Genomic DNA, 974298 nt, shown 5'->3' with positions numbered 1-974298 from the left:
CTGCTCCAAGTCAGCAAAGGTTTGATTTTCAGATGTCTCTAAAAGATGATCCTAAGTGATTATCCTGTGGTGTGAGGTGTGTTAAGTTTGTTTCCCCCCTCCCCGATCCCCTCGGAAAACAGTCAAGGCTGACATTTGCAAATGTTAATCCTGTTTGATATTAAACGATCGCAAAGGTGTGTTATACAATGTAGATTTTTTGGTTTTGTTAAATCCGGCAAACAAAACATTTTCATTTTTGAACATTCGAAATATGTGAAGGACCACACACATGGCAAGGAAAAACAATTGCTGTGTTCTAAAGCGGTGTACCCACATACCGACAATAGAGCAACATTTCAGCACATTTTGCCCCTTGCTATCAAAATCAGCAAAGCCTAAATGGTCGGATGTCGAAATGATTATCCTGAGCAATTATCCTGTGGTGTGGAGTGTGTCAAGAGTGATTTTTTCACAATCATAAATGTTAACTAAATAAAAACAAAGTGACGAGACAACGAGGCACACCTGGATAAGATACGAGTGGCTTGACACAAGGAACAGGGCTGACAAGAACAGGAACAACTAAATGCGAAATGTGTTCAATATTTACGATCACAAATCCTGGTGTGTGGTCACATACGGATCAATATTCTTTCTTTTTTTTAAAAGAAAGAATATTGATCTATTTCTGTAGTTCAATTCGAAGATTGATTAAATGTACCACACACAAGCAAACATAAAAATGTGCCATCGTAAATATTGAAGAGTTCCAACATTTACGATTGAGCTTTTTTCCGAGCAGATCGGGAAGGACAACTCACTCTTAACACACACCAACACCACAGGAGAATCGCTCAGGATAATCCTTTGGAAACATCCAACAATCTGGCCATTGCTGATTATGATCTCAAGGAAGAAAGAATAGTCAATAGTCGGGGTGTATCTCGACTTTAGAACACACAATGAGGAGAAAACGATTTTAAAAAGCAGTTGTTTTACCAGTTGTTTTTAAGCGATGCTTATTTGCAGGATTAGGAAAAAATAAAAATGACTTTGTACATTTCGGTGCGTACCAGAATAAGGACGCAGTTCTAGCAATATTTGATCACTTAAAACTGACGGTTTTAAGCCTGAAATACTCACTCAATAATGCACAAATATAAACAACAAATTGAGGCGTAAGGTGTCTTGGGGTCTCTTCAAGGTTTCTTCCTAAACATACACCGTACATAGAGAATCAAAAGACGCTTGAAATAACTTATGTTGTGAATTGTGAAATAAAATGTATTCGAAAAAAATCTAATCAGGACTGCGCTGCGTGTTTACTTTTATTCATGATCTTGTATGAATTTAGTGCTCTTTTTTGAATTTCATTTGCATGTGAAAGGGGAGGAGGGGGGGGAATGAAACATAGTTGTATAAAATTATAAATCCAAATTTGATTCCACGTGCTTCTGGACCCGCCAGGTCAAAAGGATACTCCCAGTTCAGCACGATAATGAAGCCCCGCTTTGACTCGATTTAGCCGCCGTGCCAAAAGGGAGGGAAAATTAGCATTTTTTACTGGAATTAATATGTGGAAAAAGTCAACTTGAGCAGTTGAAGAGAGCGAAAGACGAGCAGCATACAAATTTGGCGCTTGACACTCTCGCGTCTCTGCTAATCTACTGCGGCGGGGGGATTAGAAGGCGGCGATGTCCCAGCGTTTGAACCCGACAGCCACACCCGTTCGATCGGACCCCAGAGATGTACTCGTGGGCTGCCTCGGGAGAGGGGATTGGCAAGGACAGATATGGTCCCGCTGGCTGACTGAAGCAACAGTTGGATCCGGATTCATTCTTATCACATTTAGGAAGGTCATTTTTTTTTTTTTAAAGGCTCAAAGTCTTAGAACATGATAATAATACAGGTGCATTGCAAAAATAAAAAATTTAAAAGAAAGAATATTGATCTATTTCTGTAGTTCAATTCGAAGATTGATTAAATGTACCACACACAAAGTGAAATATTTCATGGTTTAACTTGTTTATACTTTCTAATAACTTAAAAAACTAATAAAACTAGCCAGCTAACTAGCTAATGAAAACCCCAAATTCACCATCTCAAGAGATTAGAACATTACATGAGAAACAATCCAAGTCATTTTAAATATAGACATTAGGTAGGAATTTTTTCAATGTGTTCAATTAATCTGTAGGATGAGTTTCACTCAACTGAAATTAAATGAACTTTTCTACGATGCTCAACTGTATTGAGATTTGCACCTTTTCAGTCAATGATTTAGACTTGTTTTACAGTCACTCTGCTTTTTCGCTACACTTCTTCTGGGGAAGGACGTTTAAAAAGACTTGAAAAATAAATGTTACCTTGACTGGTCATTGATAAACAAGGCACATCGCATATAATGAACTTGGACGGACGGCCATGAAGGCACCAGCCTGGTGCATTAAGAGCCTGCGGGCCTTTATTGAACGCAAAGGAGCACGCATTTGAAATAAATAAAAGTGCGGACAAATGTAAGAATAAAAACACGAATGTGCATAAAAAAATAAACACATTTTTAAAAAGGAGCGCAGCCTCGCCACACATACACAATCCTAATCAGGAATTGATTGCAAGACCAACAAGGATGACACAAACACACACAATCACACACACATGATGATGATGATGATGATGATGATGATCATGATGTTGTGATTTGATGAGGCTTTTGTAATGGTGGCCATCAGAGTGGACAACAAAAAGTAAACGCGCTTGATGACGGATTCATCTCGAAATGCGGTCGATCAGATGGAATCCGGCTCAGTCAACAGAACAGCAGTCACACTGCAAATAATCAGCAGAACAGAAATGGTCTACGCCCATATGAACAAAAGTAGCGGGTTTAAAGGGTTTTATTAGGTGGTGTCAAATGTTTGAGAACCACTGCTATAAATGACAAGAAGGACAAAGCTGAGACAAATGTGGACCAGCCCAGAAGTTATATGAAAGACAATTTAAGAATATTTATAAAGTGGATTAGAGGATTTCAGCAGCAACCGCTTATCAGATCTGCTTCCACACGTCATTGTGTGAACTTTGATCCCCCTCTCCCTAAAGGAAATCTTTCAGATTAGCGTCAGTCAGGGGGGGTTAGCCAAGTCTAGCCGTGATGTGTGATAACATCGCTATGATAACCTCGCCTCGCAAAACAGCCCCTCCGTGGCCTTGAAAAGTGGGTCGCACATGGAGGAGACGGATATGCAAACATGACGACTGCAAAACATTCCGTTATTATCTTAAAATGTACATTTTGTGCATTTACTTTGGCGCCTGGTATGCCATCGAAGCTATCTCCCTTCACTAGCACACAGAATGAGTAAGGGCCTATCATTTCTTCACGGACGCTCTTTCAAAATGTCCATTTTCCGCAGCTCATTTTGTGCTGACGCACTGCGCCCTGTGTACAGATTTTAATGTGACACATTGAAAAAAAGAGTCCAATTTTGTGAAAGGGTTGGAAAGGCAGAAACCGGAGCTTTGGACATAATGACAAGAAGGTGTTTGCAATCTGCATCGCAATATTCTTATTTTCCTCCTCCAGTGATGTTCTACTATCATACATTGAGCTAAAGGAATTCATTACAGTCTTTTGAAAATTTTCTGAAATATGAGAGTTTGTTAATGTCTTATAATCACTGTGTTTCAGCAGAAAATTGCAGCATGCAGAGTAAACTGATATTAATATAGGCTGTATGGTGAATGGGATTAGATGAGGCTCCATTAAAATCAAGAAGCATCATGCTTTGTGTTCTAAATTGAGTCATTACTAATGTAGAGGCGGTGATTTATCAGTGCACGTGCTCAGAAGAGGGCAGCACAGTGGATTAGTGGTTAGCATGTCTGCCTCACAGTCCTGTGAATTGGGTTAAAATATTGGCTCAGTAAATTCTCTGCATGCTTGCGTGTTTTTTCTCCGGGTACTCCGGCTTCCTCCCACATTCCAAAAACATCCATGTTAAGCTCATATTCATATATTGCATACTCATATATTTTTTCTTGAGGTGAAAAATGCAGCATCGGACTTAGGGGAGCAATTTATTATTGTATTTTTTTGATAAACCAGTATCTCTTTTTACGAATCATGAGATTGAGATGAGGCATCTTTTAGAGCGGGGGAAATTCGAGAATATACGGTCAAAGCTTTGTGCACATACCCGCTGATACAAACAACTAAATTAAAAAAGGAAATTAGGCACAAGGATGAAATAAAAAAACATTTGATTTCCATCTCTTCTTTTTGGCTTGAAATCAGCTGTGTTTAGAAACCACATTATAGAAACACCTCACACTAGGGGGTTAAACCGAACTGTGTGCTAATGAGAACTGAATTTATCATCGTCACAAGGCTTGCCATGTTGCGACACCGGTGTCGCTTCTACAACACTGAAATCGACACGCGTGTCCTTTACGACACTTGACATCAGTGTTTACGGCCGTACGGACGCTACAAAGGTGTGGAAATATTTCACCCAAAATGAGACCGATAGCACGGTCACAAAATATGCAAGTCTATACTCAAAGACAAAGCACAAGTGAAATAGGAACAGTGAACATTATGTTTTTTTTAATTTATCTTACAACATGCTATGCAATGGAACTCAAGATACACGTGATCTTTTTGAGAGGGCCCCATGGCTACTCTACATACTCCATGGCAGGAGTAGGGGGGGGGGGGGGGGGGGGGGGAAATGGGTCAGTTCCCAAACTGCAATGGCTTAAGCCCTGAGTGAGCTAATTTGTCAGTCTCAATTATTTAAGGCACCACCTGTCTCCTTTGAAATTTCAGTAGCTCAGATCGTTGTGCAAACAGCCCCGCAGACGAACTCCGCCGCAGACTGTCAAGCACAAGACAAGAAAATGTTGGACGAGCGATGATGCTGTCGCCTGAACTATGTCCTCGCTGGTCTCCAGCCATTCATCATTCCTCTTACTTAGTGAACCTCATCCAGCCATTTCTTGGCATGGGGTTGTCCAATTTAAATGGTAATTTGGTAGGGCTCTACTCTCATCACCGCTGCTAATGCGCGTTTACTGGAAGACAGATACTCCATGCAGAAATTCAAGCTGTAATGAGAATGCATAGGTCAGTCTGACTGTCATAAGACAATACTATCCCCCAAAAATGAAGCGCCACAGTAAGGCAAGAGGCAGCTGGGCTAAGAAAGGATTTCTGTCTCCAGTAATATTTCCTGCATTTTTTTATTCACCAACTCAGCCTTTAATATTTATCCTCCACCCCAAGGGCAGGTGCGAAGGGGGCTACAAAAATCCAATGGCATGCTGTTTTGCTCCCAATTAAAAAAATAAATAACATAGACAGCACAGTGGACATTAAAATGATGTCATCATCGGAGAGCCTTTCACCTCGCTGCACACCTTTAAGAGACAATTCAATTGTGCAGACAGTAATATGAATAACTGAGAAAAAGTCAACAGTTTGCATAAACAATGGGTGTTTCTATTACTCCTAAAATGAACTTGCTCTTGCAGCAAAATACAAAGTAAATAGCAAGAAAATTATAAATGAATATATTTCAATATTTACACACGTAAATTATATATTTTTAAATTTAACAAATAAAGTTATGCCAACAATACCCTGAAATGCAATTCGGTTAATTTTGAAGTTATAGAAAATTACAGTGTTTTTTTTTTTTTTTTTTTTTGTAAAGGATTTTCAGAGATTGTGTTGTGGAAGACACCAATTTTTGAGGAGTATATTTCTGAGGCCAATTTAGATGTAGCTGGAAGCTGCTTCCTGGAAAATACACCAATAGACATAATGCAGACACGTACAGTATTATATAGTGTATGATATAAAAAGTTAGGACACACAAACTGTATTGTAGAAAGACAAACATACAGGTGCTCAAATACAATAAAATCACTTTTAGTGTCATTGTAGTTTTACAGTGAAAGAAATGTTTACCTTTTTCTATGATTTTTGTTGTGAGATTACGTTTATTGATGTGTGGAAACAAGTTAAACTGTAGGCATGCAGACCGTCAATTGGGCCGAATTTGAGCACTCCCCACTTCAGATTAAAGTCAGCAAAGGCCAGATTGTCTGATGTCTCAAAAAGATTATCCTTAGTGATTATCCTGCAGAGTGGGATGAGTTTTCCTCCCCAATCTGCTTGGTGGCGACAATCATTAATGTTAAACTTCAATATTTACAAATCGGAAATCCTACTTGGTGGCCTCGCTGCTTCTATTTCTTCTACCACTCTTTTCCTCTTTGTATTTTCTGGATGTTTGGATTCCCTGTGGCACCACGCTGCTTCTTACAGGTCATTCTTAGTACTACGACAGACATCTGGTTTAGGGGATTAGACCCGTGCCTGTCAGTGCATGCGTGTAGTGTGCGTCGTTGTTCAATATGCACTGTAAGAAGAGTAAGAACCAATATTGCAGATTGTCGGGGTTTCTGACATTCTAAAAATTTGTACGTGTGTACCCCACTTTACTTTGTGAATGAACTTTTGTATTGCGAATAAAGACTCAGCTTGTGCTGAAAAAGCGCTCACATTTTACTATGTCCCCAGCATGCATGCTTCTAGTGATTTCCTGCATCAGTATTGATAGAAAAAAGCAGCGGCCTCCAGCTGGAGCTTAATCTGAAAAGCATAACTGGCCGTGAAGTCCTGCAGAGTGTCATACTAGTCAGTGTGTGATCTAATGGGCCAGGCAGACAAGCGCTTACAAAAGTGAAATGAGAGCAAGTGCGGCTCATATTTGATTCGGCGCTCTCAGTTACAGGTATGAGTGCCATCAGGGCTGACACTTCCACTCTCCCCGTCCCCCCTCCAGTCACCTTGCATTGATTTACACCACAGATTACGTTTCCATGATAGATTCAGGGGCGCGCAGAGGCGACATCTTCAGAATGACAGAGTATCTGAGGCGGTATTCAGGGCCGTGTGTAATCATTCCACAGGGTGCTCCGTGCATATCCATCCGTCATGTGCCAACCTGAAGCCCTATGTCTCAATTGCTTATTACGCCTCCACATACATTATCAAAAGAGCTGAATAATGCAGAGCTGCCAGCTATGATCCATATGTTATTGATTTCACATTGCGTGTGATCATAAATAAGGCTGCATTCATTTATCACCCCATAGCGGTCAAATCTGTTTATATTTGTGTGTCTGGTACACCACAATACATGTACTCAATAGTACTAAAGTATATAGTGCTTAGTGAAGAAACAGCATGTATGTCATACAGTAGGATTATATGGCTAAGGATGATGTCGTCATGAGAATTTAACAGGATAATGAACACTCTGAGGTCGTACTATAAGTGGCCAAACATTTACACACATACCTGTACAATGGTAAGTCTCTTAAAATGTGTTTCCTTCATTTTTATGCCTTTTTCTTCCCATGGATGTACGTGATTTTGGCATGCCCCATGCACTGCTCTGATAATGACAATGTATGTAATGTTTTTGTTTTGTTTTTTTACATGGTTTTACTTTGCTCAGAACGGCTTGAATCAGTAGCATTTGTACGAATGCTTGTGCTACAAATACATGAGAGACGTCCTGGCTGATCCATCAATAGCATAGACCACAACCATAGTTGATTTGGGAGACACTATACTCATTATTACAAGTCAAAGTAAGGCAAAAATATGTTATTTTCATGTCGCTTAATCTGCATTGTTAATTTCAAGGATGAGAAAACAAAACTGTTTCATACGAGCAAAGGGAGAAGAATCGAATGAAATACACTGCCAGATTTGTATTATTTCTAATGAGAAATAGTCTCAGTGGGATACCTATTTGTTGATAAAGAAATAGGTCAAATTTAAGGGGAGTTTATGAAACTACAATTAAAATTCAAGCAGTTTCCTACATCTTAAGCCTACATAAGTTAATTTTGGATGTTGTGCTGCGGCACTACAGATCTACACGACTGATGAAGGGTCATGTAAGCGTAGCACTTTGCAGCCATCAATCCCATTTCACAACGTGATGCGTAACATTTTACAGACATCCCACAGCCTTTCACTTGTGCACGTCAAAACAAATGTCGGCAGCGTATGTTTAACAGCAGTGTTTCTGGCAGGCAGTCATTCATGGAAGAGTATGACTGAGACAGACAGCTTGCAACGTGTGGTTCAAGTCATTACGACTGCCAACGTGTCGCATACTGTTACCATTGTACCGTCCTACTGATCACATTCTACGCAGCCAGTATAAATTCAGCAAATGTGATACAACCTCAACTGCAGCCAGATCCATCTGGCTTCAGCGCACGGATGGCAAGAGCATTGAGAACACAAGAGAAGGTTGGCACATGAAATCCATCTTGTTCACAATAAACTTGGATTGGACACGACTAGACATGGGCAGTCGATTTGCACAGGCCCGCCATGAAATGAAGTAAATGGAGCCCTCTGATTGTTGTTGAGGAATATGTGCACGTCAACATGGAAGGGGGAAAAAACACCCACTAAGCTGTCAGATTCGGAACATCACTCACTCAATTCAACTCTCTAAAGCGCTTGTTCTCCTTAGGATAGCGGATGAGCTGCGGGAGCCTATCCGTATTTTGATTTCGAAAAATGATTGTCCCACACTGAACTATACTTTCTTTCCTATTACTTCCTATCAGTCTGTTTAAAGCCACATTGCAGTCAAGCAATCCAGTTAACACCCTGTGGTGGAAACACATGAGAAGTATGTAAATTAATTGTATGGCACACATGTGACTCGCTAATGAATTAAAGAATAGAACGCAATTTGTAGTTTATAACGATTTTTCCTCCCACAAGTCAGCTGCAACACAGAAGTGACAATCCTCCCAACAAATAGACAGCCCATCTAGCTCCACCCTATACAAGTGTGAACTACTACGGCAGCAAAAGTGTACAGAAAAATGGGGAGGCTATTTTGGAGACCATTTACAATCACACTATCGATCTCTCTTTGTTTACTCAGTGTCTTTTGGGTTGTCTTAGTGATGGACTGCAATTAGCAATCTCATGAAGTTATCTGTTAGAGGACTACTTGTTAAATTACAAACTGTGTAGTCCAGAGATGTGTGGATGTTTTTGGGTTTGAGCTCATTGATTTGTTTTGTTTTTTACCCACACACAAACACGAACACACACTCCAAGGGGATTCATCCCAAAGTGAAATGGGATTTTGAGGAGAGAGGTTTTCACCCTGCTGCTTAAACACCAGACAAAAAGTGACAGTACAAATTGTCAACTGAGGTTTTCAATCTGGACTGTGGGAAGCTGCCAGAATTAAGGGTAATTCAGAAGAATCTGTAAAACCGGCATGCTTTCATAGTAGTGATGCTCTAACATGTTCTTCCTCTACCTCTACCGATATGTTAAGTGTCATTCAAAGTCATTCTATAACACTGAGTTTTTCATAACTGGGGCAATAAAGAACAATCCTTCAAAATAAATCAATAAGTGTAGCTATTAATCAAGGGAAACAAGTCATCACCAAACCCACATTGGCTTGAAGGCATCAGGATCCATCATCCCAGTGAGTGTTTTAACAATAGCTTCCATTATAGTTACCATCAATAATGATTCAATGACTTATCCTGACTTTTTCTGACATCATAGTCGATGTTGTCATGAAAGAAGACATACATTTTTTCCCCCCACATTTTAAAACAGTTCCCAGGTGTTTTAACATGTTTCTGGCATGCTCTCACCACAACAAGGATCAAGAATTATACTTGAGTGAACTTAACATTTCTTCTTTTGCTGGAATTAGCCCATTCGAGAGCATGCCTCTGATTCATGCAAGGGAGCGACTGGACACTCAAGTCCAAAACTGCTCAGCCAATGGTGAGTACGGGTTTCAACTTGGGGTAGAGCTAAGGTGTTGAACTGGCAAGTAAGTGCTTCTAGAGCCCAGAGTGTGTGGGGCGGAAATCAAGCAAATATCCATAAACAAATATTTTCACTCATGGAGGCAACATTTCATACACTACAGTGTGTACGTGGCGCATGAATACATGCCAAACAAAGACGCCCCCTCGCGCCACTGCATCCACAATTTCTGAGCAATCAGCTATATGTTGCTAAACAGAAGCGAACGCTGTTACCTAACCATGATTTGTACGTTCAACAAAATCCATGCAGGTCTGCTTACCTTTTGGCTGAGACGAGATAGCAGAGGTGTCGCACCTGTGGGGGATGTGGGTGTTTCTGCATGATACGTTTCAGATGATAAGTGCAGTCCTGCCATTGCTTGAAAGTGGCTATGGATCTTCACCCAGCCTAGCTGCTCAGATTATGGGCGGAGAAAATGTGAGGGTGGTTATTCTGTAAATTAGCCTCACTTATTTCATAAGAGTTAAGCCAAAGTGCAGAACGTCACACTCATTGGGAATTAAAAATGGAATTTTCCATAATATGTCCCCTTTTTGGTTTGGCAATCCATTTCCATGGAAACAATGTGACCTGAGAACGGAGAGACATGCCAGCGCGCTACACGATGGTTTATAACGAGGGTGCAAACAGGCTGAAGATGAGGGATGAGCTGACAGCGGGAAAACGATGAGAAGGACAAGAAGGATCCCGAAGAGGTTGTCGTGAGAGGCAAAGAAGTGCCCCCCAAGTGTGCTGAGGAACGTCGAGAGAACAAATGCCACGGGGAGAGTGTTTATCTGGATGTCACAATGGGGAGAAGGGTTGGGAGGCTGCGATTAGCAAGACAAATGACTTGGTTCACAAAACATGAGCTTTACTGAGACACACACCACTGCAAAGGTTCATTCGAATTGCAGGTCTTTGTAACTTGAAAACAGCCCATGGAGAAAAACAATTACTTTTTTTGACAATTGTTTTGTTGAAGGATACCATACAAAAAGCATGCTAGTTTAATTTAAATATAAATGAAAATAAATGATGGCACTGAATCTCTGGTATATACTGGAAACACATCTATAGTGTGAGGGAAAACTACATCAAAGTCCAAAATCGATAGTGTGCACACCAAATTCCGGTTAATCCAGACCGCATCAATGCAGATGGCTTCTATGTGATGACATTATCTGGGGAGGCTTAAAATCGCTCAGATTTCCTTTCATCCCAGCTGATCTTCATTTTGCTTACGGAAACAGTCTCCCACAGGAAAGAATTCCCAGCAACGTTCCTGGTACATTTTCCACACGTAGGATTCCTATGTCAACACAGGGATAATGTATCTGAAATATTTACTGTTTGTACACAGTACCAAATTAATTATACAAAGCAAAAAGCTTTTAGAGACTGCAGAATAGGTATTTTTTGACTTATTATATTTTGTACACTCACACTACAGCAATGAACCATGAAATCACATTGTAAGAATGCACAATTGCATAATTTTACAACTGACAATGGACCTATAAATGCAAGAACTGCTTTGAAAAAGAGCACCCAGTGTGTGCTGACATTCATACGGCTCAGGTATTTAAATGGAAGAGATAACGATTATACCTGTCCTGTGTGTTCGGTTTCGTCTTTGTTAATGAGGTGCATCAAGAAAAATCTGCAAAGACACGAGAACAAATTATGCTGCTGCTCATCAACCTCCCACTCAGTGACAGCAGTACTTGTGTGAGTCCTGGTATTGTGCTAGTTTTCGAAATGGTTATTAAGCTCTTGGGTATTAGTTCACTGCGTGTTCATTCGTGTCTTGTTTTGGGCCAGTGAGCTAAGTGAAGAAAGAGACCCCAAAATCACCCCAAAGATGCAAACACATCTGATAAGATCCATAGCGTGACAATCATTGCTGGAGAAATCATGCAAATCTGCAACACATAACTCTTTGAGAAACATTATTTAGTGGGGAAGGTGTTAATTCATCAACTCTGTTATCAACTCAAAGTCCAAGCAGATAATTTGCACTACATTATACATAACTAAATCGTCTACTGTGTCACAAACGTTAGTAGTCTAATACATTTTACTGGTAATGATGGCACATGTAAGGACAAGGTGTAGTCTGGCTATTTTTCACTAAAATACAGTAAACTCACAGATAGTTGGCCAAGTTGTGCTCCTGCAGAGTGTGAGTCTCAAAACCATGAGGAACTTTATCAAAGTACTCGTTCCCTATTCCACAAATAAAACACTTGGTCTGCAGGGTGGGAGAGAGAAATAAATGTATAAACTTGACATGTTACGGGATTTGGTCACAGTGTTTAGTCTGCTGGCACCATAATGTAAAAAAAGTTGTTCCTTCTTTTCAAAGCCACTGTCACAATCCAACTGAAAGGCAAACAGCTTGAATAGAAAAAATGAATTGGGGAAAGCTGCCAGGTTTACACACATAATTTGTATTCTCTGCTCAAACGTAGCAATCACATGCAGCACTACGGTTCTGAGTGCATTTTGGGGTGAAGGCAGTGAACAATCTCGAGCATTTCTATTGTGGGAGCAGTCGCTTGGCAATTTATAAAACCCCAGCAACACAATCACGAGACTACAGTATTATAAACTACATATCACTTGTTCCTATTATTGTAATTACAAAAATGATCAGCACGTGACAAATACAAAGGTACATTTTATTTCTCCATCCATCAAACTGTAAAGTCAGGCACCTATTTGTTGTGAGTCGGATTTGTGGATTTAAAGCACCCGTGGGAACCCCCAAAGTTTAAACCAGAGAGAAAGTGTGTGTGTATGTGTGTGTGAGTGACTGTCACTTCTCACCTCCATATCCTCTTTCACCTGCTCCTGCTGGTCACGCAGCTCCCCAAAGGCATCAATTATCAAGCCTGGGAAAAATGGACAAGATTGTGTTTTGCTTGCATTTGTTGACTCTGAAGCAAAAGTGTATTTTTTAAAAGCACAACATGAATTTAGTTGTTGGTTTTTGCCACGGCTGATGTTAAGTCAGGTAGCGTTTCCCTTTTTTTTTTTTTTTTTTTTTTTAAATCATACAATCTAAACAATTTGGGGGGCTAAGACACATGGATTTATTTAAGTGGGATATGCACATACTAATTTAACTTTTTTACTGATTTTTAAAATGTGTGAGACCCCACACTCGACAGGTAAAAGAAAAAAAAAAATCACCGTGTGCTCTTGTTGCTCTAAGAGTGTGACCAACACAGCATACCATGCACATAACCATATCTTCTCCGACAATCACAAGTCTCATAGGCCTGTTCCGAAAGCGGATGTCTTGCATAGTACCAAGACTGACCTGTGAGAGGCAGTATGGTGCCACAAGGCATCCAGACTGCAGGAAAATACCAAGAAGAAAAAAGTAGTAGTAGTCGTGGGTCGGAGAAGAACTACAAGCAGCTAGGCCACAGAGAATTCTGCATTGACCACAACTGTCAAGATTTAGTAGGGTAGCAAACTAGCATTTCCCTTGTTTTTTACTGTCCTGCTACTGAGATGGAGTATAAAGGGCCGGCGCGATTAAAACCCATTCAACACATCCGACTCACCTTGAATGATAGCTAGCAGGATGACGATGACAAAGAAGAAAAACGTGATGTCAAAGACGATACGTTCCACCTCAAAGTCATCACCAGCGGGGTCCTCGATCTCATCCCCGATACCCCCTCCAGCACGCACTCCCACGTACATGTGGAACATGTAGCACTGAAACAAATGTATGGGCAATACAAAAAAAATTAAGGCATTTAAGACAAATCTCCAAAATACAATACATTGCCGTCATTATTCAGTGCCCGGCCTGCCTTTTTTTTTTTTTTCCTTTGTTTTCACAGAGGAGCAGTGGACTGTGTAATCAATATTCTTTGCCTTTTGACTACAGTTCCCCAAAAGGATTTTGTAGAAGAGCGTGAGGCAGGACAAATTAAGTCTGGTTGCCGAGCAGGGATGATACCTCGCTTCCAAGAGCCAAGGACATTTCTTTGAAGAAACAAGACCAAAAGCACACAATGGCTTTTAGTGGTGGCTACTAAACTGTTGAGAAACATATCAAACCTTCAAAGACAGGAGGAAGAACTTTTCTGACCAACCTTGTATGGATATATTTGTTGTCTAATATACTGTTAAGACTCCAATAAAAGTTTGGGTTACAAAACTGCAATGCAACAATTATCAAAATGTAAAACAATGGTACCTTGACTTACGAGTGCTCCAACTTAAGTGTTTTTTGAAGTTAAGAGCAGTTGCCTGATTTGAATTTATCAGTGAGCTTCTGATATACCGCCATTGGAGTGAAATGGGGGGTAAAAGTAGAGAGACACTTGCCGATGAGCTTTCAGCTCTTTATTTAAAGGTACAAACAGTCAAAACACTCAAAATACAAAATGGGAACTCTTGCAAGCAGCTACAACTGGCCAAAACTCACATCTAGAGGTCACACAGAGACTAACCGGCCATTTTGCTGACTTCACTCACTAGGACAGGCTCCCTTAAAGGCACACCGCTTAGGCGCACATTTTTTATTATGACTTTTGGCTCCTCCCAACTTACAACGTAATTACGCTTTATAAAACCAGTTTATTTCTTTACATTCTCATTTTATGGTGTTTTTACAGACCCCAGTGCTATTTTCCTTTATTATAAAATTGTGCTTTTTGGGGGCTAGAGCAGACAAAATTAATTTTAAATTGAGTTGCGAGCTTGGTGACCGAGCCAACTAAGCTCTTAAGTCAAGCACTCTCATACTAAAGAAACACAAATAAGTATTCACGTACTTCAATGCAAAAATGTGCTTTCCTGATATTCTGAAAACTGTGCTTGCTCAAGCGCTGCTCAACGTCAAGCATGCACATTAATTCAGTAACTGTGACTGAAGATTTGATGTAAGCGCTCCCGCCTCCAAAATTAGAAGGGATTTATTCAAATGATATTGCCACCCCTCCGTCTGTGAGTGACAGGGGATTGCACATCGGAACCGCGCAGGCAGGGGGGTGTTACAGTGTTGTGACTGGCCAAACAAAGAGATATTATATCTTGAGCAGATGCTTTTTGTTTTTTCCCGCTGTCCATTATTTTATAGAATAATGGTGGGAGGAATAAGAAGTGGATCACAGACAGAAACGTCTTGATGTGACTTGTGGCCGAGGCATGTGGCTCTCCAGATATATAGAGAAAATATATACTCCTGGGACGGAAAGTTGCATTAAAATTCTCCATTAACAATAGCAGTGTCAATCAAAACTGATCATTTTCACCTTTATAAAAGCAGAATTTGGGGGACACTGTATTGGATCTCATTAGACTGTGCAGGTGTACCTAATGAAGTACATTTAATATGTAGGGGTTCCTTGTTTACAACAAAGTTCTGTACCTACGGTGGTGACATAACCTGTAATTTGTATGTTATAAATTTAAACACCCTGTCATCCATCACTAGCCTATGCTAACGCAGTAGAAAAGTCATAGTTACAGTAAATATTTGAAAGAAAAACACGTCATATAGTGGAAAACAATGAGTACAGTGCTAACTAAGCGTGCATTCTTGTTCCGTGTGCTGCGCCAACTAGGTCATTGCGTGCCATCAATAACCTTGACACAGTGTGTGTCTGTCCATCGTAAACCGAGGAACCCCTGTACACACGTGTGCTTGCTCATTTAACTCACAGTGAGCATGTCATTGCATTTCATGTCTCTGGCATCCTTGTCGTCGCTCTTGTTGTAAAATTTGCGGAAGAAATTGAAGGCCACCACCGTGTAGAGATAGACCACCACAGCCAGAAGGCCCAGAGTCAGGACCAACTAGCAAACACACACAAACAAAAGCACAACAATAGCAATTGGGATTAGTGTACTTTGGAGGAATACTGACCATCATCAAATAAAATCCTGGTTTATACATCAAGAAATTTTGATAACAAACAACCCACACATACGAACTGAACCTCCCCCCTTCCATTCACACACACACACACACACACACACACACACACACACACACACACACACACACACACACACACGCACATATAAACACATTTGCGCACACACCTGTTTCCCATTGTGTGTGACAGATGAGAGGATGGTGCGAAGAGTCTTAATGCCCATGGCAATGTCCAAAAGGTGGGCCGCGAAGAAGAAGTTGTTATAGTGTCCCAAAACTGACATGGCCATGTAGCAGGCCAAGTAGAGGAAGGACTGCCGCAACATGACGAGCACACATCAAACACACAAAGAGAGATAAGCAGACGGCATGGAGACAAATGTGTATTGTAGATAAGGCAAAATCACAGGATATTACGCTCATCACTTGAGCACTGCGTAGATTTGCAACAAACTACAATCAGCAGGTCACAACATCAAAATAAATGAGGAATCTGTCATAAAACATTAAATATAATTTATACTGGAGTAATGTCATCTGTCACCGTACAATACAGGAAGCGAGCACGAGATAGCGAGTGGGATTGTACGCCGGTGAACAAATAGAGAGTCGTAAAACATATTGTACTACGTACGTATTGCGCCAGCTGGACTTACATTGTCTGTGAGAACAACTCCAAGTTTCCAGACCTGGTACTTGATGTCAATGGAGCAGAATCTGAAATAATCAGAATCATGAAATCATCGGGCACACAGAAGTTATACCACACATTTGTACCATTGTTGATCCATTGTCTATTTCCAAGACCTTCTCAGCTGGCTCTTAACTAGGATGTCCTGTGCTTTCTCAAGTGAAACATGTTCTAGGTCTAGGAGCTCATTGAGGAATACCGCACAAAGCATGAGTGAATCATCAACTAACAGCCCATTGCCAGTGTTCTCTCGACAGTTACGGGGAATAGGATGTGCTGATTTGACACTATATTATTGTTCTTTATAAAAATATACAGTAATGCAATAATTAAATAGAATGTAAAGAATGAAACAGGTTTTTTTCTTCCACTCAATGGACATTGTCCTGCTCCTATGTGCGCAACATGGCCACCTGGGGGCAGTATAACAGACATCCTGTTATACATGGCGACGGTCAGAGTCAGTAAGCCGCCGTAATTAGCTGTTCTTCGCGGAGGATAAAGTATATATGCCTGTGAGTATTGTTATATTATCGATCTACGTGTTGCTCTACCATTTCTGTTCAAATATCCGATACTGAAAGAGTTATAACACCACAACATCAATGCTAGTCGTTAGCCTGTGTATGGTGTTTTGCATCGATTGTCAGCATCGAGGATTTTAGGAAGGCAAAGCTATGGCTGGTTAAATACACAGCGTGTAATTCTATTGGCTTTATGTTTCATTTGACAGTAGACTTAAAGTAGGGGTGGCAATAAACAGCTTGAAGCCTGTTCATTATCTGCCAAACCGCTGCTTGTTGTTAAGTCAGTTGAGTTCACTGCGGACTGGCAGAATGACAGCTCGTATCTTGAAATCTCGTATGTCGGGTCACGTGTATCTCGAGGCACCACTGTATTATCATCATCATAAATGCACAATTTACATTAAAACATTAAAGGCACTCAATGTAAAATGGCCTCAATGTACAAGTGACTTTGCCACTTATGTACTCACAGAGTGACCCAGGCGGTGTCTTTTCGGTGCCTGTTCCTCTCTGTTCCTTCAGAGCTGAAGTCTAAGGACACCTGGTCCAGACCAAGAAGTTCACTGATCTTGTCACGGCCACAGAAGTCTCCGTACTTATCCATCACCTGGAGGGGAGAGGTGGGTGACAGCAAGCAACTGATAGAAGAGTTTCCAAAGGCATCTGTGTTGCAAAAATAGAATGCTGATGTGACACCAATTCAAAGTCGTTGGAATAAAATAGGAGTGCATATCTATTGTGTTGCTGTGGCAGCGTCAGTTGATTTATCAACTTTCAAACAAGAGCCAACAGCTCAATAGACGGTAAGAAATCTCCACGACCTCCACGCTGGACCAGAAGTGGATTACCAGAAGCACTTACTGACATCACATCATCTGTTTTGTTGAAGGCTCTTAAAATGATGCAGAGCAGAGGGTTGAATACAGTAATTAATGCTAGACTTGTGACTTAAGACAGATGCTATTGTCTTCAAAAGTGCCCACAAATGTTAATTTTGACACTGATGTCTATAACACCGTAAGTGGTCCCTTTTTCGTGAGTCAGTAAAAACATATTTATTTTGAAATATACATGAGCATGTTTTCCTGGCAGGAGTCCCATCTCATCACAATCCTTCAGGCCGTGTGCCTTCGCTGTGAACTTGCCGTAACCGGGTAAACGCTGATGTAGCAGACATGCACGCCGCAACTTAGAACTCCCACTCCTCCACGCTGCCCTACTGTGAGACGGTGACTAGGACAGGGCCTGGTGCACGTCAAGTGAACCTTAACCTAATTAGTAGCTTCCCGTCAAATCTTGATTCCTGTCTTCAAAAGACCCCTTCTCGTACCAAATGGTTGGGGAAGACTATGTGGTTAATATCCACCGATGCGCGTGAGGCTCTGCCCACTGGCGTTGAGAGGAACTGCAAACGCCAGAACTTGTGGACATGCCTCTGATGTTTGTTAACAGAAGATAAAATGTCCGTTTTTATATCTTGCAAACTCTGTAGAAATATTCCAAATGTATGCCTTAGTGTCTGTGTCCCCATTCTCACTTTGACAGGTCCTCTGCATGATTTTGAAAACCAAAGTTTAAACAATGATCCTATGTGTGAAAGTACAAAATTAATTAATATTATTCTAAAGTCTATTTACTCAAATTTGACAAGATTCAGGCTGATGGGTGTGGTCTTCTCCAAGTCGGCACTCCCTCTTCCTACGCCCCGGTGCCGTTCAAGGTACTTTGTGTGCCGTATTTATACAGTGACACGGGCATTCTCGCTGTGTAAACAGTTATTTTTGATGATTATGTATCAAGATGGCAGAAGGTGCTTCTGATGGAGTCAAAGTCACTGACAGATGATGGGAGTGCGTCATAATTAAATGCCTCTCGCTGAGTGTAATGGAGACCTGCTGCTTTCAAGGACAGGAGCTATTATAATAGCATTACCATTCAGTGCTGAAACTACTGATTAAAGAACTCTGTTGAAGTGACGCAGCTGAGAATTGTTTTTTTCCTAGCAATGTAAGAATATGTACATTACATAAAGAATTAAACTAGTTAGAAAGTGTAATTACTGTATGTTGGGAGAATTCAAAAGGGACAACAATGGTGGGAGTGTTACGCTATAAGTCTTTAATGAAACCGTCTGTTCTGTTCCTATATTCCTGATCATTTACTGGATACTTTCCACTGTCATGTGGTTTCCAGTTGACTACAGGTAAAGCGTTTCAGTCAAGAATTCACTCCTTCTTGGATTGCTGCTACATTTTTATGGAATTTTAGCTAGCTCCAGAGCTGCAAGCCGCAGGGTTGACTGACACCAAACAACCAAATTCCCAATGGACCCGCCCTATACATCTATTGAATGACTTGACTCTTCCAAAGCTCCGGGTTCCGCGTGGTTAAGTACTCATACGCAGCTTGAAATGGAATCACCTGTGGCTAAAATTGAATATGAAACAAAAGTGAAGTTTGTTTCTTTAATTTACACAAGAGGGACACTCTTACTTGATTTTTGGCCACCCAGAAAAGAAAATACTCGGAAAAAGGACTTTACCTTTCTCTTAACGAATTTATCCCAGTAATTACTTGGAAATGATCTGAAACGACAAATGGTATAGTACACGTTAGCATATTACCTGAGACATCAGCTTCACATATTACGTGAGCCTGCACAATCTAAATGAGGTCAAAGAGTAGTTACCATTATCAATCCAACGTTGAAGAGGAGTTTATAATGTTTTGTTTACCTTACAGAATTAAACGGGACAAAATGTTTTACCCTTATCAGATTTCTTGATACAGCTCTCAGCCAGAAGGGATGGAACCAGTGGGGCACCCCACTTTTCGGCCTCCCTTTGATGTCCCCATTTATCACGTATGTTTTCTCACAACTTATGCATTGCACCATATGATTATATGTTGCTTATAAGCGGCATAATTACATGTAACAACGCATCAAAGTGATGTGTATTTAATTTTTGAGCATAGTTCCCCCTGTTGTAAGTGCCCTCTGAGCACTGTGGCCCCCCACTCCACAATTTGTTCAGCCACCTCTACTCTCAGTGTACTGGCTCTGGTATTAGATTGTGAAGGTGTAACTTAATAAAGACCTAATGAGTGTAAAACAGTAAATGCTTTGAAACAAATTAAATGTGTCCCAGCTAAATGTGAACATACACAGTGTTAATGACCAGCCGATCCCACTGGCCTTTAATGTCCTCCTCTGGGGGCTGCTGTGTCACATACAAGCCATCAAACTCAAGTCTTCGGGCCACTTCCTTCTCCCGTTTGAAGATCACCAAGGGTACCTGCCGAGCGCATGATTTGAATAGACAAAGCCTGCGGTGTATTTGTGAAATGTTAAAAACAAAAAAAGCTCCCATGGGCCCATTTGATGAAGTGATTTGAGCGGGTGTACCTTGAGGCAGTAGTAACCCATAATGCAACAGAAGGAGATGAGCGTGTGCGCCACAGCCAGGAGGTGAAGTGATGGCTCCATATAACCACTGCTTTCTTCCAGAACATAATATACTCCACCCTCATCACCTTCAGCCACTGAGTCAAGTGATGTGTCGACTTCCTTTTCGGGTGATGTTGGCAAAGATACCACCTATTAAGAAGGTGTCAAGGCCAGAGTCAATATGCACTTGGAGCCTGTTCTGTCATAAGAGTTGTGATGCAACATCAAGTGTATGTTTACGATAGACGAGCTAAAGCAGGTAAAACACATAGCGAAAATCGGGCCTAATTTGAGCATTTGTCCTCTATTCTAATGAATTTGATTTATGAATTTAAATCAGCCCAATCAACTACCTGAATTTTTATTTCATTTGGTAACATGAACTGCATTTACACCAACCTTATAAAAGAGGAGGATGAAGTTGATTGCAAAGGTAACGAAGAGGGACAGCAAACGCATGTTATAAAATGTCCTGGCAAAGTAGTTCTGGAAGAAAATGAAACAACACTAGGGAATTGTCTCAACCATATAATAATGTGTAAAAGCATTTGTTTATTATTATTTTTTTTAAATCACACCAGCAGGCTCTTATGATGAGAGCTTATCATCTCGCCAAAAGCGGAATTCTGGTTTCCTCTATCCTCTGATTTATTAGAGAGTCTCTTGGCCCTCTGTTCAACCTCGTTCGCAATTGTCTCCTCACATGTCGCCCATCTGCAACGACAAACCAACAGGAGGGAGGTCAGTTATATTTTATCAAGGGTACATCTGAAAATAATGACTTGTACCACTCCGTCATAGACTGATACGTTTTTAATATATAGCTTTTAACATGGCGGCACGGTGGGCGACTGGTTAGAGCGTCTGCCTCACAGTTCTGAGGACCGGGGTTCAATCCCCGGCCCTGCCTGTGTGGAGTTGGCATGTTCTCCCCGTGCCTGCGTGGGCTTTCTCCGGGCACGCCGGTTTCCTCCCACATCCCAAAAACATGCATTAATTGGAGACTCTAAATTGGCCATACGTGTGAATGTGAGTGCGAATGGTTGTTTGTTTCTATGAGCCCTGCGATTGGCTGGCAACCAGTTCAGGTTGTACCCCGCCTCCTGCCCGATGATAGCTGGGATAGTTTCCAGCACGCCCGCGACCCTTGTGAGGGTAAGCGGCTCAGAAAATAGATGGATGGATATATATATATATATATATATCGTGATTTGGGAATGAGTGAATGATTCCAAACGCAGCTTCTGTCTTTTCATAAAGAAATCACTAACCTTTCTGGTTCAGGCATCATCTCATCCTGAGCTTTTTTCTCTCTAACTATGTGAGCCTTGGGCTGTGAATAGAAAAACAATTCTATGAATCAATGGTAAATTAAAGCAGACAACATGAATTACTTCATATTTTGGAGTCGATACAATCAAAGAAATACCGGCCCCTGATGTCTGTCAGAGAAAGCAGCGTCAGCGGGGATGAACAGGTCGGTGTGACTGCTTGTCATGTCTTGTGTCGCAAGTCTATATTGTCCTCCGTCTCGTTTCACTTTGAGGCCAAATATGTCAGAGAGTACATCCATCTCCCTGGTGGAGGTCACGGCTGCTGTTTGCTTGCTCTCCCTCTGAGGGAAGAAAGTGGCAGAGGGCCTTCTTAGCCGGTCCACGCTACTTGCTACCTCTGTGACCTCATCAAGCGTCGGTTCGAGAATACCGCTGAGCAGGTCGGATATGGTCATCCTTTTGGCTCCCTCAATGAGTCCGCCGTTAACAAAAGCTACGTAAAGCACGTGTATGGTGTCGCTCACTACACCGCAACTGCACCAGAGCATAGTCATTAAAAGAAGTCTGAGGAAGTCAACGGATGACAAAAGGATATCCTTCAGGGTCATTTTTGTGACAGTGCCAAGCTTTTTGACAGAAATGAGAAACATCAGTGAAAACCACCACTGAGACACTCCCTTCCTGTCCAGGCCTGCTTCTTCATTATCCTTTTCTTCTTCTCCCCCATGACGCTCTCCGCTGACAGAGCCAGAGATCTGGGCCGCAAGCTGCATCTCGAAGATTGTGTCTTCACAGAAGTTGACAAACATTTCCATTTTTTCCTTCTCTCCACCTTCGTTGACCACGTCAAAAATGAATTGCCTCTTGGACTCCTTCACCTGTGGCTTCTCCCACTGCGTGCGGCTGGATTGGCTGATCCCGAAGTAAACGCGTTCCATGCGTTTACCGCCGCCGAGGATCTCGATGCGGCCTAAATAGGGTTGGAAGTAAGTCAAGACACACTCGGCGAGCTCCAAGAAGGCCCTCAGTCTTAAGTCCTTGGGCATGTGTTCAGACAAATTGGTGAGCAGCACGGCGATGCTGAAGCCGATGTCTTTGGCCGGCTCATGGAAGCGATCCGCAAAAGCCTCGTAATCCAGGATTTCGCTATCATCCGTCTCAATGCAGGAGAGAAGGAAATGACTCTCATCTTGTGAAAACTGCTTGGAGAGCTCCATGGCTTTCTGGAAATCCTTCCTGGAGATGCATCCCTTGCGACCAGGGTCATAATCGTGAAAGAGGTCCGAAGCTGTCAGGTCTTTAAGTTTGAGGAACAGGTCGAAAAACTTGAGGATCATCTCCACGTTGCTTGACGATTCCACCAACATATCCACCATCTGCTTTCCGATGGTCCCACTGACAACGTTACCTACAGTGACGTAAAAAGAACATTGTCCAACATGAGCTCATTAACAATTAACAAGGCTGTACAGTGAACCCTGCAGGACCAAGCCCTGGGGAAAAAAAAAATTCACAAATAATGGTCGCCCTAGCTCAAAATGTTTGTAATTGCTAAATAATTAATAGTTAAATCCCTAAGCATAAGGGTATCCTAAAACAATACTATATCATTCCAAACTAATCTTACAACATTACCCTCGAAACTAAATGTCTTACAGATGATTTGATTTTCAAACTATGCAACACAAATGTGAAGACGCTGGCATGTATGTCGCCGCTTTGCAGGTCGTAAAAATAACTATTACTACTTCTGACTTAGGCATTTTATTGTTTTTGACTCAGTAATATAGATACTCTCACTTTAAAATACACAGGTATATCACAACAAAAACCTTTAGAGAGCCAATAGCTAGCCAGACCTTTCTCTGCATCACCTTAGCGGTTTACATACCTTCTAGCATGGAAAGCAAGAACACAACCATGTCCTTTTGTAAGTCCATGAGCTCTTTCAGGAGCTCTATTTGCTTTGAATCCTGCAAGAAAAAAAAATTGACATGTGTTTTAGCGTAATTTTAGCGGGCAACAATCAGTGACTGGGCATACCTGTGAGAGCTTCATCTGCATATGAGCAAAGACATGGAGGAATCCAACCACGGCATCCCACAGACGACTGTGAGCAAGACTCTGCTGGTTTCCATTACACGGGCCCTGTGGGTAAACACCAGCAGCAGGAGATGCTGTACTATAATTGAGTACACAGATGCTGTGAATCATTGAAGAAAAAGAACGCGGCCGACCTGTATGTACTCGGTGAGTGTATTGAAGACCTGCTTAGCCACTTTGATAGCCTTGGAAAAATTGTGTTGGCCTTGTGCATCAATGGCATTCTTTCCAGAGTAGTACCAGTAGAAATCACTGATAGACTCCTGGAGAAGAAGTAGAAAGAAACATTGAGTCGGCTTTAAACCAAACTGTTTAAATTCAACAACTGAGGGGGCTGTGGTATGATTTAATCATGCTTACCTGTATTCTTAGCAGATAATCCACTGTGGAAATGATCATGTTGACAGTAGTGTTGTTGCCTGTCTGTGTTCTCAAGTAATTCTGAAAATCTAACGTGAAATAAATGTGAGAGTTGAGAAAAAGGCCATTTTCCCCTTCTATTGTGTCCTGTAATCTCAACGCTTGCATTGCAATTATAAATCTGCGCAGAGTTAATTAAAATGTGTCAAAGAAGGCAAAAGAAGCAATAACCTGAGTTGTGCCCTTCACAAAGCAGCTGTAGAAAACGGAACAGGTCGCAGGTTAGCTCTTCATCAGGCATCACAGTCTCTACTGGGGAAAAAGGGATTAGATGTCCAGAAATCCAAAGGTAAACTACTAGGGATGGAGCAACCCAAAGAGTCTAGGCATCAATGGACTGAAAGGGTGACATCTTTCCATAAGAATGCCGTACCTGAGCGTTCATCTGTGGCCATGCCTAATCCTTCGGCTTTGTTTTGCCTCTCAAATGCGTTCAGATCCAGTACACTGAGGAAACATACACACAATATCATAAGTAAAGCCTTGGAACCATTAACATTTACAGTACAGTAATCTCTCATTTATCGCGGGGGATAGGTTCTAGACCAACCCCGCTATAAGTGAAATCCACAAAGTGGCGACCACATTTTTTTGATTATCTATACATATTTTAAAGCTGTATGACCCTCCCCAGACTCATATTAATGTTCCTCACATTCCTATTAATCTTTCCCACTACCGTATTCTTGTAAACACTTTCCATACACTGACCCACCTGCACGACTGCATGAGTCCAGCCATGCTCTGGAAGAAGCCAACATCTCGTCTTTCTCTCAAATAATCCAGCATTTTCTATTCAAAACAAGATGGGGTCTGATTAGATCAGGGCATTTTGCTTTCATTAAGTAAGTTTAGCGAGAGACACAAAATTTGGAAACAAACAGAAGCGTCATCTTTTGTTTTGTTAAGTATAACCCTGAGGATACAATTTTACGGAGAAGTCAGCGCAACAATACACCTGCTGAACAGTGGCGTTTCCTCCGTTGAGAACAGCAATACCCATCTTCAGTGTTGGGGCAATCATGGAGCCCATGGCCCCTGATTAGATGTGAAATTATCACAATCAGGAAATCTAGCACTCACTCAATGACGACAATGGAGCAAAATGCAACCTCGAAAGAACGTGTTCATGAATAAATAAATAAAATAAAATAAATCGTCGAAGGAAATAAAAACTTTCTGAAATGCTTCACTGTTGCTCATACCTTTACTGGCACTAATGCTTTGCAGGACCATCTCTGAAGCTCCACGAAGATGCAACCTGGCCTGCTGGTACAGCAACTTCTGCTTGTCCATCTCTTTCTCCTAAAACACAAACGGGACGATGTTATTAGCCTTTTGATACCATAGTGATCAAAGCTGTTAAGGCTTTTTTTCTGTTCATTACATGTGCATGCCTATCAAAAACTGACTCACTTCAAAAGTTTGCACCTCCTGTTGCTCATCATCATCATCTTCCCTATGGCAGCTCTGTGAGGACAAACAGGTGGCGATGCAAAGTAGAAGTAAATATTAGAACGACGATAAGGATCAACATAAAGAATGATGGCCCAAATAATATAAAGCTGCATACATAAACCTTAAAACACACATGCACACACACACACACACTCAAACACACGTTTCCCCAAGGGAGTTGTGCAACACTTAAAAATCCCTTTTCTTTCACTCACCCACTGTCGTCTCATTACCTTAGCCATTATCTCCACATAGGAAACATAGAGCCAGTCAATTCCAAGATCACTTAGGAGGCAAAGCACATGAGATCATATCAGTAAGAGATATGCGAGGCTGAAAATGTGAAGAAAAAGAAAGAAAACATTGCATAATCCTGTATCATGACGACACCTTTCTGTCAAGGCGCTGCAACTAAAGAGCGTGATGAGCTGTAGGAGGGGATCGATCAGTTTGGCGCCATCTCTTTTCTCCTCTCGTCTTCCTCCCGCCAGTTCCATCACACTGAGCTTCTGCAAAAAGAATGACATTTTTTTATATATTTTCTCCACCCGTTTCTTTGGAAAGCCTACCACAGTGAATTAGTGTGCTCTCAGTCATCTACATCTACAGCATACACAAACAAATAAGGATGCAAAATCAAAAAGAAAAAAAGTCGTATTTCACGATTGCTTTTGATTTCTATAGTTGATGTTTATTCATAATAAGGCCCTTATGACATATATAATAAATTATAAATATTATTATAAATAGTCCAAAGTTTTATACCACTCACGGCTAAATCCTCCACAAGCTTCTCCTCAAATGTGTGCTCCTCAGTTGATATCCAGGATTTATTGTAGCCTTGGAGGAACAGGTTGATGGCTCTGTGCCTGCGAAGTGAGGGGGACATTTGAGGGGACAGAAAACCTAACACTGGCAAATGTTCCTGTTTTCATTAGGCACTTGCAAATAGCAGATTTAATAGCAGGCAGCATAGAAATAAGCTTTCAAACCACCGTTTGCCCAAAATGCATGTTGTTTATTCATGATTGTCCATAAGCACAGGACACTTGGATTCTTCTTGCGCATTTCGATAAACTAGTGGATGAAAACAGTACAGTACAGTTTTTTTCCCAAATGGTCACAGAATTGTTCAAAAATGTTACATCGAGCCATGCATTCATTTTTACAGCGCTTGTCCTCATTAGGTTGAGCTGGAGCCTATGTCACCTGACTTTGTGTAAGAGGCAGGGTACAGCCTAGACTAGTCGCCAACCAATGGCAGGGCACATGTAGACAAACAAGAATTCACCCCTATGGGACAATTTACAGACTTCACTGAACCCTGTTTACCAGCAGGGTAAACAGATAAAAACAATGTAACCAGGTGGGGCACAATTATCTCACAGTTATCATTTAGCAGGTGTTTGTACCTGGGGAGGTTGTAAAGAGGAGCCATCCTTAGACAGGCCACCACTGCTTGCTTCCTTTGCTTGGACAAGACTTTGTGCCATGTCGCTCTTTTATGCTTGTGCGGATGTTCGACCTGAACATGAAATCAAAGATGGATAAGGGCAACAAGGTGTCATGCAGCGACCTGAAGGATTTCAGCAATAGCATTCCATTCATACATAGGATACATTTGTCATTCTTCAAGAGGGCAAGCTTAGCTTTCTTCATATCAGAATTCAAACTGGGTTTCTAATACGAAGCACGTTTCTTATGTCATTCAAATTCAAAATTCGTTTGAAGTAAATACGATAAAGATAAATAGCAGCATTGAAAGAAAATGACTGATGAAGTCTTGCACTTAAGGCTGTCACTTCTACATTTGAACAGAATATGTTTTTCACTGTATAAGAGGTCACCTGATCAAGGTAATAGAGGACTCGAGCAAGTCTCAGGATCTTGTCCACAGTCGTCTCCAAGTCAGCCGTGGAGAACAGTGGATTCTGGTCTTCAGAATTAAAGATGCCTCTGTGGAAGCTTGTTGATGACTTCTTGTGGAGGGGAGAAACAATTGAACTGTTATTTATTCAGTTGCAATGTTCTCGCATTGCAATCACTGGAAAGTACTTTTTTAAATGCTGCTAAGGTGAACCAATCCTAGAGTGAACTACTAATTCATACACAGTGCCTCTTTCGTACTTTGTGACAAATTCAAGTCACGGCGTGATGGAAGAATGGATTTTACAGGCTACAAGACCATTCCAAAGTCTAATTAACAGCACTCTTGTTGCTCAAATTAAAAATCACGGCTACTCAGGCGTATCAGTGTGCATGTAGAAAGTCAGCAGAATGTACATGCACTTCCTTCAAAAGACAGAACCCTCAAGGGAAAGTGGGGACATAAAATAAATCAAATAAAATAAAAAAACAAGTACGGTGACCGTGTAATAAAGGTAATGTGCAATACAGTACATTGAAAACAAAATGCAAAATGGAAGTCTTTACCTGACCATGAGAATGTAAAAGGTATTTATACACATAGTCACGAATCTCATCTTCAGTGTTCTTCTGTGAGAAGCAAACAAGTTTAAATAAATTTGGTACATAAAAATGCCTCTTCATATCAACTTCATATTTATTACCGTACTGTACATCAAAATTTATTTTTCATTGGAACATTTTCTCATCTGTTATGATGACCAAGTATTGTGTTGCATGCTAATAAGCTGTCCTCATGATTCCCTTTTCAGAATTCTTTTTGTGTCCATGAGTGGGCGAAATGGCAGTGCCCATAGGACACTTTTGATCATATTGAAGCTGTTGTTTACGGTTTGACCATTTAAATGCCAACTGGTCAATAAACGTTACAGTAAACACAACAAAGGCAAAACAGTGTAACGATCCAAAAAGTTTCCCTACGGTTGTTGTTTCTTTTCAAACTGATCCATCAGGAAATACATTGGTAATCATTCCCCATGCAGCAATCACTTGGCATGACGCCCACATTGCCAACCAACCTGAGCGAAAGCACTCTTAGCTGATATGATGAGACTCTCGTTGCTGGGAAAACAAACTCTCAGTCCCACCGGGAGAAGACGCTTCATGGAAGCCACAATGAGAGACGTGTGTACGGAATAACGATCACCCTTCCTCTTCATCCTCCTTTTTTCGTAGTCAAGCTGTAAATGAAATAATATGACATGATTTTACTGCTTCATTTATGAGGTCCACTTGAGAATACCGGCTCACCTTTGACGTGTTGTCATTGACCAAAAATGCTAAATTGTTGATTTCGTTTTGGACAACGTAGTTCTGTTCCTCCCACTTGAAATTCTTTAGTGCGACACCAAATTTGATATGTGAGGCAAGATGTACACCCAAAAGAGCAGTGACAAAAGACAAAGTTTGACAAACTCACATGAGATTTGGCCCAGAAAATAAAGACCTCTGCCACCAAACAGAACAGCTCCTCAGCATCAGGGTTTGACTCTTGCTGCCAACGGGCCCTGAGACAGTTCAAACAAAAAAGGTGCGGGGAACCAAGCAACATGGCTGACCCATTATTGAAATGACACAATACGTACAAACATTCCTGTACCGAGAAAAGTTTCATGTCACAAAAATGTCACAAGCTTTTACGGGCCACAAAATAATGATGTGGAGAGCCAGATTTGGCGTGCGGGCCTTGAGTTTGACACCTGTGCTTTAGCCCCTTTCGAACCTCCGTAGTTGCAAATCTTACCGATTTGAGTCCACAAAGGGGATGAGGAGCGGATAGAAGGCGTAGAGGTCACGCACGAGAACGGTGAACTTCTCCTGTATCAGCAATTCTGCTTCCGACGCACCGCAACCCTCTGCTTTCATTCGCTCCTCCTCGAGCAGGACAAGCGCCGCCCGCTTTCTCAGCTTATCCATCAGAGGAAGGAAGTGGCTCTTCAGCAGCTCAGCACGAGCTTTGCAGATGATTGGCTGGGAATGGACTGAGATACACGCTACTCACAAAATATACTCAGCTTTCGGGTAAAATTTCAATATGAAACTAAAATGAAACATTTTTGGGCTTAAGTTAATTTGACCTTCTCGAAAATGTAGCTGTCTAACTGTTCAATGTTTCAGTACTTTTTGCACAACTTGATGTTCTCTAACAAGGAGCTGAATGGCAAAATTCACAACAGGTGTTTGATCCATGAAAATTTCCTACATCCAATTCTATGCCTTTCTGTAACTCGTCCAGTCTCTCTGGTGTAACCTTCTGATGACAGTTTGTGACACTCTTAAGCTCAGTGGTCACTTCCCTCTGAGAACTTCCTTTTTGAAATCTCACAATGACGAAGTACTAAATTTTAGCTGTTTTCTTGGTCTCATGATGTCCAAATGTGAACAGCATGATGAAGAGGACTGTTTAAGTCCCAATTCTAATTGAACCAGGAAATGTATTGGATCAAACACCTGAAATACTGAAATAATGAATACTGAAATATTGAACGACTGCCCAAGCATTCAAAAGTTTAAAGATGGTCAAACAAAGTTCACCTGTACAGGTTATGGTGCATCTTAGGATCATCCTGAAATTTCACCAAAAAGGCAAATGTCTTGAACATTTTGTGAGAATATTATTGCATGACTGAAAATTACTTGAGTAACTAAAATGTGGTAAAATATAAGCAGGAACGCGCAGACTACCTGCCAGCTGCTTCATCCAGTCAACCTGGCTCACACCCACGTGGTTGTGGAGGATCCGCAGAATGTGACCCAGCAGGTCGCTGGCGTGCTGAGCAGTTACAGAGGTGAGGACCGGGCTGTCTCGCCACCAGCGGGACACGTAAGCACATAGCATCGGCAACGTGACGTCCATGACATGGACGTAATGGGCCTGCCGAGCGGCGGTGCTGTCGTCCGTCAACTCCTCTGCTTGCCACATCGCTTGCTCCAGTGAGGGCAGGAGGGGGCAAATTTCTTCCACATCAACTGGCAAGCCCAAGTCTAGCAGAAGCAGAAAAAGGAAAAACAATCTTGTAAAAAAAAGATTTTTTAAAAATTTAAAAAAACAAAAAAAACAAAAAGGAGTCAAATAGACAAATTTTTAATGGATTACCATCTCTTTCAGGCATACTCATGGTGTTGTAGATGGAGTGAGGGTTGTTTTGATTGATGGCTGGCTCCAGGAAGCATACAGGAAAAGCGGCAGTCAGCGCTGCTAGACAAGCACCTGCTGCTGGCCTCTGCCTGGATGGAAACATGCTGTTACACAAGTAGATCCATCCATTTTCTATCGCGCTTGTTCTCATTAAGGTGAACTGGAGAGCCCATCTCAGCTGACTTTGGGCAAGAGAAGCAGGGGACATCTTGGACCGACCTGTTGTTTATCACAGGGCACAAACTATATAAAACCATTCATTCACATTCACAACTATGGACAATCTAGTCATCAAAGAACCGAACGCATATGTTTTTGGAGGATTACCCGGAGAAAACCCAAACACTGGGAAAACATGCAAGCTACACACAGGGATGTCGGAACTCAGATTCGAACCTTGAACATGGTATCGTGCCAACCACTATTCCAACGTGCTGCCACAAAAGTGCATGACTGATTAAACTAATCGGAAAATAACTTCTTCCAAAAGATCTTCCATGTTGACCCTAATTTATTTATTATTATCTCATGATTGGTTGTTAAGCGTTTTGATAATAATTTAGAATTTGATGTGGTTAAGTTGCTTTGTCATGCAGAAATAACAGATTTTTCTAGGTGTCACTAGCAAAATAGCAAGAGTTTGCATGTTCTGCCCGTGCAAGAAATGGGAGGATATTATATAACATCACTTTGAAGAAACGAAAAGAAGACGACTCTCGCTAGCGCCGTTCTCCTAATAAGAGGCAAAATGTGCTTGCTTCAAGCTTTTTATTTGTCACTCCCGGTTGACATTTACTGTAAAACCGAAGCATAAAACAAAAGAGAATTAAACATATATTCAAACACGTTGGCATGGTGGACGACTGGTTAGCACATCTACCTCACATTTCTGAGGACTGGGGTTCAAATCCCGGCCCCGCCTGTGTGGATTTGCATGTTCTCCCCGTGCCTGCGTGGGTTTTCCCCAGGTACTCAGGTTGCCTCCCACAACCCAAAAACATGCATGGTAGGTTACTTGAAAACTCTAAATTGCCCATAGGTCTAAATATGAGTGCGAATGGTTGTTTGTTTATATGTGCCCTGCGATTGGCTGGTGACCAGTTCAGGGTATACTTTGCCTCTCGCCCGAAGATAGCTGAGATAGACTCCACCACGCCCGCGACCCTAGTGAGAATAAGCGGTTCAGAAAATGGATGGATGGATTTACCCAATAACTGACTGAGGTCAAGAACTGGACATACATGGATCAAAGGGTTCAAAGTTGCCTGTTAGCATTTTTTTCATCGTTGATTGCAAGTAATAATTATATCGCACAGGCACTGAATGAGTTGGAATGTGTTACATAACAAACACAGTACCCCTCCATGTAGACGGCGCTGCTGGTGCCAAGTAAGTAGAGGCTGTTAAGGATCCTGTAACAGGACGCCTGCACGCTTCCCACTGGAAAAGACGAGGTGACACTTAAATCGCTTAAATCCTCATAAGAGATATATTCCAAGGACGGCGAGAGCGGGAAAGGTGAGAGCACAGAATCACATAGAAACAGACTTGACTTGCGAGACGACTGCTGATGCAGGAAATGGATGATACCTGTGGAAGGTCATCATATTAGTGAAGGAGACAATAGGCTCCGGCTGCTGCGTGGCCATGACTGAGCCGCTTAATGTGAGCTGACCTCAAAGGTATGCAAACCGGCTGCTAATCTTAGCATATTATCTTTTTTTTCGAGATTTACATATACTTTTTTCTGTTACAATTTTACTGTGATTGAACATTTTCATTTGCTATATATACACAGGTGCATCTCAGGACATTAGAATATGGTGGAAGTCTCAATTTATTTCAGGAATTTAATTCAAAAAGTGGAACTCACAGATTCACTACACACAGAATGAAATATTTCACTTATGTAGGTTTTTTTTTTTATATAATTTTGAGGATTCTAGTTTAAAGCGAAAAAAAAAAATCACCTCCAGCTCAAGAAACTAAAAAAATGATACAAGACACAATCAAACTTTTTTTAATAAAAAAATGTATTTCTTGTTTGATGAGTCTACATAATAGGGTATTCATCAAAATATGACAATTTTGTTGAGTAATATTATTCTCGCGCAATTGATCTTAATTTTTAATGAGATATGTACAGACTAATTTATTTAATTTTTTTTTACTTTTGAGGAAGAATTTCATTAACCATCAATAAAAAGCCATTATGTATGTTAGAGAAGAATATCCTTGAAAAGTCAAACGAGCATGCAAGCAAGCATTTTCACAAACTTTTCAGGAAATTCAATACAAATCCACGACAAGGAAGCAGATTTGTAGATAGCACACACAAAAATCTAAGAGGAAGGCAAAAAGGAAAATTTGTGTCGTGTCACAGGCGGTGCGCAAATGGATCATTTGTGATGCTTTGTGAAATCCGTTATAAAATCTATATCTGTGTAAATATGGTGTTGGAATTTTTATCACTTGATCTTTTATTTTTCAACATGAAGCCCATTTAATATTGTTTGCCAAGAATGCATAGTTATGCAAATATTCATGTTTAAAAATGTTGCACACCCTGTAGTTCACTTTTTGAATTTAACTACTGAACTGAAATAACTTTTCTACAATAGTTTTATTCATTGAGATGTCCCAATAGATAGACTGCTTAACAAATGTGTAGGAAAACAATGAAACTGCTTTCTCCTCTCACCTAGGAGTTGAACACCAAAGTTTTGGCTATCAAGATGCTGGAAGAGGGACGTGAGCGTTGGGAGGAGCACGGAAGTTGTGTACCCGAGAACCTTGGAAACGCCTTTTGCCTGTTGACTCCGACACTGAGGAAACGAGACCGAGGTGATCGAGAGGTTTTCCACGGTCACCTCAAGATCAGACGCGGCCGCCTCAAAGAAGGAACACAGAGACGCCCGGATGGATTCTGGAGCTGAATTTATTAATGTCCTATTGTGAAAAGACAACAAAAAAATAATACTTGGATGGCCTGTCGACATTATGGTTAATCATTTCAGGCAACAAATACAACCAGTGTAAGTGAGCAAACATGGTCTCTTATGCTGAAAACAGATAAATCAATTACTTGTTAATCATCTAGCGTCATGTTTTTGCCTTTTGATACAAGTTAGATCGATTGATTGCTTTAATGGATCAATGAAGCCATCAATTTAATCCTCAGAAGTTTTGTGACAGGAGAGAGTGACTTAATAGATTTTTTAGGCCCAATGTGACAAGAGTGGGGGCATCACAGCGGTAGAGATGAACATTTCTGCCTCAGCGTCAAGAGGTCTGGGTTCGAATCTCGGCTCAACCTCTCTTGTGTGGAGCTTCCATGAGCTTTCTTCTTCTTCTTCCTCTCACATTCCAAAAACATGCAGGTTACGTACATTGAATACTCCAAATTGTCCACAGGTGTCAATGGTTATTTGTCTATATGTGCCCTGTGATTGATCGCTTACACCAGCCCTGCCTCTCAACCAGTCAGCTAGGATAGGCCTCAGTGTGACAAGTGATATTGAAAGTGGATGGATGGATGGATGGATGGTGACAGAACAGCTACCTTGCATCCAACGCTCGGGCCAACACATGAAGGCAGCTTGTGACAGCTGAGGTTTCATTTCCTGAAGGAAGAAAAAAATACAAATCTGATATCAGACGATAATATTACGCATATGCAGAGAAAATATATATCACTGATGGCCAGACATGCCTGAAAGACACAAAAGTGAAAGGCATAGTAGCAACAATGGTGTGATATCAGGCTAAAAGCTTTTTTTCCCCCCACACGGTTCTTACCAAAGAGAAAGAGCCTGTGTCTTACAAGAGCTGCAAGCCTACAGAAGAGGCTGGATGTGAGAGGACAGAAAAGTGAAGTGATCAGAATGAGGAGAAAGCAGCGAAACAATAGCCAAAAGAACAAATGCAAACAACCCGTTGCGTCCTACAACAACATCTATAATCGGTAACAAATACATTTGAAATGGAAATGCGTGTCCAAGATAGATTTTATGACACATGCCTTGCAATGATTTCTTTTTCCTTTTTGGAGGCATGGCGTCTGTTAATGTCCGAAGGGACCGACACGGACAAGAAATACAGTCGGTGGCCTTTCACATATTCTTCCAAAAGTGGAATGATAACCTGTTAAAGAGGTAAAAGCAAAGCAAAGCAAATGTATTTATATAGCACATTTCACACACAAGGTAACTCAATGTGCTTTACATAATTAAAAGCAATTAAAAACAAAGGGAAAAGGCAAAAATGTGTTATATTCATCGACAAATCTACCCTATTTACAGTATTTCACTTGGCCCATGTCTCCCTTAAATATTCGAAACATTTGCGCTTCATTGCAAAAAAATTTTGTTCTACAAAAATCAGAAACTCATTTTTTGTCATTCAACAAATCATTGACATAAGTCACGTATGCGTGTGTGTGCATGTGTGTGTGTGTGTGTGTTTGGTGGAGACATTAGGAGATGTGAGGCATGACTATGCAAATATCTCTTTCCGTTCCCTGCTTTGGAGGCAGAATGGCGTGGGAAGCTTTAATCGATGTCATGATGGGAATCGACATGCCCGCATGGATTTCTCAAATGGCTAAATATATTACACAGCCACAAAGAAATTTTCATGGGTGGGGGGGTTACGTACCAACCATTAAACAAAACTAATTGCATGACAGAATTGAAAATCGTAACTGGAATGTCAGCATCAATGCGAAAGATTCCATATTAGAACGATCCCATTGGAAAAGGTCTGTCTTCATACGCATCTAATCGTGAGCAAACCTTGAGGAAAAAATGAACAGGGTGCTGGTGTGACACTCTCTCTGCTTGAGAGGCATGTCCTCTGGCTTGCATCACCTCTGTAAAAAAATGAATATATACACAATAAAAAAATTACAAAGGAAGTGAAATTTCTACATGACACATGTCCTATTGTCCTATTCTTAACAATGTAAGGATGTATCAAATCTAAATTAGCCCATGGCAGGACAAATACTTAGTACCACATATAAATAAATATACAATAAAATGAAAAAATCTGTAAGAAAACTATTACTTCAGGTAGATGCCTTGGTGTCATCATCCATGGATTCATATAGTGGCAACGTAACAGAAATTTGAACTTTGAAGTCGGAACAGGCCAAAGTCTATCACTAAACTATACTAACGCAGCGGTAAAGTCATAAATACAAAACACTCCTATGCCATTAATATGAAAAGCCTTCTAGTGACCACGCATTCCTACGCTGCGTGCTGTTTGTAACCTTGATACGTCATATGTCAGAACCGTAGTAAATCGAGAACCCCCTGCATTTTAGAAGACACAGTTTTAGACTGTATTCTTTTAACTGAAAGTGTTACCTAGCTCCAACATGTGTTCCTGAGCTTCCTCTGTGTACGAGAGCAACCGCTGGAGCAGAGTTTGGCCAAAACAGTTGGCTGTGGCCGGAAAATCCAGATCCGATTTCTTGCGATCCCTGCAGTGAAAAATATAACCAATTAAAGTTTCAAGCAGCGAGGAGCCATCCCTCTTACCCCAATTTTTTAGGTGAAACCTCAAATGACAATCAAACTTTGATGCTATGCTGGCATAGGCAAGAAAACTTAGCAATTTGGCATCGCCGATCTCTCTTGGAGAGCTGCTTCCGATTGAGGCACTTTTTTGGCAAATTCCCTTGTAGGAAATTGTCAAAGTGGAATTCGGCCACAATGGCAGCTTCAAACCAAAACGGCTGACTCCCTGTTGAATTTTGGGCATGGATGCCTAAGACTTGTTCGCTCATGTAGTTATGATTCACAGTCTGGTTTGGTGCTGCTACAAAAAAGGACAAACTCCGACTGCAACGGACAATCAAAACTGCTGAAAGGATTGTCGGTACCCCCCTACCCACCCTTGAGGACTTGCACGCTGCCAGAACTAAGACAAGGGCGTGCAAAATCCTCTCGGACCCTCCCCACCCTGGTCACCAGCTCTTCCAGCTCCTTCCCTCAGGTAGGCGCTACCGATCAATGCAAACTAGAACTAGTAGACATTCCAACAGCTTCTTCCCTCTTGCAATCAACTTCTTGAACAGCTAACTTACAATTCCATTACAACAAGCTGGCAATTTTTTGACTTGAGTTCGTTGTCACATTTCTGTTTTATGTATTACTCGTGCACTCACTGTAGTTGTCTCGCCGTGCTGCACTATTTGCATATAGTGGCCACTCATGCCAGAGTAGTATCTGCTCCATTTGCACACTGATTGAGGAGTATCTGTAACATTTGCACAACCATTGTCCCAGATTATCGCACTACTCGTCACTTTAAACCGCATACACTCCTTGAAGTCTCAGTGCCCTTTGCACAATGGTCATTGCACCGGACTATTGCGATATTAGCCATTCGAACTGAGGACTCTGCATCTTTTTGCACAATTGTTGTTTGTTGTTGTTTTTTGTTAATGTCTTTATGTCTCCAAAGTGTTCTGTAAATTGACTGTCTGTTGTACTAGAGCGGCTCCAACTACCGGAGACAAATTCCTTGTGTGTTTTGGACATACTTGGCAAATAAAGATGATTCTGATTATGATTCTGATTCTGATTCTGATTAACGTGTAACCAATTTGGTCTTGATCGGTGAAACTGGTGTCAGAGGCTTTTTTTTTTTTTTTTTAACTTTACAGAGGGCACTATCGGGTAACTAAAATACCATGAATCACCGCATATTTGTGGTTTGGCCTTTGCGAATTCACCTATTTGTGGATTGTGGGGCACCTATCCTCCGTTATATGCTGAAAAACAATTTTAGGTTTCTACGGTCAGGCCAAAGCCATGTCTAAAATAAAAATAAATACGATAAATTCAAATGAATCGTGGTGCCAAGTAACTACTGTATGTTGAACTTAGGCGAGAAGCTTCTTTGAGTTAGGCCATAGCATTGTCAAATGTGAAAAATGTGCTTTTCTGCCATTTGGTGGCATGTTTAGGAAATTATAAACCTTTTTGGGTCGGCATCATTTACGCGTGGATTTTCGCTGGCGGTGGTTTCACTGTACATTTGAACATTTGGTGAATTTAAGGGCACGTTGAGGCCCCCAAAAAGGCAATTCTTTCTCTCTTATTTCGTGAAACAGTATCAGGAAATGTGAATGCTGAGAGATGCTTTCACTACAGGTATGCTAAAAAAAAAAGTAATGACGACTGTCTCATTCATATTCCACTCTGAATGCAGGAATTTGCTTTCGCAGCCAGGAGCTGAATCTGTCCCCACCTCCACACTGTGTAGCCGTTGAGCTGAAGGAACTTGAGCACATCCTGGGCTCTCTGTAGGAATTTGCTCTTTTCCTTCGCAGTCAGGTTGTCATAGGGCACGAGGACTGTGTGCCCACGTACCACTGAGAAGAAAGAAAGGTAAAAAAAAGAAATACAAAATTTGTGAAAAACAACACCCGTTTCTCCTGACCTTTTTTTCCCCCCCGACATCCAGGCCCACTTTAGACGAGGTCGGAATGCACTATAAATACAGTGGGACTTCCACATAACTGGTATTTCCTACTGTGACCTTTCAGAAAATGGGACATGCGCTACCCTGCTAATCAATCTTCCTTCTCTCTCTACAGTACACCAATTTATTTCCAGCAATGATACACACAGAGATTGTCTTTTAATTTATTATTTCCACTAACACAACAACTTAAAGACATGCATGTGAAAATTGATTTCTAATTAGTTGTGTGGATTTCTGGAGTGCCAAATAACTGAAGTATAATTGAGTGACTTGGTGATTCAATGGTGCCTCAGCAAGTGAAAATAGAATGGAATCTGTATGGGTGCTCGGTTTATGGGGCGGATGGTTAAATTAGCCAGAGGTGGCTTCCCAGACACAGCATTCATTTGCAGTCTGGACACGGAGGGTTGAACATCTCCTCCTCTGGAGGCAGAGTCCCCAGAAGTCTCCAATAATACCACAAGTAGCTGAATTGGCTACTCATCACCTATTTTGAATCGTCGCTTCAGGGGCTCCGGCACATGCCTTTGTTCTGTCCTGGTCGGCATGATAACTTAAGCCATATTCGGCATTAGAATGAGACATAACCGCCCCCCAAAATTGGGTAAGTTTGAAACAGCGTAACAAGTGGACGTTCAGTACGCTTTCATTTTTTATCCTTTGTGCATTTTGACCGAAGAATGTTACAGACCTTTTATTAAGATCCATGAAAAATCTTCAACATAAAAAAAATAATAATAATAATTCATTAAACAATTACAGCTCTCTTGCCACATCTCCATTCTACAAAAGTAATTATAACAGTCACTTTTTAAATAACTGCAACTGGACAGTTTTGTCCTTGGAAATGTAAAAAAACAAAAAACTACACCAGATTACAAAACACTTTCAGCTTCCTTTTTATGAGGTTCTTTTATCAGTGATTATGGGAAATAAATGGTTGGTATTGTGTGAATGTATCTGCTACCTGGTAGTGTCGATAAACTCAGATTTCTATCCATTCGAAGACTGGCAAAGCTATCAGACACAGACAGACAGGGACATTCATGCAGTTTGGTCATTATAAGGTCGTAGCCGTCAATCAAAACTAATCAATATTTACAACTCACTTTCATTGCAGTTTTGCCATGAGAATGGGATTATTTTTTTCGAACACATTCAAGACCTGAGACAGCATGAGAAATAGGGCCAAGAATGAAGGAACAACACAGGACGATGTCCATTCCCATATTAGGCTATATCCTTGAATTTGTTTCAAGTAAAAGAAAGATGTGCAGCTACACTGCATTGTCCACAGACATATCTAATATATCTAGTGTATTCAACTTCAACATAAAAGGAAAAAAAATGTGTTGGAAACTAGAGCTAAAAAAAAAATAAAGCTCAACCTCTTAGGCAAAAAAAATGGGCCTTTGAACAAACTTCTAACTACGACTTATTAAAAGGAAGGATTTTGATGTTGGATGTTTTATTTCAGTGGAATGAACTCGGACCACCCGCTGCTCCCCTGTTGTATGGAGATATTTTTCAAGTTCTACAACTGAAGAACAAAAGCACGACTTGAGGGCAATGCTGAAACGATTCAGAAATACTTCCCAAACTGTGGCCCATATACTTATAACATTTAAGACTATCAAAGGTAATTTACATTCACATGGAAGCAGTATGGTACTTTAGTGGTTAGCACGTCTGCCTCACAGTTCTGAGGTTCAGGGTTCAAACTTTAGCTCTAGACTTACGGTGTCGTATTTGCATGTTCACCCCATGGTTATCTACATCTATCTATCTATTCCTCCAACATTCCAAACATTTGCATGTTAGGTTTATTTAAGACTAACGTGTCAATGAATGTGAGTACAAACAAGCGTTTGTCTATATGCACCTTGCGGATGACTGGCAACCAGGGTGCTGGAACCAAAGTCAGCTGGAATAAGCTCCAGCTCACCAACGACCTTAATGAGGACATGCAGTTATGAAATTTGGATAGCATTTGTCATCTCTTGTACTAATGATTCGTGCACTACTATTTTACATTTTGAATTTAAAGTATTTTAAATCCTAAACCTAAAGCCCATGCACAGCTTTGGTGGTCAGCTCAAAGATCTCAGATGTGGGAGCATGAAAAGACATTTATGATGCATGATCGACAGCGATAGCTGAGAGATAATCATTATATGTACCTTTACTCTCTAGTTCTAATTTCTTCCTCTTAGCCCAGGAATTGTGGTAGTTTTCAGCCAACTTTTCAGCCATGGCCTAAGGAAAAAGGAGAAATGAAATCTCATCACAGCTGAGGACAAATAAGTTTTAGAGAAATCTTAATTACTTACACACTGATCCCATGATAAAGTAATGCTGCTCGTGTTCAAGGGTTTAGGGCTGAAGGTCGACGCTCCTTCAAATGACAACTAAGAGCAAGCAGAAAATGAGCAAATACAGTAAGTCCCACTATCCGAAAATCAGAAATTAAGTCCCTAGAGATGCCCCAGGATGGCAGCAAAACACTTTTTTTTCTATTTGACAAGGATATGGCCTGACTATATAAAGTACCTGAATGAAAAGAATGTAAATGCCATCAATGAGGACATTTCGGAGCGCAGAAATTACTAAGTACACACACCTGACCGGACTGTGAGATTCTTCTCGTGCAGGTCTGCAGGCCGAACGCACCTCCTTCCTTGGTGCGCTCTATGGTCCACCCGAAGGCCAGCATACTTTTAATCGTCTCCTTAATGGCCGAGCGGTACACTTCCTTGTCCTGTTAAGATGCGGAAAGCCAAACAATGCTTGTGTAAAAATGAAATTTGTCAGGAGGGAAACGCAAAACCTATACAAGCACAATAAGAAGGGCGGTGATTTAAATAAGCAATAATTCAAGAAGAGGCATTTTATATGGCATAGAAAGCCTGTGGGTTTCGTCAGCTTACTTTATTCCCACAAGTTATACGCTACCTTTTCAGCCAGGGCCCTGTAAGGTTTGAGGAGGGGGTGAACCTTGGTGTTCTCGCATAGCTGCTCCCCATGAACCCAGCCATTGGCAAACTTACAGACACAACACAGAGATAAATTATTTCAAGAGCATTTAAACATTAGCATTAGTGCATTCCTAACACAGTCTAATTTCTCAACCACTGGACATTGAAGGTTAAAGCTACTACCTTATCTAGCGACCACTTGTCATGAGTATGCTCGGCATATTTGTTCACCGAGAATTCCAGTCTCTCTGGCACAGTCATGCTGAGGAAATGAATCATATTAACATATCTAAAATGAGTCTCAGTCACCAATTTTGTCTTGCTAATTTTGATGTAGATAAATAAAAAAACATGGTCAGCTCCTTACTTACTTGGAGGTTTCTACAGGCTGTGGGTCAAAGTTTCTGTCAGTGTTTTTGTCCGTTTGGGACATACAATGTGGGTTCAAGTGGTCGGGAGGAAGGGCATCAGCCATTGCCCCGAGACATTGGACACACAGTTTGGATAACTCTGGCTCATATTGCTTTAGAAAACACAAACAAAAAATATGTAGCTATAATAGACAAACAATGCATATTTAAAAATGACCCATTAGTCATATATAGTCCATATAGTATGGGGACTTTTAAAAAAAGAAAGAGAATGTTTTAATAATTCAGGCTAAGTTTATGGACAATTAAAACACATAATGAGTCACATTTTTCATAATGTGTCAGATTTATGGCAAGCAAGCAAGCTCGTGTTCCCTCATTAAAGCCTACAGGCGCTTCAGCTGCCCCCTGCTCCAGTGTGTGCCACTAACATGTGTATGTGTTCACTGTGATGGGTTAAATGCAGAGAACAAATTTTGTGTGCATGCATGCATGTTCATGACAATAAAAGGTGATTCTTCTTCTTCTTCTTCTACAGTATGTATGTAAACATAAAGCTAATGTATTTTTTACTACAGCAAAAAGATAAGTTCACGCACAAAAAAGAGGATCAAGGACAAACAGTATAGGATATGATATATAAATGACATGAGAATGCATTACACTGGGAAGAAACTGGTATTTACAGGTGCAACTCAATTAATTTTAATATTGTAAAATTTCAGTATTTCAATTCAAAAGGTGGGAAACTCTTGTTATATACAGTCACTACACACGAGTGAAATATCCATCTATCCATCCATTTTCTGAGCCGCTTCTCCTCACTAGGGTCGCGGGCGTGCTGGAGCCTATCCCAGCTATCATCGGGCAGGTTGCCAGCCAATCGCAGGACACATACAAACAAACAACCATTCGCACTCACATTCACACCTACGGGCAATTTAGAGTTGTCAATTAACCTACCATGCATGTTTTTGGGATGTGGGAGGAAACCGGAGTGCCTGGAGAAAACCCACACAGGCAATGGGAGAACATGCAAACTCCACACAGGCGGGCCCGGGGATTGAACCCCGGTCCTCAGAACTGTGAGGCAGACGCTCTAACCAGTCCTCCACCGTGCCCGAGTGAAATATTTCCTTTTTTAAAAAAAATAATAATATTAATGATTATAATGTAAAGATTTCACCATTTCAAGAAATTATAGTATTATATAAGAAAAATATTTTCCTGTGTTTAAAGGTGCCATATTTTACCAAACCAACTTTTTCTAGTATTTGGGATGTAATATTGGCTCTATGGTGCCTCAGCAAATGTGAAATATGAATTAAAATTGCGTGGACAATTTTCCTAAGTTCCAGACATTTTTCTGCCCAGAGGCCTGACATCAGGTCATTCGAATTTCTCAAGTTTATCTACGTCACTATAGCAAAGATCTCCGCCTACCCCTCCGCCGCTCCTTAGCCAGCGCGGTCAACCTAACAAATATGTGTGGTATCACAAGTGGGTCTTCTACACGGAGGCAACCAATCAGAGGAAAGGGGCAGTCTTGGCGAAATACGGCCAAAGCGGATAAAAAGCTGGGTCAAACAGAAGTAGCTGTATGAGGGGCCTTTTTCTGGACACTCGTATGACAAAACCCAAGTGTTTTTTTTTTTTTATGAAATCGACACTTTTATACCAAGTCCATTTTAGAGAGTCACTATATGGAGGTTTAAATAGCCAGAATATGGGACCTTTAGTACATGTCTCATAGGGGTTTGACTTGTTGAACTAAACTACTGAAATAAAGGATTTTTTTTGTACCCATAGTAGGTAGAAACAAGTTGTGAGTTGTCAGCAGTAAAATAGCAGAGAATGTTATTTTCAGTCGTACAGGTAGTTCTCTCAAGACACTTCGACACGATTTCTTGCAGCCGTTTGATGTGAGGCAGATTTGGGACAGGAATGTGTTCATGAAAGTCATTCTTTGATGTTCCTATGTTCTGAGTAAGTCAGCTACAACAAAATTTCTTGGGTGCAGGGAGCTCTCAGGTCAAATATCGTTGGAATGATTGTTGAATTGTCTTTACCTTTTTTGCCAAAGCCTTAAACACACCCCAGAATAGCTTCAGAGATAAGTGTAGCTCCTCTTCAGAGGCCAGACTCTGGTTTCCCTGCCCTCCAGTTAAAGAGTAGTACTTGCATCTCTGCTCGTAGTGACTAGTCAAGAGCTGTGTATATAAATGAGTAAGTGATCGTGATACATTTTCGCATAGAAATAAAAACTCAGCTTTTAGAAGTTACCTTTATTGGTATCTTGGTTTGGTCTGTGAGAATGGGAACATCAAAGACAAGACGTCGAAGAAGAGGCTGCATCATAGCCGGTTGGAGTTTACTGAGAAGGCACAAGTAAGTCAAAGATGACCTTGCTCTTAGTTGAATTAAGCACAAAAAAATACATGCATTAGTAGGAAAAAACACTTTAGATTTACATGGATATCTTATATCCAGAACATGGATGTGTTAATTATTTTTGTCTTTTTTTTTTTTAAAAAGAAAGAAAGAAAGAAAGAAAGGACAGGATATTTGTAGATGAGGTTAAAAAAAAGTTTTATATGTCCATCCATCCATTTTCTGAGCCGCTTCTCCTCACTAGGGTCGCGGGCGTGCTGGAGCCTATCCCAGCTGTCATCGGGCAGGAGGCGGGGTACACCCTGAACTGGTTGCCAGCCAATCAAGTTTTATATGTAAATTAGTTTATTTAAAATTTAAATATTTGTTCTAAATTAATTTAACTCTAATTGATTAATTATTTAACAATACAAATTGTTAAATGTATATGTAAAATTGTTTATTCTACTAATATTTGTAATGTTATTTACTAAAACTTGATTAACAAATGATTTAATGAGTTAAATGAATACAAAATGAATAAATAAATTTTTTACTACATTAATGAAACAAATATTGCAACACTTGATTAAAAAAATGCTCTGTCGGCTGGACTGAATAACAGAGCAGTATGTGGCCCGCTAGCCAAACTTTGTTTTCTCCCCCCCAATAAAGACACACTGTAGATATATAGAAAGTAAATATAACACATATTGTATGACAAACTCGTGCAGACGCGGGGATGGTCATGTTCCTAAAAAAATATGTAATAATTACCAATTACTGTACTACAAGTTCTCGAGAAAATCTGGTGTAGACTACAGTTACTGTATCACATCCACTAGGCATGATGAATCACCACTCACTGACTGATCACATCATTAGAGAAAAAGGAATCTAATTAAGAATTGTCATTAGCAAAATGTTGATCAAATGTATGACTTGGTAATTCGAAAATGATGTCCGAATCATGGCAAAACATTGATAATGCATTACAAACAGGGAGGAAAAACAGTGCCGGCAGGAAGGGACAGCAGATTGTTGTCAATTTGGTTTTCCTACTTGGTATGATGTAGGATTCATTCTCCCAAAGAAAAAAAAAAAAAAAGAAAAAATTGGAACCCCAATACAAGGATGTTGTACAGTACCTGCACACAGCCAACAAAGATTTCTCAGTTGTGTCCCTCTGGGCTTTGGTTAAACTTGACGCCCTGGAGAGGCTGTAGATGGCCTGGATGAGAGAATCCATTAGGGCAGCGTGGTCCTCCAAACCGTGGAGGAGGACTGAACACTTGATGAGCAGCGGAAGCACAGCTGAGCACAGGTATCTGTTGAGGGCCAGGGCCATGTCAGTGGATCCAAAGTCATCCTGTGATGAAAAAAGTCCAATTCACTAAAGTGAAGTCATGAAATCAAATTGGGGGGGGGGGGAAAAACCAGAAAAAAAACACCCATACATCCATTTTCTATAGCGCTCGGTCTCATTAGGGTTACAGGGGAGCTGGAGCCTAAAACGTGGTATAGATGCATCCCGAGTTGTTTCGCAATAAAAAAAAATTTTAAACTTAAAAACCAAAAAGAAAATAAACAAAAATTGAAAAGTTTAATAAATAGACAGAGCTCACCGTGTCGAGAGAGACAGCTGTCTGAAGGTCAGACAAAAAGCCAACTTGAAGGAGGTGGATGAGAAAACTCTGATTGTTTATGCCGTACACTCGGTCCACAAACAGAACCATAGCTGCCTTGTGATCCGGGCAAAACACTGACGATAAGTTAGGCTCAACCACCGAACCATCTGTAGAAGAATGTTACAGCTTCATTCATGTGTTTTGAATGTGAGCCCAAATCTGAATAAGATTGACAGTCAAATTTAGCGATCCTACTCAACCTTTTGACAGCGATGGAGTTTGAAAAGAGATGCTAATGACTCCCTCAAGATCCTGGATGGGTATAAGCGACCTCAGAATGGCCCGCATGCGGATGGCTTCTCCTTTGCCTCTTTGAATCAACTGCCACATTACAGAAATTCGATTAATTGACAAATGTGTGTGATGAGCTGTACTGTAGGCAAAGTTAGAACGCACAATACAAAGGGATAAGGATGTTAGAAAAATGTTTTATTTATGACCATTTGGCAAGCCAACAGAGCTGGGAGCAATCCTGTATCTATATTCTTTTTACCTACAGCATAGTCTGTTCATTTTCAGTTGTTTTATACTTTCATTGTGTCAGTCATGTCGGAAAGAAAATATTTTTTTCATTGTGGCATCAAATACAATTAGACAAGCTGTCAATGTTAGACTGCCTCAGTATATGGACGCAGACTATATGTGGACTTCCACCCTTGAGTGGAACAGCTGAAAGCACGTCACGCTTTCTTTTCAAGATGCAGTACACTTTCTCCACTAGGATGCCAGGAAGGGCTGCTGAAGTTTGAGGAAAAACACTCACTTGCATCTCTGGAGCACAGCGCCCCAGCAAGTCGATGAGGGCCGAGTAGAAGGTCATCATGGCGTGCCCCATATGAATGAGGTCATCCTCACCATCTTGGACAGTATCTCTGTATCAGGAAACAATTAGAACAATTACCATCTTGGCATTAATTGGATTATTGCAGATTTTGAGCAGAGACGCCCTTAAGCCTTTAGTATTATCTCCAAATAACATTTCTAATGATAATCACGGATGCAAATGCAAAATTCAAGGAATTTTATATGCAGTTTTAGTTAATGGTTTTTAAAAGACATTTTAACATAGTTCCACAGTACCAAGTTGCCACAAGATGGCACCAAAGCAATATTTTTATATTGGACAGCGCTTTGGACGGCTCATGAAAGATTTGTTCAAAGACAAATCCAGCTATCGGTAAATCGCGAGTAGCAAATCCTGAATATGCAGAGTAACACTGTACACCACCTCTCTCCCAAAATTGGCTGGGATAGGCTCCATCTCACCCATAGTGCCACAGAAAATGGATGGTTGGTTACCATCTAACGATAAGTGACTGACATTGTTGCGTTGGACTGGTAGGCCATCGAAACTCCATTCATAGACGGGTCCTCTGATATGCTGATGGCCTCTTTCATCGCTGCTAGGAGGCCATGTCCCCCGTCACCTCGCAAGGCAGGACCAAAACACTCGGGCTGACGAATCAGCAACCTCAACACTAAGTAAGCGTTTTCTTCAACACTTTCACCTGTGGTCAAAGAGCACATAGATATGGAAAGCTGTTTGATTATTTATTCAATATCAGCTCAAGGTCATAACCTTTATTTTGAACCAGTATGCTATGTCCGTACTAGTAAGACAATTCAGCTCACTAGTAAAATGACTGTGTCTTCCTAGTAATGTTTTTACCACTACTACTGCCACTTATAGCCTGCCAGTACGACCTTAAGCTGGAAATCAAGGATAGCGATTAAATGCTCAAACGACTTTGATATCCCAGATATTAAATAAATGCTCAAACCATTTATTTGATATCAAGCAGAACCAGTTTAAGGTCCGTTTACTACTACGCTCTTTGCCTTGACTAGTAGTACAACTTTGGCATACTAGTAGGACAACTAAATGTTAGTGAGGCAAAACTGTGCACTCGCTGACAACTGGTTGCTACTAGTACTATTAGAGACAACAACAATAAATATAGAATAATAATAAATGCTCAAACGGCTTTCCGTGCAGAGGCAGATTTACTCTGTCATTTATACTTTTAATATTGCAGTTTCACAATGTATCAGGAAAGGACTATGTGAATGGCAAACAAGTTCAATGCAGATGCAAGTTAGATGTCTAAAAGTATAAGAATATGTGTTTAATGCTACCTGCTGATACAAGAACATTTCTAGACGGAGACAAAGAGTTTCAATAGTGGAAGCTCCATTGTAAATACCATTGCAGAATACAGCAAAACGTAGAAAATCCAGGTAGCGCTCCCCCTCCACAGGGTTCCATCCAATATCAGGGTAGCCTTTGGCCACAAGTAGTGAGCAGCTTTTCAGACCACAGCCAGCAAGGTAGTGCACCACCTAGATATGAGAAACTGTCAACGTAGCTGCAAATAATAACTACAGGGGACCTCATGTAATAAAGTTTTGGCTCGCAACACAAAGCAAAAGAATTGACCAAGCAGCGAGTAGTAACTCGGCACACTTATAAGTAGGTCTAGGTACTGTACCACTGCATTTCAAAAGCATACTGTACATACAGTATATGACTAGGGCTGCAACAAGTACGACTGTTTCGTGTATTTTGAGTAGAAAAAAAATGCTCTAGGATTTTTTTCTGCCTCTGAGAGCCACTTATTTAACTCAAATATTGATTTGTATTTGTTTGAAATTGCCTCAATGAAAATATTTCGAGACAAGAAAATACAGTTTCCTGCTCAATGTGAATCTAAGAAATAAAACAACACTTCAGTTGTACAGCCGGGTTCACACCCCTTGTCCTATATGCTCCTTCTCCTGTCCTTGTCCTGTTCTATCTTGTCCTGTCCTTCCCTCACAGGGTGTAGCACTACAGCCCCATGCAACACTCATATTTAATGTTTCATTGTTGTAGATAATGTAATGATTTACTTCTCTCATCCTCTTTACAATTAGTGCTTTGTCTTTTGTCCTTGTTTCTCTCTCCCTTCTAGAAACTTTGTTCTGTTCGAGTGATCAAGTCTGATTCTCAATAAACCTCAACTATAATACTAAGAAAGCGCAGCGGAAGCTTAAAAACTCCACTGTGACACAGTAAAACTGTTCTGGCATAAAAGGGATACAGATTTTCCATTCTGCTTGACCTAACAGTCGAACAGGACCAAAAAAAAGAAATAAAACAGTTAATTATCTCCAAAAAGAAAAACAAATGGACATTCATTTTTAAGTGAAATAGCTTATGTTTTCTTGTGTATTCATTATTGCTTTAACTAAGCAAAAATATAATTTATCCGAATACCCGATTATTCGATAAAAAATTTGGTAAAGATACTCAAATACTAAAATATTCGACAGCTGAATCCCTGCATATGTATAAACCTAAAGCTGAGGTAAGCTGTCAGCTCACCTTCTCTAGTTCAGGCTCCCTCAGAGCGAGGGCCAGCTCATTATTGTCCATGACTGAGGCTGTTGCCACATCCAGAGGAGTGGCCCCACGCATTGATGGTGACGCTGAAGGGAGAGAGTAAAATCCCACATAAAACACTGACCATGAAGATAATGTCTGGTCGTTGGAAATCCATGAGATTACTTTGAGGGCTGGAATTGATGCATTACAAAGGATACCCACGCGAGAAATAAATTTTTCTTTAATTATTTTTTTTTTTTCCTCCAAGGATATGTCAGAGAGAAGTGATGAGATAGGACATTACCTAGTCCAACGCTGCTGTTTTCTAATAGATAGCTGAGGTGGTCAAAAAGGGCTCCCTGGTTGTGTCGGCTGATGCGGCAAAAATAACAAAGGAATCGACAGCAGCTGGCTATCATCTTTGGAAAGGAAATCTCCTAGCAGAACCAAATAAATGCATGAATATGGAAGAAATATACAGTACAAGCAAGGTTTTAGTTGAAAACAGAGACACAAATTGTTAATATATACACAACACATATATAATATATAAGACTGACCTTCGATTCCTTCTCTCCAAGAACATTGACCATCACCTCCATGACTGTCTCATGCATGCCCAATGCTCTCATTAGGTTGGGGTGCTGGTAGAAAACCTTATTGTTCATGATGTCTCTGTCTTAGTAAATGGGGAAACAAATTGTGGGATGTCGTATTTAAATTAACTAATGAATACGATAAGCTACCTTTACCCTAGTCTTCTGATCATCAGCTTTTCCTCTTCATTCCCCATGCGAACGCTGAGCAATGAGCGGATTTGGCCCAAGGAGGAAAGCAGGGTCATGGTGTCCTCCACCGAAGCTTGGCTGATTGTGTAAGCTTTGGATAGAGGGGTCGACATTTGCCCACCAAGGCCCTGATACTGGCGGTGCAGCAATGAGAAGACGGCCCTGACCAAGTCGGGCTCCTCCATCTCAGTGTCTTGAGCCCATCGCAGCATTGTTTCAGAGATCAACATCTTGAGGGACTCTGAAGGGGCAGAAAAAGGGCATTCGGTACAGGAAATCGACCTCACACACACACACACATTACATTTAACATCAAACCCCTTCATATTCGCCAATCAGCCTATTCACTGATTTTTTTTGGAACCTATCCTCTGTGATTTTATCCTCTCACAATAGTAATTTGTTGGTGCAGTTCAAGAACCTGCAATGAATCCCACAGGAAAAGCACAGTCATCCCAACTTTCTTCTTGATTATTTGTTCTACTGAAGGGTGGCATACTATGGAAGATTGACTTTTTTATTGCTTGTACAGAAATAGTAATAATTAGATAGTAATAATAGTCCCTGGAGTGCCTCCCCACCCATAAAGTGTAAAATGAAACGAACAAGTAAATCTTTTGTTTTCTGCCAACTTCCGAAAATGTGCCTGTGAGTCAACCATAATGCATGTCTGCCCCATTGTTACGTCCAAAACAGTAAGGATAATCTCCGCCCCCACATTAAGTTTCTCTGCCGACAACATGATCAACTAGATCCTAAGCCATGGTGGGACTGGAGAGTCTGAAGTATTATCAGGCAGAAACACCCACACCCTCCATGGGTGTAACGCCCTTGCCATCATGTCAAAGTCAAAAGGTAAGCAGAGCTGCATTGAGTTTTGTTGGACATATACATACACAGCACATATACTCGATTACTCTGTGACGATGTCGATGCAGTGGTGGGGGTATTTGTGTTTGGTGATGTGTCCATTTGTCAAAAATACAACACATACACACAGCACAGAGTATGAAGTGCTGCCTCCATGAGTAAAAATGCCTTTATTGTCTTTATGGGTGCCTATGGTCTTTAACGTTTTACATTGAAATGTCCCCCGAAGTGACCAGTCTCTTAAAATTATGTGCTGGCCCTACCTGGATAGCATCAAATAGCAACCTTATTACTATACGTGTACTTACTGGGGCTCTGTGTTCCATTATCTTCCACTTCTGCGGGCATCCTCTTCAGTCCAAGAACTCTTGCCCCCAGGCTTAGAAGTTGATCCTTTACCGACATCTCAGCTGTCTCAACCTCTTTTGAGGCACTGTCCAATTCAATGCCTGCGCAAAAGCAGTATAATAAAATGAAGCTCACTGGCAGATAATCACAGTAAGTGCCTTCTCAGAACTTCTTCCCGGCTCACTGAGTTTTACTGGCTCAGTGAGGATGAACAATAAAGTGCTGAAATTGCAACGGTGACCTGACCGCAGTGGGTGTTGAGGAGCTGGTGGAAGTCTTGCAGGAGCTGTTGCATTTCCACCGGACATGGACAGTTCTCCCGCTGGTTGCCATCTCTGAAGCTCAGAAGCATGTTGATCTGATGCAAACAGATGAAAAACTTCAATGGTACACTGAGAAGCGCAGTGTAGAACAGTGAACCATTGTCGATTCGCGATCCACCATTTGCAACGTCACCATCTCATAGTTTGGGGTATCTTTAGAGTTTAAACCACAGATGTCCAAACTTTTTCCACAGATGGCCATATATGGAAAAATGCGAGGAGGTGAGCCCACTTCAACTTGTGTTTATGAAACATGCCACGCTATCATAGGTCAATATACAACCCCAATTCCAAAGAAGTTTGGACATTGTGTTAAACATAAATAAAAACAGAATACAATGATTTGCAAATCGTGTTCAATCTATATTTAATTGAATACACGACAAAGACAAGATATTTAATGTTCAAACTGATCAACTTTATTGTTTTTAGCAAAGAATCATTAACACAGACTTTTATGGCTGAAACACGTTCCAAAAAAGCTGGGACAGGGACTGCAGGCAGGCCAGTCTAGTAGTCTCTTTTTCTACGAAGCCACGCTGTTGTAACACATGCAGAATGTGGTTTGGCATTGTCTTGCTGAAATAAGCAGGGGCCGTCCATGAAAAAGACGTTGCTTGAATGGCAGCATATGTTTCACCAAAACCTGTATGTACCATTCAGCATTAATGGTGCCTTCACAAATATGTAAGTTACCCATGCACTAACACAGCCCCATACCATCACAGATGCTGGCTTTTGAACTTTGCGTCCACAACAGTCCGGATGGTTCTTTTCCTCTTTGGCCCGGAGGAGACGACGTCCACAATTTCAAAAAACTATTTGAAATGTGGACTCGTTGGACCACAGAACGCTTTTCCACTTTGCATCAGTCCATCTTAGATGAGCTCGGGCCCAGAGAAGCCGGCGGCGTTTCTGGGTGTTGTTGATAAATGGCTTTTGCTTTGCATAGTAGAGTTTCAAGTTGCACTTACGGATGTAGCGCCGAACTGTATTTACTGACATTGGTTTTCTGAAGTGTTCCTGAGCCCATGTGGTGATATCCTTTATAGATTGATATCGGTTTTTGATGGAGTGCCGCCTGAGGGTTCGAAGGTCACGGGGCATTCAATGTTGGTTTTCGGCCTTGCCACTTACATGCAGTGATTTCTCCAGAGTCTCTGAACCTTTTGATGATATTATGGACCGCAGATGATGAAATCCCTAAATTCCTTGCAATTGTACGTTGACGAACATTGTCATTAAACTGTTTGACTATTTCCTCACGCACTTGTTCACAAAGTGGTGAACCTCACCCCATCTTTGCTTGTGTATGACTGAGCAATTCAGGGAAGCTCCTTTTATACCCAATCATGGCACCCACCTGTTCCCAATTAGTCTGTTCACCTGTGGGATGTTCCAAACAGGTGTTTGATGAGTATTCCTCAACTTTCTCAGTCTTTTTTGCCACCTGTCCTAATTCAATTAAATATAGGTTGAACATGATTTGCAAATCATTGTATTCTGTTTTCATTTATGTTTAACACAACATCCCAACTTCATTGGAATTGGGTTTGTATGCTAAGCAGTTAAATTGTTTTAAGGAAAAACAGAAAGTTATATCTCAGCTTTGTGTAATCTGTGAAAACGCACCATTAGCATTAATATAATAATCATATTAATATGTAAATGATATATTGTAATATTCAACTTTAAAATGCTTTTTAAAAAATGTAGATATCTTGTTACAATCAAATGTATTTAAGATTTTGAATTTGAAAAAATCGTGACAAATTTGACAAACCTTTCTTTATGTTAAAACATATCTAAAATTAAACGTGATATTTTGTAAGATTAAGTGTTTGTCACATTTTAATTTATAATTAAAAAAATTGTGCACTATCTTTCAACATTTAAACATTTTCTCATGGCTTTTGATGCATGCCTTGTTTAAATTATTAAAATAAGTGATGGGCCAATAAAATAAATGTGTAGTGGGCCACAGATGGCCCCGTGACTTTAGACACCCTAGGTTTAAACTATAATATCGGCAACTACAAACATTTTTAGGAGGGGCGCCCATTACTCGCAAATTTTTGCTATTCGCATTAGGGCGTCGTCCCCCACGCCCACAAATAGCCAGGGTTCACTGCATTCTAAGCTCAAAGTTCTAATATTGAAATTGAACCTGCTCTTGTGGAGGTGAGCGGAACTCCTTGGTCTTGCGGGCCGTGAGAGCGGCGGACATGTTGAGCGCCTGCATGACTTGGCTGTAGCGGAAGCGCTGGTTCTCCTGCAGTTGCCCCACAAAGTTTTCAGAGAAAGCCACCACAGCTTCTACCCTGTGGCACACTTGCATATCGCACAGGTAGGTCAGCACGTTGCACAGCTGGAGAGACAGAAAGAGAATATATTGGCTGTGTTGTTTGTCTGGATGTATAATGAAATATATGCACAGTATGTATAAAAAAATAACATTTAAAAACACAAAAAAAGTTTCTGGGGATGAGTGGTAAGTTTTTTTGATTTGTGAAAGAGGTTTTTGGGTGTGTGCAAGAGGTTTGTGGTGTGTGATCTATAGGTTTTTGGTAGGTGTGATGATTTTTACTGTAAGAGTTTTTCTGTGAGATTTTTCTTGGTGTGTGTGAGATGTTGTTTTTTTTTGTGGCCTATATGGCTCTTCATAGGAGTCTCGAACAATATGCACACAAAGCTAATTCCACTCTATGCATTCACCTCAAGTTTGACCGTTTCTGGAAGTTTCATTTGCAGCAGTCCTTGTTTCGGATAATTGTCTTGAAAGTCTTCTCTCAGCTCTCTTCCATCTTCATCCTCTTCCTCCGTTACTACATCTATAGAGAACACTCCAGGTTCTATCAGCTTGAGAACTTTAGCCAGGTCCTCATCAGTCAGTACCCCCATCACCAGAAGAGTGTAGAACAGTTTAATGAGGGGAACCAGCAGAAGCTCCATACTGCCACCTACAGGGTCCCTGACACCCCGATGCACAGTCCACACTGCTGCAGTCAGCATCTCCACTGTCAGGGTCTTCAGTATATCCAGAGGGATTTCTGGACTGTCACTGCAGGATACTTCCTGTCCCATCACATCACTGGTGACAAAACAAGGCCTGGAGAACTGCATCCGTGGTTTCAGGGAAGCGCTTCCGCTAATGCTCGGGATGCCCAAAGGAAGTGTACATTTTCTCGCATTGTCGCAATTTAATGGATAAAGGGTGATGTCTCTGGTTTGATCTGACATAGGGACAATGTATTCATTGTTCATCATGAGACATGCAGAGGTATGGCTGCTGAGGTGAACCTAGAAAAGCACAAAGGAACAAGATTAAACGTTTGATCAGTCCAAAAGCCCAAATGTTCAAATTGAAGGATGAGATCGAGCATGAGATCACCTGTACAAGAAGCTGATAAAACGCAGAGCGGAGTGGGCCAGGCAGGTGTGGATTCTGAATGGCGTGAAGGAACTGGGACTGGTCCACGTGGCTGCAGATGGCATGGCACACTCTTGAGTTGCCCAGGGCACATAAAGCGCAGTAAAGTAGTAGGGTGTGGTACTGAAAAGTCAAGATGTCATCGAGCTCGGACAGCTCCAAAATGTCCACGCACCTGTGTCATAAAAAGTACAAATATGGTTTTGTAGTAGGCTGCTACATTAGGTCATAAAATAAAATCTCTGGGGGTCCACCCCCCCCCCCCAAATTTATTTTTTATTTTTGGTTATAATAACTGTATTCCATTTAATAAAAAGAAAAAGCAATTGACAATAACATCAGTCAACGTTTTGCTCTTTGTTTGTTTTCCACTTTCTGGAATTTGGTTTATTCATCCTCAAACCAAACATGCTTTTAAACTTTTTTTTTTATCATTAACTGTATGATCTTCCACACTAAGAATATATTATATATATTCTTTATAGAAAATGTGAAAGTAAAAGTTCTTCCTCTTTAAAAACAATCCTTAATACATCTTAATACAAATTTTTTAAATGTTTGACATCAATAAAATGACAAAAATATTCCCTTTGGGATTAATATTTAACTGAATGTAACATGAATAAAAGGTGCTGCTTCCATACAAATTTTACTTTTGTGCCTGAAAATGTAAACAAAATCCGCAATATAGCATATGCCAGGTAGGTGCCTAGTTTTAATGAAAACAAGGAAAATAGGCCTGTCTACAATATCAGGCTTTAGGCATGTTGTTACATGTAACAATGCCACCCCATACATTAAAAACTCTTTCTGATGGGGCAGTTGTAGCATGAATAGAGGTGTTTCTTGGCTATATCCCTCAGCTGTGGGGAGTTTATTTCACCCTGCTTCCACCACTGAAGTGTATCAGAATGTGGATAAATGACTGCTGTTGCAACGTATAAATATACAGCGACTCCGTTACTGCCTTGACTTTCTTGTTGTATGCAAGTAATGTGAAAAAGACTCTGGTCATGTCTGTTTCTTAGCGGGAGTTTTCCCTTTTGTGTTCGTCTGGGTCGCATGCAGAGCAACATTTGCTGCTGCATGTCTCCGTTTCAAATGTTGAAATAATGTTGAAATAATTTGGTTGCGCCACACCCTTTGGTCGCAGCAGCCTTTGAGCATACTTTGCAGCGGACTGTTTTTATGTGCATTGTCTGACGCTGCGAGCCAGAACCAATTTCAAATGACTGAAAAAAAACTGTGCCTCTGTTGATAAAGTGTAAGCGGGGACACACTTTGAACTACACAGGGAACCCAGCATGAAAGAAAAAATACAGGAAATATTCATCGGCTGGGGAATGGGGCGGGGGGTATGCAATTTTCCAACGAGGTTGTGGGAGGGGGGCAGAACAGAGTGAACCAAGTTTCCCATTCTAAAACTATTTGTCAACAGGGGGCGGGGGGTATTACTTGAGGCGGAGGCCCCACGTGTGGCAGAGACGTGACTTTGTGGGCTCCGAGTTTCTCAAGCTCTCACTGCTCCACTACGCTTTTTCATGCAGATATAAAAAAAAAAAAAAAAAAAAAAAAAAACCTTTATATTTTATATACACACACAGTATATAATATTAAATAATATATTCTGACTACAGAAGCCATTAAGAAAAATTAAGATTTTTTTCTATAGAATCGTCCTGACCCAAACCCAGCCTAATCAATTAATGCCCAGTCCTACTGCAGATAAATTCAATTGTGCTTCATCAGACCTGCTTTCATCAGGGATTTGGAGGGTCATGACTTGAAGAGGCTCGAGGCACTGGACTCTCCAGCCATGGCGCGCATCAGGATGGTCTACCATCACCTTCAGTGATCTGTCAGGCACTCGCGTCCATGAGACCGGGGTCAGATGCTGGACCTGAAACCTGGGCGGGCAGTGGGGTGTGGAAGTCGTTCTGAGGCTGCGAAGCAAGCCGGCAGATAAGGGCATCACATTCTGAATGGAGATGAAGACAAATAAAAGGTATTGTCATGATTTTTTAAAACGAAAAGGGCAACCATAGGGAACAGAATCCATCCATCCATCCATCCATTTTCCGTACCGCTTATCCTCACTAGGGTCGTCGGTGTGCTGGAGCCTATCCCAGCTATCTTCGGGCGAGAGGCGGGGTACACTCTGAACTGGTCGCCAGCCAATTTCAGGGCACATAGAAACAGACAACCTTTCGCAGTCACATTCACACCTACGGGCAATTTAGAGTCTTCAATTAACCTACCATGCATGTTTTTGGGATGTGGGAGGAGGAAACCAGAGTACCTGGAGAAAACCCACACGGGTACGGGAAGAACATGCAAACTCCAAACAGGCGAGGCCGAATTTGAACCCAGGTCCTCAGAACTGTGAGGCATATGTACTAACCAGTCGGCAACTGTGCCGTCGTACGGAACAGAATATTGAAGTAAATTGTCTTCCATGCATGTTTTAAAACTTTTGAAGGTTACCAGCTTTATTTCTCCATTCAGATGTGCCCGTATTACACTTCACGGTTCAAGTGACACATTTTCGATTTTTTGCTGTCAAGTGGCACAATTGGAATAAGCGTCAGGGCAATAAATTGGAATCAGATACTCAACTTTGGAATAAGGCCTCTTCCAGATGTGGATAAAAACCCAATACGTATTGGATATGTGCCAATGAAAGTGCAGCGTAAAAACACAGAGATCGGAAATACCCCACTTATACGAGCATAACGTTATCGAAATACACTGGTCACTAACATACACACACCCGCATCTGCCCAAAGAAACAAAAAATAGTAAAACACACCTGCTGTAAATCCAAAGTAGAGAAAAAAATTTGGTCTTTTATAGGTGTATAAATAAAACAAATAATCAATGTTGTAAAACTATATTGTCTTTTACTGAGTTCCTTACAAAAAAGTGGTTTACCTTAATGCTTCCCAGTTCAAATTGAAACATGTTGCTGGTGGTAGGTTTGACGAAAACGGCAGGAAACAGCTTTGTACTGGCCTCTACCTGATTCATTGACAACAAACAACACTTTAGTCAACATAATTCGTTAAAATATGCTCCAATAAAATATCGGAATAAGACATTAAATTCATCTTAAATAAGAGCCCCAACAAATCCAATTCCGTTTCCTTGTGTTGCCTACTTGGTAGAAGGTGGTCATCTCTACTCCACTAGAGGTAAACGTCAGCAGCCCAGATGCTGTGTCGATCAAGCATCCAATTTCCAACCCAGCACTCCTGCGGCTCCGAGACAAACCTGTCGCCTCTCCGGCACAAACCATGTAACAGTTACTCCTCTTCACACTGTGGGTGTCAAGAGGACTGTCATGATTAGGCAGCTGTTCGGTAATTTTCACTGAAACTGGAAAAATGTGAAAATGGCACACACCAATTAAGTTACTGCATTTATAAATTCGGCTACAAAACACTTACCTCTCTTGGACTTTGCCACTATCGTCACCAAGGGTGACAGTCACGGTGAGGTTATTGTCAATGTCAAACGTCATGTCATTTTGATGAAAATCAGGGGTTACCCAACCCACCCACACATTGAAAGGCTCCTGGCTTGGAAGAACTTTCACTGAGTAGAAATACTGAAATAGAGAAATTGTTTGGTTTCATCACTGGGGGTAAGAAAATTGCGATTAAGTCTAGACAAGTGCCAAAATAATCATATTGTGACAATAAGCATCACATGTACGCTTAGTTATGGATCTGACATTGCAAACTGCAAAAGTGCAGGAATATGTTATTTTCTTGCAAGCGTAGTCATCATACTGATTGTGGCGAGACGAGACGATTAGGGTCTTACTCTCGTGCTCTGAATGTGATCAGCGTTATCTTTGTCAACTAGCACGTCCTCAAGGAGCCGAGCGGAGGAGTTGCTGCTGACCAGGCCTGGTTTGGTTCGCTTCAGCATGAACCTTCAAAGAACAACTTCAACTGTATCATGCATTTTAGTATAAGTCAAATAAATTAAACAGAATTTCCCTGCTTTTATGCTTCCAAATATCAGGTGACTGCAATACATGACCAATTTTCAGTGTTTTCTCCAAAGCCTACCGCTGCTTCAGTCGTGACGTTTTGTCCTGGCCGTGATCCTTGTACTCAAGCTCATCTCTTGAACTAGCGAAGCTGGTGGCTGACTTCATCAGCACTTCAAAGTCAGAGTCCACCTCCTCCTGCTCTCGCCTTCCTAAAAGGACCACAAGAATTAATTACAGCTAAAGCAGAGCAGCTGTTCCAAGGTCGTGAGATAGTGAATAGCAAATAATGTAATGTGGTTTTCTCGAAGAATTTAGATAATATATTTATGAAGTGTCCATATATCCATTTCCTGTACAGCTAATCCTCTCCGAGGAAAAAATTTAGAATTGTGAGTATCCGCAAAAGGCAAACCTGGACAAAATGTTGTAATATGATGCGACATTATGCAAACCTGGAGAAAAAGAGCTGGATGCCACTGGCAGCCCCACCGGGCTGGTAAGGACAGCGGCACACTGGATGGACATGCTGAGACGGTAAAAGCCCATTTCACTGCCTCCGCCGTGGTGTGCCAACAACTGCTGTGCGACCCTCAGGCTTGATAAGGAATCATTTGAGCCACTGACTCTATTGACCTCGAATGAGATTCAAACAGGATATAGAAGATCAGTTTTGTCAATAAACCAGTGCTGAGAACAACACAGGCTCCTGTCAAAACTTGCGTCATCTTGAAGTGGACGTAATGGAAAAATTACTTTTTAAAGGCTTATATATAATTAGCTGGGTCTCTGGAATGCCTGCCCACCCATCAGGTATGAAAATAAACAACGTTCAGATGTCCACCCACGTGTCCACCCAGGTTATTCCTGGACAGATTTGGAGCGGTACAATGTTCTGTGCTCCTTATACACACAGTGTAGTGTATAAGTGCTGCCTCAATGAGTAAAAATGTGCACAAACTAATAGAAAGCTATATTTTATATTTGTATATTTTATATACAGTACTGGGTGATTTCTTTAATCATTCAAATTTGGCAGGTAACAACACTCTTCTTTGTGGTGTGCCAAACTTGTGAGACATTTATTTTCACTATACAGAGGCTTTAATTACACGATACAAAGACAAAAAGTAGCCTAAAGTCAAACCTGCAAGGTAGGATCGTCTGGCAGTATCGACATAAACTGAGCCTGTTTCCAACTCATCCACAGGGAAGGATCTCGAGCCATATTGACAGCAAAAGGCTCATAACCCTCCTGTAGACCGCACGCACTAAAGTACTGGAGAGAGCCCTCTTGGCGGCCGAGGTTAAGTCTCACCACCTGGTTTACACCCACACTGACCACGGGGAGCAGACCTAAAATGTCAGGAAGAGAAAATGGAAGCATTTATCTTCTAGCCTGATGGGTCTGTGCAAAAAAAAAAAAAGATATTACCATCTCTGATGTCAAAGTCCTTAGCAGCCAACTCTGAACCTCGGTCATTAAACAGCAACTCTCCATTGAGTGTGACCATCATGGTGCTTTCAGTCATGTCTAGCAAGCAACCCACCACATCCGCCCGCTGCCAGGCACGTCCCAGAGGCTCTCCACCCTGATGGTACCAACGAGCCTGTATGAAAGGCAAGAAAGTCAGGAAAGATGAAGGCTGGTGTGCATCAGTCATGTAAAGGAACAGCATGAATAATTCATATTTTATGACTGAATGATTATGAGACAAATACCCAAACAAAACCATGCAGTGCTTTAACATGTTGAAGAATGATCAGGGGGAAATGTTAAGAATATTTAAACCTCACCTCAAATCCATCAAACACAAACGCTTGGTCATCTGAGCCCAGCTCTTTAGCAGGGGTGCAGCCAGGCCTGGCCCAGCCGACTCTCATATTCCCCGAAGTGACCAGTTCGCATTCAAAGTACCACTTCCCCAGAGTCACGGCAAATGATTTATCTGCTCGGAACACTTTGCACTTTTCACTCGAGACGATGCATCCGTTTGATAAAATGACTGCAAAAAAAGTCAAGAATAAAAAGAAAAGTTAGATGGAGGGTATTTTGCCATAGAATCGTGACAATGTCCAAATCTTTAACAGTTCATTTAAGTGCACTTATTAGTTTCCTATTACAACCAGAAACTGTTGTCAAAAAAAATACCAAAAATTGTTTTTTTAAGTCAGTTTTTTTTATTATTAACGTATTTTTAAACAACACTTCTCGTCAATAAAGCATTATCTGATTTTATCTTAACTTGGGAGTAATGGTTTTGAAACCTACTATTTTCCTGATGGAGGCTCTCCAGGCTGTAACCATAGGCCAGTAGGGTGCAAACTGCTTCCTTGACACATTTCTGTCCCATTTTTCTACTCCTTTCATCAAGGAGACTGTATGGCACAAGGTTTGGGCTCCGCTTTAGTTTCCCATCCTGAATTTAAAGGACAAAAATCGGAAACCTGATCAACCGTTTGTGTTGCCAGAGAACACTGTTGCTGTGAAAATGTAATTACAACTGCACACATATGTTCAAATGTGATTTTCCCTTTCCCGGTACAGCACACAACCCCAACCTGTCGAACTCCGTGAGTCCATCCCTGCTTGATACGCTCTCTGGCCCAGATGGTGTGGTCATTCTCTGCCAGCAATTTGACCGCTTCCTCATGGGTGGGGCTCAGAAAAACGTGGCTCGTATCTACCGGCGCAGGTCTGTAGCCACCGGGCTGCTCGTACCTAACCAAATAGATTACTATAAGTATAAGTCTTTACCAACATTTACTGAACCAAGGCACATATTTTACAATATATTCGAACAATCTCACAGAAACTTCATCAGACAAATGTCACAAAAATTACGGACACACACAGTTAGATACACAGTCAGTGGTACCTTAACTCACGAGTGCTCCCACACAGTTTTTCGAGCCATCGCTTAGTTTATTTCTGCGAGCTGTGTTGTAAACTTAAGATACCCCACTTGACTGAAGTAAAAAAATAAAATAAAACAATGGAGCAATCATGGTACTTTAATGCCCTTGCAAGGAGAGCCACGGTGGCAATTTCTGTTGTTAATTGAATAGGACAAACGGTCAAACCCACAAATAAAAATGAGAACACTTAAATGGAGCTGCTGTAGGCCACAGCTCACGCCCAGACAATCACACGTAGACTAACCAGCCAACGCAGCTCCAGTTCCTGTCGTAGCTCACTACGCCATGACCCTTAAAGGCACGCATCCAACAAACGGATACTACCGTACGTAAAGTAATTACACTTTATAAAAAACAGTTTATGTACTTACAGTCTCTTTCGTTATGATTTTATACAATACTACTATGCTATTTTTACATGTAACAAACAAAATTGTGGTTGGGTTTTTTTTGGGGGGGGGGGGGGGGGGGGCTGGAACAGATTAATGGAATTTAAATTCATTTCAGTGAGGAAAATTGTTTGCTATCTGAGTAAATTTTGTTTTAAGCACCACGAATTAAACTTGTAAATCATAGCACCACTATTGTACTGTATACAATAATGATGATTTCGTCTCGATTTTCCCACAAATGTGCTTACTCAGTGTGTACCAAGACTTTTTCTGTTGTATCAATGGCACCAGTTGGATACAATTATGTATTTTCTGCCATCTAGTGGATCTAATTGTTCTGCCTGTCAGTACACATCGCTAGCATAGATAAGTGAATAAAGATACAATATTTGGTGTGAATAAAAAAAAAATAATACATTTTTATCAGTTAAGTGAAATTGGATCATTCCCCATGGCCCATTTCGTGATCTCTTCCACCACACCAGTGTTTGGGAAAACCTGCCAGAGAAAACAAATGAGGAGTAACATTAAAACCTATGAGCTTGAATCATACATACCTGTTGGAGAGTCTCATGAAGTGGATGCTTTCCTCTGTACGCTCATCATTTAAGCCAATGTGAAAACCAAACGCAAGAAGAGTCCTGCAGTAAATGATGAAAATGATGGGGAGGGAAAAAATCCCTAGATTGTATATGTAGATTGATGTATACTTTCAATAACTAATGAATATGACTCAGAGATCACAGCGCCAACCTAAGGGTGTCCTGGGCAGTCTGAAGGTTCTGGTTCCTCTCCTGATCGGGCAGCTTGGAGAACTCCAACAGACACGGATCAAGTCGCTTCCCTTCATCTCGGTCCTGTTTGAGGAAAAGCCATATAATAATTTGCCACTCTAAGCGAAACCGTGTAATGTGAGCGAGGTAATATTTCATGTGGTTAATGCGATATACAACAATCCTTTTCCTTCTTACATTGCCTTGAGTCCATCCAAGATCAATCCTTTCTATAACCCAGAGTTCATGGATGTTCTCAGCGATTTTATCCCGGATATCCTCAAATTGCAAAGGTAGTTCCACCTGTTACAGTTGAAAACATAATAATTGTATACTGAGTTTTATTAAGTTTAAGTTTAATGTTAGTATAATGTTTGACTTTTTATGGGAGAAGAATGACATTCACTAGCAAGAATAGCGCATGTTTCATGTTAGAATATGCAGGAATACAGTCACACAAGAGTGTGCAGCATGCATTTTGGAGGAAATTAAATAAACATACACCAACTGGAAAGCAGTTTTGGATCTGTTGTGTCACAGGTGGTACAGATATTGAACATTTGTGAATCTTTGTCCAATCAGTTGTCAACTCTAAATCCGTTTGAAGTTGTTGTTGGAATTTTGACAAATAATGTATTTATTTTTCAACGTTATTTGGAACACCCTGTACATTGTAAAATATCTAACACACCTCTATATTACTTTACCTTGCTGATGTCTACTGGTGAGGGTGTGAAGGTAACTGGACTGATGGGCTCAAAGGGGCCAATAAGCTCTCGTTTCCCATCTTCATGAGCCAAGAGGTACTTATGGCAGGGTTCTACCTTCAACTCCACTTTCGGGAGGAGAGCATCAGAACACGCCACAAAACCATGCGGGGGAAGGAATCTGAATTCTCCGTGTTCCCCTCCAAACAGAAACCGAACCCTTGTTTACACAAACAAAAGTATTCACTGCTCATACTGGGATACGGTCGAGTGAAAGATGCACATTTGCAGTCCTAACTTGACTCCAGGTGAGAAGCTGACAACGGGATGAAGAAGTCCATCGACACAGAAGTTCTCCAGCATGCCCTGCACAGGGAGACCGTTGACCCGAAATGAGATGCAGGGGGCGCTAAGGTCCAGGCAGCAGCTGACAACGTCATCGTCCGCCAGCAGGTGAGGGAAAGGAGAGCTTACTCTGCGGGCCACGCAACCTGAATGCAGAAGAGACAGTCAGCATTACTCATAGGACGCTATACATAAAAGAGATGGGCCGTGCCCTGCCATGCGAGTATTTGATGCTCCCACCCCGCAATGTTTATTAATTGCCTATAGTAATAGTATTGACTATTGGTTAACCCACAAACTATCATACCAAAACACTTTTATCATTTTAAACTCATCTTACAACATTACACTTGAAAATAAATGGCTTACAGAAGATTTGATGAAAAAAATGCATACTATGCTCCTTAGTATGACCTCACCTGACCACAAGTGAAGCCCATCAAAGCCAAAGGAGCAGAGGTCATCTCCCACGCCGTTGCCCCCCCAGCCGTGTCCTCCAGTGGGCCTGGGCTGGTAGCCATCGGTTAGAGCCCAACCGATGCGCAAGTGCGTGGGCTCCGCCGTAAGGAAAGGCTCGACTTGATCCACGACCAGCTCATAGTACCACTGGCGAGGCTGTGCCGAATCTTCCCCAAGAGACAGGAAGACGTTGGGCCTCACACTTCGGTGTTTCACAAGCAGATGACAGAAAAAGTAGCAAATAAGAGGTGAGTGATTGAATGTGAGTACTATTGCTTGAATCTATTTAGCATGTTATTTTCTATTTGAAAGATAAGAATGTGTCCCTGAAATTCAAAGACACCTGCGTGGAAGGATTATGCAGGATAATGACACAGATGAGTGTGTTATATATGGACTAATGCATTGGGCTATTGGCTATGACGCCACCAAAACTTCACAGGATGTTAACCTGAGGAAAATGGTTTATGAGGGACCAATGGCTCATCATCTCTGTTCTAGTTCATACCAAATATTTTTTATGTGGCTAATATCAGGGCTCAAAGGAAGTTCCGTATTCTCACACCAAACACATGCCTTTAAAGACCTTGCTTTGTACTGTGGGGCACAGTCATGTTGGAACAGAAAAGGACCTCACTTAAACTAACCCTACAATGTTGTTCAATGTGTCTTAGTGAAAAGAAGAATTTAGAAACGGGGTGCTTGACATTTAGTATATATCAATGTGGCCATTCAACTGAAAACTCCAAAACACATTGAATGCCCACCACATACCGCAACTGGAGAATAAATGTCAGTTCTTACAAGAGACACCACCCATCCAGGGCTCTCAGGGCAACAGAGAGAACATTCTGTTGAAGAATAAATGGAGAAGAAGCCAAAAAGGTAAATTCAAGCAAACATACCAAGGAGGCGTTTGCTTCGAGTTGAAGTGGAGGTGACAGAAAGCGAAATGGCGTTAGGAGGGAGAAGAGTGGCTTGGACGGGTGGCGTTGGGGATGCTTGGTGGGGAGGAATTCCAGACAGAATAAACAATAAAGCCTAATGGGGACAATGGCTGCTTGATAGAGAGAAGTGTGATGAAAGGCAGCAGGTAGGAAGGAAGAAAAGGCAGATAGTTGTGTTCCTCCTCTAACCATTCACGTTGCACGTTTTGTCTATGCTAGAGGGAATAATGGGGAAGGTCTTGCTTTACCATTTTGGCCAGGTCACTCTTGGAAAAGAGGTTGGAAAGTTTTTTTTTTTTACCTGGTTAAATAAAGGATAATGACATTGATTACCAAAAGCCATTAAAGACTCAAAAAATGTGTTTTTGCTGATGCAAAGTGATCCTTGAGTCCATCCATTCTATTTCTAGAGTGCTTGTCCTCACTGGGCTCAGGGGTAACGTGGAGCCTATCCCAACTTTGGGCGAGAGGATGGGTCCACTGGACTGGTTGCAGGTCAATCGTCATAGACAAACTCACATTCATCCCCATGGACAATTTAGTGTCTTCAGTTAACCTAACATGTACGCACGCCAGAGTTCTCCCACATTCCAAATCATGCATGTTAAATTCATTGAAGACTATTTGTCTTGCAACTGGCTAGTAACCAGTCCAGGGTGTACCCCTCCTCTCGTCCAAAGTCAGCTGTTACTTCAAAATGATCAGTTTCTCAGATTTTTGACATATGTGTTTGAGTAAAATAGACATTTAAAACCCAAATTTTGTAGAATCTACTGAAAACCATTAGATTCCTTGACTCTAAATTGTCCACACGTGTGAGTGTAAATGGTTGTTTCTCTATAAGTGCCCTACTATTGGTAGGTGACCACTCCAGGACGTAACTAATCTCTTGCACAAAGTTAACAGGGATAGGATCCAGTTACGTGAGAGGAGCAGACGAGATCCACTCAATGCCACATTCGGCAGACCTAAATGTGGTATTTGGTTGTCACCATGGCTACCAGTGGCACAGCGTTGACAAGGAGGATGGAGACAGGCACACAAGAGTTGAAGGCATTAAAGTGAAAGACGTGCAACGATAAGAAGTGTTGACGCCGTGATGAATTACTTATGATAACCCTCACTCACTGACAAAATATTCAGCTCGTCAATCAAGGATGGTGGGATTCTTTTCCCCAGCATTTCAGAGTTCATCCGCATGATGAAATGTGCAAACCAGTTTTCAAATAATTTTGCTGCTCATATAGAATTCAATCAGTAAAACTAAAAGGTGGATTTCACTCATTGGCAGCAACTAGCAGAGGACACAACTAATTCCGAAAAAGACCACTTTGGCGGGGCAATTTGAACTGAAAAATAAACTTTGCTGCAAAATTGTTTATCTTTACCGTTTTAATTATTTCCCAACCTTAATACAAATACCCATATAAAATGAAATTAATAACACATTCAAAATTAATTGATCATTTAGAAAGTTATCTCAATTATTGAGAATGTTCACACGAGTACCTGGTGACCTGATTAACAAGACGTGTTTGCAGCAGCAAGTCTCTCTCTGGCAGCAGATTGTCACAGATGAGGTTCTGATTGGAGCGCACCGCAACGCCATGGCACACGCACAAAGAACACAGCACCTCGAGCACCTGGAAGGCAACCTGTTAGCACTTTACCCGGCAACAGCATTATCAAATCAGTCCAATCAAATCCATTAGAGCAATGGTTTTGTAAACTGAGGTCCCCGGAACCCTGGAGCAATATCTTGAGAGTCCCCAAAATAGTCGTAATATTTTTAAAAAGTAAATCCCAACACATGGGGACCAGCGTGCCAGTTAAACAAACCCATTACTCCTCGCTATCTTAGCTTTGGATCAAATAAAAGCTCTGACATAATTGTGATGTATCATCACATTAATCTGACATCCATGCATGAAGGAAAAAAAAAAGTTGTTTTAGAACAAAAGGTGTACTTTTACAAAAATAAAGTCCTTTATTTTTGGGGGGGAACAAAAGACATTTTTTCAAGAATAGTCCTATTTCGGTTTTTTTAGAGAATATAAGGAGTCTTCCAAAATAAAAGGCATAATATTACGACAATAAAGTGTTTTTTTTTTTAGTCTGACTTTCTCCCTCGTTAAACTTTAATATTAATATCATAATGTTACAACTTTATCTCGGAAAAGATGAATATTTTCATAGCATTGTTTTTTAATCAACAATTTTTGTTCTTGTAAATATTACTTTTTTCTCTTTTCTTTTATAATACAACTTGTTATAACATTATAATTTATTTCTTCTAAAAAAACAATTAATTTCCCATAGTAACATTGCGACTTTTCTCCCTCAAAATTAGGCAAGTTTTCATTCCCATGGTCTTTAGGGGTACGCATAGTAATTCTATTCAGTTTGCGTTAGGATTATGAAGGGGTCTTTTTCTCCCATGGTTGGGCTCCCTGGACGCAAGTGTGCTCTTCAAAGTTTTCAGTTGAATTAACAAAAAACGAACAAGTGAACACTACCTTGTGGTTGCATCCATGCTTGTCTAAAAAAGCAATGATAGACTGGATGTGTCCCTGTTTGATGACATTAAGTGCTTCAGGACTTTCCACTAAGACGCAGTGCAGAACCTCCAAAACTCCTGCGCATGACATGGGTAAATATGAGGTATGAACCATGTAGTAAGCATCATGTTCATAGCGTCAAAATTTTGAAAAAAAGTTTTGTTAATAATGGACTATATTCAGGGAACCCACCAGAAGAGGCCTCCAGTTGGTCCAGTCTGCTAATGAGCCAGTCAAGCGAACTAGAGAAATGTGCACAGTTTGCACGGTTTCTCCTAATCAGAGACGCTGAACCGAAGAAAATAAAAAAAAAAAACAGCATGAATGTAGAGGACATTTACAGAATGTAAATGACATTTTAAGCAATGGATTTATTTATTTCAGGCACATGAATCACTTCAAATTCCAAAAAACGCGTGCTACCCAGAAGCTCATAAAAGAGCCCAAGGATGTTCTCCCAGTTTTCTTCAGCATTATTCGCAGCAGCCTCAGCAAGATGCGAAGCGTGACTGTACTGGTGTAGACGGTCGATACACTCCAATACTAACTCTATCACTCCCTGAGAGAAGCACAAACATACATTAAAATTGCTTTGAACACTGCATAGCAACAATATATTCGGGCACACTTTTTTTTCTTCTACCTCTTCTTGAAACATGTTCTGCCGATTCTTTAATGCTGCTTGGCTGTTTTGGCGAGCTTCGTGGCTCTGCTCCTCTCGTGGCGCCCGGAGAAAGCTTATTAGGTCCTGCAGACTGCTTGTCACAATCTCCATTGGTAAAACAATGGGCTGGAGGTTTACTTGGCCACTACAAGAATCAAGTTCCCTTAAAGAAAAGGTGATTCAAAGCCATAACAGGAATTGTACAGTAGTTTATGTCATTGAGTTAGGTTCCACAGCCACACATAAAGTGTGAAGTTAAACAACCAAATAAATCTTTTGTGAGCTGCCTATATCTGAAAATGTGTAAAATGTGTGAAACAGTCACAACAAGTTTCTCCGCCCAGGACTTGGCTAGGCTGGGTGAAGATCAAGAGTCACTTCCAATCGACCGCTGGAGTACAGTGTCTGAAACACTATCACGCAGAAACACCTGCATCCCCCACGAGTGTCACACCCCTGCTATAACGTCAAAGGTAAGCAGAGCTGCATTAAGTTTAGCCAACAGCACTAGTTTCTGGCCACATACTTGATTGCTCAGTGAAGTTGTCAATGCTGTCTTTGGAGACGTGTCTGTGCGCCACATTCACAGTTTGTACGGTATAAACTGCTCTCTCAATATGTGAAAATGTTTTTAATGTCTTCATCGGCGTCCCCACAGTTACAGTATATGGGGCAGGGTATACAGCTGCTCACCTTGCATGAGACAGGCCCCCTAAAAACTGACTAATTTCAACAATACAAGAGGGTCAGTTAAGCCATTCTTGATCTTTGGAGTATTTTGAAAAAACATGTTATTAAAAATACCTGGACAGTGTTTACATTTTTTGCTTTTTTTAATTCATAAAATGTCTCCTTTAAGCATGAGTCAATGCATTGGATACGTTCATCAGTGTGTGCGGTCTAAAGTACCTGATAAAGGTAGTGAAGAGGAGAGTGGCGCTCCGGATGAGACTGGCAGTGTGAGATTCTTCCCTCTGAGACCGGGACAGCGTCAATCCATCGTCCATATGACCCTCACTGTGCAAAATAGCCTAAAAAAAAAAAAAAAAAAAGATAATTTAAGATGTTGGGGGGGATTCTTTAAGTATGTTTCTCTATTTTAAACAGTGTCATATTCAGAATATTGGTAAGACGCAAACCAAAAGTGAGAATCTTCTACAAGCAGTTGTAAAAATGGCACTTTACCTTTCGCTTAGCTCCTCCCACACATGCAGACTTGCTATCAGTCACTTGGTAGGTGAGCCACAGGCCAGAGTCGACATGCTGAAGGTAACAAACGGAGTCTCCGTATTTGATCTCTGGGGATCCCATGCCATCCACATGAGTCTTTGTTCCAGAGTCCAGCTTTTCCTAAAAATAGTTAGATATGTTTGGTTATACTAGGCCGGCACAGTGTGCAACTGGTTAGCACATCTGCCTCACAATTCTGGGGACCCCTCACAAATCCCGGCCCCGCCTGTATGGAGTTTACATGTTCTCCCCGTGCCTGGGTGGGTTTTCTCCTGGCACTCCGGTTTCCTTCCACATCCCAAAATCATGCGTGGTAGGTTGATTGAGGACTCTAAATTGCCCGTAAGTGTGAATGTGAGTGCAAATGGTTATTTGTTTCCATGTGCCCTGCGATTGGCTGGCGACCGGTTCAGGGTGTACCCCGCACCCCGCCCAAAGATAGGTGGGAGAGGCTCCAGCAGCCCGCGACCCGAGTGAGGATAAGCGATAAAGAAAATGGATGGATGGATGGCTATACTAGTGTTTTAACACTTGATACCAGTCTTTGTCTCGAGAAGGGTCTCAAGACTACATTTTGAAGGTCTGTGTTGTGTGTCAGTCTCGACTACTAAAAGTCTTGGTTTTGTTTCGGTCTCGGAGTGGCCGGACTCAGGATTTTCGGTCAAGAGCGGTCGAGACCAGCACTGATGTGCTATTCTACAACTTCATTATTGTGATAATAAGGACAAGCACTGGCTAAAACAACAAATACCTACAATTCATGTGTGTCTAACCCCCCAAAAACCCCTGTAATACCTGCAACCTTCGCTGTGTTGTGACTGAAGGACACCGCCCCCCGCACACAAGCTGAAGTAAAAGGTGCGAGACGTAAGTACGAACCTGGGGGAGGAGAGCCCGAAGCAAGACGTCCTTCTAACTAATTAATTAGGCTTCCTCAACTACAAATACTGTACTTCATATGTAAAACAACATGCAAAATAAAACACTCGGCAGTCTGCAAATTCTGCTGTTCTCAAATTCTCACTGAAAGGGTAGGGACAACATTGAACTTTAGCCGGATTCTCAAAAAGGAAAAAAAAAAAACACAGGTAAGCAAACGTTAACTGTTAGTAACACCAGCTAATTTAATTTTGTCTTTTTGAGATGAATATTTCTGGAAGGAGGTTTTAATTCCACCTTAAATTGGCATTATTATGAGATCCCACCATGCACATTTAGGTCACAAAATTCTTCTTCTTTGAATCTTAATTTTTCAAATACATTCAAGGGTTTATTTTTTTGTGCGAATTTAGTTGAAATAATTTAACATTTAAGATGTTGTGCTTTAAAAGAGTTGCACATGTTTTTGGCTGTCAAATGTATTTCAAAGAAAAACTACATTAAAGAGAGAATGCGCTAATGATTCTTATGTCATAGAGGTACAGTGTATTCATCCAAACCTTGGCAGACTGAAAGCAGAAGGAGGTTGCGTTGATGTCTGCCTTGGCCCGATCAACCAGATGGAGGCCTCGTTCATCTGTCAGGCCCAGGTAGCGTCCAGTCGTCACATGGCAGAGTCGAAAGGGCTCTCCCCAGCTAGTATGTCGGCCGCTCCACCTTAAGAAATAGTTGTCAAATCAGTTGATCTTAATCAGTATCAAAAGTCAAATTTAACGTTAGAAAAGATTTCTAACGTCAAATTCAAGCACTCTCCAAGGACCCTTTCAGTTTTCGCAAACCTTGCAACTGTGGTAAATTTTATATTTACACAATTCTGTTCTGGAAAATACTACTAATAAAGAGCCAAAACAATCACCATTTTGGCGCTGTTGGGCACAATCCTCGAAGCTCCAAAACCATTACTTGTCATGAAATCCAAAAAGCGCAATACTGCTTGAGTTACCAAACACTGTACCGTTCAAGTTGGTATTATTTATATTCTCATTTACTGTTGCGCACCAACATCAACACAACAACATTCCAAAAATCATGTTCAATCGCTAATTTAATTTGCGGGAAAAAAAATCATTATCGGTCATTGATTAGAATGGTAGAGAGTACAGACACATCGCCGCCGCCGGCATTGGCCATCGAAGTCTGCTGTCCCACAGAGCCCCCCTGACAAGAGAAAAGGCTTTAATTGTCAATAAATTGTTATTTTACCAAACTCTATTTCAAAGGTCTAAGCGCCATAAGTGATGCAAAAAAAGAAAGAAAAAATGGCAAGGCAGACTGTGTAATAGGTGGAAATTAATCTACATCCGAATTTACTTTATACCTCCTTGGCTTGGCTTACAGGCTTCCTTCTGCACCAAAGTATTCCAGCTATTAATTTTTAACCAAACAGGCCTACTCAAATGTATCTGACCTATTTCTACTTGTTACTGTCTAAAAAACATATATACTTTCAATCTTGAAGCAACATAATGCCACGATAATGCCTGTAGGCTGGAGTTATATGACACTTCAGACAGCTGCAGTGTCCAGTAAAGTTAATAGATTTGCTCTCAAGCTATTTTCAATACTTTAAATTGATCAAGTATATGTAAAAATAAAAGAGCACGTGGGAACTGACCAATAACTTCGATCTCACGATCTGTGGAAAAAAAAAAAATACAAAATTTACCAAATTTAGACATATTGGGTTTCTGCACGACAATTTATTTATAATATTGTTCAGTGGGTTCTTGGCTTATGATGGTACAAACATAAGAGCTTTCAGGTTTTAAATGGTGTGCTCTGAACTAGTTTGCACAGCTGTCATACAGCACAATAAACTAAAAGTTACTGTTGAACTGTAGGGACTCTTTTGGCCTAGAAGCGTTTTTCATACAAATATTTACAGAAACTACCAGTCCAAGGTGTAACCCGCCTCTCGCCCAGAGTTAGCTGAGATAGGTGCCAGCAAGCCCGCGAGCAGTATGGAAAATGGATGGATGAATGGATGGATGGATGGATGGATGGATGACATCACTAATGTTAGTGAAGGTTCTTGATGATGACGATAGACTACGGCGTGTTGCGACTTACTGTACATACAAATGCGGGTTATGTCGCCATACTAGAAACAAAACTGTCGTAAACCAAGAACACCCCTGTATACAGTACCCGAGATCCCCCAGTGAATTTTAAATTGCTGAAATGACAGGAGACATCAGTCACCAGAAGTGTAACACAATTTGATAACTGTAGGCCCCTTTCTACTTACACCACACGCAGGATCTCCAGCCTCCACAGAGAGCGGGCATGTCTGCACACTGATCCAATCTCATACTGCATTATCCTAGATTAAGCAAGATGCAAGATGAGATGAGAAGGGTGTTTTGTCAAAATGACATGTGAGGGTAGATTAGGCCTTGCAACTGACCTTTGCAGCTCTTCATCCTGCTCTGCTGTGGGAATAGTCAGACATGCGTCAGTGTGGCTGTGGAGCAGTCGCAGCGTGTCGCCGCCCCTCAGGTATCCTAGAAGCAGACCAGCAGACAGCAGATCTCATCTCCGCTCAAATAAGCACAGTTAAACTACTGTAACTACTCATGCTTCTTAGTAATCACAGGCACAGCTCTTGTATCCATTACTAAATAGCAGCATTTAGTCATACTTAAGAACATTTAAAAACAAGTACCATCTGATTAGTCATACTTAAGAACATTTAAAAACAAGTACCATCTGATTAAATAGTCATGGCCTTTTGAACACCGGCGAATCATTAAATTTTCAGAATGGCAAGAGAGCAAATAAGAGAAAAGTTTGCCTTGAGCGAGTCTACTTGCAGAGCAGACGGGGGCAACACTCCACAGAGAATGCCGGAAGGATGCATCCACAATCAGACTGTCACGCAAGCCTCTGTTGCCACAGGCCGTGCCAAAGGACAAGTGCTGCGAAGAAATAAAAGATGACTCATCAGAAATTAATTCAGCCCCTTTTTTTTCAAAAATGTGGTTTGAAGCCTTTTGCTGACATCCTCAGGCAAAAGTTAACAAGTCAAATGGAAATAGCTAATAAAAACTAAAAAAAATAATAACAACAATCATTTCCAAAAATTCAGCCAGAACCACCCTAATCTTGAGCGTCACCAAATGCTACATTCGTACATACCAATACTCTGCATACGCCTGAAACGGGTACTTAAAATTCAATTTTATTGACTGAGAAATAAAGACAAATGCTCAAAAATACTTCCATCCATCCATTTTCTACAGCCGTTTGTCCTCATTGGGGTCACGGTTGAGCTACAGCCTATCCTAGATGACTTTGGGCAAGAGGTGGGGTACGCCCTGCATTAGTCGCCAGCCAATCGCAGGGCAGATGCAAAGTATGCGCACAAATAACCATTCACACTCACATTCACACTTACGGATAATTTAGACTAGAGTCTTGAATGAACCCAACATGCAGGTTTTGGGAGTGTGAGAGAAAGCTTGAGCATATAAACTGTGTGAAGTCCGGTAGTACAGTGAAGGAGTGATATATATAGGAGTGACATATATTATTAATACAAGTGTACGTTTATGAATATTGCTACTGTGACAATTTCATTTCCCTAATGGGATGAAAAAAAGTATCTATATTGCAAACCCCACACAGAAGTGCAGAGGCCTTAACCTCTGAAATGTGACACAGACGTGCTAACCACTAATCTACTCGGCTGCCCTAAAATACCATATTATTTACTGAGAAATTAAGAAACATTTTGAAAACACACTGACTTACCAAATATCTCTCTGAGGACACATTGACCAGGATGAGGTCATCACCAACACGTACTTTCTCTCCCTCTGACCTCTGTCTGGAAGCTGGATGCACAGTCCACCAACAGGCCTCACCTGAGACACAAACACAGCCCAGCAGTCCAATTGTATCAAAGATCTAAAGTTATTGGCTTTGCTAGAATTAGCTAAAAATACCGGCTTTATCCTCCTGCAGACCAACATCAAAAGCCAGCTTGTCAGTGGAGGATTGAGATGTGGACAAGCAACTAAGATACTGCAAACAGAATGAACAACAGATATATTTCATCAGAGAACAACAACTAACTGTGGCCATGTTATTTATCCCTGCAGGGAAACTGGGATGACTCACCGTGTCGCTGTACGAATGCCGGAACAGCACAGCCTGGCCATACAGAAGGGTACGATGGTTCCCCCCAGCTCCCTGTAAAGCGCATTGAGTGACATTTACTGAAAATATAGGGATTTATAAGCAAGATAGTACTGCATAGCTAATGAAAACTAGATATCCAGTACAGTACATGAGCCATGATATCAGTTAAAAGGTTTCAACACTTTTATCCCCCCCAGCAGTAGTACTGATGACTCTACAGAGTGTGGAAATTAAATGATAAGTGACGGTATGAGATAACCTCTGCCACCAAGCTTTCGCTGTGTGCCAGCATCTCCTGCAGAGCTCGCACAGACACACACTGGGCCAGGAAGAAGCGGCACACTGACAGGTCTGGTGGAACATTCTATTGGGGCGAAGGAAAAAAAGACATGTCAGTGAAGTAGTGTCAAATGTGTGCACTTTTGCCACAGGCTAACAGTGTCAATGTCAATTGTGAAGAACCTTAAAGGAAATGTATTATTAATTTAAAGCAGTTACCAAGTGTCTAAAACCTACCTTTACACTGTTTTACCACTGGCCACGGCAGCCTTGTTTATTGAAATTTACCGGCTGTGGGATATTGGTCAAGTTTTCTCATGGTCTCCCGCGGGGGGAACGGGGCTGCTGAGCCCCGGAGGCTCAAAGGCGAACTACGATTCAGCCCGTGGTCAAACATGGATGACAGTACGTTCCCTCCTGGTCCGCTCTGGGGGGGTCCCTCACATTTTTCATGTTCGGATCAAGCTCTGAGGCATTTTTCCACCTTCTGTCAAGGTCTACCGGGGAAATATGGACACCGGGCAGGTTTGGAGCACGTTTGTGGCCACGGCAGACTCGACTGTAGCTCCCAGGCTGCAGACCCCTTCCAGTTGGTGTCAGAGCACATTTAAACAAGGGCATTAGGTCAATAGGGGGAACTTACTGTCACTCAATAAATGTTTGATGACATTAGTTTTTTTCTGTAAACAACTAACCCACTAATCCATTTCTTGTACTTAAATATGAGAAAGAAGGCATAGTTCACATACACACTGCATAGCGTGCTCGCATTCCCTGAAAATTTGAGTGTGCACGTCGCGTTACAAACAGGTATGCAATGGCGGGCTTTGGAAGGTAAATTAAATACATGGCTTAGCTTTTGGAGAGTGACAGGTGGCGAGTATGGGCACTTTTCTATATGTGAAAGAGCCTCCCAAACAACAAGCACAGTTTCAGACTGTTTCAGACAAGGCGTATCATGCCAGGCCCGTAAACTGTCACTGTCATGCTTGAACGCAACAAAAAGGCAACATAAACCTTAGCTTGCCATGAGAACTGTGACAAAACACGCACCAATGTGTAAAAACTTGAAAGGGCCGTGAGATGCCAGGAAATGCCTCTGCTTTCTGTCCCACTACGGATCACCCCCATGTTTTATTACGCCCTATTACATACTTTCAGGTTTTGTTGCGTAATTTTAAAATTGCAAACTACGGGTTTCATCTGCATCGTGACTGCCGCGGAAAATTCTCTGACAGTTTAAAAATCGTGCTGGGCATCCAAGGCAATGACAGTCTCTCACGTTTGCCTGTTCCATGTCTCCCCTCCATACCGTTTTGTCAACGGTGATCTGAAACTGGGTTCCCGTGGCAGCCGAGAACATACCGTAAAGGAAGGCTAAATAACATTTCTGTGACTATCTGTTGTCAAATATCTATAGAATCTAGAATTATATTATGGGAAAAAATATTGATATTTCTGATGAGGTTGAGCATGTCCCTCACCTTACAGTTGGAGGTGGCCTCCAGCCTGCACAGCCTGCTGCCAAAGCCCTCGGCAGCAAGGCAAAGTTTCACATGCTCTTCCTGAGAAGTGAAGACGCTTTGCAGAACCACCTCGTCACCCTGACGTGAAGACACAGAGCGTACATGAATTAATAAATCTGTTTTGTGAAGGTTTCAAACAGCTTCTGTGACTGGTCCATTCAGTGTGTATAAAACCACAAAGCCAGCCCCGAACCATGTACAATAAGTGATATAATGGCAGCTGCATGGATGGAATTGCTCTTTTGAGGTTCAAGTACAGTATTAAACCTGGGGCCTTCCCAAACCTTTTTTTCAGAGCGAATCCTCGAAATGATCAAACAAATTTGATGCCATGATACTCCCACATTACATGGTGCAGGAAAAAAAAGCTTCACAATTTAGCGTCTCTCGAATTTGGATTACTTTTTCCAAATGGGTTGAATTTGGGCATGTTCCCTGGTCAGAGTTCGGCACAATACGAGCCCTAAAATTTCCCCAAAATGGCTGCGACAAAGCGAAATGGCCGACTTCCTCTTCAATATCGGGCATGGGACATTTTAGACTTTTATGTGAGTCCTGTCATGATAGACATGTCAGCCCAATTAAATGTCCATCAGTAAAACTGGTGTCAGGGGCTAATTTGGTCAACTTTCTGGGAATCCTCAAAATGATCATCAAACGTTGATGCTATGCTCTCCCCATGGGCAAAATGTAGCATATACCTGCTACTGATCAACGCTTATTTCTGCAAATTCCCTAGTAGGTGTTTGTCAGAGTATGAGACCTGGAATTCTCCCAAACTGCTTCAAACTAAAACGGCCTACTGCCTGTTCAATTTCAGGCATGGGTCCATGCAACTGTTTCATGTGTCCTGTTGTGATGGACACATCTACCAAATTTCTTTCAGTAAAGTTGGTTTCGAGGAATAATTTTTTCGAACTTTCTGGGGAGCGCTACTGAGTGAGTGGAGTGTCATGTTCGGGGACCCCTAACATATGAACATTATCATGCGCTTGCAAAAATGGTTGCATTTTCAGGCATACTAAGGAACCCCCAAAAGGTGATTCTAAAAATAAATATTAATTCAATAACATTTAGTTACAAGCCACTAAAAGGAAGGAGAACTTATGTGGAATTATTGTTCTGCCTTATGGATGTCTGGATTCTACTGAGTGCTCTCGTTTGCTAAGAAAATGGGGGCCAAAAACAAAACCTACTGTAAGTACAGTGTTTCCCCTCACACACAGACTTGCCGACGCCACAGCCCAACCCACCAGGCCTCGTCACTTGTGCAAATACATTTACAATGTGTTTTAAAAGTGTCTTTTAATACATTTAAGTGTGTTTAAAGCATGTGGAAGGGGTGAAAGTGTTTTTTAATGGTCTCTCCATATTGCAGCTTTTCATCTATTGCGGGTGGGTCTGGAATGTATCCCCCATGATAAATGGGGGTTCACTGTATTCATGGAGTGAATGGCAGGAGTACAACATGAGTCTCCAGTAGATCCTTGTCACCCCTGTCAATCTTATCTTCATTCAAATACCAAATGGACAGAATGAAAGCCATCAAGGCTCTGCATCTATTTCAGGAACATGACCTGGGTCCAGCCAGGGCCACCGACACCTCTTGATGCCCAGGCTGCGTAACTCCTTATTGGGAAGATACCCTCATTCACTATCCCTCGTTCCACTTGTCCATGTCAGCAGGACTCTGCAAGCAGTCAAACACACTGGCCAATGCCGTGACACCGATGACTGCGGAAATGTTTATCAAGCATAGCAGTTCTTTACCTGCACCAAGGAGGTTTTCATCTGTGCAGGTTGATTTGTGGTTAGATGTTTTTTTCCACAAATCAATTATATCTGTTTTTAATGGTAGATGGTTGATATTCCCATTATATTTGGGTGAGAATCCACACAAAAAATACATCTTATTCATATTGTTTTGAAGGGAAATTTCAAAATATAATAAGCTTATAGTCAAATCCTGTCTGATTTGAACATCATTTTGTACATCTACGCAGGGGGATTCCATGTTAAATTCTAAATGCTACCATAAATTGCTGGATGAACAAGGTGTTCAGATTCTCATGCTCATCTGAGTCTTTCAGGTTTATCCTTGGTTTGACATTGCAGCGTCTGAACATGCAGACCCATTTAAAATCAATTGTCAAATCGATTAAGTGTAGTCCTTTCATGCTTATATAAGATCTTCTTTTTCTACATTTTATAAAACTTTATGTGCCCCTTACAAGATGAGATCATATGCTTACAACTGAGAAACTGCGATAGCATCGTGCACTAAAGTTGAGATAGTGAGGCCATTTGTGGTCTCTCTTGACAGTGCCTGAGTGGTCAAAATAGACAAAACAAGGATGGGACTTGTACTCTCAAATCCGCAGTGTTAGTATTCTGTCTGTGCACCCAAGTTGCTCTGTACAAACTGAATACGCTCCAATAAATCAAATGTGAGTTACAACAATAAAAGGTGAGGTGTGCAGCCAGCAGATTAGCATAATGTATATGAGGAGTCAACCTTGTCAGCAAATTTGTCGCATAGTAGTTGAATGTCACTTAGTGGAAAGTGAGTAATTACAAAGTATGACTTTGCCAATAATAAACCCACATAGGACAAAAAGAGGTCATGTTTAGTCCCTCGTGACTGTTTTGAACCACCGTGTTCCCTAACTGTTGGCTTTCATGACAAGAGTTATGCTAACATTTATCAATAATTAACAGAAGAAAACTCACCGTTCGTAGAAACTGGAATTCGTCATCGGCCTCGCCAAAGACAGACATTATTTCCCAAATGTGCTGGTAGACAATTAAAGGCACGGGACGATGACGGGAAGTCAAGTTCCAAACAGCAAGTGTGAGATACTTAGTGTGTACAGAACGTCCATTACAAATGGGCGTGGCCATTAGACAAGGGCTCATGATTAGAAGGAAGTCATGTGCAGTATTTGTCAATCTTTTTCTTGAATGACTGTTCAATTTGCGTTGATTGTTATCTTGACCCTTATATTAGACACAGTGCCTTGAAAAAGTATAGCCCCCCTCTCTCAAATTCTTATTCCTGAGCATAGTTTCCGCGTTTTAATTATTAAAATCATCAAATAAATGTAAATATCAGAACAAGACAACACAAGTAAACATGTAACGTTGTTTTTAAATGGAGATTGTATTTATTAAGGGGGAAGAAAGACTATCCAAAGCTAGCCGGACCTGTGTGGAAAAAGTAATTGTCCCCTCAACATAATATGTGGTTGGGCCACGCTCAGCAGCAACAACTGAAATCAAGCATTTTCTGTAGCTGGCAGTGAGTCTTTCACATCTCTGTGGATATATTTTGGCCCTCTCTTCCTTTGATAATTGCTTTAATTCAGCATCAATGGAGGGTTTTTGAGCAGGAATGGTTTTTTTAAGGTCAATCGGATTCAAGTCCATACTTTGACTTGGCCACTCCGAAACCTTCATGTTTTTAAAAGCCATTTAGAAGTTGACTTGCTGGTGTGTTTTGGATGGTTGTCCTGCTGTAGAACCAAAGTGTGCTTCAGGATTTTCTGGTAAAGAGCAGAATTCATGTTTCCATCAATCACAGCAAGTCGTCCAGGCCCTGAAGGACAAAGCATCCACAGACCATCACTACCACCACAATGTTAGACTACTGGTATGAGTTTTTGTTTTTTTTCTGAAATACTGTGTTACATTTATGGCAGATGTAATAAGACTCACTCGTTTTCTCCAAATGAGGATAAAGCTTTACAAATGGCTTTGTAAATAAAAATAAACAATTGAAATAATGTGGTTGCACACCCTCTTTCCTCTTACTGTATAAGTGAGATGTGGCTGTGTTCATTATTAACCAATCACAGTCAACTGCTACCACCATTTTAAGTGCCTCTGATGAACCCCAAATAAAATCCAGATGTTCCAGTAGGCTTTTTTTTTTTTTTTTTGCTTTCTAGCGGAAGCCTCAAGGTTGGTTGATACGGCGCTAACAATGCGCCTTGCGATTATTAGGCCACCAGTCTGCTGTGTACCCAGCCTCTCGCCCAAAGTCAGCTAGGATGGGCTCCGGATCACCTGCGACCCAAATGAAGACAAAGTGCTACAGTAAAGAAAATGGACAGATGTCTCAACAGAACAACACACCACGGTACAGAGATTGTTTGAATACCATTTAATTCATTTTGTTCCTTAGATACAATGAAAAGTAACATGAGACCAATTGGGCTCTGTTGTTGGCCAAATCAGGATGAATGTGTGTAAATCTAAACAGAAATACACATTGACACATGCATGAGCAAAGGAAATGTGTGTAATAATACAATGGTAAAGATATTTAATCAGCAAATACATTAAAAGCATAAAAACACAGAAGAAAGTTTAAATTATTTATCTAAATAAACTTTTGTGTCTCGTGTGTATGTGTATGCCTTTAAAGCATAACTTATTTGAAATATTTTACTTTTGGAGTAATGTTTTCTTTGTCCATTTGAGTAATATAGTTTGTGGGGGTAATTTGGGAATTCATTCATTGAGTACATCTTCAATTGCTTTCTAAACTTCCTTAAAGGGAACATATTATGGAAAATGGAGTTTTTTAATGGCTTGTATACAAATAGTTGGGTCTCTGGGGTATCTGCCTACCCATCACAACTGGTAAAGTAAACAACCAAGTTAATCCTTTCTAATTTGCCTATTTCTGAAAATGTATCTGTCAGCGAGCCGCTCTGCATTTGTGCATTTACATAATAACCAGCCACATACAAGTTTCACTGCCCATGACATGATCAACTCGGGGGACGGGCGAAGATCCAGAGCCACTTTCAAACCAAACTGTCTGAAACACTATCATGCAGAAACACCCATACCTCCCAAGGATGAGACACCCGCGCTATGATGTTAAAGCCAAAAGGTAAGCAGCGGCGCATTGAGTTACCTCACATTAGCCACATTCGCAAAGTAGTGTATGAAATGCTGCATCCACAAGTGAAAATACTTTCTACTGTACATTGTACACTCTGGCCTCTACCCCCGAAAATCTGAAACCACTCTAGTAGCATCGGTCAAGCGCCGAGCCCCAGTCATCACTGTAACAAAACCAGACTGGCCATTGGCCCAGCAGTATAAGGGGCAGGGTAAACAGTCGCTTACTTGCATGAGACAATTAGCCCCTAAAAATGGGCTAATTTCCGCAAGACGAAAAAATACGAGTGCAATAATTCTTGATCCTTGGGGTATTTTGATGAAAGCATGTCACAGACATGTTATTAAATAATTTTTTTAAATGTGGCATAATTTGTCTCCTTTAAAGCATCTCAAAATGGGCTTGTAGATGGTATCAGGCTTTAAGTGGACATGGTATTCCCAAAGGGTAACTGCAAGGACTTATTAAAACAATGCATGGCATTTTGAATATGGATATTTCAGTGAATCTAGCAGGCATCTTTTAGCAGGCAACGAATGAATCCAAACATTCAACACAATTGAACCTCCTTTCATTACAGATTCCCTAAATTCCTACATCAAGAAAATGGTAGCGGGCGGAGGCTGCCATGTGAGGGGTTAGAGGTCGCTCTCGCCGTAGAGGGCGGTGGAGAAAGCGGTGTAGTCCAGCGCCCCCGGTGGCGCTCCTAGGATTTTGTAGGGTGGCATCCTCATGATGCAATATTCGGCTTGCTCGGGAGGCAGTTCTCTCCTCAGTTCCTCCACCAGGATGTAAGGCTGTCAATTCAAAGACAAGGAGATGATACAAATTACAACTCTGTATGCATAGCCCCGCAGAGTAAACAGCTGAGTATGAGCCTTAAAAAATAAGCAAAACAAACAATACTGTATCATGAACATTGTTTTCAAATGTGCACAATCACAAATTCTGGCTAGTGAGTATTTTCTCGTGAAAAGTTCACTGTCAACACACCAATAGAAACTGCAGGCGACCTCGGACAGAAAGCACAATGCACATTGTGGGTACAAAATTAAACAGTTAAAGCTTCTGTAAGTAATAAGAATTTCCTCCTTTTTATGAAATAATTCTAATACAAAGTGCGAACAGAATGTGAACAATGACACAACAGCATTATAAACAATGTTTTTGTTTTATTGTCATATTGTATAAAGTTAAGAAATAAATCAAAAATGTCTTACTCTCATTGTAAGAGAGTTTCATTAAAAACAGACACACACACACACATGCTGTGCTCGTCTCACTGAGAGACACATGAAATGATCACACGTCTGCCTAATTTCTTGAGCATCTATGTCCAATTGAGAAATCGTCCTCTCTTCAAAGAATTCGTACCACACACATCGCATAAAAACCTGACTATATTACTCACAACAGCTAGGACCTCACAGCATTATGTGCAAACTAACTCAATGTACCACTTGTACTGAAGCACTAATAACTTGTGTGTGTGTGTGTTTATCTGTGTTGCTGTATTCAAGTAATTCCTATTCCTCACACACAAACCTTGTCAGCCGCCAGAATCCGGAAGGATGCCACAACCTGCTCAGCAGTGTCAGTATCAGCAGTTTCTCTGGTCATAAAGTCGATGAAAGACTGGAAGGAGACGATTCCAGTGCCGTTGGGGTCAACAAGGATCATTATCCGGGCAAACTCCACCTCGCCCTAAATGGGATACGGACAGACAAACGGGTGTTTTGAATATTATGTACAAACAATGGAGATGTGCATCGAAGGCACCTCACCAAATCATAGCCCATAGAGATGAGGCAGGCTCGGAAGTCATCTGTTTCCATGGCACCATTTTTCTTCTGTGGTAAGAGTGGTCATCATACATAAGTTAGAAACATGAAAGTAAGGCTCGATTTATAGTGCGGGCCCAAGTGCCCAATTCTAATTTAATGCTTATATCCAATTGTTTTGACAGTCAAACCACATGCGCAGATGCCGTAGTTGTATGTAAATAACTCCACAAGACCATGCAGTTAGAACACGGTAAAATAAACAATAATAGAAATATGAAAAATGTAGTTGGGCTGACTTCAGTCTCTCCCCTACTGGCAGAGGCGGTGTGTGTTTACATCACCAATGAGTGTATTTCAATGACGTAGAGCACTGACGGGCTATAACCAATTCATGCACATATCCGATGTGCATCGGATTTGTATTCACATTTAGAAGAGGCCTGATTCCCATCTGAAGATATCTGGTACCAATTTTTATTTTTTTTTTAAATTTTTTATATTCACACTGCATGACACATAGCCAGATAGTGACACACACACACACTCACACACACACACACACACACACAATCAGGCATGAGTCACTTGAACCATGCAGTGTAAACCCAGCCTAATAGTCAGAGTAGATTACAGATGACACTGAAGTATCACACTTGGAATATTTTAAGATTCATTAAACACACGTATTAATGCAGACAACGTAAAATGGACCAATCAACTGTGATCTTTACCCGATCGAAGTGGTTGAAAGAAGACCTGAATTCATTCATCTGCTGCTGGCTGATGCCTTTAGCGTCACGGGTCAGGATATGGGTTTCGATCTCGTTGATGGTACGGGCGACGGTCGTGAGGAGCAGCTCCCAGCCGACACGGATGTGCTACACATGCAAAGGCGATGACAACATGGAAGACAGCGTGAGTAGGTCCATAGTTTTCCCTTGAAATAGTTGCCTTTGGCAGCACGGTGTACTATTGGTTAGCATGTCTGTCTTTCGGTTCAGGTTACAAAATAAGTACAACCTGTTTGAAAGGAACAAAAGCAAATAACTAAATGTATTTTGTACAAAAAACTCCTATTTTACCTCCATGGTGTAGTTAGTGTGTTTGTTGTCAAACACTAGCGACTCCTGGATGAGCTGGTGGTCTCCCTCCAGCTTGTCGATGTTGGGCTTGTATGCGACGATGACGTGCTCGCACTGCTTCAGTTGGGTCATCTGGTCCTCCAGGGTGCCTCCTATCTCCAGGGAGCAGCGTCCAATCTCCTGTTCAAAGAGGTCAATTCAATTGGTTGCTTTATAAAGATGCTGATCTAAAGTTACCATGGCTTCTAAATACCACACAATCTTTGTCATAGCCTTTGTTCTGACCACATCTTCCCCATATTAAAGATCAATAATGTCTGTCTGTTATGAGGATGCCTCCATTACGTACAATGTACTTAAATATTATTATCCTCCATTACATAGCCATTCCCATATGAAAGAGTCCTGTCTAACCTCCATCCTGGCCTGGATCCAGGGTCCAATTAGATTAGCCTGTGCGGCAAACTGCCGCCTCAACCTTTCATGGGAATGCTGGTGTGCCAACTCTTCCTGCATGGCGCTGTCCCTCTGAGGAACCAACTTCTTAACCTAAAATAACACACAGCTGACTGCATATTGAGAAATGTGACAATTGAATGGTTTTCAAAGCGGTAACTACCTTGTCCCATTTGGCAAGGAGCTCGTCGGTCGTGATGGTGCTGTAGGGGTTGATAATGTTGGCCTTGATCCCGTAGCTCTGGGAGATTTTCTGCACCTCATTGTGGATTCCCAGGATGGCCTGTCGCTCAGCATCCGCCTCTGGGAGAGTTGCTTTGAACTGCTCGTGAGCCGCAATTAGACTCTGGAGGCAGGCAGAGAGGAAGACAGAACTGCTGAAATGCTGTTAAAATGTCGATGTTTTGTCAGGTGTGATTTATTTTTTCTTCAGTATACAAATTTGATTTGGCAAATCATCAATCAGTTTAAATTAAAATCAAATGATAGTAAATTGGACTTGGAGAATGTTAAGTGTGGTACTACATCACTTTTATATCAACCTACTTTCATGGCCACCAAAGTGTTATGTAAACTCTGCCTGTACAGAAAAGAGGTTTTATGATGATGCCAGTTTGATCCTGAAACAGATTACTGTAATTCAGTTTCCATTCATTATTTACCTCATCAACAAAAAAACAAAAACAAAAAAAACAATGGTACACAAAACGTGCACTAGGTTAATTGAAGACTCTTAATCTGGGGTGAGCAAACTTTTGTTCTTAAGGGTCACATTTGATTTTTAAAACACATGGGCTCAGTCAGTTGTGGGTGAGGTAAAAAAAAAAATTTTTTAATAAAAAAAATAAAAATAAAAATCCATCCATCCATTTTCTTTACCGCTTATCCTCACGAGAGTCGCGGGCATGCTGGAATAATAATAATAATACTGTGTAATTGTTAATGTTGATAATAACATAATCATGAATTATTATTTTTAAATATTTATTTATAATAAATTTAATTATAATGTATTAAACAATTATTTAATAAAATCCATTCATTGTTTAGTAATAGTTTTTATTTTATTATTTACAATAAATAAATTCAATAATTATTTTGATAAAATGAATAAGAATTTCACTAAAACTTCATTTTAATAAACTTTAGTAAATATTGTAAAATGAAAAAATAAAAATATAAAAAATAAATTTAAAAATTAGGGTAAAAAACTAAGTTAATGAAAAACAAATTACAGGACTCAATTGTAATAACAAATTACAACAATTAGTAAATAGAATAAATATATATAAGTGTAAAATTGTCTCTTTTTCACATATTTTTTATTTGCTTATTTACAATAAATTAGTTTAGAATTATTAAAAAATATATATATATACACTATACGGTATTGCCAAAAGCATTCGCTCACCTGCCTTGACTCACATATGATCTTAAGTGACATCCCATTCTTAATTCATTGGTCCACCCCCTGCAGCTATAACAGCTTAAACTCTTTTCCAAAAGGTTTAGGAGTGTGTTTATAGGAATTTATGACCATTTTTCCAGAAGCCCATTTATGTTGGACGCATGTCTCTCAGTCTCTGCTCTAATTCCTCCAAAAGTGTTCTATTGGGTTGAGGTCAGGAATGTGCAGGCCAATGAAGTTCATCCACATCAAACTCTCTCATCCGTGTCTTTATGAAACTTGATCTGTGCACTGACAAACTCATGTTGGAACAGGTAGGGGCCAAACTTCCCACAAAGTGGGAACTGTCCAAAATATTAGCCCCTGAGCTCGTGTGAAAGGAACTTTGAATGCTTCAGCATACCAAGAGATTTTGGGCAGCCAAACAGTTTGGGCATTACCCCTTTCCGTTCTAACATGTCTGTGCACCAGTGCACAAAGCAAGGTCCATAAAGACATGGTATGGCTGAACTTGACTGGCCTGCACATAGTCTTTCCCTCAACCTGATAGAACACCTTTGGGTTGATTTCAAGTGGACAGTGAGCCAGGCTTTTTCGTCCAACATCAGTGTGTGACCTCACAAATATGCTCCTGGAAGAATGGGCAAAAATTCCCGTGAACTCACTCCTAAACCTTTTTGAAAGCCTTACCACAAGAGCTGAAGCTGTTACAGCTGTATAGGGTAGACCACATCATATAAAAGCATATGGATTTACAATAGGATATCACTTAAAATCATATGTGAGTCAAGGCATGTGAGTGAATACTTTTGGCAATATATTGTTTATTATGAGCCAAATTTAGAAGGAAAATACATGAATGCAACAAATATTACAGGACTCTTGATTATGTAATGTTCAGTGGGTCAGATTAAAGAACGAAGGAAGCCATACTTTTTCCACACCTGCTCTAAATTGTCCATTGGTGTGAATGTGAGTGTGTGTCTAGTTTGTCAAGTGCAATTGACGGTCGACCACTCCACGGCTCCAGCTGCAACGCTAATAAGAACAAGGGCTAGATAAGACAAATGGATGTATGGAGTTTTCTGCACACAAGAAGTGAATTATTCAGTCACAATACTTTGATTTCAAGTAATTCATGCGACCTTTACCACCCTGCTGATTTTCAGATAAACTCAAACTACAGTATAAGGAGGTCTCAGTGTGACGTATTCTCCAGCATTGTCCGCGGTGCTGTGAGCCTACCTGGACCTCCTCTATAGTGTGCACCATAAACATGTCTTGCAGGTCTTCCATGGCTCCCTCCATCCAGTTGTTGAAAGGAGCAGACCGCTTGGCAAACTCCAGGAACAATTGATCGATGGTTTCCAGCAGCTTATCTGTACGCTGGAAGAATTAGGACATGACATAAATACGGAAAAAAAAAAGACTCAAAATGCCCAAGATGACCTCTCCCATACAAATCCCTTTACAAATACTAGCCCCCACCCCCACCCTACACACACACACACACACACACGCACGCACCTGTTATGAAGATTAAGCCCAGAGAGAATAACATTAACATGGCCTTGTTAACCCCAACTTTGGCTCGGTCACTGGAGGATTGTGTTGAGTGGGACGTGGACAGACAACGAGCCCCCTGTTGCTGTCATTCACACTTAATCCTCAGACCTTTTCCTGGGCCATCATGCAGTTGCAAGTCAGGAATGGTCAGCATGGATCAGAAGAAGTGGCCACTGGGATTGTAGCCAGTCATAGGCCACATGATGACAGCCATGTCTCAATCCAATACCATATGAAACACCTCCTGATATTTTTGTTGAAACCAATAAGCATTTACTGATTGGATCATTAGCGCACTCTAGTGGCGACTTTCCACAGAAGCAAAGACATTCATTTGTGATAGCAGGCAGAATCCATGCTCTTCTTGCCCCTGTATTGTAATACTCCTCACCTCCAATGCCTCCCTCCTTTTCTGGGTCAGGGTTCCAAGTCGGTCCCATAAGTCGCAGATGCTCTGGCAACGCTGGTTTACAGCTGCCACGTCATGGTAGTCCAGCTCACTGGAAAAGAAAACATCGACCTTTATGTTGGAATACATGATGTTGTTTTCCCCCCCAAAAAAGATGGGAACATTTATTGTAGTGGGTCATACTTCATCCAGGACATCTCACCATTAATTAATATCGAAACAATGAAACAAAACAAAAAAGGAACTATGCCAGCGCATTTAGGCCACAAGAACACAGATATATATATAGTACTATTAAAAATAAATAGATACAAATAAAAATAAATAAAACGTTTTTTTTCCACACAAATGTAGCTTTTGCAAAACTCTGGCCAGAGTGAAGACCTTTCCATGACTCTGTCTTCAGTGTTTGTGTGTTTCATTTCAAATGTGTGGCATTACCTCATGTATTTATTTTGAATGTATTCCGCAATAGAAAAAAACTAATGACATTGTTGTCTTATGTGCTCTGATTTCATTTTGCACAATAAGATGCAGAGGCAATTGGATTGAATATATTAAGTCACGCTGTGTCCAGTTTTTAGAAAAGATGAGTGTGGATTTTAAAATATGTATTTAAATATATGCATAAATGTGCAGGGCAGAACAGTGCAGGAGTGGATAGCACATCCGACTCAAAGTTCGAAGGTTTGGGGTTTGTATGTGAAATTTGTATGTCCCTCCCAAACTTACTGTACATGGATTTTCTCTGGATACTTAGTCTTCCTACCAAGTTTCAAAAACAAGCATGTTAAGTTCATAGAAGACTCCAGATTGTCCGTAAGTGTGAATATGAATGGTTGTTTGTCTAAATGTGCCCTACGATTGGCGGCACCCAGTCTAGCTCAAAATGAGTTATGCTAGGCCCCCACTGCGATAATAATGAGGACAAGTGCTATAACAATTGGATGGATGGCAGAAATTTCCATCATTTAACAAATATCTCTCAATGTTGAGGAACAGTCATCAAGTGTTGCTTTTTCAAACTTCTGACTGGTGAAAATTTACGTGAAGGCCAACGAATGTGTTTGATTTGTGATATTTTTTTTTTTCAAACCCCAGTGGTCGGATGATTTATGTTTTTAAAAATATCCGTGTACATGTGGGCTTGGCCTCAGCCATTTGCCTGCCATAAATTGTGGAGTGACGTCACATTCCTGATACACTGTCTCGGACAATGACTACAAAAGTCAAGTGGGGCAGCGTACTTTAGCTCTTGCGCAATGGCGGCAATCTGCTCCACTCTGTCCTGGTGGGCTGCCAAGTCGCTCTCAAAGGCCTCGTGTTTTCGAAGCATTGCTTTTATTTGTGTCAGGGTGGCTGTTTCGTAATCCTTTAGGGAGAGTAACATTTCTTTGCCTGATAGGACACATTGGAGAAGAAAGAGATTAGTTGTTCAAACATAGACTTTCTCATGGTGATAATGAACACTATGGACTGATCCCATCTCAGCTCAAACCTAAAACAAATGGCAGAGTATTGCAAAAGAAAGAAAGTGTCAAGACAGAAGGTAGAGATGTGCAGAATATATAAAAAGTCTACATCCCTGTTCAAATGTAAGATTTTTGTGATATAAAAAATGTTCACCAAGATAAATAATTTTTAAACTTTGTCTACCATTAATGTGACCTATAACCTATGCAATGTAATTTTAAAAAAAGAGAGGGGAAGAAAAAATAAACTGGGACTGTACACACCCTAACTGGGGATGTGTCTGTGTTCAGAATGAACAAATCTCATTCAAACTCATGTTAAATGGGAGTCAGACACAAGAACAGCTGAACTTTACTTGGGGTTAATCAACAGCACTTTACATGGTGGCAATTGTGTGCAGTTAATTCTGAACACAACCATTGATTATTTTTACTTCCCCACTCGAAAAGATACATTTTAATTTCAATTGAGTTGTACAGGTTATAAGTCACACTAATGCCAGAAAACATCTTGAAATGATTTATCGGTCTCATTTTTTTATATCACAAAAACCTGGCATTTGAACAAGGTTGTGTAAACGTTTTGTATCGACTGTATGTACAAATTGCGATTGGCTGGCAACCAGTTCAGGGTGTACCCCGCCTCCTGCCCGAAGATAGCTGGGATAGGCTCCAGCACGCCCGCGACCCTTGTGAGAATAACCAGCTCAGAAAATGGATGGATGGATGGATGGATGTACAACTGCTCACCGCTTGCCCAGTTTTCATGATTGTTGGCTTTTTGGCGAAACTTTTCGGCCAGGTGGTCCAGTCTCTCCAACCTGCGAATCTCTGTAAGGAGCCACTCCTCGTAGCCCTTCTCTGCATGCTCCAAGCCCTGCCATGCTGTGGCAATATCCTGGAGGCACAATCAACACGCTTCTGTGACTCTCTCCGACCCTGGCAACTAATGATGCCAAGTTCAGTGAAGGAAGGATTTAGAGTAACTTACAGAGACCATCTTCCCCTCGGAGGGCATGAAGGCGGGCCGGTTGCTGATGCGCAACTTGGTCTGCAGGGTGTTGAAGTTGATTTCCAACTGGCACTTCTCCTGCACCTTGGGAGGCTTGTGCTGGCGCCTGTAGTCCCGGAAGTCCTCCAGCTTCCTCTGCATCTCTGCCATAGTCTTCTCCGGGGTCCGGTTCTCCAGCCAGGGAGTGGTGCGGCGGATCCATTCCAGCAGCTGGATGGGCCGACATCAAGGTAATTATGACATAATGCGACATGATGTGAGTGGGAATACTGTGATATAGCTTTGCATGATTCAATTAAATAGTCAAAAACCAACTATTGTAGCTCCTGTCTAAGAACCACCTTTTCTTCTGATTAGCTCATTTACAGATTGATTATGACAGCATAGGATTGTAAAGTTGTTTTTATAGTAATTTTGAATAAATCTCTTGTGAGATTTAATAGTGGGGGAAACTGACAGTTCAAACGATGATTATAAATTATGTGTATTATAATTCATCATTATAGCATTATATATCACGGTCAATAATAGTCTACTTTCGACTTTGCAATAACTGTACATTTACAGGTAATACTGCTGCATGACTAGACTTATCTGGATCTATTTATGAACTGCCTACACACGTTTTTTTTTAATACACAGTTCATTCAGTGTACCATAATATGTGTTGACAGACCTTCTTTTATGTATTATTTATCAAAAAGGGATTGTTGAGGAAAGCAGAAAATCCCTTTTGAAATCCTTTGAGTCCCACTTCATTTGTCATGTGAATTTAAATAGCACTCTTGATGTCGATTACTTTGTTAGCTATATGTATTATATTTCTGTTTTGTCATTATTTCTAGTATGTGTCACAATCTAAAAATCTGAACATGAATATCTACTTGCACAACATTTTTCATCATCATTACCTGGCTGGCCAGCCTCTCATACTCCTCCATCAGTTTCTCATTCTCCTGGTTTACTCCTAGCACTTTACAGATTCTGTTGGCTGCTGTCTCAGCCTGAAAGAGAGAGAGAGAGAAAAACAATCTTATTAGAGTCAGTAACAGTGGGCCACGCAGAGTCTGATTCTATCAAAAAAAATCCAGCATTTTCTCAAAATATCCTTTTTGGGGTAACTATCAATTGGAATGTGCTAAGAGAATGAAAACTGAACTCATTAACACATTGGTTCTCCAACTTTTGACACCTCAAACAATACTAATGACTGACATTAAAATACATTACCTAGTAAACCAAAATGTTCTTCAAAGACAAGCCAGGCTTTAGTCCTAAAGATACATTTAATATTATTGTAAGCCACTGTAAGATTATGCACAGTTTGAAGACAAACACTGTGCTTAAATGTAGGAAAATTGAATTCATTTAAATAAGATTCAATTAAAATGTATTGCACATAAAAAATACGCCTACCACTCTCTACACTGGCATATAAGGATGGAAAAGCAAATCATGTTATACGATAAGATGATTTGAAGTACCTGCTCCGCACCAGCAAAAGCATGATAGAAGCAGGACACATATGTCATGATGGCTCTTTCGTCAGGCTTAGGGGTATTGATGATATCTGTGGAGGAAGTGGTGTCAAAATGACAAGAATGGAAACAAGAGACATTATTGTAGTGGACAAATGACAGAATAAAAATGTAAAAAAAATCATTGTATTGCAACTGTAACTACAATTCAAGCTATGAATGGCGCTTGCACCATTCGAACGAAATTACGATCAAACGTTGATGCCATGTGCAGCCTATATTTTTTCTGTCTACATGCGTAGTAAAAAGTAGTTAAAAAATGCCTAGTAATTTAGCATCATCCATCTTTCTAGGATAGGTGCTTCCGATTCGCGCTCATTTAAGTACTGTATATTCGCTCGTAGGAGTTCATCAAAGGCCTGGAATTCACCCAAAATGCTGCTGCTTTAAATCAAAATTGCTGATTTCATGAACAATTTATGCCATGGGTGCTTGGAGACTGATCTCATTAGATCCTGTTATAATGCTCATGTCCACCCAACTTTGTGTTGCTCGGTAAAACGGGTATCGGAGCTCATTTTCTTCGCTACCAGTTGAGTTTTGAGGGGTTTTCTACGGTACTCCTAAAATACATTTGTCCATGAGTGTCTCTAAGCACAAAATCCTAAAAACAAAGGTCTTTTCAGCTTTCCGACATGATTACCTTCAGCATCGAGCATTTTGGGAATGTCCAGGTGTTTCTCTGCTATGTCAAAAGCCAGGTTCAGGTTGCCCAGAGGATCATCCTAAATAAAGAAATACAATTCCACGTGACTGAACAGCAATGCAAGACTTAAAATGTCACTGAACCTGACCTTCACGCTACAGCAGACACGTTATACTTCCTCATCACTTCCATGCAATTCTCATTTATCTGAAGATCTGTAGCTTAAAACGCTCACTTCTAACTTTTATTAGAGTGATGTGCAGCATTTGATCAATGAGGTCGCTAGTGTCTCAACGGGAAAATCAATAATGTTTTGGCGCAACAACTGCAGGATCCACTTTATGACTCCTTGTATCGTTAATTCTGTTTTAGATAAAGCAATTTATCTTCCCCATCATAGTGGGGTGTTAAATGCTGTCAAAAAGCCAAGCAATCTGCAGAAAGGTTTGATTTGAACCAGCACACAAAATGAATCCATGAGAAAAAAAAAATCTCTCCAAATAGCTTGATAAAAGTTAAAAAGCATTGCAACATGCTGCCAATTTTTTGTCTTGAGTTTGTTGTCACATTTCTATCAGGCCAATTATACATTACTCGTGCGCTCACTGTAGTAGTCTCGCCACGCTGCACTATTTGCATATCTGTTGTTGACCAATACTGGCCACTCATGCCAGTGTAGTATCTGCACCACTGCACACTGATTGAGGAGTATCTGCAACATTTGCACAATCGACATTGTCCCAGATTATCGCACTACTCGTCACTTTAAACTGCATACATTCCTTGAAGTCTCGGCGCCCTTTGCACAATGGTCATTGCACCGGACTATTGCTATATTAGTAAAATTGTCAAAAAATAAAAATAATAATTGTACCGGCATTACCAGATTACTAGCAAACGTTTACTGCTCAGTGACTGTTTTTCTCAATGTCTTTATGTCTCAAAAGCATTCTCTGTCAATTGACTGTCTGTTGTCGTACTAGAGCGGCTCCAACTACCGGAGACAAATTCCTTGTATGTTTTTTGACATACTTGGCAAAATAAAATTATTCTGATTATAACTTCATTCTCTTAACAAATAAGATTTTATTCTTGTAATATTGAGGCTTTTTTTCTTGAAAACTCCTACTTACAATAATTCGTATAACGTTACATCATATTTTCCCAGTGATATTACGACTTAATTCTCGTAACTTCTAGACTTCTTTCTCGCTGTTTTACTTTTCCCCCCATTGTAGATTAAAATTCACTACAACATCAGTAATGAGGGGTTCATTGCATTTTGAGTATCTTCTTGTAATTTTGACCATTGTCAAGTACCGGAAGAGAGTGTGGGGAGTGGCGTATTGGACCAACAGCTGAGAGTATCCCTGCTAACTGGACAGTCGGTCTAACTGGACAGTCGGTGAGGATGCACGAAGTGCTGCTGCCATTGTCTCTGCACCACAAAGGTGGTTGCTCACTACATGAATGACAGGGCCAACTGCTCCACGATCCAGCAGAGGAGATGGAGGGATCAGACGATGCCAGGATGGAAGCTTGGATAGACTAGAGAACACCCCTAGCGGCTCTATGCTTCAACAATGCAAGCCCAAAAGGGCCGCTCACCTGCAGCCAAGCTCAACAGCTGCACAATGATACTGTCTGCAATCTAAAAAGTCCATGGGTGACTGAGAGTGTGAATGTGTGCGTGAGAGAAAGAGGGAAAAAAAACAGTGTGAGGTAGCAGCTACGTTCCAATGTGCCTAGGGGTGATACTCCACTAAGCTAGTGTGTTCTTCTTAACTCTCATGAGGACTAGCAGCCTCTCACGGTGTATGTGACGTGACTGTAATAACAGGGCCGAGGCCGAGCTCCACGGGGTCGAGGCTCGTGTTTCTGTGACCGTTCGAGCCAGTGTTGAAAAGCGAGGGCTTCTGGTTGCAAGACTGACAACAGACAAGTCAATCCTGCTAAACAGCTACAGTGGCCACGCATGGAATTAACATGCTCAATCGTGATCTCCAATGTAAAAATTCTAATAGAAAACACTCACAAAGTGCTCTTGTATAAGGAATATTCCCACAATAGGGAACGTGTTAGAGTTCCTTTTGCATTGTAAGGATGTGACAGAAGGTAGGAGGAACATCTACACAGCTCCCCTGTTCATACAACAATGAAGCCACAACATTCAAATGAGATACAGAGAAGATAATATAATGTAGCCATCCTCTATTTTATGTTACGAGATAATGATAAACATGTTCCAAGAGGGCGGCACGGTGGACGACTGGTTAGAGCGTCAGCCTCACATTTCTGAGGACCGGGATTCAATCCCCGGCCCCCCCCTGTGTGGAGTTTGCATGTTCTCCCCGTGCCTGCGTGGGTTTTCTCCGGGCACTCCGGTTTCCTCCCACATCCCAAAATTGGAGACTCTAAATTGCCCGTAAGTGTGAATGTGAGTGCGAATGGTTGTTTGTTTGTATGTGCCCTGCTATTGGCTGGCAACCAGCTCAGGGTGTACCCCGCCTCCTGCCCGATGATAGCTGGGATAGGCTCCAGCCCGGCCGCGACCCTAGTGAGGAGAAGCGGCTCAGAAAATGGATGGATGGATGGATGGATGTTCCAAAAGTTCCTTACATACGGGCGCACAATATTCCCAAAACTAATTTGAATTCAAATGCATATACACATGCATCACAATCGATCTAAATATCCCAGAGAAGTTAATTTATTTTAGTACAGCAGTTCAATTCAAAAGTGAAACATATATTATACAGAATCATTAAACACGTGAAAATACTTTTCAGAAGGCCAATTCCTACGTAATTTACATATTAAAAATCATTTTGAATGTTTCTCATGTAATATTCTAATTTCTTGAGATGGTGAATTCTGGGTTTTCATTAGCTGTAAGCTAAAGATATTAAAATTATGCAAAATAAAATAATGAAATATTTCCCTCTGTCTGGAATGAATCTATAAAATATGTGAGTTTGACCTTTTGAATTGAGCTACTGAAATCAATTGAGTTTTGCATGATATTGTAATTAATTGAGATGCACTATACAGAACACCACATTAGATACACCACTAATGAGATCCAGTACAAGGGCTAAAATAATAATGCACATTTTGATTGACGCTATCAACGAGGTATTCATTATGACGGCATTTGTAGTAGTGAAAATGTCGTATGGTTAAAATTCTTCGACTTTTTTTAGAAGTACACCGCATCCTACAGAGATGTCCTTCTAATACTTTTACCCCGCTCGTGCAATTAAACTATAACTACACTAAACTCAGTAGTGGAGGTAGTGGTTAGCATGAACTCTGCCTTACAGTTCTGAGGTTCTGGGTTCGAATCTCAGCTCCGGCTTTCCTGTATGGAGTTTGCGTGTTCTCCTTGGCTTATTTTCGGCAGGTAGTCCGGCTTCATCCCACATTCCAAATTCATGCATGTTAGATTTATGAAAGACTCTGTATTGTCCATAGGTGTAAATGTTACTGTGAATGTTTGCTTGTCTAAATGTGCCTTGCGATTGGCAGATATTGCAGGGTGTATCTCGTCTCTCGCCCACAGTCAGCTGAGATAGGCTTCAGCTCAACCGTGACCCTGAAGAGGACAAGCGCTATACGAAATGGATGGCTGGAACTCTCTGACAATGTCAATCAAACCATGGAATTAGTTTAACTCAATTCCTAGTGCACAGTTTAGTGTGTTTTTATCTGATTACACTGTGAAATATTATTTTGCATGTGGATGGCAGTCATGTTAGTGTTTGGGGCTGACACAACATCCCGGTTACAGGTGAAACACACGCACGACACCTTGCTGAGCTTAGAGTAGTCGAGCAGGTCGGGTCTGTGTCTGTGAATCAGGGCGCAGAAGGCCAGGCCGTCCTTCCAGCTTCATCGGCCGATGAGCAGAGAGAGCCAACATGTCAGTTCACAGAGGCACCTTTGCAAATCAAGCCACTCCTTCAAGGCTATTTAAACCATGACTTTTGGGGAAGTCTAAATCATGCCAAAATCTTGCCTAAAGTTTTAATTTTACAGGATATGCTTTTAAAGTAAATTTGCTAAATTTGACACGGTAACTATCAAACACGACAAATGATTAGATTGTGTGTTCATTAAGAAAACAATTCCGACATATGCTCTGAAACATATCACTTCCATTACTTTGGGAGATGGGTGGTAGAAAAAGTATTCGATGACTTACCTGACATGGAAGTTCTGGACATTGACATTCCTGTAGGGGGCGGTCTTTCTCTGACACCACAAGAGGAGGCCCTCTTTGGCTGATGTTTCTGCACAGATTTTAGAGGTACAATAGTGGCTTCGGTCACATTATGATGATGTCATGGGTGCTTCTTTACCTTTTCTGGTATACATTAACAGACATTATATAGTGGTGCCTTGAGATAACAGTGACACGACTTCCGAGTTTGTCGAGATACAAGCCGCTGTTTGGCCGATTTTTTGCTTTTTGTCAGCAGACATTTGGCGTACGAGCGCTGTATGGTGGGAACTAACGCAACTTATTTTACAACAAGCGTCAATTTGGCAGATAGAGAACAATTCTTCAAAAAATAGGCTTCAAACTGTATAATACCACGCCCAGGTTAGGTTTACTGTCAAACTAAACAAAACAAAGACGATTATAAACAACTTAATAACTTTGACTTAAAATCCACTTTTAATGCTAAAACATAATAGGAAACACAATAGACAGGCAGCGATTGGCTGGCAACCGGTTCAAGGTGTACCCCGCCTCCCGCCCGAAGATAGCTGGGATAGGCTCCAGCACTCCCGCGACAATAGTGTGGATAAGCGGTAAAGAAAATGGATGGATAGACAATAGACAGGCTAAGGAATACGATCTACGTATGTTGCAGTGTTACAACGGATATTTTAACACAAACGGTGCAGCAACACATCATCATCAAATCAAATAACATTTTATTTGTATAGCACTTTTCATACATAAAAAAATGCAACCCTAAGTGCGTCAAAGAGATTAAAAAAAGACAAATCAAATCGCAGGATGAATACACAAACCCACCCCTACCAGCCCCATGGTAAATGCAGATACGGCCATACGAACAGTCATACCCAAACACACACACAGAAACTACTGACTAAAAGTGTAGAGACATGGCAACATGGCAAGGCACTGAGGATCCAGGCTAGGAAGGACAACCTGTCTTTCACACCGAGAGGTGCCACAGCTCGCAACCACGGACGATGCCACCACAGTAACCACAACAGCTGGGGTAGACTGTGTGGGACTTCCCACATTGTGTGGAGACCCCCAGCCCACCCGGCCCCAGGAGGCTGCAGGATGGCATCCCTGCGGGTCGACCGAACACATGAGTAAAATAAGAATGAGTAGTACATGTAGTCAGGCAACATAACACTCACAGGCATATATTTTTTATCCCCTGCGAAAAATTACTACTATTACATTACTGCAGCTTACTAAGACAGCTATCATCGGGCAGGAACTGGACTGAACTGGTTGCCAGCCAATCGCAGGGAACACATAAACAAACAACCATTCGCACTCACATTCACACCTAGGGGCAATTTAGAGACGTCAATTAACCTACCATGCATGTTTTTTTGTGATGTGGGAGGAAACCGGAGTGCCCGGAGAAAACCCACGCAGGCACGAGGAGAACATGCAAACTCCACACAGGCGGGGACGGGGATTGAACCCCGGTCCTCCGAACTGTGAGGCAGACGGTCTAACCAGTCGCTCACCGTGCCAAGCAAATAATCATTAACTTAGAATTTTATGGCTGCAACACGTTCCAAAAAAACTGGGACAGGGTCATGTTTACCACTGTGTTACATCACCTTTTCTTTTAACAACATTCAATAAATGTTTGGGAACTGAGAACACTAATAGTTGAAGCTTTGTAGGTTGAATTCTTTCCCATTCTTGCCTGATGTACAGCTTCAGCTGTTCAATAGTCCGGGGTCTCCGTTGTCGTATTTTCAATGGGAGACAGGTTTGGACTGCATGCAGGCCAGTCTAGTACCCGCACTCTTTTATTACGAAGCCACGCTGTTGTAACATATGCAGAATGTGGTTTGGCATTGTCTTGCTGAAATAAGCAGGGGCATCCATGAAAAAGACGTTGCTTGGATGGCAGCATGTTTCTCCAAAACCTGTATGTACCTTTCAGCATGAATGGTGCCTTCACATATGTGTAAGTTACCCATGCCATTGGCACTAACACAGCCCCATACCATCACAGATGTTGGCTTTTGAACTTTGCGTCCATAACAGTCCGGATGGTTCATTAAATATCTTGTCTTTGTAGTGTATTCAGTTAAATATAGGTTGAACATGATTTGCAAATCATTGTATTCTGTTTTTATTTGTTTAACACAATGTCCCAACGTCATTGGAATTGGGGTTGCATAAAGTATAATAGTAGAGGGGGAGGCGGGAACTGATTAATGGCATTTATATTAATTTCAATGGCGAAAGATGATTTGAGACAGTGTTTTGAGCAACGAGCATGGTCACAGAACGTATTAATGTATCTCAAGGCACCTCTGTATTTTAAAATGTGTTTTATCATCCCACCTTCAACAGAAATGTCCTGAATGGCAAAGCGGAGGATTATTGTCCAGATCATTCCAAGCGTCATCTTTACATTCCCGTCCACAATCTCTGAAAAACGAACACAAATCATATTAGTGAACAAGATGGTGATACAGTGCTTTCTGTAATTTATATTTAGCCAAGGCCTTTGGTACCTTCTGCTCCGATGGAGACCAGTTTTACTCCTTTGCTTGTGATGAAGTCCAGTGCTTTGTTGACATTAGCAATCTTGTGAAAGCGCATCTTCCCTCTGTCCGGCTTAGGTAACCTTTCACCTGCCAACATGCCATAGTGGGAAGGTCATATGAATAAATATTGTCCACATTGAGTGGTCATTACAGAAAACTGTTAAAAAAAAATTAGAGCAGAACAGTCAGAAACCAACTAGTACAACAATTTAATCTGACCTGAGATCACTTCCAGAAGCAGCATGAGTTTCAGTCCATTCCTCAAGTCTTCTTCAATGTTTTCAATTTGAGTGCCAGCTTTCCTCAGGTGGGAGTTACACCAGGCAGTGAAGGTCTATCGGAACAGAGACTCCAAGTCAATCAAACTTTGAGACGGAATATAACTAAGCATTGTATTCCGCAGTGGCAATGTGCAGACCAGAGCATGGTTCCAGAAAGAGCAGGTCTTATACCGGGTATGGACTAAAAACAACAATAATGGAGAGGTTACAGACAAAAGACAAACAGAGGTCGGGACCAGAGATCCTCACTTACTTTTTGAGCACCGACAACATTCCTTTTAAGAAGGTACTGGACCCCCAGTTTCTGGAATTGTTTGAGAAACTGCACCTTTTTATTCTTCCCATTTCATTCCATTCTATGGTGACCAATCAATGGACTGCAGTGTGTCTAGTTCCAGACTTTAGGTACTGTACCATTGCAGTTGAAAGTGGAGCTGTACTTTGTTGAAATTGGTAACCGTGTCTCAGACCAAATGGCTATGAGCTGTGGGGATCCACAGGGGTTAATCTTGAGACTCCAATTGTTCAGTCTGTACATACTTCCATTAGGCCAGTTGATACGTAGCTATAAAGTGTCCTACCACAACTATGCAGATTACCTAAAGAGGGATGTGTCACTGGCGGCAGATCACTGTATTGATTAGAATAATTCCCTCCAGGTAAACGCGGACAAATATTGGACACAGACCTGAATTTTAACAGCCACATTAAATCAATAACATAGGCAGCTTTTTACCATATGAAAAACACTCCCAAAATAAAAAGGAATAGTGTCTAAACCTGACTTGGCGAGACTAATCGCTATGTTTGTCTCCAGCAGGGCTCTCACTGGGCTCTCTAACAAGGTATAAGACAAATACAGAAAATCCTGATTGCTGCTGTTCGAATCCTGACAAGAACCTGGGAATACGACTATATTGGCCCAATGCCCAGGTTTCTGCACTGGCTTCTTGTTGTTCAGAGAACAGACTTCAAAACAGCTCTGCTTGTGTACAAGTCTCCTCGTGGTCTTGCACAATAGTACATCTCTGACATATGAACCTTTTCAGGCTCTGAGAACGTCACGGAGTGTTGGTGCACAGAGTGAGGAGTCAGGACTAAACATGCTGCATTTCAGTTTTAAACTGCTAAAATCTGGAACAGAAGATGTGAGAGACTGCAACTCTAACGTTCAAATCCCGACTGAAAGCCATTCTGTTTGGCTGTGCTGCTGTGCATATAAGAAAAAGTATTTTTCTGCACTCTTTGCTTTTGTTGGTGTTGTTTTATGCAGTTTTATTTTATTTTCCATATTATGTAGCCGTAAAGCACTTTGAATTGCCTTGGTTATGAATTGTGCTCTAAAAATAAACTTGCCTTGCTTGGCCTAAATTGAGACAAGGTCATCATTTCAGTATTCATACTTTTTGTGCCATTTTTGTTTGGTGGTGTGGCGTGAGCTTTTCTAATGTGAAATAGGTGCCTTGGCTCAATTAAGTTTGGGAAACAGTGACCTGTACTGACCCAGAAGAATCAAATGTCATTTTTTTCAGTCTGTACATACATAGCATCAGAGCAAATGTGCTTTGTGAGATACTGTAAATCCAGTTAAGATGGGATTATTGTCCTTCTCCTCCTATTTTTGTTGGGTCGCTCACTCGCCAACAATGAATGAAGAGCCGGGAGCCGACCACAGAGCTCAGCATTCCGGCTGATATAAGGCGTTAAATATAGAGCGCTCTGGTGTGCTTCATGATAAGGGACCCACCAGGCGGGAATAACGTCAGAATGTGTCGTTGTGTCAGCGCAAGCGAAAATGTCATGTGGACGGAGAAATTGTTCCCTGTTGTCCGTCACTGTGCTGACACTTAAAATGCGATTGGTTACAGGCGCAAGGTGGCTCGCTTATCTAAATCATTCTTCCACATCACTCTCATTACAGAGTTAGAGATAAGAGAATAGTGGCAAACATATTAGGACTGTAACATCAAATAGGACAATTTGCGTTTGAATGAATAGGTCAAAATATGAACAATGCCACCTTCGGCCTCTAATGTACACCACGGAGGAGGAGATATTCAGTGGTTCAGTGAAGTCACTGAAGACAACACCTTTTGAGAGGAGAACCTACCAGCAGATTAGTTGGACCACTATGTGAAATAGTGGTGGATGTACACAACACTCCATAGAAGACAGAGGAGAGGGAGAAACTAAGACCTTGGAGGCTAATGCGTTCTTCTGCTTAGCTGCCTCCTTTTTCAAACGTCAGGATGTAACCCATGGATTAAGACAGATGATGAAGATTCCTCTCACACTCCAAAACATGCATGCTAGGTTCATTTAACACTCCAAAATGTCCTAGGTGTGAATGTGAGTGTGAATGGTTATTGTCTATGTGCCCTGCTATTGACTGTCAACCAGTCCAGGGTGTACCCGCCTTTAGTCCAGCTGGAATAAACTCCACCACAGTCGCGACATGAACGAGGACAATAATTTTCAATAAATGGATGAATAGAATATTTTTTGTATTGTGTAAATTTAACAATAAATGAAGCAATTTGAGAATTCATTTTCACATCCTTGCACCGCCTGTGGCTGTAAAGCACAAATACATTTTAACATTCAGAGCAAAAAGCCCATCACATTTTACGAGATCTCCCCCAGGGTGTGTGACTTTGAGCTGCTGCCATCCTTGTTACAGAACGGCAGCCTGCTGGTGCACCAAATTTGACTCGGAATAGAGTCGCAAACAATCCCGCGGTCCACGTTTCCAAGCACTCAGACTCCCTACCACATGGCGGTACTGGCCAATGACGGCTTGGACTAAAAATATTTATGAATCACATACAGCAGGGACCAAGCCTTACTGGCTGATGCTTCTGGGGCCCCGCTCGGGTGCTAGGCTGACAGCCTGAGAAGGATGGAAAATAGATGACAAAGGCTAAATTGAAAGACAACATGAATATGAATGTTTCCTTCACTCTGATTTTTATTTTCATCTTACATCGCACAGTTTCATTCCACTCTTTTAAAGGTACATTTATGCAGACAATCTGGATATATGGTTTGTATGCCTATAAAATACGATAAAATAAACTGTTGTTTAACTCTTCAAGGTAAAAGAATAGTAAATCTGATGATGTGTGTTTCAGATGAAAGGGTTCACTCTCATTTGAAATAAATGCAGATTTCCAACTAGAGCTAGGAACACATGGTAAATGATCACAATGTATTCCACTGGACAGCCAATGGAATTTCTCATCTATTCCAATATGCACACATACGAAGGCAGAATTAGAGTGTATATATATCGTCACCTGCAGCTTGTGGGGCGGCCGCCTCAGTCGCCGCCAGTGTGGAGTTCATCATCCATTTTGCCAAGAATAATTTGCAGACAACTAACAAATTGTTGTCATTCGTGTTTGCCTTAAAGTATCTCAAAACAGCTGAAATGTCTCCTACTCCAGCTGACCGAAAGCTTTAGGTCAGGCTGGTAAAGCCGACAAAATCTACACTCTTACCTTAAAAGTTGAAAACTGTAGTCTGTGAAAATGAAGGACATGCTCATAAGTGTTAAGTGTTCAGTCAGGGTGTGCACGAGTATATTACAACCAAAACCACAATGGCGGTTGAAAACTTGTTGAAAACAGTTGGAAAACATTTGGATGTTCTTTTTTTTTAACGAATTGGTTAATCCGCACGTTCTGAACCACGAGTATGCGGGGGTCTACTGTATAGTGGTACCTTGACTTATGACTGCACCTACTAACGAGTTTTCCCGAGTTACAAGCCGTCGGTCAGTCGATTATTTTACCTTGTGTTGCGAACAGAGTTTATCCCGAGACTCTTGTTCAACTGAGCTCTCAAGATACTGTTCATTGAGAGTTCTAACTCCTCTCAGCTCATCAGTATGGCAATGACACCAAAACCAACTGGGAGCGTCTTTGAATTTGACATCAATATTAGTCTTTCTTCACAGAGAATAATGAATATATGACAACTGTTGTATTATATGTTTATTGCTGCACCGTTTGTGTTCAGTCCATTGATTAAAGGGTTATAGCCATAGATATGAAGACTAGATATACCTGCGCGCTATAGCAGCCCGGCTAACAGATGTGGCTATGTGGCGGCCATGTTGCGGAGGTCGACATTCCCATCAAAGTCAATGCATGGACATCGAATTTAAGTCATAGTCTGCTTATTTCTCAACTGATTTTCATGAGGTTTACTTTTTGGTCAACGTCAAAGTGTATGCTATCAATACAAAACATTTCCAAAGTATATATATATTTTTTTTTTTTTTTTTAACCTGCATGTACAAGCCGTCGCTTGGCCAATTTTTTTGTCTTCAGTTGTGATAAAAGGGTTGGACTTTTGAGCCTTAAATTGTGGCAGCAAACATTGTAACTAGCAGTAGTTTGGTAGATAGTGAACGTTTCTTCAAAAAAGTGGCAAAGTACTTTTAAGTTGTTTATTTCCATTCCAAGTTCAAGTTTTTTTGCAAAACTAAACAAACAGTATTACATGTTGCGTATTTAACCAAACTACACAACTTTGTTTTATGAAATTCCGCTAGTCTAATGCTGACACACAATGCAAAATGCCATAGACGGGATAATGAAACAAGCATCAATGTGCAGTAATTATAAACATTTAAATTAATTATACATACATACATACAACCATACTTACAGCCACAGATTCTTAATCCTCTGTGAAAACCAACTAATAATATTGCAGCTTAGTTGTGACGATCTTCTGTGTTTCATCATCAAATCTACATGTATTATCCCTGTCTGTATCATACTGGTGGATTGGTGGACGACTGGTTAGAGCGTCTGCCTCACAGTTCTGAGGACCGGGGTTAAAATCCAAGCCCCGCCCGTGTGAAGTTTGCATGTTCTCCCCGTGCCTGCGTGGGTTTTCTCCGGGCACTCCGGTTTCCTCCCATATCCGAAAAAAACATGCATGGTAGGTTAATTGAAGTCTCTAAATTGCCCCGAGGTGTGAATGTTAGTGCGAATGGTTGTTTGTTTATGTGTGCCCTGCGATTGGCTGGCAACCAGTTCAGGGTGTACCCCGCCTCCTGCCCGAAGATAGCTGGGATAGGCTCCAGCATTCCCGTGACCCTTGTGAGGATAAGCAGCTCAGAAAATGGATGGATGGATGTATTATACTGCCTGGTGGCCAAGGTGCGCACACCAGAAGAAGCAAAATGTAAAACACAACTGTAATGGACATTGAAGCATGAAATCGTGATGCACAACTGATGAATTCTTTACATTCCATTATATTACATTATTACTGAATGTTTTTCAAAAGTAAAAAAAAAACTGTATAGTGCTTTTTTTCTTATTAAAAACACATTGCAAAAATGTCAAATGTCTTTTGAGGAATGGAATGGAATCATGTCAAGACAACAGTCATGTTGTTACCTTGTGTTGCTACAAATACACGGTTACCTCATCCTACCAGGGGGGCCACAGGGAGGTTAAAGAGCTGGGGGCCTCCAGCTGTGCAAAGAAGCCAAATCAAAAAGCCCTAAAATCAACTAGAGAGCGTGGGGGGCCTGAGGCTATATTCAGTCAGGCTCGTGCAATATTTTCTGTGTGCCGTCGCCATAAACAAAAGAATTCCGCGCGAAGAACAGCGGCTTAGCCCTACTACAATGCTGGCCCGTGGCGGTGGTTAAAATTAGACGCAGCGTCCATTCTAAATCCCAAGAGCGTCACCATGTGTTGGGAGCATCTGTTGACAGCTTGCATTCCAAGCGTATCACCGGAGAGAGAGCAGAGCCGCTGGAAAGCAGGGCTATTGTTAGTCTAGCTGGTACCTGCCGCATCCGTCGGTCAAAGAGCCGACATTTCATTTGTAAGACATTTTGATTTTTGGCACAGATCGTCGGCACATACGTAAAATCGCTATTTCACCAATCGATGCCAGCGACATATCTTGACAGACAGAACAACTGCATGCTCTTCCGCTAGATGCAGAAGGTGAAACTAACCTGTGTATCCACTTGTTGCATTTTACACAACAGAATAAAAGCTTTGTGTTTAACTAAACAGGCCCAGAATCACGCGAAGTAAATTTCTGAGTAAAGTGAGAAGAAGTTATTATTATTTCAGTATATATCTACATTTTGTGGCATTTTTGTTTGGTGGTGTGCCATGAGATTTATAGCATGTAAAATATGTGACTTGTCTCTCTACTCAGGGTGGGAACTAACTACTATTAACACCAAAATACCCACTAGTAGTTTGCCTCACTGGTAAAAAATTTCCAACTTGTATGCAAAAGTTGTCTTAAGTGTGCAGCACGTAGAGGAAGACAAAACTGGAGAAACCTTTACTAGTAAGAAACAGTCTTTTTACTAGTGGACTGAAGTGTCTTCCTAGTGAGGAAAAAGAGCATACTAGTACATTCTGCACTAGTAGACAATTGAGAGCTACTACTACTATTACTATTACTAGTGAGATTATAAAATTATACTAGTTAACATGTAGTGCTTCACTAACAGTACTAGTGGCGTGCGCATGTCAACAACTGTGCAGTTTTGTCTCACTTGTGACATGTAGTTGTGCTACTAGTTTGTTAGTAGTTGTTCCAGAAGTGGAAAATCTTTGCTAGTAAGACAGACGTTCTACTATTCGCCTGAATTGTCATTGAGGTCCTAGTACTAGTACGCTCTTTGCCCTCAATAGTAATGCAACTATATTCTACTAGTGAGCCAGAACTGTGCCCTAGTTAGCAATTGTGTGCTACTAGAACAACTAGTTAACACCCAGCGCTTCACTAGTGGTACTCATAGCACACAGATGTCAACTCATGCAGTTTAGCCTCGCTAGTCACATGTAGTTATCCTAGTAGTGTGACAAAGTTGTCCAACTATGGTGAAATATCATAAAGTAGTGAAAAAATGTTACTAGTAACACTTACTTATATAGTTACCATCATTTACTGCAGCGCTGTTGTCTTACTAATGTAAGGTCCATGTACTAGTAAGCTCTTTGTCCTCACTAGCAGGGCAAATACAAATTAGGCAAAACTGCACTAGTTGACAAGTGTGTGGCACTAGTATTACTAGTGACATAAAAGTCTACTAGTTAACACTAGCTTAATGCTTTACGAGCAGTACTGGCAGCTTGCAAATGTCAACTTGTGCAGTTTTGCTTCACTAGTAACGTAGTTGTCCTACTCAAGCAGCCTTCCGAATTGGCATACAGTAGTGGAAAAACATTACTAGTAAGACAGTCATTCTACTCACTAGTGCCCTGAATTGTCGTTCTACCTTCATACAGCTAGTGAAAGGCAGTAGTGGAAAAATGTTACTGGTATGACACAGTTGTTGTACTAGTGCGCTGCTGTCTTATTAGCTTCAAGTCCATGTACTAGTGTTCCTGGTGAGGACCTCACTATAGGGAAAATATGAGGCAAAACTGCACTAGTTGACAAGTGCGTGGTACTAGCACTATTACTGGCATTAAATACCAACTAACGGACAGTTTAGCCTTAACTAGTAACGTGATGTAGTTGTCCTACTAGTGTGCAGAAATGTCTTGTAGTCGTGGAAGAACGTTACAATTAAGACAGACGTTCCACTAGTGGGCTGGATAGTCTTAGTTGTGAGGACAGAGCATACTAGTACATGGACCTCGAGCTGGATATCAATGATTTTGAAGAAACGCTCAAACGTCGTTTATGCCGACTGTCTTCGTTTGGGGTTTTGGGTGCGTTTCAGATCCACTTTTGGACTTACTTTCCTCTGCTGTTGCTCCCAGGCCGGGTCGAGCAGCATGTCCCGGTCCCACTCGTCCTCCTGGAGCATGTACTCATCCTCGTAGCCGTTGTCGTAGCGCACCGTGGTCTCCATTTGGGTCATGGTCATCATCTTTGAGCTGGCCCCTCCAAAACTCGACTTCAGGTTGAGTAAAAATACAAATTCAATTCTTATTAAGGACGGGAAACTTCTTGGGGTTAGCTCTCTCACTCGGTCATACACACGCACGCTCTGCCCTTGTCCCCACGACCTGACAGATGTCTGGCCCCGGTTGCTTTGGTCGTGGGGGGTGGTAGGTTATCATTGGTAGGGGCGTGGCCATGTGACCCACGCATACCTTCACGTTGAGGAGGGGCGCGCGCGCTCATGTGGCCACGCGCACGTAAACACAGGAAGGACAATTGATCCAACTTCATAAAAACAGCTTTTAATGTCTTTAAAAAATATAACACATGACGACTGTCATAACAATAACACATGTTTTGGGTCATATAAATAAAATGATTCTTCCTCGCAAAACAAAACACCAAAACCTACTGGGAGCGTCTTTGAATTTGACATCAAACTCTTGACTTTATGTTGGTTGTGTTTTCAACTGGATATGTTAATTTAAGAGACAGCCCAGGTAAGTAGGGGCGTTGCTCCCGTACGGCCAGGAACTGTCAGATGCTCGCGCCATCGTGAGGCAAAGGGCACAGGATCTCTTTGTAGATGTGCTGGGTGATCGTCTGGCCCACAATGAAGGATTTGAAATACATCTTTTGTGACACCAGTACTGGAACCTTTCTGACACACTTCGTATATAGACAACCAACCATTCCCTGAAACCTAAGGGCAATTTAGAATCTTCATTGCATATTTTCGGGGATGTGGGAGGAAGCGGGAGTACCTGGAAAAATAAACAACAGCAGCACGGGGAGAAAATGCCAACACACAGGAATACAAAAGCCGAGATTCAAACCCCCAACCTCAGAACTGTGCGGCAGATGTGCTAACTGCTCAACCATCATGCTGCTTAAAAGACAGCCATTATGCTTAAAATTGCTTTTTCATTGCAAACATGACAAACTATTCTTTATTTCATGCTGTCCCTGCTATCTGAAGACCAACTTGTGTATAATGTGCTGTGAGCTAGTGGCACTCGCTTTGCAAATTGTCCTGCAATGAAATAGTGTAAACTTGCGAGGTGTGTAAAGGAGTGAATGAGCCAGGCTTTTTAAGAATGCCAACCAGCAGGAGTGGTGGGGGTGAAGGGAAGGGGGGAGTGTTTTCTGCTACTTAAGCATAGCCACAGAACAGGAGGTCAAACGGAGTGCAATGATAAACACAAGGGAGTGAAAAAGGCACAATCTGGCAATCAGGGATCTGTCTATCTGCAGCAACACCAACACTGTTCTGATTCAAAACAATCTCTTGGGCTCTGAGTGTTACGACTGGGAGGAAATAAAGGGAGTTTGAGCTAGGAGGAAGTGAGACATTTGGACCCCAAGCATCCATGATGTGTCATCTGTGATCCGTGGCAGGGTGCTCTGGGCCGGGTGAAAAGGTGAAGGGCCTGGGGGGTGTTGTTTTTGCTTCAGTCAGTCTCATTTAGACCGCATGGTCGCCGCCACTCTTGGCCTCGTTCATGAATCCATTTATTGGATACTAAAGAGAAAAAAAAAACAACAACTACATTTTTCTTGTATTCATTCACAGGGCTTCAATGGATTCACTTCGAGGAACTCACCCCATTTGTTGCCGACCAACACAGGACAAGCTGCATGTCGTGTGCTGTAGTCGCCCTCCCCACTGGGAAAGAGATTGTACCAGAACACTGCAGAACCCTGAAGACAAAAAAAACAACACACGAACACACATACTGATTTGTCTGGCCTTATTTGACCCAGATTCCACACCTTCATATCACAGTGGGCAAAGACCTGTTTATCGCATGCCTTGGCATGAAGATTATGCAGAGTGATTATCCTGTAGTGTGGGGTGCGATTAGAGGGGTTTTTTTTCCTACCCGATTTAATCGGAAAATGTACTGTTCAATATGTATGAACACCAGCGGTGGGGAGTGTATTCGACATGTGGGCCTTCAGTGGAGACTTACCCAACTTAATAGAATAGAATAGAACAGAAAAGAATAATTCTTTATTGTCCACCGAGGTGGGAAATTGTCTTTGGCTCACCAAGACTTACACCGCTCTAAAATCATGAAAAATAAGGCCTGCCCTCAAGGTGCAGAACTGTGTGGGTCTGTCCGCTGAAGGCGCTGGAGACAGGCCCTTCACCTGTCAATCAAATACGTTCCCTACAGACGTGTTTTGCTCGTCTTGGCTTGCTCTGACCAAATAATCGTCCATCCATTTTCTTTACCGCTTATCCTCACTAGGGTCGCGGGCTGCTGGAGCCTATCCCAGCTATCTTAGGGCGGGAGGCGGGGTACACCCTGAACCGGCCGCCAGCCAATTGCAGGGCACATTGAAACAAACAACCATTCGCACTCACATTCACACCTACGGGCAATTTAGTCTCCTATCAACCTACCACGCATGTTTTTGGGATGTGGGAGGAAACCGGAGTGTCCGGAGAAAACCCACGCAGGCACAGGGAGAACAAGCAAACTCCACACAAGCGGAATACAGTACAGAACTGTGAGGCAGATATGCTAACCAGTCGTCCACCGTGCCAGCATCTGCTCATAGAGAAAAATCTAAATCTACATACAGTATTGCAGCAGTGCAGCCCAGAGTTAAGCTACACAATGAAAACGATAGAATGTTTGCAATAAATTAATATGTTATCATGGAACAAATAATTAGAATTTAGGTTCTACATGTAGCTCAGTGCTTCTGATAGTTTTTCGCCCAGCAGTCAGGGCCTTGCTGGCCCCAGACACAATCTATTTGATTTCATGAGAGGGTAAAACAATAACAGACGCTTGTTTTATGCAAGCCTTCAATATTTACAGTCAGTCATGAGGAAATAGGAACCTTTTGGGGTCTAATTGATGCGCCGACATCTGGGAATACTGTGGCGCCGCCTGCTGCCACGTCACTCATCTACAACAGAAACGAAAGACTCAACTTGAATGCTGCTTATGTTTTGCATCATTCCTCAGTTGTTGAAAAAATAATTGAAGCATGGAGCCAGTGTTGGAATTGAGACTCACGTAGAAAAGCCACGTTGCTATGCGGTTGCCTGTTCCCAGCTCTTTGAAGGCATCTGGCTCGTCTTTCTGCGGAGAGAGAATGAAACACAGGTTTAGAGTCCTGCTGTTAAAAAAAATCCTGACATATAAGTGAATGCGTGCGTGGACATACCCTTCCAAAGTCAAAGTGAGGCTCGTACTGACCACCAACACCATAGTTCGCAACCTGTCAAGACCATTGAATTAGTGCATTGAGCATCTATCCATCCATCCATTTTCTGAGTCACTTCTCCTCACTAGGGTCGCGGGCATGCTGGAGCCTATCACAGCTATCATCGGGCAGGAGGCTGGGAACACCCTGAACTGGTTGCCAGCCAATCACAGGGCACATACAAACAAACAACCATTCGCACTTACATTCACACCTACGGGCAATTTAGAGTTGTCAATTAACCTACCATGCATGTTTTGGGATGTGGGAGGAAATCAGAGTGCCTGGAGAAAACCTACGCAGGCACGGGGAGAACATGCAAACTCCACACAGGCGGGGCCGGGGAATGAACCCCGGTCCTCAGAACTGTGAGACAGACGCTCTAACCAGTTGTTCACCGTGTCGCCGTGCATTGAGCAAGATTTTTTTATTTGTTCAAGTTTGAGGGCATGTTTTAAGGCAACTCATCTGTGCCAATTTTTTTCCTGGTCATTCAAAGGGTCCTCACATTTCTAAAAATCGATTAAGATGTTAAAAATCGGTGTGTGTGAACACTGAACCCATGTTCATCTCAGTTGCTGACCCACCCACAATAGGTGAAAATCCGCGATACACTATATAATCTTTTTTATATTGTTTTAGCCCTTCCACAAGCTTTCCACACATTTAAACTTATTAAAACACTATTTGAACACACACAAAAAGTTGCAAGCGTAAATTGTATAGAAAATACTGTACTTATTGTAGCGTCCATGTACATGCTTGTGCCTTGTGTGGTAGCGTGTGACAGTAGCGTGTGGCGACAGCAGCTCCCGCGTGAGTGTGTTTATGGCCTGTACTATTATTTTTCCAGCATTCAATAAATGGCTGAAAAGTGCATCGGCAATTGTGGCTCTCCTTTCCCACATCATGTAAGGGCATTACAGTAGGTAAGTATACTGTAAAAACCCATGAATACAATCGCTTTAGAAACGCTATAGAGCGCAGAAACACCGTACCCCTCTTTAGTAAACCGGGAAGCAAAACAAACAAAGTACAGGTACATTTTTATTAACCAATGTAACAAGTATGAGCTACTAACTGGAATGGTGCCAAACTATAGGTGTAAGGTGACTCTCAACACAATATGCAGGCCATTTATTGGTCTAGGGATTACGATGAGGAGAGAACACAAAGCTGTTTGTCTATTGTGCTGAAAAGTGTCATGTTCCTCGTATACCTGTCATAATGTCACATTCTTATTCTGCCTACACCCACACAAGGCAGATCGGGGTTTACCATTCCAAATTGTGGCTAGCTGCATTGAACTGTACCGCTTGGTAGAAACTGTACAAAGAGCATTTTACCTGCAGCTCTTCTGCTGTATCCATTTCCAAGCCTGTGAGATCCTCGATCCTCTGGTTAATCCTTTCAATCATTGGATCTTCGTAGGCTGTGAGCCAAGCGCTGGAACAGAGCAAGGATATTGAGATAGAACAAGACTTCCCAGCACAGAAGCGATTGCGGGCGTCGGTTAAGAAAATCACTTTGAACGAGCTGGCAGCCAAAGGTATCATGCTGAAGTAAACATAAACCACAGTAAAAAAAAAAAAAAAAAAAAAAAAAAAGAATAAAAAAATGGGAGCACGGAGAAAGAAGCACAAGGCAAAAAAGGCCCAAGATTCAGAATCTCCAATCAGCTCAGGGTTCAGTGTTGGGGTGATTTTTTTTTACCTGCTCAGTGGAGTTGAGGGCTAAGACAAAATTAACATTTTTATTTAATTCAAGTATTTCCGAAATACTTCATATCTAAAGAGTTCGTGTGTACATAAGAAGGTAATAAGTCATTTGTATATCCTCCAAGAATCTTTGTGTTGATAATGAGTCATACTTTGGAGGTCAACGTGACCCAACAAAGACTTTCCCTCATGTGTCTTGCACAGTGAGTTCTTGAAGAGGTTAAAGTCTCATTTAGCTCAATATTCCCTGAAAATGGACGGAGATGCTCGCAAGCATAATGAAATAAGAAACTTTGCTCTTGCACATAAATTGCACAACATTTTACAAAATTGTAAATTTGAGGGGCTGGTGGCCAGCTGCTTTAAGTCACTTCCACAATGAAGAGAAATTTAACATAGAAAATGGATGGAAAATCTACAACGTTCTACAATGTGTCTGTTTTGGTGCTTTCAGACTCAAACCTTAGTCTGACTGCCCAATTCCGATTTAATGCCAATATTTCATTGTACAAGTGACATTTATTTGACTGACCAATGACTGTGTTCAACTGATGAAACAACCCGTATGTGCAAAGGCCAAATTGCATGTAAATAACTCTACAAATGTCAAAACTGGGCAGTGACAAGATGGAAGTAAAAATCCATCTGTCCATCCATCAATTTTCTGAGCCGCTTATCCTCACAAGGGTTGCGGGAGTGCTGGAGCCTATCCCAGCTATCATCGGGCAGGCGGCAGGGCACACCCTGAACTGGTTGCCAGCCAATCGCAGGGCACATACAAACAAACAACCATTCGCACTCACATTCACACCTATGGGCAATTTAGAGTCTTCAATTAACCTACCATGCATGTTTTTGGGATGTGGGAGGAAACCAGAGTTCCCGGAGAAAACAGGAAGTAAACAATAATACATAAATATTACGCATATGAAACGTATGCTCATTTTAAGATTTACAGTGTCTTTTTGAACACATTTATTTGTGTTGTTTGAGCAGAAAAGTGTGTGCATACGTCACCAACTGGTATACAGTATTTCAATGACGTCAAGCTGACATTGAGGGGTTTATCTGGTCTACCATTCCAGCCTTTGAATTTTCAGATTTTACATGCTGATATGGGGGCTAAGGAACTTAGGAAGTGTAGCAGAACCGCAGCAGCTGTAATGAGCTCATGAAAGAATGCAGTAAAGTAGAGATTAATTCCCAGAAGTATGAATATTCTCGCATGAAATCGGCCAAGACTATTTCAACTCTGCAGGGCAACAAATCAGAGCAACCTGAGAAAACAGCTTTTACAATGCAAAAGTTTCACATAAGCGACATTAAAAAATGTTTATTTTTAATCAAGCTGCGAGCAGTCTGCATGAAGAGTTTGTTTGAGCTGTTACCCCTTACCTCTTGGAGACTCTGTATAGGGCTGTAGTAAGCTTTCCAGTTTGGGGGTCATGCACCGTGGCTCGCCTTAACTATGGGAGTTCCCGCCGCGAGATGAGGGTGGACAGAAAGATAAGCAATACACCAGTGGACAGTGAGAGAGAAGGAGGAGGAAGGAGGGAGAGAAAGAGAAAAGCAGAAACAGTCACTAGATGTCAGTGTTATTGTTTAAAAATAGCACCAAGAATATGTTTCATGAGGCATGACTTGCACTTTCCACTGAACATCCTTTTTGCCTCTGAAACAGCTTCGGGCTCATGAAAACGCAACTATGTTAATATCAACTATAGCAGAAAAAAGAGGAGGAAGAGGGGAAGAGGAGGAATGCCACTTCCCCCATCTGTGTTCCCCTTTCTGTCTTGGCGACCACTTGGATGTAACTCACCTTTTACTGATTCTGTAAGCCGCTGTCTCCAGCACTCCCGTGGTGGGGTTGGAGATGGTGGCCCTGCGTAGCTGTGAAGCCAGGCATAGGATTTACCGGACATGTGCCCAAATGTGTGTGAGTGTGTGTTTGTGTGTTCTATTCATATATGATTAGATCTCCACAGGAACACGACTATTTGGCTTTGGACTTGATTTAAAGGGGACATATTATGTAAAACTGACATTTGAATTGCTTGTATACAAATACACTGGTACTTTGACTTATGAGTTTAATACATTCCAAAACCACGCTCAAAAACACTGGTATCTCATATCATCTTTCCCCATTGAAATGAATGGAAAGACCGTTATTACGTTCCAGCCGCACATTGTGCTCATCCAGGTTTGCGCACTTTAGCCACTAAGGGACAGTACAATACAGACAGACAAATAGTTTAATTAAAAACTGACTCATTAAGTTGCAGTAATATTAGTAGTTTGTCACAAAGGATAAAAAATTATATGCATGTGAGTATTTTTATATTGTCTGTCTCCATGTGTTGCTGCTGTTTGTGTTCAAATATCCGTTGCTTAGGGTTATAAAACTGCGACAACGATGCTATTGATTCATCATCCCGTATATGTTGTTTTATATTGTGTGTTAGCATTTGACAAACTTTCCGAAGGCAAAATTATGTGGCTGTTTTAAATATAATAAATGTGTATTTCTCCTTGTTCCCTTAAAATTATCATCACAACTAATGTTTGCATTTAAAATCTCAAACTTGAAGGTTGTTTCAAATAATATTAAGATGTTATTAAATTTGGTCAATCACCTTTTGAACTGTAGAGATCAAGTGCACAAAACAGATACTTCTGTTTCAAGAATGACATATATGTAGTACTGAACAGTACAGGGCATAAAAACTGAAAGTAAAACAACCAGAGACTAACATAAGACGACTGACCCTTGGCTTCGCCAGCTCTTTGACCTTCTCAATTTCTTTGTCGGAGATGATGTTGAGGAAGCGGACGATGTACGGACTGTCCCACTCATCTTGCTGCTTGACCGGTCCCAGCAGATAGAAGGGGTTGCGATTGCTGTCATAGTAACGGCAGAAAAGTCGGCTTTCCTTACGGGGAGTCTTGTGAGTGAAGAAAAAAATAGGGAACCAAGGAATTCAGAACACTACATCCTGAAAACATTTTACATTTTTTGGGTGATTTAACAGTCCTCACCATTTTGATGCCCTCCCCGCGACAAAGCATTTCGTACTTCTTCCTCTCAGGCATCAGAGTGAAGGTATTCCTGTCCTTCTTCTGCTTCTTCTCCTTTGTCGTCTTCTTGACTGGTGTCTCTTTTTTCTCAGGCTCCTTCTCCGTCGCAGTGTCCTTTTTCTGCTTCTCCAGCTGGAACTCAAAGTACTTCACATTGCCTTTGGCCCGCTGATGTTCTGGATCTGAACATTGGGGGGTAAAAGGAAGACAATTGTGACTGGGATAAAATAAAAACATCTTAAACTGTGTCGTAATTAAACAACCCAAATTCCAATGAAGTTGGGACGTTGTGTTAAACATAAATAAAAACAGAATACAATGATTTGCAAATCATGCTCTTTAATTGAATACACGACTAAGACAAGATATTTAATGTTCAAACTGATGAACTTTATTGTTCTTAAGCAAATAATCATTAACTTGGAATTTTATGGCTGCAACACGTTCCAAAAAAGCTGGGACAGGGTCACGTTTACCACTGTGTTACATCACATAATTTCTTTTAACAACATTCAATAAAACTTTGGGAACTGAGGAGACTAATTGTTGAAGCTTTGTAGGTGGAATTTTTTCCCATTCTTGCTTGATGTATAGTTTCAGCTGTTCAACAGTCCAGGGTCTCCGTTGTCGTATTTTACGCTTCATAATGCGCCACACATTTTAAATGGGAGACAGGTCTGGGCTGCAGGCAGGCCAGTCTAGTCCCCGCACTCTTTTACTACGAAGCCACGCTGTTGTAACACATGCAGAATGTGGTTTGGCTTTTTCTTGCTGAAATAAGCAAAAAGACGTTGCTTAGATGGCAGCATATGTTTCTCCAAAACCTGTATGTACCTTTCAGCATGAATGGTGCCTTCACAGATGTGTAAGTTACCCATGCTATTAGCACTAACACAGCCCCATACCTGTGTACAGATGCTGGCCTTTGAACTCTGTGTCCATAACAGTCCGGATGGTTCTTTTTCTCTTTGGCCCGGAGGACACGACATCCACAATTTCCAAAAACAATTTGAAATGTGGACTCGTCGGACCACAGAACACTTTTCTATTTTGCATCAGTCCATCTTAGATGAGCTCGGGGCCCGAGCTCATCTAAGAGAAGCCAGATAAATGGCTGTAGCGCCGAACTGTATTTACTGACATTGGTTTTCTGAAGTGTTCCTGAGCCCATGTTGTGATATCCTTTACACATTGATGTCGGTTTTTGATGCAGTGGCTCCTGAGGGATCGAAGGTCACGGGCATTCAATGTTGGTTTTCGGCCTTGCCGCTTACATGCAGTGATTTCTCCAGATTCTCTGAGCCTTTTGATGATATTGTGGACCGTAGATGATGAAATCCCTTTTTTTCCACCTGTCCCAGCTTTTTTGGAACGTGTTGCAGCCATAAAATTTTAAGTTAATGATTATTTGCTAAACCAACAAAGTTTACCATTTTGAATATGAAATGCCTTTGTTGTGTATTCAATTAAATATAGGTTGAACATGAGTTGCAAATCATTGTATTCTCTTTTTATTTATGTTGAAAACAACATCCCAACTTCATTGGAATTGGGGTTGTATTCTGTAACATTAACTGAATAGCATTCATCCTAAAATTAGAACATCCATGTGGTTTACTTGCTTAAAACAACAAGTAAAATCAGAGCTTTGGTATTGAAATAATCTAGCATCTTGACAAACAAAATTCTAGTCCACAAGGCACATCAGTTTTGTTAAGCTGACATTTTGTTAAGGGACTAACCGAGTGCAAGGAGCATCTTGGTGTACCGCAGGGCACGCTCCAACTCCCCTTGCTGGTAGATGGCATAACTGAGGTAGTCCAACACGGTCACCTTATCCACAGTGGACTCCTCGCCATCGTCCAGCTGCCTCAGGGCCTGTGCCATCCACAGCTCTGTGTGGTAGTAGTCAACATCAGTGTAGGCGATCTTTCCCAGCTCGTAACAGTCCTCCGCCGTCATAAGAGTCTTGTGCTTCACTCCTGATATGCACATAAGGATATTGACATTAAAACAGAAGAGCATACAGTATATAGAGAATACATGGTGTATTTTTATTACATATTCATGGTTCGCACTTAAAGAGGACATTTTATGGGCAGCTGTCTTGGATTGTGTACAAATATTTCAGTCTCTAAGGTGCCTGCTCATCCAACAAGGATGAAATTAACCAAGCAGGTAAATTTTTTTGTCAGCAGCCTGAAAATGTGCCGTTCTGCCCAGCTAATTTACATAATAACCAGCCCCACACCGAGATGATCAGCTAGGGTGGGCGAAGGACCAAAGTCACTTAGCTGCATTCATTTTTGTTTTGTGCACAGATTAGCGTTAGCTTCTGAAGTGTTTGGTATTTGTGTTTGGTGATGTGTCCATGAGCTACATACATACAGTGTAGTGGATGAAGTGCTGCATCCAAGATTGAAAATTGTCTAAATAGGCGCTCGCTTTTTTCCCCTCATAAGATGTGGTCTGCCCCCGCAACTAGAAGCTGTTGGTCCAGCAGTATATAGGGTGGCATATACCGTCGCTCACTTGCACGAGACAGGGCCTAAAAATTGGCTAATTTCAGCAAAATAAGATATAGTATAGCATATTTAAAATTACTGTAATTCTTGGTCCTTGGTGTGTTATGATATTAAAACACTCAATAACTGTTTTAAATTGTGAAAAACTAAACATAACAAGTGTCCTTAAGTATGTAGTTTGTCCACCGTAAATTCAGACTTCATGATGGTTTGTGTTTACCAGGTAGGTTTCCTGTGGAGATGGTGTTGGCATCCAGATTGTAAGTGTCTTGCAAACGGAGGAGAGCTTTGGCCGCACCAGTCTGATCATCATCCGTAGGGAAGTACCGCCTCTGGATGGTCAGGTTGGAAATAAAACCTGGGAGAAAAAGAAAATAAAGCCTGATTTGACAGACAGGAAATGATGCAGCACAAAAAGACCCGTAAGGGATCAAACAACGTAGGTATTTTCGAACCATCTGTGGTGTCGCTGAGGACGAGGCTCTCCAGATCCCCCCACTCAGTGTTGAGCCTCTTCATCAGCTTGAAGGCATTGACCGGGTGCCCCAGGAAGCCCTCAGGGTCTTGTGTCGCTGTGGCCGTCAAAGATTCCAATTTATCAGCCCACCTGCCAAAGAATGGGAGTTAGTTTTGTACTTTATACATTGTGATGGGGTCGATGATGCACTGACTTTTTGACCCGCTCCAACTTGTCCTCCTCAGCTTGGATGTAGTCCTTGAGGGAAGTGACGAGGTCCTTCTCGGTAAACAATAGATCTGTCATTTGGCCTGAGGAACACACACGACAATTAACACACATCATTGACTTCTCGGCTCTAATGTTAGAAAAATAAGACCTTTTACCTATAGAGGTGAAAAAGTCGTGGGCTGAGAGCGACGGCCGACAGCTCAGCAACAGGAAAAACCAACATGGCAGCAGCCTCCTGTGGAGAGAGGGATTCAAAAAGACATTTACAAAGAGTGTCATCATCTGTCCCTGCTCGGCATTGTGCTGTTTCCAAGCTTCCACTTTAATGTACATTACATCTTCTGCAGTCTTCAAAATATCACATCATAAAGTCATTGTTCATTGGATCTGGCCGGAGTGTTGTCGTTCCCGCATCTAGTGCCTTACAATATAGCTCTAAGGATCCATTCCCCTCTGGGGCAGGATGCGATGGGCTCATTTTTCAAATTCAGGATGGATTTTGACATAAAATGTGCATACTGACATTCCGAAGGCCCCTGCCTCGCTGTTCAGGCAGGTGTGTCTATCATATGTGACATGAGAAAACAAGTTGAGAACGATTAGTTTTCCTCTCATTGCACTGCAATACTGATGGGAACCAAGAATAAAGCGTGTGTGAATAGAATCTACTTATGTGGGACAGTCATACATTCTAGACTTTGTGTCTAAGCTCCACTCTTAGGTGGGGTGCACACATACCATTTTTTAACATTTTGACCAATTTTTTAAATATGAGAAACCCAATATGATGGCGAAAAAAAAATACTGAGTGTGTGCTTAGTGTTCCTATGTGTGGTGTACTTCAGATGACCAACACAGCAGTGGGGGAAGGGCAGTGTCAGGTTGGGGAGGGCACTCGGCCAGGTGTTCTTGCACTCCGGTCTGCTCTCTGGCTCGCCATGCCTTTCCCCAGTGGTTTTTTAATGCACCGCATACGTTCGCACATCCTTTGGAGAGCTGGTTGGCCTGGGTGGGGGTGTTGGTTGCATGCCACTGGTCGGGGCACTTCAGTTGGACTGGGGGACTGCCCTGGGTCCTGGCGAGTGGGTGGTGTCCCGCTGGCTGGCTCCTCCACGGTATGGAGGGCGGCCAGGCCCACCCTTCCTCGATGTCCTGGCATAGCACTTCCGTACGCCAGTTGACTTAACATGCATGTGATATGGTGTTCATTCACTAATAAATTCCATAGACACGCTATAGGCTTGAATTGCTTATGCAGGGACCACTAATAATAACACAGGTTATATTAAGATATCAACTCACAGGTTCTTACAGGTGTTGAGACACTATAAAAGCATCCCACAGCACCACTCTTCAGTAGCACTGCCTTGCTCATTTCTCACATCCTGTCCTGCCTGGCCCTTTTCTGTCCTCTCTCATCTTGTCCTATTGGTTAGTTGTTGCATGTCCTCACTAGATGTGTGTGTCTCCCCTTCCACAAATAAGAACACATGCAGCTGAACAGGACAAAAAAAAGGTTGACCAACATAGGACATCACACACATAACAATATCTACAACAATTTGTCGTACTATCAAAGCAGACTTGTGGGAGACAGCATGGTGCCACTGGGCATCCAGACTGATGGAAAATACAAAGAAGAGTACTAACAGTGAGCATGTCAAGTCACTTCCTAATTTCTAGCGTTGCATTTTGTTCCAGAAAACCAAAGAGATAGTCATTGACTTCAGGAGGCACCGCACCGATTTCTTTTTTTTTTCTTGACAGTCATTTGCACTAGAGAAGGAGCGGCTTTCAATCTCATTGTACATGTGTATTTAATGACAATAAAAGGCATTCTTTTTTTCATGTCACAATCGTGGAGTCTGTGGCTCGGCCCAACTCGGTGTTGACACCACACAAAGATTTGCCATTGTAAATATTGAACAGATTACAAATGCACAAACTTTAACACACCCCAAACTACAAGATAATCACTCACAATAATGTTTTACAGACTTTCGGAAATCTGGCCTTTGCTGACTTTGATAGCAAGAGAATGAAAATGCTCAAATGTCTGTACTACCCCTTTTTTCAAAAAGCATTTGGACACATGAAATATAAAATAAATGCCTTGTATGCTACAGTTAAATAACTAAAGGATGAGTTTGGTTTTGGCCAAGTCTAAACCAGCGGCTTCTTGAGAGAATCCAAAGGCCGGTGTGGTGACTGCCAAATTTCCGGTAGGTGTGAAAGTGAATGGCTGACTGACTCTCTCTACATGTCGGGGCTGGGATTTCCTGCGGTTCACCGCTCGGCCAATGGCATCTAAGACTGACTGCATGTGACCCTCTGCAAAATAAGCACAACCGATGATGCGGAAATTATCTCAACCAGTCACATTGTTCCACTGTGTGTGACAAAGGAAAATTGTAGTTAGCAGCACATAATTTGGATAGAAACACATAAATACATACTTTGGAACATGTTGCAAAGAGACTCTCAGAAAACTCTATATGTTATTCTGGAAGCAAGACAAACGCAGGTTCAGGCAGGTTCTGCTACACAGACAAGCTGCCAAAGGGGAAAAAAAATCTCATGTGGGTTTTCAATTTAGGTCAGCGGCGGGACAAAATAAAAGATGCCATGCTTTTTATACCTTGTAGGAAACACAAGAAGCAACTTACCACCCATTTAACCTCTGTTAGAGACACACTGATGCTAGCTGTTGTTCATGCCTGGTTCTCTTCAATTAACCTAACATGCGCATTTTTGAAGCTGGAGTACCCCAAAAAAAAACATGCAACCACGAAAGAATCATGCAAATTCCACACGAAAACCACAGCAGAGATTTTAACCCCGAACCTCAATAATGTGAGGCAGAAATGCTAACCATTTCACTGTGATGCTAAATAATTCAGTATGCAAATTGTCTACTTGCGAGAAAATTCTCAAATTATTTGCAAATTCCCCTGCAGTTCTTTTACATGTGCAAGTAAGCATGGTTGAGAATTGCTAGATCCTTTGTAATAATGCTAAGAAAGTATTTTTAGTAACTACCATTGAAAATCAATCTGTTAAATCATCTGTCAAGATAAAGATCAGAGCTCAAGTTCCACAAGATTGAGCATCTGTAAATTCCAAATATTCTTAGGCTTAGTCATCGCCAGGTCATAAAGCTTCATCAGTAAACCTCTTGCAAAATGGTGTTCTATAGAATTACAGTAAATTAAGAGGTCCTAGATATTATTATTATTATTATTTCTGAGACTTTGTGGAGAGGAGCTTCAGGACACAAAGCAAGCAAATGAATTAAAAGACAAGCAGAATAAGGTCATTTCTGTGTTATTAAAAACAAACCAGAACTGTGCTTCATTGAAATTTTCCTGGCCTTGGAACTGATATTGTTTTGTACATGGTGATGATAATACTGAATAAGATCAAAACTAATACTTTTTTTGGGTGTGCATCTATCAACAACAACAACAACAAAGTTGCATATGTATTTAAAAACATCATAGTGTAATCCTTCTTTCATAAACCCCATTTTAAGTTGGACTTTGAAGCAATAATAAACTATTTTTCTTAAACTGCTCGTGAGTTTTGTGACTAATGCGAGATTACAAAGCAAGAAATGTGTCCTCCAGCGTCTCCTTGGGCTAACTTCTCATTGAGTGAATGGAGAGGACTGCCACGTCTTCGCCCCTCCCCGCCGGAGAGACTGGAGCCTTGCCGGATAAACACGAACGATCACAAGTGCCACATTTGAACGAATAAGCATTCAAATGAATGATTCACTTATAATTCGACTCAGTACGTTCGGTTTCCAAGTCGATTTTGTTTCCCTTGTGAGGAAACCGTAATAAGGCGAGTGTTAGCTTTTAGCCTCAGCGAGCATTCAAGCTCAACGATGACATATGATACGAAGATATAAATGACACGGCTACGTAACTTTAAATGACATTTTAAGACTTGTGTGCCAACAAATACAAAGCTACCTCCAAAATCGTGTTTATTAAGCAGTAGTAGCGCTCTACGTTGCACAAGAAATTCAATGGCCGTCACAATCCACGTTGTCTAGGTTACCACATTATGCTGCGACACACTAAATAATTTTCCTCTCTTACGTGAAACAAAGTTTAATCACTCTAAAAGCGACACGTTGTTACAAAATATAAAACGTTTAACCTACTTTTCAGCTAGCTAGCGTAGCATAGCCTAGCTTAGAAGGACATCGAACTGGAAAGTGAAAGTACGTAATTGGAATACGTAAACAAACTAGTTATGACAGTCGTGTAAAGTGTTATACTGACAGTATTTACCTGATAAAATGCATCGTGGCTGTAGAAAATAAAAAGTGTCCTAGTGTTCGGTAGGCTCGGTGGTGCAGTCAGAAGAGCGAAGGTAGATGAAGAAAGTCAAGAGTGGTTTTGGTGGTCCTATCTGACGAGATGTCCTGACGCACTGTTGGACATCTCCTGCTTCTTTCTTGTGGGTGGACAAGCCAAGACCCAAAAGGACTACGTGCAGACTCTCACATGCCTCTCAGCCTCCTCACTTTTGGGGGGCCGTCGTTTCGAATCTTCAGGGGAGGTGGCATCCTGCATGCGGCGACAGATGAGTACTACTTTGGTTTTTTTTTTTTTTTATAAGGGAGTAACTGTACCGTGCCACATATTCCAAATTTGACTTTAAAAAAACGTGTGTTTGTGTATGTTTTTGCATGCTTTGCAATCACACCCACCCACATATATATATATATATATATATATATATATATATATATATATATATATATATATATATATTTCTTTTTTTTTGCAAATAGACTTCCTTTTTCTCCCACATTCCATAAAAATCCCTGCAAACCAAAACGTGTCTGGTGGGAGGGAATTCCTGAGTTCAAAAGGGTGGAGTTACGTATATTGAGTGTGTGTGCGTGTGTGTGCGAGAGAGTAAACTGTGAGGATGACTTCAATGTGTGCTTTGGATGCAATAAATCTTAGCAAGCAGCATCCTGTCGGAATGTCCCACGTAAACACTACAGTAGTTTAATGAGTAGTTCATTATATTACATTATTGCAGCAACACAGTGAGCAAGTGGTTCTCTGGTCTGCCTCCCTTTAGAGAGGTTCTGCGTTCAAATCTCAGCTTAGACACTTATGAGTGGAGTGTGCGTGGGTTTCCTTCAGGTACTCCGGCTTCCTCCCCTGTCCCCAAAACATGCATCTTAGGTTCGTTGAATACTAAACATAAGTGTGAATGGTTGTTAATCCAATGAGCCCTGTGGCGGACTGACAACAAATCCAGTTTGTACCCAGCCCCTCACCCAAAATCACCTGGGATAGGCTCCTGCTCACCCGTGAACATAATAAGAATAAGCAGTATAGAAAATGGGTGGATGGGGAAATTTAAATTTTAGTATACATATATATATATATTTGTCCAGCAACCAGTCTGAAAATTCCATATTTTGGTCCTCAGAGGGTCTTGAAGCTGCATCATGCCAACACTATCAGAAGCACTGCCTAACATTTACCCTAAATTCTAATATTTGTTCCATTAAAATGTATTAATTAATGTATCTTCATTTTTGCAGCATTTCTCTTTGCTGCACTGCTTCCAGTAGTGTGTGAGAATGTTAGATTTTTTTTTGTCTAATCAGATTTCAGTTTCTATGTCAGGGATCTTCAATTAGAATTCGGAGGAGTCAGTTGCAAGTGATTTCTCAGGGAAAAGGTCCGAACCTCAAAATGTTTCGATTTGTGCAGCTGACCCATCAAACAATATAAAAATGGAGCATTTCTTTTTTTTGACATTTGTGGTTTTGCAAACACGATGTTTTTGTTTTACATGAAAAACAACAACAACAACAACACCAGTCTGCACCACAGAAACTTTTGAATCTTACTAAAGGAGAACAATGCATGAAATGTATACCCAAAAACAAAGCAATACAAAGTGCTTATTAAAAACACATTGAAACCCTTAGAACAGAACATATAAATACAAAGAAAACCAAGAGCTTAATTATCCTGTGAGCTGGCACAAACACGTCAGGCCTACATTTCAGTACAAATTGTATTCTGATGCCTGCAACTTAAAAAAGAAAGGCTGGCAAACATTTAAAGTAAAGCAGCATTTCAGGCCTAAATTTCAAGCAACAGTGAACAGGAAAATTAAGCCTTTCAAGTAAATCAGAACACGTTGATGCACATTTCAAGTAAAAAAAAGTGATTTTGTTTACCTTTGAGTAACTCGGCAGCTACATTGAGCGAAACGTCGACATACATACATACAACATATAAGACACAAAGGTTTTGATTAGGCTTCTGGAAGAATAGAAAAGTACTGCTCTGTCCATTCATTAAAAAAAAAAAACTTTTCTGAGTCAACTTTCTGAATTTAGGAACAAGCCATGCCATGTCTTCAAATCTCATCCTGGAAACTAACTGTTCGATTGGTTTATTATTATGGGCACATGATCACAGCAAAAGAGCTAGCGTAGTACTGAATGTAACCGTCTCACAGTTTGTGACGGCGCCCTAGGTGAGAAAAAACGGTCATGTGACAATGCACATACTTTATCTTGATTTAACAGCAATTGACCGTGGGTCCGCATAAGACCTTGACTTGGTCCGGACCCAGACCGCGGTCCGCCATTTGAAGATATGTGCTGCCATATCAGAGTAATCTTCCCGCGGCCTTCAGAATCAATATTCCTGGCCAATTTAAATTAAACTGTATTAGCAAATCATTCTAGAACCAGATTTCAAATTCATCGAGCTAGCGTCAGCATTTTTCTGTCCTCTTATTGGTTGGTCAGAGCAAATCCTCACTGAAGGCCCCAATACTAAATACACAGCCCGCTACTGCTTCAGGGGCCATTTAGACGTTTCACTGTACTCGTTATGATTTAGAGGAAAAACTTCTGTACACAAAATTATGGTACACTTTTTCTCAATGTGAACTGCTGGACAAAAAAAAATTCTATCTATCCATTCATACTCCAGTCATCGTCGGATATCGTCCAGGGAGGTGAGTCTTCTCCCAAAGAGTTGCTCTTCATAGGTCAAAAGCTGGCGCAGGAAGTTCACATTTGGAGCTGTGCACGCCCTCCTCTTCTTTAGCCAGCGCAGGGCGTGCAGCAGCAACCAGTGCTGATGCTGCATGAGGAAAGCCAGCGTCCACCAGGACCATACGCGGCGTGCAGAGGAATGGGCACAGGGCTTGGAATGCTGAGAATCCACCCAGCAGGATGACAGGATCCATTCCCAAAGTCCTGAGCTGGAAGAAGCAGCGCTGAAGCTCGGGGGCCTTTTAACTTCCCACTGAAATTCACATAAAATATACAGAAACAAGTAACTAAGCTAATGATTCCGAACAAGTCCCCTATCATGTGAAGGCTTGAGCTCTGACCGGGGCTGGTGCCGTACTCTGCATAAAGAAGTATTATACAGTACTTCTGCAGCTCTATGCAGCTGACGAGACGTCCACAGGCCCGCGCTGTCACCACGTGGCTCTCCTTGTACCTTGACACATGTTCAACCGTATCAGCATAATATGGTCTTTGAGTGATAATTTGTAGATATTATCATTAACAAAGATTCTCTTTCCGTCATGGCCACATTCATTTGTACTGTAACATTTTGGTGTTGCCAACTGCCCAAAAATTCTCAAAAATTCCTTGGGTGATAATGGGAGCTATTGATGGCATAGCACGCCACTCTTTGTGAAACAACTGTGGTGTAAGTGTTGGTGTTGAGACACCCAAATCTCTCGGAGGTGCAACGAAAAGAGTAGGTGTTGAAACATCTCACAAGAAAAATGTGGGTGTTTCAACAGCAACATCACCGGCGGTGGCGACAAAAAGTGTGGGTGTTGAAACATTTCACAGGGAAAAGTGTGGGCTTTGAAACTCCCACATCCACCTTGGACTCAGTGTACAATCTTTTCCCGTTGAATTGAACACAAGGCTGATATACTCGCATGAAGCCATTGTGTTGGACGAATGGCAACAGGTGGACAAGTTAGACATACATAGGTTTATTGTATCTTCGGCCATCGAATGGAAGAGCATTTAGTAGTTTTCTGCCTGTCACGATACACCGCTGCCCTAGATAGATGACCCAAAATATATTTGTACTTAATAAATAATAATTTTCAGACAAATTAAAGTTGAATAATTTCCTACGGCACCCCTGCTGCTCACTCACATCACGCTAGTGCGGAACGGCACCCTGGTTGGGAACTACTGATCTACACTAATAAACTTTGATGACTGCACTACAAAAGGAACTGGTTATATATTTTCCAGTGCCAACAAGTGGGGAACGCCATCGTATGCCCTAGAGGTCTGACGATTTAATTATAGATGAAGACTGAGTGCCTACAATTATGGTTGATCCACCCACCTCTCTGCATTGCGGCAGTCCAGGATGAGAATGTAGTGAGGATCGTAGAGGGCGGGCTGGCCTTCTTCGGCGTTCAACAGGTTGTACACCTGCTGTGGGATGACGTAGCCTCGTTCCACACGCTAACTCTGGCAGAGCAGGATTTAGCCCTTCCTCCGGTTCACCCACTGATTGCAGAAAGAACAAGAAACATTGTGCACTTATGCGCTTTTTCTGTGAATGGACAAAAAGCCTGTTTACCTTTTCTCTGAAAGGGTATGACGGATGAGCGGTCACTGTCCGTGCTATTGACCTCCCTGTCAAAGATGCTCCTCACTGTTTGCAGCGTGTCCGCTGGCTCACTGGGGGCCACGCTAAAATTGTTATTTAATCTGACACAAAGGACAGCATTTTAGATTGATGTTTTCAGCCATATACAAAAATAGTACTGCGCCATACCTGGAGAGTACAACATCCATCTCGTCTTCGTCTTTCTCGTCAATTGTCAATTTCGGTCACGTACAGCCACGTTGCTTAGTGTGCGGCCTCCCTTCATTTCTTTAAAGACTCTGAATTACGCTAAGGTGTACTGTAAATGTCTGTGCAAATGTTTGTGCTGTAAAGTATCCTTTTGTGTCCTGAAAGACGCTATAGACAGTATACAGTAAATCTAATATATTATTATTACTATTATTATTATATGTCCTGTGATTGACTGCCATCGACAGGGTGTATCCTGCCTCTCGTCTAAAGTCAGCTGGGATAGGCTTCAGCTCACCCGCAATTCTATTGAGGACAAGGAGTGGATGGTTCATAGGTTGAGTAGCATAGTCACATTTCCACTGTGCAACAACAGTGAGTTGATCCTGCAGGGGAGTGTGTTTGCCATGCTGTTTACTTTACATGCTGCCATGTGCCCGCCGGCATCCATTATGGCTGCAGCGGGTGCAGGGATCACAGTGGCGGTGAATGTCACAAACAAGTGTCAAAAAGCCGAGACAAACCGGACCATTTGTTTTAACTCTCCCACGTTAGTTGTACATCAATGAAGTCAGAGGGGAAAACTCTATAATGACATTGAGCTAGATAGCAGATTTAACTTTCAATTATCTCTGTTTATATATGTGTCATAAAATGCATTCAGTACTAGACATAATAGAAACTAATTGTTTATTTATTTATTTTTTGGGGGAGTGGGGGGGGGGGGGGGGGTCGGTGTGGGGGGTGGCAAACAAAGCTGGACCAAAGTCCATCTGGACATTTCAAGTGCACGAATGAGGAGGTAAAAGCAGCAGCAGACCATGTCAGAAGACAGGCACTTTCTGTTGAATGGCAACACTTCATCAGAGCATTTCTAAGTGTATTTGTATTTTCTATTATCACAGTCTGTAATTGAAATAAGACTTCAGGACGATTGCCAGATGGTGAGTAAACTTATCTTTTCCTTCATTGATTTTTCCATCGTCTGTTTTTGTGTTCACTATTTCTTAATGAAATGAATACGTTTACATGCAAGAGGTTCACTATGAATACAAAATGGTTAAGCCTGAGAAATCCCTACATTTGTTTTTTGTGTTCTTAGGCTCTCACCTTTCCCACCTCCGACTCTAGATAAGAACGCACTGCATTAACTGTTGGCGACCTTGCGCAGAATGACAGCGTGCCTCTTGGCTGAGAGGTAACCCTGCGTTCTATACTGTATCTTTATTTTCCTTTTTATATAAAATATATAAAGTTCAACTATATACTGTATATTATATATAGTTATCACCTGGCTAAATTTACTAGATATACTGTATATCAGCACCAAAAATCAAACATTTTAATCCTCATTTTAATGATAAACCCTGGCAGATATGAGCCTTGCGTTTTATGGAAAGACCTGTTGCGCCAGATATCATGATTAAAATCAACAAAGTGGTTCAATAATTTGAAATTTTGAAAAAAAGAGCTTTGGGGATGCAAATTTACCACAATCCGTTGCTTTTGGGTGTTACAAATACTGCAGCCCAACTTTCAGCAAACCTGTTTTTACGAAGAAGTTTGTGTCGTGGGAAAAGTGCGGGTGTTGCACCACCCACGTCCTGTGCTTGTGCAATCAAAATTGTGGGTGTTGAAACCTTTTACTGGGAAAAGTGTGGGTGTTAAAACATGATTATTATTTTTGTACTTTACATACTGACTGTTCTAATATCTTATGTACACATGCACTGCTTGACTTCCAGACCTATTGTTAATGTATTTCTGTATTTGTTAATGTGTGACGTGGAAGGTGGAGGACTTGGAAATGGTACATCCCCGCCGTGAGGACACTTTCCTCCAACCGTGCCCTGAAACCTGTGGTGCCCACCCTCGGCGCGGCGGTCGTCTTCTTGTACGGCTTGACCGACAAGCTCCGCTCGTTTGTGGCGGGCATCTTCCTCCCCCAGTACCACTACCCGTACGTGGTGGCCCTCTGCTTCGGCCAGGTCGGTGCCTGACGTCACCTCACAAACTGTGCATGGCGATGTTGACTTAATACATGTTGATGAAGGTTGTTGAATGAGCTTCTATTTGCTGTGCTGGCAAAGGGCAATGTTTGGGTGTGCGAGCGGCAGTTCGCGGGGAGACCTTGGGTGTGTTTTTAACCAAATACTTCAAAGTCTTTGCATGCAAGTGAAAGCCCGACCAAAGGTTGATGCAAATGACTGAGCTGTGTGAAGGACAATCACTGGAGCGAACCGTGCGTGATGCGGAGGGTGAGAAGTAAATGTGGAAGGTATGTAGGCGAACAAAATTTGTGGCATTTAGTAGAACACATACCTCCCTCAAGGTTTAACTGTTAACCAAATTTGAGGAATGCCATAATGTAGCATGTTTGTTTGTCCCTACGTGATGACAAGAATGAACGAAGAATTGATGTGTAACATGACAAAGGGTAAATATTATGGAATATTTTACTTGAAACTGACTTAAAATGATTTCAATATTTTGAGATATGACAGATGACAGAAAAGATGTTTCCGAAAATATGCCTGTGAGCGAGCCGTTCTTAATTTTGACGGATTGTGGCCTTTTTGGCCTAGTTTACATAATACCGTCCCAAGACGAGTTTCTCAACCCATGACTTGACAGCTCGGCGGGGCCGAAGAGCCGCCGATTTCAAGCGATGGTCGAAATGTACTGCATTAATGACTATCATGTCAAAGCCAAATGGTAAGCAGAGCTGCATTGAGTTTTGTTAGATGCACAGATAAGTATTAGCTACCGATAAGTGACACATACTTGACTGTGACGTTGTCAACGCAGCTGAGGTATTTTTCTTTGGCTGCATGTGCCACATGCATTGATAAAGTTTTGTATACGAAGTGCTGTTTCTATTGTTGGGCACTTGTGCCAGTAGAAACCGCTTGCCACATTAAACTCTCTAGCGCTGCCACGGTTGTCGTGGTAACGAAAGCCAAACTAGGGCGGGTTGACCAGTCGCTCGTTTTCATGAGACTGGACCCCCCCCCCAAACAAAAAAGGCTGAGTTCAGGGAGGTTTAAAAAATGGTAATGGTTCTGTAATTCTTTATCCTTCAGGTATTTTAACAAAAGCACATTTTAATGTTATTAAAACACCTGGGAACTGTTTAAATAGTAAAATAATGCATATTATTTTACTGAGCCAATTTTCCATCAAATTATTGGAGTTGTTAGTATTAATTTGGCCTAAAAACATGCTGAAAGCAGTGAAATTATTGCAATCTGCAATATAAGTTACATTTCAGTTCAAAACCAAAGTTTAACAATGACCTTGTAATTCGCATCACACTCCCCGAGATCGTGATTGTAAAAGTTCAGACGTCATTACTTGACGTGCCATCTGCTGGGTTCCCATTTATGGTGGAGCTAACGCTTGCCTTGGTGCTCCATTAAACACACCATCTGTGAATATCAATTGGGCCCCTTTAATTAAGCTAAAAAAGGGAACCAAAACATTAGCGCAAGCTCTCAGTATGACGCTACACAACTGCAAACTACTACAGCGAAAACATGCCCACTTCATCCAAAACTAGCATTACCCTATTATCTTTTACAGGGACGACTTTTGCATTACATTACAGTAGATTGTGCAGATGTATCCTACAGTTTTGTTTTCCAGGTCCTGGTGTCTGTGTTCTTCTTCAATCTCCTCCACGTCCTGGGCGTGGCGCCACTGAGGCAGTACAGTCATCCACTGGCAGAGCGCCTCTTGGTGCCGTCCATCTGCAGCAGCGCCTATGCCACGCTCACCATGTGGGCCGAGGCCAGCAGCTCGTACGCTGGTCTCTTCCCGTTCGCCCTCCGGCCACTACCTCTCATCACGGTGGGCCTGAGCTTTGTGCTGAAGGTGACAGCGCCTCCCTCTGTCCACACTTCCATCCTTGTGTCCATCTTGACTGGGTTGGCGCTGGTCTTCACAGGTAAAACTACATTTTCGCAAGCCAACAGGGCGAGAGGTGGGGTCGCTAGTCAGTCGCAGGGCACATACAGTATAGACAAACAACCATTCACGGTCACCTACGTATGCTGCCCTGCTGCTAATAGGGAAGATCTGGTAATAATTGACACCCCCTGAAAAGCGATTTATAATTGCGTAAAAGCAAAGGACTTAAAAAGGCCAGGATCATTAAGCACCAACACCATGCATCTAACATGTACATAGTCATAAACCCATGTTACATAAACGACCAGTGTTGGAAAAGTTCATTTTCCACGCGAACTCGTTCATAGTTCAGTTCACCGTTCCAAAAAAGGGCTAGTTCACCATAGTTCATATTCAAAATGTTGAACTAACTTTCACCATTCCAGACTTTTGTCCTTAATGTGCAAATAAAAACACGCAACACATTGTGACAGCAACAATGGTGAAAGGACATTGATAACTTTGCATTCCTACAAAATATTTTATCCCATGTAGTCTTATATTACAAAACAAAATAAATTCCATGTTAAAGCATTCTGATACAGTTAATAATTTTCCTAAAAATACATTTTTACACGTTTACTCCCATTTACGCAGTCCCTGAATGCACCTTGCGAACACGGGCTGCTGCGACGTGCCTGTGGAATGGAAACATAAATGGCGGTTGCCAAATACAGCGTTCATCCCAGACATATGACGGCTCGTATATAATGTGTCCAGACGGGTTTTGTCCTGAAAGTCACAAGCAAAACCTGGCACTCTTGAATGAAAATGAAATATAGTTCAAAAACAGTTCTTTGAGGTCAGAATGAGCGCATTTTCAATAACGTTCATCAGGCTGAAATGAACTAAGCTCAGTTCATGTTCGCCCAAAATATGAACTAGTTCATGAACTTTCGTTCATTGAACTCGTTCAGGTACAACACGGTAAACATCTATATTCAGTGGTTAAATTATTCAACACAAACACACCACCTTCACATGAGGCGCCACAATTGTATTTGCTACCAAACTCGCCTGAATAACACACAGAAACTGGCATGGCGTCACACGGGCAAACAAATATGATAAATAATATTACAGCAAATGTCAGATACTGGAAGATTTTTACTCAAGCAATATTAAATAAGGTGCCTAACATCTACAAGTAATTTTCTGTTAACATACTCTTACTTTTACTTAAGTATGGCTTTCATGTACTTTTTACAAGACTGCTCTTTGGTTACCTCTCGCAGACTGGCGTGGTATATCAGACGTGGAGCCTCTGGAGTACATGTATGCGCCTCTGGGGGTCATTCTCCTCAGTCTCTCCCTGACTTGGCTGTCCAAAGTGTCTGAGGCCGAGCACCGCCACCTGCCTACGGACAACCAATTCTCCGCTTTGGACATCTACTACACTCTGCTGGTGAACCAGTGCTGGCTGCTGGGCCTTCTGTGGACGTTGCACCCGGACGGCCCCCTGCTGTCGCTGAGTCGGGCCAGCTGGCACAGCCTGCTTTTCCACGGTTATCTGCTCGCCATCTTGCTGCTAGGGATGCTCCTCAACTTTGTGCTTGTCATGACAGCGCTGTGCATCTCACCGCTGGCTGCGGCTCTATTACACTCGGCCAGGGAACTGTTGCACCCTTTTCTATAGGTTTTAAATTATGGATGGATGGATGGATTATTTAATATTTATTACCTCAGTCAATGAGGTTATAGTCCTACCATCTATTATTTGCTGGGCAGGGATATACATGGGCCTTCAGTGGGGACTTACCCGACTTCATACACCTCTTAATACCGTCACTGTCACATTACAATTATAGAAACAATCAATGCTATACAAAAACACAATATAACAGCACAATCTGTGCCACGTACATCATCGGGAGCAGTATTTATCTAACAACAAAACATAAAAAAATACCCATACCAAACATAAAAAAATACCCATACCATACCCACAAGAGATGCTAATTATTCAATGTTTTAATGTGTGCAGTTTGCTCCAGCCATGTTTTGCTAGTCGAACCAGATGATGGAAAAGTGCTGATGTCATCGAGGGCCACTTAGCTGGCCCTGTGAAGACGAAAATGAAATCTGATTGGCAAAAGAAACAGTCCCATTAGAAATATATATGTAGTTTAAGCATTGTTAATTCGGAAGGCTCTGAGCAGATTAGATTGACATGGCAACACAGAGGCTGAAATCTGACTGACAAGAAATTTTAACATTCACATGTACTGTAAGCATTACAGCCAAGAGAAATGTTATGAAATGAAGAGACACTGTTGGCAAAAAATCTATGGAATACTGTATTAGAATTTGGATTGTAAATGTTGGTCAGTGCTTTTGATTTTGTTCAGTCCAGCAGAGAAGCCCTCGCTGGCCTGGAATACCCACTGGTAAAAGAAAGTTTTAAAACAAGGCACTTTCATTGCAAAAACATTTATTTCATTACTGCCAACCAAATGTTAAGCAGTGTCAAATTATCTCTACACATTCTTTCTTTCAAAAGTCCACCTTATTAGAATGGTGTATTCATTCACCACAACTTTGATGTATTTTACGTTATATAATAACTGCAGATGCATCTAGAGAGTCCCAAATTGTTCATTCTTCCTTTCGCTTTGAGTAACAACTTTTCCTCACTCATTATGGACTCACTGGCCGCTATGAGCGGTCCGAGTTCGGGGGGAGGTGTATCCCCAGACTCTGCAGCAAGTTGGAGGCGGGTCCGGTCAGCCCATCCTGGCAGCTGAGAGACTCCATAAGGTTGCTGACCAGGTTGAGGTCCACGTCGAGAGGCTGGATCTCCGCATCCTCAGCCGGGTTCAGGAGGCCCTCTGTGGCCAGTGGATGGGCGGACGGAGACGTCTGAGGAGAGGAAAGCTGTTTTCATCTGTGTGGGTTTCTGCAGTTACTTGTGCAACTTCCCTTACAGTATATGGCTGTCTAAATTAAGACCTGTGAATATAACTGAAGCCATACATTGATTTTGGGGGTGGTACTTGTTAAGTGTGAAATACACACAATAAGTATTGTATCATAAAAACTTAAACAAATACCATTAAAAATTTTTACTAACTTACTAACAGATGAACAACCATCCACAGATCAAATACAGGTACCATAGGACAGTCCACAGACTTCGAAGTACAATAAGTGCTGTGCATAATACTGCTCCTAACGTTAGATCACATCACAACATACAGTGAAACCATTCATGAGACATTGATGAGTTGTTGCAGTAGTTCGTTCAATCACCTGTTGTGTCAGCGAGAGAAACTCATTTTCTGCTTTCACATCTGCCTTTCGTGGCAGGAAACAGCGGCATTTTGTGACTGTTGGTAATTGTAGGTTTCTTTGAATTTTCCCCAAAAGACGAATGACCGACGTGCAGGTTCTGTGAAGGCGCTAGCTAGTCGGTACCCGTCTAGCAGTTTCCGTTAGCAACAAAAACAACTTGGACGTAAACGTTAGCTTCGCGGCAAAACTTGCGTTTCGTTAGGCGAGCCGTCAATATGACGGCGCTGCCCGATGGCGTCGCTTCTAGAAGACACACAGTAAGTAAACTACAATTCCCAAATGACTGTTCGACCTTCCTTCTGTATCCGTTCTGTATCTCATCCATCCATTTTCCACTTATCCTCACTAGGGTTCTGGGTATGCTGAAGGCCAGCTGACTCTGGGCGAGAGGCGGGGGTAAACCCTGAACTGGTCTGTCACATCATAATTATCATAATGATTATAATAATAAGTATCATAATTAGTATTAATTATTAATAATTATTATAATTATATATAATAATTATCATAATAATAATAATATCATAATCTTCAATTAACCTACCATGCATGTTTTTGGGATGTGGGAGGAAACCGGAGCTCATTCTGTATCTATTTATGCGAAATCAATACATTTAAAAATAACGCTGAAAGCTCATGTAATAAATTATTTGAAAAAACTTTTTTTTTTTTTTAAAAACACTTGTTTTTCTTTTATTTCATTTACGAAATACAAAAATGTTTTTTTAAATTTTAGCTTGAGTTTTCGTTTGCTATAATAACCTTGGTACTGACCAGAATGATCTTAACTGAATTAATCATGATGCACAAACCTTAATTATTTACATTCTCTTTAATTATGTTATTACTATATGTTTTTATAAAGTAAAATATTACAGCACGCTATTGAAAACAGAGTACAAAAATGTTGGCTTTTGGGAGAGGCGAGAATGGATGATTGGCATCTCCATTCATTTCATTGGGGAATGATGATTTGCAATACACGCATTTTCATTTTCAAGCGTGGTGACGGAATGAATTAAACTCGTATCTCAAGGCAACACTGTAACTGTACCCTTTCTAGCTACCTCCTGTAGCTGTTCACACATTGATTTCGATCCGTTTTCTACACTGCTTTATCCTCATTAGGGTCGCGGGCTGGTGAGCTAGGTCTATCCCACCTGACTTTGGCGGAAAGGTGGGATCCACCCTGTACTGGTCGCCGGCCATTTGCTGAGCATTCACACTCATAGTCACACCTATGGACAATTTAGAGTCTTCAGTGAATCTTACATGCATGTTTTTCAAAAGTGGGAGGAAGCCAGACTACTTGGAGAAAACCCACATAAGCACGGGGAGAACATGCAAAACTTCTCACGAAAAGGCCGAAGCCGAGATTCAGTCCCTGAACCTCAGAACTGTGAGGCAGACGTGCGAACCACAGGACCAATATGCTGCCCTACTTCTTTTGATAGGTCACAAATCTAAGGCAGAGGTCTCTTCTTACCGTCTGATTAAAGCTCTGCCCGATGTGTGTGTTCATCAGCTCCTGGTCCATTTGGTCCATGTATCCTTTAAGAGTATCCAAAGCCTCCATCCCATTTATTTCCCCAGGAGCAGAGGGTCCCTCGTCTAGCTCTTCATCCTCCTCCCCGACTACAGCCCACTCATCTTCGTAAAGATCATCCGAATCTAGCGTTTCTACGTCACTTGTGTCTGAAGAAAAAAATAATTGATGGATTCAAGTTCAGTGATCAGCAGTCAATTTCAAACATTAACGCACCTAATATTAGTTCCAGTTCACTTATGACGGTTGCTGTGTCGTAGGTGAAAGGATGATCGCATGAAGAGCTACTGCAATGAAAGACAAGAAGCAAATATTGAATCCATTATATCTTAGTGGTACACAAACCTTTTACACTCAGTATCACCTAATAAGTATTTAGTACTACCATCATGACCAACATTAAAATAGTAGGCCAAAGTGTTCAAAACGTTTATTTAATACAGTATTATTGTAACAAAGTATCATTACACAGTTTTAACATTAACATTGCGCTTAAATGATTCAATTAAAATGTTTTGCGCATAAAAGTTAAATGAAAAATGTACTGAAATAATTCATTAAAAACAACTCAGATTAAATGCAAATGCTTTGAACTCAAAAGTTGAGTCAACTGAACTGTACTCAGGCAGTGATTCTTTTGCATACCACTAGAGGGAGGCCGGATACACCCACACTTTTAATCACTGCATTAGCTGACATAATGGGTCAGAAGCGGGTCTCACCAAGGTAACTCGGCCCCCATGTATGATGACTTGGCATTGAGGAATCCCTCCATCCTCCGGCTGACCCCCAGCAGACTGTAACCGGCCTCCTCTCCTTCCTCGCTGTCCTCCGTCTCCGTTCTCCCAGCGTACTCCGCTTGCCTGCCGGGCTGAGGGCGTTTGCCGGGTGTAGTGTCTGGTCCGGACCCGGACCTTTCCTCAAGCATGAGTTCCAAATCCTGGGCGGTGACATCCAGCCAACTGTCACCTGGAGATGAGCACGAAGAAACATATTGTTAGCATCTGAACTTGAGTAGAAGCAACTCGCCTCGTCACTACGCCCTCGCTCTCCACTCTGTGATCATAGAAACGAAAGCCAGACTCTCCATTGACCCAGCAGTATGTGGGGCAGGGTTACCTGCATGAAAATAGGGTCATGCAGCATCATTCAGTGCCAGTTTGCTGTTGCACTCACTGTCCTCTTGCGGGAGCTGTGCCTCTTGTTTCCTCAACTCCTCCGCGTCAATGGGACCACAGGAGCTCAGCAGTTGGAGAACCTCCTCCCCCGGAGACATCTCACTGCAAGACAGGTCAAAATCAAGCATGTTCAAGATCCAATTTCTAGCTTTTCGAACACCTTACAGTTTTGGTAAAGTATACATGAAAAATATTTTACTGTGGGGAAAGACTTGGATTGATGGAGTACAAATACCAATTCCAATGAAGCAGAGACATTATGGAAAACGTAGATATAAACAGAATACAATGATTTGCAAGTCCCTTCACCCTATATAAAACTCAATATCCTACAAATACTAGATATTTCATGTTGAAACTGATAAACCTTTCCCCCCCCAAATATTCTCTCGTTTTGAATTTGATGCCTGCAACACGTTCCAAAAAAAGCTGGGACAGTGGCAAGTTTACCACTGTGTTACATCACATTTCCTTTTAACAACACTCAATAAGTATTTGGGAACTGAGGGCAATTTTGTTAACTTGAGTTGCTCAACATTACGGAGTCTCTGTTGCGTCGTGTCATAATGGATATGTCTACCCAATTTTGTGTTGATTGGTCAAACGGGTATTGGGGGCTATATATTTATATATATATATTTTTTTTTATTTCCAGGGGGCCTTACTGAGTACATTTTGGCAGGTCGTAAAAATCCATAAAGGTTCATCAGGATACATGTGATTGCATTTTCAAATATGTTGAGGCCCTCAGAAAGACTATTCATTTGTCAGAAGAATAACCACAGTGATTCCAAGATGGTCTATTTCGGTTTCTTTTTTTTCTTTTCTACAAAGGAGTAAGGAATTGAAACAAAACACTAATATCTTCGGCACACGATTATGCATCTATGCTTTGTATTCATAATGACAAGTTCACAATAAAAGGTCTCACCTGGGTTTTGAGGCGACCGACTGTCTAAAGAAGTTTTCTGCCGATGTCATCAGCACTCTCCAATGTGACGAACCCTCCATCTCTTCCTGCGCTTGAACACAAAAGCTGAAATGTCTTCATGGCTAACGTGCATTAACGTAGGCATTCAAAATGCCAGACTAACCCGGAAGTAACCGTTGCTTTTCAGACTTTGCAGAAACCCTTTCCACTGAGAGTTACAGCTGACCGGGGAGTCGCCCCCCGAAGACGGCAGCCTGCACTTGGAGCACAGTATCTCGAAGCCATGAGCCTGGGGGGGGGGGGGGGGAGAGAGAGCGAGAGACAGAGAGAGAGAGAGAGAAAGAGAGAGAGAGACACACACACAGAGGGAGGCAAGACACAAACACACACAAGGGAATGGGGGACAGGGCACACTCACCGACATAAACATAGTGGTTAACATTTGTCACAAGCGACAGCAATGAGCCATTTATAAATATTAAAGTATTAACAATATTGTCTCACCAGCTTCATGCCAAGCTCGTGTGCTTTGTACAGCGGGTCCGTGCGCGCAGGCATGGTGAAGCCACTCCTCCTGTCTGGGACGAAGTGTTGCTGCTGCAGCTGAGCGTACAAGCACCGAGTGAACGTCACCTGGAAGAACACATGGCATCTCAATGTTAACAACTGGAAGGTACCATTGTGAAATCACATACTGCATTGGCATTGGCGTACTGAGGTTAAGACCCGTGTGTCAGGAGGGAAGTTCTTGAAATTTCTGCAGGCCTGGAGGTCGATGGGGTCTCGCAGGTAAAATGCGGACACGGCGGGGGCCACAAGATCAGGCCGCTGCTCCAAAACCATGGCCACCCCCACCGGTACAAAGGAGTGGGCACGGTGCAGGCTGGCTGCAATCTTCTCTGGATACCTAAACCGAGGACATGAATAAATAGTAAATCTATAGTAGCTGCTAAGGGTGGACAATTGTGTCCTCTCACCTATCCAGCCGCTTATCCAGGACGCAAGTAATCTTGGGGCTTGCCCGGCATGCTTCTGGCTGGGAGGAGAGTAGTGCTAGAGCTTCTGGAACACTTGGTACCACATCCTTCTGGATCCCCGTCGGACTGGAACGCGAAGGGCAGGGCAGGAGATGCAACGCGCCGCGGTAGAGGAACACCTAACAAGAATTTAAAAAGTGAGTGAAACATGAAAATAATTATTTGTCTTTAATGGGGCAGTGGTGGGAAGTAACAAATACTTTGTTACTGTACAAAAGTAGATATTTCCAGGTATATTTAGTTTACTTGAGTATTTTTCTCAGGACATTTTACTCTTATTTGCAACATTTGAAACATGATATATATATATATATATTTACATTGTACTGCTTCCTCTTTTTAATCTTCTTTCGGGTTAAATTGTTTAAAAAAAAAAGAAAGAAGCCTGATATGTCTCCTTTAAAATGGCAAGTATGCATACAGTATATGAACAGTAATTGTTGTATTTGAATGCACCTCATCCCAAACACTCACCCTGTTCTCACTGGTTTCCGGATTCAGCCATTTTGGGAGATGATCTGCTACTTCAATTAGAAGGAATTCCCCATCGTTGTCCTCAACTCTGCGAAGTAAATAAATAAGTAAATAACAATATATAAGCACCTGACCAAAAACAGCACAGGAAAATTATAAGAAGTGAATCAATAGAGAATGTTTTTCCTCACCTTGCAACAAGTTCCGGAAAAGCCTCTGTAATTTTCTTCAGAAGGTAAACAATAAACCACTCATCCTCCACATTATCGCCAAACTGGGTGCTGCCACCGATATGAGCTGGAACACCCCCTGAACATAACAAGAATCAAAAATCAACCCTCGCAGAGTAGAGTAAAATCATGGACGGATGGCACTCCTACCTTTCTCAGGATAATACTTGATGTTGAATGGCTGATTCTGCCAGATGTACTGCATGGACAGAGGCGCTATTTTTGCAAGGATCTCCTCTACAAGACCCGACAGGTGTTCCTCGATGTGTTGTACCGTAGAACTGATGGGATGCGTCAGAAAGAGTTTGTACTGTACTGCATCCTCCTGAACCACTCTCCTCTGGAGCACATCCATTGTTGTAGTGTAATGAAATTCCTGTGCGGAAAAGATATTGAGCCTAATTCACAAGTGCGAGGGGCACATTTTTACATACATAAAATAAGTTATTAACCTCACCTCGACTTGTTTGTAAGACGTTATTTAATGTCGCCAATTCAATAAATGTGGCGATTTTTATTTACGCCACTATCACGCCGTTCCTTATTATCATGGGTTCTACTCTCAAATCTCTTCGACAAGCCAAGTCGGAAACAATATGTTCCTACTAAGTGTAGCAATAGCAACATGGCCTAAGTAGTTTATTTTGTAATTTAAAATCGTAATTAATTTTATCTGTTTATTTAATATTTTTATTATTCACATAATTGTAATAATATCATTTTATTCTCCAAATCAACGAACGGTACAAATGTACCAACGGGAAGACGGAAATATTTAAGAGACGCATCCTTATTGTTACAAGGAATTCTGGGAGTTGCAGTCAAACGCGTTTACCCTGCCAGTGTAACCATGACAGCCGTGTTGTTGGCGGTGCTAACGCTAGTAGCATAGGCGTTCACGGAACGAAAGATAGCGTGACAGGCACCCGTTTGCTATGTAAACCGGTGAAAAAGGTGAACGTCAAATATACTGTTAAAAGCAGCAATGACAGGAATTGAGTTTTTGACGCTGCTTGTGCCATTTTGGCTCAGCTATAAAGCGCAGCTACTAGCCTAAAGTTAGCTTACGCGTTCGTAAGTCCGGTTAGCATCTTTGGAAATGTCATTATTATTCCGCCTAAACTGTTCCCTGCGGGTTCAAGATGCGGAGACGAGAAGCCGAGGCGAGGCCTTGAGCCTTTAGACACAGAGGGAAGGAGAATGATCTCACGGTACAACAGGAGACCTGTATCGCACAAGCTTGAAATGTAAGTACGATACATTATTTTGGTTCTTAACAATATGAGACTGTCTCAGCATCAACACACTACAACCATAATATTAATGTTATTGCTAAAATAATACATTTCTATCGAAATCAATTTACATAGTGAATAAATATATTTAATAGGGCATATTGTGGATGCAAGCCTTGTATTACGTCTCTTTACATTGGATAGGAACCTCGTTTTACGACGTTTCTAGGTTACGAACGGCGCGCAATAAACTAGTTTGCGCAGCCTCGTCACGTGACACAAAAAAAAGCACGCTCAGTTATCACCACACTTAAAACGGCCCTACTGCTGTTTTTCATATGATTATTTTATGTTTATGGGCTAAAAGTGTTTGTTTTTTTTACACATCTTTACTGTATTCGTGACATTACTGTTTTAACTAGTAGATTGGTGATACAGTTTGGCGCCCGTAAGAATACGTCGCAAGAAGACACGGTCAGTTACCACTGTACTTACTGGTTTTCATTTGATTGGGTTCGCTTCCTAGCCTAGAAGTTTTTCATCCAAATATTTACTGCAATTATGGCTTTATTACTGCGTTAAGTTCACTGAAGACTACATTTCCCGTAGGTGTGAATTTGACTGTGAATGTCTGTTTGTCGATTATGTGCCCTGCAATTGGCTGGTGACCAGTCCGGGGTGTGCCGCTCTTGTCTTGCCCAAAGTTAGCTCAGATGGGCTGCAGCTCACCTGCCGCCCTAACGAGGACAACCGTTATAGAAAACGGATGGAGTTATGGTACACGGTACTTAATGGATGTGTTGTTGTGTGCAGCCGTGGCCTGTCTCGCAGCAGTCTCGACCACCACCCACTCCCCGAGGAGGCAGACCACCAAACCCCTCAGTGCCCCCTCGATGACGTGGAAGAGGTTGTCTCCATCCGCAACAGGCGAGGCAGCATCACTCCCTCTACAGCCAATCGAACAAGTCAAGAGCGAGACCTTGAAATGCGAAACAAGATCCACTCCTTAGATTAATTGATATTGTGTTGCCTCCTTCAGATGTGCTGCTAAAAGAATAACTCATCAAGACAGCTTCTTAGAATATGCTATTACTGTACTTTGACATTTACCCTTTGTATCCACTTGGAAACCCTGCCTTTGAATATGTGATCAATCCCAAAACACAGACCACAATAATTGTAAAACTAATCCTTTATCTTTTTATTTATATCTATATGTAGTTCGGAGATATCTGGCGCTTCCAGCCCCTCCGACTGCCCCACGGTCATCTCCGTGGACTCCAGCCGGTCGTGGTCAGGCATCCACAGCTCCACAGGCACCGCCGTGTCCACAGAGAGGAGCTCTGTCCTCTCCTGGGGCTACGATGTAAGACGCCGCTCCTCAGTACACAATGTGATATCATGAATTTAGTCACTGAAAAAAAAAAAAACATCAACAGATACACATTGTGTAATTTTAATTAGAGATTTGATTGACAATCACAGGCTGTATAGAATGTAAACTCCTTTGTTTTTTCCTCCTGCTTGTATGTTTTCACAAGGCCTGCACCCGCTGAGTATTGTTTGTAGGCACAACTGGTCCCATAAATTTTTTTTCAAGGATTCGAAAGTTTTTTAATTTCGACTTCCTCCTGCTGCTTCTAAGAAACAAAACTCGGTGGGAAGAATTTTACTGCATCCCATTTCAACTTTATCTTGTATTTCTCTGTTCGGATCCATGTGGCACTGTCTACATTCAAATTAAAATGGAATGAGGCAACTCAGCTATACCTGGGTTTACATGCAAACCTTTTTTCTCATTCCGATTGCAGATCTCCGGGCAACTGTTTTCATGTGATGTGATCTATTTCGATCTGGTGTTTACATTTATACTACATTTAATCGGAACAAACGTATTACAAATGTGTGAGGCTCTATGTTAACATCGCTTGATTTATCAAGATGGAGGTCAGTCATCTATTTAGTTTATATGGAGCACTTTTGTTCAGATTGAGCTTCTCACCCGATTCTAATTACGATACAAGGCTCCATGTAAACCAGGCAAATTTGTTATGATAATTACAACTTCTGATCCTGGCTATTTTAACTTTTGACTGAGATACTATAGACATTTTCATTTAATTTTTTTTAAAAATCATTTTGATTATGTGTGGCTATTTCCCAAAATGGACATCCTTTACAGCACCCTTTAAATAAAATGCACATAGGATAAGACATATATGTATTTGTAAAAATCATATTATTCAAATTACTGTATGAAGGTCTCAATGTTTGGATTTAATTGTTTCCACCCACTGTAGTTATAAGATCAGGATTTTTGTAATTTTCAAAAGATATTTCATGATGTCACTGTTCCCAAAATATATAATTAAAATTTTTTACAATTCAACCATTATTATTGAGTTATTTTGTTTTATTTGCCCACTACATAAGGTGGTGACTTTGGTCATTTTTAAATAAGTTTCATCAACTCATCGACATGAACATTCTTCCAAAAACCAAAATATCAGATTTTTCTTAACGTTAACCCATTATTATCTAGGTATTGTATTTATTTATTTGCCTACGATACAGTAGAAGAGACATTTTTGGAATTTTGAAATAAAATTCATGATGTCATTAGTATGAGGATTCTTCTTTTTGTAAATTCATTTATTACCACCCATAAAAAGGGGGAAGTTTTGGAATGATGATTATTATTATTTTTTAATATAATGGCATCAATGTGGCTATTGTCTCCTCCCAACTATTATACACCCAATATTATTATTTTTTAGTATTTTTTTATGCAATGGCTACCCATTTAAAAAAAAAAAAAAAAAAAAAAAAAAACTACTGACAGAAGATGGAAGTTGCCATCTAACAAACAACCAATATCCTCTTGGTGGATTTAATAACTGCCTTGCTTCCATTGCTTATCTTAACCCGCAGGAGTTTGACAAGGCGGCGTCACGCCAAGTGCAGCAAATGTTTGAGGAGATCGACAAGGAGCTGTACGAGGGTAAAGGCAGCGGGGGAGGGATACTCCCGGGGATGCAGGAGGAGTGCCAGCAGTGGGCCACGCGCTTCCCTCATCTTCGGTTTGTCACCCACATGGAAAATAGCGCTTGATCCTTTCGATTAAAAGACACGTTTGGCTGTTTTAGTTTCTATTCTGATGTGTCTGTGTGACTCAGGATTCTGGGCACTCAGTTGGTGTGTCCAAGTGATGAGGGCTTCCAGTGGTACACGACCTCAGGAACGGTCGGCAGCAGCTACAGTAGAAGCCCATCAACGTCCCAGCAGATCATCGGAAAGTCAAGTCAGAAAGATGACAACAATATGGAGTGAGTTTTCTCTTTGCTTTGACACTCACTCAATGGTGGCAAAGGTACATCACCACAGTCTTATTTGTGCTCATATCAAACTGGGAACATATTATGGACTATTTTCTATTTACATGGTCATATACAAGTCGTTGGGTCTCTGGAGTGCTTTCCCACCCTTCAAGTGTGAAATTAAGTATTGTAAATCTTGAGTGTCATTCTGAATTTTGCTGATTTGTGCAATCATAGTTCATCATGTTTACATAAAAAAATTAAAAAAACTTTAACACCATCATGTTAACAAACAACCACAGTTTCTGATAAGCGTCACATTCTTGATTGCTCGGGGAAGTTGTCAACACGGTGTGGACGATAATTGTATTGCAGGCGAAAAGCCTGCTTCATGCGCCACATGCACTAATCGACAAGTGTAAGACGAGCTGCTTCCATGAGTGTAAATGCTTTTACAGTGTTTACAGTGATGTGGCTAGCCAAATAGCCCAAATTTGCACGTGATTGATGCCCGCGCCAGAAAGGTTTAATGTACTCTATAGATTCCACAAGATGATGGCAAAGCTGCTCAACTCACTTCAGCAGTTCCTTGACACCATAATGCTACAAGGTAGTGGTAAAGCTTTATTTTTATACTAGACATGAGATCGGCCTAAACACAAAAACAGCAATAGTTGAGTTTTTCTGTAGACAGGTCCTCCCTTAAACATCAAATACGTGAATTCGCGAGTAGTGAAAATGCATTTTGTCTTTTTACAGGCGCTCGTGTTTTTTTTTTCACGCACACTCTGGGCTTCACTTCCCCAAGAAGAAGCTGCTTGCATAGTCGCAATGCCCTATCTGGTAGTCGCCATTCGCCAGGTGGGGTAACATTTGCTCACTTGCATGAGACAAGGCTTCCCCCTTAAAAATAGGCTCATTTCAGCAAGACAAAAAAAGGGTGTAAACTCTGCTGTACTTCTTGATCCTTGGGGTATTTTGACACAAGACAGGTTACTAGAACTCCTGTGAACTCTTTTAAATTGTGGGGAAAATTGTTCAATTTGTCTACGTTGAAGGTTGAACGTGCTAGGCCGCAGCGCGGCGCTGCTCAAGTCCAACTCAGCAGAGTTAAACGGGGCTTTAGCCACCTCAAGAGACTCCAGGCCAAGGGTGATCGAGGTGGAGGGCTACATGGAGGAGTACCTGGCCTTTGACAGCATCAGTCTGTGAGTTGGTGGTTGCGCGCTCGTTTTTTAAAGGCAAATGCAGCATTACGATGTGAACACATCTGCCTCGCACAGGGAGGACGAAAAGGAGAGGACCTGCCCCGAGCCGTGCCCGAGGCGTCACTGCATGCCTCCCGTCTCGCCCTACAGGTCTCGCCGTCAGGCTGTACTCGATCATTTGTTCGACGACGTGTGGCGGCAGCTAGTGGGCTGCATGAGCTATCTGGTCCACCGCCAATGGGAACATCGCACCTCTGGTATGCCCACCCCCACTCTATGTTTCACTTTATTCGCACAAATAATTGAGGTTGGTTGAACTTGTGATTGACAGGTCATGAAAAGCCTTCTGGTAACTTGAGTCCAGTGCTGCAGAATTCCTTGACATTGTTCTCCACACTTCCAAGTGTGTTGCCCAAACTTGGCCAAAGCCATGCTATGCCCCCGCCTCCACCCGCCCCTGGTTTGCCCCTCCAGGTTAGTGACTGCGGCAATGAATTTCTTTGGCCCACATTTAGCAGTTAAATCACAGTGTGAAAGCTGACAGACAAGATATTATGCATCAAAAATCTGTACGCGCGCGTGTGTGTGTGTGTGTGTGTGTGTGTGTGTGTGTGAATGCTGACAATTATTTAAATAAATTTTTTTATGTATATTTTTTAGTACGCAGGGAAGCGCCATCCTTAATATTCAAAATCAGTTAGAAAACAAAATTAGAGGTGTAATAGAGTAATTGATTATCAAATTAATCAACAGCTATTTCTATGATCGATTAATTGTTTAGAGATATTCTTTAACTTAAAATTGTCCAAATCTTCTATCTATCTATCTAGCTTCTTTAATCACGATAAGACATTTGCAAACATCTGCTTTTACTTTGGAAAACAATGATCAACATTTTTGCCTATTTCTGACATGCGATGGACCAAACCAGTAACTGAGTCATAATCAATTTATGTTATGGAAATCAAAAACTGTTTTGTTTATCCGATTAATGGAAAAAATATTCGAAGGAGTAATCAATTATTAAAATAATTGTTAGTTGCAGCCCTAGTTTCATTCTTTGTAATTTTGGTGCCACTCTCAGCATTCGCACAAGGTTTTCTGAGTAATTTCTAGCCCTGTGTTTTTTTTTCACATTTCTCTTGAATAACATGTATGAATTGAAAATGTAATGTTTACAGATGGGTTAGTCGTACAGATAAGTTCAACTCATCAGTCCTGATTAGTGTATAGAATCATGTAAGAGCCTGGCGTCCTTGATTTATTTTCACTCCTGTTTCCTTCTCTTCCCTTTTTCACCTCCTCCGACCTTGTCGTATGTCTACATCTGTTCTTTTCCTCCCTTTGTTATACCGTTACCTTCTTCACGACTGTCCGGTGACTCTCACTGTGGCCGCTCACTTAAAGAAGTCGAGGGGCTCAAAGCACAAGTCCCGCCGGAAACCCCAAAAGCAGAAAAGGCCACCCAGTGTATGTAAACTCCCTTGCTCAGAGGCAGGATGGCGACATGCTGCCATTCTGGCTCCTCGTCTTTTAGTTCTAGATTGAATGTGCTTGTGCCTGTCCATTAACCAAAAAGCAGTTTATGAATTAACTGCATCTTACCGTCTTCACGTGTTTCCAGAGAATGCTTGTTTTGTTTCAAAGTCTTGTGAAAGTTGTTTTGTTGGTGGCCTTGCAGATTTGGGGGGCCTGCTGCACGATAATTAACTGAGAAGATGCTGGCTGGATTATTGACATTACAACAACTAACCTTAGAGGCACTGGACAAAGTAGTCTTCTATAATCTTTATCACTTGTTTTTGCCTCTCTCAAAAGGCCGGAAGGGTCTCGATTGGAGGCACCCAGCACAACCTGAACGACCTCATCATGATACACAGCATCCCGCTGCAACAGAGGAACCTGGCCGCGCTGGACAGAACTCAGTGCGAATTACAGTAAACGTCATAGCAACCGAGCCCTTCCACTATAGCGAAAAAGTGCGAGTAATTGATGCCCCCACTAAAAATGTTTATAAGTGCCTATATTCATAGTTTAAACTGTAAATATATTTCTACTCATTTAAAACTACTCTTCCAATATTACCCTTAGAAATAAGTTGCGGTAATGTTGATGTGTTGGATGTGTGCATTTTAGGGGTATGGCTTAGTGAGTGTTTTCAGAAGTGGGCCGGTTAGTCTGTGTGTGAGTGTCTGGGCGTGAGTTGTGGCCTACAGCAGCTTCTTGCGACTGTCCTCCTTTTTGTCAAACTCTTTCGACAGAACAAACAAATCAACCAAGCTACGGCTGCTAAGTCTTAAATTGAGGCACTCATAAGTCAGTGTATTGCTGTACTTCCTTGAGACCAGTTCTTATTTAGACTCTGCTTTGGTGGCATCTTAAGAGTGTTGTAGCAGAGCACAAAACCCCTGAATAGGGGAATTTTTCAGTGGATAAGGTTAAAAAAAAAAAAAAAAAAAGAATAGGCAGGGGATTACTATACACTTCTAGAACATTCTCATTTAGCACTCATCCTTTTTTTCATTTACTCTGTAGGGATCCAGAGGAGCGCGGCCCCCTGATGCCGGCCTCGGGCACGGCACCTGCCGGTAACTCCCGTCCCCGCCGAAACCTGGAGCAAAGCTCGTCATCATTGACCCGCCCGCCCCAGTCGGCCCGCCGCAGAAACCTGGCACCCCGCACACTCCAGCCGCTCGTTCCCAGCCTGAGTCAGTCCAGCGCGGCCAGATCTATGGAGGAGGTCATCCGGGTTACACGGCTGTGAGTTGGCTCACTCGCATACGTAGCTTGGATTCTCTCGCTCAAGTTGTACAGAGCAGGGACTTTTTTTTAACAGTCTCTTAATTTGCGCCTTGTGGCGCTGCAGTGTAAAGTAACAGGAGGGAGGTGATGGAACTTTCACATGAACTCAATTTATTCCTACCATCTTGTGTCAAATATAGAAACTCTTAACATTGTGTCAAATTTACAAACTAACATCTAAACCCCACACAAGCATGGGCGAACATGGAAACTCCAGACAGGAAGACATAAGCCCAGATTCAAACCCTGAACTTCTCAACTGTAAGGCAGATGTATAAGTGACTCCTTCACCATGCTGCCTGCCATCAGAAACCTCACAAAACAGTCTTGTTTTGTTGTTGCTACATTAAGTACATTGCAAAAATCTCCCTTCCTGAAGAAAAAAATCACGCTCAATATTGCTTGGCACTCAACACTGTCTATCTGATTATGGTTACCTTATTTAGACACATGAAAAGGTTGCAAAATATTAGCAACAGCTTTGATGCAGTGCAGTTTTACATCACTGCAAACAACACCCACAATAATAAAAGTATTGTTAAATTGACACCTCGCTGACATAAGAACTGTCCATTATTTTCTTTTTAAGGGCAGAATTTTTGCATAGGATCTTATTTGGGGCAGCACGGAGTAGTAGTTGTTAGTATGTCTGATACACAGTCAAGAGTTCCCGGGTTTGAATCTCAGCTCAGGGCTTCCTGTGTAGTTTGTCGACTTTCTTTGGGTATTCCGGCTACCCCCCACAATCCAAAAACATGCATGTTAGATTAATTGAAGACTCTAAATTGTCCGTAGGGTTGAATGTGATTGTGAATGGTTGTATGCCACATTTGCATTCTGTTGTCTCATATTAAAGTGTGTGTATTCCTCCAAAGACCCACGGCCAGCGACTGCCTGTTGTCTCCATTGTTTGCACTGAGCAGGAACACGCTCCTGCCGCCCATTGGCGCTGGAGACACAGAGTCGTCCCCGTTGGGACAGCAGTCCAAAGCTGCTCAGGTAACACAACTTCACACTTGACTCTTCAGACTATCAACTCCATTATTATTTTATGACTTGAGAGAAACTATGGAAGAATTCTGTTACATTCCTTCCCACCAGCGCCAGAAAGGCTTGTCCAGCCGAGCCCACAGTGCCCTAAATGATGAGGTTGTTAGTTCCATTCCGAGGGATCGCCTTTACCCAGTGGACGTCTTCTCCCGGCCCAGCACCACACACACTTACAGAGTAAGTCATTGCCTCTGTGGACATGATTCTTTCCATGTGCGGTGTGGTTTGAGCGCTGATGTTTCCTCCTTAGTCGGACACTCCTTACCGGCGCTCCTTCACTGTGCTGGACAACATTGGACAGGCGAGGCCTGGAAGAGCCTCGGTAGCCACAGGTGTGACACTTAACTTTGTTTACACTAAGAAGAATTGGTTTACAGTACAGCAGGAATAAGAGACCCACTGATGGAAAAATACAAATTCACATCTCCAGAAATGCAAATGATTCCTAATTTAGATAAGAACAACATTTTACATCCTCATAGTTTGAATCAGGGATGTCAAACTCATTTTCATCGCGGACCACATCATAGTTACGCATGGGCCGTGTATAATCACTTCATCATATTACGTATGCACAATTGCCTCTGCATTTCATTCATTGTACAATGAAACCTTGGTTTTCATACGGCCTTTTTTTGTATAATTGGGTTTTCGATTATTTTTCCATCAAAACTTTGTCCCAGTTTTTGTACATCTGTTCGTTTTTTGCAGCAAAATTGCGTGAGTCAATGGTGGCATGTGTGTGCTGACTCCAATTTCATGATTTTGAATGTGATTGGTTATTTCTGAACACAGCCACATCCCCATTACGAGAGGGTGTGCATTCACTTATTTTTACTTACCTTCACTCAAACCTTTTTGAGTTGTACAAGTTATAGGTCTTATGAATGGTGGAAAGTATTTTGAAATTGTCGTGGCATAATTTTTTTAAATCACAAAAACCTGGTGTCTGAACAGGGGTGTGTGGACTTTTGCTATCCAGTGTACATGTACCCTCTAATTGACTGCGGCCTGTCCAAGATGTACCTAGTCTCTTATTATGCTCTATGCATAATCCTGCCAAACATACTAAGGAAGAAAACATCACTTCCTTGGAGGAGGTAATAAACATCCAGGACATTTGCAACATTTTCTCCCTGCTTCCGCAAGACTCCCTCGGGATCGGTGTGACCGGCGTGAGCCTCGGCATCGGCAGCTCGTCTTTCTTGGAGTCGTTTTCCCACCACCCCCTAGGCCGCTGGCCAATCAGGAATGAGGATGAAGAGCCAGACTTTCAGACGACGCTCCCAGGTTAGGAACCAGAGGAAAAGAAAAAAAAAAGAAAAAATGCTTTCACAGTTCAGTTACCGTACTTGTAGGGTTTTTAGACCTCTTTCAGCACCTGACAGTTGAATTGCATGACATATTTACACAAATATACTGTACACATAAATGTCAGCCACTCATAAAAAATATACCACACAAAAGTAGTTTAAAACCCTGATATAATTGTAGAATTTCCTGTCTTGTAGCGCCACTGGTGCCTGTGTCCGTCCCACCTCGGTCTCACAGCCGGGGGGGCATCTCTTCCAGACCCAGCAGACCGGGACTGTAGCTGGTGGCTTCCAAATGTCTCCACGCACTTTAGCCATTCTTCTTTATACTGCGTAAATACACAGCAGTTGTTGTTTTACAGAAATGTTTCATATTATTATTACAGTATATAGCTTTGTTAGAGGTTTATTTTTGTATTTCAAATCAGCTTCTGAAGCTGCCAAAAGAAGAACACTTGGATCTGGTGTACGCGTGCTTATTTGAATGTAAGAACTTCTCTCCTCTAAGAGGGCAACAACACACTCTGTGAGACAGAATTACAATGTATTAGTGCTGCATTTGTCAGCCCTGAGTATTCTTCGAGCGGATTGCGGAAGAAACATCACTTTTAACACATCCCGCACTAAAGGATAATCGCTCAGGATAATCTTTCAGAGACAGCTGACAATCAAGCCTTAGCTGTCTGTTTTGAAGCGGGGAAAAATGCTCAAAATCTGCCCAGATTATTAGTATGTGTACCCTGTTAAGCAATAAGTGTGCAAAACAATTACACTAATGCAAATGATGTGCAAGAATAGTAACTTTATTGCCCAATCGTGACATTAACAACATAAAATCAAGTTACATTTTATTACAGGAACATTAAAATATTCAAACATTGAAAATAACGGGGCTTAACTAATGGGATTCCATAGTAGCTCAAACGTGATCTGTTGGGAAAAATGTCCATAACTTGGAGGAGTAAGGCTCCTTTCCTCACTTCTTTCCCCTCTTTGAGGATTTTCCACCTTTTTTGGAGTACTTGGCCTCCAAACCAGACAAGAAGCTATTAAAGTTCTGTTCCCTTGACGCGTGTCTTTGCTGCAGAATAAGAACGAATGAAAGTTAAGAGAAAATCAAGCAAAGCAGATGTGTACGGTAAAAGCGTTTCCTACTTTGATCATCATCATGAGGCTGTCGTCCTCCTGGCCAAACCCCATCTCTTTCTGCATTTCTTCTGCTTCTTGTCGCTCTCTATCCGCCTGGAGTAGAAATCACATTTAGGATTAGACTTTCCACCAATCTGATCGGTTTGATCGGTATTGGCCGATTATTAGCATTTTATGCCGTTGGCTTTAATGTCATAATTCGCCGGTTATTGATCGGCTCCGCAAAACACATTTACTCTGCGTCGCCATCTTGTACAGTATATTTGAATCCAAAAGCTAGTTTATTTTTAGCCTTGTCGCGAGTCTTTTGACGTACGTAGTACTGTAAATATCTGACCGCCAATAAAGTTATTAAAAAAAAAAAACATGGCGGTGTGGGACAGACAACACATAATGCCGGGATCAGACTACAAGACAAATTTGGTCCTTCACGATTGCACTATGTCAGACTAATGTAATAAAATATATATATTCCGATATCACCGCGTCCCGTCTTTTCCGAATATTGGGCTTTATCTTGTCAACTCAAACGCGACCGGATACACTCGTTACCATGGCGACAACAACAGCAATGGATCGCGCCACATGTATTATAAGAACAAATGGGGCAAAACGTGTGGTGGTGGTCACTGGTGCTCAGGAGAGGACTTTCATTCAAGGATTGCTTGAGGTATGTTCACATACTTTTAATTAATACGATATGGCTCGCATGCAGGCAACAAAACGTTATGAAGCCTGGCAAGGTAGTGCTAGCACTAACGGTTGTACGTAAACATGCCGGTGGGGGGTGCGGCACTCACCCTCTTCCTGCGAGCCCTCTTTTTCTTGTCGCTCTCCTGCGCAAAGGCAGGGAATTCTTCCACATCCCCGCTCTTGATGGCGGCCCGAATGATGTCGCCAAGCCTGGGCTCGTCGTCTTGGGAACTACACAGCGCCGAGGCCAGGATGGCATCCATGTCTCCCTGGTGCTGCGTGTACAGCTGGAGTAAGTCCTTCCTCTCCTCATCGGAGCCCTTGTATTGTTTCTCAAAATCAAGGATGTCCTGCACAGTAATCTAGAGGACATACAGACAAGATTTTTACTGTGCATATTAACGACCCTCTCTTTAACAGCCTAACAGCCAATCTACCATTATGAAGTTCAATACCCACCTTTGGGAAGAGCAGCCTCCAATAATCTTCCCAGCAGCGATCTTGACTCAAAACATCTGACTCTTCGTCCACCACGCCCTGCTCGTCGTAGACAGCCCGCTGTTCCTTGTCGCTCAGCACTGCATACAACTTGCCCAACACCTGCGGGAGAGGACATTTTTAAAAATGGTGAGAATCATTTTAAGTGACCTCTTCAACCCATCAGTTCCAGTAATTGTTTTGGTTGTATTATAATGCATTCTAAAAGGGGTGTAGTAATGCTGTGCACACAATTCAGGTACTGTGCAGTTCTGACACTCACAATTTCACATTTTGTATTACTCTGAGTCTTTTGAAGTTTAGAAGAGCTATGATCCATTATGCTGAGAGCTGTTACTAATAGGTTCTACAAAAGGAGCAAAATGGATCTCAGTGCAACCACAAAACTACATCTAGTGTATTATTAAATTACTATCTGTGACTGTCAACCAGAACTAAACACTATCATCACTGCAAAGGCCGACTTTTTTGTTTGTGGCAAAATAAGGTGTCAAGTGAGTATAAATTTTGTTGAAAATTGCATTATCTAGCCAAATGATTAAAAATGTATCAAAACGATGCAAAACCTTGAAAATTAACTGTAAAGTTGCCCTAGAGCAATGACTCTGAACCAATGTGCTTGGACATGTATACTGTATTAGTGTGTCGTGTCACTTAATTGGTCCTAAAAGTATTATTTATTTCCAAAAAGTAATGTATCTGTTAATCTATCTATGCCAGTGATTTATAGTGACAGGCAAAACAATTAAATGCTCTTCCTCGATAGCAAGATACAATTAATCTCTATATCTGCCTTTTGCCATGCATACAACAGAAAATACTGAACAAAAATATAAATGCAAATCTTGTTTGTGCCCTGAATTTTTATTACGAGCTGAAGTCAAAGATCTAAGACTATTTCTGTGGACAAAAAAGGCCCCTCACTTTCAAATGTAGTTCACAAATATGTCTGTGTAAATGAACACTTCTCCTTTGCCGAGATAATTCATCCACCTCACAGTATAGCTTTATTTAACTAAACATACCCAGCTTTTACACAGAGTAAAGTAAACGAGTGACAAGAGGATTCATTATACAGTAAGTTTTGTGACAAGTTTAGTGGTGCGCCGTGAGATGTTCACAATGTAAAATATGTACGGCTGAGAAACACTGCCTTCGATAGTCACGTCTCTGTGTTCCGTTCAACTGGAAATTCAATTGGAGGACATACGCAATAGCAAAACAGCATTCTTGTGGTTACAAGTAGCTGACTGCAGCTAAAAGCTAGTCGGGGTTCACCTGGAACTTCTCAGTGGCTAGCGGGTCGTCGGGGGCCCGGTCCGGGTGGACCTTTAGCGACACTTTGTAGTAGCTCCTGCGAATCTCCGCTTCGTTCGCCTCCTTGTTGATGCCCAGCACCTCGTATAGGCTCGCCGTATTAAACAGCTCCTGGCACCGATCGAGCAACCCCATCCTGCCGCCGCTTCGCTTCGCCTCGCTTTGCCCGACCTTTTTATTTTGATGTTGCTTGTGAGTTTTGGCGCGCTGTACTGTCACACACGTCCGTATATGCATGAACGCGCTGACGTCATACTCAAACGTATTATACTATTGGTTAGAGTGACGCATGACGTAACATGGCCGCGACAAACCCTGTTGTGACAGATTGTTGTGAGATAAACTGAAAACGTCATAATAGCTAAATTTTCGTTTCTTAATATTTATAAATGTCATATATCGCTTTTATTACTCTTAGATAACCGGTACTAATTATGTTTTTGTAACCAATGTATATCTGCTGGGATGTTTATGTTATAGATATAATTTATTCATTCTCCAAAATGAAAATAACACAAGGCAAAGCAGGCATGCCATATTACTATCCACCATCCATTTTCTGAGCCGCTTATCCTCACAAGGGTCGTGGGAGTGTTGGAGCCTATCCCAGCTATCATCGGGCAGGAGGTGGGGTACACCCTGAACTGGTCGCCAGCTAATCGCAGGGCGCATACAAACAAACAACCATTCACACTCACATTCACACCTATGGGCAATTTAGAGTCTTATTTTTGGGATGTGGGAGGAAACCGGAGTGCCCGGAGAAAACCCACGCAGGCACGGGGAGAACATGCAAACTCCACACAGGCGGGGTCGGGGTATTGAACCCCGGTCCTCAGAAATCTCTAACCAGTCGTCCACCATGGCGCCGCCATATTACTAATAATATTAAAAACAATTACTAAACATAGCATGTCGTTTTTATAAAATAGAATCAAAGTGGTATATTAGCCTGACTTCAGTAGCCTACAGGCAGTGTGTTGGGTTTTTCACTCATTGTGAGTATGAATGAGGCCCCGTCCGCATGGATACATTTCAGTGTATCTGAAAAGTATTTATTTATTATTATTTATTTTTTTATTGTTTCTGGATTTCATCCACACGGAGCCGACGTTTTGGGAAGCCGAATCTGATAATTTTTAAAAAAACAGCTCCCAGAGTGCATAAATCTCAAAACACTACCCTCCCGTTTCCGTGTGTACAACACATACACGTTTTCCTGAAACAATAACACGGTTGCGCCAGTTATCACGTGACCGTACGTTAAGACTGCGATGGTGGATTACATGTGTTGCATTCGTGCTGCAGAAACTCCTGAGCATAATGTATCTTTTCCAGCAAAAACAAATCTCCACAAAAGTCCAGTCCACACAAATGTCTCCTTTATTCGTCGCTATGCATTCACCACCATGAGTGTGAGTTTGTTTGCATCGTGAGGCTCCTTATTCACTGTTTTTGGTTACTTTCCGTGGCAGCGAGCAAAGGGTGTATTCCAACTACAAGGGTATCACAGTCCTCAGCCACCCTGGTAAGATCTTGTTGGGGGTGCTAGAGAGGAGGGTTGGTCGGGCAGTCAATCTCAGATTCATGAGAAGCAGTGTGGTTTTGGTCCTGGCTGTGGAATAGTGGACCAGCTATTTACCCTCAGCAGGTTGTTAATTTCACAGTGGATTCAAACAAAACATAATGTGTGGCTCCTTATTATTTTTCACCATCACAAAAACTTATTGATTCCAAGTTACTGGGCCTTTTCCGTCAAAACATACTAAATGGTCAACGGACTGCACTTATATAGCGCTTTATCTCGACCATCACACTGCCCAAAGCGCTTTACAAAGCCTCACATTCATACACAAATGGGCGACTGCCGCCATGCAGGGCGCTTCCAGGCAAATTAGGGTTCAGTGTCTTGCTCAAGGACGCTTCGACACGCAGACAGTCAAAGCAGGGATTCAAACCAGTGACCCATCGGTCACTGGACGACCTGCTCTACCTACTGAGCCACAGCCGCCCCAATACTAGTGAAGTGAGATCATAGACAGAAAACTAATGAGGCTGCAACTGTATGTCATGATATTGCTTGAAAGATCATGGTACTTACCTGGCATCGCACAGTAATGCGACGTTTTCTATCCTGCTCACAGCCACTTGGGGCCATAGTTCCATGGTATCTGGGTATTGCTAATAGCAAAAGCAATTATTATATATGTCTTAATAATACACTGTCTTAGCATAGGTTTCAAATTAATTCCATCAAATCTAATTCTAATAGACCATTCCATAATGTTTGTAAACAAAATGCATCAGGATACTTTTGGGTGGTAGCAAGTGGTTGACTACCACTGTGCTACAATTACAAAAACTTTTGTTTGGAGTTTCAGCCCCAGATATACCCCAAAAGATTTTGTATTATTTTAAAAAATTTCCTTTCTTATAATAATTTAGCAAAATATCATGCCCAGCCTGTTAGCTAACCTTGGCGCGAGTTTGGGCAGTGCGAATGCATTCAATCGATTTCACCGTCAAAACAGCACTACAGTGCCAATACTGTAAGCAACAGAACAGTGAAGTAATGAGTCAGTCCCTCAATAATCATGTTACCGAGGTCTGAATGTCCACCACGTCTATTTGTGAATAAATTTACCTGTTGAAATGTAAATTACAGTTGGCATTGTGTCTCCATTGGAAGAACTGTAAGAAAGAAGATGTTATATGAGGTACAGTTCTTACCTCGTTTTTGGCTGACACTTTGCACATTCACGCTAAAGCAGTACAGAAGACTAAAGTCATCATTCAAGCCATTTTCTTGTCAATCAGTCTGGCTATGTCAAATTATTTTTTTAGTGGTGCTTTGGAGACCGCTCAGGCTTTTGTCGCTTGGAGGTATGAGTTGTTATGGTGAAAAGTTCTCTTGTGATTTATAGTCAAGCACGTAGAGGTACCCCAGTATTTATTGGTGCATTTGAAGCAGCACAAGAATACATCAAAGACAATGAGGCTATAGTCACAATTTTTTTCTTTTTTTTTCTTCACTGCTTCATGCGAAAAACACAACACAAAGATACATATTTTTGACTTTGAACTTAGCATCTGTAGATTGCACTCCAACTGCGCCTATACAATACGCAGCACCGGAAATATACAGTACAAATCCCCCCAGTCCCCTGCTGCTCCCCCGGCCCCCCACACGCATCTCTCAGATGTCATCCAATTATTGCCCCATCTGTTTCTGTTGCACGTTTGGCACACGGTCTCTGTTGTTTGTGCGTGTGTATTCTGAAAACGCAAACCTCATCTGTCCTTTGTACTCACGCACAAAACGAGCACTTGGACCCCTCCCACGTCATTATCATGATGGACGATGAGAAGAGATGTGAGCATTCTTTTGTAAGTACTGAATATGATTATTATGAATGTTTGCTGGTGTGCGGATTCCTTTCGCATCCTCAAAAGAAGACAAGCGGCCAGTCAAACCATTGCTCCTCCAGAAGGTAATAAATACTTCCTTATTTCCAATGACAGTCAAATGGCTTCATTCTCATGGTCAGTCTTTACAGTTTAGTCCACAACCCTCCTGCAGGGGGCGGCATCTCAACACTCCTTCCTGGTCTTGACTATCTTGCTGGCATACTTGACAGGGATCCCCCAGCGTCTCATTAAATAGACATCAAACACATAAGTGGTCCCGGCCTCTAGGCTCCCAATCACAGCCGTGGTGACGGCCCGCCTCGGGTTCAGCTCCTGGAAATACTTGCAGAGAACCCTTTCGGTATCTGAGCGGGATTCCGGTCCCAGGCAGGATGCATCGAGGGCGTCCTCGCCATGTTGGCTCCCCAGCTTTCGCCGGTAGACACAGTAGAGGCTCCTTTCCTCTGTACCCATCCAAGCTAGGGTGACGCTGTCGCACCCACGTAAGCGGTTGAAGGATTTCACTTGCAAGGTAGACGGACGGGATGGGACGCCCTTTCGGTGGTAGGCGGACGAGGTCTGCATTTTGACCGAAGTCTTCAGAACCTCAGGTAAGGCAGTGGTGGAGCTCTTGCTCATAGCGGTTCCTTCCCTCTCCAAGTGGATGAGATAGACCTGGCTTCCGTGGAGCCAAATCTGCACCATGTCCTTCCCCACAGCCTCGGTGGTCAGAACACGACCTTTACTCGAGACGGTGATCTGGACTTTGCTGCCTCCACCACAGTTCTGTGCGGTGAGGAGGCCGTTCTGCTGTGAGCCGTGGGGATGGAAGCTGAAGAACTTCTCTGATCTGGGGCCTCCGTCGTGGAAGGTGACCCACCTCAGCTCACCCTCCCTTAACGTGGTGATGGACGGCCCGGCCTCGCCGTGGGTCCAGGCAGCGGTCCCCTCGTAGGCCATGCTGGTCCCATTCAGTCGGTCCCTCACGAAGATGTCAAAGTAGTACTGTGTGTCGGGTAAGAGCTCGGACACAGTGCAGACGCTCTCAGTTCCCTCGCAGACACACTGGAGATCTCCATCGGAAGTTGGACTCTGTTTCTCCAAGTCCACTTCCCACTGCTCCCACCACCACTCCTTTAGGATGGGCCATGCTGTCACCCTCCTCTTCTTCTCTGTCTTCTCTCGGGTTTTATCCCTCTCCTCCCTGGCATTCTCTTGGGCCGCGCAAAGACTGTGAAAGTTGCGTTCAGAGTTGACCAGGACACAATAGTCATATTTGTCTTGAGCGGGACTGGCCAGCGAGGCGCTGGGAGCCCAACTGAGAGTGACGCTCGTCAACCCCACACCCAACGTGTGTACTCTGGGGTCAGCCGGAATCACTGGGAAGGCACCCGAGGGCCCCGGACCTTGGTGGAGGTACACTGTAGCTCTGCTGCTTTGTTGCTTTGAGTGCAGCCTCAGGATGTAGATGGATGCACGGGGGTATGCCGGACCGCTGTAGTTGTCCACTGCACTGCCAGAAAAAGTGTGTATTTTCTCCTCAGTCCCAGGACCCCTCCACCACATCTCGGGCATGCTCTTTTTGGAACTCCCTTTGGGAAAAAAGAATGGTATTCAATATAGAGTAGCACATGAATTAAATTTAGTAGACAAATATGGTCATTTTTGTTACTTAACGAGATAATATTATGGAAACTTGTTTAAACATTAACACATAATATAACACATTTGGTGATGTGTCCATTCACCACGTACACACAGTATAGGGTATGAAGTGCTTCCGCCATAAGTAACAAAATCTGTACTCGCCAGTGTATGGGGCTTGGTGCACAGGCTCTATGAATGAGAAAAGGCCACTCCTAAAAATTGGTTAGTTTTTGTGAGACAGAAAACATGGGGTGTGTAAAGTGTCCTATAATTCTTGATCCTTGGGGTAGTATGAAGAAAGGATGTCACATACATGTTGAACCATATGATTTCTCCCAATGAATGAAGAAAAATATAGCTAAGATTGAAAAACTGTTTCACTGAGCGCCACATAAAGAGCAAAATGATGGATGGTAGACATTTCAGAAAAACAATTTGTGTTGCATATTCCATCATGTTTACATATTCAAACAGATACCAAAAACTAACTTACAAGTTAAACTAGCCTATTTTTGTGCAACGCACAACCACTGAGAGGTTTGGAAAACACCATTTCAGTGTATTGACACATTTACTGGTTGCTTGGTTTCATCAAACTATGATGGAGTTGGAAAAAATACCAAAATCTTTCTCGTTGTTTCTGACCTATATTTACAGACAGATATCGGATGAATATTGAATATAAATCCAGTTTTTATAAAGAGGAAACACAACAGCAAATAATTGAACAAACGCTAAAAAAAAATGTCAATTCATTTCAAAGTGCGCAAACCTCAGTTGAATTATGTCCCTGATAAATGGGGGAAAAACCCCCGAGAAATCTCTCTACAAACCTTACAGAATCAAAGTGAATAATTTACACTGGCAATGGGGGACCTGCCAACAGAATCTGAATGATTCATGTGTTATTTTATGATGTCATTTTTGTTATTTTACCATGTGGAGAATCTTGTTCGGCTGACTTGTGAATGTGCGTTAGGAGCCTGGGATAGAAGTTCTTCAACTTATAGCAGAAACGGTCAATTATCCATTGTTGAGACATGGTGATTAGATCCAGGGTACTCTCAGGATCTCATATTGAGACATCTTTGTACCGGAAGTCAATAACAATAGGGTTTTTGCTTCCAGTCTCCCCCTCCAGCTGTGAAATTCCACTGACTTTAAGCCATCATATAAACCGACAGTGCTGAACATCCATTTATGTTGATAAAGTTAATCCACATTATAACATAACTTGTCTATGACATGAATATTGTCTGGTAATTTTAGTGTGCACCAAAACATACGTAACTCGAAGCAGTACCCTTAGCAGCGCCAATGCTAACACAACACAATACGTGTCTTGGCTGGTCCACCAATATTAGAGAAGCCAGACCCCAGCACCCAACTCGTAACAGTACCCTTAGCAACAATGCACAACACAAGAGCTGTCCTGGCAAACAATAAAGAGTGCCGTTAATATCAATGCTAATGCTAACAAAAAAATATATAGTAGGTGATCCAGGGTCACCAGGGCAACAAAAGAAAGTATTTTCCTTATGACAAACCAAAGTACTGTTAACATGATTTTAAAACTGTTATTTTAAGGTGACAACTGAGATAAGCGCCAACTCACCCACTACCCTAATGAATATAAGCTGTATAGAAAATGGATGGATGGATGCATGTTGCTTTAAGGTTGGAGGTCAGATGGTCCACTCACACTGCTGACTCTTGAGTGGTTTGTCCTTCAGGGTGCGAGCAGACAGGCTCCACTCGATGGGGGAGTCACACGGGCTGACAGTAACCGACATGGCCGCGGCCTTCCTCAGTGTGAAGTACAGCCTGTGGACAAAAGTTGGATTGAGACATGGATGGTAGTAACAAGACAATGCAATAATTCTCGTTGCTCTACCTGCGAGTGCGTCCTTTAGGGAGCGTCATGGTGGTGATTTTCCCTTCCGATAACCACGCGTTGGGCCGGACGGTCACCTCGTTCTCAGGTGCAGAGGCCGAATGGACCGGGCACCACGACACGCTCCAGAACATAACCAGAAATGTGCCGAGACACTGGAATAGCGATGCCAGTGCCATCTTTCCCGTTTCTTCACTTTGCTCAGCCACTGCGTCTGTGATTGCCCCTTGGTTCTGGAAACACAAAAGGAAAGGTCATCCATCACATGACATCAGCACTTAGTCTATCATTGGATGTTTGTGTGTGCGTGTACAAGTCCGTATGTGTGTGCACCACATAGGTGTCAAGTGCGGTTTACAATGTCACATGCTTTAAAGCTACACTAAATGGACAAAAACCTTGGGACACGCCTGTTAATCAATCAGTCTGGGTTTGGTTTAGACCACTTAGTCACTTGTCACTTGTACATACTGTATAGTACTTTAAAAAGTGATTTTTCAATGGATTAGGTTAGGCCTGTCATGATTATTACTAAATAAAATAATATAATAATAATAAATAAATAAAATGGACATGGTAGTTTTCCAGACTCGATAGGTTGTCATTGTTGTGGTGTGGTGGTGCTCACACAGTAACCCGACGGCGAGTTGAACAGCTGTGTCTTTAGGTGCTAGTGGGCTCGTGGAACACCTTGCGGACATTGCTCCATGTGCAGTGCGTAGCACACAACAGAGACACTTAAGGGCGAGTTAATCGTTTATGTCCACTAGCCCACGAGCTAATGAGCTAGAGAAGAAAGGAGCTAAACATTTTACTCTACTGCGGCGACATCGTTTAAAACATCACTGCCTCCCTCCGAGTTGTTAACACACATGGGAAAATTAACTGTTTATCACGTTGGCCAGCCCGCGAGCTAACGTGCCAGTGAGCTAACACGCTAAACAGCTCGCTCGACGGTGTCCATGTCATACAACCCCAATTCCAATGAAGTTGGGACGTTCTGTTAAACATAAATAAAAACAGAATACAATGATTTGCAAATCATGTTCAACATATATTAAATTGACTACACTACAAAGACAAGATATTTAATGTTCAAACTGATAAACTTTATTGTTTTTAGCAAATAATCATTAACTTAGAATTTTATGGCTGCAACACATTCCAAAAAAGCTTGGACAGGTTCATGTTTACCACTGTGTTACATCACCTTTTCTTTTAACAACATTCAATAAACGTTTGGGAACTGAGGAGACTAATTGTTGAAGCTTTGTAGGTGAATTCTTTCCCATTCTTGCTTGATGTACAGCTTCAGCTGTTCAACAGTCCTGGGTCTCCGTTGTCGTATTTTACGCTTGAGACAGGTCAGGGGCCAGTCTAATACCCGCACTCTTTTACTACGAAGCCACGCTGTTGTAACACGTGCAGAATGTGGGTTGGCATTGTCTTGCTGAAATAAGCAGGGGCGTCCATGAAAAAGACGTTGCTTGGATGGCAGCATATGTTTCTCCAAACCTGTATGTACTTTTCAGCATTAATGGTGCCTTCACAGATGTGTAAGTTACCCGTGCCATTGGCACTAACACAGCCCCATACCTTCACAGATGCTGGATTTTGAACTTTGCATCAATAACAGTCCGGATGGTTCTTTTCCTCTTTGGCCCGGAGGACACGACGTCCACAATTTCCAAAAACAATTTGAAATGTGGACTCGTCGGACCAGAGAACACTTTTCTATTTCGCATCAGTCTATCTTAGATGAGCTCGAGTCCAGAGAAGCCGGCGGCGTTTCTGGGTGTTTTTGATAAATCGCTTTTTCTTTGCATAGTAGAGTTTCAAGTTGCATTTAAGGATGTAGCGCCGAACTGTATTTACTGACATTGGTTTTCTGAAGTGTTACTGAGCTGAGCCCATGTGATGATATCCTTTACACATTGATGTCGGTTTTTGATGCAGTGCCGCCTGAGGGATCGAAGGTCACGGGCATTCAATGTTGGTTTTTGGCCTTGCCGCTTACATGCAGTGATTTTTCCAGATTCTCTGAACCTTTTGATGATATTATGGACCGTAGATGATGAAATCCCTAAATTCCTTACAATTGTACGTTGGGGAACATTGTCCTTAAACTGTTCGACTATTTTTTCACGCACTTGTTCACAAAGAGGTGAACCTCGCCCCATCTTTGCTTGTGAATGACTGAGCAATTCAGGGAAGCTCCTTTTATACCCAATCATGGCACCCACCTGTTCCCAATTAGCCTGTTCACCTGTGGGATGTTCCAAACAGGTGTTTGATGAGCATTCCTCAACTTTCTCAGTCCTTTTTGCCACCTGTTCCAGCTTTTTTTGAACGTGTTGCAGCCATAAAATTATTAATTATTATTTTCTAAAAACAATAAAGTTAATCAGTTTGAACATTAAATATCTTGTCTTTGTAGTGTATTCAATTAAATATAGGTTGAACATGATTTGCAAATCATTGTATTGTTTTATTTATTAATTTATTTAACTTCATTGGAATTGGGGTTGTATAAAACATCAGCGCCTCGCTCCGATTTGTTGTGTGTTAGTCCCCAATTAACACACACGGGAAAATTAATTGTTTATTAAGCATAAACTCAGTGGCACACGTTATTCCCAGCTATCATCGGGCAGCAGGCGGGGTAAACCCTGAACTGGTTGCCAGCCAATGGCTGGGCACATACAAACAAACAAACAACCATTCACACTCACATTCACACCTACGGGCAATTTAGAGTTGCCAATTAATCTACCAGGGATCTTTTTGGGAAGTGGCAGGAAACCGGATTTGCCGGAAAAAACCCACGTAAGCACAGGGAGAACATGCAAACTCCACACAGGCAGGGCCGGGGATTGAACCCCGGTCCACAGAACTGTGAGGCAGATGCTCTAACCAGTCGCTCACCGTGCCGCCCTGTGGAGTTGAAGTGGTCATTTTTTCATGCTGATGGAGAGACGGTCAATCCTCAAAACACTTGGCCAACAGAATACCGAGGCTTGAGAATCGAGATATTTGGTAGACCAATATGGTGGTGAAAACTTAACTGGGGCTCGAAGGTTGGAAGACTCAAGTCTACCACTGACCAAGTAGAGAAAAACCTGTTGAAGACAAAAGGGAAAGGAGGAACCCCTTTGTGTGCAGTACACAAATTGAGGTTTAGGGCTCGAAAAATCTTTTCCCTGTGTGGAGTTTACATGTTCTCCTCGTGCTTGCGTGGGTTTTCCCTGCGTACTCTACTCCAGCTCCCTCCCACATTCCAAAAACACACACTTCATTGTTCATTTTTTCATTGAAGACTAAATTGTCCATAGGTTTTAATGTGAGTGTGAATGCTTGTGTGAATGTTTGTCTACTGTATATGTGCCCTGCAATTAAGTAACTTGTCCAGAGCGTGCCCCGCTTCTCTCGCCAAAATTCAACTGGGATAGGTTCCAGCTCACACACAAACCCAGCACAATCGGAAATGGATGGATGGATTGTTGTCATGTGCATACCCTATGACTCCGGTGTATCCTTCCAGGGTGGAACACAAAAGCCTCTTAGAATTTTGCGCTTGTGTGAATGAGTTTTTCAAACTCGTGTGGGTCTTGCGGCATCGGTGTATGACTCTAAAACCCATTTCTGTTCTGCTCTATAGATCTATTTCTGTGCTGTGCAGGTGCAAAGATCCTCAGTGTATTTCGCTTACAGACTAGATGATTACAGGTCTGCGTGTACTTTTTGTGTCCCCGGAGAGGCCCACGTTTGTTTAAAACAACGGCGTCTCCGCAAAACGACACGAGCGCCTTTTTCTCTAACAAGATGTTAGCGCTGTGCCCCCGCAGATCAGATGACAATCGCGGCGGGAAGAACCACGAAGGTGGCTGCAGAAGCACACACACAGACACACACACACACACACACATCTGAGTCTTGCGGGACGCTCTAGGATTCCAAACCCGAGCTACAAAGTCGCACAAAAAGAGGCAGCGGTGGCTCATTACTCTTGCATGGAGAAAGGAAAGGAACTGGAGGGATGTTGTTGGTTTCTGGAGTAATTAGAGGGGAAGGAAAGTTAGGGGGGAGATGGTGGGAATCAGAAAAAAAACAGTCAAGTCGGTTGACGTTTTAAGGACAAGCTGATTGACTTTCATACTGATTTTGTGTGTGTGTGTGTGTGTGTGTGTGTGTGCTCGTGCACCCACTGATGAAATATACATTTGGCTGCTTGGCAGATGAATTTTCATAAGGCAAAAATGAGAGAGCGAGTGGAAGAGAGGGAGCTTAGTGAACTTAACCAGCGGCCTCTATAAATACACACGGCGTCCACTTAAAACACTGCAGCTCACCACTTTTGATGGCCCCGCTAGCTGTTTAGATTTAAATATATATTTCTCCCCTCCTTTTCCATAACTCCATGCTGTTTATTCCTCTTCTTCTTAGTCACTTGGTTTGTTGCTCAGAAGGAAGCCAAAGGGACAGGTTGGAGAGCCGTGTGGTATCCATTCACACATCGTATTCGCTTCCAGGACCATCTGCCTTTCTGTTATTTGTATGTAGGGAGGGATTAAGTTGCATGGTGGTAGTTGTCTTTCCATTGAGGCGGAGAGGACGGTTGACAAGGTGACGGCGGGCGTGCGACTTGATGTTTAACACCCGGCGGCGTTCTCTCTCTCAGTGCGACTTTCAATGAGCGATTCAACATGCACGCATGCAAAACATCCCCCGAACAAGTTGTAAAGCATCTTTTCTTACCGTCTCCTCTGTCGTGCAGGCTCTCCTCCGCCACTGGGATAGCATCAAGTGAGGGATGGAAGAGGAGAAAGAGGAGGAGGAGGAGGAGTGATGGAGGAGGAGGAGGAGGCGAGTGGAGGGAAGAGGAGGAGCAACCAGCAGGTTGTTGTTTCTTCTTCATACAGGCTCTTGGAGACAACTCCTCAGGGGATGTGGACACACACTACAAACACTGGGACAAAACAACAAAAAAGTAATACCATTAGGAATATTTTACTTAATTTAAGCAAAATTATATGCCAATGCAACAAGAAAATTAGACTTGGAAAGATTCCTTTAAAAAAAAGAAGAAATGTCTTACAAATTTCTCTCAGCTCTCGAAGGCTGTAGGCGTGTTAAACTATGCCACGCTCAACTGTCAATCAAATACCACCACTATGAGCTGAAAAGGGGATGCCACCTCGTCTAGCATCTTTCTTATGTCGGCACGACACTTTGTCAACTGTGGGCCTGTAAAGCCCTTTGAGACTCTTTTGTGATTAAAATAATCTTGACTTGACACATAACTATAAGTTTGAGCTGCAAAAATACAGCATATCCGCTGAAAGACTCCAGTGGCTAAAATATATCCCAGTGAGTTGTCATGGAGCTTTTCCCTGCCACAACAACGAGGCGCTCTAAAGCGGCCACTATAGCCTGAAACCCCGGTTCACATGCCACCCCACCAGGTCCCGCCTCTTAAAGGCATATCCATGTGCAAAGATGCTACAGTACTATAGTATTTTTTTTAGGCATTTTATGCTTGACATTTTTGGAGGGAGTGTTCAAACGCATTTCAAGTTTGTCTAAAATTGTGTTTTGATAAGTTTAAAGTGTGCTAAAACTTGTGGTAGTGATAAAACAATATAAAACATTTTTTTTAAACATGATCTTTCGATATTACCGGATTTTCACCCATTGCGGGTGGGTCTGGAATGTATCCCCCGTGATAAATGGGGGTCCACCGTAAACAACAGCTACCCTCAAAAACACCATGAATATCTTCAAACTAGAGTATTTATACTATTTACACCTATTCTCATTTTAAGGTAAACTTACTCATCAACAGTAATAAATTCTCAATAAGTTATTTTAAAGATTTTTAAGGAATAGAAATGCGTAAAGCTCTTGCCTGCCTGTTAAGAATACATAGCTTTGCAGACGAAGAACAAGCTTTTTTTTTTTTTATTATAATGGCCTCGATTGGAGGTATTTAATTGTGGTTTGATTTGAGTTTTTGCAGTGTACATAGTGGGGGAGGTCGCTTCTGTTAAGCAGCTGCGTCAATGTCATCCAAGTTGGTCCCTTCTTGTCCTCTTCCCTCTTGTATTTACCTCCTGCGGTGGTGAACACTTGCAATTTGTATTGGCTCGTGTGTTGATGAGGAGGTCACCAGATGCATGCAGGAGGAGAGAATCAGGATTTCGAGGCCCTATTTGATGTGCAAAGCGGCATTATAAAAAAGTTAATTCTCCCGATAACATCTGTAGGAGGCGGGCTGCATGCGGACGTGTTTTTAGAGGTGACAATGACTTTGGGCCCGTTATCGCCGCGCTTGATCGAGGCGCTCCGGCTGCCTCTAATTGAACATGTTTAAATACAAAGAAACCCCCATCAGACATTTCATGGATTGTATGCAAATGTGTTGTGTGTGAGTGTGTGGCTTTAAAAACTAATTTGAAACAACAAGATGTCCATTTTGGGGACATTTACCTAGCAGAGGTGGCTTTTGAGAAAAAAAAGGACCAATTACCAAATAAATAAACATCTGCAGACATGCCACTCGTCCTAATATCTAAAAATAATAAACCTACCTATTATTCCAAATGTATTCAGCAACCTGCAGGACTAAAATATCAAGGAAAACATGGTCAAGAAGTTTTTCTCTTAAATAATGTGGTAGTAAAGTAGTACCCTGACTTATGGGTGCCCCGGCATACGGGTTTCTCCAGTTACGAGCCGTCACGTGCTTGATTTTTTTGTTTTGTGTTGCAAATTAAAATTTGAGTGACATGCAAGGTTCAGAAAAACTGCCACTCGAGTGGAATAAATCACGGACCCGTCACAGTCGCTGATGCACTTTATGTGGGATTTAGTACAAAATGCAATTAGTAGACGGTTTTCATATGTTTAGATTGCTTTGAAAAGCTTTTTGGAAAGCAATTTAAAAGCGTTTCATCCAATAATGTTTAATTTTACAAAATGTACTTTGTACTCCTTTGAAATGCTGGCAAAATGTATCATTTTTTGGAGATAAATGTGTGATATGTTTAACTTTTACTATGATTTGCTATTACATTTTGTTACTAGAACACTTTGAGGTAATGGACAATAATTTCTATTTGTGTCATTGTGCAGAGTGATAAGGAGGAAATGCTTCAGACATCAGAGTGAGTGCTAAGAGGTCTTCTATACGGGGCAGCGGCCGTATTGGTAGCTTAATGTCCTATGCCTATATGTGAAGTGCGGCCTTCGGGGGGGGGGTCCTTCAGATCGGCGGCTCTCCACACAAAAGGTGAGTGTCGTTCTCTCTTGAATCAATATCATCAGGAACATACAAGTCCTGACACATTGTGTGAGGACCCCTCCCCCCGCCCCTCTGCTCTCTTATGATGGATCCTCATTGAGCAGATACTCCAGCACAGGCCTATTGAGGTCACTCTGAATGGGACCCCCATAAACAGCCTTAGGGAATATTGCCTGTCGTCCCTTCCCTCTCCGTCTGTAGCTTTCAAGTGGAATTTTCTAGAATCTATGAGCTATGAATAAATGTGTCCACAACTGCTCTCCTTTTAATGAAGGGCCCTTTGCGCTGTGGCTGGACTCCCCTTCAAAGTCTTCTACTCTGGATGGCTCGCTATTGGCTGGCCGACTTTGAATTGAGAAGTTGTGAAAGTCGGCAGTCTGGCAGCGGGAGATATGAGGAGGGAGTGCGTTTGATGCCTGAATGGTGATTAACCTTGGAGAGATTAATATGCGCATGCAAAGGATATGTGATATGGAATGTGTATATAACCCTTTATAGTGCATATTTGGTAACCAAGCGGTTGTTTAAAATGGACCCTGAATGCCTAATATTGGAAAAATGTAATAAAATACTGCATGTAAAAAATATAAATACATAAATATATTTAAAAATTACATTTTATGAAAATATGATATACTGCATACTATATTTATAAAGGTGTTATAATGATGCATGAATTTAGAGAAAAAAACACATAATACTTAAATAATCAAAAGGTTTCGATACATTTTGAAATTTTGAAAAAATTATATAATTATATTTTAACGAGAGATAAAATGTCCATCTTACTAAACAAATACTGAAAATAAATCTGAAATATAGAGAACTGTAAACTACAACAATTAATTGCACTTGAAATAAATGATTTTATAAAGATAATTATAAACTGTTATAGCTAATTAAAATAAAAAAACCTTCTTGTAATGGTCAAATGTCTAGCACTTCTATTTGGTCAGTTTACTCTGTATCATAATCCTCTTTCTTTGCCATATTGTCTCCTTGAAATCAGATGGATCTGATGTTAACTTGAATTTTAGTATTATGTTTTTATTCAGTCAAAAGTAAATATAATCCCACAATGGGAAATTCAATTTAGGTGTATATTAGCTGTAAACCACGCAGTAAATTTACTACTTTTACTACTACTACTGCTACAACTACTACTGCCTCAGTGTGAGGCATTCAGGGACTTGGCATGTTATTATTGCAACAATTATTTTAAATTTTATCTCATCATATATATTCATTATTGTCCTTTTGTCTTTCTTTACTAATTGACAAGTAGAAAGAACCATTTCTCCTGTGAGGCGTTCAGCGTCCGTCTGGAACATTTGCTTATGTGACCAAATTTGGTCTGTTTTCCATGTATTTCAAGTACCGTTCCCTCGCTTTATGTTTTATTTTTATAGGATGCTGTAATTCCCTCGCATGTGGGAAAGGAGAGCCACAATCGCCGATGCATTTTTCAGCCTTTTATTGAACGCGGAGAGAACAGTAAACACATGAACATAATGTGTAGAAAACTGTAGGGGTGATTTTTGTTTTCCACTTAGTAACTTTTGCCACACCTTGGTTAGATATTTCTTTGTAATTATAATTGGTATGTAACTTAATAACAGAGTACGCTCAATCGGAAATCTGACCAGGCGGACTACATGCATCCATGTCGCTTTAAATTATATGGTCTCACTATGTCACAGATTCTCACCTATTGCGGGTGGGTCTGCAATGTACCCCCCACCATAAACAGGCTTCCAAGTTAACTTTTCTTCACATTGGAGCAGGAAGTGATGGACACACTTCCTCTCCCTTTTCACCACTGGCATGACTATTTTCTTTGATCGCCCCCTTTTTCCACCACTGCATCCCCCCTCTTGTGTGCCCATTCAATAATTAATGGACATACATACAGTTGTCTATCTGCGGGGCGGAGATGTTAAATCTCACTTGTCATAATTGCAGCAAAAGCAGTCTTTTCATTTATTATTGATGGGCGCTTACACGCTATATATAATGCAGGGGAAGTGAGGGTTTGTGTGGGGCGTCCTATCAAATATAACTTTCAAGGGGTCTCTTTTACTCTCACTTTTGTAGATTGACACAGACATGGGAGTGGGGGGGTTACATTTTTATTTTTAACATGAGGAGGCGCCCATCTGCTCCTATGCTGTCACTGTGCGTGTATGTGCGAATACGTGTATCACACATCACATCAGCACCCAAAGGGGACAAGGGGGGGGGGTTGGCGGCAAGGTTAGAGAGGGTGGCCGGTGGGTGGCACATGCATCATGTCCGTCGTCTTCCGTCCAAACGAGGTGTGACAAGAAGAGTGAACGGCTCGTTTGGAAGCGTGTGACAGGGAAGGCAAAGCGGGATTAGGGTGAAGCAATCTACTGCTGTCCCCCTTTGGAGGAGAGTGAAGGGGGTGGGAATTTATTAGCAAAGATGAAGAAGAGGAGGAGGGTGAAGACATAAAGAATAAGAGGTGATAAGGAGGAGGTGTGTGTGTAGGCCTCAGGGGTGGCCTCGACATTACATGTTTATTTCTTGCATAAAGAAGCTACAATGGGACTAAAGTGTCTGAAACTGGTGGACCGTCACTCATCATTAGCAAATTCATGAGAATTATCAAATGTAAAGTAGAGTTCACTACAAGTCCACTCTGTTTGGGGGTGAAGAGTTCAACCGCAAAAGCCAACAACCCCCATTTACAAAAATAAAAAATTAAAAAAAATACAGCCATGCCCACTAGTTGACTGCCTATCACGGCATTGTTAAATGTTGCATTTCCTAACCCAGCCAAACCAAACAACTGTGTAAAACGTGTTGGAAATAAAGGTTTTATTTCAGAAACCGACAAATGCCTTAGGCATTTTACTCCAGCGAGCATCATCTGCATTGAAGCCAATCACCAGCCATATGTATTTACGTAAGCCAATCACCAGCCCATACATTATACGTTAGCCATTAACCAACCCATACATATTTACGTAAGCCAATCACCATCCCATACGTAGTTACATAACCAATCACCAGCCCATGCGTATTTACATAAGCCAATCACCAGGCCATATGTTTTGTTTTTAATAGTTTTGTGTGGCAATTTTAGACTCGTCTGTTTTTGGAGAAAATTATTTTCTTTCTTGTCTGGTTTTGCAATGAAGTACTTCAAAGACCTCTTTGGTAGGCTTCTTCAATCAAAGTTTGATTTTTGCAAAATTAGCCTCTGAATTGCGTAATATACAGTATATTAACTTAGAACACCTTAAATAACTAAAAAAAATATTAGCATGAATCTGGAACCAGAAATAATTAAAAACACGTTTTATTCAAGATTTGTATTTGGACTCTTCACATTACATTAAAAAAGGTTTTAATGGCTTTTATAGAAATTGTTAAAACTCTGTGAAATTAAACAACCGAGTAAATCTTTTCTTATCTGCCTGTTTCTAAAAATGTGTCTGCGAGTGAGCCGTTCGGAATTTTGCAAATTGTGCTGTCACAATTCATCTAATTTACATTATACTGCTTCCGACACCAAGTTTCTCAGCCCATTACTTGGCAGCTTGGGTGGGTAAAGATCCAGAGCCACTTTCAAGCAAAGGTCAGAGTTTTTGTTTTCTGTGTAACCTATCCTTAGCTATTGGCTGTAAAACACTTTCTGTGAACTAGAAAGTAACCTACGAACTAACAAACAAATAAACATGGCCTGTCTGAATTTTCCCCTTTTCCTAACTAAATTTACTTCCTCCTTTTCGCCATCTTTTCACCCCCGCTCCCGAATATAAATGGTTAGTCTCATCAGTCAATTCCAAATGTCATTTTCCATAGACCAGCAAGAAGCCTGCTAGCCAGCATATGGCTATACAAACAAATACAAAGACGGCAATTCACAAACTTTCACTTGTAATTCACCCACCGCCCCAGAGTAAAAAATGGAACAGTCTAGCCATTTTATGTAAGTAACCGGACAAACAGAAATACCTTTCAACCTTGGCGGCGGTCTACACTCCACTCAGATTTAATAATTGCAATTTTTCCTCAGGCCTAATTTGATGTACACACAGTATATTTACTATACAGTCAATTTGAAATCCACCCCCCCCCCCCCCCCCCTATATAGCTTCAGGCACAGTACACTTGAAGGCCAAATGCTCATACATAATTTCATATTATCAAAAACAAGATGCATCATGAGATTTCGGTAAACACAAGCAATAGTGATGATTTTTTTATTTGGAACAAGTCAAGCAGTGCCCCATCGAATGTGGTAGCAATTTGGTGAAAACCTATGTGAAACCATCCATCCATCCATTTTCTGAGCCGCTTCTCCTCACAAGGGTCGCGGGCGTGCTGGAGCCTATCCCAGCCATCATCGGGCAGGAGGCGGGGTACACCCTGAACTGGTTGCCAGCCAATCGCAGGGCATATATAAACAAACAACCATTCGCACTCACATTCACACCTACGGGCAATTTAGAGTCTTCAATTAACCTACCATGCATGTTTTTGGGATGTGGGAGGAAACCGCAGTGCCCGGAGAAAACCCACGCACGTACGGGGAGAACATGCAAACTCCACACAGGCGGGGTCGGGGATTGAACCCCGGACCTCAGAACTGTGAGGCAGACGCTCTAACCAGTCGCCCACCGTGCCGGCTACCTATGTGAAACCATTGCATTTAAATAAATATGAACAACAACAACAATCTGTAATAGTATTTTTGTATTTATTTGGTATTTTATCCCTGTCCTTTCATTTCTGTGTGGTGCAGCAGAATCCCTTGCCCCAGGCTATGATAAAACCAGTTGTAGGTGTGAGCAACAAATAAAATGTAAGTGTTTTTATTGTGCTTGATTCTGCTTCACGTTTTCAAAAAGTGAATGTGCAATCATGACCAAGAAGTTGTACTCATACCACTCTGTTGAGATATGTTGTTGTGTGTGCTATAGAGCTAAAATAAATTCAGTTGTGAAACTTTGCATGATGGCCTCGTGGTTAGCAAATCTTTCCCACAGTTCTGAGGTTCAGGATTCAAATCCCGCCTTCCGATGTGACATTTTGACATTCCAAAAACGTGCATGTTCAGTTCATTGAAGACTCTGAACAGTCCACAGATGTAGATGTGAGTGTGAATATTTGTCTCGTCTGTGTGCCGTGCGATCGACTGGCGACCAGTGCAGGGTGTACCCCATTTCTCTTTCCAAGAATTCAACTGGGATAGACTCCAGCTCAGCCGTGACCCAAAATGTTCCATAGGTGCAATTGTGAATGTATTTATTTATGTTGTGTATATGTGCCCTGCGATTGACAACTAGTCCATGATGTCAGTGGCGGCTTTAATGCTTTAATGGCACCCTGTGTGAGACCCCCTTTGGCGCCCCACCAAGACACTGATGAAAAACACAAAGAAGGGTTCTAATAATTTAAAAAAAAAAATGTATATTGTATTATAAATACATACGATTGCGGCAACATCAAAATATAATTAAAATTAAGGAAAGTAAATGCAAATCTTGCATTGCACAAATAAATAAAAAAGACTTGAGGGAACATCACTACATTAATTTGTTGGTATCTTCATGTTTATGATTCAATTTTACGGAGCATTTTCTTTTATTTTAGGGTGCGTTTCCACCCCCCGGCAATGCCACCACGTGCGGCCGCACATAATGTGAATGCCAGAAACCGCCACTGCATGGTTTACCCTATTTTGTCCAAGAATTCAACAGAGATAGACTGCAGTACACCCATGACCCTAATGAGGCAAGCGTTATAGAAAACGGGTAGATAAAAACACCTTCAATGAACAGAAGGCTTAATGCACTTGCAATGCAATCTTCTGACCTTGGTGGAGGTCGAGCGTTGCAGCTCCGAGATGTGTTTTAAGTTTTTTATATGCGGAATCGAAACCTTTCTCCTTTTTTCGCATCTTTTCCATCCTTTCATCAGCCAGCCCCCCCTTCCTCTTCATCCCCCCCCTCCCTCATCCCTCACGCCATCACTCCCATTTACTGTGCATTTCCTCCCATGTCTCCCAAACACACTTTATACTTTTCACTCCTGCTCTTTCCTCGCTCCGTTTCCTCTCATTCGCCATCTTTATTATCTGTCTGCCTCCTCTTCCTCCCCTCATATACTTTACTGTTCTTTACAAGGTGCCATCAATGTACCCCTCTCTTTTAATTACTTGTTTACAGCGTTCCTTATTAAGTTCTTTTGTGGCGCAGATGTGCTGAAATGTCAGCGATTTTATTGAACAATCCTCAGTCAGAGGATGTGTCCAGACATTTATTTGTACCATTTCAATGCGTCATTGCACCACAGACACCAAACAGCCGTGATAGAGCGGCTCCAACTACCGGAGACAAATTCCTTGTGTGTTTTGGACATACTTGGCAAATAAAGATGATTATGATTCTGATTCTGATTCTGATTCTGATTCTGATAAAATCAAAGATATAGTGTTGAAGAGCTGAATGAGCAGAATTCAACTCGATTGTGTTGATGTACCTAATGTATTGTCAGTTGACTGTATTTACAGTGCACTGGTGTCTGGTTAGTTATTATGAATAATTAAAAATCAATCATGAGCTCATACAGTGAAATATCTATATTATTAAACACAATTTTCTCGGAAATGCGTGGTTGTCCCCCTCGGGAGGTCATATTAAACCCGGGGATGCTCTCCCTAATGACACCATCAGACTTATTTAATGGAGTCTGTAAAATGTCAGGATCGGTCTAGCAAATAAAGACCAAGCACCGTGTTGAATTTTTAATAAACGGGTGTCATTTATGACATCGTCCAGCCGGTGGACGATGTTACGGCGGTGGTGGTCACGTTACCTGCAAACGCAGTACATGAAAGAGCACGCTCAGTTTGGATGTCTGTAACACCCGCATATTGCATATTCACGGTTTGGAATTCATAAATTTACATATTCATACATTTTTTTTTAAACCTAAATTATTCGCTGAAACACTCACTTATCGCCCAGTCTAATATAAAAGTAGTGCTTTGCCACTATCTTGTGACGTCTTAGTGACAAGGAGCTATGTTGAAGTGAGGGGAGGATTAGACAAAATTCGCGGGGGTTAACTGTACTGTATTTTTGTATTTTCGTCACACAGCGCAATAAATGTCAAAATTAAATATTTAGGGCATTTAGGCCAGTGCCCCACAACATCGAGCAAATGGCATTCGACAGAAAACGTCTTCTCATGATTCAGTGCAGGAATAAATTGATTAAAATTGTCTTGCGATCCCTATAGTGGTGCATTTGGAATCATTTCCCAAAAGTGTGACTTCCTGCGACAAAATCTGTGCGTGATTGATGTCTTCCCGAAAAGGTTTGTAATTGCCTGTAGATGCCCCAAGATGGCAGCAAAGGACTACTTTTATATTAGACAGTGCAATCCATCCATCCATTTTCCGTACCACTTATTCTCACTATATTGTCTCTAAATTATGCTTCTTCCTTCACTTCAACATAGTTCCTTGGCACCACGATACCACAAGATGGTGCAAAAACATTACTTTTATATTAGACAGGGATTTGGCCTGAGCGCAAGTAGTTGAGGAGGATAGGTAATGAAAGAAAAAAAAAATTCAAAGTAGCAAATTGTGAAACGAAAGCTGGACTCATCATTGGCCCAGCAGTATACAGTCACTCAATTTTGATATGGGGAAAAAAAAAGCATAATATGTCTTCTTTAAAGCAGGCCTTTGATTGGTACACTAGTTTGTGCTAACATGGCGTGCATTGAGACAAAAGCCATCGCCTCGCTGTTCACCCTCGTGAAGGGTGTGTCTTCAATTTGCGCTAAGCCATAGGCGCTGCCGGGTAATAAAGGTTGTCATTGATGGGGAACGGCTTGACATTGACACCAAGCATGTCGCTGCAGACTGGTGTGATGATGATGATGATGATGATGATGCTGGTGGGTGACATGCACGCTATGTTAGGAATGGAAGTGTGAAAGAATCAGTGGAACATGCAGGCAGAAGAGAGGAACATAGAGGAGGTCGAAGATGGGGGACGTACGGGAAGCAGTTCGAGCAATTATTCGATACACTTGAGATCCAGTTAATGGTCCATGTACTAGTACACTCTTTGTCCTCATTAGTAAGACAATTCAGCACACTAGTAGAATGACTGTTCTAGAATGAATGTTTTTTTTTTCACTACTAGTGCCTCCTTGGGTCCATAAGTAAGTAATGATACCTTACTAGTCAACTACTGTACTGCAATAGTAACACTAATAGGCCCAACTAGTAGTCTGGTGCCATACACTAGTAGCCTCCTTGACCCCGTTAGTAGCACCAAAGTGCTCACTAGTAGTTTTGCCTCTCTAGTAACATGTATTTGTCCTAATACTATAACAAAGTTGTCTTACTAGTGTACAAAAATGTCATACAGTAGTAGAGGGCAGTTACTATTAAGACAGTCATTCTCCTAGCATGACCAAGTAGTTCAATTTGAACATTTATTCAATATCCTTGGTATGTAGCTTAAGGTTCCATGTACTAGTATGCTCTGTACTTACTAATATGACAACTTTGGCATACTAGTAGGACAACTACAAGTTGCCAGTGGGGCAAAACTGTGCACGACTTGACAACTGTGTGCTACTAGTACTACTAGTGATGTTATAAAACTAGTTAACATCTACTAGTAGTAGTGCTCGGATCCTACTAGTGTACAGAAAGGTCATAAAGTAGTGGAGAAAACGTGAATAGTAAGAGATTTTCATTCTACTAGTGCACTGAAATATCTTACTTGTGATGAGAAAGAGCGTAGTACATGGACCTGAAACTGGATTTTAAGGAGATCTGATAAATGCTAGTGCTCAGTTTTGCTCAGTAGTAAGTTGTAGTTGTCCGACGATATGCCAAAGTTGTCCAACTAGTGTGCAGAAATGTCATCCAGTAGTGGAAAAACTTTACTTGTAAGACAGTCATTCTACCGGTGTGCAGTTGTTCTATTAGAGAGTTAAATTGTCTTACAAGTGAGGACAAAGAGCGTACTAGTACATGGACATTAATCTGGATATGAAGGATATTAAAACGTCTTCCCACAGGGTTTGTGATATCAGAGGAAAGGGGGATGCAGGAAATAGGGATTGGCAAATCAGATGGATGGATGGATGTCATGCAGGGAGGACAGCATGGTGGGAGGTGCCGCCTGGATTCAGCGTGACATTATTAACCCTTGTTGTGTGGGCAATAACGAGCACATATGGCATGGAGCATGTTTTTTTTATTTTTTTTATTTTTTCAACTAACTTTACACGGAGCGCGACTGTGTGAGTTTTGGGAGGTTTATGTTCTGGACCGATAAAATACAATGGTGCCTTGAGATACAAGTTGAATTCGTTCCGAGACCACTGTTCATAAATGGAAATCTGTTCCACCCCTCCAAAAACATTAAAAAAAATTTTTTTTTTTGAAATAGGAAAGATAGCACTCTTTAATATACCTCCAAATAGACAACACAAATATTGTAATGTGTTTTAATAAGGAAAATAGCACTCTATATCTCTCTATTGTACTATAGAAAAACATAATAAGAACAATTAAATAGAAATTAAAGAATTAAACAGTTTGTCTATCATGCTTGATTTGTTGCGGCTTCTTCTTTCTGATGTGCACAAACTGGCCACAAAGCAGCAGTGTAAAAGTCATGCAGACAAATGAAGAAGAGTTCCACACAAATACTCTGATTCAGTAATCTGCAGTAATATGACAGTAGTTGTTTTTTTTTGCAGTAGATGAAGACTATATGTCTGTGAGTATGGTTATACCGCGTGTTGCTGCACCATTTTTGTTTAAACGACACAGTCACATAGATGCTATTTATTAGGCCGTCTATGGCGTTTCTCATTTTGTGTTGGCTAGCGGACTTAAAGGCAAAGCTTTCTTTTGTGTTTAGTTGGACAGAAAACTTCAAGTGGGAGTGGCATTAAACTGTTTGAAGCCCCTTTTGCCAAGATTTGTTCACTTTCCAAACCGCAGCTTGTTGTGAAGTGAGCTGCGTTGATTTCACTGCCACCATACACTGCGCGTTTCTCAAAGTAAAAAAATTGAAATCTGCCAAATTTTATCTCGAAAAACCCATAGGTTGAGTCACTCGTATCACAAGGTACCACAGTATATACATTGTCGCCAGGTTACACGCAATTAAAGGATATTATGGGAAGTAGTGCATACTAAAACATAACATTCTTGGCAGAAGACGCAATGATACAAATGTAATTTCTTTCTGCATATGAAATAATAATAATCAAGGGCGGCAAGCTTCTTGTGTTACATCATTCAAGAGGACTGAGAGGAGGATCTTAAATTACGCTTATTGAATAATTTAGTGCTTATTGAGCAAATATGAGCAGTGTCCAGCGTTCCCCCATGAACGAGCACAAAGGGGGGCACAAAAACATGCCATTTACAGTAGCTCTTTAACGTCCACTCATGTTGCTTGCGTCTGGTGAGGTCAGTGTTAGGTTTCATTGGGAAGGAAATAGAGCCCTCGCTACATTATTCTTCTGCCCGTACTCGCATAGGGAGCCTGTTCTCATGAGAACCTAAACAACTTTTTTGTTTTTTTGTTGTAAACAGTGGAGACAATTTAAGTGTTTGAACATGCAAACTCCACACAGAAAGGCCAAGGTACAGCTTTTATACCCAGAACCATTTTGTTTTGAGGCAACCGTACGAACCTTTTCTACCATTGTACCCCATTACGATTACTCTGTTGGTGTATCCTCCCTGAAACATTACACATCCCTGATGTGCAAGATAAGGCTAATTTCTACAGAATCACCAAAATACACATTTTAAGTTTTTAAAATAGTTACTTCATCATGTTTTTATTTTACCAGATGAATAAAGGTAACTCTTAATTGTTTTTATTTAGTCAAAATAACTCTTTTAGTGTAAAAAGGTTGGAGACCCTTGATAAATACAGACAGAACATGAGAAAATGTGAGGAAGAGTCTGATTTCAGACTGAACTTGAAGGCACCACCTTATCTATCTCTCTCTCTCTCTCTCTCTCTCTCTCTCTCTCTCTCTCTCTCTCTCTCTCTTTCTCTCTATCTATCTATCTATCTATCTATCTATCTATCTATCTATCTATCTATCTATCTATCTATGCAATACCTGATTTAGGCCTCAGGAACCGTCTGAAATTCGAGCTTTCCTCACAGTTATCTGTCTATCACGAAGAAAGTGAGGAGCCCCTTGAAAAGAAAAGTATTAAAATGCTTCCCTCTAGTGGTCGGAATACACAATTACAGTTTTTCAACTCCATTTGGCGCGCCCTCGTGTGGTTCCAATGGACAACAGCAGTTTCACCTATAATCATTCGGGCGTGATACCATAAATTATACGCTTTATAATTTACACTATAAGTGTAAAGTAAGTAGAAACCAAAAACTTTAAAACTCAGAAACTGTCAGCATTAACACAGGTTTGAGAACGACATAAATAAACTACATTTCCGCAATTCCCACTAGTGACGTCATAACGACGGCAAGCAGTAAAGGCCTTGCTGGAAACGAAATTGGGAAAAACGTCGATTGGTGTCGATTTGAATATTTTCCCACTCAACAAGTTCCCAACATCCGCACAGGTTTCCTCAATGGAAGTTGTCGGGTGTTGCCGGTGACAGACACGCTCCGCCCCGCCACAGCCGTGAGAGGATGTCGGGAGTGGGAACCGTCCGGAGGGGTCGCTTAGTGGTGGGCTTCTAGTCGGGTGTTAACACTGGTAGTTTACTTCCAGCTGCTCGTCCCCCACTTCACATTTTTATTTTGTATTTTTTACCCGGTTTGTCTTCGCTATGGTCCCACGGAAGTGGCGCCTCGTTCGGCTTCGAAAGCCCAACATCACGCGCACTCTTCGGCTTTGGAGGAAGAAGTAACGGCGCTGCGGGACATTGTTGACTGGATGCATCCTTCTGGAGCGCGGCTGCTGCTTCCCAATATAAATATATATATATATATTTTTTTTTACTTTCCGCACTTTTTACTTTCCTCTCCTCGACTATCTCTACAAGTCTTCCACACATATATGGACGTGGAATAATATTTTACAAATATCGAATATTTGATGAAACTTGGTTACAAGTTGCTATGGGCTAACCCAGCTAGCATCTTCGAATCCCAAACAACAAGAGGACCGTTTACCGGCTTTCAAACCAAGTAAGTACCACTATACCACTTGGTTACTATACATATTTATTTTATATATGTTTTACTTAAGCTCCCATAGACACAAAACCCGCTTATGTGCCTTTTAAATGGGTAATGTACGATGTGATTTGGTGACGTCACCCAATAGAAATGAATGGAATCTGTCACAGTACCATGACCAGCTTTTGACATTAGTTTGTTAAATAAACTCATTATGCGTAACATTAAGGCACAATATAGTAAACATACGAATTTAAAAAATAATAAAACATATTTAAAAAATATTCGTTTGATTAGTTTTACATTTTTATAAAATTCCTCCTCAGTGCTACTCTTGTTTTTATTTTTTTAGTTCTACCTATCTATCTGTTTTCAATATTGGACACTGTTAGAGAGGTAATGAAAACTGCTTTGCATTCCACCCCACTGAGAGCTATTTCTAACGGTGTGCCCATCTCATGCGTCTCTATGAGGTCATCAAAATATTAGAAACAAAGCATGTGCAAACACATTTTTTTGTATCAGATTTATAGGTGTTTCTTTCTAGTTTACTTTGTACCCCGGGCCTCATAATTCCATGAAATCAGTAAGTAGGAAGAGAGCATGTGTCATGGTTAAAGAGTAACTAAAGATGACTCACATGCCACTTTGTTGCCCTCATGCTGTAAATTTAGATCTGACAGGCAAGAGTTCAAATATAACTCAGGGTTTTTACTTCATGCCACACGTCACCTATTCATATTTTTATACCATGTCTTAAGCTGCTGTCAGTCAAATTTGTGTGTTTAAATTTGACCCGCTGCAGTCCAGACGGTGCAAAGTGCCGCGACATCAAGTTGTCAGCAGATATACAGTGCTGTAATAAGGGTGGCCCCTGCTGTGTTCCGCAGACACCTGTCAGCTCTGCTTCTGGAGCCTCACCTTGGCTGGGAGTGTTTTTACAATTGGATTCTCCCTTGGCCCAACTAACACCTGAATATCTTCAGACTGCACGACAACCCACAACCTTGCCTGTCTTTACTTTTTGTGTCTGCTTGCTTGCTGATCCTGGTACTTTTTTTATTTTTTAAATTTTATTAAAGAGTAGTTTGTGTGTTCTGATCTGCGGTCACCCTGTCACTTCCTGCCTTTTTGTGGGAATGAAACCAGAAGGCACCAGACAGGTGTCCTCGAGGTTGGCAGAGAAGGTGGGCAAGTAAATTTTGCAGTCAGTAGACTGGAGTGACAGTTTTATAGCTGCTAAAACTAATAAAAATTTGCTATAAAGGGGTCCCAGTAACTAATAAAAATTTGCTATAAAGGGGTCCCAGTAACTCAGTCCATAAAGACCACAAAGTAATTGGCAGGAGTGCTTTAAGGGGGTGAAAAGTGATGACAATTTTAAGGGACCATGACGTGTCTAGAAAATACTGTTTTCAGTTTGTGGCATTGATGCATAGAAGTTTGCTGAGTGATCTGTGGTCCCTCACTGATTCAAACGTCTCCATCTTCAGTAACATGGTGTCAATAGGCTTCTCAATTAGTTTATTGATTATTTTTGCATCCCTGGCACTGATGCTGCTCCTCCAGCAGAAAGCAGCAAAGTAGATGGCACTTGTTACAGCAGACTGGTAGAAAATCTCCATCATCTTGCTAGATACATTAAAGGATCTGAGTTTCCTCAGGAAATGCATTCGACTCATTCCCTACTTGTACACAGCATTCATCCTGGTTAGGTTTAGGAGCCTGGACTGGTTATCAGCCAACCACAGTGCACAATCACCCATCACACCTACAAACAATTTCAGTGGAAAACCTGAATATCACAGGTTTTTGGAAAGTGGGAGGAAACTGGTTTACCTGGGGGAAATCCCAAGTGGGAGGGGAGAACATGCAAATGCCACAGAAATGTTCCAACTGAGATTTGAACCCTGATCTTCTCACTATAAAGCAGACACACTAACCACTATCATGAGCGCTGCCGTGAGGGTGGAGATCTAGGATTTGTTTCCACATTTGCGAGACAGTGGTGAAACAAAAACCCTCTGAGGAAGTTCTGTGAAAAGATTACATTGTATGAATTCCCCCATGGAAGGATTACTGAGAAAAGCTTTCATGGGACCCCCATTCAGTTTAATAATACAAAAAAGAAACTCTGGACTCAAAGACGACTGCCCAGTGAGTTGTAAGCAAATACATCCCAGAGGAGTCGAACTAGGACAACAATCTCCTAAGAAGATCCATAGGGTGGTTAGTTAATCTTAAACCAGGTTGCCTTGGTGGTGGTTTGCACTTTCCACTCCGGTGATGTGGTGATCTAATTGACGGCTCTCACAGGAAGCTGAGACGAGGTCATGGGGGATAATGAAACTGCGGTTACAGGTTATGTGCCTGCGTGCTGTGTAAGTACCCGAAGCCTTGTGGGTTGCTATGACTTTTACTCTGATCCGCCTTGCCCCCCTCGCTCTCTCTCCATGTGGTCTGTCATTAGAGCTAAACTTAGGTTCGCTGTTCACGTCTTATTCGTTCCTCGGCAAGACCACAGATGTTAAAAGCCTTGGAAAAGATCAGCTCGCTGAAGGCAGATTCTCTGATGGGTTTGCAAAGTTGCCAGCAACTCCTTCAACAACCTTCTTCCCCCATCTGTTTGAAATGGTGCCCATAAAAGATGCTGGCAGTGATTGACATTAGCTTACAACAGCTTAGCTTCTTCAATCCTTGCGCGACGGTCAGAATGTGACAATTAAATGTGGCTCCTAAATGCACATTAATCTCATCAGCAGGGCTCAAGTCAAGGTCAAATAGCAGAGCAACAGCAGACAGTTGCTTGTGTGCTTACTGACTACAACATTACTGACACCATTAGAGGTGGGTACAGTAGTCCAAAATTTACTCGAGTACTGTTACTTAAAAAATATCATTCAAGTAAAAGTAAAAAATAATAATTGAATAATAATTACTTGAGTAAGAGTAGTAGTACTGTACTCAATGGAAAAAAAAAACTACTCAAGTACTGAATAACTGGTGAGTAACTTATTATTATTTTTAATCCGAGCATCAGCCCAGTCCTAGGCAGTCCTCCAGCTCCAACATTTCAGGCGACAGTCGAACATTTCCAACATTGCCGTCCTTAGAAACGGTGGTGCTGCAAGCCTGCTGCTGAAAAGGCGCAAGCGCCGATATTCTCCGATGAATGTCCCGCTGCCGCTATAAACCGTACACCACGGGTCCGCACGAGGGACAACAAACACTAAATGACAAGAAGTCATTTTAAGTCAAACAATACATTAAATCTTCATAAAATAACATAAATTAAGGCATATTCAACCATAGGAAATGGGCTGAAATCCACTTTTTTTGTTTACACTGAAACATTAACGCTTTGTTGAGGCCGTTTAGCTCTTTGACAGTGATGTCTAAAAATAGGTGCGTACCAGCTGGATCGTAAACAGAGCAGGACTTAAAATCTTTTGTTTTTGCCATTCCTTGGATATTTTAGTGTAAATGCACATATTGTCTTCACTATGTTTTATTTGGGGCAGTATTTAATTACACTGGCTCATGGTTACTTGTACTACACAAAACAAGTCGAATAATTAGCATGTAATTTTGTCAAATGCATTTGGCCACATCAAGAAAATAAGAACATTTTGATGGTTCTACACTGTTTTCACATTCAATGTAATACAGTAGTGTAGATTTGACCACATCTGTGTTGATTTTTTTTAACAGATGATTATTATGCCCTTCCCTAAGTGTATATACTGTATTTTTGTAGTAAATAATCTATTTACACAGCAAGGCTCACATGAAACATATTGAAGTACATCCATCCATCCATATTTCTAAATAATGCACATTTTATATCTCTACACTCACTGACGCGTATCATGTGAACAGGAAGCGTTTGAACCAAACAAACAGATACTGAAACTTTTACAAAGGGAATTTCCTGTCTGAGAAGGGCTGGGCAGTGTCTACATTGCTTTTTCATTCTCTCTGGTGAGCTCACGGCATCACACAGCAGCATGTACACTGACAGTTTTATGTGGTTTTCATCGCTTTGCCAGATTATTGTGCCTGGTTCCTCCTTTTCATTGTCACACAGTCAGGTTTCTGTCGCCGGAGCAAATGTTATTACTTTAACTTACATTCAACCTCGTCATCACCGCTACCTTCCCTTGCTTTCCTTTGAAGCTAAATCTGGAATTGAATGATTTATATAGCAGGGACATTGTTTTTGTCCCCAAGCATAAGGTGGGTCCCACCAATGCTACAGTAAAACATTTATGTCCCCAACCAGACAAGGAATAGTAGCACACACATACACGTCTCTCTCTGTTGATGCAATTGCCTCTCTGATGCTTACTTTCAGTTTCGACAATGTTGGAAACTAGCTGGTTAATTCAACTTCTAAGGGTAAGGCCTTCATTTTATTTTTTTGGAAGTTGTGGAAGTATTGCGTATTAGCTTTTGTTGTTTTATGTTCACGAGTGCCTCACCCTCTATGTCTCCATTTGTACCTCTTCTGTGTCATCTCTCCCGTCGCCATCCTTGGTGTCCCATTGGCTTAGCATCACTTAGCATCAGAGCCCGCTCAGCTTGGCGTTGTTTTCACTCAATACACATTAGTCCGGCGTCAGTGTTGCTTTCATCCCTGCCTCATTCTATTAGCCCGCTCTAATGGCACTCTGTTAATCGCTTCATAGAGAGCACGGCGGCCCAGCCACCGGCCTTTCCGCATGACCGGTCTAGGTTATTACTCCGAAGAGATGCCGGGACTGTCAATATGAGCGAGATGAAGCTGCACTTTGGTGTACATAGAAAGGTTAGAGTTTGTGTTGGGCTGGGTTGATTTAAAAAAAAATTTTTTTAAATGTTATATTCAGTCATTTATATGCGATATATTTAGCTGTACTTGTTTGCTTTTAATGTTATCAGTGTTCTTCAGTGGATTTTTGATATTTTGAGTCTCACTGCATAGTCAGTGATGGACACTTTTTTAATAGGAAATAGAAATAAGTGCCTCAATTATGATGATGATTATTATTTTTTTTTGTTATGTTTCTTGATTGCTTTTATTGCTTTTTGTTGCAAGGCAAAATTTTAGTTAGAAGCCAGCTTCAGATACGCTGAACTCCCTTGTAAACCGAGGACCCCCCCAGTATTAACTTTATAGGCAATATGTTAGGTAAAATTTTCAACTGCCAGACAAGTGTAAAAACAAGCTAACCACTGTTAATATTAGGATATAAAAACACTCAGTCTTTCAAGGTTAGAGTGCAAGGATTTTATGGCGTTCAGTTGAAAGTCATATTTACATTGTTATTTTATAATGCGTCTTGTACCACAATCTTTTATTGAGCACTCCCGAATGTTCCCGACTTTTAGACATCCTAGGTGTAGTTACTGTATCCACCGCAAGGGCTACCAGAAGAGATGTAATGTTTGTCAAGCCTTAGCGTCCGATATTTTACTCTGAATAGGGAGCTACGATTTGGAATACGAGCAGGAGCCGGCTGAAAGTAGACTTGTGGTCAAACCCTACTTGTTTGAGCCGATCAGGAGGTCGGAGACTGTCTGTGACGACGGCTAATTAGCAGCTCCTGCTAAATGTTTCCGAAAACACGCCGGTTCAAAAGTTACTTGTATTTGCTAGGCGAAGTGTACAGTTTACCCCCTTCCCCCCACCCCCCCACAACCTGTGATGTATGACACAATAGTATCAATAGATTCAAAAAAATTCAACACTACACCCATAAAAAAAACTATTTACTTCGAGAACTACTGATGACGTGCAAGTTGTTTCACTGCTTAAAATGCTATTCTTTATTGTTGAAAAAAAAAAAGACAAAGAAAAAGCAAAACTCTTGCATTTAATCCTTTGATGCTGGTAGTTCAGACCCCGATTTTAGAGTCATACATTTTTGCCATGTTGTTAAACGTAGCAAGTACATGTAATGAAGTATCCCGTTGGTGAAGTTGATGGGTAGAGCAACCTCTTTTCTTCATTCCCTTCTCAGGACTGAATCATAAGCTTATCAATCATAGTGTCTTTCGTGTAGTTCTAGAAGGTGGGGGTGGCCAGGGGTGTAACAGATGGCCAGCACAGTTTGCTGCCCCACCTTAGAATGTGTGTCATCCCTTTAGATGCTCAATGTTCACTGGTGATCAGTGGTGACCCACATAAACACCTATCACAGCAAATGTGTTAAGGTTGCACTTCTGTGTGATGTGAATGGAACTTGAGCGCCTGTATGGTCAAATTCCAATTTGGACCCATTCAGCGCAAGGATGCACGTCCGTCCCTGGGGGGCAAAGAGGCTTTTGCGGTGGCCTTGCCTAGGCATGTTGACCTGATTTCCTGTGTGGGTGAAAGTGTGTCTCTACGTTTATTTGCCCATGTATGTTTATTGATGCGGATTAGGACAGTCAGACAGTTCTGTGCCAGTGGCAGAGTGTGACTGATTGTATACACGTGTGTTTGTGGGATTTCATATGGGAATGTGGGGCAGCACGACATAGTATTTTTCTGAGTAGGACACCAACACTGATCCCCTCCCCTCCCCGGATGCAATGGCTAAATTAAATATGGATTATATTTCATGAATCTGCAGTTCATCTACTGGTCAACTGTGGTGCGCCATTGAAACTGATACAATGAATGCAGCAATCGGTGACTGTCCATTGTTTTCCTTTCTAACCACACTAACCAACCAGATGGATCTAACATGCTAGTTCATCAACCCACATATCTACAGCTCTCCCACCATTGGCTTACACCATTCACATTCATTAAAACAGTGCTGGCCTTCTTCCCAGATTCCCTTTCATCCCTCAGGCATTCTGTCTGTCAGCCCTTTTTGTTATTGACCCCGTGTGCTGGTGCCGTGTTCCCTAAAACCCAGTAACAGCTACAGGATTTGTTGAGTGGTTTCCCTTTGATTCTGATGAAGAGTTGCCTGTTTGTTTCTTCTATTCAGCAGAGGATACAAACGTATAAAATTACACTTGCCAAATTGTGCACCTGCCTGGGTACCAAGCTTCTGCATGTCTGATTTAAAAAAATAAATAAATAAATAAATAAATAATAATAATAATTTAATTAAATTTTTTTTTTATTTTATTTTTCTTGAAGAGCAATGCATTATTTATTAGAAAGTGAAGGAAAATGTCAAAAAAACTAGAAAACTCATCTCGGATGTTTGCCTTTATCTATTATAGGAGCTTTTGTGTCGTCCTGCGAACAAATGGTTTATACAAAATGAACATCCTTGTTGGAAGTAATAGACATTCTGTTAGTTTGGTGAAAATCCATGACAGCATGTAGGGTGGACTTTGCGACAAACTCTCAAGTCACCTTGGAAAGCAGTCACATGAATTTTTAATGTTTTCTCGGTGGCAAGCAGTCTTTCAGAGGCAGACATGCCTCTGCAGACATGCCTCACCTCTTTTGAGGATGATTTTATTTGTTTCAAGGATTACTTAAAGGTGGAAACAGCAAATGAAGCAATTGCCAGACAGAGTTTTGCATCCAAACCTTAATGTGTGGTATTTTTTTATGTCTATCCCCAGCTGTTGTGAGTCCACGCTCATTCATGTTTCCGTCGGCATCTAATGGAAGGTAAAGCATTGACCATGGTTTCAAGACTGCCCAAGTTTGGTGGGCGCTCTGCGAGTGGTGGTGCTGGACCCTTGTCCAATGGTTCATCTACCCAGGATCCCAAGACTGCTCCTGCTGGAACACGTCCAAATGGTGCAATTCGAACCTCTCCTTTTTCCTTGAAATGGAGGAGAGATGAAGGGACAGTTCCCTCCAGCCTTACCACTCCTACCAGCCCTGGAGAAGGAGGCAAGGACAAGTCAAGACAACTTCCCTCATTGGCAAAGGAGGGAAAGAGTGCCTCCCCAGGGACGCCTATAATGCGGCGGTCGGGTGCATTGGTGGTGGCTGCCTCAAGCCCCAAGGCCACCCCGAAGCAGTCCTTAAAATTGGCTCCCAAAGACAGCATCAAGCTGGGTCAAAGCTCTCTCAACGGAGCACCTAAAACAGACCACAGTGACAAAGAGTCCTCCCGCCTTGTACGGCCCAAGTTATCCTCCGGCTCGCTAAGAAGCAGCTCCCAAGACCGCCTTTCCCAGTCCAACGAAAGCCTGAAGTCCCTGGAACTGGACAAGATGGTGCGCTCAAACAGCTTCACGCATTTCAAGCAGATTCCATCTCCCAACAGTCAGCCTATGATACGTTCCTTCTCCTTTAACCGGGCTGTGGAACTGGCCAAACCTTTAGCCAACACTCAACTTCGACCACCTCGGAGTAGTTTCCTCAAACCCCCTCAGCTTAGCAATGGACGATTAAGTTTAGGATTCGGGACTCTGCGTGTTGGAAATGGAGGGTCAGGATCTTCTGGTGGTGGGACTGGAGGTGTTCAGTACAGCAGAACACCGCAAGCTGCCTCCTCACTACCTACAGCTTCAGCTCCCACCACTCCCAGTGCTTTGAAAAAGCCGCTGCTCTCCACTTGTGGTTTTAACAAGTTATTGGGAAATAGTGGATCTTTGGGCATCAGGCAGCCAAAACCTGCACAGGACAAGGAGCAAAAGACTATACTTCCAGGCTGGGTTAAAGGAGTCGTCAAACCTTCAGCTGTCCCTCCATGTGGAGCTGCTGAACCCATAGAAAAGGTTGAAGAAGCAGACTGTCACAATAACTTTGTTCAAAGTCCTACTGATGGAGGAGAAAACGAAGAAAGCGGTGTACTTCGGCAAAGCTCATATGAGGCAGTCGGGGATGGTCAGGAAGACATGTCTTTGTCTTCTGCTTCATCCCAGGAGAGAGGGAACACCAGCGAAGAATTTCTAGATGACTTGGACAGTGTAGGGGATGTGTTCAGTGATGGGGACCCTCATGACAACAAGAAGATAAATAGCTTTCTCAATGAGACCAGTGACTGGGATCTGGCAGGTAAATGTATCAAATAAATCAGCCTAAATTCTCCTCACGTTGTACTTTGTTGTTGACTTTTTTACGTCTCATCCAGGCCACAATGACGAAAGCCCTATGCAAGACTCTCGGGGAGCACTTGTGAAGTCTCCGGAGGAAGGTGATGTCTGCCAGGCGTCATCTTTAGAGCTGTCACCCTCCAACAGCTCTGGGGGAACCTACATGTGGGACGAAGAAGGTCTTGAACCACTTGGAGGGCCCAGGACATATCCATGCGATCTTTACGACGACCTCAACAGCATAGTGAGTCCCACTGCCTTAGTGTAATGATTTTGACATGCATGTGGACAGATAAGCCCTTATAGTGCCTGTAAAGGGACCCAAAAATGCCTGACACACCACAGAGAAGAGTTTTTTTTTAACAACCCTGCCAAATTACAGTGAATAAAAAAATAAAAACATGTATGTAAAATAAGGCTCTAAAATCATGAAAAATAAAGCCCACCCTTGAGCTGCAGGATTCTGAGGGCGTGTCTGTTGAAGGTGCTTTAGATGAATGAGCCCTTCACTTGTCAATCAAATACTTTTGTCCGCATGCTCTGTGCTCGAGTGGGCAGTGTTTTCAGCACATTTAGCGGACACGCCCACAGCGTCCGAGAGCTGGAAGGAGGTCTTTTTCACCACTCTGGTGCCTCATTTTATATACTGGCAATTTTTTATTTATTTATTTTTATTTTTTTAAATTCATTCAGATTTGGAAGGCTTGTTAGCAGCATACTTCTCTGTGGTGTGTCAAATTTAGAAGACATTTTATTTTCACTTTACAGGGCCTTTAAGTACCACCACAAGGACCAACATTAAAATACAGTAAAGTGATAAGCTGTTCATTAAAAAAAAGGCAGAGGTTTTATTTCTAAAAAGTATAAATGTATTTGCTATTGTAATTCACTGTAACAGTATACACCGTTGGAACGTTAACACTTATAAGTTAAATACGACTGAATTGTACTTGAAAAGTGAAAAGTAAGACCCCCCCAATACCATCACAGATGTAGGCTTTTGAACTTTGCGTTGATAACAATCCGGATGGTCCTCTTCCTCTTTGGTCCGGAGGACACAACATCCTTGATTTCCAAAAACAATTTGAAATGTGGACTCATCAGACGTTTCAGCACACGTTTCCACTTTGTGTCAGTCCATCTCAGGTTAGCTGGGGCCCAGAGAACCCGGTGACGTTTCTGGGTGTGTTGTTATATGGCTTTTGCTTTGCATGGTAAAATTTTAACTTGCATTTTTAAATGTAGCGACAAACTGCTAACTGACAGTGGTTTTCTGAAGTGTTCCTGTGCCCAGGTAGCAATATCATTTACACAATGATGCCGGTTTTTAATGCAGTGCCACCTGAGGGATCAAAGGTCACGGGCCTTTTACCTGCAGAGATTTCTCCAGATTCTCGAAATATTGTGATGATGATATGAACTGTAGATGATTAAATCCCTTAATTCCTTGCAATTGTACGTTGAGGAACATTATTCTTAAACTGTAGGACTATTTGCTCATGAAGTTGTTCAGAAAGTGGTGAACCTCGCCCCATCCTTGCTTGTGAACAACTGAGCCTTGAGGGATGGTCCTTTTATTCCCAGTCGTAACACTTACCTGTTTCCAATTAAATGGTTCACTTGTGGAATGTTCCAAACTGGTGTTTTTGAGTATTCCTCAACTTTCCCAGTGTTTTGTTGCCCATGTCCCAGCATGTTGCAGGCATTAAATTCAAAATGAGAGAGAACATTTGCACAAAAACAATTCAATTCCTCAGTTGGAACATTAACTATTTTGTCTTTGTAGTCTATTCAATTGAATATAGGTTGAAAAGGATTTTCAAATCATTTTAATCACTTTTATTTACGTTTTACAAAATGTCCCAACTTCATTGGAATTGGGGTTTGTCAATTCTCTCTTCATTTAGAAGCATGCATTTAAAGACTTGGGGGCCATTTCCAAGCAGACTTGTAGCACAGACTTTAGAAATAGCAATGCTGCCATTCAGGATGTTCCCCTCTAAAAGGAAGAACAGTCATTTAATATCCCTCAATGGGAAATTCCCTCTTCCATTTTTTTTCATGCATAAAGATAATAAAACACTGGCTCAGTGCCTTGCTCAATGGATCACGGATATCAATCAAACTGGCACATCTCCGGTCTCAAGTCCCAATTTCCAGTGAGCCGACCACCTTCCGGTCCACAATCCTCATACCAGATTTTATTGTCTGCTTAAAGAGCCGCCGCCATTCCTTCACATTCTTCCTCATTAAGCAAAGCGGTTATCCCTGAGAGGAATGCTGTCACAGCCACTACTTGTGCTTAATAGCATTTCTAGCCTTTGCTTCTCTGTGTTCACGTACCATGGCACCTGATCTCGGGAACGTGTAAAGAGCTTTCTGGAAGCCAGATTAGAAATTGTTTAATAAGCCGTGTCTATTTAGTACTCAAAGCATGTGATGTTGTGATATGAACATTCAACTTGATCATAAGGAGAGAGAAATAAGGAAATTTAGATTAATTTTTTGTCTTTAATTCAGTTTGACAGGCGGGAGGCAGTCCATTGATGAAGCTAACTGACAGCACAGATTGTGCATCAAAACGTCATTTGAGGCATTGTTAGACGTGGTCATTATTTCAACAACCCGCCAGGTTATTTTCTAACAATATGTCAATTTTAAGCATTTTAGAAGAAAATGAAGCACCTTTTTGCTACACTATCCAGATATTGTACACCATTTTTGTTCGTGTTCCCTGACAGAATGAAAACATAGTTTGCAAGAATGTGAGATTATATATGTTGTGTTCTTTATCACACCTGCCTTAACCATGCATACCTGATTAAAAGTCATTTACTTTGTCTTAAGGACATTTTTGCATACTAGATTAGTGCAGTTACTACTATGTGCTTTGCTTGAGCTTTTGACATTTCTTTGGACATTTTTTAATTAATTTTTACCTCTGCTTTCCACCTAGTGAACACAGTAATCATATACCATTGGTGTGGTTTTGCTGGTACAGAAATAGAACTTGATAATTATTCATGAGCATATCAGGATGATTTTTGAGGTAATAGGTTAAATGTACACTGTAGTAGCAGGCTAGATGCATATGGTGGCGCTCTGCCTCCATAACACATCTAAAAGTGTCTGTCTGCACTTAAAATTGCTGCTTGTGTGTGTGCCAGTCATGTTTTGGCTATATTTGGCTCTGTCTACATTCAAATGGCTCTGTGCAAAATCACTGTGTGAGCTACCGGGGCTTGATAACATTTCCATGACGCACCAGTGCTGAGAGGTGCCCATTTTAGAATGTATAGGTTATTGTTCATGTGTTTTAAACTTTGTTGTCTGTAAGAGTTCATTGGGCAAATGTATCCTGTTTTACTGCTGCTGCTAAGTGCCCCCCGCCACCCCACTTTTTACCCTATGTGCCCCTCTGTGTGTGATGCGCCCCTTTGCTTGGACACAATATCCTTTTTCAGGAATTGAAAATTTCCATCAGCACCTCCATCCTCGTCAATGATTGGTTTTCGGGCAGTTAAAATTGACCCCAAAGTACCAAAAATTGCCCCCAAAGTACTGTGCCCCACCCACATATTTGTGATGTGCCCCTTTGCTCGACCCCAATAACCTTCTTCTGGACTGGAAAATTTCGATCAATTTCGTTCGGTTCAAGAAAAAAAATCTGCGAGTATGCAAGGGAACACTGCCCCACTTTTTCCAGTGATAATGCATCTGTAATGAGCCTCTAATACAATTGTAATGTTTTTTTTCTTCTTTCGTTTGTGATTCCCAGGATATCCTGAACACCCTGCACGGCCCAGGGGCGGAAGAGGTGAATGATGATGACCTCATGCTGGATGTAGACCTCCCAGACGATGGTTTGCATGGTGAGGTCATACTCTTCATTGTCCTGTAACAGAACAACCTCCAGTAAAGTCAGTGTCAACGTCTGGAAAAAGTTTCTATTTCCAGCAGTATGCTTCCGCGGTTTATTATGGATTGATCAAACCCCTGCTTGGCTGTGCAACATCTGTTAGAATGGTCTCGTCGTCGTTTGTGATGTGTATGCGGTTGCTGAAGAGTTATTTATAGGCTATTTATTGTGCTTGAAATGACAGCTCGGCAGCAAACCTGCATGGAAGAGAATTTTGCCAGCTGTCTTGATGTCGGAGCAAACAGATGAAACATGCACACGCAGGCACGATGCATATTGAGGTGCAGCAGCAGACAGTTTGATTGCCTTGACAGTAGCAACAAGGTGATTAGTTTAACGCCTCATTGTCCCACTTCATATCCCCATGTACCGCTGTGGCTTCAGCACCATTGTAGCCATTTGGTTGTGGGTTTCTTTATCGCTCTGTGAATGTAATCAAATTCCAGCCTCTTTATAGTGGAGTAAAATTGCTTAATTGTATGTGCTCGAGGTAGTCAAGTCATGGTGATTGTGCAGGCAGTTTTATTATGCGTTTATCAGATGGTGTGTCACATACGTGAGAGAATGAAGGGAGGGGGTTCAGAGACGTTGACCTCGCCCGTCGTGAATTATAATGACTTATTGCGACGATAATTCGCTTCTGTCAGCGCTGAGGCAAACTTGGATCGGCTACTCTTGCCTGGCTTGTTTATCGCGCCAGTTGATATGGAATGTCTCTGACACAACCCGGCTTGGTATGAATGACAAGACCTCCTTCAGGAACCACAAAATCTAATATACGGAGGTCACATACCTGCTAAATGGTGATGGAGCACGTCAAGTGCAATAAAGTTAAAGAAAAGACTATCACACTGGATTATTTTGAATACAGAGAAGAAAAGGCGGGGTACACCCTGAACTGGTTGCCAGCCAATCGCAAGGCACATACATACAAACAAACAACCATTCGCAGTCACATTCACACCTACGGGCAATTTAGAGTCTCCAATTAATGCATGTTTTTGGGATGTGGGAGGAAAGCGGAGTGCCCGGAGAAAACCCACACAGGCACGGGGAGAACATGCAAACTCCACACAGGCGGGGCCGGGGATTCAACCCCGGTCCTCAGAACTGTGAGGCTGACGCTCTAACCAGTCGTCCGCTGTGTACCGCCACGAAGGTTAAAATGTTTGTGTTTTTTAACGGGTCCAGAGGCGCAGTAATTCACTTCGGTGGTCATAGCGGAGGCTGCAGACGGCTGCACTGTTGAATTGGATTCCATTAATGCTGAGGCTCTTTTTTTTAATATATTTTTTTGCCCTTACTGATATCAGTTCTATTGCCAAAAAGACCTCAAAAGTGAATCAACCGCAACCAAACATGAAGTGAACAGTATCATATTCCTGAGTGTTTTATTGTGTTGCTGCAGGTTGGAGGCAGCTTCATAACACCCTGAAGATTGTAAACATTCATAGACAGGCAAGGGAATGTTCACTCCAGAGGAATGTGACTGGCATGCTGGTCCCCTTCCTGCTCCTTTTTTGGGAAGTGTCCATATTTATAGGCCTGTGTGTCAGGACAAGTACCAGAAGAGGCACAGTGAAAGTGAGATGGGGCAAAGGAGTCCATCTTAGACCCAGCCCACAAGGCCGGCCCTAAAATCAGGGACCGGGAAGGCGGTTTGTTTTGCCTACAGAGTCTCCGCAGGCCCTCCCTTGCTCTGTCCTTCATTTCATCCCTCCCAGAGACACTCTGACTCTGCCACATAACAGGAAGAAGGCGAAAGGGAAGAATAGAGAGCCGAATTAGAAACGGATGAGAGGCTCGCATGTGACATTTTCTTTAAACCCAGCTGTCAGGGCCAGCGGAGGCCCCAGAGTTTCCCCTAAACTTGGACTCCAAAGCACCACCAGTCTCCTCTCCTTGGGAGTTCCCTGAAAAACAAGTCTGACAACACAGACAGGGCCATGCAGGGTGGGCTCAGGATTTCTGCCTAAACGACTGGACCGGGCGGACATTTCTTTCTATTCTATATTCATGGACCTCTCCTAGATGGAATATATTCCCATTGTTTGGCTTTAATGACTTGGATTCTGTAAGTTTCTTGGAATGTAATACTTGAGTATGAAACAAGCTGCCTGCTTCTGTGTTACATGGTGACACTTTGGGTAAAGTATTTTAAGCAGCAGCATTTCTATCCTGCTGTTATTGTCTTTTTTGTGTGTGGTTGTTTCTCACTGTCTCCCTTCCTCGCTGTAGGCCTCGCTTTTCTGGGAGGGAGGTCAGCCACTATTATTTTCAGTTTTTCCCTTAGCCGTGGCTCATTTCTCAGCTCTATTCTCCCGAGAGTCTCCAAAGACTCACTATCCTTTTTTACATCCTTGAAAATGAAATGCCACTCATGTTTTTGTGTTTGCATAGCGAGGAGGGAGATGGAAGAGATCATGATGTGCTTGCTTGGTGATATTTTAGTGCATTTGAAATGTGTACAGATGTATTCATCGCCAGAAAACGTGACAAATAGTTTGTTTTATGCGTGTGTCTGTGTGAACCTGTCAGAAAAACAAATTCCTACCTTCCTTTTTTGCATGGCACATCTCAGCTTTCACAACAAACTCGAACCATTTGCAATATGTTTCAGAGGCAGGGACAATTGTCTGCACATATACCTTCAGAATGTTTTCAAGTGTGCCTCACCATATTCTTAACTTTTGTCATAGACTTGGACAGAATGTCCAACGGTGAAAGTGCACCCCGTCGACAGGGACAACGGCGTGGGCATCACCGCTGGAACAGACCCGACCACTTCCCCAATGACGGCAGGTTGGTGACCTAATTTAGTTTAGTTTCCTGAACGAAAAGGCGAATATTTGTGGTTTGACAGTTCAGTTTGGCATTTTTCCACATGGACTAATGTTACCGCAGACTCTCGTACCACTCTGTGTAGAAATAAGTTGTTGCGATGGTGTCGAGCCAGGAAGAAAAAGTACGTAAAAGACAGAGAATGTCCAAAGCTTGTAATCATTTCACACTCAAAAAAATAGATTATTAAATGCATTGTGTCTATTGCTAAGCAGAATTTATGATGGCTGAGACCGTTCACAACAATTGCAATATGCAGTATGAGTCCCAGGTAACCTGGAAGAATTATACAGTTGGAGGGAGTCCCGCCGCTCACTTCTGGTGTGTCGAAATGTCGCTATGTTGTGGATTAATGTCATTTGGTTTTGACGTTTGCATTCCCGTTGTGTCATTCTGTTGTGGTTTTAATGTGTTGTGATGTTAGCATTTCTGTTGCGTGTTAATTTGGTTGTGTTGTTGCGATTGCATCTGTTGTGGCATTTGCAATTGTTGTGACCTGTCTCGTCCTCCGTAAAAACTAACTAATGTACCACAACAGCACGTCTACGATTGCCATCACAAGGCAATGTATTGATGTTAGCAATGGGAGGATGGCAAAACCAAGTGGACAACAATAATGCCTGCACCTCACATTCACATGTTGTTGTTTAATAATCCATCCATCCATCCATCCATCCATTTTCTACTGCTTATCCGGGCTCAGGTCGCGGGGGCAGTAGCTTTAGCAGGTACGCCCAGACTTCCCTCTCCCCAGCCACTTCATCCAGCTCTTCCGGGGGGATCCCGAGGCGTTCCCAGGCCAGCCGAAGGACGTAGTCTCTCCAGCGTGTCCTGGGTCGTCCCCGGGGTCTCCCCCCGGTGGGACATGCCCGGAACACCTCACTAGGGAGGCGTCCGGGAGGCATCCGAATCAGATGCCCCAGCCAGCTCATCTGGCTCCTCTCAATGTGGAGGAGCAGCGGCTCTACTCTGAGCTCCTCCCAGATGACCGAGCTTCTCACCCTATCTATAAGGGAGAGCCCATACACCCTGCGGAAGAAACTAATTTCGGCCGCTTGTATCCGGGATCTTGTTCTTTCGGTCACGACCCGCAGCTCGTGACCATAGGTGAGGGTAGAAATGTAGATCGACCGGTAAATTGAGAGCTTCGCCTTTCGCCTTTGCTCCTTCTTTACCACAATGGACCGATACAAAGTCCGCATCACTGCAGACGCAGCACCGATCCGCCTGTCGATCTCTCGTTCCATTCTTCCCTCACTCGTGAACAAGACCCCAAGATACTTGAACTCCTTCACTTGGGGCAGGATCTCATCCCCGACCTGGAGAGGGCACGCCACCCTTTTCTGACTGAGGACCATGGTCTCAGATTTGGAGGTGCTGATTGTCATCCCAGCCGCTTCACACTCTGCTGCGAACCGCTCCAGTGAATTGTTTAATAATGAACAATCATTTTTATCATATTACGCAAGTCATCCATGGCATAATCGGTAGACTAACCGATTGTAAAATAATTAGATTGCTGTAGCCCGATGTGGAGACGATATACGTCAGCTACTAAGGATCAGAGTAGTGAGAAGCAGTGTAACCTGACAATGAATTTTAAAAAAAAAAGGAAACGAATTTACAACAAATAGCGCCATTCAAGGGACTGAAAATTAGTTTTTTTTTTTCATATCCTTCTGACAGTGAAAATGCTAAATATTGCTTATTGAGCTCAACCGATCTGTACTACAGTAAAAGAACCGCCAAGGTAAAAACAATACTTTTTTGGGCGCTATTCTCTACGAGCAAATAATGGAACTGAACCGTTCCAGGGTCAAACCGTCACCATCATAAAACCTATATTAGCTGTTCAGGTGTTTAGTACCATTTTTTTAATTCTTAATTGTCAAATTTAAAAATAAGTGAATAGTAAAATGCAATAAAAAAAAATCATTGCCAAGTAAGGTGATGCTTTGAATGTGAGCCTGCTTAGTTCACGCAACTTCCAATTCATATTCTACAAAATTCCAAAGGAAAAGCAAATCCTTTGATGCTTGGTCTTGCATGATCAGGCATGACCGTGGTTTGAATAGTGGTTTTATGGTTTTAATTCTTACTTTAGGGGCTCCACTGTGGTTAACCTGACTGTTTTGTCTCTCTCAGGGCACCGTTCTTCCATCACTACGACGGCCTCAAGTCTTCGAGGATGTCTTTACAGGCCGTTCCCTCCGAAACCAGGCGACATGGCAACGCACCCGTACCCGATGAGCTCTCGCTGGACCATATGAGCCAGGACTGTAGCTCGGTCAAGAACCAGCTGCTCAGGCTGAAAAACCTACTGCAGGTTCGACCCTCATTATTAGATACTCCTGACCGGCTTGGCTTTTTACGCGTTCCTTGCGCCTTCCTTCGTGCTTACATGCGTTTAAGTGGGAGTGTGAGGAAATCAATTACTCAGTCCGTCTGTCTCAGTTGGAGGAATGACAGGATGGTGACAACAAGAGCCAGAACAAAGGATGCTAGAAATGAATTATGTCGTTCTCGAATGAATACACTCACTAGCCACTTTATTACCTACACCCTCCTTAGTGGCATACATTTGATCAAGTGTTGGAAGGATTTGGTCCATGTTGACATGATCGCGTCATTCAGTTGTTGCTGACTGGTCTGGTGCACATCCACAATTGGAATTTCCCATTACACCACATTCCAAATGTGCTCTACAGGATTGCACTTTGGTGATTACTGAAGCATTTGAGTACAGCCTGTTAAAGAAAGCATATTTTAGGTAGCCATTATGAGCTGAAACCGTCTAAAATGTGATGTCTTTAGATAAGCTTTGGCTTTAAAATGATGCTCAACTAGCACTAAAGGTGCCAAGACAATACCGTACACACCATGAGTCCAATACCATGAGCCTGAATCGTTGATACAAGGCAGCGTGGATCCATTCCACGTTATGTATGCCAAATTTGAATCCTACTATTCGAATGACTCCGCAAATAAGGCATGTTTTTCTCATCAAAATTTTGCCTGAAGTTTCTCTTTTACTGACCATTCTGTGTAAACCTAAATGTCGGTCGTAATACCAAGATTGGTCTGTAAGAGGCAGGATGATGCCACAAGGCATCCAGATGTCCACAAAATACAAAGAAGAGTAGAAGTGAAGGAAGAAGTAGAATAAGTTAGGCTAACTTTTAGTTTATTTGGTAACAAAATTGCGGTCACAAATAAAGGAATTGCGATTGTAAATATTGAACATGTTTGCCATTGACAATTGTTGGCACAACCGTTTTCCAAGAAAACCGGGAAAAACAATCACTTTTAACACCCCCCATAGTAGAGGATAATCGCTCAGGATAATCTTATGTCTAAAGGATAGACATTCGACAGTCGGGCCTTTGCTGACTTTGAGCGGAAGGGTAGAAATTTTTTTTCAGCCAGATAGTGGGTGTGCGTGTGTTAATTTGTCTACCAAATAAGTTAGCCTGTAAGCATACTCATACAAGGTGCACCTCTGAATTACCTTGCGGCTAACAGAAAAAATATACAAAAGCATGGATTTATTAAAGCAGCTAGTTGATATTTATTCTTACTTGTGAAATAAATGTGTTGAGTATACTCAGAGATTGGGCTGCAGATCTGTGTCACTGGTGCCTGGCAGTCCAAGGCCAGCGGGGTATATGTGAAGGAGTAAAATTATTCCACCGCACAACATTGCTCTTGAGGCGTGCCCTACGGCAACTGTCATTGATTGTGCTTACCGTGTACTTTCTGCGTTTCGGTGTGTACGTCTTGTGTGTTTCCAGCTCGAGGATACGGACTCGCCAGCAGATGTTGAGGGGGAGATTGAAAGCAATACCAATACTGCATCCCAGGTAAGAAAAACACGATTTGATTCCATTTCCCTCCCGTGTAAGTTGTGTGTGTGTTGTGTGTATATATATATATATATATATATATATGTATATATATGTGTGCGTGTGTATATGTGTGTGTATGTGTGTGTTGTGTGTATATATATATATATATATACACACACACACGCACCTAGATAATATACAGTGGGTACGGAAAGTATTCAGACGCCCTTAAATTCTTCTGTGTTATAATGCAACCAATTGCTAAAATCATTTAAGTTCATTTTTTTCCCTCATAAATGAACACACGGCACCCCATATTGACAGAAAAAAAAATAATTGTTGACATTTTTGTAGATTTATTAAAAAAGAAAAACTTAAATATCACACAGCCATAAGTATTCAGACCCTTTGCTGTGACACTCATATATTTAACTCTGGTGCTGTCCATTTCTTCTGATCATCCTTGAGATGGTTCTACACCTTCATTGGAGTCTAGCTGTGTTTTATTATACCGATTGGACTTTATTAGGAAAGCCACACACCTGTCTATATATGACCTTACAGCTCACAGTGCATGTCAGAGCAAATGAGAATCATGAGGTCAAAAGAACTACCTGAAGAGCTCAGAGACAGAATTGAGGCAAGGAACAGATCTGGCCAAGGTTACAAAAACATTTCTGCTGCACTTAAAGGTCAGATGACAAAGATGTTATGGGGTCAGTTAAAATTAATATTTGCATTGTTTATATGTCATGTAATACATGCACGTAACCTCCAGCAAGTTTTCAACCATAGTTTAGCTAAAAATTAGGTTTTTATGACGCATATTGAGTCCTCCCCGAACGTACCCGAAGCTCAAGACACCGGGGTGTGGTTACTCTATCCACCGCAAGGGCTACCAGAAGTGAGGTTGCAATTGACAAACACAGCGCGCTACACACTGCACGCAATGGCGAGCAACGTGTTGGAATATGTGGAGGGGAGGAGGAGGATTTCGAACGTACTCGGAGCACCCAACTGAACTTTGCATCGTCAAAGTGTACATGTTTGAGCCGATCAGACAGTGATGACGACGAGCAGCCAAGTAGTAGCTGTACAACAGAAAAAGAGGGTGGCCACTGGCTCGATGTGACGGTATGTCAAAAGCATGTCTTTTTATACACTCATGGCTTGAAATAATGCCACCCCAGGGGTGGCAATATTTTTTAGCACGACTATACGTATTATATATTCATATATGTTTCAGTGACACGGCACAAGCTTTTACATAGGATGCAGTATTCCTATATATTGTGTGCCCCTCGCTCGAGTTGTATTATAACACGCCGCACACAAAGTCTTTGCTCTGTGTCTGTTGGCTTGTCATATAGGCAAAAGTACAGACGACAGTACTGAAAAGTACTGTGTGGGTCTTTTTTTCCTACTCCCCAGTGCACAGTAACCATAATAGAGCCGTAGGTATATACAAGGAAATGCTCACCTCTTTTCTGCACCGCTTCGTTGCTGCGAGATTTAGTTCTCTTGCTGGCGGTGGAGGTCCCGATGGCCGTAGGAAAAATAGTTAGCACGACAGCTGGTTTCAGTCTCTGCCTAACTACACCTGTGTATCCAATGCTTTCTCAAAACACGGCAGTTCGAAGTGATCGGCACAGAGTATGGAATGTTTGCTAGGCACCCATAGCTGATCCACTGGTCACGTATTCCTTCTTCACTTGGAAAGCCAAAAAAAAATAATAAAAAAAAAAACTCTTGCCGCTGCCTGAACCATTTGTACAACCAAATACAACACAATAAACCATCGTGGCATCGTTAAATCATACGACAACAAATATACTAGGACGGGAACAACAGCATGGAACAATAGCCCACAAAGCCGAATGAACAGGATGTTTGGCTTGTGTGACGTCACAGCGCCGGAAAGAGACGAAGACCGGAAGGCGCGGGATGCAAAAAGCAGAAGGCATCATATTTATTGATTTAACTGCTGTATATCTGCCATATAATCACTTTGAAATGGCAGATGTGGTTTGTAAAAAGGTTCTAGAGTTATCAAGAAAACATTTAAAATATTTGTCCTCTGACCTTTAAGGTTCCTAAGAGCACAGTGGCCTCCATAATCCTTAAACGGAAGATGTTTGGGACGACCAGAACCCTTCCTAGAGCTGGCCGTCCGGCCAAACTGGGCAATCGGGAAGAAGAGCCTTGGTGAGAGAGGTAAAGAAGAACCCAAAGATCACTGTGGCTGAGCTCCAGAGATGCAGTCGGGAGATGGGAGAACGTTCTAGAAAGTCAACCATCACTGCAGCCCTCTACCAGTTGGGGCTTTATGGCAAAGTGGCCCGACGGAAGCCTCTTCTCAGTGCAAGACACATGAAAGCCCACATGGAGTTTGCTAAAAAAAACACCTGAAGGACTCCAAGATGGTGAGAAATAAGATTCTCTGGTCTGATGAGACCAAGATAGAACTTTTTGGCCTTAATTCTAAGTGGTGTGTGTGGAGAAAACCAGGCACTGCTCATCACCTTCCAATACAGTCCCAAAAGTGAAGCATGGTGGTGGCAGCATCATGCTGTGGGGGTGTTTTTCAGCTGCAGGGACAGGACGACTGGTTGCAATCGAAGGAAAGATGAATGCGGCCAAGTACAGGGATATCCTGGCAAAAACCTTCTCCAGAGTGCTCAGGACCTCAGACTGGGCCGAAGGTTCACCTTCCAACAAGACAATGACCCTAAGCACAGCTAAAGTAACTGCGTGGCTTCAGAACAACTCCGTGACTGTTCTTGAATGGCCCAGCCAGAGCCCTGACTTAAACCCAATTGAGCATCTCTGGAGACCCAATTGAGCATCTCTGGAGAGACTTGAAAATGACTGTCCACCAACCTTCACCATCCAACCTGACAGAATTGCAGAGGATCCCCAAATCCAGGTGTGGAAAACTTGTTGTATCATTCCCAAAGAGACTCATGGCTGTATTAGCTCAGAAGGGTGCTTCTACTAAATACTGAGCAAAGGGTCTGAATACTTATGGCTGTGTGATAATTCAGTTTTTCTTTTTTAATAAATCTGCAAAAATTTCAACAATTCATTTTTTTCTGTCCATATGGAGTGCTGTGTGTACATTAATGAGGAAAGAAAATGAATGTAAATGATTTTAGCAAATGGCTGCATATAACGGTGAAAAATTTAAGGGGGTCTGAATACTTTCCGTACCCACTGTGTGTGTGTCTGTTTATATATATATATATATATATATATATGTATGTGTGTGTGTGTGTGTGTGTATGTGTATATATGTGTGTGTGTGTATATATATATATATATATATGTATATATGTATGTGTGTGTATGTGTATATATGTATGTGTGTGTATATATATCTATATATGTATATATGTATGTGTGTGTATATATATATGTATATATATATATATATGTGTATATGTATGTGTATATATATATATATATATATATATATGTATATATATATATATATATATATATGTGTGTGTATATATATATACATACATATATACACACACACACACACACACATATATATATATATATATACATACATACATATATACACATACACACATATATATACACACATACATATATATATGACAATGTGTGTTTGCAGTTTGAGGAGCTGCTGCAGGAGATGCACATTCTCCGAGAAGAACTTAGGAGTCGAGACAAGACCATTGTTCAGCTCACTCTGAAGTGTCAGCAGAATCAGCGGGAACAAATGGTAAAACAGGCTGTAAAATGGCTGCAACATTCCTTCTCAACATTCATTCCCTGGAAATGCTCACTTTTGTTTCAAATTTTTTTGTGAAATATTTTTGTCTGTAAAAATTAAAAACACTCGCAGATAATTGTGTACAGAAGGTAACAAAACTGAAAGCATTCACCAGTATGAACTTTGAAATATATTGATTAAACTTCATGACTAGTCCCTCAAGCAACTGAATCCCATTCAGAATTAATTGGGTTCTTGGTCTGGTCTACAGTTACATTACATACTGAGTTGTCAAATGGAAAAATAACTCCACTGGTGTTAATATTTAAATGTAATTTCATTTCAGTCGATACTCAAATTACACAGGAGTTAATTTGAGGGTGATTCATATCGCTGATGCGCCTTAGACACCCCAATTTTAAGCATTCTTACTTGTCATGCAAGTGTAAAAAAGAAGTTAACCACTGTTAGTAAAAGCAGAGTCCGCTTACCTCAATTGACTTCTGGTGTATATGGTATTCTTCTCATGTCACCTAATTCTTCTTGTCCCTAATGAGGGTTGAGGTTGCTCATTTTAGAATAAGTGTCACAAAAAAGACAAACACACCCAAAGTTAATCCTTGGATTAATGACACTGAGGTCCCACGGGTAGTCATGCAATGACTTGCTGATGAAGTTTAATTACATTTTTTTATTTGATTGTATTTGTAATTCAAATGTATCAAATTCGTTAGCTAGCTTTTGTTTTTGATTGCATCATTTTTTTTCATCTTATATTAATCATCTGCATAGTCACTTTTTTTTTTTATCACTTTTTATTTTTTCCTGTGGAATCTTACCCAGGCTTTTCGCTGAAAAACTCACCTATTCGCATTTTTGTGTTCTTTCGAAAGGTGGCCCGAAGATGCCGCCATAGCCCAGTCTAAGTAGGAAAGTAATACGGTAATTGATGTCAAGAAAGTATTGTATGTGTAAGTGATGCATCTTGATGGAGAGACTAGCTTTGTATATCGGGGAGGAAGTAAGTTTAGCCTGGGTTGTTAGTGGAAGTTACAGAGTCTTCACGGCATGTGTATGTACAACACACACTTCAGGTGCACTTTATTTCATAATCTAACCACCTGTAAGCCATTTTTTAAGGGTAATGTGAGAAGAGTTTGAAATGACATTGAACTATTTTGGGTTCATAGTTTGTAGTATATTTTACATTTTAACTATTTGATTCAAGGGGCTGTGATTTACTCGCAGTTTCTCGCTTTTGCAGCAGGTTTGGTCCTGGGGGATTACTGTATTTATACTGTATTTCAGTTTACTTATTTTTGTTGTTGTACAGTGACCCCCGCCTCCCCACCACCACCACTGAGGTTATGTTCCAGCCCCCCTGCAATAAGTGAACAACTGCGATATAGAAATACCCTATTTACAGTAAATACACCGTAGGCATCTTTTTGTAGCATTCATGCACTTTCTTTTCAAGGTCTTTAAACACACGTTCAAAAGAATACAAACATTCAAACAATATATTGAGAGAGAGCAAGAGCAATAGATAACACAAGCAGTACAGAGTAACAGCTGTAATAACCCCCCCAAAAAAGCTGCGATATAGCAGGACTGCGATAAGTGAACCGCGATATAGCGGGGGTTACTGTTTTGTTTTGTTCTTCATTTTTACTTTTCAGAGGAGTTTGTTTATTTTTTAAATGTTTCAAACTTGCAAATTTTACTTTAATTCCAAACTGTATGATTGCCACTGTTTCTCCACTTCTTGCATAAAGTGGAGCACGGTGAAGTTTAAAGAGAGAGACCTGTATAAATGTAATGGCGGATGGTGCGGATCTTCACTGCCCTGATAAAATCAAGAAACAGTGTTTTATAACTAGCTTTTATCGCGGGTGGGCGTTCAACACCGCAAGTCCACTGTCGCGTGTTGTCTTCCGGCCATCGCTGGCTACCAATAACCTCTGTTCTGTTTGCTTTTAGCTGGCTCCATCTCTGTCCTAACACTCATTAGTGTCTTGAAGAGTCTGCCTTGTTAGCCAAACAACCGTATGCCTGGCTGACATTATTCAAATCCGCTGCCGCATCTGCAAATACCAAAATGTCAAAGCCAGGCCTCCCTCGCCAGTGCATGCGAGCCTTCCCAATTAGAGTTAGCACCTACCCAGCTGGGTTTCCAGTGCCTCACAATATTGCTGCGCTCTCACCCTCAACAGGCAGAAAGGAGGGAGGAGTGGCATTATTGGATATAAAGGCTGACAGAGTGAGTTAAAAGAACAATATAGAAAAATTCGACTCTGCACAGTTCTGATTATATTGGCTCCTGCATCAGGTGAGAACCTAAAAATATTGTTTAGCAGAGCTATTTAAAATTGCCTGTCATCCCGTTTTGACCGAGTAGCTTGTCGTTGGACCTTGAAATTGGCTGCATCCAGTTTTCGCTGCAGCTGTCATAAATAACTAAAGCAGGATACACACATACCGATTTTTAACATCTTAACCAATTTTTTTAAAATATGAGAGAAACGACACGAGGAAAAAAATCCCAACACAGCACACTGCGAGGAAAGAAATCCCAGCACAGCACACCACAAATATAATGTTATCTCCAACAATCGTGAGTATCCTCACCCAAACCAGAAATCTGGCATAGTACCTGTGAGAGGCAGCATCCAGACTGCTGGAAAATACGAAGAAGAAAGGGTAGTAGCACAAGAAGCTCGGTTGACTGTTAACTTATCTGGTAACCATAGTGCAGTTGCAAACTCTTCTTGTCATTTTTGGGGGAGGGGTGAATGACTCTCGACACAACCAGTGGGCGTTCTATTTTTGTGGGAGCTTCAGCAAGCTTCTTAATCTGCTATTGGTGCATAACTCTGGCCTATTCTGTGTGGACCACACACGTGGCGATTTGTGATTGAAAATATTCAACAGGTTTAACATTCACGATTGTTGGCCCGAGCAGATTGTGGAGGAAAAATCACTCTTAACCCACCCCACAGGTCCACACCATGACAGGATAATCGCTCAGGATAATCTGTCACAGATAGCCGATAGTCTGGACTTTGCTGACTCTTATTGGAAAAGATGGAAACTGCTCAAATTCAGCTCGATTGTTGGTATGTGTGTAATGCGCGTGAAGTTGCTGTCTGGTTCTGCGTCAAAGCTGAGTTGTCGAGTTGGGAGCTTTGTCACACAAGATGTGAGATTTAGCACTAAATTCTTGAGCCCTCGCTACAAAAGTTGATTTATCAGTTGGCAGTTGATTAGTAAGATACAGTTTGGCTTTAACAAATAAGACCAACTAATAATAATAAATGCGTGTTTTTAATTTGTATGTGAGCAAACTACTTCCACTCCATTAAATTGTCATTAAGTATGACATGGCTATTAGTCATTTTTAATGCTTGTCAGTTTTGCTCCAAATAGCATTTTAAGGTAATGATGACAATATAACTGCTAAGCCATCGATCTGTTCTGTCCATTTTCAACTGCTGTGTTTTGACATTGCAATGCATGCACTTGACCTCCGCTTGGCATGCGAGTGCTTTGAAAAAGTAGCACGCAGCCAAAAAGCATATAAAATAAAGAGATTGCAGCCTCTACAATAGATTAGGTCACCCTCATTGCACACCCGAGTTGTTAAAACACAAAAATCTTGCCTGCTTTCACTAGATACGTTTTCGTCCTCTTAAAGATTATTGTTTACCTCCCGAGCCGCACAGGCAATTATGGCTGAGCTTGTTATTCAGCATAGTAGTCCACATTCATGTAATCCTTTGTAAAAGTTCATCTTGTCTTTTCCCTCCTGGCCTTTCTCAGCTCGCTCAAGAACGTCAGGTGCGGTGCCAGTGTCAGCAGCAGAGGGCGCCCTCGCTACTGCGACAGCCGGGGGACAAGCGACTGCAGCGCCTGTGTGACAAGGCCACCCAGACCCACTGGAGACCCTCCAGCCACTCTGTGAGTCCACATACCATCCACACCAAGGCTCACACTCTTAATGCTTTTTTTTTTTTTTTTTTAATGTGCACCACTTCCAAAAAAAAACACACACAGAGGCTGGTCATCTTCTACATATCGCTGAGTCACTCATCAGCTCCACCTCCCAGCAAGGGAAGCTTTATGAGCTTGTCAGCCGCCTAGTCACTCCATCTCACACTTAATAGCTGAGGTGAGCTGCGAGGCTGTAGTTTGTGTTGTGGAGGGAGGGAAAAATATTATATGTAGGAGACGAATGAGCGAAAGAGGCAAGCAGGAAGTGGAGGGTAAAGGATAGCATAGCAGCAATGCCGCTACAACGTGTTGATACAATGGCAAATTCAAATTCTGACTCGAAAAATTCCTTCTGAAATTTCAAATGAGCCTGCTCTCTGTTGCAAATCTGTAACCCAGTATTTGTGAAGGATATAGTGCCAGCTGGGGTGGCCTTATCAGAATCAGAATCAGAATCATCTTTATTTGCCAAGTATGTCCAAAACACACAAGGAATTTGTCTCCGGTAGTTGGAGCCGCTCTAGTACAACAGACAGTCAATTTACAGAACACTTTGGAGACATAAAGACATTGACAAAAAACAACAACAAACAACAATTGTGCAAAAAGATGCAGAGTCCTCAGTTCGAATGGCTAATATCGCAATAGTCCGGTGCAATGACCATTGTGCAAAGGGCACTGAGACTTCAAGGAGTGTATGCGGTTTAAAGTGACGAGTACTGCGATAATCTGGGACAATGGTTGTGCAAATGTTACAGATACTCCTCAATCAGTGTGCAAATGGAGCAGATGCTACTCTGGCATGAGTGGCCACTATATGCAAATAGTGCAGCACGGCGAGACAACTACAGTGAGTGCACGAGTAATACATAATACAGAAATGTGACAACGAACTCAAGTCAAAAAATTGCCAGCTTGTTGTAATGGAATTGTAAGTTAGCTATTCAAGAAGTTGATTGCAAGAGGGAAGAAGCTGTTGGAATGTCTACTAGTTCTAGTTTGCATTGATCGGTAGATAGAACTATAACCTTAGCCACATCGAAATTTAAATTGTTGCGATGCTAAAAGCTAACATGTTAACATACAGTATCGCATGCCAGCAACAAATAAAAAAAAATAGCTAACTAGTGATGGGACATTGCGATTTCCTAAACATATTGTAGAAGTGATCATTTGAAAATATAAACACTTCGAGATTTATAGAAATAGTGTGGCATATTGGTATTTGTTTGCTGCCTTGTTAAATCACTATTTCTAATTATTGTAAGAAATAATATAGATATAGATGAACAATAATAATCTTAACAATAACAATAACATATGCTCAAATTTGTTATTTCAGAAGTGTGGCTCAAACTTGGTAGCCTTTTGGATTAATCAGTACCCAAGAAGTAGCGCTCAATTTCAGAAAGGTTGGAGACCCCTCTGCTTAAGCGTACTGACATAGATAGAATGCTAACAGTTAGTATGCTAACATATATCAAAAGAGCAACCTGAGTACAGAAACCTTTCAAACAGCTCGATATAGATTTTGCATAGTCTTGCATTACTGTATAGTGCTTTATAATGAGATTTGATAATATGCTAACATAAATGTAGTATTTTTGTATGCTTAACATTATAAGAAGATGGCAACCTGGGTACAGAAACCTAAAAAAAATAGCTTCATGAGAATTGATAAAATGGCAACGTGCTTACATATAGCAATATAACAACCTGATGAGAATGATGAGGATTTGTAGTGATGTGATCTTTGCAAGGAGAATTGAAAAAAAAAAATTCTAACGTGTTACATCTGTTTGTATGCTGACATATAGCAAGATGGGCCACACATACATTTTCACCAGAATACATGCACTTGCAGAAATGCAGAGTTTTTGAGCACGTTGAGACACCCAAAGAGGTGATTTATTCATCAAAAAGATAACAATCAATGAATCGTCTCCAAGAGGGTCTTCGCACCGCCTGGTGCTAAGGCCATAATAAACACGACTGGTTGAGCTCCCCAAGCACACTATAGCCCCCCGCCTAGCACAACAGCCTGTAGTTTCACTGTTGCCGTGGCAACCAGCCAATAGAACCCACTTGTTCTCAACGGGGTTTTAGTGACGTTAACTAAAAAGAAGTTCAAAGATAAGATGAGCAAGTTTGGACTTAAATCAGGGTGAAAGTAAGCGGCAGCGAGGCTGTATCCGTCATGCTGTGGTGTGACAGTGAGGAAGTTTGCGGTGCATCTTTGTCCTGAAGTGACACAGAAAAAATCTTGAATTTAGGGTATTGGTTCTCTGAAGCAGTCTTTTTTTAATCTATAGATTTCCTTACTTAAGTCAACTTGTTTTTTTTCACTCACATTTCAAACATGGGGCTAAGTGCCCTTTTGTTTTTCTCTGGTGACATTTAAATTGGCGCCCAATCAGGTAGCTGGAGTGGCTCAATGCCCTCTGGTGGCCTTATTGAGTGCGAAGCTGAATGGATCAGCTGAGGAACATTCTCATGTCAAAGGCCAGCAGCTTGTTTTTACGACCCTAATGCTGATATTTGGTCGCCCCAGGCATGTAAAGTGGACAACTGGTGCTGCCGGGTCTAGGAAATCTGGTTTGGAGCCTAGCGCTACATTCAAATCAAAACAAATTAAAAAGTTGTTTAAATACCAGGGAGTTTGCATGCTCTCCCTGTGTTTGTGTGGGGTTTCTCCCAACTGATTCTAATCTGAAGATATTTAATTTCATGGGTTTTTGTCTTTTTATACTACCGATTTGTGCCACTGCAGCGCAAAAAAATGGAATTGGGTCACTTGAACCATCCATCCATCCATGCAATTTAAACCCAGCCTGAATTGTCCACAGGTTTTGAATGTGCGTGTGAATGGTTGTTTCTCAATATGTGCACTGTGAATGAAGTCAGGCACCAGCGCACCTGTGACCCTGATGAGGACAAGTGCAATAAAAAAAATGATGAATGTTCAATTAATTTATTAGCATTTCTATTATTTTCTCCATCTTTTGCCAACATTAAACCCATACCCGCCTGCCTACTGTCTAATTTTCAGTCCAAATTTATGTTGGGTAGAAAGTCGCGTGATATTTGTGGGACAAACGGCGGGAACAGTGCTCTACAGTGCTCGTAGAGTCGCGCTAACTGCCGCTTAAATGTCAATTGCATAAAAAAATATATATATATTTGAATGGCTCCCAGAGGTAATCTTGAGCGCGGGGAAAAGTTTTCTCTGCTTCCTCGCCCTCTCAGCAAACAAAACGGGAAGATGGTGTGATTTCAGTAATTTGGGACGGAACGGATTATGCGTGCGTCTAAATATAGTGTACATACTAATGAGAGCAACTTCAATGACATACACCTGCAAAATCTAATGAGTTTAGAAACAAGTGCTAGATACAAAGAGTCTGCCTTTATAAACATAATAATGCAGGATTTTCACTGGCACTGTCAGAGAGGTGTTCATTCAACTATGTCTTCATTATTATGCTTGTAAAACCAAACCACACTGCATTAACGGAGATTCGCTTATATTTTGGTTGCGCCTTTTAACTAGGAGCTGTTATATTATAGCTCATGCTTATATCCATCTCTGTATCAGATTTCGCCTTAATAAGGCACCGCCATCGTAGCAATGGTGTGTAAACCTTGAGTCATTTAATATATTAATATAGTCACCCATTTGTGACTATATTAATATAATTGTAATACTGTACACTGATACACAGTCTACACAATAAACATTTCCTCACACATATCACCCAAAAATGTTAAGTTATTTGTTAATTCAATGCAGTTATAATGGGCATCAGTTATCCGTAGGGGCCACTTTATGTCAACATAAATATAACATGTTAAAGTAATGCATGAATTTATACAGCACTTTTTATTGTTGTTATACCAACAAACTAACTGCTAAAAATAAATGCCTTACCTGAATTAAATGCTTGCTAGTCTCTGCTGTTGAGTAAATAGAAGCCCTTAGATCTACAGGATTTGAGGAAATGTTTGTTTGTGTGTGCGTGTGTATGCATGCGTGTTGGACGAATGAATGGCTCACCTTTTTCGTGCTGATATCAAACACACAAATGAACAAAGGCAGCAATAGGTGGCCTTTCATTCATCTTAAAGCAGCCTCCCCTCACACATCTCTTTTGTCATACTCCACTTCTTCTTTACTCTCTACTTTAATGAGTTTGATGTCGTGATGACACAAGCGCACACACGCACAAAATGAGAGTTGGAAGGATTGAGTTGAAGGGAGTTAATGATTAGGGGGAAACTGATGATGATGAAAGAACCCCTCTGAAATTCTGAAATCCTTGCCATGACTCATTGCTAGCACTTTTTCACACGCAGACACACACACACACACACACACACACAGGAGGAGGTTGCCATCCTGATGTGAAGTAAGATCACAGTCGAACTCTTCCCCCATTGCTTTTGAATCTTGTCCTGCTTCATCAGCTTCCACCATCTGCTGGTGGGACTGTGCAGGCTCGGCAGCGAAATGACGTCTAGCAAGCACGCCGTTTCTTGCGATTTGACACCCACTTGGCAGCTCTTCTCCAAAACAGACAGAATGTTTAGCGGATGCAGTTTTGTCCCCCTCAGTCTTACTTGTTTTGCTTTGCAATATAACATTTATATTCTCTTGGTTAAGTCTTGTCAATTTTATTTATAAAGTGCCAGTTGACAACAGAAGTTATCTCAAGGCACTTTATATATGGAAAAGGTCTACAACCATGTTTCTCACACATTAAGAAATGAACTAAATCGGCCATGAGCAAAAACTAGGTAATGAAGGAAAGGGGGGAAAAAAACTCCCTCTTATGCCTGGATCAGACTACAAGACAAATTTGGGCTTTCACGATTGCACTATGTCAGATTACTGCCATAAATTCTTGCTGTATCTCGGTCAGCCACTGGCAACACTATACGACATATATTCCGATACTACCGTATCCTTATCTTGTCAAATCAAACATTGTCGGAGAGGCGGAACCACAAAACGTGGTTCAACGTAACCGGATACACCCGTTACCGTGGTCACAACAACAACAATGGATTGCGTCAATGCATTGTGTGGGCAAAAAAGCGAACAAAACGAGTCGCAGTTTTTCCATTGCAGCGAGTTGGTCCAGTGTGCAAGGGTCAAACGCTTGGTGTGTGTGTGTGTGTGTGTGTGTGTGTCTGTTTGTCTGTGTGCGTGTGAGAGATTTGCCGACTGTATTTTTAATTTTTTTGGCTGATTGTCAAGTTCAGTCACATTAAGCCTGTAGTGCGGTGGACCTAAGGAAGAACCATCCAACAAACCTGATTGAAGGACGGCTTTCTGCCTCGACTGGTTGAGTTGAAATAGAACATATCGTTTTGTAAACATTGAAGACAATTTAGTTTTCTGTGAACGTAATATACGTAATTTTAAAAACATCAAAAACATTTAGTCTTCAGTGAACGTAACATCCATCCCTCCATCTATTTTCTTTACCGCTTATCCTCACTAGGGAGGATAAGCCTACCCCAGCTATCTTCGGGCGGGAGGCGGCGTACACCCTGAACTGGTCGCCAGCCAATCGCAGGCCACACAGAAACAAACAACCATTCGCACTCACATACACTCCTATGGGCAATTTAGAGTCGTCGATCAACCTACCACGCATGTTTTTGGGATGTGGGAGGAAACCGGAGTGCCTGGAGAAAACATGAAAACTCCACAGAGGCGGGGCTGGGATTTGAACCCCGGTCCCCAGAACTGTGAGGTAGATGTACTAAACAGTCGCTCACCGTGCCGGCCTGAACGTAACATACGTTTTGTTATCTCTCTACTTAGGAATTCTTGCGCATTTATGACTAAGGTCATATCTTTGTGTGTGTGTGTGTAAGCTTCTTGCGCTCATTAACTTAACTCTGCACGAAAATAACCCAGAGTGGATAGACATAATTGATGGATAAAATATGTCTCCACAAGCTGCCTGAGCTTGTAAAAGCTGTCATGTTAGCTGTCAGTTTGACAGGTGACACACTTCTGTGGACGGAAGACAACGTGTGTATGAGAGTTAGTGTGTGCGTGTGTAAGTGCGTGAATATTCCACTTGGTCAGAGGAAACACTTTGGCCTTTTGTGGATGTGATGTTTGCCTCTACTGTATGTGTCGGTGTGTGCTTTATTAATATTTCTGCCTATAGGTTTGACGTGGGCGCTTCTGCGTGTGTGTGTGTGTGTGTGTTCTGGTTCGTCATGCCTTGTTGTTCTGTGTATTTTCTCTCTGCGTAGGGTGTGCTGCCCACCCCCTTGCTGCCCCCGTGGCAGGCACAGCACCAGGCCTTGACCTGTACCGGCATGCCCCAGCGCAGACAGAGTGAGTCACTAACACGCTTTCCTGCCTTTTTTTGCCAACTTTTTCGTAGAACTACTTATACCATTTAAAAGCTCAACGTCATCTCATGCAATTTGCAGGGTTTTATTTTTGGGTTTAATTACACACAGATATTTTTTTGTGTATAACACATCTTCCCCTAACACAATCCGTGGTGGTCGTTTCCCACTATGCTACAATTAGTTATTCTGCTGCAGAGCATAATGTCCTTTTATAACAGGTGTTTTCATCAGTTACAGAACATCGGGTTCTACTTATGAATAGTGCACTCAGCCATCAGTGAATCACCACAACAAGTTGTGTATTGTAAGCTGGCAAATAGGTGGCAAATAGGAAAATGCACGTGAGCAAGTAAAAAGCAAAAAAAAAAAAAAAAAAAAGATGGTATAAATGCGCAGAACCCACACCATGCTCTTTTCAATCAAGAGTGACGGTTGAATAAATGCAGCTCATTGTTCGAACACCTCAGGTTATTTCAGAATCGTCGAGTGCTCTTGAGATTTTTTTTTATCAGCCTTTTTTTTTTTTGAGAAATGCGTCAGTGCTGCCTGCATTCTCCCAACAGCAGTGGGAGTGGAGTGTGCTTGCAAGCACAAGAAAAGATCCTATTTGAAATAAAGTCAGATTTTCCCTTGATTTTGCATACAGAAATATCGATGTGATATACGTGTAGGCTTTCAGATCATTTTCACGTTAGAATTACAGCCATTTTATGCAGAGTGCCTCCATTTTCCAGAGCTCAAAAGTATTTTGTTTTTTGACTCATAAGAGATGGCCTGTGACATCTCAGTACAAGTGAGGCCATCCAAAACAACACAGCATCAATCTAAGCTGTGATGAAATCAACAGTTTCTTCACAAAAACGAAAGCAACCATATCAAACAGCCTAGATCTAGATTATTGACATTTGTTAAATGCTGAGACTATTTCAATTTTTGTGGTTAACAAAAACAGCAGTCTCTCAGATTATTTAATAGATTTACCACATTTTCCACATTCACACCTGTGGACAATTTCATGGTCTTCAAAGTTTTGGGGCTGTCACAGGAGGTAGGAACCTCTTGACTGTGAGGCTGATGTGCTAACCACTACTTCCCATTATTTAAAAATGTGGATACATAAAATAAATTGCAATCAAAGCTTCCCCCCGAATAGACATCCGTCCAGCTGCAGTTTAGTAAATAAACGCCCTCTGCCACTATTTGTCCACATACTTCTCAGCCCCTGAAAATGGCGATATGCTGCATAAAATGGCTGTAATTCCTGAAGGGCAAATGCCATCCTTTTGTGAAACCTAGACTTCTTGATTGTTCCATTGTGGTGATGTATGAAGGCAAAATCACAACATTTTCGCGCCCGCTGGGGCTGTAGTCAAACCTTGTCTTAATCTATCTCATCAGACATCTAAAATTAAATACACTGTTCATACAGTACATTTGCATGAACTTGATTCTTTATTGATCTATTATGAGACATTCTTGTAAGCATAGGTAGAGGTAGATATTAATCCTGGATTGAATTTGTTCCAACCGCAACAAGTCTCTTTGCCTCCTTCCTCTTTCTTCTCTGTGACTCTTGTAACGCCTCCTCTCCTCATCTTCTCCTCTTAACTCTGCCTGCCCACACATAATGACTGTGGCAAGGAGTGGAGCACCTAGTGCAGTACTTCACTGACCGGGCATGGTACAGTAGAAACTCTCTAACATCTTAACCGTCAACCATGGCTGTAAAGCATGCTTCCTTCATCTTTATGCCTTTGGTTGGGTCACAATGGGAGTTTTTCAGTTCAAGCACATATTCTTTTTTTTTTTTTTTTTTTTTTTTTTTTTTTTCTCTCTCTCTGTTCACCCCCCCCCCCCCCCCCCCCCCCCCCCAGTGTGCAGATGTTGACATTTTTGCATTGTTTTTTGTGCTTTAGGTTTTTATGAGGACGAAAGTATTGGGAGACATTACACATACAAGAAGTACAAAAGAATGTAGGAGTTGCAGCTACTGGAAGCTTCTAGTGTTCTTTTCACAAAATGTTGCAGTGTGTGGAACATTTGTGTATTCATCCCAAAGATATTTAAATGAGCATTTTCTACACCAAAGTCTTCCAAGCATGCATTTATGCTTTGAGTACTGGAACAGAAAATGACTTTTTCTCCACAGCTTTGGTCTGGTTAAACAAGTGTTTCCCAAGACTTTTGTCCGTATAGGGGGTCCTCGGTTGACGACATAACTCGAATTTATACGTAAATCTATCATTAACCTACGCTAACACAGAAGTAAAGTCATAAAGCAGTAAATAATTGTATGAAAGACACTTTGCAAACTAGTTCACTGTGGCTTTCACCATAACGTAGGCTTGAAACGTCGTTTTTCGATACTGTCGTAAAACCAAGGACTCCTTTTAAAGTGCTTTTAGTTGATTTCTTCTATGTCATCAAATAAAGTCAGACACTGCATGCATGGTTTAATCTCCCCGTGTGGGTCTTGTTCTGCATTCATGTGAGTTTTACTGTTAAAACACTTTGATTGTTCGGTATTTCAAGGAAAAAGCATGTAATTGGACATGACAAACTCTCTCGAGCAGCCGAACGCCGTGCTCCGGAATCCATAGCACCATTTTCTCAACCACCTATAAACGACGTGCTGGCTTTATCCAATTTTAAAGTAGAGTTGCACTATATTAGCTGCATCCTCTGATGATTATGTGCCGCAGTGACACGCCTCATCCTCCTCTGGGCGTCGACTAAACGAGGAATATTTATTTCCATATTCAAATATGCGCAACCGTGGTCGTATTTCACGGAGATAAAAGCGGCAGATGAAATCGGTCACGGTGGGCGCCAGGTGCGTCAGCTCTTCACAGTGTTTTCATTAACACGGCCACTCAAACTGGTTTTGCAAGCTTGGGTATTTACATGGCGGTAACTAGGGTTGCAAAGGAGTGGAAGATTTTTGGAAATTTTCTGGTAAATTTCCATGTGAAATTAAGCTGGGCAATTTTGGAAAGATTTCAAATTGGAATCTTTCCATGGGGGTTTATGGAAATTAACTGGGAATGAAGGGTAATCTCATGAAAATGTATCATATTGAAGCATAAATATTAACTTTTTGTTTTGCCATAAGCAGACATTCATGCAAAATACTGCAGCTAGTTCTTGCCTGCATCACTGTACTTTTAATTGAATTGCTCAATTTTTTTCACTTCACTCTGTTCCTAATGGTGTGAACATGTATTTGTCTAGTCTAACAAACCACCAATTCAAGCAAGTTTTGTTGGTCGCCGCAGAAATCAAATGAAATGCAGGTGAGGATAAGCAAAGGTTTTTTTAACAGAATATGTGCCAATGTACCAGGAGATGGCGCTGTGGTCTCAGCCATCCAGAGCCAGCCTGTAATCAATAGAAATCCATAGAAACAGACAGCAGTAACTTGAACTTGACCAGCACACAATCTCATATCTTCACACATCCTGAAGAGATGGCTGTGCTAAAACACACTTCATGTTGTTAATGGCTCTAAATGGCTTCAGGCAGGATTCAGAGTCATAGCTTCAGTAAAGTGCCCGTGCCTTAAAGAATCCACCTCAACCAGAACTAAGTAGGATTTCATCCTCGCAGGGGTCACGGGTCATTGGGAAGCTGTATTTATGCACTGGCAGACGAGCACTGATGGTGCAATGTTTGCTTTTATTCTGACCTGAGCAGCTGCACCATCGCCTCTTGTTGACTGGATTTATCTAATAAGCCTCCTCGGCTATTTTCCGAGCTGCCTGAACTGTTGAGAGAAGGTCAAAGTTACCTTATAGCACCAAGTGTCATCTGGGAATGTTGGGGGGGTCACAGGTCAGGCATTGTGCTTTGCAGGTTAATCATTCCAGCCCAGTTGAATTGTGTTTTTGGCAGGCCATTAAATTGTTGAAGTGACAAACAAACAAGCTGTATACTGTTCATCCGGATCTGCGATAATAAAAGAATTTCGGTATGTCATATTATAGTGAGAATTGAAGTCTCTACAATGAACATCATCAATCGATTTGCCACATTGTTTTTATAATTACATTCAACAACAATATATGAGCCACAAGCAACCACTAGCATTGGTTTTTAAATTAATATTTGGACATACAGGACCAATCCAGTTAGCAGGGTTTGCTTTAGAGTGGTGGCGTATGGGCTTCATTTTGATCAGGATCTGGATAAAGGTGCAGATACAGGAATTTATTAGGGCCCAAGCACTGGATGGTGCGAATGATCCCGCAAAAACTCCCTCACTAGTGCTCCCTGAAAAGAAAAAAGAACCCCCGACACCAGTTTCACCAGTGATCGGAAAAGTTTGCATATCTATCAGAGCAGGATGCATGAAAAAGTCTCAACGACCCATTCCAGAAATTGAACAGGATGTTTTGGTTTGCAGCAGCCATTTTGGGTGAATTCCAGGGCTTATACTAGGACAAACGCCAACTAAGAAATTCTCCCAAATGAGCTCCAATAAGAGGCAGGTGTCCTAGACAGATGGACGTCGCTAAATTGCCAAGCTTTTTTTTTTTTTTTTTGTCTAAGCCTAGAGCAAGGTGTCAAAGTTCAGTGAACATTTTGAGGATTCCCTGTGAAAAAAGTGGTTTCGTGCGCCTGCTAATTATCATTCTTTGCATTTGGTCTTCCTTCACAAAACTTCCAACAACCAGATGGACAAACAAAGGAGAATGCAACACTGCTATAATTTCTTTCAACTTTTTTGAGATTTAGTTCATACATGATCATTATAGTATTGCTAAAACACAGTCATTGGAGTACTGTATACCTATGTCACTGTTTACCAATAGACATGTACAGTATTTGTAAATGTGCAGTTGATTTTGTCCAATTTATCAACTATGACATGCATGATATTCATTGAACATGCTACTTTGTGAAGTTGTCGTGTTATTTTGCAGGTGATGCTGGAGCTCATTCAAATGTTATAAATGGACACTCTTAGTCACCTGTGCAAAATGTCAATAGTACTCCCATGGAGTTTTCTGTGGCCGTCCTGACATATTTTCCAGTAGATCGTGGCTCAGCGCTTTGTTGTGACACAGGTGCCATTGCGGGCCAATGAATTCTTCTGAAGCCACTCGTCACAAAGCGCCCCAAAAGATGCGAATAAAGCCGCTCACAGGGCAAGGTTATTGTTCTCTAAGGGCGGAATCGGGGCTTTCTCTGTGACTTTGTCTCTCCCATTCCAGGAATAGTTCAGTGACTGGCAGTGCAACCATGCTGTGATGTTAGGAGCAAATAAACAAGTCAAAGAAATTGTGATTTGAAATTCAGAATTTCCTTTTGCAGCTGCAGAAATATTCAAATGCCTGAGCGACATCAAACTAAATAAATGTCATTTCTGGAACAGCATCAAAAAACATCTCCAAGTCTGTCTCATTATGCTGTTTCATAACTATTTCATCCTCATTTTTTAATCCTTTGGATTTTTCTTTGCGCTTTCCTGCAGCTTCAAATACCTTTCAACCTCAACGAGCGTTTCCACCCGGGAAGACCAGTAAAAGCTCTCCCCACCGAGGGCCGCAGTGACCAGACGAGAGGTGCGAGGGCCTCCGTTGATGCCGACGCTCCTCTTGATGGCCTCGCGTCAAATGTGTCAGCCCCAGCGGACCCGTCGGAGCTGAGTCATCCCCGCACTATTCAGTGTTCAAGCTCAGGGGTCCAGTGTGAGCGGCAGGGCCCCGCGGCTATGTCGCACGATTCGGTCGCTCCCGCGTCCGCTTATCGCGAAGGCGCGTCACGTCCTGCTACCAAGCCGCTCAGACAGTTGTCCTCCTTGAAGCCTTTGGCCAGCAGGAGTAGGCAGCTGCCCCCTCCGTCCAGAGGCCTTCCTTGCTTTAACAACGGCCCCCGGCAGCAAATCCCCAGCGTGTGTCGCACCTCCCCGCTTCAACCTCACAGGATCTCTGAGCCCCACGCTGTTCCTCACGGCGGCGTAAACTCAGAAAACTCCGACCGGGGATCGCTCAAGGAGCCGGCCAAGATGATCGCCGCTTCGGGTCGCTCGTGTCTCCCCAAGCCAAAGATTCCCTGAGGAGCGTCGTCCCACACATCAAACCAAAATAGAAGCGGCTGCAACACTGTTGACGACTTGCAGCTGCCTATTTAGACTATGTAGCAAGATGAACAACACGACTCCACAGGCTGTAAGTCTGTATACATGTCACTTTTATCAGCGTTGAGCACAGGGGTGGGCAAAGTATGGCTTTGTTTTTTAATATATTGTCAATGTATTTATTCATTTTTTTAATTCATTTATCTCATTAAATAATTGGTTAATTATGTTGTAAATATGAAAAAAGTCTCAGTAAAATAAAAAAAATACAAATACATATGTATTTATTTAGTTATATATATATGTTAATTAATTATTAAATTACAGTATTTGAAGGGGATAGGGACAAGCCCTTCCTGAAACAGTGAAAAACACAATAGACACCCCCTGTAAAAATCTTTACAATTGACTATATCAATAGTTAAAATCATAAATATAGCACAAACTTTGATTCCGAAACACTTTAATAGCGATGTATCACTTCAACATACTTTCTTGACACAAATGAAATTAGCCAGGGCTTCGGCGGCATCTTATGGAATTTAGGAGCGTTATGGAAAGAGTGCAAAAATTAAAATGGGTGAGTTTTTCAGTGAATAGCTGAGGATAGTTTTCACAGAAAAAAAACCCACAACTGGGTACATTTTGAGACTAGAGAACAGAGAATAGCCAGGGTTAACTGTATTAATAAATCTGCCTGTTTTAAAAATTTAATGTGGCCCTGCAGCACAAAGGTTTGCCCATCTCTGGTTTAGCAGGTGCTATTGTCCAATTTGCAGAAGTCACTTTCAGTCCCTTCTGCTGTCTCACTTAGTTGCTTAGTTCACAGCGAAACAAGATTGCTTGCCGTCACACGGCCGTGCCCGCCGATCCACGGCGGCGCACGGTCGTAAAGACTGCACAGATGCGACCTTTCCAGTGTAGCTGAAGGGCCCTAGGAGGTGGAGCATGAAGGCTAAAAACAAGTTGTGCTAGAGAAAGTGAGTCATGGCAGAAAAGGTGGATTAGGTGTGAGACAAAGCTGTCTTGCAAAAAGAACTAATGTGTGTCTGCACCAGTGTGTGCGCCGAGTGGAAGACAGCAGCACTATAAAGTCACTAATGAGATCCAATACAAGACCTGTTCGGCGTTACAAAGACATCCATCCATCCATTTTGTATAGCACTCGTCCTCATTTGATGGCGTGTGAGCTGGAGTCTATCCCAGCTGACACCCTGGACTGGTTGCCAGTCAATCGCAGGACACAAACAACCATTCACACCCACATTCACACCAATAGAAAGCTGTTTCAGTTTTTATTCATTGTCCTTGATATCCATTTTAAGATCCATGTACTAGTCTAGTCATAAAGTACAGGAAGGCAGTAGTGGTTTTCCACTGCTGCCTTCCACTACTGTATGAACTTAACTACAACCCCAATTCCAATGAAGTTGACACGTTGTGTTAAACATAAATAAAAACAGAATACAATGATTTGCAAATAATGTTTGACCTATATTTAATTGAATACACTACAAAGACAAGATATTTCATGTTCAAACTGATCAACTTTATTGTTTTTAGCAAATAATCATTAACTTAGAATTTTATGCCAGCAACACGTTCCAAAAAAGCTGGGACAGGGTCATGTTTGCCAGTGTGTGACATCACCTTTTCTTTTAACAACATTCAATAAATGTTTGGGAACTGAGGACACTAATTGTTGAAGCTTTTTAGGTGGAATTCTTCCCCATTCTTGCCTGATGTACAGCTTCAACTGTTCAACAGTCCGGGGTCTCCATTGTCGTATTTTACGCTTAATAATGCGCCACACATTTTCAATGGGAGACAGGTCTGGACTGCAGGCAGGCCAGTCTAGTACCTGCACTCTTTTACTACGAAGCCACGCAGTTGTAACACATGCAGAATGTGCTTTGACATTGTCTTGCTGAAATAAGCAGGGGCGTCCATCAAAAAGACGTTGCTTGGATGGCAGCATATGTTTCTCCAAATCCTGTATGTACCTTTCAGCATTAAAGGTGCCTTCACAGATGTGTAAGTTACCCATGCCATTGGCACTAACACAGCCCCATACCATCACAGATGCTGGCTTTTGAACTTTGCGTCCATAACAGTCCGGATGGTTCTTTTCCTCTTTGGCCTGGAGGACACGACTTCCACAATTTCCAAAAACAATTTGAAATGTGGACTCGGCGGACCACAGAACACTTTCCCACTTTTCATCAGTCCATCTCAGATGAGCTCGGGCCCAGAGAAGCCAGAGAAGCTGGCGGCGTTTCTGGGTGTTGTTGATAAATGGCTTTTGCTTTGCATAGTAGAGTTTCAAGTTGCACTTACGGATGTAGCGCCGAACTGTATTTACTGACATTGGTTTTCTGAAGTGTTCCTGAGCCCATGTGGTGATATCCTTTAAACACTGATGTCGGTTTTTGATGCAGTGCCGCCTGAGGGATCGAAGGTCACAGGCATTCAATGTTGGTTTTCGGCCTTGCCGCTTACATGCAGTGATTTCTCCAGATTCTCTGAACCTTTTGATGATGATATGGACCGTAGATGATGAAATCCCTTAATTCCTTGCAATTGTACGTTGAGGAACATTGTCCTTAAACTGTTCGATTATTTTCTCACGCACTTGTCCACAAAGAGGTGAACCTCACCCCATCTTTGCTTGTGCAATTCAGGGAAGCTCCTCTTATACCCAATCATGGCACCCACCTGTTCCCAATTAGACTGTTCACCTGTGGAATGTTCCGAACAGGTGTTTGATGAGCATTCCTCAACTTTCTCAGTCTTTTTTTTGCCACCTGTCCCAGCTTTTTTGGAATGTGTTGCAGCCATACAATTCTAAGTTAATGATTATTTGCTAAAAACAATAAATGTTATCGTTTTTTTTTCTTGTCTTTGTAGTGTATTCAATTAAATATAGGTTGAACATGATTTGCAAACCATTGTATTCTGTTTTTATTATGTTTTAACACAACGTCCCAACTTCATTGGAATTGGGGTTGTAGTATGACCCAATCATTCTATTAGTGCGGCCTAGTCGTTCTCCTAGCATGCTGAATTATTTTACTAGTGAGGACAACGAGCGTACTACTATGTGAACCTTAAGCTGGATATCAAGGTTAATGAATAAATGCTCAAACACGTTTCCATAAGTACCCCCCCTCTCGCCCAGTCATTCGAGTGTGCAGATGTGCCTAATATTTCGGGTTGGTAGTGTTGTGACAAACAGTTTACAAATGAGTAATTTGTAAAAAAATCAGCTATCAAGGCTTCATTATGGTGTTTGCCTCTTTCACTCTGCTCCATCTGTAGACGAGAATCGAGGTGTTTATATGGCCTTTATATTAAAAATAGAAATCTTCCCTTTTTCCTTTTTTCTGGCCTGTCAAACGCTCCCTAGCACGTCCCCGCATGGCGGGCAGCGGTGTGTTATGAAGTTCCACTGACACGGACTCTGCTCTCTTCACTGTCGGGGCCGTGTGACCGCTCGCCTCTGTAGGCCTCTGGCTGGGACCGCTCGACTGTGTCCCCTCCACACAGACACAAAAACATACAGGCCCTATGGCACAACTGGAACGGACATGAAAGCAACACACACATGTACAAAAACCGCAACAGACGCTTACAGTGGAACCTCTGACGTCGAACATGACCTGTTTGAACTGCCACCATTAAAAAACAAACCAAAAAAAACTAGTCGCTGGTCCATTGCGGGGCACATATAGACAAACAACCATTCACACGAGGGGTTGAACGACTACAGATTTTTGTTCAGTCGACGCTGAGGTGATGTTAGTCGAGTCGACGTCGACTCATCGAAGACGTCATTGATATCTTTTCAGTTGTCAACGATTATCCACGCAATTGTTTGCCTTATGCCAAAAGTAACTGGAGCCCACTCTCCCTGCGGTGCCTGGTTACACTCGCCCCACTCGGTCACATTCAGACACTCATGCAATCACATTCAGACTCCTTTGTGGCCTTGCAGACTGTCGTAACTTATAGAGAGCTAAAACAAATGTACGTAGCACAACTGCAGGGTCATTGCTTGCTACTGTACTATAATAAAAAATTTAAAAAAAATCACAGGAGAAGGGAATTTCTTGCAATAATATTAGCGATCCTACAATTGTGATACGGTCATTGTTAGAGTTTTGTGATAGTGTGATTTGTGATTGGATGACTGAGCCGGGGGAGTAGAATGAAGAGGAGCGTGGTATCGTGTCCGTGGGATGAAGGCTAACGCTTGGGCGGAAGAAGTTGGATGTTTTTGACAGTAACCGTTTATTTTCACAATAAAGAGGTTGTTGATCGACCACCGCTCGTCCTCGTTTCTTCATCTAAACAGATGCTACAGTATAGTCTCTTTTTTTTTCTGTTACAGGAGAGCATTTTGTGCTTTAGCTAATTTATGGCTGATGTGAGGATTTTGGCTTTTCGCCTGCTAGCATTAGCTATTGCCTTCATAGTCTGACATGCTTTTATTATGTTTGAAGGTAGACTTTCATATTTTGAAAGTGACCAATTTCCACGCGCTTGAGGCCGCTCGACTTGCTTTCTCCGAAGCATCCATGTTGTTAATCCCAAAACACATGATTGGCGATTAGTCATCTTCAAGCTCTTAACCGTTCACTGTAGAGTGGTAAAGTCAACCTTTTAACTAAGTCTGTTCAACCCCCAAATTCACAGATTCACATATCTGGACAATTTAAGGTCACATACCCAAAAGAGAAAACATTTTGCAATTTTGGTATAGATTTGACCAAGAAAAATGAAGTAGACTTCCATCGACCCATTTTCTTTCCCACTTAACCTGTTGAGAGTCGTGAAGAGCTGAAGTCTATCTTTTGGTGCTACTTGTCCCATACGATTGTGGTCAAATTCCAAAATAGGGCCGCTTGAATTAGGAGGTTCCATTGAAATAAACAGAATGGGAGGCTTTGTGTTCTGCGGATACATCGAACAGCTGCCGGATGTTTCAGCTGTGTGCCAAACGCAGCACCGAAAGTCAAAAACAAATAAAATGGAGGGTGATGCAGAGGGAGAGCCTGAGAACCAGCCTAAAACATCAAATGTGCCCGTGAAGTTGTTTAGACGGTTCGGAGGGGGACGTGGTGAGTGGACGAGCGTGAGGTGGAATATGTTTGTTTGAACGCGCCTCCCCCCTTTTTCACCACTCTCGGCCGTGTCGCTCAATGCCAACCAGGAAATCAATGCGCTGTGTTTGTGTGTGTCAAAGATGCGTCTGTCCACAGGGTGGGAAGGCAAACACGGTGCACGGGAAAAAGCGGGACCGGCGCCGTCCTTCACCCCACGGCGTGCCGCTGTAAGGCCCTAATCTCCGAATCAATGCCCTCACTCAGTTTAAGAGTGCGGCCAATCTGTCTCGCGCTCGCCGAAAGCACAAAGACAGAAAACACTGCGGCACCGTCGATCAATTCTCGCACGGGGTAACTTGGCTATCTCTTATTTTGGACTGTTTTTGGTTAGTTCTTTTTAGCGGCGTTTGCACGAGGAAGAAAGGCACCATGAGAGGAAGGCGGGTTGTTGTGTTGATAGATTGTGTCGTCAGTTTTTGTCACATACTGTATAATCTCACTTGCATTTTCTAGAAAAGCAATATTTGCACTTTTCAAGCTTCCCTTTTAACTCAAGTTGCCTGCAAAATCATTGCTATTCATGGACTGTTGCACACGTAATTTGATTTAAGTGCCAGAAATGTCAATTCCTTATGAAATAGTGTCGGGTTCTCAAACTATTTACGCCAAGTACCACCTTCTTTGAGCATTAATACTCTCGCTTAAATATATTCAGATTCAAATGAATGTAAATGTTTTAATTCAAAAAATGATCCAATTGAAATGTATTCTACACAAGGTTAAATGCAAATGTATTGAATTTAAAAGTGAAGTACAGCTGAACTGTACTTAGGCAATGATTGTGTGTGATGGTGGGGGAAGACTTTGTTGTGGCCACTAAATTGTAGCTATATGAATATTAATTGATACCATTTCTCTCTCTTTTTTTTTCCAATTACTTACTGCTTGATGAAATTTGACATATTGTGTCCGCTGCATGCACGAATCTGCTACACAAATTGACAAAGTGTAATTCGGGTGTCTCGGTGATGAAGTGCAGCCTGCAAGGGTGAAAATACAAATGGTTTTACTTGGTCTTTGTGTGAGCTGCTTGAGGAAAAAGTGGCCGCTCACATATTCAAAAGCCCGAGTTCTGCTTTTACGAGATCTTTATTTGGGGCTATTGAATTATTTTTTTTTTCAAAAACCAGCCATATTTTTTTATACCTTGATGACTTGGTATTATTCATTTTACATCTTTCTTATGGTAACATTTCTCATTCATTACCATTAATGAGGCCTCAAAATTCCAGGAAATGGAAGTAAAACGGAAAACTTGAGTAAATATTTTTATGTATTCAACTTGTAAATATGCTCGTTTTCATTTAAAAAGACACAAATGAATAGATAAACAACAAAACGTGCTAGTACTTACTGGCTTGCATGCGGTCGTTGGCTGTGGAATATGGTGAAAAATGACTAACCCGATGCACTTTAAATGTTTAGGTTTTACAGCCAAGGAATATGCTGCCCACCAATGATGTGGACATTGTGCGCTTCCTTACATGTAAACAGTGTTAGTATGAACTCTCTTGGTTGTATCACTGTGGAAATAAATTGATTTGCAAACAAATGTTCTCTGTCAGACTTTTAGTGAGGATAAGCGGCTCAGAAAATGGATGGATGGATGGAAATTATTTTTTTGCTTGCTTGTGAACAAGCAGTCTGGTCTCTGGAGTGCCTGCCCACCCATCAAGTGTGAAATTTAACAAGTAAGTAAATCTTTGGTTAGCTGCCTATTTCTGAAAACTTTTACAACAGCTCTATTTTCTAAAACCAACAATTCTGCATATCTAAAAGTTTAGATCTTTCTTTTTTTAAGGCCCATGGAAGCGCAGCTACGATGTTTGTGTGAGAGCGCACAGTGTTCTACCGTGGGTTTTGGTGAGTACTTGATTCTGATTGGCTCAGAAAATTCCATCGCCGTATATTATCAGCCGATAATGTACACCCTTCGAACGTCTGAAGTAGTTCCTGTCAAAACATCATTGTTACAAATTATGCGCAGCACCCTTAGCCGTTAGATTACACGAGCAAACGTAACAACCCGACAGTCAGATTTTCTGAAAAGTAAACGTGAATTACTCTGAGGACAGAAATGAGCACATTTAACATAATAATGAGGGATTTCATTCTGTAGTTTATTTGGCGTAGACAACACCTTTGATGACTCAGATGCTGCTGAGTAATTTAAGAAGAAATGAAGAGACAGAAGAAATGCAAAGAGTTAAGGTTGAAATCTAACGTGAAGAAAACAACAAAATAATTGGTGAAAACGCCGAGACAAATCCGAACTGAAAAACTTCACCGGTGATATTTTGAATGGAAACCTGCGACAATTTTATGCCGCTGATCAGTCAACGAAGACCGACAGAGAGTACAGCCTTGCCAGCCGTGACGGAGGAATATAAAGAAAATATGGAAAAATATAGGGTTTCAAAACGGGGGTAGGGATTCAAAAGAGGGTTAGGGTTTCAAGACAGGGATATGGTTTCAAATTAGGATTTCAAAAGAAGGTTAGGGTTTCAAAACATGGTTAGGGGTTCAAATGAGGGTTCCAAAAGAGGGTTAGGGTTTCAAATGATGGTTTCAATACATGGTTAGGGGTTCAAATTAGGGTTTCAAAAGAAGTTTAGGGTTTCAAAACAGGGTTAAGTTTCAAATTAGGGTTTCAAAAGAGAGTTAGGGTTTCAAAGAGGGTTGGGGTTTCAAAACATGGTTAGGGGTCCAAATTAGGGTTTCAAAAGAGGGTTAGGGTTTCAAAACAGGGTGAAGTTTTCAAACTAGGGTTTCAAAACAGGGTTAAGTGTTCAAATGAGGGTTTCAACAAAGGGTTCGTATATCAAATTGTATTGATAATAATCCAAACTGATTTTATATATAGTAATAATTTGGCTGAATGGTATTTACAGTAGCTACTAAAATCTGCATTGACGAATCCGGAGCGGAGTTTTTTTTTTTTTGAGGGGGGGCATTGAAGCTGCACAAAGGGGCCACGTGCTTTGAGGTGTATTGAAGTTTTGCAGTTAACGGCGATTGCACAGCGTGTGACTTCAGTCCCAGTTGCGCCTTAGCAAGGTTCATGTTCACAGAGACTTTTTTCGTGTTCAGGTGGCAGCCTCCATTGGAGCTCATTAAGTCCACTGCGAGGCACATCTGCCTAACCCGGATGTTCTCTTTGCACTGATTGCTTTCCTTTGTTGGTCATTATGTAGCAGGGCTGCAGCACTTCTGCATGGAAAAAAACCTCTTACTGAGTTGGTGCACCAGAAAAAAGAAGACATTATTACATCTGCAGGCCTTTTCACCATTTTCAGTGTGATGTATTTTTTTTAATTTTTTTTTATGAACTATATTGATTCATGACCCAGGGAAAAGCTCTGAAATTCTACCTCATCTACAACATACACAATACTTTATCTTCTACGTGTAACGAGCAATATTACTGAAGCTTATTGAGACACTTGCAGTTGTGAAACTCTTCTTTGTTTGTGCCTGCATGACTGTTTCACACTGCCCGTGAGGCACAAAATGTTCAATTCTTGACATTATGTTTAATTATGTCATTACTCGATGTTTACAGTTATGTTTTTTTGATTAAAAAACATCACACATTTTTTGTTGGGTCTTTTAATTGCATTCTATTCATCTGAATAGGGAAAGATGATTTGAGGTAAAAGCGTAGTCACAGAATGAATTAAACTCATATTTCAAGGCACTACGGTATTATTTTACATTTCATGTCCAAGTTTCAAAGTCATTATCCATTCAATTGCGATATATACAGTATAAAATAAAACCCCGTATAGATTCTATTTTGTTTGTATTTATATATTTTCATGTTATTTTGACATCATAAAAATACAATATAATTAGGGCCCGAGCAGTGACCTACGAGGTTCGTTCCTTTCTTGTTTCCTCATTTCCTCGTTTACTTATTTCCTTGTTTCCTCGTGTCCTTATTTCTTCCTTCCTTGTTTCCTCATTTTCTGGTTTCCTAGTTTCTTGTTTAATTTCCTTGTTTCCTTCCTTGTTTCCTCGTTTCCTTCCTCATTTCCTTGTTTCCTCTTTTCCTTTATATATATATATATATATATATATTTACATTATAATATATATTTACATTATAATATATACGCCCGCGACCCTTGTGAGGATAAGCGGCTCAGAAAATGGATGGATGGATATATACACATGGCTATTTTGTTTCCATCCATTTTGAGCTCCTACTCAGTTACCAAATGTGGCTCCGTACATGATGATTGATGGTTTTTTTCCCCCCTTTAAATTCACATTTGTGATGTGAACTCGAACCGAGAGATTATCAGGCGTGCCGTTGGAAATGAGCTGGTTTCTCTTCATTGGTCCGAAAATGATTTACTACAAATAATGTATCTTTGTTCATCTATCAATGCCAGCGACGTATATTGACAGGTAGAACTATTAAAAGTATAAATCACTGGCAAAACCCATTAGACTGACAGAAACCACCATATTGTTGTTTTCAAAAGAATATTTTTCACGTTTGACTCCGAAATGGCAAGGTGAAGTTTTTTGCAGGTAAACATGCTCTCTATTGCATAAAGTACCTGCCTTGACAGGAACTCTGGATGCTTTTGTTTTTCTGTGTGAGCTCCAGCAGCGAAAGAGATTCATGTCCCCGGGAGAGGTAGTGTATTAGTAAGAGACCGGCCGCTGGTGAGGTCCTGGCAGGTACCTCCATCACCTCGGACTTGCCTCCCCTCCCTTGCATTGATCAAATCCCCGCGTGTGGTTAAGTGCAGCGCAGAAACCGATGTACTGCCAGAGAGATAGATTCTCCAACAACTGGTCTGCGCAGGCTTGTCATGGCCTTCGTTCCCCCATTTGGAAGCCCCCAAGCACTTCAGCACTTCCATGTTTAGCGTGTAGTATATGCACACACGGTTTGCGCTCGCTGTACGTCGACATGCAATCCCGAGTGGTCCGATATCCAAAGACTAACACCTTTGCCAACGTGACTCGGGCTGACAATCTCCAGGGAAACAAGATGTTCACCGTCAACGTGTTTGAAGGACAGATTCATTCACAGTGTGTTTTTCACCCATTTTCCAACAACAACACGGTGACAGGAGACGTTCCATTCATTCTCCGCTTGTTTGCGCCCCTCGCAATGTGGAAGATATGATTAATTAGTTCGTATACATATTTAATTTCAGATAGAAGAGCACAATATGGAAGGCACAGCTTCCCTGTCGTGGTTGTAATAAGTAATGAATGGAAATGTTGCTGACTGAAAATCGTGAAGCACATTTTCCTTAATTGGCCATTACAATAATGTAGACGCAGGACTGTAGAATGACCCTACCTGAAAAAATGGAATACAATGAATCCCATTTATTTATTTACCTGCAATAGGTGAAAACCTGCGAGATAAAAGACAATATCATTTTGTATGTATAGTTTTCAACTGTTCAGCCAGTTGACTCAAGTCTTGTACTTGCACCGGATTACACTGCCCATAGCACTTGGTAACTAAATTCAACACTGGGCTCTGATAGTAGATACACAACGCCACACCTGTTGCGAACAGCACTGGGGCACATAACTGCAGCTACAACTACTGCAAACCAATTTTCTTCCATGTCACATTAGCAGTGGCGTATTCTGAAACTCGCTTGTTTTGTTGTCTTTTTGTTTTTGTTTTCCAGTTGCTGTCATGGCTGGGTGGAGCCTCCTGCGCGCACCTGGCCCACATTGCCATCAGCTTGGCTTCTGAGCATGTAACAAACTGAGGACAGACGCCATACTTTTGCCTACTCACCACCGTTGCCTTGTGCTCGTTTCTCATCGTGCTTAGTTTGCTGGTTTCCCTTCCTCGTTCTTGGTTGACTGTGAGTAGTTTTCTGTTTCTCTGTCTTTTTGTTCGCTAATCTTGTGTAGGTTAGCTTCTTTTATTTGTTTCTGTTGGTTTGCCTGTCCTTTCTGATCTTGTGTAGACTAGATCTTGTTCTTTTGGTTGTAGCTTTTTTCTTCTTTTCTGTTTTGTGTAATTAGTATTGCGCTCCTTTTGTTACTCATCATTTTTCCTCTATGGGTAAGTCTTTTTGTTATTTTTTTGGTGCTTTTCTTATCTTTTTTTTCTAGCATACTTTTTCATTCATTGTGTTTATTTTCCTTTTGGCCTCTGTTCCCTGTTGTGGGCCATCATCCACTCTGTGGATATTTGTTACATTCAGGTCTTTTGGGTGGACACCTTTTTGTCGTTGTTTTATTTTTTTTCCATAATTGTTGTTGTTGCTCACCGTCCGGTGCTCATTTTGTTCAATGAAAGTCTTGTTTATACATTCAATCTTGGTTGTGTGCTTTGGGGTCTGATTTTGTTAATGTGTACCTGTAACAGGCTGATTTCATTGCACAGCAGATCAGTGTTTCGAGTCCAACCTGTGCTGCAGCAGATCAAAGTGAATTGTACCACTTTGTGTAAACATGGCTTAATATTAACATTTTTTCTGACTCTGTCGTGCTGGTGGCTTTTATTCCACAATTACTGAGATGCATCTAATGGCACATTTGATATTTACATAGTGCACATCAAATCCAAATTAGCATTAATCAGATCTAATGAGTCGTAGACGAGGGGGGTGATAATGACAAGCAGTGCCCCAAGATAAAAACAAACTCAAAAGCTTCTTCAGATCAAAAGAGGCTTTGCAAAAGGGTAAAAATTGAGACATCATTACAGGTGCAAGCACTCTTTGCTCCTCGAACACAACCCTCTAATGTGAGGGTTCGGATTCAGACGTGCCAGGGCCAAACAGATCGCTGAGAGCCTCTTCCAGACATGCTAAACTGGGCTTTCGGCTTTAATGAAATTCTACCTCCCTGGAAGCCAACAGAGACAAATGGAGTGGGAGCAAATGACTCCCCGCGTGAGCCTGCAAAGACAACAGCTCTCGCTTCAATAGCCCACCCCAGAAAAGTAGAACACAAAACACTGTCACACTTGGTGCATCTTGCATCTTGCAGCTTGCAGAGAGTGGGGAGGGGTGGCTAGAGACCTTGCTTGGCTTTTTGTCCACTCGTGATCGAACATTGCACCCATGAACCTTTGAGACAGCTTTACAAGACAAAGAAAACTACAATAAGTAGCTGATCACAAAATGGAGCTGTGAAACAATGTTATTGATCAAGCAAAGGGTCAGCAATGGGTGGCTGCTGTCTTGAGTATTTATTGTCCATTCATCTATTTGCTAGTGCACAGCACATTGCTTATTCTGGTGAGGGTTGCATGTGAGCTGCAGTCTATCCCAGCTGATTTTGTGCAAGAGTGCACACTCTGGACTCGTCGCCACTCAATCACAGGGCACAGTATAGAAAAATATCCATACGTTTTCAATACTGGTCAGGTCACGCCCTAACTCAGCCTAGTTGCATGAACTGATGAAGCCTGCCCAAATGAGAAGCGAAACGTCTTCTAAGACAGACAGAACAGTCCGGTTGCAATCGATTCAATGTCCTGAGAATAATGGATGAATGAGAATATTCCCAGGCATGATACTGGTCAGGGTTGTGGGTTATCTGGATGCTATGTACTTCGGGTGAGAAGCAGGGCTCCACCCTGGACTGGAAGCCAGGGCACATCTAGACGAAAATGCTTCCATTTTCTATACACCTCATCCTGTTCATGGTTGGGGTGAGCTGGAACCTATTCAGCTCAGTTTGGGTGAGAAGTGGGGGTAACACCCTGGATCAGTCACCACTCAATTGCAAGGTGGTGTATTTGTTCTGAAAAGTAAAATTGGTTATACAGCATTGAGACTTGAGCTATTCATGAAAAGCTGAATAAACATAGGCGAGTTCATGAATTCTGGCTACCACCATGAAAACAATTTATACTTCAGATTGGATGCATCGGTATGAGCTACCTTTTCCAATACTCCAGTTCATCTGCACCCCAGATAGCCTATTTAGGCTCTGAAGCAGATTTCCTGAGTTGTCACGTAGGCCTCGGCCTCCCACGTTTTCATCAATTACCCGGCGATGTCGTGGGACACGTCAGCAGAGGCTGAGGTGAGGCCTCCTCTGCAAGATCCCACTGCGCTGATGCAGAGTGACGCTTGGCGTAAAAAGTGCCCTCGCAGAAATGGCACAGAGGTGGAAAAGTGTCATGTTCATCAGGCAGAGGAGGAGACTTCCCATCAAGGGTGTTTAGGAGATCTGGGCGTCTTGGCCAAGTTCATGTCGAGTGACAGGAGGACTCACTCGCCTATGACCTTGGCTGTCCGGGTCACGATGAGTCAGCACCTGTGTCGCACTCTCGTCTAAAAAGACACTACCCTGTCCTTTATAGTCGTGCTGTCTTTTATCTTGGACAATACTGTTTAATAACCTTCTTTTAATATTAACATTTGAAGGGATTATCATACCATTAAAGGTATAAATCTATTGGTCATCCTAATCACAAACTAAGCAAACCAGGGATTTGGACGACTTCGCCTTGAAAACGATACTTTTCTGGATATTTTCATTAAAAATACACACAATGAAATGAAATGAAGAAATGAACCGGCTGCATCAATAATGAGTCTTGACAAGGTATGGTCATGAGTTTAACAATGTTTATTATTGGGGTAGTAGTTTGCTTGTTTGTTTGTTCATATTGAGAAAGCTGTTTCCTAAACAACCATAACCTTAACCCTACCTTACTCAAGCCCCTAAAACTAATCCAATCTACGAACTCGGAGCCTAACCCAACCCTTACAAAACCCTAACCACAAACCCTTGCCTATTCCCTAACACGTAAACTTTAACACCAAAACCCATCCCGACCAAAATCCCAATCGTAACCCGAAACCGTTACCCCTAAAACTTTACCCCAAACACGACCTTACACCATACCCCACTTTCACCTTTTTAGCCCTAACCTGTAATCCCTTACCATATAATAACCCCTAAATGTTGACCCCAAATGCTAACTATACCCAAATTTAGCCGAGCCATAACCTAACCTCTAAACCCTTACAGTAACCACAAACCTGAATTCAACCTTACCATAAACTGAACCCTAACCTTAGCCTAACTCCCAGACCCTAACGATAACTGCTAACCCTAATTTAAAACTTTAACATAGGCCTAATCCTTAAAACCCAATATTACTCATCATTGAAATACCAATCAAAGATGCTTGTGGTAAAGTAACAGATGTTTCTAAAGTTAAATGCCATGCAAATAGCGTAGTTCTTTTTAGTGCAAGCTTAAGGAATCGATACACATTCTTCATCTTTTTCAACATAAGGTAAGAAAAAAACAGTCAACATCTTTGGAATGTGTTCCGTTCTTGTCAAATATTCATTCAACTCGCACGCTCTCCGAATTACACTCTCAATGACTTCATAGCTTGTCCACTTCTCTTTCGTCCCCGTTGCCGTCTTCTCCCCGAGGTGGCGGCCGCAACACGGGCCCGTGCCAAGCGTCCGCCGCGTCGGGGAGAAGGGAGGAAAAAAGGTTACCTGTCGACCCTGGCCCTTTAATAAAGCTTGTCCTCATGAGTGCTGCCTTTTTGTGTCGCCACCGGATTTTTAAGTGCGAGCTGGCGAGGGGAAGAGGGACGGCGTGAAGTGATGCAGAGAGACGAGGCGAAGTCCTGCGCTTAAAATATTTATTGTCACAGGCCCGCCGACCACATTTGCTTAACTTTCACACTCCCGCGCAGGGCAAATGGGGGTGGGGGCGATGTAGCAGCTGCGAGTGCGTTAAATGATGTCTTCTGATCCAGCTGCTCCTTGCTGCCTCGTCTTCACGTTTGGCTTTAAATATTTGTCATGACAGAGAGAGTGCAGGGAAGGAGCGCTGCAACGCGCCGCGAGCAGCCGATCGGTCTGAATCCGCTGCTTGGACTCGGCAGCTTGAGAGTAATGCTTGTGAAAAGTAAAAGGTTGGGATTCGTTTGGATCGTGGTGCTTTTATCCTCACGCCCACACAGACTATAAACGGGGCATATTATGGACTATTGACTTTTTATTGTTTGTTTACAAATTCAAACCTAAACATAACCACTAACCTTAAACCCAATTGTGAACAACTACTAAAACTTAACTAACCCTACTTTAGCTGAACCGTAATGTTCACCCTCCCAGAAACGTTATTAGGAATCACACTTGTGTTTTAGGCAGGACACGCCCCGCTGCAACATGATTTGCTCCTGCATTGCTACGCAGATGTAACGAGATGATCATACAGAATATGTATCACATTTGTATGAAATAAAAACAAAGAAGTTTCTTATAGTAAGGTTTAGGGCTAGGGTTGGGGTTAAGGCGGTTTACGATGGGTTAAGGTTAGGATTAGGGTGGGGTAGAGTTAGTGGCATTCATATTAACACCACCACACTTGAGCCGCATACTTCTTTTCCCGTCTGGAAGCAGGGTGTGTTCCACTGGGATACAGCAGCCAATCATATTGCAGCAGTGGCATGTCCTGCAGTCAGTAATATTGGAGTGGGGCGTGTCCTGCGTAGAACACGAGTGGGATTCCTAATAACGCCTCCCAGACGCCAACCCAAACCCTAAAGCTAACCACTAACTCTAAACTACCCCCCCCAGCCCTCAAAAAGTATAAATTTAAACAAGAAAGTAAATATTTTGTAGTCTGCCTATTTCTGAAAACATATTTGCAAATTAGTCCTTCTGCACTTCCACCCCACAGTGACATAACAGTAGGGCACAATTACATAATAACCTCCTTCACACCAAGTTTCTTCGCCCATGAAATGATCAGCTAGGCTAGGCGAAGCTCCGGAGACACTTTTAAGCAACTGCTGGCCTACATTGTCTGAAACACTGTCATATAGAAACACTCACACCCCCCACGGGCTGGACACTACTACAATCATTTCAAAGCCAAAAGGTAAGCTAAACTGTACTGCATTTTGTTGGATGCACAGAGTAGCGTCAGCTGATGACGGTAGCTTCTGATAAGCGGCACATTGCTCGGTGAAGTTGTCGATACAATGGGTGTGATTTTGTGCGACAAACACGGGACCACACGAGTTGAAAGTCAAATTTGGAAGCTCGGTGATGAAGTTCTGCCTCCACGAGGGGAAACAGAAACCATGCTTTCTTATAGTGGCTTGCATGTACTTTGCAGTTTGCAGTTTTTTTTAACACCTGGGTACTGTTTTGAATTGTGAAACACCATCTTTTATACATGCAGTCCACTTGTGCAGTAGACTGTATTAAGGACTGACACATACACGCACACACATGATAATAAAAGTCATGAGCTGCTATAGGGACATGAATAATATGTGCCACATTAATTATATCTCACAGACTGAGTATATCAAAAGTGTGCATTCGTCCCATGGCGCGGCTAGACGGACATTTAAAAAGTCAGCCGGACAACTAGCAGCAGTTGCTGTCGTGTATTCCATAAACTGTTATATGGGTCAGGTGTGATAGCCAGTCAACCTCAGGGCACATATAGACACAAAAGCATTCACTCTCACATTCACACCTATGGACAATTTAGTCTTCAATGAAGCCAACATCCATGTTTTGGGAATATGAGAGGAAGCTGGAGGACCCGGGGAAAACGTAAACTTCACAAAGATTTTTCCAACAGAGATCTCCTGACTGTGATGCAAGCGTGCAAACCACCGTGCTGCCCAACTGTCCATCCAACCGTTTTCGATGGTCTTGTTCGGGTTGCGGCTGAGCTGCAGTACATGCTAGCTGACACTGTGAAAGAGGCGGCGTATACACTGGACCTTGGACACTGGAAAATTGTTGGTTGATGCGTAAAAAGTTAAATTAGATTTCAACGGTTTTGAAAGCCGAAATACTTCAGTCAGCACCCCCCACACCCTCTGTTGACAATTTGTTTTCGACCAAGGAGTTCTGTGCCCCGGGCACCAACACACCTTATGCACGCCACTGCCCTGGGCTGGTCACTAGCTATTCACAGGGCACATATAGACAACTGGTAACATTAAATTTACATAACATAGAATTAACATAGAATTTAAAAAACATTGAAACAGCCAGTCTTAACCCGAATGAAAAACAACAGAATACGGCTCATCTTTTTTTTTTTAACTTCTTACTGTAGAAGGAATATAACCATAGTAAAACAAACTAAAAAAGAAGCACACAACAATTCACGTAACTTCCATGGTCTTTTCTTATCATGTTCTTTCCTTTCAATTTTTCTGCTTTTGGAATACATGTCACCAAAAGCCAAATAAAAAAACATTCATACATGCATAAAAAATTTCCAAATAAAAAGTACATTGATTGAGGCAAGGGCTGTCACTATGGAATCGTTTTAGAATTGATTCTCCTGTTGAGTATTGGTTGAATAATCGAATAATTATTCCCCCCTATTATTATTATTCTACATGCATTTTATCGTCATTCATGAGGGATGGACTTCGCTCGAAACATCATATGTTGGTACTGTGTGTATGGTATAAATTTGATGTACAGAATTTGAGACGGCTAAATGGTTAGCAATCGTGAGCATTAGCATGCTAGCGATTATCAAAAAATGCTAACTGCGATACAGCTCACTCATAAATCGTGCTATCTGTACATTACACATCTAACAGTGTCTTAAAAATCACTTTTAGATGCTCCGCTTTTTGGCAAAGTATATAAGTGGCCCACCACTGCGTCCATCTGCAATAAATGTCTGTGTGAAACATGGGTTCCGCCGGCGCAAACTAGGTTCCGGGCAGAACTTATTTTTTTTTTTTGGTTGGCGGAGCTTTGAGGCAGAGTTATTCGAATTTTTTTCCCAGCCATAACTGAGGCACTGATGTCAAACGCAGGAGTTTGGGGGGCATATTTTCCAGATAATGTTGGTCAAATTTGGCAGTAAGTGGTTAGCACGTCTGCCTTACTGAATCCCAGTCCAGGGTGTACCCCACTTTTCTCGCCAAAAGTCAGCGGGGATAGGCTCCAGCTCAACTGCAACTCTAATGAGGACAAACACGATAGAAAATCGATGGATGGATGTTTGTCAAATTCCTCGTGAGGGTTTCCTCCGCACTGAAGTCATACAACGATAGCTCGGCACTTACATTGAAGTCAGCTAACTTCAAGCATTTTTATGGGCCTCGTCAAGAGTGTAATGCTGTGCCAGTTAACTTCGCTGGGCTTCTCATTTAGTTTCTCCTCTGCCGGGTCGGATAAGTGAGCTCGGAGTCGCACGGCCTCTGCAGAGACTTTTTGTCGGTTACCTGAACTTTAACGGAAGTACAGCTGGGGCAATAACTCTGACATAATGATCTTTAATAGCGGCGATCTACCGCAGAGAGGCAAGACATTAAGAAGCCAAGTATCGTCGGGGGGGGGGGGGGGGGGGACATCAGGCCTCACTTCAAGAGGATTTACTAATACTTTCCGAGGAGCATTATAGACAACATAGCTGGCTCTAGTATTTTTTATTTTTGCCGCAGAGCTTGCAAAAGTAATGTGCTGATGTTTCAGCACAGCCTCAGGCAGCTAGCGAGAAAGCGAGATGTCCACTCAACACCTGATGTGCCTTGAAGGAGCATGCTGGCGTAATTATAATCCAACTATTGCTTTTAAATTACAGTCGGGTAATGAGCTGCTTGCAGGGGAAAGTAAGAAAAGACTATTGCACTTTTCACGCAAGATCAGCATGGAGAACACGTGGAACCACTAACATTCATCTCATCAGCAGCGTTTCAAGACAAAAGTAGCAGAAGACCCTACTTCTTGTTTTTTAGTAAGAGCTTGTTTTATTTCGCAATTCTTAATGGTCCCCCCCCAAATCTGCTGAAGTGGATTTTTAGGCACACACTTCATAAATGTGACGAGCCACATGTAAACACTTCCTTAAATTGAACCTGCCATCCCAGTTGATGCCCTGGACTGGTTGCCAGTTAATCACAGGGTCACATTTAGACAAACAAAAGTCAGATGGGATAAGCTTCAGCTCACCTGAGAACCTATCGAGGACAAGCACTTTAGAAAATGGATGGATGGATGGTTCAACTGACACAATTCTGATTATGGAATACATGTCTTAGCAAAAAAGAAAAGAAAAGAACGCTTGGACTGATGTCTTAAAATCTGAATCAGGCCTCTTCGAAATGTGGATAGAAATCCAACACACATCATATATGTGCCAACGCTAGTGCAGCATAAACCGATCAGCTATACTAAATACTCCAATTGGGGAGGTACTGTACGGCGTCTGTCCAAACAGATCATGGAGCTTTCACACCTCACTTGTTTTGTGCAACGTTCACCGTGAGATAGGGTGCAAGGGAGGACAGTGACCCAGCTCAAACTTGCCATATTCTTCACTGGTTGCTACGAAACCAAAGAGGAAGTAGCCTGGCGGGTTTTCCCCCTTGTTTAGACGTGAAGTAGACTGCAGCTCGGCAATATGGATTTATCACCTTTACAACGAAAAGCCCTGTCTTTACTTTTCTTGAGGAGAAGAAGGAGATGACGACCGGCAGCAAGAAAATGGAGTGGGTTCATTGGATTATAAAGGCATGGTAGGATTTCGGGAAGTTCTCGCTCCTCCGTGAGCTACGGCATTCGGAGACCTTCTTGAGGTGTACTTCAGGCTTCTTCAAGTTTATCCATGCTTTTTTCACTGTAGCCTATAACACCGCCAAAAGATCTTGTTCTTTTCACTCTAAGCTCACTCCGCCACCATGTCTCCTATTGGATGCACCTGACACAGGGAAAGTGTGGTGTAGGACCCAAGTGCAGCACACCGAACCACCAGCTTTAATATCAACTGTGACAGGTCACTTCAAAGCCCGGATACAGAGCAGTTAACTTCATAGTCCAGAGGGTGAGACGAAGAAGATTTGACTTGGGGCAAAGTCATGTCATGCTCCGTAATCCACAGGTAGCAGGCCAGGGATGCTCACATTTTATCGTCTTAAGTCACAATTCACAGAGAGCAGGATAGGGAAACTCACACTTTGTTGTCTTTGTAGCAGAGTCCCAAAAGCCATGGGACAGGCAAACAAATGTGCTAAGGCAGAACTCTGGGTCGGAGGCGGAGGGGATTCATGGAGTAGTGTTGTAGCATCTGGCATGGATGAATGTCAAACAATCTGACAATTAGTGAGTCATCAACAAAGCCTGAAATAGGTGGGCATGGCTGACAGACTGTGACAGACCGTTTGACATCTTGCCGGTGACACGGTGTTCCGTCAGTGTGCCGTGCCAGCATATACACAATAAATGGGTTCGTCGACGACGCGCTGCACTTTGCTATGTGCAGTGTGAAAAGGCTCATTCACTGCCAGCCTTCCCAGTTAACATGGATATTTGACTTCTATAGTCGCCAATGGCAGTGAAGGAGTTTTAAATCAATTTGGTTGACGAGTCAGCCAATGCAAACTAAATCCTATGTGAGGTTTAATATTTGTCCTATTTACACATGTATTATTTACTTCTGTGTTGTGTCTGCCTGGTGTTGATGCTTGTGGAGATATTTACGGAGTATAATTTGGCGTCTCCCAATGTGTGTTGTTTCATGCGTTCTGTCAAAGTAAACACAGCCATGTCAAATATTTATCACTTGAAATTTACATGGATATAGACAGTCAAAACTGATATAGGCATTAAATAGGGGATTGGGTACTTGGACCTGCAGTGTAAATCCTGCTCAAATTGTCATATTTCAATAAACGTCACATCAAATCCCAGTTTTGTACTTGACTCAAACAAGCCAAGGGAGAATTGAAAGGAATGGCTCTCAATTGACGGTTGTTTATGGAAAATATTTGGACGTTCGGTGTGAAAATTGGGTTGAATGTCATCGTGTTTTGGTGCCAAAATCATCACATCCATCTGCTCCTCCCAGCTGCTCACTTACACCAGCTTGAAGCGTCGTGATCAGGTTGTTTCGATCAAAAACAAAACAAATGGAAGTCAGTTGCGCAGACCGCCGCCAAGGCTCAACAAACCTTATTTGAAATTTGACATTAAGGGTCATGTTTTAATTTTTCTTTAAGTTGTGTGGCATATTAAACACATTAACAAAGTTAAACGTGAATTTAACTATTGGCATTTTAATGTTTTGGTGGCAAAATAGTGTTTTCAGGCAAAATGGAAAATTTTCATAGCCTAAATGCAAAGTTTTTGTGACCAAATATAGTTTATAGCAAGATATTGCATTTCCATGGAAAATGACCACTTTACTGGACAAATATATAATTTTTTAAAATTTTCTTTTCTAAAGGAATGAATCTTGAATTGGAGCAGCATGCTGTTCAGAATCAGCATGGCTGTTATTTAAACCCATACATTACAGCAACACGTTCTGCTTGGAGAATGACAGAAAATAAGTGCAAGAATAATAATAATAATAAAAAAGTGCAGCTGGTGCCATAAATAAGCAATAAAAGCATAATGAGGGCATCATGTTAAAAATTATTGTGCTGACATAAATGACATCAGCACCATCGCTCTTCCTTTGCCGCAAAATTTTGTAAATTTTTTAATTACCACAGCACAGTAATGACCTAATATGGATCATGTAGAGGATGTAGTTTGCTGTTAACCACAACACTGTCATGAAATCCGTCTGTGTAGTGTCACTAATTGCCTTTTTTTTTTTTTTTTTTAAGCATTTCTGTCCAACATAAGACAGATGGTGTTTTTGGAGCTGTGTGACATACTTGTAGTACTGTCTGCATTTGGGACGAAAACTGATGAAATATTAAACAGATCAGCTGGGCTTGTAAAATGGTTAAAGACTTTCAGGTCATCTAGACTTCGCTTGGAATAGAATAAGATAAGATAAGAATATGTTTATTGTTGCGATTCACTTTACTGCAAAGTACAATGAAGTGAGGTGAGCAGCTTTGTTAGACTAATAGAACAATAAGATTAGGAAAAAAAATAACTAATTAGTAGTTTAACATAGCTGTGAAAAAATATCCAGACATTTATATGATTTGGTTTTATTTGCATAGTGTGTGCAAATGGAGTAGTATAAACCTAACAATACAGTATAATAACACAATGGCAGCAGTGTGTAGTGAGCAAGTTTGTACTATGGCAGAGTATGTATGACAACACCATATTACAATAAGGGATCATAAATGGCTCGTAAGTGGGTAAATAATTGTTATAAATCAGTATTAAACAATTATAAACTACTTATGGCAATTTTCAACATTACGTGTCAAGTCAGTATTGTTTGATTACTGACACACAGATTTATAGATTCATTACATCTTTATTAAGTACAAACCTAGTTAACAACTAAATAAACCTTACTGGTACATATTTAACAATATATGAAAAGTTGTAAGAATATTGCACCTTTATCCAAGGATTCAATTATGATTTTCTTGCACGGTTTGGATGTGTCTCGTGTCTTGTTATGTGGCTGATCGTGGTCTGACAAAGCTCGTAATTGTCAGAGAGCACAATCGTGCTCTGTTCAAAAAGGCGCACGCCCAAATTGAGGTGAGACGGCACAGATGTCGTGTATAAAAACCTCACTTTAACAATGCCACCGCTGCCCCATATATTTTACGCAACTAGAGGTTCTTCTGTGTTGGAAGCTGTCAAGCCTGTCACATTCATTCTTCAGCGCATGTCACCTATTTGGTTTCAAAAACATCGTATTTGCCAGGAGAAATGATGTGCCCATGCATCGACTTTGCACATATACCATGAGCCACCGGGGGCCATTAACGGCAGCCGACGGGCTATTTTGCAACAAGTCAGAGTGCGTCATCCATTTTGGATTATTGCTAAGCAAAGCAAAGAACACCAATCAGGCCTTGATTTGTTTTATATTTGCTACTTCATTGCTGTTTGCCATTCCACGTGCGCTTCAATATTTTAGGAATCCTGACCTCCCTCTCAGTCAGTTCCATTCATTTCCATCGAATTAACTCTTAGTAGCCCTTGCATCCATCCATTTTTTTCTACCACTTATCCTCATTTGGAGAGTGAGTCAGCTGACTTTAGGCAAGAGGCGGGGTACACTCTAAATTGGTCACATTTTAAAAAAACATGTTCTGTCCATCCATCCATCCATTTTCTACACCACTTATCCTCACTTCGGGTTGAAGGTATGCTGGAGCCTATTCCAGCTAACTGAGGGCGAGAGGCAGGGTACACCCTAAACTGGTTGCCAGCCAATTGCAGGGCACATATAAACAAACAACTGTTCGCACTCACAATCACACCTACGGGCAATTTAGAGTCTTCAATTAACCTAGCATGCATGTTTTTGGGATGTGGGAGGAAACTGGAGTACCCTCAGAAAACCCACGCAGGCACGGGGAGAGCATGCAAACTCCACATAGGTGAGGCTGGATTTGAACGCGGGTCCTCAGAACTGTGAGGCAGATATGCTAAACAGTCAGTAAATAAAAAAAATAAATACATAAATAAAATATTTTTTTTTGGGCTCAAACATCTTCGGTGAATTTTAACGTTCTGCTCCTTGTAAGAGAATGGCAAGTTGTGCAAAAGTACTGGAACACTGAATAATGTGTATTCAAAAGTTTAGAGAGGGTCAAATTAAGTTCACCTGTAAAATTCATAGTGCAGTTTAGGTTCATCCTATAATTAAAAAAAAAAGCCCAATATCCCTAAGTTTTTGTGAGCAGTGTAGCATGACAGCAGTGTGGCCTATCCGTTGGTGTTCTCCAAGGCTCTTTCCCCAGCCCGCTTTAACTTATGATGTACCCGTTTTCCCCCAGTCATTATCCTACGTAAATACAACGTCCAGTTCCGCTACTATGCGGATGACACCCATCTTTACCTTATCCACCAATTGAACTGAGGTCTTGTGGTAGAAATTACAAAGTTTCAATCAAATTTTGAGGCGTTTTCCCCCATTTTTTTTTTTTGTCAAATTCAGTTCGGTCAACACTTGTTCAATCTTAAAAGGATAATAAGCAATTGTAAACATTTTCCCTAAAAATGGAAAGTGTTTACAATTGCTTATATTCAAATAGTTGGGTCTCTGGACTCTGGAGTGCCTATCCACTGCAATTTTCTCCACCCATGGCAGTAACTGCTTGGCTGGGCGAAGATTCAAAGCCACTTTTAAGCTATGTAGTCTGGCTGCAAGACTACATTGTCTGAAAGACTAATATGGCACCATCATGCATAAACACCCACATCCCCCAGAGGTCCACCCACAGTATAGTTAATGAAGTGTTGCCTCCATGAGCAAAAATGCTTTTCTTGTCTTTCCAGGCTACCACTTTTTTAGTAGAAGCACCTGCTTGCTTCATGCAATCCCATAGCTGGTAAGGAAATCCGTATTTGACATTGGCCCAGCATCGTATGTATCAGTCACTCACTTGCATGAGACAGGGTCGCTCTCTTAAACAGGCTAATTTTATCAAGACAAAAACTAGTGTGGGTAAAATGTACAATTCTTGATATTTGGTGTATTTTGATGAAAGCATGTCACACATAGGTTATTAAAACACCTGGGAACAGTTTTAAATGTGAAAAAAATACATATGTCCAATAAATGTACTGCAAGGGCTATATTTTATCAATATGGATGAACGTCACCATTTTTGTCAGAGGCAGCCAGAGCAAATAAAAAGAGCAGGGGGGAAAAAAAAGGACCATTGGTCTTTGCAAATTGTGAGGTTAATCAGTTGAATGTGTGCTGCTACATTGCACTGAGCACATCCTGCATTGCCACACAGGCTACGAAGTGGAGAGGACAACACAGAAGAACAGACAAGGACATGGCCTAGGATCTTTTCTTTTTCTTTTTTGCTCTATTCCTGTCCCTGGATTCTTTTCACTGCTTTGAATGCTTTTATTCTCTCCGGTTTTAAGCATATGGCCATGTACGCCATTCTTTGGTACACACCAGTCCTTTTTTTTTTTTTTTTTTTTTTCCTTTTTTTTAAGTTCTACCGCAAAAGCATCTCTGCTCTTCCTGGCATTTTGTGACATTTCTATTAAGTTTCACTAAAAGCATTCACCTGCGCTGCATCATAATAAAGACGTCTTATAAGAGCGCAACCCCTTTAACGTACTTTAGAAATACATTTACTGTATGCTGAAGAGGAATGTTTGTTTTCACATTCCAAACGAGTTTAATAGATAGATTGATAGATAGATAGATACAGACGACATGAAAGGAATCATTTTCACATTGTATTCCATAGAACAATAAAGGAGCACGGTGGAAGGCAATCACGGAGTCAATCGTGCTAGAACATTGCCAAAGAAATGGTGGCCATTTATAAATTGCAAAAGCAGTGATTTGTCGACACTGGAATCTTTTGACGTGAGGTTTGTGCCTCCAAGCCACAAATATTTTCCCAAGGTCACCTTGCCTCACCCATGCCTCACCCATGCAGGAATGTCAATGAGGAACTGATGCTGCCGAAAATGGTTTATAACTGCATATAGATGCCACAAGATGATGAAAGGGCACTACTTTTCTATTAAAAGGGGCTTGGCCAGTCTAATAAAAACTCCACCCCTCACTTCAACATAGTTCCTTGGCACCAAGATGCCACAAAAGCACTACTTCTATATCAAACAGGGCAGTCTTCTTTTTTCCAATGCCTTGGAAGACTTGCTAAAGATGGCACCAAAGCACTACTTTTGTATTAGACAGGGCTTTGGCGCCATCTTTTGACATGTTGGTCCCAAGGAACTATGCTGAAGTGAGGGGAGGATCTTTTGATAGACAAACCAAAGCCCTGTGGAAAAGTTGTACTTTTGTGCCATCTTGTAGCATCTAAAACCTTTTTAAAGGGGGCGTCAATTAATCGTTTGAATGTTTTTCAATGGTTTTAAACACACAGCCATGTGTGCTATTCACTTCACAGCAGTCTTTTTTGTTGTTGTTATTGTTTAGACGACTTGGAATGGTCACAAGCTGTTTCAGAATAAAAACAGCAGTTATTGAAATGACTGTTATTCAGCAAATAATTGGGGGTAGATACAAAGTCTTGGAGTGGGTGAATTCGCAATCCCCGGGCGCTTCAGCTGCCCCCTGCTCCAGTGTGTTCCACTAACATGTGTATGTGTTCACTGTGATGGGTTAAATGCAGAGAACAAATTTTGTGTACATGGATGCATGTTCATGACAATAAAAGGTGATTCTTCTTCTTTAAAAAAAAAAAAAGTACCAAATTGCTAATTGGCAAATGAAAACAATGCACTTTAAAAAAACAACAACATATATATACAAATAAATAATTTCCTCTGGGTGTCCCCGTGACCCAGTTTGAGAGCCACAGGTCTAGGATACCTGCTTCTGATCAGGGCTCATTTGGACCAGTTACGTAATCGGACTTTGTCCAAGTACGAACCCTAGAATTCACCTGAAATGGCTGCTTCAAAATGGCTGATTTCTTGTGGAATTTTGGGCATGGGTCCTCGAGGCTTCTTCATGCTTCCTGTTATGATGGACATGACCAAGGAATTTTGGTGGATGACTCTTTAGGGCATATCGAGGGCGACCAAACGGACAATATTCATCGGAGGAATGGTAATAAACAGCGATTCCAGAAGGGCTTTCACACGACCTGATAAAAAATTACCCGCCATTTAAAAGGTCTGCACTGGGAAGACAATTAGAATGACCAGTGTTAATAAAGTAGCCACTTATAAGATTTGCAGAAAGAGAGCTAAAATGTGGGGTGGATGGTGGCTCGTTGCCATGGCGATACTTGGCGCTCACTGAAGACCCTGTTTGTGTTTCTCGCCGCCCTCCCTTTTGAAGGATGATAGAGCGGACTGGTGGATAGCCGAGCTCCAGACAGCCAATCCATTCTCCTGATTAGCCCACCTCGTTAGTCCTCCCCTCTCTTCCACTTTTCATTCATTGTAATCATTTCAGCACACCGGGCGGCACTGCAGTTCTTTAAAGCGTATTTCTTAGTGTTCTCAAGCTGGAACATCAAATAATATCATTCACTTCCACAAGCGCCTAAATTGGTTTTGGTATCGTAGCATTAATAAGCAAGGAATTATGGGAATGTGGCTGCGGCTCATAAATCAATAGATCTTTCTGTGCGGAGGCCAGCCAGTTAAAATAAAAAAACAAATTTTAATTAAAAAAAACACACACACAGAGAAAAATTGAATTTGTTTAAGAACAAAATATGCAAAGTCAAAATACAATAAATTAATGCGCTATATTGTTCTTAATAATAATATACAGCATGTCATTAGAAGTATTGCACAGTAAAAAAAAAAAAAATAGAATGCATGGGACTAGAAAGAAAAGAAAATCTCTGTTTTACAACAAATAAATACTAATAATAATAATAATTAATACATGAAATGAAATGTGACGTGGCCAGAGAAAAAGACCAAAATATATAAAACAATGTTTTTATTTATTATTATTAGCAAAATGTATTGGACAGTAAAAAAAAGAAGGCTCTTTAAATACTATGTTTTTTATATAATAATAATAATAATAAATAGTTATTTTGAAATTTGATCGCTTAAAACATACTTTTTGGTTTACAATTGACTATTAATCCTGTGTTTAAAAATACAATCTGTCCTTTGTTGTGAAGATGATGAGTTCAAATTAATTAGGATACGATGAAACCTCAAGGTGGAAGATGCAGTGCCATTAAACAAGGATGCTGGCACCGTATTGTAGATTAGTTTATTAACATCCGGACACGGTTCACAGCGGAAGCTAATCCAAAGCTAAGTTATTACCCAAAGTCGTCATAGCTGATGTTAATGGAAGCCTAACATTATGCCATAGTATAGTTAATGGAATTTCAAATGCTAAATGTAATTCCATCTGGTACATATAAGGTAAGCCACTAAGAGAGCAGACAAAAGGAAGTGAATTGTTCTGCTGAAGGTTGTATTGAATTATAAGCATATATTTAAAAAAGAAGGCCAGGGGGACAGGAGCATCAAAAAGTATTTCTTATGCGACTCCAAATTCCTATGCATGACATTTTTGCTTCAAATTCTTCAAAATCCTTGCAACTTTTAAACAGGGCATCTAAAGCCTGGTACACACAACGACTTTTAACACCTGAATGATTTTTAAAAACTAAGTAGTGGATATAAAACATCTACATGCCCCTGTTCATTTTTTGGGGGGAGGAGACCAAGATACATCCTTTGAAAACATTTTTCCCCCCTCCATTAATTTAACTTCCAGTATAACCTTTACAACTCAATTGAAAAAAAGAGAAACGTTTTAGAGAGGGGAAGTAAAAATAACTGACAAAAAAAAGAAGCCTACTAGAACATTTGAACTTTATTTGGGGTTAGTCACAGGCACTTTAAACAGTGGTAGTTGTGTGGTGACTCCCATTTAACTTGTTTGGATGTGATTGGTCAATAATGAAGACAACAGTTATCAGAGGGTGTGCACATTTTTCCAATCACATTTTTTATTTTTGTTTTAAGTTAAGTTGTAGGTCACATTAATAGTGAAAAAAAGGTTTCAAATGATTTTTTTTACTATCACAAAAACCTGGCAATTTAACAAGGTTGTGTAGACTTTTTACATCCACTGTAAACTCTACAAAGGAAGGCCGAGATTCAAACCTCGAACCTAAGAACAGTGAGACAGACACACAAACCACAAACTCACTTTGCTGTCATGCAGTATATCTGAAAGACACTCGCAAATGAATCTCGACTCCACTCCAAATCTGCCAATCTGCCGGGAAGGCAGTGTGAAAGCGCCTGATTTGCTCCAGTTGTTACTTCAAGTAATTTATTTTATGATTTCTGTTCCCTTCTTTAAATGTTTATTAAGACCCAACTGACAGGCCGGAAATGAAAACAACTCACGGCGAATCCCCACGCCGCTATTTATTGGTGATTGGGAAATGTGCGCGTTCACCGGGCAAAAACGGGATGTAATTGTCACAATAACGAGGCGATAACTCAAACACACACCCTGGATGGAGAGGGTGCGTCTCTCAAGAAAGAAACAGAATGATCTAACGCTTGCCAGGCCTCCTCAGCCAGATCCCCCGCAAGGCATCCATCTGGACAACAAGCCACTGAAATCTGGACTGTCTAATATATATGAAAGGACGAGCACGAGGCGCCCGGGGAGCTACGAGGACCCGCGGCTTCACCCGTCAGCTGGACCGCGGAGTTCTGCCACACGCGAGTACGCCACAATGCGCAAAGAGCCGAAGAGTTCCAGCAGGGACACGATGAGATCGTCTGCATGAGTCGGTGTGTTTACGAGTTTCTAAATGACCACAGCAACAACAAGTCGTGTTTTAAGTGTTATGAGCGCAACTCCAGTGGGGAAATGCAAGAGTGGAAGTCAACAACTTCCCACAACCTCGTCATTGGAAATCTCAAGCTTGCGCTAATGTAAGTTAAAGATGTATTTGACTGCATCATTTCTATAAACCACAATTTTGTGGCTGGTGAGGTGTCAAAAATCTGCCGTGCTATCGCAGGCACACTCATAGCCGGTCGCACTAGCCCCGCTGCCTCGTGCTGACCTGTTAGCTTGTGCTTCAGGAGCTTTGCTGAAAACTGAAACCATGTTGGAATATCCATCACTGGAAAATAAATAAAAATGCCCATTTTTCTGAGATGCAGAATTGGCAGCATTTTGGCTCGACAGCTAAGTTTATCCCCTCTTTTTGATTTTTAATTGATTGTAAATACATTTTTAAACCGGTAACATTTAGTGGTAGAGTGACACTTTATTAGAAATAAGTCATGCTACCAACGTAGCAACTGTGGCTAACGTTGGCTTGTTTGCAGTGCTAATGCTAGCTTAATATTGCTAGCGCTGTTACAGTATTTTCCTCGCTAGATTGCAGATTTTTACATTTTTTATGGTTCTGTATACTGTACAGTGGGGGTTGAACTGGACCGATGAATAGACTAGTTGATGAGTCCACTTTACCACTCGCATGGACGTTTAACGTTTGAAGTCGAGTAATAGCTCATAACGTTTATTTTTTTTATCTCAACTTCCAAATGGCCAATTTACATAGGAGCTTCGACTATAATGCTCTGTGGAGCAGTGAAATGTCAGGCCAACAAGGCGACACGATCTTCATACATCTTCGCAGGTCAGAGAGTCCAAAAATAAGCAGGTGGCGGATGACAATAGTAGTTAGCCTCGCTCGCTTTGGCTAATCCAATCACCGGTAGTCTTAACATACACCAGCGGTACCTCCGGACTGGCAGCGAGAAACCAGGGTAGCGGCGCAACGTCAACGCCACTGTAACATGAAATTTTTGTTTACTGTAAAATAGGTGCCTTGGCTCAATAAAGCTTGTGAAACATTGAGCTAAACAGCCAATGAAAACGTCACCATATAACAATAGCACCATGTTTTTACGACCAGAACCGCCCTTTGAAAAGAGAAAAGCCACTTACCATTACTGAACCAAGCACAGAAAACCTTTGCTTCGCAGATAATTGCCAATAAAAGTTCAATTTTCACTGATTGATGCATGCAGGACAAAACTGGGCAGCTAAATAAGCCATGAAATCATGAATTATGCTCCTTTCCATGTAAAATATCAGTGCAAAAGGTGAGTTTTGTGGGAACATGCCCTTTGACGTTACAAGCTGAGAGGAACATAAACAACTCATTTGAGGAGGCCATTATCGTCTATTAGTCCACATTCAGGTCCAAGTCCACGTAAACATTTCAAAACATGTGTTTAAAACTCCACCTCCTGATTGGAAATTAACATCTGTATCGGCTGAGCTATCGCCGCCCGTGCCTTGAGACGTACCATATAACCCCTTTCTAGGGTTTGCATCATCTAATTCTCTTTTAAGAGGCCAAAATCAATAATCTACACTACATGTGTAAACTGGCAAACTGTGGGAGTGATACAGGGCGATTTTCTCACACCAAATTAAATCCTCACTGTTTCTGTCCTTTATACTTGAAACATCTATTTTTGGAACATGTTCTTACTGTTCATGCCTATATTAATAGTTTAGAGCGTAAATATATACCACAAACTATAATCCCAAAACAGTTTAATATAATTTTAATAGAAAAATAGACATTGATAAAAGTAAGTAACCGTCCGACTGTTAGTGTATTTAATTTCTTACGGGGAAGGACTCGCCACCCCCTTGGCGGGGTTGAGAACCAGTGATATAAAGTGAAAATATCTGTACATGTCAAAAAAAAATAAATAATCAAAAAGTGGCCATAGTTAAAAAAGTTGACCTGATTGACCAAAACTCGTTTGATATTTGGATTCTAAATTGTCCTAAATCAGCTTACAAATCTTAGACAATACATGTTTGGTTGACCAGTGTTATCGATGTAAGTGTACCCTGCTTTACAAACTGAATTACAGCCTTAAATGCTTGTCCAATTTCTGTTACCTACAAATTAGTCACTCTCCCACAACATTATTACAATATATTAACACTTGCACACTGTTCATTTTCCATGCACACAGTAATTATTTTTACAGACAATTTTGACACGGGCCATGAATATCCTCATAATAACTGTCTATATGAAATGATGAACTACAGATCTTTTCGAAAACTAAAAGTGCAGATCTTGCACCTGCGTCAAGGAACCCTCTCCCAAACAGACATAATCAATAAGCCACCAACACAAACGTGACACCAGCTGAATATATGTTTATATTTTAGCATCAATGCTTTAAGCAAATGTTTTTATTGTTGCATATTCATCTTACCTTGACATTGGCAGATGTTGTTTATTCTCGTTCCACATGCATTTTTTTTTAACTACACTAATTTGAGATCTATGAATGTTATTGTTTTCGTAGATGCCAGATGTGTTATCAAAAAGTAGCGTATTGTCCCGCTTCGAATATAAGCGCAAAAAAAAATAAAAATAAATAAAAAAATGGCCACCACTTAGAAACCTATTTAAGTTAACGATTGACGTCGCAATCGAAGTCGCTTTGTTTAGCCACCTGGGAGAAAATGTGGCTGACCACGCAAATGTGAAAGCAATTATTTCACTCAAAACATTTTTCTCCAGCTTATACTATTTAATTCTCTTGCTTTTGGCTCATTGAAGAATTCATCACACGGACTGGAAACTTTACATTAACAATTGTCGCGAGCGTAATTACCAAAGTGTTTCTCGCTGGATGTATTAACATACTTAATTATACTTTAATCATATGAATATATGCCATATATGCCGTTGGCAATTCAATTCTGGATTTGTCGAAACTTTTCAATAAGTACGAACGATTAGAATGTGATTAGATTTCATTAAACCACGACAAGGATACTGAAGGAATGGAGTTGCATATGCTGTGATATTTTCCCACTACTAACAATAACATCACAACACTTGTTACATGATAAACATAATAAACAGGAATGTGTGTTCAAAATGAGTGGTGTCGTGAATCTACAGTGTGTAATATATGAGTTAATGGTTTTCACGTCGGGTCACTGATGGAGTAGTGGTACACTCGCCTGACTTTGATGCAGGCAGCGTGGGTTCAGTTCCCACTCGGTGACTGTGTGAATGTGAGTGCGAATGGTTGTCCGTGTCTATATGTGTGCCCTGTGACTGTGCTCTGTCTTTCGGGGTATATCGAGCAGCACAACACATGCACATTTTTGTCATTATTCCAGTTAAGGTCAGCGGTAGTCGACTACTTTTCTGCCACATGGACGTATGACCCCTATTGTTTACAAACATTATGAAATGGTCTATTCAGCAGCTATGAATGTTTGAAAACAAGCACCATCAAGAAAAACTCTCTCTTTTGTGGTTGTAATCCTAAAAGCTCTCGCTTCATTCATTCATTTTTCCGGTGAGGCCCGTTCCGTCACGGGATACAAAAAGAGACAAGTTAGATTTTTCTGGCAGGTGGCACAGATTGGAGCTGCCACGGCGACATTGACGGGCGGAGGGAAGCCATGTCGCGCTTTGATTGGATGCTGAAGATAAACATCTTGAAGCGAGACAGCTCAGGAGATGACCGTGTCGCTCTTTAAGCCTCACGCCGGCATTTAGAATCCGCATTTTATTCTGCGCAGGTTTTCCCCGGGTCACAAAATGTCACCAAATGGCTTCCTCACGCTGACTTTAATTTAAATGCGTTTATTGGCAGTGAGTGTATAGGATCTCCAGAGCGTTTAACAGCAGCTTTAATGAGTAGTCTGTCCAGATGTTACACAGTTACACAAAAAGACAATATAACCACTAGAAATGGACTCAAAATAACACTGTCACTATTTTTTTTTGCACCTCATGAGGTTTGATTTGCCTCCGTTGTGATGCTTTTTACTCCCTCTTCAACGGTAATGTATGTACGTAAGTGTACTCTATGTACTCCATTGTCCATCCGTCCATTTTCCTTTTTTTTTATTTTTTTTTTTATAAAAGCTGGAGTCTATCCTAGCTGACTTGGGCAGAGGTGAGGTACACCCTCCACTGGTTGCCAGTCAATCAACCGGCCACATAAATCATTGACAAACAACCATTCACACTCAATTTCCCCACCTATGGACAATTTAGAGTCTTCAATTAAATTAACATGCCTGTTTTTGGAATGTGGGCGTACGCCACACAGAAACGATCCAGTGTAGATTTGAACCCAGCTCTCCTGATTGTAAGGCAGACATGCTATCCAAACCACGTGACTTCTCTCAGTCAATCAGTGATGTGAGATAATGCTACTAATGGAAAGGTTACAATTGAATTAAACGTAAAAATATAGATTATAATGACACATTATCATGAATACAAATAGAATGAATTTGATGAAATTATATAAAAAAGAAAACTATTAACGTAGTACAAAAAGACTACAGTATACAAAACTGCATTATTAAAGTATGTGATGTTCTGTTTTGTGGTATTAGTTTAACGAATGTTAATTTTGTGCCTTCATTGTTTGTGTAGCTTGGTCGGCTCACAGGAAGTCAGGGTCCGGACAACAGGAAGTCAGACTGCGCAAGATAGCAAGAAATATAATTATTCATATTTCTTTGTTCCAAAAGCATTTCAGCCCAAAGCGTTTGCCTGTAAGTGTTACTTTATGCCCAGGTTTCATAATGTGTATTACAGAAAGTTTAGTTATGGACGATAACAAGAGATTCCAATACTGAAGACATATGTGAAGCTCACCGTTAACGTTCCTATTCAATTTACAGTAGACGTTAGCATTAAGCTAGCAGAGCATTGATATCATTTTGAAAAAGATTTATGCGAATGTGTTCAGTTGTAAATCGTCTTATGAGATACTTAACATATATTTCTACGTTGTTCCAGTTTTATAGTGACTATTATGATGATGAGGATGATGCTGATGATTATTGATAATGATTAGGATCGTTATTCTTATTGTTTTCAAGTGTTACTTTTTTATGAGTAAATGTTTTTTACATTATAAAATAGGGTCACTGATGGTGTACTCTGGTGGTTTACTTAACTGACTTCCTGCGCAGTGAGGTTGTGAATGGCTGTTTGCCGATACTGGATGTGCCCTGTAATTAAATGGCAGCCAATCCAAAATCTGCTAGGATAGACAAGCAGTACGTAAAATGGACAGATGAAGCTGCTGTTAATGAAAATATTACAATATTTCATTCTGAAAAAAGGTTCCATGTCCAGAATTATTCATACTGAATTTCTCAATACTGACATATGCTATGTTCTAAATGTAGTTTATGAGAATGCTGTGTGTTATTGAAGGACTTCATATCACCTCCATCTAAAAGCTACTCATTACAAAAAAAATAAAAAATAAAAGTCACTTTAACACTAAATGTCTGTATGATTTCGGGCACTTTTGAGTTTCGTTTCTGTCATCACCACCACACTGCACCATGTGATGACGTGATGGTAATGACATTTCAAAGTTTTTAGCTAACTGTGATATGCTGGTAGAGTTAGCTTAAATTTTTCTTTTAGCTAGCTAGTTCTGTACAACATTTTGTATATGATTATCAAGTTTTTACAGGAAAATCTTTCAACATATTAACACTACAAGTCGTCTGGTAATGCCATGCAATAAAAATATGTGACTTAAGGGTACAAATGAGGAAAAAAATTAATCTTCCAGTTATCAAAATGTCTGACTTCTCTCTGCCCTAGCATGTGCTTGAGTGACATGACAAAATGACACAGGGAATTAAAGAATCAGATTTTGAATAAACTTTAAATAAACTTTTCCTTGTGAAATCAGTTAATGCGGTTCCCAGGCGGCTTGAGAAACTGGTGGCTAATGCTGGCGCCCATATCGAATTTTAAATAAAAGTCTGCAGTACACTTTCTTCTCATGTTCATTTCTTGGAAGAATTATAGTTCAAAAATAAATTACAAGTACTTAAAAATTGGTATATATATATATATATATATATATATATATATATATAAAACATTTTAAAATAGCTTTACCCCTCCCATGTGCTTTAAACACATTTAACTTATTAAAAAACACTTTTAAGCACACATTATAAGCATATTTGAACACACAAAAACAAAAATTGCAAGCATAAAATGTTTTAGAAAATACTGTATGTATTGTTGTGTACGTGTTGACATGCGTGTTTCTTTAAAGACTAAAGTGAATTCAGAGATTTGTTTGTAAATACATTAACTTGTGCATGTTTGAAGATAATTACTGAAAACTAGAAATACAACTATGAAGTTCTCATTTGTACAGATATATCATGAAACAGTTTTCAATCATTTCAAGTTTTTCAGATTTTTTTGCCATGAGTCATCCCTCCCAACTTGAACGCCACCTTCGTTCGCAACAGCCCTATCTGGTGCAATTTGTAACATGCAGTTAGCTAACTAGCAACGGCTAAAATCCGAAAAGACATCTGCCTTTCAGACAGTCCACTCTCGTAGCTGCTTTAGAGCGCCTCGTTTTTGGCCGTGAGTGCGCGCACGCCATACAGAGAAAGACAGAAGAGCGAGGAAGATGGAAAGTCGGACTTGACAGCCAACACGTGGACCAAGGCTTCACGCTGGCGTGGCTGCTTTGGAGTGTCTCGTTATCACGGTGTGGAAAACCGCCAAGATGACCCAGTGGGATATATTCCAGCCACCAAAGGCTTTAAGCTTATATATTTTCGTGGCTCAAAGTTATAGGCAGACGTAAGAAAGATTGAAGACGAAGTAGCATCTTTTTTCCAGGTCGTAGTACTGGCGTTTGACTGACACTTGAGCGCAGTCAGCGGACACGCCGCAGCTTTTGAAAACGGTGAGATTTGCTTGATTTTTTTAAACATTTTGAAGCATTATATTATATACTTAGTCTGTCAAATTTGGCAGGGTTGTTAGCAACACTGTTGCCCGTTTTCTGCCTGTGTGTTTTAGTGTTCTCCTAGCATTCGATTAACCAAATGAAAAATGCATCGGCGGATGTGGCTCTCCGTTCCCACATGCGAGGGGATTACAGTAAGTAAAAAAACAATATAGCGGGGAAACACTGTATGTTCCCTTTACATCGTCACATAATACCCATTGTTCTCTTCACTGACATTTCTTAAGAATCATCTACAGCATGCTAAAGATCGCATGAATGCTACAAAACAGAAAAAAGTAAACCTGTATGTTGTTCGCCCTCCCTTTTTCCTGTGAGATGAGAGCGAGGATGAAGGCTGTCGACGGCGAGTGGGAGGGAGGAAGCACCCGAGGCCGCTGCGCACGGTGTGGATGTTGATGAAGTGCCGGAGTAATTGGCTAATGAGATCTAAGCTGTCTCCTCTCTGTGCCTCTCACCCGGTGAAGTGACGCATGGCGGCCCGCCGCGGGCTGTATGTGTGTGAGTATGGCGTCGTCCGGGCTGGTCAGTAGGTAGGGCGCGAGGGTGTCGACATGGGTGACATGGACCCACCGTGCTCTCACCTGACGTCTCTCGGCTTGAATGTTCGGAAGGAGGTCGAAGGGAATGTTTTTAAATAGCACGGTGTTGTCACACACATCTGCGGACTTTTTGACCAAACTCTATGCAATCACTTTGACCGGATTCACTCAGTCTTTTTTATTTACATTTAGATTTTAAGTCCTTTAAGAGTCAAGCTCAATCAGATGTACACAATCCTGTTGACTGGTTTACTGGAGAGAGCAACTGAAAATATGGGAATACTAGGGCGTGGGGTACAATAGTGACATTGTGATGTGCCATATCATTGTCCATACAATATCAATACGGTACTACTGTACGTATATGCTACCAGGGTCAAAATCACTATGAAGTGCATTTGGTGTGCTCAGAATCACTCAATCATCATAAAAATAGACCAGGATAATGAATAAATGAATGAAATTAATAAATAACAATTACAGCAGACAGTGAGTGAACTTTGTGCACTTAGCTGCCGTAGACATACAGAGAACACGTTCCAATAGTACACAAGTCTACACGAAGGCAGTTCCACTAGTCAATCAGCAATAACAAGATGCGATGTCACCTCCTTAAAAAGGAGTCAATGGGTAAAGGTTTTTGCACCACAAACCATTAGTGCGTCACAAAAGGAGACAACCGCGATAAACGAAACCATTTTTACTCATCGGTAAATTTATACAATTTATCATGCAATTTATACAATTTATCATGCAAATCTAGATGAACATATGTTTTGAAATATTTTCATGAATTTCTGTCTTATTCAAGGTGACTCAGCTGAGCGGTGAGGCAGCACCCCAGCGCCCTCTACTGACCAGCCGCTACTAAGTTTCAGTGGAGCAAAACAAAGACGTTAAAAAAATAAATAAATAAATGGCTGAGATGGGCCAATACGCATTTTGTGCACAAAATTTAGTATATTATCAGATTTAGTGTTGAAAAAAGACAGAAATTTAAGTTAGTTAAGCTTTAAATGATCTAAATACTTTACAGATTGTAATGTAAAACATGCTAAAACAAGAACCATGTGATGTTTTTGCTATGAGACAATCCATCTTCATTAACGCTTATACTCACTCAGGGTGTGGTGAAACCTGCCAGCTGACTTCGGGCGAGAGGCGATACCGCCGGACTAGTCGCCGGCCAATCGCACAAATAGACAATCAAGTAATGGAATTTTTTTTTATCATCTTTCCTTCAAACATGAAAACTGCAACCTCTCCGTGACCATAGGGGTAGTAGGCGGGGTAACAGCTGGACTGAAGGCAAGTGTCATAACGGATATGCCCCCTTTGAACAAAGTAGCAATAAAACCAGGAGCTGATGCAGTCGGTTACTGTGCAAAAGATGTCCTTGTGTCAAAATAGCAAAGTGCTATTTTGCAAATAAGACATTGAGCAAAGTGCTCAATGAAGTGGCTTTTCATCATGTTTCAGAGAATAATCTATGTCTGCTCTTCTCGCTATATTGATGAGGGAGGGGACTTGTATACTCGGAGACTGATTTTGGGAAGTTATTCAGACACAAGGGAGACAGATGCTTTTTTTGCAATGCTCCGCGTTAACTTGATTTTGGCTAAAACAGATATTTTATTTCCTCCCTTCACACTGATAAACAACACAGATAATATCTTAAGTAACATTTGAGCATAGTTAAAATAGTTAAGTCAACAGTCATAACTGCTGATACTTGTACTCGAGTGTACATAATGCAGGGTACACACTTACAGAAAATTGGGCCAAATTTGAGCATTTCCTCCCTCCGTATTAAAGGCCCGATTATTGGATGTCGCTAAAAATATCCTAACCCATGACCCTGTGGTGAGAGCGATTTTTATGTGCCAAGAATCGTAAATGTTCAACCTGTTATTATCATTATGTGTGTGATGTTGATCATCTAAGGAACACCGCACACTACCGGAGCACTAAACATATACATGCTAATGTTTTTCCTCGCCGTGTGCGAGATCGCTCATTTAAAAAAAATCTCAATGTAGTAATTTAGATGTAATTTTAGATATAAAGATAGATATGCAAAAAAACTAATGGAAAAAAAACAGTAATAGAGAGCAGAACTTTGACAGGGTGGAAAGAATGTGGTCTGCGTATGAACACAAAGATTTACTGGCAAAGAACTGTAGAAATATATATGCCGCTAAAAAGTGCTTCTCAATGGTATTTGATTATCACTGGAGAATTTTGCTTCTAGTGGATCTCTTGATATAGTATGTCACTATACGGTCACAGAATGACCGTGACGTGATGTGAAGACGCACTGCTCAATTCCAAAGCCATTTAAAGCAAATGCCGACGAGATCAATTCCACAATAGTTGGACTTTTAACTTAAATTCATTTGACGGCAATCTGGACTGTACAGAGCACATTATTATCAAGTATGCCCATTTTATTTTCATTTTAGATCATTTTCAATGAGTAATGGATGAATTGTCATGCCAAAAGTTAGACATATGATAGTAGTAGTATTAAGTCATTCTGTTGTATGTATTATTTCTGAATATTGAATCCATTATTGAGTCTAACAAAGGGACGATAGGGAAACATGTCCTTTACAAAGACATCTTCTAATGTTGTTTCAATTAAAGCAGCAAAGTACATTAAGTAATTTTCTATGCGTCAAATGATTAATGAATCACGTCAGCTGCTAAAGGTTACATCTCCAATCATTAATGTTGGCTATTGCGCCGAAATGTTGCCGTGATCTACCATCAAGGACCATAATACAGGAAGTGCAGATGTTTCATTCGGAATAAGACATTTTTTTTTCCACTTCAAAGATGAACGGTGTTCAGCTGAGACTGTTTGTTTCCAAGAGACACTTTTTACGAGTCCAATCACGTTTGCCCAGCAGACGGGACAGCAAAATCTGAAGCATGCGCTCGGATTTAGGTGATCACATGTGAAGGTTTCGCAGATGACCTTGAATTAAAATGAGATTTTTGGTGCTTCCTGTCAATGTTTTACCCTCCTTGAGTCTCTTACGTTTGGTTTGTCTAAACAAACAAAGGATGATTTAATGGAACGACTATAATGATGATCACCAGTAACTAACTAACTAACCCACACCGTGGACTGTTTAGCCCAATGGTCTGTGGCAAGATGTTCTGCAGTATCTGGTGCAGAACCTTCAGAACCTTGTTAACCGCCCACTGATCCCCCCCAGCTCCCCCTCACCTCCCGCCTACACAATTTTCACTGACTGACTCAAGTCAGACTTCTAGATTATATGGCTGCAGAAACTCAGTTTGTTCAATCGCTGGACTCATGTGAAATTTGTTTCGGATGTGACTGCAATACATTTGTTCTCTTTATGTTTATGTATAGATTTTAAAAATTACAGTCTGCCATTTTGGATCGAAGTGGCCATTTTATGGTCATTTGCAGGGATCCTTCAAAGACTAACATCTGGTTCAAAACCTTCAGACTTCAATCCAATTTCATGCAGGTACTGTGCTGTGTGACTTTGCATAGTCATGATTGACTACTCGCGAATTTATCTATTTGCTGATATTTTTGGTGAACTTAGCCTCCGTTACTCACTCAATAGTCTCCTATTTGCTGTTTATGTGTTCTTTTCTGAAATGCCCTCAGATGCCGCAAAATGGCACCAAAGCTAGGTCTAGTAGAGAAGTAGTGCTTTGGCGTCATCTTGTGGCATCTTGGTGCCAAGGAACTATGTTGAAGGGAGTGGGAGGAACTTCTAGTATTGGACAGACCAACCCTATTCTTAATATATAAAAGTAGTGCTGTGGCATCTATTGGTAATTCTAAATCTTTTGGGGGCTATTCACAGCAGGACATTGGTCACTGTCTTTATAATACAGTACTGTATAAAATTCTGGTCTTTACAACTTCAATGCCATTTAAAGCTACAAGTAATGATGAGGGTCTTTGTGACTTTTGTGCGTTCTGTTATGATGAACGTGTTCACCCATTTTCTTGTTGATCAGTGAAGCTGGTGTCGGACACTTTTTTTGTAACTTCTCAGGGGGCGCTACTGAGTGAGTTTTAGGAGGTTATGTTCGGGATTCCTAACTTACATATATTTTCACCAGGATGTGGGCATGTTGGGGCCCCCCAAAAACAATAACTATTAAAACTGCAAGGAGAGATAAAACAGGTGGTACCAGCATTTTGAATGGCATTTTTTAAAATTGATGACTTCAAACAGTAAACTTTGACACCATGTTCAAGCCCATATTAGATGATGTAGACAACAATGCTTGCCAATTTGGCATCTCCCATCTGTTTAGGATACCTGCTTCCAACTAAGGCTCATTTAGGTGAATTCCCGAATAGGAGTTGGTTAAAGTACCATGGAACTCCACCAAAATGGCTGCTTCAAACCAACACGGCCAACTTCCTTTCAATTTCAGCGTGTGTCCTTGAGACATTTTTGTGCGTCCTGTTATGATAGTCATGTCCACTCAATTTCATGCGTGAAATTGGTGTCTGGGTCTATTTTTATTTCTAAATTTCGAGGGGGTCCTAATGAGTGTTCAGGACCCCTAAACTACTGAATGTTCACCAGGATGCATATGCTTGCAAAAACTGGTGACTTTTCTGGCATGTTGAGGCGACCCCGGCCAGCTTCCATCCTCACCAGCTGACTCATCCCATCGCTCACGGCGTGACACGTCCAACTCTGGACTGTCCGAACGAAGGTCATCAAGTGAAAGCAGAACTGTGTGTGTGCGTGCGTGTGTGTCAACCCCATTGCTACGTTGATGTATTTGCGCTTTGTCCTTTTTGACGGAGGTAAAGGGAGATTAATATTCCGGCACTGCCGCCGTCCGCCCGATGCCATTACTCATCCGACATCTGCGAACACCGCTTTGCAGCTACAAGGCCTAACAGCGTTACACAGAGTGGGACCAATTATTTCCTATAGAACTTCTGCCTCTTCAACACAATTCATCACATGCCTCAAGACAAATATTGTGTCTGGGAAATTGCTCGTATGTGAAATAAGTGAAAGCCCGATTAGCAAATCGCACAATGGCGACTCTTGATAATAACAAACAGGAAGTTGTTTCTTTACTGGACGGAGCTGCTCACATTTTCCCCCTGGAACCATCTCTCTGAAGCAAACGTCGGTGTATTTTATTATTTTCTTGCAGTTATATAAGATGCTAATGCTTTTTTGGAGGCATTAGGCCCGATGCTGCAGCGAGAGCTCGTGTACTGTCAGTATCAATATCACGATGTGCACTTGTAGATGAACACTCCTACAAAGTGTATCCTATTGGGATAACTGTGTCGAACCCTGCACAGAGGCTTTTGTGTTTAGAATTCAGGTTGTGGCGGTTTTCTGTTGATTAACACAAGTTAAACTGCCTGGTGGATGTTTCATGCAAATACAATTGCAGACATATCCCTTAAAGGTAACGTTTTATAAAACCAATTGTCATTTTAATTGCTTGGACACAAAGAGTGGGTCTCTGGATTGCATTCCAACCATCATGTCTGAAATTACACAACCAGGTAAAATTTTGTTTTGATCTGCTAATTTCTGGAAATGTGTCTGTGAGTGAGCCGTTCTGAATTTTGCCAGATTGTAACATCACCATTCGGCAAATTTACAAACTAACCACCACCACATTGAGGTTCTCCGCCCATGACTTGGCAGTTAGGCTCCTCATTTTGCCATTTTCAATTAATGTCTGGACTAAATGGAAGTGCTATCTTGTCAAAGCCAACAGGCAAGCAGAGCTGCAGTATTAGCACAGATAAGCATTAGATTACATTTTGGTTAAATTAGCTAGTTGTGGCTATGCGCAAGCACCATTTATCTATTTTTTTTGTCTGGTGAAAGAAACCAGAAGTCTTTAAGAAAAAGGTGCTGGAGTTGTTGCTAACATGGTAGACTAGTGGTTAGCATGTCTGCTTCAGAGTTATGAGGTTTGGGGTTTGAATCTTGGCTGTGTACTTCCTGTGTGGAGTTTGCATGTTCTCTTGCATTCCTTTTCTCCTGGTACTCTGTCTTCCTCCCACATTCCCAAAACATCCATGTAAGGTTCATTGAAGATAAAAAAAAACCAAATGAAAATAAAAAAACATTGTGTTCGTGATTGTCTATATGTGCCTTGCGATTGACTGGGGACCAGTCCAGGGTGTACCCCACGTCTCATCCAAAGTCAGCCGGGATTGGCTCTACCTCAGCCACGACCCAAATGAGGACAAGCGCTATAGAAAAACGATGGATAAATGACAAGTTGAGCAGTCAAGGTGACAATCAGCCTTGACATAATTGATGTGAACGTTTTACAGGTCAAAGACTGATCAGGAAAATGTTTGATGAGGCAGTATGTGATACTGAGGCAAATTAGGTCTTGAAGTGTAGTAATACTGACTTCTAATAATCCTGAATCCTGAAAAAGGCTCCAGAATACTCTTAAATGTCCACATACTCTGCTGCAATATGCTGCAATAATGATCACAAAATGTTTTTTTTTCATCTGTTTTCCTTCTTCCTCCCACTTTTCTCGTTTTTATGTCTTTATACTGGTAATCATCCGCCAGCAACCTCCAGCGGGTTTGCACTGTGGGGCAAAAACTAACAAAAAAAAAATGTATGCTGTGTTTTTTTTAAGGCGTGCAATCCAAACCGACTACTGTGAGTCACGTCTAGTGTTTACATCTCACACCAGAAAAAAACGTCTGTGATTACAATAGAATAAGCTCTCATTTTCAGCAGTACAACTGCATCATTGTCTGTCGGCTTAAGGACAACATAGCTACAGCGCAAGATTTATGGAAGAAGTGGTGCATTGATTAATGCCAGGAGGCCAAAACAACAAACAATTCTTCGTATTCTACATTCATAACCGTTATCAAAGCCACTGTCAGGACTTCGGAAAGAGCTACCATATGAAATCCCCTTGAAAAGTGAGGCCAAATCCTTTATTTTCCCTGTAGAATGAAAACATTTGGGTTTGATGTCAAAATATGACATTCGGGACATCAAAGATGACTGAGACGAAATCAACATTTCATCTTTTCTTTTCCAGGTCCAGGGTTACCTTAAGTTACGAGTGCCCCAACTGATGAGTTTTTCGAGTCACAAGCCGTCGCTCGGCCGATTTTTGGCTTTGTGTTGCAAGCAAACATTTGACATACGTTAAGAGTGCGCTTTAGGCACGCCCCTGCTCATTGGCGGCAGCAAAACTCACAACAAAGTGTGAAAGCAGAGGTAACAATTGTTTATTCCCACTCACAGCGGAATTTAACATAAAACTAAACATATCAAAGAATGCTTAATGCATGATGGGAAACACCATAGAAGGGCTAATGAAACTAGCATTGATATAGGGGTAGTTATAAACCTTTAAACAACTAATATTTGAGCACAAAAGGTGCAGCAACGCATGCAGACAGAGCATGTAACAATAGTCGCATATTGAGTTTCTCCTTTTTTCCCCATATAAATATTATCATGTTATTTATGTGCTGTGAAAAATAACTAATATTACTGCTGCTTAGTTCCGACCGTCTTCTTCGTGTTTCATCATCAAACCTACTTATTAATGTGCGCACACCAGAAGGAGCAGCACATTGTATGAAATCATGATGAAAACAAATTGTTACATTCCATTTCATTATGTTATTACTATATGCTTTTATGAAGTACACAACTGTACTATTTTTTTACTTTTAAAAAAGATACACTTTTTGGGGGGCAACGGATTCATAGTATTTCCATTCATTTCAATGGGCAAAGTTGTTTTGAGATAAGAGTAATTTGAGTTACGAGCGTGGTCACGGAATGAATTCAGCCGCTAAGTCAAAGCACAGCTGTATTTACATTTGGATCCGATACACAATTTAGAAAAATATAGGAAAACAAACAAGAAAGCAGAGATTTTAAAAGAAAGAAAGATTTTTACGGGAGCAAAGTATAGATTTGATTAAAGTGAATAAGACTCCATATTTAGTTGCAAGAGCAGCACAGTGGCGCTATATCTTCCTTGTGATTGGCTGGTAACCAGTCCAGGTTGTACACCGGCTCTTTCCGATAGTCTGCTAGGACCGGCTCCAGCTCACCCGTGACGCTACTGAGGACAAGCACAATAGAAAATGGATGGATGGACACCTGTTCGTCTCAGAGCAAGTCAAATGCGTGCTCTATGGGGTGTAAGTCAGTCTGGTGACTGACTGGTCGAAAACCACCCACTTCTTTGCCCTGATGAACTCCTTTGTTGTTTTGGCAGTAGTGCATTTTGGGTCATGATCTCGCTGCGTTTGGTTGCATCATTTCTTAAATTGGCAGGTAGAAGCTCTGCTTCAGAGTTCATTTTGCACATACCAACCATGATAATACTTCCACTCACTTGCACAGAGCCACACCCTTGGTCTTAGCCTGCTCGCCAATATGTGAAGTATCAAAGTTTGAACCCTGCTGCCATGTTTACATCTCTGCAAAGCAATTTGTAAGCAGAACACAAACGCAAAGACGAGAGACAGAAGTCTCCCTTTGTGTATTGAGGATGAAGAGAGCGAGACAGAGTGAGAGAGAGAAAATAAGCGAGCCGGCCGTCGGATAAGAAGTGGAGCCATATTAGAATTCTCGCCAACTGCCCGCCTCATGTCTGGCGCTCGCCGCAGCAGAGGCCATAAAACTTTCATAGCTCTGTCAGGATGCTGTGTTTCTGCTGGATTATTTATCAAGTAGCGTGGAGTTGTTTATCACACACACACACACACACGCACACAAACACACACGCACACACTGGTCAGGTATGTTAGTGCTTACTCCAAGGATAAGAGGCATATGAGTAAGAGATGTAACCGAAGTGTTATTGCCACTGAGAGTTTCTTATAGAACATGAATGCAATGTAAGCTTCAACAAGGATATCGATCCACATCAGTCATGAGATTCCCCCAAACATCATGACAGTGGAAGCATTGGAACTGCTTCTGAAAGAGCAAGCAAGCGAGGGACCTCATGTTATCAAAAGTCTGAAAAGGTTAACATGCAGCTTGCACCACCATTATTGGTACCCATGATCTTTGACTTTAGTGGTTCCACTGTCATACAGTTCCGACCGCCGTAATTGGCACCCATGATCTTCGCCAAACCGTACCTGGACAAACCAGTCTAAGGGAAAATCTGTCGACAGGCTAAACAGAAATATAGATTTTAAGCACGGTTGAAGAACCATTATGCTGCATGCCCTTGAACTTGAAGGAATCATGAATTTAGAGGTTTACCAAGGGATTTTAGAGCAAAAATGCGTGACCCCGCGGAAGATCATGGGGTCTTCGGAAAAATAAAGACCATTCGCATGCATCCAAAGCACATAAAAACGGTCAAGAAAACATGGACGGATCTGCACACTAAGTGACAAGTGTGATTCGACAGCGTGGCGCCTCCATGAGTGAAAATACAATCATGGCTTGGACTGTCTCAATGGGGTCTTGCTTCTGTTCTTCAGACTGGGGCTTGAATAGCCACGAGCCACTCAGTGGCTCTAACCTCGGTCGTTATTGTAACCCAAAGCCATACTCGTGTTGGCACACCACGCAGTAAGGGCTGGTGAGGGTGGTGTAGGATTTGCATGAAACAGGGCAGCCCCCTCCAAACTGAGTGATTTCAACAGAAGTAAATGCTCTGGAGAAAATTGTCTGTAAATCTTAACACTTGTTTTTTTGCTTTTACTGAAGCATGTCACACATTCTATTCAGACACCTGGGATCTATTTCTATCCATTACACAGAACACACAAGTGTGCCAATAATTGTGGCCATTAGAACTGTAGGTCACTGTTAGTTGAGGACACTATTGTCAAGTCACAACAAAGTCATTAACTCTTCCTAATTAATCCCTTTATGAGCCAGGAAGAGGTCAGCGATGGCGGGGGGCAAGTTTTCCAAGCTCCCTTCGGTGCAGGGCAGCCTGCAGGCGTTTGCCACTGGAATCCTAATGACTCCGCCGCTTCACTGAAACATCCATCCGTCCATCCATTTTCTCTGGCGCTTGCCGTCAGGGTTACTGATGGGTTGGAGCCTATCCCAGTTGATTTTGGCAACTTGGCGCCGCTGTACGATATAACTTTCTATCATTTCTATCATTCTTTCGATGTGTGAGTTATTGTGTTAGCTCTGTTGCTACACTAGTGTAGCGTCCAAGAGGGTAAAACAACAACACTCGCCTTTCTATCCTTATGCCTCACTCTTTAGGCATGACCAATCAACCCAAGCTTAATCCAAATGTTTTATTAGTGTAACAGCTGGATTGAACGTAACTCGATTACTCATGCCGGGTGAGTGGGGATGACGTGCTAAAGCGGCCACTGTTAATGTTCTGGTGGTCACTTGTAAACTGAGTTCAGTGGGTGGGTTAGCAGCCCGGTTTCTTAGCCTGCTAGTTAGCACAGTCAACTCTCAACCTGGAAGATGGTTGCTAACGTGAGGTTTGAGCCTCAGGTAAGACCGCGCCGGATGACCACATCGCACATGTGCTCCGAGATCCAATAAGTTTGTGTGGACGCGTTACAATAACATCACAACTTGAATCCAAATGCAGCAATGCTACTCCATCACCCACAGATACTCTTTTATGGCACTGCTATTGGAGCATGCATGTAAACAACATTATACATGACACCAATTTACGTGCACAACAGCACGTTGCATTCCTTGAAAATTGATTGTACTAACTAACAGATGTTTTGAACATCCAACGTCCACAAAGGAAGAACCCAGATTCAAACACCAGACGTCACCATGCTGCCCCTCCCTGAAACATTATTGATTTAATAGTTAATTTCAGCTCTATGATCTTGCTGATAAAGTCTATCGCTGGGAAACAGAGCAGAGTGTGGTAGGCGGGCGTTCAGGAGAGAATAGGAACATTATTTCCTCGTTTGAGGCAATAAGGTTAAATAAATGCATCATTTATTAGCCAAGCACTTATTCATCTTAACTTAAATAACAGCGTGTTATACCTGTAATCTCGCAGCAGAAGCCCCCATGGCCTCATGAAAAATTCATCCTCTCTTCAAGTCACAGTGCAGTTTCCTTCCCACTGAGTCTTTTGAGTCCCAGAGGAGCACATTGGCTTTTGTTCCACCTCCAAATATTCTTTTTCTGCACCGTCAGCGCAGCACAGAAAAGACTTGACTAAATTATTCCGTTGCATGAAACCTTTGGTTATAACTTTGTGTTTGCTTGGTTGCTTCTTGAAAAGCTCCAAAAAGATATATGTCACAGCCAAGCAGAAGATGCCTCAAGACCTTGTAAACACAAACATCCAAACCTTCAACAAGTGTCAAACAGTAACGGTCTTATTTCTGTTCCATTGTCTTTTCATTTTTTGAAGACACAGCGCAAAGGCCTGGCTCATCTCTTAACACCACCACCTCGGCCAACGTTCACCATCTGTGCATCCAAGAAAATTCAATGCAGCTTTGCTTACCTTTTGCCTTTGATATGATGGGTGCCATACCCATGGGGGATGTGGGTGTTTCTGCATGATAGTGGCTCTGCACCGTTGTCTTTCAAACAATGACTGGAGTCTGGCCGTTGCTCGAAAAGTGGATTTGGATCTTTGCCCTGCTTAGCTGCTGCTCACGAGGATCTGCTCAGTCTGGTCATTCGTATCGCAAGGCGCCACTGTACTTACTATTGACCTTACTTACTGTAGCATTCACAGGATAAGATACCAGCACCGTGACGAAAACGTGGGCAGTTTTAGATTTGAGGACCCAGCGATTGGATGATCATAAGAAAGGAGCGTCCGTCTGGCCCAGCCGGTCAGCCATCTCCCTGCGGGCAGAATAGAAGTTATTAAACAGCGGATTGGCCATACGAGCCAATTATACAGACTATCCATGCGAGTCATGTATGGCGGGATTACATAATTACAGCGTCCCTGCGTGCATGTGATACGCGGAAAAAAACGCATGGAGACTTTTGGTTTCACAAGTGAACAGAATACTAAGCTTTACTCATCCCAGAATATATTTGCCAAAACGTGTGTTCATTAGCTCCGCACGTTTTCTTCTTGGATTTATTGCGCTTCCTGTTACGCTTGTTTCCCAGTAACGGTAATAATGTTCCTTGGTCAATTTGGGGCTTGTTTAACGCTCCAGAAGGGCCAAAAACCAAAAGCAAATGGCAATAAATATTGTTTATATCTCCTTATTAAAGCCATTACTTACACTTTAAATCAATATTTAGTGCAGTGGTGTTCTTTGTGTATCACAAAAAACACATGCAAACTTTTTTACTGATGTACATTGGAAATTCCTTGAAGTTTTTTATGTGACCTTTTTTTAATTGAATGTTTATTTTAGGTTTTATTTTTTTCACAAGCTTTTCTGTTCTGGCTGAAATTCACCTTTTGAAACATCTTAAAACTTACACTATCAAACTTAAATAATTTCACTGTAAATGTTGAACACACTTAAAAGCTATGGAGAACAATAATGAAAAAAAAATACCCAAGGATGTATTGCAGTTAAACAAACAAAAAGGTTTTCTTCAAGTGAAAACTTTAAAATGGCCACTGGGAATATCTTACATATAAAATATTGTCTTACAAGACAAATTCAAAAGAGAAGATTTTTATTCACACTTCGATTTTTAGGGAAACCTGACACATTTTTGCTTTGGGTCAAATTGTCCCGCTGACTTAAAATCCAGACAAAATTCATTTTCAGTCCATGTTGATTGAGTGCGCTTCCTTACTTATGAGAAGGTTTTATACCCCAAAACCACTTAACATTTTGTTTTCATTTGTTAAAGTAAACTTTTTACAAATAGCTACACAATAGTTTTACAAGACAATTATTTTGTTTGCTTTAATTTGATTTAGATTCAGATTTTTATAGACACAACCAACTTTTCTGTTCTGGGTCAAATTGACAGACTGGCTTAATTCTCTCCAAATTAACCATTTTCATATGTGTTTAATAGGCTTACGAAGCTACGGAGAATGAGTTTCATACCTTAAAAGTATGTTTAAACAAATCTAGCTTACGTTAGTTAAAACTTGTAAACACTGGAAATGTTGTCGTGTATATATATATATAACAACTAAATTGTCTCTATTAATTTTGTATGTTGAATTAGAGTTAATAAGACAAGCAGAACGAGTCGCATACTGAAAAAATACTTAGCAATATTTTCCTTAGATTTTATAACTTTAAATGGGTCAGTTTGACCCCAAAACCAAAAGTACAGTACATGCCTGACAGGTTTAAGCACCCGTGACGAAGTCAGCACTTGACCGGCAGGCAGGGCAAATCATGTCCTCAAACACAATGGTGAAGACGCATCCTCAGAGTCCATCTGAAAAAACTCACAGACGATGAGTGGCATGGTGAAGTCAATCCATCCGTTCAGCCATCCCCACGAGTTACAGGATCTCAACAGACTATGACAGGCATCCTCCACCTGGACTGTTTGAACATGTACTTTTTTCCCCCAGTCATGTCACACCCATGAGGGATATGGGTGTTTGAACAAACCGGTGGTGTCGCACTAAAAGTGGATGTAGGAGTTTTAACACACCCACACATTTCCCAGTTTTTGTTTTTTTTTCAAGTGATGTGGATGTTAAAAAACATACACTTTTCCCAGGGAAATGCTTCAAAACCCCCCTCTTTTCCTGCTGTTACTGCACAAAGAGCAACAAGCAGTTCGCTACGCCGTCAATACACAAACGCTCTTATCCAGTGTACTTTTCGCACAGATCACAATAGAAACAGCTCTCACTATGATAAAATCCAATTTTACACCGCAGAAAATTATATTCAAAATAAGCAAATGAGGAGGACTGGTGTCACAAAAGGTACATGCTGCATATTTCAAACCCAAACTATGAGAGAAGATCGCTGCACTGGAGCAACCGCCCTCCTCAGCTGACCTGATGCTGTGACTTTTTGGTCACCGCTTTCCCAAACTCAAGGGGATCGTCAAGGGCACCAGTTTTGAAGATGTGGACCACATCGTGATGGTCCTGATGATCCTGGAAGAATCCTTCCAGGAGAGCACAAATAATAAATTGGAAGTGGAATTTTTCTGATACACCTATTATTATTAAAATTCCCTGAGGTATATAGCCAGTGAGTGACATCTCAGACACAAAAACAGACAGTGACATTTAGAAAAGTCTCACATTTCGTTTTTTTTTTTTTTTTTTAATATTATACCATTTTATTCTTTTCATAGGAAACAAATCAGTCATTGAAATGTCTTTTTTTTCCTGGTGTGAAATGTCTTTGTTGATCATGACACAGTACATTCAGTTATCTGAAAGAAAACATAGTGGAACTCGGCACTTAGAAAACAACCACAAAGAATTGTCACTTTTATTTGTTGAGAACAAAATTTACAAAGCCATTCAAACAGTCATTTTTTCAAATACTTTTCAATTTGTTTTTGTTTTTTTAAACTCAATTCTGGGGAATATTCAAAATACACTTTGTAATGTCACTTTTCTCTCGCTATAGTTACAAATATGTACATTGGAGTCTCTTCTGTCTCGTCTTGCGTCACCTCCCCACGGGTCATAAAAACATTTGTTTTTTTTATTTTACTTTCAATTTCTATTTATATCTCTCCATGACGTTGGCACAGTTTATGTGAGTGACCTTAAGTGCTCAGATGGAGGTCCCGTGGCTGGCCTCCCCTTCCGGGATGGTCGCCCCCGGCACCGGCTGGTAGGACATGGGCATGGGCGTCTTGAGTGGGCTTTGGCGGAAGAGCCCCCCGTTGGGTGCCCTATGTTTGCAGCGGATAGAGGGCATGGTGGCGCTGCTGAGGGGCAGGGGCAGGGTGCGGCCGCCCACCGCGCCAAGTGTCCTCCCCGCCCCGTGACCCTCGCGGAGGAAGGTGCTCACTGAGAGCGGCGGCGGCCCCCGGTGGGTGGGGTACTCCCTCGCGGACAAGACCTCCAGCGACTGGCTGGGCTGCATGCTGCCAATGTCTAGGGCTGAGATCTCAATGGACTGGCCCGGCAGCTGCTTGTGGGCCAGGTCTTCGTCCAGGAGGCTGTTTAAACGCTGGTGGACTTGCTCCAGGTTCACCTCTTTGTCCTAAAGAAAAGATGTGTGGAATAGAATGGAGGATAAAAGGGGAGTGTGATTTTAAAAAAAAGTTGAGGATAAATAAATGTGAAAATAGTTTTAAATCAGAGTGGAGAGAAAGAGAGAAAGAAGTTACACCGGTTGTTTGCTCCTCCAACTTCATGACATCCACTGCAGTCCATGCAATATAGTCTACTAAGTGAGGCTGGATTTACACCAGTGGTACAGGCCAAAACACTATCAGAATCAGTGACCTACATTTGCAACCTACATTCTAATATTAGTTCCATGAAATTGTATTCATTTCTTCATTCTATTCTCTTCATTTTGTAGTGTTCCCTTTGGCTGTATGTAAAGGTTTTGGATTTATTATTTTTTTTTTTTGTCCAATCAGATTGGACCATCTCAATCTAATCTGCCCAGGTCCTTCAGAATCAGTAGTGCTGGCCAATATAACCAACTATATTAGCAAGAGAACTGTTTTAACCAATACGATTTACCTCAAATTTACCTCACAGGGCCAGCCAGCTTGCCCACAATAATGGCAGCATTTTTCCGTCCTCTTATTCTTTGGTTATGCTATTAAATAAATATTGATTCTGAACAGCTCCTGATGTATTTGGCACAGTTGAGTCCTGTTATATTGCGTTTATTTTTATTTTTTTTAGAGTATTGATAGTTTCTATAATTGTGACGTGATAGTAGTGTTATTAAGAGGTGCATTAAGGCCTGCAGCGCACTCTGCAAGGTGGCTGAACCCGACTGTAAGTGAGTTGGTGACGCATACCCTCGCATTGAGCCCTGTCGGGAAATGGGAAACTGCAACCATGTTTTGAGGCTCCATATACTGTACGTTGTGCTGTATTACTTTTATTGAACCACAAAAACACGTGATTGTCAAGGAAGAAGTGGGTTGCTACAAAGGGATTTTTTCGTAGACTGCGCATCTGCAGCCGAACGCAAATGATGGCGGATCCTGATTTTTGTGCAAGCGCAAAGCTCATTGCGCGCGTTTGCCAATTTGGTAGACCGGTCTGTGACAAGTCTGTGACTGTTGGTCTAACATGATTTGAGTGAATTTGATCGGGGCGCAGGCAGACAGATACCAAGCTCTGCTCACATATTTAAGTCACTAGTGGTTATCACCTGCTCACATTGTCGGTTGCCACAGTGCAGTGACAATGCTCCACTCACACAGATCACTGTGATTACGCATTGTGCTCTAACGCACGCAGAATGGTTCATGAGTCTCCTATCTAGATTGCACTGGCTTAGTGTCTGTGTAATTATTTAAAAAAGCCTAATAATATTAATATCAAATTTTCAAGCGTGATCATGAGGAAAATTCCCATGAATTATCAGATATGCCAGCCTCCGAGCCGCCAAATCCCTCTCGTTTTAGGGTGGGGATGGTGTAAGCCACTGACACGCCGCATTTCAAGGGAATGATAGAAGCCGCTATGATTGGCAGTGACTGAAGTCGGTTGTTAACACTACCACAGTGACGCATCCCGTCCACTCTCAGAGCTGCCGGCCTGCGCTCATCTAGAAAATTACCAACATCTGTCTAAACAACCTCTGGCGCAGAGGGTCTTGCCGTCCGGTGCGCAGGATTTACGCCGTTGAGTCAATTGAAATTAGATTTTTGAGACCAGTGGCCACTCATGGAAACTAGTTGCCGAACTGCACCCACTGCTTGATAGTTCCTTCGGGTTCTGCCGTGTCCCTGTATGTGTGGTGGCCTGAAGTCGGGTAAGTCCCCAGGTACCAAATGCATGGCCCGCCACTGATTTACACTGAATGGTTCCAAATGTAATTTTTTTTCCTCCTATGTGGCCTGTTGCAGATCTGCATCAAGAGAAAACCCTTGCCTCGTAGAATTGGATTGCATCAGATCAGAATGAGGCCTCGTCAACACCACATTGTAGAATACTGCGGTAAGGCAAAACTACAGGAAAAGAACCAAGCAGTAAATATTGTCTAACAATGGTACATTAGAGGCCCACAGACCATGAAATAAAGAAAACAATTGCTGATTGCAGCCGATGGAGTAATGCTGAAGTTTCTTTCATTTCAACCTGACCGGTATGTAATGTTTAATAACTGCACTGTATTACTTTTTTTTTGTTTTGTTTTGTTTTTATCGTAGATCTGCGTTGTCACTGCCTGATGTTGACATAAAATGCAATCAGGACCTAAACCAGAATCGGGCACTTTGACCTGTAGTGTAAATCCAGCCTTAGAGACAGTCTGGTACACGCCAACAGCCAACCAACAATGTGCAAATGAGATATGATGTTGTAACATACCTGCTTACTTTGGAGAAAATGCCCAAAAATATGAGTAAAATTTCACTTTAAGACACAGAAAAACTGCACATGAGGAACGTTGGCCGACGAGACAGTCTGCAACATACTTTATGACAGTGGTTCTCAAACTTGAAACTGGGGGTCCCTACGGGTCTGCAAAATAATTTGCATTAAAATATTATGTCGTATGCTTTACATACTCGGAGCGTGGACTGGCGCGCCAATGTACCAAACCAATTACTCCTCCCTAACTTAGCTTTGAGTCGATTAAAAGCTTTGCTAATGATTGCGATATATCATTACATAATCTGACACCCCCGCATGAATAATGAATGAATAATATTTTTTACAATAAAAGATGGATTTTTTCAAGAATATAGTCATATTTTCCACAATAAAAGGCATATTATGAAAATAAAGTATTTTTTTAAATTCACTTTTAAACAAACCTTGCTAAACTTTGACTTTAATACCTTAATTTATGACTATCCTGGAGAAATACGACTTTATCCTTGGAAAATCACATCTTTTATGCTTACAAAATATGGCTTTATTTTCATAACACTACATTGTTATTAGGGGTGTCACATTCGAATCTTTTTAGAATTGATTCTCCTATAGATATTTTGTCAAGTACTCAAGTATTCGCTGTCCCCCCTAAAAAAACATTTTTTTGTTTTTCACTGCTAAAATGCCCATTTTATTCTCATTTGAGGGGTGGAGTTCTATCCTTAAACTGCATATGTTGGTATTGAGTGTATGCCATAAACGCTACAAAATTTGAGACAATAAAATCAGCCACTGCTTAACGGTTAGCATTCGTGATTAGCATTAGCACGCCAGCGATGACCATTTTAGGTATAACAAAAATGCTAACTACGATTCAGCTCACTCATACATCATGTTCCATGTACATTACACATCAAATAGTGTCTTCAAAATCAGTGACAGATGCTCCTCTGTTGGTCTTGGCAATGTTGTTCACTGGCCCAACAGTGCATTCGTCTGCAACAAATGTCCATGTGGTAAACATGGACAGTGGCCAAAGGGTTCCAGGCGGCACAAACTGGTTCCGGGCACCGCAAATATGCTCTTATTAATATTTTTTATTGCCTCAAAGCAGAAATTTTTGCGTCGAGCAATTTTTGTGGTCGACTTAACCGATTTTTTTTCCACACTCCTAACTTTTTCATTCCTAAGGCATTGGATTATTTGGGGTCCCTTGGAAAAATGTCTGTCTTGTAAGCGCTCCCTGCACCCAAAAAGTTTGAGAAGCCCTGCTTTAGGAGTTAATAAAATGAAGACGGAAGTGGCCATAAGAGTTAAACTAGACGACATGGATGATGAAGGACAGCATCAGAATGGTGGAGGCAGGTTCACTCAACTGAGCAACTTGACCTCATGAGAACTTTTCAACCAAAATATTTTTGCCTTAATGTCAAGCCAGTTAGTGTTATGTCACAACACTTCAATAAATTTGTTTTCAAGCCATTTAAAATGTATCTCATTTTTATACCACTTTTCATACAAAATACTACTAAACTCTCCTGTCCACATCTATGCAGTCTTTGTCCGCCTCCAGCTTCCAAGGTCATGCACAGTGAAGACACCAAAGACAATGACGTGAGATGACAGACGAAGCAACTAGAATCTACCCCTGCCCGGCCCCATATCCCCCCGCCCCTCTTTTTTTTTTTTTTGTCCTGACACGGCCAATCACCACATAGGAATTTTTTCAGGCCGATCCTGACCTGGGTCAAGAGCCTGGCGTCTGTAATTGTCAAATTGTGAGCTTGCAGGAGGGGTTTCTGTCATAATAACCAGCTAGTATTATCAGGTCAGGTCAGGTCAGGACCTGGACTGAAAGGTGTTCCCAGGAGCAGTGGTTCTTGTGGGACGGTTGTATGTCAAGTCTAACAGGCGGGTCAAGGCGCAAGATTCTATGTCATCTGCTTGTGCTCACACTTTAGTTTAGGGATCCATGTCAAGCCTTAGTAGTCTGAATGCCTCGTGCAGAGAGGGGCTGCGCAGAAGTCCGAGCTCTACGGCATTAAGACTTGAATGGATGAGCTAAAGAGAGCTATTGTACCACTGAAGTGCGGCTGGAACCAGAAGTACAATTATGAGTTCTTGCAAATTAACACAATGTCAGTGGTGGGCCGTCAAAGTTAGCAAGGCCTTCTCTGGCCTGCGAAATATACTACTTGTTTTGAATTGCTATTATATAATTACATATACCTTTTCTTGATATGCAAATATGCAAAGAAACTATTTACAACAAAAATAGTAAATCAAATTCTCTTCATAATGGTGAATAAAGATAATTCAGTTTAAGAAGCAAAAAGGTATTGCACCACTTTCTGCTCCGTGGAAAGGTTCGATTTGTGAGCACATCACAATAACTGTTTAAAAAAAACTTGTAAGTGTACTACGGAATGTTCTTGTTTCGGTTCTAAATGTGGAGATCTGCTTCATGCAGGGGTGGATTTATTCTAGTGGGATTCCTGAAAAACTATTTGCACTTTAACAGAAAGCTGCGACATAGCAATTTTGCAATCAAACTATACTAGAAAAAAAATGTAAAATTGCTTGATGGTTGGTTTTCGCATGTTGAATGAATTACAGTTGAAGAATTTCAAAGTGGCCATTTTTCTATATGCAGCCCCCAGACGAAAAAGTTTGAACCCCCATGACCTAAATTTCCAATATTTGTTTCATGAAATGTTATTAATTTATTCCCAACCGTCCATTGTCTTCATTTCGTGTTTTCAAGAGGATGCACTGCTTCCAATATGTGTATGTGGATATTAGATGTCTTCGTCCAAGCACATTTTAGGCTCGATGTGTTGCCATGCCAATCTAATCTACCAAGGACATTCAGAATCAGATTTCAAATTCGCCTCAGTCCTCTGATTGGTTGGGAGCAAACCAAGTACAACTAGCAAAACATGTCTGTAGCAATCCGCACACATCAATACATTTAATAATCAGCATTTGTGTTGACTACAATGTATTTTATTTTCATTTATGATTCTGTCATGTTATTACAGCACAGTTGTGTGCTGTGATAAAGTGATTTTTGTATACTACTGCTGGTTTAGGAAGTGGATTAACTCTGGTGGGGTGCCCAATAAAAACCCAGGTACCAAATGCACGGCCCGCCACTGCACTATTTGCTTTTGTTGTTGCATCTGCGCTTCTCCCACACGAGCGCCAGTAATTCATGGGTCCCGATGAGAGAGAACCACAGTGACAGTGAAATACACCCCAACCACTCTCCCGGCATGAGAAGAAATGATCACAGACCGATCACATGACGTCTGGATTATTATCGGGGCACACCTATTATAACTGCGTGTACTGCAGCTCTACTAAATCGGGGCTGGCGTCTGTGCTTGCTGGATCCATAAAGTAGAGTGTGGCAGTGGCGTCTCTGGGCAGGACCGGGGGGCCCGGGGGTCTGGGTCTCGACCGCGGCCTCAGCGGGGCAGGGGGACCCGTGGCAGCGACCGCCGCGGCCCGGTTCGTGCCCGGGCCGGACGAGCTGTCATTGGTCACCTCTTTGGGCTCCTTTCGGCGGCAGTGGTTGCTGTTCCACCAGGTCTCCAGGGCAGCCACCAGCAGGGCCAGCAGCAGCCCGGCCGCCAAGATGCAGAAGACCCCGGCGAAACTGTGGAGGTGTAGCGCCCTGCCTTCCGTCTGGGCGTCTGCGTGGCTCTGTAGGTCGCAGCGGCCCTTCTTTGGCCACCACTTCTGCTTCAAGATGTCCAGGTCGCCTTTTTCTTGAAGCTCTAATATCCTGAAGAGGACAAATAGTCACTGTTACAAAAATAATACAGGAACGCAAGGGATGGACAAACTGAAAACTGGGATAGAGTGGAAAGAAACTGATGACCAGAGTAAAAGAAGGTAATGGGACCAGGGGGATGTGGGTGTTTCAACACCCATCATTTTCCCGGTGCTAGGTTTCAACGCTCACACTTTTCATCACACTCACTGGGAAGGGGAAAAAAACACAACTAATTCACGGTTGGTGTTCTTTTACAGCATACATGTTATCCAGGTCTGAGAAAAATTGCAGCTATGCTATGTAAATACACTAATTTCCCTTTGGTGATGCCATCATTTAAAACCTCCCAGTCACGTCTCGCTTTATATGTAGAGGAAAAAAAAAAAAAAACTTTCTTCTTAATCCAGTTACAGAACCAGTCATGCAGGAGAATTATTTTTAGTATATCATTAGTTTGGCTCACTCAATAAAACCAAAAAAAAAATGGAGCAAAGTTATTAATGTATGATACTACAACGGATTTATATTGTAACTTATCAATTAGGCAAGAAACCACATGTGGTTAAAATAGGAAGAGCAGATGGATGTGGCAGTGTCATGTTGAAGAAGGACGAGAGAGACGTGGCCTTGAATCTTATGTGCTGTGATTTTTCAACACTGATAACAAGGACTGGCACATAAATATTTGAGCATAATTCTGCACATTTATTCCAAGTCAAAATAAATGAAGCACACACAAGGAACATGCACTCACAGACATTGAAGCGTTCGACATGGAGTAATTTATACACATTAATACTCATGACTACAGAGGCCTCAAGTGTTTTCCATTCATTTTCCCACATGTGATGCATTCAAGATCTTTCGCCAAGGCACCGTTGGTATCGCCCCTCGTGTATCATGTTTCACAGGCTGGATTTAAAATTCACATCAATCCATCTTCTGTGTGTTTCTGCTATGTATGCGTCGCAAAAAAGCAACAGGGAAAACAGGAAAATGCAGAAAAATAGTAAGACATTCAAATTGATTACTCTCCTGTGCAAAACTGTTTTATGAAATAAGTGTTTTAGGTTACCGTATTTTCACAACCATAGGGCGCACCGTATTAAAAGGCGCCGTCACAGTCTATTTCTGCATTTAACACATACATAAGGCGCACCGTATTATTGGGCGCAGGCATGGTAAAACACACGCTATCGTAAAACATACGGTAGCATGCATGCACGCTAAAACAATGTTTTGAAAAAGGCAGCGGGAGCAAAACGGAGTTCGGTTGTACTTTATTGAAGTATTTAACAATGTACTCACGTTATTTTTTGATCAATCCTCATCCACAAATCCATCAAAGTCCTCATGTTCTGTATCCGAAATGAACAGCTGGGCAAGTTCTCAATCAAACACGCCAGGTTCGAGTCAGTCTCGTTGCCGTGCGGCTCCTCAGAAATGATGCCGGCATTTACGAAAGCTCGGACAACAGTGCAAGCAGACACGTTAGCCCAAGCATCCACAATCTTGAATTCTCTCGCGGCTGCTCGATTCCCGTGTTTCAAAATTTTTTAATGCAGCTCAACATTCAAATTAACCTTGGTGGTTGTATTCCTTAACCGTATTCCTTATTTTGAAGGTGGCTTTCGTCGCGAGTTGGCGACTTATTACCGTAATGCCTAGTATGAATAAAATTAGGGTGGCTGGCTTGATTGCTACTTTATACCTACTGGGGGCGTGCCTTAGCGTCCTCCTTCACGCGCAACCTTCCCCCTTTACGTCCGCATGCTGTCCTCAGCCATGTCCGCTTTTCCTCTGTATAAGCAGCGTGCCGGCAGGAAATGCTCCAAGTCAGTCAAGCGGAGCGCTCATCACACAACAACATTTATAGATTATGGAAATCGGCGCACACATAAGGCACGCCGCATTATAAGGCGCCCCGTCCATTTTGGAGAAAATTTAAGACTTTTAAGTGCGCCTTATGGTCGTGAAAATACGGTAATTGAGGACTAAATTGTCTGTTTCCAAAACATGTTTGGTTAATTGAAGACTGCTGTCTTTGTTGTTTACAAAAACGTTAGGTTAAGACTAAATTGTCTGTGATGTTTACAGAAATAGCGATGCTAGGTACATTGAAGACTTTAAAATGGATTAAAAGTGTACTAAAACAATTAAGCCGTTTTAAAGCCTGTTCGGTTCTTTGAACACTAAAGTCTCTTAAGGGTTTAAAAAATATGTATGTTAATTTCATTACATTTATAACAACATGTAAAAACATCTCTTCTCGGTTCTGTGAAAGTATGCTGGTTAAGTTCATTGAAGAAGTAATTGTTTCCAAAAACACAAAAGACTTAAGTTTCTTTGATGATTAGGAAAACAAATATGTCCATTGAAGACCCCAAACTAAACAAAAATCATGGTACGTTCATTGAAGATAAATTTTAAGTCACATATGTGATAGTTACAAAACTAACTAGATGTACATGTCCAAATTATCTTCGACGTTTAAAAAACATAAGTTCATTGAAGACCACAGTGTATTTGACTATTATTAAAATAAATATGTACATTGAAGACCCAAAACAAAAAATGTAATGTTCACCATTTTTTTTTTTTTTTTTTAAATCTTTTTACACTTTTAAAGTGCTTTGTAAATAAAATTAAGTTTCAGTATGTTATCTCATTGGAGACAGATTTGTCGATGTTTTCAAAAACACGTACTGTTTGTTGGCTGCATTTTAAAGACTCCATTTTCTTGGATCTTTACAAAAACATGTTATGTTATGTCCATTGAAGACTCCAAAGTGGCTTCAATGGACAGCTGTGAGGTTGCCAGGCAACAACTCCAGCCTCAAAACAGCAGTGCACTTTTATTCAACAAATAGGAGTGCAGATCCCCTATTCCCCTGGCTTTAAACCACTCCTTTTGGTTTTAACATCCTCTCTCTCACACACTCTTTTTTTCCAAGTGAAAGCCATAAGGCGCATTCATTTGTGAGCTTATGAACTGCACAAAGTCAGCCGTTGTTCCCTGTTGTTCCCAGCCCACCAGGGCATCTGCTCACTGACTCAACAATGTGACCCGCTGCAGCTTCTTATTAAAGTACTGAGACGGTTATAATAATCTTCTCGTATAAATGCGGTGCGAGGCTTTCGGGAATGAACGATAACGTGTCGTGGAGTGCGTACTTCTGAGAGAAGAGGTCTCTGTAAGGGCTGCCGTGCTGCAGGGCAATGCCGTAGCCTCTGGTGCTGATGCTGTTGCTGGCGACCGTCAGCGTACAGTCGTCATCGGTGAGAGCGGCGTATTCCACCACCGCCATGTCCCACAGAAAGGCGTACGACTCTCGCTTAGCCTGGATTGATCACAACACAACATCACAGCAAGACTGTCCTCTCATTTGCTTTTACAGTAAATTCTTTATATGGGTGCAGTCGAGGTTTTTGGCATGTGCGATTTGTGTGGCGGCACAGGGCGGCATTGCTAGGGACGGTGCTAACAGCGTGCGGCAAATTCTTTAAAAAAAACCCCAAAAAAAACAACGTAACAAAAATATGTATGTCGGAAGACGCCGTACTGGGCTAATCCAGTCACAGTGTGGTATATGCGCAACCTACTTCAGCATTCGCCAAAACAGGTCTAAGCACTTCCTCCTGTTTCGGGTGAAAAAGCAACCATAGGGACTTTAAACATCTACACAGAGCCACCAAAGTTTACAATATTCAATCTTTAGGCTTCGTTCGTGTTTACATAGATCATATTAAATGTATATATTGAACTTTTGGCCCGAGACACCAGCCATAAAGAAAACAAGTTTGGCTTACAACAATCATGTAATCTAACCGTAGCCATGCTCGTTAGCGTAGCATACGCAGGACATCAGCTATCCCCTTTTCCAGATTTGGTCATGTGACGTTGCCCGTATACAGCAAATATTTGCATGAAAAACTTCTAGGTCATGAATATGAAAAGCTCAAATGAAAAACTAGGTACGGCAGTAACGGAACGTGCCGTTTTGTGCCGCATCATTGTGCGCAGTTCCTCATCTGAAAATGTCAGGAGTAAATAGTAGTAAACACATCTAGGTCATAAAACAATCATATGAACATTTTGTATTCTTCAAATGTCGCATGTCGGGACCGTCGTAAATCAAGGACCTCCTGTAGATTACATCCAACTCCTATGTAATGTTATTGTTGTCATATACTGTCGTTATACTGTTGTTTTTATTCTGTTCTTTTTGCTTCTCTACGTCTGTCCCATCCTAAAAAAATGAAAAAAAGATTAATTACAACACACACACACATACACAGGGCTGATACACAACGGATAATTATGTGAGCTGACATCTGGATGGCAGCATGACTAAGCATGAGTCGCATTGATTTCTGACAAAGATCAATTCGGCATTGTTCGGTACAGACGAACAAAAAGTCCCCTATACTCTTTACACAAGTAGACACAGCGCAGCACAACAATACACACCGAAAACTTTATTCCTGAGACAGCCGGATGAGTTCTATGCTCTTCCCCTTACTTTCTGTAGTTCAACTTTGGTGAACTTACCGCCAGTTGAATCTTCAACATCTTTGTTACAATTATGTGTATGTTAATGCCAAATATAATTTCCTGAAAGGTTCTAGAGCAGTGATTCTCCTCAGGTTTCACTCTATTGAAGCACAGTGTTAATGCTCAAACTGTGCATAATGTTACAGTGGATTAAACCATTTTTTTAATAAAGTTTTTTTTTTTTTACTTTTCATGTAGAATACTTTTTTTTTTTTTTTTAAAAGTAGTTCAGTTCAGTTCAGGTGTATTCAACTTTTAAGTACAATACATTTGCAATTATCCTTTAAGAAATCATTTATGTGCTATACATTTTAATTGAATCATTTTTTTCATTTTTTCAAGTATATATTTTTTATTTTCCTACATTTAAGCACAGTATTAATGTTCTAAATGTGCACAACGTTAACACAGCTTACAATAATAAACGTGTTTAGGAATAGAACCTATGCTTTGTTTTTCACTTGGGCCGAGTATGCTACTGTATTATAATGTTGGTCATTATGATGGTATTTGTGAGAGCTAAGTATTTTTTTTTTTAGGTAGAACTTGGTGTAAAACGTTTGAGAATCCCTATTAGAGAGGTTTCAATACAGATAGCACAATAGATTTTTTTGCTGTAGGATGGAGAACACTCGCGGTGCAATTTGAATGTAATTAAACTAAAGGTACAACAGGAACAAATTCTTTTTGACAACGATGATAAAAATAGTTGTTGCGGAGAGATGCGCCGACACGCACTGCAGCCCGCGAGCACACACTGTGCATGAAAAAGATGAGAATGGCTCTGGAATCCTTTTGGATTTCCACTTTCTAGTTGTATTCACCGCTGTGACGGTCTTCCCCGTGGTGTTCTCGCATCCGACGGTTGCTGTCAACAAATGCAACAAACGAAGCCTCTGCACCTCGCTTCTCATTAGGACCGTGTAAAGTTGGAAAGTTGACTCGCCCTCGTAAACACACATGCGTCGGAAGGATGCTCATTTGCTTCATGACTACAAGTGAGTCACACGAGGACATCTGTTGGTTATTTAAATGGCTTAGCAGCAAATACAACTTATAAAGCTTTTCAGGGCTTTAACACCGTGGAATAAGATCTAAGATAATTATGCTTTTGATTGACACTGTCAGAGAGGTATTAATTACCTACCTTCTGACTAAAATAGTTCCATTGAAAACTTTGTGGACCTGTGGATCCAGGATATACTTCGATCACTTCTTTTACGTTATATTACCGCAAGATGATTTCCTTCTTTTCTCAAGGAATAATTGCTAAATTGGAAGCCCAAGTAGGAGGTACGGTTGAGTCTTGATCAAGAATGTGACCCTTGAACTGCATTCAGATATTGCCATAAATGGCTATAAATAATACAACAGGGGGTCATCGGCTTATGACGGCATTCCGATCTGCATTTGTATGTACTGTAAGTCGGAACGCACGGTACTCAACCACTGGCTTATGCTAATGCATTATTTGTAACTGCAGTAAATATTTGTATGAAAAGTCGTCTGACAGTACAGTTTGACCCTACGATATCGCGGTTCATCGTTCATGCGCCGTGCTTATACTGTGCTTTGGTACAGTACGGCGTGCTCACGCTAGTCAAATAATCTGAATTGTAGGTGCAAAGTGCGTTTAAGCACGGTACAGCCTGCCTGCCTTGAGTACATTTACAATCACTCAACGGTGTGTGTTCACTACTCTGCTGAATAAAGCGCAGGAAAACAAAAACAATATAGATATACTGTAGATATATGATGTTAATATGAATAGAAGTGTGGACATCTATGAAGGATACAAAGAGTCAAGTAACCCAAATTTAACCTAAGCAAACGTAGTACTATGCTCAATGTAGTTCATTGTGCGGCTTTTGTAACCGTGAGGTCGGGGGCCGTCTTCAACTGAAGACCTCCTGTAACTGATCCAAATGAGACTAGGTGGAGGTTTACCCGGTCATCCATTTTAGCTATGCGGACTTGACAGATATTTGTTAAATTATGGGTTCTACCTTCTCTGGCTTACATGTGCTTGTGGCTCTTTCATTTGATAGAAAAGAGAGGAATCATAAAATATTAGTTCATTACCACAGTGATTGAAATTCTCAGATTTCAAACCAAAATAAGCATCAAGTTGCCTGAATATCATTATGTTTTGTCGCTACTTGGTTGTGTGATGACAGCCGCAGTAAAATCTTTGGCTTAATTAAAGCTCAGGTCTTTTTAACAGTCACCTTTTTGATGCCTTCGCCGGGGCCTGAGACGGAGTGCTCGAAGCCGTTGTTTTTGTTGATGGTCTTCCAGAGGTCGGCGAAGGTGCTGTCTTGCTCCAGGGGGTTGGTGCCTTTGGCTTGGAAGTAGTCGTACACTGCTGAGTCCCTCACCGTACCGTACGCCAGGTCCCCCTGCTTGGACAGGTCCTGGAAAGACCTGGAAAGTAGTCAGTATGACATCAGTTACTAGTTTTTTTGCCATAGAATTATGGCATGAAGAAAGAGGACTTACATTCTAAGCACTGACAAGAAGCAACACTGATTGAAGATGTAGGCTCTGCGTTAGCTTCTTGCGTTAGCTACCGACTGGGAGGTGCATGCATTACCACCTCCTTGCTCATCATTAAAATGATTAAGGGGTGTTTTGCGGTTTTTATGGATGAATACCAATCAGGGCAACACGATGATTTAGTGGTTAGCCCTTCTGTCTTAGGTTCTAGATTCTCAGCTCTGGCCTTCCTGTGTGGAATTTGCATGTACTCCTTGTGCTTCAGTAGGTTTTCTTCTTTCCACATTGCCGAAACAGGCATGTTAGTGTAAAGACTAAATTGTCCATATGTGTGAATGTCAGCGTGAAAAGTTGTCTATGTGGGCCCTGTAATTAGCTTCAGCTCACAGACAACCCTAATGGATGTTGCCTGTACACTTATGATGGTTTTATGATAGTGGCTGTTTGGTCTCCAGATATAATAGATCTCAATGGAAGTTTAATGATTGTATTTTCAATTTTTGGTACCACTGTAGCCCCCCCATCAAAATGCCATAGATTATGTAATGGCACACCCACCACTACCGACGTTCCCCAAGTAAGAAATATGAATTCTAACACTTTAACCATAGACATTGGCTCATCGGACAAAATTTCCTCTTTGCTCCAAGCCCAAGCACTATATTAAACTAGCACTCCTGAGTCCTTTGAGTCAATCTCTAATCAGCATGCTTTTGATCAACCAAATGAGCTGCACCTGTAGCTTGCCCGCCTTATGCCAACCGCTTTCCCCGCACGCCTGTAGCGCGCCCACGGCGACCGCACTCGCTCACGACAAGGAGAAATCCAGGGGTTGGGATTCGGAACAATTGCCGCATTAATCGATTCGATTGGCCATTAACTGTTCATAAGAGTGTGTGCTAATGTACTTTTCATGAACAATACTGCATATGTGAAAATGACTCTCTCACGACGCTATTATGCAGATGTGGTCTCGGCATACAAGAAGAAAATAGGACTTCTTTTGGAGAGACAAACTCCCTCCAATTATTTACTTTGACCTGCAAAATCTAGCTAAATTGGTTACCAAAAATAATATAAAAATAACGATAATGTTCAAAGCTGAAAATACACTTAGAGATAAACAATGCCAATATCATGTGATGATATTTTGCTTTTATATTGGTTTTCTGGGCAGTACGGGGATAATGGTGGACTTTCATTGCACAAACCTCATTCAATTATTACAGTTTAGGGTGTTTTATTGTTTTAACAGGCTGATTTTTGATGCCCTGTGATTGGCTGGTGACCATTTCAGGGTGTACCCCACTTCTTGCTCAAAGTTAGCCCCAAATGAGGACAAGTGATATAGAAAATGGATGAATGAATGGATGAATTTTAATTTTACAGTGGTTTACTTTATTTATGTGAAAAAGGCACTTAAAAAGTGCCTGCGGAGTAAATAATGTTGATAGATAGACCAAGGAGCAGATTCATTCAAATTTCCTTTATTTCGTACCGTGAGATTTTGGGGCCAATCAGTGTAATTGCTGTAATTTACACAGCAGAATTCCTTAATATCCATGTATTTATTTTACCTTCCATTCAATGTCAGTTAAACGGCTGTGTCCCCAGTCGAAAATGAGGCAGGTGATACTGTAAACACAATGTATTTTATCTATTTTTCTGCAGATAAGCAACACATTAAAGTAACACCACGCTGTTTTTACAACCAAGATTGCCTCCCCAAAAAACAACAACAAAAAAGGAAATCGAAAACCTTATCCCAGGTGATGACGACGGGCTAATTCAGCCATTTAATTAGAAGCCTCTGGAGCGCTGCTCAGAATAAACTTAAGGCAGAAAAAAGCGATTCGCTAGTTTATCATCTGCGGCCTCTTTAGTTAGGTTGCATTTCGAGCTTTTGCCGCAGTGATTAAAAAAATATATATAAACGTATAGTGAAAACTTTTTTTTTTAAATCTGACCACATTTTCTTTTAACTGTAGCGAGCTGAGCCGCAGTGAACAACTATGTATTTAAAATGAATCAACTGTGTAAGTAATTGGAGCCGCCAGCTAAGGTGAGGGGAATGAAAAAAAGGCAGGTGAAAGCCCCTCTTTGGGAAGACAAAAAGCAACGATAAAAGCTACACAGATAGAAAGGCCTTTTCCTTCTTCTCCTCAAAACAGTCTCTGATGATTAGCCATAATGTACCTAGAATAAAAACAAAGGTAAATACTGTAGATAAAAAGCAATTTTATGTTGGATAATAAAGTTATAAAAACAATTATTTTTCTCTCTAAGAGAAGGAGATGTTGCATTGTCCAAGGCCAAAATATGCAAATTATTGTCAATATTCTGCTTAAAACTCTTTGAGTGGGGAATTTTATGGAAAATTGATTCTTTTATGGCTTATATACAAACAGTTGTGTCTCTCGAGTGCCTGCCCAACCATCAAGTGTGAACTTGACTACCACATAACTCTTCTTCGTCCCCACTGTGAGGTTACAGTGGGGCTAATTTGCATAATAATCACCCATGACGTAATTAGCTAGGTGAGGCGAAGGCCTCTCGAGTTTGTGTCATGCCTCTGTAATTGCAAAGCTCAAGGTAACAAATGCTTGACACAGCATGCCCGCTCAAAACGGGCAAATTCTAAAGCGTATTATAATTAACGATCCATGGGGTATTTTGAGGGAATAATTTCACCGATACCTTGGAACTGTTTTAAATAGTGAAAAAAAACCCAGCATAATATTTCTTTAAGGAAAATTATGCCTTTCGCGATTAGATTACTTGCTAAATTATTAGATTTATGGAGAAATATGCTCATAAGTAAAATATTTTGTACATATTTGGCACTAAATTCCCTCCAGTGTGCTTTTTAGCAGTATCTCTTGAGGGAGATAAGGAATTGACTACTTATAGACCCATAAAGGAGCTTTACTGTTTTCCAATTGTACTATACGGGAGTCGCAAACTGTGTCTTGTTAAATGGGCCGGGTAAAATATGATGCTTCTAATGTCTGTTAGATTTCTCCTCGTTTGGACTTTAAAAGTGAGACATGGGCATCATTTCTAGAGCAGAAAAGACAATATTTGGGGGTTATCGATCGGTTCTACGAAGTATGAGGTGTGTTTACTGAAGAGAATAGAAAAAAGCTCTCAATTCATTAGACTTTGTGGAAAAGTTTAAAATTGAGCTTCCTGCCGAGGGAGTGCAAGGTCACAGTTTGCAATGTTGCCAAGTCTTAAGATTCAACGTTGTAACCTTCACGTGGACTGCACGCGTCGTCTGGGAGGCGAAGGGCAACATAGGCTCATCAGGCTAGTGAGGCATCAGAGACCAGATTTAAAAGGGAGGAACGTTTCCTAACAAGTCTCTTGGCGCTCCAAAAATGGTTGGTTCCCACCTCCCATTTAAGTCCATTTTGACAAATCATATAATCAGCGAGAACTTGCTCTGTTTTCTATAATGTTTTTCACTTCAAGGGTGCTCGCTGACTAATCTTGTTTGTGAGTTTTTTTTCCTTTGCAAAACGACAGGGCTGCTATCAAATTTACCACTACTTTTTTTCTGAATATTTTGCATTGATTCTGTCACATTGATTCCCCTCCCATCACCTCAGCCTCTCTCTTCCTGCAGTTCTTTCCTGCCCTTGAATCCTCTCCAAAACAAACATGTAATACCTTCCCGGGATTGTTTTATGTTCACAAAGATTACTGTGTGTTTTTGGCAAATAATCCCACATGAGCTACATGATTTATAAAGCAGTTACTTCTCAGAACAGCGGGGAGAACATTTTGACAAGGCCATGTTATTTTTTCATTGTTATCATTCTCCATGAGCTCATACAATTATGATTTATAGCAAGTTGGCGGCATAAATATGCAAGACAAGACAAACACACAAATGCGCACAAACACGAGGAGCTGTGTTTATGGAAGTAAATACAGACACTCGCGTAGGTCTCTCCATCGAGCTCAGATTTTGTGCAACCGGAACAAAGATTTTCTCATATTTATCAGTTCTAAAGCATCTTTTTTGCCACCACTGACTATTTTCTGGTTCGATAAGCGCAACGTGAGCGTCCTTACTGCACTCGCATCGGATACATATCTGACTTATATCCGCGTATGAAAGAGGCCTGGGTTGGATAGGAAAATAAAATTGGAATTCGACTGTTCACATGAAAAAAAAATCAGATATGTGACATTGGGGGCAAAAATCTGAATTGACCTGCAGTGTGAACATAGCTTAACGGATGTATTTTAACTGATATGGGTTCTCATCAAACTGTGCAGTTATACCTAATGTACAGGAGTATATCCAGTCTTATGCAGCAAAGATTTCAACAATCCACAAGAAGGGAGCCACTAGCTGCTGACGGTATCAAAATAATGTCTTACCGTATGGCGTTGTCCATACGGGACACGGTGAGGTAGGCGGCCAGGTTGGCCGTGTAGGACGAGCACACGATGAGGGTGAACAGCCACCAGCTTCCCATCACGATACGCAGGGCCACCGAGCCGAGGATGGAGTCGCTGCCTGTGTGTGGGCAGACATGCACAGCACATGATCATGTCGAGCATATCTCGCATTGAAAATCAATCGGGTTCTAGCTTGCATGTGAGACAATAACGTCTGAACGTTTCAAAACGGTAACCACTGATTTACTTATTTCATCATATTCGAAATCAATGGGTTTCTCGCTTATAAAGTAAAAAAAAAAACAAATTATTATTATTATTATTTGTGGTAGTTTGAAGAGCAATAGCAACAGCACAGGAACGTCGACTTACTTGCTATTCCCCTCAGTTATCGTGCACACCATGTGATCCTTCAAAATAAATAGGGTTTTTGCTTACATGTAAAACAATATGATACAATACTTCCTTTGACAGGGAAATGATCAAAGTTTGACATTAGCTATGGCTCATTCAAAATAGGGGTTCTTGTCTGACATGACCTTTATTTATTACAATTACACGGGTGCCTTGACATACGAGTTTAATTAGTTCCGTCACCACACTCTTAACTGAAAACACTCCTATCTCAAATCATCTTTCCGCATTGAAATGAATGGAAATGCCATTAATCTGTTCCAGACTCACCGACCAAAAAAAAAAAAAAAAAAACCTACCAAAAATTTTGCAATGTGTTTTTAACAAAATAAATAGCAAGCTGGAATATTGTACTTTATAAAAACAGATAGTAAAGACATATAATTAGAATGTAAAGAATTAAACTGTTTTTGCCACACTTTTTGCTTCAATTCAATTTACCTACCAGGCACCACTATACTGTAAATGTATCACTTTTGGAACACCCCCACCATAGGAGACCATTTGCTTTAGTTTTTCTTGTTTTATTGTGGTATTGGGGTACTCACATACCGATAATCTGTCCTAATTCTAGCCCAATTGCCCCATTCTGATCAAAGTGAGTAAAAAAAGACGAGATTATTGAATGTGTTCAAATGATTAACCTGAGAGATTATCCTGTAGTATGCGGTGTGTTAGTGATTCTTCCTCTCCAATCTGCTCGGAAAACTGTCAGGGCTGACAATCGTAAATGCTGAACTCCAAGTCGGGCTCCTTGATTGTGATGTGAAACCGAACGATGGCCAGTTAGGAACTCTTTCTTCTTCTGTGTATTTTGTGGCAGTCTGGATATCCTGTGGCACTGTGCTGCCTCTCACAGATCAGTTTTGGTACGATGACCGACAGTAAGTTAAGCGGAGGAGACTCGCGATTGTCTGCGGAGATATGCTCATGCGTGTGGCGTGCTATGTCGGCAATTCTGAGTACACCACACACGATAAGAGTTGTAAGATCATGCCAATGTTTTTCTCTTCATGCGTGGGGTGGTCTCTCATAGTTTAAAAATTGGTTAAGATGTTAATAATCCGTATGCATATTTCCAGTTTAATAGATTTAATAGAAATTAAACCATCAGAAAATCGTATCATATATTACAACCTACACCTCAAAGTTTTTACCAAAGAGTTAAGTCTTCATTAATAGTGGTCTTTCTTCCTCCAACTTTCTTCCTTCCATGTCTTTTGGCTTTTTGAAGAAGATCAGTTCATCACATTAGTTTTGCACATGTCTGACTCTCCCGCTCTCTCAATATGAAATCAAAAAGAGCTTATGAAGTATTCGAGAGAAATGTCAGGATAAATTTGAGTTTTTGAAAGAAAGAAAAAAAAAAAGTTGGGCTGTAGAAATGCCACGAGGAAGCTGGCGCGAGTGGAAAATGATGAGATGAGAGTGTATTTGGCTGAGTGTGTCACCGTCGACAGCTGCGGCCTCGGGACGGAAGTGAACGCCTTGTCAGACGGGCGGCGCTCGGGCATCCGTCACTTTTATTATACACGCTTTTGAGTGATCTTTAAAGGTCATCGAATGTGAAATGTGCATCGTGAAAGTCAAGTGGATCTAGTGCAGTGGTTCGTCTCCCTCTTCCAAATAAACATAAAACTTTGTCATCAGAAGCAAAACCATGTTTGCTTGTTTCCACTTGCTGCGCAAGATGATTTCCCATCTCAAAATTAAAGGGGAAATATTACTGGAGAAGTGACTTTTCATTGTGTCTAAACAAATAACTGGGAGTGCCTGCCCATCCATTAAGTTTGGAATTAATTGTTTTTGGTGAAGTGTCCATTCGTTACATACTGTACAAAGTTTACTGCATAAACAGCTGCCTCCATGAGTTAAAATGCTTTTATTGTCTTTACAAAACATACCACACATTCATTTAATAAATGTAATCAAAAATGCAATGCATTTAAACATTTTCATTTTACTGTTATTTCTAATTAATGAATGAACCAATTATTTTAATTAAAAGTTACTTATAAAATTGTTTATGTTACAATTTTTGATTAGTTACAAATACAATTACCAATTATTTAATAAGATAAATGATATACTTCATCCATCCATCCATTTTCTATACCGCTTATCCTCACTAGGGTCGCGGGCGTGCTGGAGCCTAGCCCAGCTATCTTCGGGCGAGAGGCGGTGTACACCCTGAACTGGTTGCCAGCCAATCGCAGGGCACATAGAAACAAACAGCCATTCGCACTCACATTCACACCAACAGGCAATTTCTTCAATTAGTCTTCAATTAACCTACCACGCGTATGTTTTTGGGATGTGGGAGGAAACCGAAGTACCCGTAGAAAACCCACGGAGGCACGGGGAGAACATGCAAACTTCACACAAGGAGGTTGGGATTTCAACCCTGGTCCTCAGAACTGTGAGGCTGACGCTCTAACTGATATAACACAATGAATGATAAATATATTAAACTAGCCAATGTTTAAAAAATGCTAAATGAATTCGACAAATATTACAGAATCCATTATATACATTCTCACTGGCTTGGATTAAAGAACGAAGAATGACGGCCATACTTTGCACACACCTGCTGTAAAGTATGTTCTAATTCTTGATCCTTGGGGTATTTTGAAAAAGGATGCCAAAGACATGTTATTGGGAAATGTTTGGAATTATAAAAAAATAAAATCCTTAATGTCTCCTTTAGAGAAGGGTTTCAAAACCCAGCCAAATGTTGACATATCATTCCTAAATCACGGCTGATGCTGTAGCCGAGTTCATGCTGTCTAACAAAGCCACAATACATCAGCTCCCGTATCTATATCAAAGCGAACCGCATCTTCCCGGAAGAGAAACAGTCTGCTTGACAAAGACTAAAACTGGCAACGTTGGGAGTCAAAGCCAGGACAGGACAAGAAAAAAAATAACAAAATTCATGTTCTTTTGGCTCGTGGGCGACGTGCCACTCGATGATGGATGCTGCTCAGTTGCCGGAATAGTCGTTTGTCCAAATCGGACGTAGCTGGATCTCTACCAGCTGTAAAGATGGGACGGCGTCCTTGACGAGGACACCTTTAGAAAAATGCAAGGGTGTGCACTTATTTCAATGACGGATGACTCAATCACCAAGGGCTCTTCAATAAATGTATTCTAATTGATTTGTTCATTATTCACCTTTTCTGCTCTGTTTAATAACAGAAAGTGTTTCAGACTCCTATCTAATATGTGAAAATAGTACTTCAAAACCATGTTGATGACACTCGAGCTTTTAATAAGTATAATACTGTAAATAGTGTCTCTATCAGTACAACCTGGCAATGCTAGATCGCCTACTTTTGTAGTGTACGATCTAGGCTGACCAGCCAGGACACCTCTAATGTTGCGTTGTTTGTTCTACAGCTCTGTTGTATAATTTCACGTTTTAGGCCTTACTTCTTTTTTGGATTTAAAGCCACATTATGCACAAATTTGACCATAAAGGAATAGCTTCAAAATTCTTGTTCACTTACCTTGTTGGACAAAAGCACCATAGACGATCCAGATGGCGCTCTGCAGCGACGTGGAGGGTGATGGCTGCGGGTGGCCGCCCGCGTTTTTCTGGCATCGGATGGCCTGGATGCGCCTGAGCAGAAAGATCATGACGCCCACCACCGGGATGGCGGCGGCGATGCAGGCCCAAACGGCAAGGTCGAACGGCGCCAGCAGGGAGAAAATGTTGATCTTTTCTTCTGACTTGCGCATCAGGATGCCCACTGAGTAGTCCAGGTAGCGCTTGCTGAAGTCCACCACGCGTTCACGCTCTGGGGTGATGGTGATGGCTGACACGGCAACGTCCGCCCTCTGTTAAATAGAATTCACAAGATTACTGCTGCCACTGCAACTACTACTACCTGCCACCAATAATAATAATAACAATAATATTAATAATAATGTCTAATTCATAGTGTCTGGGCCCTGCTTTTATGAAAATTTTTAGATTTTTTTTATATTCAGGCAGCTTTTCTCGCCAGTGTCTGCGGAGTGATCATTTCAGTGAAAGCCAACCGGTGGTCTTAATTAGGTCAGGACTGTTATGAAGTAGAAATGTTTCATGCAGCCATCTGCTAAAAGACAAAACGAAAGCTTCAATATATAAGAATAAAAAATCCCAGCGAGTTGTTTTCCATCAATGGGATGAGAAAATAACCTGTCACTCCATTAAGGATGGAGCTAAATGAATATTATGATTCACCGTCATGTTCTCAGATGTGTTCTTCTACTTCCAGGTATGAATCTGACAGACTGATTCGCAGATAAAAGCTTTTGGGCCAAGTAATGCTTTTTCTGTTTTTCTTCCATTATGGCGAACTCTGTAATTGGACTCTTTAAAACAAGAAAATGTTGCCTCGCTGCCAGAGAAATCATTTGGATCTCAATCTTGAGACTGGTTGCCTGATTTGCAAAAGACATTGCACTGACCTTGCCAATGAGTTCTCCAATCATTCCGTTCCAGGAGCCATTAGGGAGCGTCGAGCCGTACTTGCCATCTCCAACTTGGTAGATGTCATACTTAAATCCCAGGATCTTGGCCAGGGCATCCAATACATCAACGGAAAAGCCCTTGTATCTCTTGGGCTGGCCCAGAATGTTCTCTGCTACCATCACGAAAGGCTCTTCCTGTTAACATATTTGTTTTGTTTGTCAGCATGATATTTATCATAAAAGGACGCACAAAAAAAATCAAGAACCGATGAAATTGAACAGCAAGTCGGCCACTTGGGGGGGGCGAATTCTAGGTCTGTCACATTCTCAAAGTTAAAGAAAAAGGAGAATTTTTTTTGCTCCTGACACCAGGTTAACCGATTGAAGCGAAATTAGTTGGAAATGTCTATCATAACAAGGAACATCTCAAGGAACCTTGCATAAAATGTAACAGAAATTCAGCCATTTTGGTTCAAAGCAGCCATATTTTTGACTTGGGAATTCACCCCAATAAACCCCAAACAGAAGCAGATGTCCTAGACAGATTGGCAACGCTAATTGCCAATGACATTTTAAGGACGGGGTAGGGTGTCAAAATGTATTGATCAGTTCGAAGACTCGCCGTTAAAAGGGTGCAAGGGCCTGCCTGTTAATAGTCATGCTATCTGGAACTGTCCATCCATCCATATTCTCACTAGGGTCGCGGGCGTGCTGGAGCCTATCCCAGCTATCATCGGGAAGGAGGCGGGGTACACCCTGAACTGGTTGCCAGCCAATCGCAGGGCACATACAAACAAACAACCCTTCACACTCACATTCACACCTACGGGCAATTTAGAGTTGTCAATTAACCTACCATGCGTGTTTTTGGGATGTGGGAGGAAACCGGAGTGCCCGGAGAAAACCCAGGCAGGCACGGGGAGAACATGCAAACTCCACACAGGCGGGGCCGGGGATTGAACCCCGGTCATCACAACTGTGAGGCTGACGCTCTAACCAGTCGTCCACCGTGCCGCCCTCTCTGGAACTGCTTAATTATTATGATGACATTCAACTGACTGGCTGGTAGAACTCACATGGATTCTCCATTAGTAGTACATAAATTAGTAGACTGCTGAGTTGAGTAGCCTGTGTCCTTTTGCTCATACTAAAACCAATATTACTGTAAAACATGTCTGCATTTTTATTCATTTATTATTATTATTATTTTTAGCATTTCCATTGTCAAAGCTCCGAAGACACAATGTGACACAATTTTTAGCATCCTGTCATTGTGGTGCTGATCTCAGTAGTGTGGTAGAGAGGTGTAGGTTCGTGCAAAACACACTGGTGGCAATTGATTAGTCACAATTTCACACTGTGAAATACAAAGAGTTTACTTCTGCTGTTACATACCAGGATGGCCAAGAGGTTAAGGCATTAGAATTAAGCTCCAATGGAGACATGTTGACAAGGGAAATTGACCTTTTTTAAAATTTGCCGCAGCCCGTTGTCTGTCTTTATGAAGTGTCAGAGTGGAATTAGAGGTGGACTAAAAGAGAGTCGAAGGAGGCAGGAGAAGTAGGGAGGTTGGGTTCGCCGGGGCCTATGGCGTGATAAAGTAGACAGTGCTGAGCTGAACTTATGTGAATAAATACAGTGAGGGGGCAAACCATGCATGAAGAGGAGGAGAAAGTGCAGTGAGTGGGAGGAGGAGGCGTTAGCGTAGGGCAAACTGACTTTGAAGGGTTTCCCAACGGCCCGAATTCGTGCGGGAAAAGATCTCTAAAAGCCCTCTCAGGCGACAAGTGGCCGAGCTTTGTCACACCGTCTACACGTTTCCAGCGGTTTTGGCCTTTGTTTGTTCGCCATTCCCCTCACTTAAAAAAAAAACCTTGCAACCAGTAGGACACAGAGTCCATTCCTGTGACCTCTCCCAACTCAGGCAAGAACCCGGTGACTTGCAAGAGAGTGATTGTAGAATGTAATGTTCTTTTGCCATGTTCTGCCCATTTGCAGTCTTTTGCTGCCATTGTCTTGTGCACATTTTTTCTTTCTTTTTTTTGCCTTATGCCACGACTGGTTAAAAAAAACTGTGGATATTTGTCTTTCAGCATACAAGTTTTATCACTGTGCATGAGAGAGAAGTGACCTCTTCCTGCCCTCTCTGGAGCTAAAAAAAAAAAAAACAAACCAACCAACAAAAACAAATAAAATAGAACACCTTCATTTCTCTAATATTTGAAGCTAAAACCTATCGTTTCTAGAAACGGCGTGATACGCTGTTGGGCGGACACGTCCTGTGTCCAAATTTGGTCAATTTCATATTATAGTCAATGTTTTTGGTCAGTCTGCACATAGTCCTTTTTTTTTTTTTTTTTTTAAACAAATTATTGACCAATCTAAAGTGTTCAAAATAGCTTTGCGAGCAAATCACTTCACTCTATTGGACTTTTCAACTGCCCAAGGGGTGTAGTAACTCACTTTTTCCTCACCCCACAAGAGCCTTACTGCATTATAGCTCATCAAGTTGAAAGTTGCAACGAGTATGAAATCCTCCTTGGACAATAACGAGTGAAAATAGGTTAGATACTTGAGTAAGCCTGTTTTGCCAAAGCTGTAATTGAAGGTAAATTTGCATGCAGATTAATTTCTGCCTATTGACAGCATAGTCAGCTCATTTTGTATTGCATCACTCATGGATTTTAGCCCTATGAAATAGAGTTTGGGAAGATGAGATAACCACAGTCGTTAGCTTTGGTTAACTATTGGAGCCTTTTCTCAAGTCGGGGGACTCTGATGGGCACAGCTGACGGTCGTGACTGTGTCTGTAACATTCTAATCAATGACAGCATCATTGTGATGTCGGCCAGAAATGGAAAGACGTACGATTGAAATACAAGGTATAATACTTGAAAGATTTCCTGAAAAAGTGGCTTTGAAGACACAAGGCTTCCGACAGACAGCGACAATATGCAAAGCCAGACACAAAAAAAAAAGACAGAGGCAAACATTTGTGCAGTAGACTAATTTGTAATCCCCTTCCTGGCCAGAACCCAGCAGTTCTCATATCCATACATAGAGCAGCTGTGGCTATAAACACCTATGCAGCACCAGTTCTGTGCCTGAACAGTACTGAAGACTAAGGCGCAGCGGTTGTTGACTGGACGGCGGTACATTTGGCTAAACTCATGCTGACAACCTCTTGACAGTTAGCAAGGTGCTCAGCCCACCCCGCCTCCAGCTAGGCAAGCCTAATGGTAGTTATTTGAAGCCATTAGTGGACTAGTCGGAGCAGAGTGGTGTACTTTTTAGGTCTATATTGGACGTTGGATTTCTTTGTTATGTAGCAGCCTAATGCTAAAATGAAGCCATTGTTTGTCATCATCATCAAAATACAGTGTTTTTTTCATAAATGGGGAAGAAGGAAAAACGAAACACCAGCATGGGACACTAGTGGTTAGCACGTCTGCCTCCCTGTCGAGAGGTATACTTTCTAAACCAGGCCCTCCTGTGTGACGTACTCATCCCACATTCCAAAAACATGCATGTTAGAGTCATTAAAGACTCTACATGTTAAAACCAAAATTTCTATTGACTGATTGATATGATTTTGATTTCTACATGCAGTACATGCATACAACTGGCCACAATATTAGGTTTGCCTCCATAATCTATCCATTTATTTTCTATGCAACTTGTCCTCTTGAAAGTTGCAAGTGAGCTGCAGCCCATTCATGCTGACTTTGGCCGAAAGAAGTGGGGTACACTTCAGACTGGGCGCCGACCAAATCGCACGGCACAAATACAGATACAGTCATTTACGCTCACATTCACACCTATGGACTATTTACAGTTTTTTTGGAATGTGGGAGAAGGTCCCAGTCAAGAATCACTCAACTGTGAAGCACACATGCAAACCACTAGCGATGCGATTTATAGCGATCCAATAAAAGAGGAAGGCACACAGCTCTTGATGTAAAATACATGTGAGGTCTCACACTTTACATACGAGAACAAAAATCGAGCCATGAGGTCGTGGTGGCAATGTTGTGGCCACTGTCTATATGCTACAACTCAAATTGTCACTGGAAATCCGACTCACCAGCAATGTGACGATCTTGAGCGTCACACCCTGCATCCCGCTCTCGATGCGGCTCTCCTTTAAGCTTCCGTTTAGACCTCGGGTAGAGTCCCATGACGCCAACTGAAAGATAAGAAGAAAACGGAAAAATGGAGTCAGAGACTGAGAGATCTATTTTTGTGACTAGCGCAAGTCCAGAGCTGCGCTTGCCGTGACTCTGCGAGGAGGCGGGTAAGACTGGGTGTTTGTAATTTTGTAGACGAGCGCTACGAGGCTGTCTGCGTCTGCACACTTTGGTTGTCATTCTCTCCCATTACCACATGGACCGGCTCCCTCTAATGACAACTACTACAGATAACTTATTTTATTTATTTATTTTTTTCTAAAGGACGTGAAAATGGTTTAAAAAAAAAATAATGCAGTGAAGTCATAATTAGAGTAAATATTTGCACTGTATGAAAACCACTTCTAGGCCATACATATACAATACAATACAAATGAAATACCGTAAGGACAGCAATAACTGAGCGTGCCTTGTGCCGCCAAACAACATACTCTTATACCGGGCTGTAGCCTAATATGAACCGAAACTAACACAGTAATGAAGTTGTAATTATAGTTAATATTTGTATGGAAAAATATAAAACAATTAACTATAAAAACAAAACTTATGCGGTAACTGAGCGTGCTTTCGTGTGCCCTTGAACTGTCCTATTGCACAAAAGTGAAATAAAAATTATACCTACATAAATGTTTAATGTCCGTCACTGATGATGTAGTGGTAAATGTGTCTGACTTTGGTGCAGGCAGCATGGGTTCAGTTCCCACTCAGTGAGGGTGTGAATGTTACTGTGAACGATTGTCTGTCTCTATATGTGCCCTGAAATGGACTAGACCGCCTTTTGCTCAAAGACCAGCTGGGATAGGCTTCAGTTTCCCGCTACCCCGAACAGGATAAGCAGTATAGGAACTGGATGGATAAATGTTTCATGCTTAAAGATTAAATGCAAATGTATTGTTCATAAAATGTAAATACAACTTAACTATATTTAACAAGGGTTCTGCACTAGATTAAAAAAAGAATAAATACAAAAAAAAGTTGAAGCCATTTTAATAACATTATGCAGCAACATTTTTTTGCATACCACTAGAGGGAGCCTGCATACCCCTTGGTGTACACGTACCTCACACAGAATCACTGTTCTACTTTAACCCATAGGTGTTTGACTGTGTTGTTCCACATAAACCCACCCAAGCATGCCATAAATGACCTTGCTTTGTGCACTGGGGCAAAGACGGGACAAAGTCTTCCCCCAAACTGTTGGAAGCATTAAAAACGCAGAATTAATATCAAGAAGAATGAAGGGATGTTTAACAAAACATGAAATGAAGAAGGAACAAATGCAGTCATCCCGGCTAACAATTTGTGATTCAGCTTGTTGTTGGAAAAACAACAGCAGTATCTCACAAGACATCTGGTTGCCAAGGCAACAAGTGTCATCATTAGCATGCTGTTAGGACTCTCCAGCAGGCCAATCCCGCCATGTTTTGCTGCACTTTGGAAGCAATCTGCTGCGTGCTTAGTGATCAGAGATGAAAGCGACAGTGATGAGGAATATGATGACTACAGGAAGAAATAGGTTATCGTAAAAGCACAATAAGACATTATGGGAATTATGTGCAAATGTGTTTGCCTTCCACCACGTCAACTTTGTGAACTCTGTCTCCGGTTACGAAGGAGATGTCGTTTAAATTGTTAATCAGCGCTTCTAGCTGGACGAGTATCCCCCAGGATGTGACACGTCACTTTTCAGGTGTCTTTCCCATTCAGGCTGACAGGACAAGAACGACGGCCTCGGGCCAAAAAACAACTTTCTCTGGCCACCTCAGAAGTCACCTTTCTCGCAAAAAAAAACATTTGTAAATGTTTACGTTAATGGAACTTTTTTAGGTTTCTTTTTGGATCATTTTCAATTCATTTGATAAAATAAAAAAAAATATCTGTACAATGAAACAATTACAGAATATTGAAAAAAAGAAAAAAATTAAATGTCCATTCAATTTTAATTAAGTCTAATTTCCCATTTCTGTTCTGTTCTTTATACAGTATATTATGCATATAAATATTAGATTCGCTTTGATGCAATTTCTTTTTACGTTATTAAATTCACCAGTGGCATGGCATTGTGTGTGATATTCTTTTAAGCATCAAGGTAGTATAAGTGGACTCCTGCACTTAATTTTGAACCTTGGCTTTATGACACATTGACACCACGTTCCTCTTACAATCCAGTGTAAGTGCTTGAGTTTGAAAACCTAGGATAAACATGAAAAAGCATACAGGTAAATGAAAGCAACTGATATGTTTTGTCTGCTGTATTACTGTATGTAAAATGTAAAATTGACTAATGTTTCCTTTGCACGTAATCTCCCTTTTTGCTGAAATACGGCTCTGTCTTTTCCAGTTTTGAAAAATTGCATTAGTTTACATGTCGTGTTTACAGGACTAACCAAACAAACCATCACAGACGTGTATCTTCTTTATAAGTCCTCCTCCAAAGCACCGAGCTGCAAATTAGAGGAAGGCTTTAATGTCTGCCTTTTCTTACATCCACGGGTATGAAGATAAACTGTGAATCAATATTCTCCCTAACATTGTGGTTACGTTAGATTTAGGTTATCAACAAACAATCCTGGTTCATGATAGAATATGCATGTGGTATTGTATTAATGTTAGTATGAAGATATCCACTTATTTAAGTAGAAAATATCCAACATTTTTATTTTATATCAGTGTTTGGCATTATTAGTAAATAAAGACAGACACACATGGTTAATGTACAGGCTATCTACTTCAGATCCATAAAGAAGCATGAAAAAAGCTTAGGCCTGCCGCACGCTGCGTGATGCGGATTGGTCCGGACCATTGCAAAAAATAAAAAATAAAAACAAAGACAGTCGGTGACTCAGCCCTGCACATTGAGCGACTGGATACTATATATGGACCTCCTGAACAGCGAACCTGTATAGGTGCTTGATGCTGCACATACAGTATTTTATCACATTTATTAAACCATATTGGCAGGAGTCTTCTCCTGCTCTCCATGTGGGGTGGCCGCCACAGAAGTCGCTCCCTTCAGATGTTGTTCAACTGAGGCCAGAGCTGTATGTTTTTAGACCTTGAGGCTTCAGGGTTTTCAAGTGGGCACGCCACATTTTTGATTTTTCGTCGATAAGCCCACGACCCCTCCGTGGGGTTCAACAGCAGAACCAGCATCGCAAAAGTGCTCCGTCTGTCCTTCAGTTCAGCAACACACAGTTTTGACCCCCCTCCCTCTCCTCTGCCAGCCTGAGTTAGATAGAAAGGAAGAAGCAGGTTTCTACAGAAAGAGGACGTGGGCAAGAATAACAGTGAGTGTGGATATTTTAAAGGGTCTCGCTCGCTCCCATTCATTTAAATGTAACCGGTGTGGTACGTACCGCTTGCAAACATTTTGGCCACAAGCTTTGCTTTTTCATCCACAGGTACATTATAAATTATAAATATAATCATATAACATAATCATGAGTGAGTTCAATATCCCTGGGAAATCTGTGGTTGTCAAATCGCTCTTGTATTTGGATGACAACGTGAACATGGGAAAACATCACTGTCCATGGTATTGTTTTTTTGTTGCATTTATAAACAAAAACAAAAAAACAGAGCCCATTGTATACAAATAGTTGGGTCGCTGGAGTGCCTGCCCATCAAGTGTGAAATCAAAGAACCAAATAGATCTTTTGTGTTCCTGCTTTTTATACGAAAATGTGTCTCAGTGAGCTGTTGGGAATGTTGCAGTTGTCCATCCATCCATCCATCCATCCATCCATTTTCTACCGCTTTTCCAAGGTCGAGTCGCGGGGGCAGTAGCTTTAGCAGGGACGCCCAGACTTCCCTCTCCCCAGCCACTTCATCCAGCTCTTCCGGGGGGATCCCGAGGCGTTCTCAGGCCAGCCGAAAGACATAGTCTCTCCAGCGTGTCCCGGGTCGTCCCCGGGGTTTCCTCCCGGTGGGACATGCCCGGAACACCTCACCAGGGAGGCGTCCGGGAGGCATACGAATCAGATGCCCCAGCCACCTCATCTGGCTCCTCTTGATGTGGAGGAGCAGCGGCTCTACTTTGAGATCCTCCCAGATGACAGAGGTTCTCACCCTATCTCTAAGGGAGAGCCCGGACACCCTGCGGAGAAAACTCATTTCGGCCGCTTGTATCCGGGATCTTGTTCTTTCGGTCACGACCCACGGCATCCAACACCAATGGTGAGGGATGCCGTCAAGCTGAAGAAGGAGTCCTATTGGGCCTTTTTGGCCTGGGGGCCTCCTGAGGCAGCTGATGTGTACCGGCTGGCCAAGCAGAATGCAGCTTTGGTGGTCGCTGAAGCATGGGAGGAGTTCGGTGAGCCCATGGAGAAACACTTCCAGACTGCTTCGAGGAAATTCTGGTCCACCATCCGGCATCTCAGGAGAGGAAAGCAGTGCACCACCAACACTGTGTATAGTGGGGATGGGGCGCTGCTGACCTTGACTCGGGACGTTGTGAGTCGGTGGGGAGAATACTTCGAAGACCTCCTCAATTCCATTGACACGCCTTCCCATGAGGAAGCAGAGTCAGGCGGGCTCTCCTATCTCTGGGGTTGAGGTCACTTTGGTGGTTAAAAAGCTCCTCAGTGGCAAGGCCCTGGGGGTGGATGAAATTCCCCTGGTGTTCCTAAAGGCTCTGGATGTTGTGGGGCTGTCCTGGTTGACACACCTCTGCAAAATCGCGTGGACATCGGGGACAGTGCCTCTGAATTGGCAGACTGGGGTGGTGGTCCTCCTTTTTAAGAAGGGAGACTCGAGGGGGTGTTCCAACTACAGGGGGATCACACTCCTCAGCCTCCCTGTTAAGGTCTATTCAGGGGTGCTGGAGAGGAGGGCCCATCGGGAAGTCGAATCTAAGATTCAGGAGGAGCAGTGTGGTTTTCGTCCTGGCTGTGGACCACCTCTACACCATCGGCAGGGTCCTCGAGGGTGCATGGGAGCTCACCCAACCAGTCTACATGTGTTTTGTGGACTTGGAGAAGGTGTTCGACTGTGTCCCTCGGGGAGTCCTGTGGGGGGTGCTTCGGGAGTATGGCGTACCGAACCCCCCTCAGTCGGAAAAGGGTGACGTGCCCTCACCAGGTTGGGGATGAGATCCTGCCCCAAGTGGAGGAGTTCAAATATATTGGGGTCTTGTTAACGAGTGAGGGAAGAATGGAACGGGAAATCGACAGGACTTTGTATCGGTCCGTTGTGGTAAAGAAGGAGCTAAGCCGAAAGGCGAAGCTCTCAATTTACCGGTCGATCTACGTTCCTACAGTCACCTATGCCGAGTTGTAATGTGACAAATTAGATAATTTACATAACATCATCGCCACACTAGGTTTCTTTGCTCATGACTTTATCAGCTAGGCTAGGTGAAGATCCAGATTGACTTTCATGCAACGGACTATCCATCCATCCATTTTCTGTACTGCTTATCCTCACGAGGGTCACGGGCTGCTGTAGCCTATCCCAGCTATCTTCGGGCGAAAGGCGGGATACACCCTGAACCGGTCGCCAGCCAATCGCAGAGCACATATAAACAAACAACCATTCACACCTACAGGCAATTTAGAGTCTTCAATTAACCTACCATGCATGTTTTTGGGATGTGGGAGGAAACCGGAGAACCCGGAGAAAACCCACGCAGGCACGGGGAGAACATGCAAACTCCACACAGGCGGGACAGGGATTTGAACCCCGGTCCTCAGAACTGTGAGGCAGATGTGCTAACCGTGCCGCCGCCGGACAACTTCTCTGAAATGCTATCATGTAGAAAATAACCACATCCTCTATGGTTACGACGCCCCCGCTATCATGTCAAAGCTTAAATGAAAGCAGAGCTGCATTGAGTCTTACTGGATGCACAGATTAGTGTAAGCTTCTGAAAAGTGACATTCTTTATGGCTCAGTGAAGTTGTTAAAGCGGGGTGGTGGGTATTTGTGCAAAGTGATGCATCCATGCACTACATTCAGTGTAGTGTATGAACTGTTGTCTCCACTTGGAAAAATGCTATTGTGTTAAGGCGGTCGCTTGGAGGTGGGGCAGAGGTGGGTTTGTGCGCACTCGGGAACAGAGGTGGGTCGAGTAGCCAAATATTGTACTCGAGTAAGAGTACTGTTACCTGATAATAATGTGACTCAAGTAAAAAGTAGTTCTCCCAAAAAATACTTAAGAGTAAAAAGTACACAGTGAATAACCTAATCAAGTACTGAGAAAATGGTGAGTAACTTCTTATTTAAAAAATATTATTATTGTTATTGTTTTTTTTAAATCAGAGTAGGAACATCAGTAAAATAAAAATCAAATAAAATGTGAATGAGCAAATTCTGATATTGCTGTGTGTGCGCGTGTGTGTGCGCACGTTTACAGTGAGAGCGAGATTAGCACGTCCCCCAAGAGATGCATGTTTTACAGTTGTGATAAAATAGGGCTAGTGTGGGCTAATATGCACTGCCAAAACAACAACAAAACATCTGCAATTTGTTTTCTCAAGTTAGAAGTGGGCTGAAATATCCCGATTTGAGCAGACTGTGCCAGACAAATACTACAATACATGAACGCTGTTTTTTTTCTTTGTCTAAATCAAAACACGAGTCGCGCACCGTTGCCTTCAATGGTAACGATGACCTTTCCAACATGGTCGCCACGTAGGCACACCAATTAGCTGGGCTGGCTTATCTCGTGTTATGTCCGGGAAAGCCCAATAGAAGATGTGTGCAGTTATGCGACTTCATTGTGTCGTTTGATTGGTGAACTAGACTTTAACGTCACTAGCGCTTAAATTGGATTGCCGCAAACAGTCGAAGTCGTAGTCTAAGCAGATAGGTCACGCACGAAATAGTTGATAAATAAGAAGTAATTGATAAATAAAAGTAGCGCGTGGCATTTAGATTATTGTAGCGGAGTACAAGTACCTTTTACTATTAACATAAATACTCACGTAAAAGTAAATAGTATGCTGTATTAAAACTACTTTGACGGGGAGAATGTATCCAAAATGTTACTTGAGTAAATGTAACAGAGTAAATGCAGCACTACTCACTACTTTATTACTACCCACCTCTACTCGGGAAGTGCACACTCTACTAATGTGGCACCTGGCTATTTGTACAATTTGCTCCTACATTTTAAAAGAAACATCCATCCATCCATTTTCCGAGCCGCTTCTCCTCACTAGGGTCGCGGGCCGTGCTGGAGCCTATCCCAGCTGTCATCGGGCAGGAGGCGGGGTACACCCTGAACTGGTTGCCAGCCAATCGCAGGGCACAGAGAAACAAACAACCATTCGCACTCACAGTCATGCCTACGGGCAATTTAGAGTCTCCAATTAATGCATGTTTTTGGGATGTGGGAGGAAACCGGAGTGCCCGGAGAAAACCCACGCAGGCACGGGGAGAACATGCAAACTCCACACAGGCGGGGCCGGGGATTGAACCCGGGTCCTCAGAACTGTGAGGCTGACGCTCTAACCAGTCGGCCACCGTGCCGCCTAAAAGAAACATATGTGCATAATTATTGCATAAGTCTCCTTTCGCTTCGTCCGCCCCCTGCGGAAGAAGCTGCAATGAAGCTATCGGTCATTTCCAGACGCACGAGGCAATATAAGATGACCATTCAAATTAGTCCAGTCTCATCTCTCCTGATGGGCTATCACGAGTTGAGCGTCTGTTTGTCACTGTAGCGTCTCAAGTTCTAACTTGATATTGCACAATGACGAGTCAAACCAGACAAGTTGAGAATACATAAGATGGAGTGACATTACACGGAATGACTACAATTATGACTGTGCACTGAAGAAAAGGGGAACATCGAAGCTGGAGATAATCTTTACCTCAATTTCCACATTTTTTTGTCATGTCGGCAGATGAAACAACACAGCATCGGCATTCAGATCAATGAATGAATATGTAAAGTCAGCAACTTGCGAGTCTGTGGGTGTGTAAGAAAGACTATTTAATTAAAACTAAAGAGCCAGTTAAAATTAAACTGTCACTAATCTTACATTTTTTTTATTTATAGATATGACATAAGCCAAACGATCGCAGCAATAAATGAGGTATTTTCTTCCCCTTCACTGATTTTTAACATCGGCTTTTTAAAATGTGAGAGACCCTGCACATAAGGAAAACAAATAAACTTTTGTTCTCTTATTGTGTATGGTGCTCTTGAGATGACCACCAGAGCACACCACACATATATTTCCACTCATAATTGCGAGTCTCCTCCCCAAAACCATTTTTGATTGTGAATATGAAATAATGTTTAACATTTAGGATCATCATGAAGAAAACTCAATCGCAACACATCCCACATGATAATCTATTAGAGACAACTATAGTCAGACCTTTGCTGACTTTGATCGGAAGGGGTGAATTGTAGTCAAATTCGGCCCAATTATCAGTAGGGGTGTAGCCCACTTAATAATACAAATAACAATAAAAACAACACATCCTTGGTTGAGGTCTGGCAACCAATTTTACACACAATGCTAAGCAAAATGGACATACCAGTGTACTGTAGTTGAGAGGTTCTGGGTTTGAATCTCAGCTTTGGTTTGGAGTTTGCATGTTCTTCCTGTACTAGTGTGGGTTTTCGTCGGGTACAGCGGCTTCCTCCCACATCCCCCAAAACATTGCTCATTGAAGATTCTACATTGTGAGTGTGGCTGGTGGTTTGTCATGATGTGCCCTACGATTGAATGACAAACAGTCCAGTCCAGGCTTACCCCACCTTTTGATGAAAGTCAGCTGGACAGACTCCAGCTCACCCTAATAAGGACAGACCAAGTGGATGGTTGGATGTTAAGCAAGACAAACACCGCTCCAACTTGACTCCACATGAGTTGACTCTCTTTGGTGATGTTTGGCCAGAAAGAAACAGTCTGTCCACTTCTCTGGGGACGCACGTTGAGCCAAACATGAGCGCCAAATAAGCGCTGCTATACAGCGGCGGAGGACAAAGATGGCAGTCCAAATTGGCGAGATGAGGGCGGGGACCGCTGGGCCTCATTTTGGGCTCCAGTTAGCAGCACTTTGGCCAGTAATGGGAGCCATAACAGAATTATTCCTATGATTAGGCAGACGCCGCTGTGTTTTCTTCACACGGGCGAGACAAACTGGCGACCGCATGTGCCAGACAAAGGTTGCCAATGACAAACCATCTTGGCAGGTCAGTTGAGATGCCAGCTGATGATGCCATTTTTATTTGTTTCTTAACAACACTGTTCATAGGCCAATATGCTCTATGGTTAATCATTAGAACATAAACAGTTGTGCTCATAAGTTAACTACCCTTGTAGAATTTGTGAAATACGTTTATTGGCAATTTTGATCTTTTGATCATCTCATTATTTTCTTTATTGCTGTGCTTTGTTGAGATATTCTGCTGTACTAAAATGTCATTGTTTAATTTGAATTCCATTAAGAATAAAATAAATGTGTTTTGCCGGACCACTCATGTTTTCTTTAAAGAATGATGCATTCCTTAAAAATTAAATGAACAAAAATATGGCTGACAAAAGAAGGAAAAAAAACATCTATATCTAGATTTCCAAACAGGTCAATTTGACCTTCAACATAACTCTTCCAAGAACAAGGATGAGTTCATGTTTTCTTGGCTGCGGCACTCCCAACCTCACATTTAACCTCTGTGGTTTGTTTGTTTCGTAACAGCAATGTTCATGGGTCAATATGAACCGCTCTACATTAAATCATCCAAAAGTATATTTTAGAATTTTTCTGACTCATTTTACTGTTTTGTTTCTTAGCAACAATTTTCATGGGTCAAAAAAGGAAGAAAAAAATAGCACAGTCCACAGAACTTGAACTTGTGCAGTGTTTGGAGACTTTAGAAGCACGTTTTTCTGGGTGCTGCGAGCAGACAAGCTTGGGAAGCGCCGGTTTAAGTATTAATTTAGCTACGTGTTGTTTTAAAGTGTACTGTCACAATCTTGTTGAGTACGTCTGGTCTTCTGAGGTCTAATAATGAGCAGATTCGTCATCTTCGTCACTCCTAAAAATGAGCTCATTCAGGAGAGGTTAATGCCGCACGATTGTAAAGCCATGTTTCCATATAATGTTACACTGAGCACAGATGGCTGTCATCGTTGCTGAATGCGCCAGCGAGAAATCAATTCTGACTGATGCATGAAAGATGCTCGGCTAAGAGGAGCCATTACATCTCAACGAGTGGACTTTCTCAGCAAAGAGCCTCGCGCGAACTGGAAGTCAATTGCAATATCTGCTTAGGAAGGAGCTGACGCATCAATAAGCGCAAAGCGGGGGAAGCAAAACAACAAAAGCGGCATCGATCACTCTGCAGCAGGCGCAAAAGCGGCGAGCTGGTGGGGCAAACTCACAGTGGCCATCCAGGAAATAGTATTTCAGTCTTCATTAGAGTGTCTTAAGCAGAGAGACGCCTCATCTAAGAGCCATCAGGCTGGGAGGAAAATGGACTGGATGCAGATAAATGATGATGGAGAGGGAGGAATGCCTAGCCGAGGGAGGAGGAAGGTTACAGCGGTAGTGAGTTCGAGGTGAGGATGAGGAAGATGGCGCGTAATGGTGTGTCTCATCTCGATGACAGTACAGAGATAGACGCAGCAAAGACAAGACAGACTTTGTGAATATTTATATGAACACCCTAATAGAGAGCATTTGAGCCTTGGCAGTCCGTGTTGTTGTGTATAGACACGGCAAGTAATCACATCTGGCATCCCATTGCTGTCTCTTTCTGCCTCTAATTGGAGATGCATGCATGTTCATGTTTATGTGTATTCACTCTGGACATCTGAGAGCCAACTATGTGTGTGCGAGTTAACATATGGCGTGACGTTCCTGTGTGATGCGTCTCCTCCTCACGACTCCTTAATGGCAGCGTTATGATGAACCGGCGTGGTGATTTCAGCTTCAGGCTGAGTGGTGATTAAATCTTCATTACGGCTTCTGGTCAGTGCTGCTCCGCATAGATTGCCAACCCCCCCCCCCCCCCCCCCCCCCAAAAAAGTCAATTCCTCTTCATTCCGCAGGAAGCCCCTTGACGGAATCGGGACGTCGGTGGTGGCGGCGACAAACAAATTATAGCTGAGAGTACGCAGATGATAGACTTAATCTCTCTCAGCAGTGCGCCCAAACAAACTACACTGAAGTTTGTCAGCTCACGTTATTATACGCTCCCTAGACACTTCATTAGATCTATAAACTCTAATGATAGCCAATAGAAACACCTTTATAGGATTATATGATGAATTTTCATTAACACTGAGATGTTTTCATCATGGTGGCACGGTGGACGACTGGTTAGAGCGTCAGCCTCACAGTTCTGAGGACCTGAGTTCAATCCCCAGCCCCGCCTGTGTGGAGTTTGCATGTTCTCCCCGTGCCTGTGTGGGTTTTCTCCGGGCACTTCGGTTTCCTCCTACATCCCAAAAACATGCATTAATTGGAGACTCTAAATTGCCCGTAGGCATGACTGTGAGTGCGAATGGTTGTTAGTTTCTATGTGCCCTGCGATTGGCTGGCAACCAGTTCAGGGTGTACCCCACCTACTGCCCGATGATAGCTGGGATAGGCTCCAGCACGCCCGCGACCCTAGTGAGGAGAAGCGGCTCAGAAAATGGATGGATGGATGGATGTTTTCATCATTGTTTGTTAGTGAGCGTAATTGTAGACAAATGACTAAACTGACTTAGCTTAAAACCAAAAGAGAAACGGAAATATGATTTTTTTCCCCCACGTGTGTTAATATTGCAAGATCAACATTTTCCTAAATTACTCAGTAAATGAATGAAAAAAGGTGGTCATCTATGAACTTGGTGCTGATCCATCTAAGAATGTATGGGCCCTTCTGAATCCATTATTTTTGTAGTTTGCATGATAACATGTTGTGTTGACTGACCAACTAATCAATCAACCAATACATCCAACCAACAAAGCAGTCAACCAAGCCAACCAACTAACCTAACAACCAACCGACCAACTAATTAACAAGGCGTCAACAACCCAACCTACCCAGCCAACGAACCAATCAGTTGACAAGCAGCAGCAACCAAACCACCTGCTAACACCAACCCAACAAAAATGAGTAAATACAGTCCAACTTGAGTTCTACATTACTAAAAACAAAACCCACAATAATTAATTAGCTCGTGCAGGTGTACATAGAGAGCATGTTTCCACTGCTTCACTCACAAGGTTGTCATGAGGCTTTTTGTGTCACTTTAATGTCATCCGTTGTGACCCTGAAGGACATGTATCAATTAATGGGCTCCTTTCTGATGTCTAATGAGGCACAGCAGTACGTGTCATCTGCTTTAAAGTATCTGGCGGATGCCACACCATGAAAAACGTAGCTTTAGCGAGGAGCCAAAGGTGTTTTAATGCAGCAGCGATGCTGCAGAGGTTAGTGGCGAGGTCTCGCAAAAATGATCAAATTGTTTCATTCCCACAGTAAGAGGTCACATGAAGAGAATATTGAATAATAAAAAATAAAAAAAGCTGTTTTCATGAGCATTTCCACACCGCCTGCTGCTCACGCACAAAAGGACAGCACAGTGCAAATCCATATCTGCTTTAAAATAGACCCGTGTCTTGGATATGCAAACGATGCTCATGCTTTGAGCAGTAAGAACAAAAGGGGCACCCTGCGGCGAGATACCCAGTTATCTCTGACATACAGTATAGTGAAAAAAGGACAAATCAAGACCCACTAATGCAAAATCTCAGCTACTGCACATGTATGGGGGGGGGGGGGGGTCTTTTAAATTCATGTTACCATAAAAACTGGTCAAAATAGGGGCTATAGAAAAAAAATGATGCTGTCACTTTTGCTGTGCCCTGGGATGGTTTCCCTAAACACAAATGAATGCAAAATAATTTCATATAGTTATTTTCAGAACTATTGTATTATTCTGGTCTCAGGTACATGGGGTCTAAGAGGTGTAGGAAACATTACTGGCTAACGCCAGCATATTATTGCTGTCCAATTTTATGACTATTTTTAATTCCCAACATTTTGAGATTCTCGGTGTTCTGTGAAATATCCTTCAAACAGATTATTGTGAATGTCTTCTGGTTTAAATGAGCAAAGTTTCAAGCAAACGCCATTACTTTTCTCAACCACTATGCCATGGCACAATACTGCAGTGCACCGTCAGAGATGATCAGGTGTGCTGAGGGAATTTATCCAATTCACTTAATTGGTCTGAAAATTATGATTTATTTACTACAAATAATGTAACTTTGTTCATCTGCCTATGCCAGACATGTATATTGACAAACAGAATAATTAAATGCTCTTCCACGAGACCTGTGCATACATCATCATTTAAGTATGAATACTTCTTTTGAGATTTTTGTTTGTTGGTGTGCCGTGAGATTTTTCTAATGCAAAAGATGTACATAACGGTTGGGAAACACTGTATTAAACCATGTGCGGACAACTTTGTATAATCAACATAATTTTTTGAACCAAGTCTGAGTGGTGAATGCAGGTCAATGTCTGATGGCTAAATCGGCAATCAAACTAAGAATGATGTTTATTTCATCCATCCATCCATTTTCTGAGCCGCTTCTCCTCACTAGGGTCGCAGGCGTGCTGGAGCCTATCCCAGCTGTCATAGGGCAGGAGGCGGGGTACACCCTGAACTGGTTGCCAGCCAATCGCAGGGCACATACAAACAAACAACCATTCGCACTCACAGTCACTCCTACGGGCAATTTAGAGTCTCCAATTCATGCATGTTTTTGGGATGTGGGAGGAAACCGGAGTGCCCGGAGAAAACCCACGCAGGCACGGGGAGAAGATGCAAACTCCACACAGGCGGGGCCGGGGATTGAACCCGGGTCCTCAGAACTGTGAGGCTGACGCTCTAAACAGTCGGTCACCGTGCCGCCATGTTTATTTCATTGTAACATAATAGAACGCATCATTTTACCTTGCTACAAATTATTATTATTGTGTCACTTAAAATTTAAATGAACACATACAAAACAGATGCATCAAGAAATTCAGTTTCTGGTTCTAAAACGGTCTCCTAAGAATTTCTGCTATGCTTTTATTAAATACTTCACTGTAAATACAGCTGAGGAAGAAAAAATGGAAATGTGACATACTGTACATGGTTGTTGTCATAGATCAGTATGTCTGCATTTTGTCATTTAGCTGCATCATACATAAATGTCATTGGAACTGTTGCAATGTGTAATACAATTTTGAAACCTGCATCAAAATGTAATGCGTAATGTAACCCTCCATGAACGTCTGTGCGTGCCTACTACAGGTAGGTCGTTTCAGCTCAATTTTGTGGGACAATACAAATGGCAATGGCTATCATTTTATAATAGACTATTATATTCTAGCTGACCTGCAAACCCCATCTGTCAGACACACGCTGCTTTGTGTACATGACTTCAAAGCATAAGCTAAGTTTGGGTGAAAGGGCACCCGCAGTAGAAAAGATATTTTGGGGAGGCACCCTGCTAGGATGTCCATCAAACACAACACAGATGAAACGTGCGGTAATCACTTAGGACTCACCCGTTTCACATCCTTCCCAAAGGTCTCACTGTAGCTGGTTCCCAGAATCTCAAATTGCACGTGAGAATTAGAACCCTCCACCCGGAAGTCCATCTGTCCAGTCAATCCGCTGATGCGTCCCTGCAGCCACAAGCGAGCGGTGAAAATGGGAGATGTCACAACAAACTGAACCTTGTAATGATGCTTATGCTTTATTCAGTCTCCAGTGTGTGTTTATATTATGTTGAAAGAAAAACACCTGCAGCCACAAACTTGACTGCCGTATCATGTTTTCCGTCAGAGCTTAATGGAATGACATGATAGTCATCAATGTAAATCACGTTATCATTATGTATAAACCGTGTCCGTTTGTGAAGCATGCTTTTATTCTGACATTTTGCAGGTAAGTGAAAGGGGAATTCTCAGCTTTTAAATTTATAAGCCATTAAAAAGTGTCTTTTTTGTTTTTGTGAGTTAATAAAAAAATCAGTACAGAAAAAAACAGCACTATTTCAGTCTGAAGATGAAACCAGCGTGATTGTCTGCAACCACTACAAATTCCATTATCAAGATTCAGATAGATGAAATGAAGTCATTTCTTCCCAAACATGTTACCTTATTTCATTACAGTGTGAATGTGTATGTGTGTGTGTGCTGGAAGGATGTGGCAGGGGTCCCAGTAGATCAGATTTTTTCACAAGACAACCCTGAGCATAAAAACCTTTTGTATACTTGAAAATCATGAAAACCTTGGAAGCCCACTTTGTCCCCCCTCATCGCCCCCAACATTCTAAAGCTAAAAAAATAATATTGCTGCAAACCAACTGCACATGCATAGAGGATTTCAGATAAAACGCAAACAGATAGAAACCTTTTGGATGGTGTCCAGCATGGACCATCCTCCATTCCATGGCTTGGTGGACTTCCTCATGCAGTTGAGGCTGGCCATGCTGTGCCACTTCCTGTCCTCCAGTTTCCTGTAGAAGGCGTTGGCCAGCATCAGAACGCTGTCATACAGGTAGAGGTTGGACACCTGTTGAGGGAAAGGTAAAAAAAAAAAAAAAAGTTAAGCTATTGAACTAGAAAACTACTGCAGACAAGAGAATAACAGAATTATTTTTAAATGTGGCTCTTGTCTTTTGTTTATGTTTTTCAAATTTGGTGGACATAGCCACATAGCCATAAGGACAGCAATTGTGTCTTGTCAGTCAAGACTTGTTCCTATTGTGGGTCTACAGGTGATAGACATGTCATATTTCACTATGCTAAGTCAAACTGGCTTCAGGGGCTGAATTTTCCAAATATTTCAGCGGTCGGGACCAAACATTTTTTTGGGGGGTGGGGGAAGTCATGCCCGCACACAAAATGATGAAAAAATAAAATGGTTTTTAGTTAGAGTTGCCCATCTGTAATGTACAAGCGGGTCAAATTTGGCAACAATCAGCAAAATCTGACAAGCTTGTTTTTGACGTATCGTTGGAAATAGTCTAAATTACTCAAAATGTTTGCTTCAAACCAAAATAGTGTCTTTTCAGCCATGGGTTATTGACTTTTTTGAGCGAGAAAACTATTCACCGGGATGAACCTGCCTGCAATTTTCTGTATTCTTTCAATATGAGGAAGCCTCTCAAAATGGCGATTACTTTCTGCGCATGACTGAACTCCTGTCTTTCAAATAGGAGAAAATGTTAGTTTAACGCTTTGAGGTGATAACACCACACTTTGATAGATTGTACATTGCTTCATGAAGGAAAAAAATAAAAAATAAAAAAAAGTCGTTCTTTTGTTTCGTGGCGGTGGGTCAATAACTTGTGCCTGGCAGGCACACGCGGCCGTCTCCCAGCGCCCGTCAAAGTCTGCGCCGCGCTGTCATCCTCGCGCACTTCCAGGTGGCGTATTTTCATATTGATCATAGCCTGGCAGACAATTAAGCGTTTATGTCCTGTGACGGCAGCGAACCCCCCGCTCGCCTTGAGGAGGGAGAGTAAGATGACTTATTAATAAATCCATTTTTGTGCTATGTGGCTTTGTGCGCACGGCGGTGTGCATGCCGGACAGGCGTTAAATCACGACGGGGGCCGAGAGCGGGGAGTGAAAAAAGAAATACAAGTAGTTGTCAAAACAGGCTTTATTTCTGCTCGGCTCGTCTTGCCTCTTCGATAACTGTCTCGGCAGTGCATCCTGTCAGGAATCATGTCCGCTGGCTCTGCTGTGGTGTGAGAGTAGAGTTTGTGGCGCATCCCCCCCCCCCCCCCTGGAGTTAAATCCTAGCACTGTGCGAGACGTGTGGAAGCAATACAAGCTGCCACTTGGTTTGGGGTTTGGCACATGAAAGGTTGAAGACTCTCAGGGGTAAGATATCGCCAAGTCAACTTCTCTTCCCTTAAGGTCAAACAATCATAGGCTGGTATAGAATAATACAAATGATAACACACCTATAGGAGTTGGGCTTGGGAGAAACCATGGAGAAGACCCAACCTCAACTTTGCAGGTACAGTAATGCCCCCCACCTATTTGTGTTTCAATATTTAGGAGTTCCATTTTTTGTTAACCTATCCTCCATTATTGGTTAAAAAAATTCACCTATTAGCAATACTGTGCTCTTAATGTGCTCTTACTACTGTGCCTAAATTTGGCCTGATTGTTGGTATGTGCCTATACAGCTTTAGTGGTCTAGTCAGACCACAAATTGATTAATGAATAAATAAATAGATTAGGAGGATGTGCGACCAGATGGTTGGTTGAAGTGGCTTTGGTTACCTTTCGAGGAAAGTTTCAAAGTCCATCTGATGTCTCTGTAATTGTGAGTTTGTAAGAAGACCCAAAGGAGGCAGCGTTATCGCATTAGGGAGTTTTTGTGCTTTTACTACACAGATTATTTTATTAGGGAAAGCTAATATTCATTTTCACTGATTTTATTATCCTCTTACTTCTTTCCTGAATTGAGAGTGGTTCGATTAAATTAGAATCACCAAGTTGGAAAGGCCACAGAAAAGTGAGGGAAGGTGGGGAAGCAACCAAGTTGCGAGCCAGCTTCTGGTCACATGACTGCGGGCGCGTCAGGTCATGAGTTTATGAGTTTCAAGTTTATTCTAACTAAAACAGCAATAGTAGTAATAGTTTTGTTTTCTTGCAATTTGAGTGATGACAACTGAACATAATAGCATCCATTCTGGTTGACAAATTCGTACATGAACGCCATATGCCATGAAGAGCATAAGTCCTTTCCAAACGATGGAAAATTGACTAATTGCTTGTATACAAAGTTTTATCACTGAATTACCTGTCCACCCATCAAGTGTAAAATTAAACAACACAGTAAATCTTTTTTTAGCTGCCTATTTCTAAAATGTGTCTTTAAGTGAGCCATTCTGGTCTGTGATATACGATGTGATGTTGATGTAATTTGTATTTATCGTAATTAACCTTTATTTATCCAAGATAGAGTAAATCAATGACTCAAAGCCAAAATATAAGCAGAGCTGCGTTGAGTTTCGTTGGATGCACACATTTGTGTTAGTTTCTGACAAGTGGCACATAAATGCTGGGTGAAGTTGTGGATGTTGGATTTGGTGGTTATTTTCGTTTGACGATGTGTCTGCTGGATACGCTGCATCTTCAAAGTAGTAGATGTGTAATTCGGAGCGCCTTGGTGATGAAGTGCTGCCGAACAACAAATGGGAAAAAATATATATTTATACATTATGGTATACATTATGGTATTATGGTGGATCAGGTTTACTTTTTTAAGACTCAGGGCTCAACTTGCAGCTCTGACACTAGTCATCACTACTCGTCAGTGGCCGAGCAGTATATGGCCCCTCAAAATGGGCTAATGTTAGCAAGACAAAACATAGGCAGTGTAAATTCTACTGTAATTTAATGATCTTAGATGAAATTTGATCAACAGCCTATGCTTTTAAGAAACATAAGAACTGTTTTAAATTGTGAAATAAATGCATGTCTTCTTTAAGAGGATTGCAAGAGCATGTAAGAAGTGTATTCAAAAATAAGAAACTACCTGCGACACTGCGGATAAAAATAATCTTTTATAACAATGTTTGACTCTGTTGTGCCACTTATTCCCCTGTCACATTGAGCTCCAGTCATTTATATTCATAGGAATTCATGTGCCTCATGATTATCTTATCAAGGGCCTTTAATCTACAGTATATTCACTTGCATACATAATCAGCTAATTTCTGCAATAATGTTCACGAGCCACTTGTGATGTCATCCTGTGTGTTCACAGTATGTGTGCAGCAGAAGGTGGGGAAAAAGTAGAACAAAACAATATGCCACAACGTTGGTGTTGTTCTGGCTCAGCGACCAGCGGCTGATAAGTGGCCCTCTTGTCAGCGTTGAAGACAGCAGATGAAACATGCTGCTTGTTCCCAAAAACAAACAAACTTGTCCTAAAAATACTTGCAAAGGAATAAGGAACACGAGAGGGATGATGGCGCTGAAATACCCGAATCACCAGCGCTCTGCTTGCGTCTTCTGTGGTTCTCTTTACTTGGCCAGAAAAAAAAAAAAAAAAATCTTTTTTTTTTTCTTCCTTTAGAGTAGTGATTCCTAACCACTGCGCTGCGGCACTTTAGCTTGTTGTGACAGATTGTCAGGTCTGCTGTGGAAAATTATCCAATATCACTCAATTTCATTTTCAGAAGAAATATGTATTTACTACATATAATGTATCTTTGTTCATGTACAGCACAGGTGTCAAACTGGTGGCCTGGGTGCCAGATCCGGCCCACCAGATAATTTTATCTGGCCCGCGAAAGCAAATCGAAATTGCTCATTGTGTTCTGGTGTAACAACATTGAGATATTTGCAAGCATTTTTTTGTTACCAATCGCCCTTTGAAAAGAAATGTAACAGTTGATAAACAAAACTGGTTATTCATCATCGTATAGCGTATGTAATTGTATGATGTAATCTTTCATTGATATGGGTTCACAGATGTAACGGCCCTCAGAGGAAAGTCATAACTATGATGTGGCCTGTGACAACAATGCGTTTGACACCCTGACCGACAGTATCTATACCACAGATGTATAGTTAAATGCAGAAAAATGAAATGCTCTTCCACTACCTTAGATGTGTAGAAATGGTTTATTGTGTTTCCACTTGTTGCTACTCATACAACAGAATATTGTAAGCTTTGTGTTCAACTAAACAGGCCCAGATTTCACACTGAACAGGTAAATTTGTAAGTAAATTGAGAGATGATTATCAGATCATTATGATTTCTTTTTAATGTCAGATATTTGGCAATGTGTCCAATGTATACGCCACACACTTTGAACTACACACTAATTGACAAACGTAGTTCTGCTGCTTGGTGATCAAGTTATGCCTCTGTGAGCGAAAATACAGTCCACGCTGTCTTCGTAGGGGCTTACGTGCACTTCCCAGTTTTCACTTGCTTGTCGAGATTCAACATTCTGCCCATAGTTATCATGGTAATGAAAGACTTCGTTGACTTTGACCCAGCAGTAGATGGGGCAGGCTGAGCAATGCTGTTGGGCCAAAAATGGGCCAATTTCAGCAATACAAAACCAAAATCTAATAAGAATTCATTTGGAAGAATTTTCTACAAAAAGTACCACACTACAATTGGTAGAAATATGATATTTTTTTAAAAATACTTTTTCTCTTAAGTTTACTTTTTACGCTAGTTTTCTTTTTCAAATTATTTTCAAGAAACTTTGTGGAACGATATACAGTGGTTTAGGGCTTATGGTGCTTAAGGATTTCTCTCTGTGATGCAATTAATCACTAATTGGCGACTTCTTATTCGCCAACAGCAATCTTGAGTGTTATTTAGTAAAATGTCACGTTACGGACCATTTGCTTTGGTTTTAATACCAAGTCTAGAAGCCAATTGCATCATGATTGATGGCTGTATCGCCCCCACATGATCAATGAGTGTGAAAGGAACAGAAGGAACAAGCGGTGACACGCGGAACGTGGCAGCGTTACCTCCAGGGACTGCAGATAGCCTTCCTGGGGGTCACACAGCAGGGAGGAGATGCGGTGATTGTTCCTCATGCAGCGGACGTTGGTGTCCTTCCACAATGGGAACACTTGACGGATGAGGGTCATACGGCCCAGGGAGCTATGAACCAGCTCCATGATGTCAGCGTCACTCACTTCCTGTTAGTGGGAGGAGGGAGGTTACTCTGACACGTTTTTTTCAGTCAAAGCAACGGGACTGTACTATTCTACTTATATAAATATAAACAATATAAATACAGTACCACACTAAGATAAATACATATGAATAAATGTATATCATATACATTAATGCATGTAATGTACAATTCTATATAAATACAAATATAAATAAAAACAATACACTGCATCGCCTCCTGCTGAGTCTCGTGGGTCACTGCCCCAATGCATGAGACTGTAACGACAAAAATGAAACCAACATTTCCCGATTTGACACTTAGACCTGGATCAGCAGGTCTCTTCCTTGGCCAAACCGCCACGACTCTGCAAAGCTTTGTGGAAACACTAACTAACTAAATAACTAACTAACTAACCCACCGACTGAACCAACCAACCAACAAACTATCCAAACTATTGAACAAACCAACCAACCAACCAACTAAAAGACAAATGAACAAACAAACAGACCAACCAAACTAGCCAACCAGGAAATTAAATAAACAACCAATGAAAACATAATGAATCAACCAACCAACAGACAAATGAATAAACAAACAAACCGACCAAACCAGACAACCAACCAACTAAAAAACAAGCAAGCAAGCAAACAAACAAACAAACCCTAACTCACTAACCAAAACACCAACCACTAAAAGGTAACTTGGCGAGCATTTTTAACTTGGTAAGGCTGAATTATCAATACAGTTTATTACTGAAACAGATTTTCCACTCACACCAACAAATTGATCATCTTCCTTGCTAATATTATAAGTGACCCTCAGCCATTTTCCCTTGGGGTGAGGGATGGGTGGTTGCATGTTTGGAGGCTCAGCGAAAAATTATTATTCATGAGCAGCCGTGTTACCCGCTTGTAACCAGAGCGAGACGGTGGACTAGGGGTCAGTGCTGAGCGGGACTCTCTGGAGAGACAGCGGTTTCATGTAAAATCTGACAATAATGCTGCGGGGTTACCGCCGGGTCGTAATTTAAGAAGCAGATCCCTCTGCGAACATGTCCTGAATACATACTCCAGGTCTACTCCCCTAATGAGACATTGTGATCTTTGACTCTTACATCCACCCCTGCTGCAAGCAGTCATCAGAGCTTTTGTCTGTCGTCCATTACGGTTCATTATTATTTGCTTTGTGCGCGGCACAGCACCTTCAGCCCTTCATGATGTTTTCTTCGGTTCTAGGGTATGCAGGAATCTTCAAATACAACATGAAAGTGCAGCAGCGCATTTTAATGCTGTCAAATGCATGCACGCAAGGCAACAAGTGGGACTACGATCCCCCAGATTGTGTGAATATTTTACCCAATCAATAAGCCTTAAAAAAAATAATAATAATAATCAGAAAAGCAGCTCTAATAGGAAATTTAGCAAAAGGGGAATGATAATGGAATAAACAACTACATTTCCAGCTATGAGGAAATATCAAATGATATTTTTTTGTTTATTGCTTAAATAAAATTATTTAAATGAAAACCACATATCTAAAGGGCAGTTCACAGGTGTCCATCCATCCATTTTCTGAGCCGCTTCTCCTCACTAGGGTCACGGGCGTGCTGGAGCCTACCCCAGCTGTCATCGGGCAGGAGGCAGGGTACAACCTGAACTGGTTGCCAGCCAATCACAGGGCACATACAAACCAACAACCATTTGCACTCACAGTCACACCTACGGGGAATTTAGAGTCGTCAATGAACCTACCATGCATGTTTTTGGGATGTGGGAGGAAACCGGAGTGCCCGGAGAAAACCCACGCAGGCACGGGGGGAGAACATGCAAACTCCAGACAGGTGGGGCCGGGGATTGAACCCGGGTCCTCAGAACTGTGAGGCTGACGCTCTAACCAGTCGTCCACCGTGCCGCCAGTTCACAGGTGTTTTTGGTCAAAATACACAAAGAATTACACGACACGTTGAAATTACTCAGTTTTGGAGGGTGGTACTGTGTCATGCAGATGAGCCAATGCTCTCTCAGCCCGGCTTTGTTACCATGACGACTGGAGGTGGCGCTAGGGTTGTTGCAACTAGGCAAAAGGCTAATTGTTCTAAAAAAAAAAAAAAAAAAAACAGACTCGAAAGAGAAAAGGAAGCAAATGCAAATGTATTTTCATTTGTGGGGGTAGCACACTTATCATTGAGCTGCTGAATTACACTTGTCAATGAGTGTGCGGATCTGTGTATGTGGCGCATGCAGAGGACACATCAGCAAACACAAATACATCGGCGTCCTCACACTGGCATCTTCTGAGTATGTGCCAGTTATCAGAAGCTCTTCTAATGCTGTAAGCTAATGCCGTTATGTTCTTATGCTGATTCTCTGCTAACTTTTTGGCCTTGATATGATGTTGCTTCTGTGTGAGTACTGGAAAATGGGCAGATTTTAGCCCTGCCTAGCTGCTCAGTCATGGGCAGAGAAACTTGGTGGATACATTCAGAATGGTTTGCCTACAGAGACATTTTCAGAAATAGATAAAAGATTTACTTGTGTGCGTTTTTTTTTATTTTTAATACGGATGATGGAAAGAGATGCACTCCAGACAACCAAATATTTGTAAATAAGCAATTACAAAGTAACTTTCCCATAAGATTTTCACATTTAAGAGGTGGGAAAATATGTTCGGAACTCCTACCAGTACTATGTTGCAGTTTTTCCCATGTAAATGCAAATGGATTGAGAAATTCTTCCCCTTGGTTAGCAATTTTGAGCAGACTAGAACTATTTCTTTCTTGCACAAGATGATATTTTCTGTTCCCCCCTCTTTTCAAATCATTGAGATGAGCAGTCAGGTGGAACTGATGCATATTCATGAGTTTTGGTGACACATTAATCAGATGAATTATGCCGCGCGGTTCATGGAGCCAAAACCCTCACGTCCAAGGTAATAATCGGTAGTGGCGCCCTGCTCCAAACGCTCTGTCACCATCACAGACGACCTTTGTGTCGGGAGGTGAACCCGGCAAAGGCAGGTGTTTAGCATCTCTAAGGGTAAACAGCTGTCATGGTTTCCTCTTTGTATTATTATGCAGTGCGTTATTAGCCATAGCATTGGAAGCTAACAAGATGAAAGGAGGTGTTAGGGAGTAAATTACATTTTGGTTTTTATATAATGATTTGTCGTCGTAGTAGTGTCACCAAATGAACCAGCAATGTTGCTTTTAGAGCGGAAACGACACTAACAGCCTCTGTTATTTAGGTGTTTGTGTATCTATACCAGGAATGAAATGGTTTACTGATGAACTGTTATAAAGTTTCAAACGGTTACCACATTACTACCATTTTATACTGCCATTATCGTTGTTACAATATTTTTTATTGTCTCTGAGCGTAAAGGGCTTTGTTGCCGGCTCCTCTTTGTACTCTGTGACGCAGTTTTATTTTTTAAATTAGCAATAGCATTGGCAGCTAAGAGAATGAAAGGTGTTATTAACCAAATTTCATTTTGATTTTGCCTTTTATCTAATGATTTGTACTTGTCATTTAATGAACCTGAAATGTTTTGTTTTGAGTGGGAATGACACTAGTATGTTGTTTTTAGGTATGTACTAGGGATGAAAACGATTTATCGATAAACCATGAAAATTAAAATGTTTAATATTACGATTTTATATTGAAATGATTGTTAATACGGTATTTAGCCCTCTTAGAGTAAACGGCCCATGTTAAGAGATTAGCGCGTTGCTTAACATATACAGCTTCAGTTTGGCAGGCTAGTCTTTTCACTGCTGAAACAAGGGTATTGTATTCGAGTAATGCTTTTAAAGTGCACTATATTTGCTGCTTCGTTATAGCCTTCTTAATTGTTAGCTATCAACAAATGCAAGTTTTGCGGGATTTTGTGTTTTTGCGTGCTGCTTTATTCACGTACCACTTGTTAGTTCATATTGCAATCCTCCTTGCGACCAATTAGAGAAGAGATCAATGTCACACGGTTTGTTGTGCGTTGGCTTGGGATATTGCAGTGCTTCAAAAATTAATTTTGGGTACTGCTGTTAATAATTTCTCATGTGCAACAAGTGCATAGGATTGCTACATTTATGTTTTATATTCAAGATAAAAGTTGTTGCAATGCTTTAGGTAATTCCTTTTTTCCTGACAATACCGACAAGTAATTTTGGTCACTATAATGGTGATAAATTTTCATACTGTTGTATCTCTAATCTATTCATATAATTCATGTGTTGTTACCTTTGTTCCCTGCATCCTCCACCTGATCCAGTATTCACTGCTCATATATTCACACTTGAATACAGTACATGAGGCCACAGACCTCGTCTTTTCTCTACCCTCAAACACCTTGGCCGTCTCGTCTTTTTCACCACAGCAACACTGCTGGCTCCCTCCTCGCATTTCGACAGACTGAAAACATCATCTCGCATCACCTCTTGCTGCTGCACTCTAAAGCACACACTACGCCCAAACTGTAAAGAAATCTCATTTAGGTCATCTTTAGTGTGCTAGTCAAAATCTGGCTTGAAATGGGCCTAATTCGCACACTAAATACTGGTGGTATGAAGTTTAATGTGCTGACTAAAGCGGAGGACACGCATGCCCGATTTAATGAAGTTTTACGTGACAGACCCCACACATAAGGAAAAAACTGCCATGTGTGTTCTTACTGCTCTTATAGTGTGTGGTGTACTCAAGATGACCAACACAGCACACCACACACAGAATCTCTCTACCAACAGAATAATACTGTAGCTTAGTAAAATCTTTCACCAACATATGACAATCAGGCCTTTTATTTATTTATTTATTTAACTTAAATTGGAAGGGGGTAGTTGACTTCAAATTATGCTCAGTTATATGTCTGCACATGCCCTGCTTAAAATTATAAAAACAAATGAACACTATTTGGACACTAACACCTCTTACAACTGTTTTTTTCATTCACATCAATCAAAAGGATCAAACCACTAGAAAGGCAACTGCATCAAATTTGGGAGGAAAAGAAAAGTGAAACGTGGTGCAACTTTGCGCCAATGACAGCCAGACGAGCCGGGGCATTAATCAAATCCAGCTCATCTGACAGAAAGGTTAAATGATCCTCTGCGTGCCACTCAGTCCTAGCCATTAATCTTTCATCAAGAAATAAATAAAACATTTTTACCAGTAATCATGGCGGCGCTTTAATTAATTGGACATCAAGGTGCTTTACGCAAGCTGCTGGGAGCGACAAGTGCCTTTTGAACATTGAAATACACTTATAGGAATGGTAAGCATACGAACTATTTGATAACGATGAGATCAGAAGTGGAAAAGAGAGAAATGTGCCATAATTTCACGCCAGAGTGGAAACACGTCGCACGGTCCAGGGAGAATCGCATTGTAACTGCCTTTGCACTTAATATCGGACTGTTTGTGAGACTGCCTAATTGGAATGAGAGCCTCCCATCTGAACGCAACAAGGTGGAATGATGTGTGAATAATTCAATTATTTGTTTATTTAATTCACGCTCTGGCTTCCAGTCGAATGCACCTGTAAAAATAAACCGACCCATTACAGAGCTCATTGCTCTACTTCAGGGCTGCCCACGTAATGCTGGCATGACCCTGACCCGAGGTGGGGAGGAATAAGCCCCACTTTCACCAATTGGTAAAGTACAGTGTGATTTGCCTCGGTTCACTTTGCGTCAGTAAATCTCAAACTGGCGCATCTGGTGCGTAGGCAGGAGGGTGAAAACTGCGTCAGCTATGGAAATACCGTGACTTGACACCAGCGCGACACATGTTACGTGCCAATGGAATTAACGAGGAAAAAGGTACACTGCGTTTGTGCTCTTCCTATTCCATTGCTGATGGAAACAACAATTCTCTGTCATCAACCAACTGCAGCGTGTCTAACTCCACCAAACCACAGTGGTACCATATCACATGGTGGAGATAAATGTTAAGGTAGATCAGCTATTTTGGAAGAGAAGACATTTTCGTATGGTTAATGAATGGAACCAAAATGTCCCCCATTTCCACCAGGCAATAATGTTTGGTTCACTTCTGTACAGTTTTTAACATTTCCATTGGAAAGGGTCCCAAAATATCTAACCAGTAACATTTCAGCATGCATTTTTTTTTTTGGGTCATTTAGGGTAAAGCTAACTACTTCCTGATACAGGGCTTTAGTAAAGGAAGGCCTTCTATATGAAGCTCATCTATAATGACACAATAATACGAGTCAAAGCAAATGGCTTTGGCTCTTGAAGTATTGCAGTTAGGTCAATCATTACAGACTGGGGTCCTCTGTCTGGGCTTCCTTGGATTAATGATGACGAGGCTCTGGACCTTCCATAGTCACCATTTATGGTTTAGGACATTATGCATTGATTGATCGGAATTAGCTATCAGCACATTCTCCTTTAGATTTGACAAATATAGATGCTTTGGCATCTGGTGTCCATGGACATGGTAGTGATCCATCAGTGGTATTACAGGTCTGTCCTGTACCACCATGTATATCCATCCATCGACTCATTTTCTGAACATTTTATCCTGTGCACAGTCACAGATGAGCTCTGGACCTAATCCCATCCTGATCTGGTCACCGGTCAGTTAGCGACTATGAGGAACACATGGAGAGATTATCACTGGTTTCAACATCCAAACACGATCTTTTCATCCATTTTCTATAGCACTTGTCCTCATTAGGGTTACGGGTGAGATGTAGTCTATCCCACCTGACTTTGGGCGAGAGGTGGAGTAGAACTTTAACTGGTTGCCAGCCAAGTGCAGAAAGCTGCTTTTACAACCCCAATTCCAATGAAGTTGGGACGTTGGGTTAAACATAAATAAAAACTGAATACAATGATTTGCAACTCATGTTCAACCTATACTTAATTGAATACACTACAAAGACAAGATATTTAATGTTCAAACTGATAAACTATTGTTTTTAGCAAATAATCATTTACTTGGAATTTTATGGCTGCAACATGTTCCAAAAAAGCTGGGACACCACTATGTAACATCACCTTATCTTTTGCCACTATGTAACATCACCTTATCTTTTAACAACATTCAATAAACGGGAACTGAGGACACAAAATGTTGAAGCTTTGTAGGTGGAATTCTTTCCCATTCTTGCTTGATGTACAGCTTTAGCTGTTCAACAGTCCGGGGTCTCCGTTGTCGTATTTTACGCTTCATAGTGCGCCACACATTTTCAATGGGAGAATTAGTCTGTTCACCTGTGGGATGTTCCAAACAGGTGTTTGATGAGCATTCCTCAACTTTCTCAGTCTTTTTTTACCACATGTCCCAGCTTTTTCGGAACGAGTTGCAGCCATAAAATTCTAATTTAATGATTATTTGCTAAAAACAATAAAGTTTATCAGTTTGAACATTCAATATCTTGTCTTTGTAGTGTATTCAATTAAATATAGGTTGAACATGATTTGCAAATCATTGTATTCTGTTTTTATTTATGTTTACGCAACGTCCCAACTTCATTGGAACTGGGGTTGTAATTTGAGTCGGTAGCGAAGTTGTACAAAGTGACTGAGTTACGAGCACATTTTGTCCACACTCCTTAAACTGTAGCTAATCTCTGCTTCCAATCACAAACCGACATCTTTGTCTTCATCCAATTACTGTTAGGCCATTAAGTGTTCCCTCTACTGAAAATTCTCACTATCTGCAATCAAGCCGACCAATCAAAGGCTTCCTACCCCCTGCTCACCACGGCAACTCTACTTTCACTACAATTTCTCATCATTGTTCTCATTATGCAGGCAGTTATTCTCAGCAATGTGAAGCAAATGCTTAGAAATGAGAGCTAAAGCATCTTTTTTTCCCCCTGAAAAAGACCAGGCAAAACATGATGCACTACTTGCTCAAATGCCTGAAATCCAATGCATCCATATATTAGTCTTGTACCTAGTGTAGTGCACCTACGGACAATTTAGAGTGTGAATGAAAATTCATCCTTTGGTTGTTTGTACGTGCCTCGTGTTTGACTGGTACATACTACCACTCGCTCTTGTACTGGATATCGTGCTGGTGTATCTAACATTGTATCCAGTGAGTGCACACCTTTAGATGGCCTTTGCAGTAATCTGAATCTTTCAATTACGCAACGCCGGTTACCTGAGGACATCAATCATCTCACGACTCTCCTCCTCAACTCTGCCTGTCACAGCGGGCGCAGCCACCTTATCCATCACGCGTTGTTGAGTGTCACCGTAACGCTTTTTGAGAAGAAAAACAACACAAGTTCCAACTCCTTCCTGGATGTGCAATCCATCTGAATTTTTGACACCAAAACAAGCGCGCGTCTGCCGCCGCACGCTGCTTTCGGCCGAGCCAGCGGGAGGCTCGGCCGCCTCTCACCCCCCGCTGATACACTTGGTCTCGAGTCCTGCCGCAAATATCCAATTCGGAATCCTCTCTTCTTTTCTTAAATGACTATGTTGTCCAATGCGTTTGCCTGTGCTCTCGAGCCTCAAAGAAACTTTTATTGACTGTGAACAAAAAAGCCCATTAAAGGCAATCAACACTTGTCCAGTTTTACACATGGGCTCTTTATAGTACATTATGTATAGTATATGTATCAATCCACTGTATATCTAGCTAAATTAATGTGCATTTATACTATAATGCAAGCACATTGATTATGCCATCCATTTATCTTAAAGTCTGCAGCACCCCAATGGTTTCACCCTGCGATCTTCCTCACACATCCTCCTCCTCATGGCCTTCCATCATCACCATACATGACACTTCTGAGCTCTCGCACTTCTCTTTGGAGCAAAATTTTACCATTCATTGCTCGTGGCCGGTGCTGGATTAACATATCCTCCAGTGGAGCTGGAGTTGAATGAAATGTGAGAGGCTTCCCGTTAGGGATAAGGAGGTGTTGGGGATTGGGGCTTAGTCACTTGTGGGTCGAGAGATCATGCGTCTGAAATGAATGTCATGATTGAGTTATGACCAGGGAGCATGGACTCGCTAAAAACGTGTACGATTATTTCTATCCCTTCAGGATCAAGTGATAAAACAAGACTAATTTGAACTAAGGTCCAGTGGCACAAGTAGAAGGTCATGATATTTTTTTTTTCTCTTGAGGCTTTCAAAAATACATTTAATGGATTCTGTTGAGTGTTCCCCCCATTCCTCTATCTAATGAATATCGGGTATGAGGTAAAAGCTTAAAACAATCTCGTTTGTTTTCATTCTTTATGCATTTAAACACAAGGTCATGGGTGGGTGTCTGGCACATACTGTACAATAAGCATCTGTCCCCTCACATGTCAACTATAACATGAACTTTTGTCTGTTCAGTCAGATACACTCATAGTGTGAATGAAATCATCTGTTTGTCCATTTCTATTTTTTCCATTGAAATCCACGCCCAATTATAATGTGGAAACATCCGACCATTGTCATACAATACGTAAACATAGATGTCCATTCACTTCCACACACTGTCCATTCTCATATAGAGAATGTGATTATCTTTCTGTCCATTCATGTACTGTAAAAACAATGTAAACATCTGTCCTAGTGTCACACCAGTACCAATACCGGACCACAATGTTTCAATGTCAAAAATGGTACGGTACCAGTTTTTTTGAGTAACCAGTATTTTAAAATATTTTTTTTTTTTGTGTGTGTGCTCAAATGTTCAGTGTTTAATGTTGTATGTGCAAATGTTCAAGTGTTTAAAAATGTTCAATTTGTATTTATTTATTTTTTTAAATCAAGTATCCTAAAATTTTGAATTGATAAAAATAAGAATTTGAAGTTTTGTCAGTTTTCATTCCGCTTGTACTGATCTTGTAGATTTTTAATGGTGGTATTGTTTCAGTATTGGTATCGAGCTACTTTATGCAGGTATAATATCGAATTTAGAATTTTGGTATCGTGACTACACTAGTCTGTCCATTCATATATACTGTACAGTACACAATGCAATTGTCTATTGACTCACATAATGTAAACATTACGTTGTTCATTTAGATATTTCCATTCACACACAATATAATCATCGGTCTGTCTCTGTCCGTTCACCTACACATAATCCAATTCGTTTGTCCATGTAGTTCCCTGAGCACAAATGAAATGAACTAAATCAGGATATGTAATTCAGTGTGCAATTACATATCTACGTCATTCATTATTCTGAAGTATTGTCCGCCCTTAAAATCTCCTCGCACAGCAGTGCTCAGGAACTTCTGGGAAAACAAATTTAGGGATAATAAATACAAATTAGCTCCCCATCATATCTCCTCCCACCCTATTGAGAAGCAAACGTTCCACTATTTTTTTTTGTAAATAAATGCACACTGAGATCCAGCTTACAGTGTGGTTCTTGAAGAAATAAAAACAAACACCATTTAGTTAACCTCTTACTGTAAGGGGTCATAATTGTATTTAAAAATGACTTCCTGCACAAGTGAGGAGCTCTGAAGGACAACTATGCATTGTCCTCATTTCAAGGTGAGCATCAGCTTCACGGGCAGTTTACTTTGGATAATAAAAAGGAAAAGAGGATCTACAACAAGGAAAGAGAACTGTAACTTTTTTTTTATAGTTCTGAGAATTAGGTTAGAGAGCTGAGGGAAATCACCCTTTAGAAAAGAACATATGTTGATATGACAACATAGCTCTAAAGGAAGCGAACGCAGCGTTAGCTCATACATAATTTCTCTCTCTGTAATAAAAGACTTAAAGCAATGCACCAGCTCAAGTATGAAGACGGCTTCAAATTAAAAATTATCGCCTGTCACTTATCAAATAGGCTCAGACTGCAAAAGCCTTTCCTGTGCTGCTTTGTGAGGCATACAAAACCAATAATATGAATTAAAAGAGGCAGACAGAAAGGCTTTTCAGAGAGCTCAAGGCCTCTTTAGCCCATGTGGAGCAATATTTTACAGACATGCCTGGATGAACTGATTCAAAGCAAAAGGTAGTTATTTAAAAAAACAAAAATTAATGTAACGTTAGGTGAGGCAAATTGGACTGCAAGCTCTGCAATACCAAATGCCTGATTAACCTTGAGTAATCAATATTCAACCCCCTTGGTTAACGATTTATCACCTGAACTAAATTACATTTAACTGCAACAAGACTGCCACTTTGGTTTGCAAAATGCTGTGAAATTAGGCATTCCAAAAGAATAACAGCGAACTTGAAAACTTGGAATGGGTGTGTTAATAGATTAACAGATTGCTCATGTGTTTCAGGTCAGTTGTGTGGAATATTTAAGTGATGAATTGTATCTAGAAACAATTAAGGCACAATAGGCTGTGGCACTAGGCTGTAACCAAATTCAGTAGCTTGCTGTCGAAAAGCGTGGACTATGACATCATCAATGAGACACGTGACACCACATGACAAAATTCACAGTGGGGCCAAAATTAAAAACTGGGACAAAGTTGCGAGCCAAACTCAATGGCATAATCCCCCCAAAATGTTCTACTCATGAATCATCTGAGCGGATCAATTGAGCCTTATGCACTGATTCCAATGATATCTTTCCGCACTCTAGCAAGTGATGTTTCAGCATGCTAAATGCTCGCCAGTCTTTAAATGTTTGTGTGTGTGTGTGTGTGTCTGTGTGTTATTCTAGACAGCGAGTTCCCTCCTGGGAACTGAAATGCTAATTTTTTGGAAGGTCAACTGGGAACAACCCTTTTATTCACTTCCATCCGTTTGCTTTTTAGAATAATTGGAATCATTGGAAACATACAGAGGCAGTTAAAAGAATGGCGGGGCGGTCCTTTATTCACTAGAAGCGCACTTCACTGTTCCGCTATGATGTCCACTTTAGAGCGTTTAGCTTGATGTCGGTTCAGAACATGCTGACATCACGTGTTTAAATAAAAAAGGCCATTGTGCGGTATCAAATAAAGGTTTGTCAAACAAACAGCGTAGAAATTACAAAACCCGGAATAAAAGTGCATTGAATCAGCATGTTTGTGTTCGGACTCACCTCGTTGGCATAGACCCAGTGACTGTCCTTGGACGCCAGGTTGGTCTCCACAGCCTGCACAGATAAAGCAAGAGAGATGGGGGGGGTAAGCCGGTGGAGCTTTTAACATCCCTGTGAGCGATTCATGGCGGTCTTTTAATGTCAGTCAAGCCTCAGGGAGCCTCGCAGCTTCGTTTTTGTAATTCAAGACCACCTGTAACATGGAGAGCGTCTGACAGGCCATGGGGCAACAGTGATTAGCATTAAAATCACAAGCTTTTTCGCCACAGTAAACCTTAAGGTACCTCCTGAAACCATAGTTCAGCAGGCATCTAAGGATTAACTCTGGACTTTGCGTTTTCTTTGAATTTTAGCAGCTTTTTGCAACACTCAATCCAAAAGATGGACCAGTCTTTTGTTTGGCCCTTGGCATTCCCATAGTGTGGCATGTGGGGGTGCGTGAGCGCCCTCCAAAGCGGTATGCAATACGAAAAGTATAAAGTTGGACTGTTACACAGTGAACTTCTGTTTATGGATGGAAATACATTCCAGAACACAATATTAAACCCACCATTAATTTTTGTATATACGTACTTCAAACACATTTAAACTGCTTTTTTTTTTTAAACCGGCACGGTGGACGACTGGTTAGAGTGTCAGCCTCACAGTTCTGAGGACCCGGGTTCAATCCCCAGCCCCACCTGTGTGGAGTTTGCACGTTCTCCACGTGCCTGCGTGGGTTTTCTCCGGACACTCCGGTTTCCTCCCACACCCCAAAAACATGCATTAATTGGAGACTCTAAATTTGCCGTAGGTGTGAATGTGAGTGCGGATGGTTGTTTGTTTGTATGTGCCCTGCGATTGGCTGGCAACCAGTTCAGGGTGTACCCCGCCTCCTGCCCGATGACAGCTGGGATAGGCTCCAGCACGTCCGCGACCCTAGTGAGGAGAAGCGGCTCAGAAGATGGATGGATGGATGTTTTTTTTAAACACGTAAATGTATTTGAATAAAAAAACAAATTTTAAGCATAAAATGTATCGAAAATACTAGAGGTATAATATTGTTGTGTCTTTGTACATGGATGTGCCTTTAAGAGGCAGCGTCTGGTGGGGTGGCGTGTGACAGCAGTAAGTACTGTATGTGTGCGAGTGTCTGGGCGTTAGCTGTGGCCCACAGCATGACAAAATCATCAATACTTTCAAGAGCGTGGGTTTGGATTTTTTTGGGTTGGGATGCACTGGGTGGGGTACGCTAAACCTGTCAGCCTGTTGAAGGGGGTAAAAAGGTTTGGGAAAGGCTGTTATACAAATTAATGCAGTTTTAGGCTATACACAGTTTCTTTTTAATTCTTTTCACAGTTTGGGAATCTGTTTGGGTAGTGGGTTTTTTCATTCAATAACAATTAAAACACGATTGTACTATTGTACTATTTCAAAGCAGTTAGATTTATGATTTTAACGCAGGAAATCAGAATGTTTTCTACTCATTAGTTTTTGGCATCATCTACTACATTCTACATGAGAACAGGGTCAACGTGGCGACGGAGGTACGCACATTAATCACCTGGGTGAATCAATGGGTGTCGTGTATTAAGGCACGAGCACGGATTCCACTGAGACCTTTTCGTACGTTTGGATGTGATGTTTCAGAATGATAAATGAACGCTAATACTGTATGTCTGTGTGTGTGTGTGTGTGTGTGTGTGTTTCTCTGGACACTAAGCTCGCACTACGCACTGAAATTTGGGAGCAACCCTCTAATTTGCTTCTTTCCATTTGTTTTTTGTCTGTTTTATTAAATATTTGTTTTTGAATATTTGGAATCATTAGTAACAGAGTGGGAGAGTTGGGGATAAAAGTGCACCAACTTTGGGGCTGCACTACATACCTCAAGTTTCAGAAATGCTGTTCGATGATGCAAACTCAATGTAGCTATAGGGCAAATGTGGCTTGTTTATATTTTTTGCTGGGGATGGATGCAGGCACACTAAGTCGGAGTGTTATTGGAGTGCGTGGCTGAAAGAAAATGGGAAAGGCTGTTGTACAACAAAATCACTTAGCTTCTGTATATGATAAACCAGATTTCTTAGGACTCGTCGGAACTCTTTTCCACTTTGCATCAGTCCATCTCAGATGAGCTCGGGCCCAGAGAAACCGGCAACGTTTCTGGGTGATGTTGATAAATTACTTTTGCTTTGCATAGTAGAGTTTCAAGTTGCACTTACGGATTTAGCGCTGAACTGTATTTACTGACATTGGTTTTCTGACGTGTTCCTGAGCCCATGTGCTGATATCCTTTACACACTGATGTCAGTTTGTGATGCAGTGCCGCCTGAGGGATCGAAGGTCACGGGCATTCAATGTTCGTTTTCAGCCTTGCCGCTTACATGCAGTGATTTCTCCAGATTCTCTGAACCCTTTGATGATATTATGGACCGTTGTTGATGAAATCCCTAAATTCCTTGCAATTGTACGTTCAGGAACATTATCCTTAAACTGTTCGACTATTTTCTCACGCACTAGTGAACCTCGCCCCATCTTTGCTTGTGAATGACTGAGCAATTCAGGGAAGCTCCTTTTATACCCAATCATGGAACCCACCTGTTCCCAATTAGCCTGTTCACCTGTGCGATGTTCCAAACAGGTGTTTGATAAGCATTCCTTTCTCAGTCTTTTTTGCCACCTGTCCCAGCTTTTTTTGGAACGTGTTGCAGCCATAAAATTCTAATTTAATTATTATTTCCTAAAAACAATAAGGTTGATCAGTTTGAACATTAAATATCTTGTCTTTGTAGTGTATTCAATTAAATATAGGTTGAACATGATTTGTAAATCATTGTATTCTGTTTTTATAAATGTTTTATATATATATATATATATATATATATATATATATATATATATATATATATATATATATATATATAGGGCTTGGGCGCGGCAGCGGCTGTGAAAGCTCATGTTTTTGAATCTCTGTTACATCTGCGATGATGCAACAGTGTTCACCTGCGATTCAAATCTTGAATTGCAGCACAACCAGTGGCCGACTGTCGGTCTCTCATGAAATGTAGTTGCCAAACCACGCATACCGCGTGACCGTTCAGTCGGTTTCCGCTACGTTGTTTGGTGTGCAGCAGGCCTTTGATTTTTTTGCCATGTTGTGCTGTTGGGGATTGGGTGTGGCAACTCTGTCAGGGTGTTGAAGGAGGTGCATGGTATGAAAAAGATAGGGAAAGTCTGTTGTAAAACATACAATTACATACGAATCCACTATAAACTGGGTTTGTTTACATTTTTTCAGGTTTATTGGGTTTCAATTTAAAAAATAAAAATGGATGGATGGAGTTATGTTGTTGAGCACGGAGCGTTAAGGAGGTGTGTGGCTTAGAAGGTATGGGAAAGGCTGTTCTGAAATATGAAGAATGTGTCGAAAGGGACAGGGAAAACAGCCCAAAAACAATCCACCTCAGGTACGTACATGACACTAATCTGAAAAAGCAATCCGATGGAAGCAGCAACAGTTCATACCCATCAGCACCACGTAACACACTCGTTGATGAAAAGCCAGCATGAATCTAAGCACCGCGAGCCACTAATCTTATCTCCCAACCTCAGAACAGTCACGCTTAGATGTTAATTCCCCTCTCATTTATAGATTTCATCAAGCCATACGACGTCCATCGAGTCCAAAAGCAATATTTACCTCCACGCTTCAGACGCCACATCTCGGGGGCCTAATTGCGCAAAACTGCTTTGAAATTTAAATGGGGTGCAATGAAAACATTGATGCGTGACTTGCAAGACGTGCTGCTCATACAGTTGAGTACCGTATTTTCACGACCATAAGGCGCACTTAAAAGTCTTACATTTTCTCCAAAATGGACGGGGCGCCTTATAGTGCAGCACGGCTTATGTGTGCACCGAGTTCCAACATCTATAAATGTTGTTGTGTGATGAGCGCTCCGCTTGACTGACTGGGAGCATTTCCTGCCGACACGCTGCTTATACAGAGGAAAAGCAGACGTGGCTGAGGACAGCAGGTGGACGTAAAGGGGGAAGGGTGAGCGTGAAGGAGGACGCTAAAGGCACGCCCCAGCAGGTATATAGCGCGGGTATGTGCATTGTGCAAAACATCGGTTTGGCTAAGGACCCCCGAAAATGGCTGCGGTCAAGCCAGCCTCCACTCGTAAAGTAGGAATACAGACAGCCGCCCCTAATTTTGTTCATACTAGGCATTACGGTAATAAGTCGCCAACTCGTGGCGAAAGCCACCTTCAAAATAAAAGCCTCCCAATAATACGGACGTATCTCATAGATTTTTTTAACAGATTTTTCTGTCAGGAGTAATGACAGCAAAATATGCAGTTTTCAGAGACTTTTACTTTGAAATACAATATCAGATCTTCATCAAACCTCTTTTAATGGAATCCTTGGTGGTCTGTCACACAGATCTGGACTTGTCTTGCGATACCAATGGGATTATGTTGGATTGGCTTTGGCTCAGTAGGTAGAACAGGTTTGAATCACTGCTACGACTGTCCGCATGTCGAAGTGTCCTTGGGCAAGACACTGAACCCTAATTTGCTCCCAGTGGGCCTGGCAGTGCCTTGCATGGCGCTTTGGGCACTGTGATGATGTAGTGCTATATAAGTGCAGTCCATTTACCATTTATTTTTCTTAAGATATCAAATAAACAAAATTTTTTAATGTATCTCAAGATTCAAATTAACTTTGCTGGTTGCATTCCTTAACCGAAGAGCACTGACATCCGTATTATTGGGAAGCTTTTATTTTGAAGGTGGCTTTTGCCGCGAGTTGGCGACCTATTACCGTAATGCATACTATGAACAAAATTAGGGTCGGCTGGCTTGACTGCTACTTTATGAGTGGAGGCTGGCTTGACCGCAGTCGTAAACTGCACCTACGAAGAGACACGCTTACGAAGCACAGTTTAAACTGCAAGCTATCAGTTACGCGGAGGAACATGGAAATCGAGCAGCCGCAAGAGAATTCAAGATCAACGAATCCATGGTTCGCAAGTGGAGGAAGCAGGAAAACGAGCTTCGCCAAGTCAAGATGACGAAGCTGAGTTTCCGCGGAAACAAGGCGAGGTGGCCCAAGTTGGAAGACCAACTCGAGCAATGGATTAATGAACTCCAACCGCTGGACATCGGTGTAAACAAGGCGTACAAAGTGAAGATGCGAGCCATGGATGACAGATGGCGAACACAGCTTTACTAAGACTAGGAGGCAGCGCCGGGCGAGTTACACCACAATTTGTGAATGGATTGTGGATGCTTGGGCTAACGTGTCTGCTTGCACTGTTGTTCGAGCTTTCATAAAAGCCGGCATAATTTCTGAGGACCCGCACGGCAACGAGACTGTGGACTCCGACAATGACGAGAGGGAACCAGGCGTGTTTGATGGAGAACTTGCCCAGCTGTTCATTTCGGATACAGAACAGGAGGACTTCGATGGATTTGTGGATGAGGATTGATCAAAAAATAACGTGAGTACATTGTTAAATTGTTCAATAAAGTACAACCAAACTCCGTTTTGCTCCCGTTGCCTTTTTAAAAACATTGTTTTAGCGCGCATGCATGCTACCGTATGTTTTAAGCTAGCGTTTTTTTTACCATGCCTGCGCCCATTAATACAGTGCGCCTTATGTATGTGTTAGATCTAGAAATAGACCCCGTAACTGAGACGTCGCCTTTTAATACGGTGAGCCTTATGGTCGTGAAAATACGGTAATACATTTAGCACATTCATACGTACTTACAAATTTGAAACATCTACTGAACATCTAATGAAAAGAACAGACAACCTTCAGGCACGCCATAACAGGACTGAAGGGCTTCTTCATGGAAGCTGCGTGTCACAGAGAGGCAGTGTGCATTTGTGAACAAAGACAGGAGTAAGAAGAGCGTAGGCTGCACAACTTAAAAGTAAAAAAGCCGTAGGGACACTTTAGTCGTAGTAGTAATAGAGGAGAAAAAACAAAACGCAGACAAATGCGGGAAGTCGTGCAGTCTCCCGCAAGGGGGATGAGTGGGCGCATGTGTGCACGTTAATTTTAGAACGTCGAATGAACAAATGCATTCTTCTATGCAAACACTCTTCAAAAACTCTTTAATGCTTGGCTTGCTAAACATTTTCTTTATCAAATGAATAAAAGAAACAATGCAATTTCTCACTGAGGTTAAGATACGAGCTGAAAAAAAATAAAAAATTGTAGGACCACTACTGCAACCAAGATCGATAGGTCTTGCCCAGACCTACTGAGCAATAATCCAAGACATATTTAAGGTGATTAATAAAAAATGATAAACTGAAGAAGGGTGGTGGGGAGCATGTCCTAATATCAATATAAATCAATAGTATTCTTGTCCAGTCATACAACAACAAACTCACATATTTCAAAGAGACAGTATGTTCAACTTGAAATTGATAAAAGAGTCTAGGACTTCCCATCACTGACCTAAGCTCCCTGGTCTATCATTCAAAATCAGTAGGGTTCTCTCTCTGACTTTGAACAAAAATCCATGACATGTTTCAGGTGATCAAATTAATACGAGGAACCAAAGAAGGTTGATGTTGGACCTCAGCTAAAATCATCTTAGATCACATAACAACACAAAATAATGTTCTTCTCCAGACATATGAAAACATCCTCAGATAATTTGTCCACATTGTGACTGGTCAAGGTGAATAGGACGCAGGTATCATTCAAAGTGAGTTCTTGTTTTGTCATTGAACAATAATCAAATGAGACATTGAAAAAGGTCTTCAAGTATTAGTATTCTAGACCTACAACAATAACCTCAGAAAGAAGAAGAAAGTCCATCAAAAATGATGACCAAAAGAAAGGTGGTAAGGGAATTGTGTGTTTGAACTTTGAAGAATATCAATTGAAAAACATAGGTTTGACATTTGAGTCAGACTACCTCAGTAGGGTTCTTGCCTTGAGAGCCAACAATAATCAATTAAATCACAGGAGTCAAACTGGTGGCCCGGGGCCAGATCCGGCCGCCACATCATTTTATGTGGCCCGCGAAAGCAAATCAAAATTGCTCATTGTGTTCTGGTGTTATACCATTGAGATATTTGCAAAAAAAAAATTTGTGTCCAATCCCCCTTTGAAAAGAAATGTAATAGTTGAAAAACGTGTTTTGATAGGCTACTGATTTCAAAACTAGCTATTCATAAATGTGTTGTGTATATTGTATGTAATTACAGTATAGGAGGTAATCTTTCATCTGTATGGGTACACAGTTGTAGCAGCCTTCCGAGGGAAGTCATAACTACGATGTGGCCCGTGACAAAAATTAGTTTGACACCCCTGTATTAAATGTTTCAGAAGAGTCGTAGGGTTCTTGCTTTGACCTACAACAATCGTACATATAAAAAAAATCTCAATATGTGATCGGTAGAGAGCTGGTGTACTAATTTAATTTTGGAAGTTTTCCATCTAGGTTCTTGCTCGAATATGCCCTGCCCCCCCCCCCCCCCCCCCGCCTCAAAAAAATAAAAAATCAATTGATAAATGTGTAAAATAATCAATTAAACCTTTGAAGAATAAGTTTTAACTTTTTATTCCAGCTATTTCATTTTCTAAAACCACTAGGGATCTTTGATCTTTGAAAAGAATTTGATTAATTCCACCTTTTTGTTTTATTACATTATCGACAACATGGAGCATAGGGAAGACAAATCCCATGCAGCTCTATCGCCTGAATACATATCCCATACATAAGCCATTTGTTGCTTTGTAACAATATAATGCAAACGACGTGTAGCATATCATGATAAAGTAGGTTACTAATTAGGATGCCAAACGAGCAGCACTTAGAAGACAAAAGTCATCTGGATTACTATTCCTCCATGTTGTAATGTGCCCAATCAGCCTTTTCCTAATCGAATTTGGAGCCAAGCACGGATTCCTTCCAGCCCCCTCAATTGCAACGTATCACACAGCCATCTCTGGAAATCCACTCAGGAGCTTAAATGCTGTCAACAAACTGGGCTGAGTAATTTTGGCTTTGTGAGTCGTCAACAAAGGTAAAAGATGACGCAAGTGTGAAACTCCGGAGAGCAACACACTCAATGAGATGGGAGAGCCTGGAGTGACATCTGAAGAATATTCCGTGCCCTTGATACCAACATCTCAAATCGGCAAAAGAAGGCCCCAGGCGTGTTCTTATGCGGCCGCCATAGCACAGAGGCGGGCCCAGGCAAACGCCAACGCCAATTTAAAGCAGAGGCAAGCCGAGAAGAGGATTGAGAGAAAGTGCAGTGGCGTATGCGGAAACAGGTGGTGGTAGTGGCGGGGGGGGGTTGTTTGGATGCGCTCCAGACGGCAGAATTTCTTCATTGGGAAAAACATTCAGGAGAATCATTTGCTGTAAATTCCCCCCGACGTTCACTTTGAATGCCGAGGGGGAAACGAACACAGGGCTGAAATGCATCAAAGACTATCATAACACACAAGAAGCTGTAAAAAGCACTTGGGCAGGGTACACACATACTGATTTTTAACATCTTAGACGACTTTTAAAATGTGACAAACCCCACACATGACCAGAAAAAACAAAAAAAATCTGCATTTGTGGACTTACTGCTCTCATAGTGTGTTGTGTACTCGAGATCAGCACAACAAGGCACATACATAACCACCGACAATCGCGAGTCTGTTCTATGGATGCACCGATACCAACACCAATATCGATACCAACACCAATATCGGTTCTATGGATGCACCGATACTAACACCAATATCGGGTATTGGTGCTGATCTTGTAAACATTTTCCAATACTGTACCAATACCTTATCACCAGTCTGACATATACCTTGGAGCCATGTCAGTCGTGTGTGTGTGTGTGAAGATATTTCGCATATATAGTGTGATGAGCTGCGTTTCTTTGCCGGCCCGGAATATTTAATAATTGGGTGTATTCTGTATATTCTGTGTATTCTGTTCGTGTTCTTTATTTTGCTCATTACATTTGTTTGTTATGAGCCTGTGATCTGTGTCACCTTTGAAGTGACATTTTGCTGTCAGAAATGCACTTTTTCCGCATTGAACAAATTAGAATTGTTTCTTGTTGTGCAGAGAAAACTGTTGTAGGTAACTCCATGGATCTCTATGTCAGTTTTGTTTTATTTTTTTTTTGTTTCTATGTTATTTTTCACTTTTTTGACATGTAATTAATACTGGCGTGTTGTTCAGTGCGTGAAATGAAAGTAAATGAGAAATAAGGCTGGATTCCAATCTTGCTTGTATTCTGAAAACTTGCATAGCTTACCTTAAAGGGTATGTATCCCCCCGCTTTAAGCTTCACTTAGTACCGATACAGTGGAACGTCTTCATTTTCTAATGCCCCTGAAGTCATACAATTCAGACAATTTTCTAAAGCCGCGTAAAACAGAGGTCGGAGGGAGAGACTTCACCTCAGTGAGCAAGTATTCCAGTCCCATAGTGTTGGCTTTCTTTGATTTTTTTTGCGCCACCACCACAGAAGAATGCTGGTGATGGAAAACAAAAGTGTGCTGGCAACCCTACAACCAGAAATGAAGCCTATTGGGACGTAGCGGAAAGTCGTACATGCGTCTCACTTTGTCTTGGCTCCTTGGTAAAGTAATGAAAATGATTAGCCAAACAGCTGAACAATTTTAAGAAAGAAAATAGTCCTCAAAGCATGGAAGAATATCCATCCATTCTCTGTACCACTTATCCTTACTCAGGTCATGGGTCTGCTGGAGCTAATCCCAGCTAACTTTGGGAGAGAGGCTGGGTATACCTTGAACTGGCCATTCAATCAGAGGACACATATATACAAACAACCATTCACACTAAAAGACAATTGAATGTTGGAAAATGTATGCAGGCACAGGGAGAGCATGTGCAGATTTTTGAACCTGCGAGCTCTGAACTGTGAGGCAGATGTGTTGACCAGTCGACCACCGTGCCGCCATGGAAGCATATGACACTAGTAAATTCAAAGCTTATCATGGCAATAACCAAGCCGCAACACAAATACGTAAATCTAGTGGGTTTAAACTGTAGAGTACGACATCAGAGTAATCTGATTAGAAGCCTTTAGACCAAGCCTATCTTTTCTCGGCAATCACGTTAACTTCTGAAAAGCCCTCCATGTTGCTAAAACTGCTTAATTCTCGCGATATTTAGTTTTTCCCAGTGGGAAGAATACTCAGAGATTCTCTTAGCCTCTTGATAGGTTTTGTCAAGCCATGATATCCATGGTGTCAATTTCGATCCTCGAACAAATAACCCATGGTTGTTAACGCTAGCTTCGGTCCCTGTGTCGTTAGCTTTCCACACATACTCCATGGTGTTAAAAGCGCTAGCATCCAAAGCAGAAAGCTAAACTCCTAGCTTTTCCCAGAATATCATTACCTTCTGTCATGCCATGACATCCACAATGTCACTTTTGATTCTCAAACAGAAACTGTCAAGTAAATAAAATACAAACCAATTAAAATAAAGGTTCATCTAAATTAAACAAGTCGCACTTTGTTTTTTGTTTTTTTCCTCTCAGCATTCACGTCCCAATCTAAATATCTTGAGATATGTTATATTTTCAAGCTAAAATATTCTACCGTGTTGAACTCATGAGGCGTGATGAACATTTATAATAGCTTTCTTCAAATAACCATAACCAAATCAATGACACTATATTACTTATTACCATAACAATTGGTGCCGGTCATTTATCGGTCATACTAACACCTGATTGTAGAGAATTAAAAAGGAAACCAATGACCTGAACAAATGTGTTCTAACCATTCGTCAAGGTCAGGCGTAATCTCATCTCCCTATTGAAGGTGATACTACATGAGTACTGCAAAACAAATAATGACTGCCATCTGCCACAGTGCTAATATTGCTAGCTTCTCTCTGCATGTTGCCTTGGTATCTTGTTAGCCTCCCATGTTTTTAAAGCATCTAACTTTCCACAGGTACCCAACTTAGTCAAAACTGTTAGGTTTCCTTAGCATCTCGTTAGCTTGTTGCTAAATGTGCTATTTTTTTCGGTCATCTTGTTAGCTTCTCACAGGTCGGGCATGTAGCTATTAAATAGCTATTTGCTTTTTTGTAATACTATCTACGTTGTGTAAATATAAAAATGTGTTTTAACAAAGAAAGAGGCACGTCCAATTTTTTTACGTAGAGATGAATTTATTTTGAATTCAATTTTATTCATTTGTATTAATTATGGCTTTACCGTTGCCTGTTTTTAGTGGACTGTTATGACCTCTGTTTTTGTTCAGCTAATATTAGTAAGGATACGCGGAATGTAAGATGAATGAATGAATGAATAATATTATTACATATAATGTGTGGAACATTGAGTGCTGCCACGTGTTTGCAAAAAGATTTAAACATCACGCACGGAGAGGCACTTTAACGGAACATGAATTTGCATTTCTGAAGGACTCCCTTGGGGAGGTGCTGAGCACAAACTCCACACTTTCACCTGGGGGAAATTTAGCTTGTGAATCTTTGATAAACTTCAATTGCTGAGCTGATAGATAGTAATGAATCGGGATAATGAAGAGAGAGGAACCAGACTAGCATACCAAAAGCCATTTTTTTTTCATCTCGTGTAAATACAATTATACCATAAAACTACACATTTTTAATACTATTGTTTTTTTTAAATATAATTTACAAGAGTAAGACATCAATGACATGAAGGAGGATTGTTTATAAGTAGCTGAGTAAATGTGCGTTCCAACTGGAATAAAAGTACACTTTTAGAACCACATAGCTGTGTTTATTATTATTCATTGGTCGAAATAATTGCATTTTTGGGGGGCACAACAAATTCTTTTGCAAGGGTGTGTGTATGAAAATTTATGTATTTTAAGGGTGCAAACACAGCTCACCCCAAAACTATCTCAGTGGCAAAAGTTAGGAAAATTAGTCAGCGACACCAGTTTCAGCGATTAAAATAAATAAATTAATTAATAAAAGTTAGCTCTATACAGCTACTGCAACAGGATGCACGGAAGTCTTTAGGACCCATGCATGAAAATTTTACAGGAAGTCATCTATTTTGGCCATTGTAAGAACTTTGTACATTTCCTATCTTTTAATGACGCACAACCTTCCTTTCACACACTGGAAACACATTCTGAAAGAGTTAAGACATGTTTTATTTGGAAACATAAATATGGAACACGTCACAGCATGGGGTGGGATAAATCGCGCCCGAAAAAAAAAAAAATAATACTCTGAAATCTGTCAACTTGTTTTCAAAAGAATGTCTCAAAAATCTTCGATGCAGAGGCAGATTAAGTGTACGATAGCGACCTCTTCACCTTGTTTCCCTGATACATTGTGAAGACATGATTGCTCCATTTTCCTTGCCGCCAGAAATAGACTGTGGCTTTGATATGTCAGGACGCGTGCGGCGAGCTGACACATTAGCATCACATTAGACTTAGAGCGGCTTCTCAATCACCTAAATGTCACGCCCCGACATGACAAACATGGCTGGTGAGGCCTCGCTGTTGCCTCGTTTTTATCATGCACGATCTCTGAAAAAGGACCACTGGGTCACATCTGACTGACAGTCTGCAGAACACTGCACACTTATTCCATCCATCCATCCATTTTCTATCGCTTATCCGAGGTCGGGTCGCAGGGGCAGTAGCTTTAGCAGGGACGCCCAGACTTCCCTCTCCCCAGCCACTTCATCCAGCTCTTCCGGGGGGATCCCGAGGCATTCCGAGGCCAGCCGAAAGACGTAGTCTCTCCGGCGTATCCTGGGTCGTCCCTGGGGTCTCCTCCCGCTGGGACGCGCCCGGAACACCTCACCAGGGAGGCGTCCGGTAGGCATCCGTATCGGATCGATGTGGCGGAGCAGCGGCTCTACTCTGAGATCCTCCCGGATGACCGAGCTTCTCACCCTATCTCTTAGGACACCCTGCGGAGGAAACTCATTTGGGCCGCTTGTATCCGGGATCTTGTTCTTTCGGTCACAACCCACAGCTCGTGACCATATGTGAGTGTAGGAATATAGATCGACCGGTAAATTGAGAGCTTCACCTTTCAGCTTAGCTCCTTCTTTACCACAACGGACCAATACAAAGTCTGCATCACTGCAGACGCTGCACCGATCAGTCTGTCGATCTCCCGTTCCATTCTTCCCTCACTTGTGAACAAGACCCCGAGATACTTGAACTCCTCCACTTGGGGCAGGATCTCATCCCCGACCCGGAGAGGGCACGCCACCCTTTTCCGACTGAGGACCATGGTCTAAGATTTGGAGGTGCTGATTCTCATCCCAGCCACTTCACACTCGGCTGCGAACCGCTCCAGTGAGAGTTGGAGATCGCGGCTTGATGAAGCCAACAGAAATCATCATCTGCAAAAAGCACAGATGCAATACTGAGGCCACCAAACCGGACCCCCTCTACGCCTCGGCTGCGGCTAGAAATTCTGTCCATAAAAGTTATGAACAGAATCGGTGACAAAGGGCAGCCTTGGCGGAGTCCAACCCTCATCGGAAACAAGTCCGACTTACTGCCGGATATACGGACCAAACTCTGACACCGGTCGTACAGGGACCGAACAGCCCATATCAGGGGTTTCGGTACCCCATACTCCCTAAGCACCCCCCACAGGACTCCCTGAGGGACACAGTCGAACGCCTTCTCCAAGTCCACAAAACACGTGTAGACTGGTTGGGCGAACTCCCATGCACCATCGAGGACCCTGCCGAGGGTGTTGAGCTGGTCCACTGTTCCACGATCAGGACGAAAACCACACTGTTCCTCCTGAATCTGAGATTCGACTCCTCTAAGGAGTGGCTAAGGAGTGTGATCCCACTGTAGTTGGAACACACGCTCCGGTCCAGTCCAGCACACTTAGTCTTCATGTTTCAGAGGGGACATACTGTACATATTTAGTCTCTGGAATTCCTGCCCACTCATCAAGTGTGAAATTATGCAACCGTGTACAGTACATTTTTCAAGTGAGCTGTGAATGTAAGAAAATGTGACAATGAGCAAGCCAGGTTTTGACCTAGCTCTGACGTCACAATTAGGCTAAATTATGTTATGCATGTTTTCCACAATTTAAAACAGTTCCTTAATGTCTGAAATGCTTTCATCCAAATAAATAATGCACAAAGATAAAAAAAAAAAAAGCATTTTCACTCATAGAGGCACCACTTAATACACTACAACTTATACACTTGTCAATTAGTGTGCTGAGCCGTGTATGTAGCACATGCAGCATCTAACAACAATCAATGCAGCTCTGCTTACCTGTTTCCTTGAATGCAATACACCTATTTTGGGCTCAAAATATCTACGGCCTCGAGCAGTATGGGGGGCAGGTTGAGCAGTGTGCTTATCCCCATGAAAAAGGACAGCCTCCCAATTTTTCATTTGAACAAACTGTTCAGGGTGATAAATGTGCTGTATTTCTTGGCCCTTTGCGTTTTGATCACACTTTCAATTTATCCATCCATTTTCTATAATCTGTTTGTCCTCAATAGAGTGGCGGGTGAGGTGGAGTCTATCCCAGCTGACTTTGGCCGAGAGGCGTGGTATATCCAGAACTGGTTGCCGGTCAATCGCAGATCACATACTTTAGACAAAGAACCATTCATACTTACATTCACACCTAAGGACATTTTTGAGTCTTCAAATAACCTAACATGCATGCTTTTGGAAAGTGGGAAGAACCCTATGTACCCAGAGAAAACCCATGCAAGCACGAGCAGAACACGTAGACCCAACATAGGAAGGAAGGCCCGGGCCGAGAATCGAACCCTGTAACCACTCTTCCATCCATGCTACATTCCCTTGACAATTACATTTTATTAAGACACCTGGGAATGGTTTTAATTTGTGGAAAAATGACATAAAATGCCTTCTTTCAAACAAAATGCTGGAATGGTTTGTATTTTTTTCTGGAGGTCCGCTGTTCATTTTTAGTCCAAAATTTGTATTCAGTCTGCTTTTAGGATGCAAATAACTTGCAATGCAAAATATTGTAGATATCTACCATTCCCCACTGTTTTCATCCATGCATATATCCATCCATCCATTTTCTGAGCCGCTTATCCTCACAAGGGTCGCGGGAGTGCTGGAGCCTATCCCAGCTATCTTCGGGCAGGAGGCGGGGTACACCCCGAACTGGTTTCCAGCCAATAGCAGGGCTCACATCAACAACCATTCGCACACACATTCACACTTACGGGCAATTTAGAGTCTTCAATTAACCTACCATGCATGTTTTTGGGATGTGGGAGAAAACCCACGCAGGCAAGGGGAGAACATGCAAACTCCACACAGGGGGGGCCGGGATTTGAACCCCGGTCCTCAGAACTGTGAGGCAGATGCTCTAACCAGAGCCACCGTGCCGCCCCATGCACATATGTTATATATAAATTCTACCATGGTGCATCTCTTCCCAGGATAAAAAAACTAATTTGACATTAATTTCCTCCATAACAGGCACAATTTGGCTGTGTGCGATTTGATCATTATCTTCTAAACTACAGCCAAAGCTCTGGGAAGTGGACCACGAGGGCACGAGAAGATTAACTTCCTGATAACGATACTCATTTACAATTTCCTGTTGTGCGGTTTCACCACAATGTCATTCTGATTTCTGAAAATTGCTGGAAGGCACAAGAAAAGGTTGCAAGATGCCAATATTTAACATACCCTTTGCCATTAAACACTGCAAAGGTGTTTGAAAAGGGCGTCACGTCTGACATAACAGAAAATAACTGGCATTGCTTTTAAAAAGGTTGGCTTTGTGACAGCTGAGGAAACGAATACAATGTATCTAAACATTCAAGGCACTTTCACTGCTCAAAGTGGGCTTTGTGATCTCAGAGGAATGTCTGGAGTTGACAGGAAAACATGCCAATTCAGGAAAGTTGCCACAAGTGGGTGCAGAAAAAACATGTCATGTTGTAGCCCAGAAGCTGTAATCGATGCTACAGTACTCTACAAGTCGTGAGCAAGTAGTTTTCACATTGTGAAATGTTCCTAATTTATTCTGGAAAATGTCTCAGGCAGAATGTGATTATCTTTGTGTATTAAGGACAGTAGTTCCAGGTTCACATTCCAGAAGTAACCTTGGAGCAAGAGCACAGAGAATCGACCATTCCGCTAATGGAGGGGTTATTAAGCCTCAGGGGTAATTTCCCATGTAACTATACCATCACCCGAAGGGAAAAAGGTGGCGATGAGGTACGTAGTGTTAATGTTTTTGTTGTACTTTGCAAACTTAAAACGATCTGTAAGGACTTTTGCACTTCGAAAAAGTGCTTCCAAAAGTCATGAAAGTGAATACATAAAGGCCAAGGTGAGATTACAGGCACAGGAAACACTGTATACCTTCACCAGCCATAATATTAGGTACACCTTCAGAATTTAATCTGATCCAATATGGAGAAAAATGTTGCCTTCGGGTATCTCATACCTCGGTCACGACATTGTCTAACCTTACGTAACTCATCTTTATCAAAAGTCAATCACGTCAAAACTATATCAATTATCTTTAATATCCATTCACAACTTTTTGAGATTGGCCCATTTCAAATATGAACTGCATCTAGGTCATAATTAAAGGTTAATCAATTCGCCCTTGGATCAAACTGGAGCAACACCCCATATTAAATCCCGTAGTTGCTATGTAATAAATTTATTCATTACATTTTGAGTGGCGGCACGGTAGGCGACTGGTTAGCACATCTGCGTCACAGTTCTGAGGACCGGAGTTGACATGTTCTCCCCGTGCACTCCGGTTTCCTCCCACATCCCAAAAACATGCATGGTAGGTTAATTGACAACTCTAAATTCCCCGTAGGTGTGAATGTGAGTGCGAATGGTTGTTTGTTTGTATGTGCCCTGCGATTGGCTGGCAACCAGTTCAGGGTGTACCCCGCCCCCTGCCCGATGATAGCTCCAGCACACCCACGACCCTAGTGAGGAGAAGCGGCTCAGAAAATGGATGGATGGATAAACGATTGGTCACATTGACCCATGAATATTGTTGGCAAAAAACAAATACAACAGGAAGGTTAAAAAAAAACTAATAAAATAAAATTAAAAAAAACAAGAAGGGGTGAGAGAAAGTTGGCAGATGAGCATGGACGTCATCCTGCATGTACCAGACGTGTTTTCACAGTCGACCAGGAAAGGTGCCAGTTTGTCGAGTGGGAGTGTAAGGACTTTGACGTAAGTTCCAAACAGCTCTGATAAACAGCACGTCTGCAGGGAAGGTGACAAGAAGCAGCACTCAGTTCGATTGGCGTATGTAGAATGTGCTGATAAGAGGCTGCAAAGTGGCACGTATGATGCCTCGCCAAAGCCATTGCTTCTTGAAACACAGGCTTAGCCAGACGTGAAGTCACAAATAAACAACTGTGCTCTTTTTGCAGACAATAAATTAGTCAAATAAATAAAGCACTCGCGCAAGTGCTTCGCTGTTTTCTTGGCAGACCATTTGGGCCTTGCATCAAACATGCTAAGACATTTACACACAACAGTGATTCATGCCTTTCCAGGAGGGAATCTAATTTGCTAGCATGCTCCATTTGTAGCCCCAAGTAATGGTTACATTTTTTATGTAGCAGGCGTGCACATTTCAATACACCTGAGGAGCACTAAAAATGTAATCTGTCTCTTTAGGATCAATACGGTGGTCTGAATAGCGACTCTTTGACACATGCTGCTTGCTAGTTAATAGGCCACAGTGGTTTTAAGAGGGAGATAGACTATTCTATAACCTCATACTTGCATTGGCGCTGTGCTACACATTTCAAATCAAGTCCAAACAAAGTGGAGAGTGTCCCAACTGTGTAAAAGCAAAGTTTTTTTGCGGCTTAACACAAGCCTAGTACATTGATAATCTCTGGCACAGGACCGTCCGCACATTTAGGAGTGTGAAAATAGAAAGATAAGTGCAGCCGAGAGGAGACGGACTCCCGAAGCGAGGCAAAAGCGAGGATGGCGGCTGCATGATCAAAGCCTATATTTTGAAATCACTTACTTCTCCATTAGTTTGATTAATGTGTCCAGTCTCCCAGTCAGACACAGGCAAAGGGCTTGAAAGATGATGCAATTACTGCTTTTTGAATAGCAGACTGAAAAGGCCTGTTTCAAAAGAAGGTTCGGCTGGAGATTCTACAGGGCAACCTGGACAGCTGACGACCACTTCTTCATCCATCTAGCTTCTCCCCCACACCACCACCCACTGCTAGGCAGCCTGAAGCCCCATAATCCTTCTTGTTCTACACCCTCCTCATCCTCCTCAAGGAATCCCATCAGGCTTCGTGGCATGCTTGAATGGAAGCACATCATAGTGTGATGAATTTGCATCCCCACTATTTCACTTTACTCTCAGAGCTTCCTTATATGCACTCACAACAGATATTTCACTACTTACACCTGCACAAACTATTGACATCATATACACTGGCAGTTAGTTATAGTTTTAATTGGCATTGTCAGAGAGAAATTAATGTATTACCTTTAATGTGTTTGGATTTCAAAACAGTCTTTCCCCTTACGAAATAGTGGAAATTCAATGACTCTATTGTTAGGTCAAACAGTGGCAATGTTTCGAGTAATACAGTATTTTAACAGGAGATACATTATGCATTTTTTTTCACAATTGAAAACATGTGCCCTAACAAATGGTCTTTGACAGTTTTCATTCAAAATGTAATAAGGATAATGAATTACAGCACACGTAGTTGTCACTCAGTTTTTGTTTTTCGGGAGGGGTTAGTTCGGTCTCATGCAAATGAGCCACTGCTCACCCTAACCCCTGTTCTTTGGGGCCAAAGGGCTTTCGTTACCATGACATCTGGGGGTAGCGCTTAGGTGTTGGAATCTTCAAATCAGTTTTGGGGGGATAATTCTGAATGAGCCTGAAGAGAAAAGCAAGCCCTCATAAAGACGAATTAAAAGCAGCAATGGTATTTTCATTCACAGAGGTAGCACTTAGAGGTAGCTGTCAAACTACACTATTTTTTTCATCTATTTAGCTAAGTGTATTGTTCCGTGCATGTGGCCCTTGTAGCGGAAACATCGCGAAACACAAATACCCCCTGCCCCAACGTCGACAACTTTGTTGGTTGGTCACGTATGTGTTATCAGAAGCTAACACTGATAACACTGTTAGCGAAAACTAATCAGGACTCGCAACCATCCCTTGGAAATGGCAGATCTTTGCCCAGGCTAGCTGACAAGTCATGGGTGGGGAAGCTCAGTGTGGGAGATGTATTTTGTAAATTGGCCAAATAGTGACAAAATTCACATCTTGCTCATAGACACATTTTCAGAAATAGGCCGATAAGATATACTTGGCTGTTTAATCACTTGATGCATGGACAGGTATTATTCGGACCCACCTATTTGCAAAAATAGCAATTCAAAACTCAATATTCCATAATATGTCCCCTTTCATGATGTCACCTCCAAGGTTTTCTGCAACTTAATTTTGTTTGGTTCCTGTCCAAGATTTTCTGCAATGATTATCTTTGCAGTTGTAGTAGAATCAAACTGCATCCTACTGGGAACAATTTCTAACATTGTGGTTACTACTGTAGTAGTGCAAAAGTAGTGCAATTTTACACCCCTGCAGATTAGACCTTTTGCCAGGACATGTCTCGAAATGAACTTTCCAGGCGATGGTACTTAGGCCATAATAAAACTATTGTCCGCTCTGCTATTATGAGCTTCTGCAGAAGTAGCACGGCATCATAGGAGACTTGAACACATAATAATTGAAGAACACATTAGATTGAAGTTAACTAATGAGCATACTCCACCACTGAGAAAATGAATAGAAAAGACAACAAAGTCAATTGAAGGAGTGGAACGAGAGCTGGTGGGTTTGTGTTGAAGGTCTTACTTGTCAAAATCTCTACTAAAGCAAGATGGTTCACGGAAATGTGTTTGGAAAGCCGAAATGGCAGAAAAACATTTGACTCTTGTTGCCCCTTATCTGAAATGCCAAGCAATGCTTGAGGTTTTGTTTGTTTGTTTGTTTTTTAACTCACTGGCTTTTGTAACTGTGATTACAGTGTGCACTCTGTCGGCGGCTGTTCCAATTTTGACTGTACTGAGACACCAAATGTCTCTTTTATGACCAGCGTGGCAGCTGGCAGACTCTTAAACTCTCATTTTTTTATCATCTGCTTGCCCTGAGTTGGATGTAAAAGCACACAGACCGCAAATGTCTCGCTAGCATTGGCCCGCATGCGCTGCTACTACTGTGGATAAGTTCCTGGGTACATGGTTACAAGTTACCCCTTTAGAGAGCACTTACTGAAATACTTTTGTAGTACATTACCAAACTCTTGAACTTCACTATGGTTTGGATAATATGTTTGGGAAAGTAGCATGCTGTCTATCACCCAAGGCTACCCTGTATACAAAGTTCTCGTAACAGTAATAATAATAATACAAAAATAATGCATTACCGCCATGGTGGGCGACTGTTTAGCACATGTGTCTCACAGTTCTGAGGACCGGGTTTCAAGTCCAGGTCCCGCCTGTGTGGAGTTTGCATGTTCTCCCCGTGCCTGTTTGGGTTTTCTCCGGGCACTCCGGTTTCCTCCCACATCCCGAAAACATGCAGGGTGTGCCCTGCGATTGGCTGACAACCAGTTCAGGGTGTACCCCTCCTCTCGCCCGAAGATAGCTGCGATAGGCTCCAGCACGCCCGCGACCCTAGTGAGGATAAGCGGAACGGCAGATGAATGAATGAATAATGCATAAGCATAAAAACAGTAATACAGTGCTTTTCTAGGCACTCAAAGACACTTTACAATTTCACGCATTATTTACTATTACTATTATTATTAACTCCTCAGTCACACCCTGGTGGTGGTAAGCTACTGGTGTAGCCACAGCTGTCCTAGGGCAGTCTGACGGAAGCGTGGCTGCCATTCTGAGCCTACGGCCCCTCCGACCCCCACCAATCATCCAAGCACATTCATTCGTAGGCAATGTGGGTTAAGTGTTTTGGCCACGGACACAATGATGGCACGCTGGGGATACGAACCGGCGACCCTCTGGTCTTACCCTATGCACCATGCTGCCGACAGTAAACAAATATTAATATGTCATGATTGTGAATGTCCGATAGTTTAAGTGCCCCCAGTGCTAAATCTGAATAGCTTGTGTAGCTCACCCTGAAAACTGCTTTCTCCAACCTCTCCTTAGTCTTCAGCCACTATTGGATTTTTGGTTTTAGCAATTCGATACTTGCCATTAGTCAGAACAGCGGTATAGTGTTTAGCACGGCTGCCTTACAGTTAATAGGTTATGGGTTAAAATTAGGGCTGGGCGATAAATCAGTGATATACACATGATCAATATCAATAGAAAATATGTTTGATAAAAATGAAAGCCACACTTTAAGGCATTCTGCAGGAGGCTCCTCATTTCTCTTTTTTCCAGGTCGCTGTCAATCTACTGTATGTGGAGGAGGGAGAACCTAGGAAGAGACTTGAGATCTACCCTCAGCCTCTCGACCCATCACGGCCCAGCTAAGGAAATTTGCTTACATCATCAAACTCACTGGGTAGCTCTTGGGTAACCTAGAAATAACCTGTTGAGTAACATGCACAGTAGCGATACATCGGGTTTCACCATTGTGTCTCAGAACCTCTCTAAAAACAAAGAAGAACACCGAGCACTGTAACAGGACAAAATGTGTATGGCAGTATGAGAAAAAATAGTTGACGAGAGGGAAGGTCACGTCACTAGTTTAGCAGTATTTTCGATATTTAAAACCGAGGCTGTCTGTAAATTATACAGGATTATCGTCCCTACAAAGTCTGGCAATATGACCAATTTATTTTACTGTCTTAGCTGCTGACTTTCAAGCCTGCCACAACAATGATTGTTCATGCTATGCATTACAGTAGCATAACAAACAACTTCTCTGGCGAAGGTCCAACTTTAGGCAGAGTTTTCGTCACAAGTCAACAGTAGGTGTCGATATAATTGCCTGGCAGAGGATGAGGTTAAAGCGCGTCCTATTGAGCTCATTAACACATTAGCATTTATGTCGATTCTCAGCAAGAGTGCTCTCTGGGTTTTACGGCAAAAAAGTAGTTAGGGATTTCTTTTCAACACTCCACAAAACAAAGCCGTTAATGGCATTACAAAGGCTGTACTCGCGGCCCCCTCAGTGGTTCTCGCGTTCCTTTCAAAGTGACACATTTCTGCACTGAAGTGTTGTTGGTGGATGAATACCCTAATTGAATAATTTGGGACAGAATCCACCATGATTACAGTGACACAAGTGTCTCTGCTCACCCTCCCAAACTGAACAAAAGAAGTGAGCATTTGTGCCCTTTAGAGGGACATGGGGGAGTGTTTTTGTTGTGCATGAATCACCGTTGAAACCGAGCCATTAAAGCGCAGTTAGCTTTAAGCGAAATAAGTACCGTAGTTGATGAGAGAAGAGGTGGCATGATAATAATGGCTTCCCTTTAGAAGGAGAGAGCAAAATAAAATGATGGAATGGTCGTTATTTCTCATCTGTTTGTCCAATCGTCTGCCAATCCACCCATATAAGTGTACATAATGTACATACCACCCACTTCACACATAGAAATTATTTATGCATACATGCAATATATGTTTCAAAGGTCGTAGCATATACCAATGGACGAGACGTTAAAAGATCTTAAGAATATGTGCACACGGTGAATAATTAATTGTACTGCATATTAATCCATAACAGTAATAAAAGGGCAAACATACCTGCAACATTTTTATGCTCCCCACTGGGGCTGTGCTGCATTTTAATTCAACATTTTATCAAGAGCATTCTTTTGCATTGCGGTTTAGGCTGCATAATAGAAAAAATAAAATAAAATGCTTCAGTATTTGTTTTCCAAATGGTTGGCTTTGCAATTACCCTCGTAACTCCCATTATATTTTTAGACGGCATCGGAGAGTAGGGAAACGCATTGAGGGACTCCGCTCCCTGACAGCATTGTGGCTTTGATATAATTGCATGTCATGTGATGCTGCAGGGTGACAAATATGCACAGCGGTAAAGCCATATATGTTTGTAAAGGGACTCTTTTAAGATCTTCTAATTTAACACGAACTAACACAGATAAGAAGAAATGGGCTGCTTGATGCACAAGCAAAAAAACAGGCACTCAGTAAAGAGCTTACCTCTACCAAGGCAAAGGTATAATGTGTGGTATAAGTGGGTGCATTTTTCAAACTTTTTTTATACAAATACATTGCTAAAATAATTGATTGTGCTTTGTGCTATTTTCATATTAGTATGTCAGCATCATATGTAAATGCATTTTCTGTACATTTTCGTACGTAGATTTTCTGAATCATGTTTCATGGAGTCAGTTTAGTAGTAACCACCCCACCCCCCTTCATTTTTTAGATGCTGCCTCCCCTAAAGTTCTCTGTTTCCTCCACGGGGATACAAATATAATAATAATAATAATAATAATAATACATTTATATCATTGAGCCAAACTTCTTGACATTGAATTTTTAAAAAAAGTACCAGAGGACAGCATGTTGGGCTCGGGAATATCACATGATTCACAGTTCTGAGGTTCGGTCTTGGAATCCAGTGTAAAGTTTGCATTCTCTACCCGCGCTTGTTTTCGCTACATGTGTACGTACTACGGCTTCCTCCCACATTCCAAAACCATGCATTTAATGTTGATTGAATCCTCTAAATTGGTAAAATGTGAATGGTTGTTTGTTGATCTGTGTCCTGCGATTAAACTTACATAAGACCTGGTCAATTCCAGCGGACCATCAATGAGCTTGCGCGGCCGACTGAGAAGCACTCTGAGGCGGCCAGGCGAGCGTGATGAACCGGTCTTTCCCTGGTTCTATTTTACTGTCCAAGTTTAGTGAGCTGGGGGCGTTTCCTTGTACAGAGACGTGAGGTGGCGGCGGGGGCTAAAATGAGGCTACATTCAAATATTGCTATCGGTTTGAAAACTTGTGTCATTGTGATTCTAATGAGGAAAAGTGTGATAAAAAATGTTTTTTAAATGGATGGCTTGACATAAAAGCACTGGTTGGACAAACTGATGTGAACACAAACGCCTTCGCTATACAAGTTTTAAACCCCAAGTGCAACTTACATAATTACTTACAAATTATTTATGAAAAGCTCTTTAACTCCAACCCTGTTATTAATTGCAGCACGAGCAAGCGGCATCCATCAAGTTAAAAAGCGCGTCAGCTTTTAATACCAGTCTTTGGGTACAAAACATCTGATTATTCCGCCCTCCCGCCGACTGGGAAAGGACATTTGGTTTCACTTTCATGTCGTCGTTACAATCTCTCTACTCTAGCCAACCATACCTTGCATTGATTCATCACACAAAGCAATTGCCATTCTCTAAATTTCTCCATGTTGTGTGGGAATAGCACCCTTGGTGGCCAGTGACAGGATGGATGGTCTTGTGTAATAAAAATTGGGGGGGAAACACATTAAAACACATAGGGAAATGTTTTTTTTCTTAACAACGTGCCTCAAAAGTTCAACTAAAACTTACGTAAGTTCCAGCTTGCGGACACCTGATTGCAGTTTGAGAACCACTGCACTAGACTGTCTTGCGGCGCACCGTATTTCCATGCAACTAATAACAGCATCGGGACAAAGTTGGTGTTCAGAGTGCACTCATTTATGATATGATGTACTCTTCTATGTTTCAAAGGCTGAGAGACGTACAAACACAACCTAACCAACGTAGAGGGAATATCACAGAGAGGCTAAAGAGAAACGGAGACAATGACAAAAGCGGGCCGAGGTTAACGAAGAGTAAAGACAAGGGCAGAAAGATTGTAAAGAGAGAAAGAGGGAGCCATTAGGACCTAGAAAAAATACACACAGAGGAAATAAATGTTCTGTAAAGGGGACAGAAGGGGAAAGAGAAACAATGAAAGCAAGGGATAGGAGGAGGGCACACGGTCCTGAAGAGGATGAGATGTAGGACAATGATAGATCATTTTATGGCAGCCTCAATTTGTCATGCTGTTATTGGGGGGGAAATGGAAGTGGGGTGCAGCGGGGAGAGCGCGAGGGTCCAGAGGTGGCGGCGTCAAGCCAGGAGGGAGCAACGGGAGGCAGATAAACTCGACACAACTCTCCACCTCTTTGCTGGACCGGCACGGTGGTCGCGGTGGTCTGATAAAGTCCTGCAAACGTGGTCCACTGGGCTGACTCGTCACGCTTTTACAGTGGATAGACAACAGTGTGCAACATATTTACAATCAGGGTTGGGATGTATTCAAAATGTATTCCGATATAGATTCTTGTCACCTGTTAAGAAATGTAGTCAGTAATGTAATCCAAGTACCATAATGTTAACGTAATGTAACTTTCAATTACTTTTGTATTATGTACTCCAATAGGAAATATGCTAATAAAGACAAATGAAATTAAATACAGTAATAATGTGTCACGGTCCCTGACTTCTTTATGGACTCGTGGGACAGGTCACATGTGACTCAAAACATTGCCTGCAGAGTAATTAAGGTTTCATTGTCACTATAAGTCGTCCTATGGAATCCAATGTGCATATTTTCATTAGGTGTTATTGGACAAAACGATCACAGTATGTATATTGGATGTGATATTTCAAATCAGTAGTTTTTGCTTTAAAACAAAATAAAATAAATTTAAAAAAAATAAATAAAGTAAAATGAATGCTAGTTTTTGCCCGAGTCATTTGTCATTGCCTTGGGCTTTTTCTTGCACTTTACACTCAGCCAGTCTATTGTAATTGCCTGATATAGGTATATAGTTGGTGTACTTGATAAATGTCTTTGTTGTAATGGAAATTTACCACAACAGACTGCTGCATGTCATCAGATACTAATGTGTTTGTCTTCAGACTTGAAGTAGCATGCGGCCCATCACCCAAGGCCAACCCTGTACACAATGATCCATGTAACTGTAAAGAAATTTTATCTCATGATCACGAGTCTCCTATAAGTGGCCGCACTTCAGCATGAAAAGAACTCTAGTGCACGCTGCTCTATTGAGTCCATCATTTTCATCCTAGGCCTTTTTCTTTTTTTCCCCACATTTGTTTCATCAGTTCAATACTGACCTCAGGGCAGTACGGTGTCCTAGTGGAAAGCATGTCTGCCTCACAGTCTGGAGGCAATGGGTTTGAATCTCACCTCAAGTCTTCTTGTGTGGTGTTTGCATGTTCTACCCTCTTTATTATTACTTTAGTTGATCAGAGAACACAACAATGAGCACAAGAACAGTCCAGTTGCCTTGATTCAACCTTTGCGGATTACCATGACCTGGATGACTGAGAATCTATACAGGCATTCAATTTACAGATTGGCTCCAGTTAACCTGCAACCTGGGTGAGAATAAGCGCTAAAGAAAATGGATGGATGGACAAAGGAAAAGAAAAGCTATGTCATTTCTGCCTGCCTTAAGGCTGCTGCACAGTGAGTGACGCAGCCGTGCCCGATTGAACTGACGCACAGTGTGCGTGGTTTGGCAACAAAACACATTTCTAGGTTTTAAGCGAGCGAGACAGAACGGCCGCCGCGCCACCCCTAAGCCATATGAATACAGTATATTAAGTATCAAATGTGTTTTCCAACAAAAACTATATATTTTTTAATTATTATATATTAACAATTTCTAATGTGGCTGTGAATGAAGAAGAGAGGTTGTTGACAAAAAGTACGCTCGTGGTCCGTACCTCGCAGGGTACATTTGAATTAGCCATGTCTTCTCGATCAATTACGTGAGGCGGACACGCCGACTTTGAGGATTTAATTAACGACTTCACAAACTCCTGTCAAGAAGATGCAACAGGAGAGGCGCACTCTGTTGGCGTCGCCACACAAGTCTGGTCTGAATATAAACGTGAAGTAATGTCACGTTGCAACAGAGAAAAATCAAATTTGCTTTTTGATTTGCAATTGGCTAAATATCTATTTGTTCCACTTTTAAGAGCAAAACATTTTATAATCGACAATTTTATTAAATCACCCTCATTGTGCACTGACACACTTCTGAGTGCTATTGTTCCGACAATACTTTTCTACATTACAAAAGGCAAATAAGTTCTCTATAAATGTTATCTGCTGTTCATTGTAAAAAGGGGAAAAAAAGCCTTTTAAATTCAAAGTGAACCCAATCAATATTCTCTTTTCACTCATTTCATGTTCAGAAAGACTGACAACACCACCCACAACTACTTTTTTCACAGGTCTGATTGGATTTACACTGCACATGGCTCTAGTGACACAATTCCCATTTCTGGCTCTCAGTATTGGGATATGCGCCATGGCAGCGTAAATAGAAAAGAAAAGAAAAAAAATGCATGGATTTGGATATCTTCAGTTGCAAATAAGGACTTTTCCAAATGTGGATAAAAATCTGATACGTCTGATATCTGCTAGTTCAAGTGAAACAAAGCACATAGATCAGAAAAAATAGTTTTTTTAATTTTTATTCTGTGTTGTCATTGCCTGATGTTGGCGCTCGTGGAGTTATTTACTGACCTAGAATGGAAACGTACCTAAACTACTATCTAACATTTAGTAGACATGTTTCCCAAGAATGCCCCTGATAAAGACATTGCTTGGATGGCAGCATATGTGGCCTCAAAACCTGTAGGAAATTTGTATATACATATTCCCCATTTCAAGTTTACATGGAGGTGTCCATTTTAAATAAGATGGAGGAATGGAAGTGTGTTTGTGTGTGTGTGTGTGTGTGTGTGCGATGCCCAGTCACTGTGCCCTCTCTGTCAGGTCAATGAGTCATGCTGCCTTTGGCCTCCTTCATTCCATCTAAAGAGGGAAGAAGGGAAGTAGCAGGAGGAGGGGGGATCTATGGGTGCTAATACACCTGTGATGCATGCTGGGATATTTTTAGCCTGCAAAAAGCAGCGTGTCAGATAGAAGCTGATGACGTTTGATATTCTTTGACGCTACAGGGGCAACAGTGACGACAGCGTCAGGAAGGCAGGAAATGAAGATGGTCTGGGCTTTAGGGGCGTATTAGCTGTAACTGCTGAGAGATGCTGCAGGTGAAAAATGTTTTTCCCAGATCTCTGCTCCGCTTTGATAACATACAGGTGCATCAGATAGTAAGGAGTGATAATAGGTGTACTGAAGTGCGACAGAGCAGAAATCAAAGCCTTTTCTCAGAGTTTGTACTGGGAGTGTATGCTCCAGGTCATGTAGCAAAGTTAAGTGGTTAACTGTCCATTTTTCCACATTAGTGCTTTCCACCAGCTGAATGACGACGAGGCACGTTACTGAAAGGAAACTGTTGTTGAAAGTTATTGTAACTGACGTGCTGATGTTGGGTTTTTTTTTTTGCACCACAATGCATTGCTTTGTGTCCTTTTATAAGCGCTCAGGTCAGGGGCGACAAATTGCCAGAACACAAAAAAGCCATCATGCCCGTCTTGTTCCCTGAATAGTAATACGTGTGTCAACCAGGGCTTCTCTTTAAAGAGACAACCACAAGCATTTGTGACACTAACACGAATGAGTCCTTCGAATCAACAGAATTGTGAGAAAACGTATCAAATTCAAGCATCGCTAGGGGTTCATTTCTGTTCGGAAATTTCAAGACATATCTCATGACAAAAGGTGGATTTCAAATTCAGTCACGCGTGTCCGCTTCTAATAACCTTTGTGTTTTAAATCCTAAAGTACTGGTCTGTTTCTCTTATGCAACCTACAAAGTGCAATAAAACTGTCAATCTCAAGAATTTTCTCATCGGCTGATTTTACTTCATCGCCTACCACCGTGGGGGACCTATGTTCAAGTCCCCGACTGGATCATCCGCCAACATCCCCTGGACTGACGGCTGTGGTGTCCTTGAGCAAGACACTGATACCCGAAATGCTCCCCGGGCGCTTCAGCTGCCCCCTGTTCCAGTGTGTTCCACTCACGTGTATGTGTTCACTGTGATGGGTTAAATGCAGAGAACTAATTTCGTGTGCATGCATGCACGTTCATGACAATAAAAAGTGTTTCTTCGTCTTCGGGCGAGAGGCGGGGTACACCCTGGACTGGTCGCCAGCCAATCGTAGATTGTTAATACATGATATTGGAATATAATCCAAAAACAGTGTACAGTATATTGTTCTTGGTATTGTTAACAAATAGCATACATTTATTTATTTTTTAAAAAACTTTTTTGCACTTTGATATCCCAAGATTCTTCGATATCCTTTAATCTCTCAATACAGTTGGGTAAAGTGGGAAACTAGATAAACCACACCACATTGAACGCATCGGCTGGAGCGAGCCATGCTACACATACAGTCAATCTCCTGTAGTCTCGTAATGAAACAGTGTACAAATAATTCAATACTGTACTTTAACAGAATTTTCACATATCAGTTTCCTCCATCTATCCATTTTCTGAGCCGCTTCTCCTCACTAGGGTCGCGGGCATGCTGGAGCCTACCATACATAAAGTGATTACACAGTAATTAACTCGTTTCCACTGCATCATGGGATTTTGGTTGAAGTCACACAGAGTGTTACTGTATTTAGCATGCAGCAGAATTGTGAAGCTGTGTGCTCCCAGCATGCATTGCGCCACAAAATGTTGAACTGTTGCATAATAAAGACGTTAATCCCTAATGTTCATGAATGATCAAGATACGTAACATTGATCGTGTGTTTATGTTACCAGTAGTTCATTGAATGCGTGTCTTATTGAACTCTCACGTTACATGTATGTTGCACTTTTTATTTTTCATGAAACCCTGACTGTGTGCCAGAGAGTCAACTACTAAATGAAGCTAAAATAAGCATTACCTGACCTCGTTCTTCTGCGAGCCTAAAGAGCTCCCATTTATACCTTGGGTAACTCATCAGCACCACAATGAATGGAAACATTGGTTTGACACTGTTGTCAGTAAATTACTGCAATTCAAGTTTACAGTAACTTACTGGTAACAGTGTTGCCAGTATCCTACTATAAAAACCCTATGAAATGTCTAACGGTGTAGATACAGCAAACCCCCAATGTTCACGGAGGATTAGGACCGATCCCTGGCGCAAATAGCGGAAATCTGTAAGTATTGGACACCCACTCAAAAAAAGAAATCTTAAGTTTTCTCATACAGTTAAATATTTGTTTTGATAGTAAACAAAAGCCAGAAGATTCAGTATTTCCTCAACACAACACGTATGAGTCATAGATTTTTATTTGAATGACATTTAAAAAGTGCAATAATGACACACCACAATGCCTCGCCAGTCTTTCGGCGTCTTTCCGCGTGTCGGAAATGATTGTCACGATGACTTTTACTGCTGCACTGAGAAAACTGATTTTTTAAACTGTCATGCCGGTAGGCGTATAGACGTAATTGCCTTTAAAATGATTCACTGTATTTGTATAATTTTTTTATTTCTTCTGTACGACTCACACAAGAGCAGCTTTCACGCCTATGGAGAGGTAAATGGTGGTGAGGGCTGTCAGAAATCTTTAATTGGATATTAACACAATGGAAAGAGTTCATTCAAAAATGATACAGTATATGCTAAAGAAGTTGGGTCGGTCAGACTCAAATCACGCTCAATCTTTTCATCCCTCAGCAAAACCCTGTCTCTTTAAAGCATTCATCTTATCACAATAAATCAAATAATATTAATTACTTCGTGAATAACATAACAAATACATTGTAAAAATAAACTGTGTATTCATGTTTTTAAATAATACTACTGTAGTATGTGCAATCACTGTATATAGTACAGGAAGTCCTCGATTGCGAACGAGTTCCGTTCCTACGCTGGCGACGTAAAAAGATTTTCCGCGTAAGTCGGATTTCACCATTAAAGTCGAAATTTACAGCGAAATACTTGGACTGTTACGGGTATTGTCCCAGGTGATTGTGACAGCAAGCTCAGTGTGTGTGGGCGTGGGCGTCCATGTGTGAGACGGGACTGTGAAGGAGGAAGGAGTGCGCGCAGGTGCGAGTGTGTGACAAGTGAAGTGACGGCGACCGGGGAAGAGTAGCGATTAGCGGAGGACCCGTTGACGTTGAATGTGCAGAGGAGCTAATAAAGCCATTAAAGCAGCAAATCTGTGCTTTGTGCCTTTATTGTTGCCGCCACCCAGCTCAGCTGTGCAACGACAGAAGGGAGTTAACACCTGCATCTCCCGACCACCGGTCAGGTGACCGTAGCAGGAAAGGTTAACACTTCGTATAAAGAAACTAAAATACATTAAAATAAAAAAATAAGATGCTGTACTTACCATTACTGCTGAGAGTGTGAAAAATGGCAAAGATACTCCCGACGCACAAACACAGACAAGCACTATGCACTAGCTAAGCAGAAACACTATGGTGCTGGGACATAATCGCGGACGAGGCGCGGGCTTCGAAACGTCGTAGGTCGAGTACGTCGCAAATCGAGGACTTCCTGCATTAGTAAAATGTACAGCATCTTTTACTAGTACGGTTTGCTATTCAGTTCCGCATGTCACATTCAGTTTTCGCAAATTTGCCTAAAGCATTACAATCATTGCTGGTGAAAATATGAATGACTCTCTCTTAAAAGCCAGAAGAATCCACTAGACTACAAGAATAATAATCTTTTGTTGAGTTACCACCTACCTTCTAAAGATTTATACTCTGAGCAGCTTGCTTGTTAATTGGGGAGTGACTTGGTATCTCACAAAACCGGCCATGTGTTTTGCACCTACAGCAAGTGCTAAGTGATTTTACAAACGCTCGCTACTACAAGCCAAGGACGCAGAAGCAACGTCGGCGAGCTTGAAAATGCCACTTTGCGACTCCCAGGGGAGGCTGGCGTGACTCGGCAGAGGGGTCGCCTCACACGAGGGGTGCACAGAGCCGTCAGGTGTCAAGGAGGGAGGAGAGACTGAGCTGACACCAGACGCCGCACCCACTCACGGGCGATGTGAGAGGAGAGACGATGTGGCAAGTGTCTGGCTGGCTGGGCCCAGACACAAGAGGTGAGGATTCCGTGAATCGAAACATGAGAGACGACATGAGCATCATGAGGACAAAAAGGGCATGGAAGGAAGGACATGGAAGGATGATGTCATGCTAATCATTAGGGTTAAGCACTTAAAATAGATGTAAGGGTCCAGGCCAAAGTCAGACTCAGGAAAAACATGACTTCTTAAGCCTGATGCATTGTGCGAGATAGACAAGTGACTTTGACAAGGATTAGATGCGTCTAAGCAATGAATGAAAATTGGATAGAGTACGAAAAGGGACTGTAATGGAGCTGAAAAGTCATCTCGACACATCAACCTCAAACACTAACAATACATAGTGTGCATTTGTTTTCACAATTTAAAACAGTTTGCAGGTTTCTTAATTTAAAAAAAAAAAAAAAAAAAAAAGTCAAAATACAGAATACGTACACACTCCAGTTGACCCCTTGATTTTGGGGGAGCGTTTCTGTCTGATGCAAATGTGAATACAGCTTTGCTACCATGACGACCAGAGGAAGAGCTAGGGCATTACGACAAAGTGAAGGCTACTCAGTGTTGCCAATTTAATGACTTTTATTATTGATTTTTCTTTTTTAAAGAGAGACTAGCACTAACCCTAGTGACTTTTTGTGGTGTTATTGGAGAGTTCTGAAGAATCCACTAGACTACAAGAATAGCCCGCCCCCTGTTCTACAGGGCCAAAAAAGGGCTTTTTTGTTACCATGACATGCAGGGGCGGAGTGTTGAGACTAGGCAAGCAGTTTAAAGAGAAAATTCTAAAGAGAAAATTGAGCCGCCAAAGAGACAGAAGGCATCGGTTTTATTTTCACTTACGGAGGCAGCACTTCATCACCAAACGGATGAACTACACTTTGTCCACCACACACAAATACTCCTTGTACTCCACTTTACATTTTGTACAATTTCAGTGAATGGTTATATGTGTTAACATTGCCTGTTGGCTTTGACATGGTCATGCTTCTGTGCATGCTTGAAAATGGTGAATCTTCCCCCAGCCTGGGTCATGGGGCGAGAAATGCAGCGTGGGGCGGTTTTCATGTAATGTGTCAAAATATTAAGCCACAATTCAAAGACGGGAAAAAAATCTGAAATAGGCGGCCAATAAAAGATTTAAACTTGGATGTGTAATTTCACATTTGAAGGACAGGCAGACACTCCAGAGAAGCAACTGTTTGAATGCAGGCAATTAAAAATTCCCTTTTCCATAATATGTCCACTTTAAGGCTGTCATTGTGTGTCATCTGTAATTAATTTTCGATAAGGAGCTATCCAGCAACTTTTACCTGACATGCTCAAGGCACCATCTACATCATTGTCATTCCTCACTCAAATTTTCCATGCACTTCATACCCTTCCCAACATCCATCAGTGTCTCACCTGAGCTCTCTGACAACAGGTATTAATGAAGCTCAGATGGATTATCAAAGCTGGGAGCACGTCAAATAATTATTAACGTATTCACAGAGGCGTTCGGGAGCTGGCGTCGGAGCGTGACGCCGGTGCTTATTGCCCAGGACGCCTCGTATGAATTATAAGAGGGAAGACAGAGAATGTAAACGGGGTAGATTAAACAACTTTGGGAGAGAAATAAAAGAAGGGGAAACAAGACTATGGTTTTAAGTGCAAAAACGAAATTCGTGTAGTGCAAGCAAAGCTCAAAGCCAGGTCATTAATAAAAAGTAGTACATTTTCACACAGTGAGTGATGTCTTTGGAAGGGTTTCACTTCCATGTTCATCAATCGGGACTCACAAGTCAGCGTTTTGACCGACTTTTTTTCACTGGGCTACTTGCTAAACAGGATACAGTACACATAAGGAAAGTACAAACATGGCTAACTTTTACCACAAAAACCCAATATGTGAATGTCATTATAAAAGGGCAGCGGTGTGATATATTTCCTTTTATTCATGGCAGTAAAGCCTACAAAAGTCTGGTGAGAACCAACCAGCTCCGAGATGAGATGGATTTCAGCAAAATGTCACATCTGAAAGACAAGCGTCTAATGATTCTTCGTCTGTTAGTGCTCTGTGACTGGCATGGGCCCAGTCAAGGGCATACCTCGCTTCTTGCCTAAAGTCAGCTGGGATAGACTCCAGCTCCCTTGTGACTCTAAAATGCACTGAAAATAAGCTAGTAATTACACATTTACGAGATAGGGACATTGTATCATTATGTTCCAGTGACAAAAGTTGAGGATTTGGATTCGGAAAGTATTCCTGACGACTATAGAGATATATGGAGTGGATTTTATGTTAATTCTCTCAATTCTGACAACTACAAAACTCTGCCAGTCAACAGCTTGTGCATCAGACTCTTTGGAAGGGAAACGTATGCATGGATCAGCCAAAGACAAGTGTATTGGAATAGAAATTCATAGGTTTAACGAAGCTTGCCTTAGCAGGTACTTGCACTCTCCTCCAAAATTAACTGAACGGTGAGGCCACTTTCAATGTTTACGCTTTTAGTTCCAAGTATTTGCATTTGTATCTCATACACAATTTAGAGAATAACATTATTTGTAAAGAAAGACCACATTCTTAGGTGAGTAAATGTTTTGGAACAGATCGCCTTAAAATAAAGACTTCATATTTGCTTGCATATCATTTGCTTGCATCAAGCTTACGACCCATTGACATCAAACTTTTGCAAGTCAAATTAATACTCTTTACACTTTAAATCTGGGAATTGACTTGGCACTCTTGTTCTCATATTGGTGACACTTCTAATTGTAAAAAAAAATATATATATATAATAATAATAACTATTCTGAACCTGAGCATTCTTCTATTGTGATGGTTCTCCGGGCCTTCACTACAGCCTCTTTCAGTCGTCTGTTGTAAAATTTATGCTCAACAGGATTTCAGTCCGGAGATTTACTTGTATTGTCATTCCGATACTTTTAATCATCTGAAAAATGTGGTGTTTCATTCTAAATATTGCTATATTAATTTGTGCATCAGCTGTAGATGTAAATACCTGAAAGACAAAATACAAATGTTCCACTTATGTCTCATTTTCCTCTTTCGACGTAATACCCAAATGTTTTTAGTTTTTTAGAAAATAAAGAATTTGGCTTTACTGTTCTAAAAGTTAGAGGGGAGTGTAGTTCTCCAAACTAGCGGACGTAAATTAGACCTCAATTAGACAACATGTTTAAATATGTAAACCGCCTGCTAAGATGCTAACGTGTAAGGTTGCATTATTCGCAGTTTCTGGAGTAGTCTGAATTTTTGTACTGTATTCTCCTGCCCTAACATCACTGACAATACATCCTACCTGGTGGATGAACACCTGCGCTCCTCGGGGGCTCATGAGCAGCACGGCCCGCCGCAGAGTGTCCCGGTAGCGGTTGAGCTCCTCGGTGCGCAACGTGTTGAAGAGATCGTTGAAGACCCGGCTAACGTTGCGGTCGACCCTCTGCAGGGACACGTCCAGACCTAGACGAGAAGCCTGGTCCATGAAGGTCTGCAAACCGCGGATATCTGGCGGGGAGAAAAGATAATAATGTTACGTTTAAATTATGGTGTCGGTAGCCACGCCAATCACGTTTTAGGCTACTGTGGACAAAACGGGATGGACATGACGTAATGTCGAGGGGATGGGACGTTTAACCGTGACAGGCCACGATTGCCGTGGACACCTGGCCAGATTTTTAAACTGTCCACAAATTTGCCACAGCAGTCACGGTGCAGATCACAAACCAGATCGGCCGCAGTGATATAATGTGAACGCAATAAAACGTGACAGTACCAAATAGGGCATTGCAAAACTTGGAGGCGGTCTGTAGTGGGACAAAAAGCATGAATGTATTTCCTGAAGCATACAGTGGCTACGGAAAGTATTCAGACCCCCTTAAATGTTTTCACTCTTTTTTATATTGAAGCCATTTGCTAAAATCATTTAAGTACATTTTTTCCACATTAATGTACACACAGCACCCCATATTGACAGAACAGAAAAACAGAATTGTTGGAATTTTTGCAGATTTATTAAAAAAGAAAATCTGAAATATCACACAGCCATAAGTATTCAGACCCTTTGCTCAGTATTTAGTAGAAGCACCCTTTTGAGCTAATACAGCCATGAGTCTTTTGGGGAATGAATGATGCAACAAGTTTTTCACACCTGGGTTTGGGGATCCCGAGTTAAATATATGAGTGTCAAAACAAAGGGTCTGAATACTTATGGCTGTGTGATATGTCAGTTTTTCATTTTTAATAAATCAACTAAAATTTCAAAAATTACGTTTTGTTTCTGTCAATATGGGATGCTGTGTGTAAATTAAGGAGAAAAAAATGAACTTAAATGATTTGAACAAATTGCTGCAATATAACAAAAGAGTGAAAAATTTAAGGGGGTCTGAAAACTTTCCTTACCCGCTATATGTATTTGCTGGACATGTCTCAGTCCTTTCAAGTTATGTTTCATTCCACTGTGTTTGGTATATTTTTTGTCCTGGTTTTCCACATTGTCCTTCTTCTTATGACAAGCTAGTGTGTATGGTAGGCATTTTGTCGCGTTCAATTTCAGCACGTCCTGGCTTGTGACAGTTTACGGGCCCAGCAGGAGATCTTTTTTCCAGTCTGCCGTGGGGCCAAACATCCTCCAAAGCTGCATGGTATCCACTGTCATCTGGAAAAAGCCTTGATAAAAGATGAAAAATGTGTAAGACCTTGATCAGACCGTAAGAAACGTGAAGGACCCCATCAAATCGTGACAGCCCGGGGTGGGAACATACTGGCCTCTGTGGTAGACCGCCGGCCGAACTGTAGTGCGCCTTTGAGCCTTCGGGACTCAGCGGCCCCTTTCCCCAACGGCCTGTCATGACTACCGTGATGGACTGTGAGAAAACAGCAAAACCTGACTACTGAAAAAAATAAAATAGCCACAATCCCATGGCACACTATGTTTCGGGGAAACGGGGCTGCCATGGCGTTAGAAATTCAGTTAGCAGGTTGTGCAAAATAATCGAGGCAACCTTGTAGAAGGGGTGGTGCATGGAAGAAGGAAGTACACATTACATTTTCATAAAAAAAACAGGTGCAGCTACCCGAACTTATTTGAATGGCACCAATGGCATCATCAGCATTAAAAAAACAAATACAAATATGACGTTCCACTGATTTTGCAGTCTTGCACATTGTGTGACATTGTAGTTATGAGAAGTAGCACAATACCGTACCGCATATTTAAACATTCAATGTGCAGCGTAAGCCTATCCCTCCATTTTCTAGGCTTTTCGCTCCCTTTTCCATCTAGTCAACCCCAGTTACTTTTACTCATTAAATGTCATTTATTCTCATTATCACAAGAGAATCAATAAGATAGAGAAAGTGTATTCATGATTTCAAAGGTCGGTAGATAAATCTTCACTCCTGCTCTCTGTGGAGATGGCATCCCAGCAGTGATGCGTTTAAAATTTCAGCGAGAGATGTAATTTTCCTCCTCCCACAACAGCGTCTCTTTCATCTCTTTTTAGGGTAGTTTACTGTGTCTCTTGAAATATGAGAAGATGCCGCTTTAAAGCAAATATTAAAATGAAATGTAAGCTGTGCATAATGAATCACGTCATTAGACACTTTCGTACAGTTCACTGTATTTCTAGGAATGGCTCCAGGGCAGATTTCACTCTCAAAACCAAAGTATGACAAAACAAGTGTTTTTGTCTTTGGGTTCCCTCCGGTCAGCAGGGGATGAGACTTCAGGCACTTCCAGTTACCATATCCATTTGTTTTTGTTTTTTAATTTATTTAATTTTGATTTTATTGTATATTTTATTGTCCCTTATGGGTAAATTCAATCATAAACAATATGAACTATCATTTCTTATGAGCATTTATGGCCATTATCCATTGTTTTCACACTAAAATAGTTCCCAAGTCTTAATAAAAGATGTAGAACAGAAATGATTACAGAGCACTAAATATCCACGTGTAAGAGTGGTTGAAATAACTGGGTATTGGGGCGGGCTATTAATACCAGGACGGTGAGGGCGGAGCTATGTCATAGAAAAGAAAAAAGTGAGCCTCCATAAACATTTGATTGCTCACACTGCAGCTCTGCTTACCTTGTGGCCTTGACACGATAACGCAGCAGTGTAGGCAGGCAGCCTTTTTAAAAATGGTGGCTCTTCACCCGGCTTAGCATCAAGTCATGGACGGAGATACTCGGTGTGGGGGCGGGATTATATAAATCAGACCAATTTTGACGCCTTGATTCAGCAAAAATGGTTCACTTTAGACACATTTTTGGAAATAGGCAGATCAAATATTTGGTTATTCAATTTCACACTTGATGGGCAGTCAGGCACTCCGGAGACCCAACTACTTGTATACAAGCAAATAAAAAGTCAAATTCGCATTACATATATTATTTATATTCTTATGTTTTGTAAGATTATCCTACACACATTAAGCGTGGATTTGTCCCAAGTATAGGGTCCGAAAAAGACTGGGGCCGAAAATCTTAAATATTAAAAGTGCTCAATATTTACAACCAAAAATCTTGGTGTGTGGGGAAAGACGACGACTCCCGTGTCGTGACTCCTTGAATAGTGACGTGAAACGGAACATGGCCAATCAAGAAGCGACCTGACAGAGGAACAAGGAAGCGGCCATAAACAAACATGTCCTACCGGATGTCGTATTTTGTATTAGTGGGGTCACCAGACAGACATAAGTATTTTCCAAAGCAAGTCTTTTTTGATTACATCATCATTCTACAACACTCCCGCCTCCGGTGCTTTGGCAACACTTGGGAAATATCCGCTCGACATATCCTGGATTCTAGAATGAAAAAGAATCCTTATTTTTGTAGTCTTCCTTACTGATAACATCAGAGCACATCTCACTCAGTATAACCAAAACTGTTAGATGGCTGATTTTTTATCATCATGTGTGGGGTCTATAACAGATAATCTTTTAAAATTTGACAAATCCCTATGTTTGTACCTGGCCTAAGTCACATACTGTATGTGCAAGTCATAAATGCATGCAAGTCCTTTAACGTTTACATTTCAATCAAGTCCCAAGTTACTGCGGCAAAAATCAAGCAAGTCAAGCCGGGTCCCCACGAAATTTCAAACAAGCCGAGTCAAGTCATTGCTTGGGTTAAGCATGTCACAAGTCAAGTCATACGAGCTTGCTGAGTCAAGTTGAGTCTCGTGAATACCGAGTCAAAGTCAAGTCCAGTCTGTCATAAAGTTTAGCCAAGCAAGTCCTAAAATTGGTGATTTATGTCTATGTCAAGTCAAGTCACGGGACTCGAGTCCACTACATGTGCCTTTCAAATGTTTTTTAGGCTTTTTAAAACAGTCCCTCCCAGGCTTTATTTTCTTTTAGAATAGTATGACAAACAGGTTCAGATGCGCATGCATTGTGTTCTTTAGCCTTACTATATGTAAGCGTGTGTTTTTGACTGCAACATTTATGCGTTGGAGTTCTTGGAGCTGTGATGAGCAGACAAATATGATCACAGAAAAATCAATAAACAGCGGGAGTGCGCCAGCGCTAATTGTGTTGATGTTTAGCTGCTCAGGGCAATGTATGCAAATGGTCTTAAAATGAGTTTTTTGACTTGTTCCTGTCGCCAAAGCGGCATAATGGTGGGTCATTGTCACTGCACTGCCTGACCAGAGGCTAAACTTTGCCAAACCCTACCAAAGCACGTCTTTGCAGAACGAGTGCAAAGCGCACGTTTGCTGTTTTGCCATTTACATTTTAGGCGACGTAAATTATAACGGTCGCTGCTGCATAAAACTGTTCAATGTGCAGAACAAAACATGAAATCAATTTGTCAACTCCGAAGCAGTGCCAAGCTCAGTAAATTGAAGTGGCCACACTCCACGGCGCTACTTTGAATTGAACGGACATTATCTTGGACACTTTTTTGACGGAGCACAAACATGATTTGTGATCTAATCGCCATTCCCTCTGGCCTCACGAGGTGACTGAAATTAATATATTTTGGCAGCAAAATTATTCATCATAGTAATACACTTTGATAACTGCACCAAGGCTCCTGTTTTCAGTAAAAAGATGTTGGTTACACACCAAGCCCACACAGCGTAAAGTTGAATGAGATGTGACGAATTACCACTACACCTACATTGTGTTTCTCAATGGCCATATTGCCAAATTTTACAAGTGCTCCTTCAGTGTTATTACCTCCCCCGAGCGGAGGGAGGGACAGGTTTTATGAGTGGGTACTTTTGTTTACAGTGTTTTAGTCTCTAAAAACATGGTCGTTAGTTTGGCAATAGGCCATCGAGGCAACCGAAAATGATGGAGTTCAGATGATTTTTTTTCCAAGAACTATTGCATCAAATTCAATTCTCTCTGGGTGTGTGCGTGACATCTGGAGACCAAGTTGCTGTTAAGTCTTGGAGTGTAAATCTAGCCTCACATTACAGTAGCCTCTAATACTATAACCATGGAAATAGCAGCTGTATTCAAGCCAGTTTACTCTGAGCTGCCTACCAAGTTTGTAGTGGGTCATGAGGTTAAATACCTAGCAAATTGTTATATTTTCTCATAAAATGTTTGCAGATGAAATCATCGGAGGACTGTCTGCTTCTTGCTACCCTGGCAGCAGCCTTGTAGATCTGAACATTTTAACAGAGCAATGACCGTCGGCGTAATCCAGTCAACCCAAGAGCACAGCCGGTACCACATCATCTGACACCCAACACTCTCATCCTTTAAAAGGCAGATTTTGTTATGAATTTTTAAAATGTGAATATATATATATATATATATATATATATATATATATATATATATATATATATATATTAAATCAGTGTGCAGTTGTGAGAGTGTGAAGCTACTCCAACATGTTTCCCGGCGTTCGTCTCACTGGAGCTGAAACGCTAGCGGGGGCTCCCTCTCGGACTGCAGTGGTGCGGCAATGAGCGTATCATGATGAAAGGGCTCAGAGGTTTTTACCGAGCTGTCAAGCTGCGTCGCAATCTGAGCGGAAAACCCCGAGACGTGGCGACGCTGTAAGCCCATGTTTACTCAACACAGAGATGAGTCTGTGTAAGTGATCACAGACTCTTACAACAATAATGCCACTTCATTCTGCGATATATACTGTAAATCAATTCTTAAAACTTAATGTTTAGAAGCTTCTGAGTGGGATATGAGAAGTTCAAGGTCTTATGTAACTCGCTCTGATGTAGACTCTAATTTTCAATGAGATATGGCGCGGGGATGTCCTGTCTCAGGCAAATGAGTTATTGCTCAGCCCAGGGTTGGGCGTTTGTTGAGCACCGAGCCTGAAAAAGACAGCGTGAACTATGAAGCGCACGAGCCCTGATAAAGATAATTAAAAAGGAGGCAACACTTCATCACCAAGTCGCGAATAAGGCTTGTGTGCACATCTGTGTATGTGGTGGTATAAGTGCTGTGAAAATGTATTTGCCTCCTGCCTATTTCTCAGTTTATTGTTCTTATTCAACACATTTAAATGTTTCAGATCATCAAAACAATCTTAATATCTCACAAAGATAATTCAAGTAAATATGAAAAGCAGTTTTTAAATTAAATCCAAGGCTATCTGGCCTTTGTTAATGAGTAATTGCCCTCCTGAATCTCATAACTGGTTGTGCCACCCTTGGCAGCAATAACTTAAATCAAGAGTTTGCGCAAACTGGTGGTGAGTAATTCGAATCACTGCAGAGGAATTTTGAAACTCTGTCTTACTGGTGTATTTTTTATTTTTAAATAATGAACTACCCATTTAAGGTCATACCCCAGCATCTCAATTGGATTGAATTCTGAACTTTTCACTTGGCCAGCACTCCAAAACTTTTTTTTTTTTTTTTTTGCCACTCAGAGGTGGACTCGCAGGTAGGTTTCTGATCATTGCTCTGAATAACCTAAGAGTGCTTGAGCTTGAGTGCACGAGCATTGCCGCACATTTGCCTGCAGAATTTTCTGGTAGAGAACAGAACTCATTCTTCCATTCATCAAAGGAAGTCATCCAGGTCCTGAATTAACAATACAGCCCCAGAACATCACATTGCCACGACCTCGTCTGGCTGTTGCTGTAATGTTCTTTTCATTAAATGCTGTGTTATTTTTTACACCAGACCAGATTTAACTTTTGTCCAATCAGTCCATACAATATTTCACATTGGGCCATACAATATTTCACATTGGGCCAGATTGGTCAGGATTTTTTTGAAAGCATGCTCAACCATTAAAAAAATAATAACAAGTAAAAAATAAATCAATAAAATTCAGATAATACAGAGTCCAATCACTCACTCTAAAATAAAAAAAATATTTTTCTGTGAATATTGAACATTTTACACATTTGATGCTTTTATACTAAACAAGTAACCAGGTTTTTTGTTTGTGTTAAATTGGGTTGAAATAATTTCTGTGCATGTGTGGCAGATACAATATTATGGGAATGAGATATTAAATATACAATATTTGCCAAAAAGAAGTGTACAAATGAGACATTTATGTCTCTCTTTTAGCCCATTGTGTCACTGCGGAGTCAATATATTGAATCTACCACTTAGTAAATAAAAAATAGAGAATCAAAAGAACAAAAGATGGACCATCTTATTTAAAACTCCATAAATGTATGATTTCATTTTTGCAAACTTTAAAATGCTTTATGACAGGGTTTTTTTTCCTTCTAGAAAACAGATTGAAACTTCACTTCACTGGCAGAGGTAATGAATCGATAGAACAATCAACAAAGATAATCTTCAAAAACAATTTTTATCTTTTCTTTTTGAATTTTAGACCTTAGTCACACTCAAGTGATTCAAGCTATTATGTTTCCTCAATCAGTAGGATTGTAGTGTCTTATTTACGTGAGAATAATACTGACAACACAAACTGTCAAACTATCAACCTGTGTCATTTATATTGCCGTTATTCTCTGTTTTAGAAACCTCCTTGCCTTTTTATGGAACACCAATTAGCCAAAGGTCACTCGCACCTTTCCTTTGCATCACAAAATGATTTGACAGGTTAGTCAGCGATGTTATAGACCTTACGACTTGAGTGAGTGCTTAAGTGAGACGGAGTTAAATAACTCATTGTGAAGGCATACAAAGAAAGCGCACGTTACATTAAAGGGCCCGCTGCCGCTTTTGTCGTGTGCCTTGTTTTGTTTTCTGCGACGTGTCACCAGTGGTGAGCTTCACGACGATTCAGGCTCGCTGCAGGAGATATCCTTTCGAGTTTGTCATTTGCCTTATAAATGCCTCCTCTCGACGAGACAGAGTGCTTCACCCTCAATGCAGTTTAATCAAGACCACATCTAATCCCTGCCTAATTCTCTGCTGTGCTAACATGGCTAAGCACTGAAGGAATGCTAGCGTGTCAAAGGAGACCAACTAATCTCAAAGAACACACTGTAACGCCTTCCTTAAGCGGGGTAGACACACTGATAATCGGACAGAATTATTTCTGATCAAAGTCAGCAAAGGTCCGATTGTCGGCTGTCTGCCAGCGATTGGCTGCCAACGAGTCCGGGGTGCACTCCATTTCTTCGCCTAAAGTCAGCTGGGATTGGCTCCAGCTCACTCGTGACCCTAATTAGGACAAGTGTTGGAGAAAAGGGATGAATGATTTGGTGATTTCATTTCTATTGTTGAAAAAGTAGCCTTTAGCACTTCTACAAAAACTCATAAATGTGGGCAAATGCTGACATGATCAATCATGCCGACTCAGGCTCTTTTTGACAAACGAAAACATTCTGGAATATATAATTAGAAAGGGAGGTGTTTGTTTCTTGGCAGATGTTTAGCAGATGAGTTCATATTTTAGCACGCTGGGATGCCAACATTTGCTAATTAGCGCTGAAAACCAAATGCAGAAGGTCTGCTTATTACCTGACAGCCAAGTTTACTGCTTGGGAGGAATTACCAAAAACGATTACAAGTCATCCGGCGGGAAGCAAATTTACCAGCAATTTAATGTTGAAATCTAATTGGATGAATTCACTGGAACAATGTTTGTTTAACACTTTGGATGGATGGATATATTTTGATGGCAAAATAATAATTTATTTATAGATATACAACTATGAAACACACTGTAAGGAACGCTGATTCACCGCTTGACCAGAGTTGAAGGCCAGTGGCTTGTTTACACGGCGCTTGTCATTCACTCCATGAACTGTGTCATCTTTTTTCACAATCTGGACACACACTTTCTACTAACTACCGAGACACATACTCTATTTATACCATGCATATACGCACACTGTTCGAGTGTGAGGTGCTTAAACTTATCCGATTTATGTGTTGCTATTACGCTCCATCATAATCCACGGGACAAGCCGAAAGTCAGACCGTAATTCTTCTCCTCACAAGCAGTGCTGAGCTCAAATCCAAAGCGCTGCACTGCTAGCTGCAGGAATCAGTTCTTCATTGAGTTGTTTACAAGCTTGATATTCACTGACAAGCTGTGCCAGACACTCCACTGTGCCTCCTTATTGAAAAATGTACTTAACGTCAATAGACGTTGATGGCGGTGAACGGTTGGATTCCAGTTAACATATACTGACGTCAACGCTAGTGAATGAGTTCAGATCATAATTATATTTATATTGAATGTAAGGACCTGTTCATTGCTGATTTATTTTTTTATTTCTCTTGCATGAAGGCGCTAAAAAAAAAAAAGAAAAAAGTGTTCCTGCAGAGCTGATTTTTCTCCATTCTCACATTAACAAATTATATATGAAAATGTATAATGACAAAGTGAACTAGTAGCAAAACAGTAAAAGTGCTTTATGTGCCTTTTTTGTAAGTGATCTATTACTTGAGATTGGAATGAATGAGCTCAACAGATTCATTACATTGAGCATCATTCTGCTCCACAAACGGGCTGCGTAAATGCGAATAAAAGACCCCATCATCAGAGGCTGACTACTGAATGCCTTTAACAAATATGTTAATTGACCACATACACAGGATAACAGAACCCATACTTGTATTCAGCTACATAAGTTGGATAAAGGTAGGATTTTTATTTGTTTGGCTACAGCTCTCCATTTGCATTCATTAGTGCACAAATCCAGTTCTGCATGCTCATGAATAGTGAAAAGTGATTTGGGTGTTCTGTTCATCGCTGTATTACTTCCAACTGTCAGATAAAAACTGAATTGAAATAATCGATCCCATCTTTTTGCACTTAGTCACACTAGATGGAGACGGGTGGAGTGCAACGGACGCGTTGATTCTCATGGATAAGCACACGACTTTCAGTTTTCACTTGAAGACACTTATCAACAGAAATGGTATTATAGCAGCCAATTGAATCCATCCATCCATTTTCTGAGCCGCTTCTCCTCACGAGGATCGCAGGCATGCTGGAGCCTATCCCAGCTATCATTGGGCAGGAGGCGGGGTACACTGGTTGCCAGCCAATCACAGGGCACATACAAACAAACAACCATTTGCACTCACACTCACACCTACGGGCAATTTAGAGTTGTCAATTAACCCACCACGCATGTTTTTGGGATGTAGGAGGAAACCTGAGGGCCCGGAGAAAACCCACGCAGGGATGGGGAGAACATGCAAACTCCACACAGAACAGAACAGAACAGTGAGGCAGACGCTCTAACCAGTCGCCCCAATTGAATCCACGAGAGTAATTACCATCATAATGAAATATTACAGTGGAGAATTATTCCTTATATAAAATATAGTTCTAATACATTTAGCCTTTTTTAAGGAGACATGATACATTCGTTCCCAATTTCAAACAGTTCCCAGTTCTACATCAAGAAATATTGCTTACTTTTAGCTTTGTTTTCCTTGCTGAAATCAGTCTGTTTTGAGGGGGCGGTCCCCTCATACAAATGAGCCAGCGCTCACCCCGAGCCCTCGACGGCCTTCGTTATGATGGCGATTATGTTCGGTGCTAGGGGATGGCTACTTGTGTTCTTTCACTTTGTCGCAATATTTGGCCTCTCGAGCGACTCTTTTCCCCAAATATTAATTAGCAACAAGTGTGGAGGTGACTTCTTTTGCGTGTTCCTGGAGACTTCTGGAAGACTGAGGGAGCACTGGATGGTCACCCCTCTGTGCCCAAGTGAATTGGGGGTTGTGCAAAGCTGCTGCTTTCAAGGAGATGGTAAAAGGATTGATTGTATTTCCCCTTGTAGAGGCAGCATGTCACCAAGCAGCCAAATTACACTTGTCAATTAGTGTGCAGATCCATCCCTGTGGTGCATGCAGCAGCATCACCAAACACAAACACATACAATATACTTTATAGTCAATACAAGTTAAAATAGCAGAGTCAAGTACACTTATCCCCATGTTTTAATGCACCACATACATACATCTCTGATGCCCCTATCCGCCCTCCTTTCCAACAAACAAGGGACACCCTCCCGCCCTCGGACTGGGCGGGGACTGGCTGCATCGTGGGTCCTGCAGGTTGGGCGTCTGGCTCTCCTCGGGATGGGGAGGGGGGGGGGGGGGGGGTGTTGGTGGCCGGGCGTGTGGGGCAGTGTGTGTGTGTGTGTGTGTGTTAGTGTCTAGTGGGGTGGCATTGGGTCCCCGCGGCCTCCACCGTGGCCAGTTGTCAGGACGCCTTGGTGGGGCCGGCGGACCGCACTGGGTCCCTCAGTGTGGGATGTGTCCTGTCCACCGGGCTGCTCTCGGGTGGACCTCTGGCCCCGATCCCGCCTCTTGATTGATTGGGTGGGGTCATCAGCCTCCGCAGGGCAGGCACAGCAATTACGGGACACTTCTGTCCGCAGGCACACACCCCCGGGACTCTTTCGCTGGGTGTGGGGCCACTCACTTATTGCAACAAATAACTGATGAATATGCGAATTGCTTGGGTATGCCCCTCACTCACACTTTCGTCCTATAGACTTTCATAATTTACATAGTCAAGCCCACCACACTTTAGTTGTACAGCCGGGTTCACGACCCTTGTCCTGCATGCTTCTTCTCCGGCCCTTGTCCTATTCTATCTTGTCCTGTGTCCTTCCCTCACAGGGTGCAGCACTACAACCCCATGCAACAGTCATATCTAATGTTTTATTTTTGTAGATGAAATGATTTACTTTTCTCATCCTGTTTACAATTAGTGCTTTGTCTTTTGTCTTTGTTTCTCTCTCCCCTCTAGAAACTTTGATCTGTTCGACTGATCGATTCTGATTCTCAATAAACATCAATTATAATAGTAAAAAACCATAGCAGCAGCTTAAAAACTCCACTGTGACACAGTAAAACTGTTCCGGCATAATAGGGATACAGATCCTCCATTGTGCTTGACCGAACAGGCTGTTAGTATGAAAAAACAAAAAAACAAAAAAAAAAACAACCACAACTTTTCCTTGAAGTGTGCTAGCTTAATGCTAACACAAAGGGAAACGCCATTGACAGGTTAATACATTGCATCTACGTGGTGGTGTAGTGCACATTAGAAGGTGCCGCAATGAATTAATCATGATGCGCAAACTGTTTAATTATTTACATTCCATTTAATTATGTTATTACTACATTTCTTCTGATGAAGTAGGATAGAGGGCTATTTTACTTATTAGATAACACCTACAATTTTTGTTGGCTGGAATGAACCATTAAGGCATTTCCCTTAATTTAAACGGTGTGGTCACGAATTAAACTCTTATCACAAGGCACACTGTAGTAGTAATATAATTATTACCCACTGAAGAGTCTGCAGGGTGTTGGGGGAAAAATTCAGCAGAACCACAAAATAGGCTGAAAACTCAGTTTCTATAACGATGTTCAACCAAGTTATCTTCAAGTTTTTGACTTACTTTCCGGCAAGTAAGCGCTTGCCCGCCAGGAGATTGTTCGTTCTGTGTAAATTGAAGAAGAAAAAAACAAAACCAAAAACAAAAAACATGATCTTGACCTCCTTTCTTTCCACTTCTATTTTTCTGCAGGCGGTTGTGCTTTGGCCTCAGTAATCGTGCTGCAAGGACAACGAGCTTCGTGGCTACTCTGACTGCTCTTGGATGAGGATCCTAATTCGCTGGAGTAAGAAAAAAAGCATATTAAGTAGTCTTAAATGAGCCTCGTTTCTTTGTATTCCAAAGCTCACTTTCACAGTTTTATAACACTTATTCACCAAGACTAGCTTGTGATTTGAGGAATAGATATTTCCACATGAAAAACACTGGCTGGGGTCATTATACGCTACATCACCTGTGGGTTCCGCTGCACCGAAACTATAAAAAGATAAAGCTCATTAGCACCCTGAATGGCACTCCTCCAAACTTGAGCTCACTTCGAACGCAGCGTCTGAGGAGTCACAGCGCAACAATGTGGCATGTCCGTGTGCGGCCTTGCCAATCAAGAGTTCACGCGCGGCCATCTGCCTTTTTGCCAATGAAAGGTCGGGTCCACAGAGCCGCCGTAATGAGAGCGATGAAACTTGAATGTAGAGTGTCTGAAAATACATAAGACACTATTGGGACACACTTCTCTTTCATGGTGCCACAGATGATCCAATTAGGCTCTGATTTGTCTCTTCGTCTGGATGTTAATAACCACCCCCTATGCTATCCTGTTGTTGTTGTTGTTTAACAGTGCCGCCCGACGAGCCGGATGGTTTGTTTCCCAAATACATCTGGGAAAGAGACTGCAGAAAGTGTAGTGTGACTGCAGGACTGCAGGTGTTCCAATAAAGCTAACATCAGAATCGGAATCATCTTTATTTGCCAAGTATGTCCAAAAAACACACAAGGAATTTGTCTCCGGTAGTTGAAGCCGCTCTAGTATGACAACAGACAGTCAATTGACAGAGAACACTTTTGAGACATAAAGACATTGACAAAAACAGTCACTGAGCAATAAAGTGTTGCTAGTAATCTGGTAATGCCGGTACAATTTTTATTTTATTTTTTTTACAATGCAGATGCAGAGTCCTCTAGCACTTAGAGCAATTTGAATGACTAATATAGCAATAGTCCGGTGCAAACAACCGAACTCAGTTTTGCTCCCACTGCCTTTTTAAAAACATTGTTTTAGCGTGCATGCATGCTACCGTATGTTTTAAGCTAGCATATGTTTTACCATGCCTGCGCCCAATAATATGGTGCGCCTTATGGTCGTGAACATACGGTCGTCATGCAAGAATCTGAGACAATGTTGATTGTGCATATACTCCTCAATCAGTGTGCAAATGGGGCAGATGCTACTCTGGCATGAGTGGCCAGTAGTGGTTAACAACAGATATGCAAATAGTGCAGCGTGGCGAGACTACTACAGTGAGTCAACGAGTATGTATAATTGGCCCGACAGAAATGTGACAACAAACTCAAGACAAAAACCTTGACAGCATGTTGCAATGGAATTGTAGGGTAGCTGTTTAAGAAGTTGATTGCAAGAGGGAAGAAGCTGTTGGAATGTCTTCTAGTTCTAGTTTGCATGGATCGCATTGATTCTGATTATTTGCGGCTTGGGAGCACATACCTCGGGGTCAAAGGTTTTGCATTGCAGAAATGGGCACCATGTCTTTGGCAATGTTCACCGTGATTGACTCCATGATTGCCCTCTACAGGGCTCCTTTCTTGTTGTACGCTAAACAATATGGAAATGACTCTGCTGCATATTTTCTATTTCTTAGTGGTGGAGGGGGGGGGGGGGTTGGTGCTCGAGTGGTTGTCATTAAAGTCTGACGGATGCATACATACATTAAACAATTGCTGCCATGGAGTATTGAAGTCTTAAAAGAACATTTTGAAGTACTATATAAAGTAAAGCAAATTTAGTAAATTTCAAGGATTGATAAAATATCAGTTGAATCGAGATTCACGATATACAGTATTTCCCAACAATATAAGACTCATTCAATTGGGTTCTGTGTAAAAAGACAAAAAAACAAAGGCAGTTTTTTCTAATAAGGCTCTGATGTGGTATCTCTGTTTAATAAAAGAGCCTTTTATCTTCTCAAAGGATGTTCAAAGGCCACGGTCATACATGATTAATACTTACGCCTCATTTCCATTGAAGTACGCATTACATTGTAAAGGTCCATTGTCACTATTCGTGCAGGGTTGCGGGTTATTACTGAGGTACCAAACAAAAGTGTGTGAGTAGACTGGTTGGTGAAGGAACACCAAATACTGCATGTACTCCATTGCTGTCTATTGTGTTCTTGTTTGGTCAAATGCGGTCTCTGCCCATACAACAAGAGGCCCTCACTGGCCAGGAGGTGATTCGATCAAGAGGATTTGTTGAGTGTATATTGGATTGGGGGGGGAAGTATTGCGATGCATCGATTAATAGATATTTTTACCAACCCCTAATTTACTAACTCTGGCTAAAAAACAAAACTATCAATATGGAAAGCAAGATCTGGATATACCATACCAAATCTGACCATTGCAAGCCATACAAAACTGCACCGCCTGGAAGAAACATGGATTTGGTGTATTCCTCTCAGCAATCCAAATAGATGAACTGAATCTTACCATAGTCACTCTCGTAGAAGACGATGAACTTCTGCCAGTACAGCTCCGAGATGAGGGTGAGCAGGACGTCATTGATGCGGACAGGTGGCCGGGCGGCCAACGTGTAGCTCTCGCCGTCCGGGCTGCGGTTGAGCTGGCAGGCGGTACGTGGAACGCCGTCGCCGTTCCTCTGGATAAACAGGTGGGGGATGTGCATGGCATCGGTCAGGGACTGCAGTGCGCTGGCGGCGGCGCAGCCTGTGGAGGTGACCAACGCGAGGATCCCCTGATTCATCAACTCACATGCTGGACAGCAGAAGAGAAAAATGGAAATCAATTGATCTGTGATTTAAGTCGTGCTGTAGAACTCAAAATCAGTCTTCAAGTCTCAAGTTTTACTGGTCTTGGTCTCGGAATCAATTGACCAGTATTTCAATGCTTTCTTGTCCTGCACTCATATGGGACAAATGTAAGGGACTCTTCCCACTCCTTGTTGAACATGGAAAACTGATGTTAAGTGTTTCATTGTCTGTTCACATTTCACAGATTTCTACAAATGTTTCATAACTAATACTAAACATAATATCAAATGTATTTAACCTCAACCTGGTTTCTTGGTCTGAACTCCTCAAAGTCTTGATCTTTACTTGCTTAATGTCAGACGGGTGGCCCATCATTCAAGGCCATTGCTCTACGCAATCTCTGTCACTGTTAAAAAAAAACATAAATACCTTTTTTTTTTTTTTTATTAAAAAATCCCACTATCCAGCTATATATCCCTCCATCCATTTTATTGAACTGCTTCTTCTGTTCATGGTTGAGGGTAGTTTGAGCATATCCCAGATGACTTCAGGCAAAAACTTAAGACTCCACCCTGGACTGGTTGCCAGTGAATCACATCTCCTCCACTAGCACTCTGCTAATCAGACAACCTTGTCTAGAGCATTCTGCAAACAGCTCCATCCAACTTTTCTTCAATGCAATGGCAGAAAAGAACACTTGGTTTTCCTGGTGTTTATTACAGTCATATATTAAATATTACCGACAGAGGTGTTCTGAACAAAAACACTAAATTTAATGATGGGAAATGACAGCCGGATAAAATGAATATCAGAACAAAGCACAGAAAACAGACAGTCTTTTGAGTCAATTCGCAAAGCAGTCAATTAAAAAAAATATATATATATATATATTTGTATTCATTATTCAACAAAGTGTTCTCATTTGGGCTTCAGAATGTAAGACGGGTCTTTGTGTGTCCCGCTGAGGATTACGGCTGAGCCTCTGCACTTCAGCAGAGATCACATGAAGCAAGGAGGAGGTCGCTGCTGATGATGTAAAGTGACAAAGAGAGGCTCAGCACGAAGGCATCTGCTGATCTCTGTCCTCCAAAATGAGACAAGCTCCCATTAACGTCATCTCGAAATAGGGGACTCGAGCATCGTCTCTGCCATCATCAAGTTTTGATTGACATGGTCCATGTATGTTAATCAGCCAAGATTAAAACCCCAAACGCATGTTACGAGTGCCTGAGTTGTTCTTATCGTCCCGACATCTTTTATTTACATATGCCGCTCGGACTTTTTATCCTCTTAGAGTGGATCAGGATGTCTGCCGGGAAAGGTGCCAAAATATCTTTGAAAAATGAAAAAGTCATCCTTAGCATTATTAATATGTCAGTATCTGGCCAAAAAAAAAATTTGTTTTGTCTGACTTGGTGTAAATAATGTATTACTGTGAATAGACTTGAAGGGTATATTTGTCCTCCATTATCGAGAGTTTGACAGTTCATCTGAAGCCAGTGAGGCTGACAAAGTGGCGCAATAGCATCGTATCAAAATAACTTTCTATGTGATGGAATACACACATCACAAACCTTAGTAGAAATGTTAAACGGCATCAATTCAATCTTTCATACAATTGTCAGTTCCGATGGTATTAAACAATTCCTACGATTGTACAAGCACACGGACAAAACTGAGCACTACTCCGCGAATTAATTGATTAACTGACGTGAGGAAATGCAGTTATATGCCAATCAATATTTCTACCAAAGATGTCATTAACAGTTGAAGGTTGGATCTCGGCTATTGACCTCATACTTCTTATCATGCAGTCAACCACAAATCCAAATATATCTGCATTCTCTCCTTGATGAGTTGGGAAGGCCATTTTCTCCAGAGTTGCAGTTCGATTGCAGAATTACAGTCCAAGACATTATGTGTGGCGCTCAGACAAATTGCAGCGCAACAGTGGGGAACATATTGTACAAAATAGCAATCCAATGTCCTCCAGAAGCTTTTCACACTGCCCAATTACAGCATGTAGTATGCTTGAATAATGGAACAATTTAGGACAAAAACAGCAGACAAATGACATCACGTTTTAAAAACTTGCTATAGCAACCCTTTTAAAAAGCCATGTACAACTGGAGAAAGTACAGGTACAAAAAGGAAAATCGATGATGCCCGTTGATGTGTGGAGGAGGAGGTAAGAAAACTACTGACCGCAGTCCAAGTGTACGACCACTTTGAGGCACAACAAATCGCAGTAGTAGGTGCAGCCAAATAACGTTGAGGAAGAATGGAAAAGTAGGACTGAAAGCAAAACAGGATTCATACGTGTGGTTGTTTTGTACGTGCTCAACAAGGGAGTGCGGAAGAGATGGTGTGAGGCTTTGTAGCATTTTACATTAATGCTTGAGAAGTCACAGGAAAATAAGACCTGCTAGTGTGAAGGGAGAGCACACAAAAAAAAAGGTGCACGACAAAGCAAGCTACATGCAACGGTGACGCACCATTTGTGAAAGGATGTATTGAAAATCTTGTTTTTGGAAGTTGTACACAATCAACTCAATTAGAATAAATTACATTCACTTTATTAGATACTTTTTATTGTTGATAACAATGGGTGACAAAAGTTTTCCTTGTAAGTTGTCTGTTTTTTTCCCAACTGATTTAGGACAATTTGTCAAAGCTGAATCCGAAAATGACAGCAATTTCTCTTGTTCAGGTCACAACCTTCCAACTGTTAGTGTAATTCAAGGAAGAACTCACACTCCACGAGGGGGTGACAATACCTGTTAAAATAAATAAATAAATAAATAAATTGGACATATTTCAAAAAGTTGACGGAGCTGTGATATTTGGATTCAGCACAAAACTGTTCTAAATCAACTGAAAGAATCTTAGACAATAAATCTGTTGACCAGTGTCATTGTATGGTTATGGTTGATGGCACAGTACCAGCTTGCCACTCAGGCACAGTTCGAGCTTGCTTGAAAGCCATCAAACCTCAATTGGCAAACCCTTTTTTGCTTAAATATTGCTCTTCACGTCCGGAAACTAACTGTATTTTTCAATGTTCTTATTTTGGCGTGACAATGAACACACACACACTGCAGGAGGTCCGCAGACAGACAGGAGGAGGGCTCCACAGTCATTGCCAAGGATGATAATGGTGGAATAATGACCCTTAAATGGTCCCTCTGAAGTGGTCAGGCGCCATCACTCATTCACTGGAAGCTATCTGACACCTTTGTCACCACCATTATACATACATCTTAAAAATGGTTTCTTTGGACTACATTATTCTGATAGTATCTTCACATCATGCTTTGTAATGTATTTTTATGTATCTGGACACTTTTCCGCAAAGATGGATGCACAAATGAAAGGGTTGTTTCTTGGATTAAAAGACGGACGGATTGTTCGAAGGATGATTGATTTCTTGGATCACTGGTTGAATGCTTAGATAGATGGCCAAATAAAGGGATGGATTTTATTTATTTAATTTTAGATGGGTATTAAGTAAGAGCCAGTAATCACACTTTGATCATCGCCAATGCAGATACGGCGACTGAATAAAAGCATGTGGATTTTTGTCCTCGGAACACCTTGTCTCATCGCACCAGTTCGTTGTCGTCAGCCGCACACGAAAGAAAGGAAGAAGCAAACGATGATACAGACACTAGGAGAAAAAGAGACATTTCAATTTGGTCCAACACAGTCAGTTTGCCTATGAAAACAGGATGTCATCTGCCTCTCGGCTCGCCCACCTCTTTTTAGGACCGTAATACGACAGGATACAACAATGAGACCGAATGCATCGTGAATTGGAATTGTCGCATTGATTTCGCAGCCTAAATGAGGCGGTCTCATGTAAATATGCTTTGCAAGTGAGAGCAAAGTCACAAGATTCGGCACGGGAGTCGCCACGGAGGCTCATGTTGGGGATGTTGCCGACACAATCTATCCCGCTGCGAACCTCCCGTGACAGATCTAATGGAGACGGCTTACGCCATGTCTGATCTAAAAGTACCACGTCTTCTGATTTTTTTTCCCAAGACACTGTCCGTTATTGTTTTGCATAAAACATGGAGCGATTCGAAGCGCTGCAAAATCGGAATAAATCGTCAATGTAAAAAGTTGGTTTTTATATTAGAGAGGAAACAATATGAATGCTTGGGTCAGCTGGTTTTCCACTTAAAAATGTTTAAAAACATTTACTGCATTGAAAGCATCAGTTGAAACACGACAACAGTGGAGGTGAGGCGGTTTTCTCTATTAACGTCTCGGTATTTAGCGTGTGTTGAAAAGGTTGGTTTTTAAGAGGCACATGAGGGGAAAACCCCCAATTGTGAACCCAAATGATTATAGGCATTACTTGCCTTGGCCCAGTTGGGTTTCCACTTCAACTTATGAAAGAAGCACTGCATTGAAGGCATAAGGCTGAACCAGCCAACGACCAAAACAACAGTAATGGAAGCGGGTGTCCGGATTTAAGTTCTCAGCATTTGTTTGTTCCACGGAAATGCGGCAAACTCTCCATTAACGTTAAAAAAATTAAACAGTATGAAATTGTCACGTCACGATTATATTGATATCACAGGTACCAGTACAAAGACATGGCAATATCAAATCAGCAACTATGTACTTTTTGCTAATTAGAAATCATAAACAAAAGAATTCTCGTGCATGCAAAATGGCCATGAAATTTACATAAAATTATAAAAGACAACTGTGATACATTTAATTAATAACATTGTACAATTTTAGGTGATAATCACAGCGATGACTGAAACAATTTGATGTGTTGCCTCCCCTTCAGACAGCATTATCAGCACAGCCTTAAAAAAAAACTGAAATCTACCCACATTTTTATCCTAGTTCTCTTTGTGGCTGAAAAAAATCTGACTGTCATCTCTGCTGCCTTCCATCATGTTTCGTAGCACCGTAACATGGGCATCTTCTTTCTCATCGGATTGGAGAAGACAAAAGACAACTACTGCCCTCAGAGACACGAAATACAGTAGTACCGATTTGAAAACGGTTATAATTATCAACTGAATGTTATGGTAAATCACTTAACCGTTTCATTCGTAATGAACATAAATGAATTGCTAATAAGTGTTTACTCATTACAAATGAAACCTAAAATGCACAAGTGAGGAAAAACATGGCAATCAGCATTTTAAATCATGAACAACGCTGCTTGCTTTAACATCTAAACGTCCTACAACACTGCAGTTTCGGTAACAATGAGTCATCTTCTGCAAACAGCCAGCCATAAATCTTGCCGTGCCCTCACTTTCAGGAAGATAAACATCCGCAGCCCTCTATCCTCGCTTTCACTCCAGCTGTCAGACTTAAGGTGAGAGTATATTGTCGTCAATACTGTCGATGCCAAGGCGGCTGTGTCATTTGTACTGTGATGTAGTACTTCACGCCAGTAAATTGTCCCCAACAGACAAGTGACAGGCAGCCCAGCAGGAACTGACTTAGTGCCGCAGATTTTCAAACAGAAAGTAGTCGTCAATGACCTCCCCGCCCCCCACCCCCTTTCCCCGCCCGAAGAGCTCGGGAGGTAGAGGAGGTCGTCCCTTATGCGTTTCTACATGAAGCACTGCGACGATAGCAAAGTGTCGTGAATGTAGTCTTTTCTCTTGCCGTTGGAATGACAATGCAAGAGAATCTTCAATCACACACTCTTACCCTACGGACGCTATCATGCATGCAAATCACATGGGAAAATCAGCTGAGATTCGAACACAGAACCTCTTAACTGTGAGGCAGATGCGCAAAGCACTCAATATCATCATGACAATGACAGAAAAAAGTCATGATTACGTGCACGGCCAACATATTCTTATTTTTGACAGATTGTCATTTTTTGGACCGCTGACAAATCTGTCATTCACCAATTTTTGCCACTACACTGTCACCCACTTTTTACGTCACAATGCAAGCAAAAATACAGAAAAAGATGTCCAGCAGGCCACATTGTGCTCATGCATTTCCAGTCGTTATCTGACCACCTGCTGCTACGTTCCATTGAGTGAGTTCATTAAACAATATAACCAATAAACAGTAAAAGCTGTGGCGCACGCAAATGCATCCGTGCTGACAATGTGCATCTTTTTGAACTTTTTTTTTTTGTTTTGTCTTCCAGCTACTGCTTGATGTTCCGTGCTGCAGGAGAGGTGGAAATCAATAACATATAGGGAGTACACGTAACATGAATGTGGTTTATTTATCAGAAATGATCTGACATTTGGAATACTTACTTACACGTTAACTTGAGATAAGACTACAGAGCATTGAGCACACTGTGACTACACGAAACGTGCGGCATCTTATTTGAAATTACTGCCAACTCGTCGGCGCTTCTGCCCACGTCTTGTGGCCGCCAACAGATTCTGTTTTTCTCTCTTTTGTATCACAAGCCATAAAATGCCGTTGAAATAAGCTAGACAGTCATACCCAAGGGTGTATACATGTATTGTAATATTTGAGGTATGGTCTTCGTGTTATCTCTTTTGGTGTCTGATCTATAGACTATTTCTTTGTTATAATCCTGATGCCTGATCCTGTCATGAAGTGCTTTGGGATTGTGTTAAATCCAACGGCCCCCTCAGCTACAATAAAGTTATCTACTACTACTACTACTTGTAAGAGGTCATATTTGTCACCTCCAGAAGGTTCGCCGGGCTACGGAGTAGACTCGAAGGATTCTTCAGTTCTACTGCTGACAAGAAGGAAGCGCCCGCAGTGTTCATCTCTGCAATTTGGGGGCGGAAACATTGACCTAGCGCAACAAAATTCATTTTTACAACGCATACGAGCATGCGTCCATTCATTTTCTATACTGCTCATGCTATGCGGGGTTTCGGGGGCTGGAGTCCCAGTTGACTTAAAGGAGACATTATTGTGCAGCTTCTGCGTGAGTGTGCTCATTGTGCTTATTTGTTTTACTGCTCTTCTGGCGTTTGATAAACTACTGACAGGTACGTCGCCACTGTGGCTCTCCTTTCCCACATGCGAGGGCATTACAGTAAGTAACTATACAGTAGTCCAACGCTATTTGCGGGGATAAGGGCCGAGCCCTGCTGTGAATAGCGACACTGTACGAGTAATTGATGCCCCCCCCCCCCCCCCCACAAGGTTTATAATAGCTGTTAGAAAAATATATTCCATTGCACTTACAGTATAAAATGTATTCTATGCTAATTATAATATATATATTATTATTATTATATTATATATCATATAATCTGGCGGCACGGTGACCGACTGGTTAGAGCGTCTGCCTCACAGTTCTGAGGACCGGGGTTCAATCCCCAGCCCCGCCTGTGTGGAGTTTGCATGTTCTCCCACATCCCCAAAACATGCATGGTAGGTTATTTGACAACTCTAAATTGCCCGTAGGTGTGAATGTGAGTGCGAATGGTTGTTTGTTTGTATGTGCCCTGCGATTGGCTGGCAACCAGTTCAGGGTGTGCCCTGCCGCCTGCCCGATGATTGCTGGGATAGGCTCCAGCATGCCCGCGACCCTAGTGAGGCGAAGCGGTGAAGACAATGGATAGATGGATGGATCATATAATCTTTCGTCTTAGTGTGAGAATAAGAAAGTAGACCTTGTTCCTCCCTCTCTGATATTGGATTATCACTTCAGTGTGACAAAGCAAGATGTCTGTGTTTGCGGGTCCAGTTGTAGATGATGTTCATGTGTGTATATGTATGACCTCACCTGAGAAATAGGCAGAAACGTCTTGAGAGCAATCAGGTTTATTTGAACTGTTTCCTTGCGTGCAAGTTATTATTACATTGTATCTCTACTTATTCTCAAAGTGCTTGTCCTGTCTCATCGACTGAAGAGTTAATTTTCTTCCGTTGATAATTGCCTATAGATACAAAAAGCTGACACCAAAGCACCACTTTACTAAACAGGGCTTTGGCCTGCAAAACAGAAGCTCCTCCCCTTACTTTAACATAGTTCATTGGCAACAAAATCCCACAATATGGTGTCAAAGCACAACTTTTATATAAAAGGGGCGAACATGTGCTGAGTGACCTTTTCCATCCGTGAACAAGGATATTGTGTGGGCGACACACTTCGTTGTACACTGTGTGGCCATAACTTTTCATCGAAGGGGTGGGTAGTGGGGGATTTCTGGGCAACTACAAAATAGTCTAGGGGGGCTAAGACACTAAAACTTGGGCATGTCCACATACAACCAACTTATTTTGGGGGGGTTCACAACATTTAAAATAGGCCTAGCGACACCACTGGAGGATAGCTTTAAATAAATATATACGCAAACAGATAAATTTGTACGTAGGAGTCGCAAATAGGCAAGGGAAGACTGTACTATAAAAACCCATAAAAATGATGGCAATAAAATGTATATTTCTGCAGTAAGGAGGAGAAAAAATAAAAATCACTGATGTTGCAGGGGCGTGGTAGGTGATCTGCGATATAGTGAAGGAACGCTGTAATTGGTTGTTTCATTTCACATTTGATGGGTGGCCAGGCACTCCAGAGAGCCAACTATTTCCATACAAGCCATTCAAAAGTCCATTTCCCATAATATATCACCTTCAAGAGGCGGGATTCACCCTGCACAGATCACCTGCCAATCGCCAATCACGCATGTTCTTTGGAAACACTGACGACCATTAAAACTAGAGACCCCGACACCGTTTCGAGGAAGCGATGAATCACTGCGCCCCCACTGACTCTGATGCCACGAGGCGAGAATGCGAGCCACGGCGGACCGAGTCTGACACAAAAGAGCCGCCATGTCTCGTAGCATCACTTACACCTCATGAATACTCCACAGTGACTCAAGTCTTTCGAGTCCCTCGCCTAAAGCACGACAGAGCCCTAAAGTGTCACCCAGAATTTTTTTTTTTTTAAATAAATACATTTTTGATCTGATGTGATAACACAGAGAGTCAACCTATTCAACACAAATATCCTGTCAGGTTTTCTCGTTAACTTCTCTGTCTCTCTTTGAATGCACTTTTATTTGCTCTTCCATCAGCTTGACACAACTTCAGCGCTTCATTCCGTCTAACGTCGTCCTTTGCATTCAGCACGATGTTTGTTTCCTTCACACAGCCGACACGAGACCGCAGGAGGTTGAGGAGCTCCACGGCAGTATACATTATAACAAACTCATTAAATTAATACCTCACCGACAGTGCCAATCAAAACTGCACACTATCCTCGGAATTTCTGATACTGCGCTTGTTTGTGTTGGCTCTCAATAGATTTTGCAGTTGTACTGTACCTTGTCTCCTAGATACCGTGCATGATTATTAATCATCCTCACCAGACGGACTGTTTAGAATTTTCAATGACTCATTTCACATTTCGAAGGAGCTTTTTTCTTCTTTCTTTAAACGCATAAAAGGAACAATAACATATGTTCCCCTTCAAAAGTTCTCCAACATTGAGGCCAATTTAATTGCTTTTGCTGTAGATGGAAAACATTTGGATTTGATATCGAAATATGAATATGAAGCAAAAAGAACAACCTTCCAGCTGTTTACATCTGAATTGAATACACAACCCACCCAATGTTTCATGTGATCAAAAGTATGCAAAATGTGACTGAGAGGTGAGTCCTATTACATTGATTATTTAAACAATATTTACCATGAAAGGCGTGAAGTCACTCTCCAAACTCAAACCCCATTGAACATGCATTTTACCCACTAAAAAACTTTGAAGGGACGATAGAAGAATGCAATAGTCTGTTGATATTGGGACACAGGGGGTTATATGCTTTTGCAAGCACAAGATTTACTGTACAACTAATTATTAAGCCTTAGTTACATTCATTTGTGATGGTCCAAGGCTAGGGTTTACTCAGAACATCTTTAAATTCATATTTGAAACATTTATGTTTCGTTGCACTTGTGATATATACATATATATTTTTTTATATCTATGTATGAAAAAACTGGAGACCCACACATAAATCCTACGGAGTATGCATTTTACCCACTAAAGAGAAAGAGAAACAAAAGAAGAATGCTAAAGTCTGGCATCAATGGGTCACAAACATGATATGGTTATTGTAAGCAAAGGATTTGCAACTAAACAAATGTTATTCCCGTTTATCTGTCTCAAGATTTGTTTTCCTTATTGTTTGACACAGTCTTACAGGTATTTATTCAACTACAAAAAAAGACACCTTGAGCTTAGGTAAAACATTTCATCCATTTTTAAAACAATCTTTGTATACACTTATGATTGAATCCTAAAAATATTGCACTGGAAGTTCGATTGCTTTCTTGTTTTAATAAGCATCTGTTCTCTTGATATGGTCTCATTTTATCATGATCTTTTTTTTTTTTTATCTTCTGTACATTTGTCATTGTCATTTAGTGAACAACAAAACTGGAATGCTACTCCTTGGTGTGATACAAAAAAAGAGAAGGGAAACACAAACAAGGATAGTGTGCAAATGAAAATATTGAAATGTGTAAAATGCAGTTGAAGCAATTTGAAGAAGAAAAAAAAGGTGTACCTAATTAAATGTCTGGTTCGCCTATTTGGTACACACTGACTGGCAGATAAAGTGTTCACATCTCCTGCACAGTGGCTAAATAGAAGACACTGAAACTCAGAGCTCCTTCAGATAAAGAATCCACACATGACGGTGCCCTATGGACATATTTTTCTCTTGTACCACAGGAGATACCAGAGATGAAAATCTAGAATACAGAGACCATATTCAAAAACACTTCATGTATAGCTTTACCCCTCCCACTTGCTTTAAAAACATTAAACTCTCTTTTTAAAGTATTCCTTAGCATCTGTTCTCATTCCCTCACAGTAAAAAAAAATTGAAACCCATTTTTAAAAAACTAGAAGACTCATATCACTGAGGAAACGAAAAGACTCTCTCACTTGCAAGTGTTCAAGCTGTGTATTTGTCACTCCCAGTTTAAGTTTACTGGAAAACTGAGATTAGCATAGATGTTACGCTAATTACAAAAACTCAAACTAGTGCTACTTAAACACACGGATTAGCAACACACACAAACAGAGCATACAATAGTTACAGGCATATATTCTCTCAGCTCTGTGGGAACAGCGACTGCTATTGGAGCTTTATTGTGGACCTTCTCTGCCTCTTCTTTTTGCTCTGAATTACGCTGCATATCTTCTAGTAGACCTCAGTGCTACCCGGCATGTTGCGGGACAACGTGGTACACAACTATAAATTGAGACTTGTCTGTATACTATAACAAAAAAAATAATTTAAAAATCATTCAAAAAAAACAATAGCTGAAAAACCTGCGATACAGCGGGGGTTCACTCTGAGTCAAATGACTTTTAGCCCACTAACATTTGAAACCAACACGTGTCACCACTGACTATTATTTTTGCCTTGCAAGTGACATTTTACATAAATTGCTGAGCAAACTATTGTTGTTTTTGTCACCGAGGGACACAACTCTCTAGTCGCTCGAGTTACTGTAGACTTGTGACGTTAATGAACGTGAGTCACGGTAACATGGAAACACGTGTACGCAAACCCGATCATTAACCTTTCCATGGGTTAGGAGATGAATGGATGCAGACACTTCTGCTGACTGATTTGCATAGAAAAATATGCTTAGTGCCACAAGTACGAAGCGACTTGCTCTCGATAAAGAGGAGCAATTTAGCTAAAAGAGACGCAGACAGTCAAGCACTAACCAACAGAACAAATATATTGAACAAAATCAGAATGATCAAGTAAAAGCTGGTCTTATCTATACAGCATGTTTCCATAGTGTACAGTGTTATCTTGAGTTATTAGTTGAATTTGTTCCGTGACCAAGCTTTTAAATCAATTGAGTCAAAATATGAAATACATTTTCTCGACTGAAATGAATTGAAATTTCATTCATCTGTTCCAGCCTGCCCCAAACGCCATATTTTTTACTAAATAAAAATAGTAGTGTTTTTGTTTCTATCAAACAAAGAATATAAGAACATAGTGGTTTTATAGAGTAATTACTGTAGTATTCTCAACGGTTGTGTGCCTTTAAGGGGCGTGCCATAGTAAGTGTTGGAACTATATTTAGTGAATAAATAGCTTTTTGGGGGGGATGTCAACATGCCCAAATACTCAAAAATATTAGTAAACAGGTGTATCCTGGTGAAAATGTAAGTACTGTATCTATTTTAGACATCCTGAAAATGAGCCCCTGAAAAGTGACCAAGTAGCACCCTGATACATTTTATAATCCCGTGAGGAATTTTATTTTTTTTTCAAATTTATGGCAAAAGGTGGAGGACTGTGGTTGTCGCAGCGTAGGGGCGGCGCAATCCAGGGGTCTCGCACTGGGCGCCATTCAAGCTAGTGCCGCCACTCAATGTTCTTAATTAGCTTGGACCAGAGCCCTTTAGGTTGCAACATTCTTAGTATATTAGGAAACATGAATGTAACAATTAACACAGTGTACTTCTTAACAAGCAATTAAGGGTGCAGAATCTTGCAGTCTGGGGGAGGTGTGGTTAAGTTGCTGTCGGGCAGATGGTTCTCATACTTCTTTCGCAGGTATTAACCTGGTTTTAGTAGCTAACAAGCGGTGCTTTCAAGGGCTGTTTAAAATTTGACTTACAGTGGAACTCTGCCCTCGTGATCACACACGTCCTCGCCGCGAGCGCGGACCGGTTGCAAAACAAACAGGGTTCATTATCCCGGGAAGGCCAGGCTCCAAACAGAGATGCGTGACAAACAAATAAACCTCAGAATAATACCTCGCCAACGCACATTAAAAACAGCAGCTAATGGCCATCACAAGACTTATTCCCCGTTACGATGTTAATTAAAGCACCACAGTCCTTACTGAATAAACACGTGCAACAGCAGGATTTGCATAATCTGCCTGCATTTACTGTACGGAAGCTACTGGTATGAATGTTGTTGTGACATATTTAACCTCATGTCAAAAGCAGGGTCTCTTCATTCCTTTCCTTGTTGCCAGGCAGAAATCGTGGGGCACAAATAGCTCAGAGGAACATTAAGATGTCATGCTACACCACATAGAAGAAAAAGCACAGAGTAAGCAGCAGCACGGACAAATTCAGACAGTGAGGAAAGTACAATGAAAACAGCACTAATTATTTTTTGTTTTTTTAATTAAGAAAATAAATACTTTGCAATATAAATTATGTAACCCTACACTGAAAAAAGGCCATTGAATTTATTTTAATTCGAACATGTAAATTGCATATGAATAAAAAGTGTTCAATTTGTTACATTATTTTTGAGGAAAAGAGGGGAAAATTACAGTTTACTACCACTATTAAGTACTTTTTTTAGTGAAGGAGCAATAAAAAATATATATTTTAGAGCTAAATATTATATAAAACAGTTTTGTACTAGAAACGAAAATCTCTTCACACATGTATCACCGTATGTTTAAATGTTTACATTACATACAGCATGTGTACATGCAGCCATAGCTTCCTACTTTTGAGCCATTAATGTTCCTACTTGGGTATGTGCGGCAAGATAAAATGACATTTCTAAAAAGGCCATACAAGACCTTCCACATAAATAAGCATAACTCTTATCATTTTGTATTTAACCACCACATTCTGATACATATGCATCAATAAAGCATGATAGCCATAATCCAAGATCATCTGTCCACTTGATTTATTGAAAGAAAGTAACAGCAATTGGCATTTGTCCTGCCCATTCAATAAAGGAAGGAGTTGTGCTCTACAAGTACATGTTTTAGGATAATTGAAGCAACCAAATCAATTTTCATTTAATACTTGACCTCATGGTTCACGACCGACTTCGGACGAGAGTTTGGGTCCAGTCTGGACCTGGATATTTATACCATAGGACTATCTGCTGGACCTAGCAGCGCACTTATGATTTTGCCACTTTATACAAATACTACCTTTACCTGCTTGGTATATTCTGTGTCACAACATATTGTATTTGCATGTGTAAGGAGGCATGATCCTTCCAAAATATCCTCACTTGTGCATATTATATGTGTTGTATGTGCAAGTATTTGTACCAGAGAAGCCTCTCACAGGCTTGGCTGGATGACATTTTGATGTTTGTTAACAACTTAGAGAGAACATGTGGTGCAGCAGCTGTGTGTTTTAGTGCACTTCCTTACCAGTGAACACGCTCAGTTTGTGTGTGTGCAGGTGTGAGCGAGAGGCCCATTTGCAAGCTCTGATTTGCTTTATCGACCACGAGATCTCAAACAGATGCAAAGCGCGGCGCATTATTATTGGGTTATGTCAAATGGAAGGTCACAACACGATAGGTGCCTTAATTATTGTTTAGAAGCAAAGGAAGAAGAAGAAGGCGAGGTAATCATTCAGTGACTGATTTTACTGAAATATTCGTAGCTCACATTTATGTGATTAAGATATATTTATTTAAATGCCTGGCTGTGTTGAATACATGCAAACAACATTAATTGAAGGAAATTTCCTCATGCCACAGCTGATTTTTTAAAATTATTATCATTAATTTGAAAAAGAGTCCAATTTCCTAAACATCAGCCATTCTCTTTGCTCAGTTCACCCTAGAACTTATTAATTTCCTCTTTTGGGAAATGAGTAGTGTGTCGAGGAGCGGCAGCAGCAAAGTGCGGAAGAAACAGGAGGTTCCTCATGCACGAAATGAAAGTGTTTCTTCCTGCGCACAGAACTACATGCTCCCCCGAAAAAATAAAAGGTAAAAGCCTTAATGTGTTAGCTTGTGCCACCCGGACCCCCCCCCCCCCCCCCCCCCAAAAAAAGAAAAAAAATGTGTAATGTTTTTAAAAAATAGAAAAATAGCACTCTATAGTATATATAGCTCATACAACATATACGTTATAAAAACATGACAATTAAATACAATACAAATGAAACATTTTTTGCTTCAATTCAATGAGCCACCTAATGTGGCTAATGCAGTATAATGTACCTGTGCATGTAGATGGTAACAGCTCCACAATAAGATGCGGTAATATGAGTCATTCTTTGCAGAGAATAAAGAAAATAGGCCTGTGAGTTTTATTGTCTACATGTGTTGCTCCACCGTTTGTCTTCATACATCCATTGCTTATGGAATTATAACCGCGCGACAGACACTATTCGTTAGCCAATATATGGTGTTTTGCTTTTTTTTGTTAGCTTTAAGCTAGACGGACTTAAAGCTATGTGGTTGTTTTAAATAAAGGTGCAATTTTCTTAGTTTAATGTTTAGTTTGGCAGGAAAATTCAACTGGGAGTGACATTAACCAACTCAATGTATTTTTTTTAAGAAGAAGAAGAATTGTTCACTGTGAAACTGCTGCTTGTTGTGAACTGAGTTGAGTTGACTTTACGGCCACCACACAGTGCTCATATCTCAAGTCATGTGCAAGAAATCAGCCGGCTCTTATCTTGAAAAACTCAAAAGTCCAGTCTGTCGTATTTGAAAGCACCACTGTACTGAATATGTTGAGATGCATGTTCCTTCAATCTCAGACCCGCACGTAAAGACTTTGCAGGCCGCCTTTCACGTTGCGCTTCCCTTTATACATGCAACAATATGTATAGTTTGATTTAATACGACATCCGTGCCAGTGAACATTGGTTTCAACAAAACGGATACATGGGTCTTCAAATTCACACCACTATCCCTGGCTTTCCACTATACTTTCGATTCGATTCCGAGCAGTCTGTGTCGATACCGCTGGAAAACCCAGCTTTTGACGGGCACTGCGAAAGGGGCTAGGGTCACATGTACTGCAAATTACGTATTTCATCAGCTTTTATCACTTTAGTCGCCTCAACAGAATAATGTCCAAGGATACTCATGCAATAAATTTATTTCAAGACCAACTTTAATGGATTTCCGCTTAAAAGGGGACATAATGCCATGTTTTTTCACGGTTCCGGAACATTTTGTTTGGGGATGTGGAAGGGCGCGAGCAAGGCCGGGCCGTCTGCCGAGGTGGAAATATGATTTAGTTTATGTGGCCCCTAAATAAGCTGTCATCTTCCATAATGCATGGGGGGAGATGACAAAAGTAGCTCTATTACCATGTTGATAACATCAATTTGGGTTGTCACAATGGGATGAAGTGAAAGCCCGGCCCCGCAAGGCTGCTCGCTCTGTGCCGGGCCACGAGGTTTCTGCTTTGATTAGAATCTCAGACCATCCATTATTCCGTGCCCCCACTACCTCCTAACAGCAATTAGATTTATATAGAACCTCCAGGGTATTTTCACTTGAGATAGAGATAAAAGGGACTGATTCCACAAGAAGACATGTTGCAAATGGAGTTTATGATAGCCTTCACGTATTGGACCGTTTGATTGGTTGGAGGTCGACGCCAATCGCAATGTAGCTGCGAGGGATGCTGTGGAAAGTGGGGAAAGTTTACAGGCTTTTAAAAATTCCTTTCTTGTTCTGATGTTGGCCTCTCTGATGTCAAAGCATCATCCTGTTTGTTGGAAAGGAACATCTTCATAAGTTTTCTGAAATCTTCGATATGTGGAATATGATGAGGATACCATAGAAACAGATGATTCGTGAGATTAAAATGCAGGATTTATTTTCTTGGCAATGTCAGTTCACAATGTGATGGTGATGGACCAGGGATTTTATTAATGAGATGAGCAATGCCAAAACAACACACTATAAATATAATAATTGCCAAAGTCATTCTTCTGTCACCAAATCAATAAAAAAAAATACCAATATGCTTATTAGAAATTGTTTTTTCTTGTTTTCTGAAAATATTCAAATGTGATTTAAACGGCAAATATGCTATTAGAAATGAATATTAAATAATCCCTACTAAATTTCAATATATACAAAACATACAAATAAGTTAATACTAGTAAGACTACTACAACAACAACTACTGCTAATAATAATAATATAAGAAGAAGACGACGATTACAGACAAAAAATATAAAATATATCAAAGAGAAAAACAATATCAAAATATAGACTTTGCAAAATCATTTTCAGTCCTTCTGGTGTGCTTTGCTATGGCCCAATAATCATTCATCCATTCATTTTCAATACTGCTTATCGCTGTTAACTGGTGAACTGGAGCCTGTGCAAGATGTGTTTGGGCGAGAGGCAGGGTACACCCCTGACTGGTCGCCTGTCAATCACAGTAAGTTTACTAATTTAATGATTGATTAATGGTTCACAACAAATAGCACAACCAGTCAAAGCGCTGTGTATAATGATTGATATGATTGCGTGAGCAGCAATTGAAGAGCCAACCAATGACGGACGGTGGAACTGCAACTGAAATGCAAGTCAGAGCAAATTGGATATATATATGCTGACTGGGGGGGGAAAAAAAGAAAAAGTGGATGTCTGGTCATCTGTTTTCCAGGCAGCTTACTTATATACAGTAGAGACCTGGGTAGAACATATAACATACGATAACAACCTTAGGGAAAGGTTTCTTAATTCCAGTCTGTTAGTGTTGTTTAATAAAAAAAAAAAGTATATTTGGGCTGCAGCACAAAGCAGCTGTGTGTTGTATACTGTACAATTGTTTTCCTTCCTGATAGAGACACAGGTGGCCTGTCCTCTTGACTGTGCTGCAGTGATCAGCCGTGTGAACGACCTGAGCTGCCATGTGCTGCTGGTCGCCTGCCATCACCTCTCAAGCTCCCTGATCTTAAAACATCATGTGTTTTTTATTGTTTTCCCCCCATTTTATCTCTGCTGTGGATCATTTGTATTTGTGTTGTCATTATTCTTGTTCATTCTACAGCCGATGATAGCTTTACAATCATCATTCGTTAGCTCGTCCAGGGAAACAAGTGGATCTTTGTGGATTTGCATCATCTTTTCTCATTTAAGGCTTCAACCAAACAACTTAATGCTTACATTATGTGCACACATGGAGACGGGACCATGGAACACTCTCTTCAGGGGTACTTACAGATAATTACCTTGAATAATTTATCATGCCATACAGAAATGATCCCTTATAGCACGTTTATCAGCGACTGGATGGAGACAATTCATCTGCATAAGCAATTACAAAAAGCATTTGAATGAAAGGGGGGGGGGGGGAGCGGGGGGGAAACAAGACAAAGGCATAAATTGGGTTATTGAAGCAGGCCAGTGATATCACCAGTATGGATAATAAGTGAATTTTAAACCCATGAGCACTAGTACTCTATACTTTAGGTTGGACTGAGAATTTTGTGTGTGTGATCCTCAATGACTTAACTCGTCTTTAGGCTATATGACTAGATTGCAACCAGACAATTTCACAAGAATGAAAAGATACTGTACCTATATACAATTCATTTGACTCATCCCAGACGAGCAAGGGAACAGTTCCAAATCAGCAGTACACTGGAACTTAAACCAAGATACACAAAAAACATGGATACGTGGAAAAATGGAAAGAAGGGAACTACACACAAGAATTGCAAATCTTTCAAGATCATCAATAATCAATCCATCGATTTTCTGTAGCGCTTGTCCTTACTAGAGTCAATGGTGAGCTGCAGCCTATTCTATCTGGCTCTGTGACAGACACAAGGTACAGCCTGCACTGGTCACCAGACAACCGCAGAGCCCATCAACAATCTACAATCAATTTCCTCTATTCTTGATGAATGAATGAATACCTAACGAAGATGACAAGATAAAAAATGGATTGTCACAAGGTCAAGTGCAAAGCTAGAGATTTGGTGGTGGGAGCCTTGCTTCTTACCAAAGTATCAAGGTCTTGCATTGTTCTTTATCACACAAATAGACTGTCTGAGCATGTGGATTACTTTTGAATGGATACAGTAAGATACATAAGCTTCTGTCAGTCACTTGGCAACAGCTTAACGGTGATAACCTTGAATAACCTTTGGCCAACAGGCGTACAAGCCAAGCTGCCATGTGTGTCGAGCTACGCTGTCGTTGGGTATTGCTAATTTTCAAGATGGGTAGATTTTTGTAGTGTTCTGTACAACGTCACCACAGCGACTAACCAATATATATATATATATATATATATATATATATATATATATAAATAATAATAATTCCAGGAATGCTAACGCAATGCATCCAATCACTGAGCTGCCCAATAGACTTGAGTGCACTGGGCATAACTCTTGCTGTCTGGCACAATCACGCCCGTTTGAAATTGCAGCGTCATATATTAGGGCAGAATTTAATAGCGGCATTGCTGAACTTGTTCACCCCAGACGAAGGGGATAAGACAATGTGTTAGGCCTTGATCCGGTGAGTGGGTTAGCAGGGTGATGAAACACAGAAGCAAGATGAGGACCACGTCAGTAGCATTAACTACCAGATGACACCAGCCAGCACCCGAACACCCTCTCATCAGCTCGCCCAGCTCTTCATATAATTTTCCTCCTCCAAACGTGATGAGAAAAATCATGAGAATATTAAAGCTGCCTTTAAGGGACGGACATCTTTCTGATATCATCTTTAAAGGGCACCCATGTAAAAGGATTAAGAGTGAAAGCCAGCCAAACGAGATTTTACACTACACCGCAGTTTGGGAAATTTAGCTGTAAAAATACCGTGAATCATTAATACATTAAATCTACCTGCCTCAGCCGCTGATGTGTTAAAAAGTCATTTTCATGTAATCACTGGACCATACATTGCGCTGGAAGTGAGAACACATTGCTTTGCTGGAATCACAAACAAAATACGAAAAATAATCCAAGCTGCATTCCTCGCTCTTCTGCTTTTATAATATTGGACCAGCCTGCAGACAGATGATACATCACATGTAACATGATCAAAGGTAATGTTTTTTAAGGATCCAGACATGGTGTGCCGTTCTTACAATGAAAATGTGGCTTTTTTTTTAATAGAGCGTAAAATACAAGCAGTGAAAATGCAAAGTTGTTCACAACCACCACTCCTTCAGCATCCCCCAATGATAAATCTATAAAAAACCAAACAATAAAGTGACCGCCCTCTCTTCACTGCCATCACAGGAGACTAGATAAGTATGAAGCACGGTAGCGGCCTGTCCCTGAGTGTAGTTCATCACACAAAGCCCCCGCGCAAGACAGAAACGTCAAGTGGTGGGATTTTATTTTAGGAGCGTGGCCTTAACCTGTCCCGAATCAGTATTTTCTGGTGGGTATGGAACATTTTACTCCGGAGTACACAGAGGACCAGAGGCTACTGGAGTAGGAATGAAAGTTGAAGTGAGAAGTGGCGTCATTCCGACCTTATGAAACCAAGCCAGAATTTCCATCAATCTTTGATACGGCTTGTCCTCATAAGAGTAGCAGATAAATGGAGCCTATCCCAACTGACTTCGGAGGAGAGGTGGGGCACACCCTGGACTGGTCGGCAATCAATTGCAGGGCACACATAGACAAAACAACCAATTTAGTTTTAAATAAACTTAAGCATGTTTTAAGGGAAAGCCTGAGTAACTGCAAACTCCGCACTGAGATTTTTGAAGTTGGACTGCCCCAGACCCTAGCTAACTGTTATTCCACCAAGCTGCCTTCAGAATTTCCATCAGGATAAACGAAGTACTGTATTACCTTAACCGAGCCTATTCTAACCTATCCTCATTTATCCAACCCTATCCTAATCTACCCTTTCCAAACCCAGCCCAACTCAAACTAAACTCAGCTAAATTAAGATAAACTTAGATAAACTAACCTAACCTAAAATAGCCCAGTGTAATCCATTTTAACATAATCCGATCCACTTCTCATAGATTGGTGGTATACAGTAGTTTCTGTCCAATTTGTGGTAATCTGATTGCATATGATCAGATTACATTTATACAGATATTGATATACTGTATTGCAGTGGTCGCAGAGACACATGGAACCGATTTTCTTCTTTCCAAAACCATCTGAAGTTGAATTCACTTAAAAAGACTTTTAGCAGCATATTGTTATTGATTTTCTTGTGTGTTTGTTTCTTAACTTACTGTTTTGTCTTCAAAAAAATGCAGACTTTTCTCCCTTTCTGTCCACGGTGTGTGGAAGCCTACCTGGTTGGAAGTTCTCTTAGCTGCTGTCTCAAATTTCATTTTACATATTTCTATTTCTTCTTCCATCACTGACAGTTCCAGGATTTCCTTGGGTGGGCTCGGATCAGATGTTCAGCTAACCTTCAGGAATCCCAAATTTCCAAATATGGAAAGTTTCAGTAATAAAGGCCCTTCTAGTTTTCACTGATCTCCTTACGCACAAGACTTTCATTTAGGGCTGCAACTAATGATTATTTTAATAATCAATCTCTCCATTTTTTTCACTTAATCAATGAAGCTGATTAAAAACATGTCCATCCTTTTCTTAAAAAAACAGCACATTATTACAAATTGGCAGTGCAGAAAATCCACAAACGGATAGATTACGTTTCAGTTCCTGGTTTGGTCGGTAACATCCGTCAGAAAATTGATAAAAATGTTGATCATTGTTTCCAAAGTAAAACGATATTTGCAACGGTCTTATTTTGATGAAACACATATACAATCAGCCTGCTTTATTATCATTATAATGAATATATGTATTATTCATGGCTGTATTATGATGAATATAATCATTATTTACTGTCGAGAGGCTGAAATTCCAAGGATTTGGATTTTATGTTGTCTCCAAACCATTAATCGATTATTTAAAAAAAATCGATAGATTAATTTGATAATCAATTAGTTGTCAATTAATCGTTACACCTATACTTTCATTGTCATGCCACTTAGGTTGAGCATCAGTGAAGAGATCAGCTTCTTAATGTGCTACAACTTGGCCACTTTACTCCATTTAGTCCTCAGGGTCTATTTGTTAGCTGTCAGAGACTATCTTTCTTCAATCTCACCCATTGTGCTTGCTGGTTGGAAAAGGGAATCGGTCAAATGTCTGTCCCCGCAGGGTAATAACAGAGCTGTGTATTTTGTTAAATTGATCCTAGGAGGCCCATTAAGAATCAAAGTGCAAGAGGGAGTGTAGGAACACCAGAGCAGAGGCCTAGTTAGAGGTTGACGCTCAAGGGGCTTGCAAACAGGTCCGCGGTGGAGAGAGTGTGGCGAAAATAAATATGAAAAAAAGATGACAGATAGTGGAAATGAAAATAAGCGGGAGAGAGCTTCTCTTACAATAAATGGCCGTTGGGTGAGAGAAAATGACAGGATGATGAGAGCAAGGCTGGAAAAAAAGAGAGATGGAGGATGAACATGGGAGAAAAGACCAGCCCGTAATACTTCCCACAGCAGCTTCATTACCATGTAACATGAGTCATGCCCCATTGCCTGACTCTTAACACCCTTTCTACCTCCACATAGAAACCACCAAGGTGCATGCTAACAATATGAAGGTGGTGAAAGAGAATGGAGTGGATGTAAGGGTGAGGACATTCTTCGCATTCACAAAGGCCATAAGCCGTCGTTAGGTGCTGCTTAAAATGCATTACCGCCACCACAATGGAAGGAACCACGTGATCCATGCGAGTCATCCATTCATCCGTTTTCTATACTGCTTGTCCTCATTAGGATCAGAGGTAACTGGGTCTTATTCCAGCTGATTTCAGGCGAGAGGCAGGATACACTATGGACTGGCCTACAGTCAATCACATGGTATACTACCTTTAGGCAAATGGTCACACTCACCGTCACATCTCTGGGCAGTTTGCAGTTTTCAATTAATCTAGGAAGTCGGGGTACCGGGAGAAAACCCATACAATCACAGGGAGAACGCGAATTCCACACATATGTTCTATTGGAGACTTAAACCCGAATATCCCCATTGTGAAGCAGTCCACAGTAGAAAGGGGTTACCACTGGTCTGTGGTCACTTCTGAACACCCAACTTTGTGGATATTTCCATGCTGAGTTGACACCTTCTCCCCACGTCTGTCTGGGTTTTCTTCTGGTGTTACAGGTTCCCCCAGCAAACGTGAACATTGCAAGGTAAATTCCCAGCCAGTTCCCTTCACCAAGGTGCCAGTACAATGCATTACATGGTTGCCGCCCACTGCTCCTGAAGTTAAAACGCAAAGAACATTTTGCTGTACAGGGACTGAGTCCTCTGGTGAATTCTTTGACTTCTGGATTGAGTTGTCAGCTGGACTCTATTGAAAAATACCTGAAAATATCACCTCTGTAGATCGGAACCCATGAAAGTGTCACACTGGCATAAGCAAGGGAAAAGTGTCTCCACAAACGGCAAACGTCTGTTTGAGCCTCAGAGAAGCAGATGTGTTCATGTATGTGTCTCAAAAGTGTTGTCACGTTGACAGCCGGGGGTTTTCCCTGAGACTGGCGACCTGACAAGGACAGACAGGGACATCTCTCCCCTGTCTCCCTGCCTCCGTCGAGCCCTGAAGGCACTGATAAGAGCAGACATTTAATTTGGCGGGTCAAAACAAATGCTTCAAAACACCAGTGGCAGGTACAGGAAACTCTAATAGGCTCCTGAGCACCGCGACTGGCTGACGGAAGGAAGGCACCCACTTACTGCACATCCATCAACCACACTTTCTCCTGGTCATCATTTTTCGCCGGCCGCAAGCCAGAAAAACTTTAATGAACTACTGAACAGAAAATGTATGTAATTAGTTTACTGTTTATTTATTTTTATTTTTTTTACTGTGCTCCATCTTGAGGGGTATTCAAAACAACATTGATGAAGGATTTTGAGGGAACATGCTCATTTGATATGAAAATGAAAATTGCACAACTTCTATTGACTTAAAATACATATATGTATGTATGTATGTATGTTTTTGACATGTTTGGAATCAAACACTAACTCAATCATTCCCAATGAGTGCCCGGTCTGCCCAATTTGAAATCCTAAGGCCCACCAAAACCTTAAATCAAAACTCTGATCAGAATATGAGGCTAGTATCAATAATTTTCCAAACAATGTTCTATAAATACTGTATAAGCAAAGCAGTGAGTGGCTTTGTTTATTACTTTCAAATAGCTAGCAAGCAAGCTAATATACTGTTGGTAACAATATCAGTCTTTCATCAGGGCTCCGATTTGACTTTATGACATCGTGTGGACCACGAGTCACACAGATATCTCCTTTTCACAATCACTGACTCACTCCACATTATCCCTCCTAACGTTGACATGACCTATTAATTTGTCATACGTTGACGACATTAACATGTAAAAGAATTACTCAACTTACATGGCTTTTTCGTCCAACATTTGATCGATCTGACTGTTCGTGTGTGAGCCCTACGTGTCCACTGACATTGCGATGCTACAATTATATATTCGAGAACTTGGACACCAATTCATGGTGAATTTAGATAAAAATTACATCATCAACTAGGCTAGCGTAGATGATTTTTTAAATATTTTTTCTTAACGTCCCGCTGGCTTTACCAATCACATTACTAAGCTAAAATGCCAAAGCTATTCTGAAGCACCAGCCTCATGGATCATGAAGTTTGTCACTGTTTGCAAATGAGCATGGAAATAGATATGGGGTAGGACGTAAGACAAGCAAAAGTCAAAATACGAAAATGTCAAGGGGCACTCAAAAGGGATTACAGAGGCATTGGAAAGGAATTACCATGAGATCAGCAGGTTGAGGCGTTACTGTAATAAAGATGGTGAAAAGTCCTCTGGATAAGCTAATAGTGACCAGACAGCAAATGATCGCAAATATAGCTGTTAGCCCCATTTTGATGAGTGGAATTGTAACTGACGGCGGCTCAGACATCATGATAGAGACAGATGGAGGACAAACAGCCACATTACCCACAATAAATAGTGTACTAATAAACCTCTACGTAAGCAGTAATCAGTTTGAAAATAATTACCAATTACGTGAAACAATCTGCCAGAGCAAAATCTACAAAATCCAACCATTTCAACTGGGATGAGCTCGATTCTCTAGCGTTTTCAGCCACATTTTCTGTAATAAATATTACTGGGATTGTTTTTCTTCAACGTTGTATGGTGAAAATATGAAATCTATAAAACATTTTCACAATTTAAAACAGTACAGATGTTTTGATCGACAATATCTATGACATGCTTTCATCAAAATACCCCAATCATCAAGCATTGCATTACATTTTACACACACTAATTAGCCCGTTTTTAGGCTGGCCTTGGCTTTCTCATTAAGTGAGCGACAGACAGTATACCCAACCCAGCCGCAACACATTATGACAAAAATTACACTGATAACTTTGCATTCCTTGCAGTTCAGGCTGACTATATTAACAAAATCTATTCTTATATTCCAAAACAAAATCAATTTCATATCACAGTGTGATCGTACAGTGTTTTAACTGAAGCATTCTGATACAATTAATTATTTTCTTAGGCATCCATTTTTACAATTATGTACTGTATTACAAAAGAACATTCACTCCTATTTATGCAGTGTCACTGAACGCACCTTGCGCACTCACGCAGCTGCCTTGTGTCTGCCTAGTTTCATTCTGAACAGAAAAATAGGAAATGCAGCGGGTGTACAATCTTTTGATCTTTTGAGTGTGTCCAAACAGGTCCCTCTGCTGGTCACGTTTAAGATTACAGTTGAATCACTGTATATAACCGTACACCAACATCGCAGCAGAGTTTCCGATGTGACTAATGTGCACACGCACATGGCGAAAGACTTCATATATATAAATCAAGATGCAAAAGAAAACACTACGGTGTGCAAATTCTACAGCTTCAACTCACTGAAACGGCAGGGACATCTAACTACAGCCGGAATCTCAAAAGAAAACCTAAACACGGGTACCTTAACATTAACTGTAACTAACACCAATGAATCTAATTTTGTCTTTCTGAGAAGAGGTTTTAATTCCACGTTAAATTGGCATTATTATGAGACCCCGCCATGCATGTTTAGGTCACAAAATGCCTCAGACTTTTATGTTTCTTAATTGCAACCAAGCTCTTCTTTATATCTTCATTTTTAAAAACATATGATTCATTTTTTTGCAAGAATTTACTTGGGGGGGAAAAATTCAAGATTTGAGATGGTTTGCATTTTGTGTTTTGAAGGAGTTGCAGACTGTTTTTGGCTGTCACATGTATTTAAAAGAAGATTCAAATTAATAAGCGAAAGCTCTTTAACTCTTCAACCTTGTCATGGTTTTTAAAATGGATATTTATGGCCCTGGTCTTTTCGTGGTCTCGGCTTGTCTCGGTCTTGGTCTCGACACACAAAAGCCTTGGTCTTGTCTTGGTAAGTTCTGGTCTTAGACAAGTCTTGTTCTCGGATGGTGTGGTTTTGAGCACAACATTACGAGACAGTGCCGCTTGTTAGAGGCTAACGCTGTTAGCTAACACTAATCTGAGCATCCAACAAAACTCGTAGCTCTGCTTGCCTTTAGGCATGATAGCAAGGGTGTCGAACCCAACTATCTCATGAAAGTGGTTCGGGATCTTCACCCAGCCAAGCTGATCATGTCATGGCAGAGAAGCTCAATATGGGGGTGGGAATTATATCAATTAGCCCCACTGTCACATATCAGTGGGGCAGAAGTGCAGAAGGCTCACTCACAGAAGCATTTTCAGAATTAGGCAGAAAACAAAAAAAAATTCTTGGTTGTTTGTTTTTACACTTGAAGGGTGCGCAAGTACTCCAGAGACCCAACCATTTGTATACAACCCATTGACAAAAACAAAAACAAAAATCTATTTTCAATAATATGTCCCGATTAAAACAAAAACCAAATGATATTTTTTTTACAAGCCAAGTTTCCATGAGTGTTTCATACATTTCCAAAAGTTGTATTTTGAACTTTGTATCTTCTTTGATTTTTTTTTTAGGTGCATAAAACCCCAAGAAACTAAAACGAGCCAAGAATCCAAAATGTACTTTAAGTGGAAAAACATTCTATTTTCCACACATTTTTTATTATTATTTTTTTGCAAGCAACACAGACAGCTGCAGTGAAATGCTAATTAATGCGCTCAACGATCCCTCATCATCCTTCCCAGCCACACATATACAGCAGTACACACCGAGCTGTTTTCACATTCATAGGAGCCTGATCACGTCAGCTACAAACATCCACATTAATCAGTCACGTTTACTTGCTGTAAATAATCACGTAATCTGTGTGCTCCACATGAGAACGCAGCCATTACACACCACCGTACGATGTCACACTTGTCTTGTCAAGACCGCTTCTCCAGATGACTTCTCGCAAACATCTCCTCCATTAATCTAATTCGCACACTGGATTCACTCTCGCGAGAAGAAAGGCATGTTATAGTCTTCAGTAAACAGGCTGACAACGTAAAGACTTTGCTATAATTAGCAATGAAAATGACAACTACAAAAGAAATATTTAAGAATATGCAACAAGATAGTTGAGTGTTTATCTTATCACCAATGGGGCGAATTGAATGAATATATATATATATATATATATATATATATATATATATATATATATATTGTATTAAAGTACAGTAATCATAATGGTTAAGCGTGTCTGCCTGTATTTAAATCTTGGCTCTAGCTCATTTGTGTGGAGTTTGCATGTTCTATGCGTGGGCTTTATCCACATACTCAGTGGCGGTGCTTGCCTGAATGCAACGGGACAAATAGTATCAGTGTTCGTCAAAACACTAGTTCTTGCTACTTAGTTTAGAAACACGGAAGCGAGTTTCAGTGCTCATACACATTCACAAGGTTCATACGAGGCATATGCTTTATCCATCCATTCATCCATTTTCTGAGCCGCTTCTCCTCACTAGGGTCGCGGGCGTGCTGGAGCCTATCCCAGCTGTCATCGGGCAGGAGGCGGGGTACACCCTGAACTGGTTGCCAGCCAATCGCAGGGCACATCGAAACAAACAACCATTCGCACTCACCGTCATGCCTACGGGCAATTTAGAGTCTCCAATTAATGCATGTTTTTGAGATGTGGGAGGAAACCGGAGTGCCCGGAGAAAACCCACGCAGGCACGGGGAGAACATGCAAACTCCACACAGGCGGGGACGGGGATTGAACCCCGCACCTCAGAACTGTGAGGCTGACGCTCTAACCAGTCGGCCACCGTGCCGCCCATATGCTTTATAAGTATTAAATAATGTTTTATGGCATCTTTCTGTTTCATTTGAGAGAAATATATACATTTAAGTAGCAGCTCCTCCCGTCTCCAGTGGGCAGATTCGAGGGCTGAACATTACGTCCAGTCAAGGACAGATACATGTTTAAAAACACAAATGACTTTAAACTAACCGCAAAGTTACCAAAACGCAAGTTTATTAATTTTTCATATCAATATTAATGTGGGTCCTTCCATCCAAGTCTGCAATGCATGCATAAATCACATTTTAAAAAAAAGAACATTCTTTGGTCAAAATGAAAAGTCACTAGTTAAGTGTCTTAGGGCGCCAATGTATTCCTCAGAGGTCACTGATGGTGTAGCGATACACTCGCCTGACTTTGGTGTGGGCAACGTGGGTTCAGTTCCCACTCAGTGACAGTGTGAATGTGAGTGCAAATGGTTGTCTGTGTCTATATGTGCCCTGCGACTGACTGGCGACGGCCTTTGAGGAAAGAAAATATTACATCCCTTTGAGGAAAAGAAAAACAAGACTCTCGCTCGCACAGTTCTCCAAATAAGAAGTGTGCTCGCGTCAAGCTGTTTGACACTACCAGTTGAAGTGTACTGTAAAACTGACACATACAAGAGAGAATTAACCATTGTATATTTAAACAGCAAAATGTTCAAGTAAACATTGTCTAATGAATGTCCGCTAGCTTAATGTCAACATGCAATGCGAAACCCCATAGATGGACGTGGAGAGCTTTGCCGTGAACTGCAAGAGAGAGAGGTGTGAGGGCAAGCGCATGAGACAAGTGTTGGTTGAGTTGGCTTACACTGGTGCTGCTGCTTTCACTAATTGCTCTCCTCTTATCCAAGCAGTAGGGCCTTCAGAAAAACTCTGCTGGGCAACAAAGAAAGCTCTTGGAGAGCGCATGGTGCTGTGACCAGGCAGCTGCAGACTGAATGGTGGAGACTTTTTCTGCTACTCCATTTATTGTGGTTTTCGGTTTTGCCGCCGTAAAGCCGGCAGTGCGTCTTTTTGCTGGGGAACCCACAGAGTGCGAGCGATGGCTACAATGGGCTAACCGAAATTAGCATAAATGTTACGGTAATTATAAAACAAAAGAAAAAAACAAATCCGACTTTAACACACACAGAGCAGAAACGCATACAAAGAAAGCATGCAACAACACTAGCACGCAATAAATTCCTTTTGCCCTGTGGAAACGACTATTAGTCGGGGGCCTTCTCTACTCTCCTCTTATTGCTGTTATTTACGCTGCATCTCTTCCAATTGACCTCAGTTGTGCCCGGCATGTTCCAGAACAACTTTGCACTACACTGTTTGTATGCAACTTTCACTTCAGACTTGCCTGTACAGTGGTGCCTTGAGATACAAGTTTGTTTCTGTGACCACACTGCTAACTCAAAACACCTCAATCTCTAATTATCATTCCCCATTGAAATGAATGGAAATACAGTACAATTAATCTGTTCCAGCCTCCCCACAAACCCCAACAAACATTTATGTAATGTTTTTTTTCACAAGGAAAATACCACTATAATATTGTACTGATAAAAACAGTGATAACAGATAGAATGTCAAAAATTCAACAGTTTATGCTTCATGCTCCTTCTGGTGTGCATGACTTGGCCACCGGGGGCAGTGTAATACAGCCATGCAGACAAACGAAGAAGAGCTTCACAACTATTGTAAGTGACTCAGTAAGCCGCAGTAATATTGTTTTTCGCAGAGGATAAAGACTATATCCTTGTGAGTGTTGTTATATTGTCTATCGGCGTGTTGCTGCACTTTTTTTGTTCAAATATCTGTTGCTTGTAGTGTTATAACACTGTCACATAGTTGCTAATCGTTAGCTCATCTATGGTTTCGAACATTATGTGTTAGCATAAAGCTATCGGACATTAAGGCAAAGATACGTGTTTGTTTAAAATACACAACGTGTAATTCTCTTTCTTTAATGCAGTTTGACAGCAAATGTCAACTGGGAGTGGCGGCCAACAGTTAGAATTTTTTTTCCAAAGAAAAGACTGTGCAAAGTAGGAACGGCGTGTAAAGCACAATGACAGTGACAAATGCATCCGGTGAATTCTCCTGAGGACGTGCATAACAAACGAGTCAGCAAATGCAATGTTTCGTGAGCGAGTCAATCCACAAAAAGCAGCGCGTAATCAATAAACCTCCTTCACTGTTAATATATAACAGCCAGCTGGACTTTTGAGTGTCATCTACGAGGCGCCGTCGCTTGTAACCGCCAAGTCACCCGCCGGTATTTAACCTCCTGAGACACCATTAAGCTTCTTGAGCCATGTGCTTTTGGCAAAACAGTCCAGCTCTGCAGATGATCCGTCAAGCAACAAGAGGATGCGGTCCGCAATAGCACTCAAAATAATCAATGACATCAGCCCCTTCATTCTTCATGCTGCAGGCGTTGGCCACTCATGTGACCTTGCATACTAACACCATGGGTGGTGGTGAAGCATTTCACACTCCATTTAGTGGTTCAGTATACACGCATGGGACGGGTATCTACTGGTTAGCCTAAGTATGTCCGCCGCCGCAGTCGTACATGGATCTATGCACCCTTTTAGCAACTTCATATTAGTTAAGTTCACCCATTAAATTCCAAACGGGATGAAATTGTATTGTACAAAGACAGATGCGGAAAGTCAAGCATGGTCAGATAGTCTTTGTCTAGTCTGGCTTGATTAGCTTCGTACATGCTGGGGTGCACTGAAACGAAAATTCTTGGTCGAAACTGATATTGAGGAAACCAAGGCTGAAACCCGAAACCGGACACACCGAAAGAAATCATTGGGCCAATTATTAGTAAAATTGCATTTATGGCTATGACTGCAGAGCTGCCACTATAGATATTCCACTATAATTCACTTCCAGAACAATTTGTCTGAATTTCCATCCATCCATCCATTTTCTGAGCCGCTTCTCCTCACTAGGGTCGCGGGCGTGCTGGAGCCTATCCCAGCTGTCATCGGGCAGGAGGCGGGGTACACCCTGAACTGGTTGCCAGCCAATCGCAGGGCACATACAAACAAACAACCATTCGCACTCACAACCTACGAGCAATTTAGAGTCCCCAATTAATGCATGTTTTTGGGATGTAGGAGGAAACCGGAGTGCCCGGAGAAAACCCACGCAGGCACGGGAAGAACATGCAAACTCCACACAGGCGGGGCCGGGGATTGAACCCAGGTCCTCAGAACTGTGAAGCTGACGCTCTAACCAGTCGGCCACCGTGCCGCCTGTCTGAATTTCCATATTTTTAAAATAATGTCAAAAACATTATATTTTGTGACAGAGCGCATCAGCTTTTGTATGTGTGTGGCAGTTTTAACAAGAACTAACAACCCTGAAACGCTTAATCAAAAGCTTAATGCACTTTACAAACTCATAATGCTCTCTTGATAATCTCCCTCACGACACCTGACAGATAAAACTTTGACAGATTTTACAGATTAACGCAACAAAAACAACACGTCTAATATAGTTCTGAATTTAGGTTTCATACTGACCCACCCACAACAAACCTTTGATCGCTGTATCACTGGTAAAGTGTTTTTGTATTGCAGCCATCCAAATTGAGGACAAAAAAACATTTCAACAAAAGTGAACGCTGTAGACGCTGGCATATGAGAATGTTTTTGCAATATACCCAGCAATAGGTGAATATCTGCGATATTGACAGACCATATGAAAGAAAAATGAAAAGACCTTTTCACTATGACGCCACACGTTCTCCCGGGTGGCAAAAACCTTAGCGTTCCAGATGGCACCACTCGTAAAAAAAACCCTTGCTTATTTGACCAAGGCAGAGCGATAAAGAAAACGGGGCAAATATTTTAGCCTTCTCCTCTACCGCCATAGTTTGAATCTGTCAAGCGTCAGTCAAAAAGATGTATGTGAGGTAAATAGCTTCAAAGGGAGACAGAACGCCAGCCATCATTTACAATTTAACAGGTTGGTTGATTCAAAAATAGACATGATGAAAATTCAAACATAGTTAACGTGATCATTGAGGGACTTGGTAATTAACTGACTTTTCTGTTGCTCGGATTAATGGCGCAGATGTTCTCTTTGGACCCTCCAAATGGATAGCCAGCTGTAGTCTACTAACAGGCTAGCTGTTATGTTTTGATCAAAGACAACTTAACCAAACATTTTATACATATCTGCAAGAAAATGCCTTTCACAAACCTGATGGAGGTTTGGTTCCGAGTCTGTCTGTCCCTTTAGAAGTGGCTACAACATCTTGGGTTCTTATCTGAGCAGCTATTTCTGCTCTTTATTACATTTGCTAGCCTGCGAGCTAGCAAGCTAAGGAGCTACCTCGACCACGGTGAGCGTCCAATCCATGCGCTCTCACTCGGTGTTGTGCTTCCCCACATTACAGCGACACGGGAAAATTAACTGTTTATTAAACACAGCGGCACAAGTTATTCAGCCAGTAGCTGATTACAAACACTTGCATGTAGCGTGTGAGCGAACATATTTGATTGACAAGTGAAGGGCTCATCTCCAGGGCCTTCAGCGGACATGCCCACACAATCATCCAGCTTGAGGGTGGGCCTTATTTTTCATGATTTTAGAAACTTATTTTACATACATTGTGATTTTTATTTTTTTTATGCATTCAGATTTGGCAGGCTTGTTGATAACACTCTTCTCTGTGGAATTTCAAATTTCCAAGAAATCTTTTGGGTCCCATTACAGGTCAGTGTTAGTCAATCCCTTTTTCTGCCACCCGGAAGTACCCCGGTCTTTTTTTTTTTTTTTTTTTAAACAAACATTATGAAATGGTCTATGGTATAAGCCTTAAAATACCTCTCCGACTAACTTTAAACTTATTAAAACACACTTTTAACACCATCCATCCATCCATTTTCTGAACCGCTTCTCCTCACTAGGGTCGCGGGCGTGCTGCAGTCTATCCCAGCTGTCATCGGGCAGGAGGCGGGGTACACCCTGAACTGGTTGCCAGCCAATCGCAGGGCACACACAAACAAACAACCATTCGCAGTCACATTCACACCTACGGGCAATTTAGAGTCTCCAATTAATGCATGTTAAAAAACCCACGCAGGCACGGGGAGAACATGCAAACTCCACACAGGCGGGGCCGGGGATTGAACCCGGGTCCTCCGAACTGTGAGGCTGACGCTCTAACCAGTCGTCCACCGTGCCACCACTTTTAACACGTTAAAAAAATTGTAGTTTAGTTTGTAGTTTAAAACTTAAATTCCCCCTCCCTCATGTTATCACATTACAACTTGTTGAAATACACTTTAAACACATTGTAAAAGCATTTCAACACGGTCTTTTTTGTTTGTTTGTCAAATGTGTAATAGAAAAATTTGTGCTATGGCGAGACCGCAATAGGTAAACTACAATATAATATTTGAATATTGATTTCTTATACAGTATAATTTATCTTTAGTAATATAACTCTCTAATAATTCAGTGTCATTTTATTCCTAAGACTTGCTTTTACCTCTGGCCTTCTCTTAATGGCAGTTTTATTCTATTTTATTGTGCTTTTTCATAATCTATTTCTATATATACTCATTTTCTCTTGTATTTTATGTTTGTACAAATTGCTTAAGAGTTTTGATTATTGACAGTTTTTTGTGACGCACCTTGTAACTTTCTTTCAAAAGATGTTATACAAATAACTACTACTATTTGTTTCGTTGCTATGGAGTCCTCTGTAATATCTGAATATTCCCAAACTTGCTTTTGTGGCCAAGACACACACGCACACGCACACACACACACCCATACACACACACAACACACACACACGCACACCACACCACACACACATACACACACGCACGCACACACACGCACACACACACGCACGCACGCACACACACAAAAACACACTAATGGATCCGTGTCTGTATTTGGAAGAAGGAAGAAACTCAATGTTGGCATTAACCACAGTCCCGCTAACAAAAGCCAAAACAAAATGCGGCACTAATCCCTATTTAGGCCTCCATAATGAGGGGCGCATACACACAAGGAGGGGGGTGCCAGCCCTGCAGAAACTCAATTAGACATCCATCCAGGCAAGGAAAGCAGCAGGAGTACATGGAAATGGAAGCGTGTGGGCATAGATATGCACAGAGTAGCTCTAAACTAAACGACGGAGGCTAAATGGATGCTACAGAAACCGCTTAACCTTTAAATGCTCAACAAAAACCCAGCATGCTTGAAAAGTTTGCATAAGACCCGAGGGTCTAAATCGCAGCCTCCCTTTTCCCTTGCAGTGCTAATGTGAGCGTGCCATGTTGGCGCACCTCAGCTCTGGTGGTAGGCCCCCATTCTTCACTTGAACAAAATGCCAAGAAGCAATTGGCCCTACATTGTTGTGCTAGTTAAAAGTGTCATGTTCTGAGCCTGGTGCATTCAATGGAAAGTTTTTTTTTTTTCTCCATTTTTTTGTTTTTTAATTTTTTCTATTTTTGCAATTTCCTGCTATTCCATCCCAAACTGAGTAAAGCCGGTATTTTCTAATACATCTCTACATACATGTCTTGTGTCATAATTTTGAATGCCCAAGCAGGTGGTAACCTATATATTATATTGTCTGGTATGTACCATAATAAAAAAATATATATTTTTTTTTTCATCTGAAAACCCTGTGTCAAATCATTCTATTGATATTTACTTCAAAAGTTTAAGATGGCTGATGATAAATACAGATGAAGCCCTGCCCCGAATAGCAAAAAACTGAGTAATTGATGCCCTCCCAAAAATGTTTTAATTTAAAACATTTAAAACTATACTTATAGTTTTAAATCATAAATGTTCCACAAACTATGATCCCTAAAGATAATACAATTTGAAAGTAATTTTACATTATCTTTTACAAATAAATGACTTACAGATGATTTGGTTTTGAAAAAAAATGTACTGAAATTACGCTTGAACATGTAGGTGAAGACTGTCCGTTACTTCCACTAACAACCCAGGCTAAATTTAGCTCCTCCCCGAAATACAAAACGTGAGTCCTGCAGTTGAAATTTGGCACGTCAACATACTTCCTTGACACAAATTATGACGGTCTTTTGGCGACACCTTGTGGCATCTTAGAGCATTACAGAAAGAGCACAAAAAACAAGAACTGCAAGTTTTACAGTAAATAGCTAGGGATAGTTTCCACAGGAAAAAAAAATTGTATAGGTGGGATATTTTTCTGGGATGTATCCTGCCAAAATAGTTGTTAACGTACCGTTTTGTCATAGCATTCTATGAATCTTTGCTAGAGCAGTTTGAAGAGAGTTGATAGTTTACACACGATGTTTTGCAGAGCTGCTACGGCCCAATTATTTCAATCAACAGCATCTTCTTGAGGCAAGGCCCCCTTCCAATTTCAACTCATAATTACACACCCCTATGAATATGTTCCAAATAGGACGAAATAAACAGTCCATGAAGAGAAAAGCCGGTCGCAAATTAGCAAGTCTCAGGCTTGTTTATACGGAATAGATTACATTTACGGCGGCGGTTTGTGGCACGGCCTTTCTTCGGAGTGTCATCGGGTTTGGGCTAATGATGGGAATGACGTAGCGACTGCCCGAGGTGGCTCCCTCTCCGGTAATGTGATCTTTGAAGAGCACATGCGACCACAATTGACGTTCTGCAAACAAATAATGATGGTGACATTGACTTTTAGTTTTCCGTATGCATTTATTTTCAAATTTAAGCATGAATACAATGTGAAAAAAAATTAACCTTTACCTTAACCCTGTAATCCTAACCCCCCTAAACCACTACCCTGATGCAAACCTAACCCTAACCCTCTAATCCTAACCACTTCAACCTAAAAGATTGATATTGATTCGTCTGGCTGCAGTCTAATGATCGGAATGATGTTGAGAGCACCCGAGGTGTCTGCAGCTAAGAAATGTGACAAGACGACCACATTGAAGTTGGCAAACTAATAATGATGGCAAAAGCCTTTTAGTTTTCCCCGTGCAGTATGATGGAAAGGTATTACTTTGAAACTGATGTATGAATAAAATCTGTAAAAAAAAAATAAAATAAAATAAAAAAACTAACCCTAATCCCTTAGTTTGAAATACCAAGCCACAAACCCTAACCCCCTAATCGCAACCCTACCCTTACCTAACCCTAAAATGTGATTTGGATTTAACGCATAATCTGAATCCTTACGCCCTCACCCCCAACTGTAACACTCCAATTTTAACCCAAATACTACCCCTCCCCTAACCCATAAATCCCAGGGTTCTAATCTCCTATCCCTAACCTAACACCTACCCCCTTTTATGCTAACTCCCTAACCCTGACCCCCTTTTCCTAACCCTCCTAACCCAAACTTCCTAACCGAAGCCCCTTACACTAACCCACTATCCCTAATTTTACCCTAACCCCTAACCCTAACCTAATCCCAAAGTGTGATTCTGACTTGGATTGGGATTTGCGGGATAAAGTACATTTGATAGCTTCTTCTTATGTACTGATTAATGCAAAGGGCTACAAGGTTGACAGACACACCCTTCTGAAATACTCAAAAAAATGCTCAAAAAACCTTTTATTATATGATATTAATAATGAATGGTGTTATTTTATGTGAAGGTAATAATGATTTCTCACAATTATCGACAATGATTGAACAAGGAAGGAAATAAATAAGCAACACTTAAAGTACTGTATGTAAACCTTTGCAAGTGTCACAACATTGCTAGAAAATCGCAATATCCCCATCACTGGTTAGCTATTTTAAAAAAATAATAATAATAGAACAGGCCCGCAGGCTACTCACGTGGTCATTGGGGGCTACCTGGTGCACGTGGGCACCATTGTTGGTGACCCATACCGAATCCTCTAATCCTAACCTAACACCAAACCCTTAATCCAAACTCTCAAACCCCCTAACCAACCATCTTAACCCTCTAACTGTAACCCCAAATCCTTTCTTCCATTAACCCTAAAATATAATCCTGACTTGGTGCAAAAGATTGCGATTGATTTTTCTGGCTGAAAATGGCAAATATTCACTTTTTTTTTTTTTTTTTTTTTTAGCAGATGGGTTTTAAGTTATAATGATTTCAGCAATTAAATGGGAAGCTATAATTTGTTCAGTCAATTGCTTTGGCATATGGCATTGCGATCAGATAATAGTCTTCGAATGGTGTGTGTTTGTGTGCGTGTGTGGGTGTGTGTGTAAGGGGGGTAAAGGAGCCATGCAGTCTCCTGTAAATGTCACCCTTTCCCTGATTAGACATATCAGCAGGCTATTAGCAACAAGGGCAGAGCCTACCCTCCATTCCCCAATCAATGGAGAAGATGCCATAGGAAAAGGACAGTGGCAAATCACAGCCCATGAGATTAAATTTAGCCTTTCACAAATGAGTCTGCACTCCTTGCAGTGATGGGAAGCAACAAAGTACAAGGACTACATTACTATACTTAAGTAGATTTTACAAGTATACAGTATGTACCATCCATCCATTTTCAGTACCGCTTACCTGAGTATTTATTTTTCCTGAAGTGAGTCTACGTTCAAATCTTACTTGACTTATTCTTATAATGACCAAATTTCATAATCATCGCTGTAAATTCATGAAGATACCTTACTTTAACTTTGACAATGAGATCAGACAATACATCCAGGCGATCCAATACTCAAAATCTGAAAGCAATTAGAACTATGACTTTTCTGTTGAAAGTATTTTTGTAACTATTGCATTATTGTACTGTACACCCTATTATATGTAAACCCTAGTATTGTTCTATTATGTTCATGTAGCTTTATCTTTTGACTTTTCAATTTACTGTCTACTGTGTATCTGCTACATGACGTCAAATAAAGTTTTTTAAAAAAAATATAGATGATAAGCAATAATAAAAGTAGCAAGCGGGATTTAGATCATTCTAACGCAGTAAAAATACAATTTCTTCTTAACATAATATTTAAGTAAAAAGCATGCAGTATTAAAACTGCTTTAACAGAAAATGTAACGAGTTCATACCCACCTCTGTCCATGAGCAAGCTATATTTCTTCAGTTATTAACTAATTTGGACGTCCTTCCTCAGGCAGTTTACATTAGTGAAGCTACTGTAAGTGAATAATAATGACCCCTCTTTTGTGTGCAGATTATTTTTTTTCTTTGTGCCAGGTTATCAAAACTGGTACCTGTCTATAATTAACAGTTTAAAAAAAAAATCTGTTTTACTTTTGTACTCAAGTACATTTCAGACTTTGTAGTCTTTTCCCTTTTACATAAATATAGGTGTTAATCAGTACTTCTACTTTACCAGAGCCTTTTTTTTAGTATCTGTGGCCTTCATCTACGCAAGTATAAAATGTGTGTACTTTTTCCACCTCTTTCCACTTGTGAGGAAATCAACCAAATAAACAGAGAACACGCTGACCTTTTTTGCTTCCCGTACGACACGGTTAAGAACACATACCAAGGCGAGCCAATGGGAATGAATAAGATGCCGGCGGTTTAATGGGATAACGACACGTGGACGCCCAACGAATGTTTTTTGGAACCAGATTCCTCCTCAGAGGATAATTCTGTGTTTGGGTGCATGCATTTGCCAATGTGTGCTGTTAATTCTCTTATCATTTAATGTCTCAGGGAAGAAAAAAAACCTTCCCCCTCAATTTCTAAACCGGCTCCCGCCAGTGACACACCTCGGGAACGCCTCGCCTCCAAATCCCTTGACACATGCATGCACAGCTATAATTGAATTCTTCCTCTTTTATTCCCCCCCACCGCCCACCTCTACCACCTGTGTAATCGTCGAGATGCCCTCACCTTCGACTATTTTTAACATCCATGCCGCTGCCATTCAAATTTAGAATGACAGGGAATCGTTTTATACAGTTGTTGAAGTGCACGTCTTCATGGAGTGGATAAATAGTTGACTTGATGGCCTGGTTTTGAGTCACACTCTTGAGTAGAGAGCGGCAAGGCTGTTGAGGATTGTCGTGTTAATTCATGTCCTACTAAGGAATTTCTTCCATTTTTCAGCTCTCTTTGTTCTGCCAAAGCTGTTATTACACGCCGTGTGCTTACAGGAGCTTAATAGGATATTTTTGGATGACTTTGTCGTCCTGTCAAGTGAATTTTGATCAATTAGAGCCAATTAACAACCAAAGTTGGCAGATTTGCCTAAAATATATTGGTCGGTTTTCAAAATTGTACAAGCCTAAGGCATTTGTTCCATCAAAGCAGTATTACAGCTATACATTTTCTGACAAGAGCGTAGTAGTAGTAAATTCTGTGCGATTTGATTTGTATACTGCAAATGAACAACCAAAAGTGTCAATTTTCTGAAAAATAATAGTCTGTTCTCCAAATTGTACGACTCTAAGGGTATATGCATTCCATCAAAGTAGTTATTACATGCCAACATGTTCTTACAAGAACGTAGTGGGGAATTATTGTAGGATGAAAATCGTTTTTTTTTAATTTAAAGTTAATTTTTTTATTCAGGTTGTGCCAATTGACAACCAAAGTTGGCTTAATTCTTCCAAAAATATTGGTCGGTTTACCAAATTGTAAAACTCTAATGGCATATTCGTTCCATCAATGTACTATGGTTGTTACATGCCAATGTGTTCTTAAAAGAGCTTCGTAGGATAATTTAGTATCATTCGATAGCAAAATTTGTGTATTTTACCCCAAATATTGGTCATATTTCTAAATTGTACTAACATATTTATCACAAATTAACGCTCTTTTGAGTTGCGGTCCGAGCTACTGTGTGCAACCTCTCAGATGTTGTAGTGGTACATTTGCCTGACTTTGGTACGGGCAGCGTGGGTTCAGTTCCCACTCAGTGACTGTGTGAATGTGAGTGCAAATGGTTCTCTGCGGCTGGCGACCAGTTCGGGGTATAGTCGGCCTTTTGCCTGAAGTCAGCTGGGATAGGCTCCAGCGCCCCGCGCCCCTAAAACGGATAAGCCGTATTGAGGCTGGATGGCTAACTAGCAAAGTTAGCATGTCTACAAGTGGTGAAGTAAACACTTTAGACTCGCTGCTAAAGCAGGTAATGCGATAACTAGCATGGCCAACATCAGCTCGTTTCCGCTCTGACGTTACCTCACAAAGTGGAGAAGAGCTAATTTTCTGAAAGACAAGTACTTTGACTGTTGTACTACATTTACGCATGCATGTCTTCACGCACGTTTTTGGAATGTGAAAGAAAGCTGGAGTACCAAGAGAAAACCCACTCAAGTACGGGGAGATAATGCAAATTCCACAGAGGATGGACGGAGCCAAGATTCGAACTTGAAAACGGTGACGTAGACGTGCTAAGCGCTAGAATTAAAAACGAGCTTTGTACCTGTCACCTCATCCATATTCAGAATCCTTTTCATTTCTGCCACCACGACTTTTGTTCCAGATCTTCTGGACTTTTTTGTCGGCCTCAATCTCTTCTGCTCTCTGGGAGTCTTCACATCTCTTTGCTCTGACATCAGCCGGGGAATGTGGGACACAAGGGTTCCTTTTCATCTCCGCCTTGTTGAGCCTCGCAGCAAGAAGCTAGCAGCTGAGAGCCCATATCAGGACAACAGAGGATTAATCTCTCCTTTTGTCAACTTTTTTTTTTTTTTTAACCTTCCCTGCCTAACCTTTTTTTAACCGGCTCTGCACGTTCTACACGTGTGCAGGTATTCATGGAGACATGGAAACAACTGATTGTTATCAGCATTTTTAATTACAGAGTTACCATCATTGGCTAGGAATCAAAAGGCTGAAAAATTACCAATGACGTGAGGTGCTGAATGCTTAGAAGAGGCACAATAAAAAGCATTCCCACGATGGCAGACTCACTGATATTGTTACTTGATAAGCATATATATATATATATATATATATAAACTTAATTAACTCTGCTTTCAAACAATTAATTGCAGCTTGTATTTACATAGGGTCATGTGTGGACAAACAAACAGCAAGTCATTCTGTGAAAAAGTAGTGAACGATGTGAAGAGAACATGTAAAGCCCGCTGAGTAACATGAAAATGAATGATCATCATTAAAAAAGACTAATACACAGTAATTCCTGATACGTTGCAGTACACCTATCGTGGTACGGCTACATCTCAGGTTTTTCTGTTGAACATTTTGTTTACCATGTGTTTAAAAAGTGTCTGAGAGTGGGAGGTATATTTGAATGCTTAAACGATGAAATGTTTTTATTTTGCAATAATTACCATTATGTATTTTCAATACATTTTATGGTTACACATTTGTGTTTGTCTTGAAATTCATTCACAATGCGTTTAAAACATTTGTTTTAATAAGTTTAAAGTATGTGAGAGGGGAATTTTAAGGCTTAAACCATAAAAGATGATATCTATTGCTGATGGGTCTGGAACACGGCTCCCACGATGAACGGGGGAAATCACCAAGTTGTCAAATCAAATGCCTTAAATAAGCCTCTAAATCGGGGGAGGCATCAGCATACCTTACAAGATATCAAAGGACAAATTGTTCATGTTTTACATTTTCTTTGGCTTCTATTTCCTTTTTTTGTAAAAAAAAAAAAAAAGGAAGGGGGGGTTTTTCAGTTGTTTCATAACTCGTATGTGATTGTTTATTGTTGCTATCGTTAGTTGCCACTGTTTTATTGTAAAAGACAAAGCTAGAGAGCAAGAACTGTCCGAGCTAGCCTGGATGCATGAATTGATGAAGCCTGCTCGGATGAACGGAACAGTCCGGTTGCAATCAATTCAATTCCCTGAGAATACAATTACCTGGATAAATGAATCTACTTTGTAAGATAATGTTAAAATGCTACATACAACAAAATCAAGGTTTTTACGAACAAATTGCAGCTCACATAGTTTGTCTTTAAAAGTTTGTAAAGTATTTAAAAAACAAAAAAGTACTTAACAGTGATTACAAGTGATTCGCACCTCAGCTTCACTGTTCTAATGTGCAGCGTTGCAATCTTGGCTCTGGCCGTTCTGTTTAAGAATTTGCATGTTCTCCCAGTGCCTGCATAGGATAGACCTCAGCTTACCTGCAACCCTAATGAGGAAAAGGGCAAAGGGTTGAATGGATGTTTTATTATAACAGTGGTTCACCTATTTTTACACTTGTATGACAGTTATAAATGTTAAAATGCTACTGACGACATAACCTGTCCAAGGTTATTTTGATGGTGACAGTACGACTACCGGTACTTCCAGTATTTGTAATGTGACTTTTTTTTCCCCCCTATAACGGCAACAAATTTGACATTGACCAGTTTGTGTTCATGGGTGCCACCGTATTTGAAAAAGCGAATTACCAAATAATATGCATTGGCAAATGGGGTTAATACAATTAGCCACCTTTGCTGCATATTATGCAAAGTGTTAGGGTTCCAATGACAAACGCATCAATAAATCAATACCATAATTAACAATGAGCTATAATTGAAACCATTAAGCAATACGGTCATAAAAAATGTAAAATGTATCGTTACACTGCATGCATGTCTGTTTTACGTACCATGTAGTGCTAATTGCTGCAGTGTAAATTGGGCATTACAAGGGGATGAGCAGTCATCATAACTGCTGAATCGCCATTCGTTTGCAGCAGGTGGACCGTCAGTCGTCTTAATAATTAAATGCTTTGAAAGGTTGCGCTGCGCTTCAAGCTACGAGTCATCAGCGGGAGTCTTGACATACACTTTACCAACCGACACTTGACATTCAGCCTGCCTCAGCAGCTGGAGTCAAGCAGCGAGGAGGAGCCGGGACGGTGAGACCACCCTGGCAAATGCCCTGACAAGGCTTCTTAGCGGCTCACATTCCATCCAAATACTGTAGGCTTCCCGCTGTGACGCTTGCTCCCTTTGGATACATTTAAAAGGGATAATGGACAGACTTTCTGTTATACGAGGCCAAATGTCAAAGTCAAGTATGGAGTAAAGAGAACACAAACAGAATACAAACCTCTACCAAGGCTTTTACAATTGTTACCTGTGAAATGATGAATAAATGACTAGAATCTTAAAGTGGGGTACTTTTACTATTTTTAGGTCTCATCATCAGGTCGCTTCCTGATTGGCTATCGGGTTCGTGGCTCGGCTCAACTCGATGTTGACCACACACACAAGGATTTTGCAATTGTAAAGATTGAACAGGTTTAACATTTATGACGGTCGGTCATTTTCCAAGCAGATTAGGGGGGTAAAAATTGCTCTTAACCCACCCCACACCACAGGATAATCGTTCAAGATAATGTTTCAGAAACATCCGACGAGTACGGGCGGGCCAATGCTTAAATTCCTCCAGATTGTAATTGTAATTTGGTCCCACGTCACAATCACAGTCTATGCCAAGGTTCAACTCACAGTTGACCCCACACATAATGATTTGAGAAATACTGAACACGTTTAACATTTTTTGATTGATTGAGGAATAATAATCACGCAAAACACACCCCATCCTGAAGTCCACGATCATCTCTCCAGTCTTGAGCGTGTTCAGCTCCAGGTTGTGTCGGCCGCACCACAACTCCAGCCGCTCCGCTTCCTGTCGATATGCAGACTCGTCACCGTCCTTGATGAGGCCGATGACTGGTGTCATCTGCAAACTTCAAGAGTTTGACAGCCGGGTGCGTTGAGGTGCAGTCATTCGTGTAGAGAGAGAAGAGCAGCGGCGAGAGGGCACAACCTTGGGGCGCCCCAGTGCTGATGCTACGTGTGGATGAGGTGGCCTCCCCCAGCCTCACCTGCTGTGTCCTACCCGTCAGGAAGCTGTAACTCCACTGGCAGATGGCAGGTGAGACGCTGAGCTGGAGTAGCTTGGAAGAAAGGAGTTCGAGGATGATGGTGTTGAACGCTGAGCTCAAGTCCACGAACAGGATCCTCGCGTAGGTCCTGTCACTGTCGAGGTGTTCTAGGATGAAGTGCAGTCCCATGTTGACTGCATCATCCGCAGACCTTTTCGCTCGATAGGCAAACTGCAGGGGGTCCAGCAGGGGACCTGTGACGCTCTTGAGGTAGTCCAGCACGAGACGTTCAAAGGACTTCATGACCACAGATGTCAAGGCGACAGGCCTGTAGTCTTCGCACAGTTCCAGAGATCTATTGAAAATCTGTGTGAAGACTGGAGCGAGCTGGTCCGCGCAAACTTTGAGGCAGGATGGGGACACATGGTCTGGGCCTGCCGCTTTGTTAGTCTTTTGTTGTTTGAAGAAGCATCTCACATCCTGTTCATGGATGGTTAACGCAGAAGTCAGAGGTGTGATTGTGGTCGGTGGTGTGGCTGGGTGGGTGTGGGGTGTGAAAGTGTCCTTTTCAAATCTGCAGTGGAAGGTGTTCAAGTCGTTGACTAGTGTGCTATTGTTCTCAGCTTGGGGGGATCGTCGCTTATAATTGGTCAGCGATTGGAATGCATGCCAGACTGATTTAGAGTCGATCGATAAAATTGGGACGATAATTGGGGTTTTGCTGACTTTGATGAGAGAAGAGAGATACTGATTAGCGGTATATCTTATTATATTTGTACTCTGCATGACATGCTAAAACAGTACACATACATTTCACCAGATTACGCAAAGGAGTACAAAACCCATTTCTACAAGTTTGTCGATGGATGGTGTATGGATCAAGGAAGATGGCCATAACATTTTAGTGAGAATCGGGAAAAAAGTCCATCTACAGGAATTTATTTTCACCGTTGACACCGGCCATCGCTTCGACTTAGATGGACATTTGAGTGACAGTCTAATTACAGCATATATAGTGGCCTTACCCTATTGTACAGGTCTGTATACTGTCTAAAAGAGTAATCAGGAAGTTGCCAACACTGTGTCCTTGGCAGAGGTTTAGGCTTATCACCTAAAAAAGACCACCTCTCCTGACGTCCATTAGAAATGGCGGAGTACGTCCGTCAATGTCACGCAACACTCCCGAGCCCACCAGGCCCACTTGAGCGGGGCAGTGAACGACGTTAGACCCCAGACTCATCTTAATTAGCCCGATATTAAAGGCCTCACATTGGCACTTAAGGAGTGATGAATGGCGTTGGCTCGCCCCCACCTCTTGTAAGATCATACAGTACCTGCGTGGAGGACTGCGGGAATGATGCGACATTGACTTCAATCATCGCTACATGGCCTTTTAAAATGAGTTCGTACCTTAGCACCTGGACATATTATTGTTGTACCCCATTATGTTTGACAGTTTGGTCACCATTGTAATTTCCACAGCCATTTCCATGTGTTCAATGGAGTATGCTCCTTGTATAAAGAATGTCCCCTGTGCTGGTGCACTGAGGAAATTCAGATGCAAACAGCTAAGGAACCATATTTGGTACTAAAAGTAGGTGTTAAGAATATAGCCAGCATGCCTGATTAGAGGAAAATAGAACTATGGAAACATGAAATAGAACATGTATTCGATATGCTTAATATCCAGCTTATTCCATGTACCAGCATGCTCCTTGTCCTCACTAGTAGGAAAAATCACTATTCATCAAAATGCAGAATTATCGGCACCGATAAGCGGCCTGGACGATAATCAGTCTTTCCCTAGTACATGGACCTTAAGATGGATATCAAGAATATTGAGTAAAAGCTCAAGCAGCTTTTCATACAAAACTGTATGTTTTCTCTCAGCCAATCAGCAAGAAAAAATACTGATTACGATGGAAGAAAATTTAGATGTAAGATCAAACATGACATAATGGTCCACACACTTTATTTTATTTATTTTTATTTTTTTTTAGACTTCAGGTTCAACAAGATGCCACTCCTGATTTCCGTCCCTAGTCGTCATGGTAATGGACACTATTCTCGTATAGGCACAACGCTCAGTAGAGGTCGTCATTAAGGTCACAGGCAAGTTGAAGCCTATCCCGTCTGATCTTGGCCAAGAGGCAGAGCATGCCTGGGCTAGTCACCACCCAAGGTTTGCAAACACAAAAACAGCCGCAAACTCGATTGCCCACGCAAACAGATGTGGAAGCTGATCTTCCAACCGAGCCCACCCATGATTGCGCCTGCCAAACAGGCAAAAATGTAGCACAATTTATTTTGTGCGTTTCTGTCTGAAAATGCAAAATACTGGGATGAGTATACAGTAGATTTCTTTATATACACCACGTCTGAAAGGTAGGCGCAAACTGTTACCACTGGGGGTTACAACGACTGTGGTTATTGTGACAGGGAGGAGGCGTAGGCAAAACAAGAGGTGACGGGGAGACTAGCTCTTTCCAGCTGGTGTAAACATTTTTGAAATGCCAGAATCGAGACACACCGTCTATTCACCAATATCATTTTGGAGCCTCTGAATGATCTAAGGGCTGACTTGGAGGCTGTCACAAGAAGGAGTCATGCCGTATCACCTCCTACAATGGGTTGTTTATGTACAGTAAGTGACAATTGGTGTCAGCCTCTGCCAGAGCAGTTTCAGGTGTGCTGTCCCAAGTTTTTAAACATCATGTTACACAGGATGGCCACATACATCCAGTTGACAAACTCTGGACAAGTTAAAGCAAGCAAAACATTCATATGCAGCATGTTCCCCCCTCAGACAGGAAGTTTATATACCACAATCGTAAGCACAAACATTCTTTGAATGTGCAGGTTGTCTGTAATTCAAAAGGGGTCATAATACACGCTGTGGCGAAATATCCAGGTTCAGTTTGTCTTTTACACTAACAGTTCCAACTTCATTTTGCACGTACTGTGATGTCACACATCTTCCATGGTGAAAACCATTAGAGCTGCCTAAAGTGCAAAAAAATAGGGTGGTCGCCATCACTTTACACCTGTTGCCAATTGCGATCACAGCCACCAAAATCATTCTATGTTAGCGTGAACACAATTTAACACCCACTTTTTGGGAATTTAGTAAATCAGGCCCTAGGTGTACAGTACTTCAGTTAATCTGACACCTGTAATGGATTCAATCTATTGTCACTATTACTTAAGTGGATCAGCAATTTGGAATCTGGATAAATGTGTCATTGAAAAATCTCCTGGAATGGCTTAAGCACGTGAAACAGGCCGTCAGATAAATATCAAACAAAGTGGACATATGAACGGTGTAAACCCCACAAGGGCATCAATGTCATGTAATGTGGAGTTAATTAAATGCAGCATGAGCCAGTCAGCAAACAATCCCCATATGTCGTGGTTTCTATTGAGTCCATTTATGAGAGATGTGACTTGGTTGTACTAATGCAATCCCCGAGGTTATTTCCCAATGTGACACTCTTTATGTATATCAGGTAGCGGCTGTAAATGGGCTTCGGCTTATGTACGTTGCACCACCTTTACGTGCAAGTAAACATCTCTGTTTTTCGACCCTGGGTTCAATTTCGCCTGCTATTTCTGTCCCTCCGTCAACCCGCTTGATGGGCACACCAAGAGCTGATTGCAAGCCATTGATCGACTCTCAAATAGAAGCCAGGTAAAAGAAAATGAAAGAAAGATGGACAGCAGAGAGTGACAGATGTAAGGAGGAAGGAGAGAGCCTTCCTGTATGTCATCTTGCCCCTCAGAATCTGCTTTCACCTGGATGCTTTCATAATTCTCTTGAACGAAAAGACATTGTAAAGCCTTTAACTTTTTTTGTGGCTCACAATGCCTAACAGGATTTTACCACTGCAGTCTTCCTTAGAGTCATCTAGACTGGATCATTGACCGAGTGGTGAATGCGATAAGTCATTAATCGGTGTGCAAACAACCAAGAAAGATCCAAGCACACACCAAGCTGTGCACTAAAACTTAATCAATTTTGTTTTTGTGCCTCACTAATTGATCTGTGTTCCATATAGATTGGTCTTCACAAGCCTGCAGTGTTTCCTGACATTGAAATTAAAATCTGTTCATCATAATGCGTCACTCTTCAGCCGTCTGTGTTGAAAAGAACAAATATGTCAATATTACACCAATGTCTTTTTTTGTGTCGGAAACAGATTTTAACATCATCAATACCTCTGACTGTCTTGGTCTTCGGTAACTTGACTAAGCCTATCCCGACTTAACTTTGGGGCGAGGGGCGGGGTACAAACTGGACTGGTCACCGGTTAATCGCAGGGCACATACTGTATAGATTCCTCATCTGGCTTGAGTAAAAAGCTTCAAAAATGTCAGTGGAAAATTCACCATGTAGTAAAAGTATTGGGCCACTGACCATTACATTTAAAAAATACAAATTGGAAGAAAAAAAGAAATATGAAATATGAACAGGTTCCACACTTTTGAGAAGACTTTCTGCAGGATTTTGGAGTATGTCAGTAAGATGTTTACATCCAGTCATCCAGAAAACCATGTCCCCGTTTTATTTTATCCCCAAGACGTGTGATGGCTAGGACTTAAGGGCTCGAAAGTTCTTCCGAGCATGCCTTCAGGAAACTTGACTTGTGAACTGGGAACAGAAAAATGGTCTTCCCCTAAATGTTTTCACAAGGTTGGAAGCATGTCAAAAATAGCTTGTCTGAATACATCTTGCTAAGATGAAGACTTATGACTCAGGTAGAAGAGGTTTAATTCATCCCCTAATTGATTAAGAAGTGTGTCCCAAGACTTTTGTTTAGTCGAGCATCTTCAGTTATGCAGTCATTTGGAAAGTGGGCAGAAGCCAGAGCACCTCGACAAAACTCACTCCAGCAAAGAAGATGAGAGGCAGACTTGCAACTGCTACGACACAATTTTGTTCACAAATTTGTTGTTTGTTTCTTTTACAAACTTCTTTTTTGTTCTCTGCAACATTTTGTTATATTCCTCTGCACAATATGTCAGCGTGTATCACATCACTCGCACAAAGCAGATTCAACAGCATGTGATGCAGCCAGTAACCGAAGGCAAAAAAAAACAAATGGCCAACCAGCGTGAACATTCACCACAAGTTATTTCTATCCTCCCCCTAGTTTGGTGGTCTTACTGCGAGATTGATTGCCAGGATAACTATGACTAACGCGTTGTCCGACTTAATTAACAAAGATTAATGACGGCACAGTATTGACACAGTGTCAGCCTTGTTGGTGGGCCGGAAAAATGTGTGTGTGTGATGGCGGGGGGGGGGATGCCCGGTGGAAGCGGTGAGCGATGAAATCATCGCACCTTGACTGCACCAGTTGGCGTTTGTTGTTCAGCATGAAAGACAAGTAAAAGTTACGATGATATTTGCAAAGTTAGCTGGCTCAACATTAGCACTTCCCACCGCTGCTGTGCCACATTAATATGCAGCAATACAGAAATTTGTCGACAATGTAGAAAACTTTGCCCTTTAAAACAGGCGCACAATGCACCGTATTGCAGTCTGCGTGAAACTCCAATGATGACTCAAGTAATCAGGAATAATCTGTTTATCTGAGAACCTGCATTAACCTGAGATTATTTGCATAACCTTAATAACAAGCTCATCGTCTTTAAATTGATAAGGTGAGCACTTCTCACACTTGCTAGAGGAAGCGTTATTGTGCATTCAGGGCACCGTGCGTCTGCTTGAGGAAGATTAATAGACGGGGGACTCCTTGGGGGAGTTTCTGGCTCTTTAGCCACTAAATGCCGCGTGATGCCGGGAAGGTAGTGGGAAGTAGAATTTAAGACCTTGGAGGAGGTCCCGAGCACAACAGCGAGCTCAATATGACAACAATACCGCGATGTTCACATGAGGATTTTCTGTGGTTTCTCCCTAAGGGGACGTCGCACGTCTTTGCTTGACGGTGCGTGATGCTCGGGGCTAAACTAATATGGCAGTCGGTGGAGCGTGAACCTCTGCCAAGGCTGAACAATTGTAATTTAGCCAATATAGACACCTAACTCCTGCATGTCTGAATTTTCAGACAGTGGATCTCTACAGCAAAGTAGTATAAAACTTGTGTCGGTTGGCGTGTGCGTTTATTCTTATCATTTTTAACCATGGATCCTCAAACGTTATAATGCACTCAAACAATGAGCAAGCAGTTATGGTTCGCGGTGTTCCCACACTATATCGCGAGTCATTTTTTTTGCCCCATGCTATATCACGTTTTTTTAGAGCCATCTTTGATGAGTTTTTACTGTATAATTACTTTGTATAATAACTTTGCATGTGGCAAAGGAGAGCCTGTTTATAGAAGGCCAGTAAAACCACGCAATGAGCACACTCACGGAGGAGCTGCTGTCAGCCAAAGCTCACGCCTCGACACTCACACGCAGACTGGTCGACATCGCACCCCACCCTACCAGGCCCCGCTTCTTAAAGGCTTTTTGTTTACTTTTATAATGTGTTTAAAAATGTGCTGTTTGAATGTGTTTCAAGCATATAGGAGGTAATATAGGTTTGTTTGATGGTCTATAAAATGGATTTTCTTTTTTTATTATTATTGCAGGTGGGTCTGGTCTGTATCTCCCATGATAAATGAGGGTTGAAGTACTTAACTTTATGTCACCTTTGCAGTGTTTTGTGCGGTAAGAAATATTACCTGTTAGAAGCTAATTAGATACCATCCGATGTCCACGCCCAGTCCTCCACAAACATTTGTTGATATTGTTAAACTACTTTTTGCTCTTTTATGAAAGGTCTGCTTAAAGATTAAGTATACGTTGAAGTCTGTTTGTCATCATCGTCCTCTGACTCTGAGCTTTTATGTGAGACACAAAGCGACTTAAAACATATGCCAGCGCCCACTCTATCAACATCAAAGTGAGCCCATGAGCTGCATTGCGACAGCGACCCTCGCACATGCGGACCTTTCATCTGAACGAGGTATAACACAGGAAACACTGCAGCGACACGAGCATTCTTACTGTTATTTCCAATCTAGAAATCCTTCTCTCAGTCCGTAGACTCGATTCCTTTCAACCAATTGTCACTGAGGTCATGGAGACCCATTAGATTACGAGCACATATTGTCTCTCTGCAAATAATCTTGTTTTGTTTTTATCAGTGTGAAAACAGAAACACATTTAGTTTGAGGGGATTGTATTGTCTACCGAGAGTTTGGCAGCGCTAGGAAGTAACGAAGTACAAATACTTCATTACTGTTCTTAAGTAGGTTTTTCAGGTATCTGTATTGAGTTTTGTTTCTCTCTCTCACTTTGGAAAAGTGATTTTATATTCAAATACAAATTTCTATCCTTTCCACATAGTATGCATTTGTCCACTTTCCTTCCAAAGGGTTCAAAATGTGTACCCTTTGGAAAGGGTACACATTTTTAAGGAGTTGCATTAGTACTAATACTTTTACTTTTTTTTTTTTATTAAGTAGCGAGTACGAGTACTTTGGACACTTCGGGAGGTGAGCAAGTTCAGACTACGTAATTGTTATGACCCATTTGGGAGGCATAATGCAGTTGATAAATTAGCTCCACGCATATGTTACGAGGGAGTTCTCAGTCCACAGGGGTGACCTTTATCCAAATTTCTACCCAAGACATACCACGGCATAATCTATAATTAACCTACGCTAATGCAGTAGTTACATAATAATAGTAAATATTATTGTATATCATAATTACAGTAAATATTTGCATGAAAAACACTTCCAGGCCCAAAATATAAAACAATCAAATGAAAAACAGTAAGTACGGCAGTGAGGTATTGCTTGTTAAAAACTTTATAAGATGGTGAGAAAAGATGACTATTTAAGTGCGTAGTCACAGGAAAAAATTGACCAGATCTCCTGTTGACATTAAACAGAGCTCAGTTAAGTCCAGTTGAAACAGGCATGACAAATAAAAGGTTTTATTTTGAAGTTTTCCTTTCCTCCGAGACATGAATCGATCAGTACATGGAACTGTTGAGCCTAAAATGAGAAGCTGTCGCTGCTTAATCTGCTCCCAGACAAGGGAAGAAATAATAGTGATGGAAGAAGCAGGCTTTATGAGAGCGAATGTCAGGGAGCGATCAGTAGGGGGAGTGAATAAAGTCCTCAGAGACAAGGTGCTGATAAAAGAGACAAGAGTTATAATTTTGAAAATGCTCGGTAGTGCTGGGCCGGCTGGCATCTATTTGTTGTCTGTGGTCTTAGAAAAGTCAACGGGTGGCAGGTGATAGCCGTGTCTGAAAACTGGGGATTCAAAGTCTATTGATGTATCACACAGTTTAGGCGTATTGGGGGGGGGACGCGTGTGACAAGGCTGAAAATAGAATCCCTCAAAGACTTTGATGGTAGAGCAAAGATTTACAAATCCGACTTTGGAGCTTAAGGATTTAGTTTCTGATAACAGTCTGAGTGTTGTTTTTGGAATGTATCTGAGTCAGCCTTTGTTTTCAAAAGGACTTACAGTAGCTCCTTACAGACATACAAGTTTGAATGTTACCGCTGCCCCTGCAAAGCAGCAGGACTACAAAGGATGTGGCCTTGGTTGCAGTCCTTACGATAAAACTCCATTTAGACACATTTGGTAGATATGGACAGTATATCTGTATCTTAATTTTTGACCTGTCAAATAAGAAGGATCGAAAAGGCAAATTAAACCTTATTGCCAGTTGCCTTTGCAAACATTCTGTTATCAACAGATCTTGACGTTTTTAGAGAAGATTTCTGTTTTGAAGCAGGAAATGCATTGATAATGGATGATATCTGATTCAAGGTGCAGCATGGTGTAATAGTGGTCAACATGTTTGCCTCGCAGTTGAGAGTTTCTGGGTGCGAATCTCAATGTTCTCGCTGTGCTTGCACGAGTTTTCGCCGGGTACTCCGGCTTCCTCACACGTTGAAGACTAAATCGTCATTAGGGTGTGAATGTGAGTGTAAATGGTTGTTTGGCTATTTGTGCGCTTGACTGGCAACAAGTCTTGGGTGTACCCCGCCTCTCCCCCAAAGTCAGCTGGATTGGCTTCAGTTACCCACCATCAGAGCTGTCAAATGTTACGGATCGTCCGTATTTTGTTACGGAAATCACTGAACGCCAGCTCGTTACGCCCGTAACACTAATTGTTTCGGAGCTCCTACTAAAGCTAACCCCAACCCTAACCCCGAAACACTCTATTGTCAAAAACAGCGTGTCCACATTGAACAGCCGCCCAACTTCCCTGATTTCTGCTGTTCAGGTACAATCGAGGGAATGCTTGGCAAATGCCATTTTGCGCCGCCCCAGCAACCTACGGCTTGCTAAACACGATGCAGAGCCGCGGAGGTGAAAGGTCGCGTCGCGTCCGTTGTCAACACAGCATAAGCCACTAATGATTATCTCCAGGGCAGCAGATAAGCTACACTGCTGACAAGTATAATTTTTACAAAGGGAGGATGAGGAGTAATGAACAAGGGAAAGATGGAGAAGCTATGCTAATTGCAAAGTTATCGTGACATGTAGTTGCGAAACACCGAAATAAGTGGTACAGTCCACTTGTCACATGTGGCTGGAAATACGTGATAATGGAGAGGAATCAACTTTGAACAGCAAAATAGGAGGCAAATTAATAAGTGTCTGGAGAGAAAATAAACAGGGAGACAGGACGGCCTCTGAAAGCATTCATGTAATTAATTAGTACATCACCCCATACATCACCTGAGAACAGCGGGCTATAAGGTTAAAAGTATATCAATATAATACATATTTATAACATAACCTTTATTAGTCCCTCAATGGGGAAATTTGCATCATTACAGCAGCAACATTGGATACAGGAAATACAAAAAAATGGCATGCAAGAGAAGTACATTGCACAAAATAAACTATCCGATCCAATCTACCAGCACTATTTGTTTGCAAAATAAAATGCTGAGTTTTAACTGTGACTTTTGAGATCTGATTAATCTGATTTCATTGTCTCTTTCTTGACTGCGGCTGAAAACAGAATCAGTAAATACTAATTAATCCATCGACATATCTTTGACGATGGCATGTTGAAATCTCATTTACTTTGATTCAGGCTCCAACTGTGTCCGCCATTACAAGGTCGTCGCAGTAAATATTAAAATAAATACTATTAAGGATTATGAATATAGAGTAATGATTATGTTTTGCAATCGAACAGAATGCAGAATTATTTTTATCCTAGTACGGAATACGCTGCAATAACTCTCTTGTGGCAATGTTCTTGACATTATTTCAAACATATGGAAATGCAGACAAATTGTTCTAGAAGTGAATTTCTACAGGTTGGCAGCTCTGCCCACCACCCTAATATGGACTTGTGATACTTGAGAATAAATTGAGAAAATCTAGGGATGTGGATCTGCATCACAATACAGTATGTACTTCACAATACATGTAAATCAACTCCTGATGCGATACAATAATCATACCACTCCTTCCTTGTGTACTTAACTTAGTTGTGCCGCCGGTGTACTTTTTGAAAATTGCCTGAGTTTTGTCCATATTTCATTTTTTTTTTTTTAAATGCAGCCAAATTTATGTCTGTGACAGTTGGTAAAATCTCGCAATCGTATTTTTTTCCCTCCACGTCTCGATGTTACATTGACGCATTGTCGTCAAGTCAAGTTTGCCAAAAAACCATGAAACAAAGTTCATACTCAAAGGTAACGCGATGATGTAAAATTACAGAAATAATGTGACGGACTGCGTCACCTCAAAGCACCTCAGAGTGACTCATTTCTCATCAGCATTCGCATACAGAAGGTATTCATGCTGCTAATTCCGTAAAAGACCCAGAGGACATCAAAAACATGAGGTGATAGGGGAAACTTTTAATGGACAACAATCTCAACAAGTTGAATCGCAAAACAGCACGAACGGAACAGATCTGCAGACATATGTAATAACGAGTTTTTAAATTAGGCGGCCAAGCAGTGTGATTTCCTTGAGGGAAGCGGGAGGTGAGGAAGATGATGCGAGGCTGAGTGAGATTCCACATGAGTACTGTTATCTTCTTTTTATTGCCATAATCTTACAGTCAGGCATATCGCATACACCAGAGACGGCCGTTAGCTCAAAAAAAAAAAGAAAAGAAAAAAAAAAACAGAAAAAAAAAGCTTTATTGTGAGATATCAACATATTCATATCTGGAGGATGACAGAGGCAAATGTTTGTGTCGCATGAACAAATACTTAACTCATACGGCATCCACTAAAAAAACATACTACAGCATTAACTCTCCGTCTAATGCACTGCATCTTGTAATTATTTTTAGTCATTTTAGAGTGGGATTTTTTTAAACATCGCGCCTGCCCTAATCCTAACCCCCTTACTCCAACTCTAACCCCAACCCCAACCCCTAACTGTCTATTGAGTGCTTTAAAGTTATGGATGTGGTAAAGAAACAAAATGTATAATTGCAATGACGTGCCTAATAGCAAGTAATTGATAATCCCCTAACAAGGTTTATAATTGCCTACAGATGCCACAAGATGGCAGTAAAGCGCTACCTTTGCCTTAATGAAGCTCAATTCATTTCAACATAGTTCCTTTGCACCAAGATGGCATCCAAGTAATACTTACATTGCTTCGGCTTGAGCACAAAAGTGAGTAATAGAGGAGAGGTTCCAGAAAACCGCGAATTCCTAAATCCCAAATCGCGAATGCGTGAGGGTTCACTGCATAATCGAATTAATACGTAATATTTGTATTATTTTCATATTTAAATTTCAATTTCATATTTCAAAATGTGGTATTTTATTATATTCTTCCCATTGTTTTATAATGGAAATATTTAGAAATAATAAATAAAGAGTAATAAAACTAATATGACCCCCAAATGTTTTCAACTCAAGACCATAGAAACCAGTAGTTTGGGAAAGACTGCTTCATAAGAAGGGCGCCCGTTTCGGAAACATGATCAACATTCACTTAGTGGCATGAGTCAATAATCATCATGGAAGTCACGCACACACAAACGGTGGCTACCGAAAGGCTAAGCGAGCACGGGCGGCGACATCTGTACACCTCAAGTTCATGTGGCCTTGTGGTGATGGAGTGCAAACATGATGATGTCTGAGTGGAGCCTCCTGCTTTTGTAATGAGATTGCAGCTCTCTCACGTGCAGAGAGACTCTTACCAAAAAAAAAAAAAATAAATAAAATGAAAAAAAAAACAGTCATCAATATCAAGCTGCCAGATGCTCATTTTACACCATCAACACCTCTTGAAGTAAACTCATTCGGAGGGGGACGAGATGGCAGCCGGCTACACGAGCGGCACACTTTCGCTTCAAGCCTCATTTACTTCGACGGCAAAACAGCTCAGGCCATGAATATTTACGTCGACTTTGTGTTTTTGTTACATGCATTCGACAAAACCAAGGATGAACAATCCTAATTTGGAATTGTATGCATTAATACAACCAGTGGTGTGAAGTAAAGTACAAATACTTTTTCCAAGTATCTGTACTTTGAGTATTCATTTTACTTTTACATTTGAAAAAAGTACTTTCTATGCCTTACTTTGTCAAAACGGGTGTTACTTTTTTAACCTGTATAGCTATGTATATTACAAAATACAAAGAGAGGAAATGGGCGAGAAAAAAAAAGTGGGGGTAGTTGAGTGGCTATTGGCAATGATCGCCCATTGACTGCACTCGCACATTTCAGGCACAGAGACTCAAAATGTTGCGCTTTTTAGCCGCAGGTTCATACAAAATTATAAATGCTGTTGGGCATTCTTGTAAGACAATATTTACAATGTATGTTGCATTGATACTGCTTGGCACCAGCCAGCTGAATTGCGCTTCATAGCCGGAAACAATTTTTCATGTGGCGGCTCACGCGATACGACATAACATTTTTGATTGAGCGTTACCTCTGCGCTAATGTGATATCGTTCACCTCTGATTCAAATTTTGAAGCGTAACAAAACAGGTGGGTGTTGGTCAGCCGTTCATGAAAACCAGTTTCAGAACCCCACAAACTGCGCAACAGTGCTGATCTGTGTATGTAGCGGACACGTCGCCAAACACAAATAGCACCAATTCAGAATGGCTCGATCACAGACACATTTTGGGAAATTTGCATTACATGTCAAGTAATGGATGAAAGCAGCGTGAACCTGCTAAAGCTGATGTCGACGTGAAAGGTACTGTACAAATGAGTCATCGGAAGTAAGCAAAATCATGAAATTCATTGCTAAACAATCTGATAGGGAAGCCGCGCATTTTGCCTGACAAAAAAATAATACTCTTACTGAAGAGCAACCCACTCATGATAATCCACTCCTCCAACACTATTCTGTTTTTCCTCCCACAGGCTCTCTCTCATTTCATTTTCCTAGTTTTTTTTTTCTTTGTCCATAATGGCGGGAGACCATTTGAGCGGGAAAAGCGAGAATCCATTACCTGCTATCACTCTCTCTCCTCTGACCTGTGAAAACACTTTGGTGCTCCTCATCAACAAAGAAGGGCGGAGTGGAAAAACTCATTATTAAAGCGAGCGCGAGCCCCGGACACAGGTGGCTGGCGCGGCCGGGAAGATGCGGCGCGAAGTTGGCCGTGACCCAAAGGCCGAATGGAATAAGTGGATGGAGCTGAGCCGGACTCTGCGGAGACAAGTTCTCCAGAGACAGCGGGCGCACAAAGTAATAGAGCAAAATAACAACATCCACTGGGAAATATGTTGCTCTGGACAAAGTAAGTTCGCAACATTTTCTCCCCCCAACCAAGATTTGAGTCATTAGGTGAATTGATTTAGAGCTCAGAAAGCTACAGTTTTGAGTTTTTTTTTTTTTTTACCCTACAATATTTCGAAAGAAATATTTAAAAATGCATACTTAACATCTACATGGCAGTAAAACCTTGGCATTTCATTTACACCCAAAAAGAAAAACAGTCATTATGATAATGAGAAAACATTCAACAAAAATTGTTTTGCACGAAAAAAAGCCTATACAAGCTTTTTTTCAAGTCACAAAAGAGGTTGCAGCAGGTAAATAGTAGGGAGATGAAAAAGAAATAGCAGTGCTATTGTAACATGTAAACTACTTTTACAATAGTGGTGTATCAATGTAATGATAAATGACAAATCACAAATATTTTATTATTTATTTTTAATGTGTGTAAGTAGTCATTCATAATTTCATATTTTGTATTTGTATTATATTATTAATTTAGAATGATTAATGACAGATAAAATGAATAATGACAATGAGAATAATGATTTTATATTTTTTGCTGTTAATATTCATTTTCCTTTGATCTTAATTGTTGGTTGGTTAAATAATGTATATATATATATATATATATATATATATATATATATATATATGCTTAAAGGGTTCTAATCACTGCAAAGTCGATGCTCGTTTCATGAGCCCCTCTGTGTGTTTTGCATTGTGTGTTAGCTGAAGCTAATGGACTTTCATAAATGATGTGGTCTGGTTAATACACAACATGTAATTCTCCTTATTTATGTTTAAACTTCAACTGGGACTGGCAATAAACAGCTTGAAGCAAACAGCCTCTTTTTCCGATTTTTTCCCCCACTATCCAATATCTACTAACCTTGTTACCACCATTTAGTGGTCGTTACGCAAACATTTGCGAGCAAATCAAGACGAAAAATCGTCCGAGCGACGGCTCGTATCTCGGAAGTCACTAGTAAATTGAGGCACAACTGCATTCGGCTTTGAATTATTCCATTTTTTTCCCCACTTTGGATCGTAATGACATCCCTATACAACTTGCAATGTGAGCTTCCCGCAATTATGCACACAAGGCTCCACAAGCCCACGTGATGTCTTCATCTGGGGGATTAGTCCTGATTTCTCGCCAGCAGCCTCTCTTTTGCTATAATCTACCAACTGAGGTTCTTCAGCAAGGTGCGGCCTGAAATGGAAATACAGTTGGACACAGGCGTGCATGTACAGCAAACTAACGATGCCACAAGTGTTAGTATTAATGACAAACCCAAAGATTGGGAAAGAAAAGTGTGTTTGCGTGATTCTAATTGGAGACTTCACTGCATATGAGAGTATGTACGTGTAGGCATGAGAGCAACTGTGCAGGACGGCGAGCACGGCTGCTTGACGCCCCCTGGAGCTCCAACACTGAGACGGAATACTGATAGGAGCTAGCCGAGTGTGAAGAATTAGGATTTCTTCTCTATCTCTCTATCTGCCCCCAAACCTCCTTCCGCCTTGCTGTCTCACCACGTCTTTCTCGCGCTCGTCCTCCCCTACGCTATTTCCCCCAGCCCTCCTCTTGTTTATTGTCGATTCATGCGCTGTTAAAATTCTGCCACGGTCCCTGTTTCCCTCCCCAGTAGACCGCACTCTATTATGTCTCAGTCAGTTGCAGGACATGTGGACTAGACTCTCGCGCACAGGTCATTTTTTTTGAGAGCTTGCTGTGAAACAACCTGGTGTTATTCAATAGCGTGTACGCCATTACGACACTGAGCCACACACACAATATGTCTTTGCTGCTTTGATTTTAGTATCAATTACAGTTTCGAAGTCAGTTTTAGGATTTCAAGCCAGGGTTAGGGATAGACAGTCTTGTAAAAAAAAAAAGTACTTGAAAGTGATAATTGAATAAAAAAGTACAAGTATCCTAACAGGAAATAACTTTGGTAGAGGCAAGTCCCTTTGGCAAATATTACTTGGGTAAAGGGCTTAAAGTATCTTACATTATCTTACATTAAATGTGCTAAAGTATTCAAAAGACTGCTGTGATTCAGCCATTATATTAATCAACAATTTCTTTCTAACTCGTAGCAGTAATGAGTAATTAAGTAATTGCAGAGTAAATGGCAACGTCAGTGCTAGGTTCATTAGCCCGTATGCAGTTTTGCATAGTAAATTCTGCAGTTCGATTAAATATGCACTGTGTAATTCTGCTTGTTTTATGTTTAAACTAACTGGGAATGGCTTTTTTAATAATGAAGACATGTTCACCTATGTGCTGCTTATTGTGAAGTTTGTTTTAATATCAATGAAATTATTATTTTTTTTAAACCAGTGTTAGGGTATCAAATTGTGGTTTCAAGACAGGATTAGGGTCTCAAGTTCTGGGTTCAAATGAAGGTTTCAAGAAAGGCTTAGGGTTTCAAATTAAGGTTTAAAGCCTGGTTTATGGCTTCAAAGTTAGGGTTTAAAGACAGGGCTGGTGTTTCAAATTAGGGAAAGAAGGGTTAGGGTTTCAAGTTGTGGTTTGAAATTTGGGTTTCAAAGCACTGTTGAAATTTGAAGTGAGGGTTCCAAGTCAGGATTAGGCTTCCAAGTAAGGGTTTGGAGTAATGGTATGAAATTAGCATTTCAAGAGAGAGAGATGGTTTTAAATTTGGGTTTTAAACCAGGGTTAGGGTTGAAAAATTGGGTTCCAAATATGCATCTGACAGATGAGTATTTTGTTTCATTTTAAATGGACTGTATTTGATCATTTTTCTATTGATAACAGTTACTTGTAAAACTCCCTTTTGTAGTTACCTGTACATGACAATTAACCATGCTCATATGATACTATTAAATGTTTAATAATTGCCAAAGTTCCACCTTTGGAACAGATTATCTCTACCTGGGGATACTTTTTTTTTGAACATCCCAGTAAATTACGGATAACAGGCTCTTAGCAGGGAACGTTTCCAACGTGAAGTGGACTGTACCTCTATGTGCTTGTTAGCTGAAACAGGACTCGGCGGTGGGGGGGGGGGGCCCGCCTAAACTTTGTCGCCTCAATTAAGAGGTGCCCTGTCAGCGAGTCCTTAATCCCGAGCGAGGGGAGCCCGTGAATACCAGCCCAGGCTCCGTCCCTAGTGAAAACCCTTAGTCCTTCATAAACTGGTACAAAAGAGTCCTGAGGGGCCTTTTTTTTTTCATCAAATGTTCAAAAAACACAGACAGTTACTGAATTTAACACAAGGGGTAAAAGGAAGGCAGGCAGCCAACTTTGTTAACTACACTGTATATTGTGCGTACTTCTCCTGTATCTCATTATAAACTGAGAAAAAGAAACAGTCAGGCATTCAAGACATCTATTTCAAATTAGGGGAGCATGGTACCCTAGTGGTTAGGCACATCCGCCTCACAGTTCTGGGGTTTGTGGTTCGAATCCCATCTCCAGCCTTCCTGTGTGGAGTTTTCATGTTCTCCACATGCTTGCTGCGGTTTCCTACGGGTATTCGGGCTTCCTCCCACATCCCAAAAACATGCTTGGGTTAATTGAAGACTAAATTGGCCAATGGTTTAAAGGAGACTTTGAATGGTTGTTTGTGTTACCGGCGCAGGGTGTACCCCACCTCTCACAAGTTTCAAGTTAGAGCTTCTAACCAGAGTTTGGGTTTCAAACAAGGTTTAGTTTCAAATTAGAGTTCCAAGCCAATTTGAAGGTTTCAAGTTATGATTTTCAATTAGTGGTTAACAACAAAGTTAGGGTAATAAATTAAGGTTTCAAGCTTTCTTCATAAATTGGTGCAAAAAAAAAAGTCCTGCTTATTTGTAAACTAGCACATGAAATGGAGTCCAAAAAACACAGAAAGGCATTTCCTGATTTGAGCACATGGGGTAAAACCAAGGCACGCAAGCCAAACCTGTTTAAATGTACTTCTCCTGTATCCAATTACAGTAGAAACTGTGAGAAAGACAGAGAGAGTCACCGCTGCCTTTTAGGCATTCAAAAATGTAATTACGGGTGCATATGGGAAGAGGCCCCGAGTCGTCCCTGCGCTGTCGCTTAGCGTGGGATTATGACAAACTGGGCCAATGCGACACTATTCTGTTGTGAAAGGCATCACCACAGGAGGATTCTCTCTGCGAAAAAGCGGTGATGTCTCCTTTCAGAAACAGTATTGGCAAAGTGACATTTTTCTCTTGCTCGTGCAGATAAGAAAACAGTCAAAATTACCTGATTGGTGGCGGCGTCCAATCAGAAGCAAGAGGGGAGAAGAACGAAAGAGAAAGTTAAATCATCCATTGTGCAAAATGCATTCAAAGAGTCGGTGAGAAGCCATAAATGGACAGCCATCATCTTCCATGTGAGTGTGTCTGCTACTTGTCATTAATCACGATGTCCCTGCAGATGTCGGCCACGATTTCGCCGCCACAGTGTTTATTGTCATGGAAACGTCAGTAAGGGGGGATGGGCGGGACAACAACAACAACAACGACGAAAACAATCATATAATCTCACACTGGCAGGCAACTTTGTCACTTAAAGGCCATGGCTTCCCAAAGCTGCAGCTGTGAATTATTTGTGCTTACACTAATTCCTGTTCTTAGTAGAACTGAAGGTCATTTCTTCCTGGGATTTATCAGTCTTGCAATGACTTGTGATGTGAATATTGATTAACATACAGGAGCCCCCGCGTATCCGCGGTTCGGCAATTTTTTTTTAACCTCTCTGAAAAACTTTGTCTTCTGTTTTTATGCTCAGGTCAAAGCAATAAAAGAACTTTGGCATCTTGTGCCAATGAACTATGTTGAACTGATTTGAGGAGTTTCCGTTAGACAAAATAAGTGCTTTGCCACCATCTTGTGCCATTTTGGTGCAAAGGAGCTATGTCAAAGTGAGTTGAGGAGCTTTTACTTTTAGACAAAAGTAGAGTTCTACCGCCATCTTCTTGCAGCTCGGTGACAAGGAACTATGTCAAAGTGAGTTGGGAAGTTTAAATTAGATAAAAGTAGTGCTTTGCCGCCGTCTTGTGGCATCTATAGTCAATTATAAACCTTTTTGAAAGTCTTTCAAGTAGTGGTTTCAAGCCTGGGTTGTGGTTTCAAACTAGGATCCAAGCCAGGGCTAGAGTTCCATATTTGGAGTTTAGCTCTGGGTAATGGTTTAAAATTAGGTTTTAAAGGCAACGTTGGGGTTTCAAGTTATGGTTTCAAACCTGTCTTTAAGCTTTAGGGTTTTAAATTAGGGTTTCAAATTTTGTTTTCAAACCTGGGTTAGAGTTTATAACAAGGGGTTTTTCGACAAGGGTTAAAGCCTATTTAGACAACTGAAAACAATTGGATAATTAAAGTGAAACCTGGGTTGAATGTTCTGAATCTGATCAACATGTTCAGGCAAAAGCCATTTCTAAAGTAACAAAACCTTTGTTATGCATGATACCATACAACAGTGAGAATCAAAGAGTTAACTGTGGGTGTATCCTGCCATTTGACATGTTTCCATTTACTACAAAGTGAGTCGATTGTGTGAAAAGAAAAGAAAACTTTGAAAATGAAGTCTCAGTTTCTTTGCACCCACAGCGCTCTGATAGAGCCCAGATCCCGTAAAGGTATATAAACTCAAGAAGAATAAAGTGGAGTGTTATAAAACAGTTCACTAAATGACAGCTACGTCGATCTGAGGTAATTTGAACATGACAGGCAGTCTCAGGAGGCGTCCCCCACATTTGCTTCAACTCACGAGAATTCAAATGAATATAAGTGGGCTCCCCTCAGTCAAACTGTTCCTGATTGATCCTTTTTAGAGGAAATAACGCATTTGTACTATTCTCTACTGCTTTTTTGCTCACTGTTGTTAACACCGGCAGAACCTCATTTCCCACCAAAGCACACAGTCTAACACAGCTGTACACTGTACGGTTTAAGAATTTTACAACAGGAGCTGGCTTGTGTTTAAAGCGGGGGCGCTGTAGGCGAGATGGCAGTTGCTGCATCCGCTACGTAAATAGCGTGACATCATAGCAGCGCCATACAGTGTCTGCTGCCAAAGGATTCAACAAAAGAAGCTGAAGGCGCCCATTGGATTCTTTTAATTCCCGCTGTTACACGGAAGTGACCATTCTCTTCCGGTTGGGAAAGACGCCAGCTTCCCAGCAAATATGGACAGGATTAAGCACTATAGAAAAATGGATGGATGAACGGACACATTGATGGTTGTACAGGTTGTTGGGTGAATTGATGATGGACGGATTGGTGGGTGCTTGTTTAGGAGGACGGATGGATGAATGGTTATAGGTGGGATGGATTGATAGTGAGATGAAAGTTGGTGGATGGATTAAAAGATGAGGAATGGGTTGTAGGGAGGCTGGATGGACAGATTATGACTCGAGGGCCTGGCAGTTTGTAGGTAGTATGGATAGATAGCTGGATGGATGGCGGGGTTTTGGGGAGGATAGGTGGATTGAGTGGATGGATGATTGGTTTGTAGGGATGATGAATGGATGGACAGATGGCAAATCAATGGGTGGGCAGGTTTCAGGGAGGAAGATTGATGGATGAATGGAAGGATGGAGACTTGGTTGGGAGGATGGGTAGCTGGCTGGGTGAATGGATGATAGCAGGATGGATGGACTTTATGCCTCAGAAGTGTTCTCTGTCAATGGACTGTCTGTTGTCGTACTAGAGCGGCTCCAATTACCGGAGACAAATTCCTTGTGTGTGTTTTAGACATACTTGGCAAATAAAGATGATTCTGATGGGTGGATTAATAGATTCTCTTCATTTGTAAACCTTAATCATACAGTTTTTTTGTTGTTTTTGTTTTAAATAAATCTGATTATAAATTTTAGTGGTCTTAACCCTAACCTAAGAGGAACTCCAGAAATGATTCTCTTTGAAATGAACTTTATCTATGAAGTTTTAGTGCATGTAGATTGGCAAACCAATAGAATAGGACCATAATCGACCATGCAAATCAGACCGACGTGCACAAAATACGAAGTTCATACTTTCGGATCTGAAGCACCGGCAACCATTTTTGTTGAAAAGCTATGCAAGGCATTGCTTAATGTAGCTTCAAGCTATTGAGTCTTTCGAACCGCAGTGCTAACAGATGCAATGTTTGTTTAAGGCACAACGCTTCGGGGTGTCCCCCCACCTACCACCCACTTGTTTCTGGCTTAGTCTCATCTTCCCACCATACCTCAAAGTAGGAAATTAATTTCATCTCTGAGCTGACCTTCAAGGTGCCATCGTCAATACCTCATCAGTCACCTTGTGTTTCACTCGCTCCATGAAGGATTGTTACAAGCAAGAGGCAACACCCACAGGTGTGTGTGTATGCAATTCTCTATGCCTAGCTGATTAATCACAATTAGCATGCAATTACTTTCTAAAAGCATGTGTTTATGCATGAGTGTGTGTGGGAGGGGTGATTGGGCTGATAGAATTCTAGTCCAGGCTTTGTGCTGCGCAACTATAAAAACTTACTTCCCTAACATGATTAGTGCATCCATCTATAGTGGTTTACACGGAGGTAGAGTTACATTAGAAAGGCTGGCCGAGCAAAGTAAACATCCAGTAGATCACATGATGACATTTACAGCAGCAAGTTTGGCTTTGAATTGACGATGCGTCATCGTCTGAAGGGTTTTACTTCAGAGAGTCAGAAATCTCGTTAAAATTGTTGAGAAAATGCGTTCCTCGGTGCTTGGACACGAGGGTGGCAGGAGGACACCTTGAAAAGCAAGTCACCAAGCGATGAGGGCGCGCGTGTAAACGAATGGCATGGGGGTCAGCTATTATTGGATGTTTATAATTGCCGGCTGCGTGTTCAACTAGTGACGCATTGGTCACAAAAGGGAGGCTTTGACACCTTCTACAACACTGACCGCGATGACAAACATGCGATTCATACAATAGCAGGCACAACGGAGAACATTTACAAGAGCACTCAGAGAACGCAAATCTCCGCCAAGGCTTAATCAGGAGTGAAATTATCGAGTTAGAATTGTGTCTTTGATTATTACTGATTGCTAAACATTGTTGTTCTATTTAACAATATTCATTAATAACTGATATTTAGTGGGGAGTTTTTAAACAAATTGGGATTTTCCATTAAATTTCACAAAAATAAACACTGTAGCGACTTGTTTTTATAATATTGTTAAGTTGTTTTCATATTTTTATTACATATAATATCAGAGTAATTGATTATGTTGTTTTAAACATTATTATCGTTAGTTTTACCATTGGTTAGCAAGTAAAAAAGTTCAGGCAGAAATGTCTGTGTTTGATGTTGCTATTTTTTTTAAACACTGCTTAAATATATAAGAAATATTTAATACTTTCACTATTGACATACAGCAGGGCTGTCAAACTCAAATTCACAGTGGGCCAAAATTTAAAATTGGAACAACGCCACGGGCCAAACTCAATATTTAATGAAAAATCTCTGCGATGTGTATTTTTCCCTTTTCTCTAGATATGTAGCGTTAAAGTTTATCATATGACAACAAACTTAACTTTTGCTTAAACACTGAATCTGGAATAAACAAACGTTAATATTATAAACACGAGAAATCAAATTTGCGATAAAAGACATCAGTGGTATTTGTTTGTTGTTTTGTATTTGAATAGATAAATTATTCTGTCTATCCATCTTCTATTTATCTATCTCCAACTACCGTTCTTTTTGATGCAAATCTTTTTTTAAAGGCCAACAACGAAACCACCCAAAAAAATAAGAATGTCCTTCAATAAAAATACAAACTTCAAACTATTAACCGTCCCTTCCTAGGAGTTGATAAAGGGCATTAAAAAAACATGAATTCAATTATGTTATATTCTTTGTTACAGCCACGTTGCTCCGCACACGACGAACAGGTCTGTCTTTTATTTTGGTGAACGGATAATCTGCCTCCCACCTGTCTTGGACGTTAACAGTTTTCCATCTTTCGTTTGGCCATTTTTGGGAAGGGGAAGTGTCAATTTGCTCGAGGAGACTGGTAGCATAGTTGCTAACGACTGCAACAGAAAGGGAAGGGGCGCTCGTCGGCCTAGACTGATGGGCCAACACACTAGCAAAGCATGCTGGGATTTGTCATAGTGGCACATGTGCTATCTGGCGATATTGATATGGTCTTGCGGGACAAATATAATGACATCGTGGGCCAAATTTGGCCCCTGGCCTGAGTTTGACATATATGACAAACAGTAATAAAAATAATTCTGTTTTCATTTATTCATTCATTTTTCTCCATTGATTAGCCAGAAAAAAGGAAATTCAATCAAAGTATGTTTTTGTTGACTTTTGTTCATTTTGTGAATATTATTTGATGTTTTTATTAAAATTATTTAACAACTGTATTCATTAGTTATAGTAAAAAATAATGGCAAGTTATTATACGATTTTATCTTTGCATTATGGGTATTTTTCTCCATTCAATTTGCAAGACAAAAAACAATGTTCAGGCCAATTTCTTTTTATTTTAACATTTTTTGGTTTGCTTTTGATCATTCTTTGGACTACTATTAAATTTTGATGATAATATATTTATAAAGTATGTATAATATGTTTTTTCTCCCTTGAGGAAAAAAGTTCAAGCAAAAATCTCTGTCCTATTTATTTAGTTTTATATGTAGTTCTTGAATAGCCACTCATCGCAAAACCCCCAAAATCCGAGTTGATCCAAAAATATAGCTCAGACGTGACTCTCAATTGCACATAGGTGTGAACTGTTGTCTGTAAGTGCCCTGTGATTGACTGGCAACCAGTCCAGCCAGGGTGCACCCCAACTATCGTTCAACGTGAGCTGGGATATGCTCCATCTTACCCTCTAGTACTGCCAGCCTACTGTTATAGAAAATGGATCGATAGAGGAAACAAACAAACAAACAAACAAAGCGATGCCACAATCACTGGTAGAGGTATCAAGTGGGTCTTAATTACAATAATTCCTTTGTTTACTTTGAGCAGCTGCGATGAAGGTCATATACAGTATGTGATTATTTGTAAGTGACGGCTGGGCTTTGTTGGAGTTTTGCTGCAAAAGGTCAAAGAAGATTCAGGGGCAAATGGGAGTCGCCTATATGACTTCTTAAACACCTAACCTACAATTCCAATGCAACATGCTGGCAATTTTTTTGTTTTGAGTTTGTTGTCACATTTCTGTCGGGCCAATTATATATTGCTTGTGCACTCACTGTAGTAGGCTCACCACGCTGCACTATTTGCATATCTGTATCTGCAACATTTGCACAATCAACATTGTCCCAGATTATCGTACTACTCGCTTGAAGTCTCGGCGCCCTTTTCACAATGGCCATTGCACCGGACTATTGCAATATTAGTCATTCGAACTGCTCTAAGTGCTAGAGGACTAGCAACCCTTTATTGCTCAGTGACTATTTTTCTCAATGTCTTTATGTCTCAAAAGTGTTCTCTGTCAATTGACTGTCTGTTGTCGTACTAGAGTGGCTCCAATTACCGGAGATAAATTCCTTGTGTGTTTTTTGGACATACTTTTTTGGAAAATAAAGATGATTTTGATTCTGATCTTTTACACTCACAGCTTGTTAGTGAATGTAGCACGAACACCAACACACCAACAGAGCCATTGAATGCAACACAATGTTCTCACACTACCAACGAATTAACACAGCTCCAGCTACAAAACTGTAACCTCCTGACTCAATGCTTTTAACTACCAAAGCTGATGTTTTGGGTTTTGCCAAAATTGCAGTCAAACCAACACTGATGTAGCAGAATGAGTTTGGGCATCTGTGAACGAGCCAACCCTGATGTGTTGGGTACAGGGTGCATTTATGGAAGCTTTTATATTGCACCACCAAATTGAGTCTCATTAGCTTCAGTAATCCCACCCACTTGAGTTCCACTCAGCTAAAAGCCTGGAGAATGCGATCAAATTAGCTACTGAGAGCTTTGGTGGTTAAACGATCTGACTGTTTATATGCGTCCGCGTGTGTGGGGGTGTCGGCTCCTGTTTTAACACATGGTAGAATCAACGGAAAGTTCTTCTGAGAGAAGGAAAAAGGACAAGAGCGCATGCACTTATGTGGGCCCGAGTTCGCATCCCAGGCTGAAGTGTGATGGCGGCTGTCCAGGTGCTTAAGTCGCAGCTCCTCCTCAGTTGGAGAGACGGGGGCGGCGCCGCACCCCGGCCTCCGTCTCCATCTCACATTCACACTGCGAGTCACATGACAACCATCGAACTGACTAGTGGAGACAGACACCCGCGGGCCTCCAGCGACTTTCCATCACTGTAGTGCGACCCCTCTTGTCTGGCTCCATATATGTAGTGTAGGGCTACATCAATAAATTCTACTTTTACAAAGATAAATAGAATGTCACTCACTGGAGCACTGAAATCTGCCAAGGCCCTAAACATGTCTATTTGACTCAATTGATATTTCCTCCAGTCCCATAGGTGACAGTAATGCACATTGAAAGTGCATGCCATGTATACCATTCTTTTTGTCACAAAAGTGTTGCTATCTACTGAATTAGTCTGAAAATTTGTGTTCCACTGCTTGTGTTTAACATTTTTTCATCGGTTTTTAGTGTGCTTAGTGTAATGGCCTTGCATGTGGGAAAGGAGAGCCACAGTCAGAGATGCAATTTGCAGCGATGTAGTGAACGCCAGAACAGTAAAACCAAGACAATGAGCACACTCACACAGGAGCTGCTGTCAACCACAACTCCCACCCAGGCTCTCACTCGTTAACTTGCCACTTCACACGCCACCCCACCACGCCCCACCTCTTAAAGGCACATGCATTTACACAGACATTACAATATGTATAATATTTTTTAATACATTTTATGCTTGCAATTGCGTTCAAATACATTTACAAACTTTGTTAAGTGTGTGCTAATAGGTTGCAGTGTATTTCAAGCGTGTGGGAGGGGGGGAAAATATATTAAAAAAAAACTGTCTTTATATATGATCTCTACTGTATATTGCAAATTTTCACCTATTGAAACACATGCCCTGCAATAAACTGAGGGGTTACTATATTTATTTACTCCAAATTCTCTTTGTTGTTCATCTCTGTATACCAGCAACATATGACACATTTAAATTGTCTTCTACTGAATCGCAGAGGGTACAATTAATTACCTTTTACCATTCATAAAACAGAATAATAGCTTTATGTTCAACTAAACAGAAATCACATGTGAGTAAATTGAGATGACACATTTTGTTTGGTGTTTTGCCGTGAGATTTTTGTAATAATGTAAAATGTGCCTCGTTTCTTTTAAGGTTGAGAAACAGATGGGTGATACTGAAGTGTGAAGCTGTTTTGCCTACGCTGGAGCATGGACTCAAAAGTTTGATGATCATTTCGAGTGGGAGACCAACCCCTCACTGCTTGCAGCTTTCATTATTATCATTAACATGATAACATTCTCAATGTCTTTATGTCTCAAAAGTATTCTCTGCCAATTGACTGTTTTCATACTAGAGTGGCTCCAACTACCGGAGACAAATTCCTTGTGGGTTTTTTGGACATACTAGGCAAAATAAATATGATTCTGATTAACTCCGCAAAGTCAGACCTTTTGATAGGTACTGGTGCACCCACGAAAAATTGCCACGTTGCAAATTAAAACAAAGTTTCATCAGAACCGAGATCAAGATGCAATAAATGCATGCAAATTTTGGCCATCGGGATCAAACCCTAATTTGTCAAAGCCTGCTATCATGGCTGCATGAATAGGCAAATGCGTGCTTGATTGATTAAACAACAACAACAAGCTTTTGGTGCCAGGGACAAAAGTCAGTGGACCAATAAAAACAGACTGGAGATCATGCAGCTGTAGAGACGTGCTTAAGAGTGGGCGCCACTGTTTGGACAACATGTGCAGGACGCCCCCGAACCCTGCCAATCAATTAATTGTTAGATGGGACAGAGATGTGCGACTTAAAAGCAGACATTATTTTTCAGGTACTTGGCTTTTTTCCATCAAGCGCCAATTCATCTGCGTAAATGGACCCACTGGCCGGTTAACCGACCCCCTCCCCAACCACTCCACACGAGCCCCTGGTATAGTGCTTTATAAAAGGCGGCTACATCTGATAAGCAGAGTTAATTAGCAAGAGGCAGGATGGCTCTGGGGTTTATGTAATGTTACACCCACTCTGTCAAGCCAGATTAACCTGTAACAGAGAAGGGAAGTGCATGCACACAGAAATGAACAAGGGAAATAAAAGCATGCGTTCCTTGCAGTTTGGCCACCTGCCGACTTGGAAGAGCCCGGGTGGAAAACCTGCATAAATCCTGTTGGGACAGGACTGCATCCCACCAGGATTGTGGCACCACCCGTGCGTTCAGGGACGCCACGTGCTTGCAGGGAATGCAAATGAAATGGAGTCTGAAACAGTTTAGTTTAGTTTATCAGTTTATTTTTGAAAGGGGACAATGCAATTTCATAAAACACATGCAGTACACATGGTTAAAAAAGACAGAATTAGCCAGAAGGCTAGTTTTCATCTGTGGTCCCCTGGCCATGATGTAAAAAAGCAGTAAAATACATCTACAAGACAATATAATACAGGATACATAATCAAACTATACTATTAAGAGAGAATAAAACCATATTTTTTTTGATCATAACAAAAAAACAACATAACATACTTGTCTTTTAGTGTTGGCAGCTATAGGTGTTAACTAGCCACATTTTCAGTTTTTTTGTGAAGGGGCCTTGTATGTTGTAAGCAGTTTAACCTCCTCAGGTACTGAGTTCCACTCACCAGCGCTCCTCACTGACCAGGCAACCATTTATTTTTTACATTGATTTCAATGTTGAGACCACACACTCAAATAGCTTACATTACACTCACTGCAATATTATATTCAATTGCAGGCCTCATTAGCTACAAAATCTTATGTTCAACAAATGTGTCCCAAATTTGATGCTAACCCGCTTGCTGTGCGCTAGCAAGGGCTTGATAGCCAGATTATTCGGTTTGCCCAATAATCTACTCAAATTGGATGCAAACCTACTTCCTGTGCGTTAGTGAACATTTGTTAACGACATTAATGTTTTTCGCCAAATAATCTGCCCAACTACTATGTTAACCTGGGTGGCCAAGTCATCTGCCCCAAATCTAATGCTAACCCAGGTGGCTAACGTGCTTCCTGTGCTTCTTAGCCCAAATTGAATGCTAACTCACCTCCTGTGTGTTAGCGAGCATTTATTAGGCACAGCTTGTGTTCTCCAAACAATATGTTGACACTAACTTGTGGGGCTAACCTGTTTCCTTTATGTTAGCAACACTAGTTTTCACCCAACTATGATGCTAACCTGGGTGGCTCACTCGCTTACTGCGTGTTAGCGAACGCTCGTTCTTCAAGTAATCTGCCCCAAATTTGTTGCTAACCGAGGTGGCTAACCTTCTTCCTGTTCTTGTTGGCCATATTAGCTTGTGTTCACCAAATAATCTGCCCAAATTTGATGCTAACCTCAGTGGAAAGAAAATATTGGACAGAAAAAGAAGAGAGAAAAAAAAAAACATCCAATCAAATGAGCTCTAATGACTTCCTTATGTTGTTCGTAGCAGCGAGGCAGCATGTTTACGTGGTTTGCTTAGAAAGGATTACGCATCGGCAGCTTTACACTTCCACTCTCTCGGAATTTTGTGCATTCATTCACACTTTGCGTGAATTGCAACTTCTAGTGTAATGCTGCCCATGACCTGCCTGGCAATCCGATTTATCTTGTAATAACCCACCGATGTGTGTGCGTGTGTGTTTGTGTGTCAATCCTCTGCGGATTAGTTGGGAACGTGCCGGGAGATATCCAACGTCACAGCTTGGAGTTAGGCGACATCTAACAGCCACACACGTACGTACACACACAACTCTGTCACAGCAATTCCGAGAAGAAAATTTTGTCTGGGAATTGATTCTTATGCTTTTGACTTTTTCTTTATATTATTCAAGAGTCAAGGCACACTCCTCCGGGGATTGAGGTGGAGTCGGCAAATTGGCAGAAAGTACTTGACATTATTGTATGTGTATCTTTGCGTTCTATAAACAATGAATAAGAGTGCATGTTGCACGCCGTCATTTCCGTCGTGCTTCACGTAAAATTAGTCATTTTTAAAATTTTGCTTTACTGGGGCAGCGGAGGCTTTGTGTGCGGTCATGTGACTGCCTGGCTCTGTTTGATAAGTAAAATCATGGCTTCAACTGTTGCCAGTGGTTACAGTGGATTAGTGAAACGGAGTCATGTGACAAGCTCTCCGAGTCACATTATAGATACTGTAGACAAAAATAAAAGTACCACATGGACCGTGACCCAACAGAGTAAAAAGCAGTGTTTCTTCCAAACAAAAATACTTAAGTACAAAGTATACTTCATTAAATTAAAACTACTCTGACAAGTACAATTTATCCGAAAATTAAAAAGTAAATGTAGTGCGTTACTACTCACCTTTGCAAAAGTTGAATAATAGTAGAAAATGTTGGTGTGAAAGCAAGTACTTCCATATTCCTAATTTGAGGTTATTTTCATCTACGCCATTTAACCAAAATATTAATTCATCGGCTCTCTATTCTCATCAAGGTCTTCACTTCATTCAACCTCAGGCTGACACTATTGTTGTATCCACTTGACAAAAAGGTTAATTTTCAGCAACTGGGACTTAAGCAAAAATGAGTTGTCAAAAATGAGTCTTTGGAGAGCTAAGAAAATTTAGAGGCAAATGATTGTGAAGCAGCCTGCGGAATGATAATGACTGATTCTGATGTCTAGAACCCAGTCAGCAAAGTGTGCGGTTTCAGTGTACTGAGTGTAAGACAAAAACTGCAAGATGTGGAAAAACCCGACTGGAGCTAGCAGCTGACTGATAAGAACCAATACAAGAGTTGTATGGCAAATGACAGCGTTCCAAAGATAATGATGCTCAGTTTTGACTGACAGTGTATTGTTTATTATTGTTGTTTCCATTTGCATCTTTGTCACAATGGAATTTTCCTATTGGATCATATCGGACAGTGTAGGTGTACCTAATGAAGTCGCCAGCAGGAGCGCACGCTCTTGTCGGAACAAAAGACTAGACCTTACAGATAATGACACTTTATAACCACCCAGAAATAACACACAACCAATTATAATAAAGATAATTAAACACTCAAGGAAATGTGCATAACTGACATGGATCAGTGAAGATAAGCCAACAAACAAGAACAAAGATGATCCACAGAGCATGTCTAAAGTAATTTACATTAAAGCCTGGGAAAAAAATATAACACAGAAGTTAACTTTTGGAGAATGCAGTTTTCTTTGAATTTAATGTTACTTGCCATCAAAATAGAGTGGAGCTACTGTACCACAACTTACACCAATGCTACCAAAATTTCCAGCCTAAGTACAGTGTGTCTCCACTACCATAGATGGCAAAAATTCTGCCTAATCGGTGGGTCGACTTCATGTTGCATCGGTACCTTAGCCACAGGACGGTGAACTGAGAAAAAGTCATGTAAAAGGAAAAGGCACTGCAGCATTCCCCCAATATATCGCGGTTCATCATTTGCGCCCCAGCTATATCATAGAATTTGAAGCAATCGTCTCTTTTGTGGGTTTTTCCAGTCTAGAGTAATATCCAGATTTAGAGTTGCGCGCCTTCAGTGCAGTACCACGTTGGGCCACAACATGCCAGGCAGCACTGAGGATGCAGAATAATCAAGAAGCAAGACGAGGAGGCAAAGAAGTTCCCTTAAGTTCCAAGCTCCAGAATAGTAGTTGTTTGCACAGAGCAGAAAGAACATACTGTATTGTTGTATGCTCTGTTTATGTGTTGCTGCTCCATGTGTGTTACTGGAGCAGTTCTTTAAAGCTTTTTATAATTACCATATAATTTATGCAAATTTCTGTGTTCCCGCCTCTAGCATTTTACATATGTTAGCATTAAGAAGCCAACTTTCCTAAAATGAGATTATATGGTTTGTTTGAACAACTGTGTCACACGAAGTTTTATATGGTCTCAGTAGCGCAAATTTTCGCCGATCACGGGCGGGTCTGGAACATATCCCCTGCGAAAAACTGTTGACGACAGATTAGCGTTGATTTTTGCACTTTTATTGCTAAACTTCCTCCACTTTTGGCTCGCAGCGGCAAGCCCACGCCACGGGGGGAGCTTTTGAAACGAGTCCAAAGTGGCGCAACGTTCCTCCGCCCCCTTTGTCAGCCCAATGAAAGATGCCGACTCAGTTCAAGCGCCGCCGCTGTGTCAGTTCCCCCGCTCGGCTGATGGATCTGCACAGGCCGGATTCAGCAGCAGGCTCTTATTGAACTTCCCAGCGTCTGATTAATCTCAAGCAGACACGTACACTGCCGCATGAACGGGTCCAATCACACGGCACAAAAACGCAGCGTGGACTTGTGCACACGCATGAGTCACCAACCGCATCTGAAACAAAGTTTATGGTGTGTTAATTAATATTTTATATATGATATTAATTCACCTTGGGTTATTAAAAGCAACATGTATCATCTTCTAGCCGAGCAAAGCGGATTTAACATTGACGTGCACTAAATCTGAGTCGTTACCTTGTAAAATATACCCTAATAATCTCATTTTAAAATGAGGTATTAGGTTAGTCATGGCGGCTGACGAGGGCTTATTGCCATCCTTTTGTATTTCATTTTAAATATCTCCTTTAATTGTGACAAAAGAGCGTGTGGGCACACTAGATCAGATTAGCAGAGGATTATATCTGTAAAGACAACTTTGATGGTGTACACGGACTAAATAATTCATTAAAGTCTTAATAAGCAAAACAATCCAATTAGAGTGCTATGAAAGATGAAAGAAAGTGGCGTCCCGAATGAATTGGTCGCAGTGGAATGCAATTTTAGCCTCTAAACCCCAGGACCCCAAAATCTGGCCTGGGGACCATTTGAGGCCTGCTGAACTTTTTCATTGCCTGGTTAAATATTCCAATAAAATGAACAGGCCCACATCAGAAGGTCACCTTCAAGGTTAAATGGTTGACTGCTACTAATACTATTTATTTATTTAGAATGTTTTTGATTTAAAAACATCGAATGTAACAAGTTACTACACTGTTTTTGAATTGTATTTAAGTGTAAACAATGCTTTTACTGTAACAAGTATGAACACTATTATAACACTATTTAAATACAAAATAAGTAAATATAAAAAGTTAAATGTTACAAGGTACCATTTCGAATTAGAAAAAATAGAAAATGTTAAAAAATAAATTCTAAATGAATACACTATTAGTTAGAATTTTTTTTTAAATGTGAACACAATATGTAACAAGGTGTTACACATTTTTAAAAATGTTTTTATGTGAAAAATCTTTAATGTTACAAGATTTTCTTATATAGCGTTGATTTAAGGATATATTTTATGCTATTTTCTAATTGGAAAAAAACATTTCAAAGTCTAAAAAGAATGTTACAAATAGTCACACTATCTACAATGTTTGCGTTTGTTATTAAAATTGAAGAAAATATTGCATGTTACACACACATATATATACCAATTGTAATTATTTTTGTAATTGTAATTATTTTCAAATAAGTTGAATGTTGTTACAAATTGTGCGTGTAGTCCTGAGTGGCAAACTATCGTACTAAGAATAGCCTTACTGCTCGTGGGCTGTACGATAAAATGCTACGCACATCGGCTAGCATGTTTTTACAACGCAATAAAGATGTGATGGTCTTAACCCTGCAGACATCATCAAGAGCAGACGACCTCCGATTCAAATCAGCAAAGGGGCCCTCCCCTGTTCAGCACAGCTGATGGGATGGCACCAATGAACTCTAAGTGGCGTCGTCAGTCGCGATGCCACGTGATGGTATTGCCTGCACTTAATGCCCTGAAACAACACCATTGTGCACCTACTCTTTCATATGCCATGTTCCCATTTTGGGAAGATGATTTGTCTGCCCGAGAGGAGGGTTGCTCTGGTTTAAAACACTATGGAACGCACACAAACAAATAAACACACTATGAGTGCTATAAATAGATGGAAGTAGTGTACATGTGGTGTGCATTGTTGGCTATTAGTCATGCATGCAAGTGATTAAATGTTGCTGTTACAAACTAAAGGTTCCAGTTTAAATGCGTACTTGTTTCTATTCAGTGCTCAGGTAGTAGTTGCGGTGCTCAAACCGTCTTTAAATCAATGTCAAAGCAAGAACCATTTGGAAGTTCCTGTATATATTCAAGTTCAAATCTAAGTGTTTCTATTCGTCACTCTGGTAGTAGTCACAGCTCTCGACCAGTCTTAAAAACAACGTCAAACTGAGAACCCCAATGAATTTAAATCGAGTTCAAATCTGTAATTGTTTTCTATTCAGCACTTGAGCACTAGTCACAGTTTTCATCCACCATAACTGAAAACAATGCAAGAATAAGTTATATCTATCAGTACCTGTTTCTATTCAGCTCTTGGGTATCAGTCACCCAGCTTAACTGAAAATAATATGAATGCAAGAAATCTTTTGATGTTATTCCAGGATTTTTTAGTTTGATTGAATACGTTTTGATTCAGCGCTCGGGTGGTAGTCAGTCTCAACCCAGTCTTCCTAAAAACAATGTCAAATTGAAAACCCCTGTAGTTGTACTGTATCTTCAAATCAGCGCGTCTCGATTCCGCATGTAGGCAGCAGTCATGGTTGTCATCCTTTCAGTCTTCTTAAAAACTGAAAAGCAAGAATCCTATTTCAGCGATATGAGTTCAAATCAGTATGTTTCTATTCAGCACTTGTCACACTTTTCAACCTGTCCTCTTTCAAACAATGTCAAAGCAAGACCTCTGTTGACATTGTAGTTTTGACTTCTAATCAGTTTATGTTTCAATAAAGTTCTTGCGTATCAGTCCCACTTTTCAAACAGTCTCCAACCAGCAACAACATCGTCCGTCATAACTGGCGCCCAACTGATGCCGGGGGTGAAAGTTCATATGTCAGTCAAGCTGCATGCTCAAGAATCCATTTTAATTTTTAATGATACGTGCATTAGAGGCGGCACGGTGACCGACTGGTTAGAGCGTCAGCCTCACAGTTCTGAGGACCCGGGTTCAATCCCCGGCACCGCCCGTGTGGAGTTTGCATGTTCTCCCCGTGCCTGCGTGGGTTTTCTTCGGGCACTCCGGTTTCCTCCCACATCCCAAAAACATGCATTAATTGGAGACTCTAAATTGCCCGTAGGTGTGAATGTGAGTGTCCATGGTTGTTTGTTTGTATGTGCCCTGCGATTGGCTGGCAACCAGTTCAGGGTGTACCCCGCCTCCTGCCCGATGACAGCTGGGATAGGCTCGAGCACGCCCGCGACCCTAGTGAGGAGAAGCAGCTCAGAAAATGGATGGATGGACGTGCATTAGCATTGAGGGGGTTAACTAAGGTTAAACTTCAGTGCAGACATTTTCCATGTAAGACAATGCAAGAACATTGACCTGGAAAAATATACTCTATACTAGAAAGTTATGTGAGGCAGCTGTCTCAAAGCAGTCAAGTGATTTACCCGATATTCAATCTGTCAGGGATTATTGCGCTATGACGGCGCGAGACCCATATTGATTTTGAGAGAGCCAGGGTCGTATCAGTAGATGTTCCTTGTCAGTGCTCTACTGGTTGTATTTTTCCACCGCTGATCAGTGGGGGCTATAAATAAAGGGCAGAGAATAAACAGGACGCATGTAGGAGACTATCACTCATTCACGTCACACTCTGACTTCCTCTCAGCGCATTGGGCCGCCAGCGACCTCGAAGCGAGTTATAGCCATAATGCAAGGTGTTGATACATACCGCACAGCACATTAGACCAAAAAAGGTCCTGCCGCAAACTAACTTTGCCATATGGTTTGCTACATTATGCTGCAGCAGCGCCGATATTATGGAGGAATTTCTCCCACAGGACAGACCATAATACAACATTCTCCTTTCTTGTGCTATTCATTAGTTTTCAAACTGGGGTTTAGGGAATCCCGGGACTCCTGGGAGCCATAGCTTTGGGGTCAGCAAAATAATTATGTCGTATCATTTAAAAAAGTGCATACATACAAACATACGACTTTGGGCCAATTAAAAGCTCTAGTAAAGTGATTCTCAACCAGTGTGCCGTGAGCGCTCTTCAGGTGTGCTGTGGAAAATTATTACATTTTACGTAATTGCTCAAAAAATTATTTATTTACAAGAAATAATGTATCTTTGTTCATCTATTTATACCAGTGAGGCAGAGTGACAGACAGAACAAATAAATGCTCTTCTATTAGATGGCAGGACGTACATACAGTAATTAATGTATCCACATTTTGTGACATTTTTGTTTGTTGCTGTGCCGTGAGATTTTTCAATTGCAAAATATGTGCCTTGGTTCCATAAAGGTTGGAAATCACTGCTCTAGTATAATTCTTACCTACCATCACATAAATCTGATATCCCTGCATGAATAAAGTTTTTATTTATTTTTTTAAATACAAAAGGCATTTTTGGGGGAAGAATATTGTCCTATTTTTTAGAGAATAGTATTAATGTCTAAAAATAATTTTCCAATTTTAAAGGTGTAATATTACAAGAATATAGTTGTATTTCTGAAATTCATTTGTTAAAATATGACTTTTTTTATTTATTTATTTATTTATTTTTAACTTTGACTCTAATATCCTAATAGAGTGGTACCTTGATTTATGAGTACCGGTACGCTGCGAAGCAAAATTAGATTTACGAGCAAGCTTCAGATATGCTCGAGTGAAGTGAAAAATACACTTAAAATAAATACATAAATTCTGTCGTCCGCTAGGCTGGAATTCAGTATTCCAAAAACAGAAGCCATCACTTCGACGTGACGTATGGGGCCCCTTGTATGTGATGATTTTACAATGTTCTATAACATTTCCTCTTTTGAAGGACAGCCAGTGGGGGGGAAAAGATGGATTCTGCAAAAGAGGCAATTGTTGTAAATTCACTATTATTGCTGTGTTTTGTGCGTCAAATACTCAGACGTTGCTAAATGTTTATTTTACGTCAGGCACCTTGTTGGGCGGCTATGGTGTCCTCGGAAAGAGGTTTTGTTCGTTCGCGGCAATAATAATAATAATAAATTACTATTATTGTTTTCACAATTATTGTATGATTATTTTCGGCTATAGAATCGCAAAATATGTTTGATGACCATTTTACAAAAGGCAAGCGGCCGCACTATGCCTATTGCAAGTTACAATGTGTCATCTCCATGCTGTCCTTTCCGCTATGTCATTTAAGGTGCGCGGGAAATGAATTGGGCATTCAGTAAACGTAAAAAAATTAAATACTGAAAAATTCACCAAGATGTTCGAGCAGCTGATAGGCTTAACCATGATGTCATCGCCTCAATTAGTGGCTCGGGTGAAAAGGACTTAATTACACTTTATAAAAACAGTTTATTTCTTCACTCTCTCTTTTATTATGTTTGTGATGTTTTTATAATTTTTATTTTTCAATATTGCTATTTTTCCTTATTAAAAACGTAACAAAAAGGTGTTTTTCAGGAGCAGGAATGAATGAATAACATTTTAATTCATTTCAATGGGGAAATGTATTTGATATACAAGTAAACTGAGTTGCAAGCTTGGTCACGGAAAAAATTAAATAAATCAAGGTATTATGACTTCATCTTGAAAAATACAACATCCTCCTAGATTATGAATTTTTGTCCTGACAAAATACATAGTGTTTTTGTACAGATTGCCTTTGTTTTTTCTTTATTCAAATAACGTTACAATATTTTCTCAAAATAAAAAAAAAAAAATCCGAATTTGTTATCACAACCTTTTTTTTTCTTGGAAAAAAAAAACAAAAAAGGCAACTTTTTGATTCTCATCACATTTAGGAATACATATGGTAGTTAGGAATATGAGGGGATCCTTAGAAAAATGTCTCCCCTGTCAGGATTCCCTGCTATATGTAGTGCTGCCTTCCACAAATGCGCCAGATGGCGAGCCTCGTCATCATTAATTGACATGTTCCTTGGGTTCTTCGTGGGAGCGAACCGACGGCGTCCGTGCTGGGAGATCTATGACCTACGGCCACACGTGGCGGCGGGAAGTCCAAATCAATGCAGATTTATTTATGAGATGCAGGCTTCCGTTTGCACCGATAATTTCCCTCTGTGGGGTCCATCGCTGTGCACGTAGATCATCTGTTAAACACATCTCATCTCTCATGATCAGAGCTCCCTCAGCAAAAAACAAACAAACAAACAAACAAACAAAGAAATGCTAATTATCCTGGCTCATTCACTGTGGTGCTTCTTTCCTCTTTTTAGAATCTTGGGTAGTTGTGTGTCCACACTATGGTTGCTTGCATTGCGGAATGGTTGAAGAGAGATGGAATAAAATAACTCACCCCAAAAGAAAGAGGAAGGGAAAAAAATGGATGACTCAAGGCTGCAATTGTAATGGCGTCAAATGAATAATGTCATTAGAGTTAATGTCTTTCGTGTCATTACAGTCTATTTGTCAAACCCCTTTATACAAGCAGGCACCGCTGGGATTACGACACAGAAAGGCGAAAGGAGAATTTTCCTTACTCCGTGCATCACAAATGTCATTTTTATTGTTACTTTTATATTTTCACAGAGATTACTTTGCATAAAATCATGACGACCCTCTTGGCAGGGGATGATCGCAAAGGAAGCCCTTTTTTCCCTCCCTGGCATTCAAATGAGGGCAAGTAATTTTCGCAGCTGAAGTGTACAAAACAAAACATATGAAATGACAAGCCATAACTAGAAAAGCATGATTACAGCACGGAAGGTAACTACAATGTAACATCTTAAGCACTATTCCAAACTGGTACATGCCCATCGGATGACTATAAAGCCACAAAAATGATGGCTTAGGTAGGTCAAACTTCTTATGAGACCGTGTTTCTATTCTTCACAACTTTCAACCGGTCGAAAAGCGAGTTACACTTATTTAGTTATACTATATCTATCTTCTTTTCTTTACCCCTCTATGGTGTTTCCTACGGAGCCCCAGACATGACATGAGGGGAGAAAAATCTTAGTTATTCTATACGTACAAAGTAGTTGTTTGTGCTCACGAAATAGTTACAGGGTGTGCACGAAGTCCATACTGGACAGGAGGGTAAGGAAATGCTAATCTGTTAGCTCAAGGGAGGAAAACTATCCAAACCCTATTGTAATTAAACTTAGCGGAGCCACTTTTGAGTACTTGTACAAAGACATCCATGGCGAATGGACGATTGCAATATGCCCACTCTGTCTGTATGAAACGTCAGTGCCTCGCATACCAAGTATGCGCTTCAGATGACCCTCGACTCCATCAGATGCCCCCCGCATCCCCAGGCAACGGGCAGCCCCATTTGTCTACTCAATGCGACTAAACAGTCTGCACATCCAGCAGGTCCTCTCGGGCCGGACTCTCAGCCACTGACCCGAACTGATGAACGACCACGCCGTCTGTTGGCTTTGCCTGTCGCAGATCTGTCGGCACGAGACGCGACCAGACATATGCTCGCCAGCCGCAACATTAGGTACACCTACGCAACCAAATGCCATCTTACATTAAAAAAAAAAACGATCACTGAAACCATAACGATGCTCAGTTTTGATTCCCGCTTGCAGAGAGGATTTAATGTAACAACTCACTATTAAAAGCATACACAATGCGAACACATTCTCAATAAGACTGCAACCTGTCTCCAATGGGTCTCATTAGATTGGTCAGGTGTGTCCATCAGGTGGATGCAACGCAATTTACTGCAACGCAGTCACTGGTGAATGCACAAGAGGATTAAATCCCAGAGAGACTGGGCTCTCACACACAGACACAAATAAATGACCGGCAGGTTATATTGCCAACTACTGTGGCGTGAGGTTCACAATGAGTAAAGTAACAACAACAACAAGTATTATTAAAATATTTCCTAATATGCTTTGCCAAGAGAAAAGGACATCAAACATGGCAACATGAAAATGAGCTTCGAGTGTTTGTTTTTATTTTTTTTACTCCAGGTACATGTGAAATGTTCCATCATAGGATGAGTCCTGATATAATCACACTAGCAATATAACCTTTTCCTTGTAAAACTGCTTGGGTACGCCACAAGTCAAAAACTGGCTCAATTTTTACACTCATACTGTAAATATACAGTATGTGGCTGGGTTTAATGGTCACTTTTGGAGGTAAACTTGCAGTCCCCTAGTTAACTTGGTAGAACACCTATCACCTAACACACTCATACATGGTGATCAGTTGACTTTAAATCCAAGAAAAGATGACTCGAGTAGTCTTGATTTTCAGTTTCTTTTGCCAGTGTAGATAAAAACACTCCCCGTTTAGTTTAAGTGGAACAGCAGCTGCCACTTGGGTCAGGTGACCTACAATCCTTTGCTGCATGCAAAATCGCTTTTTACAACAACAAAAAAAAAAAGTTTAAATCTGAAAACTGGATCGCACTCGTATGGGCAGAATTTGATTTTGGCATGGGTGCTTTGGAACGCCTCGCTGTCGTGACGACCTGGTGGGACATCGTATTCCAACCACCAGAGGCTTTAAGTGGATATATTTTCGGGGATCAAGCATGTAGTTATGTGGAAGCAAAGGACAGATGCTAGACCAAGTAGCATCCGTTTTTACAGGTTGTATTAGTGATTTTATTGCATTCACCGGAAACGCAACATTTGAGAGCAGAGAAAACACTTTGATTAGTCACAAGTTTTTTTTTTTGTTTTACATTTGGCGACTTTTTTATTTTATCATTTAAATTTGGCAGCGATGTAAACTGTACTGTACAAACTACTGTATGTGGTTTGTCAAATTTAGATTTGTCACTTTACAGGTACTTTAACTGTCCAAAATGCATAAAGACACGTTAACCGCAGTTTACAAAATAAGAATCCCTCATACATTTTCTATTTGCATCGAACGTGATGATGATGACTGGGTAAAAAAAAAAATCAAATCAAAATAACAGGACGTCCAGTCTCAGCAGGCGCCAAGCGGCTCTAACACCACGACCGCAGCCATATGGCCGGTGACATATTGCTCTTCATTACGCCTCAAAGAAACAACAACCCTGCAGGGGCGAGCCCTGACCCTTTGACAAATCCCATGCATAGAGCAAAACTGCTCTGCATTACTTTTATGAACAGCTATTGTTGTGTTTGCCATGAAAATAAAGGCCCTCTTGGAGTACACTGTATTTGTCAAATTACCGAGAATGGAAATATTGGCACAGTGTGAATAGGATTACACAATATTATGTTGAGTAATGGCCTTAGTTGTGCCATTGTCTTCAAAGTATACATTTTTCACAGCCAGGCCTAAAAAGCACAATTAAAAAGGACTTGAAATGGTATTTGCAGAGAGCGAGCAACATGACGCAATCCAACACAGGCATTCTTTTGTGTGGGTACGTTTGTATGAATACCCATTGTGCTAATAATCTTAACTCCTTAGGTGTTAGAAGAAGGCCCATAATTGTATTCAACAAGAAAGAGCATGGAGCTACAAGCATTAGAAAGTCCCAGGAGCAAATTACCCTATAGAACAAGAAATAAAACTGACTATATGGAAGCCATTTGCATGAAAGCAAGGATGTTCCAGATGAAAACATACCAGAAACCTCATTAACCCAATTGAAATGAGCCAGTCAGCGATCGTACAAAGGTCCGGACCCCACGTCACGTTCCCATTACGATGTCGCAAAACCTGTCAAAGGAAATAGCGGTAATAGCACGTCCGTACATTGCTTCACTTGCAAAGTATTTGTGTTCTGCTCGCGGCGTAAATATGGCTGTGTAATGGATATGCTTTTTCCAGATTAAAACACATTTTCTCTCTATTCAGCGTGTCGTCGTTTGCTAGTTTCTTATTGAGAACAATACTGCGGGAGGTATAAATGGACATGAACGGAGGAGTGGGGCCACTGCGGCAGGTGTGACGTGAGGTTGGATGGAATTACATAGGTTACCATGTGCTTTGCAACCTTGCACATATAGGATAATGATCACAAGGTCCTTGACCACCATTGATCTGTACAGCTTAGCCTTAGTGATGTGTAGTTGGTAACTAAAGTCAATTTTTAGCCATGAGGGAACTAATAAAATTGGACTCATAAGGGAACCAATAAAATAGTGTTCTTTTCTTCCAGACAATAATTTACATACCAATATGTAACTACAGAGAATACACATGACATGGGGCTTTCCTCTTTGTGGGTTGGATATAGTCAATAGTGAGATATAGACGTGCATAATGAACAAAAACAGCGGGGCCTTGACTTACGAGTGTTTTGAGAGCCATCACTCATAGGGTTTCTGCCTTGACTTGCGAGCAAAATATTTGATGAGCGCTAGATGGTGGCAGCAAACTCCCCTCACTTGAAAAACAAGCAGCAGTTGGGGAAGTAGTGAACAATTCAGAAAAATAGAGGAATCAAGCTGTTTATTGCCACTCTTAAAGTTTCCTATTTAAAAAAAGAATTAATCCATCCATCCATCCATTTTCTACCGCTTATCCGAGGTCGGGTCGCGGGCGCAGTAGCTTTAGCGGGGACGCACAGACTTCCCTCTCCCCAGCCACTTCATCCAACTCTTCCGGGGGGTGGGGGGGTCCCGAGGCGTTCCCAGGCAGCCGAAGGACGTAGTCTCTCTAGCGTGTTCTGGGTCATCCCCGGGTCACTTCCCGGTGGGACGTGCCCGGAACACCGCACCAGGGAGGCGTCCGGGAGGCATCCGAATCAGATGCCCCGGCCACCTCATCTGTCTCCTCTCAATGTGGAGGAGCAGCGGCTCTACTCTGAGATCCTCCCGGATGACCGAGCTTCTCACCCTATCTCTAAGGGAGAGCCCGTACACCCTGTGGAGGACACTCCCCGAGGGACACGGTCGAACGCCTTCTCCAAGTCCACAAAACACATGTAGACTGGCTGGGCGAACGCCCATGCACCCTCAGGGACCCTGCCGAGGGTGTGGACCTGGTCCGCTGTTCCACGGCCAGGAAGAAACCCACACTGCTCCTCCTGGATCTGAGATTCGACTTCCCGATGGACCCTCCTCTCCAGCACCCCTGAATAGACCTTACCAGGGAGACTGAGGAGTGTGATCCCCCTGTAGTTGGAACACACCCTCCGGTCCCTCATCTTAAAAAGGGGGATCACCACCCCAGTCTGCCAATCCAGAGGCACTGTCCCAAAGAATTACAGTGTGTACTTAAAACAAATAATTTGACCTTAGAGAAGTACACTAGCTTAATGCTAACACACAATACAAATTGCCATAGACGGGCTTACATCACTGTCGCAGTGTTATAACTCTTTAAGCAAAGGTTATTTGAACAATGGTGCAGCACATGTAGACAGTCCATAGGCATATATTCTTTATCCTCTGCGGAAAAAAAACTAACATTGCTGCTGCTTCGTTGTAACTGTCTCCAAATTTACTGTGTTATCTAGTGTAGTGCCCTCTGGTGGTGTATATTTACCAACCAGCAATGAAAGTAGATGAGGTCTACAGAAAGAGGCGTCGCAAAGGACAAAACAACATGATGTCCTGGAAGCCTTGAGTCACTGCTGGTAATTGTGTTTAGCAGGCTGCCTGAATCATTTAGCTGGCTCTGTGAGATGAATGTGTGCAAGTATTAGGTTCTGATTTGGGGGGAGAGTATCAACAGGTCTCTGCGTCCACTATAGTACCTAAAGCCCATCGCGACAATGCCCAGTTCCCTGCTCTGACACGGACCTTTATCTGGATTCCTGTGCTCAAGCCCCGCCGTAAACCTGAAGAGTTATGAAACGTGGTGGCCGTATCACGCCGAGCAATCAAACTGCGCAGTTGACATTTTGAAAAAAATCCCTACTGTGTGATCCTAGGTGAAGAATGATCGTCAGCGCAAAGCCGCTCTATAATGAAAAGGCTTTTGTGGGCATAAAGAGGCAGGACAATGGCTTATTGTTGGAAAGAACATGTTTCAAGTCCCCATGGGTGACAAATTGTTGACTTGAAACACAAATGTAATGTGGTTAATTAATTTGGCTGCAGGTTAGATGTTCAAATGATAGTGACTCATTATTTTTCGGCATTTTTTCCTAAGGGGTTTTTTACAGTATACTTACCCTCTTGCCCGGCATTCTTGCCGCAGGGACACCCAGGTAATATTTTCACAACTTGCCCAAATGGAGAAGCCTGTGTTCTTGGTCCACCACTGCAGCGGATTCTGCATGGTGGGAATTTGCAGTGTTGGGAAATAATCAGGATCCTCTTTGTGAGTGTTGGAATTATTCCCCACTCTCCTTCCACTTTAGTATGTATCGTATTGTGTTTATTCATAACCACAGGCAAAAACGACCCCATCCCAAGTCCACACTGCAACACCCAGGCATCATCGGTGTAACGATGGAATATATTTGCCTTCTCAAACCAAAAACAGGTGGTTAGTGGCAATGTTACTCTCGGACTAGTAAAGTCAGTTGGTTGCTGGTTGACTAGTCTGCATATAACCCCTAAAACTATAACGCCTTGAATGTGGGACTGTACTTGTACTTTTCATTCATTTGTTCTCAGTGATGTCATTTCCAGTGTGCAGGATCAATAAGGGCAAGGAGCTGCAGTACTGAGGTCTTGAGTGATTGCCTGGCTGCAGAATAACTCAATTTGATAGTTTGGAGAAAAAAAAAGACAGAACAGAAAACTGTCAAAGAAAGTTGCTTATATCCTCTCAAATTTTTACAGGTCTCACTTTCAGCCCCTCCCTGTCTGTTCCACCTTTTAGGGGGGGTTTTAGCATACTCAAAAACTCACAAAAGTTTGCCTACACATACTATGTTGGCAAAAACCGAGAGATACCAGGGGTCAGGTGTGGCCATTTGCATCATTCATCAAAGAAAAAAGGCTTATTGTTTTATGTTAAAAAAAAAAAAAACTGTACAGTTAAAGGTTTATGACGGTGTGACCCTGGAACAAGTCATTTCCATTTCGCCTGTGAGAAGAATCATTGAGAAATTAAAATTGAAGGTTTGCCTTTAGGCGCCACACTGTAGTCTACCTTTAATTCTATAATTTTATCAGTCTGTGCTAGAGTCTTGATTTATGTGTGTTACCCTTGAGGTTTTACCGGAGAGTTGTGTGTGTACAGGGCAGGTTAGTGTTCTCGTTTCTGAAAATAATCAGCATCGCTCTGTTGATCCCATCATTGCAAATGTCAGCTCGCTACGTTTGAATCTAGTCAAACAAGTCAAAACTGAGCATAAACAAACCTTGACAAGGTCCCTGCTGGAACCGGAGAAGCTGTATGAGTCGAGTCTCAGGCCAGGAGGGGGGAGGGGGCGGGGGGGTTGTTTGACCGTGAGAGAACTTCACAAGCTTTTTTATGAGCACATTTCAAAATTAACATGGGAATAAAAGGGGCAACAATGGCTGGGTTATTTTGTATACAGGTACATACAGTATGTGATAATATCTGTGTATACTCAATAAGATTCCTGGTTATTGCATTACGCGGGTGAGCTGGAGCCTGTCCCAGCTGATTTTGGGCGAGAGGCGGAGTACACCCTGGACTGGTCAATCGCAGGGAACATATAGACTACATTCACACCTATGGACAGTTTAGGGTCTTCAGTGAATCTAACATGCATGTTTGGGGAATGTAGGAGGAAGCCGGAGTACCTGGAGAAAACCGATGCAAGGAAGGCCAAAGCTGAGATTCAAACCCCGAACCTCAGAACTGTGTGGCAACCATGCTACCCCAAATGTTCACTGTGCTGCCTTAGAGGGGATAGATAATGGCAAATTTATTTTTGAACTGTTCATATGCAGTCTGGACGAACATCTAAGAATCTCGGAAGTCTCCAATAACACCATAAAAGGTGATGAGATTTGCTTTTTGGGTATTTTGAAATGAATTTAAATTTATAAATGAAGACACTTGGGAACTGTTTTGAAATGTGCAAAAAAAAAATAATGTATATATATATGTATAGTGCATATGTATAGTACGTCTTCTATATATAGAGCCCAATTAGTGGCAAAATAGTGTTATGACTGGATAAACTATTATAGATACATCAGCTGCATATGGATTTAGAAAGAAAATTATGCTTAGTTTCGATTGTAACGTTCCTTTAAAGCTACATAACTAATAAACATTGCTCATGAATACCCGACACTGGCGTGCGAGTGTTTCACACTTTACGACAAATAAACACTTTTTGTGTCTGCACTGGAAGGCTGTTTGTTGTTATACTGTACGCCTAAAGCTAAGTAACCTTGGAGTGGATTGATGGTGTTCCACAAGTGAGCTAGTTTGTTTTCCACTTTAGCTTACAAGTGATGTGCATTTGTGTCGCCCCACCCCCTTCCCCCCAATTCCTGTTATTACTGTAAATGCTTCAACTCTGGCACATTGTTTCCCTATACATGTCAATGTGACACTGATTGTGACATCATGCTACAGATGTTATAAGAGAAACACTTATTATAGTCGGGTTGTATCTTCTATTATAGATGGAAACCGTGTGTGTGTGCTAAAGAAAGGTGCTATTGTGCAGTGGTTTTGAGACGAATTGAGGAAAAAATATGTATTTCCTGTGTGTCCACTACCAGCCATCCACATTTCCAGTCACGAAAAATCTCTGCCAGTGGACGGCGGGATCCAATGAATCCCTCAAGCTCCACTGGTGGGGTACAAAAGACAAGGAATACAAAGTAAAGTGTTAAGAGTTTCATCCCTCACCATGGATGATGAAATTACAGTACTGAGGGGGAAAAAAATTAATTGCTATTCTGGCGTTCATAAAACAAAAGCAATAGTATTAGATGTGACCAGCAAGCTGTGGTTTGCGAGTGGCTCTCTGTTGTGATGCTGAATTCCACCCTAGTGGGCAACAGAAGTTATATATTATAGCTTTAAACATAAGCATTTCCTCTCTAAAATATAATGCAACCAAAAAAAATTATCCGATATCAATCAATTCGTCCATCCAGCTATTGAGCAATCCATCCATGATGCCAGTTCATGGGGTTCGGTTTGACTTATTAAAAAAAAAAAAAAGAAAAAAAAAAAGGTGTTTCAGGATGTAACCCTCCTGCAATGTTTTTTTTTTTTAATAAATTAATAAATATTTTTGGTGTACCAAAAAAAAAAAAAAAAAAAAAAGGTGTTTCAGGATGTAACCCTCCTGCAATGTTTTTTTTTTTTTTTGGTACACCAAAAATATTTATTTATTTATTAACAAAAAAATCTTAAAATTATATATATATATCTCTATACAATTTGCTTAAGCAACAACATGACAGGAGCGTTAAAGGGGTGTGTGTAGTTAAAATGTTTCTTGGATTAGACCGCAAAAGCGGTTTTGTTCAGTTGGCATGATACTCCCTATGAATAAGACCATTTCAACCAGTCACTTTTTTTTTCCCCACCCTGTTCCCAACAGCAAAAAGTCAAAACCCAAATATGAAAATGAAACTTGACATTCAGTGCCGGTTCTTGTTTGAATATTTATTGTAATGAAACACATGGGCAGTTTTTTATGTTGTTTACATCGATGCCTAGTAGAAATAATACTCCAGCAACAAAACATCTGTCAGTCACATGGTCCAATCTTTAAAAAAAAAAAAAAAAAAAAATATTTTTTTAAAAATACAAAATAAAATTTGTAATTAATTTATAGATTAATTTATATAATCTATTCTGAGATATAAATACCTCGAATGGATGTCCAACCAAAATGTTTCAATCTAAACTAAAATAAATGATTTGGCCTCACAGTTCCAATACTTTTATAAGTTTCTGGAAAAGACAGCATAGCAACAACAGAGAACGGCGACTAACCATATAATGCATTGATCAAACAACAGTTAAGTGGAGTAGCTCCTGAATAGCACATGACAATTAGAAATAAAAAGGTGTAAAATGGTGACCGAGAGAAGAGCAAGAATGAAAGGTAGCGTTTGGAGAGAGTGTACAAAGCGGAGATGTGGTTAAATATTCATAGAGGCTGCATGGCGGAGGGAGGTCACGTGGAGCGTGCGGGAAGGGGGAGGCGGATGGCGGGAGGGGAAGCTGGAGGAGTGCGAGGAGCGAGGCGAGTAACGAGCACAGAGGGAGACACCTCCCTGCTTGACGACACAGCTGGAGGCGCACAGCTACAAGTGTGCAATAGTGGAGGAGCAAACAAAAGCAGACGGAAAGGATCGAAATCGATATTGAATATAGAAATCCTACTGTATTTGACAGAGTGGCTTAGAATAACTGGGGTTGGCCATTTTGTGTTATATGCACAAAGCAAAATCTGGAAAGGCAACCTTGGATAAGTTGTATTGGGGAAGAACCAGAAAAAAGGTTTGCAAAAAAAAAAAAAATGGACAAAAGAATTGACAGACACACTCCAACATCTTGTTGAAAGTTTTCCTGAAAGCGTGAGGATGAGAGTGTTGCACCCATTTGCTGGGTCAGTCAGTCAGTGAGCAGGATTGAGCAATAAATTTACCACTAATTTCCTTGAAACTTTAGTGGTACAACAAAATCGTATTTCATAAACCTGTTTGAGACTTGGCACAGCACCTTGAATGAGTTTTGAGATGAAAGAGAAAAGCACAGAACCTTGACTTTCACTTCAATGTGAGCTAGACCTTCGGGATAACAGTCACAAACTGCGTCACTAGCTAGCACGTCAGCGACCTCAACAAGTTAGTGTGTCAGCTCAGGTCGTCCTTGGTGAGGTTTGCATGTTTTCTCCAGGTACTTAATCTTCCTCCCACATTCCTAAAACAAGCATGTTGGGTTCATGACAAAAGGACTAAATTGTGTAAATGTGAGTGGGAATAGTAGCAACCTGTCCAGGTTGTACCTGGCTTCTCGCCCAGCTGGCATAGGCTACAGCTCACCTCCGACCCTAATGAGGAATGAGGAAGGAAAATGGATGAATAGAGAAAGCAGTGTCGGTATACGGTATATGACTTGGCAACACTACAGACAGGAAAGGCCAACACAATAGCCAACATGGTAGTAATCAGAGTTGTAAATTTCCAGGACTACACTCTGGGAGACTATTATAAACATTTGTACTTTCAGAATTATTTGGTTTCCATGAGAACAGCTCTTTTCATTTGTGACAATATGGAGCGTTGTTCAGTGGGATTCATTGCACTCTGGAAGATTCAATTCTGTAGTTCGCCAGCAGCAGTGGTAATTGGTACTAGCAATAATTTACTTTGCGTGAAAAATATATCCCAGCCTCACTGTATCGACCGACTTTATTAGTTTAGTCTGGCTTTTCCACATATTGGATGTGTAACATTAAGAGAACACAGCACACGCCAGTATGGAACTTGATCAAAATCTCACATTGCAGCTGTTGGTTTCTCTACAACTCAATAGAAGGACCACTGTCTGGATCCAGATCAGATCCCATTTTATACGGACCCAGAGCTAGTACAGGAGGGCCTCCGTTTAAGACCGTATCGACAGATGAAGTTTCAACATTAACAATGGCAAGTAATAATCTAAGACATGCTGAGCTACTGCCGTACTTATTGTTTTTCATTTGATTGTTTTATATTATTTATATTATTTCAATGCAAATATTTACTGTAATTAGGATTTTGCTAATGCCCAAATTGATGCTTTTGAACCAAAATAGCCGACTTCCTGTTCAATTTCAGGCATGGGTACTTGAGACTTTTTGTGTGTTGTGTGTCCTGTTATAATAGACACGTTAACCAAATTCTGTGTCAATTATTGGTAAAACTTTTTTTTGTTTTTTTTAAACTAACATTCAAGGGATTTGTGTGTGTTTGTGTCTGTGTGTATGTGGGGGGGGGGGGGGGGGGGGATGAATTAATAAATTGGGACACATACATGCAAAAAATGTGTTTTCATGTTTTATGAGGCCCCCGAAAAGGTCCCCATTGTCAGGAGAATATTAAACCAATAATGCCAAAAGGGCCAGTTGCTGAGGCCCTAAATATGGTTGTATACATATACAGTGAACCACTGGCATATTGCATACCTTTAAGCTATTGTTTTTTTAATGGTGTTTTATAGTATACATAGGCAAACAAACAAAAACAAAACAAAAAAGTCAAATTTAGATTTGAGTTTTCATATCTCTCTACAACACAAATATTCACCTAACAAGGGGGCCTGGAACGTATCCCTCGCAATGTGTAGAGGTTCACTGTACACAATGTTCCAAATAGTGGACTTGAAGAACCGATCCCTAACTTCTTAAACCTCCTTAATGGTTTAATGTTTGCATAAACATCCAAGAACTAGTTTGCCTTGTTAGAGGGCAGATAATTACAGGAGTGATTTTTCTCATGAAGAGGAGAGTCATTTTCAAGCGTTTGGCCTCTGCAAGCCTACTCGCGGCCTGGCGCTGCGCGAGAGCCAATATTGAGCGGCGTGCACTGGATTACATGTAAACACCGCATTAGTGTGACTGGTTGAATAGAGCTGCGACATGTTTGCGGGCGGGAGGTTGAAGGGTGTATGGGGGGTGGGGGGAGGGCGGCGCCTGCATGGCTGCCCCGCCGTCACAAACCAATCTCAGAAGGAAAATTGGAATTCAATTAGTATGGGCCAACACAGCCATCTTGCCGTCTTTCTCTTATGTTTGTCATCCAATTTCCTAACCTAACTTTCACTGTTCTCCTGCTCTTCCACGTCTTTCCGTATCGCTCATGACTTCAGCTACCGCTAACTCGACTCGGAAAAGAGAGGCGGGAAGGCATGGAGTGGAATTTAATCAGTGCAGACTTGGACTCCCTCGCTCGCTGGTTTACTATTCATGCTCGCCTCTTTCTGATGGTCACTCCAACCGCTCACATCCCGTCGCCTACCTTCCCTCGTCTTCCACCTCCCTTCTAACTCTGGCCTTCCCTCCCTGACGGCTCGCTCGCATACAGTAAATCCTTGGAGAGGGAGCAGGCTGCAAAGAGAAGAAGAAACGGAAACGGCAGGAGGGGAGGAAACGGCAAGCGATAGCTGTAAGAGACCGTCGACATCTGTTAGATGTGTAATGTACATACAGTATAGCATGACAAGTATGAGCGAACTCAACGGTAGTTAACGTTTTTTGCCCTAAAATGGTAATCGCTAGTGCACATGTTGCTAACCATTTAGCTCTCAAATTGTGTACATCAAATTCATACCATGCACGCAGTACCAACGTGCAGTTCAAAGATTTAAGGCCATCCCTCATAAACGAGAATAAAATGCATGTTAGTAGTTAAAACTGAAAAAATAATACAAATGAAAAATTCCAACAGTGGTTGGGGGGATTATTATTAGGTTATTCGATCAATTAATCAATTATCAATAGGAGAATTGATTCTAAAAAGATTCGATAGTGACAGCCCTAAAACAAATAATATATCTTTGTTCATCTATGCGAGCATGACAGGCAGAACAATTCAATCTTCTTTCATTCGATGGCAAAATGTAGTTAGCTGTGTATCCACTTGTTGCCATTCAAACCACAATAAAAGGCTCAGAATTCACAATAAGGTAATTTGTGTGTACATTGAGACAAGCTCATCTTCATTTTATTATACTGTATATCATTTGTGTGACATTTCTTATTTGGTTATTCGCCATTGTAAAATATGTGCCTTGGCTCAATAAAGGTAGCAAAACACTGTTGTAGATGATACTAGAACCATAGACTTAAGGGACCTTTTTATTGCTTTTTTTTCCCCAGGGAAGTAGTCTGACTCACCAGAAAAACAACAACAACAACAGATTTTTTCAGCAATACTGACAAATCAAATGTCCGAGGGCTGATGATGTCCACCATGTGGTCTAAATGACACAGTGCAGTTACCACAGCCTATCAACCTAATAAACGATGGAAGCACGTATTGCGTCAATGAACTGTCCACGCCGCCAATCACGGCACCAGCCGAGTCTAATGGTGATTTTAGGAAATAATAATAATATGGCACTGTAATCAGTAGAAAATTGACACGTGTTACTTGAACAGATTTCGAAATCTTGAGTGGTTATGAAAAGAAATATGCACTCCCTTCACAACTCACATGGCAAAAACTAACTTAGCTTGTTGACAACTTTTGTGCAGAGTTTTGCAACTTGGGTAAATTATTGGGAGTTTGCCACTGCACTGAACATGGTGCTTAGCTTTTAGACTTACAAAAGTGGGGAAAATTATGCTGTCACGCGGTCACCCCCCCAAGATTACACAGTATGTTTGCATGTTCTCCCCGTGCCTGCGTGGGTTATCACTGGGTACTCCTGCTTTCTCCCATATTCCAACAACATGCATGTTAAGCCGCAGAGGAACACAATTGGAGCATTTACCCCCTTTGCAATCTAAAGTCAGCAAATACCCGAGCGTCGATGTCTCTGAAAGATTTTTCAAAGTGAATACCCTGTGGAGAGGTGTGTTCAGAGAGATTTTTCCTCCCTGATCTGCTTGGAAAACGGTCATGCCCAAAAAACGGAAATGTTAAATTTGTTTAACATTTCTGACTGCCAATCTTGGTATGATGACCGACATCTGGTTTGGGGGAGAGACTTGCAACTGTGGGTGGAGATATTGGAAAACGGATGGGGGTGACAATGGTAAATGTTATGTTCAATATTTCTGATCGGTGGTTTGCATATTCTTCCTGTGTTTGAGTGGGTTTTTCTCGAGGTATTGACGTTCCTGATACACACGTACCAATAATCAGGCCTAGTTTGAGCATATTCACTCACCCCCTTGCAATCAAAATCAGCGAAGACCCGATTGTAGGATGTTTCTGAAAGGTTATCCTGAGTGATAATTCTGTCCTGTGGGGTGTGTTACAAGTAATCTATTCTCCCTTATTTACACGGGAAAAAAAAGTCAGGGCTGAGAATCTTAAATGTTAAACCTGTTTCATATTTACGATAGTATTCTTGATATTTTGACAGACATTTGGTTTGGGGGAGAAAACTCGATTGTCAGTGGCGATATTGTTATGTGTGTGGTGTGGTGTGTTGGTCCTTTCAAGTACACCACACACGAAAAAGAAAAAAGATGCCCATTTTTCCTCATCGTGTATGGGGTCTCTTCCAGTTTAGAAATTAGTTTAAGATGCAGAAAAATGGTGTGTGTGCCCAGTTTAAGGTTCTTTGAAAACTTACATTGTCCAAAGGAGAATGTCATTTAGTAGTTCTTTCTCTACATCAGGGGTGTCAAATTCATTTTCGTCACAGGCCACATCGCAGTTATGGTTCCACTCGGAAGGCCGTTATGGCTGCAAACCCACATGAATGTATGACTGCCTTGTCTTATTACATATACACAAATTAATTGATAATTACTTTTGAAATCAAAAGCCAGCAAAAACGTTGTTCAACTACAGTATGAATCAATTTTATTTTAAAAGTGGGGTTGGTAACAAAAAAAAAATGCTTGCCATATCGCAATATTTTTAAAAGTGAAGCCAATTTGGAATTTTGGTATTTTAGCAAGAAACAAAGTTGATGCACACTCTGGCGGGCCACACAAAATGACGTGGCGGGCCGGATCTGGCCCCCGGGCCACCAGTTTGAGACCCCTGTTCTACATTATATGTACCCTGTGATTGGCATGTGACAAGTCCGGGGTGTACCAAGCCTCTGACCCTTGACCCTAATGAAGACGTGTCTTAATATGTCATATAGCAACATCAGAAGCTTCAGTTTGCATTGCAGGCCTTATTCTGAGTGTCTGGTTTCCTTTTTGTTCTTCTCAGAACATTGCCGCAGCGATCTCAGTTGCAGGATAGACTTGTATCTGGCGGTCCGAGCCAATCTGCATCCCGTCAACAAAACCGACGCACAAGAAACAACTACGGGGACACTGGAGAGACCTCTGCCGGATCTGACAGAAATTAGATTAGAAGGCATGGGCTGCATCTTTAAAGTCATTGACAGCGGGGGGTTTAGACAAAGCCTGGGAGCACAAGGAGAGATAGCAAGGCTTGACCGCCTTTGATTAACATGCTGCTTGGGGGAAGATAAGATGGCATGCTGGAGTGCTGCAATCGCTCTTCACATCTTTCTTTTTTGAAGGGGAATTGCCTGTGAGCAAGCAAATACAATTTTGCCATGTTTGCTTTACGGGTTCTGCGTGCCTGTATACTCGCTATTGAGGATGAAGGCAAGAGGTAAACAAGAATGAAACACTGAGCTTTCCGAATCCCCCCCAGACTGAGCTTTCCGCTTCTATCCGTCCTTGTGTTTCACATGGGGGATAAAAGCAATCTTCCAATGGCATCTGCTGCTGAGGAGCGGTTGAACCCAATCGGCAGCCATCAGACCCAAATGGACCACAGGAGGGTTGCTATGGCGAAAGGGGACCGACGCCAGTCACGTCGAGCCGTCGCACATACACACACACACACATGCCAATCATGATAGTCTCGGAACGGGGGGAGGATAATGAAAAGCGCTCAAGTCGAACACCAGTTGCGCCTCTAGAGGTATGGCAAACAAACAATGGCGCACAATCACTCGTAGGGCCGCTTGTGGTTTTGGCCAAATCCGACTGGGAGCAGCTGGCGCCCGGCAACAGGCTGCTCAACTGTTCCAATGCCAGAAACTGAGATGTTTGTCTCCTCGTCAATGCCACAAGACTCCTCGGTTATCGTCACTCGACAGTCTAGCCACTCAGAATTTCCATCGGGTCACACATAACATTTACCTCAAATTGGCATCATCAGAAAAAGTCTCTCTCAAACACAATCTGATTGGATGAGACCTCCTAACAAAAATGTTCTCAAGCTGAGCAAGCGTCACATCATCCGTCCTCATTGTGAAGTAATACAATTTATATCCAATGCCGGTTAATAGTTGATGTCTGTGATTTCTTGCCCCGCAGATGAGATTGACTTGATCCCGCTGTGCAACAACTGGGAGGACGTGAGAAGGATGCGCGCTACCATTTCCTGACGCATAACAAGTCATTGTTAACAGTGAGTACAGACTGCGATTGAGTCTTCGCATGAATAGCCATGAGTTAGTGACACTGACCAGAATTTTTTTTTATTATTGCCTATATTATTAATTAGTACCACAAACTGTGATCTTTTGGGGGGGATGCGTTAAACTCCGTAATTTCTACTAACAACCAAAGCTCAATTTAGCTCCTCCCTGACATGCAAAGATTGCAATATATCACTTCGACATACTTCCTTGATACCAATTACTACAGTCCCATCAGCCTGGCCTTTGACACCATCTTTTGGCATCTTGGGGTATAAGAGAAATATCCCAAAAATTCAGATTTCAAGAATAGGTTAGTTTTTCAGCGAATAGCTGAGGATAGCTTCTACAGGGGAAAAAAAAAAATTAAAAAAAAAATGCACCACTCTATATTTGTTTTATTTATCATTTATTTCAGTTGGTTATGGAAATTTTTGTTTGAAAAATATTCGCCGGGAGGCAATATATAATATGCTTATAAAATAGTCATTTTCCAAAACCATAAATTATTTACACATTTAAAAAAAAGGGATATTTCCTTAGTTTTTTTTTTTTTGCTATTGTGCCTTTAAGTGGGGCAATTTGTTTTTTACACCTATTAAATAGTCCGTCTTTTTAATCGAAGTTCTATTTTCCCCTTGTAATTCTTCAATGTCATTGTTTTTTTTTTTTTGGTTTTTTTTTTTACAGTAACTTATTTGGACAGAGGAAATGATCTGCTAAAAAACTAATTAGGCACATTGTAAATGTCACACACACAAAAAAAATGTAATATCCTGAACACAACAATCAAAGTAATCATTTACTTCCTTCATCTTGGTAATTTATTAATCTCTTTGTTGCTGCCAAATGTGCGACATTTTCCTACAAAAGGTATTAATTTAAATTTGATAGATGCCAAAAATGAATTCTTAAAAAGATTTCCACTTGTACAGAGGCAGGTGATAATCAAAAAAGAAAAGGCTAAAGAGGGAAATAAAACAAATATGTATCGTCTTTGAGTAACTTTATGAAGGACTGTCTGGCACAATATTTACAGATGTGGAAAACAGGGAAAAGCAGCTGCCTTTGTACTAAACAACACTGGTGCAGGAAACCAATCTGCATAGTTATGTATGCGTCGAGGATAAGAATTGATGCGCAAAAAAAAAGTGGAATTTGTTGCATTACCATGACAACCACTCTGGGTCACAAGGCGAGGTGAAGAGAGGCGATGCTCTGTCAGATTGGCCTTTGAGCTAACTTTTTAATTCTCCATTTCTAGTATGTTTACGAGCGTTAGCAGTGGATTTATGCTTTGTTTGCTTTACACCTGCTGTGACCCCGACATTGCTGATACTAATATATGGAAAACAACAAGCGGGGACATTTCAGCTTAAATAGATAGGGTCCGCGTTATGTGCGAGATAAATTGTGGCTTTGTAATTACTTTAATATTCAGCGTGATTAGTTTGAAGTGGAAAAAAGTAAGTGCGGGGGGAAAAAAAAAAAAAGAAAAAAAGAAAAATTGTAGGAAATTAATCGTCATCCAATAAATAAAAAATAGGCCCGAAGCTTGAGATGGCAGAGTCATTAACAAACGGAAGGTCATCATTGACTTGCAAAACAAGTGAAAGGTAAGAAAAGGCACCCAAGGAGAGATGTAGCCGCGGAATTGCTACAAGTCGATACAGTGTGACGTGCACTACAGGCTGCGATTCAATGTTTTGGATCGCTGCCTCCACAGCTGAGGGATTCTACTGTATTATTGACATTAACATTAAAGAGGCTTTTTAATGGCCGTTTCCAATTATGATTAAATATCAGCTGCCTTGCAGAGATACGCTTAATAAAGTGGAGCCTCTACAAAGGTCATAAAATTTGGAAATGGACCAAAATTTCTGGAATTTGAAAAAAAAAATTCTGAAAACGTTGTCTAAAGTCTTTCTTTAGCTTTCGTGTTTTTGTGTGAAATCGAACTTCGTCTCCGTCCTGCCTCCTCAATATACTAAGACTTCACATCGGGTGTGTAAAGTAATAATTCTATAATAGCAATTCTATAATTCTTGATCCTTGGGTTATTTTGACAAAAGCCCGTTACAAAAATGTTATTAAAACACTGTGGAACTGCTTCAAATTCAGAGAAAAACACCTGTACCAGTAATTACATTTTCCACTGATTTCTACGGCAACAATTGACTGCCTCATTACAGTGTAAAACGTTAGCATTCATGCAGTCAAATCAATTGATGGCAGCGGAATTTCTTTAATTTGCTCGGACATACTGATCTAATTGTCGTGTGCTTCAGTGATTTCCACCCAGTGCGAATTAAAAGTGCAATTAATGGACAGTCAATATAACAGTTTCGTATCTCCTTTAAGATGTTTATTTTGACTCCTGCAGAAAATAACCACGAAGGATGACGTGAGCCACGCGCTGACAATTTACTACCTTTGCGGAGGGCCACGCTGGAAAGAAGCCATAAACATGTCGCAGTCCTTTATCCCGAAAAGTTACTCTGCCGTCAGCGCTGAAAAGACGACAAACGGGGAATCGTTGGGAGCGGAGGATGATAATTCTTGGTAACAGTGCGAGTGGGATGCCAATGACGGGTTGCCGTTAATCCGAACTACTGTCCTTAAGTGATTAGGGATTTAACCAAGGCATACAGTAGACAAGGGGCCACATTGCTCTCTCGTCAGCCTCGCCCACATGGATCATTACTGCCAAATTGTTAACAGCATCGGCTGGCCTTTGACCCGCCAATATAATCAGTGCAGTATGGAAATCATTCTTAGAGAGCTGCGAATCGCTCGGGGAGGTTAATGATTATGCGTTGTCCACTATGGTAATGTTAACGCGGAGCAGTATTTATTAACGGCTTCAGAAAATCAGTATGATGGCACGACTTTCGAACAAATAAGAAACCACCCACACGCCACTTCACACATTCTGCAAAGTGCTATCGTGGGCTCAGTGGGAGGTAAACACACGTGATGACAGTGAGTGACAAACTGCTTGTTAACACAAAAGGAATTTGCGAGTTGCACTTAATAGCTGTGCACATTCAGGGAGCTGCTTCGCACACCTAAACAAAGGGAGAACCTAATGATGGTTGACAACAAAATATAAAGTAAAGTAGTGTGACCTAACATCGCGTAATGTAGCATAACATAACGTAGCAGTGTAGCATTGTGTAATGTGGAAAGAAACGTAGCGTAGCATAATGTAACAGAACGTAGGTTCGCGTAACAAAGCCATAGCGCAGCACAGCAAAACATAACACTAATAAAATCAACACATTTCAAATGTACCTCCATTTACAATTGTTACTTTTTCCAGAAATGGCTTTTTTAGGCTTCGGATTGGATGAAATGGCCTTATGTGCTTGACAGCCTATTTTGCAATCACGTGGGGCAGATTTTTATTATAATAATTAATATCTATTTTCTATACTGCTTATACTGTTCAGGGTCATTGGGAACTGGAGAGTATACCAGCTCTGTGAAAGGCAGACTACATGTACATTTTATTTGATTGAATTACTGAAGGTGTGTATATGTCTTAGTTTATATCATTTGTTTTACCCGAGAGTGTGGTTTTGCTTTGGTAAAAGCGCACATACCTGGACTCAGTTTGTATGCATGTAAGCATGTATGTATTTATTTCAAATTTTAAATTGTTTTGGTTTTACCAACATAAAATCTTACCATGTGGAAAAAGTCATTTTATATCAGTGGATATAGAATGGGACTGACTGAAAGGCTCTAATGATTACAAGGTGACTTGTATGTATATGAATCAATATTCTGCAAATGTATAAACAGCTATGTGTACATTCAAATCAACGACAGTTCGGTTAAGTTTAATGAATGTAGCCCAACAATACAGTTTTGTTTTTTAAGGTCCATTCCTTTTGAATACTAAAGTCTGACCAAATGCTTGTGATTACAAACGCTATCCAACACACTTTATATATTTTATTACCCTATAGGCGTCAGCATTCCACCAGTGAGGAGTGGTGCCAAGCAAAGCGAGGGTATCCTTCCCCCCGGGGAGAGATGCTCTATGCAGGCAGGCACATACAAACAGATGGTGGCCATGTTCGAGTACACATAGCTTTCGACATTGGATGAGTGGTGAGAGAAATCTTGATTTTGCAGCAGAAAATCAATATAATAACATATACTACAATAAAGCTTTATTATCATTGTATTTAGCTATAACTTTGAGACAAGTTGTAGTTTTCTACGTGAAGCCAACTTTCATGTACGGCCATCCAACCTAGCGCTGCTGCTCCATGACTCTCTGTCTTGGCCGCACACTCCCACAACACAGGAATTAAGTTCTGTGTCGCCCGCGCTGAAATAGAAACATGCGTAAACGTGCCGTTTTAATGTGTTGGTTTTTATATATTAATTTAGCGATTTAAAAGAAATTATTATTTCGACCCTTTTGGGGGTGAGAGAAAGCACATGGCTGCCTTATAATGAGGTGAATCGGTGGCGTGCAAAGGGGTATGCCGACGGGGTGATGGCCCCGGGCATCCAAATTCGGGGGTGGTGTTAAAACAATGAATGAAGATTGTTTTCGAAATCTACACGCCTGCAACCCCCCCATTGATGAAACATTTACAATTGTGAAACTCCTTCAGCCCCAACCACCCCATCCCCCCGGTCGATGAATGGTTTCCGATGGCATTCATTTTTACCATGACGTTTTCGGTCCTCCCAACAATTACAAAAAAAAAAAAAGGCAGATTGTCAAGTCAAAGCATTACATCTGCCTCCATGAACCAGGAAGTAGCCTGTGCACTAACACAAAATTAAACAAATGTGCTTTTTTTCCCCACTTATGCCAACAGTCGGGCCTTGGCAGAGGTCCAGTTGGACTGCACGGTGGAGAAGAGCCTCATCAGTCAGTATGTAGAAAAGAAGGCAAAATGAATGACTTAAAGAGTCACAGAGACACTTAAAAAGAAGAATAAGTGATACAAGTGTTAATAAATGGAGGCTGATCCATCATCTATTGTGGGAGCGTGGCGCTGACGTGGGATAACAATTACACGCAAGGGAACACTTTGCTGAAAAGACTCAAATTGGAGAAAGGCTTCATTTGAATTTTGCTGTTTGGCGCTATTGTTATGGTGGCGTTGCGCAATCCCTGTGGCTGTGCCATCTCAGCGGTTTGCTGTCATGTGTTCCTTTCTGCAACCCCCGAGCGTGAACCTTTTATGAACCTGCCCGTGACAAAAATCTGGCATTCCCCGGTTGCTTTTATTTTCAGAGCCTGTTCAAAGTCGATCACTTTTAACAACCTACACACAAACATCAGCACTGAATACAGTATGGCATTTTAACGCTCTATAGGGCAAAATAAACATATTTTTTGGTTTTGTTCTTTTTGTCTGTCTTGAGCAGCGGCTGAGGCTTTGACGGGAGGCACATATTGAGTGGCATCCATGCAACAAAATCTTTGCATCGTCACGGTTGCGTCGCAAATTGACAGTTTGAAGCACAGGCAAATTCAGTCTCAGATTCCTTACGCCTTCCTGCCACAGTCCTCGACTGTCTGTCTCTCACATCAGCTCGTTAAACAAAATTAGTGTCTGCAAATAATCCACCACTCGTTGTACAAGACTGTACAGTACAAAAGAATATCAGGCAGCTATGAGTGTATAGCAAGCGTCAGTCAGGTGCTTCAATTAACCAAGCTAAGCTATTTAGTTAGCTCTTCAGTTGCATAGCTTCCTAGTTAGTGGGATCAAGTTGGTTAACTAGATGGCTAGTTATTTTTTTTATTTTATTTAGTTAGCTCTTTTGTTAACCAACTAGTTGCTGGATAGTTTGTTAGCTGGCTGAATATCTAGCTACTTTGTTAGCTGGCAAAAAATCTAGCTAGTTAGCAACCCATTTATTTAATTAGCTACATACGTAGTTAGCAATTGAGCTAGTGCGTTAGCTAGCAATCTAGTGAGTGAGCTAGTTGGTTAGCAATCAGTCAGCAATAATGTTCTTTTAAGGTGGTACATTTAACTCGTAGCTATATTCTAGCATTAGTTTAAATGGTTCCTACAAAGTGTAACATACGTAAATAAATCAATGGTTTGAATTGGGCCATTGCGTTAAAAAGACTTACAGTAACCTCTTTGCTCTCCAGCGTGAGCTTTAATATAAGCTCGAATACAGCCCGTTGCTGTGGCTGCACAGCATGTACGACTTTAAAGGACTGATTCTGAGTTGTCGTTGCTCCCCTCTCAAGAGAGGTCAAGCTTGAGCAAAATCAGCCATAAAGACTTTCAGAGGCCTTCGCAGCATGACCACATTTTTTTTCCTCTAACCAAGAGCTTGAGCCCAAACCCCGTCCGGCCGCTTTAGTCCGCTCTCGTTCATAACGGCGGCGCACGTTATCAGCCATGGCCACGCTTGGCTGTAAGGGACGAGAACAGCGGATGACTGATAAGGGAGTGATTGAGGTGGTGAGGGGATAAACAGATAATGGAAGTGAGGTTTGGATGTCGGAGATATTTTTCCCTCTATGCGGATGTTTGTCCAGGACTCCAATGGCTAATAGAACAGACCCGTGGATGCTGCATGCAAGCTCACAAGTCTGGTCTTGGAGCCCAACCAATAAGATATTTGACACAATATAATACAGGGTTCACCTGCTGTATCATGGTTGGTGGATTGCGCCCCTGCTATATTACATTTTTTTAAAGCTTTTGTTTTCCCTACAGTAAACAGCTGCATGAATACGGATTTTTATTTTATTTTTTTTAACTTATCCTTATTAATTGCTGAAAAACTCATCGTTCACGGTTTTTGTGCTCTGGACAAAGCTGTAACATTTGCTTTGGCGCCATCTGGTGGCATCTTAGTATCAACGAAGTACATTGAAGTAAATTGACTTACTGTCTTCACACATGAGCCCACCTAGACACCGCCTCTTAAAGGCACATGCATGGACATAGACAATACAGGCAGCTCACAAAGAGCTTCTTGGTTGAGTAATTTGATCAGTGGCCATGCCCTCCAGGTACCCAACTTTTGAATCCATGAAATTAAACAGTAAATTGTTGATATGTCCCTTTCCGAGAACATCAAGGCTTCTTGGTTTGACGTAACCGGTGGCTGTTACAGGTTGTAATAAATTGCACACTACAGGAAATGGAGTTCTGTGTATGTTTGGAGGAATAATTTGATGTTTGAGCAGGAGGGGCACTGAGGCATGGTGCTACATTATCAATAAGCATCCGGATTTCCATTCCCCGCCAGCAGCTGTAACTAATGCAAGCGGTATTAGTTAATCAGTTCCCGCAATGGCGCAGATCAGATCGAGATGTTCTTCACGTTTCCATATTCGCCTCCTTCCCTTCCCAGAGTGCATCTGATGCTTTGGGGTTATTAAGAGGGAGCGATTGGATGCATTCAAACAAGCATCGAGGGATGGAAGGTGCTTTGGAGAGAGCGGAGGCGGCCGGGCGATTTAGTGTACTGTGATTGCTCGCGACGCGGCACCGCCAGTGAAGGTCTGTGGAAAACTGATGCCGCAGCCGATCCTCTTGTTCTGGAGCAGTCATCTACCTATACATTAGACATTGCAACATGATCATTGATATGTACTGTAGGACGGTTTGAAAATGGTCCATACCAAACTCATCCGCCTGCCCGCGTGACTCGGCCACTCATTTTCTGGAATCGAGCGCCTGCACAAAGCATTTCATGCATATGCATAAGTATTTTCTCGTAAGGCTTGTGAATGTGTCGTCATGCCGCATTGCATCATGGATGTATCGTCCATCTTCTGGTCTTTGTTTACTACTCGCATGTGCCCTGTCTCTGTGTTTCCTCTGTCTACATTTCTGTTAACGTCATATTTTGTCATCCTAATTTAAGTATGGTCAGACGTGACTGGTCATTAATTCAATGCTTAGCTACAGTTCAATTTATTTATTTTTTTACCAATTGAGGGTGCTAACAGACTATAACACGGTGGACGACTGGTCAATATTTTTTAGTGTGTAGAATGGCTGAATTTTTGGGGGTTTTGTACAACTTTTAGTCAGACTTTTTGGAACGAATTAATCATGAAAACCAAGGTTCCACTCTATTATAACTATTAGGTTTTTTTTTAGGTCTTATTATTTCAATTATCATTGTACAATCTATTAAATACTTTTACATTTTAATGATCATGTTATGCTTTTATTTTTGACATTTTACTTTACCTTTAAAAAAAATTGTCAACATGACATGTTGCTGTGTAATTGGAGGCTCCACGATATAATAATAAAACATCCCAAGCGCATTTTTTCCACCACCCAATATTTTGCCTCAAAATCAGTTTTTTTTTTTTCTCCAAACGCAGAAAGCTGAAAACAACCTACTTGACGATGCAATCGTTATACACACTCAAGATCGTAGAGCTGTTATAAAGCTCTTTTAAGTATCATGTTTTTTTTGTTGTTTTTTTTAAAGAGAAAGTGATTTGCAGGTTTTTACTTTTGGCCAAGCTGACGAACTTGAACCACATATAAAGGCAAATGATACCCCGACACTCCCTGCTGGGATGCAAAATGGGCTCCATGTGCCTTTGACAACTCTCAGCCGGTGTGAAAGGACATTCTCTTGTGACCGGCTATTTGAAGCATTAGGCGGAATGCTGAAAATGTCGAACTTTGGCAGGCAATTTCAGTTCTGGATTGCATTCGGTCCACAAGAAGCTTTCTTTTGTTGAGTTAGTTCTGCTGTTAACACATTCTGAGGCTTTAATTTCAAACGTGTTTCAAAAGCTTTTTTTGTGCAGGATGACAGTCTGGTAAATCATAGAATCCAATTGTCATCTAGCCTGGAGTGTTTTGCTTTGGTTACAATCTGCATGAATGCACATTTCTAGATAAGAAAATGTGGATGAGTGCATGAAATTTCCCCGCCCTTTCCATCTTTGCCACCGGGATTCATCACCTCTGTGTCAGATCAGGCGAGTGCTTCTGTTTCGATTAAACTTTGCCTGCCGCCAGACGACATTTCCGCGAGAGGGGAGCTGGTATTTTCACACTGTAATTGCAGGCATAGGTCAATGATAGAGAGACAGCTGCTACATGTTTAGTGTTGTTAACGAGACAGCAGCATCGTTCCGAATATAGTCCACTGATTTGTGTTGTGTTATTGTTAAGATTGTCACAGCTATGCTATGTGACTCGGTAAACCGCAGTAATATTAGTTATTTTTCACAGAAGACAAAGAATATATGCCTGAGGGTATCGTTATATTTTCTGTCACCATGTGTTGATGCTTTGTGTTCAAATATCTGTAACTTAAAGCATTATAACACCGCCACATGCTGTAGGTTAGGTTTCCCAATATGTATTAGTATTAAGCTAGTTCACTTTACTGTAAGGCAAAGTTATGGGTTTGTTGTAAACGCAGAATGTGTAATTCTCTTTCTTTTACGTTTAGTTTGACAGTAAACTTAAACTGGGAGTGATGATAAATACTTGAAGCGTCTTTTTTAAAGAATTATTTACAAACTGCTGCTTGTTGTTAAGCGAGTTGAGTACACAATGTAGTGCTCGCCTGAACGACAGCTTGTATCTCCAAAAACTAAAGTCCGGGCACCACAGTATTTTGTTACTGTACTTAAATAGATTTTTCAGGTTTTTGTACTTTGGGTATACATTTTCATTTTGGATGTGTGTGTTCGACTCTTTGTAGCATTTAATAAACAGCTGAAAATGCATCTCGTGTTTTTTTTCCCCCTCGCTTCACTTCAGCGATAGCCCACTGAAGCATGGTACCACCACCTCTGTATGTGGAAATATGGCAACAATCACAACAACTGAATCTTGAAAGCCAACGAGAACAATTTATTGCCAAATTTAGCTGTATTCTGAGTCCCACCTATGGTACCAATCAGTACATAATAAACATAATATATGTTTCAATCCCGATTCTATTTCAAGTTGACCTCAGTGGGGACTGTTAACCTGTGTAAATTACTGCTGATTAGTCAAGCAGTGTCATTAAAAGCCCTTCCTGTTGCTGATTGGCTTTATTGATCTTGCGGTAAAGGCCGACTTCAATACAAACCTATGGACACGTCGTACCAACACACACATACACACACACATGCACACAAAAGCTTGTTTTGCTTCCACTGGTGCTTTCGCTGTCCAATCAAATGCATGTAGTATATCCATATACTGTACATGTTCATGTAACTGTTTTTTAAGATTAAAAGTTTAATCAATCGAGTTCTGAAGGAGTCAGATTAAAATAGTCATGCCACTTTTTTTAAATTTCTTTCTTTCTTTCTTTTTAATCCCAATTTGGGAACACACTCTTTCATATCTTTGGCAACGTTCTGAATAAATGCGAGGTGACGTGATTAAAAGCCTCTCTCGGGTCCCCTCTCGCAACCAGCACCAAAGCTGGATCTTGATGCAGAGTTGCCCTCCACGGAAAAACCTTTCATCAGAATCGGCACGACGCGGCGCGGCGCGGGTACTCATTTGATCAACGGCAGTGAAGGCACACGCAGTTACCGCCATGTTTTTCGTTTGCTTGTTTTATATTTATTGGCTTAAAGTGTTTTTTGTATGAATATATACTGAAATGACATTACTAGTGCGTGAGCATGGGTTAGTCAGTATTTACATAACAGTATGGTACAAATTTAGGTTATGCCACAATCAGACTACAAGACAAATTGAATCTCAGACTTTGTTCACTATGTCAAACGACTGCCATAAAATGCTGCCATGTTTCGGTCAGAACCAGCAACACCACACGACATACATTACAAAAATCACCATATCCCATCTTTTACGATTATCGGGCTAATCAGATCTCAAATCAAGCTGTTGGGGGAAGCGGGACCGGAAAACGTGTCAACGCTCCCGGATATAACTGTTACCATAACGGCAACAACAACAATAACTGAGTATCGGGTGATAGTTTTTATTACGGCAATGTTTTGTATTGGAAAAAGAATGAAAAAGAAAAAAACCCTGCAGTGTCATCGCTGGGTGCTCGGAGAGGATGTTTTTTAGCTAGCTAGATAGCCAGCGCTAGCACTAATGTACACTACATAATAACAAGCACCTAAAACGGGCCAAACAATCCCAATTTGGATTAGCTCCAAATTGCACTCCTTCACAGATGCCTAACTCCTGTGTACGCCTAAATTGTTTTATTCAGGTGCGGCCATTAAATTAAGCAAATTAAGAGGACAATTTCCCAAAAATGCAAATAAGGAAATCCATCATACTGGGCTCCTTACTTGGCCTGAGGCCCACCCACTCTCTTCTGAAGAGGGAATAAATACCTCTCAGAGAGTGTCAATAAAAAAGCAAGCATACTTTTTGCGAAGGCAATTTTCTTCATGTATTGTATCTTATTAGGGCCACATGATGTAATAGTGGTTCGCACATCTACCTCAAAGTTCTGGGTTCAAATCTTGGCTGAGGCTTTCCTGTGTAGAGTTTACGTGTTCTCGCTGTGCTTGCGTGGAATTTCTCTGGGGACTCCGGCTTCTTTCCACATCCCCCAAAACATGCATGTTAGGTTGTGAAAGTGTACCTAATGAAGTGTAATGTATGTGCAGATTGAACAAACTTTTTTTGTTTGTTTGTAGCACCAAGCACAGAAACGTTATGAATTTTCAACCTTTACAAAATGCCTCACATGCTCAATGACTGTTTAATTAAAGGTGGAGATCATGTCCCGGTTTTATGTCTTATAAATGGAAAATGTTTCTCTCTCTCTCTCTCTCTCTCTCTTTGGGATTTGAAATGTGTTGATGGCAGAACGGAGAGGTTCTGTTCACAGCTTGTTCAGTTGGCGGCGGCACTCGGTCATGAATCATTCACAGTCCTTCTCCTTGACTTTCTTTCAAGTGCTTCTTAGCTTCCCGTGGGGGGAAAAAAAAAAAGAAATTGAGAGAAACTCAAAGCTCATTATCTACTGACATTTAAGCATTTCCAATTCCGGTGTTCCGATTGGCAGCAACGACACTAGTTACTAAATGCCTTGTAGAGTAAATCTCCACAAGTGTGCAATCATAAGTAATATGCTGTTATGAAGAGATGAAACATGACGATATTCAAACTGTTATAGGTGACAGAGTATATCACACAAGCGAAGGATGGTCCGCCTACAGCCGGGGTGTCAAAACTACAGCCCAGGGGCCATTTGCGGCCTGCCATTTATTTTTTTAGTGTCCCACGGCATATAGAAAAAATAACATTTGACATGGCCCGCAATGCTAATGGTGGTGGGTGTGGAAAAAGTGGGGGGTTGCAACACCCACATCCCCCATGTGTACGGCACAACTGACAACTACGACGACTACCACTGATAATAAATTTGACACTATTCACAATTAAAATAGTTACAAAAATGATCTTTATAATGCCTCGGGGATAAAGAAAATTCAGTTTCAGAAGCAAAAAGATTTTTCCTCCACTTTCTGCTCTGTGTCAAGGTCTGATTTGAGAACAAAAAAAAACTCGGTTGGGGCCCTCAAATCAAGTTACCACTATATAAAATGTACAGTATATTCACATTTTTCAAATGATGGCTGTTGTTAGCTCATTTTAACTGTAAGTACGGTAAGGAGATCTGGGTTTGCATGCCTCAGAATCACTCGTTTCCATTTCCAACATCCAATTTATTTATATAGAAGTGGGAATTTCTGGGATGACGCGTGAACAAAAAATTACGGAGTCGTAAGTAAAACCTCGGATGTCATTGTCTCCCATTACCATCAAGTTGGGACCGGCTCATTGAAGAGAAACAAGTGTAAAACACGGAATTACAACAATTACATTCAACGTAATGGTGAATTGGATTTTTAATCATTTGTTTGCATTTGTTTCTATGCCGGTCTGTTAAAATATAGTTTGACGTAAAACCGGTCCGTGGCGCGACAAAGGTTTGGGACCGCTACTGTATGTCACTAACCAAAGTGTGCCTGTGACCTGCAACATTGTACTTTTGTGTGACAAATGGTCAATAAACAAGAAATGCAAATGATCTCGGCAGTGGTGATGGATGGAAAAATATGCGCTGTGCCCCCATGTTCACCCTTGCGCATACCTGCATAACTGCAGACATTCCGCATTATCAGCTTATATGCGGCTCATGCACGCACACAGTTAATGAACCAGGGAACGCATGTCTGATATCTACTCACATTCAGTCATTATGGGCCCTAAACAGGGACCTGGGCAGCATGACAATGTGTGGAAATGCGGGAAAAAAATATGTCATGTCGTTATGAACGAGGGCAGGCCACGAAGCTGGGGCTTTCTTATTAGTGTGCGCCTCCGGCTATGTGAAAAGAAGGGGACGTCGATCGAATCCCATATGCGTATGAAAACCTTTCTAGAGAATCCAGCCAAAGCTTCAAGGTACTTTATTTAAAAGACACCGCTGTTTTATGTGTTTGTAGACGTACATATTTTATGTTGACAAAGTCGCCCTGAGGAGAGACTGGTTTTGGGGGGGGGGGGGGTTCCTTTCCTTTGGGGGACAAACAGGAGCCAGTCAATGGTTGATAGTCAATGTCAAGTGATGGAGCTGCATGTACACAGCTTTGTGCGCGTTAAATGCTATCTGCCCGTCAGCATCCCGGCCGGCTCATGTCTCGGTTTCCAAGTAACTGATCAATGGAAGGGGCCACGTGTCAGCAGGAAATCTATAGGAAGTAGGCATGTGTCGATGCAACTCTGTGCAATCGGCAGCTCGGAGGTTCATCCAGTTGCACAAACAAAAGAACTCAATGTGGAACACCAAAAATAAAAATAAGAATAATAATAGTAAATAAATAAATACAAATAAAAATCGAAACCAGTCGGATTCAAGTTTCCAGATTCCAGAACATGATGTGCAGTATAGCAGGGATCACCAACCTCTTTAAAACAGAGCTGCTACTTGGGTACTGATTAATGCGAAGGGCTACCATTTTGATACACACTTCTGATATAAATGTGCTCAAATTACCTTAAATATTGAGATAATTATGTTGTGATTAATTAATGATAAGCATTTATGTGAAGATACTGAGCATGTTAATGATTTGTCATAATAATTATGAAACTAATGTCAATAAGCAACACTATTTCTATAAATATCTGCCAGTGTTTTACATTTTCAATTGCTCACTTCTACAACATTCCTAGAAAATCACAATGTCCCATCACTGATGAGCTATTTTTCGAATGGGCTACTCATATGGCCCTTTGGGGCAACACGGTGAGCCCTGATGTATAAGCATGCAATATATGTAACTCATTCCCGAATACTTTGTCACTTGTATCAGCATGTTGTCACGCATGACTGTCAAATGCATTCAAACAAAAATGTTTAGATTTTGTTTTTTTTTTTTAACTAATGTGCTATATACTGATAATGGTGAGCACATCTCTCACAGTCGAGAGATCCCAAGTTCGAATCTTCGTGTGCAGCTGCATGTTCTCCCTGTGCTTGTTTTTCTTTTTTATTATGCATTTTTTTTCCTCTTGTATTCCACTAACAATGCACACATTTTCAAAAATAGGCAGCTCACAAAATATGTATTAGTTTTTTTTTTTAATTTCACACTTGATGGATGGGTAGGCACTCCAGAGGCCCAACTACTAGTATGAAAGCAATTAAGATGTCAATTTAAAATTTTTCATTGGATCTGTTGATGCTCAACTTTCATTTCTTGGACTTCTCACCACTCACATGTCTCAACAATACACACTTGCAAAGCTGCTTTGAGTTCTACTACTGTAAAGCTGACAGAGCTGCTCAGGCTAAAATTAGACAACTGCAAAATGCAAAAACAGGTGAGATCTGCATCTGGGTTTAGATCTGGACCGAGGTTCGCATGTTGAGGCCATCCGCATTCAGTTCAATCATATATGAAGAAAAAGAACCACCTCGTTTATGATTAATTTCACGCGTCTTATTCCTCACAGGGTTTCAATCTCCACAAAGAGCGGATAAAGTCATTCATTTTGTTTGACTTGGCCTTATGTAACAAGCGGCGGGGCGCCCGCGAGGAGGAGGAGGATGAGGAGGACACCTTTTTGTCAAAGTCATTTATCAGCATGGCGGTGGCGTGCATTTGAGGCGCAATGATGTGATCCGCCGGCCGTCTCGCGGCAAAGGTCAGCGGCGAGATAAATGTCATCTGGGCTGAATCAAGAGGAGTTGCCGAGACTGGAAATACACATACGACAGGTATTGACTCAAAGGTGTTCCGAGGGCCACCCCCACGCCCCTCCACGAACATTGCTCAATCACACGGCATAATGGAGACATTCACACTACACATTGAGGCTGTTGACAATGATAGAGAAGGAGAAGATGGGATGCAACACAAAAAAATAAAGTATGATTGTAATGCAAGCTGCTGGAGCTTTCAGTATAAATAGTCCAATACATGATTTCCCTATGGGCTGGATGAAGCTCTCTCTTTGTATGTTAAAGCATTAGAAACATTGATCTCAGCTCCCCACCCACTCTGACAGTAGGTGTAGCGGCACCCCGAGGCTTGAATGCCAAGCAGAAGGCTGGAGGAGAGACGAGGGAGGGAACAAACACGGGAAAGATCCTGAGAGATTCCATGAAAGGCGAGCGAGCACCCCGACACAAAACCGAGAAGGTAACAATCAGGGTGGCGACAGCAAGGAAGAGAATACTAATTTTTTTTTACGCATACAAGAAAAGGGATAAGGCTGGGAAAAAAACTAAACAAAACAAAAAACCAAAATACACAGGAATTCCTGTATTTTCAGTGCCAACATCCATCCAAGAATTGGACGATTCAAATCTGATGAAAAATAGGAAAACGGGGAGGCTACCAAGAAGCCTACAGCAACATTGGAGGGCAGGGATTTCTGGCACGTACTGCTTTGTCCTACATGTGGCAACAATCTTCTATATTCTGAATATGTCTGGGCTGAAGACAGAAGCCTTTTCCATCCATTCATCCATCTCACATTGAACCGTCTTCACTGAACATGCATTTATTCGGAATGTGGATGGAAGCCCGAATACCCAGAGGAAACCTAAACAAGCACGGGGGGGCAGCATACAAACTCCACACACCACGGCGCTCATGACTAAGACAGACATGCTAACCACTAGTCTACTAGTCTGTCTCCAAATATTGTATATACATACACACACACACACACACACACATACATACATACATACATATATATATATATATATATATATATATATATATATATATACATACATATACACACATACATAAATACATGGAAAATGGCATATACACATTTAATAGTCTGCATTTTCTTGGACCACCAACCAGAAAGCAATAAAGGACAGAGAAAGCCTACAATGTAACCAAAAATGCTTTCTTGCAGGATAGAAAGGGCTACAAATGGTTCGTTTGGTTCGCAGTTTTCATGCCAAATTCTCTCAATGATTATCAACCTTTGGTGCCATACTCCACCCCAATTCGATGGTAGAAGTAAACAAAAGATTCACAATTTAGTGACGCCCAGGTGCCTCGTAATTCTTGTTCTGAACACGGTTCATTGGGACAAATCCCCCAATAGGAGTATCGTCAAAGTACGAGCCCTGGAATTTGCACAAAATGCTCACTTCAAACAAAATGGCTGACTTCTTGTTCGATGTGGGGGATGGATTCATGACTTTTTCATCTGTCCCGTTATGATAGACATGTCCACCCAATTTAGAGTTGATCTGTAAAACTGGCATCGGGGGCTATTTATTTTTCTTTTTTTCCTTGAAATTGATCAGCAAACTTTGACCCCATGCTGTGCCCATGAAGTGGTGCTTGTGATTTGGACTCATTTGAGCTACTTCTCAAGTAGGAGTTTATCAAGCCATGTAATTTGCCTTACCTTTGCTGCTTCTAATTTACCATGGGCCGCTACTGTGTAAATTTTGGATGGTTGTGTGCAGGACCCCTATAATAGGGCTACACACTTTTACCAGGTTATTTGCGCTTGCAAAAAGTGGTGTGTTTTCAGGCATGTTGAGGACACCAAAACAGTGATTCATTCATTGGAATAAAAACGATTCCAAGAGGACCTTCGCACCGCCTAACCGCACCCCATTAAAGGTATCACATTATAAAAGCAACAATGAATAAAATAACAGAAGTGTCTTTAAAAGCTCTTGCGATGGTTCAACTTTCCAACTCAATTATATAAAAAAAGAAACTGTGCTTTTGAAAATAAGAATTAAGCGTGAGCCTCCAGAAGTTGGTCAATTCATATTTCTGATGTGATCACAGCAAGCAGCTGCTGGAACAGAAGTGTTCCAATTTGTGTTCACTCTAATATGAATACATAAGCACAAAGAGCAAAAGTGATGTGAAATAACCGCCATCTGTCAAAATTAGAGCTGATATCTCCCATTTTCATGTGCAGTCTGTTGCCCACGTTCCCGCCCCCCATGTGCCCAATGCCCATGTGAACGCCTGTCTAACGGGTTAATTCAAAACAAATTCCATCTTCGAAATGATTTAGGGCCTTGTTAATGCAAGAAAAACAAAAAGTTGTGTTAAAGTGGCCTCTGGAAGGGCGGCGAGGAGGTGAGACGGACTACAGGACTTTCACTTTGGCTCAGCAGCAGTATGCACACATTGCTAACTCTGCCAAAGAGGTTATGTTGTTGTCACTGTTTGATTGTTTGGGAGAAGGATTACGCAAAGACTACTGTAGCAATTTTGGTGCTACTTTGTGGAAAAGCGGGATATGGGCCTGGGAAGAATGTCACATTCGATGCAAAAAAAAAAAAAAAAAAACAATCACATTTTTGTCAACGTTGCAAAAACATTTTATGAAATGTTTTTTCTGGATTAAGTGGTGGTGTTGGGTTATTATTGGTGGTAGTTGCTATGGTCGGCGTTTGTGGCTGCAGTTTTTGTTCTAGCATCTTTTGTGGTTATTGGTGTTATTGTGGTTTTAGCTGGTTGTTGTTTGTGACTTATTGGTTGTGTTTGTTGTTTTTGTTGGTTGTTTTCAGTTGTGGTTGTGATTGTTTTTTCTGGTTGTGTTTTTTTTTTTTTTTGGCGATGTGGTTGTTGGGCCAGTTATACAATTTTTTGTTGTTGATGGTGGTTGTCATTTTCGTGAGTGTCATTTTGATGAATAGTGTGGTGTTTATGTTAGTGGTGGTTGTGACGGTTGTGGCGTTTTTGTGGTGAATGGGGTGGTTTTTGTGTTTGATGTGGTTGTTATTGTTGGTTCTTTTTTATTAATGTGGTGGTTCTTGTCATGGTAGTTGCAGCTGTTACTGTGGTTGTGTTTGTTATGGTGAATGCAGCCGTGGATGTTTCTGTGGTTGTTATGGCTACTGTTCTTGTGTTTGCAGTTGTTGGCGTATTAAATACTTCACAAATGGCTTTGGAACGTTACTTTCTGATATTCAAATGTGTCTGGAACACTGCTACTGTGCAATAATTAATGTGCTTGGAATACTGTACTATAGTCAATATACCGTGCTAGTACTACTCAGACCACAATTGTATTCTTTATATTCTTGCATTACTGTGTATTTCTTGTAAATATATATATAAAACAATTCTACCCCCTATTTTTTGTTTTTTTTTGTTGTTTTTTTACATACATCTGCATGTACAATGAGATTGAAAGCAACTCATTTGCCAATGAGTTAATTTCAATCTCATTGTATAATGGCAATAAAAGGCATATTCTATACTATTTAAGTTCCCAAGATGCAACCTTGGCGGTTTGTCTCCGTCCACATGAAAACAAAATACAGTATATACGTACATTTCCACACATGCAATCACTTAACCTCTACAGTGTACCGCACACACAAAAGCATGTAATGTATGTGTATTTCACATGATTAGCTGTCATGTAAATGGATGCCTCCATCTCTCCATTGCACAATGAAGCCGTGGATATGCGACGTGACAAAAATGTGTTTACAGTAAATGCTGCTCACATGGAAGCGAATAAATACACTCAGGGAGCAAAAAGAGCAGCCATTTTTATCTGGTCAAACCAGACAGGCCTGGTTTATTAAAGCTTCCCGTACAGTTTGTTGCAGCCAAGAAGCCATACGAGTGCACCCAGGGGAGACAGACCGCACAGGCCATCGCTCCCCGGTCGGCATCAATAGTTGGAAGCACAACCTCGATAAACGGGAGTCAAACCACCTCCGGCCAGGCACATCTAACAACAAGTCCCCATGAGTTAAACTTTACTTTACTTAATGATGCCAAACAGCACCCGATGGCCTACTCTGAAGAAAGCTCATGAAAAAGAAAAGGGAGTAGTGTTTAAAGTAGAACTGACTGTAGAGCTGCTTTCCCCCCCCCCTCCCCGTTTTCCTCCAGAGGCTTTAAATGCCGTAGTCCACTTGTTATCTGCGAGGATGAAGTGGGAAAAGTGGGTCTTGTCAATCCCCGGCCTTAAAGGAGACGCATAATGGAAAATGGACTTTTGAATTGCTTGTATACAAATGGTTGAGTCTGTGGAGTGCCTGCCCACCCTTCAGTGGGAAATTGCATTTCTTGGGAGCTTCCTGCATCAGAAAGTGTCTGTAAACTAGATACTAACCTTCATTTTGTCTCTGATGTGTCCGCTTCATGCACCATGTGCACCGATCCGGACGCTACTTAAGTATAATTCTACAGCTTGGTGATGAAGTGCCACCTCAGAGAGTGAAAATACAATCGATGCATTTGGGAAACTGGGCGTGCTTCAAAATCGTTTTTTCCCGCTGATTTTAGGTTTGAGCACAAGTATACATTCCTGAGCTCCGCTTCTAGTTGTCATGATAAAAGCTGGACTTGCATTGGCACACCCCGCAGTAGAGGGGTGGATTGACAAGAGTGTGGGGGGGAAAAAAACAACTATTGTAATTCTTGATTTTTGGGCTATTTTGACCAAAGTGAGTCACAGACATGTTAAAACACCTGGGAACTGTTTTGCTAGGAATTTATGAAAAAAAATACACATCGTCTCTCATCTCAGTATGTTTCATAAACCTGAGCTGTGTGACACCTCTTGCCTCTGCAGGAGTGCAAAGCAGTACTCTGCGGAGTAATGAACTATGTCAATTTCTATTGAGAGAAAACCTTTGTATCTGCAAAACGTGTAGATGAGAATAACTTCTGTCCCTCCCACTAAAAGAAACCCCGAGGATCACAAATAGAAGGCATATTGTCTCAGAAGGGAACAATGAGCCTCCGGGCATGAGCGGAAGAAGTTGAAAGACAAAATTCAGTTGGGATGAGAAAACCTGCTGGGAAGGGAATAACGACAAAGTGTAGAAGATCAGCGTGGTATGTGGCATGAGAAATTGTCAGGCAAGCACCTACTAAAGCTCACAAGGTCCAGCCAGGACCAATAATTCATTCATTCGGTTTTCCACCATAAGAGAACATGATTGGACAGACATTATTTGGCATTTCACTTAAAGGCCCATCAGGTCAACAAGTTACTATAAAGCGCTAACTTAACAAGCAACCAATGTCCCTTGTTAAAGCCAGTCGAGCGTAGAGTGGAAATGTCCTTTTCATCAAGAAGAATGGCTTAAATGCGCTCCTTTTTCTTTCCAAGACGACATAGCTGGTTCTGATGAAACCACTTCCACTGCAGCATTCACCATTCATTTCTTTGGACGGGCTGACATAGTCACTAATGCCGACTAAAAAACAACCCCCACACTCCTCAAAAGATGCCGACTGGTCCACTTGTTGTAGCCGTTTTGGAGCCGACTGATCTGATGAACTACTGCAGTGTTTCCCAACCTTCATTGAGCCAAGGCATTTCATTTTTACATTAGAAAAATCTCAAGGCTACCCAAACGTCATAAAAAGTATAAATGCTGAAATAATGACCATCTTGTCTCGATTTACTCATAAATTGACTGTTCTCCGTGTGAAATCTGGGCCTGTTTAATTGAACACAAAGCTGATATATTCACAGGAAGCCATGACTTATTTTGTTGTATTAATGGCAACAGGTTGATACTACAGGTTGAACAACTGAAGATTATTTTTGTAGTAAATCAATGTGATGAAATCTTTTTTGCACCACGGACTGGTTTCACATGACATTTTAAAGGATATTTCACACTAGTGTGCCATGCCAGCCTGCTTGGAAACCACTGAACTAGTGGGTATTCATATAACTGGAACACGCAGAACAAAAATAAAGAGAACCCATTAAAATGTTGGGAGAAAACCTAGTGTAAAAACTCTCATATTGGGTTTCGCTGGATACTTTTTTAGGGGATTTGCACATAAACGTCACAGAAGCCATCACAAAACTGCATAGTGTGGTTTTGAAATCTTATTCGCCAACCATCCCAATTTTTCCCTATTTATTACCTGTTTCACATTTCTCCCTTATTTCACCTGATTTTTGGAGCTGCCAGTCCTTTGGATTGAAAATAAGTATGAGCTCTTCAATTCTACCATTGCTTTAGTTTAGCCAGAAGAAGAAGAAATGCGAGTAGAAGCATCCAGCCATTCATTTTGTACCACTTATCCTGTTACGCTTTGCGGTGAGCTGCAGTCTCTCACAGGTGACTTTGGGCTTTACACCCTGCAATGGTCACTTGTCAATAGACAAACATTCACACATGTCAATCTACGCCTTAACACACACACACACACACACACACACACACACGGTTGTCTCTATCTGTAATATGTAAACCTGTGATTGACTGGCAATCAGTCAAGGGTATGTATCCCTTTCCACCTGCTGCAAATCATCTGGGATAGGCTCCAATCAAGTAACCTTGAATAGGATAAGCCGTATAGGAAATGGATGGATATGTAAAGTGGTGAAGCGTTACCCTTCTCTTAGCAAGGAAAAAGCAACCAAAAGAAACCTTTAGAAAGCATCAGTCAACTCCCATGCAGTCAAGTTGCTGCAGGATGGCGGGCAGATACACAGCGCAGTCATCAAGGCGGTACACGTTACGTCCCCCGTGCTCCACTCGTCCTTTCATCCAAGCCACCACTGCTTACTCGAGTGCACGGCCGGCGCTGCTGCATAAGGAGTTTCATATCCGCCCACCCTCCTCCCGGAGTATCGACACATGCCCTCCAAGTTGCCACTTCCCCCCAGAAGAGCCGTCATTATCGTCGCATGACAAGGTCACTGTCTTGATGCCAAACATCTTCTGCAGGGGCCGCTTTTATCAATTCGCATCTTGACTGTTTCCATGAACTGGACAACTGATTGGTCTGTCAGATGTCACAGAAATGTCGAACGTAGCGTTAGAATTTTGAAATTTAGTGAGATGACTCATTTGGTTCAGTCTCCGTTGTAGACCTGTCTTGGAAAGTTCTCCATATTTACTATCCCACTCCTAATTCTGCGGTAGGTCGTTGTGGACTTCAAGCTGAATCTAATGGAGACACACACATTACGATTTTCAACATCTTAACCAATTTTGAAAATCGGACTTTGTTCGCAATTGTCAGTTTGCTTGAAGCTAGGCTAGCTGTTTGCTTATCTGGTAACTACATTGCAGTTGGAAATGCTGCATCTTGTCATTTTTGTCTTTGTAAATGACTTGGGAGACATTATCCAAACACTCAACACAACGAGTTGCTCATTTATTTGTGTCTGAATGTCAGGTCGCTACCTAATTGGCTGTCGTTCTGTTTCACGTCACGATCACGCTGTCCTTGGCTCGGCTGAAGTTGGTGTTGACCACACATGGATTTGCCATCGAAAATATTAAACGGGTTAAACATTTTCAATTGTCAGCCCCAGCCATTTTTCCAAGCAGATGGGGGAGGAGGAATGACACTTAACACACCCGACACCACAGGACAAATGTAAAGGATAAACTTGCAGATGAGAATCGCACCTTTGCCGACTTTGTTTGCAATGGTCTGTACATGTGAACCCCACTTTAGACACATTTTTAACTGATTTTTTTAAATGTGAAAGAACCCACACAAAGAAAAACTAAGCTTACTGCTCGTGCGTGGTGAAATCTACACAACCAACACAGCACACCACATCTCTACTAATAATTGTGAGTCTCCGGCCCCAAACCAGCAGATTGTGGGGCCGTCGTCCCTCGAGTGAGCCGATCTGAAGGCAAAACGCACGAGCCAAGAGAATCATACACAGCCACACTTGTCCCCATCAATTAATAAATATGTGGGGGTCATCCCTTGGGTTTCCATAAAACTTTGATTACAGTCTGTGCCGGAGCAAAGTACAGTCAAACCCCCACCTATTTGCATTTCGCTATTCACATTCACAATTATTACACTTTTTCTACAATGCTCCACGTGGCCACAAGATGGCTCCAAAGCCCTGGCTAATAGGAAAGCAGTAATTGTGTCCGACTGTTTGTCCTATTCAATCAACGGCTTAAAGTGCATCAGTGACTGTTGCTCCCCCCCACTCTCACTCTCAATTGAACAACAAACGCAAGACATGCTATACAAACCAAAAAAAGTGAGAGGTCATAATTCAAAAAACAAGTTGGGACACTTGCAATTTAGTTTTGGGGTATTTGCAGCTGGGCCCGGGCCCTATCCTCCATATATAGCATTTACTGGATTTCCCAGCATGGTTGCCCGGGCGAAAAAAAAAGGGTTTTCTGCAGAGCTTCCCATTCTGACACACATCAATGATATCATTAGACCAATCAATGCCTTGCTTAATAACGCGAGGAAACACGAGGACAGAAGAGATGTTTTGTTTTTCGAGGGACAATGACAGGCACCGAGTGGGTGGGATATTTCCAGCCGGGCAGGCGTGGAGGGATCACAACGCATTGTGTCACACGTCTCGTCAGTGTCCTTGAGGCGCACGGGGAGGCAAACTAGGAACGCCTGAGAGCGCCTAATCAGGCAATGACGAATCAAGCTCTTCACTAGATTGTTTGTCATTTGGATAATGCACCCCAACCTCCAACCCCTCCTCTATCTTCCATGTGATAAAACAAACTGTGTGGCGTAGAGATTAAACACCAACTTAAATCCCTCCCTCCAAGATTGCAGTGATTAACAGACAAAAGGAGACTAATCATATGCAGGATAATAGCCCATCCCAAATGGGTGCTTGATCAGTAATGTAAATCACAACCCTAAAGGACATCTACCCCCCCCCCCCCCCACCCACCCACACAGACACACATACCTCCACCCACCCAGTGTTAGCCGCACCAACAATCTATTTCTTTAACCCCCATGTGACCTACATTTGATTATCTGCCCATCAATGTAAACCATAAAACCCACTTACAATACATCCGCATTAGCCGTGTTTTTGTGCGTCTTTTTTCAAAAGCGAATGGGATTCTGTGGGGGTGGGGTGAGGGGTGAAAAAAACTCAGCTAAAACCAGGGCGTCGCTAAGGCGAACGGCCTTGCGGCTGTTGCAATGAGGTTAACAACTGTAGGCAAATATTAGCTGGGCTTCAAAAAGCACAATAATTACTACTTCAGAGGGACTGACTCGGTGGGTTGAACTTGTACAATACTTACAACAGAGCATGCAGTCTTGGATGACCCAACATGGGTTCGACAGATTCTTGGATATTTTTATCGTTTGAAAAGTGCTTTTAATGTGAATTGGGTGCTTTTAGATGCCAGATGCTATAATTTGCGTATTAGGTGGAGCAATCCAATGTAATTTGATCTCACAACACAATGAAAAAAGCCATTGTCACAGTGAAACCTGTTTTTTTTTTTTTGGTGGTCTGTATCACATCCTTGTACAGTCATGCTCACCATTATTGGCACTCATGAAGTTGAAGAGCTAAATGTGGACCATCTCCTGAAGAAAATAAATCAAGTGAAAACATTTTTTATAGAGAACGAGTTCGATACAAAAGAGCAAATGATAATATTTTATGGAAAGATGAAACTAAAAAAGCTTTTTAGCAATGCACACAAACAGTATGTTTACAGATGTCACACTGAACAGTGTGTTCATATTTTGTTTCCTGGTTGGTTAAACATGCAACCGGTCACCATGACCCGTGAATATATATGGTGTACCAAAGAAACAAACATAACAGGAAGGTTAACGTTTGATATTTGCTTGTGGAGTCCAAAACAAAGATCTTTTTGTGGATATTAGCAACAGGAATAGCACGCGTCACTCTTTGTCATGCGCATGAAAGGAAGCGGGCGGTAATTACCGCGCTCGCTGCCATGATCCCGCAGGCAGGAGAAAAAAAACCGCATCAGCCTGAAAGTCAAAAGTTGCCGCTTGCTCGGGGGCTGCTGGGATTTCCTTCGCTGTCGCTCGCTCCCCCTGAGAAGAATGATGACTGCGCCTTTGCGAGCGTGGCTTTCACACTTCCAAGGCTGTCTCTAGTTTTGTTCTTCTCTTCATTTGCACAAAGAAAATCATCATCTTGAGTGGTCCGATTGTTTTGTGAGTTCATTGGAAAGGAGCATTAAAGGGGTTCTCAACCTAGGGTTCGCGAGCTGTAACTTGGGGGTCCGCATTAACATGTTCATACTTAAAACCTTTTTTTAGTATTCCTTAGCACTTGTTCTCACTCTTGCACAGTTCTCCAAATAAGAGGTTAAGCATACTTGCTTCAAGGTCTATGTCACTCCCAGTTGAACTGAAGCAAAAAAATAAATAAATAAAAAAATAATGGAGAATTAAAAAATCTAAACACGGAAATGTTTAACCAAACCATATAATTTCATTTTATGAAACTTTTCCATCTTAATGCTAACAGAACGTGAAACGCCATAGACAGGCTAACGGAAATTTGCATCGATGTTACAGTAATTAAAGACCTTCAAAAAACACACAAAGGAGGAACAATACTCAAAGGCATATAGTCTGTCTGCTCTGTGGGCAAAAAAATAATAATAATTCCTCTCCAAAAAGACGCTCAACCCAAAAAGTTTGTGAACCCCTGAAGAAAACAAACATCGTCCTTAAAAAAAACGACCTTGACCAAATAGGACAAAATATCTGCAAATTGATCTTGAATGATTACCTTATCTTTGCTCACAGTTCCCTCTGTGCCACTTTGTTTGTCTTAATTTGTAAATGAGATTATTCTGCTAATCTATTTATTTATGCTTTCACATCAAATGCCCTGCCTGCCATCACGACCAACTGCAGCGGGACTACTAGGCTTTGGTTTGGAGCCATATCACGCTTGCCAAGCTCTATGATCGCCGTTACCAGAACGCCGGGTCTCATCAGAACGCTCACTCAGAAAAAATAATCTCAAAGGTCCCGAGATGCTTTCCGATTGACAATTTTGAGGATTTTATTTTATTGCAAAACTGTTTGTTTGTTCTCAAAAGGGATTGGTAGGATTTTGTGTCCACCATGCTTGTGCCCATTTACCATTTACTGTAGGCCTGAATGTGGGCTCACTATATGACAAGCAGTAGGTTGCGCTTGCGGGGGTCTTATAGTAGTGTATTACAACGTTATAAAGTGGTACTAAACTACTGACATACATTTTTCCTAAGGGTTACTTATTGTATAGCAGTACGGAACTAAGACTCACCATAGCCAATCAGCTTGTGGACTCACTATTTGGCAAGCACAATCTACCAGTCAAAACTACTTTCTGCTGCCTACAGGGTTATTAAATAGTGTACAGTAAGAAAATATTTCAGAAGTAGGAAATATATCCCATTTACAGTTATTAAAGGAGCCAAAGCAATAGTGTTAAATGTGGTCTCACTATTTGGCATGAAAGCACAAGCTACCGTTTGTAACCGAAATGCGTTATAAATATCATTAGAATATGTGAAGCATTATAATTTGATAAATACATATGATACAATTTACAGCAGAAGCCGATAACATCTGCCACCGGGTCTCTGTCGGGGATCGGTGCAGTTACGAAGGATGAGGAGAGAAAAAAAATATACTGCAGCGGTAATGTTCCCTTACCTGGGAGAAATTCGATGCTGTTGATTATTAATTGCATTTGGCTGTCACCTGCACAAGGACGTCATGACATCATTAGCTCCTCAGATCTAACAACCTCAATAAAAGTTTGTGGCAAGTACACGGCACTCAAAATCATAGCAAGCGGAATGTTTGGTTTGGCTGTGCGCCAGCCTTAGCGAGTCATTTGATTTTCTTGTTTAATTAAACACAACACATGGGTGATAAATGCCCTAATTGTCCAGAACTTTACGCATTTAACCTGCTATTGTTTCGTGTTATTTATTGCCCAGGTGTTGGGAATCGCTCATTGCAACCAGACAACACACGCTGCAGTTGCTTTTGAAATAGTCTGCAGCCAAAAGAAGATAAAAATAGGTAAATAAATGTTGAAATTATTACAATTATGTTTTACAATTGGTGTCTTTTAAACATTTTTAAAATTACTTGCTGATTTTGGCCTTTTACAGGGTTTATAAATTGGTTATTACTGTAAGTAGTATGTTACCACTTTATAACAATATAAATACTGCCCTGCTCTATAGAGAAATAATATACAATACCAGTCCCAACATTAACCCTCCTGCCTTGTTGGATTTTACTCCCCTTTCCACTCGTTTGTGACCATTTTTAGCTACAAAGACAGTCAGATTTTGTTTTCGATTGCTTCTTTGATAGCATAAAGTTCAACTACCATAAGAACACATGAGCGTGACCTAGTTGCCAAATACTGAGGCCCCAATTAAACTCTACATGCTAGTTGTAAATGGTGTATTACCTACTTAAGAAATAATGTCTTATTATAATACCCCTCCAGACGGGAGAAAGTTAACGGTAGCTTTCTCTTGCCAAATAGCAATAATGTAAAAAGTTTAACAATGTAATAAACAAGGAAAGAAAGCTTGCCAAATAATGAGCCCACATTTAACCGCTTGTTGTAAAAGGGATGTTATCTAATTGTGAAATATTACGTCTTACACATTGCAATACCTTCCTATACCACAGTAAGTCGTTTTTATTGGTAGCTTGTCTTTGGCAGATAATGAGCCACATGCTGATTGGCTGCGAGACATCACAGCATTTTTAAGCAACGCTTGTGAGGGGTTTAGAACTGCAAGTAAAGCCCATGTGTAGTTAACAATTCTCACTGTTTATTATACCCACTCTGTTCTTTAATCGGGCCCGCCAAGGATTCCAAGAGTCCTTTAATATTTGATGCATTCATTTAACTGTTTTTGTTTCCTAAGATTGGTTAATTAAAATGCATTCATTTGTTTATATGTATTTTTTATTCCTTTATTTGATGTAATTGATTTAATATAAATAAATTCCAAAAGTAGTGGCGCCTTGAGATACGTGTTTAATTTCTTCCATAACCACGCTCGAAACTATTCATTTAATGGAAGCACCATTAATTTGTTACAGCCTCTTGCCATAATTAAAAAACAAACAAACAAAAAACGTTTTACTGGCACTTTAATATTGTAATAACACAGTTAAAAAGAATATAAAGAATTAAAAAGGTTAAAAAAAATTATGCCCAAATGAAACTCGTATCTTGAAAAACTCTGTGTGACTTGTATCTTGAGGCAACACTGTATTAGTAAAATGAAATTAAAATTGGTTCATTATAAGTCCATTAGGCGGCACGGTGGACGACTGGTTAGAGCGTCAGCCTCACAGTTCTGAGGACCCGGGTTCAATCCCCGGCCTCGCCTGTGTGGAGTTTGCATGTTCTCCCCGTGCCTGCGTGGGTTTTCTCCGGGCACTCCGGTTTCCTCCCACATCCCAAAAACATGCATTAATTGGAGACTCTAAATTGCCCGTAGGCATGACTGTGAGTGCGAATGGTTGTTTGTTTCTATGTGCCCTGCGATTGGCTGGCAACCAGTTCAGGGTGTACCCCGCCTCCTGCCCGATGACAGCTGGAATAGGCTCCAGCACGCCCGCGACCCTAGTGAGGAGAAGCGGCTCAGAAAATGGATGGATGGAGTATTCCATTAATTATAAACAAAAAGCAAGGCATTTTAATTTCTTTTTTTAATCTATACATTTTACTATAATTTTATAAATTAAATCAAATATAGCATTGAAAAACAGTAGGAATTAGTATTTTACAATTAAAATAAACCACCTCCACTGACAACCAAGGCTAAACTTTACTCCTTCCCGACATACAAAAATGTGAGTCTCTCAGTTGCAATCTGTCATGCGAACATACTTCCTTGACACCAATTACTACTTTCCTATTATCCAGGGCTTTGACACGCATCTGCAGACATTAGAGAAAGAGCAGGAAAAAATATGCAAATTTCTGAATACTGAAGCGCGACGAGGCGGGGAAATCAATGCACACACGAAATGATGATCTCGTCTTAATTTACTCACAAATTGACAGTGCGTGCGTGCCGTGACTTACTCTGCTGTATGAACTGCAACAGGTGGAAACACAGGTTCATTGTGCACCTTCTGCATTTAAAAGCCTTTAATTGTTCTGGCTGAATTTTAATTTTTGTCATTGTTGTCACTATACACCGTTGGCATGGATAGATGAACAAAGATGAAGAACGCATGCTTAAAGCGTGCGCCTCTCACTCTCCCTGCTCATCATAGACAATCAGACGCTTGAATGTGATCAGTCCGTTTGAGACCGCCCAACACACACACACACACACACACACACCGAGGGAAGCGGTTCCTAAATGACCTCACCTCCCTCCCGCTGCAGCTGTACCCATCAAAAGGATGAGGATGTGCAGCGCAAATCATTTGAGACCACCGTTTCAGGTTTGCACAATTAATGCAGCCCACTTTGAAGTCCTTCTATTATAATACATGTAGGAAACATCTAGATGAGATTGCAGCCAAGCATGAATAATTGGTACATAATAGCTTGTGTGTTCAAGTAGTCGTTCCTCCCCCCGCTCTCCTGTAGATTTGTTAGAACTTTCCTCTGTATATATTTCCCTTTGTACTTTCAGAACCAATAGAATCAGCCCTGCTGGAAGCACATTCAGAAGTAAAAATAGAACTATGTAAAAATTTCACTTGTGCATCCCACTCGTCGAGAAACGACGCACACACTTTGATGATCGCTATCGATGGCTCTTTTAGTTTTTCTTGCGTCTGCATTTTTCATCCTTTCCGCTATGGATTAGCTCTGGGGGTTAATTTCCTGCAGGATTGTTAGTCATACACCCTCCCAAAAAAAACAAAAAAAACAAAGCTTGTCAGAGATCCAGCCAGGGAGCCTGCTCCGCCCTGTATCGTGTAGATCACAAACGGAGCCGTGCTAATTAATTGCAGGATGTGATCGGGCACTGCTATTTTTTTCGCTCTGTCTGGTGCAGATATCAATGAGCGCATGGATCAGCTTAACGGGAATAAGCTGCGGTGCCCAAAGCTTTTTTTCCTGTTATAAAAAGCTATGTCCAGTGAATAGTTGCATAGTTTACCTCCCAAAAACCTGCAATTTTGTGTTAGGGGTAATTTACGCCCACCAATTTGCTGAAAAACTCACCTGTTTGCAATTTTTTGTGCCATTTATGTAATGCCCTAAGCTGCTACAAGTTCCCACCAAGGCTCTGACTAATAATGAAGTAGTAATTGGCATCAAGGAAGTGTGTGTGTTGAAGTGGTACATTCGACTGAGAAACTAACTTTAGCCAGGGTTGTTAGCGGAAGTTACGGAGAGTCTCTGTTGCATGCTCTCGGGCGGTGCATTTTTTTCTAAATAAAATCAACATTTATTTTAGAGGTTTTTTTTGTTTGTGATCATAATTTGTTGTGTACTGAAATTATAAATATGGGCAGTTATAAACACTGAGGGGCGTCAATTGTGCTTTGGGGGTCAGTCCCTTTACTGTAGCTGCCCAATTAATGAATATGGCACTGCTTGGGGAGAAATATTCTTTCATGTCCTTTCTGATCTGTCTGTTCTTTTGCTGAGCATTTGCTTCTGAGGTTGGACATGAATTGGCCCGAGCTACAAGTCCATGCAGTGTTGTGGGGTCTACATTTCTGTGTGGTAACATTTGTACATTGCTGTTAAAAATTGAATGGAAAAAGCAGTACAAAAAAAAGAAAGAATTTTTTTTTTAAAAAGAGTCTCTCATACGAGTTTCACTGATCAACAAAATTGTGTGGACGTGTATATTATAACAGGACATGAAAAAGTCCCAAAAACTAGGTGCCTAATTGAACAGGAAGTCAGCCATTTTGGTTCTTTCAAGGGTAAAATAAATATACATTCTACCTAGCAACAAGTGACCACACAAATCAATGCAATTCTGTGGCGCTACGTTTCTGTGTGGAAAAGTTAGTATTGGCAGAAAACATTGCTGTTTAAAAATAAAATTGAAGTTCATGATGGGCGGCACGGTGGACGACTGGTTAGAGTGTCAGCCTCACAGTTCTGAGGACCAGGGTTCAAACCTGTGTGGAATTTGCATGTTCTCCCCGTGCCTGCGTGGGATTTCTCCGGGCACTCCAGTTTCCTCCCACATCCCAAAGACATGCATGGTAGGTTCATTGACGACTCTAAATTGCCCGTAGGTGTGAATGTGAGTGTGAATGGTTGTTTGTTTCTATGTGCCCTGCGATTGGCTGGCAACCAGTACAGAGTGTACCCCGCCTCCTGCCCGATGATAGCTGGGATAGGCTCCAGCACGCCCGCGACCCTCGTGAGGAGAAGCGGCTCAGAAAATGGATGGATGGATGGCAGTTCATGATGTTTGGTTAAACCGCTACCAGGGGGAATGTTTTTTCCTTAACGTCACTAGCGAGCTACTCAGTCAAGAGGAGCGGATTCAACTGACTAAAAGAATAAATGATAAAAAGAAGAACGTTTGTTCTTTTTTTTTTTTTTCAAACTCAAGATTTAAACTTTAAAATTGACCAGTTTGACATAACAGGAGGGAGGAACAGTGAAACTGTTGTAATGGATTTTTTCTGTCGTACTGGGAAATGATATCTCCATAGCGTTATCAAGGACAGGGGGGGGTGGGGTAGTGTACCATTTCTGTTTCCACTTCAACAAGACACATGAGACATACTGGAGCATATTGTTGTTGTCATGCCAACCAGCATATTCATTGGTATGATTTTTTTTGTTCCCATGATGGTAGCCAAGTACATATTGTTACAATCTACGGTGTTAGACTCTCTTCAAATGCAGAGCTTTTTCTCGATCGTCAGATGCAACACACCAATGATGATCCTGCACCCGCCAGAGAGACTGAGCAAAAATAAATACATAAATAAATAAATAAAATGTTTTATCAGATTGTGAAACTCCGGTGCATCTGCCTGTGCCTCTTCACAGATAAAGGCACTCGCCTAGGTCACCTAATATGGTTTTTAAAGTAAACCTCTAAGCTTGAAAAGAAAAAAATAAATAAATATCATCTTTGGAGATCTTTTTCGGAAAGATGAAAAGGTCAACTGGTGGGAATAGAAGAGCCTACAACTTCCTCCAAAAAGAAGAAAGCCGTCTTAAAGAGACAGTCAGTGGCGGAGCTATCACTTCTGTGGAGTACAAAAACTTTATGACTGTACTTAAGAAGAACTTTCACATATCTGTACTTCATTATCTTTCTGGCAACTATCACTTTTACTCCACTACATTTACTCAATAAAAAGCTTACTTTTAATCCAATACATTTACCCTTACGATCTTCATTACTCATTACTACAAAATCAAATCGGAAGAACGAGATGGTTGACACAATACCCTGAACTGCGGTCCTGCCTGTACTGCTGTGGTTGGGATACCGGTCGGGGTGATGTTGAAAACGACACACAGCTAATCAAGAGGTCACCTGTAGCTTGTTAGTGCCAGTAGACGCCAAATGTGGTGTGTTAACCACGCTAACTTCGCTCATAAGCCAACATGCAGATCTTTAACTAGTATGCACCACTGACGTAAATGAAATAGAAATGAAATTTAAAAACAATAACCACTCATGTTTTGGTTTAGTTAAAAGAATGACATTTGACACTTAAGTACAACGGTTATACGACGTTTTAAGACTTTCACTAAAGCAGTATTTGAAAATTTGCCTCTTTTCTGTTGAGATACTTTTACTCCAGTGTCACATTTCGGTACCATATGTAAGACTGGGTGATTCATTTTCCTCCCCCAAGCCCGGTCTGCTTAATATGTGGAGACGGGCTCGAAAACGAGGGATCAAAATCTTTAAAAGTGCAAAAAAAAAAAAAAAAAGCACTGAATACCTTGCTTCCATTTCCAAAATTGGGATCTTTGTGAAACGGGATTTTCTGCAATGTTGCCAAGCAAAACAAAATTATGGCATAGACCGCACAGCCATAAGTAGCACACTTCAGGTGTCAATGTCTCCCATTACCCCGAGATGGGACGGGTTTATTGACGAGAATCAAGCGCAGGGCTCCCACTAATTACAAGTAGTGCATTCAGCATCATGATGAGTTGGATTTTGAATCATTTGTTTCTATGCTTTACGTGAAACCAGCCTGTGGCGCAACCGCCGCTCCTCATGAAATATGGAGATGTTTACTGGGGAAAACTCCACTAAAGCAGACCGCTGCGTGGCATTGAAATGAAGAACTGCGGACAGCCGTGCGGGGCAACCGTTCAACTCGCAAATGTTTCATCCCGTTTCCCTCCGTCTCATCTTGGTTGCAAGTCCTGCCAGGGCGTTGCTAGGAGGAAGCTGGCGCTGCCAAAAAAAAAAAAAAAAAAAAAAAGATGACATCGGCTTGATTGACATCCCCCCGCTGTCTTAGACAAAAGGCGAAGAAGATGGAGAGATGATTTGAAGCGCCGCCCGCCACCCATTGCTCGCCTCTGGGGCCAAACTACTTCTCCGCTCACCCAACTCATCTCTTCGGAAAAGCTCCTCGACGTCTTGATTCTTACTTGATATCAGGGCTGCTCGTCAGTTACCTCCGTCAAGCACAAAAAGAGGAGCATGCATAAACTAAGGCGAAGCGTGAAATTTCCCAGGATAACTGTGCACATCAGAGAATTGATTGTACCTAGTCGTCATGTTACAGTCCGCCTGTATTGTATTGTATTACTGCTTTAAATGCTGCAGTGTATCTTCTTCACAAAAGCAAAAATGAAAAGCAATTTCCTGAAGTTACTCATTGGCTTGAGGTCCTGCAATGTACCCTGAGATCTCTCGTACAGTCATACATGCAGGCGCTTTGAAATTCAAAGTTTTGTGACACTTGAGCCGTATTTTTGCCACCACTTTTGATTGTGTTCTGACTTTACAAGCTCCACTCTATATGGTTCTGGGCCAGGAAGTTATAGTTAATCAGGAACCTAGCGCGTCTTATTTTCATTGAGAATGGGCTATTATTTAAATGCAAACTGCTTGGAATCACATTTTCTGCTCTCAACTGAGCTATAGACATGGTTTTGAATACGAAATTAAACTAAACGTTCCTTTTATATATATATATATATAGCATTAGGCACTAGGGATGGATTTATAAATGTATTCATTTTATCCTAACCTAATTCTGATGATCCTGAGGCACTAAGCACCTTCCGCACAATGGGAATTGACTTTGTAATACATATAACGTCCACCGTGAGACTGCAGTCGTGTGCTTTTAATTTCAAAAAGCTAAACGCGGGAGGCCCCGCTTTTATGAGCTCATATATTAGACGTATGTAGTCACGTGTAAGACACTGTGGCTTTTGATGACCAAGAAATTACCCTCGTCTAATGACTGTGCCTGCTCCGAAGGGCCCTGGTGGGACCGATGCAGAGGATAATAGAGCCATATTTTGGCTTAGTGCGAGGCTACGACTCAGCTGTATACATTATTCAAATCCAAAGTGGATTTAGAGGACGTTTGCCCCCAAGTGGGTTGGAATATGTGTTGGTCTAGCAGCTTTGGAAAGCGCTAGCTTGGCTAATATTTTATAAACTGGCTAGCAACTAGCTTAGCGACCGCAGATTGTACAATTGTGCAAATGATAAATATAAGCGACTTTAATGCATGTTAACATACCGTAGGTAAAAAAGGAAATGCTCGTTTCATTTCAAGTTCAGCTTACAAGAATTCAGTAGGATTTTGCACCGATAGAAAAGAATATCGGGGGGGGATTGTTATACTAGTAATAGGGGTATTAGTAGTAATACAATTAGTAATTGTGACAGTAGTTGTAAATAGAATAGTGGTATTTGGAAACAGCAATTACATTCGTAATGTAATTAGGCAATAATAGCAGAAGTAGTAATAGTAGTATCAGTAAAAGTAGCATCAGTAGTGGTAACAGTCATGGAAGTAGTGGTAATAGTATTTCAAGTAATGGTACAAGTATCAGTAGTCGTAGTGCAGGTGGTAACAGTAGTAACTGTATATTAAATAGGCATAGAAGGAGTAATCGTGGTCATGTTGTAATAGTAACAGTGGAGTAAAGTTAGTAGTAACTCAAAGAAGTGGAAACAGTAATAGCTGTCGGAGTAATGACGTAATAGAATTCGTAATTGTAGAAGTTGCAATAATACCGACAGTAGTAAAATTAATGTAATAGCAGTAGTTGTGCAGTAAAAATAGCAACAGAAGTAATAGTAGTAGCAGTAATAGTAACACTACAATAATAGTAGAAGTACTACTAGTAGAAGAATTAGTATTCGCAGAAACAGTAATAGCAGTAGGATTAATAGTATAAGTAATAGTGGAGTTTGAAGTAAATAGAATAAGAGAAAAGAAATAGAAGTAGCAATAGTAGTAGTGTAGGGCAGTGTAGTACGGCAGTAGTAAGAGGAATAGTACTTGTAATAGTAGCTATAGTAGTAGTGACAGCAGTAGTGGTAGGAGCAGGAGGAAGAGTTGTAGTAACATATTTGTTGTGGTCCATTTGTATGTACGTTTGTTCATGTCGAAATAATACGGCTACACTGAAAAGTGTGTTTGAATGCAGCATATCTGCCATGTTTGTGTTGTCGCAGTACACCACATATTTCTTTGGACAAGCACACAGCGGGGATTTGCACATCTGCGGGGAAGGCGCGCAGGTACCGTGACGCTCATGTTGCTGGAAAATAATCCACTCGCAACACAATACTGGAGCTTAACTTTTCTTACCATTTATTGACGTGAGCTTTTCTAAACGGGGGAAGCAAAATACGCGGGTTCCCGGGAGTGAGAAGGAAGTTTTGCCTCAAAGAAACCCACTGTGTCTGTGTCTCTCGTTTCTCTGTTGGTGACACGATAAAGTGAGCTGACTCACCTGCCTGTGGTGTTCCAGGAAAAAAAAAAAACGAATCATTCACTTCTCCTCAGGTCAGAAGCGGTCTGCGCATGTAAAACGTGGCCTCGACGGATCCATTACAGCCGGGCTAGCCAAAGTCCGGCCCGGGGGCAAATTGGGTGCCCTCTGCGTATTTGAATAAGAAAAGTAAACACGGCCCTCATCAAAAGGTTAGGGGGGGGGGAAAAAAGTTAAACTTAGGACACTTATTATACAAAAAATACAAATGTAAAAGTCAATTGAATTCTTTTATTCAATTAGGTTGAATGAAAATCATAGAATTATAAATAAATTAGAATGTTACAAGATTTTTTTGTGACTAACAAGATACTTTGATATAAAATATCTGCACACCCCTGTTCAAACATCAGGTTTGTGATATTTGAAAAATATATTTTAAAATTGAAATCTACTGTATGAGGGGGAAGTGAAAATAGATAATGTGACTGCACAATTGTGCACACCCTAATATACCTGCATTCAGAATTAACCAAACATTCAAACTCACGTTAAATGGAGAGTCAGCACATACCATCATTTAAAATGCCCCTGATTAACCCCAAACAAACTGCAGCTGTTCTAGCAGGTAGATTTAATATTCTTTTAGTTAGGTTCAACAGGTTATAGGTCACATGAATAGTGGAAAAAGTTTTAAATGGTCAATTTCAGTCTCATTACAAAAACCTGTCATCTCAACACAGGTCGTATACTTTTTATATCCACTCACATTTTTTTAAGATATCTGATGTAACTTTTTGCTTTGTCACCAATAAATCACAGTTTTATTTACTTCGAATGTTAATTGCTAAGCAGTGATTCCAAATCAATGTACTGTGAGAGATCGTGAAAAGTTTTTATTTCTTTTAATTGGTCCAAACATTATTATTTAGTTACAAGTAATTCATCCTTTTTTATCTATATCAGAGACTTATAGTGACAGGCAGAACAATTAAATGCCCTTCCACTAAGCAGCAGAAATTTATTTATTTTATATTTCAGTATATTTACTTATGTTTTTTTTTTTTTTTTTTTTTTTTTACATTCCATGAGATTTTTTGTAATGAAAAATATGTACCTCATCTCAAACTCTGAAACACTGGCTTAACGCGTGCTCACCGAAAGCCTATTGAATTGGTTTTAGTATGTTTCATAAACAAGGTGAAGTGGGCCCCACTCTTACTTCCATTTTTCTCCAAGTGGCCTTCAATGGATAAATAAATAGACCTTCATGCAGCTAAGCAGGGACTAGATGCGCTAGGAAAAAGGAGAAAAAAAATGTTTTAAAAAAAAAAATTTGTTAAAAAAAAAAAAAGTGTTTTGTTGCAGATCTCTGCTGCTCAAAAGGTAGAGTTGATGCAAATCATAAGAGGGGCTGGGGAAATACAATGTACTCGCTAAGGTCAGTGTGGGGTAGAGGGCGTTTCTTAGCTCAGGCCCCATCAAACGTGGTGACCGCGACACAGCTCGTCATTTGCAGTGCACCACAGTTTCCCAACCTTTACTAAGCCAAGGAACAAATGTATTTTACAGTGGTGGGGAACACTTTAAAAAAAAAAATTAAATAAATAAAAAAATAAATTAAAAAAAATCACCCCGGCAAGCATTTTTACTGACAAGAATGCACTTAGTTTGAAAACTTGCAGTGTTTCATTGAACACAAAGCTGATAAACACAAGTCGTGACTTTTTCTGTTATTTTAATGTCTCACATTACAAATCTATTACTGGATTTTAAAAAAAGAATCATAGTGGTAATAGTAGTCACTGTTGTAAAAGTAGCAACAGTTGTCTTTACACCTTATGTTGGTTATTAGAGTGAATCATTTGCTGAACATGCACTTTAAAAAGACAGCCAATAGCTTGCTGGGAAAAGGAAACCAGCTGAAGCCAAGTAAATCAACGCAAGGTTAACAAAAAAAAAAAAAAAAAAAAAAAGCGGTAATTATGCAACGGCACGTGACAAGCCAGACACCACCATACATAGTGATGTCTATTTAATTATTATTATTTATTTGGGTGCAGCGGTGGGGGGGTTTGATTTCATCCTTAGCATGCTTACAGACCAGCTTTGCCTCCGTGTGCCCCCCACCCCCTCCTCGCTCCTCTCCGGTGACAGATGCCGCCGCTCAGTGCCCGTGTCTGTGGGCAGTAATGCAAACAATTGCTCCCAAATTCATTTCGCTGTCAGTCCATTGACGAGGCTCGGCGAGCGGAGTCCATCATTTCGATTGAATTCACCAGTCCCTTTTTCTGTTTTTTTTTTTTTTTTCCTCCTCAAGATCCCTTCCTGCCGCCGATTCCCGTTTAGCCTCTCGGTGGATTTACTCCGGGGCCGACTCACCGCTCCTCATCTTGTCCTGGAATTAAAGAGTCTTGGAGCTGCCAGTGGTGCAGGTGGTGCCTTGTAAATTACACACACGCACAATCCACTAAGAAGTGAGTGGCCCTCTAATGACCACCAGCTCTCCCTCTAAGCACACTCACCACAGCAACACTTTAAAAAACATTGTTTTTTTTTTTTTAAATAAAATAAATAAAAATACTGCAATAGCCATTTTTGTGTTCATCCAACCATATTTTGGTAAGTAGCCGCTTCTGCTATCCGCAGTGAAAATGACGACGTCCTCTTCGGCAATCATCTCCACGCCATAAAGCTTTATTAGCAAACCTCTTTTAAGGCGATGTAACATGGCTGAGAGGTCCCACGGAGAAACTGCTTCTCTCCGTGTCTTTGCAAAGAGGAGCGCCAGCAAACAAAGCTGACGCTCCAGAATTTTGTCTCCAGAAAGAAGCGAAACAGTTGGTCTTGATTTTTAGATGAGCTCCTAGCAAAAATAGAACATTCTTTGTATTTATAAAAATACTTTCATACCAGTAAACTATTTCTTTCCCCTGATACTGTATCATTTTGTACAGTGTTTGATGACCGCCCACGGTGTCCAATGTGAAAATAAAGTGAAGCACTCATCTGAAAACATCTCGTTTGTTCATGGAGATGATCTTTTACAAGGAGATTTGTCAGTAGCGCATGCGCCCCTTTTTCCACTGCAACGTTCCATTATGCCTCAGTTTTCCACTTCAAAATACCCTGGCGTCCAAAAATGCAGGAAACTGAGGGAAAACATGCCAAATTGAACGCATCAAGGAGATGCCCTGTTAGCAGAGAAGATTTGATTGAAAATACAAGAAAATGGCTTACTACAGTTAAATGAAGACTGACGAGCATAATGCACATCAAGAACTAAGGCAAAGGCAACATGATAAACTGACATTAGTATGTGTTGATTTTGTTGAAGAATGTATGAATGAGTATTTGTGGGTTATTTGTGTATAGATACTGCATGTACTGTATACATTTGAAGCTCGTGCATATATTGCACTTCCTGATGGACAAGTTATGTTAATGTAATAAGGTCATAAAATAAGGTTTGCGTCTTCGTACTCCCTTTCGGAGCAGCGGTTAGCTCACATTTATATTGAATATGGTTTTTTCATTAAAAAAAAAAAACCCCAAAAAATCAATCAACAATGTACAGTAGACCCCCACATACTCACGGTTTGTGGAATTTTTACCATTTTATTTCCATTTTTCCTCAAATGTTTTCAACTTTTAATTTTTTTTCCCCTTCTTGGCAGTTTATTCCTGCTTATTCAAGAATTTTGGGGGATTTAACAAAAGTAATATATATTTTTCAAAGCCATCACAATGACCGACAATTAACTACAGATTTTCACTATTTGCGTTTGGCTCGGTCCCCCGTGAATTGCACAAATATACAAGCACACAGTTTAGAAGCAAACACACTGATTGCTACATGCCAGGATGCACAAACAAACAAACTCTCGCTCCCACTCGTCATCCATCCATCCAACCCGCCTCCATCATCTCTGGCTCATTTTTTTTTTCCCCCTCTCCTCTTTTCTTCCCACCCCCTATGCGGCCGAATAAGAACGAAGCAACTGAAGAGGAAATGACCAAACCGACAACGCGGGGACGGTGATTCATCAACATGGACGCAGGCTGAGGGCCACATCAGCTGCAATGCGATTGGACGGGACCCATCCTGCGGGAGACTCACGGACTCAAACAGGTAGAGCGATATTGACGGGCCAATCTAGAGCGGTGGAGGGTGGAATGAAGGAAGGGAGAGGGCGGGGGAGTGTGGGGTGAGGGTGGTTGGCGGCCGTTTGGGGTCGAAACAAAAGTGCCGACATCTGTCACAGTTCTCGCTTCTTACGAATGCGTCGTAGTAAAGACGACAGGAGTGAGCTATCACGTCAGATTTGCGATATCGGTGGAACACACGTACGTTTATGTAAAATCCGCAGCTCAATGGGCTGTGAGTGACGCATGCGACGGGTCTGATAGCGCCGCCATTGTCAGGCTCTCAATCATCGGTGGAGCGACACAGCAACAAACCGGAAAGTCAATATGCTATCAGACCAGAGTCCCAGTAGATGATCCGTATAATGTAAACTTATCTGACAACATGGTCAACCAGCACAATAGAACGAGAGCCAAAACAAGAGCTGTAGTAAAAAAAAAAAAAAAAAAAAAAGTCTACCTTTAAAAGGATCAGTTTTCATGTATATATAATTTCTTCTGAGATTACATAGCACAAATAAGTAAACTTATTTTAATGAGTATCGGTTATCTGCTGTATTAGTGATTCTTAGAGTGGTACCACTACTGGTACGATACTCCTAGTGATATGCAAAACAATCACTGAATTAAAAGTTCAGTCAGTGGCTTAAACTTTTTTTTTTTTTTTTTTTTCCTCCCCACCTAGTGTAGTATATTTGTTAAAGTTCTAGTGTAACTTTTGAGTACAACCATTTGCATTTAACATTTTAGATTTTCTTTTGAAACGTATTTGGGTGCAATTCTTATTTAACATCTGTGAATCATTTCAGTACAGTTTTGTATTTCCCAAAATTGAAAAACAATGCTAATGTTCACACCGAGTATAATGTTACAGTGGCTTAAAACAATATTAAATATACTTTTGACATTACAACACTTATGGACAAAGTGCTTTGTTTGTATTAATTTTGTAAGATACACTCATCTTAAAACAATGTTATGATTGTATTTATGAGTTCAAAATGTATAACAGAAGGTCCATCAGGTTCCGTTGATGCAGTACGATGTAATTATGCAGAAGCAATGGTGTAAATAACGGCACGCACAAATAGCGTTTGAAAACTACAGCAAAGTGGAAACTGAGAAAAATAGACCGCTTCAGAGAAGTAGAGACTGCAGCGCATAATAGGGCAGTGTCCAGGGTAAGCTAAGGTTAGCATGTGTTTATTTTGTCCTTCCCAGCTTCTCCATAAGGTAGATGTACAATACTTATGATCAAAGTCAATTTAGGGCTGTGAGAAAACATGAATCCATAGTTTTAACACTTTTCCCCCCCCCATCTGCATTCACTTTTTATAGGCAGTCACTAAGCCACCCATAAACCATTCGCTCTCAGCGCAATAACCTGCCCCAAGCATCTTCATTCAAACATGCCAGGGAGCGAAAGTGATGCATTGAAAATCAGCCACCTCGACATCTGCCGGCGAGACGGTGACATGACGGCAGCTCGCTCTAATTGGGCGCCACCGTGTTTGGAACACGACTTGTCACATTTCCTGAAAAAGCAGTGAGAAAAGCCATTTGGATTACAGCAAACAAAGCAAATCAAAAGCAAAGCAAGCATTGCTCTCATGTCTCTCACTCTCTCCATTAAAGTAATTTATTTCCATAGTACTTCAAGGAGTCTGTACTGTTACATCCTTTGCGCCGTGTTTACCCAAATTAAAGTACCAAAATCCTGACATTTACCATGCTGCTCCGACACAGCTTTCAAATGAATCACTTTCTCGGAAGCTAAACGCACAAAGCCTTTCATTACAAAACACTGTCCCCCCCCTCCGCCCCAAATTGCCAATAGGTGTGAATGCTTTTTTTTTCCCCGAGTTGCATCCTGCGATTGACTCTCAACCCGTCCAGAAGGAATCCCCCCCCCCAACCCCAGCTGGTATAGTCTACCATTACCGATGACCCTAACGAGGACAAACAATAGAAAATGGATTGATTTCCTGTATATAAGTTGGGGTTACACCGTCCCGTACGGTGGGACTCTAGTGCTGTGCTGGTAATGCATGCATCTAACTTGAGCTCCATATGTTCTACTTCTGGCAAATGGCTCTCTTTCCCATTCCATTTCCAGGTACAGCTTGGCAGACATTGCTGACTATGGATGTTTCTTAAAAAAAAAAAAGTGTGCATCTGTGCAAACTCAAAGTGAACTCCAGGTCACGTAACATGCACAACTTCACTCAGACATAACCTAGTAAAAGCAGTCTAGGTACATTCTTGCAGATGGGACCTTAAATGATTAAAGGACATGCATCAAGGAAAGAACAAAAACAAGCCAGGACACTTTGCATATTCCATATTGCGACTTATGTCCGAGCTCTCCGATGTACTGTGAAATCACGTTTGTTGCACAAAGTGGCAAGGCGAAATGCATGAATGGGCGGCAACTGATGCAGGTGGGCTGCTAGGTGACACAGTGTTGCTGCGCGACGCTCGGAGCAAAGCAGGACGGCGGCCATACATGATGCTCTCATGTATCAGGAGGCAGGACATCGCTATGTAACAAAATTTGAATGGGTAAGTTACTGTTGTTCATTACAGACTATGAATGTTGTTGGCCACCTATTGGCGCCATTCATCACGACCTAAATGTCTTCATCTGACTTAATAGGCAAACGTTATTAGACATGAATTGCTTTGCATTAAAAACAATTGAATGCAGCACGAGACTCCCTCCATGACGGTTAATTGGTCAAATTGCTGTTATTGTTGGCCGTTGATTGCATCAAGGCCCAGGGAGCGTTTCAGTGCAACACGGTCGATTTTGGTGGCAATTAATACAACCGAATATGTGATGACGAACCGTACTATTAAGACTCAAAATGACTCAATAACAGGCTCTCGCACGGCAGGAAACTCGAGACTGTGACACATCGCGGCGCTCTTGTAAGGCTGAAAGCGTGAAAAGGCCTGAAAAGGAAAGCAGAGTGGCCCTGCAAACAAGCCACTTCATGACGCCATCCGCCATTGAAGACGTCCAGCAGGGGCCATCAGGCTCGGAAATGGCTGAAAGCAGCAGGAGTTCGGGTTGTTCATAGCGAAATGAGGGAGGCGAAACATCTGACCTGAAATAGTCTTTGTAAAGTCTTTCATCTTGTGAGGAGAGGAAGAGGCCAAGAGAAATTGAGGAGAAACCTCCACCGCAACGTTTAAATTAATCAGAGATCAGTCATCACTTATTGTGTGCAGAGGCTAGGTGTGTTCAGTGTCATCTTGATTTCGGTTTTAAGAAGTCCAAGATGACGTCAGCAAAGGACAACACCCACGCAGGCCTCCACTGTGGCAAAACTCCTTAAGCGCATTATTCTGCTCAGTACGACACTGGCGAGGAAAGAGGAGTTCAGTATCGACCGAGAATTTTCCCCACCCCTGGATTCTTAACCCGACGCGCCATCCCATTTTCACATTGCTTTTTCCCCAGTAAATTGGAACGTCTGATGAGTAATGGTAGAATCTGTCATCTTGCACAGCGGTGGCCATTTTTCACATTCAGATAATTAGATGACATCATCATCATCTGGGACAAATGCTTTGGCAGTGAGCATTGGTTGATTTTAGTTCAGATTCTGGTTACACACACCTCTGATACTACATCGCAAGCCAGAAAATTCACGGGGTGACAAGCACCCCGATCCTGCACCTTACAAACTCAATCTTAAAAGACACCAGATCACAACCACGATTGAGTTTGCATCCGTTTATTTACGTTTTTTAAATTTGTGTCATCTGTGTAAAAAGTATCAAGCCTATTTTGACAAAGGAGTAAAAAGTACAGTTCTGTTTTACAATCTTTCAATTTAAAGTAAGAAGTCATAAAACAATTAGATACCTGAAAATCTGCAGTACAGTACATTAAGAATTTGTACTTTGTTCCTTTCCACAAATAGCTGTAGGGCCAGTTTTAGGAAGAAGAGAGCTTAAGCCCAAAGCCAGACTGAAATGCTCCTTTAGGCTTGCTTAATTCAAAGAAGAAAGGTCCTGGAAAATGTAATGACTTCTTCCTTGGTACATGCCCCCACCACTATCACAAAATGTCAGTTTTGTGTTATCATGTTAACACATAAGCAAATAGCAATGGAAACAACAGAGTCGTGTGCTGTCAAATGTCAGGTGGTCTCTCGACAGCTGAGTCAACATCGACCGTGTTTGTGTTGAAGCGCCGCTTGTGCAAACACGCAAAGCCCGATGGGGATTAATTGCTTAGAAGTGCAAACTCCCTGCCGCCTCGTGACCATAACCCACCTGTACCACAAGTTGCCAACGTCTACTCATGAAGAAACAGATCCATAAAACCGCTTTGAACAGCCCACTCGCATGCGGGCGTACTTTGGAGAATTGCCGCCGACTTGGAGGCGAGGATCTGGCAGAGCTGTTTGCGCTCCAAGTAATCATCTCGAGCAGTGGCGGGCCGTGCATTTGGTACCCGGGCCTTCAAGTGGGGACGTACGAGACTAATTTTCCACCACTATCACTTTGCAATTATAGAAACCATCAATACTATACAAAACCGCCAATATTACAGCTCGCAACGGTCAATATTGATCTAATAGCATCACCAAAATTTTTTTTTGAAATTAATAGAATACATCATACTCAGCAGAGATGCTGGTTAAATACAGCTTGCTAAAGACGTGTTTTGCCTGTCAAAGTTGGCTTACTGTAACAAAAAAAGAGGACCGAAAAATCCTGACATTGTGGAACAGCTTAGCTGGCCCACTGAGAAATTTAAAATCGGACCGTAAGGAAAGAGTCTCATTGATTAATTCAGTTTAAGTTACATCAGCCAGTATTACTGATTGTGAAGGGGGTGTACCCCGCCTCCTGCCCGATGACAGCTGGGATAGGCTCCAGCACGCCTGCGACCCTAGTGAGGGGAAGCGGCTCAGAAAATGGATGGATGGAAGCACAGAGGCTGAAATCTGAACGGGACAAAAAAAAATTTTACATTTAAAATAAAACAACAAAGAATCCAACATGCACATAGTGTTCCTCACCATAATCACGATTCGTGGATTCACCAATTTTTTTTCCGAAACTATTCTGTTAAAAATGTTTTTGCTGTTTGAGCTCAGTCATTTTATTGTTTTAGTGCCATCTGGGTACCAAGGAACTGTGTAAGGAGTTTAGAATTTGATTTAGCACGTTGTTACAAGGAACTCTGACAAAATTTTCAGTTTTGCCACCACCTTGTGACATCCATAGGCAATTCTATACCATTTTAAAGGCCAAGAGGTATCAACAACCAAATATACAGTAATTTTTAGCTAGGGGAGCACTGTACATGTACTGAAAGCAGTCCAGCCAAGAGAGATGCTATGAAATGAAAAGACTGTTGGGCGGGGGGAAAAAATACAACTTGAACAAATATTCACATTTCAGTTGGCGATGCAGATCAGCACTTGTGTTTAAGCCAGCAGGGAAGGCTTGCCCTGAGGGTTCAACAACTGATCTTGAGATTAACCCTTTACAAACACCGAGGAGATTAAATGGTGAAAAGGTACAACCCCACCTCTGCTGCAGCATCACTTAGCTGATTAAGCCTTTACGTGGATTAAAATAACTACGGTGCAATTAACAGAGCTGGCGAAACGCCACGGCCCCTGCGCCCCCTCTCTTTGTGCCGGAGCCGCTAGGAAAGACATCAAAACACAAACAAATCCATTACTGAGATTTATGCGGCATTATTAAAGTCACGGGCACAGTAATAGTGAACGGGCAACGTTCCATCACATTTAGAGCGCGGCGAGTAATGAGTTGTCATAAACCCGAGAATCAGATGGCGGATTAAATTACCCGTGCCGACATCTTCAAATGAACCATCCTTTCACCTTTTGTCATGACAGATTGTGCACGGAGAGGGGGGGAAAAAATATATAATAAAAGTTCCCGAAAGTGCCTTAGACGGACAGAAGGGCGGAAAGGGATGAAGCCGTCCTTGACTTTACCTTGGCAGGGGTGAACGCTGGAGGTGCGGGGTGTAAAGTGGACTCGGTGGGGCAGAACACAACAAATTACAGCACAGCGGAGGAGCGAGCGTCTACCTGCACTAAATGGCTTTCTATCGCCGCTTCACTCGAGTTGACCAAAAAAAAGAAAAAAAAAAAAAAAAAAAAAAAAAAGCATGTAGGCATTGTTTTCCTTGGAAACACCGAACAAAGGTGAGGTGCAAAATTTAGCCGTATGTTTGTTTTAGCTCTTACAAAACAAAAAGCAATTTCTCTCATGTGTCAGGCGGAGGCTGAAAATCTTCCACATAGCTTCTGGAAACTGCTCATTCGGGAGCCCCCAGAGGATGAATCTTCTGTGCTACCTGGAGGCATTAAATCGTTTCGAGCTTGTCAATCTCCAGAGTTTCTCATCACCTGGTGTTAACTTCTATAAATCCACTCTGTGGTCCAAAAATCTCCACCCACCTTGTAGAATAAAAATAAACAGCGCACCGGTGCTAAACTTACAAGTCGCTAATCAATTGTTGAGGTTGCGCTGAAGTCGTATGAGTAATACAAGAGACAACTTTGTTTGTTTTTTGGGCAAAGTTACCTTTTCTTAATAATTCACAGAATGTGATTGTTTTCATTGGGTTTGACTACTTCCTGAAATAAAAATAAACAAATAAATGCTTTATGTTCAGTGTAATCAGGGGGTCACCAACGTGGTGCCCACGTGTACCACGGTGGCCCTCAGGGACCACGAGTAGCCCGTCGGCCAGTTCTAAAAATAGCTCACCAGTAATGGGACATTGTGATTTCCTTGGAAAGTTATAAAAGTGATCATTTCAAAATTTGAGGAGCTGCCTCCTCAAAACAGGTTAATTTCAGCTAGCGTGTAAAAATAGGGCGTAAATTCATTCTTTTCTCCGTTAAATCTTATATTGGTCAATCTGTATTGGAGGCAAGGATTCCTCCATTTTTGAGCGTGAAATTTCTTGCTGATCATTCAGTTCTGATCATTCAAAAGTTATCAGCGCGATTATGTCAGCAGCAACTGGCAGAGGACTTGCTGCCTAAATTGAAACCAGAAACCAGGAGGGAGAACGCAAGGCTGGCAACGGGCCCATTCAATAACAAGGCAAAAATGAAGTTTTTGGGTTTTTTTCGTCAATATCCATCCATTTTCTGAGCCGCTTCTCCTCACTAGGGTCTCTGGCATGCTGGAGCAGATCCCAGCTATCACCGGGCAGGAGGCGGGGGACACCCGGAACTGGTTGCCAGCCAATCGCAGGCCACATACAAACAAACAACCATTTGCACTCACATTCACACCTACGGGCAATTTAGAGTTGTCAATGAACCTACCATGCATGTTTTTGGGATGTGGGAGGAAACCGGAGTGCCCGGAGAAAACCCACGCAGGTACGAAGAGAACATGCAAACTCCACACAGGCGGGGCCGGGGATTGAACCCCGGTCCTCAGAACTGTGCGGCAGACATTCTAACCAGTCAGCCTGTCCAAATATGGTCAATTTAATATTTTTCACAAATCAATACTAATGGTCGGTCTCCACGTTTTGTTTTATTTGTTTGTTTACAAATTTTCAACTAACTAAATTGCCCCAAGGTGCAAACATGTGCGCGAACGGCTGCCTGCCTACACGCGCCCCGCGACTGGCCGTCGACCAGCCCAGGGCGCAACCCGCCCCCCGCCCGAAGCCAGCCGGGATAGGCCCCAGCACCCCCGCGAGGACAAAGCGGCACAGAAAATGGACTGAGGAATGGAAGTTGCATTAAGGAGAAACTAAAATATTTGGAATCTAAATTAAAATTAACCATTCAAAATTAAGATGAAAAGACATTAAAACAAAATGCAAAATCATAATTTTAAAATAAATGTGAAAAAAAACTTACAATTGGCTGAAAATTAAATCTATTCTTTAAAAAAAAATTGAATAATTTAAAAAAACACCTAAAAATATCTTTTTCCACTTATTGATAGCCAAAATGCAAAACCTATCTGAAAAACTAGCTTTTTTGATACAACTAATAACTTATTTTCTTGGAGAATGCAATTTGTCAAGGTGACATATGCCAATTGGAAAATACTAATGTGATTTATTGGGGGAAAAAAATTAATTCTTTAAGAATCAGACTGTGATTTTCTGGATTTTATTTCTCATTTTGTCTCTCAGAGGTGAGGTATACCTATGATGAAAATTACAGGGCTCTGTCATCTTTTTAAGTGGGAGAACTTGCACAACTGGTGGCTGACCAAATACTTTTTGCCCCACTGAAAATAAAAAAAGAATGCAGAACGCTATTAGTCAAAAAGAAATCCGCCACTCAGAAAATCATACAGAAATGATTTGCGTTGCGGGCATCATTTTAAAAAGATTTTTTTTCCACCAGAGCTAGCAGGAGATATTTTTTTCTTCCATTGCAATAGCGAATAATCATCCATTTTCTGAGCCGCCCACCCCCACAGGGGTCGTGGGAGCGCCGGAGCCCACCCCAGCCACCAACGGGCAGGAGGCGGGGCACACCCCGAACCAACACTAAAATATAATTCTAAGTGACACCGTTCCCCAAGCTGGCGAATTTATCGCATCAATCAATGCAACTTTGCCACCTTTGCGGCCGCTTCCTGTCATGTGCATTCACGGCAGTGGAGCTAAGACCGTAAAAAAGACAAATGTTGGCTTCGTCGCAGCGATGAGTCAAGCACATTCCTGCGCAGCCTCCCGAACGAGAACACAAGTTGCACACTAGTGTGATGTATTTTATTTCGGCCCGGTCTGCCCCCCAGGTGTGTACCTCGCATTTTACTCTGATGGCTATCAATTATTCAAATGATCCGGTACTCGGAATGGAAGTAAACCACTTTGTCTTTTGAGTCAGGTGCTCTACTTAGCCTGCAAGAATGTTGTTGCATATATAGGATGCTATTACTTCCACCAAGGAGCCCAAATGGACCCTATCCCAGCTGATTTTGGGAAAGTCCACCTTGGACTGATTGCCAGTCAATAGCATAAAGACAAGTATTTACACTCAAACCTATAGACAATTTAGTCTTAAAGGAACCTAACAAGGGTTTTGGAATGTGGTGTGAAGCTACCCGGATCTCCTGACCGTGAGGCATGTGTGCAAACTACTACGCTGCCGATGAAGAATATTGAGTGACTGTAAGTCCCCCATTGGTATTTACGCAAAGGGCCAACTTGTTTTCTCAACAGTGCAACATACTGTAGGCTGTTTTCACTCCATTTTCCCAAATTTTCCAGTGAATTATGAATGATTCTTAAAAGGACAAAATACAGGATGTGAGAATCTGCAGGGGGGTGGGGGTAAGATTTGATCCACATTAGTATTGTTCGGCTTTGGTATTCTGTACTGTCCTGAAAGCAGACACACGAAAGGTGCGGCTTCCCCCCAAACCAATCATAGATGACGTAGTACAGAAAACTAGGTTTAATGAATTGTTAATTTCCCTATAGCTTTACATAACTGACCCCAAAATGAGTTGGTCTGCCGATGACATAAGCTAGGCTGGGCGAAGATCCAGAGCCACTTTCAAGCAACGGCCGGAGTCTGTCCTGCACAGGTGTGACTTTCCTGCTACTATGTCAAAGCTAAAAGGTAAGCAGAGCTGCCCTGCGTGTTGTTGGTTTCACAGATTACCATTACCGTGTGATTTATTTTTAATGTAAAATGTTGTGCCTTGGCTCAGCAAAGTTAGGCAAACACCGGTGCAATCTATGAAGTGGTCCCTCCGTGAGTAAAAATGGCTTTTATTGTCTTGAGTTTATGAGCCCTAGATGTTTTTTTTCCACACCCCACAGTAATTGAATGGATGCAAGCCCAAAAAGATTTGGAATTGCTAATAAATGCCACAAGATAATTGCCAATAAATGCGGTAAAGCCCTTTTTAAATTCTATTAGACAAGGTTATGGCCTGAATGAAAGAAACTTCTCTGCTATGGTCAACATTACTCCTTGGCCCCAAGTTGGCGCCGAGCGATATTTTTGAGACATGGCTTTAACCTGAGCACAAAAACATGATGACTTTTTCCAGTGGATGACAGGAACGGTTCCAAATTTTTAAAAATGTAAATTTGTGAATGTCAAACCACATATGTGGGGGTTCACTTTACTTCCTTGACATCAATAAATACTTTTAGACCTGGCTTCGCAGCATCTTGATGCACTCTTTATTCATTTTAGCAGGAGCACAAACAAAAAAAACTTTTTTTTAAATTGACAACAAAATAGGTGAATGCGGGAGTCCGACTGAGGATTACGGTAGTGCGACGTAACGAGCAACGATTACAACGAGCGACGGTCGCCATGACAGCTGTTGGATGAAAATATCTTGTCGGTTTTCGTGGTAAATGTGCGTTTAGTCATCCTCCGGTGGGTCACAAGAGGACTTCAAAGTTTGCAGGCAAGGACACGAGGGAGCCATGTAAGGACAAACGTGACACTGCAAGTCCACCCCCTCACTTGGCAAGCACATTTTCCTCATCAGCACCCTTCTTAACTCCCGTGTCCACTCATGTTTATTCAACTCCTTCCCATCCGGCGCTCACTTCCTCAATGATCTCATCGTCATTCCGAGACCTCCCCTCGCTTTTTGCCGCGATGGGGTCCCAACTGCCACTCACGGCGGGAGGGCGGCCGACGAAAGAGCAAAGAGAAAGGTCAACGTATCACGCTTGCCACTCAACACCATGCGAAGGGGTCCAAGGGTGGGGTACCCGTCGATCCCCCGCCCCGTCACACACTTCCTGCCGTTTTTACAACTCCAAAGCAGTCGGAGCTGTAATTAAGATGGCTAGTCAATCAAGGCTCCCAACGGTGAGAGTCATCACAGGAAATAGGCCACGAATCAGTATCGGTGACAAATTATCTTTGAAGTACGCACTTTAAGTTACATTAAGACTTGCCCTATGTATTATTTTTCCAGAACAGTCATTTTCACAGAGGCACTGTTTGCAAGACGAGACCCCCCCCCCCTAAAAAACAAAAATAATAATATATATATATATGCCTTTACTACTTTCAAACTACTGTATGAATGTTTAAAAAAAAAAAAAGATAATTATAAATTGTCACGCTTGCCTGGTGCAGCACACCCACACCTCACAGAATCACAATGGCACAGTCAGCTTAACCATTTCACCTTAGCAGGGGTCTCCACTCTGGGACATTCTGGTTATATTCTGCATGTCGCTGGAACAACATATCCAATAGTGGCCCAAGACATTTGCATAAACAACAAATGCAGAGTCGCTCTGCCCCTCAAAGGATACAAATTTGTTGGATCATGTACAAAAAGTAATTCGTGGAAGACTGGCTTGGTAATGAATATAGAAAAAAAATAACATTACTGAATCAAAACCCCTTCAACCTTCTGCGAAACAGCATTTTTATGATGCAATATAGTTTTCATGACATAATAGATATTTCATGACAGTATAAAGCATTTATGGCAAACTGTAGCTTTCATGAAGAAAAGGTAACTTTCATTGCAGAGACTTTTCATGACCAAGTATTTCATTTTCAGCATAGCTCACGGAAAACGGATTATCTACTAAACGCCGGTGACGACCCAGGCTACATTTCCTACTAATTTAAACACCACCCTATCTAAATTGAGCTGTGTTATTGCTGCACGTTTCCGTGTGACAGCAGCCAGCATGTACTGTACCTTTTGTTTTATGCAGCAAACTTCAATCGCGGTCGATTCCACGTGTTCCGCAAAAGCAATTCGTAAAGTCGCAACGCAGCCTTGTGAATGGCGACAACCAGGAATCGCAACGAGTCGCTGGGGTCTGTGCGTCTGCCAAGGGGGACGAAAAGGACAAGCCGGCGCGCAGACTTTAAAGGTCCCAGGGAAGTCATTAAAAGCCTTAATGATTCATTTAGCAGAGGATTTTTTTTTTTTTTTTATTATTATTTTTTTTTTTTAATTGCAAACATTAGGCCACTTCTCCTGCACCGGTGGGAGGCGTAACCTTGGCTAGAGTGTTGCGTGTTGGGAGCGGACGTGTGTGAAACAAAGCTGAGCAGACATAAAGATGGGGGGTGGGGGGGGGGGGGGCTAATACATGTGCAGCAAGTTGATCAAATAAGATGAAAGCTGAAGACATTTTGCTTAAGCGGTCTTTCGATCGGCTTGTATTCGTCAGTTATCTGAAGCTGTGGTCATGTGACTCACTGCTTCCACCTAGCTTCGCGTCGGCAGAAGACACCGCTGGCGCGCGCACACAGGGAGAAGACTTTCTTCCTTTTCATTCCTTCCCACCTTTCTTCCCTGTCCATCACTTTATCCCTTCTACGCCTCTGCCTCACCATCAGTCTTCCTCCCTATCCTTCCTCCCTCCCTCATTTTCCTTCCTTCCTTGCACCCTGTTCCTTCCTCCTACTTTACCTACCTAACCTCCGACAACATCCAAAATCTTTTCCAGTCCATATCTCATCCCTCACTCATTTCTTCTCCTTCCCTTCTGCCTTCCAGGCATCCGTTGTCCTCCTTTCAATGCTTCTGCCTTCCCGTTCTTCCGACCTTTCCGCCTTGCTCAACTACGACTTCGTCTCTCTGTCTCTCCATCTGCCTTCTGGTCCTTTCCTCCTCCTACCTTCCCATCCTAAAGTCTTTTTATGCCCCCTCTCCTACTTCTCCTTCCTCCCTTGAATTTGTCCATCTGTCTTTTCCAGGTTTTACTCCACCCCCCTCATTCCTTGCCTCCCTTATCCTTCCTTCCACCTTTCTGCTTCCCTTCTTTCATACTCTTGTCCTTCCCGTCTTATTTCCTTCATTACTTCCTTCACCACTCTTTCCTGTTGTCCTTCCCAAACTTCCTGCCTCTTCCCTTCTATTCCTGCACCCTTGCCTCCTACCCACTTCCTTCCTCCCTCATCTTGTGCCTTCTTTGCACCCCTTTCCTTCCCCCTTCCTCTGTCAAGACTTCCTGCAAACATTTTGCCTTGCCCTCCACCCTTTTCCTTCTTTGTCACCTTTCAATTGTTTTCCTCCTCTTTCTGCTTTTCTGCCATCCTTTATTCCTTCCACCCTTCCTTCCTACAAACCTCGCCTTCTATCCATCTTTTTGTTGTCCTTCCATCATGCTTCCTCCCTTCCCAACCTCTTCCCTCCATTCTTCCCCTCTACTTCCCTCCCATGCGCCCTGTTTTCCTTAATTCTTCTACCACGCTTTCCTTCCCTCCTTCATTCCTTCCTCTGTACCTTCCAGCTTTCCATGATTCTTTCTTCTCTGCAGCAATTCCCTCAGCCTTCCTTCCTCCAAACATGTCTTCCTTCTAGCCCTCTTTCACCCATCCCCTCTTCCTTCTGTGACCCTTCCTCCCAACCCTGCGGCCTTCAGTCTTTCTTCCACCGACACGATCCAGCAACATTTAGGAAACGTCATAAACGCCAACGTGCCTACCTTCCTGCACGGCCTGGAAGGGGTTGTTGGGCTCAATGAGTTTGACCGAGTGGGTGATCTTCTCACTTTGCAGGATGTCATCGTTCAGACTCAGGTCCGAGATGGCCAGCTGGAAAATCTCGTCATCCCTCACGGCGTTCTCCTCGAATATGGCACCTGTGGAGTAACCAAAACGGGGGTTGATGGGAGAACCAGAACGCCACCATTTTAGTTTGAGAGAGCCTTCGCTGTTGTTTCCAAGTGGAAGTACTGCCCAGTCATTGCAGAACCGTGGACAACACCACAAGCGGTCCAACAATTGAGCTGCGTGTGTGCGTGTAATGCAAACCAAATAAAAGTCCACCCCGCTTGTCTCTTTAAGGAGTCGCCGTCAGACGAGGCATATATCAACGCTTTTCCGGAAAGGAGAAGTATATTTGGTGCCCGCTGACGTGCATCAGCCAATAGGACTTGGATGGAGTCCCAGTGCTGCACTAAAAGCTGATGACGGAGCACCTGCTGCTGGCCCAGACTGTTGCAGCAGCAGCAAAAATGGTGAGAGGCATTGCTGCATGCGCACAGCACAGCTAACATGTTTGGTGATTTAACACTGCAACACCATGCAGCTAAACGTATGCGGAGGAGGTGAGGTTAGAGGGGAGCCTTGCCCGTTCTTGGTGTGAGGGGGGCAGAACCGGTGTGCGGCGCACAAAGAGGCTCTCTATGCGTTCTGCATTGCTAAAAAGTCCACTGACGTCCTCCCTCGCTGCTCTTTATTGACATGACAATCACGTCCCGGTGGAAGTTGAGGCTTGCCGGCATAAAGACGGGAGCTACGCCTCATCCATTTTTTGGCTATTTCAAACCACCAGCCCGACAGAAAACAGTTGCTTCTTGTTCTAAACGTGCGTTTATCTAGAGATATGCGGGTTGAAAGACGAGACTCCCGCATTTGGACGCGCGTGTGACATATGCAGCAAAAAACAAGGTGGACGGCTGTGATAATCAAGAACCAGGGGAGGCAGGCAATAACTTTTCAGCCTCGGAGAGACGAATTCAACGCCGAAATATCAACGGAGAATTGCGCAAAGCGAAAACCGCTGCAAGCGCTTATTTTCACCTGCATGTGCGCGCGGCTTACCGATGTGTATGATGGAGTCCCCTTCGGCCGAGTTGCATTGCAATATCCACAAGGAGAGGCAGACCAGCAGCGGCTCCATGGCGGCATGCAGCAGCACAAGCAGCTCATCCAAAAATTTAAACAAAAAAAAAAAAAAAAAAAAAAAAACCAAAAAAAGGGGTTAGAAGCTCTACTGATGTGCCCTCCTTAATATAGTCCGAGTGGTCCAAACGGATGGAGCGACCCACTACAAAAATTTTAAAAAAGCAAATTTAAAAAAAAAATAAAAACCACGGCTAGACGTCCAGAGCCGCTAGAAGCAGCAACAGCAATGAAGAGTTCCACGGAGAAGGAGGGGAGGGGGTCGGCTTGGACATGCATGCGAGCCCTCCTCCAGCAGCCGGTGAGGAGAAGGAGGAGAGGAAGATGCGGGAGGATGAGGAGGATGGAGGAGGAGGATCGCGCGCACGCGCGCACACACACACACACACACGCACGCTTCCAAATTATTATTGAGGTGGGGGCGAGAAACTCCACTCCACGGTCTTGTGCGGATCACGTGACTGCAGCTCGCTTGTCCCGACGAGCGGACTAGAAAAAGACTGCAAGGAGCTGGAGAAAGACGCACAACGTGACACTACTGGGGGGGGGGTGGGGGGTGTGCGGGGTGGGGGGGAGACGACGCACGCGCGCCAGTTGTGTTGCGCCGTGACCAGACGCGCGTGGCGTGACAGACGCCCGCGGACACCGCGAGGACGGCAGGACAAAACGCGCGAGTGGACTGGTGACTTTTGGAGAAGTTGCAACAGAAGAAAAAGAGGGAGAGAAGAGGCACAGATGCAACAATCCTCGGCCAGTGGACCGGGAACGTCCACACAAAGCGGAGACGCATGACAGAAAACTTAATTGCCCACCTTTTTAACCATCGATGCATTTACTCGAATTGGATCTATTTTTTTTTTTTTGTCCTGAATATTTATTTCAGCGAAAGAAGACTCGTGGAAAAAGAGCGGACCCACGTAGCCTTACAATTAAAGGATATTTCTCGTGTTTGTGACGAGAACGGAAATATCTCTTAATTGTTCGGTTAAGTGGGGTAAAGTTGCAGCGACCTCGTCGATACTGGATGGCCAAGAAGCTCCTTTAAAAAAAAAAAAAAAAAAAAAAAAAAAACATCCCATTATCATATACTTATCATCCTTTTGATTTCATTGAAAAACGTAATCGTATGGAATCATTGGTTTTTCAATCATTTTCCACTATTTTTTTTTTCCAATGCAGTAAACATGCAAAGTTGTTTAAAAAAAGAAAAAAAGACTGCCGCCACTTGGCAACTTAATAGCTTCTTGTGTTTCTAATGTGCTGACAAAAATAGCCTAGAAAAGGTGAGCAGGGGAGCTATTTTAGCACGCCGCCTTTGAAAATTTAAAAAACATTCCCTAGGCGCCAGCTGGATTTAGTACGAATATTCTAAAAGCGTCCCCCCCCCCCCCTCCCCCCATCATCGCTTCATGAGCGATGATGCCTCCCAACAGTGAGACGACAGAAATAAACGATTAGACCGTTTGTTTGTTACCCGCAAATTGCAGCTGCACATGGATCGATCATGACAGATCAACCTGGAGATTTGGGTTTGATGTGACCAAGATTCTTTACGTACCAGCAGAGGAGGATAAGATCATATTAGTTCCATAGACTTATGAAGCAATATGCCGGTGACATTATTCTCTGGCACCTCGCGTGTAAAGGTTGCCGTGCACACGTGATGAACATTTGCATAAGAATAACTGAAACAAGGAGGGGGGGGGGGGGGGGGGGAATAAAATAATAAATCATCTGAGATAGGCTCCAGTTGTTAAGGACAAGAGCTACAGAAAATGGAAATACGCTGCAAAACACGACATCAGTATAACATTGGCTACACGGATAAGAATCAATAATGGGTTCAACTCGAAACGGGCCAATGCGTGACTGGAGACCAGGCCAGTCAAAGTACGGTCCGTGGGCCACTTGCGGTTAGCACCGTTTTCCCCAAGCCGGCCCACCGAGCATTTAAAACAACAAAAGTTCTGGAGTATTTGTTGCATTAATTTAGCAGTTCTCCACCCCTCAAAACTTTGGTTAATGGAAGTGTATTTATTCATCTATACCAGTCATTTGTCATTAAATAACCAGGTAACTGTTTTATTGTAAATATTGAAATTAAAAAATTTGTAAACAATTGTACATGCACATTTGAAAATATTTTAATCATTAATTATGATTAAACCTTAATAATCAATGTTGTCATCCATCCCTTTTATGTCCAGTTCAGCTCTTATTCACCCACCCCATCTGTAGATGACGACAATATACCCCTGCCAGGATTTGGATTTTCTACTGCGCGTTAGCTCTCACTGTGATGCAGTACACAACAACCACAATAACAAACCTATTGTTCACTTAATACCTCATAACTGAGCTTTATTGTTTTCATAAATCTCACTGCCTGTACCTAATGATGTGTCCAGCGAACAGAGGTCAGCTGCAACAATGTACTGGCAATATCATCCTTATTGCTGCATATATATATATATATATATATATATATATATATATATATATATATATTCTCTCTCTCTCACACACACACACGCGCGCACACACACACAAACAGACAAAATCGAGCCTGCACGCGGAGAAAGAAGTTACCCGTTCAAATATTTATCCTGGAGAATTATTTATGAAGACGCAGGAGAGAAACCGCATGTCTCCTGTTGCTCCATGAGTTGGCCCGCGTGGCCGGCTCCCATGCATTAATAAGCAGATTTAACATGATAGAAATACACCGATAGCGTGTTATTTAGTTCGAGGGGGTGTCTAAAGTCCGGTCTGGGGGCAATTGCAGGCCCCACAGATACAGGTTGAGCTGATAACCAGCCAATCACAGGGCACATAGACAAGCATTCGCACACTCACACCATGGACAATTTAGTCTTCAATTAACCTAACATGAATGTCAAGAAAATTGAAGTACCCTCACTAGCATAGATGCTCTCGAGATTCAAACCCAGACTTCCTGATTGTGAGGCAGACGCACCGAACATTCTAAGTTAATAACATAATGAACGGCTCAAATCATTACAACATCATTATGTTACCAAAAATAAATAAATTACAAAAATAAAAAAATTAAAAAATTAAAACTAATTTGTTGACAATCACAGGCTAATTGTTTGTTTTCAGTTACGCGTTCTTGTGGATTTTGCAGGCATCCCGTCATGCTAAACATGCCGACTGAATTTAGTTTGGGGGATTTCCCCATTTTGCTGGGGGTGCTAGAGAGTTACTTCTAATTGAGGTTTGCATTCAGGACCCTCAAAAGTTTTTAGTATGTTGAAGCCCTCAAAAAGCCATTTTTACAGGTAGTTATAACAATTAGCTGTGTAGCAGTTAATATTTTAAACATTAACGACTCATAGGAAAGTGCAACTTTAGTTTGTCTTGTGCATTAAAAAAAAAAAAAAAAAAAAAAAGAACAGTTTGAGCAGTGCAAGCTATGATGCTATAAAAACACCAATGGCATTTGCTGTAGCTTTGACACCTCCAAAAGTATCTCGCTAGCTACAAAATCCGCTCGCCAGAGGTTAGGCACCACTGTGTTTGTTTACAGAGTAGATGTGTGGCTCGCGCACAATGCAGTTACACTTCCTGTCCCTTACCCAATATGCTCCGTGTGGAACTGGTACACCTCTGCACTTTATTTTTACACTGATTGGTGTCAACGCTAGTCTTACGGCGGTAATGGCAGATTAGAGCGTTCTTAACGACCCAAAAAGTGGATCTAAATGATGAGAGGATGCCACAAGGAATCAAAGCCAAGCTGTTAGTCACAGATGAGTAGCACTATTGGATTAGCCACTCATTAATAGTCTATTCTTGTCAGATACGCCCCTCGCCGCCCCCCTTTATTTATTTCTCGCAGCGGCTTCCAAACGTTACGCCGTGATTCACTCCGCCCATGTGACGCCGCCTTTACCATCTACACTGTTCATTTAAAGGAAGTACCATCCCCCGCTTTCAATTATCCCGACATATAGCTGGAGGCCGGGCACTCTGGAATGTTTACAGGGGTAATATACACGTCTCGCCACCAGTGTAGCTGCTTTCTGACCTCATTGCTTAGCGTTGCTATTTTAGTGCCACGACGCACAAGATGAACGGAATTGGAACAAGCGTAATTCTTCCCGCGCCGACGGTGAACGACTGCAGGCGACTGTTGCGTTAATCCTGCGCGCGGTGCTAGGATTTGACAAGCAAAGAAAGGTTAGGCCACCGCTAATTACAGTAGGAGGACAGCATTAGACCTATAACAATAGCAAGATGGAGTAGCATAGAATACATCGATGACAGAAAATAAAATCAACATTAGAAAAGAAACCATACAGTAAAGCAATAGTATAGATAGACTAGAAAAAAATGAAGTAAAAAGGAAAAGTACTAGGGAAAAAGAGACTCAGTGGTCTGTAATAATGACCTGTAATGTTCATTGTGCCAGTTCCAGTGCAGGCCAAGAACCTCTCTGGACTGGGGAAGGGTCCCGGGGCCTGGACATTAGGACATTAAAACATTAAAATGTTCCGCAATTCATTGCTATCACAACAGGAAAACGCACGCTGCGATGTCGTTGCAGCGCAGCACCAAGCGGGCACCGGGGACAGGCAAACAGGAAACAGCGAGGTTCCAAGGTAGAACTCTCAGTCGGGGACAGAAGGCTGAGGTGATTACCAGGAAAACGGCGAGGCAGGCAGACTCGACAACGAGAGAACAATCCAAAGTAGCGTGCTGGAGACTCTTGCATGACGGCGAAAGACGAGCGCGTGCTCAGGAGAGGCTAAAATAGTGTGGCGGCTAATTGCTGATTTGAAGCACCTGAGGGCCCAGGTGAGCAGAGTGGCTAATGAGGTGGGCGTGGCTGACTGGCAGAGGTGAATGGAAAAACACTGAGAACACGCAGGTAAAACAATGAAACTGAAATGTGACAAAAACAAGAAAATGTTCAAAAGTCAAATTAAGAAAGGATTACTTTTTAAGAAGTAAAAGGTTACCGGGGAAAAAAAGAAAAATGCTAACAAGTTACAGGAAAAAATTTTTTTTTAAAAAAAGCATAAATTGCAGGTATAGAAGCAAACAGAATAGCAATAGCAGCACAGTATACCAACAGGTAGTGTGATGTTAATAAGGGTTCGATTCCATTTAGAGTAAAACCTCCAAAGTTTAACAGCCTTAAAGAATACAATTTAGAATCTGACCAAAACATCTGAAAAACTACACCACCAAAGTCAAAGAATTTGCACTGAAAAGGATTTTTGATGGAACAGGTTTAATATTTACGATTGTTGCATCTGACAATCACTCTTAACACACCTCGCACCACAGGACAATCGCTCAGGATGATCATTTAAAAATATATGACAATCAATCCTTTGCCGTCTTTGATCTCATGGGGGTTTGGGGGGGACGCTCAAATTGGGCTCTATTATCGGTATGTGTATACTCTGCTTTCATTTGGCGCATTCTCCTATGAGTGACACAGTTTAACATAATGTAAAATAAAGTCGCCAGACAACTGTAATACAAACCCACCCAGGCACGGGGAGAACATGTAAAGTCCACACAGGGGGGGGCGGGATTTGAACCCTGGTCCCCAGAACTGTGAGGCAGATGTGCTAACCAGTCGCTCACCGTGCCAGCAAAGCACAAACAAACAAACAAAAAAACGACCAAGTGACAGCTTGTAATGCAAAAAACCCGTAAGGCAAGGTACTAATGTATTTGCACAAAATCTGCTTGTTTGAGCCTGGATTATGTTAAAGTATTCCCCTATTAAGAGGCAACCTTCAATTTTATAGGTTAAAGGTTTATTTCCATACATTCCCATTCATTCCAATGGAAAGTTTCCAACTTTGATATTTCCTGGAATTTTGCAATCCTACTCGTCCCGTGATTGAGTTTTCCGTATTAAAAGCATATTACACGTGAACACAGCGAGGCATCTATCAGCAGTCAGTCGGCTTTGTCCGTCTTCCGGGATTACTTAGACGAAAAGCCCCGGTGCCAATTTGGAGAGTGGGGTTACATCTTTTTTTTTTTCGTGTTTGCTGAGAAAAAAAAAGAAAAATGCATTCACGTCAAATGTGCTGGGAATAGCAAGAAAGGTGTGTGCACGCACAGAGCCAGAGGTGAAAAAAGTAGCGTTCTCGTCTCCAAATACACAGCCCGAGGTAACATTATAGATTAATCATGTTATGGGAGAACAAGCACGAGCTTCATCACCGGGGCTGAATTTCAATGAGACAACTGTTGACTGTGTGCCCACCCCCCCCCCCCCCCCCCCCCGCACCCCCAAAAAAGATAAATAAATACATAATTGGTGAAATATGCAACGGGTGATTAATATAGAAGCATAGTGTGGAGAAATACGCAAGTGAGCCAAGGAGTGCAAGATGAAGTTTTATGTATCTGTCAGCCTGGAGGAAGAACTCGGAGAGCTGACAGGTGTCCAGTTTTCACAGACACACAGAAAAAAAGAAGAAAAAAAAATATTGAACCTTTACAATACACTTCGCGCAGACTTCTGCTTCATTAATTAAGCAGATGCATACAGACTCCTAACCTTGAATGAGCATCTCAATAATATCAGTGGGCAACGCGGTGCGTCGGTGGTTCTCATGTCTGCATCACAGTCAAGAGGCTTTGGGTTTGATTCTCAGCTCTGGCCCACTTTTGTGGAGTTTGCATATTCTCCCTGTGCCATCGTGCTGCTTCAAAATTAAATTATTTTTAAAAAAAAACAACATTTGTGTTTTCTTCGTCATTTCACTATTGTAATCGTTTTCTCTTTGTGTCATTTAACCATTTTTATCTTGATTTGTAATATTGTTTTTCAACATTTTGAAAGTCTCACAGTTAATATAGTTACAGTGCCACCTGCTGTTTGAGCGACCATTTTTTTAAAATACCCGTTGATGAAAAAGTCTACACACCCCTGTTCAAATGCCAGGTATTTGTGATATGAAAAATGAGACCAAGGTAAATCATTTGAAAACCTTTTCCACCATTAATGTGACCTATAACCTGTACAACGCAACTGAAATGTTGTTGTTGTTGTTGTTTTTGACCAGGAAGCAAAAATCAAATGCTGAAGTAATGTGTTTGCACCAGTGTGCACACCCTTTTATACCTGGGATGCTGCTGTGTTCAGAATTAACCAATCACATTCAAACTCATTTTAAATGGGAGTCAGCACAGAACTGCCACCATTGAAAATGCCTCTCATTAATAACAGAAAAGGTTCAGCTTTTCTAGTAGGCTTTTCCTGACATGTTTTGATGTATTTATTTGTTTAGAAGCCCGAAGCTTTTGCTCAATTCGAGTTGAAGAAAAACAGCTCCCACAATGCTTCACTGTAGGTATGGTGTTGGTGTTCTTTTGGTGATGTGTTTGCGCCAAACATGCTTTTTGGAATTATGGCCAAAAAGGTCAACCTTGGCGTCATTGGATCATAAAAAATATCTCCCAAGCACGTGGGTGAAATTCGACATGTGTTGGAGAGACCACAATTTATTGGGAAGACAAGCCACTGCAGTACTGGGGGGTTAATAAAGTGCGGTAAGGTACTGAACTCAAGGATAATAGTTTGGTAACAAAAATGTTTGCAAAATCTCAACCTATGTTTTTATTACATATCAAAATTTGAAATGTTGCTATAGATTTTAGCAAGAATCATGGAAGTTCACGCTCATGATTTGCTTTTGCGGGGCACATAAAATGATGTGGCGGGCCTGATCTGGCCCCCGGGCTTTGAGTTTGACATCAGGTCTATAGTCCTTGTCCTAGGCCTTGGTCGTGATGTCAGCATTGTCATTATGGAAGGTGTTGTCAGCATTTGTTGTTCACGCCAAATGGGGGCAGGTGCCCTTCTACCCTTTTGTCAAAAAGCTAATTACTCAAAAAAGTTCTCAATTCTCTTTATGCAACCATATCGATCGAGATCATCCGGTAAAGAATGCATAATGGCGTAGAACGGATATGTAGGAGATATCCCGTCATCTGGCGCGCAGGCAGCCCAAAAAAAAAAAAAACACGCCTGCAGAGATATTTACAATTTATGTGCCTAATAGCGACCACTGGGTCATTTGTTCTGCACGCCCCAGGGCAGTGCTATTGAACCCGCTGACGTGCGCGCTGCATTTCACTCCTACTGTGCCTGCGAGACGGTCGTTAGTGGGGTGAGGTTGTTTCAAGAAAAAAAACAAGGCCAATTAACAGGAATCCACCTGAAAGGCAGTTTTGCTTTGAGAGAGTGCAGAGATATTACGCAGACAGGAGATTTTGCCACACTGGAGAACAGAAAGTGAAAGAAAAGCACCGCTATTCTAAGAATATCTACATTTTCAAGTACAGCAAAAAAAAAAAAAAAAAAAGCGTGCACTTGCAGGCAATTTTGTTTTCTTTTTCAGTGGCTATTATGCAAAAGAAAACACTGGCACTGCACTAATCCGCTTAAAAGCACCACCATTCGGTACAATAGGCGGCGCAGGCTGGCGATGATAGAGATGAAGCCCGGGGAGCTTGTGGTCATTAGCAATGTGTGAAAAGCAGAAATTACAAAACATACAGTAAGAAAAATATATAGTGTCTTCTACATCCTCTTTGACTGATTACTATTATACAGAGTTCCCCTACTACATCGCAGTTCATCATTTGCAGATTTTTTTATGGGTTATTACTTACTTTAATAATGTAATTAATTCCTGTAATCCCCTCGCATGTGGGAAAGGAGAGCAGCAGACGCCGGTGCACTTTTCAACCGTTAATGTTAGGAAGAGTTTCAGAATGAATTACAAATCCTTGATATCCAGCTTAAGGTTCATGTGCTAGTATGCTCATTGTCCTCACTAGTTAGATAATTTATTCCGACTTCAAAATATTAATTACTAGTAACGTTTTCTGTACTACTGCCTTCCACTACTGTATTTCTGCACACTAGTAGGACAATTGTGGCATGCTTATAAGACAACTACATGTTATTAGAGATGCAAAACTGTGCACTAGTTGACCGCTGCATGCTACTAGTACGACTAGTGAAGTGCTAGGTAGTAGAATTGTATGCTCGCACCAGTGGTACTAGTAACATGCAGTTGTCAAGTAGTACATGGACCTAAAGGTGTCAAAGATATGGAATAAATGCTCCTACGGATTTCCATAGATTTGGGTGACAGTTTCCTGGTGGAATCTGATTAATTACACAACCCCATTTTATAGGCTACATTGCCAAGCTCCAGTGGATTTATTAATTGGCGGATGATCGTGTCAAGCGATGCGGGCCCGTTACGCCAAGCAGTGCCTCTTTTCTGCCACGCAAACATGATTGAGAAGGTTATTATTTACGCCGCCAGAGGGACGCCGATTATCACCACGCTAAGCTTTAATCGTGTTGAAGAGTCAGGGCGGATCGTCACTCAGGAGGCGATGGAAAGGAGCTAACTTACCGCGGACATCAATGTCGAATGAATTTCTGTTCCTTTTGAGCAATTTCGCACAGTAGGAGGATTTGACATGAATCAAAAAGGGGGGAGAGAAAAAAGTTGCGGGGGATCATTCGAGCCAAGACCTTGCAAAGCTAAATCGGCAGCTAATACTGATGTTAAACAAACATACAACAAACATTGTACTTGTACATTGTAGGACAGATTCTTTACATTTAGAGCTTACAGTCCATTAAAAGGGGAAATATTGTGGGAAATCAACTTTTTATTAATTGCTAGTATACAACTAGTTAGGTAACAGTGTAGCTGCTTTACATAATAGCTGCCCTCAAAGCGTGTTTCTCCGCCTATGACATTGTGAAGATCCAGAACGGCTTGTAACTTTCCAGCTGCCGGACTACACCGTCTGAAACATAATCTTGCAGAAACACCCACATCCTCCATGGGTGTGACGCCCCTGCTATTAGGTCATCACTAAAAGGTAAGCAGAGCTGCATTGAGTTTTGTGATACAGTAGTTATGTCCATGCACCACATACACACAACATTGTGAACCCACCCTGCGTTCTGCTCTCGCAAGTAGAAGCTGCGATAGTCACATCAGGGTGTTTCCTCAAACTCATGTTAGACATAGTATACTGTATCTCCCATTTCTTGGCATTGATCAAGTGAGAACAGGCAACAAGGAATACTTTAAAAAATGTGTTTTAATAAGTTGAAGTGTGTTTAAAGCATATGGGAGGGTAAAACTTTTTTTTTTTAAGTCTATATGGTCTCTATATGTCGCAGATCTTGAACTACCATTAGTGGGTGAGGAATGTATTTCCCACGATAAACAGGATTTCACTGTACTGTCGTTTCCACTTAAAGCATGTTAAAATGGCCTGTCGAGATCAACCAATTTTTGATGGCGACAGTTTGAGGCTGAAATAGATTATTTTTTATTTCCATTATTCCCTACGAGTAAAATAACCTTTATACTATAATAACTTATAGTATTTCCTTTGACTCTTTAGGTGCGCTATATTCCAGTGTCATCTCCTGAAGTCGCTGCACGGACTCCCTGCAGTGGACTTGAATCCAAACTGTTAAATCGAGTCAAAGCCCGCAACCTTCACTATACCTGCCCGCCCGCCCGCCCGCCTGCCTGCCTGCCTGACTTAGGATCTCCTGGCTGTGGAGTGATGAGAACACAGCCGAGGGGAAAAGATTCATTTCACCCACACCTTCTCGACTGTGCGAGAGGCTTTCAGTTTCATGGTCCACCACTTACATTTCACCCAGCCTGCACACAGGAGAAAGCACAATTCAAATGTCAGCTTTTTTTTTTTTTTTTTCTCGCATGGTTGCAGATTTCCAGCACGCAATCACACATCTTAGTGTCAGAAGTGAAACTGTATATGTTATAGCAGACTATGATTTGTTTGTAATTTTGAGTTAATTGTCGTACAACAAGTCAATTTGTCACATTTTACGTCTGTTCCAGTGACGAGGGTCTAAGGGTATTTGCGAGAGCCTTGTCCTTGTTTCCGTAGCCCCTTTCACGCAGGCCCTCAAAGCCAGATTTATCCTGGATTTTTCCCTCGGCTGGCCGTCCTCTGAGGAAGGTCCGGATGCAGAATACGGAGTGAAAGTCAATCCACAAATTTGGCGGCTTCAGACATTGCAGAGGCAGTTTGGACAGCGGGAACACCCCTTTATGTTGAAAGCAAATACTTCTGGAAAAAACAAATAACTCGGCTAAGTCGACTTCAAAATAGGTCGATGCAGAATTTGTGCCTCGATGCTCCGCCGGGACCAATAAAAAATAAAGTTCTATGTTTGCGCCACCAAACGGGCATTTATTGCAGACGGACGTAGTGTTGGGCCACTGATAAACTTTGCCAAAAACGACAGAGGAACATCTGTAACTGATTTTTAAGACACTATTAGATGTGTAAATGTACATATAACATGATGTTTTGAGTGAGCTGAATGGTAGTTAGCATTTTCTATTTTATTTTTAACCTAAAATGCTAATCGCTGGGGGCACGGTGGACGACTGGTTAGCACATCTGACTCACAGTTCGCCTGTGTGGAGTTTGCATGTTCTCCCCATGCCTGCGTGGGTTTTCTCCGGGTTTTCCTGTTTCCTCTCACATCCCCAGAAACATGTATGGTAGGTTAATTGAAAACTCTAAATTGCCCTTAGGTGTGAATGTGAGCGTGAATGGTTGTTTGTGAATATGTGCCCTGCAATTGACTGGCACCCAGTTCAGGGTGTACACCGCCTCTCGCCCAGAGTCAGCTGGGATAGGTTCCAGCACGCCTGGGACCCGAGTGAAGGTACGGAAAATGGATGGATGGTAATCGCGAGCGCGCTAATGCTAATCGCGAATGCTAAAGGTTTAGCAAAGACAGATGTTCGTGTCTCAGATTCTGTAGAGTTTATACCATACACTCAGTACCAACATATGCAGTTAAATGATAGAAGTCCAGCCCTCAGAAATGTGAATAAAATGCATGTTAGTAGTAAAACAAATAATAATAATAATAAACAGACAAATAAATACATATTTTTGGGGGGGAGGGGGGGCATTACTTGAGTAATCGACGAAATATCTATAGGATAATCGATTCTAAAAAGATTCAGTCTTGACAGCCCGAAAAGCAAATGTGAGTACGGCTTTATGTTAGCATGATTAGTTAGGGGTAGTTTGTACACTTCAATTCTGACTAATTTCACTTGATGCAAATCCGACCAACAGTAGACAGTAAAATAGTCGATTGTATTTTCGCTCATGGAGGCGGCGCTTCATCACCAAGCTACTTCTTGTCAATTAGTGTGCGGATCCCTGCATGTGGCACATCGCCAAACATACTGTAAATAAATGACAGTGGTTTAATCTGCAAGGTTTTGGGCTGCTTCCAAGAAATATTTTTGCCAAGCTTATCGATCAAATTCGGAATTGACTTCAGACTGGAGATTCTGCTTTACACTTTTACTTGCCGCTTCACTGCTTGAGTGTGGCATAAAAGCCACAATAGCACAAATTGTCGAAAAATACAGCAAAACAAAACAACAAAACAAGATAAAGACCAAGACAAAGCAGAGTCAAAGATGATGTTAGTGTTTGTGGCACTCTTGTATCAGTCAGGGAACATTTGGACGAGGTGAGTCTCACATTTCTCGTGGGCGCATGTGTGCTTGTCTGCAGCCGACTTTCATTGTCCACTCACAGACCCCCAGTACCACCCCCTGCGCTAGCAGATCGCTACGTCTCAGCATCAGTCACACGCTCTTCAGGGGCACGGCCGAGACATTCCTCATGGCCTCCAGCTCAGGCAATCACAACAGGGACATCCATCAAAAGGTGCACATGCGCGACGGGGTTTTAGCCCCGTAATGCTTTCCAAATCAGTCCATTAGGGCAAAGAGGGTGGGAAAAGTCGGCGCGGATGAGGCAAGGATGGCGAGCCGCATCAAGAAAAGTGACAAAGAAAGAAAGGCTCATTAATTTTGTTTTCTTTCGCTTTAAAAAGTAATCATTTAGTGCAGCCGAGCGTGACAGCTGTTTATAGAGCACCTGAATGAAGACATGATGATGATATCAGAAGAAGACCACCCTGAGGGCTGCAGCCTAACGGTCCATTTTTTCACATTTTCTTAGATGGGTAGGAAATAAAGCTATCTATACTGTATGTGCCTTTAAACGCAGCATTTTTATTTTATTTTTTTAGCTTGGTCTCTGCAGGGTAGAATGAAATCTCAAGACTATCCAAATGTCTCATAGATTGGTCATGGGTTTTCCAACAAGATAACGAGCCAAAAAAAACACAAGAAAAGGATGATTGTTATTATCTTCTTTTGATTTAAGAAGTGATCTTTCAGTGCAGTGTGTTTATTAGACCCCTGAATGAAGAACAAAAGAAGACGACCCGCCCCGGGGCAGGAACCCAACGGAGTAAAGTGAAAAGTCCATTTTTGTTGTTCATAATTCCAAAGACGTGAAGAAACATAAAGCCATCTATATGTGTCTTTAACCCCCCATGCAGACACACTCATTAATTTCAAGCGTCACTACTTGCTGACAGCTCCGAGATGCCAAGTCGCAGCTAATTGTCTGTAACGGATTCTTTTCTTTCTGCTTTTGATTATTATTTTTATTACAACGTCCTGCACGAATGATTGTCAGCCAATAATCCTTTGTACAAGCCATGTTTAAAACATATGACGCTTATATTTATTTAGATACGTTAAATAATGACACCGGCACTTTCATACTTCATAAAGCTTTAGAGTTGACAGTAAGGCACTCTTTTAGTGGAGACATTAACAATGGATGACACGGTGGGCAGACTGTAAAATTTCGCAGCTTCTTTGCAAGCGTTAGGCCCTAATTATTGCGTATAGTGCACACAAAAGTATCAAAAAAATATAGGCCACCCATGGATATAGTACTTTAAAATAAGGGCTTCATTTGGAAGGTTCTGGGTCTCGGATCGCCTACCTATGTGCTTTATAACATTGGCGTACCAGCCGATCTTCGAAATGATCGTCAAACTTTGACACCAGGCTCTGCCCACATTAGATGGCGGAAAAAGCTTTGCATTTTCATATCATCTGTCAAGGACACCCGCTTCCAAAATTCCCTGATAGGAGTTTGTCAAAGTACGAGCACTGGAATTTGTGTAGAATGACTTCTTCAAACCAAAATGGCTGATTTCCTATTATATAGCAGACGTGAGTCCCTGAGACTTTGTGCGTGTCTTGTTTTCATAGTAATGCCCATCAAATATGATGTCGATTAGTACAGTAGTAGTACAGACATTTTCACCAGGCTTTACATAGAATTTGGTGAGTTTTCATAACTAATTTAAAAACAAAAAGTTTCCTGTGGGTGGCACAGTGGCCAACTGGTTAGCACATCTGCCTCACAGTTCTGAGGACCGGGGTTCAAACCTGTGTGGAATTTGCATGTTCTCCCCGTGCCTGTGTGGGTTTTCTCCGGGTACTCCGGTTTCCTCCCACTTCCCCAAAAACATGCAGGATAGGTTAATGGAAGACTCTAAATTGCCCGTAGGTGTGAATGTGAGTGCGAATGGTTGTTTGTTTATATGTGCTCTGCGATTGGCTGGCGACCAGTTCAGGGTGTACCCCGCCTCTCGCCCGAAGATAGCTGAGAAAAAAAAGTGTTTTAATGAGTTTGAATGTGTTTAAAAGTGTGTGGGAGAGGGAAACTATTTTTTTTTTTTTTAAACTTGTCTTTTTTTAATATGTGCTGTCTATTTTCACCTATTGATCGGTCTGGAATGTATGCGCCACGATAAACAAGGGGTTCGCTGTACTGACAACGCAGTGGTTATTTGATTTCTATTTTGAAAGAAAAAAGAAAAAGAAAGTTGAAAACCTCTGCCGCCTTCAGCGGACCACTGAATCTCTTCGCGCTTCTGCTGCCGCTGTTATTTAGACAAGGATGAGCTCTGACCTGCCAGTGCAGACAGTGTAAAAACTCATTTTTTTCCACGGAGGTTCAATATGGAGCGTTTTAATAATAACGGCTTCAAACGCATGTCGTTCTTTAAGTTCTCTCCGTGGGATTGATAAAGTATCTCGGAGGTTCTCTATGGTATGGTGGTAAGCATATTAACACAGTAAACCCAGTGCAGAATTCTGCCAATTTGGTGGAATCAATCAATCAATCAATCACTCTATCTATCTATGAGCTAGCGAATGTTGCCGTCTAAAAAAAATACTCACTGAGCCACTTGAGACAAATCTGTTTTTGTAACGCAACCTGACATTGTGCTGCTTCTTACGAGCAACAGATAAGGACTACATTCATTTACCGTGCGCAGAGAATTAAACAACAAAACAAGACAGGTCGCGTCTGAAATAAAGTTAGTACAAAAATAATATCTTATGGGGTGATGATAGATGTGAATAGAACATTAATACAACTTTCCAGTTTACTTTTCTCATGATATTATTGCAGAGACAATACATTCTCCTCAACTCCAAATAAAACTTTTTTAACGTTTTACTATGATGCAGTGCAAACGACATCACCCTAAATAATTACATTGTTAAAGTCATATGTCTGACAGCATCCATTAGTGGGGAGCAATACTGCAAGATTCGTTATCGATCCAATATTAAGGTGACAGCATGATGAATCTGAATGATTTTGTCATGAACTTGAAGTGTTTTTGCGATATTTATTTCTTTGGATTATTAATTTACTAAATCCCAGGACAGAATTTGGGCACATTTTATAGGTGAATTTATCTCTCCTATGTTTCCCCATTATTTGTTATATATAGATTTTTTTCCCCCCAGACAAAGCAAGAAAACCCACAAGGTCAGTTGAGTTGAAGCTACTGTTTGTTTTAAGTCACTCTGGCTTTTAAGGCATACGGATTCATTAAAAAGAATCCATTTGAGCTAAACGTCCATGTCATCTCATTCATTAGCCTCCTCTTTCTCCCAAAAAATGTATCCACTCTGTTTAATTACAATGGGTTTCTTGTAGCTCTATCATACTTTTTCAAAAGGGTCGGGGGCGTTTGCCTGACTTACTCATCAGATTGTAAAGAGCATTATTTCTCCCAATGAAAGCCATGTAAGGACAATTTATGCTCTGCATTCTGATTAAGAGGAATGCAAAGGCAGTCGGTCCTGATGACATTCCTGTGGAAGTATGGAAGCATCTAGGAGAGGTGGCTGCGGAATCTTTGACCAGCTTGTTCAATAGAATTCTTGCAGGTGAGAAGATGCCTGAAGAATGGAGGAAAGGTGTGCTGGTGCCCAGTTTTAAGAACACAATGGATAATGGATTTTGCGTGCCCTTGTTTTAGTCCTGGAGCGTGCAAGTCCTCAAGCGTGAATAGGTGGGTACCGATAATTTTCTCGGCAGCCTTGACCGTCCGTTGCAATCTGATTTTGTCCTTTTTTCTGGCAGAACCAAACCAGACACAGAAACACAGAACCGATTCAATGACTGCAGTCTAGAACTGCCTCAGCAGCTCCTGTGGCAGGCTGTGCTTCTTCAGAAACCGCAGGAAGTACATCCTCTGCTGGGTCTTTTCGAGATTGGAGTTGATGTTGGTCTCCCACTTCAGGTCCTGAGAGAATGTAATTCCCAGGAACTTGAAGGTCTCGATGGTTGACACAAGGCAGTTGGACGGCGTGAGGGGCAGCTGTGACAAAGGATGCTTCCTGAAGTCCACGATCATCTCTACAGTCTTGAGGGTGTTCAGCTCCAGGTTGTGTTGGCCGCACCAAAGCTCCAGCCGCTCCACTTCCTGTCCATACGCAGACTCGTCGCCGTCTTTGATGAGGCCGATGACTGTGGTGTCGTCTGCAAACTTTAGGGGTTTCACGGCCGGGTGCGTTGAGGTGCAGTCGTTCGTGTATTAAGCACATTGTGACCTGGAGCTTCTGCTACTGCTCAGTGGGTCTTTCTTGTAAGCAGGGCCAAATCTGGCAGTATGTGGGGCAACTGGCCACCCTGAGATCCAAACATATTTACTTCCATAAAAGAAATATGCTGCCTGTTTGTCCTTGAAATATTTCATTATCTAGATCATCGTGACCAATGTTGGGCACGGTTGACAAATGACTGGTTAGCACATCCGCCTAACAGTTCTGAGGCCTTCCTGTGTGGAGTTTGCATGTTCCCCCGTGCCTGTGTGGGTTTTCTCCGGGTACTCCAGTTTCCTCCCACATCCCCAAAAAATAGTAGGTTAATTGAAGAGTCTAAATTGTCCGTATGTGTGAATGGTTGTTTCTCTAGATGTGCCCTGTGATCAGCTGATGACCAGTTCAGGGTGTACTCCGCCTCTTTCCCAAAGTCAGCTGGGAAAGAGCCCCGAAATCCCAAAAGATCTGGTCACTTATTACAGAAACATATAAAATTTGTCCTTGCATTCTTAAATTTTTCTGTGGAAAATATTTGGACAACCCTACGTTATCTTCATCACATACAGTATAAAACCACTGCGTCCACGTACAAAAAATGTCTGCATACATACAGCTCATTATTTGGCGAGAAGATTACATTTGTGGCGCAGGAAAAAGAAAAGCCTCGGGCAACGATTTGGGAGCGATCTGAAGGGGAGACATCTTTTTCATGTCATTTGCTTTGGCTGTGGAACTTTAATAAGAAGTCGGGGAGCCAAGCATTTTACGTCAGGCTGCCACTACAAGATTTATTTTGCAATTTTAATCGGGCTTACAGGTGCTGTAATGCAGTCTTCAGCACCGAGAAGGCTAAAGTACATTGCTAATTGCCCACGTTTGAAACATGTAATTTGCTAATTGAGCCATCAAAGCGTTTGACGGCTTTCTTCTTTTGCATGTGCAAATGACCTGTCATCATGAACATTCATTATTATTTCACTCACATTGCTTCGCCTTTCCCAAAGAAGCAAAAAAAAAAAACAAAACAAAAAGAAAGAACTAGTCGTGAGGGAAAAAACTAATTCAAAAACGGCCATGAAACACAAAACTCTCATAACTTGGCTCCATAAGCTCCCATTCGGACCAAAATTACTGTGTATGAAGAAGGTGTCACCCTGAAGTTATCAATCATAACATTTCAGAAATTGTCATTGCACCATCTGGAGTTGACAGCAAACGGATTAGCCTGCTTCTCATACAGTAGGTACATTACTGGAAGTCTTGCATTTTCAGGCAGGGGGCTCTATTTTCGTGACCATCTTTCAAGCATAACTTAGATCGGGTTTTCATAATTTTGCAGACACGTGCAGTCAGCGTATTTAAAAAAGGGCGTTCTGCGCCGTTGTGGGAGATAACACAGCCGACTTCAGACGCCACCAATCAAAGCGGCTCTTCTCGTTCCCTTTAAATGTGGCGCAATGAGTCTTGCATTGAGACATCTCTGTGCGGAAGAACGATCCGTGCACGACTGCCGCATCGTCACTGCTTTTGGTCGGTGTGGCAACGACCAATTTGATGAAATACAGTATGAGATGGTGATAACCGCGGGTGACTTAAATATGTCTGCGGACCTCATGACTCTATCCCCCACCCACGATCGTTTGAGCTGCGTGCCTTGACTTGTGAGTTTAAATTGTTCTGTGACCAAGCTCATTCCTCTATTGACTTCAAAAATCTATCAATGTTCCCCATAGAAATAAACTGAAATGGCAGTAATCCACTACAGCAATACTATGGGTTGTGTTGCATGGCCAATCAACAAACAAAAACCCATGTTTGTTGATTGGCCATGCAACACAACAAAAATTCCAGCTCCAAAGAGTCTGAGCGTATTGCATAACTATGAACATGCAACCAGTTATTATTTATCATGATGCCAGACCACCAAAATTGGGCCATCAGAGATTGTCATGGTAACAACGGAGACGCCATTGTGCCGAGGGCAAGTCAGTGCAATATCAATATAATCAACCTTATGTAACGCCATTATCTCAACTGCGGGTGGCAAAATATGCTCATAAATATAAACACAGTCTGATGCGGCATTGTCCATTACACATCTGCTCAAATGTGTTTGGGTTCACCTGCAAATGATGAAAATGTTATTTATTTATTTTTAATGTCGAATGCTAGAACAGGCAGGCACTGTCAGTCAAGACTCTAAAGGTAGAGATTGTTTTGCTCCCATTTCGGGATGCAACATGATGATGATGATGATGATGATGAAGTATTTTTGTAAGCCTAGACCTAACTGCAGACAAGACAATTGAATGGAGAACACACAGGAGACACAGTCAAACAACAAGGACGCTTTGTTTGTTGCCGTTTTAAGCTCTTAAGGTTCTTGCAACCCCTCGCTGTCCCAAAACTAATGACCAGTTACATACTAAATTATTGATACAATGTTGCGCTGCGGGTCTATAACTGTTTTGTGAAAGCATTTTGTTTGTCCGGGAAAATGAAATTAAAGATCAGCGTCTGCTTATTTAAGATGTACGTCTTTCGGCCGTACAAGGGCTTTTATGTCGCGACAGGATTTATTCACCAATAACAAATATTGCAAAATGCGTTTTCTTTCAAAATAAGATGTCATTAGTGCTTCCCAGATGAAAAATGAAAAATTGAAATAAAAACGAGGCAAACCTTGACTACAGCAAACACCTGTGACCCTTTCGACCTTTTGGGGTCTTGAGACAGGTTCGGAGAATACGCTTCTTCTTCCGTCATTCCTGTAATGCCCTCACAGTATGTTTTGTGTCACTGCCATGCTAGGAAACCATTCCACGATACATCTCCAGTGTTATTGCTGAAGATTTGACATCACACGGTTCCTTTCATTGGCCCCTCAATGGACTGAGATCATTCTGTACCCATTGGAGGAAAAACAGACACAAAACATAACGTTTCCACCTTTACGATTGACTGTGAGGATTGTGTCCTTTGGGTCATAGATTTTGGTTTTTTTCCCCATCTTCGCAGCTCAGAGGCCATCTCTGAGTCACTTAGATGTTCACTGGCCAACTTAAGGCAAGCCTGTATATGTGCCTTCTTCACCAGGGTGACTTCAGAATTTCACTCCATGAAAGCATCATGTGTTACCTACTGTTTTCTTGGTGACAGAGGTCCAAACTGCCTTCAGATCATTAAAAAGGTCCTGTCGTGGACTTTGAGGATGCTCCCTTATCTTTCTCACAATCAGCCTCACTCCATGAGGCAAGTTCTTATGGGGATGGTGTCCTTTGGTTAATACATTTTTTTTTAATCCTCCAATAACTGGGGGGGGGGTTGATTTGATGCCAAAAGCTCAACACTGATTTCATCTGACCACAGAATTTTCTCTGGAGCATCGTCCCAGTCATGCAGATGTTCACTGGTCAACTTAAGGCGAGCCAGTACATGTCCTTCTTGAGCAGGGGGACCTGGTAGGTTCTACAAGATTTCAGTCAAATGCAGAGTGTTACAACCCATTTTCTTGGTGACTCGGTGGAAGAAACAGATTCGTAGGTGTGCTCCATACACATGAGTTGATATCAGAAGTATTGGTCATTAGTTGATTGCGCACAGCTGTGTGCTACAAAGGCACCAGCCCGTCTGTAGGAGCCAGAATTCTAGCATTTACTTTTTGTGCATTTCCTCTTTAGGGTCGCAGGCGAGCTGGAGAACCACGCTATTGTCAGACAGATACGCTAACCATTTATTCACTGTGATGCCTAAAATGCAACATTCTGTAACTTACGTATTGTATATTCTTAATGCATTTTTGATGCATAGTCTGTCTATTACCATAATCGATAAACAAACATAAAAAATTCAAGACTGTTCATTTCTTTGTAAGTGAGCAAACTTGCAAATTCAGCAAGGAATTAAATAATACATCAAGCACTAATACTAGTAAATATTTACTCCATTCCATGTTGAAGATTTTTTGTCCATTACCAGATGGCTGCGGTATTTCGTGACCGATGGCTACAAAATGTTGCCATGACCTTGATGCTTAAAGGAAGTCCACTGGATGCTTGAATTGTCACGGCCAAGTCTCCTCTGTAACCTCCGCAGGGGATGTCGGAACACAGAGTACGCCGCATTACCGCCGCATGGGCTGAGACGGGAAGAACATTAGAACTAATTACGGCAACAAACACTGGCGGAAGGAACCGCATTTCTATTCAGGCCGGATGCACACACCGTGCTCTAAAAGGTGTCTATCTTCATACGTAGCGTGAGAAGTCCTGGGCCCCTTTTGCCAGCATCGCAGGTGACCATTAAAGTCTGGTAAAAAATTACGTTAAGTGAGCAACTATGTGGATGCGCTGTGAATTCAAAAAGCTTTTAAAACTTTTACATTATTACGCCCATGCACGCCCTGTGGATAAAATAAAAAACTAATGTCCTATTGATTTTGTGTCCAGCGTGATGTGTAGCTTCCAGTGAAACCCACCGCAGCGAGACAGCACATTCTTATGCATTGTGCAAGGCAAAAAGGTCATTATGTCATTGACGGGTCATTTTTTTCTTAAATATAAAACTAACTACAGGGAGCGCTTGCTTTGTTCTGCTCGCTGACCAGAGTACATTAAATATCAAGGCTATTGATTTAACATCAAGCAAGCGTCACGTTACACAATGTGCTGAGGATGTAAGCGGTCACATTATACAGAAGCCGCAGTGCATTTACATAGACGGCAATAGATTGATGTGAAGGCAACACATGGGGATGCGAATCATAATCGATTCATTAATAGTTCAGAATTTAATCAATTGTGTATTATTCATTGTTCATTAAAAAAAAAAAAAAAAAAAAACAACTGGTATTTCAAGATGACCATCATGAAGTTAACTATAAGAAGCCTCAACTCCTCTGGGAAGATTTAGTCTGCTCAATAAAACGCAGGTATGGAAATAGGAGTTCAGAACGTTGCCTTGAAATCTTACTGTTAAGTCGCGTACACTCAGCACTTAGTTTGTGCACCGCAGGATAAGGCGCAGGACGGCGGCACGGTACACACTTACCTATTAGCCTGGTGTCTTTTCCTGCTGGTTTGGCGGTTAAAGTAGACTGCAGCTCGGCAATATGCATATGTCACTATAAAAAAACTGGCTTTCCTTATAATAACGACGATGAGACGATCAGCAGCTCAAAGAAGGGTATAGGTGCATCCCGTTCTAATGGCAGGGCAGGATCTGGGGTGGTTTAGGCTTGTCCTTGAGCTACGGTTCCATGAAAACCGCTTCGAAGGTGAACTTCTGGCCGTACAGGGAGCATTTGACAGCCTGTGTGCTATGCTATATTTTAAGCAAGCATTTTAACTGTTAAAAATACTAAAATCCCACGTTTCTAACACTTGCACCAAACCTGGTGGAACCAAAGTAGTGAAGATCTCCTTCACACTTCGACAACATCTGTCTTGTGTCCCAGAGCTCCAGACAGCGGGACACCGCATTCATTATTGATTCCTCTATTTTCTGCTCCATGCCGTTTTTTTTTTTTTCCCACTGTAGTCAAAATCTCTTGCTGTCGTCACTCTGGAATCGCTCGCTCGAAAAATTCGATTCAAGCACAGCGATAGGAGCCCATTCTGCACACCACAAACTTCCACAGGATGATGCCGCTCCCTTGCACCGTGGCAGCACATACACAATGAATGGGTTAGGCGACGGCGCGCTGCGCTGTGCTAAGGTCGGGTGAAAGGGCCTTAACTGTTGCCTGTGTTGTTCACTTTAGACAGTTACAAATAAGGGGATGTAGCAAGGAAAATATATATTTGCATTTTTGTTTCCGCATTTATTTAGCAAGCCAATGCTCGACTAGTTTTTTTTTTCTTTTTGTATTTGTTTCCAGTATTTGTCATTTATTATCCTTATAGAATAGGAATACTATTAAGACCAATATTGAGTCTGTTCAGACGACCATAAAATCATCTTAGTAAGTATAAGTAATGTTTATGAATCTCAGTTTTATTTGATTACCGCTGTCCGTGATATGTTCAGTCGGGAATAAAAGACCTACCAAAAAATGTCTTTTGTGCTTGGTCCAGTCCTTCTACAAACCCAGCCGCATAACGTTTTTGGAATGTGGGAGGAAAGCGGTGTACCCGTAGAGTACCACAGAGATGTATCAACAGAGATTCGGACCTGGAGCTCCTGAATTTGAGGTAGATATGCTCATTACTATTCCACTGAGCTGACACTTGCCAGTAAGCTACTAAATTTGCTTCCTTGCGATAAGGACCTTATTACCAAGCACCGTGATACTCAGCTGGTAGTAACTGAACATAATGCAATAAACATGATGAATAGTAAAACTAAGCCAATTGTTTGATCCATCCTGATAGGCCCAAGCGTGCGACACGTAATGCAAAAAAAAAAAAACGAGGCGAGGGAATGAAGCGCAACTTTATCCAAGCGCCATTATTATTGCGGAGGCCGCGTGACGGATGAGCACCGCCACGGGCAAAGAGGTGCAGTCCAATGACGGCTGCCAGACTATGCATACGTTTTCCCTCCTCGGACACTTAAACGTAAAGCCTCGAGCGAGGATCGGGCCAGGACGATGCCTCCCCCGTGGCCCCGGCCCGAGTTATTGAGCTACTCTCCCTCTTGTAATATATCTTCTTAGGCGATATTTATTCCTTTTATAAATAAAGGTGGGAGGATGGGCCTGTCTCCTTCATTGCAAAAGTGTGTATGTCAGCAGTTACAGTAGGTCTTTAAAGACTGGTCGACTCGGTTGATGTAGACAAACTGTTCGATTAGCTGTGACGCAAATTGCCGGCAACTCTGTATTTGTGTTAGTTACTTAGCAGGATTAATGTAAAGATAACTTAGCTCAGGTGGGATCAGTGAGGCTCCCTTCAGAGAATTTATGATAGGTGGGGCCACCGCCCTATTAGTGGTGGGAGGATCGATCAATATATCCATACCGCCACTGGTATTAATATCGATTGATACCAGTGTACAGTGAACCACAGTTTAACTTGGGGAATATCTTCCAGACCCACTAACAAGAGGCACAAAATATTATGTATGAAGTATGAAATTTGTGTTTGGAAATTCAAACAAGTTGCCATTGCAGTCATAGCCACATTTTTTCAGTTTTCTACACACCCCCGAGATTCTGACTCCTAAAAAAAAAACATCAGTACTATCTTTAACATTGGGGAGATTATCTTAGGAATGTTAAATGTTTTCTTTATTTTTTTTCAAGCTGCAAGTCATCTGGTGCTCACCCACCAAAAGAGGCGAGCCTCACACCTAGACTCTCACACAGGAAGATTACAGTGAAGGTGGAAAGCCAGGATTTTTTTGTTGTTCTTGTCAATTCTGCACGATTGGGAAAAAAAGATTTTGGGGGGGGGGGGGGACATTTTCCTTGTCAGTGAATACTGCTTGGTGCCAATGCATAATCTCAATGCCAAATATTTGCACATATGCAAGAATTTATGCTGATCCAAAATAGGATTGTTTGGCCTCGGAAGATCCGAGGTTGGCCTTTTGCACACCAAAAGATGCTTGACTTCCAAAATCTATTTTGCCATTTGCATTCGATTTCCCTGATTGGCGCTGCAGTTGAACAAACACGGGTAATAAGGTTGCAGTGAGGGGAATGCATACTGTAGTGTCCGACAGGATCACGTTGATCCGACAATTTCCATAATGCAGCTATACGGTGCATTTCTTGGCAGTTGCTCGGTTCAGAGCATGTTTCTTTCTAAGCTCTGATTTGTATATAAAACAAACAAAAAAAAATTTTGCCACCGGCTGCCTTTTCAGCTTTGGCTCGTCTAATGATGTCGACCGGTAAAATGGCTTAAACATGACCAATTCATCGCAAGTGATGGGGCCGTTGAGTCGAGTGTCAAAAGTATCGTCAGATCTGACAAAACCAACAACCGCCGCCTCGTTTATGTCACAATTCGTTCGGCCTTTTTGCCTTGTGAGCTGACGATAGCGTTCGTCAGTCTGTCGTCCTCTGATGCAACAATAAATCCCGGGGGCTTGTTTAATGCCTAGAAACTTTTTGTTTCAGTCTCTCTGCACTTTTGCTTCACATCTCATCTGACACATTCCCCGGCACATCTCACAAAAGTGGGTCAGCTGACATTGAGAGGCTGATGAAACGGTGAGACCGGACAACAATCTCATCCTGATATCGCTTTTGGCAGACTATTGCAGACTACTACTCTGGTCAATCCAGATCTATCTTTACATCACTCAGTCGCACTTCAAGGAAGCACTTGTTTTTTTTTTCTCTTGAGTTCGCCTTTCCGTTCATGTCATTTAGTCCCCTAGAAACCAGCCAATTGCAGCACCGATGTCAGTTCTAACATCACCCTTGTTTCTCCTGGCTGGTGCATCGATAGAATTACCGTTAAAGTAGGTGATGAGGTCACCGGAAGCAACAACAGATCTGGCACTCTCCTTATTACAGGTCAATGTGCAGTGGATAACAATATGAAGTTGGGGCTGAACGACCTCAGATTTTTTTGGAGTCAACACAAATTTGGTGATAGTTGATTCGAGGTCGATTAATTGATGAGATCACTGATATTTGTTTGATATTAACCCCCCCCCCCAAAAAAAAAAAAAAAAAAAAGAAACGATTTATCGATTAAATTTAGAAGTCATCCAGACCTACTTTTTACCATACTGTAATTACCTGTAGATGCCACAAGATGGTACAAAGGACCAATTTTGTCATAACAAAGGTCCTCAGCTCACTTCAGCACCAAGATGCCACCAGACACCGCCAAAGCAATAGCGTTAAAGCAATAATGTTATTGCTTTGGCCTGAGCAAAAAAAAAATAATAAAGCAAGTAGGAGAGCTTTAATATTTTATGACAAACTTTTTAAATAACAGAGGCTAGATTATCAAAAAACTTTCGAACATAGACCAATCTGCAAATGCTGAACCGCTGATATGCTTGGCTTCACTGCATATATTTTGCCCAAATGATGCTTGGCATGATTTACTCCACTGGAAGCCAAGCCAATTTCTCATTTTCTATTCTCCCTATAACCAGCACATGGCCCCTGTGTTTAATATGCTAAGAGACTATAGCTGTGATTAGGATATCCGATTTCAAACGGCATAATGAGACAAAGCAAGGGAATTTTGAAGAAACATTCCCTCAAAATTCAGGGGTACGAACAAGAAAAAAGAAATGCATCGAAAATGTCACGTCACACTTTAAGCAGGATTCTTGTCACATCTACGACACAACAACAAAAAAGGAACAGAGTGCTCCCTCAGAGTGGCAAGCACAAGAAGCCATTGTCAGATGCAGAAACACTAAAAGAATGCGTGACTGAAGTAGTGACCACAATGTTTGAAGGCAAACAAAAAGAGGAAATAATAAAAGCTAGAACTAAGCACAACCCCTCTCAGACTCCACGACAACCGGATGGATGCACTGAAGTACTGGCTGTTGATCTAGTTATGCAGCTGTGTGACGGAATAATAAAAGGCAAAGTGAATTTCCCCAGTTGTTGATGAGTCCACTGACATCACTATTAAAACTCAGCTGATGGTATTTGTGAGGTATTATGATAAGTTAAAAATAGTTAGTCAGTATGTCAAAATGGAAATGACACATTTTATTTCACATTTTTTGATGATATTTTGAATGAAAAGGACATTTTGGTTTTGAATATTAAAAACATATTATCATATGTTGCCTGACCATTCTCAATAAATTGGCTTTGTCTCATTTACAAAATTATTTGTGGCCCTTTAGACTGTTAAAGTCTATTATTGTCCTTATTGCAAGGCAGTATACAGTAGTTTTGAATTTTAACTGTTATATTACATATTATTACTTTACCGTCTATGTAGCCTGTAGTAGGGCCGACCAAATAATCGTTTAGTTAATCGGCCGATATACATTAGCCCTTTTCAGAATAATCATAATCGGCGGGAGTTTTGCTGACTAAACGTCGATATATTCTAATTTATGAAATTGATATTTCTTTTACAGGAAAATCGTCTGCTTCTTATCAACAACTGGAGATGGAGAACAGCTTTTAACGCACGTTCTTAAATGCACCATGTATAACAGGAGAAGGTTTTGGGTAAATTTCCTTGTTTGCGTGACTGTGGACACCCATTTCTTAAGGGGAAACTTTGTTTGAGGGAAATATTTAAAAAACAAATAAGAAAACGATTGGCTTCAGTTTCCGTTTAATTCTCTCTCTGTACATCTTATATTTAAAATGCAACTATCAAAAATTATTATTATTTTACATCTCAGAAAGGCGTTTTTTAAGTTTTTATTTTGAAGTCATTGCCTGCATGGCAAGGAAAATAATGGAGCAGAAGAAATGTGATTTAATGTTATAGGGCATTATGCATAAATGCATGTTTTGCCAGTAACTTCAGTCATTATGTTGCTTATACACTGCATACAGTTATGGTCTAAATCCAAAGACAAAATGCATCATAAATGCTTTTTTTGCACATTTTTGCACTCAAAAACACTCTACCTCTCTGTTGTAAAGTTAAACAAATACTGAAGGAAAAAGTATTGTAAAACAGTCAAAGGTTCTGTCTGTTATTCATATCTTTGTTGTTGTAAGCGTTAAGGGACCACAAATTTTTATTTTATATCTCTTAATTAACCGGCTGATTAATTGTTTATTGGAATAATTTTCTGCCAAATATCAGAATATGCATTGTGGTCGGGTCATTGTCTTTAGTATACATCATTACCAAATTGGGCTTTTTTTTTTTTAAAACTAATTCATTTGATTATTTTGATAAAAAATAAAATAAGATTCAAAAGTCAGACAGCTAGATAGATAGAATGTAATGTACTGTATGCTTCAGAACAAATATAAACAATGTAATATGAGCATTATTTTTAACATTATTTTTAACAGAAAATCTTTAAAACAAAATAAATTCAATTCAGGCTCCTTCGCTTCAGCTTTTTATTTTGGAAAGAATTCACACAAAAAGCACAAATGAACATCTATTGTGTTCCAGGGGTCAGTATGTTCCATTCAGTGAGGAGACAAAACCCAAATTACTGCAATTACTCCAATTAACATGATTAAAAATAATGACCATGTGCAATGCTGCATCAAGTGTATTTCTTTGGTTTATGTGTCTTCAAAAGTATATTTACCCGATGGCCTCTCGTTATACACGGCAAGTGTTCCTGTGTTCCTGACACATAAACATATTTGACGCACGTGTGTGGGATGATAATATATGAAGACACAGGCCAAACGTGAACCTATTGCACATTCAATCATGTCAACCTTTTATGCCATTTTAGTCAAGTGTGATATTGTCATCAACACTAGGACAGCAGATGATTTCCAAACGTAACATATCGTGCGTGTATATCAGTTTTTATCTGCATATCTGGCGTGTAACGGCCCCGCCTGGTAAAGCGTATAAGTATTGAAAGGATTTGATTATATGTATATGTCATTTAGATTTCTCAAATGGGTTAGAAAGTGTGAAAGCGAGTGGAGACATCGCCTGTATTTTAAAGGCGATATTAAGGAAAATGGGCTTTTTAATGTCTTGTTTATAAATAGTTTGCCTTTATGTAAATAACCAACCAAATATTTAGTTTTCTATTTCTTAAAATTTACACTCCCACAAAAAAAATGTTTATTATTGCCTATGTTAATAAATATGCCACAAACTATAATTCCAAAACAGCTCAATATCATTTTAAACTCATTTTAAAACATTGTCCATAAAAATAAGTTGTCATCTTTTTTGTTTTTTTTAATGCACCGAAAGTGCACATGTACATGCACATGCAGCAAACTCTCTGTAATTTCCCTTAACAACCCAAGCTAAACTTACTGTAAATTCTACCGGACATGCCAAGCTTGTCCCTCAGAGTTGCATCACTACAACATACTTCCTTGACACAACATACTACTTTCATATTTAGACAGGGCATCTTTGGTGGCATCTTGTGTCATCTGAGCTCTTCAAAAGAGAACAAAAGCTGTGAATGGGAATGAGTTTTTCAGCGAATAGCTGGGGATAGGTTCCATTGGGGAAAAAAATGAAAAGAAAAGAAAAACACACAAATTTGTGAATAGCGAACCGCATGGTCCGCTATACACTGTGCAAAACACTATCAGGTAGAAACACACCACATCCCCCATGGGTGCGACATCTCAACTATCGCGTGAAAATGGAAAAAGGTAAGCAGAGCTGCGCTGAGTTTTGCCCGATGCAAAGATTAGCGTTATCTGACAACGTCATCACATACTTGATTGCTCAGTGAACCTATCGACACACTGCAGTGGGTGGTGTGTGTGTTTGATGACGTGTTCATGCACCACACACACACACAAACAGTATAGTGTATGAAGTGCTGCCCCCACGAGTGAAAATTAGGGTTGTCCCGATACGATATTTGAGATCGGAAACTGCTCCGATGTCAGAAAAAAACCAAAAACAAAAACAGTATTGGATCGGACTGGATATAAAATCTCAGATTTACCACTCTTATACAAGCAGTCCATTCCATTCTCCGCTCCAGCACTTCTATCCAGCAGCGCTCGGACAGCATGCAGAGCCCATATGATTACAACAACAGGTTGCGAAGGTGCTAATGTAGCAGAAGGAGGAAGAGGGAATGTTGCTTGCTTAAAGTGATTTGTTGACACTCCAGTTGCAGTTCACTGTAAAACTAAACACACATAACGAAAATTACACCTATTGAATGTTCAAATATATCACAGACTTGGTTTCTTTCTTCGTTTTTGGCTAGCTCAAAGCTAACACACCATGAATGAAAAACACCATTGACGAGCTAACAAAAATTAGCATCGAACTCGTGGCACTTATAGCTCTCAAAATAATGAATATTGGTCCACATACTGTATAAACACATCCGAAAAGGCAATATAACAATTCTCTCAGCGTGCCGCCCCTCACAGAATGCTGCCATGGGCGACCGTCCATATATCCCATATCAGAAACTGCCAATGAGTATATGGCGCTAATTCCTGCCAAAAATCCTTGGGGCCTTTTGAAAACACTTGGGAACTGTTTGAAATTGGGGGGGGATGCATAATATGCCTCCTTTAATGTTTATGCTAAAATCACAGAGTGTTTACGCTCAAGCAGGGAGACGTGATTTGATGCGGTCGTATGTTTTGATATATATATATATATATATATATATGTGTATTTATGTAGCGTTTATGTCGTGTTTATGGGCTGCATGTAGGGGACTCAGACAATGCATCGCATATGAAGTGCCGCTACGTGTGTAAAACAGGAATAAAACACAAGCGGTGCTATATCGAAAAGGGTCTTAATGGCAGAGACAATGCATGCACATCAAATGAAAGCGGTACCGCTGAGTTTGACGCGAGTTAGGTTTAAACTGGTATAAGCAGTCAGTATTAATCTGTTAAAAACAATAGAATTCTGACTGAGGAAGTGTGTATAAACTTTACATTTTGATCACAAGTGCAAAGCATATGGTAGCTAAGCAGGCGACATCTAGTGCCAGAAGCTAACGAAGCAATCTGAATATTTACACCGTGCATATTCTTCTCGAGCGAAACAAGCAGATGGACTCGAACCACACCGGTCACACAAGATCCAAACATTCATTTGTTCACAAAAAGCTGGTCAATGCCAGATTCTGCCAATGGGAAAGGGAACAAAAAACAACCAATTAAAACCAGTAGCCACACAAACAGATCAAACTCAGGAGTGCGGCACCCGTAGAAGCAGACCAAAATAAGACATTTGTTCACAAAAAGCTGGTAAATGCAGACCCCTCACAATTGTAATGGAAACAAAAATAGGACAGAAACCCCACCAATATCAAACCAAACAGCAGCAAACTTAAATGCATGACACCAGTCACAGATGATTTACGTAAAAATGTTTTGTACACAAAAAGCTGGTCGATACCAAGCCCGGCATATGGGAGAGGGAACGAAACCTACCAAAATAAAACCACTAGTTGCACAAAAAGCTGGTCAATACTGGCCGCAGCCGCCAAAGGGGATAGGAACCAAAACAGACCAACCTACCAAAATAGCAGCACAAACACATCAAACTCAACCGCATGACACCATCCACAGAAAATCTGAATAAAAATCTGTTGCACACAAAATGCGGGTCAACGCGACTACATAAAAAAATGGCAAATGGAAACAAAAACTGGAAGTTCGAAACTGTAGCCGCACAAACAGATAAAACTAAACCAATCACAGAAGATCCTGATCAAATGTACTTTGTTCACAAAAGGCCGGTGGCTGTCCATCAATAGTGCTGTCAAGCCAGTGGGAAAAGGCAAAGTAACAGTTCTAATGATAACATAATGCTCAGTCATCCACACGACTACTGGCAACACCGAAACACTCCATTAAGCGTGCATTCGAAGGATCATCCACTATCAGGATATGATTGAAAGATTAAGATTAGATTAAATTCCAAGTACTTAAAGATAGGGAGTTACTTTTCAATCACCCTGTACTATATACTATAAATTACAGCTTTGCTCCTTTGATAATGCAAAAATTATTATTTTTTAACTGTACTTATATCGCAGATAATTGGCTATATCGCGGGATTTGGCAGTGATTATTTTTCCACACGGACTTTAACTGCATACTCACATGTAGCAATAAGCACAAGCCAGGAGGAAAAACTGCTTTAGAGACAGAGAATGTCCACAGTTTGGGATCATTTTACACTTAATAAAAGAAGCGAAAGTACAATGTGCCTATTGTAACGTACAACTGGCTAAAGTTACTTAACGGCACGTTTCTGGTATATTAACATTGATAACTAATTGACTATAGCCTACCACCGCTAGTCAGAAAAAAATTGTCATCCAAAACAGGTGGTTTGGATAGAGGGAGGATGGAAACAGCCACTACCTGGATGCAGCTTCTGAAGTTTTCAAACCAATACGACATCATAAAAAATATTTCAATATTTCAAGATTTATTCAAAAAGATATCTTCATTTCCAAAAATAAAAGTTTTTTTTTTTTTAAAGCTTTAATCTCTGTCAAATTTGATGGGATTTGAACATTTATACATCTGTGCAGGTTTAGAAGCATTAAAAAAAAAAAAATTTAAAACGTCTTCCTTCCTGCTGTCTTCCTACTTCCTCCAAAATGGGCTATATGATGCTTTAATCTCTGTCAAATCTTGTGGTATATGAGTACAATTTCTAACTGTATGCATCATTTAAAAAAATAATCTTTCATTCTTGAATATTCTGAAACATCTTTGAACCTCAAAGCCTACTGAGTGACCAAAAAAATACATTTTCACAATTTAAAAAAGTTTCTGTCTTTTGCGAAAACATCCCAAGCATCAAGAATTACGTCACACTTACACTATATTTTTTTTTAGACCAAACCTGTTTTGAGCAAATGAGTCACAGCTCACCCCACCTCCACTACGGGGCCAATGCAGAGTACAGTTTTCGCTAACATGACGTGACAAGACGAGCTGCTACTACTTGAGCCAAAATTGTGAAGTGGGGGGAAAAAAAAGCCTGACGATAAAAGCATTGATTGTATTTTCAGTAGTGGAGGCACCACTTCATCACTCAGCTGTCCAATTACGCTTGTCAATTACTGTCGCTGATCCTTGCCTTGGTGGAAGGGCTCGGAGCAGTCGGTGCTCTAATTAATGAAAGTTTTGCTCCAGTAGACCCAGAAGAAATTGCGATTGTGGATGAACCTGTACGTCTATTTGGCTTTTAAGACTCTAGATTGTAGCTGTGAAGGCATCGATCTTGCAGGTGACTAATGTGTAAGCTTCGGTGCGCTCTCCCTTGCCTGGATTTCAGTTTGACCCTCGTGTAATCGTCTCTATTCCCTTTCTCCCACTCGGTTTTGCTGACTCATCCTCTTCACGCTGTGCTCGGGAGGTCAGAGGTTGTGATCAGTAAGGCGGAGGAAGAGGAGGAGTGTGGCAGGAGTGGAAGGATTCTTCACCCCCGGGAAGCTCGCTGCACTTCCACTTGCACCCGACGCCCCTCGGTCGACCGACCAGTTTGATTCGACTCTCAACATTCCTCCTCGCGTACTCCTCTTGGCTTGAGGTCACCGTCTGAAGTCAGCACAACCTCGCTTACATTGAGACAGTTGCGTTGCGCTGTGGAATTGCCCAGATTTTTCCTTGTGCTGGACCTGGATTATGTGCTTTATTTTCATCCATGCTAAATTGCAGGCTTTGTAACAGCACATTGATATGCAAATACAGACAGGAAAAGCAGCTCATGGGATTGAGGCGCACTACAAGGCTGAGAGCGGCGATGAAATAATTGTGTCCTGGCGTGTACGGGCCAGAGTAGTAAACAGCGGGATGAGTTCTTTTTAAATATATATATCATTCCTCTCAGTGCTGCCCGGAGCTCTGCGAGAGGTCGCGATCTGTTGATCAGAGCAATGAGGTCAAGAGGTGAGAGGCTAAGCAGAAATCTCCTCAGGATTGGGAGGAAGAGCTGAGGGTCGCTCAGGTGGCAGCTGGCCACTGAGAAGATGATTGGGTTATCGATATTTCAGATATATTTGCTTTATTTTTATTCTAGTTTTAGGGCTGTAAGTTTGTTTTATCCATTTGCTTGTGTGCATGATTATGTTACACAACCCATGTCTGCAAGAAAAAGAATAGGTGGGGTTTAATAGATGGGAGACAACATTATTCTAATTTAATTCAATATCATGTAAAAACGATTATAATTGATTATGATTATATTTATGATGATTATTGTGGTTGTTTTGAAATGTTAAATTTGGATCATTGTTGCATTTAAGTATTTTAGGTATTATTATTACTATATAAACTATTTTAGTCATCATAGTCATGATCCTTTTAGTCATCATTATTATATTAAAATATTTTCAATATGATTCTATGTAAGTATTTGAGTAAATAGAAATATTTTAGGCATAGTTATAGTGAATTGTTGTAATTATTGTGATATTTTAGTCATCATATTCCAGTATGTATATTATTATTATTTTATTTATTGATTGAGTGATTGATTGATGTATTTAAATATCAAATTTTTAAAAAATCCTTCTAAAAATGTAAACTTTATAATAATAAAAACAAATTTTAAAGACTGAATATTTGTAATCAGATTTGCCTTGGCTATGCCATAGAAATATGAACTTTTCTTTCCATAAATCTACACACTAACATAAATAAAACATCAAATATTATACATGGATTTTTTTCTTTTTGCCTATTTCCCCAAAGGTCTGTGCTATGATAAATATTTTATTCATTTCCTTTGATTGTTCTCTTGAAATATGTGATCGTGCTGCATCAAAGGAAGAATGATGATTTCTTTTTGGCGTGATCTTGTTAACTAACCAACTTGAGCTAACTAACAAACCCTTGCTTTGTTCTTAGCAATGGTGAAACCCCCCCCAAAAAATTGTCATTTATTTTCATTCCAAACAAGCCGTGAAAATAATAAATCTGAGTGGATGCTGGCTGCGGACCAGCAGAAACAAAAGGAGAGTAATCATCCGCAAGGGATGCTCTTAGAGGCACCATAAGCGGCATTGCAGTGGTCGACTTATCGCAGACACGCACCCAAAAAAATATATATGAATACAAAAATGAGAAGCAGAACAGAAATGCCACTTCAAATGTTTCAGGAGAGCACAGAAGCAGCTTGGATACAATGAGGAGGAGGGAAAGGAGTGGAAATGTCTTCAAGCAAAAGGCATCAGAAGGCGTACTGACCACTGTGACCAGAATTTACATGAGGGAAGAGTTTCAACCTGAAAATGAAGCCCAAAAAAAAAAAAAAAAAAATCTAACAATCTTGTCGTTATTGCACTTTAAAAACATGCATTACCACTTAAAAATGCTGCTATTCGAATACAAACCTGGATGTAAATAGTCAATAGCCACTATCTTATAATTATCAGTGGGAAATAAACAAAAAACGGAAAATAACTGTGGGCAATGAGCCACATGCTGCTTCACCGAGACGTTACTAGAGAAATTGCATAGAGAACACGGAGCCACCCCTTTATCGTGAACATCCAATTGTGAAAAATCAACGTGGCCGACGAGCCGCATGCTGCTTCAGAGAGAGATGGATGGCTATCTTTTTTATTATTCATCCCGTGAGGGAAAATAACATTTCTGCAACTTGTGACTGGGCTGCAAATAGAATCCTCGATTAGAGGACACCCCTTTATTTGAGGATTATAACTAAACAATATTACTAGTATGCTAAAATTCATGCCAGGTGAAAGGAACAATTATGGAGAAAAAAAAAAAAGCTATGAAATATAGACATGTACGAACACAATATTGTGGGGCTACATTTAACCATCAACATTTAGCGCTGCTAACAAAACGCCACTTTTTTTTTACTCGCAAACCCCATGAAAGCAGCACACGAGAGGCTGGAATACAAATTCCATGGGACGGAATAAAAAATGTTTTTTTAAAAAAGCAAAAAAAAAAAATAATTTGGTAAAGAAGAAAAAGAAAAAAAAGTTGCCCAAGGCTGTATTTCCACCTGGAGTGTTGCATAATTCACGAGACGAATGTGCCGTGGAATAATAAACATGGGCACTCTCTAGCTCACTTTCTCCAAGACAGACAACATATAAATCTGGCATGAGACGGCCTCGGCTCAGACTTAAAAGGAGACCCTCGACGTGCGAAGTATTAACATGCCGACTTTTGTGTTTGGGATGATTGTGAAACATGGAGAATAGAGCGTGATTGTGCTGCAAACAGCTCACCTGGGGTTCGAAGCGTAGATCCCACCCCACCTGTCCGACAATATGGGCGCACGGTGCGCATGCAAATGAAGGATGCTTCTTTGCTGTTAATTGCCTCACAAATGAATCGCGAGGTGGAGCATGTCCAACCCCTCACTTGACCTTTCCTTCTGCAGCCTGTAGAGCTTGAGCTTGAATTGATAATGAAATCACATGATCACTATTTCTGCTGCATTTCTTCGATGGAATAGGTTGAGAAGTGCTTGATAATGTCACAGAATTTGTCAGAAACCTGCAAGTCGCCCAAAATGGCTGCGTTCCTGTTCAATTTCAGGCATGGCTCCATGAGACTATTTTGTGCACCCTGTCATGATAGACGTGTGAATCGAATTTCGTGTTGGTCAGTGAAACTTTCCTTAACATACCAGGGTAGCTACTTAGTCAGTTTTCAGGGACTCCTAAAATACATACATTTTTATCAAGATACAAATGCTTTCAAAAAATAGTTGCGTTACTGTATCTGGCATGTGTCTTGGGTACATCCTTCTGATCAGGGCTAATTCCAGCGAAATCCCTGGTAGGCGTACGTCAAAGCCCTGGAAATCGCACAAAATGGTTGCTTCAAACCAAAATGGCTAACTTCCTATTCAATTTTGGGCTTGGCTCCTAAGACTTTTTTATAAGTCATGATAAACATGCCCACCGAATTATGTATTTGACCATCCTTGACCAACAGGGTCGTAACTTCTTGACCAGGTTTTGATGAGTCCTCAACTAGCTGGGTTTCAACAAGTCACTGACCAAGGTATGGATTAGTCCTTGACCAGGTGTTGGCTAGTCATTGACCATTCAGGTTTCGACAAGTCCTTGACGAGGTCTTAACTAGTCCTTGATCATCCGGGTCTTGGCAAGACCTTACTATGTCTTAACTGGTTCCTGACCCTGTCTTAGCTAGTCATTTTGACTAGTGTTTGACTTGTTCTTGACAAGTCCTTGACCGGGTGTTGACAGGTCCTCGAGAAGTCCTAGACCAGGTCTTGACTAATCCCTAACGGATGAGGTTTTGACAAGTCTTTGACCATGTCATGACTAGTCCTTGACCCAGTCTTGAATGGACTATTCCTTGATGGGATCTTGGCCAGTCCCTGACACTGACTCGTGCTGAATAGTTCTTTATTTATTGTCTTCTTGCATTTCTTCATTTAAAACCACATTTTGAGGCTGGTCTTTCTTTTAGGAAATAATAAAAAAAAAAAAAGAAAAAGCAAGGGCATGGGTCATCAAGACCTTGTCATTGTGCGTCGTTTTATGATATGCACATCCACCCCATCTAACGTCAACTGATTGGTCGACTACGAATGTCGAGTCAAGTTTAGTTTATTAGTTCATTCCAGTCGCCGTAAAACCACCTACCCACCTGTCTAGGCTAGAGTTGTGGCCTACAGCAGCTCCTTGTGAGTGTTCTCATTTTGCCCTTGTGTGTTTGACTGTTCGTCCTTTTCAATAAAAGGTTGAAGGTGCATCAGCGACTGTGGCTCCCCTTGCCCACATGCGAGGACATTACAGCACCTTAATTGCTCCACTTTTAGTCATTTAATTCGAGCGGCGATGTAGCTGAAGTTGGCTCATAACTAAAATTTTGGCTTGCAACACAAAGCTAAAAAAAAATATTGGCCAAGCGGTGGCTTGAAAAACTTGAAAATTGGGCCACTCGTAAGACAAGGAACCGCTGTATTTTCTTTCATTATGTGTAGTTTTCAGCTACAAAACGAAACAGTTCACAACGACTACAGTGTAGCAACTAGTTCTGTTTTCAGTGACAGAGGTGAAATGCTTTCAGTGTCATTTGCTCCGAGGCTCTGCTCCTGTGGCTCCAGCATAGCAATTAAGTCCATGCATGGGGGTTTCTTTAATTGGACCATCCGGCAATTATTAGAAACCTGCTGTCCACGCTGGGTAGAACAACTATTTCTGTCCATTTGTGTCGATCAAAGGTGCTTCCCAAGCTTAACCTCGGTCTCCTGCCAATTGTCAGATTAACTACAGGAAGTAATGAGGATTAGAAAAATGGAACTATAGCAACTCATCTGAATTCATTAAAATGCTACTTCAGGATTATTGACTGCAATATTCAGAACCATTTAACATTTACAACATGTTTTCATTAAATAGCAACCATACATTGGCTCTGAGGACTACAATCCTAGCTTGACTATTAAACTATTTCTTGACAAGATTTTGACTAGTATTTGAAGAAGAATCATCTTTTATTGTCATGAACATGCATGCATGCATGCACACGAAATTTGTTCTCTGCATTTAACCCATCACAGTGAACACATAAACGTTAGTGGAACACACTGGAGCAGGGGGCAGCTGAAGCGCCCGGGGAGCATTTCGGGGTATCAGTGTCTTGCTCAAGGACACCACAGCCGTGAGTTGTTGGCCGGGGGATGTTGGCGGATGGTCCAGTCGGGCTTTTGAACCAAGGTGCCCCACGGTGGCAGACGATGATCTTAACCATTGGGCCACGACCAAATCTAAGATACCGACGCAGCTAGTCCTTGACCTAGTCCTGTTTATTAGTCCTTGACCGAGTTGTCTCATCCCTGACCAGGTCTTAACTAGTCCTTGACCCTGTCTCAACTAATCCTTTTGATTAGTCCTTGATGAAATGTTGACTAGTCCTGATCTGGGTCTCGATTAAGCCTTGTCTTTGTCTGGACTAGTCATCTTGACTATTCATTTTGACTAGATCTTGGTGGGATCCTAACTTGTCCCTGACCTGGTCTTTATTCATCCTTGACCCGATCCTACTAGTCCTTGATATGGTCTGGACTGGGTCTTGACCTTTGATGCTTGCTGAATTTGAGCTCAGGTGAAGTCCACTGATGTTTTGACATCCTGGATGGCCTGGTCGTCCTTGATGCTGGTTCAGGCGTTCAATCAAGATTCCGCTGCATGTTTGGAAGTGCCCACGTCCATTCTCAATTTTGGTGTTTTGGCCAGCACTCGTCAATTGACACCAGTGAAGGAGGCGCTGTTGCTAGGTAACTGCTCACACTGTGGCTCACCTATTATCATTTTACATCACAACAGCATTCAGTGATCTTTGAGCTGCCACATTAAAAAGTCTAAACAGCAGTTCCATGATAGGCCCCGTTTCCACTCCCAAAGTGGCTGAAGCGTGATTTTTATTAGAAAGCAGATTAACGCCAGGGCCAAGATAACCCCCCCAATTTGAGGTTTATCAGTCTCGCTTTCCTTTCACATGACCCAGAAACCCTCTACTGAACCGCTCACAGCAAATATTCTGCTTTGTAACCAAAACCTGCAGGGGGAGATTTCTAATTAGGTGAGCTGAAGAGGCACATGGAAGATGCAATGAGGAGGAGGAGAAGGAGGAGGAAAATGGCTGCAGAGAGATGAGAAAGAGAGGAAAAAATAACAGCACATGATGACAGGAAGTCTAGGGACATCAATTAATTATGGAGCAACAATGAGGTTAGACTGGAGGGAGTATTCGGAATAGTAAGCAGCAAGGTGGACACTTTTGACATAAAGAAGAGCAACTCTGAGGTGCCGTATTTAACCTCTCACACACACAAAAATAACTCTCACTCTCATAAAAAAAAACTCTCGTTCGCATCACAAAAAACTCACACACACCCAAAATCTAGTTCTCACCAAAAACCTTCTCACACTTTCTGAAAAAAAACTCCACCAAAAAACTCACTCTTACACACAAAAAAAATCATCCACTAGAAAACTTCGCTCATACATCCAAATAACTCACACATCGCAAAATAATTCTCACACACACCAAAAACTGTCACACATATAAAAAAAAAGTTCTCCTATTCAGCAAACACTTTACTAAATCCAAAAAAACATCACATAGAAAAAGAAAAGTAATTATTGTTTTTTTTTTGTCTGAGTAAGAAATTGTGAGTGAACGGAAGCTCAAAACATAAGCCATCTCAAATCTTGAAAGCTGATTGGCTGTGCCAAGTTCTTTGCTGTATGGGTTTTTTTTTGTGAGGGTTTTTTTTGGGGTGAGCGTGAGTGGTTTTTCTAGAGTTTAAATGTATTTTTACAGAGTGTGAGAGTTTTTTTTGTGAGTGTCAGAGGTTTTGTGTGTGTTTATGCGTGTGCATGTGAGAGGTTTTTGGGTGAAGGTAAGAGGTTTTTTGGTGCGCCTGCGATGTTTTTGGATGAGCGCGAGAGGTTTTTTTGGTGAGTGTGAGAGGTTGTTTGTTGTGTATGAGAGGTTTAGTGTGCGTGTGTGTGTATGTGTGTGTCTCATAAGCAACAAATGGTAGCGGCGGGCAGCCCACACACACTCGTGAGCAGCGATCCAGCGGCCCTGTGCATCCGTACCTGCATGTCGGGCTGCCAGCAGAGCAGAGAGGGGAGGGGCACCGTGCCCATACATTCCAACACGGGCAGCCTGGGAGCAGCAGGCAGTCAGTCGGTCAGTCAGTCTGTGTCAGCCGCCGCCACAATGCTGAGGCGTGCCCAGACTCGCTGCGCCAAAATCCCTCCGACATAGGCTTTTGAACCAGTCCCGAGTTAGTGGAAAGAAAATGTCAATCTTGATTTGAAACACTAACTTGAAAACCCTCCCCTGTATTGAAACCATTTAACACACTAAACTTTCCTTGATGCCATAATTTAAAAACCTAATCCTAACCATAAACCAATCTTGAAATTCTGTTTTAAAACCCTAACCCTTGTTTGAAATCAGAACCTAGATTTGAAATCCTAATTTGAAACCCTAAAACTTGTTTGAAACCCTAATTTTTAAAACCTAACCCAAATCCTTAACCCTCTTGAAACTCTAAATTCAAATCCTATTCTTGTATTGAAACACTAATCTGAAACCCCAACCCTTGTTTGAAACCTTAACCCTAGTTTGAAAATCTAACCCAAGGCTGAAACCCGAGCCTTGGTTTGACACTTTTAAACTCTAATCCTGGTCTTGAAATGCTAATCTTGGCATCAAATCGTAATTTTCAACCCTCAACCTAATATCAAATCATAGTATGGCTTCAAAACCTTATTTGAAACCATAACCATGTTTCTAAATTTTAACCTAAACCTTGGCTTCAAAGTGGAATTTGAAACCCTCGCCGTCACTTCAAACTAGAAGTTCGGCTTCAAACCCTAAACTGAAACCCTGACCCAGCCTTGAAACCTAAATTTGGAAAACCTTACGTTACCCTAAACTAAACCCTAATTTGACTTCAACCCTAACTTTTCATTGAAACCCTGAACCAGGTTTGAACTAGCTTAATATAAAATTTATTTGAAAACCGGATGGCGCGGTGATAGACTGGTTAGCACACCTGCCTCACAGTTCTGAGGACCGGGGTTCAAATCCCGGCCTCGCCTGTGTGGAGTTTGCATGTTTTCCCCATGTCTCCGTGGGTTTTCTCCGGGCACTCCGGTTTCCTTCCACATTCCAAAAACATGCATGGTAGGTTGATTGAAGACTCTAAATTGCTTGTAGGTGTCAATGTGTGCACGAATGGTTGTTTGTTTGTATGTGCCCTGTGATTGGATGGCCAACAGTTCAGGATGTACCCCGCCTCTAGCCCGAAAATAGCTGGCATAGGCTCCAACACGCCCGCGACCCTTGCGAAGATACAGTGGTACAGAAAATGAAATGAAATTTGAAAACCGAACCTTGGCCTCAAACCCTAACCTTGGATTGAATCCCAGCCTTGAAGCCAAGCCAACGTTTAAAACCATAATCCTTTCTTGAAACCCTAACCTGGGCTTCAACCCCTAACTTTGGCTTCAGAAGGTAATTCTTCTCTAAGAATTCTTTGAAACCCAGTCTCAAAACCTCAGCGTGAGTGTTTAAAATAAATACATTTAAAAAACTCACTCGAAAAGCTGAAACCCTAACCCAGGGACAGTCTGGGTCAGCCGCTGCCGCGCCACCCGTACGTGATCAAATTCACCGCCAAAATCCCCTCCGGCCACGCTCTGAACGAGCCACAGAAAGCAGCGCTGGGAGTTTCAGATGTGGGGCGGGTTTGAGGAGGGAATAAGACAGAAAAGTAAACATGTTTTGTCAGAGTTGTTATCCAATTGATGGAACAACGCGCTATCGCTGTACAGGCCGTATCATCTCACCGCAGACAGCCAACATTTCCTACACGTATCTTAAATGGCTGCTCAGACTCGGGTTTCTGTGTTTGTACATACAGTATCTTCCGAAGCATCATACTTGGAAATGACGCCTGGGAGTATCAGCGGAGGCATTCTGGGAGGTGAAGCTGAGAGCATGTGGCCCATCATGAGCGAAGGCCTGTTTTCAGGTGGTCCCCTGTCGACAGGAGAGGGGGCATCCAGACCCAGACAAGAAAGACAGCGTGCAGACAAGCAAGACAGCGTGCAGTGTGTCACTGGGTCCCGTTTTAGCCACTCCCAAAAAATCTGGAAAATTGAAATGGTGAAAAACAGTTTCATGCAAAAGCGCCACAATTAAGTACTACCGAGTTCTCAGTCTTTGAACGTTTTCAGCAATTACCTTCAAATATGCATAATGTGTTTGGAAACATTTTTTTTTTATTTACTTTGCAGGGTTGAGTCACATCATTCAGAAACATTTTTGATACGTCATCATGATTTTGTGAAGAATTTTGTTTTGCTTAGAAATTGACGGAGCGGAAAAAATGTTGCCCACTGAGTCTGTACAACGGAAGTGTGTGGCGTATAGGCAATTGGAAAGAACAGCAATGAGTTCACGGTTCTGCCGTGAGTGGCCTGAGTGTGTCGTTGCCCCTGACAGCTGGCGCTCCGATTTGTAGTCGTACAACGCTCCACTTTGCCTCACCGCTCGTCAAAGATTCCTGGTGGTCTTTTTTGCTTCTCTGCATCCCATCACCACCACAAACTGGGCCCCCTTCTACTAGGCATAAGTGATGCTAGTAATAAGTTTCTTTAGAACTCTTAAAGCTTAGTGAGTCACAAGAAGGCTTGACTTCGGTTCAACAAAAAAAAAACTGAACAATCGTTGTTTTTGGTTTTTGTATTTGCTGATTATGCAGCACTGTGTTGCATGAGTCAATACTAACGTTTTATTTGATTTCACCTTCTGAAAAACAAACAATTCAATCAGATAGTTGAGTCCTTATTATAAAAGGACCAATACAATCACTTAACAGCACTTGAGCCTAAATTTAGATGTCCTTAATGTAATTAATTTGAATCTCTTAACTTTGCTTTAAAATGTAACTTGAAATCCTAACCCTTCTTTAAACCCCTAATAAAACCATAATTGTACACCACAACCCTTGTTATAAGACCCTAATTTGCAACCCTGCGTCAGGATTTAAATCCTTTTGTGAAACTCTTACCTTTGCTTCAAACCCTAATTTGGAACCCTAACCCTTGTTTAAAACCCTAACCCAAGATTTAAACCATCATTTGAAATTATGCTTGGCTTTAACCTTGTTAAAAACCTTAACCCAAGATTGAAACCCTAATTTTAAACCTAAACATTGGTTTCAAACTGTAATTTGAAATCATAATCCTAGTTTAAAAACCTAACCCTGCCTTCCAGCCCTAAACAGCCTTCCAACCCAAAATTGCAAACCCTAACCATAGCTTATCTGAAACCTTAACCCTTAAAACATTTATTTGAAACCCTTATCTTGGCTACAAACCCTTGTTTGAAAACCTAACTCAAGATCGAAACCATATTTGCTTGAAAGCCCTGTTTCAAACCCAAACCTTGGCCTGAAACACTAATTTGAAACTATTCAAACCCTAACCCTTGTCTAAAACTTCCACTCTTACAACCTTGGTTTGAAACCCTTATGTAGGCTTAAACCCCTAGTTTGAAACCCTAACCTTGACTTGAAACCCTATTTAGAAATCCTAACCTAGTCTTCAAAGTGTAATTTGAAAACCTGATGCTTACCCTAACCCTTAAATGCTAATCCTGGATTCAAACCCCAAAACAGGCTTCAAATCCTAATTTGAAAACTGTAACCCTTGTTTCAAACGCTAACTTTGTCTTGAAACCCTAATTTCGAACCCTAAACCTTAATTTAAAAGTACAATTTGAAACCCTAGCCCTTGTTTGAAAATCTAAAGCAGACTTCAAATTAAAAAAAGAACCAACCCTTTCCTATAAATTCAATTTCTTGCTCAATGGTTATCATTGCACATTTCGTTTTCCATCACTGGCTCTGTGGTTGCATCACAAAAATATCAAATTATGCCACTTTGGCCATTTCTGGCACAAAAACATAATATTTTACCATTTGCACTCAATTTTCACTTAAAGAAAAGAGAGAAGCGTGAATTTGTCCTGTGGGATCGAGAGTACTGACTTTTAAAAAGCATACATAACAACCATCAGGTTTCCATCTAGTTATTGAGTGCGTTACATTTTTGTACAGAATCTCTTGAAAAGAGCCACTTAAAAAGCTCCCGGTATGTCGACAAGAGCCCTCATTGGAGCAAAGTCAATCCAATTATTTTTCAAGTCATGGGAATGATTACGACGTTCCTGAGGCAACCTTAATGAAATTAGCCGTTTGATTAGTGATTCCATGCCGAGTGGTGTTCTGTCTCTGTCTTGTTAAGATGGCTAATGAAGCAGACGACTCATGCGTGTCCCCCCCAGGTGCTACGCACTTTTTAAAAAATCCAGTTTTAGCCCGTCGGTCAGGCGGCGGCGACACCGGCGTCGTTTTCAGGAGCCCAGGAGGCCTGGGAATCAGACGCGGGTCGGTGGGAGGGCGGCCCGCGATGGACGCGGTCGCCGGGCTCAACAGTCTGATGGCGAGGGTAATTAAACGAGACAGGGGCATTAATTGTGCATGCGTGTGTGTGAAATGGCTTCTGACAAAAGGGCTTACACACATATGCACATAGGGTTTGGCGGAAGACACACAGTCGCTCCGGATGTCCGCCACTGCTTCCATGGTTACACCGGCGCGCTCATGCGGGAACACGGCGTACACTTGCATGGGAACACAAACGGCGCCTCAGCTAAAGTTAAAAGGCATGTGCTTTTGTTTCATAATTTAAAACCGTTCTCAGGTGTCTTGTTAACATGTCTGGGACACGATTCGTCTGAATTACCCCATGGATCAAGAAATAGAGCACGATTTATTTTTCACGAATCTCTTGTCTTGCTAAAATTTGCTTTTTTTTTTTTCTTTTGGTTTATGCCTACCCAAAAAGGTTTGTAATTGCCTACAGTGGAACGTCGATTTAACGGACCCCAATTTAATGGACAGAAAATAGTGTCCAATTAGAAATGAAAATCACCCCTTCCATGCACCAGCGAGGTAAGTTTAGATATACTTAAACACTTTTCAAAAATTTTAAAGCTTTTTATATTCATATTATTATTATTCACAATAATATTATAGTATACTGGGTGTTTTAGGGCATTAATTTTTTTTATTATTCAAATTAAAGGACAATCGGATTTAACGGACGACCATTAGTATGTTAAATCCAGGTTCCACTGTATAAGGGTAAAAATCCTTGAAGGGGCGCTTTGTAATTTTGTATTTTTTTTTTTAAGAGTCCAGATTCTAATAAGTGCATCCAACAAAACTTAGGAAGATCTGCTTACCATTTTGGCTTTCACACGATAGCTGGGGTGAGTCATTTACTCTATGATACAGTGGTTTACTCACCTAACTTCATTTCCCACTCGTTATCGGTGTGATCGTGAGTATGAATGGTTATCTGTATCTACAGTGTATGTGCCCTGTGATCGATTGTAGACCAGTCCAAGGTTCAGTCTGCCTCTCGCTTGAACCTTGAACAGGAGAAAATGGTTGGATGGATGATAGCAGGGTCATCACACCTGTGGGGAATTTGGGTGTTTTTGCATGATTGTGATTATGACAGTGTTGAAAATGGCTTTGGATATCCACCCAACCTTCTTGATCACGGATCACAGCTGTTTTTATCTAAAATAGCCCAGCTGTTTTGTAACACTGGGGTGGAAGTGCAGAACAACTCACCAACATTTTCAGAAGGGCAGCTCCCAAAAGATTTACTTGCTTGTTAAATGTCACACTTGATGGGTGGGCAAGCACTCCAGGGACAAGGGGTGGGCGATATACTGTATATCGCCTTCGATATAGTCGTGAATGTTGCTTTAACGATGTGCAATGTTCCGTAATCAAGTATCTATACTGTCTCTAACAGAGAAAACAACCAAACAGGTGCATGGATGGCATATGAGGAAGAGAGAAAGGAGGAAGCGCATGAAAGTCCTTATTCACCAAATCAGCAGACATGATTCAGTCACGTGGCTCAGTGGCAAGAAAATAAACTCTAGCTCTCAAACTAGTGGGCCGAGAAACCTTTTCTGGAGTTTAGAGCTTAACAAGTGGGTGAATTGAAACAATGGACCTCGATGGAACACATATATAGTTTTTTTGTGGGCCCAGAGGCCACCAATGTATGTACTGGCCAAATGCAGCCAGTTTAAAGACGAAACGAAGATAATGGAATGGCGCTGTTTCGATCAGATATTCACTGGAGGATTTCTTCATTTTGAATAATATTTCCAAAGTAAACTTTGTGCTGTAAAAGTCATCGCGGCTGCTAATGAAACTAATGAATGAATTAGTTAGCATAGCCCTACTCCACAGCTGTATGTAAGTAAATACTGTATTTCACTATCCCGTCACCGATCACCCACTGCTTTACTTATTTGAACCCTCTACCGTGTTACCAATACCAATACCAGCTGCTAAACTCGTCACCAAAAAAAAGGATTCCGCAGTCATGAAGTCACATATCATCGTTTCAAAATTACATGTGTGTGCGTGTGTAAAGCCTTGATCTTTTCTCCATTTCAATCTTTATAAGAAACACCTAGTCATGTGGAAAGGTTGTAAAATTTTGTAATGAAGCTGGTAAATCTAATTTCCTCCCCAGGATGAATAAAGTATTCATCCATCCAGCTAGCCATCCATACATGACGTCCGTTAAAGAAAAGATGAGAAAATCTGCAAAACACATTCAGAAAAGCCTCGCTGAGTCATTTAGCAAACACGTACTATATGACAAAAACAAGTAAATGTTGGGAACACATAAAGAACGCCATCAACTACATTTCTTTCTGCAGTTTCTAGCATTCTGTAGTGACAAATTTGTCGATTTGGTTTAAAATATTTAATTAGGGTTACAATTTGATGTCATCTTAATTTGTAGACATTTGTTTACATTTTTTTTTAAAACAAAAGCTTAACTAAAATACTATTGTTCAAACCTGATATAGCATATTCGCCTGTATACAACCTGGACATAACGAAGTTATTAATTGTTAAATATTGCCATACAATATTCTTCTGCAATGTCCTGGATAAATGTCCTGGGGTGCAAATTGAGATTCACACCAATTTAGTTTTATAGGATATCGTCAAATTATCATTATCGTACAGTAAAAATTCATTAATTAATAAATTATTTTTATTTGCCCATATCGCCCACCCCTACCAGGGACCCAACTATTTGTAACAAATGAAGTACATTTTTTAAATAAGCCTCCTTTAACAAAAACATTCTTTTCCTGTCCCTCCCGGTGCATCATTTTGGATAGGTGAAGGAAAACTTTTCACAAAGTCGGCCCGCTCAATACAGAAGGGGGAGCTCAGGGAGCGACGTGAGGCCTTGTTTCGGACTTTGCTGTCTTTTTAGTCGTGCATGCATGAAGAACAACAAAGTCACTTGGACACAAGCTACCTCCAGACCATAACTGTCTCCAATGTTTTCATGCTTGACGAACTCAGGACCAGTGAAAGTGACTGACTGCACTGACGCAATGCTGCATTCAGCAATGACAGAAAAATATGAAAGAGGGCATGACTAATTTAATGATAAATGCTTGCTTCTCTATTTCTGTCCTGCTACAGGCGTGAGCTTCAGGTCGCTCTCTGATTGGCTGTGGTTCAGTTTCACGTCACAATTACAGAGCCCCTTGGATCGGACCAACACGTTGTTGAGCACACGCATATGGATTTGACGTTGTAAACATTGAACGGGTTTGCAATTGTCGGCACCAGTTGTTTTCTGAGCAGATCGGGGAAGAAAAGAATAATGCACGCCGCAACACAGAATAATCACTCAGGATTGTCGTTTAGAGTCCACCGATAATCAGGCTTTTGCTGATTTTGATTCAAATTCAGAGTGTGTATCCCCTTTATTAAGTCCGTAAAATCTAGGGTTGAGTTAGTGTCACTAATAAAAAGACTCAAAAAGCCAAAGAAAAGGCAAAACCCGCTTTAATTAACTAAGGTCTTGTGAGCAATTCCAAGGCATAATTTTACAGATTCTGTGATCTGAAGGATGTAATAAAACACAGTGGGACTAGTGGTTAGCCCGTCTGTCTTGCGGTAAAGAGATTCAGGCTCGAAACTCCATTGGAACATCTCTGTGGGGAGTTTGCATGTTTCCCCTGGATTTTCTTCACCTGGTTTAACTTCAGTCCAATTTCCATAAAAGATAAGATAAGATAAAAAAATAAATAAAAAATCCTGGTTCCTGCTGTAAACACAATGAATACATACTTAAGTCCATACACTGCACCGTGTGATGTAAAACCCAAACCAGCCAAAATAGAAGATGTGACATTTATCTCGATCTGTCATGTATGAATAAGTTTGTGTGATGAGACTGTGCACTAGTGCTAAGCACATCTGCCTTACAGCTAGGAGACCAAGGTCTGAATCTGTTTATTTTTTCTGTTTCCTCAAACATCCTAAAAAAACAAGTATCTATATGTGCCTTAGGATTGACTAGCGACCAGCCCAGGGTGTACCCCACCTCTCACGTGAAGTCAGCAGGGATAAGCTCCAGCTCACCCGGAAACATGATGATTTTTAATGACACGTGAATATTAATAATATCAAAAACCTCAACTATGAGGCGTTAAACCACCCATGGATTACATGCAGTAAATTATAAATAGCCTTACCCTGTGATACATGCCAAACCCTTCCAGATACTACACTTTGCCAGACTTTAGATCTCTGCTATGTTTGTGCCCTCACAGCGAAAAAGGTTGTTGAAGAAAATCTACGACAAGTAAATGTACCCACAGATAAATTATAAAAAGAAAAGATAATTAACACCACCAGTGCTAAGACAGAGGGCAGCAGGTGACTTGAAGATGCTTCATCTCTGCACAACGTAAAATGCAAACGCATTTGGGTCTCGAGCATCTGCTATTGTTGCTGCTCACGGGAAGGTGACGCGTTTCTGGTCACTCAATCACAAAAGTACTCACACTCTGTATTTAAGCGGAAGTACAGATAAAAAAAAAAAAGACTGACAAAAGTAGAAGTAGTAATTCAATTCCTTAAATGTAGCATGGATTGGCTGGTTTCTATGGCAACGGCCTGACCTGTCTCTGACGCTGGCAGAGTGGCCAAAAGCCTTGGTTTGTTTTAACCAGAAATGTCACAGCCTCTGTACGCTGAAGAAACTGAAATGTAGCAGCATTAAAGAAGTGAGGCTCAACTCCCCTGTATTTTATTCAAATATTCTTCAATTGTTTAGCTAATGAATTAGCTAATGACAGCAACCATTTTGATAGATTATACAGAGAATGTCGAATCCTTCTTGGAGGTGACAACATAAAACAATTCTGTTAAATAAGGCTATGAATGGATGGATGATATACTGTATCTTGCATCTTCGAATCTGTTGGCTCACGTTCAACGTTGTAAGTCCCCAACATCTCAATAAATCAATCAATCAAAATCTCAACTATGGTTGACTCTATATTTTTCTATTTACGTCTTTTCGAGTCGTCACCAGGGAGGTTGAAAAAAATTCGCGAGTCTAGTTTGACAAAGTAAGGAGTAGAAAGTACAGATATGTTTTCAAATGTTACATGCGTACATGTAAGAGGTTGTCAAAAAATAAACACTCAAGTACAGATACCTATAAAATCTACTTAAGTACACTAACCAAGTCTTTGGATTTTATTATTTCCCAGCACTGTTCAATCACCAGCTGTCTTAATTTCGCTGCACCACTGTGAACACCCACACGGAAAGTGAGTAGCTTTTCAAATCTGCTATTTCTTTACCTCACTTTCTTTTCTAGCTCAGAAAGTGATTTTTCCACATTTGCCGAGATGACTTTTAGCACGCAGCAGGAATGAAAGTGTGAAATGGTTTGAATTTAAGTGCGGCATGTGGCGGCGGATGTGAGAGAGTCAAAGTGACGGGCAGAGGCGGCGTAGCCATGCTACAACTGTGAGATTTTTTTCCCCCCCAAACATGTCGGGAACAAAACGTCTTCCCGAATGTAACATTTCACATCAGAGCTGCTTTAGGACAATAACTGGCACACACCTGACTCTGCTGTATAAATATAACCACGATACTGTACAGTCTCATGAGACCTTCTAAATTTGCCATACACTGATTAATATTAACATATATTGGTGTCTTGAGATACAAGTTTAATTTGTTCCACAACCACAAAAATTAAATTAAAAGAATGCAAAGAAATTAGACTGCCTTTGACACTTTTTTTTTTTTTGCTTTAATTCGATGGACATTGTGCTACTCTTTCCGGTGTGTGTACCTTGGCCACCTGGAGACAGTGTGATACACACTTACAGATATACTAAACTTAGAGCCCGTCTCAACTCCTCAGTAGGCCACAGTAATATTAGTCAATCATTTCAGAGGATAATATACGCTCGTGAGTGCTGTTGAATTACATGTCTACATATGTTGCTTAAAGGGTTATAGCACAGTCACATAGATGCTGTGCATTTTGTAAATCACCAAATTGCTTGAGAATATGAAGGACATGCCCGGCAAGTGACTGTTTAAAGCACAAGCCACAGTCAGAGTTTTACGAAATAAATTCACAAATAGCAATCTTAGCCAGACAAATAGCTAATGCACACACTCATAACAATAACGACAGGAACAAATGCAAGTAAATGTTTTAGCTTGAGTTTCTACAACTACATTACGGTAGTTTAAAACATTACCGCAATGATTTCTGGTTACCCATAATGCTTCTTGCTGACTACATTGCAGGACCATGAGTGTGAGGATGCAGTGTAAATGGTTAAGGCAGGAAATCGCAAAATGCATATTTGTGATCATGAGCGGGCTCATGTTTTGAATGTGTGACATGACACCATCTGCCACGTTAGTCAGATGACCTTTTCGACATGTTAACAATTTTATGTTTGTGATCACGAGGCGGCTCAATGTATGTGCTGAGCGCTAACAGAGCTTATCTGTTGTAACATCTTGAAAAGCAACATTTTGAAAAATCAACTTTTGTCCAACTTTGAATAGTTAGCAATTGATGCTAAGGCTAACAAACTTCACAAGGGACCTGGCTATAGTTCATTAATATTTCCTCAGCATGATTTGAATATAAATGGATCAATTCTACGCTGATTCTACTTAGCCAAGTCAAGCCATGGCAAGTAACAAGCGAGGTGTTTGTCATATCCAGCACATGCCGAATATGGAAATGTCACACAGACCGGCTAATGACAGCAGGCATTGAAGAAACGCGTCCTGTACCATGTAAATAAAAATCGGGAACATTTGTGAAGCAGACAAAATCGAGGGCGGAAGGGAGGTTGGCGGGAGGGGGGGGCGGAGGTCTAAAGACTCCCGCCTTCCTAATGAATAATTCGTGAATGTTGACGCAACTGTTGCTTAAAAAAAAATTAAAAAAACGAGGCAGAGTATCCATCCATCCATTTTCTGAGCCGCTTATCCTCACTAGGGTCGCGGGAGTGCTGGAGCCTGTCCCAGCTATCTTCGGGCAGGAGGCAGGGTACACCCTGAACTGGTCCACAAACCAATCACAAGGCACACATAAATAAACAACCATTCGCACTCACAGACACACCTACCGACAATTTAGAGTCTTTAATCAACCTACCACGCATGGTTTTGGGATGTGGGAGGAAACCGGAGTGCCCGGAGAAAACCCACGCAGGCACGGGGAGAACATGCAAACTCCACACAGGCGGGGCCGGGGATTGAACCCCTGTCCTCAGAACTGTGAGGCAGACGCTCTAACCAGTCATCCACCATGCCATGAGGCAGAGTATAATAAATAAAATATATTGCCAAATAACGCAGCTGAGAGCATGTTTCAAATGCTATTAAAGGAGATTTGTTCAATAATTATGCCCTATCAAGGGTATGTTTAATGAGGTGGGCTTTGGAATCAAAACAAGATGAATGAATAATCACATTTTGGAGCTTGTGTATAATTATATGAAGTAAGAAGACTCATTATTTGTGCGTTATACAGAACACAAGATTCTAATCTGGTTCCTCTGTTCTCCCCAAAAGCAAAGCCGCTTTTCACACGTTTGAATCAGGGCTGCCCGGGGTCATGAATAAACATGACTCAGCCTTATTAATAATGGGTCTGCAGCTCTTTTGAGCAAATGCTGAATTGGAGATGTCCTCGTGTGTTCGTGGCCGCCAGTTTCCCGAACACGAAGACTATTTGAGATCTCTGCTGTGAATACACCTTCGAACTCGGATGTCACTGCTCTGCAAGACCCAATAATCCTTATTTGGATCCTAGACAGCAACCTCCTGTGCTTGCATATACATTTAATCATTAGGATTCATGCGTTATTCATTCAGAAAGTACAACAACCAAAAAACTCCCCAATACTGTTGTGCCTGTGTGTGCACTCTTTAGTCAGATCACCCAAGAAAAAAATAAAACATGTAAAAAGGCACTTTTCTCAATAACATTACATTATATAAAGTTTGGCGGAATACTATTATGTTATTGTTGTTGTTTTTTTTTTTTTTGCATAATCTTGCTCACAGACAAATTTCTGTGTACTTTTAACACTAATTCGAATCTGCATCCAACAACACTACTGCTCTGCTTAAGCAGGGTAGAGCGGGGGCTGTGAATGGCAAAAAAAATGTAATTGATGCCCCCGATGTTTTTTTTTTTTTTTTTTTTTACAATTACCTACAGTATATCACAACCTCAAAAAGCTTTAATTTTACAATTTCTATTCAAACTCATCTTGCAACATTACCCTCAAAAATAAATACCCTTCAGATGATTTGATTTAAAAAAAAAAAAAAAGCACCAGAAGCGGTGCGTGTATTTCAAAGTTAGGTCACTCATATCTCAAGACACCACTGTACTTCCTTGGACAAATTGCTGCGCTACTTTCCAATTTATACAGTGCTTTGGCGCCATCTTATGGCATCTTAGGAGCATTTTTAGAAAAAGCAAATAGGTGAGTTTTTTTCGTGAATAATGGAAGATTGGTTAATGCGCGGGTGACAATAAAATTTGGTATTAGGAAAAATAAAGCAAACCCCAGAAGGGGAGAAAAAACAAAAAGTCATTTACATTTTGTATGAGCGAAGGGTGGAAAAAAATATTAAAATTGGAAAATGGAATTTTATGGAAATAAAATAGAAAATCTGAAATTGTATTTAATTCTATGACCCCCAGCCCTAATGCGCAGTGAAAAAATTACGACATCTGTTTTTTGTCAACATGGCTCCTAGCGAGATAATACAGGCCGGAGAAGCTGGCTTTAAAAAAAAAAAATAACAATAAAATAAAAAGTTTAGTATATATAAACTGCCAACACTCACACAGGGAATTAACTAACACGCTGTCCTAGGTTGGATCCAGAACCCAAAACAGTTCAGAAGCAAAAACAAAATGTAGTAATTGTAAACCCTGCGACAGTGAATCAACCCAGACTCTAATAAATGCAAAACAATTCCAGTTGACGGCCGAGGAGACAAAACACTCCCAAATCGATTTTTTTGCTTTGTGGAAAGTTTTCACTCACCATTAGGGAGAAAACTATACTTATTTTTATTTCTTAACTTTAAAATGGTTCACGGCTTCCCCCCTTGTTGCTCCTTAGTAACATCTCAGGAGTGATTGTGAAATAAACTATTAAGGAATAATGTAAAAATGGGGCCTCTACCTGCTTTTCATTGTTACACTGACATTTGCATTATTTTTATGGCATTTATTTTGGACGTGCTCACACTAGGCCACAAAATGCATTCTGTTTAGTTCTATTGTGCAAGGTGGCAGTTATGGTGACGAACTGGCAAAAGGAGTGATGGCACTAATCATGACACATACCCATGTGTGACCGAGCATGCCCTGGACTTTTTTTTTTTTTTTGTCTTTTTGTTTGCAGTGGTGCCTTGAGATACGAGTGACATTCCTTACGAGTTCTTCATGACACGAACTGTCGTTCGGCCGATTTTTTGTTTTGACTTGCAAGCAAAAATTTGAGACACGAGCACTGTATGAGCATTGAACGCAACTCAACTTCACAACAAGTAGCAGTTTGGCAGACAGTTGACAATTTTTCAAAAAGAGGCTTTAAGCTATTTATTGCCACTGTCAGTTAAAGTTTACTGTCAAACTAAACATAAAACAAAGCAAATTACACATTGCATATATTAAAAAAAAAAAAAACACAACTTTGCCTTTCGCTAGGTCAATACTAACATACATTGCAAAATGCCATAGATTGGCTAATGTTTAGCACAGTTAATCATGGTGTTATAACCCTTTAAGCAGATATTTGACCAGAAACAGTGCATCAACACAAGGAGATGGATAATGTAACAATACACACAGGCCTATTCTCTTTTTCCTATTGTTGCAACTTACTGAGTCACAACAGTAGTTGAGAACGTCTTCTTCGATTGTCTGCATGACAATATTATACTGACCCCTGGTGGCCAAGTCGCACACACCAGGAGTCACAGTGAATTATATATGATGGATAAACTATTTCGTGTTATTACTATATGTTTTATAAAGTCAATATATAGTGGGGGTTTTTTTTCTTATTAAAAAACACTACAACCATTTGAGTTGTTTTTTACAGGCTGGTACGGATTAATGGCATTTCTATTAAACTCAACGGGGAAAGATTTGAGATATGTGCAGTGTTTTGAGTTACAATCAGGATCACGGGACAAACTAAACTCATATCTCAAGGCACTACTCTATGTTGTGCAACGTGGCGGTTATCATTATTAAATATCAGAGGAGAAATCACATTATATGCAACTTTTTGCACTATGTATTTTGTGCATAATGTTCACTGTATTTCTACTGTGCAAGGTGCCGGTCATCCTCTTCCAATTGTGACAGCTGCAGATCCTATAGAAGCTCTTCCTTATTCTCTTTGTTGGTGGTCTGTGTCCTTGTGGACAAGCGGTGGGCGGGTTTGTTTTATTTTTATATTTTAATCAAAGTAAAGCGCCTCTTGTTGCATTCATTTAAATGAAAAGCACTTCCAAATAAAGACTGATTGATTGATTGACCGATTGAAAAAAAAGCTTCACAAGGTAGTTTTCTATCGGCATCATGTTCGACGTTTATATGGAGAATTTGCGCCCCCTTGTGGAGACATAAGTATTTCTGTAAAGATTTTGCGAGTAAAACATCAAGTGAGAGGTTATTGATGTCAAGAAATGATGACATTTTCGTTGTTCAAAGATCTCTATTTGTGCCAGGAGCTAAGAGCTACTTATCGAGATTACATTAAAGTAAGAGCAAGTTAGTAGGCCTACTCTACTGTCAGTGCGGGGTTCAAGCTAGGACCGCCACAGCTTGGGTCTGTGGGTGCTATTTTCGTGAATACATAAATCTGGCATAGCGGGCGCCACAACTGTGTGCCAGGGGAGGGTTAGACCGCTGTTGGTAATTATGTGGACCAGGGCAGCCTGGCGGATCTGCAGGTGGGCAGGCTGCACCACTGTGAGAGTGGTTACAGGTGCCAATGGAAGTGGCTCCTGCCATTCCTTTTAAATGTGGTGCACGATGGAGGACGGTGCGTAATTGCAACGATCTGTGCGTCAGTGGAGCATTGTCACTTCTCTAGCGATGGTGTGGCAACAGACAATGTTAGGAGGTATACAGAAGGAGCGGGTGATAAGGGCTAAAGACTTAAATATGTCCGCAGAGCTCAATATCTTTCTGCCAGTGCTCCGATCACCAAAATCGCGTTAGACCAGCGGTCCAGACTGCGCGGGCAGTTAGATGTGGTCTGAGCAGGCCTAAGTTTAGACTGACTTTCTGCCACCAAATTATCACTCCGCCAGGCGCATATCCAAGGACACACTCTTGCTTGTGCCGGAACGACCAGAATGGGGCAGACCGGTCTGCCAAATTGACAAACGTGTGCAGCAGCGAGCCGCGCTTGCACGAAATCAGAATCTGCCGGCATTTGCGCCCCGCCGCACATGGGCTGCGTACGAAAATAGAGCCTTCAGTGTTGTTGGCATAAGTGGTGTCTCTTGCAACTAACTTGAGTAACAAAACCCCCCGTTTTCTTCATTGGAAGTTTAGTCTGAGTCAACGTCAGCCCCGAGGGGGAAGCTTCACAGAGACCATTAAATGTTGAGAAAAATAAAAAAATAAAAGGTCTTCGTTTAGTGGCCCGCGTGTGCCACTGATGCTTTGCTTTGCTTTTGTGAAGCCACAGGGAGGCCCTGTTAGTTGGATTGGCTCGCCCGCCGATGCTGCCCAGTGGCAGTTAATCACTCACAAGCCCCACAACAGAGCGCCGAGGTCGTGTGAGGTACAACGCAAGAGCGAGGGGGGGACGGGAGTGGCGACGTCTAGTAAAGAAATAACTGTCACAGCGTATACATTATTTGGAATGTTATTTTAGCAATGTGTTTAGTATTTTGGTTCGAATTTGCAGTGGTGTACACCTGCACTGCAGAATAAATAACCCAGGCTGCAAACTACACCCACAATAAACACATACACAAGTCATTCACACTGAAACAGGGAATACTGTTTTGGCTGCCATTGTAGTTCGTATGTGCATTAACAAAAATAAAAATCTTAAATTAATACTTTTTGTGGCTGAGTGAGGCATGCAGGCCAAGAAATCAGTTTATTGTTTTTTAATAACACAAATTAGGAACATTAGTTATTTTTACACATTTTTAATGTTATAATCCACATTTTTTATTGTTTCTATATAATGTTATTTTTATTTCATTTGATTTTTTGTTAAATTTGTGTTTTTATTGTACTTTTGTAATGAATTTTAGTACACAAATTTATAGCAGTTTTATTATAGACTATTACTACATTTGAATAAAATCAACAAAAACATAAATACTGTATGTACTCAATAGTTAACATAATGAAAATATAATACCAATTATTATTATTATTATTAATTTATTATGGGCACGGTGGACGACTGGTTAGAGCGTCAGCCACACAGTTCTGAGGACCCGGGTTCAATCCCCGGTCCCGCCTGTGTGGAGTTTGCATGTTCTCCTCGTGCCTGCATGGGTTTTCTCCGGGCACTCCCGTTTCCTCCCACATCCCCAAAAACATGCATGAATTGGGGAGACTAAAATTGCCCGTAGGTGTGAATGTGAGTGCGAATGGTTGTTTGTTTGTATGTGCCCTGCGATTGGCTGGCAACCAGTTCGGGGTCTACCCCGCCTCCTGCCCGATGATAGCTGGGATAGGCTCCAGCACGCCCTTGACCCTAGTGAGGAGAAGCGGCTCAGAAAATGGATGGATGGATGAATTTATTATTTTAGTTATTTACATTTTTATTTTATTTTAATCCTTGAAGGGAATTCTGTTTAACAATTACACCTAAAATCCATCAAACCTTGTATTAAATTCTTACATTCAATTAAGTATTAAATGTAATTTTATTAAATGAAATATTGATACTGCGATTGGCTAACCACCAATCTCGGGTGTACCCCGACTCTCATCCAAAACCAGCTGGGATCGGCTCAGCTCACCTGTGATCCTAATGAAGATAAGCGGTATAGAAAATGGATGGATGGATGGATGGATGGACGGACGGACAAACGAATATTACGTTTACACCTCTCTTTCTTCACAACTATTAAATCTAATTGTTAAATAACTATCAATTTTCGTACCCATCTTTAGGAGACGCCAACAATTTTATGTGATTTAATTTTATTTGATTAGAAAAAAAACTGCAAGCTGGAGACTTCTCACCATTTCGCTCATTAATTTTGCACTGAATAATCCATGCTTCTAAATGACACAATCCATCTATTTAAAACCATATTGCAGACAGAATTTGTATCTCCAATTCACATGCAGTGGAAAAAAAGAAAAGCATTAACAGGTGGTCCATGGGAGGACAAAAAAAGAAGAGCCATGAGACACAAAAATAAAGCGAGTGTGACATCATCACAACAGATCACAGAGGGAATGGATACACCATTTGAATGACAAACTGATCATTTGTAGATATCGTAGTCTCTACGGTGTAGAGAGATCTGTCATCTTTCACATCATTACGAAAATAAAAGTCAAGCGCCTGACCTGGTGACCGATTCTTACATGTCTCATTAGCATGTTGGACAAACTTCTCTCCATCACCATCTTGAATCGTATTATCTGGGGGTCGGTGCGCGGAAACAGATGCTGCGAGCGAGAACGTCTCTGCGAGGGGCTCCGAGAAATCTCATGCATGTGAGCAGCATCAATTGCACAAAACAAGAGGACCCAGAAGAGAAAGTTCCAACCTGAACTTGAAAGTATAACATACAACTATTCAGTTTGTGTTATTTTGCAATGTGATTCAATGAGTGAGGGGCGACTGGCTGCTACATCCAATGGCACAATTCACATACGTACTTATGCAGCCTGTCAACGTTGTTGACAATGACAGCGTCCTTATGCGCCGCCCGCCACCAGTGTTTTAGCTAAGAAAGCGGTCTGGTCAATGTAGAGCGAAGACGTGCGAGACACGCTGCTTATGTTTACCCTCGATAATAATGGCGAAACGAACGGGCAGTGACATATCCTCAAACCAAGCCAAAGTAAAAAAGAAATGCTGTTCTTTTAAGATGGAATGGCTGTCGGAGTATGTGCAAATAGAAGAAAAAGAGGTGAAACTGGACGAGATTTGCTCTTTTTCGAGCGAGAAAGGTCTGGTCTGCAAAACGTGTTGCGAAGCCAAAGTAGCAAGCGAGTTTTTCGGAAGGAAAAGTCTGGACAGTATGGAAGCTGGACTACCTCAAGCGTCACATTCAGCACACAAGTCATTTGAAAGCAGTTGGAATTGTACGCAGATGTAAGATGGGAATGGGGATCGGTACATTGTTGGGGGAGAGCGCCAAAGACAGAGAGAAGAGGAACGAGCTGACACTAGTAAACAAATCGAACCCAGAGCAAGTTAAAATTCTCCTCGATTATATTCTCCTAGCCATCAACATGAATGCATCTCTGCTGTCGGGTCAACAAATTCACAATCGCATGGCAAAGTACCTGAGTATACCAGAAAGCTGGCGTAGCAAACATTATGACTTTTTTTTTTTTTTTTTATTAAATCAATCAAATAGTGCAGGATGAGACGGTGTGTAATGTTAAAAATGCACCTTGGCACACCCTCATCATAGATGAAAGCACAGACATCACAGTGCACAAAATGCTAGTTCTGTATTTTAAATACAGGGAGAAACATAACGTTCAACATAAAACTGTGTTTGGCAGCATCAATCAGCTGTCAGCATGCACTGCTAAAAATATTGTGCAGGCAATAATTCAGTTTTACACTAAGCATGAACTGGACTTACAGGGAATGGTGATTCTGACCTCCGATGGTGCCTCAGTAATGCTAGGAAAACACAACGGAGTTGCAGCTTTATTGAAGCGACAAATATCACACCTTACTGAACCACACTGTGTGGCCCTTAGAGAGGACCTGGGCATTGAGGATGCGTGGAAAGATGTACCTTTGAAGTTTGTTGACATTTTCATTGGAAGTTTGCAAAAACACTTAAATAAAAGTGTTCTGATGGGAATGCAAATGCTATAATCTGATTATTTTAATAAGACATGTAACTTCAATGTAAGTGACACTGACATGACCACAGTGGTCTAAGGGACCGCTCAGGGGCTTAGTGTGTTTGCTCAGACACATAAAAAATTAGAGGGAACATTGCTCTCCACCGCATAGTGAGGGCATCTGAGAAGATCATCTTCCCTCCCTGCAGGACATTTACAGCACCCGCAAGGCCCTCCGCATAGCAGGGGATGCCACCCATCCATCAAACAGCCTCTTCAGTCTCCTGCCATCAGGGGGGAGACTGGGGAGTCTGCGGGCCAGGACTAGCCGACTCAAATTATTCATCATCTGTCAGGAATCTGAATTCTCTACCTCTTCTGTCCTCTGACGCCCCACAAACATGCATACGCGCACGCACACACACACACACACACACACACACACCAGACTTAGGGTCGCACCGGCCATTTTACGGGCATTGGGGTTTTGTCATCTAATTTATGTCTTATTTGCCTTGGTTCTCTGACCTTGACTATGTTTCACACAACACCTGATCTTTGTTATGTGCACATTCAATGAATACTTTTCATACTGTATATACCATAGTTTTATTTAGCTTTTTATATTGATGTTATTATTTGTACTGTCTTTTGTACCACCGCGGGCCCTTGGGTAGCCGTGGCCCAATGGTTAAGATCATCGCCTGCCACCGTGGGGGAACTTGGTTCAAAACCCCGACTGGACCATCCGCCAACATCCCCCGGACTCATGGCTGTGGTGTCCTTGAGCAAGACACTGATACCCCAGAAATGCTCCCCGGGCGCTTCAGCTGCCCCCTGCTCCAGTGTGTTCCACTAACATGTGTATGTGTTCACTGTGATGGGTTAAATGCAGAGAACAAATTTCGTGTGCATGCATGCATGTTCATGACAATAAAAGATGATTCTTCTTCTTCTAACGGTACTTGACGGTACTCAATTTGAATCCTCTGTATGTGTTACGCATATAGAAGAAGTATATAAAATAAAAGCACCTTGAACCTTCAGTATACAACAAAAACTAAAGAATTGACCTCCATCCATCCATTTTCTGAGCCGCTTCTCCTCACTAGGGTCGCGGGCATGCTGGAGCCTATCCCAGCTGTCATCGGGCAGGAGGCGGGGTACACCCTGAACTGGTTGCCAGCCAATCGCAGGGCACATCGAAACAAACAACCATTCGCACTCACAGTCATGCCTACGGGCAATTTAGAGTCTCCAATTAATGCATGTTTTTGGGATGTGGGAGGAAACCGGAGTGCCCGGAGAAAACCCACGCAGGCACGGGGAGAACATGCAAACTCCACACAGGCGGGGACGGGGATTGAACCCCGCACCTCAGAACTGTGAGGCTGACGCTCTAACCAGTCGGCCACCGTGCCGCCTAGAATTGACCTTGCCGTTCCAATATTTTTGGAGGGGACTGTAAATGTAAAAATAGTCTTAGATTAATTAATGTGTGGGGTCACAGGTTATTGCATTCTAATAGATGCTCCCGACCAATAAACACTTCCCGTCATCTACAGGTGCATCATCTACTTAAAACAATTAACGCCTCCCATTTTCCTTGAGGTAGTACCTTTTTTGCATCAGAAAAAAACTCTGTGTCTGTACACACACACACACACACACACACACACACACTATTACCAATACACAGGAAAACACACAGCTGGACATAACCCTCTCACTCTCACACACGTACATGCATCCAGCACACTGACCCCACCAAGCAGCCTCCACAGCCTGCTGCCGGAGGAAAGCGGCCCATCGCCCGAGGTGGAGGGAGGCGAAAGGCCGAGGATGGTGATGCTCAACAGCGCTCACTCTGCTCCTCATCTGGCTCGCCTGTGGACAAAGAAGCCCAGCCAGACCGTTGGAGTGCGAGTCACGCACACGGCAGAATACAGACAGTCCGGACTGTCTTCTTCATCTGCCAGTCTACAATGTGAGCGATGACAACAAACAAAGTGGATGCGAACAAAGAAGCGTTCACAAAAGCAGAGTCAGTGTTGACAATTTTGACTTCTGGTGGCAATTTTTAGTGGTTTTCGTTTGTTAATTTATTGTAGATAAAATATGAATATTCAAAAGATATGCAATTTCAAAGACATTTCATAGTTCTTAAAATTACATAACACCAGAGGGGCTGTAAAATACAGTCATATAGACACAAACGAAGAAGTGTCACCACTACACACAATCCACACCAGTTGCAATACTATTATTCGCAGAGGATAAAGAATATATGCTTGTGAGTATAGTGACATTGTTTGTCTACATGTGTTGCTCCACCATCCGTTGCTTAAGGGTTATAACATGGCAACTATTGATGCTATTAATTAGTAGGCTTTACATGATTAGGATTTTGGGGGCCGATCACCGATCAGCAAGTTTAAAAAAATGCTAAACGATCACCGATCCAATCACAAGGTGGAGCAATGTGTCTATTTAAATGACTTGTTCATTTAAAAAATAAATAAATAAATACATTAAAAAAATTCCACACACAAAAAAATTCAATTTTCTTTTTTTTTCAGTTTTTTAATATTAACATGCATTTTATTCTCATTTATGAGGGCGGGACTTTTATCCTGAAAAAGCATATGTTGGTACTGAGTGTATGGAATAAACTCTGTACAGAATTTGAGACAACAAACATAGCCTTTGCTAAACACTTAGCATTCGCGTTTAGCATTAGCACGCTAGAGATTAGCATTTTAGGGAAACAAAAACCCGCTAAGTACCATTCAGCTAATTATTACATCATGTTATACGTACACTTCACATTTAATAGTGTCTTAAAAATCACTTACAGACGCTTCTCTGTCGCTTTTGGGAAAGTTTTTCTTTCGCCCAACAGTGCGTCTGTCTGCAACAAATGTTCGTGCGGTAAACATGGACAGTGGCTAAATGGTTCCGGGCGGCGCAAATGTTAATATTTTGTATTGCCTGGAGGCAGAAATTTTTGCGTCGAGTAACTTTTTCTGGTCGATTTAGTTGATTTTTTTTCCCACAGCCCTCGTGTCAATGTAAGTATTAATTTGCCGTTGTGCAAATTGATTGACCGGCAACCAGTCCAGGATGTAAACTGCCTCTCCTCCAAAAGTCAGCTGTGATATGCTCTACAAAAAAATAAATTAATATTTTTTTAAAAAAAGGATGTATGGAATTCTGTGAAAGTAAAGATCGACTGACTGTGTCTGTGCACATTTCAGCGGTCTGTATAAGCTTGAGGGCAAATCAGCAAGCAACGCCGGTGTGTGCCCCCCAAAAAACTAATAAATAAAATACCAATTTAAAAAAACATTTAAAAAATCCGAGGTCATTGCAGAGCACTAACGCCCCCCAGCGGTATCTAGGGAGCATAAAACACCTGTAGGCTCGATCATGCCGTGCCTGTGTGGTAAAGACAGATGTGAATGCAGCATGGATGCTGGTAAGACATTTTGATTGACAGCTTCCAAATTAATCCTGTGGTGGCGGCGGCATCATTGTACCTCATCTTCCCTCTCTGTGCTCCCCTCGCTCGCTCAATTTTGAGAGCCTGACATCTCGTATAAATTCTGTTAAACCGGGCGAGAGGGGGAGACTCCCACGAGACTCCATTGACACTTCCTAAAGAAGGCGACCAGTGCTGGCAAAGAAGGAGATGCGCAGTTTATTTTATTTTTTTCATAAGAAAAATAGCTCGAAACAACTTGTGCGTCATGATTTGTTTCATTTGAATTCATTGTGCAGCTCCTTCTGGTGTGCCTGCTTTAGCCACCAGGGGGCAATAGTCACGTTGCTTTGTTTTCCGCAGAGGATTTTAAAATGAGTATTGTGAAATTGTGTGTTGGTCCAACGTTTGTGTTCAAATATCTGTTGGTTAAAGGGTTGTAACACAGCAACTATCGACAGTGTTAGGCCGTCAATAGGGTTTTCCATGTTGTGTTAGCTTTACGCTAGCAGAGGCATTCTAGAGGCAAATTTTTTTGGTTGTTGTAATTCTCTTTTGTTTTGCATTTAATTAGACAGTAAACTTAACTGGGAATGGCATTAAACATCCTGAAGGCTTTTTGGAGGACTTGTTGCTTTCTGTGAAGTGAGTCGAGTTCCCCGCCACACGTAGCTAAAATTTTAACTCGCAAGTCAAAGTACAACGGTCAGCCCAATGTCAGCTCAATTCAGGGAGAGGAAGGGGAAAGGGGAAAAAAATAAAAATAATAAAAAAATTACAAGTCAGGCCACTCTATCTCAAGGCGCCATAGTCAATTTAATTTTACGAAGCCGATGGTAGCATGAATTCCAAGTAGCTTAAAGCTATTTGGCTAATGACTGGCATGAGTAACGTGTGGAAATGAAAGATTGGTAATGCCATGTCTTTTTTTGTTTTTTAAAACTTTTTCCAAAACTATTTACACAGAAACGGGTACAAACATTTTATTTTTCCTCACTCCTTTTTTTTCTTTTTCCAAATGACAGAAATATTGTATAAAATAAAAATATCAGCTTCAAGGTAAGCAGGGGGGAGGGTGGGAAGAAAGGGCAGTAGAAGGGAAGCAAAAAGTAGTCTAAGCATCTTTGTCAATGTTCATCAATCACCTATGTACACCAGTATTTACATTCTACAATTCCATACAGAGCAGACTTTTGCAAGGTCAAAGTTCATAACTGAGGGGTAGCGGCCCATGGGCAGAGCGGATGACGTCCAACTAGACAGACATGGCTAGAATGGCAACAGGTGGGGGGGGAATATAAATATGTGTAGTGGGGGAAGATTGTGGACATATGGCTGGACATACAGACACCACGTTTTAAAACTAATAATTTTCCTTACATAATAGCAGATAAGCAACTAAATTTTCATCCATTTTCTTATCCTGATGGCGCTATTGTGTGAGCTGGAGCCTACCACAGCTGAGGCAAGACAGACCCTGTACTGGTCACCAGCCAACCACAGGGCACTTATAGACAAGTGTTAACATTCAAACCTAAAGACAATTTAGTCTTCAATTATTCTGAAATCCAGGTTTTTGGGGATATGGGAGAAAGCTTGCGCACACCCAGATTGCGACCCGGAACCCCTGACTGCAAGGCAGATGTGCTAACAAACAGTTCACTCTTATCACACCCAAATTAATTCATACATGACAGATCAAACTTGAGATAAACGTCACATTCTAGTTGAGCTGGTTTGGGTTTTACATGACGTTGCAATTCATTGACCTAAATATGTATCCATTGTGCTCACAAGAGGAACCACGACTTTCTCGTTCATGGAGAATGACGTTACTAATGAGTGGCTAAATATCCACAGTCTACCCTAATTTAAGTATAACTGTTGCATTTTAATGTGTCATTTTGAGTCCATTATGTCTAAAGTATGTCCAGCCACTGTGCTGTCCAATGACATTAAAAATCTGAATTTTTAAACGCTACAGTAAAAATGAGCGAGAATTAACTTAAAAACATGATTACAAATAATTAAAACAGGATGCACACAGAAATTCACATCTGCAAGGTTAAAAGTCATTGTGAAGCTATGTACTGTGTAGTTGGATTTAAATAATCTAAAATACACACACGCTAAAACATCCAGATTGAGCCATTATCACTCAGAACAGTCCAGATTTAATTAAAAACTGATTCCTAATTCATAGAACACAAATAAAAGGTCCTCAAAAGGTGAACGAGAGAAAAAAAAGGGGCAATGTGAGAACAAATTCCAAAATACATAAAGACCCCCTTGACATTCACCTGCAAACATGAGGGCCGGTAAATGCATGGAGACATCATTGCGACATGCATGGAAGTGATTGTTTCTTCATGCTGGTCAGCGATTTCACTCTTGGCTTTTGACGATAAAAAAATTAAAATGGGAACAATCCATGAAATTTCATTAATTTCCTCTTCCCGACATTCCGGAACATTCCCGCCCATTGTGGGCTGAAGGGCCAATCTCGACGGCGATCGCTGGCTTTGGTTCTGTTGTGTGTGACTCGCCGGGTTCAGGGAAGTGCCCCGTCCCACCGCCACGTGGTTCTGGGCAGACGACCTGGGACGTCCCATTAGGGTGTGCGGTCGACGTGTTAGTCTTAGCGTCCGCTGTTAGCAGTGCTCCAAATAGTCGATGACCCGGGAGATAGACTTCTGCCCCGTGGTACCCACTGCACACTGTGAGACAGAAACCACAGCGCACGTTCAGATGGGAACTTGACAACAACTGAAGGGTGCCAGCGGTGCTGGGCCTGAACATAAAATCAAGTTGGTTTAGTTCTTCAAAAAAAAAAAAATCCTGATTGTGATTTTAACTTTTTTCTTTACTATTATTTTGCTCACAGAATACAGAAAACCATATGAAAATGAGTCCGCTCATGTCTGTTGCTTAACGGAATGAACTCATTAGTAGCTTTTTGGAAAATGGGTCGGAAAAGTCGCCAAGTTGGCCACAATGAGTATGTCTTTGTAAACTACTAGTGACACTCTGTTCACAACTGCATCGTTAGTGGGGGCAGTCCATGTCAGCGGGGACGTGCTTCAAACCACGGTAGTTGCTAAAATGTTAGATGAAATTATCAAAATTAATCAATAAAATCCACCACAGATGACAACTTTGGTACTCACGGTGAGGTTCATGAAGCTCAAGAACTTCTTGAGCATCTCAGTCATGATGGAGAAGTCCCCTTTGGGGAGGTGTTCTCTCACAGTAGTCACGTTCACCTGTGGGATAGAAAAGCTAGTGATAAACATACTTCAAATGGCAGATAAAGTTGATACCATTATTTCCTTTACTTCATTGTTTTACATTTGAGAAAAGGGTTAAACAGCATCCTGGAGCAGTTTGGGTTTGACTCCAAAGATTCCACTGTTTCTGCAAACAACTGTGTGCGTGCGTTTGTGCACATGTACCTGACTGCCTTGGCAGAGGCATCCCAGTAGCAGAGCCGTGTAGGAGGCCACAATGCTGTCCTCCATGTGCTTGCCGGCATGCTGCAAAGCTTCAGCAAAGCAGAAAAAAAGAAATTAAATTAAAAAAAAAATAAAAAAATAGACAGTATTTACCAACCGCACCACTTCGCCCACATGCAACAGAGAAGAGCAATTCCACACAGTGGTTAAAACGATTAAATTGCAGGGGAAGCATGAATGGAACAATTGAGCAATTCTACAACCTTTCTTCACAAGTGTCAAGTGGGAATGGTACCAAGTCATTAGTGGACTATTTCAGCAACAGAAGAAATGTTTTCCTGTCAGAAATTGGTGAATTGCTGACTTTTTCCCAACAAAATTCAACCTCAGAAAGACCGAACTTTCATTGGTTGAGCGGAGTACACAAATTACTCATTTTTAACATCAAAAGCCTTTAAAGTGATTTATTTCTGAATACATTAAATATGTCTGAAAATAAGTGCTGAAAACATGTGCAAAGAATGAGAAAAACAGTACTGAACTGTTGAGCAAATTTTCACCATTGGAGTTGTCCAGATTTTTGGGGCGTGGCTAAAACCACACCCAAGCACTTGAGTCAACCCTCCCTATTATACAGTATAAGTACTGAGCGCCATCATTCCAGACAACCCAGCTGCCGGTCTGCTCGCTAGCCCGCTATTTTATGTGGACCCGTAAATGACACATAACCAAGTGAGGCGGTGACTTATTGGATGCCGCCGCCGGTCCACGCTCTAACGAAATCGCAGGCTTGTGGACTCGCAAACTAGCACTCGCGAGCCTGCGGACCGGCATCGTCCAATAAGTCACCACTCCACTTGATTTTGTGCTGTACAGACACGCTTCAGAGAAAGTTAACTGTTTATTAAACCCAGCGGCACACGTTATTCAGCCTGTGGCTCACACTTCAGACATTTGAGCATATACTGAACCTTTACTTGAGTGAGAGGTGAAAGCCGAGCGGGGTGCGTTTTCAGCGCATGTAGCGGACACAGCCCACAGCATCCAACAGCTTGGAGGTGGTCTCAGCTTTTCACGATTTAAGCCTCATTTTATATATTTGACGATTGTTTTATACATTCATTATTATTATTCAAAATCATCTGTAAGCCATTCAATATTAAGGGTAATGTGGTAAGATGAGTTTGGTACATTTACAGTTTCAACTATAAATAGATGCAATTGTCTGTGTGTGTACTCCGTTTTAGGACAAAAAAACCTCAAGAATCTCTCAACCTCTCAAAACCCCCCAAGTTTAAAAAAAATAAAATAAATCTACCTTTGTTTAGGTCCAACTCTTCATCCTCCTCCTCTTTCTTTGGATTTTCCGGTTCAGGCTGGTTGTCGTTGGGCTCGGCCGCCACCCACTGAATCTCTCCCATGGTCTCCTTCCACTCGCCGCTCTGGTCCTGGGGCTTGGGTGCCTCGCTGATGAGGTCGTCCGTTTTGGCCTCGGCCAGGATAGCAGCTCGTTCTCTCTCCAGGAAGAGCTGGGAAGGGAAGCGATGTAAGGATAAACCTAGCACAAACTAGTCAATTTTGGGGAGTTTGATTAAGACTTAATCCAGTTCTAAAACTTTGTACACCAAGTAAAAAATGTTTTAGCTGTCCAAGAACTACCATCATTAAATTTCATTGGCATATGGGCCTACGTGTTCATCAAAAACAAGACCGAGGTTTTATTCCTTAAAAGAATATTACTGTAAGCCACTGTAACGCTACACACAATTTGAACATTAACACAGGGCTTAAGTATAGGACAATACTTATTAATGTGGAACTTAAAAGTGAAATACAACTGAACTGTATTTAGCCGTTATTCTTTAGTGTACAATTAAAGGCCGCCTGCATACTACACTTTGAAAATTCACTGCCTAAATATTTTCCCTACCTTCACCAGGGCAGCCAAAGCACCAGAGGCCTTTGGCTTCTCCGCGCCGCCTTCCTGAGTCTCGGCCACGTTTGGCGGCGCCGACTCGGCCGACGCATCTCCTTGCGTCAAGTCGGCAGGCTGCGTCAGGCTGTCTTCCAGACAGAAGTCATCCATGTTGTACTCCATGTCCACTAGATAGTGGCGGTTTCTGGAGCTATACTCAACCAAATTGATGAGCAGGCCCAGACCCTGATGATGCAGGATGCATGCATTTAAAAAGGTACAGGTTGGTTGAGATCACTACATATGAACTTTAAACCCCTTACCAGCACTCGTATGTCGAAGCGCTGTTCCTGGGGGATGAAGCGTGGAACCCGAAGAACACAATTGAGCGCCGTAACAATGAGCTCTTTCTGCTCGCCCGTCTTCGTACTTCCCCACTCTGTAGGGGAAAAGACAAAAAAAATCTATATTTTACATTATAAGGTAAAATACCCTAATTCCTAATATAGTGGCCAGTGGTAAAAGTCCAGCAGAGGATGTTTTACCCCCCCTTTTTTTTGGGGCATTTTGAAAATTATTTCTTTCATTTTTAAAGTTTAAAAAGACCCCACTGAAGCGGCAAGGAGTTTCAGGAAAAGCCTGTATGATATCCATCCATTTTCTGAGCCGCTTCTCCTCACTAGGGGCGCCCAGCTATACAATATATAATATCTACTACAATATTTACCGTTGTCGTGGGTGAGGTTGAGCAGCACGCCGATGACGGCCCTCATGCAGTCCTCCACCGCCTTGCCCACGTTGCTGAAGCTACAGTGGGGCAGCGTGGGGTCCGACTCCGCCGACAAGGAGCTGTTGTTCAACGCTCTGCTGTACCGCTGGATCATCTCCTCGCAGTAGCACAGCGCTCTAAAGACGGGTAGAGACGCGCATAAAAGTGTGAAAACTATTCTTTTTCGAATGTGAAGAGGCTTTCAAATGACTGCTGACAGTTTTGGTCCTCACCTTGCAGAGGAAACTATGAGCTGAGAGTCCTTGTAGGCAATCAAGTAACCTTGGTTTTCCGGATTCTGCACGGTCACCTGTTGGTCCCCAGAGGTGAAAGAAAGAATATCAATTAAGAGTAAGTACAAGGAGAGGATTCAAAGCATCTACTGTAAAGGTGAAAAGCAGACTTTGATGGGACTGAGCAATCATCAGCTGGATAAAAACCAACCAACCATGCATGGTTTTAGCACTCAATTTGGCTTTGAGGATGAAGCTTGACAAGAGACCTGCCACTTACACTTTCGAGCACTCTCAGACATCGTTCGGCTCCCCATAAAGACGCTACGAGGCTCTCCTTGTCGTCATCTTGGCTCAGGTTTTCCACACACTCTTTCACTGCAGAAGCAACACAGTGAAGAATGACACAACATGATTGGCGCATCCAAGTTAGCAGCTGGAATAACTCACACTGAATAGTAGCACTTAGGCTGGATTTATACTGCAGGTCCAAGTGCCCAGCTCCGATTTAATTGTCATTGGTCTCAAGGAACTATGTTGAAGTGATATATCTCGAATGAGAGACTGAGCATTGCATGTCAGGGAGTAGCTAAATTTGGCCTGAGTTATCAGTGGAAGAAGTTACAAAGGTGCATTTTTTTTTAGATGAAATTTGCAAATTTATTTTTAAGGGTAATGTAAAAAGTTTTGGGATCATATTTCATAGAATTATGGTTTTAAATATTACAGGCAATTCTAAACATTTTGGAGGGGTGTCAATTACCTACAGTTTTTCGCTATTCGCAGCAGAGCCTCCATCCTATCCCCCATGAATCGCGGGGCTTACTGAATTTCGATGAAGTCAAGCCTGCATTGACCAGGTTTATGGTATATGGTGCATTGGAACGTATTTGATAAGCATTTGATTTTTATCATCATTTGCAAGAGTCCTGATTCCAATCTGAAGATATCAAATTCCAGCCATTTTTTTCTCTTCAGACTGCCGTGACACATTTATGTGTCACTTGAAGCATAGAGGGTCCAGCCTAATGTACAATACCGTGAAAATTTGATGTACCTTTGTCTACAATGTGGTCCAAACCTCCCAGGAGTCTCAGTTCTTCCTTGAACCAATCACCTGCTCTTTTGGACGTCAGAGAGAGCAACGTTTCCATTGCAAGGTGGCCCGTCTTTAAAAAATAAATAAAGAGAGAAAAACAAAAAGAAAAACAAAACAAAAGCCATCAAAATCAGCCCAAGACCTTTCTATAGATAGTGGCTTAATTTTCAGAGACTTCCTCTAACGCACTGTGATATTTTCCAGGTCCAGATGTTTGTTGTGCACCGTCTCACACAGCTTCCTGATCTTCTCCTTGACCTTGGCCACCTCCTTGGCGGTGAGCTGGTCCTGGTGAGCCGAGTAGTCCTGGTCGAGCTCCAGCAGCTTGATCATCAGCTCTAGGCAGGCGCGGTCCAGGTCCATGTTGAGGCGGTCGCGGCTCAGGATGTACATGAGTGCCGCCGTGCACAGGGCGAGGTTCTGAAGGATTGACAGCGAAATAAAGGGCATAAACATAGTAACCTGCGGGAGACAGGCAAGCCGACAGGACTCGCTACTGACCGGGTGCTGCGCTGAGTCACTGAGCATTTTGAAGACCTGCGCCACCTTGCCTCTGGCCCGCAGATGCATCCTGAAGCTGGGCATGGCACACCGTGTGGCCAGGCTGATTATACTGGAACAAAAGGAGAGGAATGACATGAAACAAACCATTTCTTCACCTTCTTTGAAGAAATACTGTTACAAGCACATAACCGGGTTTACATATAGTGTTTTATAGTGACGGTCCTCTTAAACTGGGTAATAGGGCTGCAACTAACGATTATTTTAATAATCGATTAATATGTCGATTATTTTTTCGATCAATCAATGATTCAGATTTTTTTTTAAAACTTTTTGACTTAACACTTTTTTTGGGCTCTGCTGCTGCATTTTAAATTTGCTCGGCTCATCGCAACGTCCGAGCTCCATCTCAGGTTATAGTAATGAAGGCCATAATTACAAAAAGGCTAATTTCAGCAAGACAGGATTCTGGATCGGTGGGGTACTTTGATGTTATCAAGACCCCCAGGAACTGTTTCAAGTTGTGAAAAATGCACCATGTGTCTCCTCCGACCCATTACATTTTTGTCAGGGCAATCGTTGACATTATTGAGCTTCCCAACATGAATGTTAATGCAATATAAAAGCACATGCAGGAGTCGGGTATGTTTTTGGTGCCACTCCAAAACCAGGGTCATTCGCTCTCAAGCTGGTGAAATTATTTTATTCCTGAAAGCACTTTCATAAAACTTGGGAGCGTTTCCAAGATGCAATGAAGCAGCGAGACTCGAAGGTTATGAGCTTTGGTGGGAAGCGCGGGTCACTTTCTATATTGGATACTACACAACGACGCTGACAAATGTTAAGTGAAAATCGTTTGTACCGTTCAATCAATTTAATGAGCTACTTGGCACTGATACTAAACAGTAGCAGTAACGTGTCACAGGCGAGGGGACCAAAACCCCCAAAATATTAAAAAAATTAAAAAACCTCTGTGAAGGCAAACTCATCATAACCGAGAAATACATGTTTCACTCTGCTTACCTAAGGCATCTTGTGTTGAGCGGCTGACTGCTCTTTAAGCCTGTCTCCAGGTACTCGAAGTCGTCAGTGAACTCTTGATTCTCCCCAAACTCCACCACGTCATTGAAGTGCTTGACGTGCTGCACTACCGTGTACAGCTGGCAGAAGAAGGGAAATTAGGTTAATTACAGCTAATTGGCAAAGCAGGGGCATCTGCCCAGACGCACCATCAGCTCTCAGGGAAACACTTATTCCCTGTCTTTTTCCTGTCTAAGGGCACCATTAGCGGAAACGGTGGAGGTAACACACCTTATGGCATTCGGGGAGAGTGGGCAAGGGTGCACGTGGTGTCAAACGTGATTGATTTACTTCACTTTTAATTGTTTAATTAGCACTGTGCTTGCTTTCTTTGGCTTGAACCAACAGATACAGGAGGGTTTTAAAAGGCACTAAATTGCCAACTAGTCACTGAAGTCAAGATACTTTTATGGCTCATGCACTTTTTGATTTTGTGAGTGAAATATATTTGTGGATCTTTTCAAGCTTCTACGGCACCATTTTATACAAACAGATGCATAGTTGAGATGATTATTTGAACATGACACATAAAAAGAGAGGGCGTAAACATGTCAACAGGCAGAAATCTGCTTCATAATAGCAGAGTTTTAACTTTCAAAATGCATCCACCATCTGGAACGTTCCAAGCACTTTAATATTCAATTTGAGCCTTTTGCAAGCACCTATAGGAGCCATGTTTTTAAGAATCAGTATTCATATGACTGGCGGTTAACATGTCTACCTCACAGGTCTGAGGTTTGGTGTTTGAATCCTGTGTCTAAACTATCCAATGAAATAAAGTAAATGTGAATGCTTGTTTGTCTATGTGTCCAGGGTGTACTCAGCCTCTCACCAAGCGAACAGGTACAGACTCGAGCTCACTCGCAACCTTAAGGAGGAAAGGCAGCAAAGAAAATGGATGGATATTTAGAATACTTTGTCATTAATAGTTTTTTTTTTTTTTTTTTTTAAATCCCTATTGCTTTTGAGTGTGGATCAGTCACCTGTCTACTTTTACCTGTAACACATTGTATATTCAATTAAATATATGATAAAAACAGAATGTATGGTTGGGTTTTCCATGGTTAAATCCGCCAGGGGTGTCTTTGCGCAAGCTATTCATTAGCAATGTGGACACTGAGGCATGAACATCTGTTCTGGATGGAGTCTCCAGGAGACGCTAATAACACCACAAAAATCTGCTAAATCTGCTGCTCATTGCTCTGTTGAAAAGCACTAGTAATAGTGTAATCGTGATACCTTGACTTGCACGTTTGATTCATTCTGGGAATAACGTAATTTACTTGTATAGAAAATAAATTTTCTCCATTGAAATGACTACTAAACAACTGGAACATGGACTTAAAGAAAATAGCCCTTTATTTTAAAATATAAACAAAGGTCCCATGCCATTCATTTTGATTTATTTTTTTAAATCATCTCTGATGTCCTTTTATCAGTTTATAAAATAATTTGTGTTGGAAATGCTCAGACTAACCTTTTTCATGCCATTTTGGTTGGTCTTTAACATCTAGCAATTGAGAGCTGCATTTCTCATAAATACGTGATATGTAAATAAGGTTTGCTCTGATTGGATTGCTAATCCTTTTCGATTCATAAAGAAAAAAAAAACAAAAAAATTCGCTTTGATTGGCCGTTGGCGAAATCTCATGGGGCAAGCATTCATAGCGACATTGCATTGTGTTTGGATCATTCGACGTGGGGTCTTACTATAATCGTGAAGCAGAATTCACCAAGCGTTGGATTTTTGCCCACGAGTCACAACCCCACAGAGAAGGGGGTGTGGGTGAAAAAAAAACAAAGAGAGGATATTAATAAAGGTGGGTCCCATTCAACCACTTAAACATACTCGGCTCGCTAATGTTTTGGCGACAATGACCACAAGGTTGACTATTAAATCGACAGTTACATTATAAATGATAAATATAGTTAAGTATTGTTGTAAACCGCGACACGTATGCTTTTATATATTGTATTTGCAAGGCTTGGCAGCGGCTGCCGAGCTGGGTCGCTCGCTCCAAACCCAGAAATGCACTGTTCAACAGTATGAACGCTTGTTTTACGAAGTCATCCTCCACGAAATAGGCCCGAACACAGCACAATTCTAGTTCCGAAATTCTTTGTAATTTCTCTAAAAATAAATTTAAGCTACTTATTCCTTAACTCATCTGAGTTTGGTGATGCAAGCTTTGCACCTGACGCAGCAGAGTTGTCACTCAGCCAGTTATCCTAAGATGAGTGGGCGTGTAGCAACCACGAAGAGGGCAAGTACTTGAATATTAATTGTTGAACCTATGGAAAACATTACTCCGGTTTACAAATGTTTCAATTTGGGAACGGGGTCACTGAACAAATTACCCGACGTTCCACTTCAATAAGACCAACGTATGCCACGCAATGGGTTACAACTCACCTCTTTGTGCTCCTTCCTGCACTTGAGAGCTGTGACGATGTCCTGGTAGGGTCGCGTGGGGATGGTCTCTGATTTAATGACTTTGGGCGGGGGCGGAGGGGCTTTGAACAAGTTGTCATCTTTATGGGAGTTGCTGTCCTTGTTGCTGCCACTGCCGCCGCTGCTGCTGCCGCTGCTTCCGCCACTCGATAAAGTGGCCTGGGGAGGAGGAAAGCCATAAAATTGGTTTAATGACATGTCCTGACAATTTAACGCAGCTGAATAGTCCGTGGAACAAACAAGTCCTTAAGTGTTTTCAACAGATGAGGTAGTGCAAAGTTGAGGGCAACTTTCGAAAATCTCAGTTGACAGAGTACAATTTGCTAGTCCCTAAGCAAACATTGACTCACGTGGAGGAGGTGGGGAGATTTAAACACTGCATTTTTGTAAATGAAAGTTCACTGTCAGGGCAAACAATTTCACTTGAAGCGAAAGAGACTAATTAGAGCAATTAAAAGCAGGACTGTTGACTACTGAGAGACCAATAAACAATATTCCGTCTTGTGCTTACGAGGGCCAACGGGGGATTGTGTAACAAATGGTAATGATTCCATAATGCGGCGTGCATTGTGCGCTAAACAAAGGCACACGCATCTTCATCTTAATGGCACTCTTAAGTGCCATGTGATTAATGCTCGACGTAGAAAAAACGGGAGCCAAACGCAATTTGTTGAGCGGCGGCACCTTACCGGGGCCGTTTGCGATCGAGAGAGGGGCGGCGTCGGGATCTCTTCGGGCTCCGGTTGGTTCCAGTGTCGAGCGTTGTACACCGCTTTGGCAGGGGACTGAAATAGAAGAATTGGTGTGTTATTTTCAATAAAACTGCATTGCTGCATGGCAATACATCATAGTGGAAATCTCAAGTCAAATAGCCTCAGTTGTACAATTGAGAACTCAAATTTCGAAAAAACAAATGCTCTGTGTGTCAAACATGACATTACAGAAGAGCTAGATCAGTATTCTGTCTAACTTCAGTAAGAATTTAACTACATTCAGATGTGTAGTTAGAATTTTTTCACTTCACATCTGTTGCATTGACAACAGCAGACTAGGTCGGTGTCAACTCTGAACATAACCCTCTATGAAACTCCATACCTTAGCATTACTGCCATCCATGGGTATTTGCGGCACACCGCACTGATCTATAAAGTACAGCATGAGTGTCAAACTTGAGGCCAGGAGGTCAGATCCAGCCCACCACATCATTTTAGGTGGCCCATTAAAGAAAATACAGTGTTGTGTCTATTTTGTTTTTTGCTAAATGGATGTCTCCTTTTCATTTCTTTACTTTAACTGGTTTTTACGAGCATTTACTTCCATCAAATCCCTTAACAAAAGTCAATACTAAATTGTTTATTTACCACTATTGACTTCTGATTTCAAATTCAATTTGTTCTTAAAATCATACACTACCAGTCAAGGGTTTGGACACACTTTCTTATGCTATTACATAAGAAACCAAACGGTGTCCAAACTTACCATAACCACAATGTGACAAAAATTAATTTGACACCCTTGCTGTTGTGGAAAAAAAATAAATAATAATAATGTGTTTAAAAAGCTTGAACAAGTTTTAATGTGTTTTGAAGTGTGTGGGAGGGAGGTGTAAAACTATAAAATGGTCTTTCTATACAATGGATTTTCACATATTGTTTGGTGGGTCTGGAATGTATCCCCTGAGATAAACAGAGGTTCACTATATTTAAATTTCCTTTATTTTCAATGGCCAAACCTCATTGTAAAGTCAAAGTAAATAGTGCTCGACGGGGTCTGCGTTCAATTTCAGAATTTCCACAAACAACGCTACAGATGCAGCAAAGTAGCCTGTAGAAGAAACTGGACTTCTCGTTCATCTAAATAAAGCGCTCTAGCACTGAACATAAGCTCTATTGTTGTAAATTAACACAAAGCGAACACAAATATTGTACAACGCAATCAGGACAACTGGCGGGAGACGATGGCGGCGTGGTGCGCAATTCCCCCCCGAGCTCCACAAAGGACTTCCTGAAAATGACAAAGAGCGGTGTGCAATTATATAACAACAGCACTGTGGGTTTTAGTGTGCGCGTGTGAGGCGTAGCAGAGACACAGAATAAAGGAAGACAGACCACAAAAAAATACAACCCAAAGCCACTGCAGAGCATAATAAAGATAAACAGGCTGTACCGTGAATGCAACACGGAAAACTGGAGCAGAATAATTCAGATGAGGCTGTCCATAGGATAATTTTAGCAATGCACATGCTTAACCCATTCTTCATCATGCAGCTGTAATGGGTTAAAGCCATGCCCTCACCAATTAGATGAGGCCAGATATCACAACATGACATACAGACCTTTTTGGGCCCACTGAAGATCTTCTTGTATCCGCTGCTGGGGTCCTTGGACTTTTCGCTTTGCTTCCCTGAGCGTCCTTTTTGGCCCTCCGTGCCCCCCGGACTGGAGTCGTCACAGAAGTCAAAAGTGTCTGCAGGATGAACAACAGCCATGATTGAGAGTGACATTAAGCATAGTCATGTGACATGAGCCCCAGTAGCACATTAATATGAGGACATTGTCTTCTATGTGGTAATAACAGATTGTAAAGGAGAAGTAATGTTTCTACAAATTAAAACAATTCAGAGATGTCTTCAAATAACTGTAAATTCCAAGAAAGCAGAGCCATGTAGGTTTGAACCAGAGTGGGACCTAATTTGTGTATACAACAACACTGCAGCTCTGCTTAGTGGATAGTGGTTCTGTGGTAAATGGTGGCTCTACAAAGACATTTCCTGCCACTGGCAGCTCACAAAAAAATTGGTGGTGTAATTTCACAAAGCAGTACAGTGCAAGTCTGCAACACAGTTCTGAGGTTCAGCGTTTGAATCTGGAACTCTAAAGACAATGACACGATCCCATCAATCGGTAACATCATTCTTAGTGAACCAGAAAGTAGTGGTTCCTCTCGCGAGCACAATGAATACATGTTTAAGTCCATGGACTGCACCATGTGCTGTAAAGCTCAAACCAGCTGAACAAGACGATAATACATTTATTATGCGTTTTACCTCTCATGTATGAATTTGTGTGTAGTGGGTAGCACATCTGCCTCAGAGTTCTGAGGTTCAGATTTTCAGATCTTGGCTCCGGCCTAGCTGTGTGTGGAGTTTGAATGTTCTCCCCGTGCTTAGCAGGTTTTCTCCAGCTTCGTTCCGCATTCCAAAAACATGCATGTTCGGTACATTTAGGACTAAGCTGGTGTCAATGTTTGTCTATATGTGCTCTGCGATTTGCTGGCAATCAGTCCAGCGTGTACCGCGCCTCTAGCCAAAAGTCAGCTAGGATAGGCTCCAGCTCACCTGACCTGAATGAGGACAAGCGCTATGGAAAATGGATTGATATAATTTCGCACTTGGGTGTGTATCGTATTTGTATACAAGCAATTGAAAAGTCCGTTTTCCATAATATGGCTTCACATCATGATAAATCTAGAGTCGTAGTTCACCTGTATTGCTGCTGGCCTGGCTGTCCTGGGAGTCACTGGTGTGGGGGCTGTCCACGCCGGAGCAGAGCGCGGCCAACGCTGTTGCAGACGTCCTGGCCTTCTTCTCCTTGACATGGGAGCTCTCGTCGTCGCTGTCACTCTCACTGAGGTCGTCGAAGCCAAAATACTTGATCTTGTAGCTGCTCTTCCCTCCACCGGGGCCTTCAGAAGTCCCGTCGCCCTCCTGGGCCTCCGCGTCCTCGAAGCCGAAGAACTCCAGTTTCGACTCGGCCTTGGTTTTCTTGACCTTGACCTGAGTGGTTCTGAATCTACAAGAAACGGTAAAGTTTCATTGCCACAAAAGCTCTGGGCATTTGGTGTATTTTTTTTCCACATTAATATTATAGTATCCCCTCACTAGATCACGGTTCATCGTTGATGTTAGGGCTGGGCGATATGGCTGAAAAATGTATCACGAGGAGACCCATGTGACACGTGTACTGTATTATCCAATCACTTATTTCTGCGATTCGCTACTATATGTCACAATAGCAGAGCAATTAATAATAATTTTGTTAATGAGCGCCTTTCAAGACATACTACTTTTACATACTAAAAAGAGAATTAAACTGGTTTGATGATTTACTGTACATACTGTAGCATTCCTATATTGAATGTGTGCCTTTAAGGGGTGTGGCCTAGTGAGTGACATCAGCAACTGGAGTAAAGCATCTCCTTACAAGTGTTCTCATTTTATATTCGTGCGTGTCCCATTCAATAATTCATTTCTTTTTTTTTTTTACTTCATTTAAGCGATGGCGTATCTGAACCTGGCTCAAACTCACATTCTAGCTCAAAAAACAACAACAACCAAGGAACGGCTTATAACTCGCAAAATTGTTGGGGACCTTGTAAATCAAGGGACTGCACAGTAAATGCTAATCTCTACTCACTTACCTTGGAGGTTTAGGCTGCACATCTGACTTCTTCTTCATCTGTCCCGCCTCTCCAAGGTCTGCAGGTGTGGCCGGAGTCACTAGCTCTTCCACGGTGCGCTCAATGGAGTCCTGGATGGTGACATTACACACAGACACACAGGAGGGGTGTAGAACCGTGTAGTCACGGACCCTCCCGCCTCCCCTGCCCGCTGGCTTCGCCGTCGTCGCCTTTGTGTTGGCAGTTTTGTTGCTCGCCGAGGCAGAAACGACACTGTTGGGTTTCTCGGGAGCACTTTCCACTTCGGGGGTCACGTCTGCGTTGTCTTCTGGGAATAGTTTGTTAGACCGACTGCGTGGCTGGTATTTCTTGCAGTTTGAAGCTCTGAGAGTGAACGGGGAAGGGCGGATGTTGTCCACTGGCTCCGGAGGAGGCACCTGCTCGGGACTTTCTTCTGCTGACGGTGGTGCATCATGATTAGACGAGGAGGAGGTCTGGAAATCTGCGCTGCCGCCTGGAACATCAGCAGACTGCGCGACGGCGGTTTGAGGAGCGGAGATGGTCCTATAGGTCCCTGAGGAGTTGTGAGCCATGGGCGCTGTTGTGGTTGACAAAGACTTCATGGATGCCGGCGTCTGGTTGCTCTCACTTTTGTACCACGGCTTGTTATTGTTATTATGAACAGCCTTCGTGTCAACTGCTGGCTTGCCTGTGAGCAGATAAGGCAAAGGAACATTACAATTGGGACATCATAACTGAAAGACCTTTTGAAAAAATACACCTCTTAAAGGGTCATATGAACCAGTGATGAATTTGCACTGACCCGATTTATTTGTGGTGTGGACACAGAAAGGTAAACATCTCCTGCTCTGGAGGGATTCTCAAGAGTCTCCAGAAGTCTCCAATATCACAGAAAAATGGCTAGATTTTTGCTTATCCCTTTTTAGAAAAAATAGTCGCCAGAGGGGTCATGAAGTCATTAAGTTGGGAAAACTGCTAAGCTCTTGTGTTGTCTCAACAGCAGCAGCCGTTCTCTGCATTTGCATAAGACAGAATCACCCCTCCCAGTGTCACAAGTGGATGTTAAGTGTCCTGTAGTGATTTATCCTTGTGTGTTTTAGCAGAAGATTGCCAGAGACCTGTGATTAAAGACACCTGCGTACTGCTTGAAACAGTAAAAAAAATGCACACGTCTCCTTGAAGTAAGACAAATTTCCAAGGATGACATGAGAATTCCACTCTGCGAGCATTGTAACTATTAACTCCACGTCAAGCTTTTTCTTTGGCTTTTTTGGTGCTGCCGTCAAATTACGATGCAGGACAGTGGTTCATGCGTCTCAGTGCTTACAGCTCAGTACAATATGGCTAAAGCAGCAAAGGCCTGGCTAACAGGGAAGTAGTAATTGGTGTCAAGGAAGTATGTTGAAGTGACATCTCGACTGAGGTATTAATATCTTTGTATGGTGGGGGGAGTTAAGTTTAGCCTGGGTTGTTTGTGAAGTTACAGAGAGTCTTCGCTGTATGCACACGAACACTTCTGGTACTTGTTTTTATCTTTCTAAATCAAATTACATGTCAGCCATTGATTTTTAATGGTGGCGATGTAAGATTGGGATCATATTTTGAGCTGTCTTTGCATTTTAAACTATTACTATTGATTACCTTTTTTTTTCCATTATATTTCTATCTATAGTTTTTGCTATTCATAGCAGAAATCGTTTACTGGACTTACTTGAAATATTGGCCATTGCACTCGCCGTACTCTGCGCAGCAGATGTCACCACAGCGACATTTTCACCAACCGTTTCGGTTACGCCGCCCTCGTCGACGCTTATGGACTCGTTGTCACTGTCGAACCCAAACGGATCGTCTCCGCTGTCACTCTCCTCCAGCCGGGGCCTCTTGGACAGCTCGTCAGCCTTTAAGTGAGGCCTTTTGGACCCCAGCTGGGCCTTGTAGGTGGTCTCGCCCCATTTGGTAGTGAGGGTGGGCTTCCTGTTCGAGAAGACTTCTTCGAACTTGGAATTGGCCTCACCTCCCTTGCGGTTGTACGTTTTACCAAATCTGGATGTCATAGTGGTTGTTTTATGTCACATATTACCTGTGAACTGAAACATACAAAGTTGATGTTAGGCATGTTCGATACCACTTTTTTTTTTTAGACTGATACCAGTATGAGTATTTTCTTTTGAGTACTCTCACCGATACAGAGTACTGATACCACTAGTATTTTTTATACGTAATATTTCTATTAACACAATGACAAGATAACTGAAAAAAAAAAAATGTCCTTCAAATGCACATCATGATTCGCCGATGTGTCATGGGGCCGCAGTGTAGCTGCAACCACTGGCGAGGAGGATTTTTACCGTTTTTACTTTACTTTCTGTAACAAGGACCAAAGCAACAACAATGGTGACCCTGGAACAGTGTCTGCTAGAACAAATGGACCTAGATGACGAGATGATAAGTTTAATTATGCTGCAAAATCGATCAAGGCTGTGGCGTAGATGGTATGTAGAACCAAGGGGCACGCTGAGTACGTAATTATAGCATGTGACTAAAATGGACCAATCACGAGAGATGATCTCCACGGCATTCTACGCGCAGCAACAATTTTTGCCGTATGCTCGTCAAGCTACGCAGAGGGGCCACGCGGACCAATTCGTCGGTCACGTGATGCAATGCGGGCATTGTCGGCCGCGCGAGCGTGGGATTATAAGGAGGCCTTTACTCAGATGTCCCCCCCCCCCCCCCCCAAGTATCGGTGCCTGGTATGGGTAGCCTTCACGAGTACCCGATACCTCATCCCTAGTTGACGACATGCAATAATTAAGTGATGAATAATGTATATTGAATAGTTGTACAAGTTAAAATCAGTAAGAGTGGCTAAGGCCGGCTGATTAATTCAAGGAACCTTCACCCCCCGACCTTTACAAAGAAGAAGCGACATCCAGCTTTTCCCTGTCAGAGGACATCACAGCAAGTCACTCGCAGGATTTGTCTGGTAATGTTTTTTTTCCCCCCAATGAAACCCACCCATTTTTATCCGGACTTGGGACGGGCAGTGGCTGCGAATTGGTGCACTGACCAGGAATCGAACCTGCACCGTCTGCGTGAAAGACAGCAGCATGTAATTTTTAAGGTGAGGTGGCGAGGAGTGTTTTTAAGAAAATGTTAAAGAATAAAATGCATGCAAGTACATCACAGGAAAGGTTTAAGCCAGCGTATATGACCTATGCCCTTGGTCAGAATGGCATGCATTGCCTCAGTCTCATTTTGAAACCAGGGGAAAAACCCGACTTATTTTCACATTTACTGTAATAAATAAATATGCATTTTTATTACTTCTATGGAAGCTGGCGCAAGGTAACGCGCGAGGGGTGAGGTTACATTAAAAACAAATCTTATCGTTGCTCATTGTGAGTGACAGCAAGTTAGCCAAGCTGAGCTGCTAATTGACACAGCTTTCAACACGTTTCCGTCACTCTTCTCATAGCTGACTCATTAAAAACACGTCATTTAGATGCACTTTAGTAAGACTAAACTCACAGAGATGCTCAAATAAACTTTGGTCCAGTTAACAATGCAGCAAGCCTGCGTGCGGGCCAGCAGGTTGTAAAGTTCACATAAAGTTAGCCGATAGCTGTTAGCCTTGCGTGCTAACAACTAGTTTACACTTCGTATTTGGCCGCACAAACCATCGCAAATGTTGCGTTCGAAACGCAGCGTGGATAATAAATAAGACCAAAGACCGACATGAGTTGAAGTGACAACAATGGTGTTAAAATAAGCAGTTTGGCAAGTGCTCTGTGTTACCTTTCAACTCCGGCGAAGGCTTGTTTGTTAGCCAGCCGGCTAGGCCTGATCCCCCAAACCAAGCGCGTAAAGTCCGTCTCGCGGAGTGGAAACAGCGCAGGAAACACGTCCCCCGAGCGATATACGCTCCCAGTGAATGGCCGGTGAGCGAAGAAACTAAGCTCGCGTGTTCAAACGCGGTTTAACTATAGTAAATACTGCCGACTTTCGCATTTTGAAGCGCCAGTGGCGGCCATTGAAACATCCCCTCCCCTCCTCGGTTTGGCCAGGCAAGCAGCACAAGCGACATGTAACGTGGTGCTCCGGGACGGGGAATAGCCAATCAGCCGCGCGGATATTTCCTCGCAATGCAGTGAACTCGAATCTGATTGGTTTGAAGGAAACTTGGACCATAAATACTCGATAGGGGGGGCTAAAGGACCGTGTGAAAACTTGAAATTCAGCTGACGTGCATTTGAATGATAACCTTCTGAAACTCGTCACTCTGCAGCGTTCAAAGTAATATTATATTAATATTGAAGTGTTTATGACTTGTTATTTGTCACGCTCCACGTTTTGTTACTTATATTGCTCTATTTTCATTTGATTTATTTTTTAACAATAATTTCACTGCTGGATTGTCTTTGTGTATGAAAAGACTTACTCGATCTCCAGTACTACTAGTCCTCACTAGTAAGACAACTCACTAGTTGTGCCTCGCCAATAAATGTAGTTGTCCTACTAGTATGTCAAAGTTGTATGGCTGGCGTGCAAAAATGACATAGGCAGTGGAAAAACGTTACTAGTAAGTTGTTCTACTAGTGCGTACTAGTAGTTCTTCTAGGCGTAACTGCTCGGCATGTGTCACACACTAGTGGCCTCCTGGACACTGCTAGTAGCACCAAAATGTCCTCTAGTAGTTTTGCCTCGCTAGTAACATGTTGTCCTACTAGTAGAGCTTGGGGTAGGTTGAACCACTTTTCTTTCTCAGGGTCACTACAGAAAGGTCGTTAAACTTGGGGGGCAAACTAATATAGGAATGATTATTTCAAGTATATACGATATATGTAAATATTTATACAGTATACGAGTTCAGCCTAGTAGTGTTACTAGTGCAGCACAGTAGTTTACGAGTATACTAGTTAAATTGGGTAATAGTAGGACAAAAGTGGTACTACCAGTCGAAAAACATTACTAGTAAGACAGTTCTTCTACTAGTGCACCTTAGTTACTTTACTAGTATACTGAATTGTCATACTGGACAAAGAGTGTACTAGTACATGCACCATAAATTGGAATGGCTTTCCATACTTTGTGTTCTTATGTAATAATAATAATAATAATTATTATTATTATTATTATTTGGATGCAGTTACATCTGTAAACCATGTAATGGCAGCAAACGCACCAAATCATCTTCTTGCTGTTGCCTTCCAGTTTCAAACCGCAAATATCTTAAATACTAAAGCTAATGACACATGCCTATGGGCCACTTAAAACATCTATGAAGTATTTTTCCTTGTGGACGGAAAGGAATACAGTGATCGGAAGGTCATCCAAATGTGTGCGGTCAGCGAAAAAACGTTGAATTGGGTGGAGGGAGCTTTGGTTTGACTCTTTTGTTGCAGAGCCCCTCGACCAACATGTACACCGAGGCGAGGAGCAAAGCAAGACCATACAAAGGGCGGAAAGTTTCATTGAAACCATGGCTGTGCAATATCCAAATCGAATGCGAAGGCAGTGGCAAACACTCAAATAATGTTTTTCATCAAATAATATAATTATATATATAAATTATTATATATTATTACATATAATAACATGATTGACAAAATAAGAATTTGGTGGGTCCATGTAGACCTGTATGTCAGTTCAGGCCATATTGTGATGGGTTTAATTTCTGCACAATCAAACTATGGGGAAATTCGGATTTATTTTATTTTATTAGAATAATTTTTAGGTTATTCTGAGTAGATTTAATTTTATTTCTTTATTTTTAATTTAATTTAGGTGGTTCTGGGTAGATTATATTTTATTTCTTTATTATTATTTTATTTTATTACACTATAATGATTATTTTGGTTGTTCTGGCAAAATGTGATTTATTTTATTGAATTTGAAGTTGAAGTTATTACTGAGGTTGTTTTGGGTGAAAGTCATTTTATTTGTATTTATTTTATTTAATTACATTAAAATAAATATTTGGCATGTTCGGTGGTTTTATTTTTATTTATTTATAACTTTTATTTAATTTTATTATGAATTTTTTTTCCTTCTGAGTAAATTTTATTTCCTCAATTTAAATGATATTTTATTTTGTAGTCATTACTGAGCTTGTTATGGGAAGATTTGATTTGTATTGAATACAATTAAATTATAATTATTTAGGTTGTGCTGATGAGATTTTATTGAAAACAATATTTGGTTGTTCTGGGTATATTTTCTTTACTTTTAATTAAATTAAATTGTATTAGTTATAATTGTGGTTGTTATGGGTAGATTTTATTTGTATTTCTTTTAATTTGATTTATTTGTAATAATAATATTATATAACAATAAATAATAGTTGTTCTGGGAAATTTATGTCATCTTATTTTGGTTGTTTTGGGTTTTGTGCATTATTCTTCCATAAATTGTTCAATTTTTAGTATTTATATATTTGTATACTATTTTTAGTCATTTTTTAAAATAATAAAAAAAAGATTTTATATTAGACAGTAGTTTATTTTACTTTAATTCATGACATTTGACATGTGAATTCAATTGAAAGCAAACTGCTTCAAAAACCAAAGGCGAAACCATTTATTTCCATCAAACGTCACGTAATCAACAAAATATTCTACAGTACTTTTTTTTTTTCAATAAAAAAAGGTTAGAACACAATAATTATACACATTACTGTAGATGTGCTCAGTGAGTCTCTAAATAGCTACAAAAGTGCAGAGGAAGGCCTGACTGAGCAATAATATTAAAAAGAGAGTCGACAGACAACAATAGCTTCTCATTTGTTGGTGGTGACCCAAAAAGAGTAGAAAAATGAAAACCAAACAACCCACACAACACGCACGCACGCACGCACACACACACACACACAGGAAGTACAGCATGGCTTTTTACAGCAATCCGTACAGTCGCTCATTTTCAAGGCATATCGCCAGAATGTTCCAGAACCTGGCAACTCACAGGAGGATGGCGTGTCCATAGGATCCCCCACCCCCACCCCCCCCCACCCCCCACTACCACCAGGTAGTCCACTGGTGATGAGTAAAACCTGGCTACATTTGTAACTGGAGTGACGGTCAAGGGTCGATCTCCACGGGAACGATGGTGAGGATGGCGTCCTCGTTTCCGCGGCGCACCACCACTTTGAGGCTTTTGTCCTTTTTGACGGCGGCGCTGACGTCATTGGCCGTGGAGATCCGCTTGCCGTTGATGGAGATGATCACGTCGTGTTCTTTGAGGCCGCCGCTGGAAGACAGAGAAGGAAACTGGCCGTCAGTGTGGCTCCGCGGACGTTTTTCACATTTCTTGGCGATGGATGGATGGATGGATAGATGGCCTGGAGACAGTGCTGTGCAGTAGATGCTGTGGATTGTCCACGATGGACATTATCAATCTCATTATCTTGGATGGGCAATGACCGTCAGCTAAAATTTAAAATGTGTTTACCATACTGGTTTCGATTAAAACTTAATGGTTTTACTGAATCGTATAGTAAAAGAAATTATATTTGACTCTGTATTATGTATAAAGGGGAAAATCCAAGTTTGTTGATCTTTTAATTTGATAACTATTTTAATCTTTAAATAAACAAATCTTGAAATTAAATCATTCTTTGATTGTGTATTTTTATTATCATCTTATACACATCAACCACAACTCTGTATTGATTGTAGAGTTTATATTGGTTTCTTTTAATTTTATGATAATTTGTATTGTGCTCCTCTCTCTCATCTCTTAATAGCGTTCAACATCAATGTTTTTACGTTTTATTTTATGGTTTGTGTACATCACACAGTACAGTTCTTTTTTGTATCACAAAAAAAAGTTCTTTGAATTGACTTAATTTGAACACGTACATCGGTTGCACATGATTCAAATGTGTTAACCTAACATATATCATATCCTGAGTTTTATAAAAGAAAGATGGGGATAATGACCACATTTTAATCATGTGCAACCGGAAATGAAGAGCCTCTTTTTTTCAGTGTTATTTGCACTTTTGTTTTGCCCTGCTGTCAAGTTGGCATTGTAAATGAGAAAGTATTCTCAATTGCCTTACCTGGTGAAATAGAGGTTGAATAAATATATATATACATAAATAAGGTTGTTCCCAGTCGGATTTATTGTCCTTTATTTATGAAGTTTATTTTTAATTACTTTATGACCATTTATCTGTGCAATTTATTTCTAAAACGTGTACTAGAAGCTTTGGTGGATTTCATATTACGTCACAACACTGTCATATCGTAGCACATTTAAATGGGTTTCTATGACATTAAAACTGAGTTAATTGACTACATTTATTTCTGAAGCAAGGCATTTCATTGTCCACTATGCAACAACAATAAAATAAAGGCTTCTCTATTTTGTTCTTTTCCATTCTATTCTGAGAGTTAAGTGTGCATAAGCTGTAGGGATGTAATCTTTGTGCAATACAGTGGTTGTTTTAAATTCACTTATCCAAATTAGAGCCGTTATGTAGGTATACATTACTTTAGTTATGTTATTATGTTATATATCATTAAGTGTTATTTTGAGACTTGACTAGTGGCTCCTCCAAGGCTATTGCAACCCTGTTCTGTAGCCCATCAGACTAATAGAAGGTTCTCTACAGTGAGCCCACGCACTCCTCTTTTAATGCATCAAAGTGCACCACAGATATGTTATTGTGCATAATAGCGTGGATAATAGACACTAATGGGGCCTGGTAGGGCAGAGACGGGCAAACCGCAGCGTGGAGAGGAGCCCTCCTGCATAAGGCTTTGGAGGAATCGGCTGATCTCAGCGTCTGTCGAACCCCCTCCTCCCCCTCCCCACCCCCATCTGCTGGAATGGCGGGGGCAGCCATGGCGAGAGGGGAGGGCTCACACCCGTGGTTTGTTGTGGGTGGGAGCCATGGGTTTTGAGTTTTTATCGAGCTCAGAACCATATTTGGTTGCTTAAGTGAGTCACATGATCTGGCCAATCAGCAAAGACCCACATTAGCCTGTTTCAAGCCATAACAGAAGCTCCGGTATTTAGCCACCGTTTACAAAAAAACAGACAACACTGTTTTTAAAATCCCACTTCGCACAAACTAACATACAGTGTCTATCTGTCCATCTATACATCTATCCAATCCATCCAGTGTCTTTTTATGGGTATGTGAGCTAATGGAAGGTATGACAGAATTTCCCCATGGGAATAAATTGGATGTATGTACGTCTCTATCAATCTATCGATCTATATATCTTATCTATCGAATCTTTTCATCCATCCATGGCCTGAAAATGTAAACTTTTGGCATTCAAGTCACAATTAAATAATAATAAAACACAATACGGTCCAGTCGAACCAGGAAGGAGCCTGCTAACATACGCACAGAATAAGACAGCCCCCGTCGCTTTCATTTTACTGCAATTTAAAGTACCCCCATAACTCTCTTGACGTCACTTTGCATGCATAAGTACTTCAATGAGTGCTCTGTGAATTCTTTACTCCAAAATGTGTTGATTCCTTCAGGAGGCATGTGTGAAAACTATCACTTACACTGCAGCTGGCGTCTTCGCAATGACTTCCATGACGTAAGCGCCAGAGGTGATGTCAGGGAAGTCTCGATGTCGGCTCTTCAGCTCTTTGGCCATTCTGTAGACATGCGTAAAAAAAGGAAAACAGATGTATTGAATAAAAAAGGAACTATGCAGAAAATAGAGTCATCAATCATGCAGGTAATGTATGATGTATAGGCGAGCGTAACGTACGCTGAAGTGAGAGTCATCATCCTCACGCCGATGTATTTCTTTTTGGCAGCTGCCGTACCTGCAGAAGGGCGTGAACACAACGACGTCAGCTTCAGGCTGCTCGTATTACAGTCGACGGGCTGCCGCCTATCAACTCGTCTTATTACCTCCACCAAGCAAGAAGGTGAGAGGTATTGTTTCGATTGCTGGTTGTTTATTGGTTAGTTAGTCAAAAGGATTTTGAACTTTGCAGAACAGTTCAGATCTCAGTTCGGGCCTTCCTGAGTGGGTTTTTCTCCGGGTATTTGCAATGATGAGCATTCTAATTCATTATTTAGTATTTAGTAGTCTAACAATAAGAGTAAAATTTGCACTGATTAATCGTTGGATTGATAATGGGTATTTGAATCTGAATCATGATCGAATCATAAAAATCATTAAAAATATGGCGCATCACAATTTTTTTTTTCCCTTTTGCTCATGCTTCACTTAAACCTTTTCGGAGGTCGAGTTATGTATGCACTTGCATGCCGACGTTTATAGAGCATTTTATTTCTGTCCACGCTTACGGTGATTTCTTTTGGACAAGCATTCCTATTGATGAAGGGAGAATTGGTACACTGCGTAAATTATTTTCCAGAGATTCTCATCATGCCATTATGCTGGCATATTGGAAAATTTAGTATATCCTGCTGACCTCATATTTTTGGCCTTCACATAATCTGAAGAATCTGACTGGATTTTTTTGAAACCAGTCCAGAGCATAAAACTACAACCTGAAGGATCATTGTACAGTTGGCACTAAACCTGGCATTTGGCATCACTAAAATGATCCGATGCACCCATCACTTTAGAGCAGGGCCAAACACAATCATCAACATTTAACTGCCACCTTCCCCCCCCCCCCCCCCCCCCCCCTCCGATTCGCTTCACTGATGACAAGTGGTTTCCTAAAGACAACACAGCTGTTAAATCGTAATCCCACCAGTTCTCTTCACAACATGCTTGTGGAAATAATTTAACAGTCACTACTAAACACAGCCCCCGCCTCCCGCCCCCCAACCATATTCCTCACTGGAAGATTCTGGTTAACCACTTTCCTTCCGGGTTTTAATAAACCCCTTGGACAGTTCTCCACCAATCTCCTTAGTTGTTTTTCTTATCTTGACGCAAGTTGTTAAATTTTACAACACTACGGGACTCGCCAAACTCACTGTATTTGTTCATGTTAATGAGGACATATCACGGAAAATGTACTTTTTAATAGCCTGTATACAAATAGTTAGGTCTCTAGAGTGCCTGCCCGCCCATTCAAGTGTGAAATTAAACAACCAAGTAACCAGTTTGTTAGTTGCCTGTTTCTGAAAATCTTTCTATGAGCAAATTAAGATGTCACAATCCGGCGAATTTAACATAATAGCGCCCCCAGACCGAGATTCTCCGCCCATGACTTGGAAACAAGGCTGGGGGAAGATTCTTACGCCACACCCATAGAGGGATTAAGATAGATTAGGTAGATCCTTTTTTTTTTTTTTTTAATCCCATGGGTAAAGTCAGTCCTCCTTCAAATAGATGGCATACTTTATGCGTACATAAAGCATGTCATAGGTATGTTATTAATAAACCAAGGAGCTGTTTAAAAAAAAATTAAAAACACACACACGCACACCATTGTTCATAAAGTGTCAGCCACCAAAAGGGAACTTCAACTCACCTCTGGACTGTCTGTCATAGGACTCCGCCAGGAACTGCTGGATCTTGTCCGAGGGAATGGCGAAAGAAATGCCGGCGGTCACCTTTAACGTGTTGATTCCGACCACCTCACCGTCCTAAAAGTATGATTAAAAGGCTCCTGTTGTTAACGTTCGTTTTGCAGGAAAGGCACTTAATGTTCCTGGGTCAATTTGACGTGGAGCATGTTTCATGATCTAAACGTGTCAAACACAATCAAAAGTAGAGAATGAAATTTGTGTAGAAATTACGTTTGAATGCTGAAGAGCTCACACTGAACCGAAATGTTATGGAATGAATTGAATCATTTAAATCTAGGCCATGAGACTCGAAGTCCGAATGGTTTGGATCGGTCAATGCAATGTCGACTACGATAAATCCTCAAACGGTTTTCCATACTTGCAGTCTTTAAAAAATAATAATAATAATAAAAAATCTTACCAGATTGACCAAAGGTCCACCGGAATTGCCATACTGTCAAGAAAAAAAAAAATGTATGTAAATATTTTTGGGGTCTCACTATGTATAAAAGTTGATAATGCACAGACTACGTACATTGATAATGGCGTCTGTCTGGATGTAGTCCATGTCGGAGTTGCTCAGGCCCAGCTCCCTGCCTCCCCTCTGGGTGGTGCTGACGATTCCCGTGGTGACGGTGTTCTGCAGGGAGAAGGGGCTCCCGATGGCCACCACGAACTCGCCCGGCCTCAGGTCCGACGAGCGGCCCAGCAGCAGCACGGGGAGCTTGGTCTGCAGGTGGGGGGGGGGGGGGGGGGGGGAAATGCAACAGAATGCACTTCAGGTGGGATTTAAAATTTTTATTTTTTTTTTTAACTAAGGAGACATTTAATGAGAGCATTGCAAGCGATTATGGAGCATACCCAATTACAGAATAGATGTGGCATCTGTAAAGCTGTAACGTGTACAGTGGAATTTAAGTAAGTAATTTAGGCCGTAATATAATATTGACTAATTATATGTTATAGTTCCCTCCCCCCAATATACACTGTAACCCCATTTGATTTTGTGGTACTCTCTTCAGTTGAGTGAATAGTCATATTAGAATACACATTATATTTTGTGTTTTAAATATATTATTTCAAATAATTTATTTGAATTAATTAAATAATTGTGTTATAATACATATGGTATATTTTGATATTTATTGTTTTAAATATTTGAGTTGTGTACCCTAAATAATGATGCTATAATGCATGGCATATGTTAATATATACTATCATTTATTTGTGTAAGCCACATATGATGTTTAATATTACTTTATTATGAAAATGCTTTTGTACATATAAAGCCCACCCCAATAAATTCCTTTCCAATATTAAACACAGTACGCTCTGCAGTTGTGCACTTAATCATGTGAAACTATGTCTTATATATTATACTATTTTAAATCATTTTGTAGTTAATTCAATAATCACAACATAAATCATATTGTATAATTTAATATCATTTTACATTGTTCAGTTTGAGTAAATCATGTTATAATAATACATGCGTATTTTACAGGTAAATATACATATCTTTTTTGTGGGAGAAATTATAAATCACATAGAATATTGTTTAATGATTATAAAATACATTTGTATAAATACAGGCCTTCCACCTAATAAACACCTTACCCTATGTACTCTGGAGTTGACAAAATAAATGCATCCACCCATTATATGATGAAATATGTTGTTTTCGTTAAAAAAAAAATTAAAAAATAAAAATACAAAAATACATTTTCATATTTGTGTAATAGTATGTATTTAGTTTTACTATTTGTGTATAGCTCTGTTTTGGTTTGGTTTGTCTTACCAACCAAGCTGCTAAACAACCTTTTGGTTTTTTTGTTTGTTTTGTTTTGTTTTTACAATTCCCAAAAAGTTTTATGTATTCTATGATGATCCCAATTCAGTCATCTGTGATACATTTACAAGCGGTTCATTTTTTAAGCTCTGACTTTGTCATTATGACTTTTCATGTGTTTGGGGGGGGGGCTCCACTATGCTCATCCCACTCAAACTCCCACAGAAGAACAATAACTCCTTTCCCCACAGCACCCCTGCAACCAGCGAGCGAAGCTAAAACGTTAGCCGCCGAGATGACTGGTTGCACCGAAAAGACTCGCTGACAAAGAATTTCTGTACTCCTGAACTTGCGTGGAAACAGATGGGTGGTTAAAAAATAATAATAATGCAAAATAAAAACGTTGTGTAGGTAAATAATGACAGTGTTACAAACCGAGGAGCATGGTGGCTAGCACCGTAGAAGCAGACACGCGGAGAAAGGTTATATTTATCCCTCCACGCTGGTGAAATCATCTCATACTGCTGGGAAGGCTGCAGCCAAACCACATCATCATGCAGCTGCCACTCTACCGACACACTTTTCTCACATAAAGGAATAATAATAAGTACTTTTGTGTCCCTTCGAGCAAATAAATAGAAGATTCAAAGTAAGCAGAGACAATAAAAACAATCAGTGGGAACTAGTCATAAATAGACACTTGTCTAGGTTTACACGACTCACCAATTTTCGAAAGCGGGTCTATACTGTTGAAAATGTACAGTATGTAAAGAATTTAGTAGCCATCCTGGTACAGTGAGGAAAACATTTACCAGTTTCACAAATGAACACAAAATTGGGTGGACACGTCTGTCGTAACAGGATGCACGAAAAGGTCTCAAGGACCCATGACCGAAATTGATCATGAAGTCTGCCATTTTGGTTTGAAGCAGCTCTTTTTGTGCATATTCCAGGGCCCAATGGAGCCCCAACTGGCAGCAGGTATTTGAGACAGATGGGCGACGATAAATTGTCAAGTAGTTAATTCATTCCAATGTGAGCAGAGTAAGGTGTCAAAGTTTGATGATCATTTCAAGGATTCACCATTAAACCGTTCGTTTTGTTTTGAAGCAGCCAATTCACCCAAATTCCACAGCTTGTATTTTGACGAACTCACAGAGTTAGCGGTGTACTGAATATCATTCTTACACAGCAGTGGGGATCAAACCTGTGACCATCATAGGTAAGAGACCGCCACCTCTGCCGGGACATTGTGGCGTTTGTCTGGTCAACACTGCGGTGTGAAAAGCAAACGTGATACTTGTACACGCTGTCTGTGTTGTGTGTGTGCATAAACCAGGTAGCCCGTAGTGTTTGACATGTGCAAACACAAACAGACGCCTGACATGAGTAGTAGTTGTCGTCTCTATGGCAACACACACACGCGCGTTGTACTTCCCATTCTAAACAATTATAGTTTTTTTTTTGTTTTTGTTTTTTTTTAGGGGGAAATCGAAAATAATAACAATAAGAATGGAGTCTAATTATAAATCTATAAAACAGAAATGGAAAAGAAATCAACCACTGCATAATATCGCTAAAGACAACTAAAATAGTTAAACTACTTGCCATTTGAAGGCAGAGGAGTTATTTTCATGGTCATTTTTAAACTAGTCATTAGCCATGACGCTTTCCACTACATGATGGATTGACAGATGGATGGATGGATGGATGGATACACAGTTGAATGGACAGGCGGACAGTCGAGCTATCACTGGTACCCCTCGACAAAAATAAATAAATAAATAAATAAAATAAGATCCCCACCTCCATAAATCAAAACACACTTGTGGACAGCGAGCTGAAGTCAGGAACGATAAATTGACACAAATGAACCCATTAGCTCCTGCGTGGAGGCTACATTTTAAAAAATGCAAACAATGTAGTGATGTACGCCCACAACAAGCCCCAGTAGACAGATGGACAAATATAGTGGAAAATGCATCAGTTTATCGGCAACGTGACAGCACTCAGGTGTGAAGGTCTTTCCGACATTATCGCCGTGACCAGTCAGCAAACTGCCACAACTTGTGGTAAACAGAGAGCCGTGACTCACTGCAGCTATTTAAGCCAGGGTGCACGCGCCTTTCACCCAAAGACACAAGCAGGGGATTGCAATAAAAGGGCAAGATGGGAACAATAGGGACCACAAATTATAGGAAGCGAATGTGACACATGTGAGTCAAGTCCACATACGATGTTGTTTTTTGTGTGGAAATGACGGCTAAGCAGAGTCTATGATAAGAAAACGCACGGTGGGTGAGTCACAGCAGCGTCGGCATTAACTTATTCTGTATTTATTCCGTCTGCGGGAGCAAGTTGCGTGTGAATCACAGAGGAGCTCGCGTTTGATACACCCCACACGTTTTCCCACAGCGTGGAGAAAAGGACATATAGAATGAATGAGACAGATGGACAAATAAGCTGAGATAGGAGTCAGACTTCATTTGCCAACTTGAGGACATGGGACTTGCTTGGCTAAAATCTATTTATTATTTAAGACTTGACGGAGACTCAATTTGACTTCGACTTGGTATTCATGCGACTCGGCTTGACTTAGACTTGAACTCCATGCCTTGACAAGCCTTGCCCATTACATTTTAAAATATTTATTTTCAAGATACATAGTGTAATAATAAATAAACAAATATGCCATATCGCAGGATTTTGAGTGTATGCTGTAAAAAAATGTTGTGGTTAGATAAATGCTTTCTAGTCTAAAACATTAAAGCTAAAAAAAAAAAAAAAATTCAATAAAACACATTACAAGGAATAAAATGTACATAGTGTACAGTACAACTGTGCATTACATCTTACGTTTAACAGTTTAAAAAGTATTTAAGAGTATAGAAAGCGTTAATAAGAGTCGCTGGTCAAACATGAATAAATCTTTATGTTTATGCTTTATGCGTTTAATTGAGAAGACAAGAAACTAATTGACAATACAAAGACTGGTTTGGGACAATTAAAGATTTGTGATTGTGAATGTGTTAGTATGCCTAACTAACACAAGTACAAACGCTGAGTGCAAAGTGTCTCGTGCGACTCTAAATAAGTTTTGACTGAGCAAGACTGTATGACTTGACTCATGACTTGCTTAACCCAAGTAATGACTTAACTCGACTTGCTTGAAAGCTAGTGTGTACACGTGATTTTTGCTAAAGTAACTCGGGATTTGAAGGTTAAGACTTGAGACTTTGCACATATGTGACTTACTTCCGCCTCTGCAGATTAACAGCTGCTATGGAAAGAAGAGCATCAGTTTTGGAAGGTTTATTGGCTTGGTGGCTTCAAGGCACCATTAAAAGCAACTACATAACTTACGTTTAATGGAAGCCAGGTGAAAATGCTACATCATTGTCAATGCGCAACAAATGGCAAATGCTGCAACCATGTTTCAGTAGACTGCGTGACGGAGACAAAAGTACTGCAACAAAAGAGGGAAAGATAATTGTAACACATACCACAGAACAGGAAATTGATAATTAGCATGTAAATAAAAGCATAGTGGGTAGGAACTAGCATGTAAATGACCAGAGAAGCTTGCTAATAGTTTTTTTCCCCCCATGGTTATGGAAGTGTAACAATAACCATAGAACAGGAAATGGAACTTGAAGACAATAGGAAAGAGTCTGTCTGCTTATATTACAGTCAATTAGACGTCAGTTGCTTACACAGACTAACTTTAGTGCGCAGATGCTAACGTAAATGGCATGCAGCTGAAAGCATAACGGCTACCAGTTATCATGGAAAGGACCAGAAAAACTGTTTTGGATTTTTCCCTTGATGGGTGTGTTCTTCCACACCAAACTCAACTAAAAATAAATACCACTGGACAATTTGCGATGCCAAGGAAAAGCGTAACAATAACCATAGAACAGCAAATTGAACTTGGCGACATGGGGGATATGGTCTGTCTGCTCAGTACAATATGACCCACGCAGGCACCGGGTGAACACGCAAACTCCACACAGGCGAGGTCAGATTTGAACCCAAGTCCTCAGAACTGTGAGGCAGATGTGCTAATCAGTCACCCACTGTGCCGCGTATGAACAACCAAATCAATAAAATAAATTGGATTGCAGTCTGTTGCTCGGAACTGCACTCTGTTGTCCTAAACTCGACTGGACCCACTTGTCCTAACTGGGATGAAGTCTTTTGTTCTAAACTGGACAAAATATATGTCCATTATGTATCGGCAATCTATTTAGTTAGAAGTACAAAGTACAATGTGTATGAGGCTAAATGTATATTAATGTGTCTTTGAACAACAAACCAAACATCGCAGGTGTTAGTCAAAGCCGCCGCCACACAGTGGTCACACAGCTACGCTACATCCCGTTAGCCCGGCCACGCTTATGCTCTTGACACGGGCGCATAAAAGCACTTGGGCCTCCTTCCGTCCAGCAGTTCACATAAGAGCAAACATATGCGTTTGAAGTTGTCTAAGCTCTGGTGAGACGCCGCAAAGGAAACCCTTTGAACTTCCCAAATCACAATTATGAGAAGGAGATGAGGCATGGTGTGGCCATTTTCTTTACAGTCAAACGTATACTTATGCGGACCACTTAAGTGGTGCTGACCGGCCGCATGTGACCTTGAGCATGGGCGGATACTGTATGTGGATATGGATATGTGGACATGTGCATGCACACATGTCTCAGCATGAGTAATGGCTGGGAGAGAAATTTTATACGCCTGATCATAATGTACTTGAGAGGCATCTTTGTGGGATGGCGCTACATGCTGGGATTTGTTATAAACTCAGAAAGGGGGCTCGCGTGTCAGTTTAAAAGCAAGACGGCCACCAGTCCTGTATTTGAAGACCAGTTTGTAGAGACACACTTTTTACCACTCGATTCCATTTCCCATTGTTACCATTCTCTGTAGACCAGGGGCGTCAAACTCATTGTAGTTCAGGGCCACATAAAACCTAATTTGATGTCAAAGGGACGGGACAACTCAAATCTAAACATACCTGATCCATCCATCCATCCATTTTCTGAGCCGCTTATCCTCACTAGGGTCGTGGAAGTGCTGGAGCCTATCCCAGCTATCATAGGGCAGGAGGCGGGGTCCACCCTGAAATGTTTGCCAGCCAATCACAGGGCACATACAAATAAACAACCATTCACACTCACATTCACACCTACGGGCAATTTAGAGTTGTCAATTAACCTACCACGCATGTTTTTGGGATGTGGCCGGAGAAAACCCACGCAGGCACGGGGAGAACATGCAAACTCCACACAGGCGGGGGCGGGGATTGAACCCCGGTCCTCAGAACAGTGAGGCAGACGCTCTAACCAGTCAGTCACCCTGCCGCTAACATACCTGATATAAGAATTTTTTTTTTCCCTTTGTTTGAATGTAAAACAAATATATTAGTAAAATCATTATATTTAATGATTTTTTTAAAAATCATTTTACAAAACATCCTCAGATTTCTTAATATTCTGCTTCAGTTTGTCATTTACAATGTGCGCATAATAACTGATCACAGTGATTGTACTTAAGTCACAGGTATTCAGAACCGTAAAACATCATATTGCACTTTAAAATTTAATCCATTTATGAAGACCAAGGAATTATTACCATTCAATTTTTTACAGAAGCATAATAATTCTCAAAATTATCCTTAGTCCCCACCACCACAATGTCTATTGTATTTTTTCACTTTCAAATTCATCCCGTAGGCCGGATTACACCCCATTGCAGCCCGGTTTTGGCCCGGGGGCCGTATGTTTGACAACCCTGCTGTAGACCAATCAATGGACAGCAGTGTCCCCCGTACAAAAGCATTTACACAATATAAATAACAGGTAGGCAGTCATGCATTTACTTTGCCCTTGTAACAATTCTCTTCCGACCAGTCTTTGGACAGCGGGCCAAGAATTTGGATTTGGGTGAAACTAGATGCCTCGTTCAGATAAATGGTACTCTCTGCAGTTGAGTGTATGAACAGTAGGTCGGCTCACTATTTGGCAAAATGTAAGGTTTTTTTTTTTAGAAGCACTTTAGTTTACTCGGGCAAGGGATAAGGAGATGAGCAAAGGTGGGGTCACACAGAGAGAGAAATTGAAGTGATTCATACTCCTTGGCCTGTCTATGAAGGTCTTTCCACTGGCAAACACACTTGCAGGTTTCCATGTCCCTGCTGAGTCGTCTTCCACACACACACACATACAATATCCACATATTTTTTGTCCGCAGCCACTGATTATCCAGGGATGCGATGTCGGAATCTCGTATTTCCTGAGGAAACGTTTACCCGATGTAGCAGATTACGAGATAATGGCCGGAGCACGTTGCATATACGGACACAGGATCTTTTTTTTTTGTTTTTCTTTCAACAAATAAACACAGACATGTTTCCTAAAGCGTCTCGAAAAACAAAACCAGCACTCGGCAAATTTCCCACAGAGAATGTTAGGTTTATATTAATGGGTAGAAACACACTGTGAAGTTCCTGTAGGCACTGCAATGCAAAGATGAGGCATTGATAATTGGATGTTAGTAATTGACTGCTGTTTTGCTCTCTTTGAAAGCAAATCTGTAGTATTCACAAAACTTTACTTTTTCCACATTTTGCTGTTACAGCCTTATTCCAAATTGGAATTCATTTTCTTCCTCTCAAAATTCTACAAACAATACCCTATAATGACAAAATTATTATTTTTTTTTTAGCATCGGGCTAAGCAGTACGCCAGCTAGCTAAGCTAATCTTAGCCAATAGAAGTGGGAAAACAGTGTTTAATCACCACATTATTTACGTTGGTCTTCCTATATCAGTCTCTAATGCTTTTACGTTTGGACACTTCATTCACCGTTGAAAGAGGCAAATTTCAAAGAAAAAGGAATAAAATTCAACTGAGTTTAGCTAGCGTTTAGCCGCTAGCGACCATACTCACTTTCACTGTATTTCAGCATAATCCCTCATATCCAAAATATAAAATACACTATTGCGTAAATTTTCTCTCTCTTTATTTTTAAAAATGCGGAGATCCTATTCTTCTTCAAATAAAGTTATCAGTTGATGCTAGCGCTGCGCTAATCAACATGCAAGGCAGCTAAGATAATGTTAGCTGGCAAGAGCAGCAGAACATATCATTTTTCCCTACTGTATACTTTCTATAGCTCACTTTTGAGAGAAACAAATCCCAAATACCGAGGAATACAATTGCATTGGTTTAGCAGGCTCACTTTCACCGAATTTCAGCATTATTCCAGCATAATCCTTGTACCAATAAACATGAAATACTCATTAGTTAGTCTTTTTAAATTTTATTTAATTTTTTACAATACACACCATACGTTACCAGTTGATGCTAATGCTGAACTAAGAACCATGCACATAAGCTAATGTTAGCTGACAAGAACAAGCAAACATGCCAGTTCATCATCTCTTTATTCATGTTTTTTTTCCCTGTACTCAAGAGAGTTCTTTGAACATGTGTACTGTCCTGGCCAAGAATTTGCGGCTTTATTCCTCGAGTAAAACCATGTTTGGCCTTCACGGTGAGAAAAGCTAAGCTATGCTACAAAAGCCAGCCTGTGAAATACTCTTCCACAGTATTATAAATTTAGGTTTTTGAGATTTTCAGGGCTTCCATTACACATGAATCAATTCCAAGCTGCTAAGCTAGTGAATGTATTCACTTTGACTGAAATAATGACATGGTACGAGTCTTTATTGTGCATCTTTATTGTGCATTGCCACGTGCCACAGTGCTCACAGTAGCCTCAAAGACGACACAGACCATCCTTTTTCTAGGCCAGTTGACCGCATTGCTCCCTTTCCCTCCCTGTCCCCTTTTTCTAAACCCCTTCCCCCCCCCCAAAAAAAACCATCCACCCCTCCCCTTATTCCCGTATCCTCTAAAGTTCCAGACGTAATGTATTCCCCAGAGTTTAAGGGCTTGACCGCAAACCTCGGGAATGGAATAAAATCCACATTTACCAATGGAGGATGAGACAAAGAACTCTTTGCGTCCTACAGGGGGTTCTCAGTTTACGACGGTCCCAATAGTTGAGGTTACGGATGGGGAGCAATAAACTAGGTTAGGCAAAAGTGTAACAATACATAGTCACGCAGCACAAAAAGGCCCGCTCAGTTACCATCATACGTACTGCTTTTTTTATATCAATATTTGCAATACTTATGACTTTACTACTGTGTTACCATCGGTTAGTGATCGACTGCGGCACGTTCCGACTGACGTATAAATTCAAGGTTATGTCACACATGTAGAAACAGAATCCAAAAACTATGGACCCTTGCTATTATTACTCACTTACATGCATCAAAAGTAATACATTTTTACATATATTACATATGTACATTTTTTTTTTACAGTTTTTAGTTTAGTTTAATTAGTTAGTTAGTTATTCCAAATGTCTTTACAAATACAAGAAAATTTGTGTAAAAATAATATGGTAAGGATCACCCGAGTTAATTGAAAGTAATTAATTTTGACATGTATCTCAGAAGACCCTAGTGAAGATAGATGGATATTTATCAGGTGTACATTTTTTATTTACGTTTATTTCTTTTTTAATTGTATTGTGATTTTATTCCAATTGTGTATACAAGAAAACAGGTATTAAAATAAAAAGGTAATGGTCACACTTTAATTAACTGAAAGTAATTAATTTAGACATGCTTCTCAGGTGTAACTTTTGAAATATTATTTACAAACACATTTTTTCATTTTTACTTCATTTTTATTTTGATTGTCCATATTTTTATTTTACTCATAATGTCCATACAAGTATGGTATGAGAAGATAATTTATTGAGTTATTAGAATGATAAGAACCACAAGAACTCATAACAATATTAAATATAAATATTACTTTTAAAAACGTGTTGCTCCAGAAAAACCCTTCATGTTGGCTTCTCCTTCTCCATGACATGCCGTCAACAGGCGAGTCGTTTAATTTTATTTTATTTTTATTATACAGCAATTAATTTGCTCTTTATATACTTGTATGGCAGTTACGAATCGTCATTACCTAAAATATTACCTTATTTTTTATTGTGAACTTTTCGGGTCTTTTTACACTCTTATTATTACTCTCTATCATAACTCATCCATTAATTAATAGTACTATATATATATATATATATATATATTGACACACAAGGGCTGCACGATATTGGAAAAAAATAATGTTTTTTTTTAAACCTGCGATATATATTGCAGTGTGAAATAATACAGGATTAGTGTTGGGAAAGTTCATTTTGTACACGTACTAGTTCAAAGTTCAGTTCAAAATTCTTAAAATGAACTAGTTCAGGTCATAGTTAATAATTTTCAAGTTTTTTTCATTATGTTGCTATTACCCTCAAAATATTGGCATTTCATTTCCCCATTGATGCCACTCATTCAGCTCACACTAGTAGCCAGCTGCAGCTTTCACCCTAAAATCTAAAAAACATGAATAAAATCTTGTTGCTTGAATGGTGTTTTCTAAAATGAGGAACTAAAACAAAAGCAAGACTTTTATCATTAATGTGCAAACAAAAACACGCAACACATTATGACAATTACGATGGTGAAAGGACATTGATAGCTTTGCATTCCTCGCAGCTCTGGCTGACTATATTAAGAAAATAATTTATCTACTCCTATATTACAAAACAACAAAACTGCCGTGTGTCTGCCTAGTTTCATTCTGAAAAACTAAATAGGAAATAGGATAGGTGTCCATCCATCCATTTTCCATACCGCTTATCCTCACTGGATCGGTGTACAATTTTTTTTTTATGTTTTGAGCAAGTCCTAACAGTTGATTCACTGTATATTACAGTACACCAACATCGCAGCAGACCCTTCGATGTGACTGTTGGACACAATCACGATACCATTGCTCAAACAAAATATCGTGCAGCCCTATCACATGCTACTTTCAAATTAAAACTTCTTTCAGACTCTGATAATCAATCAAATATATTCTTTCAGTCTCTCTGATATATGGGATTAAAAGTGCTAAAACAAGGCAAAAATTGATCAGAATCATCCCATTATAGTTATGGGGCATTACAAAAATTACACTGTTTAGTGACTAGTTAAGTCATGCATTGGAATGCAGCAGCAGTCAAATGCAACATCAATTATTTTTTAGATTAGCGAGGACACACACCATGATCATCTTCAGCGTGGCTCCACAACAAAAAACAAACATAATGACAGCACCGACGCCGCGGCACAGCGTCTCATGCAAGATGACCTGAGCAGGAAACCCCCCAGTGGGAAAAGCCTGTCATCAAGCGTCTTGGCTGCTGGCCTTCATTACAGGACGAGACGTAGAAAAAAAAAAAAAAAAAAAAAGCAAGAAAGCCGCTCTGTCGCAGAACACGACACTCAAATGTCATGCTGTGTTTGTGTACAGTCGCTGTCATGAGCATCTGTAAACATACTTTAGCTACAATGGGGACAAATTTGAGCATATTCACTCCCTTGCCGTTAAAGTAAGCAAAGGCCCAATTGTCAGATTCTCCCTCATTCTAAACATTTTTGAACAATTTCCTACTGATTCCCCCCCCCCAACCCCAGTGCTTTAAAAAGTGTAGAATTGACAACAAAATCCTCCCCCGTACTTAGAGTTTTAGTACAAATTCCAATTGAATTGTCCCCCGTGCGTCAGCTTTTGTAACTACATTTTCACTTGTTCTAAACATTATGTACAGTTTCTAATTTCTCCCTCATGCTGAAGAGGTTTTACAATTTTCTACTGCATTCTCTCTTATACCTAACATTATAAACAATTTCCAACTGAATTTATACTTGTACTTAACATTTTATCCAGTTTCTAACTAAATTCCCCTTCATAGTTAACATTTTGAACAGTTTCCAAATAAATATTCCGTAATCCTATTGACTTATCTTGCTTGCCTAAAATATGTACAATTAATAACAACATTTTCCATTGTGCTTGACTTGGTTTTTTTTGGTTTTTTTTACAGTTGCTAACTAAAATGTCCCTCATGCAGAACATTTTGGACAATTTCCAACTAAATTGTCGCTGTACTTAAGATTTTCTACAATTTCCCAACTAAAATTCTCTCTTCTGAATCGGAACGATAGCCAATCAGGAAGAGACCTGAAGCTTGCGCTAGAGACGAGTTTGCAACTGCAGTGAAGTTCAGCTCACAGTTAGCCATAGCTTGTTTTTTTTCTTCTACTACTACTATTCCTTCTTCGTATTTTCTGGCAGTCTGGATTCTGCCTCTCACAGGTCAGTCTTGGTACTACGAGAGATATGTTTATGTGTGTGGTGTCATCTTGAGTACACTACGTACTATAAGCACTCACGTTACATTTTTTCCTCATCATGTGTGTGTGTGTGTGGGGGGGGGGGGGGGGGGGGGTCTCTAGCATTTTAGAAATCGGTTAAAATCTTAAAAATGGGTACATGTGTACCCCGCAGAAGACCTTGGCCTGCCGCCACGCATTCCTGCATGTAGGCATTAGCATGTAGCGGGGATGCCTCACGTCCAGCAGACGGAGAAATAAACACAGACAGATAGAGAGTGATAGAGAGATAGAGAGATAGAAAGGGATAGAAAGAGGGCTAGCGCAAAGTCTATGCATTGTTGTTTTAATGCTCTTTTTTCCCACCAGTCCTTTTGACACACAAGTGTAAGCCTGTGACATTACGCTTGGTGAGTGGTTAGGCGCTGCCGCCTCGTAACAACCACTGGCTTCGAGTGTTGGCACGGGGCCTTCCTGTGCTCAATTTCCATGTTTTGCCCCTGTGCTTGTGTGACTTCTCCAGCTTCCAAAAAACATGCTAGGTTCACCCAAGACTCAAAATTATCTTCAGTATTTACATAAACACTGACGTAAACATCCATCAGTTCATTTTCTATAGCGTTCAGCCTACCATACCAAACATTAACACAAACATTAACACTCACATTCACACCTAATTATCCTCATTTTAGATGTCAAAATGGTCTTGTGGCTCCTGATGTTTTTTGTTTTTATAAGGGAGACAGTCAAAATGTCGAGTATTTATGCTTGCTGACCCCTGGCATAATCAGAGTTTCAAACCCTGAATTTCAGAACTGTGAGGCCACCTGGGTACCGTGCTGACGGATATACACATACAGACACTTGGGTTTATTGGGGGGAAAAAAGCTTCCGAAGTTGCACGAAACTTGGCAATTCGCACAGCCACAATGCATTACATCACACAAATAATGAATTGCTTGTTTTTTATGTGAAAACAAATTTCTAAAGAAAGTGCTTCACAGTAACATTAACATCAACGTCACATGGGTTCAAATCACTCGGTTTGGGGCGGAGGGGCAGTTCTGTCTAATGTTAAAGCTGACTATGACTTTTCTTCGCATGACGACTGGAGGCGTGGCAAGGGTGTTGCAAACTTATTGACTTTGACGCTACATTAGCGACTTTTCCGATCCCTCTCGTGGTTATTTTCCCCCAAAAAAGTGCTGATCTATAAATCGATCGCTTTTGTGGTGTCCTTGGAGACTTCTGGAAAGCAGGAGCGTCCAGACTGCAAATGAATGCCGCTTGCATTCGGCCACCACTGGCTAATTTACCCATATTCCTCCCACATACAAATTTATGGCACAATTTGGCAAAATTGAAAACTCTCGCTCACAGACACATTTTCAGAAAGTGAAGTCAATTTTCTGTAATATGTCCCCTTTAAATTTAATACTTTAGTTTTATTGTCTTAGCAAGCCTGGATAACTTAATTTGCACTTGTGCGACAGTTAATAATCTTAAAAAAAAAACATTAAGTCTTTGTCATTAAACAATGAGTGCTTTATTGCGTTGACAATTTAATGTGGTTAACCTATTTTTACACTTGTATGTGCATTAGGAATGTTGTTACTTATAAAAAAAAAACCTTGCCTGAACAGTTAATAAAGCTTTTATGATGTTTGACTGATTTTGGTGGAAACCAAACCAATTACAAAATAACAGGAATGTCTGTACTAGGAATAAAAAGTACAGTCTAGAGTACAGTCATGTTAGGATTGTAATGAGTGAGCCTCAAAAAGCTCCTGAGCCTATATATTATTTTTGGCTCTACCTGCATTGACACTTTACCCTCCGTCTGCATAATAGTGATTTACCACCACCAGACAACCACCGATGCAGTTAAAATAAGGAACGACACAGCAGTGTGAGACCACATGTTGATTCATTGGAGTGCAGCAAAAAGTGGCAATTTGGTAGTCCTGCACATGAAAGTCTAGCTTCCTTGGTAATAATCACATGATACAGACAGAGAGTTGTGTGGAGGTTTGGAATTTAACTTTTAAGGCACAACTGATATAAAACAGCCACGGTTTAGAAAATGTCTAGACATTTATAGGCACTACTGCTCTGTTTGTGTTACAGTAGCAGTAGTTTATTTGAAAGTAACAAGTGAAAATAACTACCATAACGGTAAGATTTGTGCTAATTTCTGTAAGCCCATCTACGGCGTTTCACATTATATGTTAGCATTAAGCTAGCTGACTAGGTTAACATTTTGTTGTTTGAATTGACAATGTTTAATTTTCTTTTGTTTTACGTGTCAGTTTTGCAGTAAACCTCAACTGAGAGTGACAAATACACATCTTGAAGCGAGCACGCTTTGACTCTTATTTGGAAAGCTACTGTATGTGAGCAAGTGAACAGGTGCTAAGGGATATATATATATATATTTTTTAATGTTTTTTAATAAGTTTAAATGTGTTTAGAAAATGTGGGCAGTTTCAAATATATATTTAAAAAAAAAAAAGTTTTTGTATGGTCTCTCTATATCACAGATTTTCACCTACGGGTGTCTGGAAAAATATCCTGCCTTCCAATCGACAAGTGGATTAACCCACGACGAGAGTGTCATAACTACTCACCGGCGCTTCGATCTTGATGAGGGCGATGTCGGAGCGCTCGTCCACGTCCTTGATTTTGGCATCGTAGATGGCGCCGCTCTTGAGCTCCACCTTGACGCGATGCTTGTTGGCCACCACGTGCGCGTTGGTCACGATTTGTCCGTCCTCGGCCACCATGAAGCCTGAGCCACTGGCCACAGCTACCTCGCGTTTGGAGTACGTCATCCTTACCAGGAATGGTGAAAAATAGAGGGGGGGGGGGGGGGGAGCAGCATAGCTTTATTACTCAACATGTTATATTGCGAGTCAAATTGATCCATGTTAAAATTACAATAGAAAAATGTTTTTATAAAACGTTATGTGTAGTAGCTTTCGGTATGAAACTTCTCATGCTTGGCTCAAACGGTGTAAACGGTAAAAGCCCAGGGAAGTGGGTGAAAGAATTTTGCAATGAAACTGTGAGGGTACCATGCAGACGAGGAACACAAGGGGACCGAGCAGCGAGCCTTGAGGGACACCGTGTGTAACTTGGATGTTTTTTTTTCTTGTTATGATTTCTACTATTCAAGTCAGAAATATTACTTTTCTAATGTACATTTGTTTGCATGACTGTCTGCTTATTGCAGAACCAAATGAATAAACCCAGAAAAGCTTCCCAGTGGAAAGTTTGCGGAAAGTTCCTGGACACTGACCAGAAAACCTCCCCTTTGCAACTCTGGTGTCAAGTCAAACAAAAGCAGCGGCACTTTAAATGAAAGACAGATTCAAGTGGGATGATTCAGACTCGAGACACATCGCAGTACAATAACAACACCAGGAGAAGCTACAGGAGGAGGTGGGCAACACAGGCGACAGTGTCGAAAGGGAAGTGTTGGGTGTTGCAGAAAATAGGAAGCAGCAAGGTGGATGATGGAAAAGACGTGTGTATAGGAAAGTGCTCTGCATTCTGGTGAGCGGGTGGTTGAGTACACAGGTGGGTTGTAAATTTGAGAGCACTCACATACACACTCAGAAAATAAAATACACACACACACACACACACTCAGGTGCATGCTTCTTACTTGCGGTAGAGCTCAATGTGAACCACAGCTGGTGCAATTTTCTCCACCACGTCGGCAATGAAATTGTACTTGTGTCTTGGGCTGTCTGGATTGTCCTGTGCTGGAAAGGCAAAGTAGGACACACACACACACACACACACGTGTTGGATATGAGACAATTATACACAGACACAAGTCAAAAGACGACACGCTAAGTGACATAAGAATACAAACAACTTCTCTTTGTCATAACAAGGAAGGAAATGACAGTTCTGGTGTGGTTTGGATGGTCTCGCTCACGTCTGACATACATACGCGCTCACAAACACTCACATATACTTACTCACATTCACACGCACAACACGTACTCATGCAGACCCACACATAGAGACAACATGGTTACACTCCCACCCACTCACACACACACACTTAACTCTGGCATTCCTCACCTTCACCTTAACTCTAATGGTTTTAAATGTTCTACATTTCTCCTGGTAGCCCTCACAGACATTCAGGTTGCTAATTTCGCAGCCCAGCCCACCAACCAACCGACCGAGCGACCGCTCATTCATTCACGCAGCCCTGGGCAAGTCAGGAAACGTTGCGAGATACACCTGGTAATTAAGCTCTGTACCCAGTCGACGCTTTTAGCAGCGTTCTCCTCAAAAACTTCGCCGCGTAACAAGCTGCTTTGATTCGCAAATATCAGTCATTACGGCTCCCGGGAGAAGAAAGAATTTGGAGTCAAAAGCCTCCCAGGACGTCGCACTTGAAAGCACGGAGGTTATGCTGTTGTAAAAGATGTTAATTAAACAGAAATAGCGTGGGCCTGCAGGGGCAAATTAATTTTTTTATGATGTGTAAATCACTCTCACCTGACTACACAATTATATGTTTGTATGAACTCACTGATCCATCCACCCAGGGTAGGTAAGGCACCACAAGTTCTTTGAGGTACAATGTTGCCTGAATTTTGAATGTAAAAGAGGGTGAAAATAGTGTGAGAGAAATTTCATCTCGTCGTTTTGGACCAGCTGAGAGGCTTTTGGCAGCAATTTGACACGAAAGAGTCAGTCATCTATCATCCATGCAGACTTCCTACCTTTCTATCAACCTGCCAATGTGCCAATACATCTTTCATTCTATCAACCATCTATTATTCATCTGTCCATCAGCTCCAGTATATGGCCAAAATTGTCTTCCTTTCATCCTTATTTTCTTTCTTCTTTCCATCCATCTTTCAACATGTGCATCTAATCTATCCATCTTTGCTTCGTCCCATTCATTATCCACCCACCATCGATTGGTCCTTTAATCCACCCATCTTTTCATCCATCCTTATTTTCTTAGCTCTAGCTAGCCATTCATCTGTTCATCAATCTTTCAATTAACACATCCATCTTTCACTATCCGCCCTGCATCCATCCTCCCTTTTATCCACCCATCCGTCAGTCTTTTGACTCAAACTTATTTTCTTCTATTGATCATTCACCCATCCTTACTTCACTTCATTCATCAATTTATCCTTCCTTCCTTTCATTATCCATCCTTCATCTAACTTATCCTTATTTTCTTCCCACTTTCCATCCATCCATCCAGCCTTCCTTCCATTCACCCATTCATCACTTTATCCGGCTTTGCTTCCTCCCATTTGTTATCCCCCCTCTGTCCATCGGACTTTAATCCAAACATCTACTCATCAACCAACCAACCATTCTTCTTCCTGTCTTCCCTCTTGTCATACATCCATCAACCCCTCTCATACTTTGTGACTAATCGACAGTAAAGTCTAAGCCAAAGACACAAGAAGCCCCCCCTTTCTCACATAAACACTGAGCCTCACCACAGTTGTTCTCTTAAAGAAGCAGCAGGGAACAGAACACGGATTCTGAAAATAAAAACTCGCTTTCAGCCAGAGATGGAAGGAAGAAGTCGTGGAGGTCATTGTGCAGTACAATCCAGCTCAGAAATCTGCTCCAAATAAAGCACTGTTTGTGATTATTGGGACTGCAAATCCTCCGCATGCGAATAGATCCAAAACAAATTCCTCATGTTGGCATTTTCAGCCGTTCTGTCGGAAATATTTGCAGCGTCTGGACTTCAGTTTTCTCCTGAAAAACACTCCATTGCCCATTTTCCTCATTCAACATCACCGTCATTCCTCATCATAATGTGTTTCAAATGTGTGTAAAAGCAAAGTTGGCCAATTTAAAGTGACTCTAATCCCCGGGGAAGGAGCAACATTTGGCCTAGTTATCCTGCCAAAAGCAATACTTTTCTACATTTACATTAACACCTTGACAGAAGGTGAGATCATGCATTTCTTTTGCATGTGGGGTCTGTTTTCCAGAGCACCTTAATAAAGAGAGTAAGGGGGGAGCTCATTTAGGTCAGGACTGTCCTGCTTTGGTTTAAAACTTTCTTTCAACAGAGAGGGAGTAGCTACAGCGTCGGGCCGCGTTTTTATTCCGCTGCCAAACAAAATGTTCCTCGTTCCACTGCAGATGTGGAAATTCTCGCTGCAGGAGCTTCGCGAAAACCAGTAGCCCTCGCCACAGGCTAGCCTGCGAGACCGTACCCTTCGCCTCGCTCACGAGTGACAAACAAACGACAGGCCGTCCGAACCGCTTCGCCCGCATATCTTTTTGATGTGCGTGTCAGCCTTCCCCCCAAAATGACAGGTTGCTAATTTTGTGTTTTCCTTCGTGCCGTCTGCCCAAGGAGGGACTGCGGCTTCCAATCAAAGGCAGACGTTCCGTCATGTGACTGCCGAGAGTGATTTACGGTTTGAGGGCAGCGGCAGAGCTTGAGAAGTTGAAGCAGGCAGAAAGGAGAGGGACGACTGACTGGCCTCGGCTACTCTCTACGCTGTGGGAGACGACAGGTGTTGGACTTCCGCCACTGAAGTGTGCCTGCTTCATACATCTAGTCTGTAATGACTCAAGCATGTAAAACCAATGTCAGTGCAGTTTAGTGAGCGTGGCGACATGTGTAAGCGCTCCAGTGCAGGGTTTTTCAACCTTTTTGATTCCAGGGACCCCTTAGGGTAAAGAACTTTTTCCAAGGAACCACGTCATAATGTTAATGTCAATTAAACTTAACTTCCATGTGCACCCCTAAATGCCATGGCGATTAGCAATTATAGTGGTATCTTGACTTAAGAGTGCCCCAACTTTGGGGTTTTTCGAGTGAAGAGCCATCACTAGTTAAATTGTTTTGCCTTGAGTTTGTATTCTACTGAATATAATATCGACTAGTCGAGGAATCAGATTAAAATTGATCTTTCATTATCAAACAACAATACCAATACAAAATATTTATCTGAGGGGCAGGTATGATTATTGTCCACTTAGGGTCGCCATCCTCACGTTCTACACCGTAGTATCTGTGACTTCGGGTGTGTGTTGCTTTAAAAGGTGGGGCTTGGCCTGGTGAGTGACATGGAAGTCAGGAAATGGTCAGCCTGCACGTTGAGTCTGCGGGCATCGGTTGTGGCCGTAGTTGCTAGTATATGCAAATGCTTATGTGTTTATTTTGTTATCATTTGTTCAATAAAGCGATTGAGAATGCTATGTATATCCTTGACCTGTGGGGACATTGCAATACATTCTAACTAGCAGTGGTAAGCTGTGAATAAAAAAATTAGCTAAATTAGCTAACGATGTTTACGTACTTATGTCAGCTTGTAGACGTGCTGTTCTGTAAGCCAGTAGACACTTTTTTTTTTTTATTTTTTTTTTTTAAAAGGCACATATACAACATTCCAGTTGTTGTTTTTGTGACTGAGAAAACAAACCAAATCCAGTTGAATTAAATTGAATATGTATCCATCGTCGATAGCTTACATGCACTGCTTCCTCTAATGACATGGCTGCGAATACAGAGGAGCTAGTTTACAAAAGCACAGTCAGTGTTGCCAACTTAGCGATTTGGTCACTATATTTAGCGGCTCTAGCAACTAAAGCGACGGTCGACCTTAATTCCAGCAAAGAAACAGACAACATGAGCAGAGTTATTTTCACAGTGTGCTTCCCACATGACAGGAAAGCAGCCCGGTGGAAGGCAATCGTGGAATTAGTCATGCTGAACATTACCAAAGACGCGGTGTCCATTCATACAATACAAAAGCAGTGACTTATCCTCATGTTGGAAACTTCTGACCTGATGTATGTGCTGCTGACATTTGGCCGAGGTCGCCTCGCCTCACCTGTACAACCAATCGCAGCACAGACAAACAACCATTAACTCACATATACGCCTAAGGTCAATTTTGTCTTCAATGAATGTAATATGCCTATTTTTTTAATGTGGGAGGAGGCGGGAATACCCGGAGAAAACCCACACAAGCTCAGGGGAGAACATGCAAACTCCCAACAGAATAGCCCTATTTAAACCCGGAACACCTGACTGTGAGGCGGATACGTTAACCACTAGTACACCATTCGGTGTGTTTTCTATCAAGCAGATGAAGTCCACATGACTGTCGCGTCATGAGCGTGCTCGCATCGAGCTTTACATCATGACTTCATCCACGCAGTGAAAAGTTGAAACGGCGCACTAGAAGAACATGTGCAGGAAAACAACAGAATAGGAGCTTGTTGTTCTAACCAAGACAAGCTGGCACCGTGTGTCACTGACTCCAGTTCAAACCACAAACGTCCATTCATGAGGTCACACTCGGCAGCCTTTTGTGTGTATTTAAAGAAGGGAAATGACATGACAGGACGTCACCCGGACGACATCTGAGGGTGTTTTTCTTCACTCGAGCCAGGCCGATGTTGGATTTGTGCATTATGTGACATTGACAGTACTTGGCATTACTCAAAAAGCTGTAGATGATATTGGATGAGAATTTTACAAAATCTAAATTAAATGATACCTTATAGTAGCCTAACCCCATTCTTTTCTACTGACCTCTGTAAAATGTCATATTTTGTATATTGCTCTTGTATTGAAATGTCATTAAATTGTGCGGAGCTACCTAAAATGCACCAAGTCGAAAACTGCATTTATTTCTTATTTTGAGTAAATAATTACCATCCACAGTTTTTTAAAGTAATGTTCATAAGTACATGCCACTGCATCTTAAAAAAATAACCCCCCAAAAAAAAGGATTTCTAAAAAAAGGAAATACAAAATTGGTGGATGGGATACATTGGCGGGGTCTAAGACCACCATTTGTAACCAAGGTAGAGAAGCAATAAACAAATAAAATGTGAATATAAAATAGCTAATTTTATTAATGAAATAATCAATTTTCCTTTTTAATGGCATTATCTATAATTCATGAAATTATTTGCAGTGTAGAAAATGGATGGATGGATGGATACTTCACCAACTTTTAAAGAAAGCAATGTTTTGGACTAACATTTTTCTAATATTTTACATAAAATATCTTTAATAAAATAATTGACCATTAAAGATTATTTAGAATTTATTTATAATGAATAAACCATTTTAAAACATTTTACATTTTATGTAAAATTACTTTCACAAAAAAGCATGCTAATTGGTTAGCTATTTATTATTAATTGACCAATTATTGCATAAAATGTGCAAAACATTTTTTTATTTTGTTTTATGAACATTATATGGATAATAGAATATGCATAACAGTTATAAAAGTTATTAGTTAAACATTAAATAAAAGTAAAAAATAAATGCATTCTTTTTACTAATATTTTAGTATTTTTTCATTGACAATAACTCAATTAACCAATGATTTAATGAGAGGAATAAATGACAATTAATTCATTTCCAGAAGAAGAAAATGGCTAACTCCATGCAACAAATTTTGCAGGACTCTTGCTGGGCTGGACTAAAAAAAAAACCCGAGTGGGCCGCATTGGCCCGCGGGCCCAACTTTGCCCACCCCTTTGAAGATACCTCACCTTTCCCGCAGGCGCCGCGCTGAATGAAGATCACCGGCGGCTGCTGGAGCTTCTGCGCCCGGCGGCTGACCCGCTTCAGCTCGCAGATGTTCCGGTAAGACACTCCGTCGCTGCCGCACACCGGCTCCGCGGCTTTGCACGCGCAGACGCCGCTCTTGCTCCTCCGGCGCACGGTGGCCGTGTAACCGACGCCGCCGGACACCGAGCACTCCAGGCCCTCTCCGCACACCGGGTCGCCGAGCTTGCCGCTGCCGCTGCACGCCTCGCCCTCGCCGGACGCGCACACCTGGCAACACTGGCAGACGTCGAGGGTCTGTCCCGCCGGGCAGTCGGACAATGGAGCTCGGGGGCACATGGACTTGTCGCACCGCGCCGGGCAGCCCACCGCGAAGCGGCTGGAAGTTTGCGCGTCCGCTGACGCCAAAACCAGGATGACCCAAAGACACCAAAACATGACTGAAGTGGAGAAAGAAAAAAAAAGTCCACTCGGTGTGCAGCGCTTGCAACTTTGCGGGATGAGAGCTGAGGAGGACTGAGGGGAGAGAGAGAGAGAGAGAGAGAGAGAGAGAGAGAGAGAGAGAGAGAGAGAAAAGAAGCTCCAGCTGAGTTTACGCTCTGCTTGCTGGCTCACATCCTCTCTCTCTCTCTCTCTCTCTCTCTCTCGCTCTTTCTGAGCACCAAAACAAGACTTCTGATTGGCTGAGCAAGCCTGACGCCTTCAAGCCAACCAGGATGGCACCCAACTGATCACAGGCCTCCACCAACGCCAACCCTGTAATTTGGCTCTGCACTGAATTGATTCGGTGTCCTCATCAGAATCTCTCAGTTATCATCAAAATGCAGCAGAAAAATGGAAATCCGAGATCTAGCCAAACATTTGCGTACATACCAATACAATGATACGCCTCTCAAAATGTCTTTCCTTCGTTGTATACATTTCTTTTTAAAATTGATGATTATTTTGGCATGTCCCACAAACACAGTACTCTGTTAACTATACAGTGTGTGTAATAGGTGGCTAAATGACACTAAATTAAGACAAAAACAATTGCATTATTACCCACAGCAAGACATTTTGCATTTTCATAATTATACGGAACATTTTGCATGTCTATCTGAAATTGCTGTGTACCCTGTCATTATGGGGTAACTCCCCCTTTATGGCACTCTCTGATGGTTTCAAGGAAATCACTACCACCATTTTGTCTTGCAAAATAAATATTTATATATTTATATTTAGGTTTCATAATTTTCATCATATTATGGTTGCCGTTGGATGTTGTCATCCTCATCATGTCCACTCTGTCACAGTGAAATATTAATCGATATAAAAAACCTTTCAGAAATTCAAACTATATTACGTCCACATAGGTTGAACATTCCGAATTTGGATGAATACACCTTCATGTACGGTTTATCCTCATTAGGCCGTAAGGTTTGCATAGATGCCTGCGCTGACTAATGTATAGCTGTAAAAATCAAATTAGAAAAAGGCATTCATTTCATGTAGAAGTCCTACAGCTTTTAAGAGTGACGTTTGTGTTGTTTAAACAATTCTGTTTGAATGACAGTTGACATTAAAGGAGACATTATGGAAAACTGAATTATAACAGCTACCTATTTCTGAAAATGTGTCCGTAAACAAGCTGTTCTGAATTGTGATGTGAAAATTTGGTTGAAGAAACACTACGCTAGATGTCAAGTCCTATCTGGAGGAAAAGAGTTATTTTGTAACCATTTGAAGTGTTCAATCTCATCGAATGATGATGACCTATGGGGTCCCTCAAGGGTCAGTTCTTGGACCCCTCCTGTTCAGCCTGTATTTGCTACTGTTGGGTCAAATTCTTCAGAACTTTAATTTTGACTATCATAGCTATGCAGATGACACACAGTTACAATATATCTCGCAGTGTCTCCACGTGACTACAGTTCAATTGAGGTGCTGTGTCATTGTCTAAAACAGATAAATAACTGGATGAGCCAATATTTTCTTCAATTAAACCACAAGAAAACTGAGATACCATAATTCCTCGTGTATAATGCGCACCCATGTATAATACGCACCCCCAAAGTTGACCTCAAAATGCCAGTAAACCCTTCTACCTATGTATTTTTTACAATGCATGATTTTGCTTCTACCCATATGATCAAAACATTAAGTATTATCTGCATTTTGTTAGTATTTACAAATAATTATTCTGAAGTTAAGCAGTTTATTTGAACACGTAATCCTTTTTTTTTTTTTAATTCACTGGCTCTTATTTTGAAATTCACAGCCCTACTTTTACTTAATAAATTAGTAAATGTTCACTTTTTAGGGGGGATATGGTAAAAGCAGCAATCATTTGCAATCTGGACAGAGGGGTGAACATCTACTCTGGAGGGAGTCTGAGTCTCAAGAGGTCCCCAATAACACCACATAAAACTCACTCTTTTTGAAAAAGAGAGGATATATTTGACCAAATTTATACCTTTGTGACAGTGTCAATCAAAAGTGAGCATTATTCTTTGTAAATGCAGATTTTGGTCATACACACGTGTACCTCGTGGAGTGAGTGCATCATTTTGTATGCATTAACTCATCTTACTTCATTAGTAGTTGAGAAGTCACTCATTTAGGAGAAAGACGTCAGCGAGGCCACAAATGGCGAGCAGACGAGACAGGCAGATGAAAAGGACCTCATGCGTGCAGAAAATAAGGAACACCCGAGGCCAGGTCAGAGATTGGCGCCTTGTGACCGATCCTGGTCTAAAACAGCAGGCGGGGATATAACTAATCCATGTGTGAAGCCACATGACTGTCTTCGGCCTCCACACCAAACCTGCAGTGAGAATTAGAGGACAAATGTGCAAGGATGCGAGTACAATGCTGCTCATTTAATTCTGCATCATTCACTGAAAAATTAAGCAAAACATTTCCCAGTGATCCAATAATCGCAAAAAATGTCCCCCTGTAGGTGTAGACCACAATCAAGGCCGAATAAACCGAATATGGATCACCACCTTAAAAAAACAAAACAAAAAAAACATCTTGTCTGAAATGCGTTTCTAAAAATCAATGTATTATTTATAAAACAAGGACAAGAATTTAGAGGACAAAACCCTACCACAATGGCCTAACGGTGTTTAAAATGAAGTGATTCACTCTCACATTCACATCTATGGACAATTTAGAGTCTTCAATGGGCCTAACATGCATGTTTTGGAATGTGGAAGGAGAAAACCCAGGCAAACTCCCCACATGAAGGCCGGAGCCCAGATTTGAACACCGAACATCAGGGGCGTGAGGCCCACGTGCCAACCACTAGGTCTACGTGGTGCCATGAAGGAGGTATATTGACAGAAAATATATTGAAAATACATTTAAAGTTACATTTTAACATTTTAAAAACATTATGAATTTCAACACAGTATGACACTGTCATAGAAGCATTAATCTAACAATATGCTCATTATTGTGATTATAGTGGGCAGTGTACCTATATGAATAAACATTGTTAAAAAAGTAACTCTTCACATTAATATCACGTGACTCCATAGATAAGTGTAATCATGTTACTCAGGTGAGTCCAAAAATATTTTGGGAGGGGGGGGGGGGGGGGGGGGATCCGCAGAAGCCCCATTTTTGCCCATAAATAGTATCTTAAATTGGAGGTAGCCATAAAAGCACCACAGTGAAGGTTGTTGTCCGACCACAAGAGGGCAGAGGGAGCCTGGTTGAGTGGCACGCTCACCCACCACCACTATGGGCCCCACATGAGCACAGCACACTGAATAAATATTCAGCACTCCCATGCACATTTTTACTGTGTTTATTTAATCCACATAATAAATAGAGACAATCCAAAGCAATGACATCAGACTGGAATGGATGCTAAAATAGCTTCAGATGTGAAATGAATCAAGTTTGAATGGTGAGTACTGTATATTAGACCACAGTGGAGAGAGGGTCTGCTACGGTAACACATTGGGCAATGAAGCAAAGAAGCCTACATGTACTATACTGTATATATGTACAAAAAGAAATAAAAAATAAATCACAACTAATCTGAATGCACTCATGCGGACAAAGAGCGGCTCTGGATGAACAATCTAGAAATGGGCTAATTCATTGACTTGTATTGTGCTCCCTTTAGACAGCATAGCAAATAAGTTTAGAATTAATTTTAAAGCTGAGCAATACATTTTGTCTCAACGGCTTGAAGACACAATGAACCGACAACACCGCACAATGAATCGATTTTGCCCATCCCTAGTGGGGAGTCATTAAAATGTACAAGATTTACTTGTCTGTTTAAAACATGTTTTTAATGAAAACAGCAAAACGACAAAGAACACAAAAAAAAAACTTGCAGTGCCTCGGCGACTGGAGTGCTACTGTTAGCGGTGAGGCTAATTGACCTCGAAGAAATACGTAAAACTTTTAACCGCTGCAACACACACACACAAACACACACATTTAGTGTCAACACAAACTTATTAATATCGTTAGCCTAATAGCTTATTTGCCCAAGTCATTTTTAACTTAATGTAACACTATCAATAAAAATACCAATGTGCTTGCTAAAAATGGTCTTTTTTTTTTCTTTATGTCTGTATCATTCCATGTCATGGTAATCAGCAAAGGTTGAACAGAGGCAACTGGACTCGTTTGTTGGACTAGTTGTTTCTGTTTTTTTTCTTCTTCAAAAGACCCCCAAAAATGACTTGGGCAATTATGCTATTAGGCATAGTTGCAGGTAGTCCGAAAACAGTCCAGGATCTGTGTGAAAAATCCAAACAGCGGGCTGGAGAGTGACACTGGTCAAACAAAAACAGGGTTAAATCCAGTGTTAAGAGAGTGTAAGAACCACACAGCTTATTTATACTCGGTCCATTAGAGAGATGAAAAGTTCAGTCCTCTTGTTTTTTTGTGATCCCTCAACGCTCCCTTTTATTCTCGGCACTTAGTGGTCAAAGAGGTGCATCCTGGTGAAGCAGAACATGCCCTCGAAATCCAAAGATAGTAAGACCCTTTTTCATAGTGACATCGGACCGTAAACCCCCCCAAGCTACCTTCTCTTTCACTACCTGTATTCGCTAATGTGAGGAGATGCTAATACATTAATAAAGACAAAGTGAGTTTGAATACATGAATGACATGAATTCCAGCGTGTTGAGCATTAGCATTCCAATTGTCACAGCTCGGATTGTTGTCTTGATTTGTTTTAATAACAACTGACAATAGTTTGAAACGCCATATTATTGTAAGTACAGTGTTGTCGATTTCCGCACTGTGTGAGCGCTTTGACCTTCTGACCGAGTTTAAGTCGAGCGTACTGCTTCCTTTGGTTGATAAAGACCAGGGGTGGTCGTCAAACTTTAATACGCATGGGCACACTGCGTGTGTGTATGTATATATATATATATATATATATATATATAAAACAAACACACACGCAGTGGATGTAAATATTAGTTTTTTTTAATTCTAACAATAAAATGATAATTCTCATTTTGAAATTGTATTTATAATTATTTTAATTAGAATTAAGCAGTTATTAAAGTACATACATACGTGGGAATTTTTTTTCAAATTAATCAATTAACCAATTGTTAAAGTCATTTATAAATAAATACATTTAAATGAACCAATTTCGGGCTAAATTAATCCAACAAATATGACAGGACTTGATGATGTAAATGCTCAGTGGGCTGCATTAAAGAACGTAGCGAACCGTACGTAGCCCACCACTGCTACTGCTGTAATCAGCCAAGACAAGGATTTTTCTCATAATTAGTATGATAAAATCTGACTTATTCAGAGATGAAAAAGCAGCTCTCTCCTTTGGCTAGCAGGTCTGCCTATATTAGCATCTCAGCTGATGTGTTTTCACACTTGTCTGTTTTTCCTCGCCCTGTCTAGCGCTTCTTTTAGTTATTATTATTTTTTTTTAACCTTTCATTATGACGCCATTAGTGAATTCAAGCAGCAGATGTGAAGGTAACTGCAGGAAGAGACTGAGCTAAAGTGGTCTGATGTCACAGTGGAAAGGGTCCGTTAGTCATTTAGTTTGCCGAATAAATACGCCAAGGTAAATAAATGAGCGGGTGGACTGCGGGTGAAGACTGGGTCACCTTTGCACACAAGTTCAGAGGATGACCCGGCTTTTTTTTCGTGTGTGTGTTAGCACCGACAGCACCAGGAAGGGAGGAGCTTTTAAGTTCAGCACCGGCCGCCTTGTCTCCACTAAAACACTTCCTCATTGCGTCAGCCGTTTTCTGTTTAACAAGTCCTGCTCAGACCTCGCTCACTGGCAGGTCGGCGTCGTCCAGGTTCAAGGGCGGCTCGGGCACGTGCGGCTCCAGGGCACTCCGCCGCCGCCACGGCGACTCCTCGGCGCAGGGGCTCACTTTGCCAGGTGCGCCTCCTGCAGGGAGAGGCGGGCTGGCGTGCGGCTGCGAGTGGGCCGGGGTAACAGGCTCATGAAGTGCTCGCTGTCCCACGCCAGGCTGCGAGCGTGGGCCGCACGCGACGAGGGCGGCGGCGGCATCGCCCCAATCTGGCTGGCGGGGTGGCGTGGAGGATACGGGCGAGCGAGGGACGGGGGGGCCCTCGGGGCTGCGGTAGAATGTGGAGCGGCCGCTGTGCTCCTGCAGAACATAAGCAAAACCAATAAACAAAAATTAGAAGTCACATTCTGGACATTAATACAAATAAAAAGGTGTTAGAAAAATGAGACCAGCCTGTGAGGCCTGGATTAGGCTTTAGCAGTGTTGGTGTGGCAGGCTGGAGGACGTAGCATTGTTAGAGTGAAGATGGTGGAAGTAACAAGTAGTAGTAGCAGAAGAAAAGGTAGTGGAAGGAGTGGAGAGTCAACAGGTTTTTAGTTTGGTAGTCTGGACATGTTGTGGAGGTGGAAGTAGAAGTAGTAGAAGAAGGAGAAGGAGGAAGCCTTAGGAGGCCTCTGTGCTCAGCAGCTTGTCGCTCTCAGATTTCAGTCTCTGGAAACACACAGCACACGCGTCAGAGGATGGAGCCAAGTGGCAGCGGGCTGTTTACACAAACGTTAATGTGTCACATGTAAATACACTAGTGCTGCTGAACGTGCGCTTAGGCAGGATTTGGCGGTGAAGTAACAGTTTGATGGCTCCAACGTGTTGGAAGAGACAGACAGAAGGAAAACTATCCATTTACAATCGTATGCTATGCAGGCAAATCACTATCCTATTTAGATTATCTCCATCAAATTTGAAAGATTTAAATTGAAATCTCTTTTTTTTGTTTGTTTTGTTTTTAAATCTAGTGGAACCTCCAAAGTGGGGGGAAAATGTTTTCTGAACAATACAAATAAATAAATAAATAACATGGCTCTAACAAAGTGCTGTACACGGTAAAGATTGAAAATAAGAAAATAAAATATGTATATAAATAAAATATTATTTTCTGGTTAAAATATACTCCTTTAAAAACAAACTCCTTCAGCACCTCCACTGTATGTTTGACCAAACTGTCACAGTCCTTATGAACTACGTTTCAACCAGACGCACGTCTGCCTTACATTTAAGAGGTTGTGGCTTCGACTCTCCTGTGTGGAGTTTGCATGTTCTCCCCGTGCTTGTGTGGGGTTTAACCGGTTACGCTGGCTTCCCATCACATTCCAAAAACAAGCCAGTTAACTTCAGTGAAGACTCCGAATTGTCCACAGCTGTGAATGTTAGTATGAATGGTCGTTCATCTACATGTGCTCTACGATTGACTAGCGGCCAATCCAGGATGGTTGGATGGAAGTTTAAACCGTCATAATTTTTCATGCTCTTGAGAGGCCACGACAGAAGGGTACCAGTGATGGCAAAGAGAAAGTGTGGTAACTAAAATTGAATTTGTGATGATTGTTTTTCATTTTCTGATCTTTCTCCATCTTTAACTCAACTTAGACACACACACTCTCTCTCTCTCCTTGCCCCTGTCTGGTCTGTGCGCAGTCATTGATTTCAGTAATTACCGCCTGCGATACTAAGTTCATTGGCTGAAAGGATGGCAGAACTTGCATTCGATTGGTCGGTACAATTCATCACTACCGTAAAGCATGAAATATGTTGTGCCAATTAAAAGAGAAGCAACCTGTATGTCTTGAATCATAACCTCTTGTTTGCCTATGGTGTGGGTCCGTTTGGGACTGCTTCTGGGTCCAGACACGGACCGTGAGTTAGTGACCTCCGTTTTAAACGATGTCGCAACAATCGAGCGAGCCAGCGCGAGCTGTTTCGCTCCATAGCACACTAGCTAGTTAGATCGCGGGTTAGTGAACATAATAAATAGTTAACTTTCCCTAAAAGGCCCTAGTTGCTTGCATCTATGGAGCCAAAGCTGTTCCGCTAGCGGCTCGGTTCGTCGCTCGGTAGTTTCACCAACTATGAAAATTTATTGAGTCTGGGAAAAAAAGTCTCATGTCCATTGTATTTTATGAGTTATAAGTGTTGGAAGTGTTCAATTTGTTCAAAGTAAAATGAAGAACCCTCGAGAGAGAAAAATATTTTCTTCATCTCCCTTCACCAAAACCCTCATCTGTTTAGGTACACGATGATGATGAGTTATATTTTTATTCCTTTCGGGCCACATTTACCACGTTTTTCACCGACTTGACTCAAAGTTTTGCCACTTACAGATCATCGGATTGGCAATATGTTACAGTGACTACACTGAGCAAAAAGGACACTGTATGTACCGTTATGGTTGCATTATACTGTCCTTGTCACGGTCACGGGGAACAAAAACAAAACAAGCTACACAGTGCAACATATTTAAGCCGACAGTACCCATATTTAAAAGAGACACTCCGCAGCCCGCGGTGCTAATGTTATGTAAAGTAGACTAACGTTAATCTCACTGATTTGTGCTATGTTAACTTCACCTCTGTCTCTCGGGCCCTGCGATGCGGCGTTACACTTGGCGGAGAGACAGGTCTTTGTCACATTTTGCAACCACTGTCTTCCCGCTCATCAATCCAACGGTTCACGTCTGCGTCCACGCATCGGTGAAGTAAGCACGTTGTGTCACATACGCCACTGCCTGCTTCCGTCTTCCCGACCGGCTCCGCAATAATCGTAGGTCAGCAATGTTGTGCGTCAGTGGACGCAGATCCACCATGTTTTTGATCTGACCTGATCATTTTTGTGCATCTAGGACACGGGGCGCACATCAAACGAGATCCCTGCAGTAGAATATTATTTAAAATATCTTTTGAAAAATTATCCTTCTCTCGCCCCATCTAATGCCTCAATTTAATTTTAATTATTATTTTAAAACCAACTCGGAGCAAGGAGAACTAGCCAGTCATTTGCGCACACCCACCGTGCACACAGAGGCTCACCGCAGCCTCTCACAAAGATTATTATTATTATATATTATTAGTATTGATTATTACTATTATAGTTTCTTGACTGGATTATTTAACTCTGGTTAGCAACAAAAGTTAAAAGAAGGGATTGCACACCTCTCTCGAGACAAATCAAGGGTAAGGATCTATACCGATGGTGTCCTATACGCGGATGCTGCATGGCTGAGCTTGGAAATCCACAGCGTACGTGACGTCATCGTTCTCACCGAGTTGTCAGGTAAATTGATCATCTCTCTTATATTTTTAATTGATCGTACATTACAAAAAAATACAACATCAAACCGGTAACATTTCGTGTAACATTGCACGCTCAAAGCCGACCGATGTGCACTCAAAGGCGGCCAGGGAAGCGCAATGCATCAGTGGCCCTCGGGATCTTTTTTTTTTTTTTTTTAAAGTTTAGTGCGTTGGAGGAGTGTCTTTGGGCAGACAAGCGAGGGCGCGAGGACTGAAGTGAGCTGACATTAAAATTTTGCTCGCAGTTTGAAAACTGCATACTGTACCTAGAATTTCTCTTTATGGCAGTCAAGAATGTTAAAATGTTACTTAAAAACTATGCACTTAATGCAGGTTTTATGATGCCAAGTTTGAGACAGGAATGAATGAATTAACTTTACATTATTTCCTATGAGAACAAATGTGAGGAAATTAGAAAAACTTGTAAATCAACCGGTGTCACAATGGATTATATCCCACTTTGGAGGTTCCACATACTCGTAGTACCTCAGGTTAAGTTTTATAGTGATTTGGTATTTCAGGGGGTCCTCGGTTTACGACGTTCGTAACTTTGTGATGTTCGTAACTTAAATTCAAGTCAGATCATTAACCTAGACTAACACAGTAGTTAGTCTAGTAGTTAGTCATGATTACAGTAAATATATGAATGAAAAATACAAGACAATCAGATGAAAAACAGCTAACGCTGCAGTGCAAACTAGTTTGCAACCTTGAATCTTCATATGTCGGGACAGTCATAAACCAGGGACCCCCTGTCTACAAAATTAAACATGTACAGTACTTATGACGTTAGTACACAATTAGTGATAAGGAAGGTGTGGGAATTCAACGAGGGAAACAGTACTGCTGCGTTTACAGGAAAAAGGTGTGAGGGGCGGGGGGTGGTGGAGAAAAAGACATACAGGCTTCGAACAGGAGGGAGGAGGAGACACAAGCAGGAAGTCACACATCTAAGACAGGTGCTCAGCTGCAGCAGGCTGCAGAGAGAACAGAGGGCAACGAAGGAGGGAGGGAGAGAGGGAAAAAGAGGATGTGAGAGACTCACAGAGCGCAGGAAGAATCACATTCATGTAGCAAGTGTGGGGTGGCATGTGTTTGCATTAATTTACAGCGAATCATGGCAAGTCAAAAGAGGTGTGTGTGTGGGGGGGGGGGGGGGGGGGGTTGATCCAGGGGTTAGATGTCGTGACTTCTGCTGCATGTGTGCCATGCTTGTGGCCAAGTCAACTCAGCCAGTAAGCTACGTGACAAAACGTAAAGCGAGGAGCATGAAAGAGGCAGCGGGAGGCGTGAAGGGAAGAGAAGGAGCGCTTGTTGGGTTATCAGCCATATTCAGGGTGTGGTCGGGTTTATTTAGAAGGGGGAAGGAGAAAAGGAGCGTCAGTTGTGTCGTGATGAGATCTGATCTGCTCTCGAGGAGGAGGGGCCGGCCAGTGAGTAGAAAACAGCGTTAAAATAAAATAAAAACGTATAGTTTAAAAAGGGGAGGGTTGTTGTTTTTCTAATTAGACGAGCTGACGTACGTGCTGCTGCACTCCCCAATTCGAGACGTATACCTCTGTATACAGGGGTTCGACAGCCGTCTGGCCTGCCGCATCTGCAACAACACAGCGCAAAGCAGGGTTAGAGCAGATGGGCTGTCTGCCCGAGGAGAGAGGGGGGGTCGAGGGGAATGAAAAAGATGCAAGAGAGAGAGACAGAGATACAGGAAGACAACAGGTGGCCGAGGAGGGAGGTGGAGGGAACAGCTGTGTCACCACATCGGGTACACGTGTAGAAACAAAACAAGATGGAGGTGGAAAAAGAGCTACCGTCCCCCCCTCGCTGGTGACACGAGGCTCCTCCGTACTCTCTTGATTATTTAAGTTGAGGTCATGTGGCATGCGGTGAGGGATGTCTAAGGAGTCAGTTAAAAGTCATTACATTCACTGCATGCTCAAAACATCGACATTAAGCCCCTTGTCCACATTTTCGCAGCACTATTCAGCTCCTAATTTACCCTGTCAAGCGTTACACAGTACAGTGAACCCCTACCGATTTAAGACTCACTATTTACAAACTCCCCTACTCCTGAATTTGGAACCTAAAACAACTACTTCCTGAAAGAGCCAAGTTAGTGGAGGAGTAGCCAAAGTAGTAGACAAAATAATTTTTTGAATGGTCTTACAAGTGAGGACAAAGCCTACTAGTACAGGGACCTTGAGATGAATATCAAGGATACTAAATGAATGCTCAAATGGCTTTCCATAGGCCAGCTTGACAGCGAACAGCAGTGTGATGGAAAATTCCAGTAGAGGTCCGACAAGCAGGCGATGCTCCTTGACGAATAGGATTGGGCATCGAGAATCGAGAACTGATTGGAACCGCGACTAACATTCTGCTTCTACCGGAATCGTTCAAATATAAAAATTTTGGTTCCCAATTTCGATGTCTACAGTCCGCCCACCCCAAAGAAGAGAGTGGCGAAAACCAATGAAGAATAACGTTCACGAAGATGTGCTTGTGCCCAAAGGTGGCGGCGAACAAAAGTGTGTCTTAACTTTGTTAAAATTAAGGACCAGTCGCATCAGTGCAACACTTGGAATAAGATTATATTGTGGAAAGGAAGCTTACACGATGTGTAGAGGTCTGACGTGCTCCCTCCTGCTGCGAGCCTCAGCCTACACAGCTTGGAGCGTCAGTGAAGTCAACTCTCAGTTAATTGGGTGAGTGAAACAATAAAATATGTCTATGCCAACATTGAGGCAGCTCAGGTAAACAGTTGGTCGCACTTTTGCACTGATGGTTTTTAGCATTTATTTTAGTCCTCAAAACAACGTAAGAGCCGATGACAGGAAAAAAAAAGCTTAACATTGAGCTAAAACTTCACAAGGTCAAGCGAGCAACTTTACATCACAATGAATTGGGACAAAATTCACATAAACGTTGTCTCACAGTATCGCAAACACTAACCTCATGCCTAATCGGTGGGTAGGTAAAGGAATAAACGTTTCTTTAGCATTTGGTTCCATTACTTTCGTTTTCAAAATTCACCGGTGTCGTGTGAAGTTACTTTTCGTGCCAAAATGCTGAGTTCTGGTGTGTACCTTTCAAAATAAAAGGCTTCAAGCTTAAAACAGGAAGTCAAGTTAAAACTTGCACATATGAACCATTTGACGTGATAAAACAGTCCCAAATAACTATTTTAACAATGCTATATTTAACCTTTAGCTGAAACATTAATTTATGAATATTAAGTCAACTGGGTTAGTTCCACACACATTCCCTTTTTAGTTCTGATATTGATAATCGATATAAAGAATTTTAGTCTATGCTGCGGGGTGCTAAGAAAATGGATGTTCATAATTTGGACACCCTTTATTTGAACCATGCAAACTTTTTTGACTCAGCCCCCTAAAAGAATGGGGATCGAGAATCGTTTGGGACCGGAATTGTTCAAATTCAAACTATGCCCAACCCTATGGAGGAAGCAGGGTGGGAAACGTCCCAAGATGTTGCAGTGAAAGGTCTGGATCGCTATTCGCAGCGATGGAAGTTACCAGCTGACCAGCTGGTTAGCTGATTAACAGTAAGTGTTCAACTAAAGATAAAGTATTATTTCCGATGAAAATTAAAGTACGTATCTACATAGCAATGAGTCAAAAACATAATAAAACAGCTAATACGAAAGCAGTACTGAAGTTCGTATTTTATCCCCTGCAAAGCGGTGACATACATGCCAGTATTATCGCATTTAAGGTGCAATTTCTTTTCCCATATTAAATAACCTGCAGGAATTTTTTTTTTTTTTACATTTTTAGATGAGTTTTCAACAATATTAAGGTGTTTTTGGATTATAGTTAGAGGTATATTTTGCATTTAAACTATTAATATATGCAATTGTAAAAAATTTGGTAGGGACATATTCAATATATATTCACACCAGGAGGAGGGTTCACTGTAAAGGGCTCCAAAATAACTGATTCAGGCAGTAAACATGTTTGACATCATTCAGCTGCAACACTCCAAAGAGTGAAGATAGACACACTGACATTTTGGCCCCTTAGTTACACTCAGTCCCACTGCTGTTTTCACACTCATTGTAAAGTTAGGGGGGGAAGGAAAAAAAAAAAAAGCTATCAATACGTGCCTAGCTGACCTGAACACTACTGCTTAGTGGAAATGAGGCTTCTGACTTCACGGAGGCCGTAGTTGTGAGTCAATAGTGTTTCGGGTCCATCAGTTCAAGTAAAATTAATGATGATGGCATTGTTCTGTTGCGTGAGTGACACATACTGTGGCAGCGGACCTCCCGGGTCCACGCTGGGCCACGATTGCCCCCGAGACAGCCTTGATCCAACTATGCATTTCCTCGGGACTGTCCGCCTAGGAGATCAAGTTTATTATGTGTGAATCTCTGGTCAGCCACTTTTAAAATACAACCCCAATTCCAATGCAGTTGGGACGTTGTGTTAAAACATAAATAAAAACAGAATACAATGATTTGCAAATCGTGTTCAACCTATATTTAATTGAATACACTACAAAGACATTTAATATTCAAATGATAAACTTAATTGTTTTTAGCAAATAATTGTTAACTTAGAATTTTATGGCTGCAACACGTTCCAAAAAAGCTGGGACAGGTGGCAAAAAAGACTGGGAAAGTTGAGGAATGCTCATCGAACACCTGTTGGGAACAACCTAAAGGTGAACAGGCTAATTGGGTATATAACCCATATAACCCATGATTGGGTATAAAAGGAACTTCCCTGAATTGCTCAGTCATTCACAAGCAAAGATGGGGCGAGGTTCACCTCTTTGTGAACCAGTGCGTGAGAAAATAGTCCAACAGTTTAAGGACAATGTTCTTCAACGTACAATTGCAAGGAATTTAGGGATTTCATCATCTACGGCCCATATGATCATCAAAAGGTTAAGAGAATCTGGAGAAATAACTGCATGTAAGCGGCAAGGCCGAAAACCAACATTGAATGCCCTTCGATCCCTCAGGCGGCACTGCATCAAAGACCGACATCAATGTGTAAATGATATCACCACATGGGATCAGGAACAATTCACTTCAGAAAATCAATGTCAATACAGTAAATACAGTTTGGCGCTACATCCGAAAGTGCAACTTAAAACTCTACTATGCAAAGTAAAAGCCATTTATCAACAACACCCAGAAACGTTGCCGGCTTCTCTGGGCCCGAGCTCATCTAAGATGGACTGATGAAAAGTGGAAAAGTTTTCTGTGGTCCAACGAGTCCACATTTCAAATTGTTTCTCGAAATTGTGGACGTCGTGTCCACAATGAAGTTATACGTGCATGAATGAGAGGGGTGGTGGGGGGAGAGTGAGGCTACAGGGAGAAGAGATAGCAAGGCTGGAGGACTTTAAATACTTGGTGTCAACAGTCCAGAGCAATGGTGAGTGTGGTCAGGAGTGAAGAAACGGGTCCAAGCGGGTTGGAACGGGTGGAGGAAGGTGTCAGGTGTGTTATGTGACAGAAGAGTCTGCTAGGATGAAGGACAAAGTTTACAAGACAGTGGTGAGGCCAGCCATGAAGTACGGATTAGAGACAGTGACACTGAAGAGACAACAGGAAGCAGAGCTGGAGATGGCGGAAATGAAGATGTTGAGGTTCGCTCTAGGACTGACCAGATTGGATACAATTTGAAATGAGCTCATCAGAGGGACAGCCAAGGTTCGATGTTTTGGAGACAAAGTTAGAGAGTGCATACTTCGATGGTTTGGACACGTCCAGAGGAGAGAGAATGAGTATATTGGTAGAAGGATGATGAGGATGGAGCTGCCAGGCAAGAGAGCTAGAGGAAGACCAAAGAGAAGGTTGATGGATGTCGTGAGGGAAGACATGAGGGCAGTTGGTGTTCGAGAGGAAGATGTAGGAGATAGGCTTATATGGAAAAGGATGACGCGCTGTGGCGAACCCTAAAGGGACAAGCCGAAAGGAAAAGAAGAAGTGGATGTCGTGTCCTCCGGGCCAAAGAGGAAAAGAACCATTCGGAATGTTATGGACGCAAAGTTCAAAAGCCAGCACCTGTGATGGTATGGGGCTGTGTTAGTGCCAATGGCATGGGTAACTTACAGATCTGTGAAGGCACCATTAATGCTGAAAGGTACATACAGGTTTTGGAGTAACATATGCTGCCATCCAAGCAACATCTTTTTCATGGACGCCCCTCAGCAAGACAGTGCCAAACCACATTCTGCACGTGTTACAACAGCGTGGCTTCGTAGTAAAAGAGTGTGGGTACTAGACTGGCCTGCCTGCAGTCCAGACCTGTCTCCCATTGAAAATGTGTGGCGCATTATGAAGCTTAAAATACGACAATGGAGACCCCGGACTGTTGAACAGCTGAAGTTGTACATAAAGCAAGAATGGGAAAGAATTCCACCTACAAAGTTTCAACAATTAGTGTCCTCAGTTCCCAAACTTTATTGAATGTTGTTAAAAGAAAAGGTGATGTAACACAGTGGTAAACATGACCCTGTCCCAGCTTTTTTGGAACTTGTTGCAGCCATAAAATTCTAAGTTATTGATTATTTGCTAAAAACAATAAGGTTTATCAGTTTGAACATTAAATATCTTGGCTTTGTAGTGTATTCAATTAAATATAGGTTGAACATGATTTGCAAATCATTGTATTCTGTTTTTATTTATGTTTAACAAAACGCCCCAACTTCATTGGAAATGTACAAGAGAATACAAATACAGCAAATTTATGTTCAAAATGTGGAAAAGTGTGCTGTGAATACTTTCCGATTAGACTAGATGTACAAATTATAGCCTAATAGCATGGCATCAATAATGAGAACGTCTAGTTCAACTGTAGTTACAGCAGCTGTACATACATTACATTTACAGTAGCTGTACCTACATTACCTGTATATAAAATGTCCGAGACGTGGTGACCACCTCAAACAGATTGTCACGCATCATAATGTCACTGTAACACAACAAGAAAGGTAAACCTCTCATATCTTTACTGTCTCAATGAAGAACTACACTTGTTCAATACCTTTGTTTGCACTCTTGCACTTTGTGAACTTCCTTCAGCGGGATCATCCTCAGCGGATCTTTCTCCTGAAGATGGGAAAATGGTAAATGGGATAAATGGTTTCATTTGCAAGCGCATTGTTCTAAAATCTTGGGTTGATAAGGAGACCGTCTTGCAGCAGACAGAGAGTCTATGTCCTCAGGGCCTTGTGTTATCTTCAGCACAATGAATACGTGCATGTGTGTGTATCTGTGTGTGCAGCTTAAGCTGACAAGAGAGGACGGAGGCCGGAGGGGCACGAGGCATGACAGGACATGTGAAAGGAGGCAGATGAAATTCCACTGACTGCAGATAAAACATGCCAGGACACAGCGCTGTGTGTTAGTCGTTTTTGCCTGACTCGCACTGCGGAGCTGATTCACGGATATAAAAAAAACAAACAAGATTCCTAAAGAGCGTGTTGTAACTCAAGAGCCAATTTACCAGATCTGACTTGAAGTAGCTCATGGAGTTTTCCTCCAGGAGGAAATATCGCCGTTTCCAGTTCCTCATCTAGGTGAAGGGAAAATGCGGTTGTTAGTTCACAAGATCCATCAGTTAATATTTGCATTTTGTGCGTCAAGTGAACTAAAATCTTTGCTATAGCTCATGGTTTGGTTTTATCACAGTATGATTATTATTTTGGTATTGTGGGAAAGCTCACGGTATTGCAAGAAGGTTGACGGTACAGGTGGGGCGAAGATGTGAAAGCAGGAATAATGAAAAACCTCTCTTTTTCTTGCTCGCAGAATCCTTCTCAAAGGCTTTAGTAGTTTTCTGTGCGTTTCCCCACAGGTTTTTTGTGAAAAAGACATATATTGCCTCGCACTTCTATCCCCGTCCATCCAATGTTTACATTTGTATACAGTGCATTCAAAACGCTATTATTGCTGCAGCAATAATCATGCTCTGCTCACAATAACAAAACTGTCAATTGAGAAATTGTCCGTTCATTTATTTAAAACAATTTGTCATTTTTTTTTAGTTATAACAATAGAAATTGCTGTTACTCTAACTACCATTAAAAATTAACTCACCACGCACGTTTTTGGGATGTGGGAGAAAAACGCCTCTTTGAAAGTGTAAATCGAGTTAAGAGATTGCCTATGTAAATACATTTGTGTTAGTGTTCGAATTGAAAAGTCTATTGTGCATCTACAGGTCTTTGTTTTGCCACAGTTCCGACACATTTTTAAGGTTTCGAATGTTGCACATTGAACTAGTTTGTGCAGCGCCATGAGAATAAGTAGTCGTCATGCAGCATAACAAGGCGAGCTCAGTTATCACCATACTTACTGTTTTTTTTCATACAAATATTTAGGACTGTTACTGCTGTTAGCGTACGTTAATGTCACCGCGCGAGGAACGGAGCTCTATCATAAACTGAGGTCCCCCTGTGCTGTGAAATATGCACGCAGACTTTGGTTTCCCGAGGCATGGAAATTATCTTCATATTTCACAAGTCATAGGACTTTACATTCCATACAGAACAGGCAACTATTGAATGGCAACTCTGCAATTAATACAGTGGTACCTTGATTTACGAGTTTAATTTATTCCGTGAGGAAGGTCGTACGTCAATTTACTCCTATATCAAATCAATATTCCCCATTTAAGTGAGTTAATCAATTTCAGCCCTCTGAAACCACCCTCAAAAAATTGTTACAGGTTTTTAAGAAATAAAAATAACACTGTGTTGTATAATAAACCATAACAAAAGAGACCATAAAGAAATAAAGTTGTTTCATATAGCTTAATTACTGTGCTTGGGCCAAGGCAGAAGTCCCAAAAACGTTCGAGCTGTGTTCCTTAAAGGGGGCGTGGCCTAGTGAGTGAAATCAGGAACATGACTCGTTAGTCTCTTTGAGCCTCTAGATATGAGATTTGGCTTACTGTAGCTGCTTGCGGGTTTTCTCATTTGTATGTGTTTTTGACTGTTTCTACCATTCAATAAGTGGCTGAAACCACGCACGCACGCGCGCGCACACACACACACACACGCACACACGCACGCACGCAAGCACACACACACACACTTCTATCGAGCGGTGGCGCATCTGAAGCTCACTCGCAAATAAAATTTGGGCTTGCACCACAAAGCAAAAACTCACCACGGCGCCTTGCTTGACACAGTAGCCCGACTTGATGACCGTGTGGTCCTGGGCTGGCCTGCCCAGAAAGTACGGCAGCTGGCTGTGCGAGCGATGCATTGCCTCGCGCTCCGCTCGCTCTGCCCCGTCGCCACCTTCATGCTGGAAAGGGTGACGAAGACTGGGTGAGCGAGTGCAAAAAATGACGTTTGGTGGTTAGTTACTTGACAACCAATTTCAATGGACTTTTGTCGAGGGTTGCTCGGAAGAAACTATTCAATTTGGAAACAGATCTGGACAAACAACTATCTTCACTTACACTGGAGCCAAGTGAGTCCTTGATCTACCAGATCCAGATAGAGCTTGGAAATGCAAATCATTTTTGCAATGCACATTACTGCCACCTACAGGGCTAGGGACGAATAGCAGCAACCTGCACTTAGTGATTTAAAAAATAAATAAATACTGCTAAAATTCTAACGATTAGGTCAGAATACAGGTCTGGAATACAACAACATCACCCATTACATTGTTTTTTTCTCTCCAGTCGATCATTGAAATTTAATGATCACACGTCAATGTTACCTACATGATTGGAGTAGAATAATCAGCCATACATTGTGATTATTTTCTGCTATAGTTGAGCAACAAAATTAATTGATCCCAGTTCAATGCTACCTACAGGACTGGAGTGGAACAACATCGCCCCTGCCCATCAGGATAAGGGTTGGGCATTGTTTGAATTTGAGCGATTCTGGTCCCGACTCCGGTTCGTCATTTCGATTCCGGTCCCAAACGATTCTCAATTCCGATTCTTTTAGGGGGCTGGGTCAAAGAGTTTGCATGGTTCAAATAAAGGGTGTTTTCTTAGTAGCCTGCAGCATAAACTAAAATGAACATTTGACTCGGCGTTCTTTATTACCAGTATCAATATCAAACCTAAGAACTAAAAGGCAATGTGTGGCACTAACACAATTGACTTAATATTCATTAAATATTGTTTCAGCTAAAAGTTAAATACAGCATTGTTAAAATAGTTATTTTGTGACTGTTTTATCACGTCAAATGGTTTATATGTGAAAGTTTTAACTTGACTTCCTGTTTTAGCCTTTTATTTTGAAGGGTACGCAGCATAACTCAGCATTTTGGCACTCATTGTGATGTAAAGTTGCTAGTATGACCTTTGGTGAAGTTTTACCTCAATGTTAAGCTTGTCATGCGACTCTTTCTACTTTCTTGCCAGTATGGTAATGGTAATTTATATTTTACTTATATATTTTATTTATACTTTCTCTTACATTGGTTTGAAGACTTAAAATAAACGCTAAAACCATCAGTGCAAGAGTGCCACCCACCGTTTAACTTGTTAGCTGCCTTAATGTTGGCATAGACGTATTTTATTGTTTCACTCACCCACTTGACTGACGTTCTGCGCAGTGTAGGCTGAGGCTCGGAGCGGGAAGGAGTGCGTCAGACTTCTACACATCGTGAAAGCCTCCTTAACATAATAAAGTGTTGCACTGAGGTGACTGGTCACTTACTTTAACATAGTTAACACTTTTGTTCGCCGCTGCCTTTGGGCACAAGCGTGTCTTCGTGCGCGTTCTTCTTTGGTTTTTGACATTTTCTTCTTCGGGCTCGGCAGACTTTAGGCATCAAAACTGGGAACCGAATTTTTTTAATTTGAACGATTCCAGAATGTTAGTCCCGTTTCCAATCGATTCAAATTGGGTTCTCGATTCTCGATGTCCAACACTAGTCAGCATTTTTCAATCCAACGGGTTTGATTGACTGTGTCTTTTATCTATTTATCTGCTCGCTGTTAAAAATAAGTCAAAAACAGAAAATGAGTGGTTGTTTTGTTCATAAAACATTGAAAATGGTCAAGCTTGAGTCCCCCCCCAAAATGTCATCGCACAAAAGTTGTTTATTGACTTGACTTTGTCTTTATGACACCCGTGTGGGCTGTTTTTACCTGAGTCTGCGTCACAATGGGAACCCCTCCTATGATCTCCGTCTTATAGGACACTTGTTTCTTGGGTCCCACGGCATCCTGCAAAGACTTGTGGTTTTTAGAATTCTGCTGGCCGTCGGAGACCTTTGGAACCTGAAAAACACAGACATGGCCCATTGATGGAAAACACACTTTTCCTCACACGAAGAATTAAAAGTTGAAACAAATCGTGCAGAAAAACATCTGCATGCGGCGACTCTTGACGTGTTTTATTACTATTGTTCTGGGATGCTATGGCATCACGGGAAACAAAGCAAGCAGCCTTTTATCCCTGGACTCCACTCAACTACTATACAGCATCCTGTTAGTCAAACTCACTCCCATTGACTTTTATCATCTTAGTACCCTCAGGAAATAAAGAGCAATTCCTTCTTCAAGTGACTCAACAGAAAAAAGGGTGCCTCATCTGAAGTGAAAGAAAGGAAGTGCATGTCACATGACCGTCTTTGTTAACCTCACCGTGATCTTAGTGGCTTTATTGAGCGCGTTGACCCAGTCCACCAGGTCCTGCTGATCGTTGGCCTGCAGGAAGACCTTCCTCATCCCGGCATTGATGACTAACGGAGCCAAACACAAAAGTAGCAAGCGCAGGGTTAAGCTTGTGAATTGGTATTGCAGTTACATGATGACAACTAATTACAATTAGTAGAGAGGAAGCACTAATGTCAAATAAAATCGTTCCTGGATGCTAGCGGACTTCTGCTTTTAGAATATTTTTCCCGACAATCTGTCCAACCAAGTACAGTAAATCTTTTATCTCCTTATTTCCAAAAGTGTGTCTGTGACAGTGTCCTTCTGAATTTGGCCGCCCACACAGGGCGTTTCTCTGCCCATGACATTACAGCTAGCCATGGTGAAGATTCAGAGCCACTTTCAAGCAACGGTTAGACGACACTGTATGAAACTGCAAACAAGTTTACCACTGTAGCCAGTAGCCACTGTTAAATGCAGTCGGTGGGTCACATAATTTCTGTTGTATATTCCTTACACCTCTTGTTGCGGCCGGTCTTTTTGGAATCATTTAAAAAAAAAAAAAAAAAAAAAAAAGAAAAAGCAATGATGGTCTTCCGAGGTATATTGAGGTATAATGTTCAGACTTCTAATCTTTCCCAAAGCCTTTGGTCAAATTCTTAAAATTGTACAACTTCAAGGGCATGTTTCACAATACTACAAAATGGGAAAAGTATTGTTTGACCCTATAATAATACAAAGACCTCTCTAAAAAAGTGCACTGGGAAACCTTTTGTGTACTTGCGCATAAGGCTGCACAATTCAGCTACTTCCTTCTGCAACTGCCTACTCATTTCTCAGCATGACAAAGGCAAAAAACAAATCAAAACCTTGACTTCAAATAAATATTCAAATGCCTTGTCACAACAGAGCAACTACAGTATTTTTAGGTCGAATGGTGAATAGCTAGGGGAGCATAGTATTTAGGACATCCTGTCTCAGGTTGTCAATTTCCATAGCACTGAGGATGTGCGCAGTGAAACCTTCACTTTCTTCTAAATGCGCCACCTGTGTCAACATCTGGTCAGGTAATTGTGCACAAGCGAGACCTCACTCTTCCACTTTCCCCCAGTTTGCCGTAAATAATCGTGTGAACTGAGCTGCACTCTGTCGCCCCATGGATGCATAGCGCTCTCTGGACACATGTGGGAGTATCCCGGTGTGAGTCATTGCCGCAGACTGAAACATGTGCTGGGAAACGTAGCCCCCGCCAGCGCACGGATGGTGTGTCAGCACCAGATACAATGGCACCCTGTCCTGTCTGGTTTCTGTCTTTTTTTTTGTCTTAAAAGCTACCTGCGAGTGTGACCTCTCTCTGCCTTACAGTACACGGCCAGGCACCGCTTGTTTGGTATCACTGCTGGGGCTTACAAAGGAGGAGACGAAGTGGCAGAACCCATTGATGTATGCAAAACATGTGGTCTACAAATGGCGCGCATAAAAATAACCTCTTGACATCTGTGAATCAGGTCCCGATTTGAGTGGCGACATCCTGTCAGAACGCACGCACGTACACACACACCCGTAAGTCAACTTCTTGTCATAGACGAGCATTTCCTGCGATTGAAGCATTCGAAAGAGGAGTGTGATAAACAATTACAGGGACTAGAGGCTTGTACTAAAAGTGTTTTGTGCTTTAGTGAAGATCACAAAGCTTGCTCATAATGTTTCCTCATTGGCTTGTGATGTCGCCAGTATGTGCGATTAAAGCAATGAAGCCAAGCTGCGTGCTGGGGGGCAAGCTATAAGGATTTCTTCTGGACGGGATATTTGTCACCCAAAAGAGGTTTAGTCTTGCTCTGACCTTGTGGAGGTGCGTCATTAAGAGTTTTGTTGTTTCACGGCAAATCATCTAACTTTCCTGCCAAGCTCCACCCACACACAATGATGAAAACTAATTCTTGGAAATTTAGCATCGCCCAGCTGTTTGGTATACTCGATTCAAATTTGGTGACAATTGGACAAAATCTCAGAGTTTTTCTTTGAAGGACTCTTGGAAAAAAATGGCCAAAATGAGCCTTAAAATGCCCACTTCAAACCAAAATGGCAGACTTCTGTGTGTTTTCGGGCAGATGAGTTTACCGCATGGGAAAGTTCTGAAAGTGGCGATTTATTACAGGTACACGTTGTTTTATGATGAGTCAAACTTTGCCGCCATGCTCCAGCCACACGCAATGACAAAAATTAAAATCCCTGGCAATTTCGCGCCACCCATCTGTCTTGTATTTTTGCTTCAAATTTGGTATCAATTGGACGAAATCTCTCCGAGTAGTTAGTCTTTCAAGGACATCTGGGAATGGCCAAAATTATCCTTTAAACCAAAATGGCCGATTTCCTGTATCTTTTCTGTTTTGAGCTCAATATATAGCAGCACGGTGGATGACTGGTTAGCACATCTGCTTCACGGGTCTGAGGTTCAGGTTCAAATCCGGCGTCGCCTGTGTGGAGTTTGCATGTTTGCCCCATGCCTGTGTGGGTTTTCTCCGGTTACTCCAGTTTCCTCCCACATTCCAAAAACATGCATGGTAGGTTAATTGAAGACCCTAAATTTTCCATAGGTGTGAATTTGAGTGTGAATGGTTGTTTGTCTACATGAGCTATGTGCCCTGCGATTGGCTGGCGACCAGTTCAGGTGTACCCAGCCACTCACCTGAAGTCAGCTGGGTTAGGCGCCAGCACAACCATGACCCTAGTGAGGATAAGCGGTTCTGAAAATGAATGGGTGGGTGGGTGTGTGTGTGTGTGAGCACACACACACACACACACACATTTCAAACCAAAATGGCAGACTTCCTGTATCTTTTCAGGCATGAGTCTTTGAGATATTTTTGCAGGTCTCTAATCATGAGTGACATGACAACCAAATTTCACAATGCTAAGGGAAAATGGCTTCGTAAGCTGAATTAAAAATAAATAAATAAATCTAGGGGATATTTTGACACACACACTCACATACATGTTATTGAGACACAGAGATAGTGGGGTTTTATATCGTGAAAAAAATATCTCCTTTAACTTCTCATAGCTGACGTCGAATTCTTCTTTGATCGCGAAACAGTTCACAAAGAACAACACAATTTTATTTCCAACTGCTACTATAAGCCTTGGCCCTTCTAACTAACATTTGGGTTGTGCCTTTATTATTATTATTTTTTTTACATGTACAAGCAAATGCTGTAAAAGCAGTATTCTTTTCAAGTTTGTATGGTCACGGCCTGACAAGAATGTGTTAACGTCGATACGCTGCCAACGCTAACCAACAACTCAGCTGCTATGTTGCCTGGCCACTTCTGCATCATTGTGTCAACTATAAACACTCGACGTGCCCTTGTGTTACTTCACCCTACTCCCAAATCATCTCAGCAATTTATTACGGACATAAAAAGTTCAAGAATAGGGGCTTTCTTACCAAAACAGAACTCTGCCTTCGGCCGCAGCTTAGTGGCATCGCTGACCTAGAAGGGAACAAAACTTGCAATTGTTAGCTTTCCAGTAAGTCAAATCAGAATATTGACAGAATTTTATGCAAGTGTCCATCCAACCATCCATCGATTTTCCATAGCGTTAGTGCTCATCAGGGATGCGGGTGAGTTGGAACCTATCCCAGCTGACTTTGGGTGAGAGGTGCAGTACATCCTGGACTGGTCGCGAGCCAATCACAGGCACGTATGGACAAATATCCATTAATTTTCTATACGGCTCATCAAAGTGAGGGGCCTGGCTGACTTGGGGAGAGAGGCGGGGTACATCCTTGGCTGGTCACCAGGCAATTGTACCGCAAATATAGACAAACATCCATTCAACCATTTTCTATACCACTCATTCTGGTCAGGGTTGCGGAAAGTTTGAGTCTTCAATGAACCTAACATGCAAGATATTGGAATGTGGGAACAAAAGAAAATGGTGAAAATTTGGAAGCATTTCATAGTGAAATGCAAGGCGAGCACCCGTTCGTTGTAACATGGACCTTTCTCTCTGCCGAGTATGACGCCGCGTCATGGGACCCGAGAGACGAAGTTGAAATTATCCTAGCGCGAATCAGTGAGATTAACATTAGTCTACTTTACTGACATAATGTCAGCCCTACGGAGAGTCTGTTAATTATGAGTACCGTCGACATATAGCCAATCTGATTAAGTGGTGAAACTTTGAGTCAAGTAGGTGAATAATGTGGCAAATGTGGGGGAAAAAAAGTGAATTAGAAGAGGGTTTGGATGACGTCAGATGAAGAAAATATTGGTTTTCTCTCGAGGGTTCCGCATTTTAGTTTGAACAAACTGAACACTTCCAAAACTTGTAGTAGTACAAAGAATATTTCTTATTTCTAGGCAGCTGGTCAAAGCTCATAATGCAGATCCATGAACCTAATGTTTTAGGATGAGACAAAATCCTAGCTTCTTAAGGTAAGATGCATGAAGGCTGTTAATCCATAAACATTATCTTTTGTGCACAATGTGAATTTAAGAAATAAAAACTGTTGATTATATAAAAAAAGAAAACAATTTGGCATATGTTATTAAGTGAAAGCTCTTATTTTCTCTTTTGTATTCATAATTGCTCTCTAACCAAGAAAAAATATAGCCTATACAATTACTCGATTGTTCGATGATATTTTCAGTAGGATAGTTGAGTATTCAAATAATTATTAGGCACAGCTCTACATTCAACTCCCCCGTTATATTGTCGTACCTTTGTTGTTTCATAAAACCCTTGCTTCGGGTCCCTGTGTATTTACGATGCAAAAAATTGCTCCTCAAAATTAGAAAGTTGCTCCTCAAATGAAGAAATGATAAGCAAAACTGCTCCTCAATGATAAAAAAAATTCCGAGCCTTGTAACCACTAGGTCACCCTGCTGTCTCATGTCACTGTCATACAAGATATTTTAGCTTACCTTAGAAATGTAAGTGAGCTTCAGGGAGCCCACGCAGTCCGCGCCGACTGGAAGATTCTGTGGAATAATGACGAGAAACTTCAGTAATAGATAAAAAATCATCGATGAAAAGAAGTTGGATTGCGGGCTTCTTTTCACGGTGCCCAAGTTCTGGGATTGTGACTTTAACCTCATTAAAATTTAAGCCTTTGCATTCTATAAAAAGAAAGGGAGCCAGTGAATTATTCAAACTTTCTCTGGTGCTACACCATCTATGAATACTTCATGTAACAACTGAGCACTTAAACACACTGCCATGCTAATGCGACGTGATGACAGTCAGATTGCAGACGTGGCGACGACAGCGAGGTTGAGCCGATTGCCTCTCTTGACTTAACCGATGCATTGACCTGCTCATAAAACATTGTCGTCTCGCAGTCTACCAATGCTGATAGGCGGCCTGATAACAACTGACAATGTAGGCAGGGCGCTTCTCGGACATAGTCCTGGTGCTAAATGCTAAGCTAACGCCCCCTCCGCCCCACGGTTACCTGCGGGTTGTCCATGAACCACACCAGGCTGCCCTGCTGCGTGTCCAGGATGAAGTAGCGGCGCAGGAACTTGCCGCTGCTCTCGTGCTCCTCGATGTCCAGGAAGCCACAGATGCGGTTCTGCCGGTCCACGTAAGGCATGGCGCCGCCGGGACATTCCCTGGCCTGCTCGGGCCGAAAAAGCAGAGGACAGGAGCTGGGGGAAGAAGAGCAAACAAGAACTCCTGGGAGGAAAAAAAGAGTGAAAAAATGAGGATGAGGAATTGTCCTTATCTTGGCTACATTTCTTTAAGGCTATTCCACAATGTTTTTGCCGTGATTGACAGCGAGACCTCAGTGTGCTGCCAGATCACGTGACGCAAAACAAAACCTGCCCCACCCACTTTCTCTCTCCCCGTTTTTTTACTGGGCACGTCCCTGTTTTCCTTCCCTAGTAACACAGACGTGTGCGCTCACACACACACACTCTGTCACATTCTATCCCATCTCCTCCACATACCAAGGCTTCCTCTTTCTTCCTGCTTTTTCACCGCTTTCTATCTGGCTCTCCTTTTTTCATTCCCGCTATCCCCTCCCAACTGCGCTCTGATCTGATTTGGCAAGCCTCTGGCCGGCCCACTCAGTCTCCTCCCACTCCCTCCTAAAGCAGAGCGCCCACTTGAGCATGGTGAAAAGGAGAAAGACGATGACAAAAAAAAAAAAAAGACAAAAAAAACCCTTGCCGAGTGAGTTAACCCCTGCGGGAGCTGAAGTGGAAGAAGGCAACAAGCACGATTTAACCTGCAGACATATGACACACACCTGAACGCTACATCACACTAACGCCAACTACTTTGGTGTATAGAGTAGAAACACATTAAAACTGCACAATTTGCACATTAAAACGGCACAAGTTGAAGTTTAACCTACATTCAGTGGAAAAATACACCTCTCTCACCCCATAGAAATATACCAGTGATGGCAAAAAGTGTGAACACCATAGAAGAAATGGAACTTCCAGGAATGTAAGAAAGCAGTACACACATCTTTAGCCTGGCTTCTCATTACAATAGAGTCCTGTCATGAAGAGCAAAAAAACACGAGTAATAATTACAAATAATTACTAATAAACAATGACTGACGCGCCCCCCCCCAAAAAAAATTATTTAGAATTGCCTATATTAATAGTTTAAACCATAAGTATACCACAACTATCATGAAAAACTTTAATATAATTTCAAATTCATCTTACAAGATTAGCCTTAAAAACTAAATGACTTACAGATGATTATATTTTAAAAAAAATAATGAAAATAATGCACCGGAAGTGCTTGTGTACATCTAAATGTAATCTCCATAACTTCCACTAACAACCAAGGCGTAACTTAGCTTCTCCGCAACATAAAAAGATCTTCGTGCTATCACTTCAACATACTTCCTCTACAGCAATTGCTACTTTCCTATGAGCCAGGCCTTTGGCAGTATTGTGGGATATCTCGGGGCACTACAGAAAGAGCAGAAAAGTACGCAAATCAGCGTTTTTTTTGGGCAAATAGCTGAATAGGTCAATTTGTGAATAGCTAATCGCGACGAGAAGGGGGTTCACTTCATGTCGATGTGAGTAGTTTTACTTTAAATTCATTTTAGTACAGTTGTGGTAAACTTCTTTTTACACTTGTATGACAGTAACGCATATTGCAATGCTACTTAAAATATTGCCTGTACACAGTTAAAGGTTTTAATATGGGCACAGACCCTGTAACAGTACATTGCTATCTCCATTATTACCTATGGAGAATTATTCTTTTTTTAATATGAACAGATGCGTCAAGCTATGCTTTTCTGTCCGAAATACTGACTTTATTGAGAACTGTATAGGTATAACTAATGAAGTCTCAGAAGAGAGTCCGTACGACACCACGTCCCAATGTCAAGTCCTTTGTGGGTGGGCATGGCGTTACTGTAAGCATACTGTGACTTCAGCCTGTTTAAGTTCCTAGACTATGCGAGTGAGATGGCTTCTCGGAAAGAAACGCAGATAAAGACACTCTTTCTCCGCGGCATTATGAGCGCTGTGCGGGCGGACGGGCATAACAAATGGCCCGGTTGTTGTGCAGCACAGAGTCTGGAGTGCTGAGACCATCTCAGTTAGCCACGACATGGACTTCAACAGTCTCACACACACAAACAAACACACACACACACAGTGCAGAGAAGATAACCATTAAGCACCAACACAAGCACCGATTGTTGGGAGACTGTGACAGACGCTTCTGTTAAGTTGAGCCTGCAAACGAGGTGCTGAGTCCAGGTTTAGTGTCGGAGAAATCTTTATTTATTTATTTTACAGCCAAGTAAGGGAAATACATGCTTTACTCAAAAAAAGTTGGGCTAATTGGCTTTCGGATTAAACTGCAGGATGAACCTAAAAGGCACTACAACCTGAACAGGTGAACATAATTTGACCAATGCACAACTTGCCATTCTCACGTCACTTCTCTGACTTTCTGTTACTCTTCCAGTTCTCATTATCTCTGCTATAACCTGCTGATGATATTCTGTGACACTCAACCTCGATGGCCACTTGGCTCTAAGAAAATCCTGTTTGAAGCCTTGCAATGATGATGTACATTTAGGGAACTGTTTTGATAAATTGCCATGAATTAAACTGGGTAATTTTGGTTCAAATTGAAAACTTTAATGGGAATTTTGAGAATTGATGCCAATTAACAGGGGAGTTAAGGATGTTTGAATGGAATGATATCTTATTCAAGCATAAAGTTAAACATTTTGTTTCATCAAAAGAAGACATCCATGCAAAATAGTTTTCCTTATCCACATGAGAGGGCATTACAGTACCTTGTTAACAGCATGATGAAGAGGACTATTTAAATACCACTTTTAACTGAATCAGGAAATGTATTCGGCGATTAATGCATCAAACACCTGCTATGAATTTGACTGTTCAGTTGCTTGTTAGAGAACATCAAGTTGTACAAAAATTCATAAAACATTTAACAGTTAGGACATGTGCATTCAAAAGTTAGGAAAAGGTCACATTATGTTCACTTGTAAAGGTTATAATGCATTTTAGGTTCATCCTGAAATTTTACCTGAAAGCCGAACATCCCTAACACCTTGTAAGTAGTGTATATTGAGTGAATTTAGAAGGCATAACATGAAATCCAAAAGCAGATGGTTACAAGGGAAGAGGAGATAAGTGTTCTTGCAGTGGTGGGTGGGGGGGCTACAAAGACAGAAAGCCAACATTTGCTACGCCTGGGCTTTTGTGCCCGGCGCCACGTGGCGGCCAACTGGTCACGCAGGGACGGCGGTGGGTCATAAAAAAAAAAACTAAAATAAATAAATTTTAAAAAACGCATGGGCCAGCTGGACACCTCGGCAGAGTCAATATTTTCATTTAGACCGTCATCTCAAGCCCCTGTTGTAAGGAACAGCTGCCGTGAAGCATAGGAGCTTGCGTGTTCTCGTGGGGCAGCGGTCTGTTGGGTTGAGACGCTCTGCAAACCAAACAGTTACAAGAAGGCAAGCAAAGTAGCTGAGCCTCACTGTCCAGTTTCCACCTATTTGGTAGGGTGCTCAAAATGATTGATTTTTGACACACGTTTCTTAGTCTAAAAGCCACAATATTACTGAAGATATGGTATGGTCACTAGTGCAACAAATGGATATTTAACCATAATTGTGGACAAATACTATATTTGGGTCTCTGAAGTGCCTGCCCAGTCATCACGTACGAAATTAAACAACCAGGTAAATCATTTGTGAGCTGTCTGTTGCTTTTCATCAATCTGTTATTTTACATACACGTTTTAACATCTTTTAATATGCATTCTATATTTGAGCCCATTAGTTAAAGTGGCTATAGGCTCACAAATGAGGCAGAGAAGTCTTCAAAACTTCCCCCGCAAAAAAAGCACTGAATACCTTGCTTACATTTGCAATAGTCCATCTTTGTGAAGGACATAAGTAGCCCACTTTGGGTGTCATTGTCTCACATTAGCCCAAGATGGGACCAGCTCGTGGGACACAAACAGTAGGAATGGTCAAACACCGAAACGCTTAATATTTTGAAGCCTGCCTGTCCCATCTTATAACACACTATTACGTCAGTGTCGTAAAGCGAAGAGTGTCACTTTTAGTGTCACGATTTTCGCATGTGTTGTAGCGAACAACTTCTATGATGAATAAAGTTCTTGTCAGTGCCCAGTTGTCGTCTGTGCATTAGTACAGATAACATTTTGGCAAGGAAGCTGGAGTCTGACTGCGCCCCTTCCCTTGCTCCTTGCCGCCAGTCCCGAGGTATAGCTGGTATTAATCTTTTAAGACTAACGGCAATCTGAATAGCCGCTAGTGATGCTAACCGCTATTCTCAACCACAACCATCTTATTTTTATAGTCTGACCCATTTGAAGACTGTGTCGCCTTGTTGGCTGGACATTTCGCTACTCCATAGTCTTAAAGTATGGCGACGGCAGCAGATGGACAAGTCGAAAGTCCTCTACGTGACGAGAGGCCGCCATCTTTGTGGAATTTAAAAAAAAAAACAAAAAAAAAAACATGGAACGTGCTCTTCAAACGCGTCTAAAGAAAAAAAACAAAGAAACAATTGGTTACTAAAGAACTGTTACCTCATCCAGTAATGTCCACATTGCTCTTATCACCAACAAGGTTGCATTTGCGTTAAATAGATCATGTTTTTAAGGTAAGTGATACCGTTTCAAACGTCACGATAATGTTGAGAAACTATACTGTTTCAATCAAATTTCAAGGCATTTATTTTTTTTTTTACTAGATTTTCTATTGGCAATATCACACAAAACCCTTCCCCAAAATAATTGTTTTTTCCTTCACAAAAAACGTAACTTCTCTGGAACCCATTCTCTTGATTTTAAAAATTATTGGTGCCTTGTACTCAGGTTGAAGTGGCCGTTCCAACAATGACATAATTGACTACAATTGACAAAAGTGAGATGCATTTTAATTAGTTGTGTTTATTTGTTGCTGAGCCCCTCTGTCAAAACATGTCTTTTTACGTGGAACCGGTTGGGAACTGTACTGTGCTGAAAACAATATCACCAATGTGACTTCAGCTTGACTTTTATTAAATTAGTCGACTACGAAGAAATCTTTAATCGTTCAACCATTGCAGTGTGTGATTTTTTATGTTCATAATTTACAATACAGTGCTGTTTTTTTATTCATAACACGTAACGTAAAAAACAACAAATACGTGGTGGTTTTGAGGCGTTTGTAATGGATTGATGGCATTTGCATTCACTTCAATGGGTAAAAGTTCATTTGAAAACTAGGCAAGGCACCACTGACGGAAGTGACTGAGCCGCAATGACAAAGACGTGGGTGAGAGGTGTTTTAAAGCGGGTCAAAGGTCAACTTTACAACACAGTCATGGTCACTTTCTGCCTCCGAATGAAGCACCTCGGCCCGAACAGGTTTGACAGGGGTCGGCCTCCCTCCCTCCCTTCAGTCGGTCACTTCGGCCTCAGTCTACCACCCGTTTTCTATCTACAACATACCGTGAATATATTAAACCGTTGACACCGACTATGACCTGGGTAATCGAATCAGTTAGCCGAATGAGCAAGTTAGCATATATTTTAGCAGCAAGTGCCTTAAAGTTAACCAGGAGAAATGGCTAGCCTGCCATTAGCCCCCTAACAAACGAGATTTACAATCTATGAGGAGATTCCTACAGGACACAAACGTTATAATATCGTGTAATTTTCATCTAAAAAAAAATAATTTCGTGTAGAAGTTTATTTTACACGTTAACCCGGTCGGTCCGGGCTAATGCTGTCGAGTGCCGCTGCGAGGCATCCCCAGCTATTAACCACATGCCGAACAGAATTAAACACACAGATACGTTCAACGGCGACTCCAATACTTCCAAAAGTTAGTCACCCTACCTACCCGCAGTGTGTGACCGCGGTAACCGCCTCGCTGTTGCTGGGGGGAGGTTCGCCCTTCTCCGCCTCAGCCCATCTCTGATCCAGCAACAACGGAGCCCCGAGCACCGCAGGCGCGACAGAATGCGGAGAGGCGGAGATCGTCAATAGCGAAGATGGTCACTCTATGTTGAAAGCTGAAATGCACTGGCTTTTCGGAATTATGACGAATGTAACGTGATTAAACGAGTACGTATCGTTTAGCTTCGTTCACCTGTTTAATACATTACCAACCGAGCACGTTTACTCATTTGTATTTTTTAAGCGCCCAGAGTGAGAGGTTATTTTACTATTTTAACTTCTTGGTTAGAATCCGGCAGAGGCGGAAAAGCATGTAGCGAGTATTGATTTAGTGACATCTGGCGGTCACATTTTGCATTGACTGATAATTTCGTTTGAAACCAAAGTACAGTGCCTTGAGATAACATCCATCCATCCATCCATCCGTTTTCTGAGCCGCTTCTCCTCACTAGGGTCGCGGGTGTGCTGGAGCCTATCCCAGCTATCATCGGGCAGTAGGTGGGGTACACCCTGAACTGGTTGCCAGCCAATCGCAGGGCACATACAAATAAACAACCATTCACACTCACATTCACGCCTACGGGCAATTTCAAGTTGTCAACTAACCTACCACGCATGTTTTTGGGATGTGGGAGGAAACCGGAGTGCCCGGAGAAAACCCACGCAGGCATTGGGAGAACATGCAAACTCCACACAGGCAGGCCCGGGGGATTGAACACCGGTCCTCAGAACTGTGAGGCAGACGCTCTAACCAGTGGCCGCCCCTTGCGATAACAGTTAACTTGTAACTCAAATCACATTTCTGCACTAAAATTAATGGAAAAGCAGTTAATCAATTCCAGCCCCCGCAAACACCCCAGATTTCGTTTGTTTAATTTGAAAATTGCACTCAACAGTATTGTACTGTATAAAAACACACATTTGCTGTCCACATAACCCGCAAAGATGGAAAAAAAATTGTACCACAAAACAAAAAATCAGCCAGGCGATGGCTCGTATCTAAAAAAGTCAAGGCACTCGTATATCAAAGCACCACTGTACAGTATTAGACGGACAAGCAGAGGAAGGAGGAAGAGACAGACGGACGGACAGACAAACAGACATTGAGGCGGGTTTAAAAGAAATTTTAATTTCATCAAACAAGTAGAAAAAAAACAGAACATTAAGATGATGCATGTTGGTATGTGGGAACTTGGAAATAATACATATAGTCTAACAATGCTATATTGACATTTGTACAAATTGTACAAATTGGGAGGTAAAATATTATTGACACAGTGATATTTCATTAGGATAATAGCATCATTGCCCTGGTCATATTTGAATGTTTTTGGAAAACAAGAAAAAAAAAAAAAAAAAAATTTTTAGCCAACACATTGTTATTTTTTTTTATTGCTATTGGGACAGTAAGTTAAAAATGACTTTAGCAATTTTGCTATTAGGCTGAGGATAGAACGATACAATGGTGAGTTATAATACACCCGATATGTACAGTGTATAAATATATTGGTTTTATTGCACATTGAAAGTTATATTTTAACAGAGTACAAATTGAGAGGTTTAAATATGGATTATAATATACACCATCGTGTATAGTACATACAGTCTGTTAATATGTTTGATGCACAGAACTTAACATTTGGTTTCACTGCTCGTGCTTGAAACTAACTCTCTTTTATTTTTGGTACCATATAATCGCAACGAAAATGTTTTCATATCTTCATGACTGCAATGATGTAATGTCCACCTTAGCATAAACCCTTAAACTCCATCACCATTATTGCAAAAGCTTCTTCCGTCAATTCATGCGCATGTTTCATTGAATTTTAAAAATGTTGAAAGAACAGGTTTCCACTTTGCAGTCACATTTCAAGGCGACCTGCTTGTTTTAGAGGGTGTGAACGAATACAGGAAGACACGCACACCCGCTCACACAAATATACACGCACACAACGAGTCAAGTTTGAACAAGCTGAGCAGGAAAGGAAGGTGTAGGCGTTTAAGTGAACGTGGCACCTTTCTCAGTGTTTTTTGGGGGGGGGTTCAGGCCACCATGGAGGAGGAAGAGTGGGACACTCTCACGGAGCTGAAGGCCTCCCCTGCCCTGCGACCCGAGTCCAGGTTCCGCTCCCTAAGCGATGCTTCAGGCTTTGCCACCAGAATCCTGTGGAGGCTCAGAGGAGCTCGCGCAGGTAGGAATACACACTTTAGCTCACATCAGGAAACACCATTGTGCAACATTTAGATTCTTATCTATCTATCTATCTATCGATCTATCTAAACTGTACGTGCAATGTTGTACTGTACAGGTAACATTTTTGAAACTTTAACTGCCACACAAGTTTAAAAAGACTTTAACCACGAAAAAATAATGAACAAAAATAATTGAAGTCAGTCAGGAGACAATGCATTTTTAAAAAATAATTTAAAACACTTTCCAGGTGTCTTAATAACATCTATGACATGCTTTCGTCAAAATACATCAAGGATCAATAATTACAGCTCCCTTTAAAGATGCTATTTCCTGTCTTGCTGAAAATAGCCCATTTGAAAGGGTGGCTCGAGTCATGCAACCGGACACCACAATCCATCATCTCGTGCTCGGCGAATGGCGATCACAGATTTTGTTTCCATGACAACCGAGCAAATCGAAGAGTGTAGGAAATAAATCGATGAAAGCATTTTCACTTGTGGAGGCAGCAGTTCATATACTACGCTGTGTCTATGTGGTGCATCAAATTTCAAATTCAGAAGTTACACTGTAGTCTCAAAATTGACTTACTAGGTCGCCGTAATTGATCCTTAAAACGTAACGTTTGCAAACAGTAATTTGTGACATTTGTGTTTGATAATTTATTTCTTGCATTTGCTGCTCATCACCGCTTAATTGACGAATTATATCTAACCTTAAATGTTGAATCGCTTTACGAGTTTGGTCGGCGTCGATTCTGTGTGTTTTGGTGTATCGCTTAAATGTCACTCTGTCCCACTTTCACAACCACAACTGTTGCTGTGTTTCCTACCAGCCTTTTGCGTTTGAGCCTCAATCCCTCATGGGTAAATATATTCGTCATGTTTGACATGACCAATGTAGTTTTCGTTGCCCAGCTCACATTTATCTGATGTCTTAAAAAAGATCGTTAAAAAAAAAAAGAAAAATACAGAATGCACATCGGTAGCATTTTTAATAATACAATTGAAGCCTAATGGTTAACATGTTGAATCTTGGCCCATGATCTCGGGTTTGCACATACTTGCATGCGGTTTCTCCGGGTACTCCCACATTCCAAAAACATGCATGAAAGAGTCATTGAAGACTATACTGTAAATTGTCCATGTCACGTACGTGGTTAGGGCGAAGGCGAGGAACGCAACGCAAGAACATGGTGGACCCAATTGCAGGGAATCAGGGAGGCAAGGCAGTAGTGCGGGAGTCTCAAAATAATAATATTTAATCTTCAAAAAAAGGAAAACAAGGATATTGGATAAAGCAAAACTGAACAAAGTCCCACAACAGATAACAACCAAACCAAAGTAACAAAGAAACACTTGAATATCTAAAACTGGAAACAAACTATGACCTGTGAGTAAGACGTGGAATAGATAGGGAAAATGACACCTGACAATGACATATCACAATGATAAAGACAACTGGCGACTATGACATGGCAAAGACATGTGACAACGACAATGAACCGACCGGAAGTGAAAGAAACCAGGGAACTAAATACAAACAAATTGACGAGACAACGAGGAACACCTGGACAAGACACGAGTGGCTGGAGAGAGCTGATTGGTTGACACAAAGTAGACGAGAACAGGTGGACACGACAACCTAATGAGCACACGACAAACATGGAACACAGGAAAACATGGAACAAAACTAAACACAACCCAAACCAAAACACAGACCATGACAGTCCATAGTTGTGAATGTATGTGTGAGTAGTTGTTCTGTCTATTCTGTATGCGCCGTGCGAATGGCTGGTGACCAGTCCAGGGTGTACCCTGACTCTCACCCAATCTCAGCTGGGATAGGTTCCAGCTCACTCGTGGCTCTAATGAGTGCTGTCGAAAATGGATGGATGGAAAGATCCTCCAGAGTTGAACTTCCAAAAAGTGGCACAATTTGGAGTTCAACCATTAATTTTACCAACAAAAATGCATCAGTTGTGCTGCAGGAAATGATCCAATTTTCTTTACAGTAAATTGTCCGAAAATTATTATCAACTAAAAATTCCGTATATCTATGTTCATCTTTCTATGCTAAGCGAGCAGAAAATGAAAAGCTTTTCCACTAAAATTAACCTGTGCATCCACCTGTTGCCATTCATACAACAGTCAATTCTCATAATTTCGAAATATGTATACTCTACGTTTTTTGACATTTTTGTTTAGTGGTGTGCTGATTTTTGGGCGGCACGGTGAACGACTGGTTAGCACATCTGCCTCACAGTTCTGAGGACAGGGATTCAAATCCCGGCCCCGCCTGTGTGGCGTTTGCATGTTCTCCCCGTGCCTGCGTGGGTTTTCTCCGGGCACTCCGGTTTTCTCCCACATCCCAAAAAACATGCATGGTAGGTTAATTGAAGACTCTAAATTGCCCGTAGGTGTGAATTTGAGTATGGATGGTTGTTTGTTTCTATGTGCCCTGCGATTGGCTGGCGACCTGAAGATAGGATAAGCGGTACAGAAAATGGATGGATGAAATGGATGGTGTGCTGATTTAAAAAAAAAAAAACGTGAAAAATAGCAAATAGAGTTAAACGTTCATCTTTTAAGTTTTGACTTGAAAGTTAACCAGCAGTTCTGCTCTATTGTTTGTGTGTGTACTGCACAATAATATGAAATGGCACAATAATATGAAATGGCTTTTACTTCATCATTAGGGAAGTTGTTTCCACAAATAGTCCATAAGGAATGACGTGTAGACTGTAAATAGCATGTTGTCCTCCAAATGGACACTATACAGTATTACTCTCTTCTAATTACACAGGCAGAGGGAACAGTTCGGGCAATAGTGGCGGGATATACTAAAATAAAATGGGTTAAAAGTGAGGGGAGGGGAGAAAAATGTGACTTGAAACAGCAAAAAATAGGAGAGTGGGCCAAATTAGATGTGAGGATAGTGTGATTAAGGAGGAGGAGAGTGCAGATGGAAAAAGGCTGAAGAAAGGGAAGAGGAGGGGGATGTCGGCTCACTCCTTGAAATAGCTGAGATTAGACAGCCTTTGAGTTGACGATAAGCACTTGTTAGATGTGTTCTTTTTGATCGGGGACAGAGCAGACATTGCCCCCAGCTGAAATTTGTGCCAAATCCTTTGAAAACCTACAAACTCAATGAGCAAGCTTCTTTATTAGGGGGGGGGGGGAAGAAGGACAGCTTATTCAGAATTTACAATGGAAAATCTTTGACAGAGATAGAAATTAATAATGATTTCAATGAAACGTATTATGTATTTATTTTCACAATTTAAAACGGTTTCCAGGTGTTTAGTAACATGTATGAGGCATACTTTCATTAAAAATATGAAGGCATCAAGAATTCAGAAACTTTACACACCCTATTTCTTGTCCTGGTGAAATTAGGCCATTTTGAGGGGGCCTCACTGTCTCGTGCAAATTAGTGACTGTTCACCCTGCCCCTTATAATGCCGGCCCAATGGCGAGTACAGCTTTCATACCCATGACGACTAGAGGGGGGAACATTTCACTTGTGGAGGCAGCTCTTCATGAACTCCCCTGTAGGTATTTGGCGCATGGACATACAGGTATCACCAAACACCAATGCCACAGCAACAATCAATTACTATATGTGCCACTTATCAGAAGGGAACACTGTCAGCTAACGGTAATCTGTATACCCAACAAAACTCAATGCAGCTCTGCTTACCTTCGGGCTTTGACATGATTTGTGTTTCAGACAGTGTACTGTAGTCCGAATGCGGCTTGAAAGTGGCAAGTCATGGGTGGAGAAACACGGTTTGAGGGTGGTATTATGCCAAAATGGAATGGCACTATTTTGCAAAATTCAGGCCTTCTTGATCACAGAAGCATTTTCAGAAATAGGCAAATAACAAAAGATTTACTTGGTTGTGTAATTTCACACTTGATGGGTGAACAGGCACTCCAGAGAGTTCAGCTACTTATCTATAACGACGAGCCATTAAAAAGTGTTTTTTCCCCTTTTACTATCATTCTGGGAGTAACTTAAAACAAGCCACTGAGGATTTAAATCGACACCACTGACCCCAAATGCCACCTTCAACTGCTTGGTACAGACGCAACTCGACACTGCAGTATAGAATATTGCAGAAAAGTTCATTGATTTCAGTGCAGTAAAGTGTTCCCCAGATATTCACGCGGGATGGGGCCGCGAACAGCAGAAATCTATAACTGACTCCCCACCCCACAAAAAAAGGTTCATAATAGCCTATCATTGCCACAAGGTAGCATTACATTTGTGTACAGGAACCTCCTTAATTTACTTCAATATAGTTCCTTGGCAACAAGATGCCACAAGATACTTTTGTCTCAATGAAGCTCCATGATTTCCTTCGACACCAAGATGCCACAAGATGGCACCAAAGTAATTGTGTCATTGCTTCGGTCTGAGCACAAAAACAACAAAAAGATAGATCAGTTTTTCAGCAATAACGGAAGATAGTTTCCTCCCAAAAAGTCCCCAGATAGGTGAATGATATACGTAACCAGCAGTCTATAGCTATAGCTCAAAAGAGTAAAACTAGCCAAATCCCATTTCCAACCAAATTTGGTATTTCAAAATGAGACCCATGAGATACAACATAATGACATTTAATGTGAATGCCTCATGTGGCTTTTAAACTGGGACTTCCAGTTACAGTGAAAATACAGGCCTCGAACCCACTGCCCTGAGAGTACGAGTCTTGTGTTCTAAGCAGGCTCCTTTTAAGGTAATTATCCCCCATTTTAATACTCTAAATTAGTTATTTTTATCACACAGTGAAGGCCAGCAAGTTACTGTTTATTTATACTTTCAATGACACCATGAGTCAGGGTTTTATTCTTACTGTGTAGTTAAAGTCTTACCTTCCCAGTCTATCAGTAACTCTATTTGGTTACTAACTAACAAATTTACTATTTTTAAAAAAGCACGCGAGTGTGCCCGATTTTGTTTCATTTCCGTGACTGCTCGTACAGCATGGTTTATTACATCCTGCGTCATTATGTTCTCTTCTGTTAAGAACAGGAAATTAAAGAAATCAAACCCTTGCAGCAGAACAACACATACATGTGATTCAATGTCTCCATGCTCCATATTGGATGGTGACTCATTATTATATTACCGGTAATTATGGTTCATCTAAGTCCCTTCCCTCATGATAATGTGTATTTTCTTTTTTTTTTAAAAGAATATACACAAGTAATTCATGTTAAAAGTATTTTGACATTGTTTAATATAGATAGAAAGGAAAATCATCCAAAACAAGTGAAGGATGAAGGATATAATTAAAGGCAAAACCTACATCTATACTGTAATACTACTAATAGTAATAATAATAATAATAATAATAAATGCAAATCATCCAAACCCAGTCTGAAAAGAAGGACAAATTGAAGATGAAAATGTTTTCGCTTCACATCAACAAGTACATTTTATGCTGCACTTTTCGAGAAACTAAAACACACCTCAAGAAAAAAAATGTGAAGTTACACAAAAAAATGATTTCATAAATTTATAAATTACATTTGTAGGAAAAGGCAATATATTACGTATGTTTTATGTACTGTATCTCTATTAATACATACAGTAGTAAAATGTGTCCAGGGACATGGTGTTAATGGATATATGCCTGTATCAATTCTGTCTTTAAAATAGAAACTAACTATAACAGAGTTGTTCTTTATGACAATGAAGTTATGTTTTGTGCGTGTTAAATGCTCCATTATGTACCTTCTTAACTACATCCTGAAAAATGTTGACTCTGCTACTTTGTGGCTTGGTTTTGTATCTTTTGTCATGGGACACTGTGCTACCGGTTGAAGGTGCACCTATTGTTGTAACCTCAGCGTGTGTTTACTGTATGTGTGTGGTTAAAGGAAGCTGACCACGAGGCAATTGTTGCTCATTTCACAGCATTCATTGTAATAGCACTGGATAGAAGCTGAACTTTGACTTTTTGCAGTGACTCTGCACTCTGTAACCGCGCTGATTACCAGTGGCTATAAATCATACCTGGCAAACACAACACCCCTCTAGCATTCCTTTTCGCCTCCTCCTCTTGTTTTTCTACTATCTCATTTGCATGTTGTTGCGTCACGGTGGGACCTCGCCTCAATAGGGAGCCAGGCTAGGGGATAGGAGTTCGACTCAGGCAAAGACAGGGGAGAATGAGTACCTGAGATGGAAAGGGACATTAAGTTTTAATGCTCTTTACTGGAGTGAGAAGAGGGAGGGAGGCAGGTGGGAGGAGCGAGGGATGGAGGAGGAGGGCGTAATGTCAGGAAGAGGCGAGGATCCACTCACACTGCTGATAATATTCCCTGGGTCAAGTCATGGAACATGATGGTGAGTTTCTCTCCATTATAAGCATTTTTTTGTTATGTTTTTTCTTTTTTAAAACCACTTGTCTTTACTGTTATCCTCATGCTATTCTCAAAGATGTTAATTCTGTTCAAATGTCAACTTAATGACACAGCGTCGATGTTATGTCATCATGTTGCCTGCATATTACTATGTCATTTTGCAATATTTATAGGATACTGGAAGGAGAGCACTGTGTAACATCAAGGGAGGGCAAACTATACCTTCACTTAAACAGACTTTTGATGTCCTTGGCTTTTTAAGTTGCAATGTTGCGTTACATTTTAAACCCACAAGATAGTGGCGGTGTTATTACTGTACATAGCATGGTCATTCATTCCAGGTGGATGTTGTTAGTGGCCATATTGGGTGTATTACAGTGACATAAGTCACGTGTGGTTGTTTTTGCAGGTGCAGGCAACATAATGTTATTCAATTTAATTTAGACACTCTTATTAGTTGTGTGTTAACCAGAAAAGAAAAACAAAACATTCCCCTGTTGCTGGTAGAATCATTATAAATGTGTTTATTTGTGTAGGTCCACTAATTTCTGTTGAGAAGTAGTGTCTAAAGTGTGCATACGTGATCTTGATCAACCAGTGAATTATCAGTACCATTGAAGGTGTCAAGATTTGTTAAAATGTTATTTGGATGCAATCCTTGAGCCATGTGGGAAAGATATTTAGACGCTCATTGTGTACGTTTTTTTTTGTTTTTTTTCTCACACCCACCTCCTTCCACCTACAGTAATTGTAAGGGACCTTTTAAGGAATCAAAAGGCTAGGTTTAACTGCTCTTTTATTCTCATCTCACGCATGATTCATGTTGTCTGTTTTACGAGGTGTGTGAGTAGCGACATTTCAGCTTGACATAACAGCAGAGTAAGCAAATAAGGTTAGGTTCAACCAGTCAAGTAAGGACTTTCCACCTGTCAGCTTTATTTGTTGTGTTTAAAACAACATACACTACCTGGTATTCACTTTCATTTTACACATGTATAATGGAAATATTCTACTTGGCGCTTATTTGGGTTTCGGTCAAATGTAAACCAAAAAGCAAGACTAATTAATAGAGCATTTAAATTTTTTGAAATACATTTTGGCAAAAGAATTCAAGCAGAAATTTTACATACAGTATCTACACAACAATTAAACTTCAGTACTGGATGTATTAAATAAATAGTGACATCTATCACCAATAAATATAGATACATAGCATTTATACTGTATATCCATCCATCATTTTTCTACACAATACTTAATAGGGTTGTGTAGCCTATCCTAGGACTTTTGGACAAGAGACGCAGGGTACATCCTGGACTTGTCACCAGTCAATCACTGGGCACATGTAGACAAACAGCCATTCGCACACATGGAGAATTTAGACTTCAATTAATCTAACATGGATGTTTTCATTCCTAAAGAAAACCCTCACAAGCACAGGGAGAACATGCAAACTCCACACAGGAGGGAGTTTGACCAAGAGTCAAACCCAGAACCTCTTGACTGTAAGGCAGATGTCCTAACTACTACTTAACTGTGCTGCCCTTTTATATTTTAGTGCATCTTTGTTTTGTGATGAGTTTGTAAGTAAGAATTCTGACTTACATTAGGAGAAAGGGGAGGACTGCCCCATCACATGCAGCAGATGGTGCTTTTTTCGGTATTTTATAGTTAATGTTTTTGGGATTCAATTACCAGATTAGAGGGTATAAATCACCTTGTATTGTAGTCATTATACAGTCCCATTGAAATGGCAAGGTCAATTTCTTTGTTTTTGTTGTATACTGAAGACATTTGGGTTTCAGTTCAAAAGATAAATATGAGACAAAAGTTCAGAATTCTAGCTTTCATTTCATGGTATTTAAATCTATATGTGTTAAAAAAACTCAGGACAGAGCACCTTTTGTTTGAAGTGAATTCTGAACTTTTGCGGTGGCAATTCGGCGGAATTGCCACTTCCTTATTTTGAAGAACTTATTCTTAATAACTTGACCTCTTGGTGTATGTGCGAAGCCTAGCGGTGAATGGACGGTATACGACGCCACTGTTTCATACTCTATGTTTACCCTTGTTTTGGCTCAGCATCTGTCCAATTCCTTCTTTTAAACTTTTATTGCTAAATAGAGGTGAATAATCAGTGATCATTTCAGCAAAGCTCCTGAAGCCCAAGGACGTCAACGCAAGGCTGCGTTGGGTGCCCACGATTGCACAGCAACTGATTGACCACACCTCGTAGTTCAAGTCTTCTGTCTCTGATAGGTTCTTTTTCCTTGGGCGCAGTGGACTCTTAAATCTGCACACTCTCCTTTAAGTAGATTTTTTCAGGTATCGGAACTATGTTTATTTTTCTAGCAACCCTTTACACCCTACATCTGAAAACGGTTATCTGTACTTTTTACTCCTTACTTTGTCTACTTTCCTTACTTACATAATGAAAATAACGAGATTCGGAGAAGCAAGATAGTTCCATTACATGGCCTTATTTAACAGAACTTTTTGATGTTGTCGGCTACAAAAATAATTTGTGGCGACTGTGTCGTGTCTTGTACCAGCCCAAATACCACCAGCTTCTGGCATGAAAAAACTATATTCTGAAAAAAATATATATACAGGTTGGGTGTATTTTTTTTCTATTATCATTAGCTAATTTGGCATTTTTGTAACTCAGTTCACAACATTGGCATAGCTATAGGACCACGTAGTTTTGATAGCATAAAAGCCAGAGTCAACGTTAGCTAGCGGTTGTTGTTTTTTTGTTTTTTGGGGCATGCCAAGTTATTGAAATGAGTATTGTATGTAATGGGAAGTAAAAATTCGTTTTTATTTTTTACTTATCAGAAGCTGTACTTTTTTGCTTTTTTCGTTTGTTTGTTGAATCAGTGGTTTTACTTTCAGTGGTCTTTTTTTTACACAAGTATCTGACCTCTATATGTAGAGTGTGAGTACTTTTTCCAACTCTTGGTGCCCCAATATTTATTTATTTATTTATTTGTGTAAAAATGCTATTTTTTTTTATTCTCAGTGCTTTCCCATTTATGTAGTGTAATCGTAGAATAAACATGCTGTGATGCTTTCTGCACACCTCCCAAGCCACAAATCAACCATCTTTACCCACTGGCACCGCTTTAAAAACAAACCATATCACACCTTTGTCTGGGTAATAAAGCAGTGAAAAGCAGCCCTCAACTATGCAAACGGAACATGCAAGTGGCTGCGCTCCTCCAGTGTTTGTACTCAGCTCAGACATGACTGTCTTATACACCTCATTCTAATACAAGTGTGTGCAAGTGCGCATCGGCTCATTTCCCCACAAACCGTGAGCCTTTATTCAGCTCTGGTTACCAAACGTTGCTTCACCACGGCCTTGTCGCCGTCTCTCGCTCTCTATCGCAAGCCCTTCGCTCGAGCTCTCCGGCCGCCCGTCTGGCAGGATGTCAGCTATTGATTTAATACAGGCATCATTTTAGCATTATGGCTCATGCCAAACAGTATACAACAAACAGGAGATCGGGTTGCAGGCGAGCTGGCCAGGGCAGATGGGAAGAGCGAGAGACATAACAGTAACCAGTCCTGTAGTACTGCCAAAAGACTATGCAGGTTATGTTTGAAGGTCAATTTCCTGACACAAAATAGTCATATTGAAAGCTACTACAACAATAATGAAACAGTGGCCACTCATTATCTGATTAGATAGTACTGTGCGACTAAGTTTAATAAATAAGTCAGGGCGGTGGGGGGCTCTCAAAAGTAGCACTTAAACAATTATTAGCCCCTTGTTCCGCTGAGGCCACCTCTTTAATATTTGATGACTGCCTTTTTCCCCTCAGCCCTTTCCTTGTCCGGTCAATAAAAGTCAGGATCCCTCGGGTGAGCACTGTTATTTAAAAACATGCCGCCCCTAAAAATGCCACTTTGATGTACTTGTTACTCGAAGGTAATCTTGTGCTCAAAACCACACTATCTGAGACCATGACTTGCCTGAGACCAGCTCTCTCCAAGACCAAGACAAGACCAAGACTTTTCGGAGTCGAGGCCAAGTCAAGCCCAAGACCGAGACAAGCCGAGACTGAGACCAGACTATAAAAATCTACTTTAAAAACCATGACAAGGTTGAATAGTTAAAGAGCATTCTCTCTTTAATTTAAATTTTCTTTTAAATACATTTGGCAGCCAAAAGGACGATGTATGTAACTCTTTCAAAGCACGACATGCTTTCAAAAATTCAAATCTGAACAGTTTTTTTCAACTAAATTCTTGCAAAAAATAAATAATTGTATGTACAGTATTTAAAAATGAAAATTAAAAAAAGGTGGGGTGCCATAATAATGGGGCAGGGTGGGGTCTTATAACAATGCCAATGTAAAGTGGAATTAAAACCGCCTCCCGAAATATGGCTGGGGGTTTACTCAGTCATAACACCACGAAGGTTGCAGTCATTACGGGGGTGGTGGAGGGTTAGTAACATATGAATTGAAGGTATTTGTTATTTTACCAAGTGGTTCTCCTTATTATCACATTAATGAAGTTGAAGAATAGGAGATCAGTGCTGGTCATGAGGGAAAATCCCGAGTCCAGCCAGCCTGAGACCGAGACAAGACCAGACAAGGCCTCTATTACGGCTCTGATATTACCTCTGAAAGCAGAAAAAGCGGAAAATGGCTGGGTGGGCTTTGTCTTTCCCATTCTGGGTTGGTGCCGCCTCTGTTACAATTCTGATACTACCGGCCGACATGGAATTGGGAGGCCGAAATTGAGGCAGAGATGGATGGATGGAAGTCTATTCCACAATTCTGGCAAAGGCGCTGTAAAGTTTAATACTCACTTCTCCCGCCCTGTTGTGTATGAACCAATTGCCGCTTTATGACAAGTATTTCATACAGACATATAATTATGTGAGATGCAGTGTTGGTGTTTGAACGTACACACAGTTACGGCAACATTCCACTTTGCTGGTTTCTGTGTAAAAGGCAAAACAGAAAAACACAAACATCTTTTCGTACAGCTTTGATTCAGCAATTTTGTTGTTTTTATGTGTGAAAGAGGCCTCCTTGGGGTCTGGTTTGATGAGTTAACCGACCAGAGACATGTCCAGTGAACGTCCTGCGACCCTTACATGAACATACCGTACCTCCTATAAGCTCTCCATTACTTTTAATTACACTTTCATTCCAGCAAGGTAGGGTGTGTTGACTTGTGCTTGGAGATAAACAGCTTCAGGGAAAACACTTCATACTTGTGATGTTTCTGAAGAGTATTTATAGCACTAGATGGCACCATTGGTCTTAGTGGCATGGTGAAAGCAGTAGGCGTGTGGCTGTGCTCTGCAAGGTCTCAATTCCACACAACAGTGATGACAGAAAACACACACACACACACACACACACACACACGCGCACAGAGGCTGCTCTCACTCCTGTTTGTTTGCTTTTCATCAGCTGGAAGCAGGAGCGTGTGATCGGCCACGTTAGCCACCCTGAGGTCACGCAGCTAATACTAAACACTTGTATTATGACTAGCAAAGAAATATGATCAAAGAATAAAGTAACCCTCTCTGTGCTAAATCTTCCCTTTGTAAGCAAATCTATCTGAGGCTACCACATGCTAAAGTGCAGAAACTGAACTGATAAACAAAAAACTGGAAATCCCTATATAGTGACATTTAGGCCACGTCCTCAACTGTTCCTCTTTCGGTTTTTAGTAAAAGCCATTATGAAGCAAAACAGACACTAGTGTGATTTACAGTGGTGCCTTGACTTATGAGTTCAATTTGTTTTGTGACCAAGCTTGTAAGTCAATTTACTCTTATATCAAATATATTTTCCCCATTGAAATGAATGGAAATGCCATTCATCCATTCCAGCCCATAAAGACAATAAAAGCATTTTTACTGAATAGGCAGCACTTAATACACAATACTTTGCATATGTGGCACAAGGACACATCACCAAACACAAAAATCCACCCCACCCAAGCTACACTAGCAACTTCACAGAGCAATCGAGTGTGTGCCGCTTGTCAGAAGCTAACATTTTATTTTTGTATTGAACAAAACTCAATGTAGCGCTGCTGATCTTTTTTAACATCATAAAATGAGCCGTTAAACTGCATTGCTCGGCTGATCCCATGTCAGTTGTCAGAAGTGTAACACGGCACGCCGTCCAGCTCTCTCATGGCCTTTTCTTATGTAGACCTGTACAGGTGAGGCAAGGCGACCTTGGCAAAATATTTGAAGCACATATTTCAGGTCAAAATTTTCTATCACAGCTGCTTTTGAAACTTTTAAATGGGCGCAAAATCTATGGAAATTACAAGCGAGCTTCAGATAAGAAAAGGAAAAAAGGAGGAGTAACCGTCCCCAATGCACTTTTTCATTGAAAGAGCCAAAAACAGTCAAACACACAAATAAAAAATGAAAACAACTGGCAAGGAGCATGTTCACTTGCCATTGATGCCCCTGAAAGTTGATCATCTACGGGACTTTTATCCCGCTGAAGTGGGGGTTTCTTGGATGCCCCCTTCCAGATGGATGCCAGGGACAATCGCATTGTCCGCCTCCCCCTTTGCACTGCAGCTACATCCCTAGTTATGAGGGTGTGCACACTTGTCCAACCTCATTATCTCAGTTGTTTATTACTGACCCCATCAAAAAAAAATAATCAATTGCGTTGTACAGGTTCAGGTCATTTATAGTGGAAAAGGTTTTCAAATCTTGTCTCATTTTTCAGACTTTTTATATCAATTGCATTTGTATACAACAATTAAAAAGTCTAATTTACGTAATGTGCCCCCCTTTAATCGCCAACTGATTATTTTTTTCTTTTCCAAACATCTATCAGTCTTCCCATTAAATATGTGACGTAAAGGAAGTTTCCCAGGGCCTTTTTCTTTCTCCTACTGTGCTGTGCCCAATGTAAACTGCTGGTGCCTTAAAGTGTCAGCCTTTACCTTTGGGCCCCAGCAGCACCTCTAATCTGCATAGGCTGGAGGAATGAGAAGCATCCACCACGGGAGAGGAGGAGGAGGAGGAGGAGAGCAGGACAGGGGCGGGAGGGGAAGTTACGACCTAGCAGCAACTTAGTGCCGTCAGTCGAGCTTGCAAAAAAAAAAAAAAAAAAAGTTTCCTTTCCAGGCGACATGAACTCTCACGGTGGTCGCGTACGGGATTTATGCGGCGATAGGGAGCGGTGACTGTGGGTTAAGGATTGAGGAGGGCAACCTCCTCCACCGGAGCACCGCCGGTGAAACCGAACATGGGCCAGACTGCTGTATCTGCCGTGTCTCACACACCTAGTGGTGAGTGTTTCCCCCTCGCTTACATTCCGCTATTTTATTTTTTTTACCCCCAGGACGTGAGGCAAGTCACTTTTTGCCTCCTTGTCGTTTTAGGGTTGTGCACGTTTTTGGTCACATTTCCACCGAACTTCAACTTTCAAGCTAGCTTTCACGCTAGCTTAAACGCGTCAAAATTCAGTTTAAACCCACCAGTTTCGTCATATGTATAGATAAATGTGACACTGCTTGTGTCCACGCCCGTGGAATTGGACGAGTTGTTTACAAAAAGATTGACTCGTCTCGCTCTTGTAATGAATGTGTTTCGTAAAGCGTAAGTGACTTTACTTTTAACTTTAACGCCGCACCTATTCATTGGCCCCTTATCAAAGAATACAGACCGAAGCTGATCCAGTACATTAAAGTCTGCACAGAGGAACCTGTTGGACTTGACAGACTCTTTTCAAAGCAAACATTTGGTCTTGCAGCTTCTTCCCAGGAAATGTAATCCAGGCTGCACTAGTAGTTTTGCTCAGGTCACAACAGTGACTGTTTTGAACAATTTATCTGACAGCTGTTAACAGTGCAAATGCACTATAATTGAGTGTGGATTTGCTCTATAAATGTTACACAATTTTGGTGCGTCAATCACTTAACAACTCTACTGTTCTTTTTTTTATTATTATTATTAAATGGGACATATGGGCGGGACGGTGGAAGACTGGTTAGCACATCTGCCTCACAGTTCTGTGGACTGGGGTTCAAATGGAGTTTGCATGTTCTCCCTGTGCCTGCGTTGGTTTTCTCCGGGTAATCCGGTTTCTTCCCACTTCCCACTTCTCATAAATATGCATGGTAGGTTGATTGAAGATTCTAAATTGCCCTTAGGTGTGAATGTGAGTGCCAATGATTGTTTGTTTCTATGTGCCCTGCGATTGGCTGGCGACCAGTTCAGGGTGTACCCCACCTCCCGCCTGAAGTTAGCTGGGACAGGCTCCAGCACGCCCGCGACCCTAGTGAGGAGAAGCGGAACAGAAAATGGATGGATGGATAGGACATATATTAAGGACAATTGACTTTTTAACAAGCAGCACAATCTCACAGTTCAGAGGTTCGGGGTTCAAATCTTTGCTCCGGATTCCCTGTGTGGACCTCACATGTTCTCCCCGTCCTTACGTAGGTTTTCTCCTGATACTCCACTTTCCTCCCACATACCAAAAACATGCATGTTAGGTGCAATGAAGACTTGAAATTGTCCATGGGTGTGAATGTTTGTGTTGTGTGATTAGATGGCGACCAGTCCTTGGTGTACCTCGCCTCTTGCCTAAAGTATTCTTGGCTTCAGCTCAACCTTATGAGGATAAACTGTACAGACAATGGACGATTTTTTTTAATGTTTTGGGTGCAAATAGATTGGTCCCTGGAGTATCCATCCGTCCATCCATTTATCCTCATGAGGATCGTGAGGTGAAGCCTATCCCAGCCAACTTTGGGTGAGAGACAGTCACGAGGTACAGCCTGGACTTGTCACCAGACAATCGCAGGGCACATATACTGTATAGACGAACAATCATTCACACTCACTGTAACAACTATGGAGACTTGCTTTTGGAATATGGGAGAAATCCGTGGTACCCAAGGAAAACCCATGCAAGCACAAGAAGAACATGCAAACTCCACACAGGAAGGCCGGAGCCAAGATTACCAGCATTTACTGTAGTTTCTACTAAATGACACTTTATTGCTTCGTGAAGTTGTTCGGGGGCTGCATGTTTTTGGCGATGTGTCCATGTGCCACATAAATGATTTGATTGCCTTGGACGCTCTCTTGTTTTCTGTAGGCTTTACTCGATCAGGATTTTTGGAGCTGATCACCGATCAGCAAGTTTAAAAAAAAAAAACGATCACCGATTTCATCACAAGATGGAGCAATGTGTCTATTTAAATTACTTATTCATTTACTGTATATACTTGTGTACTGTATCTCCAAAAATATTCTCAACTCAGGTCATATATTCTAATCAGTAAGGTTAAACCATTACAACGTGACAGAAATAATGGGTGCTAACTTACTGTAATTAATTTACTTCACACACCGAAACTTAAACTTCGAGCATAATTCAACAGAATGGCTGCATGTTTACGTACAACCCTTAGTGCTAGCACTAGCTTGCTAGGCTACATAACGTCTTGTTGGCTGCTTGTGAGCCGTATCGTATTAAAAGTACGTGAACATACCTCAAGCAATCCTTGAACGAGCTGCTTCTCCTGAGCACCGGTGACCACCACCAGGACACGTTTGCCCCCATTTTGTTCATTTTGTTTTGACTGACACAATACACGCGCGATCCATTGTTGTTGTCGTGGCCGTGGTAACGAGTGCATCCAGTCGCGTTTGATTTGACAAAGCCAAGTGATCGTAAATTACGTCAAAAGACACGCGACAAGGCTAAAAATAAACTTGCTTTTGGATTAAAATATACTGTATACGACGGCGACGCACAGTAAAGGAGGCGATCAATGACGTAATTGATTGGATCGGCGAATTATGACATGAAAGCCGATCAGCCGGTCAACATAAAATGCAAATTATCTTCCGATATCGATCAAGGCGATCAGATCGGTGTAAAGTCTAGTTTTCTGCATCCTGGGCTCTGAACGAGCCGATTTCACCTGTTAAAAAGTATGCTATAAAAATATGTCTACAATTATTGATCCTTGGGGTATTTTGAACAAAGCATGCTGCAGATATGTTATTAAGACATCTAGAAACCACTTTCAAGGAGAGCAAGCGATTTGAAACACTTTAAATGTGTCAATAATTTATAAAAATCACAGACCAACCTGGAGATTGACCAACAGAATAGATTTGTGAAAAAATGTGAAACTGACCAAATGTGGACATACCGGTAGGTTTCCCGCTTGATAGTGATGATATGCACATGCACTATAAAAAAGATTCAAGAAATATATGTATTAAAAAAAGTCTGTCTTTACAAAGATAATTATACTCAGTCAGTTGACACTGAGCACTGATTGAGCCTTTAACTTAACAGTATGTTATTAAATAGTATATGATACAAAAAACGGTGTTGTAGTTAGCACATCTGCTTCACTGTCTAGTGGGCCGGGTTCGAATCTCGTGCTTGTTCTCCTCATGCTTGGGTTTTCTGCAGGGACTCAGACTTCCTCTCTTATCCGAAAACTATGCATATTAGGTTCATTGACGACGCTCTCGTCCTTCGGTGTGAATGTGAGCGCAAAGTGTTGTTTGTGTATTGAGTGCATACATTTTAAAAATGCATTTGATAAATAAATAATGCAATTACAGATTTGAAAAATAACCAACCAAAATACAATTAAAAAAAACAACTAACTCACTCTTTTTGGGCTCCTGATAGGATGTTTTTTCCCCCTTTTTAAAGGTGTTCACATATTGTCCTAACCGCTTAGTCCATCACACCTGCTCTCAAGAACATCAACAGACTTGCAACACGACATGCTAGATAAACTATAGCTTCATTGTGAAGGAGACGGCGGCCTCGGTGCTACTTGGATATTTCCCCATTGAGAATTCCAAAGGTGATTTGTTTCATTCTACATTGCCTCTAATTCCACCTCCCAGTACAAATGCATGAGGAGAGAAGAAAGCTCTGCAGTGTTTGCTTAAGATTCTTTATAGCCTGCCTGCTTATCAAAAAGTAAACATCAGTGTCATTTTTATGGTAATATTTGGTATCTAGGGAGAGCTCATGCTGAAGAGACTTCTCTTTTCTTGTGTAGCAATAAACTTGCACTGCATTATGGGTTACATAATTGTGTTGCGACATTAAAATTCTTAATTCACGCAACTGAGAGGAAAGGGAAGTTATTCTGTCTTGTTCAGTTACAGTTTCATGCCGCAACATTTTGGCACATAGATGCTACTGTGGACATAATCCAAACCTTGAGGTCCTCAGAGAATTCAGGTTTAAGACTATTTTATTGTAAGAGGAAGGATTGGAAGCATTGACACACTTTTTCTTTGCATGATGGCATTTTCCATGTTTTCCCAACCTCCATCCTTCTTCCTGTTTGTGACGCGTGGTCCTTGTCCACCCCCCATCCCCGGTGACACGCAGTGGAGGAAGGAAGCCTCTCCCTTTCCCCCTCTTCATACACCTCCTCCTCCTCAGCACGTTCCTGTTATGAGGCCTGAAGAGGACATAGTACATACATCACCACTTAAATATTTTAAATTGCCTTGATTCGAATAAATATCAATTTTAAGGCTGTCCAATATTCATAAACTCACCAAAAAGGAAAATGTAATTCTGCTAGGACAGTGATTCCCAACCAGTGTGCCAGGGCACATTAGTGTGCCGTGAGCGCTCTTCAGGTGTGCCGTGGGAAATTATAAAATTTTACTTAATTGCGCAAAAAAAAATTTATTTCCAAGAAATAATGTATCTTTATTCATCTATTTATGCCAGTGAGGCATAGTGACAGACAGAACAAAGAAATGCTCTTCCATTAGATGGTAGGAAGTCCATACAGTAATTAATGTATCCACTTTTTGTGACGTTTGTTGGTGTGCCGTGAGATTTTTCAATTGTATAATATGTGCCTTGGCTCCATAAAGGTTGGAAATCACTGTTCTAGGAGACAGGAGATGTTTTGAAAACAGGAGCTTTCCATAGCCAGTTTTACTTAGCAATGTGAAATTGGGTAGATGTCGATCGTAGTAGACCTACAGAAAACTCTCTTGTAGCCATGCCCGAAAAGACACAGGAAGTCAGCCTTTTAGGTTAATAAAGCTGTTTTTTTTTTTGTTTTTTTTTTTAAAGGTGTTCTTCAAAATTGAGTTCCTACTAGAGATTTCGTCTAATGGCTTCCAAATTTGAACTATGCACGGAGAGTACAGTGGAACCTTGATTTAACGAACTTAGTCTGTTACAGCTGATTGTTTGATTGTGTATGTTCACTGTTATGGGTAAAATGCAGAGAACAAATTTTGTGTGCATGCATGTTCATGACAATAAAGTTGATTCTTCTTCTTCTTGATACATGGGGGGTGGGTGATAATGGCGTGCAGCTGGTAGAACAATGCTGTGGGGGCGAGTCTAGGGTCGCTTTCATGAGCCGTGAAGTTTGTACACTTCCTTTTTTTCACCTCCATTATGACTGGATGCCATGTTCCAAAGATGTGTACATATCGTCGAGCGTACTGTAACTCCACGACGAGCACTCGCTCCAGTAAACAACAACCATAGATGTGAATCCCTTGATACATGACCTGCCTAACTAGGGCTACGCAAAGCCAATTTCCTTGCGTTGCCTTTGATGGAATGTTGCCACATCCAACATGGCTGCCATATATGCACGTTTGTTAGCTGGATCTGGTCTTCATACTGAAAATTTGTGATAACAGTGACACAACCCTGAAATGTGTCCAATTGTGGAACTAACAGACAATCAGTGGTTTAAGTAACAGCTAGACACTATTTTTGGACAGTTTTATGTCTGTTACATCTGACAACCGTTAAATCAAGATTCCGTTCCACTGTGTATACTAAATACAAAACAGTCTTCGTTGCTGCATTTAGACAGCGTGACAGCAAAATTTGATGTCTCACCATAAAACACAAAATTTTAGGTCATGAGTTTCTTGTTTTTTTGTTTTTTTTTTGTAGACCATAAAAACTACTTTATCACGGTTTATCATCATTAAGTAGATCCACAAAAAAGTCTCAAGAACCCAGGACCAAAAAGAGTCAGCCATTTTGCTTCAGCTGACTTTTTTAGGTAATTTTGGCCGGTTTCAGGTGTCCTTTCTTGAAAGTATGAGCACTGGAATGACAGTTTCAAACCAAAATGGCTGATCTCCTGTTCAATTCAGGGGATGGTTTCTCTGGGCTTTTTCATGGGACTGTAATGATATACCTGTTCCCTGAATTTGGTGTCAGGGGCTGATTCACTTTCCAGGAAATGTTACTTAGAAAGTGTTGAGTTGTTGTGTTCAGGAGTCAGGGTACCCAAGTTATATTAATTTTCACCAGGCTTTAAAAAAAATGTGTTTTTCGGCCATGTGGAGGTCCACCAAATAGCCAATTCATTCATCCGAAAAATAATAACAAACGACGATTCCAAAAGGGCAATAATTGTGCTGATGAATGAATTGTGTGACAGTGACCCACCACATTTGGCAGATAATCCTTACTGTATGTGGTCATTTTACTGTCACTTTGTAATGAGCATGACTGCCACTTACAGGACTGGAGTGGAATATTTTTGCCCCGTGTTCATTTATCCATCCATCCATCCATTTTCTTTACCGCTTATCGCGGACTGGAGCCTATCCCAGCTATCTCCAGGCGGGAGGCGTGGTACACCCTGAACCGGTCGCCAGCCAGTCGCAGGCCACATAGAAAAAAAACAACCATCCGCACTCACATTCACACCTCCGGGCAATTTAGAGTCCTCAATCAACCTACCATGCATGTTTTTGGGATGTGGGAGGAAACTGGAGTGCCCGGAGAAAACCCACCCAGGCACATTTATCTTGAAGTACATTCACTATCTGCTGTATACATAGGGATTTCCCTTTAATTTAACAATCCGTCAGCACATTTCTTTTATAGAATTAACACTGACGAGCACCATTCAGTTTGCTAAGTAACCCGGCATGCGCTGACTTCACTCAGAAGCATCTGCTGTGCTTCAAGTTGCATCTGTGAACGCTCACCACACACACACACACACACACACACACACACACGCACACACACACACACATTCGATTCCTGACTCTCTCATCTGGCGTGACGTTGCGAGTCATCTGCTTGAAAGCAGAACGCCCCTGTTGTGAAATCTACTGTGAAATGGAACTGTCGAGTCAGCAGTTGTAAGAAGGACCCCTCGAGCTGGGAGAAGAGGAGGCCGATTAGACAGACATTTAATTAATCATCAAGGCATTCCGGATTGGTCGGAAGCTGCTTTGTTTCCTTTTTTGCTTCTCTGTCATCACCTTTTGCTGCTCATTGCTTCTCTTTTCTAGTCCCCCTTTGTTATGATTCTCTATGAGGGGGTGGGTAAGGATAACGTGTGGCCCGTCGGTGTTAATTTATAGTCATTTTTTCCTCCAATTGGTTAAATAAAATATTTATTATTTTCTTATATATTTTTCATTCATTTATCGAATTAAATATATTTTTAGTTTTGTTGATTTATTTAAATAAGATTACAAAATGTTAGTAAAATGAAAAACAGATTTAAACAGTTCATATATTTTATTGATTAAATAATTAAATTATTAATAAAAAACATGAATTATTTTATTAAACGTAACAATTTGACATACATATTTAATATAATTTGTGAATTATAGTCAAATTATGTATATATAAGTTAACAATGAGTGAATTATTTTATTAAAACATTTGTTGGATCCACTTAACTTTAAATAATCAATTAATTACATAATTAAATTATATATAAAACACAAAATGACAACGAATAATAATAAAAAAAAAAATTGTGCTTACATTTTAAGTAATTTTTTTTAACTTTACTTTATTTTAACTTTTTAACTTTGTCTTTTTTTTTTTTTACCCCTCATATACAAATGGGCTTTCTGTGCATGATTTTTAAAACCCAAATTGAGCACAAAAGTTGACCCACCCCTGTTCTATATCTGTGTGCCAATGTGGATAAATGCCCAAAATAAGTGTCTGGAGAGTGTCCCAAGCTCTGTGGTGTACTTTTTATGCCTTCTTTAATCGCCCTTGAATTGCCATGTTGGACATGTATGCACACACGCTATTTTGTGTCATTTTCTCCCCGCATTATTTGACAGCCGGGCGCCTGAGTCACTTTGGTGAAGTGACAACTGCATATTTTCTCTGCCTGATGATACACGACCTTTGTAACATTACTAAAATGGACCCAAGTACTGTATTTGGACACACTTCTCTTCCACCTAGAGGAAGTGAAAATAGGGGAGTTGGCCCCTTTTTTTTTTAACAGTTATAACGCCTTTCAAGAAGGTGGGAAGGCGGTTCACACTTTCTGTTGTAGTTCATCCTAATGGTGTTTTAATCGGGTTCTTCCACACCAAACTCATGCAGCCGTTTATGAAGTAGTCATGCACCAGGTTTTTGGCTACCGTGAATGGGCCAAAAGTGCATTTTTGGTTTTCAAACAAAATTATTTTGTCGCTGAAAAACACGGCTGAAAGAAGATGATGATGATGCAAGCAAAAACCGTGGCCGCCCCAGCTACCTACACGCTACGCCTGGCTAGCTACCAACGTTGCTAACAGTATGCAGAATTAATATTATCTTATCACATAATATACTCCAATAACTGTCCCACAGCAACATGCTTGACATAATTTTAAACATATGGAAATTCAGAAAAGTTGTTCTGGCAGTGAATTTTTACAGATAGCTCTGCAATCATAACCATAAATAAAATTTTACTTACAGTTGGAAAAATAATTTCTCTGTTTTCGGTTTTGCTTTCCTTATTTTCGGTTTCGGCCAAGAATTTTCATTTCTGTGCATCACTATTATGGACCTTGCGTGGTGGACTGGGTATTGCCTAAACCTTTCACAAAGTTGGACGCATACAATTATCCAAAATGTTAAGATGGAAAAAGTGGCAACTAAGGGACTAAGTCTAATCACCGATGGATGGATGAATTTATGAATTGAATGTAAAGGGCAATCATCCCAATCAGACAACATCCTGAAAAGAAAAACATAAAAAAAATTGAGTAAAGACTTCATTTATGAGTATCGTCGTCATTTGTCGTCGTCATCAAATGTCTCCCAACATTCCCTCCAGTTGATGGTTTGGAGAAATCGTCATCACTGGCCAACTGCGATGTGGTATTGGACAGCGGCGGCGACGCCCACAATGCACCTGAGTCACGGCAGCAGCGAGGAAAGCTGTCCACTCTAGGCAGACTCTTCAAACCCTGGAAGTGGAGGAAGAAAAAGAGCAGCGACAGGTTCCAGGATCTCTCCAAAGGTCTTCATCTTTTGTGTCTTTGCATCTTCAAGCAGACCAACAGGCTTTGACCTTGAAGTCGTTTGTTTGTGCAGTTTTGGAGAGAAAAATCTCAACGAGACAAACCAGAGAGGAGCTCATCAAGAAGGGCGTGCTTGTCCCAGAACAAGGTTTGTCTATTTGCTCTTACCGCTACGTAGAGGACTCGAGCCGGATGTACTTCTTTGGGATGGTTCAACTTTAGCGGAGGTCTGCAAAATAAAATGGGACTGATCTTTCTTTATATGTCTTCAGCAAATGAGCCCGTCAGCAGGGAAATCCAGAATGGTCACGCCAGCTCCAGCGTGTCACCGGAGGAGGTCAAAGTTGAGATTGAAATCAAATTCACCCAAGCTGTGGACCCTGCTCCTGGCCCTGTGAGCACCGTGGACAAAAGAGGTGACATATTTCATCTAATACTGGATGTTGAGTGTATTTTAGGATTGATACTGCTGCCATTTCCATGTAATGTTCTCATACAGTTGCAAGAAAAAGTACAGTATGTGAATTACCTGGATTTTTGCATAAATTGCTCAGAAATGTGATCTGATCTTCATCTAAGTCATAATAGTAGCCATACATAGTTTTGTTAAGGTAATACACAATTAAACAATTAAAGCAGTACCTTGACTTAGGAGTTTAGTGCATTCTGTCACCAAGCTTATAACTAAATTTGCTCGTATTTCAATAAAATCTTCCCTACTGGAATTAAATGAAATGCCTTTAATCCGTCCGATTAATTTTTCAGTCGATGATAGCTATGTGTCCAGGACCTAAGGAAGTAGAGCATTCCCAAACCATGATATCTCGTTTACCATACTTTACATTTGGGATGAGGTTTGTGCTGTGCCTTTCCCCCCCCATCCACACATTATGTTGTGTGTTCCTCCCAAGCAATCAGCTTTGGTTTCATCTGTTCACACAGTAGTTTACCAGTAGCCCTGTCCAACATCAAGGTATTCTTTAGCAAACTGCAGACGTGTAGCAAATGTTTTTTTTTTTGGACAGCAGTGGCTTCCACTGTGGTGTCCTCCAATGACACCCATTCTTGATAATGTACTTATTGTACATTTGCCAGAGATTTGTGCCAGCGATTTCTGTAGGTCTTTAGCTGCCACTCTCAGATTCTACTTCGCCTCATTGAGTGTTCTGCACTGTGCTCTCTCGGTCCTCTTTTAAGGACAGTTGCTGCTAAGGAGAGTAGCAACCGTGCTGAACTTTCTAGAGAACCTGTCTTACCATGGACTGATTACCATCAAAGTTTTTAGAGATACTTTTCTGACCAAACGCCCCCAATCGCATTACATTGATTGGACTCTAAATTGGCTGACTGCCGTTAGCATTAGCATTAGCCTCGGTGTTTGACATACTTTTTCCATCCTACACTGTGAATGTTTACATAGTGTGTCTCATGAAAACATAATTGTTTGTGTGGCATTAGTTTAAGCAGAATGTTTCTGTTGTTGTGATTTAGATGATCAGACTCATTTTATGACACATTTATACAGAAATCCAGGTACTGTATGTTGATAGTCATAAAGGGAGCAATCTTACACATACCGTGTCTTAATTGAACGTGCAGTGGCGAACATGTAGAGTGAGAGTACTATGTGTACTGCTTTTGTCGTTGCGATATATTGCAGTAAGTACCTTTTCCGGTTCAATTGTTAACGCCCTTCTTTGCCATCCTTGCTACCCTTCTTTGGTGGCATCACAAAAGAAACACTTGTGAATTTAACGACACATGATCCAACAGGTTCAGTTGTCATCATTCTCCTGACCCATCCCCTTCTCCTTTCCTCTTCCTGTATGTAACTCCATGTATGTCCATCTGCATCTCTTAACATGCCTTCAATCTCCTTTTAACATTTAACATCCCCATCTGCTCCCTCTGACCTGCTCAGAGAAAGGTGACACTAAACCTGTCCCCCGGGCGGGTCAGGCGCCCCCGCGGGATGCCCAAGTTAGGAAACAGCAGAGCGCCGCTCTGCCTGCCTCGTCCAAACCTGCGGGTGGCGCTGCTGTCACGACCAGGCACAGCAGGGACGCTTCCTCTGGGGCTAAAAAGTCCGTCAAAGCCCCAGGGAAGTTGGGCTCTGTAGCGCAAGCTAAAACTAACCCGCGGAGTTCTAACAACAGTAGTCGCGTGATTGGTAAGTTTAGCTGATTTGATATTCTTGCATGCATGCATGCAAGTGTACACAATCCTGTATGGATTAAATGTACTTTCACAATACTGGTAGTTTTTCCTCATTTTCTCCTTCTTTTCCCCGTCATTTTGAGGTTGTATGTTTACAATGCAGTTTGTAGTGGCAGTATGAATTTTTAGTGTTTTTATGTTCCAGAAAGCTAAAAATAGATGTTATGGAGATGTGCTATGATTGAGCTCTTATCAAATATTCGACTTGCCATCCTTGCAACCCTTCTCTGGTGGCATCACAAAAGAAACACTTGTGAATTTAACGACATACACGAACCAAGAGGTTCAGTTGTCATCCTCATTCTACTGACCCTTCTCCTTTCCTCTTCATGTATGTTGTACATTTGAGTCTTTATCAAATGACTTAATTTTTGGTGGTATTCCTCAACCTTTTTTTGTCATTTTGGGGCCTAAGCTAAATTCTTCTGTGACAAATAAATTGCGTAATAACACAGACGTAGTGAGGTGGACTAGTGGTAGGCACATCTGGCTCTGTTCTGAGGTTTTGTGTTTGAATCTGCCTCTGGCCTTGTGTGGGCTTTTCATGATCTCCCTGTGCTTGCGTAGGTTTTCCCCACATCCTCTGGCTTCCTCCAACATTCCCAAAAACATGCATGTATGGTTAGATCAAGATTCAAAATTGCTCAAAGGTGTGAATGTGTGTGTGAATGGTTGTTAATATGTAGCCACCTGTCATTGGCTGGCATCGCGTCCAGTGTGTCCTCTGCCTCTTGTACAAAGTAGTTATCTCTGCTTTAATGGGCGCCGTACCTGCATTAATCACAGGGTGTGACGTCCAATTGAAGAGAACAAACATCTCTCCCCAGATAGACTGCCTGTTTTTTCCCCTCAGGAAATGTTGCCTCTATTGAAGGAATTACAGTGCATCAAGTATGCACATACTACCGGTAAATATGCTTATTAAACTTAAAAACCAGAGGGGCTTTCCACCAACCAGCCCAGGAACTTTGAGTTCCTAGTTGCAAAAGGTTCCTGTGGCCCATCAGGTTTGCGTTTCCATCACACTTATTAGTTCAGGGTAGATCAAGCAAATGAAGCTGATGTTGAACAATACGGACACCTACTGGATATAAAAAATTCTGGCATTTCAAGCTTTCAAGTTAATATGGTATTTTATATCTAAATCTAAATTTCAAATACATTTTAATTCCTTTAAATCCTAACCCTGTATCCAGATGAGGCAATTGAGAACTGATTCTCATTTGCAATGCCAACCTGGCTGCAGACAGTCTTTGAGGTAGGGACTTTTACTATATCCAGGTACATTTCAATAAATGTGATTATATTTCTATTTTATTGAGATGACATACCTAAATAGATTGTGCAAAAGCTTACAGATTATAGATATGATTTCTCAGATGGAAAATGCAATAGGGACATGGGTCTGAAGCCTTACAGTTCCACTATAAATTTGAGAGCAATGAATCATATCGATAGTCAACTGCAGGCTTCTACATTTATTTATATATTTAATTATTCAAAAAGACACATTTTTGGCATTCAAGCGATTATATTTTTCTTCATGCAATTTCTGCAGCTTTAGAGAACATCTGCTCAACTGCCTTTTATTCACTATGATGTCATGTAATATTTAACTTGTTACTATATCACATTGTACAGTTTGTACATGTATTTGCTTCTATTTTGCTTTGTTTTACTCTGCTGTCTGCAGCCAGGTTGGCATTGCAAATACCTTACCTACATAAGGTTCAATAAATAAATAAATCCAAATATATATACAACTTCATGGACAGCTCTTAGTCAGTTTTTAAATACAGCAGTGTGATTTGGTATCTGTGAATGCGTTTGGATGGGGAAAAAAAATCTGACTGTACATTGCAAATATTCATTTGTGAACGTACAAACACCAAAATCCGGGCTTCAATTCCTTGTCTTGCACTATGGCAAAAGCAGCATTTTTCCACACGCTGGAGATGTTGTAAGGGGCATCCAGAACAAAGACATGTAGGATGCGTCTCATTTTTTTTGTTTTTCTTTTCAGCCAAGTCCTCTCATCCAAAGAAGACGCAAGGAAGTGCAACGAAAACCACCACCACCTCCTACTCCACTGTCCCTCCTCGCTCTCGCGCACCCAAGGACGGTGAGTCGCATAGCAGAGGTGACAACACTCGGACCAGCCGTAAAGCAGAAGCCAATTCTCAGAAAGCTTCTGCGGAGATTCCCGGCCAGCCAGAAGAAGTCAACTCCTCGGACCCCCACGGGAGCTCTTCTCAAGTTTCTCTCCCCGAAGTTGAGGAGACTCCTGTTGTTTTTCAAGCCGCACCAGAGGAAAAAGCTCCTTGCGGCGATTCATCTGCGGGCCAAGAGACCCTCAGAGATGCATCCCTCGAGCCTGTCGTCCACTCCCCACACATCAACACTGCCACAGAGGACACTTCCTTCACAGAGGGGGGCGCTGAGGGCAATGCCCAGCAGGAGAAAGTTGAGAAGACCAGAGGGGAGGCAGGAGAGGCGCAAGAGGAAAACGGCGAGGCTGCTGAGGAGACACACTCAAGGTGAACTCATCACTGGAGTAGTTTTATGAGCTGTATGGATTAAACAAGTAGAGAGCACTCAGCATTCTGATCTCTGCCAATACTTGAACATTTAAATTGTGTATAATTTATTGTGTCTTGAAGTAGCAGATGTGAAATGGGGTTACCAGGACAACTAGGTTAACGTCGAAACACAGCAAGTCAGTGAGATTTTGGTCTACAATGCACATTATGCCACAACTCTTCTTTCTCAATATGACACTCAAATCAAAACAGGAGTTAAGAACCTTTCAATTCTGACATGCCATTAAAAATATTCTAAGAAAATAGCAATTAATATCTATATTAAGTAAACAGAAACAATTTAGGTTCTTAATAGCTTAAAGGAAGGTAATATAATCATACATAATGTCTAGTACAAATTAGAAAGTTTTTGTTTTTTTACTGGAAAAATGTTTTTTTTTTTTTCCACTTTTCAGGTAAAAACAAAAAGCATAAAATTTGGAGATTTCATGATTTTTGTTTGACAGCAACAATTAACACACCAAAAAAAACAACCCCATCTGATAACATTTCACAGAAATATAAGCATTGAAACATTGTGAAAGGGATTTACATTAAAATTTTTGCCAAACATATACCATCTGGATTGGATCTGGATGCATTCACATGGCAAAATAAGATGGCAGATGTAGTTTGCCCTGTTTTTCTTTCTTTGCTTTTTTTTCTAAATACATCAAAGGTATTTCTTTCTTTTCCTTTTCTCTTTTTTCTTTTCTTTTTTTAAAATATATTTTTAGAACTACTATACTATACTAGATTTAACCCTCAAGGAAAAATAAATATAATAAAAATATTTACATGATTTATTTATTTTTTTAATGCAGATATGCACTGAAAAAAAATGCAACACTTAAGTTTTCATGAGTTGAACTCCAAAGAACCACAGCCCTGGGTCCCCCTTCCCATGGGCTCACCACCTGTGGGAGGCGTCATAGGTTCGGGTGCACTGTGAGCTGGGCGTGGCCGAAGGCAGGGACCTTGGGGGTTCGATCCCCAGCTACAGAAGCTGGTTGTAAGGACGTGCAAAGTCACCTCTCTGGCAGGGAAGGAGCCCGAACGAGCGTGAGAGGTTGAGAAGTTCCGACAAGACATAGTCTCTCCTCCACACACAGCTTGGACTCTGGTTCCAGTCCTCTCGAGAGGGGTTGGAATCTCTTCCACTTTGGAGTTGCCCACGGTGAGAGGGGCTGAGCAGGTGTGGGTATGCTTATTGAAACCCCGCCCCCCCCCCCCTATCGTTCTGCTGGGGGACTTCAATGCTCAGATGGGCAATGACAGTGAGACCTGGAAGGGCGTGATTGGGAGGAGGTGCCCCCCTATCAGAACCCGAGCAGAGTTCTGTTATTGGACTTATGTGCTCATCATGGATGGTCCATAACAAACACCATGTTCATGTGTAAGGGTGTCCATATGTGCACTTGGCACCAGGACACCCAGGCTGCCCAAAATGAAGGCCACTCTAAAATGTGCAGTTTTATTGTGTTGTTCATCTTATGAAAAATGGGAGTAAAAATAAAAGTTTTGTGTTTACATTTTGTTCACTATTGGTTAGCAACAAACCAACCAACACTGAAAAAACCTACCCGGGTGGAGGTTGTACGTAGTGTATTTGATCAGTTAAATATGTGCTTACATTTGCGTTGTGTTGTGATTGTAGCCCAGCTGATGTGTACACCGTGAAGCCGCAGAGCCACAGCGTGAACATCCAACAGGCAGAGGTGACGGTGATCCCCGACCGGCCGACGGAGAGCCAAGCCAGCGACTCGGACTCAGACGGACCCATCCTGTACCGCGATGACGACGAGGAGGAGGAAGAGGAGGAGGACGAGTACCTCAACAGTATGGAACTACCTCAGCCATCAATTAATGTCTATTGATGCATTTTGACTGAACACTTTTCCCCTCCAGGCTCTCTGGCCAGCAGAATCCGGCGACGGGACACCCTGAACATCAAACTGGGCAACCGGCCCAGCAAGAGGGAGCTGGAGGAGAAAAACATCCTGCCGCGAAGCTCTGAGACGGAAAGACACGAGCTCCGCCAGCAGATCGGCTCCAAGCTTGTCAGGTGGGCATGCATTTCATCACAGGCTCAGCCTGCGGTTGAGGGCGCCTTTAGCGCTTTATCAAAGGATAAAGAAGTCATATTACCTTTAGATGTATTACTACACATGTAAATCTGTTCATGCACACACAAAGTAAAGACTGTTTCTCATTTCAGGCAGTTGAGCCAAAGACCAACCACTGAGGAGCTAGAGCAGCGGAACATCCTCAGACGTAGGTCATCAAACATTGCTGTGTATGCCTGGGAGGGAGGAGTCTTCACATTAAGACTGGATGCAGCTGACTTTGTGGCGCACATTGCCCTTTTTATCGATGACTTTGACTTGCTTTAGCCATGTAGTACAGAGCAGCCAGGACTGAGACGTGCGCCACTATTTGATTTCCTGTTGTATAGTTACCATCATCATCACTTTTTTTTTCTCTCCGAGTTGTGCAACTTTTGTGACATATTTTACAAGGAAATGTTGGTAGAAGGCGGCACGGTGGACAACTGGTTAGAGCGTCTGGCTCACAGTTCTGAGGTCTGGGGTTCAATCCCTGGCCCCGCCTGTGTTGCGTTTGCATGTTCTCCCTGTGCCTGCGTGGGTTTTCTCCGGGCACTCCAGTTTCCTCCCACATCCCAAAGAAATGCGTGGTAGGTTAATTGACGACTCTAAATGTGAATGTGAGTGCGAATGATTGTTTGTTTATATGTGCCCTGCGATTGGCTGGCAACCAGTTCAGGGTGTACCCCGCCTCCTGCCCTATGATAGCTGGGATAGGCTCCAACACTCCCGCGACCCTTGTGAGGATAAGCGGCTCAAAAAATGGATGGATGGATGGATGTTGGTAGAATTCACAATTTGTACGTCTTCAAGGAATTTATTATTATTATTTGTTTTTTTATTTTTAAAAGGTTCTGCTGTGTCATGAATCTACCTAGCGCTGAACAAAACGACTTTATAATGTTTGGCTAATGAAGAAGTATTTTACAAGCTACATTAGTTAGGGTTAGTGGTTATATACAGAAGTTAAAGGACATCATTTGGCTTGGTTTGACGACATTGGCGTAACCAAATGGCTTCATATCTACTGGAAGGCTTTTAATAAAACCCAATATCATCTTGCGGCAGTTATAAATAGAAGCGCAAAGCTAAGTAGGTGTGAAACTTTTGTCTGCGTGCAGAGAAAAACGAAGTGGAGGAGCACGAAGCCAAGCAGGAGATTAAAAGGAAACTCTCCAGAAAGGTAAGAGAATAAAGCAGGGGTTGGCAAACTCTGTGCTCAAGGGCTACTTTTGATTTTTAAAATGGGTGAATGGGCCAGGTCATTTGTAGATGAGGTAATAATTAAATAAATAAATCTTCATTAAAAAAGTTTGATAATAAAATCATTCTTATTTTTATTTCTTATGAATGTCATTGTATGCTATCAACTGTTTCATAAAATGCCATGCAAAATTGTTTATTCCACTAATATTTTTGTATTGCATGTAAAAGACAAAGTATTTCAATTTAAAAAAGCATTCATCTTTTTTAAGTTCATAATTAGATTTGATTACCCAATGATTCAATAAAATGTTTTGTTTACTATTTTTTGTTTTTTAAATTTAAAATTAATTAGATTAATCAACTAATGATTCAATATAATATTTTGTAATTTTTTCTTGGACTGTTTTTATGTGGAAGAAAAACATATTTTAGTAATAAAATGCATGCCTATTTTTCTTATTTTAGAATTTAAAAATGATAAATTAACCAATGATTTAATGTTTTTATTTATTCATTCCACTAATCTTGTATTTTGCATATAATTATTTTAGGAGTTAAAATATTGTTAAAATGTTGATTTTACAAATGTTTCTATTTTATTTACAATTAATCAATTAACCAAATATTTAATTCTACATTTTTTAAAATTTGTTTTAATTAATCAATTTCAGAAAAAAGATAAATGAATGCAACAAATTACAGGACTCTTGATAATGCCCGATGGGCTGCATTAAAAGACTGGGTTGTATTTGGTCTGTGAACCATACTTTGCCCACGCCTGCCACAAAGGAAGCACACACCATCTTAAAAGTGAGGACTAAAACTGTCATTTTGTACAGCTCAGCGTGCGGCCAACGGTGGCCGAGCTCATCGCTCGAAGAATCCTGCGTTTTAACGAGTACGTGGAGGTCACAGACGCCAAGGACTACGACCGCCGGGCGGATAAGCCGTGGACGCGACTCACACCCGCTGACAAGGTGAGGCGGGCCCACAATGCTCTTTTTGTGTACTTTCCCTTTAATATACAATTTTTTAACCCTCTATTTACCCCCTCTCTCGTGACACTAGTGTTTATGCCTTGTATGGACTTTTCACAATATAACATACCAAAAGTAAAACCAAGCAGTTACACAAGGTTGTTCATTGTACTCAGTAATTTGAGAGTTCTTTCATGCATCAAGGCTGCTCTCTGCTGCTCAAATCTAGTGCTACATTAGCTGACCATCCATTTTTTGTAACGTTTGTTCGAGGCTTTACACGATCAGGATTTTTGGGGCCGATCACTGAGTTTAAAAAAACGATAACCGATCACCGATCCGATCAGAAGATGAAGTAATGTGTCTATTTAAATGACTTGTTCGTTTACTGTATATACTTGTGTACTGTATGCTGAGTATCTTCAAAAGTATTCTCTATTCAGGTCATGTATTCTAATCGGTCAGGTCAAACCAACATTACAAAATGACAGAAATAATGGGTGCTAACTTACTGTAATTAAATTACTTTATTGTAATTAAATTACTTCACACACACCAAAACTTTAGAGCATGATTCAACATTTCTTATTATGATTTATTTGTTGTCAGATATTTACAGTACTACGTCAAAAGACACGCGACAAGGCTAAAAATAAACTAGCTTTTGGATTCAAATATACTGTACATGACGGTGACGCGGAGTCATTGATCGTACCGACGAATTATGACATTAAAGCCGATCAGCATAAAATGCTAATCATCGCCGATACCGATCAAGCCGATCAGATCGGTGTAAAGTCCAGTTTGTCCTAGTCTGTTCCAGCTGACTTTGAATGAGATGTGGGATACACAAGACACAGCTAACAACCATTCACACTCATATTTACACCTGTGGACTGTTTAGTCTTCAATGAATTTACATAGTTGTTAATTGTTAGTTAGTTAATTAGTTGTAAAATAATTAAAAAAAAAAAAGACTTTAAAAAATGTACAGTACATGCACACAGTAACAAAATTTGTTCCAAATAAATGCTTTTTGTTGGACAGCAACATAAAATAGCTTCTTAGGTTCACATGAGGGCCTTTAAGCAGCCTCAGAGTTCAATCAAGGCAACTCAACTGGGAATGTGCATTAGCCTGGCCAATGCACAAGGCCGGTGAGCAAAAAAAGTGGTCGTTTACGGCTTAATATAGTTTTTCATTTGTGTGCGTGTGCGTGTGTGTGTGTGTTTTCACGCTCTAGGCGGCCATCCGCAAGGAGCTGAATGAGTTCAAGAGCAGTGAAATGGAGGTGCATGAAGACAGCAAACAGTTTACCAGGTACACTGAAGTGTTCGCCTGTGCTTTTAAACTGGCTCTTCCGTGCTGTCAACGCCTCTATTAGCTAAATTTCTTAGAATGGAATTTCGGAATTAAAATGCATTCCTATAATTAGATTTAAAATCTATTTCTTTACTTAAATGTATATATTTTCTTTATGCATAGTTATAATCTCACGCCATTCCAATAATTATTTTAATTTATTATACTCATTTAATTACATTCTATTTAAATTTATTATACTCATTAAATTACATTCTATTTGATTTGAATTATACTTTGTATTTTAAGTTAGTATACAAATAAAATTACATTTCAATAAACAATGAAAATTATTTAAAATATGATTATTTTAATAATAGCACATGTGCCCATATGTTTTATGCAGTTTTAGGAAATACCAATTTTAAGTCATAAATGTATACACAGCTAGCATGCATAATATTGCCTATTTATTTATTATATATTTCAAAAGGAAAACTTCTGGAATCTGTATAACACATTTTCAAATATTTGTATGCATTTTCAGATTTCACCGGCCTTAATGAGAACTGGACATCAGCATCAAAAGCCCCCCCAAACAAAGAAAAGTCCACCAGGCCATCAGACCTGCTGCTGTCAGTCAGTCTGGTCATTCCACTCAGTGTACTTACTTGTGCAGTAACAACAAATTCAGGTTTGTCTTAAGGCCCTGGGCTCCCCGTGTGGCCCACTCGTGGAACTTTATTGCACATACTGTACCTATACTCAGAAAAGTGGAGTCCCGTTAAGAGTGATTTATTTATTACAGAGTGGGAGGAGGACTTGCTGGAAAACGTGTTTGTTTTTTGTTTCGCGCCGAGAGGTGTAAAATGGTGCGTTATTACAGGTATGAATGTGACTAAAGAGAACTGCAGATGCTACAGTATGCTTTGTTCTGACCCGGAGCACCAACCAATGGATCATGAGGAGCTGTTGTCAAATGATTGGGCCACTAGAGGGCATTACGACATAAGCACATTTGCTTGCTGAGCTGCCATAGTAGGTAAACTGCTGTGGAGCGAAGAAGGACCATGCCTATGAGACCTCTGTTGCATTAATAAATGCTAAAAAAAAAAATCTCTTAAGTGCTTGAAATACTCTTTGAAAGTTGCACTTTTTAAGCTTTTAAATCAGTTTCAATCAGTTTAGCTTTCTTCACGCAGTGTCTTGTGTCAAAAAGCTAATAATACCTTACAAAAACAAAGAGGCACTAAATCAATAAACTCGCCATGAAGTAGTATTCTTTTCCCAATTTCATTTCCGCAAACATTCTTTTTTCTATGTCTATCTGCCCTTGGTGGTTTGGACCCCTTATGACATAGCAGTCGATATTTTGCCCTACTTTTTATCGCACTCATGTTAAATGCTGATGAATCATCTCGCATTCAGAGCACAATTCCATTAACCAAGCTACGGCGACCTCAGTTGAAAAAGTACGTCTCTACGCTATGCTGCTTAGATCCCTACAATGCTGTATTTGTGTAATTGTGTAAAATTTGTCAATCTACAACGTGCTATTAAAGAAGAGTCAGTGGTATGGAGGCAGACACGACGGCTAAGATTCCCATTATCCTAGCCATAAGTGTCCCCCATTTTACAGGCTCTAGTTCCACATTTTGTGAGTTAATCTGTGTTATTTCCTGACAATGCACAATGTTTTTCAGGTAACCGTGACAACTTTTGAGTTGAGCGCTAGCTAAGTAGCCGGCTAACTCAGTTGTGCTAACTTGTTAAGAAGCACTTTGTCGCTTTCCAGTGAACAGAACATATCTCTACATACTGCGAGTTAGTCAAACTCAAATAATTTCTAGATGCATGTTTTTATTCAAGGACAACTGTGAGTTAGTGAACTAGTTGGCTAATTCGCTTGTGTTAACCTGTCAAGGAGATAAACTATATTCTACGCTACGCTGCTTACATCCCTAAATGCTTTTTTTTGCGTAACATTGATCAAGCCATGATTTGCCATTAAAGGAGAGATGCCAGTTTGGAGGGAGGCAGCATTAGCATTCTACTAGCTCAAAGCTAAAAAATAAAATGTCTACCTTTTACAGGCACATTGGATAATTCCAGAGCTGAAATTCTCTGTACTTAGCATACAACTGGAAGGTGTTGACATTAGACCTAAGTATTCTTGTCTGATTAATCTGGACACATGTTAACTCGCTAACAAGTCTCACCATTGAGTGTTTATGCTGAGCTAAATCACCTTGCTGGAGCTAAAACCAAAGTGAGGCACCGTAACTTCAAATTGTGAATTACTGCGAGTGAAGTGGAAGTATTTAAGAGCAAAGTGACCTTTGTTTTAAGAGAGGAGACTTTGTCTAAACAACCAGAGAGTTGGCTCGATTTTTGTGCATTTGCGTCTATACACCAAATAGGCCATAAGGTTCAGTTAATGATGATTTGTCACTGTGTGTGTTTGAGATGAGCAAACCTTGTCCATGTGCAAACATAAACTCTCAAATCCAAAACAGTCAAATACAAAGTTGATGTCATGTTCCTGCTAGCGTGGTAGCGTGACAAAAAGTGATTGACAGTCTCATCAGGAAATGTACAAGTGTATGTGTTGTTGCTGCTTCTTTGTATGTACGTATAACCTAAAGTCATGTACAGTCGAACAGTATTCCTTCTTTATGTATGATGTACTGTATATTGATTATTTTGTACAGAATGTATATGGAGCATGTGCATACACGGTCAATTTTATGCTACAATACAACTATGATGTAATTGTTTTAAATTACTTACTTGTTTGTCTTTATTCGATTTGGATCATATTATGGTGCAGCATGGTTGTTTGGTGGTTAGCATGTCTGCCTTGCCGTCAGGTGATCCAGGTTTTCTCTGGCTACTCTGCCTTCTTCCCACATTGCAAACGTGTATGTTAGGTTCGTTGAAGACAAAATGTCCATAGGTGTGAATCTGAATTCATGTTCGTCTATACAGAGGTGCCTTGTGATATGAGTGGCTTGATTTAGGAATTTTTCTAGATATGAGCCATTATTCGACTGATTTTATTTTTACTTTTTTGTAAAAAAAACTTGATATACGAACGCCGTATGTTAACAGTGAACTTAACGCAGTTTCAAGCTGCTTATTGCCATTCCCAGTGGAAGTTCACTGCCAAACTAAACATCAAACAAAGAGAATTGCACCTTGTGTATTTAAAACAGACACATATTTTTTCAGTCCACTATTAGTAACTCTACTTAGCAGCTATGTTGCTGTGCTGTAATAACCCTTTAAACAATGGATTGAGCACAAACGGTGCAGCAACATGTAGACAGACAATATAACAATACAATAATATTTATCCTAGATATAGAACATCTAATATTAGTGTCGTACTGATGAGCTGAGAGAGGAGGTTAGACATCTCAATGAAGCGTTGTGGCACCCCACTGCAATGTGCTGCTGCATCCAGGCAGAACAGCATGCAGCAGCCAATCCTATTATTTGTGTCCTGTGATTGGCTGGCGACAGTCCAAGGTGTACACCGCCTCATGCCTAAAGCCAGCTGGGATAGACTCCACCTCAACAAATAGCAACCTCAAATAAGATAAGCGTTTCAGAAAATTGATGCATGAAGGGTCAAATTAGCCAGTGATGACCTTGTGCAAGCATCATTCATTTGCAGTCTGGACGCAGAGGGGTGAACAGGAGTCTCCAATAACACCACAAAAAGTCACTAGATTTGTTACTAGTTGCTTTAAAAATGTTATTTTTTTTTTTATTTTTTTAAATAGTCACTAACTGGGCAGCACTGAGTTCTCCATCCCTGGTAACAAAAGTCATATTCTTCATTTACATGATCGAAGCGCACCCCAAACAAAGAGTGGTTTTAATCGGAGTGTTACAAGTGGATGTTAGAAACCTTTTATTAAGACTCCTGGGAACTGTTTTAAATTGTGAGAAATTTTGTATATCGCAGTATGTCTCCTTTAAAATATGTGCAGCCTTGGTTGTGTCAGAGTTACTCCCGTTGGTTACTTTGGTTAAAGGACAAACCCATCAGCTTGAGTTTATTGTCCTTAACGACCACTGTCGATTAAGCATGCAGACAGCTCGTTAAATATGTTCTGCTTGAAGCCAAGCGAGCTTGTTAGCCAGCCCGCTGACCTTAGCATTAATCAACATGTCGTTGGCGTGTTAGCTTGTCTGCCCGCTGCCATTAGTGTTAAAAGGTGAAGCAGCCAGCAGGAAATCAGTGTGGTTTCGTTTTACAGTGGACACTCCAAAGAGGAACATAACGACGCAGGTTGACTTCTAAATTATTTCTTGTTTTCAAAACGAATTTTCCCAAAGGAAGTTAATGAATAATTTTGTGTTTGTTTTTGTTTCCCAAAATCAAATTGTGGCCACCATAAAACATGAACTGCAGAGGTAATATTTATCAATTGCATTAAACTATAAAATGATGCTAAACACAGTGTGATGAGTAAAAGTACTCACCCTGTGAAGATGCCTGGCAGTGATGTTGTTCACCTAGTGGTGTGTATAATCTTGGTAAGATTAATTTTTGTGTAAATTATTTATTATTGATTTATTTATGTATTTAATTGCTCATTTTTTACTGAGCAGCCAGACACTTTTCTGTGTTTCTCATTTACATTTGAAGTAGCATTCCAAATGTTATAATTCACAACTACTGCATTATGTTGTCAAATTAGGGTTTTACGCCAGCATTTGGGAGGTAAATTGGGTTTTCAAGCCTGAGTTAGGGTTCCAAGACAGAAGTTGGGTTTCAAGCAAATGTTTGTGTTTCAAATTGAATTTTAAGCCTGGTTTATGGTTTCAAGCCGGGGTTAAGATTTGTGTTGAGCAAATTTAAGGGTTTCAGGAGAGGTTTAGTGTTTTCAAGTCAGGGTTAGGGTTTCAACCCAGGTTTTGAGTTTTAAATGTCGGGTTTTAATCTTGGGTTACGGTTTCCAAAAAAAGGTTGGTGTTTCACGATAGGGTTTCGAGCCTGGGTTTGGGTTTTACGCAAAAGGTTTGGTTTCAAGCCTGAGTTTTTGTTTCATAGTTGGGTTAATCTTGGGTTAGGGTTTCGAGCCTGGGTTTTAGTTTCAGATTTTGGTTAAAAGCCTACATGTCATTGGTTATGTTTTCAAATAAGGGTTTGGGTTTCAAGCCAAGGTTAGGCTTTCAACCTGGGTTTGGATTTCAAATTTGGGTTTCCAGCAAATATCGGGGTCCTAAAGGCTAGGTTATGGTTTCAAGCAAAGGTTGTGGTTGTTTATTTACCCTGCTGACCATTACAACATTGAATTTCCGCCTCAGATGTGGAAGTCTTGACGGAGACAATCTGTACCTTTATGGAGTTGCAAAGGAACAGGAGGACAAGGAACCTCAGCAAACGTGCATCAAGGTCAGAAGCTCATTTGGTGGCAAACACAGGGTTCACTTGTTTTTTGTTGCTGTTTTTTTTTTTTTAACCATTGCACCTCCTTCTCCTGTGCTGAAACTGGTGATAAAGCCAAGGATGATAAATCTCTCAGCATCTCCTATCGTAAACCATACACACACGCACACCCATAGACTTTACAGTGTCTATATTCTGCTAAGCAGTCCTTCTCCTCAGGGGACTCGGCATTGCCGTAAAACACCCAACAGTAGGTTTAGTTATGGGATGACAAGGTTGATTCCACCCCAGAGGTGTCGGCCACAGTTGGGTCGTTATCGCAAATGAGAAAGCGTGGAAATGAATCAGTAAGCCGCCCCGAAGCTGATTAGGAGTCACAACGTGTGACACTTTTCATATTCCACCGCTTCTCGTCATCCTCATTACCTGCGGGGATGACTAAAAGCAAATGCAACGTGTATTTAAAGTTTTCGAAGGTGCACTGGGTTTTCTATTTTTGTCCATGTAGTGTATTGGTTCACAAATGGGTTGTAGTTTGCCTGTATGCTATTTTCCTTTTATTGATAGTATGAAAGTTTGTTTAACTCTGTGTGCTATCAAAAACTACTGCACATTAATTTTAAACTAAATACGTTACATAATAAATATAAAACAATCCTCGAAGAATTATTGAAATATTAATATTCCTGATTGAATGAATGTTTACATTATTTTATCATTTACAAAGTGAAAATGTACTAAATGATTAATTATTGGACTAATATTAAAATATTTGAGTGTTAAATATTAAAGGCAATTTTATTTTCATGTGCCTGCTATAATAAAAAATACTGCATGATAAAATTGAATAATGTACTGTATTGTTCAATTGCCTCACATTAGAAAGTGATGGCTAAAGAAGGGAAAGTGCAACAATAGAGGAGAGCAAAAGGAAGATAAGCATATTGAGAGGCAGTGGGTGGCAAAGAAGACCACAGATTGCATTGGCTGACCACTTAATGTTTTTTTTTGCGGACAAAAGTGATTGTGTAATCATAGATGGGGAGAAGGTGATGGTCCGCCAAGATGCTCTCATCAGCATGGACACATGGGCCAAGTGTTTATTACTCGGCTGGGCTCCATTGGACAATACACACACGCGCAAACAATCAGCTGCTCATTTTACCCCAAACTAGTGGAGCAAGCTTACTTCAAAGCAAATTTAAGGTAGACTGGTTTTTAAATATATCTAAATGAGTAAAAAAAAAAAAAAATCTTATGCAAAAATGTGTTGCGCGTGAGACTTATCTGCAACATTAGACCTTCGTTGTTGAAGTTGTGATGGAGTGTTTATATTTTTAAAAGTAGGCTTTCAATAATAATATTTATATACAGTGGTGCCTCTTAAAGGACACTTAAAAATAACTCTTGGGGGCTTATTAAAATCCATATTTGAGTGGATGTGTCTATTCAGGTTTGGAAATGGTTTCAAGCCAAAGTTAGGGTGTTAAATTAGGGTTTCAAGTCTGGGCTAGGGTTCCAAGCCAGAGTTAAAGTTTCAAGCAAAGGTAGAGTCACAAATTAGGGTTTCAAGGCACAGTTAGGGTGTCAAATTGGACTTTCACACAAAAGTTAGTTTTTTTTTTTTTTTTTTTTTTAGGGTTAAAAGTAGGATTTCAACCCTGTGTTAGGATTTCAAATACAGATTAGTTTCAAATTGGGGGTTCAAACCAAGGTTAGGATTGCAACACAAGATTAGGGTTTCAAGGCATGGTTGGGTTTTCAATGTTGGGTTTTAAGCCATTGTCAGGTTTTCAAATTGTGGTCAGGTTTCAATTCACGGCTGTTGTTTTAAAGTTTCAAGTTTTATTTTTAACACTTCAAGCCTATGTTAGGGTTCTTCTATGTGCTTGCGTATAATCACAGCAGCTCACCTGCAAGCCTCATTACCTTAAAATAAGGTGAGTCCTCTTCTCATCTATTTAAGTACTTGACTCTCAAGCACAAGAAGCAATGTGCGTGTTTGTGTGTGTGTCCATTATAATTACGTAAACATCGAGGAGACGTGGATAAGCTTAAAGATGATTTAATATTCTTGCAAGAAAGAACAGCAGCCATAGAGCAAAAGCAGCTTGTAAAGTGGATGATCGAAGAGAACTTCTAGCTTGTCTTTTCTAGCGGCTGTCACGCCCCATCAACTGTCTCCTCTAAACATGGACTGTGCTCTGAGTTCCTTCATCTTCTCACATCCCTGAAAGATGATCCCGTCTGACTTTTTTTTTTTTTTTTTGTCTCTGATGTAATCAAACAGGAATTACAATAGTCCCCCACAAACATACTCAACAGTTTAAACAGTCATTAGTCAATATTTAGAAAGTCACATAGAGTGTGAGACTGTCAGAATGTACAGAAGTTAATCTAGCATTTACATTCTCCATCAGTGTCAGTGTGTGTCTCAGTATGGTTGTGTGTGTTTGTCTCAGTAAATGTGTTTTTCTTACATTGTGTGTGTTTCTGACCCACTACTCCCCCACCCCCAGGTGGGCCAAAACCCCCTATGCCCCCCTTTGCACGCCAGTACCCCACTGTGTGTGCGTCTCTCACAGCGAGCGTTCCCAGGCAGTGTGGTTTCCACCATGGAGGCCAGATGGCGAGGACTTACCTGGCTCGGAAATCTCCCCAAAAAGATGAAGGCGAGACATGGTGTCTCAACGCCGTGATTTCATCACGCTGACTCGTTGCCTGGCAATAACAACAGTGACTCATGCACAGCATCTTCGACGCTCCCCAGTGCGTGTGTGTGCTTGTGCGTGTGTACATGCAGTAAACAACCTGGGCACCAGCAGAAGCACCACATGACTGCCAGGCTTCGTCCCTCTGAAGCCATTTTCAATTTGGATCATCAAACATATTTCCTCTAAGCACATTACGGATATTATGGGTGTGAGAAAAGGTCGGGTTTCAAGCAAGGGTTAGGGTTCCAAAGTTCGGTTTCAAGCAAAGGTTAGGGCATAAAGACAGAGTCAGGGTTTCAAATTAGGGTTTTTAAACAAGGTTAGGATTTCAAGCAGAGGTTGGGTTTTCAGATTAGGGTTTGAAACTCAGGTTAGGGTTTCAAACCAGGATTATGGTTTCAAATGAGGGTTTTAAAATAGGATTATCTTTTCAAAGTGTGGGTTTAAGTAAGGGTTAAAGTTTTAAATTGGGGATTTAAGCCTAAATTGGGGTTTCAAGACAGGGTTAGGGTTTTTAAATTAGAGGTTTAATATATTTGCACAGTTTCAAGTTGGGTTTTAGAGTTTCAAGACAAGATTAAGGTTTCAAACCAAGGTTATCGTTTCAAATTGGGGATTCATGACAGGATTTGCATTTCAAATAAAAAAAATTTAAGCAAGGGTTAAAGTTTTAAATTGAGGTTTCCAACCTAGGTTATAATTTCAAGTAAAGTTTTGAGTTTCAAATCAGGGTTCCAAGTTTAAGGGAAAGGTTTCAAAACAGTATTATTGTGGTTTCGAAATAAGGTATCAAGCCAGGGTTAGGGTTTTAAATTAGGGCATAGTTCAGGTTTCAAAATGGGATTAGTGTTTGAAGCAAAAACTAAGATTTTAAATTAGGGGTTCAAGTCAGTGTTAGGGTTTCAAACCAGGATTAGGGTTTCAAATTAATTAGCAGAGCAGTCTTAATGTGAAAATGTAATAATGGGAACTGTGTTTACTGTTTAAATGTGTTAATTTAGGGCTTTTTACTACTTGCCCACAGTTTGTATTTTCCCCCATGAACTCAAAGGCACATTTATGAAGAAATATCAAACCCAACTTTAATAAATTCACCATGCCGCTTTGGCCAAATGGAGACTGTGTAGATACATATAGTATATGTGAGGATAAATAAAATCATGCATCACACTGAGATGTCTCTTAAAAAAAAGTCCCTTTGCAGCTCTTGTACGAGAGCAGGAATGTTAAACTCATTTTTGTCACAAGCCACATGGTAGTTATTGTTTCACTCAGAGGGCCGTTATAGCTGTGAACCCATGTGAGTATGATCGCCTCATTACATATACACAAATGAATGGATAGTTTTGTAATCAGAAGCCAGTAATAACTGTTTGTTCAACTACAGTATTATTACATTTATCTTAAATGGGGGCTTGGTAACAAAAAATGCTTGCAATATCAACATTTTTTAAAAAGACAATTTGCAATTTTAGTATTTTAGCAAGAAACATTAAGTTGATGCACATGATTTGCTGTCACGGGCCACACAAAACGATGTGGTTGGTCCCTGGGCCACCAGTTTGGCACCTGTGCACTAGATGGTGTGTATCATGAAGCCAAGCTACTTTTCATGCATATTAAATGATTCCATAAAAGACAACAGTGGAGAGAAAGAAAGCTTTAAGAACACCAACAAACGTCCTCTGTAACTTCAACTAATGATACTAAAGTATCAACTCCCCCCCCCCAAAAAAGTCCAAGTGTCTTCTGTATATGTAAAACAAAAAAGGAAGAAATTAGGTGTCCACAAAATGGTGTCGCAGGTCCAAATCTAGGATTCGTCCGGCTTGTCTGCGGGGGGTCCACACGGCTGGAGCATCTTCTCCATCAGGTTAAAGCGGACCCGGGCTTTGCTCTCGTTCTCGGCCACGGAGAAGTAGTTGAGCAGGTCGAAGTGGCCCATGTACGAGCAGTGCGAGTCTCGGTGCTGGTTCACCAGCCATTCCCACTTGCTGGTATCGGCGTGGCCGGTGCCGATGTACTTGGACTGGAGGTGCTCCAGCTGGCTGTGGATGTTGTAGCGGTCCGTCATCCTGGAAAGCGAAGGGAACACGCACGCAAGGTCGGTAAATAAAAACTTCTCGGTTGGTAGCGAAAGCTAACCATGCTAACAACCGTAATACAAATCGGCAGTAGTGGACGGAAACGGCTAAGCATGCTATCCTAGCCTATCTGAATTACAGTACGGCGAACAAACCCGACATAGCTAACTACTATTACACATATCATAATGTAGGGTTCTTCATTTGAATCAAAGTCGTGTTAAGATACTCACTTTAAGATTGTTTGGTGAAGCTAGCGTTTCCGACTTGGTTTCAACGAAAGACTTCCGGTCTGTGTCCGTCCGGGAAAAGGTTCCGAAGCAGCAATTATTTATTTATTTATTTCTCAGCCGGCACAACGACAACTTCAATCTAAGTTTTAAATGTTATTATCAGATTATTATGTAAAATAACGTTTGAATATACAAAATATTCCGACAATGATCGATAAAGTCTGTAGTATAAAGTCATGTGGAGGACACTTCCGGGATGTGTACGACGGAAAACGTCCACCGATAAGAAAACTGGCGTTGCATTTTTTTCACCTACCTATCCTACCTTTGAATATTAGGACTTTAATAGATTTTCCCCTTTGCTTATCGAAAAAGCTGAAATTGACTTTATTCAAGACAAGTTTTGCCGCTCCTCTCTGCAATTTGCTTTATTTTTTTCTGCTACCTAACATTATTTGAATATTTTTTTTCCTTACAGCATGCTTTTTTATTTTTTATTATTTATTTTTTTTTGGTTTTGCATTTCCTTTTTTTTCTTTTACCGGGAAATAACTTTGACAGAAATTATAGCAATATTTTTTTTCTTGAAACATAAGTGCTTCCTTTTGGAAAAATTTACCTTTGTAAAAACATACTACAACTTCTACTACTACTACTACTACTACTACTAATAATAATAATAATCATTAATTTTATTTATTAGCACCTTTCGGGGCATTCAAGGTCACCCAAAAAACATAGTTAAAAGAAATCAAATAATATAATTAAAAAAAACATATCAATTGAAATGGCAAATGATTTGGGAAATTAATGTTAAAGTGAATAGGCAGTCCGTAATAGGTGTGTCTTGAGTTTGGATTTGAAAAGGATGAATAAGTCTGTGTTTTCGAGATCAGGTGGTAGTGTGTTCCAAAGACGGGGCAGAGGGGATGAAGGCTCTGTCCCCGACGGTGGACAGACGGGCAGAAGGGATGGTGAGGTGGATGGAGGACGAAGATCTGAGAAAGCAGTTGTGTTTGGCAACGTGAAGGAGGTCAGCAAGATATGGCAGGGGGAGGTTATTTACGGCTTTGAAGATGCAGATTAGTATTTTACATTGAATGCAGTATTGGACAGGGAGTGGAGTCATTGCAGAGCTGGAATGATGTGGTGAGAGAAGGAGGTCCTTGTGATAATATGGGCGACAGTGTTCTGGAGAAGCTGTAGTTTTTGTAGTGACTTGTGGAGAAGACCAAACAGGAGAGAGTTGCAATAAACCAGGCGGCAATGATGTTTCGAAAGTGAAAGTATACAGACCGGGTGATGTTGTTAAGGTGCGCTTGGAAAGGAGAGTGTGCTGTGGAGGCTGACACCCAGACTCTTAAACTGTAAGTGTAATGGAAAACATGTACCGTATGTAAACATGATCCTTAATAAATTAAAATTGTATATGTTCAATAATTTAACATAAAATGAGATGTCAAACTGCATGGCACGGTTGGTCCATATTTTTGTCGTTGACCGCTGGCTGTCTCACAGTATTTTCTTATGTAGATTTGTATAATATGCTCTATTTGCTTTTAATTTGCTTTGTTTTACTATGCCATCTGCAACCAGGTCGGCATGGCAAATGAAAACCTGTTCTCGATTGCCTTATCTGGATAAATAAAGGTGTAAAAAATAATAATGAAAACGGGTAAGGCAAGGCAACCTCTGCAAAATATTTTGGGCTTGGAAGCACCTACAAGTGAAAAAGGTCTGACGTAAATAAATCATTTCTTTTACAGCAAATACTGTACCTGGGCATTATGGCTTTGGCAATGTTGAGCACAATTAATTCTATGATTACATTCCACTGGGCTCTTGTCATACGGAAAACAATGTAAAATTGGTTCTGTCTTTTCTCATTCTTACCGGAATGAAAGTCACTCGTCGCTTTTAAAAATGGAAGACAAGTCACTAGAGGGGTTAGAAAAGTCGCTAACCTGGCAACACTGACTGTGCTTTTGTTAACTAGCTCCTCTCTGTTTGCTGCCATGTTGTTAATGTAAACAGTGCAGTCGGCTGGGACAAGCATTGAACAACAGACATTTTGAGCAAAAAAAACCCAACAACTCCGTACTAATAAACCCAAAATAATTGATACCATTTATTCATCTTCCAGTACTATGTAAAAGAACAAAAAAACAGACAAGATAATTCAATTAAGTGACACAAATGATATTCTCGTTTTTATTTTAAAATACTTCAATAGATGCCTTGTCACTACAGTGCATTCACATGTTCCTCTCATTTAAAATATATGCAAGCAATAGTCCCAAATCCAATTACACTGTCAAAAAAAAAGGATAGCTGCATGGAAAAAAACACTCTATAGTGTTTGTGCACGTCAACGTATGTGCATCTACGTATCAGACATGTTTTGACACTCTAATCCGCCTTGTCATTGTCAAGAAGCTGAAGTTGAGGACGCTGACGCCACGGTAACCACATCCAGGAGCATAGCAAAGCGTGTCCGTCATGCTACAGCTGCACCAAAATGTCAGGGGCCCACGTGGGATTTCAGCCTTTTACTTTCCATGTTCCTCTTTGAGAAATATCGATTATCTAAAAATATGTGTCGATGTTTCCTGTTATTTTATTTTTATTTTTTGCGGAATAGGGAGGAAATTGACCGAGCGTTTATAATTTACACATGGGAAATGAATCCATGTTACTGTTACCTCTTCTGCTCTTTTTCACCATCCTGAGGAATGGATGTGGTTAGAACTCCTGATAGGATCAATAAAATGAGAGGCTTTGCAATGAAGGAGCGGAATAGAACAACAACTGCGACATTCCGGGCGGGCGCTTAGAACTCCTCATCATCATCATCATTATCATCACCGCGGGAGATTAAGGGGGAAAAAAACATCCCCAGCAAATGTCATAGGAGGTGGTATGAGCCGTCTGGATGCTACAAGCCATTGAAAAGGACTCATGGGAGAAGCACGGTTCATCATTATTGATTGGCCGTATTGTGAAGATGGAAAACAAACACATTGTAAAAAACAAAAAAGGAAACTGATAAAAGACTATCGCACTTCTTCAGGGAGTTCTAAAACAACTACTCGATAGGTGGATCCAGACCTATACAGTATTTGTAGATTTATGTTTTCATTAGTATTGTTTTTTTTCTTCTTCTTCTTTCCATTAGTAGATTACAAACACTTGCAGTTTCACCCCTGAGAAACAGAGGGGGTTGAATGACAGGTTTTTAAGTTAAGTGCAGTACTGAATAGAGAAAAGGTAAAACTTTCATATATGAATACTGGTCAACGTCAAGGTTTAATTCAAACCTTGACATATAGAGGTCAGTCAAACATCATAGCACTTTTTATGATTCATCAGTGCAACACTGGGCCAAGTACCATTTTCACGATGGCTGTGTTCATGAAAACAGGCTTCACCACAAGTCAATCTGTGAAACTTTCTGGCAGATTTTCAGGTCATTGCGTTATGAAATGGATGCACACAGGAAATACACAGACCAATCGGATACGTTAGGAAGAAGGCCATGAAAGTATCTTGATTGTAATTTACTTATCATTTTTAGTCGTTAAGCATCATATAGGTTAGTTAAGTGCAGATTGAAGGTTAACGTGTACTCAGATCGAGGCGAAATGCACTTGGGTCGAGCAGATGTTGAATTTCCCTAAAATGAGAGTATTGATGCAGTCATGAACATGAAGCCTGACGCCCTCGACACCCACTCGGAACAGTAAATGAAGGAAATGGAATGAGCGGTGTTCGTGTTTCGCATCAGATTATGCTTTTCCTTCCTGCGTGTGTGAGTGTTTGTGTGTGTCCTTGCGTGCATGATCATGAGTAATGTTCAGAGGCCTGGTCTCCAGTTTTCGTTTTGTTCATTGTGTTGCACTTGTGTAACCTCATTTGCATAACTTCTAAAAAAGGGAACATTGAGGATGGCTGGATAAATAAATAGGCCCACTAAAAGCTTGTTGTGAGACAACAAACACGATAAAATGAGTTTATGTTGCGACTATACGCCAATGTTTCCACAGAGAGAGAGTGAATGTGACTCAGAGGAATCTGTGCTGAGCTACTGAGCAAGTTATGTCGCAAGTGAGCGTCTGTGTCTGGGTGCCCCACAAGAGCATAAACCGAAATTTATAGCTCAATCAATCAATCAATCAATCAATCAATCAATCAATCAATCAATCAATCGCTTGATCTATCGATCGATCTATGAATCTGTATGTCTATTGCAAGATAGCGACTGAACTACATTTTAGTACCTGGCTGCCCCACAGGATAATAAACCTAAGCTTTTAGTTACCTTGTTTCAGATAGCGCCACTAAAAATGACCAATGAATACAATTCAGACAAAACTATCTATTGAGCTAACTGGCTAAGTAGCTAGCTACTGAGAAACATGGCCAGTTGACATAAGTGTCTTTAACTAACTCGTTAGAAAGTAAGACCGAAAGTACCACTAATTGATTAATAAATACAACTAGCTAACTTGCAAGATAGCAATCGAGTTACATATCAGTACCTGGCTGGCCCACATGTTCATAAATGTAACCTTGTAGCTAACTTGTTTCAGACTAACTCCGCTATATGACTAATGAATACAATTAAAACTATTGAGCTAGCAAGATAACTGGCTAACTAGTATGCTAGCTGTCAAGCTGCATAGACATCAGTACCTGCCGTGCAAGATAAACCTAACTTTTAGCCAGCGTGTTAGAAAGTAACAACACTAAATGACAAGTAAATACAATCCAAAATAAACCATGTCTATTCGTCTCTTGCACGAGCTAGCTAACTAGCTAAGTACCAAGCCAGCTGTCAAGCTACTACTCGTGGGAACTATCCATCCATCCATTTTCTGAGCCGCTTCTCCTCACTAGGGTCGCGGGTGTGCTGGAACCTATCCCAGCTATCATCGGGCAGGAGGCGGGGTGCACCCTGAACTGGTTGCCAGCCAATCGCAGGGCACATACAAACAAACAAACAACCATTCGCACCTTCGGGCAATTTAGAGTCTCCAATTCATGCATGTTTTTGGGATGTGGGAGGAAACCGGAGTACCCGGAGAAAACCCACGCAGGCACGGGGAGAACATGCAAACTCCACACAGGCGGGGCCGGGGATTGAACCCCGGTCCTCAGAACTGTGAGGCAGACGGTCTAACCAGTCGATCACCGTGCCGCCTCGTGGGAACTAACAAAGTACAAATACTTTTTTAGGTATCTGTAATTTATTATTCAGACTTTTTACTTTTCAAAGTAAAAAAGAAAAAAGATATCTGTTCTTTCTATCGCTTGTTACTTTCTATACGCTTGTTACTTTTTTCAATCTCTGCGGTTGACGACATGATGTAAAAAAAAAAAAAAAAAAAAGATGTTACTGAGTCGGCTGCTGTTGAGATCTTGGCTGATTGTGATCTTGGGGTCCTTTAAGGCAGTAAATAACAGTGACAGCATGGACATGAGAAACATAAACCTGGGGGCATGAAAGTCGATGGTAACCGATTCTAAGAATTCATGTCATTATTTAAGATAATTGTTTGATGTCGTCAGCAACACATCGATGCCCCAAGATATTATTAGTCTAAATGTTTAGCTATCATCACCAAATCACTGATGCATACATTCCAACTAATCTCTATCTAATGCGTTAGTTAGTTAAGTCGCTAAGGAACAAGCTCGTTATTGTGCTCCAACGTGATCTACAAATCTACAGTAGCGATTTAGCTGTCTGGCAGTTATTATTCCTGAACACACTTGCTATTTTCTCAACTTGTAACAACTCGAAGGTGAGTTCTTGCAAATATAAAGCCCATTGCTAGGAATGTTTGGGAAATTACAAGTGGCGGATCAGAGCGGGAAGCGTGAAAGCCCAACAACGGTGCCTTTAATGACTTTTGGAGGCAATCTGCAGAAGTGTGAAATGATGGGACATGTCAGGAGAGCCCCGTCGAAAGAGAGTTGCAACAAACGCGCACTGAGCCTTTCTGAGCATGTAATTACATTCACGGATGTTGTATTTATTGTCTTTATTGAGCTCAAAATGCCGGACAGACCACCATGTTACCTGCAGATGGATGTACATTCCTGTTATTGTTCCCTACTCTAGTGTTTCCAAACCTCTATTGAGGCACATATTTTACAAAAAAATCTAAATCAAACAAAAATGTCACAAAAAAACAGCGTTGCTGCAGATCATTAAAATCCGAAATCAGAAATTGAAGCCCCTCTAAAAGGTTTATATTTGCCGATAGATGCCTATCGATGGAAGCACACATGGGGTTCACTGAACAGTAATCCCACACATACAATCCCAATTCCAATGAAGTTGGGACGTTGTGTTGAACATAAATAAAAACAGAATACAATGATTTACAAATCATGTTCAACCTATATTTAATTGAATACACGATAAAGACAAGATATTTCATGTTCAAACTGATACATTTACTGTAATTTCTCGTGTATAATGCGCACCCATGTATAATACACACCCCCAAAGTTGACCTAAAAATTCTGGAAAACCGTTCTACCTATGTATAATGCATTTTTTCAATGCAATGTTTTTGCTTCTATCCATATGATCAAAACATGAAGTATTATATGTATTTTGTTAGTTTTTTTTTCAAATAATTATTCTGAAGTTAAGCACTTTATTTGAACACGTCATCCTTTTTTAAAATTTACTTTCATTTAGTAAATTAGAAAACACACAGTTGTGCTCATGTTTGATTACCCAGGCAGAATTTGTAAGATGGGTTCAATTCTTTAAGGAAAACATGAAGGACCAGGTGAAATTTTTATTTCAATGGGATTCAAATTAGCAGCACGGTGGGCGACTGGTTAGAGCGTCTGCCTCACAGTTCTGCGGACCGGGGTTCAAATCCCGGCCCAGCCTGTGTGGAGTTTGCATGTTCTCCCCGTGCCTGCGTGGGTTTTCTCCGGGCGTTCCGGTTTCCTCCCACATCCCAAATACATGCGTGGTAGGTTAATTGAAGACTCTAAATTGCCCGTAGGTGTGAATGTGAGTGTGAATGGTTGTTTGTTTATGTGTGCCCTGTGATTGGCTGGCAACCAGTTCAGGGTGTACCCCGCCTCCTGCCCGATGATGGCTGGGATAGGCTCCAGCACTCCCACGAGTGCTGGAGCCTATCACCAGCTCCGCGACCGGAATCAGGATCAGAATCATCTTTATTTGCCAAGTATGTCCAAAACACACAAGGAATTTGTCTCCGGTAGTTGGAGCTGCTCTAGTACGACAACAGACAGTCAATTTACAGAACACTTTGGAGAAAGAAAGACATTGACAAAAAAAACAGTTACTGAGCAGTAAAGGGTTGCTAGTTATCTGGTAATGCCGGTACATTTTTTTTTAATGTCCCCATTCATGGCTTGTTACGGTTTCCAACCTCCACTGTTCGACCTACAGGAGCAGGCGGTGGCAGTCCCCTCCGTACAAGATCACCTCCAGAGAGTCCAGGCGGTTTGGAAGGACATCCGGACAGCGCTGAATCGGTCCGCGGCACGCAACAAGCACCTCGCGGACCGCCATCGCTCCCCGACGCCCAAATACAAAGTGGGTCAATCCGTCTGGCTCTCTTCCCACGACCTTCCCCTTCAAACAGAGTCCCGTAAACTCACACCACGCTTCATCGGTCCTTTTCCCGTCACCAAAATCATTAATCCCACTTCCGTCCAGTTAAAACTTCCACAATCCCTAAAGATTCATCCCACATTCCATGTCTCCTTGCTGAAGCCTGTCTCCACCATAACCTTGCCTCAATAAACTGTTCATTTTACATCTGCCACCGCCTACTCTTGGGTCCAGCTCCTCTCTATTTGTGACACTTACCTTACAAAGGAGAAAAAAAAAACCACTTTAAATCTCCATAATGCATATTGCAAAATGTGTCCGATGAAATCAAGGTTGAACCTTTTGACGATAATTCCAAAAGGTATGTTTGATGTAAAAACAACACTGCTCATCACCAAAAGAACATGAAACATGCTGGTGGGAGCATCATTCTTTGGAACCATTTTTCTTCAGCTGGAACTCAGCCCTTAAATATGAACGGCTTTAAATGGCAGTCAGTGTTAGCACAAAATATTCATGCTTTTGCTAGCGAGCAAACATACCAGGGAAAGCCTACTAGAACAGCTAAACTGTATTTGGGGTTAATCAGAGGCACTTTAAATGGTGGCAGGCATATTGTTAATTGTGAACATAGAAAAAAGTTTTAGTTATCCTGGTCCTTATTTGGCACTAACATTTTGGTCCTTGTCTTTGGGTTGTATAGTTTAGTTTTAAAATTTTCCCAAAACAGAGGGAAAGTCATATGCAGATAGCTTACCTTCATAAATAAAGAACACAGAAGAACTGCGGCATTAAATTTGAATGGTGGCACTGTGTGCTCATATAGGGCAGGCCTTGAGAAGAAACCTATAAAAAGACGGCAGGAAACTGACGAAACTGATTTGCCTTTTGAGTGCAAATAATTACTGCCTTTCATCGCACAGTATGCGATCACCGTTTAGCTGGTGATAGAAGAATTCCCATTAGGGAATTTAGTCATATTTAATGTGCAGTATCCCATAATTATTATTACAGTGGAACCTCCAAAGCAGAGAAACACCTCTTCAGTTAGTTAATTGATTCCAGACCAACATCGTAAAATCTTTATTTACAGTGGATGCAGTGTTTTAGGTAACCTTTTACCTTTCTTAGAGGAATGGAAAATTTACTTAAAATAGTTGGGTCTCTAGAGTGCCTGCTGTCTCTGCTCTCTCTGCCTATCTCATGAAAGCTTGTAAAAATACAAAATAGAATCTTTAAAAAAAAAAAAAAAAAATTCAAATAAATATAAATGGAAAAATTAAAACCATTTTCTACAAGTATTATTATTAAAAAAAATATTTTACTCATTTTTACTTTTTAAATGTTCTGTTAATTTTTTTTGTGAAAATACTTAAAATACGACTCCAAATTGGACCTTCTGTCATAGTGAATTTAATGTCTGGTAACAAGATGTGTGCCTGTGTTGTGGTTCTATAAAACAGCATCCAACAAGCTTTTTTTTAAAATTATAGTTGTAATTTATACGCATTTACACAACACCAATGAGCAGTAAGCAGTACATACATCATCAAAAAATAACAGCAAGGACAATAATATATACAGCAGATTATTTACTGCAGACATAAGTTTTATCAATATACTGTACTTTTTTTTTTTTTTATAAGACTGCAGATTCAATATGACCACAGTAGAAGCACAATCCACCATCATTTTAGACCAGATTTCTTATGGCCTTTAAAAATTGTTTTTGTATATATATATATATATATATATATATATATATAAAAGAAGCAAAAATTATTAGAATAATTGAGCCACTGAGCACTAGAGTGGGCTAACTCCATTTGTGTCATTTTGCAGGAGAGTGATTTAAAGTTTTACGGCTGCAATAAAATCCGGGGGGATTTATCTTTAGCTTGGGGATTTATATGGCAGTAATTACTGCACATTACTCTGGAAACTTATTTTTACAAAAAGTGTGTTTCCTCAGATTTTGGCATTGTGCAAATTAAGCATAGTTTAGTTTAATAAAATTAGCTGAATAATAATAATTCTTCTCACTTTAATAAGTATTTGTAATATAATATTTAAAAATAAATTTAATACAAAATAAAGTTTAGTGCAATAGTGGTCTGTGTCCAAACATCAGTCAAATCTATCAACATTTCATGAATGATGATAAATAAAATTCACATCTGGCACCCAAGCTAAAACATCTAATCTCGATACTACGCAAAATGGGAGTTGGCCCATCAAACTAAACCGTGATTTCGACCAGTACTTATTGAAAAAGATATGCCTTTTCTCTACTCATTTATGCACATAACCCTAAAAATGACAACAAATGGAGTTAGCCCACTCTAGGTCTCAGTGGATCAATTTAAGTCAATAGTAGGGCAATGCAGCGATCTTTATATAGAAAAAAAGCGGCACGTAGAATATTGAGTTTTACAGCGACGGTGAAAAGGCAGCTGGCGAGCGCACTGCCTGGCCGGTAAATCCAATCAAGTTGCACACACTCTTAATATGATTTGACAATGGCTCCGTAGCGTTGTTTCATTAAGCTTGTGTGCAATGTCACCAACATTTATTTCCCTACAGAGTGGCATCCATTTGCCATCACAAAATGATGCTGCTAATGACGACACAGCACACAAATCTTACAGTTTATGGAAAAATACTCTTTAAAGTCAATCTAAAATAATGCCTCATGCTTCCCGAACCCGTCACCCACAATATGATTTTTTTCCCAAAGGAAATCATGGAAGTTGTTTCAGTATCATTTCAGCACCTTAGTTAACCGCACAGGCAATGTTTTTATCTATCCATCCATTTTCTACACCTCTTGTTTGCATTAGTGTTTATTTTTGGTAACAATCCCGACTGTTGTACATGTTTAAAAAGTATTAACCACTATTAATAGTACATATAAACAATAGTCCCCTTTAGGCTGCCTTCTCTAAAAGCTGGAACAAGCCCACCCAATTTTCTGAAAATTGTACAAGAGCCGTAAAACTGCTGGATTACACCAAATTAGATTTGGGTTTGAAGCCTGAGTTTGGGTTCCAAATGAAGGTTTCAAATTAAGTTTTGAAGACAAAGTCAAGGTTTCAAATTAGGGTTTCATGCCAGGGGTTAGGGTTTCAAATTACGGTGACGTGGCCAAACGCAACTGAATTGATGCGCAGTGTGCAGAGTTCTGCGATGAGTTTTCATGAGTGGCTGACCGTCGGAAACTAATTTTGCTGCTTTTATATATACTGTGTGTGTATATACAACCCCAATTCCAATGAAGTTGACACACAGTCTCGCATTTCTGAGGCCACACACACACACACACACAAAACCCCAATTCCAATGAAGTTGGGACGTTGTGTTAAACATAAATCAAAACAGAATACAATGATTTGCAAATCATGTTCAACCTATATTTAATTGAATACACTAAAAAGACTAGATATTTACTGTTCAAACTGATAAACTGTATTGTTTTTAGCAAATAATCATTAACTTGAATTTTATGGCTGCAACACTTTCCAAAAAAGATGGGACAGGGTCATCACCTTTTCTTTTCTTTCAAAACATACATACATACATACCTTTCCAACATTCAATAAACGTTTGGGAACTGAGGACAGTAATTGTTGAAGCTTTGTAGGTGGAATTATTTCCCATTCTTGCTTGATGTACAGCTTCAGCTGTTCAACAGTCCGGGGTGTCTGTTGTCATATTTTACGCTTCATAATGCGCTACACATTTTCAATGGGATAAATGGCTTTTGCTTTGTATAGTAGAGTTTCAAGTTGCACTTACGGATAGAACTGTATTTACTGACATTGGTTTTCTGAAGTGTTCCTGAGCCCATGTGGTGATATCCTTTACACATTGATGTCGGTTTTTGATGCAGTGCTGCTGAGGGATCAAAGGTCACAGGCATTCAATGTTGGTTTTCGGCCTTGCCGCTTACATGCAGTGATTTCTCCAGATTCTCTGAACCTTTTGATGATATTATGGACTGTAGATGATGAAATCCCTAAATTCCTTGCAATTGTACGTTGAGGAACATTGTCCTTAAACTGTTTGACTATTTTCTCACGCACTTGTTCACAAAGAGGTGAACCTCGCCCCATCTTTGCTTGTGAATGACTGAGCAATTCAGGGAAGCTCCTTTTATACCCAATCATGGCACCCACCTGTTCCCAATTAGCCTGTTCACCTGTGGGAATTTCCAAACAGGTGTTTGATGAGCATTCCTCAACTTTCTCAGTCTTTTTTGCCACCTGTCCCAGCTTTTTTGGAATGTGTTGCAGCCATAAAATTCTAAGTTAATGATTATTTGCTAAAAACTATAAAGTGTATCAGTTTGGACATTAAATATCTTGTCTTTGTAGTGTATTCAATTAAATATAGGTTGAACATGATTTGCAAATCATTGTATTTTATTTATGTTTAACACAACGTCCCAACTTTATTGGAATTGGGGTTGTGTGTGTGTGTTTGTGTGCGTGTACATATATATGTGTGTGTGTGTGGCCTCAGAAATGTGAGACTGTGTGTGTGTGTGTGTGTGTGTGTGTGTGTGTGTGTGTGTGTGTGTGTAGTACACATTTACTGTTTATCACCGGCATTGGGCAAAAACCTCACAAACCCCCCAAAAAAACGTTTGTTGAGCCATTAAGCCATTTTCATCACTAAGATATAGATCAATAATTTGTAAACGACAGACCGACGTGGGGACTGACCAGTAGTATCGATTTATAAAATAAATAAATAAATAAATATGACAGTGAGCAAATTTGTACATATTGTAGGAGGTTTCGTCACGACGCCAGCGTTATGTTCATTTTCAGGTTCCAGCCTAGGTTAAGTATTGAAATTGGGTTGAAATTGGGGTTTGAAGACAAGGTTAAGGTTTGAATTTGGTTTCAAGCTTTAACACAAAGTTTTGTCTGACTTTGGAGTCATGTTGCCCTGCAAATGAACATAACAGTCTGTCTAGAAGAGTCCAAACGTGGCCTAAAGACCCCAGTTGATCTTTTTTTTTTTCCTTTAATGCCCCCACAGCAAACTGAATTGCTTTTCTCAAGGCTACAAAACACAGTTTATACTAGTTGCTCAACATTCAACACTGCCTCATTTTTCTTCCTTTGAAGTGCTTGACCCTCTCCGTCACTTGAGATGTTTTTCTAGGAAATGCCTCATCACGGAAAGAAGATTGCTCACCATTATCATCCTTTAGCGACTTTTTATCGTGATGGCGGCGAAGAGGCAAACTCTAAAAACAAGTAATGATAATAAATAAAAATCATTCAAAATATATTGATCTATCCACATAATGTATAATGTGCTTTTTTCATTGTAATTATTAATCTTTGGGGTCGGAGCTTCTAACAATGATTGAGGTTTCAAATTAGGGTTTGAAGCTAAGGTTAGCGTTTCAAGTGCAGGGTATAGTTTCAAATTAGGGTTTTATACTGGGGTTAGAGTTCCAAGACCGAGGGTAGTTTTTCTAATTAAGGCTTCCAGTCTGAGTTCCAGTCAGGATTATGGCTTCAAATTAGGGTTTCAAGCATAGGTTGGAGTTTGAAATTGGAGTTTTAATCCAGGTTTATAGGGTCTCAAATTAGGGTTTTAAACCTCGGTTCAGGCTTTTTAGGATTAGGACTTCAAACAATGGTTAGGGTTTCAAATTGAGGTTTCAAACAAGGGTTAGGGTTGTAAATGAAGGTTTTGAGCCAGGGTTAGCCAGAGGTCAGAGGGTTTCAAATCAAGTTTTAAAGCATAGGTCTTCATTTTTGACTTTTTAAAGACCTTTTAAGAATCCATCAAGTTTGCCTTGGTTACCAAATATGCTTCCATAAGGAAACTCCATCCACATGTTTTCATGATGGCCAGGCAGTGAGAAATAAACGACAGACACCACAGACGGCAAAGCACCATCAGTAAAGTACAACGCACATACGCCATAATCCTTTGTTTAAAATACATCAAGTGAGCCTCTGTCATGGCGACCGTCCACCATGCACACACGACCGTGTCGTTAAAAGTGTGCAAACACGCACGCGCTAATGCGCCGGCGGGATTCCCGCGTCATAAACAGAGATGGCAGTTTCCCCTTCTAAGTCCATCCAATCGAACACAGAAGACGATGTGCAGAGCTGGTCTGTCGTCGAAGTCCAGGCACAGGTTGGAAACGTAACAGTTTGTGTGAGTGCATGTGTATGTGTGTGTACTGTGTATGTGTGTGTGTGTGTAAGCTTTGATAATATTAAAAAAACAAATACAATTTAATTAGTAGGAAATGGACACAAAAAAAGCATGCCAGGGACATAACATTAGGTACATCAGCACAATGGAAATCCATTTTCAGTTTTTATTCGATAAGCTTGATATCCATGTACTGTACTCTACAAGTAGGCTCTTTGTCCTCATTATTAGTCCAACTTTGGCATACTAGTACTGTAGGTAGTGCTCAAATCATCTTTCCCCATTGAAAGGAATGGAAATGTCATTAATCTGTTCCATCTTTTATTCCCCCGAACAACAAAATGTTTGTTTTTTAATAAGAAAAATAGCACTTTTTTTCAAATATTGCACTTTAAAGAAATTAAGGTTTTTGCTACACATTGTTCTACTTTGTCAGGTGTACGCGCCTTGACCATTAGGGAGCAGTATAATACAGACATAGAAATATACATAAAGGAGATGGTCAGAATCGCTTAGTGCACTGCAGTAATATTAGTCGTTCTTTACAGAGGACGAAGAATATATCCCTGTGAGTATTGTTATAGTTTTAGTCTACATGTGGTGCTTCACCGTTTGTGTTCAAATATCCGTTGCTTGAGCCCACCTATGATGTTTGCCATTATGTGTTAGCATTAAGCTAAGCTATATGATTGTTTTAAATACACAACATGTCATTCTCTGAAGACCGCTGTTATCCCAGCATACTCATAAGTCAGGTCACTTGTATCTCAGGACAACAATGTATTTCTATTAATTAAAAATAATATCAGGCAGTGGGTGATATTAAATAAAAATCGGAAGCAAAAATAAAATCATTCGATTCAAGATTTGTAACTGGTTTCAAAGAAGAACGATTTTTGTTACAAAACGTAGACGTGTGAAAGCCAGCACACATTTCTCTTTTTTTCCCCCTCTCTGACTTATTGTTTGGACAGTTAATAAAAGCCTCAGTGGAAAAATAGAAACAATGCTTAGTCGAGGTACTGAGTCATCATTGGGAAGTCTACTTGTATTTAAATGTATTGCAGTAGCGAGCAGGTTAATAGTCTTGCCATACGTCATTTATTATTTTTACGGCCAGTTATACTGGAGTACGTATCGCCCAGGGGCAACCAATCTTTTGAAGTTGAGCGCTACTTCATAGGTACTGATTAATACGAAAGGTTACCTTTGTATTAAGTACCTGAAAGTGATACTTTAGTAAAAGTACAAGGATTTTGACATAAAATTACTTAGGTAGAAGTTAAAGTCTCATCGTAGGATATTACTTGAGTAAAATTCATAGCTTATACATTGCTGTTTAGACACTGAGTTAGCACAGTTAGTGTAACATTGATGCTAATTTCCTTTAGCCCGTCTATAGCGATCTGTTAGCATTAGGCTAGCGGACGTTTGTTGTTTGATTCTCGTTGCTTTATGATTCGGATTTACAATACATTACAACTGGTAGTGACAAATAAACAGTTTGAAGTAAGCGTTTTTGTCCTCTTATTTGAAGAATTGTTTGCTATCTGCTGTACCGTGCACAGCATGTTCAGTTGGCACAGAATAGTCACTTTAAAAAAAAAAAATACAGGAACTAAAAACATGTGGTATGGTTGCATTTCTGACGCTGAGATATTGCGATACTTTTCTAGTACAAGTATACCGTGCAACCCTACTAGTTGTAGGACAACTACATGTTACTTGTAGGATAAAAATGTGCACGAGTACCTACTGAAGCACCAGATGTTCACTAGTAGAATTTTATTATGTCACTTGTAGTACAAGTAGCATGCAGTTGTCAATTACTCACGAGGAACACGCGGTTGTCCTACTAGCATGCCAGTGTTGTCTTACTAGTGAGTACAAAAGTGTACTAGTACATGGACCCTAAGTCAAATATCAAGAATATTTATTACTTGCCCAGTGGGTAGTATGGAAAGCTGTTTGAGCATTTGTTCGACATCCTTGATATCCAGCTTAAGGTCGTAGTACTAGTAGGCCAAAAGCACCACTAGTAGGGGGGGGGGAGGAAACTTATAGACTTAGTTTTCGTTTAGTGTGGCTCTTGATGTGCCTTTTTACTGTTTTTTGATGTGGTTGTTGATCCTGTTCATTAATTGGTTCTTAATTTTTTTGATGTGGTTCTTGACAGGTTCTTGACTTGGTTCTTTATGTGTTTTTTGACCCGATTCTTGGCTTGGTTCTTGGCTGGTTTTGATGTGGTTCTTGGCATGGTTCTTTATATTGTTTTTGACTTGGTTCTTGATACGGCACTTGATTTAGTTCTTGACTTGTTTGTTGATGTGGTTCTTGACTGATTCTTGCCTTGTTTTTTGACATTGTTCTTGACAGATGACTGACTTTGTTGTTGAGTTCTTGACCTGGTTATTGATTGATTCTTGACTTTGTTGTTGTCTTGGTCCTTGGCTGATGATTGACTTGGTTGTTCAATTGGTTCTTGACTGATTCTTGACTTGTTGTTTGACTGATTATTGACGTGGTTGTTGACTTGGTTCTTGATGTGGTGCTTGACTGAGAACCAACCTGACTTGCTAGTTGACGTAGTTCTTGACTGATTCTTGATTTGGTTCATCCATCCATCCATTTTCTGAACCGCTTCTCCTCACTAGGGTCGCGGGCGTGCTGGAGCCTATCCCAGCTATCATCGGGCAGGAGGCGGGGTACAGCCCGAACTGGTTGCCAGCCAATCGCAGGGCACATACAAACAAACAACTATTCGCACTCACATTCACACACCTACGGGCAATTTAGAGTCTCCAATTCATGCATGTTTTTGGGATGTGGGAGGAAACCGGAGTGCCCGGAGAAAACCCACGCAGGCACGGGGAGAACATGCAAACTCCACACAGGCGGGGCCGGTGATTGAACCCGGATCCTCAGAACTGTGAGGCTGACGCTCTAACCAGTCGCTCACCGTGCTGCCTGATTTAGTTCATGAATGATATTTGTTCTTGAGTTGTTGACTTAGTCGGAGACTTGGTTCATGCTGTGGTTTTTGACAGATTATAGACTTGGTTGTTGATTTGGTTTTTACTGATTCATGACTTGGTCCTTAATGTGGTTCTTGCTTACTTATGAATCCAATTCTTGACATGGTTCTTGATGTGGTTCTTGGCAAGGTTCGTAACTCAGTGTTCGACTGGTTCTCGACAAAGTTTTTGACTTGGCTTTTGATTTGCGTCGTGACATACAGTAGTTCATGGTTGTGTCTAATGTGGGTCTTGACTTGTTTTTTATTTTTTATTTGGTTCTTGCGCCAAAGCTCAGCTCGGTGTGAGGGGGGTAGACATACAAAGCTATTTTTTTCCTCCTATTTCAGCCAGTTACTGAGACAACCTCAACTTTCTCCTTTGAGATGTTAGCTTTGAGGATCAGAGTGAAACAGTATTGCCTTGTACGGACATGTTTGGGGTCCTGGCCTTGGCGGAGGTCTGCAGTTTATGACAAAGGCAGAACTTTGGTTCAAGCTCTTGTATTGAATCTCATTAGAATGTGCAGGTGTACCTAATGAAGTCTGTGGGGATGACGATGATGAAGAGCACAGGTAAAAAAAATAAAAACAAATAAAATAAATGAAGTAAAAAAACATAATAATAATAATAGTCAGCATCTTATTTACAATCGGGGTTTGTCCGTGTTGCCCCCACACTTCAGTTTCCGATTTGTCCTGTGCCGTTTGCCGACTTGCAACATTTTTCATCACAATCAGTGTGTGTAAATGTGGGCAAATTAGTGAGCGTGTGTGTGTTTGAGTAATTAGAGCCCTGTGGTGACTTGTGTGACTTCCGAGTTGAGATCGTCGTTGGCGCTGCCGCCTTGACAGTGCAAGTAAACGGACGACTCCTCCACGGCTAGTCATACCTGCCGAGAGACACGAAATGGACAGCAGGTTAAAAACTTGAAGTAACAGCGTCTTAAAAATCATTTGGCCTCATTAGCTTCTGGCCATAATTTAGCCAAATGTCTGTTTCTATTTACCATGGTAGTTTAAAGGTAGATTATTCTTCTTAACTGTAGGGGGAGCTTTAATATGTCCACCATACCTGCTGATTGGACCTGTCTCCCATCTTCGCGCTGTTGGGCTCGCGCTGCGGCGCCCTACGTCCCGTCGTGCCCACTCGGGCGGAGTTCTGCATTTCCAGGAGCGAGGGGCCGGATGAGCAAAACTCGCGGAAACAACGCTTGAAGTTCTCGTCCAGATAGCCATAAAGCACCGGGTTTAGACTGCTGCAGTGTGCAAAATAAGCCCCTTATTACATTACAAAACTAATAAGGCTGCCACAAAATTTTATTAAATAAATAATGTGCAACAATTGTGCCTATTACTACGTCAACATTTGTATTATAATGAGAATGAAGTCTTATTTTCAAAATAATCCCATTACTACATAACAGCAAGCAGCATATCCTGCACTGTTTTCAATTAAAATGTGAAAAATTAAGCTCATGCCAACATTTCGGCCAGCAGCATATCAGGCATTGTCATGACTAAAAATGTGAAAAAAATAATTCCAATACTATATTGCCTCAAACTACATTTAATTCAGTCTTGGGCAGAAATGTGCAAAAATAACCCACACAGCATATCATGCACTGTCCTGATTAAAATTGTTTAAAAAAAAAAAAAAAAAAAAAAAACAAAAGGAAGCACATCACGATCTTGCAGCAAGCAGTATTTCATAGTCTTGGCTAAAAATGTGTGAAAAATAAGCCAATTACTTCATCATTGAAAAAATAAATAAATAAATAAACACCATCACGATATTGCAGGATATCATACATTGTCATGAACAAAACGCAGGCACTTTTTGCACTTCCACCTTACATAGTGTTGCATTTTTCACAGTAAATAGTTTCGTGCCGGTCGGTCCTGTGTAGTGGCTGGTACCTGTTTGTGTAGCCCAGGGCGATGCAGAAGTGCCAAGTGATGGTCTGCAGGGTGGAGCTGGAGATGTTGATCAGGGCGATGATGATGACAAAGATGTGGATGGGCGTCCAGCACACGATGAAGACGGCCACCACCACCAGCACCATGCGCGTGATACGACGCAGGTTCCTGTCCTTCTCCTGGCCCCAAATTACAACAATTAGCTACCAGGAACTCACTTTGATTTCACAGTTCACGTCCAAACATTGTTAATCTCCATTAAAGCGGGTGAACATTTCCCAATATTGTTTTTTTTTTCAATATATAATCACCACAAAATGATTGTTGCAGGGTGGTTCATTTATGAAATCAATTCAAGTCGGTCGCCACTTTGGGTCACGCCTTTTCAAGCTCCATTCTACCGAGAGTTAAAAATCAATTAGCACTTCAGTACTTGATCTGCATGCTAATACCCTGCAGTGTCCATTATTTAGCCATTGCAGTCCACTTTGCATTCGTTACACGAAAACATGAATAGTAAATGATCGGCCGGTGAACCTGCGAGCCCGACAGCATTCGCACGCTTTTGAGGCGCAGGACCATCAGGCCGTAGCACACGGTGATGATGAGCACGGGCATGATGAAGGCAAAGATGAACACGCAGATCTTCAGCAGGATGTCCCAGTACCAGGAGGGGTGGGGGAAGATCAGCTTGCAGTCCACAATGCTGGAGGCTGTGCAGGAACGCGGACAAAAGAGTACATGAACACACAAACGCACACTATTAGCATACTGCCAAAAAAGCTGGAATCGTATTTTTCAGAGAACAAATTGGGAATCTTAAGAGGATGAAATTGTACTTGTAAGAACATTAAAAGTAAGAATTATATTTAAATATAGAGTTATATTTAAAAATAAAAAGTCTGGGTTTTTTTTAGGGTTAAAGTTGTAATTGTACAACAATAAAGCTGGATTCTGTTTGTTTTTTCCAAGATAGAAAGTCATACAAAGTCATATTATTTCAAGATAAAAAGTAATATTTTGTGGCAGGGTAAAAGTAATCATTTTAAAAGAATAAAGTGGATTTTTTTGTCTTCGAAATAAAAAGTTGTACTTTTTGAGAATAATATCTTATTATTTCAAGTCATAATCTTAACAGAGTAAAGCCGTATTATTTCATGATTGAAAACAAAGTCATATTTTTTTAAAGCTGTAATTTTACAAGAATAAAGTGCGATTTCTTTTTTTCTCCAGATAAAGAGTCATATTTTTCGAAAGAGAATTTCTATTATGACAAGAATTAAGTCTTACTCTTTTGGAGAAAAAATAAGTCATAATCTTATGAGAATAAAGTTGTGTTATTTTAAAGTTTAAAGTTGTATTTTATCACAATAATTATTACAACAATGAAGTCTTTCATGAAATATAAAGAGGCTTTTTTTTTGAGAAAGGGTCATAACAAGAGGAAAGTATATATATATATTTTTTTTAAAGTCAATCTCTTGAGAACGTCTTTATTGTCAAAAAAAAAAAAAAAGGTCAATATTATGAGAGAATAACATTTTATTTTTTGATTGAAAAAAGTGGTAATATTACGAGATTAAGGAAAAAGTGCACCCCTCTCTGAAAAATACAACATGATTGTCTTAAGATTGCAACTTTTCCCTGCCCAAAATAAGCCTCAATTCCCAATATATGATTGTTATCCACTTGTGACATCCATTTTGATGTTTTTGTCTTCTCCACCCTCCCTGTAAATCTAGCGTGAAGGCATTCATTTTGTCAGCATTGTGCCTTGGCTTGTGCAGCCAAGTGTTTGCCGCCATGTGGCCTGTGTTTGTCCTTCTGTTGTTTTGGTGTTTAATGGCTAATACAAAATCAGGCTGTGCAGCATGTAAATACAATGATGAAATGGCTAACAAAATCACAGAAATATGCTCTTATTAAGAATAAGGTCTGGAGCGGAGCTCCTCCCATCCACGTCAAACATAATTCAAACATAATTCAAGTGTGACAAACACTTCAGTTGGCTTGCTTCGGGTCTATTGTAAAGAGCCCTATTTACTACTTATTCTCCAGTGAAAGACTTCCCGGTGACTCATTTGTATGGGTCGCTGGCATTGTCAGCTTAACAGCAGAGGTAATGGAGAGAAAATGGCCAATTAAGATAGCCAAGCGGTATTCAGCTGCTGCAGTATTTGGAGTAAAAGGCCAGTAGGAGATTTAAACACATGGTGAAAGCCTCAAAAACTCAACAGACAGCACATTTAACCTCAAAATAGTATATAGGAATTGGTCTCTGTGCAAGATAGTATATGGAATCCTCTTCTTGCTATGTTACAAGGGGTTTATTTAAGAAATGTTATTCAAGAGAGTGCATGGTATGCTGCTCACTGCTATGTCGTGATGGGCTTATTGTTGGAAAATCTTTTTACGAGGTAATGCACGATATGCTGTGCTTGCTGTAATGTCAGGATACACTTGTTTTTGTTGAAAGTCTTGACTTGAGACAGTAGAGGACATGCTGCTTGCTGCTGTGTCATGACAGCGATATTTAGGAGAAATTATATCGTCAAACAGATCGACATATTTTTGGGAAATTATTTGGTCAAGATAGTGCGTGATATGCTGTTCGCTGCTACGTTGCGGTAGATGTATATTTTGTAAGTTATTTAGTCAAGGCGGTGCATGAACTGCTGCTCTCAGCTAAATCGTGATAGACATAATTTTTAGGAAATGATTTGGTCAAGACAGGGCATGCTACTTGCTGCGATGTCATGATAAGACATTATATTATATTGTATTATATTGTTATGGGAAATTATTTAGTAAATACAGTGCATGATATGCTGTTCGCTGCTACGTCACGATAGATCTACTTTGGGGAAAATTAGGAATTAGTAAATGCAGTTTTTGATATGCCATAAGAGACACATTTATGAGGAAAGTATTTGGTCAAGACAGTGCATGATATGCTGCTTGCACAATGTCATGATAGTCATCTTTTGGGGGAAATTATTTATGATATGATTTATGATAGACATTTTTTTGGTGGGGTGGGATTAGTCAAGACACCGCATGGTGTGCTGCTTTCTGCTAACTTGCGAGCGACATATTTTTGGAAATTACTTACAGTGGACAAGACAGTACATATGCGAACTCACGAGTGACAACGGTGGAGGCCATGAACATGACAGGCAGGCCGATGGCAGACGACAGGATCCAGTTGCACACGTTGACGATCTTGGCGTTGCGCGGCGTCCTGAAGTCCAGAGCCTTGACCGGGTGGCACACGGCCACGTAGCGGTCGATGCTCATGGTGGTGAGCGTGAAGATGGACGTGAACATGTTGTAGTAGTCGATGGACATCACCATCTTGCACAGGATGTCGCCGAAGGGCCACGTGCCCATCAGGTAGTTGACGCTCTGGAAGGGCAGCGTGCTGGTGACCAGGGCGTCGGCCAGGGCCAAGTTGAAGATGTAGATGTTGGTGGCCGTCTTCATTTTGGTGTACCTGCCCACAAACAAAATATTCTTCTTTGTTGGCTTTCGTTAGGTTTACTGTACACTATATATTAGCTTGTCATTTAGTCTATGATGTTTCAATGAGGCAGCACGGTGGACGACTGGTTAGTGCGTCAGCCTCACAGTTCTGAGGTGCGGGGTTCAATCCCCGTCCCCGCCTGTGTGGAGTTTGCATGTTCTCCCCGTGCCTGTGTGGGTTTTCTCCGGGCACTCCGTTTTCCTCCCACATCCCAATTGGAGACTCTAAATTGCCCGTAGGTGTGTGACTGTGAGTGCGAATAGTTGTTTGTTTGTATGTGCCCTGCGATTGGCTGGCAACCAGTTCAGGGTGTACCCCGCCTCCTGCCCGAGGATAGCTGGGATAGGCTCCAGCACGCCCGCGACCCTAGTGAGGAGAAGCGGCTCAGAAAATGGAGGTTTGGATGTTTCAATGAGACAAATTTCATTGCAGCGTCATGTTTTCCCTACTTAGGGATTCTTTGCACCACACTGAAATGAACAAAACAAATGTAAAATCAATAAGAAAACAGTCGAGAAAAAAAGTAACAGAAAATAGAAAATAAGCAAGTCGTTAAAAAAACTCATTCTTATGACAAATAATATGACAAAGTCCTATTTGGAGAAATAAGTTGTAATATAACCAGAATAAAGTCAAAAAGAAAAAAAAAGACAGAAAAAAGTATACTTTGAAGACAACAAAGTCATAATATTACTGGAATAAAGTGGAAATATTACACTTGTGTCATAATACTATGACGTAAATGCATAATATCAGAATAAAGTCTGGATATTATGACAAAAAAAGTATTATTAATTTTATGAAAATACAAAAATTATATTAAGAAAAATTGTCTTGCAAATACAAACATTTTGTCATATTATGAATCATAATATCAGCAGAATAAAGTCAAAATCCTATGAGAAAAAAATGTCTTAATTTTTAATGAAATCATAGTATTACATTGGAATAAAGTTGCAATATGAGAGTGTCATTGAACTGTTATGAGACTAAATGAGTAATTTTAGCAGAATAAAGTCAAAATGCTATGAGGAAAAAAAATCCTAATATTACAGCAATATGTTTATATATTATGAGAATTCCATCTTAAAATTATCAGAAAAAAAGTCACAATATTACTGTCCCAATTTGTAGTTACAAAAGTAGTTATAAGGAAAATCTCAAAATGATTTTTCAAGACTTAAAGCAACAAGTTGTACAGTATTATTATTATTTTTTTTATTTCTTCAAAACATCATGACTTTCTGGAGGGAAGACCAAGTTCATCGTTGTCGGTGCAATGTGCCTGGATTTCGGACAATTTCCCTTTCCACTGCTTTAAAAGTGCACTCAGTCTCTTTGCCGCAGTTCCGGCCTTTAATAGCGAGAGCACAAATTGCATGTGGTGAAAAACACTCCAGTTCCACTTTCTATTCAGTTGTTATTTTGGGACAAAAGTAGGAAAAGCGAGAGAATTAAGGACTTGAGAGACCGAGTATAAGAAACTCCCGAAAATATCCATTCAGAGGCTGCGTGAATAAGAGAGAAGATGGAGTCTCAAAATAATAGAATATAATGAGATGCACATTAGCTTTCAAGTGAACGCAGCTTGCACAAAACAATAGTAACAATAAAACTAAATCTATATTGTTAAACCATGAGGTCACCACCAGGCTTGAATGTGAATGACTGTCTCACAGCATGCACACATCAATAAGAACAACTTAATTAGCTTAATCGTGAATGCTTGTCTCTCAGCATGTAAACTGTATTCAGAAAATGTATTTATTTGGATGCTCAATTGCGTTAGCATGCGTGTAAATTTGAGGTGCAACTATTAATCGATTAATCGACAGCTAATCGGTTATCAAATTAATCAGTTAATCTCTTTTGAAAATCGATTAATCATTTAGACACCTTGTTTAACTTAAAATTGTCCAAACCCTCAGAATTTCAGCAGACAGATTATCTTTGTATTGCAGACATGTGCTTTTACTTTGGAAAACAATAATCAACATGTTTGTATATGACCAGTAACTGAATCATAATCAATTTATTTGCATTTTCTGCACCGCCGGCACGGTGAACGACTGGTTAGCACATCTGCCTCACAGCTCTGGGGACCGGGGTTCAAATCCCGGCCCCGTCTGTGTGGAGTTTGCATGTTCTCCGCGTGGCTGGGGGGGTTTTCTCCGGGCACTCCGGTTTCCTCCCACATCCCAAAAACATGCACGGTAGGTTAATTGAAAACTCTGAATTGCCCGTAGGTGTGAATGTGAGTGCAAATGGTTGTTTGTTTCTATGTGCCCTGCGATTGGCTGGCCACCGGTTCAGGGTGTACCCCGCCTCCCGCCCGAAGATAGCTGGGATAGGCTCCGGCAGCCCACGACCCTAGTGAGGATAAACGGTAAAGAAAATGGATGGATGGATGGATGGATGGATGGATTTTCTGCACCATCAAATTGAAATGTCTTGGGGTTTTTTGGGGGATAAAGGGATGGAAAGGATTTTTAAAAGTCGATTCATCGAAAAAATAATCATAAAAATCTCTCAGGTTATACACAATAAGAAAACATAAAATTGATAAACCAAACTTCAGTGTGAACGTTCGTCATTCAGCATTCACATAATTCTCTCAGCATGCGCTCCATAATAACCTTGTGAAAAATAATCCAATTTGTTGGTTTAGTGTGAATGCTTTTGTTTAAGCATTAAACAAGCATTAAGATTTAATGAGTTGCCATAACTTTAGCATAGTATGCTTGTCTCAGCATCCACACACTAATAAAGATATTGAATATGATTATCGCTCATCATGTACACACTAATAAAAATATCCAATATGATTGTCAGTAATAAGAATATCTCATATAAAATGTCTCACAACTTGAACACAACAATAACACTATGAAAAAAAGAACTCAATTTGACAGACCAAAGCATTCTTTTAGGGTGAATGCTTGTCATTCTGCATTCAAATGTAATTCAATATGAATATTAATAAGTTTGATTTTGCCTCACTGGTAAGATGTGGTTGTCCTACTAGTATGCCAAAGTTGTTGTGCTATTTTGCAGAAATGTCATACAGTAGTTGAAGGAAGTAGTGGGAAAAAAACTTTACTTGGAAGACAGTTGGTCTACTAGTTCACTGAATTGTTTTACTAGCTTATGGTCCTTATGTACTAGCAGTGGCATCCCTAGGCGGGGGGTTGAAGCCCCCCTAAAATGTTTTGAAGCCCCCCCAAAATGATTTGGTTGTATGTGGTTAGGGTCAACTTTTAGTGTCTTAGCCCCCCAAAAAACCACTCTAAACCCCCCCACTAAATGATAAAATCATTCTACTAGTGCACCCTATTTGTTGTACTAGTGCCCTGAATTGTCTTACGAGTGAGGGAAAAAAAAAGCGTACTAGGACATGAATCTTAAGCTGGACATCAAGGATATCGAATGAATGCTCAAATGGTTTTATGAAAAGCCATTTGAGCATTTATTGGATAAAACAGTATTATGTAAAAAAAATCGTTCTGCTAGTGCACTGCAGTTGTTCTACTGGTGTGCTGAATTTTCTTACAAACAAGGACAAAGACTGTACTAGCTCATGGACCTTAAGGTGGATTTCAAGGATATTAAATAAGTGATCAGATTTCCAAAAATCTGTTTGAACATTTATCGGAAAAAGTGCCGCTAGTAATACACAATCGTTATGCTGGTGCGCTCCTGTCATTCTACTAGTATGTTGAATTGTCTTACTAGTAAGGACAAAGACTGTACTACTACACAGAGTTTAAACTGGATAGTGAATAGGATTTCGATAGATCTTTGTTTGTTTTTGTGTCTTTTTTGTTGTCCTAAACGTTGTCCTAAATGTTGGTCCAGGCAAATTTCATATCTCCTCTCCCTCGTACATGCTTGGACATATCCGCACATCGATTCCATTAGGCTGCGCGAAATAACAGTGACGCATTGCAGCAGCCTGACTTCGTGCTATCGAACCCTCACCGTCGTCTTCTTGTTTTTACATCCGCAATAAGCCCACATCCTCTTAACAAGCGTCCGTGATGACATGTTTGTTCATTAAATTCTAATTAACTTGAACACTGACAGCTTGCCAGGCTCGTTATTACCGAGCTTTATTGGTCCGGGGACGGTTAGCTGAGGTGATAGCGTGTCACGTGGTACGGCGCGGTAGAAAGGGCCTTGGTTTTAAATGCCCTCGTGGGCCAAATGGTTCTGGTTTAAGCGTGTTTTTGTAGTAACTGCGGCCAACTTCCGAAAAACTTTTACGGATCCTTTTTTTTCTTTTCACGGCAAAAACGCTATTAGTTTTCAACAATATCTAGTTGTATAACGTCATAGCGGAGGTCAGCATGTATTTCATTTCAATTCCTTCTCCATTCTGAGAAATATGTTTTCAGAGCACAGGTGTGCCATTATGTAAAAGGCCCAGTTGGTTCAGCTGGAGTTTGAGAGAGACTCAACCCGAAAATGCACCGTTGCAAATTGAAAAGTGCCCCCACGCGCATGTTTTGGTACAAGAGATGGATTTGTGTATTAGCGCTGTTCTGACGCCGATACTTGGAAGAAGCCTTTGGATTTGGACTTATACTCAACACAATACAGCCGGCACAATTGTGCTCCAATTGGTAGTTTTCAACACAGCGTTTGTCTTGAGCGGTGTTGATGCCGTTTTCTACTGTCATTAAAGAAACATAGTTATTTAAGTAAATTGCACATCGTCGCATTGTGTATATTTTTCCCAAATAGAGCCAAGCCGGCACAACATAGCAGCAGGTGTTTGATGTTCAAAGCGCTCTTAGCAGTTGTGTACACCATGAACTGTTTATTTACTATAGCCGGTTAAGTTAATTCTCGATCCAGAGGCAATGGTGAAAACAGCTACGTATATATGGCTCAAGACAAACGAGAAAACGTGCAGATAGTAAAGGGACTACTGTCCAAATCCACACAATTGTCTATTTTTGATTTGTTTTGTTGCGATCCTGTGCAAGAGCTTAAATTAACACTCTGAGGTATTCGTTAACAAGACAGACCACAATAACAAACAAATTGTTAATAAATTAATACCTCTGAGGAGAGATGCTGTGAAAAATTCTTATCGAAGCTACAGTGAGACAAATGATCTCGTTAATCAGGATTGCCACGAAATTGTTAAAAGAAATACATCAGGGATTTGCTAATAGTAGTGGCACAAGTCAATACATTAGGTACACTCGCACACTCGTACAAAAGCCAAAGCAATAATAAAAGACTTATAAATGATCTAAAAATACAATAATATTCAACATAAATACACAAATATTTGGTCAAAATGCTAAAATATTTGGGGAAAAAACTAAAGCATTAGATAAAAAAATACAGAAATGTTAGAACAAATGAGACAAATATCAGGAAAAAAGTATACAAATACTCCTGTCATTAGAACATTTTTGGCAAACAATACAAAATAGTGGAGATGAAATGCAAAAATGTTTGATGAAAAATATTTTTAAAAAAAATACACACATTTTCCACTAAAATCCAAAATATATTACAAAACTACAAATGTGGTGGGGAAAACTAATTGTAACACTGGGATATCACTTAAAATCATATGCGAGTCAAGGCAGGTGAGCGAATACTTTTGGCACTATAGTGTATATACTGTATATAGCTAGATTTTTATGAAACAAGCATGCATTGAGTTCAGATTCCTTCTCCTGGCCACTGCATGTCCGTTTGTCAACTTGTTGTGACACACAATTCATAGAGCGCAACTTGTCGTACCCCGATTGGCCCAAAGAGGAGAAAAATGGTAAATACGATTCATGTCCACAAGGCTGATTGAGTGGAGTCATCTTGAAAGAGGAACTAATTTGGGATTTGGGGATTTCATTTGGTACTAAATAACTGCTCTGTATGAAATATAAAACACATATTAGAAATATGTGCTGGATTTCTATTACACTAATGACTCTAACTTCCAAGTTCTAACTTCTTATTTTATGTGGCCTGCAAAAGAAAATCATATGCGTCAACTTCCATGATTCTTGCTAAACTCTGTACCAAAATTTCAAATGGTCATATGCAATAAATAATAATGTTGACATATTGGAAGCATTATTATTATTATTATTTATTTTTTTATTTTTATTTTTTTACCAAAACCCTTTTTATAGTAAATTCAACAATTGCTGAACAAACTTATTATTCTTCACTTCTGATTTAAAAACTAGCTATCCATCAATTTGTTGTGTATATATAATAATATGATGAGGCGGTTCAACATTTATATGGTTTTATAGTCATAACGACCCGGAAACCATAACGACGGGAAACCGTAACTACAATGTGGCCCGCGACAAAAAAAAAAAAAAGAAAGTTATAAGTAACATTTGAATATTCTTAGCTCTCATGCAAGAATAAAAATTTAGTGAGTCCCGTCACATCAATTTTACACATTTTCCATACATTGCGTTCTCATTTTTATATTACAGCGGTACCTTGATTTAGGGGTTTAAATTTTCCCCATTGAAAAAAAGTGAAATGCCCTTAATTTGTTCTAGCTCCCCCCCACCCCCCCAAAAAAATTCCACTTTTTTAAATCATGTTTTTAGTGAAGAAAAATACCGCTGTATTGTAGGAAAAAAAACTAATAAAATATGATTAAAAGGGAATGTATAAATTGTCCATAGGTATGAATGTGAGTGTAGACTTGACTGGCGACCAGTCCACGGTGTACCCTGCCTCTCGCCCGAAATCAGATGGAATAGGTTGCAACTTACCCTAACCCTAATGAGGACAACATGCACCACTGGATATTGTAATTGTTACAAAACACACAGTTGTCAGCCTTGTTTGCAATTACGTATTACATATAATGTTATGAGACACAAGCCAAAGATGTAGACGTTGGCCCTCAACACGTGGCGTGTTTCAGAGTTCTTGCAACAGTCATGATGAGCAGGCTGATATTTGAATGAGATGCATATGAGGCATGATGCAAATAAGAAAGAGGAGGACGTCACAGCTTCGTGTGGCGCTTTTAAAACGGTCTCCTGTTGTTTTTACTTTGTCGCCATCGGTCATGATTGTTATCCATTACACATAAACTCCAGCTGAAGATGATTAGAGTTGAAAAGAGGACGTTCTAAATTACGGAAACACGAGCCTAACGCATTTGAGACGGGTTCGAGAGAGATACATTGCAGATTTACAGTGGACCACACTGGTTGACTTGGAAACGTTTTGTTCCCATAGGAAATCATGTAAAATAAAATTTAAAAAATCATGTAAAATAACATTTTAAAAATCATGTAAAATAAAATTAAAAAAAAACAAAAATAATTTTAAAAAACGGTTGTTTAAACCCTCCTATTATGTTGTGGGTGAAATTGACCCATTTTAAAGTATAAAAATCTACAAGAATAATTTTTTTTTAAATGTGGGGTCCGGGGAGGATATGTTCTTCCCCAGCCAATATCAAAATGACTCCACACACATTGAGTTACATTGACCCACGTGAACAATTATATTGTTAACTTTCATGCAAGTGTTGAGGGGAGGGGGAGGGAAAGAAAAGAAAAACGTCACTGTAGAAAACAAAGCAAAAGTACAGTATTGCACTTTATTTAGTCATGTGTCAATAATAATAATAATAAAAATTTTGCAGCCTCCAAAACCATGGAAAGCATGCCAAAATTCATTTTCAAATGTCATACAAGCATTAAAAAATGGTAATATCACTTCATCAAGAAATTACAAAAGTATTCCACTTTCTTCAGTATTATCCTAAACTTCTGCAGCACTTTGAGGACCAAAAAAAAAACTCCCTTTGAAGCCTTCATAACTGTGACAAAACTGCCGTGATTAATTTTTAGCATTCTAAAAACTAAAATATAGTAAAATAAACCACCTTTTCACAGACAAATAACAGTGAGGGAGTGGACCTTTACCAAAAAAAAAAAAAAAAAAAAAAAAAAAACTCTCTTTGAAGCCTCCATAACCGCGACAAGCCTCCTGCAATCCATTCTTAACTGTCATTCGAGTGTTAAAAAAAAAGTTAATTACTGTATAGAAACTAAAACTAAAATACAGCCTTTGACAGGCACGTAAGGAGAGGGGATGACCTGTTTACCAAAAAACTTCCTTAGTAGCCTCCGCAATGGTTTTATCACGTTAAAAAATGTTAAGAAAAAGCTGGAGTATTGCACTTTTTCCAGTAACTTCCTGAAGTTTGGCAACACCTTGAGAAGCTTTCCAAAAAAAAAAAAAAGCCCTTTGAAGCCTCCAAAACCACAACAAGCCGTTACAAGCTGGTATTCATTCTTAACTGTTATGTACATTAAGTGTGGGGAAAAAAAAGTCAACATCCGTATAGTAATACTAAACTATAATCACCTTTTGACAGACATAATGGAGAGTGAGAGGACCTGTTTACAAAAAAAAAAACTCCCTTAGCAACTTGTTAACAAAAAACACTCCCTTAGTAGCCTCCATAATGTTGTTATCATACAAAAAAAAAAAAAAAAAAAGCTGAAGTATTCCACTTTCTCCAGTAATTTTCTGAGCTTGGGCAGCACCTTGAGGACCTTTACAAAAAAAAAAAAAAAAAAAAATCCCTTTGAAGCCTTCATAAATGCGACAAGCCTGCCACAATTCAGTCATTTCAACAAAGCCAAAGCATGCTTGAGCACAACAATTTGCAGCGGCGGGCCATTAATCTACTGGACTGGTGTTATGCAGCACACTAAACATCGTTTGTCATGGTAGTGTGAAAGTGTGCTGCTGCCGTTTTGATATTTTCTTGCCGCCGGTAACAACACTATCCATGCACCCGGAGGGGTTCTGGTGGATTGTGGAGGTCCACAGTCTGTGAACCATCTCTGTAGGTTTCCATTAAATTCAATATTTAGGAGCACAACTTCAAGGGATGCGTATTCCGTGCCAGTGCTGTTTTCCCGGTTCCGAAAGAATCTAATAAAAAAACTCAGCCGACGAGAAAGGGTCCCACATGCTGGTGCCTGATCACATTGTGAAAAGTTATTTGTCGTCGCATTAGCGCTAAGCTAGTGTCGTTTATCATGTTGATTGCATTCTGGCGGACAAGGCACTCATGCAATCATCGTCGTCTACCCACGCTCGCGTACAACAGTGGAACATGCTGGTCACCCTCTATTTTGTTCAGATTGCAAAATGTACCCCATAGCAATCAAAATGTGGCCATCATATAACGCAGGGGTCAGCAACCTTTCATACTCAAAGAGCCATTTCGACTGTCGCCCACAGGAAAGGTTGACCCGCTTTTGTTGTGTCCTTTGTGTCCGAGAATCACATTTAGCGACAGCATCCATCAACAAGTAAGGCATGGGACTATGCAGGGAGCTCAATATGCATTCATTAAATACTCAAGGTCAAACGCCACAATGTCTTTTAGCAAATGCCTGTATCTGCTGGCAGCCTCAATCTCAATTACTCCAGGCAAAAAACATACACTAGACCATCAAAAGTCAAAATGGAAAGAAAGAAGTACATTTATAGTTATATTTATATTTATGCATTTTGGCACCCAAAATAAAATTATTTAATAAAGTTATTATTAAATTGTCTGCAATACTGTTCTCTCTCTGCATGAAGGCCCTTGCCAAGGCAACAGGTGAAGCTTTTACTCTTAAGTAATGCTATATTTTAGCCTGGAAAAAGTACAATAATAATAATGGTAAATGAAGTAAAAAAGCATAATAAGTGAGGAGTAATTGCGTAATTGCGCATATAATAAGTCATGTAGTTAGTTAGTAACAAAAGAAAATATATTTTTTAATTACATCATAGCAAGAAACAAAAGCCCAAAAATGTAATTTTTATTTTTGAATGGAAAAGAAATGTGTTCAATTAAAAGCCCAAATAAGCATTTATGATTTAATAAATTGATATGAAAGAAAAAGGGGGATGAGCCCGCGTCAATTACCCACAAATTCTCAGCATTATAATTATAGTATTTTATCATTTTGTTTAATGTAGACACAAGAATAACAATAATGGACAAAACGGGCAAATCTCATAATATATATATATATATATATATATATATATATATATATATATATATATATATATATTACACACACACATACATACATAATGCAGTGTGAAGTGAATATAAAAAGTCGACACACCCCTGTTCATATGCAAGGCTTTTGTGATATGAGAGAAAAGACCAAGATAAATCATTTCTAAACTTTTCAAGAGAGAAAACAACTGAGAACATGTGGTTGCAGAAGTGTGCACACCCTCTTATATCTGGGACATGGCTGTGTTCAGAGCTAACCAATCACATTCAAACTCATGTTAAATGGGAGTTAGCACATACCATCCACATTTTAAAGTGCAGCTGTTCTAGTAGGCTTTCCTTGACCATTTTTTGCTTTGAAGGTTTTGTGCTAACACTGACTGCCTGTTCATAATTCCCTCCACCGGGACTAAGTGCCCAGTTTCATGCTGAAGATAAACAGCCCCAAAGCATGTTGCTGCCACCACCATGCTTCACTATAGGTATGACATTCTTTTGATGATGATGATGATGATGATGATGATGCTGATGATGTGCAGTGTTGTATTTGCTGCAAACATACCTGTTGGAATCATGGCTAAAAGGTTCAACCTTGCTTTCAGTGGACCATAACAAACTCTCCCAAACACTTGTGGGGAAATGTCTTATGGTACCACATATGAATATATTTTTCGATTACCTCCGTCATTATTCTGCAAGTTCATTTCTGACATTGATTGAAGCCGAGGCCTTATTATGAAGCGATCAAAGGAAACGTAGTTTTCCAGCATGATTACCCATGAATGACTAAAAAGCTGCCGACCATTTCAAAACGCTGCCCAACTCCGAGTGAATTATTGAAACTGCAGTAATCATCGTATTGAAAAAGCACCAGCTTTGTGTTGTTGTTGCGTTGAGCAATTTATCCCAATGGGTAAGAGAGTTTGCCCGCTTGTTGCCACGGTAACAAAGCAGACGTGCGGCCGTGCCCTGTTGAGGAGAAGAGTTGGAGGTTGCGCACCTTGACCGGCGAGACCTCACAAAATGATTTCACGATCAAGACGCACACACATATGTGCATGTCACAAATTAGCCTTATTACTCTCTCTTGTACACAGTCACACACACACACACACACGCATGTAATGGCCCCTGTACTGTAGAACCCCCTTTCCTGCCTTTATGCGTCTAAAAAAAAAAGCAGCAGGAGCAGTTACTGAGCCTCAGCAATTGCTGCAAGGAGAGAAAAGTGGGACAATATTTTTGTCATGTTATCAGATAAATATTGATTCGGAACTGCTCCAGATGCTCTACGTGGCCCAATTTTGTGCTGTCGTATTGCGCTTTAAGAAATTGTTAATGTTTTTTGAAATTGCGCCATGATAGTGGTATTAAGAGGTGCATTAGTTTGGTTCTCACTGAAGGCCCAGGAACAAAATGCTGGCAATTGTAACAATACAATGAGTGAAATATGTTTTTTTTTTCTTCTCACATTTGAATGAATGCCAAGCAGACTGCTAGCGTAATTAGCATGTAGCTGCCATGCATGAATGCTTCGGACATTTGATGACATTTCAAACTTGAAAAGTACCTGCACTCAACTATTGAATATATAACCCTATTTTATTACACATTTAACAAATGAGGTTATATTTCAGTCAGATGGAATCCCAGTAGCTAGAAACATATGGACAGCGGCAAGTGATACGCCAACTAACCCTTTTCACCGGAAATGCTCAGTGTTGTCATGCATATCGTCCATTCCCAAGATTCCTCTCTGCCGCATACGTCACTTGTTGCTAGGCAGAGGTCATAAGGCTCAATCGTAACAGCAACATAGGGAAAAACACACATTAAGAAATAACAACAAAAAGCAACACTTTAAGGTAAAGTAAACAAGCCATTTCACAAGTTAAATACTGATCTGTATTAAATATAAATAAGGATCAATCTCAATGCCTGTGGACGTTCAGTAGGTAATTAAAATGATTGATGATACCTGAGGGGGGAAAAACATCTATTTGCGCCATGTTATGTGTTGGGCATTTACACACATCCGTGGCATCAAAGAGGACATTTGAATATTCCATAATGTTGTGTCTGTTGATATTTATGTTGCGTAGACTAGACCAAGACTTTGAGTGCATCACTGCTTTACACTCAGCTCCACAATATTGTGTGTCCATGTTTACATGCTGTAGGCTTTAGACTCTAACATGATTGCTCCGCCATGTTTTGTGTTTCCATGTTTTAGTCTCTTGTGCTCTGAAATTTGATTGCTCCACAATGTTGCGTGTCCATGCGTATGTTCCGTAGACTTCGAGTCGGACTTATTATTGTTCCACAATGTTGTGTGTGTCCATGTTTTACTTTTGATCGCTTCACAATGTTGCGCCCATTTTAAAATGTTTCTTTTGTCTAAATATAAGTGCATTACTTTTTGTGTAAACTGAATTCGCTTTAGATCCTGCTCACGGTGGACACATAAACAACTTAATGGCACTTCCCATTACAGTTTTGGCAGCAATTTAGAACAACACGCCATCAGTTTGGATGTCTCCCAGACATCTGTGCTTTTGTTTACTGGCGGCTCTCAAGAGAAGCAATAAGTGACAGTGACTTTACTCCCACTGTGTGTTTGGAACTTTCAAACGGGATTATGAATGGAATACCCACGTGAAGGCACGCTGGACGACTGGTTAGAGCGTCTGCCTCACAGTTCTGAGGACCGGGGTTCAATCCCCGGGCCCCGCCTGTGTGGAGTTTGCATGTTCTCCCCGTCCCTGCGTGGGGTTTCTCCGGGCACTCCGGTTTCCTCCCATATCCGAAAAAAACATGCATGGTAGGTTCATTGAAGTCTCTAAATTGCCCCGAGGTGTGAATGTTAGTGCGAATGGTTGTTTGTCTGTATTTGCCCTGCGATTGGCTGGCAACCAGTCGAGGGTGTACCCCGCCTGCTGCCCGAAGATAGCTGGGATAGGCTCCAGCACTCCCGCGACCCTTGTGAGGATAAGCGGCTCGGAAAATGGATGGATGGATGGATGCCCACGTGAAAATCCTCATGGAAATGTGCTCATTTCGAAAAAGTAAGCCCCCTCTGCCTGGAAACTCTGCAGAGGGTGACATTTGTCTTGCCAGTCTGAGGGTTGCATGCATCCAGGTTTTAGACTCTGACATCATTGCACCACAATGTTGTGTCTATATTTGTGTTCTGTTGACTAGACTTAAAAACTAAGATGTGATCGTTCCACATTGTTCATATTTTTGCCTCAGACTTTCAAGGGTGATTGCGCCACAGTGTTGTATGTCCATGTTTATGTTCTATAGACTTAGTTTGACGTGATCACTCCATAGTGCTGCGTGCGTTCATGTTTTAGACTCAGTGATTTCTCCACAGTGTTGTGTCTATGTTCATGTTCTGTTAACTTAGAGTCTGACCTGTGATCACTCCACAATGTCGTGCGTGTCCCTGTATATGGCCTGAAGAATTCGTCTGACCTTATTGTTCCACAATGTTGTGTGCATAAATGTTTTAGTCTTAGACAATGACATGCTTGTTCCACAATGCTGTGTGTTTCCATATCTATGTTCTGCAGAATTAGGAGTACCACATGTTTTTTTCCACAAAGGTGTGCGTGTCCATTTTATTCGTCTTAGATTCCGACGTGATTGCCCCACGATGTTTGTGTTCTGTCGACTAGACTCTGACATGTGATCACTCCACAATACTGTGTGTGCCCATGTTTGTGGTCTGTAAACTAAAGCTCTGGCACAAGGTCATTCCACAATGTTGTGCACTTTCATGTTTTTGACTTTGCAACCTCACAGAGGGTGACATTTGTCTTGCCAGTGGGATACTTTTCATAATTCATAAACAACACGGAGGCTCAAATGTGAGTGTAACTCCAGCTTTTTTCTTTTCTTTTTACATACCGAGAGCTGAAGAGGGGTCTTAGGGGTGGAAGAAGTGATGTTGCACATACCCATTTTGCACGCCCTCGAAACGCTTTCCACTGTTTCCATGGTAACAAGAAGCCCCACTCCAAGCCAGCACTTCCCACTCAGCTGACTGCAACTGATTTTTTTATTTGTTTATTTACTCAACGCTTGCTAACGAGAAAGTTTGAGGACAGGCATGAGGGGAAGTAAGAGGGGACGTACAAGGAGATAAAGAGCGAGAGGCCACTCGTTACCCTTTATGGCCTTAAGGGTTGCCACGGGAACGTCTTACTCACCCACTTTCATCTCTATTTAATCTGGTCAGATTGCATCCCAGACCACCAGCGTAAAAGTGAGGATGCGCATTTTTTTTTCTTTTCTTTTAAATTCCCCAGGAAATGTCTACAATGCACCATTAGCTAAAAGGCTGTTAACACTGATTGTGGAAGTAAAGCAAGGAAATGTTGTCTCACATTAGTGCACATCCTTTACTTATCGAGAACTCTAATGGGTCAGGAACCTTGTTTGAGGACTAAAGCAGGTGTGTGCATCCACATTGACTGTATGCACTGTAGACTTAGATTTTGACATGTGATTGTTCCACAATGTTGTGTGCCCAGATTTATGCTCTGTAGATGTACATTTAGACTCTGACAAGTGATCACTTCACAATGTTGTGTCCATGTTTAGACTTGGAGTCTGATATGTGATCGCCCCACTATGTTGTGTACATCCAAGTATTAGACTTGGACTCTGACATGTAACCACTGCGCAATGTTGTGTGCGTCCATGTTGGGAAGACTTCACTAACGCTGGTGCTGCGCTTCCATGTTTACATTCTGTAGCTTTAAACTTGGACTCCATAACGTTATGAACATCCATGTTTTAGACTAATACTGTGATATATAGTCGCTCCACAATGTTGTGTGTGTCTATATTTTTCTGTAGACTACTCCTAGACCTTGATGTTCTGTCGACTTAGACCTTGTTAGGTACTGTAATCTCTCCACAATGTTGTGTGCATCCATGTTTAGACTTGGACTTAGTCTGATATGTGATCACCACACAATGTTGTGTGTGTCCATATTTTTCTGTAGGCGACACCTAGACCTTTATGTGCTCTAAATCACCGTCATGTGATTGCTGCACCATGTTTTATGCGTCTATGTTTCAACTTTTTCTTAGAGTCTGATACAGTATGTGATCACCCCACACTATACATCCAAGTATGAAACTTGGACACTGACATTTAATTGGTTCACAATGTTGTTTATGTCCATGTTTATGGTCTGTTGATGTAGACTGAGACTCGCTCTGGCGTGATTGCTCCACAATGTTATGTCTGCCCGTGTTTTAGACTTCCATTCGCTTCATAATTTGATGTGTCCATGTTTATGTTCTATAGAGACCTAAACCTGTATGTTCTGTCGACTTACAGTGGATTTAAAAAGTCTACACACCCCAGTTTAAATGCCAGGTTTTTGTGATTTAAAAATGAGACCAAGATAAATCATTCAACAACTTTTTTTTCCCACCATTAATGCAACCTATAACGTGCCCGATTCAATTGAATTATGTTGCACGGGCTGACTCCCATTTAACATGAGTTTGAATGTGATTGGTTAATTCCGAGCAAATCCACATCACCAGGTATAAGAAGGCGTGCACACATGTATAGCAACATTATCTCAGTTGTTTGTTTTTTTTACTTCTCCTCTCAAAAAGATGTTTTTTTTCATTTGAGTTGTACAGGTTATAGGGTACATACAGTATATGATAGAATTTTAAAATAATGATTTCTCTTGGTCTCATTTCTTTTTTTTACATGACAAAAACCTGGCATTTGAACAGGGGTGTGTAGACTTTTTATATCCACTGTAGCCTAGACTTAGACTTACATGTGATTGCACTGCACTGTTTGTTAACTAAAGTAAATTAAAATGGTGCTTCGTTATTAAAGTTCCCAATCAGAATAATGGGGTCGCTATCTCGCAGGCACAGGAATATCTCAATCAAGTCAGTTACTGTTGCTAAGCGCCACTGAGAATAATTGCTTGATTATGCATGTGGTTAATCATTGATGGAGGTCTACATGCGTTCTCTCGTGTTTCTAACTCTTCGCGTCCTTTATTTAGCTACGCGAATGGGGCGTCATGATCCAGAGCAAACAAACCAGCGAGATGTCTTAAGATAGCGTACGTACAAATGCCATACAGTATGTTTGCCCCCTGGCGCTGCATGAGTTTTACTTTTTTTGTTTCTTAATGCAAAGCTCAGAAAAGCAGGTGATAAATGAGGAAGGGGGACACTTAGGAGCTTTCGCTTCGCCATCACTCAAGCGTGTTGTGGGAACGCACTCAGGACCGCCCACCTGTCACCTGACGTCCGCCCAGCGGTCGTGAAATAAGCATTGATGCTGATTCCAACAGGCAGCCAAGTGTGTGTGCGTATGTGTGTGTTTCTGTGTGTGTGTGTGTGCAGACACGCATGCTGAAGTGTGTTTATGACAGCGGAAAAGCGGTCTGCTAACTTTATAGCCCAGCTAATGAACCCATAAACGTTAAAATGGCGTCCAATTGAGGTAATACAGTGGAACCTCAAAAGCAAACTGTATTGACATCGAAATAATCCGTTGCGCAATCTTACTTTAACTGTACAGGCGGTTAAAGAACATTTGAACATTCCTAATTATACTCCTATATTATACTCCTATATTATATTCCTAATTATAATTCCTAAAATACTTTAACCACTGCTAAAGGGGAAGTTGGCAGTTTTAAAAGATCCAAATGTAGCTTCACTTTACTAATACCGACTTTTAAACAAAGAGAAAGCTGACCAGCGTCAACAAAATAGCAGTACTAGCAAGACTACGCTAACATTATCACGCGGACGTTAGCCACGGCTGCTACATTAGCAGCGTGACATATATTACAATAATGCTAATATGTTTTTTTTCAGTTTGAAGTTTAGGTTGTTGGAATTTAAAATTAATTATTTAAAAAAAAAAAAAAATGCGATAAGCATACCTGTCGAGCAGAAATGTTGCCACTTCACATCACACCAGTTGTAAGCAAATGAGGATTGGCATTCTTTTTTTTCCCCCAGAGGTGTATACAATAGTTTAAAATAGTTTCAGCAAAGCTCCTGAAGCCGTAGTTGACAGGTCAGCACGAGGCTGCGTGGTGTGACAGTGACCGACTATGAGTGTGCTCACAAGTGCACGGCTAATTATTGACACCTCATCGGTCATGTCTTCTATTTCAAATAGGTTGTTCTTCCTCGGGTGCGATGGTTTCTAAATAATAATAATAATAAAATCGAAAAATGCAAACTCCTCCTTTATTACAGATAAAACAATATGTGATCACTGAGTAGACATCTAATGAGGCGGACTGAGGTCAGGAGCACAATAGCTGTCTTTCATTTGGAATAATTGTTGTAAACGTCAAGGAAAAGCAATAAAACAACAGTTTATTATGCTAACTGAACTGAGGTTTAGTGGTCTCATGTGAATAGGTGTTTCAAAAACAAGACAGAAAAAGACAAATTAAAAAAAACAACACTTTTGGTGAAAGCCTGTGTGCATTCATTTGCGGTAAGTGTAAAAAAAAAAAAAAGCTGAGGTGAAACATGACTAATTTTGCAAAAAACAAGCCACTAAAAAAGCCACAGAAAAAGCCAACCTTCAACTAATGTCATTTTTTTTAGAGTAAGTTTGACAAAAAAGAGCCAAACAGGGTAGTACTCGCTGAATTGCAATCCAGCAATGTACGCTGAGGTTTTTGCGTGATGTCGTCTTTGATTTTTGCAACAACAACAACAAAAAAGCCAAAGAAAAAGCCATACAAGTCAGTGACCCCTGGACTAAGAGTCAAGAGAGGTACAAATTTCAAATACACACACACACACACACACACAAAAGACAAAGAAAAAGCAAAACAGGGTGATGCTCGCTAAACTGAGGTCTTTTGAGATACATGTGCAAATAAGTGTTGCAAGAAAGCAACAAAAAAAAAAGAGAAAAACTGGTTAACGCTCACTGAACTGAAGTCTAGTGAGGTGTGCAAGGTCTCACGTGACGTCAAACTCGAAGGAAAAAGCTAACCGGGGTGACGTCTAGCGTGTGACGTCATACACACACGACTGACACACGATTTTCAGATGAATAAGCAATAGTACGAGCTTAGTTTTGCCTTGGCGGAGGTCTACCTGTCTAAGCTGCTCGAGCAAGTACAGAGAACCGACCACCCCCCCCAACCCCAAGCCCCCCATGCAGTGGGGAGAACGGCGAGAGGGTCCCCGTCCCATCGGCGCGCAACTCCCGGCGAGTTTTTACGCACAAGCGCCCGCTGACTCGACAGCAAACAAACAAAGAAGGCACGCGTACCTGACGATGATGTACATGACGAGCACGTTGCCCACAAGCCCCACCACGCACACGATGGAGTAGACCGCCGTGATGACGATGGCGATGATGACCGGGTTGGCGTCGCCGTAGTCCTGCTCGCCGCTCGGTGCGCGCTCCCCCTCGCACCCGCTGCCGTTGGAGCTCACGTTGCCTCGGCACAAGCCGCCGCTGTTGTTATACAAGGCGGCCATTTGGAGCCCGTAATCCGCGTCCGAGAGGTTGCCTGCGGCGCTCTCCATGGTTCTTAAACCAAAAACAAAACAAAACCAAAAAAAAAAAAGAAATAGAAAAGCGGCTGCGCTTGCAGGAGGTGGAAGACGGACCAAAGTAGAAGCTGCGAGGATGAGGACGAGGTTGAGTTTGAGTGAGGCGGGTACGGGACAGGAAAAAAAGAAAAAGATAGTGTACTTGGCCCCCTTTTTGCTTCCTCCCTCCCTTTCTTGACTCACCTTCCTCCCCTCCCATCCTCGGATTCACGCTCACCTTCTTCTTCGCACCATTCCGGTGCATCATCACCATTCTTTAACACAATTTCATCCTCTATTTGTTCCCCCCCCCCACGAAGAACCGCGTGTGATATGTATTTATTATAATTAATTATTATTTTTTTTAAAAATCTACATGAAGAAATCATACCGAATTGGACAAATATTTGCCGTTTTGCGTATACACGAATAAGAGGCACAAGAAAGCCAGAGCAAAAAGTAAAGCAGATTGACGCTCATTGAGCGGATCTGTCGCTGAACGAGCCACAAAAAGCCAAAGAAAAAGCAAAAACATGACGCTCGCTCAACTGAGGTCTCATGTGCATGAATAATGATCTCCTGTGACAAATTAGTGTTGCAAAAAGAAGCTAGAAAAATCCAAAGAAAAAGCCAAACATTTCGATGCTCACTGAACTAATGTCTTGTGACATACGCTGAAGTCTCACGTGACGTCCGTCATACACGGAGACGTGTTTTGCAATAAAAGCCAAAGAAAAAGCAAAATGAGTCGATGCCCGCTGAACCGAGGTCACAAAAAGCCAAAGAAAAACCAAAACGTTGATCGTTGACTGTCACTTCGCTGAACCGAAGTCTAGCCAGGTGCGCTAAGGTCTTGTGTGACGTCATGCACAAATAAGTTTCCCCCCAAAAGCAAAACAGGTTGATTCACTTATGCGTGTCAGAATCTGTCAAATGAAATTCAATCCAGATCAGATTCAGACTACACTTGGCGTCAATTTAGATTTCCCATTCAAAGGCTGTACCGTAAGTCTTTTTCCACAAACTGATGAGCAAAACAAACCAAATTGCATTTATAGATCATATATTTTGCGTTTCTCTGCAACTTTAAATGTTACATGAAAAATTCAACTCAACATGATCCGACACGGATTCATTTGTTAGTGCTTATGATGTAGAATCAAATCTACATCTGTCAGTACCTTGTAAAGCGAGTTGAAATGAGCGGGGGAATGCAGCCCGTTGTGTAATCCAATCGGGATCGATTTTAATCAAGATAATGTCCCTCCTTATCTCATTACAGGCCCGGAGAGTCCCAAAAGGGGTGAAGAGATCACTTATTAAATGTGCCAGAGGCATGTCTGCGGTAACACCGACAAGCGCCGCCAGTCCTCGGTGACATTGTCGCACGTTTGCGCTTGATGTAATCAACATAATCGGACAAACAAAACGGCAAATTTGATTGATTTTGGAGGGCTGAATCAATGGGACGGCATCGATTTGAATTGTCCCCGTTTGTCCCTCAGGAGGCTTTTCTTTAAAACAAGCTCCCTTTAATTACTATGCAACGATGCAACTGTACTTGATGGAGTGAATACTAATAAGGATGTAGTTGCTGTGGAATGCCTCTCAGGGTTTCAGTACAATTACAATTAAAGCAGTCGCAATATTATCAACAACAACAACAAAAAGTCAAAACATGAAGTACACTTGGACACTACCCAGACAGTCAAAGCAAAAATGCTCAAAATATTACAAACATATTTGTACAAATATTGGACAGAAAAATAATATGCAAATATTCAGGGGGGAAAAAAACCAAACATTTTAGTGGAAGAAATTCCTCAAAGAAAAACAAAGAAATGTTTGCTGAAAGACAAAAATCAAGTAAAAACGGGAGAAACGGAACACAATTCTTTGGCAAAACAAATGAGACAAATAATTAACAAATATATTGGAGGAAAATGTTTTTAAAAAGTAAACAAGTTTGACAGAAATATCAAAAAGACAAATTATAGCAGCATTATCATAATAAAACTGTACATATACGGCAATATATTTGCTCGAGAGTAAAATACAAAAATATTAAATGGAAAAATGCAATCATCTTAAAATATATGCTAATATAAATACATTACATACAATACAATACATAAATACAGTGGATATATATATACTGACAGATACAAACATGACAAAAATATCAGAAAAAAAATATTTCAATTGAGGTTTTGTGTCAGTGTCTAAAACAGAGAAATATCTGGATGAGGCAAAATATTCTTCAATTAAACCACAACAAAACTGAGATAATTGTTTTTGGCAATAAAGAAAAGAGAATTGCTCTTAGTAAATACCTGGAGTCACTCTCTTTAAAAACCAAAGACCAAGTCCGAAACCTTGGTGTTCTGATAGATTCCGACCTGACTTTCAACAGTCATATCAAATCAGTTACTAAAACTGCCTTCTACCATCTGAAGAACATATCCAGAGTGAAGGCTTGCATGTGTCAAGCAGACCAGGAGAAGCTCGTCCATGCTTTTATCTCAAGTAGACTTGACTATTGTAATGGTCTTCTGACTGGACTCCGTAAAAAGAGCATTAAACAGCTGCAGCTCATTCAGAGTGCTGCAACTCGGGTTCTGACCAGAACAAAGAGGTCAGAGCATATTACTCCATTTCTAAAGTCTTTACACTGGCTTCCAGTCAGCTTTAGAATAGATTTTAAAGTTCTGCTACTGGTCTATAAATTACTAAACGGTTTAGGTCCTGAATACATGAATGAAATGCTAATGGAATATAATAAACCTAGTAGGGCTCTGAGATTGACAGATTCACGTCAAATAGTGGAGCACAGAGTCCCAAGCAAGCATGGTGAAGCTGCATTTAGCTATTATGCTGCACACAAATGGAATAAGTTGCTAACATAAGTGACATCAGCCCCAAGTGTGCAGGTTCTTAAGTCTAGGTTAAAAACTCTTCTTTTTTCCCATGCTTTTTAGAGGATTTCCACTTTTAAATGATATTTCTTGCACTGTATGCTGTTTTAATTGTATTTTTATTTTGTATTTTTTTTCCATTTGTTTTAAATGTTTGTAAGCTGATTTTTTTTCTTTGTTTTTAAATGCTTTCAATCATGTAAAGCACATTGAGTTACCTTGTGTATGAAATGCGCTATATAAATACATTTGCTTTGCTTTGCTTTTCTTTAAAACCAAGGTACGTGCCCAACCTTGATTTCTGGCTTACCGCTACACCCAAAATTTCTCATTGGCCTTGCAAAGTTTTTTACAAAGTAGCTAAAAAGTAAACCATAAGTTCTTAGTTGGATATTTTTTTCATAGGCACTCCAGTCCCATTGAACAAGAACAGATGACTTTTTCATTGCTATGGATTTGTACATTTCTTTTGAAAAACTACCTTGACTTGTGGGATTTCGAAGTAATAAATTGCTTTCGGAAGATAGCCTCTTGATTTATCGGAGCCCGGCACTCGCCGCGAGTGAGAGAGGGCCCACTTAGCGGGACGGATGAACTCCTGTCCTGTCGAGGCTTGATTATTTTTGGACAGATTTAGAGGTTTTAATCAGAGAGAAGGGTTTATTACGACAGGGCACAGCGCAGACCGTCACCGCGGGGTATACGGTACACGTATTTATGATGAACTATATTCATTATGAATAGCTTTCTCATTTTAGGGCAAAAGGAGCAAACAAAGAAATGTAATTTGAATCAAGTGGAGTCATTCCATCCCATTGGGGGGGAAAAGGCTTCATCTCATTGCCATGGTGACGACTTTCATAGTAGCAACACAGGCTGTGTGTGTGTGTGTGTGTGTGTGTGAGTCATGTAGCACAGTGCCTGTTAACCCTTTCCTATAGCCACTCCTTGTTCTTTTGCCGGTAAACTATAATTAACTTCATTGTCCACCTGATAAGAAATCATTATCAAGAGTAAATGAATCCAGTCTGAGTGTGAGAACACCACTTAAGGTTAATTGGCTGATTGGCGTGTTCCCTTCAATGAGAGTATAATGTTAAAATATTAGGTGGGAAAAAAAGATACAATTACCATAATATTAGTGCAACTTTCCGTCAGCCCGTGTATGGCATTTTGCATAATATGTTAACATTGAGCTAGCGGACAAGCTGAATTCTCTTTTGTTTTTGTTTTTTGGTGTCAGTTTTACAGTAAACTTCAACTGGGAGTGACGAATAAACAACTTCAAGCAAGTAAACTTTGCCTCTTTTTAGGAGAACTGTTAGAGCGAGTCTTTGTTTTGTTTCCTGAAAGTGATGTTATATGATAGTGGCCCATTTAAAAAAAAATGTTTTATTAACTTTGAGTGTAAATGTGTTGAAAGCATATTGGAGGGGCAACACTATTTTCAAAATGTCTTTTAAAATGGTCTCTATAACTGGGGATTTTCACCTACAGTAACACAGGTGTGTCTGAAACAAACCCTGCTGGAAAAATGGGGCTTCACTGTAGATGCCTCCCCCCTCTGCAGTTAAGTTGATAAGCACCTCCGAGCCACAATATGGAGAAATTCTGTACCCTGTGTCAGATGGTCACACATACATATAAGGTATCAGTTTAGGCAAAACTTTCTTCCGATTGGATCGATTTTGGGGAATAAACGCCAGTGTCATCTGAGACACAATCTATCACACACGTTGGTTGCAGCATACTATCCCAGCAATTAGACCAAACTACACATTTGCATTCCGTGCACATACCGCATCACATACTAGCGGGCTGGTGTCAGAAAAGAACGTTGATTTATTCCGATACGCTTTGTAATCCTCGCACAGGTATATCTCTCGCCACGTTTAATGTCGCCGCAATTGCTGCGCAGAGCTGTAATTTACAACAGTGATGGAAAATCAGCGCTAAATAAAGCCCTCGGGCATATTTCATATTTGTTATTACAAAAAAAAATCCTGTTCCACAAGGGAATAAATCATACTATTATTATTATTTGGGAAGGGGTGTGTTTATTGATGTATTGGAAACCCAGTTGCTACAAATATTAATTTATTACATAAGAATAATACCAACAACAATGTCGAAGCTAACACTAATATTGTAATAATAATTACTAATCATCAATCCAATACATCTTATTATATAAATACTGATGTTAGTAATAAAAGAAACAAACGTCACTCATACGTCTAATAATATTACACATTGTTATACAAATGATATTAAAGCAATCATGCTAATGCTAAATCATGCAAAAAGTAAGCGGAACTAAATAATGTGATTGGCTGGCAACCAGTTCAGGGTGTACCCCGCCTCCTGCCCGAAGAGAGCTCGGATTGGCTCCAGTGCGCCCGTGACCCTGGATGGACTAAATAATGTGGATGCTAATACTAAAATAATTAAATGTATTTCCTTTAAGTAAAAAAAACAAAAATACATTTTATTGTTTGTTTGTTTTGACAAAAACAAAAATGATACATTTAGAACCTACATCACGTGCTTTCATTGGACAACTGCGATAGGCTAATGCTAAAAATGTTTTTGATACTACTTACACTAATCCTAACAATACCAATGTGGATTCTAATACAAATGCTAGTAATTTCATCACTAATTCTACCAGTACTAATAACAAAGTCTTTGTTAAATGATGCTAATGCTACCAATATACATATTTTTAAGTCATGGTAATGCTAATAATCCATATGATGAAAACCAAGGTTGACGATCATATAATGCTAACATTGCTTAAAAATAAATAAATAAATATTTTTGTAGTAGTAATTAAACCGCCGCTGACAGTAGGCCTAATATAACCACTACAGTAGACAAAGTACTGTATTTCCATCATGAATACAAAATGATTATTAATGACATTAATAATAACAACAATACGTTCCTGTGACAGCAATACAGGATGTGTGGCATCTGGAAAAAGACAAAATAGAAATTTCTCACGAATGACTCAAAAGTATCGGAAAATATTCTGAGACACATGTTCCGTGCTGATAACACTCACAGGCATGCACACGCACACACACACATGCTCACGCACGCACACACAGACTCGCACAAAAAAACAGACACATGCATCACTCGCAATTCCGCTGATGGTCTTGAGGCATTTTGTCACAGTCGCCCGTAAGTACACAAAAGAAGATGTTTATATTCATTCAATATGATGAATGAGCTCTTAGTCCAGGAAATGTGTGTTTGTAGCCATCTCACGAAAGAGGGGAAAAGACTGAGCAGATGAAACCGTCCGTGCGTGCGTGTGGAGACGACAACAAGAAGCAGCTGTCACAAGTGGAGGAGAAACTCAAACATCCATACATGGATTTAAATTAGGGTTTCTTGGCTGGGTTACGCTTCTAAAGTAGGGTTTCATCCCTGGGTAACTGTTTCGAGACAGGGTTTGGGTTCCAAATTAGGGTTTCAAGTCTAAGTTAAGTTTGGAAAACAGTTTTTAGGTTTCAATTTAGGGTTTCAAATTCTGGTTTCAACCTAGGGTTAGGATTTCAAACAAGGGATAGCTTTCAAATTTTGAGTTTTTGGGTTTGAAAGTAGGGTTTAAGATGGCTTTGAGGTTTCAAGGCTTGTTGAGACCCCCCCCCCCTCTCCCGGCCTCCCCTTTGTGCACAGCGCAACAATGGAGTGGCTGTCGTGTGCAACGAGGCACAGCCAAGCGTCCACAAAGGGAGCGTGACAATATGGCTGACGCACGGCAACCACGGTTTGATGAGAGATGTGTTCACAATGGACACGGCAGTGTGTGTGTGTGCGTGCGTGCGTGTACACACAGAGTTACATAATGCAAATGACTTCTCAATTCAGCCACTGACAGTTTTTGTATAATGCTATAATATAACAATAGATAAGTGCAGAAAACGTGCAAAGACTGAAAACAATTTAGTGCTGAAATGTTGAGATATATTGTTCAACTCTTTTTCACCATCTCAGTTCCACAGTTGTTTTTTGAGCAGGGTTAAAACTAGGCCGAGGAACTGACTTCTGGCAGGAGTCGGCCCTTCCCCATTCCATCAGTACCGAGCGCCTTCAGTAGCAAGCTAACGAAGCAGCCAGCTCACCAGTACGGCGTCGGCTCGTCCGCCTCACTTGGTCTTGTGTCGTGTGTGCGTCCACATAACAGCGACACATTAGGGAAAGTTAACCGTTTAATAGACACAGTGACAGTCAGCTTGCGGCTGACACGTACTTGATTGACAGCATTCATCGGACACGCCCACACAGTGCTGCAGGTGGAGGGCGGGCCTTATTTTTCATGATTTGGGAGCCTTATTTTATGTAATTGGTGATTTTATGTTGTTTTTGTTTTAATCATTCAAATTTGGCCAACTTGTTAACGACACTGATCAACCATGGTGTGTCAAATGTACAAGACATTTTTTTGGTCCCTTAAAAGGGTCTTCAAAATAAGGTTTCAAGCCAAGGTTAGTATCTTCAAGTAAGGTTTCGTACCTTGGTTAGGGTTTTGAGCATGGATTAGGGGTTCAAGCAAGGTTTAGAGTTTCAAATAAGGGTTTGAGGCCAAGGTTAGGATTTCAAATCAGGGTTTCCAGCGTGGATGAGAGTTTCAAGTTAGGATTTGAAGCCAATGTTAGGGTTTCTAATGAGGGTTTTAAAACAGGTTCAGGGTTTCAAACAAAGATTAGAGTTTAAAATTACTGGGTTAGTTGTCTCAAATGAGGGTTTGAAGCCAATGTTCGGATTTCAAAGTTAGGGTTTTAAGCCTTGGTTAGGGTTTCAAATCTTGTGAGTTCCAGTTTCAAGACAAAGTCAGGGGGTCAAATTCAGGTTAGGGTTTCAGATTAGGGTTTCAAAACAAGGTTAGTGTTTCAAAACAGATGTGGGGTTTCAATTTAGGGTTTCAAGACTGGGTTAGGGTTACAAACCAAGGTTAAGGGTTCAGATTACATTACATTATTATTACAAGGGTTTGGGTTCATAATTAGTATTTTGAAAGGTTCAACGGTTCTAGTTTGCAAGTAGGATTTCAAGATGGGCTTGGGGTTTAAAATTAGGGTTTCAAATTAACGGAGAAAAACATTTCCTTTTTAAATGTATTGACATTTATGAGGTGTTTTTTTCTTGTATGTGTACAAGAATGAATTAAGTGAAGTGGTGATTTTACAAGAAAAAGTTCTCATTTTTAGAAGGAATAATTGTACAAGAAGAGTTTTTGGGATAATGGCAAATTTCCCTAAAAGTAGAATAAAATTCTTTTCTTTTCAATTTCAAAAATGTAGGTTAGAGTTTCAAAGTAGGGTTTGAAGGCAAGGTTCTGTTTTCAAATTAGGGTTCCAAGCCTGTATTAGTGTTTCAAACCAGTTTTCAGCGTGTTCAGCTCCAGCCGCTCCACTTCCTGTCGATACGCAGACTCGTCACCGTCTTTGCTGAGACCGATGACTGCGGTGCGTTCAGGTGCAGTCGTTCGTGAAGAGAGAGAAGACCAGCGGAGAGAGGACACGAACTCGGGGCGCCTGTATGTACAATTAGCGCAGGAAGCTCACGGTCCACACCCCTTTTTTGGTTTGTTTAAAAGCAGTACCGCCATGAATCTAATTATCTCAATGAGCCAAGCCGCAGTGGCTGTGTTGACAAGCCCTTGCGAATAAATACGGGGCAAATAAATACCGACCTCTGAGTGCCAATTTACCGGGAAGCCATTCTCAAGCTCATGGACTATGTTAACATCCGTTGAATGTAAACAGGTGACAGCAAGGTGCCTCGTTGTCTCCGAGCAGGAAGCCGTGTACAGCCTTTGTCAAGCACTGCTGTAAATATTGTCAAACACAGCCGGAGGGTCGTGTAATCGTAAGCATTGTGAGCCGGGAGCGCCCTGGTCTTCTTCTTCTTCTTCTTACGAACGCAGTTCCCCGCCGAGTACACAGCTCAGCAACTCACCTCAATTTGAATTTACTTCAGCTCATCAGAAGTGTGAGGATGTAATATAAGTGCACGAAAAGAGCAAAGTTGTAATGTCACGAGGAAAAAGTTATACTATTATGAGGGGGAAGTTGGGATTTTACAAGAGAAAAAAGGCTGAATTTTACAAGAGACAGTTGCTATTTTTTCGGGACAACGTCAGAATTTTATGAGGAAAAAGACGTGTGTAGTTTTAAATGTGACATTTTACAAGAATTAAGTCGTATTTCTTAAGTAAAGAAAAAAGTCATATTTCTGAGAAGGAATAAAAGTTGCAGTTTTGCAAGATTGTAGTCGACATTTGAGCGGAACAGCTGTATTGTATATATATATATATATATATATATAAAAGTAATCACAAAAAGTTAGAAATCAATAAGAATAAAGTCATGATCTTAAGAGACAAATATTTTTATTTTTGTAATGACTAGGGGTTAGGGTTATTATTTTGCCTATTTTGCAATTTCCAAGAAAGAAAGTGAGATTTCTGTCTTTTGTTTTACAAAAATAAAATTATCTTTAGTATTTCCCAATCTTGATTGAGCCAAGGCACATTTACATCAGGAAATAAACATGGTGGATACATGGATTAATTATTTACCCGCCGTTTAATGGAAGAACATGTAATTGTTCTGCTTGTCACTATATGTTGCTAGCATAGATAGGTCAACAAAATTACATGGGTAAATATTTAGTTAACTATTAGTAAATAATACATTTTCCGACCGATTAAATGAAATTGGATAAATTCCAGTAGAACACCTGATGACTTCTCACAGCACACTGGTTGGGAATTACTGTCTTGTATAACAAAAACTCTTTCTTTTTTTTCAAGAAATTTTTTTTTTTTTATCCTCTTCCATCATATATGTCGATATGGTCCCGCCGTCGATGCACTTAATGACCATGCAAGTAACACATCACGCGGGTGGGGGGGGGGGGGGGCTTGTGCGTGCCTGCGTGTGTGTGTGTCAGATAAGTGAATGGCTGATGATGATGCATGTGACACAGGTTTTTTAGTGTAATTACTCTGTCATGTACTTCCGTGCAATGTCTGTGTTCCATTATTCTCCGGAGGGAGGAGTCATTATTGTTGTATTTAATCTCTAATATATTCTTATAGCCTTGGGAATTGAAAATCTGTTGAGCATCAAATTTACCTATTTTGTATGTATATATATATATATATATATATATATATATACTTGTTCAACAACAACAACAAAAAATTCACCGTCTATTCTGTTTTGTTTTTTTTAATATTGCAAATGCATTCTGGGAAAAAAAAAACTTTTTTTTTACAGAATGTTACAACTTTTAATTGCACGCGTATTTGAACACGTGATATTAGAAATTCAGACGTTCTACAGAATAAATTCTCCTAATATTAGTATTTTATTCTCAGAAAATGTAGACTTTTTTTCTAAATTCTAATGCTATGACTTCATTATTAGAAAATTAAGACTTTTTTTGTGAAACAAAATTCTCATAATACGACAAGATCTTCCTCCCATCCCCCCTCGCCTGAAACCACCAACCACTAAGATGCGAAAGGCCACTCCTGCACCCATGAAGACTCTTATCTGCAAAATAAAGAATAGGTCAGACCCCAATGGAGATCAGGCAATTTTCATCCCTGTAATTACAAGGGACATAAAGTTGGCAATGGTATTGCTCTTATTTTTAAGTCATTATTTCAGTGCAAACAATCATTTGACATGAAGGATATGGCTATTTCTGACCACTTTTGTGTATTCTTTGAATTACAGATTCTTCCAAAAGTTCAGACAACCTCTATGTCTTTTAAGAAAAGGTACAGAAGTGAGAGTACCGCCACTAAGTTTATGGAGACCATAGCTGTGCCACAAACTGAATGCTGAGACAGTTGATGAACTTTTGGAGAATTTCACCTGTAAAATCTCAAATGTCATGAATGCTGTCGCTCCCATTAAAATGAAGACAATCTTGAGGCGACCAAGAAGGCGAACACCGTGGAGGAGCACAATGATGGTAAAGACCTCTGACTCAACGTTTAGGAAAGCAGAACGGAAGTGGAGAAAAACTAAACTCCAAATTGACTATGACCTCTACAGACCAGATCTTTGCAATTTTAACCAAGAGTGAGTGAGTCATTTTTCTGAAATCATCAGTAAGAACTTCAACAATAATCGCACTCTGTTTGCTCAACTAAAATTACGACTGTATTCTCAGAAAAGGAATTCTTTTTCCACTCCAAAATGCTCATATTATGACTTTATTACTCTAAAATTAAGACTTTCTTTCCAAAATGAAGTCTACTTATATTATGATTTAATTGACATAAAATTCCAACTTTATCTTCAAAGAATGAAGACTTTTTCTACCAACCAAACATTCTGAAAATATCGCAACTTTATTCGCTCCGTTGCAACGTCCGACTGTGCGTTTGAATGAGACAAACCACCCCCACCCAAAAGTGAGTGATTTCAACCTAAATTTGCTGTAATTCTTTATCCTTTGCGTATTTTGTCAGAATAATGCCACAGAACGTTTATCAAGACACTTCAGAACTTTTTTCAGGAGCGAAAAAAAATGCATACCTGTAATATGTATTCTGAATCGCTACTGAAGTCAACCAATTCCAATCAGACCCAGAACAAACTGAGTCACTTGTGTGTGATAAAAGCTTTTATTGTCATGTTACTTGAACAGAAGCTCATTGTGGAATGCTGAACTGCTGTCAATCAGAGAACCGGCGTGATTCATCTCTGGAAAAACAAATCCAGCTTGTTTTGGAGAAAAAAAAAACATTGCATGATGTGGGCGGGAGACAAGCACTAAAAGCTGTTTTTTGTTGTTGTTGTTTTTTGTTCCCCCCCCCCCCCCCCCCCCCATCAGTTTGTGAATATTGCTGTTGCTATCGTAAACGCTTCACCACTTGAACAGGCAAGGTTTGAAGTCACATTTAAACATTCCCAACTGTAGCTCTCCATCAGCTCAATGAACCAGTGAGATGTTTTCAGATGAGTGCTTGACTTTATTTGCAGTACCATCAAACACCGGGAAAACTAAGTACAAATGAACACAATATCAGACCAGATCGAGACAAATGAGAGTAAAGCATCCAATTGTCCTTTTATAAATGTAAAGACGAGTCACCTCATTCTGCTTGACGAGGGCGCTCATCTAAGATTCAAGATCTCAGCTTTCTTTCTTCTTTCTGTCGCTAACGTTCAAAAATTGGACCCTAAATTGGAATATCTTCCTTCTCCGATTCTGTTGCTGTCATCAGTCGTGGTCCCTGGTTCATGGTCCTCTACGGTCCTTTACATCTCTCTTATATCGCGTCATCGTCCGCAGAGGTTGAAAACATAATGAGCAAACTTTTGCATTTATTTCTCATTTGTCTAACATCATTCGACTCATCTTTACCATCACTGGTACCCTTGCGGGAACTGGCGTTGTACTTCCCCAACAACCGAAGTTTTGTAAACGCTTTACATTTCATTTGACAGCAGTGGAGCGTGACCATAATCGTCAATCTAATTATCACACACTGAACACATTTCACCGGCCCAGCCGGTGCAAATAAATGTAAAGACTGAAATGTCTGACATCTGCAGCCATGACGCAGCAGACAAATAGATGACGATGATGAAAAGCGTGAGTTAAACACGAAAGAAAATTCAATATTGAATTGCATAAGTGGTGTTCCAGAAGTGTACTTATTTTAGCAGTACGAGAACAGGAATTGAGCCACAATGGCCGACCTCCTGTTGAATTTTGCACATGGATCCTTTCGACTTTTTGGTGCATCTTGTTATGATAGACATGTTCACCAAATTTCATGTTGATCAGTGAAACTGATGTCTGGGGCTATTTTTTTTTTTTCATCTAGCTTTTGAGGAGGGCGCTGGAGAGGGAGTTTTTTTTTTTTGGGGGGGGGGGGGGTCAGTTCATACATTTCGATGAGGATACACACCTTTGCAAAAAAAAAAACAATTTTTTAAAAAACCTTCAGGACTATGGAGGTCCTCAAAAAGGCGATACATTCATCAGAATAATAATACTAATAATGCGCAATTTAGCATTGCCTATCTCCGATCTGAAGTGTGCTGCTAGTGGTGTGGGCCCCCTCTCGTGGTATGAAATTGAATTACTGAAATAAATTAATAAATGAATAATAATAAAATGCATAATGTTACAGTGGTTTGGTTTTGGTTACTTTTTTTGTTTTCTTAGTCCAGTACATTTGTTAAGTGGGGTTCAGTTGTATTGAACTTTTTAAAATACAATACATTAGCATTTAATATTTAAGAACTGTTTGTTTTCAAACATTTATTCAGGTACACTTTTTATTTAGCTTTTATTGTCCGATACATTTCAAATCATTTTTGACGTACAGTTTTAAGTGCCGTATTACTATTCAAACTCTGATGTGTATGACAACATGATTGATGAGCGGCTTATAATAATATTAGGTATACGTTTTAGGAATAATACTACACTACCGTTGGCCATTATGATGGTACTTGGAGAGCTAAGTGTTTTTTGACCTGGTACTTTTTAAAAAGTTTGAGAATCTGATGGTAGCTGCTTCCGATTGGGAATCGTTTGGGCGAATTCACCAGTAGGAGTTTGTCAAAGAACGAGTCCTGAAATTTGACCTGCTTCGATGGCAGACTTCATGTGCAATTTCAGCTAATGGGTCCTTGAGACTTTTTCACATACCCTGTTATAATAGACACGACCACCATATTGTGTGTCGATTGGTGAAACCAGTATCTATGGCTACCTTTCCAGGACGTGCTCCAGAGTGAGTTTTGGGGGTTCGTGTTGGGGAACCCCTAAATTGTATACCCCTCATAGGTATTTCTTGTCATTTGTTGTCGTGTAAAATAACGAAATTATTCATGAGTGACTTTTACAATAAAAACTTTTATTTCTCAAGGTTTTAAAAAGTGTGTAGAAAACAAACTCAACAAAAAACTAAATGCGCTACTCACTTAGGTTTGCTTGTATTGTGAAGGTTAACCATGGTTTCTTTTTCGACGAAACTTCCCGCGTGTTTTGAAGGCATTAGTCACCAGTGATGATGATGATGAAGTAGGCCATTTGCTGTGCCACTGTCGTAACATTGTGTGCTGCACTACACAGCATTAGTCAGGCACTCGAGTGAAGCAAACGTTGACTATTGGCCTCCAAAACAAACAAAAGTGTGTCTGCTAATGTTTCCATCATGTGTTTGTTTGAAAGCTTATTTTGTAATGTGTGTTTCAGTCATAAGTGGAAGCAAAATGGTTTCTTTTCTGGCTTTAGGTTACTCTGAGTCACTTTACTAAAGTGATCCGGTTTACTTGAGTCAATGCTGTTTGCCAGCCTCAGTCCGCCTACTTGAACTTAAACAGATTCAACTGAATTATCCGAGGCCATGGGGTTTCTTGAGAGTCCGCTAACTTGAGTCAGACAACTGATAAAAAAAAAAAATCTCTTTCTGCAATGTTTCTGATTAATCCTCTAACTCAAGTCAGTGAACCAAGTCCAAAATGTTACTGTCCGTCTGCTAACTCGAGAGAGTAAACCGATTCAAACTAATTGTATCTATCTGTTGTGTTTCCGATAATTCTGCTAACTCAAGTCAGAGAACCAATTCATCTGTCTGCAGTGTTACTGCTGGGTACACTAGCTTCACTTGGTGAACCAATTTTAGGGAATTGTGGTCTTTCTGGTGAGTCCACTAACTTGAGTTAGTGAGTTAACCAATTCAACTGAATCATCCGAATTCACAGTGTTTCCAGTGAGTCTCTCTACTCAACTCAGTGAATCCATTCAAATAATTCATCTGAGTCCGCCATGGGTGAGCAAACTTGACACGGTGAACTGATTCAACAGAATCATCTGAGTCTGTGGTGTTTGCAGTGAAGCGATTCAAGTGAATTATTTAAGTCTGGGGTTTTTACAGTGAGCCCACTGCTTTGCAGGAGTGAACTAATTCAACTGAATCAACCCAGTCCAAAGTATTTCCGCCAACTCGTGTCAGTGAACCGATTCAAACAAGTCACATGAATCCAGGGTGTTTCCAATGAGTCTGGTAACTCGAGTCAGAGAACTGATTTGACTGAATCATCTGAAATTGCAGTGTTTCTGGTGAGCCAGCAAACCGAAAAGAGAACCAAATCGTCTGCAGTTATTTTCCTTTTCTTTTTGCAGTTTTTCCTCATTTTGTTTGTGTGAGCATTAACTTGCAACACTTGTTCTTTCATCTTATTTGAGGTATTCTTTTTGGGCTTCTCGCCCACTAATTATTTTTCAGCTTTTTACTCTTGTTAAAATTTGAATTTTTCTAACTGTGAAAATTTGGACAAACAAAGCTTATTTCACTGTGTTCCGAACTATTAGGCATATGCTGTTTTTGTTTGTTTTCCTAATTCGTCATCAAATTTTAGGTCATTTTAAACCTTCCTTTTAAGCATGTTCCACAGGTTCTCAATAGGGTTGCGATCAGGGGATGATGGTGGCGACAAAATGAGTTTTTCTCCCTTTATACCCATAACAGCCAAAACGTAAACAGCATTTCCTGCAGTGTGGGATTGTGCTTTGTCTTGCTTGAAAATTATAGGGCCATCTCAATAAATTATAACATGTAAATAGTGGAAAGCAGAATTTATTTCAGTACTGTGTAGAGACTGAGCTCTGCCCAAAGTGCCGTCCCCGCTAAAAAGGTTTATTATTGCCGATAGGTGTCTCTCCTGTGAGATTGGTTAACAGTGGCTGAAATACAGCTATTATGACTGCAAGCTATTGGAGGATCTACTCCAGACCCCCCCCCCCCCCTCCCCCAGCCTCAAATACCTGCTTGCTGCTCATGAGTGTCTTTTTAACTGCTGCTCTCATAATACCATGCATTTGCCTCACAGAGACCTCTTCTTAATGAACCCGTGATGGTAGATTTTGATTGGCGCAGACTCCCAGCGGCACGCCAGTCCGTCACGCCAGCGACGTCCTCCCTCCGAGTGGGCAGGTGGGATGCTACCTCTGCTTTTAATTAGTCATTTTTAATTACAGACTGGAGATGCTTCTAAAGAGGAGGATGCTTGAGCCAGAAGATGAGGAATGGTAACGTTTTTGTATCATCCCTAGTACTGGTGAGTACTTTAGAGCCTCATAAATGTAATATTATCATAGCATCCCTAAAAGTACCACTGGTAAGAGTATTAATTATTATTATTTACAGTATACTTCATTCCCTACTTATTATGAAGGGGCATTTTAGAACCAATTTCTGGGATCCTCAAAAGGCAAACACCTTCTTGAGATTAGGTCATAGGTTCCTCGCAGAAATGTATAGACAATACAATTTCTTTCAAACTCTGTATACTCACATGGACTCCTTATTCTAGCGCACCTCCCAAAATTCACGTTTGGTAGGAGTTCCATGCTTTCTCGTAGCATCCTCCAAATTCTTTTAAAAATTCAGCCTCCAAAACCAGTTTTACTTAGCAACATGTTTATCATGAGTGGACCCACAAAAGAGTCTCAAAAACCTATGCTTGAAAAGACACAGAAAGTCTGACATTTTGGTTTGAAGTGATAATTGCAGGGTTATGTTGGCCATTTGCAGGTGTCCTTTCAAAGCAAAATTATTTATATAGGGTATTTCATACACAAGGTAACTCAATGTGCTTTACATGATTAAAAGCATTTAAAAACAAAGACAAAAACAGCTTATAAACATTTAAAACAAAGAGAAAGAAATAAAATCAAATCAAAATACAATTCAAACAGCGTACAGTGCCAGAAATATCATTTCAAAGTGCTAGCTATGATAGTCGAAATTGAAGTTCTGAATTATTTGACCAAAGGGTAGCACTTTCAAGACAAACTCCAGCTAGAGATTTTGCCCAATTGCAAATTTGAACAGAGTACACTAGACAAATGGGCAAGACTAAATTTCCCCCAAAAATATTCGTTGTTGGGTGTGGGCGGAGTATGACGGTTAACTTTGATGCCTGGCCATTCAATACAAAGGTCTCATAAGTCAGCTCCACAAGGTCACAACTTGATCAAACGCTGGGTCAGTTCAACATTCAGCTTTAACCCTAACCCTTTTTTTTCTGATATTGTACATTATGCACTTTAATTTGAATTGCAATGTTTTGATGTCCAAATTTGCCATTAAGTATGCTGATCCATTTTAAATTGCTAATTCCAAAGTCGATCACGCATTGAAATTGAAAGAGTCCACGTTACAGCATTTCATGGTGCTGTGTGGTCCGGTTTTTAATGACAAGTGGTCTCATGAATTTATTCAGCACTATAAATTATTTTTGTAAGACTGTAATATTTTTAGGTGTCGTTTTCTTCGCAAGTACAAAAGTATACAGGAGCAGAAAATCGGAGTGAGTCATTCGAGCTAGCAGATGAGAAGAGCTCCAATAGTCACGTTTAAAATAATCATGAGCAAAAGCACAGAAGCTCCCATTCGTGTTGCACAAATAGCTCAATCAAATTAAAAGTCGAGGTCAAGGCCCATATTATCCGCTTTGGAGATGAATGGGGAATCGACAAAAGTGGAGAGAAGCTTACTTCAAATGAAAGAAAGGTGAATGAGAAGGGGGAAGAATGGGTGACTCACACAGGAGTTCTATCGAAAACACCTCCATTATGTCATCCATTCCCAAGCTGTAAATATGATGAATATGAATTATACTAAATGGGAGTAGTAGTTGTAATGTGGTTAAACGTAGTCAATTGAGAAGGTGAGAGAAGATGGATAAACAGTCCGAGTCATTGCACAAACACTGACCATCTGGCCTCAGTCTTACAAAACTTTTGGATGGGAGTGTTAATGACTTTGCCCTAACCAAAACAAAAACCAGAGAGGGGGCAATGGGTTGAAAACAAGCAATTGTAAAACAGAGAGAAGATGGACAAATAGTCGGAGCCATTCTACAAATATTGGCCATCTTTTGATGTTAAACCCAAGGAATTCACTTCACGTTTCCAAGGTTTTGGAGGGGGGTGTATGTGTCTTTGCCTTATCCAACATGAAAACCAGAGGGCCCTCAATAGGTGAAAAACAAGCTATTATGAAACTTAGAGCCCTTGCACACACATTGGCTCTCGTTTGATATCAAACCCAAGAAATTGACTTCACTGTTCTAATAATTTGGGAGTTTAGTGTGTGTCTTTTCCCTAACCAGGAGGAAAATCAGAGAGCCATATATGGGACGCGATGGAACATCAGTCAGACTCACTGCACAAACTGATGTCAAGTCAAACTCAAGAAATTGGCCTTACTGTTCCAATATTTTTGGGAGGGGAGTTTGCATTAGATGACTTTTCCCTCTATGGAAATCAGAGAAAAACAAGCTATTGTGAAGCTGAGAATAGCTCATTTATGAATGTTAGTCGAAGATAGCTGGGATAGGCTCCAGCACGCCCGCGACCCTAGTGAAAATAAGCGGAATGGAAGATGAATGAATGAATGAATGAATGAATAGTCTAAAAAAGGCGTGTACAGCTTTTTCAATTGACATTTTAAAACTAAAACAGTCAAAAGACCTCATTGACTTTGAAAACTGATTGAGAGGCGAGCATCTTTTGGGCAGTCGATGAAGGATGAATTTCAAGCGAAGCTGAATTATTTAACACCGTCTCAGTAAAGGCGATTCCGAGTGAGATCTCTCCGATTGGAATCCCATGAATATTACAAACAATGGTCTTGACAAGTGGCGGCATGGAAGTCACCTATGTCCCCGGGGGACGCCCGTGTTTTGCCTCATCAAGCCTCTGCTAGGCTGAAAAGCAAAATCATTCCAATGTCCTTGTCGGCGACAAAAGACACATCTACTCTCCTCCAAAAGTATTGGAACAGTAAGGCCAATTCCTCCAAAAACAAAAAGATCCATGTTTGTGCAATGGCACTAATCTTATTGCCATCTTCTCTCTGCTTTACATGTTCTTGCTTTTCACCCGTCGACAGCTCTGTAGGGAACTGTAAATGTAGGCTGCACAAGCGAAACCCAAGACCTTTGTTTTGTCTGACAATTAATTGTGTTTTCCCGATGTTTGGTGTCTCAGTTGTGAGTTCTTGACAAGTTGACATTTAGCAGCAGGGAAGCTTTTGCTTTTATGACGGCGACATTTCTTCTTTTGTGTTTTTTCGGGCTTGTCATCTGTCATCAGTCAATAATCCGTAAAATGTCAAATTTCCTGTGGTATCCAAGCGGTGCACTGCAGCCGGATTAGATAAGAATGCACGTTTGTATTCGCTATCTCTGCTCTGATCTGTTCGAGCACACCGGTTTAAAACTATTCAAATATAGCAAGGTGGTTTTGCGAGAGTGCTCACATTCCCGAGGCAGATGCATGTAATCTCATACAGTAGCTCAATTTTTGCCACGCTGCAGTAATACAGAGATTGTGTCAAGTGCAGTTGGGAGTCACTAAAGCACGTTTGTAAATTATGGTGGACCCTGAAGAGATTAGAATGGTTGTTGCCATAGCAGCAGTTTTCTCAGAACAATCCACTGACAACCTCGTATCTCCACTCCCATAGCATAATGACATTCATCATGGCCTCCATCGTGGGTAAGGAAAGCCATTTGCTAAAATCATTTAGTTCATTTTTTTCCCCTCAATGTACACACAGCACCCCATATTGACAGAAAAAGTGTTCACATTTTTGCAGATTTATTAAAAAAGAAAAACTGAAATATCACACAGCCATAAGAAGTCAGACCATTTGCTGTGCCACTCATATATTTAACCCAGGTGCTGTCCATTTCTTCTGATCATCCTTGAGATGATTCTAAACCTTCATTGGAGTCCAGCTGTGTGTGATGATACTGAATGGACTTAAAGCTCACAGAGCATGCCAGAGCAAATGAGAATCATGAGGTCAAATGAATTGCCTGAAGAGCTCAGAGACAGAATTGTGGCAAGGCACAGATCTGGCCAAGGTTGCAAAAAACTAATTCTGCTGCACTTAAGGGTCCGAACAGTGGCTCCCATAATCCTTAAATGGAAGACATTTGGGACGACCACAACCCTTCCTAGAGCAGGCAATCCGACCAAACTGAGAAATCGGGGGAGAAGAGCCTTTGTGAGAGAGGTAAAGAAGAACCCAAAGATCACTATGGCTGAGCTCCAGAGATGCAGTCGGCAGATGGTTCTCCCATATAGAAGTTCTAGAAAGAGATCACTGCAGCCCTCCACCAGTCGGGGCTTTATGGCAGAGTGGCCCGACGGGAAGTCTCTCCTCAGTGAGAGCCATGCGGGTTTTCTAAAAAACACCTGAAGGACTCCAAGATGGTGAGAAATAAGATTCTCTGATCTGATGAGAACAAGATAGAACTTTTTGGGCTTAATTCTAAGCGGTATGTGTGGAGAAAACCAGGCACTGCTCATCACCTGTCCAATACAGTCCCAACAGTGTAGCATGGTGGTGGCAGCATCATGCTGTGGGGGTGTTTTTAAGCGGAAGGGACAGGACGACTGGTTGCAATCGAAGGAAGGATGGATGCGGCCAAGTACAGGGATATCCTGGACGAAAACCTTCTCCAGAGTGTTCAGGACCTCCGACTGGGCCGAAGGTTCACCTTCCAACAAGACAATGACCCTAAGCACACAGCTAAGATACCCAAGGAGTGGCTTCAGAACAACTCCGTGACTGTTCTTGAATGGCCCAGCCACAGCCCTGACTTAAACCCAATTGAGCATCTCTGGAGAGACCTGAAAATGGCTGCCCACCAAACATCACCATCCAACCTGACAGAACTGGAGAGGATCTGCGAGGAGGAATGGCAGAGTATCCCCAAATCCAGGTGTGAAAAACCTGTTGCGTCATTCCCAAAAAGACTCATGTCTGTTATTAGCTCAATAGGGTGCTTCTACTAAATACTGAGCAAAGTGTCTGACTACTTACAGCTGTGTGATATTTCAGTTTTTCTTTTTAATCAATCTGCAAAAATTTCAACAATTCCATTTTTTTTTCTGTCAGTGTGGGGCGGTGTGTATACATTAATGAGGAAAACAATTAACTTACTGTATGAGAGGACAGTGAAAAAAATACGGCGGGACACTAGATGTAGGGGAAATTAAAAAAACTACAATGTTAACTTGGAGTCAGGTTACTACACTCTGTGAGTGAGGGACTAATGCAGACTGTGTAGAATAGAGAAGGACAGGATGGGAACAGGACCAGAACAGAAAAAGCCAATGGTAGTGAAACCGGAAGTGCAATTGGAGTGTGGTGGGAGTGACGGTGTTATACCTAAACATCTGTAGGAACTGAATACAAAGTGAGGGAACAGTCTACAATGTTATTGCTATTGGAGCTGTGTAGAGGCCACACACATAGCGACCAAGTCACATGGATTTGTGTCTACAGATACATGGAAGTCAATCAACGCCGTTACATATTCACAATTAAGCTCTGGAGTCTCCAGGAGTTACTGAGCAGCCATGATGAGAACAATGGATCCCACCCCACCCAGACAAGGGGGAAGGGCAACCTGACCACCTGGACAACCACCCACGTCAAGGGAACTAGGGCAGTCTGCCAGCCCCACCGAAGTGCCCCTGACCAGACAACCAATTTTTTATTAAAAATTTTCATTTGTCTTTACATGAATAAAAATGTGCTTTGTATCGTTTTGATGTATTGTTGTTTGTTTTGTGTCTTTTCTGATTGTGATTGTTTCTTGTGGGCCATTGCAGAAATGCGCTTCAGGTGGTGTATTTGTTAGCCCTTTCCTGTTACTTTGTTCCCATTTCTGCTATTCAGCCTATACTGTATGACATACGCTAAATGCACTTGTATAAGTTAATTATGCTGGCGGCTCTCCTACTCAGGGTACTGAATGCACGATGGACTCATTCGCTTGTGTTGCATGAACACAGCAAAGGTTTGCTTTTGAAGCAAAAAAGAAACACTGACCGAGGTAATCTCGACCTCTAAATATTGTACTCGCTCTGTTTGAGAGCCAATAATCCCCCAGAGAAGCTTGGGAGGGGACACCAGGGATGTTTCATTATCAGATGTTCCTGTTCATCTACTCTCTGAATCCCTTCTTTAAATATACCCAGTAGGCCGTTTACATCATTACAACCTTTCGCTGCGTTTCATTACAGCCACCTTCCATATGCAGAAACAAAGCAAGATGAAAGAGAAGGTTCACCACCCAGTGTTTATCCATGGCACATCCACTGTTCATGCCTATAACTCCCACATAGTGCAATAACACACCCTATGTTAATTGACAACCTTTGTGTATAAACAAGAATGCCTATTCTCACTGTAAATGGTAGCTGACCGTTAACTGAAAACCTTTTCCATTTATTATGTAAAATATCAAGGGAGACACTACCCCTTTTCCACTGTATGGTAACCAGGTAATTTCTACACCATTACTGGTCACTCAGGAGGTGATTGTTATGCCACGCAAAAGCTTCAAGATTGATTTTTCCCCCCAACACAAGCGTGTGATTGTTATGCCACACACAGCTATGAGGGGGATTGTTTTGACAACACAAGTATGTGAATATTATGCCAGAGCCTTAAGCTTGATTGTTTTGATGACATTAGCATGTGATTGTTATGCTACACCTAGCTTTAAGAGTGATAATTTTGTTGACACAAGCATGTGATTGCGCAGACACACACAACTATGACAGTGACAGTTTGAGCGACACAAGGGTGTGTTTGCTATGCCACACACAGGTTTGAGAGTGGTTGTTTTGACGACACAAGTGTGTCATTGCAATGCCACATAGCACGGAGAGTTATTTTTTGACAGCACAAGCATGTGATTGTTACGCCACGCATAGCTTTGAGAGTGATTGTTTTTACGACACAGGCATGTGATTATTAGGGCACACATGGCTTTAATATGCCTCACATAACCTTAATTGCCACATGCAACTTTAATATATCCAACGGTGCCTTGACTTTCCATACATGAGTTAATTTTTCTTTTGTTTGAATTATTTTAATTCATTTCAGACTCTATCAATTGTTGGCTGTGAACCAACGCTGAATCTTACTTTGCCATGGGACCTTATGGCAACTAGCTGTAGGTGGCTCTACGGAGACAAAAAAATATTTTTTTTTTCCTAGGAAATTGTTTCTCCATTACACAACACCTAATTGCTTCCTTTACACACTACAGTCTCCATTTTCCTGCAGAAGTCCTTAGTCTCCTCTTGGATTAAAAAAAAAATGTGTCTCCTTACCAACAGCAACATGTCAAGAAGTAAACACCGGAGACCCTCATTGTCCCCCATTGTTTTGTTTGTTTAGCATGTCTTCTTATGACTGATGTCCTCAGTAATGCATGTTTTTTCCAAACTCCCAAACCTGAGGCGAGCGGTGCTAAGCTGAACAAAGTAGTGTGCAAAAACCGGTCGAGAAAATAGGGCGCTGTCACATGTGTTTAACATGATATGAAAGCACTGAAAATCCACACTGACGTAACCGTGACACAAATCACCTTTGTCAGCGAGCGCAAAACATAAAAGTTACGAGGAGTCTTGACTTTTCCCAAATTACCGTACTCTATTTTTCCCATCCATCCATCCATTTTCTGAGGCACTTCTCCTCACTAGGGTCGCGGGCATGCTGGAGCCTATCCCAGCTATCATCGGGCAGGAGGCGGGGTACACCCTGAACTGGTTGCCAGCCAATCGCAGGGCACATAGAAACAAACAACCATTCGCACTCACAGTCATGCCTACGGGCAATTTAGAGTCTCCAATGAATGCATGTTTTTGGGATGTGGGAGGAAACCGGAGTGCCCGGAGAAAACCCACGCAGGCACAGGGAGAACATGCAAACTCCACACAGGCGGGGCCGGGGATTGAACCCCGCACCTCAGAACTGTGAGGCTGACGCTCTAACCAGTCGTCCACCGTGCCGCTCTATTTTTCCCATCAGGCAGAATAAACAAAGAACTCGTAACCTTAAATAACAATCCCTCTTAGTATATTTGCATGCGAATGACACAAGTGCACCAGGTTAGTGTGTCATTATGAAGTCAACAGTCCAATGGAACAGTGAACAATTGCATAATTTGACACTTACATAAAAACTGACTTGGATTTGGACAAACGCGACAAATGTGGACCACTAAAATGTACCACTGCACCAGATGTTGCTGTGTTATTAACTTATAATGACAGTTCCCCCCAGATTTCTGGTAAATACATATCACAACAATCCCCGGAAACAACATACAGTGGTGGGACTCAAAGAGTTTGTTGGTCGAATGACTTAGAATTTGTCTTCAAATTTCAAGGAAAATCTGGTGGAACAATGGTGGTCAGATCAGCTTTTCAAGTGGATTAGTAAGTGTGTGTGAGACAGACAAGTGGTGAAGGGAGACCTTTAATGCATTCTGTAATGTGAGTGGCTATTGATCGCGTAGCGTTGTACAATTACAGTGAGAAAAATGTGGGCGATTAACTCTTTCACCGGAAAACATTTGTGTGTGTATTTCAAACATTGCACCAGGAAAAGTGATGATTCACCCACATTCACCACGGGTATGACAAATATGTGAGCGTTGAAACTCTCCACAGGGAAAAGTGGAGGGGTGAAACACCCACATCCCCGTGGGTGCGACTAAAATGTGGGTGTTGAAATTTTCCACTTGATACACCTGCAGCCCCCTCTAGTGTGAGAAAAAGTGAGTGTTGAACTCTGCGACCTGGAAAAGAGTGGGTGTTAAAAGCACACACTTCCTCCACGGGTGTGACAAAACGTGGGTGTTGAAACCGTTAACTGAGAAAAGCGTTGGTATTCAAATCCCCACATCACCCACAAAAATTGACTGGTGTTGAAACCTTCCACTGGGAAATGTATGGGTGTTGAAACATCCACTTCGCTGTGACAGAAGGTGTGAGTGTTGAACCCTTCCATCGGGAAAAATGTGGTTATTGAAAAACTCACATCCTCTGCGGGTGCAACAAAAAGAGTGGGTGTTGAACCCTTACAACGGGAAAGGTCTGCGCGTTTCAGTACCCACAGCCCTCGCGGGCGTAATGGAACATTTTGATGTTGAACCCTTTAACCGGGAAAGGTCTTGAACCTTTTCACACAGAAAAGTGTGGGTGTTGAAACGCCCACATTCCTTGCAGGTTCCACAAGTGTGGATGTGGGTGTTGAACTCTTACACTGGTATAATTGTGGGTATTGAGACAATTCATTTCCCGCGTGTGTGACGAATGGTGTGAGGTTTGAACCCTATCACTGGGAAAAGCAAGGGTGTTGAAACACCCACATCCCCTGTGGGCGTGACAAAAACTATGGGTGTTGAAACCTTTCACCGATAAAAGTGTTGGCCTTGAAAAACCCATATTCCCACGGGTGCAAGGAAAAGTGTGGGAGTTGAACCCTTTCACCTTGAACAGTGTGGCTGTTAAAACCTCCGCATTGCCCATCGGTGTGAAAAAAAAAGCGCAGTTGTTTCACACGGAAATGTGTGGGTGTTGATACACTGAGTCTGCCCCCAAGCGTGACGTGTTGTTGAACGCTTTTGCCGAGATCTTCCCAAAAAGTCGGATATTATGGATCCAGTGGTTTCCATCAATGTCTCTGTCCTAAAACGTCAATGGAAAACTTTTCAAAGGCCAAGTCATGAGCTGAATATCCTTTCCAGAATGGTCTATTACCAAAATATGTATTGTGTCAAGCCAGGGGCTGTGTAGCTTGGCTGCTGATTGTAAGTTCCAGGTTCAACCACGGTTGCCGTGGAGACATTCGGACGTGGACCCGCAGCACGGAATGAACACTGAGGTCCCTCAACATATTATCCTGCCGCTGATTCAATGGGTGACTCATTTCAATTTTCATTGCGTTTTCCTCCATTGAGAAGTAAAAAAAAAAAAAATTATGAGAAAGGATCACTTTTAAATTCCTCAGTGTAAGCAAAACAGTGTACAAGTCAATGTAAAACAACAAAGTATTAGTATAACTCATTGTCGGGTGACTGCAGATCATTACAAAGTCTTTGATTGAGAAAGTCTAGAAAAACGTTGACTAATAACACTTTATTTATGAAAATTATTATTAATTATTACTTAAAATATAAATCATACAGAGTAACACAATCACTGTGATAATAATAGCCCACTAGGCTGTTTAGAATGGCCAATTAGGCGCTACCCAATAAAAATTAAGCCATTTTGGGGCCTGACCCTCAGTTTGAGCAACACTGGTCCATGTGCTGAAGCAATATGACTCAGTCTTGTTTTGTACCTTTAGAATGAAAGCCACACACATGCTGTTTGTAAGGGCTATTGATCATCACATGCTCGTAAATGTCCCTCTACGATCTCTCATGGACACCAGCCCGGCGCCACCATTAAGGATGATTTGTGGCTTCACCTTTTATAATTTATCAGTCACATTTGTCGTTCACCTCCCGAACGGCATCAGCATCAGTCACACGTGCATTGGTGGCAGACATACAGAATGTGTTATGATGATGGAAAAAGCCACTCATGGAAAAAAAAAAAAAAAAAAAAAAGGGTTTTCAAGGAAAGGCCACCCGTCTGTGCACCTACCTGTCACTTAGAGTAACTCCCCGCAGGGCTTACTCAGCTCCAATTTACACTTTCAATTGACCTGCAGAAGAATTATAAGTAAATGTGCACAAGACCATACAGTGCATCTTTATTAGGACCTTCAAAAGTTGACTTGGTAGCCAGAGACCTAGCAAGCTGTGCAAAACTGTGGGGAGTTGTATTGTAACATTTTCAAGTACGGCTAATTTTCATGGTGTAGCTTAATTGTTACATTTTGTGAAATATGAAATATGAGTGTTGAACAAAAAGTGTGGGCGTTGAAACACTTGTATGCCTTGTCAGTGTGACGAAAAGTGTGGGGTTTGAAACTAGGGACGGGAGAGTACCGATACCAGGGAGCAACACAAAAAAAGAAAAATCTGACATCAAGACCTCCTTGCCACTAGTTGGCGCTACACTGTGGCTGTTTGACACATCAATCATGTGCATCAGAAAGAAAGAGAAGTCTTTGTTCACAATTATCTGTCATTGGAGCCCCCGAATTTGTGGGTGTTGAACCCATTCACAGAGAAAAGTGTGGGTGTTAAAATTTCTGCATCCCCATGTGTGCGATGGAAATTTGGGGTTTTACATCCCCTGTGGGTGCAACTAAAGGTTTGGGTGTTGAATTCACCTAGAAAATGAATCCATTCTGAGTGTGATGAAAATATGAGTGTTAAAATCTTTCCCTGGAGAGAATCTGGGTCTTGAAACATCCACATACCTGCGTGTGTGACAAAATGTTTGGGTGTTGATTTTGCCAAACAAAGTAAGGGTGTTGAGACACCCTCATCCCCCGCGAGTGTGACGAAACGTTTGGGTGTTGGAACATACACATGCTTTCATCAGGAAAAGTTTGGGGAAAAGTCCTTCGCAGGTACAATGCATTTTTGGGGGGTTTTGAAAGCTTTCACTGGGCAAAGTGTGGGTTGAATATTTTCAACACACACTGAAGGAAGCACCGCAAGTATGGTTTTTGAAACATCCTTATCTCCTGCTGGGTCAACGAAAAGTGTGAGTGTTTCATAGTTTCAATGGTAAAAGTATGGTTGTTGAAACAACTGCAGCTCCTGCGGGTGCAACAAACAGTGTTAGTGTTGAACCCTTTCAGCGGAAAGAGAATGGGTGCGTAAACACCCAAATACCCCACAGGTGTAGCAAAAAGTGTGGGTGTTGTTGAACCCTTTCACCGAGAAAAGTATAAAATCCCCTGCCGGTGCATTGTGTGTTGAAACCTTTTTACCAGGAAAAAGCACAGGTTGAAACTTTTCACTAAAAGAAACACCAAAAGTGTGGGTGTTGAACCCTTTGGCCAGGGAAAGTTTGGGTGTTGAAAGACATGCATCCCCCTGAGGGTACAATAAAGAGTGCGGGTGATAAACCCGTCACCAAGAAAAGTGTAAACTGTGGGTATTGAAACATTTCACCAGGCAATGTGAGGGTGTTGAAGCAACCACACCCAAAAAGACACAGCAAATCTACCAATTTGGTTTGAAGCGGCCATTTTAGGTGATCATTAAAAGACGAATCCGACCTCGGGATTTGTCTAATTTGCATTCACATTTGAAGTATGATTAGTAAAGTATACTACTGTGCTTTGATTGTGTTTTTCTCAGCTTTTGAGAGCATAATTCAGTGAGCTATTTGGCGGCTCTTGACCTTTTCGGGCTCCGTCCTGTCGTACGTGAAGACTAGCGTCGCGGTGCGAGGCCACTTTAGCTCGCTATATTAGCGAGGCAGCCGCGGGGAAGAGCCCAATCGTGTTCCATCTCGGATGTTGATGCGTGACCTTTTCACCATCCCTCAAGAGATGACACCTCCTTGTACTTAAAAAAAAAAAAACTGAAAACAATGCATAGCTGGATCAATCGCTGCCGAGTGCGGTTTGTGTTTGTGTAAATTGTTGGCTATCGACTATTTAGTTGGAGGGAAGTGGTAGTTTGTAGAGGGGATAACAAAGTGTTTGCTGCTAAGTCTTTTGTTGTCACACTAGTGAAGACTTCTGTCCATTCAAATGACAGAAGGCAAGTGTGTGGATGTGTGTGTTTGCAATAGACAGAGCAGGGCTTTAGTGCCCCCTTGTGCGACAGCAGAGAACAGTCATCACCACTGTTGAACTGTTTGAACCCTTTTTTTTTAAACCATTTTCGTACCACACTTGAAGTTTATCTTGTCTTGCTTTATTTAAAATATTGTATTTTATGATTCTGATCCAGTGTTGTGTGATTTACTCAGAAAAAAAAACCTTGCATTTCAACCCCCCACTAGTAATTGCTGTAACGTGTGTAAGGAAAGTGCATTGTGGTAGACACTCTTACCGGGAAATTTGTGGGTGCGACATAAACCGTGGTGTTGAAAGGTTTCACCAGAAAAAAAAAAGTGTGGCTGTCGAAATATTTCGCCGGGAAAAGTGTGGGTGTTGAAACATGCACATCCTCCGTGGGTGCAACAGAATTGTGGGTGTTGGAACCCTTCGCTGGGGGGGGGAAATGTGGGTGTTGTTGAAACCTTTCACCGGGAAGAGCGTGTGGGTGTCGAAATCTTTCACCGCAGGTGCAACAACAAGCGTTGGTGTTGAAACCTTTCACCAAGAAAAGTTTGGATGTTCTAACGCCCAAATCCCCGCAGGTGGGATGATAAGTGTGGGTGTTGAACCCTACTTTGGGGAAAGTGTGCATGTTGACCACCCGTATCCCTTGCAGGTGTTTCAAGAAGTGTCAGTATTGAAACCTTTCATGGGGAAAGTTTGGGTATTGAAACACCGACAATCTCGTCGATGTAATACTTGGTGTGGGTTTTGGAACCTTACACTGGGAGAAGTGGGGGTGTCCAAAGACTGGTACCCCCACGGGTGTGACGAAAAGGGTGCGCGTTGAACCCTGTTACAGAGAAAAGAGTTGGTGTTGAAACAAATGCATCCCTCTCAAGCGTGACAAAAAGTATGGGTGTTTAACCCTTTCAACAGAAACACCCACATCCTTGCGAGTGCGACAAAAACGAACGAAGGTATTGGTTTCAAAACACCCACATCTGCTGTCGGAGCGACGGAAAATGTGGGTGGTGAACCCATTCACCGGGAAAGGGATGGGTGTTGAGACACACGTCACCTGTAGGTGCAATGAAAAGTGTGGGTGTTGAACCCTTTCACAGGGGAAAATGTGGGGAAAAGAGCCACATCCCATGCAGGTACAACACAAACTGTGGGGTTTTAAACCTTTCACCAGGAAAAGTGTGGGTGTTTAAAACATTTCACTGGAAAAGTGTGGGTTTTGAAACAGCCACATCCCCTTGCGGTTGGAAGAGAAAAAAGTATTTTTCTACCTACAAAAAAACATATTTTTTTCCGTATTCAGATGAGCGCTGAGGGGTGTGTTTATGTTTGTATCCCAAGACGTATCTTATTGACTTGGCATTTGAATCTCATGGACTATTTAAAACCCATTAAAACCAACATATATCATATTATAATGCAAGGGGTCTGGGGGTGAAACATCTGTGACGAGCCCTCAGGATGATGGGCTGCAGAGCCAGAGAGCAGCGCGCATGCGCAGTGCATCCAGGGGCTCGGCGGCATTCGGAATCGGTGCTGAAGTGGGGCGGATGGACGGAAGAACGTCGGCGATGGACGTTCCGCGGCGAAATCCCCATTGACGATGCCTTCGGGACGGCGTCGGGACACCGTCGTGTGCGCACCCGCCACCCTGGGACATTGACAGTCCGACACAAAGCGGTAAGACGACAATTTATTCGTGCGCACTCTGAATCCGAGGGCACACACACACACACCGGCGGCGGCGGCGGCGGCGGCGGCGGAGCTAGCTCGGCGATTAGCATTCTCAGCTAGCTCGCCCGCCCGCTCAGCTCCCTCCGCCTCCTCCCAATCATAGCGGCTCTTGGCCGGCTAGCGAGTGACAATGATGGTGCTGTCACTCGAATAATGTCCGTCTCTGCCGACTCGCTGGGCCCGGGCGGCGGCTGCTCTCGGATGCGTTCGCGTCAGCGGCTAGCCAGCGGAGCTAATGGTAGTCTTAATAATAGTAGTAGTAATAGTAGTAGTAGAAGCAGTAGTTCCCCGTTGAGAGCAGGTTCAAGAGATAGGGGGAAATGGGGCCCTTGAGGCAGATGTAACATATCCACTTAAAACATAGCTTTTAGTCCAACCCATCCAAAATTTTTCAGCTCCTTGGGTGACCAGATGAGAGCACCCCCACAGCGTTGTGTCACAGGACCAACCTGGTTCTGGGTCTTCTCATACTTCCTGGTTCAGCTCATTCACTTATTCTCCTATTTCCTTATGCAATTCATATTGTACAGTATATACAATACTGCCACAACATTACACCGGTATCCAAACATCTCGTTTCACGTTGGCAAATGTCTCTCAAGTTGTTTGGCATAACAGTCACACTAACAAAGGTGACAAGACATCCCCAAAATAACAGTCTGTCAAAATAGAATTTTGAAAATCGCATCTGGGTTCTTGAGGAATTGATTTTTTTGTGTTGCAAAAAAAAAATTTTTTGGGGGATGTTTTATGTGATATTGCCTCCAGAAAATCTGGTTAAATTACACCTTCAAATTAGAATAAAGCAGTATAACAATTATTTCTCAACATATCCCCTCAACAATTTTGTTTCATCTACTACCTGTGGACTCCCTTCTCCGATTGGCTGACAAGTTTCAGTTACAAATATCCAACAACAAGCTCGTACAGGCCAAAACTGCAAGTTGACACGTCAAAATTACCGTAATGTTTCAAACAGCGTCACTTGCCCTAAAAAACTCCACTTAAGTGGCACTAATGTAACATTATTCGTGAGAAGAACAGTATGGGCAGTAGAATAGTTCATGAACATTAGTAATTATCCATTGTGGTAAAGAAGGAGCTAAGCCGAAAGGCGAAGCTCTCGATTTACCGGTCGATCTACGTTCCTACCCTCAACTATGGTCACGAGCTGTGGGTCGTGATCGAAAGAACAAGATCCCGGATACAAGCGGCCGAAATGAGTTTGCTCCGCAGGGTGTCCGGGCCCTCCCTTAGAGATAGGTTGAGAAGCTCGGTCATCCGGGAGGATCTCAGAGTAGAGCCGCTGCTCCTCCACATCGAGAGGAACCAGATGAGGTGGCTGGGGCATCTGATTCGGATGGCTACCGGACGCCTCCCTGGTGAGGTGTTCCGGGCACGTCCCACCGGGAGTAGACCCCGGGGACGACCCAGGACACGCTGGAGAGACTATGTCTTTCGGCTGGCCTGGGAACGCCTCAGGATCCCCCCGGAAGAGCTGGATGAAGTGGCTGGGGAGAGGGAAGTCTGGGCGTCCCTGCTAAAGCTACTGCCCCCGCGACCAGACCTCGGATAAGCGGTAGAAAATGGGTGGATAGATGGATGGACATTAGTAATGAATAATTTTGGGGTGAATTTATTTGTTATAGAAGATTTTAGAGGCGTTTGGAGTGCTCATGAATTTTAGAAAATTCCACAATGATGGCAGCCACGTTGTTTATGACACATCCCTTGGTTTATGATTGTCCAATATATGCTGTTTCGGGGTGACAGAACAGCGTGCAAAGAACTAGTTTGTGCATTGGTGTAAGAATATGTGGTTAAGCTATGTGTGCCATAACAATCACACAGTGGTGTTGTCAAAACGAGTTCTCTCAAAACTATGTAGGGCCTAACAATCGTGCCCGTGTCGTCAGAAAAATCACTGTCAAAGCTGTGGTATAACAATCACACGCTCATGTTGTCAAAACAACCACTTTCAAAACTACGTGTGGTGTGTAAGTAAGCCATGAGGTTGGATGTTTTAAACATCCCAAATTCTGTTTGTTTTCAATTCCACTCTTTTAGCAATACATTTACTTTTGTGCTTGTAGTGAGGAGGACTCATCCTCATATTTCGCTCCTCCCATGTGGCTCAATAAGGTAACTAAAGGATGCATACTGCAATTGAATTATTTAAAAAATGAGCATTTTGAAGGCACAATTTTTGATCCAATGACTGGCATTAGATGAGCGTATCTATTGTTGTGGCAGGTAAGTGTAACAGTAAATGTTGCGTTATGGCAGGGTTTCCTCAACTTTTTCAGGTTCATTACTAATTTATTTCTTCCTCCAAGATGGAAACCTGTTAAAATAAATCACATTCCATTACCGAACACAACATACATGACACACACCCCCAAAATTCCCATTTTTGGGCCTTGACCCTAAATTTGGGAAGCCACGTATTTCAGTGTGAAACATCATTGTTCCTGTCACTCAGTCTTTTATTATTTTAGGAAGCATGTCACTAAAGGCTATCCATGGTCCATCTTCCTTCTGGGAACTTTTGCCATGCGCGAAAGAAAAGGCTTGTCTTTTCATGCGGGCTATGCAAAATCCTTCTCCATGGGCTATTTCGCCATACAAGGAGGACTTTTATTTTTCGGTTTAATCTGTCGCCAGTGGATATATTTGAAGTTCAGAAGAAATGGTTGTATAGTCCAAAGAGTATCAGTCCAGCATGTTGTGTCATATGATGATAGCCACCCCGCACCCTCCTCCAGAAATAATCACTTTGCGGATGAAAGATGACTATGCTTAATCATGAAAGTCAAAACAGGAGTAAGAAATAATGGAAATAATCTCTACCGGGGTGATATTGTCACTGCCAAAAATCCTTGTTTTTAGTTAGCCTTCGAATTTGTGTGTTGCACTTTTTAATCTTCTTTACTGTCGTACAAGTCAGAGGGGGCCTCGGTTTGCGACTGTACCGACATCCAAGTTTCAAGGTTACTAATAGCGCGCGTGAACTACTTTGAGCAGTGGCAAAAATCTGTCTGTTAGCTGTGTGGCCTAACAATCATATGCTCGTTTTGTTAAAACAACCACTCTTTAAGCGATGTGTGTCATAAGCATCAAAACAATCACTCTCAATCCTGAGTGGGATTACAATCACACGCTAATGTCGGCAAAACAATCACGCTCAAAGCTACAGTATGTGTGGTGTGTATGTGGCCTCGTGAGCCTCCAGGTTGGATATTGAAACATAATAAAGGGAAAATGAACACAATGAATAGAATAATGGCTGAGTTAAATTAATAAAATAATATACAGGGGGTCCTCGCTTTTGAATGTTACCGAAACTCAACATTTCGAGGTTTCGAATAGCGTGCAATAAAATAGTTTGTGTATCAGAGTAAGCGTATGTCTCCGACTTACGAGTTTTTTGAGACATTAGCAGTCGCTCAGCTCAGTATTCGTTGTGAGCAAAAATTTGAATTACGTGTTCGAAAATGGTGGCAGTGAGCTTCACAACACGCAGCAGAACAATTCTTCAAAAAAGAGGCCAAGTGCTTGCTGCAAGCTGTTTAAATTCCCATTTTGAGTTGAAGTTTAAAAATAAGAGAATTACACTTTATTCATTCATCCATGCATCCATTTTCTGTACCGCTTATCCTCACTAGGGCCTATCCCAGCTATCTTCGGGCGAGAGGTGGAGTACATCCTCAACTGGTCGCCAGCCAATCGCAGGGCACATATAAACAAACAACCATTCACACTCACATTCACACCTACGGGCAATTTAGAGTCTTCAATCAACCTACCACGCTTTTTGGAATGTGGGAGGAAACCGGAGTACCCGGAGAAAACCGACTAGGCACGGTGAGAACATGCAAACTCCACACAGGCGGGGCCGGATTTGTCCTCAGAACTGTGAGGCAGATGTGCTAACCAGTCGTCCACGTGCCGCCACTTTATTCATCCAAACCACAATTTACAAAAGTCAGCCAGCTCAATGCTCACACACAATGCAAAACGCCATAGACGGGCTAACAAAACAAGCATCAATGTTGCGATTGTGATAACCCTTGAAGCAACGGATATTTGAACACAAACTGCAGCATCATGTATAGACAGACAATATAGCAATAGTCACAGCCATATTTACTTTGTATTCTGTGAAAAACGAGTACTATTACTGCAGCTTACTGAATCAGTAAGTTGTGAAACTCTTCTGTGTATTATGTAGGTCTGTATTATACTCCCCCCTTGTTTCCAACTCTCACACACCAAAAGAAGCTCATTGTGTCTTGAAGCATGAAATCATGTTGCAAACATTTGTTTAATTTTTTTGCATTCTATTTGATTGTTATTACTTATAAAGTACAATACTGTACTGAAGACTTTAAAAAACACGTTACAGTTTGGTTGGTGTTTTTTGTGGGGCTATAATGGATTAACGGCCATTCCATACATTTCAATGGGAAACATGATTTGAAATGATTTGTTTTGCGTTATGAGCATAGTATCAGATTGAATTAAACCCATAAATCAAGGCACCATATGTCCAAATTTGATGCCGTGGGAACAAAACTCCATTGTGAACCAAGCACCCCCCTGTTCACACATAATTTCTGTATGACACAGTGACAGGAACAATCACGTTTCACACTGATTACAAATAATGGCTAACCTTCACTTAATTTAATCATCATGTGAAGATGATGACCACAGTGTTGTAGAGGTTTTTGGGGAAACCTTTCTCGCTTTCACTTTCACCGTATGTCCGATTCTGGTGAAAAAGACAATTCCTGAAATCAAAACATGAGGGAGGCAGGCTGGCCGACAACGCCCAGATTGCATCACGTGACCGACGAATTGCCCCTCGCGGCCCGTCTGCTTAGCTTGACACGAACACGTCAAAAATTGTTGCTGCGCGTCGAACGCCCCGCAGATCATCTCTCGTGATTGGTCCGTTTTAGTCATGCTGTGATGACGTACTCAGCGTGCCCCTTGGTTCTACATACCATCTATGCCGTCGATTTTGCAGCATAATTAAACGTATCATCTGGTCATCTAGGTCCATTTGTTCTAGCAGACACTGTTCCACGGTCGCCATTGTTGTTGCTTTGTTCCTTGTTACAAAAAGTAAAGTAAAAACGGCTACCGGAAATGGCCCAAAAAATGCACAGGAAACTCCACCCTGTGGTGTCCTAGCCAATACCAGTCGTAGCGACACCCCCGACATGGAGGTAAACTGCAGTACATTTTCAAAACTGCGCGCGCGGGTTACGCTCGACTATAAAGGCAAACTACGCGTGGGACAGCCGCAGTGACGTCAGCGCAGTCGCCATCCGCGCTAGTAAAAAGAAGCATTTAGTCAGTTTCCTTTCTGGGGAGAAAGTGCAGCAAAATTTGCATCTTGACTGAGTGTGTGCTCTTGTTTTTGGCTGAAGCAGTGAAAGTTGGGCTGGGTTATTATTCATGATATCGTTTAAAACTTTTGACCTATTTCCTGATTTGGTTGGTTGGAGCGCTCGGTAAGCCTCCTTCAATATGTCACCTCATTGACAGTTAACACCATGGACCATTCAGTATCATGTCAGTGGTCGGACTGTCGCTTACTTTTGATGTTTTTATGCAGTGTTAATGGTGGATGACTGGTTTGAAGGAAAGGTAATGCTTGGTTTCAAATAACTCGTGAAGAGCAGAAAGTGTGTGGGTTGACTATAAAGTACCCTGGTAAACCTGCCAGAAGGGGAGCGTTTACAAGGCTCCGTTCACCCTGGGTAATTTGTTTTTGCTGGGCCAAGACAAAAGCAGTTCACTTAAGGCTGTGAAAAGTTTACATCATGATTATGTAGGTATTGCCATTCAAACATAAAATCATTGCAAATCATTAAGTTTGGCGGCATGGTGGTCGACTGGTTAGAGCGTCTTCCTCACAGTTCTGAGGACTGGGGTTCAATCCCCGGCCCCGCCTGTGTGGAGTTTGCATGTTCTCCCAGTGCCTGCGTGGGTTTTCTCCGGGCACTCCGGTTTCCTCCCACATCCCAAAAACATGCATGGTAGGTTAATTGACAACTCAAAATTGCCCATAGGTGTGAATGTGAGTGCGAATGGTTGTTTGTTTGTATGTGCCCATGCCTTGCAACCAGTTCAGGGTGTACCCCGCCTCCTGCCCGATGATAGCTGGGATAGGCTCCAGCACGCCCGCGACCCTAGTGAGGAGAAGCGGCTCAGGGAATGGATGGATCGTTGAGTTTTACTTTGTTAACATTTTCTATCGGATCTCGTAGAAAATACACTTAAATATTTTTACAAGATGTCAAAATCTCTTGTTTACCGTAACTTCCAATTCTGAAATGTTTTGTTGAAGCAAAATAAACAATGTAGTATTCTGCGCTGGTGCACCTGTACGCCTGATAATTAAACTTCTAAAATGTTTAAACTAAATTTCGGCATTTTTACCACAGTTAATCGCTAAACCAATAACTGTTCACACTGATATACATATGTACAAAATTTACCGAGTAAAAATTATTAGGCTTTCCACGATCAGGATTTTTGGGGCCGATCAGCGAGTTTAAAAAAACTGATAACCGATCACCGATCTGATCACAAGATGGAGCAATATGTCTATTTAAATGACTTGTTCATTTACTGTATATACTTGTGTACTGTATACTGCGTATCTTCAAAAATATCTTGTCAGGTAATGTTGTCTAATCAGTCAGGTCAAACCAACTTTACTTGACAGAAATAATGGGTGCTAACTTACTGTAATTACTTTATTGTAATTAATTTACTTCACACACAGAAACTTTAGAGCAGTGATTCCCAACCAGTGGTACATTAGTGTGCCATAAGCGATCTTCAGGTGTGCCATAGGAAATTATAACATTTTATTTAACTGCTCAAAAAAATTATTCATTTACAAGAAATGTATCTTTGTTCCTCTATTTATGCCAGTGAGGCATAGTGACAGAACAAATAAAGGCCCTTCTATTAGATGGCAGGAAGTACATACATGTAATTAATGTGTATCTACTATTTGCAACATTTTTGTTTGTTGGTGTGTCGTGAGATTTTCCAATTGTAAAATATGTGCCTTCGCTCCATAAAGGTTGGAAATCACTGCTTTAGAGCATGATTCGACAGAACGCCGCTACAACCGTTAGTGCTAGCACTAGCTTGCTAGGCTAGATTACTTTTTGTTGCCTCCTTGCGAGCTGGATCATAATAAAATTATGTGAACATACCTCAAGAAAGCCTTGAATTAAAGTCCTCTCCCGAGCATCAGTGACCACGTTTTTCCCCATTTTGTTCTTATAGTACACAAGACACGATCGATTGTTGTTGTCGTGGCCATGGTAACGAGTGTATCCGGTAGCGTTTGAGTTGACAAGATAAAGCCCAGTGATCGTAAAAGACGGTATGCGGTGGAATCCAAGATTTTATTGCAGTCGTCTGACATAGTGCAATCACGAAAGACCAAATATGTCTTGTAGTCTGATCTGGGCATTACGTGTTGTCTGTCACACAGCGCCGACATGTTTTTTTTTTAAATAACTTTATTGGCTGTCAGATATTTACAGTACTACGTCAAAAGACACAACAAGGCTAAAAATAAACCAGCTTGGATTCAAATATACTGTACACGATGGCGACGCAGAGTAAGTGTCTTTTGCTCGGCGAATTATGACATTAAAGCCGATCAGCCGATCCGCCTAAAATGCTAATTATCGGCCGATACCGATCAGGTTGATCAGATCGGTGTAAACTCTAAAAATTATTCGGATTAAGTCATTAGTGGTTAGAACCGCAGTTTTGACATATTTATCGGCAAAACGTCAGTGCTGTCTATAAGGTTGTGTACTCTTGTTGGATTAATGATCATATTGTGCTATTTTTACCATCTGAGATATTACAAAGAGATTGTAAAACAAATGTAGTATAAAATTCTGTCAGGCATACCACTGTAGAATGGTCTGCGACATCAGTCTGAACCACACTACCAGCGCAATATTAAATCATTGTTTAACCGAACCAAACCCGTCAGGTGTATTTGTACTTGAATTCATAAGTAACTGGCATGGAACGGAGGAAAGGGCAGACCTCTGCCAAGGAAAAATATGCCAAAATCGGCATAATGTTTTTGTATGTGCAAAGCAGTACAAATGAGTCTTACATGGACACGGAGAAGCAGAAGGTGGTATTAAGGAAGATTCGACTTACGGTTACGCTAAACATCAGAAATTTTTATTGTGGTTAACTGGTAAACTGGTGACCCTTTTATCAGTCTTTCCAGTGGTTTCGGAAATGTTGTTGAAATGAAAATACAGTAAAATATTTTTGTTTCTATTTCCATTTCTATTTAACATTGGACCAAAAATGACCTGGTAAAAGGAATTAGGATAAATTCAATACCCCTTTGTTTTGCAACGCTGTCTGTTGGGCTACATACGCTTGTTGAGTTTATGTTTATTCTGTGCTATTTTTAAGTGTAGATTCCATAAAAATATTAAAAGATAAAAAATAACATGCACAGGATTTCAACTGTTGCTCACACAGAATGGAGATATCGCAAAAGTCTGTTTGTGACAACTGTACCGATCTTTAGTGTTACATTTACATTATTAGGATTTCCAGACGCTGGAAACCTTTGATTCATGTAGTGTTCCCGTTTCATGCTGAGTTGACCAGTCTGTAACAGAGTTTCTTTTTACCAAGCCTAACCCATCAAGTGTGAATGTACTTTTTGTGGAAATCTTTTTCAGGAATTTGGCTTCTTAACAAACAAACACCCATGACAACATAACCGTGTTGGTTGTGCAACAGATTGGCCTAAATCTATTTGCATGCCTCTCATTTATATTTGATCACACAGTCGGTCGGATAAGCCCTCATTGATTGTCAAATTTGCATTAGCTCTTGTTTTTTTTCCCCCCTCAGATGCTGTACTTTCAAGTCCTCAAACGACCCATTCGCTGAGATTGGAGGAAGCCCAGAGGGCTAGACAGCAAGAGAAACCAAAGGAGCAGGTGTGAACTGAGGGAAGATTTCAGTGACCATCTCAGGTCAGGGATGGTGAAACCACTAAGTGCTGTTGCTGTTGGTAAAAAAGGACCTCCTCGCCTTGCCCCGAGTCACCCGCCAGCAACACAGGCAGTCCGTTAGCCAATCAGACGCTCCGCCGAGCGGCCCCGCTATCATCCAGCAACCGATTACCTCACGCCATGACCACTCTGTCAGAACTGCTTTCAAGAACTCACTAATTCATGGTAAGATGTGCTATGAAACCATAGTTTTTGGGGCATATTGAAGTCCATATTTTTACACACCAATGTGGCTGAAATGTTGAGGGCCCTCTTCTAAAACCTGTGGCCAAAAAATATTATTACCTTTTGAGAGTTGATTTGTTATCTTGTCTTGAGTTTTTGGGGACCATTCATGCCACATAATACCTCAACTACTCTACAGATGGATTATTTACTTTTTAATTGCTGTTTGGTCTCTGGAGTGTCTGCCCACTCATCAAGTGTGAACTTAAACAAAATTAAAACTTTTGGGGGTAGGGTGGATTTTGTGCTTTGCCGACGGATCCACACACTATCTGACAATTGTATGACATGTAGAATATGAAGTTCTGCTTCCACGAGTGACAATTATTTTTTTGTCTTTACGGGCACTCGCAAGTTTACTGCAAAATATTTTTTTTCCAATAATTGGCCCGACACAATGCCAGGGCCATCAGGCCAGAGCCTGCATGTTATTGGAATGTGGGAGGAAGCTGCAATACCTGGAAAAAAAACCAGCCAAGCATGGGTAGAACATGCAAACTCCACACAGGAGGGACGAAACTGAAACTTGAACTCCTAACCTCAGAACTGTGAAATAGACGTGCTAACCACTTACTATACCTTGCTGGCCTAAAACTAAGTCAAGTAGTAAAAACTGTAACACGGATTGGGTAAATATTATTGCTGTTACATATTTCAGTGGTTTTATATTTTAGTGGCTTGCATATGGCACTTCCTGAAGCACCAGAAACCTTCCACTTGTGGCGCTTTCATGCTTCTGCTGCCGTGTTTGTATTTGCAGTACAATATTTGCAAGTGCCATCAATGCAGCCTCCCCTCTCCAGCTTCACAACAAAGCTGCGGCACGCTGTCATTTGCATCTAGCGGGACCGTTTTATTTTTAATTTTTTGTACACAGGCTCGTTGCCTGGGCGCTGAATAACTGATGCACTTTCCAATGGTCAGGCAACGTCATTTGCATATCAGACAGCCCGTCGCCTTAGTTTCCCGCCCATTGTACAGTATGTGCATATGCTGACCAGGTGAAACAAGACAGAGGAGACTAGACGCTCCGTGAGGAATAGATTTGCCAGGATCTCTGCTGCTCTTTTTCATATCCATGCTGTTAATGACAGGTTTGATATTAGCAGGTAAGCACTCTCTTTATTTTATCAGCTGCAACTTTGATTAAATTCAGTTAGAATTCAACCCCTATGTGAGATTTATGTCAGGAGTTGTGATGTAACAGCCTGGATATATGAGAGCGCCGTTTCCTCAGCAGCACAAGGAGGCTTTCCCAGGTCCGTTTAACTTGCAGCGAGCCCGCCAACTGGCCGTCTCGCTTGCCGGGTGCTTCAGAAATCAAATTACAAGGCCGCACTGTGCATGATTGTCTGAGGCACTTTAAATGACTTCTGAGAGACAGGCATTTTATTTAGATTAGCCTGCAGTGCTTGCTGCAATCTGGCCCGTAAAGAAAGGACACAGTGTGATGTTCAAGTGGGTCTCTCTACACCCCCCCACCACTTCTCTCTGCACCAACCACCACCCCCCACCCACAATTGTAACGCAAGGCCTCGCTCACATCTACCTTCCAAGCATGTTGAAATGTCAGGGGAAACCCCAGCCGATCATGGCAGGGCTCTACAAGGTGGAACACTGTGCACCCATATCATCCTTGAAGTACATTACCTGTAGATATAGGCAATTCTGGTTGACCTCCAGGGTGTTTTTCTCATAGAAAATAATGTCACGTGCACTAATCAGTTCCTTGCTTAAACTCATGCCATAGGGAAACCTTTATTAATTGCATAGGCAATGTTTTAATTAGTGTTTACCATTCCTAAATGAGATGCATTTTTTTCACAATTTAAAACAATTCCTTAATTTCTTAATACCATATTAGTCAAAATTCACAAATGGTAAAGATCTCTGATTGAATTCATTCTGTTTTGGGGGGCAGTTCAGTCTTAAGCAAATGCTGAGTACAGCTTTTGTTACCATGACGACCAGGGGCGGTGCTAGGGCATTGCGACAAAGTGAGTGCTACTCAGTGTTTCTGTCTTAGTGACTTTTCCAATCCCCCCACTGCGGTAGTCACCAACGTTTTTTGTAAACTGAGAGCTACTTCTTGGGTACTGAGTAATGCAAACGACTACCGTTTTGATACACACTTCTGAAATAACAAATCTGCTCAAAGATTTTTAATAATATGTTATTATTAATAATCACTGGTATTCATCTTTGTGAAAACTAATTTAACAAGGTAGGAAACACAGTAATTAGCAGCAGGCATTTATTTATTATTTATTTCTGTATAGTGTTTACATTTTAAAATGATCACTTTTACAACATTTCTAGGAAATCACAATGTCCCATCATTGGTGAGCTATTTTTACATAAGGGCCACGAACTACTTAGGTGCCTGTGGGCACAATGTGGATGCCGCTTCTCTAGTGACTTTTCAGAAAAGTCCAGCAAATCTAGCAAAGTGATGCTACTGGAGACTCTTGAGACTCCCTCCAGAACAAGAGACGTTCACTCCTCTGTGTCCAGACTGCAAATGAATCACGCTTGTGCACAGCCACCATTGGGTATTATAACCTCTCCACTAGGGCTGCAGGATATTGGAAAAAAATGACATTGCAATTATTTTTTGTTTGTTTGTTTGTTTTTGTTTTAATACCTGCGATACATATTGCGATGTGAAATAATACAGGATCCGTGTTGTAAAAGTTTATTTTCTACGTGAACTAGTTCAAAGTTCAATTCATTGTTCCAAAAATGAACTCGTTCAGTTCATAGTTATAATTCAAAATTTTGAAGTTCACTGGTCCAAAAACAAACGAGTTCATCCATCCATCCATTTTCCATACCGCTCATCCTCGCTAGGGTCGCGGGTATGCTCAGCTGACTTCAGACGGGAGGCGGAGTACACCCTGAACTTGTCGCCAGCCAATCACAGGGCACATGTAAAACAACCATTCGCACTCATATTCTCACTTATGGACAATTTAGAGTCTTCAATTAACATACTAATTTTTGGGGATGTGGGAGGAAACGTGAGTACCGGAGAGAACCGACGCAGGCACGGGGAGAACGTGCAAACTCCACACAGGGAGGCCGGATTTGAACCCAGGTCCTCAAAACTGTGAGGCAGATGTGCTAACCAGTGGTCCGCCGTCAAACGAGTTTGTGATTCTTTTTCTTTTTTCTTTTTTTTTTTTTTTTCAATATGTTGCAGATGAGGCGGCACGGTGGCTGACTGGTTAGAGCGTCAGCCTCACAGTTCTGAGGTGCGGGGTTCAATCCCCGTCCCCGCCTGTGTGGAGTTTGCATGTTCTCCCCGTGCCTGCGTGGGTTTTCTCCGGGCACTCCGGTTTCCTCCCACATCCCAAAAACATGCATTAATTGGAGACTCTAAATTGCCCGTAGGCATGACTGTGAGTGCGAATGGTTGTTTGTTTCGATGTGCCCTGCGATTGGCTGGCAACCAGTTCAGGGTGTACCCCGCCTCCTGCCCGATGACAGCTGGGATAGGCTCCAGCACGCCCGCGACCCTAGTGAGGAGAAGCGGCTCAGAAAATGGATGGATGGATGTTGCAGATGAGCCACTAGCCTAAAAATACTGGCATTTAATTTCTCCATTGTTTCCACCCATTCAGTCCACACTAGTACAGCTGCCGCTTTCAGCCTAAAATCTCAAAAACATGAAAGTTTTTTAAAAATAAGGAATTAAAACAAAAACAGGACTTTTGTCCTTAATGTGCAAACACAAACATGCAACACAGGTCCTAGAGTACAAAGCAAAATTCTGATACAAATAATAATTTTACTAGTAATACATTTTTACAATTATGTACTGTATTACAAAATAACACATTCACATTTATGCAGTGTCCCTGAACGCACCTGGCACACTCACGCAGCTGCTGCCTTCCTTGTTTAATTCTGAAGAGCAAAATAAGAAATGCAGGCGTACGATCTTTTGAGCGTGTCCAAACATGTCCATCTGTTGGTCACTTTTAATATTACAGTAGATTCACTGTATATTACACTACACCAACATCGCAGCAGACCCTGCGATGTGACTATTGCACGCACGTACATTGAGATGACGATCCTCGAACACAAAACACCTCCTTAAAGTGAGTGCCCATAAGGATTTATTTTCCTAACAAAATGTTAGTGCGAAGCTTTGCTAACATTGCAGTTCTGCTTACCTTTTGGCTTTGACATGATAGTTCTTCCATGTTTTCTGGCAGCCAGTCGTTTCTTGAAAATGGCAGATCTTTCCCCAGGATAGCTGCGAAGTCATTGTTACATACATGCAAATCAGTCGCCTTTCGGCAAAATTTAAATAGGCCATTTACGTGAATCGTATAGATCCGATGAGTTTTTCCTGGGGGTCTCAGACCTCATAGACTGTTTCGTACTCCTTGAACGCTGGCTGCTAGATCCATTCCACACATCCACCATCCACACACAGATGTCATTGTGAATATTACTCAGTGGCGGACTAATATGCAGCGCATTGCCCTGAGGTTCCGCCTGTGCACTCGGGACCTGCTTTGGATAAATCAGGAGTTGATGAGACCAGAAAAAACACTTTCGCCGCATCTGCTATGAAGAAGTAATGGTAGTTTTACTCCTTTACAATGATCTAAATGTCGCTCGCTACTTTTATTTATAAAATATTGCTTATTTATCAACTACTTTGTGCGCGAGACTACGACTTCGACTTCCGCATTGGCCGCTGTTTGCTCCAATCCAGTTTTAAGCACTGGTGACGTTGAAGTCTATTTCAGCAATCAAACGACACAAGAAAGTCACATGACCTCACACAACGTCTTCTGTTGGGCTTCCCGGGCATAGGTAGTAACACCAGATAAGCCAGCCTGGCTGACCGTCGTGCCTACTTGGCCACCAAGGTTGTCGTTACTATGAAGGCATTGGCGCGCTACTCGTGTTTACATTTAGAGAAACAAAAACAACAGCTTTCATGTATTGTAGTATATGTCTGGCGCTGTCTGCCCAAATGTGGACATTTCATCCCACTTATAACTTGAAAAAACACCTTGCAGTAAATTGCAGATGTTGTAGATGTTGATGTGCATACACACGCGCACACACACAGCAATATCAGAATTTGCACATTCACATTTTATTTTGTTATGTTTATTTTATTGATGTTCCTGCTATGGTAAAAAAAAAAAAAATCAGTCTGTAATTTTTACTCTTACTTTTTGGGAGGACTACTTTTTACTTGATTCACATTATTGTCAAGTAACATTACACTTGCTTGAGTACAATATTTGGCTACTTTACTCACCTCTGGAACGGACATCCTCTATTGCTACTATTTCTTTTATTCTATTTTTTGCTCATCAGATCAACCAGTCGTATTTTTTGCACTGGTCTTTTGTATTTTCGCGTTGAGGTGCTGCGTGTCCTGGTTGGAGTCCCAGCAGAACCGCGAAGCACCGTAACATCGGCGACAAGAGCTGATCTGCTAGTACATCTTGTATTAATTAGGAAACGCGCCTACAATTATCTAATTAGTTTACGGATGTTAATGTTAAATGTATTAAGCGACGGAGCGATGTTAGGGATTATGTCACAACACAGAATTAACTAACTTCAAATTCAGAAATGGCCAAAAAAAAAAAGGAAAAATACTGTACTTAATATTTTCCTAGAGGATGCATTTGAGACTAGCCTTTGAAGTCGGTAATAGTGAAAAATGAAGTGAAACAGACAATGATTTTAGTCAATTCTTTTCCAGAATGAGAGTGCTTTAAGAGGAGGGTGCTATTCATGTGGCACAGCATGAAGCAGGCATCAGGTGCAGGTGGAGATGGGCCTGGCTCAAGTTGGAGGCCAAAACAAAAAAGCAAAGAAATGAGGCAAATTTTATTTGAATCTTAAATTTGTACATCAACGTACTTGAGTGGTGTAAATAAATGTTTTTCGCATCAATACATTTTATTTTGCCTTATTGTACAGAGTCTTCCAGATTGCTTAATTTATGTTAAAATAAAACAAATTCTCTGCGGGGGGCCGGGGGATCCCCCAGACCCCTCCTACAATGCTTTTTTTTGTGTCACGCTTTTCATCCCTTTGTGTTTGCATGTGTGTTGATAAGAACAGTGGGGTTGGAATTTATAATAGCTTGCTCACAAACACATTTTTGAACACAGGCCGCTAACAAATGATTTACTTGGTAAGACCCAAATATTGTAGACAAGTAAAGTACATTTCCTGCGTCACCTTTAAGTGTCAGCTATAAAAAGACACTAGACACTGTATAACACAACAGAAAAAACTAAAAGGAATACAATACTATAAATAAAACTGCCCGTGAGTTGATTCGCCCTTGCCTAAAACTGGGTTTGTCTGGGCTTTAGACAAAGTGTGTGCACCTTTCATTAAATAATATTCTGTAATACAGGTGAGAGCTATTGTACCGATCACACAATTTCTGGTTGGGTTGTTTAACTTTTTACTGTGTAATCAATGCCAACTGTGAACTTTTCCCGAGTAAAGAGTGTTTTGTGTGTGTGTGTTCTGTGTGCGCCAAAGCCCCGGAGTGTGAGTGGAGTGGAGATGAGAAAAAGGCAGGCGGCGCACATCGAGGCCCCACCACAGGTCCCCGGACAGCCCCGACCCAACACCTGCTGCCTCTGCTGGTGCGGCTGCTGCAAGTGTCTCTGGTAGGCCGTGCACTTCTGCATCCACGCAGACAAAAGACACGGGAAGGTTTTTTTTCTCCTCGCAACAAATGCATTTCAAAGTAAATGTTTTAAACTTAATGTATATGTGGGTTGCACTTTGGTGTGTCTCTTGCAAAATGACACCCCCACCCCACCCCGCCCATGATGGACAAGCAAATCTAAGATTGTGGATGTGGGCTTCGATTTAACCTAGCTGTTAGAGTGGACATCATTGGATAAATACCTGAAGGCTTAAGTGTTGTGGACAATCACAAGACTTGCACTAAAGAAACATTGCTAATGCTGGTATTTAAATGAGTCGAGTAGAAAAATGGTTTGTGAATGAAATCTAAATCTAATTCCGGAACCTCACAGCATTGAGGCAAACTTGCTAACCCCTAGTACCCCATGTTGCCTGGTTGAACCGCAAATTGTAAAACTGTAAGGGGTTTCCACTTTGGAGGTTCAACTGTAAATCCGAACTGGTCCATGTATGGTGAAAATCAATTGAAGTTCATCCCTAGTTGCACCAAGTCCCAGTTCATCAGGTTGCCCCTTGGCAAGGCAGCAAGTGAGGCCAATACGCGGTCATGCTGCTTCACTTGGGCCGCACACTCGACCAAGCAGGCAAAGCTGTGAATGAATGGCCGTTGTGGGCCAGTGAATGGTGAATGTGTCGCCTCTGGTCAGCACTCCATCTGAAGAGGTGGCATCTTGTCAAGCCTGCAAGGAGTCTCCCTACAAACCAGTGTTTGAATGACTTTCAGGTGGATCTGTTTTTTTGTTGTGCTGATGGTTAATTTTGTTTCTCTTGTTCTAGCAAACTTCCCCATCTCGCTTCCCCCATCCTCACTTATACCCTCTAACCCCATCCTCACCCGCAATCATTCAATACCCTTCTATTTCCATTCTCTCATCACATGCAAAACAGCTGTGAAGAACAGCCTTGTATATTTAGCCATATTGTGAGGGTGCCCGGGGGCTGCGGCCCGCTTACCTTATTAGAGGCAGCACAATGGAGACTTTGACAAGAGCCAGTGAGAGGAAGCAGAGATCCTCCATGGTGGGACAAAAATAGACGGCGCAGTGTCTGTTGCATTATGGACCAAGGGGAGTGTGACAGAGCCGCAATGGACGGAGGGAGGCTAGCATGTGTGTTTAGTGCGTTGACAAGTGCGTTGACAGGAGGACATTGTTCACTGGATGTGTGGCAATGTTTACTGTAGATTGTCTTGCTCGCTTGAGGCTCAAACGCATGTTTCTCAGCTTGAAAAATAGCTGTCAGATACAAACCAAGAATTAGATTCTGCTAGTTTTTGTGTTTTTTTTTTTTTTTTTAAGTTTGCGGGCCAATTTTTGGAAGCATCTGTTTCCTTGCTTAGATTATGGTTAAAAAAAAAAAGACACCCCACCATTTATCTTTGCAGCCAAAAGAGTTGAAACACAGCCTGCCTCTCTCCATTGATGTCATGCGAAAGGTCATCACGTGGACACAAAATTAAAAAAATAAAATAACATGATTCTGATCCGATGAGGACATCCTGACTGATGAAACATATTTTGTAAAATAAAATGGCAAATGTGCCATGCAACACTCTATAAATGCACAGACAAGCCAGTAAAATAGTTCTTTTTCTTTGTAAATTGTTTTGTGCTGAACTCCCATGAAATTTAAGTGTGAATGCTAGCATTGTGCACTACTGTTAATGGCAAGTTACAAATAATGCAAGCGTTGTTTTTGACTTGATCACAAGCTAACGAACTGACTTGTCTCTGCACATTTGTCAGAACTATATGTGCAAGAACACATTTACTTACGTCCTTGGCGTACTTCACCTAATGAGGACTGAAGATCGTGAGTTTAGCTTACAGGTTTGGAAAAATAGTATCATGGCCACACTGAGTTAAAAAAATTAATAATAATTTGCGGGGGAAATTGTTGATGTTATGAGAAAGAAATGGTAACGAGGAAACAAGTCTAACCCTTATGTGGAAAAAAAATGCTGTATTTAACTTGACAGTACTCATCCTAACATTACGTTGCTAGCCGAATGAAACCGAGACGGCCTGTCCGACTCAGTCGCCCTCGTGCGGACCCCGCCACCTCATTGGCGACCACTCCTCGCCTCGCTGCGGCGTGGCGGTGGGCTGTTTGGCGCGCACAGAGTTTGTCCAGACTGCTCCTGCTCCGCTCAGCGGCAAAACTTCAAAATTTGTGATTCGCAAAATTCAAATTTTGACTTGCAAATTGCTAAGCCTTTTTTATGACAATTATTGTATGATTATGAAACCTTTTTCACAAAAAACAAAACTATTATCGTAAGATTCCATGTTTTTTAAACAATACTGTATTCTTGTAAAATTACAACTTTGCGTTCATAAATTGGAAAACAGAATCTCTAAAATAATATTCATATTCTCCAATGATTGACTTCCTTTAAAAAAAATAACATTTTATTGTAAGTTTATGACTTTTTTTTTCTCTTGAAGAAATTTATTCTCGTAAGATTAAATTTATTTCTGAAACAAATCTGACTATAATGTCGTAAAATTGCATCTTTACTCTCGTAAGACTACAAATTTTTCATTTTTAAATATGACTAATTTTGGAACATTGCGTCTTTATAGTGCAGATTTGTACGCGGAAAATTTCGTCAGCTTTATTCTTTTGACTAAAGAGTACAAGTACTTTACTCCTCTTTTAATGGAACTTTATTCTTGCAAGAATAAAATTTTTCACTAAAACAAATTGACCTTTTTCTTTCAACGAAATACAACTTTGTTCTGGTGAGATTACAACTTTGTTTTCCAAAATACCATTTTATCCTGATCAAACTACTTTAAAAAAAAAAAAAAAACAGTTAAACCATTTTAAAAGCTTCATATTTCCTGTAACATTTCAACTTTATTCTTGTTAAGAATACATTTTTTTTCTTTTAGTAAGATTATTTCTTTTCATTTTGATCATTTTGATCCAAATTAATAATGCCTTTGCTGGTAGATTGTTCATTAATTGAGTCTTGAATAGATAGAGGCAAAAAGCAAAGTCCTATAAGTGCACTATTTGGCTGCAGTAGTCAGATCCCTAGTCTTGATCGTGCTGGGACACAAAGTAAAAGCCTTCCTCCTGTCTCCCATGCAGGAGTGAAGACAGGATGGAGAGAAGTGAACGGCAGACCTGCACCAAGATGGACAGTATTGAAACTGCAGAAGAACAGTAAGTCCTCAGCCCTGTTGGCCTTCTCTTTGCGTAGTCACCACCGCGTTTTCTTGATCTCTAGCATGTCCCACCGCCGCCACAGACACCCAAGTCTCGACGAGGTGCTGTCGTGGTCTCGGAGCTTCGAGATGATGCTGCGCTCGCTGGAGGGCCGGGAGATCTTCCGGGAGTTCCTGAGGTCGGAGTACAGTGAGGACAACCTCCTCTTTTGGTTGGCATGCGACGATCTGAAGAAGGAGACGGATCCGTCGGTGGTGGACGAGAAGGCCAGGATCATATACGAAGACTACGTGTCCATACTGTCGCCGAAAGAGGTTTGGACTTTGGTTCCTTTTCTTCAACGGCTGACCGTTGTTTGAAAGCTCATCCTAAAATGTTTAAACAGGGTCCACAATAGCGATTTTCAACATCTTAACTGACTTTTAAAAATGTGAGAGACCACTTGACCCATGACGAGAGAAAACAAGTGCATGCTTATCGCTTTTGTAGTGTGTGGTGGACTCGAGATGAAAAACACAGCACACCACTCACAAACTCACAAACCATATCTTCTCTGACATTTGTGAGTCTCCTCCTCCAAACCAGTTTATCTGTCATAATACCAAGACTGACATGTGATACGCATCACAGTGCCACAGTTTATCCAGGCTGCCGGAAACTACAAAGGGGGAAGAGAATAGTAGTAGAGAATAAGTAAAAGAAGCTATGACTATGTGCTATAAGCTATAAGCTATGTGGTGAATGACTTGTGAGACATGTTATACAAACTTTCAACACAACCAGTTCCTCCTTGATTTGTGTGTCCCCCCACAGCGCAAGCTTCAGCAGGCTTGAAAATTGGGCTATTTTTCTGTTTCGTGTCACAATCACGTAGTCGGTGCCTTGGCCAGATTTGTAAATACTGAACATTTTTGTCCTGCCCCAGCTGTCTGTTGCACATTGGGGAGGAAAAATCACTCCTACCACACGCCACGCCAGAGGTTAATTGCTCAGGATAATCATTCAAGATATCTGATAATCAAGCCTTTGCTAATTGATTGGGGGAATTGAGCTCAAAATTCGCCCGATAATTGGTGTGTGTCTACCCTGCTTAACTGTACAGGCAATGTTTTAAGTACCATTTTGCCATTCCCAATTGTCATACAAGTATAAAACGTTAACCACTGTTTATATTACAACGGTATGCTGCGGACCTGCTTCACTTACACCAACTCAAGTGTTAGAATATATTTTAAAAGAAGTCAAACACTCAGGGCCTGATTTACTAAAGGTTTGCGTGTGAAAAAACAGGCATACATTTATTCCTCATGGTAACACAACGCACCCAGGATTGCTTCTGCCAAATGTGCAAAATTGTCGCAGGTGATAACTTTCCTATTCTATGGTTGTTCAATTTAACAGGTACCCTTTGGCCACAAAAAAATAACACAAAAACATACCAAAAAAAAACATTTGAAGAGTCAACGCTTAAAGCGTGCTGAAGTGTGCGGGGTTCCGCAAGTATTTTCATGAGTGGCCGATTACTTGGCCATCGGTTTTGAGTTGTGCAATGCATCAATGTCACAGATTACAGCCAATTGAAATGCACTTAAGCTTTCACACACGCTAAAAATACATTTCTGGATTTTAGCCAGCGAGATACAGCCGGCTGCCGCCAAGCCATACAAATACAGTACATGAAGTATGCATAATTCATAATGTACCTGTGGATGAAATGTTATGCTTACAGTCTCTGTCACCAACATGTGTGCGAGCGATGCACGTACCGCGGCGATTACATTCACGTGAATGAGTGGAGCTGATCGTCACCGATTCCCACTCTCTCTTTATTTTTGCCCATGTCCTCTCACTATACTGACCTGCTTCTTGCTTAACTATCACTCTTTTCTATCAGTCTTTTAATGGTTTAATAAATGCGATAAAGTACAATATACTGTATGTGCAACCTCAAAAGCCTGTACAGGCTCGCTGTTTAGGGCGTCCACATATCAAATCGCTCAATGTGCAGGTGTGAGTTTACGACTGTGATTTTTATGCGACAGTCCAGTCTAATTCTGTTCGTTGGCATCGCATGGTGTGCGGCGTGCCATAGCTGCTCACTGAGCTTAGGCCTCGTGAGAAAATGTTCTTTCTCTACCACCCTGTCAGCCATTTTCTTTTTCTCATCTACGGCCCCAGGTGAGTCTGGACTCGCGGGTGCGTGAGGGCATCAACCAGAGCCTGGCCGAGCCCAGCAGCCTGATGTACGAGGAGGCGCAGCTCCAGATCTATACGCTGATGCACCGAGACTCCTTCCCCCGCTTCCTCAACTCCACCGTTTACAGAGACCTCCTCGCCAACCGGAGGCGCACCTGCCTCGACACCTAAAGACCCGCGCCCCACCTTACCCTCAACGCCCTCCATCGAGACTACTACGTCAACTATGGTGCCAGAAGTCCGGTTTGGAAAAAAAAAAAAAACTCTCTCTAGATTGCAAAAAGACTGATTGATATCCGAGATAGCTAGTTATTGTTCTTTCTTTTTTTTTTTTTTTTTCGAGAGCAATTTCTAGCCGATGACATGCGTTTGCTGATTGCTTTTAGGTCAAATTTGACGAGGCCGCCGTCGCCGGCCCGCTGATTGTTTTCGTGAGCGCAGATGTCTTGATGGTCACGTTAGACTGTGGACTCCTCAGGACCAGGAAGAAAGAGAGAGAATGTGAGAGAGAGAATGGACATGCCAACTATTCCTGTACTGTAATAATTACACCTCACTTTTAATTTCTAACCCATTCTTTCCCCCACATATCATTCTGAGCTAATGAGAAGAAGGCTGTCTCATGCCAACGACTGCAACCATTTAAAAAAAAAAAATTAATATATATTTTTTTTCAGAATAGGCTTCCTAGGAAGGAAAAACAAGAAGAGTTCTAATAACCTTTATTGGAGCGGAGGCGTCCACATTAAAGCAGCACCTGTCATGATTCCATCCATCTATCCGTCCATCTGAGCACTTTCCTTCTTTACGTGGGAGAAGTAAGGGCTAGACTTGTGGTTGGGCAGCTACATGTAACTCAACAATGCCTTCACACGTGTTTCGCATAGACAAAAAAAAGGCAGCACAAGCGGCGCTGCTGGAGGTTTACCCCCCCCCCTCTCGGAAAGCAACCACAGTTAATCCCGACAATCCCCTTCTTTTCCCCCCTCCTCCTGCTTCCCATTCGCACCCTCATAGCCTGACAAGCACAGGTAAAAAAAAAAAAAAAAAAAACACTGTCGTGGTCGTCTTCTACATTCAGCCACTGACGCGGTTGGGATAACGAACCCCCGGCCTTTTCCTGTAAGGCTTTATTATGACGTCTGCAGTGCCGCGGGTGCCAAACATGATGTCAACGGCGCTAAAGAGGAGAGTCTGCTAGTTTTAGCCAGCAAACTTTTAGTTAGCCACAATGCTAACATGCCCTTGTGGGCGCTAGAGTCGGTTGCTAAGTTAGCATGACTCTGCGCTCTACACACTCTTTGGTCTACTTTTATTAAAAAATGTAAAGAAAAAAAAAATCTGACTTTGAACGCATGATAATGTGTCGCTTTAATGAATTTAGAGGGCAAAATGGAAGGGCAGGCTCTTGCCAAATGTCACGGTAAAAAAAAAAATTCCGTCCCACTCGGCCTGTGGATATACAGTAGAAAGTGCATGACTGAAGTATTATGCTATTATTTTTTGTTTGTTGAATTCATTCTGATTATTATATTAACGGATAGATGGTGATGTATCTATCAGGTCCTAAAGTTTTAGCGAAAACTGTGTCACTACTCGTTGATATATGGGAGGACTCGGCGTTGCCACCTATGTGTCTAACTACCTGACGTTGACGTGCCAAGTTTTGGTCGAGAGCCATTGTAAGACAGGATAGCAAAAAAAGTGCCATTGGATGTACTGTAGTAAGCCTAGTTAGCAATTATGTCTCTATCTTGCTAGGCTAGATTTTAGACTGCCAGAAGGACTCAAAATTAGGGATGGGCATGAAATTTCCTTGATCCACCATGGGTAAAACTAATAACTTTTAAATATGAGTAATGAGATGGGGAACTGGCTCTTGGAATGTTCTGAACTCCTGTTTCCATGCCAGTGTCGTATTGAGCAGAGTTCTGAGTGGTTGTAGCTCAACGTCCAATAGCTGGCGTCATTTGTTGTTGTTCACCTTCTTTAGACAGCGAACTAGATGAGAGGGAATATAAAGCTCCTCTTCTGCTTCTGCGCCACCCTAACAATCAGTGAACAGATTATTATGCCCATCCCTACTCAAAATACATTTGTTACTGGATGAATTGCAGTGGAACCTCTGAAAGTGGTGCAATTAGGAGTTCAAACCCCCCCCGTCCCCCGTCCCCCCCAAAAAACGTAAAATTTATGCCTCAAAAGTAAATGTATATAACGATGTTATGGCAAAAGATTACATTTTTTATTGAATTTGCATCCCCATATGTTAAAATTTGAGTTAATCCCACCAAGTGTTTTGCTTTTTCTTAAACTTTTTCTTTTTGACAGACTTAATTAATTCCAGCAATACCTTTAAAACCACTAGGTGACAGTATCGCTCTGCAAATACCTTCCTGCTGTGTCAGCCTTCAAAGGTGAGTACTTTTACTTTATTTTAGTTATATTTTACAGTGGTTCTCTTTGGAATTTTAAACTGTTCCTTAAAACATAGCTTCAAGGTTTTTAAGCTCGGAACAAATGAATTCCCTTGACATGATTTGGAAAATTGTTTTTGACGGATTGAGTTCCGCTTCGGAGGTTCCGCTGTACATTCAAACGCACTATTCGTCATTGTTATCAACCAGTGGAGTCAATAGAAGCATTGTTTTTTAAATGAAAAAAAATAACTTTACGACAAAAGCTTTTTTATCCAGAGTGAAATGAATACAAAGGCTTCCTATGGCCTATGAGTTCCTCTAAAGAACTATAACATATTTAACGTTTGGCAATACATGCAGGCGGCCACATTAGTGATGGATATTGCTTCGCTGTGCATGCATGGGCCCAGTTGAATCATGACAATAACTGAGCTTTTCTTTTCCATTTTAGGGGGGAAAATAAGATTTTTGCCGAATCTTTTAAGCACATCCTAACGCAAGAATGTTTCACCGTCAAGCAGATAAATAATGGAAAAAATAAACATGGTGCAATTGAAATCAAGTTTACATTTATAAATAAACAGTGAGTTTATGCACGTGGTGGTGCCATGTTCGAAACATTTGGGAGACGAGTCGGAAGGTTCTAGAATTGGGAGAGTTGTTTTCTCGTCCGGCGTCCTTTTTTTCTCGCCCGTTTAATTTATTGTGACTTTTACACAGCAAAGGCGTTTGCTTTGTGTTGAATAACTGTGGATTTTACGCGGTGGGGCGTGGCCATTTTCGCGTTAGTTTATTTTTTTAGAGAGCTGAAGACTCCTGACGGGAAACGGAAGGTTTGCGAAGGTTTGGCCTTACTGACACATTTGTTATTATTATTATTATTATTATTACTATGATTATAATTTTTCCTTTTGAAAAAAACAAACAACAGGCGTCTCTGTAGGCTTTTCACTACCTCTCATGTTGGTTAATTTATTTCACATCTAGCTGTCAGTGTTTTTTTTGTTTTGTTTTTTTAAATTATTATTATTATTTTTTTTTTTAAGATTCTACTTGAAGCCTAACACTGTAAACTATAAAATGTGCACAGACAAAAATGTATATGAGCGACGGTGTGTGGGGACAGGGGTGCGTTCAAGAGAGCTTAGCCTAGACATGAGTTTGTTGTTGTTTGTTATTTGTCTGTTTTATTTCGATTTTGAAGTAGAATTTTTGCATCTCTATTAATAATTCAGGAAAACCACTGTCTAAGGGCTAATCCCATTTTTGCCTATGCAAATGTGTTTTGGGGAGAGGGCGAGGTTCTACCCGGACCCATTTAAAAGATGGACCATGGTTTACATTGCCCTTTGCTGATGTCTTTCAATCTCACTCAGCAAAAATGAACGCTTATTATTTTTGTTTCTATATATTAATATCATATGAATAACTATATAAAACAAGTAATATACAAAGAAAATAGTATATGCCTTCGTGATGAAAAAACAAATAAATGTGTTTGTTGTCTGACATTATGTGGATGTGTGCTGGCGTCTTGCGAAGAACAGTAGCTAGCCTTGTGTGCTATTTATGAATGGAGGGGTTTTATTTGTAAAAACAAACAAAAAAAATGTGACTTTTTAGTGCCCATATCCAGCGCATACCTCTTCAGTCATTTTTGCATCCATGAAATGTTTGTTTTTTGTTTTTTCAGGGCCACATCCTCCCCAACAATCACTGTGTTGATGCAGTAACATTGCTGAGGGAGCGCAACCATTGGAAGTGGGTTTCTTTTTTTCCGTTTTTATTTCAATGAATACCTAAAATGCGCCAATGACGGCGATCGTTCACATAGCTAGTTTGATCCACTTTTTAAAAATCTTTGTGATGAGGTTTGATTTTGGGCTATACCGATGTCAGAAATCTCTCGGGCAGGTTTTATCCACTAGCGCAAAATGCAGTTTCTCGACGTTAGTGTACGGTGCCTCGTTTATGTTTCCCTGAGACCTCAAAATCAGTCGCTTTTATTTCTCGTGCTCTCGCTTCCTCTCTTGGTGACAATCGCAGGCAGAGCGGCGACATTCCTCCACCGATACAATTTTGATGTCCTCCCTTGGCTGGTGTGCGACAAACGGATTTTAGGCGATCACTTTTCTCTTTATTGATTTCGATGCCTAAGCCTCTTTAGTCGAGATGATTGAAAAATGTGACGGAAATCGAGAACTTTGAAAAAACAATTAATGGAGAAAGGGTTTTTTTTCTATTTGAGCATGCTTTTTGCTAAATAAATGAAATAATTCAGTTATTTGCTACAAACAATACTGTATGAGTATGTATTCAAGTACTGCATTATGCAGACAATTAAAAAAAACAAAAACGCTTTTGAGTGTTTCAATATTTTTCTCACGAAAGCGTACTTGATTCTTGAGTGTCACATGATAAAAAGTTGCCTCTTTGTGCGAAGGTCAGCAGTTGGTCCGTTTGCATGAGTTCGTCCACTGGTTGCTAGATGACGTCAGACCGTGACAAAATTCTTAAACAGCGTAGGGCCGACAACCACATTGGTACAACAAACCAACTTTTGGCTACTGTTTTAACGACATCGACCCGAAAACAACTTACCTTTGACTTCTTGAAAGAAGTTAGACCGACAGCAACGTTGGACCAAAACAACGGCAGCCTGACAAGAACTTTTTTAATGATGTCGGCCAGAAAACGACTTAGCAATGTCAGACTGACACTGTCTTCTTACCATCAACACAGACCTCTTGCCAAAGACCTCTTTTACCACACAAAACAGCTTCTTACCGATGACTATAACAAAGTCGGACAAACGCTGACTTCTTCCCAAAAATGACTTCAACGTTGGCCCGACAGAGATTTCTTATCTTTGGCACAGACCTCTTATTGATTTCTTTAACGATGTTGGTCACAGACAGACTTCTTCCAGACCACAACTTCTTTAAAGAAGCCACACCTCTGATAACATTGGACCGATTACTTTTTTAATAATATCTGACAGACTTAACGATGACTACTATAACGAAATCAGAGAAACACAACAATCCCTTCCCAACAATGACTTTTTTTTTTTTTTTTAAAACAAAGTCAGACCGACAGCAACAGGATTTGACCAACAACGACGACTTCTTTTACGATGTCGAACAGAAAACGTGTTCTTTTGCGACATCGGACCGACGCAGACTTCTTCCTAACAACATCTTTATTGATTTTGGAGACAAAACATTTTCTTCCCAACGACGACCTATTTAACAAAATCAGACCAACAGCAATAATTGTCGGACCAATAACAGCAGCGGACCAACAATTTTTGAATGATATTGGACAGAAAACAACTTATTTAATGGTGCCGTACTGACACCAACTTCTTCCCTACGGCACAGATATTTTATCAACAACTTATTTAACTATGTCGGACACAAAACTCTTATTGATGACGACTGTACCAAAGTCAAACAAACACCAACTTCTTCCCAAGAATCATGTCTTTAAAGTCAGACTGAGAGCAACTAACAACAACACAACTTATTTCGCAATGTCGGCCACAAGACAACTTCTTAACGAAGACGACGATAATAAAGTCGGAAAAACACCGGCTTCCTCCCAGCCACGACTTTAACGAAGTCGGTCCGACAATGACTTTTTGATGGTTTCAGCATAATGTCATTCTTTCATCTTGTTTTAATATTGAAGAAGAATTGAAAGGGCAGCCAGTTAAAGTTTGGTGGAACAACCGCGGGCCCTTGTGGTCTTGCGCGTTGATCGTAAGGAATCCAACCAATCCTCGATGAGCACTTGCTGCCCAAAGTGCCGTGAAATGCAGGAAGCCCTTAAGTGTAGCATCCAGCGCGTCCGAACGTTGTCGCGGACCCGCCTTCTTATCTCGCTGTGTAAATGCGTACCTCAAGAAAGTGTTGGCAAATGTGTACTTTATGGACTTTTGATAATTAATGGTGTTGCTTTTGCAAGTCTTGGCATGATGGTTCAAATCAGATGTAACAAAACAAGTACTTTTGCATCTACATTTCCATTTCAAAATCATATTTTTCATTTAAAGTGGTAAATTCCAACACATTTAAAAATATGAAAAACCTTGTGCCAAAAATGAGTCTTTTAGTCAATTATGAGGAAAAAAAAAAATCCGGTTAAGTGTTCCTTTCCTTTCAGTGTTTGTTGTTTCTCAGAATTTGTCTCCATAAAACTTTGACACGTAATACCCAACAAATATAAAGAATTTCTATAGAGGTGATATCGTCTTGGTTGATTTCAGACACATAAGAGCTATTATATCACAACTGAAATTGTAACTTTTGTCCCTCGCCAAATAAAAAAAGAAAAAGAAACTGATTTTCACCATTATTATTTTGAGTTTGTTAATTTCTCTTAAAAGTGGGGCTTGTCTCATGTATCAGCAAAGTCGTGAGAGGCCTCTCAATGAGTCTTGCCTGCTGTGTGAAAGCTGTGGTCCATTTTGGTCTGCAGTTCTCAGTCTTGTCTTTGTTTACAGGAGAAAAAAAATAAATAAACATTTTGCATTATGACAAAACGCCAATCTGTTGTAACTGCCCTTGAATATCTTGTCATTTGCATAGTGCTGCTAGAGACTGTAACAACTCAAAATAAATACTTACTAGATTTTTTTCACAAATGTCATGGCGTCTTTCTTGGGATCGGACTGGGAAATAATAATAATGGAAATCTATGTAGCGCTAGCAAGATTTAGATTTAAGATCTATGCATAACACTGTCCAATAAAAAGCATGAATCTCTTTTTTTTCAAATTTACATCCAAAACACTAATAAAACGTATTCTTTATGTTTTGGCAGAAAAAATAAAACAAATTCTAATATGAATAAGAAACCAATATGAGGACATTTTTATTTTCTTTGTTCAAATTGGTGGGAAAACATCCATTTTATTTTTGAAGGTAAGAAGTCATCACAAGAAAAAGGAAAAAGTCAAATCTCACCAGAATAGTCAACAATGAGAAAATAGTCGGGCTATAACAAGAAGAAAAGTTTGTATTTTCAAGGTCAAGTGAATCTTACAAAAATATGTTTTGGGGATAAAATGTTTTTTAGGAATAAGTCAATATAACAACAAAAAAGTCATGTTTTTTAGAGATGATTGAGAACAACAAAAATATTTTCAAATTAAAACTAGAAAAACAAGTCTTAGTCATTTTACATTTTTTTTTAAAGAAAAGTCAAACTGATGTCATGTTATGGGGATAAAAAGGTGAATGTTACAAGAAAAAGTCCTAATCTTACAGAAATTGTCAAATATTTTGTCAGAGAAAAGAGGAAATGTAATGGGCGACGGCTGCACCACCACGTGGTCGCTGGCCAGGCAGTGCGCGCCCCTACCTGCGCTGCCCCCTACCTACCCCCCCCCCCCCGGTTAGCACATCTGCCTCACAGTTCTGAGGACCCAGGTTCAAATCCGGCTTCGCCTATGTGGAGTTTGCATGTTCTCCCCTTGCCTGTATGGGTTTTCTCTGGGTACTCGGGTTTCCTCCCACATCCCAAAAACATGCACGGTAGGTTAATTGAATACTCTAAATTGCCTGTAGGTGTGAATGTGAGTGCGAATTGTTTTTTGTTTGTTTATATGTGCCCTGCCGATTGGCTGGCGACCAGTTCAGGGTGTACCCCACCTCTCGCCTGAAGATAGCTGGGATAGGCTGAGGATAAGTGGTACGGAAAATGGATGAATGGGTGGAAATGTAATGTTTTGGGTTTTTTTCAATGCAGCCCTAGTGCTTAAAAAAGACTAGTATTGTAGTTGGGGGGAAAAAAAGAAAAATGTATTTTTTGTCAAGGTAAAATTCGAGATTGAAAGTTACAAGAATATAGTGATAATGTTATGACTGTTTTTCTCAAACTTTTTATGCCAAGTACCACCTCAAAAAATACCTCTCCAAGTACTACCATAATGACAACATTAAAATACAGTAGTGCAGTAGGCCCAAGTTTTCAGAAAAAATGAGGCAAAGAGTTTATTCCTAAAAAGTATATTTAAAAAATGTAGTGTCACTGTAACAATATGCACAGTTTGAACATTAACATTGCTCTTAAATATTAAAAAAAATACATAATCAATTAAAAAGTAATGCGCATTAAAGTAAAAATAAGACAAAATTTCTACCTAAATGATTCAAAACAAACACTTCTAAAAGATTGAAGAAAAATTTTAAATACAACTGAACAGTACTGAACTGAATTCAAAATAAGTTTAAGCCACTATAACACTGCACTGTGTGAAAGTTCAATTCAGTGATTCTGTCGTGTACTACTCGAGGGAACTTGTACCACACTTAAAGAACCATTGCTATGAGTCTTTTTGCAAAAAAGTAATATTTTCTTACTTTCTTCAGAGGAAACTCGTCGTAATGCTGCAAATAAATTACACTATATAGATAGATAGATAGATCATATCATAATGTAATGTAGGACTTTTTAAAAGTTGATGGTTTTTTTTCCGATAATGGTCATAACATAAGAATAAAAGTCACATTTCTTCAAGAAAAAAACCCAAAACGTCATCTGCACATTTAAGGAAAGGCAAATTTGAGACTTGAAGAATCTGCAGTCCCCTACCTGTAAAGACCACAGAAAGGCTTACGTTAAAACATTATGATTTGTTTTTGTTTTTGTTTTTTTTTCGCCGACAGTATCCATGATGGTGTTGATGGTGTACATTCAGAGAACAAGGTGAGAGCACATGCTGAGAATGTGGAGGCAGGTCGGCGTGCGTCACGATGGCTCTCGCCACTGACATGAAAATATTGTACAGTCCTCTCTGTAAAGGTGAAATTGTGTGTGCGCGCGTGTGTGTGTTCTCACACAGTCTTTTGATCAGGAACTATCGAAGCAGCGTCCTCCGAGGGGGTTTTGTCCAATCCCTGGCTAACACTCTGGTCATGTGATTGCTCGACGGCGGCGTTGGGAATGGTCTCATCGATGCTTTCGTACGGTTCGGACGTCCACTGATGCAAGGCAAGGAATGGAAAAGTATTACTGCGCTGGTAGACCATAAGTGGTCTCCCGGCTAATAAAGTTTAGCTTAGCAAAAAAGATCTACCTTGGCTGTTAGCATAAGCTGTGTAGCGTTAGCTAGCAGTTTGATCCTTTTCGTAAAAAAAAAGAAAATATATATATCAAATAAAACGTAGAAAAGACATAATGTAATGCATAATATGCAAAAAATATTGTTAAAAAAAAAAGTATCTCTGTATATGCAAGCTTTAAGAAGCCGGCGGGCCTGGTGTGGTGGCGTGAGTGCCTGGGTGAAAGTTGTGACTGACAGCAGATTCTGCATAAGTCCGCTGTGTTTTACTGTTCTCCTGGAATGCAAGAACCGACTGGCTGTGGCTCTCCTTTCCCACATGCAAAGGCACAGTGTATCCCCCTGCTACTCGCGGGGGATAGGGACCGAGCCCTACCCTCAATAGAAACATCTGGGAATAATGACAACCCCCCCTATCAGGTTTATAATTGCCTATATAGGCCTCAAGATGGGAGCACAGCACTACTTTTTTCTAAATGAAATTCCTCAACTTACTTCAATCTAGTTCATTGGCACCAAGATGCCACAAAAGAGTGGCAAGGCACTACTGTCTAAATATACAGTAATTTTTCAACTCGCTCCAACATTGTTCCTTGCCACCAAGATGCCACAAGATAGCGCCAAAGATTGTAAATGGCGAACAGCAAATATGCAAGGTTCACTGTATGCTATAAAAACCTGTAAAAATGTGCTTTTAAAAAAAATGGAATCGTGGCACTAATACGCCATTAAAGAAACAACCACTACTTTTGTCCACATACTCCTGGGCATGCTCCTGGGCTTACCTGTGTGGCCCTGCTGCCCGACCGGTGCGAGGGTCCCATGGCGATGTTGACGCTGGACGACGACTGCGTGTCGGTGGTGTTGCCCCCCTCGGCTGCCGACAGCCCCGAGATCACCAGGCCGCTGGAGAAACTGCGCTTGCCAAACAGCAGGCTCAGGGTGGATGAGGACGAGGACACCTATTAATTAACATGACGTCATCTCCATGTGACATAAAATCATCTTTCGTCTTCACACTTTTTCATTAATCTGAAATACTGCGTGTTTCTGTTTTGGTTAAGAAAGAAGTTAAAATGGGCTCAGCTCTAAACTATTCCATCCACGTAGAGGTTTCACATAGAAGATATCAATGTTATCCAAATCAACGAAAACAATGACTGAAGATGCTGTAATATGCATGCCAGGCCAGTAGGTGGCAATGTGACTTTGTACATGAACACTGTGCCGATGCACCCCTGACTGCTTGTCCTCGCAGATTTGATTGTAACCTGTCTTATAGATAATAATCAAAAGATGAATTAATTAAAACCTGTTATATTTATGTAGCTCATTAATGATTTTAATTTCTAAATATAATTTTAATACTTTTATTGGGCCAATGTATTGATAATTTATTTCAAGAACAATTTTATGTATTATTGAATATATATTATTTTAATATTTATTTTATTTTGTTTATTACAGAACTGTGAGGCAGATGTGCTAACCAGTCGTCCGCCATACCGGCACATTATTTATTATTTGACAATTATTTATTTATTCAATAGAATGTTTATTTGAATTTTATGGCATTTTATTTCATGTTTCATTTATTAATAAAAATGTGGAATATAATAGTTAATAGATTTATTGCACCTAGTTAATAACCATTTATATATATATTTTCGGAAAACATTTAAATAGTTGTATTAAATGGCATTTTTATTGCCATTTTTATTATTTGTCATTTGTATGTACGTAAGCGGCACGGTGGACGACTGGTTAGAGCGTCAGCCTCACAGTTCTGAGGACCCGGGTTCAATCCCCGGCCCCGACTGTGTGGAGTTTGCATGTTCTGCCCGTGCCTGTGTGGGTTTTCTGCGGGCACTGTGGTTTCCTCCCACATCCCAAAAACATGCATTAATTGGAGACTCTAAATTGCCCATAGGTTTGTTTGTTTGTTTGTATGTGCCCTGCGATTGGCTGGCAACCAGTTCAGGGTGTACCCCGCCTCCTGCCCGATGACAGCTGGGATAGGCTCCAGCACGCCCGCGACCCTAGTGAGGAGAAGCGGCTCAGAAAATGGATGGATGGATGGATGTATGTACGTATTTAACAACATTTGTTATAGTTAACATTTTTATTGATTTAGAAAAAATATATATTTTTAATGGCTTTTTAAAAAAAGGCTGCTCTGTGTTTAAAGAGCACGTATGCAAACGTTGTTTAGCAAGCTCATACCTGGCTGGAACGCTGCTGATTCTGCGCCGCCTGGAGCTGCGAGCTAATCCCGCCGGTTCCCGAGAAACGAGGGACCTGATGGGGTAGGTGGGGTTGGGGGCAAAAAAGTGTTTTGTTTTTTAACCCGAAAAGCCAAAGCAAACAATGAGTCGTTAGTGTGGTGTCTGTGTTTACCTGGGAGAAGATGGAGGCTATCGAAGTGTTAAAGGACAGCTGGCTGTTGGACAGACGCTGGACCAGGCCGTGGTTGGAGGCCGAGTCTACGATGGGTCCCGATTGGCTGCTCACTGGCGGACGCTGGGTCTGAGGCTGCACCGACCTGCTGCGATACTCCCTCCTGGCTGCGCACCAAAGTAAATACAGAGACTAATATGAAATAGAAATCTTCTGGCATGATGCAGAGCTCTTGCCTTGATGAACATGAACAATCACCTTCTTGAAGAAGAAAAAATGGACATTTTCAAGGGTTATGCTTGCTTACGTTTCATTGTTTTTATGTCAGACTATTACAAAAAAATGGAATTGATTGTCCATTATTTCCAAAGACCGAAGGTACACTCTTTGTTAGTTAGTCAGTTGGTTAGTTCTTCAGTTAGTTGGTTGGTCTGACAGTTATTTCATTAATAAGTTAATCAGTTGGTTAGTTATTTTGTTAAAACCTCCTTTAGTTGGCTGGTTTGTTTGTCAGTTATTCGTTTAGTTCAGTTTAATTACTTGCTTAGTTATTTTGTCAGTCTGCTAGTTAGTTATTCAGTCAGTCAGTTACTTATTCAGTTTGTCAGTTATTCAATCATTTGTTCAGTTAGTCAGATTGATAGTTGTTTTGTCCATTAGTAAGCTAACTAGTTGTTTCATTAGTTATTCGGTTAATTGGTCAATTAATGCATTATGCAATCTATTGATGAGTCAATTAGTTCACTCATGTAGTCAATTTATTAGTTAAGTTTTTTAGAGGGATTTTTTTTTTTTAGTTAATCATAGAATTTGTTATTAAAATCTATCAGTTTATTTATTCAGTGTTAGTCAGTGAGTTAGTTTGGTAGTTTTCCATATATTTTTGAAAGTTATTCAGTAAGTCAGTCAGTAGGTTTGTAAGTTATTTGGTTAGTCAGTTACCTAACCTTCTCATTTCTTAGTTATCTAGTTAGTTAATTTGTCGGTTATTAAGTTATTCGGTCAGTTAGTTTATTTGTTAGTTAGATATTCAGTCAGTTAGTTAGTTTGTACAGTGTAGTCAGTTAGTTAATTTGTTAGTCAGTTCCTTGGTCATTTGGTCAGTCAGTCTGTTAGTTTCATAGTTATTAGTTAACTTTTGTCATTGGTTTGTCCATAGTGCTATACTAAGGCCCTTTCCTGTTGTAGTCCTCAGTTAGTCAGTCAATTAGTGTGTTAGTTCTTCAGTTAGTCTATTTGTTTTCCGTTATTTAGTTCATCAGTCAGTTACTTTGTATGTTAGTCTATTACTTACTTTTTTTTTTTTTTTTTTTTTTTTTTTTAAACCAGTTTACCCATGGTTGCTATACTATGTCTCATTCCAGTTGTAGCTATTTAGTAAGTCAGTCAGTTTGTTAGTTGTTCAGTTAGTTAGTCTGTTAGCTTCTCAGTTAATCATTTAGATTGTCAGTTAGCTCATTTTACTTTTTAAACTTTTCTTACCACTTTGTTGTCCATGTTGCTATTCTAAGTCCACTCCCAGTTGTTGTTGCATTTCCACGAGATTTGTTGTTGTACCTGAGCTGTGGTGTCGGTGGCTGCGCGTGGTCCGGGGGGCTCTCTGCTGGTAAACACTCAGACTGTTGGAGGTGACTGACGACGGCCGATTGTGGCTGAGGGACGACGACCCGCCGGTGCCACAGTCACCGTCGTCAATGTTGGCGCCGCTGTTGCAGCTGTTCAGGTTGTCTTTGCGCACCCTGACGGTGTATGTGACACATTGCCAGATTAGTGAACTGCTCACACTTGATAGGTTTTTGCTTAACCTTCAGGCCTTGTTTGATTTAACTCCTACGTACAGACAGTCTGTAATTTTTCAGATTTATTGATTTTGCTTTTTTTTTTAATGCATACTTTTAACTAACATCAGTTCTTGTCATTAGTATGAAATAGCAATTCAATATTAGTTTTTCAAACCCTTCAAATTGCATTTTGTTTGCACAATTCTTGCCGGTTCTAAAACAACCTCAAGAATTCATTTTTTATATTTTCAGCACAACTTTTTTTTCTTAACTTGCTAAGATTACAGTCTTTCGACAGCCAGCAACTTCTTAAAATAAAGTTTAATACTTCTCCATGGTCAGCAGGGAATACCTCCGCTTCCTAAAATCAAAATGGGATCATTCATTCGCTCCACTGGAGTACAGTAAGCCATTAAACGCCTTTTTGGAAACTAGGAATCATTCATGAAATTGCTCCCTTGAGCAAAAATTTACAAATTATGTAATCTAATGGAAAACATAAGAACTAGTTTTCGTCTCGAAAGAAACCCATGCCATCCTAATTGTATAATTAAATCCAGTAAATAACAAGGAATTAAGAAGTGTCGTTTTCATGGGTTTCAATTGCCCAAAATTGGCCATAATAGAGCCAAAAGGTACAATTTGATGGTATCAGTATATTATTGATCTATTTACAGAACTGGAATTGGAAATTACAAAATCCGACAAAAATCCCTACCCTTGTGACTCACAAGTTAGGAGGTTTTGTTACATTTGTATTAACACTGGTCCAGCGGTTTAAGGGGAAAAAAATGGGAAGTGAGGAAGACATAAATGGCACAGGAAGAGCCCCGAGGGGTTTTTTAGGGAGTCAAAACTGGTAGAAAGTAGACATGACGTGTAAGGGCAGTTCTGTTAAACCTGAGCCATTTGGAGCACAGCCAGGAACGAATGGCGTCCAAGCCGGAAGCCCCTCCACCGATGGTACGCAGCGTCCTGTGTGTTCCCGCGAACGACGTTGTCAGCGGTGACACGTACCTGGATAGACACCACAAAGGAACTGACGTCAAACCCCAGAATATCTTTGATTCTATTCCGCGGTCTGGCTGCACGTACATGGGGTAGCCCAGCGGCTGGTCGCACGACGAGTTGACCATGTTCCTCAGTGCCTGCTTGGAGTTCTGGATGCTGCCGCGTTCTGGGTTGCGGTTCCGTAAGAAGACCAGTTCTTGCTGCTGGCCTGCCCACAGGCCTCGTACGCACTCCTTGTTGAGCTACCAAAAGAATTAAGTAGTACAGCGAACCCCCCCAATTTATTGTGAGGTATATCTTCTGGACCCACCCGCAATAAGTGGAATTGCGCCATATACATAAACCATATAAATAAACATACCATGGAATATTTGTCTCGTTACCTTGATGACTTTAAAGCTGAGGTGGCGCTTGTAGAGCATGATGATCTTGTACTCGTCCGTGCCATCGTCTACCATGTGGCGCAGTGTGAGCAGCGTGTCGCAGCTGGACAGCACCGCCTTGCGCCAGACCGGGTCGCTTTCGTGGCAAATGACCAGGCTACTGCGGTAGTTCGTGATGGCCTCGTACAAGATGGATGCCTCCTCCGTCTCCTCCAGACACGTGAAGTGGTCCTGGGAGTGGGAGGAGCCGTGGACTGACTGACTGAAACACTACTGGATGGTTTTAGTCGGGATTTTCCATGAAGGGTGTGCTTTGTTCCTTAGGTTTTCAGGTCGTCAGTTTGTTGTTAAGCTAGTAATTCAGTCACTTAGTTTGTTACTTTTAGATAGTAAGTCAGTAAGTTATTCAGTCAGTTGGTTATATAGTTAGTCACTTACGTAGTTCATTAGTTATTTAGTTAAATAGTCTGTTTGTTTGTTTGTTTGTTAGTTATTCAGTAAGTTTGCCTGCGAGGCAGTATTTTAGTTATTTGTTTAATAAGTCAGCCATTTAGTTTGTTTTGCATTGTATTAATCAGTCTGTAAGTTAGTTATGTCGTCAGTTAGACACTTAGTTCATTGGTTATTCAATTGGGTATTTGTCTAGTAAGCCATTCAGTCCTTTATTCTGTTAGTCAGTCAGTCACTTTGTTATTTGTACGGTTAGTAAGGAAATTTGTTTCTTTGCTATTTTGCCAGTTGGTCAGTTAGTCGGTTACCTTTTTTAAAACTTGATACCAGTGTTGCACATGAAGTGTGAAGGATGCGCAGTTGGCCTGTACCTGATGCAGCTTCAGGCTCATTCTGACGGCGGGAGCCACCACCTTCTGCAGTAGGTCAAGATCGACAAAAACCCACTCGTCCTTAGTAGCTATGCGGAAGTCGCCTTTGAACAGCGTGTTGAAACCATACAGGAAGGATTCCAGGCTTGATGGAGGAAGGAAAGAAAGACAACAAAAAGACTCACCAGTGATTTCCCAAGTTTCATGGATGTTTGAAGACTCTAAATTGTCTATGTGAGTGTCAATCCTTGTTTGTCTATTTTTGCCCTGTAATTGACTGGCGAGCAGTCCGGAGTGAACCTCGCCTCTCGCACAAAGTCAGCTGGTATGCGCTCCAGCTCATCCGTGGGCCTAATTGAGACAACCACCATAGGATTTTTTTAACACATTTTTTAGTTTCTGTAAACTCTTGCCCCCTCCACTCACTTCAAGATTCGGTTCTTCAGAACCGAAGACAACTTTTGTGTTAGAGGTGAAACTTCCTCTACAGCCCAGTTTCCTTTTGGGATTTTGGGATTACCATAATCTGGGTGATTGAGCAGACTGACTTACCTGTTAGACATGTTGTGCGATGCTGTTCCGAGCGATCGTCTTCCCAGGACCGACAAGGCGTACGACAGAGTCACCAGAGGGGAGTCTTCATCGCTGTCAACAGGCTGGACAAACAAACATGAGGACACATTTTATATGATACGGGATGTTGGCACATTGGAACCTAGTGCCGATGTCTGCGGGCAAGCAATGGTATATATTATCTTTGTTTGTTTTTTAAAGAACATCTGAAACTGCACACCAGGACAGAAAACACTACGGTATAAATGCTTGTCTTCCTGAGTCTGGTCAATATGGTCTTCAAAGAGGCTTTGGCTGCATTTAAAATGTGACGTACGCAAATAAAGTGAGTTGTCGAGACTGGGTTGGGACCATTTTCAGTGCTTACTGCAGAAGCTGTAGCTGTTGACACCCCCAAAAACTGTTTTCTTGGCCAAAACAATACAGGGTTTTTTTTGGTTTTGTTTGTTTTTTAATCCACTTTTGCTTAAAAACATTGTGTACAGTTTCTTAGGGTCTACGAATAACCAAACAAAAATGTAGGGACTGTTGGCGAAAGCCAATGTTGGAGTAAGCCAACATAACGTGGAGAAACCATGCAGGTAGAGGAAGAACATCTTACTGTTAGTCTACAAAGCTATGAGTGGTCTTGGACCTTACTTGTTAGTTCCATATGAGGCTTCCCGACCCCTTAGTTCATTGAGTGCAGTCTTATTGTGTGTTTCCACAATCAAAACTGAACAAAGTAAAGTAGCGTTCCATTTCTATGCTTCTCAACTGTGGAACAAACTTCCTGATCTGCTCAAACTGTTGGTTACATTTACCGTAAATCCAGCCTGAAAACGTGATTGTGGAGTTGTCTTGTGTATGAATGGTGCCATTGTATACAAATAACCTTCCACAATGCGGACCCCAACTAAATCCCTTAGGCTTTGGTACCGTCTCCATCTTGCCAGCGCAGTACTGGATCCACTCCAGGTACACGTTGCAGAAGCTGGCTCGCGTCACCCCCTGCAGGCAGTGCACGTAGTCCTCGTCTATCTTGACGCTAAACACCTGAGGGTCTCGCTCGATGTGGTGCCACTTGGTGTAGGACTGCAGCGCCTCGTGGATGGTGGCGTCTTTGAGCCAGGTGGTCAGCTTGGGGGAGTGCACCAGGTAGTAAATAACACTCTAGAGGGGGGGAGAAATGGATGAGCAAGAGATTTCCTGGAGATGAATGTTCTCTCGGTTTGACGAGTACCTTCAGGTAATAGGTAATGAGCAGCTTGCGGAGGTCGTAGACTTGCAACATGGTGGCGGCGTTGTTCTCGCTGATGCTGTAGCCCTCCAGCAGGTACTTGGTGGCCGTCACCTCCCACGCCAGCCAGCGCAGGTTGAAGGCGGCGTTGCACGACAGCATGTGGGGCAAGTGGCCCGGCTCACAGCAGCAACAGGCATCGTCCTCTTCCACGCCCTCCGTGATGGCCTCCACCTCACGCTGCTGGCAGTAGGTTCCTGGCAAAAGGCAAACCACCGCTTCAGTCAAATAAAGTGTGAAAAGCTGCAAGTATTTGCTGGCGTGGACTTGGTACGGAGAAGTGGAACGAAATGATGGCCATTTTATTTCGAAAAAGACTGTCAATAAGAGAAAAAGACAGACGAGAGGTGGTAGTAGGTTTGGTGTACAGGTAGAACTGGGTCCATCCTCATAACAACAAAAAGAAAACTTAACGAAAGATGTGGCCGAAGGTAGAATGAAAATGATGACGAGAAGGGTGCCACAGGATAGAGCCCTGGGGTACAGCAGTGGAAACGGAACCCTTTCCCTGTTTTCACTTTTGCATCCCAGGTCTCTATCCTGGTGTGCCTCCTTCGCTTCATCATCTCCATTCTACACTGTAACAAATGAGTGCTCTGAGTGTGAGAATGAATTTTACAAGCACAATAAGTATACTATAAAAATCCATACAAAAACCGTCGCTTAAAGCAAATGTGATACCGGGCTAAGCGAGGGAACTCCATACCTCTGAACTCCAGCCCACGGAGTTGGAATGTGACGAGGCCGTTGCCGATCTCAATGAGGTGCACCAGGGCGTTGAGGTAGTCCGAGGCCAGGATGAAGCAATCCCCGGCGCTGTAGTTGCCCCAGCGGCCCAGCATGAGGTCACCGCAGAGCGAGTGTTGCAACGAGCGCGTCAGGTACTCGTAGAAGATGGAGTTGAGGTTGTTGTCGTCGCAGCCTGGCGGCAGAAGCCGGTTGTTATAAGAGCACAACCGCCCTTCCCAGTGGAAGAGTCATTCAGAAGCTCTGGACGGAGAGCTTTAACAACGTCATAAAAAGTGGCCCGGAACTCACCCGTCTCTTTATCCACTTGAGACACTAGGCAGCTGTTAGAGTTGTCAATGCGCTTTGTGCTGCAGGTGATGAAAAGTTTTAGTTTTAGTACCTTCTCATGTGAAAGGAACTAACATCGCCATAACTGTAAGGGACGGGAATTGTAATCACACATCTACTACTCTGTAAACAAACAGTGCACTCAGCGTCTGGTTAGTGGATGTCATGGTTTAAGGGCATACTGTACTTTTGGCATCAGTGGTGCAGGAATAATTAAGAATAATTCAAAATGTTACTGTCTACATCCATCATTTCCTAAAAACAAAACCAACTATTAATACTGAAAACTATGTTTGTCATTGTCCTATTATTTTTTTGAAAGATACAGTATAAGGGAAAATGTAAATGATTGAAAGTTAACTATTGTTATTTGATTTTGCCGTTTTGTATTCTCGGTGTATTTGTACAGTTTAGATTCATATGGATCATTCAATGTATTAAGTTATCACAAAAATATATAAAACAATACAACAACGATAAAATTTTGAAAATAAGGAATTATTAGTAAAAATATAAAAAATGTAACTTATTCTTTCATTCTTTATATATTGATTATTGTCAGTGTATTTTGTTTTTCCTCACTAATCAGTTGTGATTTAAGAAAAAAAAATGCAACAAAAACTAAAATTGCCTTTTAATATTTAATATTATAAATAGTTTTATATTTCATATTCTTCTTTATCATTTTAAAACTAACCAAGAAAATGACTTTTTCTTCAATTATTTTCTAAAATATTATATTCAAAATAAGTTTCCTTTAATTAAAAATGTTACATATTTTTTTTCTAACCTAAGCTAATACAATTGTTAAATAAATATTCAATAAAAATAGCATTGGTGTTATTACAGCATAATAATTCACACCATTCAAACTTGTGGCATTTGCATTTGTCTGTCCATTCATTTCCTAAAAAAGAAGACAATCTTTTGATGTTACACTTTCCTAAATTGAAAAGCTTATATGAAATATTTAGTTTACCATAAGCGTGATAATGCTGCGACTTCCAGCCTTACTTGTAGTTTCTCTCCCAGAACTTAATGGGTCGCGGGTACGAGGAGAAGAAGATGGCGCTGCCTAGAAAGGGGGCCAGCGGAGTGTAAAAGATGGTGGTGATCAGCGTCTGAAGCAGCAGCATGGCCGAGTCTGTTCACACGCCAGTCAAGAACAAACCTGTGGAAGTCACGGTGAGCTCACACACACACAAAGGTAACTGAAGGATACGAGGTACGGCGAAGGGTTGGGCGAAGGCGTGGAAGGCGCTGCCCCAGGCGATCTGCCACGGGGCGATGTAGACTAGGATGAAGTGGAGCTTCAGCAGCAGCTCACGCATCTGCAACCAAAACAAAGACACACCTGCACACTTTCCAATATATTTTAGGACCTTATTTAGCGAGATAAAAAGTTTTGGCCTGAATCTTACAATGCTTTTTTTTTTTTTTTTTTTTTTTTTTTTTACACTCATGAGTATTAATAATGGCGGCACGGTGGCCGACTGGTTAGAGCGTCAGCCTCACAGTTCTGAGGACTGGGGTTCAATCCCCGGTCCCGCCTGTGTGGAGTTTGCATGTTCTCCCCGCGCCTGCGTGGGTTTTCTCCGGGCACTCCGGTTTCCTCCCACATCCCAAAAACATGCATTAATTGGAGACTCTAAATTGCCCGTAGGCATGACTGTGAGTGCGAATGGTTGTTTGTTTCGATGTGCCCTGCGATTGGCTGGCAACCAGTTCAGGGTGTACCCCGCCTCCTGCCCGATGACAGCTGGGATAGGCTCCAGCACGCCCGCGACCCTAGTGAGGAGAAGCGCCTCAGAAAATGGATGGATGGAGTATTAATGATTGGCACGGTGCACAAGTGATTAGCACGCCTGGGTCACATTTTTGAGGTTCTGGGTTCGAATCTTTGTGTGGAGTTTGCATGTTCTCGCCGTGCTTGGGTGGGTTTTCGCTTTCCTCTCACATTCCACAAGATGCATTTTAGGATCATTGAAGACTCAAAATCGTCCTTGGGTGTGAGGGTGCTTGTTCGTCTACCTGTATATGTGCCCTGTGATTGGCTGGCAACCAATCTTGGGTGTACCCCGTTTCTTTCGCCCAAAGTCAGCTGGGATAGGCTGCAGCACTTTTAACTAATTCCCCGAATTAGTTAAAGTGCTATAGAAAATGATTGATGGATATTATTATTGACTTTTGATATACTTTCTTTTTTTAGAGGCGTACATATAGTATATCCTTATAGCGTCCTTGGTTTGACTTTAGCTTTGAATGCACTCGCTATACATTTAGTTTTGAACACTTCAAATGCATCATTCAACTTCTTAAATTATCATAAATCAGCCAAAAATAGAATTACAATCTAAAACAATGGTACCATTTTTATGATTATTTTATTATATTATTTTAATGATGATTTAGTGAATAAAAATATTTCAAAAAATTATACTTTAACAAATGTCATTATAAATTGTTGATCCTCATTTCTTTATAAATGGCTTTTAAAACAGTTCTCTTTCAATATAAAGTAAAAAAATTATATTGCCTTAAACATTTTTTATATTTTTTAAATTTTATTTCCTATTTTATATATATGTATTCTTTTCTTGCTCTGTAAAAAAAAGACATGAAATTTACAACTAAATGCTGTAAAATCATAACAGAAAAAAACTAAATAGCAAAACACTGAAAACGTAAAATGTACATTAATATTTTGTAAATTACTTAACCATTCCCAAATGTACATTTTACAGTACAAATATGTTAAAATAAACACATTTCTCTGTAAAATTTACATATAGCTGTAGAAAAAAAACATTGAAAAACTGTGATACAAAAAAACAATACAATGTTGTTAAAATAACACAATGATTAAAAAAACATTTTTGAGGGTGAGGTAATTTTTTCATTTTAGATTTCCAAAAACAAATTCAAAGATTTTAGCTCTCACCAAAAAAAGTTCCACTTGAACATAAAGTTAAAATATGAAACACAAACTGACATTGCATTACAAAAGTACATCTAAATGTATTTCTATTACTCTCTATTAAAATATTTTTAAATGACAAATATTTTGAATCAATTTCTGTATTTTATTTGTAATGAAATAGTTTAGTTTCTGTTTTTCTCCTATTAAATCAAAAAATGGACACAAAAATAGAAATTGTCTACAAAAGTATTAGCATTTTTAAAAAATGTATCTTATATTTGAATTATTTTATCAATTTTTTATTTTACATTTAAAACTATATATTGGAGAATGTGCTTTGACCATTGCCAAATAAATAATACAAATGTCAAATAAAAAGCTAAAACAGATCTGCAGAGTGATTAACGATATTCCACAGAGCATTTGACACTACCGGCGTTTTCTCAAAAGTGCGCTTAAACCCAAGCAACAAGCATCACTATAACTGTCTTGTATGCATGGCTCACCTTGTGGAAGAGGATGGACACGACGAAGAAGTCGAGTAGGAAGCTCTCGGAAGCGCGCGGGCAGTCAAAGTGAAAGAAAACCAGTGTGAAGAGCAAGGTGAGGAACTGGAAGCTGGGGTCGCAGAAGGACGAGCGCAGGAGCTTCATCCCGGCGACGGTGGTCAGCAGGACATCGCAGCTGCGTGGGGACAACAAAAAAACGCGTCAACAGCACCACCCCCTTGCGACCGAGCGAAGGTAAGGCGGGTCTTACTGGATCCCCAGCCTCTTGCGGTGGCTCAGGGAGAAGCCGTCGTTGGTGAGCGCGCTCAGTAGGATGGCGGGGTACACCACGTACTTCTCGAAGCACAGCAGGCCCACGTACAGACGCTCGAACCACATCAGCACTGCGTCCTCTTTCACACACAAAAAGCAGGTATGCTGTTTTTTCTTTGTTTTTTTTATATACACTGCATTCCAAATTATTATGCAAACGATATTTTTGTATAATCTTCCTAAATCTTTGCTACAAATGACAGTGGGCATCATTTTCAAGTCATCAACCGTCGGAATAAAATTTCAACGTTTTCTTTTTAAACAACCTCCAAATGATGCAAGTATTCTTTTGGGGGGGAAAAACCTATCATGCACTGTTCCAAATCATTACGCATAGTTTGAAAGTTTTAAACGGTCATTTATTGAATTTGCAGCATTAAGAGGTCATATTTACTGAAATCAAAAGCTATTTCAATCCAAAACATTGTAACAAGTCAAGTTACATTTGGATATTGGAGCCCTTATTTGATAGCAGCTTCACAATTCTTACAGCCATTAAACTTGTGACGTTTTGGAGAGCTTCTGCTTGAACTTCTTTTGTCATGCTTGAAGACGATTTTGGTCATTGAAGCGCTGTTCATCCTTTGGTACCGTGGAAGAAAGTGGTCATTCAAAAAGTCCACATACTTTTCACCCCCTCAAGGACCCCGGATCTGTATTCTTTTCAAATTATGAGCCTCCTAGCATTTCAGTTGGCATACACCATTCATTTTTTTAAATAATGATTTTTATTGTGAAACATCTGCAGGAAAGTGTTGTGGGGAAATTCATTAACTTGAACTCAGGGTCGATCAAAGATTTGCAGGTGGTCCAGGACCCCAAAAGGTTGGAGAACCACTCATTTAGATCACCCACTTAAGTAAGCAAACAGTCAGTCTCAGACCACCAATAAGGTTCTACAGCGCTGACCTCTGGGCTCAAACTGGTGGTACTCTTTGGTCTTGAGCAGCGGGTGCGAAATCCACAGCCAGGGGTGATGCTTCCTCAGCTGGGGGATCAGGTAGTGCGTCACAAAGCCCACCGTCCCGGCCAGCGCGTACAGCACGATGGTCACAAAGGGCTGACAAAAAAAAATTACCAAAAAATGCGGTAATATGAGTTAGTGAGGCAGACTAGTGGTTAAGAAGGGAAGTTTCACCTTTAGCGACAGGAAGACGGTGCTGGCGGTGACGGCGAAGGTCAGAATGTAGGCCAGCGAGCACACGATCACGTCCGACAGAAGAATCTCCTTCTGTGGAACATCCAGCATTTGTGATGATTATGATCATTAATAATACATATACATACACTGCTCAGAGTTAAAAAAAGGCAGTCTGATAATATTGATGACTATTGGAAAATGCTCGCTGGAGGCTTGATACAAAATAAATTGTCGCACACCATAGAATTCTGCAGCTTCTTGGGCAGAGGGTCTTCGATGTCTGTGTCTTGACCTTGCTCTTCTTCGCCCTCCACCAACGTGGGCATCACTTTGGACTTAATCAGCGAGCTGCAGGCAAAAGACACGACAGGACGAGAAGTATTTTGACTCCCTTCTTTTTTTTAGTTACCTTTTTACAGTTTTAACTTGTTTTTACACTCGTATGATCGTCAAGTCAACAAAGAGTTTTGACTTGAGTTTGACTTCATTTTAGTTTTAGTTTATTGCGGGTTGCTTAATTTTACACTTCTGTGTCAGTTCTACCACCAAAAGAACCTTTTATGCTTAAAGACATTTTTAAAAACATGTTTTTTTCATTTAAATGTATTATTTACTGTTTGATTTATTATTTTATATATTTTTTAGGTTTTGATAAAAAATACAAATGTAAAAGTGGTAATTTGTTTTAATTTGTAAGTACATAGAATTAAGCACGAAAACATTTAAATTCAAATTTAAAACATTATTTTCCCTCTAAAAATCAACGTTATTACGCGTATGACCCTTATACGTCGTCACAGCTTGAATATTTGACTTATTTGACTTATTTTTATTTATTTAAAAAAATAATTCGAGAATCTTGTACATCTTTGGAAAGATGTCAAAAAAATAAAAGCTTATTTTAAAATTAAATGAATTGCTTTTTAAATAATTTCTTTTGTAAAATAATACTTTTTTTCATAAAAATAAAATTAAAATGAGTAAAAATCTATGCAAATCTTGAGTATGTTTTTTTAATTAAATTATTGATCTAAAAAAATACCTTAAAAATAATAATTTTTTTAAGACGCATCATCAAAGGTTAAGTAGTTTGACTTCCTTTGAGTTTTATTTTTACAGGAGTTAACTTATATTTGTACCTGTTTGACAGTTAAATGAAGGCACCAAAAAAGGGTGAGAAGTTTTACAGTGGCTTACTTATTTTTACAATTGTGGGACCGTCAGGGCAAGGCGGTTTCAAAGGGGCGAGTAGTTTCGTTTTAGTTGTGTTTAGTCTTGCTTTCTTTCATTTTAGTGCACTTGTATGACAGTTCAAAATGTTGGAATCTTCCTCACAGCATGACAGAGGGGTCGCTGCTCTGCCGACTGAGGTGGTAGGAGAAAACCACCAGCAGGCCGCAGAAACCGGAGAACAAGGCCGGCGTGTGCTGCTCGTCCCACGGCTCCTGCAACACAAGCATTGAAACATTTTACCGCTTCGCAGTCAGACTTCATCCAGGTGTTTTTTGGGGGCACGTTGGACGCGTCTACCTTGAGGGCCCCGAAGCAGAAACCGTAGAGCAGAGACAGAGCCGCCAGGCTGCGGAGGATGCTGTACACTGCGGAGATCAGACTTGTAGCCGCTAGAATGGAAGCACACAAACACTTTGGCCTTGAATAATCTACCACCAAAAGAACCATTTTTCCATGCTTATCCTCATTAGGGTCGCAATCACACCTATGGACAATTTAGAGTCTTCAATGAAGCTAATATGCATGTTTTTGGGATGTGGGAGGAAACCGCAGTGCCCGGAGAAAACCCACGCAGGCACGGGGAGAACATGCAAACACCACACAGGCGGGGCCGGGATTTCAACCCCGGTCCTCAGAACTATGTGGCAGATGTGCTAACCCGGGGATTGAACCCCGCTCCTCAGAACTGTGAGGCTGACGCTCTAACCAGTCGTCCACCGTGCGCCTGACTACAATATATTCTACTGGAATTTCTCATACATTCCAACACATGAGTGGCTGACCTGTGCCGCCAAAAAAATGAATGTCAATCTGCTCCAGCAGGTAGATGGTGAAGGTGTTGACTTGCGGGAAAAGGCCCACCAGAAACGTGATGGGGAAGCAGTGAGTGAAACCTGTTACAGAAATCGATCAACTACTCGCTCAGAACGGAAGTGGCTTTGAGGTTCGAGCGTCTCTCGGTTTTTTTCCGTACCCACTAGCAGATTCTGCAAAAAGCGCAGCGTGTCGCGGCACACGATGGTGACGCCGTACAAGGTGGACTCGGGGAGGTCCTTCCTGCGCAGGAGTTGCTCCAGCGTCCAGATGAGCGAGCAGAAGATGCAGAAGTATGCCGCGCGGCTGTAGGCCACCAGCTGGTTGTGACCCTGCACATACACACAATGGCATTCCATCTACAGTATCTAGCGGTGTATGACACAGTAGGTCGGTAGATTGACAGACAGATAGATAGATAGATAGACAGACAGATAGATAGATAGCTACTCCATATGTTTTGTAAGTAAAACACTTATCATTAGTTTTGAACCATAGATAAGTAACTCACATGTGTTGGTGAAGCTGCATCTGGTTGAACACTCTGCAAAGCAAATCCACACGGAGTGAAATTACAATTTGTAAAGTGACCTGCACAAAATTAGAGCTAATACAATATTATAAAGGCGCAATCTACAGTAGACTGTTTAATAATTTGATTATTCATGTTGAGTTGATATTACTGATGGTTAGTGTTCCGCCTAGTTCTACCTTCAGTAAGGAGTACTGGCAGCTGGCGATAACCAGACAGAACTGAAAAACCCAGAAGTCTTTGAAGCAGCCGTCGTTGAGCAGCAAAAAGCCGAGGAAGGAAACCAGGAAGGCCATGAAAACAGCCACCAGATTCTCCAGAACATCTTGGTTCCTACACATACCAAAACCTTCCGATTATAGTAATCCCCCCATGGTGTGATTTTTATGTTTGGCATATTAAAAATAAAATTTGGTGATGAAATGGGTTTACGGCGTGGTTAAAAAGTTTCAATGTGATTACAGCGTATGTGAGGGCTATTTTAAGGCTTTTAAAACATATTTCCCCAAAAATAATTGTAATGATATGGTCTCTCTACATTACAAGTTTCACCTATTACCTTACCTGTCCAGAAGAGCGAGCAAGGTGAGTCGGTCGTATAAAATGTTAACCCACTTGCCAGGAAACAGCTTGAGCTTGTAGTATATCTTCCTGGTGGGCTTCTCCTGAGTGGTGGTCTCTGAGGAATCATCTAAAGAGTCTTCCTCCTGAAAAATATGTTATATACGTATGAATTCAACTTCTGAAATTACAATTTTATACATCTACAGCAGTGATTCTCAAAGTGTGTAAAAAAATTGAGAACCACTCCTTAACTTACAAAATCGACCCTGTGTCGGGTCCAGCAGATGAGTACTGCAAATATTTGTACTTTAACTACTTTCAAGCATGTTTTTTAAAACAAAAATTCTATTGGATTCACAGATGGACACCTGGAAGATCTCGGGGTGCGTCCTTCGGGGGCGAAGTCGGTGCGAAGGAATGATGCGCCGTTCGAAAGGACAGTCGGCGTGACCGCCCACCGTGCTGTCATGGCACTCCGAGTTGGAAGAAGTGGACAGCAGGTCACTGAACACGAACGCACGTAAACGGACACACACACACACACATAAACTAACGTTAATAGGCAAGATAGCCCTGACCTGGGCAGTGGTGTTGAGTAGAGTACAAAAACATACTGGTGCAAGTTGTCAACATTATGGGAATTGAAGGAAATATGATAGAAAATTAGCACGATTAGTCTAAACAGGGGTGTCAGACTCAAATTCACGGTGGGGCAAAATTAAAAATTGCGAGTCAAACTCAATATTTAATGAAGAATCACTGCGATGTGCATGTTTCCCTTTTCTGCAGAAATCTAGCATTAAAGTTTATCATTGACATTAATTCAATTATGTTATATTCTTTGTTACAGCCACGTTGCTCCGCACACGACAAACAGGTCTGTCTTTTACTTTAGTGAACAGATAATCTGCCTCCCACTTGTCTTGGAAGTTAACCGTTTTCCATCTTTCGTTTTGGGAAGGGGAAGTGTAAATTTGCTCGAGAAGACCAGTAGCATAGTTGCTAACGACTGCAGCCAGCTCCATTACACATTTAATATGGTCTTGCGGGCCAAATATAATTACATCGTGGGCCAAATATGGCCCCCGGGCCTGAGTTTGACAAACATGGTCGATAACAATGAACCTAAAAGTATCACGCATCATTTTTGATTAGATTAGGTAGATTGTTTTGACTCTAATGGTTTTGGTTTAAAAATCAAAGAGCAAAAAACAATTTAATTCAAAAATGTAATTCTCATGAATTAACACCAGGACAGGAGAAAAGTGTGGGTGTTGAACCCTTTCACGAAGAAAAATGCAGTTGTGGAAACACCCACATTCCCCATGGGTATGACGCCCCTGGGCCAAAATTTGGATATTGAACCTTTTCGCCGGGAAAGGTGTCTGTGTTGCAACACCAGCATCCCCCATGACTGAAAAGTTAGGTGTTGACCCCTTTCACTGGGAAAATTGCCCGTATTACAACAAAGGTACGGTGTCGCTGAAAAAGTCTCTCGTTTGAAACACCCATATCCCCCATGGGAGCGATGCCTCGGGGGAAAGTGGGTGTTAAAACCTTTCACCAGGAAAAAAAAATTCATTTCATGACTGGTGTCCTGTACGTCGTACCACATGTTGCCTGTGATCAGCTCGGCTCCCAGCGGCAGGTTGAGGGCCCGCTCTGCGTATAGCTTACGTGGCCTCTCTCCTGGAGTAACAAACATGTAACTTACAGTTAAAGATGTTGGTTTGTGTATTTAAATCTGAAAAGGTCATTGGCTTACGGTGCACAGTGTGGAAGGTGTACGCTTCCTCCTTGCTCGTAGCCTCTGGACGACAGATGACCTGCAGCATGGAGCTTTCAGATTGCGACGTTTGGGAAGGCAGAGAGTCGTAGTCGGGATCTTTTTCCGTCTGCGGACTGGAGATGGAATACGATAACGAGGTAAGTGTGTGTGTAGTACTGTAAAAAGGTGTTTGTCAGTACCTGTCTGGTGAGACGATGGGAATGTGTATAGGCAGAAGAGACTTGTCGGGAGCCAGGCTGGTGGGCGCTTTGGGTCGCTCCGCTTTGCTGTGCGTGTTGATCTCTTTGGGATCGTCCGCTCGGGACGATGCGCCGGCATCCTCTGCAATGCAATTCATGCCGTTGTGTTTGTTATGCACTATGAAGGGTGGAAAAAAAAAAATGTAGGTGTGAAAGGCTTTCACCAGAAGAAGAGTGGGAATTGAAACACACACATCCTCCTTGGGTGCGATACCCCTGAGGCAAAAGTGTGGAAGGAGTTTTCCTAAAGTGACCCAAAATACACTCACACGAAAAAAGTAATTATTTTGTTCAGTTTGTGTACACTGAGGCAAATTTGACCCGCGTCGACTAAAATGGATTTTCAATTTACCTGTGTGTGTTAAATCGAGCAAAATGGTGGGAATATTGAAACTGTATATGCCATAACTGTGTGTGGTTTTTATGTAAGAGTGTTTAAGAGGGAGCTTAACGGAGGGAGTTTCCGTGAGAAACATGCACCTGTCGGTCTTCGAAGGGTCGGGTCATTGGGGAATCTTCAAACCACATAATACTGATCATACATACTTAAACATTACATTATTTGATGTTTTTAGCCAAGAATGAGTGGTGTAAAACATAAAATACACTTTCTTTTTTCCCCTGAAACATTAAGGATTAATCTTCCGCATAATAATATCAGACAGGCTATTAATACATTTTGAAAATACCTGCAGTTCATAATTGGATCTAGACAATTATTAAGTCAAAATTGACCTGGAACATTTGAAATGTGCATGGAAAATTAACAGTGTGTGAGGGGACCCAAAACATTTGGTAACGAACCTGCGTGTTGCTTTTCCGTCTCCAGGGAGGCTCCCGCTTCTGCCTGGAGCTCTGGTCCTTCTTCTTCCTTGGTGCTCCCTCGAGTGCTGAGCGACTCCAACAGCGAGACGAACTCCAAGAAGTTGGATTCGTTGGGAATCTGACCCTCCTTTGCCTCCAGATCTGACTTGGAGGTGGTCATGGTGGCCTGACATAGAAACGAGAGCCGTTTATACAGTACAGAATGCACAAGATGAATTGTCACAACATACTGTGTTTTGGGAGCGGTCCGAGAGCAGCACGGCATCTTTCCCGCTGTCCATGCTCAGCCCACGTAAGTGCGTCCTTCCTCCGGGACCGTAGCGCCCCAAAGCGGGCGGCAGACGCAAGAAACCTTGAGGGTCCGCACAGGAAACTAGAGGGTCCGTGTCATCGGGGTTGAAGTGGGAGTGGACGTCGACGCCCGACGAGCTGTTGTTGTTGGTCTGCTGTGTGCTGGCCGGGTCCAGATGGGGACACTCCAAGGTGGCCGACTCTGAGCTGATAGTGTCTCTGCATAAGAAGAACTCCTCGCTTTGGCTCGCCGGCCGCCTCCGAGTGGGTTCGTCTTTTATTAGGTCTGCTTCTTCTTTTTCTTGTGCATCTTCTTCCAATTCCTGCTTCTCGTCCTCAGGCAAGTCAAAGGTGATGACGGGGATGTTGATGTGACATTCCCCAGCATCCTTTTGGGCCTGAGACACATATGTGTTAAACATGGGGTGTGCAACTTACAAGCCACGGGCAAGAGGATATTGACGACATACAATAGCGTACTGCTTGTTGTGCAATAACAGCGGGGAAAGTGTGTGTGTTGAACCCTCTCACCAGGTGTTGAAGCATCCACGGTCCTCATGGATGCGCCACCCGGTGGCGTAGCATTCCACTTGTTGTGTAATAACGGTGGTAAAAGTGTGGGTGTTGAACCCTATCACTGGGGAAAGTGTGGGTGTTGAAGCACCAACATCCCCCATGAGTGCAGAAAGTTATTATCGCACAAGCGGCACGCAACAAGTGGTACGCTACACCTTTGCACCCACACTTTTCCCAGTGAAAGGGTTTAACACGCACACTCTTGATTAGACACTTGGCTGTGCTAACCACTACGGCTCATTGCTGCCACGAAAATAACTCATGCGCAGGGCACCTCAACCCGACGCCACTTATCTCACCTGCGCGTTCTCCAGCAGGCTCAGCTTGACGCTCTCCTCCAGCTGAGCGGCCGTGCGAGGGTCGCAGCTCATGGTGATGACGATCTTGACCGCGTCGGCCTCGCTGTCCGCGTGAGGAGGAGGAGCAGACGAAGACGCCGGACCAGAGCTGTCCGTGAGGACCACTTCTATTTCATCGGAGCAGTACGTCTCCTCCCCTTGCTCGTCCTGACAGACGATACAAAAATACTTGCTAGTAACTCCGCTGACCTCACAAATGGACAAAATAATATGGGTTTAGTCAGTCAGTCATCTAGTTAGGTAGTCAACACGTCAGTAAGTTAGCTAATTAGTTAGCTAGCTATCTTGTCATGCGGAGAGTTAGTTAGTTGGTTAGTCATTCAGCTAGCTAGCTAGGTAGCCAGACAGTCACTCAGTTTGTCATCCAGTTAGTCGACAGTTAGTTAGTTAGCCAACGAGTCAGTCATTTAAATAGTCAGCCAGCCATTCAGTTAGTTAGTTAGTTAGTTTAATTAGCAAGCCGGTCTACTTAGTTTGTCACTCAGTCAGTTGGTTAAACAGTCAGTTAGCTTGTCAGTCAGTCAGTTGGTAAGTTTGTCAGTTAGTCAGTCAGGTAGTTTGTCAGTTAGTCAGTCAGTCAGTTAGTTGGCTAGTCAGTCACGTAATTGGTTAAACAGTCAGTTATCTTGTCAGTCACTCAATTAGTCAGTCGGTAAGTTCGTCAGTCAATCATAAAGGTAGTCAGTCAATCAGTTAGTGTGTCAAGTCAGTTAGTTGGTTAGTAGTCAGGTAGTTTGTCAGTTAGTCAGTCAGTGAGTCAGTCAATCAGTCAGTTAGTTGGCTAGTCAGTCACTCAGTCAGTTAGATATCTAGTTAGTCAGTCAACCATTCAGCCAGTTAGTCATTTCCATGAAACTTTGGTGGTACAACAAGAACCCATTAAAACGTGTTTCATAGCCCCCTTGACCGACACTTGGCAGAGTATCTTCTTAGCGTTTTGCTTCACCACTACCACCATCTCTCCACCTCGGGGGAGGTCTGTGTTCAACCAGTACATAATCTACAGTATGCCCATTGAGTGTGTGTCAGCGCTGTACCTGTGTAGCTGCGTCTGGCATGTCCATGAGTTTGTGAGGGCACTCCAAGGGCGTCTCCAGTGAGTTATTGTTGGCATCTGACGGCTCCTTGTGGCCCTCACTCTCCGTCTCAACACGGTCATCTTCCTTTCCTTTGCAGGGAGGAAGACCCTGAGATGTTTCTCCACATGCCTCCTCATTCTCCTCATTGTCTTTCTCCTCTCGTCTTCCCTCATCTGGTGACTCCTTGTTGTCGTCGATTATTTTCACACACTGAGTCTCCTGTCTTTCAGTTACAGATGGGGGCCTCTGCTGAGCCTGCAGCAAAGGGGCAACCTTGTCAGGGAGGTTCTCCGTGGTAGGCTCTGGGCTCGGGTGTGGACCAGCCTCCCCTGGCCTCTCCTCTGTGGTGCATTTAGCATTGCAGGGCACTGCAACTGTTGAGACGATAGAGAAGAATAATACTGTATGTCACAATGTAGAGTTATGGACGGCGTGGCATGGAGGATAAAAGTACGACCAGCAATCGGAGGGTCACCCGTTTGTATCCCTGCCTGAGCACATGTCATTGCAAGACGCTTAACCCATATTGTATGAATCCATGTGGTTGGATGTTTGAATGTGGTTGGCTGTTTGGTGGTGGTCGGAGGGGGCCGTAGGCACAGAATGGCAGCCACGCTTTCATCAGACTGCCCCAGGGCGCCTGTGACCGAGGAATGAATAATGTGTGCAACAGTAAAGCGTCTTTGAGTTTTGAGAAAAGCGCTACATAAGTGGAATGCATTATTATTATTATTGTTGTTATTATTATTATAGAGCCTAAAATAATATTCATGGTGAATCCTCAAAAGGATCATCACAACTTTGATGCTATGCTCCGCCCACATTAGATGGCATAAGCAAAGGAAGCTTGACAATTTAGCATCACCCATCTGTCAAGGACAGTGTTTTCCAACCTCAATTGATCCAAGGCACATATTTTAGGAAATAAAAAACTCATGGCTCCCCACCAAACAAAAATGTCACAAAAAGTACCGGTATATACTTCTGCCATCTAGTAAATGAGCATTAAATTGTGTTGCCTGTCACTATATGTCTCCGGAATAGGTAAAGACATTATTTGTAGTAAAGAAGACCATCCCTCCAGCCATTTTCTTTACCGTTTATCCTCACTAGGGTCACCCAATTAAGTAAAATTGGATCTTTCCCATCTTCAGGTTGTTTGATACCATAAAGGTTAAGGTTCAAATAAATTATAAACAACAGACTTTATAATGACATTAAATCTATAATGGGAAGAAAAATCTGAATTGATCAAAAATATTACTGGATGATAGAAAAGGTCTGTGTTTTGTTTTATTATTTTGATTATTGTTTATTGTTGGACTAATGTAAAATTTAAAAAAAGTATGCATTTTTTACTTCAGTACATTTAGAATATGTATATGATTTGCGTTTCAGAGGTAAAAGTGCATCGAACACAAAAAAAAGGCATAGTCACAGAGCGTCACAATGTATCTCAATTATAAATAAAATTAATGAATTAATAATTAATTTTGTATCGTGTCATTGACGTATGTATACATACATACATACATACATGCATACATACATACATACATAAATTAATTAATAATTCATTCTGCATCAAGGACATTGTATGTATGTACATATATACTTTTAGAGACTTTCCATGATAGTCATATTCATTGATACGCACTATTATTTCATTTCAATAAGATGAAATTCAGGGGAGAACATTACCTTCTACCATCCTCCCCTCATCTGATTTGGAACACTCCTGCATGAAGGAGAAATAGCTTATTAAAATTCACCTGTAATATGACCTGTAACAGTATGGTCGCGTCATGTCAGCAGATGTTCATGGCGACCACTACTCACCACCCCGATCAGTCCCACATCTGTTTCCGTCTGCTTGACGGTCACCTGGATCACCTGACTGGGACGCTTGCGAGCTAGCATCGTCATGGCAACGCTGTCTGGGATGGTGCTGCTCTTCCTATTGGACAAAGGTAAGGAGCTGACTTAGAGAAATTGATTTCTTTAACTGCTTGTACAACCCCAATTCCATTGAAGTTGGGACGTTGTGTTAAACATAAATAAAAACAGAATACAATTATTTGTAAATCATGTTCCACCTATATTTAATTGAATACACTACAAAGACAAGATATTTAATGTTCAAACTGATCAAAAGAAGACTGAGAAAATAGTCGAACAGTTTAAGGACAATGGTCGTCAACGTACAATTGCAAGGGATTTAGGGATTTCATCATCTACGGTCCATAATATCATCAAAAGGTTCAGAGAATCTGGAGAAATCACTGCATGTAAGCGGCAAGCTGAAAACCAACATTGAGTGCCCGTGACCTTCGATCCCTCAGGCGGCACTGCATCAAAAACCGACATCAATGTGTAAAGGATATCACCACATGGGCTCAGGAACACTTCAGAAAACCAATGTCAGTAAATACAGTTTGGCGCTACATCCGTAAGTGCAACTTGAAACTCTACTATGCAAAGCAAAAGCCATTTATCAACAACACCCAGAAACGCTTCTCTGGGCCCGAGCTCATCTAAGATGGACTGATGCAAAGTGGAAAAGTGTTCTGTGGTCCGACGAGTCCACATTTGAAATTGTTTTTGGAAATTGTGGAAGAGGAAAAGAACCATCCGGACTGTTATGGACGCAAACTTCAAAAGCCAGCCTCTGTGATGGTATGGGGCTGTATTAGTGCCAATGGCATGGGTAACTTACACATCTGTGAAGGCACCATTAATGCTGAAAGGTACATACAGGTTTTGGAGAAACATATGCTGCCATCCAAGCAATGTCTTTTTCATGGACCACATTCTGCACGTGTTACAACAGCGTGGCTTCGTAGTAAAAGTGTGCGGGTACTAGACTGGCCTGCCTGCAGTCCAGACCTGTCTCCCATTGAAAATGCGTGGCGCATTATGGAGGGTAAAATACGACAACGGACACCCCGGACTGTTGAACAGCTGAAGCTGTACATCAAGCATGAAAGAATTCCACCTACAAAGCTTCAACAATTAGTGTCCTCAGTTCCCAAACGTTTATTGAATGTTGCTAAAAGAAAAGGTGACGTAACACAGTGGTAAACATGACCCTGTCCCAGCTTTTTTGGAACATGTTGCAGCCATAAAATTCTGTTGTGTTTTCAATTAAATATAGGTTGAACATGATTTGCAAATCATTGTATTCTGTTTTTATTTATGTTTAACACAACGTCCCAACTTCATTGGAATTGGGGTTGTATATACAAAGGTTTATATACAAAGGTTTTGTCACCAGAGTACCAGAGTTCACCATGTGTGGGACGTGTATAACATGAACCCTCTTTTATTGTGGTATATATGCAAAAGCAAGTAAAGCATTTTTTTAAAAAAAAATAGTTTTACCCTTAACGTGCTTGTGACACTCTTTCCGACTTTTTTTCTTAGTTTTTTATAATTAAAGACTATATAAATAAACTTGACTATAGACTTAAACAACTTGTTTAAAAAACTGAAACGTATTAAAACACATTTTATAAGCACATTGTAAATATATTTGAATGCAAATAAGAAAACTGTTGGCATAAAAAGTATAGAAAGTAGGCATTGGAATGTCTGTGTACATGCATGTGGCTTTAAGAGGCGGGGCCTGCTGGGGGGGCATGTGAAATGTCCGGGTGTGAGCTGTGGCCAACAGCAGCTTCCATAAATGTCTGAAAAGTGAAACTGTTGTTTTCCTTTCCCAAATGAGAGGGCATTACAGTCAGTACATATACTGTAAAACCCATTAAAAAATGATCACTTAAAAAAGTGCAATATAGCAGGTGTGCAGACAATAAACCACTATATAGCGGGTAACACTATTTGTGTTTGTGTCTGCTGCATGCGCCACATCAGCGAATCTGCACACTAAAGGACAAGTGTCATTCGGCAACTTGCCGGTGAAGTGCTGCCTCCATGGGTGAAAATACAATCCTTGCTCTCTTTATGGGAAGCTCGCACTTCACACTCGCACTTTTAGACTCACGGCTCAACAAGTAGCTGCAACCTTGTCCTCATGGTAACGAAAGCCGTTCTCATGTTTTGACACTCCGCAATATAGAGGAAGCGCGGAGAGCAGTGGTTCTTTTGCATGAGACAGGACTACCCCCTCAAAACAAGCTAATTTGGAAGAAAAAGGGCATTGACGCTGGATCCCTGGGGGATTTTGAGGAGGATATTGCAGACATTAGTAAGACACCTGGGAACTGTTTTAAACTGGGGCAAAATGCATATACATGCATCTCCTTTAAGACTGATTTGTCGATAAAAGACTTATTTTGTGCTGTGAGTCTTTGAAAGGAAGTGGAAGGAGTTTGAGTGGCATTTTTATTCACTCGATCACAAAATACACAATTTGATCTCAAAGAAAGGCCAAAGTGGGAGGAAAAAATAGACAAAGAAGTGACTAAAATAGTTCCCAAAAAGGAGCTATCAGCCCTAATAAATGCAAATAGCAGAAGTCCAATAGAGCAGTGCATCATACTTTGAGTTGTTCCTACAGTACTTTTTTTTTTAGGGGGGGGGGGGGGGGGGGGGGGGGGGGGGGGGGGGGGGGGGCGTTACCTTAACTACTAGGTCAAACATTAAAAACTCTCAGTATGTCTCTCAGTGGAAACTACAAGCACAATTAAATCTGGAAGCAGTGATGAACAGCCACTTACAACTACTTTTCCATGGCGAATCCTCGAAATGATCAAACCTTGGAACATGCTGTCCCCTCACATGATATGGTGTTGGCAAAAAAAAAAGACCAGGAACTGGCCCAAAATGGCTGCTACAAACCAAATTGGTCAACTACCTGTTCAGTTTCGTGCATGGGTCCTTGAGACTTTTTCATGCGTCCTGTTATGATAAAGATGTTCACACAATTTTGTGTTGATCAGTAAAACTGGTGTCGGACCACATTACAAAAACAAGCATGTTGGCCTCATTGAAGACTAACTTGTGTGAATTCTCGTATGTTCTGCACCTGATGTTGGGGGGCAGGCAGGCGTCGGAGGCGGCATTGCTCTTCTTGTCGGCGGCCTTGCTGAGGTCCGAGAGGCTGCTGCGGACAACCGCCTCGCCCTCATCAAACAGCACGTGTAGCCGGTAGTTGCCCGTCTTGACCAGCACGAAGAAGATGGTGATGGAAGCGCAGTAGATGCTCAGGGCCATGGTGGTCGGAGGCAGGGCCTGCATGTGTGGACAACCATTGTTGATTAGTCAACTCAAAGGTATAAGGTTGAATCCCAGAGGGGGCATACTCACACTCATTACTTCAGTAGAAGTTTAAAAAAAAAAAGTCAAGACTCAGGCAAAAGTAGAAGTACTGATTCAACTCCCTTACTTAAAAGTTAAAAAGTACAAACTCTGTAATGTAAATGACATTTTACTGTCAGACACAACGAATAAGTACAGTCAAAAGGTATTCGTACTTTGTAACTTCCCATCACTGTTGAATCCTAATACTGGATTAACAATGTCTACGTTGCTCAAAAAACGTGGCTTTAAATTCAGTCAAAACAGTAGGACTGTTGCATTGAATTCCATACATTGTAGCCCCAGGGCAGTAGAACCATGAGTGAAGATGGCCAATAATAATGCCATAAAATGTATCATAATGGGAACTAATGACAGAAAAGTGTTTTATACTGTGCCCTGTGATTGGCTGGCAACCAGTTCAGGGTATACCCCGCCTCCTGCACAATGATCGCTGAGATAGGCTCCAGCACGCCCGCGACCCTAGTGAGGAGAAGAGGTTCAGAAAATGGATGGATGAATGTTTTATACTGCTAAAAAAAAAAAAAAGTTATGTATTGATCAATGTCTATTATTTTTTTTCCTCGTGGCTGCGTACACCCGCCAACACCCTAGCAAAGTTAGCGTACCCACCTCCCCCTATGCACACACTAGACAAATGGGAAAAAAGTAAAACAAAGCCTGTTATCATACCATATATATATATATATATATATATATATATACATATATATATAAAGAGAGAGAGAGAGAGAGAGAGATTGAGAGAGAGAGAGATACACATGCCAGTATATTACAATTCATATCAAGGGAAACTGGAAAACGGCAAGCCAGAATGCTTGGATCTAATGAGTGGTGTAGCAGCCCAGAACATAAATAAACACGGACGGACACAACATTGTGGCGCGACCACAACTTAGAGTCTACTGGAAGGCTGATTGTTGTCAAAGATGACGTGTCGACACAAAAAGATCATTTTTGATACTTGTTCACGACATACGATAAGACTCCACACTGGACTGTTTACATGCTTCGGTGGGTGCTGCTGTTTTGGTTAGCAACAGCCTTCAAAGGGGCCAAGCCATCCGCTTGTGAAGGATAGTGTCTATTTACTGAGGTCATTACAGTTACAAACCATATTTTAGTAACTAAATAGGAGCCAAATAGGACATCTAGGTTCTTTGAGGAAGGCTTTCATTTTGAAGAAATTCAGTGGGGTATTTAATTTTCTTATTTTGTAAAAGACTGCCATGACTCTCTCAATCTTACACTGCCACATTTTGGGAATCCCTGCTAAGGCACACACACGATGGGGATGCGTGCACGGTGATGGCACCAGTTTATTTATACTGCCACATGCGGGAGCAGCCATGCGCGGAGTGACTGCACACACCGAGGGGGCAACATACTGCGACAATGCCGCCTTCCTTTTCTCACCAATCACACAATAGAGGATGTCACAAAGATATTACGGGCACTTCACGGCAGCAACACCCCCCCCCCCCCCCCCCCCCCCCCCCCCTACAAAAAAAAAGGGCCCAACTCACTAAATGCAGAGACAGCGGCAGCATGAGAAGGAAGATCCACAGATAGAGGTGGCAGGAGTTGTTAAATTTCTGCTGCTCTGGGTCATGGTACCAGCCCCCGGTCAGGGACGCCCAAACGCCCTGACGCAGGGTCTGAGCAATGTGGGAGCCCATCTCTGCCTCTCTCTCCTCCTCCTCCTCCTCCTCTTCCGCCCCGCTCAGGTCGGTCGGACGAATGGTGCTGATGATGCTGCTAGGCTACAATAAAGAGATTTTCTCCCTCAGCGGGTGCTACGCGCCTCCATGTTGCCTCTACGGCGCGACACCTCCCTCACGACTCGTCGCTCCTGGCCATTGCGGTTCTGGCGTCTCCCATCCCGGCGTCGACGGGTGAATCATCCCTAACGCCGCTGTCCTCATCCTGCTCAGCTTGCCTTCCCCCCTCTTTCTCTCTCTCTCTATCTCTGTCTCTCTCTCTCCCTCTCTCTCTCTCTCTGGCTCCTCTTCCTCGCTGGCTCGACAGATGCGCAGATTTGACCGCCTCCTCCCCCCTCGTTCCCTGCCTCTCTTCCCTTCCCATCCGTCCCTCCTCCCCACTCTCCTCTTCTATTATGTGATTTTCACCTTCACTGTTGATTTGTACAGAGTAGCATCATCTAGACATTCACATCTCACGTCATAATACAGCACAATGCGCTTGTCTGCCTTTGTCTTAATGAGCACGGTTTCCGAAACTGTGGAACGGAAGACCCAAAATGTCTTATAGACTGGCAGCACGGCAGCCGAATGGTTCTCACATCCGTTTGATTACAGACTAGTGTTGTGGTTAGTGCACAAATATGTAATAGGATTGCCGCTGATTTTTTTTATTATCATTTTTATGATGGATAACTTTGAACAGAAGTGAAAAGGTGAAACTGTGGCAAGCTTTCAAGGGCCACATAAAATAATGCGGAGGCCCAGATCTGGCCTGCGAGCCAAGAGTTTGTGCAGGACACATTTACTACACAATAACAAGCAGATTGCTAAATTAATACTTCTTTGACTGTCTGTCTGGCAATAGTCTACAGTCAACAGTGGTGTCAAACTCAGTTTTGTCGCAGCGACCGTTGTATTTATGTTTTCCATCAGCGTAGCCTTTGTGACTGTGAAGTATTACATTTACACAACAAAATGATGGATAACCTTTAAAGTCCCAAGTCAACAAAAATAGTTCGTTCAACTATTGTTCAGTTTATCGTAAAAGGGGGTTTGGTAACAAAAATGCTTGCAATATCTCACCCTTTTTGAAAGTGAAGACAATGTGCAATTATGGTATGGTATGGTAAGAAAGATGAGGCGTGCAATAACTCAATGTTATTTATTACATATGACCATTTTGGATTTTGTTACAGATTTCAGCAAGAATGATGTAATTGACAAACATGTTTTGGATGATGTGAAGGGTTGGATCTGGCCCTCTGGCCTTGAGTTTGACACCAGAGATTTAGTAGAAGCACGATTTGCTGTAGCGAGCCACTTAAAATGATGCAGCGGACTGGATTTGGTCCTCAGGCCTTAAGTTTGAAGACTGTGGTCTTATACTAATGATTGTAATATTGCTATTTGCATACAAAATGTGCATGATTTTGCGCTCTCCACACATTCCTATGTCGGCTCACCCCCCGCCCCGCTCATGTGGTGGCGGTCACATGTCAGCAAATCCGCCAATCAAAGTGCGGCAGCCAGCCTAGCTCCGCCCCGTGCGTTCCTCTCCCATCCGCTGTGACGCGGCCGCATTTAGTCCTCCAAACTCCGACTAGCGACCACCTTCCACCGGGGGGGTTGTTTTGATAACCCCCCTCCTCCTCTCACATTTTTTTTTTTTTTTTTTTTTCTCTTCCCCCCCCCCCCCCCCCCCCCAAACATTCCTACACTGTTACTTTGACGTCGAGGATTTTGAGAGCTCACCCGCCGCCCACCGACGAGGACTGCCCGGTAGTTGTGAAGCCGAGAGGAGCAACTTTTGATCAACTACCGTCTCGCTCCTCCTGACCGAGCTAACTCGTTAGCCGCGCGCGTGTGTGTGGAATGCCGTGGAAACTTCTTCGAAAGGTCGCCAACTGAGAGAGGAGCAACCCCCCGCACGCGCCTACCACTAGAGTTATGGCCGGACGGCGGCTGGGTGACATTAAACGTCGACTTTGAGAGCGAAACCCGTCGCTGTGCGCCCGCATCCTTATTCCCGGGGCAGGTGCACCTCCTCCCCGCGGCACCTGTGACGAAGCCTCAGCGGAGTCGAGGGTATTAGCTTTAGCTTTAGCTTCGAGCACAAGTGGGACACACTGTTAACGTTTCCCCCGTCGACGGTTGAACTGTTTAACACTGGGAATGCACGCTGTTACATTTTAAAACACCAGACAACTAGACTAGGGCCCAGTTTATCAACTTTTGGCGAGCGTTAAGCCAGCCACTTGTAGCCGGTTGTCGACGGAGTCGAGCGGAGTGGTGTTGGATAAAGTTTCAGTCCCTTGTGGGACGCTCCTCGCCGAGGGACTTTGGCCGGTGTCAGCAGCTCAGGCGGGGAATTCCACTCCGTTACATCCACTAAATGCAACAGCATGAGGAGCTCCAAAAGTCACCTTTACTTTTCTAATTTAGCTGCTTAAGCCCCGCACCCTATGGTGCCATTACGGCCACCGAGAAATGGATGTCTCGCAGGCCGCTTTCCCAAACGGTGAAGGGCGGCCGGGCGGAGGCGACGGTGGTGGCGGGATTAGGGAGCATGCCTGGACAGATTGCCACACTCACGCGTGGGCTCACTCGGCCCCGCTGTGCCCGACCCGGTCGCTGTGGACGGCCGCATACGACTACGAGGCGAGCGGCGAGGACGAGCTCAGCCTGTGCCGCGGCGACGTGGTGGAAGTCCTGTCCAAGGACGCCGCCATCTCCGGTGACGAGGGCTGGTGGACGGGCAAGATCAACCACCGCGTCGGCATCTTCCCCTCCAACTATGTCACCTACCAGCCGGCCATTTACCGTCTGCCCGTCGCGAGCGTGGGGGAGCGGGTCCCGGCCTCGCCCGTCCAGATCCCCTTCACCGAGTTGGTGCTGGAGGAGATCATCGGCGTGGGGGGTTTCGGCAAGGTGTACCGCGGCACATGGAAGGGCCAGGAGGTGGCTGTGAAGGCGGCCCGGCAGGACCCGGACGAGGACATTACCGCCACTGCGGCCAGCGTCAAGCAGGAGGCCAAGCTGTTCTCAATGCTGCAGCACCCCAACATCATCAAGCTGGAGGGGGTGTGCTTGGACGAGCCCAACCTGTGCCTGGTCATGGAGTACGCCCGAGGGGGCACGCTCAACCGGGCGCTGACCGGCAGGCGAATCCCGCCGCACATCCTGGTGAACTGGGCCGTGCAGATTGCGCGAGGGATGAACTATCTGCACGAGGAGGCCGTGGTCATCCACCGAGACCTCAAGTCCAGCAACAGTAAGAACACACTTTGTCTCATGTTACAATGTCATAATAGTCATCTAGCCATATTTAAATGCAAATAATATCACGACGTCACTTAAAGGTCATCCAAGTGTTTACCAACCTTTGAGCAAAGGCACCTATTTTTCCAGGAATTTTCAGTTGGAAACTTTCCATGAGAATAAATGGAAATAAACCAGAAATGTACAAAATAGAGGGTTGGGACACAACCTGACTAAAACAAACATTTCTTGCGAGTGGTACCTTCACTTAGAAGTGGCCCAGTTTTGGGGTTTTTTGAGTTGTAATCCATGTGCTTGGTCTATTTTATTGCTTTGTGTGCAAGCCAAAATTGGAGGTACGAGTAAGCTGCGACTATGCCACCGCTTAAGGAGCATTTAGGGTACTGTAATGCCCTCACATGTTGCCAAGGACAGCGATCTGTTTTGTAACGGGTGTCTACTCATGACAGAACAAAATGTTTATATTTATGTTTGAATACAATACCTTTTCATTAAAATACCATACATTCCCAGTTAATTCTCATAAATTCCCATAATCCACATGAAATTTAAAAAAATATTTTCAAACTGCCTCAGCTTTTCTTTCCATGAAAATATAGTGGAAACTTTTCGTAAACATATTGGAAATTTTCCACCCCTTTGCAATCTTACTTGCGGCTCACTCTTCTCTATTTATAATTACTTACACATATGACTATTGGCTGGCAACCAGTTCAGGGTGTATCCCGCCTCCTGCCCGATGATAGCTGGGATAGGCTCAGCACGCCTGTGACCCTAGTGAGGAGAAGCGGCTCAGAAAATGGACGGATGGATGGATACACACATGACGTATAAATAATCACATTGTTACATCTACACAACAAATTGATGAATAACTTGTTTAAAAATCAGAAGTCAAGGAAAATAGTTTGTTCAACCATGGTTCAATTTATTTTTAAAAGGGTTTTGGAAAATAGCCTTCCCATATTAAGGGCATAGGTGTGGATGCACTTGAAGTCAGTGTGTGGTGTGGGTGTGTGTCTGTGTGTGCGCGCCCTCGAGGGGATGTGAAATGAAGTTAGTTTGCACAGCTGGGAGGCTCCCCCCTCTCTTATTCCTTAGCACACACATTCAGTCAAGCACACCTTCGCAGACCACAGCCCCCATCCTTTCTCCCACCTCTCTACTCCAACCTGAAAATGTTGTTCAAATAGAGACAGTGATTGGACAAACGTAAACACACGCATGTTCGTGCCACATGAGCAGCGCGGTGACCGCAAGTTCCCAAGGCAATTTGACAGTTTTTAAGGGCAAGGCAATTAAATAAGACTAAGTGTGTGCATCATAAAATAGCATCTTGTCAACTAAACTAAAGGTGATTTCACACTAGCACCATTTCGGTCCATTTTAAGTGAACTTTGGCTTTGTTAACCCCTCCCTTTGGTGTAGTCCGTTGGGTCAGGTTGGATTGAACACAGTAATCAAACTGGAGTGGTCAGTTGAATAGTTTCAGACTAACTTGGGTTCAGTTTGGCTTTGTTTTGGACGGAAAGTTATTCGATAACATCATATTGAAATTCAAACAGACCCAAGTGCGTCACTGGGCCCCGTTTTAGCCACACAGCCCCCAAAAAATTAGGGAAACTGAAATGGTAAAATTTTAAAATAGTTTAACGTTATAGCTCCACAGTTGAGGTACAGATTTCAGCAAGAATGTAGATGGTTAATGACTTGTGACACACATACCAACAACCAGTTGGCGACAGCGCGAGCTTCAAGTAGCTTCCTTATTGGCTAAGGTTCCATTTCACACACAAATTTCACAATCTTGGAGTCTGTGGCTTGGCCCGAATTCAGTGTTGAACACACACACAATGATTTGCCATAAAAAATATTGATCGTGTTTAACATTTACAATCCAGTTTGTTTCTTGCCGTCACTGGCTGCTACTAGCAAGTTGTTGGTTTGTGTAATATGACTCCAAAACACACGATTTTCACTGAGTTTCATCATCCCTCAATGTATGATGGTCTCAGCGGCTTTGACGTGTTAAAAAAAAAAAAAAAAAAAAAAAGGTGCACACAGGGTTTGGGCAGAAGCGTCAAACCAGGTTATTTACTACGACAGCTAAAGTTGAATTCAAGGCAACTTTGTTTGATATGCATGAAATAAGTACTAGTTTCTTCACTGGTACGGAAATATGGACAGTTTAAGTCGAACAAATAACTACGGCGTGATTGGTGTAACAATTCACTTTTAAACCAAGATGCTTTTTGTCATCGCTTTGTGCCAGTGTAGACAAGCCCAACACCTTAAAGAGGGCAAAGACTTGCATTAATTAGAGGCCAGATGGAGAGAAAAGATTTAAACGGTTGCGGCTAATCGGGTGTTTGGCGAATGTAAACAAACCCCCGCACTGCACCGCCCCTGCCCCCTTGAGCGGACGCAAGGCTGCTAACACACAGGTCAGTGTGTTTGTCCTGCCACTTCACCGCGACCTCCACGAAGATGATGGGCACAGTGAAACTAACAGCTGCATGCATTGAACTTTGGATGTAAAAAGTGAGCACAGCCCTGTTAAAAAAAAAAAAAAAAAAAAAAAAACATGCAATAGGAAATGGATTAGTTAACCTCAGGCATCGTTTACATTCACTGTTTTGACTTTTCCAACTGCCATACAAGTATAAAGTGAAGTTTTGTCTGTATCACTGTGCAACCACACTAAAATAAAGTAAAACTGTTCACTCTTTGAATGCCCCTGACAGAGGAGTTGAATGAAGGGGAAGAGAACAGGAACATAATTGCAGAGCGATAATGTCACGTAGGGCTGGGCAATTCATAGATTCTTTTGATTAAATCGAGTTCATTTTTCATGATGATTTTTATTTATTTATTTTTTATTAATATTTTGCTTTTGTGGCTTCTGTAGTTCAAAGTGCGTCCCAGCTAATGTTTACACTAACAGCCGGGCTGCAATGAGAGAGGAGCTAGTTTGCCAAAGCAGTCAGTGTTGCTAATAGCAACTTTTCAGACCGCTAGCAACTACTTTTCAAAAAAAGTGACAAGCATGTTTAATTCCAGCTATAAAATAGACAACATGAACAGAATCATTTTCACACTGTTGCGTATGACAAGAAAGGAGCTAGTTGGAAGGCAATAACCAAGTAAATCGGGCTGAACTTTGCCAAGGACATGGTGCTCGCTTACTGTATATGTTGCAAAAGTAGTGATTTATCCACATGGAAACTTTGTTGGAAACTTTTGACCAGGGGTGTGTGCTTCCAAGCTACAAATAGTTTGCTGAGGTTGCCTTGCCTCATCTGGACAACCCTTCATGAGAATTTTCCTTTCGGCCATCTAGTGCTGCAACGATTAATCGAATTATTTGATTGCAAAAATTAAAAGTTGAAGCAATATCTCTGCCTTGAAGTTTCCCAGGGATCATTTTTCCTCATGGACCAATGTTACTGTAGTCGCACGCACCACTGTGTAGAAATAAGTTGCCGCGATGGTGGCAAGCCAGGAGAAAAGAGTGAAAAATACAAAGAGACTTGCTCACTTAAAACCGGAAACGTCGTGTTGCCATCAGCTAAGTTGTGAGGGCATGTACTTGGCTGTGCTAATACACTCTGGAAGGCTGATATTCAGCTTTGTAAAGTCATTCTTGAGTTCCATTGACTTGTTATTGCCGTCTGTGTGGAGTGATGCAGGTAGACAGTTCAAGAAGTCTCTTCAGTCAATATGGCTTAAAAATAAGAGTTAATGGGCAGCTGTGTGTGATCTTTGAGTCAAGAGTAGATCTCATACAGTAGATAGACTCCTACACACACAAGAGCACCCTGTGGTGTGGTGTGTGGTTTTCCCAGCAAAAAAAGATGGAATAATTTAACTTGGACAAGTTCCTGGGTTGTATTGTTTGTTGGATTTTCAGTGTTGATGGGTATTAGAACAGGTATCTGCAGAAAGGCCAACCTCCATTCACTTGCTCAGCCTGTCATTTTATCAACTCCCAGTGTATACATCTACGCGCCTGACAAACATGTCGCTATTTGATCAATGATTAGCCTGTAAAGTAATATGTTGGAAGTCAGCAAGATTTGCCCAATCTCCTTTTGTGTTTTTCTAGCTAATCTGTAAAATCCTGGCCCGCGGGGAGGAATGTTGCTAATGAGGGATAAAAGCTTAACATATGTTTGCACAATGGACTGGTCAAGCAGCGGTTGCTAGGCTACTGCGGCCCGAAGAATGGCAAGGACTCGGAGGGTCCCAAAGCCCTCGTTTTGTTTTGTTCCGTTCATATTTAATCTCCTAGAGAGCAGCAGTACTCTTTTATTGCCACAAACTAGAGGGGGTTAGCCTCCTTACTCGCTTATTTTTCTCTTTCCCTTGCTATTCCTCCTCCCCACTGCCCCTTTATTTCCTTCGGTCTGGTTTTTGGCTGAGGCTCCAGAGGACTTTCAAACTTTTTCACTTTTTTAGGAGTTAACGATGTCCCCAATTCAACCTTGAAATTGAGTTAAGTTTGCTAACAATTATTGTCACAAAGAAGACATTGTTTGTAAAATTGGAATAATTTGTGAATTAAAATCATCCACACATTCCCGAGTGTCGAGAGGCCTGAAATCAGGTCATTCAAATTTCTCGAGCTTATCTACATCACTAACGAAGATCTCCACCTACCTCTCCACTATCGGGGGAGAGAGATGTCTCAAAATTATGTGCACGTTTGTCTTTCAAATCCACAAATTATCTGCACTTGTTTTTCAAATTCACAAATATAGCTGAGATTTATAAGTGTTTCTTAATCTTGTGTGTGCATGTATCATGACTTACCATTTGTAAATATTAAATTTTGCTTGTGAATGGTTGAAAGTGCCTTTGTGGCTCATCGGGCACGTGCATTTATTTTTGAGACAAACATAACGCAGTTTTAAGATTCACACGTGTAGGAAGGCCCTCCCTCCATCCGCTCGGCGGCAATGTTGCTGTCTCCGTTTATGACATGACTGCAAGTCATTTTCATAGGAATCCAACAGTTATGGTCCGACCCTGATGAAATCCCCAATAAAATGACCATGGCTGAACAAGGTGGACAACCAGTAGCCCTGACATTAATTAGTCAAATATAAAGATAAAGATACAAAAAACAGCTTATTATTGCAGTCTTTAAATAATAACAGTGGCTCGCTCTCAAACATATATATATATATATATATGTATCCCCCCCATCCACCCATTTTCTGTACCGCTTCTCCTCACTAGGCGTGCTGGAGCCTATCCCAGCTATATTCAGGCGAGAGGCGGGGTACACCCTGAACCGGTCACCAACCAATCGCAGGGCACAAACAAACAAACATTCGCACTCACATTCACACCTACAGGCAATTTAGAGTCTTCAATCAACCTACCATGCATGTTTTTGGGATGTGGGAGGAAACAGGAGTACCCAGAGAAAACCACGGGGAAAACATGCAAACTCCACACAGGCGTGGCCGGGGATTGAACCCCGGTCCTCGGAACTGTGAGGCTGACGCTCTAACCAGCCGCCTATATATAGAAATATATATATAAATGTATATATATATTGGCAACCAGTTCAGGGTGTACCCCGCCTCCTGCCCGATGACAGCTGGGATAGGCTCCAGCACGCCCGCGACCCTAGTGAGGAGAAGCGGCTCAGAAAATGGATGGATGGATGGATATATATATATATATATATATATAATTATTATATTTATATATATATATATATATTATTATTATTATATTTATATATATTATTATTATATATATATATATATATATATATATATATATATATATATATATATATATATTATTATATTTATATATATATATATATATATATATATATATATGAATAAAGTAGTGTGTGTGTGTGTGTATATATGCTATCAAAGGAGACAGCAACACTGTCACCTAGTGAGTGGAGGGAGGACCTTCCCACACGTGTGATTTCTTTTCAACTTGAAACTGCGTTACGTTTGTCTCAAAAATTAGTCTGTGTGCCCGCTGATCCACAAACCCACCTCCAACAATTCACAAGCAAAATTGAATATTTACAAATGATAAGTCATGATAAATGCACACAAACATAAAAAAAAAAATAACACGTGTAAATCGTGGATATATTTGTGAATTTGAAAAACGTGTAAATCGCAGATATATTTGTGGATTTGAAAAACACGTGTGAATCGCGGATATATTTGTGGATTTGAAAAACGTGCAAATGATTTGTGGATTGGAAAAACACACTTGTAAATCGCGGATATACTGTATTTGTGGATTTGAAAAAAACATGCAAATAATTTTGAGACATATGTCTCCCCATACTCCACTCCCGAACCAGCGCTGTCAGCAGACATAGTGTCAACAAACGTGTTCGCTCACAAGTGGGTCTTCTCCACGGAGGCAACCAATCTGAGGAAAGGAGCAGGAAAGTCAAATATGGACAAAGTGGATACAAAACTCTGTCAAAAAGAAGTAGCTGTTTGAGGGGACCTTTCTGTGCACCCCTAACACAGTTTTTTTTCAGACTCTGGCCACAAATAGTAGAAACCCCAATTGCCATGCTAACGAAAGCTGTACTCAAAATTGGACCCGCTCTACAGGTGAGCGGGTTGAGCACGTTCATTTGTATGAGAGGACTGCCCCTTCAAAACGGGGTAATTTTAACAAGGGTGTTCAAAGTTGATGTAAATGTTTTTGTAGTTCATGATCCTTGGGGTATTTTTGCCATTTAAAGTGAACACATCTCATTTATTTTAATCAAATATTGTTAAAAAAACAAACATTTCTTAAAAGTGTTATGTTTCACCAAACCGTTTTAGAGTAACTTTTCTTTACAACTTGACAACACTAACAATAAATCCTACATTACAATACAAAATAAACAAAACAAAATGATTATAACTGTGATTCTATTGTGTTTTAACTCAAGCATTCCAATACAAATGTTAATTTCTCTAGTAATCAGACAGACAGACAGACATACATTCACTTTCATTTACAGTGTACCGCAGCTCATGCAGCTAATATATGACTCCTAGTGTGAACATGAATGGCGGCTGCACTTAACACCATGCCAGCATTAATTACAGGATTAACGGGTAAAAAATAATGTAGAAACACTGACACAGAGGTGTGTGGAGTTACCTACAACACAGTTTCATCTGTACAACACACGAACAACTGCAAATTTAACACTAAAACTTCCATCTGCAAAATGTCACTTTAAAGTTGACACAAATCACAGTTTGGGCTCATAACAGCTTTTGTTACTGTGTAAAATATTAAACACGAACAGAATAAGAACACTTAATAATAATCGACTATTCTGGACCAGTAAAGAAACGTGATGCGCTTGTGCTTGCTTCACCGCCTGAGCAGTTCATCCATTTTGCAAAGCATAAAAGGTTTTCATCCATGCCTTGTATGTCAGGTATTTCCATACACAAACACGCACACACACACACACACACACACTGCTGATGTGCCTCCTACCCAGAAAGGTGTAAGTGAGGCTGGTAATGGGGTATCGGTGGCTACAGTATCGGGAGTATTTTTACGATACCCGGTGCATCCCTGGTCAATGAAGCACTTTACATTAACAACTGAGGAAGGCTGGTGTTGCAAAAAAGTGTCACAAAAACACAAAAACCTTTAACCTTTTAACCTTTAATGCTCACTGAACTGAACTTGGAAAAGTTCTAAATCTTGCACAAAAGAAAGTATGTGATGTGCCCAAGTTTTAGTGAGACGCGGAGGTGTATTTTTCCAAATTATGCTACGATTTCAAGGAGCTGCTTTGTTTTGCGTGTACTCTCCAGGTGTTACTCCCTTCCTCATGCTTGCATACTCATCAGTCTGAAGCAAGGAGTGCTGGTATTTGTGTAGCAGCAGATAAGAACCACAATTGAAAAACTAAAACTTGGTATCGAGCTATCACGCTTAACCTGTGTTTAATTTTGGTTTCACATCTTGATTTGAGTCGTTTGTGCATGTTTACTTGACCGCTTTTCCCCTCATATGTGTAAAACTTTTTTTTTTTTTTTTTTTTGCTGTTACAAGATATTAACTGAGATAAAATAATTTTATAGTGTGATTATTTAGTATTATTAGTCTGACAAGAACAGGTGAATTATGAAATTGCAATTCAGCCATTTGCTTCCTCCACATCTTTCACACAAGCCAACCGCGCAAAACTGATTGATCGGAACAATGCTATTCTCTTTCTTCCACATCCCAATAACATGCGTGGTAGGTGGATTGAGGACTCTAAATTGCCCGTAGGTGTGAATGTGAGTGCGAATGGTTATTTGTTTCTATGTGGCCTGCGATTGGCTGGCGACTGGTTCAGGGTGTACCCCGCCTCCCACCTGAAGATAGCTGGGATAGGCTCCAGCATCCCGCGACCCTAGTGAGGATAAGCGGGAAAGAAAATGGATGGATGAATGGATGTTTTCGAGATGTACATATCTGTTAAGAGGTGAGGTATGAGGAAGCAAAATCAGACCAGTGAAAGGCACGCCCACGCCATCTTTATTTGGAAGGGAGTAAGCATGATGTAAAGCCAAGTTCTTACAAACACATGCATTTTAGCCTTTCCCCGACACCCAAAATGAGTTTTGATCGTGGAAAATGACTGTTTGGAAGTTTTTTAGTGGGATGTGTTTATTTTATTTTTATTTTTAAAATGTTTTCATTATTATCATTTTTACTTTCACAATATACAAAATATAAATATGACCGCTTCCACTATAAATTACATTTTTAACTAAAAAAAACAAACCTGCATGAATCCATCCATTTTCTGTACCGCTATGAATAAACAATACCCAAAATGTACTTCAGCTCTCTTCTTCTACGACATAAAATCAAAATACAGTGGTGCCTTAACATAGGATCTACCCAATTTTCAAGTTTTTCAGGCTACTAAATATCCGATTTCTTTTTTTTGGAAGCCACCTCAATTCAAGTCACATCACAAGAAGAAGGAATTTAGCACATAGGGAAATATTCTTCACAAAGTTTAATGCTAACACACAATGCTTAATGCCATTGACGGGCTAATGAATAGCCTCTATGTGGTCATGTTAATGCTTTAATTAATGGATATTTGAACACCAATGTGCGAAACACATAAATAATACAACAATACTCAAAAGCATGTATTCTTTATCCTCTGAAAAACGGCTAAAATTACCGCAGATTATAGTGGTGTAACAATTCATTTATCGATTTTATTTATTTTTTTATTTTAGTTTTTTTTTCAGTTAGCACACGGCAGTTAGCACTGTCAACGCTTTCTTCTTCATCGTCTCTTCTTTGTTTCCTTTTTTACGCCCCACATCTAGTCACTCCTTTCAATAGTGCCGCTAGTGGTTGGATGAGACACCACAATTTGTCTGTTTAGGTACTTTTTTGAAGTTTATGTCGTCCTTCTCCCTGGCAGATGGTAGATGAGAAGGAGAAGAAGGCTAGCGACAATTTATAAATAAGGTTGCGTGAGTGAGGCTTGTGGCAAATTGTTGTTTTTCAAGCTGGTTATCTTAGCTTAGCTTGCTCGCCGCTAACAACAACAGTAGAATACGGAAAAGAAACTCAGGCAAACGAGGAGAACCAGCGACAATGTCAACTACTGGATGCTGGTTCAGGTTCACGTTTGTGCTACATGAGCATGTTTGTTAATTTATTAAGCTCTGTATGTGTTTTTAACACGATTCCTAAAAGATTTTCCTGGTGAAAAATGCACAGCGCAAAGTCATTACTATTTAACTGTTTAGAACTGAGACTCTCAAGCTTAAGGTCCAGCTAGGCACACCTTACAGTGGAGGCATTATTCCAAGGAACCCTTCATAATTCTAACACCAGTTAATCATCTATTTTTTAGGGGGGGGAAATGGCCTAACAAAAAAACATAGCTGAAATAATATAAGTAACAATAAGCTGCTGTTTTCCCCTTTGTTTTATTGCAACGCAATACAATCGACTTTTATCAAGCAGACTCATTGTAGAAAACACATACAGTACAGTACACAGTAAGACACAGAAAAAGAAAAGTACATCAGGAAAATCTTGATATTTAATTAACATAATTAATTTGACTACATTTCCTTACAAGAAACAACATGAATCTAGGAAATGTCACCTGCACTGTCTAGAATGCAGGTATTTATTTCACAGTCACACTAGATGTATTTTTGGCGAAAAATCTTACTGAATCGATTTCCAGCCACTGAATCGTTTAGGATCGTATCTTTCTAAATAACCCAATATCGTCCTTGAATCAAATCGCCAACCACAAACCGGAATATGAATCGAATCGTTATACCCCTAGCACAGGGGTGTCAAACACATTTTTGTCTCGGGCCGGATTGTAGTTATGATTTCCGTCAGAGGGCCATTAGAACAGTGAAATGTTTAATCACCAAATCATATTATTACCATTACACAACAAATTGAGGGATAACTAGTTTTGAAATCAGAAGACAAGGATAATAGTTTGTTCCAGTATTGTTTAAGTTACTGTAGAAAAAGGGTTTGGTAACAGAAAAATGCAATATAAGTTGACACATGATTTACTTTCTCGGGCCACATCAAATGATGTGGCGGGCCGCATCTGGCCCCCGGGCCTTGAGTTTGACAGCTATGCCCGAGCAGATTACTAAGGCTATATTCACACTGCAGGTCACTTCCAATTGTTTTTTTTTGCCCAAAGTGACATGCATCTGATTTTTTTCATCTCAATGTGAACAGTACAATTCCGATTTCTTTTTTTAATATATATATCTGACCCAGGCGTCTTTCATATGTGGATATAAATCGGGTATGTATCCGATGCAAGTGCAGTATGGATGCTCAGGGGGTGCACATTCAACCTATACGTTATCAAAAGGCGACAGGCGTCGTAATTGTTTGACAAAACAGACACGCCACAAAACGGCAACGGCGGGAGTAGGAGGAGCAGAAAATGAAAAAGAAGACTCTTTAGAATTGATAAATATAAGAAAATGTTTACTTCGGTTGCACAAAATCCTTGAAATCGCCAGAAATGCGTCATGAGGAGTCCTACGCGAGGGGCCATATTTACTTCCGTCAACATGGTGACTCGTGTTTGCACGCATGCGCAATGTGACGCCCTGTTTTGTGCGCATGCATGTGACGTCACAGACGCCATCCGTCCACAATAGAAGCTGCATTTGTTTTTGTAATGTGAACGATTTAACAAAAATATCTGATTTGGGCAACATGCCCTGCAGTGTGAACGTAGCCTAAGAAACTTAGTTGTGAAACTCTTCTTTGTTTGTGTGTGAATGACTTTGTTACACTGCCCCTTTAAGGTGCATACACCAGAAGGAGCACAAGGGCTTGAACTGATTAATGGCATTCACATTAATTTCAGTGGGGGAAGATGATTTCAGATATGAGTGTTTTAAATTATGAGCATGATCATGAAATGAATTAAACTCATAAGTCAAGGCTCCACTGTAGTTAAATGCATGCCTATTTTGTGGGAGCCTGTTAAGAAACTATTCAAAAGTGGCTAAAAATAATTTATTTTTCATAATGCCTTTTATTAGCTGTAAATGGGCTTTATTTTGATATTTTATACAGTGCATAGATTAAAATGTTTGGCAAAAGGCAGACCCCGACAAGTGGCAGTGTCATCGTTTATTGTTAAATATATTAAGGCCCGATTCGGCGTTAACTCCACAAATGTTTTTGTTTAAAATATCTGCGTACGTGTGGTGTACTGTGGACGTACTCTGGCCTCAGTGGGAAAGTTACGGAAGGGGGTGCTAGGTGTTGAAGGGCAATTTTTCCCACAATTCCCTCGGTGACACAGTTACTGTCTGTCTTTTCTGTGACAAGAGAATGCAGCAGAGGGGAGAGAGGAGGAGTGGAGATGCTTTCACTGTCTCTTTTACGACCGCTCCCTGACTGCACCTATTGTTGCAGTGCACGGTGAAAAGGAAAAGGGCCCACAGCTGACATGGGCTGCCCTCCCAAACAACCAGTCAGTACTATAGTCCCCCCCACACACCCCTTTCCAGGCAAACGTAGATGCTGCTGAACCCAAAAGACACCAGCTTCATACCTCTTATGTTTGTGAGGCTATAATTAGCCCAGTTAGGGGTTAATTTGTGCTTTATAACGTAAGCAAGCCCGGAGGGGTGGAGGACAGACAAAGCGCAAGTGACCATGATAGATGGATTTAGGCGGCCACTAGCCCTGATCCTTTTCCCACCGGCCGGAATGCCCAGTCGGGGAATGTTCAGCAGCCTTATTTCTGCTTACGACAGGAAGCCCCGGCACTCAAGCTTATGTGTGTTGGCACAGCTAGCAAAATACCACCACGTCAAGTTAGCGGGCAGCCGTCTGAGTTTTTACAGGGCCCGTGTTACATCAGTGCTCAGTTATGTTGCTAAAATCACAAGAAGCTGTTGTGGGTTGTTGGGAGTGCAGAGCTGTCAGTGATGAATGTAACCTTACATGACAACCACCTTGTAAAACCTGTTCTTTTTCTCTGCTGACAAGGTCATCGTTAATACGGCCGGAAATATGTAATAAACATGCCAGGCCACTAGTCGGCGGTAAAGACACACATGTATCATCTGCTTGTCCTCATCAACATATATGTGATATCTGAACGAAGACAATAATTGTTCAAACGGTAACAATGCTACTACATCATTGTGTTCCACCACAATGTTTCGAAGTTACGAACAGCAAACTAGTTTGCGCGGTGTAATAAGAATACATAGTCAGTTACTGCCATTCCCACTGTTTTACATGTAATTGTTATTTTTATGTTCTCAAAATGTTTTTCTTACCAGTATTTATGGTAATTAGGGATGGGCATCGAGAATCGATGACCGATTGGATTAACATTCCTGTTCTACTGGAATCGTTAAAATTTAAACATTTCAGTTCCCAGTTTTCAATGCCTATCGTACACCGACGCCGAAAACCAAATAAGAACGCACATGAAGGCGTGCTTGTGACCAACGGCGGCGGTGAACAAAAGTGTTTCTTAACTTGTTAAAATAAATGACCAGTCACCTCAGTGCAATACTTGGAATAAGATTATATTGAGCAAAGGAGGCTGTCGCGATGTGTACAAGTATGACGATGCCCAACCCTCATGGTAATTCTTACTTTATGACTGTAAAAAACAGTTTAATGTGAGGGATACATTCCAGACCCACCTGCAATAGATGGAAACGATGATATAGAACCAAAAAGGGAGGTCCTTGGTGCATGGCTGATATCCATTTCTACGGTAGGGACATAAACTTGGACCCAAGTCGGAATGCAACATAGTCAAAACATATCACTAACCTACATTAACTAATGCAGTGTAGGCTATAGTCATTATTTTTTGTATGAACAACACTGGGCCATAAACATAAAACAATTGAATGAAAAAGTGTGGCAATAACTCAATGTGCCTTCGTGTGCCAAATGACCACGTATTCTTACACAGCTGTCCAAACTAGTTTATTGCACACTGTTCGTAACCTAAATTCCATCGTAAACTGAGGCCCTCTGTATCTCCATTTTTCTTTTAAGCTGAAATATGTTCTTGTTCAAATCTAAGCAAAAAGTACTTAAAGACAGCAAGCCTGGCATTTAACCTTTCTTTTTTTGGGGGCCAGAATCGATTGTGTTTTTCAAAAAACATATTGGATGATCACAAAAATGAGCCAAAATATTCCTGTAGCATTTTCATGTCAATTACACTTTAAACTTGGATGTAACCAGTTATTATTTAGCCTTGTTTAAGATAACATATATTTAGATTAAGTTGTTATAGATATCCTCTAAAAGTTGTTGTTAATTTAATGTAGGGGAGTAAAACATAGTTTACTTAGAAGAGAAGAACTAGCCATGTTTAGCTCCCCCCAATTTTTTTTTTCCTTTTTACCTTGAGGGGGTGAAGCAATGGGAAGAAGCGTGGGAGCTACTTTGAAGGCAGCACTTCTTGCTTCTGATCTTTCCACTGCCCCACCATGAAATATGGCTCTGTCTGAAGATCCCTGTTGGAAGGGGGAATTAAATGTGTGTGTGTGTGTGTGGGGGGGGTCAGAGGGTGGGGTCCACCTTGGGGGCATGTCCATCTCCAGTTGCGTATCCTGTTGTCTGCTTCAAAATGGTCTTTTTTCAAAAGCGTAAGAAAATATAGACTGATTTGAAGCAGCAGTAGAGGACAACTTTTATTCTTGAGTATTTTAACAGGTTTATGGATATTTGTCAGTACGTCCTTTAGTTACTGACACTAAGATAACCAAAACAAGTAAAATAAAAAATAAAAAGCATTTTTGGTGTGTTGTCAATGCATATAATGTCAATGTCACAGCAACTGCCGCTTGGTCTTCCAGACATCTGAACTTTGCTCAGTTTTTTTTTTTTTTTTTTCTTTTCTTGTTCTTCTCCTTCTTAAAATGTTTTATGGCGGCTGGCAAATTGACTACCGCTACTACTACAGTAGAGAGAGCTAAGGTGTGTTTGCTTTTCCCTCACTCTACGTTTACATCCAGTTGCTTGGATACATAAAAATCATGGCCGGCACAACTGGGCAGTGGTGTGAGGAAGAAGCATGGCATCCTTGTGGGAGATGTTTTTTTTAATTTTTTTTTTAATAAATACATTGTTGACTTCAAGATATAGTAATACAGTGTAACCAGTAAAATAGAACACAACAATCAGATTTATTCAGATTTTGTCATGAAAATAAATAATCAAAATAAAAATAGTTTGTTTGTGATTACATGTTATAAAAGTAGTTAATGTAAAATAATGATACATTGGGTAAGAGTGATAAGACGTGTGGCACACTCAGCTTGGGACAATATACCGTTATGGACCGTGGTTTTCCGGTTTTGCAGTTCACTTTGCACTGAGGCTAGCACGAGCTAACACAAGCGGAGGAGGAGTGGGAGCATTTACTGCTAAAGATTTGCGGCCCTTTTCTGTGGTCAAAGATGCGTGGTTTGGTCACTTAATGATGCTGTCCTATAGGCTCCTCTCCTGGGTCGTGTAACCAAGTCATTATGAACCGACACAACCTGTCAAAGAGATGGGAACTTGAAAACAGGAAGTAGGTATATATCATTGCTCTAGTGAAACTTGTTTGTAATGAAACTCCCATTGCTTGAGGTGTCTGTAGAGGATCCCCACCATGCCCCGGGCAGGTAATGGTACCAATACCCTCGTTTTTCCCAACAGGAGCAGAACCAAAACACTGTTCCAGCACTGCCAATTTGTAGCTTGGTGATACTTTTCACTGCTAATAATTTTTTTTGGAACAACAATACTGAAAAACTGCTCAGTTCTTGATCATGTCGTTCAAAAACATGCTTGGCAGTCTTCACAAACGTTAAATCAGTTAGTATGGTCTTACTATCTTAATTTAGTAATCGATCAAGTAACCATTTACGCAACAGTTGGATGATTGCACAGTTTATTGGCCCTCGGAAGTAATATAATTACATTTACACAAGCCTCACCTTTGACTTACAGGTAATCAGAAGCTCATTTGACACACTAGCTTGTGTTGAGTAAGGCTGGAGCTGGCAAATGAGCGGCCATGTCTGTAAAAGTTTGCAGTGATAAGAGTCAAACACTCTAGGATTCGTTCATGGTGCTTGCTGATGGAACAGATTTGGAAAAAAAAAAAAGTTGGAGATGTGCACGTTAACACGTTTTGTGGCGTTATCGCTGACCTTAGAACTCCTCCTTTATAGTAGTGATTGATACACTCATGGGCCTTACCATATTGTGTGGTTATTTGTGTATACTGTACATATTAGGTTGTAACAAACCCTAAACTTTCTTCCCTTTGGAATTATTGTCCCGGCAATACATAGTTGAGGATGAACTTCAAATCGGTTATTTAATTTATTTAAATTATGATATCTTTATTAGTGATACACTGAATTTTTGGCCGAAAATGTACCGCTACATTTTGTTTTTGGCTAAAGGCTATTGTCGCCGAAACATGACAGCCAACAGAGGATGTTGTGATGACGTGAGCGCTTCTCTGGATAAAGCTCAGAGGGGCCACCAACTACGAGGTGGCGTGCTCCACGGACATCTCAGTCTCGCTGTTTAGCAGCTACGATTGTCCGTCAAAATATGTCTTAATTAGGGATGGGTGATAATAAAACAATAAAGATGCATATCTCAAAATAAATGTACTTAATAACTTAATAAACATATGAGAAGCGGTCAATAGATTGCATTCATCCATGTTTTGACAAAAAATATGATTAGCCAATAATAATGCAAGTTGCTCCACGCTGAACCAGTCATGTGGCGTCAATAGAACCAAGCAAATTAGCAGCGACACGCAACAGGAGCTAATGTTTGTAGCCCACTGCTGCAGCCGGCGCTTCAGCAGTAAAAAGAAAAGAAATTGAGGGTTTCCCTGGAAGAAACGACAGGACGCTCAACGGATGACATTGTTGACAAGAGGGGCCCGAAAACTGTGGCAGCGTGGAGTTATTTTGGTTTTAATAAGTCTGACAAGAAACAGCGTGCACCCTCCCCAACTACCGCCCCTACCAGATCAGAAAACAACAAACAAAATGTATCACAGAAGACATGCTACCAGCAAGCACACTTGAAAATAAGGGATTAAAATAACAGACCCTCGTTACCAACACCCTGGGGGTAAATTTTCTTAAACAGTAATGTTCTTTGTCATCAACTTTTGACAGAAAATAAATTTTTAAGTAAATTCAAAAGGTTAAAAAAAAATAGTAATTTGTTTCATGTCATGATATATATCAATATCCAGTGATATGGAAAAAAATATATATATTGTGATGGGATTTTTCTTTTCCCCATATCATCCAGCCCTATCTGTGCATTGTTGGAATGTCATTGCTAAATGACAATTTTCATTTTGTAATTGATTTATTCTTTACAGCATTAATATGTATGCAATTTCAAAGCCTTGATTTTAATGGGGTTACTGCACAGTCATAGCCATAAACACAATTTTACTAATAATTGGCATAATAATTTATTTCAGTGTTTCAGTTTTTGACCTTGGTTTCCTCATTTTCGATTTTGGCCAATGCGCAAAGCAAGATCCATAAAGACAAGGATGAGACTTTGGTGTGGTCTGCACAGAGTCCTGACATCAACCTGATAACCTGAACGTTTTGGATGAATTAGCGTGCAGATTGAGAGCAAGGCCTTCTAGTCCGACATCACTGTGTGACCTCACAAATACGCTTCTGGAAGAGTGGTCAGGAAATCCTGACACACACTCCTAAACTTTGTTGAAAGCCTTTTCAGAAGAATTAAAGTTGTTGTAGTGGTAAAGGTTGGACTCAGGTCATATTAAACCTTATTGACATATTAAACCTTATTGACTAAGAATGGGATGTCACTTCAGATCATATGTGAGTCAAGGCAGGGGAGCAAATACTTTGCCACTATAGTGTATCTACTTTTGGTTCACTTGGCACATCTTTATTTATTTATTTATTTATTTAGATTTGAAGTTCTGAATCATGTTCTGACAAAGGAAAACTGGTCTCCTCATGACTCCGTAAAAAACATATTTGTGTATTTGTCTGCCTGTTGGTATTGAACGTTGTGTCCTTGGCGTAGGCCGTAGTCTGTACTTCTCACGCGAGGCAAGGTGTCGAGTTCCAGGTGAGTTTTCAGGGTTCCCTCCGACTTTAATCTGTTTTACCAGTTTTTGGGCCTGGGGACAGGTGCATTGTGGCACTGTCAGGTCTCCGCTTCTACTGTAACAAATGACCCGCACACCGCTCTTGGCCACATTGAATATCGCCTATCATTTCCTCACCCACACTTGTCTTTTTACCTTCACCAACACTGCTTTCACCTCAGTGCATTTGCAGCACTAGTCTTTCACCAGGACACTTAAGGTTTATAATCATGGACCTTTTTTTTGACACATTTTGTGTAATAACTGCACATGATATTTTGGACTAAAAATGGGATCTCTTTTGAGGAAATTTGATTACATTTGTTTTAAAAAAGTTATTCAAGCCTCTTCGTTGTAGCTACTACCCTCTAGTTTTCTTTTTTCCTCTGGAAATGCACAACAGAATCCAAGGGTTTTCTGCTTTAATGCCTACATACCATATACTGTTGTACCATAGTCACAAAAACAGTAACATGTCAGGAAAATTTTTTTTATGCTAATGCATGACCAGTAGTAAAGTGCAGGGGGTCCTCTGTTTACGACAGAATTCTGTTCCTTGGGCGGCAGCCTAATCCAAAATTCAGGATGCGGCGTCATCTATCAATAACCTGTGCGAACATAGTAGTTAAGTTATAAATATAGTGAATATTTGTAAGATAAACACTTCTAGCCCATGAAAAAAATCAAATGAATAACAGTACGAACAGTGTTAACTGAGCTTCTTTTGCAATGTGACCACATATTCTTACACCTCCACACAAACCATTAATTTGGAACGAACTCCCAGAAAACTGTAGATCAGATGAGACATTGAGTTCTTTTAAATCAAGCTTTAAAACTCACCTGTTCAACATTGCCTTTAAGTTGATTATATTGACTCTAATTGCATTCTAACTTGTTTGAATGTCTAAATTGTTTTTTAATGATGATGTAAATTTTGTCTTTTAACTATCTTAATGTCTTTCTAAAGCACTTTGAGTCACTTTGCTGTTGAATTGCACTATACAAATAAACTTGCCTTGCCTAATCTACACTGTACCATCTTTGACTTTGAATGTGCGTGGCTTTTAATGGCAGGGCCTGATGTGTTGAGTGATGTGGAAGTCAGCAAATGAGAGTGTAGAGTTGGCTGGCTGTTTAAATGGCTAACCTTGCGTGTTGAGTGACTGTGTCAGTCGTGACTGTGAAGATAGTGTATGAATTTTCTTGTTCCTAGGACCCGACCGATTCATTGGTCACTGATGAATATTAGCCCATTTCAAAATAATCATATTCAGCTGGGGTTTGTTTGTTTGTGTATTTATTTATTTAGCAGTTTTTAAAACACAGTTTCAATGTGGAATGAGGGGCAAAGAGCTCAGAGATGCAGGAAGGGGCAAGATCACGAAGTGCCTTATAAGTAATCAAAATGATCTTATAGTTGATTCTGAATTTTACTGGAAGCCAGTGGAGGGATGCAAGGACAAAAGTAATGTGGGACCTATGGCTGATTCTTGTTAAAAGTCTAGCTGCAGAATTTTGGATTAACTGCAATTGTTGGAGAGAAGATGGGGTGAGGCAGCTGAAGATAGAGTTGTATCACAGCCATCATCTTTTGATGAGTAAATGCTGATATATTCTTATTTTCTCATGAAACAGTTAATGCAGTTATGTTTTGAAGTGATGCAGAATGAGGTCCTTGCACTGCTTGTCCATTAGCTGGAGCTCTGATTCCATTCAATCCAACATGCATCTTTCCTGAGACGATGACTTGTTGTCCCAGTTCTCGTGTGGCCACGCGTGAATACCGCCATCATTCACAACAGTAGTGGATTGCCATGTTACGTTTGTGCTGCCTTAGCTCCTTTACAGCTAAATCCTCTCTACTTCTGATCCGCTATGACAGTGAGGATGGCGAACAGTATAACCCACATTCTTAAATCCACCATGTATAACAACCAGAAGGGCAATCAAGAGAAAGTTGTGGGTAAGTTTCAGAATTGCGTGGAAAAAAAGAATAAGAAAAAGGTTGGCTCCATTTCACTGTAACTTTCTGTCTGAGAAAGGCGTCTTGTTTTCATTTTGGTTGATGTGTTGTTGTTGCAAAGAAAATAATGGAGTAGAAGAAATTTAATGTTAAAGGGCATCATGAATAATGTTTTGCCCTTCACTCATTATGTTGCTTATAGGCCTATTCTGCATAAATCTAAAGATAAATTCTTCAGTTAATGCTTTTTACATGTTTTTGGACTTCCTCTTACTTTGGTTTTTACTTCCTAAATTCCTCTCTGTTGTAAAGCTAAACAAATACTAAAGGACAAAGTATAGTAAAACAGTCAAATGTTCTGCCTTTAATTCATATCTTTGTTGTTGTAAGCGTTAAGGCACCCAAAAATATGTTCATTATATATATTTTTTTAATTAATCAGCCAATTAATCGTTTTTCAGCATTTTTTTCCTACCAAATATTTGAATTGGCATCAACCTAAAAAAAAATCCATGTTGGTGGGGCCCTACTTGTTATGTGATTATTTTGTTACCGTTTGTTCAATAAAGTGATTAAAGGTGCGGCTGCAACTATCCTTGACCAGCTGTGGTAGAATTGCAATGCGTTCTCACTGGTAGGCTTTGCAGTAGACACGTTGCACTTTGATATCTTAATTGTGAAACGATCCCAAACTTTTGACATTATTTATGCACGCTTTTCTCCTGGCTCGTGGTTATTGCTACATGAGTCTGCAGTAACATTAGTCCGTGTGGAAAAATTATCACTTCAAACCTTCATGGCAGCGATTTTGCTCTTATTTTCGTAATTGACTCATTCGATTTATTTGAATAATCGTCACAGCCCTAACTTCAACATACACCGTCTGCGTTTTCTCCTTTCACCATCGTTCCTGTCATACTATGTTGCGTGTTTTTGTTTTCACATTAAGGGCTAAATTCCTGTTTTTGTTTTAATTCATTTAAAAAAAAAATTTTTTTTTAAAAACACCAAGCTACATGTTTTTCCTCATGTTTTTGAGATTTTAGTGTGAATGCTGCAGCTGGCTACTAGTGTGGACTGAATGAGTAGTTCGTTTTTGAACCGGTGAACTTAGTTTAAAAATGTTAATTATGAACAATGAACTGAACTTTGAACTAGTTCGCATAGAAACTGAACTTTCCCAACACTGATCCTGTATTATTTCACATTGCAAGATATATGGCAGGTTTAAAAAAAAAAAAAAAAAAAAAATGCAATGTAATTTTTTTCCCCCCAATGTCATGCAGCACTAGTGTACATACAGTATACTGTAAAGGATTACCAATGTCCAGTGGAATACGTTGTACAGGGGGGTCCTCTCTTTATAATGGTTCCGACATTTAAAATGGCATGCAGTGAACTAGTTTGTGCCACGGCGTAGGAATACGTCGTGGTACTTGAAGGCCCATTCAGTTTTTTTTGTTGTTTTTTTATTTATTTTTTCATGGTCTAGAAGTGTTTTTCTTCTAAATATTTACTGTAATAATGACTTTACAACATCATTAACATAGGTTAGTTATAGATAACGGCGCCCTCCAATTCGGGTTATATCACCCCCTTAGGAACGGAACCCGTTTTTAAACTGAGGGCCCCCAGTAGTTGTCTACAGGTTTCGTCTTTAGTTGTCCACATTCTTCCACGACCCATGTCATAATTAATCTCTCTCCTTTGTCTGTCCGCCTTCAGTTCTATTACTTGAAACTATAGAGAACGACGACATCGGGAGGAAGACATTGAAGATCACAGACTTCGGCCTGGCACGGGAGTGGCACAAGACCACGAAGATGTCGGCGGCGGGCACCTACTCCTGGATGGCCCCCGAGGTCATCAGGTTGTCACTCTTTTCCAAAGGCAGTGACGTTTGGAGGTAAGACGGTTTTGGCTGACGTTTCACCACGCCAACCTTATAGCGTTTCTCCGATTTATCAAAATTGGTTAATATGTAACTGTTGTATTAATGTTTTTACTGAGCGGCGATTTTGCCACTCTGCTCCTGTGTCTGTCTCATCCGCTCTGCGAGTGCCTGTCCCCTCCTTGCCGTCATCTTCCTCCTCCTTCTCCTCCTCCTCACACACAGACAAGTGCACCACCAATCCCCCCCCCACACTCACTCACTCCCTCCCCGACAGCAGAGAGGAGAGGATGTTTTTTTCACACAGGTTTTAGAGTGCATATTTCAGCATTTTAACGTCAGGTGAAATAAAGATATATGCGACTGTTCATTTTCATGGTCACCATTATCTAATGTAAGACGTTTTGAGTTTTGTAAGTAGCGACTTTATGAAATGAATGAAAATCACTGCAGGAGTTGCCTTTTGACGTCAGCTTTATTTTTACAACCAAAACATTTACATCCGGGCTTAGAACAGCTCTCCACTTCACCGTGCCTCAGCTACTGTGGTTTGACTCATGTTACGTTCAATGAACACACAAGAAAAACAGTGCACAAATGATTTCTTCTCTTACAATTCGGAAACAACAATGTTCGACAATAGAACACGAGACCGAGTAAAAGCTAACAAAAAATAATGTATGTGGGCTATCTGTGAACAAACAGTATCGCCACAATCTTTCCTGAACATGTCTCTCACATAACTCCCATGTCCACCATCAATATAAAACTACACTTATCCAGGATTTACCATCTTCATTAAAATAATTTTGAAACGGTTCCAACTGTATTTAGTTATAATTTTATGTAGTGCATGTTTTGATTAGGCGGCACGGTGGCCGACTGGTTAGAGCGTCAGCCTCACAGTTCCGAGGACCGGGGTTGAATCCCCGGCCCCGCCTGTGTGGAGTTTGCATGTTCTCCCCGTGCCTGCGTGGGTTTTCTCCCACATCCCAAAAACATGCATGAATTGGAGACTCTAAATTGCCCATAGGTGTGAATGTGAGTGTGAATGGTTGTTTGTTTGTATGTGCCCTGCGATTGGCTGGCAACCTGTTCAGAGTGTACCCCGCCTCCTGCCCGATGATAGCTGGGATAGGCTCCAGCACGCCTGCGACCCTAGTGAGGAGAAGCGGCTCAGAAAATGGATGGATGGATGGATGTTTTGATTATTTACATTTTTTTGTTAACTATTTTTGGGTCACTTTTTAATGTTTCCTTCACCATTTACTCTAGTGGCTGTAAATGGAACTTTTCAGTGGCTAGTAAATCTGATAACTGGTAATGGTAATTGATATTGCTAAGATGTTTTTGTGGATTAGTAGTGTTCTGCTTTTTCTCTTGAATCATATTTTGGGTATTACAAAAATTTGTGTTCATGTTCATACACCTCTACAGTATACTGTGTATTAATTTTCTTATTTCTTATATCGACTGATAAAACGGTTAACGGCTGATTCCGATGTTGGATATGGGCTATTTTTTTAAAATTTGTAATTTTTTTAAGCCCCCACTATCGGCATCGGCCACAAAAATACCATATCAGTCGGACTCTGATTTAAACACGCGTTGTCCTTTCTTAAACACTATTCCTTGTTTCCCCAGCTATGGCATCTTGCTATGGGAGTTGTTAACAGGGGAGGTGCCTTACAGAGGAATAGACGGCCTGGCTGTTGCTTATGGTGTGGCTGTCAATAAATTAACATTACCAATCCCCTCCACCTGCCCCGAACCCTTCGCCAGGCTCATGGAAGGTAAATAAAAAAGGTATGAACGCTCATTCAGCCACAACTTTAGCTACACCTGTTTGTCTATAATTTGGCAGAGTGTTGGGACCAGGACCCACACGTGCGCCCCTCCTTTTCCTGCATCCTTGAGCAGCTGTCAGCAATCGAGGAGGCGGTGATGGCCACCATGCCGCAGGACTCCTTCCACATCATGCAGGATGACTGGCGCGTGGAGATCCAGGAGATGTTTGACGAGCTCAGGACCAAAGAGAAGGTAGAAGATCTAGTATTTAGCTGCCTTTGGCTTTTACAAAGAACACAGCAAAGGTGGCACAATCAGATACCAGCATCTGGTGTGACATACTGTATAATACTTGTCAGACAGCCACAGTTACGTACGTAAATGCATTGCACACAGGAGGGCAGCACGTTTGCCTGAGGAGAAGTAATGGGTTTGAATCTCTGCTTCTGCTTCGACCTTCATGTGTTCTCTCCTGTGCTTGTGTGTGTTGCATATTAGGTTCATTGAAGACTAATTGTCCACAGGTGTGAGTGTGACGGTACAAGGAAAGCAGCTTACTTGCTGAGGTGCTTCAGTGTATTTCCCCTTGTAAAAACTTCTAATTGACTTCTATACGTCTCCTATGACTGGCCTAACGTTGGGAGGTGATTGCATCCAGAACTGAAGCTCTAGCTGTTTGTTAACTTCTTCTTAAAATAAAATGTAAACCCCCACTTTATCGCAGTTAAGTTTTCGCGGTCCTGGTATTTTTTTATTTTTTATTTGTTATTACAGTTGTTATTCTATTTTTCATACTGCTTGAGCAATATTTTTGTTAACCCTCACTCTTGCTCCCTCTCGATATATTATGTGTTTAAATGTGTTTTTATTGTTTTAAAAGTCTTTTTAAAGACTTAAAAAATGTTAAATACTTGAAAGGTAATAAAAACATGCCTACAGTGTATTTAAATAGGATATTTCTATTTCACGGATTTTTACTTATTATGGGGGGCTGTGGAACATAACCCCTGCGATGGAGCGGCCTTTACTGTACATGATCAACAGCGCCGACACGTTCCCATGATAGCTTAGTGTGATGATTGAGTGAATTAGCCGCCACATCAGCACATTTCCCGTAAGAACCCCCAAGTAATCTGGTCTGCAGTTGGGGGGTGGCTAAACTACTTTCAGCGAGTCATCCGGTAAGGATTATGATTAATACTCAGCCTGAAGGAATTAAAGGGAAAATGGATGGACGGAAGAAAATGTAATTCTTGCGATTAGAACACAACACTCCAATGAAGTGAGACTAGATTTTAACTTATTAAACCATAAATTAAGTCTACTTTAGCTGTATATTGATGATGCTATCTCATGTTCATGTCCACTTTGGTTCCAGGAGCTGCGTTCCCGTGAAGAGGATCTGACGCGGGCCGCCCTGCAGCAGAAGTCCCAGGAGGAGCATCTGAAGCGGCGTGAGCAGGAACTGGCCGAGCGGGAGATCAATGTGTTGGAGCGGGAGCTCAACATCCTCATCTTCCAGCTCAACAAGGACAAACCCAACGTGAAGAAGCGCAAGGGCAAGTTCAAGCGCTCCCGCCTTAAGCTCAAGGATGGCAACCGCATCAGCTTGCCCTCAGGTATGTAGTACGCAGGTCGAAGAAACGTCGTAAGTAAGGCTTTCAGGTATCCAGCGTGTAGTTTGTGGACGGCTGTATCATAAGAGCAGTAGCAAGTGACTGCCGCGTGCGGCCACAATGCATACATGGTACTGGTTTCTGCCTTTTTCTTTGACTGGTGTGCCTCACAACGAGTGGAATTAACCAACCAATAACAATCTACCTATCCTTAGTGGTTCTTTTGAGGGTTCAATATGCCACCCACTGATGATTTGGCTTTGTGTGTGTGTGTGTGTGTGTGTGTGCGTGTGTAGGCACAGTCATGTAGGACGAGAGCAACTGCACATGGAATCGAATTTTTATCGTTATTTTGGCCGCCACAATTGAGTTAACCTCCTGCCATATTTACATTTAAAATAACATTTTAAAATGCGAGCATTTTATAAATTTTTATTTTATACATATTATATATAATTTATTCTAACAGCATAATCCATTCATATTAAAGTTTCATTTTGCACTGAAAACTGCTTACATATTGTTTGTCAAAATAATAGTGCTGTAATAATAGATGTTTCTCATAACATGAATCATTGTGATTTGGAATCGCGATTAAAATGTTGATCGAAATAATCATGATTATCATTTTGGCCATAATCTTGCAGCCCTACTTAAAAGTGTAATTATCAGTTGACAACGCTACATCAAATTGTGTGACTTTAAGAAGGGCACCTGGTCATGTGTAACCTCGCTACCATGCACTCTTGACATTGTAACAAGCTCCCATCTGTCCTCCTCCATGCATTCCGCAGACTTCCAGCACAAGATCACAGTGCAGGCGTCGCCCTCCATGGACAAGAGGCGGAGCCTTCACAGCACCAGCTCCTCTCCTCCCAGCAGTCCCACACTCATCCCCCGACTACGAGCTATTCAGCGTGAGGCTTTCCTCTTTTTTTAAAATTATTTTTTTGTTTTTATTATTTTGTTTTTTTTTTTTTTGCTTGGTGTTTCCCCACCAGGTCCAACCCAGAGCGAGTGTCCAACGCGCACCTCTTACACGGCTGCCCGTCAACTGGCGGCGAAGCGGAAAAGCAAGAGGGGAACATTGGCCGTGACAAGGCGCATGTGAACAAAAGCGGGTCGGGACAGTTGTTTGAACAGTTTGCTAATGTTGTTAGTCACGCACCAACAGCCATGCAACAACTGGAACAAATTCCGCTTGACCGCTGGTGATCGCCTCTGACGTGCGCATAGAGCGCCCAGATTAGCCTTTGGCAGACATCCCCCGATATGTATCGCTGTTCAGCAAAACACAGCATCACAAACTGTACCTGTCTGTTTACATTGACATCCATTTTATACAGATTCAAAATACGATTTAAGGTGTGAAAGCCAGCGGCACTAACGCAACCAAACGGCACTAAACAATTCAGTCATGTTGTTTTTAAAAAAATATAATTTTTCATTAGTTGCCGACTACTGTGTTTCCAAATGTGTTTGGCTGTGTTTCCAAATGTTGTATCACAAATGAATGTCGTCGCATCAGCGTAGACATTTCGACCAGTGCCGTTTATACAGAACAGAGAAACGGCGGAAACATGCATACTCAGTGTGAAAGGGGTTTCCTTTTGCATCAAGTTCAGGAATGTTTTGCGAGTTTTCCTCAGAATGTTTCACGCTGTGGTACCAGTCATAGTAAAATTACTACTATTTGACCAAATATATTAATTTTTTAATATCTTTAGCCAAAGCCTGAAAACATAACTGCCTAAGTATTTGTTTTAACCATTTTTTGAAAACACACAAACAAACATGAAGTTGCCTTTATTCAACCTTTACGCATTACCATGACCTGGATAACCGAGAAAATTTACATTAAACTATTTTTAGCATGCACATTGGTATTTTTTAATTGATATTGTGACACTAAGTTAAAAATTTACTTTTTAGCAATTATGCTATTAGGCTAACGATATTGTGAAACGTAATGTGGAGTTTTTTTATTTCCATTTAAAACATAATTGAACTGTTTCCCTCCTCAGTGACGTACCCCGTGCCGAGGGACACTTTGTTTGTTTACCAGCAGGATGTGGATCTGACCAGCGAGCTCTCAGGGCTCGGCGGTGAGGGCAAGTCAGCGTGTGGTGGAAAAGCAGCGCCAGCTAACTAATTGCTCATGCGAATCAAGACTTTGCTTTTGGGGGATGTTTAACTTGCTGGTCCAAACAGTCCTATCACCTGTGCTAATTCAGTTGATTTGTATGATTAATGTTGGAATGTCAATGATCACGTTATTCTCATTGGCCTGTTGGTGGACCCCTCTCACGCTTCTTTACACACACGTAACTGGGGACTGTTTGCAGCCATGTTGTTAGTGTAAGCAGCGGGGACAAGCTTTAAACTATGGAAGCTACTAAAAAAAAATAATAATAATTGGTCTCAAATTCATTTGACTGAATCGAAAAAAAAAACAAAAGCGGCACTGTGAACGACTGGTTAGAGCGTCTGCCTCACAGTTCTGAGTTCTGAGTTCCACCTGTGTGGAGTTTGCATGTTCTCCTCGTGCCTGCGTGGGTTTTCTCCGGGTACTCCGGTTTCCTCCCACATCCCAAAAACATGCATGGTAGGTTAATTGAAGACTCTAAATTTCCCGTAGGTGTGAATGTGAGTGCGAATGGTTGTTTGTTTATATGTGCCCTGCGATTGGCTGGCAACCAGTTCAGGGTGCACCCCGCCTCCTGCCCGATGATACCTGGGATAGGCTCCAGCACTTCCGCGACCCTTGTGAGGATAAGCGGCTCAGAAAATGGATGAATCGAAAAAATTGATGAATCGCCCAACTCTACACATAACACACATGAAGCTTTAATAATAGCAACTTTCTGGCTTTTTCTTTGAATGGTGTGACTCACAACAAGGGGGATTAACCAACCAATAAGTTACCTGTCCTTAGTGGATCTTTTGAGGGTTCAATATCCCACCTGCTGATGGTCTGGCATTGTGTGTGCGTGTGCGCAGTCACGCAGGATGAGAGCAACCGCACGTGGGGTCGCGGCGCCCCCTTAAGGCCGGAGGACTTTGACGACATGAGAAGGGGCATCAAGAAGAAGGGGAGAACCTGGGGTCCCAGTTCAGTGCAGAGCAAGGAGAGGCCCGCTGCCACAGAGAGGTAAACTGTTATGTGTTGACTTTTTTTTTTTTTTTTTTTTTTTTTTTGTGGTGTTAAGTGTGTATTCTCTTCAGAGTACGTCCCCTCTCAGATGGCAGCAATCCGTGGACCACCAGTCTGGTGAAGTCACAGAAGTCTGTACCCCTCTGTGCCATCTTTGCTGAACAAGGTGCCTTCATTCCTCCTTGCAGTGAAATATATCTAAATTTACTCATTCTTCATCTTTGACATTTTTGTTATTGTGTGTTTTAACAGTAATTCACATCTAGACATAAAGACCTGAGCCATAAAGATTTTCTCAGTCTTCCATTTTGAGAATGTCACATCATTTTTTTGTCATACAGCTAAAAATGTAAAAAATGCCAAAAGGTGCAACTGTGTTGGCAACAGAGGAGCTGTAGGTGGTAGCCTTGTGCATAGCAGTGCAGTGTTTGTGGATACAAATTTGCTCCAAAATGATTCTTGCATCTGGGTTTTGTTGATGTGTACAGTGAACCCTCAGGGTTAGGGCTGAAGCCCTAATTTTGAAAATTCACCCCCCTCCATCCAACAAAATGTTTCAATAATTTCCTATATTATTAGTTTAAATGCTAAATATGCCCCCAAACTATGATCCCAAAACACTTACAAATAATTTCAAACTCATTTTACAAAATTCCCCTGAAAAATAAATGGCTTGCAGATTATTTTATCTCAAACAAATTTACTGAAAGTGCAAAGACGCGGGCGTGTATGTCGCTGCTCCGCCTGCGTGGAGTTTGCATTTTGTCCCTGTGCCTGCATGGGTTTTCTCCCGGCACTCCGGTTTCCTCTCACTTCCCAAAAACATGCATGGTAGGTTGATTGAAGACTAAATTGCCCAATCGGTGTGAATGTGAGTGTGTGTCAAAAGACCCACTAAGGACAGGTTTATACAGTATGTGCCCTGCGATTGGCTGGCGACCTGTTCGGGTGTACCCTGCCTCTCACTCAAAGATAGCTGGGATAGGCTCCAGCATGGCTGCGATACTAATGACATTAAGCGGTATGGAAAATGGATGGATCTTTTCGAGGTTGGTTCCTCCCAAGAAAAGATTTACATATAAAAAAATAAATACAAATACAAATTGAGAGGAAATTAGTATTCATTTAAATTGGGTATATTAAATCCAAGAAAAGGTGAATCTGCGGGTGCAGAAGTGCGAATATGCTTGGTCCATTGTAACCCCTTCCCCTGTTAGGGGATAGAGACTGAGGCCTGCTGAGAATGACCCTCCACCCCTAAAAATATGACGTTGTGTAAATATGCCACAATTTGTGATCCCAAGACACTTTAATATCATTTCGGCGAGTATCTGTGTAAAAATTGAAGAATGCATTGTAGTGATCTCCGGCTGAAATTAGTATTGTTCCTGACTTCCAGCAGGAGGTGGTCAAGATGACGCGTTCCCTCAGGAGTCTCCAGACAGCAGCTCCAAACCAAAGCAGATCAAGTTCCCCAACCAAGTGTACCTGGATCTACCTCTGTGCCGGGATGAGCAGCAGCCTCTCGGCGTTGGCGGGGAAGCCGGCGCCGCGTCTGCGGTTCAGGGCGGCCCGACCGAGAGTCCGGAGGACCCCTACACCTCCACCTCCTCCGCCTCCACCACACCGCAGCTCACGCCCACCAACAGCCTGAAGAGGATATCGACCCGCCGCAAGACTGATTCTGTGCTGTACGGCTGCGGCTCGCTGCTGGCCTCCGTCGTGCTCGGCTATGACATCCGCGAGGCGCTCAAGAACGCTCAAGACGATGGGGAGGCACCACGTGAGGAGAAGAAAAAGAAGGAGGGCCTGTTCCAGCGTGCTACCCGCTTCCGCCGCAGCACCTCTCCCCCGAGCGGCGGCGGCCGATCCCGTAAGGATGAGACCTCTGCGGGCCACGCCCCCATCCCGCACGCCAACTTGGTCTCCATGTCGGCCATCGTGGAATGTCAGTCCACCAAATGTCTGCTGCAGTCGGAGGTGTCGCAGTGCGGCCCCGCCAAGGTGGACCTCGTGCCTGTCAGTCATCACCTCGAGACCCCTCGGCCTGTGCCGCCACCGCCCGCGGAAAAAAAACAGACGCCGCCACCACAAACCCAAAGTCAATCGCCGGAGGTAATGAACCATAACACGGGGACACGCCTCCGCAGGAAAAAGTACAACAACCACGATGGTGAGTTTTACACTGCCTTTAAACACTTGCGTGTATACTGTAAATGGTACTTACATGAAATGGGGGTGTGAAACAATGTCGACCTGACGTTTAAGCTACCTGCACAGGTAGCAACAGAGGACGGACTAGGCTTGTGTGCATTTTGTGTAGCTACAGTACGACGGGGCAAAATCTGATTTTCTTCTCCCTTTATTGAAAAATCCAATGTCAATGACATTATTCAAATCATATTTTGCTCTGTTTATTCTCCTGTTACCAAACAAGGCACATTTAGAGTAAGATAGAAAATCCGTCATTCACAGCTCTTTTCTCCTACAGTTTTAGGGGTGACCTCCAACTCTTTCTGATACAGCACCGCCCATCGGCATTACACTCCAATTGCAGTTATAAATGACATCCCACTAGTGCAATGTGGGTAGGATGATGACCGTTTTAATAATGTCAGAGGCGGCCTCCTCCGTAAATACAAAATGTTGGTTCTTCTTTTCACCATTTTGCTTTTATTTTGGCATTGTCACCTTGAAAGTGTGCATTTTTTTCATTTTACTGTTATATCTTTTTATCCATCCTTCTTCTATGTTGGGATTTTATCTTGATTTTAATCTTGTTTTGAATCAATACTTCTTTTGTTTACTATATTGTCTGCATGTTTATATACGTTTATGCCTAGATTGGTCAAAGAAACAAGCCCTAAAGAGTACAATGTACAATGGATGGGTGGATACAAGTATTATTTTGATTGTGGTGACCTATCCCTGCCCTCTCTGAAGCTGAAAAAGAAACAAAAAATACAAATAAAACATCACTTATTTATTTGAAGCTAAAGCGTGAGACACATATGTGAATCGTTATTTCTTATCCACAGTATTGCACAATGGATTTGCCTTTTTATTTTGGTTTAATTTCCCCTCCAACTTTTATCCATCCATTCATCCATTTTCCAAACCGCTTATCCTCACTAGGGTTGCCTATCCCGGCTGACTCTGGGCGAGAGGCGGGGTATACCCTCAACTGGTCGCCAACCGATCGCAGGGCATTTGCAAGAAAAAAAGATTTGAATGAATCCATGACATGGATCTTTACTCAGCCCTACTGTAGATAAATAAATATCATCAAGTGGCTCTGGTGCAGCCATTTTGCGTGTTCTCTGTGTGAAAGAGTCTTCTCTGTGTGTGCAGCTAACGGCCTTCACCGCCTACCGCCCCCCGCTGCGCCGAAGAAGACCAGGGACACGCGGCCCGTCTCCTTTTGGGCCAAGCCGCACACGCGAGGCCTCGTGGCCCGCCTGGGCAAGAGCTACTCGCTGGGCCACTACTCGGGCGAGAAGGCTGCACAGGCCTGCTCGTTGCTGGACATGGACGCCGAGGGCCAGAATCGCGACTGCACCGTGCCGTTGTGCCGCATCCAGAGCTCCCCGGCCAGGCCCACAGTCTATGAGCTGGAGAAAGAGTTCCTCTCCTAGAGTGGATTAGCTTCCAGGGGGGCGTACAGATGGTGTTCTTACTGCCTCTAGTTCAAAAGCTTCTACAACATAGAACAGGTTAGTCCAGAACAGGGGTGTCAAACTTCATCACGGGCCACGTTGTCATTACGGTTATTCGGGGAGGGGGAGGGGGCAATTATTATAGCGAAACCACATGCCAAATGTCAGAGTTTGGTATGTAGCTTGGTTTTAAGTTGACATTGGGTAAAGTAATGGCACAAAATGCAAAACAAAAAAGAGCAGATTTAATGGCATTTAAAATGAAACAACAGCTTTTAGAAAATTAAGAATACAGACACGTGCAACAGTAACAGTTTCAACAGTGTGAATTATTATGGTATTAAAAAAAATAGGATAATAATTTTATTCCCTTGGCTCCATCTGAGAAGCCTGGGAAAGGCTGTTTAAAGTCCACTGGAAATTGCATTTGTACCATGCTATTTTAAAAAAATATATTCACATTCTCGTGATGCCATTTCAAGTTAACATATTGTACATTCTACCCAAAATCATGTTGCTTGACACCATGACATGACAGAAGCTGAGTGCGTTCGTTTACTGTAGATGTGTGACGGTTACGCTTCCTGTCCCTTACCAAATACGGTGCATCCGAAAAGTCGGCATGCTACATTTTACGTTAGGCTTATTCTAAAATGGAATAATGATTTTTTTTTTCCTCCCTCAAAATTCTAGCCAGTTTCCATCTTTTCCTTGACAAATGTGCTGTCTTCTCGCCTTTGATCAAAATTTGCGTCAGTTAACTGTGAAATGAGACTTTTTTTCCCTCCGACCTGTATTGTTACAGCCAAACTCCGCACCGTAATTCAACGGTTTTAAGAATTGGCTATCAATCAAATGTACAGGATCTATACAAATTGGACAAGAACCAGAACAAAACAATGACCCAATCTCCAAAATGGCGGCCACGTGTGTCCAGAGGTGCGTGATGTGACAGAAAACACGGTAAGGGTACAGGAAGTGTAACGCCACACGTCTAAACAAACAGTGCAGCTCAGCTTCTGGCTAGCGGGCGCCATGACAAAATGTGGAAAAAGCCGTGGGAACCCTAATAATCGCCCCATTATATTACATAACTTTGATTATTATGATGTCCTTTATGCTAGATAATTGGTTATAATCACAGGTCAAGTAAAATTTGACTCGACGTGGATCTGGCCAGTTTGACACCTGTGCTCTTGAACATGGTGACGTCGCCCCCAATGCTTTTGAGTATTTTTTTTTAATTGTTATTATTATTCCTAAGGTTCCACACCATCTTGGTGCAGCTGAACGTTGACCGCCGCTGCAGCGTTCACGACACATTCTTGTATTTATATATCTATTTTTATAGGTAATTTAATAGCAGCCGGCAGGACAAAACAGTACTGTACATGCGTTCATCCACTCGATTTAGAAGTCATAACCTTTATTTAGAGCAAGTATGTAAATATTCCTTTCCACGCTGCTCGGTGGTGCTTCCAGATCCAGAGGACAGCTTCTCCGTGCTGGATGGCATCTGGAGTGCCACCTACAGGCCCTAAAAGGAAGTGCAGGTTGAAAAAGCACCAGTTCAATGAAGGAATCAGAAGGAAAACAAGTGTCCGTTTTCTGTTTTTTTTTTTTTTAAATGGATTACCATGATGACTTTTCCGACCCTGTCCTGATGACTTAGTGGAGTCACAGTGCGGCGCATCATGTGACCTGCGCTCCTCATGTGGGCCTCCCTTCATTTTGTTTTGTTTTTTTACCCTGAAAATAGCCCATGATTACTTTTTTGTACACTAAATCATGGAATCTTCTACAGCAGCCACTGAAATGGCTTCCTCAGGATCAGCTAATGGCCTCCATTTTGTATTTTCTAGCCCCCCCTCCCACACACACACACACACACACCTCTGTGAGGATGGACTATGCAGACTCAAGCAGCTCTTGCCAGTATGCAAGGCCACTCTTGTTTAGAAAAATTACACTCATTTGTTTTCTATGACATCACCAAATGGAATGGTGTAAATACAACCGTTAGTATGAAATCACACTTTTATGTGATGGATTTGAAAATGTGAATCCTTTCCTCCACATGCTAACTGCCTTAATCACACAGGGCTGTGAATTGAGGAGTACTCCAATTTTATTTCCTAAAATATCGGCTTTTTCTCTAATAATTAAAACACCGTGCCCCCAATTTGTTCCCGGGTGCCACTTAGACAAACACCTTCTTCAAATAAATTTCCGTCAGGGAAAAAACTACAACAAATAAGAAACGGGTAGTAACTATTTCCGTTCGGTTGGTCAAAAGCCTGACTGAATGCTGTTGCTAACCAAAACAGCAGCACAAACCCCACTTAGTCACCGTGAGCCACAGAGAAACAAACACCTCCCTCAATTAAACTCCGATCTGAAAAAAAAAATGGCAGTAACTGCAGTTGTTTTCATTCAAATGTGAATGTTCAAGCAGCCATTTGAAATAGTTTGCTAACTTGAACAGCAGCACCTACTCTGCCCTAATTAGGCCTTCCTCAAATAAATTACCATCTGAAAACAAATGGGCAGTAAATATTTTAGGTTGAAGACACTCATTCAGAAGCCCGTTGGAACTCTGTTGCTACCCAGAACAGCAGCACATAACACCGGGTGCCACTGGAAACAAACGCTTCGCGGGTCACATCTATAACTGTTTCCATTCAGACGCTGTTGTTGATGCACAGACATTTTAAAGGCTATTGGTTGCTAACCAAAACAGTAGCATCTAACCTAAACCCAAATTAGTTGGCAGGCATCACTTATGACTCCTTCAAATAAATCACATCACCATCCCCAAAATGTATCAAGTGAGTACGACCCCCAGTTCATACCCCTGATGTCGAGTGAGAGCGCACGTTACAGTGGGACTCAAACCCGCAGGCCAATCTGCGTGAAGGGAGCAAACGTTCCGTTTTGAACGTCTTTGATGTTTTTCCTCTGATGGAGCTTCTGCCAAGTGGACCAAAATCAAGGCAAAAAACAAAACAAAAACGAAGAAATAAAGAGGTGTTACTGAAGGACATTTTAGTGTTTGTGCAGGACCAAAATGTGAGCAGCTGCTCGTGTGTGTTAGCTGTGTACTCGTGGAGTCCAGGAAGACTGAGTGACGTCGGCCTTGATGCGTCTCTAATGGAACGACACAAACTACACAAAGTACTACGCACTATCCACTGCGCCTTTCAGTGACTTTTTTATTCTTATTATTATTATTGTTATTACAGTATTTCATTGGCTGATTCATCAAGAGTATCAACATTTTTCAATAAAGTCGGAATTGAGACTTGATGTGTGCTTCCTGTTTTATTGCTTCGAACCCTAATTGGAAACCCTAACCCTGCCTCCAAACCCTCATTTGAAACCCTAACCTTGGCTTGAAACCCTAATCGTGTTCTATGGAACCTTAACATTTTGATGACAGTTGAAAGAATGATGGCAGACACGTAGCTCACTTGTACTAAAGAAGACATTTTAATGTAAAAACATGATTGCATTTGATTCATGAATGTAATCATTCTAATGTTATATGCTAGTGTGGCGGTGTCGTCGACATTGCTTCAAGTCCTTTCAGTTGAGTGTCAACGTCAAATATGAACAAAGTTCTCCCGCTTTGCTTGTGTCACTCAAAGGCTCGATCTTCTTGGAAGTGGAGATCGGGCGTCTGAGGTCGTGTGGCCTAAGGAGCTCTGTGTGACACACACACACACACAGCTTAATCTTTCCAATTGGTTGCTGTACCTAATGAAGTGTCCGGTTACTGTATATTGATCACATTCCCGCGCGCATACGAACAGTTTTTATTTGGACGCTGTGCCTAATGGAGTGTTCAGTTTGAGTACATCACATGCTCTTAAGGAGACACATTTTACTTTAACTGCTTTATATTAGTGTTTTTTGTTTGTGTGTTCATAGTGTGGTGATGCACTTTGTGGGTCCGCGAGCGCTGCTGCGTCCCTGCAGCGCTGCGACGCTCTGCGACTGGAAGCAATATTCCGTCTTGTGCTTCACTTTGCTCACCAGAAGTTTCCCCGAGCAGCAAAGTAGCTCAAACACCTCCTGAAAAAAATATATACAGTTATACTCGCCATTAATGGGAAATATTTCCTGATCTAGTGAAAGATTTTTCTAAAGAGAACTTGTGTTTGATAGAGTAAAAGAGTAAATGATAAACAATATTTTATGGACAGATGAAACAAAAATAGAACTTTTTAGCAACGCACACAAACCGCATGTTTACAGTCGAACACCCTGCCATCAGTCAAGCATGGTGGAGGATCCATAATGCTTTTTTTACATCTGGTACTGGAGGACTTGACTGAATCACAGGTATCATGAAATAAGAAAATGATCAAAAGATTTTACCGCAAAATGTCTTACGCATTGTGAGAAACTAGGTTTGAGGCAAAGATCATGGGTCCTCCAGCATGACAAAGACACAAAGCGCACATCCAAAAGCACACAGGAATTAATGGTTGAAAAAGACAAATGGACAGTGGCTTGAGATTATTTTTTTTTTTAATCCACATTTAAGTACAGTTCTGTTGTATTTTACTTTTCAACTCACATTTGCATTTAATATTTGAGAACTGTTTGTTATCAAACCTTTATTTGGGTACAATTTTTATTACGGATGTTCGATACTATTTATTTATTTATTTTATTTTTGTTTACCGATACTTGTACAAGTATTTACTCTTGAGTACTCACAATACCGAGTACCGATAACGCTAGTACTTTTGATACATCAAATTTCAATTAACACAATGACAAAAGATTATGAACAAAAACCTCTCTTTCTTTCTGATGCACTCGATGAGTCGCCATTGTGTCAAATGGCCACAATGACTTACTCTATGTCAGATTTTTTATTTTATTTTTTTTTGCAATATGTATCGGTGGCCGGTATTGACAGCCTTCACGAGTACCTGATACCTTGAAATAATGCTGGTATTGGCCCGATACCGATACCTGGTATTGGTACTTGCCCATCCCTATTTGGTTTTTTTTTTAACCACTAGGCTAAAGTATCAGGAAACACTTTTAAGTGGACATGTTGCTTGTTGTGACGTACCTCTTTGCCCACTTCATTGATGAGAAAGATTTTGTAGATCAGATTGGTGTAAAGGCGACTGCTTTGCATCTTCTTGGCCACAGGCTGCGGGGTCCTCACGCGGACCACAATGCCTTGATCGCTGGCGTTCAGCCTCAGAAGCGGTGCGCTGATTTTGGCTGAACGGGGGAGAGAGAAAACTGCACTTTAGTTTCAGAAATTCGGTAGGCTTGTTTTTCCACGAGTCGACGTGGGAAAAAGTCAAGAAGCCATTCGCAAAAGTACAATGGAGTTATACCGTGTGTGTAAAGTGCTTACGCTCAAATCTGTTGCTCCTGTGTGATGTTACATTAGTTTGTGCTAGCTTGTTATTCAGGCTAGCATGCTAGGTAATACTGTACTATAGAGCCTCATGTGACAGTGGTTTGTTTTGTTAATTACTGAATACAGTTCAGGATGTGTACATGCTAGATGCATAGTGTTGATGCTTTATGATCATCTCCATTTTAAGTGCTTTGCTGCAATTTTCTGGTATCGATACGCAATTCCAACCCTGGCTGGGGCGGGTGTCAATTGTTCTCGGATTTTCACTATTCACGGCAGGGTTCACTGTTCCCAGGAGGTCTGCCATTGAGTTCGAAGCGTTTTATTTTCCTTAGGTTACTTAGGTCTTGGTTTTCCTCTTTGTTTTTAAATGCTTTTAATCATGTAAAGCACCTTGTGTATGAAATGCGCTACATGAATACATTTGCTTTGAAGCGACTACTTTAACCCCAACTGATTTTGCCAGATTTCTTTGAAAATTCAGCCCCCAAAACCTTTACCTTTCCCTTTTTGGAATTTTGTAGACGTCTCCTGTGAGTCGACCAGCAAAAAGGTCTTAAGAAACCAAGCCGGAAAAGACCCAGGAACTCAAAACTTGTTTGAGGCGGCCATTTTATTTCCTTCAAAGACGAACTCCTAAAGATTTTGTCTGATTGCTACCAAATTTGAACTGAGTATCTGAGACAGATCGCCAATGCTAAAAGTCAAGTTATTTTAGTTTTCGTCATTGTTTGTGAAGTTTGATGATGTTGCACAAATGTCTGCTGTATCATAAGGACGAGTATATAGATGTGAAATAAAAACACTCACTGTGCCATCGGGGGCTGAATTTGGGGGAGAGGACCCACTCTGACTTGCTCGAGGATGAGGATGAGGCTCTCAGTCTGGCGTAGTACCACTCTTGGAGGTCCAAGGTGACGCCGCTGAGGTCACATTGGAGCTTGCGGATGCCCAGGCAGTCGTCCATCTCCCGCCACTCGGCATTGCCGTAACTGAGGAGCAGAAAGAGAAAACACAACCACGTACATCATTATGATGTCGATTGTTTCCTTTCGCAAAAACAGGCCAGTTGCTACACCTCTTCCATTGAATTCATTATACATTTTAAATGAGGAATATTTGTATGCATAATTTGAATAAATAATTAGAACATTAAAACTACAAAAAAAAATTCTTAAATTATTAATATAAAATCATTTATTCAAAGTTTGTTATAGCTGTGAAAAAATGGTTTTTCAGTACTCTTAGAATCAAATAAAAAATATCAAATGCAGTTAAAATTTTAATATTTTTTAAATATATTTTGGTGGCGGGGTAGAGCGTCTGCCTCACAGTTCTGAGGACCGGGGTTCAATCCCCGGCCCCGCCTGTTGCATGTTCTCCCCGTGCCTGTGTGGGTTTTTTCCGGGCACTCCGGCTTCCTCCCACATCCCGAAAACATGCAGGGTAGGTTAATTGAAGACTAAATTGCTCGTAGGTGTGAATGTGAGTGCGAATGGTTGTTTGTTTATATGTGCCCTGGCAACCAGTTCAGGGTGTACCCCGCCTCCTGCCCGATGACAGCTGGAATAGGAAAAAAATAAAATGTGTGTGTGTGTGTATATATCATGTATATGTATATATACACACACACACTTTGGCATTCATAAAAAAAATGCCATTTGTATATTAGCCATTTGAAATATGATTCTGTCTCAAGGGTCCTTGAAAGGAGCCTTGTGGGACTCTACGTATGTGGAGACTGAGAAACTGTTCCTCTTCATGTTTAGCAATATTAAGTGGAAAGACTGAGGCAAAAAAAATCAATAAAGTACTGATTTTGTGCGCGTGTAATTTGCTTGTCTGTGTCCTCACATCTTCCACTGGACGTCGTAGCGCACGTCGCTGCTGTTGGCGGGCGGTGTCCAGCGGAGGACGTTCTTAAAGTCCACAGAGTCAAAGATGACATTTGCGGGAGGAGCTGATGACACTGTGGACACAAAAAAAACAACAACAAAGTCCAACATGATAAGACAATAAATTGTAAATAAAACACCATTTGACTTAAGTGGGTTTTTTTTTTTTTACCTGGCACAGCGACACAGGTGGACAGGTTGAGCAGCAGCAGCAGGGCCCCAATCAGCAGGCTATTCATTTTGTCGACTGTGTCACTGGACCCTCGAGCCGCCAACCTTTAACACGCACCCACTTCCTCTTTACTTTTTCTTTTTTTTTTTTTTAAGTTATAGATCACAGACCACGTCCTTTTACAGAAGTCCACGTGAACAATGACTAAGCACTTTTTCAACATGCCGGCACAACCGAAAGTATATACTATCCAGTGGATATAAAAAGTCTACACACCGATGTTCAAATGCCAGGTTGTTGTGATTTGACAACAGAACAACTAGGATATATCATTTACATGTTTTCCCACAATTGATGTGACCTATACAACTCAACTGAAAAACAAACTGAATTCTTTTAGGAGGGGAAGTAAAAATAAACTGCTTAAATGAGCTTGTGCAAGTGTGGACACTCTCATAACTGGGATGTAGCTGTGTTCCGGATTAACCAATCACATTCCAACTCATTAAATGGGGGTCAGCAGACACTTGCCACCATTTAAAGTGCCTGTTAGAACAGCTGAACTTTATTTGGGGTTGCCCAAACAAAGATGAGCTATTCTTGTAGGCTTTTCTTGACATTTTTTAAATCAGATCTTACAGCACAGCCATGGCCATATGGCGCAATAGTGAAATTACCAAGAAATGGATGTGCCTCCAAAAAAGCCTGCTAAAACAACCAAACTTGATTTGGGGTTAATCAGCGGCACTTAAAATGGTGGCAGGTGCGCTTACTCCCATTTAACGAGTTTGAATGTGATTGTTAATTTTGAACACAACCACATCCCCAGTTAAAAGAGGGTGTGCACTCGGGCAACCACATTATTTCAGTTGTTTATTTTTACCCGCCCTCGAAAAGATTACAAAAATAAAAAGACAATTAAAATGGAGTTGTGCAAGTTATAGGTCACAATACATTAATACAGTATGATAAAAAGCTCGTATTGGAACCAGGGTGTGTAGAATTTTCCACTGTATGTTGTCATCTACTTTCCAAAGTGTTTCCTCAAAGTTGGAAGCACACGCTTGTCCGAGGATGTCAATTTGGAATCTAGGATTACATTTACACTGCTAAATAGCTTTGATTTATCCTTCATGTTGTTGTTGTTGTTGCACATACGGTTTATACGAAATGTTACATAATCCACAAACCCGACTAGGGAAACTATAAAGATTTATTGCTTTGTTTTTCTCATGCCTATGAATGTGAAAACAGTTACATGTTATATAAGGTATTTTTAAGTCACAAAAGGGTAACCTTTTACTCCATCGTAGTTTATGTATTTATTTAAAATATATTGGGTTTGCAGGTGTTTGTAATCATTTGTAGTTTTGCAAAAAAAAATTTAAAAGAAAAAACTCCAGGAATCCAAAAGTAACATTTTGTAAAACGTTTGTATGAAAAACACATTTTTAGTCAGCTAAAAGTTCATACTAAAATGTGAAATTAATACCCATTCTGAATATTTAAAATATTTAATAATACACACAATTTGGTTATATAAAAATTGCAATATGAAAAATGTAATCTGTTGAAATAGATTTTAAAAACAATTTTTGTTTGATTGTTTGGAACAGGGGTGTCAAACTCATTTTTTGTCACGGGCCACATTGTAGTTATGGTATCCCTCAGAGGACCATTCTGACTTGTGAAGCCATATAAATGATCCTCTCATATTATTACATATACATAAAAAAATTGATGGATAAACAGTTTTGAAATAAGAAGCCAGGAAAAAACAGCAGCTTGGTAACAAATAAGGCTGGCAATATTTCAAAATGATTAAAAGTGAGGACAATTTGCAATTTTGGTATTCAAGCAAAAAACATTAAGTCGAACCACGACCACGGGCCACATAAAATGATATGGCGGGCCGGATCTGCACCCCGGGCCTTGAGTTTGTTACCTGTGGTTTATAACATTAATATAAAAATGTTAAATCTTTTCATAAACAAAATAGCTCTAAATCTAAATATCACACTTTTAACATTTATATACAAAGTGTACAAAATATGTATCATAATTTTTTACATTTATATTTGTACTTTAATATTTTACAATTACATTTGAAACAAACATAGTATTTTAAAATGAAATAGCTTCCTTAAGTATATTTCTGAAATGTTGATTTATCAGAAAACTTGACTTGGCCAACGTGCAAAACAAATAAATACCAGGAACGAGGATGACGAGTGTGACTGGTGAAGCGAGTTACTGGAAGCGTGTGTGCGTCCCACTTCCACTCTGCAGGCTACACGCATAGAGGAAGGAAAATTCACCAGCGGGCATCTACGCAAACACATGCTGCATCACACAAACGCTTTCAGTCTGTTCGGTTCCAGGGGAAGGCCTTAAATGTCAGCCATCACGCTTCTTCAGCCGCCGGCTCAATAGTCAACACGATCTGCATGTTGACAAGATCAAGATGTTGCTTTCTCTTTGGGTGAAATGTTGACCCCGTTTACATTGAAAGTCACACTCATTTTGTGACAGATTAAATAAGTTCTGTTGAAATGTTTCTGTCGCTGCATATTTGTGACCATGTAAGGGCAACAGAGAACTGACTTTAGATCAGTGCATCCATTCTGCAGCTGGAATAAAAAAAAAAAAATCTTTTTACACAGTGCAGCACTTAATGTGTATTTACTTTTTCAAGTATTTATTATGTATTCCTATTAGCTCAATATATACTGTTTAATGCCATTTTCATTTGTTATCGATTATTTAGTTTGTTTTATTTATTGTTTTTGTTATGATCATTTGAATAGTACATTTTTTTTTTTTTAATGGGAATTTTCTTTTAGTGTTACTTAGACAAATCTGCCACGTAATGCTAAGCTAATTGCTAATGACTCTGTATCTGCTTCACTCACGAACTACAACATACAATATTAAATGACAAACCCGAATTAAGTGCGATAACAAACGTACCTTTTTCATTCTAACCAATATCTATGCAATGTAAATTGTCCTAGAAGTTGTCTGTATAGTTTTCCCCATAGACAAACGGACAGAAGTCTTATAACAACATTGGTATTTGTTTTAGGTGTTTATTAGAACAAAAATGGCACAAAACAGGAAACGTACACCAGAAGGCAGAGACACTGCAAGCCGATACTGGACTACTGATTGGTTTTGTAGATTGATAGACAACTCAAGTACTGGCATGTTGGAACTAAAATAGTGCATGCGTGAAAGCCATTTATAGCTTTTAATGCGGTCTGCCATACAATTCTAAAAACATACTATTAACAAAAACCTACATAGACTTACAATCCAGTGTATATCATATAAACATAGTGTCGGAGAATTATTGTTATTATTTTTTTGTTTTTTAGTATGGAGGACAAAAATGGCTAGATGAAAAAATACATGAACATCTCACAATTACACAACAGCAGTAAAGCAGCAATTAATTCAATCATGACATTTTTGCCTAAAAACGCAAAGGAGTCTGTCTGCCCAATAAGGCAAAGGAGAGGTCTCTTTTTCCCCCCCAATAAAATACTGAAATGAAGGAGGAATTTAATTTTTTTTTTTTTTTTAGTGCAATTCTTAGCGGGACTATTATCTAGGTGCAAATGGCATCGTTAAATGACAACAGGGAAGTGTAGGGCCACGACCGCTGGAAAAGTATCTTGTGTGAGTCAAGTCTGGCGTGTGTGTTACTGTAGATGAAGGTGCCACATGCTCAAAGCCCTCAAACAAAAATCAATTCTCAGCAAGAACCACAGGATATCGGTTCACCTAGCTGCAGCCCCGCGTGCTATCAAATGATGCACCTTGGGATGAGTGGCCAACAAGTGGTTTACAAAATACATGGCATGAAATACTTCCACTTGTGGTGCTTTTGAAGACTCAAAGGACATTATGGGAAAGTGTACAATTATTTACATAACAACCGCCCCTTCCCCTCCAGTTTCTCCGTCCATGACTTGAGCAGCTAGGCTGGGTGAGGCTCAAGAGCCACTTTCCAAGCGACAGCTAACACACAACAATGCCTGAAACACTGCCATGCAGTCACCCACACTCCCCCAAGGGCGCGCAGCCCCCGCTATCATGTCAAATCCAAAATGGAAGCAGAGCCGCAGTGAGTGTTGTTGGACACCCGGATTAGCGTTAGCTTCTGATAAGCGGCGCATGGTTATTTATTAAATTTAACAAAACATACATGTAATTATAGTATATTTAGTTAATTCAACGTGACAAGCTGTTTGCGACCCACCAGGTGAGCATCCCTGCACTTATTTTAAATATGTTACACATATTAACCTCAGTAATCTAACTAACTCACCTACAAAACATATAAACGCCTTCCAGTTCGCTCTCCACTAGGTCAGTCTGGTGTACTTTCTTTCAGCTATTACGTGGATTCCCAGCAAAAGTAGTTTTACTCTATTCAAGTGGTGTTACACATCTCTTTATTCGTGCATGACAGCTAAGACAATCGAAATGTTTCTTAAAACATCGGAAACTCTACTGTGTTAAAGTCAACTCTTGGGGTTGCAGTGTAGTATCGCAAGTGACGTTTACTTGATCCCACGCCGATTCGCCATTCGCAAAATTACTTGCACGGGAGAGCCCAACAATTATCCGCGGTAAAGCACACCTATTGGCACTTCTGTTACACCCAATATGGCATCCAAATGCCATGCTCCTTTCGAGGCATGTTAGAGGAGGAGGTGCTAATGTTGCCCACCGGCTGACAGCCAATTAAGTGGCCAACTAATGCTAGTCATTTGCGATGTTCTGTGTATACATTTCTGAGTATCTATGTGTCACAGTATGAAAAAGAAAGGCTCATATGAAGGTAGTATTTGGTGTTTTTAAGAGGTGCCAAGCGGCGACATACAAGCAAGCAGCCTCGCACTTTCAAAATCAAATCATCTGTTAGCCATTTATTTTTAAAGGCAATGTTCTAAACTGAGTTTGAAATTATATTAAAAGTATTCCGGGATCATAGTTTGGGGTACAACCTATACATTAGTGATTCCTGAACTGTGGTACGAGAAAGAATTGCTGCCAATTGCTGTACTTTTAAATAAAAGTACAGTTCAGTTGTATTTAACTTTTAAGTTCAATGCATTTAAACTTTAAGAACTGTTTGTTTTTAAATTTGATCTGCAATGTATCTTATATGAATCATTATTTACTGTCAGTCTTAATTTTTGTATATTCAAGCGAAGGGTTAAGGTTTAAACTGTGCATAACGTTACAGTGGCTTACAATAATATTAATTAGTACTTGGTGTAACTGATATTTGGCATCCATTAACCGCAATTTTTCGCTATTGGCGTCATGGCTTAGACCCTAACCCCCACGAATAGCACGAGTTTTCTTTGAGGGGACTTGAGCAGTGTTGGCCTATTAATGCTCATGATATACAATATGCTAACCGAACGTTTGCCTTTTGAAAAAGTCAAACCTTCAGCCACGGTAGCCCTCCATGTCCTCGTCGAGCGACAGCCTGACGACGACGTTGCGTCTCTCGTACGGATCATTGTCCGGGGTCTCTGCGTCTTCCTCGATTTCATCGCTCCCCATGTACGCCTGCGGCTTTTCCTCTTCCGCATCGCCCACGTCATCCTCACCGGATGGATTTGGCTCGCCGGAGGGCTCCGACTCGCCGGGCGGCTCCGACTCGCCGGGCAAGGCGGGCTGCTCCGTCAGCAGCAGCGGCGAGGACGAGTTGGAAACCGCCAGGGACACTTTGGGCACCTCCTCAACGCCTCCTTCGAAGTGCTGTGAGGCACAAGAGGGTCAAAAGTCAGAAAAGGGCATAAAATTGACATCATGTGCGGGCGAGAACAGCGCACAAGGAAGGGTGGCAGCTCGGACGAGGCATTGGTCTTTTTCCGGCAGATCATGAGGAGCAAAGTGGAGGCTGCAGCCAGGACCAATAGTGACCCCACCACAAGGATGACAGTGTGTTCTGTGTTTAAACAAACACACAAAACATAACAAAAAATATCATGAGTATCCATGTAATGTTAAAAGCCTTTTCCCCATTGAAATGAAGTTAATCCCCTGTTCCAGCATCCCCAAAAAACACATTTTATTTGTTTCGTGTTTTTAATTCAAACGTGGGTTTTCTCCGGGCTCTCCGGTTTCCTCCCACATCCCAAAAACATGCATGCTAGGTTGTTCGAAGACTCTAAATTGCCCGTAGGTGTGAATGTGAGTGCGAATGGTTGTTTGTTTATGTGTGCCCTGCGATTGGCTGGCAACCAGTTGAGGGTGTACCCCGCCTCCTGCCCGAAGATAGCCGCGATCCTCGTGAGGAGAAGCGGCTCAGAAGATGGATGGATAAAATAGTACCGTCTTGTACAAAAACAAAATCAAAGAGAATGTAAAGAAATAAACTGGCTTTTTAAAGTGTAATTACTGAACATACGGCAGTAGTCATGTGATGGATGGAAACCCACATTATTATTTTTAATAAAGTATACATTTATGTGCCACCAGTGATAAAAACACACTGTTTAATTCTTATCCCACACTTTGATGCTATTGAATGGACTAAACTGTTTCCCTGCACAGGCTGAGGGCAGTAGTCCTGCGTGCCGTGAACGCTGATCCTCTCCAGCTCCCCCCTGATGACGGCGCAGTGTTCCTGCAGGCCGGGGTCCACGGGCAGCTTGCGCTCGCATACTTCCTCGGTGCAGCGCAGGTGGGTATACTGCTTCTGGAGAGACGCCCCAAATAAACAGACACAATGAGGACAAGGGGGTCTCCAACCTTTTGAGTCCAGAGATTTTTTTTTTTTTTGTTCCAAGGCCCCCCAATAATCCCAATGCCAGTTCACTATGTATATCCCTACACGGCAGAAGAAGTAAACTGTAACATGAGAATAAAGTTGTATTTTTTCAAGAAAAAGTCAATCTTTAAAACAAAGATGTACTTTGTCAGAATGAAAAGTCATAATCTTATGGAAATAAAGTCTTATTTTTCCAAGATTAAGTCAAAGTTTGATGAGGGAAGAAAGTCACTTTAACAAGTCATACTAAAAAATAAAATTTTATTTTCACAATATTTCATCTTTTATTCTGGAAAATAAGCTTTGATTCTTTTGTACCCGTTTAGTCCCAATTTAAACTCTTAAACCGGCTTCAACAGCTCCTTGGCACATGATTGCCACTAGATGGCGCCAAATTAATGAGCACTAAAACAGATTGGGAAGCTCTTCAGCGAATAAGATAAGATAGGTCCCCCCCCCAAAAAGAACATCTGCAATATGCAGGGGTTCACTGTATTCTCGTAAAAATATGCCTTTTGTTTAAAAACAAAACAAACAAAAAAAAAAAAACAACCACAGGACTTTTTTTTCTACTAATAATTTTGTTCTAGAAGAAACATACTTTATTCATGGAGCGATGTTGGATCTATGTGTTGATAGGTCACAATCATATCAGGAATTTTTTTTAAAGTAATTGGTTTATTACGCCAGTTGCCATATATTAATATGCCCATGTATTTCTTTAATGATAACACATGCTTATTTAAGACAAATTATTTTGACTAACTCCAGAGCTAGGGTTCACAGACCACCCAGTTTGAGAAGCACTGACTTAGGAGTCCTACCTTGCTGAGGGTGACGTCATATTTGAAGACGGGCAGAGGGTTGTCGAGCTGCTCGTGTCTCCTCTTCTTGCCTCTGGAGTCCAAGCGGGGAGGAAGTCCATGCTGGTACATGAGCCACGGATGCTGGAAGCTGAGCAGGACGGTGTTATCCTTTTGGTCCAACACGGTCACAGGCGGGAGGTCCAAAGAACCTGGACAAAAACAGAAACATTTCTGTCTCCGCTGTGCTTGTCACTGTTATAGTTGCGGCAACATCCCTGAGCTAGGTGACTATCTACGGCTAAACGAGGAGAATAGAAAGCAAAAAGCAAGAACAAGAGAGAAAATTTAATTCTGGTTGAGGGGCATTGAGATAATTGCACATTTGTTGTTTAACTTTTGTGATTGATTTTTGCTGTTTTTTTCCTCCCAATTTCCAACAGGTGTTGTTGTTGTTGTTACTGCTTTTTCCTTCCAGTTTCCCTCAAGTGTTGGTATTCCTTTTTGCTCTCTCGCTTTCACATTCAGGTTCCCCAACAACGGTCCAGCAGGTGGTGTTATCGTGGTCTGTCTTTTTGCTCTCTCTTTTCTCTCGGTCTCCACTTAAAGGGGAAACCACTGCGCCCGAGGAAGAACAACCGATTAGAAACAGAAGGCGTCACCGACGAGTTTTCAGTTTTGAAACGGGTAGCCCCCCTTTAAAATCATGCACTATAAAAAAATGTTTTAAAAATCCTGGAAACTCCGCATTTGGAATGAAGCACCTGCCTGTTTGGAAAACATGGAAATGTAATAACCAGACTTCCATTATGCCTGGATCAGACTACAAAACAATTTTGGTCTTTCCCAATTGCACTATGTCAGACTACTGCCATGAAATCTTGCCATATCTCGGTCAGACAGTGGCAACACTACACGACATCTATTCCGATACCACCGCATCCCATCTTTTGGGATCACTGGGCTTTATCTTGTCAAATCAAACACTGTCGGGGAGGCAGAACCAGAAAACGTGTCACCGGTCAACACGACCAGGTATACCCGTTACCATGGCGATGATAACAACACTGGATCGCGCCAATGTATTGTGTTGGAGGGGGAGAACAAAAAGAGGAAAAGCGTCGTGTTGTAACCGATGTTCAGGAGTGGGCTGTCCATTTATGAAGAGCTCGAGGTATGTTCGCGTACTTTGAATACGATACGGCTCACAAGCAGGCATCGTAATGTTACGTAGACTAGCAAGCTAGTGCTAGCACCAATGTTTGTATGAACTGTAAACATGGCGCCGTTCTGTCCAGTCATGCTCTAAAGCTTCAGTAAACACTGGTTCGTACACGTGAATAAATGTTGACTATGGCACCCAAGTATGTTGACGACCGGCAAAATATGTCGGGCCCCATCTGGGAAATCGCCCATGATAGCTAATGGGGCCCAAATCTGGGCTAAAATCCTGTAGTCTGAGCTCACATTTCTGAGTGGCAGGAGAGTCAATGAAGTAGCTGAAGGAAATGCCATTGGCGGGAGCGGCCTCTGAGTCCTCCCCCGCGAGGACGGCGGTCACCATCAGTAAGTAGTCGTCCCTCTGGTCCGACAGGAAGGAGATGTTCGCCTGGAGGTCAGGCAGATCCACCCACAGCGGAGCGATGACACTGGGGAAAGACACAACACAACAACTTAGCACTTTGTGTTTCGCTTGTACTTAGGCTTCTTCCATGTGCTCACACCACACAAAGGTGCCAGTCAATGTGGAATATTTTTAGAATCAATTATTCCAACGGTTAATCAAATAACTGGATTAAAGTTTATTGCAAAATCATTTTTGTTTATTAACCAATTCTTGTTGTTTATTTGGTAATGTTTAAATGTTACACCTAACAAAATGAGCAACAATTCATCAATACGAGAGGGAGGGATGTTGTACTCGCCAATCTTTTTGAAACTGAGAGCTACTTCTTGGATAGTGATTAGTGTGAAGAGCTACTAGTTTTGATATACATATATATTTGATATAGGCTGCTTCAGTTTCAACTACATGTCATTAACAGGTTATTCATATAATGGCTGCAAATAACGATTATTTTCTGAAGAGATTAAAAATCATGTTTCAGTTACTGGTTTTGTAACATGTCAGAAAATTGGGAAAAATGTTGAACATTGTTTTCCAAATAAAAAGCAGACTTTTGAATGTCTTATTTTGATTAAACACCAAAGATAGTCTGCTTTTATTGGAGGACCATAGAAAAAAGAGACAATTTTATGTAAAACTATGGCTCTAAGCAACTAATCGCTTATTCTTAGATTATTAATAGGATGATCAATTAGTTGTCAATTAATCGCTTAATTGTGATACCTATATACACCAGTGGTATCAAAGAAAAAGCAAATCATCTTTTACTACTCAAAGAACAAAAGACACACACCCGTCGGACAGCTTGCCAATGTCCACCCGGAATCGCAGTCCCGGAGGCGGGTGGTCGTAGGTCCACGCCACCTTGTTGACCAGGTTGCCACAGTGCAGAGTCACGTTGTTTGGGGGTGCCACTGAGGAGATACACGTTGAACACATGTTGTTCTTGATTAGGGCAGCACGATGGACAAGTGGTTATCACATCATTTGCATATACCACCCGCTCTACGCCCACATTTGACCATATATGGTCAGTGCACAAGCACCACACAAATGTAAATGAGCCATGCTGATCAACGCTACTGTTTGAGAAGAGTAAATAGTGGTTCCAGGCAAAACGAAAAAGAAGAAACGCAATTTTTCAGAGACCCAAATCAAAGTGCTTATCGGCAAGGTGGAGGCGTATGGGGTGCCGTTTGTGAAGTGGCTCAGGCTCCAAATAACAGTAACATTTTGTCAAATTTTGTTTCAAACGATGTTTAAAAACTGTAACAGTCATTTTGTGTACAGGATAAAGAATATATGCCTGTGAGTATTGTTAAATTATCTGTCTGTTGCTCCAACGTATGTTTTCAAATATCTGCTGCTTCTAAAAATCGCAAATATCGATTCTAATCTTTAGCATGTCATTTTGCATTGTTTGTTAGCATTCGCCTAAGGCAAAAATATTTGCTTTTTTAAAATACGCAACATGTAATTTTTGTTGTTGTTGTTTTTTGACAGTAAACATCAAATGGGAGTGGCATTAAACAGCTCAAAGCCTCTTTTTTGACCAATGGTTCACTATTTGTCAAACTGCTGCTGATTGTGAATTGAATTCACTGCCACCATACAGCTCTCCTATCTCAAGGTTGCGCTCACAACTCAAAGAAAAAAAAACCAAGAACAAAAATCATCCGAATGACAACTCTCATCTAAAAAAAAAACTAAGTCCGGTCACTTGTATCAAGGCGATGCTGTTTTATATATATATATATATATATATATATATATATATATATATTTGATTATCTATCTATCTATTTGATTAACATTTGATAATAAGTGAAAGTGGACATGTGAGAGACATCATTATACAATCTGGCTTTAATTCACCATTTTACCAAATGTCTTAAAAAAAAAAAAACATTTAAAAAAAGAGAAGTGTCTGCTGCAGTAAGGACTTTCTGTCGTCAAGTTAATTTTGATCGGTCACATACTTTGTGCAGGAAGTTGCATAAGGCTCTTTCAGGCCCCGTTTTGTGCGTATCCAACATTGCTTAAGTGAGGTCACTGGTTCCTAAACTACATTTCCCTTTCTAGGTGGTTGTTACCCTCACGCTTACTTATGTACATACTTAAATGTCATTCACTGCGATTGACGACTCTTTAATTAAAATATCCATTAACAAAGATATCCCTTAACATGGAGGACTGGCAGTGAATGAGCTAAATTACGTACTCTCTATGCTATGGCCTTTGCCTTACACAGAACTCAGCAAAGCTAGTCAACGTAGCATCCCACCATGAGATAAGGGAGAGGTTTACACAATGTCGATGTTTATGTTCACACAGGAGCAGCAGCAACACCTCCGGTTCCCTTTTTTTTCTTTTTAAAAGCACACAAACACTGGCATGTTCTCTCAACAACACAACACGAATAATTGCCTTTGGGGCTTTCATTTTGTAACCAACGATAAACACACGTGTTACAACCTGTGACGAGGTAAATATATGGGCAGAGACGCGCTAACCACAACAGTGAGGTTAGCGCACCAAAACCACAGCGCTCACTTTCACTCCCTGTAATACCACTGTCGTAGGTTTAGCTGCCAGTGATGCGGCTTCACTTTGACGCAAAAATACCCATTGCTACTGTGCCTGTTTGCAATCACTCATGTGTGTGCTTTAGAACGAGACGAGCGGATTGAGCTTGGCGTAGACCCGGTAAAACATGCCGAGGTGACGTCTGCTTCTGAAACAGGAAGAGAAAGGGGAAGGCATTCAAGGACAGGGAGCTGACAGGCCTGAGCTGTGGTCTACAGTGGGAACGTGGCACCTTAGAAAGCACTGAAAGCAAAACTAAATGTAGAGGGATGCCTTTTTTTCCCCGGGATGGCCCAGTCGAGTGTTTATAATGATTCACGGTTGTGTGTGCTAAACTTTAGTTTACTCGACCATTTAATAACATCACTGTGCTGTTATAACTGCTGATATTTTGGTTTTCACTTCTGCCTGAATAAATACACTCAACCCCTGCTGATTCATAAATCACTATTCAAGAACTCAGCTGCTTGCATTTTTTTTTTCATTGAGTATTCATTGAGAAACTCAGCTATTTGCCTATTTTCGTGCGATATGATACCGCCTAAATGCCCTGTCCCTCCTAAGGGAAGGAGGGAGGAGTAGCTATTGTTGGCTGGTCAACGTGTGACCGGTCAACGCAACCGGATACACTCGTTACCATGGCGGCGACGACAACAACAATGTGCCGCGCCAATGTATTGTGTCGGGGGGGGAAAAAAAGAACAAAATGAGGAAAAACGTGGTGGTCATGGCCGGTGCTCGGGAGATGTTCTTTCAAGGACTGCTTGAAAGAACACAAAGGTTCAAAATACGCAATCCTTTTGGTCGACGTCAAGGTGCACTGTCGGAGTTTTGTCGTTGATATGTCACACTACACGGAAGATATCCCAAATAAAAAAAAAACCTTTTCTTTTTGGCGTCGCAGGGCTATCGTAGGGCCAAATCGTTGGTCGTGGATTATGTCACACTACAAGAAATTTTGTTGTTCCCGACAAAATGTGTCGGGTTCGATATCGGCCGCGATAGCTAATCGGGCCAATATCACGGCTAAAATCCTGTAGTCTGAGCTAGGCATTAGGGTCCTACAAATTTGAAAATCACACTAAAACATAGTAAAACTACATGACCACAGCATATTTTTTTTGTTAGTTTTTTTATCTGGTTGGTTTGTGTTCTATTGTCATCACGTTTGTCATAAAATTGTGCCTATTTAGAATGTGCCGTAAGGAAGGATTTGAGGGGCGGGGGGGGGTGTTTAAATGACTTGTACTCTTAGATAATAACCCCCATGTCACAACACATTATTAGGTAACCTTTTTCAAGGCGACGTCACATAGAATTGGGCTGAGAGGTCCAAGGAGCTTCACACAAAGCAGGGAACAATACTGTGAGTCCTGAATACCAAAACAATGTCCACGCCAGGTCAAAATTAAATGTTCTTTGCTTTCATCTTTGCTTTGAATTACATTTATGTTCATCTTCTGATCTTTGAATGTTAGCTACAGGAAAAAGAACCAAGGCTGAAAGTCTTCTCTCTTATATTTGCGCCCTCGGCAAGCAGAACGAGGTACAACCCCAATTCCAATGAAGTTGGGACGTTGTCTTACACATAAATAAAAACAGAATACAATGATTTGCAAATCATGTTCAACCTAGATTTAATTGAATACACTACAAAGACAAGATATTTAATGATCAAACTGATAAACTTTATTGTTTTAGCAAATAATCATTAACTTAGAATTTTATGGCTGCAACACATTCCAAAAAAGCTGGCACAGGTGGCAAAAAAGACTGAGAAAGTTGAGGAATGCTCATCAAACACCTATTTGGAACATCCCACAGGCGAACTGGCTAACTGGGAACAGGTGGGTGCCATGATTGGGTATAAAAGGAGCTTCCCTGAACTGCTCAGTCATTCACAAGTAAAGATGGGGTGAGGTTCATCTCTTTGTGAACAAGTGCGTGAGAAAATAGTCGATCCCTCAGGCGGTACTGCATCAAAAACCGACATCAGTGTGTAAAGGATATCACCACATGTGCTCAGGAACACTTCAGAAAACCAATGTCAGTAAATACAGTTCGGCGCTACATCCGTACGTGCAACTTGAAACTCTACTGTGCAAAGCAAAAGCAATTTATCAGAAACGCCGCCGGCTTCTCTGGGCCCGAGCTTATCTAAGATGGACTGATGAAAAGTGGAAAAGTGTTCTGTGGTCCGACGAGTCCACATTTCAAATTGTTTTTGGAAATTGTGGACGTCGTGCCCTCCGGGCCAAAAAAGGAAAATAACTATCCGGACTGTTATGGACGCAAAGTTCAAAAGCCAGCATCTGTGATGGTATGGGGCTGTGTTAGTCCCAATCGCATGGGTAACTTACAGATCTGTGAAGGCACCATTAATGCTGAAAGGTACATACAGGTTTTGGAGAAACATATGCTGCCATCCAAGCAACGTCTTTTTCATGGACGCCCCCCTGCTTATTTCAGCAAGACAATGCCAAACCACATTCTGCACGTGTTACAACAGCGTGGCTTCGTGGTAAAAGAGTGTGGGTACGAGACTGGCCTGCCTGCAGTCCAAATCTGTCTCTCATTGAAAATGTGTGGCACATTATGAAGCGTAAAATACGACAACGGAGACCCCGGACTGTTGAACAGCTGAAGCTGTACATCAAGCAAGAATGGGAAAGAATTCCACCTACAAAGCTTCAACAATTAGTGTCCTCCGTTCCCAAACGTTTATTGCATGTTGTTAAAAGAAAAGGTGATGTAACACAGTGGTAAACATAACCCAGTCCCAGCTTTTTTGGAACGTGTTGCAGCCATAAAATTCTAAGTTAATGATTATTTGCTAAAAACAATAAAGTTTATCAGTTTGAACATTAAATATCTTCTTTGTAGTGTATTCAATTAAATATCGGTCAAACATGATTTGCAAATCATTGTATTCTGTTTTTATTTATGTTTAATACAACGTTCCATCTTCACAGGGGTGTCAAACTCATTTTTGTCACCGGCCACATCGTAGTTACGACTTCCCTTGGAGGGCCGTTAGAACTGTGAACCCATATAAATGAAAGATTACCTTATATACTGTAATTACAGTATACACAACACATTGATGAATAGTTTTGAAATCAGAAGCCTATGGAATTTTTGTTTTCCACTATTACATTTCTTTTCAAAGGGGGATTGGTAAAAAAAAAATGCTTTCAAATATCTCAATGGTATTACACCAGAACACAATGAGCAATTTTGATTTGCTTTCACAGGCCACATAAAATGATGTGGCGAGCCGGATCTGGCCCCCGGGGCCCCACCTGTGCTCTATCGAATGATATACAGTGCATCCGGAAAGTATTCACAGCGCTTCACTTTAACATTTTGTTATGTTACAGCCTTATTTCAAAATGGAATAAATTAATTTTTTCCTCAAAATTCTAATTGAAAACTCTAAATTGTCCATAGGTGTTAATGTGAGTGTGAATGGTTGTTTATCTGTGCCCTGCGATTGGCTGGCGACCAGTCCAGGGTGTACCCCGCCTCTCGCCCAAAAGATAGCTGGGATAGGCTCCAGCACACCCGCAAACCTAGTGAGGATAAGCAGTACGGAATACGAATGGACGGATGGAACTAACTCATGCAGCTACGACAGTAAATTCCATTTCCTGTTTCATGGTTATCATCACACTTGATCGCCTGTAGATTAAATACCAACGCAACAGACTGCGGGACAGATTTTTTTTTTCTATTTATGAGATTTTCTGCAGTGAAAAAATGGCAAACAGCATCTGCAATGTGAATGTTTAGTCTTGAGTAAGACTAAAAACTACAAAGCAGAAGTTATTTGTTTGTGTACACAGCAGCGTTTAAACTTAAGGTCCAATGTCAGAAGAAGAAAAAAAAAAGAAGAATTAGCATTATGGTGCTTGGCGCAAAAAAAGCAGCCCTATGGGGGGGGCACAAGCCAGTGCAAACTGTAGGCCGGTCCCAAGCCCGGAATAATGCAGAGGATTGCGTCAGGAAGGGCATCCGTCTTAAAACTTCGCCAAACAAATATGAAATTTAATCCAAAGAATTCCATACCGGATCATTCGTGTTAACAACGTCCGCCACCGACACCGCCAACCTGAAGGGCGCCGGTGGAAATTCAGCTACTGTGGGTCGAAGTAGAAGAAGGTGGAAAGCGGGTTCTTCGGCAGAAAGAGAAGAGGAAAGCACAGAGGAGAGAACTGAATGTGGGGACTATGACAGGAAAATCTCGGGAGTTGGTTGACATGATGATTAGTAGAAAGGTTGATATATTGTGTGTCCAGGAGACCAGGTGGAAAGGCAGTAAGGCTAGAAGTTTAGGGGCAGGGTTTAAATTATTTGACCATGGTGTAGATGGGAAGAGAAATGGAGTCCGGGTTATTTTAAAAGAAGAGTTGGCTAAGAATGTCTTGGAGGTGAAAAGAGTATCAGATCGAGTGATGAGACTGAAACTTGAAATTGAGGGTGTTATGTATAATGCGATTAGTCGCTATGCCCCACAGGTAGGATGGGACCTCGAGGTGAAAGAGAAATTCTGGAAGGAGCGAGACGAAGTAGTTCTGAGCATCCCTGACAGAGGGAGAGTTGTGATTGGTGCAGATTGTAATGGACATGTTGGTGAAGGAAATAGGGGTGATGAAGAAGTGATGGGTAAGTACGGCATTCAGGAAGGGACACATGGTGGTAGACTTTACAAAAAGGATGCAAATGACTGTCGTGAACACTTTTTTCCAGAAGAGGCAGGAACATAGGGTGACCTACAAGAGCGGCAGTAGAAGCACACAGGTGGTTACATCTTGTGCAGACGATGTAGTCTGAAGGAGGTTACAGACTGTAAGGTAGTGGTAGGGGAGAGTGTGGCTAGACAGCATAGGATGGTGGTGTGTAAGATGACTCTGGTGGTGGGGAGGAAGATTAGGAAGACAAAGGCAGAGCAGAGGACCATGTGGTGGAAGCTGAGACAGGACGAGTGTTGTGGAGCTTTTCGGGAAGAGGTAAGACAGGCTCGCGTGGACAGGAGGAGCTTCCAGAAGACTGGACCACTGCAGCAAAGGTAATCAGAGAGGCAGGCAGGAGAGTACTTGGTGTATCTTCTGGCAGGAAAGGACAGAAGACTTGGTGGTGGATCCTCACAGTACAGGAAATCATACAAGGAAAAAGGTTAGCTAAGAAGAAGTGGGACACAGAGGACCAAGGAGAGGCGACATAGGGCAAAGGTAGAGGTGGCAAAGGCCAAACAAGAGGCATATGACGACATGTATGCCAAGTTGGACACTAAAGAAGGAGAAAAGGATCAATACAGGTTGGCCAGACAGAGGGATAGAGATGGGAAGGATGTGCAGCAGGTTAGGGTGATTAAGGATAGAGATGGAAATATGTTGACTGGTGCCAGTAGTGTGCTAGATAGATGGAAAGAATACCTTGAGGAGTTGATGAATGAGGAAAATGAGAGCGAAGGGAGAGTAGAAGAGGCAAGTGTGGTGGACCAGGAAGTGGCAATGATTAGTAAGGGGGAAGTTAGAAAGGCATTAAAGAGGATGAAAAATGGAAAGGCAGTTGGTCCTGATGACATTCCTGTGGAGGTATGGAAGCATCTGGGAGAGGTGGCTGTGGAGTTTTTGACCAGCTTGTTCAATAGAATTCTAGCACGTGAGAAGATGCCTGAGGAATGGACGAAAAGTGTGCTGGTGCCCATTTTTTAGAACAAGGGTGATGTGAAGCACTGTGGGAACTATAGAGGAATAAAGTTGATGAGCCACACAATGAAGTTACGGAGCAGAGTAGTGGAGGCTAGACTCAGGACAGAAGTGAGTATTTGCGAGCAACAGTATGGTTTCATGGCTAGAAAGAGTACCACAGATGCATTATTTGCCTTGACGATGTTGATGGAAAAGTACAGAGAAGGTCAGAAGGAGCTACATTGTCTTTGTAGATCTAGAGAAACCCTATGACAGCGTACGCAAAGAGGAACTGTGGTACTGCATGCGGAAGTCTTGAGTGGCAGAGAAGTATGTTAGAATAATACAGGACATGTACGAGGGCAGCAGAACAGTGGTGAGGTGTGCTGTAGGTGTGACAGACGAGGTGGAGGTGGGACTGCATCAGGGATCAGCCCTGAGCCCCTTCCTGTTTGCAGTGGTGATGGATAGCCTGACAGATGAGGTTAGACTGGAATCCCCGTGGACCATGATGTTTGCAGATGACGTTGTGATCTGCAGTGAAAGCAGGGAGCAGGTGGAGGAACAGTTAGAAAGATGGAGGCATGCACTGGAAAGAAGAGGAATGAAGATTAGCCAAAGTAAGACAGCATATATGTGCGTGTATGATAGGGGTGGTGGGGGAAGAGTGAGGCTACAGGGAGAAGAGATAACAAGGGTAGAGGACTTTAGATACTTGGGGTCAACCGTCCACAGCAATGGTGAGTGTGGTCAGGCAGTAAAGAAACAGGTCCAAACAGGTTGGAACGGGTGGAGGAAGGTGTCAGGTGTGTTATGTGACAGAAGAGTCTCTGCTAGGATGAAGGGCAAAGTTTATAAAACAGTGGTGAGGCCAGCCATGATGTACGGATTAGTGGTACTGAAGAGACAACAGGAAGCAGAGCTGGAGATGGCGGAAATGAAGATGTTGAGGTTCGCTCTCGGAGTGACCAGGTTGGATATAATTAGAAATGAGCTCATAAGAGGGACAGCCAAGGTTCGATGTTTTGGAGACAAAGTTAGAGAGAGCAGACTTCGATGGTTTGGACACGTCCAGAGGAGAAATAGTGAGTATATTGGTAGAAGGATGATGAGGATGGAGCTGCCAGGCAAGAGAGCTAGAGGAAGACCAAAGAGAAGGTTGATGGATGTCGTGAGGGAAGACATGAGGTTAGTTGGTGTTCGAGAGGAGGATGCAGCAGATAGGCTTACATGGAAAAGGATGACGCGCTGTGGCGACCCCTAAAGGGACAAGCCGAAAGGAAAATTAAGTGCTTGGCGCAAAAAATGGCATGTAATTATTATTGTGCACAAAGGCTAAAGATGTAGCACGCTAACGATTGTTTACAGTAATGTAATAACGTTCAGGTATTTATAATGCGACTTATGCAATTTCATTTTCAGGATGAAACTGTGCATTAAAGTCAACTCACTGATTAACTAAGTCACAGTAAAACTGAATTTGACTGATGTAATATGACATTAGAATCAGAATCATCTTTATTTGCCAAGTCTGTCCAAAAAACACACAAGGAATTTGTCTCCGGTAGTTGGAGCCGCTCAAGTATGACAACAGACAGTCAACTTACAGAACACTTGGAGACAGAAAGACATTGACAAAAAAAACCAAAAAAAAACAGTCATGAGCAGTAAAGGGTTGCTAGTTAAGGGTTGCTCGTTATCTGGTAATGCCGGTACATTTTTTTGGGGGGGGGACAATTGTGCAAAAAGATGCAGTCCTCTAGCACTTAGAGCAGTTCGAATGACTAATATTGCAATTAGGTCATTTACTGTAGCTAAACAATTTCCATGTTGAACTGACGTTTGCTAGGAATTAGTAGAGTCCCAGAATTCCTATTTAATTAATGTATACGTAAACAAGGATGTACACGTCGACATGCCAACAATTAGTTGTGTCCCGGCATTCCAAACCGGAAAGACTTCCTAGACGTGGGCAAGTTTTAACATGTCAAGTGGCGCTAAAGGTTAGCCAAATGAGGGTAGTCGTTTACCGTGGGCCGACGTCATGTACGAGAGGAAGAAAAAGACCACAGGATGGTTCAAACACGTCCACTCCATGTCCGCCTCGGTGCCGTCGACCTGAGTTCAACTGGCAATTTGTATGCTATCGACGCTAAAGCTAACAGGAAGACACACAAGCTCCCACGGCGTCCGCCATTCCCGAGTGGTGCGCGTTCCGCTCCTTTTTGTGGCCCGCCCTTAAAAAGAAGGGGAAAAAAACTTCTCAACTGCCCTGTTGCGTTCAAAGACCGTCAGATAGTAACGCTATCGATTGCTTTATCCATAGATTTGATGTTTCTTTTTTTAACTCATACATAAGCAGCGCACAGAGTAAAGCATATCCAAAAATACGACGACTTTATTAAAAAATTCCCTTGGTTGTCCGTCCAAAACTACGGAAGCGTATTGCATTCACTTGGATAAAAAAAAAAATAATTGCCCGAAAAACAGAAAAAAATAGTCAGAAAAACAGGTGGAAAAAAGATTTGTCCAAAAAACAGAAAAAAATAGTCAGAAAAACAGGTGGGAAAAAAATTAGTCCAAAAAACAGAAAAAAATAGTCAGAAAAACAGGTGGAAAAATACGGAAGCGTATTGCATTCACTGGGATAAAAAAAAACAAAAAACTCCTGTTTTTCAGAGTAATTTTTTGGAGGGCTTTGTTTTTCTGACTATTTTTTTCTGTTTTTCTGACAAATTTTTTTCCCACCTGTTTTTCTGACTTTTTTTTTCTGTTTTTCAGACAAATTTTTTTCCCACCTGTTTTTTTTACTATTTTTTTTTCTGTTTTTCGGACTAATTTTTTCCACCTGTTTTTCTGACTATTTTTTTTCTGTTTTTCGGACTAATTTTTTTTCTACGGAAGCGTATTGCATTCACTTGGATAAAAAAAAAAAAAACTCCTGTTTTTCTGAGTAATTTTTTGGAGGGCTTTGTTTTTCTGACTATTTTTTTCTGTTTTTCGGACTAATTTTTTTTCCGCCTGTTTTTCTGACTATTTTTTTCTGTTTTTCTGACTATTTTTTTTTCCGCCTGTTTTTCTGACTATTTTTTTTTCTGTTTTTCGGACTAATTTTTTCCACCTGTTTTTCTGACTATTTTTTTCTGTTTTTCGGACAAATTTTTTTTACACCTGTTTTTCTGACTATTTTTTTTCTGTTTTTCGGACTAATTTTTTTGCACCTGTTTTTCTGACTAATTTTTTTTTCTGAGTTATCGGGACACATCGAACTCACGCGAGAACCTGCGAACTACAAGTGACTCTTTGCGGAATCCGTAGTAAGCAACATGACCGGCTTATTCAGTTTGATCAAGTTTTATTTTGATATGGGTTTAAGACACTGGGAGATACTCCTGTCTTTGAGTCACATAGATGGTATTGTTATTAGTTTGTCGACATTACGCAGGCACCTGCGGACTTTGCGTTTGTTCAGGAGGAAAGCCCATTCAGATCTGCTCGATACAGCAATGTTTGTCCAGAATCAGTTGGACAGACATGGTATGCTCCATGGATACAAGATGATGCATTTAAAATGCATTCAGGCTGGCTACGCGGTGACTCAAGAGACGATCAGGAGACTGATGAAAATACTGGACCCGCACGGTGTGCAACTGAGGCGCCGGAATCGGCTTCGCCGGCGTATGTACCACAATCCCGGCCCAAACTTTTTGTGGCATGTAGACTCTTATGACAAACTCAAACCATATGGGATCTGTATCAATGGTGCAATAGATGGTTTTTCACGAATGGTGATATGGCTACATGCTTACTCGACAAACAGTGATCCTAAGATAATTGCTGGATACTTTATTAATGAGGTGTCATCAAGGAATGGGACTTCTGCCCGAATTCGTTCGGACCTTGGCACCGAGAACTGCTTTATTGAGCAAATGCAGATGTTCTTGAGGCACGGCCATCTGGACAACTTTTCGCACAGATGTTATCTGTATGGATCGAGCAATCACAACCAAAGAATAGAGAACTGGTGGGGCTTTTTAAGGAGGCAACATGCACAGTTTTGGATGAACCTGTTCCATGATTTAAAAGACTCAGACTTCTTTTCTGGTGACTTCCTGGACAAAAGTATCATTCAGTTCACATGTCTTGAAATAATAGAGGTAAGAACTGCAACCCCCCTCCTGCCAATTGTCTACCTACTTCCATATTGTACTTCACAAAAAGAAGTAGAATACCACCCTGTGGGTTAGTTTTGGTGTGGTACTAATACTTAGAAATGAGTGTCAAGAGTTCACTCTTTGTAGGCTATATTCAAAACCTTAATCAGACAGTATTGTCAGCATAATATATTATAATTACTTAAATGAAAATTGTAAAATGGAATAAAATGTTTATGTCGGTATCTTGATGTTTTAATTAAGACTACTATTGCACAGATGTTTAAATTGGAGCTGATTTGTACTACACATTGGCTAGTTAAGTGCAACATATGTACTGCAGTTGGTATATAAAATGTGCAAACGGATTTTATCACGATTTTTCTTTAGCGAGAACTACAGGAAGTTGTTCACCTCTGGAACACTCACAGAATTCGCCCATGCAGAAATGCTGCATCTCCAGGTGGGCGCCCAGTGATGATGTACACCCTACCCGAACTTTTTGGAGCCAGAGAGTACTTGAAAGAGGTATCTCGAGAAAAGATAGAGATCTGCAGAGGAGAATGCCTTCAGAGAGGACCGTACCCCTGTGATGATACAGTGTTTGACATTTGTTGTCTCGCCATGGCAGAAAACAGTCTTCATCCACCCACCTCTCCAGAGGAAGCCATCGAGCTTTACATGTTCTTACGTGCTTACATACGAGCGCAGATTTCATGAACACAACCTGCTTGCTCTACAGGATCAAATGACAGGATCATGTAACCCTCCAAAAATGGTAGACCTTACGCACCATGAATTTAACTGTAAAGGGTATTAAAACAGTAAATTACTGTGAATTTGCTCCAAATGGACATCTCCACATTGTGCCTCGTATATCTTCTTTCTATTCCAGAAAAGCAAACGTCCAATGTATGCATGAAAAAACATGGGGAATCTTGGGTTCATTGTGTTCATCATTTATAAATAAAGGTTTCTAATACATTGTGTCTATAATGGTGTGTATGCTTAATGTCAAATGTAGCTCTTACACAATATCTGCTGATACTGAGCAGTGAAACCTTTTTCTTTTTTGATACTTAGTTTTTGTTTATTATAGCACTAAGGAATGATACATTCCTGATTTCTTTTTTTGGGGGGGGGGGGGTGTTCTCGTGAATTGGCTGTCTGTGTAATCTGCAGCAAAACAATTAGACGTAACAAAATTTGGTGACTATTAGTATTTGCTTATTATGTCATCTTTCAAACATATAAACAGATCAGATCAACTACTGTATTTTTAGGTATTTGAATGCCATGTCACTCTACATTTATGTTAAAATGCAGTTGTCATTAAACTTTCAGCAAATGAAGCATACTTATGAATATATTTTAATATAGCAAGTTCTTTACTTGAGTTTGCACATATTTAATACCCGTAACATTTAACAATGCAAGCATGGAAAAGAAACATGTCCAATTTAAAGATTGCAGGTTGAAACATATCATGTCTCACAGAGCAGGACCCTTGAACTACATAAAATCCCAAACCACCTTGTACCAGACTCACAAACACTGTCGTACTAACATTTGACATGAGGTAGAGATTCAAATTCTATTATAACAGCAAAAATACAATGATGTTTCTAACGTGCAAACATTCCCATCCATCCTAGACTGATAACAAAAGTGAATTGTTGAAAGGGTAGAAAGAACATTTTCAATCAATCTGTGCTTGTGTGAGTTATTGTTTCTTGCATTACTTACACAGACCCTAAGCTAACAAAATATTCTTCTTATATGCTATAGCCCACATTCACAGTCTAAACAATCATAGCTGGCTGAATGGGGAACAGAAAAATGTGTATGTGAACATCAGTCACTTACTCTTATGCTATGTCCATTGCATGAGTGTTGCTGGACAATATTGCCTCCATTTCAGCTCGAAGCTCAGGATAGCTACTGTAAATTGATGGCAGCTCCACTGTTGGGCCACAAGTATGGGCAATTGGCCGCCGTGCTAGCCCTTCCAAAGAGGTGAAAGTGATTTGAATTTCTTTTACACAGATAACATCCGACCCGGTCGGAAATCTCATCAGCTTCCGGAGACTTATTTCATCCAATCCCCTTATGTACTGATGTAAAAATCGCAAACTTTGGTTCTCTGCTGAAGTAGCTGGAAAAGCTGTTATCATTTTAATCACCTTTCGTGTTGTCGGTTTAATGTCCTCATACAGCTTCTTCATATCCTCTACATTAGGGAAAAACTTCCTGAGTGTTGGTCCTGCAACCTCTGCAATATTATCCAATGCATATTTTGTATGCTGGATGATTTGCTTGTGGGCAACCTGGATAAGCACAGCTCTCAAGTTATCTTGTGTCGGTACTGTTCTTACTCCCATGCGATCCATAAGATCAAGAAACTCTTCCTCATCATCGCCGATAACCGCTTCTTGCAAAGCAGTGGACAAAAGATGACGCTCAGATTGACTAAGATACAACATCAGGGAGTCAAACAGTAAATCAGATGAAACGGAGTGTTCACCAAATATGATGGCTGCCGTAAAGGCTTGTGCCAGCCGAAATGGAAAATACCCATGGTCGTTCAGTCCCTTGGCCAATATCCTGCCAACAGATTTCCATTCTTCCTCTTGCCATTTCGGGGAGAGCGATGGCACCCTCACATCTGCACCTTCTGCTGCACAGTCTAGGAATTCTGTCCAGAAGGCAGCGTATACATCCCTAGACACACCATCAGCATCTGCCCCCATTTCATCGATGAAGCTGTATTTCACAGAGTTTGTCATCACTGCTTCATCCTTGAATTGGGTAATAAGTTCATCTAAGAGAGTTACTCGGTGAAGTTTCACAGTCACATGTAAAAGTTCAAAGGAAGGACTTGGTGGTCTACCAAAAGCTGTCTCAGCATCATTAGGAGTTGAGGTGTAAGTGGGGATGTTTAGTTGTTCGTCTTCTATTGCAAGGTTTGGATCATGTAAGAGTGTATCATCAAGATCACCTAAAAATGGACCCCCTGTCAAAGGACCAAAACTGACCTCTGATGTATTACACAAAGACGTAAGATCAATAATCTGAACAGCTGCAGTGCTCAGCTCATCATCTTCCGTTGTGTGTATTTGACTTATTTCACTGCTATGTCTTTTCCACGTCAGCTGCTCCACCTTTTCCATTGTTTGTTTCTTTTGTCCACATTCTGTTGAGTTTTCATGTTGCTCATCTGTCGGTATGTCAGCTCCTTCCTCTTGGTCATCTCCACCGGCAAGGGTCTTTGTGAACAAATAAAATCTTAACAAAGCTAATTTGTGTGTGTCATAACACTCCCGCACACTTACGTCCTCATCAACTTGTGCTTCCTGAAAGTTAACGATGTCATGACTGAACTCTTCCCACTTTCCCATTGTTGACTTCTCATTTGGGAAAAACAGTTGTTTTGCTTGAGACAGGATCTCAGTTTTAGTGGCATTCTTGTTAATATCCAGAACTCTGGTTCCTCCACCGCTGCGTTTTCTGACTTGTTTGTTGTTATGTATCCACCCTAATTCTATTTTTCTGGTTGTCTTCCAGGCTCGCTTATTATTTTTTAGGTACACATTTGTTGGTTTCACTGTATTCTCTCTCTCTCCCTCAAAACCATGATCACAGACTTTGTTACCCATTGTGCCCATTTTCTTACTAAGTTTTTGGAATAAGGAAAGTCTTTTTGTATCATCTCCACCTCTTCTCTGTTTTTCCACTGAGAAACGCCTTGTAGCAATCCTATCACCATAGGCTGGAATGTAAGAGGCCAAAGCAGCATCATCTATTTCTCCAATTATCGAGCTGTCAATCTATATTTAAAAAAAAAAGAAAACATTAGACATGATGACACAAACTATTATCTCCAAGAATATTTACTTCTGTGTTTAATTCTCGGACAACAAATTACAAATGCTTAATGCAGATGATAACACAATGGACAGTGTAAGACAATAAAAACAGATTTGGAAGCTGGCAATAATGTGAGTGCGCTTATATAACATCAGACATTTAAGTTTACAGCTAAGTTTCTAATAGAGAATGCTCAGACCATATCTTAGAGAACCTGATGACCCTCCATGTGAAACATCTTGTTCATTCCAGATAAAGAGTCAAGTCTACAACAGTTTGCAGAGGTTCACCTTTTTTTGCAAGTTTAAAAAAAAGATTTTGCAACTATAAGACACAGATATTTGGAACTGAAAAATACAGTATAGTATTTCAGTTTTAAGATAAATCAACTACTGAAGAGCTAGGAATTATTACAACTCCTTTTTTAGATGAGCATAATAATTCTCAAAATTATACTTAGTCCCCACCGCCACAATGTCGTCTGTATTTTTTCATTTTAAAATTCACGCTGCGGACCCAATTGTAGCCCCCCAGCGGTCAAGTTTTGGCCTGCGGGCTGAATGTTTGACACCCCTGGTCTAAAATGTATTGGTAAAAGTATAATCATAAATTAATTTGAATGTAAAATATAGTTGAGAAAATCATTTAAAAATTAATATATACCAGCAGGAACAAATTTCCTGTGACTTACATGATCTTGTTTAATTTTCTGAATACTCTCCTCATGAACACCTCTGTTGCGTAGAAATTCCCACAGACCATCATCATCTTGTGGGAGGCCAGGGGTTGAGGATGTAGCCATTGCAATGCTGGCAATGAAAAAATGTAGGAAAAGGGCATCATCTATATGTTACGGAAGCGTATTGCATTCACTTGGATAAAAAAAAAAAAAAACTTCTGTTTTTCTGAGTAATTTTTTGGAGGGCTTTGTTTTTCTGACTATTTTTTTCTGTTTTTCGGACAAATTTTTTTTCCGCCTGTTTTTCTGACTATTTTTTACGGAAGCGTATTGCATTCACTTGGATAAAAAAAAACAATAATTGCCCGAAAAACAGAAAAAAATAGTCAGAAAAACAGGTGGAAAAAAGATTTGTCCAAAAAACAGAAAAAAATAGTCAGAAAAACAGGTGGGAAAAAAATTAGTCCAAAAAACAGAAAGAAATAGTCAGAAAAACAGGTGGAAAAAAAATTAGTCCGAAAAACAGAAAAAAAATATTCAGAAAAACAGGTGGAAAAAAAATTAGTCCGAAAAACAGAAAAAAAATAGTCAGAAAAACAGGTGGAAAAAATTAGTCAGAAAAACAGAAAAAAAAATAGTCAAAAAAACAGGTGGGAAAAAAATTAGTCTGAAAAACAGGAAAAAAAAGTCAGAAAAACAGGTGGGAAAGAAATTTGTCAGAAAAACAGAAAAAAATAGTCAGAAAAACAAAGCCCTCAAAAAAATTACTCTGAAAAACAGGAGTTTTTTGTTTTTTTTATCCCAGTGAATGCAATACGCTTCCGTAGATACAGTATGTTGTGTTGTTAAAGACATTAGAAACGTCCTTTTACCATTGAATGCCGCAAACCACTTCATAAGGTACAATATCCATCCATCCATTCTCAATACCGCTTATCCTGTTCAGGGTCGTTCTTAAATGGGTGTTTTTAATAAATGTTTTTTTGATTACATTAAAAATGAAAAATAAAATTAGAACAGTAGAATGCCTATTTATTATTATTTTGTATTAGTAGTTGTTCTTAAGCAAACACAACCGTGTAACAGAGACAAATAAAACTAATTCTAACAAAAAAATATAAACACGACGATTTTTCCAGCATTGTTCGTCGGAGTTTGTCCTTTTTTTGAGGCAGGACCAAACCCGACTGTGATGGATGAACACAGGACTGATTCGATGAATGCTGTGTAGAACTGCCTCAACAGCTGCCGTGGCAGGCCGTGCTTCCTCAGAAGCCGCAGGAATTACATCCTCTGCTACCCGTCAGGAAGCTGTGAATCCACCGGCAGATGGCAGGCAAGACGCTGAGCTGGAGAAGCTTGAAGGAGAGGAGTTCGGGCATAATGGTGTTGAACGCAGAGCTGAAGTCCATGAACAGGATCCTCGCGTGGGTCGCCCACGCCGTCGAGTTGTTCTAGGATGAAGTGCAGTCCCATGTTGACTGCATCATCCGCAGACCTGTTTGCTTGGTAGGCAAACTACAAGTGGCTCCAGCAGGGGTCCTGTGACGCTCTTGAGGTGGTCCAGCACGAGGCGTTCAAAGGACTTCAGGACCATAGATGTCAGGGCGACAGGCCTGTAGTCATTCAGACCCGAGATTGCAGCTTTCCTGGGGACTGGGATGATGGTGCAGCGTTTGAAACAAGATGGTACTTCACGCAGTTCCAGAGCTCGAGTGAAGATCTCTGTGAAGACTGAAGCGAGCTGGTCCGCGCAGACTTTGAGGCGGGATTGGGACACAAGATCCGGGCCTGCCGGTTTGTTGATCTTTTGTAGTTTGAAGATGCGTCCCACATCCCGTTCATGGATGGTCAATGCAGAAGTCAGAGGTGTGATGGTGGTCGGTGATGCAGCTGGGTGGGTGTGGGTTGTGAAACTGTCCTTTTTCAAATTTGCAGTAGGAGGTGTTTGTGACGAAGTTGCTTGTCCCAATCACAAAAAAAGGCTTTTCATTATTTTCTTTTGCGTCTCATCTTCCTTTGTCTCATCAGCTTTCCTAATTTTCTTTTGATGTCAGCAAAAGGCCTCACGAATGGACCAATAAGTTGTTGGGCAGTAGTGTCGTATTCTCAAATTGCCATTGGTTTGTTATGCAGATGCCATTTGAGAAAAACTATATATTCCAAAGGTGCTACTGACCTGAAAATTTCACTAGATGTTGGGAATAACCCAAGTAATTCATACATGCAAAGAAAGTAGAACAAATAAGATAAGAAAATAAGTTGTGTAAAAATGTGAAATAACACAGGGAAAAAGTATTGAACACGTGAAGAAAGGGAGGTGCAAAAAGGCATGGAAAGCCAGGAAAACACCTAAAATCTATCAACAATCAAACAGAAATCCAGCCCCTTGTCAGTACAAATGAATATCAGCTGGTTCAGTCCTAATTGATGGTATTCAAAAAGGTCTCATCTTATGATGGGTTAGAGCAGAGAGCTGTGTCAAGACCATCGCAAACTAATTGTTGCAAAACATAACCATGGCATTGGTTACAGGAGCATATCTACACTTCTGAAGGTTCTAGTGAGCACAGTTGGGGCCATAAATCGTAAGTGGAAAGCCAATCATACCACCATAAATTTGCCTCGATCAGGTGCTCCTCCCAAGATTTCTGACAGAGGAGTACAAAGAATCATCAGAACAGTTATCCAAGAGCCACGGACCACCTGTGGAGATCTTAAAAAAGACCTGGAATTAGCAACACCACACAAACAGTGAAGTTCGGACATGGGAACAAGATGGTGTGGGGCCGCTTTTCAGAAGATGGTACTGGTAAACCTCACATTATTGAAGGAAGGATGAATGGGAAAATGTACCGAGACATTCTTGACAAAAATCTGCTGCCAAAATTACATCAGAGCAATGCATGCGACTAGTTTCTCCATACAGCAGGCGTCTTGAAGGCTTTTGTACAAAATATTAAATAAATAACAGTGTCATTTCACATTATTACACACAACTTCATTTCTGAGCTTATTTTTTGTTCTTTCTTTGTATGTATGGATTACTTGGGTTGTTCCCAACATCTGGTGGAATTTTCATGTCAATTGAAATAGAAATAAGTTCAGAAAAGTTCTGTTCATAGAAAATATCCTAGATCTTTGAGTTCAGCTGAAGAAAAACAAGAGCAAAAACAAAAGTGTGGTGTTGAAGTTTTTCTTTGGTATATAAAGACTGGTAAGATTAACAAATGGTGTCCTGTACACACACCCTTGCCAGTATAAAAGAAATAAATCCTTGCAAAAAGAGGTTTTGCACAAGACAAAAAGACCAAAATGTAAGGCAGGGGTGTGCCTAATAAATTGGTGAGCGCAGTGCATACTCCAGCTTCCTCTGCGGGATACTTCCCACATCCTGACGTCAGGCCAACGTGTGTTGTTTTCTTCCCGTGCTGCCTCGCACCCAGACGCAGTCACACAGCAGCTCTTCAGAGGTAAGTTACACTCTACCATACTGCTACTACATAGGACTGATGAAGTGCAATATGTCACTTTAACTGTATGGATGCTTGTCACTGCATTCCTCTAAGAGTGTTATGTAATTCTCTTATGCTGATAGAGGCGTCACATTGAAACGCTTCAGCTGCCGTGGATGCTGGCTTCACATGCGGCTCTTTAATTCCAGTGTATACAGCCTTAACATAAAAGCCTCTCTGAACCGTTAAAGTGATTCTAGAACTGCGTGGACTACGCACAGTCAACATCCAGTTACAAGCGGTGGGACTTTTACGGTCTTGTGGCCCAAAAAAAAAAAAAAAAAAAGCATAAAAATGTTCCACTCGTGGGTTTCTTGTTGACATAAACGGAGGCTGCGTTGATGTTGAATCTCCTCAAATATGAAGAGTCGTAATCTGCGTGCATGAGCTCATGCCTGTGGAAGTGTGATGTGATCCTCCACAGTAGGGACGGACAACCTGATGTGGCCTCGCCATGCAATTCTATAAATCTCAGAGGAACATCCAACCCATAAATGCTCATCATGTATAGTCATTATTGTATTAGTATGCCGGCGCAATCGTACACTCCCCTCCAAACGTTTTGAAACAGTGAGCTAATTGTTTCATTCCTGCTACAGACTGAAAATATTTGGGTTTGACAAAAAAGTTACGATAGTTGTTGCATTGCAAGTTTCAGGTCGCTTCACGTCATAATCACGGAGTCAGTGGCTTGGCCCAACTCAAGTGTTACTGTTTCACCACACACAAAATGATTTGGGGTGGTGATTGTTGAACCATTTACGATTGTCGGCCCTGACCATTTTCCGAGCACATTGAGGAGATAAATAAATCCGTTTTAACACATCCCAAAACCTCAGGATAATCTTTAGAGACATCCGATAACCGGTCCTTTGCCGTCTTTGAGAAAATGCTCCCATTCGGCATGATTATCTGTGTGTTTGTAGCACACTTTTTATTTCAACACATTTTGCATGTGAGCAAAAGTATGGGAACACGTGACTGATAGGTGTGTCTTAGTACTGTACATTGATTATTCTCCGCTCAGTTTCAGATTTGGGATTTTGCTAGATATGCAACCAACATGAAAAGCAGAGAGCCGTCTATGGGCGAAAAACGTCAGTCAATGGAGCAATAGCAGCAACTATTACATTCAAGTTAATTGTATGTGTTTGCTACAGTTTACTGTTTCAACAACACCATATGGACAAAAGTGTTCTGTTTTCAGAGGAGACATGCATGTCCCATCATTTAAAACAGTCTGCGACATGCTTTCATCAAAATAATCCAAGGGTCCAGAATCGCAGCAAACTTTACATGCCTTATTTTTTGTCTCGTTGAAATTAGCCATTTTGAGGGGGTGGCCCTGAATGCACCCGTTTTTTCATGTGATCAGAAAGTACAGTGCTGCCCTTGAGATGCAAGACATCGTTCAGCCGATATTAGCAGTTGGAGTTTACTGTCAAACGAGACATAAAACAAAGAGAACTACACTTTGTGTATTTTAACACCCACATAGCTTTGCCTTAGGAAAGTCTGCCGAAAAACAATGCCAAACACCACAGACAGGCTAACAAATAGTATAGGTGTTGCAGTGTAATAACCCTTTAAGCGACAGATATTTGAAGACAAACGGTGGAACAAAACATATAGACAGACAACATAACTACACTCACATGCTTATTTTCTTTATCCTCTGCGATAAACCACTAATATTACTGCAGATTACTGAAAGGTTGTGACAGTCTCCACCGCCTATGACTGTAGCTTCAGATTCAGATTTGGGCTACATTTATATTAGTTAGAGGTGTAATCAACATGCAAACCAGAGAGCTGGGTGAAAGACAAGCAATTGAGAAGCTGAGAGAAGATGGAAAATCAGAACCATTGAACTAACATTTGTCAAAAACAATACTGTACAGCCATTTGGAATGTTATAATCATGCTCGTCATATTCATGTTTTCATGTCAAACCCACCTGCAGAAATAAAGGAATCAGTCTCATTGTTCCAATATTTTGGCAGGGCAGTGCAATTTGATGAAAACAAAACGACACCGCTGCACTGTTGTGTTTTGTTTACAACCGAGTGAACTGTATTTAGATATGCTGACGAGACGGCAACATCTTGCAGGCTGTGATTTCGTTCATTGTGAGATTGTAAAAGGCAACGTAAACAACTCCAATCATAATATTTGTGTAGTTCCAAATAAGCGCTTCAAACACCAAGGGAAAAACATTGTAGACGACAAGAATGTGAAGTCTACAGAGGATGTGGAAGGAAAAAAAAAACCAAAACTTTTTCTAAAAGACACTGTGTTCTGGTTTGAGTTCATCCAAGGCCAGAGCAGGAATGCAGTGGTCAAGTGTGCCTGTGTGCTTTTGCCAGAATGGATGCGGCAAAGCAGCCAAACCAGGAAATTTAAGACTTTTTAAAACGACTCTGAACTGGAGTTCCCCCCAGAAAGAAGTCTATAGCCAGCTGTAATTATTTGTAATGTGTAGTTCAATGCGGGGTGACAAGTGTAAGAGTACTTGCTACTACAGTGTACACTCAATAAAAAGAAATGATGATACCTAAAAATGTACGTTAGCTAATATATTTTGCACTTTAAAACAACTATTCTTTTTCTTCATAAAGAAATAAGCTTTTTCTATTGTTTCTAGTCAACAAAAAATACAATATAAATAATAATACAAGCCAGGTAATACTTTTGTATTTTTAAATGAAAAATAAAACATTTCCCAAGTAAACAAAATAGTATTTGCTATATTATCCACAGATACTGTGGAACTATTACATAAAACATCATATTAGTTTTAAAAAAAAAAGAATAAGTATTGTTAAGTATACTGCATAATTTGTCATGCAACGTCATATAACCAACCTACATATTCCAGTGGATATTTTTATGTAGCATCTAAAAATATTATAATAAAAATTACAAAATCAAATTAGTGTTCTGCCAATAAGGGTGCATTTCTTGCACAATATCACACATTGTACAATACCAGAACCCCGCCCCCTGTATTTTTCCACCAAAAAAAACATTTGTTAAAAAAAATAATGTTTTATTATCTTGTAAAATCGTACAACTAACCTATGCCAAGGTGGGGAGGATGACAAAACACAAGCTTACAGCTTTCAAAATTCTGCATTTTCCCCGCACAAAAATGTTTATATACTGTATGTATATCTACAGTAGTATATTGCTGTTTAATGCATGAAATGTCATGCAAAATCATACAACTAATCTATGCTAGGATATATTTTCTACATAAACATATTAAGATTTCCCCCTAGTGAATGAAATCGTCGGTTTTCTACTATTTTTTTGAAGGACGTAGTTTTCTTACAATATCCTAAAACTCGACTATGTGTGTAATATGTGAACTCTGTATTTTACTTTGAAAATATTTATATACTAAAAGATATCTAAAATATAAATATTAAATATTTCAAAATGGAGATTCTTCATACAATGCCCCATACAAGCATATGAAAAACGTGTGTTTAGTGTTTTTCGAAAACACACGCTACCAAAATTGGCCAACATGCTGTAATACAAATGAAATATTTCATAAAAAGAAGCAAACCGAATAAATGTGTACATTTTCCCACTAATAACAGGGCAAGATTTGTGTATGTAAGCCTACGAAATTCTATTGCAAAGAGCCTTTCCACCGTTTTTGGTGTCAAGCTGAGAAATAAGAAAATCCCAGTGTCTGTATAGTCAATTACCTATTTATTATAATCTTTTTATTAATTGTTAGAGTTGATGAGGTCAACAGGTGTCCATGTTGCTCCCCAGAAGGGGTTTAGGTCTGCTGTGTTCTAGAAACCGAGATGGAGTACAGTTAGTGGTGAAGGACCCGATTAAGTCCAGATGTGTCACTTTTTGGCAACGAAGCCTTTTAATGACTGAGAGATGCGCTCATGTGCTAAGCATCCAATGCACGAAACCCAAATTACTGGAAAAGATCGTCAGAAAGGCAGTCAAAGCATTAGGAACGGTCCCAACCGGGATGATCACATCGCGAGGATATTGAGTTGTTGTTGGGTTTTTTTCTTTCCCTTTCTTCAAAGCAGCCTGACTTAAGTCATGGCAAGTCATTCATTTGATTTGTTTACAGCTGGAAACATTTACTCATCAACAAACCGGCGCATGTGTTCCCATTTAAATAGCACTTCATCACAACCTCCATATTAGAATGCAATCAGAAGATAACAAAAAGTGTTCAAAAATAACGAAAAAGTGGGAAACCCAAATTACAAGTAATGACAGTAACCTGCCACCATTAAACTGGAATTAATTGTATGCCTGCTGCTGTTTATTTAAATTCTTTTTTTTTTTTTTTTTTTACATAAAATGCGATGGCAATATGAATTAAGTTTTCTTTTAAATGTTTGCAATATTTTTCTCTTTGTTGATGCCCCAATGCCAGCCTTTCTAAGTATTTTTTAATATGATGCCACAAGCTGGGCACACGTATCTTTGGGCAGTTTGCCCCATTTTTGCAGCAAAATGTGATTGAGGGTTAACACCGCCCCGTACACTGCTAGGCCAATGGCGATTATGGATTTCATTACCATGACAACCGGTGGCGGAGCTAGGGCGAGCAGCTTCTACTGGTGGAAGCGAAGTGTGTGTGTGTGTGTGTGCTGGGCAATAAAAGCATTTCGCATTTAACATTTCTTCAATTATATACTTGAGTGCCTTGAGGTACGAGTGACCCAACTTAGTTTTTCTAAATACAATCGGGTTGATTATTTTTATTTTTTTTTTGCTTTGACTTGCGAGCAAAATTTTGAGATATGAGGGCTTTATGGTTGCGGTGAATGCCATAAACAGGCTAACGAATAGCACCGTTGTCGGTGTTTAAAGCAACGGATATTTGAACAGACAGACAATATCACAATACTCACAGGCCTATTTTCTTTATCCTCTGTGTAAAATGATGAATATTGCAGCAGCCTACTGTGCTTGGTTGTGACAATCTCCATGAATTCTCAGAAGCTAGGGGCTGGACTGCCAATAGCCAAAATCTATGGATAGTTGATGCCCACTGTAATTGTATTGAACCCCAAAAATTCTCGATAAGCTGGGATAAACCCACACTAAATGCTTTTGGGTTGTTTTAAAGGCGACCCAAGGCTTTTCGGCAGTGGTCCATGTTTTCAACGTGCAAACGGCACAAAACCAAACAAAAATCCCAATGAAAACAGATGCTATGGTGCTCCAAGTGATCCATCCTTACTTTACAGTATTTCATCATTTCCGGAGTTCCACCGCGTCCACACTAATCTAGTCTTTTCATGTTCAACGCGCACTTGCAGCTGTTCTTGTCAGCACGAACACAATTCAAAGCTCAGTCATACACTTTTTTTTTTTTTTTTTTTTTACTTCTCGTGGCATCTGCTGTCATTAGTTTGAGACGTGGAAGGATATTTTCCTTTCAACAAAAGATGCTGCCAGTACTTTTGTAGATGTGAGGGAATGAGAGAGGAGTGGGCCATATACACAGGAGTGGGCCTTACATTGTCTTTAAAATTTATGAAGTTGTAACACATAAGAATACATACAGAAAGTGTGAGCAAGCGTCTTAGCGACAGGCTGGTAATTGGGTGAAGTCGCTGCACTTTGGCTAACCTTTTTTTTTTTTTTTTTTTTTCCAACGTTCCACACACATATGAGTAGAACATTTTACCAGATAACCCCAGTGGTCACAATATGATGAATGGGAAAACAGATGCATAAAATGTATTTTCGATCTGTCATCACAGCCCACGTCCACAATGGCTAATCAAAAGACACATCCAGTCCTCAATAATGCGTGATATCTCAATTGCATTATATATTTTAAATAGGCGTTGCCTCTGAAAAGGAACTGTTACAACTAAAATGGAAGAGCAATCTGTTCACAGTATGTTTTTAAACCAAAAATATAAATACAATAATAATTATTATTATTATGTACAACAGCGTTACAATACTATAATTTTATAAATTTGAAACAACTGAAAATAGTCATTTTGAATTTGTAGCATTAGGTCTCATTTACTGAAATCAAAAGCTATTTCAGTCAAAAACATCCGAACAGGTTAAGTTACATATTAAGACAGGAACCCTCATTTGAGAGCAGCTTCACATTGAATTTGTTTTTTTTGTACTTAAGAGTTTCCGCTTCAGCAGTTGATGTGATGTTAGCTAGATAGCTATGCCTACACCACAGAAATGCGTCTTCCCTTGGGCTATTCAGCTGGCGTGGCTGCTTTAGAGCCCCTGTGAGTGCTCGCACGTCAATGCGAGAAGGCAAGAGTGGGCGGGGCGGGCCAAATTCAGACCTGACAGCTAGCGTGTGGACAAAGGGCTTTGCGCTGGCATAGCATGAAAAGTCCTTGTGACAACCACTAGGCTATATTTTTGCGGCTCAAAATAGCGTTCATTTTTCCAGGTCATACTATTGGTACTTGACTGACGGTTGACAGTTGAGTCAGCGGACCAATTGTTCCCTCATCTTGTTTCAGGAATCAGTCCACACCAATAGCAGTCAAGATGGTCACCGAGCCCCGCCCCCGTTAGAGATGGCCTCCCCGGGCCCTCCGGCGCCTCTCCTGTGCTTCCTGCTGTGGGTGTTGGTGGCGCCCCAGCGCTCCGAAATGTGCCTGGCGTACGTGACGCACGACAGTTTCTTCTACTACTCGTGCAGCCAGGAGCCGCACGCGTGCAGTGCGGCGTCGCTGGCAGCCTGCCGCTGCAGGAGCATCCCGCTGTCAACTCTGCAGCCCCCTTTGGCGACGCCCTACTCCTCGCCTGTGTTCCGCATGCGGCGCCTGACCGTGTGGTACACGTCGCCCTGGAACACCGCCCGCCTGCTCAACAACTCAGAGGTGCACCACCTCACCCTGATGGACTGCAGCGGCGGACCCACGCCCTCTCTGGAGGGACACTTCACAGTGCAGCACCTGGAGCAACTGAGCATTATCGACTTCCCGCAAATGACCCAAACCAAGATGGACTCCGAGAGCGACAACGACCTCCATTTTGACGTCGACAGGTGGAAGTGGCGGGCCGCGTCCCAAGTGCAGGACATCTTCCTGGGCCGTGAGTTGGGGGCGGCGTTCCACGAGCAGGCCCGGCTTGGCGTTATCCACGGTTCGGTGCTGCGGGGTGGCGCGGCGGGCGTCAAGGTGTACACGGTGCAGACGCACATCGACAACGATGGCACGCTGCCATTCCCCGACCTGCGGCTGCCCAAACTGCCGGTAACTTCCGTCATCTACGTCAGCTTCGTGTACAGGAGGGAGCAGCACGAGGACTGAACTCACACAATGCAACCACCACATCATAACTGTAACATACAGACATAATAAACACTCATGAAGCAACACCTAAGAATCCTACTCATTGTGCATTGTCCAAGCAAGAATCCTGTTGATTTTCAAGGATCTCTAACCACAGGTGTTGCAGATGAGCAATAATTAATCATAAATAATTTTGGAATAAGTATAGGCCCCGGTGCTGTCAGCTAGCAGAAAGTCAGATATCACAAATAGGTACAAGTTCACAATTTTCAAGCACTCTTGAAAGACCAAGGATATTCTTTCAAGTACTGAGCAAGAACCCTATTGATTTTGAAATATATAAATATAACACCAGGGGTTATTGCTAGCAAAAGAGAAAAAGTCAGTTATGTACATGTTCCTTCTACTTAAACCTGAAGCCATCTTCAGACCAATGACTATTTATTTATTCACTTTAGTTATTTTTGGCATAGTTTATTTAGATACTGTATGTATGTATTAATTTGTTTCTTTATTTACTCAATAATTCTAATTTATTCCATAAAACAAATAATACATAATTGATTCATTTTAAAACAGAAAAATAAATTACACAATTAAAAAATAAAATACAATTATAATATTTTATTAATGTTGGTTAAATACTGTAAATTGGTTACTTAAGATGAAATTAATTTTAAAAAATAGGACTAATATTATTGATTAAATAATGTATTTTACATAAATATTTACCTTTAAAATTTTACGAATGACTTCCTTCCCTCCTCCGAGTTCGACTGTTGCTTGATGCAACGTGTCAGAAACCTCAAAGCACCACCAGGTGGCAGCAGAGCCGCGTGAGCTTCAAGCAGGCCTGAACACACAAGGTCAGCACGGTCAACCTCGTGGTTAAGCGCGTGTGTTGCACAGTGCTGAGGTTGAGGGTTTGAATCTCGGCCCTTGCTGTGCGGGGAGCTTGCGCACCGTTCATATGTGGGTTTTCTCCAGGTTCTTGGGCTTTCTCCCACATTAGCTAAATACGCAGGTTAGGTTCATCGAGGAGTAAATTGTCCGGGTGTGAATGTGACTGTGAATGGTCCGTTTGTCTATGTGCCCTGGCATCTACTAGCAACCAGTCTAGGGTGTAGGTGCCCCACTCCTCAATCCAAATCAGCTGGGATAAACTGTGACGCGCGACGTGGAATTGCACGCACCTGCTGCCCGAGACGCGCACATTATTAGCATGACAAACGTGCTAAACGTGCTCGCTGATGCCGCCTGTTGATCTTGCACCTGACAGGTTCAACCAAGCCACATTTGCGTAAGCGTTCATATGCAACACAATTGCAAGTTGACTTTATTAACGCTCATTACGGCCGCAGATGTAAATCGGCACAGATTTGCCCGTCTCGCGGCCACTAAAACGGGTTTATCATCAGACGTTATTGTTCGGCGGCCTCCTTGCGGGCGACGCGGCCATGTTGGTCTTTTGAAAAGGGCAAATCAGCCATAATTCAGTTTATAAACGGCGGCGGGCGAGGAGGAGGGGGGGGCGAGGAGAGAGAAATGCCTGCATGAATATTCACGAGGGCCTCAAACTGCCGCGGCCGGTGATTCATTAGGCATATGTAAATATCACTCACTTTAATTGCCCCTAAACCGACTCAACATAATGTTACCATTAGCAAATTATTACTTATTTGTGATCCTAAACGCTGCACAGAGACCAAGCCATTGCAATTGCAATGATTTTTATTCACTGACAACCTCTGTCACTTGTGTGTATGTGTGTCTATCCCACCTTTAACGTGGGCTACATTTGTCTCTGTAGGGACATTTTGGCTGGTTAAAATGCTAGCGTAAAAATGCTAGCATGAGCTTAGATTCCACATTCAACATCCTGGGTTTTTGTCTTTCTATGGATGTGGGCACAACCCAGAACAACCCACCTTTACTGTCGAGAAGTTTAGATTCAAATTTCTTTGTGGGGACATTTTTAAGTCGTCAAAAAGAAAAAAAGCTAACATTAGCTAATTTTCCATATTTGTATGTGTGTATGTTTTCCTGTCTTTCTGTATTTGTGGGTAAAACCTTTGCCAATCCACCTTTACTGGGCAAACTTTTGTCAAGAAAAAAGCTAACATGTGGGTGGGGGCTTTTTAATTTGTCTTTTTTATTGTATTTTATTTTAGAAAGTTCCATAAAGGACATTTTGGATGGTTAAAATACTAGCATGTTAGCGTTCCCTATTAAACTGTACTGTATGTGTGTTCACTTTCTTGTCTTTATATCTATGTGGGCTCAAGCCCTGACACCACTTTACCCTTTAGCCATATGGACATTTTTATTTGCGAGGACATTTTAGCTGGTTAAATTACTAGCATAAAAACATTTGCATGTGTGTGTATCTTGTCTTTCTGCTTTTGGGGACAAAACCCCTGACATCAGGCTGGCCAACACGAGATAAAAAAATGCTAACATGAGCTCATTTTGCATGTGCCCGGACAATTAATTTGCATGACACATGGTGGACTTAAGTGTGGATTCATGGGGGACTAACACACATTGCACATAAACTGCTTCCGTCATCCAAAAATGATGTCGGCTGTCATTCATCATTTTTTTTCCCTAGAAAGGAAATTGTCGTCTTTTTGCCTCAAATTTGCCCGATTTTAATTGACGTTACACAAAGTGTCTGAAAAACTCATTAGGAAACAAAACAAATCACCAACAAATGACGGGCGAGTAAATTAGCATCATTACGCTCGACTACAACAGCTTGCGTCAGGATAAACCATCAAAAATTTAAACATTTCTGAAGGAGCGGGATTTTTAGTTGTAATCTCCGCTCCAGCTGTCTGAGTATCAATTATTCAAAAAGTGTGGCACAATCAAATTTAACTGGACTTGCCTCTGCGCTGTAAACGCTGCCAAATTAAATGACTTCCAAATAATAAATAAGCATTTTTTATGGCGCGGTCGTCAGGCGGTGATTTAATATACACTATGTTTCGAATTAAAGCCACCCTGAAATATAGTCTACATTTAAATTAAAATCACACAAACAAGGAGGAGGAATTTTACAAGAAAATAAAAAGGCATCATTGTAATATACTACAAGTGTGCTCTAAAGACTAAACAAATGTTAGTGCAGTGTAAACACACAAGGAGAAATATACAGACTTGATGTATACATGATACTAATGCAGCCCTATGGGGGGCACAAGTCAGTGCAAACTGTAGGCCGGTCCCAAGCCCGGATAAATGCAGAGGGTTGCGTCAGGAAGGGCATCCGGCTTAAAACCTTGCCAAACAAATATGAGCGTTCATCCAAAGAATTCCATACCGGATCGGTCGTGGCCCGGGTTAACAACGTCCGCCGCCGGCGCCGTCAACCTGCAGGGCGCTGTTGGAAATTCAGCTACTGTGGGTCGAAGTCGAAGTCAAAGAAGAAGAAGAAGAGGTGGAAAGCGGGTTCTTCGGCAGAAAGAGAAAAGGAAAACACAGAGCCTAGAACTGAATGTGGGGACTTTGAATGTTGGGACTATGACAGGAAAATCTCGGGAGTTGGTTGACATGATGATTAGGAGAAAGGTTGATATAGTGTGTGTCCAGGAGACCAGGTGGAAAGGCAGTAAGGCTAGAAGTGAAGTGGTCAGGAAGTGAAGAAACGGGTCCAAGCAGGTTGGAACGGGTGGAGGAAGGTGTCAGGTGTGTTATGTGACAGAAGAGTCTCTGCTAGGATGAAGGGCAAAGTTTATAAAACAGTGGTGAGGCCAGCAATGATGTACGGATTAGAGACAGTGGCACTGAAGAGAAAACAGGAAGCAGAGCTGGAGGATGTTGAGGTTCGCTCTCGGAGTGACCAGGTTGGATAAAATTAGAAATGAGCTCATCAGAGGGACAGCCCAGGTTCGATGTTTTGGAGACAAAGTTAGAGAGGGCAGACTTCAATGGTTTGGACACGTCCAGAGGAGAGAGAGTGAGTATATTGGTAGAAGGATGATGAGGATGGAGCTGCCAGGCAAGAGAGCTAGAGGAAGACCAAAGAGAAGGTTGATGGATGTCGTGAGGGAAGACATGATGGCAGTTGGTGTTCGAGAGGAGGATGCAGGAGATAGGCTCTCATGGAAAAGGATGACGCGCTGTGGCGACCCCTAACGGGACAAGCCGAAAGGAAAAGAAGAAGAAGAAGAAGAAGAAGATGTATACATGATACTACAAAAGCTATAAAAACTATAAAGGTAGAAATAGTTTGTGTTTTTTTTAACATCAAACTAATCCCATCGTTTTTCTTATGTGCAGTATATGGAGCACTGTTGCTATTAAATGAATAACTGGAAGAATTGATTATTTATTAGAAATCAGTGTAAATTAATGGCATAATGCAAAGTAACGAATATTAATATCTTGTTTTTTAATTACAAAACTACTTCAAATAAATATTGCAACTGAAAAATATAAAATGCAACTGAAAAATATAAAACAAAAAATGCAAATGTTGAATACATGAAAATTAATTACATGAAAGTAACTAACACTAACATTTTTGTTTTTTAACCCCACAGCCTATTTGATATATGATAGTTTATTAAATCTAAAAATTGCAATCCTTTAGAAAATATAGCTTCTAACTGTAAATCAATTTCTAATAAATTATATGAAATATTCTTTTATTAAATATTTCATACTGATACATAGAATGCCATAATGCAAATTAACAAATACTAATATTTTAGTTTTTATGTCAAGTAATTATATACAACAGGATCATTTATCAAAATATTACATTTACTGTAATGTATTTTTATATTGTAATTACATCATCTGCAAAAAAAATGAAAATAATTGGAACTAATGACAAAAAGTAACATGCATATAAATGCAAATATCAGCAGCAGATTTTTTCCCCCTAAATTTTATGTTTTAAATATATTAGCATACATTAAATTACATATTACAAAATATTTAGACAAATTAGAAAAACAGAGTAGTTTTACATGAATTCATACTTGTAATATATTGTAAGTCTTACCGAAAGACCGAATGTTGCAAACAATGAAAAATACAAAAATTGTTGAAACTGTTGAATAAATCAATGGAAAGTAATGACAAAATGCAAAATAACACCAGACTGTGAGTGTGCGGCGACTCAGACTGGCTGCGGATGTGCAGCACATTTTACAACAACGTTGTCATCATTTTTCTTTTTTTTTTTTTTTTTTTTTGGGAGGAGAAAAAAAAAACTATCCCACCACCTTGCCAGTTTCCGTCTGCCCGAATGGACTCCGAGATTTTTTATCGAGGCAGCAGCGGTTTGAAGCATCGGCTCTGGCAAAACAGAGGGACAGGGAGAGATAAATAAGCCGCAGTGTGTGTGCGTGTGTGTGTGTGTCTGTGTGTGTGTGTGTATGAGTGAGTGAGGGAGCTAATAAAGTAGCGTGATGGATGATCTCCTTTCCCCCAGAGGGAACAGCACCATGTAAATTGGCCCACACAATGCATTATGGATAAGGCAGTTGAGATTATAGCTTGTTAATGTGTCCCTCCCCGGTCCTCACCACCCACCCCCACCCCCATTGTCCGCTCTCCATCCCTCTGTTTGGGCTCAGGCAGTGACATGTTCGCCTCATTGTCGGGGTCTTTTGGGTGCAGATGGAGAAGGAGCTACTGCTGCTGCAACTCGTGTATCTCGGGTCCTCTGTGCAGTTTTATGGCACGTCATCAAACTTTGCCGCTGTGTTCCACTGACACGCACTGACCAAAATTCACATTATCCGTAATTCAGTGTTGTCGAGCTGTCTATTATACTCTGTTCACATTTGGTAAATTTCATGTTGCTAAGTAAAACTAGGTTTGGGGGCTGATTTGATTTATTTTTTTAAGTCATGACCCAGAGTTTCGTGTTTAATGGTCATCAAACTTGGTGGCCATGCTGCACCCACACACAATGTCCTAAAGTTTAACTTTTAAATTATTAGGATAAGCGGTTGACAGAATGGATGGATGGATGGATGTTGGCCTTCTGTCTATTATAGTCAGTTCAAATTTGGCAGCAATCCTACAAAATCTTTAGGATGAATTCGTCTTTAAAGGAAATGGCCAAATAATGGATGTCCGTAAATGGTGGCTTCAAACCAAAATGGGTCTTCTTATGATAGCCATGCCAATCAAATAGCACAACACATTGCTAAGTGAAAGTGGCTTTGGGGGTGAATTTTCCCAAAAAAAAAAAAAAAAGTTAAGGGGTCACAATTGAGTAAGTCACTGTCATCCAATAAAAAAAAATTCTATTACGAGAAGACTCACAAAAAAGCCCCAAGAATCCATGCCTCAAACGACACAGGAAGTCTGCCAGCGTCATTTCAGGGTCATTCTGACCAGTTTCACAGGTCCTTCAAAGATGAACTCCTCCTCAGTCTGTTTGCTACCAAATTTGAAATACATACACAAACTAGATGAACAGAAAATGCTAAGTTGACAGAAAACTGAGATCCGGTCATTGCGTGTGGCCGGAGCACGGCAGAAAAGTTTAAAGACGCTTCAGGGTCGTACACCTCCCTCGTGTTTGTGTAAGTGATCTCGCATGTAAACAGAGCTCGTCAGCACAATCCATAGCTTGTGGTCACGTCTCCTCCCTCCCTCGCCCACACTGTCAACCCCCTAAGAGGCGGTTAATACCCCCCCACCCCAGCCCCTGGCTCCCCTCTTTTGACTGCTTCTACCTCCCCCGCTTTCCCTGCCGGGGATCTACCAGGCCATCTGTTGAAGCACGACCACTGCAGCTATGTGGCCCAAGTCTGCCTGTCGCTCGCTAGCAGAGACGAACCATACGTACACGTATCACTGTTTGTTTTGGAGCGTGAGTCTGTCCAAATCACTCTCTGTATTGCATATTATTATATACTGTAGAATTATCACCATCCATCCATTTTCTACCGCTTATCCCGCGACGCGAATTATCACCCAAAAAAAATAAAATAAAATGTGCATTTGCGAATCATTTTATTCCAAACAGAGTTGAAAGGATTTCTGTTTTTTTGTGTTTTTTTTTTTTTTTCTTTTGCCAAACTCAAAACTAACTGAAATAAATGAAATCAGTCCGCATAGCGAGTGCATTTGTCAAAAATCAACAGGAACACGTTTGTCTGCTTCAAGGTAACTGATGTACTTGTGTTATCTGTAAAATAATTCTATTGGCACTGTGCTGCGTGTTATTTTTTCCTGCCTTACCCGTTTTGTAAATTGTAACTCATAAAGTGTCTTTGAGCACAAAAGCCGCTCTACAAATAAAATGCTCATAACCAGAATGCTAATGTCATGCTACGAAAATGAGGCCTAGGTGTTGCTAAGCTAGCAAGGCTAACTACATGCTTCATGAAACAATGTTTGGAACATTATTGAATGTTTTAAATGGGAGCATTTAAATCATGTAGTCCAAGTTTACCGCGTATTGTTCAAATCATCAAAAATGAAACTAATGACTAGTTTGTGTGTGAGTGTGTGTGCGTGCGTACCCTCGAAGATTGTGCATGATGCACTGGTCCCATTAGAACGGGTCATCTGTCCCTCATGGAGAGTTTTCACGGCTGTGGAGCGGATTAAGCGGCGAAAGAGAGAAGAGGGTGAGGGCGAGGGAGGAGAGATTAAGGAAGGAGTGGTGGGAGGAAGTAGCGAACGACAAAAGCATTAGCATCTTGTGCACTTTGCGCACTCGAGGCGGTGCCAGCCGGCTCGTGAGGACTTGTGTTAAAAGGGGGCGATAATTGCTGGAAGGAGAAAAGAGTGACGTTTAAAAGCAATTGATGAACATTGTGGCGACAAAAGCTACTTTTCCATTCCCATCATCATCTTCGTGTATTATGTAGGTTTGTGTTATTACTGTGGCCAAGTTGCACTGACCAGTAGGAGCACAATGTCAATGGGCAGTGAAGCATGAACTCGTGACACACACACTGTTCAATTCTTTACATTCTATGTAATTTATATTATTATTGTATGTTTTTATAAAGTAATAAATACTGTAGAGCAGTGATTGTCAAATGGTGGGTCGCGGACCCATTTTGCGCGTGTTGCCGACAGCTAATTAAAAACAAAAATGGTATGTGGTCTTATTTTAATTTTTAGTATATCTTCCTCGCACTTCAGCTACTAGTTTACACTGTAAACAAATACAGTGCAGCTCAGCCTCTGGAGAGCGGACGTCATGGTGACCAATATGGTTTTGGTGGAACTCATTTGAAATAGCTTTTTATACATTATCCATCAGTTGTCAGAAGCATTCGTCATTGCTCTAAACCTCTATAAAAGTGGGCCGCGACAAGCTCACAACAGTTGCGAACCGCTGCTGTAGAGTGCTATTTTTCTTGAGCAAACATATTACAAAATATTACGTTGGTGCCAATCTTCAAAAATGAGCCGCATCGGCTGGGACCTGGTATAGCTGAAATTATACTACTAACCTGACCCATGAGACTACGTAGTAGTTATCCAGAATATATACATTTATTTACACAGTTAAGTCAATCCCAATGGGCAAAGGCTAGCGCTACAAGCTCGCTATTAGTCGGCCTTTCAATTTAAAGAGCGCACGAGTCACCTGAGAAGGCATAACGGCTGATAAAGGGCAGACGCCTCGAAGTGTCAGCGCACAGCAGCTCGTATTCCTAACGTATTGCCTCTGCGGCCATCGGCGGCGCCGTAACGGGCGAAATATGATGACACGCTTTATGGAATGTTTACGCCGGCTTTTAATGGTCCCGCAAGGGAGCTGATTAAGACTTTCAGCTAAACATTAAGTTTCTTAACTGTTGTCCTATATATACCACACATGCGCACGCACACACACACACTGTGGACCACTGCTCACACATTCTCTCTGCCTCACATATATGCACACTCACACTCACGTCACACACTCTCACCTCACACACACACACGTTCACACCGTCACGCTCAAATATACACACTCTCTCACAATTACAATCTCACACCTAACACTCAATCACACTCTCACACGTACGTGCTCTCTCTCACTCGCAGCCACTCGCACACCGTCTCTCACATTAGCGCACTTCCTCTGACTTCCTCACTCACTCAAACGTACTCTCTCACATTCACACTCTCAAATATACTATTTCTTACTCGCAAACTTTAACACACGCTCTCACACCCTAACTCACACTCACTCATACATGCACACTCTCTCACTTTCCACATACACTGTATGCACACTCACACTTACGCTCATCCTTACACTTTTATACACACTCATACACTCTCACAGCCTCTTGGGCATACAGGACATGCTCTCTCTCACAAACGCTCTCTCCCCCTCACCTATTGAAACCCGCTCTCTCTCACACTCTTTCACGCTTACGCACACACTCACTCAAACTTTCACACATGCTCACGCTCTCACACACACACACACACACACACTCTGGCTCAGCTATCCACAAACGTGCACACTCACACACACTCACCCAGACACTCTCACACACTGTGTCTCGAACTTATGGGCTCTCTCTAACTTACACACTCACTCTCTTTCACATTGACACATGCACTCACTCAAAAACGTTCACCCCCCCCCCCCCCCCCACACACACACAAACACCTCTCTCCCACCCTCTCATACGCACCCCCTTGCAGCCGTAGGCCTACGCCACTTGGTACTAAAGAGACAAATTCCTCTGCGGCATTTCCACCACATCATAAAGCGTCTGCTACTAAAGCCATGTTTTTTCAATCCGTATGCTCGGCCGTGACATTTGCGCATAGCCGCAGCGGGCGTTATCGTTCTCCATTCTGTGCGGATTTGCACACCATATGCCGCCGGTGTCAAACGCCCGCGTTTAAATGGGCCGCTGCCTCGCATTCGTTAATGGGGCCGCGTTATTGGGACTTGTTTATCGGGAAGCGCCTTGTTAATGTTATTTATTAGGACTCGGCACGCCCGCCGATCCTCCCCCACCCCCTCCAGCTTCCTCAGCGCATGCAAAGGAGACGGACATAAGATATGCAAATGCCGACATGGACCCAACTCGGCGGCAGTAAAACGCAGCATTTGCATTTGATGTAGCACATAATAAAGGGGTTATTAGCATTTTAAATGTGTCAAACAAACTTGAAAAATGTCGTCAGAGCCTGGTGTCTATTTACTGTCGGACGTGTGCGCCACGCGTGTCTCGAAAAGGCCGACGCGAGATTCCAGACGCATTAATATTAAAGTGCTAGCTCCCGCCGAACTCGCCGTGACTTTGTGAAGTCGCTTCTCGCTCGTCCAGAGAGGCATGCTGGGGAATTCACCTGTCGCAAAGTCACGCCCCCAAAAAACAGACTGACCAATCTCAGATTTAAAGATCAATTTTGAATACATTTTTGTTGATGGATAATGCTATGGAGTCGTCTGCATAGTCTAAAAAGAAACATGCACGTATTTGTCTGTAGCTAGGTCAATGAGGTAGTTGTATGTAATTATCCCTCCATCCATTTTCAACACCGCTTATCCTGGTTAGGGTCACGGGGCACTGGAGCCCATCCCAGGTGACTTCGGGCGAAAGGCGGACTACACCCTGGACTGGTCGCCAGTCAGTCGCAGGGCACATATAGACACGGACTACCATTCGCACTCTCATTCACACTGTCACTGAGTAGGAACTGAACCCACGCTGCCCGCACCAAAGTCAGGCGAGTGTACCATTACACCATCAGTGACTTTTTGTATGTAATTATTTATCCGTTAAATAATGCTATACTATTGTTAGTGACACAGACGCTCACACACTTAAATTCTCATACACTCATTCAATCTCACAAACACTCATACAGTATCTCTCACTCTCTCTCGCTCTCTTACAAACACACACACACGCACGCACGCACACACACGCACGCACGCACGCACACACACGCACTCTTAAACAGCCAGCCAGGCAGGATATTTGCAACAGGGTTCTCCTTTTAACTATGGCTTTATTTGGAGCACAATCCCACTCCTCCCATCCTCCGGTCTCGCTGCGTCACTTTGTGTCCGCTTGGGCCCTTCGCAATGGGTGCACATGAGCAGAAAATGAGGGGGGGGGGGGGGGGGGGGGGGGGGGGGTGTAGTCTCTGAAAGGACAGCATGTTTGTGTATCTGAGAGAAGGAGGCAAGAGGAGATTAACATGTCAGATTTAAGACGGGTGAGGAGGTGAGGCGAGCTCGTGAACGCATGAGTGCCTACAACTGTGTGTGTAGATGGTGTTTATTAAAGGGTCCATTTCAAGGCATCAAATCTGGTGGTCGGACATAAAACTCAATTTCACACCACGCTAAACATACTTTTTCTTTTCTTTTCCTTGGGCATCAAAGTATTGTCCAACCGCGAAGGCCTGTTCTTTCTACTCCCGTTTACTTGTTTGGCGCCTAATTAACATCCAAGCGCTGCAAATATCAATTAGGACTTCAATAGTCAGGGACGATTGTGAGGTGTGTGATTATCAAGCTCCCCACGGTTTGATCATCATTAATTAAAAGGCCGGCGGTTAATTTGAAAGGTTTGTTTACTTGTTGAAAAACACAGACAAAAAGTCTTATTGATATTTTCTCTTTCAACTTGAATTCACACAGGATGCATCAGTGGGAAAAGTTCTTACACTTCTTATAAGTATTACACTTACGGTTTAGTTCGAAAATGTTATGTTCTCATCACAAATAATGCATCTCAGATTGATTGTTATATGCATATGCCGCTAGAATGCCCCAAACCTATATAAAAACCTATTTTTCTATAGTACAAACAAAAAATGCAAAATCAAATTACATGCAGCATAAACACTAGTACAATCATTACATTTTGACCTGACCTCATTGGCATAATCCACATTTATTTATATGAATTATATTGGCATATTTATGTACTGATCTTTGATTACACTTCAAGAAAAATGGAAAAAAGTGGGTTACAAAATGTTATGCACTTACTGGGGGTGAGGTCTGTAATATTGTGATGTCAATCTGGACAACGAATGAAATGAGGGATGATGTGGGCATATTCTTTTAATAAGGTGCGACTTTTCTTTACTTCTATGATTTTACATTTAATTAGTATTTATTTATTTTTAGTTTATATGCATTCTTTAAGCACATCTGCCTCACAGTTCTGAGGACCGGGGTTCAAATCCCGGCCTGGCCTGTCTGGAGTTTGCATGTTCTCCCCGTGCCTGCGTGGGTTTTCTCAAGGTACTCCAGTTTCCGCCCACGTCCCAAAAACATGGTTAATTGAAGACTCTAAATTGTGAAAGTGTATGCGAACGGTTGTTTGTCTCTATGTCCCCTGTGATTGGCTGGCGACCAGTTAGGGTGTACCCCGCCTCTCACCCGAAGATAGCTGGGATAGGCTCCCCGACCCTAGTGAGGAAAAGTGGTACAGAAAATGGATGGATGGATGCATTGTTTTTATTGTATCCACATTTTATATTTATGTTTAATTGGTTTTCCTTATTTACTTTTATATTTATTTAAATATTATTTTAATGTAGTTTATTAGTTTTATTTGTTTTCTTTATTTCTATTTAAAATGTGTTTTTTATTGTATACTGTATACTTACATTTTACATTCATTTTTCAGATTTTCATTTTATTAGTTTTATTTGTTTTATTATTTTATTTGTTATTTCATTTGATTTATTTCATATAATTGTTATGTGTTTTCTTTATACTTTACTTTTGATTTATTGTTGAATGAATTCATCTTCACTTATGTTCTATAATGAATATATTATTTTTCCCACTAAAAAGGAGTAACAGGCACCCAAACCACTGACACCACAACATTTAATGGTCAATTAAATTGATTCTAACATAATTATTATTTTCTTTTATCATTTATAGCTAACTGGTCCAATTTTAGTAAAGAATTAGCATTTTTTTTGCATCTTAATTGTGTGCTAATGAGCTAATATATTCATATTCTATTTATTGTTATGACACGATTTTCATTAACACTTGTTACTTCTGTTCAACAAGAGTCATATACTGACTGAATACTGGTGAAAGAAAACATTTTTCTAACACTCGGAATGTATAGGTTTGGACGCAAGGCACCACTGACCTGATCTCCACCGTGGCCTTGACCTCCCAACGTCTCTAAACAAGCATCACGCTGCTCTCAGTTGGAAGATGTTGCGTTGATATAATTTGATCAACAATTACTGTCTTGGCTCATTCGCACTTTACAGCCCGCGCTCCTTGTTGGAGAGGATGAGCGGAGTTGGTTGCTGGGTGGGGGCTGCACGGCCCACCCATGACGGTTATTAGCTTGTTAAAAGTGCAAGTTCACTGCACTTGTTTTCGAATAATGCACAGCATTGTTACCTTGCGTGACTCACACTTGGAGGACTAAAGTTTATGAACAACAATGCGGAGATGCATGGTAAGTAAAAGCAATTTTTGAGTTCCAGGAACTTTTAGTTCTTGGCACGTCTTGGTACTAAAAGGCTCCAATCAGACCCCAGCACCGCAAAGGCTCCTGGACTGTCTTGAAAGTAATACCACCACTATTGGGGGTCTACTTTTGAACTCTGTTGCTATCCAAACCAGCAGCACCCTCAGAGACAGAAATCAAAAGTCACAAATGCGTGATTGATACCTTTGTAGGTACTGGTATTTTGGTTCACCACAGAGTTCAAATGGACAACAGTTAACAGGTTAATACAGTACGTGAGTGTCTATTCGAAGGAGGGTTTACATGTCTCAAGTGGATGACTAATTTGGTATAGATTTCAGGGACGCCCAAAAAGACCAACAAAAATCTATCATACACTCCTCTTGAAAGCTTCGGGGTATTTAGTATCTAATTTTAAGCTCAGTTAATAATAATATCGACCAATAAATACAAACTTTTATTGTGGTGCCTTGATATAAAAGTTAAATTCATTCTGTGACCACATTTGTAACTCAAAACTCTCGTATGTCAAATCATCTTTCCCCATTCAAATGAATAGAACCAGCATTCCCTCAAAAAAAAAAAAAAAACAGCAGAAATTGTTGTAATGTGTATTTTATGAGGATAAATACCACTCCATATAATCTCATCAGTACAGCACTAATATTAGCTGTTCTACACAGAGGATAAAGAATATAGGCCTGTGATTACTGTTACATTTATCTGTCTATGTGTTGCTGCACCGTTTGTATTCAAGCCGTTGCTTTAAGGGTTAAAGCACATAGATGCTATTTAGCGTTAGCATTAAGCTAGCGGACTTCGAGGCTAAGCAATATGGTTGTTTTAAATACACGAGGTGTAATTGTTTTTGTTTTATGTTTAGTTTGTCAGAAACCTTGAGCCAAAGAATCGACCGATAGCGACGTCCACTGCTACGCCTTTCTGTGACTCCTCCAGTTTCTGTATCTCTGTCGCAACCTGCTGATGATACTCCAAGCTCAGCGGCCACTTCCCTCTGAGAACGTCAGCAGGTTGCAACAGAGAGACCAGAAGAGTCTTTATAGAAGGTGAAATTACATACATTCTCCTGTAAAGATTGGAGTGCATTTTAGGCTCATTCTGAAATTTCACCCGAAGGCCCGATATCCCTAACTTATTGTGAGTAATTCTAAGAAATGATAGCCTCTCAAGGCATTTTTACACACAACTCTCTATCCTACACACACACACACACACACACATTGGCCGGATTAGGAACACTTTCTCTCAGGGGCCGGCGAAGCTGCCCCCACACACAAAGGAACACTTGGGGACGGGATTAGCAGGTTTACAGCGGATCCACATATGTCCAGTTCAAGCAATTGGTATTCAAAGCTTGACACTTTGAAATGCCACCAGGCGAGAGCAAAGGAGGGCCCGCCGCTTTGGTCTCGCACCTTTATGAGGAAGGGCCCTTCTTTTTCGGTTGGGCCAACAATGAAGGAGCCGTCAATGTGCGTTTCTTTCTTTTTTTTTCCTTTTTTAAAACTGTTCTACCAGGGCGATCTCATGGCGCAGCACGCGGGAGGAGAGTCGGCAAGCGACTTTATTATTATTTCAAGTGCCATGGGGGGGGCGGGTGTGGAGTGGACGGACTGACAGACGGACGGGCGGACGAATGGATGGATGGATAGATGGATGAAGGAAAGATGTGCTGTCATTGTGAGCTGTTGGTCCACTTAGCTGTAAAAAAAAAAAAAAAAAAAAAACAGGGCCGAGAGAAGCCAAGACTGACTCAATTGAATGCGTTCTCACCAATCGAAACACTTTACAGTCATATTTATGAAGGTTTCGTCTGAAATTATGAAGTATAACAACATCATTGTGACATGCTCATGAATTCTCAACTGAACTGTGCAATTTTGCTTACATTTGAACTTTTTGATGACTATCTAAAATTAGAAATCATCTGAATTTAAAAATGCCTGGAAAGATTTAACATAAGCATTGCTGAATGGAAAGAATGGCTTTTAAATGTATAGTAAATATGGATTTGTTTAACCAAACAAACAAACAATTTATTATTGCATTCGCAATACAGTCATCTTAATCAATTATTAATTTAAGATAGAGATGCTTTATTGATCCCCAGAGGGGAAATTCAGGTGTGAGCAGTAAAAATAAAATACATTCAAAATATTCATCTTAAAAGAAAAAAATATATGAACCAAACGGTGTCAGCGAAACACTCTTACAGACGGTTTGATAATTTCAACATAAGACTAACCTTGCGGATAAAATTATCATTTTGCTGTTTCGCTTACATTTGAACAATTTTCAAGGAGAGTATAAAAGCGTAAATCATCCGAATATAAAAACTTAGTTGAATGTTAAATATGGGAGTTAATTGGTAACAAATATGGATATGTCACAACAACAACAAAAAAAAGCAATGTAATTCATTATCCTGTTTTGTCATCATATTTCATTATTCATTTCAACAAGGAGATTATAAAATTATAAATTATCTGATGATGCAACCTTAGTTGAACGATTTAGTTGATAATAATGGGGAAAAAATATGAAGCTGTTTTAACCCCGCACACAAAAACGTTAATATACATTATGCCTATGGAAACTTTTTTCAATCATCTTAACTCTATTTCAATTTCATTTGTGTCAAGAAATGCAGAATGTTGCAGTTTTGCTTACGTTTGAATAATTTTCAAGACCATAAAAAGAATAAATCATCTGTATATGAAAACTTACTTGGTTATCATGGATTTGATTCCGCAATAATATGGATTTGTTTTAACCAAACGCACACACACACACACACACACACACACACACAAATCAATTTGGTGGATTATCCCTATGGAAATTATTTGTAATTCATTTTAAATGATTATTCATTTCAATATAACATTACGATTTCACCTAAAAACACAGAAATTTGCATGCAGTTTGCTTAAATCTTTTTTTGTTTGGTTTTCATATTATTTATAACCATATTATTCAATGCAGACATAGTTCAAATCATAAAGTACCAAAATTCCTCAAATATTTTGACAAATATTATTTCTGTCCAATAAAATTTGTCTTTGAATCTGAAACATGAAGAAACCATCTTTTTGTTGTATTTCTAACTACAAAGGTTACAAAATAAAATGATAAATTCACAGAATTTAGATTTTTTTTATTGAATAGTTAGGTTTTCATTTAGTTGAATGAAAATATAAAATAATATAATTTTAAAAAAACATTTAATTTAAAGCTGCACGACAGCATGCTTCTAAAGTACTAAATTAAAATTAAATCTAAGTACAAAACCCTTTAACTTTTAACTTTTTTTTTAAAAATTTAATGCTTAGTAAGTAAGAACCCTTGTTAAAAAAAATATTAGGCTAAATCAATTGACCAAATGTCCATTATAGAGAAATTAAAGGTGGCGTTTACAGTTTAAAAAAACAACACTTTTTGTCATACATGTTAAAACTGCCTGTATGACCTGACAGTAGAATATTAATTAAATGATCTTTTGAAAAGTACAGGTTTTTTTTTTTCATTCAATGTTCCTATATTTAAACAGTATTAATGTTCAAACTGTGAATAATTTTACAGTGGTTTACAATAATATCACATATACTTTTTAGGATGAACACTTAGGCCTACTACCCTAACGTATTTTAATGTTGGCTGTGATAGTGGTACTTGGAGAGCTAAGTACTTTTTAGGTGGTACTTTTGTGTTTTGGACAGCCGAAAACACGAAGTCTATTCATGATTATCCCAATCTTCATATAGTTTTTAACATCTTGCTTGTTTTGTAGGTTATAAGCGGCTAAATAACACGCAGGACGATTAGTCGTTGTACTTTGCGGTCCTGGTGTGCCATTCAACTGGGATTGGGGCCAAATAATAAGGTTTATAGGAGGAGGGTCCAGACGAGGGGGGTGTGTGGTGGGGGTAGTGGGTACAGCGGGTCACGGCACTGACGCCCACATGCTGCCATATGGCCAGCAGAGCGCACAGTGTCGCTGCCACTCGTGTTCATTCTCCCGCATGCGCCCTGCGGCTGCGGGTACATCTCAGTGACACACTATACAGATTAGATATAGATACAGCAAACACACACCGAGAGAGAAAGTGCGATGGAGAGAGCAAGATGGAGAGCGATGGAAAAAGAGCGCTGGACAGATCGAGATATTAGACAGCGAGATTGCGAGAGAGATGAGAGAGGGGCTGTCTCTGCTCACCGCTCGTGCGCCTCGCAAACACCCACTCGCTCTACTGTCAATAAAACATCCATTAATGTGGGAAACGTTCAGCTAAAAACAAGTCGTCGTTAAAATAATTGAATAGTAGCTCTGTAATTGGGTACAGATTGGGAGTGCACATTCCTTTGTCTTGCGCCACACAGCTTGCCTGCCTCAAAAATAAATACATAAATAAATAAATAAATAAATAAATATACAAACCCCCACCTGCTCGACCGTAAATGTGGAATAAATTACAAACAATCAAACAAAATCGGCACCCTTGATTTCTGCGTCACGTTCCTCCTCACCACTTTCCTGCCTCGTAAAAGCACCCGCTTGCAGAACTGCCCATAAGACAACAGGGCAAAAAAAAATAATTGCACCAATTGTCCAAATTTTGTACACAGCCATCTAAAACAATGTCTAGATCCAGATCCTGAATATAGAATTTTTTTCCCCCCTGCTTCTCACCACTTGCCTGCCTCACAAAGCACCCACTCTCTCCACTACCCAGAAGACAACTATAAATGTGTACAAAGTTTCACGTGCCAATTAAACTTGTCAAAATGTTTTACTGCTTGGTCTGCATAGAAAGGCATCTAGGTCCAGATCTGGACGACAGATTTCTGTGTCTCGCTCCCACTGCTCGCAAAACACTCCCTCGCTCAACTGTAAATGTGGGAAAAGGTGCACTAATTAAATGAAACTAATTATTTAATAACAGGTCCGGGTCTTTATAGAAAGGCATCTAGGTCCAGATTCGGGCCGCTTTTGCCTGCCTTGCAAGCACTCAAACATGAAGCAAAAAAAAAAAAAAACTTGGATAATTGCAACCAATTGGGGGAAAAAAAGTAATAATGTGACTTTAGCATTTCACTCCTCACTGGCAAATACCTTGAGGGGAATCAAACTTGTGGGCTCATGAAGCCACAGGCCACATTTATAACCACTTTTCCCTTATACAGTTTAGTGGAGTCTCCCTTTTGCGTTTCTTATTCTGACTTTAACATTTTTTTTTTATTTACACAGGCACAATTCGATCATGTACATCGGTTACACATGATTAAAATATGGCAAACTAACGGAATTTCCCCATCCTCTCCTCGAAATTCAATTTCAAATGGAGTACATTCAAAGGACTTGTTTTCAGTGTACTTGACTAGATCTTATTTGAAATTAGTTTACTTTTGCATTTGGGGGAATCGAAGGAGGAAGAGCCAATATTTTCCGTGCGTAAAACGCGCACTGACCTTCACCCCCCCCCCCCCCCCCCAAAAAAAGGCAGAATATGAGAACGCTCGAGTGAAAATGAAAGTAGAAAAATGAGCGGAGAGAAGAGGCGAGCTCTGCCCCCCCCCCCGACAGTGTTCTGACAATAGCGCTGAATGGATGCGCACCGTGGTCAGTGGGACAGTCAAAGCACGCCCACTCCTCCTCCTCTAGCCAAAAAAAAAAAAAAAAAAAAAGAAAAGAAAAAAGAGGCGCGTCATCCTTCTAAGGCGTTATGAATTGCAAAGCAGCTTTTGTGTGGCCGCCCCGTATAAATAGCCAGTGACACCTCACTGAGCCACCACAGAGACGGGAAGACAAGAAAGACAAGTGGTGCGTAAAAGTGCGCAGGTGAGCACCAAAAAAAGGGAGAGATAGGATAGAGAGAGGTAGAAAGTGAGTGAGGAAGAGAGAGAGGGGGGAGGAAGCCTCGGAGGCCGAGCCATAAAATGAATTCAGACTCCAGCCCGAGCAGCAGAGCCTCATCCCCGGACATGGATGCCATGTTCCTCCGAGAGCACCTCCCCAGCCACCACTTCCACCACCTGCACCCGCAACTAATTCCCCTGCACCACCACCGCCACCACCCGGTCTCCTCGTCCACGCAGGGCGGCAAGACGTCGGAGTCCAAGTCGGCTTCGTCTTCATCGTCGGTGGAGAGTGGCGACGGCGGCGGCAACAAGTTCAAACTGAAGAAGCAGGTGACCGAGCAGGAGATGTACCAGCTGCGCCTGAAGATCAACGGCCGCGAGCGCAAACGCATGCACGACCTCAACCTGGCCATGGACGGCCTGCGCGAGGTCATGCCCTACGCGCACGGACCCTCCGTGCGCAAGCTGTCCAAGATCGCCACGCTGCTGCTGGCCCGAAACTACATCCTCATGCTCAACAGCTCCCTGGACGAGATGAAGCGGCTGGTGGGCGAGATCTACGGCGGCCAGCACTCGGCCTTCCACTGCGGCACCGTGGCGCACCCGGGAGCCGCGGCGGCCGCGGCGGCGGCGGCGGCGGCGGCAGCGGCCGCCCACCAGGTGCACCCGCTCCTGGGCGGCGGCGGCCTCTCGTCCTCCACCGCCTCCTCCACCCTCCCCGCGCTCACCTCCATCCGGGCCCCGCACGCCATGATGAAGGGCTCCCCGGGTGCCGCGCCCCCCAGCCTGCAGCTGGGCTCCGGGTTCCAGCACTGGGCCGGGTTGCCGTGTCCGTGCGCCATCTGCCAGGTGCCTCCTCCTCCGCCTCCGCCTCCTCCTCCGCCGCACATCCCCATCACCTCCTCCGGCCTGACGAGACTCACAGGGGAGGCCAAGGACGGCATGAAATGATGCCAGACTGTCTGTGAACCTTTGTAGATAATTTCCAAGGACTTTTTGAGGAGCGTGGATTCGTGCATGTTGTTGTCTGTTTTCTTGTGGGTCCATCTGAGAAAATGTGTGTTAATTCCCTCCTTGTACCAAGGACTTGTGTGATACTAAAGACTGACACTTTCAAACTTGAAGGTAAAGCAAACAAAAAGAAAAGGAAAAAAAATATTGTTGTGCATGAACATTTTGGTTCTCTTTATTTTGTGAAAATGAAGAATGCTTTGTGCCTTGTACCAAGGATTGAAACGGGGGAGGGGAACAAAAAACGAGTTCCATATTAAAACATGCTTTTATTTTCCTTGACATTGACTTTATAGTTTTGTAATGTAACTTTTCATGAGTGACTCATTGTACAAACATGCTCTCATTTGATTTGTTTTATTGTTACTTTGTGCATGTTGCTCGAATGGTGACATTACTGCTCAATTTGTTACGCCCAGAGACTGTGTGTCTTTATTTTTTTACATTGTTGATGAAATATTTATTATTAATCACCCAGGGGACCTGGATGACATTTCAATAAAACTAAAATTATTGATCATATTAACCGTCTTACTCTTTATTTGAGAACATTACGAAAATGATTCGAACAAATGAACCTTCCTTTTTAGGGATACTGCATTAAATAAGACACGAGCCTGCAACATTGACTTACACATATCTACATCATTTTAAAAAGTGTATTTAAAAAAAAAAAAAAGGGCATGCAGTGTATGGAATTAACGTGAGCACATTTTGCAATTGTATTCAATTTGAGTCAAGTTTTAAAACTATTTAATGAAATAATCACGTGATGAATATCACTTGCATTTTTGTCATAGTTCAAAAAATTACATAACAATGTTTAATTTGAAGAATAAAAAAATAGAAATGTAATTTATTCAAACTTGCTCTAGGGAAAAAGCTATAGGATATTTTTGTATTATTGGACTGTATTTAATTTCTATTTAATTTCCCTCATGAGATGAATACAGCTTCATCCATCTATTTCCTGTAAGAAACCAAAACTACTCATTAATATAACTTGGCTAGTAAATGTTACTATATTAAATGTATATATTTTTTAAAATTTAAAATACATATTAAAAATGTCTTTTGCAATGTCTTTATTAGGGAAAATATTACATTTAAATACAATTTGAAATTGAACGCCCTGCAAGCACAACTTACTTTATAACCCACAACAATAAAGCCATCATTAAATGAACAAGTTACTGCGTTCTATTGTAAATGGGGCATCATAGTTTAACTAATTTGTAATTTTTATATAAAACAAGTCACATGAATACTATTAAAAAAGAACAAAACATCTCCAGTGCCTCAAAATACAATGTGAGAGTAAAAGAGTATTGTAATTAAAAAAAAATTTGCATCTAAGTTGCACAACATTTCAAGATTTTTACCAAGCAAAAATGAAAGAGAGGGAAAAGAGGTTATATTAATGCAGCCCAGTTGGATGGTTGATCCACCTTGGGGAGTGCTGAGCGGTTTGTCCACAGGTCCCATGGGTGCCCCCCACCCCCCACCCCATGTCTCATCTCTGCAATGACAGAATGTATGTTTGTGCAGATTACAAGATAATTGTTCACATGGGACCCAGAAGGGGAGAATGACATCACAGAGAGGTGGTGGGATTACACGATTGTAAAAAGCAGAGGATTATACACATTTTTGTTGGGGTGGGGTGTGTGGGGGGGACGGTCATGCAAATGAAGATTAAGAGAAATAATAGAGGGAGGCAAAAAGAAAGGAGAGGAGGCCTTCTGTGAGTTGAGACGGAGTGAAAGAGTTCATTTGCTGCTGCTGTTTTTGTCTTTAGGAATGAGTTGGCTGCACGTGTGTGTGCGGGCGTGTGCACGTGTATGCGTGTGCATGTGTGTGTGCTGGCAGATGGGAAGTAAATAGGCGGGTAGCTGCGACGGCCTTTTAAGCGCGCGACACTGAGGAGGATGTTGTCAAGGGAAGCTGCTTAGCAATGACTTAAGGTTTATTATGCTTGCCTTTCAAAGCAAATGGACTCCTCAATGGGCTGAGGAATACTTCTTAATTCTGCCTAATTAGGAGGCCAACAACTGCGAAGGCCGGCCGTGTTACATTCGCCAAGGGTGGTGGTGAGGCCGCTAAATAGCGAGCACATGCAAATCACACGCAGCACCACACAAATGTCACACGCATGTTTGAGGCGTGCATGTAAATGAGGGTTCCTTATGGGCAGGCGCACTCGGGTGAAAAGCCTCACAAGAACACATCTTCATCTGCTGTTAACGACCCAAAACACGTAAAAAGATGGCATTATTCTGATTTTGCTTACCTGATTTACCACCAATATCACACCACAATCATAGAGCCCATCAGTACTACACAAACTACATTATCTGGAGTAGGTCACAATCAATATTTATCTAATAACATGACTAAATATTTTATATACATGTACACATGTTTTGTAGGTTTTTTTTTTCTCCCGTGGCCTAAAATGCCCAGTACAGTACAAAGTTATTGTAATTCAATATTTTAAAAAAAAAGAAGAAAGAAAGAAAAAGCTAAATAGACAATAGATAGACCCATCATCACACGGCCACCACGTCAATGCCCCACACTCAACATGGCCGCCACGTAGGCACGGGAGGCACGTCTTTTGGAATGAGAGCTTGTAATATTGTATATTTGTGACCCAGAAATACATCAGTCCTCGTCTCTGCCTGCATTGCGCCACAGCGCCAGCAAACAACAGCAGCAGAGCAGACTGCGTCAACAGCAGTTTAAGTGACAAATGGAAACTATTTTTGGACACATAGTTCACCTACAGTCCGTTTGATCTGATATCCGTTATATCGGGGTCCGTTTTATCAAGCTTTCAATGTATATAGAATACATCCTACTCCCAAGAGATAGACTGTTGGGAATAAATTCATATAATTTCATGGAACAATTATTAGAATCTCGGTTGTAAATGTAGATTATTGCTTCTGATAGTGATTAAGCCAGCAGAGAACAACTCGGTCGCCCTGACCGAACACGACTGGCCAAAAACATGCATGTTAGGTTCACTGAATGGTTGTTTGTCCATTTATGTGCCCCCAAGTGACTGGTGACCAGTCCAGGGTGTACACCACTTCTTTCACCAAAAGTCAGATGAGAGAATTAACTCACCCAATAACGACCCTAATGAGGATAAGCATTATAGAAAATACAGCTTGACTTACGACTTTAATTCGTTCTGTGACCATGCTTGTTACTCAAAAGTGCTTGTGTTCAAATATAAGTTGTTTGAAGGTTTGTAATAACAGTAACGTCAATGCTAGTTTCATTAGCCCATGTATAGGGTTTTGTATTGCGTGTTAGCATTAAGCTAGAGGACTTCTGGAAGACAAAGGTTAAAAACACAATGTGTAAATCTCTTGGTTTTACAGTATGTTCAGTTTTCCCAGAAACCTCAACTGGGAATGGTAAGAAACATTCATCCATCCATCCATTTTCGGAGCCGCTTCTCCTCACTAGGGTCGCGGGCGCGCTGGAGCCTATCCCAGCTATCATCGGGCAGGAGGCGGGGTACACCCTGAACTGGTGGCCAGCCAATCGCAGGGCACACATATAAACAAACAACCATTCGCACTCACATACACACCTACGGGCAATTTAGAGTTGTCAATGAACCTACCATGCATGTTTTTGGCATGTGGGAGGAAACCGGAGTGCCAGGAGAAAAGGCACGGGGAGAACATGCAAACTCCACACAGGCGGGGTCGGGGATTGAACCCCGGTCCTCAGAACTGTGAGGCAGACGCTCTTAACAAGTCGTCCGCCGTGCCACCTGGTAAGAAACAGCTTCAGATTATTTTCTGAAGAAATGGTCTCCATCTGCCAAGCAACGGCTTGTCGTGAAGCTCGCTGCCACCATAGCTAACGCTCTTAACTAACATTTTTTGTCCGCAACTCAAGATGAAAAAAAAAAGAAAAAAAAGCGTTCGAGCGACGGCTCATATCTAAAAACATTTGTTGGGTCACACGTACTGTAAGTCAAGTTACATCAGTAAATGGATTTTGTAGCTACACTAATAACTCATGCATGTGTGTGTGTGTTTACATTTGCTCGTGGTCTGCTGGCAGGGTGCATGTGCTTGTGTGCCCGAGGGCGTCGGGAGAAAGTGAATTCGGTGTGAATAAAGAGGCGGCGGCCTAGAACAAAAGCAGTTGAGGGCATAACTTATTGACCAGGATGACAGGCTGAACCAGGCTGATTACAACCGCCTGCTCGTCCTGTGTGTGTGTGTGTGTGTGTGTGCGCGTGCACAGTGGGCCGGTGCACCTGCCTCTGCCCTGGGGGAGGCCTCGGGGTGGAAGTGGGGGTCCCGGTTCCCCTCCCGCGCTCAGCTGACTAATGTTTAACCCGCATGGGCCAAAACGGGAAGCATATTTCCATCATAAGAGCGCGTTGCCATCGCCATTAGCGACAAGCACTCATTTGCATGTTAATTGCGCCGTTAGCGAGGGGGTTGTTGACACTTTCCTTTTTGTCCGAGGCGGGGTCGCGGGAAGTGAGGGGATGGTGCACTCTTCTTGTAATCGTTGTTGTTGTTTTTGTCAGGCTGGTACAGGAAGCGTTGTAAAAATAAAGTGTCATGTGATGCCACTACAGTGTATTTACAAGCTTATTGAACTTAAACTCATCAAAAAATGAATTAAAATGTCAACAAGTGATGCGCTAAACATATAATATGCGATGTCTCTTTATTTATAGATTACATAGTGAACTATTAAACACCAGGATGCTCCTTAAAGAGGCCATCTGCAACACTAAAATACTTGGGAGATGTTCACCCATCAACAATAATAAATCACACAATAAATGTGGCAAAAAGTGCAGTTTACATAAAAGTGACAAACTTATCTCACATGAGAGAATCAAGTTATTGTATGAGGCAGAGGAAATTCCAGTTAATGACTTGATTTTGTTTCAAAAAAGAAAAGAGCAATTTAATGACATTACTTTGGTCTCTCACTGTTTTATTTATCAATTTATTAATAGTAAATTATCTTAAGAAAATCATATTTGATGATCTTAAAAATAGTGACAGTAGACCTAAAATAGCTTACGAAAGTATATTTAATTATTTGTATTAGTGCGAATGGTTGTTTGTCTCTATGTGCCCTGCGATTGGCTGGCGACTGGTTCAGGGTGTACCCCACCTCGTGCCCGAGGATAGCTGGGATAGGCTCCAGCAGCCCGTGACCCTAGTGAGGATAAGCAGTAAAGAAAATGGATGGATGGATGGATAGATTTAATTAATAAAACTAATAATTCACCAATAGTGACAATAGACCTACATTATGTTAAGAAAAAATATATTTTACAAATAAATGACTAATATTTCTAAAGAAAATTAGTTCAGCAAAAAAAAATAAAAAATAAATCAGTTGAAAAATATTAAACATATTTTTGCCTCTTGCTGTGTCTTATTCACTCAGTAAAAGTGACATCACAATTAAATTAACGTATTAGGGAAATGTATTTTAATCAATTTATTGAAATAAATCATGACTAACAAGCCAGGAGACTAAAAGTGATAGTAGTTCTAAAACGGCTTTAAAAGTATATTTTATTTTTTGAAATACATTTATCAATTAAAAATAGTCATTAATGAGTTCAAGATGGATAAAATGTGTTCACAAAACTATTTATACTTTTCACTTGGTTTCAAATGAGCATCAAAACTACAGAAACATTTGACTTTTAAAAGCATATTTTGAGCTGTCTTATTGAAAAGGGAATATTACTTAAAAAATTACAATTGTAATGAATTTCAAAAACATTTTTTTCCCCCAGACGTATTAACCGGAATAATTCATTTCCCCCAGCCATTTTAAGGTGGCCAAAAATGTATGAGATACTCCACTGAGCATGGCTACTTTCAACTTTTGTTCGAGCCTAAAAAACTAGTAAAGTAAATCAGCATGTAGTTGTCAGTGTCAGTAATGAAAAGCCTGCAGATGAACAGACTGTGTTTGTGTCTCTCAATATGCACGAGTCAGCCTTGCGCTTTGATTCATCCAACTTCCCACTGATGGAAGCGCATTGAGCCAGACAGGAAATGCGTGTGTACATGTGTGTATCCTGATCAGTGCTATCCTCCTACAGTGACTGACAGATGGCGCTCAGCGTTTGGTCGTAAACGTGCTTCGGGAGAGCGCTTGTCGGCCTGCCAGCCAGTCGCCTCTATAGTTTGGAGGCTCCCTGTGAGGGGCCAACTGCCCCCAAACTGCTCAAAACCAAATGTCCTGCATTGTCAACCAATGATCAACCACCATTATATGTGTGTGTGTGTTTATATCTGGCCACCGCATGTTTGGAATATGTCGGCAGCAATGAGTCTCTGAGGAATAATGAGACGAGGAAAACAGACAAGGATAAATGTGGTTAAACAGTTTCATTGTAGGGACGCTTTGTGTGTGTGTAGTAGGGGGATATGTGTTTTACATTTAATACAGAGGGGTTCATAACTGTCCAATGAAAAGCATGCACAGTGAGCCCCCGCCTATTCACGGTTAACGATTCACAAATATGGCTATTGCTCTAGAAATAGCTCACTAGTGATGGGACATTGTGATGTCCTAGAAATGCTAACAAATGTAAACACTTGCAGAGCTTTATAGAAAAAAATGTGTTGCTTATGTATCTATTTCCTAGCTGGTTAGATCATTGTTGATAATTATAGCTAATATTCATCTGTACTCAAGAAGTAGCTCTCCGCTTCAAAAAGGTTGGTGATACCCGCTCTAAATTATTTTCAATTTGTATGAAAAAAAAACATAAGTAAGCTTCTATGACCACTAAACAGTCTTAAATGTTTTTAATGAAACCGTTAGGTAGTGCCCTCCCTCGGTCTTTGCGATCTATTGCATTGAAGAGGAACTACTACACACAGCAAAGTTTTAACGAGAGTATATGGGTAAAGATTTTTGCGCCCCAGACTGGAAATACGTCACGAAATCCGACAAGAGAGATGAACGAAACAACTTTATTAATCGTTAACTAAACACTATTTATCCTGCTCATCTTAAAATAGATCTACATTTATTTTGAAATATTTTCATTTAATCATCAATATTTTTATCACCTTTTTTTGTCTTCAAGGAAAGTAATGTGGGGACCACCATCGTATGTGGTGGAGCAGCACCGTGGCCCCCACTGGTAAGAGTCACTGAAGACTTAAGTTCGGTGTTTCCCAAAAATTAATCAAAGACTCTACAAGTTGGGTAGCATCACTGAACATTCGAATATATCTTTGATGTTTTTACGGAACTATGTACACTACCTTCACTGAAGACTCGAAATTGTCTTCGATATTTAGGAAAACGAGTATGTAAGGTTTAGCCAACACAGGTTCACTGAAAACTCGCCAACACGTTTTTATTGTACTATTGGCACTTAAACAACATTTAAAGTTCGTAACCTAAATGTTGTTTTGACAAAGTGGCCATGTGATGTCTTTATCTGTGATGTCTGTTCTTGGCTTGAGCATGGACTCGGGCTCCTCACGACCATGTTTCACTTTGTCACTACACTCGTCCTGCTGAGAAAGACTGTCACCCAGCACTCTGCCAGGCCCGGAGCTGGCGCGCCAACGCACGCACGCACACACACGGTGGCATTTCTCTACAAAATAAAAACTAATTAAATTAGGTATGCTATGTCCCAAGAAAACAACATTAGTCTCACTTGATGTGCTTTTTAAAAATTCATATTTATCTTCCAACAAAACCAAAATCATAAACAACGATCGCTGAAACTAAAATGTATATTCAGCAGAAAATTGCACTCGTCATATATTTGCATGGTCACTTTTGCTGGGCAGAATTCATAGGGCAGACAGAAACACGTTATCATCAATTGAAACTAAATTATCGTCGAAAAGGAAAATAATGAAATAATTTATTGTACATTGACCCTAAAATACGCTTTTGTAAAAATCTAACAATTTAGTCTTCAATGAACCTAACATAATATTTTTGTAAACGCTGAAATCATTTTTGAATCTTTGATGAACCTCGTGTTTTCGTAAACGAATAAAAAAAATCTGTCTATATAATGCCCCGCTATTTTGCAAATTTCAAGTCATCGTTTTTTTTTTAATGGTTTTTACAGTATATACAGTAGGCAAGTCAAATTTAGAGTTGCCTTTGGAGTACTAGGTTTCGTCACTACACACTGGGCAGCACTGAGGTCGACTAGAAAAGATGCAGTGAAATTAACAGCAAGAAGATGGAGCAGAGAAGGTCCCAAATTATGCTTTAGTAATATTCATCGTTCCCACAGAGCAGAACGCATACACGCCTGTGAGTATTGTCGTATGCTGTTTTGTGTCAGTTTTACAGTAAGCTTCAACTGCAAGTGACAAAATAAACAGCTTGAAGCAGGCATTTTTTGCCTTTTATTTGGAGAATTGTGTGAGTGAGTCTTTTTGTTACATTTCTTCACAGCAAGAGAGTGACAACAGGTATAAGGAATACTTTAAAAAGTGTGTTTTCTATCCACCCATTTTTTATACTGCTTGATTCATAAGTTTAAATGTGTTTAAAGCACGTGGAAGGGGTAAAACTACATTAAAAAAAAATATATATATAGGGCCTTTACCATGGAGATTTTCACCTCTAAATGGTGTTTCATTGTATTTTTGTAATCATCAGTCTTTAGTGTCTTTGTTAATATCAAAGAAAACAATTTATTAAACCTGATGTACGTGTTCTCTACATCTCTACTGGCAGCAGTGGAACAGAAGACATCAAAATGGACATGCTGTATGTGCTATGGGATCAGAACAGCTTTACTGCATGGACCACATCTGACCACACCTCTCTCTCCTTTTTCACGTTATTTTGGTTTTAGCCCACCGCCTAGCCTAGCCTGCCCTGTGATCTGTCATTAGCCTGGTGGCCCTGGCCCACATTCAGCTGGCATGCCGGAGCGCGCCAGTGAAGGAGCTGCCAGGCGGACTCCCGTCACAGTTCGTGCTTTTTTTCATCAATGTTAACAACACACTGAGAGCTTGGTGGTGGTGGTGTTGCTGTTGGAGAGCAAACAAACACACAAAAAGACACGTCGACGGATCAGCGACGTGCACGCCAAGAGAGGCGCGGTTTTATCAGAGATGCACTGTTTTTGTGTGCATCGTGTGTAGATACAGTGGATGTAAAAAGTCTACACACCCCAGGTTTTTTTATGACGTACAAAAAGGAGACCGAGCTAAATCAATGAAACTTCTTCCATCATTAACATGACCTATAACCTGTAGAACTTTTTCAATTGGGTTGTACAGGTTAAGGGTCAGATTAATGCTTGATGTCATGATTTAATTTGGTCTCATTTTTATATCACAAAAAAACCGCCATTTGAACAGGGGTGTGTAAACTTATTATAGCAACTGTATACAAATGATCGTAACAGCAGCAGAGCGAAATTTATTACAAAAACTGTCAATACAAAATACACGATAAAAACAAAAATTATACTTTGAGATAAATGACGGCCTGCATATTGCTAAGTGTTCTTAATAAGAATTAAATGTTGTAAGATTTGAACATTGTTTGGCATTTAAGTAAAGTAAGTTTTTTTTCTGTATATTTTTTAATTATGTAAAATACATGATGTATCACCTTTGATTCACAAAAAAAAAACTTGGCTTTTTGCTGCTCTCATGATTTTTAAGAAAATTCAAGCTAATTTAGATTTTATTTGGACTTTTATCTTAATTTAATAAATGTGTACTTTACTGTTTTTATAGTACTGCTTCGAATAGTTTTTCAATATCTTTTTATTTACCAATTTTGGCATTTTTATTAATGATTTATGTCTTAGTTTCAAGTTAATTTCTGTATATTTAAAAAACTGTAACTAACGATGTATAGATTTTAAATAATTTCACTATACACTATATGATGTATAACCGTGTATGTGATGACTTAAGTTGGATTACATTTATTTTTTCATGCTTTTCTTAAGGTGCAATTTAATGTTACTGCACTTTGAATTGTAAAAAAGCAACTGAATTACATGGACTTATTTGTTATGATTTTCGTTGTATGTATCATGCCAGCAGCTAGCATTTTATACACAAATAACAGCATCATCTGAAAGCAAACATAAGACGGATTCTTTGCACGTTGGACCCCCTGCTTGGTAAAGATCAGTGGCAATTCTAAACAGGCATTATCGCTGGCTGGGAAAACAGAAGTGACAGCAGTCCCGGTGTGTGTGTGTGTGTGCGTGTGTGTGTTGTGTGTGTGTATTGTGTGTGCGTGGGTGTTCATATGGGCCAAAAGTGCCCTGGCTCAGTAATGTGTGGCAGATGTTAAAGCTTTTTACTCAATGCCTCCCTGAGGACGCCCACCCAATCACAGTGGACACTGATATGATGAACACACGTGCGCGTGTGTCATATAATTATTATTTTTTTTAACGTGCGTGTGTGTCATATAATTATTTTTTTTTTCACAAAAAATACAAATCGGAAGCCAAAAATGTATAAAATACTTCATGGGTTGTTGTGTCTGTGTACATGCACGTGCCTTTAAGAGGCGGGACCTAGTGGGTGACATCAGCATGATGTGGCTGACAGCAGCTCCTGCATGAGTGTGGCCATTGTGTTTGTGTTCTCCAGACGTTCACTAAACAGAAGAAAAGTGCATCTGCGATTGTGGCTCTCCTTTCCCTGTGGTCGCTTAAAAATGCGACATAGAAGTGAAACAATGACTGCAATATTACATATAGTCTTATTGATATAATAATAAGTACAAAATGCACACAAACAGGGGTGGGCAGAATGAATGGTGAATGGAGAATAATGTGAAATTTTATTTATTGTAATTTACTGCATTGTTTGAGCGCAATAATATGTTGAGGGAAATAGAAATTTGAGACAAAATGGCTGCCGAGTTTAAAACCGGACGGGAAAATTAGGAATTGAGCCAAAATGCCCACCAGCCTGGAAAGTTTCCGTAGTAGGTTTTTGTATGTGACAATTTGTTAGGTTGTTTGTTTTTTGAGACAGTAAAAAAAACAGTGGAAAGCTTAAAAGACATGTAGCATTAGCTATACATAGCATAGCATAAAATAACATAGCATAGTTCTTACCTTGTCTGCTGAGTCGTTCATATTCAACCAGGTAACGGTTCCTTTCAAACAAATCCAGACATCCATAATCCACAATCCACGGTTACCATCAACATATTAGCTATCATCGGAGTTATTTTTCTATACTTTATCAAAAAAGGTCAGCGTGTTCTACTCTTCAATACATTCATCCATCCATTTTCCATACCGTTTTTCCTCACTAGCCTATTTCCTAGCGCCTATCTCAGCTAACGCTGGGCAAGAGACAGGGTACACCCTGAACTGGTCACCAGCCAACTGCAGGGCACATATAAACAAATAATCATTCACACTCTCATTCACACCTATGGGCAATTTAGAGTCTTCAATTAACCTACCGTGAATGTTTTTGGGCTGTGCGAGGAAACTGGAATAGTTCTGCTCTTCCCTCCATTTTATTGAATTGTTTTTCTGCTGCCCACCTGTGTGCCTCCTTTTTTGTCTTCCCCCACTTCCGGGTTTCTTGGTTGTACTTCCTGGGACATGTCCTCCATTGAAGCAAAAATTTTTTCCTACTTTTATTTTAATTTGGTAGGACACTGTGTGCAAAAGAAATAGATGACAAAAAAATACACTTGAGAAACTGGGAGACAGGCAAAAAAAAAAAAAGCTAGTTTTTCAATTTCAGAAACGAAAGTCTTCACAGGGTCCAAAGTATTCCGTAAAGTCATTTGAAAATGATCTCCTTATAAAAAGGGAATTTCTCTTTTCCCCCAGTAAATAAGCTTTTTTTTTGTGTGAGTCAGTTTTTAAATTATTTTGGAGAGAGTTTTTTTTTCTGATTGTTTTTGTTTTCATGAACAAAACAAATTCCAAAAAGTAAATTGAAAATAATCTAAAAGGGACCATGGATGGTTTTTATTGGTCCAAAAATTCCAAACGTCAGTTTGATTGATTACAATAAGAAGTAATTTTTTATTATTATTATAGTTTTATGTTGGCGGCACGGTGGCCGACTGGTTAGAGCGTCAGAGCGTCAAAGATGGGACTTTGGTTGTTTTTCTGGACTACAAACCCACTGAGACAAAATTGCAGGTTAAAAAAAATGGGATGAAGACTTTCTCTCATCAGAATAGCACTGTCACTTTCTGACACCCCACCAAGACCTGTCACTCATCCCTGTGACACCCCCCTGCTCATCCCCATCTTTCCCCGTCTGTCCGTCAAACCCCCAACTTCACCCTCCATCTGTTATCATGTGCCCCTCTTTCCTGAGTGTCAGGGGGTCGGCGGAGGCCGTCCGAGGGCTGGTCATCCCGTTAGAGGCCTATTAAGAGTCCCCCCGGGTGCCTATCAGGGGGCATCCTTATCAATACCTGCGTGTGACGGACTCGGCACACACTGCTCTGGAGGGCCCTCCTGGTGGGCTCCACTTCGGTGCGGCCCTCCTGTCAGACGTGGACAAAGCGGCGTTTGAAAAGGTACACTTCCTCGTCCCGATGACGTCCTTTCACGCCGTCGCTCGTCACCTCTGGGGCAAATCTGGACCAGCCCGCCTGAGGAGAAAGTGCATGGGGTGCAGGAGAATGGGATTTCCAGGATGTATTACATACACTCCTACCACTCAGGTATTGGTATGTTTGTGTTCAATTTAAAAATGATATACAAAAGAAATATACAGGGAAAAATATTTAGAAACTTTCTTGGACATTCTGCAAGTGCATACAAAATAACACAAGTATTTGGGAACGCAAATTCAAAATAAAATATAACGATATACAGTATACTTAAACTGTAATAGAAAACTGCTAAACAAAGAAATGCAAAGAGGAAAAAAATATAATGAACATATTTCATATAAAATGGGGAAAAAAATACAATCAAAAAAATAATTAAAACCATATCATTACTTTTTCTTGGATCATAATGATACAATTATTTCCACAGCACACATCCATATTGTCGCTGTCTGATAAAAAACATAAATCTCCACATTGTGTGAGTTTTTTTCCCCTTTAATTCCAAAAACGAGGAAAAAAAAAAAAAATCAGACTTTTGATACTTGAATGGTTCAGACACCAACAATGTTATTTTGCTGCCGTCAATAAAGTATTTTTAAGAGCCCTTTCAAAGTAACCGTTTGTAATAGGTTTTAGATAGCAAAATGTGATGTGTCCCTGTGTTTTCCAAAGTTTGACACCCAACGGTTGCCTTGTTATCCATCATCTCCACGGGAAGTTTAAAACAAACATGTCACATGCGTCCATCTGTCTTAATGTTAGCAGAGAATAGAGGTCTGTTTCCTCATTAGCAGCTTATTAACAGCCGCTGCCCAGCAGAGAGCACTCTCCCTGGAGGACAGGGAGGGGGCCTCAAGGTGGTGGAAGTATGGCAGGGAAGTGTGTGTGTGTGTGTGTGTGTTTGGGCTTATTTGAATAGCAGAGGGGGCTTTTGTCTCCATTTCTGGCCTCCTATGCGGCCCTGCCCAGGGGACGCTGTGTTGCTGTGTTATGCGTGGGCCAGGCTAAGGAGAGGCATAGTGGAGGGATGGCTGGAGGAGGAGAAGGAAGGATGGATGGAGAGTTGACTGGAGGTCACCCGTCAAAAGTGCCCGTCAGTTCTCCAACCTCATGCAGGGAGGCACGCGGAGAAGGAAAGCAGGGCCAGCACGCTACATCAACACAGGTCTGTTTAAAAAAAACATCTATTGTATATTTGGTTTTTGCCTTTTTGTCCATTTGCAAAGTGACTTTTAGTTTGCAGTATTGTTATTACAGTATAATGTTGCTTTTACATCACATGTAAAATGACATATTTTCTGCATTTGTCCTCTTCCGCACATGACTCTCTTCAGGTTTGAGAGTGCCTAAAATGGCCTTGAGGGTTTGAGTTTAGATAAAGACAGGTTCAACCAGTTCCAATCAAGTTAGATTAATTTATTTTAAACAGTCTATTCTCTTCATTTTATCGCATTTCTCTTTGCTGCAGTGCTTCCCGTATGTGGATGTTAGATTTTTCTCTCCAATCAGATTTCAGCCTTTATGTGTTGCGATGTCGATCTAATCTGTCAGGGTCTTCCTTGATTCAGTAGTGCTGGCCCATGTAACTTAAACTATACTGCATTAGCAATGGGACTTTTTCTTTAACCAATCAGATTGCAAATTCGTCCGCACAGGGCCAGAGCGCAGGCCCTTGATGATGTCAGTATTTTGCTGTCCTCTGATTGTTTGAAGCAAAACTTGTCTTAGCCAAGTTCAACTAGCAAAACACATCTGTAGTGATCTGTACACATTAATATAGGGCTGCACAATCAATCGAATTTTAATTGTCATTGCGATTTTGGCTACCACAATTAAATGAGCCTGATCATCTGTGATTTTGTATTTTATTTTGGCCATAATCGTGCAGCCCTACATTAATACAATTATGAATAATTACAGGCATTTTTGGTGAGCAGGATATGGTTCATCTATTTTAGATAAATACTGATTCTGAACGGCTCCACATGACGTACGTGGCACAGTTACACTTTTGCATGGCATGGATGGTGGTATTATGAGGTGGATTACAGTAAATCGAGTAAGTCTCCACTGAAGGCCTCGGGTACCAAATGCATAGCCCGCCATTGGTTTAACAAATTATCAGTGGCGTGATAATGGACAGAAAAGTTTAGTTAAGTGCAGACCTATCACCGCAGTTCAACAGAATGATTCCGATTTTGAATTCACAGGGGGCAATTCCCACTCTCTCATTGGTCAATAAAAGATTTGGCATTCATGCTGTTTAAATTACAAATGAAACAGCACTACAAGGAATATGAGAAATGTTTTCACTAGCATCAAGTTTGGAATAGAACCACTGCTTTGTCTTAAATATAAAACGTGTATTAGAACGAAAGGAAGAAAACGGCACAATTTCGTGTGACACTGCTATAATTGGTCTGATTTTTATCTCTTGGACGTGTGCCACAATTCTTGGAGTCAAACAGTACTGCCCCATTGGTCAGTGACAAAATTGGCAGTTTTGCCCATAGGCTTGTTGAAAGACAAACAAAACAAATCTATAAGAATGATGGAAAACATTACTTTTGGAAGTCAATCTAAAATAAATCTAATAAGTGGCACTATGTTGTGGGACACTGCCTTCTATAATCGGCCTCTAATTATTTTTCTTTCACACATTTGTCACTTGTTGCTATCATAATTTCTAAGCTCTGTATTTCTATTTTTAAACTCTGTATGAAAAATAAATTTGCAATATATGTTTTGAGTACGGTGGACTGGTTAGCACATCTGCCGCACAGTTCTGGGGACTGGGGTTCAAATCCCGGCCCCGCCTGTGTGGAGTTTGCATGTTCTCCCCGTGCCTGGGTGGGTTTTCTCCGGGCACTCTGGTTTCCTCCCACATCCCAAAAACATGCGTGGTAGGTTGATTGCGGACTCTAAATTGCCCGTAGGTGTGAATGTGAGTGCGAATGGTTGTTTGTTTCTATGTGCCCTGCGATTGCCTGGCGACCGGTTCAGGGTGTACCCCGCCTCCCGCCTGAAGATAGCTGGGATGGGCTCCAGCAGCCCGTGACCCTATTGAGGATAAGCGCTAAAGAAAATGGATGGATGGATGGATGTTATGAGTACAGGAAAAACAGCGCCGCATGCCCTTTATTCTTCACAGCGTGCTTCTGCATGTTCCTGCAGACACAAATGGGACTTTCTTTTGACCATAAAGTGTGTGGGGGGGGGGGGGGGGGGGGGGGGGGGGATTACTAATGTGCGTCTACAGCTTTAACTCGACTGCTGGACTGTTAGAGCATATAGTCCCTTGTTGCCTATTAGCAGTCCACAAAAGTCACGAGCGTGAACTGCTATTTCTTCTTGACATTTGTTATAGCCAGCAAAGTTGTGCCAAGCGGAGACTTTTTGACCCACGTTGGACCTTGCCAACTCCTGGAATTTGTTGCCATTGTTGAAAAACCGGCGGCACGGTGGGCGACTGGTTAGAGCGTCAGCCTCACAGTTCT

The 974298-nt window shown here is 41.2% G+C and overlaps 25 protein-coding genes and 6 long non-coding RNA genes across 80 annotated transcripts; 12 read left to right on the top strand and 19 right to left on the bottom strand.

Annotated features, from left to right (window-relative positions):
* Nucleotides 1-10727: 10727 nt before the first annotated feature.
* On the bottom strand, nucleotides 10728-73248 carry LOC133485586 (ryanodine receptor 2-like). Of its 3 annotated transcripts, none has more exons than XM_061789517.1 (97): nucleotides 73133-73248; nucleotides 72974-73048; nucleotides 71226-71382; nucleotides 69742-69906; nucleotides 69466-69587; nucleotides 68536-68719; nucleotides 68316-68451; nucleotides 68085-68180; nucleotides 67851-67969; nucleotides 66844-66977; nucleotides 64348-64589; nucleotides 63882-64074; nucleotides 63584-63803; nucleotides 63075-63179; nucleotides 62857-62960; nucleotides 62661-62744; nucleotides 61355-61514; nucleotides 61065-61212; nucleotides 60590-60798; nucleotides 60228-60402; nucleotides 59940-60148; nucleotides 59248-59428; nucleotides 58872-59004; nucleotides 58621-58732; nucleotides 58242-58402; nucleotides 57953-58112; nucleotides 57727-57813; nucleotides 56547-56773; nucleotides 54757-54970; nucleotides 54081-54665; nucleotides 53533-53733; nucleotides 51289-51400; nucleotides 51003-51143; nucleotides 49789-50065; nucleotides 49597-49711; nucleotides 49341-49473; nucleotides 49037-49140; nucleotides 47877-48012; nucleotides 46994-47180; nucleotides 46436-46544; nucleotides 45873-45993; nucleotides 45610-45779; nucleotides 45133-45353; nucleotides 43898-43988; nucleotides 43684-43824; nucleotides 41615-41766; nucleotides 41427-41505; nucleotides 41221-41310; nucleotides 40889-41026; nucleotides 40599-40676; nucleotides 40449-40524; nucleotides 38032-38155; nucleotides 36141-36256; nucleotides 35562-35638; nucleotides 34790-34911; nucleotides 34567-34616; nucleotides 34331-34391; nucleotides 33470-33717; nucleotides 32127-32208; nucleotides 30727-30857; nucleotides 30315-30614; nucleotides 29374-29611; nucleotides 29050-29137; nucleotides 28881-28964; nucleotides 28649-28810; nucleotides 28137-28199; nucleotides 27551-27682; nucleotides 27116-27228; nucleotides 26476-26572; nucleotides 26094-26212; nucleotides 25937-25988; nucleotides 25662-25715; nucleotides 25451-25550; nucleotides 25204-25283; nucleotides 24961-25037; nucleotides 24619-24692; nucleotides 24417-24497; nucleotides 24186-24274; nucleotides 23960-24088; nucleotides 23766-23870; nucleotides 23614-23695; nucleotides 21878-23130; nucleotides 21720-21781; nucleotides 21027-21162; nucleotides 20848-20934; nucleotides 20407-20598; nucleotides 20166-20296; nucleotides 19543-19585; nucleotides 17471-17607; nucleotides 16439-16499; nucleotides 15950-16096; nucleotides 15566-15700; nucleotides 13453-13609; nucleotides 12707-12771; nucleotides 12028-12128; nucleotides 11486-11537; nucleotides 10728-11186 (listed from the first exon to the last, which is right to left on the bottom strand). In XM_061789517.1, exons 2-97 carry the CDS (start codon nucleotides 73042-73044, stop codon nucleotides 11091-11093), a joined length of 13950 nt encoding a protein of 4649 aa, XP_061645501.1. In that variant the 5' UTR covers nucleotides 73045-73048; nucleotides 73133-73248; the 3' UTR covers nucleotides 10728-11090. The 3 variants fall into 3 exon arrangements, with proteins under 3 accessions (XP_061645501.1, XP_061645502.1, XP_061645503.1); XM_061789518.1 differs by having other exon boundaries at nucleotides 27551-27679; XM_061789519.1 differs by having other exon boundaries at nucleotides 24417-24494; nucleotides 73133-73247.
* LOC133485916 (ryanodine receptor 2-like) lies at nucleotides 73145-79552 on the bottom strand. The gene is made up of 8 exons (XM_061790305.1): nucleotides 79404-79552; nucleotides 76632-76751; nucleotides 75128-75232; nucleotides 74848-74919; nucleotides 74673-74751; nucleotides 74479-74591; nucleotides 73465-73643; nucleotides 73145-73157 (listed from the first exon to the last, which is right to left on the bottom strand). Exons 1-8 carry the CDS (start codon nucleotides 79449-79451, stop codon nucleotides 73145-73147), a joined length of 729 nt encoding a protein of 242 aa, XP_061646289.1. The 5' UTR covers nucleotides 79452-79552.
* A 1268-nt stretch (nucleotides 79553-80820) lies between these two features.
* Nucleotides 80821-108072, bottom strand: actn2b (actinin, alpha 2b). 2 transcript variants are annotated; one of them, XM_061789093.1, is made up of 21 exons: nucleotides 107770-108072; nucleotides 99967-100081; nucleotides 99715-99834; nucleotides 99542-99628; nucleotides 97163-97250; nucleotides 96769-96847; nucleotides 92956-93037; nucleotides 92259-92344; nucleotides 91686-91778; nucleotides 90754-90984; nucleotides 90513-90660; nucleotides 89538-89688; nucleotides 88273-88381; nucleotides 87561-87701; nucleotides 85071-85253; nucleotides 84866-85000; nucleotides 84452-84631; nucleotides 84101-84247; nucleotides 83370-83435; nucleotides 83131-83289; nucleotides 80821-82382 (listed from the first exon to the last, which is right to left on the bottom strand). In XM_061789093.1, the coding sequence occupies exons 1-21, from the start codon at nucleotides 107899-107901 to the stop codon at nucleotides 82224-82226; spliced, it is 2691 nt and encodes an 896-aa protein (XP_061645077.1). In that variant the 5' UTR covers nucleotides 107902-108072; the 3' UTR covers nucleotides 80821-82223. The 2 variants fall into 2 exon arrangements, with proteins under 2 accessions (XP_061645077.1, XP_061645078.1); XM_061789094.1 differs by lacking the exons at nucleotides 96769-96847; nucleotides 99542-99628; nucleotides 99715-99834; nucleotides 99967-100081; nucleotides 107770-108072 and having other exon boundaries at nucleotides 97163-97235.
* A 123-nt stretch (nucleotides 108073-108195) lies between these two features.
* p4ha1b (prolyl 4-hydroxylase, alpha polypeptide I b) lies at nucleotides 108196-123752 on the bottom strand. 3 transcript variants are annotated; one of them, XM_061789098.1, is made up of 16 exons: nucleotides 123451-123752; nucleotides 120452-121480; nucleotides 119305-119384; nucleotides 119133-119229; nucleotides 118917-119068; nucleotides 118682-118819; nucleotides 117679-117918; nucleotides 115898-116118; nucleotides 115627-115803; nucleotides 114678-114748; nucleotides 112487-112586; nucleotides 111102-111155; nucleotides 110951-111016; nucleotides 110772-110840; nucleotides 109520-109616; nucleotides 108196-109437 (listed from the first exon to the last, which is right to left on the bottom strand). In XM_061789098.1, the coding sequence occupies exons 4-16, from the start codon at nucleotides 119222-119224 to the stop codon at nucleotides 109367-109369; spliced, it is 1548 nt and encodes a 515-aa protein (XP_061645082.1). In that variant the 5' UTR covers nucleotides 119225-119229; nucleotides 119305-119384; nucleotides 120452-121480; nucleotides 123451-123752; the 3' UTR covers nucleotides 108196-109366. The 3 variants fall into 3 exon arrangements, with proteins under 3 accessions (XP_061645082.1, XP_061645080.1, XP_061645081.1); XM_061789096.1 differs by lacking the exon at nucleotides 120452-121480; XM_061789097.1 differs by lacking the exons at nucleotides 114678-114748; nucleotides 120452-121480 and adding an exon at nucleotides 114254-114324.
* A 4994-nt stretch (nucleotides 123753-128746) lies between these two features.
* si:ch211-248a14.8 (uncharacterized) lies at nucleotides 128747-134359 on the top strand. Its single transcript, XM_061790065.1, has 5 exons — nucleotides 128747-128945; nucleotides 129104-129199; nucleotides 129794-129989; nucleotides 131647-131947; nucleotides 133185-134359. The coding sequence occupies exons 2-5, from the start codon at nucleotides 129174-129176 to the stop codon at nucleotides 133583-133585; spliced, it is 924 nt and encodes a 307-aa protein (XP_061646049.1). The 5' UTR covers nucleotides 128747-128945; nucleotides 129104-129173; the 3' UTR covers nucleotides 133586-134359.
* Nucleotides 134360-134393: 34 nt separating this feature from the next.
* ecd (ecdysoneless homolog (Drosophila)) lies at nucleotides 134394-141242 on the bottom strand. 2 transcript variants are annotated; one of them, XM_061790064.1, is made up of 14 exons: nucleotides 141094-141242; nucleotides 140787-141012; nucleotides 140598-140715; nucleotides 140407-140494; nucleotides 139873-140051; nucleotides 139610-139802; nucleotides 139400-139528; nucleotides 139059-139184; nucleotides 138896-138981; nucleotides 137963-138066; nucleotides 137509-137755; nucleotides 137003-137070; nucleotides 136727-136935; nucleotides 134394-134808 (listed from the first exon to the last, which is right to left on the bottom strand). In XM_061790064.1, the coding sequence occupies exons 2-14, from the start codon at nucleotides 140989-140991 to the stop codon at nucleotides 134605-134607; spliced, it is 1956 nt and encodes a 651-aa protein (XP_061646048.1). In that variant the 5' UTR covers nucleotides 140992-141012; nucleotides 141094-141242; the 3' UTR covers nucleotides 134394-134604. The 2 variants fall into 2 exon arrangements, with proteins under 2 accessions (XP_061646048.1, XP_061646047.1); XM_061790063.1 differs by having other exon boundaries at nucleotides 134397-134808; nucleotides 137003-137073.
* Nucleotides 141243-141449: 207 nt separating this feature from the next.
* fam149b1 (family with sequence similarity 149 member B1) lies at nucleotides 141450-152265 on the top strand. 7 transcript variants are annotated; one of them, XM_061790057.1, is made up of 17 exons: nucleotides 141451-141590; nucleotides 141779-141883; nucleotides 142685-142798; nucleotides 143093-143237; nucleotides 144803-144951; nucleotides 145048-145197; nucleotides 146247-146396; nucleotides 146472-146653; nucleotides 146728-146870; nucleotides 147804-147866; nucleotides 148215-148333; nucleotides 148932-149156; nucleotides 150074-150197; nucleotides 150300-150425; nucleotides 150499-150580; nucleotides 151398-151538; nucleotides 151760-152265. In XM_061790057.1, the coding sequence occupies exons 2-17, from the start codon at nucleotides 141837-141839 to the stop codon at nucleotides 151840-151842; spliced, it is 2043 nt and encodes a 680-aa protein (XP_061646041.1). In that variant the 5' UTR covers nucleotides 141451-141590; nucleotides 141779-141836; the 3' UTR covers nucleotides 151843-152265. The 7 variants fall into 7 exon arrangements, 6 of the variants coding, with proteins under 6 accessions (XP_061646040.1, XP_061646041.1, XP_061646042.1 ...); XM_061790056.1 differs by having other exon boundaries at nucleotides 141450-141883; XM_061790058.1 differs by having other exon boundaries at nucleotides 141451-141883; nucleotides 148215-148321.
* An 83-nt stretch (nucleotides 152266-152348) lies between these two features.
* dnajc9 (DnaJ (Hsp40) homolog, subfamily C, member 9) lies at nucleotides 152349-155453 on the bottom strand. The gene is made up of 5 exons (XM_061790066.1): nucleotides 155180-155453; nucleotides 153863-154003; nucleotides 153511-153765; nucleotides 152717-152803; nucleotides 152349-152642 (listed from the first exon to the last, which is right to left on the bottom strand). Exons 1-5 carry the CDS (start codon nucleotides 155351-155353, stop codon nucleotides 152538-152540), a joined length of 762 nt encoding a protein of 253 aa, XP_061646050.1. The 5' UTR covers nucleotides 155354-155453; the 3' UTR covers nucleotides 152349-152537.
* A 2931-nt stretch (nucleotides 155454-158384) lies between these two features.
* Nucleotides 158385-167040, bottom strand: ndnfl (neuron-derived neurotrophic factor, like). Its single transcript, XM_061790986.1, has 4 exons — nucleotides 166923-167040; nucleotides 162168-162400; nucleotides 161976-162097; nucleotides 158385-160218 (listed from the first exon to the last, which is right to left on the bottom strand). Exons 1-4 carry the CDS (start codon nucleotides 166965-166967, stop codon nucleotides 158810-158812), a joined length of 1809 nt encoding a protein of 602 aa, XP_061646970.1. The 5' UTR covers nucleotides 166968-167040; the 3' UTR covers nucleotides 158385-158809.
* A 13960-nt stretch (nucleotides 167041-181000) lies between these two features.
* Nucleotides 181001-233053, top strand: ccser2a (coiled-coil serine-rich protein 2a). Of its 10 annotated transcripts, XR_009790735.1 has the most exons (14): nucleotides 181001-181670; nucleotides 189216-190605; nucleotides 190682-190887; nucleotides 194422-194515; nucleotides 197262-197364; nucleotides 199549-199729; nucleotides 201195-201263; nucleotides 204892-205002; nucleotides 208813-208950; nucleotides 220835-221531; nucleotides 228031-228091; nucleotides 228171-228296; nucleotides 228407-228468; nucleotides 232275-233053. XR_009790735.1 is itself a non-coding variant. In XM_061789603.1 (12 exons), the coding sequence occupies exons 2-12, from the start codon at nucleotides 189258-189260 to the stop codon at nucleotides 220884-220886; spliced, it is 2427 nt and encodes an 808-aa protein (XP_061645587.1). In that variant the 5' UTR covers nucleotides 181001-181670; nucleotides 189216-189257; the 3' UTR covers nucleotides 220887-221031. The 10 variants fall into 10 exon arrangements, 8 of the variants coding, with proteins under 8 accessions (XP_061645587.1, XP_061645583.1, XP_061645582.1 ...); XR_009790734.1 differs by lacking the exon at nucleotides 228031-228091 and having other exon boundaries at nucleotides 232275-233052; XM_061789603.1 differs by lacking the exons at nucleotides 228031-228091; nucleotides 228171-228296; nucleotides 228407-228468; nucleotides 232275-233053 and adding exons at nucleotides 215257-215341; nucleotides 217003-217042 and having other exon boundaries at nucleotides 220835-221031.
* Nucleotides 233054-257038: 23985 nt separating this feature from the next.
* Nucleotides 257039-260222, top strand: LOC133486035 (uncharacterized). Its single transcript, XR_009790892.1, has 3 exons — nucleotides 257039-257735; nucleotides 257852-257932; nucleotides 258117-260222. It is a non-coding gene; the product is annotated as an uncharacterized LOC133486035 (long non-coding RNA).
* Nucleotides 260223-272687: 12465 nt separating this feature from the next.
* Nucleotides 272688-598452, bottom strand: grid1a (glutamate receptor, ionotropic, delta 1a). Of its 7 annotated transcripts, XM_061788918.1 has the most exons (18): nucleotides 540309-540401; nucleotides 540058-540127; nucleotides 535563-536143; nucleotides 534443-534598; nucleotides 383105-383389; nucleotides 367943-368148; nucleotides 332670-332723; nucleotides 320542-320715; nucleotides 315428-315589; nucleotides 314578-314697; nucleotides 299957-300058; nucleotides 295870-296067; nucleotides 294921-295251; nucleotides 290977-291115; nucleotides 286317-286512; nucleotides 282708-282874; nucleotides 279302-279542; nucleotides 272688-273443 (listed from the first exon to the last, which is right to left on the bottom strand). In XM_061788918.1, the coding sequence occupies exons 3-18, from the start codon at nucleotides 535639-535641 to the stop codon at nucleotides 273009-273011; spliced, it is 3045 nt and encodes a 1014-aa protein (XP_061644902.1). In that variant the 5' UTR covers nucleotides 535642-536143; nucleotides 540058-540127; nucleotides 540309-540401; the 3' UTR covers nucleotides 272688-273008. The 7 variants fall into 7 exon arrangements, with proteins under 7 accessions (XP_061644902.1, XP_061644901.1, XP_061644900.1 ...); XM_061788917.1 differs by lacking the exons at nucleotides 535563-536143; nucleotides 540058-540127; nucleotides 540309-540401 and adding exons at nucleotides 596824-596947; nucleotides 597916-598452; XM_061788916.1 differs by lacking the exon at nucleotides 535563-536143 and having other exon boundaries at nucleotides 540196-540560.
* A 1057-nt stretch (nucleotides 598453-599509) lies between these two features.
* On the bottom strand, nucleotides 599510-618566 carry wapla (WAPL cohesin release factor a). The gene is made up of 20 exons (XM_061788915.1): nucleotides 618260-618566; nucleotides 616173-616548; nucleotides 614462-615149; nucleotides 613526-613833; nucleotides 612378-612508; nucleotides 610732-610827; nucleotides 610004-610201; nucleotides 607534-607670; nucleotides 606511-606622; nucleotides 606199-606429; nucleotides 605968-606079; nucleotides 605191-605288; nucleotides 604911-604987; nucleotides 604636-604814; nucleotides 604232-604347; nucleotides 603924-604154; nucleotides 603312-603522; nucleotides 601994-602082; nucleotides 601709-601804; nucleotides 599510-601258 (listed from the first exon to the last, which is right to left on the bottom strand). Exons 2-20 carry the CDS (start codon nucleotides 616513-616515, stop codon nucleotides 601193-601195), a joined length of 3519 nt encoding a protein of 1172 aa, XP_061644899.1. The 5' UTR covers nucleotides 616516-616548; nucleotides 618260-618566; the 3' UTR covers nucleotides 599510-601192.
* Nucleotides 618567-621025: 2459 nt separating this feature from the next.
* Nucleotides 621026-649102, bottom strand: LOC133485359 (serine protease HTRA1A-like). The gene is made up of 9 exons (XM_061788924.1): nucleotides 648554-649102; nucleotides 642684-642783; nucleotides 641644-641848; nucleotides 626467-626661; nucleotides 626353-626385; nucleotides 625895-626009; nucleotides 624202-624259; nucleotides 623990-624085; nucleotides 621026-621706 (listed from the first exon to the last, which is right to left on the bottom strand). The coding sequence occupies exons 1-9, from the start codon at nucleotides 649005-649007 to the stop codon at nucleotides 621538-621540; spliced, it is 1425 nt and encodes a 474-aa protein (XP_061644908.1). The 5' UTR covers nucleotides 649008-649102; the 3' UTR covers nucleotides 621026-621537.
* LOC133485360 (uncharacterized) lies at nucleotides 641902-648569 on the top strand. Its single transcript, XR_009790672.1, has 3 exons — nucleotides 641902-642595; nucleotides 645384-645546; nucleotides 648463-648569. It is a non-coding gene; the product is annotated as an uncharacterized LOC133485360 (long non-coding RNA).
* A 3247-nt stretch (nucleotides 649103-652349) lies between the features above and the next one.
* Nucleotides 652350-681342, bottom strand: LOC133485475 (pleckstrin homology domain-containing family A member 1-like). 10 transcript variants are annotated; one of them, XM_061789207.1, is made up of 13 exons: nucleotides 681181-681337; nucleotides 675250-675473; nucleotides 674720-674776; nucleotides 673237-673282; nucleotides 669777-669874; nucleotides 669279-669410; nucleotides 667325-667465; nucleotides 665658-665726; nucleotides 665196-665260; nucleotides 665060-665123; nucleotides 662446-662535; nucleotides 659694-659767; nucleotides 652350-655186 (listed from the first exon to the last, which is right to left on the bottom strand). In XM_061789207.1, the coding sequence occupies exons 2-13, from the start codon at nucleotides 675388-675390 to the stop codon at nucleotides 654943-654945; spliced, it is 1221 nt and encodes a 406-aa protein (XP_061645191.1). In that variant the 5' UTR covers nucleotides 675391-675473; nucleotides 681181-681337; the 3' UTR covers nucleotides 652350-654942. The 10 variants fall into 10 exon arrangements, with proteins under 10 accessions (XP_061645191.1, XP_061645185.1, XP_061645186.1 ...); XM_061789210.1 differs by lacking the exon at nucleotides 652350-655186 and adding an exon at nucleotides 655280-655537 and having other exon boundaries at nucleotides 681181-681342; XM_061789212.1 differs by lacking the exons at nucleotides 652350-655186; nucleotides 659694-659767 and adding exons at nucleotides 655280-655537; nucleotides 659073-659147 and having other exon boundaries at nucleotides 681181-681340.
* Nucleotides 681343-683163: 1821 nt separating this feature from the next.
* On the top strand, nucleotides 683164-719257 carry phactr2 (phosphatase and actin regulator 2). 3 transcript variants are annotated; one of them, XM_061790116.1, is made up of 12 exons: nucleotides 683164-683428; nucleotides 705900-706085; nucleotides 706160-706234; nucleotides 706359-706502; nucleotides 710327-710840; nucleotides 712540-712721; nucleotides 712791-712947; nucleotides 713101-713156; nucleotides 714109-714170; nucleotides 715033-715170; nucleotides 716414-716490; nucleotides 717020-719257. In XM_061790116.1, exons 1-12 carry the CDS (start codon nucleotides 683290-683292, stop codon nucleotides 717033-717035), a joined length of 1746 nt encoding a protein of 581 aa, XP_061646100.1. In that variant the 5' UTR covers nucleotides 683164-683289; the 3' UTR covers nucleotides 717036-719257. The 3 variants fall into 3 exon arrangements, with proteins under 3 accessions (XP_061646100.1, XP_061646102.1, XP_061646101.1); XM_061790118.1 differs by lacking the exon at nucleotides 683164-683428 and adding an exon at nucleotides 689701-689787; XM_061790117.1 differs by lacking the exon at nucleotides 683164-683428 and adding an exon at nucleotides 696901-697097.
* A 1369-nt stretch (nucleotides 719258-720626) lies between these two features.
* LOC133486054 (uncharacterized) lies at nucleotides 720627-725484 on the top strand. Its single transcript, XR_009790897.1, has 4 exons — nucleotides 720627-720772; nucleotides 720896-721020; nucleotides 721795-721882; nucleotides 724396-725484. It is a non-coding gene; the product is annotated as an uncharacterized LOC133486054 (long non-coding RNA).
* A 162-nt stretch (nucleotides 725485-725646) lies between these two features.
* Nucleotides 725647-727067, bottom strand: sf3b5 (splicing factor 3b, subunit 5). Its single transcript, XM_061790658.1, has 2 exons — nucleotides 726908-727067; nucleotides 725647-726665 (listed from the first exon to the last, which is right to left on the bottom strand). The coding sequence occupies exon 2, from the start codon at nucleotides 726662-726664 to the stop codon at nucleotides 726404-726406; it is 261 nt and encodes an 86-aa protein (XP_061646642.1). The 5' UTR covers nucleotide 726665; nucleotides 726908-727067; the 3' UTR covers nucleotides 725647-726403.
* A 12464-nt stretch (nucleotides 727068-739531) lies between these two features.
* Nucleotides 739532-768084, bottom strand: oprm1 (opioid receptor, mu 1). Its single transcript, XM_061790640.1, has 6 exons — nucleotides 767515-768084; nucleotides 748782-749131; nucleotides 746176-746351; nucleotides 745639-745817; nucleotides 744794-744977; nucleotides 739532-744611 (listed from the first exon to the last, which is right to left on the bottom strand). The coding sequence occupies exons 1-6, from the start codon at nucleotides 767772-767774 to the stop codon at nucleotides 744606-744608; spliced, it is 1155 nt and encodes a 384-aa protein (XP_061646624.1). The 5' UTR covers nucleotides 767775-768084; the 3' UTR covers nucleotides 739532-744605.
* A 29696-nt stretch (nucleotides 768085-797780) lies between these two features.
* Nucleotides 797781-826501, top strand: rgs17 (regulator of G protein signaling 17). 5 transcript variants are annotated; one of them, XR_009790836.1, is made up of 7 exons: nucleotides 797781-797966; nucleotides 806958-807286; nucleotides 813887-814017; nucleotides 817160-817234; nucleotides 817299-817551; nucleotides 819416-819662; nucleotides 819820-826501. XR_009790836.1 is itself a non-coding variant. In XM_061790230.1 (6 exons), the coding sequence occupies exons 2-6, from the start codon at nucleotides 807284-807286 to the stop codon at nucleotides 819602-819604; spliced, it is 630 nt and encodes a 209-aa protein (XP_061646214.1). In that variant the 5' UTR covers nucleotides 797781-797966; nucleotides 806958-807283; the 3' UTR covers nucleotides 819605-826501. The 5 variants fall into 5 exon arrangements, 2 of the variants coding, with proteins under 2 accessions (XP_061646214.1, XP_061646213.1); XR_009790837.1 differs by having other exon boundaries at nucleotides 819416-819934; nucleotides 820116-826501; XR_009790838.1 differs by having other exon boundaries at nucleotides 819416-821850; nucleotides 823547-826501.
* On the bottom strand, nucleotides 808826-815843 carry LOC133485878 (uncharacterized). 2 transcript variants are annotated; one of them, XR_009790839.1, is made up of 3 exons: nucleotides 815015-815843; nucleotides 811528-811610; nucleotides 808826-809921 (listed from the first exon to the last, which is right to left on the bottom strand). It is a non-coding gene; the product is annotated as an uncharacterized LOC133485878 (long non-coding RNA). The 2 variants fall into 2 exon arrangements; XR_009790840.1 differs by lacking the exon at nucleotides 815015-815843 and adding an exon at nucleotides 811722-812494.
* A 1067-nt stretch (nucleotides 826502-827568) lies between the features above and the next one.
* Nucleotides 827569-858683, bottom strand: pcnx2 (pecanex 2). 3 transcript variants are annotated; one of them, XM_061790885.1, is made up of 41 exons: nucleotides 858233-858683; nucleotides 856414-856619; nucleotides 853266-853383; nucleotides 853128-853164; nucleotides 851385-851800; nucleotides 850288-850494; nucleotides 849352-849810; nucleotides 849101-849287; nucleotides 848237-848414; nucleotides 848034-848170; nucleotides 847879-847957; nucleotides 846637-846772; nucleotides 846269-846411; nucleotides 845884-846037; nucleotides 845684-845716; nucleotides 845333-845504; nucleotides 845142-845252; nucleotides 844657-844748; nucleotides 844462-844571; nucleotides 843366-843474; nucleotides 843124-843216; nucleotides 842895-843045; nucleotides 841924-842065; nucleotides 841671-841848; nucleotides 839467-839575; nucleotides 839259-839388; nucleotides 838206-838264; nucleotides 837874-838089; nucleotides 837111-837364; nucleotides 836807-837040; nucleotides 835868-835971; nucleotides 835316-835460; nucleotides 834495-834725; nucleotides 834196-834353; nucleotides 834001-834117; nucleotides 832877-833058; nucleotides 831320-831486; nucleotides 831146-831220; nucleotides 829708-829884; nucleotides 828700-828842; nucleotides 827569-828453 (listed from the first exon to the last, which is right to left on the bottom strand). In XM_061790885.1, the coding sequence occupies exons 1-41, from the start codon at nucleotides 858383-858385 to the stop codon at nucleotides 828450-828452; spliced, it is 6306 nt and encodes a 2101-aa protein (XP_061646869.1). In that variant the 5' UTR covers nucleotides 858386-858683; the 3' UTR covers nucleotides 827569-828449. The 3 variants fall into 3 exon arrangements, with proteins under 3 accessions (XP_061646869.1, XP_061646870.1, XP_061646871.1); XM_061790886.1 differs by having other exon boundaries at nucleotides 827569-828842; nucleotides 848237-848378; XM_061790887.1 differs by lacking the exons at nucleotides 827569-828453; nucleotides 828700-828842; nucleotides 829708-829884; nucleotides 831146-831220 and having other exon boundaries at nucleotides 831350-831486; nucleotides 832802-833058.
* On the top strand, nucleotides 835863-845825 carry LOC133486151 (uncharacterized). 3 transcript variants are annotated; one of them, XR_009790939.1, is made up of 5 exons: nucleotides 835863-836059; nucleotides 839277-839429; nucleotides 841681-843504; nucleotides 844464-845241; nucleotides 845343-845825. It is a non-coding gene; the product is annotated as an uncharacterized LOC133486151 (long non-coding RNA). The 3 variants fall into 3 exon arrangements; XR_009790938.1 differs by having other exon boundaries at nucleotides 845340-845825; XR_009790937.1 differs by having other exon boundaries at nucleotides 844464-845825.
* Nucleotides 858684-860087: 1404 nt separating the features above from the next.
* Nucleotides 860088-896757, top strand: map3k21 (mitogen-activated protein kinase kinase kinase 21). 3 transcript variants are annotated; one of them, XM_061790890.1, is made up of 11 exons: nucleotides 860088-861680; nucleotides 883072-883252; nucleotides 884882-885030; nucleotides 885102-885277; nucleotides 886404-886644; nucleotides 887436-887558; nucleotides 888666-888746; nucleotides 889642-889792; nucleotides 889867-889961; nucleotides 891198-891968; nucleotides 893147-896757. In XM_061790890.1, exons 1-11 carry the CDS (start codon nucleotides 860897-860899, stop codon nucleotides 893428-893430), a joined length of 3036 nt encoding a protein of 1011 aa, XP_061646874.1. In that variant the 5' UTR covers nucleotides 860088-860896; the 3' UTR covers nucleotides 893431-896757. The 3 variants fall into 3 exon arrangements, with proteins under 3 accessions (XP_061646874.1, XP_061646873.1, XP_061646875.1); XM_061790889.1 differs by having other exon boundaries at nucleotides 891195-891968; XM_061790891.1 differs by lacking the exon at nucleotides 888666-888746 and having other exon boundaries at nucleotides 860089-861680; nucleotides 891195-891968.
* An 89-nt stretch (nucleotides 896758-896846) lies between these two features.
* On the bottom strand, nucleotides 896847-906512 carry il22ra2 (interleukin 22 receptor, alpha 2). Its single transcript, XM_061790893.1, has 6 exons — nucleotides 906375-906512; nucleotides 900911-901014; nucleotides 900698-900812; nucleotides 899654-899835; nucleotides 898541-898698; nucleotides 896847-897525 (listed from the first exon to the last, which is right to left on the bottom strand). Exons 2-6 carry the CDS (start codon nucleotides 900975-900977, stop codon nucleotides 897376-897378), a joined length of 672 nt encoding a protein of 223 aa, XP_061646877.1. The 5' UTR covers nucleotides 900978-901014; nucleotides 906375-906512; the 3' UTR covers nucleotides 896847-897375.
* Nucleotides 903986-920662, bottom strand: LOC133486149 (interferon gamma receptor 1-like). Its single transcript, XM_061790892.1, has 7 exons — nucleotides 920446-920662; nucleotides 910930-911050; nucleotides 909977-910158; nucleotides 908531-908721; nucleotides 907475-907634; nucleotides 906766-906881; nucleotides 903986-906691 (listed from the first exon to the last, which is right to left on the bottom strand). Exons 1-7 carry the CDS (start codon nucleotides 920510-920512, stop codon nucleotides 906377-906379), a joined length of 1152 nt encoding a protein of 383 aa, XP_061646876.1. The 5' UTR covers nucleotides 920513-920662; the 3' UTR covers nucleotides 903986-906376.
* Nucleotides 920663-923924: 3262 nt separating this feature from the next.
* On the bottom strand, nucleotides 923925-927271 carry LOC133486056 (uncharacterized). The gene is made up of 2 exons (XM_061790661.1): nucleotides 927128-927271; nucleotides 923925-926396 (listed from the first exon to the last, which is right to left on the bottom strand). The coding sequence occupies exons 1-2, from the start codon at nucleotides 927236-927238 to the stop codon at nucleotides 924438-924440; spliced, it is 2070 nt and encodes a 689-aa protein (XP_061646645.1). The 5' UTR covers nucleotides 927239-927271; the 3' UTR covers nucleotides 923925-924437.
* Nucleotides 927272-930451: 3180 nt separating this feature from the next.
* Nucleotides 930452-940166, top strand: si:ch73-52p7.1 (uncharacterized protein LOC100321084 homolog). Its single transcript, XM_061790518.1, has 2 exons — nucleotides 930452-930588; nucleotides 937137-940166. Exon 2 carries the CDS (start codon nucleotides 937194-937196, stop codon nucleotides 937929-937931), a length of 738 nt encoding a protein of 245 aa, XP_061646502.1. The 5' UTR covers nucleotides 930452-930588; nucleotides 937137-937193; the 3' UTR covers nucleotides 937932-940166.
* On the bottom strand, nucleotides 938643-969923 carry LOC133485998 (uncharacterized). Its single transcript, XR_009790875.1, has 3 exons — nucleotides 969324-969923; nucleotides 945410-945481; nucleotides 938643-938766 (listed from the first exon to the last, which is right to left on the bottom strand). It is a non-coding gene; the product is annotated as an uncharacterized LOC133485998 (long non-coding RNA).
* olig3 (oligodendrocyte transcription factor 3) lies at nucleotides 957078-958665 on the top strand. Its single transcript, XM_061790276.1, has one exon. The coding sequence runs from the start codon at nucleotides 957281-957283 to the stop codon at nucleotides 958151-958153; it is 873 nt and encodes a 290-aa protein (XP_061646260.1). The 5' UTR covers nucleotides 957078-957280; the 3' UTR covers nucleotides 958154-958665.
* Nucleotides 969924-974298: the final 4375 nt, after the last annotated feature.

The sequence above is a fragment of the Phyllopteryx taeniolatus genome, chromosome 11 (genome assembly GCF_024500385.1).
Source record: "Phyllopteryx taeniolatus isolate TA_2022b chromosome 11, UOR_Ptae_1.2, whole genome shotgun sequence".
NCBI lineage: Eukaryota > Metazoa > Chordata > Actinopteri > Syngnathiformes > Syngnathidae > Phyllopteryx > Phyllopteryx taeniolatus.
The sequence above is the reverse complement of the archived record's forward strand: the minus strand, read 5'-3'. Positions and strand labels throughout refer to the sequence as shown.

Excerpts from the sequence above, each read along its gene's own strand:
- olig3 (XM_061790276.1), top strand. The coding sequence starts at position 957,281 with ATGAATTCAGACTCCAGCCCGAGCAGCAGAGCCTCATCCCCGGACATG.
- fam149b1 (XM_061790056.1), top strand. The coding sequence starts at position 141,837 with ATGATCTCACGGTACAACAGGAGACCTGTATCGCACAAGCTTGAAAT. Across the intron at positions 147,867-148,214 it reads AGCAGAAAAGGCCACCCAGT|GCCGGAAGGGTCTCGATTGG; the intron begins GTATGTAAACTC and ends CTCTCTCAAAAG. Across the intron at positions 150,426-150,498 it reads GCACCACACACACTTACAGA|TCGGACACTCCTTACCGGCG; the intron begins GTAAGTCATTGC and ends TTTCCTCCTTAG.
- ndnfl (XM_061790986.1), bottom strand. The coding sequence starts at position 166,967 with ATGCTATCCCAGTGGCGGAGGAGAGCCTGCACGACAGAGGAGACG. Across the intron at positions 162,098-162,167 it reads CCTAAAGGACGCACTCGCAG|GCTGTACTTCACACTGAGGA; the intron begins GTAGAGCAACGA and ends TTTTGTCCACAG. Across the intron at positions 160,219-161,975 it reads ACCACTCAAGAGTCAGCAGT|GGAGTTCCAAAAAGAGCATG; the intron begins GTGAGTGGACCA and ends TTTTTCCCAAAG.
- LOC133486149 (XM_061790892.1), bottom strand. The coding sequence starts at position 920,512 with ATGGAGTGGACGTGTTTGAACCATCCTGTGGTCTTTTTCTTCCTCTCG. Across the intron at positions 911,051-920,445 it reads GTACATGACGTCGGCCCACG|TGGCACCCCCAAACAACGTG; the intron begins GTAAACGACTAC and ends GTATCTCCTCAG. Across the intron at positions 908,722-909,976 it reads CTCTCCTGCCACTCAGAAAT|GTTCTTTGGACCTCCCGCCT; the intron begins GTGAGCTCAGAC and ends GTTTTTGTCCAG.
- LOC133485586 (XM_061789517.1), bottom strand. The coding sequence starts at position 73,044 with ATGCAGTATGAGATTGGATCAGTGTGCAGACATGCCCGCTCTCTGTGG. Across the intron at positions 35,639-36,140 it reads GGAACACATGTTGGAGCTAG|AGGTGATGCAAGCCAGAGGA; the intron begins GTAACACTTTCA and ends ATTTTTTTACAG. Across the intron at positions 34,912-35,561 it reads CTGTTCATTTTTTCCTCAAG|GTTATCATTCCACTTTTGGA; the intron begins GTTTGCTCACGA and ends CCTCTTTAACAG.
- LOC133486056 (XM_061790661.1), bottom strand. The coding sequence starts at position 927,238 with ATGGCTACATCCTCAACCCCTGGCCTCCCACAAGATGATGATGGTCTG. Across the intron at positions 926,397-927,127 it reads AGAAAATTAAACAAGATCAT|ATTGACAGCTCGATAATTGG; the intron begins GTAAGTCACAGG and ends TTTTAAATATAG.
- actn2b (XM_061789093.1), bottom strand. The coding sequence starts at position 107,901 with ATGATGACCATGACCCAAATGGAGACCACGGTGCGCTACGACAACGGC. Across the intron at positions 85,001-85,070 it reads TCCTTGCCAAATGGGACAAG|GTTAAGAAGTTGGTTCCTCA; the intron begins GTAGTTACCGCT and ends GTGTTATTTTAG. Across the intron at positions 84,248-84,451 it reads ACACTAACTACACCATGGAG|CACATCCGTGTCGGCTGGGA; the intron begins GTAAAATAGGAG and ends TTGCATGTGTAG.
- il22ra2 (XM_061790893.1), bottom strand. The coding sequence starts at position 900,977 with ATGAATAGCCTGCTGATTGGGGCCCTGCTGCTGCTGCTCAACCTGTCC. Across the intron at positions 900,813-900,910 it reads CACCTGTGTCGCTGTGCCAG|TGTCATCAGCTCCTCCCGCA; the intron begins GTAAAAAAAAAA and ends TTGTGTCCACAG. Across the intron at positions 899,836-900,697 it reads TACGACGTCCAGTGGAAGAT|TTACGGCAATGCCGAGTGGC; the intron begins GTGAGGACACAG and ends TCTGCTCCTCAG.
- si:ch211-248a14.8 (XM_061790065.1), top strand. The coding sequence starts at position 129,174 with ATGACAGCGTGCCTCTTGGCTGAGAG. Across the intron at positions 129,200-129,793 it reads GCGTGCCTCTTGGCTGAGAG|GTGGAGGACTTGGAAATGGT; the intron begins GTAACCCTGCGT and ends GTGACGTGGAAG. Across the intron at positions 129,990-131,646 it reads TGGCCCTCTGCTTCGGCCAG|GTCCTGGTGTCTGTGTTCTT; the intron begins GTCGGTGCCTGA and ends TTTGTTTTCCAG.
- phactr2 (XM_061790116.1), top strand. The coding sequence starts at position 683,290 with ATGGAGGAGGAAGAGTGGGACACTCTCACGGAGCTGAAGGCCTCCCCT. Across the intron at positions 712,722-712,790 it reads GGAGGACGAGTACCTCAACA|GCTCTCTGGCCAGCAGAATC; the intron begins GTATGGAACTAC and ends TTTCCCCTCCAG. Across the intron at positions 715,171-716,413 it reads GACTCACACCCGCTGACAAG|GCGGCCATCCGCAAGGAGCT; the intron begins GTGAGGCGGGCC and ends TTCACGCTCTAG.
- LOC133485475 (XM_061789201.1), bottom strand. The coding sequence starts at position 675,390 with ATGCCTTACGTGGACCGGCAGAACCGCATCTGTGGCTTCCTGGACATC. Across the intron at positions 669,411-669,776 it reads ATAAAGCCACTAAGATCACG|GTTCCAAAGGTCTCCGACGG; the intron begins GTGAGGTTAACA and ends TGTGTTTTTCAG. Across the intron at positions 665,261-665,657 it reads GCTACTTCAAGTCAGATCTG|GAGAAAGATCCGCTGAGGAT; the intron begins GTAAATTGGCTC and ends TCCCATCTTCAG.
- dnajc9 (XM_061790066.1), bottom strand. The coding sequence starts at position 155,353 with ATGGGGTTGCTCGATCGGTGCCAGGAGCTGTTTAATACGGCGAGCCTA. Across the intron at positions 154,004-155,179 it reads TAGCCACTGAGAAGTTCCAG|GTGTTGGGCAAGTTGTATGC; the intron begins GTGAACCCCGAC and ends CCTCTCCCGCAG. Across the intron at positions 152,804-153,510 it reads AGAGGGCTCGCAGGAAGAGG|GCGGATAGAGAGCGACAAGA; the intron begins GTGAGTGCCGCA and ends TTTCTACTCCAG.
- LOC133485916 (XM_061790305.1), bottom strand. The coding sequence starts at position 79,451 with ATGTCTGTCTTTGGCGAGGCCGATGACGAATTCCAGTTTCTACGAACG. Across the intron at positions 76,752-79,403 it reads AATTCCAGTTTCTACGAACG|GGTGACGAGGTGGTTCTGCA; the intron begins GTGAGTTTTCTT and ends TCTTCACGTCAG. Across the intron at positions 74,920-75,127 it reads GCGAAAGCTTGGTGGCAGAG|GGAGCTGGGGGGAACCATCG; the intron begins GTTATCTCATAC and ends TGCGCTTTACAG.
- wapla (XM_061788915.1), bottom strand. The coding sequence starts at position 616,515 with ATGACATCCAGATTTGGTAAAACGTACAACCGCAAGGGAGGTGAGGCC. Across the intron at positions 613,834-614,461 it reads GTGCAGCCTAAACCTCCAAG|ATTCAGAACCACTCAGGTCA; the intron begins GTAAGTGAGTAG and ends CGTTTCTTGTAG. Across the intron at positions 604,988-605,190 it reads GTCTGAGAGTGCTCGAAAGT|GTGACCGTGCAGAATCCGGA; the intron begins GTAAGTGGCAGG and ends GGGGACCAACAG.
- LOC133485359 (XM_061788924.1), bottom strand. The coding sequence starts at position 649,007 with ATGTTTTGGTGTCTTTGGGTCATCCTGGTTTTGGCGTCAGCGGACGCG. Across the intron at positions 624,260-625,894 it reads CTATGACAGACAGTCCAGAG|GTACGGCAGCTGCCAAAAAG; the intron begins GTGAGTTGAAGT and ends GCCCTTCTGCAG. Across the intron at positions 621,707-623,989 it reads GCGAAGACGCCAGCTGCAGT|CGGCGGCCTCAAAGAACACG; the intron begins GTAAGTGATAGT and ends TCTGTCTTCCAG.
- rgs17 (XM_061790229.1), top strand. Across the intron at positions 817,235-817,298 it reads ATTGAAACTGCAGAAGAACA|CATGTCCCACCGCCGCCACA; the intron begins GTAAGTCCTCAG and ends CTTGATCTCTAG. Across the intron at positions 817,552-819,415 it reads CCATACTGTCGCCGAAAGAG|GTGAGTCTGGACTCGCGGGT; the intron begins GTTTGGACTTTG and ends CTACGGCCCCAG.
- pcnx2 (XM_061790885.1), bottom strand. The coding sequence starts at position 858,385 with ATGGGCTCCCACATTGCTCAGACCCTGCGTCAGGGCGTTTGGGCGTCC. Across the intron at positions 845,253-845,332 it reads TTTGCAGAATCTGCTAGTGG|GTTTCACTCACTGCTTCCCC; the intron begins GTACGGAAAAAA and ends TTTCTGTAACAG. Across the intron at positions 838,265-839,258 it reads TTCTGGGAGAGAAACTACAA|CACAAAGCGCATTGACAACT; the intron begins GTAAGGCTGGAA and ends CATCACCTGCAG.
- p4ha1b (XM_061789096.1), bottom strand. Across the intron at positions 116,119-117,678 it reads CAAGATGCTCCTTGCACTCG|ATCCAGAACATCAGCGGGCC; the intron begins GTTAGTCCCTTA and ends CCCAATGTTCAG. Across the intron at positions 115,804-115,897 it reads GCGGGGAGGGCATCAAAATG|ACTCCCCGTAAGGAAAGCCG; the intron begins GTGAGGACTGTT and ends TTCACTCACAAG.
- si:ch73-52p7.1 (XM_061790518.1), top strand. The coding sequence starts at position 937,194 with ATGGCCTCCCCGGGCCCTCCGGCGCCTCTCCTGTGCTTCCTGCTGTGG.
- grid1a (XM_061788916.1), bottom strand. The coding sequence starts at position 540,381 with ATGCAAGAGTCTCCAGCACGCTACTTTGGATTGTTCTCTCGTTGTCGA. Across the intron at positions 383,390-534,442 it reads CTTCCAGGCCGTGCAGGAAG|CATGTGAGTTGATGAATCAG; the intron begins GTAGGCACGTTG and ends TCTGCTGTCCAG. Across the intron at positions 314,698-315,427 it reads TGCTGGACACCATCCAAAAG|GGACGCATCAGCGGATTGAC; the intron begins GTTTCTATCTGT and ends TTGTGGCTGCAG.
- oprm1 (XM_061790640.1), bottom strand. The coding sequence starts at position 767,774 with ATGGAGAGCGCCGCAGGCAACCTCTCGGACGCGGATTACGGGCTCCAA. Across the intron at positions 746,352-748,781 it reads GGCCTCCACCGTTGTCACTC|CCTCCAGCATTGTGGACTGC; the intron begins GTGAGTTCGCAT and ends GTTCCTGCACAG. Across the intron at positions 745,818-746,175 it reads GAATGCTGTCGGGCTCGCAG|GAGAAGGACAGGAACCTGCG; the intron begins GTTCACCGGCCG and ends ATTTGGGGCCAG.
- ecd (XM_061790063.1), bottom strand. The coding sequence starts at position 140,991 with ATGGATGTGCTCCAGAGGAGAGTGGTTCAGGAGGATGCAGTACAGTAC. Across the intron at positions 138,982-139,058 it reads AAAGCAACGGTTACTTCCGG|GAAGAGATGGAGGGTTCGTC; the intron begins GTTAGTCTGGCA and ends GTTCAAGCGCAG. Across the intron at positions 138,067-138,895 it reads TCGGTCGCCTCAAAACCCAG|TGAGATGTCTCCGGGGGAGG; the intron begins GTGAGACCTTTT and ends CCTGTCTTGCAG.
- ccser2a (XM_061789597.1), top strand. The coding sequence starts at position 189,258 with ATGGAAGGTAAAGCATTGACCATGGTTTCAAGACTGCCCAAGTTTGGT. Across the intron at positions 194,516-197,261 it reads CCCAGACGATGGTTTGCATG|ACTTGGACAGAATGTCCAAC; the intron begins GTGAGGTCATAC and ends CTTTTGTCATAG. Across the intron at positions 197,365-199,548 it reads CACTTCCCCAATGACGGCAG|GGCACCGTTCTTCCATCACT; the intron begins GTTGGTGACCTA and ends TGTCTCTCTCAG.
- sf3b5 (XM_061790658.1), bottom strand. The coding sequence starts at position 726,664 with ATGACGGACCGCTACAACATCCACAGCCAGCTGGAGCACCTCCAGTCC.
- map3k21 (XM_061790889.1), top strand. The coding sequence starts at position 860,897 with ATGGATGTCTCGCAGGCCGCTTTCCCAAACGGTGAAGGGCGGCCGGGC. Across the intron at positions 885,031-885,101 it reads CTTCGCCAGGCTCATGGAAG|AGTGTTGGGACCAGGACCCA; the intron begins GTAAATAAAAAA and ends ATAATTTGGCAG. Across the intron at positions 886,645-887,435 it reads CCGCATCAGCTTGCCCTCAG|ACTTCCAGCACAAGATCACA; the intron begins GTATGTAGTACG and ends TGCATTCCGCAG.